This window comes from Chanodichthys erythropterus, chromosome 15, assembly GCF_024489055.1.
Source record: "Chanodichthys erythropterus isolate Z2021 chromosome 15, ASM2448905v1, whole genome shotgun sequence".
In the NCBI taxonomy this organism is placed as follows: domain Eukaryota; kingdom Metazoa; phylum Chordata; class Actinopteri; order Cypriniformes; family Xenocyprididae; genus Chanodichthys; species Chanodichthys erythropterus.
In genome coordinates this window covers 39,273,867-40,427,299 of record NC_090235.1, presented here as the reverse complement: position 1 = coordinate 40,427,299, position 1,153,433 = coordinate 39,273,867, and the positions used below count along the sequence as shown (strand labels likewise).

General features: G+C 40.4%; 6 protein-coding genes, 1 long non-coding RNA gene and 1 pseudogene across 19 annotated transcripts in view; 5 read left to right on the top strand and 3 right to left on the bottom strand.

Moving 5' to 3' along the window:
- ints8 (integrator complex subunit 8) overlaps positions 1-36,790 on the top strand; it is a 122,185-nt gene extending 85,395 nt beyond the window's left edge. For 2 of the 7 annotated variants that reach the window (XM_067411685.1, XM_067411682.1), the window contains 18 exons: positions 3,082-3,223; positions 3,377-3,447; positions 3,877-4,052; positions 4,144-4,274; positions 4,586-4,696; positions 8,994-9,198; positions 17,408-17,529; positions 18,564-18,748; positions 21,722-21,755; positions 21,858-21,917; positions 22,502-22,563; positions 22,703-22,821; positions 26,447-26,550; positions 26,688-26,738; positions 26,821-26,894; positions 26,978-27,042; positions 32,074-32,117; positions 32,361-36,790. In XM_067411685.1, coding sequence (XP_067267786.1) covers positions 3,082-3,223; positions 3,377-3,447; positions 3,877-4,052; positions 4,144-4,274; positions 4,586-4,696; positions 8,994-9,198; positions 17,408-17,529; positions 18,564-18,748; positions 21,722-21,755; positions 21,858-21,917; positions 22,502-22,563; positions 22,703-22,821; positions 26,447-26,550; positions 26,688-26,738; positions 26,821-26,894; positions 26,978-27,042; positions 32,074-32,117; positions 32,361-32,477 — 1,873 coding nt within the window. In that variant the 3' untranslated portion in view covers positions 32,478-36,790. Of the gene's footprint in view, positions 1-3,081; positions 3,224-3,376; positions 3,448-3,876; positions 4,053-4,143; positions 4,275-4,585; positions 4,697-8,993; positions 9,199-17,407; positions 17,530-18,563; positions 18,749-21,721; positions 21,756-21,857; positions 21,918-22,501; positions 22,564-22,702; positions 22,822-24,212; positions 24,383-26,446; positions 26,551-26,687; positions 26,739-26,820; positions 26,895-26,977; positions 27,043-32,073; positions 32,118-32,275 lie in introns of those variants that run through there. The other 5 variants (XM_067411683.1, XM_067411680.1, XM_067411681.1 and 2 more) reach the window with 4 other exon arrangements.
- Positions 36,791-63,582: 26,792 nt separating this feature from the next.
- LOC137002006 (T-cell differentiation antigen CD6-like) lies at positions 63,583-84,133 on the top strand. Of its 2 annotated transcripts, XM_067361427.1 has the most exons (15): positions 63,583-63,687; positions 66,212-66,265; positions 67,088-67,360; positions 67,868-68,143; positions 70,260-70,571; positions 71,022-71,333; positions 74,223-74,282; positions 74,539-74,673; positions 74,954-75,070; positions 75,170-75,289; positions 76,911-76,985; positions 77,384-77,476; positions 77,582-77,722; positions 81,618-81,695; positions 83,181-84,133. In XM_067361427.1, the coding sequence occupies exons 1-15, from the start codon at positions 63,636-63,638 to the stop codon at positions 83,315-83,317; spliced, it is 2,235 nt and encodes a 744-aa protein (XP_067217528.1). In that variant the 5' UTR covers positions 63,583-63,635; the 3' UTR covers positions 83,318-84,133. The 2 variants fall into 2 exon arrangements, with proteins under 2 accessions (XP_067217528.1, XP_067217529.1); XM_067361428.1 differs by lacking the exon at positions 66,212-66,265.
- A 10,712-nt stretch (positions 84,134-94,845) lies between these two features.
- On the top strand, positions 94,846-174,441 carry top2b (DNA topoisomerase II beta). 6 transcript variants are annotated; one of them, XR_010897247.1, is made up of 36 exons: positions 94,847-95,555; positions 96,934-97,128; positions 97,371-97,461; positions 97,894-97,957; positions 98,920-99,065; positions 115,654-115,751; positions 115,882-116,094; positions 116,238-116,411; positions 120,075-120,176; positions 120,308-120,445; positions 120,771-120,909; positions 142,392-142,549; positions 142,902-143,027; positions 143,397-143,507; positions 143,595-143,700; positions 143,790-143,899; positions 144,049-144,141; positions 144,809-144,923; positions 145,156-145,277; positions 145,539-145,687; positions 147,633-147,864; positions 149,844-149,978; positions 150,085-150,285; positions 157,072-157,267; positions 157,518-157,609; positions 159,179-159,334; positions 159,678-159,761; positions 159,857-160,054; positions 160,367-160,520; positions 160,680-160,847; positions 164,776-164,938; positions 165,419-165,501; positions 165,575-165,664; positions 167,936-168,159; positions 168,441-171,709; positions 173,645-173,764. XR_010897247.1 is itself a non-coding variant. In XM_067410877.1 (36 exons), the coding sequence occupies exons 3-36, from the start codon at positions 97,033-97,035 to the stop codon at positions 173,807-173,809; spliced, it is 4,692 nt and encodes a 1,563-aa protein (XP_067266978.1). In that variant the 5' UTR covers positions 94,848-95,555; positions 96,360-96,404; positions 96,949-97,032; the 3' UTR covers positions 173,810-174,440. The 6 variants fall into 6 exon arrangements, 5 of the variants coding, with proteins under 5 accessions (XP_067266975.1, XP_067266976.1, XP_067266977.1 ...); XM_067410877.1 differs by lacking the exon at positions 168,441-171,709 and adding an exon at positions 96,360-96,404 and having other exon boundaries at positions 94,848-95,555; positions 96,949-97,128; positions 173,645-174,440; XM_067410874.1 differs by lacking the exon at positions 168,441-171,709 and having other exon boundaries at positions 94,846-95,555; positions 173,645-174,441.
- A 24,997-nt stretch (positions 174,442-199,438) lies between these two features.
- LOC137037191 (retinoic acid receptor beta-like) lies at positions 199,439-894,505 on the bottom strand. The gene is made up of 8 exons (XM_067410999.1): positions 894,097-894,505; positions 770,865-771,013; positions 463,053-463,194; positions 381,050-381,210; positions 277,169-277,345; positions 201,808-202,012; positions 200,647-200,805; positions 199,439-199,656 (listed from the first exon to the last, which is right to left on the bottom strand). Exons 1-8 carry the CDS (start codon positions 894,212-894,214, stop codon positions 199,439-199,441), a joined length of 1,329 nt encoding a protein of 442 aa, XP_067267100.1. The 5' UTR covers positions 894,215-894,505.
- LOC137037066 (uncharacterized) lies at positions 672,636-674,164 on the top strand. The gene is made up of 3 exons (XR_010897238.1): positions 672,636-672,714; positions 673,291-673,363; positions 673,779-674,164. It is a non-coding gene; the product is annotated as an uncharacterized lncRNA (long non-coding RNA).
- Positions 894,506-902,171: 7,666 nt separating the features above from the next.
- Positions 902,172-903,347, top strand: LOC137037190 (transcription factor Adf-1-like). Its single transcript, XM_067410998.1, has 4 exons — positions 902,172-902,301; positions 902,436-902,699; positions 902,834-902,959; positions 903,094-903,347. The coding sequence occupies exons 1-4, from the start codon at positions 902,172-902,174 to the stop codon at positions 903,345-903,347; spliced, it is 774 nt and encodes a 257-aa protein (XP_067267099.1).
- A 663-nt stretch (positions 903,348-904,010) lies between these two features.
- On the bottom strand, positions 904,011-906,064 carry LOC137037189 (uncharacterized). Its single transcript, XM_067410997.1, has 3 exons — positions 905,760-906,064; positions 904,284-905,115; positions 904,011-904,061 (listed from the first exon to the last, which is right to left on the bottom strand). Exons 1-3 carry the CDS (start codon positions 906,062-906,064, stop codon positions 904,011-904,013), a joined length of 1,188 nt encoding a protein of 395 aa, XP_067267098.1.
- A 55,898-nt stretch (positions 906,065-961,962) lies between these two features.
- On the bottom strand, positions 961,963-962,955 carry LOC137037188 (tropomyosin-2-like; annotated as a pseudogene).
- Between the last annotated feature and the right edge of the window lie 190,478 nt (positions 962,956-1,153,433).

Below are 1,153,433 nucleotides of genomic sequence, written 5' to 3'. Positions count from 1 at the left end.
GCACAAGAGGCATGCGCACAAAGGGCTGCCGGTCGTATACCTTCCACCGCCATGCCGAAAAGAATTCTTCTATGGGGTTCAGAAATGGTGAGTATGGTGGGAGGTATTGCACGAGAAATGTTGGGTGGTCAGCAAACCAGTTTTGGACTGGGGCTGCACGATGAAAGCTCACGTTGTCCCATACTACAACGTACCGGTTTCTTTGATGGTCTGCATCATTCATACGCTCTGGTGGTATGAGAATGTTGTGAAGTCTGTCCAGAAATGTGAGAATATGGGCTGTGTTGTATGGTCCAAGTTTGGCATGACGGTGGAGGACACCATGCATATTGGAGATGGCAGCGCACATTGTGATGTTCCCACCACGTTGGCCAGGAACATCTATAATGGCTCTGTGGCCAATGAGGTTTCTCCCTCTTCTTCTGGTCTTTGCTAGGTTGAACCCAGCCTCATCTATAAAGATGAACTCATGTGGGATTGCATGAGCATCCATTTCCAGTACTCCCTGAAAACAAAGAACAAAAATCACTCAATATGGTGTTATCCAGTACACTGGGAAACAATGTTGTGTGTAGTGTACTGCAGTCAATATAGTACTTACATCCACATATGCTCATCTGAACTCTTTGTTTCTTTGAGAGTTTCTCTCAAACGGCACCTTATAAAGTTGTTTCATTCTGATTTGGTTTCGCTTGATAATGCGAGCCAATGTGGACAGACTAACTCGTTGAATGTTGTTGAATAAGGTGTTGTCTTGGATGATGTGGCTTTGAATTTCTCGTAATCTGATTTCATTATTTTCCAAAACCAAGTTTACAATGGCAGCTTCCTGTACCCCGGTGAACATTTGGCCCCTTCCTCCACCATGGTGTCGTCTCTCAGTCCTTTAGAAAAAAATAAAATAAAAATATATATAGGGCTTGGACAATGCAGCCTAAATATTTTCCCCCACAGTAGAGTACATTGTACAGGAAACTTGTACAGTTCATGAATGGCTGATGTCATACACTAAGTAAACAGGTGTCACCCAACTGATACACTATGACATGGGGTATACTACATGTGTACTACATGAAATTTTGGTTACATACCTGTTCTCCAGTCTAAAGGTCCGGATGACAGAGGCGACAGTAAAACGGCTCAAGTTTGGCTGCACTCTCTGTCCAGCCTCACGCATTGTCAACCCATGGTTGATGACATGATCTACTAAGGTTGCTCTGATTTCATTTCAAAGTGTTTGTCTTCTTTGGCCATGAACTCCTCTACCTGCTCTACCCCTACCTCTCACTCTTCCTCCCCCTCTTATTCTCAACCTCCCTCTTCCTCTTCCTCTTCCTCTCTCTGCAATGTCTTCCATTGTTGTTGTAAAAAAAAAGGTTCTCACCTGTGGTCTTTTCATAGTGCTTACATCCTGATTGAAGTGTTAACAATTAACCACTGAGGTGTTTGGCCAGGTGGCACATGTAATTGGCCAATTAGCTCATGTAGTGTCATTTTGAATGGCAGTGTTTTGAAATGGCAAACATGTGACTTTATGTCAGATTGTTGTGTCTTATGCAGAGAACTGTATTTAGTGAATTTAAAAAGTGCTATTTTGAAATGCAAAATGTGTGTAAAACAGAAAAGGTGTTTAGACTTTTGGAGACTTGAGAAGAAGTTTTGCTCTCTGTGTGTCAGTTTAAATAATTGTGCTGTGCATGTCATTTTAGTGTGTTAGCAATTGGAAAAAACTGTAAAAGTAACTTTCCCCAACACTAATATATATATATATGAAGAGTTCATTTGCAAAAACCGATAAACGCCATTTAAAAAAAAAAAATGAACTAAGAGCTGTGCATTATTCTCCATATATAGCACGTTCTGTACCCTAAATCCATTTTGTCAGAAGAGCCGGTTTTGCCCACTTTCAGGCATCGAAAGTTCACGTTTTACAGCAGAAGCCGACAAGCACCCTTGTTTGTGTACAGACAGAAACCGATAAGTCCGTTTAAGCGAATCAGCGCGCAGTATTCAGGTCAGGTGACAAGGCTTCAAGTCACTTCAAAAAGACGCGCTAGCTGTGGGAAGTTTTATCAAAGCTCACTAAAAGTGATCGAGGATTTATGATTTCGACTCCTGTAAGTCCTTGTACACCATACACGACTTACATGCTGAAAAATTGCGCGCACGTGCGTGTGTGGATGAGTGCGTGTGTGTGTGCTTGTGTGCCGATCTGTGTGTGTGTGTGTGTGTGTGTTTGAGAGAGCGAGAGAGAGAGCGTGTGTGTGTGTGTGTGCCGATCTGTTTGTGTGTGTGTGTGTGTGTGTGTGTGTGTGTGCGCGCGCGTTTGTGTGCACATGTGTGTTTGAGAGTGTTTTAAATGCAGTTACTTGGGTTTTGTTTAACTATGAAACATGAAATGTGGAGTTATCTGCTTTTGCCAAAAAAACGACTGTTGGAGTTATCTGCTTTTGCTAAAAAACTAACTTTTAATATATATATATATATATATATATATATATATGTGTGTGTGTGTGTGTGTATATGTATGTGTGTGTATATATGTATATGTGTATATTTGTATATGTGTGTGTATGTTTTAACATTCTTATTTGCATATTAGCTGTGTCATAGACTGCAACATGCTACCTGTTTACATAAAAGCTCTAGCATTGTGCATCCTCGTATTATATATTGCAGAGTGCACTCTCAAGTTTTTCCTAATTATATTTAGGTAAAAAAATATATAAGGTAAAAAAAAACAAAAAAAAACATTCCAATTCACGTGATTTTGTCACCATTTGACATTTCCCCCTCAAATGCCAGGGTTAAGCAGTGTGAAAAGTCGTTTAGATAGTAGCCCCACCTAAAATATCAAATACCTTCTTTTTTTTTTTTTTTTTTACTGACAAATTTGTGTACTTTTGTTTATAAACATACCTGAATGTCTTGACCCATACATTTTCATTATAAGTTGTTTACTATAAACATAATTTGTTTGTTGAGTTAAGTCAACATATGGTAAATGACATACCACAAGGATAGAGCTTGTTGTATTTAAACCTAGAATATTACTTTAATGTGTGTTTGTTTATGTGACAGGGATAAGGCTCTGGAGGAAGTATGTCATAGACTGTGTGTGTGTAATGCAGTAAGAGATGCACTGGAGGGTGGTGTCCCTTGTGTGTCCTTCCATCAGCTGCTTCTCAATCCCAGCAAAAACACCATCAGCTTTCTGTTGGAGGTATATAAACCCTGCTGCATCACTGAATCATTCACATTGCAAGCTCCATTCTATTAACTCAATACGTTCTCACTCTAAACTGTTCTAGTTCACATGGTATTTTGTCGAAATGAAATGCTCTTTTATGCTCAGTACTCTTTCTCATGTCTCCAGGTGTGTGCAAGGTCATTGGATAAGGAGCACCTGTCAGAGACAAGCAAGAGGAAGATGGCTCTTTTCATCAAGTGAGCACATTTATACAGTTTCAAGAACTATTTTAGTAACTATTTTTAACTATTTTATTCTACCATCTAGTCAGACTTTTGACAATTCATTTTCAAAAATGCATTTTCTACATTTTGTTTGCTTTCACATTCTTTTTAAGGGTGGATTTGTTTAAAGTGGATTCTAATACACTTAGACTTTAGACTTTTTCCCCTCAATACTGAAGTATACATATTAGGTACTGTTTACCATTTCTTTTGTTTGTTGCCATTTTTATACATCTTTTAGTCTTCACTACTAAATTTCATTTTAAATTGTCCCATTGTGTAACAGTTGGACAAAAATATATTCCATGACCTCACTCTGTTAATTTGAGCTTACCAGTTTTTTCAGAGATTTTAGTTTTGTTTTTTTTTTTTTGTTTTTTTTTTTCCTCGTTTCCATTACAGGACTGTTTGTGACTGGTTGGAGGATGTTTCTCTGGCCTTCATGGTGTCATCTCATAAACTCTTCAATGAACTTCTTCAAGATGAGGAGAAGAAGATCCAGATCCAGCAGTTGAGGAAGAGCTCAGCCGCAGTCAACCTTAGTGCCAAACAACTGCCCTCATTCTACGATATACCTGGTACATACTGATGCACAGACATTTAATTTTTTTAATTTTATGATAGGTGGACTGTTTTTTTGATGTGCTATTTGTGGTTTGTTCTCAACAGTGTCTGCCAGTGTGAATATCAGCCAGCTTGAACAGCAGCTCATTCTGTCATTGGATGCTCGACATATCCGACAAATCCTCATTGAGCTGCATGGGATGGCCGAACGACCCTTCTGGAGGGTTAACAGTAAGGTCAGGAAAGATTTTTGTTTTGCAGCAAATCAACTAACTTGTGAACTGATTTGCAATATCAATTTTAACCAAAAATTCTTGTCACAAATCAATTTACATTTTTAAAGAGGATAAATTATAATTGTTGACATTGTGATTTAACTTTTTTTTTTTTTACTCGAGTTTACAATTATTTTAGTTACTTTAGTTTACACTTTAGTTTACATTTTAGTTACAAGTATGTTTTGTTTTGTTTTTTCTTTGTTTAGTTTTTTTTTTACAAGTACTTTAGTTTACAATTATTATGTTTTTTTTGTTTTTTTTTCCTGTAGTGGGAAGTTCCTGTTGACTATGTTAACGTCATACTAGCAATAAAAGACAACCTGACACGAGACCTGGTGTACGTCCTTATGGCCAAAGGTCTACACTGCATCAGTATAAAGGTGTGTATCTGCACAAGACTCATTTTAACATCATTCTGTATGTTTACATGCACACCAGAAAGCTAGCTTCTTAACCCTTGTGCATCAATTTTAAAAAGTTGCTCAGAAGTCCTTAGGTTAGGGACACACCAAACCGATGCCAAAGAACTAACACTGATAAAAGCCGACTGTGTTGTCTCCTACATTGGGGCAAAAAACCTGCATGTGAACACACTGAGAGAACAGCAGCTGACTGTCAGCCAGCATGTGCGTTCTGTGTCTGAGTGTAAGGAGACCGCTGTCTATTTTTTAATATATATTCATCCATATTGGTAATTTAGAAAGCGAGCCTGGCACTGCAGGCTGCTGATACACAAACCGTAAACAAAGCAGCGTGTGCTTACCATTTCAAAAATCGTTCATGCTGTTCACTTCTGTATTCCACTCGGCTCATGTTAATATTAAACATTCACCCCGGAACACTTCGGTAGATGACATAAAATTAGAACAGCCTTCTGTCTGCACCACCTTGACTTGTTTGCTCACTGTTTTGCTATTATTTTCACACTTAAACTCGTTCACTAAACTGAACAGCCAATTCTCTCTCTCGCCTGATGGACCGATGCGGTTGTTGAATAGGCCGGAAAAAAACAGATGGCATCTGACTAGAGCCAACAGTGCAGAACACACCGGGAAAACTTAGTCAGCCGATGCGTAAAAACGCCTTGGTGTGTCCCGGGCATTAGAGGACAAAATGTCTGTCAAAATACTTTCAGAAAAATTTTACGCTTGGTAGTACAGAAGTTTGGTCTCATTTTAAAGAGGACACTTGGGAGATTATTGTTGAAGTAAAAGTATTTTATGAATGATTCTTTTTTTTTAATAAAATATATATTTTATAAAACATGTTGAAATCAAAGCAATATATCTAAAGTTGTTCCAAATTTTAGGTTGATATTTTACAGAGCCCGGCAAGTCGCCAGAAAAACATTCCGTGCCGACAGTTTTGCAGTCCGCTCCCTCAGTTTCTAAACCGTGCTCACGAATTCTTAAACTGTTCCCTCGGTTTAACAAATCGTGCCCACGGATTAATAAACCGCACCCACGAATGTCCAATCCGTGCGCTCCGATTTTGCAAACCGTACCCTCGGTTTTTAAATCCATTCCCACAAATTCATAATCTGTGCGCACACTTTCACAATTCGTTCCCACGGGTTTGTAAAAACTGTACTCACGGATTTGTGGCCCCGCCTCCAATTTTTGCCAGCAGATTCAACCAGGCCACCTGTTTAGGTGCGGGAGGCTATAGGCTATTGTAATTTTATGATTGAAATGTGTTCATTTGAGAATTTCCATTATTTTTATCTTTTAAAGTCAATTTTGGGCAAAAAGCTTAGTATTATAAATCACCAAAACAAGTCTTCATGTTAAGAATGAATAGTACACAAACATATCTAAAATTGAAAAAAAGATTTTTAAATAAAGCATTCATTAATTATTTTATGATAAACATACTGTCTTAAGTGCACTCATTTATAGTCATAAATTAAAAATAATTTATGAATACTTTTAAGCAATAAATACAATAAACAATAATAGTTGTTGTTGTTGTTATTAGCCTATTGTTGCATTTAGGCTACATGCATTTAGAAGAAGAAAAGAGGAACAAAGAAATTAAAAGTTAGTCATAATACACAATGCCAGGTTTATTAGGCAAAAATAATAAAGTTTTAAGATTATCACATATAAATACATAATTCTTATTAAATCATTGTATTCTGCTACCCATTGATAGAGAATCACTGCATTTAATATAATTTAATAAATTCAATAAAACAATAAGATTCATTAACACGTACCTGGCCCAGGTGAAAATAGTATAGTAATTTATAGTAAATACTATAGTGATTTTGAACCATAGTAAAGTAATTGAATTAATTTATTGTGGTAATTCTGTAGTTGCTGTGATAATATAACTATATAAACAAATTACTTTACCCAATATTGTACTAAGTTTTCTACAACTTTAGGGTATATTATACTACAATACACACTACAGTTAAAACAAAAAACTAAAGTATATTACAGTATTTATAACAGTTTATCAGTTCGTTAATACTACAGTATGCTGTAGCATTCATTAACAAAGTGTTGTAAATACTATAATATATACAGTATACTATAGTATGGTTAAAAAACACTATAGTATTTACTGTAGTATTTTTTCACGTGGGGGGGTTTGCTGTTCTTCTAAAATGAATCCGTGAGCACAGTTTTTACAAACCCATGGGAACGGATTGTGAAAGCGTGCGCACGGATTATGAATTTGTAGGAACGGATTTAAAAACCGAGGGTACGGTTTGCAAAATTTGAGCAGATTGGAAATTTGCGGGTACGGTTTATTAATCTGTGGGCACAATTTGTTAAACCGAGGGAACAGTTTAAGAATTTGTGAGCATGGTTTGTAAACTGAGGGAACGGATTGCAAAACCCTCGGCACGGATTGTTTTTGTTTTTGTTTTCTCCTATAGGTGTTGTGTCGGGCTCCGTAATATCTCAAAAAATTAGCTGCCAACAAAATTTTATTTGGGTGCAGTTCCAAACTTTTTACATCAGATGCCAGCAAAGCTCCACTGGTATACATAGTGGTGGGATTCGTGATTTTTAGTACAGTATAATTTCTTTCTCTCAGACATTACACACTCAAACGCAGACACACACACACACACTAGGGCTGTCAACGAATATTCTAAATTCGAATATATATTCGAATAGTTTTAAAAAAAAACTAATTTCCAAGGTGAAAATTAATATTCGAATTAAAAAAAATGTGGGGAAAAAACCGCCCGCGGTAGTAGAGGCGTGGCTGTCTGCTTTGTGAGTGGGCGCGCCAGCGCGCCTGAGGGTTCAGGGACAGGTCACAGGAGTCGCACTGTCTGGCAAGTTAACACTTCTTGCATGGAAGATGGCAGAAAGTGCAGAGCCCAACTCGACCACAGCAGAGAAAGCGATTTTAACCCCCCAAAATCTAAAAAGCCATGCCTGGAAGTACTTTGGATTTTGGTCGGTAGGAGGTAAAATTGTTGAGCCGCGAGATAAAGTTGTATGCAAGCTATGTAAGATACAGTTAGCATACAGTCTCGTCTTGACACTTACTTTGCTTCGCCCGCCACAAGCTCGTTGTCTGCAACACGACAAGAGGCCATAACGGAGAAATTAATTTCGTTCATTAAATAGTGTTTACAATTCTCCCATGATTCTGAATAGACAACTAAAAAAAAAAAAAAATGTAATTTACTGATTCTGACATCATGTTAGTTGCTGCAGTCTATTTACAAAAAACATTAATTATTTTGAATGAATTATCTTATAAAAATCGGTTTGAATAAATGATTCAATGACTCAATTATAAACGATTCAATGACTCAATTATAAAGATGTCACTTGTTTCATAGATGAATCAACGTTTTTGAACAATTCTTTGTAATGAATGGATTAATGACAAATACATTTTTAACAATCACCTACTGGTTGCCACCTACTGGTGTAATGATGTAATTGATGCAATCTTTATTTGAAGTATCAAGTTACTTTCAAAGGGTAATTTACTCTATTTTGTACACTTCCGTTTGGGATGGGGGACTGGTTGTCTTCCTTGGTTGCGAGGAGTTTGGGTTTGCTCCCTTGTGAGTTTTTTTATTTGTTTGTTGGTTTATTTTTGCAAAATGGTCCACACATGCAAAGTTGATTAATAACACAACTGCAATAAAGTAATAGCCTATAGTTAACAATTAATTGTTTACAATGTACCATGGGAAGTTGATTCTTGGAATACAGCTAGGTTTTTCCTAATAAGCATATCTGTCATATTAGCAGAATTTTACATTTTACACATGAGGAAAACTAATGTTTAGTCAATAATTCAAGAAGATCCATGATTCTAACTTGTACTTGGCCTTATGAAAAAGCAGTTCTTGTAATTGTTTAACTATAGCATTTGTTACAATAAGAATATAATTAAAGCTAGACCATTGATGGCTCCTCATTGCATGCTTGATTGATTGCATGCAATGTTAACTTTTTTCTCTCTTTTTTAAATCTATTGCCTTAATAGATTGTATATTATAAATTCTTGAACAAGTTAGTTAAAATGTACCACAATAAATACAATAGAACGTGATAAATTCTAGAAAAGGTGGTCTTGAGAAGTTTAAAAAGCTTGCAGGATCATCGTTTTCCCCTCTTTGCATCTCTTTGGCTTTTTAGATCATGATGACTTTCTCCATAACATTTTACTACATTCTGAATTGTGTTGCAGGATTTTGTGCATGCTCGTCAGCTGTTCACAGCGTGCTTGGAGCTGGTGACAGAGTTTTCTCCTAAGCTGCGTCAAGTCATGCTCAATGAGCTGCTGCTGATGGAGGTTAGAGGACACGAGGCAGGTGCTGCTGAAGGCAACATGGAGAGGCCTCCGTCCGACCTGGTCAGCAGGGTCCGCGGATATCTGGAGATGAGGATACATGGTATTACGGCAATGAAAGCGTGCAGCTCTGAAAGCACGAGTGCTGCGCATCACGAGCACACAAAAGTTACTGACTGACAGCTTACAGCTTTTTCTTCTATTTGTTGCGCTTAAAGGGTTAGTTCACCCAAAAATGAAAATTATGTCATTAATGACTCACCCTCATATCGTTCCAAAACCATAAGACCTCTGTTCATCTTCGGAACACAGTTTAAGATATTTTAGATTTAGTCCGAGAGCTTTCTATCCCTCCATTGAAAATGTATGTACGGTATACTGTCCATGTCCAGAAAGGTAATAAAAAGCTCATCAAAGTAGTCCATGTGACATCAGTGGGTTAGTTAGAAGTTTTTGAAGCATCTAAAATACATTTTGGTCCAAAAATAAAAAAACTATGACTTTATTCAGCATTTTCTCTTCCGGGTCTGTTGTATATATCCGCTTTAAATCCACAGTGACGTTGCTGCTGCTGCTTCTTTCCTGTTTGACGGCGGTTGGCATCCAGCTTATTGGTGCATTACCGCCCCCTTCTGCTCCGGACAGTGGCGCGATTAGGACATCTGCGACATGCACACCTACGCACCATTTTAAAAAATATAGCAATACCAAAATACAAACAATGTAGAATAGCTTGAATACAGCGTGCGTCTCCCTAAGACTGTAAACGAAGCTCGGGCGCACTAGATAACACGTCATCAGCGTCACTGTCCGCTACATAAATCCCATTAAACATTCCACACACATCACAATGACGGTAATGCTTATGCAAACTCCATTCATGCTGGTTGCTTCATGTGTTTTGGGTAGCTCAGGTCTCTTCAGCAAACTGCTGCAAAGGAAACTTAAATGTTCAGCGTTTCATTCTGAAAGCTTAGCACACAGTTGTCTTCATTAAAAATAGTGAGACTAAATTATATTACCTGTGCTGATGCCGCTCTCTCTCTCCCATTGCGGTCTTTGATTTTGAAATTAGCTGATTATAAATAAAATGAAGCCCATTCTGTTGCATTCATTGACATGAACTCCGTTGAATTTGCATGAATTTGACAAATTAAAACTTATTTTAATGGAAAATTGCTTCCATCATTAAGTTATTCTTAGAATAATCTTAGATTGTTTCAAAGCAACTTCACAGTGATGATAGGAAAATTAATGGAAAGAGATTGTTTTGGCTTTACAGCAGCTCTAAGAAAAAGTTATCAAGCTAAAGTAGGTTTTTGATTGAATCACTTCTGTTGTAAAAAAAAAATGTTTATTAACTTAGGGCCCGCTTAAATTACACCTTTCTAATTGAAAACAGAAGACTTTTAATGCATTCTTGTCGTTCTTTTAAATGTTTAGTCTATAAGTTTGTGCACTTGAATGTGTATGTGCACAGACACTTATTCTTTTTTACAAAGTGACATTGCCAAATTACTTGTCTGGCCTGCATAATACAGAAAAAATTTGCGACGTGTTCCCGGTTTCCGGCTGACCTAATTTATGCAGCCTAAGTCAATTTACATGACTTGGAATTATAGAAGTAGATAATGTGTTATGTGTATGCCATGTTAAAAAGATGTGTTTTTAGTCTAGATTCTAGCAGTGTTGGGCAGTAACGCATTACTAGTAACGCGTTACTGTAAGGCAGTTACTTTTGACACTAACTAATACTTCAACGCATTACTTTTTAAATAAATTAACTCAGTTACCGTTACCATATGGTTTGTTGTACATTACTTTTTTAAATTAATTAATTTTGGCTGAAGTGTAGCCTACAGCCTAACCTGTTTACAGCAGCGACGCATTGTAGGATTGGTGGATGCCAACCACTGTAAACACGAAGACGCACTGTGGACGTGTTTCCGTTTATTCAAGTATGTGCAGCAGTCATGGCGAGTCAAGGCGAGAGCAACACGAGTTTCTCAAAGTGGAAATATGCTCATTATTTCACTTTAGTTGAGCATAAAGACAAAAACCTTTTAGTCAAATGTAAGCTGTATCTTTCTGGTTCGAAGGTCCTATCTACTGCAATAAACGTGACATGCTGGATCGAAAATATGTGAAATAAGTTTTTCTAGTTGACTAGTAGTTTATTTCAGCCATTAGTTGACTAATCACATTTATATTAATTTAATTTATTAAATACTGGAGAAAATAAACTAATAATGAGCGTTTATGTAATATAGGCTATGCACTCAAGTTCATGCATAACTCTTGCCATAAAGAACCGGCAAAAGTAATGATTATGAATATGTCAAAAAACAGCAAGGAGACATTTTAATTGTTTATTAATAAAGTAATGTTTTCTGAATCCATGTCGCTGCAAAGATGAAGTTGACATTGCTGACTCTCATCATCTCAGCATATACTGGACATGCCTAGAGAGAAAATGCACATTTCATTCGGATTTCATTTCATTACATAATCAGAGTAGACTCTTTTCGTTCTTAATTATTTCATTTTAAAGTAGACATTTCAAGCTTTCTATAGATATATTTCTCATGTCTGCGAGGCAAGCAGCCTATACGCTGAGTTTTGGTTCATTTAGCTTATAAGAGATCGCGCCCGTGCATCCATGATTATATTGCCTGCTATATTTGCTTCATATTTATTAAATCCAGGCAATTGGTTGATGAAACATTGATTAAAATTAAGATACAATTTTTACAAAATGAAATTCAGTTTAAAGAGAGGCTTTCTATAAAACAACTTAATGAAGTGGTCAAAATAATGTCTGACCCACTCCATGTCTCCTGATATATTACGCATCTTATGATGCATCTTACTCATGGTGTTCACTTTTCATAATCAAGTAAATGAATTTAAAACACAACATAGGACTATTTGAACATATATATGAAACTACATTTTCTTTAATGACAGTACAGAGAAATTTCATAAGCAAGAGCGGATCATGAGTCACGAGTCGGATCAAAAGTGTCATTACACTGTATTCAGCACAAACTAGGCTACAATAATATGTGAAGAACATGCATGTACATGTTTGTATTTTTGAAGGAATAATGTTTATGTGTGGTTATTGAAAAAACAAAAAACTTAAGTCACTGAAATAAGGCCAAAAAAAGTATATTAAATCTGTGTTCACAAGACTTCTGGGTATTGGAGGTTGTAGACTAGAGTTTTTGCTTCAGAATTATGTAAAAATTATGCTGCCTACTCATATTATATTCATATAAAACAATATATTGATTTAGTTTTTTAAGACACTTTTTGTCAAGAAACACAGTATGCGTGGAGGCGTGAATCATCATGAATAATGGGCCATTTACACCAGAGAAGACAAAAGAATCACATAATAATGACCTGAAATGACTTGCATATTAATGAGGCCTTTCAGTCAGGTAGGCTGTGGAAAAAAAGCTCATCATAAACAGCAATACTGTGAAATATTATTACAATTTAAAATAATGGTATTCTATTATATTCTTTAAAATATAATGTATTTCTGTGATGCAAAGTGTCTGAACAATTATGTTGCCTCTATGGCATTTCACATAGGCTTTTAGCTTAAAAGCATGCACATTTGGAGAAATATTGATGGATTCTTATATATTCAATCCTAGGAAGACTGTTCCAAAGTTTAGGTGCTAAAAAGGAAAAGGATCTCTAGTTGCTGCATTTTGTACTGTGACAGTGCAATTTCATTTTCTTCATAAGCACAAATTAAAATGGGATTTGAAGCGGATTTGTATTCATGCTCTGATAATCACACAGTTTAAAAAGGACTCAAATTGTTGTCTTAAAGTTGCCACAACAAAGATAGCGTTATGTTGGTCCAATTGGGCAATACCGGATGCACGATGACGTATGTGTTAGACACGCTGAAAAGAGCATTGGCGGGGATAATGAAGTCAGAGCAGTTCCCTGGGAGAGTCACCTCTTAAAGCTGTTTTTATTGTTTTGTCGCGACAAAGTATATTACGTCGGCGAACAGACATTTATTCTACTTAATGAATTCACCGATGTATGGATTATACCTGTTGGTGTTGGCGCCCACCGGGTGATTGTATTGTTAATGGAGTTGTATCATTGAAGATAAACTATGGCACAGAACTGATTTGGAGCTACTCTTTACTCTTGAAAAACCAGTGAAGCGTGAGTAACGGGATTATAATGATCAAGCGCAGTTATTGTGGAATCAAACTGACTTTGACTGTTCTTTAACGTTACTCTTCCTTTAAATACACTGGGGAAGCAACGTATTGAGTTGAATCAAGTGCCGTGAATTATGAACTTGTGACTATGACTGTTTCCCCTATTTTCTTCCGTGTACATTCACTTAACATCCAGACTATTTAAACTGTGCTAAAGGGATTTGAGATGAATAAGTTTTGCTGTTGAAATTGCTGTTTATGCTTGTGTTTATTGTTACTGAATGGTGATATGTGGTGTGATGAATATAATGAAAATTTGCATTTCTGAGTGAAAAGTTTGGGGTTTTTCCTTCCTTGGTTTACTCTTTAAACATTATGGATACATGTTAGGTGACAATTATACATGTGTCCTTTATGCACTTTCCTTCTGACTGGACAATCCAGTCCAGATTTTTGACAGTATTTAATCTGTCTGGCACCCTAGCATAATTATAAGAGGGAAGTTGTCACAGTACGAGCTGTAGTTTATCAAGCGAGCAGGGCAACCACCCAGTAGAGCATTACAGTAATCTAGCCTTGAGGTCATGAACGCATGAACTGTTTTGCATTTGTCATTGAGAGCATATATTGTAGTTTAGATTTAATTTTATAGATGCTAGAAATGTGGCTTTCAAATAAGATTGGTATCAAAGAGCACATCGAAGACTTGACAGAACAGCCATCAAGTGTAAGACCGTATTCTAGGCTATTACGTACAGAGGTTTTTGGTCCAATAATAGTTTTTTTCTGAATTAAGTTGTAGGATATTACTAGTTATCCAATTTTTTTATATCAGCTATGCATTCCGTTAATTTTGTGAATTGGTAAGTTTTGTCAGGGAGCGAGGAAATATAGAGCTGAGTATCATCAGCATAACAGTGAAAACTAACGCCATGCTTCAACCGCGATCTGATAAGAGCAAATCATTTGTAACTCTGAGAACCGTCTCAGTACTATGGTATGGTCTAAATCCTGACTGGAACAGATGCCTCACAGATACCATTTCTTTCTAAGAAGGAACATAGTTTCGATGATACTGCCTTTTCTAGAAAAGGTAGATTCAAGATCTGCTTCTAATTGACTAATTCTCTAGTTGTGGTTTTTTAATAAGAGGTTTGAAAATAGCCAGCTTAAGTTTTCTCTAAATATCCTAGTGATAGAGATGAATTAATAATATTATTAATGATATTAAGAAGAGGATCTATGACCTCTGGAAGCATCTCTTTCAGTAGCTTATTCGTTATAGTGTCTAACATGTTGATTTTGATGATTTAACAAGTTTAGACAATTCATCCTCTCCTATAGCAACGAATGAATTTTTCCTCAGGGATACTACAGTGCACTGTCTGATGCAATACTGTAGTAGACGGTTGCATGGTTATAATTTTCTCTCTAATATTATAAAACTTGTAAGTAAAGAAGTTCATAAAGTCATTACTGCTGTGCTGTTTGGAAACATCAGAAGGTGAAGCTTTATTTCTCATTCATTTAGCCACTGTATCAAATAAATATGTTTTTAAGGCCTTTCTGTACGCAATCATGTTCTCTCTCCACGAAATGCGAAAAAATTCTAGTTTTATTTTCTTCCAGCTGTGCTCCATTTTTCTGGCTGCTCTCTTGAGGGCCTGAGTGTGCTCGTACCACGGCGTTGGACTAATTTCCTTAATCTTCTTTAAGCGCAAAGGGACGACTGAGTCTAGTGTGCTGGAAAAGAGAGAGTCAATAGTTTCTGTTGTAATATTGAGTTCTTCTAAGCTATCTGGTATGCTAAGGAGATGAAACTGCTCAGGAAGATTATTTATAAAGCAATCTTTAGTGGTAGAAGTGATAGTTCTACCATATTTGTGGCATAGAGAAATTTCAATGGCATCAATATCGATTCCATGACACTGCTAGATCTAAAGTATGATTACGACAATGAGTGGGTCCTGACTCCTGACACATGTTGTCTAACTCCAGTAGAGTTTAGAATGTCTGTAAATGCCAATCTCAATGCGTCTTTTCATTATCTACATGGAATTAAAATCACCAACAATTAGGACTTTATCCGCAGCCAGTACTAACTCAGCAAAATCAGCAAATTCTTTGAATAAAGTCTGTATGGTGTCCTGGTGGCCTGTATACAGTAGTGAGCACAAATGTACATCACATAACATTACATAAAGCATCATCACTTTGAATTAATTATATTTTAAAAAGACTTTTGAGTAATACTGAAGATATTACTATAAATTACAGCAACACATCCCCCTTTGCCTTTCAGTTGAGGTTTGTGTTGTTAATAGTAACCTTGAGGCGTGGACTCATTTAAAGTAATGTAATCATCTGGTTTTAGCCAGGTTTCTGTCAAACACAGCTAGATTTTTGCCTGTGCTATCATTTACAATAAGTGCTTTTGAAGAAAGGGATCCAATATTCAGCAACCTAAGCTTTATCATTTGTTGATCAGTATTATATCTGTTTATTTATTTGTGGATCATCAATTAAATGTTTACCCTTAAATGGGTTTGGGGGTTTTTTGTATTTACTAATTCGGGGCACGGACACAGTCACTATGTGATATCATCTAGGTGAAAGAGTGTCTGAGTGTTGGGATTTATCTGACTTCTTTGACATGAGACAGCCAGCAGACGGTCGTTTTAGCCAGTCTGTCTGCTTCCTGAACTGGGCCTCAGTTTGTCATGTTTCAGCCCTAATGCCTGTTTCACACTGCAAGCATAAGTGGCACGTGAGCAGCGCATATTTTTTCCGGCTTGCATGTTAACCAACGGATGCATTCACACAGGCAGCAGGAGCAGCGCATAAGCGTCAAGCAGGAGCGTCGGTTGAGCAGCAGTGAAGCAGAAGTTTTGGCACCGAGTCTATTTTTGCTGCGCTGCTGGTGCTCAATTAAAGTGAAAGCACACTTTTGATGGACAAAATAAATATAATTTCACACAAAAGGTGTTCAAAATGCACAGAATAAGCATGTGTAATGTGTTTTAACAAGAATTTGAGTATGACAGAAAAGAAAATTAAGAATCAAACATAATAATAGAAGAGTTTTAACCAACTTGTTTTTAATTATTCAGTTTGGGGTAAAGTATGGTGTAGTATAAAAAACTAAAGTTAAACTAGCCAGAAAATATGATATATAAACATTGTTTTAGTTATTGCACATATATATATATATATATATATATATATATATATATATATATATATATATATATATATATATATATATATATATATATATATATATATATAGGCTGCAGCATACCAAAATTAAACCCGAGTTTGCTGGCTTTTTTCGCGGAGTTTTCTGTGTTGTAAACGTGCACTCGGCAGATGATGTAAAACACAGCTTACCTCATTCGAGTGCAGCAATGGATGACACGAGGCTTTTATTTATTTATTTTTATTTATTAATTTATTTATGTTTATATGCTAACAAACTTTCAACACTATCAAGTTTATAAATAACCAACTTATAAAAACAAATTTATTGTTGTCTTTGTAAAGAAATGCTCCCTTTATATGCACCCTTGAGCCACTGCTGTGATGCTGTACAAATGCTTCCAGTGTGAATACTCGCATGTCTCTGTAGCTGCAGTGACGATGTAGTTACGCTCACGCTTAAGCTTGCAGTGTGAAACGGGCGCAAGACTATGTGCTATATTACTAGAGAGAAGAGCGGCACCATCCCAGAGATATGAATTAGAGATTTCTATAAACAGTGCTTTCTTGTAAAATTCTGATCTAAACACAAAGTTCTTACATTAAAAAGAGAAAATTCTTCAAGTCTGACAAAAAAGATGTTAAGGTAGGTTTGGATTATACAGGTGATGCCAGTTCAGCTCTCCAGATTTTGTCCTGAAAACCCACCTGCTCCCATTAGTCTCCCATTGTCCATTTACTCAGGATGTGATCAACCCAAATTATGCAGAAACAATAAAAGTGTTGAGTTTATTCTTCTGACACAAAATAAGCTCTTTGGGTTTTGTGATTATTTTAATGAAATCAGATGAAGTGGATGAATCCATATTTTAGGAGAGGGTTCTGTAGTTCTTACAGTGTTCTTCACACCCACAGATCTCCCGCTGCGTCAGATTGTTGGTGAGGAATGTGTTGTGTTCATGCTTAACTGGAGGGAGAATGAGTATCTGACACTGCAGGTGCCCCAGTCACTGGTCAACAACAACCCATATATAAAGGTATCTGCACTCTCCCCACACACCCTGTTGCTCATACTGCATTAAGATGAATTTATATAGAAATTATATACTGCATCAGGGTATCTGCGGGGCATTAAAAAGCATTAAAAGTCATTAAATGGATTTTGTGAAAATTAAGGCCTTAAATGGCATTAAAAAGCATTAAATTTTATTTCTACAGGCATTCATTAATTTTTTTTTAGATAGTTTTGAAGAAAAATAATACTACCAGTTTATTTTGAATAAAGCCTAAATAATTAATAACTTTGATTTGCTGTCGAAAAATATGTACATTGGTGTGATGCACACACGGAACCAGTTTGGTTATTGCCTCAGGCCAGTGCAAAATTGCCGTGTGCCGTTTTGGACAGCGACAGGCTGGGACCTGGAGAGAGAAGGCTGCATCAGTGTTGCCAACTTAGCGCCTTTTCAGGCCCTTTTTGAGACTTTTTTTCTAAGCTTGTTGTGACGAATATAGCAACTTGATCTAACCTGATCTAACTTCCGAGACCCCCTGGTACTACCGCACGAGTGCGAGATCTTGCTTTCCTGCCGCAGGCGTACCTCTCTGGTTCAGCAGCGCATTCAGTTTAAGCTGTGCGCTCTGTCAGAGAACAAATAAAATAGATACTATTGCTTATAATCTGAGTGATCATTTTACATGTACAGTACATATAGTCAAAATCACAGTAAATGTCTTTACCTTATGTGTATGGTGATTTAATCAGACAACGTCTCCATTATAAATCAGGATTTTATTGCTGGTTTAACATGTCAGGGCTCGAACTTTACTTGCCCAGCTGGACAAGGACCTAAATAAAAAGACGCGTGAATGACTGATTTTATTATATAGTGTAAGTGGCGATGATAGTGGATAATAATAGGCTGTATAATGTAGTGATGATAACAAGGTTGTGCTGTTGAGGCTCGCGCACCATCTCGAGGAGAAATGGAAACATGAGTGAAGCACACACAAAAAGAAACTCTGTTAAACAAAATTCAAAATTTAGTTCTTCACCTTGTAACTCATGCAGCTGGGGCAGCTGATAGCATCCACCTGTAAGGAGCTGCCAGGACCTAAAGAGAGCAGACGCACAGCTAAGGAGCTCTGGGAAGTGGTGGTGCAAATCTGCAGTGTTTCCAGCCAACACAAACGCACCAATGAGGGTAGAGTGAGCCTTCTCAAACAAAGGGAGTCCTCACTCGGCATCCTTCCCCGGTGAGACAGAGGGCATTTACTGCAAGGCCACTATATTGTACATGGGAAATTAGTCAGGATTCATAAATCCTGCCCTAGATGACTTCCTGAGGAAAAAAAAAAAACAGCTGTTTTAGTGTCTGCAATATGCTGTAATAATATACAGTAGGTGGCCATCCAAAACGGAGTTTCTACCGCCGCACCTGCCGCCACCGCCGTGTCGCAAAGTGAATTTGCAACTTCTGACCGTGACCGCTGAGTGGAGCTTTAACCACGTTATCCAACAAATGCATCAAAGCACATTTATCTTTATTCAAAATGTCAATATTCTCACATATTAGGCCTATATTTATCACAAATACATTTTTTTATTTATATTTTAAAGTCCTTTAATAAAGCAGCATGGATTTTTGACACGCACATACTTTGTTATTCGTTACCTGTCCTTTATTTACAGTACTTAGGAAAAATATATATTAACTACTTAGGAAAAATATAGCGTGTTTGGACACTGATTAAGAAATTGTTGCGTGTTTCATGAATTATCCTTTATTTTAGCAAAACGTGAGTCACTGATTAATTTAGCTCCCATCATTAAGGCACGATTTAGCTTAATCGTTGAAACTAAAAAGAATGGACGGATTAATAAAATGTCATAAAAAACTGCAACTCCTGCAGCCGCATTTAAATGCAGGAGTGTATTCTATTCCTTCAAATATCAAATTCAGAAACAACACATTCCAGCGGATAGATTAGTGCAAGACTACAAATGGACTACTTTTTTAAAATTTTATTTTATATTTACGCTCACAATAACAACAACACCTTGTAGGCTACTTTTGTAAAATAGATTAAATAAAAACAGGGTGCGCTTTCAGCTGTCTCTCTGCGAGAATCTTTCTGAAACATTAATTTAAACTCTGCGAATAACTGTACCTAAAAGAAACATCTCCATTTGATAAGAAATTTGTAGTTGTATTACTCTTACCTTTATGAGCAAAAACGAATGCCTATTTTAAGATGTCCACTGTTAAAAAAAAAAATGCAAGAGATCTCGCTAATGCCTCCATGTCCTGCAGAGCCTGCTTCAGCTTCACTCCATACAAACGATTGGATATGCGTCTAAGAGCGCACATTTCTTTAGGTTAAACATTTAAACTAACATTGTGATATGCTTGAACTGTTTTATATCTATAGCTTATATTTTAGACAAGTCCTTATGATTTGAGAAGGCTAAATTTATTAAAACATAGGCTATGATCAACTCATTGTCTGCCGCTGGCCGCTTGGCCATTAGCCTACTTTTTTTTTTTTTAAAAACGTACATTTAACTAACAAAAAAATGCTCCAAACGTTTTTGTAAATTCATTTTATAAAGAAAAGAAACAAAATATAACCATTTTTACATTACATACAAAACTGAACTATTTTAATAGCTGAAACAGTAGTATATAAGCTGTTTTGGGAGAAGGGGGAAAAAAAGACTGGATAGGGCCTATATTTGAGGCCCATGCAGGGCGCTAATCTACTTTATCCAATGCTGTTTTGTTCTGTTATTTTCATCTGTTAGCATGCTCTTGATATATGCATTTCACAATTTTGTTTAGTTTAAAACGTTTGACAAATTCGTTCTGCTCTTGCTGTTCGTTCGGCAGTCATTTTGGCGATAGCCTACAGATTGATGCAAGACTACAAATGGTCTACTTTTATTTGTGAACGCTCACAATAACAACACAACCTTGTACTTTTGAAAAATAAAATAAAATAAAAAACAGGGTGCGCTTTCAGCTGTCTCTCTGCGAGAATCTGAAACACCTCAAAAATGAACTTAAACTAAGCGAATAATTGTACCTAAAAAGAAAGAAATATCTCAATTCGATAAGATAGGCTATAGGTCTGTGTTAAATAAGAGGCGATCTATCCGCTAGAATGTGTTTCTGAAATCATGGCTAGTGCTCGTTGCTGCTGTTATCAGTTCTCATGGCACTCGTGCACACGAGCAGTTTTCACACAGACAATCGAGCGTTTTGTTCTGGTAAAAGCACCAAACAAATTGCACACAACATGTCCTTGCTCTTGATGTACAATCACTGATGAACACCTTTGGTTTTAATGAGTAAATTAGCCTAAATATTTATTCCTGATGGTATTTTTGTCTGCGATGTCAAATTCACTAAACATTAGCCTATATAGCATATATAGCCTAAAGCCAAAAAAAATCAAGAACAATAAAATAAAATCAAGAACAATAGCAGTTAATAAGAATTATTGCTCTTAATGCTGGACCGTTCTCATTTCGCTCCACATATGGAACTTGAAGGATTTATTTATTTTATTTTTTTTGCTAAGAGCAAACCAGAATGAAAATATTACATTTTTAATCCGTGTGTGTGCGCTCCTAATAAATATATATATATATATATATATATATATATATATATATATATATATAATATATAATATATAATATATAATATATATATATATATATATATATATATATATATATATATATATATATATATATATATAATATATAATATATATATATATATATATATATATATATATATATATATATACTTTATACATAATATAGACTTTGTGTAAAGGTCTTTTTTTTTTTAATTTTTGATGCATAGACTGTAGCCAAAGACTATCCCACATTTTTAAATTAACTCACTTTAAATTTTCTAAAGGTTTTTAAGGATGTTAAAATGTTATATTATAATGTTATTGTTGTTTTACTTCGTCCTTTCATCTCCGTTTACAAACCGACATTTTATTATTACAGTCACTTTCCAATCCGTCCCTTTGCGCCACCTGGCGGTAGTTTTTTTTTTTTTACACGCGACTGAATTTCAGTTAACGCAACGGCCCTGCGGCGGCGGTAATACCCATTTTGGTTGTCCACCTACTGTACTATATGTTAAATAATTCTGCATGTCATGTTAGTGCATTTTGTTTAATTTTTCCTTTTGTTTGTGTTCTTAGGAGCAAATTCATGACTTTTATGAAGAAACTACGGGTAAGTGAAACATAGCCAGTACATAGTATTACATAAGTCTAATGTAAGTACAGAGAACTTCCAGAATCAATATACAAATTTAATTTTATTTTATTTTTTTAGGAGCCACTGGTTTTGACAACACTCATCTCTTTGTTTGTGCGGCTGCACAGTATTGTACGGGTATGTGCTACTGGTGTAGAGGAAGTTACTCCATAAGAGTACTAATTACTTTTTCTAGATTGTAATTAGGATTATAAAATGTACCGGTACCAGTCGGTATTATTAAAAAAAAATTATAGTACCTGTTATGTTCGGTACCTGCTGCAGGGCGCTGCTTTCAAACGCTCTCGTTTGTGTTTGTTTGAGCGCTCTGAGGATCAAAGTATGATTTTTCAAAGTATGCATTTCCAGTATGTTTTTGAAACACTGTAGCGAATCACAATTATATCCATCAAGCATGTGAAAGTATCGAACTGAATACAAGTTTCATTATTCATGCTGGTAAGTACACGGCAAAGTTTCTGGATTGACAACCATATTTGATTGCGTGATTGAATCGGAAACTGAGATGATTAACAGTGGTAATAAATTACAGAATATCGTGAATATTGAATATTGTTGAAAACAACAACATTGTTGGTTTACTTTCTGAAATTTACTGATCAATGTTGGTTCCATGTGCTAGACATTCTGCATGGAAGGCTCATTCATGTGGACTGGAGGGATTCCAAGTCATTATGTATATGATGTTTTGTATTTCCCAGGATGATATAGTGAATGAAGTGACAGCTGAGCATATCTCCATATGGCCTTCATCTCTCGCCAAGTATGTCACAACAAATCAAATGCCATTAGATGAAGAAATTTAAATCTGTTGAAGTAACAATAATTTGTGAATTTATAAGGTTTGTTTTGATGGTGTAATCTTGGTGTCAAATGTTCTGATGATGATGGTGTCAATGCAGTTTGCAGTCCGTGGATGTTGAAGCTGTGGTCGTCACGTTAAAGGAGTTGGTTAACTATGCTCTCACCCTCAACCCCAACAATCAGTCGTGGCTCTGTACACAGGCCGACATTTACTTTGGTAAGTAGAAGCAAATGTATAAATTTAAATCCTATGCTCATAGTGTAAAGATTAAACACGGAGGGATTATTTCAAGTCAATTCATATTATTTTTATCGTACTTTAAACAATACACGTGTTTCAAAGCAGCTTTACAGAGGCTGCGTTTACACTTGGCATTAATATGCAATCACTGTAGCATAAAACAACTTTCACTTTAGCCTCTATCAATGCAGTGCACACAGCACAGAATTTTTGAAATTTATTCAACAAATGTACAATCGATCACAAATAGAGTATTTAATCTGCCAATTTAGGTTTCCCAATATTAATCTTGTATGATGAGAAGATTAAAAGTAATTATTCCAATGCATTTCATGATTGAAAGGAGCTTGCAAGCATTTATATTGTTTGTGTAAAATGTAGAAAATGGCAGAATCTGAACACTTCATATTAAAGAAATAAAAGAACGCATGTTGCATTAAAGAGCATTAATTAGAACTAAACAAGGATAAGCTATACGACACCAGATTAAGAGTAAACACGATACAAATGAATCAATGTCCCATTGCTTTCACTCATTTTTACTTTACTTTCCGATGCAATCTCCAGTCTTAGATCAAATTAAGTTTTTTAAATGAAAAAATACTTGTTGATCATACAAAAATAACTGGGTTGATCATGTTAAGGGTTAGTTCACCCAAAAATTTCATTTCTGTCATTAAGTGCTCACCCTCATGTCGTTCCACACCCGTAAGACCTTTGTTTATCTTCGGAACACAAATTAAGATATTTTTGATGAAATCCAAGTTGAAAACATGGTTAAAATAGTCAACGCAACTACAATGGTTCAACCTTAATGTTATGAAGTGACGAGAATACATTTTGTGCGCAAAAACAAAACAAAAATTACGACTTTATTCAACAATTTGAACTGTTGTCATATGTAGTGAACTGGCTTCCTTGTTTACGTCCGAATACCGGCTTATTATTTGCTAGATCCTTCGGCCAATACTGAGTTGATGTTCGGACATAAACCTGTGGATCAGATACCCTTGGATTTCATCAAAAATATCTTAATTTGTATTCCGAAGATGACCGAAGGTCTTTCGGGTGTGAAACGACAAGAGGGTGAGTAATGAATGACAGAATTTTTGGGCGAACTAACCCTTTAAAAAAGTCGCATCATCCAAGTTTAAGGTTGTAGCGTGCAATGACTGTATTGGGAAATTAATAAACAATAAAAACACGCTATCGCCTCATTTAGATAATGTTGCACAATTAAAAATGAAAAGTGACACACAAGGTATCATGTAAGTCTAAATAAACTGTTTTAAAGATTGACGTTTATTGTAAAGTTAAAAAGTTTAATTTCTTATCAAAACTGCGTCTGTCCATTTATTTTCTGACAGCCATGCGGAGAGACTGGGTGGGAATTTATATGACATCACCCTCTGAATGTAGATATGCTGGCTGGATTGCATTTACATTACACAGAGATCCGATCACAATACATCCTTGACTACCTCCGAACCAGGATGTTGATCAGATAACATTCTGATCACAAATGCATTTACAGTTGTCTTTTCAATGCGTATGAGGACAACATCCAGATACAGGTCACATGTTAATTCTAATCAGTACTGTGAATTCGGACATACTACTTTTTCACATACTGTTTTTCACCTACAATGCCTTCCACTAATATTGGCACCCTTGGTAAATGTGAGCAAAGGCAGCTGTGAAACTAAATCTGCATTGTTTATCCTTTTGACCTTTTATTCAAAAAAGTTTTCAGAGTCGCCTTTGCTCATACACTGCATTCCAAATTATTATGCAATTGACACATCAGTAAGATTTCAGTACAATAAACATTCAGATTTTAGTTTTTCTAAGAAAATGATTGATTGTTTGTTTATTTATCCATGTCTTTTTAGATAACTGGTATCAATCTCAGACAAAATAATTTGCCAGGTCTATGGAAACCCTACTTAGAGGTTGTTCCACATTATTAAGCAAGTCACAGTTCTCATGCAATATGGGGAGGAAGAAAGATCTTTCTGAAGATGAAAAGCATGAAATGGTGCAATGTTGTGCAAAAGGCATGAAAACAACTAATATTGTGTGAAACAATGGAGATTATCAAATTATCATAAGATTTGTGAGTGATTTAGAGCACAGCAGAACTCGGTCAGATAAAGGCTTATTAAAGTTCCTATCAAAAAAATTTATTGTATTAAAAGGGCAGCTATAAAAAAAAGCCAGTGTTGAGCAGCAAACGGGTATTTGAAGCTCCTGGTGTCTCTGGAGTCTTGAGAGCCTCACCATGCAGGCTGGCAGTTGTGCGTAAAGATGCACCACTAACCAAACCTAACAAAGAGAAACATTTACAGTGGGTGTAGAAATACATTTTCAAACAGTTTTATTGCTGTGGTGTTTTTTTTGCAGCATGGGATAGTGCATAGTGCATTGTACAAATATCCTCCTTTTTATACCATAGCTGAAAATGGTCAGTTATGAGCTCCACATATCTTGCAGAAGTAATTTTAATACCCTCCATCTCACTTCCCAGTATTCCAGCCCAAATCATCACCCACCAGCTCCTTGCTGACGTCGTAGTCTTGTTGGAACGTGGTGGCCATTCACCAACCATCCAGAAATCCATCCATTTAGACCATCCATTGTAGTACGGCATTAGTCAGTGAATAAAACTATTTAAAAATGAGTCTTCATGTATTTCTAAACCCACTGTAAATGTTTCTCTTTGTGAAGTTTGGTTTGGAGTGGCTGAAATGCATCTTTACGCACAACTGCATGGAGAGCTTCTTGAGACTCCAGACACACCAGCAGCTTTGAATACCTGTTTGCTGCTCAACACTGGCTTTTTTTATAGCTGCCCTTTTAATACAATTACATTTTTTGACAGGAACTTTCCTCAATAAGCCTTTATCTGACCGAGTTCTGCTGTGCTCTAAATCACTCACAAATCTTATGATTATTTGATAATCTCCATTCAGTTTCACACAATATTAGTTGTTTTCATGCCTTATGCACAACATTGCACCATTTCATGCTTTTCATCTTCAGAAAGATCTTTCTTCCTCCCCATATTGCATGAGAACTGTGACTTGCTTAATAATGTGGAACAACCTCTAAGTAGGGTTTCCATAGATCTGGCAAATTATTTTGTCTGAGATTGATACCAGTTATCTAAAAAGTCATGGATAAATAAACGAACAAACATTTTCTTAGAAAAACTAAAATATGAATGTTTATTGTACAGAAATCTTACTGATTTGTCTCTTGCATAATAATTTGGAACGCAGTGTATTTACCAAGGGTGCCAATATTAGTGGAGGGCACTGTTTGGTAATCTTTTTATACAAATTGTTTTTCATGCTAAAAATTCAGCATTAAATGTTAATGTTTGTGTTAATGCTAAGAGAATTATTAATACAGTACTTCTAGATAAATTTTTGTAAGAACAGGTTATAAATTCAGAGAAAGCATTTAGAAACGTTTTTTTTTTTTTTTTTTTCACAATTTGATGTATACAAAAATGCTTCAAAAATGTAATTTAAAATTACTTCAGTTACAGCACTTTTCATTTTTAATTTTATTTTATATTCTTCCTTTGTTTTTTCAGTGACCAACCAGTATTCTGCAGCGATGCATTATTATCTGCAGGCAGGGACTGTGTGCTCAGATTACTTCACTAAACCAGTTCCTCCTGATGTCTACACTGACCAGGTGCTGCACATTTTCTGAACATTGTGAACAACTGAAAAGAAAATGTTTTATTTCTACTTTTGTCTTGGTAATAAAATGCCCTCTAAAGATGATACTAGGATATTATCAGGACTGACACATGCTGAATGTCTCTGCAGGTTCTGAAGAGAATGATCAAGTGTTGTTCTTTGTTGAACTGTCACACTCAGGTAACAATCCATGTAAATCATTAATCTCGTTTTAGATGATTGTAACTTGGTAATTCATGATGTGATTGTGTACACTCTGCAGGTGGCTGTTCTATGCCAGTTTCTGAGGGAAGTGGACTACATGACTGCATTCAAAGCTCTACAAGAGCAAAACAGGTGAACTCGCAATGCATGCTGTATCAGTACCAGCTTTACAAAATAGTTCAGAAGTTGAATTTTTTTCCTCCTCATTCCATCAGTCATGACTCTATGGATTCGTTCTATGACTACATTTGGGATGTGACAATTCTGGAATATCTGACATGTATCCTTTTTAAAGAACATTCCATTTCAGACCATCAACAATCTGTAATCAGGAGTTCCCTTTCGATACTTCACTTGTACTGCGTATGGGGAAAGGTCTCCTTTTTCCCCATTACTGAAGCCTTTTTCAATAACGCAGTGTAACTGCATCGTCATTGGCTCACTCATAGACAAGTTGTTGAACCAATGACGGCGCAGCTTAGCTGCGCGGCCTATGGCGACAAAGCCCGCGAATATTCCCGCTGAAATGGGCGGGGTAGCTATATAAGCAGGCGCTTCGCCATAGGATTTCATTTCTCTCTCCTTCAGTGACGACTTCATATCCCTCTTTGCTGATCTCCGGCTGAAAGCCTTCACCGTCTGGAAGAAGCTCGCCTGGGAGAAGTTCTCGCCGCCGGCGAAGAGGCTCCCGCAGCGGACTGAGCTGAGACCGCCGAACGAAGACAGCGCCGGCACCCTCGCAGACTGATGCTCTCGAGCTTCCCGCTTCCGGCCGCCTCTCAGCGCGTCTCCTGCTGCCATCCGGCGCCGTTTAAAGAGCATTTCCCGCAGCTTAACGCCACTTTCTAAAAGAGCTTTCCCAGCGGCTGGGAACTCTTTCCCAACTCCTGAACCTTTCCCTCCTGAGACGGAAGTTTAAGATGTTAACGCTGAAGCAGATCCTCATGCAGGTTTGCCCCAGGGACTGGTTCTGCTTGCTGGACCTGAAAGATGCATACTTTCACATCCAGATAGCCCCCCATCACAGGCGATTCTTGAGATTCGCATTCGAGGGTGTGGCTTACCAGTATATGGTCCTTCCATTCAGGCTGTCCCTAGCTCCTCGCACTTTTACCAAGTGCATGAACGCGGCGCTTTCCCCACTGAGACAGTTGGGAATCCTGGTTCTCAATTATCTCACAGATCTGTGCTACTCAGCCACATGGAGTGCCTGGGTCTCAGGGTCAACTTTGCCAAGAGCTCACTGCTCCCCAGCCAACGTATAATGTTCCTGGGTGCAGTCTTTGACTCAGCCCGTATGGCGGAGCGCGCTCTGGCCATTCAGCAGCTCGCGCCATCGGTCAGGAACAGAGCCTATCTCCTTCTGAAGTACTTCCAGAGGATGCTAGGGCTGATGGCTTCCGCCTTCCCGGCTCTGCAGCTTGGCCTTCTTCGGATGCGGCCTCTGCAATACTGGTTGAAATTTGGGGTCCCTCCTCACGCCTGGCGGCATGGCCGCCTGCGTCTCAGGGTCAATCAGGCCTGTTTGACAGCTCTGAAACCCTGGATGAACCCTGTATGGTTCAGTCAAGGTGTATCCCTACAGGTGGTGTCCAGAAGGACGGTGCTCATAACAGATGAGAACACAGGTTGGGGTGCTCTTTGCAAGGGCAGACCGGCCTTCGGCTCGTGGTCTCACGAAGAAAGCCATCTGCACATCAACTGCCTCGAGAAGCGTTTTAGGCACACCTGACGGGACGCCACATCTTAAGTCCAGTCGGACAGCATGACAGTGGTGTCATACATAAATCACCAGGGCGGTCTTTCGTCCAGCCGCTTATGCGCTCTGGCGAAGCGTCTTCTGGAATGGGCATTACCAAGGTTTCAGTCGCTCAGAGTGACTCACATACACGGGAGAACAAACTTGGGAGCAGATCATCAGACGAATCAGGGAAGACAAGCACAGAGTCCTCCTGGTGGCCCCGCTCTGGAGGAGCCAAGTTTGGTCCTCAGAGCTTTTCAGGCTTTCCACGAAAGCTCTGTGGCTGATCCCCCTGAGACGGGACCTCCTCTCTCAGGCGAACAGGACGATTTGGCATCCCCAGCCAGAACTCTGGGCTCTGCACCTCTGGTCCCTCGATGGGAGCCTGCTAACCTCCCCGGGGACATGCTGAATACCATCTCTCAGGCGAGAGCTCTGTCCACGAGACGCCTCTACGCCCAGAAATGGTCGGTCTTTGTTGGCTGGTGTTCTGCACGCAACATAGACCCAGTGGAGTGTGACGTATCTCCGATACTGTCTTTCCTCCAGGAGCGTTTAGAACTGGGTCGCACCCCTTCAACGCTCAAAGTTTACGTAGCAGCCATCGCAGCGTTTCACGCTCCTATCGCTGGCCAGTCAGTGGGGCGAAACAACCTTGTGGTGCGTTTCTTGAGAGGTTTTAGGTGATTGAATCCACCTCGTCCTCTCACCGTTCCCACCTGGGACCTCTCTTTGGTCCTCAGAGCTCTCATAGGGCCTCCCTTTGAGCCACTGTTCAGCTGACCTCAGGCCCCTGACGCTCAAAACCATTCTACTACTTGCACTAGCATCGGTTAAGCGTGTTGGCGACTTGCAGGCCCTCTCCGTGAGCCCTGCATGCCTTGAGTTTGGGCCCAACGACTCCAAGGTCGTTTTGAAACCTAGGCATGGCTACGTCCCTAAGGTGCTCTCGACTCCATTCAGAGCACAGGTCATTTCCCTCTCAGTGCTTCCTCCCTCATCGGACGAGCGAGAGCTGGGATTGCTCTGCCCCGTCAGGGCATTAAGGACCTACGTTGAGCGACAGGCACGTGCAGAGGGGGGGTGCGCTGGGTGCTTGAGCACCTGCCCCTTTGCCCCTTGGTGCTCAAAGTGCCCTTTTGTCAAAGCAAAATTTCCTCTATTTTTTTGTAATAACATGACCTTTTGTGAATGTCTAAATATTAGTAAAATTTATTAATAATAATTTAGCCGTAAATAAAATGACCCACATGATGACCTTTTACCTGACGATGACGACCTCATCTGACCGGGACGATTCCCCACGCCGCACGCGCATTTTTAATTGCCAGGGGATATTTTCAACACCGCGGCAGCTGGTAAGTGGTGTTTCATTCTCAGCGAAGTGATTTTGAAGTTTATTTACTTATTATTATTTTACAAGAACGATGTGATGTGAGAACATTCAGATGTGTTGTTTATATTGCTGTGTGTAGTCTGTAGTGTAGAAGTAACGTTAGCGTGCTGTTTGAGGGAGAAAAGTTTCACAGGCAGGCATCGAGGGGTCTGTTCTTTTTTATGTTATTTGACTAAACTATTATTATATTACAATATTTATTTTTTTTTTTTTAAACGTAGAGTGCCTTAAAAATAATTATCACAACACTGGTAAGACTTATTCAAATTTTCTCATTCTCTGAATTATCATTATAAAAATAAAAACAATTCAGAAATGAATTAAAATATAATTATATTTTAAATGTGACACACATTTTTTTTTCCTACAATAGCAACATTGTTTACAACAGCAAGACCACTTTAGCCTGTAAACTCAATAATATCTCTCTGGAAATAAATGTAAAAATATCAATGTCAATATAAAATGAATAATATACCTGACCTGACATCAAAGTGCGGTGTGAAGGATATGTGACCCTAGTGACAATGATGTCATTAACATTTTTAGGGACATGTCCAACAGGAAACTTCTGTTATAAGTGCCTACAACCACTCATCCTCCACTTATAAGATTAATGCTACACTGTGATTTTTAGTGGGTGCCATCAGAATGAACACACACACACACACACATTTTAGTTTCTTTATTTATATTTTTGATGATTTCTCACTCTTACCCCTTACATGGCCACCATCATCCTATCCCCCAATTAATGTTTTTTTTTTTTTTTTTTTTTTTTCAGATAATAAAACTATATTGTACTGTACGAAACATGGGCCACGTCGATTTTACTATAAAGTTTTCTATAGTTTTTACTATAACAGCTGTTCTTAATTATTCTGTAAAACAGAGAAGAAAAAGCCATCAGGTTGGGACAACTTAAGACAACTTTCTAATCCCAGAGTTATTATTAGGTGGAAAGAAAATATTTTTTTAACTTTTAAACTTTCCCATTCTGTTTCCTTTTCAAAACTGCATCACAGCATTTGCTGCTGTATCAATACATAATCATCCATATCAATACGCGAATCAGCAAGGAATGCATCACAATATATTGCTGTATTGATATTTTGAGCAGCGCTAAAGCCTTGTTCCATGTGCCCCTTTTATACTTTGAGCACCTGCCCCTCCAAAGGTCTCTGCACGGCCCTGTTGAGCGATCACAGCCTTTCCGGCAATCCGATCAGCTCTTTATCTGCTTTGGTGGCCGCACCAAAGGGTCTTCTGTCTCAAAGCAACGTCTTGTGCTTTGGATAGTCGACGCTATTACTCTGTTACTCCTCTATGGGCCTCAACTGCCCCATAGGAGTTATAGCCCACTCCACTAGAGGAATGGCTTCCTCTTGGGCCTGGTCTAGTGGAGTTTTGATTAAAGACATCTGTGAGGCGGCCGGCTGGTCCTCGCTGTCCACTTTTGTCAGATTTTATAATTTGGACGTCTCGACCTTACAAGCTCGGGTCCTCTTGGTATGATCCAGTGGCCTCTATCGAGCTCCGCTTCATGCCACTCTGGGAGTTGACTCACCTTTTGGTAGTGTAACGAGGGTTCGACGGCTCCGGCCTTCTCACTTTTCCTCTGGTTCGCTTGCGGTGTCCAAGTCCAGTTGTTCCCTGCCGTGGCACGGCGCGGTTGAATTCGTTCCCCATACGCAGTACGAGTGAAGTATCGAAAGGGAACATACTCAGTTACCCTGAGATATGGAACGAGTACTGCGTTACATGGCGTGCCACGAGGCTGCGGCTTCAGTGTCGTCGCTTCAGTGGAATACCTGAAATCCTATGGCGAAGCGCCTGCTTATATAGCTACCCCGCCCATTTCGGCGGGAATATTCGCGGGCTTTGTCGCCATAGGCCGCACAGCTATGCCGCGCCGTCATTGGTTCAACAACTTGTCTATTAGTGAACCAATGACGATGCAGTTACACTGCGTTATTGAAAAAGGCTTCAGTAACTGGGAAAAAGGAGACCTTTCCCCATACGCAGTACTCGTTCCGTATCTCAGGGAACCGAGGTTACGTTATCAGTCTTGAGCTCTACATCTGGAAAATGTATTAATAAAAAGATTTGAATAACCTTTTTTTCCAGCATGTCTGATATTCTAGCCATTGTTAAACCTTAACATTTGCCCTCGGACATGCACCATAAACGAGGAGAGAGTGACAAAAGACAAGTTGCGGTAAGCTGATTAGTTTTTTTCTGTTGATTCAAGAATCACAGTTACAATGTGTCTAAAACATTTATTGCAGATAGTGTAGAAATGCTAATTTCATGCAATATCTATAATTTCAGTGCATTTTTAATGCAAATTTTGTACAGAAGTATCTTGATTTTCAGGTGGAACATTTGGCCATCACAAAAGAAACTAATTAGCTCACTACATAGATATTAAGCTGATGATGGTAAATCTATTTGAACACAGATCAAGGCCATCGGACAGACAGAGTTAAACTCCAGTAATCCGGAAGAAGTCCTGCAGCTTGCAGCACAAAAAAGAAAGAAGAAATTCCTACAGGCCATGGCTAAACTCTACTTTTAAATTCACTCCAAAAGAATGCTTTTTTTATACTGAAAAATCCAAAACAATTTTCAAATAAATATGGTTAAGCTGATCCAAAATAAGTTTCATAAGTTTCATACATTTATACAAATACATACAGTACAGTGGGGTGTGTGTGTGTGTGTGTGTGTGTGTACACATTATTTTACATATGTGCTTATTATAGTGATTACAATAACTGTGTAATAACTAGGTACTAACCCTGAAACTACAGTACCCTTAAACCTGACCTTAACCCATGTAGTTGCCTTATATTACCCAGTAATTTCTTATAGGTAAGAATGCTGATAGTACATGTAAGTGCATGTACTGTAAAATAAAGTGCAACCGAGAAGTCTTATGAACGCCAAGGAGACAAAGCTTTTATTCAGCCTACACTAATAGATATCTTGATTTCTGCTCTTATTTTTGCACAATATTTTGTACTATAAAGTGTAAGAGAACCTCAACAATTAACATCAACAATTGGAAACATAAATTGTCTATTCAGAAGTAAGAGAACCTCAACAATCAACACATCAACAATTGGAAACATAAATTGTCTATTCAGAATATTAAAAAAATGGAGTTCTTGTTACTTAAATGGCAATTCAAGCCCTTTGCACATACAGTAGTATATATATCACAGTTGCTTTAAATGATGACCTGAAAGTCTAGAACTAGAGTGATTGTTAAATCACAATACACTTAAGGCACTTTCAATGGTCCTGTCATATGAACGCTAATATTAACTGGTTTTCTCAGTGCTGCTTGGAGGTAAGAAGGGCTCCAGGCTTTCTGACTGCTTCATCTGAGCCTCTTTCTGTAAATGAAAACATGACAATGATTTAAAAATGCTGAAGTGAACCTGGCCAAAACACTGCTGCAGAAACAAATGAGCATAACATGTTAATAACTTCATTAATTTATACGGTAAACAGTCTGAAATCAGCCTCTTACTTAGTGTTATACATGTAGACTATTTTTAAGTAACTAACTTGCAGTTTTCTTCAAGATTTTTTTATTAGATCATTTAATTTTTTATAGAGTGTGGGAAACTATCTACATGTGATTTTAATGTAAGTTTCCTGAGATAATGATAGATTGGTGAAGTCATACATTGATGCAGTCTGAATCCACGAGATGACCAGTTCTGGACACAGATCCCAGTTTAGTGCCTTTAGTGCCAGACATGTTTAAATAGCATACTTATTACTGCACCCAAAAAAAAAAAAAAAAACCTTCCTGAAAGTTATTTTTTTAAGATCTAAACCTAATATTTGGCACAGAACTAGTTCAGATATTTAGTTTTGATTTTATTGCAGTTTTAGAGTTGGACATGTTTTGTAAAACACATATTTTATATTTTAAATTTTCATAAACTTCTGTAACTTTTTTTAAAACTTTACTTTTACAAATTGTACTTTTACAATCTGTTGCATTTTGCCTTTTAAAAAGATACCAAACTTAAGTCTGTGCTCTGAAGTATTCAAGATCTTTAACCATTTAAGTTGGAAAAGTAATTTTCATGTCTTTGCTCAAAAATTGGGACAGACAGTTAACAGGTAAAACAGCTTTACTTTTTAACATGGAAATAAAAAGTTGTTAAACTCAGCAAGACACTGCACTTCAGGGCTAGAGTTGATGGGCTCTGACATACAACAAAGTGTTTTGTATTTTGGGTCTGTACAGTTTCTTTTGAATAGCTGCCTATATGGGTCAAATTGACCCATGACCAGCAAGATTATAGAAAATGTATCTATGCACATTTCACAACACATCAGCTTGCTGAAACTTTGCATGCATGTTCATGATCCTACATGAGAAAAGGTCACAAAATTTCAAGAAAAACATAGGTTAAATAATATTTCAGATTGCTTGAAAAAAGAAATGATAGCTAATTTTTACCATCTGTGGCTGAAAAAAAAAATATTTCTAAGTATTGAAATAAGTGGAAAAAAGCTCTTTTTACCTTTACCAGGCTAGTTAAAAACCAACATAACAAAATATAACCAAAAAAAAAAAAAAATCTTACTATTTTGGGTCTGTACAGTTAGCTTAGAAGAGGGTCAATATGAGGGTCAAATTTACCCACGAACATCACAAACATAACAGCAATTTTGTGTGTACAGTCATGGCCAAAGTTTTGAGAATGACACAAATATTTATTTTCACAAAGTCTTCTGCTTCAGTGTTTTTAGATTTTTTTTGTCAGATGCTACTATGGTATACAGAAGTATAATATCATAAGTGTCAAAAGCTTTTATTGACAATTGCATTAAGTTTATGCAAAGAGTCATATGCAGTGTTGACCCCTTTTTCAAGACCTCTGCAATTTGCCCTGGCATGCTGTCAATCAACTTCTGGGCCACGTCCTGACTGATGGCAGCCCATTCTGCATAATCAATTGCTTGAAGTTTGTCAGAATTTGTGGGTTTTTGTTTGTCCACCCACCTCTTGAGGATTGACCAAGTTCTCAAAGAAATTAAGGTCTAGGGAGTTTCCTGGCCATGGACCCAAAATGTTGATGTTTTGTTCCCTGAGCCACTTAGTTACCACTTTTGCCTTATGGCAAGGTGCTCCGTCATGCTGGAAATGGTATTGTTTGTCACCAAACTGTTCTTGGATGGTTGGGTGAAGTTGCTCTTGGAGGAAGTCTTTGTAACTTTCTTTATTCATGGCTGTGTGCTTAGGCAAAATTGTGAGTGAGCCCACTCCCTTGGCTGAGAAGCATCCTCACACATAGCTTATCAGCCAAGTATTGGCTGATGCTGTTCACGTGAGCAGCACGACACATGCGTGTGATGCTGACGCAGGAGCTGGCCAATAATAGCCGTTCTCAATATGCATTCTTTCAATTCACATTTATTTATATAACGCTTTTCACAATACATATTGTTTGAAAGCAGCTCTACAAAAAATGTATGTCAACATTATAATTTTGAGTGATTTGTTAACAGAGGTGCAAGTTATGTAATTTCAGAAATGTACATATACAAATCATGCAGTTAGCTAACAATCGGTTTATTTGATGTATTCATTTAAGGCAGAAGCAATGGGCTCATTGAAGTAATGAATACTAGTCCAGGTGATATGTGAAAAATGTTTTCACTTTTTCATAAAAGCATGAAGTTTGGGGCCCTGAACATTTTCAGAAATGGAGCCATCACAAAAAGCCATCGTGGTCGCCATGGCAACCACTTTACTTTCCACCATAACCAAATTATGTATTTTGTATCATATCGTCTGAGTCAAACATAATAACACAGAAAAGATCATGTCTACCCCTATGTTTTTATCAGGGATTACAATGATATTATATTATACTGTTCATGTGAATAGTTAATGCTGAATTCAGTGACGTGAGAAGGAAATCACAGTATCTGAGAACCTAGGCTAGACTTTATAATATCATGTAAGTTGCATGCATATTGTGTAGAGTTTCAAAAGCTTAATCCTTTTGTTCATTAACCCTGACAATATAGTGACTGCAAAGAGTATAATATTCAATATGACCTTAACAACATAATTTAAAAAGAATGTCAGACACAAAGATTTACTTCAAAAGTAAATCTGCTAAAAAAATATAAATAAATAAAAAATAAGGAATCATTTAAATCACACATTGGATCTCAATGAATGAAATGAATTCAATTTGAAAATCTTTATTTATATACATTCTGTAATTTTTTAATAACAAAATTGCAACAACAGTTGGAGTAACAATTGTAGAATTAGTTTGCTTACTATAAAAGCTAGAAGTGTTTTGAGGCCTTTTGGCCTATGTAACTGTAAGGGTCAGACAAGTTTACTTAGCCACTGAGCATATTTTGTTGGTAATTTTCCACCAGACAACAGGTGGCTGTGAAATGAACAAGACCATCACTAAAGGGTGTCACGTGAAGGCTTTTTGCCTCTGGGGAGTGTTGACTGTTTTGATACAATGTTTCATTTGGCCAGTGGGAAGGATTGACCATCAGCTGACAGAAGGCCATGAGAGATTAAGATAAAAGATGTACAGTAGTTGGCAGTCAGCCACCCTTACTAAGAAAATTGTCTCTTACATAAGCAACACCTGGAATTATAATAGTGAAATGACTATGGCAGAAAGGTCGGGGGGAGTACATGGGAAGGAGGTGTGGGAGGAGAGCCCCTGTAAGCGAGAATATGGGAAAATGTAAGGGTGAATATTACCAGCCAACGATACTACTTTGGTGTGTTTTAAGAGATAAGAAAAATGTATAAAAACTGTGCTCTCGCTAAGAGAGCCTCAGATGTGGAGCTGTCATCTCACTTTGTTGCTTGACAATAAAGTTAAATACTTCTAAGTTCTGGAACTTCGACTCTGTGAGTTTTTCTTCGAGACCTGACCTGAAGGGACAAAGAGACTGAATCTGCCATGACACAGTCAGGCTATATTTATCCCTAATTTATTTGTGAGGTAGTTTATTATATTATATTGTTTAAACAAAGACGTTACAGAAAGGTGTTTATGGTTGAAACATTTGTGAGTATTATATATGCTTTTTAAGCAGGGCTCTCAAGTTTTATCAAAAGTTTTGGAGTCAGATTAAATTTGCAGCAGCAGCCCCTCAGCCCCACCCAATTCTCTCTATTTTTTGCGAGCAGTTCAATTTTACCTATTGTTCATAATTGATCAGCACAAATAAAATTATTCTGCTTGTTGACTTAAGTCCCTGTTCTTTGTCCTGATGCCCTTTACGTTTTATATGCCCGTTTGTTCAAATCTGTCACACCTTGATGGGCACATGAGTTCTCCTGTCTGCAAATTGAACACTTGTAGTAGGAGCTGGTGGTGCATATGGTAATGAATGGCCATTTGGTTGACCACTCACTTTTAAAAGTACACCTGATGGCTGCTCCACATATAATGCTTTCTTCTTCTTCCCTGTCTTGTCCACTGTCTCCTCTGGTCTCTGCTACTTTCTCCCCAACTGTCTCCCTTACCGTCTTCTCCACCGTCTCTGCCTCCACCTCTTCCACTGTCTCCTCCTCTGATCTGAACCTTTTTAGGGGACTGACCCTTTGGTGCCCAGACTGAAATAATACTCTCTTGCTTTTTACCTGACATATTTGAAATAAACAAATGCAATGATTAATGTATGCATTGCCAGGATATTAAACATTACTGAAATTATAGCCATAGAGCTCTGCTTTAAAGGTGCTAAAGAGTATGTTTTGTTTTATACATTTTTGCAATATGTAGGGTCTGCACAGTCTCAAGGATGAGCAGGTCCCACCATAAACTGTGTTTAAGCCTCAATTCACGGAACTTTGGTTTGTAAATCTTACATCGATTCCGGCCCGACAGACACTAATGGATCACGAGACTTTTTTTTTTTATGACTATTTCGATAAGTCCCAAACCTCTCCTCTGTGACTTCAAAGGAGATGCGAACGCCACAGATCGGGTTTCGAAAGACAGGCCCGAATTCCAAACGGTCATAAAAAGAGAAAATACACGCACGCACTCACAGACACACACACACATACAAAGACTGTATACACAAATATTATACCTGCAAATATGAATGTACCTGCCATTGTAGTGCTCGCTGCATGTATGTGTTACTAGTGTAGAATCGTAGAATTGACTGTAGTAGGTTGGTTTTCATGTTAAACGATAGTAGCTAATAGAGTGTAAAGTGTATCTTCTTTATATGACGAGAGACACCTGTCGAGTTTGATCTCTCCGTAAAGCTGTGAATCAGAGCTATTCACTCATGTACGTTACATTTCTGCCAAATGCATCGTTCAATGTTTAATAATACTATGAAGAAAATGCACTGATTCAACATACCATAAATTTATTCGGGAGACAGGACAAAGGAATGTGGAAACCCGCCAAATCGCAACGCTAGCATTGGAGGACGTTATCAAGAAGGCGTTCTGGTCTGTTGTCTTTAAAACACCATGACACGCGTCTTTTGGTGGCACAAGTTTTCTGCACGAGTTCCTGCCGTCAAGACGGCCTCTCTTCTTTATTTTCCGGTCATATTACAACAGTTAAACCTTCGTTTGAAACTTCGCCGAAACAACCTCCGGAAGAAGCAACTATCAAACCGAGCGCTCCGAAACTCCAAGCACCCTGACTAACCTATGCAAGTATAACGTTTTTACGATTTTAAATACTGAGTTTCCTTGCTGGCTCTTAAAGGTGAACTGTTGCAATTTGACCTGCTTTGATCATCTCTTTCGTTTCTGCCTTTCCCTCTACTTTGTATGTATTTGTATTTACTTGTGTCCATTTAGCCGTATAACCTGTGTATTACCCGTTTCGTATATTAAACTCATTATATCCATGCTTTTTGTTCACTTGCTCATTTTAGCAACAACCGAGTCACTTTAACGTTCTGATTCTAATATCCTTGCTCTATATTTGAAGGCTATGATAGAAAGTTAGTCTCCCGGCCCGAGAATAACATTTCTGTCGTGATAATCTGTGGATAATTTTCCGTTTCGGTGGACGAACTGATAGTTTTCCACATAATTATTCAACCAGAACTAATCATATATGTGATTGATTATAATTCGTTGTAGTTAATTCACCATATATGTTTAATTCCCCGTTGGGTCGATATATGAACGTCATAAAGCTTTCTGAATTATGATATTCATATTTCATCCATAAATTAATTGATAACTGTACATCGCTACAAATATTACTTGAAACTGTCTTTACTAACTGATAAAAGACTATTTATTAGGTGCACTGAAAGGAATAATATTAATATACATCATCTGTGCACGAAGTAGGGCCTTAAAAACATCAGCCAATCGTTTACACGATCATCGCGTAAACGATTGGCCCTCTGGCTTGTCAATCACTGCTGTGACGTTCCTTGTGAGAGACGTGCGTGGATTGGCCCTCTGGCTTGTCAATCACTGCCATGATGTTCCTTGTGAGAGACGATCGCGGCTGCGCGCTCCAGTAACTTTCCACACTCCACAGGCGCCGCATGCAATGTTTCTGTCAGGAGACAGGAGTAACAACTGCAGATTGAGTTACCTGCGGTTAGTCCGACATAATGAATCCACGAACACGACACAGCGAATGCTAGTGGTAAACACTCATGTTCCAATACTCATGCACGAGTTTTGGGAGGCATTCCCTTGAGATGAGCTGTGAAGGAGGGGGGTTGTTCTTACGCATGCGCTCATTTCAAAAACTCAGTAACAGTCTGGTTTCTCAGTCGACGAAAAGATCCTCTTTAGCACCTTTTAAGAGATGAAAAGAGTATTAATACAGTAGAATTTGAAACAAAATAAAGATATATATATATATATATATATAGTGTACTTTCCTTAGTTTCAGGTAGCCAAACTAAGTTAAAGCTACTGGTTGCAAAGCAGTTGGAGAGTTTTTGACTGCATCGATAATAATTTAGCATGCATTTGGCTATAGTCCCCCTCTATCTTTGATCATCCTGTCATCCTGATGTTTCCTGTCATCTGCTAAGTTTATCCTAATATCTGTCATTATTAGAACACATTTTACACATGGGGAAAACCATTTGTTTAGTCAATAATTCAGGAAGGTTCAGTATGGAAGCCCGTTTCCGCCACTAAAAAAAAAAAAAAAAACGCCACTTAAAAAAAAAAAAAAAAATCCAAAAAAAAAAAAAAAAAAAAAAAAGATTAATTGCGACTTTTTATCTCAGAATTGCGAGTTATAAAGTCAGAATTCTGAGATATAAAGTCGCAATTGCGTGATAAAAAGTCAGAATTCTGAGATATAAAGTCGCAATTGCGAGTTATAAAGTCAGAATTCTGAGATATAAAGTCGCAATTGCGTGATAAAAAGTCAGAATTCTGAGATATAAAGTCGCAATTGCGTGATAAAAAGTCAGAATTCTGAGATATAAAGTCGCAATTGCGTGATAAAAAGTCAGAATTCTGAGATATAAAGTCGCAATTGCGAGTTATAAAGTCAGAATTCTGAGATATAAAGTCGCAATTGCGTGATAAAATCTGATGGTCAGTATCTCTGTCTGTAACAGCGCATCCAACGATAGACGTGCTGCAGTGAAGTCTGAAGCTGTTGGATGTATTAAAATGTGCCACTTCAGCTTTGTCTGATTTATTGCGCCTCCGCCACAGCTGATTCTTCTTCTTCTTATGATTATTATGATATTGTTATTATCGTGTAAAATTCATTAGTGTATCCATTCTGTTAAAAACAACTTTTATTGTCCAAATACCTCGACTGTAATTTGCAGAATTGCATGATTCTATTTCTACCCTTGAGTTGCAAAGTTAATGAAGCATGATAGGTATTGGTTGTTTTAGTATTAAGCCCACTAGATGGCAGTAAAAGCTGTTTTCTATCCATGAAACGCTGTGTACAAGGTTACCGTGGAAACATTCTATATGCATATTCCTGCGTAATGCATATGTCCGGAGACTAATCTATATGTGTCTCCTCCAGTAAATTCAATATTTCTTTATTGGTAAATCGGCGCTAGAAATAATCCTTTATGATGTCCTCTATTTAATGTATAATAATAACAAAGCAGTAATCCTGATGGTCAGTCGCAATGAAAGGAAACGCAAGCAAAGTAAGAACTGTGAGAAATAACGTTTCACAGTAGTGAGAAAAAGTCAGAATTCTGAGATATAAAGTCGCAATTGCGAGAAATAAAGTCAGAATTCTGACTTTATATCACGCAATTGCGACTTTATATCTCAGAATTCTGACTTTATAACTCGCAATTGCGACTTTTTATCTCAGAATTCTGACTTTATAACTCGCAATTGCGACTTTATATCTCAGAATTCTGACTTTATAACTCGCAATTGCGACTTTATATCTCAGAATTCTGACTTTATAACTCGCAATTGCGACTTTATATCTCAGAATTCTGACTTTATAACTCGCAATTGCGACTTTATATCTCAGAATTCTGACTTTATATCACGCAATTGCGACTTTATATCTCAGAATTCTGACTTTATATCACGCAATTGCGACTTTATATCTCAGAATTCTGACTTTATATCACGCAATTGCGACTTTATATCTCAGAATTCTGACTTTTTATCACGCAATTGCGACTTTATATCTCAGAATTCTGACTTTATATCACGCAATTGCGACTTTATATCTCAGAATTCTGACTTTTTATCACGCAATTGCGACTTTATATCTCAGAATTCTGACTTTATATCACGCAATTGCGACTTTATATCTCAGAATTCTGACTTTATAACTCGCAATTCTGAGATAAAGTCGCAATTAATCTTTTTTTTTTTTTTTTTTTTGTGGGTTTTTTTTTTTTTTTTTTATGTGGCGTTTTTTTTTTTTTTTTTTAGTGGCGGAAACGGGCTTCCATAGTTCAGACTTTAAAGCTCTTGTCTTGATTATAACTTGTACTTGGCCTTATGAAAAAGTATAGTTCTTGTAATTGTCTCGTAATTTAGCATTTGATACAATAAGGATATAATTACAGGCATGGGCGTAGGTTTAGGGACTGCGGTCAAGCCAGCCGCCACCCAGAAATGAGCGGTCAATCTAGCCGCCCCTATATTTCGCGGTCCGCGCATACAATTGGTATTACGGTAAGACTGAACCGATCTGAACATGATTTCACATTCATTCATTTATTCAGTCAGTCAGTCAATCTGTATGAATGAATAAAAATAACTAAAAAAAATATTTCACAGCTCAATATCACTTGAAAATGATAGTAAACCTCAAAGCCTGACATTGTATGCTGCTGAATTCCAAAATTAAAGCCCTCCAACACTCATACGCTGTTTTGTCCATACATTGTGAAACTGAATACATTTCACAGACCTATTTTGCCTCGTGTGGAGAGGACACCTTATCACAGTGTTAACGACACCGTTTCAGCAGGATATTCTGATGTTGGATTCCAAAATAAGAGCCCCCCAAAACTGCTGTTTTGCTCATATTTTCAGAAATTCATAAAAAATAAAATCCTAGTTTCCACAGACTATAATTTCACCTCAGGTGGAGAGGATACATTGTCACAGTGTCATCTGCACCGTTTCAAGACATTCTGATGTTGCATTCCAAAATAAGAGCCCCCCAAAACTCATGTTTCTGCTGTTTTGCTCATATTTTCAGAAATTCATAAATTAAATCCTAGTTTCCATAGACTAATTTCACCTCAGCTGGAGAGGACACATGCTCACAGTGTCAACTGCACCATTTCAAGACATTCTGATGTTGCATTCCAAAATAAGAGCCCCCCAAAACTCATTTTTCTGCTGTTTTGCTCATATTTTCAGAAATTCATAAAAAATAAAATCCTAGTTTCCACAGACTAATTTCACCTCAGATGGACAGTACACCTTGTCACAGTGTCAACTGCACCGTTTCAAGACATTCTGATGTTGCATTCCAAAATAAGAGCTCCTCAAAACTCATGTTTCTGCTGTTTTGCTCATATTTTCAGAAATTCATAAAAAATAAAATCCTAGTTTCCACAGACCAATTTCACATCAGCTGGAGAGGACACCTTCTCACAGTGTCAACTGCACCGTTTCAAGACATTCTGATGTTTCATTCCAAAATAAGAGCACCCCAAAACTCATGTCTCTGCTGTTTTTCTCATATTTTCAGAAATTCATAAAAAATAAAATCCTAGTTTCCACAGACTAATTTCACCTCAGCTGGAGAGGACACATTCTCACAGTGTCAACTGCACCGTTTCAAGACATTCTGATGTTGCATTCCAAAATAAGAGCTCCTCAAAACTCATGTTTCTGCTGTTTTGCTCATATTTTCAGAAATTCATAAAAAATAAAATCTTAGTTTCCACAGACTAATTTCACCTCAGGTGGAGAGGATACATTGTCACAGTGTCAACTGCACCGTTTCAAGACATTCTGATGTTGCATTCCAAAATAAGAGCCCCCCAAAACTCATGTTTCTGCTGTTTTGCTCATATTTTCAGAAATTCATAAAAAATAAAATCCTAGTTTCCACAGACTAATTTCACCTCAGCTGGAGAGGACACATTCTCACAGTGTCAACTGCACCGTTTCAAGACATTCTGATGTTGCATTCCAAAATAAGAGCTCCTCAAAACTCATGTTTCTGCTGTTTTGCTCATATTTTCAGAAATTCATAAAAAATTAAATACTAGTTTCCACAGACTAATTTCACCTCAGATGGACAGTACACTTTGTCACAGTGTCAACTGCTCCGTTTCAGGACATTCTGATGTTGCATTCCAAAATAAGAGCCCCTCAAAACTCATGTTTCTGCTGTTTTGCTCATATTTTCAGAAATTCATAAAAAATAAAATCCTAGTTTCCACAGAACAATTTCACATCAGCTGGAGAGGACACCTTCTCACAGTGTCAACTGCACCGTTTCAAGACATTCTGATGTTTCATTCCAAAATAAGAGCACCCCAAAACTCATGTTTCTGCTGTTTTTCTCATATTTTCAGAAATTCATAAAAAATAAAATCCTAGTTTCCACAGACTAATTTCACCTCAGCTGGAGAGGACACATTCTCACAGTGTCAACTGCACCGTTTCAAGACATTCTGATGTTTCATTCCAAAATAAGAGCCCCCCAAAACTCATGTTTCTGCTGTTTTGCTCATATTTTCAGAAATTCATAAAAAATAAAATCCTAGTTTCCACAGACCAATTTCACATCAGCTGGAGAGGACACCTTCTCACAGTGTCAACTGCACCGTTTCAAGACATTCTGATGTTTCATTCCAAAATAAGAGCCCCCCAAAACTCATGTTTCTGCTGTTTTGCTCATATTTTCAGAAATTCATAAAAAATAAAATCCTAGTTTCCACAGACTAATTTCACCTCAGCTGGAGAGGACACATTGTCACAGTGTCAACTGCACCGTTTCAAGACATTCTGATGTTGCATTCCAAAATAAGAGCTCCTCAAAACTCATGTTTCTGCTGTTTTGCTCATATTTTCAGAAATTCATAAAAAATTAAATACTAGTTTCCACAGACTAATTTCACCTCAGATGGACAGTACACTTTGTCACAGTGTCAACTGCACCGTTTCAGGACATTCTGATGTTGCATTCCAAAATAAGAGCCCCTCAAAACTCATGTTTCTGCTGTTTTGCTCATATTTTCAGAAATTCATAAAAAATAAAATCCTAGTTTCCACAGAACAATTTCACATCAGCTGGAGAGGACACCTTCTCACAGTGTCAACTGCACCGTTTCAAGACATTCTGATGTTTCATTCCAAAATAAGAGCACCCCAAAACTCATGTTTCTGCTGTTTTGCTCATATTTTCAGAAATTCATAAAAAATAAAATCCTAGTTTCCACAGAACAATTTCACATCAGCTGGAGAGGACACATTCTCACAGTGTCAACTGCACCGTTTCAAGACATTCTGATGTTTCATTCCAAAATAAGAGCACCCCAAAACTCATGTTTCTGCTGTTTTTCTCATATTTTCAGAAATTCATAAAAAATAAAATCCTAGTTTCCACAGACTAATTTCACCTCAGATGGACAGTACACTTTGTCACAGTGTCAACTGCTCCGTTTCAGGACATTCTGATGTTGCATTCCAAAATAAGAGCCCCTCAAAACTCATGTTTCTGCTGTTTTGCTCATATTTTCAGAAATTCATAAAAAATTAAATACTAGTTTCCACAGACTAATTTCACCTCAGATGGACAGTACACTTTGTCACAGTGTCAACTGCTCCGTTTCAGGACATTCTGATGTTGCATTCCAAAATAAGAGCCCCTCAAAACTCATGTTTCTGCTGTTTTGCTCATATTTTCAGAAATTCATAAAAAATAAAATCCTAGTTTCCACAGACTAATTTCACCTCAGCTGGAGAGGACACATTCTCACAGTGTCAACTGCACCGTTTCAAGACATTCTGATGTTTCATTCCAAAATAAGAGCCCCCCAAAACTCATGTTTCTGCTGTTTTGCTCATATTTTCAGAAATTCATAAAAAATAAAATCCTAGTTTCCACAGACCAATTTCACATCAGCTGGAGAGGACACCTTCTCACAGTGTCAACTGCACCGTTTCAAGACATTCTGATGTTTCATTCCAAAATAAGAGCCCCCCAAAACTCATTTTTCTGCTGTTTTGCTCATATTTTCAGAAATTCATAAAAAATAAAATCCTAGTTTCCACAGACTAATTTCACCTCAGATGGACAGTACACCTTGTCACAGTGTCAACTGCACCGTTTCAAGACATTCTGATGTTGCATTCCAAAATAAGAGCTCCTCAAAACTCATGTTTCTGCTGTTTTGCTCATATTTTCAGAAATTCATAAAAAATAAAATCTTAGTTTCCACAGACTAATTTCACCTCAGGTGGAGAGGATACATTGTCACAGTGTCAACTGCACCGTTTCAAGACATTCTGATGTTGCATTCCAAAATAAGAGCCCCCCAAAACTCATGTTTCTGCTGTTTTGCTCATATTTTCAGAAATTCATAAAAAATAAAATCCTAGTTTCCACAGACTAATTTCACCTCAGCTGGAGAGGACACATTCTCACAGTGTCAACTACACCGTTTCAAGACATTCTGATGTTGCATTCCAAAATAAGAGCTCCTCAAAACTCATGTTTCTGCTGTTTTGCTCATATTTTCAGAAATTCATAAAAAAAAAAATCCTAGTTTCCACAGACTAATTTCACCTCAGGTGGAGAGGATACATTCTCACAGTGTCAACTGCACCGTTTCAAGACATTCTGATGTTGCATTCCAAAATAAGAGCTCCTCAAAACTCATGTTTCTGCTGTTTTGCTCATATTTTCAGAAATTCATAAAAAATAAAATCTTAGTTTCCACAGACTAATTTCACCTCAGGTGGAGAGGATACATTGTCACAGTGTCAACTGCACCGTTTCAAGACATTCTGATGTTGCATTCCAAAATAAGAGCCCCCCAAAACTCATGTTTCTGCTGTTTTGCTCATATTTTCAGAAATTCATAAAAAATAAAATCCTAGTTTCCACAGACTAATTTCACCTCAGCTGGAGAGGACACATTCTCACAGTGTCAACTGCACCGTTTCAAGACATTCTGATGTTGCATTCCAAAATAAGAGCTCCTCAAAACTCATGTTTCTGCTGTTTTGCTCATATTTTCAGAAATTCATAAAAAATAAAATCCTAGTTTCCACAGACTAATTTCACCTCAGCTGGAGAGGACACATTCTCACAGTGTCAACTGCAACCTCAGATGGACAGTACACCTTGTCACAGTGTCAACTGCACCTTTTCAGGACACACTTACGCAGCGTATAACATGGGAAAGCAGATCAAGCAAGCTTGCTCTGTTCACCCCACATCTAACTTTCTTTTCAGCATATAATGAAGGAGCTAAGTTTTTATCAGAAGTATAAAATATTGTTTTAACTGAATCAAAGTGGGTTGAGTATTTAACAAATGTTTAAGAAATTATGTAGTGAAAATAGAACTCAAAACAAATAATTCAGAAATTATAAAAATGGAAATTAGAGGATAAAAATCCATATTGTGTAATTGGTTGGTAATAAAAGCAGAGAGCCCCAAACAGGGTCAGGATAGCATTCCACCCACATGAGTATTCCATAGGTTACATCAAGAAGGACAATGAGCCAAGCACAATATTTCTACAATAGCATATGCAGTATGCCATTCCCTTGAAGCAGTAGGAAAAAGAAAGGTGTCAAATATTGAGTGATCGTATTCTCAGTCAGTATGCTGAAAAAATAGGTAAATTAATGTCTAATGTCTGATATGATGCTACCAAAACGAATAACAGTTCTCGTGTGTCAAACTCATAAAAAAGGAAATAGAACTAAAACCTCATGTAGATGAAATTATTTCAACAACAAGCAGGCCCTTACAAACTCTCTATATGGCATCAAAAAAGAGGCTATAAAGAGGCATAAGATAATTGATGGTCACATGAAGGACAATTTAATTGTTGCACCAATTGTACTTTTAAATATTTTTATTCTAGATGCGAGTGGTGTTCACCACTGCGCAAGGGGGGAAGTGATAGTTTAAGGAAAATTAAACAGCAGGAATATTGGTCTGCATATTTATATGCAACGGTAAACAATTGTTTGTCCACATGTGAAGTTTGTACCAAAAACAATAAAAGGAACGGAATATCAACATCAATAGGCCACAACTGCAAAGAATTAAAGAACAGATTAATGGTACTTAATAAAATATGGGGTGATGCCTTGCCAATGGCACTAATGAGTCATCGCATGCAAACTAATAAAAGTACACATCTAACACCGCCTGAAAAGCTTACGGGTCGACCAATGCCTGTCCCGTATTGCAGAGGTTCTAATGAAGGTTCTCTTTAAAAAATGAATTACAAATGGAATTAAGACCTTACATGAAGAAACTAAGTGGCATACATAAAGCTATATATTTACAGGAAACGAGAAAGCAGCCTAGTGAAGAGACAGAGACTTCTTGTCCAGTTGTTCCAGGGGACCAAGTATATCTGAGGGTCTTCAGGAGAAAATGGAATGAACCTAGGAGAGAGGGACCGTACACAGTTGTAACAGCAACTCCAACAGCAGTTCGAGTGGAAAGAAAATCTGCCTGGTATCATCTAAATCACTGCACAAGAGTTCCCAAAGAAAGGAAGGAAAGAGAAGAAGAATAAAGTGAAACAGGTGATACAGAAAGACCTGAGGCACAGAATGAAAGGATGGAGAATGCTGAAAGCTCAGAGCAAGATGAGCAGGGAGCTGAGCACAGCAGAGAGAATCAACAAAGTGAGAGCAAGAGAAGAAAAAGTAGAAATCCCAAAATGGTATAAAATAGATTATAGTAAACAAAATAGAACCAAAAGAGCTTATGAACCAGACCCTAAGGTGACAATAGATCTAGATTTATCTGATGATGCTTTAACTTCATTAGGAGAACAATTACATGAAACAAGTAAAATAACATGGCAAAATAGACAAGCTCTTAATTGACTGTTAGCAGACAACGGATGTGTTATGTTTGGAGATCAGTGCTGCACTTTTATACCAAATAATATTGCACCAGGAGTAAAGTTTAGTGAAGCTATGCTTAAAATAAAAAGTTTAAGAGCAGAAGTTACAGAAAATGCTGGAAGAGATGAAAAAGTATGGTTAGATGTAAAATTTGGAGCATTGGGAGCATGGTTTTATTAAAAACTTTTAAAAAATTATAAACTTCCTATATTACAATCATTAGATGTCCAAGCCACAACTAAGCATATGGAAATGCTAAAACCACAAGATGATGGTAAAGCAATCAAAGCATATGTTATCAGGATTGGCCTGACAAACTAAAATGGATTCTACAAGATGCTGATTCAAGTACCTGAAATAAGGATGAAGAAAATGATTTACCTAACCGCTCCCCAAGAGCAGCCCTCTATGATACACAAAGTATCTGGGTTGAAGAAGATGTCACCTTTCAAGAATTTTTTATAGTTTAATGCATGGAGTGTTGATTGATATTTCATAAATGACTGTAACAACCACAAGCAAGGCTGAACAAATTACACACTCATGTTTATTACATAGAATTGATTTAAAAGTAAAGGTTAGGAAGCCTAGAAATCTTTTACTCTCTTCAGAAAACAAAAAACAAAGAACATCTGAAAAAGAAAAAACTGGGGAGAGATGTTTGGTTCTATGGCTTCTCCAGAGGATGGTAGCATGATTCAGTTATTGGTAACAGGACTGGATGACTTAATTTAGTCACTAGGTAGCATAACTAAGAATGCTGAATTTTGAGACTACCCTCTGGGAAAAGAATATTAAAGTGAGGATTTTTAGCCTCAGAGGGAGGAAATGAAGAAGATTTTGTTATGGTAAAATTGAGTATAACATAGTATAATATTATGTGCTTTATTTTACAATTAAAATCATATGTGTTAGGCCTGTACATGTGCAGAAAACATGACAGCATGTGTTTCCAAGTAAAGGTTTGCTGTGCACATAAGAAATTTGAATCTTAAAGAATCTGTCTATGAGTATGGAAAATTCTATTCAAAGCTGAAGAATGTAACAGGACCTTTCCAAGAATATCTATAGAATGTATGGCAAAGGGCGTTTGCCTGGATATATAATGAGACAAGAGCAAAAGATTGGGAGCAGTCTGCTGAAGAGGCTGTCTCCTTTGTTGTACAATAAAGTAATACAATTTCTGGAATCAAAAATCTTTAAGAAGTGATTTTTCACATAAAGTAGAAACCACAACAATAGCAGCCTATACACATAGAAACTATAGCCACAAAATCCCACAGTTGTAATATAAATCTTTAGTGAAAAATCATAAATATATAAAAATTATAAATTATAAAGTTATAAATTCTACAAGTTAGTCAATTTACCACAATAAACACAATAGAATGTGATCAATTCTATTTCTAGTAAAGGTGGTCATAAATGCTTTCTAATTTATGTTGGTGCAGGATGATGTTTTCTCAGTGTCGCGATAGGAATTGCTCGCACAAATCTTATCACACTTTTTGAGCGCGCTGGTGAATGCACACAGAGTATACAGCCATTCACATGCCACGCATGCACAATTAAATAAACTGGGCTTCAGTCATGTTAATTGGTCCGTTAATTGGTCAGATAATTGGCCCTTTCCGTTCATACGGGAACTTGGTGCTTATAACAGTTCCGAACGTGTGATGTATAATAGCCTCATCCATTAATTGTATACAGCGGGACAAGTTATCCCTTACTTCTCAGCATTAGAAATACAAGATGTGGCGTGTAAGCTTGTGAACTGGTTGAAATGCGTGTCTCACATGGTGAATGCGTGAGACTTGAGAGCAGTGGTGTAGTCGGGGGTCATGCGTGAATCACAGTGTCCTTCAGGGGGGCTGTCAATGATTTTTTTATTTTTATTTTTTTATTGAGTGTGTGTGTCTGTGTATGTATGTATGTATGTGTATGTATGTATGTGTATGTATGTATGTGTATATATATATATATATATATATATATATATATATATATATATATATTGTAGCATATGCACACATATCAGGATAATCAATAAACTTTGGAATGTTCAGAACGCTTTTAGCATGCTGGACTGGGTTGTAAAATCTCATCTCGGCTCTGACCGGTCTGCAAAAGATGAGCCCACTTGACACTTTTGTTACCCTCCGAGGTAAAACAGGAGGCCCAATTTCCTTGCTCTTAGGACATCAAAGGGGCCCCTCATGTGGACTATGGGCCAGATCCACATTCCAACACCAACCACACACACACAAAAACACACAAACATACATTATTGACTGTATATGTAAAATATAACTATGCCAAGTCACATCCATGTATGTACCCATCATGTATCTCGAGTGTGTGCATGTTTCCTAATGTTTAGACTTAGTTTAAATAACTGTAGTTGAGTTAGTTTTAGTTTTAATGATGGAATTTTGTCTGTAAACCATAACTTGGTATGTCACATAGCTGACAAATGCATTTTTCTATGTGTTTAATGATATTGTGAAGAATGTACTCCATCTCGAAATCCGATCTGATAGTCATTAAGTATGCAAATTCAGCTAGGAGACCAAACAAAGGAACTTTTCCCGCCAAAAAGTGCTGCATCTATTGGCCGCTACAATTCAGGAGGTGTGTTAGCTTGGGTTTCCATAAAAACAATGACACACACCTTCTCCTTTGCAGGGGTGCAACTATCCAGTGTTAGAGGGGTATGCAGCAAAAAATGTTGGCGCCCCCCCACCCCCACTTCTAAATAAACTTGCTGGACATCATCATGTATGGGTTTGAAATAATAAATGTTTATTTTAAAGTATATCAGACAGCCACTGTAAGCCTACCATAATTATATGGTATATATGTACACATATGTAAACAAAAAAAAACAATTTCTTTCCATGATAAACCAGCCTTATTGCATAAGTAATGTTTTCCAGCTTCTAGTCATTATTATTGTGCATGCTACCTTATATTTACCAGTTGCCATTTTACTTTAATAAAATTGAGATGTGTCATGAATGGGATTGGTACCAAAGGGTTTAACCAAAATCTAAATGTAGATATCAGCAACATTATTTTGCAGTTAGTTAGTAAACACTTGTCAGTCAACATTAATATTTGCAAGCCTCCAAGTTTGGTAGCAAATATATGCATAATTTCCACGGTAAACCAGAGATATTAAAGTTGTTTTCCAGATTCTTGTCATTTATTGTACATGCTACCTTATATTTTTCAGTTTTCAGCTCAGCAACCTTGGTTTTGCATATTCTAAGCTAGCTACATATTCTGTCTGCTACATTCCCAGTGTTAGCAAATGCTAGCTAGTCTGTTAACATGAATAACGTATTTGCAAGCCTCCAAGCATAGACGTCACATTTTAAATCCTACCTGTTGCCTTTCACCATCCACTTATTTAGCTGCTGTCGCATCCCTTGACATGTCATCTCCTTTTCCCTCTTTCTTTTTCTATTTTTAGCCCCCGATAGCTTTTTTGCTTTATCCATCTTTTTCAAGTTTCAATTAACGTTACAACTCACTAACGTTACTGCTGCTCACTCAGCGCTGCGCCCCGCCCACTCGCGATATTACCCTTCTATGTCTAAATTCTATGATGGAATCTTATGAGGGCATCGGCGCCTACTCTAGCCTGTTAGTCCTCTAAAATTTATATAACTTTTTTTTTATATATAACTTTTATATAAATTTATATAACTTTTAAAAAATTAACCATCTCTTTGGCGCCCCCATGGTGCGGCGCCCCTATGCGCCGCATATAGCGCATACCCACTTTTTGCGCCACTGGCTGCAAACATAATTTACATTATGCTACTTTTAAGAATAATGACACAAATGTTGGAAAAGTAATGTTGACCTTTTTTGAGGTAAGCTATCTCCACTTTCATTCATCAGTTTTATTTTGATAAATAGGTCTATGACAATATAGCATTATTGTTGTACCCGTAGCGCCAGGCCTGTTTAACGGTATGTTAGCTAAATTATTTTTGAATAGGCCTATAATAAAATGCGACTGAAACACCAATGATAATATTTTTCTCTCAAAAACTTAATTCTGACTTGGTGCATGTGGCATAATCAGGTGCGAGTTATTTTCTAGAATGTAAGTAATGCTAAATAATAAAATGGTGCTTTATTAGGCTATTAGAAACTGCATAGGCTACAGGCCTATAAAACAATACTGTGTTCATTACTCTGTGGGCACTGCCATCGATACAGGCATCGAATGGTATTTTACACTATATTTGCTTCTGCTTTTCGAGTGCGGAAGAGTGATAAAGGCATGATAATGTCACGATCACGTCTGTTCCTGTCACATCCCGGACTACATTTCCCATGATACTCCATTGCTCATCACCTGCACTCACTTCACAATCACAGGGATATAACGCTCGGAAATGTCACCACACTAATCACCACACCCAGCTGCCACACATTACCTGGACTATAAAAGACTCATACACACACCACCTCACCATGAAGTCTTGTTTACCCAGTGTGACATTTCCGAGCGTTATATCCCTGTTTACCTGTTTGTTACTGTTCCTGCCTGATTCCTGTTTTACGACCCATTGCTGCCTGCCTCGATCCTTGCCTGTACCCTGACTACGACTCTGCCTATTCCTCACTGTTCCTGTTTGTTCATGTTTTGACCCTGCCTGTACGACCACTCTTACTTCTAATAAATGCTGCGTTTGGATCTCACTCTGAGTCCCGCCTACGTTACAGATAAATTCTCTATTATTGTCACTCCAACGTCACTCCAAAGCGCACGTCAAGAACGCGCGTTTTAATAACAAATCACACGTCGAGAACGCGCGTTTTGGTACACAAAAACACGAGGCTGAATCCAGCTTCTTATTCGCAGCTTCTTATTGACGCTATCCGGTCCACCTTAAAAAACGCGACGCTTCCGCGTTTGTAGCTTCTTATTCACGCTCACTTTACAGTGCGGTTTTTCTGTTTTATGCTTTTTGTGTCTATTTTCAGAATTAAAGGAAAATAAACTATTTTGAAATGCAAATAGCACTGATATATCAGCGAAAATATGCTGCAAAAATATAAAGGCACTTAAAATATAATTATAGTATTCTTTGTTTATTGAACGTGTCATCAGCTCAACTTGAAGGACCGTGTGGTTTTTCTCTTATTCACGCTTTTTATGCTATATTGTCTATTTTTAGAAAAAAAGAATGAACTATTCTGAAATGTAAATAACACCGAAATATCTGTGAAAATTACTATACAATTACAAAGGTATATAAAAAACAATTACATCATTCTTTTTTCTCGTCATCATTTGAATGCATTAATGAATCAATTGAATAAAAAATTAATTCATGCAAATATTACAGATTTCAATATTACAAGGTAACTAGAGACTATCAGCTCCAGCTCCAGCTTGGATCCAGCCTGTTATGAAGACTTCAGATGAAGGACTCCAGAACATCAAACATGGATGATTATACAAAATGATCATGTTATCATTGCTTTGCATGCACACTACTTTTGCTTAAAAGAAGTAATATCTTACAACTGTACGTTCTGATATCATCTCATAAAAGAAGACTATTGTGTTTTTGCTACAAGTGAATGTGAATTAAATTACCTTTCAGGGTGCGTTAAAAGTTGCACTGGGGCCTTATTCCAAGTGCAATTGACTGTCACCATGCACATTTTCAGACATTTTTACTGTAGCATTTTAAAGTTATGGACCCATGAATTTGACAAATGTGACAATACATTTACAGGAGAAATTGCATTATTGGCCCAGTTGGAGGCGCTATATCTCAGATGCCTTTAAGGGTGCGTCAAAAGTTGCACTGGGACCTTATTCCAAGTGCACTTGACTGTCACCATGCACATTTTCAGACATTTTTACTGTAGCATTTTAAAGTTATGGACCAATGAATTTGACAAATGTGACAATACATTTACAGGAGAAATTGCATTATTGGCCCAGTTGGAGGCGCTATATCTCAGCCGCCCTGAAGGGATGCGTTCAAAGTTGCACTGGGGCCTTATTCCCAATGTACTTGACTGTCACCATACATATTTTCAGAAATTTTTACTGTAGCATTTTAAAGTTATAGACCCATGAATTTGACAAACGTGACAATATAGTAACAGGAGAAATTCCACTTTTGGCGCAATTGGAGGCGCTATATCTCAGCTGCTTTTGAGGGTGCGTTCAAAGTTGCACTAGAGCCTTATTCCCAATGTACTTGACTGTCACCATACACATATTTAGACATTTTTACTGTAGCATTTTAAAGTTATGGACCCATGAATTTGACAAATGTGACAATACAGTAACAGGAGAAATTGCGCTATTAGCCCAATTGGAGGCGCTATATCTCAGTTTCCTTTAAGGGTGCGTTCAAAGCACAGATGTAGATGAACAAATAAGTGAATGAATAAATAAATAAATAAATAAATAAATGTAACTGTGATAACATTAAGTGACTTCTAATGTTTTATGATGTGTGCATGATCTGAGTTGATTTTTGAAACCCTTACATTTTGGGTTTCATAGTGATAGTATGTAATAACTTTATTTTAATGCTAGATGACAATGTATTTGCACTCCTTAATAATCCAATTGTTGAAGATTTTTCAGCACCATGAACAGCAACAGAACAACTTTAAAGGCAGCAGAGTTATAGCGAATAGTGCAATTTCTTATGTAACTGTTTTGTCACATCTCTCAGAATCATGGGATCATAACTCGATGCTACAGTAAACTTGCCGATAATGTTGTATGCTGACAGACAAGTTATTTGGGAATAGGGTTCCAGTGCAACTTTGAACGCAACCTTAAAGACAGCTGAGATATAGTGCCTCAAATTGGGCCAAAAGTGCAATTTCTCATGAAACTTTTGTCATGTTTGTCAAATTCATGGGTCCATAACTTTAAAGTGCTACAGTAAAAATGTCTGAAAATGTGCATGGTGACAGTCAAGTACATTGGGAATAAGGCCCCAGTGAAACCTTTAACGCACCCATAAAGGCAGCTGAGATATAGCGCCTCCAATTGGGCCAAAAGTGCAATTTCTCCTGTAAATGTATTGTCACATTTGTCAAATTCATGGGTCCATAACTTTAAAATGCTACAGTAAAAATATCTGATCATATGCATGGTGACAGTCAAGTACATTGGGAATAAGGCCCCAGTGCAACTTTTAACGCACCCTTAAAGGCAGCTGAGATATAGAGCCTCCAATTGGGCCAAAAGTGCAATTTCTCCTGTTACTGTATTGTCACATTTGTCAAATTCATGGGTCCATAACTTTAAAATGCTACAATAAAAAATGTCTGAAAATATGCATGGTGACAATCAAGTACATTGGGGAATAAGGTCCCAGTGCAACTTTTAACGCACCCTTAAAGGCAGCTGAGATATAGTGCCTCCAATTGGGCCAAAAGTGCAATTTCTCATGAAACTTTTGTCACGTTTGTCAAATTCATGGGTCCATAACTTTAAAATGCTACAGTAAAAATGTCTGAAAATGTGTATGGTGACAGTCAAGTGCACTTGGAATAAGGCCCCAGTGCAACTTCGAACGCACCCTTAAAGACAGCTGAGATATAACGCATCCAACTGGGCCAAAAGTGCAATTTCTCATGAAAGTTTTGTCACGTTTGTCAAATACATGGGTCCATAACTTTAAAATGCTACAGTAAAAATGTCTGAAAATATGCATGGTGACAGTCAAGTACATTGGGAATAAGGCCCCAGTGCAACTTTGAACGCACCCTTCAGGGCAGCTGAGATATAGCGCCTCCAACTGGGCCAATAATGCAATTTCTCCTGTAAATGTATTGTCACATTAGTCAAATTCATTGGTCCATAACTTTAAAATGCTACAGTAAAAATGTCTGAAAATGTGCATGGTGACAGTCAAGTGCACGTGGAATACGGCCCCAGTGCAACTTTGAACGCACCCTTAAAGACAGCTGAGATATAGCGCCTCCAATTGGGCCAAAAGTGCAATTTCTCCTGTTACTGTATTGTCACATTTGTCAAATTCATGGGTCCATAACTTTAAAATGCTACAGTAAAAATGTCTGAAAATGTGCGTGGTGACAGTCAAGTGCACTTGGAATAAGGCCCCAGTGCAACTTCGAACGCACCCTTAAAGGTAGCTGATATATAACGCCTCCAAATGGGCCAAAAGTGCAATTTCTCATGGAACTTTTGTCACATTTGTCAAATTCATGGGTCAATAACTTTAAAATGCTACAGTAAAAATATCTGACAATATGCATGGTGACAGTCAAGTACATTGGGAATAAGGCCCCAGTGCAACTTTTAACGCACCCATAAAGGCAGCTGAGATATAGCGCCTCCAATTGGGCCAAAAGTGCAATTTCTCATGAAACTTTTGTCACGTTTGTCAAATTCATGGGTCCATAACTTTAAAATGCTACAGTAAAAATGCTCATAATGTTGCATGGTGAAAGTCAAGTGCACTTGGAATAAGGCCCCAGTGCAACTTTTAATGCACCCTTAAAGGCATCTGAGATATACGGCCTCCAACTGGGCCAAAAGTGCAATTTCTCCTGTTACTGTATTGTCACATTTGTCAAATTCATGGGTCCATAACTTAATAATGCTACAGTAAAATTGCTCATAATGTTGCATGGTGACAGTCAAGTGCACTTGGAATAAGGCCCCAGTGCAACTTTTAATGCACCCATAAAGGCAGCTGAGATATAGCGCCTCCAACTGGGCCAAAAGTGCAATTTCTCCTGTAAATGTCACGTTTGTCAAATTCATGGGTCCATAACTTTAAAATGCTACAGTAAAAATGTCTAAAAATGTGCATGGTGACAGTCAAGTGCACTTGGAATAAGGCCCAAATGCAACTTTTAAAGCACCCTTAAAGGCAGCTGAGATATAGGGCCTCCAACTGGGCCAAAAGTGCAATTTCTCCTGTTACTGTATTGTCATATTTGTCAAATTCATGGGTCCATAACTTAATAATGCTACAGTAAAATTGCTCATAATGTTGCATGGTGACAGTCAAGTGCACTTGGAATAAGGCCCAAATGCAACTTTTAAAGCACCCTTAAAGGCAGCTGAGATATAGGGCCTCCAACTGGGCCAAAAGTGCAATTTCTCCTGTTACTGTATTGTCACATTTGTCAAATTCATGGGTCCATAACTTAATAATGCTACAGTAAAATTGCTCATAATGTTGCATGGTGAAAGTCAAGTGCACTTGGAATAAGGCCCCAGTGCAACTTTGAACGCACCCTTAAAGGCTTCTGAGATATAGGGCCTCCAACTGGGCCAAAAGTGCAATTTCTCCTGTTACTGTATTGTCACATTTGTCAAATTCATGGGTCCATAACTTAATAATGCTACAGTAAAATTGCTCATAATGTTGCTAGGTGACAGTCAAGTGCACTTGGAATAAGGCCCCAGTGCAACTTTTAACGCACCCATAAAGGCAGCTGAGATATAGCGCCTCCAACTGGGCCAAAAGTGCAATTTCTCCTGTAAATGTATTGTCACGTTTGTCAAATTCATGGGTCCATAACTTTAAAATGCTACAGTAAAAATATCTAAAAATGTTCATGGTGACAGTCAAGTGCACTTGGAATAAGGCCCAAATGCAACTTTTAACGCACCCTTAAAGGCAGCTGAGATATAACGCCTCCAAATTGGCCAAAAGTGCAATTTCTCATGAAACTTTTGTCACGTTTGTCAAATTCATGGGTCCATAACTTTAAAATGCTACAGTAAAAATGTCTGAAAATATGCATGGTGACAGTCAAGTACATATGGAATAAGGCCCCAGTGCAACTTTGAACGCACCCTTAAAGGCAGCTGAGATATAGCGCCTCCAACTGGGACAATAATGCAATTTCTCCTGTAAATGTATTGTCACATTTGTCAAATTCATGGGTCCATAACTTTAAAATGCTACAGTAAAAATGTCTAAAAATGTGCATGGTGACAGTCAAGTGCACTTGGAATAAGGCCCCAATGCAACTTTTAACACACCCTTAAAGGCAGCTGAGATATAACGCCTCCAAATTGGCCAAAAGTGCAATTTCTCATGAAACTTTTGTCACGTTTGTCAAATTCATGGGTCCATAACTTTAAAATGCTACAGTAAAAATGTCTGAAAATATGCATGGTGACAGTCAAGTACATTGGGAATAAGGCCCCAGTGCAACTTTGAACGAACCCTTAAAGGCAGCTGAGATATAGCGCCTCCAACTGGGACAATAATGCAATTTCTCCTGTAAATGTATTGTCACGTTTGTCAAATTCATTGGTCCATAACTTTAAAATGCTACAGTAAAAATGTCTGAAAATGTGCATGGTGACAGTCAAGTGCACTTGGAATAAGGCCCCAGTGCAACTTTGAACGCACCCTTAAAGACAGCTGAGATATAGCGTCTCCAATTGGGCCAAAAGTGCAATTTATCCTGTTACTGTATTGTCACATTTGTCAAATTCATGGGTCCATAACTTTAAAATGCTACAGTAAAAATGTCTGAAAATGTGCATGGTGACAGTCAAGCACATTAGGAATAATGCCCCAGTGCAACTTTGAACGCACCCTGAAAGGTAATTTAATTCACATTCACTTGTAGCAAAAACACAATAGTCTTCTTTTATGAGATGATATCAGAACGTACAGTTGTAAGATATTACTTCTTTTAAGCAAAAGGAGTGTGCATGCAAAGCAATGATAACATGATCATTTTGTATAATCATCTATGTTTGATGTTCTGGAGTCCTTCATCTGAAGTCTTCATAACAGGCTGAATCCAAGCTGGAGCTGGAGCTGATAGTCTCTAGTTACCTTGTGATATTGAAATCTGTAATATTTGCATGAATTAATTTTTTATCAATTGATTCATTAATGCATTCAAATGATGACGTGCAAAAAGAATGATGTAATTGTTTTTTATATACCTTTGTAATTGTACAGTAATTTTCACAGATATTTCGGTGTTATTTACATTTCAGAATAGTTCATTCTTTTTTTCTAAAAATAGACAATATAGCATAAAAAGCGTGAATAAGAGAAAAACCACACGGTCCTTCAAGTTGAGCTGATGACGTTCAATAAACAAAGAATACTATAATTATATTTTAAGTGCCTTTATATTTTTGCAGCATATTTTCGCTGATATATCAGTGCTATTTGCATTTCAAAATAGTTTATTTTGCTATAATTCTGAAAATAGACACAAAAGGCATAAAACAGAACAACCGCACCGTCCCTAAACTAAGCGTGAATAAGAAGCTACAAACGCGGAAGCGTCGCGTTTTTTTAAGGTGGACTGGATAGCGTCAATAAGAAGCTGCGAATAAGAAGCTGGATTCAGCCTCGTGGTGACATACATCAATGCCCCGGTCCTACCACGAGAGATGATTATCAGCGAAGCCTTAGTGATACGAAACCTTGGATGTGCTGACTGCAGATTGCAAGGAGGACCAACGATCCGGGATTACAGCGGAATGGAGTTATATTGCCGAAAATTGGGAGAACATGGCTCCTTTCTACAAGGATAACAGAGTTGTATTGCGTCAGGAGGCGATTGATGGTTTTGCCGATTCTGAGGCCTGCTCCAGGTTGGTAGATTTAAAGCCAAGCCCCGATTATGTGGAGCCCTCGCGGCGTGAGCGGGCGATGGTGTTCAAGCATCTGGATGAATCGGTAAGCTCTATTCGGGAGGAAGCTGTCTACGGTATAGACTTAAGGAAGACCTCAAAGGGTCTACTCATCGCTCATCTGAATGTTAGGAGCTTACTTCCAAAGATCACGGAGATAAGACTGCTAGTTTCTGAGCTCAAGTTGTCAGTACTTGGGTGTAGCGAAACGTGGTTGGACGATTCGATTTTGGATTCTGAAATCGGAATTGCAAATTATAGTTTGATAAGAAGAGATCGAAATCGTAAGGGAGGAGGTGTATGTGTATATGTCCGATCTGATTTGACGTACAATGTTAGAAATTATTTGGACTGTGCTTGTATTGAGGCTGTGTGGATGGACATTTTATTACCAAAAAGCAAGCCTATTTTAATTGGATCACTGTATCGTCCACCTGATCAGAGTGAAGTTGCTGGAAGGGGTTTTAAATGAAGGTCTGAAACTCCATGATTCAGAGGTTATAATTTGTGGGGATTTAAACACGGATATGTTGAAAAGTGACTCTGTAATGTATAAGTCCTTTAAAAAAATTTGTGATTTTTTTTTTTGCATTGAAACAAATTATTAAGGTGCCAACTAGAATTATGCCAAAATCTCAGTCCGTTATTGATGTAATACTGGTATCTGACTCAGTGAAGATGGGCTGCAGTAGTGTTATTGATTGTTGTATGAGTGATCACTGTTTAATATATATATGTAGAAAAGTGTTGAAGACCAAATTTAATGGACATAATACTGTATCTGTGAGATCTATGAAAAAATATAGACCTGATTTATTTTGTGAGGAATTGGGAAAGGTTGATTGGTCATATGTATTGGGTTGTAAGGATGTTGATAAAGCTTGGGTGTGTTTTAAGGAATTATTTTGTCAGGTTTTAGATAGGGTAGCTCCTGTTAAGAAAGTAAGAGTTAAACAACGATCAGAACCTTGGATCTCTAATGAAATATTAGGTCGGCTGAAATTAAGGAATGACTGTTTTAAGAAGTATAAGAATGATTTGGAAGTTAGTAGTTTTGAGCTTTATAAATTAAGAAGAAATGAGGTTAGGGATATGATAAGAGAAGCAAAAAGAAATTATTTTAAGGATAAGATAAATGAAAATAGACATGAACCAAAAAAGCTTTGGGGAGTGTTAAAGAATTTAGGTTATTCAAATGCGGTAAATATGAAGTCTTCAAAATTTAATATAAAGGTGGAGGAGAATTTAATTTCTAATCCAAAAGAAGTTGCTGACATATTTAATCAGTATTTTATATCATTAGCTAGTAAATTATATAATTATCTTCCAGGAAGACCTGATATTTATAATGAAAAGCAAGTGCAATCTTTTTATCGGCAGCGTGGAATTATTCAGGATTCCTTTAAGTTGAGATCAATTACTGAAAGTGACGTTTTTAAATGTATAAACAAATTGAAAATAAATAAGGCTCCTGGGATTGATAATATTTCGGCTAAATTTTTTAGGGATTCCGCTAGAGTAACTGCTCCTTATGTATCATATATTTTAAACTTATCAGTTCAGCAAGGTAAAATACCAAGAGAGTTTAAAAGTGCTAGAGTTATACCATTATATAAAAAGGGTTGTAAGTTAAATATGGCTAATTATAGGCCTGTTTCTGTCTTAGGTGTGGTGTCTAAGATTATGGAAAGATTTATTTATGACCAGATTGAAAGTTATATTCGTAAAAGTAATATCTTGTACGATTTACAGTCTGAGTTTAGGCCTTTACATTCAACAGAAACTTGTTTATTATATATGACAGATAAAATAAGGAAAGCGGTTGACAATGGAAAATATTGTGGGATGGTTATGTTGGACCTTCAGAAGGCATTTGATACCGTAGACCATAAAATTTTAATGTACAAGTTAAAGGCTGTTGGGTTTGATGAGAAATCCCTCAGGTGGGTTAAGTCCTACCTTGATGATAGGAGTCAGAGGGTTGATATTAAGGGTATATTATCTAGTCCTTTATTTATTAATTGTGGAGTTCCTCAAGGAAGTATATTAGGTCCGTTATTTTTTCTTTTATATATAAATGACCTTAAAGTAGCATGTTCAGAGGAACTTATTCTTTATGCTGATGATGCAGCAGTTTTAGTGTTTCATCATGATAAGGGGGTCTTAGAGGAAATAATGAATTCACAGTTACAAGAGATGTCCAAATGGTTTTTTAGATAATAAGCTTTCCCTACATGCAGGCAAAACTGAGGCCATTCTCTTTGCATCTAAAAGGAAATTGAATAAGGATGGTACTTTTTTTATTAAGATTAACAATATGGAAATAGAGGCAAAAAATATAGTTAACTATTTGGGTTGTTTAATAGATAATAACTTATCAGGTGATCTTATGGCTAGAAAGGTATTTACAAAAATATGCGGTAAAATTAAGTTTTTAGCTAGGCAAGCTGAATTATTGGATGTTCAGTCCTTAAAATTGTTGGCAGGAGCCTTGATTCAGCCCCATTTTGATTATGCTACCTCCTTCTGGTACAGTAGTTGTTCTCAAGGTATGAAAGATAAATTGCAAAAGGCTCAAAATAAATTAGTTAGAATTATTTTAAAAGTGCATTCACGAACACATTTGTATAGTGAATCATTTAAGGAGTTGGGTTTATTGACTGTGGAAAAAAGGGTGCTTTTTTTAAAATTGGGTATGACTCATAAAATTGTTAATAATGTAGTTCCAAGTTATTTAGAAAATTATTTTTACATGGTGAGACAACAGCATTCCTATGGTACTAGGGGTAGAAATTTTAATATTTGTCCATGCAAATTTAAAAGTTTGGTAGGGAAGAATACTTTTCTATATACTAGTGCTATTGAATGGAATAAATTATCAGCGTCATTAAAGGGAGTAAAAGATTTTGGGAGATTTAAAAGTTTGGTAAAAAGATGGTTGTTTGGTGATATAAGCTAGCTTGTTTGTGGCGTGTCTATTGTCATAAGTGAATGTATTTTTATTTTATATGTAAGTTGATTGGGAGATACTGTTGCTCTGTTACTTCTGTATGTAGCCTCTATTCTTTATATTAACATCGAGGGCCGCAATGGAAATAAGCCAGTGGCATTATTGTGTTTTATCCTCGACAGTTTTTTATGAAGTGTATGGGATACTTGTTATTTTGTACAATTTTTATAAAGGCTTGTCAAATAAAAACTAACTAACTAATGATCATTAAAGGACGCATTGAAAAGGTTAGACGTTATGTGTTTATTGATTTTTACATCAAATCTTTGTTGCTTACACAGTAATACAGTAATAATTTAGCTTCAATATTTGAAGCATCAATTTGAAAGAAAATTTTACACAAGATTTCTACCCATGATGTTTTGTCAGTGAAAATGAAATGAACAGGACAGTAACACAATGCTAACTTAAAAAAAAAAAAAAAAAAAAAAAAACCAGCTAGGCAGTTTCACTTCCTCCCAGTGATTCAGAAAGTGAAGCTCAGCAGTACTGAAAACAACCCTCATCCAGCTCATGAAGAATGGAGACTTTCAAGATCATGACCATTGTCCAAACTGTTGCTTTTATACAAGGTATCTATCTATCTGGGATCAGTAAGATTTTGTTTTTATATAAGAAGATTCTTATGTTTACAAATACTGCATTTATTTAATAAAAACAGTAGTGTTTTTAAATATTGTCAAAAAAATCTATTTATATATTTTAAAATATACTTTTTTCTTGTGATAACAAAGCTCCAATTTCAGCAGCTAGTACTCCAGTCAGTACTTCAGTATTATGATCCTTAAGAAATCATTATAAAATAATGTTGTTTTTTGTTTTGTTTTTTCCTCAAACTTTTCTTATCACAGCTCTGCTTAATGAAGCGTTGAAAAGTCTTTTTTTCAGGATTACTTTGTAACCTTTTAAAGGTCTTTATTGTAATTTTATCAATGTAATTTGTCTTTAATTAGAAAAAAAATAAAATTATATATATATATATATATATATATATATATATATATATATATATATATATATTAGTACTGTGCAAAAGTATAAGGCATGTTACATTTAACAATTACATTAAAATTTAATCATTTGCAGATGCTTTTATCCAAAGCGACTTACAAGTGAGGAATACAACAAGCGAGTCATCGTGGCACAAGACAAATAGACACAAGGAGTGCTCACAATTCAAGTTTCAGACATTGCTCAGAGTAGTATAAACTAGATTAAGGAGGGATTAAAGGAAGGAAAAGCAAAAATATTTTTTTTTATGATGAGATTAAGTGCTACATTAGTATTTTCAACAAAAAAAGTTAGTATTTTCGACAACAACGACAAAAAGGTTTTAAGCCAGTTATTTATAACTTTTGCTGTAGTGTGTCAGTAGGAAATATCAGTTTACATTTTCAAACATTACTTTTGCTATTAATTGTAATATTCCATTGAGATTTTTGTATGCTCAAGTAGTCTAACAACAGCCGGTATGCTCCACAGTTCTGATCTCACCAACATCGAGTCCATCATTACACAAAGAAATAGAAAAAACTGATCCAGACTAAATTCAAAAGAACTGTGGCAATATCTCCAAGACGCTTTAAGAATCCTACCTGCAAAGTTACAGTACTGTAAAAAGTTTTAGACACTTGTGTAAAATACTGTAAAGTGAGGATGCTTTCAAAAGTAATGTGATAAATAGATTTTATGGTAACACTTTATTTCACAGTGTCCTTGTTACACGTTATATGTAGTTACTATAGTAATAACAATAAATTATGCATAATTACATGCAACTAACCCTGAACCAAACCTAACCCTATAGTAAGTACATGTTGTTAATTTTTATTACTCAGTAATTTTTTGAAAAATCATTTATAATTACACTGTACATATACACCTTAAAATAAAGTGTAGTATTTTTTCAGGTAGCATTGCAGGTTCTTCAAGCATCTTGGAGATGTTGCCACAGTTCTTCTGGATTTAGTCTGTCTCAGTTTTTTTGTTTTGTTTCTTGTTTTGTTTCTTTATGTAATCCCAGGCGGACTCGATGATGGTAAAATCAGATCTCTGTGTGGAGCATACTGGCTGTTGTCAGACTCCTTGTGCATACAAAAATCACTGGATTATTAAAATTAATGGCAAAAGGAATGTTTGGAAATATAAACTGATAATACTGACACACTACAGCAAAATATATAAATAACTGGCTAAAAACCTTTTGGTTAAAAAACTAACATGACTTAGACTTTTGCACAGTACTGTATTTTTTAAGAAAATAAAAAAGCAAAATATCAATTTTTTTTTAAAACAGTGAGATAGAGAAACAAAATCATACTAAGCTGTTGTAAGCAATTCAGTAATGCTTTCTATTTTATTGGAATCAAGACTAAAAATTGTTGCATTTATAAAGTATATAAGGATGGTTGAATATCATTAAATGTTGTTTGTATGATGATGTAAGTTTGCGAGCTATTATACAAATTCTAATACCATACATATTTTAATATGTATTAATAATTAATTTAATAATTTTTACAAAGCAAGAGGAATCATAAAACATACTTACTGTTTTTACCACTGCACGCCCTAAATAAGCTTTCACATAAAATGTTTTACATACAGTTTTACATACAGTATAGTCCACAAGACAAAATAAAAAATGAATTTATAAAAATAACCCCGTTTTTATTTTGTGATATTTGTTCATGTGTCTCTTGTTTATCCTGAGCAATTAAAATGCTTGCTGTTCTTCAGAGAAAACCTCCAGTTCCTGAACAGTGTTTGCTTTTCCAGCATCTTCTGAATGTTTCCATATGAATTTGATATCCATCCAACATACTACCACATCTGTAGCTTTGTTCTACCATTATATAATTAATCATTTAGTTGTCATCTAAGTATTTCAGTGATCCCACAGAATAAAACATTTACAGAAACATTTGTTGTGCAGTGGTCTGATGATTACTGGCACACGGTGGAACGAAAACATGTCGTTTTTTAATGTCACCTCTTCATTAGTTTGATTTAAAAAAAAAAATAATAATAAAAAAATAAAAAAATTCCAGCTATGTAATAGAGACAACAGTTTATCAATTTCTTGCCCTTTTTCAGGATATGACAGTGTCATCTCTCCTGAGCATCCAAAGGTCAGGGTCAATGTGAAACGTGAGTTATTTGTTGTCCTAAAATTGTATCATTTTGATATTCATGGGTAAATCTTCCTTTAATAGTTTACATTTAAATCACTCTTTTTTTTTTACCCCAGTGTAGACTGCTGAATGTTGCAACATAAAGTTTTAATACATTGTGAAGAATAATTTCACATAATTCTTAACCCCTTTGAAGAGTGTGACAGGATGTCTGCTGCGGTGATGCTCTTGTTATACAACCACTGCAAATTTGCTCACTTCCACTGTATTTTTCGTTGTTGCACTAAAACAGGTGGCACATCAAACAGGCAGCCTGTAAGATGTCAGATGTAGGGCTCTATGTTTTTGTTACTATTTGAACTTCATTATTATAGTTTATTATAAATGAATGTTTTGTCTTCAATTGTAATAGTTAGGGTTAGGGTTAGCAGTGTTGTTTTATTTGGGTTTGTACACCTCTGTAACAACATCAGTATTTCAGAAACATGAAAAAAAAAGTGTAGGCATTGTTTTTAGCAAACTTGCATTAGTTCTCACTTTCTGATATCCTAAACAAAATTAACATTTTTAATAAATCATTATTATTTCCAATGCATTGGGATTTGATTGGATAAAAATCAATTGGAAGAACAAATGCAAGTTTGTTAAAAACTATTTGGCTATTGGTTAACATTTTCTAGTTAGCCTTTCCAAGAAAGTTATTTCATTTTGATTAAAGATTAGAGACAATTTTTCTTATAATTTTCTTTGGAGTAACAGACACTGAAAAATAGTTTATAGACCAGGAATATGCATTGAGAAAGTACATTGTAAAACGTAAATTTTCTTATATTCTCAGTTGTGTCACAAGCAGATCAGCGTTCTGGGTCGTGCTCCTGGACCCTCAACACTTCTAGAAACAACACATCAGTTATAGCCGTGGAGGATATTAAAAGTCTCTCTTCTCAGATCTGTCTGTCCCTGGGATGTGGCGATGTGTATAAATTAAAGGCATTTGATGCAGAATTGAACAGTACCTGTCTCACAGGATGCCTTTACCACGACTCTGAGCTAGACAACTGCACTCAAACTGTGAGAAGCCACTGCAAGGTGCTCTCTGAGGTTATTTGTGGTAAGAACCAGTGGGACGTGAAATAGAATGTCTGTAGGTTGGAATGTATTATGTGAAAATGTAAAAACTGTTCCCATATACAAGAAATAATGAAGTGAAAGACAAACTTGCCTCTGATTGAAATATGTGGTAAAAATAAATAAATAAATGTAGGACATATATAAATGATATAAGGATATTGGCTGATATTCCAAAGAAAAACTGATTGATTTATTTTAATATTATTAATTGAATTCATTTATTATTTAAAAATAATAAAAAAATGTATTTTGCATTGCATATATCAAACAAAGTCAAATCTATGAAATAATATGACTAAATTCAGTATCCTGTTTAGACTTAAGGTAATGTACTGTAGTAAATTTAGGCTACTTAATATAAATCAATACTATATTTATGTTTATTATATCATTCACACGGAATGCATTGCACAGCTTAATAAGAATGGCATATCCATCTTTTTATATACTTGAGGTTGAAATGTTGATTTTCTTCTTTCACCTCCAGGTTTTCCCTATGTGGCTCTAATATCTAGCCCATGTTCCTGGACTATCAAATCCCCAGACACAGAATCCTCTGTGTCTCTGACTGAAGACACTGCCCATAATGTGTCCAGTGAGATATGCCATGAGCTTGGCTGTGGAAAGGTCTACAGACTCATTCAGAGCAGTGCGCAATTGAAAACAACCTGTTTCACAAACTGTGTTTATCACAACTATCAATTAAAAAACTGTACGGAGGTAACTAAATATAGTTGCTCAATCCTCTCTGAAGTTAAATGTGGTAAGTCTGTACATTTTCCATGGCAATATAACAGTTATGAAAAAGATGATATTATATTAATTTAAAGAAATGTTCTGGGTTCAGTACAAGTTAAAGATGCACTATGCAGGATATTCAGTTACAGTTTGTAAACACAGCATTCAAACTTGGCCCCTCCTCTCGGGCGGAACACCATCGGAAGCGCAAGCCCTCTCCCCTGAAATGATGTCAGCTGCACACTTAGCCCAACCTACTCAATAAACTACCTGCGGAAAGATGAGTGATGAACTATTTTGCAAATTTTGTTTAGCATTATTTTTGCATGTAGACTATATGAAAGAACACATACGCTAATAGTTTGCAAGCGAGTTTTAGCCATCTCCAGTCTAGCTCACTAATAATATGTGTCATCATAAAAACGTAATTACAATGCCTAATAATCTCACTCGGGTTACAGACAGTAGTCAAACAGGCAATAGCAATTTCAGTGAATTGTTTTTTTGTAGAGAAAAAAACTGCAACTGAATTTTGAAGCCTAAATGCAGTCGCCAGAAGCAAAAAGCTAAAAGTGCACTATAAGCGAACTACACCACGGTTGCACAATTTCAACGTCACCACCACTAAACTTCCGACAACTCTTTCAGTCTTTATCTAAAAACATTTTCCCTGAAAGTTTGAATTAGAATAGTTTGTAAGAGCGCAGTTATAAGCATAACTAGGCTGTAAAAGCGGACTGAGCTTACCTGTTAAGTGTGATGACGTTTAATGTTGCCGACAGCCTCCGATTTAGCCAAAAACCACAAGACAGTGCCTTTGTAGACACAAACACCAACACACCTTTAGTGGACCATAAGTAATGATTGAGAGGCATTATTTTTTGTATGAGTATTTTTTTTAAATCCTGCATATTGCACCTTTAAGTTCTGTGACAGCATTTGTGACATGCTGTCAGTTACCACAAAAGAATTTCAATGCATGCCTCAATTTGTGAAAATTGAACTCAAAAATGCAAAAATCATTTTTTTTACAGTAAAGAACTTACTTTAACAATTCACCTGGATACACTGTTAAAATACACACTATTTTGAAATGATAATATAACTTGCACATAATACACAAACTAATGTGATAAAATCACTTACTAACCTTGTTTGTGTCAAATTACGTCCAAGTTTTCTACTCATTTCATGACCATGTAAAGCTGATGAACCCTTTAACTTTCACACCACAAACACAACCCGATAGCATCCGGATATGGGCCACATCAGGCAATGATGTGGAACTGTTGGCCTTCTTCTGGCCCATACAAAATGAATGTGAGCCTAAACCGGTCCACATGTGTAACAGAAAATATGGCCCAAATATGGCCTTTTTAGGCAAAGCTGCACTGCTTATGGCAGTGTGTAATCTAGGTGTGACCCTAAAGTGGCTCATGTGGAAAATAGTGAATATGGCCAAATGTCACAAAATTAAATGTGGCACAATCTAAGGGCAAGCATGAGTTAGAGAAAGCACACTGGATGCCACATCCAAAGGACGGCCCTGTCTGGTTGTAAACCAAAGATGGCCTATGTTGTAGAAAATGTGGTCTAGTTATATTCAGAACTGGGACAGTTTTGGCAAAGATAACAAATTTATTAAAAACAATGGTAATCAAATTAACACATAAACATTAAAAAAGGTAAATAATCTTTTAAAATGCTGACATTGCTGTGCAATGGCCTTCTTGTAGCCCAGTTCTGTCAAACAGGAGCAGAACAGCCAAGTGCCATCATTCTACGCGGTATGTGGGCCGGATCTGGGCCATAGCAGTTTTGCTATCCAGGAAGGGTTGTTTACAAAAACTCCAGTTGCAGGAATTACATTGGTAACATATAACCAGATGTTCCTAGAAAAGTAGTCCCACCTTGAATTGAAACATAGAGACAATTTTTACAAACATTTTTGTATGGAAAAAAGCTACATTTTTACTTATATACCCTTTTTCTACTTATATACCACTTTCAAAATAAATGTTCTAGTAAGTGCATTACTGTAAACATGATTTTGGTTTGTATTTGAAAGTTTCTTTATATCTAAATTATGTAAATAATGTTGGTATTGTTTATATGATTAAATGTCCTAACTGGTTCTTCAGGCAATGCTGCTGTCCGATTGGTTGGGGGCGGTCATCGCTGCGGGGGGCGTGTGGAGGTGTGGCGGGGATCCTGGGGCACAGTGTGTGATGATGGATGGGATATGGAGGATGCAAATGTGGTGTGTTCACAGCTTGGTTGTGGGTACGCTGTGTCTGTCAGCGGGCAAGGTGAGCCGTATGGCCAGGGTACAGGCCCCATACACCTGGATGAACTCAGCTGCACTGGAACAGAGGGGAGCTTATGGGAATGTCCAGCACTTATGCAAGGACACGACTGTGGGCATAAGGAGGATGCAGGTGTGGTTTGCTCAGGTATGTAACACTATGTGTTAGTTATAAGTACCATCTCAAGCAAAGTTGATTTGTGTTCATTATGGATGGATCCACATTTTAACAAATAATTACTATTTGATAAGTCTTTTTGCTGTTTTAAGATTCATATGTTTTAAGGTCATATTGCCCACTCCAAAGCAGTTTAACTGAGAAGTTAACTGAAAGTCATACAATACGAAAAAGAAAATGCATAGTCCATAATAAATTTAGTCCCTTGTAGCATATAAACCAAATGCAACTGTGGCAAGGAACAAAAAAACTCCATTTGATGTTGGATAATGGAGAAAAAAGCATGAAATAAAATAATAAAAAGAAATCTTGTCTGTGTGCCATGGGTGATACGTTTTGCATGTTTTTTTTAAATAAGTTTTTAATTATTTTTTTTCATTGCATGTGCCTGTTCACATGTCTCCTCTCATTTTAATGAAGAATACAAGGCCCTGCGACTGACAGGAGGTCTGGATCGATGCGCTGGAAGAGTGGAAATCCATCGCAATGGTACATGGGGGACAGTTTGTGACACGTGCTGGCAGAAGGAAGAAGCTACAATGGCCTGTGATATGCTGAATTGTGGAGTGGTCAAACATTTCACAGCCTTTGACCCCCCCTTCAAGCATAAAAATGAAACTCTCTGGTATTTTATCTGTAAGCAGAATAGCAAAAACCTGTGGCAGTGTCCTGAGCACATTAACAATGAATATTTGTGCATGGAAACAAAAGCAGCTGGGTTGATTTGCAACAGTAAGTAACATGTTTTGTGTTTTTACATGTAACATGCAAGGGAATATTTTAATAGATAGAGCAACAGTTTACCCCAAAACAGAAATGTTATAATTTTCTCCTGTTGAACACTAAAATAATTGTTAAAATCTTCACACAGCCTTATTATAGTGACCATGTCTGTCAAACTTCAAAACAGTTTAAAAAAAAAAGTAGGTAGTAAAGCTCATATGCTATATTCCAAACCTGAAGATTTATTCACATTTTTCCCCTTTGTTTCCCCTCACCCCCCGTTTTGTTGGTGTCACGTTTAGTGTGGTAGCAGTGTAAGATAAAGACAAAAGAGATAAACAATAACAGTCTTTATTAAACTTTACCAACTCAGAACAACACTTCAAAAATCTCAGGAACTAAAATGACACCACACATTAAAGGGTTAGTTCACCCAAAAATGAAAATTATGTCATTAATGACTCACCCTCATGTCGTTCCAAACCCGTAAGACCTCCGTTCATCTTCGGAACACAGTTTAAGATATTTTAGATTTAGTCCGAGAGCTTTCTGTCCCTCCATTGAAAGTGTATGTACGGTGCACTGTCCATGTCCAGAAAGGTAATAAAAACATCATCAAAGTAGTTCATGTGACATCAGTGGTTTAGTTAAAAGTTTTTGAAGCATCTAAAATACATTTTGGTCCAAAAATAACAAAAACTACAACTTTATTCAGCATTGTCTTCTCTTCCGGGTCTGTTGTATATATCCACTTTCACACAGTGGCTGCGTTCCAGTTCAGTTTTTAAATGCCCTTCCCTCGCTAACTTCACTCGGTCTCGTTGACTCGGATGTACGTCATTGCTACGTTGCACGAGTGCCCACTTCTGGCGGAACCTTTGTATGGGCTGAAATGGAACGTCCTAAGCCCTTGATCACTTGGAATCCGCAATGGAGCTGATTTATTATTTATTTTTTCCCCTTACAAAATTGTTTAATACAGCATCCAATATGTATATAAGTGTGTTTTAAATGTTTAAAACATAATTAATATATCATAGAGTTGTTTGTGGTGGGGTAAATTAAACGCGATATGCGGTGACGTCACAATCGTGTTGCATTGTGGGTTATGGAGCTGCCTGAAGTGTACATATGAAGTAGACTCGCTCCCTCGGTCAAAATCGAGGGAGCGAGGGTCTGTCCATATAAACTTCCCTCGTCCACTTCACGAAGTGGAACGCACTTCAAAATGGCGGCAGGGATTCCCCCGAGGGGAAGTGTTTAGGGAAGTTCGCGAGTGTGTGTCTAAAACCGAACTGGAACGCAGCCAGTGACACTGCTGCTGCTTTTTCTTCTACGGCGGTTAGCATCCAGCTTATTGGTGCATTACCGCCCCCTTCTGCTCCGGACAGTGACGCGATTAGGACATCCGCACCTAAGCACCATTTTAAAAAATATAGCAATACCAAAATACAAACAATGTAGAATAGCTTGAATACAGCGTGCGTCTCCCTGAGACTAAACGAAGCTCGGGCGCACTAGATAACACGTCAGCAGCATCATTGTCCGGAGAAGAAGGGGACGGTAATGCACCAATTAGCTCGATGCTAACCGCCGTAGAAGAAAAAGCAGCAGCAATGTCACTGTGTGAAAGCGGATATATACAACAGACCCGGAAGAGAAGACAATGCTGAATAAAGTTGTAGTTTTTGTTATTTTTGGACCAAAATGTATTTTAGATGCTTCAAAAACTTTTAACTAAACCACTGATGTCACATGAACTACTTTGATGATGTTTTTATTACCTTTCTGGACATGGACAGTGCACCGTACATACACTTTCAATGGAGGGACAGAAAGCTCTCGGACTAAATCTAAAATATCTTAAACTGTGTTCCGAAGATGAACGGAGGTCTTACGGGTTTGGAACGACATGAGGGTGAGTCATTAATGACATAATTTTCATTTTTGGGTGAACTAACCCTTTAACAAGAACGACAAGGAGTATCAGAAACACAGGGCTTAAATACACTGAGCAAACAAAGGGACCTAAATGAAATGCAGGTGAAACTAATCAGTAACTATGTAAACAAATTAGGGCATAATCAGTAACCTAGGAAACTAACAACTGACTGGGAACAAAAACAAACTAACAAACTCCTTATGGAGATCTCACACCAAATTGTGTGACATTGTTATTCATTATTCACAAGACATGTGAGAACCAGTGGCATTGCCTCAAATGTGTTGTTCATACAAATTTCACTTATATTCCCTTTTAATTATGAAATTCTAAATAATTACATATACATTATGACTAATGCAAAGTTTAAGGCTTCTCTGATGCTGCTCACTTAAACAAAAGCAATGATATTACGTAGCGTCTCTCACATACGTCTCCATGGTTGCAAGCCATGTTCCCTGTGCAAGCAGGGGCTCACCGGCGCTGCGTAATATCATTGCACTGCTGCAGCCATGGAACGGCAGCAAAGTTCCTTGATTATTACGCCTGAATGAGAGTGTAGTTCCTAGCCATATCAGCCTAGAAAATCGCAACTTTTTATTTTCCGTCGGTCTTAGTACACAATTTAACTACAGAAGAGTCAAGTTTTAAATAGGAAAAATATCAAAACTCTTTGGTCACTTTTAAGCGCGATGCTAACGGTCTAATCAGATTCAATGAACTATGCTAAGCTATGCTAAAAGTGGTACCGCCAGAACCGGAGATCGGCTGAATGGATTCGAAAACGGTAAAACTCAACTGTTTAACTCTAGGGGAGCTGGAAAATGAGCCTATTTTCAAAAAAAGTGGAGTGTTCGTTTAATACTAACGTAGGTCAATGCTTCACACAGAATTTGGAGCAGCACAGAGCCAGTCCTATGTAAAACAGCTTCAAAATAAACATTCTTTTTTTCCAGACTCTCTTGGTCTGCCTGTTCCCACCAGTCAAATACCAAACTCAACACCAGCAACCACAGGTAATCTTGAAACTTTCCAAGAAACCTAAAACTGAAAATGATTAAAGGGGGAAATTACTTAGGGAAATTAAGGGGCTTAATTTACTACTAATGCAGTTCTGCCATGGAGAGTAAAATAAATGTTACATTTGAAGAAAAACAAAGGTAACTCACGAGTTATAACATTCATGGTTGGCTGCATTTATAGAAATGGTGTGTAATGTAAGGTAGAAGCATCACTCTTTTATCACGTCTGGGACTCTTTTCTTTCATCCAGAGATGACGAAAATGGAAAATTCACATAGATTCTTCCCATCTCCAGAGTTACTGGGGTGTTTTGTTCTGGGTTTCTTTCTTGTGATTGCAGTTATCACAAATATCCTCTTGTGTCATCATGATAAAAAGAAAAAAGGTAAGTTCAAACCTGCAGATCACCATCTAAACACAACACTTTTAACAAATTATTGTCAGAAAACCTTATGGACCACATAATTAGCTATATGAAACCTTAATTTGGGTGAATCTCATGGAAGCTATGAACAGCATGTCATAATTAACCCCAAAATAAATAAATTTCAAATAGTAAATTACAATTTACATTCAAAAACCAATTCAAGAACCATTAAGATTAACAATTAAGCCAAATGTGTACAAAAATTGTTTATTTTTCCTGTGTTTCCCCTCACTGTTAGCTGTTGTAGTCCAGAAGAGATACATGAACCTACAGGCCACAGCTGAAGCAGAGGAAAATAACTACAGAGATTCTGTTCATCTTGTCAAAGTTACAAACAATAGCGATGATGCTGAGGGTGAGTGTGTTTTACTCTGTGTGTGCTGATATTCTGTGAATGACAGATACTTAATCATTTTTTCTGTATTTGTAAATTGTTTTCTCTGTGTGCTTGTAGTTTCCATATTTCCTCAGCGTATCTGGCCTCAGAGTAGCATTGAGAGTGGATCGTATGATACGGACTATGAGCAACATGACATCAATCTGGAAGCGACTTTTCCTTTATCCACTTTTCACAGTTAGTCATTGTTATGTGTTATGGACAATACTGAGCAAGCAGGAAAGACTAGGGATGGTTGTAACATGGGGTCAGCTGTAACACCATCAGTTTACAGAGTTAGATTTTAAGTTTTTGATTAAAGATTACAAGGGTACATGATTAAAAAAAAAAAAAAAAAAGATATGCTCAAATTAATATTTTTTTTAAACATACTGCAACATTCAGTAAACACTGAGTTACATACATCAGAACAAAAGGTGTTACAACATCCCCATTCTTCCCTATACAAAAACAAAATTGTTGTGAATTCCAGTGTTGGGGATAACGCATTACAAGTAATGTGAGTAATGTAATCAGATGACTTTTTCAAGTAACAAGTTAAGTGATGCATTACTTTCAAATTTACAAAAAACTTGAAGAGTTACTTTTTCAAAAATGAAATGCAAAAGAGGGGTCATTAAAATGTTCTCCTTCCTTCAAGAAAATCTGGCTTCTACAGCTGTTATTTTCTGGTTCCTAAAAAAGGATGCCGGGATGCATCTGATCCTAAATCTGTGTTGTCTGTACTGTACTCTGAGGACATACAGGTTTAAGATGTTAACACTAAAGTGGTTTGTGTCTCAAATCCAGTCACAAGACTGATTCAACACGATAAATCTACAGCAGTGGTTCCCAACCCTGGTCCTGGAGTACCCCGAACACTGTACATTTTTTAAATCTCTTATCTGAAACACCCATCTGAGAGTCTTTACTAATGAGCTGATGAGTTGAATCAGGTGTATTTGATTAGGGTGATATCTAAAGTGTGCTATGATCTACATGACACATACGTTCATATAAAAAATTCTACCAAACACAGAAATTTCAGGTTTGCTTTCAGGTTCAGGTTTACTTTCAGGGGTCAAAGTATACCAATATTAAAGGTTCACCCCAAAATGAAAATTCGGAAAATTCGAAAGCTCAAACATGCTGTGTAACAAATGAGATTCATTCTTGTGTTACGCAGCATGTTTGAGCTTCCGGAAGAGGTTTGTTCTCATGCGTCATTCATGTTCGGTTAAGCATCTGTTTATGTTCGCTGATATGAGTAAAAGCCTAAATGAAATCTGTTCATCATAAAAAGTGATCAATTCTCTTCAGAAACTAACTAACTAAACCGACTAACCAACTAACTGACTAAACCGCTCGATTCATATGAATTAGTTTTCTGATCGCTTCATAAACTTTTTAAAGCGTCAAAAATCAAGTTGCAAAGCCAGTCTATGGAAGGACAGAATGCTGTCTGATTTCATCAATAAGATCTTCATCTGTGTTTTGAAGATGAACGAAAGTCTTACGGGTTCCACGCTGGATAAGCTTGCGGCTTATTCATTTTACTTTTGGTGTGAAATGACCTTTACATTTTCCAAAAATTTAACTTTTTTTTTTTTTATTAAAAAACAAACAAGCAAGCCCAGCCCAAGAGAGAAAAACTAACATAATAACATTAATTTCTATAAAAAGTAACTAAGTAATTGCATTACTTAGTTACTTTTTTTAGAGAGTAAAGCAATATTGTAATGCATTACATAATGTAAAAGTAACTTCCCCCAACACTGAAAATGAATAGGCATTCATTTTTCTCTTCTTTCTTATGTAGACTCAATGCGGTACAGTGCAGATGATAAAACGCCTGCTGTAAAGGCCACAAACCTGAACAGTGTGATGGAGGAGGGTAAGAAAGGGAAGGTTTTATTTCTCTTTGTTTGTTATTTATATTATTTCATTTGTATGTATATATGTTTGTAATAACAACATGAAATCAAAATTCTGTTTACTTTCTCAGTATTTATTCTTGGTCTTTCTGTGAATGTGTTCATGTTATCCAAACATCAAATTCATATAATCCTCCAAGAAAACACCAATTCATATAATCCTCAAGTATTAAGTATTAATTGCTAAACAATAACAACTGAGAAAATCAAGTCTCAACCTCCTTTTTTTTCTCATTTAAAGTCCTGTTTCACTCGGATACACTGGTATAGGCTGATAAGTAATAACGGATAAAGCTGTCCATCAGAATATATTAAATGATTACATTCTTAAATACACACAAACACTGTTTGGTCTCAGCTTCCCTGGCAGAGGTTTCAGTGAGAGGGTACCAACAAATTTGTGACACTTCCTCTGATCATGATGCACACCAGATGCGTGGGTCTGCTAGTGGTGAGAATTATTTATATATAACAAAACTTTGACTAAATAGGCATGTCTACTAAAAGGCCTTGATTAGGCTACAACGAGTATTATAATTACCTCTCCTTCGCACAGTGGACTCGTTTGAGTCATCCTGCACCTCATCAGGAGAATGCTATGAGAACACAGGCACAAATGCACAGGACCTGTGCTCGCTGGAGTCTGCTGAATGTTATGAAAATACAGGGGAAAACAGAGACAGTCTACCAACTGCAGGTATTAAACATCCCAGGATTTTTATTCTCTCTAGAAAATGTTAAATACATATAACTGATGAAAAACTGATGAAAAAAGAATGCAGCAGAATGCTGAGTGCTGTTGTATCGCAGGTGGATTCACAGCCGTGGCCCATGTAATCACAGCTATGCTGATATTTAGTCCATCAGTGTATGATTTTTGATAATGTTTTTCGTAACTTGTTCCTCAGTATTCAGGTGTGCATTCACTTTATCATTGTATAACCTCACAATATCACGACATAAAATATATCCTCTTCACGTGAGAGATTCCTGCTATAAAAAAAATTTTCACTGTCAGTTCTTCTCTACTAAATTTTTGGTTCTAATTCTTGGCTAATCAAATATAAGAGGACCAAAACTAACTGTTGTATAAATTCAAATGCAATTCCTGTGAATTTTAAAGGGATAGTTCATCCAAAATTGAACTGTACACAAACAAGTACTAAGTAATAATAATTAACATATACTAGGTTTAGGGTTTGGTTTAGGGTTAGTTACTTGTAACTATGCATACTTTACTGTTATTACTACAGTAAGTACATGTAACTTGTATAACGAGGACACTACAATAAAGTCTTACTGACGATCTTTCTTCTGACATGAAAAAAAGATATTTTGAGAAATGTCTCAGTGTTTTGTTTAGTATATAGGAAATTCATTGGTCACTAAAACTGCTTGGTTACCATCATTCTTCAAATATACAGTACTGTGCAAAAGTCTTAGGCCACCATTAGATGTTGTTTTAGCAATGGTATAATGACCATGTATAATTATTTCTTGGTCTCTTTTAAAAATATAACTAGAAAATACAGGAAATGTGTATGCAGTATTAAAAAACAGAAAAAAATAAATAAATAAAAAAAATTGCACGGCTACGAGTGTGATATTGCGTTTATACAACAGTTCGACAGCACGAGTGTGTAAATAAATAAGAACAACAACGGAGTGTCTTGAAAACCCTCTTTTGTGCAGCACTACTTCCTTCCGCCACGGATTCGAATCTCAATTTGACAGTTGGACCAAGCCTCCATTACTAATTCTAAAACGTCACTTCAGAACTAGTAACGAAGGAACGTTGAGTCGCTTCATTGAAACACATTGAATTTTCTACAGTATTAGAGAGAGAGAGAGAGAGAGAGAGAGAGTGAGTAGGCTATTACCTGTGTCTGGTATATATCTGGCATTACATTCATTCATCAAGTCGATGTCCATAATATTACATCCTTTATACAAGTCCGTTTGAATGTCCGCTGAGGTAAGCGATCTTTGTATTCTTTTTTCAGCTTTGGGAATTTTCCATCCATAACACCACAGCGCTAAAACAACTTCCTTTTGCAAAAGTTCCTTTCAATTTAAAAGTCTCTTGTGACTCACTGACTAATTCTCCTGTAAAGTGTTGCCGCCATCTAATGGCGTGTTAATGTAATGTTCACTCAATCCATATTACTTAATGGACATATTTATATAAAATAATATTTATTGAACAAAATATAAGCACAATTGTACAGTTCAGTCAAACATAAAGCACTAGTTATTAAAAATATATATATATAGGTCACCATTTACGCTTGTATGTGGGTTTTACAAATATTTAACGAATGAAAAGGATTTTAAAGAGCTTGTGACAAAACCTCCCAACTCCATTGGATCCTCAAACTGTCAATCAAGCCTCATTAATCCGCCTCACCTCGTGAATGAAGTGCGCACGCAGTTTGGACATCTCATAAAGATCTGATGTTTGAAAAAAAAAAAATGTAAAGCGTTTTGTTTACTCAAAAAAACATATGTTTATAAAGTTTAATGTTTTACGTATTTGAAGCGGAGAAGAGTCTGATATGTCCCGTCTAGTTGTAGCCAATGTGCTATATAAGGATGTAACGTAACGTTTATTATTATCAAATTTAACATAGCACAATTCGACTTGCTCTGGAACAAATAATAGATCAATAAGACCAAAGACTGCCCGTTCTATGTACTCAAATTGAATTATGTCTCGTGTTTAACCACTATAAGAGCCAGTGGCAAATCCCCGAGGCACTGGCTGAGATGAAGCTGATCTTGGCGGTTACAGAAGCACTGAACGGCCGCTGATGCACTCGAGCTCGCATCTCCGAAAACGTCAAATCAAATTGTAAAATAGGCGCTGTTATTAAATATGAGTCACATATTTCAGGTCTAAACAACTACATTCTCGCCTAAAAACTATTAAAACTACAGTTCGTGGTACAGGGAGTAGTATTTGTAAAAATTACGGTTGATTTGATCGGCCGCCATGACGGTCACTTCAAGCTGAGTGATACAAACGGTGAAAAGGCAGTAGGAGTGCTGTTATCACTGAAATATCGCATGGCTATCAGCCAATCAGATTCGAGAACCAGACAGAACTGCTGTATAAATATATATATAGCCTATATATATATATAGAGAGAGAGAGATAGAGAGAGAAATGAATGGGAGTCGAAAGCATTACTACAAAATGAGGCTTCGAAGTTTAAGTAATTCTAAATGAATAATTCTAAGCATAAAATCTAGAATTCATTCACAATGCAGCTGCATAGAACACTACTACTACTACCCTACACTACCCTAACCCTAACCCACCATCTACTAGTCGTCACAGTAGTTGTCATTACATAAATTTGAACTGTCATGAAATAAAGTTATTTTTCTTTTTCTTCTAGATGGAAGCAATTTGGACCAATACATTATAAATACTCACATATTATTTTTGTTTCAACTTATAGAGGTGTACATTTTTACTGTAGTGAAGTAGCAAAAATTTGTGTATTTGATTATACTAATGATAGTCAAAGGTAACACTTCATTTCTGATCCACTTTAGACATTCTATTAACTATAAGTAACTTTGCAACTTGTAAACTACCAGTCATTAAGTAATAGTAAACTGTCTGCTTAATATCTGCTAACACTTTAATTTGATGCTCCCCAACAGACTATTCTATTGAGTTAGTTGACATGTAGTTGCAAAGTTACTTATATTTAGTAGAATGTTTAAAGTGGACCATCAAAATAAAGTGTAACCTTGTCAAGTAGAGAAATTTTGACATAAATAATATCTAAATGTCCTAAAATCCCAAAAGAAGTCCATACTTTTATGGTTACTATACTTCTACTTCTCTACTTCTTATCATAAAAAATTAATACAGTTTTTTATTCGCTTTGGTAATGTTTACATTTTAAAAACTCTTAGTACAAAACCAGACTGATCACACTTGTAACACAGCTAGTCATTCTTTCAAAACCTGATCTCATTCTTTCATTACAGTTATGCATATTTTCATAATCATTGTCACTACATAATCATTGTTTCAAAACACAAGATTATTCTAATATGAAATAAGAACACTTGGTTTATTCACCGAAAACAGCAGTATGTATTTGAAAAAAGTGCAATTTTTAATGATCTGTTGTTATATTAGTATTAGAGTTTTGAAAATGTGCCACTTTCTTGTGAAAGTTGTGCCAAAGCAATTTAAAAAAACAAACAAACAAACAAACAAACAAACAAAAAAAAAAACACTAATTGAAAAAAAAAAAAAAGATCTTACACTTTTACAGCCAACAATGGCAGATTATTTAGCAGCATAGGTTGGGTAAATAAGATCTAAATAACCTAAAACCAACTAAAAAGAGCATAATTTTGTAGTTACCAGTGTTTCATAAAACAAAGAACAAGCAACTTACTGTTCCCAGTCAAAAATGACTATGAATAGCCACAAACCCCAACCTTTTTTTCAAAAAGTTAAGGAGGGTTAAGAGCAAAACTGCAAATGAGGATGTAGAAATAGTGGTCTAGTTTAAATTTCTGAGGATTGTATATATTCTTGTAATAGCTTTCCTAATTTGACTCAGATAATGAAGATTTCCTGAAGCAGGAATCCAGAAGATCTGTCCTGGGCCACAACATGGATCCTTCCTTCAATTACCAAGGTGTCTATAACCAACAGATAATATACATTTACACCTCAAATTGATGTTTTTGTTATTTGTTGAGATGCTGTACAGTGGTCACTTCTTAATACACACTGCTTGGCCCAAAAAATAAATAAATCAATCAATAAATAAAAATTTGCTGTTTGGATTTAAATAGGCAAATGCTTAAGAGTCTATGATTGGATCATTATTGCAGTGATTATTAGGTTTCTAGCATGTTATATGTTTGGCAACAGTTCTTAACCCTAATTGATGGATGTGTGCTTTTCATTTCTTAAACAACCATGTAGGATGACACAATATGGCTATATTCAAGGATTACAATGTCAAGATTTATTTAGGCTGAAATTGTGAAAGAATGGTTTGGAGGGAGTATGAAGAATCATTTTCACACATGAATTGGCACCTCTGAGTTCAGACTTTAAATTCATTGAAAGTCTTTGGGATGTGCTGGAGTAGACTTTACAGAGTGCTTGAAACTTGAATTGGCACCTCTGAGTTCAGACTTTAAATTCATTGAAAGTCTTTGGGATGTGCTGGAGTAGACTTTACAGAGTGCTTGAAACTTGCATTGTCAATACAAGATATTGACCAAAAAATTGATGCACCCTCTCAAACATTCATGTTTGAAAATATTTCTTCATGCTCCCTCCCAACCATTCTTCCACAAATTGAGCCTGATGAATTTTGACATTGTCATCCTGGAATATGGCCATGATGTGTCTTCCTACATGGTTGTTTAAAAAAAATAAAAAGCTACACACTCCATCAGTTAGGGTGTCATGATCACCGTCTGTTCCTGTCAGTTCCCGGACTACATCTCCCATCATCCTCTCTGCCACTCACCTGCACACACTTAACACTAATCACTAATCACCACACCCAGCTGCAGCTCATTACCAGGACAATAAAAGACTCTTACACACATCACCTCACTGCTAGGTCTTGATTACCCAGTGTATCATTTCCGAGCGTTTCCCTGTGTTTATTGTCTGCCTGTTTACTGTTACTGATCCTGCCTGTTTCCTGTTTATCGACCCGTTGCTGCCTGTCCTGACCCTTGCTTTGCATACCGACCTGTGAGTGATATCTGCCTGTCCTGATCTTTGCTTGTTCCTTGACCACGATTCTGCCTGTCCCTTGCTGTTCCTGTTTGCTCCTGTTTGACCCTGCCTGTACGACCACGCTCAACATTTAATAAAGCTTCGCATGTGGATCTTACTCTGAGTCCCGCCTTCGTTACATAGGGTTAGAAGAACTGTTGCCAAACATATAACATGCTAGAAACCTAATAATCACTGCAATAATAATCCTCTTAAGCATTTGCCTATTTAAATGCTTTAATATTTTTTTTTTGCACGGGCAGTGTATGTTACTGTTTGCAACATACAAACCTCTTGCATGTTTTTGGTGATGTTTCGAGATTATTGCACAAAATATGTAATTTCTATGTATTTTCTTTGGTTTATCTTTTATTATCAGAACTAGATAAAGGGGGCAGCAACAGAGAGGACTCCCCATTGTACTCACCTGTCAGCTATGATAATGAGGCCGTCTCTTCTGAAAGTGACTATGATGACATTGGCAACTATATACAACAACCTAATCACTTACATTAGCTGGAAATTGTGACATAGTGGCCACATAATACTATTAGTACATTACCATTAGACACCATACCTGAGAACCATTTTTTATCATTCTTTCAGACCTTTCAGTGTTTTAAATGTTATTTCTTTGTTCATTCATATCTGTTTCTACATAGTATAATCAAACTTTATGCTAAATGTTTCATCAGTTTTTGATATCACTGCAGATTAAGTGCATTCCAGTGTAATAACTAAGTACATTTACATATAGCCCACAAGTGTTTTTACTTCAAATGCTTAGGACTGATGACTGGTTCATATCCCACAACCACTGAGTAGGACATATTCCACCTAATAATCAGATTTATTTTGTTGTAACCCTTCACCTTTTGACAAGGAGACCACAGACCTCTGGAACTTGAACAGAAAAATACAGTTTTCGCTCAGTCGAGGCTTGTAAATGAGCCTGGCTAGATAAATGATTTTGAAGAGGCCTACGAAATGTTTTCCAATAGAAATGTGAAATGACAGAAGTGATGCAAACTATTCAACATTTTTGGAATAGTTCTATCATTGACATATCATATATTGAGATTAATCAAATGTATTTAGCAATTTATTGTGATGAGACAAGAAACATTCACGCCATTTTCAGCATGTTATGCATACAATTAAGAATAAATATGTGCATATTGTTAATGAATTTAAATGTAAATGTGGTTTCCTGGAAGCCTTTCTGTAAATTCACTTGTCTGAGAATATGATTCATAAAACTGAATCCCCAGATCTACAGTAACTAACAAGGTAAAAGATATGGCTTTGACTCGAGTATGTTTTTGTGGTTTATTAAAGTGACCATTTAAACCATTCATTAAAAATAAAAATAAAATTTGCAAATTCAAAATTATTACTTTAGCCTACACTAAATTGTCTTTTACTATTTTTTTTTTTTGTGGTTTTCTTTTTCTTCACTTCATTCCCTTTAAATGACAGCACCACTCCTCCCAATTGGTTTAATGATGTAAATAACATTTATTTATATTTAATTGATATTGTTTTATCCATGGTGTCAGATAAACCACACTCAAAGTCAGTTATAAACAATCCAAACAGTCGTTTATTGAACAGATGGATAAATGGCACAGTTCAGGTGAGTAAATGGCATAAACAGTTACAAAGTGAATTCTGGATAACGTGCGTCTCTTTTTGTTGCAGGTAGTGAATGTTTTTTTTTTTTTTTTCTCCGTTTTATTTAAGGTTTAAGGCAGGATATTGCAGCACAAAACCATGAAATGTGTCAAAGACACTGTAACATACTCAAAAACAACCTTATATACCTGGTTTAAAACAAATTAAAAGCAAGTAAAATAAAATAATTCTGGCATAATAATAATAATATCATTAATTTCTGTGAGGTAATACAGCACAAATACACAGAAAAAAATAGCAGAAATAGGCTTCATATAATCAAACACCTAGAAGTTATTTGTAAAACAATTTAAGAGCACGAGGGATAAAATAAAGTTCATATGGCAGATTGCCATATTTGAAATTGGAACTCCAAGCAGTTTAAAGGTGGAAACTCTATTAATTGCATGTCCTGAAATAACAGGAGAAGAAGGGCAGGGAATGTTTTCATCATTCCTAGCACTGATGACCATGTCCATTGTCTTTGCTCCATTCATTGCCAATGTAAATTCCTGTCCCCATTCCGCCACTGAATCCAAGGCCTTCAGAGTTAGCCCAGTTAGAGATCCCATTAGAAGCTCAGTGATTGTTAGATCATCAGCGTATTTCATAGTAATTACCAAAGGAGGCAGATGTAAATCCAAGCTGTTTATGGAGATGACAAAAAGCATAGGGGATAGAAGTCCCCCCTAAGGAACACCAGCTGGAATTAAAGGAGTTAGACACACAGGATACTATTCTTACAATAGAGCCAAAGGGGTCATCTAACATTCACGTCAGCTAAAACATCAAGCAATTTATAGATCAATAGTGTCAAAAGCTTGAGTAAAATCAACAAAAACAGCATGAATATCTAATGTAGGGTTGCTGTAGAGTGCTTTGTGCCAGTGTTGCAAAATTTGAATCAGTGTCAGTAGATCTGTTTGCCATAAAGCCATGTTGCGATGGTTCAATTTTAACAACTGTATCCTCTAGAATGGCATCTCTGAGGATTCCTTAGTACAGTTTTCCAACACAGCAGATGATACAACAGGGAGGGTTGGGCACCCTGGAGACCTACAGGCAGGTGCGGGGAGGTGCAGACGGGTGCAGAGGTCTCCAGGGCGGGTCTAGGACCTCAGGCCGTCACGGGTGTGCGGCCGTGATGGGTCAGGAGCCGTAGGCGGCCATGGCAGGTCTGGAGCTGAGGGCGGCCATGGCGGGTCAGGAGCTGTGGGCGGCCGTGACGGGTTAGGAGCCGTAGGTGGCCACGGCAGGTCTGGAGCTGTGGGCGGCCATGGCGGGTCTGGGACCTCAGGCCGTCACGGGTGGGCGGCCGTGATGGGTCAGGAGCTGTAGGCGGCTATGGCAGGTCTGGAGCTGAGGGCGGCCATGGCGGGTCAGGAGCTGTGGGCGGCCGTGACGGGTTAGGAGCCGTAGGTGGCCACGGCAGGTCTGGAGCTGTGGGCGGCCATGGCGGGTCTGGAGCTGAGGGCGGCCATGGCGGGTCAGGAGCCGTAGGCGGCCACGGCAGGTCTGGAGCTGTGGGCGGCCATGGCAGGTCTCAAGTCCCACCAACATATGTTTCCTCCACTCGTTGGCAGCCGGGTCTACTCGTTGGCAGCTGGGGCAGACTCGTTGGCAGCCAGGACTGGAGCGGGCTCGGTGAGGGCTGGAGCGGGCTCATTGAAGCCTGGAGCGGGCTCGTTGAAGCTTGTAACGGGCTCGTTGAAGCCTGGAGCGGGCTTGTTAAAGTCTGGAGCGGGCTGTTTAGAGCATGGAGCAGGCTTGTTGAAGCATGGAGCGGGCTCGTTGAAGCATGGAGCAGATTCGTGGATGTTTGAAGTGGGCTTGTTGAAACAGGGAGCAAAATCGAGGGGACAGGGAGCTGGTTCAGCCCAAAGGTCTATTAGCCAGTCCTCTATGACTGGCGTCTTGGGCTGCTTGACGGCAGAAAACTCAGGAGACTGGGGCTGCACGGAGGCAGAAAACTCAGGAGACTGGGGCTACACAGAGGCTGAAAACTCAGCAGACTGGGGCTGCACGGAGGCAGAAAACTCAGGAGACTGGGGCTGCACAGAGGCTGAAAACTCAGCAGACTGGGGCTGCAAAGGGGCAGAAAACTCAGGAGACTGGGGCTGCACAGCCTTTTTCTTTCTCCTCTTCAGTTGTCTGGGCCCAGCGGAGGATTTTTCTTCGGCCATACAGGGTTTTGGGTCCAGCAGGACACCAGAGGAATGCCAACTGGAGGGGCAGGTGGAGGAAAGCGGCGATTGCCGAACTGGCCAGGCCTCCTGTGTTTCTGGGGAGACTGGACGAGGATCACACAACTTATCAAGAACCTCCTCAATGACAAAATCAGAATAATTTCGAAACAAAATCAGATTAATTGCTTCGACTAGGGGAAAATAACAGGCAGGTTCTTTAAAATGGATCGTGTCCTCGTCCAGCCCCGCCAGAAAACAAGCATTCAAAAAGGCATCTGGTCAGTTCGCCAAATAAGCAAGCTCGACAAACTCTTCCACATACCTCTCCAGCGAGCGACCATCCTGCCGGAACCCACAAAGGTGATCCGACACTGTAGTTGGCTTGGGAGGCACGGGAGACACAGGAACCTCGGAGACGAAGAATAAGCCCATCCTGTATAGTGGGAACTGGAGTCCGGGAAGGCGTGATTGTAACAATATCACATAACACCGGCGCCAGCTCCTCATGAAAGGTCTTTAAACCCGAGGAGGGATACCATCAGGACCAGCAGCCTTTGCTGCATTCTCTTTGTGGAGGTGGTATACTGCAATTGCAACTCATGTTGCATGATGTTATGATCCTGAGACACCATATCACTCTTGTCTCCTTCCATGCCCATTAGTGCCTTCACAGACTTAAACCACTGTTTAGGCTTAGTGCCTCACAGTTCCTCCACCTCATGCTCATAGTATTGTTTCTTTGCGTCCTTAATTTTTTTGGAAATAAATAGAAAATTAAATAGAAATTAACTCTTTATCAATCTAAAGAAAACAGAAAGAGGAAAAATCTAGTCTAATCTAGTCTAACGCTATGCCTTTATACCCACTTTAAAGTTGCCATGAAAAAGAAATTGTGATTGTCTTTTCTCCTTCATAGTTTTCATGTGACATCACTGTATAGGAACGCTGACCTGGAGGGCAAAACTTTCCTTTACTACCTGCCAGTATTTTTTTTATTTTATTTTTTTTATTTAATTTTATTCATTACATTTATATAGCACTTTTCTGGCTACTCATAGCCTTTTACATATGTAAGTGGGAATCTCCTCAACCACCACCAATGTGCAGCATTCACCTGGATGTTGCGATGGTAGCCATATTGCGCCAGAACGCCCACCACACACCAGCTTATTGATGGAGAGGAGACAGAGTGATGAAGCCAATCAGTATATGGGGATGATTGGGTGATTAGGAGGCCATGATGGACATAGGCCAGTGGGCAAATTTGTCCAGTTTGCCGGGGTTACACCCCTGCTCTTTTCAAAGGACATTCTGGGGTTTTTAATGACCACAGATTCAGGACCTCGGTTTAACCTCTCATCCGAAGGACAGATTTTTTTTGTTTGTAATGTACTTAAATGGTGATATTAAAAAAACAAATTCAGTGTCACCATATTTATAAAAAATACTATGTACAGGCAAGCATGGTGAACCCAAAATGTGAATACACCACAAAGTTTCACATTCTCCCAATAGTGCTGCCAAAAAAAGTCTAAAAGTACAATTTGCATGTTCTTTAGAGTGAAAACTCCAAAGTATAATGTGATATACTAAATACAATCAGTAAAAGGAGTTTCCTAACCCTCATAAAATGTTTGTTGTGCTCATTAGGATAGATATATATATACAGGGTTGGGGAGTAACGGAATACATGTAACGGCGTTACGTAATAAGGATACAAAAATACAGTAACTGTAATTTGTTACAGTTACGTCAAAAAACATAGTAATCAGATTACAGTTACATTTAGAAAAAAGGGGAATACTATCAGGATTACAATCGTTTAATTTAAAACTAAATAAATCATTATTTTGCCATACTAACACATATTAAGCGCTGCTTGATTATACAGTATTGGTTCTGTTGCCAGTGATGACTCACGTGAGCCACCCACTGGTGCATGAGCAAATAACACCCGTCTACAATCTCCTCAGACGCAGATTGAATCACTGCTGCTAGTTGAAACGATGCTGCCCATTGGGAAAACGCTTTCAATTCATGGAAATTTCGCTGCTATTTTGAAGAAAATGCAAACGACATGGTTGTACAGTGCAAACTCTGCCTTCCAGCTACGAAAACACTTTCTTTATCAAAGGACTAAAACAATAATCCTTAATACCATACTGTAGCCACTAGATGTCTGAATAGCTCTTTACACACACACACACACACACACACACACACACACACTAAACAACAACAATAGTAATATTGCAATATATAATTTATCAGATTTTTTAAATATTTTTAGTGTTTAGACCCAATCAAATGATGGAACGTGTAAAATTTAAAAACTTGCAGAAATTGAGAAGAAATCATTACAATTAAATTTAAAAATGCAATTTATTTACAGTAAAGATGACCCCCCCCCCCCCCCAAATTTCTTTCTTTTTTTTATACATGTGACCTTGTAGTAATCCAAAGTAATCCAAAGTAATCAGATTACATTATTTTCATATTGTGGTACTTGGATTATGTTTGTTTTGTGTTTGGAAATAGGCTAGACCTTCACCATCCCTAATTGGGCTTATTTTGAATTTTAAGCAGAGGTCTAAGAGTACCTAAAAAACCATACTTGAGTAAAAGTACAGATACCTTACATCAAAAATGACTCGACTACAAGTTACAAGTAACCAATTCCAATATTATTTGAGTAAAAGTCTTAAAATATCTGATTTTAACAGTACTTAAGTGTTTTACTCATGCTGAATAAAGGCTCAGAGATCCACTAGTCCTCAACCCCTGACAGACATGCCAGTGAAAATAAGAAACAACTGATTTGTAAGATGAGAAATCAAGTTTATTTTCTAAAATAAAACAGAAAACCTCAATATTGCAATAAATCAAGGTCGACACAACCTTATAAACATCTACAAACTCTCAACTCTCATTTAAGCTCAAGTGCTCAAAAAGGTCACACATAAACCAATATCCTTCAAAAAGGTCTTGTCAATATAGCAGATAAATAAAACAATGTGGTAATATTTTATAATAACTCACGCTATGAAGCAGTAGTTAAACATTAGTAAGTAGTCAATTTATCATTTATAAAGCATTAATAGACTGTTAGATCAAAATCTCTCTCTCTCTATATATATAATGTATTTAATAATGATAAATTGAACATTAATAAAGTATGTATTATATTATTTACAAACCAGTTATTTAGGAGTTGTCAGTGGTTCATAAGATTATTTAGAAAGTGTAAGTAAATGATTAATAAACTATTTATATGTACATTTATGCATCTTATTTAGACAGATAGTAATAGTTAATAAATGTGTTAATAAATGCTTTATTAACATATATTCCTACTGTAACGAAGTGGACTCAGGCAGGGATCCAATTGCAAGCTTTATTAAAAGTGAGCGTGGTCGTACAGGCAGGGTAAATCAGGAGCAAACAGGATCAGCAAGGGACAGGCAAAATCGTAGTCAGGAAACAGGCAATGGTCAGGCTAGGCAGATATCACTCACAAAACAGTATACAAGGCAAGGGTCAGGAAAGGCAGCAACGGGTCGATAACGGGAAACAGACTGGCAGTCAGGATAAATGAATGAATTGTGACAAGGTAAACAAGACTTCGTGGTGAGGTGGTGTGTGTAAAAGTCCTTTATAGTCCTGGTAATGAGCTGCAGCTGTGTGTGGTGATTAGTGTGGAGTGATTGTGGAGTGAGTGCAGGTGATAAGCCGGGAGGATTATGGGAAGTGTAGTCCAGGAACTGACAGGAACAGGTGGTGATCATAACATAACGCCCCCCACCCGGAAGGCGCATCGTCGCGGCGTAAAAGGAACAGCTAGGAAGGGGGGGGGGTCAGGTGCCACGGGCAGCCATGGAGGGTCAGGTGCCACGGGCAGCCACGGAGGATCAGGTGCCATGGGCAGCCACGGAGGGTCAGGAGCCATGGGCAGCCACGGCAGGTCAGGTGGCCTGGGCAGCCACGGCGGGTCAGGTGGCCTGGGCAGCTACAGCAGGTCAGAGTCCATTAAAAACCACGGAGGGTCAGGGTTCACAAATGGCCATGACCGTTCAAAGGCCCTAAAAGGCAGTGGCCGGGCACAGTCCCCACCCACAAGCTCCCCACCCTTAGGTATACTGCCCCCCCCCAAAAAAGTTCTTGGGGAAATCAACGGTGGCCATGGTCGATTCGTGGACAAGGAGCTCGTGGGGCGCCGGCAGGTCAAGTAACACAGGTTCTGGAGCAGACTCGATGGCTGGAACACCCCCTATGTTCCTTGACACCAAAGGGGCGGCCATCTTGCCCGTGGGCACTGGCGAAACAGCCATCTTGTCCATCGCATCCAGACAGCTGAGGTGCTTTGCAACCGGCGAACTTGAGTGCGTTGCGACCGGCGAACTTGAGAGCGTTGCGACCGGCGATCTTGAGTGCGTTGCGACCAGCGATCTTGAGTGCGTTGCGACCGGCGGGCTTGAAAGCGAAGCAGCCAGCGGGGCAAACGGCTGCTCTGAGACGGCAGCAGGCCATTCTTGGACAACAGCGGGCTGCTCTGGGACAACAGCGGGCTCGGGCTGGCAGACTGCTCCCAAGTCCATAGAGCTCGAGTACATCCTCCACGCACGCATGACAGCCAAGACATAAAAAGTGAAAACAGCCCTCTTGGCCATGACAGAACTGACAAGGAGAGAGGGCTGCTCTGGAACAACAGCGGGGACGTGACGTGACTCTGGGCGATCAGCGGAGACGTGACGTGACTCTGGGCGATCAACTGTGTTTTGACTTTGTGTTGTTGTGATGGTAGCCGCCATTTTGTGAGTGTCCATTGGTGTGGCAGCCATTACATAATTCACCGTGGTGTCGCATTTCTCCGCGACACCCACAGTGAATGGAGAGCCCACAGTTAATAACGCATAATCCATAAAACCGCTGAGTGATAAACGTGGTCCTTCTTGTCGTAGTTTATTTTGGAGTGGCTGGTTAACGCCATCACAAGAAAAGTCTATCAAGACACAGTCAGGCAAATCTGAACAGTAAGCAATGTCCAGAAACTTCTGAATATGGTCCTCCAGGGTACAGTTACCTTGACGAAGGCAGATGAGACATATTGCGGGGTCCATGCTGAGACTGGAAACGCTCACAGAAGCTGCTGGATCTGGGTATGGCGAAGTCTTCTGTAACGAAGTGGACTCAGGCAGGGATCCAATTGCAAGCTTTATTAAAAGTGAGCGTGGTCATACAGGCAGGGTAAATCAGGAGCAAACAGGATCAGCAAGGGACAGGCAAAATCGTAGTCAGGAAACAGGCAATGGTCAGGCTAGGCAGATATCACTCACAAAACAGTATACAAGGCAAGGGTCAGGACAGGCAGCAACGGGTCGATAACGGGAAACAGACTGGCAGACAGGATAAATGCTCAGAATTGTGATACAAGGTAAACAAGACTTCGCGGTGAGGTGGTGTGTGTAAAAGTCCTTTATAGTCCTGGTAATGAGCTGCAGCTGTGTGTGGTGATTAGTGTGGAGTGATTGTGGAGTGAGTGCAGGTGATAAGCCGGGAGGATTATGGGAAGTGTAGTCCAGGAACTGACAGGAACAGGTGGTGATCATAACAGTTATAAAACATTTAGTAGGTGTCAGTTAATTATTTTTGTGAGCTCATAAAGCTTTTATAAAGAGATTTAAAGGATAGAGAAACCTTATGAAGGGTAATTTGATATAAAATTAAAAATAAACCTCTGCAATGTCACAGAAAATAAAAATTCATGTAAACCTCCAGAAAACTAAATGAAACTAAGCCTTTGCAATCTGATATAAAAATAACTTTCTGTAAAGTTGTAAACATTGCTGAATAAAAATTTACCAGTGCCAACACTGGATTACAGAAGTGCCAAAATACAACAAATATTATAATAAAATATTTCACAGTGTCAAAACTACCTCAGTACTAACTTTAAAACATTAGAGAACAGCAGTGCAGAAGATAACTTTTTTATCTCCTTTGTAAAGCTTTACGATGCATAAATAGTCATTACTTTAGATGAGCTCACAACAATAGTTAACTGACCACCTCTAAATGTTTTATAACTACCTGAATTAATCATGAATTACAGTAGGTTATATGTATTAATAAAGCATGTATTAATGCACTGAGTAACTATTACTATATGTCTAAATAATAATATGTATAAATGTATGTTTAAATAGTTTTCTTAATCATTTACTTGCACTTCCTAAATTATTTTATGAACCACTGATAACTCCTAAATAACTGGGGCATCATAATTCTCATGAAAACATAGATGAGGAGAATCCTAATTTTGAGACGTCCTGCTCAGAATGAGATTCTTAGTGTTTTCTCTTCAAACTTTATTTGTTGTATTTTGGCACTTCTGTAATCCAGTGTTGGCACTGGTAAATTTTTATTCAGCAATGTTTACAACTTTACAGAAAGTTATTTTTATATCAGATTGCAAAGGCTTAGTTTCTCTCAACCACAAGGAGGTACATTACCTTTAAAAAAAGGGCAATTTATTATGGTCCCGCCCCCCACTTGAATGATAGGGTAAATCCATGGCCAAAAGTTTTGGTGTTTCTCTGCAGTGGGTTGTAGTCTCAGAAACCCTCATTAGATTAACTGCTTGTTAAAAGTTTGCTGCTTTTGTTGTGGTGTTGATCAGATGCATTTTACATACAGTATTTGCAAAACACTTTATTGGCAAAAACAAACAAACAAAAAGGACCTGTTTGAGGTCCTGGTAAAAAGTGATCAGCTAGCATAATTTCACTAATCACATCAGCACATGGGAAAGTGCAAACAAGTTCTAGTCAGGAGGAAAAAGTGCTTCCAGTCATTGTGTCCTTGCGTCTTCAATGTTTACCTCTAAAGAAAGACATGTACCCATCATCGCTTTGCAGCAATTTCTTTGCATGTGAGGCCATTTTGATGCAAAGCATCTGAAAGAACCATTTACTGGATCATCAGGAACTTCAAGTTGAGAAATTCAACTGCAATGAAGAAGCCTTCAGAACATCCCAGAGTGTCCAGCAAGCGGCAGGATGGTCACCTCCTGAAGAGTCAATCCTGAACCATGTGCAGAGCTCAATATTGGCAGCAGGTGTGCATCTGTAGGCACAGTGAGGTCAAGACTTTTGGACAGTGGCTTGGTGAAGAAGGGCAGCAAAGAAGCCACTTTTCTCCAAGAAAATCATTGAGGACAGACTAGAATTCTGCAAGTACAGCAAGGATTGGACAGCAGAAGACTGAAAGAACTTATTTTTTCTGATGAAGTCCCCATCCGACTGTTTGAGACATCTGGAAAATGAATAGTCCAGGGAAATAAAAGGTGAACGCTACCATGATGAGTTCTTTGTCATGCCAACAGTGAAGCATTGTGAGACCACCCATGAATGGGGTGGTCCCAAGGGAGTGTTAAATTTGCCTCCAAACATACTGGATGTTATTACCCTTGATAGCCAATACATCTATTCTATTCTATTGTATTCTATTCTATTCTATTGTATTCTATTCTATTTTATATTAATTATAAAATACTGAGGTCATTATAAAATGCAATTTTATAATCTTCAAACAACTTTCATCTGCTTTGGGGCCCTAACCTATTATAACCATACCTGTAGTATTACATCATGATAGAGTAGGAGGAGGGGGAATTATAATATAATATAATATAATATAATATAATATAATATAATATAATATAATATAATATAATATAATATAATATAATATAATATAATATAATATAATATAATAAAGCCATTAATATAAGCCATTTTTTGTCCATTTTTTATGCCACTCACATTTATTCAAATACTTTACACCTCTGATTTTAGGCTCATTTTGAGCAGAGCACGTGCTTTCTGCAAATGTAATTGTTGCAAGTGTAATTGGTTAGTTTATTATTCTTTTTTATTTATTTTTTTTTAATTTCTTCATATGGGTGTACTTTCACCCACGTGGTATAGACACACAGGCCCTGCACAGTAAACAGTATTACTTTAACAAGAGTAGCCTAGTTACAATGAGTGTAGCTTGCAGCCCTCTCTTTTTAAAAAAAAAAAATAATTACTACTCTACACACAGCAGTCTATGTTGGTTGGGCTTTTTGTAGTGTATTTGGGGGTTGTTTTGAAAGTAATGTAAAACGGGGACATTTCCAGGAACAGCTCTAGTCGGGGTAAGGAGGACTCCAAAAAACGTGCCGTCTGGTCATTTGGGTCTGTGGCAACGACGAGACAAGTCAGTTTATTTGCGAACCTAGACTAAAAAAATTTAAAGTGCGTGACGCTGCACGACGCAGACTATACTGCTCATTGGTTGAAATGCCGGCGCCTCAGATTCTTGACATCCTATTGGTCGGGTGGAGCTATGGGGGCATGTCGCCATGCGAATAGTGTAGCCGGACGAACGCCGCGGCTGTTTGTTATTGAATGAAAATCCTTTTAATGTGGCAATATTCGTACTTAGCAAACGAAAAATTAAATGTATTTGTATCATTTAATAACTTATTTTGTCTTTATTAGCATGTAATTACGAAGTTTTTTTTAACATCTTTTAATATTAAGGAGCTATTTAAAAGTCTTAGTTTGAGCACTAGGCCTTGAGCAGGCGCCGGTGGTCGATTTTAACAATAGCCGAGGAACAGTCACGTAGAAGCGTACGTACTTCCTCCATGAAACCAGCCCGCGGAACCTTACCTCCAGCACAGCAGTAAATAAACAAAGGAAAGAGAAACCACGGGAACCCAGCCCGGATGGTGCCCGGCGTTTGAGGCGTTTGGAGATCACATATGGACAGATCCTGATTGTTTTTCTGGGCACACACAATAGAAAATGTCTAACGGTGCAGCAGGAAGCGGGGGCTTAACCTGGGTGGTAAGTCATATATGATTACTAACATTGTAATTCATGTGTTATTATGCACAGACTTCGCGTATTAAAATGTATAACCACTGTGTGTACGGACGCATGTTCTTTAGCCTTTTAGCTGCAACATTCATCCAGTTCAACATAAAGCTCACAGACTCATCTGCATCTCTTTATTATTCATGCAGTGCACATTATATCCATTTGCTTAACATCTGTTTTAAATACCTCATATTTAATCATCAATTTGTGAATGAAGATCATGATTTGTGAAGCTCTTCGTGGTGATGTAGAAGAAGTTCTTTTGTGTTGATTCTCAGTAGTGAATAACTCTTTCCACTGATTTCAACTTTCTCATCTTTGTTAGTCAAACTTACCCATGCGATGTTTACACACGCAGACTGTTGCTCTTTTACAACCAAAAGTCCACAGTGATATGCTGATCTTAAACCGGGACAGGGTGGAAGGGCTTATTTGGGTTTGATCACTCAAAGCCACAACAATAGGTCTGTCCGTGGAAGGATAGATGTTAATTATAAGAACTGATCCCAGGCCAGTTTAATGAACTAGGTTACTAATATTATGAGTTTGAATTACTGATATATGAGGTGTAGATTTTTGCAAGTGATGTTATTAGACTTGGTAAACATAATGTCGACCCTAACATGTTATGTTACACATTAGTTACAAGATGTTTTGTAGATAATATTTACACATTTGTAATATAAATCTTAGATTTACAGATTATTTACAGATTTACAGATTATATTTACAGTTAGATTGTCTGTTGACATTTCTGTTTATTGCTTCCAGGTGCAACTGTAACTGTAATGTAAAGCGACCTTGAGCTCTGGAAAGGTGGTATATAAATAAACATTATTATTATTATTATTAGTCAAATTCTGCTATAACGACAACTTAATAAATGAGTGTGTCTAAAGTCACTGGAATTTCTGACATGTCAGATTCAATTCAGTGCAATCTAGGAAATAACAACCAGTAAAATGCAGAGGAAATACAGATTTACAGTATTATAAAGCACTGACATTTCACCATTTTGAAAAGAGTACCTTTTTTTAATCATAGACATGTTAAAAGATTATAGAGTGAGTTCAACAAACTACTGACCGACAAAACAAACAGATTGATAATACACTAGTACATACATATACAGAGTTTACAGAGATTATCTATTGCACAAGTATATTTGCAAAGCAACTGTGAATCCAATCCATCTAGATGATTAACCAACTATTTCAGCTACCTTTTGTTTCTGTAAAATAATTCCAACATCAAAAACAATAAAAAGGTTCGCAAACTTTTTGAGAGAACCATTTGATAGCCGTGGACAAGTTTAACAAAGTTGCATGGATGTATCTAACAACAGACCCTCTTTGACAAGAACAATGGTGCGAAGAAAGAGGAAGTGAACGGCCGGGGAGATTCAGGGAAGAGTGAGACGGTCAAGAAAGAGAGCTCTAAGAAGATGTCAGTGGAGCGGATCTACCAGAAGAAGACTCAACTCGAGCACATCCTCCTCCGTCCAGACACCTATATCGGCTCTGTGGAACCCGTCACTCAGGTAAGAGAAAACTTTGATGAGTATCAAGATTAGATATTCAGTCTAAAATTTAGACTGACATTCAGGAAAATGTGAACCCGACCTTTTTATAATGAAACAAATTTTAAGACAGAAACAAGTTATTGAAATTTAGAGTCACTGTTGAAGTAAATGTTAAACTGACTGATTCAAAGCTTGTTTCAGTGCCATCAAATGAATTTTATTTCTTTACCTTAATACTCAAGTGATTGTGTGTCCTACAGCAAATGTGGGTTTTTGACGAAGAAATTGGAATGAACTTGAGGGAGATCACGTTCGTCCCTGGATTATACAAAATCTTTGATGAGATCCTTGGTAAGATTTTTGTAGTTTTTGTAGTTTGTCTCTTGTAAACTTAAGTAGCAAAAATGACATGAGTTTTTAAGTTTTGTTCATTTTTTCATTTGGGTGAATCGATTCAAAACTGATTCAACAAAATTGTTTTGCATCATCACTCAAAAATGTTCACATAAGTCTCAGCATGGCATTTTTCATATATTAAAATGTTTTAGTAATATTAGGCTATATATAGTAAAATAAATATTGCTGTACTAAATAAGTACTATAATATGTTTTTTCAAATTTTGAAAGGTTTTTCTTATTAATACTATGACTAGTAATAATAATATATACATTATCACTATTATGATTGTTTTATAGCTAATTGCTATTTTCCAACAAAAGATATCTGGATGATAAATGTCTTTGATCTTTCATGCTGTAACAAGTGATTTTTTTTACCATCAGTCAATGCAGCCGATAACAAACAAAGAGACAAGAACATGACCACCATCAAAATCACCATTGACCCGTGAGTGCAGCTTTATCAGTCTCATTCACATCTGCTCTGATTAAAGACTCTGACTCTAAATGCTCTTGTATCAAGTAGATGTTGGTGCTGGCACTTGACGACTGCAGTGGCGAAATGTTGATGTGATTGATTCTTGGGAGAGCATGCAGTGGATGTTATGATCTAATAAAGTCCCATGGCTGCTTATTTCACATTCACTTCACCTCCATCATACACTTGCATATGTGGTTTATTGGGATTCTCCATAGAAGTAATGGTTTTTATACTGAGCTTATCATATTTTCAATCCCTAACCCTAAACTAACTCCTAAACATAACACTTACAGAAACCTTGTGGTGTTTTTTTGAATAAAAAAAAAAAAAAAACAATTTAGCAGAGGTGTGAATCTTCACTTGCCTCACAAATTCAATTCAGATTCAGACAGTAACTATTCGATTGTAAAACGATTCTCCATGCATCACGATGCATCTTGACCTCCAAATCTTTAATTATAATACACACATTTAAAACACTTTCTCATTCAGCTTATTTATTTACCAGCTGTATCAAACTTTATGACGTCAAATTACATGATAGCCTCTCTCCTATCTGTGAATATCGTAAAAAAGATTATATTCAAAAGCTTTACAGTTTTGTATGTTTGGTTTATGGGGACACGGGAAGTGTTTACGTTGTAATACCAATATCAGTATACACAATTTTTTCCTCATAAACCATGTACACAATCACACACACTCTTCCTCTGTCTGTGATAGATATCCTTGCAGATTTATTCACTTTCTTTGGACAAATATTTTTATAATGCTAAACTGTCCTAGGCAAGTGATTTGTATATTTGTATAACAATCTACAGTTTGAGAGAGTTTTAAATATATTTGAATAATATTGTAGAAACAGTGATATCTTGTTGGAAAACATAATTGGATTCTGTTTCTTTGCATTGTCTTCCTGGTCCTATAAGAGAGTCCAATATCATCTCCGTGTGGAATAACGGGAAGGGAATTCCTGTAGTTGAACACAAAGATGAGAAGATGTATGTGCCTGCACTGATCTTTGGACACCTCCTCACCTCTAGCAACTATGATGACACTGAGAAAAAAGTCACAGGTAAAACAAGCACAACCTATTAATACTACGATTATGCAATGGTGCATCTTCAAAACTCCTCTGTGGTGGAATTTGGTTTTGTTGATAGTGTTTTGCTCATGTTGTGCTGGTTATTGAACTTGTCTCTGTCCAGTGGCGTGCAGTGGTGCTCTGAAATGAGGAGGCACATTTTTTAAATTTTTTTATTAATCATTGTAAATTCATGTGCATTACTCTTAAAGTTGACAAATCTTCCTTGTTAAATGAACATTACTTTACAGTACATCAAAAAAAAAAAAAGAAAACAAAAGAAACCAAATACAACTCTATTTTGTAATTTTACATTAACAATGCAATGTTCTATTTATCAAAACCAAGTCAATCTCATCAAGCATCAAGTGTTTTAAGCATTTCTACATTGGCAATAATTTGAACAATATATTTTATTTGTTTATTGCGGTTTTTCTTTTTAATTGTCAACCTAGAATATTTTGGATCATCAGTCATGCTCCATTAACGCCGTCTGTCACAGACACGAATTGCATTTTTAATTTCACCAAGCTGATTGCACTAAAAAACCCCGCAGTAATCATGCTTTCAGTCCATTTCAAGTTTGATTTTGACGTAACATAAAGCAGTGATATATCTAACTGGGTGATCTGTTTACTTACTTTTCGATTAGTCTTCCGATTGACGCCATCATTTGTTCAGTCAAACCTACGCGCGGAACGCGCACGTCAACTAGAGGCGGGATTTATCGCACAAACCAATCATATCCAATCATAACCAATTACATCCAATCATAGCGCGATGGAGACATTGCCTCCTCTCACGTGACTTTCCCCCATTCATTCTCAATTATCCCCCACAAAACCCACCGCACGCCGGGGTTCTGATGATTTTCTATAGATTCCTATGAGAGGAAAGGGAGGCATGACTCCTCTGTGTAACTTTACCTGCGGGTGTCGCTGTTGGGCAGTGTTCCTTAAGAAATACGCGTGACTTGCGCTCTTTTTAATGTCATAATTTGTAATATTTGTGTTGTTTTATATGTAATATGGATTATTTTCTCATCCTATTTTTTTGAGGAGGCACTGCCTCCCTTGCCTACTCGGAGGAAATGCCCCTGTCTCTGTCACAGAAAGGACAAGCAGTCTCACGGATTGAGCAGTGTTTCACAATTAATCATATTTAACACAATCAATTGTAAATTTGATTAAAAGTAGTGCAGAATTGGTGTGCACACAAACAAAAAAATATCAAATTTATACTGGTGTTTATGCCTTAAATGGGTTTTTTAATTAGGCCTTGATAATTCTTGATATTTCCTTACTCAAGCTGAACAGATGCTGAACACAGCATGAGGCAAAAATGCACTATAAACCTTTTTATCAATGTGATCTTTTTCAGTACAGATATGATGGTGTACAAAATGCTGAAATGAAGCAGACTAGATCTGGAAGATTGAACAGTTTATATTTTAAGTGTTACATATGAGCAGGAAGTAAGAGAAGTGAGATGCAGCAAAAAGTATATTCAAAAGAAAAAAAAACACATTTTATTCTAAAAACACACACACAAACAAAGATAATCCAAACCAGAGACATAATCCAAACAGTGAGCAACCAGGAATGCAACAGCTTACACAAAGAGTGAAGACGTGTAATGAAAGAAAGGAAACAGGAACTAAACATAAGGTGCGTTCCATCCGACCATAAGTGGACTGCGAAGTGGACTTCACAGGGTATTTCGCCATCTTAATTTAGATTCCAATCCGAAGGGTGCGAACATGTTTAGTTCGAAGGGCACTGAGAACGGCATAGGGAATAAGGGAACGTCGATACATCACTTCACAGGAAGTAGAGAGGTAAAATCACCCAACTGTCATTGCGCACCACGTCACCAGTCAGAACTATGATGGAGCAGAGCCGTTGAGTTATTAAACGGCTCTGTGGAGGAATTTACATTTGTGTTTTGAGTATTCATAAATTTTGTTATTATACGAACGAAAGTATGAATGGTTATGGCGATGAGTGTTACATTTGCATATTTTATTGTATGAATAGGCATGACAAAGTAAAAGTGTTGAAAAGCATTTTTTTTTTTTTTAATTTACCTTTTTTTGCTATGCGGCTGCGTGTGGAAAAGAAAGTGCACGAGATGAGACCCAAACCATGGATTAAGAATATATTTATACAGTTAACCAAATGAGAATTTATTTTCATATGGCATGACAGTTACAGCTTCAAATCTGTTTTAAATTCATTTTAAATTCAAAGTAAATTATAATATCTATTTATTATGTTATATCATAATCTGCGCGACACTGTCATTGACTTTCTTTGATGACGTTTGCAGATGGTTCCAAATGAGCGATTATTGTCAGCGAAGTCCACTTCAACTGATATACCATACTCAGGGAGTAGGGAGCAGTGAACACTGCGTAGGGACCCTGTCGAATGGAGCACAGCTATCCGCTTGTTAAGTCGTGACGTAAAGAACGCCGTTTCCGGGTCCAAGCCTCGACTCGTTTCACTTGAGAATGCCATCGACGGCCATTTATGAGCGCTATTTATTCATATTAAATATCAATCATTTAAAAAAGTTAAACATTTTAAATACTTCAGTCTACACAACAGTCTCCGTGCTCACAGCGTCACAGATATTAATATTTTAATGATTTATAAAAGATGAATCATTGTCTGGCCATCTGGAATTTTGATATGGAGTTAAAGGTTGTAATTATATATTTTTTGTAGTATTACACCAAATCGTGTATGTATATTAGCACCATTTGTTGTTTTCGTGTGGTATCATAGACTGTAGTGTGGTATGAGATAGAGCGTTAGGACCCGGAAGCGCTGCCGCGTGACGTCAGACTTAACAACCGGCTTGTATTTCCACAACGATTTTATGTATTTATGAATGAACTGCTCATTTTAAAATCTTCCCGTTCTACTGACATTTGTTAAGACACCCGCTTTAAACATTACAATTAGGGATGTCCCGATCACGTTTTTTTGCCCTCGAGTCCGAGTCATTTGATTTTGAGTATCTGCCGATACCGAGTCCCGATCCGATACTTAATAGCCTAACTTACATAAAAAAGAATAAAGAAGAGCGAAAAAACAGATCCAGGAACAGTGATTTTCAGGTTTTTCAGGTATCTAACAGTTTTCAAATAGTAATCAAATATAAAATATCACTGCATATTATCTTTACTGTATAAAATAAATAAAGATTAATCATTAATGAAGTTACAAAAACTATTCAGTCAAGAGCAGTGAGTGATTTCTTTGTTATTTGTTGTTTGATTTAACATTAAATACAGGCAGCAGGAATAGTTGTTTTCCCATGCACGATCCAGTACATATACTGTTCCACATGCGCTGTCTTTCTCGACTAATATACGTTCACTTAAGACATAACCGACTATGTTTGCTAGGATACTCGCTAGGCTAGGACGGGCATTATGGAGGACCAGGGGTGCCACTTAAAAATAAAAAGAAGAATCAATTAATTAATTTAATAATTCAAACATAAAAATGTATATAAATGAATCACTTTTTATATGGGCAAATTAATAGACATATTTAAAGTTGTTTATTTAATTCCTGTTTTTAAATGTAGTTTAATAAAACAATAAAACTGTAAGAATTGTGGACGAACCAGACAAATGAATCATTTAGATGATTCTTCCAAAACATAATTCTAATTCAGAATTGAGGTTCCGGCTCCGAACCGTCTGCAGATAAAGCCAGGCTGATTACTTTTACGACACATGCTTCCTGATAGCAGAAGCGACATACCAAAGGGTCACCCAAGAAGACAGAGAGGCAATCCAGACCCTTTTGTTTCCTTACTTCACAGGAGAGCCAAAGAGACTGTTGAACAAATAAATCTGCTTCAAAATTGTTCCAACAATTTTAACGGACTTATCAAACATCTTTTAACTACATACATTTTGCATTATGTGTCCACAAGTACTACCTGTAAACAGTTAGGCTTTAGAACACTCACAATTTGTGTAAATGTGTTAACTCTTGACTGAATGACTGAAAGTATGCCTTATTTGGACTTAATTTGATTCTTTCTCCCTTTCCTATATCCTGACTTGAATGAAATCTGTTTAAAATGTATTGTATTCCATTTAATAGCAATTATGTTAAAATGGCACTCTGCTAAAGCAGAGACAGACCGGGATGTGACACTTATGTTTTATTGGGGGCAGAGGAAGGCCCTCTTGAAACAGGACAATGTCTGATTGGCCAAGACTCCTCAGAGGTGTGACAAACAACTAAGTTTAAATGATCATATTGCAAGATAGTGAATGGAGAGAAGTTGGTTAGTAAATGAACTGGAGTTGGTTAGTTCTGGTAAGAGAAACCATGACCAGAGTACCAAGAACAATGGAGTAACAAGAAGAACAGACCAGCCGCCCATTCAAGCCATCCAACCTTCACTCACTTTTCTTTTCTTTACTTAATTTTCCTTTACCGCTGAAAGTCTCGTGTCCTACGTTTCGCCGCAAAGTTCAACCAACGACTTTTGCCGCTTCAACTCCAGCGACAAAGAGACTTCCTTCATTGTTCCACACGGACCTGATCTGGACCAATCATCGACTTGGGAAACCCCTCTCTGCACGACGAGGGAAATTCACCTTTAAGTCAACGCAAGCAAGTACCTCCAGACCAAAACTGAACTGGTGCATAAATGAATGATTCATGGTTCGTTCTGGTCCTTGAAATGCATTGATAAGAATTCGGTTAATCAGATCTCTCTCTCTCTCTCTCTCTCTCTCTCTCTCTCTCTTTCAAAACTCTTTCTCTCTCATTTCCTTCTTACTGCAACGCGTATGAATGTGTGTGTGTGTATGTGCGTGCCTTTGTGTTAGATTAGTTTGTGTTAGAATAAATAAAATCTCTTGTAGATTTTAAAAGGAAAGTGTCTTGTATTATGTGCTTTATGATTTAATGTCTTAAACTGTGATCAAGTTACCGTGCTCTAATCAGTGTTTTCACGATTGTTGGATATTTATATCCGTTACAAGAGCTTATTACGGCTCGAGCAAATGAACGCTGGACGAATCAGTTGCTCGGTCGTAATCTAAACAACTCTTTATAATTCCCTAAATATTTCATTTGAGCTAATTTTACTTCCTAGGGTGTTTTCCCTACAGTAATGGTGGAGAATGCGGGCATGAATAAACAAAGATTATGAGCTTAAACCACTGTCAATTTAAAAGTGTGCATTTGATAATTCCAGTCAGAATATGTCAGACGATGCGCATTTTGGTCACTAATTGCTGGCTTGTTAGATGCTGATAAAGTGATGGCTTGAATTGACATCTCTACTGTAACTGAAAGAGTCTACTCTTGACACATTTTAGCATATGTTCAAATGGTATCAGTGTAAAGTTAATCTGATTTTAGCGAAGAAATCCTAATCTCAGTATTAGAGCGTAAGCCTGTGTTGACGAAGGAATCTCAGCTCAGCGGCATGTAAACTGTACCAGAATTGATTATTCTGCTTTGGTTGGAGAAATACCAATTGCAGTATTGCTTAACCTGTTTCTGATGAATGAATCTCAGTACAGTGTTATATAAATGTAGATTTGGGTAATGCTCCCCTGTTATAGTTAAGATTGATGTCATTCATCTAAACTTTGCCTGCACCTACAAGCATAGCTACCTTTTGACCAAAACTGTGTTTCACTCGCTGAAAGGAATATCAGTATTCATGCACAAGACGGACTTAACTATATATGCTTAAACAAGCTTTGACTTACAGCAAACTGTGTAATTACCCTTTAAACAAGTACAAGACGTTGTTTAAAGTAGAGAGAAGAGTTTACATGAGTAAAATTTGCAAATGCCAAAACATATTTGCATTTTACTGAATGTAATATCAAGTTTTTGAAAATCTGAAAGTATAAGCGTCACATTTTAACTCTATACGTAACTTGTTTGAAATGAGCAGACAGTCTCAATAAACTGTTTGAATTGCCCAAATGTGCATTGGTTCCCATGACAACGACTTGTCACAGGAAGTGCTAACTCATCACCCTGTGATGCCATATTGTAAACAAACCAGGCTAGGTGGCTAAGCTAACCTCACCTAGCAGCCCTGCACCTCAGGCTAAGCTAACTAATAGCTTCTACAGTTAGTGGTTAGCATCATTTACGTGAAGCCTTTAACTATAGCTTGTGTGTATGCAGTGTGAACTGATCTAAACCAATTTCCCTTAACCACATTCCTGGTTTTCTGATTTCTTTCTTTCCTTACCTTTAATTCTTCTCAGCTAATTTCACCTGCACTTAGGTGCATTTCTCCCTGAACACTGTTCAGCTAAATCTGCAGTTACTAGGGTGATTAAATCTAAATTTAATTACATGTAAAGTGTTTAACTAAAGAAGAATTCTAGGATTTATTGAGATATTTCAATAACACGTTGACTAAACTTCTGGGAGGGACACACACATGGTGTGGTCCTGAACACGCTGCAGCTGTGACCAACTATAGAGTGATTTCCAAAGCTAATCTAATTGTTAATCACTAGTGCTATTGACTATTCCCAATACCAGGTCATTCTGCTGTTTTAATCACTTCTTTAAATATTTTATTGATTTTAATTATACTAGCAGTCAGCTATTTGTTTTTACTATTATTATTTCTTTCATCTATGTGATTTATTTACATTTTCCTGTTTAGTCTTGTGTGGTTTAATTTCCCAATATAACCACAAGCAACTAGACATACTCTCCTTCTTGATTTTGTTTATTTACAACAGTTGCTTCAATTTTATGAGCCAGTTACAAAGGAATCCGAATGATTGCTATGGCATAATTTTGAGCACCACTAATAAGCACAATCTAATAGGAAAGCTCTCCTCTTCCTCTCTCTTTCTCTTTTCCATTTGTTCGGAGGTCAAGCCTGTTGTGAGCCATCAGTAAGAAATACTAAGAAATAATCTGACCACAAGAACCATCTTAAGTCATTTATTAAAGCTAGCTGTATTTTATACACCTGGCTGCTCACTGTGCCTTTAGCCCTAAATTCTGTTTGATCTTGCAGTAGTCTCTTGCCCTTACTCTCACCACAAGCGTGCCTAAATGTTGCAGATGCTCAGCCTAACTGCCCAGATGGCAGACCAAAAGGACTGGCTATGTGTCGTGAGGAACACCCTCCTAACCAGTGCTGCTGAGCAATTACGGCACCAGAGCCAAAAGCAACTGGACAAAGATGGAAGAGAAGTAAAGGCAGATGACTCAAACCAGAGGTGTGATCACAATGATCTGACTGAAGTCAACTTTTTCTTGGCCCACATCCTCGCTGTTTTGAAACAGGAGGTGGACAACCTCAAACTCCAGATCACAGAGACTCACAAGGAGCTGATGCATGCTAAAAGCCACATAGACCAGCTAGAGATGGAGGCTCGGGACAGACACAAGGACCTGACAGAATAGAGACACAGAAGAAAAGAGAACTGAGACTCTCTTACCTGCAGCAAACAGAACCACTGCAGGAGAAACGTCTCACTTCACCGCATGGAGTCAGCAGAAGAAACTCCCCCAGCCAAGCACAGAGGTACAGAGGGGGAGGCCAAAGCCTTCTGCTTGACACCTTATCAGCCAATTTCCTGAAATCCTCTGCAGCTGCAGAAGGAGAAGGATTAATTCAGACAGACCCAGGTACCAGACCTACCACAGGGAGAAGCCAGGGATGGGAGCATCCTCTCCCTGCAGACACAGCAGGATCTCCAACAGCAGGCAGCCCAAGGACGACTGGACACGCTTGCATCGGACCTGCAGGAGCTTCTAACGCTAGTAAGATAGCTCCTTGAACAGTTCTTACCTGAGGAGTACTCAGCAGTACAAGCTTCTGACCACTCACACAACACCAGCTCAGAGACCTGAGCTTGTCTACTGTCTACATCAACCGCAATGGAACGACCACCACCCCAGGAGACACATACAACCAGAGCCCATCACAGCCTTCCAGCCTTGTGTGCCAGTGGTGTGTCTGATCTTTCTACACCTTCAACGTCGCTCGCTGGTGTCCATAGAAAGAACAACAACGACCGAAAGGGGGGATGTAACGTCTGGACCAATCAGCCACACAATTATTCATTGTATTTAATGAATTACCCATAAACTCACTCTCCCTATCAAAGTTCTCTGAACTCATCCCCCTAAAACTGTAACCAGCATCCCAATGTTGCTAGAACACAGGCCAACCTAGGTGTCCTGTTACAGTTATATGGTACTTTTATGATCCAGAAGAATTCTGGAGAGACTAGTGACTCATTCTTCCTGAGAAGGACAAATAAACTCTCTTAATCCTATGTATTCTCTATATAACCACTTGGGAAATGTATAAACATGTATCCAAGTTTTCCATCTCATGACTTTCCTTTTATAGGCTTTATTCTATGTATTAATTCTCTCTTTTGAACTATTTTGGTATTAATGTTCCATAGTTGCAAATGTATAGTTAACTGAGATCACATTGGCAGCATGCTTGGTATCTACGGACTCCAACTTTCATTTCCTATTTGGTAATTTATGTCACATGTTACTAACTCTGTGACACATTAGTATTATAAGAATCTAGAAGGTTATTCTCTCATTCATCCAATCCAGTGTCTTATGCTAATATCTTGCTACAGAACAAAGACTTGTAAAACTTCCCTCTGAAAGGGGAACTCCTTATTGGCTCAGACACCTCAAGAGGGTGTGACATCTTCACCCCTTATATTCACTGATCACAAGGAACCCCCTCTCTTCCTGCTCTTCCTCCTCTTCTTCTCTTTTACTGATGAATGCTGACGTCAAGATGATGCTTTAAGAAGCTAGAAGCTTCTAAGGAACCCCAAGCTTGTGCCAGGCCTCGGCCTAGACCTTCCATTCACCAAAGATCCTCTGAATCCAGCCGGTTCTCTTTCGTCAAGAAAATATCAGCAAAGATTCAACAGGAGCCTCCACAAATTGCATCAGGACAGTTTTAATTCAACTTGGAGAGACATGCAAGTATCAAACTTAGTCTCATTATCGGATACATTGAGTATCCTTACCCCTTTTAAAGAAGGGCCTGTTAAAACTAAACTGATGGTTTGCTCAAGGCTGTTGATCTGCTGAATGTCCAACAATGCTGTAACTTCTTGCTTCCTGTACTCTGCTTTCTCTCTCTCTCTTGGTAAACTGTATGCATGTATGTGTGTGAATGTTAGAGTAGTTTAAGTGTTTAGTCTAGTTAATAAAGTCTTGTTCATGTCACACGTAAGGTTGTCCGTGTTTTGCGCTCATGTACGGGAGTCCCTATTCATGTCGGTCCTGACTACAGGCTTTTAGTAGAATAAGATTGTTATTTCCCATAACCTGGAAATGAACATTTCTTAGTTAATAAACAATTAACACTGTGTGTTCATTGAACAACAGGTTAATTGATTGTAATATTAATTTTATTACATTAAGTTAATTTTATTGACTGATTAAAATATTAATAATTAATTATAACTAGTTATGATTAATTATTCATATTTATTTTGAGCTAATTTGCTACAAAACAATAAATTTTAAAAATCTTTTTTGAATGTATAAATAAATAGACAAATTTGAAATGGGATATTTAATTCATTTTTTAAAACGTAGATCAATAAAACAATAAAAAGTTCATTAGTAAATCATTTTAAATGCGCATTTAAATCGCTTTTTTAAAAAGAATTTGGCAAATGCTTTTCTTTCTCTATTTACCAATTGCTTTTCTTTGTCGGTTTGCCAAATGCTTTTCTTTATCCATTTGTCAATCGAGTGGTAAAATGCCATTGGACAGTACACACGTGGGAGCAACCAATCAACTTTCGCCTCAATTTGAAGAGCCAATCCTCTCTCACTTGTAACACTCACTGTCATTGGACAGTTAGTACGGTGACCGGGAGGGGACATGTTCGGTTCATTTAGTTTTGTCGTGGCCACAACATATAAACTCGTGTGAACGTGATAATATGCCGTGGCCAAAGATTAATTCGTGGGAACGGCCACGAGATCGTTTTGTCGAGGTAACGACATCCTTATGTCGTGGCCACGCCATGTAAAGTCGTGGCCTCGAGATCATATGTTGAGGGAACGATATATTGTTCTCATGGCCACGAGTTAAATGTGTAAACAACCTGTGCAACCATAGCAACCTGGAATTATCACAAATGGACAATACCATAATAATATTTTTAATTAAGAAAAAGAACGGAATTAAGAAATTATTATATTAACATAGTGCATATTATATTGTATTGCGCGCGATGTTGCAGACAGCATTCTTTTAAATCCATTCACTTATCGTTTATTTTTTATTTAATATTTTTATATTATTAGTTACATCTGTATTCAGGGTGCGATTTGTGAAAAAACCGTAGGAGGTGGATGTTTTGAAAAGTTTTTTTTTTTTTTTTTTTTTGTTAAAAACCACAGTGGAGCTATATACTATTTTTGGCAGCTGTTACAGAAACATTTTTACAAAAAAATTCTGATTTAACTTTGAGATTTGAAGTATTAGATATAGCTTAGATATTTATATAGCTATGATAGAAATGCAAAATCAATCGGTAGTTATTAATAGAATAACGAGACACAACCCTTTACATTCAATCGCGTTTGGTCCCATTTATTTATACACGTTTACCTCAGATTTCATTAGATAGAATATAAGCTGTGCTGTACACAGAGTTTCATAATTTACCGAGGTCAGAAAATGTAGTTTACTAGGGGGGTACAGGGGCATGCTCCCCCGAGAAAATTTAGATTTCCCTGGTGTACATATGTGCATTTTTAAGACTTTTAAAGGCCAACAAATTGGATAACAATAGCTTTAAAACCATGTCAACAAATACATGCATGCACAGTTTTGAGGCAGCTTTAATCGCATGTGTGGTAATTTCATGACTTAACTTACAACAGAACACCGAAAGCCATTGCTCATAGTTTCTTTTGCGCTTTATTTATGCTATAATAAAGTAATTATGCAGCGCGCGCCGGCGCATTTGCTCATGCAATTCTTGAGTGCGCGCCACGAGCACAGTATAACGGCTGATTGGACAGTCGTGTTCATTTTTCTGAGTGTTTATTTTTCTTACTAACATCATCCGACCGCAGTTCACTGTTGTTCAGCTGAAGCTCACTCGTTGTCACCGGCACCTTTTCCGCGCTTGTTTGACTTGTCGGAATGCGCGTCTGAAAACTGTCCCATTTGTTGTGGTGGTAAAGAGACAGTTCTATATAAACGCAGCGTTTTATTTTGCGATGTTTTAAAAAAATATTTTTATTTTTGGTATTTTATATGCTCTTGGTGGTTTGTGGAGTAGCATCAACCAGGGGGGATATTTTTTTTTATCCCAACCGGTCTGTTTTCTCTTGTAGCCCCTCGTGCCTGTGACAGCATTCGAATTAATTCAGAGTTTAAGTTTTAAAAATGTGTTACTATTTTAGAATATTTTGTTTATTATTTGTATATAACCTATGAAAGCTTTATTTATGATTTTATTTTATTTCTGTAGGCGCACGGGAATTTTACAAGGAGATCATTTACGGGAATATTATTTATATATAGTCCTATATATATATATATATATATATATATATATATATATATATATATATATATATATATATATATATATATATAATTATTTTTCATTCTTAATTAGAAATATTATTATGGTATTGTCCATTTGTGATAATTCCAGGTTGCTATGTGCTATGGTAGCGCAGGTTGTTTACACAACTCGTGGCCATGAGAAATTATGTCGTTCCCTCAACATATGATCTCGAGGCCACGACATAAGGATGTCGTTACCTCGACAAAATGATCTTGTGGCCACAACTTATTATCACATTCCCACGAATTAATATCTTGTGGCCACGAGTTTATATGTTGTGGCCACGACAAAACTAAATGAACCGAACATGTCCCCTCCCGGTCACCGTACTAACTGTCCAATGACAGTGAGTGTTACAAGTGAGAGAGGATTGGCTCTTCAAATTGAGGCGAAAGTTGATTGGTTGCTCCCACGTGTGTACTGTCCAATGGCATTTTACCACTCGATTGACAAAATGGATAAAGAAAAGCATTTGGCAAACCGACAAAGAAAAGCAATTGGTAAATAGAGAAAGAAAAGCATTTGCCAAATTCTTTTTAAAAAAGCGATTTAAATGCGCATTTAAAATGATTTACTAATGAACTTTTTATTGTTTTATTGATCTACGTTTTAAAAAATGAATTAAATATCCCATTTCAAATTTGTCTATTTATTTATACATTCAAAAAAGATTTTTAAACGTTATTGTTTTATTGTTTTATTAAACTACATTTAAAAACAGGAATTAAATAAACAACTTTAAATATGTCTATTAATTTGCCCATATAAAAAGTGATTCATTTATATACATTTTTATGTTTGAATTATTAAATTAATTAATTGATTCTTCTTTTTATTTTTAAGTGGCACCCCTGGTCCTCCATAGGGCATGTTGACATAATTTTTGTATGAATGTGGCCGCCGGATGAGCGGGTGATGACGGCGTAAATGACTGGACATTACAGCAGACGGCACTCGCAGTTAACAGTTTACAAAGAGTGACGGTTTTGTCCACGCTTTCTGATTATCGTTGTTGTAACGTTTTGTGCATCCATCGACTGAAACATACATTATCTGAACTCTGTCTGTTTTCCACGTTGCTATTTTAAACAAACCATATTATTAACCAATAGATGCGTCGTTATTCGAGATGGACCGCAGTGCAAGTGCGGTCCGTAAGTGGAGAACCGTATGGTTAATTTTTTTTACCGAGAACCGTTGCACCCCTAATACATATATATCCGAGTCCTGATCGGGAGGTAATGTCCGATTCCGATCGAGTCTGAAACCACATGATCGGGCCCGATTTCCGATCACGTGATCGGATCTGGACATCCCTAATTACAATGCTCATGATAACTTTTGTTAACTCTACAACATGTAAATCCACTTCACCAGCTAATTATTCTTCAACAGCGATGCCATTGAAATATACAGGGCTACCGCAAAAACGGAAGTTCAAAGACAATATTCTAAAGATGGCGGTGCGCATGTTTCTCTGGAAAATAAGGTCTATAGGAAGACAGAAAACAGGAACAATGGGAACAAAACACTACAAAATAAAAGTCCATAAAACAAAACCAAGGCAATATGTAACACTAAGGTTTACAATCAAAATAAGATCCAGTCAGTTTTCAAAATGTACACATTTCAGTTATGTCAAATTATCATCGAACTGAATGGAATAATCTTTAAATGGTGTATCATGTTAATATCATAAAAGCTCTCTAGAATGATGTGCAGACTGTATAAGAACGTGCAGTCGGCTTTTATTAATATTATGTTTGTGACGGGAAGTTACAAGTTCATCATCCAGTTACTTCTTGGACACCCTCAAGTAGCAAATAATGTTAGTGAACTAATTTTTATGTGTGTGGTGTGTTTCTACTTAACTATATTTTGAGGACACATTTGAACACAGAAGAGAGCTAAATCTGACAAAACCTTCCTTTCGGGAAGTCCTAATCTGTAAAAACTGTACAAAAATGTATACTTTTTTAAATTGTAAAAAATGTTAGCGAAAAAAATGTTTTCTGTTAGCGTTCGGGTTTAGTTTTAGTATTTATAGCTGTATATACATAGAATAAAAGGAAGGTTGTTGTTTTCCTGATAATGTAAGTAATGTTGATTTATTTAACCTAAAAACCATTCAACATTAAATGTAACTGGAACATGAATTTACATTAGAAAAAAACATGTATATTATAATTGTTTCATTACAATAATAAATGCACAAAATGTATTGACAGGCTGCATGTTTAATATGATAGTTTTGTTCTATACTATACTATTGTATTATAGAATCTAATATAATACAATATGTTGTTAGTCTCGAGAGTATTTACATTAACCAATAAATACTTTACATTAGTATTAGATTGTCCTGATGGACTAGGGGTAGAATTTTTGTTTAGCGTGCCAGAGGTTCTGGTTTCTAATCCGCCCTCGTGTAACTTTATTTATTTTTTCTCATTAAAACCAAATATGTTCATCTGTGATTGTTTATCAAGAGCAGGGACACGTTTATGTGCATTTTGCTTTGTGATTTCACCAGAATGAATAGTCTCCGGCCGCAACAACGTTAAGTGATTGTTTGAAGCGCTCGTCCATGTGAAGACTGCGCAGTGTGCAGGACCGCCAAGAACACTTGTGCCACTGATAACAGTGGCAATGAACACTCAAGTTGATTTCAAAAACAACACATCCCAGCACCAGATCGTCTATTATTTAACACAAACGAACAAATTGCTAATCAGCTTGAGATGTTTCTTTTGTATTACTATACATCCGTGCTGCGAGATGTTTCAAAAAGTGGTATATACACTGCGTTCCAAATTATTTTGCAAGAGACAAATCAGTAAGATTTCTGTACAATAAACATTCAGATTTTAGTTTTTCTAAGAAAATGTTTGTTCGTTTATTTATCCATGTCTTTTTAGATAACTGGTATCAATCTCAGACAAAATAATTTGCCAGATCTATGGAATCCCTACTTAGAAGTTGTTCCACATTATTAAGCAAGTCACAGTTCTCATGCAATATGGGGAGGAAGAAAGATCTTTCTGAAGATGAAAAGCATGAAATGGTGCAATGCTGTGCAAAAGGCATGAAAACAACTAATATTGTGTGAAACTGAATGGAGATTATCGAATTATCATAAGATTTGTGCGTGATTTAGAGCACAGCAGAACTCGGTCAGATAAAGGCTTATTGAGGAAAGTTCCTCAATAGTTTTTTTGAAAGTTCCTGACAAAAAAAGTGGTGGGAACATGTCCCACCCATCCCACCCGCAAATTACGCCTATGCTTAGGCCTGTTTCACACTAGACACTTAAGAAGTGCATGTTTTACGGTGCCAATATTAACAGATTACAGAGCAAGAGTATTTAATTATGAATATGATATTAATGATATGAATAATAAAAGGTAAGGGGAGATTTTATATCATTATTTTTACAACCAGATATATGGGACATTGAAGGGCTTGTGAATGAGAAAAATAGGGTTCAGGGTTATTTTCTAAAGGGTTAATTCACCAAAAAAATGAAAAAGCTGTCTTCATGTACTCACCCTCATGTCGTTCCAAACCTGTAAGACTTTCGTTAATCTTCAGAACACAAATTAAGATATTTTAAAAGAAATCTGAGCGACCATGGATTTCTGTCCCTCCATTGACAGCTACGCAACTGACACTTTGACACTTCATAAAGAGATCATAAAAACAAATCCTTATGAATTGAGTGGTTATTCCAAATTTTCTGAAGAGACACAAACGCTTTATATGATAAACAGATTAAATTTAGGCTTTTATTCATATATAAACTTTCATCAACTCACACATTAGGAAGCTCAAACATGTTTCCTTGATGTGCAAGAACCAGTCAGGTTCATTCTTCTGTGTTGTGCAGCACATTTGAGCTTCTGCAAAAGGTTTGTTTTTGCACGTCAAGCAGGTTTGGTTAAGCTTCTGTTTATGTTCGCTTATCAATGTCTGTATGTGAATAAAAGCATACATTCAATCTGTTTATCATATAAAGTGATGGAGGGCTGTCAATGGAAAAACAGAAATCGCTCAGATTTCATTTAAAATATCTTTGTTTGTGTTCCAAAGATGAACAAAAGTCTCACGGGTTTGGAACAACATGAGGGTGAGTTAATGATGACAGAATTTTCATTTTTGGATGAACTATCCCTTTAAGGGAAATTTTTAAAATTTAAAATGAAGTGGACCATTTTTAATATTTTCCTTAAACCACAAACAAACAATATACATAAAACACTCTCATCATGAGAAGAAAACAGATTTACTATAACTAGTAATGTTGTTTTCTAAAGACAACACGTTAACTTGTCACAAACCTAGTTTATTTGAATGGTCAGAATCATGAAGATAAAAATATTTGTACTTTGCTGCATTCTCATTTTCTGCCGCGTTTTAGTTAAAATATTGATCTTTTGTTAAATCTATTTTGAAAGTATTAATTTATTGCTGCTCACCACGTTTCCGCTATTGTTGTTAAATAAATCTGAATTTCTTTTAGCGGAAGAGAGGAGCAACAAGCATGGAGCGGAAAGGGTTAAAATTAAAGGGCGTTTGGTGCTAGATACAAATATTACCGCATATAGCGGCGAAAGATCATTTTCATAAATCTCCCTGAATGCTTGTGGTGTGTATGGCTCCATTGTTTTGACGCATTGCTCACATTTTAACTGTAGGTTTAGTAAAAAAGTGCAACCATTGTTATTGTCTCACAATCCGGATGGAACCAAGCTTTGTTTTTCATGCTGCTAAGAGGACCAGTAAGAATGTGACATGCATTTGCCCGTTACAAATAAATTCTATTAATTGCTATTAATAATCACCATTACAATATCAAGAGAAAATAAGTTTTTGTCATGATCTGTATGCCTTATGGAAATTAGATGCATTTTGTTCATGTTAAGGATGAGTGTTCAGCTGATTGTATCAAACTTGTTTCAGGTGGCAGGAATGGATATGGTGCTAAATTGTGTAATATATTCAGCCTAAAGTTTACAGTGGAGACAGCCTGCAAGGAGTACAAACGCAGCTTCAAACAGGTACAGCCGTTTTACTGAAGGGTGATTTAGAATACAGGAAATACTGTATGCTGTGGTTGTGATAAAACAGTGGATATCTTAAAGTCTTACACATTTACTTAAAGTTTTTCTCCGCCCATCTCTCCCAAAGACATGGCAGGAGAACATGGGAAAGACCAGTGAGGCGAAGATCAAGTACTTTGAAGGGGAAGACTTCACGTGTGTCACCTTCCAGCCTGATCTGGCCAAATTCAAGATGGAGAAACTGGACAAGGACATTGTGGCTCTGCTAACACGCAGGGCGTATGATGTGGCCGGTTCTTGTAGGGGCATTAAAGTCATGCTTAATGGAAAGAAGCTTCCTGTAAGTCACTGTCATTTCCTTAAGTAAAAAAGAGCTTTCTATACAACATTGCGATGAGGTTTTACTTTTAAATTTAAAAGACAGACAAACATTTCTAGACAGTCGTCTCTCTCATGAGCATGTATTTGTGTCTTGTGCTGCAGGTGAATGGTTTCCGCAGTTATGTGGATCTCTATGTGAAGGATAAACTGGATGAGACGGGAGTCACTCTAAAAGTGGTGAATGAGACGGTGAATGAGCGCTGGGAAGTGTGTCTCACCATGAGTGAGAAGGGCTTCCAACAAATCAGCTTCGTCAACAGCATTGCCACCACCAAGGTCTCTGAAACACACTTTTACTTATTCCTGAAACGAGGGGTGTAGAAAATTACATATTTTTCAGAATTGCCGGATGGCTGTCTAAACGACTTGATAAAGCTGCAGTCCGTAACTTTTTTAAAAATGAAAAATTATCCAAAATCAATTTTTGAGCAAGTACATATCCAGCCAGTGTTCAAAACGGTCTCCTTACCTTTGCTCGATTCACAACAGTAAGCTTGTAATAATGTTTTATAATAAGAACAACCTGGTGGATTTCCATGGGAAATTTGAGCATGCAGCCGTTCGTCTTTGTGTCATTACGTCACATCTGTAAACGGAAAGGAAGGAGTCCCGGCTAGTCAGCTTTATCATGTGAGGATGCTGCTGGTAGTGGATCATTTATAGCCTTTTCTCACAGCAGCTGAAATAATTAAACTCATCATTTTGATGGCGGATTGTAATCCAGAAAGGTCCAAATGGCAATCATCAATGATTCACCTGTAGTCAAAAAGCAAAAGACTTTGGACTGCGGAGTGGCTACAGAAATTGAAATCTACAAGTAGGCATGTGACGGTATCAAATTTTCATGTTGCGATTAATTGATGAAGCTTTTATCACGGTATACGGTATTATCACGATATTAAAATCAGTTGCAAAACCATTTTTGTCATAGTTTCACAGGTTTAAGAACTCTTTTTGTAATAAAACAAAAACAACTCTGACGGAAATTTTCAAACAGATTAAAATGCAAAAGAATTAGGCTATAAAGAACAACAGATAACACGTTACTCTATTTAATGCATTAACTAAGATTGAGCAATAGCTACATTTGTTACAGAAAGTGTTATTTTATGTTAATGTTAATTTAGAAACACAACTGATCATTGTTAGTTTTATCTCAGGTCCATTAAATAAGTTATTTTGATTTTAGTAATGTTATTAAATAGTAACTAAGAAATTAATTAATTAATAATAATAATAATAATTAATACTTTAAGTATTTTTATTTTCAGTTTAGTGATAATGAATTAACATGTTAACTAATGAAGCTGTATGTTTTCAAAGTTTTACTGAACAATAACAAATAATCAGAACATTTCTAATCATTAGGGCATGTTGTAGTCTAGATTAAAATATAAAAATGTTTAGGTTTGAAAATAAATATCCTTTTAAGTCTTTTTTAAGTATTCAGTATTTGGTGCTGTGATGAACAACACTGAGATTACAAAAAAATGAATGGTTGTTTGAAGCATTTTAAAAACTTCACTAGCGCAGTTACTTTGTTTGCATGGTTTCCGTGGTAACCGCTGCACGCTGCTGTTCCATCAGCGCCCTCTGCTGTCAGAGAGTGAACGCACACTTTCATTCAGCTCGTCTCCTTCACTGGTTCCGCCATGTGCTTCTCGTGCACGTTGGGATTGTTTACATCTGAGCGCGTGTTCTTTTGACGCAGAATACAGCGGTGTTGTGCATTTTATACGATTGATGGGTAAAGTATTCTTAATTGCCTTATAAAAAATTAATAATTGGTAATAAATTATTATTTACGGTATTCTGAAGTGCCGACGATTACAATATCGTGCATATTCATTATCGCGATTTATCGCATTACCGAATATCGGCACAAGTCTATCTACAAGTAACACTAATACACACTAAATACACATAGTCATGCAATGCTGATGTTGTTAACATTATCAATTTGAGAACAAAGTATAACAGTAATAATAATTTGCACGGTTTGGCGTGGTCTGAGCTAAGCGATCGTTAGATCTAACCACCATTAGCAACACGATTTATTGTAGCCTAATGCTTTTTGACTCAGTTAGTCAGAACCAAAGTAGCAAAAATGTTACTTACTTGTTCAGATGATATTTTCCAGTGAATCTGTGATTCTGAAGTACAGTATCCACATCGTCGTGGTTATTGACAAGCAAACATTAGATTCATCCGCTGAGGAGCCGTGCCGATGCACAATGCACATAATGACAACAATTCCGCATATGACTGCAATCGTAGGTTTCAAACAGAGATGGAAACAAAGAGGAAAAATGCCAGACTGCAGCTTTAATTGAAACCTCTGTATAATTAAACTAGCTTTAAGTATGCCAGACCCCAATCTGACAGTTTTAGTATAGCAGTGGTGCTTTAAAGGGAATGAATTTAAAGATGCAATGTTTCGAGGGTTGTACCAGCTAGACTTATGCCGATATTCGGTAATGCGATATATCACGATAATGAATATGCACGATATTGTTATAGTGGGCATTTCAAAATACCGTAAATAATAATTTATTACCAATTATTACATTTTTTTTAATGCATTTAAGAATACTTTCCCCATCAACCGTATAAATGCACAACACCGCTGTATGCTGCGTCAAAGGGACACGCGCTCAGATGTAAACAAGCCCAACGTGCATGAGAAGCACATGGCAGAATGAGTGAAGGAGACGTGCTGAATGAAAATGTGCATTCACTGCATTCGCAGAGGGCGCTGATGAAACAGCAGAGTGCAACGGTTACCCCGGAAACCCCATAAACAAAGCAACTGCGTTAATGATGTTTTTAAAATGCTTCAAACATATATTTTAATCTGGACTACAAAATGCCCTCATGATTACTTTGAGACATACGGCTTCATTAGTTAACATGTTAATTCATTATTACCAAACTGACATTACTAAAATCAAAATAACTTATTTAATGGACCTGAGATAAAACTAACAATGATCAGTTGTATTTCTTAACTAATATTAACCAAATATAATACTTTCTGTAACAAATGTAGCTGTTGCTCAATCTTAGTTAATGCATTCAATAATGAGACCTTATTGTAAAGTGTTATCGGTTGTTCAAATTCTTTTACACTTTAATCTGTTTGAAAATTTGACTATATTTTTTTGTGTATTGTATTATTGTATTTAAACATTCACAACACTTTATTTTGCAACTTATTTCAATATCGTGATAATACCGTATACCGTGATAAAAGCTTCAGCAATTAATCGCAACATGAAAATTTGATACCGTCACATGCCTAATACCAACTAGTGTTGTCAAAAATAATCGATATTTCGTTACGGATCGACACTGAAATATCTGAAACGATACCAATACTATGTAGTACAGATACACCGATACCAGCTGCTCTTTCTCGATCTCCTCTCTGACAGTGGTTTGACATGCACCTGCCTCCTTACATTCAGTCATCTCATTTACTCCTAGTTAAATAGTGTTGGTGTGATCGGGTCTAAATTTTGGCACATGATTGTGCATAATTCTACTCATTCCTGCAGATTTTGTGCTTTATTTGTGCTATTGTTAGTAATTTGTTTATGTTCTTATTTTATTGCTGTTTACTTGTCTTTTTAAAATTCAGTTTACAGTTTGAAATCAAGCTACCCTATTGTAAAAACACAAATACATGGAGTGAGCAAATATTTAAGATAATTGTAATGGTAATTGATCATTTATAAATAAATAAAATCTTTAAATTAAAATCTGTCATCATATGAAGTGATCTCTTCAGAAGAAATTATTGATTGCCTAGACCTGGGGTGGTGAAATCGCCGCCTGGAGAGCCACAGTCCTACAGGGTTCAGCTCCAACCCTGTTAAAAACTAAGATGCTTCTTTTATTTAAAGTCACATAATACTCATGAGCTGTGTGATATCTTAGGGTGGAAGACATGTTGACTATGTTGTGGACCAAATAGTGGCAAAACTGATTGAAGTGGTGAAGAAGAAGAACAAAGCTGGAGTCTCTGTGAAACCATTCCAGGTGTATATCCACTGCTCAACACACTTATAACATATATCTATTTAGGCACTTTTTCAGTCTCTTAAGATGTTGGGTGCTAAGAATTCACTATTTCAACTGTTATAAGAAAATATATATTTTTAAAATTTCAGGTTAAAAACCATCTGTGGGTGTTTGTTAATGCCCTGATCGAGAACCCAACCTTTGATTCCCAGACCAAGGAGAACATGACTCTACAGACCAAAAGCTTTGGCTCCAAATGTGCTCTCTCTGAGAAATTCATCAGAGCTGTAAGTGTGTGATTATCTCTTATCTTGATTCTGATGTTGATTTCAATTCCACGGTTTATATGAAATGTTGCACTTACTGTAACAGTAAAACTTTGCACTTAATGTTTCACATTTTAATTTTAGACTCCCTTTCATTATCAAAAGCTTCTGGACATAACAAAAATAATTGCATGTATTGAAGTCGGCATGAAACTGAAGTTGTGACAAATGAGTGGTGCACTAGACATCACGTAACATGTATTAAGAATATTAACTGGGCCAATTTAATGTCGTCTTCAATAACCATTGAGTTGTGGTAATATCTGAGCTATTTATCCCATCATAGGCCACAAACTGTGGTATTGTGGAGAGCATTCTGAACTGGGTGAAGTTTAAGGCTCAGACACAGCTGAACAAGAAATGCTCCTCTGTCAAACACAGCAAGATTAAAGGAATTCCCAAACTAGACGACGCCAATGATGCTGGTGAGTCCATCACAGATAAACCCCTTTGCTGTGCCATATCAGCATATTTCAAAGATCATGTTCTGCTCATTCGGGGCCAGACTTACTAACAGCTTGCCCCAGCACAAACTCTCTTTCGGCATTAAAAAACTACTGTCGGGATTTACTAAAGACACGCAGTGCAAAATTAGCGCTGAGAAGGCGTAGACTGAGTTTTCTAGACATTAAGCTTATTTGCGACCCAACGCTAATTTGCACTGCTCTTGGTAGATTGTGTTGGTCATTATGTAAATGATTTGACTGCATCTGTATTCTTTAATTTGCACGTCAACAATAGATCACGCGCAAAACTTGCCACTCCCATCGGCGCACATTTTTGGAATTGCGCTTTCACACAAATTTGTCCTGTTTAGTAAATCTGTCCCTATGGCTTTTTGATATGGACCAAAAATCATATCTCTGTGTTATTTAGACTGAATATGTGATATCTTGGTATTTTCTATGAAGTAGGCTAAATGTTCAGGTTTTAGTTTAATAAGACACAATGGGTAAATGTAGACAGCAAAGCAGTTTGTTTTAGGGCAAAAGTATTTTCGAGGTGTGAAGGCTTTACATTACAGCAGCAAGTTTAACCCACTCTTCATACTGCAGTTTATGGTGCTGTTGTAAATTTTGGAAGAGATTTGTTGTAGGGCTGCATGATTTGGAGAAAAAATAGAATTGCGATTTTTCTGGTTAAAATTGTGATTTGCGAATTTTAAAACAAAACAAAACAAAACAAAAAAATAATACCAGGTTTGGAATATATTAATTTGACTAATAATATATGATTAGTCAAAATAATATAGCACACAATTTTGGACCAAATTGTAATAATAATAATAATTCTAATTATTATTATCATCATTGCTAAATAAAAATATTAAACCAAATAAGAAATATTACTGTTGTAATAACTTTAATTATTCAATATAAAAATAGAGTATTTAAGGATAAATATAACAGTAATAATGAGAAAATAATATTTTTATTTTACAGAAATAAAAGCAGATTGAGCAGGTACTACAAATATGTCTTGCAGAAGTACTGTAATATAACACACGTTGTTTCAGGAAATCCCCTATGGGCATCATGCTGAATAAAAAGAAGATAGAAACACTTTGATTGATTAAATATGAATATAGTAAACACACGACTATGACATTACATGATTTATTTGTGCTCTTCAAGTCTTCTTGGGTATTTCCATAATACTTAATGATAAAGTTTATTTATACTTATATTTATATATTTATATTTATATTGCAATGCTAATCTAATCAATGTTGGTCAAAATGCTATTTCAAACACTCGACTGATGTTATGAATATGAGTTTGGACTAAAAACACGTTATTAAATGTTGTCTTATGCTTGACAAGAGGTTCGTAAACGCTTCTCATGTTTGGAAAGTTTGTATGTTAGGCCCTGTTTCCATCTGGTATTAAGATGCGCTTTGGTCGATCAGATCTCCAGTGGACGACGCTAAATACAGGTGTGAACAGGGTGTTAAAAGTTTTGAGCTTGTCCACTTTCGACCACTTCCAGAGGTAGTCAAAAATGCTTTCGACCGGATTGTTTTCATAGTGGAAACACTCATGTGATCGAATGTGTTCGAACAGCCCAAAAGCGTGCTTGCCAGACGGGATTTAAACTTCATCGGCTGGAGAACCAAGTTTGGTTTGAAGACGAAAAACATACCAAGCGCAATGTTCTTTCAGCATTACTGATTTCTAACATGCACTTACCACGTTTGCCGTGGTCTTGTGGCTGTCAGAGCAGAAACAAAAGCTGATGCTCTCTGTATGTTTTCCATTGTCTCTGGGCGCATAAATTGCACAAGCTTGTTTTGTCCATTAGTTTGAGAAAAAGCCAGGTGTAGCCAGCAGTGCTTTCAGATGGAGCGTCATTTACTACTGATCACAAAGCCGGTCTTCACTAACATGCTGTGTACATATTTTTTATAATTAAAAATCTGAAAAAATCACAGGCTTTGCTATATCATATTCACACTAAGCCAAATCACGTTTTTGGTTCAATATCGATTAATCGTGCAGCCCTAATTTGAAGTACTTTTGGGTGCAGCCTGTTTATGGCGTTCCCTACTTAAATGGTTTTGCTGCTCATCTGAACCTTTGAATTTGAATAATCTTCGATTACGATCCTTGAGCTGCTATGCGTTAAGGGGATTTGTGTGTGTGTGGTTTCACTTTCGGTAACTTACAGTATTGGAGATATGAGCTGTGTGTCATCTGAAGCTGCAGCTAATGTTTATTTTGATAATTGAATAATCTGTTGATTATTTCTTTAATAAATCAGTTAATTAAATGATTTTAATTGAATGATCTTAATGTATTTAAATATTTGGGGGACTATTGTGGAAACATCCTAAACTCCAATGTTTACTCCAAAATCAAAAGAAAAAAAGTATATTGTGCAGAAAGAAAATGAAGCCTATAGACCTGTTTTCACAAAGATGAGGAAGAAGAAGTTTTATTTATATAGCACCTTTCCATAGCTCAAGGTCGCTACACATAGTGCTATACAATACATTTGCACATACACAATACAAACAAAAAAAATTATCCAAAATACATATTGAAAAGATATGTTTTTAGCTGGGTTTTGAAGGTAGGCAAAGATGATATATTACGAAGTGTAAGGGGTAGCGAATTCCATAATTTTGGAGCATTAACACTAAATGACCTACAGTGGACAGCCGAAAACGAGGAATGGACAAAAGACCAAGCTTAGATGATCTGAGGGACCAGGCAGGAGAGTAGGAGTGGAGTAGGTCAGACAGATATGGAGGCCCAAGACCATTTAAATGCCTTAAATGTTAGAAGTAATATCTTAAAGTGAATACATGATGTAGGTATTCACTTCATGTAGGTAGCCAGTGAAGATCATGCAGTAGAGGACTGTGTAGTGATTTTTACTCCATTCACCGGTGACGTAGTGATTTTTGATCACATGTCACTTAAGGTGTGGTTATAAGTGTATCAGATGACCCCTTCCTCCTTTTGTAATACGGCGCACCAGTTAAGAATACTATCTTAAAAATTTAAGAACACTCCAAAAGAGCTGTTCAGTAATTCAGAATTAATATAAAATGGAGGGAGTCAGCCAACTGATTTATCTGAAGGATTTGTGAGTCTGGTCAACTAGTAGAATCTTTGATCATCAACACAAGGAAGACACAGTTATAATAAAATCAATGAAATTTATTAGCAATAAACATACAAGAGTAAATACCACAATGATTAATAATGAAATAATGAATATGCACTTCTAAAAGATAATAAAATAAAAATCAAAGGAGAATACCGAATTAAACCAAAGAAACAAATAAATGAAGTGAACACAGAATGGATAAATGGAATGCTGTTGAACTGAATGTAGGATGGAAGAAAATCGTATGGGAATGCTTATGGGAGCCACCTAATGGCTCTGGTAAAATGGTGATAAATAATTACTTATTTATCATTCAACAAATAATATCCCTATTATTTGTAACAAGCTGACCTCAAGTAACTGTTAGATGAAGTCCCTCAATGCTGGGGCCCTTTTGCAGCTGGAAGCAATGAAAAATGTTATGCTGGCAAAAGCTTCACCTTAACTGTCTTGTAGTTTCTTTCCTCGTCAGGTCTGAAACTCAGGACGTGGAGTGTCTGTTAATGTCTCCTTCCCCGTCGAGTTGGAAACGCAGAACAAGGGTGTGTCTACCCGGGGGACATATTTATCCCTTTCTGATGAGGAGGAGATTGAAATGTGGCGCTTTGCCGATCCTGGAATGTGATTGGCTACTGTTATCTGAAGCAGCCCCGATGTTGCCCACCCTAGTGTGGAACTCATTTGCATAGCATAAAGTACAGTCAAGTCAAGTCAAGTCAAATTTATTTATATAGCGCTTTTACAATTGGTAATTGTTTCAAAGCAGCTTTACATATTAGAAGCACAGAAAAAAAAAGGGAAGTGGTTAAAACTGTACAAACAAGCGTGGTAATATGTAACATATACAAGATGGTGCTACATTAAGCCAATGTCGGCTGACTTCCAGGGGTGGAAAAAAACCCCTAGGAGAAAAACCCAGCGTGCTAGCACTGGGAAAAAAGTCCTAGGAGGGAAAAAGAGAGATCAAAATCTGAATTGTACATTTTTATTATAGAGATTAAAAATCGATTATATATAAATATATGTAAGCGGATACGGGGATTAAAAATCTGAATTATAGATGCAGCCAGAATTGGATCTTTAGGCCCATTGTCTCCTGGGCTACGTTGTAGTCAGGTCCAGACGCAGGTTCTCCATCTGATCTGGATACGGCCTGGATCCAGCACCCGGCAAACCTCAGGATAAGCAGAGAGACAGATATTAGCGTAGATGCCATTCTTATTCTGATGTACAGGTATATCTAGTGTTATAGGAAATGTTCTCGGTTCCGGCCGACCTAATTATTGCAGCGTAACAATCCTTTAACGGATTTGAAAAATGTTAATGTATTGATAATGTGTTATGTGTATGCAAGAGCAAAGAGATGTGTTTTTAGTCTAGATTTAAACTGACAGAGTGTGTCTGCTTCCCGAACAATGCTAGGAAGATTGTTCCAGAGTTTAGGTGCTAAATAGGAAAAGGATCTGCCGCCTTCAGTTGATTTTGATATTCTGGGTATTATCAACTGGCCTAAATTCTGAGATCGCAATAAACGTGAAGGACTATAATGCATTAAGAGCTCACTTAGGTACTGGGGAGCTAAACCATTTAGAGCTTTATAAGTAAGTAGCAAGATTTTAAAATCTATACGATGTTTAATAGGGAGCCAATGTAATGTTGACAGAACTGGGCTAATATGGTCATACTTTCTGGTTCTAGTAAGAACTCTAGCTGCCGCATTTTGGACCAACTGTAGTTTGTTTAAAAGCCGAGCAGAACAACCACCCAGTAGAGCGTTACAATAATCTAGTCTTGAGGTCATGAATGCATGAACCAACTGTTCCGCATTTGTCATTGAGAGCATATGTCGTAATTTAGATATATATATATATATATATATATATATATATATATATATATATATATATATATATATATATATATATTTTTTTTTTTTTTTCACAGTGTTAAATTAGTGTCTTTAACATTTTACCCATGCATTATTTCTTTACCAAACCTCTTTCAAATTATTAAAGGCATCGTAGGGAACAGATAGACACCAAACACGATATGAAATGGTTAAATCATAGTCCATGCATTTGTTTATCTTTTAACAGGTCTGTCCCATGACCTGTTGTTTTAGCAGTCAGTAACCATTAACATAAACTGTGCTTTGCATGAAGATGGAGTGGATGTGATGCAGTTTAGATCAAATTAAGGCCTCCAAACATAGGTATGAATGGATTTAGATAGATCTCTGTGGCCTCTCTTTATTTCAGTCATTGCTGCTCCATCCAGGAAGCCCTGAAGGAATTTTTATGGCAGTCCTTGCCTAAACCTTAGGAATGAGTTTGGTGGTTAGAGTCAATGTGTCGTCCAATGAGAAGTCTTCTCCTTGGTTTTGGTAGGTGCAGAAGGTCCCCCTTCCTGCTCTGGAAGAGGTGTCTGGTAGTTGTCCCAACATCTTATCTGATGTTGCTGAACATTTATTATGTTCATTCACCAAAGATCCAATCACGGTGTGGCACATCTTCCTACACACCAGCAGTTAGAAAGGGGCCCTGTCGTAAACTGGTCCCTGGAATGCCATCTTGACTGGTGTTTACAACAGGAGTAATGTGAGCAGAGTGCCTGGTGGAGGTGAGAACTCTTGCTTCTGAGTTTTGAACATACTGTTTACCTAGCTATGACTTTTTTAGGCAGACCAAGAAATAGAGCATTGCAATAATCCAAACGTGATGTGATTAATGCATGAATTAACATGTCAGCATCAGCTAGAGTGAGAGAAGATCGAAGACGTGCAATATTACAAAGATGGAAAAAAGAGTTTACGGACAGATGAAGAAGGCTTAACATGAACCCCGTCAATTTCAAAGGACAGGTCCATCCTTTTGACTGAGGTAGCAGAGCCAATCATCTATATTTCAGTTTTGTTATTGTTTAGTTTAAGAAAATTCAAGGACATCCAATGCTTGATATCCCTGATACATGCAGTAATTGAGTCAGGCAGGGATAGCCTATCAGAGCTGGTGGTAAGGTAGATTTGAATGTCATCAGCATAGCAATGAAATTGAAGTCCATGTATGCGTATGATGTCACCAAGTGGAGAAATATAAATGATAAACAGAAGTGGACTCAGAACTGAACCTTGAGGAACACTCTGTGAGACCGGAGCAGTGGCAGATTTATACCCTTGTATGGTGATATACTGTTTTCTGTCGCTGATGTAGGAAATGAGCCAGGAAAGAGCTGAACCAGTGATACTGATATCAGAAAGGCGAGAGATGAGTATTTCATGGCAGACTGTGTCAAATGCAGAGCTTAGATCGAGAAGAATCAGGATGTTTATTAACCCAGAATCCATGGACAGAAGAATGTCATTAACCACACGAAGAAGAACAGTTTCAGTGCTATGTGAAGAGCAGAATCCTGACTGAAAAGGTTCAAAAAGTCCATTAGCGTTTAAGTAAGATCTCAATTGTGAAGCCACAACTTTTTCAAGAATTTTACTTAAGAATGGTACATTTGAGATTGGCCTGTAATTATTCATGTTTAGATGGTCAAGGCCCGTTTTTTTTTTAAGAATGGGTGTGGCGACCAGGGCGGGCGAGAGCCGTGAGGGAACGGCGCGAGGCCGGTGACGCGAGTGATAATGAGCGTCACCTGCGAGGCGTGCCGGCCTCGAGTCTCTCACGGAGGAGCTCCGGAGGCATAAAAGGAGGAGCGACTACCGTGGAGGACGAGAAAGGACCAGGCCTGGACTTTATTTTATGGTTTATTATGTTTGTGTGGCCGGCAGACGTCCGCGAGGGTCTGCCGGCATTACTTTCGTTTTGTTCTTTGTTTATTTTATATTAAAGTTTCGTTGAATGTTAAAAAAAAAAAAAAAAATTCTTGGTCCGGTTCCCCGACACACTGCCGCTTGGTCCTCAGCCTGCCGAGAGGCTCTTCTTCGCGGTGCCATGCGGTGGCACTGGACGCTCGGTGGACGGCCCGATCCTCGACCGCCTCCTGGCGGCCGGCGATGGCTCCTCCGACTGAGGGCAGCCGGCAGCGAGTCCCCCGTTCCCTGCTCCTCCCCTTTATGGCGGACGGCAGCAGGCTCCGGCCCACGGCGAACGGCGGCGACTCCTCCGCTCCCTCTTGGACGGCAGCCACCCCACCTCGTCCCAGGGGCACGGCCTCGAGCTCTCCGTCCCACCTTTCACAAGGCTCCAGCACCACCGCTTCGGGCAGCCTCTCGCGGTCTTCACTCCCGCGCTGCCCGAACTCCGCAGCACCGCGATCCCCCTCAGCAGCGAGGGCTCTCCGACAGCATGTCCCTCCTTCCTCCCGGGTTTCGGCACCAATGTAACGACGTTAGTAGATATGGGAAGAAGGAGGCGGGAACCGGCGAACATTGAACGTAACTTTTAATGTAAAATAAACAAAGAACAAAACGAAAGTAATGCCGGCAGACCCTCGCGGACGTCTGCCGGCCACACAAACATAACAAAACATAAAATAAAGTCCAGGCCTGGTCCTCTCTCGTCCTCCACGGTAGTCGCTCCTGCTTTTATGCTCCCGGAGCTCCTCCGTGAGGGACTCAAGGCCGGTGCGCCTCCCAGGTGACGCTCATTATCACTCGCGCCACCGGCCTCGCGCCGTTCCCTCACGGCTCTCGCCCGCCCTGGTCGCCACAATGGGGGTCGCTGCAGCCAGTTTTAATTCTGCTGGAACAATGGCAGATGCTAAACTACAGTTTATCATATGTGTTATGAAAGGTTCAACCTCAGGAACACACATCTTAAGCAAAACAGTAGGTGTAGGATCAAGCTGGCAGGATGTACAATTAGACTTCACAATTAGATCACTTATGGCAGCAGAAGTAGTGAGAGTAAAAGCAGAGAGAGAGTTTGTTGAGTGAGCCGAGTCAGCTGACATCAACATTTGAGTCAGTTGTATAGGGGGTGTCTTTGGAAATGGATTCAGTGATTGACTTCTATTTGTCTGAAAAGTAATGAGAAAAATTATTCACAAGCACCTCAGAGCCAGAAATAACATGTTATGGAGGGTTAGTGAGTTTGTTGACCATAGCAAACAGAGATTTGGGCCTGCACATAGAATTCTTAATAGTAGAAGAGAAATATGAGGATCTTGCAGCATTGAGGGCTGTACGGCTGTACGGTAGTTGAGCAAATGTTCTTTTAAAGCCAAAGAGTGCACAATGAGTCCAGTTTTCCTTTACAGTCTTTCCAAGCGACGTTGCATAGCTTTCATTGCTCGAAGTTCCGGAGTGAACTAGGGTGAAACGTGCAGATGGAACCAGTCTAGTTTTAACAGGAGCATGTTTCTCAAGTATTTGGGAAATTGAGTTATTATAGATGCTGCATATTTCTAATGGACAGTTGGATAGTAAACAATCTGACAAGGTGGAAGACCTAATTGAATCAGAGAAAGCAGATGGATTCACAGAACAGATTTTACGATAAGTTAGAATTTTTTTCACAGGCGATATTATGAAGGTAAATCAGTAGCGAAACCCGAGAGGTTGCTGATTTGAATGTGAGAACTTGTCGTATTAATATTTGTATTTGTAAATTGAAATTTACACTCACAGCCCTGATGTGAAAAGCTGAATGTTTCGATTTGCACACATAGAAAACAATCAAAACACCCGTGTTATGAAGTTGTAGTTGCAGATTAATAGTTACAAATGTGTAAAATGGCATTCACATAAACAAAATGACAGACACAAATGTGTGAGACATATTTACTTTTACACTTTACTTCATTTCGCTGTACAGCTTCAAGTCGGCGCTTACAACCTCTCAGATCTGGCAGTACAAGTTCAATTCCTGGCGCTTTGACTTTTGCTACTCTTTTTGCGATATTCCTGTTGAAAAACTGACTTGAGCACCTGAAAGCAGATGTGAGAGAGCAGAACGGGGGTTCCTGAACAATGAACAACGCCATCCAGTGCGACTTGGCATGCGGAAAGAAATACGTGCATATGTATGAGACAATATTTTCATTAAAATATCATTAGTTTTAACTGAGTTTTATATTACAGTAAAAGAGTAGTAAAGTCTTTTATTGGGTGGCTGCTACATGGACCACCAAAATGGCGCGATCTGCTCTATGTAGTGACGTACATTGCGTACAAAAACATCCCATTTCATTGGCTGACTCCAACCAATAAAGAACTTTACTACTCTTTTACTGTAATATAAACTCAGTTGACTAAAACTAATGATATTTTAATGAAAACAATGATTTTATCTCAGGGCACAGAACTAACCCCCCCTCCCCCCAGCTTTGTCCCGAAAATGTGTATTGTTTTCAGAGAAACATGTGATTAATGAAAAAATTAATTGTTTCCAGTTGAACCCAGACCATTAGCCTATATGAAAGTTCAAGTCCATTTACTAAACATTTTAAATATATAAGCCTGTAGCCTATATTACATCATCATATGTTCTGTCATATAGGCTACAATAAAATATCAGCACATTTTACTTGCATCAAACAACTCAGTAGGCTATGTATTATTAGTAATTATTATAATTTTTCTTTTTGTTGATCCATTTCATTTATTGCCAAACTGTAATATGTGAATTATATTAATGAAAAAAACACATTAGCGTCGTCAGTCTTTTATTTGTGTTATAATAAAAAAATAGAACAATGGAGCTGCGATCTCAGGTTTATGGCTGCTGTAAATTTTACCTGCCACAGGATGACAGTTTCGACACACTTGATGCTTTGAAACCTTTCCCGTAACGTTTAGAGAAAAGCTTCAAATATTTAATAGGCTTCATTTTTCCATCCTTACTCAATGGTTTTAGGCCCTTTTGCAAATGTTTCAGTCAAATTTAGCTGTTTTATTGAGCGTTTACTCATTTTTACATCGTTTTTTTTATTTTTTTATTTTTTTTATTTTATTTTATTTTTTTAATTAATCATCTGTAATGTCATATCCAATCAGATTTCTCTTCACCCATATCCCCCACACCCACCATGCGCGCACATACACACATTTGACTTTACAACACACAAACGCACACCTTTATTTATTCTCATTCTCTCTTGCTCTCTTAATATGTAATGAGTTACATAGAGACATTTTAATAATCAAATTTTGTAAATAAAAAAAAAATTAAATAAAAATAGTGCACTCTCATGGTATACGCACAGTGCGTACCCTGGCGTTGTTTATTGGTTAGGCATCGACCAATAAAACGGCTTCACCCCCCCACCCCCGTTCTGCTCTCTCACGTCTGCTTTCAGGTGCTCAAGTCAGTTTTGCAACAGGAATATCGCAAAAAGAGAAGCAAAAGTCAAAGCGCCAGGAATTGAACTTGTACTGCCAGATCTGAGAGGTTGTAAGTGCCGACTTGAAGCTGTACAGCGAAACTGAAGTAAAGTGCAAAAGTAAATATGTCTCACACATTTGTGTCTGTCATTTTGTTTATGTGATTGCCATTTTACACATTTGTAACTATTAATCTGCAACTACAACTTCGTAACACGGGTGTTTTGATTGTTGTCTGTGTGTGCGAATCATTCAGCTTTTCACTTCAGGGCTGTGAGTGCAAATTTCAATTTACAAATACAAATATTAATCCTACAAGTTCTCACATTCAAATCCGCAACCTCTCATGTTTTGCTACTGTTTTACTTCCATACAATATAGATGTAGGAAATCTAAAACTGAAGTTTAGGAGTTTGTGATCTGAAAAAGCAAATTCAGTTCCACTAACAAGAATATTATATAAGCCAAATGTACATATAAGATCCAATATATGACCCCTGGAGTGAGTAGCAAAAGTTACATGTTGAGTTAGACTGAAACAATCCAAACATACATCAATTCGTTGCATTGTACAGTGTGTTGCTGTGTTCATGTATATTAAAGTCACCAAGAAAAATTACAGATGAATAACTAGCAAAGACAAGAGTAACTCACTCACTAATCTCAGAGAAAAAGTCTGAATGCAGTTTTGGAGGTCGATAGATTAAGATTACAGCCATAGATGTTATGCCAGTCATTTTCAATGCAAGATATTCAAAAGATACAACATCACGTAACTCAGTCTTAGATATTTTGATACTCTCACGACAAACTACAGCCAACCCTCCACCTCTATGATGGAGACGAGGTTGAGAGAAATAGATGTACCCAGGTGGAGTTAGGAGGTTTAAGTTGAAAAAGTCATTGGGCACCTGCCAGATTTCCGTCAAAAGTAGCATGTCCAGATTTGTGTCAATGATGATGTCATTTAGCACTAATGCTTTATCAGTTAAAGAGCGAGTGTTCAGTAGTGCACATCGCATATTTGAAGATGCGATATTGCAGTGTCCAAGGACGGGATCGAAGTGTAATGGTCTCAGATTTCCAAAGTTGATTACACGATTTTCCTGTTGTATTTTACTAGAAGCACAGGTGTTGGTACAGATAACCGGAACACTATTTGAAGACAAGCAGCGATAAGTCCGAAGTCTCTTCCGAAAATGGTGTATGTAGCGGGGTTGGCGTAAAATTCCAAGTTGTTCACACCATTTATAAGTGTCCGGAGCTAAGCGGGGAGATCCTTTTAATGTTCTAAGTTAAGCAGAAGAAAATTGCAGAGCCATCTTGGGAGAAGTCATGTCATCCAAAAACAGCACAAAAAGACCAAAGAACAAAACCTAGGAATGATTACGCATCGACATGACCAAAATCCAATGAGACCCACACAACAACTTATAGGTTTAACTTTGTTAGCCATAACCATATCGAATCCACAATCCACGTAAGGGAAGGCTACCCGACCATGCCGAGGATTGACACCACAAAATGATAAAGAGAGTGGATACTCACTGTATCAGATGTCTCGAAGGATATGAAAAGGTATGGAGAGGGCTCGTAGCTGATCAGTGTAATAGGATCCCAAAAAATGTCAGGTCAGTCGTCCAAATCTTATTGAGTGAAAGTAGTCCAGAAAGTAATCCAAATATGTCGAATCCCAGTAGAAATATGCCCAAAAACGTATCAGCTGATAAACAAACAAACAAACAAACAAACAGACAGGTAACCAGCGTGAAGCGGGCAGCACAAGCGCGCCAGTGTTCTCACACCTGAAGTGCTCAGTGAAAACAGATAAACAAGTAGAATAGGGAAGGCGTAGGACATACAGTGTAAGCTTTTTGAAGAATACGAAAATGCGGTTTTGGTGGAAGCACTTGGAAGGCGATCATTTGTTTATATAAAGCATTTACATTTACATTGTTTTCGAAAATGGCCGATAGTTTCACTAGATAAGACCCTTTTTCCTCGTCTGGTATCGCTTAAAGCCCTTTGAAGCTGCACTGAAACTGTAATTTTGACCTTCAACCGTTTGGAGGCCATTGAAGTCCATTATAAGCAGAATAATCCTGGAATGTTTTCATCAAAATCCTTAATTTCTTTTCAACTGAAGAAAGAAGGACATCTTTGATGATATGGGGCTGAGTAAATTATCAGGAAAATTTTATTTGAAAGTGAACTAATCCTTTAATTATGAATTTTGACAAATGTTGTGAATTGCATACAGTGAAATGATTGTCAGTTAAAAATGACTGAATAATGACTAAAATATTTAATTCAAATGAATAAATATGTTCATTCTGATCTCATTCATTAGGTGTCACACACACTGCAGTGTTGCATTACTAGTTTAGATGAGCACTGACACCCTGTGGTGAAATATGTACCATGTATGTTTATGAGCCACGGCTTTCTGAGATAAATTCTGTATACAGCAATCATCAAAGTATGTATTCTCCTGTCTCTAAAAATGTCCGGATTTTGAAATTATCCCGCGTATGCTTATTTTAAGAGGCATTTATTCAACTAGGTGTTATACATTGAAAATATACATAACCAGAAGAATCAATGCACTGCTTCGACGAGCTGTGATAAAGGTCTATGGTGGAATGTTTCGTGAATTGGAATCTTTCAAACTCAACTGTCACTTTCTGACACACACACACACACACACACACACACACACACACACACACACACACACACACACACACACACACACACACACACTCGCAGGGCCTGAGGAACTGTTTCTCTCTCTCTCACTCATTTGACTCATCTTATCAAGCAGCCAATAAGTAATAACCCAAACTCTTCATAGCCACTCCCTAGCAACCACTTACAGCACCCTAGCAACCACTCCATAGACTTCCATTGAAAATAGATGAGAGGGATATAAATGAAAAAGAACATCATAGAGACACGTAAACTCGGCTCTTGTGATTTGGGCAGCCATGCAGTCAATTAGGCTGTTTCTCAATATGCATTCTTAGGGGCCGTTCACATAGAACGCGTTTTTCTATTCCAGTGCGCTACTTTCCCATTGTTTTTCTGTGTAAACGCGCTTGATGGATGTGCATGACCGTTACGCTCACATCTTGCGTCTTCTGTAGCACCTCGCACATGAGTGCCTCGTTTTTAAGACGCTGTGTCAAGTTAAAAGAATTTCAACTTTTACACGCAGTGCCACTCATCAATGTCAGTTCCAAAACAACTGACAACTGTTTTATTTGACGGCAACATGGCAGAGGAGGCGCTTATTATTATCTTATTTTCTTTTTTTCCATGTCAAAACTTGTATCTGTCAATTCTGCTGTATGCCTATTTCTATTATTTCCGTTATTGTCGTTATTGCATCACGTCTCAAAGGTGCGTCTCGAGATGCTCGCGTTCTATGCTGCGCTTTTTAAAAAACTGTTCTTGAGACGCAAAGACGTATTCTGTGTGAATGGCCCCTTAAGCGATCTTGCGTCCTTGTGTTCTCGCGTTATGTCATCATCAGCCGCTGAAGTTCAGTTCCAATAGTCAAGAACGCAAGTGGACGCATGAAAGTACCCGGATTAGGGTGACCACCTGGCTATTGATCTGTTGAGGAAAAATAGATGTGATTTTGCGGGACATGTGTGAGACAGATACATTTACTACCATTATGCTATGTGAATACTGATTTACATTTGTTGGCAAATTTGGCCAATTCATTTTTTTCTGTTGTTGGGTGCCTGCCCAGTGCCCACACTATAACGTTGTGCTCCTGGCAACATTACATCTTGGAGAGAAGACAATTCTAGATTCACGAGTGCACATGCAGGAGGACAAAGTTTGAGCAGACATATGTAATATCTGAGCGTGAGAAAGCACGCGTCCAGTTTTGCTCGAGAAGGGAATCCACCTGTGAACGGAGAGATTCCTGCTCGCGCATTTATTGCACTCCTCTCGCATTACAATAATCCGCTCTCGACATTTGTCAGTATAATAACACAATAGAAACTGCCTTAAATGAACTATTAACTTGAGAAGAAAGTAATGTCTGAAAGTTGCGATCAGTTTTTTTATTGGTTAAAATGAGTGGAGAATATCTTGTGTTTTCCATAGGTGCTTGACCTCTTCCGTGGGTGGCGCTCAAGCATCCACGGGATCGGCGCATGTTCGTTGGAAATATTTGCCATCAGGATGGATGATTATATGCTTTAATTTAGGCAGCTTTGATCAGCTCTTGTGGTACTTATCCAGTATGTGAGATCCTTGCTATTTTTTGCTATAAGTTGCTATAAGTTGTGTTTACCGACTTTGATGAGGCCCGCACTTAACCTATTCCTTTGCGCTGTCCACTCAATTGTCATCAGCGGAAAACCTCTCTCAGTCTCTCTACAATTGCGTTTGTTGGTTATTTTAATAACTAGATTATGGTGGCTGCACAAATAGATTTTTAAATGCCAGTCACAGTTTTTATATTTCTTATTGTGGTATTGTAATTTTAGGGATAAAAAAAATAATAATACAGATATAACTGAAACGTGGGACACTACTTACATCTGGCAGGGACGCAGGACAAATCTCCCAATTTTGGAACCGTCTCACAAAATGCCGGACGGGTGGTCACCCTAACCCGGATGTGTTCTTGATATCGGGGATACATCGAATGCAGACTTGAGAGAATTGAACCGTTAAAATTCCCTGAAGACGTTTGTGGGCTGTCGACGTACGGAAGCCTGCAAGCTTTAAAGTTCTCATTCTCACTTATGAGATTCCTGCTATAAGCTTGCAAATACGTGATGGCTCTTGAAGGGAAACATTTGTCTTGCTTAATTTTAATAAAGTGATAATCTGAAGAAAGCCTGCAGTAGTTTTATTGGCATATAAAAAAGAATCTTAACATTGCATAGGTAATACAAAGGCTACTCATTTTCATAAATACACGTGGTAAAATAAAAATATATAAAATTATATGAAAACAATGTCTATAATAATATGAATGAAATCTTTTAATAGGTTATAACATTTGTTTGTTATGTTATGTTGTATTTATTGTGCATTAGCCGCTACTTATGCTGGGATGGTCAGTTGTTGATCAACAAGATCAACAAGAAGCACATCTCAATTCTCACAAGGATGCGTTCTGTGTCCTTGCGTCCTTCTGAGTTTGTTCTTTTAAGGTCACCTGGCAAGACCAGACTCCATGAGAATGCTAGTCTGTTCTCTGCATTCTTGGAATTAGTTTAAGCCTGCTAACTGTCTAGCCATGCCCTAGCAACCATTTAGAGCACCCTAGCAACCCAAACCCAAAGAGGGATATCTTCAAATCTGAACATTGGTTTATATCATTCATATTGACAAGCAGCCTTTGAAGTATCATCATTGGCAGCTGCCAAGCCACTCCCTAGTAACCAGAGTACCCTAGCGAGCGTTTAGCAACACTTGTATCTCTGCAGTAGAACATCATTTAGATATGGCGGGTGGCTCTTTTGACTCATGCTAGCAAACAGGATTTCCAACATGGTAGTCATGCTAGCAGTGAATAGCTACATGCTAATAGTGATTTGCTAAGTGTTAAATAAAACATAAGAACTCTATAAAAAACTCCATAGTAACCATCTGTGACGACCACAAATCACCTAGAAACACCATAGTAACCACCCAGAAAACCCTAGCAACTGCCTTCCAACTGCCCAGAATACCTTAGCAACTGCCTAGTAACCACCCAGAACACCCTAGAAACTGTCTAGCAATGCCCTAGCAACCACCCAGAATACCTTAGCAACCGCCTAGCAACCACCTAGGATATCCTAGTAACACCCTAGCAAACTGCCGCAAATAAAACTGAAAATTCGGCGTCGCATCCTGAAGCTCAATACAAAATCATCTTCAATAAAAGTAGTGAGAATAAAATATCTTACCAGTGCTGATGCCGCTCTCTCCTATTGTTGTCTTTGATCTTGAAATTAGCTCATGGTAAATAAAATGCAGATAATATCTGTTGCTTTCATTGACGTGAACTCTGTTAAATTTTGCATGCATATTTGTATTGCGAAAACACATTTATTTGGGCATGTGTAAATGGAAAAGTGTAAATCAGACAGCTATCTGATCAGTAAAAGTGACCAGGTGTAAACAGGCCCAAAAATGTAAATTATGTCATCACCCCATTTCACCCTCATGTCAGTCCAAACCCATGGGACTTTGGTTAATCTTCTAAACACAAATACAAATATTTTTAATGAAACCTGTGAAGTTTCTGTTCCTCTATTGAAAGTTAAGGTAACCAAAAACAAACAAACAAAAAAAGATCTAAAAAGGTTATAAAGGCATTGTAAAACAAAGTCCAATGTAAGTCTTCTAAAGAGACATGATTGCTTTATATGATGAATGAATTAAACTGATCGATTCATATGGACTCAATGCCTTTAAAACCTTACGTTTTAGTTTTAGCTGGATTTTCAATAGAGGGAGCGAAACCTCTCAGGTTTCATTAAAATATCTTAATTTGTGTTTTGAAGATTAACAAAAGGTTATAATGACATAATGGTGATGACAGATTATTATTATTATTATTATTATTTATTAATTTTTTTTTTTTTTTTAATTTTTGGGTGAACTATCATTTTAATGCATCTTTTCAGGCTGACATGAACATTCACATGCCTTCAGTGCAAAATTTTTTTATGGAGAGGTGTTCTATTATTTTTTCCATTACACTACGATGAAAACTGTTTGACTTCCTTTCTTCTTCAAGACAAGGGAGTGTCAGAAATAAAAAGTTGCTGCAGATATAAGTTTTAAAAAAACTTAGTTATAGCAAATAAAATACATAAGAATGCATTTTGAATCAAAATATGTCATGTATGTGTAGATCTGAAGAGGTTTTATTTTTTTGTTGGGGGGCGGGGTTTACTTATAGCAGTCCTCCGTTCAGTGTCTAAAAACTCATTAGTCAGCTACAAAAATTTACTTAGAGAAGAGCATTTTGCTAAATATATGCACTATAGGCATATTCATTGTATTTGTACTTAACATGCTTTAATATTGTACGTATAAATCCGTTTTATGACAGCCACCATTTACATGTTTAGGCCTATATAAAAATGAGTAGAAACATAATTATGTCATTAAAAATGTATGTATGTTATTATAAAAACTTCCCTATGTATAATAATAACAAATCAATTAATTTGAACCTTTAACCCTCTGGAGTCTGTGGCTGATCTGGGGTCCTGGAGAAGTTTTGACATGCCCGGACATTTGTGCTTTTTTCAGTTGTTTACAAAAATTTAATAACAAAAGTCTAATTCCACTGTATTCAGCAGAAACTAGGCTACAAAAATATGTGAGCAGCAAGTATGTACGTTTGTATTTTTGAGAGAATTACGTTTATGTGTGTTTTTTTGAAGAAAAAAAAAATAAATAAAAAAAATAAGTCACTGAAATAAGGCCTCAAAACACATGCTTAATATTTTTTCACAAGACTTTTGGGGACTGTATATTTTAGCCTAGAGTTTTTGCTTCACAATGATGTATAAAAATCATTCTGCCTACTTGGACACATAAAACAATGTATTGATTTTAAATTTCTAAGACACTTTTTATTTTGGGACATGGAGACGTAAATCTTCATGAATAATGCTGTGATTCACACCTGACCCTGTCCCTAATGAGCCGCATAATGAGCCATTCAGACAGGAATTTGACTGAGTGAACTAAGAAAGAATACAATGACAAAAGAAATATATCATTTTTTTTTTGTTGTTGTTTTGTTTATTTAAAATATAGTTAACTATATAAACGAGTGTCAAAGACAAATTTTGAGTACACAGTTATACCTGGAAATAAATCCTGTTCAACGATCACATACTTGGCATTTGGTGTTTCTGCACAGGAGGAAAAAACACTTTGCAATCAGTAATCTCAGTATCATATTCATGCAGTCCAATGTGTGCCAATATCTGGTCACTATGATTCTCAAATCTGTGAGTTAAAAGAAAAAAAACCCTCTGTGAACATGCTTAGAACAAGATCATATTAGCTATTGTATTAACGTTTTGTAATGTCCACTCTTAACAGAAAACATGATTTTTGTGATGCACATATTATTGCACACCATGTGAAGAAAATGTTGTATAGGCCTTTATTGTAAATTACAGGGAACTAAACTGCGATCAAAATGATCGCATATGCGACCTTTTGAAATGCCATTGCGACCCTAATTTCTATGGGGTCGCAAATGTATCACTGATTATTTTTGTACCTACCTTATGTTTTAGGCAATATGCTATGATTTACTATGAGCATTTATTAAAACAGAAATGTGTATTTTAAGAATACGTTTTATAACGTGCTCTGAGCATTCAACACATCAAGTTGGCTTCAACCCCGCGACCCCCCCGCCCCCGCCCGGAATGGTGTAGGCGAGGCGTAGCCTAACATTGATTTAAAAAATATACCTCTCGTTAAGACACACGCAGCAATCGCATATATATCTCAACATAGCCTACAATCTGTACGTGTTGAAATGAAGCGGACAATTGACTCCTATTTTAAGAAGGGAAGTTCAAGTGTAACAGAACCATCACTTGATGTCGATGCGACATATCAAACGGAGCCTGTGAGTGAGAATGATGAGGCTGAGAAGGATTCGTCAGGGATAGCATACGCGGGAAAAACGATACGGACATATGAATTTCGACACCAGTGGCTCGAAGAATACCAGTGGTTAAGGTACCAAGACGGAGCAATGCACTGTGTGTACTGTAAATTCTGTGGGCCTTCAATTGCAGGACTGTCCAAATTTGTAACTGCGTCAAAACAATTCAAACACGAATCATTGAAGCTTCATGAGAGTATGAAGCACGCGAAGTGTAGAGACAGGTACATATCCCGTGACGCAGCAGCACTCCCCACTGCATTTCGGCGTCAAGATTTAGCAAACCAAGCAAGTGAGGAATCTCTGAATTGATAATTAAGTTCAATGTAGCTTATAATATAGCCAAAGAGGAAATGCATTTCACCAAATTTAAATCGCAAATTATTCTTTTGAAGAAGAACGGGGTGGCCATTAATCCAACATACGCTAACCATAAATCATGTGCTGAATTTATTGGAGTAATCTCAGACACTCTCAAGCAAAAGACCTGTGCCAAAATTTCTTCTTTTTTTTTGTATCTTTAATACAGAAAAGTCAATAGCTGCTGAAAATCTATTATTATATTATTTTATGGATTATATTTATTTTATTTTTCCTTAAGAGTTCAGGAGTCTGCCCATCTGCATAGCATGTTGAAATCCAAAAGAAATTCATTTTGCATTTTATTGTGTACTGTATTTTTTATTGCAGTAAATCTATCCCAACCAATGTTAAAGAAAACAAGAATGTGGTTTAAAAGATGGCAAGTAAAATAAAAAGCACATCTGTATGCAATACAGTTTCATTATTGTTCATTATTATCCAGAGTGGCTTACTTTAAATAATTTGTGCGACCAAATCATGTTTTGCGCCAGTAACTGAAAAAGTTAGTAGCGCAAGTGCCACCAGTGCAAAAGGTTAGTGTAGTTCCCTGAATTATAGTACCGGTCAAAAGATTTGACATAATCACAGATTTGAAAGAAGTCTCATGCTTATCAAGCCTGCATTTATTTGATCAAAAATACAGAAAAAACAGCAATACTGTGAAATACTATTACAATTTAAAATAATGTTTTTCTATGTTATATACTTTACAATTTATTTCTGTGATGCAAAGCTTTCATCGTTCCTTGCGAACAAAAGCTTCACTGATGTGGCATTATATAGGATATTTTACATTAAACCCTTCACAATCTGTCCAAAACAGGCTAAAAGAAATATTGTCTAAACATTCATATTGACAGACACAATTCCGAACTGATGCGGGCGTTCACTCTCTGTTGCTTATATCGCCTCAGATTTTGTGTCTGAATAGCACGGCCTCTCCGTGGGCATCACGCATTATTGGATAATGAGCTGACTCACGAACGACTGACATGTCTCTCTTTTCAAACAGATTAGATAAACAGAGAATATATGTTTTCGATTGGACTTACATACATTATTTTGCTGCTATGTGAAAAAAAATTCCAGCAAAACGTCCCGCCGCGTTTCCCGACTTCTAAGTGTTAATATTATAATTATGTAACAACTGTGGTTTGCTGTATAGTTTACAGCATTAGTTGAGAGATATTTTTTTCTTTGAGAAAATTTGCCATGTACTGTACCTGATACGCCCCAAATTAATCAATATTGAATCGAATGTAATCAAATCGAAATCAAATCCAATTGTGAAATTTGTGTCAATGCCCAGCTCTAGTGTCAATATTTTATTTATTTATTTATTTTTACTTGAAGCAAATGTTGTTGTTTGTTTTTTTTTTTTTTTTTTTTTTTCATTTATTTTCTTGTCAGAGTGCACCAGAATGCTTAGTTCAATCACAAAAATTTTCCAAATTTTTCATCTCTTTTGAGTTTGCAGATATGTGATAAGCAAATAGAATATTATACCACTGGCTTTGTTTAGTTCTGCTTTTCATTAAGCAATACCTACTCTGAGAGAGTGAATTATCATTTTCATTAATTTCATTCAACGTTAATGCGAAGATCAAACAAACATTTGTGTTGGTGTGAACAGGCCTTATTTGTGAAAACACTCAATTCCGGTTCAAAAGTAACGTTTTTGTAATTTGTAAATTATTCATACATCATGGTAGTAATTGTTCTGCCTCATTTATTTTGATTTGACTTATTTAATTAAAATGATCTATATAAAGTAATGAGAATGATATTTAATTAGAAGTGGTGCAGAAAATGTGTTTAATAGTCATGTTACAATTTTAAAAAAATGACAGCTGCTTTCATTTGGTAATTGCATTTTTGCTCAGTATTGCATATTGTAGCAGCTTCTTTGTTTGGCAGATGACTTAAATATGGAAGTGCTGTTTACATGGTGTGATTCATCTGTGAGTAACTATTGCTCTGTCATGTAGGGGGAAAACACTCTTCAGAGTGCACTCTGATACTGACTGAGGGAGATTCAGCCAAGTCTCTGGCTGTCTCCGGTTTAGGAGTGATCGGGCGAGATCGATATGGAGTGTTTCCGCTCAGGGGAAAGATGCTCAATGTAAGGGAGGCCACACACAAACAGGTAAGCTTCAAGAATCTTGACACGGAGAGACAAACCATACTATAAAATAAGAGCAAAGAATGTAAGGATGAAGTACAATATTGACAAGATTTTAAATAGGTCTCAATGTGAAACGATATGTTGCTGCTCAGCTCTAAAATATTTCACTAGTTAGAAATTGCTTTTTGAAAATATAAACAGTTTAAAATGTTTTTTTTATTCGTTTTGCAAATTAAATTTACTAATCGCTTGGTTTGGCCCCAATTAAATCACACTGGTCCAAAATTTCACTTTACACATGTGCTCATTAAACATCAAGTATGTTTTGACTGATGATTTTTTAACTGAAAGTTGACCCTTGCTTTGATTGTAGATAATGGAGAATGCAGAAATCAACAACATCATTAAAATTGTGGGTCTTCAATACAAGAAGAGCTATGATGACCCAGAGTCCCTGAAGAGCTTACGCTACGGAAAGATTATGATCATGACTGATCAGGTGTGATTATGTTCTTTAGTTGGTCTTAATCTAAATCATTTTGGTTATATTTTATTTTTAGGGTATTTTAACTAGTTGCTTATTAGCATGCATGTAGTTTATTAAGCACATATTAATGCCTTATTTTGCACACCATATTCTACATTCTTAATCCTACCCAATACCTAAACTTAATAACTACCTTACTAACTATAATGAGCAGTAAATTAGGAGTTTATTGAGGGAAAAGTCGTAGTTAATAGTTTATATGTGTTCCCTATACTAAAGTGTTACCACAATTTTTTAAGAGAATGGGTCTTTTCTATTCAGAATGTATGCAGAGATGTTTCCTAAACCTGTATGCATAATTTCTGTTATGTGTACTATCAGGATCAAGATGGCTCCCACATCAAGGGTCTTCTCATTAACTTCTTCCATCATAACTGGCCATCTCTGCTGAAGCACACCTTCCTGGAGGAGTTCATCACACCCATTGTGAAGGTATGATAATCATTCAACAACAACTACAAGTTCAGTTTGTCAGTTGCCTCAGTTTTTTAATACTTGTTTTTAAAACTGTCTCTTTAGGCCAGCAAGAATAAGCAGGAAGTATCATTCTACAGCATCCCAGAATTTGAAGAATGGAAGAAGCACACAGAAAATTTTAAAACTTGGCACATAAAGTACTATAAAGGTTAGTTTTCTGTTTCCTGCTTATTTGAAAGAATCTGTGTCAAAAAGCAAGCAGCATTCTTCACTATATGTTAACTGCATATTTGTCAGGTTTGGGTACCAGCACAAGCAAAGAAGCAAAGGAATATTTTGCTGACATGGAAAGACATCGAATTATGTTTAAGTACAATGGCACCGAAGATGATGCTGCCATTACACTGGTTAGTTTTTTTTACTGCTGTTCATAATGTTGGATCTTGTTTGTACTGTGTTTTGTGCAACATTACTATTTATTAAGATATTAATTTTCATAATTCATATTCATATAACTTTGACATATTGATTAACATTGTCTGTGAACACTACTCAGGCCTTCAGTAAGAAGAAAACGGATGACAGGAAAGAGTGGCTGACTAATTTCATGGAGGACAGACGGCAGAGGAGGATGCATGGATTGCCTGAGGTACATTTACACACTACAGCTCAAATGAAAGAGAAATGTTTCTAATGATAAACATAACACTCTTAAAACAGCCTTTATATAGAAGTAGCGAAACAAAGTTTTTTTTTTTTCACACAGAACAAGTTTTTGCATTCCACTTGTATTACACTATTTGATACCGTTTCTTTTTCTATTTCTCATGCATGAGCTCCACATTTTTAGAAAGCTGTGTTAAATAAAAAAAGTACAACTTTTAAAAACACTTCTCCATTGCCCTGCGCCTAGTTCTGTGTGAAAGACATCACTCATGCCCCAGAAAAAAAAGAGACAACACACTTAGAATACATGTAACATATATTGTATTAAAATTAATTGAGGAATGTCACCCACTGCTACAAAGTAAAAGTACAGTTTTTTTCATTTGAAATGTACTCCAGTTAAAGTACCCACATTTAAATCTACTCTTAAAGTTCATTACTACCCACCTCTGATATTAATTACACATTTTTATGCATTTTGCACATTACGCATTTTCCCATCTCTACAAACTACATAAGGCCAATACATATTTAAAGATTTTTCAAGCTGTTTAAAACTTAAACTAATCTTTCTGTCAAGTATGAGTCGCTACTGCTAAAAATGAATAATTTTCTGATCTTTCATTGTGCACATCTTTTTCTTATCACAGCAATACCTATACGGCACAGCAACACGACACCTGTCCTACAATGACTTCATCAATAAAGAACTCATCCTCTTTTCCAATTCTGACAATGAGCGTTCGATTCCATCACTTGTTGATGGTGTGTATCTTCATTTACTTTTTTTAACATGTTAAACTCTGGATTTCTCTTCTTAGCTGAGTGAATACATTTTTATTTATTTATATATTTTTTATGTGGAATAATTGCTGTTCTAATTATGTTTGACCAAAGTGATAATAATGTAGATGTGAAATTTCCAAATGCTGTTTGCCTGTAGTTTAACTGGGTTTGTAAACTTTACTTTACTTTTACTTTTATCTGCTGTATGCAGGTCTGAAGCCAGGTCAGAGAAAAGTGTTGTTCACCTGTTTGAAGAGGAATGATAAAAGGGAGGTTAAGGTGGCCCAGCTGGCCGGATCCGTGGCTGAGATGTCTGCATACCATCACGGTGAAGTTAGTAGCAAACATTTCTTTGCCTTTCTTCTTTAATTTGTTCTTGGTCATTATTAGTGCAATGATTTACTGGTTTTCTTGATGCATTGATTAAAATGCAGATTCATATCAGCCTTAAAATATGTATTTTAAACTGTGAATTGTTTATAATGTTGAAAATTACTAGAAATCAAATGTAGACTTATTTATTGAAATTAATATTAAAATGGAACCGAATTAAAGATTTTTTTTTTTTTACAAGAAATGTTGTCTTTTGTGCAGCAAGCCCTGATGATGACTATCGTGAATTTGGCCCAAAACTTTGTGGGCAGCAACAATATCAACATCCTTCAGCCTCTTGGCCAGTTTGGTACCCGTATCAATGGCGGTAAAGATGCTGCCAGCCCTCGTTACATCTTCACTATGCTTAGGTAAGACTTTATTTGTTTTGATTTAATAATTTGTGAAGTGAGTGCTTAGACCAGGTATAATGGTGCATTTCTAATAATGATCAGATCTGAGAAATGTTGAGATCTTCATGATGATGCTTTTTAGGGCTGCAACTAATGTATATTTTGATAATTGGTTTTTCTGTTGATTATTTCTTTGATTAATCAGATGAAAAAAATCCAGTAATAAAAAGTACTTTGATTCCATTAGAGGCAATTAAGGGTGTCCTCGACTACGGATTTACATAGTCGAATCCGATTCGAATCAGATTGCCTATATTCGACTGATAGTCGAATCATAAAAGGGGGGGGGGGGGGGGTGCACACAGACTTTGAAAGGTTCGTGCGCGCTGAATTGTGCACGAGATGGAGCGGGACACGGAAAATTAAGTAAGGCCTGCTATAGTCTACCCGCGGCTTAAGACAACTTTTATTTTCTTTCACACACAGCACAGAGAAACATCTTTCTAATAAACCGACCAAACTGCCTGTCAAGTGATAGACGAAACTGACAATGATTTTTATCTTTTTTAAACAAATGAAAGGCAGTGGATAAACATGTACAGAACACTTTCAAAGATATAGAAGAAAATGAATAAAAACATTTTGGATCAATAAACTTTAAAATATATATATTATAACTGCAGAAAGGCCACACTGCAGATAGATATACATTTCATATGTCGGCAAATCAAATTACATCGGTTAAATTGCCTGTGCGAGCTTTAATTAATCTACAGCGCAACACTGATGCACCCAAAAAAAAAATAATAATAATAATAATAATTTAATTTAAAAAAATATATAATTTTTTTATCAAACATTAATTTACAGAATTGAATTAGAACAGAATATACCGTTCTAATAAATGAAAATACCCTACTTAAAAAAAATGAAATATGATCAAGTCAAACTGCAAAATGCCTGAAGTGCAGGGGAACATATATTCAAAACACAAGCCAGAAATAGTTAAATTAGATAACCCAGAGTGATCAATAAATAAATTAAAATTAAAGAAATTATTAAAATAACGAAAGTAAAGCTAGAATTGTCAACTTGTCTTTTTAACTGCAGAGACAATAAACGCTAAACTGGAGTGGCAGTCTTTTTAGGTAAACATTCACAGCATCCAAAAAACATATTACATCTGGCTTGAAATCACTTGTAGCTACCCTACCTGATTGAGAGACAAAAATCCAGTCTTTTACGCGATCTGCCTGCGTCCGTTTGAGTCTTTTCAAATAGTGCGCTATAGTCAGCTCGTTGGCCGGCAGAAGCGCGCCACAATGTTTGTCGTTGTTGAGTTCTAGGACATGAGCTGTTGGCACAACTTGCATCATACGTTTTTTTGATCATCTTTTACCATTTCAAAGTGCATCCAATTGTACACTTTATCCCAGACATTATTGAAGATTTAATCCCTGCCGTGAAGATGCTCATCTGCCGGTCACAGATCATGGAAGTGAAACTTAAATCGGTAACAGGTTGGATTTATTCACGCACATTAAAAAATATTTATTAAAAGCTTCTTTCTTTTCACATTTTTATTTATATTATTAACATAATAGGCTGTATATTAAAGGTCCCGTTTTTCGTGTTTTTTTGAAGCTTTGATTGTGTTTATAGTGTGCAATATAACATGTGTTCATGTTTCGCGTGTAAAAAAACACAGTATTTTTCACATAATTTATTTATCTGTATACCGCTGTTTCCACTGTCATAAAAACGGGCTGATGACTTCCTTGTTCTATGAAGCACACTGATGGAATTAATCAATAATCAAATCCGTTGCCAATTATATTCATTATCGATTGTTTCGCGTGTAAAAAAACACAGTATTTTTCACATAATTTTATTTGATCGATTAGTATCTTCAAATAAACACACCAAAATTGTACAAGAAATCATTTTTTCTTTTTTCTCACAGTCCATTGGCCAAACTGCTGTTTCCTGCTGTGGACTCCAGCCTGCTGAAGTTTCTGTATGATGACAACCAGAAGGTGGAGCCAGAGTGGTACATACCCATAATTCCTATGGTACTGGTAAACGGAGCTGAGGGTATCGGGACTGGCTGGGCCTGCAAGATCCCCAACTATGACCCGCGAGAGATTGTCAACAACATCAACCGTATGCTCAACCACCAGGACCCCCTACCCATGGTAACACTTCATCCTCACTCTTTTACTGATTATTGCATGTTTATTAGGAATGTGACAGCATTAAATTGTGATATAATGAGAATCACTGAAACTTACATCACGGTATCCACTATATTTTTTTACTTAAAGGGTTAGTTCACCCAAAAATGAAAATAATGTCATTTATTACTCACCCTCATGCCGTTCCACACCCGTAAGACCTTTGTTAATCTTCAGAATGCAAATTAAGATATTTTTGTTGAAATCCTATGGCTCAGTGAGACCTGCATAGCCAGCAATGACATTTCCTCTCTCAAGATCCATTAATGTACTAAAAACATATTTAAATCAGTTCATGTGAGTACAGCGGTTCAATATTAATATTATAAAGCGACGAGAATATATAGTGATGGCCCATGTCAAAACACTGCTTCAGTAAGCTTTGCAGCGTTGTAATAATAATAATAATAATAGATTTTATTTTAGTCGCTGTTCAAATCACTCAAGGTCACCATACAACAAGAAGAAATAGCCACAAGAACAATATTAAAATAATAAATGTAAATGCCAATAACCATAAGTAAAAAGCAGCAATTACAAAACATGACAGCTATAAGAATAACAAAAAACAAATGTGCTAGACTTGAGTGCACACAGTAATCATGAAGGATAAGCTATTCTGAATAAATGAGTCTTAAGTTTTAACTTTAAATTGAGTAACGAGTCTCAATCACGGATGTTGACTGGGAGAGAATTCCAAAGGCGAGGAGAAACACGGCTAAAGGCCCTATGGCCCATGGTGGTTTGACGAGCTGAAGGTGTATGGAGGAGACCCAAGGAAGTAGAGCGGAGAGTTCGAGAAGGAATGTAAGGCTGTAAGAGATCTGAAAGGTAAGGTGGAGAGAGGTTATGAAGAGATTTGTAAGTGAGGAGAAGAATTTTAAATTCAATCCAGAATTTGATAGGAAGCCAATAAACCTGTTGAAGTGATGGGGTTATATGTTGTATAGATGGAGTCCGGGTTATGATACGAGCAGCAGAATTCTGAATCATTTGGAGTTTATGAAGAGATTTGTGTAGTAAACCAATTAAAAGAGAATTGCAGTAGTCAATGCGAGAGGTGACAAGCAAATAAACAAGAATAGCAGAACTGTGCAGAATGAGAAATGGACGGAGACGAGCAATATTACGGAGATGAAAATAACAAGACCTGGTTATATTATTAATGTGAGCTTCAAATGAAAGGGTGCTGTCAAAGATGACCCTCAAATTATAAATCAGTGTGTCGAATCAGTGTGTCGAATCAGCGGTTTGGAGCACCAAAGTCACGTGATTTCAGCAGTTTGGTGGTTTGACACGCGATCCGAATCATTATTCATCCGAGTCTGATTCATAATGCTCCGAAGCTTACTGAAGCAGTGTTTTGAAATCGGGCATCATTATATAAGTCATTCTTTTGTTTTTTTTGGTGCACCAGAAATATTCTTGTCGCTTTATAATATTAATATTGAACCACTGTACTCACATGAACTGATTTAAATATGTTTTTAGTACATTAATGGATCTTGACAGAGGAAATGTCTTTGCTGGCTATGCAGGCCTCACTGAGCCATTGGATTTCAACAAAAATATTTTAATTTGTGTTCCGAAGATGAATGAAGGTCTTACGGGTGTGGAACGGCATGAGGGTGAATTTGGCTTAGGAATTTGGCCTAATTTGCAGAGCTGAATTGCAAGTGCCATTCTGTCCATGTTACGTTATGATAGTAAAACCAAAACATGAGTTAAAAAGTAATGTGACCAGTGTTTTCCATTTTTAGCATGTTTGTGTCTTGAGACCTTATCTAGCAACAGTGATAAACACCTGCCACTATTGCTTATTGAAACTTACAGCCATACAACACCACATACCATATCTTCGGACAGATGGAGGGATCATCAAACTCATGTTCAGATTGTTAAGATTTTTTATTATGTGCCTCTCTTTATGTTTTTCTTAGCTGCCCCGCTACAAGAACTTTAAAGGCATCATTCATGAGCTGGGACAGAATCAGTATTTGGTCAGTGGAGAAGTGTCCGTTCTGGACAAAAATACCATTGAGATTATTGAACTTCCTGTTCGCACCTGGACTCAGGTAAGGTCACTAGTAGAAGTCTTGATTTTATGACATTAGATCTATTTATTGGAATTCTGGTGTGCTGGTGATGCCAGAAATTATATCTTTTTTTTCTCTCTCTCAGGCATATAAGGAGTCGGTTCTTGAGCCCATGCTCCAAGGAACAGATAAAACTCCTCCCCTGATCAGCGACTATAAGGAATACCACACTGACACCACAGTGAAGTTCGTGGTGCGCATGACAGAGGAGAAGCTGGCACAGGCAGAGGCGGCTGGCCTTCACAAGGTCTTCAAATTGCAGTCGTCCCTGACCTGTAACTCCATGGTACGAACCTCCCCTCCTGAAGCTCTTGAATCGAGCTAACATGATTGTCACATCACTAGAGATGTTCCGATATCCCTTTTCCATTCCCGATACCGATTCCGATACCTGAGCTTAGGGTATCGGCCGATACCGAGTACTGATCCGATACCAGGGTGCAGGGCTCTGAACCGGTTCAAGGAACGAAAACGTAAACCGGAAACTAACGAAATTTTGACCGGAACGTAACCAGAAACGGAAACTGAATCAGATTTAATCGTTTTGAACAGAAATGCTCATTTGAAATGGCCATTAACCAGTTAATAACGTTATTTTTTCGTTCTATTTAATATTTTGCTTTGGCAGTCAACTAATCACGAATTCAAATAGTTCAGCCTATGCAAATGTGACGCTGACGCATCCAACGTGAGTGAAATGCCCATGCTGACGCTCTAAAGTGAGATATGCCCGTGCTGACGCGCTCAGGCTCACCTGTCATGTCATCATAGATTAGATAAGTTACAATGGTAATGCCCTGGCATTAGTTTTTCCGATGATATATGTCACCATTAGGCCTACATTTAAGTAAAAATGAATGTCAAGTAGGCTAATATGCAGCTTGATGTGCGTTTTGAAACCAGCGAAAATTACAGGATATGTAGAACATGAGTTCACACAACGCCACATCACGTACATGCAGAGGTTCAGAATAAAACTATAGGCTAACATAACACATATACAACAAAAGGGAATATTTAGGCCTATAGGCTACGCAAAATATTTCACCATATAATTAGGTCTACATATTAACAAAACGAAAGTGGTTCATTGTGGCGCACTCCAGCGATCTAGGAAAGGAAACAGACATTCTGCTTGTTTTCGTTATTTAAATGTCTTTTGTAAATGTATGAATTATGTCTGGCTTTTAAATTACGACCATAAACCATAAATTACAAAGTACAGTTTAGGAAAAAATGTTCCAGTGGTCGCGACGGCGCCTCATGCGCACGCACACACACAAATTCTTGCATTGCTTACTTGATATCGCAGCTCAGCTTGTTAAATATTAAAATAAAATACAATCAACCAAACATATGAAACACACTGCTCAATGTAATTCTGTAATACAATCTGCCGTCCTGTGACCACCGCCTGACTGTGCTGTTATGTGAAGAATGATGTCGATAATGCGAGTGAAGTACAAAGCTTACATAATAAATAGCCTAATAGTTTAGCATTCGTCTCGAAAATGGAAACAGTGCCGAATGAGAAAGGTATGCTTCAGATTCACTTTAAATTAATTCGTTTAGCATCTTATTTAGTTTTATTTCTAATAAATAACCCTGTTTTTCACTTCGCTGCTCTAAACAGTGGTTGCTTATGGCAACACAGCACAACGTCCTGTGTTTGCATTCTGAGAAGAATTGAGTTCCGATTTGCTGCGTTAAGCAAAGATAGCGGGCACAACTACATATTGTTTAAGAAAATGGTATCGGATCGGTACATGAGCTTAATTACTCGCCGATACCGATGCTAGAATGTTTTCTGGTATCGGTGGTATTTCTGATACTAGTATCGGAATCGGAACAACCCTACACATCACACCTTGATTAATAATTATGTCAGAAACATACTCTGTGCTGGTACACAGATTTAAGTGCTCTTTCGAATGATTGTGTATGGTCCTGCTGTACATATATTTATGTGCAGTCTTTCATTATTGTGGTAACAGATTTCAGTACTCAGGGGGCTGATACCACTGTTACCATCAAATATCTATGCCATTAAACTTAACATTAAAGCTTCACTATGTAATAAAAATCACAGTGTTATTAATCAGAGAGTGCAAAGGAATCCATGTTCCAAACCATGTCTTTTTCCAGATGCACTTTTATAAACCTATAAACAGAGAAAAGTAGCTCTGTCTACTCTGGCACGTGTATGGTGTAGGAGTTGGATAAAGCTGAAAGTTAAGTGTCACAATGGGAAAAAACAAACAAACAAATAAACAAACAGAAAGCATCTACAAGCAAAAAAATCAACATTGCCTTGGCTCTTCAGAGGTGGCAAGAACTGAAGAACTAAGATTTAAAAGTGACCCAGAGTTAGCTTTTTTCTTTCTGAAAAAGTAAGATATTTTATTGAACTGATAAATAGCCATGTAGCGTGAGTTCAGTATATAATGCAATCAGACTAGCAAAACCACTATCAGACTACTGCAGTTTTTAAACGTCTAGAGAGCCAAAAGTTACATATTTTAGCTTTCAATGGCATTTGCAACATATTTTTTGATATGTGTTCATGTACTTGCATAGAATAAGGCACTATGATTTCTGCAATGTGGAAAACACGGACATAATCACAGGATCCAGTCATAAAAATGAAATATAACATGGAATGTCAAGGAATTTGGCAAAGTTTTGGATGAATAAATGATGCTTTAATATTTCCTATTAAAGCAAGGCATACCGCCTTGAATCTGGTCAAGTGTATCCATAGCAGACTGGTGGGAGTGGCCTAGGATGCAACATGCCCATTGCATTATGGGTGTTAAATTTTTCCTATCTATTTGGCAAAAGGCAAGACAGTAGCCTTTTTTCAGTTTTCAAAAACTTTTTGCTTTTCTACTGCATACCCAGCTAACAGGGAACCCTGTTATCATAAAGTTATCTTTAATATCATATCTTCTGTTAACCATAACTTTCACTTAAGTTCTTTAAAAGTTATGTAAATGTTAGGACAAAACATTCTTAATGCGCAAAAAAACTGGACATTTTTAGTTTTTTTTAAAAAATGTTCAGAAATAACGTTTTCATAACATTTTCAAAATGATAGAATGGAATGTGTCTCCAATGTTCACATACACCAAGAAAAAACTTTCTTAAAAAACTATTGTTTTAATAGTTAAAACAATTAATATTACTTTAATTAACTAGCCTAACCCATATATATTCAAATATAGTTAACAAATAATGAAATTATGAGCAATAGCATAAATAAATACAATAGAACAAACAAGTTTTCAGGTACAGAAATTTAATAAGTTAATCAAATGTAAAATAACACCTGTCTTCACTGTAAATTAAATGGATTAATCCTTATTAAAGTTACAAAAGCTGTTCAGTAAAGAACCGTAAGCGATTTTTTTTCTTTGTCTTGTAGTTTTATTAACATTAAAAACACAGGCAGCAGCAAGAATATTAGGATGCTGTCACTTTTAAGACCTAATTCAGTAATGTCAGGCATTGCTGTTCTGCATGAGCTGAAACTGAAGACTGAATGAACACCGGTATGCTTTTAGCCTGGATGCCAGCCGAACTTAGCCCCGCCCACAACATTTTGAGGTCGGGGAGTTCGGTCTGGACTCGATCCGTAGAGCAGTAATTATGCCAATCATATTTGTCAGGGCGATGATTGACAGATTATCACCAGAAACGTAATTAGCCACTTCATCAAAGAGCGCTTGGGTTGAATTAGTTTACAACAATGATGGCTGTTGTTGAAGAACTGAGATGTGTAGATTCCGCCATCGCGTCCGTTATAGAAGATATCGACAGCGCATTAATTGGCAAGTATACTTAAGTATACTCCGTGTATACTTATTCTTTTTACAACACCGGCAAAGATTGTTTACGCTCATCTTCTACTAGTTCCAGCATGTGTGCAGTTGAGTTCTGTTGACAACTATGCGTCGCTCAACATACATCACTTACTCTGTAGCTCTGATTGGTTGTAGGTCTATCCAATTGAGGTCTTTCCTGGATCGGTTGAAATACGCCCCCATAATCAAAGCCCAATGGAGCAGTATCAGACTCATATTCGAACTAGAATTGAGTATGACCACGTCAGGCTAGTATGCTTTGGAAGCAGATTAATTGACTCAACCAAATCATCCTATATGAGATTTATCATATATATATATATATACTGTATATATATTAGTGGTGGGCTGTTATCGGCGTTAACGTGCTGCGTTAACGTGAGACTCTTATCGGGCGATAAAAAAAATATTGCCGTTAATCTATTCTCAAAGTTGGGTTGGGAGCTGGGTCTATACTACGCAAGCTATGATGACTTTCACCTTGATATTTTAGCTCGGATGTATACCTAGCCAAATTGACCCTTCGCAAAGACCCGCCCCCCTTTGTTACTGTTGCTTTGTCCGACAAGCCCTGGCGCTGTCATGCCACACACAGTGATAATGCATCACGGAGCAAAGAGGATACTGACAACACGTCGACAGACAAGACAGCGCAGGTTACTTATGATATTAAACAAAGTCCCAGCTGTGTAGATTTTAAAGAAATTCAAACAATAAAAACCGTTTTGTTGCTCTTTAATGTGTCGTGACCAGGGCTTGACATTAACACCCGCCAAATGCGGGTAGATTTTAGGCTGGCGGGTAAGACAGCCACTCCCACTTGCCACTTGGGCGGGTTGAATATAATATCAGTTTACAGCCAAATGATCGTTGAAGATCGTCGTAGCACAAAATTACAATCCAATCACACAATTCGTTATTTACGTGCAGTTAGTGAAGAAAGCGCTCTCTCTCTCTTTCTGTCGCGAGCGCGATCAGTTCTCTTCGCGCCTAAATAGTCAAATACACGTGCACACAGATGTCTAAATGTCCATGGTGTGGAGTATCTCGTGTGAATACAGTCGGTTATGGCTTAAGTGGACGTAAACAGGTGAGTAATAACTGAATATGCGTCAGTTACGTCCATGCATTCAGCTGCCCAATTAAATAGGTCATTAATGTTAATTAAACAACAAAACATGTTAAATGAATGTAGGCTATATCTTAAACCTACTGTATCTGAAAAAAAGATTATTTTTAATTTACTATTGTATTTGTAATTTGCTTCTTTGTTCTTTTATATAGCCTAACACAAATAACTTATCTCATATTAGCCCATACTCATATTGTCCACCTCTTGGCCACCTGTACATGAATATGAATATGAATATGAAAGCATTTATTGTCATTGCATTTGTATACAACGAGATTAGGAGCACTACTCCTGACTGGTGTAGACAAACAATATACAAATATTCTATATACACAATACCAGATGTAATACACATACCAGATGATATACAATGTAGTCTTGATTTGGGTGGTCAATCTGCATTTAAAAGTTTGAAAGGGTTTTAAATCTTTTAAATTAAGTAAAATTACTCAAAATAAAGTAATTTAAGCATAACAAAGTCAACTTTAATCATATAAAATATAATTTACCAACATCAAAATTGTGACCAGTGAAAATGCTGAGTGGCTAGTAACTTTAGAAAACCACTAGCCACAGTGTCTGGTGAGCAAAAAAGTTAATGTCAAACCCTGGTCGTGACAGATTGCTGTAGCCCCTCAGCTTAAAAGGCTCGTAAACCGATCATCTCTTCCTACGAGTCCATTTATAGCATCAAATAAACATGAATGAACATGAGAATCAATGTCGTTTTAAAAGTGGAAAGATGTCAATATACACAATTTTTCAAGTTTAACTCCACCGAGGTTAATCTTCTAACTCCTGACTGCTTTGTCGTACAAAATAGCAGATTACTTTTAGTCATTATTTGGGTAGCACACATATTCTGAATGTCTTCGGCAGAATTCAAATGAGCCATTTTAATGTAGATTAATTAGATTAATGCCAAGATTACAGTGAGATTAATCTAGATTAAAACAATTAATCTATGCCCACCACTAATATATATATATATATATATATATATTAGGGCTGTCAATAGATTAAAATTTTTAATCGCGATTAATCGCACACCCTTTTGTCTTTACAAAAAAGGACATCAAATAACCAAATGATATGAGTCCATATAATTCATTCATTTATGTATACCAAAGCACCCATAAAAAAAAAAAAATCACAGCAAAAAACGTTTAAGAATTTACAGTGTATAGTATGTGCAACAGCAAAGAGCTTGTCTACATTTTAGACAAGTCAAGTTGCGATACTGAACAGGACCACATGAAGATGCCAAAAAAACCTAAACCAACCACCTTGACCTGCATATATGCTAAAGTACACAGCACCATACACAGGACAAATCAAAACATTATCCTGAATGTGTGTGAAAACAACATGAATGTTCTAAAAAGTGTCTGTGCATAAATACAATGTGATTTGTTTGATTTGTTTGCGCATCAATATAAGGGACTCACGCATGCTTAATGTACGACTCCTGTATGTCACCGCAATCGCCTTTACTTTGACTGCAGTCCTCATCCTTCAAAACTTTACTAGCGAGACACTGGTTTGCTTTATCCAGCCGAGAAACATAGTTTACATATCATCTGGCCATACAGCAGTGGGATGTTGAAACTTTCCATTCAGACAGGAACAGCACGATGAGGAAGGGCTTGCGCTCTTCAGATACAATGACAGAATAGGACAGAGAGTTTGTGTTTTAAAGCGAAACAGACACTGGAATGAATAAGTCTCTATTCTCTCTGCCATCTCTGATGTAATCAGCATGGTCTTTTAAGATCATCTAACTGCGTGATGTAAATTACGTTAATAACGTAATTTCACATGCTTCAGTAATTTATTTGCATTAATTCAAAATCCTTAACATGTTAAAATTATTTAATGTCATGGGTTAACATTGACAGCCCTTATATATAAAATATGTACAGTATTTTCTGTGAACCATGGTAATCTAACACTATTTTAATGATAATTAAAATGTGAAATGGTAACCACCTAGAATTTTACCATGGTTTATTGTGAAACCGATGATGTACCATATGATTTGTATTTGCCTCATGATTTTTTTCTGTCTGGTCTGTAGGTGCTGTTTGATCACATGGGCTGTCTGAAGCGCTATGAGTCTGTGCAGGAGATCCTGAAGGAGTTCTTTGAGCTGCGCTTGCACTATTATAAACTGAGGAAGGACTGGTTGGTGGGCAGTCTTGGCTCTGAGTCAGCCAAACTCTCCAACCAGGCACGATTTGTGCTGGAGAAGATTGAGGGAAAACTATCAATTGGTGAGATATCCATATGTCTGACAGATTTTAAGAACCTTTTTGGCCTGAATCCTGTTTCTGAAGTATATATATTTTTCCTGTCTTTCTGGGTAATAAGTTTGCATTTCTGCTTCAGTATAACTGGTAATAGCAGCTTTGCAGCAGAGGAAAAATGAATGAAGCACCCTTTAAATTTAAATTTAAATTTTATACATTAAAAAATGAATTTCGTGCTCTCAGTGTGTTTTAATAGTTTGTATTATTTTACCAGAGAACAAGTCAAAAAGAGATTTGATCCGAATGCTCGTGCAAAGAGGATATGAATCCGATCCCGTTGCAGCCTGGAACAAAGCCCAGGAGAAGGTATGTGAGGAAACTTAGATGATAGATACAGCTATGTGTATATATGCATCTGTTAGAAGTCAGCTCATTCATTAAGATAAAGCAAGAGCCTGAATCATACATTTTAAGACCAAACCCACAATTGTAGATGTGTAATAGTACTTTAAATGTAAAACACTTAATTTTTTTTAAAATCAGAACTCGATGCAAACACCATAGACATGTTAATTATCCTGAGCCTGACCTTTAAACTTTAGACTACAGGAGTTTTTAAATCCTAAACGATTATGAAATCTATTTGCATCATGCAAATAGATCACATAAATAGAATCTTTACCGAATGTCTTCTCTCAAATCTCAAACATGCATACACTACAAGATTGAAAATCGAGGCACATCAGACACTACAAGACATTATTAAGTTTATCGTGCTAGATGGAGCATCTTACGTGATTTCATGCGGAAGCAGATGTAAACAAATTAGCAACATCATCAGCATGTTAGCTTTCTACACTCTCCCCATACGTTTAAATCTGATGCGAATTCTCCCCTTCCCTCCTCTTTAGAGTTGTGGTATGTTTACGAAGATATGTTTTACAGGCAGTCGTGTTGTTGCCACACTTCCACAATCCGTTGCTCCATCTCCGCTTCCCGACGGACCTGTACAGCAGCTTGTTTCATGGTTGCCGTTTCAAAACTTCTACATTCTCTCGTAATCATATTCATAATCATCCCAATTTAAAATCCTAAATATCAGACATGTTTGATATTATCGGGGCAGCCCGGATGTGTCTGCGAGCAGATTGGGAGGTTTAAGAGTTGATTTGTAAATGCCTCACATTACCAGGTTATCTGGCCCAAACATAGTAACCAACCAAGGTCCTGGACAAGATTTTTTCTCAGATTGTTGGGAGAGGTAAATCAGGAATAATTAGGCCTAAAACTCCTGTAGTGTAAGCCCTCCCTGCTGAAAATCTAGCATAAAATAGCATGAATTCTATGTTGGTCCAAGCTCGTTTATGCTGGTTAGAGCTGGTGTAATGCTGGTCTAGTGCTGGTCTAGCTGGTAGACCAGCATAGTTATGCTGTTCTCAAGTAGAAATGAACTGGTGAAGCTGGTCTACCAGCACTCCTGCTCCCCATGCTGGTCTCAGCATGCAAAACATACCTTATGCTGGTGACCAGCAATGTTGGATTTTTAAGTTAATTTGGCTGCTCATTAAATAAATGGGATTTTATAGCTTCTAGTGCAGTGGTTGGCAATCTCTTTAGTAATGAAATGTATTTTTTATGTTCCTAGTTAATCACTGTTAATTAATTCTCAAACTTTAATAGTATTGATAGCTCATAACTCAATAAAACAAGCTGTGTTTTACCTCAAGGAAAAGTTTTACCTCAAAATATAGATTTGTATGCAGGTGTGAGGTACTTTATCTAAATCAAATACATACACCTCTTTTGCTCACATTCTGGTGATTACCGACCCCTGTTCTAGTGTTTTAATAAGACTGAAGGTTTAGTTGAACTTTTTACTCACTGTTTATATCTCACTGTTTCTCTTTGTTTGGTTGGATGACGATGATGTCTTAGTCATTGGAGGATGAGGAGGGTGAAGGTAATGACAGTGACAGCTCAGTGGACTCTGGCACCTCCTCTGGGCCAAATTTTAACTATATTCTGAACATGCCTCTGTGGTGTCTAACCAAAGAGAAGGTTGAGGAACTCCTCAAGCAGAGAGACCAGAAGGTACCAGAATCTATCACTCTTACAGTAATTAGTGTTACAGCCAGTGATTCTTATCAGTTTTATACACTTTATTGAAATGACTGAACTTTGTTAATGTAATGTAACATCATGAGTGAAGCGGTGTTAGATCCTTCTTTCTACCAATTTTTTGGGGTTTACTGGTATATTGCCCACCTCTATTCCAGGTAATCTGAAGTCATATAATAGCTTTGTGTGAGGAAAAGACTAAATGTTATTCACTGAAATTCGGGTGTAGTGTGAACTAATATTTTGACTAATAACAGCAGCAGGTTGAAGCCTTCTGTGTTAACTGTGAGTGTGTGCTCTTTAAATTGTTATATAGAAAGCAGAGCTGAATGAACTCCAGAGGAAAAATTCAGAAGATCTGTGGAGGGAAGATCTTGCCGTCTTTATTGAGGAGCTGGACGTGAGTCTCATTTATAGATGTTAACTTTAGGATTGGGTTGAATCACGATGCATGTGATAAAGTATGTGAAAGCTTTGTCTGTGTCTTTCTTCCAGCGTATAGAGGAGCAGGAGAAGGAGAGTGTGAATACTGGAAAGGCCACAAAGCTGGTGAAAGGGAAGGTGGGCAAACCTAAAGTGAAGAAGATGCAGCTGGAGGAAACTCTTCCCTCTCCCTTCGGTCGCAGGATAGAGCCACAGGTCACACTGGCTATGAAGGCCGATGCCTCCAAGAAACTCACCAAAAAGAAGAAGGTAAGGATGAGTGTGTGTGAGGCTGAAATGTGCTATATATTTACTGTGAATGTTATTTCATTAAAATAGTCATGTATTAAATATATTACAGGAGTAGGAGTACAATTAACAGTGATTTTTATTATATGAATCTATTTCAGTTTTTGCAGTTATTTTTATAGAAACTGTACAATAGTAATATTGTAATTGTTAGTTATTGCAATAGTCTGGATCGATGTATCAATTATACCTAAATAGGCTGAAGCACAACTAATAAATGCCAAGCCTGGTATAGTGTGTGTCTTTGTCTAATGATGTCTGTGTTCATGTCAGGGTGAGGTAGATGCAGCCGTGAAGATGGAGTTTGATGAGGATAGTGCGCTGGGCTCCAATGGAGGAGAGAATTCCCTCATTTCTCCATCCGGCCTTCCCAACCCAGGAGCCAAACCCAAAGCTCCGCGGGTCAAGCGAGAGAAGAAAGAACCTGGTAACAATAAATATTGGCACTGTATTTAATTCCAGTTTACTTTCAAATGTGTTTATATATATATATATATATATATATATATATATATATATATATATATATATATATATATATATATATATATATATAATTTTATTTTTGTTTTAATATAATCTTCAGGTACTCCAAAACAAAGGAAGCCAGCAGGTGCTAAAGGTCCACCTAAGAAAGTAAAGAAAAGGAATCCATGGTCAGATGATGATGAAGGTGATGATGATCGTTCTGAAAATGAACTGGATGAAAGTGAACCTATTATTCCCAGAGACACCACATCCAGGAGAGCCTCAGGTGTGTGTACTTCCATTACTATTTTTGTACAAAATGTAAAATGTTATTGTTTAATTATTTAAACCAGGCCTGAGTGATATGATAGTACATCATGCTGTACGTTTTATATCACCTTATATATTTGCTTTACTAGCGAGACGCTGGTTTGCTAATGGGCTATCGCCCATTTCACACATACTCCGTCTGAATATGGAAGCATATGTGTAGCAATATTCAATTTGAAATGTAATATGCAAAATGGCAATGCAATATGTAAAATGGCAATGCATTTCTGTGTTTAAATTTACATTTTCCATTCCATATATGCAATGTTTGGAGCAAAATGATAATTCAAATTCAACAATAGAATTTACATTTGCCATTTCCTACACTACGTTTAACAAATAATTTAAACATATATTTTAATGCTTTATAAATTGCAAAATTAAAATGAAAATGTATTAAAGAAATTATTATATATGTTTAACACGGTCAAGCCAAAATTGTAGCAAAATGATCATTTAAATGTTATTTTTCTTAATTGCATTTACACTCACAGTGCGATTGCATTTTCATTAAATGCCCTGCAATGAATTAGCAAAATTCAATGTGGATTTGAAAATGCATTTCCAGCCGATCAAGTTCCCGCCCTGTCAATCACTTCATTAAGGCGAGGCCAGGTGTTGGAAACATGGCGGCAGAGTTATGAAGAGTGAGGCATAAACTGGCAGATGATGCTGATCAAGAACAGAGAAATGTCAGTGTTCCTGCAGATGATGCGCTTCTGTCAGTCATAGAACCAGTACGTTATTAGAAGCATAGATATTTATGGTTAGGCGTCTCGCAGTGAACGCGCCTTATGCTCGTGAGGTGAGCGTGCTCGCGCAGCTCGAAGTGCTGAAACAGACGCGTCGAGTGAGCAGTGCTTTACAACAGGTTCCTTTACTCATAGAAATAATCTTAAACAAGATGTCCGAGATTATTGCTCGCTCTATCAGTATGATGTCTGTTTTTCTCTTTTTATCGTTCTGATTGTTTATGCATCATTTATAATAATAAAACTATAGTCCATCTGGATGCTAATGTGTTGTTTATATTAATAATAATAATAATAATAATTTCTATTCGAAAAAATAATGTTAAAACCTCTCTTTCACACACTAGAAAGCACCCCATCCAGCCCATCTCTAATGCTCCTAAAATTCACTCAGGTGATATCTTGTCTCTCTGGACAGCTACACAGAGTCATTCTTCTCGGTCTGAGCAATGAGTTTTTGTCTTTTTTAAAATCTTTTTATTTTTTTTCTTCTATGAAAATTTCATTTTCAGCCATCATACCACAAAACTCCAGTTCCAGCACATCCCAAAGGCACTACTGGATTTGTAAAACTGAATGTTTCAAGATGTTGGAAATACAACATTTGATAGAAAACACTATCAGTTAAAAATAAAAATCACATCAATTACCACTTGTCCAGCAGATGGCGGCAGAGGACCATTTATTGACTCATTTAAGACATTTCCTGTAATATTTTTTTCATGTTTCGCTTTTGAATAAATATTAAACATTATGAAATCAATCGATTTAAAAATAAACGTTGTCAAGGTGATGTATGAAGTACTCACAAAGTCTCATGAAAAACAATAACTTTTCTTGAGCATGAATTACACAGAAAGTGCTCTCCCTTTATACTCACAGCAGCTGTCAGTCAGTGCAGCTCAAGATCAATGAATTCAGCACACTTGTGAAAACTCTTATTTTGTTCAATGAATCTGCGCATAATAAATCGTTAATTTACAGTGTGTTGATGCTTTAGTATTTAAGTGACTATATTCTGATTATAAACTAAGTATTACACTATTAAAGCTGTTAAAGCTACCACAGGACGTTAAAGATAGAGACACACCAACAAGTGACATTTCACCAGATGTTTTCCAGCTAGTTTGTATTATTGCGGACATTCTTAAGAACGTTTCATGCATATGGTCCATTAAAGGGCCCAAACTGTGCTAAGAAAATATCCTCAACATCATCACCTGTTCACATGTGCTTTAGTGTGTGAAAGATGGGTTTAGACATGACCAGTTATTTTTGGGAATATAAATTATTATTACTATTATTATTATTATTATTATTATTATTATTAAAAAATAACACTCATTAACATCCAGATAGACTACACATCGTTTTATGAATTAAATGATGCATAAACAATAATCGGAACGAGAAAAAGAGACAACATGCTGATAGAGCAAGCAATAATCTCGGACATCTTGTTTAAGATAATTTCTATGAGTAAAGGAACCTGTTGTAAAGCACCGCTCACTCGACGCGTCTGTTTCAGCACTTTGAGCTGCACGAGCGCGCTCACCTCACGAGCATAAGGCGTCACTGCGAGACGCCTAACCATAAATATCTATGCTTCTAATAACGTACTGGTTCTATGACTGACAGAAGCGCATCATCTGCAGGAACATTTCTCTGTTCTTGATCAGCATCATCTGCCAGTTTATTCCTCGCTCTTCATAACTCTGCTGCCGCCATGTTTCCAACACCTGGCCTCGCCTTAATGAAGTGATTGACAGGGCGGGAACTTGATCGGCTGGAAATGCATTTTCAAATCCACATTAAATTTTGCTACTTCATTGAGGGGCATTTAATGAAAATGCAATCGCACTGTGAGTGTAAATGTAATTAAGAAAAAAAAAACATTTAAATGATCATTTTGCTACAATTTTGGCTCGACCGTGTTAAACATATATAATCATTTCTTTAATACATTTTCATTTTAATTTTGCAACTTATAAAGCATTAAAATATTTGTTTAAATTATTTGTTAAACGTAGTGTAGGAAATGGCAAATGTAAATTCTATTATTGAATTTGAATTATCATTTTGCTCCAAACATTGCATATATGGAATGGAAAATGTAAATTTAAATACAGAAATGCATTGCCATTTTACATATTGCATTGCCATTTTGCATATTACATTTCAAATTGAATATTGATACACATATGCTTCCATAGGTCTGAAGTGCGTATACGGTGCATATTTTTTTCCGTGCACGTTAACGGATTAGAGCTTTCACACTGCACATGGATGTGGTCCAGCAGTGCGTTCCAGTTGCGGTGTGTCTGCAGCAGTGCAGGGACTGTTTAAAGACCAAGTCTATTTTTTCTGTGCTGCACCGTGCTGAATTAAAGCAACAGCGCATTGTTCGCATTAAAATGAACATATACTGATGCGAAAATCTAGTAATTTCACCATAGATGCATATAATTTAAAGTCTACTCTGTTTAAAAGTCAACACGTGGCTTTTTTGCCTCAGGTAAAAAAGTAAAAATGACACATTACTTTGCATTTAGATTAACAAGGAGACATAATGGATAGCACTCATCTCTTCGTGGAGGTGGAAAAACAAAAGTTCTTTATGACCTGCAGGATTTCTCTATAAAGATTTAAAAGCGAAAGAAAAGATGAGATTTGGCTGTTTTCGTCTATATGGAAGTTTTAATTTAAAATATTTGTGATTTTAACGTATAGGCTAGCCTGTTTAAATGTTTTGAAACTTAATTGATCAACGTAATATATAAAACTAAAGTATTACATTACTTTATATAAATATAATAATTAATTGAATAAAACGTTGTTTAAATGCCGTGCGTTTAAACATGACATCTATGAAAGAGTGTAGTCATGTACAAAGAGAATTGCAGTGTTGACAAGCCATGTTCAACAACTTTTGGATTTGAAATAAAAATAAGTAGATGTTGTATTTGTGATGTACAGCCACAGATCAGTTGCGCACTGCAAACGCGGCATATGTGAAAGCACATTAGCGCGTGCTGCTCCTACAACGCATAAGTACTGCAACACACACATATGACTGAAATGAATGAAATGAGGTAATAGCCTGAAATGTTCTATTGTGTTTTTGTTTCACAGCTGTGAAGGCCAAGTACACGTTTGACTTCTCTGAGGAGGAGGAAGAAGAGGTTGGTGATGAAGAACAGGAGAATGATGGTTCAGCATCACCAGCTCACTCCTATAAAAACACAGATGAAGAGGATGATGATGACATTTTTCCTCCAAAGACAACATTTACTTTGTATGTTCTGTCTATATGTTCTCTTTTGGGTGAATCTCACAAAGCCATTTTAAGTTCATATTTGCATACATTTTGCTGTTATAGGACCATTAAGATTTTTCCATTGTGACAATATTTTCAGGACAATTAAACACATTTATCATTAGTGTCATGTTAAAAAATATGACTGCATAATTAGAACTTGTAACAGCTCAGCTCATTACTATGTAAATTGTAAACAATATACAGAGCATCATTTTTTTCCTTTTTCCTAGTCTTTGTACTGCACTTATGTTGAATTTAATTAAAATATAATTGTATTGGAGTAATTATTTTAATGTATTATAGGGAACAAAAAACCTAACAAGAAATCTGAAAATAATGACAACTCATGTTTTTTGTGAGGTCCACCCATTTAATGAAACAATGTAGTATACTATTATTCTCAAAGTGACAATCAAATATGGATGCCAACTATTTTTAATTTTAAATCATTTTCAGGCCTACTTCACCAGCGAAGAAAAGGGACCCAGAGCCTGTTTTGTCATCTAAAACTGCATATGCTGACAAGAGCAGTGATGACGGTATTTGTGTGTTCAGTGGTGGTTTATCGTGTTAATAATGTGCATGTTTTAACAATGTTTATTTATTCTTCAGATGTGAAGTCCGACAGTGATGATGACAGGGGTCCAGTGTTCTCATCATATTCCAGCAGTTCTGCTTTTGAGAAACCTCCAGCTAAAAAAGGTACCTGTCTGGCAACTAACCTGTGATGAATGATCATGTTTAAATCAATGTCAAAATGACCTAAAAACTGACCTTTTTTTTTTTTTTTTTAACTTTCTTTATGTTTGTTCTTACTCGTATTGTGAGTGATTCATGAGTGCATGTTATTAAAAGAAAAAAGATTGCACTTATGCTTCTCATCAGATTTTCTGTCCAATCAAATGGTCACCTTGATTTTGCCAAGTAAGACATGTTCATTTTATTTATTTATTTATTTATTTATTTATTTATTTTTTTTATTTAATAGGGACAGTGTGTGTTAATGAACAGACATTGATAATACATGAATGTAAACACACCGGATTGTAGCCAAAGGCTAATTTCCATCTGTTGTCCTGTTGTCTGGATCAACACAACATCTTTGTTGATCCTGGAACAACATTCCAATCAACCAATCAGATTTGAGTGACAAGTTTATGTCAAGTTTAGGCTTGCAACCAGGGTTAGATGCTTCTACATCAATGTTATTCACCTATCTTTCCCCTCTGATTTTAGGGATAAGTTATGGGTAGGCAGAGGTGTAAAGAGAACCTGAAAACCATTCTTGAGTAAAAGTACTGATACCTTACATCGAAAATGACTCCACTACAAGTTACAAGTAATCAATTCCAATTCCAATGAGTAAAAGTCTTAAAGTATTTGATTTTAACAGTACTTAAGTATTTTACTCATGCTGAATGTAGGCTCAGAGATTAACTAGTCCTCGACACCTGAGAGACATGCCAGTGAAAATAATTATAATATTATAAAATCATTACAATAAATCAATTGTTATTAAATAACAATTGATTTGTAAGATGAGAAATCAAGTTCTTCTAAAATCAAAATAAAACCGAACACCTCAATGTTGCAATAAATCAAGGTCGACACAATAACCTTTTAAATTTCTACATATGCTCAAGTCTCAGTTAAGCTCAAGTGCACAAAAAGGCCATAAGTAAACCAATATCCTTCAAAACCTTCTTGTTAATATAGCGGATAAATAAAACACTTTTAAGTAAAATTAAATAGTCAAAGTTTAGTGTATGTGCTGGTTTGAGCCTCATCACCAGCTACAGTCATTTCCTCATCTAATAAATCAAACACCTGCGACCAGCAACTACCTGCTAATGCACTCACATTCACGTAAAGTAGCCTTGTAGACAAGTTTTAGGGGAGTGAAGGCAAAATGCACAAGATATATTACCTTCAATGCCCTTAGATGGTGATATTGCTTCTTTATTTCAAAAACAGACTGCTGCAGAAAAAGTTGGCTGTCATGAAAAATGTAATTTGTAATTGCATTACTCATCACAAATGTAGTGGAGTAAAAAGTACATTTACTTGCTCAAAAATGTAGTCAAGTAGAGAGTAAAAGTTGCCAATATCTTTGATACTCAGTAAAACTACAAAGTAGCCAAAAAGATACTTAAGTACAGTAACTAATAACATTTACTCAAGTACTTTACACCTCTGTGGGTAGGATTAGGTTTAGGGGTAGGAATAGGGTTAAGACAAAATTTTCAGACTGGAATGTTGTTCCAGGATGAACAAAATATGTTGATCCAGGAGCATGTCTTGCTTGCAAAATCACAGTGACCCCAATTAAATACTCTCTAGAATCTGAAGCATCCCGTCCCCATCCCGTTAAAATCGGTCACTTTTTCACACAATTACTATTTTCTACATGGTGAATGGCACATGGTGCTCTATATAGGGATTAGGGAATGATTCAGACGGTGTAAAAATGCTTTCCATTGGGGGGATGAAGTCTGGTTTCAGGTTATTGTCAAGGGGCGGAGACCAGAAAATGTATCGGACCCATTTGAATTCTGCACAGAATGCTTTATTTTAAAGCGATATGGAGGAGATTAGAAGGAGAAACTTTTAGAGATTAGGAGGAAATTGTGGTTTTACCAAACTTAACGGCTCTGGCAGAGCTGTGTTAAACTAAATGATATTGGCTATTTTAAAAAAGGGGAGGAGGTATTCAATATGTCCTGCCCTGTCTTCCTGTTTCAGTGGAAATTATGTCAACACATTGAATAATGCTGCACGTTTCAAAGCACTTAAGTGGGCCTTTAAATTACCAGTATAAATGCAGTGGACTAGAAAGATATTGTACAGAGATCTTTAAATAGTATGTGTTTACAGTGGCCATGTAGCTCACCAGTTCAGCCCAGGTATGATCTTAACGAGTAAATGTGAATGGCCAATTTTCAGTGTTAAAATCTTTTTGTTCTGTTACTCCAGCTAAGAAACCTGCAGACACGGCGCCTAAACAGAAGAAAGCTCCAGTAAAAGCCAAGAAGCCTGATACATGCATCTGGGACTCAGACTCAGACACGGTCACTAAAAAAGCACCAGCAGCACCTAAAGGGGGTGGGAAAGGCCGAGGCAGGAAGAGGAAACAGTCAAGCTCAGAGGAGGATGATTATAACCCTGTGAAGAAGACTGGAAAGACTGCCACAAGCAGGGTGAGGGATATATCCTCTACTAATAAGCCTATAAGCCTATAAGCCATGTCTGTGTATTACTGCCTGCGAAAAACACTATTTCAATGCAGATAATTTAATGCATTTTAAATAGTTTATTAAAAATGCATTACATTATCTGTTTATTATAAAAAAAATACGAGTGGGAAAATAACACATTGATTTCTGTGATTAATATTTGCTGTTTAATGCGGTAAAAACATAAATAAGAATGAATGGAATTAAGAAGTATAGAATGAAGCTATCTTTGCATCGCTCACCAGCTCCACAAAGTGAGAGAGCGAGTCTCTGACTGATGGTCTACATGTATCCAGCCGTGCTCAACCTGGCGTCCTCGAGTGATGGGCGCTACGTGCAAGACCCTAATGAAGAACGCTTGCATGCTGCAAGCTTCATCTGGCTACCTGTTTTTGACAGTCAAGTCAAATCTGTTTGTGTAGCACTTTTCACAATACACATTGTTTCAAAGCAGCTTTACAGAAAATCATGATGTTAATGTTTATAATATCTTAATAATTTAATGACAATGATTTAATGATGGGACTTCGCTGTAAAAAAACACATAAGATACACTTCAGTTGGATGGCAATTGGGTGATGATTGCCGCTTGTGGCTATATTTATCAATTATTATTAGTGCTCAATTATTAACAATAGTTATTATTATCAATGTTAAATGCAGTTTTTTCTGCTCAATATTTTGGAGGAAACCATGATACATTATTTTCAGAATTCTTTAATGAATAGAACGTTTGTGAACACCATTTATTTTAATAGAATTGTATTTACTGTTACTTTTGATCGATTTAATGCATCATCATTGCTGAATAAAAATATTAATTTACCTACCCCAAATGTTTACATGAGGGTGTATCATGGTTTCCACAAAAATATGAAGCAGCACAGTTGTTTTCAACATTGACAATAAGATTTTTTTCTTTAGCAGCAAATCAACAGATTAGAATGATTTCTGAAGGATCATGTGACACTGAAGACTGGAGTAATTATGCTGAAAATTCAGCTTTGTGTCACAGGAATAAACTACATTTGAAAATATATTAAAATAGAAAAACATTGTTTACATTTTTTATTACAATTAAAAATAAAGGCACGGTATGTTTTTTTCGCCGCTAGGGGTCGCTAAACTCTTCAAAACAATAACAAAGGTGTAGATTGATGACACAGTGAATGAGCCTGGGGCCTGTGCCATGATGGTAGTTGAACAAACTCAGGGTTATAGGATTAGTTTTGAGTTGACAAAACCAAAAAACTCCAATCCAGCTTTGTTGGTAACATGATGCTGATCATCAACTTTCTCTGTCAACTCAGACTTTGCCTGAGTTTGTGGAGCGCGTGCACATGAATGAGTGACATCAGTGACAAGCAGCCAATCACATGCCTTGCAACATAGAGAAACTATGATTCACTTCTCACGAGAGAGCCAGCGCGATTAAAAACTCTTTTGCTGAAAATGAAGAATTTAAATGCATTTATACTAAAGAAAATATTTGTACGTGAAAGAGGACAAATAAAAGAAATTATCTTTCTCTATCAGTGCAAGTGAACCTTGTGAAGTTATATAGTTGATAATATATAGTGATACTCAATATGTATGGTCACATGTAGTTAAATGTAGTTAAAGTTTATTTACAGCTTATTTATCTTACACATGATCTGTATATATTAATATCCATTTAAACTATGCTTAATAATAACTGTTAAACTAAAATCGCTTGTGTAATGGATTAATAATAATATAAATCATATAACATTTTATAAATCATAAAATAATTCTAATTATCATTAAAGCCAGACAGTTTCATGGTTGAATTTTTTTTTTTTTTTTTTACTATATAGTGACCTTTAATTTGGAGGAAGAGAAACTGGGGGAGTGACTTTATTATGTTGGGTGTGTCAGTTTGAGATCTCTAATCCAGAAAATAACCTGCCCCGGAGCAGGTTAGCTGTGGAGCGTAAGTTACTATGGTGATGAACACCGCTAAAAGCCAAGTTACTTTCATGGTACCTAAAACCCAGGATTGGCGCAAGCTAATCTGAAACGTACCTGGCTAACCAGCTAATCCGGCTTCATGGTACAGGCCCCTGGACTCATGGAACTTGTCATTCCGAAGGATCTAATAATGTTTATGGCGAAATAATGTTTATGGATGAGTTGAATGCATTCATGTTTTTAACATGACTGTGGTATAAAGTTAGCCTGGGTGCCAGCCCGAACCCCGCCCACAACATTTTTTGGACGGGAAGTTCGGTCTGGACTCGATCCATTGTGGAGTAATTATGCTCGGTTCCCAAAAGGCCGAGCCAATCAAATTGCCAGGGCGGGCTTTAATCGATGATGGACAGGCTATCTGCGGTTATGTAACCACCCACGTCATCAAAGAGTGCTTGGGTTGAATTGGTTTTCACCAACGATGACTGCAGCTGGAGAAGTAAGATGTTTAGATTACGCTATCACGTCTGTAATAAAAGAAATCGACAGCGCATTCATTTTAAAAGACGAACAAAGAACCGCAATCAAGGCATTTGTCGATGGGAAAGATGTGTTTGCCGTCCTTTCAACGGTATTCGGCAAAAGTTTAAGTACAAGTTCAACATACGTCACTTACTGCGTTGCTCTGATTGGTTGTAGGTCTATACAATTGAGTGCAGAGGTTTTTTTTTTTTACTGGTTCGGTTAAGACACGCCCCATAATTCAAGTGCAATGGAGCAGTATCAGACTCACATTCTGCCTAGAATATGAGTATGACGAAGTCAGGCTAGTATAAAGTAGGGCGTGGCCGAGAATCGTGGGCGCAATTGCTAATGAGAGACAGATATCAGTGCCACACACGAGTATCGGGATATTAAGGAATGAGGACATTTCATTCTACCGAACTACCCACAAAGCTGAAATACTACTAATACAGGTCAGTTTATTAGACTAATTAAAATAGTGAGGTAACGCAGCACTGTTTTACTTGGTCTCGCGTTACACTATCTATCATACTAAACTGCATTTGAGTGTATTGAAAGTTGTATTGTTATTCTATGTATTAGTTTGTTGGCTATATGAGACTAACAATAAGCTAGATCAACATTAGAATATCATACTGATGATATTCTAACATTTCATCGTGTTGAGCTATATAGCATTGATTAGTCTTGTGTAGCCTACATTTGCTTACCTTGTCTAATAACGTGAAAGAGCGGCGTCGAGCTTTGTCAAGTCAAAGTTGTCGCAAAGGTCTTACCATCTCGGAAACGCCACGCTGATATTGATCCTCGATTTATTTCTCCTTTTGTCCCAAAGTTTGCTTGTCATGGTCCATAATGTTTGAATGAAACAACAACAGTGTGTCACTAGACATTACGCAGCTGTCCACATCTGTTGCCATGGTTACTATGCAGTACAAGGAAACCAGGGATAATGCAGATGTCATTGACAGGCGACAAGTGACAAGGGAGGGACAGACACTATTTAAAATTGTGAATTTCTCTGAATTTACAAATTCTTGGAAACATTAAGGATAACGTAAGTACACAGCTGAACAAAATATATAACACTGTGTAAGTGGTTTTTGGATATTTTAATATGAAAATCTTACATATTGTGCCTTTAATTAAATTAACATGACCAAAACGCACTATATAACACAGTTAAATGTGACATTTATTATTTATGTCAATTTTGTTTATGTCTTATGGGTTTATGTCAACATTGTTTTTAAGTTCACTTTAATTAAAAGTTTTTTATTTATTTATTTTTTTTATGTAGTTGATAAATGAGAAAATAAAACAGATAATTCTGATAATTTGTTGTTTAGGCTTAGCTTTCAGTTACACTGCAATATTGAATGGCTATAAGTTGAAAAAAAATCTATTTAATACAGGCATCAGTATTAATATTGTTATCAGTGATAGTGGCCTTCATTTATAGTAATTAGTATAGTAAAAACATGCCATTACACAAATATTTGAAAAATCAAATATTTAACATAGCCTACTATCTTTATGTTGATAGTTTAGCAGGCCATAGCTCAGGATAATATTATTCACAATGGCTTTTCATGTGATTTGATAGAATTTTCATGTGATTCATGTAATTTGATTTAGGTCTGTCGCTATTGATTATTTTGAAAAAAATGATTGCGTTGAAAGGCCTTAAAAAAATATAAAATCAATGTGGCTATGATGACTGAATCAAAAAAGTATCAAAATTATATATCTTTATATACTATATATCTGAACAAAACTGCTATGCCCATAAAGCTGTTATGTACTTCAAGGATGACAAGTTAAGAGAAAAAAAGTTGCACAATGCAGATTTTTTTTTTTTTATTGCTTACACACTAAAAGTGGTACTTAAGGCCCACTTAGTGAAACAATTCACTCATATACCTAATCTTCAGATCAAGTCTGCAAAACTGCAAGCATCTGCATTATATCCCGTTTGCAATTGTAAAACACTAAACACAGTTTCTCTACATTAGATACGTCATTCAAAGCTAACAGCTCTTGTATTTCATTTGTAAAACTGTCATTTATATGCCACACTCATTTTCTGATTACCTACACCCAATGATCATTTTACCTAATTGTTCACTTAGAAATTAAAACTCATTGTTTTAAGAAATCAATTATTTTTACCCCCTGGTATTTCTATTTATTTTGTAAATATATACTGAATATACATACAAGTCAAGTCACCTTTATTTCTATAGCTCTTTATCCAAGAAAGATTGTTTCAGAGTAGCTTCATGCAATAGAGCTGCAAAATTTGAATTTGTTACTAACAAGCCAATAGTCTAACAGCTCAAGTCAGTTCAGTGTTGATTCAGAGCAGTTCAATAACTGTAAAATTCATCAATTGTGCAACAATTTTGCATACATACTGTATATACAGTGTATCTGTGCACTTACAAAAGTGCTATGACAAACTCCTGTGCACTCCACTGCACACTGAACAAGCAAAATACACATGATAGTAGAGTTTTTCACTTGTCATATCCATGTAGGTATAGCTAATCATTTGCTTATAGTTACTATGCAAGAACACTATTTTTAAAAGAGTTAAAATAGTTTTCAATAGTGTTTGCTTTTACAAGAGATGTGTGATGTGCTTTTCTTTAAGTTTAGAGAAAAGGAGCCATAGTTTCAAAAATTTTAAGCAATTTTAAAAACTAGTCAACAAAGTGTAACAAAGGAATATGTGGGGTGCCAATGTTGATTGTAAGTCCAGGCTTGTTCTCAAAACTGCACCAGTTAAAGTGGCAGAATCACAATATTTTCTAAACAATAGAACTGTGATGCACAGTTATAATTTTGTGTACTGTACTCAAGCTGAACTCCGTGGTCAGATGCATCCAGATAAGTCCAGTTCTTCACTTTTTTTTTGGACGGTGGATCTTGCATTACCCAAGAGGAGGAGTACAGTGTCTTATCATGTTCTGTATGTGTTGGCATGTAGAAACCAAAGAAGGCAGCGTCTGATGATGAAGATGATGATGAAGCAGGTGTGAACAGCTTCAGCCGGCTGGACTCAGGCAGAGATCGATCTGGTCGAACCAAGAAAGAGGTCAAATATTTTGCAGAATCTGATAATGATGATGACGACGACGATATGTTTGACTAGAAAACACACTCGCACACACACTCAGTCCAGAAAAATGCTTGTTGAAGAACAGGTTCACTGTCTTCTGTCCAGCAGAATTTTGTACATTTTACCCTCCGTTTTATTTTTTCTTCAATTGTGATGTTGAATTCTTTCTACTGTGTAGCTGTTTTACTCTTTTTATTGTTATTGCTATATTATTATTATTAATGGTATTATTGTTATGAAACATTGACAACGTTGTTTTTTTATCATTGAATTGTATTTGTCCTGAGCAGCTTTTAGAAATTTAGACCGCTGTGCTTTAGCACCTTTAATGGTTCAACGTTAGAGATGACTTACCTTTTTGAGATGACTTGGAAATAAACATGAAATGTAAATTATTTGTTGGTCTCTCAAACATTTTGCAGCATTTCATTGGTACTGCCATTGCAACAGAATGTTGAAGGGGTCAGTATAAGTTTATCTCTATGTGACATGCTGTTTATTACCACAGAAGTGTCAACTCATCCTTTTGAAAACAAGCTAAAATAGTGCTCAGGTGACACAGGACCAGAAGGTGATCTGCATAGAAAAGTTTGCCAAGGATGCAAAAACAATGATTTACTTTACAACTTTAACAGGACAACATTTAACATATCTATGAAAGAATTTAACAGAAACGTCTTATGTATAACCCTTGTTCCCTGAGAAGGGAACAAGACACTGTTTCGGTAACGACACTTCGGAAAATGCCCCTCAGCGTAGTGAGTCTAAAGCATGAATGAAACTATTCCAATCCTGATTGGTGTTGTGTCATGACGTAACATGTGACGGCACAGAAGCAAGAAAGGGACGCCGGCACACAACAGAGTCAGATTTTGTGATGAAGCAAGTCACTCCCAGACATGAAGCAAAGGTATGCAGTGTCTTGTTCTCTTCTCAGGGAACAAGGGTTACATACATAACCCGAGATGTTCCCTTTTGAGTGAACCCGCACTGTGTGAGTAACAAAACTTGGCTTGAAACTTGGATGGAAGGCCTGCAGAACCGTAGACTGTGCCACATTTGACGGTACCTTAGGAATGTAGCCAGGTCTGGGATGCAGGATGGCTTTAACTCCCCAAGGGGCAAACTTCAGGCATGGAGATATAGTCTGGAGCTCTCCCACTCTCTTAAGAGAAGTAATAGCGAGGAGAAAAGTCATCTTAAGGGTCAGATTCTTAGCTGTTGTTGACTCAAGGGGGCAGCGACAACCCTTTGAGCACTACAGCCAGATCCCAGGTTGGAACTCTGGTTCGAGCCACACGTCTCATCCTCAGCACTATGGAGGAAATGTACAACCAGCTGGTGTCTACCAGAGGCCCATCACTTATAGGAGTGTGGAAAGCCGCAATGGCAGCCACGTACAACTCAAGTGTGGACCGCTGCCCAGCGCCAGCCCTTGGGGCTGACAAAGCAGCGTGCGTTTGTTGGAAATCAGTTTGTCCCGAAGAGCACTTGACGGCGGCATAGCAACATTGATTTCCTGGGAAGCCCTCAGAGGTCCTCTTCCCCAAGGCCTTCTTTGACTTCTTTGGTACTCAGATCGACCATGTTATCGATATCGAGAACGCCACCTCTGCTGCCGGAGGAGCCCAAGAGGCGACGCTCTCTTTTTGCACCTGTCTGTAGGTGGAGGATCATTGATGGCTGCAGCTGTCTACCTGGGACAGTCTTCTTTGATCTTGAGCGAAGAGGCAGATACTGCAGTCTGTTTTTTTTGCTTCTTGAAACCTGTATTGACGTGTCACCAAACAGGCCAGAAGGCGAAATCGGGTCATCAAAGAGAAAAGCCCTATCCTTTTCCTTGATATTACTGTAATAATTCACAAGGGGTTGGACACACGAGAGGAATAGGGTGTAGTGATTTTTACTCTGTCCATTCAAGGACGCAAAGTAAAATAGGGATTGGTACTCACATCACAGCTGATGTTGCGATTTTAGGATCACACGTCACTTAGGGTGTGATTATGAGTACATCAGATGACCACTTCCTCCCCTTTCCCTAGTTCAGGGCACCAGTCACTGTCTTGTACCTTGGTAGTATGAGAACACTCTCAACAGGGGCTTTTCATTCATTTAGAATTAATGTAAAGTGGTCAGCTGATTTATCTGAAAGATTGGTGAGATTGCTAACTTGTAGAGCCTTTTCTGTATTATCAGCACAAGAAAGACACAAGTGTAATAAAATAAACTTTATTAACAAAAAGATAAACAAGAATAACTAACACAAATGAATACCATGAATGATAAAGGAATAAAGTGAATAGAATACAAGTGATTAAGTTGGGTGTGGCAATGGAAGAGTTACGTTATCTTATGGAAAGATAAACGGTTTCTCTGAAAATAATAAGGTGGAGAACCTTATTATGCACCAGACAAATAACCGAAAGATTATTTGTTATCAACTAACATCAGCTATATTATATCTAATGGGAATTAGGAAATTATATACTGATAATATACAACAATGCCAAGGTCTCTGGAAAGAGGTTTGGTTAAGTGATATTTACGTTCCACGTGGTTGAGTCCGATGACGGTGACGTCTTCCACTGGTTGTGCTGGGTGACAATGCAGTGGGGAGAGGAGCCAGAACAGACTGTCTTGAACACGAAGCTCTGTGGGATGCTGAGCTCCTGGAGCACCAAAGGGTCCTAAAATCTGGAACACGCAGATGAGGCCCTGGCATAGGTGCAGAAGGTCCTTAACAATCTGGAACATGCAGATGAAGGTACCTTGAAGTGAAGGTTTGCTCTCCTGAGCTTAATCTTGTTGCAGATGTCGTGACTGTCTCGCTGGTCGGAAACTCGGAACGTAGTGTTTGTTAATGTCTCTTTCCTCACAGGCTAGAGGCTCAGAACATGGTCGTCTCCGTTGCTGCCTCACAAGCTATAGACTCAGATCATGGGATCTGTTTTTGTCTCTCTGGATGGACCAGAGGCTCAGAACGGTGTTGTATCTGTTGTGTCTTTCCTCTTTGACGGACAGACTCAGAACAGTATATCTGTTAATGTCTCACTCCTTACAGAGTTAAGACCCAGAACGGTGTATCTGTTGTGTCTTACCCCTTTGAATGGGAAGACTCAGAACAGTATATATGTTAATGTCTCACTCCTTACAGAGTTAAGACCCAGAATGGTGTATCTGTTGTGTCTCAGCTTCGCAAGCCAGGACTCAGAACAATATCTGTTTTGTTAACCCCTTTGAAGGGCAGGAGGAGGAGATTGCATTTTGGTGCTTCTCCATTCGAGTGTTGTTATTGGCTGCTGGCATCAGAGGGGACACGCACAGTGTGGCCCACCCTTCTCTCCCCTGTGGAACTCATTTGCATAAAGCACAAAGTTGGAAATCTTTACAGTGTCTTTAAAGTTTACCAATGCATTTATCACTTTCCAAACCACCACCAGAATACCTTTGACAATATTCTAAACAAATGGAGACTAAATATGATGGAAAAAGATTGAACTGTCATTCAGTTGTACATTAACAGCTGAATTTGTATCAGATGTTGCACTACAAATAGCTGTCACTGAGAATACTTATTTCTGTGAATAAGTATGAAATGGATGTGTAGTTTGCATCAGTTCCAAGGTTTTCAAACATAGTTTTGAATGGATTCGGATGGATCTTTGTGATCTCTCTTTCTTTCACCCATTGCTGCTAAGGTCCCAAGGGATTTTTATGGCAGTCTCTGGCCATCATTAGGAAGTAGTCTCTAGATGGGTGAAGGGCAGAAACTGCCTGTGGACCAATGAGAAGTCCTGTCCTTCCCAGGCTTGGTACAAGAGGTCTTCTTCTTGCCCTCTAAGAGAGGACTGGATGTTGTCCTTACATCTTTATCTGATGGCGTTGGACAGTTTGTTTGTTAGTCCACCAAGATCCAATCAAAATGCAGCAAACCTTTGTCCACTGTTACGGACAGAGGGGCCCGGCCGTAAACTGGGCCCTGGAATGTGCTGTTCACTACAGAGACTGTTCCACAATTTGCACAACTCATTGTGCAAATCAAGAAAGAACGTCAAGCCCCAGTGATGCGGCTGTGCTCTGTGCCTCAGGAAGCCCTCGTCCAACTTGCTTTTTGTTTTTGCGCTGTCTGTCTTTCACGTGGCCAGCTGATGCTAAGTCTGGCCACCACACGAGTCAACGAGCTCCTCATAATTGGGGATATGAGGTGGCTAGCTCACTTCAATATCCTCCGCTTCGATGCTGAAAACATCTACCTCCTTAGAGGCAGATCTCTCAAGCATCGGGCTCTCAACCCACGCAGAGGAAGCTGCCCTCGAACAGGCTTCTGCACAGGGAGGAAGAGCGTCAAACCTGGCCGACAATGACCAAGAACGTGCCATAGCAGTCTTTGATCTCATCTGCCAGCTCTCTCTGCAAACTCCAGGATCTGACACTCCCCACCACCTCATCGGATGTGGGACCCGAACCCTGGGGAGCGCGTGCCTGGCTGGCTTCATCGAACATGGCCAGGCGAGAACGCAGCACTCTCAGCGGGAGTTTCTCACGCTCACCGCAAGCAGCCCCCTCAAGGGCTGTCTGTGCGTGCTGCGCTCCCAAACAAGCTGATGTGTGTCCCCACCCCTCAAGAAACTAGGGCAGGGATGCACACACTGTCTGAACTGTTCTTTTTCTTTGCTCACCATTTATATATATATACAGTGCTTAGTGTAAATGAGTACACCCCCTTTGAAAAGTAACATTTTAAACAATATCAATGAACACAAAAACAATTTCCAAAATGTTGACAAGACTAAGTTTTATATAACATCTTTTTAAAGGTGCCCTCAAATGAAAAATTGAATTTATCTTGGCATAGTCAAATAACAAGAGTTCAGTACATGGAAATGACATACAGTGAGTCTCAAACTCCATGGTTTCCTCCTTGTTATATAAATCTCATTTGTTTAAAAGACCTCCGAAGAACAGGCAAATCTCAACATAACACCAACTGTTACGTAACAGTCGGGGTGTACGCCCCAATATTTGCATATGCCAGCCCATGTTCCCAACATTATGAAAGGCATTAGACAAGGGCAGCCAATAATAACGTCTGCACAGGTGAATCAACAGACTAGGTAAGCAAGCAAGGACAATAGCGAAAAATGGCAGATGGAGCAATAATAACTGACATGATCCATGATATCATGATATTTTTAGTGATATTTGTAAATTGTCTTTCTAAATGTTTCGTTTGCATGTTGCTAATGTACTGTTAAATGTGGTTAAAGTTACCATCATTTCTTACTGTATTCACAGAGACGAGCCGTCGCTATTTTCATTATTAAAGGTGCCCTAGAATCAAAATTTGAATTTACCTCGGCATAGTTAAATAACAAGAGTTCAGTACATAAAAAAAGAGATACGTTGAGTTTCAAACCCCATTGCTTCCTCCTTCTTATGTAAATCTCATTTGTTTAAAAAACTTCCGAAAAACACGCGGATCTCAACATAACACCGACTGTTACGTAACAGTCAGGATCATTAATATGTATGACCCCAATATTTGCATATATGCCAGCCCATGTTCAAGGCATTAGACAAGGAAAGGCAGTATTAACGTCTAGATCTGTGCACAGACAAGGTAAGCCAGCAAGAACAACAGTGAAAAATGGCAGATGGAGCAATAATAACTGACATGATCCATGATAGCATGATATTTTTAGTGATATTTGTAAATTGTCTTTCTAAATGTTTCATTAGCATGTTGTTAATGTACTGTTAAATGTGGTTAAAGTTACCATCGTTTCTTACTGTATTCACAGAGACAAGAGTCGTCGCTATTTTCATTTTTAAACACGTGCAGTCTGTATAATTCATAAACACAACTTCATTCTTTATAAATATCTCCAACAGTGTAGCATTAGCCATTAGCCACAGAGCATAGCCTCAAACTCATACAGAATCAAACGTAAACATCAAAATAAATACTTTACAAGATGTTCGTCATGCATGCTGTATGCATGCTTCGAATTATGTGAGTAAAGATCCATTTGAGGGTTATATTAGCTGTGTGAACTTTGTAAATGCACTGTAATATAGTCGAGAGCTCGTGTGGCAGGGAGCAGGCGAATTAAAGGGGCGGCGCGCTACCAAAATCAGTGTATAGTTAATGATGCCCCAAAATAGGCAGTTAAAAAAATTAATTAAAAAAAAATCTATGGGGTATTTTGAGCTGAAACTTCACAGACACATTCAGGAGACACCTTAGACTTATATTACATCTTGTGAAAAAGCATTCTTGGGCACCTTTTGCAGTCTGTATAATGCATAAACACAACTTCATTCTTTATAAATCTCTCCAACGTGTAGCATTAGCCGTTAGCCACGGAGCACAGCCTCAAACTCATTCAGAATCAAATGTAAACAATATAACAGTATACAATACTCACATAATCCGACGCATACATGCCGCATGCATGACAAACACTTTGTAAAGATCCATTTGATGGTTATATTAGCTGTGTAAACTTTATGCACTGTTCAAGGCAAGCGCGAGCTCCGTGGGCGTGGAGCACGAGAATTAAAGGGCCAGTAGCCCTGAATCGGCTCATTTATAATGATGCCCCAAAATAGGCAGTTAAAAAATGAATTAAAAAAAAAAAAATCTATCGGGTATTCTGAGCTGAAACTTCACAGACACATTCAGGGGACACCTTAGACTTATATTACATCTTTTTAAAAAAAAAGTTCTAGGGCACCTTTAACTTATTATATGAAAGTAAGGTTAATAATATAAGTTATGCCGAGTTCAGACTGCACGATTTTCAAAGTGGTCGGGTCACTGTTCTTTTCACACTGCATGACTGTCTTGGCCAGCTTTCAGTCGCAGCTGTGTTCAAACTGCACGATGGATCGGCGACAGAAGGTTTCACACTGCATGACTTTACAATAGGAAAAATCGGCGACAACTCTGTTTGGCATGCAAACTACGTTTCACAACCAAACACACACGAGACATGACAAGGAAACAACGTGCGCAAGACCGGAGTTCTCACGTGAGACTGGCCCTGCGTCTTAATCAGCTCTCTAGCTCCCTAGGTCGTGAATTAGTATAATGAAAGTGAATGTGGCGGATACCCTGATCAGTGCCCTGACTACTGAACTAAACAGCTGGTTGCGACACACGGTGGGATTATTATTAAAAATAGTAGCCCGCAAGAAGCTTGAAATACGAGTTGCCTGTGCGCTGATTTGCAGCGAAAACAAGAAAAAGAAAATAAGAATACGGAGGAGGAAATGTTTGGGGAGACGCGAGGAATAAGGATTATGTGTTCTGCAACGACAGTTAGAGCTAAATACATAACTTTTCAATGTGCTGCTGTTGCGGATGGTCAAGCAAATGTTTGTGCTTTGTCTCTGTTTGATAGAATTGTAATGTTTATCTGAAACGAAGCCATGCTTGCTGATGTTGTGGTCTATAACTCCTCCCCGAACTCCCCGCTGCTCTGTATCTTGCTCTCTCATTGGCTGTCAGTCATTGCCGATGTAGTTTTCAGTCAGAACACTTTTCACACAGCAGGAGTTTGAATCGCTGACAGGTCCAGATATTTAGCATGCCAAATATCTCACGGGCGTCGGCGACTCATCGGCGATTCTCTCATATCGCGTCTTTGCTCATTCACACTGCGTGATTGTCACTCGCGTGTCACTCGCATTTGCCTGTGATTTCAGGCATTTGTCAGCGATTTCTCAAAACCTGTCAGCGAGCCAAAATTGGGGCTAAAATCGTGCAGTCTGAACTCTGCTTTATGCCGAGTTCAGACTGCACGATTTTCAAAGTAGTTGGGTCACTCTTCTTTTCACACTGCATGACTATCTTGGCCAGCATTCAGTCGCTGCTGCGTTCATACTGCACGATGGATCGGCGACAGAAGGTTTCACACTGCGTGACTTTACAATAGGAAGGAATCGCCGACAACTCTGTCTGGCACGCAAACAACGTTTCACAACCAAACACGCGAGACCTGACAAGGAAACAACGCGCGCAAGACCAGAGTTCTCACATAATACTGGCCCTGCGTCTCAATCAGCTCCCTAGCTCCCTAGGTAGTGAATCAGTACATAATGAAAGTGAATGTGGCTGATACCCTGATCAGTGCCCTGACTACTGAACTAGGGAGCTGATTGAGACACACGGTGGGATTATTATTAAAAATAGCAGCCCGCAATGAAGATTGAAATACGAATTGCCTGTGCGCTGATTTGCAGCGAAAACAATACAAAGAAAAGAAGAATATGGAGGAAATGTTTGGGGAGACGCAAAGTACAAGGATTGTGTGTTCTGCAATGACAGTTGGAGCTAAATACATAACTTTTCTGTGTGCTGCTGTTTCGGATGGTCAAGCAAATGTTTGTGCTTTGTTTCTGTTTGATAGAATTGTAATGTTTATGTGAATGAAGCCATGCTTGCTGATATTGTGGTCTATAACTCCTCCCCAAACTCCCCGCTGCTCTGTATCTTGCTCTCTCATTGGCTGTCAGTCATCGCCGATGTAGTTTTCAGTCAGAACACTTTTCACACTGCAGGATTTTGAATCGCCAGATTCAGGTCCAGATATTTAGCATGCCAAATATCTCACGGGTGTCGGCGACTCGTCTGCGATTCTATCAGATCGCGTCTTTGCTCATTCACACTGCGTGATTGTCACTCGCGTGAAAAGGCACTGATTTTCCTGTGATTTCGGGCATTTGTCGGCGATTTCTCAGACAAAATCGGGGCTAAAATCGTGCAGTCTGAACTCGGCTTTAGAGAACGCAATTTTCAGTTTTACTCAAATTTGGGTGATGGAAATCACACCCCAGTGACTTTCAGTACACCCCACTGAAAGTCTCTGGAGCAAAGCTAAATTTTAGACTACAGATGTTTAATTTAACAAGAATTCAACCACAAGTGAGTCTAATTATTCATTACACAGGTGTCCAGCAGGCAGCTGACTATAAAAGGGTGTTAAAACCCCTTCCCATTTCAAGCTGTCAGCATGGCACTACATGGAAGAGAAATGTCACAAGACCTGAGAAAGAAAATCATTTCTTTACACCAGAAAGGTGAAGGCTACAAGAACATCAGCAAAGCTTTACTTATCAGTCAGAATACTGTAGCAAAAGTGGTATAAAAATTAAAAAATATGGAACTGCATCCATCTCACAGAGACGTCCAGGTCGTCCACGGTAGTTAACACCTCGACAGGAGCGTCTTCTGGTGAGATGGGATGAAGAAAATCAGCATGCAAGTTCACAGCTGTTATCTAAAGAAGTAGAAAGCCAAACTGGGGTGACTATTTCCCGTGACACAATACAGCGTACACTGCAGAGGAATGGCATGCTCTATACTGAAAGAGAAGATGCTACTGTTGGGGATTAACAGTTTAGGACCCTTGAAACCAGATATGTTGAATTAAAGACCCGGAGTCAAAGTTTAAAAAATTAATAAATTGAAGAAAAATTTAATGAAGAATAGTTTGCAGTTTCATCAGCAGAAGCCAGCTTCAAGTCTCACAAGGAGTTTGTAGGCCGCTCTGAGTATATTGACATTTCCACAACAATTACACTCTAACAGAGTCAACTAACTACGTCATTACTTCAGGTTGAATGATTCTGATTGGCTAAGGAAAATAGACAAATTTAGTAATCTTTCACACATGGACAGATGTCAGAAGCATATCTCCCTTCGTCACAATGCTGACGAGGGGACCCTGGATTTATACCGGATGTCTTTTTGGGGTCATGACATGACGTCTGCTGGTCTCCAGCAGAGTGCCAGTTGTCCACCAAAGGACCTGCACAGAACACTTGGCATACATACACAGATACAGAGAATCGCAGCTTCTCCAAGGCTGAAGTTGATCTGAGCTCTGCTCTGAGCAAGAAACTTTCCCAAAACATACTGATAACATGTTTTTATCTCTCAGTGAGAGGTACAGACAATATTAAAACTTATTTTCTAGTGTTTGAAAAGGAAAATAAATGCTTTAACATTAAAGAAGTCATTCAAATAATTTAACAGAAAGATATATGTTGATTAATAACTTAAAATATATATATATTGAAGCAGCAGTGGATTCCAGAATCCATCCCTTCACTACCATCACTCCATGCCCTTGGTCGTCGTGCACTTTTCCAACATGACAATGAACCTAAACACACATCTAAGCCCACTGTTGGATTTCTGAAGAAGAACAGGGTGAAAGTGATTCAGCTGGTCTGATCTGAACCCCATCGAACACCTATGGGGAATTCTGAAAAGACAATTTGAGCATCACTCTCCATCCAGCATCCAGTCTCTAAAAGAGGTCATTCTTGAAGAATGGAAAAAGATGTTGCAAAATGTCGCCAACTTGTTCATTCCATGCCTAGAAGACTTGGTGCTGTCATAAAAAATCATGGAGGCCATACAAAGTACTAGATGTAATAGTTTTTGTTGTGAGGTGTACTAATTTTTGCATTACACATATTTCAGTTTTATTCAAATTAAGGTGATCTAAGTTATATTATTAACCTTATTGTCATGTTATAAGTTAAACAGAAGTTATAAAACTTAGTCTTCTCAACATTTTGGAAATTGTTTTTGTGTTCATTGATATTGTTTAAAATGTTACTTTTCAAAGGGGGTGTACTCATTTACGCTGAGCACTGTGTATATATATATATATATATATATATATATATATATATATATGCTTTGTGACAAACAACACCAAATAGGACAGAAAAAAACAGAACGCTTGTTGAAGAGCAAAAAGCTGACTCTGTTGTGTGCCTGTTTCCCTTTGTGGCTTACGTATATGCCTTCACACGTTACGTCATGACACAACACCAATCAGGATTGGAATAGTTTCATTCATGCTTCAGATGCGCTAACACTTACTGATGTAGTGCGAGTTCCCTCGAAAGGGAACAACCTACACAGGGACTTCACAACCTCTAACTCACACTTAAAGCATACATATACATGGACCATCCAAGTACTTCCAAACATTTTAAAATAAATACATTTTTATTGTTTTGCCAGAAGGGCTTATGGTAAAGGCAATGGTAAACATTTGAACAAAAGCACTGTTAATGTCTGAAATAGACAGAGGCAAAACAGAGGAATTTACAAGTGATTCTGCTGAAAAAATATTATTCTTGGATTGTCATTATCTAAACTTCCACAAGTTTTAAACACAAGCTTAGAATTTCATCCTTAAGAGCTGTTTATTTATTTATTTATTTTATTTTATTTTTTGAAAAACCAAAATGTTTTGTAAATGTTAAAGGACTGTTCCATCATAGGTTAAATTTGGGCCTTTGTGTAAGTTGAATGCTTTTCAATGAAAAATCAAGATGAAAACAAATCTAACATCTCGGTCTACATTTGTAACATGTCGGTTTTGGTGCTGTGCTGTGCTGTTCCATTGGGTTCAGAGCTCATATAAGCTTGTAAAGAGCAACCTATTTATTTATTTATTTTATCAAACAGGAAGTGATAAATTTACATCACAGTATACAGTATGACAACAGTAAAATTATTTCCTATTATTAAAGATAGAAAATAACACACAAGCACACTGTTGCATCTCTGCCATGACACAAGCTTATCTCACATTCAGCATAAAGCATTATTGAACAATATAGATGAGATGCCTGGACCCTCAGCAGTCAAGCCGGCCCATGCAAGATCATTTTTGTGTTTTTTTAAGAATAACAAGACATTTGATAACCCTTGTTACCGATTGAGATTTTTCAAGTTTTGAACTTGGATTCTGAAAATCTCCTGTGAATTGTTAGACAGTGACAGTTAAGATAGATGCTAATTCAATCAAAGACATTGTCATCTAGCTAGAAAAATCTGTCCTTTTTCTGAATCAAAGTATAATGGGTACATAATTCGTAAGATACAGCTTTCATAGCTCACCATTTTAATGAGTGAGTATTGAGGGATTATGTGAGGGAATTGTGGGTGGCATTGGGTTTTCGTAAAGACATTCATGAGCTGTTTCTTTTTTTTTTTTTTTTTTTTAAAGACAAGATGTGGAGCAAAAGCATTCATGTTTTCTAATGTAGAGTGATGAGGTACAAAAAAAATGGAAAACAAATACTGCATTCATCTGGAGTTTGTCATTCCTTATTCACTATGTTCTCCCTTATGATATGTTTTCAGAGCAGATGTGCAGTAAGACAATATTAGGAGGAGAATGTATTCATGAATGGTCAGTTTACCCAAAAATTAATTTCGGCCATCAGTTTCCTCTTTATAATAATATTATATGGTATATAGTAATATAAAAATGTCAGGTCATTCCAAAGCCATATGACATATTTTCCTCCATGGAACACAAAAGAATGCTGAAAGTTGTATGGGCTTGAAATGACGTGAGGGTGAGTAAATGGCATATTTTTTTTAGTGAAAAAAGTAAACAAAGACTTATCTGACCCTGTGGGAATAAAGATATGATTACAGTTAAGTTCCAAGTTAGACTTATCTGACCCTGTGGGAATAAAGATATGATTACAGTTAAGTTCCAAGTTAGACTATACACCATTACACAAAATTATCCACTCATTCAAGGCAAGAGAAAAAATAAAGACATCAATTCATGACAAATAATATGACATCTGTCTCCTGGTCCTCTCAGGGGCAGTTTAAGTGCAATAAGAGTTTAAAGACTAAAATGTCTTTATGCAGACAAACTGCTTTACAAATGATCACACAGCCAGCACCTGAAGCCTTTATAAGAAACATAGCACTGGATTTGATCATAAATTAGCTGTTTTAATTAATTAATTAGCTGTTAGCTGTTTTAGTAAGAGGTATTTTACAAACTCAAGATCAGTTTAAATGAAGCTCTTCAGAGAAAAGTGTCAACTTACTGATCAGAGCTGAAGGTGATCATATCACCCTGGCTTAGAAAAAACTTGTTTCGCTTGAAAATGAGATAATAGTAAAAAAAAAAGAGTGCACACAGAGATAAATGTACAATATGCTTGCTGCAGCACGACAGGCTGTCAGTTGTGCTGTAAAGAATTGCAATGTCCCGTTGAGTTACTGCAAAAAAAGACACTCATGTAAAGGTGTTTGATGATTCTGGTCACTGCGTTTGAGTGAACCAGACTCTGCCAACTGTAAGAACTGTGGACGAACCAGACAAATTAATCATTTAGATGATTCTTTCAAAACATAATTCTAATTCAGAATTGAGGTTCCGGCTCCGAACCGTCTGCAGATAAAGCCAGGCTGATTACTTTTACGACACATGCTTCCTGATAGCAGAAGCGACATACCAAAGGGTCACCCAAGAAGACAGAGAGACAATCCAGACCCTTTTGTTTCCTTATTTCACAGGAGAGCCAAAGAGACTGTTGAACAAATAAATCTGCTTCAAAATTGTTCCAACAATTTTAACGGACTTATCAAACATCTTTTAACTACATACATTTTGCATTATGTGTCCACAAGTACTACCTGTAAACAGTTATGCTTTAGAAACACTCACAATTCATGTAAATGTGTTAACTCTTGACTGAATGACTGAAAGTATGCCTTATTTGGACTTAATTTGATTCTTTCCCCCTTTCCTATATCCTGACTTGAATGAAATCTGTTTAAAATGTATTGTATCCCATTTAACAGCAATTATGTTAAAATGGCAATCTGCTAAAACAGAGACAGACCGGGATGTGACACTTATGTTTTATTGGGGGCAGAGGAAGGCCCTCTTGAAACAGGACAATGTCTGATTGGCCAAGACTCCTCAGAGGTGTGACAAACAACTAAGTTTAAATGATCATATTGCAAGATAGTGAATGGAGAGAAGTTGGTTAGTAAACGAACTGGAGTTGGTTAGTTCTGGTAAGAGAAACCATGACCAGAGTACCAAGAACAATGGAGTAACAAGAAGAACAGACCAGCCGCCCATCCAAGCCATCCAACCTTCACTCACTTTTCTTTTCTTTACTTAATTTTCCTTTACCGCTGAAAGTCTCGTGTCCTACGTTTCGCCGCAAAGTTCAACCAACGACTTTTGCCGCTTCAACTCCAGCGACAAAGAGACTTCCTTCATTGTTCCACACGGACCTGATCTGGACCAATCATCGACTTGGGAAACCCCTCTCTGCACGACGAGGGAAATTCACCTTTAAGTCAACGCAAGCAAGTACCTCCAGACCAAAACTGAACTGGTGCATAAATGAATGATTCATGGTTCGTTCTGGTCCTTATGCATTGATAGGAATTCGGTTAATCAGATCACTCTCTCTCTCTCTCTCTTTCAAAACTCTTTCTCTCTCATTTCCTTCTTACTGCAACGCGTATGAATGTGTGTGTGTGTGTGTATGTGCGTGCCTTTGTGTTAGATTAGTTTGTGTTAGAATAAATAAAATCTCTTGTAGATTTTAAAAGGAAAGTGTCTTGTATTATGTGCTTTATGATTTAATGTCTTAAACTGTGATCAAGTTACCATGCTCTAATCAGTGTTTTCACGATTGTTGGATATTTATATCCGTTACAAGAGCTTATTACGGCTCGAGCAAATGAACGCTGGACGAATCAGTTGCTCGGTCGTAATCTAAACAACTCTTTATAATTCCCTAAATATTTCATTTGAGCTAATTTTACTTCCTAGGGTGTTTTCCCTACAGAACTCTGCCATTCTCAAAATGATTTCAGTACACACTCATATCAGCATTTTCAATCACATGGGATGGATAGATTCACTGTTTAAAATTCTTCCACATGCTCATCCACATGTCATTCAAATTTGTATGACTTCCTATATTCCACGAAACACATAAGGAGATGTTTTGAAGAATGTTCTTGTTGCTTTTTATCATAAAGTGAACAGGAACTGAGGCCGTAAAAAGAGGACCATAAATGTATCATATAAGGTGTTCATATGACTTGTGCGTTGTTTTCTGAAGGCATATGATAGCTTTGAGATAAAAAAAAAATGACTGGAGTGCTGTAGGTATGACAATTTTGTAGGTCAACCCAGACTTAGATTACCCTGGTTCCCTTGACAAAAAAAGCAGACAACATTTTTTTATACATTTTTGAAGCCTAAATACCATCGCCTGAAGTAAAAAGCTATAAATGAACTACACTACAGTCGCACACCTCCGGTCAAATGTTTTAAACTTAATTTAAAACCTACAGTCTTGAGTTACAATAATTTGCAAGAGCAAATAAACCCATTTACTTGATGATGGAACTGGAAGTTCTGCTAACTTGTTTCCCAGTTTTAGGACTCATTACTACAGCACTTGACTGACATGAAATCTAATTTGCTATTGTGGTGGGCTTTTCTAGGCTACTGTATGACATTCAAAGTCTTGGAATATAGTGCATGAGTTGTTTGAACTTCTTTTATGAAACTTTAATCGTGTGCTATCTCTCTCTCTCTCTCTCTCTCTCTCTCTATATATATATATATATATATATATATATATATATATATATGAGCAATATCACACGAGTAGCGAGCGATATGGCTGTAGGTAATCACAGCGTGCTGATATACAGCCATATTGCACGGCTACGAGTGTGATATTGCGTTTATACAACAGTTCGACGACACGAGTGTGTAAATAAATAAGAACAACAACAGAGTGTCTTTAAAACCCTCTTTTGTGCAGCACTACTTCCTTCCGCCACGGATTCAAATCTCAATTTGACAGTTGGACCAAGCCTCCGTTACTAATTCTAAAACATCACTTCAGAACTAGTAACGAAGGAACGTTGAGTCGCTTCATTAAAACACATTGAATTTTCTACAGTATTAGAGAGAGAGAGAGAGAGAGAAGGCTATTACCTGTGTCTGGTATATTGCATTACATTCATTCTTCAAGTCGATGTCCATAATATTACATCCTTTATACAAGTCCGTTTGAATGTCCTCTGAGGTAAGCGATCTTTGTATTTGTTCTTTTTTTTTTTTAGCTTTGGGAATTTTCCATCCATAACACCACAGTGCTAAAACAACTTCCTTTGCAAAAGTTCCTTTCAATTTAAAAGTCTCTTGTGACTCACTTCTCCTGTAAAGTGTTGCCGCCATCTAATGGCGTATTAATGTAATGTTCACTCAATCCATATTACTTAATGGACATATTTATATAAAATAACATTTATTGAACAACATATAAGCACAATTGTACAGTTCAGTCCAACATAAAGCACTAGTTATTAAAAAAATAATAATAATAATATTTACGCTGGTATGTGGGTTTTACAAATATTTAACGAATGAATAGGATTTTAAAGAGCTTGTGACAAAACCTAACTCCATTGGATCCTCAAACTGTCAATCAAGCCTCATTAATCCGCCTCACCTCGTGAATGAAGTGTGCACGCAGTTTGGACATCTCCTCTGTGCAATGCAAAGGTAAATAAAGATCTGATGTTTGAAAAAAAAATGTAAAGCGTTTTCTTTACTCAAAAAAACATATGTTTATAAAGTTTAATGTTTTACGTATTTGAAGCGGAGAATAGTCTGATATGTCCCGTCTAGTTGTAGCCAATGTGCTATATAAGGATGTAACGTTTATTATTATCAAATTTAATATAGCACAATTCGACTTGCTCTAATAGATATAAAATAATAGATTAATAAGACCAAAGATTGCCCGTTCTATGTACTCAAATTGAATTATGTCTCATGTTTAACCACTATAAGAGCCAGCGGCAAATCCCAGAGGCACTGGCGAGATGAAGCTGTTCTCGGCGGTTACAGAAGCACTGAACGGCCGCTGATGCACTCGAGCTTGCATCTCCGAAAACGTCAAAACAAATTGTAAAATGGGCTCTGTTATTAAATATGAGTCACATATTTCAGGTCTAAACAACTACATTCTCGCCTAAAAAACTATTAAAACTACAGTTCGTGGTACAAGAAGTAGTATTTGTAAAAATTGCGGTTGATTTGATCGGCCGCCATGACGGTCACTTCAAGCGGAGTGATACAAACGGTGAAAAGGCAGTAGGAGTGCTGTTATCACTGAAATATCGCATGGCTATCAGCCAATCAGATTCGAGAACCAGACAGAACTGTTGTATAAATATATATATAAATGCTGGGTGGTGCGTCATGTAAAAAAATGTGGCCGATGAAAAAATGCAGTTACATTGAATGGGTTTATAGATAATATGCAAGACGCTCGCGTTCTCAGTGTTAGATTATTCGGTAACACTTTACTTGAAGGGGTGTGCATAAGACTGACATGACACCTTCATAATCATGACATGACACGTGTCATGAATATGAAGGAGGTTTTATGCATGTTAATGATAACTGTCATTAAATGTCATTTGCTCAATTATGTCATTTTTAATGCAAAGATGACATTGTTTGAGATGTCTTTGTTACGACAACTTGACATAAACCAACACATCAAAACCTGTCAGTGTTTTTGTCATGACAACTTGACATTAGCAAAACATCATAACCTGTCATAAACTTTAGCAGATTAATTATCAAACTTAAAAAACTACTTAGCTTTATGGGTTAAAATTACATTACATTTTTTTGGTAACACTTCAGTATAGGGAACACATATATAAACGATTAACTATGACTTTTCCCTCAATAAAGTCTTAATTTACTGCTTATTATAGTTAATTGTTAGGTTTAGGTATTGGGTAGGATTAAGAGTGTAGGATAAGGTCATGCAGAATAAGGCATTAATATGTGCTTTATAAGTACTAATAAATAGCCAATATTTTAGCCATATGAATGCTAATAGTAATAAGCAACTAGTTAAAAGACCCTAAAATAAAGTGTTACCATTTGTCAGGGTTCTGTCACTTCGGTCTAGTTTATTTCTTGGTTTTGTGACAGAGCTCTGACACTCCCGTTCTTGTCGTGTTTTTGTGTGAGCGTACAGTCTCGAGTGTTCTCGGGGCTGTGCGCTCTCTTGTCTGCGTGCCTTGTTTCATGTTGGGAGCGTGGCGTTCGGATCCCGGCACTCGTGTCTAGTTTGGTTTCGGTTTCGTGTCGGGATTCGGACACTCGCGCTCCCAGTCCTGTCTTTATTGTGAGCGCACGGTTTGTGTGTACTTTCACTTTCCGTGCACTCTTGTCTCATGTTTTGTGTAGCACGCGGTTATTTCCACCTGCCGCGTGCTTTCATGTTGTGGTGTTGTCTTGTGTAGCACGCAGTCTGTGTTTCACGGGCTGCATGCTCTCATGTTGTCTTGTTTTGTGTGAACACGTGGCTTATGAGTTTTCATAGTCACATGTTCATGTCTCGTCTTGTGTAAGCACATGGCTTGTGATTTTGTCTTCATTGGCCATGTGCTTGTGTCTTTGTTTTGTTTGGTGTGAGCACATGGCTTGTCATGTGTTTCTTTGTGCCATGTGCTCTCATGTCTATTGTCTTGACCCCGCCCACCTTGTTACCTCATTATTGGTTGATTTGCCCCAGCTGTCCTCCCTCATTACCTGCCTTGTTTGCTCTCCTATTTATTCTCCTTGTGTTTGCAGTCCTGTGCTGGTTCGTTGTCGTATTTTCCCTTGTGTGTCAAGTCAAGTCAAGTCCCAGTCTAGTCAAGTTTTATTCTTGTCTGTTTTCCCCCACGGGGTTGTTTTTGTTTTTATTTTTATTATTAATAAAAAGCCCTTCCTTCCCTGCATTATTGAGTCCTCGTCCTTCCATACCTGACAGAACGAACCAGCCACTATGAGGACTCAGCAGAAGAAGGGCTTGCATCGTCCACCAGCCTCCACTGTCTCCAGCCCTCTTTTCCAGCGCATGCTCCAATTTAAGATCCTGAGCTCTCTCCGTCAGGACGGCACTGACCTGAGGGAGTTTGCTGTGGAGTTCAGTGGAGCTGCAGAGGGCCTGGAGCTCAACGACACTTCTCTCAAGGACCTTTTCAATTATGCCCTTGATGAACCCCAGAGCTGGTGGACGATGAAGGGCTCTGGATCGCCTGACATTTGGGGAGCTGGTGGACTTTCTCGATTGCAGAGAGGATGCTCCTGTTACAGCTCCCCCAGAGGTGGATGTGGATGCTGCAGTGTCGTTGGAGGCAGCTATCTCCATACCAGCGCCTTGCCGACGTAGGCGGAGAAGAAGGAAGCCTTCCTCCATCCCTCAAGGCCCGGAGGCCACCCCAGAGCCCGCTGTAGGCCCGGAGGCCTTCCCAGAGCCCGCTCCAGCCCGTGAGTCCGCTCCAGAGCCCGCTCCAGCCCGTGAGTCCGCTCCAGAGCCCGCTCCAGCCCGTGAGTCCGCTCCAGATCCCGCTCCAGCCCGTGAGTCCGCTCCAGAGCCCGCTCCAGCCCGTGAGCCCGCGCCAGCCCCGCATGCTCTCCCTGTTAGTCCTGGCGTGGCCAAGAGGGCTGTTTTCGCCTTTTATGTTTTGGCTGTTCTGCGTGCCTGGAGAACGCACTCAATTTCTTATGACCACGGACCAGTCTGCCAGCCCGAGCCCACTACCATCCCTGATACGGCCACAGAGGCCGCCACCGAGCAGCCCGCTGCCGTCCCAGAGCAGCCCCAACCTGAGCCCGCTGCCGTCCCAGAGCAGCCCCAGCCTGAGCCCGCTGCCGTCCCAGAGCAGCCCCAGCCTGAGCCCGCTGTCGTCCCAGAGCAGCCCCAGCCTGAGCCCGCTGCCGTCCCAGTGCAGCCCCAGCCTGAGCCCGCTGCCGTCACCGAGCTGCCCGCTCTCCCTGATACGGCCACGGAGGCCGTCACTGAGCTGTCCACCCTGCCGGCGCCACCCGAGCGCCTTGCCCTGCCGGCACCACCCGAGCGCCTTGCCCTGCCGGCGCCACCCGAGCGCCTTGCCCTGCCGGCGCCACTCGAGCGCCTTGCCCTGCCGGCGCCATCCCAGCTGTCTGCCCTGCCGGCGCCATCCCAGCTGTCTGCCCTGCCGGCGCCATCCCAGCTGTCTGCCCTGCCGGCGCCTGCCAAGCTGTCTGCCCTGCCGGCGCCTGCCAAGCTGTCTGCCCTGCCGGCGCCACCCCAGCGCCTTGCCCTTCCGGCGCCACCCCAGCGCCTTGCCCTGCCGGCGCCACCCCAGCTGTCTGCCCTGCCGGTGCCACCCGAGCGCCTTGCCCTGTCGCTGCCTGCCAAGCTGTCTGCCCTGCTGGAGCCTGCCTGGATGGTCCCTCCAGTACCGCCCTGGTCCTCAGCCAGGACCCCAGACCAGCTGAAGCCCCCCTGGTCTGTCCCGCCCTGGTCTGTCCCGCCGGTCCCGCCCTGGCCCTCAGCCGGGACCCTAGACCTGCCTGAGCCTTCCTGGCTCAACCCTCCCGTCCCTCCCTTGTTTCTTTTAAAGACATTTTGATCCTGTTGTTTTGTTTTGCTGGATGACTTGGCTCCCCTCCCTCCCTCCCCTCTTTGTCTTTGTGTTCTGATGTTCTGTCATGTTGTCTTGTTGGTGTGTTTTTGTCTTGTGTCGTGTATGTTGTCATGTTTATCTTGTGTCCCTCGTAGGGGACGCCAGGTGGCATCCCTTTAGAGGGGGGGTAGTGTCAGGGTTCTGTCACTTCGGTCTAGTTTATTTCTTGGTTTTGTGACAGAGCTCTGACACTCCCGTTCTTGTCGTGTTTTTGTGTGAGCGTACAGTCTTGAGTGTTCTCGGGGCTGTGCGCTCTCTTGTCTGCGTGCCTTGTTTCATGTTGGGAGCGTGGCGTTCGGATCCCGGCACTCGTGTCTAGTTTGGTTTCGGTTTCGTGTCGGGATTCTGACACTCGCGCTCCCAGTCCTGTCTTTATTGTGAGCGCACGGTTTGTGTGTACTTTCACTTTCCGTGCGCTCGTCTCATGTTTTATGTAGCACGCGGTTATTTCCACCTGCCGCGTGCTTTCATGTTGTGGTGTTGTCTTGTGTAGCACGCAGTCTGTGTTTCACGGGCTGCGTGCTCTCATGTTGTCTTGTTTTGTGTGAACACGTGGCTTATGAGTTTTCATAGTCACGTGTTCATGTCTCATCTTGTGTAAGCACATGGCTTGTGATTTTGTCTTCATTGGCCATGTGCTTGTGTCTTTGTTTTGTTTGGTGTGAGCACATGGCTTGTCATGTGTTTCTTTGTGCCATGTGCTCTCATGTCTATTGTCTTGACCCCGCCCACCTTGTTACCTCATTATTGGTTGATTTGCCCCACCTGTCCTCCCTCATTACCTGCCTTGTTTGCTCTCCTATTTATTCTCCTTGTGTTTGCAGTCCTGTGCTGGTTCGTTGTCGTATTTTCCCTTGTGTGTCAAGTCAAGTCAAGTCAAGTCAAGTCAAGTCAAGTCCCAGTCTAGTCAAGTTTTATTCTTGTCTGTTTTCCCCCACGGGGTTGTTTCTGTTGTGTTTTTGTTTTTATTTTTATTATTAATAAAAAGCCCTTCCTTCCCTGCATTGAGTCCTCGTCCTTCCATACCTGACACCGTTATTTTATAACTGTGTCATCTTTTTTAAGAAATTTGAAATTGTCTATTATCTGACCTTCTGTTGGTGGAAACTTAAAAAAAAAAAAAAAAAAAACAAACAAAAAAACATTAAATGAAAAATAGTCATGACGCTGTTATAAAATTATTTGTCAGAGTATTGTCACTTAATGACATTTTAATGACAAGTTCAATTTGTACCACTGTACTTGAGCTCAAGATACATATTCATGACACTGTTATAATGGCCTCATGCCAGCCAATGTCAAAACCAATCACATGACAGTTTAATGTAATGTTAACCCATAAAACTAAATGATGTCAAGTTGTCATGACAAAGACACTGACAGGTTATGATGTATTGGTTTATGTCAAGTTGTCATAACACAGACATCTCAAACAATGTCATCTTTGCATTAAAAATGACATAACTGAGCGAATGACACTTAATGACAGTTGTCATAAACATTCATAAAACCTCCTTCATATTCATGACATGTGTCATGTCATGATTATGAAGGTGTCATGTCAGTCTTATGCACACCCCTTCAAGTAAAGTGTTACGATTATTCATTTGTTTGCTCATGACAAATAGCAACACAACGAAATGTATTTCTAATATGTTGGACCTTTTATTGAGAGTAGCCCATATTTACCTGTTTAGACGTGCCATCACAAGCAACCTTATCACTGCATTCATACGGGGCGCCGGCGTTAATGCTTCTCATTTACTTTGAATGGGTGACATCATGCATTGCTAAACTGAATTGTGGGTTCCATCCAAGCGGCAACCTTCCCAAGTTTCTCGTGAAGCCAATACAGAAGTAACTTAAACTGCGATTCATGACTGGCCGCTAGGGACAGGCTGCAGAAGGGAGCAGAATCTCACTGACCATAATGTTAAAACAGCCAAGTTTACAGCAGAAAAAAAAAACATGTTTACACTCTGGTTCAAATTGTGTTTTGATCTATACTGCTAATTTTGCCCTTCATGACAACTTTGAGAGGGTTGAATTTTTTTATAACTCATCCGTTTCAATTATATTAAGCCTTAAAGTTATCCATAATTAAGGGCATGGTCACTTGAGTGACAGGTAGATTGCCTGCTGTCTGTGAGCCGTCATGTTACCTCAGCAGCTGAAATTAGAAATTTGGCATCTCAGCTGTATTTGTGCTTTTTTCTGGATTATTTACAATATATGGCTTGCTGCATACTCGAGACAGATGTCCGTCTGTGTCTGTGTTTGTGCTCGCATGCGGAAGATAAACAGAACATACATTGTTGGATCGTCATGGCATTGGCTAAAAGTTTTGTTCCTAATATTTACTACAGTGACAATACCAGTAGGATATACAACTCCGACAGCACTGCTTGGATATAACTAAAACTGCTGCACTATTTTGAAAAATTATACTTTGGACACGTGCTCATTAGTTTGAGAGAACATTTGAGAGATATACAGATATCTGGTACCTGTATATGTACGTATAGAGTTTTACATTATAAATGATGCTCAGATTGCATCCTTTCTTGAAGAACGATGATGGAGAGAAAATCATTCCGGAGCTATGTAATGCAAACAATGGATAATATATAAGTATTTCATGGATTTAACGCTTTCATGGACAAAAAGTACTGTTTTTTTTTGTTTTTGTTTTTTTGAAATGGACATTTTACCCAAGTGCCACGGATTGGATTCATCTCGTGATCAATATTTCATTATAAAGGTATGAAGTCCCATTTGATTTTTTGTGTTATATGCACACACCACACAAATTAATTAGCCTACTGGTGTTGGAGCATCTATAACGTTATCTTAAAAAACACTGTGGATTGACAGTAAACCTTTAGTACTTTCTAATGATATTGTTATCTTTATTAATAGTTTAGATAGTATCTAAGATAGATAGCTCCTGCTAACGGTCATGTCGAGCTAGGCGGGCGTGGGTCGCATGGGTTCCAACTACGTACCGCCTCTTTGCCCATTTTCAGTTATCCGGGAGTGACATGCGGTGCTGCTAAGATGGCAGCAGCCTCATTTTCGCTTCAAAACTGCTGTTCTGAACTGTATGGGTGATGTCACGGACACTCCGTCGCGTCACTACACTTGCGTTGCTCGCAGCAGAAGTTGAAGATTTCAAGCACTAATGCAGGTGTCAGCCAATCAGATCACAGACACTAGCCCGTGTGAATGCAGCTGAAGAGCTTTTGGGATGTTTGAGTCGATGGAGGCACGGCATACGAAAGGGGCGTTTGCAAAATATGCTGTATTTTTGTAATCTGCTAGGTGCCGCTAGTGTCACACAAACAACATATTTCAACTTTAAACGTATCAGTTTAGGACACAGATCTAAATCAGACACAACAAATAAGAAACACCATGGCGTCAATTTAAATGTATGCCAGAAGTACTTTTTAAATTAATAATTAAAAATAAGTATAACATAATTAGTATTAGCACCCTATTATAAATAAAAAATAAAATGTAATTATAATAAATATAAGTAGGCTATAATAAATAAAAATATCAGTATTCTTTAAAAAATAAGTTGAAATTATGCAAACTGATGACTTAAATAAATGCACAGACTATCGATTAACATCCTCTGATAGGCCTCATTACAATAGGACTGTCTTACATTTTCCTTAAAAAACTCCCTATAGAGAAAATGAAATACTATGAAAATAGTTTTAGTTATGATTTTTTCCCCCATTTGGTTAAGTCTAGTTAGTTTTGTATCAAATAAAATGTGATTTTCGCGATCAAGATCTGGCAGCAGCAGCTCATTTGTCCTCTTGGGCAAATGATCTGCTTACAGCTTATCCTGCCATGAAATCTGCCATAGGCCAGCAAATCATTGAGAACATGGGACAGTGATGAAGTTCCATAACAAAAGCACGAAGACGCAAAAGCTGCTGTAGATCAGCTTACCCGGAAGTCTCCGTAACTGGCAGATTTAAAGTAAATTACCATTGTTTGGACAGTTATATACATATTACCAATCATGTAGGCTTATGGTACACCTCAAACAAGGGATTCGCAGCTTATATGGACCGAACGCCACTGATATATATGTATATGTAATTTGTCTTAGTAGAAAGAGTTAAACTAGTAAATGACTGGTTAGAGTCAATTACTAAAGATTTGGTGTTTGGATTTGTTACAATGAAACAGAAATCAGGTCTTTTTAGAGTTCATTAAAATTTGTAATTTGTCTTAGTAGAAAGAGTTAAACTAGTAAATGATTGGTTAAAGTCAATTACTAAAGATTAAGGATTTAATAGTAATTTATAATGTTAATATTAATTGCTGAGTCCACAAATGGCTTGGGTATGCAGAGCATTCACAGCTTATATGGACCACATGCCACTGATTATATATATATATAGCGTTATATATAGCGTGAACATCTCATTTGTATAGTATTCATAAAAACATGAGGGTGAGTATGACAGAGTTTGTTCTGGGTGAACTTTAACTTTAAATCAATTAATCTGGTAAAGAACACAGTTCATTCTTACAGTTAATAATCATTTGGTGTTTGGATTTGTTGCACTGAATCAGAATTCAGGTCTTTTTAGAGTTCATTAAAATTTGTAATTTGTCTTAGTAGAAAGAGTTAAACTAGTAAATGACTGGTTAAAGTCAATTACTAAAGATTTCTTCCACATAAAGGTCTCAAATTATGATTAGTGACAGAGTGCATGTGTATGTATATGGGTTCACCACACCTTACAAGTGAACAAAGCTTTAAAAATTCAGAATCGAAACAGCTTTAAATATACAAATCAATGTAAAATATTAGAGTTCTATAATGTTTATAAGCAGAAACATCCTATAGAATTGTATTATAAAGGACTTCAGCTCAATGTATCGCATATCATGTTAGACATTGTAGAAAGCACCAACAAATGCATCAGAAACATACAATGATATGTACAATGAATGCATCAGCTTGAATTGAGAGGAAAGAGTAAAAATCACTTAATAAAAGTAAAAGATTATCATGCACATGAAGAAATCCATACAGGAGACCTGAGGAGCTTCACATCTGTCACAGGTGGGCGTCTGGGACACACACGCACACTGCAGGGTGTGTGGCATTCAATCCTATGATAGTGATGTTAGTAGGACTTGATTCTTCAGTCATGTTTCTGATTATACACCAACCATCATTAGTTCTTAAAGCAGGAAATGAGTGAAAATTATCCAGAAATCCAACACGCTGGAGAGGTCAGCCTCCAGTCTTCCAAGTTTCATTTGCCGCCTTGGTTCTAGGGCTCCTTGCTGGAGGAAATGGCCCCAGATCCGTCTGTGGGGTCCAGGGAGAGGGCCGAAGGTTTGGCCTTTGTGGAACTGCTGTTGTTCTTGTCCGTGTTGTTCCGCTCTGAATTCTGCCCATCCTGACCCTCAGAGTTCTCCAGCATCTCCTGGATGAGGGGAGGCATTGACCCAGGGATCTCCATCTTCAGAGAGATCACACGCTCTGCACCTACAGGAAAGTCACAGTGAGCTCCATTCATTTTGCTGTGGTGCCTCAATTGTTTCTTTTTTTTTTTTTTATTAAAACATAATTTTTTAACATATTAAGAATATGAATTTGTTGCTGCACTTTGTTCAACCCTGTTATGCTATGAAATCTCAATAATCTTGACTCATTAAAAAATTGTTATGAAGTCAAATATATGTTTCTGTTGCTTGTGTTTCATTTTGAAAGGTTGTGCCCTCCAGAGGTCGCATTTGTCGCCCACCATTGAGGCTGCCTCATTTCAGAAAAGTAACCATTAGATTCCAAAGTAAGGAATTACAGGAATAACAGCCAATTTTATAATGGTAATTTTTTTCTGAAATGATACATGATGTTTGCGGCTAGCAAATGCGACCTCCGGAGGGTGCAGCCTTCAGAATGAGATGTCTTTATTATTTAAGCCAGTGTGTTTACACTCACATTGGCCTCAATTAAAATAAAGTATTTTGTGGGACATTTTATAACTATCAATTGTTCACAGAAAAAAAAATAAAAAGATTGTTCTTAGCACAAGGAAAAAAAAGCAACTTTTGCAATATATTTTTGACTTTGATACTAAAGAGTGTAACAGGGTTGGCACAAAAAAAGTTTAAAAGCATAGAATAATATTTTTAATTCTAATTCTTTTCATTTTAGCCATTTATTGCAGGGCACTCCAAAAAGATAAATGTAAAAGAGTTCCAAAGGGTTGAAATAACATAGCGTTTTGAGGTTAGTAACAAACAACCATTTACAAGACTGTCACCACATATTTATGATAGGGGGTCAGATATTAAAAATCAGCAATTTACCCATATTTTATAAAACCTTGCCCTGTATGCCGGTACCCCGATGTCTATGCCAGTTATGGTACTTAGAGTGTGAGGTGGGAAAATATGATGTCTTCAAATGTCAAGTTTTCTTCTTGTACGACCCCAGTGCTGACAAATATGAAGAATAAGAATTTATGCTGACCTTTAGCACTGATACTGCGCAGGTCTGTGATCTTCATGAGGGTCTTGGGGAACATGTGTGGTTTACTGGGTCTTCGCTTTCTCACATAGATTTTCAGAGCCTCCAGCAGGGGTTCCTGGAGCTCATCCACTTTTGAAGGCTCTTCCAAATCCTGACGATCTAGAGATACAGCAAGAGACACAGCACAATCAGAGACATTATAAATGAATAAGATATCACAAACAATCCTTCCCACAGTGTTGCTGAAAAGAATATGAACCCTCTAAATGTGCCTTGCTCAATGATGAAGTAACTCCCATAACCACTGGAGGGCAGTGTTATTACTAGCAGTGAAGTCACTGGCTGTGTTCACATTCGGCTTACTGTATACTAAACAGCATCTATTGTATATTGGCCACTAGTTTTAAACCTAGTATTTAAAATAGTATGCAGTATGTAAGTATTCAATATTCAGTATTCACACATTTTGCAGAATGTAGTAGGTCATCTGGGTATTACGAACTACAATGGTAGTGGAAATTAACACATCTACATCAAAATTTGTCAGTATAAAGTCCAAGACCACTGCAGCAAAACATAAAAATGACTGTGCACTTTAAATGTCAATTGTGTTTTTCACTCAAACTAGCGGATTTTATACTAGTGTTTCTTGTGCAGAGGTCAGCAACCTTTTTTTTTTTTAATGGAGCTACAAATGCTATCAGTGTTTGATAATTAAATTGCACGCATCAACAGAAGTGCACAACTCTGACAAATTATTAATTCATCCACTGCGCATTATGACCAAAAAAGCATTGAAAGCAGAACACAGATCAAGGTAGCAGAGCCATGCTTAAAGTGTGCAGCAGTCGCTCTGTGCGATTTAGTGAATGGCATATCACCTGTTCTGCTATTTATGCCATCAAAAAATGCTATCAGTGAGTTCCTAACATTCCACAAATCACAATGACTTTGATGCGCAACATTCATACACACATACAATGGGGTCCCATGGTGTCGCATTAGAAATCTGTTATTCATTGTCTGATTTAAACCTGAAAACAAACAAACTTCCTGGATTTTTGCACAGTGGGTTGCACAGTGATTATCGATCAAAATTAAAAATGCCATTTCATGACAAGGTTGCCGACCTCTTTTCTAGTGTGTGAAGGTGATGCCCACCTCCAGAGATGAGGCAGATGGCAGACAACAGTCCTGTCTCCGTGTCGTCCATCTCGATGGGCAGAAGTTGGTTGGCGAAAGAGAACACCAGGTCCGTTAGCGGGCCAAAGCCAGCATTGTGCATCTGTGTGCGGTTCAGCGTGAGACCGTCAGAGAACGTCATTGTGTCCTGGTCAGGGGTGTAACGTGTGCAGATACGCAGTATCTAGAGAGTAAGCATCAAATTACTGTAACAAAGGACCAATTGATTTCAGAGCTTACATGACATGACTGCCAAATGTTTTGGAGGAAACTGACCCGTGATGAGCATCACCTTTCTGAGACACTGAAAGTTGGAAGTGTAAGAGAGTAAGTGAGTATAACTGGCAGAACTGTGTGTAATGAAAAGCAATGGCCACTGTAAATAAAAATGACAAATGATAGTAGGCTGGGTGAAATGGACTGAAAATTAAACTGAATTTTAGGTTTCTGTATCTTTGTATTCTTTATGTAGTGGGCTAAATGTTTTGCCTTTTTACCACACCATGGGTAATGAAGTTTGCTACTTTGAAAGTCTTCGCTGCTGGAGTTGAAGCAGCAACACAACAGTTAACACCCTTTCATAATTCGTACTGCAGTTTTTGGTGCTGTTAGAAATGTGGGAAGAGAGCTGTAGTGCTTCCACTTTTAATATAAAGCACATCTCATGTTCAGCTCACTCCATGTCCTCCATTACTTTTAAGATCAAAGTATATCGAAATAAATGGTATTGCCTCATCCTATCTCATTTGAAAACACATCATTATACCATTCAAAATCGAAATACTGCCCAGCCCTAATGAGATCTCTAAAATATCTCAGAGAAATATCTCATATTCTTCTGAGATAGCACGGAAATTAAATGGAGAGTAAATTCAGATTTTTGTCTGAAGCTTCACAGATGTGTTTCTTGAGAAAAAAAATAAAAATATATGTATATATATATATATATATATATATATATATATATATATATATATATATATATATATATATTTTTTTTTTTTTTTTTTTTTAAGAAACTTTTGAGATAAAGCTGAGAGGAACAAGAAACATAACTGAGAACTCCATTAAATCAGTTGTGAAAGATCATTTCAAATAAGATTTATTTATCTGTGTATATGCATAATAAAAGGCAGTGTGTATGGTATGTGTGTGTGAGTGTGGTTCTATAGCACATACTGTGGCTTGCTGACAGTGATTGGTATCACTGTTAAGAAGATGAAAGAGAATAAAACATGACTGCTGCTGACAGCAGGCTGCTCACTCTCTACACACGCACAAGATCACAATCCTTTTTACCCTCTTTTTACACATAAAGCTTAATTTTTGAAACAAACAAGACGTGTAAATTATTCATAAAACCATTTCACAAATTCACACTTATAATCAGATATAGTATAAAATATGCATATTTGGCATGCTGTCCAGGAGAGGGATTGAAGCTCAGAATTTGTCCTGAACCCTGAGCATTCCCCTCCTCCCATCCCTGGTTGGGATAAGATTAACCAAGATTGAGGAGTTGGTGTGGAGTAGGGATGATCCACAAAAACTGTTGTGGAACAGAGGAAAGAGCTTTATATATATATTGTATGGGAACACCGGCATGATCAGTGTCTGAAGTACATGTGAAAACATGCCAATTCTGTTGGCCAATGAAAGTCATGTAATAAAAGTAACACTGCTCGTCATTTCATTGCTTGGAATTCAGCTTTCGCTTCATCAGCTTGCCCAGTCAGAATTAGTGAAAAAACATTAACCCAGAAGGTTGCAAGCCTGGGGTTAACATGCCTAAGCATTCGATTTTAGAAGTGCCTGGAAAGGTTTAATCCACCACAGCACTGATTCCCAGATGGAAAGCTCTAGCAATCTGAGTTGCCCAAAAAGGCCAGAACCCATGAAGTACCTACAGGGACAATCCAGCAATATCTTGAGCTGAGGGTGGCAGAGCCAAACCCTATGCTACAAGAAGAATCTCAAAAACAGATCTTGAAGAAAGTGGGGTCTCGGCCCTCTACTTGCATTGCTAAGAAAGCTGTGTAAGAAAGACTAAAGCCCTGTTCACACCACCAGTGACTTTGTCGCTGTATGTCACTGTTTTCTGTACTGCAGAGAGGCTTGTGGCTGTTCCTAGTGCTGTTGCTCTAATGTTACTGGTAGACTGCACGTCTGGCCATGTATTTAGAAAATGCAATCTCAAATTTGATATATATTTATATATATTATATATAATTTTATATAAATATATATATATATATATATATATATATAAATATATATGAAATTTGCAGATCTTTTGCATAAACGTTCAACTTTTCTGAACTGTTACATGACTAACATCGCTTGACACTCCTACATTCTGTTGCCAACTGTCACTCGTGTCACTGTAAGTTGCCAGCTCTCAATTGAAAATGAATGGGATCATGTTGCTTTGTCGCTGCATGTTGCTGTTGGTGTGAACAGGGCTTTAGTGAGCAAGCGTCAATAGATCATGGCTAAATACCAATGCTAACCATCGGACTGTGCTAACATCAGCCAGACAACCATATAGCTCTGTATGCAGAAGCATACCAAGAGCTGAATTTTCTAGTGACTTCAGTCAATGGAGCAGGGCCCAGCTGAAAGGCTTATAAAAGCATACCCAACTAAACTGTGAAGGGAATAACAGACTGAGGGATCTAAGCCCATGGTCAACACCATGATTAAGTATGGAATTTTAGAATGTCTAGCCCGCCACAGCACTGATTAGAGCTGAGAAATCTAATGACTTCAGCCAATAGGGCCAGATTTAAGGTAAAAACCTCTTAAAAGGGTCTATACCCAACCAAGCTATGGAGAACAATCAGAGACTTGGTGTGCATAGGTTCCGGGCCATGGAATTTTAGAAGTGTGCCAAAAGGTCTAGACCACCGCATCACTGAGTCACTGGTCTAAAGATGTCCTTCAATAGACCAGATATCAACTGAAATTCTTAGATGTGCTTTTTTTTTTTTTTTTTTTTTTTTTGAAAGCTCATTTAAGAGTTTTGGACAGAGCTATTCTTAACCTCAAAACCAACCTCCGTGCTTAAGAATTCTCAGAATCAGAAACGTCTCGGTTACGTATGTAACCCTCGTTCCCTGAAGGAGGGAACGGAGACGTACGTCAGTAGTGACCGACGAATTGGGATATCGCTAGAGAGCCCCTATCAGCTTCGAGAGAACTAAAACAAGCCAATGGAATTGGCGTGCGATATTTGCATAATGCGCACCTCCCCTAACAGGTGGATATAAAAAGGGGGGCAGATGCAATCGCACTCTGTTTTTCGCTGAGGAGACAACCGGTGTCCGCACTGCAGCGAGGGTACAGTAAACTGTGGCGACGGGACGTACGTCTCCGTTCCCTCCTTCAGGGAACGAGGGTTACATACGTAACCGAGACGTTCCCTTTCAGTTGGTCACGTTCGACGTACGTCAGTAGTGACCGACGAATTGGGATCCAAACTAAAACGCCACAGTTACGAAACCCCTTCCAGTGCCCAGCGCAGGCTCTAGCCGCCCGTCGCACCAAGGGGACGGAGAAGGGGGCGAGCTTACGCCGGGAAGTCTACTGCTGTTCCGATATACCCACTAAGTAAACTAGACTACACTGGGGAAGCGAACCCGTAAGGAACGCTGCGGAAACCACTACCTACCCAGAGGGGAAGGAATTTACATGGAAAACATATGGACTGGCCCGCAGGGCAGAACGCATATGAGTCCCTGGGATGGCTCCACCTGAGTAGGGGGAGACTCATCTGACAGGAGAAAGCAGAAGCTCTGCTAAGGGAAAGACACGGGCTCACCGTAGGGAGTAACCGTGGACAATACACATATGGAATCACTCACGTAGAGGGATTGCAACATATGGAACCCAACCAACAGACAACATCGAAGATGGATGTTGGTCTTGCATCAGACACTCCGCAATGCCCGAGCCGAAGGTGGAGGTGGAAGAACTCGACAGGGTACACCGAACGGGGAACACGACTGGAGTCAACAGATGCACATATCCGGCCCAGGGGGCGGGAGTGGCATTGCAAGCCGACACGAGCACAGGTTCAACGCGTCTACCGGCTGGTGGAAGCGAGTACACGGGAAGAACCAGCTTACACGTAAGCTAAAAACCCTAGCAAACGTGTTGGGTGTCGCCCAGCCCACAGCTCTACAATCTGTCAGCGAGGCGCCATGAGCCAGCGCCCAGGAAGAGGCCACTCCTCAGGTGGAGTGGGCTCTCAACCCGAACGGGCAAGGCACGCCCTGGGAACATAAGCCAGGGCGATGGCATCCACTAACCAGTGGGCCATCCTCTGCTTGGAGACAGCCTTTCCCTTCTGCTGGTCTCCGTAACAGACAAAGAGCTGATCTGAGGTCCTAAGCTTCAAGTTCTATCCACGTAAACACGCAGGGCGCGAACTGGACAGAGCGAAGCTAGGGCTAGGTCTGCCTCCTCCGAAGGCAGCGCTTGCAGGTTCACTACCTGATCTCCGAAGCGAGTGGTAGGAACCTTGGGCACATATCCAGGCCGGGGTCTCAGGAAGACGTGAGAATCCCCAGGCCCAAATTCCAGGCACGATTCGTTGACCGAAAATGCGTGCAGGTCCCCTACCCTCTTAACATGAGGCCAATGCAACCAGAAGGACGGTCTAAGAGACAGTACTTTTAACTCGACTAATTGCAAAGGCTCAAAGGATGACGCCGAAGTTAGCTAAGAACTAAGGTGAGATCCCTAGAGGGTAAGGAGGGTGGGCGAGGAGGATTCAGTCCCCTCGCCCCCCTCAGGAACCTGATGATCAGACCGTGTTTCCCCAGGGCTTGCCATCAACTGCATGGAGATGTGCAGCGAAGCGGCAACATACACCTTGAGGGTGGAGGGAGACAGCCTTCGCTCCAAGCCCTCTTGCAGGAAGGAAAGCACAGATCTGACCGAGCATGATCGGGGGTCCTCTCGTCTTGCGAGAGGAGCACCATTCAACGAATAGGTTCCACTTCAATGCATAGAGGCTCCTCGTGAAGGAGCTCTAGCGGAAGTGATGGTGTCTACGACCGCCTGCGGGAGATCACCCAGAACCTCCGCATCCCGTCCAGGGACCACACGTGGAGGTTCCACAGGTCGGGACGTGGGTGCCATAGGAAGCCCCATCTCTGAGTCAGGAGGTCCTTCCTCAGAGGAATCGGCCAAGGAGGGGCTGTCGTGAGGAGCATTAGGTCCGAAACCCGGGTCCGAGTGACTAATATGGAGCCACTAACAAGACCTGCTCCTCATCCTCCCTGACCTGGCACAGGAGCTGTGCGAGAAGGCTCACTGGGGGAAAACGCATATTGCGTAGGCCCCAGGGCCAGCTGAGTGCCAGGGCATCCGTGCCGAGTGACTCGCCGGTCAGGGAAAACCACTGGCCGAGGGCAGTTCCTGGGGAGGCAACAGGACTACCTGGGCCTCGCCGAAGTAGTACCAGATCAGCTGGACCGCCTGGGGATGGAGCCGCCACTTGCCCGCAAGTGGAGCCTGCCGTAAGAGCTCGTAGGCTGCACGGTTAAGCACACCTGGGACATGAGTGGCCTGAAGCGACCTCAGATGCTTCTGACTCCAAGCAAGAGATGGCAGGCGAGTTGCGATATGCGACGGGAGCGTAGACCAGCCTGATGGTTGATGTACGCAACGGCCGCAGTGCTTGTCCGAGCGGACCAGTACGCGCTTGTCTGACAGCAGCTCCTTGAAGCGGCCCAGTGCAAGACATACTGCTAGTAACTCGAGGCAATTGATATGCCAATGCAGTCGAGGCCCCGTCCAAGACCCGAAACCGCATGCCCGTTGTACATGGCCCCCCATCCGGTGGTAGAGGCATCTGTGTGGACCACAGCGTCCAAGGGGCACTCCCGCCCGCAGGAACAAAGGGTCCGACCACCGGATGAGGGTAGGGCGGCAGCTCCGTGTCACGAGGACACTGAGCGTGCTGCGCTGCCACGGCCATCTCGGGACCCAGTCGCGGAGCCGGTGTTGAAGCAGCCTCATATGGAGCAACCTGAGCGGCGTGAACGCGGCTGCAGATGCCACATGCCCCAGGAGCCTCTGAAGTCTTTCAGTGGGGCCGCCGTCCTGCGCTTGAGCGAACTCAGGCAGTTCAACACCGACTGGACGCGCTCCTCAGAGAGGCGCACAATCCGGGCGACCGAGTCTAGCTCGAGACTGAGAAAAGAGATCCTCTGCCCGGGGGCGAGTTTGCTCTTGTCCCAGCTGACCCAAAGACCCAACAGGCTGAGGTGAGCTAAACCATCTCCCTGTGTACGCACAACTGCTTCGCGAGCTGGCCAGGAACAACCAGTCGTCGAGGCAGTCGAGAATGCGAACGCCCTGTTCCTTGAGGGGAACAATGGCCACCTCCGCAACCATGTAAGGCGTGGAGCGACAGGGCCAGCCCGAAGGGTAGGAGTTTGTACTGACATGCTCGACCCGAGCGCAGAATCGAGACATGAAAGTATGCATCCTTCAGGTCGAATGCTGCAAACCAAACCCCGGGACGGACGCACTCGAAAATGCGCTTCTGCATGAGCACCTTAAACGGCAGCCTGAAGGTACCGGTTCAAGACGCGCAGATCCAGGATTGGCCATAGCCCACCGCCCTTTAGGGTACAATGAAGTAGGGCTGAACCTGACTTCAAATCGGCTGGAGGGACCGGCTCGATTGTATCCCTCGCCAGGAGGACAGCAATCTCCACTCGGAGAACAGGTGCAATGTCCAATGACACCCAAGTGAAGTGGACACCCCTGGACGCCGGAGGACACCGGGCGAACTGAATCGCATAGCCGAGTCTGATAGTACGAATGAGCCAGCGGAACGGGCTGGGGGCACTAACCAGGCCTCCAGGCACCGAGCCAGCTGAACCAAATGCACCACAGACGTACCGGGGGTGGGGCAGCGAACCAGAGTACGGGGACCCGACTCGGGCGGCATGGTAGCGGCCCAGAGTGTGATCAGACTCTGCGAGGTAGCAGTGCGTATGGGAGACGGCACACGGGGCGCGGCCTGCACCAACACACTGACACCTGCTGGCGAGGTGAGAGGGGGCTGGGAGTAGCAACGCGGGGCGCTGCACACCGCCAGCCACACTCTTGGGACGTAGAGGATCGGAAAACAGTTCTTAGTGGGTACCGCTGGACTCCGGAGAGCCAGCGGCGGAACAGACCAATTCTCCACCCGGCCCTCCTCCGGGGGAGGGAGCGATGCAAACATCGTCCCCCGAAAGAACCGTTTACGTCAGCTCCAGGTCGCCATATCTCCAGGACCGTCTCCCGCTAGTCAGGTGACTGCGGGTTGAGCGGGCTGGGTTCAAGGCCAGTTTGTGAGATCAGCGCATCGAGAAAGCACACTTTGACGACGGCACATCCCAGCAAGACTCGCCAGGGGTGTTTCTGGACCACCATGGTGGACATTGTCTGGCCAGGGGCCTGCGCTATGATTTGCATCCTGCGTAGCTCAACCCCGACTCAGAACTACCCACATGCAATGAGTGCTTTGACCTACCGCAGACTTGCCAGGGGCCAAGACTCATGCAGGGCAGAGGTGGTGTGCCCGTAGCACTGCCACCCCACCCTAGGGGGTAGTGAGAGAGAAAAAACTTGTAGTGCAGATTATGACCCTCTTGGCGTTCCATATTAACGCCAAAAAAGGCCACAAACTGCCAAGTTTTTTCATGCATATCCGGGCTAAGCCAGGGGGCGGGGCAAGGCGAGTACGCGTCGCACGACACCCCCAGGAGCCCGGGAAAGCATGGTTGCAAAGTCTGAATCCGATTCGGCATGAGCACGCCACAACCGTGGGACGCTCAGCCTCATCTTCATGTTCAGAGTCCAACAATACTCTCTCCAATGTAGCAGTCGACATCTGATCCTCTGCTGGAGCCCTGACTAAGATGTTAGGTCCTCCATATTTATTTTAAGGAGGACCAGCAACACATGCAGAAGCTACCAGCCATGTTGGACAGTGAACGTGGCCGCCCAACTGGACGACACACGGCACCCTGGGCACCAACGTGGCCATGTTGTTTCTAAACATGATCCACCCACGAACATAGTCACAACATGTTTGCGATGCACTAGAGGAGTGGGGGGCCCACGGAGAATGACTCGGCGGGTATTGCCCCACTGTGATCCTCTGGTCACCCAGGCTTATTAACCAAAGTAGCACTTTTCTGATTCAGAAAAATAACTAGATCGGGGAATAAGTGAGGGGACTCCACCTCATTAAAGGCAGCCGAGTCTCGACCGTGCATCTAGAGCGCCAGACAGCGCGCAGGGTTGCCGTGGCAACGCGCGCTGTCAGCCGGCAATTCGGCGGCACACGGCGCGCTGAGCGCTCAAGCCCTTACGAGAAAGGCGAGCAAACAACGCGCCGACGTGGACATATTTCCATAAGAAAATATGACCACCCACAAACACAGTCTCAGCACGCTAAGCAGACATGAGAGAAAATGATCGTGGCCGTCAGAGAGGATAGGAAACGACCGCCTCCAGAAACGCACAGACAGAATGACATCTTGAAAAAGACGCAGTGTCTGTCTGTGAAGCTCTTTTAGAAGGGGAAACTTCAGCTCTTTTGTGTCGAGACACACAGGGAGCGTCACGACGTGTTTAGATAAACACAGGAGGAACCAGACCAAATCGCAGACCAACCAGTGGAATTACAGCGGAACGCTGGGAAAACAGTAGATGTTTCCACCCGGCTCACTCCAACTCGCGACCTCGCTGCAGGCGTCGTCACACCAACACAAGTGCCGAAACTTCTTCAGAGGCTTGAAGTTCTAACAGCCGCAGGACACCAGGTAGGCTCCGAAGCGAAAGACAGAGTGCGATTGCATCTGCCCCCCTTTTTATATCCACCTGTTAGGGGAGGTGCGCATTATGCAAATATCGCACGCCAATTCCATTGGCTTGTTTTAGTTCTCTCGAAGCTGATAGGGGCTCTCTAGCGATATCCCAATTCGTCGGTCACTACTGACGTACGTCGAACGTGACCGACTGAAAGGGAACTATATAAGTCCCACCATCCTGAGCCTCGAGGAATGTGGAGCCAAAAGCTTCCCACTTTGTATTCTTAAAAACATCTGTCCAATTAAAAGGAAATCTTAAGAATATGTGTCCAACTTAAAGGGCAGTCACAGACTTAAGCCCTATTCAGACGGGATTAGTTTTACATGGGGAGGTGGGGGTAAAGTAATTATTACCAGAGCTTCTCTGTGATTTTAGTCCTGTCCGAATGTGCCATCTCGGTAATCATTACGGACAATGACAGTAAAGATTACGACGACTTTTACCTTCTGTAAAAAGGTCCGGAAAAATTACCTCAGGTAATACTAATCCCGTTCGAATAGACCCGCTGTAGATATGTACAGTAAAATTCCGCCATTTCCTGTTTAAAGGTAGTTTTCTGTGCATTTTTCAAATATGCAAGCACTTGAAGAAACATTCATTTGTGTGTAGGTGGTGGGACAAATATGTGGCAAAACATTCAATGGTATGTATTTTCTATATACCATTCAAAGCAAAAAGAAGATCGAAAGCACTTGTCAGAGGCACAAAACTAATTTTATCTTTAGCTAAGTGCCTATTACCAGGGATGGACTGGGACCAAAAATCGGCCCTGGCTTTTTGGCCCAGACCGGCCCACCACCACTTAAGATCACAAATACCACCCGTCCTTCCGCTTATATATATATATATATAAAATTTATTCTACTTATTTATTTATTTTTAGTTGTTTACAACCAAGTCACCAAAATATGATGAATACACACTGAGCATAACCCAACACACAACAGTAAATCTATTAGCCTTATTACAGTTTACTTATTCTTATCACAATGTTAATTGTTGTTGGTGTGGGTTACTTATATCCAACAAGCTATGGTAAACAAGCTAGGTAACATTATAATCTCTAAAATAGCGGAGTAATCGGAAATAGCGGAAAAAATTCTGTCAAATTCATCAGTTATCATCTTTTTGTTGTTGTTGTTGTTGTTATGACTAATTACTCAGCACCATCAGCGTTAAAGAGAAAATAATCACTTCACCCGATGTTTTTGAATAAAATAGCCTTGACAGCCGACTTACTGGAACTCATCTGTCTGTAGAACTGTTCTCTCCCGCCGGCGCCGCCGGACTTCTACAGAATCTAAGCACAAGCGAGTGTGACGTGCGCGGTGGACCAAACCACTGTGAGGCAAGGGAGGGGTGACTCAAAATGTTTAATAAACTTAAAACGCCCGTTTGCGTTTGTATTGCTTTACTATTTACAAAATTATTTTAGGTTTATATAATTTATGCACAATACTTAGCGTGGTTATTAATTATATTTTTTATATTGCGTGCAGGCAGAAATCTTATAGATGGTGCTGTTCAAAGATATGATTGAGCCAGTCCAGTGTCAATCAAGAAAACAACCAATGGGCCGCTAAGCTACATGTTTCATGAGCCGCGTCTGTCAGAAGGAAAAAAATAGCCTATGTGATATTTTTGACTAAAGTGTTTTGGGCCAGCAGCCCAGTGTCAAATGAAAAAGCATTGGGCCGCCGATCTAGGCCTACCACTTTCATGGGCCGAGAGAATTTTTTTTTTTTTTTTTTTTTTTTTTTTTGGCGGTCGGCGACCGTCGGCCCCAAAAAGCACGTCGGCCCACCAGGAAAGTGCCCGGTATGCCAGATGGCCAGTCCGCCCGTGCCTATTACCATCATAATCCAATCAGAATTTAATTAATAAGTAATTTGACCAGACCTAACTGTTATATATAGTTTATATATTTAGATTATATGTGTTTGCGCCAGGTTTGCGCACATGGTATGAGAAAGCAACATATACCCACATGACGACAGAGAGGTGACGGCGGTGCATAAATCGAGTTACCCCTCCCACTTCTGCTAGTTTTACTGAGATGTCTTGTCCCGTGCGAATTGGCCAATTAATATTACAGACGTCCTGAGGTAAAATTGCATTACTCCACATCCCCATGTAAAACTAGTCCCGTCCGAATAGGGCTTTAGTAGCAAGCAAAGTTAACCCATAAGGATCTAAGTCTAGGATTAACACCATGTCTAAGCATGGGATTTTAAAAGTGTGTGGAAATGTAATTCCCACCACAGCATGGAAAACAATTGAGCAATCTATTGAGCTCAGTAAATACGACCAAGTTTCAGCTGAAAGCTTTTTCATCCCCATTCAACAAAACTGTGAAAATCAATCATAGAAAAAGTTATTAACCCAAAGGATCTAAGCCTAGGGTTAACACCATGTCTGAGCATGGCATTTCAGAAGTGTGCCCTAATAGAAGTCTTTTAGGAGGTCAGCCTGGTAGGCCTGCAACACTGCCATAGTGTGCATGGATCCACCAGCCTGGCCTGCCACTCAAACTTGAAGTGAATTTGCAGGCCTTGAAGGACAAAGCCAGAGCCTTCAGCGACGATGCCTCACCGAGGTATAGATAGCTTGCTAAAGTTAGCTCGCTATGTAGTTTCCTCAACCCGGGGCATCTCATTGTAACTGTACTTGTCCAACCCTGCCACGTTTGAATAATTCTAAACTGAGGAGGTGACAATGTGGGAGGAGTATGGGTTTTTCTATGATCTCGATACATTGGTATGGAGATTGTTGTGAGATTATGTGATACTTGGTTTTGGTGTATATATTGTGTTTTGTTTGGGCTTTTGTGATTAAGAGTAGTAGGGTTGCTTTAATGCTTGAATTGGACTGGAGATACTGTTTCTTATCTTTCTCCAGTGAACGACTGATAAGATCTGTGGGGATCCCTGTTACCATGGGACTAAACCAAGGCTGTTTGCTTCTGGACAGAAAAACCAGACTGCCTAAAGGACTGAGTATCTTTTTGAATTTTTCCTCCTTGTTCTTTGTGTTTACTATTTTTAAAGTTATATATTTTTATGGTACTAAAATATTTTGTACTACGATCTACCTCTTTGTCAATGGTGTTGATGTCCAGCCCTTAAGTTCAGTATTGATTTATTTTCATTGTGGAAATCATTAGTTATTACAGTAATTTAGTTAATTTATCTATAGGTTATAAAGGCACAACTAAAGTTTTAAGTGGCAAATATAAGAGCCAATACTACTGTCACTATAAAAAGTAGCTGACTATGCCATCTGGAATTATAATGAAACCCAGGACTCAATTTGACTCCAATTCAACTGAATAGTTAAGCTGGACAGTGACACTGACAAATGTCAAAATTATATTTCCTGCTATAACTGTAAAGCTGCTTTGAAACAATCTGCATTGTAAAAAGCACTATATAAATAAAGGTGACTATACTTGACTAATGATTTTTTTTTTAACTGTAAATTTAAGTGCTGCAATATTTTTTAAACTGTGAAGTTCTGGCAACCACAGCTGCTGTTCTTTTATTTATTTATTTATTTATTTATTTATTTATTTATTTATTTATTTATTTATTTATTTATTTATTTTTTGTCATAAATTTCACAGATCTTTTTTTACAGTGTACTACTGCACATCATATTACCAGACAAAACATGAGCAGATGTGAATCTATAGGCCTCAGTGACTGACCAACTAAAACACTGCATCAACAAACCTGTGAGAAACAAATGATCTGAGTTCTGAGTTCAAATTTTACCATTCAGTGAAAAAAAAACTTTCAGTAAATGACCAAACAGCCTGACATCACAAATCCATTTAAACTAAACTTAAAACACAATCAGTCACAACAAACTCTTCACAAGAACTGTTTAACCTCTAACTTGTTAAATACTGATTAGATCCCCAGACTGTGCTTAATGCCTGAATGAAATTGGGGAAAGGGCAACTCGTAGTGAAGAAGTTAAAACTGTTGTATCAGAGCTCAGTGGACAGCAAGCCAAATTAGCTTACTAATTACTTAATACCCTAAAGATTATATGGGCAAACAAACTCATTAAGTTTAGTTTAAATGGATTTGTGATGTCAGGCTGTTTGGTCATTCACTGAAAGTTTTTTTTTTTCATTGGGATAAGTCATCACTGAATGGTACAATTTGAACTCAGAACTCAGATCATTTGTTTCTCACAGGTTTGTTGATGCAGTGTTTTAGTTGGTCAGTCACTGAGGCCTATAGATTCACATCTGCTCATGTTTTGTCTGGTAATATGATGTGCAGTAGTACACTGTAAAAAAGATCTGTGAAATTTATGACAAAAAATAAAATAAAATAAATAAAATAAAATAAAATAAAATACAGCAGCTGTGGTTGCCAGAACTTCACAGTTAAAAAAATATTGCAGCACTTAAATTTACAGTTGCTTTATACAATGCAAATTGTTTCAAAGCAGCTTTACAGTGATAGCAGGAGATATAATTTTGACATTTGTCAGTGTCATTGTCCAGCTTAACTATTCAGTTGAATTGGAGTCAAATTGAGTTCTGGGTCTCATTATAAATCCAGGTGGCATAGTTGGCTACTTTTTATAGTGACAGTAGTATTGGGTCCGTGTACGTTTTGATAGTTTGATTTCCAATTTTAAAAGAAATACGCAGAAACGAGAAAACCGTTGTTTTCCGTTTTTTTGTTTGTTAAAAAAACCGGAAAAACTAGATTTTGGCTCGATTTCGTTTTTTCGGGTCACAAATAGAAAATGGAAACACGACTTCAAAACTCGTTTTCCACATGTGGGCGATCATTACACGCCCCTTTCAGCTGATTGGTCAATCAAATCTGAGCCAGTGAAGTCATCATCAGTTCGTTCAACAAAATAGCAGTCCTCTGCTGCTATATCAGTATATGTCATTTATCGGCTTTCTTCTGTGCAACCTAACGCATATTTCACAGAAATATTTATTTCAGAAATGTTAATCAGCACGCAGGCTGTTGTAATACTGTTTGTAGTTTAATATGCATGGTGAAACTGCGCTAGCCTTACACAGAGTTTTAAGTCAAACTTTTTATTTTATTCTATTTTGAAGTGGCAATAAATAAGCAGTGTAAGCAATTTTAAAAAACGAATAGTTCATCTATATATATATATATATAAACGTTAAGCCAAAACAAATTAATTTAAAGCTAAACTGAAACAGAAAGCGGCATTACAAGCTACCTCTCTAATTGTCACGATCACCATCTGTTCCTGTCATGTTCCTGTCACATCCCGGACTACATTTCCCATGATCCTCCATTGCTCATCACCTGCACTTACTTCACAATCACTCCACACTAATCACCACACCCAGCTGCAGCTCATTATCAGGACTATAAAGGACTTTCACTCACACCACCTCACCGTGAAGTCTTGATTTCCCAGTGTGTCATTTCTGAGTGTTTCTGTGTTTCCTGTCTGCCCGTGTTTGATCTTGCCTGTTCCTGTTTATTGACCCGTTGCTGCCTGTCCTGACTCTTGCCTTGTATACCGACCTGTGAATGATATCCGCCTGCCTCGATCTACTGCCTGTACTCTGACTACGACTCTGCCTGTTCCTTGCTGTTCCTGTTTGCCCCTGATCGACCCAGCCTGTACGACTATGCTCACTTTGAATAAAAGCTTTCAAATGGATCTCTGCCTCAGTCCCACTTCATTACAGAAGACTTCGCCGCCACCACGATCCAGCAGCTTTCCCGGAGAGCATATAAACGGTATGGACATTGCTCAATTATTGTTGTGGAGTACACATGGTACACGATCGCTAGAGGAATATGTGCAGGAATATTTGAACATTGCTTACCTCTCTGATCTACCGGACTGTGCTCTGATTGACTTCTTTTGTGATGGCGTCAACCAACCTCTCCAGAGTAGATTAAGACGAGAGGGACCGCGTTCATCACTCCGCGGTTTTATGGACTATGCTCTGTTGTTAGTTGGTTCTCCATTTACTGTGGGTGTCGCGGAGGAATGCGATTCCTCGGCTGGCTGTGTAATGGCCGCTGCACCTAAGGACACTCACAAGATGGCGGCTTCCATAACAGCAACACCAGTCCACGTCTCCGTTGATCGCCCAGAGTCACGTCACGTCTCCACTGATCGCCCAGAGCCACGTCACGTCTCCGCTGATCGCCCAGAGCAACGCCACGTCGCCGCTGATCGCCCAGAGCAACGTCACGTCGCCGCTGATCGCCCAGAGCAACGTCACGTCGCCGCTGATCGCCCAGAGCAACGTCACGTCTCCGCTGATCGCCCAGAGCAACGTCACGTCTCCGCTGATCGCCCAGAGCAACGTCACGTCTCCGCTGATCGCCCAGAGCAACGTCACGTCGCCGCTGATCGCCCAGAGCAACGTCACGTCGCCGCTGATCGCCCAGAGCAACGTCACGTCGCCGCTGATCGCCCAGAGCAACGTCACGTCGCCGCTGATCGCCCAGAGCAACGTCACGTCGCCGCTGATCGCCCAGAGCAACGTCACGTCGCCGCTGATCGCCCAGAGCAACGTCACGTCGCCGCTGATCGCCCAGAGCAACGTCACGTCGCCGCTGATCGCCCAGAGCAACGTCACGTCGCCGCTGATCGCCCAGAGCAACGTCACGTCGCCGCTGATCGCCCAGAGCAACGTCACGTCGCCGCTGATCGCCCAGAGCAACGTCACGTCGCCGCTGATCGCCCAGAGTCACGTCACGTCTGTAGATCAGTCCGGGAGCGGAGAGGGTTGCGTTCCAGTGTGGCTGATCCTCCACTGACTACGGTCCGAGCAGCTGGCATCCCCAAGTCCTCGCCGGCCGCTTCGCTCTCAAGCCAGCCGGCCGCTTCGCTCTCAAGTTCGTCGGACGCTACGCTCTCAAGTTCGTCGGACGCTACGCTCTCAAGTTCGTCGGCCGCTACGCTCTCAAGCCCGGTGGCCGCTTCGCTCTCAAGTTCGTCTATTGCAACGCTCTCAAGTTCGTCTATTGCAACGCTCTCAAGTTCGTCTATTGCAACGCTCTCAAGTTCGTCTATTGCAACGCTCTCAAGTTCGTCTATTGCAACGCTCTCAAGTTCGTCTATTGCAACGCTCTCAAGTTCGTCTATTGCAACGCTCTCAAGTTCGTCTATTGCAACGCTCTCAAGTTCGTCTATTGCAACGCTCTCAAGTTCGTCTATTGCAACGCTCTCAAGTTCGTCTATTGCAACGCTCTCAAGTTCGTCTATTGCAACGCTCTCAAGTTCGTCTATTGCAACGCTCTCAAGTTCGTCTATTGCAACGCTCTCAAGTTCGTCTATTGCAACGCTCTCAAGTTCGTCTATTGCAACGCTCTCAAGTTCGTCTATTGCAACGCTCTCAAGTTCGCCTATTGCAACGCTCTCAAGTTCGCCGGTTGCCATGGACTCAAGCGCCCTGGACGCGATGGACAAGATGGCTGCTTTGCCAGTGCCTACGGGCAAGATGGCCGCCCCTTCGGTGCTCACGGAGGTAGGGGGCGTTCCAGCCATGGAGTCCACCCCAGAACCCGCTTCAGCCAGTGAGTCCGCTCCAGAGCCCACTCTCCTTGTTAGTCCTGCCATGGCCAAGAGGGCTGTTTTCACCTTTTATGTTCTGGCTGTCCTGCGTGCGTGGAGGATGCACTCGAGCGCAATTGACTTTGAAACTGTATGCCAGCCCGAGCTCGCTGCCGTCCCAGAGCAGTACGAGCCCGCTGCCGTCCCAGAGCTGCCCGCTCCCCCTGATACAGACACGGAGGTCGTCACCGAGCTGCCCGCTCTCCCTAATACGTCTGCCCTGCTGCCGGCGCCACCCGAACTCCTTGCCCACGAGCCCGTTACGGACCCCGCTGAAATCCCCAAGAACTTTTTGGGGGGGGGCAGTATACCTGAGGGTGGGGAGCTTGTGGGTGGGGACCTTGCCTGGTCACTGCCGTCTTCGGACTTTGAACTACTAGGGCCATTTATGGACTCATTGTTGCGGCTGCCCAAGCCGCCTAACCTGCCTGGCTGCCCAAGCCACCCGACCTGTCGTGGCCGCCCATGGCAACTGACCCGCCGTGGCCGCCCGTGCCACCTGACCTGCCGTGGCCGCCCGAGCCACCTGACCTGCCGTGGCCGCCCGAGCCACCTGACCCGCCGTGGCCGCCCGAGCCACCTGACCTGCCGTGGCCGCCCGAGCCACCTGACCTGCCGTGGCCGCCCGAGCCACCTGACCTGCCGTGGCCGCCCGAGCCACCTGACCTGCCGTGGCCGCCCGAGCCACCTGACCTGCCGTGGCCGCCCGAGCCACCTGACCTGCCGTGGCCGCCCGAGCCACCTGACCTGCCGTGGCCGCCCGAGCCACCTGACCTGCCGTGGCCGCCCGAGCCACCTGACCTGCCGTGGCTGCCCGTAGCACCTGACCCGCCATGGTGGTCGAGTTCCTGGAACCTGCATTGAGGACCCTGTTCATGTCCGCATACCAGTCCCCAATGCACCCACCCCCCCTCCCTAGCTGTTCCATTTACGTCGCGAGGACGCGCCTTCCGGGAGGGGGGCGTTATGTCACGATCACCATCTGTTCCTGTCATGTTCCTGTCACATCCCGGACTACATTTCCCATGATCCTCCATTGCTCATCACCTGCACTTACTTCACAATCACTCCACACTAATCACCACACCCAGCTGCAGCTCATTATCAGGACTATAAAGGACTTTCACTCACACCACCTCACCGCGAAGTCTTGATTTCCCAGTGTGTCATTTCTGAGCGTTTCTGTGTTTCCTGTCTGCCCGTGTTTGATCTTGCCTGTTCCTGTTTATTGACCCGTTGCTGCCTGTCCTGACTCTTGCCTTGTATACCGACCTGTGAATGATATCCGCCTGCCTCGATCTACTGCCTGTACTCTGACTACGACTCTGCCTGTTCCTTGCTGTTCCTGTTTGCCCCTGATCGACCCAGCCTGTACGACTATGCTCACTTTGAATAAAAGCTTGCAAATGGATCTCTGCCTCAGTCCCACTTCATTACACTAATACTACTACTGATTTTGTGTGTGCGCTGAGGCGCCGACGCGTTCACTTGAATTTTAAAGTGGAAACAACTTAAAATACTCAGACATGGTCACACATATGTAACACTATTCGAATCTGTGAAGGGTTAAATAGGCCTATTATTTTTGTACACTCACAATAATAATAATAATAAAAAAAAAAAAAACCTTGCTCGTAAAATAAACAAGAAACACATAAAATTCTTCTGTGAACTTCTCAATAATGAACCGAAGGCTCATATAGCCTAGTCTAGTGTCGCATTTTTTCCCTTTTTTTTATTTTGCTAATATGTTAATTATTTAAGTGAAATAAATTTTGCACATAGACACTATTTACACTATTTATTCCTTTTATATAATTTAATCCCTTTTTTCGTTCACAGAAGCACTGCAGGTGCGTGATGAACGCTCATGTTCTGTTGTTTATTTTGCTATTTGTTCATGTAGGCTAAAACTAAACCCCTGGGATTTTTAAAAATTATTTACAGACACTTATCAATTCTAATTTCATTTAATTCTAATTTAATATAATCTTGTCGGTTAATGAAAAGATGATCGCGTCAGTTGAAAAAAGGGAAAAACCCAGAAATTATATTGACAAGGCAGGCAACAACAATTTTCGTTTAGTTTAAGTTTTTCAACTTATATTTATATTTTCTAATGTTTCAGGTTTATTTCGATTAGCATAAATGTTTTAATAGTTTTTGTTTTGTTAATTAACTACAATAACCCTGCCTGGGCATAACATCCACAGAACTGCATTACAGTAAATTTTCCAGCTGTTTGAGCCGCGAATATTTACAAAGATTCACAAATTATTTAATTCCGTCTGGGACACAACCTTAGGTTTACTCACACAGCAAATAAGCTGGCCTCCATTACACACACACACACACACACACACACACACACACACACACACACACACACACACACACACACACATATATATTATATACATGGGATTCCCCCAATCTTTTAACCAAAGTGTTATTCACATTATTCGGTCCAGGCAATGTTAGGCTATATAAAAATGAATAAATGAATAGAGATGAACTATTGTTCGTTTTTTGAAATTGCTTACACTACTTATTTATTGCCACTTCAAAATAGAATAAAATAAAAAGTTTGACTTAAAACTCTGTAAGGGTAGCGCAGTTTCACCATGCATATTAAACTACAAACAGTATTACAACAGTCTGTGTGCTGATTAACATTTCTGAAATAAATATTTCTGTGAAATATGCGTTAGGTTGCACAGAAGAAAGCCGATATATGACATATACTGATATAGCAGCAGAGGACTGTTATTTTGTTGAACGAACTGAAGATGTCGTCACTGGCTCAGATTTGATTGAACAATCAGCTGAAAGGGGCGTGTAATGACCGCCCACATGTGGAAAACGAGTTTTGAAGTCGCGTTTCCTATTTCTATTTGTGACCCGAAAAAACGAAATCGAGCCAAAATCTCATTTGTTCGTTTTTTTTTAACAAACGAAAAAACCGGAAAACGACCGTTTTCTCGTTTCTGCATATTTCACTTCAAATTGGAAAACAAACTATCAAAACGTACACGGACCGTATTGTCTCTTATATCTTATATCTGGTCACTGTTGCCCCAAACACTGCAAATGTACAGTTCTAACTGGTAATTTATACTAACAACAAAAGGTCCACTGGCTAAGAAACCCTGAATTATGACTGTTTAACAGAGCTAAAATAGCTCTGTTCATGTTCAGTTTGTCACTTTACAATAGTATACAAAAGTTAAGCAAAGGCACACATCTCATATCCTTTAAAGAACTATGACAACCTATTATCTATATTTAAAAATTCAATAAAGTTGTGAAAGAGGAGGCAAGGTCACTTGGACTGTTTCTACAGAATTATAGAAAATTATAGAATTATAGCAAATAAATTGCTTGCTTTCAGTATTCAGTTTCAGATGTTTATTTATCAAATTCAACCATTCAGTGTTATGAAAGTTATAAGAAAAAATATCAAACAAATATTTAAATTTCAATTTACAGGAAGTTTTAATTAAAGAAAAGTTTATCACTAATTTACAACTACATTTGTCAAACTAGCTAGCCCCTTCTTAACCTGCACTGTAACGACAGTTTGAGATCAGGGGTGTAAGAAAAAATGATGAGGACTTTGAAAGATCTTGATGAAGAAGTTTATTGCAGCATAGCAGTGCAAAGTACACGTAACACCTTGGGTTCAACGGTGTTATAACGAACACAGAACATCCAAATCTCAAACCTTTTATCCTGTTACAGTTTACCACTCTTAATGTAAATAAAATTGCTCCTGCTGTAACAGCTGTGTTCTGTATGTTAATGAAGTTGTGACACCTCATTGTCTGAGATGGTTCTCGGTGTCCCACACCCATTCCCATTATACAATTGATGACCATTTGCTCAGGATGTAATCAACCCAAATGGTACATAAACAATATACCAGTTGACTTTATACTTCTCTATGATAATTAAGCCATTTTGGGGATGAGCTAATTCTAAAATATACTCTGGAGTGGAATTTGGGTCGAGGCAGACTACAATTTCTTACAGTCCCACCTTTGATGCTCTTGGCCCAAAAGAAGCATCACAACCACTCCATTTTCACAGATTACACCTCCCGTTCTCTATTGGGCAGGTGCCCAGTGGTGGTGAAGCCCTGCCTTAGGTTGTCCTCCGCTGGCCACCAGAGAATCTTTCCCGTCATTGGGTCGACACCTCCTGCACACTGGTTACAGCTCCATCCAATTGGGCAGGATTATCAAAGAGACTATTCTAAAATGTGGCAAAATGAAATACAAACATCTTGGGTTTGGGTGAGAAGACATTCAACGACCATCACAGCCAGTGGGAGTGTCCTAAAGTAATCATTGAGTTATCTGCAATTTGACGTTTAAACATAATAATAAGGAAAATACATACACATACAGCTGTTTTAAAGGTTACATCCCAAATTAAACCAGAATAGGCAATACCTAAGACTCCAACATGCATTTGTTTTACCAAAATCTTGTCTTTTCTTTTTCTCTTCAAAGCCTTCTTAGGCCTTCATAATATTTCCTTTGCATCAGTAATAATAGCAAATTGTTTAGTTTGGATTAACTCTAATAAAAAATCAATAGACAATATGTGTGTGTGTGTGTGTGTGTGTGTGTGTGTGTGTGTGTGTGTGTGTGTGTGTGTGTGTGCGCGTGCTTTTTCATTTTGTAATATGTATCATGTCCATTTTCTCACTGTGGACATCCTTTATCCACTTGTGTGCATCCAATAGACAATAATATATCTAATGCAAATGTGTATGCATATATTTATCTCTTCATTTGCAGTGAGTCTGTGTATTTGTGCATTTCTTAGTGTGGGTATGTTCTTTTGCCCACTTGTTTTGCATCTAGGTGGAAGGAAGTCTGTCCGTAGTCTCTGAAGCTGTTTGATCTCCTCTTGTTTCTCTTCTCATTGTCCATTCTTTTCCACCTGGACCATAAGTCCTTCTAGAAGAAGCAGTCACTGTTGTTGTTCGAGTCTGTGTCACTCCATCAGTTCCATTCATCTCATGGTGGTTCTCAGGGATTCTAGAACTTTTAGGCCTGGGGTTCTGGATCTTGCTGGTCTGGAAATCTCTGGGTTTCTGGATCATGGATCACTGTTCTTTTTCTTGAGAATGTCCCATGGCTCCACTGGTTCAACTGGCCTTCTCGTTCAAAAGACCAGATCATCTTTCTCCAGGAGTTTACACATTTCAGACAAACATCTCGATGCTTATATTTAATCACAGAGACATTTAATCTCAAAACATCAAACATCAGTAATGTCTTAAATTAATTTTAAAATGAATGCCATTAAAACATTTCTTATAAATTACATTTACATATCAATGGCAATAAAATATTTTTCATAAATTATAAAGAATCACCCCCCTTTTGATAGTAAACATTCTTTTGAAAATGTGCTACTATCAACTTCCTGATCTTTCCTTCTTTTCTGCAAACAATGCCTTGCAATGTGACCATTATTTCCACATGCAAAACAAACATGTTTTCTCCAAACAATGCCTTGCACTGTGACCATGCTTTCCACATGCATGACAGACAAAGCTTTGATGAGGTCTCTCATTGTCTTGACATTGTCTAGCAATGTGACCAGCTTTTTCACATGAATAGCAAAGAATAACACTTTCTGAATTTACTCTTGCAAATCTCCTTGTTCTATGATGGAAATCATTAGATAATCTAGAACATTCTCTTCTGCCAAAGGTAGCAACTGGATGTCTAGATTTGGCATCTTTCATTTGACTATTTGCATTAGCATTATTGTTGTAAAACTGTGTCATTTTAGCAATAATGTAATTATATTCAGAGAGAGGTGTCACAAACACTGACACAGCAGAACGAGTGAGTGGGTCACATTTGTTAATCAAGGCAGACTTGAAACTGACATCATTCTTAGTAATATCAGAATTGCCACTGAAAGTTTTAAACACCTCCAATAATCATTCTGAAAACGCTTTTAGGTGTTCCCCTTTCCTCATGTGTGTCTCAGATATTTTATACCAATTAAGTGACATCACACCTAAAACTGTTTCCTCTCTAACTTATTTGCAGTTCTGTCCTTTATTTTCTGAGTTAAGGCTGCAGACAAAGTGTCAGGCAAGCACATTCTTAACAAAACACATGCATCACCATCTGTAAATTTGTAAATCTCAGCATATTCCTCTAAGTTTTTCAGAAAATCTAATGGATCTTGTTTAGCAGGATCAAATTTCCCAATATTCTTGATCACAGTTTCTAGTTCAGTTGGATTAAATCCTCTGACCATGGTAGTGGTCATTTTCTCTTCCCTTCCTTCAATAGCACGCACAGTTGTAGTAGCATGAACTGGTGCCATGGGAAATCTAACTGTGCAGTCAGAGTCTTGACTACTGAATGACCAAAAATCTCTTTCCCAACCTTCAGAGCTATTTTTCTGCAAATCTGGCATTTCTGGAACTGGGTTAGACAATGTAACACCTAACAATGTCTTACTGGTGATTTTCTCAGTTATGCCATTCTTGATCATGAACTCACAAGCTGCCTTCGTTTCCTCCAAATTGTTGGCCAATATTTCCACAGATGATTTAAGCATGTCATTGTTAGTTCTAAGAAAGTTCAATCTCATTCTGCATTCTGATCTTTTCTTCTTTCCATATCATTTCACTAGCCAGGTAATCTTTTGTAGAAATTTCCCCAACACTGAGATGCTCATTTTCAGCTTTTAACTCATCAACTTTTTTTCCCCTAGTTTCTTTGTACAAAGCAAAAACAGCTTGAAGCGCATTAGCAATTTTTCCATCTTTGTTCTTAGGCATTTTGGGGGAATTTTTGAATTGAGCCATAGCCCACTTGTAAGGTTCATCTGTCTTCTCTATCCCGTCAAACATTCCAGGTGAACCGTGCTTAGCAATGTATTTAATGATAATTTCTTCCATTTTCAAAACCTTATTAAACTGTGATAATTTAACAACTATTCAAAATGTCTTGTTTCAATGACTATACGTTGTCTAGTTGCTTTAAGATAACCGCAAATGAACTCCATCGGGCCTTAAATCTCACTACTCTAAATAGTTAAACATGTAATACTCTCACAGAAAGTTGGACAAACCCCATATACCTAGCCACAGTAGTTTGGGCTTAACAGTTTATCAAAATTTAAAACAATGCCTCAGTACGTTGGGAAAAACCACATTGCTTCGGGTTATTGTTTTAAATTTCACAGAATCACTGTGCGTCAAACTCACTACACTGCACTTCAGTTCACTATTCTTTCAAATTATGGTTAGAAATAATTCTGTGACCACACATAGGGTCAGTTCATTTACTTTAGAACTTCATCAGAATTATAACTCTACACTCAGTTTCAGTTACGATAGAAACTTATCACTTTGTTTCAACTACTTTAGAAACAACAATTCTAATACAACTCTGCCACCACACTGCATTGGGTTGATTCAATTACTTTCTGAATCTTAACAGAATTATAAGAGACCAACACGAAGTTTCACTTACTTTAGAAACTTTAAACTTAAGCACTTTGTTTCAGTTACTTTAGAAACAACAATTCCAATAAAACTCCACCAACTGCATTGTGCTGATTCAGTTCTGTTAGAAACTTAAACAAAATTGTACAGAACAGGCTTAAGAACTCCCTGCTAATACTGAATAAACTAAATTCTCTTCTGTCCTTAAAATTTCCTTTCTAGATTTTTTTTTTTTTAAATGAGGGGGTTCCCTGACAAAAACCAGCATAAAATAAAGAAAACAGCTTTTTCTTACCTTTCCCCACATTTTTTCAGAAATCCCTCACTGGGTGGCTCGCCAATGTAAGAAAAAATGATAAGGACTTTGAAGATCTTAATGAAGAAGTTTATTGCGCCGTAGCAGTGACAAAGCACCTTGGGCTCATTGGCGTCGGAATGAACACAGAAAATCCAAATCTCAAACCTTTTATCCTGTTACAGTTTACCACTCTTAATGTAAATGAAATTGCTCCTGCTGTAGCAGTTGTGGTCTGTATGTTAATTAAGTTGTGACACCTCATTGTCTAAGATGGTTCTCAGTGTCCCACACCCATTCCCATTGTACAGTTGATGACCATTTGCTCAGGATGTTATCAACCCAAATGGTACAAAAAAAAATCCAGCGTTAGTGTCAGTTCTGGCTGGTCACGTCAGTCAAACTCGCATCAGCTGACTCCCAGGTGACTCACGTCTACCTATATGAATACAACGCCTATTACAGCACCCATATATAAGCTCTTCAGTATTATCACAGCTATTGCTTTCTCAGGAGCTAATTACCCTCCTCCATCCCCAGCTCCTCCTCTCTTCAGTCAGGATTGGCCTTATGATTCCCCTGAATCAAACTATTCTTGAAATGTGTGTACATTAAATTATAAATTAAAAGTTAAATAATTGACATTAATTATATCTGCATATATTGGTTCTAGGGGTTTTTGCTGCTCTCCCTGCTCTTATCCATGCTAGGCTGCATGGATGTGCAGGGAGTTCTTGCCCAGAACAGAACCATACCGCCAATACAAACTCTATGCAATTATCAATCATATTTGACGATAGTGGTCCTGACAGAACCAATATACCAGTTGACTTGATACTTCTTGATGGATCCGAAATGGTCAATATTCATATTCATGCATTTTTATTAATATTTATTTTAATAATTTATGGCTTATGATTTATCAGTTTCACTTTTGATTTCCTATATTTATGTACTCATACTTTATAGATTAATTCTTATCATATTTTCAAGTATTTACTTGTTATTGTACCCTTATGGTTATTTTATATTTAAGAGTATGCTTGTTATGTTCAATTGTTCTTCAAGGGCTCCAGTGTGACAGGTCACGCTGACACGTTTGTGGTTAGACATTGGACGCCTGCCAAGTACTGCAGAAGTGATGTTTTTCAGAGTTATTGATCATTTGAATCTGATCAAAATATGTCTGCTGACATTTGCAAAATTCCCTATAGGGGATAAAAAAAATATTTTTGACACTGGAGCAGTAGATGACGTAATGGGTGAAATTAACCTTTTCTTTTAGAACAAAAACATCAATTTGTGTGGGATGTAAATTTCCCTATATGCTCATGGTATAAAGCTGACCGGGTCATTGATAATTCAGCTTTTTCCCTCCTTTGCTCTCCTTGGCTTCTACTTCTTGTCTCTTATCTGCAAATGTCTTAATTATTGCTCTTTTTGATCTTCATCTATTAGATACAATACTTTAAATTTTACAATACTCTAAATTTTATTATTAACTATTGACTAATACTTTATGATGGTTATTTTACCTTTTGGTTTTATTAAGTATTTTCATTATCGATTAAGGTTTGCGTGTGAGGCTAAATTTAATTGTAATGAATAAATAATTTTTCATCAACTTTATTTACTGCCTGGATCTCATTTTCACAAGTTTTTGCATCAGTTTTGGTGCCGTGACCCGGATCTGATCGGCCTGGTTCGGGTTCTTTGGAAGATGCACTGCAAGGCTTAAAATAGGTGAGTAAAACCATCTGTTTTATTCGGTCTACTGTTTTCCAGATTGTTGAGTCTGGAAGTGTCTGTCTGTTTAATAAGGATTTGGTAATTCCAATTTGGCTGCAGACAAGGAATTATCATGAGATCTGGAATCTCGACGAACTTTTGAATATTATCTGACTGGTGTTCATATTGAATAAAAAATAAATATCTATTAGCCAAGATGGAGTGACTAATATCATATCTCTACCATCCATATTCTATTTTTAAGAGAATTCTGTAACATACATGCCTGTCCTGAGAGCAGTCTCTAAACTCTCTTCATTGCACAACATTTTCTGACTAAGTCCAAACCCAGTTTAACTGAACATCAGTCAAGCCAACACTTAACTTCCATTTCATATTTCATACAGGGATGGACTGGTGCTTATCGACAGAAAAGTGCAGTAGGTTAACAAAATAAAGAACTGCTATGAGACTATTATCAATTTGTAAGTCGTGATGATAAGTCTAATTTTGAAGCATTCTCTGCAGTGATCACAGTAAAGGCAGTATACCTGCATCCACACACGAGGAAGAGAGGGAAGTCCCCCACTCGTATGGTCAGTTAGTCAGTTGAGCCTGTTTGGCAGTTTTAGTGTCTTTCTTCATCCAGTACGTTGGGTCTCTCATTCTGTCATGAGGACCAGGTGGAACATGAGGTTGACTCTGAATGCAGCCGTCTTTCTCTCTCTGCATCATGGCAGGATGTGTTGTTTCTGCATTAACTCAGTCTTTTCGTTGTCAGCCCCGAGAAGTTTCAGCTCCCTCTTTCAGGGACTGGGCTGGAGGCCCATCAACGAGTGCCTGCGTTTCTCTGCAGTCTGGGTCTTTGAGTCTCTTTTCCCCCACTGGCATGCACAGTCCATTCACTCTTGTTTGTGTTGGGACATCTTCTTCTGGAAATCTTCTTCTGGAAATTGAACACTCAGAGAATGGCATAAATCAAATTGACCCCATACAAATTGTCATCACAACCGAAAATGAGCAATCTGCTCTGCTTTTACTTATTTTAAAAGTCTCATCCAATTGATAACAGCAGTTCTAGATTTTACTTTAGAAACAACAATTCTAATACAACTCTGCCACCACACTGCATTGGGTTGATTCAATTACTTTCTGAATCTTAACAGAATTATAAGAGACCAACACGAAGTTTCACTTACTTTAGAAACTTTAAACTTAAGCACTTTGTTTCAGTTACTTTAGAAACAACAATTCCAATAAAACTCCACCAACTGCATTGTGCTGATTCAGTTCTGTTAGAAACTTAAACAAAATTGTACAGAACAGGCTTAAGAACTCCCTGCTAATACTGAATAAACTAAATTCTCTTCTGTCCTTAAAATTTCCTTTCTAGATTTTTTTTTTTTTAAATGAGGGGGTTCCCTGACAAAAACCAGCATAAAATAAAGAAAACAGCTTTTTCTTACCTTTCCCCACATTTTTTCAGAAATCCCTCACTGGGTGGCTCGCCAATGTAAGAAAAAATGATAAGGACTTTGAAGATCTTAATGAAGAAGTTTATTGCGCCGTAGCAGTGACAAAGCACCTTGGGCTCATTGGCGTCGGAATGAACACAGAAAATCCAAATCTCAAACCTTTTATCCTGTTACAGTTTACCACTCTTAATGTAAATGAAATTGCTCCTGCTGTAGCAGTTGTGGTCTGTATGTTAATTAAGTTGTGACACCTCATTGTCTAAGATGGTTCTCAGTGTCCCACACCCATTCCCATTGTACAGTTGATGACCATTTGCTCAGGATGTTATCAACCCAAATGGTACAAAAAAAATCCAGCGTTAGTGTCAGTTCTGGCTGGTCACGTCAGTCAAACTCGCATCAGCTGACTCCCAGGTGACTCACGTCTACCTATATGAATACAACGCCTATTACAGCACCCATATATAAGCTCTTCAGTATTATCACAGCTATTGCTTTCTCAGGAGCTAATTACCCTCCTCCATCCCCAGCTCCTCCTCTCTTCAGTCAGGATTGGCCTTATGATTCCCCTGAATCAAACTATTCTTGAAATGTGTGTACATTAAATTATAAATTAAAAGTTAAATAATTGACATTAATTATATCTGCATATATTGGTTCTAGGGGTTTTTGCTGCTCTCCCTGCTCTTATCCATGCTAGGCTGCATGGATGTGCAGGGAGTTCTTGCCCAGAACAGAACCATACCGCCAATACAAACTCTATGCAATTATCAATCATATTTGACGATAGTGGTCCTGACAGAACCAATATACCAGTTGACTTGATACTTCTTGATGGATCCGAAATGGTCAATATTCATATTCATGCATTTTTATTAATATTTATTTTAATAATTTATGGCTTATGATTTATCAGTTTCACTTTTGATTTCCTATATTTATGTACTCATACTTTATAGATTAATTCTTATCATATTTTCAAGTATTTACTTGTTATTGTACCCTTATGGTTATTTTATATTTAAGAGTATGCTTGTTATGTTCAATTGTTCTTCAAGGGCTCCAGTGTGACAGGTCACGCTGACACGTTTGTGGTTAGACATTGGACGCCTGCCAAGTACTGCAGAAGTGATGTTTTTCAGAGTTATTGATCATTTGAATCTGATCAAAATATGTCTGCTGACATTTGCAAAATTCCCTATAGGGGATAAAAAAAATATTTTTGACACTGGAGCAGTAGATGACGTAATGGGTGAAATTAACCTTTTCTTTTAGAACAAAAACATCAATTTGTGTGGGATGTAAATTTCCCTATATGCTCATGGTATAAAGCTGACCGGGTCATTGATAATTCAGCTTTTTCCCTCCTTTGCTCTCCTTGGCTTCTACTTCTTGTCTCTTATCTGCAAATGTCTTAATTATTGCTCTTTTTGATCTTCATCTATTAGATACAATACTTTAAATTTTACAATACTCTAAATTTTATTATTAACTATTGACTAATACTTTATGATGGTTATTTTACCTTTTGGTTTTATTAAGTATTTTCATTATCGATTAAGGTTTGCGTGTGAGGCTAAATTTAATTGTAATGAATAAATAATTTTTCATCAACTTTATTTACTGCCTGGATCTCATTTTCACAAGTTTTTGCATCAGTTTTGGTGCCGTGACCCGGATCTGATCGGCCTGGTTCGGGTTCTTTGGAAGATGCACTGCAAGGCTTAAAATAGGTGAGTAAAACCATCTGTTTTATTCGGTCTACTGTTTTCCAGATTGTTGAGTCTGGAAGTGTCTGTCTGTTTAATAAGGATTTGGTAATTCCAATTTGGCTGCAGACAAGGAATTATCATGAGATCTGGAATCTCGACGAACTTTTGAATATTATCTGACTGGTGTTCATATTGAATAAAAAATAAATATCTATTAGCCAAGATGGAGTGACTAATATCATATCTCTACCATCCATATTCTATTTTTAAGAGAATTCTGTAACATACATGCCTGTCCTGAGAGCAGTCTCTAAACTCTCTTCATTGCACAACATTTTCTGACTAAGTCCAAACCCAGTTTAACTGAACATCAGTCAAGCCAACACTTAACTTCCATTTCATATTTCATACAGGGATGGACTGGTGCTTATCGACAGAAAAGTGCAGTAGGTTAACAAAATAAAGAACTGCTATGAGACTATTATCAATTTGTAAGTCGTGATGATAAGTCTAATTTTGAAGCATTCTCTGCAGTGATCACAGTAAAGGCAGTATACCTGCATCCACACACGAGGAAGAGAGGGAAGTCCCCCACTCGTATGGTCAGTTAGTCAGTTGAGCCTGTTTGGCAGTTTTAGTGTCTTTCTTCATCCAGTACGTTGGGTCTCTCATTCTGTCATGAGGACCAGGTGGAACATGAGGTTGACTCTGAATGCAGCCGTCTTTCTCTCTCTGCATCATGGCAGGATGTGTTGTTTCTGCATTAACTCAGTCTTTTCGTTGTCAGCCCCGAGAAGTTTCAGCTCCCTCTTTCAGGGACTGGGCTGGAGGCCCATCAACGAGTGCCTGCGTTTCTCTGCAGTCTGGGTCTTTGAGTCTCTTTTCCCCCACTGGCATGCACAGTCCATTCACTCTTGTTTGTGTTGGGACATCTTCTTCTGGAAATCTTCTTCTGGAAATTGAACACTCAGAGAATGGCATAAATCAAATTGACCCCATACAAATTGTCATCACAACCGAAAATGAGCAATCTGCTCTGCTTTTACTTATTTTAAAAGTCTCATCCAATTGATAACAGCAGTTCTAGATTTTACTTTAGAAACAACAATTCTAATACAACTCTGCCACCACACTGCATTGGGTTGATTCAATTACTTTCTGAATCTTAACAGAATTATAAGAGACCAACACGAAGTTTCACTTACTTTAGAAACTTTAAACTTAAGCACTTTGTTTCAGTTACTTTAGAAACAACAATTCCAATAAAACTCCACCAACTGCATTGTGCTGATTCAGTTCTGTTAGAAACTTAAACAAAATTGTACAGAACAGGCTTAAGAACTCCCTGCTAATACTGAATAAACTAAATTCTCTTCTGTCCTTAAAATTTCCTTTCTAGATTTTTTTTTTTAAATGAGGGGGTTCCCTGACAAAAACCAGCATAAAATAAAGAAAACAGCTTTTTCTTACCTTTCCCCACATTTTTTCAGAAATCCCTCACTGGGTGGCTCGCCAATGTAAGAAAAAATGATAAGGACTTTGAAGATCTTAATGAAGAAGTTTATTGCGCCGTAGCAGTGACAAAGCACCTTGGGCTCATTGGCGTCGGAATGAACACAGAAAATCCAAATCTCAAACCTTTTATCCTGTTACAGTTTACCACTCTTAATGTAAATGAAATTGCTCCTGCTGTAGCAGTTGTGGTCTGTATGTTAATTAAGTTGTGACACCTCATTGTCTAAGATGGTTCTCAGTGTCCCACACCCATTCCCATTGTACAGTTGATGACCATTTGCTCAGGATGTTATCAACCCAAATGGTACAAAAAAAATCCAGCGTTAGTGTCAGTTCTGGCTGGTCACGTCAGTCAAACTCGCATCAGCTGACTCCCAGGTGACTCACGTCTACCTATATGAATACAACGCCTATTACAGCACCCATATATAAGCTCTTCAGTATTATCACAGCTATTGCTTTCTCAGGAGCTAATTACCCTCCTCCATCCCCAGCTCCTCCTCTCTTCAGTCAGGATTGGCCTTATGATTCCCCTGAATCAAACTATTCTTGAAATGTGTGTACATTAAATTATAAATTAAAAGTTAAATAATTGACATTAATTATATCTGCATATATTGGTTCTAGGGGTTTTTGCTGCTCTCCCTGCTCTTATCCATGCTAGGCTGCATGGATGTGCAGGGAGTTCTTGCCCAGAACAGAACCATACCGCCAATACAAACTCTATGCAATTATCAATCATATTTGACGATAGTGGTCCTGACAGAACCAATATACCAGTTGACTTGATACTTCTTGATGGATCCGAAATGGTCAATATTCATATTCATGCATTTTTATTAATATTTATTTTAATAATTTATGGCTTATGATTTATCAGTTTCACTTTTGATTTCCTATATTTATGTACTCATACTTTATAGATTAATTCTTATCATATTTTCAAGTATTTACTTGTTATTGTACCCTTATGGTTATTTTATATTTAAGAGTATGCTTGTTATGTTCAATTGTTCTTCAAGGGCTCCAGTGTGACAGGTCACGCTGACACGTTTGTGGTTAGACATTGGACGCCTGCCAAGTACTGCAGAAGTGATGTTTTTCAGAGTTATTGATCATTTGAATCTGATCAAAATATGTCTGCTGACATTTGCAAAATTCCCTATAGGGGATAAAAAAAAAATATTTTTGACACTGGAGCAGTAGATGACGTAATGGGTGAAATTAACCTTTTCTTTTAGAACAAAAACATCAATTTGTGTGGGATGTAAATTTCCCTATATGCTCATGGTATAAAGCTGACCGGGTCATTGATAATTCAGCTTTTTCCCTCCTTTGCTCTCCTTGGCTTCTACTTCTTGTCTCTTATCTGCAAATGTCTTAATTATTGCTCTTTTTGATCTTCATCTATTAGATACAATACTTTAAATTTTACAATACTCTAAATTTTATTATTAACTATTGACTAATACTTTATGATGGTTATTTTACCTTTTGGTTTTATTAAGTATTTTCATTATCGATTAAGGTTTGCGTGTGAGGCTAAATTTAATTGTAATGAATAAATAATTTTTCATCAACTTTATTTACTGCCTGGATCTCATTTTCACAAGTTTTTGCATCAGTTTTGGTGCCGTGACCCGGATCTGATCGGCCTGGTTCGGGTTCTTTGGAAGATGCACTGCAAGGCTTAAAATAGGTGAGTAAAACCATCTGTTTTATTCGGTCTACTGTTTTCCAGATTGTTGAGTCTGGAAGTGTCTGTCTGTTTAATAAGGATTTGGTAATTCCAATTTGGCTGCAGACAAGGAATTATCATGAGATCTGGAATCTCGACGAACTTTTGAATATTATCTGACTGGTGTTCATATTGAATTATCAATTTAATATTTTGTTTCAATCGGATGAGGGAAAAATGAGGGAGCGCTCTGTTGCAAAGGTGACCGCAGTTTGATATCAATTTCCCATTGTTTGTTTACCCGTTAGGCTAATCCTCGGGTTAGACTGTGTTGGTGGGTTATTGAAAGTCTGTTTGGTCAACTCGTGTCTTTTTCGGCAGGGACACTTCTGATAAGGGCTCTACAATATTCGGTAAATGTCAGTGGACTGGCCTTGCTGAATTATTAAGTTGAGATCCATTGGCAGATATATATTAATATCTAAAATTAAAACCAAGAGAAATTTGAAATTTGTCTAAATTCAGAAAGCAGAAATTTTAATTGTGCCAATTTGTAAAATAAGAAAAATCATTAACATTGTGGTCAACCACAAATTTTGGGTATTTTGAGTGTTTTATCTGATAGATTAAGTTATATTTCGGTCATGACCTATTCTTTTGTGTATTGAAGTCCTTGCAAGGCACTAAGACCTAAAATCTTAAAAAATAACTTGATAACTTTAAAATGTCCTACATAACTCGATCTTGTCAGAGTGGGTGTCAAAGCAGAGCAGCACATCAGTAATTATTCTTGTATGTGGATGTCCGTCTTATAAAGGAGATTGGATTGTAAAAAGGCTTAAAAATTAAACTTATGGCTATCTATCTGCCACTCACTATTATCAAGTTAGTTTTGAAAAAACTCCTGTTCTGCTCTGTTCTGTCCCAGCTGTGTTAGATCGAGTGTGCTGCTGTCTTTAACGTATTGCGGTCCAAATTTTAGTGATATGATATGTACAATTGTCCTTAAATAATCCTGCTTAATAGTTTGTGTCTTATTATTATTTTATACATTGTCTCAGATAAGTTAAAAGTTAAAGAAAAAAAAATATATAATGTGGAGCTACTTAAAAGAGAAATCAATAAATAGTACAATATTAACTGAATGAAGCAAAAAATATAGGTTTAATATATTCTGTTATCAGTGATCTGAAGATGTCTGAAATATGTATTCATAATCCCTGGTGGACAGCTTGAAATTTTATCTATTGTAGAGATTTTTAGTAAGTGTTAATGGAAATAACTTTTGCATTGTGTTGAATGAGAACGAGATTGAGTGACTAAGTTAAAATTAAATTGATTTAGGTAAAGAAAGAAAAGTTTCATTTTGTTTTGTTTTGTTTGATTTTGATGTATTTGTGAGTATTATTTATATGTTCAGATAATTAAAAATATAGTTTAGTTTGCTCTTTTCTGCACTTTGCAAAGAAGAAATTGCTTGCTCTATTTTCTGCAAAGAAGAACTTGCTTTATTAAAAGAAAATCTAGAACTGCTGTTATCAATTGGATGAGACTTTTAAAATAAGTAAAAGCAGAGCAGATTGCTCATTTTCGGTTGTGATGACAATTTGTATGGGGTCAATTTGATTTATGCCATTCTCTGAGTGTTCAATTTCCAGAAGAAGATTTCCAGAAGAAGATGTCCCAACACAAACAAGAGTGAATGGACTGTGCATGCCAGTGGGGGAAAAGAGACTCAAAGACCCAGACTGCAGAGAAACGCAGGCACTCGTTGATGGGCCTCCAGCCCAGTCCCTGAAAGAGGGAGCTGAAACTTCTCGGGGCTGACAACGAAAAGACTGAGTTAATGCAGAAACAACACATCCTGCCATGATGCAGAGAGAGAAAGACGGCTGCATTCAGAGTCAACCTCATGTTCCACCTGGTCCTCATGACAGAATGAGAGACCCAACGTACTGGATGAAGAAAGACACTAAAACTGCCAAACAGGCTCAACTGACTAACTGACCATACGAGTGGGGGACTTCCCTCTCTTCCTCGTGTGTGGATGCAGGTATACTGCCTTTACTGTGATCACTGCAGAGAATGCTTCAAAATTAGACTTATCATCACGACTTACAAATTGATAATAGTCTCATAGCAGTTCTTTATTTTGTTAACCTACTGCACTTTTCTGTCGATAAGCACCAGTCCATCCCTGTATGAAATATGAAATGGAAGTTAAGTGTTGGCTTGACTGATGTTCAGTTAAACTGGGTTTGGACTTAGTCAGAAAATGTTGTGCAATGAAGAGAGTTTAGAGACTGCTCTCAGGACAGGCATGTATGTTACAGAATTCTCTTAAAAATAGAATATGGATGGTAGAGATATGATATTAGTCACTCCATCTTGGCTAATAGATATTTATTTTTTATTATAAGGAAAAAAAAACATTTAAAAACCTGTAAGATCATTATATTTCATCGCAAATGCTGTCATCAGAGATTATGATTATGGTTAATCATGGATCCAAAATTATGAGATCTCCAGTTTTTATTATTAGAACAGCTCATGAGCAACTGTAGAAAGGATACCTTTTTTTTATTACATAGATGAATGATAAAATATATTTAAGAAACTTGTGTTCTTAACTGTGGCATGCCTAGGCTTAAAATAATATTTCTTTAAAATTGGTGTTTGTTTTTGCTGTGTTAAAATCGATTCTATTGCGACTGACGTCGTCTGACTAACTCATTTCAACTTAAAAAAAAAAAAAACCTAGACACTGTTGCACGGGGAATGCCACAGTGCATATGTTTCATCATTTCCAACATCGTCGAAAGAGTTTTATTCGATTGGACTCGGTGGTATTCCACCCTTAACAATATATATATTCCCCATTCAGTTCACTGTTTGCATATGCAGTGACAAAAACACAAAAAAATTATATTATACTCTGGCCAGAGACATAAAAGAGTGAAAGTGTGTGTGTGTGTGTGTGAGTGTGTGAGTGATGGTGCACCATGGTGAAGAAAAATGCCATAAACAGCTGTATTCAAATTTTCTAAAATGGGCACATTATATGAATTATGCCTAATGAAATAATGGTCATGGATGAATTTGGCTAATAATCCTGACATGGGTTATTGTGGCAGAATGAAACAATGCCACACCTGCGCAGGGGAAAATTTCTTGGGAAAGCAGAACAAGCAATCTTGTCCTGTTTACCCCACACCTAACTTTACTTTTCTTTCCAGCATGTCATGATGAGTTCCACTGAATGAACTGATTCTGTTCTGAATGTATAATGTAATGTTTTGTGATTGTTAACATGTTGAAGGTGGGATGAGTGTTATCCAGGTAGAGGAATTTATATTACTGGGTAAAAATAAGAAATTATTTACTTATCTAATCAACAAAGAAAATAATATAACAATTAAATTAAATCATGTATGATATTGCCAGATAAAGGAATATCATGGTCTGAACAGCCCTGGATAACCCTCACACCAAATGAATTTCCACAGGTTTTGTTACCCCAAGGAGGATTGGACGGGGTGATGTGTAAATATATGTTGTCTCTAACAAAAACATTACAGGGTCTTCATTCACAGGTTAAAGCCGTGCTGTTGACTGCTGAAATTCATCCTACTAATCCAAGTGCTAATGTATTGTTAATCATGTGAAAAACGACAATGTTGTTTTGTTTTCTTTTTGTGTGCGTTATATCTTCTCCATGTTTAGGTTCAGTACGAGTAGATGTAATCAGGAGGAGATTATGTGTGGTATATTCATCGAACAAGTTCTTTTCCTGTGTGACACCTAATTGTGACCTCTGGAAAGGAAGTGTCCATTAGGAGGGTCAACGTAGAGAATGAGCAAACTCAACTGGTGGCTTAAAAGCCCAATGTTTGCTTCAACTGATCAAGAACCAAGACCAAGGAAGGATCGACGAGCACGCACCTCAGTGCTTAGCAACGCAAGAGGAAATCCACAGAAAGACTGAAACTGATTACATCATCCTACTGCTGCAGCACAGAATGGAGAGATTGAGACTTTGAAGGATTGAGTTGTTTAGGGTTATCAAATGATATATATTAGTTTAATTTGTCTATTTGTGTGATACATCTGATAGTTATGTTATTTTTCTTAGTTTTTATTTAGGTCTAGTGTTGATATTGAATTCACAATTCATTATGGCTAATTAATTTGATTCTTTACTAAAACTAGCTAACAATTTAAGACTAATGGAAGAAATTTAATCCACCTGACAGTTGCGGTAAGTCCTCAACCCAGCAAAAGTCCAGAGGATCAGGTTTTTCTAGTAGTCCTCGTCGGACCAGCCTGGTGAAGGCTTCCAGTCAATATTCTATACAGTTAGCTGGGGTTAGAGAGGTACCCGCAGCTTAATTTAGATGTGATGCTTCTATATTCAATTTATTCGGTATCCATTCCGTATCTTTTGAAAATTTTGGGAGTCTTTAAAGACTCCAGTGGGGGACTGATGGATCCGAAATGGTCAATATTCATATTCATGCTTCCCTTTCAGTCGGTCACGTGCGACGTACGTCAGTAGTGACCGACGAATTGGGATATCGCTAGAGAGCCCTATCAGCTTCGGGTGAACTAAAACAAGCCAATGGAATTGGCGTGCGATATTTGCATAATGCGCACCGCCTCCGACAGGTGTATATAAATAGGAAGCAGATGCAATCGCACTCTGTCTTTCGCTTTGGAGCCAACAGTTGGTGTCCAGCTTCAGACTTCACAAGAGTGAAACTAAACAGCCTTGGAGATTCAGCGTCTGTTTGTGTTGGCATTAAGGCACAACAGTGAGGTCGTGAGCTTCCCGGGGAGCCTGAGCTTAAGCTCTCAACTGCTGTTTTAACAGCAACTGAATTCCCATATAAAACGCAGTTGTCTGTTGCGATTTGGGCCGGTTCCTCCCGGTGTGTTCGGGGAGTGGTGTACCCGAACACATCGCGTAACTCCCTGTGTGCTTCAGCACGAGAGAGCTGACTCTTCCCCTTCTGAAAGAGCTTCACAGACAGACACTGCGTCTTTTTCAAGACATCATTCTGTCTGTGCGTTTCTGGAGGCGGTCGTTTCCTATCCTCACTGACAGCCACAATCACTTTCTCTCATGTCTGCTTAGCATGCTGAGACTGTGTTTGTGGGTGGTTCATATTCTCTTATGAGAATATGCCCATGTCGGCGCGTTGTTTGTCTCGCCTTTCTCGTAAGGGCTTGAGCGTTCAGCGTGCCGTGTGCCGTCGAGCTGCCGGCTGACAGCGTGCCTTCGCGTCGTCTGGCGCTCTAGATGCACGGTTGAGACTCGAGCGCCTTTAATGAGGTGGAGTCCCCTCACTTATTCCCCGATCTAGTTTATTTTTCTGAATAAGAAAAATACTACTTTGGTTAATAAGCCTGGGATCACAGTGGGGCTATACCCGCCGAGCCATTCTCCGTGGGCCCCCCACTCCTCTAGTGCATCGCAAACATGTTGTGAATATGTCCGTGGGTGGTTCATGTTTGGTAAAACATGGCCACGTCGGTGCCCAGTGCGCCGTGTGTCTGGGGGCGTTGTGTGAAGCACACTCGCCTTGCCCCGCCCCCTGTGCCCGGACGTGCATGGAAAATCTTGGCAGTTTTGTGGCCTCTTTGGTGTTAAATATGGAACGCCAAGGGGGCCATAATCTGCATTACAAGTTTTTTCTCTCTCACTACCCTTTAGGGTGGGGTCGCAGTGCTACGGGCACACCACCTCTGCCCTGCATGGGTCTTGGCCCCCGGCAAGTCCGTGGTAGGCCAAAGCACTCATTGCATGTGGGTAGTTCTGAGTCAGGGTTGAGCTACGCATGATGCAGGTCATAGCGCAGGCCTCTGGCCAGACAATGTCCACCATGGTGGTCTGGAAACACCCCTGGCTAGTCTTGCTGGGATGTGTCATCGTCAAGTACACTTTCTCGATGTGCTCATCTCACAAGCTGGCCTAAAACCCAGCCCGCTCTCCCCGCAGCCAACCCAGTTGGTTAGCAGGAGGCGGTCCTGGGGATATGGTGACCTGCAGCTGAAGGAAACAGTTCTTTCCCCGGAGGAGGGCCGGGTGGAGAATTCTGGTCTGTTCTGCTGCTGGCTCTCCGGAGTCCAGCGGTACCCACGAATAGAACTGTTGTCTGATCCTCCAGGTCCCAAGAGGGTGTGGCTGGTAGTGTGCAAGGCCCCGCCTTGCCACTCTCAGCCCTCTCTCACTTCACCAGCAGGTTCCAGTGTGGTGGTTCAGGCCGCACCCCATGTGCCGTCTCCCATTCACACTGCTACCTCGCAGAGTCTGACCACACTCCGGGCCGCTCCCATGCCGTCCAAGTCGGGTCCCCGTACTCTGCTTGCGGCTGTCAGCGTGCGAGGCCCTGCCTTGTCATGCGTAGCCCCCCTTCACATCACCAGCAGGTGGCAGTGTGATGGTGCAGGCCACCCCCTGTGCGCCGTCTCCCATACGCACTGCTGCCTCGCAGAGTCTGACCACACTCCGGGCCGCTCCCATGCCGTCGAGTAGGGTCCCCGTACTCTGCCTCGCTGCCCCACCCCCGGTGCGTCTGTGGTGCCTTTGGTCCCGCTGGCTCGGTGTCTGGAAGCGTGGATAGCGCTCCCCAGCCTGTCCAGCTGGCTCATTCGTACTATCAGACTCGGCTATGCGATTCAGTTCGCCCGGCATCCCCCGGTTTTCAGGGGTGTCCACTACACTCAGGTGTCACTGGACAACGCACCTGTTCTCCAGGCGGAGATTGCTGTCCTCCTGGTGAAGGATGCAATCGAGCCGGTCCCTCCAGCCGATATGAAGTTGGGGTTTTACAGCCCCCTACTTCATTGTACCAAAAAGGCCGGTGGGCTATGGCCAATCCTGGATCTCTGCGTCTTGAACCAGTACCTTCACAAGTTGACGTTCAAGATGCGCAGAAGCGTATTTTCGAATGCGTCCGTCCCCAGGATTGGTTTGCAGCGATCGACCTGAAGGACGCGTACTTTCATGTCTCGATTCTGCCTCGCCACAGACCCTTCCTACGGTTTGTGTTCGAGGGTCGAGCATATCAGTACAAAGTCTTCACGAAGGTTGCGGAGGCGGCCATTGTTCCCCTCAAGGAACAAGGCGTTCGTATTCTCAACTACCTCGACGACTGGTTGATCCTGGCCAGCTCGCGAGCGCAGTTGTGCGAACACAGGGATATGGTTTTAGCTCACCTCAGCCGGTTGGGGCTTCAGGTCAACTGGGACAAGAGCAATTCTCCCCCGGGCAGAGGATCTCTTATCTCGGTCTCGAGCTAGACTCGGTTGCCCGGACTGCGCGCCTCACCGAGGAACGCGTCCAGTCGGTGTTGACCTGCCTGAGCTCAAGCGCATGACAGCGGCCCCACTGAAAGTATTTCAGAGGCTCCTGGGGCATATGGCATCTGCAGCCGCGGTAACGCCGCTCGGATTGCTCCATATGGGGCCGCTTCAACACTGGCTTCGCGGCCGGGTCCTGAGATGGGCGTGGCAGTGCGGTACGCTCCGTGTTCCCGTGACACCGAGCTGCTGACGCACCTTCACCCGGTGGTCAGACCCCTCGTTCCTGCGGACTGGAGTGCCCCTGGAACAGGTGTCCAGGCACACTGTGGTCTCCACAGACGCCTCTGCCACCAGATGGGGGGCCACGTACAACGGGCATGCAGTATCAGGTCTATGGACGGGGCCTCAACTGCATTGGCATATCAATTGCCTGGAGTTGCTAGCAGTACGTCTTGCACTGGGCCGCTTCAAGGAGCTTCTGTCAGACAAGCACGTACTGGTCCGCTCGGACAGCACTGCGGCCATTGCGTACATCAACCATCAAGGTGGTCTACGCTCCCGTCGCATGTCGCAACTCGCCCGCCATCTCTTGCTGTGAAGTCAGAAGCATCTGAGGTCCCTTCGGGCCACTCATGTCCCAGGTGTGCTCAACCGTGCAGCCGGTGAGCTCTCACGGCAGCCTCCACTTGCGGGCGAGTGGCGGCTCCACCCCCAGGCGGTCCAGCTGATTTGGCAGCATTTTGGCGAGGCCCAGGTAGACCTGTTTGCCTCCCCAGAAACTGCCCACTGCCAGTGGTTCTATTCCCTGACCGGCGGCACGCTCGGCACGGATGCCCTGGCATACAGCTGGCCCCCGGGTCTGCGCAAATATGCGTTTCCCCCAGTGAGCCTTCTTGCACAGCTCCTGTGCAAGGTCAGGGAGGACGGGGAACAGGTCTTGTTAGTGGCGCCGTACTGGCCCACTCGGACCTGGTTCTCGGACCTAATGCTCCTCGCGACAGCCCCTCCCTGGCCGATTCCTCTGAGGAAGGACCTCCTGACTCAGAGACGGGGCACCCTATGGCACCCGCGTCCCGACCTGTGGAACCTCCACGTGTGGTCCCTGGACGGGATGCGGAGGTTCTGAGTGATCTCCCGCAAGCGGTCGTAGGCTTCCACGAGGAGCCTCTATGCGCTGAAGTGGAACCTATTCGTCGAATGGTGCGCCTCTCGCCGAGAGGACCCCCGATTATGCTCGGTCAGATCCGTGCTTTCCTTCCTGCAAGAAGGGTTGGAGCGAAGGCTGTCTCCCTCCACCCTGAAGGTGTATGTTGCCGCTATCGCTGCACATCACCACGCAGTTGAGGGTAAGTCCCTGGGGAAACACGATCTGATCGTCAGGTTCCTGAGGGGGGCGAGGAGACTGAATCCTTCTCGCCCTTCCTCCATACCCTCTTGGGATCTGACCCAGCCCTTCGAACCTTGCAATCAGTCGAATTAAAAGCACTGTCTCTCAAGACCGTCCTCCTGGTTGCATTGGCTTCTCTGAAGAGGGTACGGGATCTGCACGCATTTTCGGTCGACGAATCGTGCCTAGAGTTTCGGGCCCGGCGACTCTCACGTCATCCTGAGACCCCGGCCCGGATATGTGCCCAAGGCTCCTACCACTCCCTTCAGAGATCAGGTAGTGAACCTGCAAGCGCTGCCTTCGGAGGAGGCAGACCCAGCCCTAGCTTTGCTCTGTCCCGTCCGTGCTCTGCGTGTGTACGTAGACAGAACGCGAAGCTTCAGGACCTCAGACCAGCTCTTTGTCTGTTACGGAGGCCAGCAGAAGGGAAAGGCTGTCTCCAAGCAAAGGATGGCCCACTGGATAGTGGATACCATCGCCTTGGCATACGAATCCCAGGGCGTGCCTTGCCCGCTCGGGTTGAGAGCCCACTCCACCAGACGGGTGGCCTCTTCCTGGGCGCTGGCTCATGGCGCCTCGCTGACAGATATCTGTAGAACTGCGGGATGGGCTACACCTAACACGTTCGCTAGATTCTATAGCCTACGTGTAGAGCCTGTATCTTCCCGTTTACTCGCTTCCACTAGCCGGTAGACGCGTTGAACCTACTCTAAGTGTCGGCTTGCAATGCCATTCCCGCCCCCTGGGCCGGATGCGTGCATATTTTGACTCCAGTCGTGTTCCCCACTTGGCGAACCCTGTCGAGTTCCTCCGCCTCCCCCTTCGGCTCGGACATTGCGGAGTGTCTGATGTGTCATATGCGCCATATGTGTATCATCCACGGTTTAAAACTCCCTACGGGCGAGTCCGTGTCTTTCCCTTAGCAGAGCCAGCTCTGCTGTCACCTGTCAGATGAGTCTCCCCCCTACCCAGGTGGAGCCATCCCATGGACTCCATATGCGTACTGCCCCCGGACCAGTCCATATGTGTATTCTCCACGTAAACTCCTCCCCCATTGGGTAGGTAGTGGCCTCCGCAGCGTCCCCTATGGGTTCGCTTCCCCAGTGTAGTCTAGTTTACTTAGTGGGTATGTCGGAACAGCAGTAGACTCTCTCGGCGTAAGCTCGCCCCCTTCACCGTCCAATTTGTGCGACGGGTGGCTAGAGCTTGCACTGGGCACTGGAAGGGGTTTCATAACTGTGGCGCTTTATTTGGGATCCCAATTCGTCGGTCACTACTGACGTACGTCGAACGTGACCGACTGAAAGGGAACGTCTCGGTTACGTATGTAATCCTCGTTCCCTGAAGGAGGGAACGGAGACGTACGTCCCGTCGCCACAGTTTCTGTACCCTCGCTGTTGTGCGGACACCAGTTGTCTCCTCAGCGAAAAACAGAGTGCGATTGCATCTGCTTCCTATTTATATACACCTGTCGGAGGCGGTGCACATTATGCAAATATCGCACGCCAATTCCATTGGCTTGTTTTAGTTCACTCGAAGCTGATAGGGCTCTCTAGCGATATCCCAATTCGTCGGTCACTACTGACGTACGTCCATTCCCTCCTTCAGGGAACGAGGGTTACATACGTAACCGAGACGATTTTTATTAATATTTATTTGAATCATTTATGGCTTATGATTTATCAGTTTCACTTTTGATTTCCTATATTTATGTACTCATACTTTATAGATTAATTCATATCATATTTTCAAGTATTTACTTGTTATTGTACCCTTATGGTTATTTTATATTTAAGAGTATGCTTGTTATGTTCAATTGTTCTTCAAGGGCTCCAGTGTGACAAGTCACGCTGACACATTTGTGGTTAGACATTGGACGCCTGCCAAGTACTGCAGAAGTGATGTTTTTCAGAGTTATTGCTCATTTGAATCTGATCAAAATATGTCTGCTGACATTTGCAAAATTCCCTATAGGGGATAAAAAAAATATTTTTGACACTGGAGCAGTAGATGACATAATGGGTGAAATTAACCTTTTCTTTTAGAACAAAAACATCAATTTGTGTGGGATGTAATTTTCCCTATATGCTCATGGTATAAAGCTGACCGGGTCATTGATAATTCAGCTTTTTCCCTCCTTTGCTCTCCTTGGCTTCTACTTCTTGTCTCTTATCTGCAAATGTCTTAATTATTGCTCTTTTTGATCTTCATCTATTAGATACAATACTTTAAATTTTACAATACTCTAAATTTTATTATTAACTATTGACTAATACTTTATGATGGTTATTTTACCTTTTGGTTTTATTAAGTATTTTCATTATCGATTAAGGTTTGCGTGTGAGGATAAATTTAATTGTAATGAATAAATAATTTTTTTTCGTGCTTATCTCATTTTCACAAGTTTTTGCATCACTTCTCTATGATAATTAAGCCATTTTGGGGATGAGCTAATTCTAAAATATACTCTGGAGTGGAATTTGGGTCGAGGCAGACTACAATTTCTTTTCCATTCAGAGTAAAATTTTATTCTTAATTATGTAAAAATTCTAGGAATGACGTAATTTTAGTCTACCTAGACCTAAGAATAAGTGTGATTCATAAAAGTTCCTATATGTTAAGACTAGGGGCCTCATTTATAAAATGTTGTGCAGAAACCATCCTAAATTTTATTTTACGATCATTTCTCCGATGTGTGATTCATAGAATCAACATACACTCAGAAAATGAGAGTACACCTCTCTTTCAGATGTGAAATCTATAAATCACAAATGATCTTGAACTTGCACGCAGCTGAATGGTTTCAGTTCTCCATGTTTTAAATGACACCTAATTAATGCCATTTACATATAACCCTTGGCGAGCTGCAAGAATAGCTTAGATTTCCCAAAACCTGCAGTAATCTGACTCGGAAAAGTGTGTATGTCTGCTCAGACCCTGACGTGGCTCTAAGCACTTTCCCACATCAAAGACCGTTTTTATAAATATGAGCGTTGGCATGGATTTAAGTGTACGCACACTCTAAGATCAAATCTGTGCATATGCACGTTTTATAAATGAGGCCCAGGGTCTCAGCTTCTAAAAAAATTGCTGGAGATGTATCCTAATCTATTTAGGAGTAACAAGATGGCTGAGGAGGAGACCACATACTTTCCAATGAAGATATCATGTATTGGAGATATATGATGACAGAGAGTTGATAAAATGACAAGCTTGATTGTCAAGGTTTTCTTTTTTTAACTGACCTTGTAAGAAATTTGATAATTTCTTACACTCTACAAATCAATGCTCTAACTGCAGATATGAAAGTACTAATGAATTTTGGCAACTGGAAAATTGCAGCAGAGCACCAGAGATGACTTGGGCCCATCAGTCCATAGTAAGCAGAGTCTTAAATAGCACTATTGTGGCACTGACTACACCAAACATACAGTGGACAAAAGCGATGCCTGGAGGGGATATATGTTTTTAATGACCCTATAAGTTTGCTTAAAACTGCAGTCCATAACTTTTTTTGGGTAAAAATTATTCAAAATCAATTTTTGAGCAAGTACATAACCAGCCAGTGTTCAAAACTATCTAATTATCTTGTCTCGATTCACAACAGTAAGCTTGTAATAATGTTTTATAATAAGAGCAACATGGTGGATTTCCGCAGGAAAAATCGTCTGTGCGTCATTATTAGTCCCGTCCAGGCTAGTCAGTTTTATCAGGTGAGCATGCTGCTGGTAGCGGCACATTTATAACCTTTTCTCACAGCAGCTGAAATAATTAAACTTATCATTTTGATGGCAGATTGTAATCCAGAGAGGTCCAAATGACAGTCATCAGTGACAACTGGAGATTCACCTGTAGTCAAAAAGCAAAAGACTTTGGACTGTGGAGTGGATACAGAAATTTAAATCTACAGGTAACACTAATATACACTAAATACACAGTCACGCAATGCTGATGTTGTTAACATTAACAATTTGAGAACAATATAACAGTAATAATAATTTGCACAGATTGGCATGATCCGAGCTAAGCGATCGTTAGATTTAATCGTCATTGGCAGCACGATTTATTGTAGGCCTAATGCTTTTTTCCTCAGTTGGTCAGAACAGAAGTGGCAGAAATGTTACTTGTTCATACTTTCAAGACGTAGAATATGTGATTCTTAAGTGCAGTATACAAACATTAGATTCATCAGCGCTGAGCCGTGCTGATGCACAATGCACGTATAGATAACTGTTCCGCATATGACTGCAATTGCAGGTTTCAAACAGAGATGGCGACAAAGAAGAAAAATCACGGACTGCAGTTTTAAACCATCAAAATATGAGGAAAATATTTTATTTTTTAAATATGTTAAATATCAGAGAAGAACTTGCTATTTATTTGAAACAAAGGCAAACTACAGGCTACAGGTGTAATGATTGAGACAAATCAGACACGATTATTTGCTAGTTAACCAATGGTTTTAACCTCATTCTGGGGCCCCGAGAAGTTCTGTTACAAACTTTATTGCACCAATAAATGCCGCATGGAGAGCAGAAAAGAGACACACAAAACTCTGCATTTTCCCTGCATGTTCCACACAGAACACAGATGTTACTGCACAGACTTATAGACAGACTGTTCTATGAAAGAAATGGTAATCTCAGGAAATGGTATACATTATTACTGTTGTTGTATTGTACTCATTGTATTTACATGTTTTATGATTTTTAAGTGGTATGACATGCAAGGTAACTTCAATCATGCCATGTTCAGTGTCTACGGGTTCCCAGCGGGAAGATTTGAATGTTTGTGTATGCGGTATGTCCATACCTGCGCAACACATAAGTATTACAAGGATCTTGTAATAGTCCTTCTTCAAATCTCAGCCAGTTTAATCTTAATCGGTCATAAAAGCCCCAAAAAGGGGAGGTGTATGTCACCCGGAAATACAACATCCTCATTGGCCCACATCATTCCTAAGAGGTTGGCTTTGACCAGAGGTTAAAAGTCAGTGGATAGTGCCACTCCCTCTCTTTCTCCTTGCTCCTGAACGACCGAACGGACTGTCCTTGCGGCCGGCCTAGGCGAGGCCTGCAAGGCCTGTAGGCCTTGGCCTACAAACGAGCCATGTGCCCCTCATCCAACATGGAAAAGACTGATAAAAACTCCGGACTGAATCCTCAAGACCTCTCCTCAGATGGCAGAGCCGATGCTCCTCAGCCTAAGGGCACCTTGCAAGTATCGTACATTTTAAGACTAAATAGCAATTTAGTATTAATTTGTAAGATGTACCGTTGCTATTGCTGAAGAAACTGATGATTCCTTTCCAGATTGCCTTTGACATTTCATGTAGCTCTAGTAACAGCATCTCTTCCGGTTCAACTCTATCATTACTCATTCTGACTTGCGTGTGTGTGTGTGTGTGTGTGTGTGTGTGTGACCATTTGTGTATGTTATGTTATGTGTTTGTTAGTTTAGTTATGTGTTTGTGAGTTAGTTAATAAAGATTGTGCACAATACACGTTTGGTTCTGACTCCGTCTGCTAATGAATTGCCTCTTAAGTGATAGATCCGGACTACATGCTCTGAGTAGTACAGTACAATAAGAAATATTATTTTTCCATAACTTGGAAATTGACATTTCTTAGAATTAATAAACAATCAACCCTGAGCATTCACTGGACGAACAGGTTAACTGATTGTAATGTTAATTTTATTGTAGCTACGTCCAGTTAATCTGATTAACGAATTTGCATATTTACAATTAATCATAATTAATAATCATAATGAATTATGAATAATTATTAATATTTCCCCTTTAGGGGAATTAATTTTAGTTAATTTTCGCAACATATTTGTTGGAGAATGCGGGCATCATTTTAAGCAATTGTTTGCAGATGGACCAGTAATCAATTATGTGTTTTGATAATCTTTATTGACATCTTATACATGCACATACAAATTTCTGATAAAATCAGCAAAACTGGGGCTTTGAATGCGCATTCCCTTGAACGGCAGAACGTTCCTCAATGCTATAATGCATATTTAAATTGTACGAAAAAGCTAACGTGAAATTATCGAAGAAATCATAATTTCAGTTGCTAAACGAGCGTAAGACTTTTCTGACGTCGGAATCGCAGATTAGCAGCGCATACAAAGGGTATTAAAATAAATTTACCTGAATTTGGGCGAAGAAACCCCCACTTTCAGTTTTAAATGCATAAGTCTTTCTGACGATTGAATCTCAGATTAGCAGCACGAACAAGTAAACTACCTGAATTTGGGCGAAAAATCCCCACTTTCAGCTGTAAATGCATAAGCCTTTTTCTGATGACGGAATTCCAGATTAAGCAGCATAAATTTACCTGTCTGACGAAGAAATCTCACTACAGCGTTTGTAATGGTGTTCTGGGCGAGACTCCCCAGTCACCGATTAAAGGCCTTTTTACTGTTCGTTCCATCACTGTATTCATATTCATGCGCGGGACCGCACACATGAAACATACGCAACGAATTTGTGGTGTAAATTCTAGCTTAGCTAAGTAGCAATCACCACTGTCTGTGAGTTGATGTGTTGTTGTGATTTGTGAGTTATGCGTGACCACACTGGAGTTCTCAACGTGGGCTTGCAGCGCGGTTAGAATTCTGCTCTATTCTGATCGTGTTGCGGGCTGGCATTGGTCTCCTGGCAACGCATGACAACAGAGCGTGGAGAGCAGACACCTCTGAAAGTCTGATAACAGCACCCACATCACAGACTGTTGTGCAAACAACAAACCTCGTGTAGCCAAATCTAGCTCTATAGAAATCCTACACGTATACCCTACAACTTAAAACCCTTTAGCTCGACTAAAAGCTGCTAGCACCCTTCTAGCACCTAGACTCGTACGAGCGCGAAGCATTCAAGCCGAAGACTTTATAGACTTTGGGATCCCTTTTAGGAGGGACTTTGATTTGAACTGTTGATGGGAACACAAAGCGTTGTGAAGCTCGGAATCAAATTAATCAATTGCGTCACAAACGATTCACTGTTCGAACCGCTCAAAGCGCCCCTTTGCGAGTCAGAACAGTAAGCGTAGTGAATACTAGAGATATACGAATACGAGACATCTTTAATAAGCCATTCACAAATGGTTATTATTAAGTTGTAATCAATTAAAAGTGATAAATGAACCATCTAATATCCTTAAACATGAGGTTTCTGTCAAGACATGATATTTCAGTAAACGGTAATGCTTGTTAATAAAAACTGAACTATATCAGACAAAACATGACAATACGTCACTTCCCTTTATCAAATGCGTCATTTAAATGTGTTAGACACATTTCATGTACAAATCATGTATAGACATGGGTTCATGGGACTTAGAGATGAACCATGGACATCTTGAAACACTTTGAAACTGCTAGGATGCATCACAAAGCCTCGTTTACTGAAATCACGTGACTGTGGCAGTTTGACACACGCTCCGAATCACTGATCCTCAAAAGGCACCCATCTCTGGTTTAAACCGTATGTGTGTGCGTGTGTGTGCGTGTGTGTGCGTATGTGGCGTCACTCACGTTGTCAAGTCTGAGTACCTCTATTCAGTCAAGTTGAATTTAAATTAAATTTAAAATTTGATCACCTGACTATCCCTATGCAGCCAAGTTGAATTTGGTTAAATTTGAAAATTTAATTAAATCAATTTTGTCTGTTTAACTGTTTTTTTTTTTTTTTGTGTGTTATTCTACTATCACCCTCTTCCCTTTTTCTATAGGATTACAGTAGTTCTAGAAACTGTTGTTCCCTTAATGAGGCATAATGAGTTATAGGTTATTACTACGCTAACACCTATCTCTCAGCTCCCCCTCCTCACTCCTTAATGCTGAGTACATGAAGTACGGCCACCGTCCAGTGCACTTGGGGCTCCAGAAAGGACTAGAAACTCTTCCCGTTGTTTCTTCTCCTTTCGACCTCAAGGCATCTGGTCTTTCCCTGTTTGTCTAGAGATTAGGTCATCACTTGAACCAGTGACACCTGCTTAACCATATCTCCTAGCAAGACTAAATGGGTAAAAAACCTCTTTCCTTCCTTTACCTTTTCTTTTTCATTTTTTTTCTCTCTCTCTCTCTACCAGTTTGTTCTATTCATTTACCTTATGGTGATAATTTCTGGAAAGGAATCATCTGTACTCTGAGTAATAGTTTAATGACGTGTACCAGCCCCGTCATCAGTCAACACAGCTTACAGCTGTCATCCAAGATAGTTAAACACCTTAGTCTCATGCTGGCTTCCCCCACTTCAGCTAGCCACTTCCTATAAGGCCCACATAGCTGTACGAACTTGCATTTGCCTGTGCTATCTCTTTCTCTCATGTCCCCATAAGTGTGCCTGTCTGCCCAGTACATCCAGCCCTGCCATCCAGGAGCCCCTGGAGACCCAGCGGAACAATGTGATGGTTGCCCTTCAGCTAAAGCAGTCAACAACCTGCAACAGCAGAGTAAGGGACAGCGAGATCGGCAGCACCAGCAGACACTTGACACCTGACCTGAGCCAAAAGGAGCTTCAATTTCTCCTTAGCCCATGCTCATACGGGCTTCCAACAGGAGGTAATTGAACTGTAGGGACCCGTTCGACAGACGTTACCAAATGGCTTTATCAGCCAGAGGCATGATTGAACAAAGCTTCATTTGGTCCAAAAAGATCCATTTCCTGACAGGGAAAACCTAGCTTTTACAGGAATGATGACGTGACTTCTTTTAACAAAGGACTCTGTCCAAAGGACTTCTTTGCTCATCAGCAATAAACTAATCAGAACCCATCACGTGGGTCTGATCACATTAAATCTATTGATTCTCTCACAAAACCCTCTTGTATTATCGGACGGAACAGGAAAACACCCATCAACGGATTTAAAGACAAATCTGTCCTATCAATACCTCCCTTGTGTGGCCGTCCATCGTGACCCAGTCACCCATGACTCCGGTCAAAGTTAAACTATGCTTAGGACTCAATCTTGAATCTCAAAAGGGACAATTGTCGATTACTTAAAGTATTAACTATATCCAGAATAACATTTGCTATGATGTGATTACTAATATGTTGGAGTCAATGCTTTATATGTTTGTAGTCCTGTATGCATCTTCTTTCTCTTATAATCATTGTTTTAATTAGGTCAGTCTAGTAATATGTGTGGAAGAAGTGTGTCGTGTTTGAGCTCTAAATGCAGAATTTATAATTCTCTGTAATTCTGTGTGAATGAAACATTGAAATTCAGTATCAGGAAAATATTAAGAAACTTTATAAAGTTGTTAATAAAACAAGAGAATGTCCTGCAGATATCACGCGATGTGATCAATAGACAATAGACGAGGCGTGTCTAATCTCCGTAGCAACGTCTCATTGAAGGATTGCATCTGAAGGATGGAGCCAGAATTGCTCCTTTAAAACTACGCTGTCCGAACAAGTCAAAGCAGTGGAGAAATATGAAATAAGCTGGAAGTCAGAAATCGGTCAGAAGTAGCCGAAGCACCGCTACTTTGACCACGGCGGAAAAGTCGCATGGGTCATTGAGAACTGATTGACCGGGGCTGATTTTCCATCTAACAGTCATCGACTTGAACTACGAGCCAAGCCGCTGATCATTCAACAGCCGTTACATCCAGATTCCAAAACCCTCTGCAAATACCTGACCAAAGTCTCCCAAGAAGAGAGCCGCTCAAGCCAGACGCTCAGAACAGCGCATCGCACCAGCCAGCAACATCCTTCAAAGCTTCCGCGCAACCCACAGGGCTTTCCCGAGAAGATGTCACCTGAAAGACAGCCAATCCAGAACGCGGGACTCCGCTGTACACGAGTCATGGAACAACCCGATTACCTCAGCTGTCAGAGCAAACGCAGGTACAAGCAAACTTCTCTCTCTCTTGCTGGAAACTGGTGAAACTCCTTTAAACCTAAAGAATCAAGCCAAAGCTCTGCTTTTGTGATTTTCCTCAGGTTATGAGTTAGCACTGAACTTGGGACTTTTCATAACTCATCAACTCCGCGAATGTGTGTGCATGTATGTATGTGTGTGTGTGTGTGTGTGTGTTTAGCCTTAGTTTCCTGTAATCGTTAGAAGTAGTCAATAAATCTTGTTTTGATTTTCACATATAGTGTTTCTTGTATTGTGTGTCAAATTACTGCCTTAAACTTAAGATCAAGTTACCTCTTGCTTATAATAATATAATAATTATAATAATAATAATCATAATAAAATATTGTTACTGTTGGCCACAGAATAATATTTTATCCAGAATTGGTAAAATACTCTAACCTCAATTTTCGCTGGACGAATAATTGATGAAGTGTTAAATATTAATTCTGAATCATTTACAGTGAATCATTTACAGTTGATTCAATTCTTATTCCCTTTAACAATTAAATTGAGCTAATAAATGACATAAGGCTAAGGTACCTTACAGTAATGGTGGAGAAAATTCGTGCAGTTTAATCTAATTTGTACACAAAACAAGTAACTTGTGTGATTGTGTCTTTTCTATTGATCCGGAAAATAGATTAGAAACAGAAACAAGGCTTTTTGATTGTCATTACAATGATTGCACAAAAGGCGCGGTGGATGAATGAAATCTGAACTCGAGTTGTTTGTCTGTACGTTTTGTTGTTGTTGTTAAAACTGCAGTAAATGAATCTAAGATTGTCTACCAAGACAAAAGGAAAGTCGCCTGAGAGCGCACCAGGACAGAGTAAGCGTGTTCCTTGCTTTTGTTCTTTAAGGCCTTGTAGCTAGTGGATAATATTGCGTGTTCCAATGTTATTTCAACTAAGCTAAAATCCCTGCATGGTTACATTAGAGAGTAGCTACCTAATGTGCCGCCTATATCCGCTCATTCGTGAGATGAGATATTAATACTCTAAACACTATACGTGTCTGAGTTTGATTTGAATGGGATTATTTTGAAAATTCTTGATCAAGTATTTGTTGCAGTAAATCTTGCATGTTGTTGCGTGTCCAGAAACTGACACGAATTCAGATCGCCCAGATCTCAGTAACGTTAATTATTAATTGCAGAAAAATCTGTGGATTAATGTGCCTCACTCTAACGTGTGGGGTTCGTTCAGCTCTGAAACACGAGAAGCTGAATGGTTCATTGTGAATGAACTGCGCTGTCAGTTCAATAATTATTGTGCTTGTATTATTTGTTGTCTGTGTGCAAAGAGTATAGAACAAGTGTATTCTTTGTTGTGCGCTGTCTATGGTTGGGCGTCACGGTCACCACGACAGTGACAGCTGTAACCCGGAAGCCATAAGAAACCTTTTCCGGGATAACCTTTAAGTGCGCAGGCGCAGTCTGCCAGCGCCATATTCAACTGTGTGTAAACAAAGCCTAGCATAAGCTGAGCTAGCTAAAACTAGCGCGGTTGCATTACAGTCTATGTAAAGCTAGTAGCATTGCTAAAGGGCTAGTGGCTAGCATAGCATTTTGTGGTCTGAATGCAATGTTGCAATGTTGGAATGACTTCTTTCTTACTGAACTTTAATTCACTCTAGTGCTTTCACCTCTTTCTCTCTCTAACTTACACATCTTAACTCCCATTTGAGAGAACGTGACAAATGTTAAAATAATAAACCTGTTTTGTTAATCTCATTTGTTGAAGAGTTGTCTCTCTCCTAAATTTACTCTAACTACAGTTAAACACGGTTTTGTCTTATAATTACCAATCATCCTGATTACATTTGAGGACATTTCCTGTTATTTGTAACTGCTCTTACTGATTTTAATGACATCTGGGAATATGAATTTTTGATTGGAAACTTTAATTCGATTTCAATTTTAATTGAAAATTAAGTTCATAATCAATTTCAATTTAGCTTTCATATGGTATGGATATTTGTGGATTAATTTACTGGTAGTTGCTTACAAACATCTGGCAATTTTAATCATTAACTAATCATTATTGCTTTGAAATTTTAATTTCATTAGTCATTAATTAGGATTTGGGCTTCCCTAATTCAGATGATACTTGATTAATTAATTCGATTATAATTGTTCAATGTTTAAGGCTGAACCCATTTCAATTTTAATTCACAATTATAATTTCCAAATTTGAATTCAAAATTTTACTTAAAATAAAGTGTATTCTCAGACTTTCACTCCCTTAGTCTTTGATTTAATTCATTTATTCAAAGGAACATTTTCCCTCAATACTTGGGTCAGTTGACTTCTGCTAGCGCAGTAAGCCAACCCCCTAGGTGTAGCGACTCCCTAGCGCCACCACTCTGTCAACCCTGTAATTTTTCCAAATTTTGGGAGCAAAACTTCATTCTCTTCTTCTATCTCTCTCTCTCTCTCTCTCTCTCTCAGCTGTCCTCTTCTGGTTTGACTACTGCTGCTGGTTTTTGGATTTGTACCTGTGAAAGTCATAAAAGCAGAGTGTTTGAGAAATATTTAACAAATATTTGGGAAACGGAACACTTCTTTCAAAATTGTATGACACTCACTTTACCTTCCCTCCTCATCCTGTTATCCTACTCAGCCTAGGCTCAAGCAGGTTGACAAGGAGACTGGTAGGCGTCCATAAACCCCGATCGCGCATCTAGAAACGCTTCATGGTGCATGGTTGTCAATCCTACTAGCTGAGAAACCAATACTGTCATTGTTATTGTTTTTCTTTCGCCCTGAAGGGAATTTTAATAACAATCACAGTCCTGGTACTTTGAAATCCTTTTCAAAACCCCTGTCTAGAACCATCCTTCTAAATTACATTTTACAAAACTCATTCTGCAAACAGTGTTAAAGACAAAAACTTCATTTTATAGGGAAACTGGAAGCACCCCATTATTATTCTGCTCTTCGCTGAATGCTATTCTGTTTGTTTCGTGCTTTTCTTTTCTTCTGCTCTTCTCTAGCTGTGCTACCTGTGTGTGCTTACTGATTCTTTTCGCAGAGACTCCGAGTTAGAAGCACATCCACGAGAGGACCACAGTCGAGAACCAGTCTTACCTGCACATTTACACACTCATTACTCATTCCCATTAGCCCACACTTGACATTGCACCCTTACACCTTTGATTTGCCCTGCTTGTTGTTTTGTTTCGTTGTGTTTTGTTTTGTTCTTTTCTTCAAGGTCTGTGTCAGTTAGATCTCCCTCGCAGTGCCAAAACATGTCTCGCACAACAGACCCTGCTGGACACTGGGAGGACCTGGAGACCTGGCTAAGTGTTGTAACAGACAGCCTCCTACCTAAGGTCGCTGAAACACTAAAGCATCAGACACAGGACCAGCTGGATGACAACATAACAGGCCTCATGAAACAAGACCCAAGCCAGAGCTACAGCCACAAAGAACTAGCCAAGATCACCGGCTCCTTAAGCCACACACTCATCGCCACCCTCAAACTGAGCGACAGGCAAGCCGCCCATCGCCAGCAGGAGCTGACACGTGCACAACGATGCATCGAACAGCTGGAGCTGGAGGCTCAGGAACGACAAGAAGGGCCTGATGAAGTGGAACAAGGCACAAAAGAGGAGATCAACAGGCTAAAAGAGACCCTAGCAGCTACTACGCAAGAAATGGAACGAGGAAGAACAGACTACGCTGACCTCTCCGACAAGCTACAGTATGCAGAACAGCTACTGGAAAAAGCAAAGGCTGACTTCAGAGACAAGAACAGCCGAATTAAAGCTCTCGAAACTCACCTGAATGAGTCAAGAAATGAGGTCAGCCGCCTAACACGTCAGCTTGACTACATCAAAGAAGAGTCCGACAGTATTAAAGAGGAACTCAAGCATGCATATGAATTGCGCTGTGAGCCGTCAAGAACACGTCGGACACCAACTTCACCTTTGCCAAGCAGGACCGGCTCCCCTGTTCCTGGACTGGCACATGATCAGAAGGGGGCAGTGCCAAAACAGTCACCAGCTCCCTCCGAAGAATCCTATCTCCCCACTAAACTAAAAGAATTTGCTCCAGCCAGCCACAGATCATCTCATGGCTTGGACCTCAGAGACCTTGACAAGCTTTCTAGAAACATTGGCAAATTCACTCCAAATGTGCCAGGTAGTCCAAACGTTCAGAGTTATCTGCAAGATATTGACTTCCATCTGGAAATGAGACCCAATGTCACTGACAAAGATAGACTTTATTTGCTCAGAGCCACACCCAGCTCTGAAGTGCGCAGCTTCCTGGACCGGCAGCCTGTCCACACAAAGACTGATTACCACCTGCTCCGAGAAGCTCTCATTAAAGAGTTTGCCGACCCTGAGTCAGAACAAGGACTAGTGGCTGCCCTGGAAACAAAACAAGGTCGCCATGAATCTCCTCAAGTCTTCTATAGCCGACTCAGGCTAGCGTACTTCAGGTCTCGCAACGAACAGAATATGGAGGAAGAATTGAACTTCAAAACTCTCTTCCTGAGAAACCTCCATCCTGGGGTGAGCCACCATCTTGGCGTCCTTGCCTGTCCACGCACAATGAGTGCTCAACAGTTAAGAGACTTAGCGCACAAAGCTTACTGCAAACAGAAGATGGCCTTAGAAAAGGGCACCAAAACCACCACAGTTCTTGACTTCAACACACAGAGTCAAGGGCTGGCCCTAGAGGGCACCCAGCGTCAAGACCTTGCCAAGCCGACACCCAAAGAGTGGAATGCATCCTCGTCCAACAGAGAGTGGGACTCCCACACTGGTACTCGACCTAAACAGAGAGACAACCGCTGGGATGGACCACGTGGACGACAACGCTCACCTGGACGTCACTGGGAAAATTCATGGAACCAATCAAGACCTCATGAGAGTCATTGGGAGGAAACTTGGAATCAGCCAAGCTCATTTGGAAACCCCAGAGGGAAAAGCTCATGGGAATCCAAGGGAAAACGACTAACACACCCTGGAGCTACCAGCCCAAGGAATCGACGAAAAAACTCACAAAGATTCAAAGCTGACAGAGCTCAAAATGAATCCATACCAGAACAAAAGACTTCACCTTGTTTCGACTCTCAAGAGCTGATGAAAATGATGATGAAAGAGTTCTTCCAACGAAAGGAGGACGACCGGAAGTGGGAAGAGAAAAGGAAACCAGATTCATCCTGACTAGCGGCCGGACGAGATGGCAGCGACCACCTGACTCAACACACCGCAGAGAACAGCACCTCATCTCTCTCCCAGAGAACCACAAGCACCATAACTCCAAACGGACAAGAAGTCCCACCTGAACATCCCACAAAACAGTCAGAAACTGATCCAACACCTGATGGGTCAGATCACAGCAGCATCCAACAAACACCTGCTGTGGCAACCACTCCAGTTCCTGAAAGTGCTGTCTTGGTCGTCTGCCACTCCTCCGAAGAAAACGAAATAAATGCTGACATCCTACCTCTCTCATCCCAAACTCCAGTCCCACAACTCCTGGGTGATCTCATTGAGAAAGGTATAGCAAGAAAGTTCTACCTCTCCGTTATCATCGAACAACACATCAAGGTTGAAGCCCTCCTCGACACTGGAGCTGACATCACCTTAATGTCAACAGAACTCCTTGAAGAAGTCCAAAGCAGAACAAATAGGTCTAATGGAACCTTTAAACTTCAAAGGTGTGAGCTAAACCTCCAAGCATATTCCCACACAGGCCTACAACTAAAACATGTGGCCCTAATTCACCTAACTGTGGGACCAATGAACCTTGTTCACCCAGTATATGTCTCACCACTCAACACATATCCTCTCCTCATTGGGAAAGACCTGCTTAACCGCTTTGAACCCTTAATAGACTTCAAGCACCTGAAGATATGGACGCAAGTCCGTGAGCCTCTGCCTCTCCAGTCAGTAAACTCCAACGAATCGCAGTGTCAAGTCACAGACACCGCCCCCCATCTACTGACTGACGATGCAAATTCAAAACCAAGAGCAAGTTCCACTCCAAGCAACAGGAACCAAGACCCATTCCTCTGCTCATTGCAAGCATCTGACTCAGACTCAGGTTCCCTCCGAATCATGACTGCCATAAATGTCCAAGACATAGATCTCAATGACCAAACTGATGCCCTTGCCAAAGCAGGTGCATCACATGGAGAGCCTTGGAAATTCCCATCCCTCCCACCCAATCCTTCAGTTGCAGCCATAACCCGCCGCCAGCACGCCATTGGCGCGCAAACCCCCGCCTCCTCCCATGTTGACCTCTCACTTCAGTTCACTGCTGACGATCTCCTCACCCTCCAAGCGTCGGATCCAACGCTGCAAACCATTGTCGCTCACATTTCCGACCCGATAAGTCATCCCATTTTCACCTCCGACCTATCCAAGTCCTCTGATCTCCGCCACCTTCACTCAATCAAGCACATGCTGCATCTCAAGGACGGCGTTCTCACATATGTCCCTGAGCCCCTAACTGCGCCAAAGCTTGTAGTTCCTCAGAGCCAAAGGGGGATGATGCTGACACACGCCCACGATGCACCATGCGCTGGACACCATGGCGCCAAGGCCACCTATGAAACGCTCAAACAAGTAGCATATTGGCCTGGCATGAAGCAAGATGTGACGGAATACGTAAAAGGATGCCTGGTGTGTTGCCAGTTCCAACCGGCAAACCCAAACCACAGAGCACCACTACACCTGCTGTACCAACCTGGTGACATGAACCTCGTCACCGCCTACACCACTCATCAGTATCTGGAAGAGTTGCATCAGCACCTGAGAGCGACTTTCGCCTTCGCACAACAAAAACCTCCAAAGAAGCGCGGAAGGTAGTAAAGCCTACTACGATACAAGGGCCTCTTACCAAGAACTCAATGTCGGAGACAAAGTGTGGTACTACAGCTTTGCCCAGCCAAGGCAGAAAGCTCCCCATCGCCTGTCAAAGAAATTCCTACCTCACTGGACGGGACCACATGAGATCGTGGATAAGCTCTCACCTGTCACCTACCGAATCAAGATCGGACAAGGCCGCAACGAGCCTGTCCTTTGATGGGTACATCGAAACCAGATAAAGAGGCACCAAGGTTCCAACCGACAGGAAAAGGGGGAGGTTCAAACCCACTGACACAGACCGACAATCCCTACTCTACACCACACTAATGACTTTGTCATCTTAGGGAAAGTTTTACTTTTATTTTTCTGGTTTTGTTTTACACAACACTTACACATGCTCCTCCACAGCACTGCTAGGAACAACCTCTAGTAGAAAGGAGTTGCTTCACACATGTGACACTCACTTTGCTCTAGTAAACTCAGTGTCCTTGTGCCTCTTTGTGTTTTCTTTTCTCTCTCTCCTTATGCTTTCCCTTCTCCTCTTTTGCTATCATCAGTCTTCCTCTTCAGCTCACCCATTATCGATTTGAATAATGTTTACCGGCTCAAAAATGTTGTGAATGTTTGATTTTGGCAAGGGAACACCTATGTCAAAGTACACACTCCTGAGGTCGTGGCGTACCACGACAACAACAAACAGTTGTACCTGGCCCCAAACCTAAAAATGTGTACACTCATTAAAGCCATTCATTACCTTTGCCCGAGTAAACCATTCGTATTTGATAATACAGAGGGCTTCTGCGGCCTAGAATCAATTAGACCCGACACTAGCTGCCACACGCATCAGTCTGCCTAATCAAACCCTCTGGATCAGTGTCCCTAAGGGCTCGATCCTCCACATAGACGACCTTGCATTGTATCACCTTGGCGACGATGAGTACCAGGCGGAACTTGAAATCTCACCGTTCTTCAAACAGCATTCCTTCGTCCTCGATCCGGAATTGGAAGAAAGGATCAGGGAGGAAGGAACACAACTTATTGATCTGACTCCTGTTGATACAGCCTTAGAAGCTATAGCTCGCCTTCCGCCCGCTGTCGTGTCGTTCATTCGGTCTTGGTCTGCTGCTGACACAGCACTTTGCATCTCTACTATTGTAGGATATATTGTGACCTTGACACTGGCCTTCATCCTGCACAAGCGAGTGAACGCCGTGCAAGAGTCTTTTGATAGATGCACGTCAGGCGTCCCGCGCATCTTCCGACGTGATAAAATCAACCAAGAACCTGAACCCGAACTCGAGAACTCAACCAACCTGATTGAAATCACGCCTCTACCTCCTCGTCGAACCACTGACAATTAGATTAGTCGAAACCACCCAATTACAACTGATCTTAAACAGTACGCCCTATGTTAGTTGGAGTGTTCCGAACCCGTTTATTCCAAGATACCCAAGTCCTTCACCAGAATTCAGTCAGTGATGGAGATGTTGTTTGTGTCTTGTATGTGTCTGTTCTCTCTCTGCCTCTTGTTCCAGTGCCTGCCGACGTTCGCACCAGGAACCTCGCCAAGCAAAAGGGGGACTCTGTAGGGACCCGTTCGACAGACGTTACCAAATGGCTTTATCAGCCAGAGGCATGATTGAACAAAGCTTCATTTGGTCCAAAAAGATCCATTTCCTGACAGGGAAAACCTAGCTTTTACAGGAATGATGACGTGACTTCTTTTAACAAAGGACTCTGTCCAAAGGACTTCTTTGCTCATCAGCAATAAACTAATCAGAACCCATCACGTGGGTCTGATCACATTAAATCTATTGATTCTCTCACAAAACCCTCTTGTATTATCGGACGGAACAGGAAAACACCCATCAACGGATTTAAAGACAAATCTGTCCTATCAATACCTCCCTTGTGTGGCCGTCCATCGTGACCCAGTCACCCATGACTCCGGTCAAAGTTAAACTATGCTTAGGACTCAATCTTGAATCTCAAAAGGGACAATTGTCGATTACTTAAAGTATTAACTATATCCAGAATAACATTTGCTATGATGTGATTACTAATATGTTGGAGTCAATGCTTTATATGTTTGTAGTCCTGTATGCATCTTCTTTCTCTTATAATCATTGTTTTAATTAGGTCAGTCTAGTAATATGTGTGGAAGAAGTGTGTCGTGTTTGAGCTCTAAATGCAGAATTTATAATTCTCTGTAATTCTGTGTGAATGAAACATTGAAATTCAGTATCAGGAAAATATTAAGAAACTTTATAAAGTTGTTAATAAAACAAGAGAATGTCCTGCAGATATCACGCGATGTGATCAATAGACAATAGACGAGGCGTGTCTAATCTCCGTAGCAACGTCTCATTGAAGGATCGCATCTGAAGGATGGAGCCAGAATTGCTCCTTTAAAACTACGCTGTCCGAACAAGTCAAAGCAGTGGAGAAATATGAAATAAGCTGGAAGTCAGAAATCGGTCAGAAGTAGCCGAAGCACCGCTACTTTGACCACGGCGGAAAAGTCGCATGGGTCATTGAGAACTGATTGACCGGGGCTGATTTTCCATCTAACAGTCGTCGACTTGAACTACGAGCCAAGCCGCTGATCATTCAACAGCCGTTACATCCAGATTCCAAAACCCTCTGCAAATACCTGACCAAAGTCTCCCAAGAAGAGAGCCGCTCAAGCCAGACGCTCAGAACAGCGCATCGCACCAGCCAGCAACATCCTTCAAAGCTTCCGCACAACCCACAGGGCTTTCCCGAGAAGATGTCACCTGAAAGACAGCCAATCCAGAACGCGGGACTCCGCTGTACACGAGTCACGGAACAACCCGATTACCTCAGCTGTCAGAGCAAACGCAGGTACAAGCAAACTTCTCTCTCTCTTGCTGGAAACTGGTGAAACTCCTTTAAACCTAAAGAATCAAGCCAAAGCTCTGCTTTTGTGATTTTCCTCAGGTTATGAGTTAGCACTGAACTTGGGACTTTTCATAACTCATCAACTCCGCGAATGTGTGTGCATGTATGTATGTGTGTGTGTGTGTGTGTGTGTTTAGCCTTAGTTTCCTGTAATCGTTAGAAGTAGTCAATAAATCTTGTTTTGATTTTCTCATATAGTGTTTCTTGTATTGTGTGTCAAATTACTGCCTTAAACTTAAGATCAAGTTACCTCTTGCTTATAATAATATAATAATTATAATAATAATAATCATAATAAAATATTGTTACTGTTGGCCACAGAATAATATTTTATCCAGAATTGGTAAAATACTCTAACCTCAATTTTCGCAGGACGAATAATTGATGAAGTGTTAAATATTAATTCTGAATCATTTACAGTGAATCATTTACAGTTGATTCAATTCTTATTCCCTTTAACAATTAAATTGAGCTAATAAATGACGTAAGGCTAAGGTACCTTACAGAACGAACGCTGCAAGTCACTGAGTTCCACAGAGAACCAACCCACTCAGCATGAGAAGGCACAGGACAGATGCAAGAACCATGACAGAGCAGAGCAATTGAGGGAGGTCACCAGTCTTCAGGAGGCTCTGACAGCTGTTGAACTTCGCCAGTCAAAGAACGTAAAGAACTGTTTGTATTTAAAGAGACACTAAAGCACATGCAGAGCTGAAATCCAAACACTGACTCGGCAATGCACCAGTGTGGGAGACGAACTTGTGGTGGTCCAAAAAGAACTGAAACAGTCCTACCAACTGCAAAGGGACCACACCAAGCACCAGATCCCCCAGCCTTATACAAAGGGGGGGAGGGGCCAGAGCCTGCAGCCTAAGATACCACAGCGCTCATGCCAACATATGAGACCTTCCTTTTTGCCCAAAGCCCCTGACTGGCGTGACCCACCAAGACAGGCTCTCTTTTCTTGATCTAACCAGAATCACCACGATTTCTGACTTAACAGCCAGTCAACCTCCAATCAGACTATTAGCAACTGAAACCAGTCAGCATAAAGGACTCCTCTGACCCATAAGTCTGAATCCAGATTGAGCGCTGCCCTCGACACCAGGCAAGGCAGATCTGAAAGTCCCAGGGTTACTGCCACAGACTCAGACAAACCTGGAATGAATGGAGGACACCCACAGGACCTTTGCCTCCTACACCAGTTAGTCACCTCTTTGGACAGCACAACCTGCCCTCATACAATGCCACTCATGTGACCTGACACACAAGGTCCCTCAGCAGGGGTTCTTAAGACCCCAGTGACTGTGAACTGCAAACACAGTGCCTTCCACATTGCTTCTATAAAGGTTCCTAGTCAGCATAAGGCATAAAGCTTTCAAAGTAGATTAAATTTGTGTTCGCAGAAATGCAGGAGTCTGCATTAGGAGTGGAAGGAAACCTTGTGTGAATGTGTAAATCTCAAATGCTCATGACCATCCACGACGAGCTATTATGAAATATGACACTAGATTGAGCTGGTTAAGCTAGCATGGCCTAACGCCACTCGCTTAAACCATCGTCCAACTAAAAGTGTGTTCAATAATTGATAATTCCGACATGACGTTTGACAACGTTTGAATCGCATGTAGATCGATGGTGCTGGCTTGTTAGGTGCAGATAAAACTATAGCTTGAAGTGACACCTCTGCCGTAACAGAAAGAGTCGTAAGACATTTTAGCATATGTTCAAATGGTATCAGTGTAAAGTTAATCTGATTTTAGCGAAGAAATCCTAATTTCAGTATTAGAGCGTAAGCCTGTGTTGACGAAGGAATCTCAGCTCAGCGGCATGTAAATTGTACCAGAATTGATTATTCTGCTTTGGTTGGAGAAATACCAATTGCAGTATTGCTTAACCTGTTTCTGATGAATGAATCTCAGTACAGTGTTATATAAATATAGATTTGGGTAATGCTCCCCTTTTTATAGTTTGATTGATGTCATTCATCTAAACTTTGGCTGCATCTACAAGCATAGCTACCTCTTGACCAAAACTGTGTTTCACTCGCCGAAAGGAATATCAGTATACCTGCACAAGACGGACTTAACTATATATGCTTAAACAAGCTTTGACTTACAGCAAGCTGTGTAATTACCCTTTAAACAAGTACAAGACGTTGTTTAAAGTAGAGAGAAGAGTTTACATGAGTAAAATTTGCAAATGCCAAAACATATTAGCATTTTACTGAATGTAATATCAAGTTTTTGAAAATCTGAAAGTATAAGCATCACATTTTAACTCCGTACGTAACTAGTTTGAAATGAGCAGACAGTCTTCATGAACTGTTTGAATTGCTGTGGCGTGCATTGGTTCCCATGACAACGACTTGTCACAGGAAGTGCTAACTCATCACCTTGTGATGCCATAGTGTAAACAAAAAAGGCTAGATGGCTAAGCTAACCCCACCTGTGAAGCCTTTAACTACAGCTTGTGTGTATGCAGTGTGAACTGATCTAAACCCATTCTGCTGTTTTAGTCACTTCTTTAAATCTTTTTATTGATTTTAATTATAATAGCAGTCAGCTATTAATTTTACTAGTATTATTTCTTTCATCTTTGTGATTTACTTACATCTTCCTTTTTTCTGGTATGGTTTAATTTCCCAATATAACCACAAGCAACTAGACATACTCTCCTTCTTGATTTTGTTTATTTACAACAGTTGCTTCAATTTTATGAGCCAGCTACAAAGTAATCTGAACAATTACTAGGGCACAATTTTGAGCACCACTAATAAGCAGAATCTAATAGGAAAGCTCTCCTCTTCCTCTCCCTTTTTCTTTCCTATTTGTTCAGAGGTCAAGCCTGTCGTGAGCCATCAGTAAGAAATACTAAGAAATAATTTGACCACAAGAACCATCTTAAGTCATTTGTTAAACCTAGCTGTATTTTATACACCTGGCTGCTCACTGTGCCTTTAGCCCTAAATTCTGTTTGATCTTGCAGTAGTCTCTTGCCCTTACTCTCACCACAAGCGTGCCTAAAGGTTGCAGATGCTCAGCCTAACTGCCCAGATGGCAGACCAAAAGGACTGGCTAGGTGTCCTAACCAGTGCTGCTGATCAATTATAGCACCAGAGCCAAAAGCAACTGGACAAAGATGGAAGAGAAGTAAAGGCAGATGACTCAAACCAGAGGTATGGTCACAATGATCTGACTGAAGTCAACTTCTTCCTGACCCACATCCTCACTGTTTTGAAACAGGAGGTGAACAACCTCAAACTCCAGATCACAGAGACTCTCAAGGAGCTGATGCATGCTAAACGCCACATAGACCAGCTAGAGATGGAGGCTCGGGACAGACATAAGGACCCTGACAGAATAGAGACACAGAAGAAAAGCCACGAACTGCAAACGGCTCTGACAGCTGCTCCGCAATGAGAGCAGCTGGAAAAGGCAGCCAGAGAAGACGTGGTAAAAGAACTCTTTCACAAATAGTCACTGTTAAAAATAGCAAATTCTGAACTCTAGGTCAAAGATGACACAGTCCGGACCTGTGAACGTCCTCTGGATGTGTCCAGATCTGGGACTGAAGCTCTGACCCAGCAGCTGGACAACACCAAAGATGAACTTGACATGGCCCAAAGAGAACTAAGACTCTCTTGCCTGTAGCAGGAGAACCTCCCCCAGCCAAGCACAGAGGTACAGAGGGGGGAGCCAAAGCCTTCTGCTTGACACCTTATCAGCTAATTTCCTGAAATCCTCTAAAGCTACAGAAGGAGAAGGATTAATTCAGACAGACCCAGGCACCAGACCTACCACAGGGAGAAGCCATGGATGGAAACATCCTTTTCCTGCAGACACCTCATGATCTCCAACAGCAGGTAGCACAAGGGCGACCGAACATGCCTGCATCAAACCTGTAGGAGCTTCTAACGCTAGTAAGGAACCCCTTGAACAGTACTTACTTGAGAAGTACTCAGAAGCACAAGCTTCTGGCCACTCACACAAGACCACTCAGACCTGCTCAAGCAGGCGCTGCCACAAGAGCAGAGGGACACAGCAAACTTCAGACTCCTTCGGACTAAGAGCAGAGGTAAAAAACGCTTCTGTCATCAACCCTAGGTCAGTCTGAAACACTCTTCACACTACAACTCCCATAACCTCTTCCAGCAACCACCTGCTTCACGGGTGTCCGAATGACAGATGACACTGTCATGGCACCTGCTACCTCGACACCTGCTGAGCAAGCTCAAAGAGCTGATCCTCGCCACCAGCAAACCTCTTGCCCCCACTCACTGACTTTAGAGTGACAGGTGACACACTGTCAAGGCACTGGATGCTTTGATTCCTGCAGTACCAGCTCAGAGACCTGAGCTTACAGACTGTCTGCATCAACCGCCATGAAACGACCACCACTCCAGGAGACACACACAACCAGGGCCCATCACATCCTTCCGCCCTTGTGTGCCAGTGATGTGTCTGATCTTTCTGCACCTTCAACGTCGCTCGCTGTTGCCATAAGAGAGACAACAAGAGCGAAAGGGGGGAATTATGTAATGATTGAGACAAATCAGACACGATTATTTGCTAGTTAACCAATGGTTTTAACCTCATTCTGGGGCCTGGCTTCCATCCCCCGAGAAGTTCTGTTACAAACTTTATTGCACCAATAAATGCTGCATTTTCCCTGCATGTTCCACACAGAACACAGATGTTACTGCACTAACTTATAGACAGACTGTTCTATAAAAGAAATGGTAATCTCAGGAAATGGTATCCATTATTACTGTTGTTGTATTGTACTCATTGTATTTACATGTTTTATGATTTTTAAGTGGTATGACATGCAAGGTAACTTCAATCATGCCATGTTTAGTGTCTACGGGTTCCCAGCAGGAAGATTTGAATGTTTGTGTATGCGGTATGTCCATACCTGCGCAACACATAAGTATTACAAGGATCTTGTAATAGTCCTTCTTAAAATCTCAGCCAGTTTAATCTTAATCGGTCATAAAAACGAGCCATGTGCTCCTCATCCAACATGGAAAAGACTGATAAAAACTCCGGACTGAATCCTCAAGACCTCTCCTCAGATGGCAGAGCCGATGCTCCTCAGCCTAAGGGCACCTTGCAAGTATCGTACATTTTAAGACTAAATAGCAATTTAGTATTAATTTGTAAGATGTACCGTTGCTATTGCTGAAGAAACTGATGATTCCTTTCCAGATTGCCTTTGACATATTATGTAGCTCTAGTAACAGCATCTCTTCCGGTTCAACTCTATCATTACTCATTCTGACTTGCGTGTGTGTGTGTGTGTGTGACCATTTGTGTATGTTATGTTATGTGTTTGTTAGTTTAGTAATGTGTTTGTGAGTTAGTTAATAAAGATTGTGCACAATACACGTTTGGTTCTGACTCCCTCTGCTAATGAATTGCCTCTTAAGTGATAGATCCGGACTACATGCTCTGAGTAGTACAGTACAATAAGAAATATTATTTTTCCATAACTTGGAAATTGACATTTCTTAGAATTAATAAACAATCAACCCTGAGCGTTCACTGGACGAACAGGTTAACTGATTGTAATGTTAATTTTATTGTAGCTACGTCCAGTTAATCTGATTAACGGATTTGCATATTAATAATTAATCATAATTAATAATCATAATGAATTATGAATACTTATTAATATTTCCCCTTTGAGTTAATTTTCGCTACACAGGTTTTATTTTACAAACAAACAAAAAACAAAAACAAACAAAAAAAAACATAAAAAAACAAAAAACTCATAGGAGTCATACATTAGACATGTGTGAGTCCGCAATTTTAATATGCAAACAAACTGTGCATGTACACTCTTCGGTGCACTGATCGCTCACATTGTACTTTTGCATGCACATTCTAATATGTTAGTGAGGTCAAAATTCATGTCTGTCAAGGGTTTTACATGTGTTGTTTAAGGACTTGTGGAAGAATCATGTTTTGAAAGAGTTAACAAATGTAACATTTTTTTTTTCCTCTCAGCTTTTGTAAGCATATCACTGTATACATCCATTATGAATTATGAAAATTAAATAGTATTTTTTTTTTTTTTTAATTAAAAACTATGTTCTGGAATGTTTTCCATGTGCACTTTGTGCACAGTAGTTTTGAATTCAATGGACATCTTATATCAATTGGATACTGGGTGTCCTTTTGGAGTCTCTAAATGTCATTTTTGGAAAAACCTTAATATACCTTGGAAAAAAGCTTGCGGAATTACAGTTCTGTCTTCGCTATCCTTAAACCAGAACTTGGAAAAACATTTATCTTTATTTCAAATATGTTTCAAGCCTCTCAAATCCTAGTCTTAATATGTTTTTTTCTTGAAAGTATATCACAAAAAATGGCAGTCACTAGTCTATTTGAGTTTCTCTTAAACTGTTCCTCTACAACTATGAGTAATTCTGTAGTGCAGGAACAACTCTTTAACAAGAAAAAAATTGTCAAGTATTTGTTTTCAAACGAGACCAGGATTATGCCTGTAGACCAAAGGGCTCGAAAGCTGTAGCTATTTAATTTTGGAAATGTAATTTTCATCTTGTGGGGGTGCTGGTTAAGGCGTTAAATTAGGATCTTACTTCTGAATAACCCTTTTCTTCTTTCTTTTTTTTTTTTTTTTTTTTGCTTTTTATTCAATTTAATTAGTTATTTGTTTTTTATTGTAACGTATATAATAAAACGTCTTGATTACATATATAACCCTTGTTCCCTGAAGGAGGAAACAGAGATGTACATCGGAACTGACCGACGGACCGGGGATCGCTTTGGGAGACCAATCTACTTTGAGTGTAAGAAAAACGAGTCTATGCATATTGTCATGCGATAATTGCAACAGCTGCTCTGTGTTGCGGCGCGAGTATTTAATGAGCAGCAGGTACATCGCATATTTGCTTTTCTGCTGAGGAGCCAAGCCACGTCCTGCCCATAGGAAGGTGAAATGTCCCTGGGGTGGTTCCAGCCTAGGGGGGAAAGAACACCAGCAGAGACGACAGAGTGGGCTCTGTCGAGGGAAAGACACGGGCTAGCCAGACTGGGTAGCCTTACCGTAGAAGAATACGCATATGGGATCGCACAGGGATCACTATATATGGACATCCAGCCTAACACAGGTTCCACAACGCATACGAGTGTAGGCCTGGCGTCAGATGCTTCGCCACGTCTGACTGCCGGGGGGTGATGGAGGAACTCCCAGGGTTAGCCTTTTCTGGGGAACTCTACTGGAGAACAGACGCACATATCCGGCCCAGCGGGCAGGAGTGGCATTGCAAGCTGACGCTTAGAAAAGGTCCTTCGTGCTACTGGCCACTGGGGGTCAGAGGTGGGTAGTAACGGAGTACATTTACTTCTTAACATTTACTTGAGTATTTTTTGGGAAAATTTGTACTTTTAAGAGTAGATTTAAATGTGGATATTTTACTTTAACTTGAGTACATTTGTAATGAAAAAACTACTTTTACTTTGCTATGCTGTGCGACGTTCCTCGCGTTACTTTATTATAATGCAATACTGTACATATGTCACAGACACGTCAGGTTCCACCTCTCTCTAATACCCACGCACTCAATCACCAGACTATTAATCACCGCCACCCGCACATCGTCAGGACCGCAATCACCACCTCCTCAAGTGGACCCATTTCAAGAGCTCGTGGACACTTTGCGCCGAGCACTCACCCCACAAACACCGTCACCCTCACCTGCTGCCACTTCCGTATCCACTTCTTCCACTCCTCCACCTGCCATTCACGCCAGTCCCATGGCCAAGCCAGCGCCCTACTCAGGATCAGCGGAGGATTGTAGCGGATTCCTCCTGCAATGTGAGCTGGACCTGGAGATGCAACTGCGTGGTCAAGTCCTATTCCTCCTTCGTCGCCCACTTCCGTGAGGTCTTTGGAAAACCCCTAGCTGATTCATCCATCGGTGAGAAACTCTATAATTTAAAACAAGGATCTAAATCTGTGACTGACTATGCCTTGCAGTTCCGAACGCTAGCTGCTAGCCACTAGCAGTGGATGGAATGAACAAGTTCTCATCACCTCGTTTCATCAGGGGTTGGAACCCAGAGTGCGGTTGCATCTCGCTGCATACGAGGATTCCATCGGCCTCGAACGCTTCATCCAACTCGCCATCCGCGTAGGCACTCGTATGCAGTCGTGTCTCAAAGAGCACCAGGGCCAGCCACTTCCCAACATCCTCCTCCGTCGGTCCGAACCCGTCAGCTCCCCAGAACCAGCCAGCGAACCCATGCAAGTGGATAATTCACGTCTCTCACCTTCCGAACGTCAAAGAAGGCTGACCCTGAATCTGTGCCTATATTGTGGTTCTCCTGGGCATGTAATCTCTGCATGCCCAATCCGTCCACCTTGACCAATGGTGAGTGCCATCATTCCCTCCATTAAAGAGATGAAACCACTCACTACTGTTGTAAACCTTACTGCTGTAAATGTATCTGTTCCAGTGGTGACGCTCCTCGATTCAGGGTCAGCAGGAAACTTCATCTCGGGCTCCCTCTGTCGACAACTCAAACTCAAAACCTCGCCCTCTCCAACCATCTATCAAGTCCACACCATCACGGGCAAACCCCTGAGCCGTAAAAGGATCAGCGGCTGTGTGGGACCCCTTCAGCTCCGTGTGGGTATTCTACACATCGAGGACATCCATCTGCTGGTTCTGGAGGATTCCACCGCTGACGTGGTTCTAAAGCGCCCGTGGCTCGAACAGCACAGCCCCACCATCTCCTGGCGCACGTGTGAGATCCTGAAGTGGGGCGAACAATGTTTCTCCAATTCTTAAATCTCCACGTTCCAAGAAGATCTCCATCTGCACTACCTCCATTGAAAGCCCCATAGAGAAACGCTCCGTGGACATCCCATCCTGTTACGCCCCCTTCAGTGACGTCTTCTGCCCGCAATGAGCCTCCAAGCTACCTCCACACCGGCCATGGGACTGTGCCATCGATCTGTTACTGGGTGAGCCAGTACCTAGGGGAAGGATCTACCCCCTGTCAGTGCCAGAGGAGAAGGCCATGGAGCAATATATCGAAGAGGCCCTTAACAAAGGATACATCCGCCCGTCTACTTCCCCTGCTGCTTCAAGTTTCTTCTTCGTGGCAAAAAAGGACAGAGGCTTGCAGCCCTGCATCGATTATCACTCTCTAAACAAGATTACTGTCAAGTTCCGGTACCCACTTCCCCTCGTCCCAGCGGCCCTGGAACATCTCCGTGGTGCCACTGTGTCACGAAGCTGGACCTCCGCAGCGCGTACAACCTCATCCGGATACATGAGGGGGACGAGTGGAAGATCGCCTTCATCACGCCCACCGGCCATTATGAATATCTGGTCATGCCCTATGGTCTGGTCAACGTATTCCAGGATTTCATTCATGAGGTGCTCCGGGAGTTCCTCCACAAGTTTGTACTGGTGTACATAGACAACATCCTCATTTACTCCCGGAGCCTGGCCGAACATCGCCACCACGTTGCGGAGGTCCTCCAACGCTTACGGCAATACCATCTATTCCTCAAGTGCTCCTTTCACCAACCCTCAGTTCACTTCCTGGGATACTTCATAGATCGCAGTGGCATCCGGATGGACGAGGGGAAGGTGGAAGCCATCAAGTCCTGGCCCATTCCCACAACCATCAAAGAACTCCAACGTTTCCTAGGTTTCGCCAATTTCTGTCGCCGTTTCATTAAGAACTATAGCTCCATCTCCTATCCACTCACCAACCTCCGTCGTCATCAGCCCAAGTCTCTGTCCTGGTCCGAAGATGCCACCAACGCCTTCGAAACCCTCAAGAGTGCCTTCACCACCGCTCCCCTCCTCGTCCACCTTGACCCTGACCTGCCATTCGTTGTGGAGGTGGACGCCTCCACCACAGGAGTGGGAGCGGTACTCTCACAGCAGCAGGGGCATCCAAGTAGACTCCACCCATGCGCCGCCTTCTCCCGCAAGCTCAACCCGACGGAGGTCAACTACGACATCGGTGACTGCGAGCTCCTGGCCGTCAAGCTTACCCTGGAGGAATGGAGGCATTGGTTGGAGGGAGTCAATCACCCTTTTCAAGTACTAACCGACCACAAGAACTTGGAATACCTCAAAGCTGCCAAGAGACTTAATCCCCGTCAAGCTCGCTGGGCCATGTTTTTCTCTAGATTCGACTTCACAATCTCCTATCGTCCAGGCTCCAAGAATATTAAGGCGGACGCCTTATCCCATCTCCACGCCCCAGATGAGAAGAATGAAAGTCCTGAGACCATCCTCCCAAGTCTATCTTCGTGAGTCCTATCCAGTGGTTAGAAGAAAGTTTACCCTCCTCCAATGCCTCCTCCTACGCTCCACTGGGTTGTCCCCAAGGTCTCCAGTACATCCCCCGGACACGATACACTCCACTTGTTCACGCAGCTCACTCGTCACTTGGCACTGGCCACCCGGGAGTCAATGAGACCCTCTCGCTGCTTAAAGAGCGCTTCTGGTGGCCCAACATGGCCAGGGATGTCAGAAGGTACGTGCAGGGCTGCAGGGAGTGCGCCATCTCTAAGAGCCCTCGTCATCTGCCAGCCGGAAAGCTCAATCCTCTGCCCGTTCCTGAGCGACCGTGGTCACACCTGGGAGTGGATTTCATAACGGATCTCCCAGCATCAGACGGTCACACCTGTGTCCTCATAGTAGTAGACCGCTTCTCCAAGGCCTGCCGTCTAATCCCCCTGAAGGGTCTACCTACTGCCTTAACCACAGCAGAACTCATGTTTAACCACATCTTTTGATATTATGGAATCCCCGAAGACATCGTATCAGACAGAGGGCCCCAATTCATCTCCTGTGTCTGGAAGGCCTTCTTGTCCCTCCTGGGTGTGACCGTCAGTCTGTCATCCGGATACCATCCTCAGACGAATGGGCAGACGGAACGGAAGATCCAGGAGATTGGCCGCTTCCTGCGTACCTTCTGTCACGGCCACCAGAACTCCTGGAACCAGTATCTGGGTTGGGCTGAGTATGCCCAGAACTCCCTCTGACAGCCTTCCACTGGACTAACACCCTTTCAATGCGTACTCGGTTACCAACCCCCACTGTTCCCCTGGGACGTGGAACCCTCCAACGTTCTTTCAGTCGACTACTGGTTCCGGGAGAGCGAGAGGGTATGGGACTCAGCTCAACACCAACTGCAGAGAGCCCTGCGCAGACGCAGGATGACAGCAGACCTTCGGCGCTCCAACGCTCCATCCTATCAACCGGGGCAGAAGGTCTGGCTGTCAACCAAGGACATCAAGCTGCGTCTGCCCTGCAAGAAGCTGAGTCCTTGCTTCATTGGCCCTTTCACCATCACCAGACAGATCAACCCCGTCACGTATCGTTTGCAACTCCCACCTCAATACAAAATTCATCCAACCTTTCATGTCTCACTGGTAAAACCTCACCACCCTTCTGTTTCTCCCTCCACAGAACCTGACGTGGTAGCTGCCGAGCCCCCCTTCCACTCATCCTGGACGACGGAGCGGCATATGAGATTCGCGAGATACTGCACTCCCGGCGCCGTGGTGGTCTTCTGGAATACCTAGTCGACTGGGAGGGCTACGGCCCAGAGGAGCGATCATGGGTCCCTAGAAATTATATCCTCGATCCCAATCTTTTACAAGCATTTCACGCCAGCCACCCGGACAGACCTGCCCCACGCCCAAGAGGATGACCACCACGACGTCGGGGTCTTCGGCCCTCAGGAGCGGGCCGTGAGAGGGGGGCTACTGTCACAGACACATCAGGTTCCACCTCCCTCCAATACCCACGCACTCAATCACCAGACTATTAATCACCACCACCTGCACATCGTCAGCACCGCAATCACCACCTCACACTCCCCACCAACCCCACACTCACACACAGTCACTGTCCAGTCTCGTTTGCAGCTTCATGTGTACTTACCTCAGGGACTCCAAACTTACTACTCACCTGCTTCCATCGTCTCCAGTGTCTCCAAGTATTCCTTGTGTGCTTCTCCAACTGTGTGTGAGTGTTCCCTGTCTCCAGTCTCCAGCGTGTTCATCCTGATTCTTCCTACAATCAACAAAAGGACAGTATTACCATTCTATCATCTCTTCAACTTCAGTAATTGCCATATACTCACCCATTTCTCTGCTAATATCAATAAAGATACATTACTTGCTTTTACATCTGCCTCCGCGCCATCTCTGTTGTAGCAACATGTTAAGAAATGTGTAGTTTATTCCAAGCGCGCTGTCTCTTTTTTTCATGAACAATGCCTCATTCACAAATGAATCACCCTTTGAGTCGATTCTGTTCAAAGACTTGATCAAACAAGTTGACAAAACTGTCTAAATTGTTTTTGATTGTCAAATTGTCATTTGATTTCAATTCATACAGCCAATAGCCTACGTTTTACAACCAAACAGATTATTACGATAACACCACTACAAAGTATGTAGCATTTCTTTACCATTTTCTATATATCTTAATTTATACATTAAATAAGCTACCATTGTTCTATGAAATGAACACCGGCCATCCCGCGGTAATTTGTGGGTAGCCTATTGCGCAGTGGTGGTGCGGTGACCTGTTCATCTTTAAAATTAAAGCTTTATTTGCTTAGTAGACAGTTAAACAGTTTACACGCGCCTGCAGAAATATTAGATTACATTTTGGAGAACAGATGGAAGAAGATCTGTCAGTGTGCATTTGATCATTGTTTGTGTTCAGATGTTCAGCAGTTATGAGCACGAGTGCACATTTAGAGAGTTTTCTCTCTTTCTTTTTTCAAATGTAGCTGTATACGTTATTATTATACACACACAAAAAAAGATATTCAGGTTATAGATCTAGAAATAATGCATGTCTCTTCTGTGTTTGTTGCAAAGATGTCTAATTATGATGATAATAATAATATTAATAATTATATATATATATATATATATATATATATATATAGTTACAAAGTAACTAGCAACTAGATACTAGTTTTTTCATTGGATACTTTTTTATTCTTACTCAGGTAACTATTAAGATTATTACTTTCACTTTTACTTTGAGTAAATATTTCTATAAGTACTTGTACTTTTACTTGAGTACAGTTTTTGGTCAGAGAAAAGCTGGGGCTGGGTCTGCCTCCTCCGTGGGCAGCGCTTGCAGGCTCACCACCTGGTCCCTGAAGGGAGTGGTAGGAACCTTGGGCACATATCCAGGCCAGGGTCTCAGGACAACGTGAGAGTTGGCCGGCCCGAAATCTAGGCAAGATTCATCGACCGAAAATGCCTGCAGGTCCCCTACCATCTTGATGGAAGCCAACGCAGTCAGGATAACTGTCTTTAGTGAAAGAATTTTCAACTCAGCTGACTGCAAAGGTTCAAAGGGAGGTCTCTGCAGTGCCATAAGCACCAGAGACAGGTCCCAAGAGGTTAAAGAGGTAGGACAAGGAGATCTCAAGGTTCAACCTCCTTGCCCCTCTAAGGAACGTGATGACCAGGTCATGCTTACCAAGAGACTTACCATCAGCTGCATCGTGATGTGCAGCAATTGCGGCAACATACACTTTCAGGGTGGAGGGAGACAGCCTACGCTCCAACCCGTCCTGCAAGAAGGAAAGCACAAGCACAACTCTGACCGGACATCTTTGGGGGTCTTCCCGTTGGGAAGAACACCATGCAACAAACAGGTTCCACTTCAAAGCATATAGGCGCCTCGTAGAGGAGGTTCTAGGGCAAGTGATGGTGTCTACCACTGATTGAGGTAGGTCACCTAGAACCTCAGAGTCCCGTCCAGGGACCAGACATGAAGTTTCCAGAGGTCTGGAAGTGGGTGCCATAGGGTGCCCCATCTCTGAGAAAGCAGGTCCTTCTTCAGAGGAATGGGCCAAGGAGGGGCTGTCTTGAGGAGAATAAGATCCGAGAACTGCAGTTGAGGCCCCGTCCACAGACCCGACACTGCATGCCCGTTGTACGTGGCTGCCTCCGTGACCTTCGTAAAGATGCCAGGCAACAGGGACAGCCCGAAGGGTACTGTACTGTATATGTACATGTATATGTATATGTACTTGTACTGATATGCCCGATCCTCGAATGCAAACCATAGGAACGGCCTGTGTCGAGGGAGAATCAAGACATGAAAGTATGCGTCCTTCGGGTTGATGGCTGCAAAACAATCTCGGGGACAGATGCACTCGAAAATGCTTGGCCCGGTTCAAGGTTCGCAAGATTGGCCGTAACCCACTCCCTTTCTTGGGTACAATGAAGTAGGGGCAGTAGAACCCTGTCTTCATATTGGCTGGAGGGGCTGATCGTGTCCTTCACCAGTAGGATGTCGATCTCTGTCTGTAAGACAGGGGCATCGCAGCACCGCACAGAGGTGAAGTGGATGCCCCTGAACTTGGGGGATTTAATGGTTGCTGCTACAAAGTAACCAAACTATTCAGACTATTCTGTTTTGGTAAGAGGGTGGAAAAATAGCAAAAAATTAAACAGCTTATATAATATTTAGTTATAAATAATATTACACATAAAATGTACATAACGTATTTAATATTTATTACATTTATAATACAGTAAAGTTGTCCTATGTGTATAATTCAAAACTGTTTGGTTGCATAATCATGATAGTCAAGCATACACACATGCACATACCAATATGTCGAGGCAGGCAGCTTTGAGCAGTGTGATCTGATCGGCGATAGTGAGCCCAGTGAAACCAGGAACTCGTTTGGCAAACTCCACGATTTTAATAATGCACTTAGTGGCCAGTTCGCTGAACTTATCCCAAAGACCAAGATCCAAACGCAAACGGTGATCCGCACTGGAGTTCTGTAGATGACACACACAGGAATAGAGTTAAAACAAAATCTTTTGTCAACACAAGCATCATTTAAAAAAACACATGTTTATGAGTCATCTTTGCCTAATAGATGGCATCATGGCACACCTAAAATACTTAACCCCTTGGTACTGTTCGGCTATTCTTGGCTGAACATTTTTGCAGTTTAATATATATATGTTATGACAGAGACACGGAGGCAGGAGTAAAAGCAATGCTGGTAAGTTTATTTGGTGAACAGTAGAGTAGATAGTGAAAAAACGAGTATATAACAGTTCTTGGATGGATGAGAGAATGTAATACCGTCCTTTGATATTTTGCAGATGCAGATGGAGTGATGAGTAGAGGGATGACGGCGGAGACACTCACACACACAAGCAGGTAGGTACACGAGGGGACCAGGAGACGAAGGAGCTGAAGGAGACGACTGGAGCAGGAAAGTATAGCGTTGAGGAGTCCTTGAGGTAAGCATACAGATGCTGTAGTGCAAATGAGACCGGACAAATGCTGTGTGTGAGTGTGGGTGCTTTATAGTGCAGATGACTGCAGTGATGATGAGGGGCAGGTGATGGTGATCAGCACTCTGGTGATTGAGTGCGTGGGTAAGGCAGTGAGGTGGAACCTGACGTGTCTGTGACAGTACCCCCCCTCCCACGGCCCGCTCCTGAGGGCCGCGGACCCCGACGTCGTGGTGGTCGTCCTCTAGGGCGTGGGGCAGGTCTGTCCGGATGGTTGGTGTGGAAGGTCTGTAACAGAATAGGATCAAGGGTATCATTCTTGGGAACCCATGAGCGTTCCTCGGGGCCGTAGCCTTCCCAGTCGACCAGATACTCGAATTGACCACCACGGCACCGGGAATCCAGAATCTCGTGTACCACGTAAGCAGTGCCATCATCCAGGATGAGTGGAAGGGGGGGCTCAGCGGCTGCCACGTCAGGTTCTGTGGAGGGAAGAACAGAAGGGTGGTGAGGCTTGAGTAGTGAAACATGGAAAGTGGGATGGATTCTACTGTACTGTGCTGGAAGTTGGAGACGGTAGGTGACGGGGTTGATCTGCAGGACGATGGTGAACGGGCCAATGAAGCGGGGACTCAGCTTCTTGCAGGGCACACGCATCCTGATGTCCCTGGTGGACAGCCAGACCTTCTGCCCCGGTTGATAGACAGGAGCGTCGGAGCGCCGAAGGTCGGCTGGCGTCTTGCGTCTGCGCAGGGTTCTCTGCAGTTGGTGGTGAGCCGAGTCCCACACCCTCTCGCTCTCCCGGAACCAGTAGTCGACTGCGGGAACGTTGGAGGGTTCCCCATCCCAGGGGAACAGTGGGGGTTGGTAACCGAGTACGCACTGAAACGGTGTTAATCCAGTTGTGGCTTGACGGAGGGAGTTTTGTGCGTACTCGGCCCAACCCAGGTACTGGTTCCAGGAGTTCTGGTGGCCATGACAGAAGGTACGCAGGAAGCGGCCTATCTCCTGGATCTTCCGTTCCGTCTGCCCGTTCGACTGAGGATGGTATCCGGATGACAGAGGAAGGAGCTTGCCGGTGGGAAGATGGCGTGGGCTCTTGGAGATGGCGCACTCCCTGCAGCCCTGCACGTATCTTCTGACGTCGTTGGCCATGTTGGGCCACCAGAAGCGTTGTTTGAGCAACGAGAGAGTCTCATTGACCCCCGGGTGGCCAGTGCCAAGTGAAGAGTGGGTATTGTGCAGCAGTGGAGTGCGACGTGCCCGTGTGACGTATTGCAAGCCTTGGGGGCAACCCGGCGGAGTGCGTGTGGAGGCACTGGAGGAGGGAACAGTTTCCTCGGACCACTGGATGGGGTTCACGAAGATGGACTCCGGTAGGATAGTCTCAGGGACTTCAGGCTTTTCTTCTGGGGCATGGAGGCGAGAAAGGGCATCAGCTTTGGTATTCTTAGAACCAGGGCGGTATGAAATGGAAAAGTTGAACCTTGAGAAGAACATAGCCCAGCGAGCTTGGTGAGGGTTGAGTCTTTTGGCAGCCTTTAGATACTCAAGGTTTTTATGATCGGTGAGAACTTGGAATGGGTGAGTAGCCCCCTCCAACCAATGCCTCCACTCCTCTAAGGCAAGCTTGACAGCCAGGAGTTCACGGTCACCGATGTCGTAATTGACCTCCGCCGGGTTGAGCTTGCGGGAGAAGAAGGCGCATGGATGGAGTCTACTTGGTGTCCCCTGCTGCTGCGAGAGGACCGCTCCCACTCCGGTGGTGGAGGCGTCCACCTCCACGACGAAAGGGAGATCAGGATTAGGGTGGACGAGGAGGGGAGCGGTGGTGAAGGCTCTCGAGGCTGTCAAAGGCGTTGATGGCTTGTTGAGACCAGGACAGAGACTTGGGCTGGTGACGGAGCAGGTTGGTAAGTGGACTGACGATGGTGCTGTAATCCTTGATGAAACGGCGGTAGAAATTGGAAAATCCTAGGAAACGTTGTAGCTCTTTGATAGTTGATGGAATGGGCCAGTTCTGGATAGCGGAGACCTTCCCCTCGTCCATCCGGATGCCACTGTGGTCAATCACGTACCCCAGAAACTGGACAGAGGGCTGGTGGAAGGAGCACTTTTCAGCTTTGAGGAAGAGATGGTATTGCCGTAAGCGTTGGAGGACCTCCGCAACGTGGTGGCGATGTTCGGCCAAGCTCCGGGAGTAAATGAGGATGTCGTCAATATACACCAGAACGAACTTGTGGAGAAACTCCCGAAGCACCTTGTGTATGAAATCCTGGAATACGGAGGGGGCGTTGACCAGGCCATACGGCATTACAAGGTACTCGTAGTGTCCGGTGGGCGTGACGAAGGCGGTCTTCCACTCGTCCCCCTCACTTATCCGGATGAGGTTATACGCGCTGCGGAGGTCCAACTTGGTGAACACAGTGGCACCGCGGAGATGTTCCAGGGCCGCTGGGACGAGGGGAAGTGGGTAGCGAAACTTGACAGTAATTTTATTGAGGGCACGGTTGTCAATGCAGGGCCGCAAGCCTCCGTCCTTCTTGGCCACAAAAAAGAAGCTTGAAGCAGCAGGGGAAGTAGACGGGCGGATGTAACCTTGACTAAGGGCCTCTTTGATATATTCCTCCATGGCCTTCTCCTCCGGTATTGACAGGGGGTAAATGCGTCCCCTGGGCACTGGCTCACCCGGTAACAGATCGATGGCACAGTCCCATGGCCGGTGTGGAGGAAGCTTGGAGGCGCGTTGCGGGCAGAAAACGTCACTGAAGTGGGCGTAGTCCAGGGGAACATCCATGGAACGCTTCTCTACAGGACTTTCGATGGACGTGGCGTTGATAGAGAGAGTCTTGGAGAGTGGAGATATCGGAACAGGAATTACAGGGAAGCAGTCAGAAAAGCAGTGGTCGCCCCACTTCAGGACTTCGCCCGTGCGCCATGAGATGGTTGGACTGTGTTGTTCTAGCCAGGGGCGCCCTAGAACCACGTCAGCGGTGGACTCCTCCAGAACCAGCAGATGGATGCTCTCAGTATGAAGAATGCCCACGCGGAGTAGAAGTGGTCCTGCATAATGACGGATGGTCCTACGACTCAGGGGTTTGCCGGTGATGGAGTGGATTTGATAGTTAACCGGAGACGGGGAGATCTTGAGTTTGAGTTGTCGACAGAGGGAGCCGGAGATGAAGTTTCCTGCTGACCCTGAGTCGAGGAGCGCCACCACTGGAATAGAAGCATTTGCAGCAGTAAGGATTACATTGGTAGTGAGAGGTTTCATTTTCTGGATGGAAGGAATTATTGCACTCACCAATGGCCGAGGAGGACGGGTTGGGCATGTAGAGATGAAATGCCGAAATCAAATCAGCATATTGGAATGATTTCTGAAGGATCATGTGACACTGAAGACTGGAGTAATGATGCTGAAAATTCAGCTTTGCATCACAGGAATAAATTACTTTGTCAAATATATTTAAATAGTACACAGTTATTTTAAATTGTAATAATGTTTCACAATATTACTGTTTTTTACTGTATTTTTAATTAAATAAATGTAGCCTTGGTGAGCAGACGAAACTTTTTTAAAAACATTAAGAATCTTAGTGGTTCCAAACTTTTGGACTGTACTGTATAAAAATGTAAATTTTAAATTTTTTTTTTTTTTTTTTTTTTTTTTTTTAGTTTTTTAGTTTTTAATTAGAGTCATTTCAACATTCTCTTACATTTGGAAGGTACCTGAAATCTTAGATAGTGAAAAGGAAATTAAATGAATAATAGTAGTAACAAATATTAGAAGTGAAAAGAAAGAAAAAAAAAAAGACAGAAAAGGCATTAGTTGTGTTAATACAATATGTTGCATAATAATGTTATTTATTACATAGTATATTTTTTACTCAGACAGTAGATTAGGTACCAAATCTCCTTCCCCCCTCCACTATATACAAAAGGAACTTGAGGATGGTATATTTGACTCCAGAAGTACTCTCATACCCAACATGGGTATTTTTTATTTTTATTCAAACTACTTCTTTCATTCCTTATTACTTTCATAACCCATTTTTCAATAATTTGATTCCCCTACTCTTCTTAATTATCATAATTTCTATACTAGGTCTGATCTTAGTGGGAGAATGTAGTCTATTCATTTTCCCCATAATTTGAATAATTTCTCAGACTGTAAGCATTTTTACATTTTCAAAAAACATCACTAGTATGATTTCTAATCTGTTTTCCTCATGAAATTGCCATCTTTTTTGGGGACATTCTGTCCTCATAACGTAGGGTTTACCAAGATCTTGGTGGAATAGATCTGCTACGCTGCTGTTGTTTTTATTGCTGCTACTGCAGAGCAAGTACAGGACTTCTACTACTACTGCCAATACATTCACGACACACTGCTGTGAGTGAGTAAGACATGTTGCTGCTGTACAATATAACGGTGGAGCTGGGGAAGGTGGAGGGTTTCTGAAAGCATGCTGCACTGCTAAGCAAATGTACCTAAGTATTTTGAAGGTTGAGCACACAAGTTCATTGGCTACTGATACAGCAGGAACCAATCAGTTGTGCCTTATAGATAACGATGTGACTATGAGCAGGTTGAGTTAAAGGACCTATTAGCCTGTGCCATCTAGAACTTTGTATTTCTGTCATGACAACTCTCAGAGTGTTTGGCATGGAAATGGGTATGACAATGTTGATATGTTTGGTATTGGCGGAATAGATCTGCTATGCTGCTGCTGCTTTTATTGCTGCTCCTATAGGTTATTGCTGTTGCTGCAGAGCTAGTACGGGACTTGCTACTTCCAATACAAACACTGCTGTGAGCAAGTAAGACGTGCTACTGCTGTACAATATAATGTACCTGAATTATCCCCCAACAGAGCAGGTGACAATGGCTTTATCCGAAACCGCATACCTCCCTATAGTATAGTATTTATATAGTTTACTATATAGTAGGGAAAAAGCAGTAGGCGAGTGAATAAGTATGTCCGAATCCTTATTATCCATAAGAGTAGGCGAGAATTACCTGGGTGACGTACTAATTCTTGTGGGATTCAAATGTGTGTTTACTTAAGTTGCGCCGAATATGCCTACTTACCTACTATATTGTAGGAGAAAACAGTACGTGAAAGGAGTAGTATGTCTGAAACCTCAGTATTCACAAATGAGTAGGTGATAAGTTCCCGGATGGCCTACAGCTTCCGCCCAGATTCTGAAGTGTGCATCCAATGGACACTTTTCTATCACAGGAGGCCACTGGACAGGATACGTCATACCCGAACATGGAGAAGAAAAGTGACGCAGGGTTTTTTAAATGTGAGTAAACACGGTTCCTTGTGTTAAAATTGCATTTGTTACTCTAACTTCTGTAGAGTAAACTGTTGAACTGTTGAAGGTGTAAAGATGCTAGTCAGTCTAGTACATTTCTGAGTATGCTGTAAAAACACATTTTATTATGTATAGCTAACAGGGGAGCTCCAGTAAGCACATGTATGTGTCCAAAGGGGATTTACATAAACTATATACATCTTACTAAATGTCATTTAACATCTAACAGGACAATCTTCGTTAAGTATTACAGATGAGCACATCACAACATGAAATAGACATTTGAGTGATATATGTGTGCTATTATGTAGAATTCACTGTTGTCAACACTGCTTACATGACATGAATGTAAGTAATGTAAATAAACATATCTACATAAAGTAACCCAAACATAAGTTATCTATTGTATTTGTCCATTAGTACATAAGTTATCTTTTTTTAGTTGATAAATTGAGGAACATTTATGTTTGATAAAAAATGAGTTAACACAACAACTACCTCAACATTTAAATGTAGTATTGAGCACATAAACCTCAGAGGTAACTTGAATCTTGTCTGGATGTTACAGGGACAGATGAGCACATGTGTGTTTATCTGGTGGAGAGAGGCTGATGAAGGAATGCTGCCATCAAAGGCTTTGAGTGAGGATACTACAGAAATGAATAATAAAATAATTATTTAAATCTTAAGTTGTAGTATATTATATTTTAATTTCAAACAGTTATGACAGCACTTTTCTGATTCTTGATTTCTGTGAATTTGCTGCAGAGCTTTTGAGGTGGAGCAGGGTTTATGTTTTTAGTACCTTTATGGATCTTGAGAGAGGAAGTACCATTGCTGTGAATGCAGGCCTCACTGAGTCATCGGATTTCATCAAAATACCTTAATTTGTGTTCCGAAGATGAACAAAGGTCTTACGGGTGTAGAACGACATGAGGGTGAGTAATAAATGACATTATTTTAATTTTTGTGTGAGCTAACCCTTTAAGGATGTGATTTTGGTCAAGTTTGTTCTTCTGGTTTCTGTTCATACAATGGAACCCGACTTTCAGAAGCTTCAAAAGCATCATCAAATAATGTCATGAAGCTTCTGGAAGTCAGGCTCCAATGACTGATATTGTATAAACAGAAACCAGCAAGACAAACTTGACCAAACACAGGGATTGAACAGCGTGAAGGCGAGTAAATAATGACTGAATTTATATGTTTGGGTGAACTAACCCTTTATGGCCGAAATATAAATTGTGTGAAATGTATGTATGCATTCATATTTTAGTAGTACCTTGAAAAAGGAAACTTTAAGAAAAAAGCAGCTTTATTGGACATTTGTGCCCGAGACACTAACAAAAAACGGATTTACAAAAATCACATTTATACATTTGGCAGATGCTTTTATCCAAAGCGACTTACAGTGCACTTATTACAGGGACGATCCCCCTGGAGCAACTTTGAGTAAAGTGCCTTGTTCAAGGACACCCTGGTGGTGACGGCTGTGGAGATCGAACCAGCAAGTTTCTTCTTACCAGTTCAGTGGTTTAGTCCACTACACCACAAAAGTAATAAAGCTACAACAAAAATTTGCATGTAATTGTAAAACATTTAAATATTTTACAGGTAGTCATGCTCATGGAGAGCATGCACAAGAATGTGTGGAGCAGACACAGCGGCAGCCAGATTGTCCTGCACATCTTCTCCCACTCTTGTTTCAAGATTGTGGGGTTCTGGGGTCCATCATCATGGCTTCTTCATCCTCTGGATCAGCGATGTCCCCATTGAGAAGAGCAGCAATGAGGGACATGATGGATGGCAAAGACAGGTGAAGGTGGGCACGGTGGTCAGCTGCTTCAAAATAAAGCTGCAAAATTGGCACAGCTGTGTTGAGATGGCAGTAGGATGTGGGGTTCACCACCTGTAAATACATGATCGTTAGAACAATAAGTTTGAATAAAGCTTTGTTTCATGTATTGTTGACTTCTATATGTATTTATTTATTGTGATGGTTACTTTTATACATTCTTTTACTCATTCATGTTTCCTATGTTTACATTTATTGCTTAACTGAAAATTGAGATGTATTCACCTTGGCTACATTTGTCTAGCATGCATTCATGCATAGCTAAGTCATATGACAAAACAAATTGCATTTGGCTTAAAAAAAAAGAAGAAAAAAATAATACAATTAAATATTGGTCAGCACTTATTATTGTGCGTAACTGTAGGGGTGGGCTAGCAATGCAATTCATTCAGGGGTAATCTTAATGTTTAAGCAGTGATACTTACATTTTTAGAGTATAAAATCATCAGTCTTCTCCAAAGGTGAGAACTTCAAGCAGCTGCCCGACGTCTCCTTTGTGCAGACATTGCAAATGCTAAGGAAAACCATACTAGGTAGGGTTGTTGAGTTGCTGGTGCTATGAGGTGTTAGTGTACCTGTCACTCAAATCTTTTTTTTTTATTGCAGAACTTATAATTACATAAAAAATCAGGGAAAGTTACAATGGTTGTATATCTAACAATGAACAATCATAATGACAAATAAATAAATAAATAAAAAATCATGGGTTTGCGTACATCATAGTATGAGATTATATATACAAAAAATATATACAGAAAAAAAAGCACAATGACAAGGTTACATATCTTTGAATAATTCATTATAATGCATCAAAAAAACATTTTTTGTTGTTATTTATAAGCCTGAAGGATAAAATGTATGAGAAGGGAACAAGACGCTTTGTCAGTGACACTTTAGGTCTGATGCACGTGTGTCAACTAGTCCAATGGCAAGAGTGAACGTCAAGGGCGGGTGATGTCACGACTAGGAAAGGATAAAAGCACATCCGGAAAGACCAGCTTTAGCTTAGAATACCCAAAGCAAGCCGATCAGGATGCAGGAAGTATGGCAGGGTGATGCAGCATCTCGTTCCCTTCTTAGGGAACTAGGGTTACAGTTGTAACCTGAGACGTTCCCTTTCAAGGGAACTCATGCTGCATCGGTGACGCTTTGGGAACGATATACCGAAACGCCATACAAGTGCCTGTCTGTGTGAAACTGTGGCACACTAAGACCTAAGCTGCTGAGAGACTGAAGCAGTGTCCAGGTCGAGGTTGTAAAACCTAACAAATGTGAGCGGAGAGGACCAGCCCGCCACATCATAAACTTCTTTAAGGGATACACCCGACAGCAGTGTTGCAGTACTCTAGACAAGTCTTGGTCTTGAGACCGGTGTAAAGATTATTTTTTGAAGGTCTTGGTCTTGTCTTGGTCTTGACTGCATTTGAACTCAGCCTTGGCTAGGTCTCAGACTATGAGGACTCTGGATTTTATTTTGTGAGGATATTTCTAAATTGCCAGTGCATTGTCTGATTTATTAACATCATTAATGTTATTGGATGTAAAACTTCTTGCTTCAGATGCAATCAATAATTGAAATAAAAACTTATTATTTTGAATTTGATTTATTTATACTGTTGTGTCAGGTCAGAAATTAATGAGTAATTAATACAAATGCCCACAAAATTTGAAGATATTATTGCAAAAAAGTACTTGTATGAGATCTGGATTTTTATATTACAACATATTATATAATTATAATATAAAAATATAGCTGCAAGCAGCAATTCGGGGCCAAGCCCCAGATGGGGCAGAGCGCAATACGGAGCAGGTAGAGTAAAAACAGCAGAAATTGAATGTACTGGTTCAGAAGGACAGGTGGAAATGAAATGAAAATCAATAGAAGTTCAGATGAGAATGAACACGGAAAATGAACTAAAAACACTTGTATCTAATTCAAGAGGAATAAAGATTAGTACAATGCTTATTTGGATAAAAAAGGAATCAAAATGACTCATTACACACAATTTTATAATGTCCCCCACACACAGGATTCGAACCCACGACCTCTGGGTCCAGTTTCCATTTGTCATCTCATTGCACCACTGTGCACGTGAATGTTGGCGCAACTGCCAAAGTTCATTAGTTCTTGTGAAAATGAACTTAAAATGAAGAATTTTAATAAAACTGCACTGAATGTTATATTTAATAACTTTAGATCATTGTGCAGCTCATCATGCTGTAGTGCAATATGGAGCAGGAAGAGGAAAAACAGCAGAAAATTAACAAACATTCTGGTTCAGAATTATGAACTCAGAACGTACAGAAGCTTATATGAAAATGAACACAGCATGAAACAAAAGGCATTTATTTCTAATTGAAGAGGCAATAAAGGAATCAAAACACACTATTTCATAAAACCGCTCGACCCGGGATTCGGACCCACTATCTTTGGGTACAGGGCTCTTCAGGTACCTGGCTTTACACATTGAGCTACTTCAAGACACATGTTCAACATGCTGTGGAACAGAACTTTTAGTGTAACAAAGAATTTACCAAAAAAGCATTACTTAGCATGCTAACCATATTAGCATGCTAAGCTAACTTAATGCAAATTAAGCTCATGGTTAACTTGATAGCTGAAGAGCCACATTAAAAATAATGACAACTGGTTAGCATGTTAAGCAATTAGCATGCTAAGCTAACTTTTTTATTATTGTTGAAGCATGCTAAGCTAACTAGCATTAGACAACAAACACAAGCAAGGTCACATTCAGAGACGAATATCTTGGGAACGGTAGCGAATATCAAAATTCTGTTCAGTCATTTCTATGCGGCTCGGTCCAAAGATCATCTGAGCTGATTTTGAAATTGGACAAAGTTTGTGGGAGGAGTAGCGAAAAAAGTGTTTTTCATTTATTTCAATATGGTGGACAGGTACATTTAAGTAAAATGACAAATGACACATCGTTGGAATTGGCATTAGCCAGGGAAAAAAATGACATAAAGCATACACATTTTAGAAAAAGTGTTTTCAAAAGTTATAAGCGTTTTTTCAAATAACATTATATCTGTGGAACAGTAGGTGGCGCTGTTTTGAAACTTCTCAGGTACCTTCAAAACCTTCTAAAGGTCATACGTACCAATTTTTACGAAGATATGTCAAATTGTTTAAAAGATATTGCAATTTATGACAAAATTCAAAATGGCGGACACGTGTTTCATTTGATGTTGACAAATTCCATATCCTCAGATTCGGCATGGCAAATCCAAAGACACCAAGATCTTGATTTTCTAACAAAGTGTTCAAAAGTTATTGGCCAAAATAGCCACTTTTCAGATCTCATGACCTGTAGGTGGCGCTGTTCCCAAATTTGGCATGGAACCTCAGATCATGGTCTTAATCAAGTGTACCAATTTCTGTTTCGATTGCTCAAAGTTTGGCCGAGATACAGCCTCTATAGCAATTTCGGGTCAACCTTGTTAACTTTCTGACATCATAACTTTTGAACAAAGATGAATAAAAAAAATCTGTTCAGTCATTTCTGTGTGGCTCAGACCAAAGATCATCTGATCAAAGTTTGGACAAAATTGGACAAATTTTAAAGGAGGAGTAGTGAAAAAACAGAATACTGCTCTTTTCAAAATGGCCGCTACTGTAATGGGCAGAGATTTAATGTAAGAAGTTGAATAGCATCAGCATGACGAGACGAATCAGATGTACTAAGTTGTATTTTTATAGAGCAAATGGTTCAAAAGTTATAACCTTTAGAATGTTGAATTTTTGAACTGGTGGTGGCGCTATAGAGTTGGTCCTAGAGACTCCAAAACTGTTCAGATTTCTAGTTATGACCATCACTACAAGAGTGCCAAATTTCATCATTTTCTCATGTTCCGTTGATAGGGCTGCCATAGAATCCCATTCGGGAGGAAGAATAATAATAAATATAGCTGCAAGCAGCAATGCGGGGCCAAGCACCGAAGGCACCGCAAACAGAGCACCACAGCAAGCAGAGCAGCACACCAAGCAGAGCAGAACATCAAACAGAGCAGCACTGCAAACAGAACAGCACAGCATGCTGAGCAACACTGCAGGCAGAACAGCACAGCAAAAAGAGCAGCTTTTAAAGCAGAGCAACACGGCAAACATTTCAAGCACTCAAATGTCGGAGTTGTAGTGCAGTGCGGAGCAAGAAGAGCAAAAACAGCAGAAATTGAATGTACATGAAAAACAGCTGGTTCAGAAGGACAGGTGATAATGAGCTCAAAATGACCAGATATGGCGGGCCGGAAGGTCCAAAAATATGGCTACCGACTTGTCGTGGGAAATCACTATACAATTGCCAGTAGCCAATGAATTTACCACTGATAGGCCGACGGTGCATCTGTATACACACTCTCCTCACGCAGCGGACGACTCACTTTCCTCACGCAGCTGACCACTGACTCTCCTCAGCTGGTGACTCGCTTTCCTCACGCAGCCAACGACTCACTTTCCTCACGCAGTGAGGAAAGTGAGAGTTAGAGTTAAGTAGAGTTAAGAGTTAAGTCAATGATGACAGAATTATAGGTTTAACTATACTTGAAATTGATTGTCATGGCATTTTTTTTTTTTTTTTTTTTTACCTTTATAAAAAAGGTAATTTTCCCCTAACCTTGGCTATCAATTTCATGTTAGGCTAATTAGAATAACTCACTGTAGGGCTTTTACCATTATTTTTTCCACGGCAGAGGAAACATGCATCAGAAGTGGCATTTAGATGCATGTATAAAATTTAATATGAATGTGCAAAACAAGGATGAATAACACTGTTTAACAATTTTACGATAAAGATCTAAAAAGCTTTTGTGGATTTTACAGATTATCTTTAATATACAATATTCTGAAAAAGTGACATTTCCCTTTTTGCAAAGTTCAAATGTTGATAAAATATATAACTTTAACTAAAGATACATTAAACTAATGTGTTACAAAAACAATGCAATTGTGAAATGTCAAAAAATCTGCAGAACCAGTGTTTAAGCGTGACAACTGCAAATCAAAAATGTATCTTGTATCTAAAAATAATGGTAAAAGCCCTACAGTGAGTTATTCTAATTAACATGACATTGATAGCCAAGGTTAGGGGAAATTACCTTTTTTATAAAGGTAAAAAAAAAAAAAATGCCACGACAATCAATTTCAAGGGACAGTTAAACCTAAATGATAATTCTGTCATCACTGACTTACACTCTAGTTGTTCCAAACCTATGAGTTTTTTTCTTCTGTTGAACTAAAAAGGATGATATTTTGAAGACCGTTGACGCTACAGTCAGCTGTCTCTTTACTGACATTCAAAATATATTTTTATTTCAACAGAAGAAAGAAACTCAGGTTCGGAACAGGTTCGGAACAACTAGAAGGTAAGGCAAGGATGACAGAATTTTTGTTTTTGATTGACCTATCCCTTTAAGGGAGCGTATACAGATCTGATGATTTACAGTTTACATCTTAACAACAGTTTACAAAACACTGATGGGAATATTGCTTCAGAATAAATTACAATTACAACACAAAAAATGATAAACTTTACTAGATGTAGTTAGTTATTGCACCATCACAGTATTTGAAAAGAAACGTGAGGAGAGTCAATTGCTGCGTGAGGAGTCGCCGGCTGCGGAAAGCGAGTCACCGGCTGCGGAAAGCGAGTCGCCGGCTGCGTGAGGAAAGTGAGTCGCCAGCTGAGGAGAGTCAGTGGTCAGCTGCGTGAGGAAAGTGGGTCGTTCGCTGCGTGAGGATTGTGTGTATACAGATGCACCGCCGGCCTATCAGTGGTAAATTCAGTGGCTACTGGCAATTGAATAGTGAATTCCCGCGACAAGTCGGTAGCCATCTTTTTGGACCTTCCGGCCCGCCATAACCAGAAGCTTCTTGGGATGATAAAGGAATTGAAATGACAACATTACAAACAATTTTAAAAAGTCACCCCACATGGGATTCAAACTCACAGTCTCTGGATCATGATTCTGTCACTCAACTCTTTGCGCCACTGAGCAGACAGTGTCACACTGCTGTCAGAGTTCAGTAGTTGAGAATGAACTCACAATGAAGAGCAACACAGCATACATTTCATGCACTCAAATGTCTGAGTTGTAGCGCAATGCAGAGCAAGAAGAGCAAAAAGAGCAGAAATTGAATGTACATGAAATACAGCTGGTTCAGAAGTAGAGGTGAGAATGAACTCAAAATGAACAGAATAAGAAATAAGAGTAAAAAGGAATCAAATTGACTCACTACACACAATTGTATAAAGTTGCACCATGCAGGATTTGAACCCACAACCTCCAGGCCCAGTGTGTATTTCCCATCTCATTGCACCACTGGGCAAGTGAATGTTTACCCAACTGCTGAAGTTCAGTAGTTTATGTGAAAATGGACTCAAAATGAAGAATTTTTATAAAACTGCACTGAATGTTATATTTAATAACTTTACTTTAGATAATTCTGCAGCTCATCATGCTGTAGCGCAATACGAAGCAGGAAGAGGAAAAAGAGCAAAAAATTAACAAACATGAAACAGCTGGTTCATAATTACGGGCAAGAATGAACTCAGAATGTACAGAAGCTTAGATGAAAATGAACACAGCATGAATAAAAAGCATTTATTTCTAATCCAAGAGGCAACAAAGGAATCAAAACACACAATTTCATAAAATCACTCTAAACCAGATTAACAGAAATCTGTTTTCTTTGTCATGGTTTAAAATAGTCCTAGACTTAGTCTAGTCTAGAGTTTAATAAGCTGATTTCCTGAAGGAAGACTAAAGCTACTCCAGGACTACCAGGAGGCAGGTTTATCTTCACCTGAGAAGAGATCAGAGACCATTCCTTCATACAGAATCTCTGCAGATCCTTCAGATTCCCAGCTCCATGTTGGTGCTTCTTCTCTTCAGTTCACTCCACTCATTTTCTATAAGGTTCAGGTTAGGGAATTGGGATGGCCATTGCAGAAGCTTGGTTCCCTTTCGATATTTCACTTGTACTGCGTATGGGGGAAAAGTCTCCCTTTTTCCCCGCTACTGGAGCCTTTTCAATAACACAGTGTAACTGCACCGTCATTGGTTCACTCATAGACAAGTTGTTGAACCAATGGCGGCGCGGCTCAGCTGCGCGGCCTATAGGAAGAGAGCGCGTGAACATTCCCGCCAAAAGGGGCGGGGTAATGTGCTATATAAGCGAGCATTTCGCCATAGGCCATCAGTCCTTTCTCCTTCAGCGACGACTGAACTTCTCTTCGCTGATCCTCACCAAAGCCTGCTCGCCGGGAAAGAAGCTCGCTGCCTGAGAAGACGCTCCGCCGCCTGAGAAGACGCTCCGCCGCCGTAGAAAAGGCCCTGCAGCGGACCCAGCCGACTCACCGGATTCCCGCAGCACCCGCGCCCTCGCCAACTGCCGCCTTCGCGCTCTTGTGGTATGTGCAGAGCCCCTCTGCAAGAAGGAGACGGGCATGACGAGTGCGTTGGATGTCTGGGCAAGTCCCACGCGGATGACACACTCGTCGTCGGCGGCTCATGCTCGCACTGCATGTGCATGAGTCTCGCGTCTCTGCGGTCGCGGGCCGCCTTCTTCAAGCAAAAAGACCCCGCCGCTCGCGCCCTCCCGTCCCCCTCTCCTGTGAGGAAGAGACCGCGGGGCAGAGCGGTTCAGCGCACGGAGATGGGCGAGCCCACGCCGGCTTAGCACCCACGTGCCTCGCCCTCTCCCAACAGAGAGCAATCCCCCATCTTGTTCTCCCGCCCTGACCAGCGTCCCTCGGCAGATGCGAGCGACCTCGTCTCATTTGGTGGATCCGACAAAGAGCCCCTCTTCGACTCCATGTCCATGGCAGCCTCTGAGCCAGAAGCCTGGGTTGGCGAGTCGGACAACCCCGCCCCCCTGCCTTCCTTGGAGCCCATCGACCACGGACGCCGAGCTCTTCCGTGTCCTGTCCAAGGCCGTTGAAGATCTCGACCTCGACTGGGCCCCCCCAGAGGAGCCATCACGGAGCCACCTGGACGAGTGGTTCCTCCCAGGTCGTCGTCAGGCCCCTCGCCAGCGCTCCGCCCCCTTCTTCCCAGAAGTTCACGAGGAACTCACGAAGTCGTGGCGCGCCCCTTACTCGGCCCGCCTGCATACTTCGCACCGCTCAGCCCTCACCTCTGTGGACGGCTCGGAAGAAAAGGGCTACGAGCATCTGCCGCCCCTGGACGAAGCAGTGGCCGCTCACCTCTGTCCTCCCGCGGCTGTGGGGTGGAAGACGAAGAGAGCCCTCCCGTCCAAGCCCTGCAGGATGACCTCCGCCCTGGCAGGAAGGGCCTACGCCTCAGCGGACCAAGCTCCGCTCATTGGATGAGTCCGGCATTGATGCGCCTGCTTTTGGAGACCTCCGCAGCGCCACGGCCCAGGCCATTGGCAGATCAATGGCCAGCCTCGTTGTGTTGGAGCGCCACCTGTGGCTTAACCTGACGGAAATAAAGGCTCAGGACAAGACGGCCTTCTTGGATGCCCCCGTCTCCCCGTCAGGACTCTTTGGGCCAGCAGTGGAGGGATTCACGGAGCGTTTTACAGCTGCACAGAAGTCGTCTCAGGCCATGAGACACTTCCTACCTAAACGCTCAAGCTCTGCGTCTGCTTCTAGCCACCCCAGGCCTGCGCCAGCTCAGCAGATGAAGCCCGCTCCCTCCGCTTCTAAAGCAGCACCGCCCAAGGAGCACCACCAGTGCTCGCGCCCTTCTAAGCGCTCATCCTTCCCGAGACGCCAGGGACCCCGGCCCAGGATTGCGCTGGACCCGGTGACTCCTAAGCCATCCTGATCTGCAAATGAAGAGGACTGGGGCATGTCCCGCCGTGGCCGGACCACCCCAGAAGCTCCTTCGTGCAAATTCCCCTCCGCCTCGTTCATTTCTGGGCGCGGGAAAAACACAGCGTTTTCACAGCGACCCAATTTTTAAACACTTCATAAAAGAGCAAATTTCCTCTTACACCCTTCCCGGTGTCCGGCCCGCCCCTTTTCGGGCCGTCACCCGACGTAATCCTCCCTCTTGCCACACGGGCCGAGGCTTGGAAAGCCATCCCCGGGGTGTCAAGTTGGATTCTAAAAGTTGTAATCCAGGGCTACTCGCTCCAGTTCGCCAGAAGACCTCCGTGATTTGGGGGGGTCATCCAGACTTCGGTACAAGCGGACGACATTCACGTCCTCCGAGCCGAGGTTTTAACTCTGCTGAGGAAAGGGGCTATAGAAACAGTTCCTTTTCCAGAGAGCAAGTCGGGCTTTTACAGCCGCTACTTTCTGGTACCAAAGAAAGACGGCGGTCTCAGGCCCATTTTGGACCTCAGGTTGTTGAACCTTTCCCTTATGAAGTGAAAGTTCAAAGTCCTGACGCTGAAGCAGATCCTCGCGCAGATTTGCCACGAGGATTGGTTTTGCTCGATGGATCTGAAAAACGCTTACTTCCACATCCAGATAGCCCCCCATCACAGGCGATTCTTGAGATTCGCATTTGAGGGTGTGGCTTATCAGTACAAGGTCCTCCCCTTCGGGCTCTCCCTGGCTCCCCGCACTTTCACGAAGTGTATGAATGCGTCTCTTTCCCCTCTGAGGCAGATGGGAATACGAGTTTTGAATTACCTCGACGACTGGCTCATCCTGGCCAGCTTGCGTTCGGAACTAGAACACCACAGATCCGTGCTCCTCAGCCACTTACTGTACCTGGGTCTCAGGGTCAACCTAGCCAAGAGCTCACTGCTCCCCACTCAACGTATCTCGTTCCTGGGTGCAGTGTTCGACTCGGTCCGCATGAAGGCCGTAGTCTCACCAGAGCGCGCTCTGGCCATTCAGCAGCTTGCGGCTTCCGTCAAGAACAAGGCCTACCTTCCTCTGAAGCTCTTGCAGAGGTTGCTAGGGCTCATGGCTTCCGCCTCCCCAGTTCTCCAGCTTGGCCTGCTTCGCATACGGCCCCTGCAGTACTGGCTGAAAACCCGGGTCCCTCCCTACGCTTAGTGTCACGGGCGCCTTCGCCTCAAGGTCAATCAGGCCTGTATAATGGCTCTGAAACCTTGGATGAACCCTACTTGGTTCACTCTAGGAGTACCCCGACAGGCGGTAACACGAAGGACGGTTCTCTCGACAGACGCATCCAACTCAGGTTGGATGCATCTGTCGGACGGGTGGATGCTCCACCCCCAGACTGTTCAAACCATATGGGAGTTCTTCGGGAGAGCAGAGGTGGACCTCTTTGCCTCAGAAGACTACTCTCATTGCCCAATTTATTTTTCGAAGAATGATGACGCATTGGCCCACATCTGGCCCAATACCCTTCTTTATGCCTTTCCTCCGATCGCCCTGATCCCTCAGGTCATCAGACGAGTCAGAGAGGATGGACACAAAGTACTGTTGGTGGCCCCACTTTGGAGGAGCCAGATTTGGACCTCAGAGCTGTTTCGGCGATCTCACTCTCTGCGCTTCCCCGTTCATCAGACGAGCCAGGGCTAGAATCACTATGCCCCGTTAGGGCTTTGCGTGTCTACATCGAGCGGTCACAGCCTTTCCGGCAGTCTGATCAGCTATTCGTTTGTTTTGGCAGCCGCACCAAAGGGTCTCCGGTCTCAATACAGCGTCTATCACGATGGATCGTTGACGCCATAGCTCTTTCTTACTCCTCTGCAGGCGTTACTTGCCCCATCGGAGTTAGAGCCCATTCCACTAGAGGCATGGCTTCATCATGTGCCTGGTCCAGTGTAGTCTCTATCAAAGACATTTGTGAGGCGGCCGGCTGGTCTTCGCCGTCCATCTTTGTCAGATTCTACCAGTTGGACGTTCCGACCTTACATGCTCGGGTCCTTTCAGTGTAAATTCGCGGCCCTTAAGTATTCCGCTTTTTGCACAACACAAACCCAGGAGTTCTCTCCTCCGTAGTGTAACAGGATACGGCGGCTTCGGCCTTCACTTGTCCTCGGCCCCTTCTGGTGCCCGTTCAAGTTCTGTCGTTCCCCAGCCGTGGCACGGCACGGTTGAATTCGTTCCCCCATACGCAGTACGAGTGAAATATCGAAAGGGAACGTACTCGGTTACTAACGTAACCTCGGTTCCCTGAGATATGGAACGAGTACTGCGTTACTTGCCGTGCCACGAGGCTGCGGCTTAGGTCGTCGCTTCAGTCGATATGGCCTGATGGCCTATGGCAAAACACTCGCTTATATAGCACATTACCCCGCCCCTTTTGGCGGGAATGTTTGCGCGCTCTCTTCCCATAGGCCGCGCAGCTGAGCCGCGCCGCCATTGGTTCAACAACTTGTCTATGAGTGAACCAGTTACACTGCGTTATTGAAAAGGCTTCAGGAAAAAGCGAGGAAAAAGGGAGACTTTTCCCCCATACGCAGTACTCGTTCCATATCTCAGGGAACCGAGGTTACGTTAGTAACCGAGTACGTTTTGTCCTCAGTGACACATTTTTATGTTGATTTTGATATTTGTTTTTGTATCATTGCCCTGATGGCAGATCCAACCACAGCCTTTTATAAGAGTTCTAGCAGGTTTTGATTTTTTATCTTTTGCTGTTTGATAGAATCCATGATGCCATGTATCTGAACAAGATGTCCAGGATCTCCGGCAGAAAAATATGCCCACAATATTAACCCTCTGGAGTCTGAGGCTGATTTGGGGCCTGGAGAACTTTTGACATGCCCTGACATTTGTGCTTTTTTCAGTTGTTCATAAACATATTAATGGAAAAAGTGTCATTACACTGTATTCAGCACAAACTAGGCTACAATAATATGTGAGGAACATGTATGTACATGTTTGTGTTTTTGAAGGAATAACATTTATGCGTGGTTGTTGAAAAAACAAAAAACTTAAGTCACTGAAATAAGGCCAAAAAAAGTATAATAAATCTGTGTTCATAAGACTTTAGGGTATTGGAGGTTGTAGACTAGAGTTTTTGCTTCAAAATTATGTAAAAATTATGCTGCCTACTCCTTCATATAAAACAATATATTGATTTAGTTTTTGTAAGACACTTTTTGCCAAGAAACACAGTATGCGAGGAGGCGTGAATCACCACTGAAAATGGGCCATTCTCACCTGAGAAGACAAAAGAATTGGATAGTAATGAGCTGAAATGACTTGCATATTAATGAGGCATTTCAGTCAGGTAGGCTGTGAAAAAAAACCTTCTGTGATGTCTCAAGCTCATTATGATATATGAAACATGCAGAAAAATATTATTACAATATAAAGTAATGGTTTTATATTATACTTTAAAATATAATGTATTTCTGTGATGCAAAGAGTCTGAATATAGACTTTTAGTTTAAAAGCATGCACATTTGGAGAAATATTGGATTCTCATATGCTTATGTCAATTTTCTATACAGAGGAGTTATATTAACTTAATATTCATTGTCATTACTATGAGCGCTGGTGTTTTCAATTCATCCTTGAAGTCGGAGGGCGCTCTGTGCATTTTTAGTCCACAAATTCATCTAGAAGAAGAAGAGGCTATTCCATGAATGGAGTTTCCAATTCATACAGCAGCAGGAGGGCTCTAAAGAAACAAAAACTCATCTAAACTTCATCTGTAGAAGACAAGTAATCAGGAAGTAACTGCATGTCTTCTAGAGATCGCTAACCATGACTTTTACATCCAGATAAACACTTTTCAAGACAATAAATACACGATTGAGATAATGAATGCATGTATTGACTGAATTAGCGTCTGAATAGCGCTGGCTCCGTGGGCGTGGCCGCATTAGCAGATAATGAGCAGAATCACGGATATCTGACATGGCTCTCTTTTCATACAGATTACATAAACAAAGAAGGTTTGTTTTCGATTTGACTTACATGATTTAAAACCTGACATCTTAACGTTTTTTTAGACATAAGTGTAATTTTTTTGTCATTAGTATTCACTAAGTTACAGTTCATTTTCTGAGAACTATCAGATTGGAGTTCGTTCAGAGGGAGAGGAGAGATCACGCATCATGTTAGTTTTCTTTATTTTACAAAAAGCACAACATTCTGTTTTTACTCTGAGTGTACACAAATGAAAGAAGATATTCCACAGATTAAAATGGTGTATAACTCTTAATTGTATGTGCAACATTGACGGAGTATTTTGAGTCTCTTTCACACTGATAAGAAAAAAACCACGGTGGTATCGCCGGCGATACCGTCAGACCTCAGAGTGTTAAAGATCCAGCAGTATATTTCATTGTACACATGGGGTACTTTTTATCCCTGTATGCACAAAACCCCTCTTAAGTGTTTGCTGCTAGAAAGTTCTTCTCTTTTTCATATATTGTTGCATTTTAATTCATGACAATGTTCACATAGCATGATCGACTCATTAGCCAACATAAAGCTCAACTCACTCAAATTAGTAAACATGTACAGAGTCTACTCAACTCAACTGCAACTTCTACTAGTGTTCTATTCCTGTTGATGTTTGCTAACATTGCAATTTGAATTTTTTATGCATGCTGCTGCTGCAGTACAAAAATAGGAATTGCTGTAGCTTGATTAGATATGTGAATACAAAAGCAAAAGCCTATTTCACTTAAAAGAGTTCAGAAAAGCTTGACTCTGTATCCTTACGGCAACTACATTGCCTGCTTGCTGCTGTATATGCGAAAAATGGCATATTAGCTAGCTGCTAAGTAATTCACTATAAAAATTAAAACAGGGCTGTTGTTGGCATGACACCTGAATTAAACCTTGTGTGTGGTTACTACATAAGGAATTGATAAAGCCACTAAATGCAAAAATGCATAGTGATACAGCACAAAAACCTGTGAACATATCTTAGATGTTGATTTTCAGAGAATTTCTGAAAGTGTTTTGAAGGTTGAGTATGCAAGCTAATTGGCTACTGATACAGCAGGAACCAATCAGCTGTGCCCTATAGATAACTATGTGATTACGAGCAGGTTGAGTTAACACTCTGAGGTCTGAAAACGCGCCGGCGCGTTTTGCAGGGTTTTTTCACATTGCAGCAAAACAGACTTAAAATACTCCGTCATTTTTTGTCATAGAGACATAAGTAATATATCAATTGAAACTATAGAATATCTTCTTTTATCTGTATACACTCAGAGTAAAAACAAAATGTTGTGCTTTTTGTAAAATAAAGAAAACTAACATGATGCGTGATTTCTCCTCTCCCTCTGAACAAAGTCAAATCTGATAGTTCTCAGAAAATTAACTGTAACTTAGTGAATACTAATCACAGAAAAATTACACTTATGTCTAAAAAAACGTTAAGATGTCAGGTTTTAAATCATGTAATCGAAAACAAACCTTCTGTGTTTATGTAATGTGTATGAAAAGAGAGCCAAGTCAGAAGTCCGTGATTCAGCTCATTATCCGCTAATGCGGCCACGCCCACGGAGGGAGCGCTATTCAATCGCAAATTCAGAGGCAATACATGCATACATCATCTTTATCGTGTATTTATTGTCTTGAAAAGTGTTTATCTGGATGTTAAAGCCATGGTTAGGGAGCTCTAGAAGACATGCAGTTAGTTCATGTTTTCTTTTCTTCTTTAGATGAATTTTAGATGAGTTTTTGTTTCTTTAGCGCCCTCTGGCTGCAGTATGAATTGGAAACTCCATTCATGGAATAGCCTCTTCTTCTTTTAGATGAATTTGTGGACTAAAAATGCACAGAGAGCGCCCTCTGACTTCAAGCATGAATTGAAAACACCAGCGCTCATAGTAATGACAATGAATATTAAATAAATATAACTCCTCTGTATAGAAAATTGACATGAGCATATGAGAATCCAATATTTCTCCAAATGTGCATGCTTTTAAACTAAAAGCCTATATTCAGACTCTTTGCATGACAGAAATACATTATATTTTAAAGTATAATATAAAACCATTACTTTATTTATTAACCATTTACTGTAATTATATTTTTCTGTATGTTTCATATATCATGATGAGCTTGAGACATCACAGAAGGTTTTTTTTACAGCCGACCTGACTGAAATGCCTCATTAATATGCAAGTCATTTCAGCTCATTACTATTTGATTCTTTTGTCTTCTCAGGTGAGAATGGCCCATTATTCAGTAGTGATTCACACCTCCATAAATACTGTGTAGTCAGCATAATTTTTACATAATTCTGAAGCAAAAACTCTATGTGTTCCTCACATATTATTGTAGCCTAGTTTGTGCTGAATACAGTGTAATGACACTTTTTCCATTAATATGTTTATGAACAACTGAAAAAAGCACAAATGTCAGGGCATGTCAAAACTTCTCCAGGCCCCAAATCAGCCTCAGACTCCAGAGGGTTAAAGGACCTACACCATGTTTCATGGCAGAACTTTGTATTCATTCCCACCAGAAGGTGATAATTTTTCTCCATTCATTGGATTTTAAATACATTTTCTCTAGTTTTAAGTAAAACAGTGCATTAATTCTTAAAATGTTTTTTTAATAATAAAGTAAATAAATAAATATATGTATTTATATTTATTTTTAGTACCATGAAATGCCCTCAAAATACAAATTATTGACAAAAAAGTAAGAAAAATATAGTTAATTTAATTAAAAAAGGTATATTCATGGTATTTTGCCATTTATGACAGATGAACCTGAAAAGCATGAAGCCAAATGAACAGTACCAGAGGGTTAAACAATGTTCTGTAACAGTGCTCAAAAAAGCAGGAATATGACTCTGTGGAGTTTCTGCTTTGAGAGCAGCTGATGCTAATGTGTTTGTTTTCCAAGAGTTTACATTAAACAGCCCATCTGTTCCAGATCAGCAATCCTGCTACTCCAGACTGCCCATTTTCACATAGCAGCAAAATCAACAGGAGAGAGGAGAGAGGAGAGAGGAATAGTATTTTTCTATTCTGTATGAGCACTTAAACAGAATTATTACATATAAATATTATGTTATTATTACTTACAATTATTACAGTAATGAGAACTGTCATCATTTACTCAAGTTGTTCCAAACATTTATTAATTTCTTTCTCAAGTTGAACACAAAAGAAGTTATTTTGAATGTTGGTAACCAGACAGTTGATGGTAGCCATTGACTTCCATAGTATTTTTATTTTCCTTCCATGGAAGTCAATGGCTACTGTCAACTGTTTGATTACCAACATTCTTTAAAATATGTTCTTTTGTGTTCAGCAGAAGAAAGAAACTCATACAGGTTTGGAACAAACTGAGGGTGATTAAATGATGACAAAATTTTGGATGAACTATCCCTTTAAAAATCCTAAAATAGGCTTCAACATTTTAATGGTCCAAACACAGAAGGAGCCAGAACCCTATTGTATTTGTACTGATCTTCTTCTTCTGCCCTAAAAGTGTCTGGCCAGCCAAAACCGTAAGTCCTAGAAACACTAAATATCGCAGGATGGGCCCAAATGTCCCCCACTACTCATGCCCCTTTTCCACCAAGGCAGTCTGAGTGCTGGTTCAGAGCCAGAGCCTAGTTTCAAATCAGTTCTTTGTCTTTCGACACACAAAGCACCAGCTCCGAACCAGGAAAAGTGGTTCGTAAGTAGCACCAAAACATTGCTGGGCTAGAAGTAAGAACCGCTTGCGTCAGGGGCTGGGGCGGGGTTACCGTGACCAACAAGAAACTTGACCACCATTTTTTAAATAGCAGCTAATCGAGCTAATAGCAGCCGGATTGTAATCTCTGTCTATATACAAATTACGGCGAGCCGTGTTTGGATGCCGATGTAGGTTCGCAAAGCCATGAGCATCAACAGTAGTGAAACATCCGCGATTTTTGATAGAAGGGTTGTTCGAGATGCATCGGAGCAGCGCGGACCAATTCGGCGGGTGCCGCGGGTCCACGGGAGCGTTTGCAGAGCATATGATTCCTTGTGCTTTTGGATCGTTCTCGCGGAGCTTTAATGTCATGCGCCGATCACTATGCGAGAAGCCGATGCATCTCGAACAAGCTTGGCATGTTTGTGTTGCGCCAGCTTTGCTGTGAAATATGAGACGTCAAGTCAAGTCAAGTCAAATTTATTTATATAGCGCTTTTTACAATTGGTAATTGTTTCAAAGCAGCTTTACATATTAGAAGCACAGAAAAAAGAGAAGTGGTTAAAAATAAGCTGTATAAGCAAGCGTGGTAATATGTAACATATACAAGATGGTGCTACATTAAGCCAATGTCGGCTGACTCCCAGGGGTGGAAAAAACCCCATAGGAGAAAAACCCAGCGTGCTAACACTGGGAAAAAAGTCCTAGGAGGGGAAAAACCCCTTGGAAGATATATATAATATATGTAAATGGATATGGAGATCAAAATCTGAATTATACATTTTTATTATAGAGATTAAAAATAGATTATATATAAATATATGTAAGCGGATACGGAGATTTAAAAATCTGAATTATAGATGCAGCCAGAACTGGATCTGTAGGCCATTGTCTCCTGGGCTACGTTGTAGTCAGGTCCAGACACAGGTTCTCCATCTGATCTGGGTACGGCCTGGATCCAGCACCCGGCAAACCTCAGGATAAGCAGAGAGACTGATATTAGCGTAGATGCCATTCTTATTCTGATGTACAGGTATATCTAGTGTTATAGGAAATGTTCTCGGTTCCGGCCGACCTAATTATTGCAGCGTAACAATCCTTTAACGGATTTGAAAAAATTTCTTGTCATCCAGTTTTTAATATCAGCTATGTATTCTGTTAATTTTGTGAATTTGTAGGTTTCGTCAGGGCGCGAGGAAATATAGAGCTGAGTATTGTCAGCGTAGCAGTGAAAACTAACACCATGCTTCCTAATTATGTCTCCTAAGGGCAGCATGTACAGAGTGAAAAGCAACGGTCCTAGTACTGAGCCTTGTGGTACTCCATATTGAACTTGTGATCGATACAACATCTCTTCATTAACTACTACAGACTGATAACGGTCAGATAAGTAAGATTTGAACCATGCCAAAGCAATTCCACTAATGCCAATATAGTTTTCAAGTCTTTTTAAAAGAATGTTGTGATCGATAGTGTCAAAAGCAGCACTGAGATCTAATAACACTAATAGAGAAATACAGCCTCGATCGGATGATAAGAGTAGATCGTTTGTAACTCTAACGAGAGCAGTCTCAGTACTATGGTATGGTCTAAATCCTGACTGGAAATCCTCACAGATTCCATTTCTTTCTAAAAAGGAGCACAGTTGTGTTGAAACTGCCTTTTCTAGTATCTTTGACAGAAAAGGTAGATTCGAGATTGGCCTGTAATTTACTAAATCTCTCGGATCTAGTTGAGGTTTTTTTAATAAGAGGTTTAATAATAGCCTGCTTAAAAGTTTTTGGCACGTATCCTAGTGTTAAAGATGAATTAATTATATCAAGAAGTGGACCTACGACCTCTGGAAGCATTTCTTTCAGTAGTTTAGTCGGCATTGGGTCTAACATACATGTTGTTGATTTTGATGATTTGATAAGTTCAGATAATTCTTCCTCTCCTATAGCGGCGAATGATTCTAGTTTTACCTCAGGGACACTACAGTGCACTGTCTGAAGCGAAACTGTAGACGGTTGCATGTTTATAATGTTCTCTCTAATATTGTCAATCTTGCAAGTAAAGAAGTTCATAAAGTCATTACTGCTGTGCTCTTTGGAAACGTCAGCAGTTGAATCTCTGTTTCTAGTTAATTTAGCCACTGTGTCAAATAAATACCTAGGATTATGTTTGTTTTCTATTAAGAGATTTGAAAAATAAGTATATCTAGCATTTCTTATAGCCATTCTGTACTCAATCATTTTTTCTTTCCACAAATGGCGAAAAACTTCTAGTTTTTTTTTCTTCCAACTACGTTCAGCTTTTCTCACAGCTTGTTTTAGAGCCCGAGTGTGCTCATCATACCACGGCTTTGGATTATTTTCTTTAATCTTCTTTAAACGTAAAGGAGCGACTGCATCTAATGTGCTGGAAAAGAGAGAGCCAATAGTTTCTGTTGCAGCATCGAGTTCTTCTAAGTTGTCAGGTATACTAAGGCGATGAAACTGCTCGGGGAGATTATTTATAAAGCAATCTTTAGTGGCAGAAGTGATGGTTCTACCATATTTATGGCTGGGTGGTGGTTTTGTAGCCTTGGCTAACTGTATTATACACGAGACTAAATAATGATCTGATATATCATCGCTCTGCTGTAGAATTTCAACAGCATCAATATCAATTCCATGCGACAGTATTAGATCTAAGGTATGATTACGACAATGAGTGGGTCCTGAAACGTGTTGTCTAACTCCAACAGAGTTTAAAATGTCTGCAAATGCCAATCCAAATGCGTCTTTATTATTATCTACATGGATATTAAAATCACCCACAACAAGGACTTTATCCGCAACCAGTACTAACTCTGATAGAAAATCAGCAAATTCGTATGCAGAGCAGAGACGTATACAGTGACATAAGACCTGGCTCTGTGCTGGCTCTCTAGCCTGTGGAAAGGCAAACCAGTTCTTAGAAGGCTCCTCAGTTGAACCAACTCCGAACTGGCACTAGCACTAGCTCTGAATTAGCACACGGTTCGTGCTGGTGGAAAGGGAGCATAGACACAATTGGAGCATAGGTTGTGCTATAATTGTCACGTTTTGTGTTTGCATTTGATCTGTTTCCCTGGGGCCCGTTTCAATAAGGAGGTTCAACCAACTCTGAGTTGAAACTTGAACTCTGAGTTGATAGTAAGTTATTGAACTAATTTTTATTTTCATGGTATCCCACATGCAAAAAAAGAAGAAGAAAAAAAAAAATGCAGGATGCAATAATAAGAGTGTAAATGATTTTATCGTTATTAAACACTCGTTAGTCAATTTACTTCCACTTTTAGAAATTTTTCTTATTTTTTATTGAAAATAAATGCATTTCTGAAGTGATATATGATGGGAAAAGGGAGAATAGCGAGCTTGGCAAAAGGCGGATTCAAACCCAGTCAATCACATCACAAGTTAATTCTCCACACCCAACACACTATTGCCTACACCACTGCAGCCACTTGAACATGTGTCAATTTTAACCTGGTGTGACACTGGTGGGAGGAGCTACTGTAAATTTGCACTTAGTAATACCCAGAAGAAAAAAAAGTATACTTGAGTGCATTAAAAAAAAATACTTAAATACAAGCAAGTACATCTGTAGTACATTCTTATTTTGTTGCTAAATAAAAGTGTCAAAGTTATACACTATAAATGCACTAATTCAATGTATATGTGTACTTCAGTAGTACTTCACTGCACTTGGAAAAGTATACTAAATACCACTACTACTAAAATTGATTTTTAGTGTAATGAAATAAAGTATACTTACCACAAAAATATACAGAGTTTTATTAGTGTATTTGTTAAAAGTGTGCTTTCAATGCTTTAAAATTTGTTCAGTCTTAGTAGACTTTTATATAATAATCCTAAGTTTAAATGACATTGCTTTTCATACAAATATATTACTAATGTACTAGTTATAAGTACATATTCCCCCAGGTGAAAAAAGTGCAGTACTATACACTTTATTTTTGTAGTACACTTATTTAGTAGTACACTTCCATAATGTAATGCTCTATTTCAGTGCACTTATTTCGTACTTAATATAGTAAAAGCTGTACTTTAGTACTTCTTAATATAATCATAAGAACATCTAAGTGTACTCAACTGTGCTATTTTGAGACACCATTAATTTTAACTAAAATGTGCTTTTAACATAATATCTCTGTATTTAAAAAAAATTATTTAGTTACCAGTTGTAGTACACTTCAACCCATCTTTCATACACCTTTAAATGTACTCATCAGACATAGGAAATACACTCATGAATTATTTAAAATATAAGAATAATATATGGTAAATATATACAAAATTTGTAATGTTGTAGGCAATAAATTATAAATACATTTTAAATATATTCATTATATATTAGTCTTATATTTGAAATACATCATAAGTCTATTTTAAAAGTGTTTGAAAGATGGGTTCTACTACAAGTGGTAACTAAATACATTTTTTTTTAATACAGAGATATTATGTTAAAAGCACATTTTAGTTCAAATTCATGGTGTCTCAAAATAGCACAGTTGAGTACACTTAAATATTCTTAAGATTATCTTAAGAAGTACTAAAGAAGAGCTTTTAGTATATTAAGTACAAAATAAGTGCACTGAAATAGAGCACTTTAAGTACATTATGGAAATGTACCGTGTACTAAAATAAAGTGTATTCTACTGTATTCTCTATTTCTTTTTTCACCTGTGTAGACACTCCAACACTTTCCATTTGCATTAACATTATTTTTATTACCACACTGGCAGATATTGATAATTTTACTTAAGTAAAATGCACTTAATTTAGATCCCCCCAGGAAACAAAACTAAATATCTTATATCACTTTCTTATATAGAAAATCCATCTTGATTTAAGAATTTTTAGATATTTTTACTTGAAATAGGATGAAAAATACTAATTTTTGCAGTGTGAATGAATGAGTTAGAGAGATATAGGGAGGCTACTGTGTCAAAATGATTGATGACACCTGTCATAATAAATCATTTTTATTATGTCCGGTATGAATATTCCTATGGGGGTTGGTTTTGCAGAATGATTGATATTGAACTGTCAGGTTGTATTTATATAGTTGTTATTTGAACTCTCTCTAACCCGACTGATCTGTTGACCACATGTGTGAAAAATGGATAAATTATAATCAGGATGATCATAATATGACAAACAATAACCATCATTATTAGTGTAGAGCTAGACAGTCAGTCTCTGTCTCACACCCACACCCACCTACCCACCCACCCACACACACACACACACACACACACACACAGCCCGCCATCCCACCCCCATGCACAAGCAGTCTCAGATTTCACACCTCTGGTTGTAAGAGGAGAAACAGAGAGAGAGAGTAAAATCAATGATCTGTAAATTGGTTTAAAATAAACTACTTGATCACAAATGAAATAAAACTATGTAAAAGTTTTTACCTGAGTGTATAAAACCTTCTTACATTTTTCTCATGGAGAAAAGAGACTTGCGTGACCACATGAGTTCTATTGAGTCAAGGAAATGTTTAAAATAATAATAATAATAATAATAATAATAAAATGCTTAAAGTTTAAAGCTCTTGAAGTGCAGCTCTTCTCACAACTTGGTGAAACTGGTTCAGAGAAGAGGAATTTTTTTCCAACACGTGTGTAGTTTAATAGATAAAAATATTTCAACCATAAACTTTTATATCTTATTTCTGTATTGGGTTCCAATCAGTGTTTGAATGTCTATGACACAAGTGATTATGCATGAATGTAACTCATGAGATTATTAGAAGTATGAGATTATTCAACAGACTGATCTTTTTTTTTTTTTTTTATCCTACATTTTCAATGATACAGTGTACATAAATGAGAACGGGTATTATATAATCTAATAAAATAGTTTAATCACCCGTCAATGCATTTGATGAGATATCACACACACACACACACACACACACACACACACACACACACACACACACACACACACACACACACACACACACACAAATGTGGTTATTTACCTTAGAATATCAGATTTCCGTGACATTCCGTTTCTGAACAGTTTTAAAAAAATAAATTATCCTCGAAAAAACAAAATTGTCACTGCTTTTCTCCGGTCGTAAATAACTGTTGTTTAGTAGGTAAAAACACATATTTTCACGCGCAAAAGATAAAATTGCTCCCTTGGGGAAAAATGTCATAAATGAAGCCGTGTCTTTCTGTCAACCTATATGTTCACGCATTTGATGTCCAAAACAGATGCTGCGCTCTGTCACACGCGAGCGGAACTCGGACGACATCTAGCGGTCACAGAGAAAACAAATATCAATTAAAACTCTCAATGTTAAACAATGTTGAACAAACTCTCAATGTTAAACATTATGAATTATTTCACATTTAAACATTTTTTCTTTCACAATTGATATTTTTCATATCACGTATATTTCTTATCTTTAAATACCACTAAAACTGTGGTATAAAACTATCTATAACGCATGTGATTATGTATAAATGTAACTCAAAGTATGATTATTCAACGATCTGATCTTTAATCTACATATAGCGCTACATTTTCAATGATACAAACATAGAATACATAAATGAGAACGGATATTATATAATCATCCGTCAATTCCTTTGTTCAGATAACACACACACATTAAGAAAATCTCAAAGAGATAGAGAACATTCATGGTTATTTACCTTAGAGTATCAGATTTCCACGACATTCCGTTTCTGAACACTTTTAAAAAAATAAATTATCCTCGAAAAAACAAAATTGTCACTCCTTTTCTCCGGTCGTAAAATATCAAGTCAAGTTTTGTCAATATAGTGTTTTCAGTAGGAAAAAACACATGTTTTTCACGCGCAAAAGATAAAATTGCTCCCTTGGGAAAAAAATGTCATAAATGAAGCCGTGTCTTTTTAACAAGCGTATGTACTCATAAAAAAACACACCCAAAACAGATGCTGTGCTCTCTCACGCACGTGGAACTCGGAGGACATCTAGCGGTCACTGTTTAAAATTGTATCATGTGAAAATGAATAAAAAAGATTAAAACGGTTAACAAATGTGAAAAACAAATATATTAATAAAACAACTAATTTTAAACATTGCGAGTGCGAAGGTATTTTTACACTTAAACATTCCTAGTTAATCTTATGGTCTTATAGTTAATCAATCCTTTCACAAAATGACTGAATCAAATGATATTTCTTCTCTTTAAACGGATGAAAATTAAGAAATAATATATGAATAAGAAAATATAAAAAAAAAAGAATATATTCATCTATTTTAAATCGTATACTCAATTGAATAATATTCATAATGAATAATATTCATAATGAATAATCTAAAAATAATGTGAAATAAATTATCATACTTTATATTTTAACCCCTCCTCGGTTCAAAGTATATTTTTTATCACAAGGAATGTTTTTACTTTAAAATGTGTGATTATTAGAAATATTATTCTAATAAATGTAAGTAGAAATTTGAGAATCATCAGAGGGCGGGGTGAAAAACTTCTAGCAGATAAAAATGCCACGAGAGGGTCCTCTTCATCACACTTTTTTTCGACTTCTCAAAAACTTCGTCTCATCTCAAGCTGATTTTTCCAGCCTTTTTTTTTCTTTTTTACAATGACTCAAAAACAAGGTGAGTTTAACTCTATCTTTTAAAAAATACTTGTCTAAGTTTTGCTATCCATTTTGAATGTCTTGTTGTTATATCATCATAATAATTATGTTGTAGACAATGTTTTATAGATTTTTTTAATTATAATAATGTTATATTAACTAATTAAGTATATTATTATTATTTTTAGAAAGTATTTTTCACATAACAAGCTTTACGTTTTAGTCACAAATGCATTGGAATTGATTGCATTCCAGGAACTGGATCGAATCAGTAAGTTTTCTCATTCAATGTTTTTTTTCAAAATTAAATGTCTATTTTTTCATATTAAATATTGATGAATTTTGTATGTCCGTGTTTTCATATAATAGCCGCTGATCAACTCAGAATCCGGAATTCTGATGATAATCCTTCTCAAGGTAAGTTAATTTAAAAAAAAAAAATGCTTGACCGATGTGGGCCCGGCGGTCGGAGGTATGTCTTATTTTTATTCAATATCTGGATATAGTTTTGATAGTTTTAGTTAAATGATTTGTCTTAATTTTATCTTAACTTTAAAAAGTTTATAAATATAAATGTTATTTCATAATGTGATATTTTTTCTTATTTTAACAAATTATTTTAGTTTCTAATTTTAAATGATCTTGATTTATTTTTTTATCATATTTTAATTTTTAAAAATGTTATTTCTTATTACCATATTTTACCTTAGTTATTTTAGATTATAATTAAAATGTTTTTTTATTTTTAAATGATCTCAATTTCACTTCAGTATGCTTATATTATTCTTTATATATATTTTTTACAGACACCGACTTAAACGATGTAACCCGTTGGTCATCTACACAGATGGACGCATGGGACCAATCCTCCTGGAGCAGTGATTGTGAAGTGACCCCCAGAGGTCGTCAGACACCATTTGCATTTCGGGAAGAAACAGTAGATGGTTCTCTGAATGGTCGAGGTGACGTTGGAAATTTATTTGTTGAAATCATAAATTGCCTTAGTAGTCAGCGTGAAGAAATTCTCACCAAAATGCATCAGTACCATAATGAGATTTGCAACAGACTTACCATTTATGACAATTACTTCAATATGATTTTCGATCGTCTGAATAGACAAGATGACATAATCCGAGAGCTGATTGACAATTGCGCACGCTCATCCCGTGAAATGAATGAAAATTTTGCAATCTTTCACGAAGTGTTACGTGAACACTTAAGAGAGCGTCGTTTGATGGTGGATCTCCTCGGTGCTATACATCACCAATTATTTCGTAGATAGATGACATCCTGTTTAGCTTTGTCACATCTCTTACATTGCATGTTCATGTATATTTTTAACAAATGTATTCATAATTTTCACACTATGATTTAAAAATTGTGTGATCTTTTTTGTCACTGATTTTCAGAAACATTTCTTCAATGACTTGTATCTTTTTACACTGTAGTATTGTATCTTTTCAAAAATTTGATTCAACATATTTCAATCTTGTATTGTTTTCACTATGTTTTACTATATCATTATCTTTTTTTTTGTATTGTACATTTTGAACAAAGTTATTATGTTATTTATTTATTATTATTATTATTTCTCTATCTGTACTACACACATCCTGATTTAATGAATATCAGTGTATTTGACATATTACAATCTTGCGTCTTTTCACACTGTGATTTAAAAAACATGTATCCACAAATATCTTGTATCTTTTTTTACACCATATTAAAAAAAAACTTGTATCCATGAGACATCTTTTTCAATTTTGTTTTTAAAAAATGTTATCTTTTTTTTTCAAATATTGTATTCAACATATTTTAATCTTGTGTCTTTTCACACTCTGTTTTAAAAACATTTATCCAAAATAACTTATATCTTTTTACACCATATTAAAAACTTGTATCCATGAGTAATCTTTTCAATCTGTTTTTAAAAATTGTATCTTTTCAACATATTTAAATCTTGTATTGTTTTCACACTGCTTTACTATATCATTATCTTTTTTTAATTGTGCTGTATGTTTTGAACAAAGTTATTATGTGATTTGTTTTTAGACTCTGTACAATCTGTTTTAACGATTATCACTCTGTATGTTACTATGTGAATTGCTTCTCTAAGACATTATATCATTTTAAGTGTGCTGTATGTTTTGAACAAAGTTATTATGTGATTTGTTTTTAGACTCTGTACAATCTGTTTTAACGATTATCACTCTGTATGTTACTATGTGAATTGCTTCTGTAAGACATTATATCATTTTAAGTGTACTGTATGTTTTGAACAAGTTATTATGTGATTTGTTTTAGACTCTGTACTACACATTCTGTTTTAACGATTATCACTCTGTATGTTACTATGTGAATTGCTTCTGTACGACACTATATCATTATCTTTTTTAATTGTGCTGTATGTTTTGAACAAAGTTATGATGTGATTTGTTTTTAGACTCTGTACTACACATTCTGTTTTAACGATTCATGTTATTTTCACTGTTTTACATTGTATGCGAATGATTTAGTCACTGTTTTAATTTGATTTGTTTTTGATTTTTTCAGGTCACACCTATTCCATTTGTTTGTTTACGCTGTATTATATATTAATTTTTTTTTGTTCACCTCTGTGAAGGTTAGGGGGAAAAAATGGATGTAGAAGAAAAATGTTCAGACGGTGGTTATGGGTGTCAAACTCTCACATACCTGTTACTAAGCGCGATCGAAAATAATGAAGTGAGGGTACAAAATATGTCTCTTTCCGATAGATTACAACATCTCAAACATACGTATCCAAATTCCGTAGATTTGACAAATATGTTTACATCGCATCAAATTTCTCATTTGGATCAGTTGGAAATAACAGTAGATCAAAGTCTAAATCTTAATTTGTGCGATCGTTTACAGGAAATGTTAATAAACACTCACAACGCACAGGTAATACAATACGGTAGTGGTTTTCGTAATACATCCAATCAGACTTCCTCTTCAGAAAATTATGATTCCGCACAACCATCGACTAGTCGCGCAACGCCCGATACAAATAATGCAGACCGATCCAACAATGCAGGATCAGCTTCTGGTACTTTGCTACCGAGCCGTGCCGAAATCGCAACATTGTTAGATCGGGGAGGAACTGTAAATGGTTATCATGTTTTACCTAGACCCAGATTCAATAGCGTGGAACTGCAAAGATCCATGAATCTGAGGGAAATTAACTCTAACGATTTGGCCGCGTATTACATTTTCTTTCACGACACCATGGCTGAAGTAGTATCCTTAGCCCGACACATTGGTGGCGATGGTAGTGTTATCAACTTGACCTTGAAAGGCCCAAATTTAAAATGTTACAGCTGTTTTAACACCCAGTAGTAATTATGATGTTAACATTTTCATCGATCAAATCAGTAGGATTTTACAAAGTGATGATCAGCTTATGTCGGACGACCAGATTGAAATTCAAGCTAACATAGCCATGAATAGACAAGGCGGTGGCACTCGTCGTAAACTTGTAGATTTATCTCTCAACGAGGTGATTAAAAGAAAAAAGATGAGTTTATTTTGTCCGATGAATGTTTCGAACAAATTATGTTTCTCTATCTGTCTTGCACGTTTTTTGGATCCTCAGTTACCAGAGAGCGAATTGGAATCGTGTGCACTAAGCATCCACAACAACGCTGGTTTCTCAATCAATGACCCGATTGCTCTTCATCACATAGGTACGTTTGAAAAACTGTTAGACGTCAAAATTGTTGTTTTTTACAGGACGAGCAGTGGTGGGTTAGAAGTATTCAAAAACCATGATGAACCTCATCCTAGAACCGTCTTCCTATATTTACATGACAAACACTTTTACATGATTCTTAATCTGACTGCTTTTATCAGTAGTGAGTTTGTATGCGGATATTGCTACAAAGGGTACAATCACCCTAGAAATCATCATTGCAAGTATGTCTGCAATGTGTGTTTCGATGCAAATTATCACAAATACCCAAAAAGAACAGTGCACTGCACCGATTGTCTGAGGTATTGTAAATCTACCTACTGTTACGACATGCACAAGAAAGCTCCGCCGGGTAAAGAAAAGCCCCCCTGTGACAAAATAAAATATTGCAACTTGTGCAATAGGCGATATGAGGTTACAGGCACCACTGCAAAACATAAATGTCCTGACATTCGATGTGCACATTGTAGAGAAGATCTGTCGGGTCAAGGGGAACATCGTTGTTTTATTCAACCTGTATCACACAAGGAACCTAGCACAAAATATATTTTCTATGATTTCGAAACTCGTTACGACGGTGCAAAGCACACTGCGAATTTCATTTGCGCGATCACTTTTAAAGGGTCAAGATTTGTGGCCGAAGGTTCCGACTGTATTGCTCGACTAATCAGTCGTTTTAGACAACCCCGATACAAAGGGTACACCTTCATAGCTCATTGCGCATCCAGATTTGACTCATTTCTGATTTTGGAGTATTTTTGCAAAGCAGGGCTCGTTGTAGATATCATAATGCAAGGATGTAAATTGATCTACATGTACGACGATGCTTTTGACCAGCGATACATCGATAGCTACAGTTTCATACCGATGGCCCTTGCTAAGATGCCTGCGGCGCTCAATTTAACCACGGCTGAAAAAGGTTATTTCCCCCACCTTTTCAATAGGGTTGAAAATGAGAATTATGTCGGAAATTATCCAGACAAAACATACTACGGGTATGAAAACCTCTCCGATAAAGATCAGGTTAAGTTCGATGCATGGTACAGCACGGTCTCTGATAAACTTTTCAACTTCAAGAAGGAGTTGTACAAGTACGGTGTCAACGATGTGGTCTTGTTAAGCGAAGCGTGTATGAAATACAGAGAGTCGTTTATAGAGTGCACCAAAATCGATCCGTTTACGTATGTCACATTACTGAGCTGTTGTATGGGGATTTTTAAATCGCAGTATCTCGAAAGAGATACATTGGCTCTGACGCATAATAATGCATACATCCAGAAGAGTAAGACCTACTCAAGTGCATCAATTCAATGGCTCGAGTATGTCAAAAAGACTCGAAACGTGGACATTCATCATGCCCTGAACCATGGTGAGGTGTTGATTGGTAACTACTATTTAGATGGTTACTATGAGGAATCTGAATCAAAGTACGGTCTAGAATTTAACGGTTGCATCCATCATGGTCACGAATGCCGCTTTGAACCCCACGATACACATCCCTTGTCACACGTCCCCTACGGCGATCTCAGAATTCAATTTGATGACAAAATTGAAATCCTGCAGAACGCATATGTTTTGAAAATGGAAGTTGTTTGGGAGTGCGAATGGGAAAAAATGAAAAAAACTGACCCCTCTGTGATAGAATTTATAAATACTTATTCGGCGCCAGAGAGGTTGAAACCTAGAGAAGCACTCTTTGGCGGTCGAACCAACGCTTATAAACTCTACCACAAAACCGCGGGTGATGAAAAAATAAGCTACGTGGATTTTACGAGCTTATATCCTTTTTGTCAGTCGAGGAAGAGCTATCTATGGAAGCCCGTTTCCGCCACTAAAAAAAAAAAAAAAAAAAAAAGATTAATTGCGACTTTTTATCTCAGAATTGCGAGTTATAAAGTCAGAATTCTGAGATATAAAGTCGCAATTGCGTGATAAAAAGTCAGAATTCTGAGATATAAAGTCGCAATTGCGAGTTATAAAGTCAGAATTCTGAGATATAAAGTCGCAATTGCGAGTTATAAAGTAAGAATTCTGAGATAAAAAGTCGCAATTGCGTGATATAAAGTCAGAATTCTGAGATATAAAGTCGCAATTGCGAGTTATAAAGTCAGAATTCTGAGATATAAAGTCGCAATTGTGAGTTATAAAGTCAGAATTCTGAGATATAAAGTCGCAATTGCGAGTTATAAAGTCAGAATTCTGAGATATAAAGTCGCAATTGCGAGTTATAAAGTAAGAATTCTGAGATAAAAAGTCGCAATTGCGTGATAAAAAGTCAGAATTCTGAGATATAAAGTCGCAATTGCGAGTTATAAAGTCAGAATTCTGAGATATAAAGTCGCAATTGCGAGTTATAAAGTCAGAATTCTGAGATATAAAATCGCAATTGCGTGATATAAAGTCAGAATTTCTGACTTTTTCTCACTACTGTTAAACGTTATTTCTCACAGTTCTTACTTTGCTTGCGTTTCCTTTCATTGCGACTGACCATCAGGATTACTGCTTTGTTATTATTATACATTAAATAGACCATCAGGATTACTGCTTTGTTATTATTATTATACATTAACTAGACCATCAGGATTGCTGCTTTGTTATTTTTATACATAAAATAGAGGACATCATAAAGGATTATTTTTAGCGCCGATTTACCAATAAAGAAATATTGAATTTACTGGAGGAGACACATATAGATTAGTCTCCGGACATATGCATTATGCAGGAATATATGCATATATAATGTTTCCACGGTAACCTTGTACACAGCGTTTCAAGGAGAAAAAACAGCTTTTACTGCCATCTAGTGGGCTTAATACTAAAACAACCAATACCTATCATGTTTCATTAACTTTGCAACTCAAGGGTAGAATCATGCAATTCTGCAAATTACAGTCGAGGTATTTGGACAATAAAAGTTGTTTTTAACAAAATGGATACACTAATGAATTTTGCACGATAATAACAATATCATAATAATCATAAGAAGAAGAAGAATCAGCTGTGGCGGAGGCGCAATAAATCAGACAAAGATGAAGTGGCACATTTTAATACATCCAACAGCTTCAGACTTCACGGCAGCACGGCTATCGTTGATGCACTGTTATAGACAGAGATACTGACCATCAGTTAATTGCGAGAAAAAAAGTCAGAATTCTGACTTTTTATCACGCAATTGCGACTTTATATCTCAGAATTCTGACTTTATATCACGCAATTGCGACTTTTTATCTCAGAATTCTGACTTTACAACTCGCAATTGCGACTTTATATCTCAGAATTCTGACTTTTTATCACGCAATTGCGACTTTATATCTCAGAATTCTGACTTTATATCACGCAATTGCGACTTTATATCTCAGAATTCTGACTTTTTATCACGCAATTGCGACTTTATATCTCAGAATTCTGACTTTTTGTCACGCAATTGCGACTTTATATCTCAGAATTCTGACTTTATAACTCGCAATTGCGACTTTATATCTCAGAATTCTGACTTTATATCACGCAATTGCGACTTTATATCTCAGAATTCTGACTTTATAACTCGCAATTCTGAGATAAAAAGTCGCAATTAATCTTTTTTTTTTTTTTTAAGTGGCTTTTTTTTTTTTTAAGTGGCGTTTTTTTTTTTTTTTTGTGGCGGAAACGGGCTTCCATAGCTATCCGATCGGTCACCCCGAAATTATTTTCCATGACTTTGAACCGATCGAAAATTATTACGGTCTTATTAAAGCTACCGTGTTTCCTCCTCGCAGATTACTACACCCGGTTCTCCCTTTCAGATGCTCTGGAAAACTCATGTTTCCCCTATGTGGAACATATGCTCGGTCTGAAAACCAAACAACAAGCTGTAACCACACTGATGAAGAGAGGTCACTCACAGGTTGTTGGGTCAGTATTGAGCTTTTAAAAGCCATCGAGAAGGGTTACGTGGTAGATAGGATCTATGAAGTTTGGCATTTTCCGCAACAATCGGATACATTGTTCTGCGATTATGTAAAGACTTTTTTACAATTGAAACAGCAGGCCTCCAGTTACCCGTCAAACGTTGTCACGGATGGTGACAAAGCGACTTACATTCATGAATATTTTGAAAAAGAGGGGATTCATCTTGACCCCGAAAAGATCAAACACAACCCGGCTCAGAGGTCAATAAACAAGTTAATCTTGAACAGTCTTTGGGGTCGGTTCTCGATGAGGTCGAATTTACCCCAGACTTATCTGGTGAGAGACCAGAAAACCGAGGGTCTAAAATCTTTCACATTCGTCTCAGACGATGTTGCGCTTGTCCAGTATAATACAGCAGAAGGTGATGAGCGTGAGACCCGTGACATTAATGTGTTTGTTGGTGCATTTACAACAGCACACGCCCGTCTGGAATTGTACGAACTCATGGATAAACTCGGCGATCGCTTGTTATACTCAGACAAAGACAGCGTTATATTTGTATCAAGGGATGGGGACTGGGTACCGCCTCTGGGTGATCATTTGGGGGAGCTGACGAATGACATTTACATTTACATTTAGTCATTTAGCAGACGCTTTTATCCAAAGCGACTTACAAATGAGAGTAGTAGAATCAATTAAATCAACATGAGAACAACAGTATGTAAGTGCTGAGTGAAGTCACAGTTATGTCAGTAAAGTGCTCATAGCGAAATGTTTTTTTTTTTTTTTTTTTTTTTTTTTTAATAAATAAATACACAGATAGGAGAAGAATATTAGTCAAGGTAAGTGCTACTACTACTGGGTCAAGTGCTGACGAAAAAGATACGTCTTTAGCATTTTTTTGAAAATGGCTAGAGACTCGGCTGCTCGGATAGAGCGTGGTAGGTCATTCCACCAGCCAGGAACAGTCCCGGAGAAGGTCCGTGAGAGTGATTTTGTGCCCCTATGTGATGGCACCACAAGGCGCCGTTCACTTGCAGAACGCAGGTTTCTGGAGGGCGCGTAAGTCTGAAGTAGTGAGTTAAGGTATAGCGGTGCAGAGCCAGCTGTCGTTCTGTAAGCAAACATCAGAGCCTTGAATTGGATGCGAGCAGCTACTGGAAGCCAGTGTAGACTGATGAAGAGAGGAGTGACGTGCGCTCTCTTCGGTTCGTTGAAGACCAGTCTTGCTGCAGCATTTTGGATCAGTTGTAGAGGCTTGATAGTGCATGCTGGAAGGCCAGCCAAGAGAGCATTACAGTAGTCCAGTCTGGATAGAACAAGAGCTTGGACAAGAATTTGTGTGGAATGTTCAGATAGAAAGGGTCTAATCTTGGTGGTGGTCCTTCATCCAGGCAGAAATGGCTGTCAGGCAGGCTGTGATGCGACCAGCAACCGTCGGATCATCTGGTTGGAATGAGAGGTAGAGTTGTGTGTCATCAGCATAACAGTGATGGGAGAAACCATGATCCTGAATGACCGATCCTAGTGATGACGTGTAGATGGAGAAGAGAAGTGGACCAAGCACAGAGCCCTGAGGTACCCCAGTAGCAAGATGATGTGACTTGGACACCTCACCTCTCCAAGATACCCTGAAGGACCTACCTGAGAGGTAAGACTCGAACCACTGGAGCGCGGTTCCCGTGATGCCCTTCGACATGAGTGTAGACAGGAGGATCTGGTGGTTCACTGTGTCAAAGGCAGCAGACAGGTCCAGCAAGATGAGTACTGATGATTTTGAAGATGCTCGTGCCAGTCTCAGGGCTTCAGTGACTGAGAGCAGGGCAGTGTCAGTAGAGTGGCCACTCTTGAAACCAGACTGGTGGTTGTCAAGGAGGTTGTTCTGTGAGAGATAAGTAGACAGTTGGTTGAATACAACTCTCTCAAGTGTCTTAGCAATGAAAGGAAGAAGGGATACTGGTCTGTAGTTTTCTAAAAGAGCTGGATTCAGAGTGGGTTTCTTAAGCAGTGGGGTAATCCTAGCCTGCTTAAAAGCTGTGGGAAATGTTCCAGTGTGAAGGGAGGAATTGATAATGTGAGTGAGTGCAGGTAGAATTGAGGAGGAGATGGCCTGAAGAAGAGGAGTGGGGATAGGGTCTAGCGGACAGGTAGTAGGGTGATTGGAAAGAATGAGTTTGGAAACATCTGCCTCAGAAAGCATGGAGAAGGAGGGGAGAATTTGTGTGTTTTCAATTAAGATGTTCTTGTCAGTGTGTGGTGTGGAGAATTGGCCGCTGATGGTTGTTATTTTATGTGTGAAGAAAGTGGCAAAGTCATCAGCTGTAAGAACTGATGTGGGAGGGAGGGGAGGAGGGCAAATAAGAGAAGAGAAGGTTTTGAAAAGTGTTCGGGAGTCATTTGAGTTGTTAATTTTAGTGTGATAGTAGGAGGTTTTAGCATTGGTGACATTAGTAGAGAAAGAAGAAAGGAGTGACTGATATAAGCTAAGGTCAGTAGGATTTTTAGATTTGCGCCACTTCCTCTCTGTAGCCCTGAGTCTAGACCGATGCTCACGGAGAACATCAGAGAGCCAGGGGGCAGAGGTGGTGGCGCGGGCTGGTCTGGTTAAGAGGGGGCAGAAATCATCTAAGCAGGATGATAGAGTGGTGCAGAGAGTGTCAGTAGCAGTGTTAGTGTCCATTGATGAGAATTGGTTAGCGGGAGGAAGTGTGGATGAGACCGAAGAGGATAGATGAGATGGTGAGAGGGAGCGTAGGTTTCGCCGAATAGTGACGTGTGGTGGGGTGTGTGATGAGTTGGGGGTCAGGTTGAGTGTGAAAGTAATGAGAAAGTGGTCTGAGGTGTGTAGTGGAGTAACCAGTGTATTGTCGGTGGAGCCACAGCGTGTGTAGATGAGGTCCAATTGGTTACCTGATTTGTGGGTAGCTGAGGTAGCCACTCGCTTGAGATCAAATGAGGCAAGCAGCGTGTGGAAGTCAGCAGCCTGAGGTTTGTCTAGATGGATGTTGAAGTCACCAAGTACTAGCAGAGGAGTGCCATCCTCAGGGAAGGATGAGAGTAACACATCCAACTCCTCCAAGAAGTTACCTAGCTGACCTGGGGGACGATAAACAACTACAACATGAATTTTGGTAGGGTAGGTGATGGTAATTGCATGTGATTCAAATGAGCCATTTTCAGAGAGAGAAAGTGAAATTAGAGGAGAGGGCTGCTGGTGTGGCAGTGTCCTCTGGTTTGATCCATGTCTCAGTCAGAGCCATGAGATGGAGATCTGAATAAGTAGCAATAGCTGTGATGAACTCTGCTTTGTTGACAGCAGACTGACAATTCCAGAGGCCAATCGAAATAGAAAACAATGTACTAGGTGACATGGGTAAAGAACGCAGGTTGTTATGGTTGCGCTGCTTACAGCGTGTAGCATGCGATTTACGAGGGTTAGTAATAGTGGGAATTTGGAAGCACATATCTAAAACAAGTCAAAAGACAGACAAGAACACACTGTATAAAGAGGAAAGAAAGAAAAGAGCAATACTCAAGTGTCTTGTCTGTGTCGTTGCTCGGTGGAGTCGCACAGGTAGAGTCGCTGGTCTTTACACTCTTCGGTCTTCACACGAGGAGGGCTTCACATGGGGGCTGCCGCGTCCGCTGCTGCGGTACACTGTGCACTTATACCAGCTTATTACAACGTTAGTTCAGAAGACCACGCCTTACTGACTCAGAGCAAACGAAACCAAACGCGATTTGCCACGTGACCTCAGTAAACAAGCAGTAAAGCAACTATACAGCACTAAAATCAACTAGAAACGACAGCAAAACACTTACAGTATGCATATCCTCTTGTAGCTTCAATGATTCTCTCTAATGAATGCTAAATAACAACTGTTTATATACTAAGCTGGCTTTGACCACGCCTTACTGACTCAGAGCAAACGAAACCAAACGCGATTTGCCACGTGACCTCAGTAAACAAGCAGTAAAGCAACTATACAGCACTAAAATCAACTAGAAACGACAGCAAAACACTTACAGTATGCAGATCCTCTTGTAGCTTCAATGATTCTCTCTGTCGATCAGTCGATCAGAGAATCTAATCGAGATAGATGACGATGATTATATCACAGAGTTTTGCTCTAGCGGACCAAAATCTTATGGATATCGTACTGCCAAAGGGAAAGTGATCATGAAGGCTAAGGGTATAACGCTGAACGCTAAAAATTCACAAGTTATCCGATTAGATTCTCTGATCGACTTAGTTGATGGGTATGTGACATCATGTGACACTACACAATACATCCTGGCCAACACTGAAAACATTGTGAGGAATAAAAGGAGTCTCACATTGCACAACAAATCAGTCGATAAAAGGTTGAAGGTGGTGTATAATAAACGCAGACTTTTGTCTGATTTCACCACAGTACCTTATGGCTACTGATTCGATGATGCACAGAGGGTCGCGGGATGTCTCTGATTTCGATTTCAGACTTCAACATCCATTCACTGCTGTGATAAGTGGTCCTTCTAATTCGGGGAAGAGTTATTTTGTAAAAAGTCTGTTAGAAAATGGGTTAAATATGATTTCCAAAAAAATTGAAAACATAGTTTTTTTGTATGATTGTTGGCAACCTCTGTATGATGAATTACTTAAATTGTATGACATTAAATTTGTGGAAGGAATACCTGAGAGTCTGAATAGTGATGATTTACTACCTGTGAACAGAGCTAATCTTCTAATTATTGATGATATGATGCAAGAAGCTAGTGGTAACAAAGAAATCAAACGGGTCTTTACACAGTATGCGCATCATCGTAATCTCAGTGCTATATATATTGTCCAAAACTTATTTGTTCAAGGTAAATCCAGCAGAACCATTAGTTTAAACACCAATTACTTGATTCTGTTTAAAAACCCCCGGGATGCCAATCAAGTCTCGGTGCTAGGGCGCCAAATGTATCCTGGAAATGCTAAATACTTTTTGGAGTGTTATCAAGACGCTACCAGCCGCCCTTTTGGATATTTAATGATAGACTATAAAGCAAAAACTCCTGAACAATTCCGCCTCAGAACCGGTTTGCTTTCCGACCGCCAAGTGGTTTATCTCCCGAAAAAAAGAAGAACGTGATCAGTTCGCCATGTCTGCCAGACTTTGTAAGCATCTACCATTGTTAAAACTGATACATAAAGCTACGCCTAAACAACGACGGCTTATTTTACAATCAGCATCTGACGAACTCATTTTAACATTGTGTGAAGTAGCCCTTAACATCCTCTATGGTACGATCCCTATCAACAGACAGCAGTACCAGAAACTTAAAAGAAGAAAAAAGGAAATTTCATTTGTCACCAATAAAAAAATTGGTATATCTGCCAAGAAGCGAGTCTTCAATCAGACTGGAGGATTTCTTTTACCACTCCTAAGCGTCGCAGTACCCTTTGTTTCCAGCTTAATAGCTTCTAGATGGGGTTGAGAATGGAGTATGCGGAGAAAATGTATTTAGTACCCCAAAACCAGCTGGAAAAGCTGAAAAATGAAAACGTTCGCGAGAATATTCAACAGGTCGTAGAGAACAATCTGGATGCATCCATAAGAAATATCTTACTCAGGTCTGATTTGAGTCAGTACGAAAAAGCCAAACTCTACTCAAACATCCTGAACAGGTTTTTGACAATCGTTAAACAATGTGATCGGGAGAGTAACGTTTTAACGCTATCGCTACCGTATTCTGAACGAGATCATAAAGACGAACAACCAACAAGAATGCCTGAAGACAACGGCGGTGTGGATGACGTTGTGAGTGAAGTTCTGAAGAATTTACCATCAAGAAGTGTGAAAAACAGTAGATACATATTAGACAAAATGTCTAAAGCTAAAGGACTGCATGAGTGCATGGAACAAGTCGGGGGAGTTTGTGTTCAGGGGGAAAGCTATACCTGGTTCACACATGCTCGACTTGTTAAAGAATGTCACAGCACCGCAAAAGGTTCGGGATGACAGAAGACCGCTAGGATGGTCAGAGTTTCTACACTCATTTGCCGAGTTAAACATTCCTTTTTCTACTGTGCCGAATCATAATGTTAGACGGGCAATTAATTCTTTAAAAAGACCTGATACTGCTACACCGGAATATGAAAGTCCTTCTAAAAAAGTAAAAAGACCTGATACTGCTACACAGGAATATGAAAGACCTTCTAAAAAAGTAAAACGTTCTGATATTGTTACAGCAGAGCGTAAATCGCTTTCTAAAAAATTATGTTGGTCGGCTGGTTCAGAAGGTTTTGTGTTTAAATCACCGACTACTGGTCAAAGTCAATGGTTAGAATTTTAACATGATTGTGAATATTTCGTCTCATGATGTGAATATGTATTGATCAAAATTGAAATAAACACAATAATAAAGATATCAGTTTCAAGAGTCTTTATTTAAAATAATAAAAAATACAATGTAAATTGATTACTCAATTATGGTTCGTATAAGTATGTCGAAAAAATACCCGGTACCATCACTTTGTAAATAAACAGCCAACCAATGTTCCCCCGATAACTCGGCTGGATGGGTATTCATTATCAGCATGGATGGTAAGTATCTTAATGGTCTTTCAGGCAGTTGATCGCTCGGGAGAACCCCGAGAAAATGAACATTGCACGAAATTTTGTCCATGATGGCCGTGAGCTGTACGGTGTTCATTTCAATAGTAATCGACCAGAACCTGTCTGCGGTTAGAAATTTCAATCAGACTGTCAAAAACAGCATAAACAATTAAGTTAATAGTACGCTGTAACGGTTGTCTGAAGCGGGCCTCGAGTCTGATGTTACCGGACTTGATGAGTGATATGTGCTGACCACAGTCTTCGTCAGGTGTAAGATTAAAGGCATAAAGGGTGTAACCGTTCAGAAAATCATTTCTGTTGATAGCGAGCGGTTGATTTTTAAGATGTCTTCCAGACGCCATCGCCAACTGATAAAATTCTCGTACCGCCGACCCTGATTCAAAATTTGGTTGTAGTGGTTTGGCGGGGAATTGCTGACCGTCGACGTAGACTGCAAGGAACTCCAAATTGTAATGTTTGAATGCAAATGGGTTTTTCTCGTAGGTGCCTGTGAAGGCGTCATTATCGACCATACCCAGGATGATAGATTTTGGTAGTGTTCCTAAAAACAAATTTTCTTGATTTGAAACACGAGACCCAGCCGGTATGGAGAAATTTTTCAAGCAAACCCGATCTATCGGATACTTGGCTGTGCTCGAGAGTAATGCCTGGGCATGTCCCAGTCTCACAGGCGGTGATACAGTGACTTTCTTGACGAATAGGCTCGCTGAGTGAATATTTAATTTGTACGCCACATCACCGTCTCTCATCAGGCAGAATTCGTCTTTGGCTCTGATCATACGTATTTTAATGTCCACACCATTCAACATTAAATTTTCCTGAAAGAATATATCGCTGTGTATAGGCGCCAACAGTTCCACCACTCGACTGTTAGCTGTGTAAGAAGCCCTCTTTGTCAACCCCTGGTTATCACCGCCAGGGTCGGTCTCATCCATATGACCGGCTGTGTCTTTGTAAAACAGCCCTGCGGAGAAAAGTGATTCCAGTGCATCTTTACTGTAGTTGATGAGACTCTCGATGATACATCGATAAGCATATGTGCTTGAACTCTGAGATATCAATCGATCACCGAGACTCACATCGACTTGTGAAAATATAGTAGCCACTGGGTAATTTATCAGTCCGACCTTTGCATCATTTGCTAAATCTGCATCATTAGGTCTTGTGATTTTAAGACGTAGGTACAACAATGTGTTATTTAGATCGATGTAATCTTCTCCGGTTCCAGCTATAAAAAACTCCAAAGGTGAAGAATCAGATATAGCCGATAAAGGGGGTACTTCTAAATACCCGTTTTTCTCAATAACTGTTTGCGTCAGAGGAACCGTAAATAAATCCAACTCTGACTTGATACATTCTGCTGACATGCGGTGAAGTAAGGCCATGTTAGAATATGGTTCTCTTAATTGATACGTTTCGCTTTACACTCTTCTTACGCTTTCTGTGCACGACTGAGTGCTTCTTAGGTCTACGCTTTGTTTTCTTTATTGAATGACCATGCCTCCTTATACCCGGCGGTTTAGACATTCTATTACGGGTCATGACCATTAGACCCGAGCCGTCTTGAGGTTTGGTGTTATCGTTATATGATCTTGACAACGCGTTTGAGACGACATCGGTTACTATATTTTTAGCGGCCGATTTTAGGTGGGGTTTAGCAATACTGAACCCCCTTTTCAACAAAGGTATGGCCATCCTAAACAATCCTCTGAAAAGTCCACCGAGCCCCGCCTGGGGCTACCCTCCTGCATATCCGGGTAGCCCCGCTCCGGCCTGATTTTGGTAATAGTTAACATATTCCGTAGCATCCATCCCGCGTGGGTTATAATACGACATTTTGTTAAAAAATAGATTGTTTCACCGGTTTAAAGTGAAGTTTTACGATGACTTTCCCGTAAGAAAATGGTATTTCACGGTTTTGGTCGTCCTTCAGTTCTATGGTAATGTCTGTGATGAACTCCTTGTTGATCGATGCGTAATGGGGTTTGTCGTATCTAACACTGACAATATCGTTGTTTTCACCCGTTATATGTACGCATCTCAAAAGGGGGACATACGAATCACCGACCGATTGATATTGGATAATGTCGGTGTATACGTACATCGTATAGAAACCCGCTCTGATATCAGTTGAATGAGGAGCGTATGTAATTGTACTCCTTGTAAAATCAGCATCTTTATGGTAGGCCGAACGTCCAAAAGGATCATCCGGTTTCACACCTAAAATAGTGGCCAGTTTCCCGAAGAAGGATAAAGAGATGTTAGGTTTCGCAAGCAGATACACTTTGTTTTTTAAAGCATCGTGAGTCAATACACCCGATGATGCGAGAGCATTATTTATTGTACGGGTCACCTCACGAAGGTTATTGTAGTACCCGCCATCTATTTGTATATTCCTTGATACAGTAAACTCTGATATCTCTTTAAATACCTTTTCACCGGATTTGTTTATGTGTGGTAAGGGGGCCGCGTGTAGGATAAAAAAGTCCATCATTGTCGTTAAAGGTGTTCCAACTTCTAGGATATTCAATTTCAACGAGAGCGACTTCCCATTTACCTTTCAAGTTGATAGGGCTCGCTAACCTTGTTTTGTAACTAGATATACGGTTTTCAGGATAAACTGACAAAGAAGCGTTGCACGGTAGCGTAACATAGAAACCATTGTCGTCCATGGTAACCCCTTTTACTAAAATGATCTTATCGTGTGTGGTTGATGTGTTTTAAGGCGTTTGCAAGTCGACCAGAGATTTTTTGTCTATATAGCTATTAAATTTTGAAGGCCATCCTAACCATTTCACTAATACAAGCGTGGATCTACCCTGTTTTTTCTCCCCTAAAATCTTTTCTACCTTGAACGCTTTGTTTTCACTCACAATTATTTTTTGTAATTCTTTTTCATAAAAAACTCAGTCGATTACCTCCCCGTCATAATCAGACAGTCTGTATACGGGCGGTTGACGGGGGATACATGAGGCAATAGTGAAAAATTCTTCTGTGTAGTTCTGTTCATATCCTTTGGCAAATGGACCTCGCACTTTAGAAATTCGAACAACGTCTCCGACTTTATATTTAAATACAGGTTTTTCATTTTTCTTTACATCTCCGTACAGATTTTGAAACACCAGAGCCTCATTTTCTTTTTTGACGTCCACCGGTCTCATCCTAATACTTCGATGATAACTGGTGTTGTATCCCTGCATAATATCTTGTAAAACATCCATATATCGCAGAGAATTTGTAGCTGTTAAAAATCTCCACATTCGACTTTTTAGCGTTCTATTAAAACGTTCCACAACGCTGGCTTTCAAATCCGTAGCAGTTGCAAAATGATTAATGTCATGCTTTTTCATTACATCTTGAAAATGTTTGTTGAAAAATTCCTTCCCCTGATCCGTCTGCAATTTCTGCGGTACGCGACCCTCTTCGAGTATAGACTTAAACGCTTTAGTAACCTCGAGTCCGCTTTTATTTTTTAGCACACGAGCCCAGGCGTACTTGCTAAAAACATCGATACATGTTAACATATATTTATTATCATTATTTTCCTTGGAATATGCCGACATGTCAACGAGATCCGCTTGGAACTGGGTATCCACTCCGTACACTACAACTCTATTACGTATGTATTTTATAGGAGCGGTTCTGTGTAATGTGTAAGCATCCTCCCCGGCCAACCAATCTGAAACCTGCTTATCGCTTAGACGCACTCCGCATTCCTTTAAGACGGCATCTTTTAATCGTTTTTTACCTCCTAAAGAACCGGGGTTGGACGGCGTGTAATAAACTTTTTTCATAAGCTCCGACATGTTGTTGTTTCAACCTATGCAAAGAATAAGACATACAACTAGAATGAATCAATCATTTATTAAAATTCAATGTAATGACATTACAGATGATAAAAGAAAATATTTAAAACAAGATACATGATGACCGAATGATCTAAATATGAATAAATTGAAATGGGGTTTACATAATGATTGTATGATCTAAATAATCAGGAATACAAGAATAAATTGAAATGCGATTACATAAGGACTGCATGCACTAAATAAGAATAGAATAGAATGGAAATACATACTAAGTAAAGTGTTATAATGACATTACATGTAATCTAGCCAGAAAAGAAAATCTCGGCATGCCTTCAAATCACGGTCTAGGACATAGTTGACCGTTGTTTCAATAATATCACGCATGGTGAAAGCATCAACACCACATTTTCTAGTCACTTCAACACAAACATCTGTTACATAGGTAAAGATACAGAGGATGTCACTGTAGCGAAACTCTTCGCTACATTGAGTCATCACATCCAGAACATTTCGTATCATCTCACAATGTGGTTGGGTTCCTTTAACACATATGTTTGTCAAATCTTCCCATGAATCTGCCAGTCCTCTTATATGACACATGTATTTCTTGAGATTTGATTCACGGGGGGTATCCTCATCATCATCATCAATATCATCTTCATCTTCATCCGAATCGGGTGCGTCTTGGATAATCTTTTCCAGTAATGCAATCATTTGTCTTTTATAATGACTTTTAAACAGAAATTCTATGATGCGCCTTTGGCTACATACAGCACCCATGGTGGCGGTGGTGGTGGAGTCTGGCTCACTCTCCATTCACAAGTGAGAAACCTTTCCAGAGATCGACGGTGTCGTGCACCACTTTCTCACAGGATTTGTCCAGAAGTTTCTCTCTGATTTCTTGTAGCTTTGCAGCTATGAATGGTTCGTCTTTTAATTCGTGCAGAATAGCTCCGGCTGCTCCTTGAATTCTCTGAGGATGAGACTTTAAACCAGACCGGTGTAGGGCATAGGCTATGATGGTTCGGAGATCAGGTTTAAACAGTTTGCGGGTCAGCTCGTCAAAGTGAGAGTCGAAAAAGTAGGTGGGTGGTTCAAACAGGCATGAATGTTGCAGTTGGCTGGGATGATTTATCGCACAGCCTTCACAGTCCTCCTTCAGCTTTTCATCGATGAGATGTTGCAGGAGTACAGCAATCAGAGCTTTGATGATTTTGAATCCGAGGTCGGTGAAGCATCCGTCTGGGGCATCGATCCCCTTGTCGGTTGAGGTAGAGGGTGTGTCAGACAGACCAGATAGGTAACTCAGGTTGTGATGTCCGAGTTCTTTGCAGAATTTATCTAACCATTTTTTACTGGCAGCAGATGTTCCGGGTTCGTCTGGCTGAATATTATCACCATCGTTGTCATCAGGTGGGTCAGGACCGCGGTCGAAAGAAGGACTGTAGCTGCAGCCTGGAGCATCATGTTGAGACATGGCTTATAAAGCTGTTGTGCGGGGTGGGACTGGCTTGCAGCACTTCTTATGGGTGTAGTGAATGGGCGGGGACGGCAGAGAGTATGTGCCGCTGCGCGCGCATCTCTCAGGGTGGAACAGCTGCACTTTAACTTTATTGTAACCATCACGCATGTCACACCATTTGAACATTTTGTTTATGATTGAAAAAAGGCAACTCAGCAGATCCCGATCGCAACACTTGAACAAAAATTGCATTTCGTACATGTCGAGATGATCATTTTGTACGATTACTCCTGAGACATCGCTGAGCTTCGTCTTGTCTTTACAGCAGAATATGTAAATGCACTCATCCGGATTCTTATTAGAGTGATCACCCACCACTCGGTACCGGAAATTCGGTGTTACTCCGTCCCACTCCGCGATGTACAAAGGCCTTTCTCCATAGTCATCCAGATCTTTCCACACATGTGTGTAGAATAAAGTCCAGTCCTTTTCAGGAAATACCAGACAGGGGTCTCTTTCCGGTGTAAATTCACCGGCGCTGTCAGCGGTGTAGAGTGTGACAACTCGAGACGGTTTATGGAATATGTAACCGAATAGACGTTTACTATTCAACCTAAATTCGTCTCTCACATACTCCTTATTCTCGTGGAGAAAATTTGTCAAATAGACATGCCAGCGCTCTTTTTTTTTCGGAGCCAGAGTCAGACTTTTCATCATCTCTTCATCCCATTCCATCTCGGGGGTTTTAGGTGAGTATGAACTAGCCATGTTTCACAACTCTTTTTCTGTTTCCACAGGACACCACGCTCACTATTTATACAAACATGAAATGGAATGCGGATACTGACACATCTGCTACACCCATTACCCACCCAAGACTTCAAATACCAGCTGTCAAGTTTATAAACGACCCATCTACAATTTATACACCCAGAAGACAACCAAAACTCCACAGGACAACATCGTTATTCAAATATACCCTGTCAGTTATATTGCCTGAGGATATCTCCAGTGTCAAAGGTCAAGGGTGATTGAACGGTCAACGTGAAGGGAGGGGTAACATCATGGGTGGTCCCCCATGGGAATATTCATACCGGACATAATAAAAATGATTTAAATCATTTTGACATTAAATCATTTGAAAATTGATCATCATTTTGACACAGTAGCCTCCCTATATCTCTCTCTTGAGTTAACTATTTAAACATCACTTGCACTTGCAGGAAACCTGCTCCCGACCAGGTTAGGTTCACAGAGTAAGTTACTATGGTAACTGACTCTGAGTAGAAGTTACCTCTCTTTCACTTGATTGTAACCTTGGTTACTCATTTGATTAGTGTTTGAGTTCAGCTGTTTCTTGTTAATTAGTCTTGTTTAGTCCTTTGTTCACCTTGTATATAAGCCCCCAGTTTCTGTCTAGTCCTTGTCTAGCTTTGTTTATGTTACATGGTGTTTATAGTTTAAGTTCCTGGTGATTTTTCCTTTTCCTTGTTCAGATTTCTCCATTAACGTTCTTGAAGATATCTCCTTCATTGTGCTTTTGAATACTACAACCCAGATCGTGACAATAATACTGAGTACTTCTACATTTTTGCTTATATCTCCACAACCATACAGGTTACTGAACAAAACATCTCAGACTGAACGAAATGCCTTGCATAAAATTATTCTGCCATTTTGAGCTTTTTGATAAACATACTTTTTCAAACTCCTCCTAGACCATTTGTCCAATTAACACCACATTTTGTATGTATTATTATTAAAATATTTTTTGCATACTGTGATAAGTGATTTCCTTTGGAAGTCAGTTGTCCCTTTTGACAACAGCATGTATTGCTAAGTTGCTTCATGAAACTCAAACTATCATCCACATGGGTCATTTATGCTTGGACCCCGATGACTGCCACTTGCAGCTATATTTAGGCTTAATTTTTTTGCATGAAATGTTTTTGGGAGATTCAACCTAAAAGATAATCAAAATGATGACCATATGCCATATTAAATTGGGCCTAAACTAGCAAGATATCCCAAAAACAAAACCTGCATGTTAATTCCTGCTGGCCCCAGGTTGTTTCTGTCACTAGCATTATTCATCAAAAAGAATGGTTTCCTGTGCTCCACAGAGTGAGAACTGAAACCCGCAGATGCTCTGTGTGGACACTGGGTAGGCAATCTATTGTCTCAGACTCAGATCAGTAAATATGATCTCTCCTTAAAAGAGAAGCATATAGCAGCTGGCATTAAATCATTCTAAGAGAGTGACGGCACAGACCTCAAACAATGATTGACAAACTTACCACAGAAAGACAAGCAGCCAGGCTTCAATATTAAACCTACTCATCTTCTTTCTCCCTGAAGTAAAGACAATGCTGTTTGATTTCCCTTCCCATCTCAGTTAATTACTACATGGTCATAATTCAAAAGAGCCAAACAAGGAAGTGGCCAGGGAATTTTAATTTAATTAAGCAACATTTATACTAACAGATTAGACAATGTGCAACATTGGAATATAAGCTGCCAATGTTAGAATGAACGCAATGGCATCAATCACACACACAGTGCAGGCAGCAAATATGAAAGTGCAAAGCAGTGGCTCAGAATAATTTAAAAGAGCACATCGTTGTTATGATATAGACACGGAGGCAGAGATAAAAGCAATCCAGGTGAGTTTATTGGAACAATATGTGGAACACAGAGTGGTAATGGCTGTTATCAGGTTCTTGAGAGATGAATATAAAGTAATACTGTCCTTGTGTGGTTTGTGGATCCAGGAGTTGAGCTGAGATGGAGGGAGACGTTGGAGACACTCACACACACAGATGGGTAAGCACACCAAGGGACCAGGAGACGAAGGAGATGAAGGAGATCGCTGGAGCAGGTAAGTATGTTGAAGGGGAGTCCTTAAGGTAAGCATATACATGGCGTAGTGCAAACGAGACCGGACAGTGAGTGTGTGTGAGAGTGGTGGCTTTGTAGTGCTGGTGATTGCAGAGTGAATGAGGTGCAGGTGGCGGTGATTAATAAGCTGGTGATTGAGTGCGTGGGTACTGTGGTGAGGTGGAGCCTGGCGTGTCTGTGACAGTACCCCCCCTCCCACGGCCCGCTCCTGAGGGCCGCGGACCCCGACGTCGTGGTGGTCTTCCCCTGGGTCGTGGGGCAGGTCTGTCTGGATGGTTGGTATGGAAGTTCTGTAACAGAAGAGGATCAAGGATATCGTTCCTGGGAATCCATGAGCGTTCCTCGGGACCATAGTCCTCCCAGTCCACGAGGTATTCGAGTTTACCACCACGGCGCCGGGAATCCAAGATCTCGTGGACCACGTAGGCTGTGCCGTCCTCTAGGAGAAGTGGAAGGGGGGCTCGGCGGCTGCCACGTCAGGCTCTGTGGAGGGAACAACAGAAGGGTGGTGAGGTTTAAGTAGAGACACGTGAAATGTAGGATGGATTCTACTATACTGTGCCGGGAGTTGGAGACGATAGGTGACGGGGTTGATCTGCCGAAGGATGGTGAACGGGCCAATGAAGCGGGGACTCAGCTTTTTGCAGGGCAGACGCATCCTGATGTCCCGGGTGGACAGCCAGACCTTCTGCCCCGGCTGGTAGACAGGAGCCTCGGAGCGTCGAAGGTCGGCTGCCATCTTGCGTCTGCGCAGGGCCCTCTGCAGCTGGTGGTGAGCTGAGTCCCACACCCTCTCGCTCTCCCGGAACCAGTAGTCGACTGCCGGAACGTTGGAGGGTTCCCCGTCCCAGGGGAACATCGGGGGTTGGTAGCCGAGTACGCACTGGAAGGGTGTTAGTCCCGTTGAGGCTTGGCGGAGAGAGTTTTGTGCGTACTCGGCCCAACCCAGGTACTGGTTCCAGGAGTTCTGGTGGCCGTGACAGAAGGTACGCAGGAAGCGGCCGATCTCCTGGATCTTCCGTTCCGTCTGCCCGTTCGACTGAGGATGGTATCCAGACGATAGGCTGACGGTCACACCCAGGAGGGAGAAGAAGGCTTTCCAGACGTGTGAGACAAACTGGGGTCCTCTGTCGGAGACGATGTCTTCAGGTAATCCATAATAGCGAAAAACATGATTAAACATTAGTTCTGCGGTGGCCATGGCGGTAGGTAGACCCTCCAGGGGTATCAGACGGCAGGACTTTGAGAAGCGGTCCACCACCACCAGGATGCATGTGTGACCGTCAGATTCGGGGAGATCGGTGACGAAGTCCACTCCCAGGTGTGACCAGGGTCTCTCAGGAACGGGCAGAGGAAAGAGCTTGCCGGTGGGAAGATGGCGTGGGCTCTTGGAGATGGCACACTCCCTGCAGCCCTGCACGTACCTCCTGACGTCGTTGGCCATGTTGGGCCACCAGAAGCGTTGTTTGAGCAACGAGAGGGTCTCCTTGACCCCCGGGTGACCAGTGCCAAGTGAAGAGTGAACGTTGTGCAGGAGTGGAGTGCGACGTGTCCGTGTGATGTACTGCAAGCCCGGTGGGCAACCCGGCGGAGTGCGTGTGGAGGCATTGGCGGAGGGAATGGTTTCTTCGGACCACTGGATGGGGCTCATGAAGATGGACTCCGGCAGAATAGTATCAGGTTTTTCGGGCTTTTCCTCAGGAGCATAGAGGCGAGATAAGGCGTCAGCCTTCGTATTCTTTGAACCAGGACGGTAGGAGATGGAGAAGTTGAATCTAGAGAAGAACATAGCCCAGCGAGCTTGGCGAGGATTGAGTCTCTTTGCGGCCTTCAGATATTCGAGATTCTTGTGATCAGTGAGGACTTGAAATGGGTGAGTAGCTCCCTCCAACCAATGCCTCCACTCCTCAAGGGCAAGCTTGACGGCCAGGAGTTCGCGGTCACCGATGTCGTAGTTGACCTCCGCCGGGTTGAGCTTGCGGGAGAAGAAGGCGCATGGATGGAGTCTACTTGGTGTCCCCTGCTGCTGTGAAAGGACCGCTCCCACTCCGGTGGTAGATGCGTCCACCTCTACTATGAACGGGAGGTCCGGGTTAGGGTGGACGAGGAGGGGAGCGGTGGTGAAGGCCTTCTTCAGGGTCTCAAAGGCGTCGGTGGCTAATGGAGACCAGGACAGAGACTTGGGCTGGTGACGGAGGAGGTTGGTGAGTGGACTGACGATTGTGCTGTAGTTTTTGATGAACCGGCGATAGAAATTGGAGAAACCTAGGAATCTTTGGAGTTCTTTGATGGTGGTAGGAGTGGGCCAGGACTGTATGGCGGAGACCTTCCCCTCGTCCATCCGGATGCCACTGTGATCAATCACGTACCCCAGGAACTGGACGGAGGGTTGGTGGAATGAGCATTTTTCAGCCTTGAGGAAGAGATGGAACTGCCGTAAGCGCTGGAGGACCTCCGCAACGTGGTGGCGATGTTCGGCCAAGCTCCGGGAGTAGATGAGGATGTCATCTATATAAACCAGAACGGACTTATGGAGAAACTCCCGGAGCACCTCGTGGATGAAATCCTGGAATACGGAGGGGCGTTGACCAGGCCATACGGCATCACGAGGTACTCGTAGTGTCCAGTGGGCGTGACGAAGGCGGTCTTCCACTCGTCCCCCTCACGTATCCGGATGAGGTTATACGCGCTGCGGAGGTCCAACTTGGTGAACACAGTGGCACCGCGGAGATGTTCCAGGGCCGCTGGGACGAGGGGAAGTGGGTATCGGAACTTGATGGTGATCTTGTTGAGTGCACGGTAATCGATGCATGGCCTCAAGCCTCCGTCCTTCTTTGCCACGAAGAAGAAGCTTGAAGCAGCAGGGGAAGTAGACGGGCGGATGTAACCTTGTTCGAGTGCCTCCTTGATGTATTCCTCCATGGCCTTCTCCTCCGGTATGGACAGGGGGTATATGCGTCCCCTGGGCACTGGTTCACCCGGCAGCAGATCGATGGCGCAGTCCCATGGCCGGTGTGGAGGAAGCTTGGAGGCGCGTTGCGGGCAGAAGACGTCGCTGAAGGGCGTAGTCAGGGGGAACATCCACGGAGCGCTTCTCAACAGGGCTCTCGATGGACGTGGCATTCACGAGAAGAGACTTGGAGAGTGGAGGTTTTGGAACAGGAAGCGCTGGGAAGCAGTCTGGGAAGCAGTGATCGCCCCACTTCAGGACTTCGCCCGTGCGCCAGGAGATGTTGGGGTTGTGTTGTTCCAGCCACGGGCGCCCTAGAACCACGTCAGCGGTGGATTCCTCCAGAACCAGCAAATGGATGTGTTCAGTGTGCAGGATACCGATGCTGAGTTGTAGTGGGCCCACGCAGTGACGGATGTGTCTGCGGCTTAGGGGTTTGCCCGTGATGGAGTGGATTTGATAGCTCGTCGGTGAAGGAGAGATCTTAAGGTTGAGTTGTCTACAGAGGGTGCCTGAGATGAAGTTTCTGGCTGACCCTGAATCAAGGAGCGCCACCACTGGAACAGAGATGTTAGCAGCAGTAAGAGTTACAGTTGTAGTGAGTGGTTTCATTTTCTGAATGGAGGGAAATATTGCACTCACCACGGGTCGAGGAGGACGGATTGGGCATGTGGAGAGATTATGCCCCATTGTTCCGCAATAGAGACAGAGATTCAGGGCCAGCCTTCTTTGTCTTTCGTTAGGGGTGAGACGAGAGTGATCAATTTGCATGGGTTCGTTGGCTGGTTCTGGGGAGCTGACGGGTTCGGACCGACGGAGGAGGTTAGTGGTGGATGACTGGCCCTGGTGTTCTTGAATGCACGACTGCATACGGGACCCCACGCGGATGGCGAGTTGGATGAAGCGTTCTAATCCCATGGAGTCCTCGTATGCAGCGAGATGCAGCCGCACGGAGGGTTCCAGCCCCTGACGGAACGTGGTGATGAGGGCTTGCTCGTTCCATCCGTTGGTGGCGGCTAGCGTTCGAAACTGCAAGGCATATTCGTTAACAGATAGGTTTCTTTGCTTTAGATTATAAAGTTTCTCACCAGTCGAGGAATCAGTCAGAGGTTTCCCGAATACTTCCCGGAAGTGGGAGACGAACGCCGAATAGGATTGGACGACTGGGCCTTTCTGGGTCCACAACGAATCTGCCCATTGCAGAGCCTTCCCTTGCAGTTGTGAAATAATGAACGCTATTTTAGCCGTGTCTGTGGTGTAGAGGTGCGGCTGCATCTCCAGGACCAGCTCACATTGGAGAAGAAATCCGCTGCATTCCTCCGCCGATCCAGAGTAGGGCGCCGGTTTGGCCATGGGACTGGCGGTGAATGCAGGTGAAGGAGTGGTGCTGGTGGGTGCGGAGACAGCCGTGTTGTGGGATGACGATGTTGAGGGCTGTGGTGTGAGTGCTCGACGCAGCACGTCCACGAGTTCCTGGAATGGATCGTTTGTACTCATGCCGTTAGTTGTTATGGTCCGGTCTTCTGTTATGATATAGACACGGAGGCAGAGATAAAAGCAATCCAGGTGAGTTTATTGGAACAATATGTGGAACACAGAGTGGTAATGGCTGTTATCAGGTTCTTGAGAGATGAATATAAAGTAATACTGTCCTTGTGTGGTTTGTGGATCCAGGAGTTGAGCTGAGATGGAGGGAGACGTTGGAGACACTCACACACACAGATGGGTAAGCACACGAAGGGACCAGGAGACGAAGGAGATGAAGGAGATCGCTGGAGCAGGTAAGTATGTTGAAGGGGAGTCCTTAAGGTAAGCATATACATGGCGTAGTGCAAACGAGACCGGACAGTGAGTGTGTGTGAGAGTGGTGGCTTTGTAGTGCTGGTGATTGCAGAGTGAATGAGGTGCAGGTGGCGGTGATTAATAAGCTGGTGATTGAGTGCGTGGGTACTGTGGTGAGGTGGAGCCTGGCGTGTCTGTGACAATCGTGCCTATACAGCTAATAATAAGTCATTTTAAAGCCACCTCCTTGAACCAAAGGCACATATCAGAGCTGTTTTATTTTCTCTTTAAAACTTCCAGGGTAATTTCTCATAACCAAAACTGTCAATAAAGCATTATGTAGTCATTTTGAGACAAGGGAAATAAGAAAAGATACAGGGTCACAGTACAGTACAGGGTCGGAAATGAATGGGGGCTTAGGGCAAAAATAATCAAAGTAAGGGTGCAAAAAATGCTCCTGTACGCTTCAACTAAATTTATCATGTCTGTTGTGGTTAAAGTGAGATGTGAAAATTAATGACAAGCGTCGATTGCGGCATTACATTTAGATCTGTGCTCAAGTTGCTAAATTTTTGCAGAGATAAGCATTATAAGAAATCACACAAGTTTCAGTAGAGTGTATGAATAAAATGGCTAATCTGCTGAAATTACTTTTGAGCTTTGTTCACTATGCAAGTGCAGATACGATGTAAACAAAAGATTAATTTTGCAGTTTAGACAGCTTCAGTGATTATAATGGGAGATTTTGTGAGAATGCAGAACTTATTCAGTAATTTGAATAACTGTTTTGTTTTTCATGCAAGTAAAATAACCAAAGTCTTGATTTTCTAAAGTGTAAAAAACAAAAAAATAATTCATAAATGGCTCTTAGCTTGTCTTAGTATTCATATTGATTAATGTTATTGGTTAAATTTAAGTATTTAACATAAACAAAAGGTAAAAATTGCCTTTACCAAGATACAAAATGTAAATATGTCTATTCTGCTGTTTGGGCTTCCATTGCATTTTGCATGGTTCTATAAGGTCAATGTAGCTGTGTCTCATTCTGTGAGCTTGCAGTACCCATATTACTGAGTTCTATGAATTATGTACAGTTGTCAGAGTTCTGTGTCATGTGCAAGAAGAGACAAAGACTGAGTGCCGAGCCACTGTTGTGTATATTTGTCATAATTTGGTCACATTACTGCTTGGATCACATAGGGGGGATGTTAAATAAAGAACTGTCCAGATTTGGAAAGATAGTCAGTCCTATGAAAAGAATCGCTCTTGGAAGTAAGTCAGACTTGATTAAACATGTAGTATCTTTTAGGAGATTTGTTTATATGATCCTGAAAGATAATAGAAATGAGCTTAACCTGAATCTGAAATTGAGGGTTGATGACTTTGATTACACTGTCTTTGTAAGTACTGATGTGATGAAGTGCTTTGGCTGTGGCAAAACAGGACATCTTGTGTGTGTTTGTCCAGAAAAAAATGGTACAAACGCACAAGATGCCTCAAGTGAAAATGGTGTGCAAGTCAGGGAGGAAGGATTAACAGATAATGTTCCTGATCCAAGCCAAGTTGAACCCAGGCCATCCACTAGTAACATAACTGATACGGAGCCTCTTTCAAAGACAGAAGAGGTGAATCAGGCCTCAGAAAAAAATCATGGAGAGAATGAATTAGTTGTCACTGTAGTTGCCAGAAATGAGCCCAAGGCTGATGAGAACATGGATACTTCGCATGTTAGTGTAGGGTTGAGCAACATGTCCCCTTCTGAGAGTGTTTATTTACGTGATAGTTTAATGATGGATATGGATCAGGCTATTTTTAAAACACCTTTAAAGAGAAAAAAGAAAGAAAAGGTTTCTGAATCGAAACAAGCTAGAAAAACAGAAAATGAAAAGGAGTCTGATGCGGATGATGTTGGCAGCGAGAGCGATTTCTCTGATTCTGGTGCTTCTAGTTGTTCCCAGAATTAATGGATATGTAAAGATTATGATACTGAGGAAATTAGGAAGTTTTTAAACCTGACAAAAAATCTGAGGGGGGTACAGGTTGCTGACTATTTTCCAGATATTAAACGCTTTGTGGAAAATACTAGGACGTTTATGAGTGAAGGATGTTTCACAAACAAAGAGGTATACAGATTTAAAAAAATTTTGTGACAAAGCTACAAAACCAGTTAAAAAGTTATTGGCATTTAGTTCGCTCACATTTTTGGCCCTTATTGGCTGTTTTTTTCTTTATGGTTTAAGTTTACTTTTTTATTTTCAAATGGGTGACATTCGCATTGCGTCTTTAAATGTGAATGGTGCTAGAGATTGTGTAAAACGTTCAATGATGTATGAGATAATGGGTCAAAAAAAATATTGATGTTTTACTTGTACAAGAAACACATAGTGATGTAACCAATGCTGTTGAATGGGAAAAATAATTTAAAGGTCTCTCTTTTTTAAGTCATAAATCTTCATTTAGTGGAGGGGTTGCTATTTTATTTGCTAATAGTTTTACTCCCTGTTCCATTGAGGCAGAGGAGGTTGTAAAAGGAAGACTACTAAAGATTCAAGCTCAGGTTGAGAATCACACTTTTGTTTTTATTTGTGTATATGCCCCAACTTTACCATCAGAAAGAATGGTGTTTTTACATGTTCTTGCTGAAACTTTGGAAAAATGTAATAATAAAGAGTATGTACTTTTGGGTGGAGATTTCAATTGTGTGGAAAGTAACATAGACAGGAATCACGTAGAACCACATATGCCTTCTCGTAAACAATTTACTCAGATGGTTGAAACAAATGATTTATGTGATGTATGGAGGTGTCTAAATGGGAATTTAAAACAGTATACATGGACACATGCCCGTGATAATAGGTTGTCTTTAGCGAGATTAGACAGATTATATTGTTTTAAACACCATCTTAGCATTTTTAAGAACTGTTTCATAACCCCAATTAATCATAGTCTAGTTTTTGTAACTTTGTTTAAAGTGCTTACTGGCATATTAATACAAATTTATTAAGTGATGCACATTTCATAGATGCGTTTAAATACTTTTGGGAAAATTTTAGGAATGAAAAAGCAAGTTTTCAGTCTTTGCAAACATGGTGGAGGTTTGGTAAAACTCAAATTAAGCAACTATGTCAACAGTATACTCATAATGTCACAAAAGATAAAATCTATTAGAGTGCTAGAAGATGAAATTCTGAAATTTCAAGAAGTGGCACAGTCAAGTGGAAATTAAACACATATTGAAGGCCTTTTTTTAAAGAAATCAATGTTGTCTGACATGCAAAGAGTGAAAGCACAAGGAACACTAGTTCGATCACGGTTTCAAGATATAGACCAGATGGATTTGCCGTCAAAATTCTTCTTTAGTCTAGAAAAAATTAATGGTCAAAAACGTGTTATACATTCTTTATTTTCTGAGACTGGTTCTCTGATATCAGACCCTATTGAAATTCGTAAAAGAGCAAATGTTTTTTATGAAAAAAACGTCTTGGTTACTTTTGTAACCCCCGTTCCCAGAAGGAGGGAACGGAGACGTTACGTCGATACTGACGTAATGGGGTCTCGCTAGGGAGCCCAATCACCTCCAAGGATACAAAACAAGCCAATGGGAATTGGCCTGTGAGATTTACATGCCGGGCCCCTCCCCCGGCATCCGGGTATAAATAGGGCCGGCATACTCACCTTCATTCATATTTTTGCTGAGGAGCCGAGACAGGAATCTGGCCGCTCAGCGGTGGCTCAAAGCTATGGCAGGGGAACGTAACGTCTCCGTTCCCTCCTTCTGGGAACAAGGGTTACAATAGTAACCTAGACGTTCCCATTCAGTCAGTCACATTCGACGTTACGTTGATACTGACGTAATGGGGTCCTGTGGAAAACGCCATAGCAACTAAACCACGTTACGAGTGTTAGGGAGGCAGGTGCTGGCAGGCTAAGGCGTGCCAAATGCAAATGCGGCGCATACTCGCAACCCTCCAGCGCCCAGAGCAAGCCCAGGAATGTCTTCCATACCGGTGGGATGGAGAGGACAGGGCGTTACCATGGAGAAGTCGAAGCTGCTGTTCCTACCCCACGGGGAAGAGTGCTTCGGAACTCAATCCCTCGTTTTTCAGCAACGACAAAAACGCCAGGAAAGCGTTCCCCGAGGAGGGGAAAGCTACGGAGACCACACCCTGCCCGAAGGGAGGTAACGTGTGGAAGACACATATGGACTGGTCTGAGAACAGTAACGCATATGGAAGATCTCTGATGTAGGTCCTACCTTTCGGGAGGAACGACTAGCAATCAGAGACGGGCAAAAGCGAAGCTGCCCAGGGAAAGACACGGGTTTACCGTCAGGGAAACCTTACCGTGGACAAACACATATGGGATTACCCGAGGGGAATCACAGGATATGGGCATCTAGCCCAGTACAAGGGTAGACCAACTGGGCATGCACACGAATACTGGGCCTGGCGCCAGACGCCTCCGCCGCGTCTGGCTGCCGCAGGATGCGGGAGGAACTCCACAGGGTTCACCGTTCCGGGGAACTGAACTGAGGAGCGAATCAAGTGCTCGCATTCCCTCTCCCGAGGGAAATGGCACAGCAAGCGAACACCCATGGCTAACTACGAGTAGAAAGCACACGGGTGGACACCGGTTCCACTCGGAGGTTATAATACCTCGCGAATGTGTTTGGTGTCGCCCAACCTGCAGCTCTGCAGATGTCTGCAACAGAGGCGCCGTGCGCCAACGCCCAGGAGGAAGCAACACCCCGAGTGGAGTGAGCTCGCAACCCGAGAGGGCACGGCTCGCCTTGGGACTGGTACGCCAAGGCGACGGCATCCACTATCCAGTGGGCCAACCTCTGTTTGGAGACAGCCTTTCCCTTCTGCTGACCTCCAAAACAGACAAAGAGCTGCTCAGAGCTTCTGAAGCTCTGCGTGCGGTCCACGTAAACATGCAGAGCGCGAACGGGACACAGCAACGCAAGGGCTGGGTCTGCCTCCTCCGGGGGCAGTGCTTGCAGGTTCACCACCTGGTCCCTGAAGGGAGTGGTGGGAACCTTGGGCACATATCCAGGCCGGGGTCTCAAGATGACTTGAGAGTAGTCCGGCCCGAATTCCAGGCACGAATCGCTGACCGAAAATGCTTGCAGGTCCCCAACCCTCTTGAAGGAGGCGAGCGCGGTCAGGAGCACTGTCTTGAGAGACAGATGTTTCAGCTCGACTGACTCTAGGGGCTCGAAGGGAGCTCCCCGTAAGCCCCTGAGGGCGACGGAGAGGTCCCAGGAGGGAATGAGGCGAGGCCTAGGGGGATTTAACCTCCTGGCGCCTCTGAGGAACCTGATGATCAGGTCGTGCTTTCCTAGTGGCTTGCCGTCGAGCACATCATGATGTGCTGCGATGGCGGCCACATAGACCTTCAGGGTGGAAGGGGACAGCCTCCGTTCCAAGCCCTCTTGAAGGAAGGAAAGCACAACACCGACCGGGCATTTCCGGGGGTCCTCCCTGCGGGAGGAACACCACTCAGCGAACAGACTCCACTTCAAGGCGTAAGCGTGCCTCGTTGAGGGGGCTCGGGCCGAAGTGATGGTGTCGACTACCGCGGGCGGTAGGTCACTCAAGTCTGCCGCGTCCCGTCCAGGAACCACACGTGGAGGTTCCACAGGTCGGGACGCGGGTGCCATATGGTGCCCTGTCCCTGAGAGAGGAGATCCTGCCTCAGGAGGATGCGCCAGGGATGGGCTGTCGCGAGGAGCATAAGTTCCGGGAACCAGGTCCGGTTGGGCCAGTACGGCGCAACTAGCAGGACCTGCTCCTCGTCCTCCCTGATCTTGCACAGTGTCTGTGCAAGGAGGCTCACTGGGTGAAACACATACTTGCGTAGGCCCCGGGGCCAGCTGTGTGCCAGTGCATCCGTGCCGAGGGTCCCCTCGGTAAGCGAATAAAATAACTGGCAATGGGCGGATTCCAGAGAAGCGAACAGGTCTACCTGTGCTTCCCCGAACCGGCTCCATATCAGCTGGACCGCCTGGGGGTGGAGTCTCCATTCCCCCGGGAGCGTGAGCTGTCGTGAGAGCGCGTCGGCCGCACGATTGAGCTCGCCCGGGATGTAGGAGGCGCGCAGCGACCTGAGTCGGCGCTGACTCCACAGAAGGAGATGGCGGGCGAGTTGCGACATGCGATGGGAGCATAGACCACCCTGGTGGTTGATATACGCTACTGCCGATGTGTTGTCCGTCCGGACCAGTACATGCTTGCCCTGCAGCAGCGGTCGAAACCGGCGCAGCGCAAGGAGTACTGCCAGCAACTCGAGGCAGTTGATATGCCAATGGCGATGGGGTCCTGTCCAGGAGCCCGACGCCGACTGGCCACTGCTTATGGCACCCCAGCCGGTGGTGGAGGCATCTGTTGTAACAACAACATGCCTGGACACTTGTACTAGGGGCACCCCGGCCCGTAGAAAAGCAAGGTCCGACCACGGGCTGAATGTGCGGCGGCACTCCGGTGTGATGACCACACGGAGTGAGCGACGGTGCCATGCCCACCTCGGGACCCGGTCGTGAAGCCGGTGCTGAAGCGGTCTCATATGAAGCAATCCGAGCGGCGTGACCGCGGCTGCGGATGCCATATGCCCCAGGAGCCTCTGAAATTGTTTCAGTGGGACCGCTGTTTTCCGCGAGAACGAGTTCAGGCAGTTTAGCACCGACTGTGCACGCTCGTTGGTGAGACGTGCTGTCATGTTGACCGAGTCCAGCTCCACACCGAGAAAAGAGATGCTCTGCACGGGGCAGAGCTTGCTCTTCTCCCGGTTGACCCGAAGCCCCAACTGGCTGAGGTGCCTGAGCACCAGGTCCCTGTGTTCGCACAACTGCTCTCGCGACTGGGCCAAAATGAGCCAGTCGTCGAGGTAGTTGAGGATGCGAACGCCCACTTCCCTGAGCGGGGCAAGGGCCCCCTCTGCGACTTTGGTAAAGACGCGAGGAGACAGGGACAGCCCGAAGGGTAGGACCCTGTACTGATATGCCCGCCCCTCGAACGCAAACCGTAGAAACGGTCTGTGTCGAGGAAGGATCGAGACATGAAAGTACGCGTCCTTCAGGTCGATAGCTGCAAACCAATCCTGGGCGCGAACGCACGTGAGAATGCGTTTCACCGTGAGCATCTTGAACGGGAGCCTGTGAAGGGCCCGATTCAAGACACGCAGGTCCGGGATTGGTCGTAACCCCCTGCCTTTCTTGGGTAATATGAAGTAAGGGCTGTAAAACCCAGACTCCATCTCGGCTGCAGGGACAGGCTCTATTGCGTCCTTCGCCAAAAGAACCGCAATCTCCGCCCGCAGGACAGAGGCGTTGGGACCTGTCACCGAGGTGAACAGAACGCCGCTGAACCTGGGGGGACGCCTGGCGAACTGAATCGCATAGCCGAGTCTGATTGTCCGAATGAGCCAACGGGACGGGTTGGGAAGGCGTAGCCACGCTCCCAAGCTCCGTACGAGTGGAACCATTCGGACAACAGAATTACCCACGGGGGGGCAGCATGGAGCACTGTGGCCCAACTCGGGAGGCAGTGCATCCCGAAGTCGAGGCTGTGAGTGGGGTCCACTCACATGGCTCCGAGTGGGCAGGGTGGCGTGGGAAGGCATTGAGAGAGAGGGAGCGAAAGCTCGCTCACCCCCAGCGCAGACCTTCTTATATGACCCAGAGGTTTCAGAAATTGCTCTTTTATTGCCAGCTGCAGAACAGAAAAAAACAACAAAGGATTTTCCCCCGGGCCCTGTCCCGGGGGAAGGAGCGGAACGGTCCCCGTCTCCTGAGCAGCCTCCAAAACCTCCGGGTCTCCCGTCTCAGGGCCGCTTTTTAGCCTTCTTCTTTTTGGAAGGAGGCTTGGCGGTCTGGGCGGGGGGCGTGGCCTTCCTGCGGGTGGCTCGAGGAGGGTGGGAGGGTTCTGACCTCACAGGAGCCTGAGCCGCAGGGGGACGCCCTCGGCGAGGAGCAGACAGAGGCACAGCCCGAGGCGGATTGGTGGCATCATCACGCCTGGGCAAGATGTGTTTGATGGCCTCCGTCTGCTTCTGCACCGCCGAGAACTGCTGGGCAAAGTCCTCAACGGTGTCGCCGAAGAGGCGACACCTTGGCAGCGAGAGCGGACGGGAGCCGCGGACGATTCCGCCAAGTGGCCGCAGACTGCGGGCACAAGTGCACCGCAATCGCACGTTCCACCTGCGGAATGTCCACGTACCCCTTGGCGGCTCCCCCATCGAGGGTAGTGAGAGTGGAGGAGGCAGAGGACCTTAGTCTGGCAGTGTGAGGTGCCAACCAGGTCTTCTGGAGCTCCTCATGCACCTCCGGGAAGAATGGCACTGGGGCGGGACGCGGCTGGGAGCTGCGCCCCGAACCTAGGAACCAATCATCCAGCCGCGAGCGCTCGGGACACGGTGGAGGGTTCCACTCGAGCCCGATGCCCGCGGCGGCCCGGGCAAGCATGGCTGTTAGCTCAGAGTCCGCCTCCGACTGAGCAACCATCCCAGAGGGCGGAAGCTCGGAGTCATCGTCGGACTCTGAACCGTTCAACCCACTCCCCGATGCAGGTTCGTGGGGAAGGACCCGACGAAGTGGCTCCCACCGTAATCCTCAGATCTCCCAGAGCACTAGCCTGGCCAGCGGCCACTACAGCCGCTGACGGTAGGGTAGTGACAGAGGGGCCTCTCACCTCCGTATCAAAGAAGGAGAGGCGCGATCGCAATACCAACATGGACATGCCCTCGCAGTGAGGGCATGTACCATCCACGAGCGCCGACTCAGCGTGCGGTCTACCCAGACACGTGAGGCAGTGATCGTGGCCGTCAGAAGAAGTCAGAAAACGACCGCATCCAGAAACACACGGACGAAAAGACATCTTGAAAAAGACGCTGATCGCCCGTGCTTGCTCTTTCAGAAAACCTCACCAGCCGAAGCACCCAGGGATGGGCTTAGCGCCGTCCTGTGGGCAGCGCGCTGTCACCCCCACCGCTGAACGTGCCTTCCCACCAGCTGGAGAGACTCGAGCAGGCCACCAGAACAAAGAACAGCGAGATAGCAATTAAAATTGCTGTTTTCAGGACCGTGTCCTTGTAGCAATTATAATTGCTGTTTTTTGCTCTTAGAAATTCACTCTTTCTTGGAGATGAAGTGCGCAGATCCGATGTGATCGGCTCCGAAGCAAAAGTATGAATGAAGGTGAGTATGCCGGCCCTATTTATACCCGGATGCCGGGGGAGGGGCCCGGCATGTAAATCTCACAGGCCAATTCCCATTGGCTTGTTTTGTATCCTTGGAGGTGTTTGGGCTCCCTAGCGAGACCCCATTACGTCAGTATCGACGTAACGTCGAACGTGACTGACTGAATGGGAACTATAGTTGTGAGCACGAGGAGAATCAGGTTGTTGAGCAGTGTTTCTCTGAGGAACTGCCAAAGGTCTCTGAGGACTCTAATGCAGCACTCAAGAGGGCTATAAGCCTAGGTGAACTGCATGAAGCTCTCCAAAGCATGGAGAATGGTAAGGCTCCTGGGATAGATGGGATCCCAGTTGATTTCTATAAAACCTTTTGGCCTGTGATAGGGGAGGATCTGCTGGCAGTTTTTACAAAATAATTTTGGCAGCTGTGGTTGCCAGAATAATTTTGTAAAAAATACAGAAAAACTGTAAACACATTTACAGAACAAACTGTAAATTTTACAGTACTGTAATTTAAGAAAATTTGAATGTAAACCAATAAATTCAACAATGCACACTACTACTAAAATCTGTTTGTACCTTTAACATATGACAACCACCTAATGTACTGTAGGTGGTAAACGAGAAAGCCACATGAAGAATCAGAGCTCATCACAAGTAGCTTTTCCACGAGCTGAAGTATATACTAATATAAAGAGGTGCACAAGAGTCATTCACACAAACGCAAAACACCATCATGGTAACCCACAACATTTATATAATGCAATACACATTCATTAAACAACAGAAGATGTAACATAAAACCCTAATGTACATAACTGATAACAAAACATATTAAGAAACATGATTATGTAAACAAAATACTTTCAAATGTGGAGTGTCAAACAGGGAATTGTGGGAATATCAGTTTACAGATTTTGACTGTAAATTATACATTGATTTTGTATTTTTACTTATAAAAATTTTAAAATTTACAGCATTTTACTGTGAAAATTGCATAAATGTCTGGTAAGAGCTTTTACATTTTTTCCCTGTATATAATATGGGAACTTACTGTTAACCTATTTACAATTTTTTTTCTTTTTCTGTAGCATTTTTTCAATATTTTACCGTTAAAATCACATTCATTTTTTTACAGTGTAGCTACTAGACAAGGAAGGGTTTTGGAGGAGGTAATCCACTCTGTGTATGTCTTATTGTATACCTGAACAATCCATGTTTGATAATACCCATTTAATAAGAGATTTATTTGATGTTTCTAAAATTATGGGTATAGATATGGGTTTGATTTCCTTAGATCAAGAGAAAGCATTTGATCGTGTGGAACATGACTATCTGTGGAAATCTTTACGCATTTGGTTTTAGTTATGATTTAATTTGATATATAAAAGTTTTATACAATGACATTTTGAGGGTATTGAAAGTTAACAGTGGCTTATGTGCTCATTTTAAAGTGTGTCGTGGGGTAAGACAGGAATGTTCTCTGTCTGGGATACTTTACACACTAGAAATCGAACCACTTTTAAATAAATTGAGAAGAGTTTTAGAAGGGGTATCTATACAAGCCGGTAAAAGCACTTTAGTTTTATCAGCATATGCTGATGATGTTGTCGTAATAGTAAATAAGCAAAATGATGTAGACACATTATTAAGAACACTAAGGGATTTTGAAGTCATCTCTTCAGCTAGAATTAACTGGGGTAAAAGTGAAGCAGTGTTAGTAGGAAAGTGGGAAAGAGGGGTTCCAACACTCCCCAATGGGTTAATTTGGAAAAAAGATGTTTTAAAATATTTGGGAGTGTTTATAGGAGATGAAATGATTGTTCAAAATAATTGAAAAACTTAAAGTTTGTTTAATGAAATGGAAATGGATTGTAAAGAATTTATCATATAGAGGACGTACCCTTATTATTAATAATTTGGTGGCCTCTTCTTTATGGCACCGACTGGCTTGTATAGACCCACCTGCATATTTACTTGGCAAAATCCAATCCATATTAATAGATTTCTTTTGGGAAAAAATGCATTGGGTACCCAATAATGTATTGTATTTACCAAAAGAAGAAGGAGGGCAAGAGCTGGTACATTTACAAAGCAGGACTGCGGCTTTTCGATTACATTTTATACAGTGTTTCCTTACTGGCCCAGAGAATTTAAGCTGGAGGCCAGTGGCCAGTATGATTTTAAAGACTGTTGAAGGACTATGCTTGGATAAGTCTTTGTTCTTGTTGGATCCCAAAAAAGTCAAGTCAAGTCACCTTTATTTATATAGCGCTTTTTACAATGCAGATTGTGTCAAAGCAGCTTTACATTGATGATTGGTATATAATTTTTCCTTTTAAAGAATAGTGTCAATGCAGGCAGATCAAAAACACTGTTGAATAAATGTCAAGGATTCTGTTGAATATCAAATGTCAAGTCAAATTAAATTAAATTAGGGCTGCACAATTAATCGTATTTTATCATGATAACGATATCTGCTTCTCTCGATTGATTTTAAATAATCGTCACAATATTGGCCCGCTCTATGAAAATGAACTTAATTTGGAAATATTGGAAGTAATATTAGGAATTTCGCTGTTTTATCAGTTTTCATAATGTTGATCAGCTAGAAATGATTTTTCTTTGCTTTACGAATTTGACGGGCAATTTGAATCTGGTTTGTCTTATTGCAAACGAATTGTGTTGCTTTAAAATCTAATGTGAATACATATTACAAAGTGCTCACCAAAACCATGTTTTGTATTGATTTACCATCTAACAAAGTTATCATAGTTGGTTAAATTTAAGTCTTTGTGCCACCTACAGGCCTTTTGGGTGAAGTGTAGGTTGGTAAAGAACTTGCAAAATAGCTATAGTTACATTACTCTTTTGATAGAATAAACATGATTAATAATCATGATTATAATTTTGAGGAAAAAGTCAACACATCCAGGATGCCGGCGTTTTACAGGAATCTTTTTAAGTATTGGATCTCTTTCAGATGAAAAGAACTGATCCCATGTTGTTATTCTGGCTATTGAAGGAACCCCTGATCTATGGATCACGTTTGATTGCAGCATTCATTAAATCCAAGATCATAACGATTGGATGTTTAATCAAAGTGGCTGGGCCAAGTTTTGGTAAAGCTGAGGATGTAGCTGTTTTTTTAGTAGTGAAATCCATTTGAATTTTTACAGTATTACAGAAATTACAATCTGCTTTTATAATAGAAGAATTAAAAATGCTTCAAGGTTACAGTGAAGGGGAATTTATCCCTAATGAAAAGGATCAGTTTCCAAATCTGCTTCTTTCACAAAATTCAGGTGATTGTACAGGATTTTTTATATTTTTTTTTTTTTTTTTTTTTTTGAATCTGAAAAGGTGACAGATATGGATTTGTATGAAAGTAATGGGAATTTTTTTTTATAAAGCTTGTGTAAAAGTTTTTAACAAAAGGGGATTACATGAAAGAATTGACACACCATGGCGTACTGTTTTTAAGATGAGTAATAATGTTAGACCAGAGTGGAGAGCACTGTACAAGGCACCGTTAACTAAAAGAGCTGGAGATCTACAATGGCGAATTCTGCATGGCATTATTGCTGTAAATGCTTTTATTTCTGTTTTGAATCCAGATATTAGCAATGAATGTCCTTTTTGTTTTCAGAAAGAGACCGTTTTCCATACCTTTTTGTATTGCTCAAGACTTAAACCTTTATTTGATGGTTTGCAAAATCTTTTTAATTGTTTTAATGATAAGTTTTCTGTGCAGACTTTTATTTTGGGTTTTAAATATGTTCAAAAAAGAAAGAATGATTGTCATTTGCTTAATTTTATTTTGGGAAAAGCCAAAATGGCCATTTACATTAGTAGAAGAGAAAAAATTGAGCAAAGAATCAATCATAATGTTGAAAGGGTGTTTGCAGCTATGATCAAATCAAGGCTTTAATTGATTTTCATTTTTACAAAGCTATGGACTTTATTTTTATAAGAATATGGAGTCATAGAGGAGCTTTGTGTTCCGTTATTGAAAATGAACGTTTTGCGCTCTTTTTATAAAATTTGATGTTATGTGACTTGATGTGTTTTTTAGTTTTGTTAAATAAAGATGTTTGAAAAAAAAAAAAAAATCTCTCTCTCTCAAGATTCAAGATTCAAATAGCTTTATTGGCATGGTGAAAGAAATCTTTACATTGACAAAGCATTAATAATACTGTACAATAAAAATAAATAAAATAATAATAATAATGAAGAAAAAAAATCTAGTAATAAAATAGCAATAAGAAATGCAATACAAATGTTCAATCTTATAATATTTATAGAAGTGTCTCTAGGCATATAATGAGTGTGCCGGTAGTTCTGTCCCACTGGAGGCTCTTTCGTTGTGACAGGACCTTCACATACCTGGCGGCCAGGTTTGAGCTTGCTGGGCTTTCTACTAACAGGTATGGAAGTTTGTCCATATTTGGTTTCTGATGGAAGTCTTTGTGGTGAGTTGTGAAATGGGGATAGAAAGTGTCCCTTATTTGTGCCTATTTAGGGCAGGATGTCAGAAAGTGCAGTTCTGTTTCCAATTCATTCTCTGAACAGTGGGGACACAGCCGGTCTTCCTTTGGTAGCCAGGTCTGTCTGTGTCTGCCTGTCTCTATAGTGAGATTGTGTTCACTGAGACTTTTCTAAGTTTAGGGTCACTCACTGTACTTAGGTATCCTGCCAATTCATATTCTCTATTTAGGGCCAAATAGCATTCCAATTTACTTTGTAGGGCTGTTGCGTCTGTCCAATGTTTTAGGTATGTTTTAGTTATTTGGTTTGGTCTGGCTAAGTTTTTATTTTCAGTCAGACATGTTTTGGTTTGTATAGTCAGCTCTAAGACCAATTGGCCGAGGGCGTTTCTTTCTGGTGTCAGCTCTTGGTAGTTCAGGGCTTTGTGATGGAGGGTCTGTTTATCACTATTTTTTAAGTGGGTATGTAATTTAATGGCACTTTTTTTAAATTGTGATTATAAGTGCGTATAATCCTAATTCTGCTCTGCAGGTGTTACGAATGGAGACTCAGGCAGAGATCCATTTGCAAGCTTTTATTCAATGTGAGCATGGTCATACAGGCTGGGTCGATCAGGGGTAAACAGGAACAGCAAGGAACAGGCAGAGTCGTAATCAGAGTACAGGCAGTCGATCGAGGACAGCTGGATATCATTCACAGAACAGTATAACAGGCAAGGGTCAGGACAGGCAGCAATGGGTCAAGAAACAGGAACAGGCAGTAACGGTAACAGACAGGCAGACAGGAATAATAATGCTCGGAAATGACACAATGGTAATCAAGACTTCGCCATTGGATGGTGTGAGTGAGAGTCCTTTTATAGTCCAGGTAACAAGCTGCAGCTGGGTGTGGTGATTAGTGAGGAGTGTGTGCATGGCTGTATGTGGCGACAGGTGATTGGTGTGGAGTGAACATGTGACTGACAGGGAGAATTGTGGGAAGTGTAGTCCGGGGAGTGACAGGAACAGACGGTGATCGTTACAGCAGGCATTATTTGGGGTTTTGTGCTGTCCTCTGAGCAAAACTTTGCATAGTTCGGTCTGCAGAGTCTCTATTGGGTGTTTGTCCCATTTAGTGAACTCTTTGTTTGCTCTCAGTGCCTTGTCAGGTCATTCACAGCTTTGTTAAAATTCCCTGTGTTGCTAATATTTATGCCAATGTAAGTGTAGTTCTGCGTGTGCTCAAGGAGCATGTTGTCTAATTTAAAATGATGATGTTGGTCTTGATGGCTAGGTTTTTTTCGGAAAATCATTATTTTTGTCTTTTTGGGGTTAATTGACAAGGCCCATGACTGACAGAAGCTGTGCAGGAGGTCTAGATGCTGCTGTAGACCCTCTTTAGTGGGAGACAGTAGCACCAGATCATCAGCAAACAGGAGGCATTTGATTTCAGTATCTAGCAGAGTAAGACCAGGTGCAACAGATTGATCCAGAGCCCTCACTAACTTGTTTATGTATATATTGAACAGTGCAGGATTTAAGCTACAGCCCTGTCTCACTCCACGGCACTGAGGGAGGAATTCCCTTTCGTGGGAACTGTCGATGCTGCATGGTAACGCATTGGGAACCTTCTGTGTGATGTCGTCACTGGAAAATATAAAGCACACTCGGATGCAGAGCACGCCAGCTTCTGCGTCTTCAGCAAGCGCTCTATGCTATCTTGTGTGTCTTATTTGGTGTTGTTTGTCCTGCTTCATTTCAAACATTATCTCTTCGTCTGAGGACAAGAGCTCTGCAGTACACCATACACAATATATATATATATAGTGAAAAGACACAAGTAAAATGGCGGAAGGCAGACAATATAAGAAGTGTGTTCACCCATGTACAAGGTACATTCCAGATGGGGACACCCATGAAATGTGTGTTGTCTGCCTGGGGGTTGAGCATGCACAGGCAGCTCTCGAGGGGGCTGTCTGTGTCCATTGCGAAAAGCTCACCCTCAGAGTTTTAAGATCACGTCGGGCACTCTTTAACAATAAAGAGGGTGCTCCGGTTGGCGTTCCCGCGGGTCGGGTCCCGCTGTTGCTGAGGTGCAGCGGCGGCTTCATTCGTGGGGTTCGTAAATGGAGCTGGCAGAGGGGGTTGAGACGGGCCCAGCCTTATCTCGCCCTTTACCTGCCAGCCCCAGTGCCTCTTCTCAGGCGGCGGAAGCACGCGCAGCGGTTTCTTCCCCCCAGAGAGAGGCACCCGCGCTTCATCTCTCTTCCTCCGAGGAGGTTGATGTGATGAGCGTGGGGGAAGAGGAACCGCCATCCTCTCCTGGAGGTAGTGACCAGGGCTGTGGCCAAACTAAAAATCGACTGGCCAGCAGAGCTCGGTCACTACCCCAGCGTCGGGGTTTGCCTTTCTTTCCTGACCTCCACACCGAAGTCTCGAGGTCATGGAAAAAGCCGGCATCATATTGTGTGTTCAGCCCCCAGACCTCAATGTATAGTGACATCGTGGGGCTGAAACAGCAAGGCTATGCGGCGATTCCTCAGGTGGAAGAGACGCTTGATGGCTATCTCTCCCCCGAATCTGCATCGTCGCTAAAAACCCTGACGTTGCCCACCAAGGCACTAAAAACCACATCAAGCTTGGTGGGCAAGGCTTATGCGGCAGCAGGTCAGGCAGCGGCATGCTTACACACCATGTCGCTCCTGCAAGCATATCAAGCTGACCTGCTGGGGGAAGTGGAGAATAGCGGGGAGGCCATGTATGAGTGCATCCAGGAGATCAGGATGGCAACTGACCTGGCTCTCCGTGCCACCAAAGAGACGGCAAAAGAGATCGGCCGCTCTATGGCAGCATTGGTGGCTACGGAGAGGCACTTGTGGCTGAACCTCTCGGACCTAAGGGAGCGTGACAAAGCCTCCCTTATGGACGCGCCGCTGTTTCCTGCGGGCCTCTTACAAGATTCAGTTCGGGTCTCGTCCGCCCAGATTCAACGGGGTTCTTCCCACAGTGGTAACCCCCGAGCAGTCTCTGGTCATGGAACAAGAAGTTACGACACTTTGCGAAAAGGAGCTATAGAAAGGGTCCCTCCTCCCAGCGATCAGTCAGGATTTTACAGCCGTTATTTCATTGTTCCAAAGAAGGATGGAGGTCTACGACCTATCATAGATTTACGTGTGCTAAATCACTCAATACAAAAGCTCAAGTTCAAGATGCTGACACTCAAACAGATTATACCACAGATCAGATCCGAGGACTGGTTTGTGGCAATAGACCTGAAAGATGTGTAACGTCTGGATGGATCCGTTTAGAGTCAATAAACTTTGGAGTTTTCAGAATGCTTTTAACCTGATGAACTTTGTTTGTTAATCACTAACTCGGCTCCGGACGACTGTGACTTTCGGCAGGTTTGTGGACCTGTGAGGGTAAACAGAAAACTCCAACTTCCTCACTTTGGTGACTTCAAAAGGAGCACCCCCCCAGAGACTGACCAGATCCACATTCCAACACCCACACACACAAGCACACACAAAAACACACACACAGAAACATACAGAAACACACAAACATACATTTTTAACTGTATATGTAAACTACAACTATGCTGAAATATATCCATCATGTATTTTAGGGCCTATGCATGTTTCCTAGTGTTTAAATGAGTGTATTTGTGCTAGTGTGCATTTTAATAGTGGAATTCTGTCTGTAAACCATAACTTCTGTTCTATGCCTTTCTGATCTGTCGAGTTTGATCTCTCCGTAAAGCTCCGGACTCGAGCTATTCACTGAGGTATGTCACATAGCTGACATATGCATTTTTCTATGTGTTTAATGATACTGTGAAGAAAGCACTCTATCTCGAAATCCGATATGATAGTCATTAAGTATGCAAATTCATCTAGGAGACCAAACAAAGGAACTTTGCCCGCCAAATAGTGCTGCGCTATCTATTGGCCGCTACAATTCAGGAGGTGTGTTAGCTTGGGTTTCCATAAAAACAATGACACACACCTTCTCCTTTGTCTCCCGATTGTCTCACAAGCACCTCGTGCACGTCTCTCCTGGATGCCGCCGGTGACCACGCACAGCCATCGCGCTCATCTTCAGGACCACTTCTTTGGACTCTCTCTCTCTCTTCGGTTAAGTTACTTGAGTTTAAACCTCTTTTGAAAACCCCGCTGGAGAAACCCTCTCGGAAAGGACCAACCAAGCCAAGCGCATTGAAACTGCTACTCACGGACTTGAAACAATAAGCAAGTATTATCATTTATCTGAAATTTGTCTAAACTGATTTCTGTGCTGGCTCTCTCAAAAAGGTTTAACTGTATAATTTGCCATTCTTTGATCATCTTTCTTTCCCTGTCTTTTCTTCATTTTCACTCTTGTGTATATATATATGTGTATACTTCTTTATATATTTTAGACATATAATCTCTGTAGTCGTAGCTGCATATATTAAACACTTAATTCATGCTCGATTGTTCTGTTTGTTCTTTCAACTGAAGACCAACTCACTTTAACGTTTCGATCCTATATCCTTGCTCTATGTTTGGATGCTAGAATAGGAAGTCTTCCCTCGTGGCCAGAAGAAAGAAATATCTTCCTTTTTATAACATTCTGAGGAGCTGCAGTTTGCTGGATAAACTAACAGTTTCTCTAAATAATTAGTAAACCAGAACTAAGCATATATGTAATTGATTATAATTCGTTGTAATTAATTCACAATATATGTTTAATTCCCTGTTGGGTCAATATATGAATCATAATTTATTCATAAGGCCTTATGAATTATTATATTAATATTTCATCCATAAATTCATTAATAACCGCTACATCGTTACAGATGCGTACTTTCATGTGTACATCCATCCTTCTCACAGGAAGTTCCTCAGGTTTGCTTTCGGGGGCGAAGCTTACCAGTACAGGGTTCTTCCGTTTGGCCTATCATTATCACCCCGCACATTCACGAAATGCGTGGACGCAGCTCTGGCTCCGTTGAGGATCCAGGGCATTCGCATACTGAATTATATCGATGATTGGTTGATTGTTGATTCTAGCTCAGTCAGAGCAATTATCAGTTCAGCATCGAGATGCTATTCTGTCCCATATGAAGAGGCTTGGGCTGAGGCTCAATGCCAAAAAGAGTGTGCTAGTTCCAGCTCAATCCACCAACTATCTGGGTGTAGTGTGGGCATTTGTCTCCCGCTCGGGTGAGTGCCATTCTTATGGCTATGAAAAGGGTGAAGTTAGGCCAGTCACTCACTGTAAAACAGTTCCAGAAACTGTTGGGTCTGATGGCAGCTGCATCCAACGTAATAACTTTTGGCCTTCTGCACATGAGACCCCTACAGTGGTGGCTCAGGACCAGGGGGTTCTCCCCGAGGGGAAATCCCTTCCGCATGATCAAAGTCTCAAAACAATGTCTTCGTTCTCTGACCATGTGGAAAGACCCCCGGTTCCTGTCCCAGGGACCCGTGTTAGGGGCCACCGTTCGTCGAGTAATGCTTACGACAGACGCCTCTCTTGGGCTGGGGAGCGATCATGAGTAGTCGCTCAGCTCAGGGTCTTTGGGAAGACCATCAGCTCTCTTGGCACATAAATCGGCTAGAGATGATGGCAGTGTTCCTAGCTCTGAAACACTTTCTCCCAGACCTGAGAGGTTACCATGTGTTGGTTTGTACGGACAACACTGCAGTGGTTGCATATATAAATCATCAGGGGGGGTCTGCAGTCTCGCCGACTATATTACTTGGCCCGTCAGATCCTCCTGTGGTCTCAAGGGAAGCTGCTCTCGCTGAGGGCAGCTTACATCCTGGGACATCAAAATGTGGAAGCAGATGCCCTGTCGAGGCAGGGGCCAAGGCCCGGGGAGTGGAGACTCCACCCAGAAGTGGTGGATCTCCTATTGAAAAATTTCGGTTGAGCGGAAGTTGACCTGTTTGCTTCGGGAGAGTCAACCCAGTGTCCGCTCTGGTACTCCCTAACACATCCAGCACCTTTGGGTCTGGATGCTATGGTACAGACGTGGCTGAGGCGGAGCCTGTACGCATTTCCCCCGATCGCCCTGCTCCCGGGATTTCTGGAAAAAGTACGCCGAGAAGGGGCCAGTGTAATACTGGTAACTCCATTATGGCCAACCAGGATATGGTTCTCAGACCTAGTGTCACTACTCAACGGCTCCCCCATGGAGCTTCCTCTCAGACAGGACCTCCTGTCTCAAGCGGGCGGCATGATTATACATCCCCGCCCAGAACGACTGAAACTATGGGCTTGGCCTCTGAGGGGGCCAGACTCGTAGATGCTGGTCTCCCAACCGAGGTTGTGGAGACCATTCTTAATTCCAGAGCTCCCGCCACGAGGAAGTTGTATGCTTACAAATGGAATTTGTTTTCTACCTGGTGTAGACACAATAATACGGACCCTGTCCTTTCTTCTATTAGCTTTGTGCTAAAATTCCTCCAAGAAAAATTCTCGGAGGGCCTTTCTCACTCAACCTTAAAGGTTTATGTTGCAGCAATTTCAGCATATCATGCTCCTCTTGAGGGGAATATCTCGGTAGGTCGAGACCCCCTCGTCACATGCTTCCTCCGTGGCACACTGAGGTTGAGGCCTCCAGTGCGCACAAGGGTTCCGACCTGGGACTTGGCGGTGGTCTTACAGGGGTTAGCTGAGGCTCCCTTTGAACCACTAGAGGAGGTTCCCGAGGGGTTCCTCACTCTCAAAACAATTATTTTATTGGCTATCACTTCTCTGAAGTGGATAGGAGACTTACAAGCACTTTCTGTTGCTCCTTCTTTTCTTGAATTTGCTCCAGGAATGGTGAAAGCATTCCTGTATCCTAGACCGGGTTATGTCCCGAAGGTCCCTACCAATGTCCCAGGCCCCATTGTGCTTCAGTCCTTTTACCGTCCTCCATTTGAATCTGCGGATCAGGAAAAATTGAATCTGTTGTGCCAAGTAAGGGCTTTGGATGCTTATGTTCACAGAGCTGCCCTGTTGCGTAAGTCAGATCAATTGTTTGTCTGTTATGGGTCTCCTAAAAAAGGGGCCCAGCATCAAAACAAATAATGAGCAAGTGGGTGGTCGAGGCCATCTCACTTGCATATGAAGCGGCCGGACAGCCCTCTCCTTTGAATGTTCGTGCCCATTCGACTAGGGGTATGGCAGCATCAAAAGCTTTGATGTCAGGAGTCTCCATGAATGATATATGTGATGCAGCTGGATGGTCATGCCAGCACACATTTATTAAATATTATAACCTTGATATCGGCTCCACTCCGGGATCTTCTGTCCTGTCAAGATAACTTTGACAAGTGTTTTGAGCTACGGCTCAGGTGGGATTGCGTTCCCAATGCGTTACCACGCAGTGCCGACAGTTCCCACGAAAGGGAACGTCTCAGGTCACAGATGTAACCCTGGTTCCCTGAGTAGGGAACGAGACGCTGTGTCTCTTGCCGTACCCCTGCACACTTGCGAGTACTTGCTTCAGACTTACTTAGAAGCTGGCGTGCTCTGCATCCGAGTGTACTTTATAGTTTCCTGGTCCGCTACGTCACCCGTCTCTGACGTCTCTCTACGCGATTGGCTTGATACATGAGTGCTTCAGTGACGACATCATGCAGAAGGTTCCCAATGCGTTACCACGCAGCGTCTCGTTCCCTACTCAGGGAACCAGGGTTAAATCTGTAACCTGAGACGTTCTGTGTGTTTACCAATTTTAACAGCAAATTTGTTGTTTGTGTACATTGATTTGATGATGTCATATCTTTTTCCTCCGATGCTGCACTGCATTAATTGAAGAAAAAGACCTTCATGCCAAATGGAGTCAAAAGCTTTTTTTGAAGTCAACAGAGCATGAGAAAATGTTGCTTTTGTTTTGGTTGATTTGCTAATCGATTAAGGTATGGAGAGTGTATATATGGTCTGATGTGCGATATTTCGGTTGGAAGCCAATTTGACACAGGACATTTCTGTCTCTGAGAAAATGGGCTAGTGTGCTGTTTAGGATGTTGCAGAAAAGTTTACCTAGGTTGCTGTTGGTACACATGGTAATTGTTAAATATTTTCTTATTTCTTGGGCTTCACTTTCTGACTTTCTCTGTGTCTTGGGATTTTTCTATTGTGCAGCTCATGTGCCTACCTAGACAAAACAACAAGCAGTAGTCCTTGGACACACTGACACTCTCACACACAACCAGAAGTTGAAGACACACACACATTTACGCACATACATTTTCTTATTTGTTATTATTTTTCTTGAAATGCCATACATGGTAAGTTTGATTCTTAAGTCGTATGATTGGATGCTCAAGCCATCCTGGAGATTGTTATTTAACCTATGTCTATAAATATGACCCTTCTTCCTGAATAAAGGGGAGAATGCTTTGTACCACACTTGATCTGTGTCTGCTTGGTCATTCTCCCGAGGCCTCGCGCTGCTGCTGCCACACATCACAGGGGTTCAGGCGCCTGTTTCTTAACTGATGACCGGAATTACAAATATTCTACCTATTACTGAGATTTTGATCTAACAGTTTGGGGGCTCGTCCGGGATATTCCCAAGAAACACGGGACTGGGGGACTGAGAGGTCATCCTTCATCACAGGTAAGTTGTTTTTTAATAATTTCCTGTGGTGGTAGGATTGATTGAACTCATCCCATGTTATCCTTGGATGCAGCTCTAAGAGTTAGTCCAGGAAGATTTGTCTGGAAGGGTACTGTTTAAACGCACAGCTACCTGGCAAATATTTTGGTAATCCCTCCGGTGCGAGGAAGATCCGTGCAGATCCGCTCTGACGGATATCCGTTTAGATCCGCTCTGATGGAAAATAAAGTGTTGATGGGAATATTCCGGTTGATAAATTAATAAAATTGGCTGAATAATTATAATTAAAGAATTATAAAAAGACCCCTTTGGTGTGGTGTGGCAAATTAAAAATCAAATTAGGTGAAGGATGGGTCAAAAGATATCAAGACCAATACAAGATGAGACACCCCGAAATTGGATGTTTAGAAATAATTGTGGATATTGGACTGAACCCTATTTATCAAATTTAAGTGGGTGGACTCAAGGAAAAGTACAATTGGATCCTTTCCCCAAAGAAGGCTCTTTTAAGCCAGGGGATATGGAAAGTGCAAATTCGATGATGAATGGGGGCTGGAGAGACCCAGAGTGGAATTATAAGTACATGAAAGAGTCATACAGTAAATGGAAAGAAATGAAAACATATTGGGATAAAGGTCCAGAGAGGCAAAAATTGCCCCATGCCTCAGCATCCTCTTCAAATATTTGTCAATATAAGGCTCCTACAGTAGAGGAATTGAAACAACCTCTCATTCCATCAAAATTGTATCCCACCCTGCCAGAAAGTAAAGACGGCTATGCAATGATGAGTGAGACAAAACAGTGTGCAGTGGCAGCTGCAGCTGCAAGTAAACAGGCAGATGGTGAGAAATGCGAGAAGCCAAAAGATGAACAAAAATCAGAGCCTGCTTTTATGTTTGTGAGACAGGGAAATCAAATTTCCATACGTCCCGCTAAGGCAAATGACATCGAAAGCATATGTAACAATCTACCTTCTCCCTCTCATCCGGTGAAATTTGTGCAGATCCTGAAAAGTCATACCCGTTACGCACAACTGACGGGTCCAGATTTTAGAGTAATACTCCTCAGAACTTTGGGGGATGATGTGACAGAGACAGAGATAATTGATGCGTGTCCTTCTCTGAAAACAGAAAATGATAAAATGACAGGAAAAGGGACTGCGGATAATCCTAATAAACTCTTATGGGAGGAGGAAGAGCATTTAGAGACTTTTTATGAGGAGCTGCAAAGGATGTTAGAAAAACGGGTGATTTCAAAAAGAGATATATCATATGACGCTAACACTAAACAAGGGCCAAAAGAATCCGCTGCAGCTTTCATAAATCGATTCAAAAAGTCATGGGAGGAGGATTCTAAATTGCCAACCACACGAGATCATAGCATACTGTTCATTAATACATGTTTGAACAATATGAATCCAAAACAGGCCCAGCTGATTAGAGTAACCACATCAAGAATTACTGATTCAAATGTGGAGGAATTCTGTGCACGAGTGAGAGAGTTAGATGCTGCTGGAGGATTTTCAGGAAATAGTGCATTGACAGTTAAAACTGAACCTGCATTTTTTCAGACAAGAGGGGAAGAAGCCCCACGAAGGCGAGGGAAATGTCATTATTGTGGCAAACCTGGTCATTGGTTACAAGAATGCAGAAAACGAAAATATGATGAGCAAAGACGCAGACAGGGAGAGATGGACAAAAAGGAGAATTCCAACTCCAACCAAGATACTGGTAACAAATACCAAACAGAATGGACCCCCCAATAGGGATGCCTACGGAGTGAAGGAACCCCAAGTACTTCTATGCTCACTCTAAAATATAAAAATAACAAAACTGATTTACCAAATTTGGAATTGAGTGTAGATGGGAAAAAATATTGCTTTCTTATTGATACTGGTGCCAGCTGCTCATCAATTTCTGGTTTAATGTATGAGGGTCCAGTTTCTGCAAAAAGTACACGCTCCGTGGGTATTGATGGGGTTCCAATATCCTGCTCAGTTACCCACCCTTTGCCTGTGGTCACAAGTGATGGTCAACATTTTATGCACAAGTTTACTATCATTCCCGAATCACCTCTAAATTTGCTAGGAAGAGATATTTTACATAAATTGGGAATGGAAATTGTGTTTACTGAAAATGATGTTTCTCTTTTGTTCCCTTCTGTGCTGATGGTGTCCACTGAGCCACACCCTCATCCTGCTAATTACATGCTGAGTGAAGCTGAGAGAGTGGGAGAAGAGATAGAGTCACTGAAACAAGTAAATCCAAAACTGTGGGCTAAGCACAAGGACGAAGCAGGTTTTATCAATGATAAGCCGTACACTGCGTTACTGAAAACAAAAACACCAGTCTATGTAAAACAATACCCTCTCTCTCCAGAGAAAGAGAAGGGCATTGAACCTGTGATTGAAAATTTGTTGAAACAGGGCATTATTATTCAGACACACTCGCCATATAACACACCTATTACTCCTATTCTCAAAGCAGATGGACAAAGTTGGCGACTGACACAAGATTTGAGGAAGATCAATGACCTGATCATACCGCTTTCACCAGTGGTACCGGATGTGGTAACTATAATAAATTCAATACCACCTACACATAAATTCTATAGTGTCCTTGATATATGCTCTGCTTTTTTCAGCATACCGATATCTGAAGAAGTACAGCCATTATTTTCGTTTACGTACAAACAACAACAATTTACATGGACACGTCTTCCTCAGGGCTACGTTGACTCACCTGCTGTGTTCTCTGTGATCGTGCACAAAACCATCAGCAACATCAAGCTCCCACCGACTACATGTTTACTACAGTATGCAGATGACCTGCTCATCTCAGCCACAACAGCAAAGGACTGTGAACAGGCCTCCATCATTGTCTGCAATGTGCTGGCAGAAGCAGGGTTTAAAGCTTCAAGAAATAAAGTGCAGTGGGTGAGACTACAAGTCTCTTATCTGGGACACATTATCTCAGAAGGACAAAAAAGGATCTCTCCTGACAGAGTGGAGCTGGTAAAGAGATTTACTAAACCAGCCACAATCAAACAAATGCAAAGTTTTTTGGGACTGATAAACTATTGCAGGGCCTGGATACCAGACTGTGCTTTGTATGACAAGACTTTGCGTCAAGCCATTGACAACAAAGCCTCACCACAACAAGCAATCACGTGGACTGTTGAAATGGATGCTGCCTTCAACGTGTTGAAACATTCCATCATGTCGGCTCCCGCGTTGGGCCTACCTGAGTACAAAAAGGACTTCCACCTTTACGTGCACGAGAGTGGGGGCATTGCAGCAGGGATACTGGCCCAGGAACACGGTACAAGTTATCGCCCTTTGGCGTATTTTTCCAAAACATTAGACAACATTACACAAGGTCTGCCTTCGAGCAGTGGCTGCTGCTGCCCTGATAGTACGAGATGCTGAAAAAACAGTCCTCTCACATCCACTGACATTACACACCTCACACCAGGTAAATGCAATTTTACATAATCTTAACACGCAGCACATGACGGCACAGCGTCGTTCAGGTTATGAAGCAACGTTGTTAGCGACTACAAATTTGACGATTAAGCCAACATCTGTGCCATACACTGCTGTTATTGCTTTGAGAGAGTTGCTCGGTACTGCCGACCAAACCACTGACAGCACTGATGAGGTACATGATTGTTTGAAAACAATTGAAACTGAAACTGCTTGTAGGACCGATCTGTTAGATACGGCCCTAGAAGAGGGGGATAGTCTATATGTTGACGGTTCATGTTCTAAACCATCAGATAGTGTATATTCATGTGGCTATGCAGTTGTTAGACTCCCTGATGAAGTGGTAGAAGCAAAATCATTACCATACACATCAGCACAGGCAGCGGAACTAGTGGCACTAACGAGAGCTTGTGAACTTTCAAAAGATAAAATTGTCACAATTTATACTGATTCTAAGTATGCGTACAGTGCAGTCCATGACTTTGCCAACACATGGAAACAAAGAAATTTTAAGACAGCAAATGGAAAACCAATAGCGCATTCTGATTTGATAGGTGACTTAATTAATGCAGTGCAGTTGCCGAACAAAGTGGCCATAGTCAAGGTGAGGGGACATGCAGCAGGTGATTCAGAGGAAATAAGAGGTAATCAATTGGCTGATACAGCTGCTAAAGAGGCTGCTAAAAAAACATGCAAAAGGGCAATTGAATTTGGGGAAGTTGCTATGATGGCACACGTGACTAATTTGCCTGATATTGATGTCAAAATATTACAGAGCCAACCAACAGAGGCTGACTTACAATACTGGGCCTCAAAAGGCTGTCAGCCAGATAAACAGGGAATTATCAGAGACTCTGAAGGGAAAGTGGCCTTGCCAAAGTCAACACTTGTGCTGCTTATACGTCACTATCATGGTCTCTCACACACAAGTGCTGCAAAGACAGCCCAAGCAATTAATGCTTTGTATTGCATTGCAGATGTACACAAGACAACCAAATTGGTGTTAGATTCGTGCTTTATCTGTGCAAAAAATAACATCCATCGACCTGTAAGTCATTCAGCTTTACCATTTCCAGAGGCTCCATTTCAACATTTGCAAATAGATTTTACACATATGCCACCTGTTAAAAATTGTAAATATTTGCTTGTGATTGTTGACAGATTCACAAAGTGGCCAGAAGCTTTCCCATGTGCGAGGGAGAATGCAAAAACGGTGGTTAAGATTTTGTGCAAAGAAATTATACCCAGATTTGGAATACCAAGTGTAATTGAAAGTGATAATGGAACACCTTTTGCATCAAAGGTAACACAATTATTGGCTAAAACTTTAGCTATTGATTGGCATTTTAACATACCGTACAATACAAGATCGTCCGCAGTTGTTGAAAGATTTAACAGAACGATCAAAGATCGATTAACTAAAGCGTGTTTAGAGACGGGAAAAAATTGGATGACTGTATTACCAGCTGTTTTAGCTGAAATACGAATGACACCATCCTCCACTACTAAAATGTCTCCTTTTGAAATTCTGATGGGTAGGCCTTTCCCGACACCATGGGTCAAAGGCCGCGCTGGCGTTTCTTCTTTAGGTGAAATGGAGGTGATCCTGGATGACTATGTCACAGAGCTAGTCGAAAAATTTAATTCTATTAATGGTGATGTTTCACTAACTCTTCCTCTCCCCTCAGAGAAACCAACACACAAGTTTGTGCCTAACCAGCAGGTGCTGATAAGAAGTCTGAAGCCAGTCCAAATAGGAGAGCCAAAATATCTGGGGCCAGCCACAGTGATTGCAGTGACGAGGACAGGAGTGTTGACTGACCTGCAACCGCAGTGGATACATGCGAGTAGACTGAAGGCTGCCCCGTGCCAAGGGGGACGTTCAGATTAACTAGGAGAGTAAACATATGGGCGGAAAGGAGCTGAGACACGCAGCGTTACGTCCATATGCGATCTGATTAGTTAATCTGGACCAACAACTTCAAGGATCAAGGAAGGAGAAAGCAGTTCAGTGACAGGCAGTGTTGGAGAAAAATCCCCTAACAACTTTGCACAATGGGACTTGTAACAATAACTTTGACCACGATTTTGTTAATTGCCATCAGAGGGCAAAGCTGGACAGGATACAACACCACCCATTTAAAGAAATGCTCCGGGAACACTGCCTGTGCTCTGTCTGCTGCCATGGCGGAGAACATGGACAACAAGGACTGTTTGATTTGTCATGCCATCCACAGCGTCTGGTCTGTTGTCCCCCTAACTTACAATGCTGCCAAGACAATCAAGATGAACGATGAAAAAAGTAATCAGACTTGCACCCTGCCAATCACCATCATAAAGATTTTAGCATTAGGAGACTGGCATAGAGGAGGACCTCAGCTATGGAATCGGAATAATGGAGCTGTGACTGTTTCAAATGAATGTGAACCTTCAACAAGGCGAACTGACCTAGAAGAAGTTAGGGTGCAATTGGAGATGGGGGACACTTGTGTGTGTAGTCAGAATGGTAAACACAAAATGGGAAATTCAGTCTGCAAAACGACGATTGACGTCACACGAACCAAAAATGGACTGAAATGTTCAATCAGAGAGATGAATGTCTCTGGGTACTGCCCATTCAGTGAACTGTTTACATCAAATAAGACACCTCTATACTGGGTGTGCAGTGGTAAAGGAGTTACTACTTTTCCCAAGGACTTTGCCTGGAGTGGATGCTGCTATCCTGCTATAGTAGCACCAGGAATTCATTTTGTTGAATTACCAAGTTCACACCCTTTGTTCAGACAGAAGAGAGAAATGCCTAAATACAGAGGATACATCCTTGCAGATCCATGGACATCACAAGCGACGAGTGCAGGTTGGGGAATGTTCCCCTTTGGGGGAGTGGTTGCTGCCTTGCAAAAGATAAATGAACTGGCTTTGATGTTAGAACAAATGAAGAATGACACTGCTGATTCTATCACTCTGTTAAATGATGAAATGAGAGCAATAAGAAGTGCTGTAATTCAGAACAGAATGACCTTAGACCTTTTAACAGCTAAGGCCGGAGGACTATGCAAAATGTTGAATTTGTCATGCTGTTTTTCTATTCCAGATTACTACAACAATATTCTTGACTTGATAAATCACATGAAAACCATAATTGTTGATCCACCTGAAGCATATGACTGGGGTAAAGGGATGAGACAATGGTTCTCTAACTGGGTGACATACTTTAATTTGTTGTTTCCTGTTCTAATAATGATTTTACTACTTTTATGTTTGGCTCCATGCATATTACAATCCTTACAGGGAATGATTAAGACAAGTCTTGGAATAATCCATAGATCACAGTATTAGATTATGATTATGTGTTTAGATTTTGCTTGCTATTATTTGGAAAACAGATTGATCAATTTTCTTTAAAGGGAAGCACTAAATCATAAATGATTTAAAGTGGCCATATTGTTAAATATTTTCTTATTTCTTGGGCTTCACTTTCTGACTTTCTCTGTGTCTTGGGATTTTTCCATTGTGCAGCTCATGTGCCTACCTAGACAAAACAACAAGCAGTAGTCCTTGGACACACTGACACTCTCACACACAACCAGAAGTTGAAGACACACACACATTTACGCACATACATTTTCTTATTTGTTATTATTTTTCTTGAAATGCCATACATGGTAAGTTTGATTCTTAAGTCGTATGATTGGATGCTCAAGCCATCCTGGAGATTGTTGTTTAACCTATGTCTATAAATATGACCCTTCTTCCTGAATAAAGGGGAGAATGCTTTGTACCACACTTGATCTGTGTCTGCTTGGTCATTCTCCCGAGGCCTCGCGCTGCTGCTGCCATACATCACAGGGGTTCAGGCGCCTGTTTCTTAACTGATGACCGGAATTACAAATATTCTACCTATTACTGAGATTTTGATCTAACAGTAATATTGCCATATTACACATGCCATGGTAGTTATTAGGGTAAAATCTGTCTCCGTTTTTATGGATTGGGGTAATAAGGCCTTTGTTCCAAATGTTGGGGAATATACCTGAACTAAGGATGATATTGTAGAGCTTGAGGATGGCTAATTTTAATTTGTGGTCTGTATATTTTATCATTTCATTTAGGATACCATTGACACCACAGGCTTTTTGGGTTTTCAGGGTTTGTATTTTGTCTAATAGTTCAGCTAGTGCAATTGTTGTCATGACGGAGGTCTTCTGGATGTTCTCTCTGGGGGTACACTGTGCTTTCTTACAGGTCTGGGTGGAGGTTGTTGGATTCTGTTGCTCCTGGGGGTGCTGTTGCGGCTCTGAGTCAGGGCCACATCTTTTAGAGTTTTGGCGAAGACAGGAACAGCTGTTTTGTACAGATGGACATGATTGTAGAGGCATTTGAAGTCCAGGGTGGGGTGGTGTGCCAGGTGCACATTGGGTTTTCTCTCTCTCTCTCTCTCTGAGCTGATGCTGTGAGTGAGTGGGCAGAGTTTGCTGTGAGAGTACTGCTGGTAAGAGTGAGTTTTTCCCTACTTTCTCAACTTTTACACTGTTTATGTTTAAGGTTTTGAGTAGATCTTTTTAAGTGTTAGCTTGGTATTGTATAGACAGACTTCTTTTGGGAGGAAAGAAAATCGCCACTATCCAGCTTTTGCTGGGTGGCAATGGCTTCTTCGATCGGGTGAGTTTGGACCGGTTGTCACGTAGACACGGTATCAAACTCATCCCTGTGATTCATGTTTCAGTGGAACAATGTTTTTTGGTTGCGACAGCATATTATCAGCTTCTTGTATGAACAGCGCTGTTCTTGTTTTTCTTGATTCTATTGAAAAAGTAAACAATATTGTTCAGAATGGCATGGTTATACAAGATACTTTCACTCCCGTAATGCCGTTGCTTCAACTGGCAAAAAAAGTTATTCTTTTTAAAATTAACATTCCCCCATTCATTAAAGATGATCTCTTGCTTGCAGAGCTTTCAAGGCTTGGTAAAATTGTGTCCCAAATGAAAAATATACCTCTTGGCTGTAAATCACCGCTACTCAAGCATGTTGTTTGTTTTAGACGTCAGGTTTAATATGGTTTTGAAAAATTAATGTGGATTTCAAATTTAAAATCCATGGGTTTGATTATGAGTTTTTTGCTACCTCTGATATTCTGAAATGTTTTTGATGTGGAAAAGAGTCACATTAGAAGTGCATGTACTGAGAAAGATAACGATGCTGAAACTGCAGACAATGAAAGAATGGGAGGTGGTGCTAAAGCTGGGACCAGTGTTGCTGGGGAAGATATGAATGTGGAAAGAGGGAGAAGTGAGACTGCTGAGGATGAAGAAGCTGTGGAGAGTGTTGTGGAGCACATTGATGGTACACTGATAGGTGCAGGTAATGTAGGAAATGAAACGGATGTATCACAAGATGAGGTATCTGCTGTTACAGAGTCTACTGAGGCTGAAGAGAGTTTGGATACTGAGATGGTGAGGGATGAAGCACTTTTTAAAACTCCCTCTACTAAAAGGAAAAGAGTAAAGAAAAGCCGAATTGCGTAAGAGCACTGGTCAAGTGAAAGTAGACTCAGTTAATAGAAATGATGACACTGAATGCAGTACACTTGAGGACTCTGATGTTGAGACAATGGGTAGCAGGAATAGACAGGACCACCTAGGTGTTTACACTTTCAGAAAAATAAGATCATTCCTTCAAAAAACAAAGAATATGAAAAACGTTCAGGTTGAGGATTATTTCCCTGATCGTAAAATATTTATCAACTCTGTTGCAACAATGATGAGGGGTGACAGTGAGGAGCATTTCACTGCTCAGGAAGTGTTCAGATTGAAGAAATTTGTTTCTAAATTGAAACTAAAACAAAATGGAGGATTGCTTCATATCTTTTGATAATACACTTTTTAATGAGTGTGTTAAGGATGGGCACTCTGAATCTGAATGGTGTAAGGGACATACGTAAAAGGGATACAAGGGTTACATACAAACAAAAGAGTTTGGATGTTATGTTTGTTCAGGAAACTTACAGTGACAGTTTTAATGAAACTGATTGGAAAAAGGAGTGGGATGGGAAAGTAGTGCTTACTCATATAAATTCAGTCAGAGGAGGGGTGGCTGTTCTTTTTGCATAAAAATGTCCTGCCGATTTCATATGAATTGAAGCAGGTAAGGTAAACTTATGCTTTTAAAAGCAAAATATGAAAGATTTATTTATTTTTTAAATATTTATGCTCCAACAAGTGGGGCTGAAAGAGTTTATTTTTTTTTAACAATGTTAATAGTATTTTGCAGAATTGTAAGTTTGATAATCATTTGTTTTTTGGAGGAGATTTTAATTGCACAGAAAATTATGTATTGGATCGAAATCTTGTAGAACCACATACTGCTTCAGCACATGTGATATGTGAGCTGGTTGAGATATTGGTTTATGTGACATATGGCGGGGGCTTAATAGTTAAGTCAAGTCACCTTCATTTATATAGCGCTTTTTACAATGCAGATTGTGTCAAAGCAGCTTTACATTGATAACTGGTATATAATTTTTCCTTTTAAAGAATAGTGTCAATGCAGGCAGATCAAAAGCACTGTTGAATAAATGTCAAGGATACTGTTGAATATCAAATGTCAAGTCAAATTAAACTAAATTTGGGCTGCACGATTAATCGTATTTTATCACGATAACGATATCTGCTTCTCTCGATTGATTTTAAATAATCGTCACGATATTGGCCCGCTCTATGAAAATGAACATAATTTGGAAATATTGGAAGTAATATTAGGAATTTCGCTGTTTTATCTTTTGAAGTTCCTAAAGGTTTTACCAGTTTTCATAATGTTGATCAGCTAGAAATGATTTTTCTTTGCTTTACGAATTTGCCGGGCAATTTGAATCTGGTTTGTCTTATTGCAAACGAATTGTGTTGCTTTAAAATCTAATGTGAATACATATTACAAAGCGCTCACCAAAACCATGTTTTGTATTGATTTACACTTAGACAGCCAGCCATTGAGTGATGATAATCTGCTAACTATCTCATCACTCCGACGAACAGGAAGGGGACCAGAGCAAATTACTCCTCTGACATTGTACTTGCGAGTTCACACAAATCTAAACGGAGAGCAGTTCATCTGCTTTAACGGTTGATGTGTGAGAGTTCGGAGTTATATCAGCATACTGATCCAATGTTGATTTGTAACCCGCGGCGAAGGAATCACGCAAGCGTTACATGTTCGTGTGCACTAAGTCTGCACAAAACTTTGAGACTGATTCCCAAAGTTGTGTACTCGCGAGAAGGAGTGCATGTTTAGTGTCCAGTGAAATGGCACCAAAGAATCCGCGAGATTCTATAGTGTAATCGTGAACATGCAGTTAAAACAGCGTAAGGGCCAGAACCCCACAAGCGCGTTGGTTTTTATATCACGAATTAAAGAAAGGGGATGCAGTAACTCTGACCCGACGCCAGAGGGCAGTCTGCTCAGGTGTGGCACCCCTCCCTACTTATTGGTTGTGTGGACTCATGGAAAAAGTCGCTCCATACTTTGAACTGAAATTATCCCCAAATTATCTTTTGCTTCTCTATACTGCGGGGAGTTGTAAAAGTAATTTGCTTTTGGTGGTTATGCTTTCCAATCGTGTTGGAATGTGTTTTACTGATTTAAATTTAATTTAAACACGTTTAAATTTTTAATTTAAATTAAGTTTCCCTTCCAACAAGAGAATTCACTTTCTGAGAGTGCACCCCCTGGTGGACACTGTATTCTTTTTCCTGTATTCACAGATCTACTCTATTTTATTTTATTTTATTTATTTTATTTTTATTCTACTTTGTTTTATTTCATCTATTCCCTTTTTGTCTTTTCTCTCTCGTTCTCTCAAGTTATTTCTTTAGTTTTACTTTGGAAATTAATTCCCTTTTATTACTTAAAGTTTTATTTCATTCACTCTAGTTCTGGGCCCTGTTTGTTATTGGCTGGCAATAACATTCACGCACACCCAAGCCCTCCCTTATTTCATACACTTATTTTGAATTTAATTAAATAACATTTAATTCAATTTTAAAATTAAGTAGTGTCAATCAGTTGGCATTTTGCTATCAACAAGCAATTCTCTTTAGGAAAAATCTGCAAATAGGGAAGGCTTTCTCTTTTCTTTCTCCCATTCTGTTATTCTATGCACTCATTTAAATTTAATTGAACAAGTTTAATTCAAATTTGAATCAAGTGCCTCTGAATTATCTTCTTTTCTCTTTTTCCCATTCTGTTATTCTATGCACTCATTTAAATTTAATTGAACAGAGTTTAATTCAAATTTGAATCAAGTGCATCTGATTTGTTTTTGTTTTATTTTATTTTTACTTTTGTTCTGCTTCTAGCTAGTTCATTTTAGACCCCTACTCTTTTATCCTACACACTTAATTATTTAAATTCTATTTAAACAAGATTTAAATTGAGATTTAAATTTACAATTAAGTCGTGTTTACCTGGCTGTTTGTGCACTTGCAGATAAGGCCCTTTAGCGCCCTGTGGTGAGCTGACGGTTGCTCCAGTGAGTTCCAGTGAGTGGAACTGCCTAGCCTGGGCGGTTCTTGCACTAACTGTGTGTGAATCGGGGACATTCTGACCTCGTATCAGGGGCAACACGCAAGGACATCAGCGAGTTGTGTATCAGGTACAGGGAGGCAACGATCCAGATTGACAACAAACGGCAATTTTGTTTAATTTCCCTGCTCAGGCTTCTGCACGACAGAACCGCCCGTTTGGAGTAACTACCCATAAAGGGGACAGACTCTGAGTTTAGGGAAAACTCAATTTTGACCGGTCACTCGGGCCGTTGGCGCAAATACCTTGCCCAAGTGCGCAATTGTGCTGGTGTTCCCTGTTTGAGAGGTTGCACCGTGGTACAAAGGGGACAGGTGGCCACGGACACCGCAGGCGAATGTTTGAACGTCTAGGAAAGGTTGCCTGCCATTGAGTTCTTATCTGAGCACCCACAATTCACCCAGGCCTAAATTAGTGACATACAGTCACTTCACCTAATTGAAAGCCACAGAATATTACATATTCTTCAATTATTCAGGTGCGGGCCAACCCTTATGCTCTCGATCCATACCATCCCTCTAGGTTTTATGACGCAACAGTGCACTCGCCTGACACCGTCATAAACCCAGCTGGAATAGGAAGTTTAAGTTTCACTTCTCCCCTCTAGCCCTTCTGTTTTAGTTTATTGCTATTCTATTTTTTTTTTATTCCTTTCTATTTGTTTACTGCTCTATTTCTCATTTAATTGCATCCACCCTGTTCTGTTTTGCTTCTGTACTGTGTTTGTTTCTTTCAGTTCATGTAAAAGCAGAGCCTGTGAGAGCCATCACGGAAAACTGAGTAATAGATAGACGACCGAGCAGCGAGAGTCATCAAAGGACTCTTAGGGCTACCGCCTGTCGAAATCTTTATTCAAATCCGGCACTCACCCACACAGATTGACCCGCGTGGTCCTTTTGGCTATCGACAATTAAGTGTCTAGCCTACATTCCACTAACTGTCTGCACCAGTTAACTGGAACCAAACCAAAAAATTCGTCAAAAAAAGTCGTTAGCCCTGCGCGTGCTTGCATTGGTTCTGTTTGTGCTGTCTTTCTCTCGCCAACAGCAAGCTAACGTGTTCAGAGCAGCCAGCCCCAGCACCCATGGGGACGGACTCAAGACTGGGTTGGGCTCCCTGACCAGCACGATCCTGCCCAAAGACGCTGTGGATACCCAGCACCTAAGCAACGAGCAGCTGGACGACAACCTGAATCGACTAATGGCCCACGATCCAATGCCGAGCTACAAAGACTGGGCGAGAGTCATCCGATCCATCGCCCACAACCTCAAGCTCCAGGCGGAGGATGCCCGGAGGAATCAGGCCCAGATTCATCGTCACCACGATCAGCGACTCGTCGAGACCCAGGACCAGCGTTGGACAGCGGACGAATCCAAACCCGAGCTGCAGGAGGAGCTGCAAAGACTTCAAAAAGCCCTTGCAGAGCTCCACCTGGAGGTGGAGCGTAGAAAACTGACTGGAATACTCCAACACAGCGAAGCTCCCCTAGCCAAAGCAGAGACTAAGCTGAAAGACAGACACACTAAAGCCCTGACCTGTGAAAATCATCTCAAACAGGCCCAGAAAGGAGTTATGGTTCCGAAACAACAAAGAGACTATGTGAATGAACTTGACACTGGTTACAGAGTACTGAAAAGTGGCATGGGAGGGGAAACACACATCACCGGGTTTCCCCTAACCAGTCAAGAAGCCATAATTCCAAACGGGGTTAAAAGTCCACTGCCCAAAACGTCAACGGCCAGGAAACTTTGCCAGCAGCTGTCACATCCAACTGCCAGCACCTGCGACAGGCTCTGATCCAAAAGCTTTCTGACCCTGCATCAGATCAAGGGCTCCCTGCTGCCATGGACCTAAAACGGGGCAGACTGAATAACCCATACACTTGCTACAGCCGACGGCAAATGGCCTACTTTAGAGCAAGTGGTCAGCCAGCGATGGAGGAAGATTTCATCTTCAACACTCTGCTTCTCCGAGAGCTGCACCCTGTGGTGAGTGATCACCTGGTAGCCTTGGCCTGCTCACGCAGTATGTCTACTCAGCAGCTGCAAAACTTGGTTGACGAAGCTCACTCCAAGCAGAACACTGCTCCTGAAAAGACTGTAGAAAATCAAACCAGTTACACAGTCTCCGACCACTGCCCAGAAACCTGTCCTTACCTTTTTGAAAGACTGAGAAATGAAGCTGAAAGACCAAGCCAGACTCTCAAGTCACAAAGATGTGAGCTGAATGTGCAGTCGCACAGTCCAAATGAGGTCCACCTTGAACACACAGCTCCCATGCACCACACCATTGGTCGAGTGAGCCTGGTACCTCCTGTGGGCGTAAGGAAAATGGACACGTTTCCCTGGTTCACTCACAAAGACCTGCTAGACTGTTTTGAGCCCTTATTGAACGCCAGACCGCTGAGAGTCTGGGCTCACGCGTGTGAACTTCTGCCTTCCCAGTCACCCAGACCACCTGAGCCAGACGGTCAGGTCACAGAGGTCACGGGAAATCTCCCAGCTAACCGCGGGAACCCCGGCTCAGAGCACAGTTCAAGGTCGCCACCCGGCGTACTTCAACTCACCATAGACTGTAACACGGCAGGTGCCACTGCCACTGCCACTGCCGTTGCACCTGTACCAACCAGGAGACTTGAGTCTCATCACAGCCTGCTCCCCTCATCAGCATCACAACAAGCTCCGCCTACAACTGAGAAAGCAACTCGCAACACAGAGCCAAACCCTGCAAACCACCTGCAAATCCTGGAAAGGTATTGCGGTGGTTCTCCGCACAGTTTCCTGCTGATCCAAACGGCGAACTCAAGGAAGCAACTGTTTACAGTCCTCCAGAATGACTTTGCCCAAAATCAGCTGGTTATAGCTCTGTTGACAGACCTGCTACGAGAAATTAGCTTCTCTATGGACAGAGTGGCTAGGAATAGGATTCCTCAGTATCCTACACAAATGGTGCTGGACTTTGCTACTGGCAGACCCAAAGACACGGTCAATGTCAGGTGGCGGCAACGTAACACCCATGCCAAGAAACACACCTCAGTTGCGGTAGCCTACCACAACAGCAACCCACGGCTGTGCCCGGCTCCCCACTTTAGCAGGTGTAGTTTCACCAAAGACTTTCAGTACTTCTGCCCAAACCAGCTCTTCCTCAGAAACCACACTGAAGGAATGGGCCGGTTGCAGCCCATGACCAGCGACACACGCTGCCCGGCCAAGCCTCACACCCCAGTCATCGGAACTCAAGCCGAGATTGTGGGTGATCGACTACTCATCCACACCCCCACTCATGCTGCCATCCTAATCTACAATCAGCACAACACCGCCACTCGTGTCAGCCTGCCCAATCCAAGTAAGAGGATCCAGGTACCCCTGAGTTCCATCTTTCATCGCAGCCACCTGGCAGTGCACTGTCTCTCAAGCAAAGAGGACCAGTCAGAACTGGAAATCCCATCCTCCTCCAGGAATCACCATCACGCCTTAGATCCAGGACTGGAACTGAGGATTGACAAAAGGGGGTCCCAGCTAAGTGACAGTACCCCCATCGATGCAGCCCTCCAAGCATTCTCACGACTGCCTGTCCTGACCAGCTCACCTAGAGCCCGAGCTTGGACTGCTGCCAACACAATCCGTTGCCTCTCCATGGCAATCAAGTACGCACTCGCCCTGGGCATGGCCTTCATCCTATCCAAAGGGACCAAAGGGATGCAAGAATCCACGGACAAGTGCCTATCTGCCCTTCCTCAAGGACCAGTAGGAACCACCTGCTCCGTGACCATCCGGATCCATGTGCCATCAAACTTGGTTAACGTCCAACGAAGTCCGCACAGGGGACTGTAACGTCTGGATGGATCCGTTCAGAGTCAATAAACTTTGGAGGTTTCAGAACGCTTTTAACCTGATGAACTTTGTTTCTTAATCACTAAATCGGCTCCGAACAGTCTGCTAAAGATGAGCCCACTTGACACTTTTGTTGCCCTCCGAGGTAACACAGGAGGCCCAATTTCCTTGCTCTTAGGACATCAAAGGGGCCCCTCATGTGGACTACGGGCCAGATCCACATTCCAACACCCCACACACACAGGGACACACAAAAACACATACACAGACACATACAGAAACACACAAACATACATTTTTGACTGTATGTGTAAAATACAATTATGCCAACATATACCCATCCTGTATTTTGAAGCGTATGCATGTTTCCTAGTGTTTAAATGAGTGTATTTGTGCTATTGTGCATTTTAATGATAGAATTCTGTCTGTAAACAATAACTTCTTGTCTATGCCTTTCTGATCTGTCGAGTTTGGCCTCTCCGTAAAGCTCCGGACTCGAGCTATTCACTGAGGTGGGTCAAGCGCGTTGAAACTGCTACTCAAGGACTTGAACCAATAAGCAAGTATTATCATTTATCTGAAATTTGTCTAAACTGATTTCTGTGCTGGCTCTCTCAAAAAGGTTTAACTGTGTAATTTGCCATTCTTTGATCATCTTTCTTTCCCTGTCTTTTCTTCATTTTCATTCTCGTGTATATATATGTGTATACCTTCTGTATATATTTTAGACGTATAATCTCTGTATTTGTAGTTTGCATATATTAAAACGTTATTCACGCTCGATTATTCTGTTTGTTCTTTCAGCTGAAAACCAAGTCACTTTAACGTTTTTCGATCACTTTATGCTTTGATGCAAGTTATTTTCACGGCCAGAGAATAACTCTGTTTATAATATTCTGTGAGGGACTTAGTTTGCTGGACAAACGAACAGTTTCTCTAAATAATTATTAAACCATAACTAATCATATATGTAATTGATTACAATTCGTTGTAATTGATTCACAATATATGTTTAATTCCCCGGTGGGTCGATATATGAATCATAATTTATTCATAACCTCATGAATTATTATATTCATATTTCATCCTTAAATTGATTAATAACCGCTACACATTCGTTACATAGTTGAACTACAGAATTTGGCTGATGCTATCAAAGATCAAGAGTTTTCTCTGAGAGTTTTGGTCAGTTTTAGGTAATGACCTGTTGGCTGTTCTCAATGAGAACCTAGCTGAGGGGTTGTTGCCTTTAAGCTGCAGAAGAGCGGTGATTACCTTGATACCTAAAAAAGATAATCTACAAGATATAAAGAATTGGAGACCAGTTGGCTTGCTATGCTCTGACCTGAATATATTCTCTAAAACTCTGGCTAATAGGCTGAAAAGGGTGATGGGGGAAGTCATCCATATTGATCAGACCTATTGAGTTCCAGAAAGATCTATTTTAGATAATGTTTGTCTTATACAGGATATTTTAAACATTTGCAATCTCTCTAGTGTTGATTTGGGTCTTGTTGCTACCGATCAAGAAAAGGCGTTTGACTCGAGTACAGATATCTTTGGAAAACTTTAGATGCTTTTGATTTTGACTGGAATTTATGATCAAAATTGTGTACCAGGACATTGAAAGTGTTTTGAAAATCAATGGTGGTTTGAGTGCCCCTTTTAAGGTTTTTAGGGGTATTAGGCAGGGTTGTGAACTTTTGGGAATGTTATATGCTCTGGCTATTGAGCCTTTGCTGAATAAATTATGATAAAAAATTGAAGGTTTTTCTATTGTTTCTACCTAAGGATGAGGGTGGCCAAGGCTTGGTGCATTTGCCAAGCAGAATGGCAACATTTCGTCTACAATTCATTCAAAGATTCTTAACAGGGCCTGATGATCTGGTGTGGAGGAACTTGACCAAGGTCATTCTACAAAGGGAAATTAATCAATACTGAACTTAGTTAAGCTGGAAAATGACACTATTTTCTTTTAGAGCTGCTGTACAGCCAAAATAAACTTTGTTACATTATTTTCCTGCTCTCACGGTAAAGCTGCTTTGAAACAATCTGCATATAAATAAAGGTGACTCAACTTAACTGATATAAAAAAACGTATATAAAAATGCAATTCTAAATTGAAATTTAATGATGACAAATAAGAATAAAAAATACTGAATTCTAGCTCAAACAATGCAGTTTCCTGGAAATGAAGTTATTCTACGTGCTAGAGTTTTTACAACAAAAGCCAAACCAACAAGAGACAGCCTGTCATTTAAAGATGAGGGTTTTTGTTTGTGAACAGAAACCATGATTACCCATAATCCACACCTGCCGAAGAACTCATCAGAGCTAATGGAGCCGTCATGTCAATCTAAGCCACATCACACTGAACCAATGCTATATTTACACACACTGCCACTACTAGCTATCTCCACATGAAGCACACAGTCACTGTAAATAAAATCATGCCATATCTAGAATGGCTGTCAGTCAGTCAAAACTCCACTACATCTAGTGTTTAGATGTCAAGGACTTTCCAGAGCTGTGTCAGTCTGAAGTGTAGTAGAGTTCTCACAAGTGTAATGGAAGATTAATGATGTTTTTATAGCATGTGATAAATCACTGTGAATTGGGGATGGGGGGATGGTCTTGTTAAATAATAGACATGGTAAGTCATGGAAAACACTTTTCATTTTATCATATGAGATAAGATGGATCTGCTTAAATCCATGTTCCAATAAATATTAATATCAGTATTGATGTTAAAATCAGCAAAACCAAAGTAGCTAATTTTATTTAATTGTCACTGATTTGCCAGTGTTTTAGACTGAAGAGTCTGTGGGAAATATTATGCAAGATACTGAATAGGTTGGGCAGCACGGTCGCTCAGTGGTTATCAGTTAGCGTTGTTGCCTCAAAGCAAGTGGGTCCCTGGTTTGAGCCCTGGCTGAGCCAGGAGTCCTTTCTGTGTGGAATTTGCATGTTCTCCCCATGTCAGCGTGGGTGTACTCCGGTTTCCCCTACAGTCCAAAGATTAGGTGAATTGGAGAAATAAGGATTTTTGGGGCCCTGAGAAGTTTTGACATGCCCTGACATTTGTGCTTTTTTCAGTTGTTCAAAAGTGTCATTACACTGTATTCAGCACAAACTAGGCTACAATAATATGTGAGGAACATGTATATACATGTTTGTTTTTTTAAAGGAATAACGTTTATGCGTGGTTATTGAAAAAACAAAAAACTTAAGTCACTGAAATAAGGCCAAAAAAATATATTAAATCTGTGTTCACAAGACTTCTGGGTATTGGAGGTTGTAGACTAGAGTTTTTGCTTCAAAATGATGTAAACATGATCCTGCCTACTTTTTCATATAAAACAATATATTGATTTCTATTTTGTAAGACACTTTTTTGTCAAGAAACACAGTATGCGTGGAGGCGTGAATCATCATGAACACTGCTGTGATTCACACCTGAGAAGACATATGACCTGCATATTAAAGAGCTCTTTCAGTCAGGTAGGCTGTGAAAAAAACCTCTGTGATCATGCTGATAACAGGATTAATGTCCACTCTTGACAAAAAAACATTTTTTTTTTTTTTTTTTTGTGATCTCATGCACGTATTATGTGAAGAAAATGTTGTATAGGCCTATGTTAAATTACAGTACCAGTCAAAAGATTGGAGTCTCTAACCAAATAATGTTTTTTTTTTATTTTAATATACTTTAAAATATAATGTATTTCTGTGATGCAAAGCGTCTGAACATTCCTAACTCTATGCCATTTCATATAGGCTACTATATTTGTTATATTATATGGCCTAAATGTTAATGTGCAGTTGACAAACTATACATCATTAAAAAGATCTAAGACTCAAGCTTCACATTTTGACTCTTAACCCTCATATTATCTGTGACACAATGTTTAACGCCTCTAAAAATATGGTTGACATCTTTTTTTTTGCTTCATATTTGATGACTTTTCGTCATTTAATGGGGACAACTAGGTAAACATAATTTTTTTCACGATGACATATTTTCAGTGTCCTGTACACACTCCTATACACATCGGTGATCCTTGGGGTCAGTTTGACCCCAGACTCATTTATCTGTATAAAACATATTAGAAATATAAATATTTGCACATATTTGTTTTGGATAATAATGTAATTTTATCATCTACAAACAATTTTCATCTGCTTTAGGGCCCTAACCTATCATAACCATACCTGAAGTATTGCGAGAAACACTGTCATCGTCATAATTTTCATGAAAACAAAGATGAGGAGAATCCTAATTTCAAGATATCCTGCTCAGAATGAGATTCTTAGTGTTTTCTCTTATGTTGTCTCTCAACCACAAGGGGGTGCATTACCTTTCAAAAATGGCAATTTATAATGGCCCCGCCCCCCACTTGAATGATAAGGTAAAGGTTTGGTGGTTCTCTGCAGTGAGTTCTAGTCTCAGAAACCCTCATTAGATGAACTGCTTGTTAAAAGTTTGCTGCTTTGTTGATCAGATGCATTTTACATAAAGTACAGTATTTACAAAACGCTTCATTGAAAAAAACAAACAAACAAACAAACAAACAAAAAGGACCTGTTTGAGGTAAAAAGTGATCATCTAGAATAATTTCACTAATCACATCAGCACATGGGAAAGTGCAAACGTTCTAGTCAGGAGGAAGAAGTGCTTCCAGTCATTGTGTTCTTGCGTCTTCAATGGTTACCTCTAAAGAAAGACATGTACCCCTCATCGCTTTGCAGCAATTTCTTTGCATGTGAGGCCATTTTGATATAGTGAGCGCAAATGCAGGTGATAAGCGGTTTTATTAAGCAAGTCATTGAGTCTTCATTGAGTCGTTGTTCAAAACACTGAATTATTCAAAACACAATTGAGTGTTGCTGTGAGATGCGCTATGTTGTGATCTTTGTTTGGATTCATCTGATCTATTTTCGCTGCTAAAATAGACCAAAACAGTCATTATTTCGTCTAAAATGTAAGTGACTTAATATTGATAACTTGTTTGTTGAACTATCATATCAGTGTCACATTTTCAGTTACGAGGTGATGGTAAATTAAGTGATGGTCAATTGTCAGCTCTCTTGGTTGTAAGGTTGTGTGATATGTTGCTGAACTGTATTCAAATGTTATAAATATAAAAACACCACATTTTGAAAATTTAAATGCAGCATGTCAATTTATTTTATTTGTGTGTGCTGCGCTCATAGAAAACGGCGCTCATTTGTTTGATTTCTCCTCGAGAATCTGCGCAAGCCTCAAAAGTTTAAGGTCCTTGCACCCTGACTGAGTCCGAAACTGTCGTATTCGTTTTTTCATATTCGTCATTTGGTGGCTCTCAATTGTCAAAAACACCCCTCAAAATATTTGCTACGGATGCGAAAAATGCAGAAAATCGAACCAACCGAATTAATTTTATAAATATTATTTTTTATAATTATATATATATATATATATATAATATATATATATATATATACCTCTGCTGAATTATTTTTATCCTCGGTGGGGATAAAAAAAAAAAACTATCCCCCCCGGGGATAAAAAAAAAAAAATATCCCCCCCGGGTGATGTTACTCCACAAACCACCAACAGAGCATATAAAATACCAAAAATAAAAACGCTGTGTTTATATAGAGCTGTCTCTTTTACGACCACAACAAATGGGACACTTTTCAGACACGCATTCCGACTTCACCTCAGCAGCGCCAGGCGCCAGTCAAACGAGCGCGGAAAAGGTGCAGGTGACGATGAGGGAGCTTCAGTTAAACAACACTGAACTGCGGTCAGATGAGATGTTGTCAGGCTATGTCGGTAAAACTCAGAGAAATTAACACGACTGTTCAATCATCCATTATACTGTGCTCGTGGCGCACACTGAAGAATCTAAATTTTCTCGGGGGAGCATGCCCCCGTTACCCCCCTACCAAACAACATTTTCTGACCACGGTAATTATGAAACCCTGCATACGGCCCGGCTTATATTCTATCTAATGAAATCTGAGGTAAACGTGTATTTCTCCAAATGTGCACACTTTTTGGGGGGTGCGGGGGTGGTCACTGGGGCCGCAACTGCAACGAACCAGCTTTAGGGGGGCCCAGCTTGCAAAAGGTTGAGAACCCCTGCCATAGGGAATATTGCCACTAACAGTTTCGAATCTGAGTTGTGCCTGAGATTGAGACATTTTTTGACTTCACTAGTTAAGTCCATTGAGTCATTAGGTTATTAGTGCTTAGACACAGCTGATGTGGCAGACATTTACCTCATCATGGCAGAGTGGGTATTTTTTCCCCAAAGCGTCAGCAGGTGTAGAGTTCCTATTCGAAAGGGAATGTCTTGGGTTATGTATGTAACCTTGGTTCTTTGAGAAGGGGAATCAGACACTGTGTCTCATTGCCATGCTTCGGGCCTGCCTGTAAACTTCTCTCTCTCTCTCTCTTTTTTTTTTTTTTTGCAGTTTTATGTGAATTGAAGCACCCCATTTCCAGGACACTGATGGTTAGTGGCAGTCTAGCAAAACCTAGCTAGTCATCATGTTTTGTTTTTTTTTTGATGCTGATGTGACTTTAGTGCAGAAATAGTTTTCAGGGCCAGTGTATATACTCTTTTATAAGTGAGTGGCTTACCGTAGTGTACTTGCCCAGCTGGCAGAGTGAAGGAAATGTTTCTTGGTGAGCTTTCCGTATCTTCTCAATGATGGTCTCTAGTTCCACGGTCAGCTCACAATTTTCAGCCAGCTCCTGCTTTGGAATCTCCTTTTTCTTCTTATTCCTGTCATTTCTGACAGCTAAGGAAAAAAAAGAACATCAAGTGGTCAGAGATACTTTATGGTCTGTTTACATTTATGTGTTAATGTTTACACACACACATGCACACGCACGCAAGCACATGCACGCACGCACGCACACACACACACACACTCATGTTTGTTTTTGTGAATTGTGGGGACTTTCCATAGGCTGCAATGCATTTTATACTGTACAAACCGTACTTTCTATCGCTGTGTTTTGAGACTCCTCGATCTAGCTGAGGCATTATAAACACTAAGCTTCTGTCTGTTAACACTGTGAATGTTGGTGGACTGAAGCGGGATATTTACAGTGACGTAATTTCCTGTCAGGCCTTGAATCAGTAACATTCCAGTACCACAGTACTCCTTTGTTAACAGTTTTGTTGAGAGAGAAGACAGACCACACAATGGACACTTTCACTTCTATATACAAACAAAAGACCACAATTTCAACTTATACTAAAAAGTTGCCTATTTTTTTTCAATTGCTAAACGACAGTGAGCACAACTGGAGCTACATGTACAAAACTCTAACTACAGTCTGCACTACCAACAGTCACCTGAGCTAAACAGTTCACATCACCTGCAAAACTCATTCCAAGCAACACAACTCTTAACACATGGCTCAAAACAGGCTCAGTGCAGCCAAACACTATGCACAACCCTCACTGAGATAACACACACTGTCACTCAGAACACACTGAGAGTAAAAACAACTTTTCATCTTTACAGTTTGAACAATTTCATTGACTTCATACAAAGTAAAATTTTCTTCAAAGAAAAGAGTGACATTCTTTCACATGATGTATTTAAATTTTTAGAACATAACAATTCTTTAAGGTAAATAAAAATGAGCAGTTTGCTTCAATAGTCTGTAGTAATTTACGAAATTACAGTAATGAAAAAAAAGGTAGAAACTAAAAGTACATACTGTAATTCGAACAAATAATTGAGGGGCTAATCCTGCAAAATTGCAATCAGCAGTGTTTGAAAGGCACAAGGCTGAAATCTATTCTGTTTTGAATGTGTGGTTCACAGTGTTTTCAAGCAAAAAATAGTTTTCAAGCAATGAAAAACGAACTACAGTTTGGTCCACATGAACTGCTGCTGTGCAGACTGTAGTTAGAGTTTTGCACATGTGACTCGAGTTGTGCTCACTGTCATTTAGCAATCGAAAAAAAAAAAAAAAAACTGTAAATATGGATAAAATATCCTTTCATTGTCTGTATTTTATTCTCTTTAATGCTGTGTTTTCTGAGAAAAAATACGCTCATTTGTTTTTATCCTGTTTTCTGTTCCTATGTTATCCTGTTACCCTGTTTAGCATTTATTTATGTTTACACATACTGGGTCAAAATGTGTATAACAGGTAACTGCTCTGAAATGCTTAAAAAAAAACAACAACAAAAAACCAAAAACAAATGGCTTTTCCCAAAAGTGATGTATAAAGCAAATATTTTATTTGCATGTCCTCAAACATCTCTTATGTTGTACTTTTTGCTCTCCATTACAGTTTTTTTTCGATTGCTAAATGACAGTGACCACAACTGGAGCTACATGTGCAAAACTCTAACTACAGTCTGCACTACCAACAGTCACCTGAGCTAAACAGTTAACACATGGCTCAAAACAGGCTCAGTGCAGCCAAACACTATGCACAACCCTCACTGAGATAACACACACTGTCACTCAGAACACACTGAGAGTAAAAACACTAGCATCAAACACCAACACAGAAAATACAAACTTTTCATCTTTACATTTTGAACAATTTCAGTGACTTCATACAAAGTAATATTTTCTTCAAAGAAAAGAGTGACATTCTTTCACATGATTTATTTAAATTTTTAGAACAAAATTATTTAAGGTAAATGGAAATTAGCAGTTTGCTTCAATAGTCTGTAGTAATTTAAGAAATTACAGTAATGAGTTACATATATATATGTGTGTGTGTGTTCACTAACAAGTCTAAAACAAGACACCTGCTTAGCCTTTCAGCTGAAATTGCAGTGTTTGAAAGGCACAAGGCTGAAATCTATTCTGTTTTGAATGTGTGGTTCACAGTTTTGACAGCAGTGTGTTAGCATTTGAAAAAAGTGCTGTAAATCCACAGTGTTGTGCAGGTTGTAGTTAAAGTCATGGGATAAGTGTGTAGAGTTTTGAAAACTGTGTTCAAGCAATGAAAAACGAACTAGAGTTTGGTCCACATGAACTACTGCTGTGCAGACTGTAGTTAGAGTTTTGCACATTTGACTCCAGTTGTGCCCACTGTCATTTAGCAATTGAAAAAAACTGTAAACAAAAGACTCCTACAGTACCATGAAAATGTTGCAAATGTATAGGAACAGATCAAATGTGGCTTGCATCTCGTCGGCACGGCATCAAACTGAATCTGTGGACATATGTCAAGGTCAATGAAGCACACTCCTCTATTATTGAACTACAGGCTGAAGCCCAGCCATCGCCCAACATTATTAATACAGGAAAGGCTGATTAAGTTTGCATTGCTGTATGAGATCATTAAGGGGAGAACACCTGGTGTTGTGGAGGGCCGTCTGGGGACCATCCTGTTTCATTAAGCCTTGGAGGGGCTCATCTTTGAAGCTGCTCTCTGTAGGAGAGGAGTCTCAGACAGATCTTTCTCAACAACACCGTTCCTATACCAGACATCTAAAAACAATCGTGATGAAATTTAAAGCAAGTTTTTGATAATGAAAATGTTCTCATACATCTGCCCTAGTTAATTGTACATCCCCTTTAAAAAGCAAAAGTCCTTAAAATGATTTATATTAGAAAAGATTTATTTATAAGGGCTCTAACAAATACTGACCTATTACAACAAATTATTCATTTAATACTTTAAGTAGAAATGTTTGTTAAAACTAGAAAAAATGTAGAATTTGCTAAAAAGAAAAAAGAAACAAAAAGAACATACATATGCAAAAAGAATATACATATGCATCCAGTCTCTAAAAGAGGTCATTTTTGAAGAATGGAAAAAGATAGATGTTGCAAAATGTTGCCAATTTGTTCATTCCATGCCTAGAAGACTTGGTGCTGTCATTGCAAATCATGGAGGCCATACAAACTACTAGATGTAGTTTTTGTTGTGGGGTTTTGCATCACCCTAATTTGAGTAAAACTAAAAAAAATGTTATCTAAGTTATATTATTAACGTTACTTTCGTGTTATAAGTTAAACAGATGTTATATTAAACTTAGTCTTGTCAACATTTTGGAAATTGTTTTTGTGTTTATTCAGATATTGTTTAAAATGTTACTTTTCAAAGGGGGTGTACTGATTTACGCTGAGCACTGTATACAGTACATAATAAAAACTGAGAAATATATGTCAATAATAGCCATAAAATAAGCAAATTAGCCAATTTTGTTTAAATTAAGGATTGCAGAAATGAGTACACCCTAGATTTAATTTAACAAATGTATAATATTCTAGTACTTAGTATGCCTTCTGTAATTTTGAATATACTGCTCTGACCCTTCTTGGCATGGAGTCTACAAGTTCATGGCAAATTGTTACATCTGTCCTGTTTAACTCCTGGATGATTGTTACAACAGAGACACGGAGGCAGAGGTAAAAGCAATCCAGGTACGTTTATTGATAAACAGCAGAGCAAAGGGTGATGGTAAGCAGTAAAGCAGTTCTTGAATAATGGAGAGAGTGTAATACTGTCCTGATTTTGTCTTGCAGATGCAGATGGAGAGATGCGTTGGAAGGAGATGGCTGAGACACTCACACACACAGGTAGGTAGGCACACGAGGAGAACCGGAGACAAGGGAGATGGAGGAGATAACTGGAGCAGGTAAGTATGGCATTTAGAGTCCTTAAGGTAAGCATACGGGAGTCGTAGTGCAAACGAGACCGGACATTGAGTGTGTGGGAGTGTGGTGGTTTTGTAGTGGTGGTGATTGCAGTGCTGATGAGTCACAGGTGGCGGTGATCAGTAAGCTGGTGATTGAGTGCGTGGGTAAGGGAGTGAGGTGGAACCTGACGTGTCTGTGACAGTACCCCCCCTCCCACAGCCCGCTCCTGAGGGCCGCGGACCCCGACGTTGTGGTGGTCGTCCTCTAGGGCGTGGGGCAGGTCTGTCTGTGTGGTTGGTATGGAAGGTCTGTAACAGGATAGGATCAAGGATATCATTCTTGGGAACCCATGAGCGTTCCTCGGGGCCATAGCCTTCCCAGTCGACTAGGTACTCTAGTCGACCACCACGGCGCCGGGAATCCAGGATCTCGTGAACTACGTAGGCGGTGCCGTCCTCCAGGATGAGTGGAAGGGGGGGCTCGGCGGCTGCCACGTCAGGTTCTGTGGAGGGAACAACAGAATTGTGGTGAGGTTTTAGCAGTGATACATGAAATGTAGGATGGATTCTACTATACTGTGCCGGGAGCTGGAGACGGTAGGTGACGGGGTTGATCTGTCAGATGATGGTGAACGGGCCAATGAAGCGGGGACTCAGCTTCTTGCAGGGCAGACGCATTCTGATTTCCCTGGTGGACAGCCAGACCTTCTGCCCCGGTTGATAGACAGGAGCGTCTGCGCAGGCCTCTCTGCAGTTGGTGGTGAGCTGAGTCCCAAACCCTCTCGCTCTCCCGGAACCAGTAGTCGACTGCTGGAACGTTGGAGGGTTCCCCATCCCAGGGGAACAGTGGGGGTTGGTAGCCGAGTATGCACTGGAAGGGTGTTAGTCCAGTTGTGGCTTGGCGGAGGGAGTTCTGTGCGTACTCGGCCCAACCCAGGTACTGGTTCCAGGAGTTCTGGTGGCCGTGACAGAAGGTATGCAGGAAGCGTCCTATCTCCTGGATCTTCCGTTCCGTCTGGCCGTTCGACTGAGGATGGTATCCAGATGACAGGCTGACGGTCACACCCAGGAGGGAGAAGAAGGCCTTCCAGACGTGGGAGACGAATTGGGGTCCTCTGTCGGAGACTATGTCTTCAGGTAATCCATAATAACGAAAAACATGATTAAACATCAACTCTGCAGTGGCCATGGCGGTAGGTAGACCTTCCAGGGGTATCAGACGGCAGGACTTTGAGAAGCGGTCTACCACCACCAGGATGCACGTGTGACCGTCAGACTCAGGGAGATCGGTGACGAAGTCCACTCCCAGGTGTGACCAGGGTCTCTCAGGAATGGGCAGAGGAAGGAGCTTGCCGGTGGGAAGATGGCGTGGGCTCTTGGAGATGGCGCACTCCCTGCAGCCCTGCACGTACCTTCTGACGTTGTTGGCCATGTTGGGCCACCAGAAGCGTTGTTTGAGCAACGAGAGGGTCTCATTGATCCCCGGGTGGCCAGTGCCAAGTGAAGAGTGGGTATTGTGCAGGAGTGGAGTGCGACGTGCCCGAGTGACGTATTGCAAGCCTTGGGGGCAACCCGGCAGAGCGCGTGGGGAGGCATTGGAGGAGGGAATGGTTTCTTCGGACCATTGGATGGGGCTCATGAAGATGGACTCTGGCAGGATTGTTTCAGGGTCTTCAGGCTTTTCCTCAGGGGAATGGAGGCGAGACAGGGCGTCAGCTTTGGTATTCTTAGAACCAGGCGGGAAAAGATGGAGAAATTGAACCTTGAGAAAAACATGGCCCAGCGAGCTTGGCGAGGGTTGAGTCTTTTGGCAGCCTTCAGATATTCAAGGTTTTTATGATCAGTGAGAACTTGGAATGGATGAGTAGCCCCCTCCAACCAATGCCTCCACTCCTCAAGGGCAAGCTTGACGGCCAGGAGTTTGTGGTCACCGATGTCATAATTGACCTCCGCCGGGTTGAGCTTGCGGGAGAAGAAGGCACATGGATGGAGTCTACTTGGTGTCCCCTGCTGCTGCGAGAGGACCGCTCCCACTCCGGTGGTGGAGGCGTCCACTTCCACGATGAATGGGAGATCTGGATTAGGGTGGACGAGGAGGGGAGCGGTGGTGAAGGCTCTCTTAAGGGTCTCGAAGGCGTTGGTGGCTTGTTGGGACCAGGACAGAGACTTGGGCTGGTGACGGAGTAAGTTGGTGAGTGGAATGACGATGGTACTGTAATTCTTGATAAAACGGCGGTAGAAATTGGAGAAACCTAGGAAGCGCTGGAGTTCTTTGATTGATGATGGAGTGGGCCAGGACTGGATAGCTGAGACCTTCCCCTCGTCCATCCTGATGCCACTGTGATCTATTATGTACCCCAGGAACTGGAAAGAGGGCTGGTGAAAGGAGCACTTTTCAGCTTTGAGGAAGAGATGGAATTGCCGTAAGCGTTGGAGGACCTCTGCAACGTGGTGGCGATGTTCGGCCAAGCTCCGGGAGTAGATGAGGATGTCATCAATATACACCAGAACGAACTTGTGGAGAAACTCCCGGAGCACCTCGTGTATATAATCCTGGAATACGGAGGGGGCGTTGACCAGGCCATACGGCATGACGAGATACTCGTAGTGTCCGGTGGGCGTGACAAAGGCGGTCTTCCACTCGTCCCCCTCACGGATCCGGATGAGGTTGTACGCGCTGCGGAGGTCCAACTTAGTGAACACAGTGGCACCGCGGAGATGTTCCAGGGCCGCTGGGACGAGGGGAAGTGGGTAGCGGAACTTGACAGTGATTTTGTTGAGGGCACGGTAATCGATGCAGGGCCTCAAGCCTCCGTCCTTCTTAGCCACGAAAAAGAAGCTTGAAGCAGCAGGGGAAGTAGACGGGCAGATGAAACCTTCGTTGAGGGCCTCTTTGATGTATTCCTCCATGGCCTTCTCCTCCGGTATAGACAGGGGGTAGATGTGTCCCCTGGGCACTGGCTCACCCGGTAACAGATCGATGGCACAGTCCCATGGCCGGTGTGGAGGAAGCTTGGAGGCGCGTTGCGGGCAGAAAACGTCACTGAAGGGGGCGTAGTCCGGGGGAACATCCACGGAGCGCTTCTCTACAGGACTTTCGATGGAGGTGGCATTGATGGAAAGAGACTGGGAGAGTGGAGATTTCAGAACAGGAAGTGCTGGGAAGCAATCAGGGAAGTAGTGGTCGCCCCACTTCAGGACTTCGCCCGTGCGCCAGGAGATGGTGGGATTGTGTTGTTCAAGCCACGGGCGCCCTAGAACCACGTCAGCGGTGGACTCCTCCAGAACCAGCAGATGTATCTTTTCCGAGTGCAAGATGCCAACACAGAGTTGGAGTGGTCCCACACAATGACGGATGTTCCTTCGACTCAGGGGTTTGCCTGTGATGGATTGTATTTGATAGCTAGTCGGAGACGGGGAGATCTTGAGCTTGAGCTGTCGACAGAGAGCGCCGGAGATGAAGTTTCCTGCTGACCCTGAGTCGAGGAGCGCCACCACTGGAATAGAGGTATTTGCAGCAGTAAGGATTACAATAGTAGTGAGTGGTTTCATTTTCTGAATGGAAGGAATAATTGCACTCACCACTGGTCGAGGAGGACGAGTTGGGCATGTGGAGATGACATGCCCCGGAGATCCACAATAAAGACATAAGTTCAATGTCAGTCTTCTCTGTCTTTCATTAGAGGAAAGACGTGAATGATCAATCTGCATGGGTTCGGTGGCTGGTTCTGGAGAGCTGACGGGTTCGAACCGACGGAGGAGGTTGGTGGAAGGTGACTGGCCCTGGTGCTCGAGGAGACACGCCTGCATACGAGAACCCACGCGGAGGGCGAGTTGGATGAAGCGTTCGAGTCCCATGGAGTCCTCGTATGCAGCGAGATGCAGCCGCACATTGGGTTCCAACCCTTGACGGAAGTGGTGATGAGGGCTTGTTCATTCCATCCGCTGGTGGCGGCTAGCGTTCTGAACTGCAAGGCATATTCGTTAACAGAGAGATTTCTTTGTTTCAGATTATAGAGTTTCTCACCAGTTGATGCATCCGCTAGGGGTTTCCCGAAGAAACTCTTCCGTGAGAGACGAACGCCGAATATGATGACAACAGGGCCTTTTTGAGTCCACAGGGAGTCTGCCCATTGAAGGGCCTTATCTCGCAGTTGCGAAATGATGAACGCTATTTTAGCCGTGTCGGTGGTGTAAAGTTGCGGCTGCATCTCCAGGACCAGTTCGCATTGGAGAAGGAATCCGCTGCAGTCCTCCGCCGATCCAGAGTAGGGCGCCGTTTTGGCCATGGGACTGGCGGTGAACGCTGGAGAAGAAGTGGTGATGGTGGGTGCGGAAGCTGCAGCGTTGGTGGGTGACGGAGACGGTGACTGTGGAGTGAGTGCTTGGCACAGCGCGTCCACGAGCTCTTGAAACAGGTCGTTGGTGCTCATGCTGTGAAGTTGTTATGGTCCGGTCTTCTGTTACAACAGAGACACGGAGGCAGAGGTAAAAGCAATCCAGGTACGTTTATTGATAAACAGCAGAGCAAAGGGTGATGGTAAGCAGTAAAGCAGTTCTTGAATAATGGAGAGAGTGTAATACTGTCCTGATTTTGTCTTGCAGATGCAGATGGAGAGATGCATTGGAAGGAGATGGCTGAGACACTCACACAGAGGTAGGTAGGCACACGAGGAGAACCGGAGATGAGGGAGATGGAGGAGATAACTGGAGCAGGTAAGTATGGCGTTTAGAGTCCTTAAGGTAAGCATACGGGGGTCGTAGTGCAAACGAGACAGTGAGTGTGTGTGAGTGTGGTGGTTTTGTAGTGGTGGTGATTGCAGTGCTGATGAGTCACAGGTGGCGGTGATCAGTAAGCTGGTGATTGAGTGCGTGGGTAAGGGAGTGAGGTGGAACCTGACATGTCTGTGACAATGATGAGCTCCTTAAATGCTCTGATCTTTAATGGGGAGTGTTGTCTCTATGGAATCCCCCACAGGCACTCAAGAGTGTTAAGATTGAGTGCAATACATGTCCACAGAAGGCTTTTCCACTTGGGAGAATACATATCCTCATTGTCATGTTGAAAAAATGCCCAACAATGCAAGGAATGAGGAAAGGGTAACATCTTCTGTTTCAAGTTTGTCTATTAAATTATACAGTGGTGTGGCAATTCATGATAGCATTGATAAAGCACAACTCCCTCACACCTTCAGCACTCATACATCCCTATATAAGAGCTTTACTACCACTGAACTTTACTGTAGGAACCAGGCACTTCTCACTGTACTCCTCCTCTAGCAACACCATAACATTTTGGATGCTGTTAGATCCAAAATGATTGATGTTGTCTCATGAGACCAGAGTATTGATTCCCAGAATCTATATCTTGTAAATATAGGGTTTGGAAATGGCTGACTAACTTTATTGTGATTTGGCTACAGTAGGTAGTTCCAGTGAGAACAACAACCATGCATGTCATTTCTGGAGGCTGCATCTTACTCTGTGAGATAAACAGTCACTTTTTTCATAGCTTTTGCTGGCTCTGAGACACTCACTTGGTATTTCTCCTGCTCTTTGTCTTGCAAAAAAATCACTAAATGAAAGCTTAAAATGAAGGCCTGATTATTTCAGGGGCCTTGTCACAAGTCCATTGTTTTTGAATTTCTGTGTTACGTTTGCTATATTTTCACACTTAAAACAATGATTTGGTAATGTTCTTGTACCACTGTCCTCTTTTGTGCTAAGAAATAAGTCTCCTGACAGTTCTTTCCCAAGTGGTCCCATTGTTGTCAGCAGTAAGTCTGAGAATGATTCAGTGGGCTATACGACACTATTAATTGTTATGAAATTACTTCTCTTTAAATGTTTTGGTTCAACACGCTTACCTGTTCATCAAATATTGCCTTAAACTTACACCAGAAAAAAATAATTTTGTTTTATTATTTATTAGTAACTTTTAGGAGGGTGTATTAATTTTAATTTTAAATTAATTAAACATTTTATCACCAATTCAAAATTTGCCATCTCAAGAAGCTTTATGACAAAGATTTTATGTCAATGATGTAGTGTTAATTTCGTCAGACAAGACGAGACGAGATGAGATGAAATATGTTCGTCAACGACCTTTTTTTTCATGACTAAGACGAGACGATGACAAGACTGCACCACTGTCCAAAAACGCTGACTAAGACTAAATTAACATGCATTATTGTTGACGAAAAAAGACGAGACAAAAATGTTTTGTATAAAATAAAAACTAAGATAAAATCTCTCTTCATTTTCGTCTACAATCGTCTCTGCTTTTTCATCAGCTGTTACGCCTTTAAAATATTCAGAACGAGTTTGCGGCTTCGCGCTGTTGCTCAAGTTAAGCCTCGTTGAAGCCTTGTTTACACTGCATGCGTGTGCGGCTCGTTACGGCTCCGGCAAGGTGTTGTTCCGTCCTCGCCGCGATGTCACCTCAAAGAAATTTCAAGTTTTTCAACTGCGAATCTCTTGTCGTCAGTTTCTAGTGATGTAAAATATAAACGGGAGTTTACACAGGGTGATTATTTTGACTTTGTTTTGTATTTGAGCTGCGCGTCTTGGAGGTGAGGCGCCTATCTTTAGCGAAGCGGCGCGTCGAGCCGCTTCTCAAACGCACTGCAGCTCGGCTGGTGTAAACACAAGCATTGACTAGAGTGGCCGTGTATCAGCTCCGGTAGCCGTGTCACAGCCGTAACGAGCCGCACACGCGTGCAGTGTAAACGAGGCTTTACAGGTCTCATACGCCTGTGGCTGCAACACAAAACTGCTGAACACACAACACCCAAAGCGAACACGAGTGATGAGCGACGACGACATGCTAGCTTTTGAATTGTGTTGGTTAAAATAAAATACTCTTCAGAACAGGATAATCATTTGTGAATGTGTCTCCTAAATCAGAAATTGAAAACCAGACACATTTAACATTTGCATTCAACAAAAATCTTTCAACAAGTGTATTTTGTCAGGTAATTATGACATTTAACCAATGTTTGAGATATGTGAAACACTTTATGAAATGTTTAATAATCTCAGTAATAGGCTAATGTGTTATTTTTTTAAAAAAGACTACAATTTTTTTACTAAAACTAGACTAAAATTAAAAGACTTTTAGTCGACTAAAACTTGACTAAGATACCTTGAGTTTTCTTTTGACTAAAACTAGACTAAAATGACGAGACGTTTAGTCGACTAAAACTTGACTAACAAAAAAAGATATGTGAATGACTAAATACGACTAAAACTAACAAGGACATTTGGCACAAGACTAAGACTAAGACTAAATTAAAAATAGGTGACGAAATTAACACTACAATGATGTTATGTATTTATCGCAACAAGTGCTAAAAAATCTTTGTGTTATGAGAGAGTCATTGCAACAAGCCTTATCCTTAAAGGTGCCATAGATTTGAAAATTGAATTTACCTTGGCAAAGTTGAATAACAAGAGTTCAGTGCATGGAAATGACATACAGTGAGTCTCAAACACCATTATTTCCTCCTTCTTATGTAAATTTGATTTGTTTAAAAGACCCCCGAAGAACAGGCGAATCTCAACATAACACTGACTGTTACAAAACCCCCAATATTTGCATATGCCAGCTCATGTTCAAGGCATTAGACAAGGGCAGGCAGCAGGCACGTGCACAGGTAGGTCTCAACCTGTGCAGAGCACATGCCCTTTTTGTCCTTTCACTCCGAAGTGCCCTTTTTTTTGGAGGTATTTTATTTTATTTATTTATTTTCTTCAATAAATTAATGCTATTGGTCACCGTTTACGTCTGTCTGTCTGATTTACAAATATATTTAGCCTAATAAAAGTAATAAAACGAGCTTGTGACAAAATCTTTTTGGATCCGCTCAAACTGTCAGTCAAACCTCTTAACTCCGCCCCCTGAGTGCGCGAACTGAAGTTCCACAGCATTGCAGCAGCTGAACGTCTTGCAACGGTAAATAAATATCTTGTTGTTTGAATAAGTAGGCTACAACGTTGTATTTATGAAAGAAGCACTAGTATGTGTATAAAGTTTCATATTTTATATATTTGAGGCCTGAGACCGGCGGCGGAGAGAGAGGGAGGGGGCTGCAATTATATAAGTTAGTCATCATAGCCAACAGCCTACAAATAGCCTTAAATTGCCTGTGCACACAGTACAGTAGTATTACATATTTTGTAAATTGAGATTTTGGCCAAACGTATTTTACAACACGAAAAACTGAGCGCTCATAACCTAATGATGACGTAGCCTAATGTGATGATGTCGTTTAAATGACAAATAGCTATTGCACATTTGCACACATTTGCTGGTCAAAAACCCGGCGTTACTGTATTTTTAGTTTGACACGAAGCGAATGATCCTCGTCAGCTAGGTAAAATATATTTCTAAGAAATTTCTTCTTTGATTTATGATGGCTATCTGCCGATACACTTAATTCATTAATATTTAACGTTAATCACATTATATATGGTCACACAGTATGGTTAATGTTTACAACGTTAATATGTATTTGCTCGCTAGATAATTTTTAAAATCTAGTATTGTATACTCCCCGCTCGTCTTCACATGTATAAAGAGTGGGGGAAAACGCCCCCCTTAAGGAAAATGTGACATTACAGTGAAACAAAACATAAATGTGACTAGAATTGCCATCCTGGTTTTGAGTGACTATGGAAGGAGTTATTCACCAAATATTAAAATTGCTCAGCCTTCATAATTAATTAGTATTTTGACTGAAAATATTTTTGTACCCCAAGGTGGGGTAAAATGCCCCCTTTTCTTTACCAACCAGTTTGCTTCATAGATCAACAGCAAACTGAACAGACTAGTTTTTTATCTCTAAAGGTAAAAGGCAAGTAATGTATCAATATGTATAGGCCTAAATATTTAATATTTTTAATATTTATTTGAGGAATATCCAACATATCCAAATTTTTAACATTTGATAATTGATGTATTTGTTCACCACTATCACCAAGACAAACAGAAAACCCTAAATAAATATTAAACTTATAAATTTGTATATTTATGTAGTAAAATATATCCAAATATAGCTGCAAGCAGCAATTCGGGGCCAAGCCCCAGAAGGGGCAGTAGCGCAATACGGAGCAGGAAGAGCAAAAACAGCAGAAATTGAATGTACATGCAAAACAGCTGGTTCAGAAGGACAGGTGGAAATGAAATGAAAATCAATAGAAGTTCAGAGAATGAACAGGGAATGAACTAAACACTTGTATCTCATTCAAGAGGAATAAAGATTAGTACAATGCTTATTTGGATAAAAAAGGTATCAAAATGACTCATTACACACAATTGTATAAAGGAACCCCACACGGGATTCGAACCCACGACCTCTGGGTCCAAGGTCCATTTCTCATCTCATTGCACCACTGTGCAAGTGAATGTTTCCACACCTGCCGAAGTTTATTAGTTCATGTGAAAATGAACTCAAAATGAAGAATTTTTATAAAACTGCACTGAATGTTATATTTAATAACTACTTTAGATCATTCTGCAGCTCATCATGCTGTAGCGCAATACAGAGCAGGAAGAGGAAAAACAGCAGAAAATGAACAAACATGAAACAGCTGGTTCAGAATTACGGGCGAAAATGAACTCAGAATGTACATAAGCTTAGATGAAAATGAACACAGCATGAAACAAAAAGCATTTATTTCTAATCCAAGAGGCAGTAAAGGAATCAAAACACACTATTTCATAAAACCACTCCACCTGGGATTCGAACCCACTATCTTGGGGTGCAGAGCTCATCAGGTAACTGGCTTTACACATTGAGCTACTTGAGGATGCACATTCAACAATCTGTGGAAGAGAACTTTTAGTGTAAGAAAGAATTTACAAAAAAGCATTACATAGCATGCTAACCATATTAGCATGCTAAGCTAACTTAATGCTAATGAAGCTCATGGTTAACTTGATAGCTGAAGAGCCACATTAAAGAGAATGACAACTGGTTAGCATGCTAAGCAATTAGCATGCTAAGCTAACTAGCATAAGACAACAAACACAAGCAAGGTCACATTCAGAGATGAATATCTTGGGAATGGTAGCGAATATCAAAAATCTGTTCAGTCATTTCTGTGCGGCTCGGTCCAAAGATCACCTGAGCTGATTTTGGACAAAATTGGACAAAAATTGTAGGAGGAGTAGTGAAAAAATGGAATACTGTACTTTTAAAAATGGCCACTACTGTACTGGGTGGAGACTTAATGTAAGATATTGAATGTGATCAGTATGAAGAGAGGAATCAGTTGTATTGACATTCATTTTTCTGGAACAAAGGGTTCAAAAGTTATAACCTTTACAAAAGTGAATATTTGAACTGGTGGTGGCGCTATAGACTTAGTCCTAGATACTCCAAAGTTGGTCAAATTACTTTTAATTACTATCACTACAAGCATGCCAAATTTGATAATTTTCCTTCTTATGGTTCATTGATTACCATACAGGGGGAAGAAGAATAACTACGAATTTGGACATAAAGGAATTGCATGTGATAGCTTCAGATTAGACCAGTTTTAGGCAGAATGCCTAGAACAGACACAAGTTCTGCATCTTTTCCTGCCACAGTACCTCATGCGGTCTGGGCATGTGTCACACTGAGTTTCGAACCCACGATGCAGAGCATTCGGGATCCGTGGCATAACACATTGAGCTAATCAGCCATGCAAGTTCATCAGTATGCTAAGCAGAGGTTTCAGTGTGAGAAAGAGTTCACAAAAAAAAAGCTTCATAGCATGTTAACCATATTAGTATGCAAAGTTATTTAATGCCAACTAAGTTTTGGTTAACCTGTTGACTGAAGACCACATTAGAAAGAATAGCAATAGTTTAGCATGCTAAGCAATTACTGTGCTAAGCTAACTAGCATAAGACAACAAACACAAGCAAGGTCACATTCAGAGATGAATATCTCGGAAATGGTAGTGAATATCAAAAAACTGTTCAGTCATTTCTGTGCGGCTCAGTCCAAAGATCATCTGAGCTGATTTTGGACAAAATTGACCAAAATTTGTAGGAGGAGTAGCGAAAAAACTGTTTTTCATTTACTTCAATACGGCAGACAGGTACATTTAAGGAAAATGACAAATGATACATTGTCGGAATCGGCATAAGCCAGGGAATAAAATGACATGAAGCATACACATTTTGGAAAGTGTTTTCAAAAGTTATAAGCGTTTTTGAAATAATCATTACATCTGTGGAACAGTAGGTGGCGCTGTGCTGAAACTTCTCAGGTACCTTCACGACCTTCTAAAGGTCATACATACCAATTTTTGTGAAGATATGTCAAATTGTTTAAAAGATATCGCAATTTATGACAAAATTCAAAATGGCGGACACGTGATTCATCCAATATTGACAGAATCGGTATCGTCGGATTCGGCATGATCCAAGGAATCCATATACACCAAGATCTTGATTTTCTGACAAACTGTTCAAAAGTTATTGGCCAAAATAGCCATTTTTCATATCTCATGACCTGTAGGTGGCGCTGTTCCCAAGTTTGGCATAGACCCTCAGACCATGGTTCTGATGAAGGGTACCAATTTTTGTTTCGATTGCTCAAAGTTTGGCCGAGATACAGCCTCTATACTAATTTTGGGTCGACCTCGTTAACTTCGTGACATCATAACCTTTGAACAAAGATGAATAAAAAAAATCTGTTCAGTCATTTCTGTGCGGCTTAGTCCAAAGATAATCTGATCAAAGATTGGACAAAATTGGACAAATTTTGAAGGAGGAGAAGCGAAAAAAACAAATACTGTACTTTTCAAAATGGCCGCTACTGTAATGGGTGGAGACTTAATGTAAGAAGTTGAATAGCATCAGCATGAAGAGACGAATCAGATGAACTAAATTTAATTTTTCTATGACAAACAGTTCAAATGTTAAAACCGTTAGAATGTTGAAATTTTGAACTGGTGGTGGCGCTATAGAGTTGGTCCTAGAGACTCCAAATTTGGTCCAATCACTATTCATGAGCATCTCTACAACTGTGCCAAATTTCATAATTTTCTCATGTTCCGTTGATAGGGCTGCCATAGACTCCCATTCGGGAGGAAGAATAATAATAATAAAAGGGAAAACGTACAATTACAATAGGGGCTACAGCCCCTTCGGGGCTTGGCCCCTAATAAATGCATTAAAAGCCACCCAATTTCATCGGGTCACCTAACCACCTTCCATCAGTGAGCCATCTGTGCTATCGAGCTAGCCTAATGCTCACTTGAGGTCATTTTTATTTTATTTTCTTTAATTTTGTTTAAATATTTTGATTTACCACCTAGTTATACTGTATTAAGTGTAAAACAAAGGATTTGATAGACAGAAATATGTTATTATAGTAATTATGATGCCCTCTGGGGGGTGTTTTACCCCTCAGCGTAGGGGGCGTTTTACCCCACAAGCTATGACTTTTTTTAAAAAATAATAATTTTTAAAATATAATCATATTCCTTATAAATAACATATCCTCTCAAACTACAGACTTCACTATTCATATATCACACATCACTGTGATATCCTGCAGAACAATATTCTCTTAAACACTTGTTTACTAATATCGGAAAATTATAGCGCTTATCATGTAATCCTCTTCTCTTCAAATACGTCGCTGGTGTCATCTTCTCCAAGAAGATTTGTTTATCCCCGTTGTCAAACGTAGTGCATAGCAACAGTGAAAATGTATATTGACTACCTCTAGTGCTTATTTTGAGAAAAACAGGTGGGGGGCGTTTTACCCCACTCTACCCTAATGTACAAAGAACTAAAAACATTACAGAATCATCAGGTAGTTGTGCTTCTTTATATTTTATCATGCAGAATGTGTGTATTAATGTGTGTTCAGAGTGACATCCCATTGGATCACAGTGAAGTCATAAACATCTTCAAGCACATGGCTCACAGATGATTGCTGTATAATTAGTTTTAAAGAAGCCCTGAAACCCTGTATGTATGTATATATATATATATATATATATATATCAGGGGCGTTTCCTCCGAGTAGGCAAGGGATGCAGTGCCTCCTCAAAAAAATAGGATGAGAAAATAATCCATATTACATATAAAACAACACAAATATTACAAATTATGACATTAAAAAGAGCGCAAGTCACGCGTATTTCTTAAGGAACACTGCCCAACAGCGACACCCACAGGTAAAGTTACACAGAGGAGTCATGCCTCCCTTTCCTCTCATCAGAACCCTGGCGTGCGGTGGGTTTTGTGGGGGGTAATTGAGAATGAATGGGGGAAAGTCACGTGAGAGGAGGCAATGTCTCCATCGCGCTATGATTGGATGTAATTGGTTATGATTGGATATGATTGGTTTGTGCGATAAATCCCGCCTCTCGTTGACGTGCGCGTTCCGCGAGTAGGTTTGACTGAACAACTGATGCCGTCGATCGGAAGACTAATCGAAAAGTAAGTAAACAGATCACCCAGTTAGATATATCACTGCTTTATGTTACGTCAAAATCAAACTTGAAATGGACTGAAAGCATGATTACTGCGGTGTTTTTTAGTGCAATCAGCTTGGTGAAATTAAAAATGCAATTTGTGTCTTGGACAGACGGTGTTAATGGAGCATGACTGATGATCCAAAATAATCTAGGTTGACAATTAAAAAGAAAAACCGCAATAAACAAATAAAATATATTGTTTAAATTATTATTGCCTTTACAAAATAGAGTTGTATTTGGTTTCTTTTTTTTTTTTTTTTTAATGTACTGTAAAGTAATGTTCATTTAACAAGGAAGATTTGTCAACTTTAAGAGTAATGCACATGAATTTACAATGATTCATAAAAAAAAAAAAAATGTGCCTCCTCATTTCAGAGCACCACTGCACGCCACTGATATATATATATATATATATATATATATATATATATATATATATATATATATATATATATATATATATATATATATATATTAGGGCTGTCAATCGATTAAAAATTATTATTGTTTATTGTTATTTATTTGGTGGGGTGCCCTTTTTCATTTTTAGCACATGCCCCTCAAAAGGTCTGTGCACGGCCCTGGCAGGCAGTATTAACGTCTGGATCTGTGTACAGCTGAATCATCAGACTAGGTAAGCAAGCAAGAACAGTAGCGAAAAATGGCAGATGGAGCAATAATAACTGACATGATCCATGATATTTTAGTGATATTTGTAAATTGTCTTTCTAAATGTTTCGTTAGCATGTTGTTAAATGTGGTAAAAGTTACTATCGTTTATTACTGTATTCACAGAGACAAGAGCCGTCGCTATTTTCATTTTTAAACACTTGCAGTCTGTATAATTCATAAACACAACTTCATTCTTTTTAAATCTCTCCAACAGTGTGTAATGTTACTGTTGGAAATCTCAGAAGCATAGACCAGGAGACTTTGGGATCTCTTGAAGCAGAAGTTACTCTTTATTGAGAAACACGCTGTGCGTCGCTGTGGTCATCCAAAATCTGACTAAGGCAGTGACTTGGTAGTTCATATACATTCAAGGGGGAGGGATACATAGAGTAGAGGTGTGGACAATCTAAACAAAGGATGCAAATGCAGTACAGGAATCAGATCATTACCTACATTTCCCAGCCATGATCTAATTAACATAAATGTGTCATTCAAATGCATAGGTGCTAATCCAATCAGTCTGGCAGTATCACCTATACCTTTACATTATCATAGAGACAAAAGCACAGCTGTATCTTGAGCTTGTCCTGCCAAATGGTCAGGATGTAGGATCCGCAGCTCTTAAACAGATTCTTAAATTTGTAATTCCACAGTTCCCCCTTTGAGAGTTCTAATAACTCTCACATAATACAAATTTAAACCTTCTTAAATCTCTTCTATAACATATGTTTGTTAACATAAGTTCCATCTTCCAGTCATGCAACTTGTAACAGTTACAGGCACATACATCTTATTCTGTGTCGTGTCCAACATTTACATAAGTGTTGTTCTTTAAGTTGAGTATACTGTTGACACACATATACAACGCAGGGTGGTAACATGTTGTATAAACTACATGATGACACAGAAAACCATGTAGCATAAGCGTGGAAGTCCTAAAAGTCCATGGCGCCTGAATAGCTGTTGATTCTGTTCCCTGTAGAGTCCATTTCCATGTTTGTCCCAAGATGATTCTTTGTCGTTGTGTAACTCCTACTTGCTCATATGACTCTGTCATCATCATGAAGGTTGTTCATGGTTATCTGAGGTGATGCTTTACACCAGGTGCTGCTTGAGACGTCATGGCATATACACATACCTGCATACAAGAAAACAAAGAAAAAGCAGACCAGCAGTATTCATGCATAGACTTTAGTACGTTAGACCTCTGATGATTGTATAGTTTTTCTGTCTAACTCTGATCATCATAAACTTCTAGTGATCGTATAGTGGTTTTGTTCTTCTTTTTCTTAACCTAGTCTTTATCAATTTGACACCTATAGACCAGTAAGGTGGGGATAAACTGAGAGAGGGGGAAACCTATGAGGAAGTCTTCACCACAGGGTTAGCCCCCGAGGCCTTATGCACTTCGGTTCTTCCCTGGGCTCCTCACTGGTCTGTGTGTCCTATTCTCTCCCTGTAGTTAATTTGCAAACTTTACTCTTGTCTTGACATCAGAGTCTCTTTCCCAAATAGCTAACCTATCCAAGTTGTTTTGCAGGGTTCCATTGGACCATGTGAGGTCTAAGAAAGGCAATGCATTTCTGTATTCTAATGAAAGCCCATCAAACCACATGCGGACCAGTGGTCCATTATCCTCTAACACCTTTTCTGGAGTGTCAACTATTCCACTGTATGCTGCCGCTGACTGACAAAATCTTTCAGTGTACTCACTTACAGTTTCATCCTTCTTCTGTACACAACTAGTGATCTTTGACCAGTCTACTTTTGGTCCAACAAGGTTCTGTAACACTCTCAGAACTCCTTCTCTCAATTCGCCTTTGCTGGAATGCTGAAACTCAGAATTATTTACAGCACTTTCAAAATCATTGAATTCTGACTCTTTCAGATTTTGTGACATTAGCTGTGTGACTTCAGCTAGGGACATATCATAGAGCTTCATTTTTCTGGACAACTCTGTCCTAAACTCAGAAAAATTTCTATGCACTGATGGCAAATTCTCAGCAATTCTTTCTATGTCTTCAGGACCTATAGCAGTACTGACTGCTTGTAACTGCAGTATGGGGGTTACAGATGGAACTGTGTCAACCCCTTTTGCCCTACTCTGAGCCTTTTGTCTCGCTCCACACACTTTAACTGCATTTACATCTTTATCCATCAATCCAGTATTGCTGTTGCCCTCTAGTCTACAGAAAGACTGTAGGATACTTTCAGGATAGCTTTCATCTGACTCTTCGTCTTTTGAGTCACATTTGGTTGAGGCTTTGTTAAGGCCCAACTTCTGAGTGAGACGAGACACTCTAGTGTGCAACTGTTTGTTCTGCTCTTCTAACTTAGCAGCAATATGTTGAATTTGATCTTGTGCAATGGATAGAGTAAATTCTCTGTGGCAGCAGATAATGCCCTTCATATTTTTCTTCCGAATACAAGCACCAAGTACCTTTTTGCATTCTTCAATAGACCAAACTTTTTCTTGATGAATCCCAAATTTCTTTGTCAAATCCAATCTGACTCAGTCACTATTGAGTCCATGTGTTTTCCTAACAATGATTTGAACTCACTTTCTGTCCATAAAGGGCTAGCTAGTCCACCTTTCTCAGTTGTTGGAATTAGTCTAGTGTTCTTTCTCAACATTGTGTAATGTCTTTCTGGCACAACAATACACTACAACACTTGCCTGACAGAGCAGAGGTTAACCTAGTTAATACACATCTTAATGTATTCAACCTTCTCTGACGAGCAGAGCTGAAACAACTTGCTACCACACTTTAACAGTTATAACCTTTCCTGAATTAACAGAGGATGAACCTTCTTCTCTAGCAAAGTAGAGGATGGCTATTCTGTTAACACACCACCTTCCCTGATAAAACAGAGGACAACACAAATTATTAGCACTTTACACTAATTCTTCTCTGCCTGAACAGAGGATACCTAATTATTAGCATGTGATGCTAAACTTCCCTGCCTAAACAGATGATAAACTTCATCTCTAAAATAACATTTTTAGAGGATAACTTAGTTAACCAAACCCCACAGCTGTTTGTTAACTCTTCTCTGACGGCGCAGAGGATAACACATTTGTACTGGTCTTAATGGTTCTTTTGGATAGAGTATCACTCACCAATACTTGGGTGCACAGGGAAATTCAGCCTGGATCTTCTTTTGAATCAGATCTTTGTTGTGCTTGAAGTTTCAATCTGGATTGAGGTGAGAAGCTCTATCCGGGTCATGACACCAAAACTGTTGGAAATCTCAGAAGCATAGACCAGGAGACTTTGGGATGTCTTGAAGCAGAAGTTACTCTTTATTGAGAAACATGCTGTGCGTCGCTGTGGTCATCCAAAATCTGACTTGGTAGTTCATATACATTCAAGGGGGAGGGATACATAGAGTAGAGATGTGGACAATCTAAACAAAGGATGCAAATGCAGTACAGGAATCAGATCATTACCTACATTTCCCAGCCATGATCTAATTAACATAAATGTGTCATTCAAATGCATAGGTGCTAATCCAATCAGTCTGGCAGTATCACCTATACCTTTACATTATCATAGAGACAAAAGCACAGCTGTATCTTGAGCTTGTCACGTGATCAGGGTACGCTGGCGCGTTTTGGCTGCCGCTCCTTTCACCGTCTGCTTGTTTGTTTTTATGCTGTGAGGTTTTAAACCTACTGTTTTTAGCTGGCTTTACTTCAGCAATGTCACGGGTCTACTTCACAGTCTTTGGATTATTGCTTTTATCTGCCTGCGTTCTCTGAATGTCTCTGGAGCTAAACCGGAGGAGTATACCCTGTTGCCTTATTGTGAACACTCACTGCCTTGGAACTGTCGCGGTCCTGGACTCACGGAGCATGGCTTTAAGGTACACCGCACACCAGTTGCTCAACTTAAAATAGAACAGCTTTCCTGTAGCTCAGTGGTTAGAGCATGGCACTAGCAATGCCAAGGTCATGGGTTCGATCCCAGGGATTGCACATACTCAGATACAAATGTATAGTATAATGCAATGTAAGTCGCTTTGGATAAAAGCGTCTGCCAAATGCATAAATGTAAATGTAAATGTAAACTACAGGTTACAAAAAGATGCTTATGAACTCTGTCGTAACGCTGGCCTACTGAAGCAAAGACGGTACATACATCGCAGTTTAGGACGCAGTTACTGCCTTTCGTCTAACAACATCAGCGTGCCTACGAGTCGGCGACAGTCTAAAAGAGCATACCATCATACTGGTGCAGACTTAAGAAATGTATCTTCGCTCTTTCGATCGGAGTTGCCTTCTGCGATATCCAAGAGCCCCGTAAATGCTGCGTTGTTCAATGCATGCTCAGTAAATAATAAAGCCCTGCTCTTATCGGACATCATTGCAGATCAAAAACTGGACTTAATGTTTTTAACTGAAACATGGCATAAACAAAACGACGGACTCCTCTTTAACCAACTTACACCTGAGGGGTACAGACTGTTTGATCTCCCGCGACTTACTGGTCGAGGTGGTGGAATTATTGTGGTCCACAATCTGCAATTAAACATCAGCACTGTGCGTGTACCACAGTTCTCATCATTCGAATGCCTTGTTCTGAGTATTTCTGCTCCTAAGGCAATCACCATTGCTACTGTCTATCGACCTCCAAAGGCAAATGATGCTTTTATGTCTGAATTTGCTGACTTGTTGTCAATGTTGTGTTTTAAATTCAAGAACGTCCTAATTCTAAGTGACTTAAACATACACATTGACAAAAATGACTGTATGATGGCAAAGGATTTTCTTTTTCTATTGGATTGTTTTAATCTAAAACAGTTTATTAGCGGGCCTACGCACCGTAAAGGTCGCACATTAGACCTTGTGATTGCAAACAGTGCAATTGTGTCACAATTGTCTTCTGTTGACATTGGTCTTTCTGATCACCTGGCGATTTTCTTTAACCTTGAACTGCCTCTTCCATGTTTGCCATCTTCACACACTGTTAATTTCCGTATATGGAAATTAATTAATCCGTTAGATTTTGCAGGCTCTGTTGTTCCCTCTCTTAGTGATCTCCAGTCGGCTCCTCTTGAAGATAAGATTTTACAGCTGAATACTGTTCTTGCATCTAATTTGGATTCTTTTGCTCCCTTGATGTCTCGCAGTGTCTCTTTTGCTCGTTCTGCCCCTTGGTATAATGATGACCTGCGTTCTAAGAAAGCAGCCTGCCGTAAATTGGAGCGCAAGTGGCGTGACTCAGGTCTGAATGTATTTTATCAGTCCTGGAAAGACCACTTGGGGGTTTACAAAGCTGAACTTGAGTCTGCAAGATCTGTTTATTTTTCTCAGATTATAGATAACAATCAAAGTAACCCTAGACATCTCTTTCACACTATAAACAGACTTCTCAAAGTTAATGTCGGCACTTCTCTCCCTGTCTCAAATCAGCTGTGTAATGATTTTCTTCATTTCTTTAGTTCTAAAATTGATAATGTTTCTAAACTTATTCATGCTGCACCTGTTTCCTCTTCTACATTATGCTTGCCTAGTTTCTCTGGCATATCTTTCTCTACCTTTTCTCAAATCGACTCTGAGCTGCTCACTAGGGAGGTGTCATGTATGAAAGCTACCACTTGCTTACTTGACCCACTCCCTACAAGCTTGTTTAAATCTTGTTTGGATTCATTTTGCCCTGCTATTCTTAGCATTGTCAATGATTCCCTGCGTACTTGTGTTGTACCAGCAGCATTGAAAACTGCCGCTGTCCACACCATAATGTGGACTTGGATAACTTAAATAATTATCGTCCTATATCAAATCTTCCTTTTCTTGCAAAAATTCTTGAACGTGTTGTGGCTCTGCAGCTACACACTCATCTTACAGTAAATAATCTTTTTGAACCCCTTCAATCTGGCTTCCGAAAATTTCATAGTACTGAGACAGCCTTGGTCAAGGTCACCAATGATCTGTTAATAGCCTCAGACTCTGGTTCTCTTTCTATTCTGATCCTTCTGGACCTCAGTGCCGCTTTTGATACTGTCAATCACAATCTCTTACTCAAGCGTTTGGAAACTGTCTTTGGTGTTTCTGGGACTGTTTTAACATGGTTTAGATCTTACCTTTCTGATCGTCAACAGTTTGTATGTATGAGTGGTTTCCGGTCTGCGACCGGCTTTGTATGTTCAGGTGTTCCTCAAGGTTCAATCTTAGGCCCCTTACTTTTTAGCATTTACATATTTCCATTTGGATTGCTTTTAAGATCACTCGGGCTTAATTATCACTTTTATGCTGACGATACTCAGATTTACATTCACTCTAAGCCTAGTCAATATCTGGATCTTACTTTTTTAACACACTGTATTTCTGAGATAAAAATATGGATGTCCCAAAACTTTCTGTGTCTCAATAGTGATAAAACAGAGGTTTTGCTTATTGGCACCTCGCATCAGCTTCGTAAAGCTGGTTCATTATTTTTAAACATAGATGGGTCTGTTTTGGAACCACAAACCAAACTAAAAAATTTAGGAGTAATATTTGATTCTAGTTTGTCTTTTGACTCTCATGTTCAGTACACTGTAAAGAACTCCTTTTTTCATCTCAGAAATATTGCTAGGCTCCGTTCTATGTTATCGCTTTCAGTGACTGAAAGGCTTATTAATACTTTTGTGTTTTCCCACATTGACTATTGCAATGCACTGCTGGCTGGGGTTCCTAAATGCACACTTAATAAATTACAATATGTGCAAAATTCAGCTGCTAGGATCCTGACCGGAGTCAGGAGAAATGAGCATATTGCACCAATTCTCAAGTCCTTGCACTGGCTTCCGGTCAGTTTCCGAGTTGATTTTAAAGTCCTCATGCTCACATATAAGGCACTGCATGGTCTGGCCACCCAGTATCTGTCTGCACTTTTAACCTTATACACACCCAAGCGTCATTTACACTCCTCACAAGCTGGTCTATTGGCAGTCCCACAGACACGGTTGCGTTCTGTTGGGGATAGGGCCTTCTCATCCTACGCGCCTAGGCTTTGGAATGCACTCCCTCCTCACATCAGAGACGCACAGAATTTAAGTATTTTTAAATCTTATTTAAAAACTCATTTCTTTAGGGTTGCTTTTTCTTATTTTTTATTTTTTTATTTTTTTCATATGTATATGCATAACTTGTTTTACTTTGTGTGTGTTGTTTTCTCATTTTTTTGTTTTATGTAAAGCGCCTTGAGAAGCTACTTTAAAGGCGCTATATAAAAATAAAGTTATTATTATTATTATTATTGTCCTGCCAAATGGTCAGGATGTAGGATCCGCAGATCTTAAACAGATTCTTAAATTTGTAATACCACATTAGCTTTAGCCTGTTAGCCACGGAGCACTATGAAACTCATTCAGAATCAAATGTAAACATCCAAATAAATACTGTACTTACATGATCTGATGCATGCATGCAGCATGCATGACGCACATTTTGTGAAGATCCATTTTGAGGGTTATATTAGCTGTGTGAACTTTGTTTATGCAATGTATTAGAGTTGCGAGCTCGGGGGCAGGGAGAGTGAGGATTTAAAGGGGAAGCAGCCTGAATCGGTGCATATTTAATGATGCCCCAAAATAGGCAGTTTAATTAATTAAAAAAATCTATGGGGTATTTTGAGCCGAAACTTCACAGACACATTCAGTTGACACCTTAGACTTATATTACATCTTGTGAAAAAGCATTCTAGGGCACCTTTAATTAAAATTTGCATGCATACAGAAATATACTCAGCGTTTAATAATAAATGGCAACAAAGTAAATTAATTATTCCTCCATTGTGTGAACTGCTGAGCATGACTTTTATCAAGCTATACAAAAAAAAGACCATAATAACCACAAGAAAGAGCTTCATCTACACACCAGTATTGTAACACTAAGTGGAAGGTTCCAAGGAAGACGATGTAGCGAATCAAATCAAAGGGGGAATATTAATAATTAATAACTCATTATGATTATTAATTATGATTATTTATGAATGTGAATCAGTTAATCGGATTAACTTGATGTAGCTACATTAAAAATAATATTACAAAAAAAATTACCCTGTTCAGCCAGTGAACACTAAGTTTTAATTGTTTATTAATTCTAAGAAATGTTCATTTCCAGGTTATGGAAAACAACTACTCAGAGCATGTAGTCAAGATCTAAATCATTTAAGAGGCAATTTATTAGCAGACGGAGTCAGAACCAAACATGTATTGTGCACAAGCTTTATTAACTAACTCACAAACACATAACATACACACAGGTCAAACACATACATAGGTAAAAATGAACAATGATAGAGTTGAACCAGAAGTGGGACCAGAAATGTAGCTATGGAAAAAGTCAAAGACAATCTGGAAAAGAATCATCAGTTTCCTGAGTAATAAAGCACCTTAGCTGACACAGGTGGTTTACAAATTAATACTAAATCACTGTTTAGTGTTCAAATGTACGATACTTGCAAAATGCCTTTAGGCTGAGGAGCATCGTATCTGCTGGCTGAGAAAGGATACTTGATGATTCGGTTATAACCAATACCTTCTGCATTGGCCGAAGACATATGAAACAACTTGAGCTGTTAATTTGACTCTTAGTGGGAAAAAGTTCTCCCTCTCCTAGTCAAGCACATGGTTGGGGGCAGGGCAGGGCAGGGCCAAAGGACCACAGGCAGCCCCTGCAGTCGCTGTGTTGTCAGAGAAGTAAGAGAGTGGGAGGAGCATAGCGTACTGGCTTTAACCCTCTGGAGTCTGAGGCTGATTTGGGGCCTAGAGAAGTTTTGACATGCCCTGACATTTGTGATTTTTTCAGTTGTTCATAAACATGGAAAAAGTGTCATTACACTGTATTCAGCACAAACTAGGCTACAATAATATGTGAGGAACATGTATGTACATGTTTGTATTTTTGAAGGAATAACGTTTATGCGTAGTTATTGAAAAAACAAAAAAACTTAAGTCACTGAAATAAGTGATAATATTAAATCTGTGTTCACAAGACTTCTGGGTATTAGAGATTGTAGATTAGAGTTTTTGCTTTAAAATTATGTAAAATATTATCCTTCCTACTCCTTCATATAAAACAATAGAGAGATTTAAATTTTCTAAAACATCTTTGGTCAAGAAACACGGTCTGCGTGGAGGTGTGAATCTTCATGAATAATGGGTGATTCTCACCTGAGAAGACAAAAGAATCGCATAAAGAGCTCTAATGACTTGCATAAATAATGAGCTCTTTCAGACAGGTAGTCTGTGAAAAAACCCTCTGTGATCATGTCTCAAAGCTCATTATGGTGTAATTCAAACATACAGAAAAACAGCAATACGGTGAAATATTATTACAATTTAAAATAATGATATTCTATTATATTATATTCTTTAAAATATAATGTATTTCTGTGATGCAAAGTGTCTGAACAATTATGTTACCTCTATGGCATTTCATATAGGCTTTTAGCTTAAAAGCATGCACATTTAGAGAAATATTGATGGATTCTCATATATTTATGTCAATTTTCTATACAGAGGAGTTATTATTCAATATTTATTGTCATTACTATGAGCGCTGGATACTGTGTTTTCAATTCATATTTGCAGCCGGTGGGCGCTCTGTGCACCTTTACTCCACAAATGCCTGCTAAAGAAGAATAGGCAATTCAGGAACTAATCGAACTAACAGAGGCCAGAGATCGCTAACTATGGCTATTCAAAACACTTTTCAAGACAATAAATACACGATTAAGATGATGTATGCATGTATTGACTCAGAATTTGCATCTGAATAGCGCTGGCTCCGTGGGTGTGGCCGCATTAGCGGATAATGAGCTGAATCACAGACTTCTGACATGGCTCTCTTTTCATACAGATTACATAAACAGAGAATATTTGTTTTTGATTTGACTTACACCATTTAAAACCAGACATTTCAATGTTTTTTTAGACAGAAGTCTCATTTTTTTGTGATTAGTATTCACTAAGTTACAGTTCATTTTCTGAGAACTATCAGATTGGAGTATGTTCAGAGGGAGACGAGAGATCACGCATCATTTTAGTTTTCTTTATTTTACAAAAAGCACAACATTTTGTTTTTACTCTGAGTGTACACAAATAAAAGAAGATATTCCACAGATTAAAATGGTGTATAACTCTTAATTGTATGTGCAACACGAATGGAGTATTTTGAGTCTCTTTCACACTGGTAAGAAAAAAACCGCGGTGGTATCGCCGGCGATACCTCAGACCTCAGAGTGTTAAGCTCTGGGAGAAGTCACACCCCTAAGGGTTGACCTGACCAATGAAATGGGTAGGATCTCCAAGCGGCAAAATTCCTCTATGGGGGCTTTTATGACCGAGTGTGATTTAAAATGGCTGTTGTTGAAACGGAACTATTAAAGATTCCTGTAATACTGATGTGTTACACAGGTATCAACATATTGTATACACAAGCATTTAAATCTTCTTGATATGAACCCATAGACACTAAACATGGCATAAATGAAGTTACCTTAAATGTATCATAAAACATGTAAATATACTACTGAGTACACTACTACAACAGTAATAATGGATACTATTTCCTGGAGATGTGCATGTTCATTTATAGAACAGTCTGTCTATAAATTAATGCAGGAAAGTCTGTGTTCTGAGGGAAAATTGCAGGAAAGATGCAGGTTTTCTGTGTCTCTTTGTCTCTGCTTCTCCATGTGCAACACACACATACTTCAGGGCAATAAAACTACTGGTCTCCTCGGGGGATGGGGACAGAACCCAGAGTACGTTTTAAACAATTATTTGTTTAATATAACGAATAATTGTGTCTGATTTGTTTCAGTCCTTACAACACAGATTAATATATATATATATATATATATATATATATATATATATATATATATATATATATATATATATATATATATATATATATATATATATAAAAACGAGGTTTATTAGATAAATGCCAACATGCAAGACAGAGTGCACAATACACAAACAATACCAGACCCTAAACTGATGAAAAGCAGGAACTTAAATACAGATGACGAACAGCTATGATGATTATTTAGTGTCCATGGTGACTGATGGCTGGTGGCAAATGAACAAGGAAGACACGTGACAAATGAAAACAAACTCAAAGTACATGAAACTAACAGAAGATAACTGTGACAGGTATGGTGGTTTTTGAAAAATGCATACCGTACACAAAATTAAAACTGGCATACCAGTGTGACGACCCTGAGTCTCCTCCTGATTCTATTGGGACAAAGTGTAGGAGTTTCGGATTGGTTTTGCCCATGTTAATTGATCATTAGTTAGAGTATGTGAGAGTGTATTGGGTGGGGACTCTCTGTGGGATAGTTTCTCTCAGGAATGGCTCTTGCTCAGTATGTAAAGGAGTATCCTGTGTGTTTAAAAAGGGATTACAAATGTCAGAAACCACTGTTTTGGCTCCTTTACAAAATACCATCATATGTGCACACATACAGCGAGCACATTTAGCCCAGAACACAGCATTGTTTTGGATGTTCATTAAGTCCTGTCACAAAATCAAGAAAAGTTTTGACATTTTGTTACATATTTTAAGCTATATTGTGATTGTACACCCAGGTGGAAAAAGGTGCACTAAAATACACTTTATTTCAGTACATTTAGTACACTTCCACAGTGTACTTAACATGCTCTATTTTTGTGCACTAATTTTGTACTAAAATATACTAACAATTCTTCTTTAGTACTTCTTAAGATAATCTTAAGAACATCTAAAGGCTGGTTCACACTGTGCGATTTTGAACACTATTTGGTCGTCTGAGACAAATTTTGCAAATCCTAAAAGATTCCTCTAATCCTAGCCTAAAATCTGTAGTCTTTGATCGCTACTTTGACATGTTCACAGCAGTGGCGTGCAGTGGTGTTCTGAAATGAGGAGGCACATTTTTTTATTTATTTATGAATCAATGTAAATTCATGCATTACTCTTAACATTGACACATCCTTCTTGTTAAATGAACATTACTTTACATTACAAAAAAGAAACCAATGTAATGTACCTTAGGTCATTTATTAGCTCAATATAATTGTTACAGGGAATAAGAATTGAATCAACTGTAAATGATTCACTGTAAATGATTCAGAATTAATATTTAACACTTCATCAATTATTCGTCCAGCGAAAATTGAGGTTAGAGTATTTTACCAATTCTGGATAAAATATTATTCTGCGGCCAACAGCAACAATATTTTATTATGATTATTGTTATTATTGTAATTATTATATTATAAGCAAGAGGTAACTTGATCTTTAAGTTTAAGGCAGTAATTTGACACACAGCACAAGAAACTCGTATATGTGAAAATAAAACAAGATTTATTGACTACTTCTAATGATTACAGGAAACTAAGGCTAAACACACACACACACACGCACACACATTCGCGGAGTTGATGAGTTATGAAAAGTCCCAAGTTCAGTGCTAACTTAACTCATAACCTGAGGAAAATCACAAAAGCAGAGCTTTGGCTTGATTCTTTAGGTTTAAAGGAGTTTCACCAGTTTCCAGCAAGAGAGAGCGAAGTTTGCTTGTACCTGCATTTGCTCTGACAGCTGAGGTAATCGGGTTGTTCCGTGACTCGTGTACAGCGGAATCCCGTTCTGGATTGGCTGTCTTTCAGGTGACGTCTTCTCGGGAAAGCCCTGTGGGTTGCGCGGAAGCTTTGAAGGATGTTGCTGTTCTGATCTGAGCGTCTGGCTTGAGCAGCTCTCTTCTTGGGAGACTTTGGTCAGGTATTTCACAGAGGTTTTTGGAGTCTGGATGTGACGGCAGTTGAATGATCAGCGGCGTGGCCGTAGTTGAAATCGGCGGCTGTTAGATGGAAAATCAGCCCCGATAAAGGATCTTCTCAACTTCTTCTTTTCAGCATGACCCAAGCAACTTTTCAGCCGTGGTCAAAGTATTTCTGACCGACTTCTGACTTCCAGCTTCTGACTTCGACTTTTTTTTTTAGCTTGTTCGGAAAGCATAGTTTTAAAGGAGCAATTCTGGCTCCATCCTTCAGGTGCGATCCTCCAATGAGACGTTGCTACGGAGATTAGACACGCCTCGTCTATTGTCTATTGATCACATCGCGTGATATCTGCAGAACATTCTCCTGTTTTAATAACAACTTTATAAAGTTTCTTAATATTTTCCTGATACTGAATTTCAATGTTTCATTCACACAGAATTACAGAGAATTATAAATTCTGTATTTAGAGCTCAAACATGACACACTTCTTACACACATATTACTACACTGACCTAATTAAAAACAATGATTACAAGAGAAAGAAAATGCATATGGGAATACAAACATATAATGCATTGACTCCAACATATTAGTAATCACATCATAGCAAATGTTATTCTGGATATAGTTAATACTTTAAGTAATCGACAATTGTCCCTTTTGAGATTCAAGATTGAGTCTTTAAGCATAGTTTAAACTTTGACCGGAGTCACGAGTGAGAGGGTCAGGATGGATTGCTCAAACAAGGGAGGTATTGATAGGACAGATTCGTCTTTAAATCCGTTGATGGGTGTTTTCCTGTTCCGTCCGATAATACAAAAGGGTTTTGTGAGAGAATCAATAGATTTAATGTGATCAGACCCACGTGATAGGTTCTGATTAGTTTATTGCTGATGAGCAAAGAAGTCCTTTAGACAGAGTCCTTTGTTAAAAGAAGTCACGTCATCACTTCTGTTAAGGCTAGGTTTTTCCTGTCAGGAAATGGATCTTTTGGACCAAATGAAGCTTTGTTCAATCATGCCTCTGGCTGAAAAAGCCATTTGGTAACGTCTGTCGAATGGGTCCCTACACCAAATACAATTCTATTTTGTAATTTTACATTAACAATGTAATGTTCTATTTATCAAAACCAAGTCAATCTCATCAAGTTAGTGTTTTAAGCATTTCTACATTTACTCCAAGATAATAACTAAAGGCAACAATAATTTAAATTTTGTGTATTGATATTTTTTCTTTTTAATAGTCAACTTAGGCTATTTTGGATCATCAGTCATGCTCTGTAAACACCGTTTGTCACAGACACGAATTGTATTTTTAATTTCACCAAACTGATTGCACACACACACACACAAAAAAAACCCTGCAGTCATCATGCTTTCAGTTCATTTCAAGTTTGATTTTGACGTGACATAAAGCAGTGATATCTAACTGTGATCTGTTTAATTACTTTTAAATTAGTCTTCCCACTGACGCCATCATTTGTTCAGTCAAACTGACGCACGGAACGCGCACATCAACAAGAGGCGGTATTTAATCGCACAAACCAATCATATCCAATCATAACCAATAACATCCAATCATAGCGCGATGGAGACATTGCCTCCTCTCACGTGACTTTCCCCCATTCATTCTCAACTACCCCCCACAAAAACCACTGCACGCTGGGGGTCTAATGGTTTTCTATGTTTCCTATGAGAGTAAAGGAAGGCATGACTCCTGCTGTAACTTTACCTGCGAGTGTCGCTGTTGGGCAGTGTTTCTTCAGAAATATGCGTGACTTGCGCTCTTTTTAATATCGTCATTTGTAATATTTGTGTTGTTTTATATATAATATGGATTATTTTCTCCTCCTATTTTTTTTGAGGAGGCACTGCCTCCCTTGCCTCCTCGGAGGAAACACCCATGGTTCACAGACAGCCGGTTAATGACAATTGCGATCAAATTTTACCTCAGACGAAATTCCGGCATTGTCAGAAGATTTGGCGCACAATCCTCCAGTGTGACTTTTCCTACGTCGAACATCAAATTGTCTTTGTTTTTCAAGACAAGCCGTGATCAAAATTAACGATAGAGATGTCTTTGTTAGCCACCATTTCTGTCCCGTGTGTAATGCAGCTCACAGTCATCAAACGTGTATGGGTTGATGTAAAATTCCAGACAAGTTTTCAGTTTTTACCGTGTCTTGACCGCCGTACAGTCTGACATAGGACAGCTGAGATTCCACAGTGTGACATGAGGATCATGTTCGTACAATCTGACAATGTTCGTACAATCTGACAAGCAGCCATCGTAATGGACTATTATAAATCACACAGTGTGCACCCGGCTTAAGTGTACTCAACTATACTATTTTGAGACACCATGGATATGAACAAATCTCTGCACTTCGAGAAGTAGGGGTCTTCCAAATAAAAGTGAACAACTGAATCTCTTCACGAAGGGCCCTTCCACAAGGCCGTTAGAGAAGGCTTCATGTGATGGTCACTTCTAGGAAGTAATTTTATTATTTATGGTCATGTGACCCAGCAAAGTCATGATTCAGTCGTTTTAAAGGTAGATGGCGGGAGAGTTCGAGTTAACTTACAAACATAGCAATTCAAGTTCATTTTTTTGTAATATGTTTCACATTTTTGTCATCTTAAATAAGTTTCATAAGTAAGAAATGTGTTTTCTTACATTGTCCAAAGACGAGACGGCAAGTTTTAAAGTTGAGAATAGAGAAATACACTCCCACACACACACATATTATATATATATATATATATATATATATATATATATATATATATATATATATATATATATATATATATATATATATATATATACATATTTTAAAATATATAAAGGTATCTTTATTTGCAACAGCTGTTAACAGCAATAATAAGACATTTCTGTCGTAAGAAATCCCTCCAAAGTCCCCTTCAAGGGCTCTACCCTTCGAGTAGGAAATAGGGATGCTCCCTTCTATTTAGAATTTGCCCAGAGAAAACCAGTGAACCTGTGAACAGTGACAAGTACAATCAAGTATACTATTAGTATGTCATTAGTGGCACTTTTTCCCCCACATTAAAATATGTAAAATATAGCACTTTAAGGACTTTATGCTAAAATTATACTTACTGTTAAATTGTGAATTTTAGTACACATTTAACCTGCATGTTTTGTTCATGAAAATCCATAGAACTTAGTGACAGTATATATAAAAATCCACTAAAATTTTATGTAAAGTGTTCATAGCATGCTTAAGTAATGCACTTATAAAACACTTCTGTATATTTTGTTTACTTTATCTGACTACACTTAAAATCAATTTAAGTGTTAGTGCTAATTAGTGCATTTATATTAAGTGTACTTAAGTACCACAGTTGGGAAAATGTACTTATAACTAGTACTTTAGTAATATATTTTTAATAAAATCAATTTAATTTAAACTTAGGATTACTATATAAAAGTCTACTAAGATTGAACTAATTTTTAAAGCATTCAAAGCACACTTTTAAGAAATACACTAATAAAACTCTGTATATTTTTGCAGTAGTATACTTTATTTCAATGGACTAAAATCATTTTAAGTATTAGAGGTGTTTAGTATACCTTTTTAAGTGCACTGAAGTACTACTGAAGTAGAAATATACTTTTAATTAGTATATTTACTGTGTATAACTTTTACAATTTTATTTAGCACAAAAAATATGAATGTACAAAAATATGAATGTACTTTTACTTCTCATATGGTATATTTTTTTTCACTTGGGCTTGAAGATGATATCTTTCCTGGGAAGCAAGACAATGCCATGCTGCATCAGAGTGGTTTCGTAGACACTTCTACATCGTAGAGTGGATGTGCTTGACTGTCCTGCCTGCAGTCCAGATCTGTTGTAACAGTCTTCAGCCTGCTAAGAGTTGAGTGCAGCTGCAGTGGTAATCCTCACTGGTAGGGTGCAGTCTTAACTTCGGTTAAGCATGGATAAACGTTGCCATTCGGCAAAGGATTTTGAAGAATCTAGAACAGGGTTGCCCAGGGTTGTTCCATTTACATTTACATTTACATTTATGCATTTGGCAGACGCTTTTATCCAAAGCGACTTACATTGCATTATATTACACATTTGTATCTGAGTATATGCAATTCCTTCGATTGAACCCATGACCTTAGCATTGCTAGTGCCATGCTCCTGGAGATCTACCTTCCTGCAGAATTCAGCTCCAGCTCTGCTCAACACACCTGTCTATAATTACGATAAATAATAATGATAAACAAATGATAAAGATTGGATTGTTAAATATTAGATCACTTTCTTCAAAAGCACTTATTGTAAATGATATTATCACAGAAAAAAATCTAGATGTGCTGTGTTTGACAGAAACCTGGCTAAAACCGGACGATTACATTACTTTGAGTCCAGCCCTCAAGGTTATGATTATCGACACAATCCTCGACAGAAAGGCAAAGGGGGAGGTGTTGCTGTAATTTATAGTAATATTTACAGTATTACTCAAAAGTCTTTCAAATATAATTCCTTCGAAGTGATGGTGCTTTACGTAACATTATGTAAGTTGACATTTGTGCTGGCTACTGTATACAGGCCACCAGGACACCATACAGACTTTATTAAAGAATTTGCTGATTTTCTATCGGAGTTAGTACTAGCTGCAGATAAAGTCCTTGTTGTTGGTGATTTTAATATCCATGTAGATAATAAAAAAGACTCTTTGGGATTGGCATTTACAGACATTCTAAATTCTATTGGTGTTAGACAACACGTGTCAGGACCCACTCATTGTCGTAATCATACTTTAGATCTAATATTGTCACATGGAATCGATATTGACGCCGTTGAAATTCTGCAGCAGAGTGACGACATCTCAGATAATTATCTAGTCTTGTGTATACTACATTTAGTTAAAGAGGCTAAACTGCCTCCCTGCCATAAATATGGTAGAACCATCACTTCTAGCACTAAAGATCGCTTTATAAATAACCTTCCTGATCAGTTTCATTGCCTTAGCATACCAGACAGCTTAGAAAACCTCGATGTTGCAACAGAAACTATTGCCTCTGTCTTTTCCAGCACATGAGATTAAGTCGCTCCTTTGCGTTTAAAACAGATTAAGGAATTTAATCCAATGCCATGGTACAGTGAGCAGACTCGGGTCCTAAAAACTGCAGCCAGAAAAATGGAGCGTAGCCGGAAGAAAACAAAACTAGAAGTATTTGGCATTTCGTGGAGAGAGAAAATGATTGAGTACAGAAAGGCCTTAAAAACTGCTAGATCTGCCTATTTTTCAAAACTCTTAGAAGAAAATAAACACAACCCTAGGTATTTATTTGATACAGTGGCTAAATTAACAAGAAATAAAGCTTCAACTTCTGATGTTTCCAAAGAGCACAGCAGTAATGACTTTATGAACTTCTTTACTTGCAAGATTGATAATATTAGAGAGAAAATTATAACCATGCAACCGTCTACTACAGTATCATGTCAGACATTGCATTGTAGTGTCCCTGAGGAAAAATTCATTTCATTTACTGCTTTAGGAGAGGAAGAATTGTCTAAACTTGTTAAATCATCAAAATCAACAACATGTATGTTAGACCCTATACCAACTAAGCTATTGAAAGAGATGCTTCCAGAAGTCATAGATCCCCTTCTTAATATTGTTAATTCATCTTTGTCATTAGGATACGTACCAAAAACTTTTAAGCTGGCTATTATTAAACCTCTTATTAAAAACCACAACTAGATCCTAAAGAATTAGTCAATTGTAGGCCAATCTCAAATCTTACTTTTCTGTCAAAAATACTAGAAAAGGCAGTTTCATCGCAACTATGTTCCTTTTTAGAAAGAAATAATATCTGTGAGGATTTCCAGTCAGGATTTAGACCATACCATAGTACTGAGACTGCTCTCATCAGAGTTACTAATGATTTGCTCTTATCATCAGATCGTGGTTGTATCTCTCTATTAGTGTTACTGGATCTTAGTGCTGCATTTGACACTATCGATCACAATATTCTCTTAAATAGACTTGAAAATTATGTTGGCATTAGTGGAATTGCATTGGCATGGTTCAAATCATACTTATCTGACCGTTATCAGTTTGTAGTAGTAAACGATGAGATATCATATCGATCACAAGTTAAATATGGAGTACCGCAAGGCTCAGTACTAGGACCATTGCTTTTCACTCTGTACATGCTACCCTTGGGAGATATCATTAGGAAGCATGGCGTTAGTTTTCATTGTTACGCTGATGATACTCAGCTCTACATTTCTTCACCTCCTGACGAAACTTACCAATTCACAAAATTAACAGAATGCATAGCTGATATAAAAAACTGGACGACCAGTAATTTCCTACTACTAAATTCAGAAAAAACAGAGATTCTAATTTTTGGACCAAAAACTTCTTCATGTAATAACCTAGAATATTGTCTAACACTTGATGGCTGCTCTGTTAAGTCTTCGTTGTCAGGATTATTAGGCTGCATAAATTAGTTCAGCCGGAACCGGGGACACTTCCTATAACACCAGATGTACTTGTTACATCAGAAAAAGAATGGCATCTATGCTAATATTAGTCTTTCTGTTTATCCTGAGGTTTACCGTAGTCAACCGGATTCGGGGCCGTTTCCAGATGAGACCGAGGACCGATGTCTTGACACGACCACAACGCAGCCCTGTATCAGCAGAGATCGAGTCGACTAGATCATCCATTGTGAAGACATCATCAACACGACAGCCAGTGCCACAGTTTCCTCAAAATTATAATCACGATTATTAATCATGTTTATTCTATCAAAAGAGTAATGTAACTATGGCTATTATCTTTACTAAGTTCTTTACCAACCTACACTTCACCCAAAAGGCCTGTAGGTGGCACAAAGACTTAAATTTAACCAACTATGATGACTTCGTTAGATGGTAAATCAATATAAAACATGGTTTTGGTGAGCGCTTTGTAATATGTATTCACATTAGATTTTAAAGCAACACAATTCGTTTGCAATAAGACAAACCAGATTCAAATTGCCCGGCAAATTCGTAAAGCAAAGAAAAATCATTTCTAGCTGATCAACATTATGAAAACGGGTAAAACCTTTAGGAACTTCAAAAGATAAAACAGCGAAATTCCTAATATTACTTCCAATATTTCCAAATTATGTTCATTTTCATAGAGCGGGCCAATATCGTGACGATTATTTAAAATCAATCGAGAGAAGCAGATATCGTTATTGTGATAAAATACGATTAATCATGCAGCCCTAATTTAATTTAATTTGACTTGACATTTGATATTCAACAGTATCCTTGACATTTATTCAACGGTGCTTTTGATCTGCCTGCATTGACACTATTCTTTAAAAGGAAAAATTATATACCAGTTATCAATGTAAAGCTGCTTTGACACAATCTGCATTGTAAAAAGCGCTATATAAATAAAGGTGACTTGACTTGACTTGACTATAATTAACAAGTGCTCCTGGAGATCTTAATTAGCTGATTCAGGTGTGTTTTATCAGGGTTGGAGCTAAACTTTGCTGGTAGGTACATCTCCAGGAACAGGGTTGGGCACCCCTGATCTAGAAGATACTGGAGCCAAGTTGATTGAGACACGACAATGGAGAGCGAATGGTTCTAGAGAAGTTGTATCTAGGTCTTCTCCAGCTAACACAAGAACCATGCAGTCTACGAAAAGTGTTGTTCAACCTGAAATGATCAGCCTCCCTATCATTCTACGTGGCAGATACTTCCAAGCAATGATTGATACTGGCAGAACCTTATCACTCATTCAAGAATCTTGTTGGAAGCAATTGCAATGTCAAGAGCCATGTAAACCGAGTAATGGTCTAGAGGTCTGCACGGGTGTGTTTTTTTTTGTCCTGCTCCCACCCACTCCTGCAATGGTTCTATTCCGCACACACCTTTTCCTGCCTAAAATTCACTTTGTGTTCGCCCGCTATCCGCATATAGTGATTTTCTTCCCAACCCGACGGGTTCCGCTAAAGATCGTTTCCAGAATCTTGCGTTTAAACGTCCCCTAAAGAAAGAGAATGATTGGGGATAACAAATATAAAATGTTGCATATACAAGATTTGTATTTGTTATTTGTCTATGATGCTGTCAACACCCTAAAAAATGTCAGAGAAAAAATGTCACAATAATAGGCTAAATATCACAGAGAAAAATAGGCTAAATTAAATAGCCTATAACATGTCCCTCAAAACTATAGGCTAAGCCAAAATTACATAAACAAAAACTGTTGGCTTACTAGCTATACTGCAAAATGAAATCTTTTTTAACATCAACGCAAGAACATAATGACGCTGACTGACGACTGTTTCAGAACATCTCTCCTCCAAAATCCGATCACAAAGATTGAATGTTCTCTGAAGGTGCACTCGTGCAGACCTCTAATGCAAAGAACATATCTTGCCAGGTTTCTCAGGACAGGGAACTGGGGACTGTGTGAACGGCACTACTGCAAAAACTTTTGTTTACTTCAAGTTCAAGCACAGATGCCCTGATGTCAAAGCATCTCGGGAGCGACCGGGTTATTGTCAGACCGCCCGCTCCCGCCTAAAGTACACTATAGTTACTGACCGCAATCCGCCTTTCATTCAAAATGTAATCCCGCGCAGCAAGAAATCTTATCAGGTCCCGCAGTTCCCGCAGGAGAGCCGCGGGAATGCAGACCTCTATAATGGTCAATCCTTCTTGCTAGCCAACGGTCAGAGACAGGATGCCATTGGCAAGCTGGGGTGGAAATGTGAACTGCAAGGGAGGAAAACAGATCTTACATTGTATGTAATGCGTGATACTGACTTAACAGTACCCATTATCCTCTGTATGGATTTTCTGTTATCTTCAGAGATCGTCCTTAATTTCAGAAGATCTCGGTATAAACTGCCAGCATTAGAAGATGATGAGAAGATGGTAACTTTTCCTTTGTTGTCACACGAATCCTGTACTACTGTACATTTCTACCTTGCTCTGTCTACTCCAGTGTCTTCAGAGGAAACTCTACAGTCGATCCATGACATTGTTAAGAAAGCTGATATGAATCATAGCAAAGAGGTGCTGAAGGAGCTGATGTTGAAATGGCCCACAGTCAGCACAAATGAAATAGGGCAGTCAAATATAGTCAAACATCGAATAATCACCAATGACGAAGTTCCTGTGAGGAAAAAACCCTATAAGTTGTCAAGAGAAAAACAACAATTCATAGTTGCAGAAATTCAAGGGCTACTGGATAAGAAGATCATCCATCCCTCAATTTCTCCATATGCATCACCAGTAGTGGTGGTACCTAAAAAAAGATGGAGGATCAAGGCTGTGTGTGGATTACAGAGGCGTAAATGCAAAAACGCACTTCGATGCCTATCCTATACCAAAAACACAGGACATTCTGGAATCACTGCATGGAACAACTGTGTTTAGCACTCTCGACCTCAAGACTGGTTATTGGCAAATGGAGATGGAACCAGAAAGCATACCGAAGACAGCCTTTGTTACCTCTGCAGGGCTATTTGAATTCCTGCGTCTACCCTTTGGCCTTAAAAATGCCGCAGCTTCATTTCAAAGAATGATGGAGCATGTTCTCAGGGATCTAAGAGGAAAATGCCATCTGATATACATAGACGATGTGGTGATATTCTCAGAAAATGTAGAAAAGCATCTACAACATCTTAATTAGGTGTCCAGCCGTCTCTCCAATGCCGGTCTTACTCTTAACCTGAGAAAATTTAATTTTTTTCCAGAAATCCTTTACATTCTTGGGATATGTCATATCTGAAGGAGTTAAGACTGATCCATCAAAAGTGTCTGCAGTAGGTGACTTTCCGTTGCCTCAATCTCTCAAGGATCTACGTTTTATAGGTTTGGCAGGATGGTATCACCGATTTAACGCAAGTTTTCGGAAAAGGCTGCTGCACTTCATACTCTGAAACAAAAGAATGCTACCTGGGTTTGGACAGATGAATGCCAGACAGAATTTGATACCATTAAGCGAGACCTGATGAATTCTCCGGTGCTAATTCCACCTGACCTGTCAAAGTCATTCAAAGTACAAACAGATGCGAGTGAAGTTAGCTTAGGAGCAGTATTGATTCAAGAGTTGGAGGGAGAAGAGCATGTTGTGGCATACACATCCCGTTTGTTGCGAGGACCTGAAAAAGCATATTCTGTTTCAGAAAAGGAATGTCTTGTAGTGATCTGGGCTGTGGAGAAATGGAGAACATATTTAGAAGGTCGACATTTTGAGGTGATTACTGACCACTCTGCATTAACTTGGGTATTCTAACACCCCAAACTGTCTTCAAGATTGCCATGATGGACCATCGGTTTGCAAGGTTTCCAGTTTACTGTTAAGTATAGAAAGGGTCAGTCCAATGTAATCGTGGATGTGCTATCAAGAAGCATGGAACCAGTGGCAACTTCAGGAAGATTGACAGTTCTTAAAGCCATGAAGTCCCCAGTTAAGCCAGCAATGTTACCAGTCAACCTGTCTGAACTAGCCACTGCACAGAGTGAGGATTCGGAAGTGCAAGAACTGAATGAGAAGGCAGATGGCTCAGGTGGATGCAGTTAACACACCTGTAAGATATGTGTGTGAAAATGGGTTGTTATTCTGCAGTGTCCCTAGTAGTCAGTATGGAGAGAAATTGCAATTAGTCATCCCAGCATACCTCTGAAATGAGTTTTTGCAGTACACGCATGATAATCCATTGAGTGGGCATACCGGGAGAATGAAGACATTGCTCAGGCTAATGGAAGTTGCCTATTGGCCTAGTATCACGTGATTTCAGCCGTTGGCAGTTTGACACACGATCTGAATCATGATTCGATACACTGATTCATTTGTGCTCCGAATCTTCCTGAAAGCAGTGTATTGAAATTGGCCATCACTAAATAAGTCGTTGTTTAGGTTTTTTTGGCGCACCAAAAATATTCTCGTTGCTTTATAATATTAATATTGAACCACTGTACTCACATGAACTTATTTAAATATGTTTTTAGTACCTTGAGAGAGGAAGTGTCATTGCTCCCTATGGAGGCCTCACGGAGCCATCAGATTTCAACTAAAATATCTTAATTTGTGTTCCGAAGATTAACAAAGGTTTTACGGGTGTGGAACGGCATGAGGGTAAGTGATAAATGACAGAATTTTCATTTTTGGGTGAACTAACCCTTTAATGTTTCTTATCTTGTGACAGTGACAGTTACGAATTACAATGAATCACATAGCCTATATATTCAACTAAAGATAGTGAAATTAAAAGTTTATTAATTATTTACTAAATATATATCTATTTGTTGTTTAACATGTCTATTGTAAAACAGTTTACAAATATTAAATGCTGAGAGTTTCCTTGCAATTTATGACCGAAGCATTGCGCTGGAATTCACGATCAGCATTCAGCAGCTTCTGTCTGTGAACTTAAAAGCCCACCTACTTTGATTTGATTGGTCATCTCAAACATTTTGACATTAATGAGCAGCTAATGTTTGACAGCTAATGTTTCATTAATGTTTGACAGCTAAAAAGGTCTGTAATATTGCTGTTGTGCAATATATCCATGCAGCACCAAAGTAGAATTAATATTAGGCAATTATTTCACAACCTTTATATACCTCGGAAAAATACCTTAATGGTGGGTACGGCCCTGGGGGGAACAATTTTTTATAAAGCATAAAGAAACAGAACAGTGAAGGAAATTCTAGATCTAAATCTAGTTGGGAAATAATCATTTTGAACTATTTGCAAATAATATTTGCATTAAAATATGTACACAAGTAGTTTTATTATTTGTGCCTATGTCGAAAATGTTTCTTGTCTCGTCATGTTAGGAATTACATGAATCACATAAATGCATATTTTCAATTCAAAACAGCCATATTTGAGAAAAATAGAATAATTTGCATTACTGGATGTTACTGTCAGTCGTTTAACATTTCTCTCACAAAACAGTTTCGCTATTTATCTTACCTCACTCTTTAAACGTTAAACTGACGCTTCCCACTGGAATTCACGCTCTGCTTCTGTGAACAGTAAGCCCTGCCTACTTTGATTTGATTGGCCATATCAATAATTTTGACATTGACAAGCGCTGTTAGACTGCTGACTTGACTTTTTTTTTTTTTACGGTCACAGTCATGCTAGAGCCTATTCCAGTGTCTTGGAACACCTTCCATTTATAATGGAAACCTATGCTGTATAGACTAAGAAAATTACTTTGTTTTGAAGAAGTAATGGAAGCACTCTAAAAATTAGAACTTTAAATTTTTAATTTTTCCAGGCATGCCATACTTCTAAGACCTTTACTATAAGTGTATTACTGTACAGACAGAGAGAACATTTTATAATTACTGTATGTGTTATGTGTCAGCATATCACAGTTTCAAATAGCTTGATTTAAACCCAAAACATTCCATAAAAAGTATTATTTAGCTTTCACTTTCATGAAGAGCTTAGAGTTGATCAATTATTAATCAACCGGTGGTTGAATGTACAACCTTTTTAGTTACAATTTCAGATCATTAAGCACTACATCAGAGCACTTCTACACTCACTGTTTTCCTGTATGGTTATTCCAAATTTTTTTTGTTTTGTTTGGTGTCATGGTGTTATGTGCATTGCTGCAGAGATGAGTCGAGTACGGAAATCCACAATTAGAAAGGCTTTAATAGTAAACAAGGAATAAATATACAGTGTAACACACTAAGTTAAACAATATCACAGACAAGGAGTGCAGGGAGTGAGTCCAAATTAAAGGGAGTGCTGACGAGGACAACAAGTGCTGGGAATCCAGGGAGATGGCAGGAAGACTGATGAGGGAAGTGCAGACAGGTGTGGAGAACAGGAGGATGCTGGGAACTGGAGTCCGGGAAGGCGTGAATGTAACACATGGTGTCCATCATGTGTATTGTGATATTATTCATTGGACATGACCAGCACACCCACTCGCTCTAGCAGTGCAGCTTATTACTGTGCATGTTGAGTATTGTGGTGACCCAACAGATGCAGCAGCAAAAAAAGTACATTTTTAAAACCCAAAATGCATTGTTCCATGCAAGGCTATTACATTATAGTTTCCCATTTTCCCATTTCAGGATTACTGTACATTTGAAATAAAGCATTCTGCATTAGTTCAGGCAGGCCTCCGCTCTCAGCTTCAAATTCGCAAATTCCAACCCCAATTCGCAAATTCCAACCCCACCCATATCAGCTGATCTGATTTCTATCGACTCAATTGGCAACTCTCAAATAAGGTGCATTACTTAAACGCAGCTTCTGTCTCTCTGCTTGCTTGGCTGCTTCCACTGCACACTGCTTGCAACCCACAACCTCCCCCAACTCCTCCTTAAACTTGTGTTAAACTTAATCAGTGTCATTCTGTCATCATGACATCATTAGTCAGTTTTAGTTGTCGTAATTATAGTGAAGAAGTGGCAATGCAGTCAATGCAGCTGTTCTACTGCAGGAGCAACCGATCAAACAGCGGTGTAATGATGATGGAGGTCTGGGCAAGATAAAGTGTCGGACATTTTCTCATGGATCTAAATGAGGACAGCTGGAGTTCCACTGCTCAAGTGTTCTAGGAATCTTTCAGTTGTGAAGCAATACAGATAATCTCAGTGAGGTCATCTGCATTCTTTCATATTAGGAATATCAATTGTTTGCGTCCTGTCCTTTGTCACAGATCCCTTGTCTCTAGAACTCCAATTCCCATGATCCTCCTGTTCTCCACACCTGCACTCACTTCCCTCGTCATCTCCCCATCATCACAGATCATCGTCACCTGGACTCCCTCGTCAGCACTCCCTATATTATGGACTCACTCCTTTCACTCCCTGTCCGTGCTTAACGTTACCTAATGTTATGTTGATGTGTTATATTGTATGCTTTCTCCTACGTTCTGGACACAAACCGTTATTGTGGATATCTGTGCTACTCTCGTCTCTTCAACACACCAGCACCCGTAACATCCTTTCACTCAAGAGTACTGCTACTCTTGTGCATGCTATTATAACATCACGAATCGACTATTGTAATCAGTGCTCTGAACCAGTTCAAGGAACGAAAACGAAAACCGGAAACGGATGAAATTTTGACCGGAGCATAACCAGAAACAGAAACTAAATCAAATTTAATCGTTCTGAACAGAAACGCTAATTTGAAATGGCCATTAACCGGTTAATAACATTATTTTGTCATTCTATTTAATATTTTGATTTGGCAGTCAACCAATCACGAATCCAAATAGTACAGCCTATGCACATGTGACGCTGATGCATCCAAAGTGTGTGAAATGCCCGCGCTCAGGCTCTACAGTGAGTGAAATGCCCGTGCTGATGCGCTCAGGCTCAGTTGTCAAGTCATCATAGGTTAGGTAAGTCACAATTGCAATGCCCTGGCATTATTTTTTCCGATGATATGTAATCAACCGTCAAGCATTAGGCCTACATTTAAAGGTGCCCTAGAATTAAAAATTGAATTTATATTGGCATTGTTAAATAACAAGAGTTCAGTACATGGAAAAGACATACAGTGAGTTTTAAACTCCATTGTTTCCTCCTCCTTATATAAATCTCATTTGTTTAAAAGACCTCCGGAAAACAGGCGAATCTCAACATAACACAGACTGTTATAAATACAATACTCACACAATCCGACGCATGCATTCAGTATGCATGACGAACACTTTGTAAAGATCCATTTTTTAGGGTTATATTAGCTGTGTAAACTTTGTTTATGCTGTGATAGTCGAGAGCTCGGGAGGGGGCGGAGACCGCGCGATTTAAAGGGGCCGCAACCTGAAATCGGCTCGTTTCTAAATATGCCTTAAAATAGGCAGTTTCACAAGTTCGTTTCCTCATAAAATCTTTAAGCTAATAAGGTTAAGCGTATTTGGCTTGCTGTCCGCTGTGGAGGGGCTCGAGGAAGCAGCTTCAACTCGAGCTTGGATATACCCCCCAGGGACTACTATTGCATGAAAGAGGAGTACGATAGATGAGATGCTTAATTTATGTGGTGGAGTTGGGGAGGTGGAGGGATATCGAAACAACTGATGCCAGAGCAGGGTGAGTAGCTGCTTATATGCTCTGGATGTAATTGAAAGATTAGGGTTCCCTCCTCTTGAGATTATGTTTGAGTTTCACTAATTGAAAGATTAGATGGGTTCACTCCTCCCGAAATTACGTTGTGAACTTCACTAAAAAAATGAATTAAAAAAAAATCTATGGGGTATTTTGAACTGAAACTTCACAGACACATTCAGGGGACACCTTGGACTTATATTACATCTTTTTAAAAAAAGTTCTAGTGCACCTTTAAGTGAAAATTAATGTCAAGTAGGCTAATATGCAGCTTGTTGTGCGTTTTGAAACCAGCAGAAATTGCAGGATATGTAGATCATAAGTTCACACAACATCACATCATGCACATGCAGCGCTTCTGCGAACAGAGAAAACAGAATAAAACTATAGGCCTACATAACACAATATAAGGGAATATTTAGGCCTATAGGCTACGTGATATTTCACTATATAATTAGGTCTACAGATTAACAAAACGAAAATGGTTCATTGTGGCGCACTCCTAAGATCTAGGAAAGGAAACAGACATTCTGCTTGTTTTCGTTAAGTGTCTTTTGAGTGTAAATGTATGACATATGTCTTGCTTTTACCTGTATGACCATAAATTAAGCAGTACAGCCTACACACAAATTCTTGCACTGCTTACTTGATATCGCAGCCTGTTAAATAATTAAAATAAAATATAATCAACCAAACATATAAAACGTTACACTGCTCAATTCAATTCTGTAATACAATCTGCCGTTTACCACCCGTGACCACCGCCTCACTATACTGTTATGTGAAGGATGATGTCGAAAATGTGAGTGAAGTACAAAGCTTACATAATAAATAATAGTTTAGCATTCGTCACGAAAATGGAAACAGTGCCAAATAGGAAAGGAAGGCTTCAGATTCACTTTAAATTCATTTGTTTAGCATCTTATTTAGTTTTAATTCTAATAAATAAACCTGTTTTTCGCCTTGAATATAGCAATGGAATGGTGTTAAAACGTTTTGGCTTGACGTTTATTTAGCCTGAATGGGCTGTTAACTTTAGAGCAGTGGTCGCCAACCCGTCGATCGCGATCGACCGGTCGATCTTTATCACTGTTCCAGTAGCTCGCGAAAATAACAGAAATATGAGTACAAAAATACATTACATTTCTCCAGTCTTTGTACTGTATTTTTGTATTTATTTTTTTGTTATTTTCTGGAACTACTGGGGCAGACAGATAAAGGTAAATAGCCCACATTACGTCTGAGTCTGTAAACGGCCGTTAACGACGGACGCGAAGAGGAGACAATTCTGTAGCAGGCAGAGCAGCTCACGGTTCACGATGCTCGAAATATAGGAAGAAAATATAAATATTGAATTGGGGGTGAGGGATTAGGAATTCATCTCTAAAAGGAGATCAGTCTTCAGGAAGATTTCGATGGCAATGGCATTTTATTTTCCTCTTACTTCCGAATAAAGTAGCTAATTATTAGCGCATTTCAGCTTTGTTTACAGCGGTAACCAAGGAAACACTTTATCACTGCTGCTCCATAAGCGCCACCTGCTGTCAGAGAGTGAACCTGCATCTCATTCAGCCTGCTGTTTTTTTTTTCATGCCTTTTTTTTGTGTGTAGCATTTATAATTTCACAAAGATAAAGTCAGTTTTTGCTTTAAATCTTGAAATTAAATCTAATTCAAATAAAAACCCTGCTGAAAAATCCAGCTAAAACCAGCCTAAGCTGGTTGACTGGTCTTAGCTGGTTTAAGCTGGAAGTAGCTGGTTTTAGCTTGTCTCCCAGCCTGGGTTAGCAGGTGTTCAGCTGGTTTAAGCTGGTCAAAAGTCAAAACCCCTCTAAAACCAGCTATGACCAGGCTAGGAGACCAGTTAAAACCAGCCTGACCATCTTAGGCTGGTTTAGCTGGATTTTTCAGGAGGGAAAACAACTGTTCATGCAACGTGCATAGCATCTTTGTTTGGATTGTGATTAAAAAGCAGTGGTTCCCTCTAATTTGAAATGGCTATATATTTTTGTTTATTATAATAATATTAATAATAAATATCTGCAACCAGTATCAGAATCGGCCTTGCTTGTAAAAAATAAATAAATAAAAACGCTAAATAAATCAGAATCTACATTGACCACGAAAAAAATACTAAATACAATCTGGGCTGTCTTTTTCTATGAAGTAGATCTTGTCTTTCAAAAAGGTCGAGGTCAGGGATCTTGGGCTTAAAAAGGTTGGTGACCACTGCTTTAGAGGTTTTGTGGTAAAATAAAATGGGGCAGTTTTGTTCATAATGTATGTTTACAAACATTATAATTTTGTTATATATTATATATAAGCTAGGCTATTTGTATAAATTTTATTTTATTTACCGATAACTTACATTAGGCCATAATAATAAAATACGCAACATATCTTTTTTCCTCTCAGGAATAGCATCGGTATTTTTAACCATGCAGCAAACATTTTAAAATATCTTGAAAAAAAATACTTTATAACCCATTGATAGATTTTCCTTTTGTTTAATAGGTTTACATTTGGACAGAAACTTGTTATAAAAGATAGGTAGGTCTATTGGCTTAGACGGCAAATACTCTTTATTTTTTCTAAACAAACCAGTTTCGGAACATTAATAATACAGAAGGAACGCTGGAACAGAAACGTTAAAATACAGATTCTGCTCGGAGTATGTAAGGCTGGTACAAAGATGGCTGAACCTGGAGAGCGCCATTTTCTGAAGGAACAAAGGTTCCTCACGAGAATTAACATTTGAACACTTTCTCAGGGAGTTCACCTCCACGTCCAAGACAACACACCCCACTGGGTGAAGACAGAAGAGTCACACCTCACTATTGACTGTAAACATCTGTTTCCTTGCTCACTCTCCCCCTCTCTTCCCCCCTCTTCACTTCCTAACCTCAGGACACTCCAGAACTCACCTGAACACCACTATCTAAATCAAGATGTACAAAAGTGTAATAATTCATGTTTGGTATCATTTAAAAAGTCTCAGTGCGTCTGGTAAAAAGGTCTCATTCCCTTAATCATAGGAGAAATCACTTTTAAGATCTAGAATCTGGAGCAAACACTGTATGCTATATCAAACTCCCCCCAGGTCCCTCACACACAAATACCTCCTGTATGTAAATGAATTGAAAATGTAAATGAATGTAAATGAATGAATCTTCCCACAGAAATCAAAGAAGAATTCTCATCACTACCCTACATCCCCCCAAAGAGAAGTCTCCGAATGATTATAATAATAAAAACACCATTTGGGTGTTCATAAGATATCTGGATATTTAAAGGATGGTGGCAAAAGGTTCAGGGAAATCTGTAAACAGATCTCCCGCAGGGTCGCTGTGTGTAGTTCTCATTGCGAGGTAAATACTTTTAAGGTCTTTATTTGTTTTATTGAATGTTTTGCTTAATACTATTTGAGTTTGATTTGAATTTGTATTATTCCAATTACCTGGATAATAAATTGTTATGTTTTGATTTATTCTTCCTTACTCTGAAATTATTTTCTCAAGTAGATTAAGTGAAGGTTATGTTACCGCAAATCTGGGTCAGGTTAGTAGCGGACTAAAGTCCAGTTTGAGTGGAGCACTGAGCACACCAACTGAGATTTTAGAGCTCCGACTAACATTTGGTATTAGTTCAAGTGTACTTAGCCCTCTGGAGTCTGAGGCTGATTTGGGGCCTGGAGAAGTTTTGACATGCCCTGACATTTGTGCATTTTTCAGTTGTTCATAAACATATTAATGACAAAAGTGTCATTACACTGTATTCAGCACAAACTAAGCTACCATAATATGTGAGGAACATGTATGTACATGTTTGTGTTTTTGAAGGAATAAAGTTTATGCGTGGTTATTGAAAAAACAAAAAACTTAAGTCACTGAAATAAGGCCAAAAAAAGTATATTAAATCTCTGTTCACAAGACTTCTGGGTATAGGAGGTTGTAGACTAGAGTTTTTGCTTCAAAATTATGTAAAAATTATGCTGCCTACTCCTTCATTTATAACAATATATTGATTTAGTTTTTGTAAGACACTTTTTGTCAAAAAACACAGTATGCATGGAGGCGTAAATCATCATGTATATAATGGATGATTCTCACCTGAGAAGACAAAAGAATCGCATAACAATGACCTGAAATGACTTGCATAATAATGAGCTCTTTCAGTCAGGTAGGCTGTGAAAAAACCCTCTGTGATCAAGCTCATCATATGGTGTATATCAAACATACAGAAAAAACAGCAATACTGTGAAATATTATTACAATTTAAAATAATGGTATTATACTTTAAAATATAATGTATTTCTGTGATGCAAAGTGTCTGAACAATTATGTTACCTCTATGGAATTTCATATAGGCTTTTAGCTTAAAAGCATGCAAATTTGGAAAAATATTGATGGACTCTCATATATTTATGTAAATTTTCTATACAGAGGAGTAATATTTATTCAATATTTATTGTTATCACTATGAGTGCTGGATACTGTGTTTTCAATTCATACTTGCAGCCGGAGGGCGCTCTGTACACCTTTAGTCCACAAATTCATCTAAAGAAGAACAGGAACCAGGAACTAATGGCATGTCTTCTAGAGATCACTACCCATGGCTTTAACTCCCTCATGTCGGCTGTCACGCTGGCGTGACCACCGCAGTTTTTTTCTAACCAGTGTGAAAGAGACTCAAAATACTCCAATGTTGCACATACAATTAAGAGCTATACAACATTTTAATCTGTGGAATATCTTCTTTTATTTGTGTACACTCAGAGTAAAAACAAAATGTTGTGCTTTTTGCAAAATAAAGAAAACTAACATGATGCGTGATCACTCGTCTCCCTCTGAACGAAGTCCAATCTGATAACTGTAACTGTAACTTAGTGAATACTAATCACAAAAAAATTAAACTTATGTCTAAAGAAACGTTGAGATGTCAGGTTTTAAATCCTGTAAGTCAAATCAAAAACAAATATTCTCTGTTTATGTAATCTGTATGAAAAGAGAGCCATGTCAGAAGTCCGTGATTCAGCTCATTATCCGCTAATGCGGCCACGCCCACGGGGCCAGCGCTATTCAGACGCAAATACTGAGGCAATGCATGCATTCATTGTCTCAATCGTGTATTTATTGTCTTGAAAAGTGTTTATCTGGATGTTAAAGCCATGGTTAGCGATCTCTAGAAGACATACCATTAGTTCCTGGTTCCTGTTCTTCTTTAGATTAATTTGTGGACTAAAGGTGCATAGAGCGCCCTCCGACTGCAAGTATGAATTGAAAACAGTATCCAGCATTCATAGTGATGACAATAAATATTGAATAAATATTACTCCTCTGTATAGAAAATTGACATAAACATCCAAATATGCATATTTTTAACACTAGAACTGCCGGAGGTCACTGTATACCTAAAACCGCCATGCGGGTCAATTTTACCCACGCACATTACACCTGTTTTTATATGGCTAAAGAACATTATTTCACTGTATTATGTCGCTGTGTTCACAAAGAAGTGTCTAAAGTCATTAAATGATTATGTCTTGTCATCAAAAATATTTTTGTCCTGTTGTTTTATGTTCAAGGCTTTTTTATGCAGGTTACACTAATCACTTTTCATAACGGTCAAGCTAAACAAGTCTGCACTGAAGACGATAATTAGAAGGAAGTAAATACATATTTGGGTGGTGTAATATTATAATTAATCATAATCATATATTAAGATAACCCATAAATTTAAATTACTAAAATAGCCTACAGAAAATAATGAACAATAATAATTCACCACACTGCATCAGATGTATGATGCGATGACAAATTCAAGCACGCAGCTTCACCTTAATTATTTATATCAAAAGTTTATTGATGCTCACCCTCTGTAACTATTGTAGTAATCCTGTCCTGAAGAACAGTCAGTCTCATTTTGGATCGCTGTCAGATGAGCCGTCAGATTCTGAGCCGACCCAGGAAGCGTCACTGATCTCACCACCATCAGACTCTCCTTCACTCACGGCATTTAGAGCTTCTGCCTCTTCTGCACCCATAAATTGCCAGCTTTTACTCATTGTGACTTTATTTATAAAACCAATGACCACTAATTCATTAAGTGAAAGGCGTTGCCTAGCAATGTACAATGTTAAAACATGAGGGGACGCAAAAATGACAGCGCGAAAATACAGGCATTGTATAGTGGGTAAATTTGACCCGCGCGGCGCTTATAGGTATAAATGCCCCATTTTATGACCTGGTTTTATCTAAACAATTTTTAACACCAAGGGATTGTAAATTACACAATTTTAGTAAAAGTCAATGACTGTGAGACTTCAATGTTTTATTGAAAACCTGTTATGTACATTTGAAAAACAGCCACGGGTAAAATTGATCCCGTGGCGGTTCTAGTGTTAGGCTAAAAGCCTATAAGAAATGCCACAGAGGTAACATAACTGTTCAGACACTTTGCATCACAGAAATGCATTATATTTTAAAGAATATAATATAATATAATAGATTACCATTATTTTAAATTGTAATAATATTTCACAGTATTGCTGTTTTTTCTGTATTTACTGCTTGAGACATGATCAACAGAGGGTTTTTCACAGCCTACCTGACTGAAAGAGCTCATTATTTATGCAGGTCGTTAGAGCTCTTTATGCAATTATTTTGTCTTCTCAGGTGAGAATCACCCATTATTCATGATGATTCACGCCTCCACGCATACTGTGTTTCTTGACCAGAGATGTTTTAGAAAATTTAAATCTCTCTATTGTTTTATATGAACGAGTAGGAAGGATAATTTTTACCTCATTCTGAAGCAAAAACTCTAGTCTACAACCTCCAGTACCCAGAAGTCTTGTGAACACAGATGATGATGATGTGACTTAAGTTTTTTGTTTTTTCAATAACCACGCATAAACGTTATTCCTTCAAAAACACAAACATGTACATACATATTCCTCACATATTATTGTAGCCTAGTTTGTGCTGAATACAGTGTAATTACACTTTTTCCATTGATATGTTTATGAACAACTGAAAAAAGCACAAATGTAAGGGCATGTCAAAAGTTCTTCAGGGCCCCAAAAATCCTCAGACCCCTGAGGGTTAACATCCAGATAAACACTTTTCAAGACAATAAATCCACGATTGAGACGATGTATACAAATATTGCCTCAGTATTTGCGTCTGAATAGCGCTCATTCTGTGGGCGTGGCCGCATTAGCGGATAATGAGCTGAATCACAGACTTCTGACATGGCTCTCTTTTCATACAAATTACATAAACACAGAATGTTTGTTTTCGATTTGACTGACATGATTTAAAACCTGACATTTCATCGTTTCTTTAGACACAAGTCTAATTTTTTTGTCATTAGTATTCACTAAGTTACAGTTCATTTTCTGAGAACTGTCAGATTGGACTTTGTTCAGAGGGAGACGAGAGATCACGCATCATGTTAGTTTTCTTTATTTTAGAAAAAGCACAACATTTTGTTTTTACACTGAGTGTACACAAATAAAAGAAGACATTCTATAGTTTCAATTGATTTATGACTTATGTCTCTATGACAAAAAATGGAGTATTTTAAGTCTGTTTTGCTGAAATGTGAAAAAATTCTGCAAAACGCGCCGGCGCGTTAGCCGACTCCAGAGAGTTAGACTGTAAAGGCCAAAAAGGAATTTCCGTTTAGGACAACAAAATGTTGATTGACCAACCTAAATAGGGTGGTGGGCCTTACCTCTGTTTATTGTAATGTTACTCTAGCTAAGTGTACATGGGAAACCATGGCATAACCAAGCCAAAGCTGCTGTAGTGGTTATGACCTCTGACTAGAGTTAGTGTTACTCTAATTCAAGTGTATACAGGTCTTTGGGGACTACGAAAATATTTCTAGAGAAAGCAAGCATGAGAGCGGCACTCTATTAGTATAGTCAATTACCTCTGTCTAGTAACCAAAACTGACCAGTTTGTGACAGTGAGGCCCGTATTAAACGGCCGATGCGAGGCTCTCAATGCGACATAAATTCCTAATGAATGAGTAAAATATAAGGTAAAGAGTACAAAGAATAATCAAACATTTATACAACTCATGAGTGGTTGAACATCAGTAAAACCTTTTATCTTTGGAGTCAGATAATAGAAAAGAGATAATTCTTATGAGAAAATGTATTTAATTTAATCTTGTATTGTTGCGCAAAAAGGAAGACAGTAGCACGCAGGAAACCTTCTACCGTACCATTGGCTACCGTCCTTGGACCAGTGGGCGGGCCTTACAGAGTGAAACGATAGAATTTTTTTTCTTTTTTTTAAATCCCTGATTGTAAAGCTTTGTTTTATGGGCTTCCTTCCAAATCTCTTCACAAATTACAGTTGGTAAAAAATGCTGCTGTTCGAGTTCTTACCAAAACTTCTATCTCTGAACATATCTCTCCTGTTTTACAAAATTTGCATTGGCTCCCAGTTAAATTCCATGTAAATTTTAAAAATTTACTTTTAACTTATAAAGCACTTAACAATTTGGCTCCTTCATATCTTCTAGATCTTCATATACACACTCCTTCCCGCAATCTAAGATCGGCTTCAGCACTTACTCTTGTTCTCCCACACACTTGGACAACTTCCATGGGGTCACAAGCTTTTGGTTATGCGGCTCCCCATTTATGGAACTCCCTTCCTGTAGAAGTTTGCAATAGTTCAAGTCTTCTGGTCTTTTAAATCTAGTCTTAAAACTTATTTGTTTAGGCAGGCTTTTATGTGATTTCAATGTCTGTTTGTTGTATTTACTTTATTGTTTAATATCATTGTTTTATGGATTTTGTAAGGTGTCCCAGAGTGTCATAAATAAAATGTATAATAATAGTAATAATAATGTGATGCAATTTTTTTATGGAAAGGTGTTTTAATCTTTTCCATCACACAGCGAATGAAACTAGCCAACCAGTAAGTGTTGCACTATTGGTCATGTGCCCAAAGTGTTAAAAATGCCATTATATTCATAAGAATAATATGCCTTCTGCTATAAATCTCTCTCTCTGTTTGCCGAGATTGATTGACACGCAGCATCCAGCACAGCAGCCAATCAGCGCTCACGGATCGACGTGCAGGCGATCATCCCGCCCATAGTGCTTAATGCAAAGTTGAAAGCGAGTCCGGCGGAGCGCTGACACAGATGCTGAAATTTTCCGTTGTATATATTATATCGTTTTATTCATTGTTCGTGGGTTGTGCGTCTATTGAAAAAAAAAAACCCACACACACAAATACTGAAAACACCCAACTAAGACAACTCTTCAACTTTCTACTAATAACTGAGTTGTTGTGGTGACAAATAAACGGGTTAGTCCCATATTTCAAACATCTTTGCCCAAGTCTCTTACCGGACACCCTGTGGCAGGTTTCAAACCTAACCAGCAATATACTCCAATGAGAATGTGCTACCAACAGCTAACTCATTTTTTCATGGTCCTTCGAGCTGGAGTGAGACTTGCTGCAGGCTTATAAGATGTCAACATATGCAGAAGATGAGCCAACTGGGCGTGTCAGAAGGAAGACTGCCCTTCCTGCCTAATATGAGGATTATGATCTAACTAGCTTTGCCCTGCCTACGTTGTATCCAGAACCCATGTCACCACACACTCAGATACCCTCCAGAAGGTGAAGACCAAGAGGAGGGCGCAACAGCATTCAGTCTTCCGCCGGTTCCAGGTGATGACCCTCACAGTTCAGAAGAGTGGTCCGACACAGACCCAGGCAGGTCTGAGAATGCTATACTTAAGCAACGAAACAGGAATCTCTGCCATGCAAATGAGAACATGCGTCACACTGTACAGATGATATAACAGGAAAAGGATGCATTGCAGCAGACAAATCAGCAGTTTGCTCAAGAGCTCTCACAGCTTAAGCGGCAGATGCAGCAGCTACAAATTCAGGTTGATCATCAACAATCTCAGCCCCATTCATCTGCCATTCCTGCCCAACAACCTCATCCTAGCAAACCTATTCCTGCACCACGCCATGTTAAGCATGTGCAGCCTGCGGCCAGAAGCTTCGGGCCAGTATCAGCACCACGCTTCAGGTGAGACAATTATTCAAGTCAAGAACAATCTCCAGCTTTGGTGGCTGCTCCCAGAGACAAAATGTACTCTCCCTATGACATTGCCACCCACTTGGGGGGCGCCAAAGGAAGAAGATCGCTACCACCATGACCGTGATTATTATCCCTCATACCAGCGGGAGTATGAAACGTCCTCACCTTATGATTCTGCCTGGTGCCACAAAATGCACAATAGTTCACCAAGTCAAGTGTCTCAGTTTGAGCCAGAGTCAATGTACAGAGGCCCTACTCCCACCATACCAGACTTTGTACATTCATACCCGAGATAGTTTTCATGGTTAAAGATCGCCTTAGAGAACACACTTCCTGCTAGTGCCACAGAGAGGTACAAATTTCAAATTCTTACAGACCATCTCAAGCTAGAAGAAGCGTTACTCCTCGCTGATTCATACAGCCATTCTCAATACCCCTTTACAAGAACGATGGCCGCGCTTGACCAGCAGTATGGTCAGCCACACCAGCTTGCATTACAACCAATAGCAGAACTTATGGATGGCCCAAATATCAGCAGTGGGGGCATAAAGGCATTCAGATTGTTTGCACTTAAAGTTCGGTCGCTCGTTGGCATGCTGGGGCAACATGGACAGAAGGGCACCTTTGAATTGCAGTGTGGCTCCCATGTCTCCAGATTATTGTGGAAATTACCACATGATCTCAGGTCAAGTTTTTGCTGATTTGCACATCCACACCGTGTTCCAATTCCAACACTTCTGGATGTTTCTGAATGGTTGGAGTACGAAATCCAAGTACAGGAGGACACGTCAAGATTTGCAACTAGCCAACGTAGAGGGCCCACTGCACGGACCAGAGAGGTAATGAAAGAACACAAGCCCTTTAACAAGAATGCAAACATTTTGCTGAACACTGAGAAAGCTCTGCTTGACACAAATACCTCAGCTCCTACTGTGAAAACTGTTCCAAAACCCTACTGCGATCAAACTAAGCACTCCTTGAATAACTGCTCAAATTTCATGCAACTCACTACAGATCAGAAGCATAACTGCGTCAAGGAGAACAATCGGTGTTGGCGCTGTGGCAGGAGCCATCAAGCAACTGAGTGCAGTCTGAAAATGCGCTGTAAGCAGTGTAACGGTCGACATCTGCTTGTTCATACATTACAGTGAAAAGTAATAAGAGCTCACAGACTGTGCCAAAAGAAGCTTCTTCCACTCCTGCAACCAACTCCTGTCTTCTTAACCCTCAGGGGTCTGAGGACTTTTGGGGCCCTGGAGAAGTTTTGACATGCCCTGACATTTGTGCTTTTTTCAGTTGTTCATAAACATATTAATGGAAAAAGTGTCATTACACTGTATTCAGCACAAACTAGGCTACAATAATATGTGAGGAACATGTATGTACATGTTTTTGTTTTTGAAGGAATAACATTTATGCGTGGTTATTGAAAAAACAAAAAACTTAAGTCACTGAAATAAAGCCAAAAAATATATATTAAATCTGTGTTCACAAGACTTCTGGGTATTTGAGGTTGTAGACTAGAGTTTTTGCTTCAAAATGAGGTAAAAAATTATGCTGCCTGCTTGTTCATATAAAACAATAGAGAGATTTAAATTTTCTAAAACATCTTTGGTCAAGAAACACAGTATGCGTGGAGGCGTGAATCATCATGAATAATGGGTGATTTTCACCTGAGAAGACAAAAGAATCACATAAAGAGCTCTAATGAGCTGCATAAATAATGAGCTCTTTCAGACAGGTAGGCTGTGAAAAAACCCTCTGTTGATCATGTCTCAAATCTCATCATGGTGTATATCAAACATACAGAAAAACAGCAATACTGTGAAATATTATTACAATTTAAAATAATGGTATTCTATTATATTCTTTAAAATATAATGTATTTCTGTGATGCAAAGTGTCTGAACAATTATGTTACCTCTATGACATTTCATATAGGCTTTTAGCTTAAAAGCATGCACATTTGGAGAAATATTGATGGATTCTCATATGTTTGTCAATTTTCTATACAGAGGAGTAATATTCAGGATTTATTGTCATCACTGAGTGCTGGATACTGTGTTTTCAATTCATCCGGAGGGCGCTCTGCCCCTTTTGTCCACAAATACCTGCTAAAGAAGAATAGGCAATCCAGGAACTAACCAAACTAACAGAGGCCAGAGATCGCTAACTATGGGTATTCAAAACACTTTTCAAGACAATAAATACACGATTAAGTCAATGTAAGCATGTATTGACTGAATTTGCGTCTGAATAGCACTCCCTCCGTGGGCGTGGCCGCATTAGCGGATAATGAGCTGAATCACGGGCTTCTGACATGCCTCTCTTTTCATACAGATTACATAAACACAGAATATTTGTTGACATTTCAACGTTTTTTTAGACAGAAGTCTAATTTTTTTTGTGATTAGTATTCACTAAGTTACAGTTAATTTTCTGAGAACTATCAGATTGGAGTTCGTTCAGAGGGAGACGAGAGATCACACATCATGTTAGTTTTCTTTATTTTACAAAAAGCACAACATTTTGTTGTTGAGTGTACACAAATAATAGAAGATATTCTACAGATTAAAATGGTGTATAACACTTAATTGTATGTGCAACACTGACAGAGTATTTTGAGTCTCTTTCATACTGGTTAGAAAAAAACCGCAGTGATCGTCGACCCGAGGGAGTTAATACCATGAACGAGATTCTTCTCATTCGAAAGCCTCCTGCCAGCTGAAAGGTCCTGCTGAAGTAAGTAAAGTAATACTCAGGAATGGAAAACACCACATGACTGCCTATGCCATCCAGGATGACGGGTCAGAAAGAACCATCCTTCTTCACAGTGCTGCTCAACAGCTTGGCCTCAAAGGTAAACCAGAAGACCTACCGCTCCGCACAGTCAGGCAAGAGCTCCAAGTCCTCAGTGGTGCAATGGTGTCATTCTCTATCTCTCCCCTGTCACAGCCCAAGAAGGTGTTCCACATTAAAGGTGCATTTACAGTCCAGTAGCTGGCTGAACATACACATCCAGTTAAAGCTTTAAGGGAGAAATATCACCACCTGAGGGGTCTTCCACTAAGACATCTAGAGACTGTGCATCCTGTGCTGCTCATCAGGTCTGACTACCCCCATCTGATTACTCCAGTGGAGCCGGTCCACCTTGGACCACCAGGAGGGCCTGCTGCTGTTAAGACGCGGCTTGGATGGACATTGCAGGGGCCCGTGCAGCATCTCCAGTGGGAAACCAATGAACAACACTGTTTCTTTACCTCAACTTCATCTCCTGAGACAGATCTCTTTAAGCATGTTGAAAGACTGTGGCAGATAGATGCGCTACCCTGGCGCAATGAGAAGACCAGCACCAGATCCAAACAAGACCATGAGGCAATCGAGCTCCTTGATGCTAAGATGGTCAGGGTTGAAGTAGATGGGGTAAAGAGATATGCCACTCCTCTATTGTGGGTCAAAAACATGCCACAGCTGAAAGCTCCCAAAGAGGCAGTGATCTCACAGCTGAGAGCTACAGAGAAGCGACTGGTTAAAAATCCAGAACAAGCAGCTGCTTACTCAGCAGAAATCCACAAACTGGAACAAGCAGGCTATGCTGTTAAGCTGGATCAGCATGCTGAACAGGACTCTGCCTACTCATGGTATATCCCACACCATATTGTCCACCACAATGGGAAAAACCGAGTAGTTTTTAATTGCTCCTTCAGCTATCAGGGCCAAAACCTCAATGAGCTGTTGCTCCCAGGGCCAGTACTGGGACCGTCTCTACTCGCTGTTCTGCTCCGATTCCGGGAACACTCCATTGCAGTCAGCAGTGACATATGTGGGATGTTCCACCAGGTCAGGTTGCTTCCAGAGGACAGACCACTGCTGCGTTTTCTCTGGCGAGATCTCAAGGTACAAGAACAACCTAATGTTTTTGAGTGGCAGGTCCTTCCCTTTGGGACCACCTGCAGTCCCTGTTGTGCAGTGTACGCCCTTCAAAAGCATGTCCTTGATCACAGCAGACCTGAAGAAGACGTCAGACATTCAGTCTTGAAGTCCTTTTACGTTGACAATTGCCTGCAAAGCTTCACTACGACAGAAGAAGCTAAAAGCTTCGTCGACAAACTCAGGACCTTACTGGCAGATGGTGGTTTTGAATTGAGACAGTGGTCTAGTAATCAGCCATCAACCATAAAACACCTGCCCTCAGAGTTGAAATCGGCCAGTGCTGAGCTCTGGATTTCTCATGACAAGACAGATACGCAAGAATCTGCTCTGGGACTGCTTTGGAACCATCAAACAGACACCATTTCCTATAGGTAACATCCCACAGAGAGTACTGAGATCACTATGCGTAACATCTACAGAAAACTGGCCAGTCAATATGACCCCCTGGGCTACCTCATTCCATACACCACCAGGGCAAAGCTCATAGTCCAACGCTTGTGATACAAAAAAAGGGACTTGGATGAACCACACCTTCCTCCTGATCTATTGCAAACATGGACAGAGTGGGAGGCAGAGTTACCATCTCTTCCGCACATTGCCTTCCCAAGATCCTACACTGGTCCGGCCAAAGACAAAGAAACAAGTCGGAGAGACATCCACATCTTTTGTGATGCCTCTGAATAGGCATATGGTTCAGTTGCTTATTTAAGGACAGAAGACCAGCAGGGTATGTGGAGGTCTCTTTCCTTACAGCCAGATCAAAAGTAGCGCCCAAAAAACAGCAGTCCAGAGCTTGGTCCAGAAAGCCACTGGTATCAGTGACCATCATTCTTAAAAGGCTCTCCAAGTTCGTGGCCTGAAACGCCACTTCCCTTGGAGGTAAATGGAGATGAGTTGCACAAAACCGGTTTGTGCACACTTGCATGCTTCACAATCAGTCCCTAACCCTGATCATCATAAGACTTTCCAAGAGTTGATAGAGTCCACGGCTTCTCACGGGGCAGCCACCAGCAGCCTGACAGCCAGTGCCTACAGAGATGCTGAAGTCACTCTTTTACAACAATCCCAACAAGAGTCTTTCCCCTTAGACCTTGAACAGTTAAGGGCTGGTAAACCTCTCTCTCATAACAGTCGCTTAAAAGCGTTGGCACCTGAACTTGACAGTGAGACCCAGCTAATTCGAGTTGGAGGTTGCTTACGTCACAGTCCCTACCTTGAGCGAGACACTGTACACCCCACCGTTCTTGATCCAACGCACCCAATCACACAGCTCATCATACAACGTTATGATGCCAAACTCCACCACCCAGGTTATGAGAGAGTATTTGCTGAACTTCGACGCATGTACTGGATTCTCCGTGGTAGGGAAACTGTTAAACGGTTTCAACGGAGCTGTGTAGAGTGCCAGAAATGGAGGAAGAATCCAGAGATCTCCAAAATGGCAGACCTACCTCCAGCCAGACTACGCTTATTCCGGCCTGCATTCTATTCTACAGGTATGGACTGTTTCAGCCCTTATGCTGTCAAGGTTGGTAGGAGGACTGAAAAGAAATGGGGTATCATTTTTAAGTGCTTAACCACTCGAGCAGTGTACATTGATGTCCTACATAACGTTGATACTGACTTTCCTCACGGAACCCCCTTTGAACTCATATCAGATCAGGGTACCAATTTTAAGGGAGGAGAAAGGGAACTCAGAGAAGCCTTTGCAGCTCTTGCCCCTGAACTTCAGGTACAGCTAGCCAGACAACAGATCGAATTCTGTTTAAACCCCCCAAATGCTCCTCACTTCGGAGGTTGCTGGGAGCGAGAAATACATTCTCTCAAGCAAGCAGTAACATGCTCAGTCAGTAACCTTTGAAGTGCTACAAACGGTGTTAGTGGAGTTTGGGGGAATTCTAAACTCAAAGCACTTGGGTTATACTTCCTCTGACATTGCGGACCCAGACCCCATTACTCCAGACTCTCTCTTGATGGGGCGGCTGGATTCCACTCTACCTCCAGTGGTATACCCAGAGTCTGAGCTTATAAGCAGGTGGTGATGGCGCCACAGCCAAGTTCTTGCAGACCACTTCTGGAGACACTTCCTGAGGTTTTACCTTCCTGGTCTGCAAACCCATCAGAAGTGGCAAGGGGACATATCTGACATTCAAGTTGGCGACACAGTGATGATCGACCCACAGTTCCCTCAAGCACTTTGGCCAGTGGGACGAGTGTCAGAAGTCTTCCCTGGGGCTGATGGCAGAGTGAGGATAGTTAATGTTAAGGTGGGTGAAAAGACATACACACGCCCAATAGCACATATTATACAGTTGCCTAGCATTTCTGAGTAATATAAGACTGTACACCAATATGTTACTTAGAGGCCTTTTTTGTAATTGTACAGATTCTGTCCCCAGAATCTGGGGGCGGCTGTTAAAAAGGCCATTATATTCATAAGAATAATATGCCTTCTGGAATAAATGTCTCTCTCTGTTTGCCGAGACTGATTGACACGCAGCATCTAGCACAGCAGCCAATCAGCGCTCACGGATCGACGTGCAGGCGATCATCCTGCCCATAGCGCTTAGTGCAAAGTTGAAAGCGAGTCCAGCGGAGCTCTGACACAGATGCTGAACTTTTCCGTTGTATATATTATATAGTTTTATTCATTGTTCGGGTGTTGTGCGTCTATTGAAAAAAAACCCACACACACAAATACTGAAAACACCCAACTAAGACAACTCTAAAACTTTCTACTAATAACTGAGTTGTTGTGGTGACAAATAAACGGGTTACTCCCATATTTCAGACATCTTTGCCTAAGTCTCTTACCGGACACCCTGTGGCGGGTTTCAAACCTAACCAGCAATATACTCCAATGAGAATGTGCTACCAACAGCTAACTCATTTTTTCACAAAGCATACATAAAACTACAAAATAGACAATTTTGCTAGGTAACAGTGAATAGCTCTTGTATTTGGTGTTGCCTGATAAACATAATTGCAAATAAAAAAAATCTGTTAATTGTGTCTGACTTTGGTCTTTCTCCATGACAAGCAGGTTTCATGGAAAGATCTGTGATCACCATCCTGATAGTAAATAGCATATTGTCCAACTGTTATTGTGTACCATTGTCTACTTTTTCATGTTTTTTTGTTTGTTTTTTTTTTTTTTGCATTTTGTTCAGCTTGTCTGTCATTTTTTTTTTTTTTTTTTTTTTTTTTTTTGCATTGTCTGAACAGATAAACCACATGCAAACACATTTTATGTTTGATGAATTTTCGTGTAAAACAGGCCTTTCAACTGAGGTCCATCTATATCTATGACTGAGCTGCTACATATAGTAGTAGCCAAAAGTGGTCTGGCCTAAGAAAATTGACATCTTTACCCTTTATTCAAATATCACTAAAAAATATGTTAAATATTTTGTATGCATATTGTGTTGCTGTGCTTGGAGTCAGTTGTTTTATTTGTGGTATTGCAATGAAACATGCCAAATTGTGAGTACATACTTCTGGCAGGGTGGTCATATAAAGAAATTATGAACATGTAAATACAAGAGAGAACCAACAAATTATTATTAACTGATTCTTTTGTTGTCACGCTGTGGCTGTATAAATAAAGTCACGATGAAGGAGAATACAAAATGAACAGTCTTTAACCCTCTGAGGTCTGAGCTGTTTTCTGGGCCCTGGAGGTGTTCTGACATGCTCTGACATTTGTGTTTTTTTCTGTTACTAGTGACATTTTCATGGCTAAAGTCTAATTACACTGTATTCAGCACAAACTCTGCTACAATAATATATCAGCAGCATGTATGTAAAAGTTTGTAGTTTTGAGATAATGACATTTATGCGTGGTTTGTGAAAAAATATGTATTTTTAAGTCACTGAAATAAGGCCACAAAACCCATACTGAATATTTGTTCACAAGACTTTTGAAAAATGTATGATGTAGGCTATAATTTTTGCTTCAAAATGATGTGAAAATCATCCTTACCACTGTTGTATTATATCAAGAAAATGCAATTACCCTGCCTCCTTGGTAAGATTTTGGATGTCTGTTGCTACACATTTGGCCAATGTATTAAATATTAGGCATTGCTTACAATATTATTGTTATTTATATTTGTTTGTTTCTAAGAAATGTATTATACTGTATGGCCAGAGATGTACAGTTATTGTTTGTGCCTGTCCATGAGAAGGAGGAGCAGAACTGGACTGCAGCACACAGAAGTGTGTGCGGTTTTATGTGTTTGCTCAAGGACACAGAAAACTGTGGTTCTACTCCTAGAACCTTATAAGGACATCAGCCATCTTGGCTGAGTTTACGGGAGTTCAAGGACACAAAAGCCAGACAGCTTGCACCTGCAAAGGCCTTGAGAAGAGTCTGGAATCTTTGGGAAAGTTACAATGTCTGTCAATCAAGAAGATAACAACGTCTGCGATAAACAACATGAGTATAAAAGACTGATGAGTTGATTGCCTCTTCGGATACTGATACATCAGTACCCCCGATGCCTAGAAGCCCACAGCTGAGGACAAGAAACCCCAAGCTGAAGATGGGAAGCCCAGAGCCGACTACACCTTTGACTCGAGTGATTACTGTATTTTATACTTTAATGATGGAGTTTAATTTGCCTTTACATTTTTGTTTATTATAAAAGTAACCAATTAAAAGAAATTTAATTGATTACAAAAGCTGCCTACCTTAGCTTGATTTATAGTGTTTTAAGACTTTGAATAAGAACATACCACAGAGGAGTCCTCTGACCAAATTGTAAGTAATTTAAAATGCTTATAATTTAGGCTAGACTCGACTTACTTTACCTAACCTGAGAATAATAAATAATAAGGTTAAAAGGTGTTAAGATCAAAATACACACACTCATTCACATTAAACAATAAACTGATTTAAAAAGACATTTTTTGTGTCAGAAGGCTGTATGCGGGGAGGGTGTGAATTATCATGAATAATAATGTGTTTCCTGGGAAGACAAAGACCCTCCCCTAATGGGCCTATCAGCTGAATAGGACTGCGATGCAACAAGAACAAAGAATGTGAGGAGATTTAAAAGAATGGCTTTTTAATTGAGTGTATTTTATTTACAACACAACATAATCCAAATATACATAACGAAGGCCAAAGAGGCACATCATTGAGCATACTGATCTAAAGACAGAGACTTTAACAGTCACACACCTTTGCGCCATTCCTGAAACAGTTCCTGTTTAACATATATGTCAGTGGCATCTGGTTCCTGTAAAAAACGTCTTGGGTTACGAGTGTAACCCTTGTTCCCTGAGTAAGCGAACGAGACGCTACATCAGTGACGTGATGGGAATCCTCTGCATTTTTGTGTTCGTGAAGCACTATTGTATCCAACCAATGAGAGAACGTGACGTCAGAGGCGGGCGACGTCGCGGACCGGAACCTATAAAGCATGCCCGGAAACAAAGAACGCTAGCTTCTGTGATATGTCTGAAGTAAGCGCTCCAGGCATGCTGGAGGTACGGCAACATGACGTAGCGTCTCGTTCCCTTACTCAGGGAACAAGGGTTACACTCGTAACCCAAGACGTTCCCTTTCGTGGGATCTATCGACGCTATGTCAGTGACGTGATGGGAACGCTGTCCCAACTACGCCGTGCCTCCGAGTGCCTGCCCAGACAGCAGGTGACTCCGTGCCAGATCCGTTTTCAAACCGGCAAATCCGCGTTACAGTCACCTCCGTTTCACTGCTCTAAAACGGATCCAGCCCGGTCCCGGTTTCCATGGGCGGGAACAACAGTCGCAAAGCAGATTCGACCCGTATCCGTGGAAACGAGCGCGCAAATTTTTTTCTGGAGTTTAGAAGAGGAGGCAGACACAGACGGTGCTCGGTCGGTATCCTACTTCAAAAACATCACCAAAGTAAGTCAAACTGTTCTATTAATGAATTAATTTCTTATTAATTATATTGTGTACTCGTTGGCTTAAAGTTTAAACTTAAGGTTTGGACTTTTTATTGCTTATTAGATCGGTATTGAATCGTAATGTTATAGTTAACTCTTATGTTAGCAGAGGGCACGCTAACACGCAGACAATCCAGAGGATTATAATTATATAACTGACAAATTTTAACTGCTTTAATTTTCAGTTTTAACTGCGTGGTAATGCTAGTGATAAGCTAGTGTTAACTTAAGCTAGCTAAGGCCTAACGTTACCGCAGACCCGTACTTTACAACAAGGGTTCATTTCTTAGTTTATAACATGAACTAACCATTAACATTATATAGTTATTTGTTAATCTTTATTAACGTTAGCTAATAAAATACAGTTGTCCATTGTTCATGTTACTTCACAGTGCATTAACTAATGTTAACAAATATAGAATTTAATGTATTTGTAAATGTTGAAATTAACATTAACAATGATTATAATTATAATACATCATTTATTATAATAAATGATGTAGAAGTGGTTCATTCTTAGTTCATGTCAACTAATGCTAAGTAATGATATAGTCTCTTCTCCTAACCAAGGCTGCATTTATTTAATCAAACATACAGTAAAAACAGTAATATTGTGAAATATTATTAACCTGCATTCTATAGTAAAATATAATTTATTCCTGTGATCAAAGCTGAATTTTCAGCATCATTACCCCAGTCTTCAGTGTCACATGATTCTTCAGAAATCATTCTGATATGATGATTTGATGCTCAAGAAACATTTATGATTATTATCAGTATTCAAAACAGTTGTTGCTTTATAGTTTTGTGGAAACAATTATATCATTCAAACATTTGTGGTAAGATTAAAAAAGAGAAATTAATACTTCATCAAGGATACTTTAAATCGATCAAAAGTGACAGTCAACCCTAAATGACAACATTTATAACAAAAAAAATTCTATTTAGTAAATTTTGTAATAAACTTAATTCAATTAATTAACTTAATTAACATTTTCTAATCATCAAAGAATCCTGAAAAAGGTATCACCATTTCCACAAAAATGTTAAGCAGCACAACCATTTTCAACATTGATAATAATTGGAAATTTTGCATGAGCACCAAATCAGCATATTAAATGATTCTGCTAAATTTAAATTATTATTTAAATTCTTTATATACCTGTTTATCCTTTAACTGATCTACATTACAGATGAGATTTCAATCAGGATTCAGGAGGTTATTAGTCTGGAGGTTGGAGATGTTTACTGCACATATATATATATATTTTTTTCTCAACAGGAGCTGTAAGGAATAACCAGTCCTCTACCAGTGCAGCGGATTCTTGCCTTTGACCGTGGCGGTGGCCAGAAGGAACGTGTCAAAGCCAAAGAGGCCTTAACTGAGGTAAATTTCAGATAGAACCAGCATAGTGGCGGGTTGTGTTTCATCACCATACCATTACAATAAGCAATAGTAGCTGACTTCATAAAGAAAAAAGGGGCAGTTGAGTTTGTATTGTCACATGTTAGTGTATGCCAAGCCCAGTTGCAGCACATTTATTTTTATAATACTGTACAGTATTATCTCTACATTTAGAGATTATTTTCTGTGGACTGGTCTTGTCTTATCTTTTTAGAAAACATTATACGAAAAGCATTATATTAATATTTTGAAGACACTTCATATTTAGTTCAAATTGTACATGAGAAAAGCATAAGGAGAAATTTACAGATTTTTTACTTGGATACAACGGTGAAAAATGTATATAGGAGAACAGACTTTTATCACAATTATACATACATGAGTGAATTTTTTTTATTCTGGTAATTTTAAAGGATTAGTTCACTTTAAAATCAAAATTTCCTGATAATTTACTTACCCCCATGTCATCCAAGATGTTCATGTCTTTCTTTCTTCAGTCGAAAAGAAATTAAGGTTTTTGATGAAAACATTCCAGGATTATTGTCCTTATAGTGGACTTCATTGGTTCCAGACATACTGTATGTCCCATGCCTTCCCTATTCAACTTACAGAAAAAAACAGAATTGGCGCCGCATTCGTTCCGTAAGTAGAATAGGGAAGGTGTAGGACATACAACGTAAGCTTTTTAAAGAATTAGGAAAGCGGAAGCACGTACAAGATGATCATTTGTGTTTATAAAGCATATACAGTTGTTGTTGTTTTTTTTTTGTTTTTTTTTTTCGAAAATGACCGATTGTTTCGCTAGATAAGACTCTTATTCCTCGTCTGGTATCATTTAAAGCCCTTTGAAGCTGCACTGAAACTGTAATTATGACCTTCAACCATTTGGAGTCCATTGAAATCCACTATAAGGAGAATAATCCTGGAATGTTTTCATCAAAAACCTTCATTTCTTTTCAACTGAAGAAAGAAAGACATGAACATCTTGGATGACGTGGGGGTAAGTAAATTATCAGGAAAATTTTACTTGAAAGTGGACTGATCGTTTAATTTGCAGCAGTTGTTTAAAGTTGGTGTTCATTTGTGTGACGTAAATAAGTGTCAAATTTCAGCCAAAGCAGAGTGATAAGACCAATAGCACTAGATTTCTTTGGTGTGCTTTAACATAGATTGAGAAGGGGAAATTGAAAGACAAAGTACACAGCCTGTCTGATGTGTCAAAGGCTATGTTCACACTGTCGGTCTAAATACAATTATTGGTGTATCCGATTGGAATCTGATCATGGCATGAGAAAGTGACATAAACCATGCAAAATCTGATCAGATTGGTCAAACTGAAACTGATTTCCAGAAATTACATTTGAATATGATTTCAAACCACATATGAATGTAGCTCAAAGCAGATTAGTAAAAATCACATGTAATTTCATGTAATTTGTTTTGTGGTTCACACTTTATGATCACATTTCAATCGGATTTGCGCAAAAATCGGATTTGGACTGACAGTCTGAATGAGGCTTACATCTCCACCAATTGTGGAGTCAGAATTGACTACACATAGCAATAGTAGAGGCTCATAAAGACGAGCCTCACAACTGTCAGATTCTTGATTTACTGGGACATTTACATGAATATCTAACAGCTTTCTTATTTTTTTTTTTCTGCAGATGCCTCATGGGAATTAAACGGCACATATGAAGTGGTTTGTAATACCATGGTTTTCCGACCTGTCCTGATTGGTTCTTGATATGTTTATGGTTCATTATATGAAATTATTTTTTGTATGCTTTTTTTCCCCCATTTCTTCTATTTTTTTCTTCTTAAAATATACATTAAGAAAAGTCGTGAGATTGTTTACCTGTTCATGTATCAATGTTTTAAAGGATAGTTCACCGGAAAATGAAAAATTGCTGCTAATTTTCTCACCCTCAAGCCATCCATGATGTAGGTGACATTTTTTCTTCAGTTTACACAAAAGATTTTTAGCGTGGTCCTTGGTGATTCGTATAATGCAAGTCAATGGCTACTGTCACTTTGAGATACATATACATAACATATTACAGGCCAAACAAAGTTAATACCTGTGACTGATGCTGACGTTACATTGAGGTCTTATGAATCATCCGGAGCCACATGTATTCTTTTTGTCTTGCCTGTACATGTTTTGCGTTTCAAACGGACTGTAGCCATTGACTTTTATATTATACTTCTATTTTATACAAATCACCAAGGACCACATTTTCAGCTAAAAATCTTCTTTACTGATAGTAAATTAATGGTAAATTTTCATTTTTGGGTGAATGATCCCTTTAAGCTTAGTGAATATGATGTAACTGTGACTTAAATGATTAGTTCATTTTCAAATGAAAATTACCCCAGGCTTTACTCACCCTCAAGCTTAATACTTTAATATATCTCCGATTGTGTTCATCAGAAAGTCATATACACCTAGAATGGCTTGAGCGTGAGTAAAGCTTGGGGTAATTTTCATTGAAAGTGAACTAATCCTTTAAAGGGATATTTCACCCAAAAATGAAAATTCTGTCATTAATTACTCATCTCATTTTGTTCCAAACTCTTAAGACTTTCTTTCATCTTTGGAACGCAAATGAAAATCGTTTTGATGAAATCGGAAAGATTTCTGTCTCTCTGTTGACAGCTACACAACTACCTCTTCTACACTTCTATGAACTTCAACTACAAAGTTCATAAAGAGATCACCAAACTAATCCATATAAATTGAGTGGTTTAATCCAAATTGTCTTGAATTTGGATTAAACGATCACTTTATATGATGAACAAACCTCTTGCTGATGCTCAAGCGTGCTGTATAACATAAGAATGAACCTTATAGCTTCCCTTTACCACAACTGTCTCACCGGCCCCCGCTCCCTCTCCTCCTCCCTCTCATTTCCGTCAATAGAACCAACGTGACTTTTACAGGAGCGGGAGCGGGGGCCGGTGAGAGGACTTTTCACGAGTGAAGATATTACTGCGCCAAGTCAAAGTGCTCCCGAGCACTTGCTATGGTATTCCGCCATACAATATAGTTATCCATTTTACATGCTTAGAAAAGCGCAACGTTTTGTTTTGTGTCACCGTCCTAGGCTGAGTTACACTACTCGAGTAACTGTATTTAAATAGGGAAAACGTGGAGGTGTTTGGTAGCTTCTCTGCTTGGCCCCTATTGAATGAACTGGGCTAAGCTAAGTGCTAACAAAGTTTTGCCGCAAGACAGAGCGATTTAGTGCACGCACTGAAACGAGAGAGGTATGTATCAACTCGTCTTAGTTAAGGGAATAACATAGTTTAATATGAAAAAACGGTGGAGTATCCCTTTAAGCTTCAGAGTGGTAGTTGCATAGCTGTCAACAGGAACAGAAAGCTCTCGTATTTCATCAGAAAGATCTTCATTTGTGTCCCGAAGATGAATGAAAGTCTTACGGTTGTAGAACAAAATGAAGGTGAGTAAATAATGACATTGTTTTATTTTGGGGTGAACTAACACTTTAATGGCAAGTAGAGACACTTAAGTGTTTTGTATAAACTTTGAGTACTTGTGCAAAAATGATCTAAAGAAAAAGATTCACTGTTTTGCATTGTTTTGTGTATTTGTTTTAATATGCCAAATAAATAGAAGATGGATTAAAAGATAAAGCCCTTGATTATGTCAAATTGACTCTGTCCAATTGTATTTTGAATGTATGTTTACTGTAAAGTAGTTGCTAACAATAGATTATAAGGTCGTATTTTAGTGTAAAAAAAAAGTGTTCAGTACATTAATTGTCTATAAATCTAAATCAGTACTTTAAACTTTGTATTGCCTAAGTATTTCATGTTAAAACTTAACAGAAAAAATATCAGACAATAAAATACTTAATCATGTATATGAGAAGATTCTTGAAATTCTAGATTTGTATACTATTTAGAGGGGGGAGGGGGGGGGGTACTGTATACAAAATGAGCTGGCCCTGATCCGGCACGGTTCTGGACCAGATCCAGAACAGAGCTGGACCAGATCTGGCCCACATTTGGCCCAAATCGGCATAAAGGAATCCACATCTGGTCCGGAGCTGGCCCAGTGCTGGTCCAGATGAGGAAAAACGGATCCGTGCCGGTATTGGCCCGTTGTGCCAAAAGACACCGGCCCAGGTCCGTTTTACGGACCTGGGCCAGAACTTAAGAAGTGTCTGGGCCAGATCTGGGCCAGATGATTTTTGCTATCTGGGTGGCTACTATCTTGTAAAACCCAAGCACCCGGAGTTCTACTCACATTAAGATTATAAAATCTGATGAAGGTGTGCTGGGATGACCATCCAGCAGCACCACAAATATCAGCCAAGGAAACCCCTGACATATGAGCTCTTGAAGCAGCCATACCTCTCGTTGAGTGTGCCCTGACATCCAAAGGGCACGGGTGCCCTAGGGCTTTATAAGTCAATGCGATGGCCTCAACCACCCATTTACTCATCCTCTGCTTGGACGCTGGGCCCCCTCGACTCGGGGACCCGTAACATACAAATAGTTGGTCTGATTTTCTCCACAGGGCAGCTCTGTGAACATATGCGTCCAATGCCCTCACAGGGCACAGCAGATTAAGTCTTTCCTGATCCGGTTTAATGAACGGAGGGGGATAAAAAGCCTCCAAAATGATAGGACCTGGGACCCTAGTGGGGACCTTAGGAATTTAACCAGGCCTTGTATGTAGAAAGGCCTTAACCATGCCTGGTGCAAACTCTAAACATGATGGTAAAACCGAAAGAGCTTGAAGGTCCCCTATCCTTTTCAAAGACGAAATGGCCAGTAAAAACACAGTCTTCAATGTAAGCATTTTATCTGACACATCTTCCAAAGGTTCAAAGGGCGCCTCAGCCAACCCTTGTAACACAATGGCTAAATCCCAGGTCGGAGATTTTGGGTGTACTGAAGGCCTCAGCCTGAGTGCGCCACGAAGGAAGCGAATGACTAAGGGGTCTCGACCTACCGAGACACCACCCATAGACACGCCTCGGCCACGTCTGTATCATGGCATCCAAACCCAGAGGAGCTGGATGCCTCAGAGAGTACCACAGAGGGCATTGAGTTGACTCCTCTGTGGCAAAGAGATTGACTTCCGCTCGACCGAATGTTTTCCATATAAGCTCCACTACCTCGGTGTGAAGCTTCCATTCCCCCGGACTCGCGCTCTGCCTCGACAGAGCGTCCGCCCCCATATTCAGATACCCCGGAATATACGCTGCCCTCAGCGAGAGTAATTTCCCTTGGGTCCACAGGAGGATGCGACTGACTAATTTGCATAGTGGACGAGACCGCAATCCCCCTTGGTGATTTATGTAGGAGACCACCGTAGTGTTGTCTGTCTGAACCACATGATGGCCCCTGAGGTCGGGGAGGAAGTGCTTCAGAGCCTGAAACACTGCCAGCATCTCTAGCCGATTTATGTGCCAAGAGAGCTGGTGTACCTCCCAACGACCTTGAGCTGAGCGACCACTCATGATCGCTCCCCAGCCCGTGAGGGACGCATCTGTCGTAAGCATTACGCGACGACATGAAGTTCCCAACACAGGTCCCTGGGACAGGAACCAAGGTTTTTTCCACATGACCAGAGCACGAAGGCATCGCCGCGTGACTTTGATCATGCGAAAAGGATTTCCCCTCGGAGAAAACCCCTTGGTCCTGAGCCACCACTGTAAGGGTCTCATGTGCAGAAGGCCAAAAGTAACAACGTTGGATGCAGCTGTCATCAGACCCAACAGTCTCTGAAACTGTTTTACAGTGAGTGACCGGCCTAACTTCACCCCATTCACGGCCCCGAGAATGGACGTCACACGAGCGGGAGACAATTGCGCCCGCATCGTGATCGAATCCCAGATTACCCCAAGATAGTTGGCAACCTGACTCGGAACCAGCACACTTTTCTTGGCATTGAGCCTCAGCCCAAGCTTCTTCATGTGCGACAGCACAACATCTCGATGTTGAGCTGCCAGACGTTCTGTTTGAGCTAAAATCAACCAATCGTCGATATAGTTCAGCACGCGGATGCCCTGGAGTCTCAGAGGAGCCACGGCTGCATCCACGCACTTCGTGAACGTGCGGGGTGATAATGATAGGCCGAAGGGAAGAACCTTGTATTGGTATGCTTCGCCCCCGAAAGCAAACCTGAGGAACTTCCTGTGAGAAGGATGGATGGATATGTGAAAATATGCGTCCTTCAGATCTATCGCCACAAACCAGTCCTCGGATCTGATCTGTGGAATAATCTGTCTGAGTGTAAGCATTTTGAACTTCAACCTCTTTACAGATCGATTTAGTATACGTAGATCTATGATCGGACGCAACCCCCCATCCTTCTTTGGAACAATGAAGTAGCGGCTGTAAAAGCCCGACATTTTGCTGGGAGAGAGAACCCGTTCTATAGCCCCTTTTTGCAAAAGCTTCGTAACCTCTTGTTCCATTACCAGAGACTGCTCTGGAGCTACTACTGTGTGAATCACTCCACTGAACCTGGGCGGACGAGAACTGAACTGAATTCTGTAGCCCTGTTCTACCATGAGCAGCACCCATTTTGAAATATTCGGAAGACGTTTCCATTCCCCCAAAAATTCTACTAAGGGAACCAGCCTCTCGAGACTGGTCTCTGGTGTTTTTTGAGCACTTGGCTTGTTTATCTGGCGCGGCGCACCGGCAGATAAGCGAATCACGTGCTGGCCGATCCTCCTCGAAGGATCGATGGGGACTGCTGTGCCCTGTTGCACACTGGGTGGCAGGGTTGGCAGAACAGCCCCCTGAGGGCACCGATGGGGAACGATAGAAATTAATCATCGAACCCCTTCGGAGGGGACTGCCCTCAGAAGCCCTGACCCATGAGCGTCAGGATTTCTTTTGGGAAGCCTTCCGGGAAATGATGACGGTCCTCAGATCCGCCCTAACCCCGGAAGGCTTCAGCTGTGCAGCACGCTCCGGTCCCCAAGCTTTCCGCGGGGGAGCACGGGCGGCCACACTAGCCTTTTGCTGGGACCTGTGTCCCGAGGAGCCGGCTGTCGGCTGAGGCTGCCCCCGCCCAGCAGCCTCAGGGGGATGAGATTTTCGGGGGAGGAATCTCTGGAACGCCGCTTTCTGCTTTTTCGCCTCCTCGAACCTGTCGACGACAGTGTTAACTGCGTCACCGAACAGGCCCTCGGAGGAAAGCGGCGCATCCATAAGGATATGTTTGTCCTTGTCTTTGATATCAGCAAGATTGAGCCACAGATGTCTCTCCGTGGCCACCAGGGCTGCCATAGAGCGGCCTACTGACTTGGCCGTCTCCTTGGTGGCACGGAGAGCTAAATCTGTGGCCTTCCTCAACTCCTGAATAGTCTCAAAGGTAACCTCCCCACTTTCGTCAATCTCCCCCAGCAGATCAGCTTGGTATGCCTGCAGTATTGACATTGTGTGCAGACATGCCGCAGCCTGACCCGCTGCCGAATAAGCCTTGCCCACCAGATTCGATGTTTGCTTTAGAGGTCTGGTGGGCAACGTCGGGGATTTCGGGGACGATGCAGACTCAGGCGAGAGATAGCTCGCAAGCGTCTCCTCAACCTGAGGCATCGCCCCATAACCATGTTGCTTCAGCCCAGTGATGTTGCTGTACATTGATGTCTGTGGGCTGAAGACACGGTACTGCACTGGTCTATTCCACGACCTCGACACCTCGGTGTGGAGGTCAGGAAAGAACGACAGTCCCCGACGCTGGGGTAGTGACCTAGCTGGGAGGAAGCGTTCATCCAACTTGCTTTTAACTCTAGGAACGCTTTCCTCCGCGGGCCAGCTTATATTCAGTTTTTCTACTGCCCGGGTCACTACCTCCATAAGCTCCTCATGGGCTGGAGATGAGGATGACGGTCCCTCATCACCACCCTCGACACCTTCAACATCAACCTCTTTGGAGGAAAATATATTCAGTGTCGGTGCCTCCCTTTGAGGGGAAGAAACCGCAGCGCATGCTTCCACCACCAAAGGAGAGACACTAGATCTAGTAGGTAAGGGGAGCGATAAGGCAAAGCCCGTCTCTCCCCCCTCTGCTAGATCCATTTGTGAACCCCATGAGTGCAGCATTCGCTGTGCCTCGGCAGCAGTGGGACCAGACCCGCGGGGAACACTCGCCGCGGCGCCCTCCTCAAAGAGCGCCCGGCGTGAGCGCAGCGCCCTGAGAGTGAGCCGCTCACAGTGCACACAGACAGCCCCCTCAAGAGCTGCCTGTGCGTGCTCAACTCCCAGGCACTTCACACAAATCTCGTGTGTGTCCCCTACCACGATGAATCGCGGACAGGGAGGCGCACACTTAGTGAAACCCTGGCTTTCCGTCATTATTTTATATATATATGTATGTGTCTTATTCACTTCAGGAAACTCTTGTCCTCAGATGAAGAGATCACTTTTTGGTGAGACAAACAACAGTAAATAAGACAAACAAGATACAAATAGCGCTTGCTGAAGACAACAGAAGCTAGCGTTCTTTGTTTCCGGGCATGCTTTATAGGTTCCGGTCCGCGACGTTGCCCGCCTCTGACGTCATGTTCTTTCATTGGTTGGATACAATAGTGCTTCACGAACACAAAAATGCAGAGGATTCCCATCACGTCACTGGCGTAGCGTCGATAGTTCCCACGAAAGGGAACAACAACAAAACAACTGTGAACATGCTGATATCAGAAGCAACTAGGGCTGCATCTAATTGTGATTTTTCTCGTTAAAATTGTGATTTAAAATTCACAAAAATTATAAAGAACACCAGGTTTGTTGTACCCACTTGTTGGGCTGCATAAAATAATAATAATAATAGTTTTACTTTACAGAAAACGTTTATTTTTGGGGGCAAAAAAGCAGGCGGCCTATTACTATAAATCATTATAAATATTATATATGTTTAATTCATACTGGAAGTTGTAGGGCACCTCATGCAGAAAGTCCAAATATGCCTCAAAGAAGTAAAATAACATGCTGTTCAAGGATATCCATAATACAACTATCACTGTAGCTGAATAAAAAGAAGAACACAATATGTGAGAGTATATCGTTTATCTGTGTTCTTCAAGCCATGTTGGATATTTTCATTAGAATAATGTATATTTATGATGCAACTCATTGCATTAATTAGAATACTTCAAAATAATATACTGTCTGCCTCATTCTATGATAAGAAGCCACTTCAGATCCCAAATGAAAATTATTTCATAATGATTATAATTATGACCAGGGCTTGACATTAACTTTTTTTGACCACCAGCCACTGTGGCTAGTGGTTTTCCAAAGTTACTAGCCACTCAGCATTTTCACTGGCCACAATTTTGCTGTTGTGGAATTACATTTTATATGATTAAAGTTGACTTTGGCATTCTTAAAATTACTTGACTTTGAGTCATTTTACATGATCAGCTAGATTTAAAACCCTTTCAAACTTTCAAATGCAGATTAACCACCTAAATCAAGACTAGGCCTTCATGGTATATCAGCTTGTATGTAGGGGTGGACAGGGGGTGGGTAATATGACCATAATATGATACATTTTATAATTGTATAAGTTATTTTTGTTAGGCTATATAAAAAGAACAAAGAAGCAAATTAGCAAATTACAAATACATTTGTAAATTAAATAGCCTAAACTCTTTTTAAGATACAGTAGGTTTATTTGACATTTATTTAACATCTTTTGTTGTTTGATTAACATTAATGACATACAGATATTTAATTGGGCTGCTGAATGCATGTACGTAATATACTGACACATATCCAGTTTTTACCCACCTGTTTACAAGCCATAACCGACTATCCATGTGAGATGCTCCAGACGATGGACATTATGACATCTGTGTGCTCATGTATTTGACCATTTGACCATTCAGGCGCAAGGAGATCTGATCATGCGTGCGACAGAGAGAGAGCACACTCGAGAGAGTGCTTCTGTTGTGTGTCATTCAGCTCAATTCCGTCGATCCCGCCTTCACTAACTGCAAGTTAATCGATAACGAATTGTGATCGGATTGTAATTTGTGCTACAACGAGCTAAGCTACCTTTCAACCCGCTAATGTGGCTAGTGGGAGTGGCTGTCTTACCCACCACAGCTGAAATCTACCCGCATTTGGCGGGTGTTAATGTCAAGCCTTAATCATGACGTTATGAAGTGAGCGTGTTTTGCTTTTCAAATGCACATCGTAAGTGACTTACAAAGTCACAAAGTGACTTACAAAGTCACAAAGTGACTTATAAAGAACATTTACTTTATGAAACATTATTGTTTACTTAGCACAATATAAACATATATGTTTGAGCAGATATTCACGAACGCAGTATTTCACAGTAAACACTGTCTAAACATTCTAACATGTTACAGTTTATGTAACAATAACACATTGGCTAATGTAAGTGGGAATAAATGACTTACCTCCGCTGGATATCAATCGCGTTCTTCTTCTTCCGAGGTAAATTTAAGGTAAACTCACAGCATGTATTCCAAACTAGATGAAAAGCAGAGGAATCATGATGAAGCTGATGCTTTATTTTGAGGTGATGGGGGCATTTACAGGTTAGCGTGCGTCACACATGGACGATTTGCATGTCAAAGGCTGTGCTGCACGTGGGTGTGGTCACATTACAGATAATGAAGCCAGGCAGAGAAGACTGTACCTCTCGTTAGTTTCATAAGGACTACGTAAACAGAATATTTGTTTTCACTAGGACTTACTAAATTTAAAAGTAGACACTTCAAACTTTCTAAAGACATATCTATCATGTCTGTATGATAAGTATTAGCTGTTTCAGATCATTATTCAGACATGTTTCAGAAAGTTTCTCGCTGAGACAGAGACAGCTGAAAGCGCACACTGTTTATTTTCTTTATTTTACAAAAACACAAGATTTTGTTGTTATTTTGTGTACACAAATAAAAGTAGACCCTTTATATTTTATAATGATGTCTTACACTAATCTGTATGGCCAAAAATGACAGAGCATTTTAAGTTGTTTCTGCTCTTATGAGGAAAAAAATCCAGCAGAACTCAGAGGGTTAATAAATCCATGTAGGAGAAACACAAGGAAAACAGGCAAACACATCCACTAAACAACGACAAGACCAGACAAAAAATAAGAATAACAACTGAGGGTACTAATGAGCTGATTAATTAAGAACAGGTGAACTGAATGAGAAAGATACAGACTTGAAAACTAAGTCACAAGAACAGAAACAAACATAAAGCATAATCCTAACATTACGCCCCCTCTTGAAAGGTGCGTCCTCCCGGGGTGGACACTCAGACGTAGTCGAGGAGACACAGAGCGCGGAGCTGACGGTTCATGGAGACTGCAGTGCAGCCAGTGCGACTGAGGACAATGGTGGAGCTGGCAGAAAGGCAGAGCCCGCTGGAGCCAAAGGGATGGAGGGCAGAGAAGCAACCAGGAGACAGAAACTCTGCACTGGAGCAAGGGTGACGTCTGACCAAGGCAGAGACGGGGGAACGAGGGAGCCTGGTGGAGCTGGTGGGATGACGGGTCATGGTGGAGCCGAGTACCGGGGCTCTGTGGCTGGAGGCAGAGATGGGGGATCCTCACGATCAGGTGAAAATGGGGACTGTTAGACCAGAGGCGAATCCTCCACATGCAGGGGGCCAACTGTGGATGAGCCGAGGGAACAAGCGAAGGAAGGGCTGATGAATCAGCTGGATTTAGTAGAGGAGGTGGAAGAGGGAGTTTGGGCAGCCACTCTGGAAACACAGGAAACCCAGGACTGAACGGGACCTGCGGTAACGGGGCATTTAAAGGTATTATTTCCTCAAATAAATCCGAAACATTAGCCTAGTCCAAATTTAGCTTATTCACAGCAGCAGGGAAGTGGCAGATGGTGAAAGCCAATCCGTTATGAACCAGCACCCGCTCCACAAATGCGGCAAAATCCTCCTTTGAACCACTCACTGGAAGGTGTGCCTTGGACTTGTCTAGTCTTTTGTCACATATGTAGCAGTATAAATGAGTTTACAACCACGGAGCATACAGAATCAACAGACTTGGACTCAAGGCCGGTGCACCTCCCGCCGCTCCCTCACGGCTCTCAACCGCCCTGGTCGCCACATACCCCCATCGTCCCTCGCAGGCCGGGGGGGACTCCCGAGACTGCGCTCTACTCCCCCCCGGGGCCTGTCTCGGCGGCTGCAGCACTTGGGGGTAAGGACAGACGAGACGAGAGAAAGGAGACGGAAGCAATGGGAGCGACAGGACGAGAGAGGGGAGAGAGGAAAAAGAGAAAAAAAAAAATTCTGGGTCCGGTTCCCAGACACACTGCCGCTCGGTCCTCAGCCTGCCAAGAGGCTCTTCCTCGCGGTGTCATGCGGTGGCACTGGACGCTCAGTGGACGGCCCGATCCTCGACCGCCTTCTGGCGGCCGGCGATGGCTCCTCCGGTTGAGGGCAGCCGGCAGCGAGTCCCCGTCCCCTGCTCCTCCCCTTCATGGTAGACGGCAGCAGGCTCCGGCCCACGGCGGACGGAGGCGACTCCTCCGCTCCCTCCTGGACGGCAGCCACCCCACCTCGTCCCAGGAGCATGGCATCCGGGTCTCCGTCCCACCTTTCACAAGGCTCCATTACCACCGCCTCAGGCAGCCTCTCGCGGTCTACACTCCCGCGCTACCCGAACTCCGCAGCACTGCGATCCCCCTCAGCAGCGAGGGCACTCCGACAGCATGTCCCTCCTTCCTCCCGGGTTTCGGCACCAATGTAACACGGTTCGTAAATATGGGAAGAAGGAGGTGGGAACCAGCGAACAAAACTTTACTTCAAAATAAACAAATACAAAACGAAAGTAATGCCGGCAGACCCTCGCGGACGTCTGCCGGCCACACAAACATAATAAAACATAAAATAAAGTCCAGGCCTGGTCCTCTCTCGTCCTTCACGGTCGTCCCTCCTCCTTTTATGCTCCCGGAGCTCCTCCGTGAGAGACTCAAGGCCGGTGTGCCTCCCAGGTGATGCTCGTTATCACTTGCGTCACCGGCCTCGCACCGTTCCCTCACGGCTTTCGCCCGCCCTGGTCGCCACATCCACGTAAAAGAAACATAAGGAGAACAGGTAAACATATCCACTAAACCAGTGTTTCCCAACCCTGTTCCTGGAGGCACACTAACAGTACACATTTTTCAAATCTTCCTAATCAAACACACCTGACTCAACTCATCAGTTTCGTTATTAGAAACTCCAAGACCAGAAATATATGGTTCAGAAAAGGGAGACATTCAAAATGTGTACTGTTGGTGTGCCTCCAGGAACAGGGTTGGGAAACTAAACAACAACAAGACCAGACAAAGAACTGAACCAAACAGGGAGTATACCAGAACAAATGAGGGAACTAATGAGCTAATTAATTAAGAACAGTTGAACCGAATGCGAAAGACACAGACTTGAAAACTGATGCAATCAAACAACGGCAATAATGTGTAAAATGCAAACTGCTTTAGATGACTTGAATGGCAGTATTCTGAATTTAAAGCAATGATGCGTACATCTTGCCACAGTGGTACATTTGCAGTTCGACTCCGGGTGAAAAAAGTGATACACTGGAATCCTTGTGAACTGTAACATTGTTTTTGTCCATTTTCAAGTGAACACATACATACTTAATTAAGTAACCACTCAATGGGATAATGGTTCATCTAAGAAATCATTACATATAGATTCAGATGAAAAACTTATTACATATAGAATATTATCCAGGTTCAAATAATCACCTTTCTTTTTGTTTTATAACCCCAGAGCAAAACTATTGTACAAATGTTGCAGTTTTATGCCTTAATGTTTTTAAGTTCTCAAGTCATTTTTCTGTAAGGGTTTTGAGTGGGATAAACGTTGAGCTTAGCAATTAAATGAATTTTTTGAGAAAAAAGTTTGTGCACTCAAAAGCTGTCTGGTTTCAGGCAGGTATAGCTTCAAAGCAACCAATCAAATTGAACATTGACTAAAAGAGGAAGTAAGCTTGAGACATTGTTGAGATCTACTTTGAAATTCTAGAGGAGACACATGCGAGTTTACTATGGTCTTATTCTCATGAATAACATGTGCTGCATTTAATCTCATTGCTATCTAAGAGAAGCAATTGCGATTATAAAGAAATTTCAGTTGTTCTTATTTTATACAGGACCCCATGTCACACTGAAACAATTCTCATGTAGGATGATGTTACCATTCTCAAAAAGTTTTACACCTAGTTATAGCCACTGCACAAAAGAATTCATTGGTGAAATTGGGGTGAAATACAATATGGGACAGTGCACTAAACAGGGCTACCAACACATCTCACCTCTGACAAAACTGCTGTGACTTCGCATGAGTCGAGTTATGAAACCACAGCATATAAAAAAGGACAAAACAGTTAAAGCTCTTAAATGAATCTCAAAGACAAAGGGCACAGCATTTTATTGACAATTGCATATTACAGTGCAATATTTTTGGTTACTAAATCACTTACAATGAATAATATCATTGCTGATAACTCCACAGTTTGAAAGTTGATGGAAAAGGTGGGGGAAAAATATGTATCTGTTGAAGGGACAAACTCCTGAGATGAAGTTTTGTATATGTATTGGATAAAGGTTTTTAACACTTACATTCTTTAGACATCCCCACAGCGAAGCACTTCTGTAGCCGGCAGTATTGACAACGATTCCGAGTCACCTTGTTGATAATACAGTTCTTTTCCCTGTGACATGTGTACACCATGTTCTTCTGGATACTTCTACGAAAAAAACCCTGTGGAGAGAGAGAGAGAGTCTTGATTTTGTGGTCTAGAACTTGATATGGCTCTGCCCTGCTGAAAATCTGGTTGAAAAGTATCCCCAATAAACTAAAGGTGATAATTACCACAGCAAAGTTGTTATAGAATTTGAAAAAAAAAAAAGGAAAAAGAAAAGAAAAAAAAGAAAAAAGAAAACATGGCTCTGCATCTAAATTTTGGCCAACTCTTGGTCTGGATCTGGGCCTTGAGTTGTTTAGTCTTGGTCTGGGTCTTAGGGGGTCTGGTATTGTTCTGGGGGTTAGACTAACTAACAAAGCATGCAACACACACAACAGTGTCTAATCCAGTGGTCAAGAACCAATGGCTTGAAAGCGACATGTGGCTCTTTGACAAAATTCATGTGGCTCTTTGACAAAATTCATGTGGCTCACCAGTTGTCCCTTCCTCCACCAGATCACTAGATATCACTTTCCTGCAGAAAACGCGAAGCTAATTACAGTTATTTCCTTGTACAGCCTACCAAAGTTAATGAAAAGTCAATTTACAGTAATATTTCAAATTGTCCAATTTTCTGTGCGCAACACCAATGCGAAACCACTTATGTTTTTATGGCTATGCTCACACTGTTTGGAAATGACAACCACATTTACTTACAGATCAGATTCCCGAAACATTCTGTTCACACAGCAGCTTACAGTAGCAGCTTGAATTCTGTATAAACTAACAACTAAGTCACAAGTCCATATTCTATTAACACTCTGAGGTCTGACGGTATCGCCGGTGATACCACCGGGGTTTTTTTCTTATCAGTGTGAAAGAGACTCAAAATACTCTGTCAATGTTGCACATACAATTAAGAGTTATACACCATTTTAATCTGTGGAATATCTTCTTTCATTTGTGTACACTTGTGTACACAAATGTTGTGCTTTTTGTAAAATAAAGAAAACAAACATCACATGCGTGATTTCTCCTCTCCCTCTGAACGAACTCCAATCTGATAGTTCTTAGAAAATGAACTGTAACTTAGTGAATACTAATGACAAAAAATTACACTTATGTCTGAAAAAACGTTAAGATGTCAGGTTTTAAAACATATAAGTCAAATCGAAAACAAACCTTCTGTGTTTATGTAATCTGTATTAAAAGAGAGCCATGTCAGAAGTCTGTGATTCAGCTCATTATCCGCTAATGCGGCCACGCCCACGGAGCGAGCGCTATTCAGACGCAAATTCAGTCAATACATGCATTCATCGTCTCAAGCATGTATTTATTGTCTTCAAAAGTGTTTTGAATAGCCATATTTAGCGATCTCTGGCCTCTGTTAGTTCCATAGACAGTAAAAGAAATGGACACAGCGACCCCATTGGAACTCAATTGAGTCAAGTGAAGCCCATTTTTAGCGATTTTTAGCACTTCCTTTTCTGACGCGCAGACTCACACTAAGCTTGATGACGTCAGCAACCTGTCTGACAGATGTAAATCTTCTAGTAGCTGTGCGTGCAAACTGCCATCGTTAATCTTGCAGAGACGGCGAGCTTGAGCGGGGAGTTCTTTGGCGTGAGTGAGCAGGAGTAAGTATTCTGATTAATTATTTTGTATAGTATTTTGAAATGTAACGCCAGTACGCCATATTAAGATAATCTCCCCGATTGCCTGCGAGCTTCTCCTCATGTCTGTACGGTAATTCCGCTACTGTGCGACAGAGAGTCGAGTGGTTATGACTCAATCGTTAGCTTATTTTTACAAAAACTGTTTCTATGGGGCCATAATGTAACATAGAAGGTAATGGAGCCCTTTATACATTGTCGTGTATCTTTGGAAATAAATAATGGACAAATGGAGTCTTTAAACGCCTCAGATGTAAAGTTATTCACTGTCAAAGTGACGCCAAAATGAATGGGAGTCAATGGGGATGCTAACGCAAGTGAAGTTCTGCTACAAGATGGCGGCACCCGGCCGACTTCAACTTCCGGTCGACTTCCTTGGGCACTGGTTAGTTCCTTGATTGTCACGTGATATGCCTCTTCTTTTACTGAGGCTGTAGCGATGTACAGTTATTAATCAATTTATGGATGAAATATGAATATCATAATTCAGAAAGCTTTATGACGTTCATATATCGACCCAACGGGGAATTAAACATATATGGTGAATTAACTACAACGAATTATAATCAATCACATATATGATTAGTTCTGGTTGAATAATTATGTGGAAAACTATCAGTTCGTCCACCGAAACGGACAATTATCCACAGATTATCATGACAGAAATGTTATTCTCGGGCCGGGAGACTAACTTTCTATCATAGCCTTCAAATATAGAGCAAGGATATTAGAATCAGAACGTTAAAGTGACTCGGTTGTTGCTAAAATGAGCAAGTGAACAAAAAGCATGGATAAAATGAGTTTAATATACGAAACGGGTAATACACAGGTTATACGGCTAAATGGACACAAGTAAATACAAATACATACAAAGTAGAGGGAAAGGCAGAAACGAAAGAGATGATCAAAGCAGGTCAAATTGCAACAGTTCACCTTTAAGAGCCAGCAAGGAAACTCAGTATTTAAGATCGTAAAAACGTTATACTTGCATAGGTTAGTCAGGGTGCTTGGAGTTTCGGAGCGCTCGGTTTGATAGTTGCTTCTTCTTCCGGAGGTTGTTTCGGCGAAGTTTCAAACGAAGGTTTAACTGTTGTAATATGACCGGAAAATAAAGAAGAGAGTCCGTCTTGACGGCAGGAACTCGTGCAGAAAACTTGTGCCACCAAAAGACGCGTGTCATGGTGTTTTAAAGACAACAGACCAGAACGCCTTCTTGATAACGTCCTCCAATGCTAGCGTTGCGATTTGGCGGGTTTCCACATTCCTTTGTCCTGTCTCCCGAATAAATTTATGGTATGTTGAATCAGTGCATTTCCTTCATAGTATTATTAAACATTGAACGATGCATTTGGCAGAAATGTAACGTACATGAGTGAATAGCTCGGATTCACAGCTTTACGGAGAGATCAAACTCGACAGGTGTCTCTCGTCATATAAAGAAGATACACTTTACACTCTATTACTATCGTTTAACATGAAAACTAACCTACTACAGTCAATTCTACGATTCTACACTAGTAACACATACATGCAGCGAGCACTACAATGGCAGGTACATTCATATTTGCAGGTATAATATTTGTGTATACAGTCTTTGTATGTGAGTGTGTGTCTGTGGGTGCGTGCGTGTATTTTCTCTTTTTATGACCGTTTGGAATTCGGGCCTGTCTTTCGAAACCCGATCCGTGGCGTTCACATCTCCTTTGAAGTCACAGAGGAGAGGTTTGGGACTTATCGAAATAGTCATAAAAAGAAGGTCTCGTGATCCATTAGTGTCTGCCGGGCCGGAATCGATGTAAGATTTACAAACCAAAGTTCCGTGAATTGAGGCTTAAACACAGTTTATGGTGGGACCTTCTCATCCTTGAGACTGTGCAGACCCTACAGTTTCCCCCTTTCGGCCAGTGAGGTCCCCGTGCGGATCTCGTTGGACGGTAGCGAGGTCGGATGGCACAGATGTCGGACAGCAGGTGGTCCCTACTGGTCCTCGGTCTTTGGGTCGTCGAAGGGAGAGTCCATTTCGATGAGATTTGGTACGTTCTCCATGTTGGTGCCTCCTCTCCTTGGTTTCCTCTTGAAACCCCGGGGAAGGGCAGGCAGGCACTTGTCCATGGACGCTTGCATCCCCTTCATCCTCTTGAAAAGGATGAAGGCTAGGCCTAGGGTCAGTATGTATCCGATTGCCATGGAGAGACAAAGGGCTGTGTCGGCGGCAGTCCAAGCTTGGGCTATAGGTGAGCTGGTCAGAATGGGCAGTCGGGAGAGTGCTTGGAGGGCGGCGTCGACAGGAGCAATGTCAATTAACTGGGACCCCCTTTCTCAATCCTCAGTTCCAGCTCGGGGGCCAAAGTGAGGTTGTGGTTCATGAAAAAGGGTGGGATCTCCAGTTCTGACTGGTACTCCTCACTTGAGATGTGGTACAAGGCCAGGTCATCGAGGTGGAGGATGGCACCCAGGGGTACCTGGATCCACATGCTTTGACTGGGCAGGCTGACCCGAGTGGCAGTGTCGTGCTGATCGTAAGTCAGGGTGGCGGTGCGAGTGGGAGTGTTAACAAGCCATCGATTGCCCACAATCTCAGCTTGTGTTCCGACGATTTGGGTGCGAGGCTTGGCCTCGGCAGGGCAGCGTGTGTCGCTGATCATGGGCTGTAACCCGCAGATTCCTTCAGTATTGTCTCTGAGGAAAGGTTTGCTAGGGCAGAGGTAATGAATGTCTTTGGTCAAAACACACATGCGTAAATTGGGAGCCAGGTACAGTTGGGGGTTGCTGTCGTGGTATGCTACCACAGCTGGAGTGTGTATCTTGATGTGGGTGTTACCCTTCCAAAACCCGACATTGACAATGTCTTTGAGTCGGTAGATGTTATCTGGTTCGATGATAGGTAGGTTTAGGAGGAAGGCCAACTCCCTTTGTTCGGGGTCGACATGCAGTAGGATGGCACTACCCAGGGAGTAGGCAAGGTGGGTTTGGATAGGGTCCGTGGGTCTGACGGCAGCAGAGGCCAGCACAGTTTGTACGAGGCTCAGGGGTACGAGGTATGGGGGAATCCTTCCCATGGCCAGGTTGTCCATGGAGGAGCTCACTTCCCGCAGCATGTCCGTCATTAGAGCAGTGACGAGCTGAGTTTGGGCGAAGTCATTTTGGAAGACAGTAAACAGTTGCTTCATCGAGTTCACTGTCTGGTTCAGCAGGACACTGTGGGTGTTGAGAACCACTACAGTGCCTTTCAGAGTTTTCCCGATGCTTTGAAGGGTTTGGCTCTGTGTGGTGAGTTGTTCTCTCAGCTGGGGGATCTCCGTTTGGATTTCGGCCACATGCCGCCTTACAGTGGTTAGGCTCACTGCGTTGACACTTGACATGCCGAGGTTAAAGAGGGTCCCGACAGCAGCGGCTGCTCCGAGCAGAGCTCCCAAGAACCGTTTTGTGCGTCGGTTGTGTCCACTTAACTCGGCTTGTGTGATAGTCATTTTCTCCAGTTGGGCGAGCATGTGCTGGACGTCGGCCTCCGCGTGAGTGAGGGCGTTCTCCGTCCATCGGGCCCCTGCCCAGCTGTATTGGGCGACGTGGCTGGGATAGTGTGCTTTGTAGACAGTGCGGGGATCCAACCGCACGTACACTTTCTGAGTGTAAGTCCGGCAGTTGGTGATGAGAAGTCCCGGTTGTTCCCTCAGTACGATACCAGATGCGGGACCTGGTGATGTGATGTCGGATTGCGGCTGTCCTCTGGTTGGCAGGAGGCACACGAGGGTGAACCACAGCAGCATCCTTTCTCTGTCAACAGTCACATGTCTCTTAATCTGGTTACGGTGGACCCATTTGAAAATTGGTTCTTTCTGCCCTCGGCTCAACTTGATTCGGTATGCGACCGGGGAGAGTTTGTCCACAATCTCATGAGGTCCCGTCCAACGAGGAAGAAATTTCTTTGACAGCCGTTGGGAGGCTGTTTTGGGTGGCTGAGCGAAAAGGTAGTACCAGACCCGGTCACCCACATCCAGTTCCTGGTGTGACGCCTTGCGGTCATAGTATGCTTTCTGGCCTTCCGCGCTTCGTTGAAGCTGCTGTTGGGCAAAAGCAAACGTGGTTCTCAGGTGTCGGTGTAGCTCGTCGAGATACTGGTGGGTAGTGTAGGTGGTGACGAGGCTGGAATCTCCCGGTTGGTACAGCAGGTGCAACGGCAGGGTCATCTGTCGCCCCGTCATCAGTTCAAAGGGAGACACCCGAGTTGATTCCTGCGGAGTGGCTCTAATAGCCATGAGTACCAGTGGAAGTTTCACATCCCAGTCTTTCTGGTTGGCTGACACATATTTTTTTAGCATGCTAACCACAGTTTTATTGGTCCGTTCCGCTTGCCCTGACGAGATTGGATGGTGGCTGATGTGCAGTTTGCTCTGTACGCCCAGGAGTCTCCAAATTTGCTGCATGATCTCGGCGGTAAAATGAGTACCTCTGTTGGAGTTAACTCTCAGTGGCAGCCCAAATCTGCTGAAAATGTGGTTCATCAGGAGGTATGCTGTAGTCTGGGCCGTGTCGTTCGGTGCTGGAAGACACTCTACCCACTTGGTGAATTGGCACACGACCGTGAGGAAATACCTGTTTCCTCTCGTCGATCTGGTCAGGGGCCCCACCCAGTCTATCTGGAGGTCTGACCATGGGAACGTGACTCCTCTGCGTTGCAGTGGAGCTCTGTGAGTTGGGTTTGCCGGTTGGAACTGGCAGCACACCAGGCATCCTCTAACATACTCTGCCACATCCTGCTGCATGCCGGGCCAGTATGCCACTTGTTTCAGTGTCTGGTAAGTGGCTTTGGTGCCATGGTGTCCAGCACATGGTGCATTGTGGGCATACATGAGCATGACCCCCCTTTGGCCGTGTGGTACCACAAGCCGTGGCGCAGTGAGATCATCAGGGGCATACCACAGAATGTCTTCTTGGACACGCAGCATGTGCTTGACGTCATGTAGCCGTTTGAGGCTAGGGTTGTCGTCGAAGTCAGACTTTGTGATCGGGGGGCAGGAGGGGTTTGAGAGGAGGTTTTTTACCGTGTGGATGGCAGAGTCCGAGGCCTGAAGGTCGGCAATGTCATTGTTGGAAATTTGTGGAGCTAGCGATAGCGGCTGCGATGTGGGAGCAAGTACGGGAGCAGTGCGTTGGCTGCGGGTGACTGCTGCTACATCAGGGGTGGGTGTTTGGGAGGGGGTTGACCACAGATTACCCTGTAGTGCGCCCGTCTTGGCAAGGGCATCAGTTTGGTCATTCAAGTCTTTGTCCATGCCAGGTAGCTTCGAATGTCCTTTCACCTTTTTCCAGTAAACGATCATGTTGTGAGTTGTCGTGATATCGTCGCACATTCGGAACAGGTGTTGGTGTTTGACAGGCTTGTTGTTTGCGGTCTTGAAGCCATTTTGTTTCCAGCCTGGGAGGTGGCACGTGAAACTGAGTCGGGCATAGTTTGAGTCTGTGCAAATGAGGAGTTCTTTGATGTTGTGGGCCACTGCGATTTGGAGGGTGATGAGGATAGCAGCTACCTCCGCATACTGCGATGACTGGGAGCCCAAATTGAAGTGTTGTGGTGGGCAGGGTTGGTTGTTTAACCATAACACCCCTGCACCTGCCTTTAGGACGCCCTCATGGTTGTACGAACATCCATCGACATAGGCTGTGGGCATACCTTGGCACGCATTCTCTTCGAAGTACCGGTGGCAGGTCGGTTGCTGGTTTTGGGGTATTTCCGGCTCCGGTGTGGAAGCTGGAGTGTCATCGGAGCAGTTTTGGCAGGCCGCCAAGCCGTTGCCCAGAGCAGACTTGTGATTTTGGGCGTATTGTGCCTCGACGTTGCGCCCCTGGAGGGCCATCAGCCACGTGGCTATGCGTGAGTTGGTGACTACGCCATCTCGGATGCGTTGGCTGTTCAGGAAAGTGACAGGCTGGTGACAGGTCTCGACGATAACCTTTTGTGCTCCAATGTAGTTGGAAAATCTTTGGATGGCCCATACAGTGCAGAGCAACGCCTTTTCACAGTCTGAGTATTTGCACTCCGGTGACAGGAGTGTTTTGCTGGCATACGCTACGACTCTTTTGTCTTGGTCGTATCGTTGGTAGAGACCAGCGCTCAGGCAGTTCTTTGAGAATCCGGCTTCCAAGTAGAACTCTTTGTTTGGATCAGGATACGCCAGACATGGGGCTTGACACAAATGTTGTTTCAGTTCGTTCATTGCACTTGTTTGAACTCCTGTCCAGACAAATGGGCAGTCCTTTTTCAATAGAGCAGTAAGAGGTCTTGCAATGTCTGAGTAGTTCTCTATGAACTGCCGTGAGTAGTTGCACACACCTAGAAAACTGCGCAGCTCCGACACGTTAGTGGGAGGTTTGATGGTTTGAATAGCTTGAATGCGGCTGGACTGCGGTTCAATGCCCTGTGAACCGACAAGTAGACCCACGTAGTTGACCTTGGTTCGGCACCATTGTCCTTTGTGGAGGGCAATTTTGGCGCCGGCAGTGGTCAGTTGGGTCAGAACATGGTCTATTTCGATCAGGTGGTCCGCCACAGTCATACTTTTCATGAGCACATCGTCCACATAGATGAGGTTCCCTCTCATCCTTGCATCTGGACATGCTTTGTTCAGGAAGATGTTGAATTCAGCTGGTGAGTTGGCATAGCCGAATGGGCACCTTGTAAAAGTGTACTGCCGGTTGCCAAAGGTGAAAGCCAGCTTGTGTTGATCCTCTGGGTGTACGGGTATAGTCCAGAATCCTGATGCCACATCAAGCGTCGAGAAGATAGTGGCCCCTTTGACTCTAGGTAGTTCCTGCTCCAGCTGTGTCATGGGCCACCGTGACAGTGGCACCTGCTGGTTCAGTTTCCTGTAGTCAATGGTTGGTCGCCACTTGCCATTTGGTTTGAGAACAGGCCAGATGGGGGCTGAGTAGGTGCTGTTGCAAGGCCGGATGACACCTTTCTCTTCCATGGAGCGGATAATCTCCTGCACTGGTTCGTGTGAGGTGATGGGAATTTTGTACTGCCTGACAAAGGTGGGAGGAGCGTTTGGGCGCGTTGGAATGCGCACCGTGTGGAGGTTAGTGAGTCCACAGTCTAAAGAGTCTTTGGCAAATGATGCTTTAAATTTGTACAGGACCTGCCTGAGTTTCTGGCGGTCTGCCTCGTGCTTTAGGGCATCTGCATCCTTCAGGATTTGTTGGACTTGAGACTCGAACCCTGGGAACGGCTCTTCTGTGGTGGTGTCAGCTGTCAGGCTGGCTGTCAGTGGTGCCGTGTTTTCCTGGGTTTCACAGGCAGGCTGGTTAGAGACTGTGTATACTGCAAGGTGTTGGTCCTCCATCAGTTCCGTTCTGCACACCTGTTCTGTGGGTACCGGCATGATGGCAGTGATGGAGATGGTCTTGAAGGGTGCAGTTAAAACCGTGTTGTCTGGGCTCCCTTCTGGTATCATAGCAGCTGGTATTGACCCGATGACTGGTAACGTGAGTTCAAAGTCATGGAAGTCGTGGCTTACTAGCCATCCCAGCCGGTAGGCCTTGGGAATTCTGATGGGGGTAGCCATGCAGTTGTTAAGCAAAATGTAGATTACACGGGATGACACTTCAGTGAGGGGTGTGGCTTCCAAGGTGAGTCCAAGTTCCACGCTTTCAGGTGAAAGTTGGAAGAAACCCAGTGTGTTATTCAGGTTTTGGCCCTGTCTCATGTTGAGGCGAATAGCGACCCCTTTGGTATAAGCGGGTACTACCGTTTCCTGTTCGTTGACCAGGAAGCAGACTTCTGGAATGGTCTGGCCAGACACGAGGTTCTCAAGGTCAACCGGAACAACAGGGGGCTGTACAGTCATTGGTGCCCACACTACCTCATTAACCATGTCCACGTGAGCTTTGAGGCGAATCAGGAGGTCTGCTCCAATGTAAACATCATGCGTTAGGTCTGGGAGGACCAGAAAGTAATGGGTTAGAAACCGGCCGTTCCAATTCAAGTTCAGAGCGCAGACGCCTTTGGCTGTTGTCATAGCTGACAAGCGAGAGTCTAAAGAGAAACGTGTGCGCTTGTTGACGCATGGGAGGTCCGGTGCGTTTTCCTTGAGAGCATTGAACACGTTATGGTTGATGGCTGAGTTGTCAGCCCACAGTGCGAGGACAGTGTCTGTTATTGTTAAGCCATTCAGCTGCGGGTCTGGTGTGACCTTGGGGCAGAAGGAGTCCGAGTCTGTGGTGAGCTGAAAGGTGCAGAGGAGCGAACTTGAACTTTGCCCTGGTGCTGAGACGGGGTTCCCGCAGCTAGCTGTGGGGTTTCCCGTGACCTCTGTGACCTGACAGTCTGGCTCAGATGACCTGGGTGACTGGAAAGGCCGCGGTTCTCGTACTTGAGCCCAAATTTTCAGCTGTCTGAAGTCCAATAGGGGCTCAAAGCGATCTAGCAAATCTTTGCCAATGAGCAGGGGAAACGTGTCCATCGGTGAGATGTATACGGGGTGTACCAAACTCATTGGACCGATGGTTAGATGAATGGGAGCTATTTGTTCAAGTTGGATCTCAGTTTGGCTGTATGACTGCACATTTAGCTCACATTTTTGTGATTTAAGAGTTCGATTTTGTTTCTTTGCTTCATGTCTGAGTCTTTCAAAAAGGTTAGTTGACATCAAAGTTAGGTCTGCTCCCGTGTCTACAAGGGCCTCAATCCTCACATCATTTTCCACAGTGATGGCTATGTACAGCTTTTGGGCCACCCCCTTTTCGATAAGGTTTCCCAGGAGTCTTGGTACCGGGGCTTGGGTGCTGACCGATAAGCAAGTGGGGCTGGTGTTATGTGATTCGTTTGGGAGGCAGACAACCAAAACGGCACTTTCTGGTACCGTGGCGTCCTGGTCGTCGGTGGGTTGATGTGAGCTGGTTTGCTCGGAGTGTGCGGTTGTTGGCTGAGGTGACTGTGTGATGAGGTCACTCTGTGATGTACTAACTGACTGTGTGGTAAGTCTCTGGTCAACTGTGAGTTGGGTGTGAGGTTGTGTTAAAGGGCTGTCAGGGCAGACGTTAGGGGCAGACCTTGCTTCTAGTCATAAGGAGTCTGACTTGTCCTTCTTTTTGGGCTTTTTCTGGATCAGCTCTTTCAGGACTTTCAGAATCTCTGCAGACTCAGACATAACTGCGTTGCTCGACTCCTGTGAGGGCTCGGACTTGGACTTGTTTGATGCACGTCGAGAGGCCTTCTGTCTTTGGCGATTGGGGCTTGAGGCTCTATCCGATGAAGGCCTGCCATTTCTGGGTCGCCGGCTGGTCTCCCATGCGGCCCCGCCCCTTTGGTTGCTGGCTGGATGTGGCCTGTCCCAGAATCTTTCAGAGTGTCCGCTCTGGTGCTTGGGACGGGCGCCCTCGTGGTGAGGCTGCCCTCTGCTGGCTGGGAACTGTCTTGCCTCTCGGTTGAACGGTCTGTCACTGTGGTGTGTGTGTGCGCCCTCTAGGGCCAGTTCTGGGCAGTGATCAGAGACCGGGTAGATGGTTGGATTTTTAACAGTCTTTTCAGATATGGCCCTTTGCTTGGAATAAGCTTTGTAGGCTAAATCTCGCAGCTGTTGAATAGACATACTTCGTGGGCAGGCCAGGACTCCCAGATGATGACTTACTGCAGTGTGCAGGTTTCTAAGAAACAAAGTCTTAAAGTTGAAATCTTCCTCCATTCCTGGTTCGTTGCGTGCTCCGAAGTAGGCCTTTCGTATACGGTTGTAATATGCTTGTGGAGTTTCCAGTCGGCCCTGTTTAAGATCCATGGCCGCGAGGAGCCCTTGGTCCGATTCAGGGTCAGAAAACTCTTTGATCAGAGCCTGTCGCAGCAGCTGGTAGTCTGCTTTGACAGCTTCTGGCTGCCGATCCAGGAAGCTGCGCACGTCACGGCTGGACGTGATGCGGAGTAGATACAACTTGTCCCATGCACTCACGTTGGCCACATTTTGCAACAGGAAGTCAATGTCTTGCAAATACGCGTGCACGTCGACACCCCCTGCTGGGTTTGGAGTGAAAGTGGGGATATTCTTTGCTAGCTTGTCCAGCTCTTTGGGAATCACGCCATAGCTCGCAGCGCGGCTTTTCTGGGGTGGCTCCCATCCCTTTGCTCCTGACCATGGTTCTTGGAGGCTGGACGTTTTTGGCAGTGGGCTTTCACCCCCCTCGCGAACTAGGGACTCTTGACTGGGGCACTTAGGTCCAGTGGCTAGAGGGAGCTGCATGGCATGCAAGTCTCCTCCCAATTCGCTTTGCAGTTTATAGGAATGCTTTAGTTCTCGGTGCACAGTGTCCAATTCATCTCTAAGATAGTCTCTTTGCTGTTTCAGAGCAGTGATCTCACTTCGGGCCAGTTTAAGGTGATTTTCACAGGCCCGGGCTTTAGCATCTCTTTCTTTCAGTTCAATCTCGGCTCTTGCTAGGAGAGCTTCGCCATGCTGGAGCTTTCCAGTTAGTTCCTCTCTGGATTGCTTCTCCATCTGCTCTCTGCGCCCCGTCTCCACGTGGAGCTCTTCGAGGGCCTTTTGGAGTCTCTCGACTTCCTCCTGTAGCTCAGGATCAGATTCCTCCGCTGTCCTACGCTGATCTGGGGTTTCGAGGAGTAGCTGATCAAGACGATGTTGGGTCTGAGCCTGGTTCCTCCGGGCTTCCTCAGCCTGGAGCTTGAGCGCCGCGACTTCCTGCTCCAGAAGTGCGTTGCTCCTTTCATTGAGCCTTGCCTGGGCGATGAGGTTGTGGGCGAGGCCTCCGATGAGTCTTGCCCATTCTTTGTGACTGTAGCTCTGCATCGGATCGTGGGCCATCAGTCGATTCAAGTCCCCGTCCAGCTGCTCGCGGCTCAGATGCTGGAGGTCGCCGGCGGCATTGGGCAGGAACGGGTTGGTCATGACGCCCAGCCAGGTCTCGAGATGGTCCCAGTGGGTGTCAGGGCTGGATGCTCGTGACATAGTGGCTTCTACTGTTGACGAGAGAAAAACAGCACAACAAAGACAAGAACCAATGCAAGCTTGTGCAGGGATTAGCGGTTACGTAATACGTAATTAGATAATTCTTTTGTGTGGTTCCAGTTAACTGGTGCAGACAGTTAGTGGAAGGTAGGTTTGACACTTAATTGTCAAACCAAGAAGGACCACGTAGGTCAATTTGTGTGAGTGAGTGCCGGATTTAACTATAGATTTTGACAGGCGGTAGTTCTAAGAGTCCTTTGGCGACTCTCGCTGCTCGGTCGTCTATCTATTACTCAGTTTTCCGTGGTGGCTCTCACAGGTTCTGCTTCTACGTGAACTGAAAGAAACAAACACAGCAGAAAAGAAAACAGAACAGAGTGGATGCAATTAAATGAGAAATAGAGCAGTAAACAAAATAGAAAGGAATAGACGTAGAATAGCAATAAAACAAAATGTGAAGGGCTAAAGGGGAGAAATTGAGCTTAAACTTCCTATCGCCTCTGGGATTATGACGGGGCCAGGCGAGGGCGCCGTTGAGTCATAAAACTGAGAGGGAGGGTATGGCTTAAAAGTAACAGCTTTGGCCAGAACCTAAAGGAATGAAAGATATGTAATATCTTGTAGTTTTCACTAAGGGAAGGGACTGTACGTTGTTACTCTAGGCCTGGGGTGAATTGCGAGTGCCCAGATGAGAACTCAGTGATGGGGCAGCCTCTCCTAGACGTTCCCACACCCGACTGCGGTGTCCGCGGACGTCCTGTCCTCCTTGCACCACGACGCAGCCTCTCAAACAGTGACCTTCAGCACAATTGCGTTTTCAGGCGAGGTATTAACGCCGACGGCCAGATTGGCAGGTCAAAATTGAATTTTTCCCAACCCCTGAGTCTGACCCCGCAGGCAGTTACTCAAAGGGCGGTTCTGTCGAGCAGAAACAGGGAAATTAAACAAAATTGCCTTGGGTTCCAACTGGACTCGTCGCCTCCCTGCACCTGACACACCCAACCTGCTAATGTCTCTGCGTGCTGCCCGTGGTGTGAGGCCAGAAACGTCCTGCGATTCACACACAGGCACGTGTCAGATTCGCCAGGCCAGGCAACTCCACTTCACTGGAACCCACTGGAACAACCGTCAACTCACCACCGGGTGCTAGAGGGCCTTGTCTGCAAGTACACAAACAGTCAAGTAAACACAACTTAATTGTACATTCAAATCTCAATTTAAATCTTGTTTAAACCAAATTTAAATAATCAAGTGTGTAGGATAACAGGATAGGGATCTTAACTGAGCTGGAAGCCGGACAAAAGGCAAAATAAAACAAAACAATTCAGATGCATTTGATTCAAATTTGAATTAAAGCCTGTTCAATTAAATTTAAACCAGTGCATAGAAATAGAATGGGAAAGGAGAGAGAAAAGAAAAACACAATTCAGAGGCACTTGATTCAAACTTGAATTGAACTCTTGCTCAATTAAATTGAAATAAATGCACAGAAGAACAGCGTGGGGCAAAGAGAGGAGAAAGCCTTCCCTATTTGTGAATTCCCTACAGAGGAGTGCTTCTTGGTAAGCAGAATGCCAACTGATTGACACTACTTAATCTTAAATTACAATTGAATGTTGTTCAATTAAATTTAAAAACAAGTGTATGAAATAAGGGAGGCTTGGGTGTGTGTGTGTATGTTATTGCCAGCCAATAACATACAGGACACAGGACTAAAAGTGAATAGAATACAGCATTAAGTAATACCAGGGAAAGAATTTCCGAAGTAAATAAAGCAAAATAAATAACAAAACAAACAAACAAAAAAACAATTACTAATAAAATAAAATAAAATAAAATAAAATAAAATAAAATAATAACTCAAGAGACAGAGAGGGAGAAGAACCAACAAAACTGAATTAAACCAAAGGAGTAGAATGGAGTAACATAAAATAACAATAGAATAGAATAGAATAGAATAGAATAAATCTGTGACCAAAGGAACCAAGGAGAGGAAAGGACACACAGATGGCAGGGAATTGACTTCCGGATCCGTCCACACGGGGGAGCACTTCCAGGAAGTGAATTCTCTGGTTGGAAGGGCAACTTAATCTAAATTAAAAATTTAAAACGTGTTTAAACCAAATTTAAATAAGTAAACCACCTTCCAAAAACGATTGGAAAGCATAACCATCAACAAACAGTTATAACAGCAACGTTGAAGTAGTCACGGGCGAATTTGGAGACAATTCAGTTCAAAGTACGGAGAGCAGCTTTAACTCAGAACGTCCACACGGTGGCGTTACTGAGTCCACACAACAATGAAGTAGGGAGGGGTGCCCCACCTGGACAGACTGCCCTCTGGCGTCTGGTCAGCGTTACTGCATCCACCTCTGTGATATTTTTAAATTAGCGTTTCAGCTGATCTAACTGCACATATCACATACAAACTCTTTTTAGAATCTCGGCGGATTCTTCTGTGCCAGTTCACTGGACTGGTGCAACCTTTTATCCTAAGTATAAAACTTTGGAACCTCGGGGTTTAGTGACCCCGTTTTTGCACAAATTTTAGTGCACAAATATGTAACTGCAGGATAATTCACTGCTGTTATTAGTCACGCTGGATCAGGGTGTTTTTTCAACTGGCTCCAACTTTACAAGTCAAATCGGATAAAGCAGGTAAACTGTTTTCTGATTAGACTTGTATTTGGTAACGTCTTTTGGGTAGCTAGTCCAATTAGTTACCAAGGGAGCGAGACGCTATTTTTGAATAATTGGACGACACAAATAATTCAATTAAAATAGCGGCAGATAAGGCCTTTTGCAGAGATTAAATAGGAAACTCGCTACAAAATCTCGTTTCAGAACACGCTTAATGACGATCAATTCGTTTCATTCAAGCGGAAATTAATATTCAAAACTGTAACTTACTGCAAAGATTGTCGTCCTTCACAGATAAGAGCTTGACATATTAATGGACTGCAGTGTATTTCACGTTCAACAATTTACTACCGTGTTTTTAGACACAAAAGCAGCTTGTTAACGGTGAGTAGTGTGAGGACTCGTGCGTCTTCTCACTGAATAAAGCGCGCATGAACATTAAATCACACACCAATTATTCTACCTTGCTTTTTTTTCAACAACCAAGTTTAAAACGATGCTCGCGAATTCTCCACCAAATAAATGTAGCGATGTACAGTTATTAATCAATTTATGGATGAAATATGAATATCATAATTCAGAAAGCTTTATGACGTTCATATATCGACCCAACGGGGAATTAAACATATATGGTGAATTAACTACAACGAATTATAATCAATCACATATATGATTAGTTCTGGTTGAATAATTATGTGGAAAACTATCAGTTCGTCCACCGAAACGGACAATTATCCACAGATTATCATGACAGAAATGTTATTCTCGGGCCGGGAGACTAACTTTCTATCATAGCCTTCAAATATAGAGCAAGGATATTAGAATCAGAACGTTAAAGTGACTCGGTTGTTGCTAAAATGAGCAAGTGAACAAAAAGCATGGATAAAATGAGTTTAATATACGAAACGGGTAATACACAGGTTATACGGCTAAATGGACACAAGTAAATACAAATACATACAAAGTAGAGGGAAAGGCAGAAACGAAAGAGATGATCAAAGCAGGTCAAATTGCAACAGTTCACCTTTAAGAGCCAGCAAGGAAACTCAGTATTTAAGATCGTAAAAACGTTATACTTGCATAGGTTAGTCAGGGTGCTTGGAGTTTCGGAGCGCTCGGTTTGATAGTTGCTTCTTCTTCCGGAGGTTGTTTCGGCGAAGTTTCAAACGAAGGTTTAACTGTTGTAATATGACCGGAAAATAAAGAAGAGAGTCCGTCTTGACGGCAGGAACTCGTGCAGAAAACTTGTGCCACCAAAAGACGCGTGTCATGGTGTTTTAAAGACAACAGACCAGAACGCCTTCTTGATAACGTCCTCCAATGCTAGCGTTGCGATTTGGCGGGTTTCCACATTCCTTTGTCCTGTCTCCCGAATAAATTTATGGTATGTTGAATCAGTGCATTTCCTTCATAGTATTATTAAACATTGAACGATGCATTTGGCAGAAATGTAACGTACATGAGTGAATAGCTCGGATTCACAGCTTTACGGAGAGATCAAACTCGACAGGTGTCTCTCGTCATATAAAGAAGATACACTTTACACTCTATTACTATCGTTTAACATGAAAACTAACCTACTACAGTCAATTCTACGATTCTACACTAGTAACACATACATGCAGCGAGCACTACAATGGCAGGTACATTCATATTTGCAGGTATAATATTTGTGTATACAGTCTTTGTATGTGAGTGTGTGTCTGTGGGTGCGTGCGTGTATTTTCTCTTTTTATGACCGTTTGGAATTCGGGCCTGTCTTTCGAAACCCGATCCGTGGCGTTCACATCTCCTTTGAAGTCACAGAGGAGAGGTTTGGGACTTATCGAAATAGTCATAAAAAGAAGGTCTCGTGATCCATTAGTGTCTGCCGGGCCGGAATCGATGTAAGATTTACAAACCAAAGTTCCGTGAATTGAGGCTTAAACACAGTTTATGGTGGGACCTGCTCATCCTTGAGACTGTGCAGACCCTACAAGGCATTTGTGGACAAAAGAGGCAGAGCGCCCTCCGCCTCAAGGATGAATTAAAAACACAGCATAATGATGAAAATAAATATAGTATAATAAATATTACTCCTATGTATAGAAAATTGATATAAACATATGAGAATCCATCAATATTTCTCCAAATGTGTATGCTTTTAAGCATATTAAGAAATTATGGTCAATATAAGATTTTAAGAGTCAAAATGTGAAGCTTGAGTCTTAGATCTTTTTAATGATGTATAGTTTGTCAACTGCACATCAACATTTAGGCTCTATAATATAACAAATATAGTAGCCTATATGAAATGCACTAGAGAGGTAGGAATGTTCAGATGCTTTGCATCACAGAAATACATTATATTTTAAAGTATATTAAAATAGAAAACCATTGTTTGGTTAGAGACTTGAGACTTCTTTTAAAAACATTATAATGGCAATGTGTTCAATCTTTTGACTGGTAGTGTAATTTAACATAGGCCTATACAAAATTTTCTTCATATCAATATGTGCATGCATGAGATCACAAAAATCATGTTTTTGTTTTTCCTGTCGTGTGAGGAAGATCCATTCTGATCCGCTCTGATGGATAGATCCGTTTAGATCCACTCTGATGGACAACAACAACAACAAACTCCCTGAGACTTCCTAGCTCTTCCATCCAGATAGCAAACTTCTCTGTTTTTACTGTTATTTCTATTCCTTATGTTCTATTTTTATTATTCATTTTTATGTAAAGCACTTTGAATAACCATTGTGTATGAAATGGGCTATACAAATAAAATTGTGTGGCTGACTATGTGACACAGACAGGCTGGCTTTCGCTGTTTCCTCATATAAGTCAGCATACTGAACTTAGCGTATTGAATGCTCTCGTGCATTGACATCCATTAAAAAAGCCAAATTTTTCTCACTCCCAAGGTGTCTGATAATGACAATGAAAATCATGCCCCAAAACGTCATAATAATAATAATAATAATAATAATAATAATAATAATAATAATATGTTTAATTTATATAGGGCCTTTCCCAAGCTTAAGGACGCTTTACAAAAGCAGCAACATAATAGACAGTCAATTCACTTAATCATAAATAGTCATTTCACAATCAATTAATCAGTTAAGTGGACAGTAGACATTTTCCCAGTCCGGGGATAGAAATGATTGCAGTTGCATATCATGGTACAACTAGATGAGTAAAGTTAGTAGGCAAACTTTAAGTTGGCTTGAAAAAGCCTAGCCAGAAGGTTTAGAGTAGTTTTAAAAGCTTGAAGTTTGAAGCTTTTTAGTTTGAAATAGTTAAAGTTTTAGTTTAGTAGTTTAAAAGCTAGATAATGTGTAAGTAAGTGTGAGTGAGTGAGTGTGTGTAGATAGATATAGTTAGTTAGTAAGTTAGATATGTTATATAGATAGATAGTTAGTTAGTAAGTTAGATAGATAGTTAGATAGATGGTTAGTAAGTTAGATAGATAGTTAGTTTATGATTTTGAATGAGTTTGAATGGCTCAGTAATAGTACATAGAATGGAAGCTTCATTGAGTTTAATGGGTTTGTTTTGATTTGTATTTGAGTTAGATAGTTATATAGTTAGTTAGTTAGTTAGTTAGTTAGTTAGTTAGTTAGTTAGTTTATGAGTTTGAATGAGTTTAAATGGCTCAGTAATAGTACATAGAATGGAAGCTTCATTAAGTTTAATGGGCTTCAGTTTGTTTTGATTTGAATTTAACAGTTGAAGGTTGATGGAATGTTCACATTTTCAATGCAAGTCAATGGGATTTTTTCCAAGTTTGATCAGCATTTTTAGGAAAACCGTAAGTCGGATCAGTCTGAAAAGATATAGCACACTCGGTCTGAACAGTTTGAAGGTCTGGGCCGAGTTTGGTGGTTGTAGCTTTAAAGCTCTAGGAGGAGATGCAGTCTAAAATTTGGCTCAGAAGAAGAATAATACCTAGAATGTAAATTTCCTGAAGAAAATGTGAATGGTGCTTGCAGTGGCAAAACTCGCCCCTTGGTTGCTAGGCAGTTGCTATGGTAACCTGGGTGGTTGCTATGGTGTTACTAGGTGGTTGGTAGTTGTCACAGATAGTTACTATGAAGTTTCTATAGAGTTCTTAGCATGTTCTTAGCCCACTTTAGCACTTAGCTAATCACTATTAGGATGTAGCTATTCACCGCTAGCATGTGTAGCATGTTGAAAGTCCAGTTTGCTAGCATGAGTCAAAAGAGCCAACCGCCATGTCTCTATGATGCTCTGATGCAGAGATATAGATCTTGCTAAATGGTTGCTAGGGTACTCTGTTTGGTTGCTAGGAAGTGGCTTGGCAGCTACCAATGACGATACTCCAAAGGCTGCTTGCCAGTATGAATGATATAAACCAACCCCCATGCCTCTATGATATCCAGATATTGAGATATTCCTCTTTGCTTTGGGTTCCTAGGGTGCTCTAAATCAGTGGTTCTCAACCTTTTCTGAGTACTGGACCCCCATCACATCTCAAACCATTCTCATGGACCCCCACCCCCTATCGGTCCATCCCCATCACAAACATTTTCAAGATTACAAATTCATGGAGTGCCAAAAAATGTATACTTGTTTTCTTTTTAATGTTTTTCAACAATTTAGTACATAGAACAGTATTAAACACACTTTACTGCATTTATCCTAGTTTGCATTAATTGGTCAACAACATTACACATAACTTTTTCACATACCTATTTTCCATCCCCATCTCAAATATTTTTAAGATTACAAATTCATGGAAATTCATTGTTAACTTTAATAACATTTGTCAAATAAAATAGCATTGATCTTGTCAATTGATTTCATTTACATTAGAATTATACAATAATCAAACACAATAACATTGACTATTTCAGAATATACATAGAACAGTATTAAACACACTTTACTGCATTTAATTTGCATTAATTGGTCAACAAGGATTTACATTACACATACCTTTTTCACATACCCATTTTTCATCCCCATTTCAAACATTTTTAAGATTACAAATTCATGGATTTTTATTTTATTTTATAATTGTTCAATTTAATAAATTTTGTCAACTAAAATAACATGTTAATACATTAATCTTGTCAATTGATTTAATTTGCATTAGAATTACACAATAACTTTGATTTAAACACATTTCAGTATATTCAGTATATATATATAGAATGGTATTAAACACACTTTACCATTTATTCTAGTTTGCATTAATTGGTCAACCCAGATTTATGTTACACATGTTGCTGTTGTTATACAGATCAATATTTTAACAACATGAAATGGAGTTATTACACTGTCATACTACCTTCAATTTTAATAGCTGGAAATGTCAGTTTATTACAGATATTTTATAAATTTCCATCTGATTGTTACTTTATTAATTTTATTTTCAATGTGAAATTTGCACTTGTTTATCACAAATAAGGTTTTGCATTCTGGGGTGAAGTGTGGCAACAGCAGCAATAAGACTTCTTTCCAGGCTGAGTCTGTTTCTCTGTTTTGTCTTTATGTGTGTCATGGCTGAAAATGTTACCTCACACAAATAGGTTGACCCAAAAGGTAGCAGTTCATACAGAGCACATTTTCCAATATTGGGGTACTCCTTCTCAGCATTGCACCAAAACTGTGTCAGTGATGTCTCTGAAAACATTAGTCTCAAACCCCTATCTGAGGACAAATCTATAAGTCTTTCCTGGAGACTAGCAGGAGCGGTCTGGATGCTGGTAGGTGCAAAAGGATTCCTTATCCAGTCAAGTTCAGAATTCTGAACCTCAATGTCTGGAAAGTATGATTTAAACTCAGAGGAAAGTTTGTTCACGTGTGTCTGTACTGTCTGCAGAATGCCGACTTTATCAGCTCCACCATTTAAAATGTACATGTTCAGCTGAGGGAAACTACTGACATCCCCATCCTGACATTTCCTACCCCAGAGGTCAATTTTCTTCATGAAACTGGAAACTCGATCATACAGATGTAGGACAGATGTGTCTTTACCTTGCAATTCCAAGTTCAAGTCATTAAGCCTGCTGAAAACATCCACCAAGTAAGCTAAGTGGGCCAGCCAGTTGTAGTCCTTCAGCAGTGCTGCGCTTGCACAGATTTGCTCCCGTAACTCAAACAGTCTCTGAAGCGTTTTTCCTCTCGAGAGCCAGCGTACATCAGTATGTAACAGTAATTGCTGGTGCTCAGAGCCGACTCCGTCACACAGTTTTTTGAATAGCCTGGCATTCAGCGGTCGGGATTTGACGAAATTAATTATTTTAACCGCGTCATTAAGGACTTCGTGTAATTTGGGGCTCATTCGTTTTGAAGCTAGCGCCTCCCTGTGAATCACGCAGTGTATTGTTTTAATGTCGGGGTGTACCTGTTTCACGCGTGAGACGAATCCACGGATCCGCCCCGTCATTGATGCTGCACCGTCCGTGCATATGTGTGAGCAGCACAGCCAGTCCAATGAGTGCTCCGTGAAAAACGAGTCCACAGCATTAAAAATATCCTCACCGGTGGTTTTGCCCAGCATTGGCTTACAGAAAAGTATATGTTCGTCGATCTCATCCTTGTCCTTATAGCGAACAAATGCAACTAATTGTGATTCGCCACTAAAGTCAGTTGACTCATCTAATTGTAAAGCAAAACTTGTAGCCTGTTTTAACTTTTCCACCACCTGCGCAACGATATCTTCAGCCATATCGTCAATTCGACGGCATACAGTGTCATTAGATAAAGGCACCGTTTTAATTGCCTTTGCTGCTTTCTTGTCCAACATTGTTTCAGCGAGGATCGCTGCGGCTGGCACAATAAGCTCCTCTGCGATTGAATATGGTTTTTTAGATTTAGCCACTAGCAGTGACACCTCGTATGATGCAAGCAGGGAAGAACTGGACATCTGTGTTGCCGCTTTTAATTTTTCTTGACTTTTCTGGAATTCAGAATGTTTTCTGTGGAAAAATTCTGCCGTCTTACCTACACATGAGGAATGTTTAGTTGTCAGATGTCGCTGCAAATGGGATGGTTTCATTGCATGGTTAGACAGGACCTCACCACACAGAAAACATAGTGGTTGTGGGGGCTCAGTCGTTGTAGCTGTAAACCCGAACATTTTATAATTGGTTTGATATTGACGTGTTTTTGTGTTGTCCATTTTTCTCATCTTTTCTGGTGGGCCGGAATTTTCTTGGTTTGTGTCAGCTCCACTGGTAGACGGTCCATCAAGTTTTTTAAGCCACCTCTCCATATTGGCTGCATGCGTCGTTCTCGACGAGCTGTTATTATGAGCTGTTCGTTCCCGCGATGGGCCGCGAATGATTAGAAATGGCGGCCAATATGAAAATGCACCTACAGTAACTTTAAATTTACCTACTTTACCCACCTTTCTGGTTTTTATATTTATTTTTACTGTGAATATACAATAAAATAACGTGTCAGTTTATGAAAACAAATTTTTTAATTTTTTTATTTATTTTTTTGGTAATGATTCTACGGACCCCTTGCAATTATGCCACGGACCACTAGGGGTCCGCGTACCCCCGGTTGAGAAACACTGCTCTAAATGGTTGCTAGGGCGTGGCTATGAAGTCTTGAAGGTAATTTTTGAATGGCCGTATGCTGCCCTGAGTCAAATGAGCCCACCCTCATGTTTCTATGACACTTCTATCCAAAGATATTCATTTGATCTTCTTCAATGGAAGTCTATGGAGCTTGTTACTAAGGTGCTCTATATGGTTGCTAGGGCATGGCTTGATAGCTTCACAATGATCCTGAGAGACTGATTGGTTGCCTGAGTAAAATGAGCCCACCCCTTGTGTCTATGTCATTGTGATCCAGAGTTATGTTCAATACAAAATCTCTATGTAATTTCCGATAGTAGGAAAAACGCACTGTTTCATGGGCACGGCTTCACCATAGTATGTCTATGGGGAAATTTGGACAGCTCTTGCGCCCCAGGGGTACAACTTACACCCCATTTTGAGGTATGGTCTGACAGAGCCTGTCAGCCTCTTTAAACGTGGTGACCCACATGTTTCTACGAAATTCTCGTTAGGAGCTATGACTCGTCAAAGTTTGTTGCAATGCAAAATCTATGGGGTTTTTTTGGCTACTTTTTGGCCCGCCGGACGAACATCGTACACCCGATCGCTTAGAAAAGTCAAAGCACACCATTCCTCAATAAGCCGCACAATTTGACACCTCATTCATGGGTCTGTGACAAAATCTGCGGGAGGAGTAGTGCGCCGAAATTTTGTGTGGAAGAAGAAGAATAATAGATATGCAGCAGAATAAGAATGGAGCTTTGCCTTTGGCAAGCACCATTAATAATAAGTATGCAGGAGAATAAGAATGGAGCTTTGCCTTTGGCAAGCACCATTAATAATAATAAGTTTAAGAAGCATTTCAGTAAGTTGGCTTTTTCAAGCCAACTTAATAATAAGTTTAAATAGCATTACAGTAAGTTGGCTTTTTCAAGCCAACTTAATAATTTAGCGGGCCGGATTATGTTTTATTTTTGAGATCAGTTGCGGGCAGGGTAGAGGGGGTGGGCAGGCCGTAAACGGCCCGCGGGCCGGTGTTACAATATATTCGGTTCCTGAAATATTCTGTTCCACTGGGTGGCATTCAGATAAACAGTTAACGTAAGTATACAGCAGAGCAAACATGAGCGAATAACCTTTTTTTTACACTGATGCGTTTTCTGTTTAGCTTTTTTAAATTTGAGGCTTTAAAAAGTTTTATGAATATTTTGATTAGTCTGCTTCCTTCGTTGTCATTCTGTGACTACAGTACTGCATAGTGTTGACAACTTGAAATAAACTTCTACAAATGTTTCTTTGTCCTAATAAAAATAAGCTATAGACTGGTGTGAATATTCAATGTCAACCTTAATTTCTTGATTATTATTTAATCGATATTGGTGCACATTGAGTTTTTCACTTTCAACTGTTTTTCCAGCAAATTTCTTAACGTAAATATTTGTGCAAACAAAAAGATTCAACAACTGAGACATAAACTGAACAAATTTCACAGACGTTTGATGAAAATCTGAAAGTCTGATGTGGCACCAGCTGATTTAGAGCATCTCATCCTCATGGACAGCACCAGATTTGCAGCTCTTGCTGTGAGATGTTACTCCACTCTTCCATCAAGGCAATTCGCATTCTCAAACATGTCTGGGGTACTTATGGTAACATTACAGACATTGCAGTTTATTGCTATGTTCTCATCTGCAGTCCTCATACCTCCGGTAGCAGGACTAATGCACATTCACACAGGTGATCAGAGACGCTGGGCATCTTTATTCTGGTGTTTTTCATAGTCAGTAGAAAGGTCTCTTTAGTGTCCTAAGTTTTTGTAACTGATTACCTCGATTGACCTATAGGTGCATGTGCAATAATTTAAAAACATGACAAACATTGTTAAAATCTTGTTCTAAAGATCTGTAAAGCTTATTTGGATTGTACAAAATTATCTTTATAATATTATCCGGAAAATAGACTTTTTTTTTTTTTTTTTTTTGATTTTTTCATCTTTTCTTAGTTTTTATTTACATGCTTTAAAATGGCAAATTCAGTTGAAGCCTATATAAATATCAATTACATTAAATGTTGTAACAAGTACAGAAGCAATTACTCTATGAATGTAACTCAAATTGAAAAGATATTTGAAAATTCAAAACAATGTGTGAAAAGAAGCAATGATAAGTGTGAGCTTCTAAGGTAAATATTTAAACAGGGCCTTGACACTCGGGAACAGCCTTCATGGATGTCCGGATCACACACTGCCAGAGCTATCCAAGACTTCAGCTCTCACATCCAATCTGAAACAGACTGCGACTTTACAAGATGATGAGTATAATGTGGAAAATCAGAAAAGCAAAACAAAACCATACGACATTGGTGATAATAACAAGTATAACGTCATCTTGTAAAGTAGCTATCTATTTTTTCTGTGCATGTGTGCTGTATTACCTCACAGAATAAATTATATGATTATTATCAGAATTATTTTGATTGCTTTTGAAATAAATCAGGTACATAAGGTTGTTTGAGTGTGTGTTATGTTTGACACATTTCAGGGTGCTGCAATATCCTGCCTTGTCAAATAAAATGAAACTAAATAATTTTCTTATCATAATTATAATATTTTAAACAAAAAATAACATTTTTTAAGTAGCTGCTGGCATGAAGACTGTAATCAAAAAAGCTCCAAAGATTTATATTCCAAAGGAATAATTTATAACCTTTTCAAAATAATCCATTAAACCGATGCGATTTGAGGAGCGTGTACTAATATTTTCAGTTCCACTGGCTTGCGCCCACAATAGGAGGATATCATGAATATTCGCGTAAGCGCCACCCAGTGGAACAGAATATTTCAGGAACCGAATATATTGTAACACCGGCAGTTTGAGAATACTGCTATAGGTGTGTAGTCTGGCCCGCCGTGGCAGTTAATAAATACATAAATTTGCCACGTCAATTGTGTACTGTAATGGTCCCGTGATAGAATTTTTGGCAAGCGTTTCTGAGATTCTGGGTTCTAATCCGCCCTCATACCTTCTTTTTTTCCCTCATTAAAACCAAAGGTGTTCATCAGTGACCGTACATCAAGTGCAAGGACACGTTGAAACACTCGATTGTCTGTGTGAAGACTGCGCATGTGCACGAGCGCCAAGCAGCAATTAGCACTGGCCATGATTTCATAAACAACACATTCCAGTGGATAGATCGCCTCTTATTTAACACAAACATACAAATTCCTTATCGAATGGAGATGTTTCTTTTAGGTACAATTATTCGCTGAGTTCAAGTTTCAGAAAGATTCTCACAAAAAAACAGCTGAAAGCGCACCCTGTTTTTTTTATTTTACAAAAGTACAAGCTTTTGTTGTTTGCGAGCGTACACATAAAAGTAGACAATTTGTAGTCTTGCACTAATCTGTAGGCTATTGCCAAAAATGACAAAAGGCCTATTTAGGGGCCAAGCCCCGAAGGGGCTGTAGCCCCTATTGTAATTGTACGTTCCCATTCAGTCGGTCACGTTCGACGTACGTCGGACAGACCGACGAATAGGAATCTCGCTAGAGAGGCCAATCTACTTCGAGTGTAACTAAATGAGCCAATGCACATTGGCATGCAATCATATGCATCAGCTGCTCGCCTCGCAGCGCGGGTATATAATGAGCAGCAGGTGCGTTGCATCTTCAGCTTTTCGCTTCGGAGCCGAACGGTGTTTGTTCCTGTTCTCTGCAAGCGAGTGTCTGCTAGAAGACGAGTCAAGCTTTTTGGTTGAACTTCTCTTTTTTTCCGAGTGCGGGCGAACAGCACAGCAGCGGGGTCGACGTCCTCTCTTTTTCTGTTTCGTTTGCCGTTTTTGAGCAAATAGCTGTTTGACAGCGTCAGAAGGCTGTTCTCACGGCCGGTACGGTGCGCTTTTGAGCGCTGAAAAGCCGTTTTTACGGCTGGTAAGAGTGAGCGCCTTCAAAGAGAGAGAAAGCACATGACAGGTTGCACACAATCCCTGTCTGTGTTGCGGTGGCCGTTCCCCTGCGTGCTTCAGCACTTCTAAAAGAGTAAAGTCCCTGAAAGAGCTTACACAAGTAGATTCGCGTCTTTTTAAAGACGACATCCTACTTGTGTTTCTGGATGCGATCGTTCCTGTCCTCACTGACGGCCACGATCACCGTTTCGCATGTCTGGGCGCGTGCTGAAATGATGTTCGTGGGTGTTCATGTTTTCATATGAGAACATGATCACGTCGACACGCCGGTCGTGACTCTTCTTTCTCCGGGAAGCTTGAGTCCCCTCTGTTGTTGGCCAGCTGCCGCTTGTGTGTAAAAGCACAGCCGCGGCTCTGCCCGACACTCTGGGAGACCGCGGAGATCAGCGAGAGCAAACCTCTCGCTCCTCTGCGTGTCGTGTGCCATCGAGCTGCCGGGCTGCAGCGCGGGTTGTCACGGCAACCCAGCGCTCGCTCGGCGCTCTAGATGCGCGGTTCCCTTGCGTAATCTCCATTGTAGCGCCCTCTCTGGTGCACCAGAAGAGGTCTACTTTGCTGATATGGCTTGGGTGACATGAGGTTGAGGGGTTCCTTCGGGGAACCAACCCCCTAGGGCCCCTCCCTCTCTAGCGCATTGCAAGCTGTGCAGTTTCTGGATTGGATTGCTGGTCCTTTTCATAGGGGAACCTAGCATTTCATTCAGAGCTCCAGCTGAGGGACAGATGTCGATTGCAGCATCGGAGAGAGTGCTATTATGCTCTGGAAATGAGGGTGACGCTGCCCACTGTAATGGTGTGTGCTTATGCTGACTCAGATTCAGAGTTTACAGCCATGCTTTCCTGGGTCTTCCAGATGTGCATGGAAAACTTGGCAGTATGGTGGTATATTGGTGCCATAAATATGGAATGCCAAAGGTGCCAATCTGCATAAGTTTTTCCTCTCTCACTACCCTCTTGGATGGGGTGGCTGTACACAGACCACACCCACCCTGCATGTGAGGCCAAGGCACTCTTTTTGCATGAGGGTAGTTCTGTGCTGGGGTTGAGCTGCGCTTGTTGACTAACCGTGATCAAAGTCACGGCGCAGGCCCTCAGCCAGACGATGTCCACCTCCGTGGTCCAGAAGTGCCCCCTGGCTTACCTTGTGAGGTGTGAGAGGTTGTCAAGCTAAATGCTTTCTCAATGCTCCCATCTTACGAGGTGGCCTTTCGGTGACACTGTCGAGGACTGAGCCCAGCGGTTCTCCTCAGTTAGTAGCGGATAGGGGAGCTTCCCATGACAAACCATTGAGTTCCTCTTGGGCCGCCCCTCAGTCTGCTCGTCGCCAAGGGTGTCGTCCCCTGCAAGAAACTCCGGCCCAGCAGGCTCTGCTGTATCCATTGCGGGGAGATGACGCCTCCCGTCTCTGCAGCTGTTTAACTGGTTGGTGAGAATCACCCCTGAGACGGGCGACCCAGAGATGGGTGGGGCTGCTCTTCCACCCCTGGAGGAGGGCCAGGTGGTAAATCCTTTATTGGGTTTGTTTCTGTTCCGCCACTGACCCAAGAGGCAGCGGTACCCAAATTTTAAAGAGCAGTTCCTCCATTTCCAGGTCTGAAGAGGGTTTGGAGAGCAGTGGGAGGAGAAAAACCTCACCACTCTCATCCCCCTCTTCTGTCGCCAGCGGACAGCAGCGAGCAGCGGGCAGCCAAAGCCTCGACTGCTCCCTCTGTCCATCCGTGGAGCCAGGTAAGTGTTGCCTAGCACACTGTGACGCCGCTTCGGGCCGCCTCACAAAGAGAGCCCCCCGAGCCGTGTCCCTGTGTTCCACCTCGCTGCCCTGCTGCGGGTACACCGGTGGTCCCTTTGGTCCTGCTTGTACGGTCTCTGCGAGCCGGGTTAGCGCTCCCCAGTCCGTCTCGCTGGCTCCTTCGGACCATCAGGGTCGGCTTTGCGATTCAGTTCGCCCGGCTCCCCCCAAGTTCAGGGACGTCCTCTTCACTACAGTGAAAGATGCCGATGCCCCTGTCCTGCGTGCGGAGATCGCAGTCCTACTGGCGAAGGACGCGATAGAGCCGGTCCCTCCAGCCGATTTGAGGTCGGGGTTCTACAGCCCCTACTTCATTGTACCCAAGAAAGGCGGCGGGTTACGACCGATCTTGGACCTGCGAGTTTTGAATCGGAGCCTCCACAAGCTACCATTCAAAATGCTCACGCAGAAACGCATTTTCGAGTGCATCCGTCCCCGAGATTGGGTTGCAGCGATTGACCTGAAGGACGCGTACTTCCATGTTTCAATTCTTCCGCGACACAGGCCATTCCTGAGATTCGCGTTCGAAGGTCGAGCATATCAGTACAGAGTCCTACCCTTCGGGCTGGCCCTGTCTCCCCGCGTCTTCACGAAAGTCGTGGAGGGAGCCCTTGTTCCCATGAGAGAACAGGGTGTTCGCATTCTCAACTATCTCGACGACTGGCTCATTCTAGCACAGTCCCGGGATCAGTTGTGCAAACACAGGGATTTGGTGCTCAGACACCTCAGCCAGTTGGGGCTTCAGGTCAACTGGGAAAAGAGCAAACTCGCCCCGGTGCAGAGGATCTCTTTTCTCGGTATGGAGTTGGATTCGGTCGAGCAGATAGCACGCCTCACAGAGGAACGTGCTCAGTCAGTGTTGAACTGCCTGAATACATTCAATGGCAGGACAGCGGTCCCACTGAAGTTCTTTCAGAGGCTCCTGGGGCATATGGCGGCTGCTGTGGCTGTAACACCGCTCGGTCTGCTTCATATGAGACCGCTTCAGCACTGGCTTCACGGCCGAGTCCCGAGATGGGCGTGGCAGCGCGGCACATTCCGGGTGCCAATCACTCAGGAGTGCCGCCGAACCTTCAGTCCGTGGTCGGACCCCTTGTTTCTTCGGGCAGGAGTGCCCCTAGAACAGGTGTCCCGGCATGCTGTGGTGTTCACAGATGCTTCTGCCACCGGCTGGGGTGCCACGTAATACGGGCATGCAGTCTCAGGGGTTTGGACGGGACCCCATCTGCATTGGCACATCAATTGCCTCGAGTTGCTGGCAGTACGCCTTGCTCTGAGCCGCCTCAAAGGCCTGCTTCAGGGCAAGCATGTACTGGTCCGTATGGACAACACTGCGACCGTTGCGTACATCAACCGTCAAGGTGGTCTACGCTCCCGTCGCATGTCACAACTCGCCCGCCATCTCCTCCTGTGGAGTCGGAAGCATCTGAGGTCGCTTCGCGCCATTCATGTCTCCGGTGTGCTCAACCGTGTGGCCGACGAGCTATCACGAGCTGCGCTGCCAGGAGAGTGGCGACTCCACCCCCAGGTGGTTCAGCTGATCTGGAGAGAATTTGGAGAGGCTCAGGTAGACCTGTTTGCCTCACCAGAAACCTCCCACTGCCAGTTGTTTTACTCTCTGACCGAGGGGACACTCGGGACAGATGCACTGGCTCACAGCTGGCCCCGGGGCCTGCGCAAATATGCGTTTCCCCCAGTGAGCCTACTTGCACAGATCCTGTGCAAAGTCAGGGAGGACGAGGAGCAGGTCTTGTTAGTTGCGCCTTACTGGCCCAACCGGACCTGGTTCCCAGAACTCTCACTCCTCGCGACAGCCCCTCCCTGGCCCATCCCTCTGAGGAAAGACCTTCTTTCTCAGAGACGGGGCACTCTTTGGCACCCGCGTCCAGACCTCTGGAAACTCCATGTCTGGTCCCTTGGACGGGATGCGGAGGTTCTAGGTGACTTACCCCCTGAGGTACTTAACACCATCACTTCGGCACGTGCACTGTCTACGAGACGTGCTTACGCCTCCAAAGTGGAACCTGTTCGTCAAGTGGTGCTCTTCTCGCCGGGAAGACCCCCGAAGATGCTCGATCAGAGTCGTGCTTTCCTTCTTGCAGTAGGGTTGGAGCGTAGGCTGTCCCCCCTCCACCCTCAAAGTCCATACTGCTGCTATATCCACTTACCACGACCACTTAGATGGCAAATCTGTTGGTCAGCACGACCTGGTCATCAGGTTCCTTAGGGGGGCGAGACGGTTAAATCCTTCTCGTCCCCTCTCCATACCCTCTTGGGACCTCACTCTGGTGCTGAGAGCACTTCAGATTGCTCCCTTTGAGCCTTTGCTGTCAGCAGACTTAAAGATTCTGTCTATGAAGACTTTGCTGCTGGTGGCATTGGCCTCCATCAAGAGGGTAGGGGACCTGCAGTCATTTTCGGTCGACGAATCGTGCCTGGAGTTCGGGCCGGGTGATAGCCACGTGGTACTAAGACCCCGGCCTGGCTATGTGCCCAAGGTTCCTACCACTCCCTTCAGGGACCAGGTGGTGAGCCTGCAAGCGCTGCCCTCGGAGGAGGCAGACCCAGCCCTGGCTTTACTCTGTCCAGTCCGCGCTTTGCGACTGTACATAGACAGAACCTAAAGCCTCAGGACCTCAGACCAGCTCTTGTCTGTTATGGAGGCCAGCAGAAGGGAAAGGCTGTCTCCAAGCAGGGGATGGCCCACTGGATAGTGGATGCCATCGCCCTGGCTTACCAAGCTCAGGGTGTGCCTTGCCCGCTCAGGTTGCATGCTCACTCCACGAGAGGTGTCGCATCCTCCTGGGCGCTGGCTCGTGGCGCCTCGCTGACAGACATTTGTAGAGCTGCGGGCTGGGCGACACCTAACACGTTCGCTAGATACTATAGCCTTCGTGTCGAGCCGGTCTCCTCCCATGTTCTCGCCACAGGTCAGAGGCACGGAGAGGCCCCGGCTTAGTGTCGGCTTGCTGCGCTACATGCGCTTCTTTTCTCCAGAGAGTCCCTACAAGGCAGACCCTGTCGAGTCCTCCGATATCCCTTCGGCAGCCGACGTGGCGGAGCGTCTGGCGCCAGGCCTATACTCCGTTGTATCCTTGAGAACCGGGTTTAGGCTGGGTTCCATATGTGTGACCCTACGGGGATCCCATATGGTTGGTTCCACGGTTGCTCCTAAACGAAGCCCGTGTCTTTCCCTCTGGGAGAACCTACCCTTCATCGGGTTGGAGTCACCCCAGCTCTTCCATATGTAGCACAGCCCTATAGGGTTAGTCCATATGTACTTCTCCACATAACTCCTTCGGGGAAGGATGTGGCTTCCGCAGCGTTCCTTTCCCAGCGAAGGGTACGCTTTCCCAGCGTTATCCAATAGTCTCACTGAATGGGTTTTGGGGAACAGCAGTGATCGACTCTCTCTGTGTTAGCCCTGTCCCACCATCCTCAGGCAAGGGGGTTCAGGTGGCTTACAACAGAGCGCTGGAAGGGGGCAGCTCCTGTGGCGCTTTGGTAGGGATTCCTATTCGTCGGTCTGTCCGACGTACGTCGAACGTGACCGACTGAATGGGAACGTCTCGGTTACAAAGGTAACCCTCGTTCCCTGAAGGAGGGAACGGAGACGTACGTCCCGTCGCCACAGTCGCTGTACCCCGCTGATGCTGCCGCCTATCCGGTTCGGCTCCTCAGCGAAAACCTGAAGATGCAACGCACCTGCTGCTCATTATATACCCGCGCTGCGAGGCGAGCAGCTGATGCATATGATTGCATGCCAATGTGCATTGGCTCATTTAGTTACACTCGAAGTAGATTGGCCTCTCTAGCGAGATTCCTATTCGTCGGTCTGTCCGACGTACGTCTCCGTTCCCTCCTTCAGGGAACGAGGGTTACCTTTGTAACCGAGACGTTTTCCCTTTTATTATTATTATTCTTCCTCCCGAATGGGAGTCTATGGCAGCCCTATCAACGGAACATGAGAAAATGATGAAATTTGGCACAGTTGTAGAGATGCTCATGAATAGTGATTGGACCAAATTTGGAGTCTCTAGAACCAACTCTATAGCGCCACCACCAGTTCAAAATTTCAACATTCTAACGGTTTTAACATTTGAACTCTTTGTCACAGAAAAATTAAATTTAGTTCATCTGATTCGTCTCTTCATGCTGATGCTATTCAACTTCTTACATTAAGTCTCCACCCATTACAGTAGCGGCTATTTTGAAAAGTACAGTATTTGTTTTTTTCGCTTCTCCTCCTTCAAAATTTGTCCAATTTTGTCCAGACTTTGATCAGGTGATCTTTGGTCTGAGCCGCACAGAAATGACTGAACAGATTTTTTTTATTCATCTTTGTTCAAAAGTTATGATGTCACGAAGTTAACGAGGTTGACCCGAAATTGCTATAGAGGCTGTATCTCGGCCAAACTTTGAGCAATCGAAACAAAAATTGGTACCCTTGATCAAGACCATGATCTAAGGTTCCATGCCGAATTTGGGAACAGCGCCACCTACAGGTCATGAGATATGAAAAATGGCTATTTTGGCCAATTACTTTTGAACACTTTATTAGAAAATCAAGATCTTGGTGTCTATGGATTCCTTGGGCCATGCCGAATCCGGCGATATTGAATTTGTCAACATCGGATGAAAAGCATGTCCGCCATTTTGAATTTTGTCATAAATTGCAATAACTTTTAAACAATTTGACATATCATCACAAAATTTGGTACATATGACCATCAGAGTGTCCTGAAGGTACATGAGAAGTTTCAGCACAGCGCCACCTAGTGTTCCACAGATATAATGTTTTTTGAAAAATTGCTTATAACTTTTGAAAACATTATCCAAAATTTGTCTGCTTTATGTCATTTTATGCCCTGGCTTATGCCGATTCCGACAATGTGTCATTTGTCATTTTCCTTAAATGTACCTGTCTGCCATATTGAATTAAATCAAAAACAGTTTTTTCGCTACTCCTCCTACAAATTTTGGTCAATTTTGTCCAAAATCAGCTCAGATGATCTTTGGACCGAGCCGCACAGAAATGACTGAACGGATTTTTGATATTCACTACCATTCCCAAGATATTCATCTCTGAATGTGACCTTGCTTGTGTTTTTTGTCTTATACTAGTTAGCTTAGCACAGTAATTGCTTAGCATGCTAAACTATTGCTATTCTTTCTAATGTGGTCTTCAGTCAACAGGTTAACCAAAACTTAGTTGGCATTAAATAACTTTGCATACTAATATGGTTAACATGCTATGAAGCTTTTTTTTTTGTGAACACTTTCTCACACTGAAACCTCTGCTTAGCATACTGATGAACTTACATGGCTGATTAGCTCAATGTGTTACGCCACGGATCCCGAATGCTCTGCATCGTGGGTTCGAAACTCAGTGTGACACATGCCCAGACCGCATGAGGTACTGTGGCAGGAAAAGATGCAGAACTTGTGTCTGTTCTAGGCATTCTGCCTAAAACTGGTCTAATCTGAAGCTATCACATGCAATTCCTTTATGTCCAAATTCGTAGTTATTCTTCTTCCCCCTGTATGGTAATCAATGAACCATAAGAAGGAAAATTATCAAATTTGGCATGCTTGTAGTGATAGTAATTAAAAGTAATTTGAACAACTTTGGAGTATCTAGGACTAAGTCTATAGCGCCACCACCAGTTCAAATATTCACTTTTGTAAAGGTTATAACTTTTGAACCCTTTGTTCCAGAAAAATGAATGTCAATACAACTGATTCCTCTCTTCATACTGATCACATTCAATATCTTACATTAAGTCTCCACCCAGTACAGTAGTGGCCATTTTGAAAAGTACAGTATTCCGTTTTTTCGCTACTCCTCCTTCAAAATTTGTCCAATTTTGTCCAAACTTTGATCAGGTGATCTTTGGTCTGAGCCGCACAGAAATGACTGAACAGATTTTTTTTATTCATCTTTGTTCAAAAGTTATGATGTCACGAAGTTAACGAGGTTGACCCAAAATTGCTATAGAGGCTGTATCTCGGCCAAACTTTGAGCAATCAAAACTAAAATTGGTACACTTGATCAAGACCATGATCTGAGGTTCCATGCCAAATTTGGGAACAGCGCCACCTACAGGTCATGAGATCTGAAAAATGGCTATTTTGGCCAATAACTTTTGAACACTTTATTAGAAAATCAAGATCTTGGTGTCTATGGATTCCCTGTGCCATGCCGTATCCGAGGATATCGAATTCGTCAACATCGGATGAACCACGTGTCCGCCATTTTGAATTTTGTCATAAATTGCAATAACTTTTAAACAATTTGACATATCTTCACACAAATTGGTATGTATGACCTTTAGAAGGTCCTGAAGGTACCTGAGAAGTTTCAACACAGCGCCACCTACTGTTCCACAGATGTAATGATTATTGCAAAACCACTTATAACTTTTGAAAACACTTTCCAAAATGTGTATGCTTTATGTCATTTTATTCCCTGGCTTATGCCGATTCCGACGATGTGTCATTTGTCATTTTCCTTAAATGTACCTGTCCGCCATATTGAAATAAATGGAAAACAGTTTTTTCGCTACTCCTCCTACAATTTTTGTCCAATTTTGTCCAAAATCAGCTCAGGTGATCTTTGGACCGAGCCGCACAGAAATGACTGAATGGATTTTTGATATTCGCTACCATTCCCAAGATATTCATCTCTGAATGTGACCTTGCTTGTGTTTGTTGTCTTATGCTAGTTAGCTTAGCATGCTAATTGCTTAGCATGCTAACCAGTTGTCATTCTCTTTAATGTGGCTCTTCAGTTATCAAGTTAACCATGAGCTTCATTAGCATTAAGTTAGGTTAGCATGCTAATATGGTTAGCATGCTAAGTAATGCTTTTTTTGTGAATTCTTTGTTAGACTAAAAGGTTTCTTCCACAGTCTGTTGAATGTGCATCCTCAAGTAGCTCAATGTGTAAAGCCAGTTATCTGAAGAGCCCTGTATCCGAAGTTAGTGGGTTCGAATCCCAGGTGGAGCGGTTTTATAAAATAGTGTGTTTTGATTCCTTTACTGCCTCTTGGATTAGAAATAAATGCTTTTTGTTTCATGCTGTGTTCATTTTCATCTAAGCTTATGTACATTCTGAGTTCATTCTTGCCCGTAATTCTGAACCAGCTGTTTCATATTTGTTCATTTTCTGCTGTTTTTCCTCTTCCTGCTCTGTATTGCACTACAGCATGATGAGCTGCAGAATGATCTAAACTAAAGTTATTAGGGTCCAAGCCCCGAAGGGGCTGTAGCCCCTATTGTAATTGTACGTTTTCCCTTTTATTAGGGCCCGAGCACCGATGGTGTGAGGACCCTATTGGAATTGCTCCGTTTATTATTATTATTATTATTATTATTATTATTATTATTATTATTAGGGCCCGAGCACCGATGGTGTGAGGACCCTATTGGAATTGCTCCGTTTATTATTATTATTATTATTATTATTATTATTATTATTATTCTCCAAAGTGAATCGCATTTTAGAGGGCCTAAACGTGCTCGAAAACTCATGAAACTTTGCACATGCGTCAGAAGTGGTGAAAATTTACGTCTGTTATGGGTTTCGGAATTGGGCGTGGCAAAATGGCTCGATAGCGCCATCTAACGTACAGCCCCGCTCGCTACATTACACTAGGGCTTTGAAATTCGGTACACACATTTATCAGCCCAGTACCTACAAAAAATTCTCTTGGAGCGAAATCCGAAACCAAACAGGAAGTCAGATATTTTGAATTGATTCACCGTTTGTTGCATTTTCCAGACGTTGTACTTTGTAAGAACTGTGGACGAACCAGACAAATGAATCATTTAGATGATTCTTTCAAAACATAATTCTAATTCAGAATTGAGGTTCCGGCTCCGGACCGTCTGCGGATAAAGCCAGGCTGATTACTTTTACGACACATGCTTCCTGATAGCAGAAGCGACATACCAAAGGGTCACCCAAGAAGACAGAGAGACAATCCAGACCCTTTTGTTTCCTTACTTCACAGGAGAGCCAAAGAGACTGTTGAACAAATAAATCTGCTTCAAAATTGTTCCAACAATTTTAACGGACTTATCAAACATCTTTTAACTACATACATTTTGCATTATGTGTCCACAAGTACTACCTGTAAACAGTTAGGCTTTAGAAACACTCACAATTCATGTAAATGTGTTAACTCTTGACTGAATGACTGAAAGTATGCCTTATTTGGACTTAATTTGATTCTTTCCCCCTTTCCTATATCCTGACTTGAATGAAATCTGTTTAAAATGTATTGTATCCCATTTAACAGCAATTATGTTAAAATGGCAATCTGCTAAAGCAGAGACAGACCGGGATGTGACCCTTATGTTTTATTGGGGGCAGAGGAAGGCCCTCTTGAAACAGGACAATGTCTGATTGGCCAAGACTCCTCAGAGGTGTGACAAACAACTAAGTAAATGATCATATTGCAAGATAGTGAATGGAGAGAAGTTGGTTAGTAAACGAACTGGAGTTGGTTAGTTCTGGTAAGAGAAACCATGACCAGAGTACCAAGAACAATGGAGTAACAAGAATAACAGACCAGCCGCCCATTCAAGCCATCCAACCTTCACTCACTTTTCTTTTCTTTACTTAATTTTCCTTTACCGCTGAAAGTCTCGTGTCCTACGTTTCGCCGCAAAGTTCAACCAACGACTTTTGCCGCTTCAACTCCAGCGACAAAGAGACTTCCTTCATTGTTCCACACGGACCTGATCTGGACCAATCATCGACTTGGGAAACCCCTCTCTGCACGACGAGGGAAATTCACCTTTAAGTCAACGCAAGCAAGTACCTCCAGACCAAAACTGAACTGGTGCATAAATGAATGATTCATGGTTCGTTCTGGTCCTTGAAATGCATTGATAGGAATTCGGTTAATCAGATCACTCTCTCTCTCTCTCTCTCTCTTTCAAAACTCTTTCTCTCTCATTTCCTTCTTACTGCAACGCGTATGAATGTGTGTGTGTGTATGTGCGTGCCTTTGTGTTAGATTAGTTTGTGTTAGAATAAATAAAATCTCGTGTAGATTTTAAAAGGAAAGTGTCTTGTATTATGTGCTTTATGATTTAATGTCTTAAACTGTGATCAAGTTACCGTGCTCTAATCAGTGTTTTCACGATTGTTGGATATTTATATCCGTTACAAGAGCTTATTACGGCTCGAGCAAATGAACGCTGGACGAATCAGTTGCTCGGTCGTAATCTAAACAACTCTTTATAATTCCCTAAATATTTCATTTGAGCTAATTTTACTTCCTAGGGTGTTTTCCCTACAACTTTAACGAACTCCTCCTAGAGATTTAATCAGATCAATGTCATTTTTGGTCAGTCTAATCTAAAGGCCTTTGTGACGTTAAATTGCGAAGATCTAGAGTTTTCACTGAAGGGCGTGTCCGTGGCGGCCTGACAAAGTTTGATGTCTTCGCCATGAAAAAGGAAGTCGTTGTAACTCAGACAAACAATGTCCGATCTGCCCCAAACTTCACATGCTTTATTAGAGTCCTGACCTGAAGACATCTTCATAACAATATTCAGTTACAGTCATAGCGCCACCTGCAGGCAACAGGAAATGACATGTTTTATACTGTGATTAATTCCTCATAGAGATTTAACCAAATCAACATCAAATATTGTCAGTCTAATCTCAAGACCTTAGTGATGATAAATTTCAAAGATATTGAGTTTTCGCTGAAGGGCGTGTCTGTGGCGGCCTGACAAAGTCTGATGTTTCGCCATGAAAGAGGAAGCTGCTGTAACTTAAGCATACAATGTCCGATCTGCCCCAAACTTCACATGTGTGATAAGAGTCCTGGCCTAAAGACATCTATATGACAATATTAAGTTAGTCATAGCGCCACCTGCTGGCAACAGGAAATGGCATGCTTCACAATGTAATTCACTACCAGAGTCACATTTCATTATGCCACGAAGTACCAAACATGCTAGAGACACGTTAAATCATGCAACACTTGGCTGAGTGCTAATTTATGCGATTAACGCCACGAAAGAAACAGGAAGTTGTTGTAACTCAGGCATACAATGTCCGATCTGCTTCAAACTTCACGTGTTCAATGATAGTCCTGGCCTGAAGACATCAACATGGCAAAATTCAGTTACGGTGAAAGCGCCACCTGTTGGCCGCAGGAAGTGTGGCATTTCGAAATGACTTTGGCATAATTCTCCTGTATTCACTCACTTAAATGCATGACGCCCGCTGTTCACTGTTTTCCTGAGGCCAACGGGTGGCGGTGAGCCCGGGTGCGAGGGCCCTCTCAACGCTGCTTGCAGCTTTAATTATTATTATTAGGGCCCAAGCGAAAATTCGCGCAGGGCCCTCTTGTTCTTCTAAGGATTATTATTAGGGCCCAAGCGAAAATTCGCGCAGGGCCCTCTTGTTCTTCTAAGGATTATTATTATTTTTTTTATTTTTATTTTATTTTATTTTTTCCGTCTTCCGGGGCTTTTTGGGGGCCTTAACATGCTCAAAAACTCTTGAAAATTGGCAAACACACTGGAATCCGCGGCCATTAGGACGACGGAGAGGTTGGTACCCGGGCGTGGCAGGGGGGCTCGACAGCGCCCCCTTGAAAAAAGTCTGAAAATTTGGTCCATATATTAAACATGCTTGCACGTATTAGTATGAAACTCGGTACACATATAGACCTCATCGGGCCGAACAACTTTCGCGCCCTAAGTTAATCGCCACGCCAACAGGAAGTCAGCTATTAAGGGTTGTTTGAAAAACGCATGCTCTGGAATTTGATATACTCCTCCTAGACGATTAATCCGATCGCCACCAAACTCGGTCAGCATGAAGTCAAGACACTGATGACTAAAAATTGCCAGGGGATTTTTGATATCTCGAACGGTTTGGCCGTGGCGAGGCAACGAATTTATGGCGAGAAAAAGGAAACAGGAAATGTGTTATAACGTCTTAATACATATATTGATCTTTATGAAACTTCACGAGTGTGTTCGTTATAGGAGTCTGATCACATGGATGTGACTATTGTGAGTCAAAGTTATAGCGCCACCAACTGGCAGCAGGAAGTGTATCACTTTTTGAAATGTTTTGAGATCACCCTCTTATTTTTACCTGATTTGCTTCAAACTTCATCAGTGTAATGTCAATACACAGCAGATGTAGACCTATGACAGGATTTTTGATATTTGAAATATTGTTGCCATGGCAACAGGTCAAACTGTAATAATATTCTTGAGTGTTTTTGAGGCTCTTAACATGCTTCAAATTGCATGAAACTCGACACACACATCAATATTGTCAACCAGTAGACATGGACAAAGCCATAGAAATGGGCGTGGTGGAGGGGCTCAGTAGCGCCACCTTTTGACAAAAGTGGGGGTTAGTTTTTCCTACAGTCACCAAACTCGGTACACATATTACTCTCATCAAGCCGGACAATTTTCTAATTTACATTCATTAGCTCCGACCAACAGGAAGTCAGCTATTTTGGTTTGAATGTTAATTTTTTGAAAAAACAGGCTATGAATTTTATACTACTACTCCTACAGGGTTTATCCAATTTACACCAAGCTTTTTTAACTTGTTGCGAACACATTGAAGTTGTTTAATTGCAAACGGATTTTGGATATCTCAAACGGTTTGGCCGTGGCGAGGCAACGAATTTATGGCGAGAAAAGGGAAACAGGAAATGTGTTATAACTTCTGCATACATTGATTGATGTTTATGAAACTTCAGGAGTGTGTTGGTTGTAGTAGTCTGATCACATGGATGTAACTATTGTGAGTCAAAGTTATAGCGCCACCAAATGGCAGCAAGAAGTGTATCACTTTTAAAATGCTTTGAGATCACCCTCTTATTTTTACCTGATTTGCTTCAAACTTCATCAGTGTAATGTCAATACACAGCAGATGTAGACCTATGACAGGATTTTTGATATTTGAAATATTGTTGCCATGGCAACAGGTCAAACTGTAATAATATTCTTGAGTGTTTTTGAGGCTCTTAACATGCTTCAAATTGCATGAAACTCGACACACACATCAATATTGTCAACCAGTAGACATGGACAAAGCCATAGAAATGGGCGTGGTGGAGGGGCTCAGTAGCGCCACCTTTTGACAAAAGTGGGGGTTAGTTTTTCCTACAGTCACCAAACTCGGTACACATATTATTCTCATCAAGCCGGACAATTTTCTAATTTACATTCATTAGCTCCGACCAACAGGAAGTCAGCTATTTTGGTTTGAATGTTAATTTTTTGAAAAAACAGGCTATGAATTTTATACTACTACTCCTACAGGGTTTATCCAATTTACACCAAGCTTTTTTAACTTGTTGCTAACACATTGAAGTTGTTTAATTGCAAACGGATTTTGGATATCTCAAACGGTTTGGCCGTGGCGAGGCAACGAATTTATGGCAAGAAAAGGGAAACAAAGTGTTATAACTTCTGCATACTTTAATTGATTTTGATGAAACTTTGGCTTAGTCTTCGTTGTACAAGGCTGATCACATGGATTTGACTATTGTGATTCAAAGTCATAGCGCCACCAACTGGAAGCAGAAAATGTGTCACTTTCAGCATACATTGAGATCACCCTCTTATTTTTACCTGATTTGCTTCAAAATTCATCAGAATAATGTTAAAACTTGGCACATGTAATCATTTGAAAATGGGCAGGGAGGAAGGGGTCTATAGCGGCACCTTGTAGTGCAGTAAATGTGGAGTGAATTTGACATAGTCCTTTGATGTTTAACCGTTTTAAGTGCCTATTGCCCGCTGTGCACAGTTGCCCTGAAGCCACCGGGGTGGCGGTGCCACCGGGCTTGGGCCCGCCATCGCTGCTCGCAGCTATATTTATTATTATTTTTTTTTTTTTTTTTTCTGTCTTCCGGGGCTTTTTGGGGGCCTTAACATGCTCAAAAACTCTTGAAAATTGGCACACACATTGGAATCCGCGGCCATTAGGACGCCGGAGAGGCTGGTACCCGGGCGTGGCAGGGGGGCTCGACAGCGCCCCCTTGAAAAAAGTCTGAAAATTTGGTCCATATATTAAACATGCTTGCACGTATTAGTATGAAACTCGGTACACATATAGACCTCATCGGGCCGAACAACTTTCGCGCTCTAAGTTAATCGCCACGCCAACAGGAAGTCAGCTATTAAGGGTTGTTTGAAAAACGCATGCTCTGGAATTTGATATACTCCTCCTAGACGATTAATCCGATCGCCACCAAACTCGGTCAGCATGAAGTCAAGACACTGATGATTAAAAATTGCCAGGGGATTTTTGATATCTCGAACGGTTTGGCCGTGGCGAGGCAACGAATTTATGGCGAGAAAAAGGAAACAGGAAATGTGTTATAACGTCTGCATACATATATTGATCTTTATGAAACTTCACGAGTGTGTTGGATGTAGTAGTCTGATCACATGGATGTGACTATTGTGAGTCAAAGTTATAGCGCCACCAACTGGCAGCAGGAAGTGTATCAATTTTTGAAATGTTTTGAGATCACCCTCTTATTTTTACCTGATTTGCTTCAAACTTCATCAGTGTAATGTCAATACACAGCAGATGTAGACCTATGACAGGATTTTTGATATTTGAAATATTGTTGCCATGGCAACAGGTCAAACTGTAATAATATTCTTGAGTGTTTTTGAGGCTCTTAACATGCTTCAAATTGCATGAAACTCGACACACACATCAATATTGTCAACCAGTAGACATGGACAAAGCCATAGAAATGGGCGTGGTGGAGGGGCTCAGTAGCGCCACCTTTTGACAAAAGCGGGGGGGTTAGTTTTTCCTACAGTCACCAAACTCGGTACACATATTACTCTCATCAAGCCGGACAATTTTCTAATTTACATTCATTAGCTCCGACCAACAGGAAGTCAGCTATTTTGGTTTGAATGTTAATTTTTTGAAAAAACAGGCTATGAATTTTATACTACTACTCCTACAGGGTTTATCCAATTTACACCAAGCTTTTTTTAACTTGTTGCGAACACATTGAAGTTGTTTAATTGCAAACGGATTTTGGATATCTCAAACGGTTTGGCCGTGGCGAGGCAACGAATTTATGGCGAGAAAAGGGAAACAGGAAATGTGTTATAACTTCTGCATACATTGATTGATGTTTATGAAACTTCAGGAGTGTGTTGGTTGTAGTAGTCTGATCACATGGATGTAACTATTGTGAGTCAAAGTTATAGCGCCACCAAATGGCAGCAAGAAGTGTATCACTTTTAAAATGCTTTGAGATCACCCTCTTATTTTTACCTGATTTGCTTCAAACTTCATCAGTGTAATGTCAATACACAGCAGATGTAGACCTATGACAGGATTTTTGATATTTGAAATATTGTTGCCATGGCAACAGGTCAAACTGTAATAATATTCTTGAGTGTTTTTGAGGCTCTTAACATGCTTCAAATTGCATGAAACTCGACACACACATCAATATTGTCAACCAGTAGACATGGACAAAGCCATAGAAATGGGCGTGGTGGAGGGGCTCAGTAGCGCCACCTTTTGACAAAAGTGGGGGGTTAGTTTTTCCTACAGTCACCAAACTCGGTACACATATTATTCTCATCAAGCCGGACAATTTTCTAATTTACATTCATTAGCTCCGACCAACAGGAAGTCAGCTATTTTGGTTTGAATGTTAATTTTTTGAAAAAACAGGCTATGAATTTTATACTACTACTCCTACAGGGTTTATCCAATTTACACCAAGCTTTTTTTAACTTGTTGCTAACACATTGAAGTTGTTTAATTGCAAACGGATTTTGGATATCTCAAACGGTTTGGCCGTGGCGAGGCAACGAATTTATGGCAAGAAAAGGGAAACAAAGTGTTATAACTTCTGCATACTTTAATTGATTTTGATGAAACTTTGGCTTAGTCTTCGTTGTACAAGGCTGATCACATGGATTTGACTATTGTGATTCAAAGTCATAGCGCCACCAACTGGAAGCAGAAAATGTGTCACTTTCAGCATACATTGAGATCACCCTCTTATTTTTACCTGATTTGCTTCAAAATTCATCAGAATAATGTTAAAACTTGGCACATGTAATCATTTGAAAATGGCAGGGAGGAAGGGGTCTATAGCGGCACCTTGTAGTGCAGTAAATGTGGAGTGAATTTGACATAGTCCTTTGATGTTTAACCGTTTTAAGTGCCTATTGCCCGCTGTGCACAGTTGCCCTGAAGCCACCGGGGTGGCGGTGCCACCGGGCTTGGGCCCGCCATCGCTGCTCGCAGCTATATTTATTATTATTATTTTTTTTTTTTTCCGTCTTCCGGGGCTTTTTGGGGGCCTTAACATGCTCAAAAACTCTTGAAAATTGGCACACACATTGGAATCCGCGGCCATTAGGACGCCGGAGAGGCTGGTACCCGGGCGTGGCAGGGGGGCTCGACAGCGCCCCCTTGAAAAAAGTCTGAAAATTTGGTCCATATATTAAACATGCTTGCACGTATTAGTATGAAACTCGGTACACATATAGACCTCATCGGGCCGAACAACTTTCGCGCTCTAAGTTAATCGCCACGCCAACAGGAAGTCAGCTATTAAGGGTTGTTTGAAAAACGCATGCTCTGGAATTTGATATACTCCTCCTAGACGATTAATCCGATCGCCACCAAACTCGGTCAGCATGAAGTCAAGACACTGATGATTAAAAATTGCCAGGGGATTTTTGATATCTCGAACGGTTTGGCCGTGGCGAGGCAACGAATTTATGGCGAGAAAAAGGAAACAGGAAATGTGTTATAACGTCTTAATACATATATTGATCTTTATGAAACTTCACGAGTGTGTTCGTTATAGGAGTCTGATCACATGGATGTGACTATTGTGAGTCAAAGTTATAGCGCCACCAACTGGCAGCAGGAAGTGTATCACTTTTTGAAATGTTTTGAGATCACCCTCTTATTTTTACCTGATTTGCTTCAAACTTCATCAGTGTAATGTCAATACACAGCAGATGTAGACCTATGACAGGATTTTTGATATTTGAAATATTGTTGCCATGGCAACAGGTCAAACTGTAATAATATTCTTGAGTGTTTTTGAGGCTCTTAACATGCTTCAAATTGCATGAAACTCAACACACACATCAATATTGTCAACCAGTAGACATGGACAAAGCCATAGAAATGGGCGTGGTGGAGGGGCTCAGTAGCGCCACCTTTTGACAAAAGTGGGGGTTAGTTTTTCCTACAGTCACCAAACTCGGTACACATATTATTCTCATCAAGCCGGACAATTTTCTAATTTACATTCATTAGCTCCGACCAACAGGAAGTCAGCTATTTTTGTTTGAATGTTAATTTTTTGAAAAAACAGGCTATGAATTTTATACTACTACTCCTACAGGGTTTATCCAATTTACACCAAGCTTTTTTTAACTTGTTGCTAACACATTGAAGTTGTTTAATTGCAAACGGATTTTGGATATCTCAAACAGTTTGGCCGTGGCGAGGCAACGAATTTATGGCAAGAAAAGGGAAACAAAGTGTTATAACTTCTGCATACATTAATTGATTTTGATGAAACTTTGGCTTAGTCTTCGTTGTACAAGGCTGATCACATGGATTTGACTATTGTGATTCAAAGTCATAGCGCCACCAACTGGAAGCAGAAAATGTGTCACTTTCAGCATACATTGAGATCACCCTCTTATTTTTACCTGATTTGCTTCAAAATTCATCAGAATAATGTTAAAACTTGGCACATGTAATCCTTTGAAAATGGGCAGGGAGGAGGGGCTCTATAGCGGCACCTTGTAGTGCAGTAAATGTGGAGTGAATTTGACATAGTCCTTTGATGTTTAACCGTTTTAAGTGCCTATTGCCCGCCGTGCACAGTTGCCCTGAAGCCACCGGGGTGGCGGTGCCACCGGGCTTGGGCCCGCCATCGCTGCTCGCAGCTATATTTATTATTATTCTTCTTCTTCTCCAAAATGAATCGCATTTGAGAGGGCCTAAACGTGCTCGAAAACTCACGAAACTTTGCACACGCGTCAGAAGTGGTGAAAATTTACATCTGTTATGGGTTTCAGAATTGGGCGTGGCAAAATGGCTCGATAGCGCCATCTAACGTACAGCCCCGCTCGCTACATAACACTAGGGGTTTGAAATTCGGTACACACATTTATCAGCCCAGTACCTACAAAAAATTATCTTGGAGCGAAATCCGAAACCAAACAGGAAGTCAGATATTTTTAATCAATTCACCGTTTTTTGCATTTTCCAGACGTTGTACTTTAACGAACTCCTCCTAGAGATTTAATCAGATCAATGTCATTTTTGGTCAGTCTAATCTGAAGGCCTTTGTGACGTTAAATTGCGAAGATCTAGAGTTTTCACTGAAGGGCGTGTCCGTGGCGGCCTGACAAAGTTTGATGTCTTCGCCATGAAAAAGGAAGTTGTTGTAACTCAAACAATCAATGTCGGATCTGCCCCAAACTTCACATGCTTTATTAGAGTCCTAACCTGAAGACATCTTCATAACAATATTCAGTTAAAGTCATAGCGCCACCTGTAGGCAACAGGAAATGACATGTTTTATACTGTGATTAACTCCTCATAGAGATTTAACCAGATCAACATCAAATGTTGTCAGTCTAATCTCAAGACCTTAGCGATGATAAATTTCAAAGATCTTGAGTTTTCGCTGAAGGGCGTGTCTGTGGCGGCCTGACAAAGTCTGATGTTTCGCCATGAAAGAGGAAGCTGCTGTAACTCAGGCATACTATGTCCGATCTGCCCCAAACTTCACGTGTGATAAGAGTCCTGGCCTAAAGACATCTATATGACAATATTCAGTTAGTCATAGCACCACCTGCTGGCAACAGGAAATGGCATGCTTCACAATGTAATTCACTACCAGAGTCACATTTCATTATGCCACGAAGTACCAAACATGCTAGAGACACGTTAAATCATGCAACACTTGGCTGAGTGCTAATTTATGCGATTAACGCCACGAAAGAAACAGGAAGTTGTTGTAACTCAGGCATACTATGTCCAATCTGCTCCAAACTTCACATGTGTGATAAGAGTCCTAGCCTAAAGACGTCTATGTGATAATATTCAGTTAGTCATAGCGCCACCTGCTGGCAACAGGAAATGGCATGCTTCACAATGTAATTCACTACCAGAGTCACATTTCATTATGCCACGAAGTACCAAACATGCTAGAGACACGTTAAATCATGCAACACTTGGCTGAGTGCTAATTTATGCGATTAACGCCACGAAAGAAACAGGAAGTTGTTGTAACTCAGGCATACAATGTCCGATCTGCTTCAAACTTCACGTGTTCAATGATAGTCCTGGCCTGAAGACATCAACATGGCAAAATTCAGTTATGGTGAAAGCGCCACCTGTTGGCCGCAGGAAGTGTGGCATTTCGAAATGACTTTGGCATAATTCTCCTGTAGTCACTCACTTAAATGCATGACGCCCACTGTTCACTGTTTTCCTAAGGCCAACGGGTGGCGGTGAGCCCGGGTGCGAGGGCCCTCTCAACGCTGCTTGCAGCTTTAATTAGGGCCCGAGCACCGATGGTGTGAGGACCCTATTGGAATTGCTCCGTTTATTATTATTATTATTATTATTATTATTCTTCTCCAAAGTGAATCGCATTTTAGAGGGCCTAAACGTGCTCGAAAACTCACAAAACTTTGCACACGCGTCAGAAGTGGTGAAAATTTACGTCTGTTATGGGTTTCGGAATTGGGCGTGGCAAAATGGCTCGATAGCGCCATCTAACGTACAGCCCCGCTCGCTACATTACACTAGGGCTTTGAAATTCGGTACACACATTTATCAGCCCAGTAACTACAAAAAATTCTCTTGGAGCGAAATCCGAAACCAAACAGGAAGTCAGATATTTTGAATTAATTCACCGTTTTTTGCATTTTCCAGACGTTGTACTTTAACAAACTCCTCCTAGAGATTTAATCAGATCAATGTCATTTTTGGTCAGTCTAATCTAAAGGCCTTTGTGACGTTAAATTGCGAAGATCTAGAGTTTTCACTGAAGGGCGTGTCCGTGGCGGCCTGACAAAGTTTGATGTCTTCGCCATGAAAAAGGAAGTTGTTGTAACTCAGACAAACAATGTCGGATCTGCCCCAAACTTCACATGCTTTATTAAAGTCCTAACCTGAAGACATCTTCATAACAATATTCAGTTACAGTCATAGCGCCACCTGCAGGCAACAGGAAATTACATGTTTTATACTGTGATTAACTCCTCATAGAGATTTAACCAGATCAACATCAAATGTTGTCAGTCTAATCTCAAGACCTTAGCGATGATAAATTTCAAAGATCTTGAGTTTTCGCTGAAGGGCGTGTCTGTGGCGGCCTGACAAAGTCTGATGTTTCGCCATGAAAGAGGAAGCTGCTGTAACTCAGGCATACAATGTCCGATCTGCCCCAAACTTCACATGTGTGATAAGAGTCCTGGCCTAAAGACATCTATATGACAATATTTAGTTAGTCATAGCGCCACCTGCTGGCAACAGGAAATGGCATGCTTCACAATGTAATTCACTACCAGAGTCACATTTCATTATGCCACGAAGTACCAAACATGCTAGAGACACGTTAAATCATGCAACACTTGGCTGAGTGCTAATTTATGCGATTAACGCCACGAAAGAAACAGGAAGTTGTTGTAACTCAGGCATACAATGTCCGATCTGCTTCAAACTTCACATGTTTGAAAATAGTCCTGGGCTGAAGACATCAACATGGAAAAATTCAGTTACGGTAAAAGCGCCACCTGTTGGCCGCAGGAAGTGTGGCATTTCGAAATGACTTTGGCATAATTCTCCTGTATTCACTCACTTAAATGCATGACGCCCACTGTTCACTGTTTTCCTGAGGCCAACGGGTGGCGGTGAGCCCGGGTGCGAGGGCCCTCTCAACGCTGCTTGCAGCTTTAATTAGGGCCCAAGCGAAAATTCGCGCAGGGCCCTCTTGTTCTTCTAAGGATTATTATTATTATTATTTTTTTTTTTTTTTTTCGTCTTCCGGGGCTTTTTGGGGGCCTTAACATGCTCAAAAACTCTTGAAAATTGGCGCACACATTGGAATCCGCGGCCATTAGGACGCCGGAGAGGCTGGTACCTGGGCGTGGCAGGGGGGCTCGACAGCGCCCCCTTGAAAAAAGTCTGAAAATTTGGTCCATATATTAAACATGCTTGCACGTATTAGTATGAAACTCGGTACACATATAGACCTCATCGGGCCGAACAACTTTCGCGCTCTAAGTTAATCGCCACGCCAACAGGAAGTCAGCTATTAAGGGTTGTTTGAAAAACGCATGCTCTGGAATTTGATATACTCCTCCTAGACGATTAATCCGATCGCCACCAAACTCGGTCAGCATGAAGTCAAGACACTGATGATTAAAAATTGCCAGGGGATTTTTGATATCTCGAACGGTTTGGCCGTGGCGAGGCAACGAATTTATGGCGAGAAAAAGGAAACAGGAAATGTGTTATAACGTCTTAATACATATATTGATCTTTATGAAACTTCACGAGTGTGTTCGTTATAGGAGTCTGATCACATGGATGTGACTATTGTGAGTCAAAGTTATAGCACCACCAACTGGCAGCAGGAAGTGTATCACTTTTTGAAATGTTTTGAGATCACCCTCTTATTTTTACCTGATTTGCTTCAAACTTCATCAGTGTAATGTCAATACACAGCAGATGTAGACCTATGACAGGATTTTTGATATTTGAAATATTGTTGCCATGGCAACAGGTCAAACTGTAATAATATTCTTGAGTGTTTTTGAGGCTCTTAACATGCTTCAAATTGCATGAAACTCGACACACACATCAATATTGTCAACCAGTAGACATGGACAAAGCCATAGAAATGGGCGTGGTGGAGGGGCTCAGTAGCGCCACCTTTTGACAAAAGTGGGGGGGTTAGTTTTTCCTACAGTCACCAAACTCGGTACACATATTATTCTCATCAAGCCGGACAATTTTCTAATTTACATTCATTAGCTCCGACCAACAGGAAGTCAGCTATTTTGGTTTGAATGTTAATTTTTTGAAAAAACAGGCTATGAATTTTATACTACTACTCCTACAGGGTTTATCCAATTTACACCAAGCTTTTTTTAACTTGTTGCGAACACATGTTACAACAGAGACACGGAGACTGAAGTAGAAGCAATCCAGTAAAGTATTTATTTGCAAACAGTAGAGCACAGTATGATAATAGGCAGATATGGCGTGATGAGAGATGAATGGGAAATAATACTGTCCTTTTGAACTAGCAGATGCTGGATGAGAGATGCAGTTGAGGGAGACGATGGAGACAATCACACACACAGGTAGGTTTGCACACGGGGAGACCAGGAGACGAAGGAGATGAAGGAGATCGCTGGAGCAGGTAGGTAAGTCGTTTGGGAGTCCTTAAGGTTAGCATACATAACATGTAGTGCGAACGAGACCGGACAGTGAGTGTGTGTGAGTGTGGTGGCTTTATGGTGCTGGTGATTGCAGGGTAATGACGTGCAGGTGGCGGTGATTAGAAGGCTGGTGATTGAGTGCGTGGGTACTGCAGTGAGGTGGAACCTGACGTGTCTGTGACAGTATCCCCCCTCCCACGGCCCGCTCCTGAGGGCCGCGGACCTCGACGCCGTGGTGGTCGTCCTCTAGGTCGTGGGGCAGGTCTGTCCGGGTGATTGGCGTGGAAGTTCTGTAATAGGATAGGATCAAGGATATCATTCTTGGGTACCCATGAGCGTTCCTCGGGGCCATAACCTTCCCAGTCAACGAGGTACTCGAGCTGACCACCACGGCGCCGGGAATCCAGGATCTCATGAACCACGTAAGCTGTGCCGTCCTCCAGGATGAGTGGAAGGGGGGGCTCGGCGGCTGCCACGTCAGGTTCTGTGGAGGGAACAACAGAAGGGTGGTGAGGTTTTAGCAGAGAAACGTGGAAGGTAGGATGAATTCTACTATACTGTGCAGGGAGTTGGAGACGGTAAGTGACGGGGTTGATCTGCCGAAGGATGGTGAACGGGCCAATGAAGCGGGGACTCAGCTTCTTGCAGGGCAGACGCATCCTGATGTCCCTGGTGGACAGCCAGACCCTCTGCCCCGGTTGATAGACTGGAGCGTCGGAGCGTCGAAGGTCGGCTGTCCTCTTGCGTCTGCGCAGGGCTCTCTGCAGTTGGTGGTGAGCTGAGTCCCATACCCTCTCGCTCTCCCGGAACCAGTAGTCGACTGCAGGGACGTTGGAGGGTTCCCCATCCCAGGGGAACAGCGGGGGTTGGTAGCCGAGTACGCACTGGAAGGGTGTTAGTCCAGTTGTGGCTTGACGGAGGGAATTCTGTGCGTACTCGGCCCAACCCAGGTACTGGTTCCAGGAGTTCTGGTGGCCGTGACAGAAGGTACGCAGGAAGCGGCCAATCTCCTGGATCTTCCTTTCCGTCTGCCCGTTCGACTGAGAATGGTATCCAGATGACAGACTGACGGTCACACCCAGGAGGGAGAAGAAGGCCTTCCAGACGTGGGAAATGAATTGAGGTCCTCGGTCGGAGACTATATCTTCAGGTATTCCATAATAGCGAAAAACATGGTTGAATAGCATCTCTGCCGTGGCCATAGCGGTAGGTAGACCCTCCAGGGGTATCAAACGGCAGGACTTAGAGAAGCGGTCTACCACCACCAGGATGCACGTGTGACCGTCAGACTCAGGGAGGTCGGTGACGAAGTCCACTCCCAGGTGTGACCAGGGTCGCTCAGGAACGGGCAGAGGAAGTAGCTTGCCGGTGGGAAGATGGCGTGGACTTTTGGAGATGGCGCACTCCCTGCAGCCCTGCACGTACCTTCTGACGTCGTTGGCCATGTTGGGCCACCAGAAGCGTTGTTTGAGCAACGAGAGGGTCTCATTGACCCCCGGGTGACCAGTGCCAAGTGATGAGTGGGTATTGTGCAGAAGTGGAGTGCGACGTGCCCGTGTGACGTATTGCAAGCCTTGGGGGCAACCCGGCGGAGTGCGTGTGGAGGCATTGGAGGAGGGAATGGTTTCTTCGGACCACTGGATAGGGTTCACGAATATAGACTCCGGCAGGATCTTTTCAGGCTCTTCGGGCTTGTCCTCAGGGGAATGGATGCGAGACAGAGCGTCAGCTTTAGTGTTCTTAGAACCAGGGCGGTAAGAGATGGAGAAATTGAATCGAGAGAAAAACATGGCCCAGCGAGCTTGGCGAGGGTTGAGTCTTTTGGCAGCCTTCAGATATTCGAGATTTTTATGGTCAGTGAGAACTTGAAACGGATGAGTAGCCCCCTCCAACCAATGCCTCCACTCCTCAAGGGCAAGCTTGACGGCCAGGAGTTCGCGGTCACCGATGTTATAGTTGACCTCCGCCGGGTTGAGCTTGCGGGAGAAGAAGGCGCATGGATGGAGTCTACTTGGCGTCCCCTGCTGCTGGGAAAGGACCGCTCCCACTCCGGTGGTGGAGGCGTCCACTTCCACGATGAATGGTAGGTCCGGGTTAGGGTGGACGAGGAGGGGAGCGGTGGTGAAGGCTCTTTTCAGGGTCTCGAAGGCGTTGGTGGCAAGTTGGGACCAGGACAGAGACTTGGGCTGGTTACGGAGTAAGTTAGTGAGGGGACTGACGATGGTACTGTAACTCTTGATAAATCTGCGGTAGAAGTTGGAGAATCCTAGGAATCGTTGGAGCTCTTTGATAGTTGATGGAGTGGGCCAGGACTGGATAGCGGTGACCTTCCCCTCGTCCATCCGGATGCCACTGTGGTCAATGATGTATCCTAGAAACTGTACGGAGGGTTGGTGGAAAGAGCACTTCTCAGCTTTTAGGAAGAGGTGGAACTGTCGTAAGCGTTGAAGGACCTCCGCAACGTGGTGGCGATGTTCGGCCAAGCTCCGGGAGTAGATGAGGATGTCATCAATATATACCAGAACGAACTTGTGGAGATACTCCCGGAGCACCTCGTGAATGAAATCCTGGAATACGGAGGGCGTTGACTAGGCCATACGGCATGACGAGATATTCATAGTGTCCGGTGGGCGTGACAAAGGCGGTCTTCCACTCGTCCCCCTCACGTATCCGGATGAGGTTGTACGCGCTGCGGAGGTCCAACTTGGTGAACACAGTGGCACCGCGGAGATGTTCCAGGGCCGCTGGGACGAGGGGAAGTGGGTAGCGGAATTTGACAGTAATTTTGTTGAGGGCACGGTAGTCGATGCAGGGCCTCAAGCCTCCGTCCTTCTTTGCCACAAAAAAGAAGCTTGAAGCAGCAGGGGAAGTAGACGGGCGGATGTATCCCTGTTCGAGTGCCTCTTTGATGTATTCCTCCATGGCCTTCTCCTCCGGTAGTGATAGGGGGTAAATGCGTCCCCTAGGCACTGGTTCACCCGGTAGCAGATCGATGGCACAGTCCCATGGCCGGTGTGGAGGAAGTTTGGAGGCGCGCTGCGGGCAGAAAACGTCACTGAAGGGGGCGTAGTCCGGGGGAACATCCACGGAGCGTTTCTCGACAGGGCTTTCGATAGAGGTAGCGTTCATGGAGAGAGACTTGGAGAGTGGAGACGTTGGAACAGGAAGCGCTGGGAAACAGTCGGGAAAGCAGTGATCGCCCCACTTCAGGATTTCGCCCGTGCGCCAAGAGATGGTGGGATTGTGTTGTTCCAGCCACGGACGCCCTAGAACCACGTCAGCAGTGGATTCCTCCAGAACCAGCAGATGTACCTTCTCCGAGTGCAGGATGCCGACACAGAGTTGAAGAGGTCCCACATAATGACGGATGTTCTTACGGCTCAGGGGTTTGCCCGTGATGGAGTGGATTTGATAGCTAGTCGGAGACGGGGAGACTTTGAGGTTGAGTTGTCGGCATAGGGCACCAGAGATGAAATTTCCTGCTGACCCTGAGTCGAGGAGCGCCACCACTGGAACAGAGGTGTTTGCAGCAGTAAGGATTACAACAGTAGTGAGTGGTTTCATTTTTTGGATAGAGGGAAAAATTGCACTCACCACAGGCCGAGGAGGACGGGTTGGGCATGTGGAGATGACATGCCCCGGTAATCCACAATATAAACATAAGTTCAGGGTCAGCCTTCTTTGTCTCTCATTAGTGGTGAGACGAGAATGATCAATCTGCATGGGTTCGGTGGCTGGTTCTGGAGAGCTGACGGGTTCGGACCGACGGAGGAGGTTGGTGATGGTTGACTGGCCCTGGTGCTCTAGGAGACACGACTGCATACGGGACCCCACGCGAATGGCGAGTTGGATGAAGCGTTCCAGTCCAAAGGAGTCCTCATATGCAGCGAGATGCAGCCGCATATTGGGTTCCAACCCCTGACGGAATGATGTGATGAGAGCTTGTTCATTCCATCCGCTGGTGGCGGCTAGCGTTCGGAACTGCAAGGCATATTCGTTAACAGAGAGATTACGTTGTTTTAGATTATAGAGTTTCTCACCAGTCGATGAATCCGTCAGAGGTCTCCCGAAGACCTCTCGGAAGTGAGAGACGAACGCCGAGTAAGATCTGACCACAGGGCCCTTTTGAGTCCACAGAGAGTCTGCCCATTGCAGGGCCTTACCTTGCAATTGCGAGATGATGAACGCTATTTTAGCCGTGTCGGTGGTGTAGAATTGCGGCTGCATCTCCAGGACCAGTTCGCATTGGAGAAGGAATCCGCTGCATTCCTCCGCCGATCCAGAGTAGGGCGCCGGTTTGGCCATGGGACTGGCGGTGAATGCAGGTGAGGAAGCGGATTTTGGATATCTCAAACGGTTTGGCCGTGGCGAGGCAACGAATTTATGGCGAGAAAAGGGAAACAGGAAATGTGTTATAACTTCTGCATACATTGATTGATGTTTATGAAACTTCAGAAGTGTGTTGGTTGTAGTAGTCTGATCACATGGATGTAACTATTGTGAGTCAAAGTTATAGCGCCACCAAATGGCAGCAAGAAGTGTATCACTTTTAAAATGCTTTGAGATCACCCTCTTATTTTTACCTGATTTGCTTCAAACTTCATCAGTGTAATGTCAATACACAGCAGATGTAGACCTATGACAGGATTTTTGATATTTGAAATATTGTTGCCATGGCAACAGGTCAAACTGTAATAATATTCTTGAGTGTTTTTGAGGCTCTTAACATGCTTCAAATTGCATGAAACTCGACACACACATCAATATTGTCAACCAGTAGACATGGACAAAGCCATAGAAATGGGCGTGGTGGAGGGGCTCAGTAGCGCCACCTTTTGACAAAAGTGGGGGGTTAGTTTTTCCTACAGTCACCAAACTCGGTACACATATTATTCTCATCAAGCCGGACAATTTTCTAATTTACATTCATTAGCTCCGACCAACAGGAAGTCAGCTATTTTGGTTTGAATGTTAATTTTTTGAAAAAACAGGCTATGAATTTTATACTACTACTCCTACAGGGTTTATCCAATTTACACCAAGCTTTTTTTAACTTGTTGCTAACACATTGAAGTTGTTTAATTGCAAACGGATTTTGGATATCTCAAACGGTTTGGCCGTGGCGAGGCAACGAATTTATGGCAAGAAAAGGGAAACAAAGTGTTATAACTTCTGCATACATTAATTGATTTTGATGAAACTTTGGCTTAGTCTTCGTTGTACAAGGCTGATCACATGGATTTGACTATTGTGATTCAAAGTCATAGCGCCACCAACTGGAAGCAGAAAATGTGTCACTTTCAGCATACATTGAGATCACCCTCTTATTTTTACCTGATTTGCTTCAAAATTCATCAGAATAATGTTAAAACTTGGCACATGTAATCCTTTGAAAATGGGCAGGGAGGAGGGGCTCTATAGCGGCACCTTGTAGTGCAGTAAATGTGGAGTGAATTTGACATAGTCCTTTGATGTTTAACCGTTTTAAGTGCCTATTGCCCGCTGTGCACAGTTGCCCTGAAGCCACCGGGGTGGCGGTGCCACCGGGCTTGGGCCCGCCATCGCTGCTCGCAGCTATATTTATTATTATTATTCTTCTTCTCCAAAATGAATCGCATTTGAGAGGGCCTAAACGTGCTCGAAAACTCACGAAACTTTGCACACGCGTCAGAAGTGGTGAAAATTTACGTCTGTTATGGGTTTCGGAATTGGGCGTGGCAAAATGGCTCGATAGCGCCATCTAACGTACAGCCCCGCTCGCTACGTTACACTAGGGCTTTGAAATTCGGTACACACATTTAGCAGCCCAGTACCTACAAAAAATTCTCTTGGAGCGAAATCCGAAACCAAACAGGAAGTCAGATATTTTTAATTAATTCACAGTTTTTTGCATTTTCCAGACGTTGTACTTTAACGAACTCCTCCTAGAGATTTTATCAGATCAATGTCATTTTTGGTCAGTTTAATCTAAAGGCCTTTGTGACGTTAAATTGCGAAGATCTAGAGTTTTCACTGAAGGGCGTGTCCGTGGCGGCCTGACAAAGTTTGATGTCTTCGCCATGAAAAAGGAAGTTGTTGTAACTCAGACAAACAATGTCGGATCTGCCCCAAACTTCACATGCTTTATTAGAGTCCTGACCTGAAGACATCTTCATAACAATATTCAGTTACAGTCATAGCGCCACCTGCAGGCAACAGGAAATGACATGTTTTATACTGTGATTAACTCCTCATAGAGATTTAACCAGATCAACATCAAATGTTATCAGTCTAATCTCAAGACCTTAGCGATGATAAATTTCAAAGATCTTGAGTTTTCGCTGAAGGGTGTGTCTGTGGCGGCCTGACAAAGTCTGATGTTTCGCCATGAAAGAGGAAGCTGCTGTAACTCAGGCATACAATGTCTGATCTGCCCCAAACTTCACATGTGTGATAAGAGTCCTGGCCTAAAGACATCTATATGACAATATTTAGTTAGTCATAGCGCCACCTGCTGGCAACAGGAAATGGCATGCTTCACAATGTAATTCACTACCAGAGTCACATTTCATTATGCCACGAAGTACCAAACATGCTAGAGACACGTTAAATCATGCAACACTTGGCTGAGTGCTAATTTATGCGATTAATGCCACAAAAGAAACAGGAAGTTGTTGTAACTCAGGCATACAATGTCCGATCTGCTTCAAACTTCACGTGTTCAATGATAGTCCTGGCCTGAAGACATCAACATGGCAAAATTCAGTTATGGTGAAAGTGCCACCTGTTGGCCGCAGGAAGTGTGGCATTGCGAAATGACTTCGGCATAATTCTCCTGTATTCACTCACTTAAATGCATGACGCCCACTGTTCACTGTTTTCCTGAGGCCAACGGGTGGCGGTGAGCCCGGGTGCGAGGGCCCTCTCAACGCTGCTTGCAGCTTTAATTATTATTAGGGCCCAAGCGAAAATTCGCACATTGGAATCCGCGGCCATTAGGACGCCGGAGAGGCTGGTACCCGGGCGTGGCAGGGGGGCTCGACAGCGCCCCCTTGAAAAAAGTCTGAAAATTTGGTCCATATATTAAACATGCTTGCACGTATTAGTATGAAACTCGGTACACATATAGACCTCATCGGGCCGAACAACTTTCGCGCTCTAAGTTAATCGCCACGCCAACAGGAAGTCAGCTATTAAGGGTTGTTTGAAAAACGCATGCTCTGGAATTTGATATACTCCTCCTAGACGATTAATCCGATCGCCACCAAACTCGGTCAGCATGAAGTCAAGACACTGATGATTAAAAATTGCCAGGGGATTTTTGATATCTCGAACAGTTTGGCCGTGGCGAGGCAACGAATTTATGGCGAGAAAAAGGAAACAGGAAATGTGTTATAACGTCTTAATACATATATTGATCTTTATGAAACTTCACGAGTGTGTTCGTTATAGGAGTCTGATCACATGGATGTGACTATTGTGAGTCAAAGTTATAGCGCCACCAACTGGCAGCAGGAAGTGTATCACTTTTTGAAATGTTTTGAGATCACCCTCTTATTTTTACCTGATTTGCTTCAAACTTCATCAGTGTAATGTCAATACACAGCAGATGTAGACCTATGACAGGATTTTTGATATTTGAAATATTGTTGCCATGGCAACAGGTCAAACTGTAATAATATTCTTGAGTGTTTTTGAGGCTCTTAACATGCTTCAAATTGCATGAAACTCGACACACACATCAATATTGTCAACCAGTAGACATGGACAAAGCCATAGAAATGGGCGTGGTGGAGGGGCTCAGTAGCGCCACCTTTTGACAAAAGTGGGGGGTTAGTTTTTCCTACAGTCACCAAACTCGGTACACATATTATTCTCATCAAGCCGGACAATTTTCTAATTTACATTCATTAGCTCCGACCAACAGGAAGTCAGCTATTTTGGTTTGAATGTTAATTTTTTGAAAAAACAGGCTATGAATTTTATACTACTACTCCTACAGGGTTTATCCAATTTACACCAAGCTTTTTTAACTTGTTGCGAACACATTGAAGTTGTTTAATTGCAAACGGATTTTGGATATCTCAAACGGTTTGGCCGTGGCGAGGCAACGAATTTATGGCGAGAAAAGGGAAACAGGAAATGTGTTATAACTTCTGCATACATTGATTGATGTTTATGAAACTTCAGGAGTGTGTTGGTTGTAGTAGTCTGATCACATGGATGTAACTATTGTGAGTCAAAGTTATAGCGCCACCAAATGGCAGCAAGAAGTGTATCACTTTTAAAATGCTTTGAGATCACCCTCTTATTTTTACCTGATTTGCTTCAAACTTCATCAGTGTAATGTCAATACACAGCAGATGTAGACCTATGACAGGATTTTTGATATTTGAAATATTGTTGCCATGGCAACAGGTCAAACTGTAATAATATTCTTGAGTGTTTTTGAGGCTCTTAACATGCTTCAAATTGCATGAAACTCGACACACACATCAATATTGTCAACCAGTAGACATGGACAAAGCCATAGAAATGGGCGTGGTGGAGGGGCTCAGTAGCGCCACCTTTTGACAAAAGTGGGGGTTAGTTTTTCCTACAGTCACCAAACTCGGTACACATATTATTCTCATCAAGCCGGACAATTTTCTAATTTACATTCATTAGCTCCGACCAACAGGAAGTCAGCTATTTTGGTTTGAATGTTAATTTTTTGAAAAAACAGGCTATGAATTTTATACTACTACTCCTACAGGGTTTATCCAATTTACACCAAGCTTTTTTTAACTTGTTGCTAACACATTGAAGTTGTTTAATTGCAAACGGATTTTGGATATCTCAAACTGTTTGGCCGTGGCGAGGCAACGAATTTATGGCAAGAAAAGGGAAACAAAGTGTTATAACTTCTGCATACATTAATTGATTTTGATGAAACTTTGGCTTAGTCTTCGTTGTACAAGGCTGATCACATGGATTTGACTATTGTGAGTCAAAGTTATAGCGCCACCAAATGGCAGCAAGAAGTGTATCACTTTTAAAATGCTTTGAGATCACCCTCTTATTTTTACCTGATTTGCTTCAAACTTCATCAGTGTAATGTCAATACACAGCAGATGTAGACCTATGACAGGATTTTTGATATTTGAAATATTGTTGCCATGGCAACAGGTCAAACTGTAATAATATTCTTGAATGTTTTTGAGGCTCTTAACATGCTTCAAATTGCATGAAACTCGACACACACATCAATATTGTCAACCAGTAGACATGGACAAAGCCATAGAAATGGGTGTGGTGGAGGGGCTCAGTAGCGCCACCTTTTGACAAAAGTGGGGGGGTTAGTTTTTCCTACAGTCACCAAACTCGGTACACATATTATTCTCATCAAGCCGGACAATTTTCTAATTTACATTCATTAGCTCCGACCAACAGGAAGTCAGCTATTTTGGTTTGAATGTTAATTTTTTGAAAAAACAGGCTATGAATTTTATACTACTACTCCTACAGGGTTTATCCAATTTACACCAAGCTTTTTTTAACTTGTTGCTAACACATTGAAGTTGTTTAATTGCAAACGGATTTTGGATATCTCAAACGGTTTGGCCGTGGCGAGGCAACGAATTTATGGCAAGAAAAGGGAAACAAAGTGTTATAACTTCTGCATACATTAATTGATTTTGATGAAACTTTGGCTTAGTCTTCGTTGTACAAGGCTGATCACATGGATTTGACTATTGTGATTCAAAGTCATAGCGCCACCAACTGGAAGCAGAAAATGTGTCACTTTCAGCATACATTGAGATCACCCTCTTATTTTTACCTGATTTGCTTCAAAATTCATCAGAATAATGTTAAAACTTGGCACATGTAATCCTTTGAAAATGGGCAGGGAGGAGGGGCTCTATAACGGCACCTTGTAGTGCAGTAAATGTGGAGTGAATTTGACATAGTCCTTTGATGTTTAACCGTTTTAAGTGCCTATTGCCCGCTGTGCACAGTTGCCCTGAAGCCACCGGGGTGGCGGTGCCACCGGGCTTGGGCCCGCCATCGCTGCTCGCAGCTATATTTATTATTATTTTTTTTTTATTTTTTTTTTTTTCCGTCTTCCGGGGCTTTTTGGGGGCCTTAACATGCTCAAAAACTCTTGAAAATTGGCACACACATTGGAATCCGCGGCCATTAGGACGCCGGAGAGGCTGGTACCCGGGCGTGGCAGGGGGGCTCGACAGCGCCCCCTTGAAAAAAGTCTGAAAATTTGGTCCATATATTAAACACGCTTGCACGTATTAGTATGAAACTCAGTACACATATAGACCTCATCGGGCCGAACAACTTTCGTGCTCTAAGTTAAACACCACGCCAACAGGAAGTCAGCTATTAAGGGTTGTTTGAAAAACGCATGCTCTGGAATTTGATATACTCCTCCTAGACGATTAATCCGATCGCCACCAAACTCGGTCAGCATGAAGTCAAGACACTGATGATTAAAAATTGCCAGGGGATTTTTGATATCTCGAACGGTTTGGCCGTGGCGAGGCAACGAATTTATGGCGAGAAAAAGGAAACAGGAAATGTGTTATAACGTCTGCATACATATATTGATCTTTATGAAACTTCACGAGTGTGTTCGTTATAGGAGTCTGATCACATGGATGTGACTATTGTGAGTCAAAGTTATAGCGCCACCAACTGGCAGCAGGAAGTGTATCACTTTTTGAAATGTTTTGAGATCACCCTCTTATTTTTACCTGATTTGCTTCAAACTTCATCAGTGTAATGTCAATACACAGCAGATATAGACCTATGACAGGATTTTTGATATTTGAAATATTGTTGCCATGGCAACAGGTCAAACTGTAATAATATTCTTGAGTGTTTTTGAGGCTCTTAACATGCTTCAAATTGCATGAAACTCAACACACACATCAATATTGTCATCCAGTAGACATGGACAAAGCCATAGAAATGGGCGTGGTGGAGGGGCTCAGTAGCGCCACCTTTTGACAAAAGTGGGGGGGTTAGTTTTTCCTACAGTCACCAAACTTGGTACACATATTGTTCTCATCAAGCCGGACAATTTTCTAATTTACATTCATTAGCTCCGACCAACAGGAAGTCAGCTATTTTGGTTTGAATGTTAATTTTTTGAAAAAACAGGCTATGAATTTTATACTACTACTCCTACAGGGTTTATCCAATTTACACCAAGCTTTTTTTAACTTGTTGCGAACACATTGAAGTTGTTTAATTGCAAACGGATTTTGGATATCTCAAACGGTTTGGCCGTGGCGAGGCAACGAATTTATGGCAAGAAAAGGGAAACAAAGTGTTATAACTTCTGCATACATTAATTGATTTTGATGAAACTTTGGCTTAGTCTTCGTTGTACAAGGCTGATCACATGGATTTGACTATTGTGATTCAAAGTCATAGCGCCACCAACTGGAAGCAGAAAATGTGTCACTTTCAGCATACATTGAGATCACCCTCTTATTTTTACCTGATTTGCTTCAAAATTCATCAGAATAATGTTAAAACTTGGCACATGTAATCCTTTGAAAATGGGCAGGGAGGAGGGGCTCTATAACGGCACCTTGTAGTGCAGTAAATGTGGAGTGAATTTGACATAGTCCTTTGATGTTTAACCGTTTTAAGTGCCTATTGCCCGCTGTGCACAGTTGCCCTGAAGCCACCGGGGTGGCGGTGCCACCGGGCTTGGGCCCGCCATCGCTGCTCGCAGCTATTTATTATTTATTTATTTTTTTTTTTTATTTTTTTTCCGTCTTCCGGGGCTTTTTGGGGGCCTTAACATGCTCAAAAACTCTTGAAAATTGGCACACACATTGGAATCCGCGGCCATTAGGACGCCGGAGAGGCTGGTACCCGGGCGTGGCAGGGGGGCTCGACAGCGCCCCCTTGAAAAAAGTCTGAAAATTTGGTCCATATATTAAACATGCTTGCACGTATTAGTATGAAACTCGGTACACATATAGACCTCATCGGGCCGAACAACTTTCGCGCTCTAAGTTAATCGCCACGCCAACAGGAAGTCAGCTATTAAGGGTTGTTTGAAAAACGCATGCTCTGGAATTTGATATACTCCTCCTAGACGATTAATCCGATCGCCACCAAACTCGGTCAGCATGAAGTCAAGACACTGATGATTAAAAATTGCCAGGGGATTTTTGATATCTCGAACGGTTTGGCCGTGGCGAGGCAACGAATTTATGGCGAGAAAAAGGAAACAGGAAATGTGTTATAACGTCTTAATACATATATTGATCTTTATGAAACTTCACGAGTGTGTTCGTTATAGGAGTCTGATCACATGGATGTGACTATTGTGAGTCAAAGTTATAGCGCCACCAACTGGCAGCAGGAAGTGTATCACTTTTTGAAATGTTTTGAGATCACCCTCTTATTTTTACCTGATTTGCTTCAAACTTCATCAGTGTAATGTCAATACACAGCAGATGTAGACCTATGACAGGATTTTTGATATTTGAAATATTGTTGCCATGGCAACAGGTCAAACTGTAATAATATTCTTGAGTGTTTTTGAGGCTCTTAACATGCTTCAAATTGCATGAAACTCGACACACACATCAATATTGTCAACCAGTAGACATGGACAAAGCCATAGAAATGGGCGTGGTGGAGGGGCTCAGTAGCGCCACCTTTTGACAAAAGTGGGGGGGTTAGTTTTTCCTACAGTCACCAAACTCGGTACACATATTGCTCTCATCAAGCCGGACAATTTTCTAATTTACATTCATTAGCTCCGACCAACAGGAAGTCAGCTATTTTGGTTTGAATGTTAATTTTTTGAAAAAACAGGCTATGAATTTTATACTACTACTCCTACAGGGTTTATCCAATTTACACCAAGCTTTTTTTAACTTGTTGCGAACACATTGAAGTTGTTTAATTGCAAACGGATTTTGGATATCTCAAACGATTTGGCCGTGGCGAGGCAACGAATTTATGGCGAGAAAAGGGAAACAGGAAATGTGTTATAACTTCTGCATACATTGATTGATGTTTATGAAACTTCAGGAGTGTGTTGGTTGTAGTAGTCTGATCACATGGATGTAACTATTGTGAGTCAAAGTTATAGCGCCACCAAATGGCAGCAAGAAGTGTATCACTTTTAAAATGCTTTGAGATCACCCTCTTATTTTTACCTGATTTGCTTCAAACTTCATCAGTGTAATGTCAATACACAGCAGATGTAGACCTATGACAGGATTTTTGATATTTGAAATATTGTTGCCATGGCAACAGGTCAAACTGTAATAATATTCTTGAGTGTTTTTGAGGCTCTTAACATGCTTCAAATTGCATGAAACTCGACACACACATCAATATTGTCAACCAGTAGACATGGACAAAGCCATAGAAATGGGCGTGGTGGAGGGGCTCAGTAGCGCCACCTTTTGACAAAAGTGGGGGTTAGTTTTTCCTACAGTCACCAAACTCGGTACACATATTATTCTCATCAAGCCGGACAATTTTCTAATTTACATTCATTAGCTCCGACCAACAGGAAGTCAGCTATTTTGGTTTGAATGTTAATTTTTTGAAAAAACAGGCTATGAATTTTATACTACTACTCCTACAGGGTTTATCCAATTTACACCAAGCTTTTTTTAACTTGTTGCTAACACATTGAAGTTGTTTAATTGCAAACGGATTTTGGATATCTCAAACGGTTTGGCCGTGGCGAGGCAACGAATTTATGGCAAGAAAAGGGAAACAAAGTGTTATAACTTCTGCATACATTAATTGATTTTGATGAAACTTTGGCTTAGTCTTCGTTGTACAAGGCTGATCACATGGATTTGACTATTGTGATTCAAAGTCATAGCGCCACCAACTGGAAGCAGAAAATGTGTCACTTTCAGCATACATTGAGATCACCCTCTTATTTTTACCTGATTTGCTTCAAAATTCATCAGAATAATGTTAAAACTTGGCACATGTAATCCTTTGAAAATGGGCAGGGAGGAGGGGCTCTATAACGGCACCTTGTAGTGCAGTAAATGTGGAGTGAATTTGACATAGTCCTTTGATGTTTAACCGTTTTAAGTGCCTATTGCCCGCTGTGCACAGTTGCCCTGAAGCCACCGGGGTGGCGGTGCCACCGGGCTTGGGCCCGCCATCGCTGCTCGCAGCTATATTTATTATTTTTTTTTATTTTATTTTTTTTTTTCCGTCTTCCGGGGCTTTTTGGGGGCCTTAACATGCTCAAAAACTCTTGAAAATTGGCACACACATTGGAATCCGCGGCCATTAGGACGCCGGAGAGGCTGGTACCCGGGCGTGGCAGGGGGGCTCGACAGCGCCCCCTTGAAAAAAGTCTGAAAATTTGGTCCATATATTAAACACGCTTGCACGTATTAGTATGAAACTCAGTACACATATAGACCTCATCGGGCCGAACAACTTTCGTGCTCTAAGTTAAACACCACGCCAACAGGAAGTCAGCTATTAAGGGTTGTTTGAAAAACGCATGCTCTGGAATTTGATATACTCCTCCTAGACGATTAATCCGATCGCCACCAAACTCGGTCAGCATGAAGTCAAGACACTGATGATTAAAAATTGCCAGGGGATTTTTGATATCTCGAACGGTTTGGCCGTGGCGAGGCAACGAATTTATGGCGAGAAAAAGGAAACAGGAAATGTGTTATAACGTCTGCATACATATATTGATCTTTATGAAACTTCACGAGTGTGTTCGTTATAGGAGTCTGATCACATGGATGTGACTATTGTGAGTCAAAGTTATAGCGCCACCAACTGGCAGCAGGAAGTGTATCACTTTTTGAAATGTTTTGAGATCACCCTCTTATTTTTACCTGATTTGCTTCAAACTTCATCAGTGTAATGTCAATACACAGCAGATATAGACCTATGACAGGATTTTTGATATTTGAAATATTGTTGCCATGGCAACAGGTCAAACTGTAATAATATTCTTGAGTGTTTTTGAGGCTCTTAACATGCTTCAAATTGCATGAAACTCAACACACACATCAATATTGTCATCCAGTAGACATGGACAAAGCCATAGAAATGGGCGTGGTGGAGGGGCTCAGTAGCGCCACCTTTTGACAAAAGTGGGGGTTAGTTTTTCCTACAGTCACCAAACTTGGTACACATATTGTTCTCATCAAGCCGGACAATTTTCTAATTTACATTCATTAGCTCCGACCAACAGGAAGTCAGCTATTTTGGTTTGAATGTTAATTTTTTGAAAAAACAGGCTATGAATTTTATACTACTACTCCTACAGGGTTTATCCAATTTACACCAAGCTTTTTTTAACTTGTTGCGAACACATTGAAGTTGTTTAATTGCAAACGGATTTTGGATATCTCAAACGGTTTGGCCGTGGCGAGGCAACGAATTTATGGCGAGAAAAGGGAAACAGGAAATGTGTTATAACTTCTGCATACATTGATTGATGTTTATGAAACTTCAGGAGTGTGTTGGTTGTAGTAGTCTGATCACATGGATGTAACTATTGTGAGTCAAAGTTATAGCGCCACCAAATGGCAGCAAGAAGTGTATCACTTTTAAAATGCTTTGAGATCACCCTCTTATTTTTACCTGATTTGCTTCAAACTTCATCAGTGTAATGTCAATACACAGCAGATGTAGACCTATGACAGGATTTTTGATATTTGAAATATTGTTGCCATGGCAACAGGTCAAACTGTAATAATATTCTTGAGTGTTTTTGAGGCTCTTAACATGCTTCAAATTGCATGAAACTCGACACACACATCAATATTGTCAACCAGTAGACATGGACAAAGCCATAGAAATGGGCGTGGTGGAGGGGCTCAGTAGCGCCACCTTTTGACAAAAGTGGGGGTTAGTTTTTCCTACAGTCACCAAACTCGGTACACATATTATTCTCATCAAGCCGGACAATTTTCTAATTTACATTCATTAGCTCCGACCAACAGGAAGTCAGCTATTTTGGTTTGAATGTTAATTTTTTGAAAAAACAGGCTATGAATTTTATACTACTACTCCTACAGGGTTTATCCAATTTACACCAAGCTTTTTTTAACTTGTTGCTAACACATTGAAGTTGTTTAATTGCAAACAGATTTTGGATATCTCAAACGGTTTGGCCGTGGCGAGGCAACGAATTTATGGCAAGAAAAGGGAAACAAAGTGTTATAACTTCTGCATACATTAATTGATTTTGATGAAACTTTGGCTTAGTCTTCGTTGTACAAGGCTGATCACATGGATTTGACTATTGTGATTCAAAGTCATAGCGCCACCAACTGGAAGCAGAAAATGTGTCACTTTCAGCATACATTGAGATCACCCTCTTATTTTTACCTGATTTGCTTCAAAATTCATCAGAATAATGTTAAAACTTGGCACATGTAATCCTTTGAAAATGGGCAGGGAGGAGGGGCTCTATAACGGCACCTTGTAGTGCAGTAAATGTGGAGTGAATTTGACATAGTCCTTTGATGTTTAACCGTTTTAAGTGCCTATTGCCCGCTGTGCACAGTTGCCCTGAAGCCACCGGGGTGGCGGTGCCACCGGGCTTGGGCCCGCCATCGCTGCTCGCAGCTATTTATTATTTATTTTTTTATTTTTTTTATTTTTTTTCCGTCTTCCGGGGCTTTTTGGGGGCCTTAACATGCTCAAAAACTCTTGAAAATTGGCACACACATTGGAATCCGCGGCCATTAGGACGCCGGAGAGGCTGGTACCCGGGCGTGGCAGGGGGGCTCGACAGCGCCCCCTTGAAAAAAGTCTGAAAATTTGGTCCATATATTAAACATGCTTGCACGTATTAGTATGAAACTCGGTACACATATAGACCTCATCGGGCCGAACAACTTTCGCGCTCTAAGTTAATCGCCACGCCAACAGGAAGTCAGCTATTAAGGGTTGTTTGAAAAACGCATGCTCTGGAATTTGATATACTCCTCCTAGACGATTAATCCGATCGCCACCAAACTCGGTCAGCATGAAGTCAAGACACTGATGATTAAAAATTGCCAGGGGATTTTTGATATCTCGAACGGTTTGGCCGTGGCGAGGCAACGAATTTATGGCGAGAAAAAGGAAACAGGAAATGTGTTATAACGTCTTAATACATATATTGATCTTTATGAAACTTCACGAGTGTGTTCGTTATAGGAGTCTGATCACATGGATGTGACTATTGTGAGTCAAAGTTATAGCGCCACCAACTGGCAGCAGGAAGTGTATCACTTTTTGAAATGTTTTGAGATCACCCTCTTATTTTTACCTGATTTGCTTCAAACTTCATCAGTGTAATGTCAATACACAGCAGATGTAGACCTATGACAGGATTTTTGATATTTGAAATATTGTTGCCATGGCAACAGGTCAAACTGTAATAATATTCTTGAGTGTTTTTGAGGCTCTTAACATGCTTCAAATTGCATGAAACTCGACACACACATCAATATTGTCAACCAGTAGACATGGACAAAGCCATAGAAATGGGCGTGGTGGAGGGGCTCAGTAGCGCCACCTTTTGACAAAAGTGGGGGGTTAGTTTTTCCTACAGTCACCAAACTCGGTACACATATTGCTCTCATCAAGCCGGACAATTTTCTAATTTACATTCATTAGCTCCGACCAACAGGAAGTCAGCTATTTTGGTTTGAATGTTAATTTTTTGAAAAAACAGGCTATGAATTTTATACTACTACTCCTACAGGGTTTATCCAATTTACACCAAGCTTTTTTTAACTTGTTGCGAACACATTGAAGTTGTTTAATTGCAAACGGATTTTGGATATCTCAAACGATTTGGCCGTGGCGAGGCAACGAATTTATGGCGAGAAAAGGGAAACAGGAAATGTGTTATAACTTCTGCATACATTGATTGATGTTTATGAAACTTCAGGAGTGTGTTGGTTGTAGTAGTCTGATCACATGGATGTAACTATTGTGAGTCAAAGTTATAGCGCCACCAAATGGCAGCAAGAAGTGTATCACTTTTAAAATGCTTTGAGATCACCCTCTTATTTTTACCTGATTTGCTTCAAACTTCATCAGTGTAATGTCAATACACAGCAGATGTAGACCTATGACAGGATTTTTGATATTTGAAATATTGTTGCCATGGCAACAGGTCAAACTGTAATAATATTCTTGAGTGTTTTTGAGGCTCTTAACATGCTTCAAATTGCATGAAACTCGACACACACATCAATATTGTCAACCAGTAGACATGGACAAAGCCATAGAAATGGGCGTGGTGGAGGGGCTCAGTAGCGCCACCTTTTGACAAAAGTGGGGGGTTAGTTTTTCCTACAGTCACCAAACTCGGTACACATATTATTCTCATCAAGCCGGACAATTTTCTAATTTACATTCATTAGCTCCGACCAACAGGAAGTCAGCTATTTTGGTTTGAATGTTAATTTTTTGAAAAAACAGGCTATGAATTTTATACTACTACTCCTACAGGGTTTATCCAATTTACACCAAGCTTTTTTTAACTTGTTGCTAACACATTGAAGTTGTTTAATTGCAAACGGATTTTGGATATCTCAAACGGTTTGGCCGTGGCGAGGCAACGAATTTATGGCAAGAAAAGGGAAACAAAGTGTTATAACTTCTGCATACATTAATTGATTTTGATGAAACTTTGGCTTAGTCTTCGTTGTACAAGGCTGATCACATGGATTTGACTATTGTGATTCAAAGTCATAGCGCCACCAACTGGAAGCAGAAAATGTGTCACTTTCAGCATACATTGAGATCACCCTCTTATTTTTACCTGATTTGCTTCAAAATTCATCAGAATAATGTTAAAACTTGGCACATGTAATCCTTTGAAAATGGGCAGGGAGGAGGGGCTCTATAACGGCACCTTGTAGTGCAGTAAATGTGGAGTGAATTTGACATAGTCCTTTGATGTTTAACCGTTTTAAGTGCCTATTGCCCGCTGTGCACAGTTGCCCTGAAGCCACCGGGGTGGCGGTGCCACCGGGCTTGGGCCCGCCATCGCTGCTCGCAGCTATATTTATTATTATTTTTTTTTATTTTTTTTTTTTTCCGTCTTCCGGGGCTTTTTGGGGGCCTTAACATGCTCAAAAACTCTTGAAAATTGGCACACACATTGGAATCCGCGGCCATTAGGACGCCGGAGAGGCTGGTACCCGGGCGTGGCAGGGGCTCGACAGCGCCCCCTTGAAAAAAGTCTGAAAATTTGGTCCATATATTAAACACGCTTGCACGTATTAGTATGAAACTCAGTACACATATAGACCTCATCGGGCCGAACAACTTTCGTGCTCTAAGTTAAACACCACGCCAACAGGAAGTCAGCTATTAAGGGTTGTTTGAAAAACGCATGCTCTGGAATTTGATATACTCCTCCTAGACGATTAATCCGATCGCCACCAAACTCGGTCAGCATGAAGTCAAGACACTGATGATTAAAAATTGCCAGGGGATTTTTGATATCTCGAACGGTTTGGCCGTGGCGAGGCAACGAATTTATGGCGAGAAAAAGGAAACAGGAAATGTGTTATAACGTCTGCATACATATATTGATCTTTATGAAACTTCACGAGTGTGTTCGTTATAGGAGTCTGATCACATGGATGTGACTATTGTGAGTCAAAGTTATAGCGCCACCAACTGGCAGCAGGAAGTGTATCACTTTTTGAAATGTTTTGAGATCACCCTCTTATTTTTACCTGATTTGCTTCAAACTTCATCAGTGTAATGTCAATACACAGCAGATATAGACCTATGACAGGATTTTTGATATTTGAAATATTGTTGCCATGGCAACAGGTCAAACTGTAATAATATTCTTGAGTGTTTTTGAGGCTCTTAACATGCTTCAAATTGCATGAAACTCAACACACACATCAATATTGTCATCCAGTAGACATGGACAAAGCCATAGAAATGGGCGTGGTGGAGGGGCTCAGTAGCGCCACCTTTTGACAAAAGTGGGGGGGTTAGTTTTTCCTACAGTCACCAAACTTGGTACACATATTGTTCTCATCAAGCCGGACAATTTTCTAATTTACATTCATTAGCTCCGACCAACAGGAAGTCAGCTATTTTGGTTTGAATGTTAATTTTTTGAAAAAACAGGCTATGAATTTTATACTACTACTCCTACAGGGTTTATCCAATTTACACCAAGCTTTTTTTAACTTGTTGCGAACACATTGAAGTTGTTTAATTGCAAACGGATTTTGGATATCTCAAACGGTTTGGCCGAGGCGAGGCAACGAATTTATGGCGAGAAAAGGGAAACAGGAAATGTGTTATAACTTCTGCATACATTGATTGATGTTTATGAAACTTCAGGAGTGTGTTGGTTGTAGTAGTCTGATCACATGGATGTAACTATTGTGAGTCAAAGTTATAGCGCCACCAAATGGCAGCAAAAAGTGTATCACTTTTAAAATGCTTTGAGATCACCCTCTTATTTTTACCTGATTTGCTTCAAACTTCATCAGTGTAATGTCAATACACAGCAGATGTAGACCTATGACAGGATTTTTGATATTTGAAATATCGTTGCCATGGCGACAGGTCAAACTGTAATAATATTCTTGAGTGTTTTTGAGGCTCTTAACATGCTTCAATTTGCATGAAACTCGACACACACATCAATATTGTCAACCAGTAGACATGGACAAAGCCATAGAAATGGGCGTGGTGGAGGGGCTCAGTAGCGCCACCTTTTGACAAAAGTGGGGGGGTTAGTTTTTCCTACAGTCACCAAACTCGGTACATATATTGATCTCATCAAGCCGGACAATTTTCTAATTTACATTCATTAGCTCCGACCAACAGGAAGTCGGCTATTTTTGTTTGAATGTTAATTTTTTGAAAAAACAGGCTATGAATTTTATACTACTACTCCTACAGGGTTTATCCAATTTACACCAAGCTTTTTTTAACTTGTTGCTAACACATTGAAGTTGTTTAATTGCAAACGGATTTTGGATATCTCAAACGGTTTGGCCGTGGCGAGGCAACGAATTTATGGCAAGAAAAGGGAAACAAAGTGTTATAACTTCTGCATACATTAATTGATTTTGATGAAACTTTGGCTTAGTCTTCGTTGTACAAGGCTGATCACATGGATTTGACTATTGTGATTCAAAGTCATAGCGCCACCAACTGGAAGCAGAAAATGTGTCACTTTCAGCATACATTGAGATCACCCTCTTATTTTTACCTAATTTGCTTCAAAATTCATCAGAATAATGTTAAAACTTGGCACATGTAATCCTTTGAAAATGGGCAGGGAGGAGGGGCTCTATAGCGGCACCTTGTAATGCAGTAAATGTGGAGTGAATTTGACATAGTCCTTTGATGTTTAACCGTTTTAAGTGCCTATTGCCCGCTGTGCACAGTTGCCCTGAAGCCACCGGGGTGGCGGTGCCACCGGGCTTGGGCCCGCCATCGCTGCTCGCAGCTATATTTATTATTATTATTATTATTATTATTATTCTTCTCCAAAGTGAATCGCATTTTAGAGGGCCTAAACGTGCTCGAAAACTCACGAAACTTTGCACACGCGTCAGAAGTGGTGAAAATTTACGTCTGTTATGGGTTTCGGAATTGGGCGTGGCAAAATGGCTCGATAGCGCCATCTAACGTACAGCCCCGCTCACTACATAACACTAGGGCTTTGAAATTCGGTACACACATTTATCAGCCCAGTACCTACAAAAAATTCTCTTGGAGCGAAATCCGAAACCAAACAGGAAGTCAGATATTTTGAATTAATTCACCGTTTTTTGCATTTTCCAGACGTTGTACTTTAACGAACTCCTCCTAGAGATTTAATCAGATCAATGTCATTTTTGGTCAGTCTAATCTAAAGGCCTTTGTGACGTTAAATTGCGAAGATCTAGAGTTTTCACTGAAGGGCGTGTCCGTGGCGGCCTGACAAAGTTTGATGTCTTCGCCATGAAAAAGGAAGTTGTTGTAACTCAGACAAACAATGTCGAATCTGCCCCAAACTTCACATGCTTTATCAGAGTCCTAACCTGAAGACATCTTCATAACAATACTCAGTTACAGTCATAGCGCCACCTGCAGGCAACAGGAAATAACATGTTTTACACTGTGATTAACTCCTAATGGAGATTTAACCAGATCAACATCATATGTTGTCAGTCTAATCTTAAGACCTTAGCGATGATAAATTTCAAAGATCTTGAGTTTTCGCTGAAGGGCGTGTCCGTGGCGGCCTGACAAAGCCTGATGTTTCGCCATGAAAGAGGAAACTGTTGTAACTCAGGCATACTATGTCCGATCTGCTCCAAACTTCACATGTGTGATAAGAGTCCTAGCCTAAAGACGTCTATATGATAATATTCAGTTAGTCATAGCGCCACCTGCTGGCAACAGGAAGTGGCATGCTTTATACCGTAATTCACTATCAGATTCACATTTCATCATGCCACGAAGTACCAGACATGCTAGAAACACGTTAAATCTTGCAACACTTGGCTGAGTGCTAATGTATGCGATTAACGCCACGAAAGAAACAGGAAGTTGTTGTAACTCAGGCATACAATGTCCGATCTGCTTCAAACTTCACGTGTTCAATGATAGTCCAGGGCTGAAGACATCAACATGGCAAAATTCAGTTACAGTAAAAGCGCCACCTGTTGGCCGCAGGAAGTGTGGCATTTCGAAATGACTTTGGCATAATTCTCCTGTATTCACTCACTTAAATGCATGACGCCCACTGTTCACTGTTTTCCTGAGGCCAACGGGTGGCGGTGAGCCCGGGTGCGAGGGCCCTCTCAACGCTGCTTGCAGCTTTAATTATTATTATTATTATTATTATTATTAGGGCCCGAGCACCGATGGTGTGAGGACCCTATTGGAATTGCTCCGTTTATTATTATTATTATTAGGGCCCAAGCGAAAATTCGCGCAGGGCCCTCTTGTTCTTCTAAGGATTATTAGGGCCCAAGCGAAAATTCGCGCAGGGCCCTCTTGTTCTTCTAAGGATTATTATTAGGGCCCAAGCGAATTAAGCGCGCAGGGCCCTCTTGTTCTTCTAAGGATTATTATTATTTTTTTATTTTTTTTTTTTTTTTTTTTTCGTCTTCCGGGGCTTTTTGGGGGCCTTAACATGCTCAAAAACTCTTGAAAATTGGCACACACATTGGAATCCGCGGCCATTAGGACGCCGGAGAGGCTGGTACCCGGGCGTGGCAGGGGGGCTCGACAGCGCCCCCTTGAAAAAAGTCTGAAAATTTGGTCCATATATTAAACATGCTTGCACGTATTAGTATGAAACTCGGTACACATATAGACCTCATCGGGCCGAACAACTTTCGCGCTCTAAGTTAATCGCCACGCCAACAGGAAGTCAGCTATTAAGGGTTGTTTGAAAAACGCATGCTCTGGAATTTGATATACTCCTCCTAGGCGATTAATCCGATCGCCACCAAACTCGGTCAGCATGAAGTCAAGACACTGATGATTAAAAATTGCCAGGGGATTTTTGATATCTCGAACGGTTTGGCCGTGGCGAGGCAACGAATTTATGGCGAGAAAAAGGAAACAGGAAATGTGTTATAACGTCTTAATACATATATTGATCTTTATGAAACTTCACGAGTGTGTTCGTTATAGGAGTCTGATCACATGGATGTGACTATTGTGAGTCAAAGTTATAGCGCCACCAACTGGCAGCAGGAAGTGTATCACTTTTTGAAATGTTTTGAGATCACCCTCTTATTTTTACCTGATTTGCTTCAAACTTCATCAGTGTAATGTCAATACACAGCAGATGTAGACCTATGACAGGATTTTTGATATTTGAAATATTGTTGCCATGGCAACAGGTCAAACTGTAATAATATTCTTGAGTGTTTTTGAGGCTCTTAACATGCTTCAAATTGCATGAAACTCGACACACACATCAATATTGTCAACCAGTAGACATGGACAAAGCCATAGAAATGGGCGTGGTGGAGGGGCTCAGTAGCGCCACCTTTTGACAAAAGTGGGGGGGTTAGTTTTTCCTACAGTCACCAAACTCAGTACACATATTATTCTCATCAAGCCGGACAATTTTCTAATTTACATTCATTAGCTCCGACCAACAGGAAGTCAGCTATTTTGGTTTGAATGTTAATTTTTTGAAAAAACAGGCTATGAATTTTATACTACTACTCCTACAGGGTTTATCCAATTTACACCAAGCTTTTTTTAACTTGTTGCGAACACATTGAAGTTGTTTAATTGCAAACGGATTTTGGATATCTCAAACGATTTGGCCGTGGCGAGGCAACGAATTTATGGCGAGAAAAGGGAAACAGGAAATGTGTTATAACTTCTGCATACATTGATTGATGTTTATGAAACTTCAGGAGTGTGTTGGTTGTAGTAGTCTGATCACATGGATGTAACTATTGTGAGTCAAAGTTATAGCGCCACCAAATGGCAGCAAGAAGTGTATCACTTTTAAAATGCTTTGAGATCACCCTCTTATTTTTACCTGATTTGCTTCAAACTTCATCAGTGTAATGTCAATACACAGCAGATGTAGACCTATGACAGGATTTTTGATATTTGAAATATTGTTGCCATGGCAACAGGTCAAACTGTAATAATATTCTTGAGTGTTTTTGAGGCTCTTAACATGCTTCAAATTGCATGAAACTCGACACACACATCAATATTGTCAACCAGTAGACATGGACAAAGCCATAGAAATGGGCGTGGTGGAGGGGCTCAGTAGCGCCACCTTTTGACAAAAGTGGGGGGGTTAGTTTTTCCTACAGTCACCAAACTCGGTACACATATTATTCTCATCAAGCCGGACAATTTTCTAATTTACATTCATTAGCTCCGACCAACAGGAAGTCAGCTATTTTGGTTTGAATGTTAATTTTTTGAAAAAACAGGCTATGAATTTTATACTACTACTCCTACAGGGTTTATCCAATTTACACCAAGCTTTTTTTAACTTGTTGCTAACACATTGAAGTTGTTTAATTGCAAACGGATTTTGGATATCTCAAATGGTTTGGCCGTGGCGAGGCAACGAATTTATGGCAAGAAAAGGGAAACAAAGTGTTATAACTTCTGCATACATTAATTGATTTTGATGAAACTTTGGCTTAGTCTTCGTTGTACAAGGCTGATCACATGGATTTGACTATTGTGATTCAAAGTCATAGCGCCACCAACTGGAAGCAGAAAATGTGTCACTTTCAGCATACATTGAGATCACCCTCTTATTTTTACCTGATTTGCTTCAAAATTCATCAGAATAATGTTAAAACTTGGCACATGTAATCCTTTGAAAATGGGCAGGGAGGAGGGGCTCTATAGCGGCACCTTGTAGTGCAGTAAATGTGGAGTGAATTTGACATAGTCCTTTGATGTTTAACCGTTTTAAGTGCCTATTGCCCGCTGTGCACAGTTGCCCTGAAGCCACCGGGGTGGCGGTGCCACCGGGCTTGGGCCCGCCATCGCTGCTCGCAGCTATATTTATTATTTTTATTTTTATTTTTTTATTTTTTTTTTCGTCTTCCGGGGCTTTTTGGGGGCCTTAACATGCTCAAAAACTCTTGAAAATTGGCACACACATTGGAATCCGCGGCCATTAGGACGCCGGAGAGGCTGGTACCCGGGCGTGGCAGGGGGGCTCGACAGCGCCCCCTTGAAAAAAGTCTGAAAATTTGGTCCATATATTAAACATGCTTGCACGTATTAGTATGAAACTCGGTACACATATAGACCTCATCGGGCCGAACAACTTTCGCGCTCTAAGTTAATCGCCACGCCAACAGGAAGTCAGCTATTAAGGGTTGTTTGAAAAACGCATGCTCTGGAATTTGATATACTCCTCCTAGACGATTAATCCGATCGCCACCAAACTCGGTCAGCATGAAGTAAAGACACTGATGATTAAAAATTGCCAGGGGATTTTTGATATCTCGAACGGTTTGGCCGTGGCGAGGCAACGAATTTATGGCGAGAAAAAGGAAACAGGAAATGTGTTATAACGTCTTAATACATATATTGATCTTTATGAAACTTCACGAGTGTGTTCGTTATAGGAGTCTGATCACATGGATGTGACTATTGTGAGTCAAAGTTATAGCGCCACCAACTGGCAGCAGGAAGTGTATCACTTTTTGAAATGTTTTGAGATCATCCTCTTATTTTTACCTGATTTGCTTCAAACTTCATCAGTGTAATGTCAATACACAGCAGATGTAGACCTATGACAGGATTTTTGATATTTGAAATATTGTTGCCATGGCAACAGGTCAAACTGTAATAATATTCTTGAGTGTTTTTGAGGCTCTTAACATGCTTCAAATTGCATGAAACTCGACACACACATCAATATTGTCAACCAGTAGACATGGACAAAGCCATAGAAATGGGCGTGGTGGAGGGGCTCAGTAGCGCCACCTTTTGACAAAAGTGGGGGGGTTAGTTTTTCCTACAGTCACCAAACTCGGTACACATATTATTCTCATCAAGCCGGACAATTTTCTAATTTACATTCATTAGCTCCGACCAACAGGAAGTCAGCTATTTTGGTTTGAATGTTAATTTTTTGAAAAAACAGGCTATGAATTTTATACTACTACTCCTACAGGGTTTATCCAATTTACACCAAGCTTTTTTTAACTTGTTGCGAACACATTGAAGTTGTTTAATTGCAAACGGATTTTGGATATCTCAAACGGTTTGGCCGTGGCGAGGCAACGAATTTATGGCGAGAAAAGGGAAACAGGAAATGTGTTATAACTTCTGCATACATTGATTGATGTTTATGAAACTTCAGGAGTGTGTTGGTTGTAGTAGTCTGATCACATGGATGTAACTATTGTGAGTCAAAGTTATAGCGCCACCAAATGGCAGCAAGAAGTGTATCACTTTTAAAATGCTTTGAGATCACCCTCTTATTTTTACCTGATTTGCTTCAAACTTCATCAGTGTAATGTCAATACACAGCAGATGTAGACCTATGACAGGATTTTTGATATTTGAAATATTGTTGCCATGGCAACAGGTCAAACTGTAATAATATTCTTGAGTGTTTTTGAGGCTCTTAACATGCTTCAAATTGCATGAAACTCGACACACACATCAATATTGTCAACCAGTAGACATGGACAAAGCCATAGAAATGGGCGTGGTGGAGGGGCTCAGTAGCGCCACCTTTTGACAAAAGTGGGGGGGTTAGTTTTTCCTACAGTCACCAAACTCGGTACACATATTATTCTCATCAAGCCGGACAATTTTCTAATTTACATTCATTAGCTCCGACCAACAGGAAGTCAGCTATTTTGGTTTGAATGTTAATTTTTTGAAAAAACAGGCTATGAATTTTATACTACTACTCCTACAGGGTTTATCCAATTTACACCAAGCTTTTTTTAACTTGTTGCTAACACATTGAAGTTGTTTAATTGCAAACGGATTTTGGATATCTCAAACGGTTTGGCCGTGGCGAGGCAACGAATTTATGGCAAGAAAAGGGAAACAAAGTGTTATAACTTCTGCATACATTAATTGATTTTGATGAAACTTTGGCTTAGTCTTCGTTGTACAAGGCTGATCACATGGATTTGAGTATTGTGATTCAAAGTCATAGCGCCACCAACTGGAAGCAGAAAATGTGTCACTTTCAGCATACATTGAGATCACCCTCTTATTTTTACCTGATTTGCTTCAAAATTCATCAGAATAATGTTAAAACTTGGCACATGTAATCCTTTGAAAATGGGCAGGGAGGAGGGGCTCTATAGCGGCACCTTGTAGTGCAGTAAATGTGGAGTGAATTTGACATAGTCCTTTGATGTTTAACCGTTTTAAGTGCCTATTGCCCGCTGTGCACAGTTGCCCTGAAGCCACCGGGGTGGCGGTGCCACCGGGCTTGGGCCCGCCATCGCTGCTCGCAGCTATATTTATTATTTTATTTTTTTTTTTATTTTTTTTTCCGTCTTCCGGGGCTTTTTGGGGGCCTTAACATGCTCAAAAACTCTTGAAAATTGGCACACACATTGGAATCCGCGGCCATTAGGACGCCGGAGAGGCTGGTACCCGGGCGTGGCAGGGGGGCTCGACAGCGCCCCCTTGAAAAAAGTCTGAAAATTTGGTCCATATATTAAACATGCTTGCACGTATTAGTATGAAACTCGGTACACATATAGACCTCTTCGGGCCGAACAACTTTCGCGCTCTAAGTTAATCGCCACGCCAACAGGAAGTCAGCTATTAAGGGTTGTTTGAAAAACGCATGCTCTGGAATTTGATATACTCCTCCTAGACGATTAATCCGATCACCACCAAACTCGGTCAGCATGAAGTCAAGACACTGATGATTAAAAATTGCCAGGGGATTTTTGATATCTCGAACGGTTTGGCCGTGGCGAGGCAACGAATTTATGGCGAGAAAAAGGAAACAGGAAATGTGTTATAACGTCTTAATACATATATTGATCTTTATGAAACTTCACGAGTGTGTTCGTTATAGGAGTCTGATCACATGGATGTGACTATTGTGAGTCAAAGTTATAGCGCCACCAACTGGCAGCAGGAAGTGTATCACTTTTTGAAATGTTTTGAGATCACCCTCTTATTTTTACCTGATTTGCTTCAAACTTCATCAGTGTAATGTCAATACACAGCAGATGTAGACCTATGACAGGATTTTTGATATTTGAAATATTGTTGCCATGGCAACAGGTCAAACTGTAATAATATTCTTGAGTGTTTTTGAGGCTCTTAACATGCTTCAAATTGCATGAAACTCGACACACACATCAATATTGTCAACCAGTAGACATGGACAAAGCCATAGAAATGGGCGTGGTGGAGGGGCTCAGTAGCGCCACCTTTTGACAATAGTGGGGGGTTAGTTTTTCCTACAGTCACCAAACTCGGTACACATATTATTCTCATCAAGCCGGACAATTTTCTAATTTACATTCATTAGCTCCGACCAACAGGAAGTCAGCTATTTTGGTTTGAATGTTAATTTTTTGAAAAAACAGGCTATGAATTTTATACTACTACTCCTACAGGGTTTATCCAATTTACACCAAGCTTTTTTAACTTGTTGCGAACACATTGAAGTTGTTTAATTGCAAACGGATTTTGGATATCTCAAACGGTTTGGCCGTGGCGAGGCAACGAATTTATGGCGAGAAAAGGGAAACAGGAAATGTGTTATAACTTCTGCATACATTGATTGATGTTTATGAAACTTCAGGAGTGTGTTGGTTGTAGTAGTCTGATCACATGGATGTAACTATTATGAGTCAAAGTTATAGCGCCACCAAATGGCAGCAAGAAGTGTATCACTTTTAAAATGCTTTGAGATCACCCTCTTATTTTTACCTGATTTGCTTCAAACTTCATCAGTGTAATGTCAATACACAGCAGATGTAGACCTATGACAGGATTTTTGATATTTGAAATATTGTTGCCATGGCAACAGGTCAAACTGTAATAATATTCTTGAGTGGTTTTGAGGCTCTTAACATGCTTCAAATTGCATGAAACTCGACACACACATCAATATTGTCAACCAGTAGACATGGACAAAGCCATAGAAATGGGCGTGGTGGAGGGGCTCAGTAGCGCCACCTTTTGACAAAAGTGGGGGTTAGTTTTTCCTACAGTCACCAAACTCGGTACACATATTATTCTCATCAAGCCGGACAATTTTCTAATTTACATTCATTAGCTCCGACCAACAGGAAGTCAGCTATTTTGGTTTGAATGTTAATTTTTTGAAAAAACAGGCTATGAATTTTATACTACTACTCCTACAGGGTTTATCCAATTTACACCAAGCTTTTTTTAACTTGTTGCTAACACATTGAAGTTGTTTAATTGCAAACGGATTTTGGATATCTCAAACGGTTTGGCCGTGGCGAGGCAACGAATTTATGGCAAGAAAAGGGAAACAAAGTGTTATAACTTCTGCATACATTAATTGATTTTGATGAAACTTTGGCTTAGTCTTCGTTGTACAAGGCTGATCACATGGATTTGACTATTGTGATTCAAAGTCATAGCGCCACCAACTGGAAGCAGAAAATGTGTCACTTTCAGCATACATTGAGATCACCCTCTTATTTTTACCTGATTTGCTTCAAAATTCATCAGAATAATGTTAAAACTTGGCACATGTAATCCTTTGAAAATGGGCAGGGAGGAGGGGCTCTATAGCGGCACCTTGTAGTGCAGTAAATGTGGAGTGAATTTGACATAGTCCTTTGATGTTTAACCGTTTTAAGTGCCTATTGCCCGCTGTGCACAGTTGCCCTGAAGCCACCGGGGTGGCGGTGCCACCGGGCTTGGGCCCGCCATCGCTGCTCGCAGCTATATTTTTAATTAAATTACTTATTTAATCTTGTATGGTTTAAATTAATTTTGTTGTTGTTGTTATTTGACATTACTGTGACCTAAACCAGAATTACATAATATGCTTAATGCTTACTGATTATTGAATAAAGCGTTTAGATTTGACCCAAAAAACAAACAAACAAAAATGATAGAAACTCTATCAGTCTGCATTTCAGGCCTTGCATTTAGGATGCTGCACAGTTACTGCGCACGCCCAAATTCAAACGTAATCAAAAGACCGCCAAATTACGCGCGTTCAGGATAGAGACCAACGGATAAACATGTTCGCGCTTGTCGAGTGGAAATAAGAAACGGAATGAAAGCTGGAGCATTGTTCCAACATCACACATAAAAAAACTGAGATAATGATGATTTCTTGGATGACAGATCTATATATTTAACCAAGTGGAGAGGTGGACTGAAGAAAACACCTCAAGGCAGATGGCATTTGTACAAGGCAAAGGTGCATAAAGTTGCAGGTAATTTCTGATTTTTTTATTATAATTCACACATTGATATTGCACGGAGAATACATTTTAAATGATCGCTAAACTGCATGAGCCAATGATTTACGATTTATTTAACATGTTTGAACTTCTCTGCAGCACGTTCTCTTTTCATTGAGAGGATGTACGGATAATTAAACGCACCTGGAAGACATTTAAGGGACAACAGGTGAGAGAAGCATGGCGGCAGAGTGAACTTGACTGGCTTTTTGCGCTCAGGGGAATGTGGGGACGCTTTGTGTTGCTCGAGACCATTAGGGTTTGTCCTGCAACGAAGATAGCTAGATAGATCGTATAGTAGTTAGATAATGGTGGGGGTGTTTAGGAGCGCTGGTCACATGTTTTAAAGAGACGTTATTACACCAAGAGGACTGATTGACAACATTTACAGATATTGCGATTCCCAAAGATAAGTGTGCTGCCACAAAGGACTAATTAATGACCAGTGACGTGTGATCAATCGCTGCTTTTGCGGGACTGGAACGAAGTGAAAAAGAGCATGTGCTCTCTTTGAAGACACTGACCACAATCAGCACAGCTGATTCCTTTCCCTAGACCTCGGGGTGGGGTCTTGTTTCTTGGAAACGGGGAAGTGAGTTTTAATTTTCTATTATGTGTTGTGTGTATGTGTGATTGTGTATGTTTGTAGTTGTGAGTTTTGTAGTCTCATGAACATGATTACTCCGTGTACGGGGCGGCGCTGATTTTTTCAATTCAAAAAATTGAAAATTGTGCTTTTTGTTGTCCCTCCAAAGACTGCACCTCTTGTTCAATCTCCGACATTCTCCTCGTTCTAAGTGCTTTCAATTTTGAAGAAAAAACTATACAAAACCATCTTATAAAACACTTGCAAGTCTCCCATAATATCTGTGGATTTTTACAATGTGATCTATTAATCTCCAAGAACTCCTTAATCTGTTGTTTAATTTGTACCATAAACTCTAAATTTGTCAACAGACTATCATTAAAAACTTGGGAGTGAAGGTAGAAGGAATGATATTGCAAAGTATTGGGGAGTGATCAGAGATGAGAAAGGGTAACATCGTTAAATGCGGAATACTGTTAATCAGAGATGGCGAAACGCATATATAATCGATCCTAGAATATGTGTGGTGGCGAGCAGAATAAAAAGAGAAATCTTTCAAATTGTTATTTCTAAAGCGCCATAAATCAACTAAGTTTAAATTGGATATAAATGTTTTAAATGCAAGCGATGAAATTGAGGGAGAGGATTGTCCTCCAGATGATCGATCCATCACTGGGTCTAGATAAGAATTGAAGTCACCTCCTATAATAAGGGGTATATCAGGAAATTTGCTTAAACTTTTTTCAAGTGACATAAAAAATGATGGATTAAATATGTTTGGGGCATAGACAGAAGCTAAAAGCATGTTATTATTATTAATTTCAACAAGAGCGCACACACATCTTCCATTCATCAGATTCTCTGTATAGTCTACTGATATCTGTAATTTCCTACGTACTAGAATTAAAACTCCCTTTGTTTTAGTGTCAGCACATGAGTGCGCTACCAACTTGAATTGTCTGTTTTGAAAACGATGGACATCTACAGATTTTAAATGCGACTCTTGAATTAATGCTATGGATACAGATTTAGGGTGTAAAAATTCCAAGTATCTTGTGCACTTAATAGGAGTATTCAGCCCACGTACATTCCAACTAATAATATAGAGCCCCGCCATTCAGACCGAGAGAATAACGTACATCATACAGAATGGGATTTTGAAAGTATATCTCCATGCGACCAAACATTATGATATTTAACCTCTTAAGTAAGCGAACAATTGTGCTGACAGTTATAACTATGTACACCAGCCGCCAGGTCATATATAGCGACCCCGAGGCTTGAAGAAGAAAAAGAAAATCACGAGCCGTGACGGCGATGCAACTAACTTAATTTCCTCAGTCCCCGATTTCTTCACATGACGCCCCGTGTGTTACAAATAGATTTAGTTAAACACAAGTAACCAAACCGAATTCTCGTCGCGTCCAGACCCACAATGTCTTTCAGTGGAACGTACCATAACTTCCAGCCTAGGCAGTCATCTCCTGCGCATCGTCTTCCCAGAGATTGCGTTGATGTTCCATCATCGAAGCAGTTGCAGAAGGTTTCTTTGATGAAGTACCCGGAGTCTCCTTGGTGTCGAGGAATTTCTCTGCCTCTTGTGGTGTTTTGAAGATCAGAGGTTGGCCTCGATGTGTCAGCTTCAGTTCGGCTGGGTAAACAAGGAATGGCCTAAGACCAAGGGATCATCTTCTTTCGTACTTGGTTGAATTCCATCCGCTTTTTGGCCGTCTCGTTACTGAAGTCGAGATAGAAGGATAGGATTTGTTCCTTGTGTTTTACAGGGTAAGCCTCTCTCGCACCCTTCATAATTGCCTTACGATCAGCGTAATACAAAAGTTTGAAGATCAAAGTGCGAGAGCGCAATGTTTCAGTTTCCCTTCTGTTGTAAAGGCGATGCGCTCTCTCAATTTTAATCTCACGACCAGCCAGGGAGGGTATCCATAGCGGTAAAAACTTCTTGAGAAACCCAATCGGATCCGACCCCTCTTCAGATTCTGGTAAGCCCACTAGCCTCAGATTTGAATGGAGATTCCTGTCTTCCATCTCCGTTAATCTTGCGGAGAGTGATGCAATCTGTCTATCGTGGTCTCTAATATCTTGATTTTGAGCACGTACCGTGGCATGGAGGAAATCAAATCGAGAGTCCGCCTTTTGAGAGGATTTAGCCAGTTCTTCAACGTCACGGGCGAGACCGCTGACAGATTTGTTCGCCTGCTTAACTTAACATTTCAGATCTGTTAGTTGTGGTATCACCAAATTATCTACAGCTCCTTTAACCGCTGCCTGAACTGCCTTATCGAAGTGCTGTTGTTGCTCAGTCAAGGCCTGTTTAACAGCTCTTAAAATGGCGTCGTCGAGTTCCTCGGTTGATAGGCCTAGGATTTCTTTCGGTCTTTTCTTAATCGGGGAATTTGTACATTCCCTTTTTGTTGCCGATTTGCTAGACGACATTAGTAATCAGATGAATGCATTAGTAATCAGAATGATTCTTAGCACGGAATTCTCCAATATGTTAACTTTATGGGGATTTGAGGACGAGCCTAAAAACTTACAGCCACATCGCTGGTCGAGGTCACGTGACTCCCCCATTATTTGGTTAGAGACTTAAGAGTTATTTTTAAAAAAATGTGTCCAATCTTTTGACTGGTACTGTAATTTAACAAAGCCCTATACAAAATTTTCTTCACATGATGTGCAATAATACATGCATGCATGAGATCACAAAAATCATGTTTTTTTTGTTTTTTTGTCAAGAGTGGACATTAATCCTGTTATCAGCATGATTACAGAGGGTTTTTCACAGCCTACCTGACTGAAAGAGCTCATTAATATGCAGGTCATTAGAGGTCATTGTGCGAATCTTTTGTCTTCTCACGTGTGAATCAGCTATACATTCATATAACCCCCCATCCCCAAATGTATCGCGATTCATTTAGCATCTCAACCGACTTGAATCGTCACATATTTTAATTGATTTTTAACCGGTTCCAGATGCATCGTTACATCCCTAATATATAAATATATATATATATATATATATATATATATAATATATATATGTGTGTGTGTGTTTTTTTTTTTTTTTTCTTTTCTTACTCTATTCGATCATTTGTAAGTGTGAACTAATGAAAACCACTGGCACAGGTAATCAGACAATCTTTATTTATTTGTTAAAGATTGTTTTTGGCATCTCATCGTAGATTCAAATCTATAAATCAAAATGTATTGCATTTAGGAAGAAAAGGTTCAGCACCTAAGGCTCTGTCGCTATTGCCTCAATGGTGTTCAGTGTCTTTGGGTGGATTAGGACTGTGATTTGGTCTTACCCACGTAGAAGGCAACGTTCTCAGGACCTTACAGTTCCCTAAAAGTTCTCAAAAGGTGATGAAATTTCTGAACCTTTACAGAACATTCGGGACGTTCCTAAAACGTCCTCTTTTGGTAATGAAAGTGCTGCAGTTCAAGGTTCCTTATATGACTTTAGGGGGACGTTCCATTTTGGTTATTTTATAGTCAAAAAAAAGAACGTTACAAAGAGGATATTTGGGACATTAACAGAACGTTCCCACACGGTCCTCTGTTGATCATTTAATAACGTTCCCGATATGAGTTTAGGGGAATGTTCCATCTTGGTTATTTTATGGTCATGCATGAATGTTACAAAGAGGACATTTGGGAAGTTATCAGAACGTCCTATAGTAATAGTCCCCTCGACATTCCCAGAAAGTCCTGAATGTTCCCTGAAGGTCCACCAAATAACGTTCCCCAAACCTTAAAAAAAATCCACATCGTGACCGTCTCTGAACTTTCTGGGAATGTTATTAGGTGACAGCCTCGCTAGAAATTTTACGTTCCCAGAACATTCTCAGAACGTCCCCACTGGTGTTGAGTAACGTTCCCAGTATGTTCACAGACAGTCAAGATGTGGAGTTCTTTAAAGATTTGGGGGACGTTATTTGGCGGACCTTCAGGGAACCTTCAAGACGTTCTCTGAACATTTAGGGAACCATACTTTATTTGGAAATGTTCTCAGAACGTCCCTGCTGCCCTTTTCAAAAAAATAAATTGAAAATTGAGAGCTAAATTGACTAATAAAAGTGGCTGTTCAAACAAAAACTATTTTTTCTTAAAGGTCTTTATGGGTTATTCCTTGATTAATATTATGAAACAGTTTCTTTAAATTTCAAATATCTCACAATAAGTCATTAGCTACAACACATGCATGAGCTAATGTAACTGCTGTATCACTGCATCAGTAACTACACAGTTACTGTCTTTAAATAAATCAACATGCAGCAAAACATCAATGTTTCTAGATCATCACTGACTGAAGCACAGGCTCTACTCTCCAGCACAATGGTGACACACAAATCTCAGATAACAGAAACAACATTAAACTCTAACAGATCTCTCTAGATCTCTGCATCTTCACTTATTACGAACCACTCTGACTTTGTTTCTTTCATACACATTTTCTTAATGAGGTGTAGATGTTTCATCAAAATTTATAAATGTCACCGTTATGGAGGTAAGCGCTTGTTTTAGTTGGGCTCCTGACCCTTGATAATTTGATTTTAGTTTTTCTCCAATTATTGTAACTGTTTTTTTAAAGCATTTGGTACAATAAAAAATTGTGAGAAAATTAAAATCTGATTAAATGGGTTTGGATGCTTGATCATTGATGATGATATAAAGTCATACAGTGGTCTTATTCACAGATCTTTGAATATTGTGTTTTCATTCACCCAGACATCATAATGCAGGAGAACCTGTCCTACTTTGAAATTATGAAAGTTTTTATCCTTATGCAGAAATTATTCAGACAGTATCATGTAGATTCACACAGACATCAAGATTCTGCATATGATCCTCAACAATGGTGACAAAATCTTCAGATAAACTGAACATCACAAAACAAGCTACTAAAGTCACAAAAAAGATATTTTAGTGTCACCAACGCTGAGGATCATACGCTGATTCATGATGTCTGTGTGAGTCTAAAATAATAAAACTAATAAAAAAGGGGGTAAAAAAAAACTTCAAATAATGCAAGAGTAACATTTAACACATTCACTGATGATCAATGAATCAGGACACTCCATGATGATTGAATCACCAGCACAAAACAACCAAATTCATCTGATCAGACTATGCTTTTTTTGCTGTAACTAATGTGTTTTGGAAACATAGTTAAAGCAGCCAGAAAAAATCAAACACTAAAAATGGCAAGAGCCCATCTAAAGCAAACGCTCTCCTCTATAACGGTGACTTCAAACTTTATTATTTTGTATAAAACACCCACACAGGAGGCGACATTCTTGTGACCTTGTGCAACTTTGTCTAAAAGTTCTCTAAAAGTGACAAATATTCTAAAACTTTACAGAACATTTGGGACATAAAACGTCCTCTTTTGGTAATGAAAGTGCTGCAGTTTAAGGTTCCTTATATGATTTTAACATTCCAATTTAGTTAATTTTATGCTCACACAAGAACGTTACAATGAGGATTAGTGATGGGAAGTTCGGATCATTTTACCGACTCAGACTTTTGAGTCTCGTTCAACAAAATGAACAAATCTTTTTTCGAGTCATTTCGTTCATTTCGTTAATTTTAGCAAAATGTAATTAAAATGTTACGTGTTACTTCCCCAACACATCTACTACTTTAAACGTTGATCCCACTACAAACAATACAAAACTACAATGCTATAAGATTCAGAAATGATTAATTAATTACCTGGGTCTTCAGTTTATGACAAGCTGATTAAGCTCAGCTCACCTCTTGTCTGACAAGTCTTCAGGTTTAAGTCATTCCTTAATGACGTGACAGGCAGTCCCATGCTAAACCAATGCAGTCTGAGCCGGTAAGAGAATTGATTAGTTCATTTCATGAGTCTTTCGGGTTTTTGAGTCGTTCCTTAAACACGTGACAGACCCATACACTAAACCAAAGCATTCTGAGCCGGAAAGAGAATTGATTAGTTCATTTCATGAGTCTTTCGGGTTTTTGAGTCGTTCCTTAATTGATTTATAGATTTGAATCTATGATGAGATGCCAAAAATTAATCTTTAACAAATAAATAAATATTGTCCGATTACCTGTGGCAGTGGTTTTCATGGGTTCACATTTACAAATAATTTAATAGAGTAAAAATAAATAAAATAAATATAAATATATATATATATATATATATATATATATATATATATATATATATATATATATATATATATATATATATATATATATAATTGTCTGTGTATTTATTCCTCTTCTCGTGCTGATTAGGAAGACTGTTTGAATGTGTTTCTGCCAAACTTTGTTTATAAAACATAATTTGTCGGTTGAATTCTGGAGTCTGAGGCTGATTTGGGGCTTGGAGAAGTTTTGACATGCCCTGACATTTGTGCTTTTTTCAGTTGTTCATAAACATATAAATGACAAAAGTGTCATTACACTGTATTCAGCACAAACTAGGCTACAATAATATGTGAGGAACATGTATGTACATGTTTGTTTTTTTGAAGGAATAACGTTTATGCGTGGTTATTGAAAAAACTAAAAACTTAAGTCACTGAAATAAGGCCAAAATAATAAAAAAATAAATCTGTGTTCACAAAACTTTTGGGTATTGGAGGTTGTAGACTAGAGTTTTTGCTTCAGAATTATGTAAAAATTATGCTGCCTACTCCTTCATATAAAACAATATATTGATTTAGTTTTTTGTAAGACATTTTTTGTCAAGAAACACGGTATGCGTGGAGGCGTGAATCTGCATGAATAATGGGCCATTTACACCTGCGAAGACAAAAGAATCACATAATAATGACCTGAAATGACTTGCATATTAATGAGGCCTTTCAGCCAAGTAGGCTGTGAAAAAACCCTCTGTAATCATGTCTCAGCTCAATTTAAAATAATGGTATTCTATTATATTCTTTAAAATATAATGTATTTCTGTGATGCAAAGTGTCTGAACAATTATGTTACCTCTATGCCATTTCATATAGGCTTTTAGCTTAAAAGCATGCACATTTGGAGAAATATTGATGGATTCTTATATATTTATGTCAATTTTCTATACTGAGAAGTAATATTTATTGTCATCACTATGAGTGCTGGATACTGTGTTTTCAATTCATACTTGCAGCCGGAGGGTGTTCTCTGTGCACATTTAGTCCACAAATTATTCTAAAGAAGAAGAGGACATTTCAGGAATGGTGTTTTCAATTCATACTTGCAGCCGGAGGGCGCTCTCTGTACACCTTTAGGCCACAAATTCATATAAAGAAGAAAAGGAACTAGGAACTAACGACATGTCTTCTAGAGATCGCTAACCATGGCTTTAACGTCCAAATAAACACTTTTCAAGACAATAAATACACGATTGAGACGATGAATGCATGTATTGCCTCTGAATTTGCGTCTGAATAGCGCTCACTCCGTGGGCGTGGCCGCATTAGTGGATAATGAGCTGAATCACAGACTTCTGACATGGCTCTCTTTTCATACAGATTACATAAACACAGAATGTTTGTTTTCGATTTGACTTGTATGATTTAAAACCTGACATTTCAACGTTTCTTTAGACGTAAGTGTCATTTCTTTTGTCATTAGTATTCATAAATTACAGTTCATTTTCTGAGAACAATCGAATTGGACTTCGTTCAGAGGGAGAGGAGAGATCACGCATCATGTTAGTTTTCTTTATTTTACAAAAAGCACAACATTGTGTTTTTACTCTGAGTGTACACAAATAAAAGAAGACATTCTATAGTTTCAATTGATATATTACTTATGTCTCTATGACAAGAAATGACGGACTATTTTAAGTCTGTTTTGCTGCAATGTGAAAAAAATCCTGCAAAACGCACCGGCGCGTTTTCAGACCTCAGGGAGTTAATCAAAACTGATGGCCCCTTATGCAACAACTTTATCCAAGAGATAAATCTCTTTCCAAACCCAAATGCTTTTTAAAACTTAAAACAAAAAATAAGAATGTATGCCCGACAGGACTGAAGGCTTTTTATCAATCAAAAGATAAAATCCCAATATCATAATTGTTATTAATATAAACATCAATAACATCTCTTATTAAAAACAAATTATCCATATTGTGAGACCTGGAATATGTTTGTTCTTTTTTGAAAATAAATTAAAATAATGTCCCAGGTGGGGGGAATTAGCTGCTAGGTAGCAATAACACATATACTAATATGTCCTAATATAACACTTACTATACATTTGCATGTACAGAACATATACATGCTTTCACACCTGCCTCATTTATTTTGGTTTAAATTGCTGTAGAGTTCGTTGTCCCCCTTGGTGCGATTTGTTTGGGCATCAATCATGAATGCAGCAATCACACTCAGCATCATCCATCAAAATGATTGACAGGTTAGCTCCATGAAATTATTGTGGCTTTATTTGTAACTGTCGAGAGACACGCAAACATTATACAAACGTAGCCATCATTCCTTCTGTTGAATTATATACTACATTCTTATTAATACTGCAGCAAATTGAAACACACTCTCTCTGTATCTCCCAGCACTCTCTAGTAGGCTATCTGTGTCGAGACCATATACAGGTGCTGGTCATATAATTAGAATATCATCAAAAAGTTGATTTATTTCACTAATTCCATTCAAAAAGTGAAACTTGTATATTATATTCATTCATTACACACAGACTGATATATTTCAAATGTTTATTTCTTCATTTTGATGATTATAACTGACAACTAAGGAAAATACCAAATTCAGTATCTCAGAAAATTACTTAAGACCAATACAAAGAAAGGATTTTTAGAAATCTTGGCCAACTAAAAGTATGAACATGAAAGGTATGAGCATATACAGCACTCAATACTTAGTTAGGGCTCCTTTTGCCTGAATTACTGGAGCAATGCAGCGTGGCATGGAGTCGATCAGTCTGTGGCCCTGCTCAGGTGATATGAGAGCCCAGGTTGCTCTGATAGTGGCCTTCAGCTCTTCTGCATTGTTGGGTCTGGCATATCGCATCTTCCTCTTCACAATACCCCATAGATTTTCTATGGGGTTAAGGTCAGGCGAGTTTGCTGGCCAATTAAGAACAGGGATACCATGGTCCTTAAACCAGGCACTGATAGGTTTGGCACTGTGTGCAGGTGACAAGTCTTGTTGGAAATCCCTGTTGAAATCTGCATCTCCATAAAGTTGGTCAGCAGCAGGAAGCATGAAGTGGTCTAAAACTTCCTGGTATACGGCTGCGTTGACCTTGGACCTCAGAAAACAAAGTGGACCAACACCAGCAGATGACATGGCACCCCAAACCATCACTGACTGTGGAAACTTTACACTGGACCTCAAGCAACGTGGATTGTGTGCCTCTCCTCTCTTCCTCCAGACTCTGGGACCCTGATTTCCAAAGGAAATGCAAAATTTACTTTCATCAGAGAACATAACTTTGGACCACTCAGCAGCAGTCCAGTCCTTTTTGTCTTTAGCCCAGGCAAGACGCTTCTGATGCTGTCTGTTGTTCAAGAGTGGCTTGACACAAGGAATGCGACAGCTGAAACCCATGTCTTGCATACGTCTGTGCGTAGTGGTTCTTGAAGCACTGACTCCAGCTGCAGTCCACTCTTTGTGAATCTCCCCCACATTTTTGAATGGGTTTTGTTTCACAATCCTCTCTAGGGTGCGGTTATCCCTATTGCTTGTACACTTTTTTTCTACACATCTTTTCCTTCCCTTCGCCTCTCTATTAATGTGCTTGGACAGCCAGACTCTTTTGCAATGACCTTTTGTTTCTTGCCCTCCTTGTGCAAGGTGTCAATGGTTGTCTTTTGGACAACTGTCAAGTCAACAGTCTTCCCCATGATTGTGTAGCCTACAGAACTAGACTGAGAGACCATTTAAAGGCCTTTGCAGGTGTTAATTAGCTGATTAGAGTGTGGCACTAGGTGTCTTCAATATTGAACCTTTTCACAATATTCTAATTTTCTGAGATACTGAATTTGGGATTTTCCTTAGTTGTCAGTTATAACCATCAAAATTAAAAGAAATAAACATTTGAAGTATATTAGTCTGTTTGTAATGAATGAATGTAATATACAAGTTTCACTTTTTGAATGGAATTAGTGAAATAAATTAACTTTTTGATGATATTCTAATTATATGACCAGCACCTGTATATGGTCTCGACACAGATAGCCTACTAGAGAGTGCTGGGAGATACAGAGAGAGTGTGTTTCAATTTGCTGCAGTATTAATAAGAATGTAGTATATAATTCAACAGAAGGAATGATGGCTACGTTTGTATAATGTTTGCGTGTCTCTCGACAGTTACAAATAAAGCCACAATAATTTCATGGAGCTAACTTGTCAATCATTTTGATGGATGATGCTGAGAAAAATCTGACCAGTAAGAGGACAGATGTACTTGTATGTGACATGCATAAACACATTTTGGTACACTTTGAAATGTTGCCTTGTGAAAGTAAACCGAACCAAGAAGAAAATGTAACATTATAACAAATTTAGTCCCTGTTTAGTCCCAGAACAAAACAAATGATCCATAGTTGTGAAAACACCCATAGTCTACAAACATTGAAGTCCATCGTCATCCTCACAGTCTCTATCGTTCACTACAATGGTGACACCTGCAACATAAAAGAAACCCATTAAATCCCAACATAACAGAAGATATAACACTAACACTGTGTCTACACCAGGCATGACACGACAAAAGCAAATAGAACCCATTATAAACAGGTATGCTGTCTACACAAGGTACGGCGCTATGTCATAAAACAAAATCCTGACAGTATAGATCGTATGCGCCACAATAACAAGTACATGGCCATCTTTAGAATTTTGTGTTTGAACTTCCATTTTTGTGGTAGTTCTGTATATTTCTATGACATTACTGTCGATAAGTAATTGGCTGGAGAATTGGATTTATTTATTGTAGAGTAGTAACTAAAGTTATCATGTGCATTGTAATGTTTGAAGCAGATGTCAGACAGGGAAGATTTTAAAACGAGCGGTTCATTCATAAATCCATAAGATCTTACCTTCATGCTGTGGTAATACAAACCGGAAGACAGAACACAACAAACACAGCCCTGAAAAGCGGTGGGGCTAAATACTGTCACGGACTCAATGACACCATCCATCCAACCATCAGCACCAGATCTGCCCACTCATTCACCGGAGTTCTAATCACCTGCACATGCACGCTCTTAACAAGACACTATTCAAAAGCCCCTGTGCACTTCACCACTTTGTCTGGTCTAGTCTCATGACAACACAGACTCACCTTGCTACTCACGTGAGTACTTACTTGCCGATCATGATTCATCTTCTGTCCTCTGTCATCTGCCTGCTGTTCCTCTTGACGTCTCCCAGATCGGAGCTGTGCTGTGTTGATTCATAGAGCAGGTGGGCCTTGGCCTAAAAAAGGTTGGGAACCACTGGTCTAGCAGATCCATTTGCTGAGTTGGTTAATGCAGTCTGTCAGTCACTTCTTCCCACAACACCGTCTTCTTCATCTGCTGCCTCTGCCGGTCCCATGGCCCGACCAGTGACCTTCACCAGCGAGGTGAGGCGGAAAATTGCAAGAGGTTCCTTCTACAATGCTCACTATATTTTGACATGCAGCCCAATCTCTTCACCTCCGACAGAGCACGAGTGATGTTTATGAACAGCCTTCTCTTCAGTTGAGCTTTATAGTGGGCCCAATCACTGTGGCAATCAAATGCTCAGATCACCAACTCTTTATCAACTTTCACAAATTACTTCAAGGAGATCTATGGTCAGACAGTTTCACCGCTCTCAGTCCATGATCAGCTGTATAATCATCACCAAGGCACGGATTCTGTCATGCATTACGTTTCCGCACCCTGGCGGCATCCAGTGGATGAAACGAAACTGAACGAAACTGCTCTCCTCACCACATTTCGTCAAGGGCTCAATGCTGACATTCGTAATTTAATGGTGATCTACGATGATGTGATTGGACTTGAAACCTTCATCCAGAAAACCATCCACATCGGCTGTCTCCACAGAAAATATTGTTTATGGTGCTGGAAGGATCCACTGTGATCACTGGTGAGATTCTAATAATAACTGATTTAATAACTGTCTGTCTTCTGTAACCAAAGTTCCTCATACTCAACTTCCTGTGTCATCTGAATCCTCCACCGCCGTTATCTTTGTGAATTCCACCTCCATAGAAAGTCCTGACACGGAGGGCAAAGTGGAGATTCCTCCTTAATACCAGGTGTTTCAGGATGTGTTCAGCAAGCAGTTGGCAACCCCATACTACCTCACAGGCCATGGGACTGTGCCATCGACCTGCTACCTGAGGGGCATATCTCCTGGTACATCAAGGGTTGCTCAGTTTGTGTCATCACCAACACTCCCCGCCAACTACCTGCTGGAAAACTGGTACCTCTACCCCAGTGTTTCCCAACCCTGTTCCTGGAGCAGTACATGTTTTGGATGTCTCCCTTATCTGTTCCATATATTTCTAATCTTGTAGTTTCTACTAATGAGCTGGTGAGTTGAATCAAGTGTGTTTGATTAGGACCGAGGGCCACAATTCATCTCCCGTGTCTGCCAAGCCTTTTTCAAACTCCTTAGTATCACCGTCAGTTTATTCTCTGGTTACCATCCCCATCTGGTTACTAATGGCCAGACTAAGTGCAAGATCCAGGATATCAGGAGGTATCTGTGGTCATACTGCCACCAGAACCAGAACAGTTGGACCCGGTTCCTACCCTGGGCAGAGTATGCCCAGAATTCTCTCCACCAATTCCCCACTGGGCTTACTCCATTCCAGTGTGTGCTTGGATTCCAACCACCTTATCAGAGATTCCAGCTGTTAACCACTGGTTCCAGCAGAGTGAGAGGGTATATGTATATGTACATCTACAACGGGCAGTGTGAAGGCCCAAGCTGATGCCCTTAGAGTCGACACTCCTCGTTACCATCCCTGACAAAAGGTATGGTTGTCCGCCCAAGATAGGTCCAATATAGGCCCTTTCACCGTGTAGAGATATCTCACAACATCACCTATCACCTCAACCTTTCCGCACAGTACAGGATCTCACCTTCATTCCACATTTCACTGCTCAAACCCTTCACTGAACCTCTGTTGTCTCCCCTAACTGGATCTGGTGATGATGGTGTACCTTCTCCTCCTGAGATCGCTGACGAGGAATCCATCTACCTGGTCCGGTCCATCCTCAACTCGCGACGACGGGGAAACCTAATTGAGTACCTGACGGCCGTCAGGAGGAGGGGGTACTGTCACGGACTCAATGACACCATCCATCCAACCATCAGCACCAGATCCGCCCACTCATTCACAATCACCAGAGTTCACTATTCAAAAGCCCCTGCGATCTTCACCACTTTGTCTGGTCTCATCTCACAACAACACAGACTCACCTTGCTACTCACCTGAGGACTATCCTGATTAGTCTTCTGTCCTCTGTCATATGTTCCTCTCATCGTCTCCTGGATCTTCTGCCCAATCATCACTGCCTTTACCACACCTGCACACAAAGACTGCATTACCACTAGCTGCAAGACCAACAGCATGATTATCTGTGACTGTTCTCCTTACCTGTTTACACTCCCACTCAGCTCAATCTGCTTACCTGAAATAAAGACTGTTTGAATTGTACTCACCTTGTCTGCCTTCTTCTGTTCATGACACATACAATGCAAGCCTGGATTTTGTATCTAATTAATTTAATTACAACATCCTTAAAATATTTATGTTTGACTGCAGTACTTGTAAAATGTAAGAAGATTCTAATAAATTGCAGACGCATTTTAAAGTGCGAATAAATGTAAGTTATGTAATGACTGAGGCAAATCAGACACAATTATTGGTTACTTAACCGATAGTTTTAAGCTCACTCTGGGGTCTGTCCCCATCCCCCGGGAAGTCCTCAGTTACAAGTTTATTGCGCCGAGGAATGTGGCTGCCGCGTGGAGAGCAGAGAAGAGACACAGAAAATCTGCATCTTTCCTGCATTTTCCACACAGAACACAGACTCTGTGGCATTAATGTTTAGACAGACTGTGCTATAAATGAATCCTTCCCAGGAAATGGTATCCATTATTACTGTTGCTGTATTACAATCATTGTATTCACGTATGGATGTGTATGTTTTCTGATGCATTTAAGGTAACTTCAATCATGCCATGTTTAGTGTCTATGCTTTCGTATCGGGATGATTTAAATGCTTGTGTATGCGGTATGTCCATACCTGTGCAACACAGGAGTATTACAAGACTCTTTAATAGTTTTATTCAAAGACTCAGCTTGTTAATCTACTTGGTCATAAAAGCCCTGTCAAGGGGGGTGTGTTGTCACCCGGAAATACAACATCTTCATTGGCCCCCATCATTCCTAAGAGGTTGGACTTTGACCAGAGGTTAAAAGCCAGCGAACCATGCCACTCCCCCTCTTCTTCCTTGTTCTGGACGACCGAACAGGTCTCCTTGCGGCCGGCCTCTCTAGGCCTGGCCGCAAGGCTGGTAGGCCCCCGGCCTACAACACCCAGCCATGTGCTCATCACCCAACAGACTGGCAACAACTTCAGATGATAACCTCAAGAGTTATCCTCAACCTGCATATCCGACGCTCCTCAGCCTAAAGGCATCTTGCAAGTATTGTACATTTTAATGCTAAACAGCGATTTAGTATTGATTTGTAAGACTTACCTTTGCTATTGCTAAAAGAAACTGATGAGTCCTTTCCAGAGTGCCTTTGACTTTTGGTTCTGACATTCTGATATTCAATAGTATTATTGACATTTATTCAACAGTGCTTTGATCTGCCTGCACTGACACTATTATTTAAGAGCTGCTGTGCAGCCAAATTATGTACCAGTTATCAATGTAAAGCTGCTTTGACACAATCTGCATTGTAAAAAGCGCTATATAAATAAAGGTGACTTGACTTGACTTGACTGACTCCATCTGCTAATGAATTGCCTCTTAAGTGATATAGACCCGAACCTATGCTTTAAGTAGCACGATGCGATAAGAATGTTATTTTTCCATAACTTGGAAATGAACATTTCTTAGAATTATTAAACAATCAACACTAAGTGTTCCCTGGACAACAGGTTAATTGATTGTAATATTAAGATTAATGTAGCTATATCCAGTAAATCTGATTAACCGATTTACATATTCATAATTAATCATAATTAATAAATAATATTGAGTTATCAATAATTATTTCCCCTTTGAGTTAATTCGCTACATATTTGGTGGAGAATGAAAGGCATCATTTTAAGCAATGGTTTGCAGATGGACCAGTAATCAATCATGTGTTTTGATAATCTTTATTTACATCTTATACATGCACATACAAATTTCTGATAAAATCAGCAAAACTGGGGCTTGAATGCACATTCCCTTGAACGGCAGAACTTTCCTCGATGCTATAATGCATATTTAAATGCATGAAGAAGCTAACGTGAAATTATCGATGAAATCATAATTTCAGTTGCTAAACGAGCGTAAGACTTTTCTGACGACGGAATTGCAGATTAGCAGCGCGTACAAAGGGTATTAGAATAAATTTACCTGAACTTGGGCGAAGAAACCCCCCACTTTAATTTAATTTTAAATTAAATTCCAGATTAAGCAGCATAAATTTACCTGTGTGACGAAGAAATCTCACTACAGAGTTTGTAATGGTGTTCTGGGCGAGACTCCCCATTCACCGATTAAAGGCCTTTTTACTATCTGTTACGTCACCGTATTCATATTAACGCGCTGGACCGCACATATGAAACACGCAACGAATTTGTGGTGTAAATTCTAGCTTAGCTAACTAGCAATTCGCCACTCTCTGTGAAGTGATGTGTTGTGGTGATTTGTGAGTTATGCGTGACCACACTAGAGTTCTCAATGTGGGCTTGCAGCACGGTTAGAATTCTGCTCTATTCTGATCGTGTTGCAGGCTGGCATTGGTCTCCTGGCAACGCATGACAACAGAGCGTGGAGAGCAGACACCTCTGAAAGTCTGATAACAGCACCCACATCACAGACTGTTGTGCAAACAACAAACCTCGTGTAGCCAAATCTAGCTCTATAGAAATCCTACACGTATACCTTACAAGTTAAAACCCTTTTGCTCAACTAAAAGCTGCTAGCACACTGCTAGCACCTAGACGCGTGCAAGCGTGAAGCATTCAAGCCGAAGACTTTATAGACTTTGGGATCCCTTTTAGGAGGGACTTTGATTTGAACTGTTGATGGGAACACAAAGCGTTGTGAAGCTCGGAATCAAATGAATCAATTGAGTCACAAACGATTCACTGAACCGCCAATTGCGAGTCAGAACAGTAAGCGTAGTGAAGACTTAAAGAGACATCTTTAATAAACCATTCACAAATGTTTTATTGCAGTTGTAATCAATTAAAAGTGATCAACGAATCATCTAATATCCTTAAACATGAGGTTTCTGTTAAGACATGATATTTCAGTAAACTGTACAGCTTGTTAATGAAAACTGGACTATACCAAACAAACATGACAACACGTCTCTTCTCGCTGCCAAATGTGTCATTTAAATGTGTTAAACACATTTAATATACAAATCAGGTATAGACATGGGTTCATGGGACTTAGAGATGAACCACAGACATTTCAAATCACTTCGAAACCGCTATGATGCATCATGAAGCCTCATTTACTGAAATCACATGACTAGCAGTTCGACACACGCTCCGAATCACTGGTTAAAGACAAATGATTCACAGGCGTCCGAAGCTTCACAAGGCACGCCTCAAAGGTGCCCATCTCTGGTTTAAACCATTTAGGTTTGTGTGTGTGTGTGTGGTGTCACTCACTGTGTTAAGTCTGATTATCTCTATCCAGTCAAGTTGAATTTAAATTAAATTTAAAATTTAATTAAATCAAGTTGTTCAGTTTCCAATCTCCTAGAGCTCCAAGTTTACTCTTTATTTTTTTTTTACCCTATTCCTTTATTTTATTTCCACTTCATTCAAATACTTCGTTAACCTGACTATCCCTATGCAGCCAAAAAGAATTGTTAAATTTGAAAATTTAATTAAATCAATTTTGTCTATTTACCTTTCCTTTTAGATTCCTAAATCTATAAGGAAATTCTAAGTTCATTTTTATTTCAACTTTATTCCCCCTCTATGTGTCATTTTATGTCATTCTTCTTTTGCTTAAGCCTGAATATCTCTATTCGGCCAAGTTGGTTTTAATTAAACGTAGCATTTAATTAAATCAACTTGGGTATTCACCTTCCCTTTAGGTTGCCTAGAGCTAAAAGGATCTTCTGTTTTTACCCTATTTTTGTTATTTTACCATCACTATCTTCCCTCTTTTTATAGGATTACAGTAGTTCTAGAAACTGTTGTTTCCTTAATGAGGCATAATGAGTTATAGGTTATTACTATCCTAATGTCTATCTCTTAGCTACCCCTCCTCACTCCTTAGTGCCGAGTACATGAAGTACGGCCGCCGTCCAGTGCAGTTTTGGCTCCGGAAAGGACTAGAAACTCTTCCCGTGTTTCTTTTCCTCTGACCTCAAGGCATCTGGCATTTCTCTATTAGCCTAGAGATTAGGTCATTACTTGAACCAGCGATATATGCCTTTATAAGGGTACCTGATTTTATGGTTTACATTTAATTGTGCAGTATGCCAGTCAACAGGTCTCAGTAAACACACATGACATACTGCTGATTTGGAGTTTTGGTGTGAAGATGGAATAAGTGTATATTTTTGTGCATTTAAATGTACATGCATGCCTGATGTGAAAAAGGAAATTATGTTCTTGTATAACTGCTACTGGGGTACCGCAGGGCTCAGTGCTTGGACCACTTCTCTTCTCCATCTACATGTCATCACTTGGATCTGTCATTCAGGAACATGGTTCCCGTGTTAGCATAGTAATAACTTATAACTCATTATGCCTCATTAAGGAAACAACAGTTTCTAGAACTACTGTAATCCTATAAAAAAAAAAAAAAAAGGAAGAGGGTGATGGTAGAATAACACAAAAAGGGTAAAAACAGAAGGTCCTTTTAGCTCTAGGGAACCTAAAGAGAAGGTGAATACCTAAGTTGATTTAATTAAATGCTAATTTTAATTAAAACAAACTTGGCTGAATAGAGATATTCTGACTGAAACCAAAAGAAAGTGAAGGAAATAAAATGACATGTAGAGGAGGAATGAAGTTGAACAAAATAAACACACACACACACACACACACACACACAAATGGTTTAAACCAAAGATGGGTGCCTTTGAGGCGTGCCTTGTGAAGCTTTGGAATTCAAGTGAATCGTTTGTCTTGCATCAGTGATTCGGAGCGTGTGTCAAACTGCCACGTGATTTCAGTAAACAAGGCTTTGTGATGCATCCTAGCAGTTTTTTAAAGTGTTTCAGGATGTCCATGGTTCATCTCTAAGTCCCATGAACCCATGTCTATACATGATTTGTACATGAAATGTGTCTAACACATTTAAATGACGCATTTGATAAAGGGAAGTGACGTATTGTCATGTTTTGTCTGATATAGTTCAGTTTTTATTAACAAGCACTACCGTTTACTGAAATATCATGTCTTGACAGAAACCTCATGTTTAAGGATATTAGATGATTCATTGATCACTTTTAATTGATTACAACTTAATAATAACCATTTGTGAATGGCTTATTAAAGATGTCTCGTATTCGTATATCTCTAGTATTCACTACGCTTACTGTTCTGACCCGCAAAGGGGCGTTTTGAGCGGTTCGAACAGTGAATCGTTTGTGACGCAATTGATTTTATTTGATTCCGAGCTTCACAACGCTTTGTGTTCCCATCAACAGTTCAAATCAAAGTCCCTCCTAAAAGGGATCCCAAAGTCTATAAAGTCTTCGGCTCGAATGCTTCGCGCTCGTACGTGTCTAGGTGCTAGAAGGGTGCTAGCAGCTTTTAGTCGAGCTAAAGGGTTTTAACTTGTAGGGTATACGTGTAGGATTTCTATAGAGCTAGATTTGGCTACACAAGGTTTGTTGTTTGCACAACAGTCTGTGATGTGGGTGCTGTTATCAGACTTTCAGAGGTGTCTGCTCTCCACGCTCTGTTGTCATGCGTTGCCAGGAGACCAATGCCAGCCCGCAACACGATCAGAATAGAGCAGAATTCTAACCGCGCTGCAAGCCCACAGTGTGGTCACGCATAACTCACAAATCACAACAACACATCAACTCACAGACAGTGGTGATTGCTAGTTAGCTAAGCTAGAATTTACACCACAAATTCGTTGCGTGTGTTTCATATGTGCGGTCCAGCGCGTTAATATGAATACGGTGACGTAACGAATAGTAAAAAGGCCTTTAATCGGTGAATGGGGAGTCTCGCCCAGAACACCATTAAAACTCTGTAGTGAGATTTCTTCGTCACACAGGTAAATTTATGCTGCTTAATCTGGAATTCCGTCATCAGAAAAAGGCTTATGCATTTGCCACTGAAAGTGGGGGTTTCTTCGCCCAAATTCACGTAAATTTATTCTAGTACCCTTTGTATGCACTGCTAATCTGCGATTCCGTCGTCAGAAAAGTCTTACACTCGTTTAGCAACTGAAATTATGATTTCTTCGATAATTTCACGTTAGCTTTTTCGTACAATTTAAATATGCATTATAGCATCGAGGAACGTCCTGCCGTTCAAGGGAATGTGCATTCAAAGCCCCAGTTTTGCTGATTTTATCATAAATTTGTATGTGCATGTATAAGATGTCAATAAAGATTATCAAAACACATGATTGATTACTGGTCCATCTGCAAACAATTGCTTAAAATGATGCCCATATTCTCCACCAAATATGTAGCGAAAATTATCTCAAAGGGGAAATATTAATAATTATTCATAACTCATGATTATTATGAATATGCAAATCCGTTAATCAGATTAACTGGACATAGCTACATTAAAATTAATATTACAATCAGTTAACCTGTTCATCCAGTGAACGGTCAGTGTTGATTGTTTATTAATTCTAAGAAATGTTAATTTCCAAGTTATGGAAAAATAATATTTCTTATTGTACTGTACTACTCAGAGCACGTAGTCCGGATCTATCATTTAAGAGGCAATTCATTAGCAGACGGAGTCAGAACCAAACATGTCCTGTGCACAATCTTTATTAACTAACTCACAAACACATAACTAAACTAACAAACACGTAACATAACATACACAAAGGGTCACACACACATACACAAGTCAGAATGAGTAATGATAGAGTTGAACCGGAAGAGATGCTGTTACTAGAGCTACATGAAATGTCAAAGGCAATCTGGAAAGGACTCATCAGTTTCTTTTAGCAATAGCAAAGGTAAATTCAATCAATACTAAATCGCTGTTTAGCATTAAAATGTACGATACTTGCAAGATGCCTTTAGGCTGAGGAGCGTCGGATCTGCAGGTTGAGGATAACTCTTGAGGTTATCGTCTGAAGTTGTTGCCAGTCTGTTGGGTGATGAGCACATGGCTGGGTGTTGTAGGCCAGGGGCCTACCAGCCTTGCAGCCGGCCTCTCTAAGGAGACCTGTTCGGTCGTCCAGAAGCAAGGAAGAAGAGAGGGAGTGGCACTGTTCGCTGGTTTTTAACCTCTGGTCAAAGTCACACCTCTCAATTGTTGACCGGACCAATGAAGATGTTGTAATTCTGGGTGGCAACACCCCTCCTGTCAGGGCTTTTACAACCCAGAAAGATTAACAAGCTGAGTTCTTGAATCAGAATTATTAAAGATTCTTTTAATACTGATGTGTTGCACAGGTATAGATGTACCGCATGCACAAGCATTTAAATCTTCCCGCTACGAACGTATAGACACTAAACATGGCATTATTGAAGTTACCGTGCAGGTCATAACATTTAACAATCATCAAACATGTAAATACAATGAGTACAATACAACATCAGTAATAATGGATACCATTTCCTGAGAAGGATTCATTTAAAGCACAGTCTGTCTATACATTAATGCCATAGAGTCTGTGTTCTGTGTGGAAAATGCAGGGAAGATGCAGATTTTCTGTGTCTCTACTCTGCTCTCCATGCGGCAACCACATTCCTCAGCGCAATAAACTTGTAACTGAAAACTTCCCAGGGGATGGGGACAGACTCCAGAGTGAGCTTAAAACTATTGGTTAACTAACCAATAATTGTGTCTGATTTGCCTCAGTCATTACACAGGTTTGATTACTCGTGTTTTTTGTTGTTCTCTTCCCTTCTATCATTCACGTCTCATTGATTTCAGCTATTCCCTGTTACCTCTGGCGTTCGCGCTCTCGTGCACGCACCTGTTCTGTGTCTTTGCACTGATTGCGCTGCCTACTTCTCCCTGCTCTTTGTTTTAGTCTGTGTCCGGGAATTGTTGTACATGAGTGTGACTCTTTCTCCGCTCTTGTGCTTGACGAAACTTATGTGGGTGTGTTAGCAGCTATTATTCTAAATCTGAGTTCCAGTCCCTGTCCCAGTTCCCACCCGGGGCCTGACCTTATTCTCTGCTGTCCTGTCGGCCATACAGATCCACCTTTCTACAGGCGTGGTTACATCTATCTGCCAGCCTGCTCCGTCTCCATCAGTCCACTACAGCGGGACTACTGTCGAGGATCTGCGGATCGTGAAGTTTCTGTTGACTCTATTGATCTCCAGCTGCAGCGCGTTTGCTGTTTTGCGCCTGGCAGTCTGTTTTTGTTTACTAACTGGGACAACAATAAACTTGAACTGCTTTCGCCTCTGGGTCATCTGGGGTCACCTGACACTTTTCTTTTCATCTACAAATATTTTTTCCAATTATAACATTATTTATTATGAAATGCTCTTAATATGCTGATTAATAATTCTAAACGTAGATGAAAAACATCTTGTCTCAAACCTGGTTTGAACGGTCATATACTTTTGTACATGTGATTTTTTTTCATTTTCATTTTTAATAAATTTGCAAAGATTTCAAACAGACTTGGGTATTGTTGGGGTAATTATGGGGTATTGTTTGTAGAATTTTGTGGAAAATAATGAATTTAATCCCATTTGGAATAAGTCTGTAACATAACAAAATGTCAGAAAAGTGGATCTCTGTGAATACTTTTCGGATGCACTGTATATCTTTGAACAGGATTTATTTCCAGGTATAACTGTGCAGTCAAAATATGTCTTTGACTTTCATTTATATACAAACCTGATTCCAAAAAAGGACACTGTACAAATTGTGAATAAAAAAGAAATGCAATAATTTACAAATCTCATAAACTTATATTTTATTCACAATAGAATATAAATAACATATCAAATGTTGAAAGTGAGACATTTTGAAATGTCATGCCAAATATTGGCTCATTTTGGATTTCATGAGAGCTACACATTCCAAAAAAGTTGGGACAGGTAGCAATAAGAGGCTGGAAAAGTTAAATGTACATATAAGGAACAGCTGGAGGACCAATTTGCAACTTATTAGGTCAATTGGCAACATGATTGGGTATAAAAAGAGCCTCTCAGAGTGGCAGTGTCTCTCAGAAGTCAAGATGGGCAGAGGATCACCAATTCCCCTGATGCTGCGGCAAAAAATAGTGGAGCAATATCAGAACGGAGTTTCTCAGAGAAAAAATTGCAAAGAGTTTGAAGTTATCATCATCTACAGTGCATAATATCATCCAAAGATTCCGAGAATCTGGAACAGTCTCTGTGCGTAAGGGTCAAGGCCGGAAAACCATACTGGATGCCCGTGATCTTCGGGCCCTTAGACGGCACTGCATCACATACAGGAATGCTACTGTAATGGAAGTCACAACATGGGCTCAGGAATACTTCCAGAAAACATTGTCGGTGAACACAATCCACAGTGCCATTCATAGTTGCTGGATAAACTCTATAGGTCAAAAAAGAAGCCATATCTAAACATGATCCAGAAGCGCAGGCGTTTTCTCTGGGCCAAAGCTCATTTAAAATGGACTGTGGCAAAGTGGAAAACTGTTCTGTGGTCAGACAAATAAAAATTTGAAATTCTTTTTGGAAAACTGGGACGCCATGTCATCTGGACTAAAGAGGACAAGGACAACCCAAGTTGTTATCAGCGCTCCGTTCAGAAGCCTGTATCTCTGATGGTATGGGGTTGCATGAGTACGTATGGCATGGACAGCTTACATATCTGGAAAGGCACCATCAATGCTGAAAGGTATATCCAAGTTCTAGAACAACATATGCTCCCATCCAGACGTTGTCTCTTCCAGGGAAGACCTTGCATTTTCCAACATGACAATGCCAGACCACATACTGCATCAATTACAACATCATGGCTGCGTAGAAGAAGGATCCAGGTACTGAAATGGCCAGCCTGCAGTCCAGATCTTTCACCCATAGAAAAAATTTGGTGCATCATAAAGAGGAAGATGCGACAAAGAAGACCTAAGACAGTTGAGCAACTAGAAGCCTGTATTAGACAAGAATGGGACAACATTTCTATTCCTAAACTTGAGCAACTTGTCTCCTCAGTCCCCAGACGCTTGCAGACTGTTATAAAAAGAAGAGGGGATGCCACACAGTGGTAAACATGGCCTTGTCCCAACTTTTTTGAGATGTTTTGATGCCATGAAATTTAAAATCAACTTATTTTTCCCTTAAAATTATACATTTTCTCAGTTTAAACATTTGATATGTGTTAAATATTTTCTTATTTCTTGGGCTTCACTTTCTGACTTTCTGTGTCTTGGGATTTTTCCATTGTGCAGCTCATGTGCATACCTAGACAAAACAACAAGTAGTAGTCCTTGGACACACTGACACTCTCACACGTAACCAGAAGTTGAAGACACACACACATTTACGCACATACATTTCTTATTTGTTATTATATTTTGTGAAATGCCATACATGGTAAGGTTTACATGGTAAGTCGTATGATTGGATGCTCAAGCCATCCTGGAGATTGTTGTTTAACCTATGTCTATAAATATGACCCTTCTTCCTGAATAAATCTGAGAACGCTTTGTACCACACTTGATCTGTGTCTGCTTGGTCATTCTCCCGAGATCTCGCGCTGCTGCTGCCACACATCACAGGGGTTGAGGCGCCTGTTTCTTAACTGATGACTGGAATTACAAATATTCTACCTATTACTGAGATTTTGATCTAACAGTTTGGGGGCTCGTCCGGGATATTCCCAAGAAACACGGGACTGGGGGACTGAGAGGTCATCCTTCATCACAGGTAAGTTGTTTTTTAATAATTTCCTGTGGTGGTAGGATTGATTGAACTCATCCCATGTTATCCTTGGATGCAGCTCTAAGAGTTAGTCCAGGAAGATTTGTCTGGAAGGGTACTGTTTAAACGCACAGCTACCTGGCAAATATTTTGGTAATCCCTCCGGTGCAAGGAAGATCCGTGCAGATCCACTCTGACGGATATCCGTTTAGATCCGCTCTGACGGAAAATAAAGTGTTGATGGGAATATTCCGGTTGACAAATTAATAAAATTGGCTGAATTATTATAATTAAAGAATTATAAAAAGACCCCTTTGGTGTGGTGTGGCAAATTAAAAATCAAATTAGGTGAAGGATGGGTCAAAAGATATCAAGACCAATTCAAGATGAGACACCCCGAAATTGGATGTGGACTGAACCCTTTTTATCAAATTTAGAGGGGTGGACTCAAGGAAAAATACAATTGGATCCTTTCCCCAAAGAAGGCTCTTTTAAGCCAGGGGATATGGAAAGTGCAAATTCGATGATTAATGGGGGCTGGGGAGACCCAGAGAAAACAAATTGGGATAAAGGTCCAGAGAGGCCAAAATTTAAAAAAGGAAAAAAAGGGGTATCCATATCAGCCCTATGCCTCAACATCCCCTTCAAATATTTGTCAATATAAGGCGCCTACAGTAGAGGAATTGAAAAAAGCTCTCATTACATCAAAATTATATCCCACCCTGCCAGAATGTAGAGAGACACAGCAGTGTGTGGCAGGGGGGGCCGCAGCTCCCAGTAAATGGGCAGACTGCGAGAAAGTAAAATGTGAACAAAAATCAAAGCCTGCTTTAATGTTTGTGAGACAGGGAAATCAAATTTCCATATGTCCTGCTAAGGCAAGTGACATTGAAAGTATATGGGTAACACTTTAGAATACTGTATCGTACTTACTGCATAACTAATAAGGAATTACTGCAGAATTAATCGGTAGTTCTTCATTAACACTCAAGTAACTACTATTAACTACTAGGGAATATGTGTTAACTAATCAGTATGTCATAGCGTTTTTTAATTGTGTTAAGTAACTATTAGTTAATCAGTAACTAATCAATTCAGTCATGCCTCCTGAAGAACTACGGGTAACACTTTAGAATAACTCACGCTATGAAGCATTAGTTAAGCATTAGTTAAGCATTAGTAAATAGTTAATTCATCATTTATAAAACATTAATAGACATTAGTAAGCCATTTATGAATACAGCTATAAATGCTTTGTTCTTGATTTATAAGCATATCTATAATGAGTTTAATAATTGTATTTTCATAATTTATTAATGATCAATTTATCATTTTTAAATTATGTATTACATTATTCACAAACCAGTAATTTAGGAGTTGTCAGTGGTTCATAAGATCATTTAGGAAGTGTAAGTAAATGATTAATAAAATATTTAAATGTACATTTATGCATCTTATTATTTATACATATAGTATTAGTTACTCAGTGTGTTAATAAATGCTTTATTAACATATTCCTAGTGTCAAAACTACCTCAGTACTAACTTTAAAAATTAGAGAACAGCAGTGTAGAAGATCACTGAACCTTTAAATCTCATTTATAAAAGCTTTACAAAGCATAAATAGTCCTCACTTTAGATGAGCTCACAAAAATAGTTAACTGACTACTTCTAAATGTTTTATAATTACCTGAATTAATCATGAATTGCAGTAGGAATATGTGTTAATAAAACATTTACTAACACACTAAGTAACTATTACTATGTGTCTAAATAATAAGATGTATAAATGAATGTTTAAATAGTTTATTAATCATTTACTTACACTTACTAAATGAACTACTGACAACTCCTAAATAACTGGTTTGTAAATAATATAATACTTAATTTAGAAATAATAAATTGATTATTAGTAAAGTATGAAAATACAATTATTAAACACATTATAGATATGCTTATAAATCAAGAATAAAGCAATTATAGCTGTATTTATAAACTACTTACTAATGTATATTAATGCTTTATAAGTGATTAATTAACTATTAACTAATGCTTAACTAATGCTTCATAGTGTGCAGTTATTATAAAGTGTTACCGAACTACGATTAAGTAACTACTAATTCAGCTTCAGGAGGAATAACTATTAAGTAACTATTAATGAACTGTGAAACTCAGTATCAGGTTATGGCCCTTTCTTCTTTACTACTAATGTTAGTTGATTTACTTAGATTTATGTCTACTGTACTGATATATATATATATATATATATATATATATATATATATATATATATATATATATATATATATATATATATATATATATATATATATATGCTCTGCAAATATTGTTAAACATTCGTTCATTTGCGCCACTGTATGTTTCTGTTGGTGGGTGCTATAATGTTGCACGTCTTGCATCGCATTCAGGTCAAAGTTTGAGCGCACACATGTAATATCTGTGAGTTTTGTAATATCTCCCGTTTTGCAAGAGAAAAGGGACTGGGATTCCAACTGTCAGCGGAGAGGTACATCGCTCTCGCATTATAACAATGCGCTGGCGACACTTAAACTAAACACTGTAGATACCACATTAATGAACTGTAGAATTAGAAGAAAGTTGTTTATTCATTTATGTTTTTTAAAAGAATGGTGAATTCTTCGTGTTTTTTCTCGTGCTCGACCATTTCCGTGGATGGCGCTTGAGAGTGTTAATTTTTTTTATTCAAGTGTTGTCTGCAACCAGAAAATCAGGATGGATCCGTGACCTGCCAATACCTCAGGTATGTTTATGGCCTTATATATTTTTTGTGTCTGTTTTTACTCAAGATATTTCACATTACTATTATAAAGTGATGCCAAATGAGTTCTGTATTTAAGGCAATGATCATTACCACATCATGCTCAAAGAATTACTTCAAACCCACTGATAATTAATAAAGAATTACCACATCATTCTCAAGGAACTACTAAGAACCTGGAACAGTATTCTAAAGTGAAAACAATGGGAACCCATTGATAATTAATGAAGAATTACCACATCATTCTCAAGGAACTACTAAGAACCTGGAACAGTATTCTAAAGTGAAAACAATGGGAACCCATTGATAATTAATGAAGATTTACCACATCATTCTCAAGGAATTACTAAGAACCTGGAACAGTATTCTAAAGTGAAAACAATGGGAACCCATTGATAATTAATGAAGAATTACCACATCATTCTCAAGGAACTACTAAGAACCTGGAACAGTATTCTAAAGTGAAAACAATGGGAACCCATTGATAATTAATGAAGAATTACCACATCATTCTAAAGAAATTACTAAGAACCTGGAACAGTATTCTAAAGTGAAAATATCCTTGTGCATAAGTAATAAAGCCTAAAGTAGTACTAACATAAAAATGTAATTTTACTTTAAAAGATGACACATTTTAAGAACATTTACATTTATTGCAGTGTTAATAACATTTTCAAAAAAAAAAAAAAAATTTCCATAACAAAACAATGAAAAAAGTGAACACTAAAACAAGAAAACAATACCAACGTTTTACATCAGATTACTAGGAACTTACCAAATATAACAACAGAAGACAGCAAATATGTGTATGCCTAAACTTCAACTTTTAGCCAATGGTTCTCTAATACATCTAATTCATGTTATTTTTTTCTGGCAAATGTCAATAAGCATGCCATTCTTCTTTTTTTCCTCGATGATGCTTCGAAGTGGCTCCCTTGTGCACATTTCTTTGCACTGTTTGGCAAACTCTGACAGTTTCAAGAACTTTTCACGCAATGTCTTGTAGGCTTCAGCATCACAATACTCCAGCTCTGCTATCGCTGCCGTATCCACAACCGTTTTTCGATCCACCCCACACTTGTGGTATGACACATTGATGTCCTAAGACACGAAACGATCGTTTTTTGTGAGAAACCGAACGGTATTTATATCATTTTTTTAACTCTAATACACCACTATGTCCAACTGCCTTCATCCTTCCATGACGGAAGTGATCTCTAGCACACGTTGAAGTCTACGCGCGCGACATCACTTCCGTCCAGAATGCAATTTGACCTTATTAACATGGAGGATGAAGGCAATTGGACATAGTGGTGTATTAGAGTTAAAAAATGATATAAATACCGTTCGGTTTCTCACATAAACCGATCGTTTCGTGTCTTAGGACATCAATTTGTCGTACCACAAGTGTGGGGTGGCTCGAAAAACGGTTGTCGAGGAAAAGCATCATCGAGGAAAAAAAGACGAATGGCAGCTTATTGACCTTTGCCAGAAAAAAATAACATGAATTAGATGTATTAGAAAACCATTGGCTGAAAGCTGAAGTTTAGGCATACACATATTTGCTGTCTTCTGTTGTTATATTTGGTAAGTTCCTAGTAATCTGATGTAAAATTTTGGTATTGTTTTCTTGTTTTAGTGTTCACTTTTTTCATTGTTTTGTTGTATGGAAATAGATGTTTTTTTTTTTTTTTTTAATGTTATTAACACTGCAATAAATGTAAATGTTCTTAAAATGCACTGTAAAACTCAATAAGTTCAGAATACTCAAAACATTTGAGGAAACTTATTACCTCAAAACATTTAAGTTAACTAACTTATTTTTTTTAAGTTAGTAGAACTTAATTTTTTGTGACAAGTGGGGCGGGGCCGAGAGCCATGGAAGTGGAGCAATGCTAGTGTGGTGCACAGGTGTCTCTCATTAACAATCACATCACTGGCATTCCTTCTCTCCCATAGTTCTCAGCCTCGCCCTACTCAAGTACATATAGTTAATTTACATAAACATCACATTCAAATCTTGGTTAAATGTTAGTTAGCAAAAAACACATGCTATTATAATTATCAAAGAGACTGTCAATATATACTTGCATGTATATAATCAAACAACATACAGTATATGTGGTCTTAAAAGTTTTGCAGCCCATCCTCAACCTAACCACACGGTCTACTCTTCACCAGAATGGTAACCCTACAAAACTAACATAACAGAATCCCCTGTCAATCCCAACATAACACAACATTAAACACTAACTTATGTCTCCCTATGTTAATCTTATGCAAAAACACACAAAATAACACTTTATTTCAACATTTAGACAGTCTGATGCAAAGCATGCTGGGAATTAGAAATCTGCTGCAACTAAAACAGTTTAGTTTACTTGAAATATGTCAGTGCTGTGAACTCAAAAGTAAAAGAAAGTTTTAAATACTCATAACTGTTAATTTAACTGAACTAATTTGTTTAATTTAAGTTTGTCCAACTCAAACAAATTAAGTATTTTGAGCATTAGGGTTTACAGTGTGTGTCATCTTTTAAAGTAAAATTACATTTTTTATGTTAGTACTACTTTAGGCTTTATTACTTATGCACAAGGATATTTTCACTTTAGAATACTGTTCCAGGTTCTTAGTAATTCCTTGAGAATGTTGTGGTAATTCTTCATTAATTATCAATGGGTTCCCATTGTTTTCACCTTAGAATACTGTTCCAGGTTCTTAGTAGTTCCTTGAGAATGATGTGATAATTCTTCATTAATTATCAATGGGTTCCCATTGTTTTCACTTTAGAATACTGTTCCAGGTTCTTAGTAGTTCCTTGAGAATGATGTAGTAATTCTTTATTAATTATCAGTGGGTTTGAAGTAATTCTTTGAGCATGATGTGGTAATGATCATTGCCTTAAATACAGAACTCATTTGGCATCACTTTATAATAGTAATGTGAAATATCTTGAGTAAAAACAGACACAAAATATTTATAAGGCCATAAACATACCTGAGGTATTGGCAGGTCACGGATCCATCCTGATTTTCTGATTGCAGACAACACTTGAATAAAAAAAATTAACACTCTCAAGTGCCATCCACGGAAATGGTCGAGCACGAGGAAAAACACGAAGAATCCACCATTCATTTAAAAAACATAAATGAATAAACAACTTTCTTCTAATTCTACAGTTCATTAATGTGGTATTTACAGTGTTTAGTTTAAGTGTCGCCAGCGCATTGTTATAATGCGAGAGCGATGTACCTCTCCGCTGACAGTTGGAATCCCAGTCCCTTTTCTCTTGCAAAACGGGAGAAATTACAAAACTCACAGATATTACATGTGTGCGCTCAAACTTTGACCTGCATGCGATGCAAGACGTGCAACATTATAGCACCCACCGACAGAAACATACAGTGGCGCAAATGAACGAATGTTTAACAATATTTGCAGAGCATATATATATATATATATATATATATATATATATATATATATATATCTCAGTACAGTAGGCATAAATCTAAGTAAATCAACTAACATTAGTACTGAGTTTCACAGTTCATTAATAGTTACTTAATAGTTATTCCTCCTGAAGCTGAATTAGTAGTTACTTAGTCGTAGTTCTTCAGGAGGCATGACTGAATTGATTAGTTACTGATTAACTAATAGTTACTTAACACAATTAAAAAACGCTATGACATACTGATTAGTTAACACATATTCCTTAGTAGTTAATAGTAGTTACTTGAGTGTTAATTAAGAACTACCGATTAATTCTGCAGTAATTCCTTATTAGTTATGCAGTAAGTACGATACAGTATTCTAAAGTGTTACCAGTATATGTAACAATCTGCCTTCTCCCTCTCATCCAGTGAAAATTGTGCAGATTCTGAAGTGTCATACCCGTTATGCACAACTGACGGGTCCAGATTTTAAAGTAATACTCCTCAGAACTTTGGGGGATGATGTGACAGAGACAGAGATAATTGATGTGTGTCCTTCTCTGAAAACAGAAAATGATAAAATGACTGGAAAATGGAAAGGAAGGCGAGAGAAATGTCATTATTGTGGCAAACCTGGTCATTGGGCAAAAGAGTGCAGGAAACGAAATGATGGGGAAAGACGCAGACAGGGAGAAACAGACAAAAAGGAGAATTAAAAACTCCAACCAAGAGTAACAAATACCAAACAGAATGGAATGGACTCCCCAATAGGGATGCATTGAAGGAACCCCAAGTACTTCTGCTCACTCTAAAGTATAAAAATAACAAAACTGATTTGCCAAATTTGGAATTGAATGTAGATGGTAAAAAATATTGCCTGTGGTCACAAGTGATGGTCAACATTTTATGAAAATGATTTTGATAATGATTTTTCTTTTTCTTCCCTTCTGTGCTGATGGTGTCCACTGAGCCACACCCTCATCCTACTGTGTGAAGTTAATAAAATTGTCAAAATTTATACTAATTCTAAGTACGCATTCTGATTTGATAGTAGATTTAATTAATGTAGTCAAGGTTAGGGGACGTGCAGCAGGAGATTAAGAGGAAGCAAGTAAGTAATCAATTGGCCAAAGTTGACACTTGTGTTGCTTATACATCACTATCATGGTCTCTCGCACACAAGTGCTGCTAAGACAGCTCAGGCAATTAATGCTTTATCTGTGCAAAAACTAACATCCATTGACAGATTCACAAAGTGGCCAGAAGCTTTCCTATGTGCGAGGGAGAATGCTTTGTACCACACTTGATCTGTGTCTGTGACCAAGCTCATTCTCCCGAGATCTCGCGCTGCTGCTGCCACACATCACAGGGGTTGAGGCGCCTGTTTCTTAACTGATGACTGGAATTACAAATATTCTACCTATTACTGAGATTTTGATCTAACAATATGTCATCTATGTTGTATTCTGAATAAAATATTGAAATTTTAAACTTCCACATCATTGCATTCTGTTTTTATTCACAATTTGCACAGTGTCCCAACTTTTTTGGAATCGGGTTTGTATTAACTATATTCTAAATAAACTACAAACAAAAAAAGTATACATTTCTTTTGTCATTGCATTTTTTCTTAGTTCACTCAGTCACATTCCTGACTGAATGGCTCATTATGCGGCTCATTAGGGGCAGGGTCTTAATCTCCTCAGGTGTGAATCACGACATTATTCATGAAAATTCACGATTCTTCACATATGGGCTTCCTAAACAAAAAGTGTCTTAGAAATTTAAAATTAATACATTGTTTTATGTGTCAGAGTAGGCAGGATAATCATTCTGAAGCAAAAACTCTAGACTAAAATATACAGTTCCCAAAAGTCTTGTGAAAAAAATGTTTAGTTTGTGTTTTGAGGCCTTATTTCAGGGACTTATTTTTTATTTTATTTTTTTTTTTTCAGTTTTTAAAAACCATGCATATACGTAATTTTCTCAAAAATACAAACATGTACATACTTGTTGCTCACATATTGTTGTAGCCTAGTTTGTGCTGAATACACAAGACTTCTTCATTAATATGTTTATAAGCAACTGAAAAAGTACAAATGTCAGGGCATGTCAAATCTACACCAGGACCCCAAATCAGCCTCAGACCCCAGAGGGTTAAATGCAGTAAGCCACAAAAAAAAAGAGGGATCTCTGTAAGTTACTCATGCTGAGGACACCCAAAGCCGAGCACAGAAAGACGCCTCTCTCAGACAGCATGCAATCCCAAATGTAGTTATCTTCAGCGGCATACTGCACTTGAACGGTCAGATACCTACAGATTTATTTCAAAATATTTGTCTTGGTGAGTATTCACATAAAAATATTTGGTTTTGTCTTAAGTGAACATAAATATTTGGGGTCAAACTCTGATGTGTAACATTATATTAGATCCATGCATTTGGTCTTAAAGTGACAGTAGCCTAATGAACCTGCTGCTGTCTGTATCAGTAATGTTAATCAAACAATAAAAGACAAAGTGGGAATCTCTCACTGTTCTTGACAGAATAACTTTGTAGCTTTAATAATAATCAATTTATTTGTAATTAATACACTAAAGACTATGCAGTGATTTTTACATTTGATTATTCAATTCCTATATTATTTCTTACTCCTTGTTTTTTATTTCATTGTATTTGTTCTAATGTTTGTTATTTGCATCTTTCTTATTTTAATAACAAAGATAAAATAAAGAAAACTAGGCTATATTGTGATTATTAACATATTAATTATTATTAATAAAAAATTGGAGGAAAAAACTGCATCAATCATTACCCTCTGAATTATAATAAAATTGAATCATGAGGAAAGTGAAGATTCACATATCTATTGCATACAATAGACCAGCACTTCTCAAAGTCCGGACTCCGGTCCGGATCCGGACCCGGAGGGAATTCAATCCGGACCCGCCTCCATTTCGTATTTCAACAGCAGTAACTGTGTGTAAGGGATTAAAAATCTGGATTTCTTACTTTGAAAAACGCATGTCAAAATCATTTGTTTAGTGTTTTATGTCTTTTTGGAGATGGTCCGAAATTAAAGCGAAGACGAGATATTTAAAGTTTTCCTCCGTGATTCGGTTGCCATGACATCCAGTGAGCATATACTTTTGATGTAATTGGATATGAGTCGCGCGACGCAGCGAGCGTTTGAATGGGTGTGGAGCAGTGGTTCTCAGCCTGCGGCCCGTCACAAATGTAAATGCTGCCCGCGATATGCCGACCACAATAATAATAACAAAAATAGCATACAATTTATTTTTGTTTTAAAATTTAAATGAAAGTGAATTAAATAAATATAAATGAGCTATAATGCTTTATTTGTCATATAAAATGATTTTGGTGAGCATTTATTATTTTCAGACATCAGGCAACGTAGGCTAATGACGCAATCACTCAGTTAACGAAACAAACAAGTGCGCGCTTTGGAAGAATTCAAACAGTAGTTAGGCTAATTTTGTAAATTTAAGCCTCAAAATGGTCAAATTTGTTATTAAAGGAGAAAAGCTAAATGTGGAAGATAAAATGACACGACACAAGAAGAGTCGCAGCATCAGCAGCAAAGGTAAGAAGAATGGAAGAATCAGTTTGCTGTTAGGCCTAATGAGCGAGATGGGCAGCCTTCCTGTTTGCTCTGTAGTAAAGTACTTGACAAGCAAAACCTACAATTTCAGAAGACTGGACTGTGAATTCGATGTGTTTGTTTGATGTATTTTAAATCAGTAAAAATAACCGCATCAGCGCACCCGCGGCTGGATGAGCCCAACTCTGCGCGCGCTCGCGGATTCGATGCTGCGCGAGGGATTGCGACGTGACAGAATGCTTGATATCGTCAGAGATTGTAATTAGCCTACAGTGCGCTCAATGTTGTTTGTAAAAAGAGCTGAGTAACATTTGCTTATTAAGGCGTTTATGTGATTGTTTGGTGACTATTGCGATGCTGTTGAAAAGAGTCATAAAGTCATACAGAATTAAATAGCAACTTAAAGTGATTGTATATACAGTTTGTGTGTTCATTGAGCATTACTGATTATTATTGTAAAGCTAATGTATAATAGTATTATCTGCTAATACCATAACATTAAATCTGATTGGTTTGCATTGGTGACGTCATATGCAAATTATATGCGGACCGTGAGACCTGCACTTGGACCATTGTGCGGACCACTGGGAAAAAAGTTTGAGAACCACTGCAATAGACAAATGAGTTCCCTTCTTAAACACATTGAAAATGAAATATTCAGTCTCTGTGATTTCAAAAAAACATAAATCTGACATCTAAATGACAAATACGTTTCAAAGCTGTGTTCTTTCAACCTAGCAAAGCCATTCTAATGCAACTTGCAATCTTCCCAGCTGAGAAAGCTCTCTTTCAATATCTGCATCAGGGAAAAAAAAAAAAAAAAAAAAAAAAAAGCTGTATGACATTGGAAGTTGTTGCCTTTGTTTGAGAAACCAAGAGTTGAATTGGAATAAATAATCCACTTACTGTGATTCCATTTTCAACCAATTGAATAACAAATTGTTTATACTTCAAAAAGACCACTATGGCCTTATTCATCCGGGGGTTACAGTCATGTTCTGTTTAGGGGTCGACCGATTATCGGCATGGCCGATTATCGGCGCCGATATTAAGCATTTTTATTGTTATCGGCATCGGCCATTTTCAAAATCGATTTGCCGATAAAACCATTTTATTTTGAAATGCGCGATCTGGCACTGATCCAGCCACCTCAGTCAGAGCGCACCGTTCTGTGGCCTAGACTAAGCCCCGCCCATCGTCCGTCTGATTTGTTGGGAGTCACGAGCCTGGCCAATCAATACGGCTGGCGCGGCTGGAAAATGTTCCGCTCTCACACCGAAAGCACAGGAGCTGCTTCAGTGATCATCATCACACATCAATAAGTTATCTCTCGAAGGTAAGAATGCAGTAAACATTCCTGAAGTTGCAATAAATCACTACACTGAAGTTGCAAAACACCTGAATATAATTGATTTATGATGACAAGCCCCGTTCAGTTATTATACTGTGAATTCCCGGTCAATGTCCGTCATTGCAGTGATATGCTTTAACGGATCATCACATCAGTGCTGAGATAGTGAAACTAAAACCTACTTCTCTCACCATTCGGCCAACTTAACGTTATATTGTGAATAAATTATCAACACGAATAAATTCACTCACGTCTGCTGCGTTTTTTTTTTTGGTGTTGTTCACATAGCTTCACTGAATAGCGTCCGTTCCGTTAGGGCTCTTAGTCAAAAAAATTGCGCATATTTGGAGAAATATTGCTTTATTCTAACATGATTGCAAAATAATTTATCATACAGATTCAGAATTACCATTATGCAATTTTGAAGAGCTGAAAGGGCATCAAGCGCGAGCTCTGACGCCCTGACGCGAGCTCCCTATTCCTGATTTAGTTATCTCCGCGGACGCGCTCTCTCATTTGACTAAAAACCCTATGCTAATAACGTAAATTATCAATAATCTCACATTGCACGTTTCTGGATGACGCTGTCCTGTATACTTCCTAGTTTGTATCGCCGTGATAAACAGTCAAACAAACATTTTACACATCAAAAATAAAATAAAAAACACTATTACAATATAGGTTGTGTGTGATTTTAATGCAATTCTGGGTTGCAAATAAAACCCTAAATATAACACACACACACATTTGTTCATTTGTTGCTGTTTAAATTTTTTAAAGTTTTACTTTGTTTATAGAATGCTGCTGATGGATGCTCCCAGCACTTTTTATGTTTGTTGTTATTATTAATACTAATGTTGTTATTATGAACAGTTCTCAGAATTAAAGATGTGTTAAAATAATTTAAAGAGAGTCTTTGTCAGAGGCCTTTTTATTCTTAATTTTGACATTAATTTTCATTTTTACACTAGACACATATCGGTTCAAAATATCGGTTATCGGTCTCCTTGATCTGTTATAATCGGTATCGGCATTGGCCCTGAAAAATGCATATCGGTCGATCCCTAGTTCTGTTTCGTCTTGTTTAGTTTTCAGTCTTAGTTTTCATTGTCTATTTTGCCTTAGTTCTAGTTCATTCAGTCTTTACCATAGTCCTTGATTAGTGTCACACATGTTCCCTGTTCCTTTAATTGCCTTCCTCTGTGTATTTACTACTAAGTCTTCAGTTTTCCTAAGTACATGGTCTTGTGTTAAGTTCACTGTTAAATGTCGCTGTAGATTTAGCAGCACAGTACTGTAAAAACCTACAGTACAGTACCACATTTCTATATTACAGTAAAATACTGTAATTTATATTGCATTCTGGGTAATTTTGATTGAGCAGGAATTTTACAGTATATTTTAGTGTTGCTGTAACCCTGCTGTAACCTGGCTGTAATATACCAGGCAATAATACAGGATTGCTGTAAATAACGCGCCACCTGACGTCACATCACACAGACAGAAGAACACAGCTGCTGGTGACTGGAGAAGCAGAATGGTGTATTTCTGGAAGTTCGGTACGTTAATTCTACTATTATGTTTTTATAAAGTGCATAATTTTTATTCTGGAACGAAACTGCACATTTAGCCAGCGAATGTTGCTAGCTGTAGTCGAAAACACTGTTATCAGATGTCTACATGCTGTTTCGCCCCACTGCTCTCCTGACATTTTAAAATCTAACTCAGTGAATTAGCTTAGGGTTTATTTCGACCAAACTCGATGTCGATGATTGTTGGAACCGTGGAAAGGCGAACCGAAATGGGTTTGGTGAGCTTTAATTTGTTTCTGTTGAGTTTGAACAAAGTTTGTTTTACTAATGTGCGCAAGGTCAGAATCTGCTGGGAGATCGATAAACAGCCGTTTGTGTTTAAACAAAAAGGATCTTGCGATTGAAAAAAGTCTATTCCTGTGGGGATCCTTTCCATAATGTTGTCCAATCCGAGCCTGTCAGTAACAAAAACAAAAGCTCAAACGTATTATAATTCGGTCAACACTGCAACTTCAGTTAGTGCTTAGGCACAAAACATGGAAAAAGACAGCCCAGATTGAAAATATTTAAGTTTCACTTGAAACGTACTGTAAATGGGTGGTTTAGGGTCAGAGAAATTGGCTATTGTTAACTAGATTATTACTGCATCTGTTTGGGCAGAAGACCCTGTTCTGTAGCATAATGATTTTAATGGCAATAAACGATTATGATAATAATAATAAAAAATATGAATGGGGTGTAAATTACTTTTAGCACCGTTAATAATTATCTATTAGGCAACAAAGCAAGTATAATGCATGCCATGGCAAAATATTCAGCAAGGTCAAGGATAATATTTTACTAACGTAGATGTATTATTAAAGTGTATGAAATGTGTGTGTATAGGAAACAGTGTATGTGTTAGCCTATCCCCAACAAGCAACATCAATTAATAAAAAATGATTTAGATTTCTTCCAGCAATGTGGCCCACTTGTCTTTGCATCCTGGGAAGTGCATTGCTGTCACAAGGAAGCTTATGAGTATTTTGTAAGTATTAGCCATAATAATACAACCTGTTAAACTTTAAAAATAAGTTGCATTTTGTTTTGCTACAGAATTTTCATTTGACATTTCTACCTTACTCTGTCTGTTCATCTTTATTGGTGCTGTGGATAACAGTTTTTGTAATATGTGTATTTGTGTGTGCCTTCACTTTGTTACATTGAAGGGAAGAAATGTACTGCCAGACAGAGCGTAAGCAGAAGATCAGGACGGTGGTGCAGAGTGATAGCCATCAACCCACATGTCAACAGCTTCATTCAGCCCTTTGTGTTTAAATGGAGGACTTCACACTGAGGGTCTGTGGCCTGTTTGCAACCATCCACATGCCCTGCAGTTAGGGGTGAATGTTGTGGGACACTTGTTGTTTTTGCTCATTTTTTAAGATAAATCAAATTGCTGATGCACTGTACCAGGGCCATTGCTGATGGGGTGAAAGATGGTGACAATTCTGAAATGTTTTGAAATGTTTAAATATATTGATTGAATAAAAATATATTTTTTTAAATTGACTCCGTTTGGTTTACCTTTTGATTTGTAATGTTATTCTGTAGTAAAAAACTTTCGCCACCTTCTCTGGGCCAGCATCCTGTAACCCAGGGTGAATGAGATGATGTTTATTAGTTGCCTTTTACCTGACATCTTTGAAAGACAGATGCAATGATTAATGCATCCACAGTGTTTCCCACAGGATTTTGTGAGACTGTAGTGGGTGGACATCGGTTCCTCTAGGGGGGTCCGGGGGCATGCCCCCCCAGAGGAAAATTTTGTACATTTTAAATTTAAATGCATGAATCTAGTGCAGTGGTTCTCAAACTTTTTTCCCAGTGGTCCGCACAATGGTCCAAGTGCAGGTCTCACGGTCCGCATATAATTTGCATATGACGTCACCAATGCAAACCAATCAGATTTAATGTTATGGTATTAGCAGATAATACTATTATTATACTAAGATGTTGCACACAATAAATAACAAATAAAAACTAACTTACTGACATTAGCTTTACAATAATAATCAGTAATGCTCAATGAACACACAAACTGTATATACAATCACTTTAAGTTGCTATTTAATTCTGTATGACTTTATGACTCTTTTCAACAGCATCGCAATAGTCACCAAACAATCACATAAACGCCTTAATAAGCAAATGTTACTCAGCTCTTTTTACAAACAACATTGAGCGCACTGTAGGCTAATTACAATCTCTGACGATATCAAGCATTCTGTCATGTCGCAATCCCTCGCGCAGCATCGAATCCGCGAGCGCGCGTAGAGTTGGGCTCATCCAGCCGCGGGTGCGCTGATGCGGTTATTTTTACTGATTTAAAATACATCAAACAAACACATCGAATTCACAGTCCAGTCTTCTGAAATTGTAGGTTTTGCTTGTCAAGTACTTTACTACAGAGCAAACAGGAAGGCTGCCCATCTCGCTCATTAGGCCTAACAGCAAACTGATTCTTCCATTCTTCTTACCTTTGCTGCTGATGCTGCGACTCTTCTTGTGTCGTGTCATTTTATCTTCCACATTTAGCTTTTCTCCTTTAATAACAAATTTGACCATTTTGAGGCTTAAATTTACAAAATTAGCCTAACTACTGTTTGAATTCTTCCAAAGCGCGCACTTGTTTGTTTCGTTAACTGAGTGATTGCGTCATTAGCCTACGTTGCCTGATGTCTGAAAATAATAAATGCTCACCAAAATCATTTTATATGACAAATAAAGCATTATAGCTCATTTATATTTATTTAATTCACTTTCATTTAAATTTTAAAACAAAAATAAATTGTATGCTATTTTTGTTATTATTATTGTGGTCGGCATATCGCGGGCAGCATTTACATTTGTGACGGGCCGCAGGCTGAGAACCACTGCTCCACACCCATTCAAACGCTCGCTGCGTCGCGTGACTCATATCCAATTACATCAAAAGTATATGCTCACTGGATGTCATGGCAACCGAATCACGGAGGAAAACTTTAAATATCTCGCCTTCGCTTTAATTTCGGACCATCTCCAAAAAGACATAAAACACTAAACAAATGATTTTGACATGCGTTTTTCAAAGTAAGAAATCCAGATTTTTAATCCCTTACACACAGTTACTGCTGTTGAAATACGAAATGGAGGCGGGTCCGGATTGAATTCCCTCCGGGTCCGGATCCGGACCGGAGTCCGGACTTTGAGAAGTGCTGATCTAGTGCATTCTAAGAGCAAAATTAAGTGACTAGATCAATGAAGAAATTTGTTCTCTTGTAAACAATTTTGTGCCCCTGTCTGCCAAGCACACGTCTCCACCTTGGTCACACCTGCCTTGGTCTCCAATTCCACAGTCTCCACCTCAGTCAGTCATCTCTCTGGTTCTACATGGCCTCTCCACCAAGTCTTCACCATGGCTCCTCCCTCCATCAGCTCCACCTAGACCTCCATGTCATGGCTCTGGCGGTTCATCCTCCTGCTCTTCCCATCTCTGCTCTGGTTCCTCCTGTCTCTGCCCTGGCTCCTCCCACCTTTCTGCCCTGGTTCCTCTGGTATTCATCTCAGTGTTGCCCCCCTTTGTCTAATCCTTGTCCTCCTCCAGAGCCCCTCCCTCCTCAGTTTGGACTGTTTTTGTAGTGCAAGAACATGCTTTCTGGGAGGGGAGAGTTATGTAACAGCCATGTTCTGTCTTGTGATACCAGGATGCTGATATAATACTTTCATGTCCCACTCGTTCTGCCACATCTAGCAGCACATCTTCAACAGATACTAGCATATTAGTAACACATCTAACGCAGAATCTGGGTTAAAGGGATGACATCCCTCTCGCAAACACGAGGCTACACTTGCAAACTCACAACAAACGAAGAACAAAATACAAGACAATTATAGAATAAATTTCAAATGTAAATATTGTGGATAATAAAGGAATAAGAAATACAGAAAACATTTTTTTTAAATTCCCTCATGCACCTGCTCCCCAATTTCCAGCATTTACCCAAGTGAGAGAAAGAGAGAAAGAGAAAGAGTGAGAGCGAGACAGAGAGAGAAAGAAAGATACATTTTTGATTTTCAAAACCCCTTTTATTACAATTTATGCCAAAACCTAATACAACAAATTACCAAAGACTAATTAAATATTAAAATTCAAATAAAAAAATCATCTCAACAAAAAAGAAAAATACAATTCTTCAACAATTTCACAAAGAATCCCACTTAAACACCAAGTTGCTTCAAAGGATATCATGCATTAATCTATAATAATGATAATCAATCAAAATTCTAGATTAACTGCCATGGCACCATGCAACACTCTCCACTGTAAATCTCCAGTTTTTTTGACCAATAATGACTTTGGTTAACCAAATGCTTTTCATTGACATCAAGATTAAGTACACTTCGCCATGGAGTGTCACACTTATTATTCAAAGATTTCTTGTTAAAGGCTATTACACAACTCTTATACAAATCCTTGCCACATACAGAATTTGAACCCACAAACATCAATTCTTTACAATCCAACAGCATACCATTACACTCACCCAAAAAGGGGGTTATACTCAAGTTTGGAAAAGGGTCTTTAGAGTCAAAATTAATAGACCCGTTCGAGTACTGATCCAACAACACTGTTTCTTCGCCAGTATAGGCTCATCTCCATTTTTCAAGTCCTTTTGCCACTGTGCATTATGATTTAATAACTAACCGCTCAGCAATCACGGTCACATTTTTAAAAGCAGTTCCTGCTATTTGATGTAGATGACCGATTGTTATCAGCTGGGCATTACGCAAAGTCCTTTCTGGTATGGCAAAAGACATTTCACTTGATAAGTCCAGTCGTGAGCCCATAATCAATGGCTCCTGTAATAACCAAAAGAGGGAAGTATTACTTTCCCTTTTTGTCTTAAATAAAGACCAGACTTTAAACAGGTTACGATAAAAAAACTGGAGAATCACACAGTTTAAATCTTTGAAGGTCCAACAAAAATAAGGTTTTGTCTAGTCCCAAGCCTTCAATACGTCGAAGAATTGCACAAGCTGCGCTCATCCAACTTGACTCTGCAGAGCAGACAAAAAGCAGCCGTTCTGCTCTGCAAGCGTACCAATCCAAGTCCTCCATCTTTTGGCAAATACAAAACACTTTTTGGCACACAGTGCAATTTGTCCCAGAAAAAATCTATTAAAATTGAATTTTCATTAGAACATCAACTGGAGGATCTATGCAGGCTAAATGGTGCCAAAATGCAAAGGCTACTGGATTATTAATGATCAGAATACGTCCTTTATAAGACATTTTAGGAAGTAAAAACCTCCACTTATTCAGTCGCCCTTTTACTTTTTTCAACAGTAACTTCAAATTTCTTCTTTACAACATTTTCATTTCCTAAAAAAACGCCTAGATATTTAAAACCATCCCTGGTCCATTTTAGACCATCAGGAAGCCTTGGTTCACCATTTAACCATTTTCCAACTAAAATGGCTTCACTCTTTTTCCAGTTTACCTTTGCAGAAGAAAGACATCTAAAATGTCTCTAATAAAAGAGACATTATCAACGATTTTTCTTCCTGGTACACAATATGACTGATCTGGATGAATAATAGATTTAAGGACTTCACCCAGTCTAATTGCTAAGGTTTTATACAGTTGTGGCGAGGGGGGCGTGGTTCAGCGAGGGCTGCAACCGGAGAGAATAGCGGGAGACGCTTGGTAAGTGAGTGGGTTGGATACAAATCACGAACACCTGTTTCTCATTCCAGTGATTGGCGCGGAGACAGGTTAAAACGCCGTGAGAAGCAGGAGCGTGTGAGAGAGAGGGGAACTGTTGACTGAGTCGAGTCGAGGTTCGTGGAGTGAAGCCCTTGTGGATGGTGTAAACCAAACTTGGAGAGAAGCCCTTGTGGATAGCGTATGCCGAACCTGGAGTGAAGCCCTTTGTGGATTGTTTATTTTCGTTGTTGTGCGTTGCACAGTCCCTCTGTTGATATTCAATAAAGACTCAGTCAGCAGTTGTTCGTCGTCCCTGACCACTTCCTTCCCCACTACGAACTTAAATCTACTACAACAGTATTTTGTAATCATTACATAATAAACTTACTGGTCTCCAGTTTTTTATTTCATTTAAATCTCCTTTTTTTGGCAATATAGTGATAATTGCTCTCCGGCAACTTCTGGGCAATTGTCCATTTACCAGACTCTCATTAAAAATAGATACTAATTCTGGACCCACTTCTACCAAAAAAATTATAAAATTCAATCGTGAAACCATCAATACCTGGTACTCGTTCATTTTCCATTTTTTTAAGTGCTTCTTCAAGTTCACCCAAGCTTAAGGTTTTACTAATTTTCTCATTAGCATCATTAGTTATCTGTGGTAAATTAAAAAAAAAAAAAAAAAAAAATTACCATCTTGTTCACCTGAAATTACACTTTTGTACAAATCTTTATAAAACTGTACAGCTCTTTTTCTGATATCTAAGGGGTTAGTCAAAAATTCCCTTTTTCACACCGCAAAGCATGAATAAATTTTTTCTGACCATTCTTTTTTTCTAAACTAAAGAAGAATTTTGAAGGAGCATCCATTAATTTTGCATTTTGAAAACGGGATCTAATTATAGCCCCTCTAGTTGTCAAACCCAGCATATCAGCTAATAAATTATTTTTCTTTTTTATGTTCTCCATATATGTTGCATCTTTTGTGGACTCTGCTAACTCTTGTAACTTCATTAAATCTTCTTCCAATACACTCATTGAGCTATTAATGTCTATTGTGGCATTGTGAGTATATTGCAGACACAATTGTTTTATTTGTACCTTCACAAAATCCCACCACTGCTGTAATGTTAAAAAATAAGATTTCATGACTTTAGCATTTGTCCATAACTCTTTAAATACTTCTCTAAATAGAGAATCACACAGTAGATTATTGTTAAAATGCCAATAGGCGCTTTTTGATTTTACATAATTTTTTGCCACAACACATTTTATCAAATTGTGATCAGAAAAACATACAGGAAGTATTGAACATTCTCTAAACATGCTTAATTGATGCTCAAAACGATAGAATCGATCATAGAATCCATCTGATTATCATGAGCATGAGCCCAAGTGTACTGTCTCTGTGAACCAATGAAATTTCTCCATATATCCATAATGCTATGAGACTTTATCATTTGAATTAACCTCTTCCTTGATTGCATGTGTGGTTCAACATGATTTCAGTCCATATAATTTTAGTGCAGACTTCATTAATGCTATTGCTACTTATTCAGATCTCCATCTTATGGCTCTGACTGAGACATGGATCAAACCAGAGGACACTGCTACACCAGCAGCCCTCTCCTCTAATTTCACTTTCTCTCACACCTCATGCCAGATTGGGAGGGGTGGTGGTACTGGTCTGCTTATGTCCAGTGAATGGAAGTTCAATCCTTTATCATCTCTCTGTGACAATGGCTCATTTGATCGCATGCAATTACCATCACCTACCCTGCTAAAATCCATGTTGTAGTTGTTTATCGTCCCCCAGGTCAGCTAGGTAACTTCTTGGAGGAGTTGGATGTGTTACTCTCTTCCTTCCCTGAGGATGGTACTCCTCTGCTAGTACTTGGAGATTTCAACATCCATCTAGACAAACCTCAGGCTGCTGACTTCCACACTCTGCTTGCCTCATTCGATCTCAAGCGAGTGGCCACCTCAGCTACCCACAAAACAGGTAACCAATTGGACCTCATCTACACACACTGTGGCTCCACCGACAATGCACTGGTTACTCCACCACACACCTCAGACCACTTTCTCATCACTTTTAATCTCAACCTGACCCCTAACTCAACACACACTCCACCACATGTTACTTTTCGGCGAAACCTACGCTCCCTCTCACCATCTCAACTATCCTCTTTGGTCTCATCCACACTTCCTCCCCCTAACCAGTTCTCATCACTGGACTAACAATGCTACTGACACTCTTTGCACCACTCTAACATCTTGCTTAGATAACTTCTGCCCCCTTTTAACCAGACCAGTCCACGCCATCCCCTCTGCCCCCTGGCTCTCTGATGCTCTCCGTGAGCATCGGTCGAGACTCAGGGCAGCAGAGAGGAAGTGGCGTAAATCTAAAGATCCTACTGACCTTAGCTTATATCAGTCACTCCTTTCTTCTTTCTGTACAGATGTCTCCAATGCTAAAATCACATACTATCACACTAAAATTAACAATTCGACTGATTCCCGCACACTTTTCAAAACCTTTTCTTCTCTTCTTTGCCCTCCTCCCCTCCCTCCCACATCAGCTCTTACAGCTGATGACTTTGCCACATTTTTCACACAGAAAATAACATCCATCAGCGGCCAATTCTCCACACCACACACTGACAATAACATCTTAATGGAAAACACACAAACCCTCTCCTCCTCCTCCATGCTCTCCGAGGCAGATGTTTCAAAACTCATCCTATCCAATCACCCTACTACCTGTCCGCTAGACCCTATCCATACTCCTCTTGCTCTCAGTCACTGAAGCCCTGAGACTGGCACGAGCGACTTCAAAATCATCAGTACTCATCTTACTGGATCTGTCTGCTGCTTTTGCCACCGTTAACCACCAGATCCTCCTGTCAACACTCATGTCAAAGGGCATCTCGGGAACCGCACTCCAGTGGTTCAAGTCTTACCTCTCAGGTAGGTCCTTCAGGGTATCTTGGAGAGGTGAGGTGCCCAAGTCACATCATCTTGCTAGTGGGGTACCTCAGGGCTCAGTGCTTGGACCACTTCTCTTCTTCATCTACATGTCATCACTAGGATCTGTCATTCGGGATCATGGTTTCTCCTATCACTGTTATGCTGATGACACACAACTGTGTACCTCTCATTCTAACCAGATGATCCGATGGTTGCTGGTCGTATTGCAGCCTGCCTGACAGCCATCTGGATGAAGGACCACCACCTTCAACTCAACCTTGCAAAAACGGAACTGCTTGTGGTCGGTGCCAACCCAACACTTCATCATAACCTTTCAATTCAACTTGGGTCGTCAAACATTACTCCTTCCAGGACAGCCAGGAACCTTGGAGTGGTGATGGATGATTGTTTAAGCTTCACAGATCATGTTGCTACAACAGCCCGGTCCTGCAGATTTGCCTTGTACAACATCAGGAAGAATAGACCCTTCCTATCGGAGCATTCCACACAAATTCTTGTCCAAGCTCTTGTTCTATCCAGACTGGACTATTGTAATGCTCTTATGGCTGGCCTTCCAGTATGCACTGTCAAGCCTCTTCAACTGATCCAGAATGCTGCAGCAAGACTGGTCTTCAACGAGCCGAAGAGAGCGCACGTCACTCCTCTCTTCAGTAGTCTGCTTTGGCTGCCAGTAGCTGCTTGCATCCAATTCAAGGCTCTGATGTTTGCCTAAAGAACGACCGCTGGCTCTGCACCGCTATACCTTAACTCACTACTTCAGACTTATGCGCCCTCCTGAAACTTGCGTTCTGCAAGTGAACGGCGCCTTGTGGTGCCATCACAAAGGGGCACAAAATCACTCTGATGAACCTTCTCCGGGTCTGTTCCTGGCTGGTGGAATGACCTGCCACGCTCTATCCGAGCAGCTGAATCTTTAGCCACTTTCAAAAAATGCTAAAGACGTAACTTTTTCGTAAAGCCCTTGACACAGTAGTAGTAGCACTTACCTTGATTTCTATTTTCATTCCATCTATCTGTGTATTAATTAAAAAAAAAAAAAAAGCACTTAAATACTGTTGTTCTCATGTTGATTTGATTGATTCTACTGTTCTCATTTGTAAGTCGCTTTGGATAAAAGCGTCTTCTAAATGACTAAATGTAAATGTAAGCAAAGACTGCAAAACCTGAATCTATCCTCTTAATAGTGCTGCTGGCTAACGTGGTGTCTAACTGAAAGTAACTCCTCAGCAATCAGATACCACAAAACACACAAAAAAGACTGTAATTCCATGGAATTTGGGCTGCTGTCATTGACAAGATCATAAATAAAATAGTCCATCATGAGGTTTCTAATAAACATTGCGCTGTGTGAAATTTAGTCTTCTCTTCACCGATTTAGCATTTTTAAGTGATAGCATCCGCTATTGCGCTGACATGACAAAGAATGCTGATCCTGATTGGTCCTCGTGTGCAATCGAAGTGCTGATTGGCTCACGCAGATAGAATATTATAGAGCCAAGTTAGAGTTCAACTTTGTAGATAGAACCTTTTTGTTTTCTAAAATAAAGTACCAAAATTTACACAACTTTAAAAAAAGAAACATCACATAATGTAAATAAGTTGTCATGAATATGTGAATAACTCAATTTTGACAAAAATGTCAGATAGAACCTTATAATTCCAAGGGGACGATATCTGTTAATCAGTGGTGTAGTCGGGGCCATACGCACGCATACGCCGTATGCTTACTTTTTGCTCAGGGCTGTTTGCGTATTACGACTTGTAAGGATCAGTATTTGCGTTTACCCACTTGTTTTTTGCTTGGAAAGTCCATAAAATATTCTCCTGTTAGCTTTCCCCTTAACTGTGCGTCCAATGCTGTTGTGTAAACTCGCGATTCTTTATTGTAATTGGTGCATGAGCACTTCTGTCATTCTACCTTTGCCCGCTCATCATCGTCGGCTAAAAAAGGCTTCACAGTGCGTGTTCGCGCTGCAGTGAGAGAACTCCGATCAAAGCCACTCGGTGTTTTGAGCCGTGCAGATCTCTCACCTTTAGCGGTCACGGCGTGAGAAATATTGTGAGTAAATAAGACTTAATTAATTATATAGCCTACATCATGCGTTCGGTGCTTTTATAAGCGCTACGTTCCTGTACAAAAGACAATCAGCGCAACTGAAGCTTGTTTATTTAATGCATGAGTGGTGCGGGAATCATAAACATAGGCAACTCTGAATCTTATCACGCTCCAAAAGTGTGACAAGATTTCCACGAGCCATCCCGACACTGATGATAAAATGTGCGATCCATTTGAATTATATTGAGAGTGAAACACTTTGAAACGCTATAGAGAAAGTCAAACGCGATCTAGACTGATGGACAAAATGAACAGAAGTCTGAAAAGAGGACAAACATCATCTTGCGCCAACATTTATTAGGAAGCTTTTTAAACTATACATCACCCACCCTCACTAGAATTTATATCGTTTTATTATAGTATTTATGGTAAATTTGGCTAACTTGTAGAATTTATAATCTATTAAGGGAATATTTTCACTAGATTTATATTACACCTGTGATATGTTCTGTTGTTTCTATTGGCTATGTGTAGGTTGCTATTATTCATAATAAATGCTATGATAATGGAAAATGATATAGTTTGACTTCTTATGACACAATGAAGTAGAAAATTCAGTCAAACTGATAAGCTTACATGTGCATAAATAATATAAAACTGAGTTTAAAGAGGTTACCGGGGAAACGGCTCTATTTCTGCTGTTCCATAAGCGCCACCTACTGACAGAGAGTGGATTAAATTTCCATTCAGCCTGACTTCTGTTTTTGTTTGTTTGTGACCACATTTTTATACTGTTAATAAATTAGATTTTGAATAATTTGCTTTTTTATACCCTTTTGAATAAAATTAAACTTTAATTTCAGATATATCACTTTTCACAGTGAATATAATTCCAAAGCAGCATGTTTAAATAAGTCAAACTGTAAAACATTAAAGGTCCAGTTTTTCGTGTTTTTTTTTAAGCTTTGATTGTGTTTATAGTGTGCAATATAACATGTGTTCATGTTTTGCGTGTAAAAAAACACAGTATTTTTCACATAATTTACTTATCTGTATACCGCTGTTTCCACTGTCATAAAAACGGGCTGATGACTTCCTTGTTCTATGAAGTCCCTCCTTCAGAAATACGTAACGAGTTCTGATTGTGCCAGCGGTTCCTGTGTTGTGATTCGACAGCAGTTTAGCGCATCTTGCCCGGAAAGGTCACGCCTCTTACCATAAGGTGGAGATGCATGCGCTCAGTGTCTTTGTAAACATGTCTTTAATTTTACCCTATCAATTTGAGCTGGAATCAGACCCGGTGATTGGACTGCGGGATGAAAATAACAGCGTTTCGACGACATGGCGACAAACACACTCTACAAACGCAACTCTTGTGTATTCCTGTGGGCGGAGGTTAGTCAAAAAACGGTTTTAGTGACGTCATTAAAGAAGGAAGTAGAGGGATGTAGTCCAAACTGGCCGTTCGATGTAGGCGACTTCTGTTAAATAAAATATCTCGCTTGGAATTGAACTTTGAGCTTTAAAATTTTACAGATTTTATTTATACAACATTGCACACTAACTAAAGTTTGAAACATGGGATCATGAAGAACGGGACCTTTAAAAATGTCAACCAATTTTAGAATGCACTGTATTTATTTGTATTTAATGAAACATGTTACTAGTGAACAAAAACATAAAACATATTTATGTGTTTGTTGTTTTTTTTTTTTTGTAATAGTACACCACTTATTTTTTTAGGACTACACCACTGCTGTTAATGTCTCACTCCTTACAGAGTTAAGACCCAGAACAATGTATCTGTTGTGTATCTGTTGTGTCTCAGCTTTGCAAGCTGAACTGTCATTCAATTGTACATTAAAGGCAGGGTAGGTAAAAAATGTATAAAAAAACTTTTTTCAAAATTTGTTTAAACTTTATTTATATATCAATACATAATTAAAATGTAAGTACTCTGAAAAAGAAAGTATAAAAATCGAGTGTCTGTAGACCTCTCACGACTGTTTTAAAGACAGCTCATTATTTCCATTCACTCCACCCCCTCCCTTCTGGGCTCCTTCCAAAGCCACGCCCCCAAAACGCATGAACGCGCGACTCCGACCACTGAGCTGGAAGATGTCAGAATCACATGTAATAAAAATAACTTTATAATTATGAAGATAAACAAACAAGATGTATTTTAGTACTCACTATCAAGCTAGCATATTGATATTGGTAAAGTTTAAAATATATATTTTTTGATTTGCTAACGAGCTAGTTATCTATAAGGCAAAGCTAAAAACAGGTTGCATGATACACGTTTTTCCATTACCATCATTTACACTGTGATGAAGAGGAATTTCATGTAAGATTCATAACATATACGTTGTTCTACAGATAAACAGAGTAACATACACTCAAATATCAACTCACAACTGCATTGCAGACACAAAATAATAACACACACATACAACAAAGTGTGTACGACACACACAGATACAAGATAAAGACATCAGTAAACATAGGTAGAGAATATAAAAACAAAACAAAGGCGAAAAAAACGTGCAGGTAAACTTACAGGTGAACATGGTAAGAGTTAGACAGAGGGTAAATATAGTTCTAAGAAAAGTTCCTAGATGCGGAGTAACGTTAGGCCTACTATCTGTTAAACATGTATTTAGTTATCTAAAGCAAAATTATGCACAATTCAACACTCTAGCTATCATCTTGAGCTAGGCCTATAGATTATTTATCGTCTCTACTATGGCTCGCTGAGTAATGTTATGTTAGCTATATTACGCAGCTACGTGTGCTAATGACACATGCTTCATGAAAAAATAAACAAAAAAATATGTATGATCAAAATACAAAAAGAAAGATTTACCTGTCCAGCAGAAATAAAGCCATCAAGGACTCACTTTTCAGCCCCTTGAGTTCCCTCAGTTGAGAGGGAGTAAAATCTTTGCGTGGCAGGGGGAGCTGCCACTGGACCTGCCACGGTTATGCGCGCCTGCCTCGGGACCTTCCGTGGTTATATGCGCCTGCCTCGGGACCTGCCACTGTTATATGATGCATATATGATAAATGCCGATTGATGCATGCGTGCAAACTGTGCACAATCCTGCTCTCAGTTCTCGCCATCGCTGGAAAGCCACGCCGATATTAACTCGCGTTTTATTTCTTTGTTTATCCAAAGACTTTTTGTTCATTGCCTTTTCGTGTACTGTTACTGTCTTCCCTGCCTTCACTAACTGCATAGGCCGGTACTGTGAATTTTGCTTGCTGTTTCTCTGCCATTGTTTTGGTATTCCTAGGATCGCGTGCCTCTTGAATTCCCCAAATCAAACGTGCGCGCGCAAGTGGGCAGGTCATGTGTGGCAAAAGGGTGGTTGCCATGGTTGCGAGAGAGTGACAGTCGCCTCAGCCAATCCTATGTTTCGTCCCGGATGGAAATAATGAGCTGTGTTTAATACAGATTAAACGGTCTAGAGTCACTTGATTTTTATACTCTTTTTATCAGAGTTCTTACATTTTAATTATGCATGGATATATATAGAAAGTTTAAACAAATTTGGAACAAAAATTTTTGCCTACCCTGCCTTTAACAGCTGAATTGGTGTCAGATGTTGCACTACAAATAGCTGTCACTGAGAATACTTATTTCTGTGAATAAGTATGAAATGGATGTGTAGTTTGCATCAGTTCTAATGTTTTAAAAACATAGTTTTGAATGGATTTGGATGGATCTTTGTAATTTCTCTGTTTCACCCACTGCTGTTAAGGTCCCGAGAAATTTTTATGGCATCTGTGGCCAACCTTAGGAAGTAGACTCTAGATGGGTGAAGGGCAGAAACTGCCTGTGGACCAATGAGAAGTCCTGTCCTTGTCAGACTTGGTACAAGAGGTCTTCTTCTTGCCCTCTAAGAGGTGTCTGGATGTTGTCCTTACATCTTTATCTGATGGCGTTGGACAGTTTGTTTGTGTTAGTCCACAAAGATCCAATCAAAATGTAGCAAACCTTTGTCTGCTGTTACGGACAGAGAGGGGCCGGCCTTAAACTGGGCCCTGGAATTTGCCGTTCACTACATCCCCCCTGATCGGCTTGATTGAGGACCTGAAGTCGTTGATCTGGGCGATGCACTGAAAAGGAACAGTGGGAACAAAACACACACACACACACACACCTCACCTCCTACGTCTGACCAATGGCATTGGAAATAAAATTTGACTCAATATGTTCTACATAGAGTTCAATGAGCTAAATGAAATGTCTGTTAGAATAATTTCTAAACAGGTTAGAAACATTCTAGAGAAGGTACCTATGTGTGGATGAATTAAAAAAAAAAAATGTTTTAGCAGATTTAGCAGGAAACCAGTTCTTTAAATGTATGGATTTACATTTTTCTCTCTTGTACCGCCCGGGTTCCAATAACGTTAAACCCGATTCTTTGCATCGTGTATTTGATCCTTCCGAATGCCCGTCTACTCCCGAGTGTATTTTACCCGAGACATTAGTGGTCTCCACTCTGACATGGGAGGTTGAATCAAAGGTCAGGACAGCCATAGAAGGGGTAACGCCTCCGCCCGGTTGCCCACCAAATTGATTATTTGTGTCGGAGGGGTTGCGGTTCAATATTATCAAGTGGGGACATTGTTCCAACATTGCTTGTCATCCAGGAGTCAATCATACCAGTTTTTTGGTCAAGCAACGATTCTGGTGGCCATCGATGGCTCACGACATTCACAATTTTGTTTTGGCTTGCTCGGTTTGTGCCACTGGTAAGACTTCCAATCGACCCCCAGATGGGTTACTCCAACCGCTGTCCCTTCGAGACCCTCGTCCCACATTGCGCTAGATTTTATAACCGCCCTCCCACCCTGCCAGGGGAAGACGGTCGTTTTGACTGTAGTGGACCGGTTCTCGAAGGTGGCTCATTTCATTCCCTTGTCCAAATTACCATCTGCCAAGGAAACAGCGGTAGCTGTTGTAGACCATGTCTTTCGGTTACGTGGCCTCCCGATGGACGTGGTTTCTGACAGGGGTCCCCAATTTGTGTCCAGATTTTGGCGAGAGTTTTGTAAGTTACTGGGGGCGACTGTCAGTCTTTCTTCAGGGTTCCATCCTCAAACCAATGGCCAAACCGAGAGAGCCAGCCAAGATTTGGAAAGAGTGTTGCGATGTTTGGTATCCAAGAATCCTTCCTCCTGGAGTCAGCAACTCTCTATGGTTGAGTACGCACATAATTCGTTACCAGTATCATCCACGGGCCTCTCTCCATTTGAATGTAGCTTAGATTACCAGCTACCTATCTTTCCCAGTCTGGAATCCGAAGTCGCAGTCCCCTCTGCTCACGCCTTCATCCAGAGGTGCCACCGCACATGGAGTAGAGCCCGTGAGACTCTTCTTCAGGTGGAGGCACGCACCAAGGCTAAGAATGATCGCCACCGGTCGAAGCCTCCCGTATACGTTGTGGGTCAAAATGTGTGGCTTTCTACCAAGAACATTCCGCTCTGCTCCGTGTCTAACAAGTTAGCTCCTAAATTTATTGGCCTGTTCCCTGTCACCAAGATCATTAGTCCGGTGGCAGTCCGACTCAAACTTCCTCCGGCGTACAGGAGAATTCATCCTGGCTTTCATGTATCTAAAATTAAACCTGTGTTTCATTCACACATTAATCCGCTGACCCCGGTTCCCCCACCGCCGCGACTCGTAGACGGGGAACCTACTTATTCAGTAAATCGTATTCTGGACTCAAGACGGAGGGGACGCGGATTCCAGTACTTGGTGGACTTGGAAGGTTACGGTCCGGAGTAGAGAAGTTGGGTACCTGCTAGGGACATCCTGGATCACTCCCTTATCGATGATTACAATCAACAGGTAGGTTCTTCTGGGAACGCCAGGAGGCGTTCCTAGGAGTGAGGGTCACGGTTGGTGATACACTGTCTCATTCTGGTGTTTGTGTGTGTGAGAGTTTCGTCACGTTGATTGTTTCATGTGGGCGTCGCTGCTGATTATCCATGACCAGCCGCAGCTGTTTGTCATCTACCAGCCTATTTATTGCCCTCTCTTTGGTCTCATGTTTGTCAGATCGTTGTTGGATATTCCCCCATGCTGTTCCTTGTGTTCCTCGTGTGTTCAGTCGAGTGGAGTTCATCGTGGCGTGTTGTTCTTGTTCCAGTCTCATGTTTGGATTATTCACCTGGTGTTCTTCACTGTCTGCACTTATCTGTCCCGGATTTCCCATCGAAGTCCCTGCGTCACCTCTCTCCTGCTGACTGCTACATGTTTGGACTTTTTGTGTGTTCGCTCGATAAAGAAAAGTTTTGCTTGCAACTTGTATCCACTTTTATTTCCGTGACAAATGTACCAGTTATCAATGTAAAGCTGCTTTGACACAATCTACGTTGTAAAAAGCACTATATAAATTAAGGTGATTTTACTAAAGGTGACTTGACACAGCGATCTGTCTCGTCTCAGATTTATCCAATAGTGCTGAGGCAGTAAGATACAAATTAAATCTTTGTTCCCACTTAGGCTAATTTTCAGCCAAGTTCCCCGTCAGAGACAAAGGTAGCGGAAGATGAAGCATGTAGGGCTCGCTAGAATAATCTGGCAGTTCTGCTTTTCGTCACTGTTTGCCTGTTCTGCGGTGATCTTCAGTCACTACTTGATGTGCGCGGTGTTATTTAGTGGATACAGTGGCTTCTGACACCATGTTGTGGTCTTTGTTAAACTTTAGTTAACATTAAGACACGTATGCACAGGAGTTATAATGCTGAGCTTCTTTACTAGCATGCAATCAACTTAACTCACATAGCTGGCAACACTGAAACTAAACAATAACTATAAAAATGGTATATTCTTTACCCAGCAAAGTGGTTTTGCTGAAGTGTTCAAAGATTGAAATTCAGCATTCAGGATCATGAAAGTCTGATGTCTAAACGACATCACATGTTTGAATTCTGGATTTTTTAATCCTAAAGGGATCATTTTAATCGGGCCCACTAGTTTACCATAGCGTCCTAACAAACGCTTGAGTGAATCATTAGTAATGAATGGGGGCACATTCGAAAGGATAACCTTCTTAGAAGGATTTGATAACGGCAAAACTGGTAGAAAAGTATCTCTAATGGATAAACCAAATTCAACTAAATGCTGAGCCAAAGAGCCTTCTCTCAAAAAGACAACAACCGCTTTATTCATCCTTGATGCAGACACAATATTCCGAGAACCAACTTCACTGCTAATCGCAATTAGACAGTCTTCGACTGTTATGGATTCATCAGGTAAACATTTGTACCCATGTTGACTGGTTAAAGAAGCACAACCATCTGAATTTGTCCCCATTTTACCACCCTTAGGTGAGCAAAAGGAAAAAAAGTAATAACTTTTTAATAAAGTAATCACTCAAACACGCCGCAACTCGCTCAGATGCGCACACTTCTCAGACGCCCACACATGTGCACAGCAAACGAGAGAGAGCGTGAGAGAGAGACTTTGACTTTTCAAACCACTTTAATTATATAAACATTAAAAACCTTAAAACAAAACTTAACCAAACATATACCAACCAAAAACATTACCAATTAAACACCAAATTCTCTGACTCACACACAGTCACCAAAGCCCCCTTAACACACCATTTCCATTCAAAATAAAGAATATTATTAGTATGTTGATAATAAGTATATTCAATTACTATTCTAGACTCCACAACAGACTTAAACAGAGTTACAATATTCACATTTTCACCAGAGTTTTTACACTGATGGGACTTAAATTACAAGCTTAGCCTGTCCTATTAAAAAATTAGCAAGTATACACTGTTGCTGCCAAGACCTTGTATATCTGCAACCCAGAATAAATAGACTATTGGTAAATGTAAAACCTAATCTTACAATAATTTTCTCCAATAATTCAAATAACAGTCTAAAACACTCGCAAAACACATGAAACACACTGTCAAGAGCATTACAAAAAGGACATTCTGGTAAAACAGCCTTATTAATCTTTGACACAAAAGAATTTGAGGCTATAATACAATGTAATATCCTCCACTGAATATCTCCACATCTCTTAGAGATCGGAGGCTTATACAATAACCTCCATGATGGATACATATCATCTGAAATAAAAAGCCAAGATCTCCATTTAGTATCTGATCTTTGCTTCAATTGTTCCAAATGTACAGATTTAACACAAATATGATATAAAAGTTTTTTCCCAATACAATGGAACACCAAAGCACCATGACCTTTTAACAATTTTGTCTGACTGTTAACATCAGTTTCCCAATCTTTAGGAACTACTTTAAACTCAGGAAAAGTCTGAGAAATAAAACCATTCTGAAACCCATTATTGATAAAGGAAAGGAAAGTCTGAGGGAAAGATGTCCTCAGATTCCTAACTAATCCTTCCACAATTCTTACTGAATTTATCCCAGCTTGATCAGCAATTGAATGTACAGTTCTCCACTGACCATTCTTTAAATCAATCAAGTCCATTACTTTCGATAACCCAGCATTCAAAAATTTCATGGCTAAAGATGATGACACATTTGTTGATAACTGAAAAAGAGGATTAAAAAAAAGAGGTTCTGAAATACCATAATGTTCATCTTCATTTCTCAATATTTTAAAACAATTCCAAGATTGAATCACTCCTTGATAAAAACTGAAAGGTAAGGAATACACTTTCTCCATCATGGTCTTCTGCATTAGGAACAACTGTTTATCAAACCCAAATCCTCCAAAATTATTGATTATATGTAATCCAAGTACAACCCAAGGCACAAGATCTGAACTGTACAGAAGTTTTTGCAATGATTGTAGCCTCATTGCCAGGATCTTAGATTCCAAATGTATTAGTCCTTGGCCACCCTCTGCCACAGGAAGATAAAGGACACATGGAGGAAGCCAATGGCAACCATCCCAAAAAAAGTTGATAAATGCTTTTTGAACTCCTAAAATCAATTCTTTAGGAGGATCTAATACGGTAAATTTATGCCACAACATTGAAGCTGCTAGATTGTTAATAACTAACATCTCCCCCTAAAAGAGAGGTGTTGCAGAATCCACCGCCACTTCTGGATTCTAAGAATTACCTTGTCAGCTAGCCCTTCCCAGTTTTTTTCCGTGTAACCTTTAGTCCCAAAATATAAACCAAGGATTCTAAATCCATCCCTGGCCCATTTACATTGCTGTGGCAGCCTAGGAGGTCCTGCACCCTGCCAGTCTCCTAAAAGCAAGGATGAACATTTCTCCCAATTAATGCGTGCAGATGAAGCTTGCTGAAATTTGTTTAAAGCTAAAATCAATCTTGTAACATCTTCTGAATCTTTTATTACTACTGTTACATCATCAGCATATGCTGTAAGTTTGATTGAATCAACACTGGGGGCACTAGGTATATTAAACCCACTTAGCTGCCTCCTAAGTGAGACTAATAAAGGTCCAATAGAAATTGCATACAAAAGACCAGAAAGAGGGCACCCTGTCAAACGCTTTTTCTTGGTCCAAAGCAAGAAACCCAATGTCTAAATTATGCATTTTTGCCACAGTAATCATATCACTCATCAAGAACAGATAGTCAAATATTGTCCTTTTGGGAACACAATATGTTTGGTCCATATGAATGACTGATGCCATATAATTCTTTAGTCTATTAGTCAGAGATTTAGATAAAATCTTAAAATCAACACAAAGATACCGGACGCCAATTCTTTAAGCATCCAAGATCCCCCTTTTTTGGAATTAATGTTAGAATTGCCCTTCGACAACTCAAAGGAAGGGTCCCTTGATCGATGCCTTCAAGAAAAACATCATACATGTCCTGTCCAAGCACATTCCAAAAGGATTTGTAGAATTCTGCTGTAAGCCCATCCAATCCAGGTGACTTCCCAGAACTCAAATCTTGAACAGCTTGTGAAATCTCCCCAAAAGGTCAAAGGCCTATCCAACTCGCTACGTTCTTCTTCTGTTAATTTGGATAAGTTATATAAAAGTTCATCAGTTGCTGTATCATAACTAGGGATGCTCATTTCGGTTAAATTTCTCGACCGACAACCAATATCCGATTATTAACCGTTAACTGATAAGATTATAATATTGTATAGCCTATATGATGATAATATGACATATATATATGACATTAAATAAAAAAATACAATTGACGAGTGTCTGTGTCTTCCACGAGTTTATTTTAACATGCAAACAGCAGCATAGAACAGATAAACAACAGAACCTGGATTCACATTATCAAATTGTCATGCACCTGCAGCGTTTCTGACAACAGAAAAAAAAAAAATAAAATAAAAGGCATAAAATAAATAGGCCTACACTAAATATTTTTCACTTAAATGTTTAACAAATTAAGATGACAAAACAAAAACACGGTGAATCCATTGAAGCTTTGAACAACCGGTATTTTAGACATTTTTTCCGTCAAATAAAAATAGCAGGCCTACCTCAAGGATTGTTATTGTTATGACCACGGACGGTGCACGTGTGCATACCGAACGCGTCTTTCCGCGCTCATGGGCAAAGGAGTTTCTTTGAAAGGCTCGCGCACGAGACTAAGCGGAATGTGGGAAATGAAGTATACCATGGCCCTAAATCAGGGCTCTCAAGTTTTGAACTGAGTTCAGAGTGAGATTTCAGCGGCGACGGGGGTCTGATATGAAAAATGACACATTCGTACAAATAAAAAAATATTTATTTAATTCAGCATTTTTGTGTGTATGTGAGTGAGTGAGTGAGTGTGAGAAATAGATAATGGTAATATAATCATACACATTATATTGTTGTTTTTCCTCAACATTGTAATGTAAAACAATATAAACATGGTAACCATATTCCGACTCTAGTGTACCTTATATGTACGTTACGTTTGGCACGATAACTGGCGCGCTCTGCTTTACTAGTGTTTTTTTCCCCACTCGCTGCTTGAGCCCATAATGCTTTTGTTCTTTAGGCCTATATTTTTGTTTACACATATTGTTTAATGTTTTAAACTGAATGAAAACCTTAAGATAAAACACAAACTTGTTGTGTATATTGCTTAATCATAAGTTTGTTCAGAAATGGTGACGACAACTTGAATAAAAAATAAAAATAAAAAACGCGATTTTTGGCCCTCTAGCGGTTAATAAACAGAACTGCACGCGTCTTGCGGATGAACATTCTAGCCGGAGCTACTTTTCTCCGTGTATGTCTCATGGTATGTCTATGGCGAGTCACGAAGTTACATACTCTGCGGCGAGTCCTACCAGTCCGGTCTGAAATAGTCCGAATATAAACACTTATTATAAGTGTACCGTAATGATTCAGGATAAGACAGAAACACGGTTTGGAAAATGGATTCATGTTGTATATTCTCATTATATATTTTTTGTACATTTTTAACACAAAAAAAAGTTGCGGACTGCAGCTTTAAATACACGAATATTCGTTTTTTTACTAGCCCAAATATTCAAATACAATATTTTGGAAAAATGCCCATCACTACTAGCCAGGCAAGTTCACGTAAAAGTACTCTGGACAAACTGTTAACTAACCTACCAGCTGCCTGGACACAAATATTCCCCAGCAATTTGATGATATTACTTACTGTACTCATAGGATATGGTCCCACATCGATCACGATCAGTCTGTAGTGAATCAATGTTACTGACAGATGTCCTCCTCTGTAGCTAACTACTTCAGCGAGCATCTGAATCAGTGCGCGAGCCCGTGAATCACAGAATGTGTCGTTGGAATCAGAACATAAATATTTTTGTGGCGGGAATATCTAAATCTTACCCGGATACAGTAATTCTATTTTCTGATTGGCTGTTCGGTAGCTATATTTTTTTATTAGATTAACTGGTGCGAGGGCCTTCTACTCTATGGGCAACTCGCTTGATTTCTATAATAGCGGCGCAACTTGTTGTGCATTATCCTGGAGATTTCTCTGCGTGAGAAATACAAGGTGTGGCGTGTGAGCGTGTGAACGGGTTGAAATGTGTGTGTCTCACGCCCAATGCTTGAGACTTGAGAGCCCTTCCTAAATTGTAATGGACTGGAGCTCACGGTTCACATCGAGAGAAATGGGAACGCGGGGGACCGTGATGCGACCGCAAAAGGCACTTTCACTTTCGTGATCAAAGTGCATGCCACTGATAAGCTTTGTAAATATAGTATTACAGTAGCTATACACATACCAATTAAACGTGCAGGTCTCCTCTCGTGCGTCGTGCACTGTGTCGCCGGTCGAGGCAATAATTTCCGTTTCGCTTTTAGATATCTCTTTTATAGATGCCATCAATGCTTTTAACTTTCTAGATGTAATTACCGAACTCAAAACAGTCCATAAACTACAAATCCTCACGAAAACGTCAGTCAAGCCAGCTCGCGCGTCAATCTGAGAGATCAGCCTCTTACCTTAAAGTGTCAAATTTCTCGGTTTCTGAATGGACGGTTTTGCTTGATTGACAAACGGTAACGTTCGGCCATGATTTATATACCATCGACCTGTCCTAAAACGTTAGCACGCTGTGATCGATTGCTTGGAGATCGCGTGTTTCTCTGTTCGAGAGCGCGCATTTCCTCTTCTTCAAATCTGCGACAAAACAGTTGATTATTTATGAACAAAAGCTCACAGAAACGTGAAAATGGTCTCATTTTAAAGAATATCCTCAGCTAAAAGATGATATATTGTGACTGATTGAAGCAGCCCTTATCAAAAGTGCGGGGGTCGATTTCTGTCTTTTCCTGTCCCCCGTGCCAACAGCGCGCCTGACCCTTTCTATCGAAATGGTCAGTACTTCTTTTCGCTCGCTTCATTTTGCTTGTTGCTTAGCGAAATATTTCTGGCACGTGTGAAACGCCCCGTGAGTTAACAAATAAGCATATATGTATATATATAGCATATTTTTCTTTAACCATGCAGCAAACAGCAAAAAAAAAAAAATAAAATAAACGTTTAACTGATAGTATTCGGTTAAAATTCTTACTTTAAACGGTCAATGTGAGCATCCCTAATCATAACATAATTCCGAGCGGTATAAATCCTCATAAAAAGAAAGAGTATGAGATCGAATTTCCTGTTGATCTGTAATCACACTGCCACCTGGTATTTTCAACTGATAAAAACTCTTCTGTTCCTTTGGCTTTTTTTCATGACCAAAGAAGAATGATGTTGGAGCATCCATGTCATTCAGCTGTAAAAATCTGGTCCTTAGAAGGGCTGTTTTTCCTCGCTCCTCCAATAAATTCTTTAGAAGAAGTTTATCATTTGAGTCAATAAAAGTTGAATTATTGTGGGTACAGTCACTGCTTTGCCCAAGGATAGCTTGTTCAAGGGACTGCTGGCAAAAAAGACTTGATTTGTGTTTTACCAACATCCCACCATTGACTCAGTGACTGAAAGTTACACCTCTCCTCTCTCCAAGCTTTCCAGAAAAGATTAAAGGAGTGAAAAAAAGTGCAGTCCTGCAATAGTCTATTATTAAAGCGCCAATGTGATTTATAGAATTTAGAAAGACAAACAGAAACTAGCCTACTACAGATACATAGTGATGATCAGACAAAAAAGATGGTGAAATCGTACTGCTAAAAAACCTACCCCTATTGTCCTTCTTAACATAAAAGCGATCAAGCCTAGCCCCTGACACATTATTAGAGTTGGCTTTTAACCATGTATACTGTCTAGCTCCAGGAAAGGCCTCCCTCCACACATCAACTAAATTATGTTCTTTAATTAATTTCTTTAAACTTTCAGCAGAAGAATGGTGAGGTTCATCATGATTCCTATCTAAACATGAATTAACCATACTTCTCTAGTTTTGGTCTTCGCTGATTAAAAGTATCATTGAGAAAATCATTAATTTGCTGTACTGTATAATATGGTGGTTTCATTTGTAAGCTGCATTTTATCTCTGCAGCACTTCCTTGGGAACTGACATCAGTGAAATCATCCACAATATCAGATTCCTCACTGTCATAACTCTTATCCATAGACTGAGCCTCACCTCTTTCAGAAAGCTGATCCACATTATCCTGTGACAGACCAAAAGGTGTTTGAGAGTCTCAAAACACTCCAACTCCCATAAGCTCACCTGGCTCTCTAGGGAGTGAGTCGTCGTTTCCCGCAGCAACGGGATCAAATCCACCGCTCGCCGCACTGTGAACATTGGCACATTCATTAGCGTTCACTAAACACTTTGCCTCATTCTCAGCATGACTGATCACTGCGTCCTCTTTCGGAATTTCATCGTCCTTTGACAATGAATCCAATTCAGCCCGCTGATCAGTTTGATCACTGCCATCTTGATTATCATTTACAGGAGCCACTTGCAGTTGCACAGTAGGTGTTTCAGGCTCAGTCTCATTTCGTTCAGCCACCTTATTATTAGTACATTTCAATTTGGTATGTCCATAGACCCCACAAGAGAAGCATTTCATTGATTCCGTGCTGATAAAAATTAAATAATCTTTACCTTCCAAAGTCAATTTCGCCGACACGTCTAAGTGTTGAAATTCAGCATTTCAAATCATAGCGGTTTGACGTCTAAATGACATCACATGTTTTAAGTCTGGATTTTTAACACCAAGAGGGATCATTTTAATCGGCATCACGATTTTACCATATCGGCTAAGTAATCGCTCAAGTGAATCATTTGAAATGAACGGAGGTACATTGGAAAGAGTTACCTTCTTTGAAGGGCTCGACAGCGGCAAAACGGGCAAAAAAACGTCACCAACAGATGAGCCAACTTCCACTAAATGGTGAACCATAGACTCTTCCCTCACGAACACGACAACAGCTTTATTCATTCTGGATGCTGACAAAATGTTTCGAGCACCTATTTCGCTACTAATAGCCTTCAAACAGTCTTCAACAGTGATTGATTCGTCCGGTAAACATTTCAAACCATGCCGAGCTGTTAAGGTAGCAAACCCATCAGAATCTGATGGCATTTTCACAACCCCCAACTAATTACAAATAACAGTAAACTAAACAACACTAACTTTTCAAAATAATTGAAAGAAAGAATGAAAACTCACTCAAACAAGCCGCCACTGGGGGTGAGCACCCAACCAGTTTGTAATATGCATGCTCTATCCTGAGCCTTGATGCTACCAAACCCTTGAACATCAACAAAGGATCTAATGTATCTTTACCAAGCATCGTATTTTTCCTTGTTTTCCAAATAGCAAGTTTGGCAGTTCCAAACACAAAATTTAATAAAACCAAAACATTTTTACGACTAACAAAATATTTTGGCCCAAAAATGAACAATTGATGAGATAAATCTTCACCTAAAGATGATACCCACTCAAATAAAAAAGAAAACAAATTACCCAACCGTACGCATTGTACAAAAAGATGAAAGATTCATTTTTAGAACAAAAAGAACAACCCACTCCTACATTTGGATTGAAGTGCACCACATGTCTTTTCATAGCTATTGCACAATGTACAATCCTCCACTGTAAGTCACCAGTCCGTTTATCAATGGGGCGTTTGTACAGTGACCGCCAGCTATCTTTGGGGGGGAGATGTGCACTCCAAAAAAATCAGTCTATCTAAATGATATTACTCCAAGTAGAAGATGTGCATTGGTCACTTTCACACATTGTCACATACAGAACTTTTTTTACCAGCAGACTCAAAGCTATCCAGCTGAGGGGTTCTAAAAGACAATATAAGATTTTCCTCCTCATGCCATTCCCTTACATTAGCATTCAGCATAAGCAGTAATAATAGTTCTTAAATGTTGAGGCATTGTGGGTATTGATAAACCAGTTAAAGTTTTCCTTCTAGTCTAATGCCCCTTGAAACCAAAATAGGCCAACTTAGGCCACCCCCCACCTTGACCATACAAGACACTCCAGTGTATAACAAACGTATGCATTTGATAAAATCTTGACCAAACCCAAACGCAGCAAGCAGATTAAAAAGATGCTAATGATCAACCCGATCAATTGCCTTTTCTTAAACTAAAGCAATCAATCCAACCTCTGCATCAAACATTTTGCAGATATCCAAGGTATTTCGCACCAAAAAAGGTTAACAATTATAGACCTCTTTGGAATGCAATAGGTTTGATCTTGATGAATTATCAAATGGAAAAAATTCTTGAGTCTATTTGGACATTTGGATAAGATTTTTGTGGCGAGGGGGGCGTGGTTTAGTGAACTCTGCAGCGGAGGAGAGCGTCAGGAGATGCGTGGTGAATGAGCGGGTTAAACACAAATAATGAACACCTGTCTTTGATTACAGTGATTGGCGTGGAAACAGGATAAAACGCCAGGAGAAGCAGGAGTGTGTGAGAGAGAGAGGGACTGCTGACTGAGACACTGGATCCTGGAGAGGAATTTCTGGAGTGAAGCCTGATTTAAAGTTTTGTCTCTGTTGTGCGTGTGCACTGTTCTTTATGTTATTGAAGCTCAATAAAAGACTCAGTCAGCAGTCAAAGCCGACCCGCAGGTGGCGGCGCAGCACCTCACTGTACAGAACCTCCTGGGCCCTCATTTATCAACAGTGCGCACGCAGTTCTTACACACATGAGTAAGCAATCATTGTTGATAAATCCCACATGTGCGTAAGTGCCATGCTCGTTCACGTTCACGGTCATTAGTATTCGGAAACGCCTCCAATGAACCATATATGGTGACAAAACTTTCCTTTAAAAGTCACGTGATTGTGTTTTTTCCACACCGCAATAATAGCAAAGAGAGCTCTTACCAAGCAGATCAGCATGATCTTGGAAAATGTGCTCTCTGGAGCGCATTGTTTGCAAAGTCTTCCAATAATGCAATATAAAATAAAGATAAAGTTAATTTTTACTTAAATTTTTGCACACATAAACTATTTAAGCAAATTTCAAATATGGGTTTAAGTTACTCTTCTTAGCTAAGATAAGTAAAATTATAAGTAACTTTAACTTTATCAGTAAAAAGTTGAGTAATTTCTATTTAGTTTAAAACTCTCTTGCAATACATTTTACACAAAACAATATAACACTGAATGAAACCATGCTGTTGATGTGTATGCTTTTACTTGGAAACATCTAAGCAGATAATATGAAAGATATTGTATAGACATATCTACACATTAAAAGTAATGCTATTGTTTAACACAGAGACCTCAATACTTGGTACACAACACACAATGACGGTAACATTCGATGGAACATTTTTGAGCATGATTGTGGCATTTTGAGTAGAAAATGAGCTCCAAATGTCACAAAATGTTAAGTTACTAAACCTAACCACAAAAGCAATGATAAAACAGTGTAAAAACAGCTGGAAAACAGCAAAAAATTGACCTCATTAATTATTCAAGGCCCAGTGCATGATGGGAACACCAGTATCAAAAAAGTTGAGTAGTTTTACTTAATTTTATAATGTTGATGTTTTCACTGTAATTTCTACAAGCTTAAATTGAGTACTACTAAATAACTTGCATTTGTTTTGTTTTTGGGTTTTTTTGTTTTTGTTTTTCTGTATTATTTACTTAACCATAATTTTTTTTTTTTTTTTTTTTTTACAGTGACACCAATTACGCACTGTGTGTAAAACTAGACAATTGATAAATTGAGTGTTTTATAAATAAAGGAAACACAGGACATGTGGATTGCTTAATGCATACTGTGACACTCTTAAATGATCTTTGTGTGTAGTGTCACTATTCTACCACTAGATTATCTGCGTAAGCATGCTCAGAGGTGTGATTATATTTACACACATTTCTACGTTTAAGTACAAGTTGGTGAATCCCACACTTTGCGCACTCACTACGCACAAATCTGTCCGTACGCACCATTGATAAATGAGGGCCCTGGTGTTTGACGATCTCAAACGGGCCATCCTCCAGTGGAGCAACATCGCCAGCGTTTCCGCGCCCTCGACCTGGGGGAGTCCGGCCAACCATTCGTGATGGCCCACCAGCTCCGGGACTCCTGCCGCAAATGGCTACTGGCTGAGGGAGGCGACGTGGAGGATGTCATCGATACGGTGGTGCTGGAGCAATTTATCACTCGGCTCCCAGGAAGAATGGCCAAGTGGGTCCAGTGCCACCGTCCCACGTCGCTGGACTCAGCCATCCATCTAGCGGAGGATCACATGGTGGCGTGCCCAGGGGTCGGCGAACCCCTTCCATCTATCTCTCTCTCTCCTTCTCTTCCCCCTCCCTCTCCCTCTGTCCCTCTCCCCAGGTCCCGTCCACCCGGCCCACCTCGTGTCCCGCCCCGGGGGTGGGGAGGAACTGAACAGGGCCAGTTCTCCGGACCAAGAGTCCCGCCCAGGGGGGTGGGACTGACTGCTGCCGGGCTGGACCCCGCTCCTGCTTCTCCTCTTTCTCCACGCCAACGTTTAACCCTCTCTCTGCCACGAGAGTGGCGGGCAGGTCTGGGCCGGCCCGTTGGCGTTGTGGGGACCCGGAGCATTTTGTGGACAGGTGTCTGGTGATGGAGGTTGGGACAATGATTCGGGTCCCGGACGACCCGCAGGCTGCCCACGGTCAGGCTGGCTGGTACCAAATACCTGTGAGTATCAAGCGGGGTACCTATCAGGCTTTGGTGGATTCTGTATATAACCAAACCTCGATTCATCAAAGCCTGATTTCAGCCAGGGCATTGGATACAAGCTGCATGGTTAGGGTGCGGTGTGTGCACGGGGATGTGGTGGAATATCCTTTAATGCCAGTCGTTATTCAATTCAGGGGACAAAAGCATAATGTTGAGGTGGCAGTTAACCCGCACCAATTTTGGAAACCAATTGGCCCGCGTTCACTAAATTACTGGGGTGTTTATGTTCAGATGCCTCTTGGGAAAAAAAGACGCCAGATGGGGACGCACGTGTGCAGGTGGGAGTAGCTGACCAGGGACCAATGAGTACAGCTTCAGGGGAACAGAACGAAGTCGGAAGACTTACAGACCTGCCAACATGTACGCATTTTGCGTACCAGGTATGCATTTTGACCTCAAAGTACGCTGGTACGATTTGTCACTCTATACTACGCAAAAAACCAGTGACTCCTCTGTGTGCACGACTAGTACTCAAATCCAGCAAAAGAGTTCGACCAATCAGCGCTGGGTTTATTTCTACAAATAGCAAGCGGGGATGATTGACAAATGCGTACAGCCTATCAATAAAAAGAGACTGCAAATCGACAGCAACACAAAATCCCTCCTTCCACTCCCGCCGTCTCAGTGACTGAATTCTCAAGCGAGGACAGCACACTCACGCACTTTTAACTTCTTAAGGTAAACGGGCATAAAATGCACAAGTAATGTTGAACAACAAATCTAAATAAAATTGAAATCGCTGATTATGAAAATGATGTGATGTGTGACTCACTGACAAGCGCGAGTCTGGAGAAACAGGCGTTTATTTTTTTATTCTCAGTGTTCAGAAACGTATAGCCTACATGTGTTGCATTATTGTGTTAATACTAACTAAAGTAACTAATTATGTTACATAGCCTACTTATTTTGTATGAAAACTAGCACATTAGTTACTTATGCATTTAAAATGACCGCTGTTTCAGTGCTGCTCGCGAGCTCTCTCTCATAAACACAAACGCGCGCGCACACAGAGAGGTAAAATGAAAATTGTGCTTGGTTTAAAATTTGTTCTTGCGTGTGTTATTTTTTGTCAGAAAACATTTTGAATTATCCATCCGTGTTTTTAATATTCGGTAAATGACGGACGCTTTAGTTAACACAACCTCTCGTTATATGTCGGACTAACTTCTTGATATTCTTGAATACTCGATTCGTTTGCTCTTATTGGTTTTCTATAAATATGTTTGTATTGGCTAACCTTTATTCAGCGGATGTTTGTCTTGTTTATAATTCAAAGACAGCACGCTACAAATAGAAACCCTTTTTTTTCTTCGGGATTTAGTATCATATTTGGATATTGTAATAATAAATTAAGTATTTGAAATTAATCACATGTAAACTCAATGTTTACTGTTTTCTAAGGGTTTCTTAATTGTAGACTAGTTTTCATTACAAAACCTGTATAAACGACTCAACTGTCAGGTTAGTTGTAGGCCTATGTAAATATAGCCTTCTTGAAATTGCAAACAAATATTTTAGTCCATATTAAATATATGAATGCAATTCACTTGTGGTTGTCAGTTTGTATAAGAACACATTATGCAATGCAAGATTAATCATGTATTAAAAAATGCTTTTGAGCAGGTGTAGTAAAATTTTTAATTGTGTCAAATTAAAAAAACTTTAACAGTCAAAATTAGATTAACGAAGATGGGTCTGTGTGCTTTGTGTATTGTATTCTCAAAAATGTAAAAAATTACCCCCCACCCCCCGTCCCGTCCCACTGGTACTCGAAAAATTTTTCCAAGGTTGGCAGGTCTGGACTTAGTCTTTCGGAGCGCGATGACTTTCCCCTGGAGCAGTCTCAGGATGAAACGTTAAAACATGCTTTTGAAAAGGTCAGTGTCATCGATGGTCAGCCTCTCCAGCCTGGATGCGCACTTACTTATCTGTATTTTGCAATTATAAAAGATAGGTTGTATCGAGTGACCCAAGACACTCAGACAAAAGAAGATACAACCCAATTAACAGCAACACTAAATCGCCTCATGACCCAATTTTGTAGGTGGTGCACGTCTTGTCGTGAGTGTCAGTTGGTGAATCCACCGGCCACTCCAAAAGCGTCTTTGCGCCCCCTTCCTTTAATGCTGAATTGGTATGGACCTCATCGGGCCATTAGAGTAATCATTGAGAGGGCATCGTTTTGCATTAGTCATTGTGGATTATGCAATGCGATATCCTAAAGCGGTGGCTCTCCTCAACATTTCCATTAAGAGTGTTGCGGATGCACTGTTTAGTTTAATCTCCTGAGTGGGGATTCCGAAAGAAATCCTCACTGATCAAGGCACGACGTTTATGTCATGTATGTTAAGAAATCCTCACTGATCAAGGCACGGCGTTTATGTCATGTATGTTACGTGAACTTTATGAGTTATTGGGCATTAAATTTATTTGTACCAGCGTCTTTCACCCACAAACGGACAGACTGGTTGAGCGGTTTAATCGCATGCTTAAATCAATGATTCGTAAATTCGTGCAGGAAGACGCCAAAAATTGGGATAAATAGTTAGAACCCCTGCTGTTCGCTGTGCGAGAAGTCCCGCAAGCCTCCACGGGGTTTTCCCCCTTCGAGCTTCTCTTTGGTCGCCAGCCCCGCGGGGTACTGGATGTTCTGAGAGAGACTTGGGAGGACGGACCATCTCAATCAAAAAATGAAATTCAGTATGTGCTAGACTTGTGAACAAAACTCCACACTTTGGGGCGGCTATCCATGGAGAATTTATTACAAGCCCAGGACAGACAAAGCCGGCTGTATGACAGGGGGACTAATTTACGAAAATTTGCACTGGGAGATAAAGTGCTTGTATTGCTCCCCACTTCAAGCTCTAAATTACTTGCAAAGTGGCAAGGACCGTTTGAGGTCACACGGCAGATTGGTGAGCTTGATTATGAAGTAATACAATCTGATAGGAGGGGAACACATCAAATTTACCACCTCAATCTCCTTAAAAAATGGAATGACACAGAACCAGTGATGCTGGCGACGGTGATTAGCGGAGATGATGATCTCGGGCCAGAGGCGAATATAAAAAAACAATCCTTCGTTCTGGCCCCAGGTGGAGATCACCTCTCGCCCTCACAGCTCACTGATTTGACTAAATTACAAGCAGAGTTTGCTGATGTGTTTTCTCCCCTACCGGGCCATACAGACCTCATTCAGCACCACATCGAGACCGAGCCGGGCATGGTGGTTCGCAGCCGGCCATATAGATTGCCTGAATACAAGAAAAAAGTAGTTCAGGAAGAATTAGGAGCAATGCTTGAAATGGGAGTAATAGAAGAATCCAGCAGTAACTGGGCGAGCCCGATAGTTTTGGATCCCAAAACGGACGGCTCAGTACGGTTCTGTGTGGATTACCGCAAGGTGAACGCTGTGTCGAAATTCGACGCGTATCCAATGCCACGGGTGGACGAACTGCTTGACCGGCTTGGTACGGATCGCTTTTATTCGACATTGGACTTAACAAAGGGATATTGGCAGATCCCCTTGTTGCCATTATCCAAAGAAAAGACAGCTTTCACGACACCGTTTGGATTACACCAATTTGTTACTCTTCCATTCGGGCTGTTCGGGGCACCGACCACCTTTCAGCGTCTCATGGATAAAATTTTGCGGCCCCATGGTGCATATGCTGCTGCTTATCTGGATGATATTATTATATTCAGTAATGACTGGCAGCGGCATATGCAGCATTTGAGGGCCGTCCTGAGATCGCTGAGGGGGGCCGGGCTCATGGAACCCGAAGAAGTGTGCAATTGGGCGTGTGGAAGTAAGGTATCTGGGCTTCCACTTGGGGCATGGGCAGGTGCGTCCCCAAATTGACAAGACAGCAGCGATTGCGACCTGTCCGCACCCCAGAGACCAAAAAGGAGGTTAGACAGTTCCTTGGAATGGCGGGATATTATAAAAGGTTTGTACTGATCTGACTAAAAAGGAGGCACCAGATACGGTCCAGTGGATGGAGCCGTGCCAGCAGGCCTTTACCCAGGTGAAGGCTGCTCTATGTGGCGGGCCATTGCTTCATTCACCTGACTTTTCTCTCCCTTTTGTGTTGCAGACTGACGCGTCGGACAGGGGGCTGGGTGCTGTCCTGTCCCAGGAGATAGAGAGTGAGGAACGGCCGGTGCTGTACATCAGCCGTAAGCTCTCTTAGAGAGAGGCTAAGTACAGCACTGTGGAGAAAGAGTGTATAGCCATCAGGTGGGCTGTCCTCACCCTCCGCTATTATCTTCTGGGACGGGAATTCACCCTCTGTTTGGACCACGCTCCTGTACAGTGGCTCCACCGCATGAAGGATGCAGGCCGGATGGGTTTGATCTTGATGAATTATCAAATGCAAAAACTTCTTGAGTCTATTTGGACATTTGGATACGATTTTTTGTGGCAAGGGGGGCGTGGTTTAGCGAACGCTGCAGCGGGGAAGAGCATCAGGAGACGCGTGGTGAATGAGCGGGTTAAACACAAATAACGAACACCTGTCTTTGATTACAGTGATTGGTGTGGAGACAGGATAAAACGGCAGGAGAAGCAGGAGTGTGTGAGAGAGAGAGGGACTGCTGACTGAGACACTGGATCCTGGAGAGGAATTTCTGGAGTGAAGCCTAATTTAAAGTTTTGTCTCTGTTGTGCGTGTGCACTGTTCTTTATGTTACTGAAGCTCAATAAAAGACTCAGTCAGCAGTCAAAGCCGACCCTTGTCGTCTTCCTTCCCTACGAACTTTGTTCTTTTACTACAATTTTATATTATGTCGTTAATAAAGCAACAGGTCTCCAAGTTAGATCTCCCTTTTTTGGTAGTAGGGACAATACAGCATGTTGACATGTAGCAGGTAGAATTCCATCTTTAGAACTTTCACAGAAAACTTCATAAAAGTCCATTCCAATATGTTTCCAAAAATGTTTATAAAATTCAGATGTCAACCCATCAATGCCAGGAGAGCGACCGGGTTTTAACTGTCCAACTGCAATAGTAAGTTCTTGAAAGGTAATTTGCATGTCCAAAGCAGTCTTAGAAACATAGTCTATTTGAGGAAGTTCATGCAAAAGTTGTGCTGCACAATTAGGGTTGCAGTGATCAGCTTTGTAGAGACAGGAATAAAAATCAACAGCATGACGACACATTTCTATAATTTCATTTGTATCTTCCCATCTGGAAGACATAAACATGTCATCTGATTATATTGTGCCACTGACCGTTCTAAGTTAAAAAAAATATGCACTTGGGGAACCCATATCAGTGACTGATGTAAATCGGGACCTCACCAATGCTGGCTTCACCCTCTCATTCAAATAGAAACTTAACTGTTTCTTTTTCTGTTGTAAATTATTGATAGAGACTGGGTCATGTCTTCTTATCATTTCTGTCTCTATAGATTCTATATCTCTTTCCAGGTCTTGAATAGTTTCTCTTTGATTAGTTGTATAATGTGCAGTATACTGTTGACAGTTGATAGTTTTATTTGTGTTTTACCAACCTCCCACCATTGTTTTAATTTTTCATATTCAATTTTTTCCCTTCCAATAATTCCAAAACACCACAAAATGTTCAGAAAATAAAGCATCCTGCAACAGTTTTATGGAATTACATTTGATCCAAAAATAATGAACGTAACTTTTCAAAAAAACTAATAAAAATATAAATTGAAACTGAATAAAATGTTTTTGAAACTTAAAAAAATGGGACAGCAGTGGTGTGTTCTCATTGGCTACTGAGTTTTTGATTGACAGCTTCTTCTTGACCTGGAAGTGAAGACGTCAGCGTTGTGTTTACAGTTACATGTGTGGAGGTGAGCGTCTGTAAGCGGCTTCTTATTTAATAATTTTAATAATGTCCAGTGTTTTTGGAGAATATTTGATTATTTCTGATGACTCTTCTCTATTGTTGGGTCTGATTAGGTTGTGCTGTTACAATTTAAAGAAAATACTAGTATCATATAACGTTACATGTATATATTCAGCCGTCAAGAAAGTCTCACTCCAACCAGGTAATCAAGGTTGGCAACCATGGCCATCACTCTACCCATTGTTAGCATATGCACATACACCATCACAATTAATAATCACTCAATTCTGAAGGATTCAAACAATATGAAAATAACAGTCGTGGCTTGCTGTAAGACGGTATAGACCTCAAAGGGTATTTCAGTACTCCACAAAGAATGATCTTTTTGCCATTTTTTATCATTCTAATAATTTTATTTAGTTAACATTATCATCTAACATATAAAAGTAGATTTTTTTTTTAAACAATCATCAACCGTTTCAATTGTGACTTACATAAAAAAAAAAAGTTGAATAAATGTAAATGAAAATATGAATCAATTCAAATACATTTAAATTCTTTATTGTCATTACAGCATACACACAGGTATCAAAGTGAAAGTGTTGGATGCAATTATGTTGTGAAAGGAACGACCAGAATCCACAAAACACTAACTGCATATTCATGTAATGCACAGTATTCTCATGATATACAGTACATTACTATAAAAATGCACAAGCACCTGTTATAGAATACATGTGTAAAATTCATTTTATTACCATTTTTTTTTAAATATAGTGAATAAACTGTATTAATGAATGGAATGAAATGTTCATGTTGTCTGAATACATTTTGGTTTGACCGTATGACTTTCATTCTCCACATAAGCACAAATATCTTTAAGAAAATAGTCCATCTCTGTTAGCCCATAAGTGGACTGTAACACACACACGTATGATGGTTGGTGGGAAACTATTGTTAATAATTAAAACAGTTCAAATTATTAGTATTTTTCTCATCTATTGTTTCACTTCAGAAGACATTGATTCATCCACTGGGGTCGCATGGATTACTGTGTCTTTAGGACTCGAAGACATGTATTATTTTCCTAAAAATCCTAATTCATGTTTATCTGTAGAAAGAAAGTAATATGCATCATGGACGGCATGAGGGTGAGTAAAATATATAAGAATTTTTTTGGGGTGAACTATGACTTTAACATTCATATGTTGTTGGTATGCTAATCCAAGATCAGTATGGACTAATAAGAATAAAGTACAACCTCTTGTGTGTTTGTGAACTGTGTCTTGTTTTAATCTAGAGCTCCAAAAAAATTTAAATATTTGCATAATATCAGGTGTCTGAAGATCAAGATCCCAGTCAGTCAAAGGTGATGTGTCTGAACAAAATAAGATTCTTGTCTGATGGAGAGAGTGGATCTCTGGGGCTACCACTCCCTCCTCTGGGTCAGCATCAGAATTGTGTTAATGGAAAAGTTGATCCACTCCCTGGAAAATAAGAAATCAGATGTATTATAATCTAACAATACAAACTGCTTTGAATTTCCACATAACAAATTATGCAGACTTAAAATATTTATTTCAAACAAATTATATATCATTCAGCTTTTTAGCTTTGTTGTTTTAGCAATGTTTTAATGACCACCCATGTTTATGTTTTGGTCTTTATTACAATGCAAACAGAAAATACAGGAAATATGCACACAAAAAAATCAGAACAAAATTGATTCTATAAGCAAAAATCAGTATTTAACGTGACCTCCTAGACTTCCAGTTTTTTCAAAAGAGAAACTTCTGATCAGATTTTTAAAGTTTTCTTGGCCTTCCAGTCATTTTCCATTCCATTTAGGTTTGAGAGAGCCAGGTTCTCACTATTACTCAAGTGTACAGAGAGGTCACTAAATACTTGCCACTTTAGCCTGAAGAAGTCTTTTTTTTTTTCTGTTTTTTAATAATGCTTACAAATTTAAAGTTTTTCCTGGTCATATTCTAATAAGAAGTCTGAAAAAAAATTATATGGTCACTAACATTGCTAAAATAACATCTAATGGTGTCCTAAGACGTTTTGCACATTATTTTTTATATTATTATTAAAGACTACCTTTTCCCCTTTAAATATGATCTAATCCAAGGCTGTATGTACAGTACATAACCAGATCCTGTAATCATTGGGTTAAATCAAGACAACACTGCTGTATAAAGTGGGCTCTAAATGAGCTCTAAAATACCTCTCCATCTGAAAAAGCAAAAGCAAGTAATGTTACTTATATTGATTTTGTAAACGTAAAAAATACTGACTTACCGCGAGTATCCAGATAACGACGATGATTGATGATAATGATGATTATATCATTCGTCTGTGCTAGGCCTAAGAAATCATCTCAAGATAGTAGCAGCAGATACAGATAAAATAATTAGTGATGGGGCGGTTGATACCGGGGCTCCGAGGCTCCGACGCAGTTTTCAAAGCACTATTGTATCACACACTGTACCGATGCTTGTATCAAATTGACAATACCACGTGATTGATGACGTTTGAAGCTTCGAACGTCATGCAGAGTCGAGACAGCTGGTTTGAAAAAATTGGTGCTTAACCTGATGCATCAAAGGGAAATGCATTTAACCATGTTTTATGATTTCGGTTTTATGATAGGTCTAAGAGACCCTGAACAGAATATAAGGGTTAATCCAAAATATTTCAACTAGCCTCCTCATGTCAGTTATGATGATATCATTGTATATTTTATATTATTGATCAGTATGTGAATCCGTTGCAGGCTACACATGACACGAGTGGTGGTCTCATTGTCACAAATTAATTTAGATGACATTAGATCAGATTAGATAGAACTGAATCAAGACAAGAGATTCCGTATTTCACGGACTTCCGAAGCTTTGGTCACATGCTTTTTCAAACCAGATCTGCTCCACAATGATTTACATATGGTGGAGAAAACAAGTCTGACCACCAGATGTCGCTAATGCGCACTGTGTTAAAAGCTTCGAGTAATGAACCTTTTTTCGGCCCAATTTGATGAAAGCTTCAAATGCTTCAAAAGGCCTCGGTTTCCCATCACTGAAAATAATAAAAACGCCTATCTTAACATCACTAAAATGAAATAAGCCGCCGCTTACAGACGCTCACCTCCACACATGTAATTGTAAACCCAACGCTGACGTCTTCACTTCCAGGTCAAGTAGAAGCTGTCAATCAAAAACTCAGTAGCCAATGAGAACACACCACTGCTGGCCCCGCCCCCGCGAGAGATTTGTGCCAGAAAGACGAACGAAAACTCTGGGATTGTAAACGAAAACTTCAAAACTTCAAAGTTACGTTCATTATTTTTGGATCAAATGTAATTCCATACAATTCCAGCACTCAGATTTGTACCATGACATAAGTATATGTTGACCTAAATAAAATAACATGTAAATTTTTATTTCAGACACCAAGACTCTTTTATGTCTTTCCCTCCCTCCATTAATATTTAATGAACATACCCTCAAAGGATCCATATATAAGTTTAGGAAAGAGAGAGAAAAAACAACAGCAGAAGAAACCAATAGAAAAAAAGACAAGAACACAATGTGATGCATGGCACTTATAAGAATGCTTTTAGCCTCTTTTTTTTTGATCCACCATTCTACATTTTCTAATGTCTGTCACATGTTTTTTTCAAACGAAAATGTTTCTTTTCACTCAACTGATCAAGACTCACAGTATTTTGGAGAAACGCCACACTGTATTCCCGAACAGTATAACATACTTATTAAAAATAAGTGAACTGTACTCAAAACTGTAAAACAGTTCATTCAACTTAAAACTTTTAAGTGTGTTCAACAATTTGGTCGTTTTAACTTCCTGAGGTCTGAAAACGCGCCGGCACGTTTTGCAGGATTTTTTTCACATTGCAGCAAAACAGACTTAAAATACTCCATCATTGTAAGTAAGTATCAATTGAAACTATAGAATGTCTTCTTTTATTTGTGTACACTCAGAGTAAAAACACAATGTTGTGCTTTTTGTAAAATAAAGAAAACTAACATGATGCGTGATCTCTCCTCTCCCTCTGAACGAAGTCCAATCTGATAGTTCTCAGAAAATGAACTGTAACTTATGAATACTAATGACAAAAAAAATGACACTTACGTCTAAAGAAACATTGAAATGTCAGGTTTTAAATCGTGCAAGTCAAATCGAAAACAAACATTCTGTGTTTATGTAATCTGTATGAAAAGTGAGCCATGTCAGAAGTCTGTGATTCAGTTCATCATCCGCTAATGCGGCCACGCCCATGGAGCCAGCGCTATTCAGATGCAAATTCAGAGGCAATACATGCATTCATCATCTCAATCATGTATTTATTGACTTGAAAAGTGTTTATTTGGATGTTAAAGCCATGGTTAGCGAGCTCTAGAAGACATGTCGTTAGTTCCTAGTTCCTTTTCTTCTTTATATGAATTTGTGGCCTAAAGGTGTACAGAGAGCGCCCTCCAGCTGCAAGTATGAATTGAAAACACCATTCCTGAAATGTCCTCTTCTTCTTTAGAATAATTTGTGGACTAAATGTGCAAAGAGAGCACCCTCTGGCTGCAAGTATGAATTGAAAGCACAGTATCCAGCACTCATAGTGATGACAATAAATATTACTCCTCAGAATAGAAAATTGACATAAATATATAAGAATCCATCAATATTTCTCCAAATGTGCATGCTTTTAAGCTAAAAGCCTATATGAAATGCCATAGACGTAACATAATTGTTCAGACACTTTGCATCACAAAAATACATTATATTTAAAAGAATATAATAGAATACCATTATTTTAAATTGTAATAATATTTCACAGTATTGCTGTTTATGATGAGCTGAGACATTATTACAGAGGGTTTTTTTCACAGCCTACCTGACTAAAAGGCCTCATTAATATGCAAGTCATCTCAAGTCATTGTTATGTGATTCGTTTGTCTTCTCAGGTGAGAATCACCCATTATTCATGATTATTCATGTCTCCACGCATACTGTGTTTCTTGACCAAAGATGTTTTAGAAAATTTAAATCTCTCTATTGTTTTATATGAACAAGCAGGCAGCATAATTTTTTTACCTCATTTTGAAGCAAAAACTCTAGTCTACAACCTCAAATACCCAGAAGTCTTGTGAACAAAGATTTAATATATATTTTTTAGCCTTATTTCAGTGACTTAAGTTTTCCGTTTTTTCAATAACCACGCATAAACGTTATTCCTTCACTGAAAAACTGAAAAAAGCACAAATGTCAGGGCATGTCAAAACTTCTCCAAGGCCCCAAAAATCCTCAGACCCCTGAGGGTTAAACATACTGATGTACTTGACAGAATTCAAGAATTACATTCTTCACAATCCAGTCAATACACAAGTCATAGAGACGGTTTGTACTTTAAAAAAAAAATAAAATGAAGCGTCAGCGTTAGTTCAGGCAGGCCTCGTAGTCAAGCTCCGCTATCAGCTGATTCACAAATTCCAACCCCACCCATATCAGCTGATCCAATTTCTATGGACTCCATTGGCAACTATAAAATAAGGCGCATTACTTAAACTTGTGTTTAACTTAATCAGTATCATTCTGTTGTCATTGATGCATGCTCTGTTCTCACTAGGGGGATTTTCTGCTGCTCTCCCAGTTAAAAAATGGGAGGTTGTCCCCAGAAGCTGCTGCTGTTCCCGGTCTTGGCTTTCATGGAGCTCATGAAAGGACGGGGAATTTAGAACAGAGCCATACCGCCAAATTGTAACTTTAGCAAAATATGCCAATGTAGCAAATTAGCTCAAAATAAATATGAATAATTAATCATAACTAGTTATAATTAATTATTAATATTTTAATCAGTTAATACAATTAACTTAATGTAATAAAATTAATATTACAAATGTAGCGTCTGGACCAATCAGCCACACAATTATTCATTGTATTTAATGAATTACCCATAAACTCACTCTCACTATCAAAGTTCTCTGAACTCATCCCCCTTGCAACTGCAACCAGCATCCCAAGTGTAGCTAGCACACAGGCACAACTAGGTGTCCGGTTACAGTTATATGGCACTTTTATGATCCAGAAGAATGCTGTAGAGACTAGTGACTCATTCTTCCTGAGAAGGACAAATAAACTCTCTTAATCCTATGTATTCTCTATATAACCACTTGGGAAATGTATAAACATGTACCCAATTTTCCCATCTCATGACTTTCCTTTTATAGGCTTTATTCTATGTATTAATTCTCTCTTTTCAACTATTTTGGTATTAATGTTCCATAGTTGCAAATATATAGTTAACTGAGATCACATTGACAGCATGTTTGGTATCCACGGACTCCAACTTTTATTTCCTATTTGGTAATTTATGTTACATGTTACTAACTCTGTGACATGTTTGTATTATAGGAATCTAGAAGTTTATTTTCTCATTCATCCAATCCAGTGTCTTATGCTAATATCATGCTACAGAACAAAGACTCTGAAAGGGAAACTCCTTATTGGCTCAGACACCCCAAGAGGGTGTGACATCTTCACCCCTTTTATTCACTGTTCACAAGATCAAACCCCCTTCTCTTCCTCCTCTTCTTCTCTTTTACTGACAAATGCTGACGTCAAGATGATGCTGTAAGAAGCTAGAAGCTTCTAAGGAACCCCAAGCTTGTGCCAGGCCTCAGCCTAGACCTTCCATTCACCAAAGATCCTCTGAATCCAACTGGTTCTCTTCATCAAGACAATATCAGCAAAGATTCAACAGAAGCCTCCACAAATTGCATCAGGACAGTTTTAATTCAACTTGGAGAGACATGCAAGTATCAAACTTAGTCTCATTATTTGATACATTGAGTATCCTTACCCCTTTTAAAGAAGGGCCTGTTAAAACTAAACTGATGGTTTGCTCAAGGCTGTTGATCTGCTGAATGTCCAACAATGCTGTAACTTCCTGCTTTACTGTACTCTGCTTTAGCTCTCTCTCTCTCTTGGTAAACTGTATGCATGTATGTGTGTGAATGTTAGAGTAATTTAAATGTTTAGTCTAGTTAATAAAGTCTTGTTCATATCACACGTAAAGTTGTCTGTGCTTTGCGCTCATATACGGGAGTCCCTATTCATGTCGGTCCTGACTACAGGCTTTTAGTAGAATAAAATTGTTATTTCCCATAACCTGGAAATGAACATTTCTTAGTTAATAAACAATTAACACAGTGTGTTCACTGAACAACAGGTTAATTGATTGTAATATTAATTTTGTTACATTAAGTTAATTTTATTAACTGATTAAAATATTAATAATTAATTATAACTAGTTATGATTAATTATTCATATTTATTTTGAGCTAATTTGCTACACCAATAAAAAAAATGACTAAATTTTGTCTCTTGTAATTTTTGACTTAAGTGTTCCTGACTGAACTGTTGTCAGCATCAGAGGAGTTTAAATTGCCACTGCTGATATACATAGATGAGACAGAAGTTGCAAATCCATTAGGTACTTCGAAGAAAACTCTGTTCGGTGTACTGGGTACTTGCTGATCTACCCAGCAAATACCGATCAGCTTTGCATGTGATACAGCTGGTAGTGCTGTGTAAAGTTCCTGATGTCCAGAAATGTGGCTGAAATTGTGCTTGGCCCTTTAATGCAAGACATATGTACATTAGAACAAGATGGTGTGTTCATTGAGTCTCTTGGTAAATCTGTTAAAGGCACTGTTTGTTATGATATAGACACGGAGGCAGAGATAAAAGCAATCCAGGTGAGTTTATTGGAACAATATGTGGAACACAGAGTGGTAATGGCTGTTATCAGGTTCTTGAGAGATGAATATAAAGTAATACTGTCCTTGTGTGGTTTGTGGATCCAGGAGTTGAGCTGAGATGGAGGGAGACGTTGGAGACACTCACACACACAGATGGGTAAGCACACCAAGGGACCAGGAGACGAAGGAGATGAAGGAGATCGCTGGAGCAGGTAAGTATGTTGAAGGGGAGTCCTTAAGGTAAGCATATACATGGCGTAGTGCAAACGAGACCGGACAGTGAGTGTGTGTGAGAGTGGTGGCTTTGTAGTGCTGGTGATTGCAGAGTGAATGAGGTGCAGGTGGCGGTGATTAATAAGCTGGTGATTGAGTGCGTGGGTACTGTGGTGAGGTGGAGCCTGGCGTGTCTGTGACAGTACCCCCCCTCCCACGGCCCGCTCCTGAGGGCCGCGGACCCCGACGTCGTGGTGGTCTTCCCCTGGGTCGTGGGGCAGGTCTGTCTGGATGGTTGGTATGGAAGTTCTGTAACAGAAGAGGATCAAGGATATCGTTCCTGGGAATCCATGAGCGTTCCTCGGGACCATAGTCCTCCCAGTCCACGAGGTATTCGAGTTTACCACCACGGCGCCGGGAATCCAAGATCTCGTGGACCACGTAGGCTGTGCCGTCCTCTAGGAGAAGTGGAAGGGGGGCTCGGCGGCTGCCACGTCAGGCTCTGTGGAGGGAACAACAGAAGGGTGGTGAGGTTTAAGTAGAGACACGTGAAATGTAGGATGGATTCTACTATACTGTGCCGGGAGTTGGAGACGATAGGTGACGGGGTTGATCTGCCGAAGGATGGTGAACGGGCCAATGAAGCGGGGACTCAGCTTTTTGCAGGGCAGACGCATCCTGATGTCCCGGGTGGACAGCCAGACCTTCTGCCCCGGCTGGTAGACAGGAGCCTCGGAGCGTCGAAGGTCGGCTGCCATCTTGCGTCTGCGCAGGGCCCTCTGCAGCTGGTGGTGAGCTGAGTCCCACACCCTCTCGCTCTCCCGGAACCAGTAATCGACTGCCGGAACGTTGGAGGGTTCCCCGTCCCAGGGGAACATCGGGGGTTGGTAGCCGAGTACGCACTGGAAGGGTGTTAGTCCCGTTGAGGCTTGGCGGAGAGAGTTTTGTGCGTACTCGGCCCAACCCAGGTACTGGTTCCAGGAGTTCTGGTGGCCGTGACAGAAGGTACGCAGGAAGCGGCCGATCTCCTGGATCTTCCGTTCCGTCTGCCCGTTCGACTGAGGATGGTATCCAGACGATAGGCTGACGGTCACACCCAGGAGGGAGAAGAAGGCTTTCCAGACGTGTGAGACAAACTGGGGTCCTCTGTCGGAGACGATGTCTTCAGGTAATCCATAATAGCGAAAAACATGATTAAACATTAGTTCTGCGGTGGCCATGGCGGTAGGTAGACCCTCCAGGGGTATCAGACGGCAGGACTTTGAGAAGCGGTCCACCACCACCAGGATGCATGTGTGACCGTCAGACTCGGGGAGATCGGTGACGAAGTCCACTCCCAGGTGTGACCAGGGTCTCTCAGGAACGGGCAGAGGAAAGAGCTTGCCGGTGGGAAGATGGCGTGGGCTCTTGGAGATGGCACACTCCCTGCAGCCCTGCACGTACCTCCTGACGTCGTTGGCCATGTTGGGCCACCAGAAGCGTTGTTTGAGCAACGAGAGGGTCTCCTTGACCCCCGGGTGACCAGTGCCAAGTGAAGAGTGAACGTTGTGCAGGAGTGGAGTGCGACGTGTCCGTGTGATGTACTGCAAGCCCGGTGGGCAACCCGGCGGAGTGCGTGTGGAGGCATTGGCGGAGGGAATGGTTTCTTCGGACCACTGGATGGGGCTCACGAAGATGGACTCCGGCAGAATAGTATCAGGTTTTTCGGGCTTTTCCTCAGGAGCATAGAGGCGAGATAAGGCGTCAGCCTTCGTATTCTTTGAACCAGGACGGTAGGAGATGGAGAAGTTGAATCTAGAGAAGAACATAGCCCAGCGAGCTTGGCGAGGATTGAGTCTCTTTGCGGCCTTCAGATATTCGAGATTCTTGTGATCAGTGAGGACTTGAAATGGGTGAGTAGCTCCCTCCAACCAATGCCTCCACTCCTCAAGGGCAAGCTTGACGGCCAGGAGTTCGCGGTCACCGATGTCGTAGTTGACCTCCGCCGGGTTGAGCTTGCGGGAGAAGAAGGCGCATGGATGGAGTCTACTTGGTGTCCCCTGCTGCTGTGAAAGGACCGCTCCCACTCCGGTGGTAGATGCGTCCACCTCTACTATGAACGGGAGGTCCGGGTTAGGGTGGACGAGGAGGGGAGCGGTGGTGAAGGCCTTCTTCAGGGTCTCAAAGGCGTCGGTGGCTAATGGAGACCAGGACAGAGACTTGGGCTGGTGACGGAGGAGGTTGGTGAGTGGACTGACGATTGTGCTGTAGTTTTTGATGAACCGGCGATAGAAATTGGAGAAACCTAGGAATCTTTGGAGTTCTTTGATGGTGGTAGGAGTGGGCCAGGACTGTATGGCGGAGACCTTCCCCTCGTCCATCCGGATGCCACTGTGATCAATCACGTACCCCAGGAACTGGACGGAGGGTTGGTGGAATGAGCATTTTTCAGCCTTGAGGAAGAGATGGAACTGCCGTAAGCGCTGGAGGACCTCCGCAACGTGGTGGCGATGTTCGGCCAAGCTCCGGGAGTAGATGAGGATGTCATCTATATAAACCAGAACGGACTTATGGAGAAACTCCCGGAGCACCTCGTGGATGAAATCCTGGAATACGGAGGGGGCGTTGACCAGGCCATACGGCATCACGAGGTACTCGTAGTGTCCAGTGGGCGTGACGAAGGCGGTCTTCCACTCGTCCCCCTCACGTATCCGGATGAGGTTATACGCGCTGCGGAGGTCCAACTTGGTGAACACAGTGGCACCGCGGAGATGTTCCAGGGCCGCTGGGACGAGGGGAAGTGGGTATCGGAACTTGATGGTGATCTTGTTGAGTGCACGGTAATCGATGCATGGCCTCAAGCCTCCGTCCTTCTTTGCCACGAAGAAGAAGCTTGAAGCAGCAGGGGAAGTAGACGGGCGGATGTAACCTTGTTCGAGTGCCTCCTTGATGTATTCCTCCATGGCCTTCTCCTCCGGTATGGACAGGGGGTATATGCGTCCCCTGGGCACTGGTTCACCCGGCAGCAGATCGATGGCGCAGTCCCATGGCCGGTGTGGAGGAAGCTTGGAGGCGCGTTGCGGGCAGAAGACGTCGCTGAAGGGGGCGTAGTCAGGGGGAACATCCACCGAGCGCTTCTCAACAGGGCTCTCGATGGACGTGGCATTCACGAGAAGAGACTTGGAGAGTGGAGATTTAGGAACAGGAAGCGCTGGGAAGCAGTCTGGGAAGCAGTGATCGCCCCACTTCAGGACTTCGCCCGTGCGCCAAGAGATGTTGGGGTTGTGTTGTTCCAGCCACGGGCGCCCTAGAACCACGTCAGCGGTGGATTCCTCCAGAACCAGCAAATGGATGTGTTCAGTGTGCAGGATACCGATGCTGAGTTGTAGTGGACCCACGCAGTGACGGATGTGTCTGCGGCTTAGGGGTTTGCCCGTGATGGAGTGGATTTGATAGCTCGTCGGTGAAGGAGAGATCTTAAGGTTGAGTTGTCTACAGAGGGTGCCTGAGATGAAGTTTCCGGCTGACCCTGAATCAAGGAGCGCCACCACTGGAACAGAGATGTTAGCAGCAGTAAGAGTTACAGTTGTAGTGAGTGGTTTCATTTTCTGAATGGAGGGAAATATTGCACTCACCACGGGTCGAGGAGGACGGATTGGGCATGTGGAGAGATTATGCCCCATTGTTCCGCAATAGAGACAGAGATTCAGGGCCAGCCTTCTTTGTCTTTCGTTAGGGGTGAGACGAGAGTGATCAATTTGCATGGGTTCGTTGGCTGGTTCTGGGGAGCTGACGGGTTCGGACCGACGGAGGAGGTTAGTGGTGGATGACTGGCCCTGGTGTTCTTGAATGCACGACTGCATACGGGACCCCACGCGGATGGCGAGTTGGATGAAGCGTTCTAATCCCATGGAGTCCTCGTATGCAGCGAGATGCAGCCGCACGGAGGGTTCCAGCCCCTGACGGAACGTGGTGATGAGGGCTTGCTCGTTCCATCCGCTGGTGGCGGCTAGCGTTCGAAACTGCAAGGCATATTCGTTAACAGATAGGTTTCTTTGCTTTAGATTATAAAGTTTCTCACCAGTCGAGGAATCAGTCAGAGGTTTCCCGAATACTTCCCGGAAGTGGGAGACGAACGCCGAATAGGATTGGACGACTGGGCCTTTCTGGGTCCACAACGAATCTGCCCATTGCAGAGCCTTCCCTTGCAGTTGTGAAATAATGAACGCTATTTTAGCCGTGTCTGTGGTGTAGAGGTGCGGCTGCATCTCCAGGACCAGCTCACATTGGAGAAGAAATCCGCTGCATTCCTCCGCCGATCCAGAGTAGGGCGCCGGTTTGGCCATGGGACTGGCGGTGAATGCAGGTGAAGGAGTGGTGCTGGTGGGTGCGGAGACAGCCGTGTTGTGGGATGACGATGTTGAGGGCTGTGGTGTGAGTGCTCGACGCAGCACGTCCACGAGTTCCTGGAATGGATCGTTTGTACTCATGCCGTTAGTTGTTAAGGTCCGGTCTTCTGTTATGATATAGACACGGAGGCAGAGATAAAAGCAATCCAGGTGAGTTTATTGGAACAATATGTGGAACACAGAGTGGTAATGGCTGTTATCAGGTTCTTGAGAGATGAATATAAAGTAATACTGTCCTTGTGTGGTTTGTGGATCCAGGAGTTGAGCTGAGATGGAGGGAGACGTTGGAGACACTCACACACACAGATGGGTAAGCACACGAAGGGACCAGGAGACGAAGGAGATGAAGGAGATCGCTGGAGCAGGTAAGTATGTTGAAGGGGAGTCCTTAAGGTAAGCATATACATGGCGTAGTGCAAACGAGACCGGACAGTGAGTGTGTGTGAGAGTGGTGGCTTTGTAGTGCTGGTGATTGCAGAGTGAATGAGGTGCAGGTGGCGGTGATTAATAAGCTGGTGATTGAGTGCGTGGGTACTGTGGTGAGGTGGAGCCTGGCGTGTCTGTGACACTGTTCTTTTTGTTGCAGCAGATAATCTTGCAGCTCACGAATTGGCATGCTTTGTACAGTCATTTCGTTCTGAGTATGTGTGCAGATTCTGTCTGGCAACTCAAGACCAGTTTCAATCGCATGATGTTGCTGAGGGTGAATTCAGTCTGAGAACTAAGGTAAGTCATGATCTGCATGTCCAGAATATCTCCAGTAGACATGGGGAAAGTAATTGTGGTGTGAAAGCAGACTGTGTCTTAAAACAAAAGCTGCAGTATTTTCATCCAATCACTAGTTTCCCCCCTGATATTCTCCATGACCTCCTTGAAGGTATTGTGCCAGTAGAGTTGGCTTTATGCATTCAGGAAATGATTCATCTGAAACACTTCACGCTTGATTATTTGAACAGGAAAATTGAATCATTCCCATATCAACACACAGATAAGGTTGATAAACCAAAGCCAATTTCCAAAACTTATACCACAAAAATGACAATAGGTGGTAACTGTCATGAAAATGCTGCATTACTTTGGCTGCTTCCGTTTATGGTTGGCAGTGTAGTACCAGAGGGAGGGGTGCATGGGCAGTGTTAATGGAATTGAAAGACATTGTGGAGTTAGTGCTGTCTCCAACATTTACTGAAGAGATGATTCGGTATCTACAGACTAAAATGAGGGACCACAGGCAAATTCTTCTTGAAGTATTTCCAGGTTTTAAGCTTCGGCCAAAGCATCGAACATTACCCAGAACTGATCAGATGTTTTTGACCTCTTGTACATTTTTGGACCATGTGCTTTGAAGGTAAACACCGCTTCTTCAAACGGGTTGTGCACGATACACAGAACTTTAAAAATGTGCTAAAGACACTGGCAACCAGACACCAGCATATTATGGCTTATCATTTAAGTGCGCCAGTGTTCTTCAAACCACATTTGTAGGCATCAACTGTGACATCTGTTTTAGTTTCAACACTACCTGAAGTGGCAATACAGTACATTAAACAGAAGACTGATAGTAGCACTATATACTTTGCATCTAGAATCACCATTGATGGGATGAATATTTCTACTGGGGAATATTTTTCTGCTGGGTTTGATGCAGGGTTACCTCAGTTTTGTAAAACTGGGTCAATCCTCCTTGTGAACGATCACGTGGCCTTCCTATGCAGGGAGCACAAGTCACATTATGTTGAACACCTAAGAGCCTTTAATCTGAGTTTAGGTGATCTATCTGTTAAAACAATAACAGATTTGAGTGACACATCCCCCCTTTCTGCCTACAGCATAGAGGGCCAGTTGCTGTTGACGCCAAAGCGTCAATAAGATAAAGATTTCTACATTATCTAGAAATCCATGTCCTTTCCATCTTGTTTGAAACTATTTGTTTAACTTGTCTTTTACCTTGTTGTTTTGGTCTCCTAGATGGCGGAATCCCAGAAACTTTTACTGAGAGTTTACATTGCTCCTGACATCGCCCACAAGATGACCCTTTCTACATGCCCAAGTACAGTAGAAGAGTTGATTACAGTGATTAAAGAAAAATTCAGACCTCGTCTTGATTTTAATTTCAATCTCCAATATGAAGACCCAGACTTTGGGGGGCAACTCTGCTTTCTAACAGACATTTCAGAACTGCTGGAGAAGACTGTATTGAAAGTACACAGATCTGAGACTGATGTCAGCTCAACTGCAACTTCAAACCCAGAAATACTCCCTTATGCCCCAGGACGCTACCAGAGTTGGCCTGATGTGTTCCCAGTTCCTCAATTTTCATATGATGTCGAGCACAGCCTAGAAGCTGGAAATGCGGCCTATGAAAACAGTGGAAAGTTCTTAGAATTAACAAAAGGCCAAAAACATGACATTCTAGAAAATATGGCGAAGACAATGAACAGCTTTAAGGCTTACCCCAGTGACAAAAAAGTAGCTAAAGCAGCTGAAGCTCTTATTTCTAAGCACCCATGCCTCACAGAACCAGGAAGTCACTGTGGATGGTATGGCTGGAAGACAAGTTTAAAGTTTAAGATGGGCAACTATCGCACAAAATTCAGCAGATCTGGTTGTGAAGAGGTGGCTGTGAACTCGGGGAAGAGAAGCCAAAATAACCCAGAGAGTGAGTCTCCCTATCAAAAGAGCTCGTTGAGCTGAGGAGAGAATGCTGAAAGCTTGGAACAAAAATGATTACACCGCTATCTGTTAATTGTTTAAACCTGGCTTTAAACCCTTGGACCACTAACATTGTTCTGTCTTTTTCAGGATTTATACATCTCATTTGAATTTTAATATTATTTATCCGCTTATGCTCATGGAGTTCTCTCATGCTTTTCAGACTGAAGAGGTGGAATGGCCAGATATTGCGGATTCAGCCATAGCTCTTGTCAGCATGGTGAATGGAGACTCGAGTTACACTGCTCAGTTTGACCCTGCTGGGATTGCTATTGTGCTGGAAGGTGACATTGTTTTGAGGGACATTTCCAGGTTGGCTGATACTTTTCTTTTGATGTTTGGGTTGATATATGCATTACATCTCAACTACCCCAAAGAGCTGACCCACACCTTTAACTTCATCCAAAAAGTCTTACTGGGCTTGGATGACTCAAAGTCAAGTCAAGTCAAGTCAAATTTATTTATATAGTGCTTTTGACAATTGGTAATTGTTTCAAAGCAGCTTTACATATTAGAAGCACAGAAAAAAGAGAAGTGGTTAAAATAAGCTGTACAAGCAAGCGTGGTTATATGTAACATATACAAGATGGTGCTACATTAAGCCAATGTCGGCTGACTCCCAGGGGTGGAAAAAACCCCATAGGAGAAAAACCCAGCGTGCTAACACTGGGAAAAAAGTCCTAGGAGGGAAAAAAACCCTTGGAAGATATATATAATATATGTAAATGGATATGGAGATCAAAATCTGAATTATACATTTTTATTATAGAGATTAAAAATAGATTATATATAAATATATGTGAGCGGATACGGAGATTTAAAAATCTGAATTATAGATGCAGCCAGAACTGGATCTGTAGGCCATTGTCTCCTGGGCTACGTTGTAGTCAGGTCCAGACACAGGTTCTCCATCTGATCTGGATACGGCCTGGATCCAGCACCCGGCAAACCTCAGGATAAGCAGAGAGACTGATATTAGCGTAGATGCCATTCTTATTCTGATGTACAGGTATATCTAGTGTTATAGGAAATGTTCTCGGTTCCGGCCGACCTAATTATTGCAGCGTAACAATCCTTTAACGGATTTGAAAAAATGTTAATGTATTGATAATGTGTTATGTGTATGCAAAAGCAAAGAGATGTGTTTTTAGTCTAGATTTAAACTGACAGAGTGTGTCTGCTTCCCAAACAATGCTAGGAAGATTGTTACAGAGTTTAGGTGCTAAATAGGAAAAGGATCTGCCGCCTTCAGTTGATTTTGATATTCTGGGTATTATCAACTGGCCTGAATTCTGAGATCGCAATAGACGTGAAGGACTATAATTCACCAAGAGCTCGCTTAGATATTGGGGAGCTAAACCATTTAGAGCTTCATAAGTAAGTAGCAAGATTTTAAAATTTATACGATGTTTAATAGGGAGCCAATGTAATGTTGACAGAACTGGGCTAATATGGTCATACTTTCTGGTTCTAGTAAGAACTCTAGCTGCCGCATTTTGGACCAACTGTAGTCTGTTTAAAAGCCGAGCAGAACAACCACCCAGTAGAGCGTTACAGTAATCTAGTCTTGAGGTCATGAATGCATGAACCAACTGTTCCGCATTAGTCATTGAGAGCATATGTCGTAATTTAGATATATTTTTTAGATGGAAGAAGGCGGTTTTACAGATACTAGAAACATGACTTTCAAATGAAAGATTGGTATCAAAGAGCACACCCAGGTTCCTAACTGAGGACGAAGATTTAATGGAGCACCCGTCAAGTGTTAGAGAGTATTCAAGGTTTTTTCGTGAGGAAGTTTTTGGTCCAAAGATTAGGATATCAGTTTTTTCTGAATTTAATAATAAGAAATTTCTTGTCATCCAGTTTTTAATGTCAGCTATGCATTCTGTTAGTTTTGTGAATTTGTAGGTTTCGTCAGGGCGCGAGGAAATATAGAGCTGAGTATCGTCAGCGTAGCAGTGAAAACTAACACCATGCTTCCTAATTATCTCTCCTAAGGGCAGCATGTACAGAGTGAAAAGCAACGGTCCTAGTACTGAGCCTTGTGGTACTCCATATTGAACTTGTGATCGATACGACATCTCTTCATTAACTACTACAGACTGATAACGGTCAGATAAGTAAGATTTGAACCATGCCAAAGCAATTCCACTAATGCCAATATAGTTTTCAAGTCTTTTTAAAAGAATGTTGTGATCGATAGTATCAAAAGCAGCACTGAGATCTAATAACACTAATAGAGAAATACAGCCACGATCGGATGATAAGAGTTGATCGTTTGTAACTCTAACGAGAGCAGTCTCAGTACAATGGTATGGTCTAAATCCTGACTGGAAATCCTCACAGATTCCACAGATTCCATTTCTTTCTAAAAAGGAGCACAGTTGTGTTGAAACTGCCTTTTCTAGTATCTTTGACAGAAAAGGTAGATTCGAGATTGGCCTGTAATTTCCTAAATCTCTCGGATCTAGTTGAGGTTTTTTAATAAGAGGTTTAATAATAGCCTGCTTAAAAGTTTTTGGCACGTATCCTAGTGTTAAAGATGAATTAATTATATCAAGAAGTGGACCTACAACCTCTGGAAGCATTTCTTTCAGTAGTTTAGTCGGCATTGGGTCTAACATACATGTTGTTGATTTTGATGATTTGATAAGTTTAGGTAATTCTTCCTCTCCTATAGTGGCGAATGATTCTAGTTTTACCTCAGGGACACTACAGTGCACTGTCTGAAGCGAAACTGTAGACGGTTGCATGTTTATAATTTTCTCTCTAATATTGTCAATCTTGCAAGTAAAGAAGTTCATAAAGTCATTACTGCTGTGCTCTTTGGAAACGTCAGCAGTTGAATCTCTGTTTCTAGTTAATTTAGCCAATGTGTCAAATAAATACCTAGGATTATGTTTGTTTTCTATTAAGAGATTTGAAAAATAAGTAGATCTAGAATTTCTTATAGCCGTTCTGTACTCAATCATTTTTTCTTTCCAAAAAAGGCGAAAAACTTCTAGTTTTGTTTTCTTCCAACTACGTTCAGCTTTTCTCACAGCTCGTTTTAGAGCCCGAGTGTGCTCATCATACCACGGCGTTGGATTAGTTTCCTTAATCTTCTTTAGACATAAAGGAGCGACTGCATCTAATGTGCTGGAAAAGAGAGAGCCAATAGTTTCTGTTGCAGCATCGAGTTCTTCTAAGTTGTCAGGTATACTAAGGCGATGAAACTGCTCGGGGAGATTATTTATAAAGCAATCTTTAGTGGTAGAAGTGATGGTTCTACCATATTTATGGCTGGGTGGTGGTTTTGTAGCCTTGGCTAACTGTATTATACACAAGACTAAATAATGATCTGATATATCATCGCTCTGCTGTAGAATTTCAACAGCATCAATATCAATTCCATGCGACAGTATTAGATCTAAGGTATGATTACAACAATGAGTGGGTCCTGACACGTGTTGTCTAACTCCAATAGAGTTTAAAATGTCTGCAAATGCCAATCCAAATGCGTCTTTATTATTATCTACATGGATATTAAAATCACCAACAACAAGGACTTTATCCGCAGCCAGTACTAACTCTGATAGAAAATCAGCGGTATGGTGCCCTGGTGGCCTGTATACAGTAGCCAGCACAAATGTCAACTTACATAATGTTACATAAAGCACCATCACTTCAAAGGAATTATATCTGAAATTCTTTTGAATGATTCTGAATATATTACTATAAATTACAGCAAAACCTCCCCCTTTGCCTTTCTATCGAGGATTGTTGAGGACTAGACTCATTTAAAATAATGTAATCGTCTGGTTTTAGCCAGGTTTCTGTCAAACACAGCAAGTCTAGTTTATTGTCTGTGATAATTTCATTTACAATAAGTGATTTTGAAGAAATAGATCTAATATTCAGTAACCCAAGCTTTATCATTTGTTTATCTGATTTATCTGTGATTTTCATTTTTTGAACATCAATTAAATTTTTACCCTTAAAAGGTTTCGGAAGTTTTTTGTATTTACTAGTTTGAGGTACAGACACAGTCTCTATGTGATAATATCTAGGTGAAAGAGTTTCTATGTGCTGTGAATTATCTGAGTTCTGTGACTTGAGGCGGCTAGCAGACGGTCGGTTTAGCCAGTTTGTCTGCGTCCTGATCTGGGCCCTGGTTTGTCATTTTTCAGCTCTAAGACTATTTGCCAAATTTCTAGATAGAAGAGCAGCACCATCCCGGGAGGGATGAATACCATCTCTTTTCAACAGATCAGGTCTGCCCCAAAAGCTTTTCCAATTGTCTATGAAACCTATATTATTCTGACTATGGTGGCTGGTGTCTCTATTTTCACGTTCCGTGTAATAGAATCGCCAATAACTAGGGCACTTTCCACAGGATTCTCAGTGGGTGCGTCACTGAGTGGGGAGAACCTGTTTGATGTTCTAATCGGAACGGAAGAGTGGTGTTTGTTCTTGCCACTATGCCACCTCACAGTCACCCAGTTAGCCTGCTGCGTGGCTTCTACAACCGGAACCGAATGTGCAGTGTTTACTAGGCTAGTCGCATCCAAAGCAGTATCTAAGGCCCTTTCATTCTCACTATCCTCAGTTAAAGTTTGGATGCGTGTCTCTAATTCTGAGATTCTCTCTGTCAGCCTGACAATATCCCTGTATTTATCACATGTGTAAGTCTCACTGCTGACAGAAAGAGCTAAGCTGTACATGTTGCATTTAATACACATGATAATCGTCGGACATGACTGACCGTGTTTTTGTAGAGTAGTCTGGCTCCCCTCGCCGTCCGAAAAACTGCATCGCACACGGGACTCGCCAGCACCCAGATTGCTGGGTCTAAAAAATGATCTTCCGATTAAGGAGTAAGAGGAATGTGTGTATGAGCTCTCTACAATTCATATATTTTTATTTTTTTTCAGTTGTTGTGACTAATGTAGTTGCACTATTAAACACTGAGCTCTAGATTTTAAATTTCCCAGTGGAGATTTTCATGTTCATTTTAGTATTCATTGGGACACTAGAATGTTTATTGTATTTTATTTCACTTGTGAATTTTCCAGAACAGACTTTTTTGTTCACTTAGTATTTACTGGGATTGCATAACTGAAAGCCACTAGCACCCGGATTGCTGTTTAAAACAAAATTATTTACTTGGTAAAGAGTTTTTCTGTATGTCTGGATACACTAGTCTTGTACACGTTAATATAGTTACATTCTATTGTATACAGAGCTCATGTTATAATGCTGAGCTCAGAAAACCGTTCTATTTGTGACATAAAAAGACATCAACAGTGTAAATGCATTTTGAAATGCATTGTTATTGTATATTTCTAAAATATATACTAAGGTCTATACATTGTGACACTTTCGTTTGCTGTCAAAAGGTAATGGCATTTAAACAATGTTAATACCTCAGGTTTGAATCATAATTCCTTTTGCAAAATAAAACAACTTTCGCAAATTATGTTTGAAATTGTCTTCTTTCCTAATATTTAAGGAATAAGATTTTAATTTTGAGGTAATATTTCTTGAAAATTGAAAATAAAGTATTGTTTTTTATATATATATATATATATATATATATATATATATATATATAAAACCAAACTATTTTGCATATTTAATTTCTGATTAATAAAGTTTATTCAAATAAATAATTTTGAGTTCATCTGTTCTATGGATTTAAGTGTAACTGACTTAAAACAATTAATTTTATCAACTTAAAAGTTTTCAGGTAATAAGTTTCCTCAATTTTTTTGAGTTATCTTAACTTATCAGGGTTTACAGTACACTGACCTCTCAAATTTTTCAACATCAGGAAAAAAAACATTGATGTTAACTTGCTTTCCAAACGTCTCATCGAGAAAGCCATTAATTTCCTCAAATGTATACAAAGAAGGATCTTTAATGGACATATCTTGTGAATCAGCTTCAAGTCCACATACAGAACCTCCTTGGGAATCACATTCATAATCGAGAAGAGAACCATTTTCTTCAGATACAGCATCATCCATTGCACTACCCTCATTGCTTTGACACAACTCTCTCTTTCTTGTACCTTTCTTGAACTGGGCCTTGTCATAACCATAATGCTATTTTGTTGCCCATCTACACTGATATTTTGTACAACATTTGCAGTATTTTAATTTTGCTGATGGTTCATTCACATTTATTAGTAACAACATGCATTAGTAACAACATGCTCATGTACTTCTATAGCGGACGGCGCCGAACCAGAATCACTCACCTCTGATGAACCCGTTTGTTCCTCTTGGGCAGTGTGTTCCGCCACATCTCCCTCTCCTGAGACAGTAGGCCTATCCTCTGGTGCACGCTCTCTATGTGGGCATGTAAACTTTTTATGACCTAAATTTATGAAAAATTTAATTGTTCTTTCAAGAACACTACTACAGCTTTGTTCATATGAGAAGCAGACGCAATATTGTCATGTCCTACCTCCCCATCAGACAAAATGAGCATATCTTCAACTGTGACGCCATCCTCTGGCACACACCTAAAGCCATTGTGCAAGGACAGAGATGGCATCTCCTCATGAGATGTCATCTCTCCTCGTGCAATATCCACAACAAAAAACAAACTAAATCTAAGTCAATCTTGACAAACCATGCAATGAAAAAAAGGGGGGAAATAAGAAAACCGTAATTAAGACTAGGTGAATTCACACAGCTCAGGTCTCACCCAACACCACTCTCAACCCACTCCCAGCATGCAACAGACACAGAGAGAAAGAGAGAAAGAAAGAGAGAGATAGAGAGTGAGAGACTTTTGACTTTTAAATCCCTTTTAATTTACACAATTTTTCTTAAAACATTAAAAAACTAATATACCAAAAAAAAAAAAAAAAACATATTTACAAACTCACTCAGTGTCACTAAGGCATCTCTTACACCCCACCACATTTTAAAAAACTATACATTATCAGTTTGTTTGTAATATGCAAATTCAACAGCAACCCTAAATTCTACTAATGATTTAAAAGAGACAAGTCAACATCTTGACCAGCATTTTTACATTGATGTGTAAAAATGATGTGTTTGCCCATTAAAAAATTGGTAAGCACACACTGTTCACACCACAACTGTTTGTACTTGCAACCAAAAATAAAAAAGGTATTTGTAAAAGAAAATCCCAATTTCATAATAAGTTTTTCCAAAAGTACAATAAGTGGAACCAGCCTTGAGCACTCACAAAATAAATGAAACACAGTGTCAGAAGCCTTACAAAAAGCACATTCGAGTAAAACCATTTCATTCAATTTAGAAACAAATGTGTTTGTAGCCAACACACTGTGAAGTATTCTCCACTGAAGATCTCCACATTTTTTATTTTTTTTTTAGAATTGGGGGCTTTTACCAAAGGCCTCCATGAGGGATTCACATCTCTGGGCACATAAAGGAAAGTTCTCCATGTAGTATCTATCCTTCCAATGTCCAAAGTGCCCCGACTTAGCAAAAATATGATAGACCGTTTTCTTCCCCATACTTTGGAAATCCAAAAAATCAAGCCCCTTTAGCAAAAAAAAAAAAAAAAAAAAAAAAACTGTAGTATTCTCTTCAATTTTAACTTTTAATGTTGGAAAAATCTTAAATGATAAGCCATTAATTAAAGCAGAATCTACAAATAAGGTGAATACCTGGGGCAAACAAGCTTTAAAGCTTTTGACTACCCCTTCCACTATTCTTACTGACTTAATCCCAACCTGGTCAGCAAGTGACTGAGCCGATCGCCACTGACATCTTGTTATATCAAGCAGGTCCATAACTCTAGTTATTCCAGCATTCAAAAACGTTTTAATTACAGAACCTGATAATGGAGGTTGTAGATTTAAAAAAAAGGATTAAAAAACGTCTCAGGTTACTGATGTAACCCTTGTTTCCTGAGTAAGGGAAACGAGACGCTACATCAATGATGTAATGGGAACCCTCTGCGTAATTGCGGCGTGAAGCACTTCTGTATCCAACCAATGAGGAAACGAGATATCAGAGGCGGGTGACGTCACGGACCAGGAAACTATAAAGCATATCCAGAACAAAGAGCGCTAACTTCTGGAATATGTCTGAAGCAAGACGCTCACAGGTATGCAGGGGGTACGGCAACGTGACGTAGCGTCTCGTTCCCTTTCATGGGAACTATCAACGCTACATCAATGATGTAATGGGAACGCTATCCCAACTACACCGTATCACCAAGTACCTGTCTATTATCTTGTAGAACCGAGGAACCCGGAGTAGAAGTTATCTAGGTTATAAAACCTAATGAATGTGTGCTGGGATGACTATCCAGCTGCATCACATATATCATTCAATGACACTCCTGACATTAATGCTTTAGAAGCGGCCATACCCCTGGTAGAATAAACACGGACAGCTAGAGGACATGGCTGTCCAGATTCTTCTTAGGCAAGTGAGATGGCCTCGACCACCCACTTGCTCATCCTCTGCTTAGATGCTGGGCCCCCTTTCTTAGGGGACCCATAACATACGAACAACTGGTCTGTTTTTCGCCACAGGGCAGCTCTGTGGACATAAGCATCCAAAGCCCTAACTGGGCAAAGCAGATAATGTTTCTCCTGATCCTCCTGATTTCAAAAGGAGGAGGACAGAAGGCCTGGAGTAGGACCCGGGACGTTGGTGGGGACCTTTGGCACGTAGCCAGGTCTAGTATGCAGGAAAGGCTTAACCATACCAGGCGCGAATTCTAAGCACGAAGGAGCAACCGATAGTGCTTGTAAATCTCCTATTCTTTTCAGAGATGATATTGCCAGAAGAAATATGGTTTTTAGAGTGAGAAACTTTTCTGACACTTCTTCTAGTGGTTCAAAGGGAGCCTCAGCTATCCCTTGCAACACTATAGCCAAGTCCCAGGCTAGAGTTCTTGTATGTACCGCTGGCCTCAGCCTCAGTGTACCACGAAGGAAGCGTATGACTAGGGGGTCTTGACCCACCGAGGAACCACCCACAGGAACATGATAAGCTGAGATGGCTGCTATATATACCTTCAATGTTGAAGGAGATAGACCTTCTGAAAATTTTTCTTGAAGGAACTGAAGCACAAAGCTGATAGGTGACTGGACAGGGTCCATATTACTTTGACTACAACATGTAGAGAACAGTTTCCATTTATACATATACAGCTTCCTCATGGAGGGAGCTCTGGATTGAAGGATGGTCTCCACAACCTCAGTTGGGAGACCGGAATCTATGAGCCTTGCCCCCTCAGAGGCCAGGCCCACAGCTTCCATAGTTCTGGGCGGGGATGGAGAATCGTGCCGCCCGCTTGTGACAGGAGATTCTGTCTGAGAGGAAGCTCCATGGGAGAGCCGTGTAGTAAGGATATTAGATCCACAAACCATATCCTGGTCAGCCAGTACGGGGCCACCAGTATCAGATTGACCCCTTCCTGGCGTACTTTTTCCAGTGAGACTGGGGGAAATGCATACAGACGCAGCCTCGGCCACATCTGTAGCATGGCATCCAGCCCTAAAGGTGCTGTGTGCGTCAGAGAATACCACAGAGGGCACTGGGTTGACTCTTCTGTAGCAAACAGGTCGACTTGAGCTCGACCGAAATTTTTCCAAATAAGCTCCACCACCTCGGTGTGGAGTTTCCATTCCCCAGGCCTCGGGCCCTGCCTCAACAGGGCGTCTGCTCCCACATTTAGATGCCCTGGAATATAAGCTGCCTTTATTAAGAGGAGCTTTCCCTGGGCCCACAGGAGGATCCGACGGGCCAATTTGTAGAGTTGGTGAGACCACAGACCTCCTTGATGGTTGATGTATGAGACCACCGTCGTGTTGTCCGTGCGGACCAACACATGATGGCCCCTCAGGTCTGGGAGGAAGTGTTTCAGTGCAAGAAACACCACCATCATCTCCAGTCGATTTATTTGCTAGAAGAGCTGATGGTCCTCCCATAGACCCTGAGCCGAGCGACCACTCATGATCACCCCCCAGCCCGTGAGGGAAGCATCTGTCGTAAGCATTACGCAATGACGAGAAGTCCCCAACACTGGTCCCTGGGACAGGAACCAAGGCTTTTTCCACATGACCAGAGCACGAAGGCATCGCCGCGTGACATTGATCATGCAAAAAGGATTTCCCCTCGGAGAAAACCCCTTGGTCCTGAGCCACCAATGTAAGGGTCTCATGTGCAGAAGGCCAATAGTAATCACGTTGGATGCAGCTGCCATCAGACCCAACAGTCTCTGAAACTATTTTACAGTGAGTGACTGGCCTAACTTCACCCCATTCATGGGTCCAAGAATGGAACTCACACGAGCAGGAGACAGACATACCTGCATCGTAGTGGAATCCCAAACTACCCCTAGATAGTTGGCAATTTGACTCGGAACCCGCACACTCTTTTTGGCATTGAGCCTCAGCCCAAGCTTCTTCATGTGCGACAGAACAACATCTCGATGTTGAACTGCCAACTGTTCTGTTTGAGCTAGTATCAACCAGTCGTCGATATAGTTCAGTACGTGGATGCCCTGGAGTCTCAGAGGAGCCAGAGCTGCATCCACGCACTTCGTGAACGTGCAGGGTGATAGTGATAGGCCGAAAGGAAGAACCCTGTATTGGTAAGCTTCGCCCCTGAATGCAAACCTGAGGAACTTCCTGTGAGAAGGATAGATGGATACATGAAAGTATGCATCTTTCAGGTCTATCGCCACAAACCAGTCTTCGGACCTGATTTGTGGGTTAATCTGTTTGAGTGTAAGCATTTTGAACTTTAACTTTCGTACAGATCGATTTAACACACGTAAATCTATGATCGGACGCAACCCTCCATCCTTCTTTGTAACAATGAAGTAGCGGCTGTAGAAGCCTGACATTTGGCTGGGAGGAGGAACCCTTTCTATAGCTCCTTTTTGCAAAAGCGTCATAACCTCTTGTTCCATAACCAGAGACTGCTCTGGGGTCACCACTGTGGGAAAGACCCCGTTGCACCTGGGTGGTCGAGAGCCGAACTGTACTTTGTAACCCTGTTCGATCATGAGCAGCACCCATTTCGAAATGTTCGGGAGACGTTTCCATTCTTCCATAAATTCTACTAAGGGAACCAGTCTCTCGAGACTGGTCTCTGGTGTTTTTTGAGCACTTGGCTCGTCTGTCTGACACGGCGCACCAGCAGACAAACGAATCAAGCGCCAACCGACCCTCCTCGGAGGATCGGTGGAGACCGCTGCACCCTGACGCACACTGGGTGGCAGGGTTGGCAGAACAGCCCCCTGAGGGCGCAGAAGGGGAACGGATATTATATTTTTTCACACCCAAACCCCTCCGGAGGGGGCTGCCCTCGTGAGTCCTGGACGACTGGCGTCAGGACTTCTTCTTTGAAGCCTTTTGGGAGATAATGACGGTCCTCAGATCCGCCTTACCCCCAGTAGGCTTACCCCCAGAAGGGGTGCTGACCGCCCCGGTCCCCAAGCTTTCTGCGGGGGAGCACTGGTGGCCACACTGGCTTTCTGCTGCACTCTGTGCGCAGAGGAGCTGGCTGTCGGCCAAGGCTGCTCCCGCTCAGCAGCCTCGGGGGGATGGATGGCCCACAGGAGACAGCGGCGCATCCATGAGAATGTTCTTATCTCTCTCCTTTATATCAGAGAGGTTAAGCCATAGATGCCTCTCCGTAGCCACCAAGGCTGCCATCGAGCGGCTGATTGACTTGGCCATCTCCGTGGCACGGAGAGCTAGATCTGTCACTTTTCTTAACTCTTGTATGGCTTCGAACGTCGCTTCCCCACTCTCATTTATCTCCCCCAGCAGGAATAAACCTTGCCCACCAAGCCCGATGTTCTCTTTAGAGGCTTAGTGGGCAATGTCGGGGTCTTGAGGGACGATGCAAACTCGGGCTAGAGATAGCTCGCAAGCATCTCTTCAACCCGAGGCATCGCCCCATAGCCGTGGTGTTTCAGACCCATAATATTACTATATACTAATGTTTGGGGGCTGAAAACACGATATCGCACAGGTCTATTCCACGACCTCGACACCTCGGTGTGGAGGTCGGGAAAGTACGGCAGACCCCGACGCTGGGGTAGCGACTGTGCGGGGAGAATGCGCTTATCAAGTTTACTTTTCGGTCTATTCTCGCTTCTCTCCGCGGGCCAGTCTATTTTTAGTTTGTCGACTGCCCTAGTCACTACCTCCAGCAGCTCCTCAGAGGCTGAAGACGAGGACGGTGGGTCTGATGATAAGTCTTCGAGATGGAGACGTCTTTCTCTGTAGACATAACTGTGGTGGCACATTTAAGTGCTGACAGCATGGGCTGTGTGTCCTCCATCAGCTGCCAGTACTCATCCTTCAACTCCAGGATCCTGGCATCTTGAAGCTTGGTCACGGTTCGGTCCGACAGCACAGCAACATCAGCCCACCACTGCTCCACCAGCTGATCAAACATCTCTCACACGGATTTCCACCATGTTTTACACAACTGGGTAAGCCGGTGAGTTGCGAGGCCCATTTGCTCCTGTTTCTTTTGCAGTGCTTTGGTTGCTGTATTGCTGTGATTAAAGTGGCTAATGAGTTTACTAGCCGCTGATATTACCCAATAAAGATACAGTGCAAATCCGTCATTTATGGCCAATTGGAGGGTGTGTGCAAAGCAGGCAACGGAAATCCAGGGCACTTTGGTGGGACTGTTGGAAGCTACAATATTGGCCGCATTGTCATGAACGCATGCAATAACTCGGCCTTTAAGTCCCCACTGCCCTATAGCTCCATTCATTTTCTCAGCAAGGTGGTCAGCTGTATGCCGGCCTGGCAGGCTTTCTGTGAGCAGGACCGCTGAGTTCATTTGCCAGTCATCACTGATGTAGTGGCAGGTTATGGTGATGTAGCTCTCAGCTGTTAAAGCGGTCCAGCAGTCTGTAGTTAGAGCAACTCTCTCAGCTTTGCTCAATTCTTTTAACAGCAGCTGCTTTCATTCTTCATAATGAGTTTCTACCAGTCTGGTGATGGTACATCGTGATGGAATTTGGTTCCATCTGGTTCTGGTTCCAATAAATGTATCAGTTATCAAAAACCATTGCCCTCAACAATACTTAAGGGCAGAATATCCATCTCAATGAACTTGCAGATCCCTTGGGTAGTTTTCTCTGGTCGTTGTGCATCACAGCTCCATGTCTGTGCTAACGGCGACTTGATGCTAGGTTGAGACTGAGAACAGGATGCACCGCCACCGACATTAACCAGGGATAGATGCACTTTGTTTAAGTGGTACATCATTTGAGTCGTGGCTGTGTTGTACTTATACACGGCATCACAATGTTTGCAGTGAACTATTTCGCTTTTTAAATCAAAATGGTCCCACGCCACACTTCGCCGTGAGCTCTTCATGATTATTCTTTTGAAATCAAAACGGAAGATCACAGATAACCAAGTATGGTGTCAAATATTACACCCTGGTGGTAAAATGTTTAATTACTGCCACACAGTGAAATTCATTTAATTGCTTTAAGACTCACACTACACAACGCAACCTGCATTAGATTAAAAAAAAATCCATTAGATTAATTGATAGCAAATTAACGTGATCGACAAAATTCTTAACTATCAATTATCAATCGTCATTTAATCATGCCCATCCCTAGATCCATCTTGTCCTTCTTTGATAATTGTGGTAAGTCACTTAGAAGTACGTCAGCATCTTCTCCATTACATGGCTCTGAACGGTATAGATTTTCATAAAAAGAAATAGCAAAAGCATTAATTTCCATTTGTGTTGTTGTTACTCTTCCATCTGGAAGTTTCAGCTGATGAAGATGCATATGTGCTCTAGGCTTTTTTTCAAGTCCGAAGAAAAAAGAAGTAGGAGAATCCATATAATTTATACAGGTGAACTTTTGCTTTGTTCTTCTGCTAAATTGCGTAAAAGAAATATATTCCTTTTGAAAGAGTCAGTAGAAATGAAGCCTGTAGTTTCAATGACTACTTTGTCCAAGGATTTCTTGTTCAATGGCTTTCAACTTCTCTAGTAAGGAACCTCTGCTATGTGCTGTAAATTGCTGACAAAAAACTTTTATCTGCACCTTGCCCACATCCCACCATTGACTTAAAGATGGGAACTTTACTCTCTCCAAGAATTCCAAAAAAGGTGAAAAGAGTGAATAAAGTAGTGATCCTGAAGTAACCTGTTATCAAAGTGCCATAGTGATTTAAAAGATTTAGTAGAGTCAACTGAAATAGTCATAGAAATATAATGATGATCTGAGAGAAAAGTAGGCGAAATAGAATTTCTAAAAAAACCTTCCTCTATTACATGCTTCAGTATAAAAACAATCAAGCATAGCTCCAGACATATTATTTGAGTTCACTTTCATCCAAGTATACTGTCTAAGACCAGGAAATGTGTCTCTCCACAAATCAACAAAATTATAATAATTTAAGAGTCTTAGCTGATGGAGGATGTGGTTCATTATGATTCCGATCCAACTTCTGATTCTGAAGTGATATCCTGAGGACAGTGTGATAACGCACCTGATAATTTCTCAAAAAAAGTAATCCGCTCTCGGCCATCATTCGGAGCATATACATTAAACAGAGAAAAAATCATGTCACCTAAAGTAACATCTACTTGTAAAATTCTTCCTGGTATTACCTCAAAACTCTTTGTAATACTGCCAACCCGGGGTGAAAACAAAATTGCAACCCCTGTACTAACATTTGTGCCATGGCTCAAAAGCACATTACCCTTCCAATCGCTAAACCACTGTGACTGGTTCAGCAATCTGTGTGCGTTTCAAGAAAGTAAGATCACATCAGCTTTTTTTAGAAATAAATAACTGAAGTTTCAGAGATCATTTCTTTGTACTGTACTATGACAGCCATTAATATTTAAAGACCCAATATTTAAAAAAAAATCATGACAATAATTATAATGGGGCATAAAGCAACCCACCACATCTGCTTTTTAAACCTTTTCATAAGATCAATGTTTTTTCAGACATGAATTTAGACTTTTTCTAACTGTGCTGACAAGTTTTTTAAGCCTGTAGTGTTTTGGTTGATCCTGTTCCTCCAAAGTCGCCTTTCGCATTGCAATAGCACCAGACTCAACAGGAAAATATTTTTCCAGTTTGGGTTTTCTCTGATTCTTAGTTGCATCCAGGAAGTTACTCAGTTGTTGAACTGTGTAAAAAGGAGGCTTTAACTGGGAAGTAAGATAATTCCAATTTCATTGTGAATGTACATCATGCTCTTCTCCAGTATCTGCACATTCACATTCAGAGTCATTCTCAGATAAGTCATCAGTTCTCTGTGACAACAGATCTATATTGCCCTGTAACAGGCTGCTGCTTTGTAACTGCAAGTTTTCGAGCTCACTTTGCTTTTCTGGATATTTTGAATCTGTAACTACCCCAGCAACAATGGGCTCATCAACTTTCACACTTCCATGTACATGCACTGTAAAATGTAATTAGTTGAGTTTACTTAGAAAGCTTAATTAAACTGTTGGGTTTACATAAAAAACTTAAGGAAACCGATTGCCTTAAATTTAGCAAGTAAGTTAACTCATCATTTTGAATTGATAAAACTAGCTACCACACAGTACAGAGTACTTAGAAATCTTAAGGATTCACTGTAAAATATAATTAGTTGAGTTTACTTAGAAAGCTTAATTAAACTGTTGGGTTTACATAAAAAACTTAAGGAAAACGATTGCCTTAAATTTAGAAAGTAAGTTAACTCATCATTTTGAATTGATAAAACTAGCTACCACACAGTACAGAGTACTTAGAAAATCTTAAGGATTCACTGTAAAATATAATTAGTTGAGTTTACTTAGAAAGCTTAATTAAACTGTTGGGTTTACATAAAAAACTTAAGGAAACCGATTGCCTTAAATTTAGCAAGTAAGTTAACTCATCATTTTGAAAAGCGCTATACAAATAAATTTGAATAGAATTTAATTTAATTGAATCATTTTGAATTGATAAAACTAGCTACCACACAGTACAGAGTACTTAGAAGTGTTGAGGATTGGTAGGCCCTAATTCAATTTTACAAATTGAGTACTTAGTTCAGTCATGTTAAAAATCTTGTTCACATTATGTAGAAACTGCCTTAAATTTCTCAAGCATTTTTTACTCAAAGTTGCAACAATGGACCATACATTTATTTGTATTTATTAAACTGGAGATACTGTTGAAAAATAATAAAGTTTGATGTCACCATCATGGTGGAAAGTGTCTGCTTTAGTTGGGCTAAAGTAGTTGTAACTCAGTGTTTGTAAGACACAGCTGTTATGGTGGAAAAAAGCCAAGAGAAATGCTGGGATTGATCTGTTGGATCTGTACTTAATGTCATCATCAACAATCCACAGATTTCATTCCAAGGTTTGTACTTGATCAAAAGTGTGTTTTGTCACTATAAACAATTAAATATTTTATTGCTGAAACTAGATCAAGAGACTGAGCACGGTTGAGATCATATATATATATATATATATATATATATATATATATATATATATATATATATATTTTTTTTTTTTTTTTATTAAGCAAAAAGACAGTTACAAAAGAAGAAAAAACAGTGACAGCTATATACATATACAAATAGAAGAAGACAGGAAAAGAGAGACAAAGTGTAGGCTATAGATATATGATTGTAGTAGTTTCTGCAGGTACAGGTACAGAGATCAGTTAGATCAGTATCATGAATTGTATTAGTAATTACTGTTTAACTTTCCTTGTATTGTTGTAGGGAGGAACAAAGAGGGGAGGGGGGGGGACAACAACAGAACAAAAACTGGAAGTGACTGCACTCAGTGATAGATAGTTATTAATACAATGTAATGCAACAACATTAATATTAATAGTAAATACCTAGTATATAACTAGTAATAAATAGTAGTTGTGGTACCCATCGGTGCTGGATTGGAAGTAATGGCAGTAGCATTGGTAGTGATAATAATAATGACAATAATATTAATGATAATAATGAATGGACTAGTCAGTGAAATTATTACAGATGAATCCATACCCTGCTAGGTTCAGGAGCCACCCTGCCCCCGGCGGCAAGCACAATCGACAGACCCGTCCTCACAACCATCAAAACCGCCTCTGATTCACCTTCTCTCTCCTTCACACGCCCGGATATACCAGACTCTTGTGCCAGTGTCAGGCACCTCCAGACAAGGCTCACCTAGTCTGGGTGTGACCCAACAACTGACTATTCTTATATGAATTTCTGGTGTTCATTGTATCAGTTGAGCCATTTTAAGTTATATTCTTTGGGTATAACTGCGGCGTGCCCTCGCCAGCTCCCTAGCCAGAGACACCACGTTTAACCCAATAGAGATGTTTGACCCAGATCACCGGCAGAGGTGGCGAAGGGATGAGGTAGGCAAAAAAATAAAAAATAAAAAAATTAAAAAAACATAATCGACAGTGCCTGTATCAACTGGATGTGCCATTCAGGCCCACCGACAGAAACAGAGCAGCCACCAAACCCAGAGTGTGTATATGTTATGTAAATTATTAAAAATTCATAATGATTGTGAAATTGTTATCACAATCATTGTAGATACAGAAGAGGCCCAATTGTTCTATAAAAAAATGAAAGTATTGATAGTTCGACCAATGCTGCCACTACTAATAACCATAATCATAGTAATAATAGTACTAATATACTTTAAAATGTATATATATACATATATATACACACATACATACATATATATATACACTCATATACATACATATATATACTCATATACATATACATACACATACACATACATACACATACATACATATACGCATCCACATACATGCATATATATGCGCACATACACATACATACATACATACATACATACATATACACATACGACATATTTTCACATACAGTACAACTATATAGTCAGGTATCATATATTCATAATATAAAATCGCAGTCACTTAATACATATAATATATGTACATAAATCCCCATACACATACATCTATATACTCATACACACACAAACATATATATATATATATATATATATACATACATGTACATAAACATATATCCACATATAGACATATACATATAACATATAAAACATATGCATTATATTCAAATAATATATATTAGATAAAACTTTATTCATCTTTTGTTGAAGCATGATTTCTCATTTCCTATTCATCTAATTTGAAAATGCATCTATTGTATGTACCCTGAGGATTGGGGCATCAGCTCACCAGCCAGATTTAATCAATATTTAAGGATAGAAGCAGTGGGCTGAAAACTGTATTAAATCTGAATAACTGATTTTGTGCTTCTGATGCATGTTTTTCTTGATTAATATGTTCCTTTAATAGATGTAGCCATTGTGTAATTGATATTTGGCATTTCTTTTTCCAATTAAGTAATATTGTTTTCTTGGCAATAGCTAGAGACATGAGTAAAGGTATTGGATATTTAAAAGATGGGTTAATTTGGGAGGTGTCGCCTAGGAGGCATAATGAAGGGAATTTCGGGATTTTGGTTTTGAAAAATTATGTTAATTTGATAGTGACATCTGTCCAGAACTGATGAACTGGAGGGCATAACCAAAGTGCATGAAAGTAAGAGTCTTGTATGTTTAAATTGCAGTTAGTACATTTGTCTGAAGTTTCTAGGCCCATTTTGAACATCTTCTGTTGTGTAATGTGTGTTCTATGTACAATCTTATACTGTATTAATTGAATATTTGTGTTAGTACTAAAGATAAAGCTATTTTTACAGACTGTTTTCCAAAATTCCTCATCAGTGTTGATATTAAGGTCTTTTTCCCATTGTTTGACTGGTGCCACTGTGTTGGTATCTATAGAAGATATTAAAGAATATAGTTTTGTGAGCATCTTTACTGAATTAATGATTGTAATAATATGTTTAATAATCGGGGAAGGTTGTGCAATATCTGTAATTCCGGTTGTGGTTTTAATAGAGTTCCTGATTTGTAAGTAGTAATAATAGTGTTCTTTACCTAAATTAAATTTCTGCGTTAATTCTGAAAAAGTGATGGTGTTATCAGAGAGCAAGTGATGTATATATGTGATGCCTTCCTCTTTCCATTTAGTATTGTGAAGTGGCATATGATTAATTGTGAAATCCGGATTATTCCATATAGGTGAGTTGATGTGTGGTACAAGCTTGTGATTTATCAATGTATTCGTTTTCCACCAGGCAGTGAGAGTTGTTTTAATTGTCAAATTCTTGAAGAGATTTTGTTGTTTGATTTTACTTGTGAGTAATGGAAGATCTGAGATGATTATTTCCTTACATTCTGCTTGTTCTATCTCTAGCCATGGATATTGAGTAGTATCATTTCTGATCCATTTACAAAGATATTGTAATTGCGATGCTAGATAATACTGTTGAAAATTTGGTGCTGCTAGACCGCCTTGAGCTTTATTTTTGTGAAGTTTTTGTAGGCTTATTTTCGGATTCTTGTTTTTCCAATAGAATTTGCTTATTATTTGATTTAATAATGTAAACCATTTTTTGTTTCGTTGTACCGGAGTCATGGTGAATAAATAAAGGACTTTGGGTAGTATACACATTTTAACTGTTGCAATTCGACCTAAAATGGAAAGTGGTAGATTCATCCATCGAGTTAAGTCATCTTCTATTGTTTTTAACAGTGAAGTAAAATTAAGGTTAAATAAGTCTGCGAGGTTTGAAGAGATGTGTATTCCTAAATATGTAATATTGCTTATTGTAAATGATGTGTCTTGTATACTAGTGTCCTGCGAATTCATGTTCAGTGGTAAAATTGTTGATTTAGTCCAGTTTATGGAATAATCTGAAATATTTGAGTATTTATTGATGACATAAATTATTTCTGAAAGTGATTGTGACGAGCAGGGCGGGCGAGAGCCCGCAGTGGCCAGAGGTTCTATAAATAAAGCGAAAAGTAATGGAGATAAGGGGCACCCTTGTCGGGTCCCACGCTGAAGCTGGAATGGTGGTGATATTATGCCGTTTGTTATGACAGATGCTAAAGGTATATTATATAATGTTTTAATCCAGTGTATAAAGGATTCTCCGAACCCAAATTTTTTAAGTGTTGTCATTGTTGTCACATTGAGTCGGGTCTTTATTTGGTTTGAGTAGTACTGTAATTAGTGCTGTATTCATATGAGCTGGAATAGACAACATTTTTTTAATTTCAGCTGTCATTTGCATGAAAAGCGGTGATATAGTTGTCCAAAAGTGTTTATAAAATTCTGGTGGGTATCCATCTAAACCTGGAGCTTTATTGTTTGATAGTGATTCAAGAGCCTGCTTATATTCAATTTCTGATAGAGATTTATCTAATGCTTCTCTTTGCGTCAGGGTTAAACTAGGTAGAGTTATGTTGTTAAGGAATAAATTAGTATATTTTCGGGTTTTTATCGTTACTGTACAAATGTTTGTAGAATGTTTGAAAGGTGTTGTTGATGTCTTGTAAGGTGTGGAGCGCCTTCCCTTCTGTGTTCTTAATTACTGGGATTGTTGTTTTTTCTCTATTACGTTTTATTAAGTTGGCTAGATATTTACCTGATTTATTATTATGTTCAAAGTGTGTATATCTTAGACATTGTTTTTGAAATTCTATCCGTTTATTTATAATATTTTCATAATCAGTTTTTGTTTTATTAATCTCCTTTAAAGTCTGTTCATTAGGATTATGAGAGTAGCTATTATGTAACATATGTATTTTATTTTCTAGGTCTTTTTCTATTTTTTGTTCCTTTTTGTGTTTATATGCAGAGTAAGATATAATCTTTCCTCTTAATACAGCTTTAGCTGTCTCCCAGAGAATTACTGCAGAGGTACCTGGTATATTATTTGTTTCCATGAAAATTGCCCATTCTTTTTCAAAGTATTCATTAAAGTCTTTATCTTTGAGTAGAGATATATTCATCCTCCATCTAAAAGATTTTTTTGTAACCACTGTATTATTAATAGTTATAATGATTGGGGCATGATCGGATATAATAATAGGATTAATTGTTGTATTTAAAATGTCTGGCATGAGGGAGTTGCTTGTTAAAAAATAATCAATGCGCGAGTATGACTTATGAACTGCTGAAAAATAAGTGTATTCTCGTGAAGTTGGGTTTGTAAGTCTCCAGCTATCACCAAGACCTAGGTCAGCCATGTATTGTTTAATGATTTCTGTAGATTGCCATGGTTTAAAATGCAATGGTGTATTTGATTTATCTTGAGTTGGATCGATAACTGTATTAAAATCTCCTCCTATTATGATACCTGATTGAGAAAGGTTGGCTAATGAGGAGAAGTAGTTATGAAAAAATTGGGGGTCATCGGTGTTTGGTCCATATATATTAGCAACGGTCAGTATTTTATTATTAAAGGATATGTTAATGATAACATATCGCCCTTCTGGGTCACATATAGCTGATTGATTAATAACTGTTATATTTTTATTGATTAATATAGCTACGCCTCTTTTCTTTGAGTTGTAGGATGCAGAGTATATTTGTGTTAATTGTGTATTTGTTAATTTTTTATGTTCTGATTCCAAAAGGTGGGTTTCTTGTAATAAGCATCTGCCTTGAGTTTTTTAAGATGGTTTAAAATTTTGGATCTTTTCACTGGTGTGTTGATGCCTCTTACATTCCAGCTTACAATTTTTAAATGTGTCATTTAATAATAAGATAGTTAACTTTATTCAGTATTTCATATATAAGTATCTGTATCCTGTTGTATAATATAAACAATAAAAGCCTACATACATTACACATTCAATATCATACGGACATAACATCATATATTTTTAATATTATATTTGGCAAAAAATACTACTTTTAGACACACAGAGACATCAATATTCAGCGTATAAATCTCAACAACGGTGACATGCAATGCATGCTGGGAGCCACCATGGTATAAAACTCATTGTCACTACTTGATCCGTACCGGAAACACGATTTGTTCTGCGCATGCGCAAATTTACTGCCACTTCCTGTCACCGCTAACGTTTTTACGACAACGACGCCACTGTTACGAATTGTACTCTGTGTGTGAATATTATCGATTTATAGAGACGTGCTGGAGAGTGACATATGATAGCATTATGGATTCGTTTGCGTTGTATGTACATTTTCAAGAATATCTGTTAAAAGGAGAAATTCCTGATAATCTTACAGAGCGTCGGAAGGTGAAACGGGCCTCTACGAATTTTATTATCAAAGGTAACTAGGGCCTAATTTCATAGACAGGGCTTGGATATAAGCCAGGATAAGGCCAAAACTCAACTATGGTATTTTAGTAGCTTTTATAAATGTGCCTTAAAATTTTAAGACAAAACAATGGCAGTCATATATTTCAGGATAAGTCAGTGCAAGTTACTTTCAGTTAAAACAGCTCAAATATGCATTTTAGTCTGGGACTATCTTAAGCCTTATCTGTGAAGCCGGGGGTATGAGTACCAAGATATTTTATAATGAAAAATAGAACTGCCTGTCTGGAACAACCTGGTTCATGTGCTTAATTCGCAAATTTTGTATAAAATACCAAGCTTTGTTAAAGGGATAGTTCACCCAAAAATGGAAATTCTGTCATCATTTATTCCTCATGTTGTTTCAAACCTGTATGTGTTTTTTCTTCTGTTGAACACAAAACAATATATTTTGATGAATAGTTGGTATTCAATGAAGAATAGTTGGTAATCAAACAGCTGACAGTAGTCATCGACTTCCATAGTAGAAAAAAAAAACGAATACAATGGAAGTCAGTGGTTACTGTCAACTATTTGATTACCAACATTCTTCAAATTATCTTCTTTTGTGTTCAACTGAAGAAAGACATTCATTCATATGACTTTTACAGACATTTTCTTTTTTCCTCTTAAAACAGACTCTTTTACATCGGCCCCAGTAGGCAATACATGCGGCTAGTTGTCCTGTCAGAGGAAGAGAAGAGGTCTGTTCTTACAGAGTGCCACAATAACCCTGGGACTGGCAATCACAGTGGTGTCAGAGGCACTCAAAACCAGGTTATTGCTGGCTACTATTGGTCTACATTTATCCAGGATGTGAAAGACTGGGTAATGTACTGTAGAGGTGTTACTTTTTCTTTTAGTTTTGCTAGTTTTTGTTATACATCTATACTTTAGAATGTCTATTTTTTACCATCTCTGATTGTTAGATACGTCCTTGATTTAGAAGTTATATTTATTGTCATCACCAACTTGTCAACTAGCTGTTTTTATAGACATTTTGTTCAAAAAATTTTTGGTGCTTTTTAGGTCAGATCTTGTCACCGCTGCCAGTTAAATGACCCAATAAAGACTGTTGTGCCAGTCTTGCATTCCATTAAGGTACTGCTTGAGTTTGTTAACGAGGTGAAGTTTTGTAAAGTTTTAATTATGTTTTTTTTTCCCATCTACTCTTGTCTCAAAATATATCGTTATATACAATTACTCCACTATTGCAAATTTAACTGATGATCTCCCTGCAGCTAAACAACAGCATTTTCAGCATGCTGAAAATCAAACATGCTGTCTCCAGTGCATACCATCCCCAGACCAACAGACCGGTAACTCTTTGGATATCTGTCCGGTAAGATCTATTGTTGTCTTATGGTTATTTATCAACCTTATAAATGCATTGATATGTACAGGATGAAAGAACCAATCAGAATATCAAGCGTACTCTCAGGAAGTATGTGAATGACAACCACAATGATTGGGACCTCCACCTTCCTGCTGTGGTACATGGAATCAACACTGCAAAGCAGGTTGTCTTAACACGCTTACTTAATATATCTGTAATATCTATCATTAGTTGTCAATGGTGTAACTGAATTAATGTATTTATGTAATGTTGAGGGTGGAGGTTTTCCTGATAATAGAAATTTAATAGTTAATGGGAATCTTCTTATGTGATTAGTGCTCCACTAGATACAGTCCCTACTTCCTCCTCTTCCATCGACACCCACGTCTGCCTGAGGTCATGAATGCCTGTCCCATGGGAGATGATTTTGAAGTTGTTGACCCAGAAGATGATATTGACACCAGAGTCAATAAGATGAAACTTCTCAATGAAACGGTTTGTATTTGATATAAAGGTAAATTAAGTTGTGTATAACTATTGGAATTAGACTTAGGCATAGACTGATCTATGTATTTTCTTTGCTATGATTCTCCTTTAAATGTAATTCTACCTCTTATGTCACTGTTATACTGATATATATAATTTAGAGATGTGGAAAATGTAATGTTTCTGGGACTGTGTGTGCATGCTGAGAGTGTCTTTATCACTTTAGCATTCTTTGCTTAAGTAGATAGCATCACCAGGAAAAGAATTGATGATGGAGGCCAAGTGATTGTAATTAATAAAATTTGTTCCTTATTATGCCTTAGCCTGACTGATGGTGCGTTCAAGTCATGTCAGAATGATAGTATTTACGAGCAGAACCGACATGAACACCACCACAATGTCGTAAATACCAATGGGAAGCTCGTAATTTTCTTTAAGCTCCGATCTGTACGAGTTGGGGGCATGTCAGTCAGAAACATGGCGAAATACCGCAATACTTACAGGTATTTAGCAGTGACATTGTCAGGCTTTTCTACTTACAATGAAGTAAGCTGATTCCCAGCAAAAAATATGATAGCATCACAATATAAAAATGTAATATGTAACAATAAAGTTTACAATGGCTTCATAAACTCATTTAAAAAACATAAAAAAGCAACATGCAACTAATGCACATTCTTTGCTTTACATTTTCTAGAAGCAGAAGTGTTGTTTTTTTTGTTTTTTTTTTTGTAATTAATTTAGAGAAGGCACACCGCCATCATTCTCCAACGAAAGTGACTTGAACGCACCTACCGTCGTACACACGACTTCCCACCTCGTAAATACGAACTTCCCAGGAGGACTTGAACGCACCATAAGACTCCATTGATATGTTGGTTTAAAATCCCATCAATAAGTTCTCATTTTTTGGTACTGTTCTTTTTTTTTTTCCTTTTTTTTTTTTGTAGGTTCTTGGCAACATAGAGAGAGCACAGAAACAGCAACAGAAATCATTCCAAAATTGCAAACGCAAATTTGTGAGGGTATGTTCCGTTCAGGCTGGAGATGACGTTCTGATCTCAGGGGACCCCAAGAAACAACAAACAGGCACATTTAAAAGTTGACACCAAGGACCATATAACGTGGCCAGCATTTCTTCCAAAGGGGTGGCTACCATTGTTAAAGGGTCAAGTTGCCAGAGGGTCAGTGTGTCAAGATTGAGGACATACTACAGATCAAAAAGTAAGATTCAATTTTAGAAATATGGGATATTTGTATGTAATTATCATTAGATGGACCAGTTGAGAGGAAGTTTCTCCAGGACCACTCTTACACCACTGCAACATTTAAAAGGCAGATAGAGCATCCATATGCTTGTTCCGGTGCAAAGTGGGAGAAGGACTTGGGCCCTATTCAAGATGAACTGGTAAGCATTCTATCTATTTAGTGACACTTTGCATATTTAAATGATAACCATTACTTGTTCATGTCAAACTTTCTTTATTTTTAGTTGAAGTATGTGTTGGACAAAAATAGGCCATCACAAGAACTGATCGTAAAGGAAGGCAAAATTTGACTCACACGAGAAGACTTCTGGAACCTGGGTTTAAACCAGTGCATGGAATCTAATGTGCGTATGTTTAGTGTCTTATTTACTGCACAAAAAAACAAATTCCCAGATAATGCATAATGTTCCACATGGCAGCGTTTGCAGGGATGTAATCGTTCTGCAATTAATTTCAGATTGGAAATGCTTGCCTCAAGATTGTGGAAGAAGCTGCACGAAGACATGTACTTTATACGATTATATCTTCTTTTTAAAGTATTTATTTTGATGCATGCATGTTTAATAACTTATGTTCTTTCCATAAGGGAAAAAATGTTCACATTGTGGACCTCTATGTTGTTCCCACCTGGAAAGACAAAGATTTGGACCCAGTGCATTGTTTGCCTGTAAGTTCTCATTTGCTATCATATACTCATCAACTGAAAAAGAACTCTATACGTAACAGGCACAAAAGTAAATGCATGCATATTATTTTGTCCAAATACTGTTAGGAAAACGTTAGGTCCAAGGATGTTGTACTATTTCCAGCTTGGAGCAGGCAGCAGGGTGAAGCTGACCACTATCTGCTCTGTGTTGAGTTTCTTTTTATAATCTTTCTAGCTGTAATATTTTCAAATTCAACAGGTAGGGTTGGTGTGATATTAACAAAGTACCCATTGCAGGTTATGTTGGTGGCTAAGAGGGAAATACTTTTTCTTGATTCTCTCCGCCCTGATGGTTTTGGAGATGAGGCTTACAGAACCATATTTAGGTTGAGACTAAAGATATATAATTTACTGGCCTTGTTCCAGGCATGTTATTTGGTTATGATTTCAAAAAGGAGCCACGTTCTCAGGCTTCAAGTTCATATAAGGGCCTCGTTCTCAGGCTTCAAGTTCATATAAGGGCCTCGTTCTCAGGCTTCAAGTTCATTTAAGGGCCTCGTTCTCAGGCTTCAAGTTCATTTAAGGGCCTCATGATCCTGGACGGAAAAAACGGGAAGAGACCTTGGGGTATGTTTTAAATGATGGAATTCTGTAAAGCTAATTTAAAGGATTAGTTTACCCAAATTCTGTAATTACTCACCATCATGTCATTCCAAACCCGAAAGACTTCTGTTCATCTTCAGAACACAAAAGATCTTTTTGATAAAATCTGAGCGATTTCTGTCCCTCCATTGACAGCTACTTAACTGACACTTTGAAAATGAACATAAACAGAATGATCAGTCAAAAAAAAAAAAAAAAAGAACTTAAAGGATTAGTCAACTTTTAAATGAACTATTCCTGATAATTTACTGACCCCCATGTCATCCAAGATGTTCATGTCTTTCTTTCTTCAGTCAAAAAGAAATAAAGGTTTTTGATGAAAATATTCCAGGATTATTCTCCAGATATTGGACTTCAATGGCCTTCAGACAGTTGAAGGTCAAAATTAAAACGCTTAAAACTTAAAACGATACCAGACAAGGAATAAGGGTCTTATCTAGAGAAACAATCACTTTAGAAAAAAATACAACTGTACAGTATATGCTTTATAAACACAAAATATCGTCTTGAATGTACTTTCGCTTTCCTATTCTACTTAACAAACGCGGCGCCCGTTTAGTTTTTTCCATAATTAGAATATTGACAAATGACATTGTTTTGCTAGATAAGACCTTTATTTCTCGTGTGGTATCGTTTAAAGCCCTTTGGAGCTGCACTGAAACTGTAATTTTACCTTCAACCATTTGGAAGCCATTAAAGTCCACTATAAGGAGAATAGTCCTGGAATGTTTATCAAATACCTTAATTTCTTTTCGACTGAAGAAAGAAAGACATGAACATCTTGGATGACATTGGGGTGAGTAAATAATCAGGAAAGGTTTATTTAAAAGTGGACTAATTCTGTAAACCAAACCTGATTGATGCACAAGAAAACAAACCTCTTACGGATGATGTGTTTTAAACAGTTTCTCCTTTTTCAAACTCCTTTTTCCAGTTTTTTCCTCAACAGCGTTCAGGGATTTCCTGTGCTGTCTACATGCTCATGGTAAGAATGTTTAATTTGTCAAAGATGTTAGATGATCAAATCAAAGTCTTACTGTGTTTTTGTATTCACAGTATGCTCTCAGTACCTGTACCTCGTGCTCATTAACATTCACTGAGGTAAGCTGGATTTTTACACAAGTATACCATCAAAATACTGGTATGTGTCAGTTGTTTATTTTTATTTGTGTGTGTTTTTAGGAGGAGGTGCCAATGATTCGTCAGTGGTGGTGCCTTCAGCTGATGGAGAGGTTTTGCATAGAAGGGTATGACTCCAGATAAAATTTCAATATTTTTGCTGTATTTAATCTAGGACTGGACCTGAATATTTGATTATTAGTGAAGAATATGTTTAGCCTCCTCCCTCCACAGCTTTGAATATTCTGTGTTGATTTCTACCGAATGCTTCAAAGCTAAAAAAAAAAGCCCTTATTTAGTCACTGTTAGCAAAGTGATACTAGAAAGGTGTTCTACAAATAGAGTGCATATACATTTTCATTTTTTCCAAAGACCTGGACGGAGATTTGTATTCTGGACAGAAGAGGCATCCCAACTCCTTCAGGGAACCCTTGAACCTGTCTATAGGGTATCTAAATCCACCACCAAACCAGAAGAACAGCTGTGGTTAAAGAGGACACTGATATGGTAAATTATTATTATTATTTTTTTATTTATTTATTTTTTTCCATGCTGGAAAAATGGTTCAATTAGTTTATGTGCCATTATTGTCTTATCCAGGTGCAACAACCAACAGTTGTCAGAGACCTATATACAGCATTGTACTGGGTGCAAAATCACAGTGACATGTTTCGTGGGGAGGTGACAGAGCCTGCTTTTCTGAGGATGAACCATGATGACCAACAAAATGCCCTCAGGGAAGGTCCAAGAGGGTGCATCCTCTGAAGCAAAGGATGACTTTTTGTTTATATTTCAGCTGCAAGAGGACATGGAAACATTTTTGTCTCACTGTGCTGAAAAAGAAGGCCTAAGTGTTAATGCCATGTTCCCCATTGAGCAATTCCAGTAGAGGGGAGGGAGGGAGGGAGAGAGACGGGCGAGAGAAGGGAGTGGGTTTACTTTTGTGAGGGAGGGAGAGATCAAGGGAGTGAGTGAGTGAGTGAATGAAGGATGGAAGGAATGAGTTAATTTATGAATAAATTAAATAAGTTTTTAAATGCAGACATTTGTTAAAGTATGCTGAAATAAGTAGAACATATCTTTAGGAAATTAATGGTAAAATGTAAATTTTTTGTTTAATTGTACTTCATTTTGTTTTCTATTTTATTTAATCAATTTAATTCATGCCATGTATTAGCATCGATATATTTTACCAAAAAAAAGGTATTCATGTCAAAAGAATCACAAGATGGAAGGAATGAGTTCATTTATGAATAAATTGAATGAATACGTAAATTTATTCTGGGTTTTTATTTTCAAATGCAGACGTTTAAGTATGCTGAAATAAGTAGAACATGTCTTTAGAAAATGAATATTAAATATAAACAAACACACTTATATATACATCTGTATTTCCCAAATGGAATCAAGCAAATGTAAAGTATTTCGTTTTAATTGTATTTCATTTTTTCTATTTTATTTAATCAATTTAATTTATGCAATGCATTAACATTGATATATTTTATTCATGTCAAAAGAATCACTTATAGGGGATTTTCCGGCAAGATGGCGCTCTGAGCAGCAACATTTTCCAGAGCTCTTCAATTCATCCCTCAAAAATCATTTAAAAAAAAGCAAGCTAAATCTCATTTGTTTACGTTAAATTAATTATAGGAGTTTCAAAAATAAATATAGACATTTATTTCTGTTTGATGAACAACGATCATACTTATATAAGCGAGAAACCGAGCAACATGAACAAACGCAGTGCCCCACCACCTACGCCGGACAAATTACAATACATGAAAAAAAAACAGAGCAGTGGAAGAGAAAGAACCTCCAGATGATATCGCTACTAATACAAAAATACTGGAAGCTGTTAACAAGTTGGCGGACAGATTTGACATCCAAGAGAGAAGGATGGAAGATCTCTCCCGTAAAATGGAGGAGAATTCCAGCTTGATAGCCGTGATGAGAGAGGAGGTGACCGATTACAAAAAATAAAACGGTGGAGTTAGAACAGCAAGTCGGTAAACTGCATGACGAAATGAAGGCGCTGACAGAAAAGTGTAATGAGCAGGAAAGATACAAAAGGAGATGGAACTTACGTATTAAAGGCCTAAAAGAAAAGGAAAGCGAGGATATAAGGGCAACGGTGGTTTCTCTCCTTTCAAAAATCGCGCCGGGAGTGCCGTGGAACGTAAATGACATGGTGGACACTGTTCATCGTATCGGTAGGAAGGAGCAGAGTCGTACAAGACAAGTCATCGTCCAGTTTGTTAAACGGGAATGCAGAAATGAGATTTGGAAGCTTTCCAAAGAGTGTGATGTATGCAAACAGTCTGGCATTCGATTTGCAGAGGATCTAACCAAGGAAGACAAGATGGCTCGGGAGCTGTTATGGCCAAAGATTAAAGAGGCAAGAGATCAGAAGAAAAGGGCATATTTTCGTGGGCCTTTTGGGTTCATAGAAAATGTGCAGATTTTCCCATAAGAATGCAAAGTGCATATTTTCTGAGTTTTATTAATGTGAACAAATGAGACACGCGAGGTTATGCTTCGAGGGACCATTATGTGACGTTACCTTTTTCACAAATTTATTGTGGTGTGTTATTGTTTGCTTGTTCTAGCTAATTGTAGTACTACTAAATACTATGTTTACATTTTGTTCTAAGTGTTCCTTTATTTCGTTAAATACCAGGGGGCTTAAAGACAGTATTAAGAGAAAAGCTATATTTTTATTTTGTAAAAGGCAACAGGCACAGTGTATTTTCTTGCAAGAAACTCATTCCAGTACAGAAGACTCAATTTTTTGGAGAAACCAATGGGGGGATACCATTTTGTTTAGCCATGGAACTAATAGATCTGCTGGTGTTGCCATATGTTTGAACAACTTCCCCGGGAAAGTTGTTGAAGTTAAAAGAGATAAAGATGGACACTGGATTGCAGCGGTTTTGATCGTTGAAGGAACTCCACTGATTTTTCTGAATGTTTATGGTTATAATGGACAATCAAGGAACAAAATATTGCTGGAACAAATTTCAGAGACTATTAATGATTTAAAAGCGCTTTTCCCAACTGATAATGTTTTAGTAGGAGGAGACTTTAATTGCGTCCCTGACGAATGGATGGATAGATTCCCGACAAAGTATGTTGATTATGAACACAATCAAAATATTACAAATTTTTGCCTTAATAATTCCCTAATAGATGTCTGGAGACATGTTAATCCTGAATTAAGACAATATTCATGGATTAGACCCAATGGAAGTTGTAAATCAAGAATAGATTTTTGGTTGATAACACAGGAACTCTTCAAATATGTTTCGCAAGCTAAAATTTCTGCAGCTCCTATTACTGATCATTGTATAGTTACTGTCACATTGGTGCCTGATACAGGAATAATATGTAGACAAAAATACTGGAAGTTTAATGCACAATTTCTAAATGATGAGCAGTTTTGTAATATGATAAGAAAAATCTTATATTCAGTCAAGACAAATGAAGGGATTGATTCATGTGGAAAGAAGTGGGAATTTTTTAAATATAAAGTGAGAAAGTTCTCAATTGATTATGGTAAAAGACTGTGTAAAAAGCAGAAAGAATTAGAGAGACAGCTTATTAAGGACATTAATGATTGTTGTAAGAAGGATCTGTCATTAGATACTAATAAGGAAGAAATGATTAGATTACAATCTAAATTAGATGATTTGTACCTGAAAAAGGCACAAGGGGCATATATACGATCCAGAGCAAAATGGATTGAAGATGGTGAGAAAAACAGTTCCTATTTCAGTAGATTAGAAAAAACAAGACAAGAAAGAAATGCACTTACTACTTTAAATATAAATAATAAAATTGTAACTGATCCAAAAGAAATAGATAATGAAGTATATACATTTTATCAAAACCTTCTGAGGCAAACTCTGACATGTTTTTCAAAAAAGTAGATCCTTTTATTCCTAAAATTGACCCAGATTTTAAAATGACTTGTGACTCTGATTTAAAAATTGAAGAAATTGATACAGCTATAAAGAAAATGGCTTTAGGGAAGTCACCAGGGCAGGATGGTCTTACAACTAACTTTTATCAGTTTTTCTGGTCTGATATAAGAGAAATGATCTTTGGAGCATTGAAAGAATGCTTAGAAAGTAATACATTATTAATAACAATGAAACAAGCTATAATTGTGTTAATACCAAAACCAAAAAAAGATAAAACTGTTATTGATAATTTAAGGCCAATTACATTGCTTAATGTTGACTACAAAATATTTACTAATGCTTTAGCTAGTAGACTTAAAAGCGGTATAGGTAAAATGATTAGTGATACACAATCTGGATTTCTTCCAAATCGATTAATACACAATAACATTCGGCTGGTTTTGGATTTAATAGATTATTCACATTTGCTAGAGGATGATGGAATAATACTATTTCTAGACTTCTTTAAAGCTTTTGACAAACTTGAACACCGTTTTATTTTACAGTCTTTGCAACATTTTGGCTTTGGGAGAAAATTTATTAATATAATTTCAATGTTATACAAACAAATTACAAGTGCTGTCTTACTTCAGTCAGGCACTACAAGGAGATTTGATATTAATAGGGGAATTCGTCAGGGTGACCCAGTTAGCCCACTTCTTTTCTTACTTGCTGTTGAATTATTAGCATTGTATATTAAAAATAATGAAAGTATTAAACCTTTAAATGTTTTGGGTAGATCCTTGGTAATTACACAACTAGCCGATGATACGACCTTATTTTAAAAAAACTATGATCAAATACCAAATGCCTTAAAAGCTGTATCTTTTTTTTCTGATGCTTCAGGGTTATATTTAAACTTGAAAAAATGTGAGATCTTGACTATACATGACAATACACAAAATTTAATTTATAATATTCCAGTCAAAAATGAGATCACATACTTGGGAATAACTATTACAAAAAATTTAAGGGACAGGGAAGAAACTAATATTCAAGTTGTTGTGCAAACTGGTTACAACGAAATATTTCCATTTTTGGAAGAATTTTATTAACAAAGATGGAAGGGATATCAAGGTTAATTTACCCGGCATATTCATTAGCAGTACCAGAAAGGTGTATTAAGGAAATAAATCGAATTCATTATAATTTTATTTGGAACAATAAGCAACATATGATTCGAAAAGGTGATATGGTAAAATTGGCTGAAGAAGGAGGGATGAATGTAATTGATTTTGGGGCAATGAACGGAGTTATTAAGTCAAGATGGCTACAAACATTTGTAAAAGATGAAAAATCTTTATGGTTTAGTCTTCCTTTTAATCTTTTCCAACGGGTAGGGGGAATTTCTTTTCTTTTAAGATGTGATTTTGAACCATTAAAACTGCCTTTTAAGTTATCTGATTTTCATATGCAGGTGTTACTATACTGGAAAATGCTGTACAAGCATAATTTTACTCCACATAAGGCTATAATTTGGAATAACAGATGTATTTTACATAAGAGAAAATCTTTATTTTATAAAGACTGGATGGAAAAAGGAGTTTGGGCTGTAGTACATTTAATGGATGATGATGGTAATATGTTAAGTTATGATAATCTTAAGATAAAGTTTAATTTGGATTGTTCATATAGACAATATTCTTTAGTTGTTAAAGCTATTCCTGTAGCTTTGAGAAATCTAATTAAAGGTATATTACAATATTCTTCTGTAATACCCATACCTCTGGATTTGTTTATTGACAAGTATAATTTCTTGGATGAAAAATGTAATAACAAGTTTTTGAGATCACTTATCACAAAAGAATATTTTCCTCTTCCTGTTAAAAGGACAAATCTATCTCCAAGATTTTCCAAAATTGACACTATCAAAGTTAGAACCAGATACTTGTCATTTCCTTTGTTTCCTAAAATGAAAGAAGTACATTTCAAAACAATTAACGATATTTATCCATGTAACGAATTTCTAAGAATACGGTTTAATTTGGATTGCAATGTGTGTACATTTTGTCAAAAAGATATTGAATCTCAGGAACATCTTTTTTATAATTGTTCGATTGTTAACTCTTTTTGGAACAGATTGTATGAGTGGTTGGAGACAAAAAATGTAATACCTGCCTTTGACTATCACATTGTTAAATTTGGTGTCTTTTGGGACAACAAAGACATTGAATTTTTGTGCAATAATGTGTTGATTGTAGCCAAATTTTACCTACATAAATGTAGATTTGTTAAAGTTTCTCCATGTTTTGAGGCATTTAAAAATGACTTTAAAATTTTATTTAAATCCTTAAAACAGCTAAAAATGAGGAGTGCCTTAAAGCTCTCTAAATTACTGGCAATATATATGGATTAACCCCCCTGAATTTGCTTTTCATGTTTGTTTTTGGTTTTTGTTTAGTTTTTTGTTTGTTTGTTTGTGTTACTATTATCTTGTTTACAGTATGCTGCTTGGTCTTAGTATTAATGTCTATCATTGATAATATGTTAATGCCTGTTTGTTATTTGAAATTACTTAATAAAAAAAAAAAAAAAAAAAAAAAAAAAAGAATCACTTATAGAGAACTATTTCCGGTACGGATCGGGTAGTTGTCATAACGCCTGTTTCACACATAATCCGTCTGCAGTGCGTATGCGTTGCGTATTTTTTTACGCACCCATGTTAACGGATTAGAGCGTTCACACTGCACGCGGTTGCGGTCCGTCATTGCGTTCCAGGAGCGGTGCGTCTGCAGCAGTGCAGCAATCGTTTACGTACCGAGTCTATTTTTGCTGTGCTGCAAGTGCAGCACAGCAGATTGTGTGTGGGCAAAATGAGCATGGATTGACCTGAAATTGTAAAAAAAAAAAGAGAAAAAAAGAAATTATGCACATTTAAACTATTTTGTACATTTAGTACATTACATAAAGAATTTTTTTTTTTTTTTATGATTTAACGCCATGCCAGCAACAAGTTATATTCATGCCAAAAGGAAACATTTCAATTTCACAGTTCAGTTGTATCATTTCAAAACAATTATTTTATTTAAAAAAAAAAATGAACAGTGTTTACTTGCATAATGCGATCAGATATGTTTTTCCCCGTTGGAGGGAAACTCGCATCCCAGCAGGCAATGACGTGACAGGCGGACCTATTCAAAAACAAGGTGACATGGATGACACTCGTCTTATCGTTGAGGTGGAAAAACATAAAATTCTGTATGACCCGCAGAATGTATTGTACAAAGATTTGAATGCGAAGGAAAAGGCATGGGAAGCAGTTTCGTCGGCTGTTTGTGTCGACAGTAAGTTTTCAAATCTTTGTGTCATGTTTACGTGTACTAAACTACTCCAGCAACTGTAAATATATAAGCGTAATGAATATAACATTACGCACTGCAAACGTGTGCTGTGTGAAAGCACAATGGCCGCTTCCTGCTTCAGCAACACATACGCACTGCATACGGACCGCACACGCACTGCAGACGGATTATGTGTGAAACAGGCGTAACTGCCGTAAATTGTTTCGCCGTACTTCAGACAGGAAGTAGAATCATTTTGCACATGCGCAGAACAAATCGTGTTTCCGGTACGGATCGAGTAGTGACACTCATCCATGGCTCCCAGCATGCATTGCAGCATCCCAGCAAACACATTTACGTTGTGGCAACGTCTGTGGCACGTTGCAGTTCTACTATGGCAACGTCGCGGTTTACGTGCCTACAACGCTGTGACAACGTGGAATTGTAAGACGCCTCGGGGCTGCAGCAACGTTATAGCGTAACTTTGAGCAACTGCCACACGACGTTCTGACAACATTTTTTTTTTAATGGTAGATTATAAATATTTCCCATTCTGCGTGTTATATTTTGTGGTTAATTTTTAATCACTCGACATTAGATCACTATATGTTTATACTTATTATTTATGGGCAACAAATTAGTCAATTATAATCAACACCTGCAAATGTACACTTTGAAGAGTAAAAATGACATACAAGGTTATATAATTCAACTTTATTAAAACTGCATATGATATTCTAATTATTATTCAAAAGGTATGCATTTATAATAGCATGTAATATATGTGGCAGCAAATAAATTATATATATATATATATATATATATATATATATATATGTGTGTGTGTGTGTGTGTGTGTGTGTTTAATAAATAAAAAATAAACAGCAAAGGCAATTCAGAACATTTATTGAACAAAATTGGGCTCTGTACATGGCTGATAGGTGAGCATAGTCAAAGGCCAGGTGAAAAGATAACCAGAATGAGTCCAGGAAAGATCAACAAATCCAGAGGAGAGATGCAAGCGCAGAAACCTTGAGGCATGAGTCAGAAACCTGTAGACATCCAGGACCAGAGAGGGTTGCACTGCAGGCACAGGTGAACTGGGCAGAGAACAGAGCAGATCAGAGATTGATGTGACAGGACTAGACCGGGAGTGACTAGTGAGCAGACAGGAGAAATCAGTCTTCTCAAAAGGTCCTGTGTGTGTGTGATCTCAAAATGGTAAAATTCTGATTATTTTTCATAAAAAGCTCTATTTACTTTACCTTAAAATTGATGAGCCATAACCTTGTCCTTCATTCTTGTCATCCATGTTTGGTGTGCTGCAGAAATCTAAAAAAAAAAAAAAGATGTTGTGTTAACAAGAAAAAACAATGAACAGCCATGTTATTATTGACTGACATTTGTAAAAATGTATCAAATGTTACCTTTATGTTAACATTAGTTTATGTAAAGGTAACATAAAGGTAACAAAGGGTTAGTTCAACCAAAAATGAAATTTCTGTCATTAATTACTCACCCTCATGTCGTCCCAAACCCGTAAGACCTTTGTTCATCTTCAGAACACAAATTAATATATTTCTGATGAAATCCAAGGGTATCTGATCCACATATCCACACAAATGCAGCATTGTCATTTCACGTTTTGAGGTCCAGGAAGGTAGTTAAACACAATGAGAATACTTTTGTGTGCCAAAACAAAAATAAAATTTTTACTGGCGAATACTGAGCCCGCGTTCAGACCTAAACACAGAACCGCTGAACGTAAACAATGTAGCAGAATGACGGGACAGACAAATTTGTAGAATACATTTATCTTAGTTTTGTTTTTGCACAAGTATTCTCATTGCTTCATAACATTAAGGTTGAACCACAGTAGTCACATTGACTATTTTAACCATGTGTTTAACTACTGGATGTCAAAAGGTGCAATGATGTTGTTATCTATGTGTGGATCAGATACCCTCGGATTTCATCAAAAAATATCTTAATTTGTGTTCTGAAGATGAATGAAGGTCTTACGGATGTGGAACGACATGAGGGAGAGTAATAATCTTTTAAAGTGTTATCAAAAGAAAGATTACCTTATAAGAGAAATTACGTAATTGTTGCTGTGGCATCACTGAATGTGTGTATAGTTGCTCCGTAGTCCCTCCAGCATCTCTGGATCAATGACATACAGTATTAGTAAATTATGACCATTTTTGATATATAATGTATTGTGTAAATCTGTGTATCTATATATACTTGCCAAAAAAATCCAGCTCTTGGCAAGGTGTCAAAACCCCATGATGGCTCGGGTGCTGAAAATAGTATGCAGAATCATATTGTTAATAAAATTACTATCTGCTGTTATAGACAAATGATATCAAAATTATAGTTCACAGTAAAAAATAAATAAAATAAACATCTTTTAGATAAATTCTTACTTGTTCTTGGTGAGGAGAGCAGGGCCTGTTGTATGGTGTTGATATTGCCTAAAAAATAAAAATAAAAAGAAAGAGAGAGAGATTTGTATCTAACAACACTTTCACACAGTATTACAGGAATTACAGCTGCACTGATCTGAGGTGAATCTCACAAATGAAAACATTCTGAAAGTGTTACTTACTTTTTTATTGTTACTTAATCTTTAATATTAAATTTAATAGATTTATTAATAGACCCATTCAATTGTTTACAAGAAAAGAATTAAAATAGTGTATGCTTACCTTCATTGCTAGTTTTCATAGGAACATCCACCTGGAGGGTAAAACAAGGCCAAAATCAATATACAACTTATTGATGATGAATACTATACAGGTGGGCGAGCAGATGAGCCTAGAACACACAGAACGCACAGTTTGTCATTAGGCATTGCATTTATGTTCTAGGCTCATCTGCTCGCCTGTATGTAGTATGCAACATCAATAAGCTGTATAAATAATTTAATCTCTTAATCTCACTGTTTTATTTACTTTAAGGTAGCCTACTTATAGTGAATACTCTACAGTTCAGTGATTGAAATACTGCTGCAGATGCTGTACATGGATCACAAGTGCCCAAAACGTGCATTTTACACTCATATTTTGTTTACCTTTTTTTGGGACACAATGTAATTTTGTTGTTTGAAACAGATGGAAAATTAACAGGCCTGTCCTGCAGTTCTGTGGGTGTTTTGCCCTCCAGGTCTCTGCTCCAGTCACCTGACTGAAAGATATGAGTTAAGAACATAGCCTGTTGAGTAAAGAAATAAAAGAAAATCAATATAAGAATATTTGTTTTTTCAACCCTAGCAAAGATTTACATGCATAACATACACTACCATTCATAAGTTTGGATCTGTAAGATTCAAAGACATTTGACTCACTTACTTTCCAAGGGTACATTCATTGTATTTTATCAAAAATACAATATAAACAGTAATATTTCAATTATTATAATTTAAAATCTAGTATTACAATTTATAATTTATTCCTGTGATCAAAGCTGAATTTTCAGCATCATTACTCCAGTCTTCAGTGTCACATGATCCTTCAGAAATCATTCTAATATGATGATTTGCTGCTCAAGAAACATTTATGATTATTATCAATGTTGAAAACAGTTGTGCTGCTTCATATTTACGTGGATTACATATCTTAACTGTCACATTTGATCAATTTAATGTGTCCCTCCTTGGATTCGTGTATTTATTAATAAACATTACGTATAAATTCATGAAAAAAAATAATCTTACTGACCCCAAGCTTTTGATGGGTAATGTGACATGCTACACTACAGAACAGCTTCTGTAGTAATAAACAAGGTAAACAACACCGTGTTTCTAGCCTAACTTTAAACTAGCCTAACTAGCCTAGCGTTAAACATATAAAGTGGAGTCGCTGTCTGTTCATAATGTGTTAAAATGTCAACCATCACTCAAGTAATTTTCTCTTCATTATGGCTAATAACTTTTGGCGTTATGTTGAAATATTTTTCATTTACCTGACCAGAAGAGGTTTTAATGTTCTGATCTGCATAAGACAACGTTAGCAATTACACTGGTAAATTTTGCATTAGATCGCGAACACTTTAGTCCAGTTTTTAGACAACAAATAAATGTAACATTTAGGCTGTTTTTGAATATTCGCATATCTTATTTATAGAGATAAAATAAAAGCAATACTCACGTATCCTGGCTCGATGAAGAGACGGTTCAACGGTCATTTGTAATTTAAAATGCGCGCTCCAGAGGAACAGGAGCAGTGACGAGTAGACGTCGTCCAGTTGTAGTCCAGACACCAAAGCGCAACCTTGAGCAATGGAACTGAGCGGTGGTCAGATGTCAACATTGTGACAACGCTGTAACAACGTTCACAACGCAACGTAGTTATAGCAACCTTTTGGCCACGTAGTTAAAACGTTGTTAGAAGGTTGGCTACGTTGTGCCAACGTTGTGTGTTTGTTGGGATGAAGCATGTCACCCATAGGCTGCATCCGAAACCGCATACTTCTCTACTATATAGTAGGGGAAAAGCAGTAGGTGAGCGAAAAAATATGTCCGAATCCGAAGTATTCATAAAAGAGTAGGCGAGAACTACCTGGGTGATGTCTAATTCTCGCGAGATTCGGACGTGCGTCTACTTAAAGTGCGTCTGAATATGCCTACTTACCTACTATATAGTAGGGGAAAAACAGTACGTCAAAGGAGTAGTATGTTCGAAATCCTCATTAATCATAAATGAGTAGTCGAGAAGTTCCCGGATCGCCTACTGCTCCCGCCCAGGGCTGGGTTTCCCAATAACGATGTATCTTAGCTCTTAAGAGCGCTTTCTACGTGCGAGGTTACGAACGCTCGCTGCAATTCCACGTGCGTTTCCCAAAAATGCCCTTAACATGAACGCGCGAAAACGCGCTCTACGTGCTACTTAAGAGTCGCTGTCCGTTTCTCAAGTGCTGAATATTACCTTATAAAATCGTATCCTTTAACGTTTAGAATGGTTTAGAATAAATAAATAAATAAAGATACCTTTCAAAAAGATTAAATTAATGTTCTTCTGGAGGAGGTAGAGCTAAACAAAGATGTAATTTTCAGACGATTTCTTTAAGCTATATTTATATATATATACACACACACACACACACACACACACACACACAGTCAAACCACAATTTATTCAGACACCTTGAACATTTCATTCATTATCACAGAAACATGGTCAGGTCAAAGTGTCTGAATAATTTTTGGTTCCATATTTGTATCAATTTTACTGGTAGTCCACTGTATGAAGAATTTTTGGGCATAATATGTCACAGTTTACTTTATTTTGTCATTCTCACTTGCATAAATTAACTATAGTGTCTATATTTAACTTAAATTAATTATAGTTTATATATATATATATATATATATATATATATATATATAGATATAGATATATATATATATATATATATGTGTGTGTGTGTGTGTGTGTGTATTTTTATTTTTGTTATTTTCTTCCCTTTTCTTTTTATATTAAACAACAAAGAGGATTTAAGAGGAATGCAGTCAAAACCTTAGCTATGTTATACACATTGCTCTTGAATAAAGGTGAAATCTGCCGGTTGTCCTGTAGGTGACCTCATAACTCTGTCTTCTTACGATGCACTTAGGGCTTAACGATTACTCCTGAGCACTCGTAGATCTACGATCATTTTCAAGTGCAACTTAAGTTACGATGCTTTTGGGAAACAGACCTTAATATTAAGATCACTCGTACGATCGTTTTTACGATCAACTTAGGCTTACGATGCTTTTGGGAAACGCTGCCCAGATTCTGAAGTGTTCATCCGAGGGACACTCTTCTATCCCAGGAGGCCACGGGAGAGGATACGTCACACTCGAACACGGAGGAGAAAAGCGGCACGGAGGTTTTCAAATGTGAGTATTAAAAACCAAAAATTTGGTTACTTGTGTTAAAATCGCATTTGTTGAACTACTGTAGAGGTGTAAAGACGCTAGTCAGTGTAGTATAGTTGTGATTTTGCAGTAAAAACACGTTTTATTGTGTACAGCTAACAGGGGAGCTTCAATAAACACACGTTCATCTCCAAAGTGGATTTACATGAATTCCAAACCATATACATCATAAAGTTGATTACTAAATGTTTATTTAACATCTGATAGGAAAATATTCAATAAGTATTGCAGGTATGAGTACATCACAATATGAAATATACATCTTGAGTGATGTGTGCTATTATGTAGAATTCACTGTCTGTTCCCAACACTTTACATGAATGGAAGTAAATGTACAGGAATGAATGTAAATAAACAAATGTACAAGTAACTAGATCTAAGTTATCTATTTTATTTGTCCGTTAGTACTGTTGGTAAATTATATACAGTTGGATAAGAAGTGAGTTAACACATCATAAACATGTAAATGTAGTATTAAACATGTAAATGTAGCACATAAATCTCAGAGGAAACTTGAATCTTGTCTGGATGTTACAGGGACAGATGAGCACACGTGTGTTTATCCAGTGGAGAGAGGCTGATGAAGGAATGATGGCGTCAATGGCTTTGAGTGAGTACACTACAGAAATTAATACAAATCTATTTAAATATTAACTTGTAGTTTATTTTAATTACTGTAATTTCAAACAGAGTTATTACAGCACTTCTGATTCTTGATGTCGGTATGTTTGCCTGCAAGGCAAGGTGATGGCGGCATTTGTGGGGGAAAGAAACCTGAATAATGACTGAATTTATATGTTTGGGTGAACTAACCCTTTAAGCCCCCAAATAGAAACTGTATGTATGCATTTATATTATGCTAGTACCTTGAAAAAGTAAACTTTAAGAAATAATCAGCTTTATTGAGTGTTTGTGCCCAAGACACTAACAAAAAAGGATTTACAAAAATCACATTTACATTTATTTACAGGTTTGCTTTTGGCAGATGCTTTTATCAAAAGTGACATACAGTGCTCTTATTACAGGGATGATCCCCATGGAGTAACCTGGAGTAAAGTGTCTTGATTAAGGATGGTGACAGCTGCGGAGATCGAACCCGGAAATTTAGCCCACTACACCACTAAAATAATAAAGCTGAAAGAAAAAAACAGCACGTAATTGTAAAAATATTGAATGAAATATGTCAGGAAACAGAATTCTGACATGAATTATTAAACGTTTCAATCAGTTTAAATGTTTTACATGTAGTCTTGTTCATGGAGAGCACATGAATGTTTGGAGCAGACACAGCAGCAGCCAGATTGACCTGCACATCTTCTCCCACTCCTGCTTCAAGGTTGTGGGGTTCAGGGGTCCATCATCATCTTCCTCATCCTCCGGATCAAAGATGTCCCCATAGAGAGGAGCAGCAGTGAGGGAGATTATAGATGGCAAAGACAGGTGAAGGTGTTCATGGTGGTCAGCTGCTTCATCAGAATAAAGCTGCAGAATTGGCACAGCTGTGTGAGATGGCAGCAGGGCTGAAATATGCGATTGTAAGAACAATAAGTTTGAATAAAGCTTTGTTTCATGTGTCGTTGACTTGTATATGTATTTATTTATTGTGATGATTACTTTTATTCATTCTATAACTCATTTATGTTTCCTATTGTCCGTAAATAAAATATATTTATTTTATTCATGCATTAATTCATTGCTTGACTGTAAATTGAGATGTGTTCACCTTGGTTGTATTTGTCTAGTGTTTATTCATGCATAGCTATGTCATATGACAAAACATTACAATTTGCTTGTTTTAATAATACATTATTTTCTGTAAAAAATTAATATGATTAAGTATTGGTCAGCATTTATTATTAAGTGTTAGGGTGGTCTAGCAATGCTGTTCATTCTGGGGTAATCTTATCTTTAGTAGTAATACATTAGTCTTCTCCAAAGGTGAGATCTTCAAGCAGCTGTCCGACATGTCCTTTGTGCAGATATTGCAAATGCTGATGAAAACCGTACAAGGTAGCGTTGTCAAGTTACTGGTGCTGTGAGGTGTTAGTGCACCTGTCACTCATATCTTTTTTATTATATTATTATTGCAGAACTAACAATGAGCAATCATAATGACAAAAAAAAAAAAAAAAGATATACACTGAAAAAAGCACAATGACAAGGTTAAATATCAGAATAATTCAACATAAGGCTTCAATATATATATATACATATATATATATATATATATATATATATATATATATATATATATTATAAGCCTAAGGGATGAAACGACAGTTAAATTCAATGAGAAAAATATAATAAAGATAATAAATAATAAAGATTTAAGCCACTTTTGCTTGTGGATAAAATTGTATGCATATAAAATAAAGAAATTAACAACATATTCAAGAGATCGCGATTTTGGGTTTTCATCATATATATATATATATGTATATAGCCTATCTTTAAGGATAAAACTGTGGGTCAGATTAGTAGGGTTTGTAATGTTTGTTGTTCAATTAATTGAACTGTGTCTAACAAAACATCTTTTATTTTACAGAACGGTCCGCACATGGTGCAACTTCACAACATGACTAGGCGTCTCCTTCAGGTAGGACCAACACCTACAGGTAAGTACTTCACTACTGACATCTAGTGATTAGACTAGGTATATGCACATATCATGAAATACTCACTTATGACATCTCCTCTTTTTTTTTTAGATTTAAGGTTTCACCATTACTGCATTTAAATTCTTGCACACTCACTTAACAACAACATATTATATAACAACTTAAACATTATGCTCTTTATACAAACCATCTCTTAATTAACATTCAACTGTCATTACTCTCTTTTTGCATAGTAACTACTTAAATGTCTGTTCACTTTACTAATGCCTCCTTTACAGGTCAAGTCTCTCAGGTGGTTTTACTGAGCGTTTGGATCTTCGCAATTCAGGTAAGTGTGTCTCCTTTTCATCCTCTTTATTGTCTATAACTGGTTCTGTTTCCGATTCTACAGGTGATGTATCCTGTGGCACTGTTTCTTGTGTTTTCAGCAAACTTCTCCTATTTCTTCTCAGGATCTGACCATCTTCTGTTTTCACAGTGTAAGATCTCGGATAAACCTCCTCAAGGACTATGGCTTTTCTATGCCAGGTATTGCAATCCTCAAGTCTTACTGTGTCATTATTAGCAAGAGGTCGAAGACTCCTGGAGGTCTTATCATAGTTCATTTTCTGTCTCTTTTTTAGTTGCATTTGTTTCTTTTGCAACCCTTTGATTTTCTTTGGTTGACTCAGGTAAGGCAGGGTAGTACGCAATTTTCTTCCCATTAGCATCTCAGCTGGAGATAAACCATGTTCCAGTGGTGAAGCACGGTAATTTAACAATGCTAGATATGGGTCAGACTTGCTGCTCACTGCTTTCTTCAGTAGCATTTTAACTATATGTACTCCCTTTTCCGCTTTCCCGTTAGATTGTGGATATAGCGGGCTCGATGTCACATGTTTGAAATCATACTCCACTGCAAATTCCTGGAATTCTTTGCTATTATAACATGGTCCATTGTCACTACAGACAACCTGAGGGATTCCATGCCTTGCAAAGATTGACTTCATGTGTGTGATTACACTGGCAGTAGATGTATTTGGAAGCAGAGCCATCTCTGGATAGTTAGACAGGTAGTCCACAACAAGCAGATAGTTCTTCCCATTTAAGACAAACAAATCTGTTCCAATTTTCTGCCATGGCTCACTAGGTGTGTCAGTGATGATCATTGGCTCTTTTTGCTGCTTTGCTCGATGACTTAAGCAGGTATCACAGGTTGACACCATTCTGTCAATGTCAGCATTAATTCCTGGCCAATAGATGGCTGTCCTGGCTCTCCTTTTGCATTTTTCTCTCCCAGATGTCCCTCATGCAATCTTCTCAGCATTTCCTTTCTCAGTGCTTGTGGTATTACTATTCTATTCTGTCTCAGCAGAAGTCCTTCTACCACACTCAACTCTGTCCTTATATTGTAGTACCGTGAACATGCTTCCTTTTTCCAGCCTTCATTCAGAAGTTTGATGACAATCTGTAGCTCTCTGTCTTTCGTGGTTTCAGCTACAATCTGTTTAGACTTTGCATCAGTCACTGGAAGAGCACCAGCTATCATGTTCACATGAAGAGTCACGTCAGCTTCTGTAGAGCTCTTGTGATGTGTCTCACTGTCTGAGGTTGCTCTGGGCAGGGCATCTGCTAGCACTATGTACTTTCCAGGTGTATATATCAGTTCAAAGTCATATCTCTGAAGCTTCATCATTAGCCGTTGGATTCTCGGTGACATTTCACTCAGATTTTTCTTGATGATGGCTATTAGTGGCTTGTGATCTGTCTCCGCCACAAACTTTGGAAGTCCATACACATAACTGTGAAACTTCTCCACCCCATATACCAGTCCAAGGCACTCCTTCTCGATCTGGGCATAACGACACTCAGCTTGCGTCATTGTTCTTGATGCATACGCAACTGGCCTCCAGTGTTTTCCTTCTTCCTGGAGCAGCACAGCTCCCAGGCCATCCTTAGATGCGTCAGTTGATATCTTTGTCCTCCTAGATGGTTCAAAGAAAGTCAGCACAGGCTCTGTTGTCAAGAGTGTCTTCAGACGGGACCACTCTTGTTCATGGTTGTTTGTCCACTTGAACTCACACTTGTCATGTAACAGTTCTCTCATGTACACTGTCTTTGACGACAGGTTTGGTATGAACTTGCCGATAAAGTTAATCATTCCCATCACTCTTAACACTGCCTTTTTGTCTGTAGGTCTTGGCATATTGAGTATTGCTTGAATTTTACTTTTGTCTGGTTGTACGCCACCTTCTGTCAGCTTGTCTCCTAGAAACGTGACTTCCTTTACTCCAAACTGACATTTTTGTTTATTCAGCCTCAGTCCATATTTCTGCACTCGCTGCAAAACTTCCATGAGCCTTTCATTGTGCTGTTCAATTGTGGATCCCCACAATATGACATCATCCACATAGACACGAACTCCTTGTATTCCTTCAATTATGTGCTCCATGGCTTTGTGAAACACTTCAGGTGCTGAAGAAATCCCAAAGGGCATTCTCAAGAAGGAGTATCTGCCAAAGGGTGTGTTGAATGTGCAGTAGTGTGTGCTATCTTCATGTAGTTTTACCTGCCAAAAGCCCTGAGATGCATCCAGCTTTGTGAAGAACTTTGCACCTCCCATCTCACTGATGATTTCTTCCCGAGTCGGAATCTGATAATGTTCTCTCTGAATGTTTGCATTTAGGTCTTTTGGATCCATACACACACGTAATTCTCCGTTTGCTTTTCTTACACAAACCATGGAGTTCACCCATTCTGTCGGCTGTTCCACTTTCTTTATAACTCCCATGGCTGTCATCCTTTCCAGTTCCTGTTTTAACTTATCTCTTAGCGGGGCTGGTACCCGTCTCGGAGCATGGACCACTGGCTTTGCATCCTCTTTGAGCTGTATCTTATAGGTGAATGGAAGCGCTCCAAACCCTTCAAAAATGTTCGGAAACTGTTTTACTATATTATCAACGCTGTTCTGTGTATTGCCATATCTTATGTTGTCTACTCTTTTAACTAGGCCTAAGTGTTCACATGCCTTGTCTCCCAACACTGAATCATGTCCATCTGGAACGACTACGAACACAAGGTGTTGTTCTTTACTTTTCACTTTTACTTTGATTTTGCATGTTCCTCTTGTTTCTATGCTCTGTCCGTTGTAAGCTTTGAGTTGCACAGTGTTTGGTTTAATATGTGGCTTGCTTTTCATTTTTCTTATATCGCTTTCAGATATCAGATTGGCCTTGGCTCCTGTGTCTAATTTCAGCATTATTGTTGCTCCATTTATTTCTACAGCTGCAGTCCACTTATCCTTCACAAGACTGTTTTCTTCAGCCTGTTCTATCAGGCCCACAAAGAATGTGTCACTAAGAGCAGTTTCTTCCACTGTTTGGACTCGTTCGCTTCGACTATGTTTTTTTGTCAAGCACTGCTTTGCAAAGTGGTTCTGCCCTCCACATTTAGCACAGGTTTTGCCATAGGCTGGGCACTGCTTTGGTCTGTGTCTTTTGCCACATCTTTTACAATTGAACATTTCTTTTTCATTTTGCTGTTTCCATTTTGATGAGCTTTGTTTATGAGCTCTCTCTGTCACTGCAGCTACTGACGAACTTTCATGTGCAGCAGTCTTTGTATGTTCACTAAATGTTTTAGCATGTTGCTGCGCCACTTCACTGGCATGACATATCCGTACTGCATCAGTTAATGTCAGTTCAGTTTCTCTCAACAGTCTCTCCCTCATTTTCTTGTCATTTATTCCAAACACTATTTGGTCCCTGACCATTGAATCATGTAGCAATCCAAAGTTACATGTCTTTGCTTTCAATTTGAGGTCGATTAAGAAACTATCAAATGTCTCTCCTTGAAGTTGCAGACGTGAACGAAAAATATACCTCTCAAATGTCTCGTTCTTTTTTGGTGAGCAGTGTAAATCAAATTTCTCGATCACTTTCTCGAAGCTTCCTTTATCTTCTGCTCGATCAAACACCAGCGTGTTAAATACCTCGATCGATTGCGGTCCCGCGACGGTGAGCAATAAAGCAATCTTTCTTGCATCCGACTGATCATCCAGCCCCACTGCTTGCAAATACAGTGTAAAACGTTGCTTAAACGTTCGCCACTCACAGTCAATATTTCCAGTCCAGTTGACAGCGTCAGGTGGTTTTACACTTTCCATAACGACTATCTGAACTTCTGACCACTCCTGGTACCATGTAATGTTTGTTGTTCAATTAATGAAACTGTGTCTAACAAAACATCTTTTATTTTACAGAACGGTCCGCACATGGTGCAACTTCACAACATGACTAGGCGTCTCCTTCAGGTAGGACCAACACCTACAGGTAAGTACTTCACTACTGACATCTAGTGATTAGACTAGGTATATGCACATATCATGAAATACTCACTTATCATGACAGGGTTAAAAAAATAAATAAATTTCAAGATATTTACAGATATGAATTAAACCTGTTGTAAAGTTGTTGCGCTTGTGATAACATCGTAGGTCACATGATAACGTCAACATGGCAGATTATATCCGGATCACATTCATAATCAACGAGATTAGTACCTACTCTTTTAGTCTCGTAAAGTAAGTACTTACTGAAATTAAGTACCTACTCAGTGAGTAGGCGATTTCGGACGCGGCCATAGACTGTAAAAAAAAGATGGACGACGCGACGCCGCTTCCTTCCATTGTATTGAACTGAAGCCAAAATGGGCCGATGAATGGGCGCTGACACGTTATGCAATACGTCAAAAAAAAAAAAAAAAAGTTTGGAGCCTGGGCATGCGCAGAAGGAATCGTCAGTGGAGCCCGGAGGCGGAGTCGCGATATCAAACTTCCGCCCAGACGACTGCGTCATCATTCATGTGTTTTAAATAGACTATAAAAATTATACACAATTTAAAATTCTACCTATAAAATAATAAGCTATTCTGTTTCTAGAGCAATAATATTTTTGAAACAGCAAATTCAGTAGATAAAATCAATATAATATGCCACTAGAGACAACTCTAAATCGTCAGAAACGGTCCTGCCATTTTAAATAAAGTTCAACTAACGTTACATGAGATCGATTGCTGTAATTAGATTAGCTATCATTAGTTTTGTCCTGCTAATTATTATTTTATACCCATAAAAAGAATAAGTAACTGCCAGATAACGATCACCTGCTTTTTCCCGACATGGTTAACATTAGGTGTGTTATCTTAACTAATAACATTTATTAATTAGCTTACAGCACCCACATTTAATGTTACAGAAAAAAAGTTCAGTGATCCGTCAGATCCTGTAGGTCGGTTAGTACAGTTTACTGATAACCAATTAATTTTGTTAGTGTTAAATAACAAAGAAATCGAAAATTAACAGTTAGTTAATACATCTTCAATCTCCCCTCGAAGCTCCGACAGTCCTCTCAACTTTCGTTGACGACACACCCCGTTTTTATAGCATCAAATTGCTAGCTAAAATCTAAATCATCACAAAAACGAACAATTGAATATATATCAGTGTGATAACAACTACCTTAAATGACCAAAACCATCTTTCAGAAAGTTTTATTTGAAGCAGAATTTATTTTTAAGTTCCCTTTCAGTCGGTCACGTTCGACGTACGTCAGTAGTGACCGACGAATTGGGATATCGCTAGAGAGCCCCTATCAGCTTCGAGAGAACTAAAACAAGCCAATGGAATTGGCGTGCGATATTTGCATAATGCGCACCTCCCCTAACAGGTGGATATAAAAAGGGGGGCAGATGCAATCGCACTCTGTCTTTCGCTTCGGAGCCTACCTGGTGTCCTGCGGCTGTTAGAACTTCAAGCCTCTGAAGAAGTTTTGGCGCTTGTATTGGTGTGACGACGCCTGCAGCGAGGTCGCGAGTTGGAGTGAGCCGGGTGGAAACATCTACTGTTTTCCCAGCGTTCCGCTGTAATTCCACTGGTTGGTCTGCGATTTGGTCTGGTTCCTCCTGTGTTTTTCTAAACACGTCGTGACGCTCCCTGTGTGTCTCGACACAAAAGAGCTGAAGTTTCCCCTTCTAAAAGAGCTTCACAGACAGACACTGCGTCTTTTTCAAGATGTCATTCTGTCTGTGCGTTTCTGGAGGCGGTCGTTTCCTATCCTCTCTGACGGCCACGATCACTTTCTCTCATGTCTGCTTAGCGTGCTGAGACTGTGTTTGTGGGTGGTCATATTTTCTTATGGAAATATGTCCACGTCGGCGCGTTGTTTGCTCGCCTTTCTCGTAAGGGCGTGAGCGCTCAGCGCCGTGTGCCGTCGAATTGCCGGCTTACAGCGCCACGGCAACCCTGCGCGCTGTCTGGCGCTCTAGATGCACGGTCGAGACTCGGCTGCCTTTAATGAGGTGGAGTCCCCTCACTTATTCCCCGATCTAGTTATTTTTCTGAATCAGAAAAGTGCTACTTTGGTTAATAAGCCTGGGTGACCAGAGGATCACAGTGGGGCAATACCCGCCGAGTCATTCTCCGTGGGCCCCCCACTCCTCTAGTGCATCGCAAACATGTTGTGACTATGTTCGTGGGTGGATCATGTTTAGGAACAACATGGCCACGTCGGTGCCCAGGGTGCCGTGTGTCGTCCAGTTGGGCGGCCACGTTCACTGTCCAACATGGCTGGTAGCTTCTGCATGTGTTGCTGGTCCTCCTTAAAATAAATATGGAGGACCTAACATCTTAGTCAGGGCTCCAGCAGAGGATCAGATGTCGACTGCTACATTGGAGAGAGTATTGTTGGGCTCTGAACATGAAGATGAGGCTGAGCGTCCCACGGTTGTGGCGTGCTCATGCCGAATCGGATTCAGACTTGGCAACCATGCTTCCCGGGCCCCTGGGGGTGTCGTGCGACGCGTACTCGCCTTGCCCCGCCCCCTGGCTTAGCCCGGATGTGCATGAGAAAACTTCGCAGTTTGTGGCCTTTTTTGGCGTTAATATGGAACGCCAAGAGGGTCATAATCTGCACTACAAGTTTTTTCTCTCTCACTACCCCCTAGGGTGGGGTGGCAGTGCTACGGGCACACCACCTCTGCCCTGCATGAGTCTTGGCCCCTGGCAAGTCTGTGGTAGGTCAAAGCACTCATTGCATGTGGGTAGTTCTGAGTCGGGGTTGAGCTACGCAGGATGCAAATCATAGCGCAGGCCCCTGGCCAGACAATGTCCACCATGGTGGTCCAGAAACACCCCTGGCGAGTCTTGCTGGGATGTGCCGTCGTCAAAGTGTGCTTTCTCGATGCGCTGATCTCACAAACTGGCCTTGAACCCAGCCCGCTCAACCCGCAGTCACCTGACTAGCGGGAGACGGTCCTGGAGATATGGCGACCTGGAGCTGACGTAAACGGTTCTTTCAGGGGACGATGCTTGCATCGCTCCCTCCCCCGGAGGAGGGCCGGGTGGAGAATTGGTCTGTTCCGCCGCTGGCTCTCCGGAGTCCAGCGGTACCCACTAAGAACTGTTTTCCGATCCTCTACGTCCCAAGAGTGTGGCTGGCGGTGTGCAGTGCCCCACGTTGCTACTCCCAGCCCCCTCTCACCTCGCCAGCAGGTGTCAGTGTGTTGGTGCAGGCCGCGCCCCGTGTGCCGTCTCCCATACGCACTGCTACCTCGCAGAGTCTGATCACACACTGGGCGCTACCATGCCGCCCGAGTCGGGTCCCCGTACTCTGGTTCGCTGCCCCACCCCCGGTACGTCTGTGGTGCGTTTGGTTCTGCTGGCTCGGTGTCTGGAGGCCTGGTTAGTGGCCCCAGCCCGTTCCGCTGGCTCATTCGTACTATCAGACTCGGCTATGCGATTCAGTTCGCCCGGTGTCCTCCGGCGTCCAGGGGTGTCCACTTCACTTAGGTGTCGTTGGACATTGCACCTGTTCTCCGAGTGGAGATTGCTGTCCTCCTGGCGAGGGATACAATCGAGCCAGTCCCTCCAGCCGATTTGAAGTCAGGTTCAGCCCTACTTCATTGTACCCTAAAGGGCGGTGGGCTATGGCCAATCCTGGATCTGCGTGTCTTGAACCGGTACCTTCAGGCTGCCGTTTAAGGTGCTCATGCAGAAGCGCATTTTCGAGTGCGTCCGTCCCGGGGTTTGGTTTGCAGCATTCGACCTGAAGGATGCATAATTTCATGTCTCGATTCTGCGCTCGGGTCGAGCATGTCAGTACAAACTCCTACCCTTCGGGCTGGCCCTGTCGCTCCACGCCTTACATGGTTGCGGAGGTGGCCATTGTTCCCCTCAAGGAACAGGGCGTTCGCATTTTCGACTGCCTCGATGACTGGTTGTTCCTGGCCAGCTCGCGAAGCAGTTGTGCGTACACAGGGAGATGGTTTAGCTCACCTCAGCCTGTTGGGTCTTTGGGTCAGCTGGGACAAGAGCAAACTCGCCCCCGGGCAGAGGATCTCTTTTCTCAGTCTCGAGCTAGACTCGGTCGCCCGGATTGTGCGCCTCTCTGAGGAGCGCGTCCAGTCGGTGTTGAACTGCCTGAGTTCGCTCAAGCGCAGGACGGCGGCCCCACTGAAAGACTTCAGAGGCTCCTGGGGCATGTGGCATCTGCAGCCGCGTTCACGCCGCTCAGGTTGCTCCATATGAGGCCGCTTCAACACCGGCTCCGCGACTGGGTCCCGAGATGGCCGTGGCAGCGCAGCACGCTCAGTGTCCTCGTGACACGGAGCTGCCGCCCTACCCTCATCCGGTGGTCGGACCCTTTGTTCCTGCGGGCGGGAGTGCCCCTTGGACGCTGTGGTCCACACAGATGCCTCTACCACCGGATGGGGGGACATGTACAACGGGCATGCGGTTTCGGGTCTTGGACGGGGCCTCGACTGCATTGGCATATCAATTGCCTCGAGTTGCTAGCAGTATGTCTTGCACTGGGCCGCTTCAAGGAGCTGCTGTCAGACAAGCACGTACTGGTCCGCTCGGACAAGCACTGCGGCCGTTGCGTACATCAACCATCAGGCTGGTCTACGCTCCCGTCGCATATCGCAACTCGCCTGCCATCTCTTGCTTGGAGTCAGAAGCATCTGAGGTCGCTTCAGGCCACTCATGTCCCAGGTGTGCTTAACCGTGCAGCCTACGAGCTCTTACGGCAGCCTCCACTTGCGGGCAAGTGGCGGCTCCATCCCCAGGCGGTCCAGCTGATCTGGCACTACTTCGGCGAGGCCCAGGTAGTCCTGTTGTCTCCCCAGGAACTGCCCTCGGCCAGTGGTTTTCCCTGACCGGCGAGTCGCTCGGCACGGATGCCCTGGCACTCAGCTGGCCCCGGGGCCAACACAATATGCGTTTTCCCCCAGTGAGCCTTCTCGCACAGCTCCTGTGCTAGGTCAGGGAGGATGAGGAGCAGGTCTTGTTAGTGGCTCCATATTAGTCACTCGGACCCGGGGTTCGGACCTAATGCTCCTCACGACAGCCCCTCCTTGGCCGATTCCTCTGAGGAAGGACCTCCTGACTCAAAGATGGGGCTTCCTATGGCACCCGCGTCCCGACCTGTGGAACCTCCACGTGTGGTCCCTGGACGGGATGCGGAGGTTCTGGGTGATCTCCCGCAGGCGGTCGTAGACACCATAACTTCCGCTAGAGCTCCTTCACGAGGAATGGTGCTCCTCTCGCAAGACGAGAGGACCCCCGATCATGTTTGGTCAGATCTGTGCTTTCCTTCCTGCAAGAGGGCTTGGAGCGAAGGCTGTCTCCCTCCACCCTCAAGGTGTATGTTGCCGCTTCGCTGCACATCTCCATGCAGTTGATTGCAAGCCCTGGGGAAACACGGTCTGATCATCAGGTTCCTGAGGGGGGCGAGGGGACTGAATCCTCCTCGCCCACCCTCCTTACCCTCTAGGGATCTCACTTTAGTTCTTAGCTAACTTCGGCGTCATCCCTTGAGCCTTTGCAATTAGTCGAGTTAAAAGTACTGTCTCTTAGACCGTCCTCCTGGTTGCATTGGCCTCATGTTAGAGGGTAGGGGACCTGCACGCATTTTCGGTCAACGAATCATGCCTGGAATTTGGGCCTGGGGATTCTCACGTCTTCCTGAGACCCCGGCCTGGATATGTGCCCAAGGTTCCTACCACTCCCTTCAGAGATCAGGTAGTGAACCTGCAAGCGCTGCCTTCGGAGGAGGCAGACCCAGCCCTAGCTTCGCTCTGTCCAGTTCGCGCCCTGCGTGTTTACGTGGATAGAACTTGAAGCTTAGGACCTCAGATCAGCTCTTTGTCTGTTACGGAGACCAGCAGAAGGGAAAGGCTGTCTCCAAGCAGAGGATGGCCCACTGGTTAGTGGATGCCATCGCCCTGGCTTATGTTCCCAGGGCATGCCTTGCCCGTTCGGGTTGAGAGCCCACTCCACCTGAGGAGTGGCCTCTTCCTGGGCGCTGGCTCATGGCGCCTCGCTGACAGATTGTAGAGCTTTGGGCTGGGCGACACCCAACACGTTTGCTAGGGTTTTTAGCTTACGTGTAAGCTGGTTCTTCCCGTGTACTCGCTTCCACCAGCTGGTAGACGCGTTGAACCTGTGCTCGTGTCGGCTTGCAATGCCACTCCCGCCCCCTGGGCCGGATATGTGCATCTGTTGACTCCAGTCGTGTTTCCCGTTCGGTGAACCCTGTCGAGTTCCTCCACCTCCACCTTCGGCTCGGGCATTGCGGAGTGTCTGATGCCAGACCAACATCCATCTTTGATGTTGTCTGTTGGTTGGGTTTCATATGTTGCAATCCCTCTACGTGAGTGATTCCATATGTGTATTGTCCACGGTTACTCCCTACGGTGAGCCCGTGTCTTTCCCTTAGCAGAGCTTCTGCTTTCTCCTGTCAGATGAGTCTCCCCCTACTCAGGTGGAGCCATCCCAGGGACTCATATGCGTTCTGCCCTGCGGGCCAGTCCATATGTTTTCCATGTAAATTCCTTCCCCTCTGGGTAGGTAGTGGTTTCCGCAGCGTTCCTTACGGGTTCGCTTCCCCAGTGTAGTCTAGTTTACTTAGTGGGTATATCGGAACAGCAGTAGACTTCCCGGCGTAAGCTCGCCCCCTTCTCCATCCCCTTGGTGCGACGGGCGGCTAGAGCCTGCGCTGGGCACTGGAAAGGGTTTCGTAACTGTGGCGTTTTAGTTGGGATCCCAATTCGTCGGTCACTACTGACGTACGTCGAACGTGACCGACTGAAAGGGAACGTCTCGGTTACGTATGTAACCCTCGTTCCCTGAAGGAGGGAACGGAGACGTACGTCCCGTCGCCACAGTTTCTGTACCCTCGCTGCAGTGCGGACACCGGTTGTCTCCTCAGCGAAAAACAGAGTGCGATTGCATCTGCCCCCCTTTTTATATCCACCTGTTAGGGGAGGTGCGCATTATGCAAATATTGCACGCCAATTCCATTGGCTTGTTTTAGTTCTCTCGAAGCTGATAGGGGCTCTCTAGCGATATCCCAATTCGTCGGTCACTACTGACGTACGTCTCCGTTCCCTCCTTCAGGGAACGAGGGTTACATACGTAACCGAGACGTTTTCACTGAAGACTCATTCAACTGCATTGAGAGGGCGGGGTTTATGCCCTGTACTGCATCCAGCCTCCAGGGGGCGATCAAAGAGCCCGCAGCTTCACTTTTCAGGACGTATGAGACACACCCGATGTCACCGTTGTTGAGATTTATACACTGATTCTTGATGTCTCTGTGTGTCTATATAGTCCAAAATGTTTTTGACTAACATATTAAAAATATGATTTCAACAGTGCTCCGGCTCTTGCTATAGTTTCATTGATTATTAAAAAATACTTATTTGTTTTTAATGACAAACCACACTTTTGATCAAGTATAAACCTCAGGATTAAATCTTTGGGTATTCAATGATATCATCAGGAAAGATGCAATAGATCAATCACAGCATTTCTCTTGGCTTTTTTCACCATAACAGCTGTGTCTTACAAACACTGAGTTACGACAGCCAGAGAAACACTAATGTTAAAAGTCAAGGTCAAGAGCCCAACTAAAGCAAACACTTTCCACCATCATGGTGACATCAAACTTTATTATTTTCAACATTATCTCCAGTTTAATAAATACAAATAAATGTATAGTCCATTGTTGCAACTTTGAATAAAAAATGCTTGAGAAATTTAAGGCAGTTTCTACATAATGTGAACAAGATTTTTAACATGACTGAACTAAGTACTCAATTTGTAAAATTGAATAACCAATCCTCAAGATTTCTAAGTACTCTGTACTGTGTGGTAGCTAGTTTTATCAATTCAAAATGATGAGTTAACTTACTTGCTAAATTTAAGGCAATCGGTTTCCTTAAGTTTTTTTTATGTAAACCCAACAGTTTAATTAAGCTTTCTAAGTAAACTCAACTAATTACATTTTACAGTGTGTGTACTAATGATGGAAGCACTGTCTGTCTCTTCAATAGAACGACCTTTCTCATTAGAGTCCTCTCCATTAGGTAAAACAGCAGTTTCATCTTGCTGTACATTAATTTCTGCACTGTTATCATCTAAAGCAGCATTCACCTGGGGCCAGTTGCACCAGCTGTGCGCAAGTTACAACGTAGACTAGTTTTCACGTAAATGGGCACTAAGTTACAACTTACCCACTACTAAATATTTTTGTGTTGCACCATTAAACTTAGTTGAAGCGTAACTCTACGTACACACTAAATATTTACGGAAGCGTCCTATCAGGAGTAACGGTTGGAATAAAATAGCAGACTGACTGAACTGCATCAATAAGCTCTTGTTTTACCTGACAGACTTCATTCTTTACACCTATATGATGCTGCTGACATTTACACTCTCTTAAATTTTAAGAGAGAGAACATCATGTGAAAAGATTACTTTGTTAGACAATCTTCAACACGAACCCGTTAAACAGCGCACCGCTGTGTGCATCGGTCCTATCACTCCGTGTTGTGTATGTCAAATAAAATCAGTCATAATCAATAAATGTAATTTCTTATGTTTTTGTTTTTGTTTCAGTATTTATTTATTGATCCTTATTAATTTCGTTTCAAATACAGTTTCTGAATGTTATTTACATATAAAAACATTTATGATTAAGTAGTAGGCTATTATATTTAATGGGAACTTATTTTTACTGTTAGCTACGTGAGGCAAAATAAGTCAGAATGAAGGATAAACTGAAATTCACGGAATTTCAACAACTTCTGCTCCTGTATTTGAAGGATAACTGAAGGTAAACGTCATATTATGCGACTACGCATTACTTTACGGAGACCTTACGAGCTACTAGCTACGTTCTGCCTTAAGAACAAATGGTGCAACCGAATAAAGTACAGAGTTAGTTACAAACTAGCTAGTAGTTACTAAGCCACTAGTGTAGACTTTACGTTCCAATTTAAGAAAGAACTTACGAACGGCTGGTGCAACCCTACCCTGTTCCACTACAGAGTTACTCTAGTTCTCCTTTTCAGCCTCCATATTCAAAGAACACGATTGTCTCACATGACCCTGTTTCCCGCACGTTAAACATTTCATCAAATCAACGGTGATAAAGATTGTATAATCTTTCCCATTCAATGTCAGTTTTACAGCAACTTCCAGATTTTGAAATTCAGCATTTAAAATCATGTACATGTGACGTCTAAATGACATGATGTGTTTTAATTCTGGGATTTTTAAAAGTGGAATCATTTTGATCGGTCCCATTAATTTTCCATAACGCACAAGAATGCGCTCAAGTGTATCATTTGGAATAAACGGAGGAACATTGGAAAGGATAACTTTTTTCGAGGGGTTAGACAGCGGCAAAACCGGAATTAATGCATCTCTCACAGATAATCCATGTTCATCCAAATCATCATCCATAGACGTTTCCCTTAGGAAAATAACAACTGCCTTGTTCATTCTCGACACAGACAAGATGTTTAACACATCAGCTGTATTACTAACAGCAATTAAACAATCTTCCACTGACACGGTCTCATCTGATAAAAATTTGCACCCGTGGCGTGCAGTCAAGGATACAAAGCCATCAAAATTTGATCCCATTGCTTCTCTCTTTTGCTGACAAAGTCAGCAAATAAATATTAGAAAACTACTGTAGTTTTAATAAGCTCAACCAATATGTACCTTAATCTAGAAAGAAAGAAAAAGGAAAAAAGTTTGAAACTCACTCAAACACGCCACTCAGTCACTCACACACTCCTCCCAAACATTCCGCACATGCTCACAGAGAGAGATTTATAATTCTTTCATTTTTACATTTCAAAACTCATACATTACTATTCAAACAATAAATTTAGAACATATATAAACTTACAGATGTACTGTAAACAATAAATAAATAAAGGATTAAAAAAAAAAAAATCTGAACCATCACATCATAATAAACTGCAAATAAAACATCATTAACACACCATGTTTCAATAAAACTCTTGACATCGTTTACACTATTATAATATGCATACTCTATTTTAAGCCTTCCTGCCACTAATCCCCTAAACATAACTTCAGGATCCGTACTTGCAAATTGTAAGCCTTTGGTGTTCCTGGTCTTCCACACTGCCAATTTTGCAGTCCCCATCACATCATCATAAACTGCGCATAAAACATCATTAACACACCATGTTTCAATAAAACTCTTGACATCGTTTACAGTATTATAATACGCATACTCCACTTTAAGCCTTCCTGCCACAAATCCCCTAAACATAACTTCAGGATCCGCCCCCTGAACTGTCAGATCCACCCTGGTCCCCTGAATTGCTGGCTTCACCCTGGTCCCCTGAACTGCCAGCGCTGCCCTGGAGGCGTTATGTTCCTCTAGGCGAGTGGTTCCCAAACCTATCCTGAAGGACTCCCAGCACTGTACATTTTGTATGTTGCCCTTATCTGACACACCTACTTCAGGTCTTGCAGTCTCTACTAATGAGCTGATGAGTTGAATCAGGTGTTTTGTTAAGACACAAAGACGCACCTTCCAGGAGGGTTCTGTCACGTTTGAGTTTGTTCATGTCTGTATTCTATTTGGTTTTCACTGTATTCAGTTCTCAGTCATAGATACATTGGTTGTTCTGTTCCTGTCTCCAAGTTTGTTAAGGGGTCAGTTAATTCATTTTCACAAGCCTTTAAAATACGGCCCCCAAGGCCATTTGGACCCAATGCTTTACATGGCTTTTACAATACACCTGAGGCACACTCTAATATGTTTGCCTGTTAAGTGAATGGGTGACCCCACAGGAATACTGGAACCAATTTCAAAAATCTTATCTCTATTGTCGGCTACATCACATCTTCCATAAAACATATTTGAATCATTAACCCATTTAAAAATATCTGTCTATAATATTATTTAACACCTCTTGAGTCCCGCCCAATCATCTTATTCAGACCATGCCAAGCACTTCTTACATCTTGATCCAAACCTGGATTTTCTTTCTATATATCCAGTGGTTTCTCCCTTCTAACATGTCTGTATTTTGGCAGTAAATGGATAACATTATGATCTGATCTACCAATAGGTTCTCTACATATTGCTTTATATGTGTCCTCAATGTTAGCATAACAGATTCAATGCAAGTGAGAAGTGGGTTGGGTAATCAATATATTGATATATCTTAATATATATCTTAGTAAAGCACTCTGCAATGTGCTCCGATGGTACATACACATATTCCACTTAGGAATTTGGTTATTCGACCAAATTCCCGTGGCAGATAAAAAGGTCTAAAATATACACCCAGTCTCATAATTTGGGGTACAGGACTGTTCAGTTATAGTAAACTGCAATGGCCAGTTCTTATCAACATGCATACAGAACACAGTCCTACACCCCACCAACAGATTTACATAATTTTACCTTGTCCCTGTCAGCTCAGATGGTAGTAAATCCCTCTTGTTTAACCGAGAGTACAACTTCATCCATTATATTATTGAGAGATCTCACATTAGATAATGTAATCACAAACTTTTGTGACACCTTTGCAAGCTGTTGCGAATTCTTCCTCTCGACCCTCGCTTCTTAATCCTTGATATCCTTCATTTATGCAGACTCTCTGCCCCTACCTCATAGTTATTATATCGTAGAGATAGCAAGAAGTCACTTGAATAAGTCTGGCTCGGCACCATCAACGCTAGTCGGTCTTCGAAGGCTTCGCCTGCAAGCACCAATCCAACCAACACTGTGACCACACAGATCATAAACACATTCATACTGCTCTTCAATTAAAGGAACAAAAAATAAGACACAAGAAAATAGCGAGATACAGGGATAGCAGCAGGCCGTGTCCCTGGAAGTAAGTTTGTGGGATGTCTGTGTTTCTGTTGAACATGGAGGAAAGGTACTGTATGTCATGGTCAGGTCCTGTCATGGCCAACAATTAAATCGGCCCGATTAAAAAAAAGTATTTTGTCTTTGCCTCTCCAAGAACATTAAAACATGAAAGGTAACAGAGTAAGAACTAGTCAAAAAGAGCCCTTTTTAATGGCCAAGACAAGAGACTGCAGGTTACCAATCCCTTGTGCTCAAATTGTCTCATTCTATAGGTCTCCAAGCAGCATTCCTTATCTTAGTCTTAAAGAGGGAGAAGAGAACAGATGGCTTGAGTAATTCTACACCCTTTATATTTCTTAAAAATAGTATTGCACTGGTGATCCTTGTCAATATGTCATTTATGTCTATTTTTATTTAATGGGAAACATCTGAGATAACATTTAACCTCAATTAAATCATAACTAAAGAGCGCCATTTTGTCTCTATAGCTATGATAGAGCAATCTCTTGAGCAGTAAATTTTCCCTTCTGTAACCATAAATGAGCATTTAGTCTGATTAAATGGCAGGTCTCCAGAAGTCTAAGCCTCACATCCAAGGCAGGATATATCAGTGACAGACCCAAAAGACCTCCAGTGTCCCTCATTGTAAGAAAGGTTCACAACAGCCCTGTCAGACCGAATTACACAGCAGACAGAACCAAAATCTCAGTACATTTTAAAGAAGCCATTTACGGCTGAAGTTCAGGGAACAATGGTGTAACATGAAGCTTCTTTTTATTGTGTCCAAACGGCTGGATGACATAACATTAAAGTTTGATTAAGCTGAAGCAGACTGGTGGGAAAGCCTGGGTTGTTAGTGTGTGTAGACTTAGCACTTGTCAAAGAGATATATGGAACTGAAACAGTGCCAAACGTCTGATCTCACGCACATAGACATGATCACACAAACTATGTGTAATGTACACTGGAAAAAAAATGACATCTAAATTACCTGGTTTATTCAAATTAAAAATATTATTCAGTATCACAGAATCAACCTAAATACATAAATTTATACCAACATAACTATGTATAGGTTAAACAAGGTAAAAATAGCTCTTTAAGGTAACAATTGCAGGTTACAACTTTTTACAGTGTAGTCAGCTGACCACTGAGCCACATCTTCTTTATCATGATTTTATTATGAAAATTACAGAGCATGACCTTTAAAATAATATTCAAAGCTAATTCTCTACACAGTCTGACAAACAAGTTCAAACAAGACAAACATGTACATGAACAAAGATAATGTAAATCATACACACAATTCTTGCAGTACACGGGTGTTTTAAAATCTTAAAGCATGCTCATACCCCATGAGTATCTTAAAGCATTCGACTAAGAAAAAATTTATCTGTTACAATTTACAAAACAATCGGATACAAAATAGCAGTTATATTATTACTGTAATACTCTGATTTCATAAGGTATTCGGCTTCATTGTGCTCATCATGCAGTACTTTGACACAGACACCTCTGATAGCAGATTACTCGAAGAAACATGTAATATAGAAACATGCATTTTCTGCAAAGCTGCTTTAAAATGTGTTGTCAAAAGTGCTATACAAATAAATATGAATTAAATTAAATTATATTTAAATAATTTAATATACATTTTGATTTATCACGGATTACTCTTATTTTCTAATGTTCTAAATACTTACTCAATGACTCTGCCATTATAAAAGTAAAATTGACAGGGGATATCAATTTAAAGTGGACAATATTTAATATATCAAATATCAAATATTATATCAGTTCATTTCTGCCACTGCTGTGAACTAACTGGTGCACAGAGTTTAAAGAATAAACCAGTCAAGGTACCAGCACAACACTTAAATAAAAAAAAAAAATTGTCTAATTATTGTTATTGACAAAATACCAGAGAAGTGCAGTATTGGCCTCTAAAGTTTGGTGCTGTCACGATCACGTCTGTTCCTGTCACATCCCGGACTACATTTCCCATGATCCTCCATTGCTCATCACCTGCACTCACTTCACAATCACTCCACTCTAATCACCACACCCAGCTGCCACACATTACCTGGACTATAAAAGACTCATACACACACCACCTCACCGCGAAGTCTTGATTACCATTGTGTCATTTCTGAGCGTATCTATCCTGTCTGCCTGCTTGTTATCGTTCCTGCCTGTTTCTTGTTTTTGACCCGTTGCTGCCTGTCCTGATCTTTGCCTGTCCCTTGACTACAACTCTGCCTGTTCCTCACTGTTCCTGTTTGTTCCTGTTTTGACCCTGCCTGTACGACCACTCTCTCTTGTAAATAAATGCTGCATTTGGATCTCCCGCCTGACGCCTGTTTCACACATAATCCGTCTGCAGTGCGTATGCGTTGCGTATTTTTTTACGCACCCATGTTAACGGATTAGAGCGTTCACACTGCACGCAGTTGCGGTCCGTCATTGCGTTCCAGGAGCGGTGCGTCTGCAGCAGTGCAGCGATCGTTTACGTACCGAGTCTATTTTTGCTGTGCTGCAAGTGCAGCACAGCAGATTGTGTGTGGGCAAAATGAACATGAATTGACCTGAAATTGTAAAAAAAACTGAAATTATGCACATTTAAACTACTTTGTACATTTAGTACATTACATAAAGAATTTTTTTTTTTTTTAAGGATTTAACGGCATGCCAGCAACAGGCTATATTCATGCCAAAAGGAAACATTTCAATTTCACAGTTCAGTTGTATCATTTCAAAACAATTATTTTATTTAAAAAAAAAAAAAAATGAAAAATTTAGTTGCATAATGCGATCAGATATGTTTTTCCCCATCGTTGGAGGCTCGCATCCCAGCAGGCAATGACAGGTGGACCTAAACCAACCTTTTCAAAAACAAGGCGACATGGATGACACTCGGCTCATCGTTGAGGTCGAAAAACACAAACTTCTGTATGACCCGCAGAATGCATTGTACAAAGATTTGACTACAAAGGAAAAGGCATGGGAAGCAGTTTCGTCGGCTGTTGGTGTCGACAGTAAGTTTTCAAATCTTTGTGTCATGTTTATGTGTACTAAACTACTCCAGCAACTGTCAATATATAAGCGTAAAGAATATAACATTACGTTATTTATGTTTATGGTTTTTCAAAATGATTACAAACATATTATTGCTGTAAAGCCTATGTGTTGTTCGTGAATACAGTAGTGTTGCTATCTTTTTTTTGTCATTAGCATGTAGGTGTATACATTTAAGTTTACGCATTAAATAGCTCGTTGTACATACATTTGTATGTTTTTACATGTCATTTATATAGGGCAGACCATGAGGTTGTTATAAAACGTCTTAATGTATCAATGTACATCTAAATAAGTATGTTGAAAGTGTACATAATGTATAAATATAAATCTGGAGTACACATTACTATTTTGATGATTTTTCATTTTAGTAAATATACATTTCTACATTTTGAATATAGAAATGCAATTTTTAGTTTAAATGTCTATGTTCTTAATATAATAAAAGTAAAAATTGCATATTATCAATGTCAATGGGGAACTTGTGGCCTAATTGTTAGAGAGTTTGACTCCTAACCCTAGGGTTGTGGGTTCGAGTCTCGGGCTGGCAATACCACAACTGAGGTGCCCTTGAGCAAGGCACTGAACCTCCAATTGCTCCCCAGGCGCCGCAGCATAAATGATGCCCACTGCTCCGGGTGTGTGTTCACAGTGTGTGTGTGGACTTTGGATGGGTTAAATACAGAGCACGAATTCAGAGTATGGGTCACCATACTTGGCTTTATGTCACGTCACTGTCATGTGTATATTTATAATCATAAATATTTGGATTTACTTCCATGTATTCAGGCAGACAAATATATGAACAGTTATATATTAAGATTAACATTAATGTATTTAGATTGAAAAAAATAAAGGAAATATTTTTGTACAAATATGTATATTCAATATTTCATGTTATGAAAAACTAAACATTTGTCCTTACACAAAATGAGACAAGAACTATTTAAAGTATTTTATATTTTTTACTATTTTTCCTTTCAACAATTTTCCATAATTTTTTTCTACCACCACACACAAAAATATAACTATTTACAAGTCAACATGTCCTGTACGTTCAACGCAGGACTATTTTCAAATTCTTTGATTATGATAATACAAGTCTAGATCATCTGTTCTTGCCAGGAAACACAGCCTTCTGGGGAGTTGAAAAATGTGCAAAGCCTCTCGCGTACATCATAGGCTTCCCTGCATCCCCTATTGCCACCCATATTTCTCACACATGGTAGCACTTCCCCTCTTTCTTCAGCCTCATCCAGCCACCTTTGGTTCTCGGAAGGATTCAGGAGGAAGTTGTGGAGAATGCAGGCTGCAGTGACCACAGAATCAGCATTCGATGGCTTCACATTCATCTTTGTGTGGAGAACCCTCCATCTGGATGCAAGAATGCCAAATGCACACTCAATAACCATTCGTGCCCGAGACAATCTGTAGTTAAAAATGCGTCGCCATTGTGGAATTTGCCTCCCAGGAAATGGCCTCATCAAATATGTCTTGAGAGGAAATGCCGCATCTCCCACCATGGTGTATGGCATTGGCCCTTGCGCTCCAGACCCTGGCAAAGGGCAGTCAGCAGGCACAGACAACGTTTTGGCCTCCATTGCTCGTCCAAGTGCTGAACCACTATACACTCCTCCATCGCTTGTTCTTCCAAAGTCACCCACTTGCAGAAAAGTGAATCGGTACTCAGCATCAGCCAGTGCAAGGAGGACGATAGAGAATGTTCCCTTGTAATTAAAATACAAGCTCCCTGAATGTGCTGGTGACACTAAGGTGATGTGTTTTCCGTCAATTGCACCCATGCAATTAGGAAAATTCCATTTCTCCCAAAACTTTGAAGCAATATTTTGCCACATTTCCTCTGTTGGTTTAGGAAACTGTGAGGCCATCATTTTCCGCTCAATTGCTCTGCATGTCATGTGCACAGATTGAGCCACGGTGCTTATCCCGAGCCTATATTGAAATGCTAGACTGCTGAAACTTTCCCCTGTGCCAAGGAATCTGTGAACAAAAGAAACAACAATGTATTAAATTATAAATGTACTTTCTATTTCAGTTACTGAATGCAAGCGACGATGGAGGCTGTTAAGAGATGCTTTTGTAAGAAGTAAAAAACAAAAGAAAATGCCTAGTGGTTCTGCTGGTGGCACTGTCAAGGAGTGGAAGTATGAACGAGTGATGTCTTTCCTGTTGCCCCATATGCAAGTCAGAAGGTTAGTATATGTCAGATGTTGACATTATAACTCAACAACGTATTGGAAACAATACTTGTAACATTTCAGAAGTACCTTTTTTTATTAATGATTAAATGTTTTCAAAATGCATAGCTATATTACATTGTACATGTACAATTAATAACACCTGTTATTATTTCAGTTCAAAAAACACTTTGGAACTGGAGGATGAACCAGTGGATATGAGTGTGGCTGAGGAGGATGTTGATGCAGAGATCTGCCAGCTAAGCAGATCACAAAGTCCCTTTACTGCTATGCAAAGGCCAGCAACACCTGCACTGGAAAGTCAAATATCTCCAGCCCCCACACCACTCCAAGGCACGTGTACTCCTCCACTATCAACACAAGTACCTGATACACCCGCCCTACATCCCAGAGTGCAGTCAATAAGGAATGAAGGTCGACAGAGACAAAAAAGGAGAAGAGTTGATTCACCTAGTCCAACTGAACAACAACTTCTGGATATTATCACTCAACCAACAACTACTGCTCCACCACATGTACCAAGACAGGAGGATGAGATGTACTACTTTGCACTCAGTTTAGTGCCTAAACTAAGCAGGCTTCATCCGAGGAACCGAAATAGGGCACAGATCCATATCCTCAATTACCTTTCAAATTTGGAGTTAGACGATGAAAATCAACAACATCAAGCCACTCAAGCTGGCCCTGTGTTGTCACGTACCCAAACACCAGGATTTCAGCCAATCCACCCCATTACCTCCTGCCACAATGTCCAGACCCATCACCCACACCATGTGTCACCCCCCAACTACATCCTACCATCACCATGGATTAGAACAGGATTCCGGTGCTGTTTACCATCAGTTACCTTAGTTCTGAAATGTTACATGTACACTACACTTATTGGCTTATTGTGAATTATTAATATGTGTGCAATATTTTAATATTTGTTCATTTAGGTCATGCCAATAAGTTATTACGTTCATGTTCTTTTCAAGGTGTGCAGTGTTGCTGTTATTAATCTTATATTTAAATTTTTTTCCATATGTGCAAGACTGATTAGAATATTACACTTCAGATAGTTAAGTAATATACTATACGTATTATATATTTGTTATAACTACACTTGTTGAATATTTCATTTGTAAATTTTAAATATATGCAAAATACATTAATAAATACAAATTTAAAGAAACATAGCATTGTATTTATTACTGTACACATGTACTTTTTAAGTATTCAAACTGTCCTTACCTCAGTGTAACAGCAAGCCTCTGCTTTGGTTCGATGGACAACCGAAAAGTTGTTGTTTGTCTTGTGATGTCTGCTCCAACCAAAGAAAGAACTTGATCCATTTGCTCAGCAGACATTCTGAAGTATTTCATGTGCCGGTCACTGTCGAGACGAAGTTCAGAGACAAGGTGGTGATATGCTCCAAGTTGTCTTCTCCGCTGGTTGAGTGGGTGAACCCACACTCGTCTTCTACTCCTCCGTAATCTTCGTAACAGCATAAACAGCGCGACGGCCTTTCTCTTGTCAACAACACGCACTACATGCAAAATAAATAAAGTAATAATGCTGATAATTCTTTTTCACGATATTTTTAGCATTTACAATATGTATTTACATTTACGACACACAGAATAAGAAAAAACTTACCCATTGTTGTATTGGTAAAGCCGAAACTAGAGAATCTCGTAACGCACTGCTAACGTGTGCTGTGTGAAAGCACAATGGCCGCTTCCTGTTTCAGCAACACATACGCACTGCATACGGACCGCACACGCACTGCAGACGGATTATGTGTGAAACAGGCGTGAGTCTCCATTCGTAACAGGTGCTAATTCAATTCTGTATGAGCAGTATGTCCTGCTGCTTTTATACAAATTAAAAATAATATAAACTCTTTACAGTTACAGTATCTGTCCTGTTGATGCTTTAAAAGGAGGCTATTGTTGATGCTTTAATCACATTATATACTTGAGGCTCTTAGTTGAATAAGGTAATGCATAAATTATCTATGCACATTAGCTTGTGAAGGTCAAGGAGAACAGTGTATAACATTCTCTAAAATGTAAAGTTCACTTTAAATTCTGAATTATAATGGCCACATCAAGAAGATAATTAAAAATGTGGGGCAAGCAATATAGAGACCTTGCTTCTATGATGAAGCAAAACTTGTGGACAATATTCTGCACAGTTCAGTTCACACATACAAGAACATTACAGGTTGCCATTACAACCTTGTCATACCTTGTCATTACATTTCTTGTCATACAATCCCTCGTGAAACAGAAAAAGAAGAAGAAAAAAGTATAGGCTACTTATTATGAAAATTGTAAAACATGCTTTTCTTACTGAATATTTTTCTTGTTTTCATTTTACTGGATTAGCAAGATATTAAGTCTTGTATCCCTGGGGGGGTATTCCAGAAGGCAAAGTTAACTTACCGTCACATATACCCAGAAATCTCAGTTGATTAACCCAAACCTTGGTTCCAAAAAACGCATCCGGGAGTACTGTAAGTTCAGCCAACCCAGAGTATGTCCCCTATTAACACACAAGACATTCATAGACAAGACATTCACAATCCAACAGAGCGACGAATCGATGATTCACCATGGAAACAGACTCTAAGAAAAAGTGAGCCATTCTACTTCCTTCTTCTTCTTTTGTTTAATGGTGATTTACATAACCTACTTAGTGCACATCGCCACCTATTTGGTGGTTGTGCAATCCTTTTTTGGTAGCAATTTATTTTACAGTACGTGTACTTTCTTGGTACATGTATAGTAATTATGTTGTACATACAGGTAAAAGAGTGGTAACACAAGGTACTTACCTGACATGTATGTACATGGAAACTAATAAGAAACACTGCTGTACTTTCCAATGGTACATACATGGTAACTACTTTGTACCTATAGACAAGTGTTGGGTAATAACAGGCACTTACTTATAGTGTCCGTATATGGTAACTAACAGACACATTACTGTACTTACTAATGGTATGTACATGGTAACTATTTTGTACTTATGGACATGTACTTTTGTACATATGGACATAAGTGTGGGTAATAACAGGCACTTATTTATGGTAACTTGTAAGACACATTACTGTACTTACTAATTGTGTTAAAATGCTTAAGCTTATTATTACAAAGGTTAAAGAGCTGGTAATTCCTATGTAATGTTTATGTACAAGGACTCACTTTATTTCACAGTCCTATTTCCATGTACTTACTATGAACATACTAGTGAATATACCAGTTATTTAATGCGTAAGTTACACCTGGTAAGAGCTAGTAATTCCTATGTAATGTTTATGTACAAGGATGCACTTTATTTTACAGTCCTATTTCCATGTACTTACTATGAACATACTAGTGAATACACCAGTTAGTTATGCGTAATTTACACCTGGTTAGGGCTGTCAAAATGGCTGAAAAGCTAAATTCGAAATTCTTTCTGAAATATTTGCAAAATTCGAATTATATTCGAATTCTAAAGGCAATACTTAATGTTAGAGGAAAAAAGTGCTTTATTGTCTGCTATGCCCACAAGAGAGCGCAAGTGAGCGCAATAAGCAAAATGCACCAAATCAAGCATCGCATCTTTTATTGAAATGAAATGACATTCACTTTTTTTTTTTTCAAACAACTGTTTTCAAATAAAATATGTCATTAATGTGAATGCAAGGTAACAAGTGCATAAAAACTTTAAGAACATCACGACACTAACCTGAGAAAACACGCTTCAACAGACAGCGTAATGTTTGTACTACCTGAACACAAAATTGCGACCTGCCATTCAGAAACAATCCGCTCACTACACATATTGCTCGTCAAAACACCATAAGGTTATATATATATATATTTTTTTTTTGACAATGTTTACAGCTGATGAAAACACGCGCTCAGCTCTGGGGGTGTGTTTCCCGAAAGCATCGTTAGTCAACTATTGCCGAATGTCCCACTGAACTCTCTTGGTAACGACGGAACTTGCGACCATAGTTCACTTTTGGAAACGCACCCCTGACCGATGTGGCAGGTGTTGTGTTTGTGTAGGACTCAATAACCACACCGTGTAACTTCGTTCATATCAGATTTATCAACTGACGCCAACCTCCTGCGTTTTCCGACCTTAGCCGTAAACCACTGCTGTAAGCCTTAAAGGCACCGTAACCTGTCACATGCAGTGTATAACATAACAGAGTCCAACAGGACCCAATACTGAACGTTTTCAGACATAACATTTTCCCCCCACCCCCCTGGAAACTAGAACATAACATTTAGCCCCCATTTCCCAGTGTCACTATCACCCCGTCACATAGTCCCCATGCCAGATGGGCGGGACCCTCAGTCTCTGAGGGCGTGCTGGCCGTGAAACTGCAACGGGCGCTGCTGGTGGATTACCCCCCCTCCAATTATCTCTTGGCTGTGGCTGCCAACTTAGAGCCGCTGCTGGGGACAGAGGTGATGCAGGTACGGTGGGGGCTGCAACTCTGTGCAGGCGGTTTGAGTGCCAACGAGTCCCATTCTCCAGTCTGTAAGTAGCCGGCCCCAACTGCTTAGTCACCCGCAGAGGCTCTGACCAGTATGACTGCAGCTTATTTTGGCGGTGAAGGCGTTTGACCCTGACCCAAACCCCTGGAGAAAGTGAGGGGGTTTTCACCCTATGCGTGGCATCAAACCTCTCTTTCATCTGAGCCTGCGAACTTTTCACCTGAGCTCTTGCTTTCTGGAGCCCTGGGCTCCCACGTGCCGGAGCTAGCTCAGCTCTCAAACAGTCCAGTGGTTGTTTTAGTTCACGCCCAATCATGAGCAAAGCAGGTGACACTCCTGTGGTGGAGTGCTTGGATGCCCGGATGGTTAGGAGAGTTTGGTTGAGCGCGTCGCTGAAGATTTTCCCTTCCTCCAGACAGGCTCGGATTCCATTTTTGAGAGTTTTATTCAGTCTTTCCACCCCCCCATTACTCTCTGGGTGATACACTGCCGTCCTGATGTGCTTGATGGACCGTACCATGAGAAACTCTGTGAACTCCGCAGATACAAATTGGGGCCCGTTATCCGTTGTGACGACACTGGGGAGGCCCCACCGCCCAAACAGGCTGTCTAGGCGGTCGATGATGGTGTGTGCAGAGATGGAGCTCAGCTGAAAAACCTCTGACCACTTTGAATGAAGATCGTGCACAACCAGCAGGTAGCGAGCGTGAGCAGGTGCCCCATGAAGTTCGCCACAGAGGTCAACCTGAATATGCTCCCAGGGTGAAGAGGGCCAAGGGGTCGGGGTGAGAGGGGCTGTGGTGGGCTGACCAGTTTTCCCACTCAGGAGGCAGCAAGCGCAGTTACGTACCATCTCCTCAACATCAGGGTCTATGTTGGGCCACCACACTGTGTCACGGCAGCGCTGCTTCACCTTGACCACCCCCAGGTGTCCCTCATGCGCCATGTGTAGTACTCTGGACCTGAGAATCTCTGGAACGACTGCACAGTGGCCACGGGCCAGGCACACCGCTCCCCAGCAGGAGAGCTCATTACGGAAACGGTAATAGGGAAGCAGCCTGTCATCCACTTTGGCAGGCCAGCCATCCTGGACATAGGTACGGAGCATTGTGAGGACCTCATCAGCAGCTGAGGCCTGCTGCAGCTCCGCCAGAGTGACTACTGAACTGAGGGGCCCGTGCAGGATGTGGACCCAGTCTTCGTCGCTCTCTGTGTCTGCTGTCACCCCGCCCGTCTCCTTCGTCACCGACACCGCTCTAGACAGGAGGTCAGCTACCGTGTTGGCCCGCCCAGGCAAAAACTCCAGCCTGAAGTTGTACTGGTTAAGCCGGTCAGCCCACCTCAGAAGTCTCATGGGCCTGTGCCCCGAGCCTTGAGTAGCCAGCAGTGCCGTCAGTGCTTGGTGGTCTGTGCGGATGGTGAAAGGCCTCCCGTATAGGTAAACATGCCAGCGTTCACATGCCCACAGGCAGGCCAGGGCCTCCCTCTCCCCTACTGAATACTTCTGCTCTGCAGGGGTAAGTGCCCGTGAGGCGAAAGCCACTGGCCGTTCCACCCCCTCCTGAGTCTGGGAGAGCACAGCGCCTAGCGCCACCCCGGAGGCATCGCAGGTGACCATGGTGGGTGCAGTCAAGCTGAAATGGGTCAGTGTGGGTGGGGAAGTGAGCTGCTGTTTGATGATGCGCACGGCTTCGTGGCAGGCTGGGGTCCAGTCCCACGGAACATCCTTCCTGAGCAGCCGGCGCAGGGGGGCCGTTGAGTCAGAGTAGTGTGGCATGAATCTGAGATAGTAGGCGGCCATCCCCAGGAAGGACGACAGCTGGGATGGTGACTGTGGGTCTGGCAGGGAAAGAATGGCCTCAGTATGGGACACAATTGGGGCGATGCCCTCCTTCGAGAGTCTGAAGCCCAGGAACTCGACCTCCTCAACCCCAAACATGCATTTCTCAGAGTTCAGTGTGACGCCATGCTGTTTGAAACGCTGAAAAACCTGCTCCAGGCGATCATCATGCAGTGCTGTGGAGGGCGCATGCACCACCACATCATCCAGATAGATGGAGACACCCTGGATACCGGCCAGTATGAGTGACATTATCTTCTGAAAACAGCTCGGGGCTGATGAAAGTCCAAACGCCATGCGTTTAAATCTGAAAACCCCCACGTGCGTGACAAACGCTGTAAGGTCCATGCTGGCCGGTGCCAGAGGCACCTGCAGGTAGCCGTTACGTAAGTCCATCTTACTAAAAACAGTGGAGCCGTGGAAATGGCTAGTGAGCTCCTCAGCTGTAGGTAGGGGGTACTTATCAGGGATGATGGCTTTGTTTACATCTGTGAGGTCGACACAGAGTCGCAGTCCGCCCCCCTTTTTCTTGGCTATTACCAGGTTAGACACCCACGGTGATGCGTCAACAGGCTCTATGACGTCCGCCTCCACCAGGCGATGAAGCTCGGCCTCCACCGCATCACGGAGAGCCAGGGGAATGCGCCGAAGGGGCTGGATAATAGGGTGGACCGACAGGTCAACCGTAGGCTGGTGTACAAATCCAGTCATACGGCCCAGCCCGTTGAATAGTTGTGGGTAGCGGTCAGGCCAGGAGGTAGCGACCTGCAGGACATGCAGGCCCCTAGCATCACTCACAGTAAAACCCAGGGCAAGGAACAAGTCTAGGCCCATAATGTTAGCTCCCTTCCGGGTGATGCAGAACTTAGCGGCAGGCGCACATTGTTGATCATATCTGACGGGGAGGCGGGCCACACCCAGAGTCGAGATGGGAAAATGGCCGTAGCCTAACAGGGGTTTAGCTGCTGCGTCCAGAGGCACGTGACTGAAGAAGCGGTCATATGTGCATTTGTTCAGGATTGACACTTTAGCCCCTGTGTCCACGAGGAGTGGAATGAGAGCTGTGCCCACGCGACATGTGCAAAGCTTGAATGAAGGCTGTGGGGTCTGTACAGTGTTTATGGGGACAGCAGCAGTATCATGGCAAGCAGGAGAGGAGCGACAGCAGCGTGCGAAGTGGTTCAACTTATGGCAGTTTCGACAACGTTTTCCCTGGGCAGGGCATGACTGATCTCTGGTTGCATGTTTAGGAGAGCCACAGTTGCTACAGCTCTTGAGCCCACTCTCCCTGGGCCCCCTGTCCACTCTCTGTACATCCAAACTGTCACTCACCCTGTCAGCTGCCTCTGCAGTCGCTGTGTGCTGAACTAACGGTGGTGATGACGTCACAGGCTCGTGCACAGCGCGAACGAACTTGCGTGCCTCTGCTAGAGCAGTTTCCAACTGCTTTCCAATTACTAAAGCATCCGCCAGTGTTGTGGAGTCTGGCTCTAGTAAAAGTCTCTCCCTCAGTTGGTTACATGACGTTTTCTCTATTAACTGGTCAACAATAAGTCCATCCTCCAAAACCCCAAAATCACAAAGTCTAGCCAGCTCACGCAATGCTGATACATAGTGGGCAACGGTTTCACCTGGCTTTTGGGTACTCTGACGAAACTCAAAACGATGCATCCGCCGGCTTCGTCCGCAGCTGAAATGAGCCTTTAAAGCTGCCGTGGCTGTGACGTACTTATCATCCGATAAGGTGAGCGTGGCGAAGATTCGCTGGCCCTCCTGCCCGAGACAATGGCGCAGGAGCGCGCACTTCCTCGCCTCCGCGAGGTCCGAGTGTCCCAAAGCCAGCAAATAATCCTCAAACGATGTCAGCCAGCGATCCCATGGAACAGCTGGATCACCAGGAACAGGTAGGAAAGGAGGCGGTGGTGGTAAGACGAGTTCAGACATCCTCGTTCGCCAAATGTTGTGTTTGTGTAGGACTCAATAACCACACCGTGTAACTTCGTTCATATCAGATTTATCAACTGACGCCAACCTCCTGCGTTTTCCGACCTTAGCCGTAAACCACTGCTGTAAGCCTTAAAGGCACCGTAACCTGTCACATGCAGTGTATAACATAACAGAGTCCAAAAGGACCCAATACTGAACGTTTTCAGACATAACAGCAGGTATGGTCAATTATGTCTTTGCCAGCTGTGCAATATGTGGAAACAAACATACCGCACGGTTTTTGCCACCAACTGAGAGGGTTTTCGTCAGCGGGTAGCGTAGCTTCTCTTTCATACATATCCATCTGCTCCAAAGGCCTGATGCCTTCTTCAGCACTGCTTAGGGTCTGACTGACAGCAGACAGCGCAGTCTTTTTTTCTTGCATCAACATCAGCGTGCTCACTATTTGACTCCATTATATTTATCACATTTATGTTATGCACCCTGCACCGCGCTGTACTGGATAACATAAACAAGCCGCATCAGTTACGTCATCATGGCTTGCGCTCCTCTTGACACTGCAAAAATTCGAATGCACGGGTTTTACATTCGAATGTGCCTTCTTTTTTTTTAATTCGACGAATATTCGAAATTGACAGCCCTACACCTAGTAAGAGCATACGTAACTTTCAAAGAATACATTTTTATACGTTTAGAAAGGTGCTAAAACGTGCAATATTGACATATTTATAGGGTAACACTTTAGAATACTGATCCTTCATTAATGAATAACTACATAGGAACAAATGAGTAATGCATTATTAACACTCTAGTAACTACTATTAACTAACAAGTAACTCTGATGAATGAATTAGTAAGTAATAGTGCTCAGTTAAAGGTGGTAGTTCACTATTAACTAATCAGTAACTACTGTTTATTTTCATACCTACCAGAGAACTACTAAGAACTACTATATACATATTCGTAATTAATGTGAATAATGAATAATGTATAATTAATTCTAGAGTAAAGGCCTTGGTAACCCACTAGTAATGACTGAAGAATTACCAAATACTTAAGAAGGAATTACTAATTATTTGGATCAGTATTCTAAAGTGAAAAGTATGTTAACTCTCTAGTAACTACTGAAGTCATTGTAAACTTTTGAGGTTTTTGTAAAGTATTGGATAGTAATAACTCAAGAGTTACTATATAACTCTAAAGTAACTACTTCTTATTTGGATCAGTATTCTAAAGTGAAGATCATAGTAACCCACTAGTTATTACTTAAGTGTTACCAAATATATCATAAGAAATTACTGTACAAAAACATACAAAAACATCAAAAGTTTACAAAGACTTCAGTAGTTACTAGATAGTTATCATGTTTTTCACTTTAGAATACTGATCCAAATAATTAATCATTCCTTCTTAAGTATTTAGTAATACTTCAGTCATTACTAGTGGGTTTCCAAGGCCTGTTGTTACGGTTGCTGGTGTAAAGAGGAGGCAGATCACGGATTTCCACAAACATAAAATACTTTAATGTAAACGAAGGCAGAGAACACCATACAAACTCTAACATAAACAAAGAACGGACGAGGAGTAAAGGGAGTGAGTGCAATATAAGGGGAGTGCTGACAATAGAGTCCAGGTGCAGGTGATGAGTGTCGATGAGGAGCTGACGAGGGAAGTGAGTGCAGGTGTGGAGAACAGGAGGGTTCTGGGAAATGGAGTCCAGGAAAACAAGGGATCTGTAACAGTACCTCCCCCTCCCGGTAGGCGCGTCCTCGCGCCGTAGATGTAACAACCGGGAGGGGGGCGGACGCCCTGGAGACCTCAAACCGGAGCAGGGGGATGAGTAGACTGGAGTGGAGGTCTCCAGGGCGGGCTCAAAAGCCATGGCGGGTCAGGGGCCGAAGGCAGCCATGGAGGGTCAGGGGCCGTAGGCAGCCATGGAGGGTCAGGGGCCGAAGGCAGCCATGGAGGGTCAGGTGCAGCAGGCTGCCATGGAGGGTCAGGGGCCGAAGGCAGCCATGGAGGATCAGGAGCCGTGGGCAGCCATGGCGGGTCAGGTGCAGCGTGCAGCCATGGCGGGTCAGGTGCAGCGGGCAGACATGCAGCGGGCATACATGGCGGGTCAGGTGCAGCGGGCAGCCATGGCGGGTCAGGTGCAGCGGGCAGCCATGGCGGGTCAGGAGCCGAAGCCTTCGAGGCGTTGAGCCCAGGCGTCGCTGAAGGACTGGCGGGTGATGGCGGAACCGAAGGCTCCGCCGACCGAAGCGCAGCCGGGACTCCAGAAGGCCGCAGTAGAAGCAGTAGGACAGCCAACAAAAAGAACACCGGGGGGAGTGAGGAAGCCAACTGAAACTGAGGGACGGAGTGACGGAGCGGAGACGGAGGAGTGTAGTCCAGAGGGAAGGGCAGGCTGACGAGTGCACAAGGTGTGAGTGGAGGCAGGATGGATACTGGTGACGCTGGTGGACTGATGGGTAACGGTGGAGCAGAGGGAGGTTGGAGCCGGGGTGTAGATAATCGCCCAGAGGTCCGAGGTGGAGATCTGGGCGAGGGGGCTTGAGGTGAAGGTTCCGTGTAAACATAACTGGATGGAGGTGGGAGAGGGAGGCAGGGAAGGAAAACAGTCTTTGGGCTGGAGGGTTCAGACACACAGTTCATAGGAGCAGCTGGCTCGGCGGCGGAGACTGGCGCTGCTGGCTCGGCGGCGGAGACTGGCGCTGCTGGCTCGGCGGCGGAGTCTGGCGCTGCTGGCTCGGCGGCGGAGACTGGCGCTGCTGGCTCGGCGGCGGAGACTGGCGCTGTTCGCTCGGCGGCGGAGACTGGAGAACTTGGCTCGGCGGCGGAGACTGGAGAACTTGGCTCGGCGGCGGAGACTGGAGAACTTGGCTCGGCGGCGGAGACTGGAGAACTTTGCTCGGCGGCGGAGACTGGAGAACTTTGCTCGGCGGCGGAGACTGGCGCTGCTTGCTCGGCGGAGACTGGCGCTGCTTGCTCGGCGGAGACTGGCGCTGCTTGCTCGGCGGAGACTGGCGCTGCTTGCTCGGCGGAGGCTGGCGCTGCTTGCTCGGCGGAGACTGGAGAACTTGGCTCGGAGGAGACTGGAGAACTTGGCTCGGAGGAGACTGGAGAACTTGGCTCGGAGGAGACTGGAGAACTTGGCTCGGAGGAGACTGGAGAACTTGGCCCGGAAGAGACTGGAGAACTTGGCTCGGAGGAGACTGGGGTTGAGGGCCATTTCATCCCCTCAAATACAATTAAAATCCCCACAGGCACTGGAGCTGGCTCTGTGGGGACTGGAGCTGGCTCTGGAGATACAGGAGCTGGCTCTGGAGATACTGGAGCGGGCTCTGGAGATACTGGAGCTGGCTCTGGAGACACTGGAGCGGGCTCTGGAGACACTGGAGCGGGCTCTGGAGACATTGGGGCCGCTTTCTTCCTCCTCCTCCGCTTACTGGGCCCAGTAGCGGAATATGGGTCCAGCCTGGGGCAGGCAGGGAGTTCGCTGGAGCGGTGTGCGGAGGAAGCCGGAGGTTGACTAACTGGCCCGGCCAACCGTGTTTCTGGATGGACCGGACGACAACACTGATCCTGAACCTCTTTCACTAAGAATTTGGAGCCATTCAACCACAAAATTAAATTGATAGTTTCGCTTAAGGAGAAACAAAAAACAGGTTCATCAAAACGGATAGTGTCGTCATCCAATCCATCCAAAAACAGGGAGATCAACTGAGCGTCGGGCCAGTTAGACAAGTAAGCAAGCTCAACGAACTCCTCCACATACCTCTCCAGCGAACGTCCTACCTGCAGGAGCCCGATAATGCGTTCGCTGGCTGTTAGGGTGAGAGGCGATGGAGGAGCTGGATTCAGGGAGCTGGGGAAAGTCTCCATTTTTTTTTCTCTGTGGAAATCCGGTCGGTTTGGGTCCGTTCTTCTGTTACGGTTGCTGGTGTAAAGAGGAGGCAGATCACGGATTTCCACAAACATAAAATACTTTAATGTAAACGAAGGCAGAGAACACCATACAAACTCTAACATAAACAGAGAACGGACGAGGAGTGAAGGGAGTGAGTGCAATATAAGGGGAGTGCTGACAATAGAGTCCAGGTGCAGGTGATGAGTGTCGATGAGGAGCTGACGAGGGAAGTGAGTGCAGGTGTGGAGAACAGGAGGGTTCTGGGAAATGGAGTCCAGGAAAACAAGGGATCTGTAACACCTGTACTTTAGAATTAATTATACATTATGCATCATTCATGTTAATTATGAACCTGTATATAGTAGTTCCTAGTAGTTCTCTGGGAGGAATGAAAAAACAGTAGTTACTGATTAGTTAATAGTGAACTACCACCTACAACTGAGCACTATTACTTACTAATTCATTAATCAGAGTTTATTGTTAGTTAATAGTAGTTACTAGAGTGTTAATACTGCATTACTCGTTTGTTCCTGTGTAGTTATTCATTAATGAAGGATCAGTATTCTAAAGTGTTACCATTTATAGCACTAAAACATAAAAATACTTACGTTTTTAGAGTGAAAAAATTTAAAATATTTCCGAATCTTTTATGTCATAAAGATATATATATATATATATATATATATATATATATATATATATATAAATATATATATATATATATATATATATAATTTCCCTTTTATCGTTTTGTAGATAAATGTAAGATCCCTAAACCCCATCCTGAAACAAAACATACCCATTTTATACATAATGGACAGAAATGTGTAGGAAAATGACAATTTTAGTAAAAATATAACATTAAAACAATATTTTGAGCCGTTAATCCTACACCTACCTTTAAACCTACCCATAAACATTTATTAAAACTCCGTACTGTTTTAAATAAAAGAATGACAGACAAACAAGCGTAATCAAAACAATTAATTTATTGCAAAAATGTTGTACCAAAAGTAGTTCAAATGATGATGAGTTGCAGTCACAGTCCTCTCTGGCAGTAAATAATAGTTTTTTACAGAGCAGAATATGATGTATCCGGCTTCTCTACGTGAAGGCGTGCACTCATTCAATTTTTTTATTTTTATTATTTTTTTATTTTATTTTGCGCACTCATTCAAATGTCAGTCCACTGAAACACGGCATGTCGCAATCTGTGACGAAGCAGGTGAGAGCCAATGAGCGTTCGATATCAGTGCCGTAAACCATGTCGTAACGCTTCTCGAGGGTGGCGCTATACTTTCAAATTTAAATTATAACGAGCGTGAGCTTTGACTGTGATCGTCAATGCTGCTGAATATAGATGTTGAATAAAGATGAAGAATGATGGATAAAGGGCTGAATTTGGATCTGTCCCTTACAAATATATGGATTCTAAAGATATGAAGTACAGCAAACAAATAAAATGGGTGTGATTTGTGTATATATGTTTTGATGTATCTTATGGTTGTATTGTCAGTCGCTGCATAGAAGAAAACGCCTTCTGTCTCAAACAAACTATTACAAGTCACAAACAGAAATGTTATTTCATATTAAGTAGATGAGTAAACTGTATTCAAAAAATGCAACTAAAAACATGTATTGATATGACAATTGAATACATACAACAGATTTAAAACATCCCATGATTTTATTACAGGGGAATTCGTTTACATTCAAACTTTACGTTACATGATTTACATTTTATTGCTATTAATACGCAAGTATTTTTACGTTTTAGTCCTCTAAATATGTCAGTGTTGTACTTTTTTGTGTGTATGAAAACGGAAGTAAATGTACGTGTGGTAGAACCACATTTTATATAAAAATACACACGTATTATCATAAGATCACGTTAATTCATATGTAATGTTTATGTACAAAGGTGCACTTTATTTTACAGTCCTATTTCCATGTACTTAATCTGAATTTACTAGTGAATATAGCAGTTAGTTAATATGTAAGTTACACCTGGTAAGATCTGGTAATTCCTATGTAATGTTTATGTACAAGGATGCACTTTATTTTACAGTCCTTTTTCCATGTACTTATTATGAACATACTAGTGAATATACCAGTTAGTTAACCCTCTGGAGTCTGAGGTTTATTTGGGGCCTGGAGAAGTTTTGACATGCCCTGACATTTGTGCTTTTTTTAGTTGTTCATAAACATATTAATGGAAAAAGTGTCATTACACTGTATTCAGCACAAACTAGGCTACCATAATATGTGAGGAACATGTATGCACATGTTTGTGTATTTGAAGGAATAACATTTATGCGTGGTTATTGAAAAAATTAAGTCACTGAAATAAGTCCAAAAATTTATATTAAATCTGTGTTTACAAGACTGCTGGGTATTGGAGGTTGTAGGCTAGAGTTTTTGCTTCAAAATTATGTAAAATTATAATGCCTACTTGTTCATATAAAACAATATATTGATTTAGTTTTTGTAAGTCACTTTTTGTCAAGAAACACAGTATGCGTGGAGGCGTGAATGATCATGAATAATGGGCCGTTTACACCTGAGAAGACAAAAGAATCAAATAATAATGACCTGAAATGACTTGCATAATAATGAGGCCTTTCAGTCAGGTAGGGTGTGAAAAAAACCTCTGTAATCATGTCTCATGTCTTTTACAAGATGTAATGTAAGATGTAATGTAAGTCCTAGGTGTCCCCTGAATGTGTCTGTGAAGTTTCAGCTCAAAATACCCCATAGATTTTTTTAAATTAATTTTTTAACTGCCTATTTTGGGGCATCATTAACTATGCACTGATTTTTTCAGCACGGCCCCTTTAAGAGATGCGTTCCCTCTGCCCCACGAGCTCTCAACTATATTACAGTGCATTTACAAAATTCACACAGCTAATATAACCCTCAAATTGATCTTTACAAGATGTTCGTCATGCATGCTGTATGCATGCTTCGAATTATGTGAGTAAAGTATTTATTTAGATGGCTCCCATTCAGTTGGTCACATTCGACGTACGTCGGACAGACCAACGAATAGGAATCTTGCTAGAGAGGCCAATCTACTTTGAGTGTAACTAAAACGAGCCAATGCACATTGGCATGCAATCATATGCATCAGCTGCTCGCCTCGCAGCGCGGGTATATAATGAGCAGCAGGTGCGTTGCATCTTCAGCTTTTCGCTTCGGAGCCGAACGGTGTTTGTTCCTGTTCTCTGCAAGCGAGTGTCTGCTAGAAGACAAGTCAAGCTTTTTGGTTGAACTTCTCTTTTTTTTCCGAGTGCGGGCAAACAGCACAGCAGCGTGGTCGAAGTCCTCTCTTTTTCTGTTTTTGTTTCGTTTGCCATTTTTGAGCAAATAGCTGTTTGACAGCGTCAGAAGGCTGTTCTCACGGCCGGTACGGTGCACTTTTGAGCACTGAAAAGCCGTTTTTACGGCTGATAAGAGTGAGCGCCTTCAAAGAGAGAGAGAGAGCACACGACAGGCTGCACACAATCCCTGTCTGTGTTGCGGCGGCCGTTCTCCTGCATGCTTCAGCACTTTTAAAAGAGTAAAGTCCCTGAAAGAGCTTACACAAGTAGATTTGCGTCTTTTTAAAGATGACATCCTACTTGTGTTTCTGGATGCAGTCGTTCCTGTCCTCACTGACGGCCACGATCACTGTTTCACATGTCTGGGTGCGTGCTGAAACGATGTTCGTGGGTGTTTCATGTTTTCATATGAGAACATGATCACGTCGACACGCTGGTCGTGACTCTTCTTTCTCTGGGAAGCTTGAGTCCCCTCTGTTGTTGGCCAGCTGCCGCTTGTGTGTAAAAGCACAGCCGTGGAGATCAACGAGAGCAAACCTCTCGCTCCTCTGCGTGTTGTGTGCCGTCGAGCTGCCGGGCTGCAGCGCGGGTTGTCACGGCAACCCAGCGCTCGCTCTGCGCTCTAGATGCACGGTTCCCTTGCATAATCTCAATTGTAGCGCCCTCTCTGGTGCACCAGAAGAGGTCTACTTTGCTGATATGGCTTGGGTGACATGAGGTTGAGGGGTTCCTTCGGGGAACCAACCCCCTAGGGCCCCTCCCTCTCTAGCGCATTGCAAGCTGTGCAGTTTCTGGATTGGATTGCTGGTCCTTCTCATAGGGGAACCTAGCATTTCATTCAGAGCTCCAGCTGAGGGACAGACGTCGATTGCAGCATCGGAGAGAGTGCTGTTATGCTCTGGAAATGAGGGTGACGCTGCCCACTGTAATGGTGTGTGCTTATGCTGACTCAGATTCGGAGTTTACATCCATGCTTTCCTGGGTCTTCCAGATGTGCATGGAAAACTTGGCAGTATGGGGGTATATTGGTGCCATAAATATGGAATGCCAAAAGTGCCAAAATCTGCTTAAGTTTTTCCTCTCTCACTACCCTCTTGGATGGGGTGGCTGTACACAGCTGTGCTCTTCCACCCCTGGAGGAGGGCCGGGTGGTAAATCATTTTATTGGGTTTGTTTCTGTTCCGCCACTGACCCAAGAGGCAGTGGTACCCAAATTTAAAAGAGCAGTTCCTCCATTTCCAGGTCTGAAGAGGGTTGGAGAGCAGTGGGAGGAGAAAAACCTCACCACTCTCATCCCCCTCTTCTGTCGCCAGCGGACAGCAGTGAGCAGTGGGCAGCCAAAGCCTCGACTGCTCCCTCTGTCCATCTGTGGAACCAGGTAAGTGTTGCCTAGCACACTGTGACGCCGCTTCGGGCTGCCTCATAAAGAGAGTCCCCTACGCATCCCTGTGTTCCACCTCGCTGCCCTGCTGCGGGTACGCCGGTGGTCCCTTTGGTCCGGCTTGTACGGTCTCTGCGAGCCTGGTTAGCGCTCCCCAGTCCGTCTCGCTGGCTCCTTCGGATCATCAGGCACGGCTATGCGATTCAGTTTGCCCGGCATCCCCCCAAGTTCAGGGACGTCCTCTTTACTACAGTGAAAGATGTCGTTGCCCCTGTCTTGCGTGCGGAGATCGCAGTCCTACTGGCGGAGGACGCGATAGAGCCGGTCCCTCCAGCCGATTTGAGGTCGGGGTTCTACAGCCCCTACTTCATTGTACCCAAGAAAAGTGGCTGGTTACGACTGATCTTGGACCTGCGAGTTTTTAATCGGAGCCTCCACAAGCTACCGTTCAAAATGCTCACGCAGAAACGCATTTTCGAGTGCATCCGTCCCCGAGATTGGTTTGCAGCGATCGACCTGAAGGACACGTACTTCCACATTTCGATTCTTCCGCGACACAGGCCATTCCTGAGATTCGCGTTCGAAGGTTGAGCATATCAGTACAGAGTCCTACCCTTCGGGCTGGCCCGGTCTCCCCGCGTCTTCACGAAAGTTGTGGAGGGAGCCCTTGTTCCCATGAGAGAACAGGGTGTTCACATTCTCAACTATCTAGACGACTGGCTCATTCTAGCACAGTCTCGGGATCGGTTGTGCGAACACAGGGACTTGGTGCTCAGTCACCTCAGCCAGTTGGGTCTTCAGGTCAACTGGGAAAAGAGCAAACTCTCCCCTGTGCAGAGGATCTCTTTTCTCGGTATGGAGCTGGATTCGGTCGAACAGATAGCACACCTCACAGAGGAACGTGCTCAGTCGGTGTTGAACTACCTGAATACGTTCAATGGCAGGACAGCGGTCCCACTAAAATTCTTTCAGAGGCTCCTGAGGCATATGGCGGCCGCGGCGGCAGTAACCCCGCTCGGTCTGCTTCATATGAGACTGCTTCAACACTGGCTTCACGGCCGAGTCCCGAGATGGGCGTGGCAATGCAGCACGTTCCGGGTGCCAATCACTCAGGAGTGCCGCCAAGCCTTCAGTCCGTGGTCGGACCCTTTGTTTCTCCGGGCAGGAGTGCCCCTAGAACAAGTGTCCCGGCATGCTGTGGTATTCACAGATGCTTCTGCCACCGGCTGGGGTGCCACGTACAATGGGCATGCAGTGTCAGGGGTTTGGACGGGACCCCATCTGCATTGGCACATCAATTGCCTCGAGTTGCTAGCAGTACGTCCTGCTCTGAGCCGCCTCAAAGGGCCGCTACGGGGCAAGCATGTACTGGTCCGTACGGACAACACTGCGACCGTTGCGTACATCAACCGTCAAGGTGGTCTACGCTCCCGTCACATGTCGCAACTCGCCCGCCATCTCCTCCTCTGGAGTCAGAAGCGTCTGAGGTCGCTTCGTGCCATTCTTGTCCCTGGTGTGCTCAGCCATGTGGCCGACGAGCTATCACGAGCTGAGCTGCCAGGAGAGTGGCGACTCCACCCCCAGGTGGTCCAGCTGATCTGGAGAGAGTTCGGAGAGGCTCAGGTAGACCTGTTTGCCTCACCGGAAACCTCCCACTGCCAGTTGTTTTACCCCCTGTCCGAGGGAACACTCGGGACAGATGCACTGGCACTCAGCAAATATGCGTTTCCCCCAGTGAGCCTACTTGCACAGACCCTGTGCAAAGTCAGGGAGGACGAGGAGCAGGTCCTCTTAGTTGCGCCCTACTGGCCCAACCGGACCTGGTTCCCAGAACTCTCACTCCTCACGACAGCCCCTCCGTGGCCCATTCCTCTGAGGAAGGACCTGCTTTCTCAGAGACAGGGCACTCTTGGCACCCGCGTCCAGACCTCTGGAAACTCCATGTCTGGTCCCTGGACGGGATGCGGAGGTTCTAGGTGACTTACCCCCTGAGGTACTTAACACCATCACTACGGCACGTGCACTGTCTACGAGACGTGCTTACGCCTCGAAGTGGAACCTGTTCGTCGAGTGGTGCTTTTCTTGATGAGAAGACCCCCGAAGATGCTCGATTGGAGTCGTGCTTTCCTTCTTGCAGCAGGGGTTGGAGCGTAGGCTGTCCCCCTCCACCCTCAAAGTCCATACTCCTTCTATCTCCGCTTACCACGACCACATAGATGGCAAATCTGTTGGTCAGCACGACCTGGTCGTCAGGTTCCTTAGGGGGCCGAGACGGTTAAATGCTGTAGACGGAAAGGCTGTCTCCAAGCAGAGGATGGCCCACTGGATAGTGGATGCCATCGCCCTGGCTTACCAAGCTCAGGGTGTGCCCTGCCCGCTCAGGTTGCATGCTCACTCCACGAGAGGTGTCGCATCCTCCTGGGCGCTGGTTCGTGGCGCCTCGCTGACAGACATTTGTAGAGCTGCTGGCTGGGCGACAACTAACACGTTCGCTAGATACTATAGCCTTCGTGTCGAGCCGGTCTCCTCCCGTGTTCTCGCCAAAGGTCAGAGGCACGGAGAGGCCCCGGCTTAGTGTCGGCTTGCTGCGCTACATGCGCTCCTTTTCTCCAGAGAGTCCCTACAAGGCAGACCCTGTCGAGTCCTCCGATATCCCTTCGGCAGCCGACGGCGCCAGGCCTATACTCCGTTGTATCCTTGAGAACCGGGTTTAGGCTGGGTTCCATATGTGTGACCCTACGGGGATCCCATATGGTTGGTTCCACGGTTGCTCCTAAACGAAGCCTGTGTCTTTCCCTCTGGGAGAACCTACCCTTCATCGGGTTGGAGTCACCCCAGCTCTTCCATATGTAGCACAGCCCTACAAGGTTAGTCCATATGTAATTCTCCACATAACTCCTTCGGGGAAGGATGTGGCTTCCGCAGCGTTCCTTTCCCAGCGAAAGGGTACGCTTTCCTAGCGTTATCCAATAGTCTCACTGAATGGGTTTTGGGGAACAGCAGTGATCGACTCTCTCTGTGTTAGCCCTGTCCCACCATACTCAGGCAAGGGGGTTCAGGTGGCTTACAACAGAGCGCTGGAAGGGGGCAGCTCCTGTGGCACTTTGGAAGGGTTTCCTATTCGTCGGTCTGTCCGACGTACGTCGAAAGTGACCGACTGAATGGGAACGTCTCGGTTACAAAGGTAACCCTCGTTCCCTGAAGGAGGGAACGGAGACGTACGTCCCGTCGCCACAGTCGCTGTACCCCGCTGATGCTGCCGCCTATCCGGTTCGGCTCCTCAGCGAAAACCTGAAGATGCAACGCACCTGCTGCTCATTATATACCCGCGCTGCGAGGCGAGCAGCTGATGCATATAATTGCATGCCAATGTGTGTTTTAGTTACACTCGAAGTAGATTGGCCTCTCTAGCGAGATTCCTATTCGTCGGTCTGTCCGACGTACGTCTCCGTTCCCTCCTTCAGGGAACGAGGGTTACCTTTGTAACCGAGACGTTACGTTTGATTCTGTGTGAGTTTGAGGATATGCTCTGTGGCTAACGTCTAATTCTACACTGTTGGAGAGATTTATAAAGAATGAAGTTGTGTTTATGAATTATACAGACTGCACGTGTTTAAAAATGAAAATAGCAACGACTCTCGTCTCCGTGAATACAGTAAGAAACGATGGTAACTTTAACCACATTTAACAGTGTATTAGCAACATGCTAATGAAACATTTAGAAAGACAATTTACAAATATCACTAAAAATATCATGATATCATGGATCATGTCAGTTATTATTGCTCCATCTGCCATTTTTCGCTGTTGTTCTTGCTTGCTTACCTTGTTTGTGCACAGATCCAGATGTTAATACTGCCTTTCCTTGTCTAATGCGTCGAATGGGCTGGCATTATGCAAATATTGGGGTCATACATATTAATGATCCCGACTGTTACGTAACAGTCGGTGTTATGTTGAGATCCGAGTGTTTTCCGGAAGTCTTTTAACACTCTGAGGTCTGACGGTATCGCCGGCGATACCACCGTGGTTTTTTTCTTATCAGTGTGAAAGAGACTCAAAATACTCCGTCAATGTTGCACATACAATTAAGAGTTATACACCATTTTAATCTGTGGAATATATTCTTTCATTTGTGTACACTCAGAGTAAAAACAGAATGTTGTGCTTTTTGTAAAATAAAGAACACTAACATGATCCGTGATCTCTCATCTCCCTCTGAACGAAGTCCAATCTGATAGTTCTCAGAAAATGAACTGTAACTTAGTGAATACTAATGACAAAAAAATTACACTTATGTCTAAAAAAACGTTAAGATGTCAGGTTTTAAATCATGTAAGTCAAATCGAAAACAAACCTTCTTTGTTTATGTAATCTGTATGAAAAGAGAGCCATGTCAGAAATCCGTGATTCAGCTCATTATCTGCTAATGCGGCCACGCCCACGGAGCCAGCGCTATTCAGACGCAAATTCAGTCAATACATGCATTCATTATCTCAATCGTGTATTTATTGTCTTGAAAATTGTTTATCTGGATGTAAAAGTCATGGTTAGCGATCTCTAGAAGACATGCAGTTACTTCCTGTTTACTTGTCTTCTACAGATGAAGTTTAGATGAGTTTTTGTTTCTTTAGCGCCCTCCGGCTGCTGTATGTATTGGAAACTCCATTCATGGAATAGCCTCTTCTTCTTTTAGATGAATTTGTGGACTAAAATGCACAGAGCGCCCTCCGACTTCAAGGATGAATTGAAAACACCAGCGCTGATAGTAATGACAATGAATATTAAGTTAATATAACTCCTCTGTATAGAAAATTGACATAAGCATATGAGAATCCAATATTTCTCCAAATGTGCATGCTTTTAAACTAAAAGTCTATATTCAGACTCTTTGCATCGCAGAAATACATTATATTTTAAAGTATAATATAAAACCATTACTTTATATTATAATAATATTTTTCTGTATGTTTCATATATCATTGTTACGTCCCGTAGCGTTCTCTCTCTCTCTCTCTCTCTCTCTCTCCTTCACTGTCACTTGTTACAGGTCCCGTAATTGGATGACGTCGCGGCCAGTCATCGGAGTCTCGCGACATCCCGAGAACCAATGAGACGCTAGTGGGCGCGTATAAAGACCCGGATGTGACACGAGCGGGAGAGAAGCGTTTGCTCTGTTTTGTTTGCTCTCCTGCGTTTTACTGTCGTATTTTTGCTCTTGTTTAGTTTGATTTGTTTATTGTGTGTTTTCTTCACTTGAAACTGTGTGCATCATGCCCTACTACTGATACTGTGATTATGGCGTGACTCGACTCTTGATTTGTCAGAGTTTGTTCAAGTCCTTCTCCGATACATAGTGATGGGATCAGGTTAGTATGTCACGTGACTTACACCTTGCAACACATAGAGTAAAGTTGTTTAAACACACTAGTTTAGGAGCGGGTGCCAATTTATGTATTTATGTTTGTTAGTTAGTGTAGATAGCGGTGTTCTACACTGAAGATGTTATTTTCCTTGCTTTCTTTTGATTAGTTTAGAATTTGTTGGGGTTTAGTTAACTTGTTTTGTTTTATTGATTTCTTTGTTTTAGCACCGCTCTCGTCCCTCGCTTTGTTATCGTTTATTTTACTTTTGTATATAATTTGTAAATAGGTATTTGTTTGTTTTGGTTGTATGTTTGGTTCACTGCTTATTGTATCATTGGTGTTTTGTTATATTGAATTTTCCCTTACTAAAAGCAACTATAAATTCAGTTTTCTTCTCTGCCTGTTTCTTCATCGCACACAACACATCTCCTTAATAAATGAGTCCATTCTTTTAACAGCATTTTAATAGTTAACCTTTTCTCATGTTACGTCTCCATACCCTCTAGACGCCAGGGGGATGTAACAATCATAATGAGCTTGAGACATCACAGAAGGTTTTTTTTCACAGCCTACCTGACTGAAATGCCTCATTAATATGCAAGTCATTTCAGCTCATTACTATCCAATTCTTTTGTCTTCTCAGGTGAGAATGGCCCATTTTCAGTGGTGATTCACGCCTCCTCGCATACTGTGTTTCTTGGCAAAAAGTGTCTTACAAAAACTAAATCAATATATTGTTTTATATGAAGGAGTAGGCAGCATAATTTTGAAGCAAAAACTCTAGTCTACAACCTCCAATACCCAAAAGTCTTATGAACACAGATTTATTATTAGGGGCCAAGCCCCAAAGGGGCTGTAGCCCCTATTGTAATTGTACTTAGGGGCCAAGCCCCAAAGGGGCTGTAGCCCCTATTGTAATTGTACGTTTTCCCTTTTATTATTATTATTCTTCCTCCCGAATGGGAGTCTATGGCAGCCCTATCAACGGAACATGAGAAAATGATGAAATTTGGCACAGTTGTAGAGATGCTCATGAATAGTGATTGGACCAAATTTGGAGTCTCTAGAACCAACTCTATAGCGCCACCACCAGTTCAAAATTTCAACATTCTAACGGTTTTAACATTTGAACTCTTTGTCATAGAAAAATTAAATTTAGTTCATCTGATTCGTCTCTTCATGCTGATGCTATTCAACTTCTTACATTAAGTCTCCACCCATTACAGTAACGGCCATTTTGAAAAGTACAGTATTTGTTTTTTTCGCTTCTCCTCCTTCAAAATTTGTCCAATTTTGTCCAGACTTTGATCAGGTGATCTTTGGTCTGAGCCGCACAGAAATGACTGAACAGATTTTTTTTTATTCATCTTTGTTCAAAAGTTATGATGTCACGAAGTTAACAAGGTTGACCCGAAATTGCTATAGAGGCTGTATCTCGGCCAAACTTTGAGCAATCGAAACAAAAATTGGTACCCTTGATCAAGACCATGATCTAAGGTTCCATGCCGAATTTGGGAACAGCGCCACCTACAGGTCATGAGATATGAAAAATGGCTATTTTGGCCAATTACTTTTGAACACTTTATTAGAAAATCAAGATCTTGGTGTCTATGGATTCCTTGGGCCATGCCGAATCCGGGGATATTGAATTTGTCAACATCGGATGAAAAGCATGTCCGCCATTTTGAATTTTGTCATAAATTGCAATAACTTTTAAACAATTTGACATATCATCACAAAATTTGGTACATATGACCATCAGAGTGTCCTGAAGGTACATGAGAAGTTTCAGCACAGCGCCACCTAGTGTTCCACAGATATAATGTTTTTTGCAAAATTGCTTTTAACTTTTGAAAACATTATCCAAAATTTGTCTGCTTTATGTCATTTTATTCCCTGGCTTATGCCGATTCCGACAATGTGTCATTTGTCATTTTCCTTAAATGTACCTGTCTGCCATATTGAATTAAATCAAAAACAGTTTTTTCGCTACTCCTCCTACAAATTTTGGTCAATTTTGTCCAAAATCAGCTCAGGTGATCTTTGGACCGAGCCGCACAGAAATGACTGAACGGATTTTTGATATTCGCTACCATTCCCAAGATATTCATCTCTGAATGTGACCTTGCTTGTGTTTGTTGTCTTATGCTAGTTAGCTTAGCATGCTAATTGCTTAGCATGCTAACCAGTTGTCATTCTCTTTAATGTGGCTCTTCAGTTATCAAGTTAACCATGAGCTTCATTAGCATTAAGTTAGCTTAGCATGCTAATATGGTTAGCATGTTAAGTAATGCTTTTTTTGTGAATTCTTTGTTAGACTAAAAGGTTTCTTCCACAGTCTGTTGAATGTGCATCCTCAAGTAGCTCAATGTGTAAAGTCAGTTACCTGAAGAGCCCTGTATCCGAAGTTAGTGGGTTCGAATCCCAGGTGGAGCGGTTTTATAAAATAGTGTGTTTTGATTCCTTTACTGCCTCTTGGATTAGAAATAAATGCTTTTTGTTTCATGCTGTGTTCATTTTCATCTAAGCTTATGTACATTCTGAGTTCATTCTTGCCCGTAATTCTGAACCAGCTGTTTCATGTTTGTTCATTTTCTGCTGTTTTTCCTCTTCCTGCTCTGTATTGCACTACAGCATGATGAGCTGCAGAATGATCTAAACTAAAGTTATTAGGGGCCAAGCCCCGAAGGGGCTGTAGCCCCTATTGTAATTGTACGTTTTCCCTTTTATTATTATTATTCTTCCTCCCGAATGGGAGTCTATGGCAGCCCTATCAACGGAACATGAGAAAATGATGAAATTTGGCACAGTTGTAGAGATGCTCATGAATAGTGATTGGACCAAATTTGGAGTCTCTAGAACCAACTCTATAGCGCCACCACCAGTTTCAACATTCTAACGGTTTTAACATTTGAACTCTTTGTCATAGAAAAATTAAATTTAGTTCATCTGATTCGTCTCTTCATGCTGATGCTATTCAACTTCTTACATTAAGTCTCCACCCATTACAGTAGCGGCCATTTTGAAAAGTACAGTATTTGTTTTTTTCGCTTCTCCTCCTTCAAAATTTGTCCAATTTTGTCCAGACTTTGATCAGGTGATCTTTGGTCTGAGCCGCACAGAAATGACTGAACAGATTTTTTTTATTCATCTTTGTTCAAAAGTTATGATGTCACGAAGTTAACGAGGTTGACCCGAAATTGCTATAGAGGCTGTATCTCGGCCAAACTTTGAGCAATCGAAACAAAAATGGGTACCCTTGATCAAGACCATGATCTAAGGTTCCAATGCCGAATTTGGGAACAGCGCCACCTACAGGTCATGAGATATGAAAAATGGCTATTTTGGCCAATTACTTTTGAACACTTTATTAGAAAATCAAGATCTTGGTGTCTATGGATTCCTTGGGCCATGCCGAATCCGGGGATATTGAATTTGTCAACATCGGATGAAAAGCATGTCCGCCATTTTGAATTTTGTCATAAATTGCAATAACTTTTAAACAATTTGACATATCATCACAAAATTTGGTACATATGACCATCAGAGTGTCCTGAAGGTACATGAGAAGTTTCAGCACAGCGCCACCTAGTGTTCCACAGATATAATGTTTTTTGCAAAATTGCTTATAACTTTTGAAAACATTATCCAAAATTTGTCTGCTTTATGTCATTTTATTCCCTGGCTTATGCCGATTCCGACAATGTGTCATTTGTCATTTTCCTTAAATGTACCTGTCTGCCATATTGAATTAAATCAAAAACAGTTTTTTCGCTACTCCTCCTACAAATTTTGGTCAATTTTGTCCAAAATCAGCTCAGGTGATCTTTGGACCGAGCCGCACAGAAATGACTGAACGGATTTTTGATATTCGCTACCATTCCCAAGATATTCATCTCTGAATGTGACCTTGCTTGTGTTTGTTGTCTTATGCTAGTTAGCTTAGCATGCTAATTGCTTAGCATGCTAACCAGTTGTCATTCTCTTTAATGTGGCTCTTCAGTTATCAAGTTAACCATGAGCTTCATTAGCATTAAGTTAGCTTAGCATGCTAATATGGTTAGCATGCTAAGTAATGCTTTTTTTGTGAATTCTTTGTTAGACTAAAAGGTTTCTTCCACAGCCTGTTGGATGTGCATCCTCAAGTAGCTCAATGTGTAAAGCCAGTTATCTGAAGAGCCCTGTATCCGAAGTTAGTGGGTTCGAATCCCAGGTGGAGCGGTTTTATAAAATAGTGTGTTTTGATTCCTTTACTGCCTCTTGGATTAGAAATAAATGCTTTTTGTTTCATGCTGTGTTCATTTTCATCTAAGCTTATGTACATTCTGAGTTCATTCTTGCCCGTAATTCTGAACCAGCTGTTTCATGTTTGTTCATTTTCTGCTGTTTTTCCTCTTCCTGCTCTGTATTGCACTACAGCATGATGAGCTGCAGAATGATCTAAACTAAAGTTATTAGGGGCCAAGCCCCGAAGGGGCTGTAGCCCCTATTGTAATTGTACGTTTTCCCTTTTATTATTAGGGGCCAAGCCCCGAAGGGGCTGTAGCCCCTATTGTAATTGTACGTTTTCCCTTTTATTATTATTATTCTTCCTCCCGAATGGGAGTCTATGGCAGCCCTATCAACGGAACATGAGAAAATGATGAAATTTGGCACAGTTGTAGAGATGCTCATGAATAGTGATTGGACCAAATTTGGAGTCTCTAGAACCAACTCTATAGCGCCACCACCAGTTTCAACATTCTAACGGTTTTAACATTTGAACTCTTTGTCATAGAAAAATTAAATTTAGTTCATCTGATTCGTCTCTTCATGCTGATGCTATTCAACTTCTTACATTAAGTCTCCACCCATTACAGTAGCGGCCATTTTGAAAAGTACAGTATTTGTTTTTTTCGCTTCTCCTCCTTCAAAATTTGTCCAATTTTGTCCAGACTTTGATCAGGTGATCTTTGGTCTGAGCCGCACAGAAATGACTGAACAGATTTTTTTTATTCATCTTTGTTCAAAAGTTATGATGTCACGAAGTTAACGAGGTTGACCCGAAATTGCTATAGAGGCTGTATCTCGGCCAAACTTTGAGCAATCGAAACAAAAATGGGTACCCTTGATCAAGACCATGATCTAAGGTTCCATGCCGAATTTGGGAACAGCGCCACCTACAGGTCATGAGATATGAAAAATGGCTATTTTGGCCAATTACTTTTGAACACTTTATTAGAAAATCAAGATCTTGGTGTCTATGGATTCCTTGGGCCATGCCGAATCCGGGGATATTGAATTTGTCAACATCGGATGAAAAGCATGTCCGCCATTTTGAATTTTGTCATAAATTGCAATAACTTTTAAACAATTTGACATATCATCACAAAATTTGGTACATATGACCATCAGAGTGTCCTGAAGGTACATGAGAAGTTTCAGCACAGCGCCACCTAGTGTTCCACAGATATAATGTTTTTTGCAAAATTGCTTATAACTTTTGAAAACATTATCCAAAATTTGTCTGCTTTATGTCATTTTATTCCCTGGCTTATGCCGATTCCGACAATGTGTCATTTGTCATTTTCCTTAAATGTACCTGTCTGCCATATTGAATTAAATCAAAAACAGTTTTTTCGCTACTCCTCCTACAAATTTTGGTCAATTTTGTCCAAAATCAGCTCAGGTGATCTTTGGACCGAGCCGCACAGAAATGACTGAACGGATTTTTGATATTCGCTACCATTCCCAAGATATTCATCTCTGAATGTGACCTTGCTTGTGTTTGTTGTCTTATGCTAGTTAGCTTAGCATGCTAATTGCTTAGCATGCTAACCAGTTGTCATTCTCTTTAATGTGGCTCTTCAGTTATCAAGTTAACCATGAGCTTCATTAGCATTAAGTTAGCTTAGCATGCTAATATGGTTAGCATGCTAAGTAATGCTTTTTTTGTGAATTCTTTGTTAGACTAAAAGGTTTCTTCCACAGCCTGTTGGATGTGCATCCTCAAGTAGCTCAATGTGTAAAGCCAGTTATCTGAAGAGCCCTGTATCCGAAGTTAGTGGGTTCGAATCCCAGGTGGAGCGGTTTTATAAAATAGTGTGTTTTGATTCCTTTACTGCCTCTTGGATTAGAAATAAATGCTTTTTGTTTCATGCTGTGTTCATTTTCATCTAAGCTTATGTACATTCTGAGTTCATTCTTGCCCGTAATTCTGAACCAGCTGTTTCATGTTTGTTCATTTTCTGCTGTTTTTCCTCTTCCTGCTCTGTATTGCACTACAGCATGATGAGCTGCAGAATGATCTAAACTAAAGTTATTAGGGGCCAAGCCCCGAAGGGGCTGTAGCCCCTATTGTAATTGTACGTTTTCCCTTTTATTATTAGGGGCCAAGCCCCGAAGGGGCTGTAGCCCCTATTGTAATTGTACGTTTTCCCTTTTATTATTATTATTCTTCCTCCCGAATGGGAGTCTATGGCAGCCCTATCAACGGAACATGAGAAAATGATGAAATTTGGCACAGTTGTAGAGATGCTCATGAATAGTGATTGGACCAAATTTGGAGTCTCTAGAACCAACTCTATAGCGCCACCACCAGTTTCAACATTCTAACGGTTTTAACATTTGAACTCTTTGTCATAGAAAAATTAAATTTAATTCATCTGATTCGTCTCTTCATGCTGATGCTATTCAACTTCTTACATTAAGTCTCCACCCATTACAGTAGCGGCCATTTTGAAAAGTACAGTATTTGTTTTTTTCGCTTCTCCTCCTTCAAAATTTGTCCAATTTTGTCCAGACTTTGATCAGGTGATCTTTGGTCTGAGCCGCACAGAAATGACTGAACAGATTTTTTTTATTCATCTTTGTTCAAAAGTTATGATGTCACGAAGTTAACGAGGTTGACCCGAAATTGCTATAGAGGCTGTATCTCGGCCAAACTTTGAGCAATCGAAACAAAAATTGGTACCCTTGATCAAGACCATGATCTAAGGTTCCATGCCGAATTTGGGAACAGCGCCACCTACAGGTCATGAGATATGAAAAATGGCTATTTTGGCCAATTACTTTTGAACACTTTATTAGAAAATCAAGATCTTGGTGTCTATGGATTCCTTGGGCCATGCCGAATCCGGGGATATTGAATTTGTCAACATCGGATGAAAAGCATGTCCGCCATTTTGAATTTTGTCATAAATTGCAATAACTTTTAAACAATTTGACATATCATCACAAAATTTGGTACATATGACCATCAGAGTGTCCTGAAGGTACATGAGAAGTTTCAGCACAGCGCCACCTAGTGTTCCACAGATATAATGTTTTTTGCAAAATTGCTTATAACTTTTGAAAACATTATCCAAAATTTGTCTGCTTTATGTCATTTTATTCCCTGGCTTATGCCGATTCCGACAATGTGTCATTTGTCATTTTCCTTAAATGTACCTGTCTGCCATATTGAATTAAATCAAAAACAGTTTTTTCGCTACTCCTCCTACAAATTTTGGTCAATTTTGTCCAAAATCAGCTCAGATGATCTTTGGACCGAGCCGCACAGAAATGACTGAACGGATTTTTGATATTCGCTACCATTCCCAAGATATTCATCTCTGAATGTGACCTTGCTTGTGTTTGTTGTCTTATACTAGTTAGCTTAGCACAGTAATTGCTTAGCATGCTAAACTATTGCTATTCTTTCTAATGTGGTCTTCAGTCAACAGGTTAACCAAAACTTAGTTGGCATTAAATAACTTTGCATACTAATATGGTTAACATGCTATGAAGCTTTTTTTTTTGTGGACTCTTTCTCACACTGAAACCTCTGCTTAGCATACTGATGAACTTGCATGGCTGATTAGCTCAATGTGTTACGCCACGGATCTCGAATGCTCTGCATCGTGGGTTCGAAACTCAGTGTGACACATGCCCAGACCGCATGAGGTACTGTGGCAGGAAAAGATGCAGAACTTGTGTCTGTTCTAGGCATTCTTCCTAAAACTGGTCTAATCTGAAGCTATCACATGCAATTCCTTTATGTCCAAATTCGTAGTTATTCTTCTTCCCCCTGTATGGTAATCAATGAACCATAAGAAGAAAAATTATCAAATTTGGCATGCTTGTAGTGATAGTAATTAAAAGTAATTTGACCAACTTTGGAGTATCTAGGACTAAGTCTATAGCGCCACCACCAGTTCAAATATTCACTTTTGTAAAGGTTATAACTTTTGAACCCTTTGTTCCAGAAAAATGAATGTCAATACAACTGATTCCTCTCTTCATACTGATCACATTCAATATCTTACATTAAGTCTCCACCCAGTACAGTAGTGGCCATTTTGAAAAGTACAGTATTCCGTTTTTTCGCTACTCCTCCTTCAAAATTTGTCCAATTTTGTCCAAACTTTGATCAGGTGATCTTTGGTCTGAGCCGCACAGAAATGACTGAACAGATTTTTTTTATTCATCTTTGTTCAAAAGTTATGATGTCACGAAGTTAACGAGGTTGACCCTAAATTGATATAGAGGCTGTATCTCGGCCAAACTTTGAGCAATCAAAACTAAAATTGGTACACTTGATCAAGACCATGATCTGAGGTTCCATGCCAAATTTGGGAACAGCGCCACCTACAGGTCATGAGATCTGAAAAATGGCTATTTTGGCCAATAACTTTTGAACACTTTATTAGAAAATCAAGATCTTGGTGTCTATGGATTCCCTGTGCCATGCCGAATCCGAGGATATCGAATTCGTCAACATCGGATGAACCACGTGTCCGCCATTTTGAATTTTGTCATAAATTGCAATAACTTTTAAACAATTTGACATATCTTCACACAAATTGGTATGTATGACCTTTTGAAGGTCCTGAAGGTACCTGAGAAGTTTCAACACAGCGCCACCTACTGTTCCACAGATGTAATGATTATTGCAAAACCACTTATAACTTTTGAAAACACTTTCCAAAATGTGTATGCTTTATGTCATTTTATTCCCTGGCTTATGCCGATTCCGACGATGTGTCATTTGTCATTTTCCTTAAATGTACCTGTCCGCCATATTGAAATAAATGGAAAACAGTTTTTTCGCTACTCCTCCTACAATTTTTGTCCAATTTTGTCCAAAATCAGCTCAGGTGATCTTTGGACCGAGCCGCACAGAAATGACTGAATGGATTTTTGATATTCGCTACCATTCCCAAGATATTCATCTCTGAATGTGACCTTGCTTGTGTTTGTTGTCTTATGCTAGTTAGCTTAGCATGCTAATTGCTTAGCATGCTAACCAGTTGTCATTCTCTTTAATGTGGCTCTTCAGTTATCAAGTTAACCATGAGCTTCATTAGCATTAAGTTAGCTTAGCATGCTAATATGGTTAGCATGCTAAGTAATGCTTTTTTGTGAATTCTTTGTTAGACTAAAAGGTTTCTTCCACAGTCTGTTGAATGTGCATCCTCAAGTAGCTCAATGTGTAAAGCCAGTTATCTGAAGAGCCCTGTATCCGAAGTTAGTGGGTTCGAATCCCAGGTGGAGCGGTTTTATAAAATAGTGTGTTTTGATTCCTTTACTGCCTCTTGGATTAGAAATAAATGCTTTTTGTTTCATGCTGTGTTCATTTTCATCTAAGCTTATGTACATTCTGAGTTCATTCTTGCCCGTAATTCTGAACCAGCTGTTTCATGTTTGTTCATTTTCTGCTGTTTTTCCTCTTCCTGCTCTGTATTGCACTACAGCATGATGAGCTGCAGAATGATCTAAAGTGCAGCTTTATAAGAATTCTTCATTTTGAGTTCATTTTCACATGAACTAATAAACTTCGGCAGGTGTGGAAACATTCACTTGCACAGTGGTGCAATGAGATGAGAAATGGACCTTGGACCCGGAGGTCGTGGATTCGAATCTTGTGTGGGGTTCCTTTATACAATTGTGTGTAATGAGTCATTTTGATACCTTTTTTATCCAAATAAGGATTGTGCTAATCTTTATTCCTCTTCAATGAGATACAAGTATTTTAGTTCATTCCGTGTTCGTTCTCTGAACTTCTATTGATTTTCATTTCATTTCCACCTGTCCTTCTGAACCAGATGTTTTGCATGTACATTCAATTTCTGCTGTTTTTGCTCTTCCTGCTCCGTATTGCGCTACTGCCCCTACTGGGGCTTGGCCCCGAATTGCTGCTTGCAGCTATATTTATTATTAATATTCAACAACTTCTGTAAAAATGAATAAATAAAATATTTTTTAAAAATGTGTGCTTCTTCCTGCCTGCTTCCGCTGCTGCTTTAACCATCCTTGGCGGTGGCAAAGTGAAAGTGGTTTTTCAGCATCAACACGCAGTTGCACAGAATGCAAAATAATTTGCCCCCACTGTCATGTAACACACCGGGAAACTGCTTTGCGCTATCTTTTGCGTTTATTTTTGTTGGCAAATTAGAATGATTTGTGTGCTTTATCATGGTTTCACTGCGGGGTTTGCAGATGATGTTCACGTCGCGTAATTACGTCACTTTATAAGGTTCCCATGGCAATAGGGGGAAAATAATGGCACTTTACTAGTGTAAAGTAAACACAACATTTTTCAACTTTCTGATAAGATATATGTGACGTTTTTGCAACAAAAATGCAGGGATTATGAAATCATGCTAGCCCCGCATATTTTGCTTGCTGAAATCGGCAATTTATGCGGCGAAAGTGCGGCGCATTTGAAAAAATGACTTTTATTTGAAAAATGACTTTGGCTGATTATGCATTAAATCAGGAGATCGCATAATCGCGTTTTTCTGGAGGGACTGGAAGAATTAAGAATATCTATCATTTAACAAAAAATTTATCATATTAATCTATCATATTAATTTTGACTGCCAACTTTTTAAAATACATCAATACAATACACTATTACAGAGATAAAAAGATGAAAAAGTTACTTTCAGTACGCTTTTCACCATTTAAATCATAATCAAAATATATATATATTTTTTTTTAAATGCGACGGCAGCCATATTGTGCCAGAACGCCCACCACACACCAGCTTATTGGTGGAGAGGAAACAGAGTGGTGAAGCCAATCAGTGTATGGGGATGATTAGAAGGCCATGATGGACAGAGGCCAATGGGCAAATTTGGCCAGGGTATCAGGGTTACACCCCTACTCTTTTCAAAGGACATCCTGGGATTTTTAACAACTACAGAGAGTCAGGACCTAGGTTTAAGGTCTCATCCGAAGGACGGTGCTTTTTGAAAGTATAGTGTCCCCATCACTATACTGGGGCATTAGGACCCACACAGACCACAGGATGAACACCCCCTGCTTTCCTCACTAACACCTCTTCCAGCAGCAACCTAGTTTTCCCAGGAGGTCTCCCATCCAGGTACTAACCAGGCTCAGCCCTGCTTAGCTTCAGTGGGCAACCAGTCTTGGGCTACAGGGTGATATGGCTGCTCAAAAAACCTTTAAAAAAAACCTTTAGAAAACACATATAAGAGTTCAAACTCATATGATACAGAAATGAGGATCACTAATATTATTTTTATTATGCTGATATCTCAGTTGAATTGAGGCTTAAAAGATATGCTTCCACAGCAGCCATGATAAACAACAGTTGGCGCCAGCTACTGCTCTGGATAAAGTTTTCTATGCATGATTTGATCATGAGACAGATTACTCTCTCTCTATCAAATCATGTTGATGGATAAATATAAAATTAAAACAAGCTTGTTCTGACCAAAAACGGAGGGAAAATATTGGAGTAAAAGTACAGATACATCACATAAAATGTACAGTAAAATACTAATTTTTAAACTACTTAAAAAAGTACATTATCTGATAAAAACTACCTTATTACAGTGAGTTTTTTTTTTTCATTCGTTACTGGCCGCGTCGTAAAAATTAACCAAAACTGTCTTGTCTAAGATATGTCATGCCTTTTATTTGGAATCTTGCATTTTGTATTGTTCATGAATTCTCATCCTTTTGTAGTCTGTGCTCTTACTGTTACCCCACCCTAATTGTGACTAGGTGTTGCTTGTTTCTTGTAGTAGTCATGTGTTTAGCCCTGTGTTTGCTATTGTCTTTTGTCGATTATTGTTTGTATTCATTGGCTTTGTGTTGTTTCCTTGTTCATGTTATGGATTATGTTTCCAGTTTGGATTTATTAAACACCTTTTAATCTGCATATAGATCCAGCTTCCTTGCTTAATTTGTTTAAAAACAAGTTACCGGACTCTGACTTTTCTCTGATTACTGAAGCCTTTTTTAATCACACAGTGAAACTGCACGGCCATTGGTTTGTGCAGTTCAGGTAAAACTAACCAATGACAAGGCAGTGGAGTGAAGCCTTCTCGTCATTGAAGAAGCCCTCACAGCGGATTGAGCTGACTTGGCCGCCGGCATCTGCTATCGTTTGATCAAGGGAGGTGTGTTTAAAGGCGGTTTTTAGATCAGCGCTGCGGAGCTAGCGGACCGACTTGATTTTGGCCTCGGTGCCTAAGGTCTGTGGCCATAGGCCCAGCCCGGCACGCTGTTAGCCCTGGCTCGCACTGGCCCGACAGTGGAAAAGTGGCTATTGAGGACTATGACATGATGTTCTCCCCTATGACTCAGGTGAGACTCATGAGGCAAATTCCAAACGGAAAGGAGCAGCCCTATGCCCTACTCCCTTCGAAGTGCAGAGCCCTTGAAGTGGGGACTTTGGAGTGAGCAGGGCACTTGCGTGCCATTATCTAGCCGTTTGGAATGCACTTGGTGAATGGAGTAATGAAAGACAACATAATTTCTTTATTATCTTCACCTGGTATGTTCCCATGACAATGCAGCATGGTGATTAGCAGCTGATTAGCTGTTCTTATTGCCGTTTACATAACTGTTGCAAATAAAAATACATTATATATATATATATATATATATATATATATATATATATATATATATATATATATATATATAGTGTGACAAGTCTCCCGAGCTCTCATCAGCGTCGCCCTGGAAACAAACAAGGATCACCTGTCAGCACTCAGCACGGGCCGGACCGTCACAGCTGCAGGAGATCAACGCACCCCATAAAACGCCACACAGTGAAACACCAGGTTGAGCTTTACACTCCATGCAGCCAAGCGCTAACGCCTCTCTCTCTCTCTTACCCAGACAGCAGCTGGTGACGGCCCGGAAGCACTGCACGCTTGACACTGCCACATGCTACACGGGACCCACACGAGACGGAAGCACCGCGCACCTGCACCTCTACATTACAGCTCCGCACTATTTTATCACAATAAAAACCCACCCTCCGGGGGTTTTTCATCAAATTATTTGTTGTGTGATTCTTCGCCCCGTGACACTGGTGGAGAATGCGGGCATTGCAGTGAAGAATCACACACAAATTCAACGTTTCTCAAGATTTTTTTTTCTTGTTGTTTTTCTCTGTTTTTTCACACAGTCGGCGAACCCCGGAAAAAAAGGCGGCGCTCCTCCCCGGCATGGAAGACCTGCTCAAGGGCCTGACAGAAGTGAGCGTACGACAACAACAACTCACCGAACACTTGGCAGCCCGCCAGGCAAAATTTGAAGAGGAACTCGCCGCTCTCCGCCTCAGCCCCGCTCAGCATGTTCCGCTGCCTGACCCCCGCGTCCGCGCCACACAGTTGCTCCCGAAATTAACCAACCATGACGATGTAGAGTTATTTCTGCAGATGTTCGAGACCACGGCGGCTCGGGAAAATTGGCGAAAACGCGAGTGGGCACAACTTCTGGGACCTTTGTTGACTGGTGAGGCACAACGAGCTTATTTTTCTCTGTCTACAGAAGACGCCGATGATTATGATGTGTTAAAAAAAGAAATCCTCGGCCGCCTCGGGCTGTCCTCCATATCTGCGGCCCAATTGTTTCATGAATGGGAGTTCAAGCCCCGCCGCCCAGCTCGCGTCCGGGCCGCGGATTTGTTAAAGCTTGCCCGGTATTGGCTGCTTGAGGGCTCACCCATGGCGAGTCAGGTAGCGGAGCGCGTCACAGTGGACCGAATGTTAAGGGCTCTACCGCCGCCCTCCCGGCGGGCGGTGGGAATGACGAATCCAACCACCATCGCTGAGCTTGTGGAGGCCATCGAACTGGCGGAGACGGCCATGCACCGTGAGCCCGGGGAGCGAGCGCTGCTTTTCCCTCGGAGGGTGGTCCAGGAGCGACGCACGCCGGAAGGTACCCCACGCACAGTACACAGGCCAGCGGCTCCCGGCCTAGGCGATGAACCGATGCCCACAGAGGAACCGGCCCCGCCTACACGCGCCTGGTTGGCTGGGTGCACTGTACATCAAGAGGTACCCCCCGATGCCCCACGAGTGGATATAAAAATTAATGGTCGTGCTGTCCAGGCCATCCTCGACTCCGGAAGTTCGGTCAGTCTGGTGAAATCTGATGTCCTGCCTCCGCAGAAGAATTCCAAGGCCCAACTTCCCATTACCTGCGTACATGGTGATACTCGTCACGTCCCGGCCCGCCGAGTGACGATTTCCGCCAGCCCCGGAGCGTGGCCCGTGGAAGTGGGCATTGTGAAGGATCTACCCCTCCCGGTGCTTCTCGGACGAGACTGGCCGGGCTTCGAGGAACTGCTGCGCGCATCCACTCAGCCGCCCAGCCAGGCCGGGAGCCGCCGCCGCGAGCGCCGTCGTCGGAAAAACCCACCTCAGACCACGCTGTTGACGACGGACAGCGGGAGAGATGGTGAGTCCCCTTCTCAAGCTTCTAACGTGTTCTTTGATGTGTTTCAACAGGTCCAGGGAGGGGGCTCGTTCGCAAAGGCCCAGCGCGAAGATGACAGGCTGAAAAACTGTTGGTCTCAGGTTCGAACATTAGAGGGCCAAACGCATCAGCCACCACCCCATCCTCTCCCGCACTTCATTGTGAAAAACGGCCTGCTGTACTGTGTCGCCCAGCGTCGGGGGGAGGTAAAGGAGCTTCTCGTGGTGCCAAAGCCCAAAGTCGAGATGGTCATAGAGCTAGCTCACAGCCATCCAATGGCCGGCCACCTGGGGAGTGCCAACACCATCCAACGCATCCGGGACCGTTTCCATTGGCCAGGTCTGGAGGGAGATGTGAAACGGTTCTGCCAAGCCTGTCCGACCTGCCAGCGAACCGCACCACGAGCGCCTCCCCCCTGTCCGCTCATTCCACTTCCCATCATTGGGGTACCTTTCGAGCGAATTGGGATGGACCTGGTGGGGCCGTTGCTTAAGTCTGCTCGGGGACATGAACACATCCTGGTGATCGTCGATTACGCCACCCGGTATCCAGAGGCAGTCCCCCTCCGGAAGGCCACGGCAAAGAACATCGCCCATGAGCTCTTCTTGCTCTACTCCCGTGTCGGCATCCCAGCAGAGATACTGACGGACCAAGGGACCCCGTTCATGTCCCGGCTGATGGCTGACCTCTGCCGGCTGCTCCGGGTAAAACAGCTCCGGACCACCGTCTACCATCCACAGACGGATGGCCTCGTGGAACGGTTCAACCAAACTCTGAAACAGATGTTGAAACGTGTAGCCGCTGAAGACAGGCGCGACTGGGACTTGATGCTTCCCTACGTCCTCTTCGGAATCCGAGAAGTTCCCCAAGCCTCTACAGGGTTCACTCCTTTTGAACTGTTGTTCGGACGACAGCCACGAGGCCTACTCGACGTGGCCCGTGAAGCCTGGGAACAGCAGCAGCCGGCACCTCTCCGCTCCGCCGTCGAACACGTTAGAGAAATGCGTGAGCGGATCGAGAGGGTCATGCCATTGGTCCGGGAACACCTCATGAAGGCGCAACAGTCCCAACAGCAGCTATACAATCAGGCGGCGCAGCCACGAGAGTTCCAACCAGGGGATCGAGTCATGGTGCTGGTTCCCACATCCGCGTGCAAGTTCCTCGCAACCTGGCAGGGCCCATTCACCGTTGTGGAGCGGGTGGGACCCGTAAATTACCGGCTAAGGCAACCGGGGAAGCGGCGCGAAGAGCAACTGTACCACGTCAACCTGCTGAAGAGGTGGATGGGGACCCCGGAACAGCTCACCGCGCTAGCCTCCATTGATCCCCTGGTCATGGACGTCGGAGATCATCTGGCCGCCGCCCAGAAGACGGAGCTGAACCATCTGGTCCGTCAGTTCTCCGATGTGTTCTCCTCGCGCCCTGGGCAGACCAACGTCATCCAACATGACATTCGCACGTCGCCCGGAGTCATCGTGAGGCAGCGGCCCTATCGGGTCCCAGAGGCTCGGAGACAGGCCATTGAAAAGGAGATAAGCGAGATGCTGAAGTTAGGGGTGATTGAACCATCACGCAGCGCCTGGTCCAGCCCCATCGTCATGGTACCAAAGCCGGATGGCACCCTCCGTTTCTGTAACGACTTCCGCCGTCTCAACGAGGTCTCGGAGTTCGACGGATACCCAATGCCCCGTGTCGACGAACTACTGGAACGGCTGGGGAGGGCCCGGTATATCACAACTCTCGACCTCACAAAAGGCTACTGGCAAGTTCCGCTGACCGATTCCGCCAAGGAAAAGACCGCCTTCTCTACGCCCAGTGGGCACTGGCAATACCGGACCCTTCCCTTCGGCCTGCACGGGGCACCGGCAACGTTCCAACGAATGATGGACATCATCCTGCGGCCGCACCAGGGATATGCAGCGGCTTACCTCGATGATGTCGTTATCCACTCCGAGACCTGGCAAGACCACCTGGAGCGGCTACGGAGGGTGCTCCTGGACCTCCGGCGGGCTGGACTGACCGCCAACCCCCGGAAATGTCATCTTGCCCTCGCCGAGGCTCAGTACTTGGGTTTCCGGGTGGGTAGAGGGCTAATTCAGCCCCAGAAAAGGAAAGTGGACGCCATCAGGACAGCTCCCCGCCCGGAGACGAAGACTCAGGTACGAGCTTTTTTGGGGTTGGTGGGATATTATCGCTGTTTTATCCCTAACTTCTCTTCCTTAGCATCTCCCCTGACAGACCTGACTCGGAAGGGGCAGCCAGAGAAGGTAAAATGGGACAACACACTGGAAAAGACCTTCCAGGATATCAAGACTGCCCTAACTACTGAGCCGGTCCTAAAGGCACCCGATTTCAACTGCCCCTTCCTGTTACAGACAGACGCCTCAGACACCGGGCTAGGGGCGGTCCTCTCCCAAGTCCAGGAGGGTGAGGAACACCCCATCACCTACATCAGCCGTAAGCTGACCCCGGCCGAAACGAAGTATGCGGCAGTAGAGAAGGAAGCCCTGGCTATTAAATGGGCAGTCCTGGAGCTCCGCTACTACCTGCTGGGACGCCGCTTCACACTGATGACCGACCATGCCCCACTCCAGTGGATGGCCCGCGCCAAAGACACCAACGCCAGAGTGACGCGGTGGTTCCTAGCGCTCCAGGACTTCCACTTCTCAGTGGAACATCGGGCCGGGACGGCTAACGCCAACGCCGACGGACTCTCCAGGCTGTGGTCAGCTTACGCAGGTCTGTCAGGGCGCACTCCCCACCCACCCCTATGTTCCCCAATGTATACCACTAACTTTCGTTCCAGGAATAGTGCGACGCTTGGGGGGGGGAGTGTGACAAGTCTCCCGAGCTCTCATCAGCGTCGCCCTGGAAACAAACAAGGATCACCTGTCAGCACTCAGCACGGGCCGGACCGTCACAGCTGCAGGAGATCAACGCACCCCATAAAACGCCACACAGTGAAACACCAGGTTGAGCTTTACACTCCATGCAGCCAAGCGCTAACGCCTCTCTCTCTCTCTTACCCAGACAGCAGCTGGTGACGGCCCGGAAGCACTGCACGCTTGACACTGCCACATGCTACACGGGACCCACACGAGACGGAAGCACCGCGCACCTGCACCTCTACATTACAGCTCCGCACTATTTTATCACAATAAAAACCCACCCTCCGGGGGTTTTTCATCAAATTATTTGTTGTGTGATTCTTCGCCCCGTGACAATATATATATATATATATATATATATATATATATATATATTATTTGTGTTATATATGCGAGTATATTTCTCTGTTCTCAACTTTAAAACTTGGGACACTGCATTACTTAACACATTTCTTACCTATGATACTTATTTAAACATAACATGACAAAAAGTGTTAAATACATCATGAAAAAACAAAACAACTTGAATTGCTCTGTTTGTAAATTAACTCGAACTCACCTGCCATCTATCTTTAAAATGAATCATGAGTATTCGCTGGGTCACATGACCACAAATGATAGAATTACTTCCTTGAAGTGGCCATCGCATGTACCCTTCGCTAAGGGCCTTGTGAAAGGGCCCTTCATGAAGGGATTCAGTTGTTCACTCTCGTTTAGAACACCCCTACAAATGGCACCCCCTTCACAAAGTGTCTTTCAAGGGTGCAAAAATGCCATTTGGAATTTGCCCATGGAATATATTCCCTCTCAAAGTGCATCTTACATTTACTCTGCCCTATCTGGGCTTTAAGAGTTTACATTGAGCAATCTGCCTCATACAGGCAGTCAGAACAACTTTTTGTATGCTTCGGAGGCCGAAGGGCAAAAGGGAATCAAAATTAAGTGAGTTTATGTTTAAAACAAGCAAAATTATCTGCCAGCAGGGTAAGAAAAATTATCTTGTTTTCCCTTTGAATTAAGAATATTTTCCTTACCCAATTTGCAGATATTTTTGTTTGTTTAAAGCAAAATGCACTTCAACTAGATTTTTTCCCCCCAGGAAACAAGACTTAATATGTTGTTTTTCGTCTTTAGTAAATGTATCTTAATTTAAGAATTTTTAGATATTTGTACTTAAAATAAGACAACAATGCTCAGTAAGAAAAAGACTGTTTGCAGTTTGAAATAATATGAACCAGTACTGTCTGAAGCAGTTCGCTCGAGTCTGCAAATCCAAACTCACTTTCGAATGTGCCTGACAGTCACTTAGACTCGAAGTCAATTTTCAGGAGTATATGACCCTATGCTGGATTTGCAAACTTATTTAGATATGTAAAACATCTATGTTTCACGTCATTATTGGGTTCCTTTAATAGAATAATAGAATTGTGTATATGTGACGTCATTGCATGATTACGTAACCTAACTAGTGAAATGGTTAGTCCTTTCAACTTAGGAACATGTTTTAATGTAATTTCATAATTACTTCTATAGACCTTAGACAGTAAAGCAGGAATAGAATGTAGATGTAAAGGACATGGTACAATAATTGTTCAAAACTGAGTAATTTCTAACCTGAGCCCCTGTTTGTACACAAAACACACACACTGCATACCCTAACATCACTAGCATTTCGATATCATGACTATGTTAGTAGTCATGTACTGTATGTCAATAATTATTTGAAAACTGTAGGTGAGTTTCCCTGGCCATGGTTGTCTTTCTTGTGATTCAATGAGAATGTAATTATGTTCACATAACATGTTCACATAACAAAATGCAGTGAGCTGAATGAACACAGTTCAAACAGAAAGCTTTTTTTTTTTTTTTTTGCTTTTAAAACATGATATGCAGAGCAGTGGGATAGAATGATAAAAGGTCTTGAGGCGCATTAATAAAAGTTGAACTACTTTGATGAAACAATGTGGCACAAATGGTCAAGACCACAGTCTAGTGCATGTTAGTATAGAAGATTAATTAATTAAAAGCAATGTAATGCAAAAGGAACTTTAAACAAAAAAACATCGATTTAAAAGCTGATGTAATGTCAAAACTTTTGAAATTTTGTCTAACTTCTATACTTTATAATTTTGGCAAGTTTACAGTGGGACAAAAGTTTAATTAAGGTGGCTGAAATATAAACAAAAAGCTGTTTTATTTATTCTTTTATTGTGCATACTATGGATGAGAATCCTGAGAGCACCCCTGATCTGCAAGATCTTTTTTAACACACTTTAATATGTACATCCAATACAATTAAGTGCACTTCTTTTTCACAAGGGATTAAAAAAACAAACAAACAAAACATATTTGCTGTTGTTAACGTATTATTAAATTCTTGAGAAAACATAAAAATAAAAAGGTATATTTCAAGGTATTCACTGATTCAAAGTAGTATGAAAATAAAGCTGTACAATTAGCTGTACATATCATAATTTAGATTTTATTCAAAATTATGATATGGCATTATGGTCATAAAAGCAATGATTAATATACTGCCAAAGGCTGTGATTTAATTAAATAAATATGGAACCAGCAGTTTAAAAGTGAATGAGCTGTGCTCTGTTCTGTCCTACTCCCACAAATACACAGAGAGCAATATGTGCCCAATCCATACAAACTCCACCTTGTAAGGTGTATTTGCTATAAAATCACAGTGCAGTTTGCTTTTAACTTGGATTGTGAACATAAAAAAAAAACATCCAAGGAAAAAATGCCAGCAAGTCATTCTCAATTCAAAGTTTCTGAAAACTTGTGAGGGACAGCAACTTTAAAGTGACAGAAAGACAGAGGACATATGTCAGAAAGATGCCAATGTCAAAAAGGATTACAGAGTCAAAGCAAACAGACCGCAGAAAGTCTGGTGCATTTACTTGGCTTAGCTTGAGATGTGTCTTTTCTGTATGCATATGCATGCACATATGCTCAGCCATATGTTTTCCACACTATGTTACCAATTCAAATCTGATTTCCAACCCATTATTAAACAAAGCATTCTAATGGCAAATGATGCAAATGAGCAGATGAGAAAATCAGAACGCCACATGCATCAGTTGTGTCTTTGGGCTTGACTCACAATCTTTTTGGCTTTGTGTTTGCAAGTCACCACACAGAGAATTAGGAATCAGATGCATAATGTGGATAGTTTAACCATTTGACCAACAGAGTATTTTAGAGCATGTGTACATGGACCTACAAGAAAAATAAATAAATAAATAAATAAATAAATAAATAAATAAAAAGGCACACTTCTATCAAAAAGTCTGCAGCATTGTGTAGAGTGTCCCATGAAACAGAAGTAGAAGTATATATTTAACACTTCCGTATATATATCGCTGCAGGCTTAAAATGTAGTGCGACCACTCCATGATTTATTAGTTTGTGATGCTCACATATGGTTATAGATTTTTTTTTATAGTCTTTGTGACTGTACACCCAGACCTCACCAGCTTCCAAACATAAAGTTTCCCATGTCAGACATACAATCATACATGGCACAATTACCAAATTGCATTTTTCTTTCAAAAAAAAATGTTGCACTTTTCTTTGACAGCATTGAAACATGGCTCTGTACTGTGTGTTTTAGACCCCATGGCTATAGAGCACCCTCGACTCGCCTATTATTCCTTGACGTTCATTCTTAAAACAAGTCCCTTACAACGGCGATGTGCCCTGAGGGACGTTACTGTATATGACACAAAAATATTAAAATATTCTATTATCCTTATTCTAATCCTTTGAAGCTCTTAATGTCACCCATTCAAAGGCAATCTGGCCTGGATGCTATTTTTGCTTCCCTTTCTCTCTCACCACATGGCTCAGAATAAGTGTGTATAGGAATATGTAATAATAAGTCAAATAACTTCTACAATAATCATATTCTCAAGTAGGTTTGTAAGATTATTTTGATTTATCTATATTTATTGATTATCTAGTTGACATTGACATTGACACGCATACACACCTATGGACAATTTAGTGTCTACAATTCTAACCTGCATATCTTTGGATTGTGAGGGAAACCAGAGTACTCAACAAAGAGGAAACACTAGGAGAACATACAAACACAAAAAGGCATCCACGATCAGCTGGGACTCAAACCAGGGACCTTCTTGTTCTTCATCTATTAATTGGATGAATAAGTCAAATCACTTTTATTTATATAACGCTATTTACAATGCAGATTATGTTAAAGCAGCTTTACAGTGATAACTGGCAAATAATTTTGGCTGCACAGCAGCTCTAGAAGAAAATGGTGTCATTGTCCAGCTTAATTAAGTTCAGTACTGATTTATTCTTTTGTAAAAATCAATAGTTATTAATTTAGTTAATTCATCTATACATTGGCTCTGGAGAAAACAGTGATGTCATCATCCAGCTCAGTTCAGTTTGCATACAATGGTGTCAATGCAGGCAGATCAAAGACATTGTTGAATATCAAGTGTCCCCAACTATGCAAGCCAAAAGGCAACAGCGGAAAGAAACCCAAACTCTAACAAGTGCCAAAATAGAGGAAAAAACCTTGGGAGAAACCAGGCTCAGTCGGGGGGCCAGTTCTCCTCTGGCCAATCTACATACTTTGTATTTTATTTAAAAATGTTATTCTGTACCGTGCCAAGTGTTTTCCTGTGCAGCGTGCAATATGCTAATGTGCACGTTATGTGACTATAAAACAAATATAATGTATGAAAATATAAGCAATGCTACACATTAAAAGAAGAAATATTAAAAAAAAAACACAGTCATTGTCCACAGTTATCAGTTTAATTCCCTAAATTAAACATAATAATAAAAAAAATCACCTCATCTCTGCATGTTCCTCATTTATATTTTAGTAAATGCAAGACTCTTTATTTTAACACCATTTCAGTTACTGTTCTTATTGTATTATTTATAACGTATTATTATTTATATATTTTTATATACCTAAAAAAGCAGACATGAGTAAAATCTAATATAAATAACAGTAAAATAAATAAAATAACAGCAAAATATATGCACTTGGATAAATATCTCTAAAGAGCTTTGAACAGTACAGAGGACAGTACATGGAAGTGCACATTATCAGAATAGTTAGGTGTGTACACAGAAGTCACGGTTTGGTATGTACATCGGTACATAAACACAGATCGATACGAGTTCGGTACATTTACATGTCCTCCCCCTCCAGATTCCTGATAGCTTGTTGGTTTCAGAGAGTTCGTTAATATGTGGTAACAATGACGGATGCACAAAGTTCAATATTACACTTTTTCAAGAAATCACGGATAGATGGAGCCTACTTTACCTTTCCACGAGGAGACAGCGAGTGAAACAGCATCTGAGGCTTCCCATTTCCAGGGCACGCATATTTCATCACTGGACTGTAGTAGTGAAACTTCCACGACTCAAGACACACATCGGCACAATGCCAAATGATTTTGTCTCATTATAACAGCAGAAACAATTAAAAAATATAGCTGCAAGCAGCGATGACAGGGCAAAGCCCAGAGGCACCGCCACCCCGGTGGCTTCAGAGCAACTGTGCACGGCAGGCAATGGGCATGTAAAACAGTTAAACATAAAAGGACCATGTCAGATTCACACCACATTTACTGCAGCAGCTGATGCTCCTATAATCACAAACCAAAACACCCACATCCATGAGATTGTTTAAAATGAGATGACTTTCATGTCATAGAATGTTACAAGTCAATTTCAAATGAGTGCAGAATATCATCCTAATCTGACATGTCTGTGTTTTTTTCTCAGACAACCTCTATACAAATTTTAGAGCAAATTACATACTATTATTTGTGCAAACTCCACTGTGCTCTGAGAAATCTAATCAAGTGTAATGTGAAAGTCTGTGATTGCTGATGTTGTATAATTCTCTTCATGTGTTTTTTGACCTCCCTGAGCCGTTGTTTGTGCACCAATCTTATGCAGCAAAAAAAAAAAGTCTTATGCTTTCATTTGATTTCAGTATGTGTGGTATAAGATGAAGTAAAATAGGGGGGTTGGACAGAGAGAGAGAGTGAGAGTCTACGTGTGTGTGTGTGTGTGTGTGTGTGTCTGAAAAATCCACAGTCAAACCAAAATATCTGACTTCCTGCTGGTTGGAGCTAATGACTGTAAATTAGAAAGTTGTCCAGCTTAATGAGAACAATAGGTGTACCTAGTATGGTGACTGTAGTTTAAACTGTCCCCCCACTTTTGTCAAAAGATGGCGCTATAGAGGCCCTCCTCCCCACCCATTTCTACGGTTTTGCCCATGTCTACTGGTTGACATCTCTGACGTTTGTATCGAGTTTCATGCAATTTGAAGCATGCTAAGCATCTCAAAAGAAAACGAAAATGATGGCCCGATGAGGTCTATATGTGCACCGAGTTTCATTCAAATACGTGCAAGCGTGTTTGATATATGGACCAAGTTTTTAGACACTATTCAAGGGGGTGCTGTCGAGCCCCCCTGCCACGCCCGGGTTCTGCCTGGCCCTGATGGCCAAAGATTCAGATGTGTGCAAAATTTCAAGAGTTTTTGAGCATGTTAAGGGAATCAAAAATGCCCGAATAGTCAGAAAGGAAAACAATAGGGCCCTAATTACTGCTGTCAAAAGTACCGCGTTAACACGTGATGACTGTTTTTTTCAGTTTAATGCGTTAAAAATATTTAACGCAGTTAATGCAGCATCCTTTTTTTCCCATTATAATTTGGCTAGCATTACATTGTATGATCACACTCTTATTCACGCAAATGCTTTCAAACCATTCAAGCACCACAAGACAAATGAGCATGCGCTATATCTGTGAATGTCGTGTCTGTGATACACACACACGTCTCATGTGCACAGAAAGACACGCACCAGTATCGAGTTATCAGTGTTGCGTTTGAACAAACAACACACAGAATTATGCCAAAATGCCTATTTTGTTGCGTATCCTCAAAGGAGCAGTCTTAAATTAGTTAAATAACGTCTTAAATGAACTTACCAAGAGTTGTGAGACCAACTATTAAAAAAATATTTAACATATTCTATCTTTAAGTTGTTTCTACGTTAATTAACTTGGGCTTTTTATTCTTGACAGAGACCTGGCTAAATGCTGGGGATGCTGCCCCATTAACCCTTAAATGCATGACTGTTTCGCCAATCATTCTTACATATTTGGGTCTTTATCGACCCGGATCAATATCTAACACGGAAGGATCTCTACTTGTCGCGATAATATAAAACTCCTCTGATATTACAATAACAATTACAGAAGAATAAAATAAATCGTATTTTGTTACCTTTTGGAGCTTGAAAGGGCTCAGTTTGAGCAGATGTTTTATGCCATCATCACTGTCCACGTCGGAGCTCATTTGCCAGTAAATTCAGCAAATAATAGGTTAGTTTTATGTTTGAGGTCGCAAATATGAGCCCATTCACGATCTCAAACATATTCTCAAAACTGTATAATTTTCAACATCTTCAAAATCAATATTTCGATCGCTAACCGCTTCACCAGATCCATCCAGTAACAGTTACAGTCATATTTGATTGCGTTCAGTACTTGCTCTGCAGTAAATCGCTGAGCCATTTTATTTTTTTCTTATTATTTTGTTTTCTGTCTAAATGAGTTCACTTCAGCATTGTGTATCAGACATTGCCACCTTGTTGAATAAAGGTGAATTGCACTTATTCCGTCATCTAAGATTCAATTATTGTTGTGGAGAAAAAAATATATATTAAATATATACACTCATACACACCTCGGGTCGTTTGCGACCCTATACCATTTTTACAAAAAATGAATACAAAAAAAGGCATTCTTTTATAATTTTATGATTTTTTTCTTGTTATATTCTTTATAATGAATTGATTGAGGAATACCAAGAAGGTTGATGTCTAACTAAAAAATGAACGAGGAGGAGGGTAAAGAATGACGTCCCGGGTCACTAAAGATCCGAGGTATGCATTTAAGGGTTGAAGCCAGGGACACACCGAATGATTAGCTGAAACATTCTAAGACTGAACTGAACACACATACCGATTGTTTCCTTCGACTGGAGCCGATTTTAATCGTTGAAGGTCGGAGAAGAACACAAACGTTTATGATTGAGACCGCTGCTAAGCAACACACTGTGCGAGGGATCTTGAAAATGGATGTAAACAAACAGCTGGCGCTCTTCATCTGAAGCTATATTTGTGCGGAAAATAACAAAAAAAAAAAAGAGGAAAACGCGCAGGATATGGGTGAGGTCCTGGCTGGAGAGGCAACATGGACTTTGTTCTCTACAGAGAGAATTTGAGGCGAGTAAACTTTGTTAAATTAATCTATTTTTAGAGCTTGCACTCCGGTGGTGTCGGCCGTTGTTAAGCAACGATAAGCTGCGATCATCAATGAAGCTTGTTCGACTTGAAACGGCACTGTACAGACCATTAAATTACCACAGAAGTATACTACCACAATGCGACCTCAAAGGGCACTTTCACTTTAGCGATCAAAGGGGCAGGGCTCTTTATATTCTCTCTGTATATATTGTATCATTAACTGTTAATTTTGTATCCGTATCTTTCCAGATAAATAATATATATACAAAACATGATAAAAAAAAAAAAAAAAAAAAAAAAAGTCTAGTCATTATCTTTATCACTTGTTGCCCCCCTATTGGCTGGTGCCCCAGGACACTCGCCCAATCCCGTCTATGGATAATCCGATCCAGTATGTCCAGTACCTGACACGTTCAAAGCTTCTGCAATAGCAGCCCAGCTTCTTTCCTTATCGCTTCTATTATGGTATTCCTTCGAAGATATGTTGTATAGACATTCGTACTCTTGCCAGAGTTCAACCAGTTTTTCTTCCATACCGGTTGTCCAATGTGTTTTTATGTTGCAAACTTTTTTGACGCCATTGGGCCGCTTGTTTACAATCGCCTGACACAGTCTCCAAGGAAACAGAGACATCATCGGTCGCAAATATTATGCTGCCTACACGTGCTCTCATCGCTATTGTAAAGATGACTTTCCTTGAAAAAAACTGAACGCCCCCCCAGTTCAAAACTTGAATGCGATTTGCTCGTAATCACTACTTCAGAAGTGGGAATGATCAAATTTGAGAAGAATCTTTGTGAGGAGGACTGGCAATGACTGTTTCTAAAATTCTAAGACTACAATCGTTAGACGCAGCACACTGCACGATTTTAAGCACCAACTGTAAACACCGACTGAACGCAACTGGCTCTGACTCGGCGAAATTGGACATGATCAGTCGTATAAGTATCAAATTACATTCATAATCGGCCTTACAATCGTTAGGTGTTTCCCCGGCTTAAGAGAACTGACTCCAGTAGACTGTATGTTTTATAACACTCCAAGATCTGTTGGCCGTGGAGGTGGTCTAGCTACTGTGTTTAGAAAGCACTGATTGTAACATGCTTGATAAATTTTCAGGTTTCAGGGCATTTCATAGTACTGAGACAACTTTGCTAAAAGTGACAAATGATATCTTATGCTCCCTAGATTCTGGGGACGGGGTCATCTTAATTCTTTTAGATCTCAGCGCAGCATTTGACACAATAGATCATACCATGTTATTACATCGTCTGCAGAGAGTGGTTGGTATTCAGGGGGTTGTGTTAAGTTGGTTCTCCTCATATTTCAAAGGTCACACTTTTTCAGTTAATATTGGCAAACACAACTTATCTTCAACACTGATCACATGTGGCGTTCCGCAAGGTTCCATTCTGAGTCCTCTGCTCTTCTCTTTATACATGCTTCCTCTTGGTTCTATCTTTCAGAAATATGAGGTTTCTTGTCACTGTTATGCTGACGATACACAATTTTATCTTCCTGTCATGTCCAGCAATGGAAATTCCATTTTAAAATTTATCTCCTGTCTGGAGGAAGTTAAAATGTGGTTGTCTGAAAACTTCTTAAAGTTAAATGGGGACAAAATTGAGGCCATTGCTTTGGATCACCTTTGTGTGTCGCTAATATGGAAAACCAGTTGGGTTCCCTGTCTTTAACATTGTAAAATAGAGTTAAGAACCTTGGCGTTATCTTTGATTCTGACTTATTATTCGATAAGCAGATAAATTCTGTTGTCAAAGGAAGCTTCTTTCATCTCAGGTCCATCGCCAAATTAAAACAGTTCCTCTCAAAGAAAGACCTAGAAGTAGTGATCCATGCATCCCGGCTTGACTACTGCAATTTACTATATATAGGTCTACCTGATGTCCCTTGAATTATATAGAGCTTTTTGAGTGGTTTATGGCGCATCTTGCATGCTTATATATATATATATATATATATATATATATATATATATATATATATATATATATATTTTTTTTTTTTTTTTTACCTTATGTATTAGTTTATTATCTTTTGTGTAAAATTGTACCGCACTTTGGTACAACACACATTGTTTTTAAATGTGCTTTATAAATAAACGTGAACTTGAACTTGAACAAAACTCAGCTATTAGCAAGCTCTTGCATCCCATCTGAACTCTTTTTTTGGGTTGGTGCATAGATTGTCTGCTCTTTTTCCTGTTTTTGTGGTTAACAAACAGTGTTACCGTGTGCACCCCCTTCTGGACTGGAAAGTGGATTGCCTGTGACTAACCGTATTCATTGTCTGACTGTTTGCACCGAACCATGATGTTCGTACAGTGATGGTTCGGGACTAATACATGTACCGTTATACCCCTAGAAGAATTAGATTTGAGGCAAAACAAGCATGTCAATTGAGTAAACTATCCCTTTAAGTGTTTTACTTCATCAAATATGTAAATTTGTTAGTGAATGTTAGAACTGAATAGATCCTAAAACAATGAAATCAAAACCCTGAAAGTGGCTGTTAACTCTTTCCTCATCAGTGTTTTTGAACAAAGATGCCAGCCAGCATTTTTGATTAATTTTGAATGAATATCTGAACATGGAATATATCAAAATAAAGAACAGAGCCTCTGCTTTAAAAACAACAACAACAAGAACATTTTATCCTAGCTTCATGCATTCCTTTTTTATCAACAGCTGAATGTAGATAAGTTTAATTAAAAAAAAAAAAAAAGCAACATTTTGAACAAAAAGCTGAGAAAACTGTGTTCTTGTGAAAGACTATGTCTGGATTAGGGGCTGTATTCACAAAACATTTTATCTTACCACTAAGAGTTCTCCTAAATGGCAGTAAAGGTTCTTAGCTAAGAGTTTACTCTTAAAACCTATTCACAAAGCTGTTGAGACAAACTTTTACTAAAGAATAGAGAGAAGTCTTAAGCTACCTTGTTGCTATGGATGATGTCAACACACTTACTAACTATGCCCACAGTGATTGGCTGATAGGGCAGAGGTCTAAAACTTAAAATCTAAATCTTAAACAAAACCTTTAAGCTGTTGCTCATACCAGTCCTTACTGTCCTTATCAGTGCCCAAATTTGTGAACACAACTTTAATAACATGGAAGAGGCTGGTTCACACAGAATTACATTCCATTGTGCTACTTTTCCATTGCTTTTCAATGTAAACACACTCTTGACAGACGTGTTTGACGGTTGCGCTCACATCTCGCATCCATACTTTTGCAGCATCTCGTGCATGACACGGCCTTCTAAAAATGCAGCATTCAAGTAAAAAAAAAAAAAAAAAGAAGTTTAACCTTTAAGTTTAACTAGACCAGCGCTGACGTGCATCTCATGTTTTTAACTGCAAAAATGCGTTCTGTGTGAATGGCCCCTAACTGACTGAAAGATAAACAGCACATTCTTATTTCAGTGTTATTTAAGAAGACAGTTTGTCTTGTACATTCAGCAAGTCAAAGAGGTCAATGACCCATCATAGTGGCAGTAAAGCCGAGTTCAGACTGCACGATTTTAGCCCCGATTTTGGCTCGCCGACAGGTTTTGAGAAATCGCCGACAAATACCCGAAATCACAGGCAAATCGGAGATCGTTCACGCGAGTGACAATCACGCAGTGTGAATGAGCAAAGACGCGATATGAGAGAATCGCCGACGAGTCGCCGACGCCCGTGAGATATTTGGCATGCTAAATATCTGGACCTGTCGGCGATTCAAAATCATGCTGTGTGAAAAGTGTTCTGACTGAAAACTACATCGGTGATGACCGACAGCCAATGAGAGAGCCAGATACAGAACAGCGGGGAGTTCGGGGAGGAGTTATAGACCACAATATCAGCAAGCATGTCTTCGTTTCAGATAAACATTACAATTATATCAAACAAAAACAAAGCACAAACATTTGCTTGACCATCCGCAAAAGCAGCACATTGAAAAGTTATTTATTTAGTTCCAACTGTCTTTGCAGAACACACAATCCACAGTCTCCCCAAACATTTCCTTCTCCATATTCTTCTTTTATTTATGCTGTTTTCGCTGCAAATCAGTGCACAGGCAATTCATATTTCAAGCTTCTTGCGGACTACTATTTTTAATAATAATCCCACCGTGTGTCTCAATCAGCTCCCTAGTTCAGTAGTCAGGGCACTGATGAGGGTATCAGCCACATTCACTTTCATTATATACTGATTCACTACCTAGGGAGCTAGGGAGCTGATTGAAACGCAGGACCAGTCTCACATGAGAACTCCGGTCTTGAACGCGTGATATCGCGTTGTTTCCTTGTCACGTCTCGCGTGTGTTTGGTTGTGAAACGTAGTTTGCGTGCCAGACAGAGTTGTCGGCGATTCTATATTGTAAAGTCACGCAGTGTGAAACCTTCTATCGCCGATCCATCGTGCAGTTTGAACACAGCAGCGACTGAATGCTGGCCAATATAGTCATGCAGTGTGAAAAGAACAGTGACCCGACTACTTTGAAAATCGTGCAGTCTGAACTCGGCTTTAAGTGACATTTTAAAATCAATCAGAACTATAGAATTATATATTAATATTTACAAGTAAATTTGAAGATATCATTTACGAAGATACATCCCCTTTAATTCACACCTTGATAGCACGCAAATATTTCTGCCCATTTTCACTCGTCTGATTGTCAGCCTCTGCTTTCCCGCTTCAGACTGAAGCGTGTGAGTGTATAACATGAAGCGCCATTACTTTCAGCTAATAAAAGAAAAATGGCCTACTGCCAACTTCAAAGCTCAGCCAGTTCAATCTTGCCTGGTCATAAAAGCCCCAACAAGGGGGAGTGTTGTCACCCGGAAACACAACACCTTCATTGGCTACACCATTTTTTTAAGAGGTTGGACTTTGACCAGAGGTTAAAAGCTAGAGAACAATGCCACTCCCTCTCTTTTCCTTGCCTCGTGGACAACTGAACAGAACCCTCTTGGCCGAAGGCCGCTTCTGGCCAAGGCCTGGTACATTTGCAAGGGTACGTAATGCTAAACAGCGATTTAGTATTGATTTATAAGACTTATCTTTGTTATTGCTAAAAGAAACTGATGAGTCCTTTCCAGATTGTCGTTGACTTTTCCTATAGCTCTAGTAACAGTACCTCCTCCGGTTCAACGGAGTGTGTGTGTGTGTATGAATGTGTGAAGGTGTGTGTGACCTTTGTTGTATGTTATGTGTTTGTTAGTTTAGTTATGTGTTTGTGAGTTAGTTAATAAAGATTGTGCACAATATATGTTTGGTTCTGACTCCATCTGCTAATTAATTGCCTCTGAAGTGATTTAGATCCCGAACCTATGCTCTAAGTAGCACGGTGCAATACGAATGTTATTTTTCCATAACCTGGAAATGAACATTTCTTAGAATTATTAAACAATAAACACTAAGTGTTCCCTGGACAACAGGTTAATTGATTGCAATTTTAAGATTAATGTAGCTATATCCAGTAAATCTGATTAACAGATTTACATATTCATAATTAATCATAATTAATAAATCATATTGAGTTATGAATAATTATTGATATTGCCCCTTTGAGTTAATTCGCTACAATGACACTATTTTATTTTTTGGCAGCTGTGCATCCAAAATTATTTGCCAGTTATCACTGTAAAGCTGCTTTGACACAATATGCATTGTAAAAAGCGCTATATAAAAAAGGTAACTTGACTTGACAAATGAAGACTTGACTTGACTGTGTGAGACAGTTTATTCTGACTCCATTTTTAATTTTAATGTAACTCAACCAATTGGGTTGATCATTACAAACTTAGCTCTAGAGGTCTGCAAGGGATTGTTTTTTTTTTTCATCCCGCTCCCGCGAGGTTCTATTCTGCACCCACCTGCTCCCACCTAAAATTCACTCTTTGTTCACTTGCTATTTGCTTATAATGATTTTCTTCCCGACCCAACGGGTCCCGTTAAATTTAGATTGTTTCCAAAATCTTGCATTTAAACTTCCCCTAAAGAAAGACAGTGATTGGGGATAACAAAAATAAAATGTTGGATAGCCTATACAAGATTTTTATTTGTTATTTGTCTTGCTGTCAACACCCTAAAAAATGTCAGAGAAGAAATGTCACAAAGAATAATAGGCTAAATATCACAGAGAAAAATAGGCTAAATGTCCCTCAAAACTATAGGCTAAGCCAAAAATACAAATAAACAAAAACTGTTGGCTTACTAACTATACTTATACTTATACTTATACTATAATTAAATCTTTTTTTAACATCCACGCAAGAACAGAATGATGCTGACTGATGACGGTTTCAGAATGTCTTTCCTTCAAAATCCGATCACAAAGGCTGAATGTTCTCTGAAGATGCACTCGTGGCTGGGATGCAACGAACATATATTGCCAGGTTTCTCAGGACAGGGAACTGGGGACTGTAGGAAGGCCACCACTGCACAAAAGTTTTGTTCACTTAGGGGCGGTTTCCTGGACAGGGTTTAAATTAAGCCAGGATAGGCCTTAATCTAAAATAGTTAATCGTGGCTTAAAAAATGGCTTTCTTAAACACAAATTAAGTACAGATTACTAAAACCTAGACTATGGAGTCCAGACTTAAAATAAACTAGAATAATTTAAAACCAGCTGTGCTAATCTGAATTAGCATGAGAGAGGTTGCCTGTAAAACATGGAATGAACCAAGAAACACTTAAAATTGCATTGAACTGAGAAGCAAATCCAAGCAAAACAATGGCAGCAGAAAAAGACTGAAATCCCCATTATTATATAATAATCCTATGATTATTAATGCTTTTGTTTTATCTTTACATAGAAACAAACTAAACATAACTATTTACACACATGATAATAAGTGTTGGCAGTCTAGAAAAGATACTGGTTTGATATAAAGGCAATTCTTGTTAGCAGATCCTCAACCCAAACACAAGCTCTACACTTCACAATGGTAGTCTCCAAAAAACACTAACATAACAAAAACTTTTACATAATATAACATTAAACAGCAAGACGTCTCTCCATATTCTCATCTTTCTAAAAAAATGCATAAAATAACACTTTTTCAACATTTACTCTCACAATTCAGCGCAGTGCAAAGCATGATGGGAAGTGAAAGTCCTGTTTGATTGGGTTACTTGACTGAAAACGCCCTGGGTTACTTCACTGTAACTCTGTTCCCTGAAAAGGCGGGAACGAGAAGCTGCGCTTTATTCAGCGCTATGTGAACGTCTTTTAGTCGTGACCAGCTGTGAATATATGTGTGAAACAACGTCAATGAAATTGACCTATATTTATAGCCTTGCGTGACGTCATTGGAATGTGTCGTAGCAAGGCTATAATTAGATGATCCACCTGTGCATCAGCAGATATTTTGTCTGAAGAGCAGTCCAGGGACATCTAAGTGCGGCAAAGAAGCGCAGCTTCTCGTTCCCGCCTTTTCAGGGAACAGGGTTACAGTGAAGTAACCCGGGGCGTTCCCTTTCAAAGGCTACACTCTAAGCTGCGCTTTATTCAGCGCTATGGGAACGAGAATACCCATGCCGCCGCACTGTGTGTCCGGACCCCCTGGCTGTGAAGTGTGTCACAAGCACAGAGAGTCTCAGACACTAGCTTGTGATGTAGACTCAAGGACATGAGAGCCGGAGTGACATGAACATCCAAACTATAAAACCTTATGAATGTGTGCGGAGAGGACCAACCTGCCGCATCACAAACATTTTGTAAGGGGGCGCCCCCCGCCAAAGCTCTAGAAGAGCCGACCCTCCTGGTGGAATGAGACCTAATACCCGTTGGCGAAGTGTGACCACGTGCCTCATAAGCAAGGGCAATAGCATCTCTCACCCAAAGTGACATGGTCTGTTTCGTGGCGGCTGCACCCCTGTTATGGCTGCCATGACAAACAAACAGTTGCTCTGACTTACGCCACTGGCTAGTGCGGTGGACATAAGTCTGAAGAGCACGGACTGGACACAGTCTGTGAAGTCTCTCCTGCTCCGGCGTTGTGAATGGCGGAGGGCAGAAGGCTTCAAGTGTGACCGGATGCAAGTTCAAGAAAGGAACCTTAGGCAGATAGTCAGGATGAGGATGCAAAATCGCTTTCACCATTCCTGGGGCAAAGTCTAAGCAGGATGGCACAATGGACAGAGCCTGCAAATCCCCAATTCTTTTGAGAGAAGTTATAGCCATAAGAAAAACCATTTTAGAGTTAACAGCTTGTCAGAAACTGACTCTAAGGGTTCAAAGGGGGTCTCAACCAGGCCCTCTAGGACTATTGCTAGGTCCCATGAAGGGAACCTGGTTCTAGCTCCTCGAATGAAGCGAGAGAGCAGGACATGCTTGCCCAAAGGCACCCCTTCAATCAGAGCGTGGCAAGCCGAGAGAGCAGCTACATAAACCCTGAGAGTGGCGGGGCATGTACCTGTCGATAATTTTCCCTGCAGGAAGTCCAGAACTGTAGCAGTTTGGCAGTTTACTGGATCTGCATTGTGTGCAGTACACCATCTTCCAAAGACACCCCATTTGTTGGTATAACTTGCTCTAGTAGAGTGAGCTCTAGCATTTAAAATAGTCTCGATAACTTCAGGTGAAAGCCCTGTGTCCCTCAGTTGGTTCCCCTAAGGGGCCAAACATGAAGATTCCACATCTCTGGCCGGGGATGAAATATTGTCCCCTGCGCCTGAGACAGAAGGTCCCTCCTGCTCGGAATCGCCAAGGCGAGCCGTCAAGGAGAGATATTATCTCTGAGAACCATATTCAATTCAGCCAACGTGGCGCTATCAGAAAGAGGCAAGTCACTTGATGACGAAATTTGGCTAGAACTCCTGGGAGCACAGAAACCGGAGTAAACGCATACAGGCACATTCTGGGCCACATATGCTCATCACATCCAGACCCAAAGGAAGCTGGGTGACTTCAAAAGAAATAGAGTGGACACTGCGCTGCCTGTTGGGGCGAAGAGGTCCATCTGTTTCATAAAATCTTTACCAGATTTGACTACCTCGGGTGGAGTTTCTACTTCCCCGTCGGTATGCTCTGTCTGGACAGATATCTGGGGATATAAATCGCCATGAGGGACAGGAACTTGTCCTGAGCCCAGAGCAGAACGCGCTGCACCAGCCTGTCTAGACGTTGCAACGCAGGCCACCCTGGCGATTCATATTAGAGGCTACCGCAGTAATGTCCACCCGCACTAAGACATGGTAACCCCTTAACTGGTGGAGGAAGTACTTCAGGGCCAGAAATACAGCCATCAATTCGAGGCAATTGATGTGCCAATCGAGATGATGACCTCACCATATCCCTTTGGACTGGACAGACACCTAAGGCCGCTCCCCAGCCCGTACAGGAAGCGTCTGTTGTTGGCATCTTGCAACATCAACGCACCTAGAGTGGGACCCAGGGTGAAGAACCGAGGTCTGAGCCACATAGAAAGGGAACGAAGCCGCAGCGCGTAACCCTTACCATAAACATGGATTTTAGAAAGTGCACAAAGCATTAGCGCGTGACTTACCATAAACATGGATTTTAGAAAGGGCACGAAGAACTCAGCGCGTGCCCTTGCCCTTATTTACCGTAGAGCATTGCCTAGACAATACCTTTCGGCTCTGAGCCACAACTGAAACGTCTCATGTGCAAGAGGCCCATAGGAATCACCGAGGACGCTGATGCCATGAGACTTAACATTTCTTGATACTGCAGAACAGTGTAATCTTGGCCTAGCCTGACATTGTTCAGGGTGGTTAGAATGGTCTCGACTCGAGCGGGAGAAATCGTGCCCGCATAATGGTCGAATCCCATTGACCCATAAATATGTTGTTCTCTGGGTAGGACAGAGAACACTTCCTCTCGTTTAATCTCAACCCTAGAGAAACTAGATGGGCTAGTACAACACCTGTGTTGCAACACCATCTCTTGTGACTGTGCTAGTATTAGTCAGTCGTCTATGTAGTTCAAAGGCTAGGCCGAATGGAAGAACCCGATATTGGTAAGCGTTGCCCGAAAGCGAACCTCAGGAACCTCCTGTGTTGTGGCAATATTTCTATGTGAAAATATGCGTCCTTGTGATCGATCGTGACAAACCAATCGTCATGTTGGATTTACGACACAATCATTTTTATGGTTAGCATCTTGAACTCGAGAGCTTTGACTGAACGGTTAAGCCTCGAAGATCTAAGATTGGACGCAACACCCCATCCTTCTTGGGAACTAAGAAGTATCTGCTGTAGTAACTTGACTCTCTCTCTAGAGGGGGAACATGCTCTATGGCCCCTCTCTCCAGCAGAGATTGCAATTCTTATGACAGTAAAGTCACTTGCCCCGGCTTCACGGTAGTGGAGACCACACCGTTGAAACGCGGAGGACGACAAATAAATTGGATTCTGTATCCTAATTCTACTGTCTTTAGAACCCACACAGACACCCCTGGCAGTAGTTTCCACGCTGCCAGGTTCTCTGAAATGGGCACTAATTTTGATACTTCCCTTGAGGGGATGTTAAATGTTCCACGTCCTGATATGTTACAGAAATCAACGGAACACCTAACATGTCACTGAAAACCGCTGCCCCCCGCTGCTCCAGAAGTGGCGGGGAAGGAGGGTTTATGTGAAGATATTGAGAAGGGGAGGGTGTTAGATATTATGAGGCTGCTGAACATGACGAGCTGGTCCCTAGATTTATAAGGGGAAGCACAACTCGCCACAGCCTTCTTAGCAGGTCAGCCTGGTCCACCTGCAACACTGCCATAGTGTGCAGCAGTACCAGTCTGATACACTGATCAAAACACCTTCTCACCAGTATGGATGTTAATATGCATAGCTTGGTGGGGAGTGCTGTCTCTTTAAGTGACTATGAGCTCCAGAGAAGAGATATCTCTTCAAACTGGAGCATCATTGTTTAAATCACACGCCCTTGCACCCACGATAGTCAAATAAGTTGACATTGAAGGCACAAAGGCACAAGAAAAATAAGGTTTTCCCCATGAACGAGTTAACGTCATGGAGAACCTATTTATTTTGCTTATATATCATATAATTAAATATATATATATATATATATATATATATATAAACATATATTATAAGGCCATTTCACTTAATAAATTCCTCAGAATTAAATGCAGCCAAATACCAGACAAGTAAACACGGTCTGAATGAAAGGCTGTGCTTAAAACTTTCAGGTAGCACTTTATTTTACAGTACGTGTACTTTCCTGGTACATATATAGTAATTAAATTGTACATACAGGTAAAAGAGTGGTAACACAAGGTACTTACCTGACATGTATGTACATGGGAACTAATAAGAAACACTGCTGTACTTTCCAATGGTACATACATGGTAACTACTTTGTACCTATAGACAAGTGTTGGGTAATAACAGGTGCTTACTTGTAGTGTCCGTATATGGTAACTAACAGACACATTACTGTACTTACTAATAGTACATACATGGTAAATATTTTGTACTTACAGACAAGTGTGGGTAATAACAAGCACTTATTTATGGTAACTTGTAAGACACATTACTGTACTTACTAATTGTTTAAAATGCTTAAGCTTATTATTGCAAAGGTTAAAGAGCTGGTAATTCCTATGTAATGTTTATGTACAAGGATGCACTTTATTTTACAGTCCTATTTCCATGTACTTACTATGAACGTACTAGTGAATATACCAGTTAGTTAATGTGTAAGTTACACCTGGTAAGAGCTGGTAATTCCTATGTAATGTTTATGTACAAGGGTTCACTTTATTTTACAGTCCTATTTCCATGTACTTACACTGAACGTACTAGTGACTATACCAGTTAATTACCAGTATACTAGTTAATGTGCAAGTTACACCTGGTAAGAGCATATGTAGCTTTCAAAGACACAAAACGTACATTTTTGTAAATGAAAATGATAATTTTATTAAAAATATAAGATCAAAACGATATTTTGAGCTGCTAATCCTACACCTACCTTTAAAATAACCCATAAACATTTATTAAAACTCTGTACTGTTTTAAATAAAAGGAAGACAGACAAACAAGCGTAATCACAACAATTTATTTATTGCGAAAATGTTGTACCAAAAGTAGTTCAAATGATGATGAGTTGCAGTCGCAGTCCTCTCTGGCGGTAAACAATAGTTTTTTACAGAGCAGAATATGATGAATCCGGCTTCTCTACGTGAAGGCGCACACTCATTCAAATGTCAATCCACTGAAACACGGCATGTCGTAATCTGTGACGAAGCAGGTGAGAGCCAATGAGCGTTTGATATCAGTGCCGTAAACCATGTCGTAGCACTTCTCGAGGTTGGCGCTACTTTCAAATTTAAATTATAACGAGCGTGAGCTTTGACTGTGACGTCGCTGCTGAGAATGAAGATGAAGATTTATGGATAAAGGGCTGAATTTGGATCTGTTCCTTACAAACATATGTATTCTAAAGATATGTAGTACAGCAAACAAATAAAATGGGTGTGATTTGTGAATATATGTTGTGCTTTGATGTATCTTATGGTTGTATTGTCAGTCGCTGCATAGGAGAAAACATCTTCTGTGTCTCACAGCTAACAAACTAAATATTACAAGTCACGAACAGAAATGTTATTTCATATTAGTAGATGAGTAAGCTGTATTGAAAAAATGTGACTGAAAACATGTATTGATATGACAATTGAATACATACAACAGATTTAAAACATTAATCTCATGATTTTATTACAGGGGAATTCATTTACATTCAAACTTTACGTTACATGATTTATTATTGCTGTTAATACGTATTGTATGTTTTTGTGTGTATGAAAACGTATGTGTGGTTAAACAACATTTTATGTAAAAATACACATGTATTCTCATGAGATCACGGTAATTCCTATGTAACGTTTATGTACAAGGGCTCACTTTATTTTACAGTCCTATTTCCATGTACTTATTATGAACGTACTAGTGAATATACCAGTTAGTTAATGCGTAAGTTACACCTGGTAAGAGCTGGTAATTTCTATGTAATGTTTATGTACAAGGGTTCACTTTATTTTACAGTCCTATTTCCATGTACTTATTATGAACGTACTAGTGAATATACCAGTTAGTTAATGCGTAAATTACACATTACTTAGGGTGAGGTATAAGCATGGTTCAAGATACGTCTTGAGTACTGGATGATATACTTTTGCGGTTCAACTTACCTAATCTTTACAGGACAATAATTCACTTAATAGGGGTATTTTGATGACATACAGATCAATAACACTACTGTACTTGGTATACTCAGTTGTCATGTGTCAAAAGCCTTGCTTAAAAGGACTACTTGATAAGTATTAACACTATGAAGTGCTGTATAGTTACTGCAGTGTATCATTTTGGTAAGCACATTTGTTTCACAGTAGTTAAGTGTCTGTTATTTGTGTCCACACTTGTCCGTGAGTACAACATAGTTACCATGTATATACCACTAGTAAGTGCCTGTTATTACTGACAATTGTCCAAAAGTACAACATAGTTACCGTGTATATACCACTAGTAAGTACAGTAATGTGTCTTACTAGTTACCACACATAAGTGCCTGTTATTACCCACACTTGTCTGTAAGTACAAAATATTCACCATGTACATACCAATAGTAAGTACAGTAATGTGTCTGTAAGTTACCATATACGGACACTATAAGTAAGCACCTGTTATTACCCAACACTTGTCTATAGGTACAAAGTAGTTACCATGTATGTACATTGGAAAGTACAGCAGTGTTTCTTATTAGTTCCCATGTACATACATGTCAGGTAAGTACCTTGTGTTACCACTCTTTTACCTGTATGTACAACATAATTACTATATATGTACCAGGAAAGTACACGTACTGTAATATAAAGTGCTACCAACTTTCATAGATCAGTCTGATATGCCTGAAACGCAGCCATTGTGTACAGCGCAGTAACAGCCTGACTCGTTGTGAAACGCCTCTGATGATGCACCCCCAGGGGAGAGATAGCATGCAAGCGTCTCTCCGATCTAAGGCAGCATCATATAAACGCGTGCCTTTGCACCTGCGATAGTCGATCGAGTCGACGTCACGGGTACAAAACACATTTATATTAGAAATGTTTGGGGTCTGCTTGTGTCACTGCTTGAATGACTGCCCAGAGCAGTTCGTTCACTTTATCATCACAGGAGGAACGCTCAGAGACGGACAAACTCATATTCCAGTCCAATGGAAAACACTTAATCGTCTTCTGCCTGAGCCGAAGAAGCGCCGGAGCACGCTTCGGTCTCGGTAAAAGACATTGCGATCCGGAGAGAGAGTGAGAGCAATAAGTATAAACCCGTCTTTCGCTCCTCAGCCAGATCGCCACGCGAGCCCCACAATCACATTGTGGGTGCTGCCCCTTAAATAAGCAAAGCGAACGCGAAGCACTTTAACTGTGAACATTCACAATGCTCGCACTCGCCCCGTTATAACGCAAGGGCAGCGTGCTCTTCCCCAAACAAATGAAAAAATACTGGTGTGTGTCTGATTCGGAGATGGACCGTGAACACGGAGACACACATATATATATACATATATATATATACAGCTATGGAAAAAATTAAGAGACCACTCCACTCTTAATTTTTTCCATAGCTGTATATATATATCATATATGCGTGTTCACTTTTCACTTGTCAGACAGAGTTGAAAAAGGAACAAAGGAAGAGAAAGTTCTGCGCACTGCCTGTCAAATCTAACTCCTAACAAAGTAATGAAGGAAGGAAAGAGTTTGAGCAGAGCTGCTTCACACACACACTTCACAGTATGGTTTCTGAAGACAAAAGACCTGCTGATGCACAGGTGGATCATCTAATTATAGCCTCGCTACGACGCATTCCAATGACGTCACGCAAGGCTATAAATATAGGTCAATTTCATTGACGTTGTTTCACACATATATTCACAGCTGGTCACGACTAAAAGACGTTCCCATAGCGCTGAATAAAGCACAGCTTCTCGTTCCCGCCTTTTCAGGGAACAGGGTTACAGTGAAGTAACCCGGGGCGTTTTCAGTCAAGTAACCCAATCAAACAGGACTTTCACTTCCCATCATGCTTTGCACTGCGCTGAATTGTGAGAGTAAATGTTGAAAAAGTGTTATTTTATGCATTTTTTTTTAGAAAGATGAGAATATGGAGAGACGTCTTACTGTTTAATGTTATATTATGTAAAAGTTTTTGTTATGTTAGTGTTTTTTGGAGACTACCATTGTGAAGTGTAGAGCTTGTGTTCGGGTTGAGGACCTGCTAACAAGAATTGCCTTTATATCAAACCAGTATCTTTTCTAGACTGCCAACACTTATTATCATGTGTGTAAATAGTTATTAGGGGCCAAGCCCCGAAGGGGCTGTAGCCCCTATTGTAATTGTACGTTTTCCCTTTTATTATTATTATTCTTCCTCCCGAATGGGAGTCTATGGCAGCCTTATCAATGGAACATGAGAAAATGATGAAATTTGGCACAGTTGTAGAGATGCTCATGAATAGTGATTGGACCAAATTTGGAGTCTCTAGAACCAACTCTATAGCGCCACCACCAGTTCAAAATTTCAACATTCTAACGGTTTTAACATTTGAACTGTTTGTCATAGAAAAATTAAATTTAGTTCATCTGATTCGTCTCTTCATGCTGATGCTATTCAACTTCTTACATTAAGTCTCCACCCATTACAGTAGCGGCCATTTTGAAAAGTACAGTATTTGTTTTTTTCGCTTCTCCTCCTTCAAAATTTGTCCAATTTTGTCCAATCTTTGATCAGATTATCTTTGGACTGAGCCGCACAGAAATGACTGAACAGATTTTTTTTTATTCATCTTTGTTCAAAGGTTATGATGTCACGAAGTTAACGAGGTCGACCCGAAATTAGTATAGAGGCTTTATCTCGGCCAAACTTTGAGCAATCGAAACAAAAATTGGTACGCTTCATCAGAACCATGGTCTGAGGGTCTATGCCAAACTTGGGAACAGCGCCACCTACAGGTCATGAGATATGAAAAATGGCTATTTTGGCCAATAACTTTTGAACAGTTTGTCAGAAAATTCCTTGGATCATGCCGAATCCGACGATACCGATTCTGTCAATATTGGATGTATCACGTGTCCGCCATTTTGAATTTGTCATAAATTGCGATATCTTTTAAACAATTTGACATATCTTCACAAAAATTGGTATGTATGACCTTTAGAAGGTCTTGAAGGTACCTGAGAAGTTTCAGCACAGCGCCACCTACTGTCCCACAGATGTAATGATTATTTCAAAAACGCTTATAACTTTTGAAAACACTTTCCAAAATGTGTATGCTTCATGTCATTTTATTCCCTGGCTTATGCCGATTCCGACAATGTATCATTTGCCATTTTCCTTAAATGTACCTGTCTGCCATATTGAAGTAAATGAAAAACAGTTTTTTCGCTACTCCTCCTACAAATTTTGGTCAATTTTGTCCAAAATCAGCTCAGATGATCTTTGGACCGAGCCGCACAGAAATGACTGAACATATTTTTGATATTCACTACCATTTCCGAGATATTCATCTCTGAATGTGACCTTGCTTGTGTTTGTTGTCTTATGCTAGTTAGCTTAGCACAGTAATTGCTTAGCATGCTAAACTATTGCTATTCTTTCTAATGTGGTCTTCAGTCAACAGGTTAACCAAAACTTAGTTGGCATTAAATAACTTTGCATACTAATATAAATAACTTTGCATACTCAACTTTGCATACTGATGAACTTGCATGGCTGATTAGCTCAATGTGTTACGCCACGGATCCCGAATGCTCTGCATCGTGGGTTCGAAACTCAGTGTGACACATGCCCAGACCGCATGAGGTACTGTGGCAGGAAAAGATGCAGAACTTGTGTCTGTTCTAGGCATTCTGCCTAAAACTGGTCTAATCTGAAGCTATCACATGCAATTCCTTGTCCAAATTCGTAGTTATTCTTCTTCCCCCTGTATGGTAATCAATGAACCATAAGAAGGAAAATTATCAAATTTGGCATGCTTGTAGTGATAGTAATTAAAAGTAATTTGACCAACTTTGGAGTATCTAGGACTAAGTCTATAGCGCCACCACCAGTTCAAATATTCACTTTTGTAAAGGTTATAACTTTTGAACCCTTTGTTCCAGAAAAATGAATGTCAATACAACTGATTCCTCTCTTCATACTGATCACATTCAATATCTTACATTAAGTCTCCACCCAGTACAGTAGTGGCCATTTTGAAAAGTACAGTATTCCATTTTTTCACTACTCCTCCTACAATTTTTGTCCAATTTTGTCCAAAATCAGCTCAGGTGATCTTTGGACCGAGCCGCACAGAAATGACTGAATGGATTTTTGATATTCGCTACCATTCCCAAGATATTCATCTCTGAATGTGACCTTGCTTGTGTTTGTTGTCTTATGCTAGTTAGCTTAGCATGCTAATTGCTTAGCATGCTAACCAGTTGTCATTCTCTTTAATGTGGCTCTTCAGCTATCAAGTTAACCATGAGCTTCATTAGCATTAAGTTAGCTTAGCATGCTAATATGGTTAGCATGCTAAGTAATGCTTTTTTGTAAATTCTTTCTTACACTAAAAGTTCTCTTCCACAGATTGTTGAATGTGCATCCTCAAGTAGCTCAATGTGTAAAGCCAGTTACCTGATGAGCTCTGCACCCCAAGATAGTGGGTTCGAATCCCAGGTGGAGCGGTTTTATGAAATAGTGTGTTTTGATTCCTTTACTGCCTCTTGGATTAGAAATAAATGCTTTTTGTTTCATGCTGTGTTCATTTTCATCTAAGCTTATGTACATAAGTTCTGAGTTCATTTTCGCCCGTAATTCTGAACCAGCTGTTTCATGTTTGTTCATTTTCTGCTGTTTTTCCTCTTCCTGCTCTGTATTGCGCTACAGCATGATGAGCTGCAGAATGATCTAAAGTAGTTATTAAATATAACATTCAGTGCAGTTTTATAAAAATTCTTCATTTTGAGTTCATTTTCACATGAACTAATGAACTTCGGCAGGTGTGCCAACATTCACCTGCACAGTGGCGCAATGAGTTGAGAAATGGACATTGGACCCAGAGGTTGTGGGTTCGAATCCCGTGTGGGGTGCCTTTATACAATTGTGTGTAATGAGTCATTTTGATACCTTTTTTATCCAAATAAGCATTGTACTAATCTTTATTCCTCTTGAATGAGATACAAGTGTTTTTAGTTCATTCCGTGTTCATTCTCTGAACTTCTATTAATTTTCATTTAATTTCCACCTGTCCTTCTGAACGAGCTGTTTAGCATGTACATTCAATTTCTGCTGTTTTTGCTCTTCCTGCTCCGTATTGCGCTACTGCCCCTTCTGGGGCTTGGCCCCGAATTGCTGCTTGCAGCTATATTGTTTAGTTTGTTTCTATGTAAAGATAAAACAAAAGCATTAATAATCATAGGATTATTATATAATAATGGGGATTTCAGTCTTTTTCTGCTGCCATTGTTTTTCTTGGATTTGCTTCTCAGTTCCATGCAATTTTAAGCATTTCTTGGTTCATTCCATGTTTTACAGGCAACCTCTCTCATGCTAATTCAGATTAGCACAGCTGGTTTTAAATTAATCTAGTTTATTTTAAGTCTGGACTCCATAGTCTAGGTTTTAGTAATCTGTACTTAATCTGTGTTTCAGAAAGCCATTTTTTAAGCCACGATTAACTATTCTAGATTAAGGCCTATCCTGGCTTAATTTAAACCCTGTCCAGGAAACCGCCCCTAAGTGAACAAAACTTTTGTGCAGTGGTGGCATTCCTACAGTCCCCAGTTCCCTGTCCTGAGAAACCTGGCAATATATGTTCGTTGCATCCCAGCCACGAGTGCATCTTCAGAGAACATTCAGCCTTTGTGATCGGATTTTGAAGGAAAGACATTCTGAAACCGTCATCAGTCAGCATCATTCTGTTCTTGCGTGGATGTTAAAAAAAGATTTAATTATAGTATAAGTATAAGTATGTCACAGACACGTCAGGTTCCACCTCACTCCCTTACCCACGCACTCAATCACCAGCCTACTGATCACCGCCACCTGTGACTCATCAGCACTGCAATCACCACCACTACAAAATCACCACACTCACACACACTCACTGTCTGGTCTCGTTTGCACTACGACACTTGTATGCTTACCTTCAGGACTCCTAAAGCCATACTTACCTGCTCATTAATGCTTACCATCACCCATTGCTCAGCTGTTTATCAATAAACATACCTTGGATTGCTTTTACCTCTGCCTCCGTGTCTCTGTTGTAACAGAAGACCGGACCATAACAACTTCACAGCATGAGCACCCACGACCCTTTTCAAGAGCTCGTGGACGCGCTGCGCCGAGCACTCACTCCACAGTCACCGTCTCCGTCACCCACCAACGCTGCAGCTTCCGCACCCACCATCACCACTTCTTCTCCAGCGTTCACCGCCAGTCCCATGGCCAAACCGGTGCCCTACACTGGATCGGCGGAGGACTGCAGCGGATTCCTGCTCCAATGCGAACTGGTCCTGGAGATGCAGCCGCAACTCTACCCCACCGACATGGCTAAGATAGCGTTCATTATCTCGCAACTGCAAGGTAAGGCCCTTCAATGGGCAGACTCCCTGTGGACTCAAAAAGGCCCTGTTGTCAAATCATATTCAGCGTTCGTCTCTCACTTCCGTGAGGTCTTCGGGAAACCCCTTGCTGATGCATCGACTGGTGAGAAACTCTATAACAGCACTTCTCAAAGTCCGGACTCCGGTCCGGATCCGGACCCGGAAGGAATTCAATCCGGACCCGCCTCCATTTTGTATTTCAACAGCAGTAACTGTGTGTAAGGGATTAAAAATCTGGATTTCTTACTTTGAAAAACGCATGTCAAAATCATTTGTTTAGTGTTTTATGTCTTTTTGGAGATGGTCCGAAATTAAAGCGAAGGCGAGATATTTAAAGTTTTCCTCCGTGATTCGGTTGCCATGACATCCAGTGAGCATATACTTTTGATGTAATTGGATATGAGTCGCGCGATGCAGCGAGCGTTTGAATGGGTGTGGAGCAGTGGTTCTCAGCCTGCAGCCCGTCACAAATGTAAATGCTGCCCGCGATATGCCGACCACAATAATAATAATAAACAAAAATAGCATACAATTTATTTTTGTTTTAAAATTTAAATTAAAGTGAATTAAATAAATCTAAATGAGCTATAATGCTTTATTTGTCATATAAAATAATTTTGGTGAGCATTTATTATTTTCAGACATCAGGCAACGTAGGCTAATGACTCAATCACTCAGTTAACGAAACAAACACAAGTGCGCGCTTTGGAAGAATTCAATCAGTGGTTAGGCTAATTTTGTAAATTTAAGCCTCAAAATGGTCAAATTAGTTATTAAAGGATAAAAGCTAAATGTGGAAGATAAAATGACACGACACAAGAAGAGTCGCAGCATCAGCAGCAAAGGTAAGAAGAATGGAAGAATCAGTTTGCTGTTAGGCCTAATGAGCGAGATGGGCAGCCTTCCTGTTTGCTCTGTAGTAAAGTACTTGACAAGCAAAACCTACAATTTCAGAAGACTGAACTGTGAATTCGATGTGTTTGTTTGATGTATTTTAAATCAGTAAAATAACCGCATCAGCGCACCCGCGGCTGGATGAGCCCAACTCTGCGCGCGCTCGCGGATTCGATGCTGCGCGAGGGATTGCGACGTGACAGAATGCTTGATATCGTCAGAGATTGTAATTAGCCTACAGTGCGCTCAATGTTGTTTGTAAAAAGAGCTGAGTAACATTTGCTTATTAAGGCGTTTATGTGATTGTTTGGTGACTATTGCGATGCTGTTGAAAAGAGTCATAAAGTCATACAGAATTAAATAGCAACTTAAAGTGATTGTATATACAGTTTGTGTGTTCATTGAGCATTACTGATTATTATTGTAAAGCTAATGTCAATAAGTTAGCTTTTATTTGTTATTTATTGTGTGCAACATCTTAGTATAATAATAGTATTATCTGCTAATACCATAACATTAAATCTGATTGGTTTGCATTGGTGACGTCATATGCAAATTATATGCGGACCGTGAGACCTGCACTTGGACCATTGTGCGGACCACTGGGAAAAAAGTTTGAGAACCACTGCTCTATAATCTGAAACAAAGAAATCTCTCTGTTAACGAATATGCCTTGCAGTTCAGAACGTTCAGAATGGAATGAACAAGCCCTCATCACCACTTTCCGTCAAGGGTTGGAACCCAATGTGCGGCTGCATCTCGCTGCATACGAGGACTCCATGGGACTCGAACGCTTCTGGTGGCCCAACATGGCCAACGACGTCAGAAGGTACGTGCAGGGCTGCAGGGAGTGCGCCATCTCCAAGAGCCCACGCCATCTTCCCACCGGCAAGCTCCTTCCTCTGCCCGTTCCTGAGAGAACCTGGTCACACCTGGGAGTGGACTTCGTCACCGATCTCCCTGAGTCTGACGGTCACACGTGCATCCTGGTGGTGGTAGACCGCTTCTCAAAGTCCTGCCGTCTGATACCCCTGGAAGGTCTACCTACCGCCATGGCCACTGCAGAGTTGATGTTTAATCATGTTTTTCGCTATTATGGATTTCCTGAAGACATAGTCTCCGACAGAGGACCCCAATTCGTCTCCCACGTCTGGAAGGCCTTCTCCCTCCTGGGTGTGACCGTCAGCCTGTCATCTGGATACCATCCTCAGTCGAACGGGCAGACGGAACGGAAGATCCAGGAGATAGGCCGCTTCCTGCGTACCTTCTGTCACGGCCACCAGAACTCCTGGAACCAGTACCTGGGTTGGCCGAGTACGCACAGAACTCCCTCCGCCAAGCCACAACTGGACTAACACCCTTCCAGTGCGGCTACCAACCCCCACTGTTCCCCTGGGATGGGGAACCCTCCAACGTTCCTGCAGTCAACTACTGGTTCCGGGAGAGCGAGAGGGTTTGGGACTCCGCTCACCACCAACTGCAGAGAGCCCTGCGCAGACGCAAGATGACAGCCGACCTTCGGCGCTCCGACGCTCCTGTCTATCAACCGGGGCAGAAGGTCTGGCTGTCCACCAGGGACATCAGGATGCGTCTGCCCTGCAAGAAGCTGAGTCCCCACTTCATGGGCCCGTTCCCCATCATCCAACAGATCAACCCCGTCACCTACCGTCTCCAGCTCCCGTCACTGTACAGTAGAATCCATCCTACATTACATGTATCACTGCTAAAACCTCACCACCCTTCTGTTGTTCCTTCCACAGAACCTGACGTGGCAGCCGCCGAGCCCCCCCTTCCACTCATCCTGGAGGACGGCACAGCCTACGTAGTTCACGAGATCATGGATTCCCGGTGCCGTGGTGGTCGGCTAGAGTACCTAGTCGACTGGGAAGGCTATGGCCTCGAGGAACGCTCATGGGTTCCCAAGAATGATATACTTGATCCTATCCTGTTACAGACCTTCCATACCAACCATCCAGACAGACCTGCCCCACGCCCTAGAGGATGACCACCACGACGTCGGGGTCCGCGGCCCTCAGGAGCAGGCCGTGGGAGGGGGGGTACTGTCACAGACACGTCAGGTTCCACCTCACTCCCTTACCCACGCACTCAATCACCAGCCTACTGATCACCGCCACCTGTGACTCTTCAGCACTGCAATCACCACCACTACAAAACCACCACACACACACACACTGTCCGGTCTCGTTTGCACTACGACACTCGTATGCTTACCTTAAGGACTCCTAAAGCCATACTTACCTGCTCCAGTTATCTCCTCCATCTCCCTCGTCTCTGGATCCCCTCGTGTGTCTACCTACCTGTGTGTGTGTGTGTGTGTGTCTCAGCCATCTCCTTCCAACGCATCTCTCCATCTGCATCTGCAAGACAAAATCAGGACAGTATTTCACTCTCTCCATTATACAAGAACTGCATTACTGCTTACATCACCCATTGCTCAGCTGTTTATCAATAAACATACCTTGGATTGCTTTTACCTCTGCCTCCGTGTCTCTGTTGTAACAAAGTATAGTTAGTAAGCCAACAGTTTTTGTTTATTTGTATTTTTGGCTTAGCCTATAGTTTTGAGGGACATTTAGCCTATTTTTATTTTTTTATTTTTTTGTGACATTTTTTCTCTGACATTTTTTTAGGGTGTTGACAGCAAGACCAATAACAAATAAAAATCTTGTATAGGCTATCCAACATTTTATTTTTGTTATCCCCAATCACTGTCTTTCTTTAGGGGAAGTTTAAATGCAAGATTTTGGAAACAATCTAAATTTAGAGGGACAAAAAATAAAATAGTGTCATTGTAGCGAATTAACTCAAAGGGGCAATATTAATAATTATTCATAACTCAATATGATTTATTAATTATGATTATGTAAATCTGTTAATCAGATTTACTGGATATAGCTACATTAATCTTAATATTACAATCAATTAACCTGTTGTCCAGGGAACACTTAGTGTTGATTGTTTAATAATTCTAAGAAATGTTCATTTCCAGGTTATGGAAAAATAACATTCGTATTGCACCGTGCTACTCAGAGCATAGGTTCGGGATCTAAATCACTTCAGAGGCAATTAATTAGCAGATGGAGTCAGAACCAAACATATATTATGCACAATCTTTATTAACTAACTCACAAACACATAACTAAACTAACAAACAAAGGTCACACACACATTCATACACACACACTCCGTTGAACCGGAGGAGGTACTGTTACTAGAGCTATAGGAAAAGTCAAAGACAATCTGGAAAGGACTCAACAGTTTCTTTTAGCAATAACAAAGATAAGTCTTACAAATCAATACTAAATCGCTGTTTAGCATTACGTACCCTTGCAAATGTACCAGGCCTTGGGCTGAAGCGGCCTTCGGCCAAGAGGGTTCTGTTCAGTTGTCCACGAGGCAAGGAAAAGATAGGGAGTGGCATTGTTCTCTAGCTTTTAACCTCTGGTCAAAGTCCAACCTCTTAAAAAAATGGTGTAGCCAATGAAGGTGTTGTGTTTCCGGGTGACAACACTCCCCCTTGTTGGGGCTTTTATGACCAGGCAAGATTGAACTGGCTGAGCTTTGAAGTTGGCAGTAGGCCATTTTTCTTTTATTAGCTGAAAGTAATGGCGCTTCATGTTATACACTCACATGCTTCAGTCAGAAGCGGGAAAGCAGAGGCTGACAATCAGACAAGCGAAAATGGGCAGAAATATTTGGCCAAAAACAATGGTGTTAAATCAAAATAAATTGTTTAAAGTGAACAGCATCAAAAAACAAAATATATAATATAATATACACACACACACAGTGTATATCAATATCGATATGTATCCAGGTATTACACGTGTCTTCTCTGAAACACAACGTTAATCTGAAGTTAAACCTGCCTCCTCAAAGGATCTTGGGTGTGGCCGGGTTATTGTCAGACCGCCCACTCCCACCCAGTGTACACTATAGTTACGACCACTACCGCCTTTCATTCAAAATGTAATCCCGCGCCTCAAGAAATCTTATCGGGTCCCGTGGTTCCTGTGGGAGAGACACAGGAATGCAGACCTCTACTCACATTGTTTTTTTTTTGTTTTTGTTTTTTTGCAACGCTGTCCAGCCTTGTTGTTTCACAGTTGGAAAAGAAACCGATGAGACGGAACAAAAACAACAACAAACTACTGTCTGTGTGTGACTCAAATGCTCTACTCTCACTCGGGTATAAAAGCTACTGTTGGTTAATCAAGATTTGACAGATGAACTTGTGCCTCGATTGGACTTTTGTAGTGTAAAGTGTAATAAAACTTTACAGTTTAATGCGTGTCACCATCTTTGATATGTACTTTAGTCACTGTCACTAAGGTTACAGTTTAAGCCCAGTTTACACTAGTGTGTTTTTGTTTTAAAATGGTATTTTAAAATAAAAAACAATTCTCGTATACACTGGCATTTCCACAGTGTTTCAGAAATAACACTACACTACACGGCCGAAAACGAATGCCACATGACCGTTCATGCAGACTGGGTATGCGCATACAAGTGTAAACAGTTGCCTCTTGCGCATGTAGGCAGCTGCAGTACAAAAAAAAAAAACCCGCAGAGTTTAACTGCACAATGGCTGCTAAAAATGACAACAAAACCAGCAAAGATTGCAGTTAAGTCTCCATGTTATAGTTTACATAGTTGTCTAGGATACGCAGAGCGAACGTAGACAGCCATACCATCATTTTCAAAAGTCTCTGTTTTGGTCCGTTTATACTGAAATGCAACCCCGGCATTTTCAAACTAAAACAGGGTCTGCAGTGTTTTCTAAAGTCTTTTCTTTAGGGTTCGAAAACGCTGGCATAGTGTAAATGACAGGCATAACTGTAGCAAATCTTACGTGTTTTAAAACGGAAACGCACTAGGGTAAACGGGGCCTGAAATAGAATTCAGGTTTAGCTTCCATTGCATGTTCACACAGACAGCATTTGTGCCACTAATGTAGGCTGTTGAAGCAAAATGCGGTTGTCCCATACACACTGATAGTGTTGGCAGAGTATATTCATGTTGAGATATCAACAAAAACCTGTGAGACGTGCATTACTGCACAATCACACTTGCAGACAGCAATAAACAAGATCATTTAACTTAGGCTGAAGCTCTACAGCACTCAGTGTAAATAATTGAGCACAAATGGGTTTGAACCTTAGTTTGTTTATGGAGCAGACCTAGGACCAGGGTAATAGAATGTATAAACGAGAAAACCTGAATATTCATTTTATGGGAACCATTTGGTATTGATGGAATGAATAGCATGTTTACCTTGCAGCCTTCACAAGCACTGACACCATAGTGGTACCCCGAGGACTTGTCCTGACAGACGAAGCAGGGTTTGTAGATGCGAGGAGGGGGTAGAGGTGATGGGGGGCTTGGGACTAACTTCTCAGAACTGGTGCTCTGAGTTTCAATAGCTGTAGGGGTAGAAAAAGACAAGAAACATGACAGATTATGACTGAGATAAAAACTGGCTTTAGACATGACTTAATACTTTTACTTTTAAGCAGTTTACTTGAGACAATGAATGCAGTAAATACATAAAATGCTAATTGATACATACAATGAAAACAGCAGAAATACAACATGACAAGCACTCAACCTCTAGGTAACCAATGCGTGTTCGTCTTTTGAAAATAAAGCATGTCAAGTAAAACTTACCAGAAAAAAATAATGTAAATGCTATGTAGGCATACACTTGTCTTGTATCTGACAAACGTCTTAACACCTGGGGACCAATGCATAAAACTTCCCAAAAATCCTCTTAAGAATAGGCTTAACCCTTTTGAACGTGAGTTTAAAATATTCTAACTGTCCCCCCAGAGTGAGTTTTTTTAAGATGACCGTTATTTTAGAACGTTTGCCTTTAATGTTTCCATAGCGACGCGTCATGCGTGTTAAGAGCGCTGAACGCAGCCACAATAACACTGTATGACAGATGGATCGCTAATATTTTGTTTTTCCTTGTTTATTTAAAATATTCACAAACTTGCTTACCATGTCATTAACTATCTGATATTCCGATCCTCAAATATGTGTAAGTGAGTGTGTTTTGTTGTTTAAAAGCCTTTATAAATGATCTTTATCTTGATCTATAACATGAGATTGTTTGCACCGCAGTTCACAGACTCCTGTCAGTCGGATTTATAGCATTCATCAGTTTCTCCCGAAATATATGCAAGTAAGTGGCTGGTGAACTGGAAGAATAATAGAGTAAACTTTGTAGTTACTTAGGCCCATAATGTGTGTCTGATATGAATAAATGTCGGCAAATTGTATTTGAATGGATTGTTATTGCTCCTTCCACTAATGTCTGACATCAGTGTGTATTTTATAAACTCTAAATATATTGTTTTAATGGTGCTTATGTGTATTTAAATGTCTGAAACCTTAAAAGAAATGTTATGTGGCTGAAAACACTGCATAGTTGTGATATATGACAAGAGCTGCGCGTGTCCGTCTCGCAGCCAAAGCGCGAAAGCACATTTTGAATCTGGCAATTATGTGACGTTGCTGAACGTTCGAAATCCTATATGTGGGACCGTACGCCCAGGGGCACAGAAATAAAAATCCCACATGTGGGACCGTACCGCTCAAAGGGTTAAAGGGTCATGAAACCCCAAAACACTTTTTTTGAGATGTAAACAGATATGTATAGGCTGCACATCATTAAAAAAAACACTAAAGGTACTCATTAATGTTATTCATAAGTGAAAAATAGTTATTTTTGCATTTTTCAGAGCGATTTCTGTCTTCCTGTTTGAAAAGCTGAGTCGGAGCAACGAATCCAATCACTGCACTGTAGTATGCATAAGATTATAATTGCGGTATTATGCATGAGGAAGTATCACTTCTCCCGCCTCGGTCTCTTGTCATTCAGAGACATATCGTTGGTGCTCGTGCACCTCAGTGCTACAACACAATGTGTTTTCCTGCGACGTGACAAGAGCAGAGGTTTGTGTGCATGTGGATTGTTTTGCTGTAAAAACCAGCACAAATGGAAAATATGTTCGCGAGAGATCGCATTACAGCGGAGAATTCAAATGTCACAAAAGTGCGGATCATTCTCCTCTGCCTGCTCACGTGTTGTTTGTATTTTGCTCGCGATGCGGTCAGAACTGGAGTTTGAATACGAACGCATGAAAAATACGATTGTTATTTTGATATACACGCGGAGTGCGCATATGCTAGGTTTCAGCGCGGAGCTCTGCGATGAGTTTAATAACACTAGCCACGTGGCACATAGCTCATACAGAATAAAGTATCCGTGTTTAAAGTTTTTATTTCACACATTCTCCTGCACCAAACATTAACCAGCACAGTATGGTTATGCACACATATTTCATCAAGTCTTCTTCAAATGAATTATATGTGCAAACTGGACACTGATACAGTGGTGAACGCGACGACACGATTATTATAAAAGACTGATTTTGAGACTGCAGTGCTCATAAACGTAATCAAAGTAGCCTATTATTAGCCCTATTAAATATTCTTTCGCATTTCTCCCTTGTGCTTGGGAGTTTGTTGTCATTTTCTCCATGCTTATTTATTAATATTCATTATTCTGTATAATGAGTGTGTTGTATGTCTGTGCTTTATTGGTTGTTCTCTCCCCTCTTCTCCCCCTCTACACTCCCACTTTTCCAGAGCTTTACACGCCCATTTTCACAGAGTTTTTGCAACTCAGAGGTGTGAACAACCAGGGTAAAACAGGGGGGTTTCATGACCCTTTAAGCTTTGACTGAAGTTTAATTTTTTTTAGTAAAAAGTAGGACTTGTATAAGAGTAGGGGCTATTTATAAAGAAACTAAAAGAAACTTTCAGCAAAGTCTTAGACTCTTAAGTGCTAACTGAAGTGTTCTGAACTAAGGACTACAATGATGTGTGGCTTTATACATATGGCCCCTGATTTAATCTTTGCATTGAATGACTTGGGTCTAATCTACAGCTCTGGTACAAGTGAGAACCCAGTAAACTGCTTCATTCTCTACAGGTAACAGCTGCTTTCTTAGAAAATATTCTACCTAGATTAAACTGCATAAGTGACTGATTTAGAATTATGTCAAATCTCAGACACTCACACTTGCCTTCACCACACTGGACACATACAACGATGCCTCAGAATCTGGCCAAAATGAGGCATCTTAGGATGACACAAAGGTAGTTCCAAAATTTGGAATGTTAAACTGGTTGCATAATGATGTATTCACACATCTGAATTTCCTTTGTCTTTCTACTTTCACCTTGTTCTCCCTACATTGCATCAGATTGTTAATCACAATGTTAGTTAATTAGTTAGATGTTGGCATAATTAGCAGTGATTACCCTTGTGAAAAGTGTGCTTAATTGTATTGAATGTGCACATTGTAGTGTACTTCAAATCTCTTACTTATTTTGATGCATTGACTAACATACTAAATGCTTGTAAAGTATCTGATTATAATTTCACCTTCAGTGTGTTATAGTGTCAATATTACAAATTAATACAAATGTGTAATTACAAATATATTTAAACACATGGCATACAAGTATGTTTCAATATATATTACATAAATGTATTGTACACACTCACACACACACACAAAATGAATTAATTACCCTTAATTTATCTGAAGAATAAATAAATTGTCTTTTTACACACAATTTAATTTAGTTCCCTTTCGAAAGGGAACTTCTACTCTGCGTTTGCAAACGCTATGGGGAACGTCACGCGACTCAGTGTCTGAAAGCCAACTATCCAATAGCTCCAATGCCTATTGGCCGGCGACAGCCTACGACGTCATACGGCACAACCCGGAAGTATAAAAGGCACGCCTGGAGAAGCAGTCATTATCTTCAGGACTGTCTGTGTCTTGCTACTGTCATGTATAACTACCGGTTACTTGTGAGTATATCTTATAAAATATCTGAGGACAAAGAGAAACGTTTTAGGAAGTGTGTGGATCCATGCCCGAGATTTTTGACTCCGGAAGATCCACACACCCTATGCGTACACTGTCTGGGAGAAGAACACGTACGGACAGTGCTTGAGGGCGCTGTCTGTGAGAGTTGTGAGCATTTTCCCATGAAAACGCTTCGTTCCCGCCTGGCCCTCTTCTCGAGAGAAGAGGCGTCAACGTCTGCGCCTGGTGGGTCCGGCCCTGCTCGAGCCAAGGCAGAGCGGCGGCTGCACTCATGGGGCTCGCAGGTGGAGCTCGCCACCAAGATTGAGAGGGCTGTTACAGTCTGGCGGTGGCTGGCGGGGATGAGCTCCTGGATGACGATGATGTCTTATCACTGACATTGTATCCAGGAGCGGGTGTTCTTCTGGCTGCTAGCCCCTGTGTGCAGGAGATGGCAGTGGTGGAAGAAGGAGTTGCGACTTCTTTCTCCAAGCCTCCCTGCCCAGCATATGCTGAGTTACTGGAGGTTGTGGAACGCGCCGCCGACAGGCTGCAGCTGCCATGGGAGCGCGTGAGGAAAGAGCCCGTTTGTGGCAGGTTAGACGAACGGTTTCTTTCTGACCACATCCCCGTAACTCCAGTGAGCCTTCTATTCCTTCCAGATCTTCATGTAGAGATCAAGAAGGCATGGAAGAACCCATACTCGGCCAGAATTCATCCACATCAGCAGGGGGATTTCGTGCTCAGCAGCATACAAAAACTGCATACCACTCAGGTCCGATCCTGGGCCCAGACAGCCGGAAGGCCCTGGCCCGTCTCGAGCCAAGGCTCAGAGGCAGGGCCAGAAATCTAGTATTGCCGCTCGAGTGTCTCCTCCACCTCAGAGTAAGTCAAAATTGGAGTGTTGAGACTGACTGAGCAGGCCACAAAATGGCTGCCGCTTAGGTTTTTCTGTAACACTTTACAATAACAGTACATGAATAATCATGAACTAATACCTGAATTAATAGTTACTTCAACATGAACTCAAGATTAGTTAAGATATGATATAATCATGAACTAATGAAGAGTGATACTTAACTATGACAGGAGTCATAAGGATTCATGCATGAAAACAGAAGCCTTAACTACGCATTAATATATGTTTGATAATTAATGCATTAATTAACATTAAGGGTAAACTAAATCAAACAGTCTCTATAAGAAGGAATAATAAATATTTGGACTTTGATATAAATTTAAATAATTTATTATTGTTAGAATTTAAACTACTGACATCAGCAGCTTCAATATAAACATTACTGAAAGGCACAGGATTAGTTTGTCATTTTCACTGATCCTCCTTATCAAACATATAAAATACTAAATACACTAATAATTTATCTTAAAAGGTCTTAATATGTTTTGTGACATTCTTTCCAACCAAACTAAACTACTGTGACTTACAACAGTTCCTGAGGAATCGGTTTCCAAAAAAATAACCAAACAGGAAACATGAACTAAGGTCAGGGAGCGTTTGCTGGGATCAGATTCAGAAGTTCACTCTCCATCCAGACGCAGGCCATGATCATACTGTACCTCCATTCTCTGACTTTTTGAAAAGTCACACATCACTTAACTGGGCTGAATACTTATAAAGTTGTGTTAGTACAATGTGTATTTGATAGTAAGTTAATGATAATCATGAGCTGAATTTGGTAAGAAGTTAACAGTGAATTAATTATGATGTGCCCCCTCAAGTAAAGTCATGACATAATTATGCATCAACAAACCATTAGTTGATGTTAGTATATGGTTAGTTAATAATGGAGACTGTCCTCCAAAAAAACCCCGACCCTATAGGTCGTTTTTTAAGTACCATATTACGACATATATTTACGTGTTGAAGTCATGCGCCCTCTAGTGGGTGTAAAAATAATGACAGTGTTGTGTTACGTCTGTCGTCATGAAATGACGTATGACTGTCATTACCAATCAAAATGCGTGTTCATTTAAATGCAATGTGTGGACTTTTTACAAAATTTCTCCTATTTCCATTTACCAAAATTTAATTTTATTAATGACTACACCCACTCCACCCCTAAACCTAACCTTAGTGATTTATAGTGCATTTACACTTTATGATCACGTGTTACCTGGGATTGAACCCACAATCGCATACTCACATGATTGCATATTGCTATTGCAATGCTCTACCAGTTGAGCTACGCAAAACCCGAAATCCGAGGCAGATAAAAGGGAACAATGCATTAAAATGAAAGCAAATGCTCCTATGGGTCGTATTTCATGAATTAAAATGAAAGTGTCCTGTTGTCGATAGGGGCGCCACTTTAGTAAACGCTCCTATGAGCTGTATTTCAGGGAAGTGACAAAGGACCTATATGTTTGTATTGGTTGGAGAACATGTTGTAATAATGAGTTAATTATGATTGTGCCCTCTCAAGTAGTCATGACATCATGATGCATTAACAAGCCATTAGTTGATGTTAATATATGGTTAGTTAATAATGAATTAAGTATGATGTGCCCCCTCAGGTAGTCATGACATAAGTATACATTAACAAACCATTAGTTGATGTTAGTACATGGTTAGTTAATAATGAGTTAATTATGATTGTGCCCCCTCAAGTAAAGTCATGACACAATGCACTTACAAATCATTAACTAATATATAAATAAACACTAAGAGTGTCATCCATATTCCTTTACACCCCAGTACAAAAAACAAACAAAAATAAAAAGTATTTTTATTTATATAATTAAACATATATGGACTTGAAAGCAAGCCATAAACATACCTGTAAAGACACACATAAGGCACATTTACATGTAAAATCACGCGCGTCCACAAGCTAATGCTAATCAAAGCATATACATTTAAACGACAAAAATACAAATACAGTTAATAACTGCACATAACCTCCTGAAAATCCCAATAAAACATACATGTAAATATGTCTTTAATTATTAATTCGGTTTACCAAAGCAGTCAACATTTATTAGTTTAAAATGCCAGCAACACAACAAATGTACCAAGAGATCACCTAGCGTGCGCCACTAATGAGTGCACCACTACATACTTTAGTTCCGGGAATAAACTATGACTGTCATGAATGTGGCTCCCACGGTTCATCCTCCGGACCGCCGACTCGAACTGACACCAACTGACTCGATTGACATCGTTAACGAAAGAGCTGGTAAAGACGCTACAAGGCCTACGCCTCAACCCCGCTGAGGCCGCCACAGCACCACCCGCTGCACCTGCCACGCCATCATTTCCAACTCCCCCAACTGTGAATCCCCGTCTGGCCCTGTCAGAGAAGTTCGATGGCACTCCGGCGAAATGTAAGGACTTCCCTTCTCCAGTGTTCACTATATGTTAATCAGCAACCCTCCCTGTATCAAACAGAAACAAGTTGCATATCATTTGTGTGCTCTCTGCTTACTGGCAAAGCGCTGGATTGGGCCAGTGCTGTCTGGAGAGATGATAGCTCAGTATTCCCCACTTTTGCTGAGTTTCTACAATGGTTCAGAGAGGTATTTGAACATCCCGCAGGGGGACAAAGTCTGGGCGATCAGCTGCTCTCTCTCTCAGGGCAAAACAACAGCGGCTGAATATGCTTTACAGTTTCGCACTCTGGCGGCTCAAACAAACTGGGTGGAGGACACATTGAAACTGCTGTTTCGTCGAGGCCTGACCGTGGAGTTGCAAGCGGAACTCACCTGTCGGGTTGAAGGTAGCTCATTTAATTAATTTATTGAACTTTCCATTCACATTGACAATCTCCTTCGCTCGCGACGCCCCACACGCGTTGCCAGTTCTACCAGTCCAAACCCCTGTAACGATGTAGCGGTTATTAATCAATTTATGGGTGGAATATGAATATAATAATTCATAAGGTTTTATGAATTATTATGCACATACCGACCCAAGGGGGAATTAAACATATATTGTGAATCAATTACAACGAATTGATTACATATGTGATTAGTTCAGGTTCAATAATTATTTAGAGAAACTACCAGCTCGTCCAGCAAACCGCTGCTCTGGCCATGAGAATAACTTGCTATTATAGCATCAAAGCATAAATCGATCGAAAAACGTTAAAGTGACTTGGTCTTCAGTTGAGAGAACAAACAGAACAATCGAGCGTGAATAATGTGTTTATTATATGCAAACTAAGACTAGCTACAGAGGTTATACGTCTAAATATATACAGAAGGTATACACATATATATACAAGAGTGAAAATGAAGAAAAGACAGGAAAAGAAAGATGATCAAAGAATGGCAAATTACACAGTTAAACCCTTTTGAGAGAGCCAGCACAGAAATCAATTTAAACAAATTTCAGATAAATTATAATACTTGCTTATTGGTTCAAGTCTGTGTGTAGCAGTTTCAATGCGCCTGGCTGGGTTGGTCCTTTCCAAGAGGGTTTCTCCGGCGGGGTTTTCAAAAGAGGTTTAAACTTAAGTAACTTAACCGAAGAGAGAGAGAGAGAGAGAGAGAGAGAGAGAGAGAGAGAGAGAAAGAGTCCAAAGAAGTGGTGATCCTGAAAAGAGGAGCGCGATGGAGGCGCATGGTCACCGGAGACATCCGGGAGAGACGTGCGTGAATGATTCAGGGCCGTCGGGAGAACACACCGGAGAATCCTGGTGTTCCCTTTTTATGACAGATAAGCCGACACACCTCCTTGAGGTGGAATAGCCAATGACATTGATGCAAAGTTGGCGGGCAAGTTATTTCTTTGTCTTGACTCCAAGCTGAATTTACATACCAAATGACTATCAGATCGGATTTCGAAATGGAGTGCTTTCTTCACAATATCATTAAACACATAGAAAAATGCATTTGTCAGCTATGTGACCTATCTCAGTGAATAGCTTGAGTCCGGAACTTTACAGAGAGATTAAACTCGATAGATCAGAAAGGCATAGAAAAGAAGTTATGGTTCACAGACAAAATTTCATCATTAAAATGCACACTAGCACAAATACACTCATTTAAACACTAGGAAACATGCATACGCTCTAAATACATGATGGATATATTTTGGCATAGTTGTATTTTACATATACAGTCAAAATGTGTGTGTTGTGTGTTGGAATGTGGATCTGGCCCGTAGTCCACATGAGGGGCCCCTTTGATGTCTTAAGAGCAAGGAAATTGGGCCTCCTGTTTTACCTCGGAGGGTAACAAAGGTGTCAAGTGGGCTCATCTTTGGCAGACCGGTCGGAGCCGAGATGAGGTTTTACAAACTAGTCCAGCATGCTAAAAGCGTTCTGAACATTCCAAAGTTTATTGATTATCCTGATACGTGTGCATATACTACACCCCAAACCCATGCAGCTGGGATACACTCCGCTTCAGCCAGAGGAAAGAGAGAGGAGACGTCAAATGCACCTCTGCTTGTACTGTGGTCAGGCTGGTCACTTCAAAATCAACTGCCCGGTTCGACCCACGCCTACCAGCTCCAAAGCGGTGAGTTCCTCCATTCAATCCGACTACTCACACACCTGCCTCAAAATTCCCGTTCAAATCATTATAAACTAACAAATTATTACCACGCAAGCTCTTCTGGACTCTGGTGCGGCTGGGAATTTCATGTCTGACACTTTCATCAGAGAGCACCATATTTCCCTAACAGACTGCCATTTTCCATTGACAGTGGAGGCGTTAGATGGAAAACCGATTGGAGGAGGGAGAGTGGCGCACATCACCGATGAAGTCTGATTACAAGTAGGAATTCTTCACCATGAACTCATCCAATTCTATGTCATTCATTCACCATGAATGACATAGTGACATAATTATGCCCATCATCCTTGGTCTGCCGTGGCTCCGAACCCATAACCCGCATAACTCCTGGAAGGAAGGACAGATACTGCAATGGGACGCCCTCTGCCACAATAACTGCTTACAACAACTCACTCCTCTGCCAATTCAAACTGTCAAGCTGAACAAATCCAACCCCGAGAAACTCGACATCCCTGCCGAATACGCCGATCTAGCTGTGGCATTCAGCAAACAGAAGTCGGCCGAATTACCTCCTCATCGCCCCGGGGACTGTGCCATTGAGCTGTTGCCAGATACCACGCCTCCCAAAGGCAGAATCTTCCCGTTGTCACAGCCTGAATCCGCCGCTATGAAAGCATACATCGAGGAGGAGTTAGCCAAGGGGTTCATCCGACCATCCACATCACCAGCCTCGTCTGGATTCTTCTTTGTTAAGAAGAAGGATGGTGGGCTACGGCCCTGTATCGATTATCGAGGTCTAATTGACATTAGACAAGCCTAGCAACACTAAAAAATAAAAACACTGCTATCAATACAGCATGATGCTGCTGTTAACAGATTCTATGCAGTATCCAAGGAGGCTCAAAGAGAACCTAACGACTTGACAACATACCTAACGGGTATAATGCACTTTCTATAATAATGGCTAAGGAGGCTAAAAAGCCTAACAACTCAGCATTGCCAGAAGTTGGAGCTTTACAGATGGAGGCATCGAATATTGGCCTAGCAATGTCCAAAACACAGAAAGCTTAGTAAAACACACCCTGTTAAAACAAACACGTTTAAGGGTGCTTTCACATTAGCACTTTTGGTGCGCACCCGGGTTCGATTGACGTCAGAGTTCGGTACATTTGGATGATGTGAATGCGATCTTCCGAACTCGGGTGCGCACCCGCGAACCGTACCAGAGTCCGATTAAAAAGGGTGGTCTGGGGTACGGTTCATGTGAACCCCGGTACGGTTCGCTGCTGATATGAACGCAATCGTACCAAATCGCGGAAGTGAACCGCTGTTGATGACGTGTAAATTGGTTGACACGACAGCCGTCAGTCGCACACGCGTCACATTCAAGATGAGCGGAAAGGGTTTACTTTGGTCATCAGTAGAAATCGAAACCTTGTTAGAGGTATGGGCTGACGAAAACATAAAAACACAGCTGGAAAATACACATAAAAATGCTGACATTTTCAGAATGTTCAGTGAGCACCTGAAAACGCAGGGATTCACAAGAATGGCAGATCAATGTCGCGTGAAGGTAAAAAAAACTGCGACAGCAATATCTGAAAATACGTGATTCCCTCCGAAAGACTGGAAGCTCAACGGAAGAGAAGGAGAAGTTTACATGGTTTGATGCCATTGACAACATTATTGGTTCTAGGCCCACAAGTGACCCTCAACACATAATCAAATCACATCCACCTACACCTTCATCCTTCCATGAAACCCCCGATGACCAGCACGAACATTCGTCAGTTTCAGAGCCATCATCCGAAACTACAAATGAGCTATCAAGCAGTGAGTATATTTCTTTAACCTATGGATTATATTATTGCTAATATTATAAGCAAAATTGTTCAAATGAACATTAATCATGAATGCGTAATTATTCTTAATATTCTTATAATGCAACAGGGAAAATATTTATATTATTCTTCATAATGCAACAGGGAAAATAAGTTTTGGTCTAGTTAACGCCCACCATTTCTTTTTCTTAACTATTTAATCACATCTGTCTTTACTGTTGAAATTATTCCTGCATAGAAAGTACAGTTTATTATTGTATGTAATTATTATTGATTATTATGATGCAATAAATGCTGTATGAGGAATACAGATAGAGGAATTAGCAAAATGCTGTTTAAAATTAGTTTTCCTTGTTCTGTAGTGTAGATTTTATACATCTAATCACATATGTCATCACAGTGTTTTCCTTAAAAATATGCACAATTTAATAAAGAAAGCCTTTGTTGTTAATTTTCCATGTCTGTTTATAAACCTTTTAGGTGAATCTGACAGAACCAACTCTACCCAAGCAGAGAACATCCGTCCCAGATCGGTCTGCAAGAAGAGAAAGGCCAAGGTGGACCTAGCAAACATGCTGGAATCCTATGTAGATCTACAGAAAAAACAATATGATGACTTCATGCAGGCTGAGCAAGTTCGGCAGCAACAGGAGAAAGAATCACTGGACAACTGGATGAAAGTGCAAATCGACATGGAGGAGCGCCGCTACCAAGCACAAAGGGAGGAACGGCAGGAAAATAATAGAATGTTCATGACAGTGCTTAACAGAGTGTTTGACATTTTTGCACCTTCATCACAACAGCACGCACCCCCACAGTTACAACCAAATTCTTTACATCATGTTTACTTATCTCGTGACAACATAACATACACAAACCTACATCCTCATGTTCAACAGCACATTCACTCTCGTTCTGAAGTGCCCTACTACACTGAGACAAAAGAAAGCCCATCTCCGTCCTATCAGGAGTTGTAAGTTTCAGAACAGTTTAGGTTGGAATGCAGTTAAATTAATGTTTTCAAAAGAGATTGTTTGATGTTATTTGTTTCACAAGATTTAACATAAGCAGAGTATGCAGAACAACATTTACGATAACTTCTAGAATTGTTTAATGGTGTTCATTTGTTGTTGTTTTTTTTTTCCATGAAAAGTTAGGAGAATCTGGAAAACTTTTTGTTCAACTGACATTGTTGTTAAAATATTACTATATTTTATTTACTCTTTTGCTTTTCATATGTAACACTGCTTGTCACAGAACATGTTTAGAAATGCTTTGATAATTGGCTCGCCGAAATGAGCCTTTATTCTGTTTCCAGTTGTTTTCAAGTCTGTAATCAAGTTTATTCTTAATTCAAAAAGTTCAGCAAGACTTCTTATTACACTTTCAATAAAAGTTTGGAAAAGTTTCTTGAATCCCTTTTTTATTAACAGATGAACTTTAAATGGAAAAAAGTTAAACAAAACTGCAAAATGAGTTGTCAAATTAAAAAAAATTCACATTGATATGTTAAAGAGTACATTTCTCTAGCTCACATAAAGAGTATCAAGCAGTGACTTTACAGATGTCTTTTTAACTATATTTCATTCAATAAACTTAATGAAATAGAATACAAAATGAAATTAATAGAATGAATGGCATAGAAATTAAAAGGAAAAAAATGCAGTCAAGCAATTATTAATTATATGACAGTTAAAGGAAATTCCATGTTCACTCAATCATGCTGATTTTTGTGGACAATTGAGAGTGAATTGTATGTTTCAGAAACATTTGACAAAAAAAAGGTAACAATTAAACACTTGAAAAATAAGAACATAGGGCATCTCTAATTGAGTTGGCAGTGTTGCTTGACTCAAGGGCATTTGATTCGCTGGACTCATTCGCTTCATTTTCTTCATCATAAACCTCATTATGAATTTCACAAAAATTGTGAAGAACACAACATGCCGTGATCGTAGTGTTAATATTTTTGATGTTACAGTCGCATCTTTTCATCAAGCACCGCCATCTTCCCTTGAGACGGCCAAAAGCCCTCTCGACAGTCATCCGTGCCTTGCTTAGCCTGTGGTTGAAGACAGCCTGTGCCAGTGTTGTTCCTCTGTTTTCTGGGTATGGTTTCATTAACCAGTTTAGAAGTGGATATGCTGCATCCCCTAATAACATTACAGGCACATCAACATCTTGAAACCTCTCTGTGCACTTGGGGAGCAGTGTACCACTGTGGCCTCGCTGGTACAGTGACGAATTTCCAAAAACCCGGGCATCGTGAACTTTGCCTGGCCAGCCTACATTTATGTCCCAAAACCGCAACCTATGGTCTACTACCCCTTGTAGAATGACTGAATAAAAGCCTTTGCGGTTATAGTAGTCTGCAGGGCTGTCAGGTGGACATAAAATACCAATGTGGGTACCGTCTATAGCCCCACCACATTGTGGGAAGCCCCAATGGTCACGAAAACCTTGAATGATGACCTTAAATTCATCTTCAGAAGGTGTTTTGATGTACTCTTGGAGCAATTCCTGTACAATGACTGATATAACATTTTTTGTTACCCTACATGCAGTTGACATTCCAATCCCAAATGAATGAGAAAGTGACCTGAATTCCAGGTTTGTAGCCAGCCTCCAGACACATATTGCAACTTGTTGTTCCACAGACAATGGCCTTCTAAATCTGGTGATACCTCTTTCAAGATGTGGCCTGAGGATATCACAGAGCTGCATGAATGTGGTCCTCTTCATTCTAAAATTCTTGCGCCATTCATAGTCTGTCCAGCTGGTTAGGACATGCTCCCACCACACACCAGATCGATGACGGATCCAAAGTCTCCTATGACATGAAAGGAAATGAAGCATTACATGATATATTCTATAAACAAGGAAGTAGAATCATAATTTTATTTTTAAGCTCATTTATTAAATTCTATAAAGTATTGTGTTATATCGGTAACAGTACATATAATTTTACATCAACAAAATATTAGTAATACTACTCTATGAAGTTCGTACCAGTTAACTGTACAAATATTTTATTAGTTTTGATAAACGTTAACTATTATATATATACATTATATATATATATATATATATATATAATATATATACACACACACACATATACATATATATATATATATATATATACACATATATGAATAGTTAGTGCCATCTGAAATTTTGTTCTAAAATGAGCATTTTTATCAAGCTTGTATGTTTATGTTCAGTTATTTCACTTTAATGGCAATGAAAATTACCTATTAATTGACATTACAGTTTTTTACAGACGCTAAGACACATTTCTCAATACTTAGGTCACTTTTGCAAAACTCGTCACACAGTGAGCACAACAGAAGTCTATGTGGGCTAAACTGAGGATCAATTATCATTGCTTTGGCACAAAATGCATTCAATGACTACATCTCTCAAATGTCATGAATTCTTTTCTCACTCAGACACAACAACTGCCCAAACTCTTTGTACGTACAGGCCAATTTGCACATGCTTACATACTGTTTTCAAAACTGTTAAACTTATGTTCAAAACAATAACATCATACAAAACTGAATAAGACAGCAATTTGCTACATTCCTACACTAATATTTTAATGAAATATATTTTAAATCTTAAAAAAATCAAATACTATCAAAACAATTAGATGAAACTGAACACCTAAACAAGCATTCGTTTTTCAATTTCATTACCATCAACTCAAAAGGGGAAATTTAGGAATAATTTTGTCCTGCAATGTAAACATGGACCATGTAACATAAACTGCAGTGAATTATAAGCAGTAGAGAGTGTCATTCTTGTTTTGTTAAGAAATTTTAAAAACGAAAACATTGTATATTGCTAACTGATGTTAGTGTTTTTAGGTCGATGTTTTATAAGTAACAAAGTGTGTTTGCTGGGTGAAAACCTTTGCTAGTGTTCTGGAAGAATGAGTTGATTTGAGACATGAATTAAGTGTTTTGGTAGATTTAGTGCATTTTGAATGTGAAATGAACTGCTGTGCCAAGATGAAAGTTGGTTAGGAGAACTGTGTGAAGAGTTTTGCAAAAGTGGCCTAAGTATTGAGACATGTGTCCTAGCGATTGTAAAAAACTGTAAAGTGAAATTACTGAGCCTAAACATACGAGCTTGATAAAAATGCTAATTTTAGAACAAAATTGAGATTGTGAATGTGTGTGTGTGTGTGTGTGTGTGTGTGTGAGTGAGAGAGAGAGAGAGAGAGAGAGAGAGAGAGTGTGTGAGAGAGAGAGAGAGAGAGAGAGAGTGTGTGAGAGAGAGAGAGAGAGAATTGAATTTTAACCAAACATTTATTTCACAATTTTTAACACATTCAAAACAATTCTAACACAATAATGACTCAATCTATTTGACAATGGGATCAATCATTGTAACAAACAAGAAAAATATAAAAGTTCATCAACCACAGAGCAAATAGCATCATTGTAACACCACTGACCCAAAAAGAACATCAAGTCTTTCATCATCTTGTAAAACTTAAAATCAACCCACACTCTTGCTTTTATCCTATTTTTACAAATAGATAAAACTTCCCATCCTTCCATCCCTTCAATTTTATTTTTCCGGCTTATATAAATCGCCATTTTTGCTTTCTCCCACAATAAAATTTAACAATTGACATTTCATCTTATGTTTTGCTGAATATCTAAATCCAAGAATAAAACTCTGAACAGTAAAAACTTCATCTAACTTATCAAACAACAATGTAAGAAAATCAAATAAACAGCATAATCTTGTACATTCCATAAAACAATGAAAAATTGTCTCTTTTTCCCCACAGAAAGGACATTGATTACAAACAATAGGGTTTATAACATGCACAAAGGAATTAACAGCAACTGCGCCGTGTAAAATTCTCCATTGGAGATCCCCCACCCTTTTTTCCAAAGGAGGTTTATAAAACACTCTCCAAACAGGTTTTATATTCTGATTTAAATCTAATTTATCTCTCCAAACAGTGTCTACTCTTCCATTTAAAACTTTCGAATATAAAATTTTAACACAGCTTCTGTACATTTTTTTCCCATTAGCCTCATTAATAGTTAAATCCTCTAAATTCTTCAACAATTCCCCATCTGCACCTTTAAAATCAGGAATAATATAAACTTCTGGAAAGGGATCCTTTCCATTTGGAACCACTTTTCCTTCACCAAAACTTTTAAGGAGAGATTTTTCCTCTGCCGTAAACCTCTGTTTTAAAAGATCCAGTAATTTCCCTGCTAATCTTATTGATCTAACTCCAATGCAATCAGCAACCTCCTGTGAGTTATTTAACTCAGGACCCCCAGCAGCTATTATATGACACAATTTAACTTTTTTCGCTCTACACATTGCAATTTCAAAACCACATGCAGCTTCACTTGAAACATCAAATCTAGCTCCAAAAACAGTGGGTTCTTCTAATAACCAAAATAAAGACAATCCAAAAGCCCCCCTTCTTTTCTTAAATAAACTCCATATTCTAAAGACACCTTTATAGAACGGAGTCAGTCCATTCAGATGAATTTTCCTGGAGTCCATTAAAAACAAAGCAGAGTCCAGTCCCAGACCTCCAGCTTGACTCAAAACAAATTTAGCAACACTCCTCCAAACAAGATCCTCAGGCCCAGTTAAAAATCTTTGAATAAATTGTAAGCGAAAAGTTGCTCCTCTGCTGGCTAGATGTACTAGTCCTTGTCCCCCTTCCTCCTTGGGGAGATATAGTACACTCTGCGGTACCCAGTGAAACTTAGTCCAGAAGAAATCCACAATGAGAGCTTGTAGTTTTGCAAGAAGTCCACTTGGAGGCTCAGTACATGCCAAGCGATGCCATAATGTTGAAGCCACCAAATTATTGATGACTATTACACGACCTCTAAATGACATTTTGGGCCACAACCACTTCCACTTTTCAAGCCGTCCTTTTGTTTTTTCTAAAACACCCTCCCAATTTTTTTGTAATACTGAGTCATCTCCAAGGTATACACCCAAATATTTTAAGCCATTTTTCTTCCATTCAAGTCCAGCAGGTAAATTAGGAAGACATTTTCCTTCCCACTTCCCACATACAATAGCTTCACTCTTTGTCCAGTTTACCTTAGCTGAGGACAGTTTCCCAAAGTCATCAATTAATACTCTTAGATTATCTACCTCTTCTTGATTATTCACAATAACAATGACATCGTCTGCATAAGCAGACAACTTAATTTTAAGATCACATTGTGGTATACTCCAACCATCAATCTTTGTTCTTATTTTCACTAACAGTGGTTCAATTGCTAAAGCATACAACATGCCTGACAAAGCACATCCTTGCCTTATGCCCCTTGTGATCTTAAAAGGAGCACTCAGGCCACCATTGATTTTAAGTACACTCTCAATGTTTCTATACAACACCCCGATCATTGTAATAAAACTCGGATTGAAACCAAACTCTCTTAATGTCTGCCAGAGGTAGTTATGTTCAACCCGGTCAAAAGCCTTTTCTTGGTCCAAGGAAATGAGACCAACATTTAAACCCAATGATCTAGAAATATCTATTATGTCTCTAATTAAGTAAATATTATCGAAAATAGATCTATTAGGTACACAGTATGTCTGGTCCACATGGATGACCCAGCCAATTGCCTCTTTTAATCTAATTGCCAAGGCTTTGGATAAAATCTTAAAATCAGAGCATAGGAGTGACACAGGTCGCCAGTTCTTTATGTTTTTCAGGTCACCTTTCTTCGGTAAAAGGGTAATCACTGCTCTTCTACAACTCATAGGCAGCAACCCTTCGGTCAGGCTGTCATTGAGCATCTCCAGCAGATCATCCCCTAAAACAGCCCAAAAAGATTTATAAAACTCGACAGGGATTCCATCGATCCCTGGAGCCTTCCCACACTCCATACTCTTTAGGGCATCATATAGTTCACCTTTCGTAAAAGGTTTCTCCAGTTCAGCATTTGCTTCTTCTGGAACTTTAGGTAGACCCTCATAAAAGCAACTGGCTATCTCTTCCACCTCTTTGTATTCACTCCTATACAGCTCTGAATAAAAAGATACCGCTCTTTTCCTAATTTCCTTAGGCTCTGTAATTTCTATGCCAGAGTCCAAAAACAAGGAATGCATGATTCTATTTAGGCCGTTCTTTTTTTCAAGTCCAAAGAAAAACTTGGTTGGGCCATCCATTTGTGCTGCACTTTGAAACCTTGACCTTACCAGAGCACCCTGTGCCCTGATACCCAGCAAATCATCTAGAACTTTATTTTTATTTTTAAGAACTTTAATACGTTCTTGATCTCCCACAGATGCCAAAGAATTTTGTAAATCTAAAATTTCTCTCTCTAGATCTTCCAACGATTGGGAAATGTTTCTAGAATCATTGAGTGTATACAAACGGCACAGTTGCTGTATCTTTATTTTTCCATTATCCCACCATTGCTGCAGAGAATCAAAAGATGACTTCTTATTCTTAAACTTTTCCCAAAAAAAATTAAAAACATCACAAAAAGAATTATCTTGTAAAAGACCAGTATTAAAATGCCAATAAGCACTTCTTGGTTTAACATTATTAATGAAAATATTGCAACTGACCAAACAATGATCTGAAAAGCCTACAGGTGAAATCACACAACACTTAATTGTATTAAAATGATGTTTAAAACAATACCACCTGTCTAGTCTAGCCATTGTTACATGATATTCTCTCACTTGTGTCCATGTATACTGCCTCTGTGTTCCATTCAACACTCTCCAAATATCGTACAGATCATGTTCTTTTGTAATTTGTCTCAAAACACGTTGTGATTCCATATGAGGTTCTTTATGGTTTCTATCAAGGCTATCATTTTCTGTACAGTTAAAATCACCCCCAATAAATAAATACTCTTCAGGTTTGCACTTTTCTATTACATCTTTAGCTTTGTTTAAAAACAAAACCCTTTCACCTCCCAGAACCGGTGCATAAATATTTATAAATACAAATATAAAGTTTTCAAACTCAACCTGTAATTTCAACAGCTGTCCCTCAACTACATTTTCCACTTCAAAAGAAACTGGAATTATATTTTTCCTTAGTAAAATGGCTACTCCTCCACTGATATTAGTCTTATGACTCATAAACACCTCCCCTTCCCATTCTACTTTCCATTCATTTTCATTCTGCACATCAGTATGAGTCTCCTGAACAAACATGACATCAATATTTTTTTGCTTAATTAGCTCAAATAGCATTGCTCTCTTCCTATGATCCCTTGCACCATTTATATTCAAACTGCCCAGCCTTAAATTACTCATGTTTAAATGAATAAAAAAAGAAACTGAACATAAAAAACAAAAAATTAACAAAGAAAAAAGAAAGATTATGGCATTGCTTTTTTCATCATTTAACATAGTTGATCTCAACTTCTGAACAATTTTCTTCAGCCTGTATATTTCTTGTTCAGTGAGACCCCCCAAGCTTTTCTCTTTCATTGACACTCTTGCTGCCTCTATAAACAATTCTCGATCGGGAAAAAAATCTTCTACTTGAACTCCCTTCATTCCTTTTGTACTTTGCAAAAAAGTTTTGATCTTTTCAACAGTGTATGCCTTCCTTTCAGATCTCCTAAGAGAAGCTGAGTCAACTGAGCTCACCGATTCACACTCACTCTCTGTTACCGATTCATCAGATTTACTATGATCAGATTCAACTCCACAATCCATCTTCTCTTTCAACTGTATTTCCTGAACCTGTTCTTTCCTTGCTTTTTTTCCTCTTCTCTTCCCTGTAGTTTTCCTTTTTAGTGTGGGTGTTTTAAAAAGACTGTCATCATCCGTCATTTCAATGTCTCTAGATGTTTCCACTTCTACAAGACTACCAACAACATCATTTTCTATTTCAATTGTGTCCTGTACAAGTTTTTCCTCATTATCCTTATTCACACTTTCTTCCTGACTAGTTCCTTGTTCACTTTTTTCACCATCCTCACGTTTTTCCCCTTCCTCATTTCTGTCCCTATTCTCCTCTTGTTGTTTTTCTCTCACAACATTTTCTACTTGTCCCTCTCCATCATTATTCTGAAATTTTTCATGCTCTTCATTTTCTGGACAAGCACGAGCAAGATGTCCATCCTGATGACACTTGAAACACTTCATTGTTTCTGATGTTACATAAATCACGTAGTCAAAGTCATCAATCTTAAACTTCAGCGCAAGATTCAACTCCTGTCCGTTATTTAAAATCATGTACACTTGTCTACGAAAAGTAACAACGTGCTTAAGTTGAGCAGATTTACAATTTAAAGTAATCTTTCTAAACTGCGATACAACTTTACCATACCTTGCCAGTTCTCTTTCAATCACTTCATCTTTGATAAACGGTGGCACATTTGACAACAGAATCTTTTTTGCAGGTTGCATTAAAGGCATTACCGCTGTATAAGCCTCATTAATGACGATTCCACTCACAACGATCTCATTAACTTTATTTACATCATCTAAGAATAAAACAATTGCACTGTTCATTCTTGATGCTGACAGAATGCTTTTGTGGCCAACAACCTGTGCAACCGCTAAAATACACTCCTCCACAGAACAGCGTTCCGCGGGAATAACTTTAATTCCATGCCGCCGCGTTAGCTGATCAAGCGTCACACTTCCAGGCGCTGCCATCTCAATCAGCACACGCTGATCGACAGCGCCTTACTTTCTTTAAGTGTACCCAAACTCTGAAACAATTCCACCAACACAACCCAACTATAATGCAAGAATCAGAAAGAATGGAAAAAACTCACTCAACTCACAGGTAACCGCTCTCACTCCACACACATCCAGCTCCGCCCACTCACTCCCAGCATGCACTCAGAGAGAGAGAGAGAGAGAGAGAGAGAGTGTGTGAGAGAGAGAGAGAGAGAGAGAGTGTGTGAGAGAGAGAGAGAGAGAGAGTGTGTGTGAGAGAGAGAGAGAGAGAGAGAGAGAGAGAGAGAGAGAGAGAGAGAGTGTGTGAGAGAGAGAGAGAGAGAGAGAGTGTGTGAGAGTGAGAGAGAGAGAGAGAGAGAGAGAGAGAGAGAGAGAGAGAGAGTGAGAGTGAGAGTGAGAGAGAGAGAGAGAGAGAGAGTGAGAGAGAGAGAGATTGAAAAACGCTTTTATTTACAACATGTAGGTAAACCCAAAAAGTGTAACCACTAAAATCTACATTACACCATATAAATTACAAGAAAAATATATAATAAAAAGAAAAGAAAAACACACAAAAAACAAACAAACACCAAAACACTTTAAAAAGTCAACAGTAAATCATCATTTTCATTGATTGTACGTAAGACTCCATTTATAGCCCAGGTATTCACAAACATTGGCAAGCACCCTACCATCCTATAATATGCATGTTCAATTCTGAGCCTTGATGCTATCAAACCCTTAAACATCAGCAAAGGGTCTAATGTGCTTTTTCCAATAATCTTATTTTTCCTTGTTTTCCATATAGCGAGCTTGGCACTTCCGAACAAAAAATTCAATAAAACCATGACATTTTTCCGACTAACAGAGTATTTTGGCCCAAAGATAAATAATTGATTAGATAAATTTTCACCTAAAGATGATACCCATTGAGACAGAAAAAAAAACAAATGACCTAACCGTACACATTGCACAAAAAGATGGAAAACAGTTTCATTTTCCAAACAGAAAGGACACCCCACCCCTATATCTGGATTGAGGTGCATCACATGTCTGTTTGTAGCTATTGCACCGTGTACAAGCCTCCACTGCAAGTCACCAGTCCGTTTATCAATGGGGCGTTTGTACAGTGACCGCCAGCTACCTTTAGGGGAGATGTCTGCTCCAAAAAAATCTGTCCACTTTGATGACATTACTCCAGATAGACCCCGTGCATTGGTCACTTTCACACAAGTCACATACAAAACCTTTTTACCAGCAGACTCAAAGGTATCCAGTTGAGGGGTTTTGAAAGATAATATAAGGTTTTCCTCCTCAAGAAAATCCTTTACGTCAGCAGTTATCATCAAGGGCGGCAAATGGTAGTCACACCCAGCCATCCATTCATTCATATGGTTAGAATTTTTGATGAAAAGCCGTTGATCATAATTCAACTCCCCAACCACTTCATCAATAAGCTGTTTCAGGAAACGAAGGGACTTTATTCCAGTTCTCTCACTCAAAGTCTCCCAGCTGGTGTTTAAAATGTGGCCAAGTTTTACGCATCCAGCAGCTATCAGCCGTGATGACAAACTGGTATAGTTCAAGAGTCTAGACGGTAGAAAAGAGTTCTGAAACAATGGCTCTTCCATTAGCCAAAAGCCTACATTTAGTTCAGCAGATCTTGAGACAGAAAACACCTTCCATGCTTCCATCACAGATTTGTAAAAGGGTGTCAAGTCTTTTAGAGTGATTTCATTCAGGTTCATTAAAAAGAGATGTTTATCAAGTCCCATATCGCCTGCTTTCCTCAAGAGTGCGACAGCAGTGTTAACCCATGCAATGTCATGGTCATAGAGCAGTCTCTGAGCAGCTTGTAGACGAAAGGCCATGAGTCTAGATTTAATGTCCACAAGACCTTGCCCCCCTTCTTGCACTGGTAAAAAAAGGACAGCTGATCGGACCCAATGTTGCCCGGACCAAAAAAATTCACCAGCATCCTTTGAATTTCTTGCACTAATCCATCAGGAGGTTGTAAAACAATAAATTTATGCCATAGAGCAGAAGCGACCAGGTTGTTAGCAACTAGAACTCTCCCCCTATAGGATAGCTGGGGTAGCAGCCAGTTCCATCGAGACAACCGGGTGCACACTCTCTCCAAAAGTCCCTCCCAATTTTTCTTTTGAAAGTCAGCAGATCCCAAAAACACACCAAGTATTTTTAAACCTTTACTATTCCAGTTTAAGCTGTCTGGTAGTTTCGGGAGATTTTCCAGATTTCTTTGACCTGACCAGAAAGCCTCAGTCTTATCCCAATTTACTTTTGCTGATGATGCACCTTCATACATCTCAAGTACTTTTGACAGAGCTTTTATATCATTATTGTCATTGACAAAAACTGTAACATCATCAGCGTAAGCAGTAATTGTAGTTCTTACATGAGGCATTGTAGGTACTGCTAAACCAGTTAAAGTTTTCCTTATATTAAAAAGTAATGGCTCAATAGCAATACTGTACAATTGTCCTGATAAAGGGCATCCTTGTCTAATGCCCCTTGAAACCAGAATAGGTCGACTTAGACCTCCTCCCACTTTAACCATACAAGAAGCTCCAGTATATAATAACCTTATCCATTTGATAAAATCTTCACCAAACCCAAATGCAGCAAGTAAATTAAAAAGATAGTTATGATCAACACGATCAAACGCCTTTTCTTGGTCTAAAGCAATCAATCCAATTTCTGCATTAAACATTTTGCAGACATCCAATGTGTCTCTCACCAAAAAAAGGTTATCCATTATGGATCTCTTTGGAATACAATAGGTTTGATCTTTATGAATTATCGAATGTAAAACCTTCTTAAGTCTATTAGAAAGACATTTGGATAGAATTTTATAGTCTGTTGTTAATAAGGCAACAGGTCTCCAGTTTTTTAACAAAGTCAAGTCTCCCTTTTTAGGTAGTAGGGACAATACAGCACGTTGACATGTGGCAGGTAAAATACAATCTTTATAACTTTCACAAAAAACTCCATAAAGGTCCATTCCGATGTGTTTCCAAAAATGTTTATAAAATTCAGAAGTCAACCCGTCAATGCCAGGAGAGCGACCAGGTTTCAACTCTCCAACAGCAATAGTGAGTTCTTGAAAAGTAATTGGCATATCCAGCGCAGTCTTAGAAAAAGAGTCTATTTGAGGGAGTCCATGCAAAAGTTCTGTTGTGCAATCAATGTTGCAATAATCAGCTTTATAGAGTGAAGAATAAAAACCAACAGCATGATGACGCATTTCTATAATGTCATTTGTAATCTTTCCATCCGGAAGACGTAAACACATCATCTGCTTATATTGTGCCACAGAATGTTCTAAATTAAAAAAATAGGCACTTGGTGCATCCATATCAGCAACTGATATAAATCGTGACCTCACTAAAGCTGCCTTCACCCTCTCATTCAAATGAAAATGTAACTGCCTCTTTTTCTGTTGTAGGTTATTGATAGAGGCTGTATCGTGTCGTCTTATCAATTCTGCCTCAATAGTTTCTATATCTTTTTCCAGGGCTTGAATAGTTTCTCTTTGAGTAGTAGTAGAATATGCCGTATACTGTTGGCAGCATAGTTTTATTTGAGTTTTACCAACCTCCCACCATTGTTTTAAATTTTCAAATTCAGTTTTTTTTCCTTTCCAATACTTCCAGAATGCCAAAAAATGTTCAGAAAATAAAGCATCCTGCAATAATTTAGCATTAAAATGCCAATGAGAGGATTTTCTTGGCAACTGCCTCATATTTACTGAAATAAAAACTAAATGGTGATCAGAAAATCTTATTGGAGATATACAACAATCAACTACCCTATTATTAAAACATTTTGAAACATAGATTCTATCTAATCGAGCAGCACTTACTCTATTGTCAGAAACTTTAACCCATGTATATTGTTTGTCTGCTGGATGCTTTATTCTCCACATATCTAAAAGTTCTGCCTCTCTCACCACTCTTGACAAATAGTTTGAGGATAGCATATGAGGCTCTTCATTGTTACGGTCAACATTGAAACATTCTGTACAGTTCCAATCTCCACCAATGATGATGTTTCCATCACTAAAATCTTGTTTTAAAACATCAGCTAGTATATTAAAAAACTGTATTCGCTCATGACCTACATTTGGTGCATAAACATTTATAAAATAAATTGTCATGCCTTCAATAATAGGTTTTAACAACAACAAGACGACCTTTCACAACTTCTTCAGTTTTTTCAATACTAACTTTTCCATGTGGAGAAAAAAGTAAAGCAACTCCAGCACTAAAATTTGTACCATGGCTAAGTATATGTTGACCTTTCCACCACATCCCCCACTCGGCTTCATTATCACAATCACTATGGGTTTCTTGCAGTAAGATAACATGTAACTTTTTATTCTGCATTATTTCAGACACCAAAGCTCGTTTATATCTATCCCTCCCTCCATTAATATTTAATGAACCCACCCTCAAAAGATCCATATAATTTAAGAATGAAAGAGAAAAAACAGCAACAAAAGAAACCAATAGATAAAGAGACAAGAACACCACGTGATGCATGGCTAATCTCTCATAAAAAAGCTTTTAACCTCTTCTTTTTATCCACTTTTCTACTTTTTCTAATAACTGTGACATGCTTTTTCAACCGAAAACGTTTCTGCTTACTCAACTGATCAAGGCTCATAGTCTTGAGGAGAAACGACACTGACCGCTCAAATTTGTCAACATCAGGAAAGAAATTTTTAATGTTGACTTGTTTTCCGAATGTCTCATCAAGAAAGCCATTAATTTCCGCTAATGAATGCATAGAAAGATCTTTAATAGACAGATCTTGGGAGTCACCTTCCAATCCACATACAGAACCTACTTGTGAATCACAATCATAATCAAGAAGAGAACCATTTTCATCAGATACATCATCATCCATTACACTACCATCATTAGTGACAACCAACTCTCTCTTTCTTGTACCTAAACACACAGGCTCCTGAAAACTGCTTGAACTTGGCCCTGCAATTGGATCTGTATTAGGATCTGTATTAGTAACAATTTCGTGTGCTTCTATGATAGCGGACGGCGCCGCACCAGAGGCGCTTACCTCGGCTGCTGCACCTGCGTCTTCCTCTTGAGCAGTGTGCTCCGCCGCATCGCCCTCTACCGACTCAACAGGCCTGTCCTCTGGTGTACGCTCTCTGTGTGGGCATGCGAACTTTTTGTGACCTAAATCACCGCATTCGAAGCACCTCAAACTACCAGTTGTTGCGTACACCATATAAGTTTTCCCTTCATGTCTTACCCGAAATGAAACGTCCAGCGTGTTTTCGGGAGATTCTAGAAACAGATTTAACATGTTTCAGAGACGGGTGTTTACATCCCAATGTAATCGTTTTGAACCCACTGGCAAATTTGCCAAACCGAACTAATTCCCGTTCCAACGCGTCATCCGGAATAAACGGTGGGACATTAGATACTGTGATTTTTGCTGTCGGCGCATGTAACGGGGAAACTTGAACAAAGTTTCCGTTTATAACAAGACCACTTTCGATTAAACGATTAACAAAAACTTGCTCTTTCAAGAACACTACTACGGCTTTGTTCATACGGGAAGCGGACACAATATTCTCATGTCCGACTTCCCCGCCAGCCGAGATAAGCACATCTTCCACTATAACGCCGTCCTCTGGCACACACCTGAAACCATTACGCAAGGACAAAGACGGCACCTCCTCATGAGACGCCATCTCTCCTTGCGCAACATTCACTTCAAAACCTTAACCTAAAAATAAACCATGCAAAAGAAAGAAGGAAGAAAAGAAAGGAAAAGAAAGAAAAAGAAAAAAAATTATAAAATAATTTAAACTAGTAATTGAGACTATGTGAATTCACACAGCTCAGGTCTCACCCTACACCACTCCACCCACTCCCAGCATGCAACAGAGAGAGAGAGAGAGAGAGAGAGAGAGAGAGAGAGAGAGAGAGAGAGAGAGAGAGAGAGAGAGAGAGAGAGAGAGAGTGTGTGTGAGTATGTGTGTGAGAGAGAGAAAGAGTGTGTGTGTGAGAGAGGTTTAAAGCACTTTATTTTTCCATTACACCTTACATCACATTACTGAAAAAAGAAAAAAATTCCTAAAAATTCACAACAAGCTGATCATCCTGAACTGTACATAGCACCTCATTAAAACACCAAACATCGCAAAACCACACCAAATTATTAGTAAGTTTGTAATATGCAAATTCAAGTTTCAGCCTTCCTTGCACCAGATGCCGAAACATCATCTCAGGATCTATTGTAGAGAGTTGCAAACCTTTGTTTTTTCTGGTTTTCCAGATTGCCAGTTTGGCAGTTCCTATCAAATAATTTAGTAAAACCATTTTCCTTCTCATTAAAAAACTGTATTTCAGACCCCCAATAAAAACTACTTCAGAAAAATCCTCATTGAATCTTCTAAAACAAATCTCAAGCAAATTAAAAAGACCTTGTAATCTGTTACACTTTAAAAACAAATGCTCCAGGTTTTCCTCAATCCCACAGAACCGACATTCCCCCCACTGCTGGATTGAGGTGCGCCACATGCCGGTCCGTAGCGATGGCCCCGTGGATGATCCTCCACTGGAGGTCTGCCGTTCTCTTCTCCACCGGGGGTTTGTACAGCGTCCTCCACCTGTCCCGCACCAGGAAGTCTGGCTGTAGCAGTTCAGGCCATTTAGATGCTTTTATTCCTTTTAGTGATTCCTGGTGTGTCATTTTCACTGAAGTGCAATATAAGGCTTTCTTAGACGCATCTTTAAAAAGATCAAGCTGGGGGGTCGTGAAGGATAAAATCGAGTCCGCAATTTCACCATCTTCCTCATTTATGATAGGTGAGATCTTAATGTCTGGGAAGTCTTGGTTATTTCTCATGTCCAGTGTTTGTCTCCGTGCAATCCAAGACCTGCAGCCACTTGGTAGCGCATTGGAGATCTCTTCTTTCAGTTTAAAAACAAGACGCAAGGACCTTAAACCCGTCAACTCTTGGAGTTCTTCAGTAGATTTCCAGCCCCTCTCATCAAGAAGATGTCCAAGTTTGTAGATGCCATTCCTTATTAAGCCTCTCCGCACAGTCACGGAGGAGAGCAATCGGGTCTGGATCAACGGATTAAAAAACAACGGTTCCTCTGGAGTCCAGTGTTCTTGCTCATCTATGTCTCGTTTCACTTTAAAAACAGTTCTCCATGTCTGCAGCATAAACTTATAAAACGGTGGAAGCTCTGACAGGCTTATTTCCTCTAATTTCATTAAAAACAAATGTTTGTCTAGACCAAGTCCTCCTGCCTGCTTCAGCAAAGCACTTGCTGTTTTGGCCCATGTCACATCTTTATAAAGAAGTCTCTGCACAGACTGTAATCTGAAGGCTCGGATCCGACTCCTCAAATCCACCAAGCCTTGCCCACCCTCCTGGACTGGAATATACAGGGCAGCTGCACGGATCCAGTGCTGTCCACTCCAGAAGAAGTTGACCAGTGTCCTTTGAATGTTTAAAATGAGTTCTTCAGGTGGCTCCATGACTGCAGTCCTGTGCCACAGCATCGATGCAGCGAGATTGTTGATCACCAGGACTCTCCCCCTGTAAGACAGTTGTGGCAACAGCCACTTCCACTTTGTCAGTTTGGCAGACACCTTTTCCAGCAGACCCTCCCAATTTTTCTTCTGAAACTGTTCATTACCTAAAAAAACACCTAAAACTTTAAACCCATCTTGTCTCCAGCGTAACACACCCGGGAGTTGAGGAAAACCTGTGCCTTCCCACCCACCAACAATAAAACCTTCACTTTTGGACCAATTGACTCTTGCAGAGGAAGCTCTTTCATACAAACCAAGAGTTTGATTTAAAATTGTGATGTCATCCTGATTTGAAATAAAAACAGTAATGTCATCTGCATATGCTGATAAAAATAACTTAAAATTGTCCTGTGAATTAGGAATTGCTATTCCATTAAGATTCTTCCTCAACCTGCACAACAAAGGTTCTATGACCAGGTTGTATAGTTGTCCAGACAGTGGACATCCCTGCCGGATGCCTCTGGACACCAGGATCGGCTCACTCAAACCACCTCCTGCTTTCACCAGCACAGACACATTAAAATACAGCAAATTAATGTAAGATATAAAACTGTCACCAAATCCAAAACACTTTAAAACCTTAAAAAGATATTCATGATCAACTCGATCAAAAGCTTTTTCTTGATCTAACGATAAAAACCCAAGATTTCCATGATAAAACTGATTAATGTCGATCATGTCTCTTAATAAAAACAGGTTGTCCGTAATTGATCTTTCAGGAATGCAGTATGACTGGTCCTTGTGAATCAACTGGTCTAAAACATTTTTCAGCCTGTTTGATAAGCATTTGGAGAATATTTTGTAGTCCGAACACAGTAAGGATACAGGTCTCCAGTTCTTTAAAAATCCCAAGTCCCCCTTCTTTGGAAGGAGAGACAGGACGGCTCGTCGACAGCTTGTGGGAAGTGTTTTGTTCTTGATGCAGTCCAACAATACTTCATAAAAATCTGGTCCTATTATATCCCAGAATTGCTGATAAAAATCCACAGATAAGCCATCAATCCCTGGAGAACGGCCAGTGTGTAGCTGATGCACTGCTTCCGTGAGTTCTTTAAAAGAGATTAAAGTGTCCAGTGCCTCTTTCTGCTGGTGCTCGAGCTGAGGCAGTTCCTCCAGCAGATCCTCAACGCTTGCAGCATCACAGCTCTCAGCGCTGAACAGCTGCTTATAGAAGTCTCTCGCTAGCTTCCTCATTTCAGCTGGATTTGAAGTCACCGATCCATCTTGCCGACGGAGATGACACATTTGCTTCTGATGGACACTTTTTCTCTCTAAATTAAAAAAGAAAGCACTTGGAGCGTCCATGTCCTTGACAGAGCAGAATCTGGCTCTTATCAACGCTCCCTTTGCCTGCTCCTGCAAATAAGAGTTCAGTTCTTGTTTTTTCTTTTTTAAAACATCGCAATGCACAGCTTCACTACTGGATACAAGATTTCTTTCCATCGACTCAATGTCCTTCTGTAAAGTCCTTACTGTGTTTTTCACTATAGTTGATGTTTGGGAAGCATAATTCTGACAGAAAAGTCTTATGTTCACCTTTCCCACATCCAACCACTGACACAGACTTTCAAATGAAGACTTTTTCAACTTCCAGTTGCTCCAAAACACTTTAAAACTTTCACAAAATAAAACATCATTTAAAAACTTAACATTTAAAAGCCAGTAATAATTACACTTTTGTGTCTTCTTTATGTTTAAAACCAAAGTAATCATGTGGTGATCTGAAAAACCATTGGGAGAAATAGAAGCATCAATAACTCTATTACTCCACATTTCGTTCAAATAAAACCGGTCTAATCTTGCTCCAGAGACTCTATCATCACACACTTTCAGCCATGTGTATTGTCTCACACCCGTGTTTCTTGTTCTCCACACATCTATTAGCTGAAATTCATGAATAAAACTTAACAGGGTAGCAGCAGATTGACTGTGAGGCTCTTCACCATTTCGGTCTACAATAAAATCAGTTGTGCAATTCCAATCACCACCAATTACCAGACACACACTCTCATCATACTTCTGGACAGCATCTCTTAATTTCCTAAACAGATCCTTGCGTTCTGGACCGTTATTGGGAGCATATATATTTACCAGCACAAACACAGTTTCTTCATATTCAATTTCTGTTAGTAACAATCTGCCTTCAACAATCTTGTCTATATTTAAAATGTTGATATTCATGTTGGAAGAGAATAAAATGGCAACTCCTGCACTGTTGTTTGTGCCATGGCTTAAAACAAACTTGCCTTCCCACCACATTCCCCACTCAATTTCATTGTCCTTGTTAGTGTGGGTTTCTTGTAAAAAAGAAACGTTAACCTTTTTAATTTTAATAAACTCAGAAACCATTCCTAGTTTTCCCCGGTCTCGTCCACCGTTTATATTTAGAGATCCCACCCTTAAAACATCCATGTAGGAATATAAAAATAAAGAGGACAGAGACAGAAAGAGACAGTAAAAAGTAAAGTTCACCACGTGATGTTTAAACATTTTGGTGTCTTTGGGAAACAACTTTATCTTTTCTCAATTTTGTTACCATTTTCTTCAGTCTAAACCTCTTTTTCTTGTCTAAAGCCTCATAACTAACCGTTCTCTGAAATAACAGTACCGACGCTATGAACTTCTCAGGGTCTGGGAAAAAATCAGTGACATCGAAAGCCTTGCCAAAAGTCATGTCTAGAAAATCATTTATTTCTTTTAGAGTGTACACTTCCCTTTCTATCTGCGAGCCCACATCAGAAACCTCAGAAAAAGTATCATCATCTTTCATTTCTGTCTCACAGTTTTCTTGACTCTTTGATAGATCAACACTTTCCATTTTAGTATCTCCACGTTCACTCACATCGTTTTTCGTTACACTGTTTTCACCTGCTTCTGGTTCAGCACTAGCTTCCTCAGTATGACTGTCATTAATTACGCTTTCTGCCTGTTTTCCACTGTGATCCTCCCGCTCCTCCACAGCTGAAGGCAGCGCGCTCTCTATCGCGTTCTCCCCGCCGCCCGCGGCACTCGGCCCGGCGTTCTCTGACGCGTTCTCCCCAACGCCCGCGGCACTCGGCCCGGCGTTCTCTGACGCGTTCTCCCCAACGCCCGCGGCACTCGGCCCGGCGTTCTCTGACGCGTTCTCCCCAACGCCCGCGGCACTCGGCCCGCCGTTCTCTGACGCGTTCTCCCCAACGCCCGCGGCACTCGGCCCGGCGTTCTCTGACGCGTTCTCCCCAACGCCCGCGGCACTCGGCCCGGCGTTCTCGGACGCGTTCTCCCCGCTAACACCAACCTTATGTGGGCACATTAATCGCTTATGGCTAACATCCCCACATACAAAACACTTCATACTCCCTGTGTTGGCATAAATCATGTAAGCCTTCCCCTCATGCATCACCCTAAACGACACGTCAATACTCGGCTCGTTTAGGAACATGAACACTTGTCTTCTGAAAGACATTACATGTTTTAACGACTCATTCTTACAGCCAAGTGGAAGCGCTTTCATTGCACTAGCGAATTTCCCGTAGCGCGAAAGTCCACGCTCAATCTCCTCGTTGGGAATGAATGGAGGCACGTTTGACACGGTTACTTTTGTGGTTGGAGCAACAAGCGGTGAAACAATAATAAATTCTCCACTTACCACAATCCCGTTTGTAATCAACCGGCCTACGTGCACCTCCTCCTTCACAAACACCACCACCGCTTTATTCATACGAGACGCAGATGTAATATTCTCATATCCAATCTCCTCTCCTACCGCGACCAACACATCCTCCACCGCCACACCTGACGCAGGAACACACCTGACGCCATGACGGAGGGACACAGGTGGCGTCACCCTCATGGAGAGGGACGCCATCCCGATCCCAAACAAAACACAAATACACTCAAAAATAAACTATAATCTCCTTTACAAAATAATAATTTAGTTTTAGTAGAAAAACGAAAGAATAGTAATAGAAAAAACCAAAAAGTCGCCCTCTCCACGTGGGAACCCTCGGACACCCAACCCTCTCAGACTCAGAAAGAGAGAGAGAGAGAGAGAGAGACGTTTAACACCCTTTTATTCAAAACAATCTAAGGGTTAAACATAACATGCATTTACAAACAATTTAATACAAAAAACTCATTTTACCAATTAAAAACTAAATTTTCATATTCACTTACAAACACCAGTGCCTCTCTCACACACCATCTCCATTCAAAAAAAACAACATTATCAGTATATTGATAGTATGTGTACTCAATCATCACTCAGGATTCTACTAAAGACTTAAACATAGCTACCATGTCAACAGTCTTTCCTGCATTTTTACACTGGTGGGATTTCAAAATGGCTAGCTTAGCTTGGCCAATTAAAAAATTTGCTAGAACACACTGTTGTTGCCATGATCTTCTATATCGATATCCCAAAATAAACAAAATATTGTTATATGAAAATCCTAGTTTTATGATCAATTTTTCCAGTATTTCAAATAAAGGAGCAAGTCTTAAACATTCAAAAAACATGTGATAAACAGTATCATGAGCATTACAGAATGGACATAATAAGACTGTCTCAGTAAATTTTGAAACTAAACTATTTGAGGCTATAGCACCATGGAGCACTCTCCACTGAAGATCTCCACAACGCTTAGAGACAGGAGGTTTATATAAAACTCTCCATGATGGACATACTCCTTCACAAATAGAGATCTTAGCCCTCCATTTAGTATCGGTTCTTCCTTGCAATTGTCCAACATGCACAGATTTAACACAAATATAATAAAGAGTTTTCTTCACCACATTATGAAAAACCAAATCCCCATATCCCTTTAACAATGTATTCTGATTTATAATGTCAACATCTCTTCTATATTTAAATGTCACCTTCAAATCAGGAAAATCCTGAGGTGTAAAACCATTTTCCAAGTCTGAATTTATAGAACACATTAATGTAGGGGGAAAAGCATCCTTAATACACTGAATTACCCTATCCACAGTTCTCAAAGATTTTAATTTAACCTGTGCAGCAATTGATTGTACAGTTCGCCACTGACCTTGTGTCAAATCAATCAAATCCATTATTTTACTTACACCAGCCTTTAAAAAATGTGGAATAAAACAAGACAAATTAGATGGTAACTTTATAAAGGGGTTAAAAAACAAAGGTTCTGAAACCCCATAGTGCAAATCTTCTGTTCTTGAAAAACTTAAATATTTCCATGATTTAATTACTGACGTATAAAAATTAGAAATTAAACAGTTTGCTTTTTCCTCAAATGGCTTTTCCATTAAAAACAGCTGTTTATCAAGGCCTATTCCACCTAGATCTGTTAATATAGATAAACCAAATGAAACCCATCGTACATGAGCAGAACAATACAAAAGCCTCTGCAATGTTTGTAATCTCAATGCTAATATTTTTGACTCTATATGTATTAATCCTTGTCCTCCCTCTGCCACAGGAAGGTACAGTATTCCAGGAATAAGCCAATGGTGACCGTTCCAAAAAAAATCCACAAAAGCTTTTTGAATTGTAGTAAGCATATCCTTAGGAGGATTTAAAACAGTAACTCTATGCCATAACATTGAGGCTGCCAAATTATTAATAATCAAGCACCTCCCTCTAAAAGAAAGCTGTGGGAGAAGCCATCGCCATTTCTGTAATCTACCGATCACCCGATTTGCTAATCCCTCCCAATTCTTTTCAGTATATTGGGCTGTCCCAAAAAAAACACCAAGTACTTTAAAACCAATCTGATCCCATTTACACTGTTGTGGTAATCGAGGAGGTCCTATATCCTCCCAGTCTCCCAACAACAAGGATACACACTTGTCCCAGTTAATACGAGCAGATGTGGCTTTCTGAAACTTATTCAAACAAGAAATAAGTTTAGTTACATCATCAGTATTCTTAATTATAACTGTAACATCATCTGCGTAAGCTGTAAGTTTCACTGGGGTTACTTCAGGGGAACCTGGTACACCAATACCGCACAGCTGTTTCCTCAGCATGACCAACAGAGGTTCAATAGAAATAGAGTACAGAAGACCAGACAGAGGACATCCTTGCCTTATTCCCCTGGTCACTGGAAAAGGTCTAGTTAAAGACCCGTTAATTCGTAGCATGCTGTAAACATCATTATACAGTAACTTAACAAGAGAAATAAAATGTGTTCCAAAACCAAAAGCTTCCAGGGTCTTGAATAAATAATAGTGGTCCACCCTATCGAAAGCTTTTTCCTGATCCAAGGAAAGGAATCCAATATCCAGTTTGTGTCTTTGTGCAACCGTAATAATGTCTCTTATAAGAAAAAGGTTATCAAAAATTGTACGTTTCGGGACACAAAAAGATTGATCTTCGTGGATTATACTTGTCATATATTTTTTCAGTCTATTAGTTATTGCTTTAGATAATATTTTAAAATCAACACAGATCAATGAAACAGGTCGCCAGTTTTTAAGAAACCCAAGATCTCCTTTTTTGGAATCAATGTTACGACTGCCCTCCGACAGCTCAGTGGAAGTTTCTCTTGACTAAAACTTTCCAGAAAGACTGCGTACAAGTCCTCCCCAATCAAATTCCAAAAAGTACGATAAACTTCTGCTGAAAGGCCATCTAAACCAGGTGACTTCCCATAGCTCAATTCCTGGACAGCCAGAGAAAGTTCAGCAAAAGATATAGGATTATCAAGGGTTTGTCGATCTTCTTCTGATAAATGTGGTAGATCACACAAAAGATGTTCTGCTGCTGTTCTGTCACATGATTCAGCACAGTAGAGTTCTTCATAAAAGGAAAGAGCATGAGTACGAATTTCCTGCTGATCAGTTGTCACTCCACCTTGTGGTAAATTCAATTTATGAAAATACTTCTGTTCTCTTGTCTTTTTTTCAAGACCAAAAAAGAATGCAGTGGGAGCATCCATTTCATTTAGTTGAGAATATCTGGTCTTTAAGAGAGCTGCTTTTCCTTGTTCCTCCAACAATGTCTTTAAAAGAAATTTGTTTCTCTCAATAGAATCAGCTGAATCACCATGACTACTTTGTCTCAGAATATCTTCTTCTAGTGACTTCATTTTTTCTTTGAGAGTTCTGGTATTATGGGCGGTATATTGTTGACAGAACAACTTAATATGCACTTTGCCCATGTCCCACCACTGACGTATTGAAGGAAAACTACATCTCCCCTCTCTCCATGATTGCCAGAAAAGGTTAAAAGAGTGAATAAAAGAGTGATCCTGTAATAATCTGTTATTAAAGTGCCAGTGTGACTTATAGGCTTTAGCAGACAGGACAGAAACAGACACGGAAATATAGTGGTGGTCAGATAAAAAAGATGGTACTATTAAACTATTATAAAACCTACCACTATTACACTTAACAACATAAAACCGATCAAGTCTCGCTCCAGACAAAGCATTTGAGTTCGTTTTTAACCACGTATACTGTTTAACCCCAGGAAAACTATCTCTCCATAAATCAACAAAATCATGATAACCAATAACATTTTTTAGAACTTCTGCAGAACCTAAGTGAGGTTCATCATGATTTCTATCTAAGTCAGGATTTACAGTGCAGTTAAAGTCACCTCCTACTACCACAACATTATCCTGTGGACACTGTGACAAAGCATCAGACAATTTTTTAAAAAATATCTTACGCTCTTGTCCAGCATTTGGAGCATATATATTAAAAAAAGAAAAACTTATTTGTCCAACCATAACATCTGCTCTTAAAAGTCGACCAGGTATTATGTCAAACATAACTGGTTGATTACAGACACGTGGAGAAAAAAGTATAGCGACACCAGCACTAACATTAGTCCCGTGACTCATTAAAATACTTCCCTTCCAATCACAATTCCACTGTGTCTGATTCTGTAAGTTTGAATGGGTCTCTTGGAGCAAAATAATATCCGCCCCCTTTAAATTTAGATAATTAAAGAGAGCAAGTCTCTTTGTTGTGTCCCGACATCCATTGATGTTAAAGGATCCAATATTTATAAATGTCATTAGAAAAATAATACTAGGGTATCCAAACATCCAAAAAAATATACTGATAATCATGACCCCAAAATTATTTCCTTAAAACAAGCCTTTAATCTTTTTTTTAACAATGCTCATGTGTTTTTTGAGCCTGTATCGCTTAGGTTGATCAAGCTCCTCCAATGTTGCTTTTCTCATAGCCAATGTACATGAATCAATGAAAAGCTGTAAATCTGGGAAGTATTTTTCAAGTCTTGGTCTTCGCTGGTTGAAAGTATTGTCAAGAAATTCATTTATTTGACGAACTGTATAATAAGGATGTTTCAATTTAGGATTGAGACAACTCTCTGCAGAGCCTCCCTGAGAATTTGTATTACCAAGACTTTCTGCAATATCAGAGGTATCACTGTCAGAATCCATAGACTGAACTTCAATTCCTTCTATCAGCATTCCTGCATCACCCTGTGACAAATCAAGTTCCGATGCCTGCGAATCTATTAGCTCACCGCCAGGCTTCACGTTCTCAACACTCACTACAGTTCGCTCCAATTCACAAATTTCGCTGGGATTTGCGTCAGCGCTCTCTACTCCATCACGCACTGCATCACTTACGCTTACAGCGGTATTCACGGAAGTATGTACCGTTACCATATCATCAAAATGCTTATCCATTACAAGTTCGTTAGCACTCTCACCATCTTTAGGGAGAGATGCTTCATTTTCTTGAACATTACCATCACTGTTTTTTCCGCCTTCATTACTTACTAGAGCAGAAGGCAATTGTTCCATAAAAGGATTAGGTTCAGTCACATTAATATTAGCCTCATTATTCATTGAGCATGCCAATTTTGTATGACCATACTTCCCACAAGTAAAACACTTCATTGATTCAGTACTGATATAAATGGTATACTCTTTACCCAGCAAAGTAGTTTTTGCTGAAGTATTCAAGGATTGAAATTCAGCATTCAGGATCATGAAAGTTTGACGTCTAAACGACATCACATGTTTGAGTTCTGGATTTTTTAATCCTAAAGGGATCTTTTTAATCGGGCCCACTAGTTTACCATAGCGTCCCAACAAACGCTCGAGTGTATCATTAGTAATGAATGGAGGCACATTCGAAAGAATAACCTTCTTAGAAGGATTCGATAGCGGCAAAACTGGTAGAAACGTATCTCTAACGGATAAACCAAATTCAACTAAATGCTGAACCAGAGATACTTCTCTCAAAAAAACAACAACCGCTCTATTCATCCTTGATGCAGACACAATATTCCGAGCACCAACTTCACTGCTAATCGCAATTAGACAGTCTTCAACTGTTATGGATTCATCAGGTAAACATTTACACCCATGTTGAGCGGTTAAAGAAGCACAACCATCTGAATTTGTCCCCATTTTTACCACCCTTAGGTGACAAAATCGGCGACAAACAAATCTACACTAAACTAAACAAGCAAAGGAAAAGGAAAAAAGTAATAACTCACTCAAACACGCTGCAACTCACTCAGACGCTCACACACAGCCACAAACGGCTGCCACTCCGCCCACTCACTCCCAGCATGCACTCACAGAGAGAGAGAGAGAGAGAATGAGTGTGTCTGTGTGTCTGTGTGTGTGTGTGTAAGAGAGTGTGTGTGTGTCTGTGTGTGTGTAAGAGAGAGAGAGTGAATGTGTGTGTGAGAGAGAGAGAGAGAAAGAGAGTGTGTGTGTGAGTGTGTGTGTGAGAAAGAGAGAGAGTGTGTGTGTGTGTGTGTGTGTGTGTGTGTGTGTGTGTGTGTGTGTGTGTGTGTGTGTGTGTGTGTGTGTGTGTGTGTGTGTGAGAGAGAGAGAGAGAGAGAGAGAGCAACATTGCTTTGGCAACATTGTATCATAACACAGTCATGCCAATAAAGCCCAATTGAATTGAATTGAATTGAATTGAATTGAGAGAGAGAGAGAGAGAGAGAATGAGTGTGTGTGTGTCTGTGTGTGTGTGTGTCTGTGTGTGAGAGAGAGAGAGAGAGAGAGAGATTGAAAAACGCTTTTATTTACAACATGTAGGTAAACCCAAAAAGTGTAACCACTAAAATCTACATTACACCATATGAATTACAAGAAAAATATATAATAAAAAGAAAAGAAAAACACACAAAAAACAAACAAACACCAAAACACTTTAAAAAGTCAACAGTAAATCCTCATTTTCATTGATTGTACATAAGACTCCATTTATAGCCCAGGTATTCACAAACATTGGCAAGCACCCTACCATCCTATAATATGCATGTTCAATTCTGAGCCTTGATGCTATCAAACCCTTAAACATCAGCAAAGGGTCTAATGTGCTTTTTCCAATAATCTTATTTTTCCTTGTTTTCCATATAGCGAGCTTGGCACTTCCAAACAAAAAATTCAATAAAACCATGACATTTTTCCGACTAACAGAGTATTTTGGCCCAAAGATAAACAATTGATTAGATAAATTTTCACCTAAAGATGATACCCATTGAGACAGAAAAAAAAACAAATGACCTAACCGTACACATTGCACAAAAAGATGGAAAACAGTTTCATTTTCCAAACAGAAAGGACACCCCACCCCTATATCTGGATTGAGGTGCATCACATGTCTGTTTGTAGCTATTGCACCGTGTACAAGCCTCCACTGCAAGTCACCAGTCCGTTTATCAATGGGGCGTTTGTACAGTGACCGCCAGCTACCTTTAGGGGAGATGTCTGCTCCAAAAAAATCTGTCCACTTTGATGACATTACTCCAGATAGACCCCGTGCATTGGTCACTTTCACACAAGTCACATACAAAACCTTTTTACCAGCAGACTCAAAGGTATCCAGTTGAGGGGTTTTGAAAGATAATATAAGGTTTTCCTCCTCAAGAAAATCCTTTACGTCAGCAGTTATCATCAAGGGCGGCAAATGGTAGTCACACCCAGCCATCCATTCATTCATATGGTTAGAATTTTTGATGAAAAGCCTTTGATCATAATTCAACTCCCCAACCACTTCATCAATAAGCTGTTTCAGGAAACGAAGGGACTTTATTCCAGTTCTCTCACTCAAAGTCTCCCAGCTGGTGTTTAAAATGTGGCCAAGTTTTACGCATCCAGCAGCTATCAGCCGTGATGACAAACTGGTATAGTTCAAGAGTCTAGACGGTAGAAAAGAGTTCTGAAACAATGGCTCTTCCATTAGCCAAAAGCCTACATTTAGTTCAGCAGATCTTGACACAGAAAACACCTTCCATGCTTCCATCACAGATTTGTAAAAGGGTGTCAAGTCTTTTAGAGTGATTTCATTCAGGTTCATTAAAAAGAGATGTTTATCAAGTCCCATATCGCCTGCTTTCCTCAAGAGTGCGACAGCAGTGTTAACCCATGCAATGTCATGGTCATAGAGCAGTCTCTGAGCAGCTTGTAGACGAAAGGCCATGAGTCTAGATTTAATGTCCACAAGACCTTGCCCCCCTTCTTGCACTGGTAAAAAAAGGACAGCTGATCGGACCCAATGTTGCCCGGACCAAAAAAATTCACCAGCATCCTTTGAATTTCTTGCACTAATCCATCAGGAGGTTGTAAAACAATAAATTTATGCCATAGAGCAGAAGCGACCAGGTTGTTAGCAACTAGAACTCTCCCCCTATAGGATAGCTGGGGTAGCAGCCAGTTCCATCGAGACAACCGGGTGCACACTCTCTCCAAAAGTCCCTCCCAATTTTTCTTTTGAAAGTCAGCAGATCCCAAAAACACACCAAGTATTTTTAAACCTTTACTATTCCAGTTTAAGCTGTCTGGTAGTTTCGGGAGATTTTCCAGATTTCTTTGACCTGACCAGAAAGCCTCAGTCTTATCCCAATTTACTTTTGCTGATGATGCACCTTCATACATCTCAAGTACTTTTGACAGAGCTTTTATATCATTATTGTCATTGACAAAAACTGTAACATCATCAGCGTAAGCAGTAATTGTAGTTCTTACATGAGGCATTGTAGGTACTGCTAAACCAGTTAAAGTTTTCCTTATATTAAAAAGTAATGGCTCAATAGCAATACTGTACAATTGTCCTGATAAAGGGCATCCTTGTCTAATGCCCCTTGAAACCAGAATAGGTCGACTTAGACCTCCTCCCACTTTAACCATACAAGAAGCTCCAGTATATAATAACCTTATCCATTTGATAAAATCTTCACCAAACCCAAATGCAGCAAGTAAATTAAAAAGATAGTTATGATCAACACGATCAAACGCCTTTTCTTGGTCTAAAGCAATCAATCCAATTTCTGCATTAAACATTTTGCAGACATCCAATGTGTCTCTCACCAAAAAAAGGTTATCCATTATGGATCTCTTTGGAATACAATAGGTTTGATCTTTATGAATTATCGAATGTAAAACCTTCTTAAGTCTATTAGAAAGACATTTGGATAGAATTTTATAGTCTGTTGTTAATAAGGCAACAGGTCTCCAGTTTTTTAACAAAGTCAAGTCTCCCTTTTTAGGTAGTAGGGACAATACAGCACGTTGACATGTGGCAGGTAAAATACAATCTTTATAACTTTCACAAAAAACTCCATAAAGGTCCATTCCGATGTGTTTCCAAAAATGTTTATAAAATTCAGAAGTCAACCCGTCAATGCCAGGAGAGCGACCAGGTTTCAACTCTCCAACAGCAATAGTGAGTTCTTGAAAAGTAATTGGCATATCCAGCGCAGTCTTAGAAAAAGAGTCTATTTGAGGGAGTCCATGCAAAAGTTCTGTTGTGCAATCAATGTTGCAATAATCAGCTTTATAGAGTGAAGAATAAAAACCAACAGCATGATGACGCATTTCTATAATGTCATTTGTAATCTTTCCATCCGGAAGACGTAAACACATCATCTGCTTATATTGTGCCACAGAATGTTCTAAATTAAAAAAATAGGCACTTGGTGCATCCATATCAGCAACTGATATAAATCGTGACCTCACTAAAGCTGCCTTCACCCTCTCATTCAAATGAAAATGTAACTGCCTCTTTTTCTGTTGTAGGTTATTGATAGAGGCTGTATCGTGTCGTCTTATCAATTCTGCCTCAATAGTTTCTATATCTTTTTCCAGGGCTTGAATAGTTTCTCTTTGAGTAGTAGTAGAATATGCCGTATACTGTTGGCAGCATAGTTTTATTTGAGTTTTACCAACCTCCCACCATTGTTTTAAATTTTCAAATTCAGTTTTTTTTCCTTTCCAATACTTCCAGAATGCCAAAAAATGTTCAGAAAATAAAGCATCCTGCAATAATTTAGCATTAAAATGCCAATGAGAGGATTTTCTTGGCAACTGCCTCATATTTACTGAAATAAAAACTAAATGGTGATCAGAAAATCCTATTGGAGATATACAACAATCAACTACCCTATTATTAAAACATTTTGAAACATAGATTCTATCTAATCGAGCAGCACTTACTCTATTGTCAGAAACTTTAACCCATGTATATTGTTTGTCTGCTGGATGCTTTATTCTCCACATATCTAAAAGTTCTGCCTCTCTCACCACTCTTGACAAATAGTTTGAGGATAGCATATGAGGCTCTTCATTGTTACGGTCAACATTGAAACATTCTGTACAGTTCCAATCTCCACCAATGATGATGTTTCCATCACTAAAATCTTGTTTTAAAACATCAGCTAGTATATTAAAAAACTGTATTCGCTCATGACCTACATTTGGTGCATAAACATTTATAAAATAAATTGTCATGCCTTCAATAATAGGTTTTAACAACAACAAGACGACCTTTCACAACTTCTTCAGTTTTTTCAATACTAACTTTTCCATGTGGAGAAAAAAGTAAAGCAACTCCAGCACTAAAATTTGTACCATGGCTAAGTATATTTTGACCTTTCCACCACATCCCCCACTCGGCTTCATTATCACAATCACTATGGGTTTCTTGCAGTAAGATAACATGTAACTTTTTATTCTGCATTATTTCAGACACCAAAGCTCGTTTATATCTATCCCTCCCTCCATTAATATTTAATGAACCCACCCTCAAAAGATCCATATAATTTAAGAATGAAAGAGAAAAAACAGCAACAAAAGAAACCAATAGATAAAGAGACAAGAACACCACGTGATGCATGGCTAATCTCTCATAAAAAAGCTTTTAACCTCTTCTTTTTATCCACTTTTCTACTTTTTCTAATAACTGTGACATGCTTTTTCAACCGAAAACGTTTCTGCTTACTCAACTGATCAAGGCTCATAGTCTTGAGGAGAAACGACACTGACCGCTCAAATTTGTCAACATCAGGAAAGAAATCTTTAATGTTGACTTGTTTTCCGAATGTCTCATCAAGAAAGCCATTAATTTCCGCTAATGAATGCATAGAAAGATCTTTAATAGACAGATCTTGGGAGTCACCTTCCAATCCACATACAGAACCTACTTGTGAATCACAATCATAATCAAGAAGAGAACCATTTTCATCAGATACATCATCATCCATTACACTACCATCATTAGTGACAACCAACTCTCTCTTTCTTGTACCTAAACACACAGGCTCCTGAAAACTGCTTGAACTTGGCCCTGCAATTGGATCTGTATTAGGATCTGTATTAGTAACAATTTCGTGTGCTTCTATGATAGCGGACGGCGCCGCACCAGAGGCGCTTACCTCGGCTGCTGCACCTGCGTCTTCCTCTTGAGCAGTGTGCTCCGCCGCATCGCCCTCTACCGACTCAACAGGCCTGTCCTCTGGTGTACGCTCTCTGTGTGGGCATGCGAACTTTTTGTGACCTAAATCACCGCATTCGAAGCACCTCAAACTACCAGTTGTTGCGTACACCATATAAGTTTTCCCTTCATGTCTTACCCGAAATGAAACGTCCAGCGTGTTTTCGGGAGATTCTAGAAACATAAACACCTGCCTTCTGAAAGATTTAACATGTTTCAGAGACGGGTGTTTACATCCCAATGTAATCGTTTTGAACCCACTGGCAAATTTGCCAAACCGAACTAATTCCCGTTCCAACGCGTCATCCGGAATAAACGGTGGGACATTAGATACTGTGATTTTTGCTGTCGGCGCATGTAACGGGGAAACTTGAACAAAGTTTCCGTTTATAACAAGACCACTTTCGATTAAACGATTAACAAAAACTTGCTCTTTCAAGAACACTACTACGGCTTTGTTCATACGGGAAGCGGACACAATATTCTCATGTCCGACTTCCCTGCCAGCCGAGATAAGCACATCTTCCACTATAACGCCGTCCTCTGGCACACACCTGAAACCATTACGCAAGGACAAAGACGGCACCTCCTCATGAGACGCCATCTCTCCTTGCGCAACATTCACTTCAAAACCTTAACCTAAAAATAAACCATGCAAAAGAAAGAAAGAAGAAAAGAAAGAAAAAGAAAAAAATAATAAAATAATTTAAACTAGTAATTGAGACTATGTGAATTCACACAGCTCAGGTCTCACCCTACACCACTCCACCCACTCCCAGCATGCAACAGAGAGAGAGAGAGAGAGAGAGAGAGAGAGTGTGTGTGTGTGTGTGTGTGTGTGCGTGTGTGTGTGTGTAGGAGTATACTCTTACCTTGACGACAAGCGGGATTGACGAACTGCAAGCAGAGAGATGATTTCTGCCTCAACCTTTTGCCTTCGCAAAAATTGATTTCGGCGGACAGACCGTTGTCTTTGAAACGATTTGAGTATTTTTGCGACAGACAGATGCAAATGCGTTTCTGTATCATTTCTTTGAAAACAAAACCAAAGGTTCAAAAAAAGAAGAACAAAAGTGAAGCGAGCAATTCTATCCATTTTGACGCCTTCTCGTTTACAGCGGTTACCAAGCAACATGAGTACGCGCCGGCTGCAGCTTGATGACGCAAGCGTACCGCGGTTCGGATACAAAAATAATATGTGAACACAGTCCATCGGGGGCAGGGGGAGGGGGGGGCAATCGAACTCGAGTTCGGACCGGGCAATCGCACCAAGTGTGAAAGCACCCTAACACTCTGGAGACTCTTTTTTTTTCTTATCTTTTCTTATCTTTTTTTTCTTATATGAAAGACTCAAAATACTCTGTCAATTTTGGACGTTAAATTAAGAGTTATACACCATTCTAATCTGTGAAATGTCTTCTTTTATTTGTGTGCACTCAGTATAAAAACCAAATGTTGTGTTTTTTGCAAAATAAAGAAAAGCGCGAGCCATAGTCTTTCTATGAATTAAGTCTGATAGTCCTCATAAAATGAATTGTAACTTAGAGAATACTAATCACACAAAAATGAGACATATGTCTAAAGAAACGTTGAAATGTCATGTTTTTAATCAAAGTCAAATCCAAAACAAATATTCTGTTTATTTAATCTGTATGAAAAGAGAGAGATGTCAGACATTTGCGAATCATCTCATTATCCACTAATGCAGCGATACCCACGTAGTGCGCGCGCTATTCAGACGCAAATTCTGAGGCGATACATGCAACAGAGAGTGAACACCCGCATCAGCTTGGAAAAACACACCAAGCTTAGTCAGTTCCATGTACTTTTCATCATTTTGAGATGCAGTGAGGAATCATTTCAAAAGGATTTGCTTCAGAGGATGAGCATGACTAGTTTCATTTTCATTTCAAGGATCATCTAGATCAAGCCGAAGATTGTGAATTGTATGTTGTTGTTTTTTTATTCTCAAGTTCTTCATTCTAATCCCGATATAGTGTCTGTGAATATTAAACCGTAAAAAGATGGTTTAAATATGAATCCTGCCAGTTTTGTGTGTCTCAGTGCGAATTACTGGGGCAGATCGACGCGTGGTTTCGCATACTACACATAACTTACATTAGTACATTACCATGGCTATTGCCAAACTATATTGCTATACTGAGATGAGTGAAATTGACTGAAATACGTAATAAATACTGAAATAAAATGTGTTAGCAATGTATTAAACTGCACATTAACATTTAGGCTCTATAATATAACAAATATAATATATAAAATGCCATAGAGGTAATATGAATGTTTAGACTTGTTGCATCACAGAAATACATTATATTTTAAAGTATATTACAATAGAAAACCATTATTTAAAACTGTAATAATATTTCACAGTTTTTTTCTGTACTTTTGATTAAATGCAATATTGATGAGCATGAGACTTCTTTCAAAAACATTATAAATAGTAATGTGTCCAATCTTTTGACTGGTACTATAATTTAAAATACAATAGGTCTATACAAAATTTTCTTCACATGATGTGCAATAATATGTGCATGCATAAGATCACAAAAATCAGGTTTTCTGTTAATAACCACGCATAAACATTATTCTGTCAAAGATACAAACATGTACATACATGTTGCTCACATATTGTGATAGCCTAGTTCATGCTGAATACAGTGGAATAACACTTTTGCCATTAATATGTTTATGAACAACTGAAAAAAGCACAAATGTCAGGGCATGTCAAAACTTCTCCAGGGCCCAGAGGGTTAAACAAACCGGTATCCTGAATACAAGACAGAGGATGACGTTATTATCAGGTGCTCTTTTATACTCATTGTGGTGACATCATAGGGTGCCACCTGCCAATGTCAAGTTCATTGTCATGTTTAGACTCATGCTTCAGACACCTGGCATGCCGGAGGCATTCCCCATAGCGACCCCTAGGGGACGCAGCGCAAGTTCCCTTTCGAAAGGGAACTCCAGCACTGAAGCCACTGGGAAGTTAACTGGTTCCAATAGATGCCTCCTACATCATAAAGTGAATAATCTATATTTTAGAGAATAAAGTATTCTTGTGGAGGGAGCTCTAGAATCAAGCATGGTCTCTACTATCTCAGCAAAGAGACCTACATTTATGAGCTGATCCCCCTCAGGTGCCAGACCCACAGCTTCTACATTTCCAGCCAGGGGTGATATTAGTGCTTCCTGATTGGAATCTCCCACAGGAGACTGCCTAGGAGGGCTACCAGGTCCAAAAACCAAACTCAGACCGGCCAGAATGGGGCTACCAGCAAAAGACGAACCCCGGCCTGGCGAACTCTTTCTAGAACTACTGGGAGCAGAGCAAACATGGAAATGTGGACAGCTGAGGCCTCAGCCACAGCTGCACCATGGAGTGGTGGGGGAAACATGGTGGGGGAAAACCCCTCGGGGAAAATCCCTTGATCATGTGCCACCACTGCAGTCTCATGTACAGCAGAACAAAAGGTATCACAGCTGCCATGAGCCCTAACAGTCTCTAAAACAGTTTTACAGTGATGAGCTGGCCTACCTTGATTCTGGTCACCATAGCCAGAAATGACTATGCAGAAGACAGCTGTGCCCGCATTGTGATCGAGTCCCATACGACTCCCAAATATGTTGTCCTCTGGACATGAGTGAGCATGCTCTTGTTTGCATTGAGTTAGATTGAGTTTGATTAGTTGAACTATTGAAGTAATAAATTAAAATGTAGACATTAGGCTACATTTTTATATTTGGTAACCTGCTGTAAAGTAAAAAAAAGATTTTGGTGTAATAAAATAATCTCCAAACAGCTGTAAATATCAAACAAATTATATTTAAATATTATATTTATTTTACATGGATTACCTGATCCTCGATAGCAAAACATGGGATTTCCAAATCCAGATCATTCTGATCCAGATTAAACTTTTTGAACAACTGGCCCCTGGAGTCTGAGTGGCATCAGGGCTGCATCCATGCATTTTGTGAAAGTGCAAACGGACAGTGCTAAGCCAAATGGAAGACCCAGATATTGGTACACTTTGCTCCCAAAAGCAAATCTCAGGAGCTTCCTATGTTCCGGAAGGATGGAGACTAGGCATGTGACGGTATCAAATTTTCATGTTGCGATTAATTGATGAAGCTTTTATCACGGTATACGGTATTATCACGATATTAAAATAAGTTGCAAAACCATTTTTGTCATAGTTTAACAGGTTTAGGAACTCTTTTTGTAATAAAACAAAACAACTCTGACTGAAATTTTCAAACAGATTAAAATGCAAAAGAATTAGGCTATAAAGAACAACAGATAACACTTTACTCTATTTAATGCATTAACTAAGATTGAGCAATAGCTACATTTGATACAGAAAGTGTTATTTTTTGTTAATGTTAGTTTAGAAACACAACTGATCATTGTTAGTTTTATCTCAGGTCCATTAAATAAGTTATTTTGAGTTTAGTAATGTTATTAAATAGTAACTAAGAAATTAACATTAATTAATAATAATTAATACTTAAGTATTTTTATTGTCAGTTTAGTGATAATGAATTAACATGTTAACTAATGAAGCTGTATGTTTTCAAAGTTTTACTGAACAATAACAAATAATCAGAACATTTCTAATCATTAGGGCATGTTGCAGTCCAGATTAAAATATAAAAATGTTTAATGTAAATAAATATCCTTTTAAGTCTTTTTTAAGTATTCAGTATTTGGTGCTGTGATGAACAACACTGAGATTACAAAAAAAATGAATGTCTGTTTGAAGCATTTTAAAAACACTAACGCAGTTACTTTGTTTGCACGGTTTCCGTGGTAACCGCTGCACGCTGCTGTTCCATCAGCGCCCTCTGCTGTCAGAGAGTGAACGCGCACTTTCATTCAGCTCGTCTCCTTCACTGGTCCCGCCATGTGCTTCTCGTGCACGTTGAGATTGTTTACATCTGAGCGCGTGTTCTTTTGATGCAGAATACAGCGGTGTTGTGCATTTTATACGATTGATGGGTAAAGTATTCTTAATTGCCTTATAAAAAATTAATAATTGGTAATAAATTATTATTTACGGTATTCTGAAGTGCCGACGATTACAATATCGTGCATTTTCATTATCGCGATTTATCGCATTACCGAATATCGGCACAAGTCTAATGGAGACTTGATTTGAGTCATGATAAGAGGCATCATCAGCATCTTGAACCTGAATTTCCTCAGAGAACAGTTGAGCTGATGAAGATCTATAATAGTACGTAATCCTCCATCCTTTTCTGAACTATAAAATACCGGCTGTAGAACCAGATGTTTCTCTCTGGGGAAGGAATAAGGTCTATGGCCTCCATTGCCAGAAAAGATTGAAGCTGAAGAGACCAGGAGGCAACAGCAGGGCATCAAGGAGGAAGGCTTTGTCCTTTTCTGTGATGCCCAAGAGGTTCAACCATTATAAGTCTCTTCATCACCACCAGGGCTGCCATGGAACGGCCGATGGTGCGGGCCGTCTCTGTGGTGGCACAGAGAGACCAGTTGGTGGACCAGCAAAACTCTTTAATAATGTAGGGCCCCAAACCTTCACCCGCATAAATAATTATATTCACCGTGGAACTTGAAAGCCTAGATGTATATGGCTTTTTTCAGGATCTCTACACCGAAGCTGACTGCAGGAAGCGCTCATCTAATTTGCTCTTTCTCTGTGCTGACTGCGGCGATTTGGCTTGCGAGTCACCCAAAGCACTCGCTTCGATGATTAGCACATCCAGCTCCTTAGAACTAGACAAACCCAGCATCAGAGGCTCGCTGGGTGGAAGAAACCGTTGAGTGGGCTTACGGATCCCGAGTCTGATCGCTAGAACTAGATGTTGAGGGTTGAGGGCCAATGCTGTCTCAAGTGCCTTCCTCTAGCTCCACCTGCAGCCATGGGACCCGAACCATGGAGAGCACAGAGCTGGCCGCTCTTACTAAAGACAGATGGAAGCAGAGCATCCTTAGAGGCAGACGCTCATAGTCCGCAGTCAACCGCCTTGAGGGCTGACAGAGCATGCTCCGCTCCACTTAAAGGGATAGTTCACCCAAAAAATTTAAAATTTGATGTTTATCTGCTTACCCCCAGTGCATCCAAGATGTAGATGACTTTGTTTCTTCAGTAGAACACAAATGATGTTTTTTAACTCCAACCGTTGCCGTCTGTCAGTCTTATAATGTGGGTCAATGGGAACTTCTTTTATAAGAGTAAATAAAACTTGCTTAGACAAATCCAAATTAAACCCTGCGGCTCGTGACGACACATTGATGTCCTAAGACATGAAACGATCGGTTTGTGCGAGAAACCGAACAGTATTTATATAATTTTTACCTCTAAAACACCACTATGTCCAACTGCGTTCAGCACTCATTTGGTGAGGTCTGATCACGCTCTGACAGCGGAAGTGATGTCTAGCACTCATTGAAGTATATGCAATGAGTGCGCCTCTGTGGACTAAAGGTGTACAGGTGTACAGAGCACCCTCCACAAATTTGTGGACTAAAGGTGTACAGAGCACCCTCCGGCTGCAAGTATGAATTGAAAGCACAGTATCCAGCGCTCACAGTGATGACAATAAAAAGCCTATATGAAATGCCACAGAGGTAACATAATTGTTCAGACACTTTGCATCACAGAAATACATTATATTTTAAAGAATATAATAGAATACCATTATTTTAAATTGTAATAATATTTCACAGTATTGCTATTTTTTCTGTATGTTTGATATACAGCATGATGAGCTTGAGGCTTCTTTTAAAAACATTATAATAGTAATGCGTCCAATCTTTTGAGTGGTACTGTAATTTAAACTATAATAGGACCATACAATTTTTTCTTCACATGATGTAAATAATATGTGTATGCATGAGATCACAAAAATCATGTTTTTTTTTTTTTTTTTTTTTTAAGAGTGGACATTACATTAACATTATTTAATACAACAGCTGATGTGATCCTGCTATCAGCATGTTCACAGAGGATTTTTTCAAAGGGCTCATTATGTGGGTCATTATGCAGGTCATTATGCAGGCTTTTGTCTTCTCAGGTGTGAATCACAGCATTATTAATGAAGATTCATGCCTCCACGCATAATGGCCCTATAATACACACGGCGCAATGCGACGCAAGGCGCAGCACAAGTGTGTTTGCTAGTTTGCGTCCGGCGCCGTTTGCGTTTTCCCATTCAGCGCCACGTCCTTAAATTAGTAAATGCATTTGCGCCAGTTAGTGCGCCCATGGGCGTGCTGTCTAAAAAAGAGATGTGTTCAGGCGCATTGCTGGCGCATTGCCATTTTAAGGAGCTGAAAATACACTGCGCCATAGACCAACTCAAACCTGGTCTAAAGTCTAAAGTCAATGGCGCAATATTTTTTTGTTAGAGCGCGTTAGTAGAAACTGCGCCTCTGGGCGCGTCCACAGTGCGCGTTGACTTTGCTTATTACACACAGGGATGCGCATCACACAAACATGCCAAATATTAAAAACAAAAGGATTACAGTGTAAAATAATATTATTGTGTAGGCTACATAAATATAAAAATGTAATGATGAATAGTCATTGCGTGTATTAGAATTAGGCTACCTATTTTCAATTCAGCCTGTCACTACTTATAATGATGAAAGAAATTGGCTAATTAATTGAACAATCGTGCCAATACACACACATAAATATTAACTGACTCATCACGCGGAGCTATTTGAAAGCCTGAATTTGCAAGCCCGCTTTAACTTCGCGCACGAGCAGATCGGTTTCTTCGCTTGAAAAGCGTTCAGCTTTTCTGCCAACAAATTCCACCATGCAAATAGCAATCCGCCATGGCGCGAGCGCATCTCGGTCTTAAAGGGAATGGGAGATGACACTCTGATTGGTTTATTGAACGTTACGCCCATTTCTCATTAAGAGAATAGGGACAACCCATTTCAAAAATGCATCCCGGCGCATGGACTGTTTTTCCGTCATTAAAATAGCAAAAGTGGATTTGGACACGCCCTGAGTGCACCTGCGCCGTGCGCTTTACACTTTGCGTTTAGATCGTTTAAATGGGGCCCACTGACAAAAAGTGTCTTCCAAAATTTAAATCAATATATTCTTTTATATGAACAAGTAGGCAGGATATTTTTTTACATAATTTTGAAGCAAATATTCTAGTCTACAACCTCCAATACCCAGAAGTCTTGTGAACACAGATTTAATATTAGTTTTGTGGCCTTATTTCAGTGACTTAAGTTTGTAGTTTTTTCAATAACCACACATAAACGTTATTCCTTCAAAAATAGTATTTACACAAGAGAACTTAGTATTTAAAAATAGTATTTACACAAGAGAACTTACACAAGAGTCCACAATCAAAATGGCAAGAGACGGTCAAGATTAAGTCATAAAAAATGCCGCACACAGCTACATGAATGTAGTGCTGCACATCTTAAGTGCAAACTCCACTAATGCCTTCTGCGTTTAGATCATTAAAATAGGGCCCACTGTGTGTCTTGACAAAAAGTGTCTTACAAAATTTAAATCAATATATTCTTTTATATGAACAAGTAGGCAGGATATTTTTTTACATAATTTTGAAGCAAAAATTCTAGTCTACAACCTCCAATACCCAGAAGTCTTGTGAACACACTTTTAATATTAGTTTTGTGGCCTTATTTCAGTGACTTAAGTTTTTAGTTTTTTCAATAACCACACATAAACGTTATTCCTTCAAAAATACAAACATGTACATACATGTTGCTCACATATTATGGTAGCCTAGTTCATGCTGAATACAGTGCAATGACACCTTTTCCATTAATATGTTTATGAACAACTGAAAAAAGCACAAATGTCAAAACTTCTCCAGGGCCCCAAATCAGCCTCAGACTCCAGAGGGTTAAATAAAACTTGGGTGCACATTCTTGCAAGTTGATTCTGATCTGCTTATAAAATCAGTCCCTGATAATGATTATGATCACAGTTACACGTGCTAAGAAAGCAATATTTTTCTGTGGCCAGGGAAAATATCCTTTCTGAAGAGTTGATAGACGATCAATACTGAGTGTTCGCTGGCCGAACAGATCAACTGATTGTAATATTAATTCAGCTACAGTTGTGGCCAGAATTATTAGACCCCTTCATAAATATGATCAAATATGACTCTAAAAATAAATCTGCATTGTTTATCCTTTTGATCTTTAATTCATAAAATTAGCAAAAATCTAACCTTTCATTGAAGGAAAAGAATTGAAAGTGGGGGAAAATAACATTAAGAAATAAATGTTTTTCTCCAAAACACGTTGCCCACAATTATTAGCACCCATAGAATTTTTTATGAGTAAAATATCTCTGAAGTATATTTGCATTCATATTTAAATTTTTTTATGAAACTGTCCAGCCAGGACTTCCTGTTACACAGGAGTATAAACATGAGGAAACACAAAGGCCAAATTCCCTTAATCATTCATCACAATGAGAAAAAACAAAGAATATAGTTCTGATGTGCAGAAAAAGATTGTTGAGCTTCACAAAATAGAAAGTGGCTGTAAGAAAATACCTAAAACATTGAAAATCCCCATTCCCACTATCAGGGCAATAATTAAGAAGTTCCAATCAACTAAACATATTACAAATCTGCCTGGAAGAGGACGTGTGTCTAAATCATCCTAATGCACGGTGAGGAGGAAAGTTTGAGTGGCCAAAGACTCTCTAAGGATCACAGCTGGAGAATTGCAGAGATTAGTTGAGTCTTGAATCTCAGAAAGCCTAAAAAAATTATCAAACAGCACCTACATCACCACAAGTTGTTCAGGAGGGTTTCAAGAAAAATCCTCTGCTCTCATCCAGAAACAATCTCCAGCATATTCAGTTGTCAGACATGACTGGAACTTCAAAGGGGACCGGCTTCTACGGTCAGATGAAACTAAAATAAGAGCTTTTTGGCAGCAAACCCACCAGATGGGTTTGGTGCACACATGGATAAAAAGTGCCCCATGCCCACGGTTAAATATACTGCTGGATCTTTAATGTTGTGGGCCTATTTTTGTGCTGGAGGTCCTGGACATCTTGTTCAGATACGTGGTATCATGGATTCTATCAAATACCAACAGATAAAAAATGAAAACCTGACGCTTCTGCTAGAAATCTTATAATGGGCTGTGGTTAGATCATCCGTTGGGACAATGATCCAAAACAAACATCAAAACCAGCACAAAAATGTGTCACTGAGCACAAAATTAAGCTTCTGCCATGACCATCCCAGTCCCCTGACCTGAACCCTAAAGAAAATGAGTGAAGTGAACTGAAGTGAAGAAGCACCAACATGGAGCTGGGAATCTGAAGGATCTGGAGAGATTCTGTATGAAGGAATGGTCTCTGATCTCTTCTCAGGTGTTCTCCAAACTCATCAGGCGTCATAGAAGAAGACTTGGAGCTGTTATCTTGGCAAAAGGAGGTTGCAAAAAGTATTGAATAAAAGGGTGCTAATAATTGTGGGCAACGTGTTTTGGAGAAAAACATTTATTTCATAATGTTATTCCCCCCCATCCCCCCCCCCCACCAATTTCAATTCTTTTCCTTCAATGAAAGGTTAGATTTTTGCTAATTTTATAAATTAAAGATCAAAAGGATAAACAATGCAGATTTATTTTTAGAGTCATCTTTGATCATATTTATGAAGGGGTCTAATAACGCTGGCCACAACTGTACATCAAGTTAATTCGATTAACTGATTCAAATATTTATAATCATTTATAACGAGTTATGATTAATTATTCATATTTCCCTTTTGAGCTAATTCTCTACATGTCACAATTTAAATTAGGTGTCTTTAACTAAAAAACATTGCCGAATGACACTTTTGCTGCTACTGATGTGGGATATGTGATGTTATGAGTACGTTATGTTAAGAACTCCATTACCCCGCATGCCACAGCAGTTGTGAGCATGGGCAGAAGCCTCGGGTAAGGGAGGGGCGTGAGGTGTGCATAGAAGCAGTTGTAGAGTAAATATGAAAAACCAGCCATCGCACCTTGTCTGATTATTAAAAGTTAAGTAAATAAAACAACACATGGTGTCAGAAGTGGCCGTGAGCAGCTACCGAAGAAAGATTTGCCACGGGAGAGCCACGAAAAAAAAGAAGAAAAATTTCCGATCGCGTGAGTGTAACGGGCTAATAAAGCAGAATGCAAAAAAAGTTTGCTACGGCGTGTGATGGCTACAAGTGGCAGTGGAAGTGAAACGGGTGACGAGGCACAGATCGAACAATTTGAAGAGGATTCTGTGCCCGAATCGGAGGACAACCAGCAACAGGAGAGGGCTGGGGAAGTACCCCGACGTGCAGTAATGGAGAGGCTGAGTCCACCCACTTCCATGCAACTGACTGGTAATCTTGCTGATAATTGGAAGCGGTTTAAGCAACATTTTAATATATATTTAGCAGCAAGCGGAGCAGGGGGTGAGGATGAAAAACTGAAAGCTCACATCCTTTTGCATGTTATGGGAGAAGATGCTTTGGACATATATAACAGCTTTCAGCTGGATGAAGCTAATTTGACTCTAGCAGAGCTAATGACAAAGTTTGAAGAGTATTTTGTGCCTAGTCAGAACGTGACGTTTTGAGAGGTACACATTTTTCACTCATGACCAAAAGCAAGGAGTACCTTTTGATCAGTACTTAGCAGAGCTTCACACACTAAGCAAAACATGTGAATTTGGCACCCTGAGAGATTCACTAGTGAGAGACAGGATCATTTGTGGCACAGTGGACAATGAACTCAGAGAAAGACTGCTCGGAGAGACTGGGCTGACATTAGATAAGTGTGTCAGTATGTGTAGAGCAGCAGAAACCACTCGAGCACAAGCAAAAGAGCTACGGAGAGGTGAAACAACAGTGCATGCAGTAAATAAAGAACAAAGGAAAAAAGAAAACATTTACCAAACAAAAAGATCATAAGGAGAAATCTACAGAGTTTAAATGTGGTAAATGTGGAGGCAGCCACAAGCCAAAATCATGTCCAGCATTTGGAAAATCCTGTAACAACTGTGGAAAAAGCAATCATTATGCAAGATGTTGCAAATCAGCTTTTAAACAGAGAGTTCACACAGTTGATGAGGAAGAGGATGACGATGAGGAGTTCATTGTGGATGTGGTGCAGGCTCACTCAAAGGAAAAAGAGGAATGGATTGTGCCAATCGAAGTGAATGAGACGATAATACCATTCAAGTTAGATACAGGTGCCCACGTAAACCTGTTATCATTTGAAGATTACAAAACATTGAAGGTAAAAAGTAAAATACATCCTATAAAAACAAAGGTGACAGGATACACTGGAGAACGCATTCCTGTTAAAGGCGGATGCATTGCAACCTTCAAACACAGAGGCCAACAGATAAGAGCACTGCTACTGATCGTGGATACGATTGCACAACCAATCCTGGGACTAAAGACCTGCACAAAGCTCAATCTGGTCAAAAGAGTGTTTGTAGTGACATCATCAGATACTGCAAATGATCAAGATTCACTCATGGAGGAGTATAAAGACTGTTTCGAAGGACTTGGTTGTCTTCCTGGAGAACACAAAATATGTGTGGGTAAAAGTGTCCCTCCTGTTGTGCATCCTTGTAGGAAAATTCCTTTTGCGATGCGTGGAAAACTGAAAGAGGAACTAGCGCGTATGGAAAAATTAAAGGTCATCCAGAAAATAGATGAGCCAACAGAATGGGTCAGCTCGCTGGTTGTTCTGCAATAGAAAACCGGTGCTCTGAGAATGTGCTTGGACCCAAGGGACTTAAATAAGGCAATCAAAACAGAACACTTTAAGTTACCGGCCAGAGAAGAAATCATGGCACAGTTCGCAGGGGCTAAATGGTTCAGCAAACTAGACGCGTCGTCAGGTTTCTGGCAGCTGAGGCTGGACGAGGCGAGTTCGAAGCTGTGCACGTTTAACACACCTGAGGGCAGGTACAGGTTTCTTCGTCTGCCGCACGGTATCTTATCAGCGCCTGAAGTCTACCATAAGACTATTCATATGATCTTCGAGCACATACCAGGAGTAGAGACAATGATGGACGACATCATAGTCTGGGGGTCGAATCGAGAAGAACACGACGAAAGACTGAGAAAAGTGCTAGATAAGACAAGGGAAGTGAATCTGAAGCTTAACAAAGACAAATGTGAGTTTGGAGTGAGAACACTTACATTTGTGGGAGATGTTGTCAGTGAAGAGGGAGTGAAGCCCGATCCGAGAAAAACTTCAGCAATCAACAACATGGAAAGACCAAACAACAAAGATGAGGTCAGACGTTTTCTGGGAATGGTCACCTATCTTGCCAAGTTTGTCCCACAGCTCTCAGCGCTGTCAGCACCTCTAAGGAGTCTTCTTGAACAAAAGAATGAATGGATCTGGTCCCATGAGCAGGAACAAAGTTTTGTGAAACTGAAAGAGACCCTGACACAGGAGCCAGTGCTAAAGTTTTACGACCCAGAGAAGAGAACAAGGATCTCAGCAGATGCGTCGCAGTACGGCCTGGGAGCGGTGCTACTGCAGCAACACGACGAGCAGTGGCTACCCGTCGCCTATGCATCCAGGGCCTTGACAAGCGCTGAGTCCAGATACGCTCAAATAGAGAAGGAGCTGTTAGCGAGCATGTATGCATGTGAACGCTTTCACCAATACATCTTTGGTCAAGCTTTTGAAGTAGAAACTGACCATAAACCTCTGGTGTCCATCATGTCCAAACCTCTGAATGACTGTCCCGTACGGATACAGCGCATGCTAATTAGGCTGCAAAAATATGATGTGCACATGATATACACTCAAGGGAAATACATGTACAACGCCGACACCTTGTCTAGAGCAGTGGATAAGGAGGAACGCGCGGACAGCGAAAAAACTGCAGAAATACAGGCATATGTGGACATGATTGTGACGTCTCTGCCAGTAACAGCTGACAGAACAGAACAAATACGGAGAGAGACAAATGCAGATGAAACGATGAAAGAACTCAAGCACGCAGTACAGACAGGGTGGCCCAAGAACAAAAAGGATTGCCCCACGAAAATACAAGACTACTGGAACTGCAGAGCAGAGCTCACCGTGGTGGATGACAATAGTGATGAAAGGGAGCAAGTTTGTTATTCCATTATCATTACGTAAACAAATGCTCCAAAAGATACACGAAGGCCACCTCGGAGAAGTCAAGTGTAAACGACGGGCGAGAGAAGTAATGTACTGGCCTAGAATCAACCAAGATATCAGCCAGACAACAGCGTCATGTGAACTTTGTCGCATCTACAGGCCAAAACAACAAGCTGATCGCTGATGACTCATCCGGTGCCCCACAGACCCTACTATAAGGTTGGAACTGACCTATTTGACTGTGATGGAAAGAGTTACATAGTGGTCACCGACTACTTTTCAAACTATCCAGAAGTTGGAGTGCTGCAGTCAACATCAAGCAAGGCAGTCATCAGCTACCTCAAGACTGTCTTCGCCAGACATGGTGTCCCATGTGAACTGTTTTTGGACAATGGGCCCCAGTTTTCCAGCTGTGAGTTTGCTGCCTTTGCCAAAGAATGGGGGTTTCAACACTTGACGTCGAGTCCAACTTATCCAAAGTCCAATGGCTTGGCGGAAAGTTCTGTGAAAACAGTAAAAACAATGATGAAAAAAGCACAGGATAGAGATGACTTTCAGAAAAGTTTATTGATCTATAGGAGTGCACCTCTACAGAACGGACTGTCACCAGCTCAAATGCTGATGGGTAGACGCATCCGTTCAAACCTACCAGTAAATGAGGACTTGCTTACGCCCAAAAGTGCATACAAAGTCAGAAAAATAAAGGAGGAGCAAAAAGCAAAACAAAGACGGCTGTATAATCGAACAACAAAACACCTGCCAATGTTGAAGCCTGGTGACATGGTGCGTCTCAGGGACATCTCTACAGGCACCTGGAGACAAAAGGGACAGGTGGAGGAGGAAGTTGCTCCACGCTCTTACAGGATCCAGACGGAGAATGGGTTCTCTCTGAGGAGGAACCGCACGGATCTTCAACTACAGCCGACTGTAAAGGACACTACAGCTCAGGAGATGGTCCAGCAGGACACGGCTGAATCGACAGAGCTACCTGACAGTGGCCTGACAGCAGTGTCGGCGTCACCATCTGTTGCGACACCTTCCAAACTGTTAAAGTCGCCAGCTGCTGAAAGACAGGCTAGACCTAAGAGACATGTTCAGCCACCTCAGAGGTTGATTGAGTGTTGCTAATGACTCTCTAGTTTGTTTTGCAGAACGAAGGATCAACATGGACCCTTAAGTTAATATATATTAAAAAAATTTAAAAAAAGTTTAAATTGTAATAGTTGTTTACAAGTAAAGTTTCATACAGTTAAATAAGTAAAAGTAACCTTTATATATCTATAAATGACTAAGAGCACTTTAAGATGGTTTATGTTTTATAGGGTACATTTCATTTCTTTATAGGGGGAAAGATGTGATGTTATGAGTACGTTATGTTAAGAACTCCATTACCCAGCATGCCACAGCAGTTGTGAGCATGGGCAGAAGCCTCGGGTAAAGCCGGGGACACACCTAACGATTAGCTGAAACATTCTAATACTGAACTGAACACACATACCGATTGTTTTCTTCAACTGGAGCCGATTTTAATCGTTGATAGTCGGAGAAGAACACAAACGTTTATGATTGAGACCGCTGCTAAGCAACACACTGTGCGCGGGATCTTGAAAATGGATGTAACAGCTCGCGCTCTTCATCTGCAGCTATATTTGTGCGGAAAATAACTAAAAAAAGTGGAAAAACGCGCAGGATATGTGTGAGGTCCTGGCTGGAGAGGCAACATGGATTTGTTCTCTACAGAGAGAATTTGAGGTGAGTAACGTTAAACTTTGTTAAATCTATTTTTAGGGCTTGCACTCCGGTGGTGTCGCCGTTGTTAAGCAACGATAAGCTGCGATCCTCAATGAAGCTTGTTCGACTTGAAACGGCACTGTACAGACCATTAAATTACCACAGAAGTAACTTTATACTATCACAATGCGACCTCAAAGGGCACTTTCACTTTTGCGATCAAAGGGGCAGGGCTCTTTATATTCTCTCTGTATATATTGTATCAACTGTTAATTTTGTATCCGTATCAGATAAATGATATATATACAAAACATGATAAAAAAAAAAAAAAAAAAGTATTATCTTTATCATTTGTTGCCCCCCTATTGGCTGGTGCTCCAGGACACTCGCCCAATGCCGTCTATGGATAACATTACCTGACACGTTCAAAGCTTCCGCAATAGCAGCCCAGCTTCTTTCCTTATCGCTTCTATTATGGTATTATTCGTACTCTTGCCAGAGTTCAACCAGTTTTTCTTCCATACTGGTTGTCCAATGTGTTTTTATGTTTCAAACGTTTTTTTGACGCTATTTCACCGCTTGTTTACAATCGCCTGACACAGTCTCCAAGGAAACAGATACGTCATCGGTCGCAAATATTATGCTGCCTTCACGTGCTCTCAGTGCTATTGTAAAGATGACTTTCCTTGAAAAAAAAAATAACGAAACTTGAATGCGATTTGCTCATAATCACTACTTCAGAAGTGGGAATTATCAAATTTGAGAAGAATCTTTGTGAGGAGGACTGGCAATGACTGTTTCTAAAATTCTAAGACTAGAATCGTTAGACGCAGCACACTGCACGATTTTAAGCACCAACTGTAAACACAGACTGAACGCAACTGGCTCTGACTCGGGCCGATTGGACATGATCAGTCGTAAGTATCAAATTACATTCATAATCGGCCTTACAATCGTTAGGTGTGTCCCCGGCTTAAGGGAGGGGCGTGAGGTGTGCATAGAAGCAGTTGTAGAGTAAAGATGAAAAACCAGCCATCACGCCTTGTCTGATTATTAAAAGTTAAATAAAACAACACAGGATATGGGTAAGTTTAGGGACAGGCTTTGTGGAGTGTAATTACATATGTACACGGAAGGAATTACAGCTTTAATTACATGCAGGGATTTTTAAATATAAGTACAATATAAAAACATGTATGTACACAATAAGCACACTGTATCAGATGATTAATTTACATGTTAGTACATAAGTCACGTAATATAAAATGAGACCCAACAAACTCAATAAATAGTAATAAAAATAAATAAACTTTTTTGAATGGACCAGACAACAATCAGCACTCCAGCAACACATTTCCAGACATTTCACAGCTCTGAGTCCAGATGAACAGGGTAGATAAATCCAGCTACTATTTAAGCAAACATTCATTGTATATGGCTGAAGTCTCTCCCTGAGTGCTTGCTTGATCAGGTTGTTTGGACAGATGAATGACCCTCATATCTCACTCAAGTGATGCTCTTGTGAAAGAAGCCTGATTAAATAAATGAGTGCAGCCAGACATTTGTTTTCATTCAAACAATGACATTTGTTTTCATTTAAACCTTGTAGTAGAAAACAATTGTTTCCATGTGGGAATCGCTGGTACTATCCATGTTAGTGCTCACAACATTTGCTCTTCTGTTGTAATCGTTGAAGACCACAATGATCACTGATGTGTAATCTATTTGACATGGCATATGGAGAGAGACTTGCTTAACATGCTTAATAGGTACAATGAGAGTATTTAAACAAGAGAACTTACACAAGAGTCCACAATCAAAATGGCAAGAGACGGTCAAGTTTAAGTCATAAAACATGCCGCACACAGCTACATGAATGTAGTGCTGCACATCTTAAGTGCAAACTCCACAAATGCCTTCTGACTCAGCCAGTACTCAAACCAGGGACTTCCTGCTGTGAAACAACCCACTGAGCCATTGTGCCGCCTTACAGCAGCACATTTATGACAAAATCGTAAATGTAACACTCTAGGCATTCTTCCATTCTTCCAACTCTGGGTTATTACACCAGTGAGAATGAGAAAAATTACATCTGTAGAATATAAATAATAATTCTTACATTTCGCTCATTGCTGTTTATTTTAGAACAGAGATGAGAAGTTCAGGACACCTGTGGACACAAAGCACATAAAGGCATTTCCATTTACTCTTTCTGGTGGAAGGCTGCATTCACCACACAAGGTGCATAGGAACCTTTCTCCATTTTCTGGGTGATTTAATCACATCAAAGTGGCCAGGCGACTTCCTGCATGCTCACATACACAGAGAAGCCAATAGATGAGAAAAGGACAATGACAGACAGGCCAAAAAGAGGTTGGCAAAAATGGTGAATTGTGCCGTTAAAGAAAGTCTCATGGTTTGTCTCACTGAACTCTTACTCTCTGGCTGAACCCACCACAGGGTCAAACAGGAAACTCTCACACCCATTCCAGGCAATTCACTCAGGAAAACGAACTAGAAACAGCACTGCTGATGCACACAGTCAACCCAGAATGCCACAGAAAGAGAGAGATCAAAGATCTCGACCTTTCTTCTTTGAGAGCATTCACAGTCAAACCCTTAAAACCTTTCTCAGACCACAGCCAAATCACCCTTTATATAAAGCAATCTGAAACATCACCCAAACCAATTAAAACACCACATCAAATGAACAAAATAACATCATTTAAATGGACAGAAAACAGCGCCACTAACTACATCAATGCTGTTGAATCTTCAGAAATTCAAACCCTCTTACATTAATTTCAAATACAAGTCTACCCTAAAAATAAATTCGGCATCAATCAGGAAGTACAAGATCTAAACAACATATTCTACAAAACAGCACGAAAAAAGTATTTTAACAATTGTTAAATCAAATAAAAAATATTTAGAAACTGACAAATGGTTTGATTTGGACTGTAAGGCTCTGAGAAAAAAACTCAGAAATTTATCAAATCAAAAATACAGACAACCAGATAATCCTGACCTCCGCCTTCATTACTGTGAGGCACTAAAACAATATAAAGCCACTCTCCATCGGAAAAAAGCACAGTTTTTGCAAAACCAGTTTAAAGAAATCGAAAAGTCTATAAATTCACACAAATTTTGGGATAAATGGAGATTACTATACAAACCAAATCAAGAAGTTCTGGCAATCCAAGATGGGGGGGAAGAGGAAAAAACACTTCCAAGAATTATATAGCCCAACTAAAATTCTAAATTGTAATCAAAATGAAATAATGAATAAACTAGACAATTTGGAAAAATCAATAAAATCAAATCAAAACCCCTTAGATTTCCCCATAACAATAAAAGAATTGGAAGACAAATTAAGGATCCTTGAGTCCAAGAAAGCCTGTGGTGTTGACAGCATCCTGAATGAGATGCTGAAACACACAGACCAAAGCTTCAAACTGGCCATGCTAAAACTGTTCAATGATGTTCTGAGTGTCGGGTTCTTCCCTGAGATCTGGAACAAAGGCCTCATCAGCCCCATCCACAAGAATGGTGACAAATCAGACCCCAACAACTAACGAGGCATCTGTGTGAACAGTAACCTGGGGAAGGTTTTCTGCAGCATCTTGAACACAAGACTCCTAGACAGTGTTGGGAGTAACGGCGTTTAAGTATAACAGCGTTACTAACGGAGTTTATTTTTCAGTAACGGAGTAATCTAATTAATTACTTTTCCCATTGTTGCAACGCCGTTATCTTTACTGAGAATGTAAAGTGTCGCGTTACTACAATTTGGTTGAATAAAGCGCAAGGTGTCATGCTTTGGCTACACATCAGCTGCCTGGAGAGAAGGGGTGGGGGTGATGACGCCGTTGCAAATGCGATGACGATTTGGGTGGGTGGGCGGTGCCCTGCTCACGCTGTCTCACTGCACGATCTGACTACGATAAACACAAGACAGCGTCAGCGACAATGGCGACGAGCCGGAGAAATTCAAAGGTAGCGTTCTCGAACTGGAAGTACCGGCACTACTTCTTGTTAATTGAAATTAAAGGCAAGAATGTTTATGTAACATGCACACTATGCCCAGGAAAAAAGACTTTATCCACGTCTGCCTCAAGCAACTCAAATCTTATGAAGCACCTCACATCAACACATGCTAACACGGCACTTGTTGCTACAAATGCAGCTAGCGTGAGCTCCAGCGAAGGAGACGGAGCCACTCTGTTAAATCAAGCAATGCTCGATTTTTCGGGTCAGCAACAGGTGACCAAGCACGAGCTGAACACATTGATTGCAAGGTATGTTGTTGAAAACATGCTCCCCCTGTCTACTGTGGTGTCTGGGTCATTCAGAGCTATCCTTGCTAAAATACCAATACGAGGAGGAGGAAAGGGGGTTGCCCCATGCCGAAACACTTTTGCTAAATTCATAGACCGTGAATACCAAAAAATGAATATTGAGCTCAAAACGTCATTTGAGGAATTAGAGTACATTTCAACTACAGCAGACATCTGGACTGCGTACAATAAAAGTTACCTGGGTGTGACAGCACATTGGATCAATCCAAATAACATGGAAAGAGAGAAAGCAGCTCTTGCCTGCAGACGGTTTAAGGGGCATCATAATCATGACGCCATTGCAGTTGAGCTTGACAATATACACTCAACATATGGGATAACACACAAAATCACAGCAACAGTGACTGATAATGGCTCTAATTTTGTTAAAGCATTTAAGAGGTACCAGCCACTTGAGGAAAGTGATTCTGAAGAAGACGATGAGGATGAGGTGACGTTTACAGATATTAATGATGCTCTACATGCAACTGATGATAATGATGGTGATGTTGTGATCACTTTGCCCCCCCACAAGAGATGTGCATCACACACACTAAACCTGATTTCATGCACAGATGTTGACAAATGGCTGCTGTCAAAATCTGCAACAAAGGCTGTTTATAGAAGTGCTACTGCCAAATGTACTGCCCTATGGAACAAGACTAGTCGATCAGCTTTGAACAGTTGAAAACAGTTGATGAGTTGATGAGTTGAAACAGTTGATGAGTTGGTGTCAAAAAAGAAACAGTTGATGAGTTGGTGTCAAAAAAGCTGCTTGTACCTTGTACAACACAATGGAATTCCTTCTATGATGCCCTGGCTCGAATCTGTGAAATATCCATGGTAGACCTTAACACCATTTCCTCCAAATTAGGACTGACACAGGGAGAAGACAACTGTTTTCATGGTACACTCCTACCAACGATTGAGACATTAATGCTGAAGACAGAAGCCCTTAAAAGTGACCTGCAAATACTGAGGGACCTTCCTGATGCCATAGTCACAGTAAGAACTTGAATTTAATATTTTATTATTTATTAAGTGAACATTGCTGTAGTACTCATAATAATAAATACAACTGCTACTTATTATGATTATAATAATAATAAATACTAATAATAATATCACTGATTTGTGTTGATACTTACATTTAATGTTATTATTCTTATCATTTCAGGCTATCAAAACCAGATTTGCTGATGTCCTGGGAAATGAAGAGGCTATACTTGCTGCCGTAACTCTTCCAAAATTCAAACTTCGCTGGCTGCGGTCACAGGAGTTAAAGGATAAGGCTAAGGCAAGTTTGCTGGCAGAGTGCCGAAGAATTGTCCTTGAAGAACCACAGCCAGGTACCAGCACATCTTCACATCACACAGATTCAGCCAAAGAGAACGATTTCTTTTCCTTTGAGGAGGATGAGGAGGAAACCTCCTCTTCAGCAGAAAACCAGGTGGCAGACTATATTAGATCTTCAGCACAAAACTTTAACTCTCTGTGTGGATTTTCTCTCATCAAGAAAATTTCACTACGTTACAATGCTGCTACTCCATCTAGTGCACCTGTTAAGAGACTGTTCAGCCTGGGCAAGCTTGTCTTCTCTCCGAAGAGGAACAGACTGTCAGACAAAAGATTCGAAAAGCTTCTCCTCCTACGGTACAACCACTGGTTTAGTTGTTAGATGAGAGGAGTATTTTAGTATAGATTAATGTATTGTGCATTTTCACTGAGAACGAACAACATGCTAATCTAGAGAGTTGGATAGTGTTCTGTTTATTGTGCAATAATATACAGGTACAGAGATTTGCACTAGTTAATGGCCAGATCTTCCTTTGTTTCTTTTTACACAAGTTTACATTTGTTTGTCTTAGTTTTGCACTTGATTGCAAAGTGTGTGAATAACTGAATATTATTTATTTTCAATATTCAATTTGTATTACTTTACTGAATATTTAAGGGCTGGATAGTGCTCTGTTTATTGTGCAGTATTATACAGATACAGATAATTGCACTAATTAAAGGCCAGATTTTCCTTTGTTTCTTATTACACAAGTTTACAGTTGTGTGTCTTAGTTTTGCACTTGAATGCAAAGTGTGTGAACATTATTTATTTTCAATATTTAATTTTGTTACTGTACTGAATATTTAAGAGTTGGATAGTGTTCTGTTTATAGTACAGTAGGCCTAATATACAGTTACAGAGATTTGCACTAATGGCCAGGTTTTCCTTTGTTTCTTTTTACCCAAGTTTACATTTGTGTGTCTTAATTTTGCACTTGAATTTTATTTTCAATATTTATTTTTTATATGTTTTTATTTCTATGCATATCTTATGGCAGGCTGCAATACAGAGTTCAAATAAATACCAAATGTTCTAAAATACTGTATATAGTGTTTTTATTCTTCAGTCAGTTAATATAAACATCTTTGATATTAAAGATGTTATAGAACGTAATAGCGTTATAGAACATAAAAAAATAACATCACAGTTACTTTGCTGAGTAACTAATTACTTTTACAATGTGGTAACTGAGTTACTAACTCAATTACTTTTTGGGAGAAGTAATTTGTAACTGTAACTAATTACTTTTAAAGTAAGATGACCAACACTGCTCCTAGACTTCCTTATGAAGCACAATGCCTTGAGTAAATGTCAAATCGGCTTTCTTCCAAAATGTCGCACATCTGATCACATTTTTACATCACAAACACTAATTGATAAATATGTACATCAAAACAAAAGACAAATTTTTGCTTGTTTCGTTGATTTCAAAAAAGCATTCGATTCAATCTGGCATGAAGGATTATACCTAAAACTTATTGACAGTGGAATAGGGGGAAAATTCTATGCCAATGTGCGGTTAAAATTGGAAACACAAGAACCGAATTTTTCCCCCAGGGGCGTGGAGTGAGACAGGGCTGCAGTTTAAGCCCTACCCTCTTTAACATTTATATCAACCAATTGGCCAATATAATAGAAAACGCTCCCTTTCAAGGTCTCACTCTACACGACACAGAAATAAAGTGTCTTCTTTATGCAGATGACCTGGTGCTCCTGTCGCCCACTAAAGAGGGGCTTCAGGACAGCCTGAATCTGCTGGAGGATTACTGTCAGTCCTGGGCCCTGACAGTCAACCTCCAAAAAACTAGAATCATGATGTTCCAGAAACGCTCCAGATCTCAGGGACCAACACACACATTCACACTATCACACAGAACCATTGAAAGCGCAAAAGCATACACTTACCTCGGCCTGAAAATAACTCCAACAGGTAACTTTAATTTGGCTGTGAATGAACTCAAAGAGAAAGCTCAAAGGGCTTTCTATGCCATTAAAAGATCAATTAAAATTGACATCCCAATCCAAATTTGGCTCAAACTTTTCAAATCTATAATCGAACCTATTGTTTTATATGGCAGTGAAGTGTGGGGTCCTTTTATAAAATTTTATTTCTTAAATTGGGAAAAGCATCCGATTGAAATACTACATTTAGAATCCTGTAAAAGAATACTCAGAGTCCAAAGAAAGACGCCAAACAATGGATGCAGGGCAGAATTAGGCCAATACCTTCTCCTTCTAAACATCCAAAAAAGAGCCATCAAATTCTGGAAACACCTAAAAACAAGCGACCCCAACACATACCATTACAAAGCCCTAAAACACCAAGAGCTGAACGTAAGTAAGAGTCCCCTGTGCCAGCTGGTGCTGAGACTGACTGACCTCACACCCGCAGAGATCTGCCAGCCTCAGGACCCACACACATTCGGCTTACACAAATTATAAACACTGAAAAAGACAAGTACATCGCCCATTGGACAAACACCATTAAAAACCAACACAAACTGGAATGCTATTCGGCACTAAATCGAGAATACACTATTGCGAACTACTTGAGCACAGTGAGTGATGTGAAACTCAGGAAAACACTGACGATGTACAGACTCAGCGAGCACAGTCTGGCCATAGAGACGGGCCGGCGCAGACAGACCTGGCTTTCCCGTGAGGACATACTCTGCTCACACTGCATCCTGGGAGTGACGGAGACGGAGCTGCACTTCCTCACAGAATGCCCAAAATACCAAGAAATCAGAGACCACTACTTCCCCAAAATTAATAAAATATTTCCCCAATTTAACTCCTATAGCCCAATCCAAAAACTATGTTACATTCTTGGCGAAGAAGCCAAATGTTCCAATATAGCTGCAAGATTTGAAGCATCTTGCCATCTCCTGAGGGACAACCAGAAATAAACAGCCAGTAAACACACCCATCAGACCTACACACATGCATATAATGTATTTAATGTTCAAAAAAGTTCAGTTGTTACATGATTTCCGTATTATAATTTTTATTTATTATTTTTATAATTATTTATTTTATTTTGTTACTAAAATTATTTTTATTTATTTTTTTCTACATAGACTTTACTCAGATGTTCTGTTGTTCTAAATATTTTTCCATGTTGGTTAAATGCTTTGGCAATACAAAATGTATTTTTTGTCATGCCAATAAAGCTATCTGAATTGAATTGAATTGAAATTGAGAGAATGGGAATGAGAATAACAAATCCAAAGGAATGTGTACAGGATAATTATTGGAACTTCTACAGACCAATCCTAAGGGGAATCTCTGGAAGGATTCCTGGTATAATTCCCAATAGAATAAAATGCTCTTGCATGTGTCACAGACATGTCAGGCTCCACCTCCCTGCAATACCCACGTACTCAATCACCGGAGTTCTAATCACCGCCACCTGCACGTCATCATCCCCGCAATCACCAGCACTATATAGCCCACACTCACACACACAGTCTTTGTCCGGTCTCGTTTGATATGCAGACTCTTGTATACTTACCTCAAGGACTCCAACCTGCTACTTACCTGCTACCAGCGATCCCAGTCTCTCCCAGTCCCATGGCCAGGCCGGCGCCCTACTCAGGATCGGCGGAGGATTGCAGCGGATTCCTCCTGCAATGTGAGCTGGTCCTGGAGATGCAATCGCAACTTTACCCCACAGACACCTCTAAGATCGCCTTCATAATCTCAAAGCTACAAGGAAAAGCTCTCCGTTGGGCAGACGCACTCTGGATTCAGAAAGGCCCTGTGGTAAAATCATATTCTGCCTTCATCTCTCATTTCCGCGAAATCTTTAGAAAACCTCTTTCGGATTCTTCAGTCAGTGAGAAACTATATAATTTGAAACAAGGATCTAACACTGTGATTATGCATTGCAGTTCCGTACTCTGGCCTCCAGCAGCGGATGGAATGAACAAGCCCAGGCTTGCGGCCCTGTATTGATTACCGCTCACTCAACAAGATAACCATCAAATTCCGTTACCCACTTCCCCTCATCCCAGCGGCCCTGGAACATCTCCGTGGTGCCACTGTGTTCACCAAGCTGGACCTCCCCAGCGCGTACAACCTCATCCGGATACGCGAGGGGGACGAGTGGAAGACCGCCTTTGTCACGCCCACCGGCCATTACGAATATCTGGTCATGCCCTTTGGACTAGTCAACGCCCCCTCCGTATTCCAGGATTTCATTCATGAGGTGCTCCGGGAGTTTCTCCATAAATTCGTGTTGGTGTATATCGATGACATCCTCATCTACTCCCAGAGCCTGGCCGAACATCGCCATCACGTTGCGGAGGTCCTCAAGCGCTTACGGCAGTTCCAACTGTTCCTCAAGGCGGAAAAATGCTCCTTCCACCAGTCATCCGTCCACTTCCTTGGATACTACATTGATCACAGTGGCATCCGGATGTACGAGGGGAAGGTGGATGCCATCCGGTCCTGGCCCACTCCTACAACCGTAAAAGAACTCCAACGCTTCCTAGGCTTCTCCAATTTCTACCGTCGTTTCCATCGTCTACCCACTTACCAACCTCCTTCGCCATCAGCCCAAGTCTCTGTCCTGGTCCGAAGATGCCATAAGAGCCTTTGAAGCCCTCAAGAATGCCTTCACCACCGCTCCCCTCCTCGTCCACCCTGATCCCAACTGGCCTTTCGTCGTGGAAGTGGACGCATCCACCACAGGAGTGGGAGAGGTTCTCTCACAGCAGCAGGGGCAACCAAGTAGACTCCATCTATGCGCCTTCTTCTCCCGCAAGCTCAACCCGGCGGAGGTCAACTATGACATCGGTGACCGTGAGCTCCTGGCCGTCAAGCTCGCGTTGGAGGAATGGAGGCATTGGCTGGAGGGAGCCAAAGACCCCTTCCAAGTTCTGACTGACCATAAAAACTTGGAGTATCTCAAAGCTGCAAAAAGATTAAACCCCCGTCAAGCTCGCTGGGCCATGTTCTTTTCAAGATTCGACTTCACTATCTCCTATCGTCCTGGCTCCAAGAATCTCAAGGCTGACACCTTATCCCGTCTCTATGCTCCCGATGAGAAAATTGAAACTCCAGAAACCGTCCTTCCAGAATCCATCTTCGTGAATCCCATCCAGTGGTCTGAAGAAACTCTGCCCTCCTCCAATGTCTCCACCCACACTCCGCCAGGTTGCCCGCAGGGTCTTCAGTACATCACCAGAACACGACGCACTCAACTCATTCACGCAGCTCACTCATCACTTGGCACTGGTCACCCAGGGGTCAACGAGACCCTCTCGCTGCTTAAAGCGCGCTTCTGGTGGCCCAACTTGGCCAGGGATGTCAGAAGGTACGTGCAGGGCTGCAGGGAGTGCGCCATCTCCAAGAGCTCTCGTCATCTGCCGGCCGGCAAGCTCAATCCTCTGCCCGTTCCTGAGCGACCATGGTCACACCTTGGAGTTCACACCTGCATCCTCGTGCATCCTCTCCCACCTTCTGACGGTCACACCTGCATCCTCGTGGTAGTGGATGGATTCTCCAAGGCCTGCCGGCTGATTCCTCTCCAAGGTCTACCTACCGCTCTCACCACTGCAGAACTAATGTTCAACCACATCTTCCGTTACTATGGAATCCCTGAAGACATTGTATCTGACAGGGGCCCCCAGTTCATCTCCTGGGTCTGGAAGGCCTTCTTGTCGCTCCTAGGTGTGACCGTAAGTCTATCGTCCGGATAACACCCTCAGACGAACGGGCAGATGGAACGGAAGATCCAAGAGATCGGCCGCTTCCTGCGTACCTTCTGTCACAGCCACCAGGACTCCTGGAACCAGTACCTGGGTTGGGCCGAGTACGCCCAGAATTCCCTCCGTCAGCCTTCCACCGGATTAACACCTTTTCAATGCGTACTCGGCTACCAACCCCCACTGTTCCCCTGGGACGAGGAACCCTCCAACGTTCCTGCTGTCGACTACTGGTTCCGGGAGAGCGAGAGGGTGTGGGACTCAGCCCACCATCAGCTGCAGAGGGCCATGCGCAGACGCAGGATGACAGCTGGCCTTCGTCGCTCCAACGCTCCCAACTACAAACCTGGGCAGAAGGTCTGGCTGTCGACCAGGGACATCAGACTGCGTCTGCCATGCAAGAAGCTGAGTCCCCGCTTCATTGGCCCGTTCACCATCATTCAGCAGATCAACCCCGTCACGTATCGTCTTCAGCTCCCTCCACAATACAAGATTCATCCCACTTTCCATGTGTCTTTATTGAAACTTTACCACCCTTCTCTCTCTCCTTCCACAGAGCCTGACGTGGCAGCTGCCGAGCCCCCCTTCCACTTCTTCTGGAGGATGGAGCTGCATACAAGGTTCGTGAAATTCTGGACTCCCGGCGCCGTGGTGGTCTCCTGGAATACCTCGTAGACTGGGAGGGCTACGGGCCAGAGGAGCGGTCGTGGGTCCCGCGGAATGACATCCTTGATCCCAAACTGCTACAAGCCTTCCACACCAGCCACCCGGACAGACCTGCCCCATGCCCTCGAGGTCGGCCACCACGACGTCGGGGTCCTCGGCCCTCAGGAGCGGGCCGTGGGAGGGGGGGTACTGTCACAGACACGTCAGGCTCCACCTCCCTGCAATACCCACGTACTCAAACTCTGGAGTTCTAATCACCGCCACCTGCACGTCATCATCCCCGCAATCACCAGCACTATATAGCCCAAACTCACACACAGTCTTTGTCCGGTCTCATTTGATATACAGACTCTTGTATACTTACCTCAAGGACTCCAACCTGCTACTTACCTGCTACCAGCGATCCCAGTCTATCCAGTGTCTCCAGTCTTTCTCCTTTGTTCCTCCCTCCGTGTGTGTGAGTGTTCCTCGTCTGCCATTCTCCACCTCATCAACCACGAATTCCATCTACAAGCAACAAAGGACAGTATCAATTCCCTATCATCACACTGAACTCTTTATCCACCATGTACTCACCTGCTCATTGCTGTATTTCAATAAACAACCTTACTTGCTTTTACTTCTGCCTCCGTGCTGTCTGTACCGTAACAGCATGATATCATAAGGGATTAATATATATAGATATATATATATATATATATATATATATATATATATATATATATATATATAGGATTTTAAAACTACAATAGTTCCTTATGCGATTTAGCTTGTCTGGTTGCAAAATATTATTACAATACAATACTTATATTATCTAACATTTGTTTCATAATAATTAAGCATCAGCGTTAGTTCAGGCAGGCCTCGTAGTCAAGCTCCACTATCAGCTGATTCTCAAATTCCAACCCCACCCATATCAGCTGATCCAATTTCTATGGACTCCATTGGTAACTCTAAAATAAGCCGCATTACTTAAACGCAGCTTCCGTCTCTCTGCCTGCTTGGCTGCTTCCACTGCACGCTGCTTGCATCCCACCTCCTCCCCAGCTCCTCCTTAACCCTTTGATGCACAAGCTATGAAAACCCCTTCTAATGCGCAACATGGGTCAAAAATGACCCGTATTCATTTCCTATGTAATTTAAATAACGGTTGAGTGTTTCTTTGCTGAATCTTTAAAAGAAATTTATTTTATCATTCATTTATTCCAGGTATTCCTTAAATATCTTGTTTTTGATTGTCAAAAATCATTATGTTCATTTTTTCTTTCTTACTTTATAAACAAGCACAGTTTTTTGTTTGTCTACATCAATTTTACACACATGGGTCAAAAATGACCCGTATTCATTTCCTATGGAATTTCAGTCATGACAGTGTTTCTTCGCTGAATCTTTGAAAGAAATTTATTTTATCATTTATTTATTCCAGGTATTCCTTAAATATCTTGTTTTTGATTTTAACAAATCATTGTGTTTTTATTTTTTCTTTCTTTTTTTCATAAACAAACACAGGTTTTGTATTTCTACATCAATTTTACAAAAATGACCCATTTAGAAATCTTTGCAAATTTTCGCAAGTAGGAACATATTTACTGCAGACAACTGTTCATCCGCCACACATTTCACCTCTCAACATGGCTGCATTTGTATATTTGATGGATGAAAGTCATATTATACTTCATATAATAGGCTATATATTATATTTCATAATTTGTATTTTTTGTCATAAACCAATGATACTGGTCACCTTTTACATCTAAAAGGTGTTCCTGAAAAGTAACAGTTTTGAACAAGGTTTCTGTCAAACAGTGAAAATATATAATAAGTGTATCGATCAACAGTGCTTTTGATTTTCTTTATTTAGAGAGTTAGTGGCTGGTCCTCAACAGAACTGAGGTGGATGATGACATCACTGTAAAAAAAAAAAAAAGCTAAAAGTATACTTTGTGCAGGTTGCACATACACAGTTACAGAAATCTGGCGGAAATTATAAAAAGTTACAAAGATCTGTATGCTGACCCTCACGTACGCATAAAAAGTGAGGTATACATTGGCCTTTAGAATGGTAATGACACACACACACACAAACAAATCATTCAAAAAGAAAGGAAAAATTTACATAAGGATTTGGTTATTGGGTAATAGATGGAATAATGAATGATGAAATTAATTTATTGTAATATATGCAATATAGAAAATAACTCATTCCGTTGACTTTAGACCCATGTTGTATATGTAAAAACTGTTACTTTTCAGGAATGCTGACAGACATAAAGGGTGACCAATTGCATTGATTTATGACAAAAAATTAAAAATTATGAAATATATAGCCTAATATATTAAATATAATAAGACTTACATCCATCAAATATACAAAAGTAGCCTTGTTAAGATGTGAAATGTGTGGCAGATGAACAGTTGTCTGCAGTAAATATGTTCCTACTTGCAAAAATTTGCAAATATTAAAGATATCTATATGGGTAATTTTTGACCCATGTGTGTAAAATTGATGTAGAAACTGTGTTTGTTTATTAAGTAAGAAAGAAAAAATAAACATAATTATTTGTAGAAATACAAGATATTTAAGTAATACCTGAAATAAATAAATTATAAAATACATTTCTTTCAAAGATTCAGCGAAGAAACACTCAGTCATGACTGAAATTCCATAGGAAATGAATATGGGTCGTTTTTGACCCATGTGTGTAAAATTGATGTAGACAAACAAAAACTGTGCTTGTTTGTAAAGTAAGAAAGAAAAAATTAACATAATGATTTTTTACAATCAAAAACAAGATATTTAAGGAATACCTGGAATAAATGAATGATAAAATACATTTCTTTTAAAGATTCAGAAAGGAAACACTCAAACGTTATTAAAATTACATAGTAAATGAATATGGGTCATTTTTGACCCATGTTGCGCATTAGAAGGGTAGTGATACAAAAATGATTTTTATTAAAAAAGTAAAAAAGAAAAAATGAAAATGAGGATTTGTGATGATCAAAAACAAGTTAATTGAGGAATACCTGGAATACTGAATGATGAAATTAATTTCTTGCAAAGATATAGAAAATAAAATCTCAGCCGGGTCATTTTTGACCCATGTTGTGCATCAAAGGGTTAAACTTGTGTATAACTTAATCAGTGTCATTCTGTTGTCATAGATGCATGCTCTGTTCTCAATAGAGGGATTTTCTGCTGCTCACCCAGTTAAAAAATGGGAGGTTGTCCCCAGAAGCTGGTGCTGTTCCCGGTCTTGGCTTTCATGGAGCTCATGAAAGGACGGGGAATTTAGAAGAGAGCCATACCGCCAAATTGTAACTTTAGCAAATATACCAATAAAAAATTGACTAAATTTTTGTCTCTTGTAATTTTTGACTTAAGTGGTCCTGACTGAATTCTATTCTATGTAGTGATAAAATTATAGTGCTTATCGTAGAGCTTACTTTCTGGCTAATAACTTGTAGATGTTATAATGCTAATCAGACCAGCATCTCGGAAGAATAGATTCACTGCTGAAAAAGATGCCACAACAAAAAGAACATTTGTTTGAACACAAAACATGTATTTGCAAGATAATACTCAACAGACGAGTTACATTAAATAATATAAACAAAAGAAAATAAATATATATGCCCTCCATAAGTATTAGAACAGTAAAGACAAAATTGCTCTGTTAGCTGTGGTGTCAAGACATTATAAATATGATTAAAAGATTAATATGAGGCAGAAGTACAGAATGTCACATTTTATTATTGACTGTTTCAACACAAAATGTTTTACCAACTAAGAAGTACAACACTTTTAGAGTTTCATCCCTCTGCCTATTGTGAGCACATGTATTGGAACGGTTTAAGTGAAGTTCCTAAACGTAATTTAGGGAGGAGCGAGCCCATCTAATCTTCCAATCAACAGCCAGAGTATATAAGCAGCTGCTTACCTCTCTTCAGTCTCAGCTGTTTCAGCATTCCTCCACCTCCCCAAACTCCACCTTCATTTCAGGTACCTTGCCCTATGTAATCACATCCTATATTTATTCACTGGGGGGTGTATCAGAGCTTGAGTTGAAGATGCTTCATCGAGCCCCTCCTCAGTGGACAGCAAGCCAAATTAGCTAAACTAATACCCTAAAGATTATATGGGCAAATGAACTCGTTAAATCAAAGCAAATGTAAAAGTGTAAAAGCTAATATTTAGTTGTAAACCCCTTGAAAGCAATCACAGGAGTGAGTCTGTGACCCATAGACATCACCAGACTCTTGGTTTCACACTTTAAAATACTTTTTCAGGCCTTTAATGCATTCGTTTTCAACGGTTGCTTGTTTTGGGTAGTTTCTGCCTTTAGTCTTCTCTTCAGCTGGTGAAATGCTTGTTCAATAGGATTTTTTTGGTACTGATCAAATATTTGATCTTGCTGTAATTCTGTTGGTGAAATCTCCTGCAAACAGCAGATTGTGAAACCATCACCCCAGCTTTCAGGAGGTTGCTGGTGATTGTACTGACAGTTATATTAGAGTTTTTTTCATAGCCCTTGTAATTTGTCTATAATCAACTGCTGTTGATTTTCTCAGCTGACCTGGTCATTGTCGGTTGCTGAAGCTTGCCAGTGGTATCTATCTTTTTCAGGACATTCCAAACTGGACATTCCAAGTCAATCTCCAGATTTAAATCCTATTGAACAAGCATTTCACCAGCTGAAGAGGTGACTAAAGGCAGGAACTCCCCAAAACATTGAAAATGGCTGCATTAAAGGCCTGGGAAAGCATTTCAAAGTGTGAAACCAAAAGTCACTTTTACATTTACTTTAAGTTAAACCATTCCAATACTTATGCTCACATTAGGCAGAGGGATGAAACTCTAAAAGTGCTGTACTTCTTAGTTGGTAAAACATTTTGTGTTGAAACAGCCAATAATAAAATGTGACATTCTGTACTTCTGCCTCATATTAATCTTTTAATCACATTTATAGATGTCTTGACACCATAGCTAACAGAGCAATTTTGTCTTTACTGCTCCAATACTTATGGAGGGCACTATATATATCTCTTTACCAACAAGAATGTAATTTCTAAAATCTTGCTGTTGTTCCCTTTGTTTCTTTAGGTCTCAATTTTTTTTTCTTTGGGTTTCAACAAGGTAAGTTCAACTCACTACATTTACTGCAGTGTTCAGTTAACTCTATTGAGGTTAAATATACACACTTGTTACACTTGTAAACACATTGGTAAGCAATCAGTGTCAAATATCAAAACCCCAAATAAACAATATACAACACAATTAATAACACAATTGAACAACAATTTTCAATGAAATACAATTAAAATCCCTCAATTTCAAATTGACTTGATAGTTTTTTCAAGAAAAACACAGTTCTTTGAATAGTACGTAGTAAGAATTAAATTATGTCCTTTATTTGTTGATGGGGAAAAAATGTCTCCATCCCAGGAAAAATAAAAAATAAAAAATAAATAAGAGAAAAGTTATTCAATGTCCTACCATTCGCAGTTCAAGTCAGTGTTAAGGCTCGACTTTCGTCAAAAAGAAAAATCCAAGAACAGACCCAACGGAGGCTCGCCAGTCCAAACCCTCCTCAGAACCACTGGAAGGCCAGGACAAATCCAGAATACAGGCACCAGAACATCATCACATTGGACAGAGTACATCAATCAAACTTGGAAAAGGAAAACCTGACCAAGGAGATCACTAAATTCACAGAAAATTCCAGAATGGGTCAGGTACAGCACACCCCCTTTAAATCCTTCTCTTTACCATTAATCCATAGATAGAATTCATCTAGGAGGTTATTCCTTTCTTTCTTTCCACGGAGCATCAATGAACACAGCACTCATCAGGAAATCCATGCACGAGAGCTGCCTCTAACTCAGTGTGAAACCTCAGGCAAAACCCAGAAATCAATTTTCACAACATTCTGCGCTTGCATTGGCCCATCTCAAGTTCAAAGCTGATCACCACTGGCCAGATTAATAACAAAATAATAATATATGTTTTTATAAAATTAATATTTTCTTTTATAATTTGACTTCTTTTAAATAGTTTAATAGTTTTCACATTATTTTATTAATAACATTTTTTTTTTTTCTGTTTCTCCCTGGTAACCTTGGTTACACTTCCCACTCCTGAATCAAAACACGTCCCTGAGCTTGTGAGTGGCTAAGTCACACAGGTGAAACTGCACTGCACTCCAGTATTGAGATAATACTGAATATAATCAGATTCCTCCACTGACTCAGAAAGTGCAGAACTCAATCCTTGCAACAGAGACTGGATAACTGAAATCAAGGGATTTCCCAGTCGTGCATACTGCAGCTTGTCTGATGGTCTACTCTGCCTTTTCAAACATCTTGGACCTATATCTCCTGCATCCTCTGGCACAGTTGGAATGTCTGGAAGATGTCTGGCAGGGGGTGATTCAGGATAAGAAATTACATTCTCTTCATGTGCATCTGGTAGCTCACTTGATTCATTACATTCTTTTTCTGAGATTACCTTTGCTAATCCCTCTCCTCTATTCCTTTCAGGTTCAACTTAGTAAGGTAGTTGTTAAGTTTAGGTATTGGGTAGGACTAGGAATGTATAATAAGGTCATGCAGAATAAGGCATTAATATGTCTTTTTGGATTCCATTCCTGCAGTCTCGTTGCCACCGAAGCCTGACTTGTTGCATGTATCTGACCATCTTGCCCTGTTTGTGGATCAATAAACTGTTTTACACTCGCTATTGGATCCGGTGTTTTTTGTCTTTGACATAACAATCTGACTATCCATGGATCCAGCGAGTGCTGCCGAACTTCAGGAGAACTTCCACCGTCTGCGGTTTCGCCTGGTGACCACTCTGCTTGCACCACAGAGCCTTGATTGCCAGCCCCCATGAATTATTCTGGCGAGCCACAACTATGCCATTCATTTCTGGCTAAATGTTCCTTGTTTTTTGCTCTCCAGCCATCATCATTTCCCACGGAGGAGTCGAAAGTGGCATTTGTGATAACATTGCTATCAGGACAAGCAGCGCTGTGGGGAACGGCAGTTTGGGAGCAAGGTCCGTGTTGTGCATCGTTCCAGTCTTTCAATGCGGAGCTCAGAAAGGTGTTTGATCGCTCGGCCTCTGGGAGAGAGGCGACGCGAGCCTTGGTGGACCTCCATCAAGGAGAGAGAACAGTTACGGATTATTCCATCGAATTCCGAACTCTGGCGGCAGAGTGTAACTGGAACTCAGAGGCACAGTGGGATATTTTTCTGCATGGGCTGGCCGACCGTATCCAGAATGAGATCTACGCGCTGGACTTGCCTACTACGGACTGATTGATCTGGCGATCCGGGTGGATACGCGACTGCAGCGTCGAGATCAACATGCTCTTAACAGTCGGATGGCTGCTGTGGAGAGGGATTATTCCAGCATGGCTGTGGATACGGTCGGCCCCTCATTCGATCCTGAGCCCATGCAGGTGGGCAGAGCTCGGTTATCTTGGGAGGAGAGGGAGCGAAGCCGAGTCCGAGGTCTTTGTCTCTATTGTGGTGCTGCAGGACATTTCGCTGTTAAGTGTCCAGTAAAAGACAAGACCCGTCAGTAGGTGTGAGGTTACTGGCGGGTAGCATTGCCTTCAAGAAATCCTCTCTTGCTGCGACTTTCCTCCCAGTAAGATTGCAGTGATCTGGTGGTAACTATTGGTGTGAAGCCCTCGTGGACTCTGGTGCCGAGGGAAATTCCTTGGACATTAACCCTCAGGGGTCTGAGGATTTTTGGGGCCCTGGAGAAGTTTTGACATGCCCTGACATTTGTGCTTTTTTCAGTTGTTCATAAACATATTAATGACAAAAGTGTCATTACACTGTATTCAGCACAAACTAGGCTACAATAATATGTGAGGAACATGTATGTACATGTTTGTGTTTTTGAAGGAATAATGTTTATGCATGGTTATCGAAAAAACTAAAAACTTAAGTCACTGAAATAAGGCCAAAAAAAAGTATATTAAATCTGTGTTCATAAGACTTCTGGGTATTGGAGGTTGTGGACTAGAGTTTTTGCTTCAGAATGAAGTAAAAATTATCCTTCCTACTCCTTCATATAAAACAATATAGAGATTTAAATTTTCTAAGACACTTTTGGTCAAGAAACACAGTATGCATGGAGGCGTGAATCCTCATGTATAATGGGTGATTCTCACCTGAGAAGACAAAAGAATTGAATAATAATGACCTGAAATGACTTGCATATTAATGAGGCCTTTCAGTCAGGTAGGCTGTGAAAAAACCCTCTGTGATCATGCTGATAACAGGATTAAAGTCCACTCAGGACAAAAAAATAAATAAAAATCTCATGCATGCACATATTGATATGAAGAAAATTTTGTATAGGCCTATGCTAAATTACAGTACCAGTCAAAAGATTGAACACATTGCCATTATAATGTTTTTTTAAAAGAAGTCTCAAGTCTCTAACCAAACAATGGTTTTCTATTTTAATATACTTTAAAATATAATGTATTTCTGTGATGCAAAGCGTCTGAACATTCCTACCTCTAGGGCATTTCATATAGCCTACTATATTTGTTATATTATAGAGCCTAAATGTTGATGTGCAGTTGACAAACTATACATCATTAAAAAGATCTAAGACTCAAGCTTCACATTTTGACTCTTAAAATCTTATATTGACCATAATTTCTTAATATGCTTAAAAGCATACACATTTGGAGAAATATTGATGGATTCTCATATGTTTATATCAATTTTCTATACATAGGAGTAATATTTATTATTCTATATTTATTTTATTATATTTTATTTTCATCATTATGAGCGCTGGATGCTGTGTTTTTAATTCATCCTTGAGCCGGAGGGCGCTCTGCCCCTTTTGTCCACAAATTTTACCTCCGTAAAAGAAGAGGCATATCATGTGACAATCAAGGAACTAACAGAGGCAAGAGATCGCTAAATATGGCTATTCAAAACACTTTTGAAGACAATAAATACACGATTGAGACGATGAATGCATGTATTGACTGAATTTGCGTCTGAATAGCGCTGGCTCCATGGGCGTGGCCGCATTAGCGGATAATGAGCTGAATCACGGATTTCTGACATGGCTCTCTTTTCATACAGATTACATAAACACAGAATGTTTTTTTTCGATTTGACTTATATGTTTTAAAACCTGTCATCTTAAAGTTTTTTCAGACATAAGTGTAATTTTTTTGTCATTAGTATTCACTAAGTTACAGTTCATTTTCTAAGAACTATCAGATTGGAGTTCGTTCAGAGGGAGACGAGAGATCACGCATCATGTTTGTTTTCTTTATTTTACAAAAAGCACAACATTTTGTTTTTACTCTGAGTGTACACAAATGAAAGAAGATATTCCACAGATTAAAATGGTGTATAACTCTTAATTGTATTTGCAACATTGACAGAGTATTTTGAGTCTCTTTCACACTGATAAGAAAAAAACCACGGTGGTATCGCCGGTGATACCGTCAGACCTCAGAGTGTTAACCTTGCTCACAAGCTCAACATTCCTGTGAAGTCACTGGCTCATCCGATATCCGTCAATGCACTAGGTGGACAGCCGCTGTCGTCTATCACTCATTCCATGGGGCTGGTGAGTCTTACTACATCAGGCAACCACACAGAGAGAATGACATTCTATCTCACTGACACAGCCTTGGTTCCAGTGGTGCTGGAACATCCATGGCTAGCACCCCATAACCCTCACATTAATTGGAGTCAGAGAACAGTCTTGGTGTGGGATGAGAAATGTCATGCGTCTTGTTTGGTGTCTGCTTGTTCTCCTGTTTTTGTTCTTTGTTGCAGGATGAGCCGGTGAACCTGTCTAACGTGCCTAAGGAGTATCTCGACCTTAAGGGAGTGTTCAGTAAGTCCCGGGCTTCTTCTCTACCTCCGCATCGTCCCTATGACTGTACTATAGATTTATTACCAGGTACGTCTCCGCCTAAGGGCAGGTTATACTCGCTTTCTGCTCCAGAAAGGGAGGCCATGGAGAAATATTTTTCTGATTCTCTGGCAGCCGGGTTCATCCGTTCTTCCTCTTCTCCCACTGGGGCAGGGATTTTTTTGCGCTCGATTTCGTCACAGCCCTCCCACCATCCCAGGGCAATACAGTCATTTTGACTGTAGTGGACTGGTTCTCGAAGGCGGCCCATTTTATTCCCTTGCCCAAATTACCCTCTGCCAAGGAGACAGCGGTTACGGTTATTGGCCCCAATTTGTATCCAAATTTTGGAAAGAGTTTTGCCGTTTGCTGGGTGCGAGTGTCAGTCTGTCTTCTGGTTTTCATCCTCAGAGCAACAGCCGAACTGAGCGGACCCACCAGGACCTTGAGCGAGTGTTGCGATGTTTGATGTCACAGAATCCTTCCTCCTGGAGCCAGCAACTCTCATGGGTAGAGTACGCACATAACTCGTTACCAGTGTCATCCACGGGCCTTTCTCCGTTTGAGTGTAGCTTAGGTTACCAGCCACCTGTGTTTCCTAGTCTGGAATCCGAAGTCGCGGTCCTCTCAGCTCACGCCTTCATCCAGAGGTGTCGTCTCACTTGGAGAAGAGCCCGAGAGACTCTCCTCCGAGTGGGAGCGCGCAACTAAGGCTCAGGCCGATCGCCACCGGTCGAAGCCTCCCGTCTACATTGTTGGTCAAAAAGTGTGGCTTTCTTCCAAGAATATTCCTTTCCGCTCCGTTTGTAATAAACTAGCTCCCAAATTCATCAGCCCGTTTACTGTCACTAAGATTCTTAGTCCAGTGGCAGTCCACCTCAAACTCCTTCACCCCGCTTTTTATGTCTCTAAGATTAAACCTGCTTTTTCATTCCACCATTAATCCGACTGCTCCAGTCCCCCCCTGCCGTGACTCGTAGATGGGGAATCAGTCTATTTGGTTAAACGTCTTCTGGACTCGAGACGGAGGGGACGCGGATTTCAGTACTTGGTGGACTGGAAGGGTTACGGTCCGGAGGAGAGAAGTTGGGTTCCGGCTAGGGACATTCTGGATCACTCCCTTATCGATGATTACAATCGACAGGTAAGTGCTCCTGGTTGCGCCAGGAGGCGCTCGTAAAAGGAGGGGTACTGTCACGGTTCATGGGTTCACTGATTCATTCTCGCGCTGTCTGCGTGTGAGTGTGTGTTGTGTTTGGGTGCGCTCAGTGTCAGTTAGTTATTAGCGTAGCTATGGTGACTAACTGTGCTTATCAGTCACAGGTGCGTTTTGTTATCTGTCCTATATGTAGTCATGTGTTTGCTGTGTTCTTTGTCAGATCGTTCTTGTGCTCACGTTGTGGTCTTGTCTCCAGTAGTTCTTCCTTTGTCTCCTGTTTCCTGTGAGTTTGTTTTCTGTTCAAGTGTGCACTCTCACCCAGCCCTGTTTCTCTGGATTACCGTCTGCCCGTTGGATTCCAGCCTGCTGCAGTCTCATTGCCACCAAAGCCTGACGTGTTGCATGTATCTGACCATCTTGCCCTGTTTGTGTATCGATAAACTGTTTTACACTCGCTATTGGATCCGGTGTTTTTTGTCCCTGACACAATCATGCACTCACACCTGTTTCCCATCAGTGACCCTTTATAAGCTGCACTCACACACACACACTGCTGAGTATTGTTTAGCCTTTGTTCTACCTTGTCTCCGTGTTCCTTGTCTTTGCCTAGCCTTGCCTGTGTTTTGACCCTGAACTGTTTCCTTGTTTGATGATCGTTTGCCGTCTGCCTTGACCATAGCCTGTGTTTGGATTAGTCTTTTGCCTTGCCTTTCCTGTATCTGTTTGCTGGTGTATGACCTACTGCCTGTACGACTACGCTTTACTGTAATTAACCCTCTGGAGTCTGAGGCTGATTTGGGGCCTGGAGAAGTTTTGACATGCTCTGACATTTGTGCTTTTTTCAATTCTTCATAAACATATTAATGGAAAAAGTGTCATTATACTGTATTCAGCACAAACTAGGCTACAATAATATGTGAGGAACATGTATGTACATGTTTGTGTTTTTGAAGGAATAACATTTATGCATGGTTATTGAAAAAACAAAAAACTTAAGTCACTGAAATAAGGCCAAAAAAAGTATAGTAAATCTGTGTTCACAAGACTTTTGGGTATTGGAGGTTGTAGACTAGAATTTTTGCTTCAGAATTATGTAAAAATTATGCTGCCTACTCCTTCATATAAAACAATATATTCATTTAGTTTTTGTAAGACACTTTTTGCCATGAGACACAGTATGCGAGGAGGCGTGAATCACCACTGAAAATGGGCCATTCTCACCTGAGAAGACAAAAGAATTGGATAGTAATGAGCTGAAATGACTTGCATATTAATGAGGCATTTCAGTCAGGTAGGCTGTGAAAAAAAACCTTCTGTGATGTCTCAAGCTCATTATGATATATGAAACATACAGAAAAATATTATTACAATATAAAGTAATGGTTTTATATTATACTTTAAAATATAATGTATTTCTGTGATGCAAAGAGTCTGAATATAGGCTTTTAGTTTAAAAGCATGCACATTTGGAGAAATATTGGATTCTCATATGCTTATGTCAATTTTCTATACAGAGTTATTTTTATTTAATATTCAGTGTCATTACTATGAGCGCTGGTGTTTTCAATTCATCCTTGAAGTCGGAGGGCGCTCTGTGCATTTTTAGTCCACCAATTTATCTAATTCATCTAAAAGAAGAAGAGGCTATTCCATGAATGGAGTTTCCAATTCATACAGCAGCAGGAGGGCGCTAAAGAAACAAAAACTCATCTAAAATTCATCCATAGAAGAAAAGTAAACAGGAAGTAACTGCATGTCTTCTAGAGATCGCTAACCATGACTTTTACATCCAGATAAACACTTTTCAAGACAATAAAAACACGATTGAGATGATGAATGCATGTATTGCCTCTGAATTTGCCTCTGAATAGCGCTGGCTCCGTGGGCGTGGCCGCATAGCGGATAATGAGCTGAATCACAGTCTTCTGACATGGCTCTCTTTTCATACAGATTACATAAACACAGAAGGTTTGTTTTCGATTTGACTTACATGATTTAAAACCTGACATCTTAACGTTTTTTTAGACATAAGTTTAATTTTTGTGTGATTAGTATTCACTAAGTTACAGTTAATTTTCTGAGAACTATCAGATTGGATTTCGTTCAGAGGGAGAGGAGAGATCACACATCATGTTAGTTTTCTTTATTTTACAAAAAGCACAATATTTTGTTTTTACTTTGAGTGTATATAAATAAAAGAAGACATTCTATAGTTTCAATTGATATATTACTTATGTCTCTATGACAAAAAAATGACGGAGTATTTGAAGTCTGTTTTGCTGCAATGTGGAAAAAAAACTGCAAAACGCGCCGACGCGTTTTTAGACCTCAGAGTGTTAAAGCCTGCTTACAGAATACTCAGCCCCACCAAGAGCCAGCGGCTTTTATGAGCATTTCTAGCCACAACATGGATCCAGCAGTACGTCTTGTCCGCCTACATCAAGGTAATTGTACCCTCGAGGACCACATCCAAAAGTTTCTGGACATTGCACATTTATCAGACTTGCCTGACTTTGCTCTCAGTGATTTCTTCTATCATGGATTAAACAAACCACTGCAAGATTATTTAATCAGTTATGGTCCTCGAGGGCCATCGGGTGTGTTCCTGCTCCAGTCCATGAATCGACGCCTGAGCCCGCTCCAGTCCATGAGTCCACTCCAGAGCCCGCTCCAGTCCATGAATCTGCTCCAGAGCCCGCTCCAGTCCTTGAATCCGCTCCAGAGCCTGATCCAGCCCATGAGTTCACTACTGAGCCTTCTTCAACCTATGAGTCCTATGAGTTCCCTGTCTGCCTGGATCTCATCATGAAAGAAATGTTTTTCTCTAATACACATTGCTCACAATTAATCATACCCTTTTATTCAATACTATTTGCAAACTCCTTTTCCCAAGATAACAGCTCTGAGTCTTCTCCTATAATGCCTGATGAGTTTGGAGAACACCTGAGAAGAGATCAGAGACCATTCCTCCATACAGAATCTCTCCAGATCCTTCGGATTCCCAGCTCCATGTTGGTGATTCTCCTCTGCAATTCACCCCACTCATTTTCTATAGGGTTCAGGTCAGGGGACTGGGACAGTCATAGCAGAAGCTTGGTTCCCTTTTGTGGGAACTATCGACGCTACGTCAATGACGTGATGGGAACCCTCTGCATTTTGTGTTCGTGAATCACCTCTGTATCCAACCAATGAGAACATGTGACGTCAGAGGCGGGCGACGTCACGGACCAGGAAACTATAAAGCATACCCAGAAAGAGAGAACGCCAGCTTCTGTTGTCTTCAGCAAGCGCTATCTGTATCTTGTCTGTCTTATTTACTGTTACCTCGGTGTGGAGGTCGTGGAAGAGACCAGTCCAATACCATGTTTACAGCCCCCAAACGTCATTATACAGTAAAATCATGGGGCTGAAACACCACGGCTATGGGGCGATGCCTCGGGTGGAAGAGACGCTCGCGAGCTATCTCCCTCCCGAGTCTGCGTCGTCCCTTAAGACCCCGACGTTGCCCACTAAGCCATTAAAAACAACCTCCAGCTTAGTGGGCAAGGCTTATTCGGTGGCAGGTCAAGCGGCAGCATGCCTGCATACATCTTGCAGGCATACCAAGCCGTCCTGCTGGGGGAAATAGATGAGAGCGGGGAAGCATCATTTGAAGCCATACATGAACTCAGAAAGGCGACAGATCTAGCTCTCCGGGCCACCAAGGAGACGGCCAAATCAATCGGCCGCTCTATGGCAGCCCTGGTGGCCACGGAGAGGCATCTATGGCTCAATCTATCTGATATAAAAGAAAAGGATATAAACGTCCTGATGGACGTGCCGCTGTCTCCTGGTGGCCTGTTCGGCGACGCAGGGACATCTGTCGTCGACAGGTTCCAGGAGACACTCAAACAGTCAGCGGCGTTTCAAAAGCTTCTCCCCCGTCGCTCTCATCCCCCCGAGACTGCTGGGCGGGAGCAGTCTCGGCCGATAGCCAGCTCCTCGGCGCACAGGGCGCAGCAGAAAGCCAGTGTGGCCACCCAGGCTCCCCCGCAGAAAGCCTGGGGACCGGGGCAGTCAGCACAGGCGAAGCCTTCCAGGGGTTGGGCAGATCTGAGGACCGTCATTATCTCCCGGAAGGCTTCCAAGAAAAGGTCCTGACGCCAGTCATTTGGGACCTTTGAGGGCAGTCCCCTCCGGGGTAATTCAATTATCATCTCGGGCGCCCGTTCTACCCCGGTGCCCTCAGGGGGCCGTCCTGCCAACCCTGCCACCCAGTGTGCGTCAGGGTGCAGCCGTCTCCACCGATCCTCCGCTCGATTCGTTTGTCTGCCAGTGCGCCGCGTCAGATGAACGAGCCAAGTGCTCTAAAAAAACCAGAGACCAGTCTCGAGAGACTGGTTCCCTTAGTAGAATATATGGAAGAATGGAAACGTCTCCCGAACATTTCAAAATGGGTGCTGCTCATGATACAACAGGGCGCCCAAGTTCAATGGGGTTCTCCACACAGTGGTAGCCCCAGAGCAGTCTCTGGTGATGGAACAAGAAGTTACGACGCTTTTGCAAAAAGGAGCTATAGAGAGGGTTCCTCCTCCCAGCAAAATGTCAGGCTTTTACAGCCGCTACTTCATTGTTCCAAAGAAGGATGGAGGGTTGCGTCCGATTATAGATTTACGTGTGTTAAATCGATCTGTAAAAAAGTTGAAGTTCAAAATGCTCACACTCAAACAGATTATCCCACAGATCAGGTCCGAGGACTGGTTTGTGGCAATAGATCTGAAAGATGCTTATTTCCATGTATCCATCCATCCTATCTCTATCACCCCGCACGTTCACGAAGTGCGTGGATGCAGCGCTGGCTCCGCTGAGACTCCAGGGTATCTGTGTACTGAACTATATCGACGATTGGTTGATACTAGCTCAAACAGAACGACTAGCAGTTCAACATCGAGATGTTGTTCTGTCACACATAAAGAAGCTTGGGTTGAGACTCAATGCCAAAAAGAGTGTGCTGGTCCCGAGTCAGGTTGCAAATTATCTAGGTGTAATCTGGGATTCCACTACGATGCAGGCGCAATTGACTCCTGCTCGTGTGAATGCCATTCTCGGGGCCGTGAATGGGGTGAAGTTAGGCCAGTCACTCACTGTAAAACAGTTTCAGAGACTGCTGGGTCTGATGGCAGCTGCGTCCAACGTTATTACTATTGGCCTTCTGCACATGAGACCCTTACAGTGGTGGCTCAGGACCAAGGGGTTTTCCCAGAGGGGAAATTCTTTTCGTATGATCAAAGTCACAGACAGATGCTTCCCTCACGGGCTGGGGGGCGATCATGAGTGGTCGCTCAGCTCAGGGTCTCTGGGAGGACCATCAGCTCTCCTGGCACATAAATCAGCTGGAGATGATGGCGGTGTTTCTAGCTCTAAAACACTTCCTCCCAGACCTGAGGGGACACCATGTGTTGGTCCGCACGGACAACACTACGGTGGTCTCATATATAAACCACCAGGGGGGTTTGCGGTCTCGCCTGCTATGCAATCTGGTCAGCCGCATCCTCCTGTGGGCCCAGGGAAAACTCCTTTCACTGAAAGCAGCATATATTCCTGGGCGGTTGAATGTGGGAGCAGACGCTCTGTCGAGGCAGGGCGCGAGGCCGGGGGAATGGTGGCAGAGTTGATATGGAAAGTCTACGGACGAGCTCGAGTCGATGTATTTGCCACAGAGGAGTCAACTCAGTGCCCTCTGTGGTACTCTCTGGAGCACCCAGCACCCCTAGGGCTGGATGCTATGCTACAGACGTGGCCGAGGCTACGTCTGTACGCATTCCCCCCAGTCTCATTGCTCCCGGGAGTTCTGGACAAGGTTCACCAGGAGAGGGCCGACCTAATACTGGTGGCTCCTTACTGGCCAACAAGAATATGGTTTGCGGACCTAATATCTCTCCTTCACGGCTCTCCAATGGAGCTTCCTCTCAGACAGGATCTCCTGTCACAAGCAGGCGGCACGATTCTCCATCCCCGCCCAGAAATGTGGAAGCTATGGGCCTGGCCTCTGAGGGGGCAAGGCTCATAGAATTTGGTCTCCCAACCGGGGTTGTGGAGACCATCCTTCAATCCAGAGCTCCCTCCACGAGGAAGCTGTATATGTATAAATGGAAACTGTTCGCCACATGGTGTGGTCAGCGTAATATGGACCCTGTCCACTCTCCTATTAGCTGTGTGCTACAATTCCTTCAGGAAAAATTTTCAGAAGGCTTAACCCCTTCAACATTGAAGGTATATATCGCAGCCATCTCGGCTTATCATAATCCTGTAGGGGGCTCCTCGGTGGGTCGAGACCCCCTAGTTATACGCTTCCTTCGTGGTGCACTGAGGTTGAGGCCTTCGGTGCGCACAAAAACTCCGACCTGGGACTTATCTATTGTGCTCCAAGGGTTAGCTGAGGCTCCCTTCGAGCCAATAGAAGAAGTGTCAGATACATTTCTAACACTAAAAACAGTCTTTCTGTTAGCAATTTCTTCCTTGAAAAGGATTGGTGACTTGCAAGCGCTGTCAGTCGCTCCATCATGTTTAGAATCTGCGCCTGGTATGGTCAAGGCTTTCTTACATACTAGACCGGGCTATGTGCCAAAGGTCCCCACTAGAGTCCCAGGTCCCATTGTACTGGAGGCTTTCTGTCCTCCTCCATTTGAAAATCAGGATCAGGAAAAACGTAATCTGCTTTGCCCTGTGAGGGCGCTGGATGCCTACACCCACAGAGCTGCCCTGTGGAGAAAAACAGATCAATTATTTGTATGTTACGGGTCCCCTAGAAGGGGGGGCCCAGCATCCAAGCAGAGGATGAGCAAGTGGGTGGTCGAGGCCATCTCACTCGCATATAAAGCAGTGGGACAGCCATGTCCCTTAGCCGTTAGAGCTCATTCTACAAGGGGTATGGCCGCTTCTAAAGCTCTTTTGTCAGGAGTGTCACTGGACGACATATGTGGTGCAGCTGGATGGTCATCCCAGCACACTTTCATCAGATTTTATAATCTTAATATAAGTTCTACTCCAGGTTCCTTGGTCTTGCAAGATAGCAGCCAGGCACTTGAAGATACAGCGTAGTTGGGACAGCGTTCCTATCACGAAAAGTATTTTCGTCACCCGCCTCTGACGTCACATCTTCTCATTGGTTGGATACAGAGGTGCTTCACGAACACAAAATGCAGAGGGTTCCCATCACGTCATTGACGTAGCGTCTCGTTCCCTTTGTAGGGAAAACACCCTAGGAAGTAAAATTAGCTCAAATGAAATATTTAGGGAATTATAAAGAGTTGTTTAGATTACGACCGAGCAACTGATTCGTCCAGCGTTCATTTGCTCGAGCCGTAATAAGCTCTTGTAACGGATATAAATATCCAACAATCGTGAAAACACTGATTAGAGCACGGTAACTTGATCACAGTTTAAGACATTAAATCATAAAGCACATAATACAAGACACCTTCCTTTTAAAATCTACAAGAGATTTTATTTATTCTAACACAAACTAATCTAACACAAAGGCACGCACACACACACACACATTCATACGCGTTGCAGTAAGAAGGAAATGAGAGAGAAAGAGTTTTGAAAGAGAGAGTATCTGATTAACCGAATTCCTATCAATGCATTTCAAGGACCAGAACGAACCATGAATCATTCATTTATGCACCAGTTCAGTTTTGGTCTGGAGGTACTTGCTTGCGTTGACTTAAAGGTGAATTTCCCTCGTCGTGCAGAGAGGGGTTTCCCAAGTCGATGATTGGTCCAGATCAGGTCCGTGTGGAACAATGAAGGAAGTCTCTTTGTCGCTGGAGTTGAAGCGGCAAAAGTCGTTGGTTGAACTTTGCGGCGAAACGTAGGACACGAGACTTTCAGCGGTAAAGGAAAATTAAGTAAAGAAAAGAAAAGTGAGTGAAGGTTGGATGGCTTGAATGGGCGGCTGGTCTGTTATTCTTGTTACTCCATTGTTTTTGGTACTCTGGTCATGGTTTCTCTTACCAGAACTAACCAACTTCAGTTCGTTTACTAACCAACTTCTCTCCATTCACTATCTTGCAATATGATCATTTAAACTTAGTTGTTTGTCACACCTCTGAGGAGTCTTGGCCAATCAGACATTGTCCTGTTTCAAGAGGGCCTTCCTCTGCCCCCAATAAAACATAAGTGTCACATCCCGGTCTGTCTCTGCTTTAGCAGCTTGCCATTTTAACCTAATTGCTGTTAAATGGGATACAATACATTTTAAACAGATTTCATTCAAGTCAGGATATAGGAAAGGGGGGAAGAATCAAATTAAGTCCAAATAAGGCATACTTTCAATCATTCAGTCAAGAGTTAACACATTTACATGAATTGTGAGTGTTTCTAAAGCCTAACTGTTTACAGGTAGTATTTGTGGACACATAATGCAAAATGTATGTAGTTAAAAGATGTTTGATAAGTCCGTTAAAATTGTTGGAACAATTTTGAAGCAGATTTATTTGTTCAACAGTCTCTTTGGCTCTCCTGTGAAGTAAGGAAACAAAAGGGTCTGGATTGTCTCTCTGTCTTCTTGGGTGACCCTTTGGTATGTCGCTTCTGCTATCAGGAAGCATGTGTCGTAAAAGTAATCAGCCTGGCTTTATCTGCAGACGGTCCGGAGCCGGAACCTCAATTCTGAATTAGAATTATGTTTTGAAAGAATCATCTAAATGATTCATTTGTCTGGTTCGTCCACAGTTCTTACATATCCCCCCTTGGTTCGGCGATGTGTTGAGATGAAGACATCGGCGGACACTGTAGAAAAATGGACACGAAGCAGACACACACAAAGCAACAACAAAACAACACCTCCATGATTGACCACTATACTGGTGCAGGGCATTAGATTATCTGGGTACTGATGGATTAAGTTCAATTTTGGGATTGTTATTCTACATTGTGTGATTAAATTGTTAGTTTCCATCTCTTCTAACTTGTTCTAGGTTGTCTGGTGACATCATTTGTGGTAAAAATGATGTGACCCATCATGGAGCTCTCTCGGGCTCACATTCGAATTTTCAAATGGCTTTCAGACCTTAGGCGTGGTGCGTCAATCCTAATGTCATGACCTTGACCCTTATGGGGCAGACAGGTATTTTACCTTATAAAGAAGAAGGGAAAGAGAGGAAGAGGAAAACAAAACAAAATAAAACACTTAAGTGTTTCCTGGTATGGCTAACCCTACTGCGTGCATCTAAGATGTCATGTACCAGCTTAATGAAAGGTGTTCTACTTGTTGGGCAGATGGTTGCATGTTTCTTATGGTGAATGTAGCTAAGTCGATGTTGAGCTAGGTTCTGAAACTAATATCTGTCTGTAGGAAGAGCATGTTGGTGAGTATGTTAATGTAGTGTAGTGTAAAATGTAATGTAGTGTAAAATGTAATGTAGTGCAGTGTAGGTATGGTCAGATCTGGTTCAGTCGGTCTTGCTCCCCCCTTTTCTTGAAGGGCTTAGATGAAGATTGGCTCTTTGCATCTTGGACTTGGGATGAGAGATCATCCCTAATTTGATGGGAGTCAGTCCAGTGAGGCAGGAAGTTCTTTGGCAGAAGGTAGGAGGAAGTTTGACATGGCTGTGTTGAGCTGTGGTGCAAAACTTTGTCTCCTACATTGCATTCCTTTTGTAATGCCTTCTGGTTGTGACAGACTGTCTGACCTTCTGTGCTTACTGTTGTTACTGTTGCACAAGCATGGTTCTTGAGATGGGAACTCGTTGGGTTTATTGGTGGGTGATGAGTGACCAGAACTGTGTTCTCTGGTACTATTGAGTTTCCAGCGGTGTTTGGCTGCAAGAGGCCGCTTCGTTCTGTGCTGTTGTAGAACAGGTGGCAGTCATCTCCATTTGGAAGGTGGATCAGGTGATCACTGACCTTCCGTTCCGTCTCTAGTCATAACGAGGGTGACTGATCCTTGTGATCGTCGCTGTTTATGTTGTTTGCAAAGAACGCTGTAATTTGCCTCATCAGTTGTTCCATGTCTTCTGAGGTGGAACTGTCTTGTTCTTGGGCGTTCTTGTTCTCAGTGCTGTGTTTAACTGAGTGATGCAGAGGTGGGTTCCGCCATCGCTTACCCACAGTGGATGCATTTGAATGTGTTGGTTGGTGGACTTTGGCTGTCCAGTTTGGATCCCAGATGTTTCTTTCTGGTGGGTTTCTTGAGAAGTGTGGCTGGTCCCATGGCATTTTCCAGCTGTCGGTGTGGAAGCTGTCAGTGGCATGGGGGTCACGTTCTCCGTGTCCTTTATGACAGGCTGTGGCATTGTCATGCCACTGGCTGTCTTGCAGTGCACGGCTTGAGTCTTGGCTGCCGGAGTTTGAAATTGTGGCTGTTTTCAAACCTTTCTTTGAGTTCATCTTCTGTTTGATGTAGGCCTTGTGTGTCAAGTCACGTAGCTGTTGGATTGACATTGTGCTTGGGCAGGCCATGACGCCAAGATGGTGACTTAGTCCAGGGTGCAGGTTTCTCAGGAAGAGGGTTTTGAAGTTCACATCCTCTTCAAGTTCAGGTTCGTGATGTGCACCTAAGTAGGCTTGTCGGAAACGGTTGTAGTAAGCTTGGGGAGTCTCTTGTCGACCTTGTTTGGTTTCCAAGGCGACTAACAGTCCATGTTCAGACTCTGGGCCTGTAAATTCTTTGATCAGTGACTCACGTAATAGCTGGTAGTTGTGCTTAACGTGAACAGGTTGTCGATCTAAGAAGCTTCGTACCTCTGGGCTGGATGTGGACCTGAGGAGATACAACCTGTCTCTGTCAGTCACATTGGGTCTCACCTGTAGGTAGAAGTCAATATCTCGGAGGTAAGTCTGGATGTTGTGGTTCTCCATGGAGTTCGGGTTGAACTGTGTGATGTTCTTAGCCAGCTTGTTAAGGTCTTTAAGGGTCATCTCGTGTGCAAATTTGGGGTCTGCATGGATGAGCTCTCTTTGGTTGACAGGGAAGAATTCTGTAGTGAAGGCCGGTGATGTTGTGGGTTGTGGCCACTCACTTCTTCCGTTGCATGGCAGTTCTTGGATAGGGGACTCTGTTGTGCTCAGCTGTGGTGATGCTGAGGGAGGCCCCTCCCTTCTTAACTCTGGTTTCTGGGTGTGAACATGTTTAAGTTCATTTCTAACCATGTAGAGCTTGCCGTTGGCATCGTCTAATTGTTGGTTTAGATGGTCCATTTCAGTGCTGTACCATTTCAAATGGTCTTCCAGAGCATTGATTTTAAAGTTCTTATCTTTAATGTCAGAATTGGCATTTTCTAGTTGGTTTACCAGGTGACATTGGACAGTCTTTAATTCTTGCTTGTCACGTTCCGCAACTGCAAGGGCTTCTTGGAGCTTGTCAACTTGTTCCTTTGTTTCTTGCTCCACAAGTTTGTCTTGAGCTTTCACCTTGTGCTGGTCTGCGCAGCGTTGGATGTGCATCAGCTCTCTCAGGAACTCAGTGGTCTGACGTTTGAAGTCGTCTTGGACTTTCACTTCCAGCTTGTCTATGCGGCTCTGGGCACGTGTCAGCTCCTCCTGTAGGTGGGTGATGTGCTTGTCGCTTAGTTTCAGCTGGGCTGTGAAGGCAATGCTTAGAGAATTGGTTATCTTGCCTAGTTCAGTGTGGTCTTGGTTCTGGCTTGAATCATGCATCGGGAATCTTCTCAGAATTATGATTATTATTAAAAATAATAACAGTTCAATTGTCTTTGGCATGAGGCAGTTTGTAATGCCGCTGAGCCAGGCGTCCACATCTTGGGCAGTGGGGTTTTCCGTCTGCGACATGTTGGCACGCTGGGGAGAAGAGACTGACACAGATCTGTGTGGGGTGCAAGCCTATATGTGGTGGAACAGCTAAGTGTCGTTCAGTGAATGTACACCAATCGTGAAGTGTGATGGCTACGTGTTGGTCTCAGAGTGTAGACAGGTAGGCTAGTGATGAGAAGGCTTTGTCACTCAACTGAGTAAGAGAGAGAAAGAGAAAAAGTTAAAACAAATTTCAATAGATGAAATATTTTCTATAAATATTTTCTATTAATGAAAAACTGTTTTCAACTCGTGATGTGAGGACTTTGTCACTCAACTGAGAAAGGGAAAAGAGAGAAAATGTTAAAACAAATTGTAAGTTTTTTTTTTTTTTTTTTAATTTAGAGAAATATTTATTTCAAATAAATATTTTCTATTAATGAACAACTGTTTCTAAAACTAAAAGAAAAGAAAATATATATATATTATTGTTTATGTTCGCAAGGACAAGAAGACAATAATAATGCTGATACCTCTTTTCTTAGTTTGACAGGATTGACACCACACACCTTCAGTTGAACTGCTTACCAGGGATGCTGTGAAGGCAACGGTTGCTCAACACTTGTCTCTGTTAAATGTTCTTGGAGGAAATGTCAAAATTTAAATTGCGTTTACAAATGCAGGGAGTATGGAGAACACAAAAGGGTTTGATTAAAATCAAAAACCTAATGAATTGTTTCTTTGTAAAGATTGTGTTTCTCTTTCTTTAGAATTGATTGATGGTTCGTCCAAGCTTGATCCCTACAAAAGTGAAGAATAGGATGGAAGAAATCAGGAGAGCACAGGAAAGACGTTAGGAAAAGGAAAGGAGAAGAAAGGAGACCAGATCCACAAATGGCTCTGAAGCCTTTGTCTAATTACGAGGATATAATTGGTAGTTGATGGACAACTAACCCATGAGAATAAAAATGTTAGTAAGAGAGGGTTGTCTCTGATTGGTTTGAAACTCGTAATAAGTTATCAATGTCTCCTAAAAAGGCTCAGGTGTGTCGTTCCTAAGCTAGAATACAAAGAGGAAAGGAAAACGGTAAGAAAGAGAAAAAAATGAAAATAATGGGATGAGATAAGAAAAAGGGAATTAAACAAAGAGGTAAATGAATAAATAAAATAGAGTGGCTAAGTGTATAACCAAGAAAAGGAAAAGAAAGATGTAACGCAATAAAATAATGAACAAATGTGAGTCAAAATTAGGAAAAACTTTGGTGGAATAAGTTTGCTTAAACTTTTAAAGTTCAAGGCTTATTCATACCTGAAGTAATTAGATATAAAATATAATTTTAGTTATGAAAATTATGAAATTAGAAATAATGGAAATTTGGAAATGTAGAAATCATTTAAAATTACTTTCTAGAAAAATAGGATTTCAATTTCAATTTAATTAGTTTTATTAAATTCAAATTTGACAATTAAAAATTGTAAGCCAGTATTTCTTTTTCAAGTCAAATGCAGGTAAAAACGATTAATAATTGTAAACCAATATTTTTCTATTTAAAGTAAAATATAGGTAAGGTAATCAGTGAGAAAGTCAAGGGGAAAATAAGAAGGACAGACCAACAAGTGTACATAAAATTGAAGTGTTTTAGGTGGTTAAATCACTTTATAGTTGCTCACAGAGACACTGCTTTCACACAATGATGTTAACTAGCTTAGCTTCGAGGCTAAAGGCTTTAGCATATGAACTTCAATGTAAACAACTGCAGAGGTTAGCTTAGCAACACCGTGCAGTTTGTTTACAATGACGTTCTTCCGGAAGCGTTGGTTAAGACTTCCGTGCCACGACTGTAACTATGGCGACCAAACAAAATGATAGTGGCGAACATGTGAATTACATCAAATACATGTAACTGTACAAATGAAAGACGCATGCACGTACAATCAAGCGTTACGTGAAATGTCGGCGCATTTCAACTCTATAAATAAGAGACACCACTCGTAGCTGTTTTACGACGTGGGGCTTAAACTTTAAGTGATAGCTTTCTGCTGTAATAGATGGAAAAATCGCGACCTCGGCGGGTCTCTTTGCGTGCAAAATATAACAGGTTCAAAAGCTTCACTTGATCAGTTTCAAATCACTTAAATTGCGCTCGGGAGCTCAAACAAGCAAGCATGTAGCGTTTAGCAAACGGGAGAATATAGCAGATTGAGTACAGTGGAACACGCACTATAATTAGTTTAGCTATAAAACAAGCAAGCGTATAGCGTTACTGTTTTACAAAGGGAGAATATAGCAGATTTAGTACAGTGGAACACGCACTGACACTTTAGCTATAAATATATAGAAACAGATCGAGGAACACGCTCAATCTTGCCGTTCTGTGAGGAGAGTATTCGTCCTACACAGAGGTAACGTATTTTAACTATTGCAGTTTAGTTTCAATTCAGCTCTCTGATACACAATAACGTTATTATAGCTATTTGAATGACGCTGGAACACGCAGACATCAGGATAGCTATAAACAAGGCATTCTAGAATTTAAGGAACACGCTTAATTCTTACCTTATAGTATGTGTTATATAGATCTAAATTTACTGCAGACTGGAGTTTAGAGACAAGACAGCAGACTGGGGTTACAGCTCTCACTCATTCAAGCACTCGTTCAAACGGACCGCGCCGTGCGCGCTGCATACGTCACTAAACACTGAGGGGTTTAATAATTTGCGTTGATAAAAAGAAAAATGACTTGATATGTGCTCCAAATTTAGATTAAACTGCCCGCATTCTCCACCATTACTGTAGGGAAAACACCCTAGGAAGTAAAATTAGCTCAAATGAAATATTTAGGGAATTATAAAGAGTTGTTTAGATTACGACCGAGCAACTGATTCGTCCAGCGTTCATTTGCTCGAGCCGTAATAAGCTCTTGTAACGGATATAAATATCCAACAATCGTGAAAACACTGATTAGAGCACGGTAACTTGATCACAGTTTAAGACATTAAATCATAAAGCACATAATACAAGACACCTTCCTTTTAAAATCTACAAGAGATTTTATTTATTCTAACACAAACAAATCTAACACAAAGGCACGCACACACACACACACATTCATACGCGTTGCAGTAAGAAGGAAATGAGAGAGAAAGAGTTTTGAAAGAGAGAGTATCTGATTAACCGAATTCCTATCAATGCATTTCAAGGACCAGAACGAACCATGAATCATTCATTTATGCACCAGTTCAGTTTTGGTCTGGAGGTACTTGCTTGCGTTGACTTAAAGGTGAATTTCCCTCGTCGTGCAGAGAGGGGTTTCCCAAGTCGATGATTGGTCCAGATCAGGTCCGTGTGGAACAATGAAGGAAGTCTCTTTGTCGCTGGAGTTGAAGCGGCAAAAGTCGTTGGTTGAACTTTGCGGCGAAACGTAGGACACGAGACTTTCAGCGGTAAAGGAAAATTAAGTAAAGAAAAGAAAAGTGAGTGAAGGTTGGATGGCTTGAATGGGCGGCTGGTCTGTTCTTCTTGTTACTCCATTGTTTTTGGTACTCTGGTCATGGTTTCTCTTACCAGAACTAACCAACTTCAGTTCGTTTACTAACCAACTTCTCTCCATTCACTATCTTGCAATATGATCATTTAAACTTAGTTGTTTGTCACACCTCTGAGGAGTCTTGGCCAATCAGACATTGTCCTGTTTCAAGAGGGCCTTCCTCTGCCCCCAATAAAACATAAGTGTCACATCCCGGTCTGTCTCTGCTTTAGCAGCTTGCCATTTTAACCTAATTGCTGTTAAATGGGATACAATACATTTTAAACAGATTTCATTCAAGTCAGGATATAGGAAAGGGGGGAAGAATCAAATTAAGTCCAAATAAGGCATACTTTCAATCATTCAGTCAAGAGTTAACACATTTACATGAATTGTGAGTGTTTCTAAAGCCTAACTGTTTACAGGTAGTATTTGTGGACACATAATGCAAAATGTATGTAGTTAAAAGATGTTTGATAAGTCCGTTAAAATTGTTGGAACAATTTTGAAGCAGATTTATTTGTTCAACAGTCTCTTTGGCTCTCCTGTGAAGTAAGGAAACAAAAGGGTCTGGATTGTCTCTCTGTCTTCTTGGGTGACCCTTTGGTATGTCGCTTCTGCTATCAGGAAGCATGTGTCGTAAAAGTAATCAGCCTGGCTTTATCTGCAGACGGTCCGGAGCCGGAACCTCAATTCTGAATTAGAATTATGTTTTGAAAGAATCATCTAAATGATTCATTTGTCTGGTTCGTCCACAGTTCTTACACCTTACTCAGGGAACAGGGGTTACACTCGTAACCCGAGACGTTTTGTGCTCAGTGACCCATTTTTGTTTTGATTTTGATGTTTGTTTTGGATCATTGTCCTGTTGGAAGATCCAACCACATTATATGACTTCTATATGAGCTTTTTAGCAACAAACACTCAAGATTGGTTTGGTGCACACAGGGGTAAAAAGTACCCCATGTGTACAATGAAATATACTGCTGTATTTTTAATGTTGTGGGCCTATTTTTCTGCTGGAGGTTCTGGACATCTTGTTTAGATACATGGTATCATGGATTCTATCAAATACCAACAGATAGAAAATCAAAACCTGACTGTCCCTTCTAGAAGTCATATAATGGGCTGTGGTTGGATCTTCCAACAGGACTCATATCAAATAATATCAAATATTTTTCTAATATCAATATTAATATATAAAACTATGAAATACTAAATAAGCGAGCAGCTGAATTTTCCGTGAGAATTATTTATGGGCATATTATACCAGAATTACAGGGTGAACTATGATTGATGCTATCTCTAGATACTTTTTGTTAGTTTATTAGTAGGTTAAGGTAAGTATTTTTACTGCAGTTACATTGATGGTAATTGATAAGAGAATAATGACAATGACAACTATCAAAGACAAAGAATTCTATGCACAAAATGAGCTAATTTCAAATTTGATGCCTGCTACAGGTCTCAAAATAGTTGGAAAGGGGGCATGTTTACCATGGTGTAGCATCTCCTCTTCTTTTCAAAACAGTTTGAAGATGTTTGGGCATAGAGGTTATGAGTTTCTGGAGTTTTGGTGTTGGAATTTGGTCCCATTCTTGCCTGATATAGGTTTCCAGCTGCTGAAGAGTTAGTGGTCATCTTTGACGTATTTCTCGTTTAATGATGTGCCAAATGTTCTCTATAGGTGAAAGATCTGGACTGCAGGCAGGTCAATTCAGCGCCCAGACTCTTCTACGATGAAGCCATGCAGTGCAGTGGTTTCTGGAAGTATTCCTGGGCCCATTTAATAATGTTATTGACACAATCATGCCGATGAGTCATGCAGTGTCATCTGGGGGCCCGAAGACCACAGGCATCCAATAACGGTCTTCGGCCTTGTCCCTTACGCACAGAGATTTCTCCAAGTATTCCACAATCTTTTTACGCACTCTTTCACAGATTGGAGAGCCTCTGCCCATCTTTACTTCTGAGAGACTCTGCCTCACTAAGACATCCCTTTTATGAAACGAAATGAAATGAAATGAAAGCTTTATTGTCATTGTACAAATATACAACGAATTTATTGTGCAGTCCTAGGTGCTAACATGGGGTAATAGAACATGACACACAGAAGGCTCACATGCTTGACATCATCAATGTAGTGAACAACAGACGTGATGGCACCAGAGCTTCACAACAGACATTCTTTTGTCCCACTTTGATTAATCAAAAGAATGTGATAGGACCCTCAATGACAAGTAAATGACTATTGTAATCAGGACTGCCAAAGGTGGAAGACAGGAAAGATGACATCAACGGCCCATTGACGATAGGCTAGTCTCATAACGAGTTGCCTTTGTTCACCTCAGGCTTCCATGCCTGAGTTCAAGGTGCGAATTACCATGGACTCCTAGGGCTGCCAAACTGGTTCTGGCTAGAGCACAGCAAGAACAAAGAAATGCTCAGAAAGAAAGACAGTTTCTAAACATATTAGCTTGAAATCACCAAAAATGGACAGGAATACTGTAAGGAAAATGTCCTATGTGTCCTTGTACTCATCCAGGAAACTGTGCACACACAGTAGAAACCACACCTGGAATAAAAGCCAATGTAACTACACCCACTGAGACAGAAGTGTGATACCTCAACCAATTCACATCAAGTTTGGACTTTACAAGTTCAGAACACTGCCACAAGGACTTTGAGAAAGGTTTGAAAAAGAAAAAAATTATTTCTAAGGTCCTAAAGACATTGTCTTATTTAACTGTGTATTTTGGAACAATACAACAAGTTTCACAGGATGAAAGGTGGGCGTGTTAAGGGACGGACACTTGGAATGCTGTGATCCAATCACACAACCACATCAGGAAAGGTGGGGATTAGTAATCCCCTCCCCAACGAGAAGGAATAAAAGTTTTCCCAAGTGAACAGACCCTTGTTCTGAGTTTCTGACCTGACGAGGGAAGAACAACAGCACGACCAAGGCGAGACTCTTGCGAGTAAACCTTTCACCGAACAGATCAAGCAGCCTAAGTGCTTCTGCATAGGACTTTGACTCCTGACCTGCATAACCCAAGTACCTCCAACCTACAGAAGATCCTACGGACCGACCACCATCTGACCTACAGTTCTCTGGATTACACAAAGACCTCCAGCATTCAGTGCAGCTCTGCAGCTGTTGGAAATCCAGTCTCCAACTGCACACTGAAGGATACCAGTGGACAACGTTTCCCATTCCCGGACTGATCACCCGACCAAGTGAAACCAAACCTAACCAAACCTTTTCCAAAAGCCCTGGCATTAGGTTGTTGCTAAATGATATTGCTATTTGTGTAGAGACTGTTTTCTAGGGTCAGCGTACACAGATAGATACATTAGACATTATCTTTATTCAGAGTAAATGCTTATTTACTTATTTTTAATACCAGCATCCAGAAAGACCACAATTGACCCCCTCATAGACTGCTAATTACCCATTCATTGCTTCGTCCAATCCGTTGCTCATCTACTTGGCATTCAGTTTTGTTAACATCCATTTGTGTTGTAGTTTGTAGTTTCTGTTTGATTATTGATTCAATTTTCTTAGTAGTTTAGTCATTTTTCCTTAGTAGTTTAGTAATTTTCCTTTGTAGTATTTAGTGAGTGTGATATTTTACTCTTGTATATCTTTTTGTTAATGAATTCATTTTATTGCAAACTGTGTCATTCTTGTGTTGATAATTAGAGGCTCTACAAGCTCGCCCGAATCTCACTAAATCCTTCAGATTGGTCAGATGATAAACTTCCTCCAATTTATAAAATATTAATTCAGTTAACAATCTTTCATGATTGTTCTTTATTGTCAAGGTGAGAATCCTGACTGGTGCCCCGAAATATTGGAAGGAATCATCTGACTCAATATTAATATTAATACAAAATATTAATATTTAAGACCAAAATCACTACATTTGTGGTGCCCTCATGTGAGGCTAATCCAAAAATCACTACATCAACAAGTTGGAACACAGAACAACTCAGTATTGCCAATATTACCTATCATCAGCATAGGACATGGTATTTAACAGCAAACACACTTTTTAAGGTGCATAATTTCCACTTCCAACATTGCCAAAGGACAATGAACACCATTCTGCACAAAATATGAGTATAAGTTATCAGAACTTAAATAAATATACACTATATTAATATGCCAAAAATATATACAATCAGATATATAAAAAGTAACAAAAGCAGAGAGCAACAATATCATTATCAACAAAAAATATTAAGAATATTATACAAATAAAATATGTATTATAACATTATGAATGAAATGTGCATTATTTGGAAGAAAGTCGAGGTGTGTGACTGACTTTAGCCTATTATTAATTATATTACTGGGCTGCGTTCCAGGGCTGCGTTTCCCAAAAGCATCGTAAGCCTAAGTTGATCGTAAAAACGATCGTACGAGTGATCTTAATATTAAGGTCTGTTTCCCAAAAGCATCGTAACTTAAGTTGCACTTGAAAATGATCGTAGATCTACGAGTGCTCAGGAGTAATCGTTAAGCCCTAAGTGCATCGTAAGAAGACAGAGTTATGAGGTCACCTACAGGACAACCGTCAGATTACACCTTTATTCAAGTGCAATGTGTATAACATAGCTAAGGTTTTAACTGTATTCCTCTTAAATCCTCTTTGTTGTTTAATATGAAAAGAAAACGGAAGAAAATAAAAAAATAAAAATACACATGATGTAAATCATAAATAGTGCTGATAAAACATGTCTGCAATAAAAAAATTGTCTGTACACCTGTAGAAATTGGCTAGATGAAGTACATAATTTGTACTACTGTCACCCTATATACCCTTTATATAGGCTTTATATAGGCCTACCACCCATGGCCTAAAGCTCTATGAAATACTATAGGAGTTCTTCCAAATGTTTCTGAAGTGACTGACTTTTTTCAACTATAAACTAAATTTTAAAACATAAACAAGTTTAGATATTAACTTCAAAAACACTGAATCACAGTTTGATTGATTTCACACACACACACACACACACACACACACACACACATATATACATACATATATATATATATATATATATATATATATATATATATATATATATATATATATAAACTATAATTAATTTAAGTTAAATATAGACACTATAGTTAATTTATGTAAGTGAGAATGACAAAATAAAGTAAACTGTGACATATTATGCCCAAAAATTCTTCATACAGTGGACTACCAGTAAAATTGATACAAATTTTGAACCAAAAATTATTCAGACACTTTGACCTGACCATGTTTTGCTAAAGTGTTATTTGAGATCCTGTCATATTTTACTACCATTAAAAAAAAAAAAAAAAAAAAAAAACTATAGTGAATAATCTGTAATAATGAATGAAATGTTCAAGGTGTCTGAATAAATTGTGGTTTGACTGTGTGTGTATATATATGAAGACTTCAGATGCAAAAGCCTCTAAGTGCCATCTGAAATTTTCTTATAAAATGAACAGTTTTATCAAGCTTGTAGGCCTATGTTTATGTTCAGTTATTTCACATTAATGGAAAAGAAAATGACCTATTAATTGCCATTAAAGTGAAATTACTGAACCTAAACATACAAGATTGATAAAAATGCTAATTTTAGAAGAACATTTCAGACGGCACTTATAGGCTTTTGCATCTGAAGTCTTCACATATATATATATCTCTCGCGAACTTCCCTACACACTTCCCCTCGGGGGAATCCCTGCCGCCATTTTGAAGTGCGTTCCACTTCGTGAAGTGGACGAGGGAAGTTTATATGGACAGACCCTCGCTCCCTCGATTTTGACCGAGGGAGCGAGTCTACTTCATATGTACACTTCAGGCAGCTCCATAACCTACAATGCAACACGATTGTGACGTCACCGCATATCGCGTTTATTTTACCCCACCACAAACAACTCTATGATATATTATTTTTTAAACATTTAAAACACACATATATACATATAGAATGCTGTATTAAACAATTTTGTAAGGGGAAAAAATAAATAATAAATCAGCTCCATTGCGGATTCCAAGTGATCAAGGGCTTAGGATGTTCCAGTTCAGCCCATACAAAGGTTCCGCCAGAAGTGGGCACTCGTGCAACGTAAGCAATGACGTACATCCGAGTCAACGAGACCGAGTGAAGTTAGCGAGGGAAGGGCATTTAAAAACCGAACTGGAACGCAGCCTTGGTGTGGATCCCCCGTCCGCGTCCACCCCCCCGCCCTGTACGTTCCATTTGAGAGAGACCCAGAGGTGAAATGTCGCCCGCGCCTCTCGCCCCACCCCCTTTTACACTTCTCTCACAACACACAGCTTCTGTGCATGGTACATTTTCAGCAAGCAGGGGCGCCGGCAGCTGCAGGGAGCGCCAATTTGCTGGATTTAAGAAATTCCACACACAGTGAAATTATATAAATGATGAAAAACCGCCTCGTGACGCAGAGGATTTTTTTTTTTTTTTTATCTGCTCGTGCTGCCGCCCCCAATGTGTCACAAAAAAATGACGCCCCGGGCGGCTGCCCGGTTCGCCCGTGCCTAAAACCGCTACTGACTTAAACACAGTGTTATGTTTAAAAAATAAGAAAGCTATAAAGTGTGCTTCTATTTGTAAACATTTTCATATTATTTAACTTAAAGTTTATTTAATATACCCCCTGACTGTAATTGTAATTTGTTAAAACAATAAAAGTAAAAAAAAAAACAAAAACAAAAAAAAAACATCGCTATAATCATTGATATAAACATACAGAACGTCACTTTTAAAAGTAATAAATACACAATTGTGACGATAAAAAAACAAAACAAACAAAAAAAACAGATGAAAGCAACATTGCTGAGAGGCATGCGGGTGGATTGTTCCCTTGTACTCACACTTTTACTAACATTAAAATGTTTATGGCTTCGTTTTGTTAACTAAATGTGTATTAAAATCGTTTAAGTTCCCATTCAGTCAGTCACGTTCGACGTTACGTCGATACTGACGTAATGGGGTCTTGCTAGGGAGCCCAATCACCTCCAAGGATACAAAACAAGCCAATGGGAATTGGCCTGTGAGATTTACATGCCGGGCCCCTCCCCCGGCATCCGGGTATAAATAGGGCCGGCATACTCACCTTCATTCATACTTTTGCTTCGGAGCCGATCGGCTGATCATCCTTTCACCTCCTCAAAGAGTGAATTTCTGAACTAAGAGAGCAAACAGCAATTTTAATTGCTAAGGACTCGGTCCTGAAAACAGCAATTTTAATTGCTTTTACTGTCTGTTCTCTGGTGGCTGCTTGTATCTCTCCAGCTGGTTGGGAAGGCACGCTCAGCGGTGGGTGTGACGGTGCGCTGCCCACAGGACGGTGCTGCACTCATCCCTGTGTGCTTCGGTTGGTGAGGTATTCTAAAAGAGCAAGCACGGGCGATCAGCGTCTTTTTCAAGATGTCTTTTCGTCCGTGTGTTTCTGGATGCGGACGTTTCCTGACTTCCTCTGACGGCCACGATCACTGTCTCACGTGTTTGGGGAAACCCCACGCTGAGGCAGCGCTCGTGGATGGTACATGCCCTCATTGCGAGAGCATGTCCATGTTGGCATTGAGATCGCGACTCTCTTTCTTTAACAGAAATGAGAGTCCCCTCTGTTACTACCCCAGCGCCAGCGGCTGTAGCGGCCGCTGGCCAGGTTAGTACTCTGGGAGATCTGAGGGTTACAGTGGGAGCTACTTTGTCGGGTCCGTCCCCACAAACCTCCCACTCCTCTGCAATGCCATGTGCCGTCGAGCTGCCGGCTGCTGCCGCGGGGCCCTCCTCGGGGGTGCCTCGTGTCACTTTCGGCGCTCCGGAGGAGGATCAGATGTCGCTCGCTGCATCGGGGAGTGGGTTTGCTGGTTCAGAGGAAGACGAAGACTTCGAGCTTCCGCCCTCAGGGGCGGTCGCTCAGTCTGAGGCGGACTCTGAATTGGCGGCCATGCTTGCCCGGGCCGCCGCAGGCGTCGGTCTCGTGTGGAACCCTCCACCGTGTCCTGAGCGCTCGCGGTTGGATGATTGGTTTCTGGGCTAGGGGCGCGGTTCTCAGCCGCGTCCCGCCCCAGTGCCTTTCTTCCCGGAAGGGCATGAGGAGCTCCAGAAGACGTGGATGGCCCCTCACACGGCCAGAAACCGTTCTTCTGCCTCCTCCACTCTCACTACCCTCGATGGTGGGGCTGCCAAGGGGTACGCGGAGGTCCCGCAGTTGGAACGTGCGATTGCGGTGCACTTGTGCCCGCAGTCCGCGGCCACCTGGCGGAACCGTCCGCGTCTCCCGTCCAAGGCGGGTAAGAGGCTTACTCAGCTGCTGGACAGGCAGCCTCCGCCCTGCACGCCATGGCCATCTTGCAGGTCCATCAGGCGAAAGCTCTTAAGGAGCTGCACGAGGGTAGTGCTGATCCAGGGTTGCTGCAAGAGCTACGCACGGCGACCGACCTCGCCCTCCGGGCGACGAAGGTCACGGCGCGCGCCCTGGGTCAAACGATGTCCACCCTGGTGGTCCAGGAACAACATCTTTGGTTGGACCTGGCTGAGATGAGGGAGGTCGACAAAGCTCGCTTTCTTGACGCCCCCATCCTCCAGGCCGGCCTCTTCGGCGACACTATCGAGGACTTCGCTCAGCAGTTCTCGGCAGTGCAAAGGCAGACAGAGGCCATAAAACACATCCTGCCCCGGCGTGATGATGCCACCAATCCGCCACGGGCTGCGCCTCCGTCTGCTCCTCGCCGAGGGCGTCCTCCTGTGGCTAAGGCTTCCGGGAGATCGGACTCGTCCCTTCCTCCCCGAGCTTCCTGCAGGAAGACCACGCCCCCCACCCAGACCGCCAAGCCTTCTTCTAAGAAGAAGAAAGGCGAGAAGCGGCCCTGAGACGGGAGACCCGGTGGTTTTTGGAGACTGCTCTGTGGGAGACGGTGACCGCACCGCTCCTTCCCCCGGGAGAGGGCCCGGGGGAGAATCCTGTGTTCTGTTCCGCCGCTGGCCCCAGTGCCAGCGGTACCCACATTTTCACAAGAGCAATTTCCAAAAACCTCTGGGTCATATAAGAAGGTCTGCGCTGGGGGTGAGCGAGCTTTCGCTCCCTCTCTCTCAGCCGTTCCTTCCTTCGCCACGGGCAGGGTCTTGGCGCCCCGGGAACGCACCGCCTTCCCACGCCACCCTGCCCACTCGGAGCCATGTGAGTGGACTCCACTCACAGCCTCGACCTCGGGGCGCACTGCCTCCCGAGTCAGGCCACAGTGCTCCATGCTGCCCCCGTGGGTACTTCTGTTGTCCGGATGGTTCCACTCGTACGGTGCTTGGAGGCGTGGCTACGCCTTCCCAACCCGTCCCGTTGGCTCATTCGGACAGTCAGACTCGGCTACGCGATTCAGTTCGCCAGGCGTCCACCCAGGTTCAGCGGCGTTCTGTTCACCTCAGTGACAGGTCCCAACGCTTCTGTCCTGCGGGCGGAAATTGCGGTTCTTTTGGCGAAGGACGCAATAGAGCCTGTCCCTCCAGCCGAGATGAAGTCTGGGTTTTACAGCCCTTACTTCATTGTACCCAAGAAAGGCGGTGGGTTACGGCCAATCCTGGACTTGCGCGTCTTGAACCGGGCCCTTCACAGGCTCCCGTTCAAGATGCTCACGGTGAAACGCATTCTCACGTGTGTTCACACCCAGGATTGGTCTGCAGCTATCGACCTGAAGGACGCGTACTTTCATGTCTCGATCCTTCCTCGACACAGACCGTTCCTACGGTTTGCGTTCGAGGGGCGGGCATATCAGTACAGGGTCCTAACCTTCGGGCTGTCCCTGTCTCCTCGCGTCTTTACCAAAGTCGCAGAGGGGACCCTTGCCCCACTCAGGGAAGTGGGCGTTCGCATCCTCAACTATCTCGACGACTGGCTCATTTTGGCCCAGTCACGAGAGCAGTTGTGCGAACACAGGGACCTGGTGCTCAGGCACCTCAGCCAGTTGGGGCTTCGGGTCAACCGGGAGAAGAGCAAGCTCTGCCCCGTGCAGAGCATCTCTTTTCTCGGTGTGGAGCTGGACTCGGTCAATATGACAGCACGTCTCACCAACGAGCGTGCACAGTCGGTGCTGAACTGCCTGAACTCGTTCTCGCGGAAAACAGCGGTCCCACTGAAACAATTTCAGAGGCTCCTGGGGCATATGGCATCCGCAGCCGCGGTCACGCCGCTCGGATTGCTTCATATGAGACCGCTTCAGCACTGGCTGCACGACCGGGTCCCGAGGTGGGCATGGCACCGTGGCTCACTCCGTGTGGTCATCACACCGAGTTGCCGCCACACATTCAGCCCGTGGTCGGACATTGCTTTTCTACGGGCCGGGGTGCCCCTAGTGCAAGTGTCCAGGCATGTTGTTGTCACAACAGATGCCTCTGCCACCGGCTGGGGTGCCATATGCAGTGGCCAGTCGGCGTCGGGGTCCTGGACGGGATCCCATCGCCATTGGCATATCAACTGCCTCGAGTTGCTGGCAGTACTCCTTGCGCTGCGCCGGGTTCGACCGCTGCTGCAGGGCAAGCATGTACTGGTCCGGACGGACAACACATCGGCGGTAGCGTATATCAACCACCAGGGTGGTCTACGCTCCCGTCGCATGTCGCAACTCGCCCGCCATCTCCTTCTGTGGAGTCAGCGCCGACTGCGCGCCTCCTACATCCCGGGCGAGCTCAATCGTGCGGCCGACGCGCTCTCACGACAGCTCACGCTCCCGGGGGAATGGAGACTCCACCCCCAGGCGGTCCAGCTGTTATGGAGCCGGTTCGGGGAAGCACAGGTGGACCTGTTCGCTTCTCTGGAATCCGCCCATTTCCAGTTGTTTTATTCGCTGACCGAGGGGACCCTCGGCACGGATGCACTGGCACACAGCTGGCCCCGGGGCCTACGCAAGTATGCGTTTCCCCCAGTGAGCCTCCTTGCACAGACACTGTGCAAGGTCAGGGAGGACGAGGAGCAGGTCTTGCTAGTTGCGCCGTACTGGCCCAACCGGACCTGGTTCCCGGAACTCATGCTCCTCGCGACAGCCCATCCCTGGCGCATTCCCCTGAGGCAGGATCTCCTCTCTCAGGGGCAGGGCACCATATGGCACCCGCGTCCCGACCTGTGGAACCTCCACGTGTGGTTCCTGGACGGGACGCGGCAGACTTGAGTGACCTACCGCCCGCGGTAGTCGACACCATCACTTCGGCCCGAGCCCCCTCGACGAGGCGCGCTTACGCTTTGAAGTGGAGTCTGTTCGCTGAGTGGTGTTCCTCCCGCAGGGAGGACCCCCGGAAATGCCCGGTCGGTGTTGTGCTTTCCTTCCTTCAAGAGGGTTTGGAACGGAGGCTGTCCCCTTCCACCCTGAAGGTCTATGTGGCCGCCATCGCAGCACATCACGATGTGCTCGACGGCAAGTCACTAGGGAAGCACGACCTGATCATCAGGTTCCTCAGAGGCGCCAGGAGGTTGAATCCCCCTAGGCCTCACCTCATTCCCTCCTGGGATCTCTCCATCGCCCTCTTGGGCCTTCAGGGAGCTCCCTTCGAGCCCCTTGAGTCAGTCGAGCTGAAACATCTGTCTCTTAAGACAGTGCTCCTGACCGCGCTCGCCTCCTTCAAGAGGGTTGGGGACCTGCAAGCATTTTTGGTCAGCGATTCGTGCCTGGAATTCGGGCCGGACTACTCTCGAGTCACCTTGAGACCCCGGCCTGGATATGTGCCCAAGGTTCCCACCACTCCCTTCAGGGACCAGGTGGTGAACCTGCAAGCACTGCCCCCGGAGGAGGCAGACCCAGCCCTTGCGTTGCTGTGTCCCGTTCGTGCTCTGCGCGTTTACGTGGACCGCACGCAGAGCTTCAGAAGCTCTGAGCAGCTCTTAGTCTGTTTTGGAGGTCAGCAGAAGGGGAAGGATGTCTCCAAACAGAGGCTGGCCCACTGGATAGTGGATGCCGTCGCCTTGGCGTACCAGTCCCAAGGCGAGCCGTGCCCTCTCGGGTTGCAAGCTCACTCCACTCGGGGTGTTGCTTCCTCCTGGGCGTTGGCGCACGGCGCCTCTGTTGCAGACATCTGCAGAGCTGCAGGCTGGGCGACACCAAACACATTCGTGAGGTATTATAACCTCCGAGTGGAACCGGTGTCCACCCGTGTGCTTTCTACTCGTAGTTAGCCATGGGTGTTCGCTTGCTGTGCCATTTCCCTCGGGAGAGGGAATGCGAGCACTTTTTCTGCTCCTCAGTTCAGTTCCCCGTAACGGCGAACCCTGTGGAGTTCCTCCTGCATCTTGCGGCGGCCAGACGTGGCGGAGGTGTCCGGCGCTAGGTCCAGTACTCGTGTGTATGCCCAGTTGGTCTGCCCTTGTACTGGGCTAGATGCCCATATGCTGTGATTCCCCTCGGGTAATCCCATATGAGATTGTCCACGGTAAGGTTTCCCTGACGGTAAACCCGTGTCTTTCCCTGGGCGGCTTCGCTTTTGCCCTGTCTCTGATTGCTAGTCGTTCCTCCCGAAAGGTAGGACCTACATCAGAGATCTTCCATATGCGTTACTGTTCTCAGACCAGTCCATATGTGTCTCCACACGTTACCTCCCTTCGGGCAGGGTGTGGTCTCCGTAGCTTTCCCCTCCTCGGGGAACGCTTTCCTGGCGTTTTTGTCGTTGCTGGAAAACGAGGGATTGAGTTCCGAAGCACTCTCCCCCGTGGGGTAGGAACAGCAGCTTCGACTTCTCCACGGTAATGCCCTGTCCTCTCCATCCCACCGGTATGGAAGACATTCCTGGGCTTACTCTGGGCGCTGGAGGGTTGCGAGTATGGGCCGCATTTGCACTTGGCACGCCTCAGCCTGCCAGCACCTGCCTCCCTAACACTCGTAACGTGGTTCAGTTGCTATGGCGTTTTCCACGGGACCCCATTACGTCAGTATCGACGTAACGTCGAACGTGACTGACTGAATGGGAACGTCTAGGTTACTAATGTAACCCCCGTTCCCAGAAGGAGGGAACGGAGACGTTACGTTCCCTTGCCATAGCTTTGTGCCACCGCTGAGCGGCCAGATACCTATCTCGGCTCCTCAGCAAAAATATGAATGAAGGTGAGTATGCCGGCCCTATTTATACCCGGATGCCGGGGGAGGGGCCCGGCATGTAAATCTCACAGGCCAATTCCCATTGGCTTGTTTTGTATCCTTGGAGGTGATTGGGCTCCCTAGCGAGACCCCATTACGTCAGTATCGACGTAACGTCTCCGTTCCCTCCTTCTTGGAACGGGGGTTACATTAGTAACCTAGACGTTAGAGATCATGTTAAAGTGGTGTTTATTATAGACTACTCTCTAATGCAAACTGTCTGAAAATAGCCAGCACCTGCTGTTTATTTCTCAGTGTGCACACTTTTATAGCATTAAAATGTTAATGGTTTAGTTTTGTTAACTAAATGTGTATTATCAGTGTTTGCTTAAATTAGAGATTGTGTTAAAGTGCACACTAGCCATAGGCTACTTGCTAATGTGGACTGTCTGAAAATAGCCAGCACCTGTTGTTTATTTCTCAGTGTGCACACTTTTATTGACATGCTAATAAAACACTTCTTTTATTAAAACGTTAATGGTTTCGTTTGAACTAAATGTGTATTACCAGCGTTTGCTTAAAACCTGTTAACCCTTCTCAAGTCCAAAACTGATCACTATTGGCCAGATTAATAACCAAATAATAATAATTTTTTATAAAATTAATATTTTCTTTTATAATTTGACTTCTTCAATAGTTTTCACATTATTTTATTAATAACATTTTTTTTTTTCTGTTACTCCCTGGTAACCTTGGTTACACCTGGGTCCCTGATCACCTCTGTGAACATGCCATAGTCCTGCTACAGGGAGGCATGAGGACTGCAGATGTGGCCAGAGCAATAAACTTAAATGTCCGTTATGCAAGACAGTGCTGAGAGACAAAGAATATATATAATTTTGAAAGTAATTTAAACCACAGGATGAACAGTAAAAAGCAAACATTTTGTGAAATTGACTAGTCAAAACTTTGAATGTTGACTAGTCAATGCACCTCAAATAAACAAATTTTTTCTTACATGTTTTCATTGTGTGTGTATGTATATATGGATCACATTATGAAATAAATGTTTTTCTCCAAAACACATTGGCCACAATTATTGGCACCCTTTTATTCAAAACTTTTTGCAACCTCCTTTTGAAAAGATAACAGCTCTGAGTCACCTTCTATAATGCTTGATGAGTTTGGAGAACACCTGACAAGAGATCAGAGACCATTCCTTCATACAGAATCTCTCCAGATCCTTCAGATTCACAGCTCCATGTTGGTGCTTCTTCTCTTCAGTTCACTCCACTCATTTTCTTTAGGGTTCAGGTCAGGGAACTGGGACGACCATGGAAGAAGCTTCATTTTGTGCTCAGTGACACATTTTTGTGTTGGTTTTGATGTTTGTTTTGGATCATTGTCCTGATGGAAAATCCAACCACGGCCCATTATTGGATTTCTAGCAGAAGCGGTCAGGTTTTGATTTTTTTACCTGTTGGTATTTGCTAGAATTCATGATACCGTGTATCTGAACAAGATTTCCAGGACCTCCAGCAGAAAAATAGGCCCACAACATTAAAGATCCAGCAGTATATGGGGTACTTTTTATCCATGTGTGCACCAAATCCAGTCGTGTATGACAACTGAATATGCTGGAGATTGTTTCTGGATGAGAGCAGAGGATCTTTCTTGAAACCCTCCCGAACAACTTGTGGGGATGAAGGTGCGGATAATTTTTTTTAGGCTTTCTGAGACTCAACTAATCTCTGCAATTCTCCAGCTGTGATCCTTGCAGAGTCTTTGGCCACTCAAACTTTCCTCCTCACTTCACATTAGGACGATTTAGACACTCGTACTTCCAGGCAGATTTGTAACATCTTTAGTTGATTGGAACTTCTTAAAGGTCCTATGACATCCTACTTTTTGGATGCTTTTATATAGGCCTAAGTGGTCCCTAGTACTGTATCTGAAGTCTCTTTCCCGAAATTCAGCCTTGGTGCAGAATTTCAGCTACTACAAGCCAGTCCCGCAATGAGCTTTCCTCAGGACGTGCTGTTTCTGGGTCTGTAGCTTTAAATGCTAATGAGGAGGAGAGAGGCGGGGCAAGGTGGGGGTGGGTGTGGCCTTAACCAGCTTGAGGCTACGGTACCATGCGCTAATGTTGACAGTGGATGTATCCAATGGCTCGTAGACACGCAGTCGTTCAAGCTTTCAGTTTGACCCAGAATCTGATCTGGATGAAGAAGTTGCAACTCAGCGGCTACAGCAGGACGTCTCTGAATGGTTAGTTTAAAACATTGTGTCTGGATACGGTACTTTAGTTGGTTTATGTATGCTGTTACAGCTATTATCATGTAGCTAATGCTAGCCTACATTGTTGGTTCATCATGTTGCTCTGATATGCTATCGTATATATATTACATATATATTATAACTATCATCTATAGACACTAACCAGCACAACTAAATTAGTCCTCTGCCACTATTACAAATACCTTTTCGGATAGGTGCCGTTGTGGAAAATGTGCTACCATGCCAACATCATTTATCTGTTTACATATTTTATATTTCTTAAAAGTTTTTACAATCTTTTTACAATTACATCAAGCTCTGCAATCTGGAAAATGTGGATATTGCGTGCGCCACAACAGTAGAACGGTTATTCAAACAACAAAGAAATGTAAAACACTCGCATTACAGTATGTGTATTTACACTCATACTTGATGCTGTCCACCTTTACATTAGCGACAGTAACAGGGCTGTATTGGCCCACGTTGAGGAAACTCTGTGAACTCGGTGAAATGTGTGGCGCAGACATACAAAACTATGGGAAGTTGTATCGGCGACATATGGGGAAGATTCCAGATTGGGTCGTCTGAGCTTTCATTTTCTCAAACGCGAAGCAAAACACCCAGTGCTCGGTTTACACCCATCGCCTTTTCTAGCCACTGGGGGAACATATGCAGGCTAGGGGAACACATATTAATGTTAAAGGAGCCGTATGTAGGATTGTGGCCTAAACTGGTACTGCAATCACTATAAAAATACAGTAGAGCGGTGTATCCCCTCCCCCTACCCCCTGACTCGAGGTTGCCAGATGAGCTGCAGGATTCAGCAGAAATGTAGGCTGCTTCAATGAGCTTCCAATGGCAAGTGACGAACAGACGTACACAGTACGTTTTTTTCTGTTAATTCTGTTTATGCTTCATGAGAGATATTTTGATAAGTAATTATGTATTTAAAAAAATGTACTAATTGTCATTAGTAAAATATAATCGTAAAGATTTATGCTCGTATGTGACAGTATAATCGTAAAGATGTATGCTCGTATGTGACAGTATAATCGTAAAGGTTTATGCTCATATGTGACAGTATAATCGTAAAGATTTATGCTCGTACATGACAGGCAGAACGGTAACTGTTAGTCTAACTTGTAACGTTATTTATCTGTCATTAATGTAAGTACAAGCACAAGCCTATGTCACTATGTGTAACCAATATCAAAGATACAGCTATTCATTTAGCTTATGCTATAAGTGTAAGTGGCCAGCTGTATTTTTTTACTTACCCTGCAGCACACGTCCATAACTCTAAAATTTGTGATGTGAAAGATTACATGACATTCTATTATTTTTGGCTGTAGAACTTGCATGAAAAACAAGTAGGCTACAAAACGTTCCAAATGGCCCAAATTTTTCACATCATAGGCTACACTGTGCTTTTCATTAGTGTTATGGACATTAGAAAAAGTTATTTTTCCTCGGAATTGCACCTACTGTAGTGCTTCCAAACCATCACTAACATAGTACATAGCCTAAAAGGTAGAGAATGTTTATTTTGAGTTAGCACTTGTACTGCTCTCAGTTGTTGCAGCCTGATCGATTTACAAGTACTAAAGTTTTTGTCATAAGTAGGCTAACAAATAACCAAAACATTTGCCACAGCAATTATAACGCGGGACAAATTCAATATCACCAATGGCTATCACAGGCTGTTTTCAGTTCCATCAGAAAATATTGTTAGAGTAACTAAATTACATTAGCAATGGTTATACAGGTCAACTTGCAGCATGTGTAACTTAGTCCACGATATACGTGAAGAACAAATGACGAATCATTTTTACTGAGGTAACATTAGGCTACTGTCTCAATTACGTTTCAAATTGCCATAATGGGCATGCTAATGTTGTTTTCCTCAGCGTCTCAGCATAATGACAGAGCATACGTCCATGTGAGCTAACTTTGTTACTTTGCACAAACATGCATAACTTTGTTCGACTGTCATGAATATATGAAATGTCCATTGACATCAAGTACAAGTTAGCCAAGCATAGATGAATCTTACCTGTCCAGGAGAAAATTAGCAACGTTGGCATCTGTGTTCAAATTCTTCTCCGTTTTCAGCCGTCTCCATCTTTCAAAAGCATCTCCAATACAAATTCTGGTTTTATTTCGGACTTTGTCATGACGAATTTCAGAATTATAACGAGGTCTTTTTGATTTAGTAACATTAGACATTTTTATTCGACTGGAGTTAGGGTAGGTTACAGCAAAGCTGGCAACATGGATCCCGAAACACTACTGACTTCGTGATTGGTAGATAGGTGGAGGGAGGCGCGTCAGGCCAAAACACAAAATGACAACATCAGTTGAGGGCTGCAAGTCCACTTTTTAAATGACAATATCCTGGCCGGACTAATTTTGTCAGTGATATAAGTATTTGAAATTTCTTACATACAGCTCCTAACCTCATAAAGTGAAATTTTCATGCCATGGGACTTTTAATTATTGCCCTGATAGTGGAAATGGGGATTTTCAATGCTTTAGCTATTTTCTTAGAGCCAGTTTCTATTTTGTGAAGCTCATCAAGCTTTTGCTGCACATCAGGGGCCGTATTCACAAAACATCTTAAGGCTAAAAGTAGCTCCTAACTTGCCGATTTAGGAGAAACTCTTAAAATTAATGGGCCTGTCAGTCCTAATTTTAGGAGTCCTAAATTTTTGCTCTAAGAGTATTTCACAAAGCATTTTAGCGCTAAAACTAGCTCCTAAGTCTGTGAAACGTTAGGAGTATTCAAGAGTACTCCTAAGTCCCTAAGACCAAATCACAAACAGTCCTAATCCATCCAAAGACACTGTACACCATTGAGGCAATAGCAATAGAGCCTTGGGTGCTGAACCTTTTCTTCATAAATGCAATACATTTTGATTTATAGATTTGAATCTACGATGAGACGCCAAAAAAAAAAAAAACTTTAACAAATAAATAAATAAATAAATAAATAAATATTGTCTGATTATCTGTGGCAATGGTTTTCATGAGTTCATACTTACAAATGACTGAATAGAGTTAAAAAAAAAAATATATATATATATATATATAATGTGTTGCTATATATATAATGTGTTGCTTGAATTCTGCATTCCCTTGAGATGAAGACATCCAAGAGGTGGACAATTAACTGTATATACTAGAATTAGTGACAGCCTACATTTTAAAACCTTTATGGCAACAATATGGCAACATTTTATTTTGACTATGGCAACAATTTTATTAAAAAAACTATTTGAATAATGCAACATTTGTATTTTTAAACCTTTATTTTAATTTGGAAACATGACACCTCATTCTACAATATTTCTATGATTAAATCGCTGACTCCTCCCCCATCAGCCAATCACTGAGTGTTTACTCCATAGCAACGAGGTCAACCCCACCCTTACTCTTAGCTTAAGACTTCAGTCTATTCCTTAGTAAAAGTTTGTCTCAGCAGCTTTGTGAATAGGTTTTAAGAGAAAACTCTTAGCTAAGAACTTTTATTGCTATTTAGGAGAACTCTTAGTGGTAAGATAAAATGTTTCGTGAATACGGCCCCTGAACTATATTCTTTGGTTTTGCTCATTGTGATGAATGATTATGTGAATTTGGCCTTTGTGTTTCCTCATGTTTATACTCCTGTGGAACAGGAAGTCATGGCTGGACAATTTCATGCTCCTAATCACCCTGGTGTGCTAAAAAAAATGTAAATATGAATGGGAATATACTTCATATTTCATATACTTAACTTTACTATACTATACTTCATATACTTCAGATATTTTACTCTTAAGAATTTCAAGGGGTGCCAATAATTGTGGCCAACATGTATTGGAGAAAAACATTTATTTCATAATGTGAGTTTCCCCACACTTTCAATTGTTTTACTTAAATGAAAGGTTAGAATTTTGTGAATTTTTTGAATGAAAGATCAAAAGGATAAACAATGCAGATTTATTCACAGCCACCTTCGCTCATATTTACTAAGGGTGCCAATAATTGTGGAGGGTACTGTATATATATATATAATATACACACACTACAGGCTATGAATGATAATTATATGCCTCATCCAGTCAGTACTGTTGCAACTGTTTCCAGGAGCTTCTAAAGAATCCTGTGTGTAAACAATGCCAGATTATTAGATGGTGTTAAATCTATTTAAAGCGCATACAAGTAGCAGTATTTCTGCATTTTATTCAGTCTAAAATCTTTTTATTTTATTTATTTATTTGTTTTTGTGAGATGACAAGTAGGTTAAAAAAAAAAATTAAGGGCTTTGCTCAAATCATTAACTGTCGGTGCATTATAAGCAATACAAGGCCCTCTCTTTCCAACCATCAACTACATACTACAAGCAGGTTCATCCCATTTCAATGTTGTTTTAGAGCTTTTTTATTCCCACAATTCAGCCATTATATCACAGACCCACAAAATTACCTTGCTATACACACTGTGCCTATGGCCTTTCAAGTTTGCCTGTGAAGCACTAAAGAGGGAGAAAGACCGAGAGCAAGCAAGCATGGTTGTAATTAGCACATATCACACTGGCGTAATGGAGGGAGGTGTATAAATATCTTGCTGTAATCTCCAAATGCCTCTTATGATGTTTTCACATGCTGAGGCTAAAGGGTTCAAACATAGCTAATAGCTCTGATGACAGACTAGTGGTGTGGGAATACTGTTTTTTTTTTTAGCCCAACACAAATTTGCTGTGTTTACCTGCTTAAATGACATTAGACAGGTTTCCCAAATGTGGTTGACTTTTTATAAAACAGATATTCCTGGGGCCGTATTCACAAAACATCTTAAGGCTAAAAGTAACTCCTAACTTGCCGATTTAGGAGAAACTCTTAAAAATAATCGGCGTGTCAGTCCTAATTTTAGGAGTCTTTTGCTCAAAGAGTATTTCACAAAGCAATTTAGTGCTAAAACTAGCTCCTAAATCTGTGAAATGTTAGGAGTATTCAAGAGGACTCCTAAATCACTAAGACCAAATCACAAAAACTCCTAATTCACCCAAAGACACTGTAGTCTACATCTTTGAGGCAATAGCGATAAAGCCTTAGGTGCTGAACCTTTTCTTCATAAATGCAATACATTTTGATTTATAGATTTGAATCTACGATGAGACGCCAAAAATAAATCGTTAACAAATAAATAAATATTGTCTGATTACCTGTGGCAGTGGTTTTCATGAGTTCACACTTACAAATGATTGAATAGAGTAAAAAAAAAAAAAAAAATATATATATATATATATATATATATATATATAAAGTGTATTTGGTGTGCTGTCCAAGGGGATTGAGGGTTCTGAGCTTGGAATTTAGCCCAAACCCCAAGTTCTCCCCGTATCCCCATCTGAGAGTGAGGAGCGGGGTGGCGGAGGGATGCAGAAAACTGTCAAAGTAACTATAGGTGAGTCGACTCTCCTCTGTGTATATATTCCTCCTCTCGAGCTGATTAGAAAGACCGTTTGAATGTGTTCCTCCCAAACTTTGTTTATAAAACATAATTTGTCACTTGAATTCTGCATTCTCTTGAGATGCAGACATCCAAGAGGCGGTCCACAATCAACTGTATAGTTTAATTAGTGCCACTTAGCCTACATTTAAAAACCTTTATGGCAACAATATGGCAAAATTTTATTTTAACTATGGCAACATTTTTTATTAAAAAAATATTTATTTGAATAGGGCAACATTTGTATTTTAAAACCTTTATTTTAATTTGGAAACATGACACATCATTCTACAATATTTCTATGATTAATTCGCTGACTCCTCTCCCATCAGCCAATTACTGTGTGTATACTCCATAGCAACGAGGTCAACCCCGCCCTTACTCTTAGCTTAAGACTTAAGTCTATTCCTTAGTAAAAGTTGGTCTCAGCAGCTTTGTGAATAGGTTTTAAGAGAAAACTCTTAGCTAAGAACTTTTACTGCTATTTAGGAGAACTCTTAGTGGTAAGATAAAATGTTTTGTGAATATGGCCCCTGATGCTGATAGTGGTCAATTCAGCATTGTAGCTATGCTAAAATACACAATATACACAATACACAAACAATTGGTTGACAAGTTGTCTAGGGTTGTGTTGGAAACTTTTTCCTCGTCAAAGCAGAAACCAGGAGACTTTGGGATATCTTTCAAGCAGAAGTTACTCTTTATTGAGAAAAATGTGCTGTGCATCGCTGTAGTCATCCAAGTCTAACTAAGGCAGTGTACTTGGTAGTTAATATACATTCAAGGGGGAGGGATACATAGAGTAGAGGTGGAGACAATATAAACAAAGCATGCCAATGCAGTGCAGGAATCAGCCCAGAAAGTGGGCTGAAGACAAAAGGTTAATTTCACAGACACCTGGGCTGCCTGCCTTGATCTCCTTAGAATGTCGTCATCTTTACCTCAAAATGCTAAATACAATTTACTTCACCTTAGTATTTCATGTGAGGTTTTGTCAGGATGTAGGATCAGCAGATCTTAAACAAATTCTTACATTTGTAATCCCACAGTTGCCAACTTCAGTGAGGCAAAATAAGGGACACCAATTCAGGAAGCATCAAGCGCTTCACAGACACAAAAATACACTCAAAAAAATGAACTTTCACTGTTGTTAGTTTCACTCAAACCACTCTTGTTCACATTACTTAAACTCATGTAACTACATGAACATAATTTAACTGCGTTGTTTCTACTAAAATTGAGTATTGTCAGCTTTACTTAGTGTTTGTTCAGTCAACTTAACATTGCTGTGTGAAATGCACAGATTATTGTTGACATAACTAACTTTGCAGTGGATCCGTAGTTCCCAGCATGCTTTGCATTAGGAGAGTAAATTTAGGGATTAAAGTGTTATTTTATGTGTTTTTCAGTAAAGGGAAAGATGTTGTGAGTTTATTTTAGTGTTTAATGTTCAGTTATGTTGGGCATTTAGAGTAGTTTCTGTAATGTTTTTGAATTTTGTGGTTACCATCATGCAGAAGAGTGTCGCCTGTGTTTAGGCTGTGAGCGCTCATATACTCATGTTTATAGGATTAAATTCCTACACTCATTTGATTGAGTCAGTTCAATTAGTAATTTTTTGAATGCATTTTGGGGTTGCATTCTGATATGTTTTATCCTTTTTATTTAAATGATTGTTCAAAAAAATCAACATATTATTAAGTAAACTGTACATTTAAATATTATGTAACAGTGACGTTCAAATGATTTGTATTTACTCAAAGAAATTTTGTCAGCTTTACTTGAATTCTTTTGTTCATTCAACTAAATAGTTTTTTGTACAAATTACTTAATATTGTTGCGTGGAACCACTTGACACTTATTTTTTAAGTAAATCCAACAATTCATTTTTTTGAGTGTAAAATCAATCAAGAACTGATATTTCAACACAACAACTTGACAGCTCAAGAGAACAGAACACATTATATTATTTTACGGTAGATTATTTTATTTATTTATAAGGAACTTCAGGCATATGTTGGTGTGTAATCATTTTTGACAATTCTTCAGCTCACATCCCTGGATCGGATGAATTTTTATTTTTCATTAATTTACTTAAATTAGGACAATGTAATTACTTGTCCCATTTTTATCCAAATATTTTACCACTTTTTAAACTTTTTTTTAATTTCATAAATTGTATATGACAGATAGAATTATTATGTATAAATTTATGATTAATATAAATTATAAATTAATACATAACTTTAATTATAATCTATAAATTGTTCTGCCTAATAATGTTTAAAAATATAGGCTAATAATTATGTCTACCAAGCTCTGATAAAGTATGAAATATTACATTATTATCCCCCCCTTTTTTTTTTTTTTTTTTTAATAGGCCTATACATTTAGAAGCACGAATGTGTATGTGGCTTTAAATTCTGACAGTTCACCTTGAGCAATTGAAATGCTTCTGTGCAAACTGCGCAGTTCACCTGCGTTCATTAGTTACTGGACAGATCCGCTGATAACTTTTCCATTCAGCCCTATATCTGGAGAACCTCTTGCATTTAGAGGGCGGGCGTGAGATTGACACGTTTTAAAAATCCACGCAGGTTTACCACATGCAGAGCCCCATGTGAAAGGGCCCTAATGGCATGTGTTCTTGAGACTCTGTCGCTATGAAAACAAAGATGCAAAAATGCAATCACGCAGCAATGAGCTTCTCTACTACTTCTTATGAAACTGTCTAGTCAACCACTGAAAAAAATATATCAGTTTACCACTACTACTAACAGCTATAAATACCTGTTACTGTGTGCAGTATATCACTGCTCAACACTGATAGAGACAAACTAATAACCTTAGTTTACAAATCAAGGACTACATCTTCAAGCATAAGGATGCCACTTTATGAATATACTATTTGCAACACAGTTCGTACGGGAAGAAGGAGGCGGGAACCGGCTAACATTCAAACAATAATCTTTAATAAACAAAGAACAAAACGAAAGTAATGCCGGCAGACCCTCGCGGACGTCTGCCGGCCACACAAACATAATAAAACATAAAATAAAGTCCAGGCCTGGTCCTCTTTCATCTTTCACTGTCATCGCTCCTCCTTTTATGCTTCCGGAGCTCCTCCGTGAGAGACTCAAGGCTGGTGCGGCTCCCAGGTGGAACTCATTAACTCTCGCGCCACCGGCCTCGCGCCGTTCCCTCACGGCTCTCGCCCGCCCTGGTCGCCGCACTATTATTTCAAACACAGCCAACAAGAATCTCCACTAGATCTTTGTGCAGACTATGCAGAATAATTCCTAAATTTAGGAACTGAGTATCATGTAGTTAGAGAACTCTTATTATATTCTGTTTCTCATCACTGCAAAATTTCATCAGAGAGGCAAGCTGTTTTTAGCAAACTCACATTTTCCATGTCCCTCATTAATACGGTAAAGGTTTCCATTACTCAAAATAACTAAATTAAAATACTTAAAAGGCTTTTCAATTCAAGCAGAAATAAATGGAATCTTATTTTAAAATCATCATTATCATTATATTGTTGAAAATTCATTGCACCACAGATGAACAGTTTTATCAGAGCAATTAAAAGGTGCAATGTGTAAATTTAGCGGCATCTAGCGGTGAGGTTGTTAATTGCTCAGTCCACCACTCACCCCTCCATTTCGCAAGCTATGTTGGCCGACACAGGACAAAGATGTCGTCTGAGACAGAAGAGAGTAGCCAGTCAAGCAATGAGGTTTCTTCTTCTAAAAAAGCAATCAACTAAAACTACTACTACTACTTCTTTGTGTGTATTCACCGTAGTGACGATGCAAGATGCCTCTAAAAACACCAACGAGGAAGAAGAACAATCACATAGTGATGAAACGTGCTCTGTAGAGCAGTTTGTCTATTTAGGGCTACTGTATTAACATGCAGGTGCAAATTTCCTGGAATGTGGCCGGTGTGTATGTAGATAGAAATGGCTCATTCTAAGGTAATAAAAACATAACAGTTCATTATTTAAGGTCTTTATATTATATTGCATTTCTGTCAATAGATCCTTAAATTTACACACTGCACCCTTAACAATACACACTAATGATGGTCATTTTCTAATTCACTGAGATGCAAAACATGTTGTGATTTATAAAGAATCTGTTGGCCTATAGAAAATTATTTAATTACTTATAGCTGCTTAACCAAATAACATAATACATAAGATATAATGATTTGTGAAAATTATGCTAAATTCCATCACATGATACTATAGTACAGATTTTGTTTTATTTAAATAGTTGCATTTTTAGCCTTGGGTGAGATCAAGCAGGTCTGGGGAAAGTTCAAGTTAGAGCTAATATAGAGAAGACAATATGATTTGAGTCATACAGTAATTCAAATATTAGTCACATTGAGTGAATGGGTTGTGGTACTGCTTCAGTACCGCATGAACGTGGGCATCTCAGGGAGCTTGAGTAGGCTGTTGATAACGTCAGATGGCTGCCGTCTGATCAGGGCCACTTTGCTTTGATTTGTGCCCACTGAGCAAATATGACAGTGAGCATGCACTCAGTGCTATTTTCATGAGGGTCATGAGGACGTAAAAATAAATAATGCTTTTGATGGTAAAGGACCAAACAGACGTTTGGATGACTTGTGCAGAGGATGTACTTTCACAATAAATGAGCACACAAGCAAGCTCAGATAATGTTTTTTTCTCTCTAAATGTTATGAAGTTAGCCATGTTTAAATGTTGTTTTTGTGTATATCTTTATGTGTGTGTGCGGGTTGGGTCCGGGTCCGGGGCCATGGGTGTCAAAGTAATCAGTAATGCATGGTATCATTTATAATTGTATCAAAATTTGTCATAGTAAATATCATAGTAAACATATTATAGTAAACATAGTTTGTCAGGTGTGTGTATAGAGCAAACCTTTACAGATATATTATATACCATGTTACTGAATGATTACCAATATCATACATGGTATTTTAAAAATGTCATGGTACATGTCCAAAATATTACCATGGTAAGTGATCAACAAAATAGTATTACCATGGTAGAGTGATTGTAATACTATGGTACTGTGACATAATACAACTGAACCACCGTGGTAGATAGTTTTACGATGGTACTTTTTGTTATGGTTAATTATTAGGCTATTTTATTCAAATAAATAATTGCAAACGGCAATTAAAGGTTGATTTATCACGAAGTAAGCGCCATGCATATGAATCATTATAAAACTGATAATAAGGGAATAAAAAAAATAGACATACAGTGTTTGGTGCGTCGGTGTTGCCAGCTGAAGCACGCTTTGAGCGCTTTCTCCTGCAGCATACATGACGAGGAACTGGACGAGTAAAACTCCAGCATGTGTCCCGACAACACATCCATACAGTCAAACACTATGCACTTTATTTCACTGAAGAATAAAATAATGCGATATCAATCTGGTTGTCCTTCAGTTGTTCACAGAAACTCCATCAAACTCTCACTGTGGTATGGCACGCGCGAATCTCTCTGTTTCCACACAGTGACCAGACAACAAAATAATGCGATCCATTCCGATTTTCACTTGTGATTTTCCTGTTTTTCCAGAATAAAAATGATCACTAAAAGGATATAAATATGGTCCCGCTCGGTGTTGTGACCGGTCCCGTTCCGGTTAGTGACAGAGGTTCTCGGTAATGATAGATGGTTTTATAAATATATAGCGTTTGAACACGCGATGACGGATTTCGGCTCTTGCCTGCGTGAAGCTCATTTCCTACTAGTTCATTCCGTCACAATGGAAGATTGAGTTGCCTAATATATGCGAGTGAACTTTCTGTGAACCCTTCCGAGGCTGCTAACCTTCAAATGACCCACACTAGTGTGACATCACACACGCACACACACACACACACACACACACACACACACCAGCTCTGCAACACAGGAGAGGCTGAGATTAGAAACATAGCTCAAAGCAGCTTTTCCCTCGAAAGAATATTCCTTACACATTCATATTTTCCTGAGTTACAACTTCACAGCATTGAGCTGAACAGTAAAGAGTAACTTAAGGCTGCGAACTCTTACACACCTGACAAACTATTATTATTATTATTATTATTATACAAATTATGATACAATTATAAATGATACCATACATTACTGATAACAGCAAAATAAAAATATTCATATAGAAAATTACAGAAAATTAGTTGAGCGGCTGAAAATTAATACTTTAATATAATTTACTTAAAGGCATAATAGATTTTCATATTAAAATATCCAAAAAACACTTGCACAGTGTTATTTCGTTCAGCTGTGTAGGCTACTTACATTATCCTAAATGTTTCCAAGAACTTTTAAATTCAGAGAAATTCACAATTTTAAATGGTGCCCGCCCTTGTAACTTGTAGCCTGTCAATAGAGTCTGGGAACGTGACGTCAGCAACGCATTGCATTCTGGGACTTTATGTCACGGACAGTACAGTAGAGACTGGGAAATAATGGAGGAAGATGTTAAAATTTATATTATACAGTTAAAAACATATTAGAATGGTGAACGCTGGCTGTGTTATTAACTATATGCATACTGACCAGCGTGGAAAACGGATGTGAAATGGAGCGCCATTTTGTCCCATTCTCGGGACGTTATAAAAAGCTTAACGTGGCGTAATGCTGGCGTAATGTAAGATCATACTAATAGCCCAGAATTTGAACGAAACGCGTTTAATTTCATGTTAAATGTTCTCCTTCCATAGAAACTATGTACAGCAAAGCAGATGAGCCCAGAATATGAACAGAACCCATTACACGTTAAGTCACTGTCCATTAAGTGTTTTCTTTATGAGAGGAAAATGCTTGTGTTAAATGTGTTGCGTTCATATTCTGGGCTCATCTGCTTTTCTGTAGTAAACACCAAACTAATAAAGCATACTAAGTTTTGTTTGTCTTAGTAAATTAAGCCACGTTAAGCATGCTATAATGTCCCTCATTTTCTGCCTTCCAGCTTAGAAACGATACAATGGTGAAAGTGAATCTCAATGAAAATAAACTTGACCTAAATGTGGCTTTGTCACTTGTATTTATTACAGATTCATAACTTCTGATCTGTTTGACTATGTACGTGCTCACGCCATTAATAATGTACGAAAACTCGTTTAGAAATGTTATTTGTGAAATAGCTCATTGCGATCACTCTCCGTTCATAAAGCAGCACATCTTTGATTAATTGTTAAGCTTCTCTCTGTAAGAAATCATGTATTTATTCCATTTAGGTCCAGTAAAACTTACTTGGTGTAGTGACTCCACAATATAATTCATTTCAGAGCTGCATCACAGATGGTCATGCTGTAATGTTATCCCTTAATGCTACATGAGGAAATCAGGGCGATATGATATGCTGGCTGAGATCAAACTATATTGTGTTTATTATTTTATCTGGCAGATATATCGGTGCCACTTAGTTATTAAAAACTGCAATAGAGAAATCACTTTGGTCCTGTGTGTGGTCCGATAGAAGGCGCCAGTATGATTTCTATGTGTGTGTATATAGTGTCCTGGCCACACGACTGAGCGATCAAATGAACACAAGAGATTAAAATATTAGTCCATTTATTCTTAGCAAGTACAAGCAGCTCTTTAAAAAAAATAACGTAATTACAGTCGTTTCTTCATCTGGTGAGTTGTATTTATTGTCATTGTACGCTCCTGAGCGTGACCTAAAACATGGCGGCGACTATCCAGAATGCAACGCGCAGTGATGTAGTTTGCCAAGCTCTATATAATATCTGCGTTATCCCTGGTTTCCTTGTACTGCATAGTAACCATGGCAACAGACGCGGACAGCTGTGTAACATTAAAGAATATTACGGTGACCGGGAGGAGACATGTTCAGTTCACTTGGTTTTGTCGTGGCCACGAGATATTAATTTGTGGGAACGTGATAAGTCGTGGCCACGGGATATTAATTCGTGGGAACGTGATAATAAGTCGTGGCCACAAGATCATATGTCGAGGGAACGATATATTTTTCTCGTGGCCACGGCTTCATTATGTTGAGGGAACGACATCCGTTTTGTAACCTGTGGGAACCATAGACATCATATAGGTAGACGCCCTATTGGCCGCTGGGCGCTGAGATTTGCGGCCGCCATCTAGACCGGTTGTACTCCTAAGCTGCGTCCCAATTGATCACCTACTTATAGGCTACTACGTCCTAAAAGCATTTACTGTTTTTGTAAAGAAAAAGTACATACTTTTGAGTAGTAGACAAGCTTTGGGACACACTACCTCGTCATAACTGCGTCTTTAACGGACGTTCTGTCGCTTATTTACGCAAACTGTAACTGTTTAAACTACCCTAATCATCTTGTCACAGTTAAAATCCTCCACATTGATTTAAATTTATTTTCCTACCGTTTCGGAGAGAAATGTAGTCGCACGTTGATCTGCCAGTCATGGGTCTTTCATGCAGAGAACTCTCCTCTACTTTGCATAATGATGCATTTAAACGTTAATGACCAAACGCATCGTTAAATTCACAATGCTGTTGCAGATGAAATATAATGTGGATAACATTTAATAAATATCTTTTCGTCAGGTTATATTGATTATTAATTATTCAAGCCCCTTTATCTTAACCGCTCTGCTTAACCGTCGGACCTCGCAAGTGTTTTCCACATAACTTACTATTCAGATCAGAAAGAAGTTCGAAAGCACTTGTTAGAATGCGCTCAATGCACGAAACTTACTTTTAGCGTTAGGTAACGTTGCCTATTACCAACACAATCCAATCTGAATTTAATACATAGCCTACATTGTTCGACCGGACATAATAACTGTTATTTGAGTCTCGTGATATCAGGAAGCAATGTATACACACATGACGCAAAGCGCAAATCTGCTAGTATTACTGAGATATCTTATTTTACTGCAACTATCTGTTTCTGCTTCTTTATCATATTTATAGTGTGTGATTTAAAAATTACCTTATATCCTACATCACATATTTTGATTTTGGACGTCTGGTCACTTTATATCTCATATCAGAATATTATATAACTGTTAAGCCTACTATGAATATTAAAATACACTGAGCAATGTGTCCTGTATCACAGCTACATGAATGACCTTTGCAACAAAAAAAAACGCATCAAAATCAGTCAGGTATTCATTGAGATATGATTAATTAAATGCGCTGACAGCTCATTGCACCTGTCAAACAAGTTACACTGAGTGGAGCTGGTGACCGGTCCAAGATGGCGGCTCCACGGCTCGTCCATGCCAATAGGCAGTAGCGTTCGATAGGGCGTCTACCTATATGATGTCTATGGTGGGAACCGAATCTTCACAGCTACATGGGCTTCTCCTTTAACCCCGGTCATAACTGGCTTTGTTATTTGTTTATTTCAGTTTCTCGTTATTTGTTTATAGCATTTTGTTTTGTTGTTTGCTATCTGAAATTATGTTGATATCAGGAATGCATTTTCAGATATCAAAAATGAACATTTTTACTAGTAGAAATTCAATTGTTGATATAAAGAACTGACATTTCAACTAGTGACAATTGAATTCTTGATATCAAAAATTTGCATTTTTACTAGTAACAATGTAATTATTGATATCAACAAAGAGAGTTGATATCTGAAATTGCTCTTGCAACTAGTTAAAATTCAATTACTGATATCTAGAAGTGCAATTTTTACAGGTAAGAATAGCTATGGTAATGAGCTAATGAATATTAATGAGATGTGGTTTTCGCATAATCCTCTGTAAGCCAAAGATGGAGGAAGAACATCCGTCCAGAGAAATGGCTCCTTTATTTTTTCGTTTAGTTAATAAAACATAAAAATTATATTATGGCTTGATTTTTTTTATTTATTTATTTATTTTTTTTTGTTAAAAAAAGTAGTTTCATCCTGTTTGTTTTTATTGGCCACGGGGTCCTTCGGAGTATTAAGGGAAAAAAATGAACAAGGCATTTATGTATCATTTATTTTACCATTGACATGAAGATAAGAAAAATAACCTCATGTCGTTTTTCATGTTTATTTTTGTTTTCATTACACTTCCTAATGCATCAATGGACTATTTTTTTATTGTTCCATCCATGACATTTACATATGGCTCTAATACAGAATGTGTCGTCATCGTGCCCAAATTCGTGCCGGTGTTTCTCTTTGATTAAAGACCTGTGCATTATAAAACAGTGAAACGTTATTGGCTACTGAACATTTTTACTGTACATTTTGATGTATTATGTACACCGACACCTTCTCATATGGGATAGCCTAATAATGAGCTGAAATATTTGCAATCTCTGTCCAATGGATGCGTAAATATGGCATGATAGCTACACTGTAATGTGCTAATAACTTGTATTATTTTTATTTACAGTAATATGTTGTCCATTAACTTGAAGTATTGGGCCACATTGGACAAGATGAATGATAAAGTCTTTTTGAACCTCTTTCCTATTCCCGTTGGCCATTTTAATGTCACATTAAATATAACACTGGATAACTCGTCTGATAGTCCAGTTGCATAATATATTTGAATGAAATATGCATCTGGAATGTCTCTCAATTGTAGTGGGTTTGGAGTGGAAGAGACAATGATTTAATAAGAATGTAATCTTGCCCATCGTGTTGTCAGCCTGTTATTATTATTGTTATTGTCGTTGTTATTGTCGTTTTACTTTATAATTATAATGTTTACTGAAAACCTAACAACGGTAGTATCATAAAATAACTAATGAATGCTTTATTCGTAAACTTTTTTTTCTGTTTTGGTAAAGTGCCTCTACTGTTTCATTACATTGTTATCATGAAGTGTTGTTTTGGTGATTGTAGTTTACAGAGCTTTTGCCTGCAAAACTACAGAATAGAACGGAATCGTGTATGTTATGTTAAAAGAGATGAATAAAATTGTCTCTTCATTTTAAATGTAGGCCTACAGCAATCATGTCTGGAAACTTGACAAATAATATTTTATTGGGGCATGTAAAAGTGAAAAAAAGAAAAAAATGGTAGAGAAAAGATTAAGGTTAAAGATTCCTTATCATATGGCCCCCTCTAGTGGCCAACATTAATATCACAGCCTTACTCTTCCAGGTGAAATGGCTGTTTTGAATTTGATTTTACACTCACCACCAGCATCATAAATTCATAAAACTCAGCATGTGTGCTCATTTATTGTTCTCCATGTTTACAAAGTTTTTATAAGTTTGATATACATGTGTTGGTAATGGGCTGTTCGTGCTCATACAGTAATGAAATGACCAAATATTAATTTAGCGCATTCCCAGTGTCCGTAGCTGTATCCCTTCTTGACCTTACCCTAAAATGGGTGTCTTCTGAGTTAGAAAAAAAGTGCTTCAGAGAATTATTTTAAGCATGCAGTTAAGACATTTTGATGCATTCCACATAGGCCTACACAAAAAGTAATTGGCCTAAGATTCATTCTATTTGCCCTATATAAAAATATAATTATTTTATTTGCGATAACCCGGAAGCCTGTTCTCTTCTTGGACGAGTACAGTTTAAATCCGTGGGAACAGACTGCAAAATGTGAAAATAGCTCTAAGTGAAAATAGCAACAGAATCTATTTACACTAAGTGAAAACAGCACCATTTCTTATATGCTACTTACACTAAGTGAAAAAAGCTAAATATTCTATTTGCCTATAAAAAAGTATTCTCTTTGCAATAAGTGCACATAGTAGTCAGATGGTATATTTACAGGCTACTTATAAATGGTGTCAGATAATATTTGTACATTAGTGTTGTTGTACATTAAACAGTGCAATAATAACAGACAGGGACATGCAGAGAGTTCCTCAGGGGCAGGGGCTCAAATGTAAAAAAGGGGCAATGTAAAACATATATATATATATATATATATATATATATATATATATATATATATATATATATATATATATATATATATATATATATATATATATATATATATAATGTTATGTTTTTGCAAGAAGGCTGTATTTATTTGATCAGAAATACAGAAAAAACTGTAATATTGTGAAATATTTTTACAGTTAAAATAATGGTTTTGTGTTTTAATATACTTCAAAATATATTGATTTATGTGAAGCAAAACTGAATTTTCAGCATCATTACTCCAGTATTCAGTGTCACATGGTCCCTCAGAAATCATTCTAATATGATGATTTATTATCAATGTTACAAACGGTTGTGCTGCTTAATATTTTTTATAACCTGTGATACTTTTTTTCCAAGATGCTTTGATGAATAAAATGATAGAAAAGAACAGCATAAATTATAGGAATAAATTATATTTAAAAGTATATTAAAATAGAAAACCATCACTGTAAATTGTAATCATCTTTCACTATATTGCTGTTTTTGATCAAATAAATGCAGGAGGAGTTTATTAAGAGACTTTTTTCATAATGCTGCATAATTATCAAAAATGGTAACATAATAAAGTCTTTCTTTTCATGTCACCATTTCATCAGCCTACACTAATAGGCCTGTAGGTGGCACTTGGGCTTCATTAACTATGATAGTTTCATAAAAGAGTAAACGGTGTGTATCAATATACATAAATGCACTAAATGAATTGAGCGGTATACTTCCATTATTGCGAATTTTGGTGCTGCATGGTGCAGTGCGTTGTAGTCAGTTTACATCCATTTTGTCAACGATGCAGTTAGACTTATAAAATGCACAAACCACAGAAATAGGAAGTCTTTTTAATTTCTTAAGTTCGTAAGTTCGACACTTTTCGAATATCTTTATTTTTACATCTTCATTTTTATTGAAGATAAATGCCTTTCCAATCTGATGGATGGGAAAAGGAAGTAGAGCGAGTTCGGCAAAAGGCGGATTTGAACCTCTGTCAGTTTGCGTCAAAACTATTTTTAACGCGCCTTACCAACACTTCGACAAGCCGTTTTGACTTTTATTCATTCCCAGGATATCAATTGTTGATATCAAGAACTGAATTGTTGATATCAGGAATTACATTTCCACTAGTAAAAACTTCATTCTTACTAGTAAGAATGAAGTTGTTACTAGTAATGCTGCGTTCACACCGAACGCGTCTGGGGCGTCTGAGGCGTCTGATTTACATGTTAAGTCAATGTAAACGCGCGTCTAGGTGTCCTGCGGCACGAATCGGCCGTTGACGCGCGAATAGCGCGGCGCGAATTGAGCGTTCACGCGGCTGACGAGCGAATTGAGCGTCTGACGCCCAAACGCCCGAGTTGAAAAATCTGAACTTTGGCGTAAATTCGCGGCTTGTTAACCAATCAGGGACTCTGCTTTGGGAGTTACGTGTTTATGACGTGATCAGCGGTGCACTGGAGACCAGAACAAAGATGGAGGACAAGTTAATAGTTGCGGTGTGTGGCCACCCTGAATTGTACGATGTAGCATCATATTTTTATCGAGACAGGAATAAAAAGGACCTTGCCTGGAAGAGGATAAGCGAGGAAATCGGACAATCTGGTAAGTTGTAAAACTTTTTGCATGATTTTAGCCGTTGATACTAGACCACCTGCAAGCTAGCAAAAGCCGGCCGGCATAACCGCGCTAAATTGCCGCTACTAGTTTCCAACTGACGAGATGATGTTTTTATTCAGAGGATCTGTGCAGAAAGCGATGGAAAAGTCTGAGGGACACATATTTGAAAGAGAGGAGAAAGGAGACAGAGAAAAGGAGTGGGTCAGCAGCAGCAGAGTCAGCCAAAAGGTGGAAGTACTCTGCGGTCCTGTCCTTCCTCGACCCCTTCGTCTCCCCGCGGGAGACGAGCGGGAATATGGAGAGTAGTGACAGGACTGAGCAGACCGCAGGGTATGACCACCAGAGTCAGGCAGAAGCAGCAGCAGGGCTATGGGAGACAGGAGGTGTGTTTACAAGTGTAGCCACACAGAGAAAAAATATTGTGTATTTATGTATTTCAGGTGAACAACGAAAGGATTTCTCTAACCAGTATAATATGCAAATGCGTTGTATTAAATATGTATTATTGACATGGCAGAGCCCGCTGATTCTTTGGAAGGCAGTGAGCCTGGGTCACCTCCACCAGAGCCCGAGTCCCCTCTGCCAGAGCCTGCTGCTGCTTCTCCTGCTCAGGCTGGCCCGTCAGCTGCTGCTGTACCCACTGGTGTGTACAGGCATTTATTCTTTTGCTAATATGCTTCCAATAAACAGTATTCATTTCTGCTCAATTGAGTTATTGCTCATTTGCACTGCCTTATTTCAGATTTTCAGTTAATCTTTTCTGTGAACATTTTACAGTACCACCATCGAAGAGAAGGAGAAGGCCTCGGGAAGAGTCTGTGAACTTTGAAAAGGAGCTGTTAACAGCTCTGAGATCCAGGCCTCAACCTCCTCCCTGCTCCGAGGATGAGCATTTTCTTTTAAGTCTGCTTCCGTCCCTGCAGAAGTTGCCGCCTCAGACGAAGGAATTCGTCAAATTTCAAATGCATAAATTAATTTATGAAAGCAGCACTGTTCTGCTTAATTTGGAAACATTGGATCCTACGGAGTAGATTTTTTTAAATTAAATGAGGCAGCAATTTCTGCAGGGAATGAAACAGACTTTGTCTCCTTTCTCCTCTTTAATTTGTGTCCCTCACTATCCCATTGTCCCTCTTCCAATGAATGGTCCTTTTTATTCCTGTCTCACATGTAAATAGTTTAAATGTTTTTTTTAATAAAGTTATTAATGTTAATTTGTCACATGTAAATAGTTCAAATGTTATTTTTATATTATTAAAGTTATTATTAATGTCAATCATTTTTATGTTTTTATTAATTCTATATTTGTAGTGACCAAAAGTTTGGTGTGGCACACAACAGAGTAAACCATTATATATCTCACAGGAAATTCCAGTCTGATTTAAAAAAAATAATAATTTTATTTTTTCAGTAAGATTAGATTACTTATGGCAAACATTTGTTTATTTGTACTATGTCATATTGCAAAAACACACAGTATAGCAAGACAACAAATAATTGTTTCTTTTTAAACAGACCTGTGCAAAAAATTATTTAAAGTTTTACTATTTATCATGTTTTAATCACTTCACCTTATCAACTGTTGTGGATAACCTGCCACTCAGCAAACGTTAGTGTTATGTGACAGTTATGAATAAATAAATGTGCATGTTGTGATGGAGCTGACGAAGCCTGGAACCGAGGCAACATCAGAGTCACTTTAGAACCTCCTGATAAGTGCAAGTGAGTTGAGGTGCAGCCATTACCTGCAAACAGGGAAAAAACAAGAGAATAACACATTATAATACAAGGTATGTTTATAAAAGAGATATAACTATATATAGTCAAGCTCTTTGTAGTTTTGTGGGTGGCTCTTAAAAGAGCCGTTGTGGGTCAGTCCATGGGAGGACATGAGAGAAAAATTATTCAGTGGGCTGCCATGAGACTGCTCCCTCCGCAGAAAAGTGGGCCATAAAGGTGTCTCTCACTCGGAGTGCCTCTCTGGAGGAGTTATTGGCTGCAACCCGTCCCAGACCTGGCAGCGGCTCCTCTCCGGTGGCCACAACCTCCCTCACTGCAGGTGCCTGTCTCGCTGCTGAGGACCTTATAAAATTGTGGAGAACACATGTCGCCTTCACACATTTCTCCGCAACTTCAGGGTGGACCTCAATCAGGCGGCGGTACAGCCTCCACTGCGCAGACAGCATCCCAAAGGCATCCTCCACCACCAGCCGGGCACGGGAGAGGCGGTAGTTGAAGATGCGCTTCTCTCTGGGAAGGACACGCCCAGGGAATGGACGCATCAGGTTTCTTCGCAGCGGGAAGGCCTCATCTGCTACAAAGACATGGGGCTGGGGTCCTCTGTGGTCCACTCCGGGTATTGGATGGTCAGGTGGCAGATGGAGTGTGCCACTACGAAGCGCCTGACCAAAGGCAGAGTTGGCCAGTATCCCACCATCGCTCGTCCTGCCGTATCCCCCGACATCAATCACCCGGAAGCGACTGTGTGCATCCACAACCGCAAGGAGAACTATAGAAAAGGTTCCCTTATAGTTGTGGAACTGGGATCCTGAGTTGGGGGGTGCCTTTAAAACGACGTGTTTGCCGTCCAGTGCTCCACAGCAGAGCGGGAAGTTCCACCGCTGATGGAAGTCCTCCGCAATGGACCTCCAGTCATCTGTGGAGGGCACAGCCATAAACTCCCCCACCAGGCAGTCCCAGATGGCAGTGACCACGTCGGGGATGATGCTGCAGACTGTGGAGACCCCAACCCTGAAGCTGTTGGCGATGGTCCTAAATGAGTCCCCAGTGGCGAGAAACCTGAAAAAAACAGTTATAAATACTATAAATGTACTTGCACTTATATAGTATTAATTAATAATTATATGGACTAATGCTTAATGTTGTACTTTACCATATGCTGAGATTTGTTTGCTACAGCAGCAAAACAGTTTATAGATGGCACACTAAAACCACTATAGAACAATACATTTACTAGTACATGCATATTGATTACAGATAGGAGTACCTGGACATGAAATCCAAAACTTTTAATGATAAATAATGATAATAAATTATATTAGGTCAAATTCATAACAAAACACAAATCTATTGATTACAGATCAAAGTGCAATTATATATATATATATATAATGCACTTTGATCTGTAATCAATGTGTGTGTGTGTGTGTGTGTGTATATATATGTATATATATATATATATATATATATATATATATATATATATATATATATATATATATATGTATATATATGTATATATATGTATATATATATATATATATATATATATATATATATATATATATATATATATATATATATATATATATATATATATATATATATATATATATATGTGTGTGTGTGTGTGTGTGTGTTATTTAAAGTTATACAAATGTTAATTAATCCAACCAGAAAATAATATATTAGTATTTACTGACCGAAGACAGATGGACAGGCGCTCTGCAGCTGGAATTGAGCGCCTGTAGTTGGTGTCCTGGTACGAAATCCGCGCACCAATGCGGGCCAACAGGTCATCAAACTGGGACCGAGACAGATGGAAGTACCGCTGAAAGCGGCCGTCATCCAGACGCAGCTCCTGGAGTAAATGGTGAAACTCACCAAACTGGGAGCGTCTCTGGACAATCTCATGAACCCAGACACGGCGAGCCCGCCGACGCCGCTGATGGGCTTTACGAAGTAAATAAATCCAACCTACTCTCTCAGCAACATCCATATCCGCCATTATCAAGCAAGGTACCGTACCGCGCCAGGCAGAAGCTCCTCCCATGACGCGAATTCGCGTCTGAACACACTTTGTTTGACGCGCGAATTGAGCGAATTTTACGCGCGTCTGAAGCGTCTGACTTCAAAATGTTCAAGCGTCCAACTAGACGCGTCTGGCGCGAATTTGACGCCCCAGACGCGTTCGGTGTGAACGCAGCATAAGAATGAAGTTGTTACTAGTAAGAATGAAGTTTTTACTAGTAAGAATTAAGTTTGTACTAGTAAAAATTGTATTTCTGATATGTAAAATTGGAATTTCAACTAGTAAGAACTCAATTCTTGATATCAACAATTGAATTTGAATGGCAGCCTATGGTGACATTTCACTAGTGAAAATACAATTACAGATATCAAGAATTCTAGTTTTTACTAGTGGAAATTCAAATGTTGATATCAAGAATTAACATTGTTACTAGTGGAAATGTAATTCCTGATATCAACAACTGAATTGTTGATATCAAGAATTACATTTCCACTAGTAAAAAACTTCATTCTTACTAGTAAGAATGAAGTTGTTACTAGTAAGAATGAAGTTGTTACTAGCAAGAATTAAGTTTTTACTAGTAAGAATTGTATTTCTGATATGTGAAATTGCAATCATGTCATGTTCACTGTGGTTTCACAGGAGACCTGCAGGTGACAGGTGAACATTGCAAACAAGTGAAATGTAAAATTTAATTAAGTGAAATTTAAATAATGTTAATTTTTACAATTCTTATGCACCCCATTCACTTATTACTATATAGATTCATACACAATATATTCAATTCTAAAACAAAACATGATCATACACACACATTGACTTTTGCACTGGTTTAATGCAATGGATTTATACATTTCTAATAAACTGCATGTCAAGCATTTTGTCTGTCCTTTCCTAGATGTTCTTGTAGTCTCCGCTATGGTTTTGCAGTGCTGCACGAGGATGATCCAGTTGATCAGAGAAAGGAGTATGAATGCATGGTTTCCCCACTTACATGGAAAGGAGGAAATATGTTCTAGTGAGCAGGAGCAATCTAAAGAACTAAAGATTGTGTGCCAAGTTGTGTGTTAATCATATACAGGTGTATCTGCCCTTTTTCACAAAAAACAACACTGGGAACTTTTATGTTTTATTGAAGGTTTATTAAAAATAAGGAGCAAGGAAAAGCTTGCAAAATCCAAGGAGCAGAGACTGGCGGTGAGGGTACAGCGAGATTGCATGGAGTCTTCAGGATCTGAATCCCCTTTGTGCTTGTATTGAAAGCAAGATAAAAGGAGACAAAACAGGACAAATTAAATATAGTAGTAGTATATAATACAGTTTTGGTATTTAGTATGATTTCCCATTTAGCCTAGTGTAATATATATATATATATATATATATATATATATATATATATATATGTGAAGTTCCTAAACGTAATTTAGGGAGGAGCGAGCCCATCTAATCTTCCAATCAACAGCCAGAGCATATAAGCAGCTGCTTACCTCTCTTCAGTCTCAGCTGTTTCAGCATCCGGTAGTGCCGTACTGAACAATGTCCAACACCACGGAAATTCCACCATCCCCCTTCAGACGACGAACTTTCCCCGAGACACCAACAGTCACATCTCGCGTAAGATCGGATCTCACAGATCCAAACACGGATGCTCTTTCTGAGTGCTCATACAGACCACGCTGCGGATAGCCACTCTCTCCTCCACGCTCAGGATCACCCGTTTAACTGCGCCTCATCTGTCTTCACAGACTTCATCTCTTCATTCTACCGCCGCTAATACACTGATTCTACCCATTTCAAATGGTCCGCCAACAGCCTACGTCAAGTCCTCTCCAGCTCTGGAATTAATTTCTCCCGCAGATCATCAAAAGCTAAACTCTACGATCTTCTTTAGTTCTAACAACAGTTCCAGCATGCCAACAAACACTTCAGCATCATAAAAGCAAGACTCAGAAGTTTCTCTTCTGACCTGATGTCCTGAACATAAACATTTACAGCACGCTAATCCACAGTCCGTTGCCGCCGCACGCACTTCCTCGTCCGCCGTTTTTCCGCCCGATCAACAACAGCTGCCGCAAAAACAGTCCCGCTTTTCCGGCTCTTCCCATATGCAGCTCCACTCCTCAGGCAAGAACTATCCAAACTTACTCCTGTCTCCCGCACTTTACTTCCTTCTATGGATTATGAAATGAAGCCTCTTGAATCTTGAAGCTTTTAAAAATAAATACATTTACAGCAGCCATAAACCAGCCAGTGCAGCCAAAGAATATAGATGTACAGCTCAGTCATTCCATTAAGCAAATTAAAGCCTGGCAATGTTAAACGTGTAGATTTCTGATAATATATTTTCCATACTAATGTGTTGCAATAAACTTAAATATAACAATAAAAATACTAACAGAGTTTGATGCAAGTAAATCATGCTCTAATTATGATAGGGTTTTATACTGTCTTTATGGCAGAATGTACAATCATGTAATGTAATGTAATGTAATGTAATGTAATTTAATATATATATATATATATTAGTAAATGGACTTTAAATTCCGTAAACCTGTAGAGTAGTGGTCTGGGTTCAACATTCTGAAACGCACGGCATTCATGTGACTGGAAAGATAGTTGAGACGTCTTTCATTTATCACCGCTCCTCTGAAAACATATGCATTCATTATAATTGAGCTGTGTATTCGATATGAGATTTGAAGCTTCAGTTTCATATGTAACATCACTAATTACTTCTGCTTTTTCAGTTCTTTTTCAATCTTCATCATGATAAACCCATGCGCCAGGATGCCCTCGCAGATGGTTACTTCTTGCTCACCCAGGAAGCGGATCCTAGTGTGAGGCTGCCTCCGCTAGTCATCCCTCACCCTCTATCCGTTTACAACTTACCTCATTCCTCCCCTCCCTTCTGTTCCCCAATTTCTTCTAACATTCTTCTTGGCACAGATCCTAGCATGAGGTTGTCTCCGCAAATGATCTCAACACTCTTTTTGCCCACCAACCCCTTTCTCTCACTTCAGCCATCTTGGACACTAGTCAGTAATGGAGCCCTCCTCCCAGCATCCATCTTTTTCCAACACCAAACACTTCTTCAGGTCTGAGCCGCTTGCCAGCCCATTCTCTCGCAACAGCAGTCCCTCTTCCAGCTCCTCCCAACGCAGTTAACATGGAACAACCAACATTCTCAACCCATAACGGTTCCCTAATTCCATCAGGTGCAGACATTTGATCTTCTTCCTTTGGAGCAGTCATTTTTATATCTACCTCAAGCTTTGCAGCTAAGTGAGCAGCCTCTCTCTTCTTCAATCATTATTTCCCAGTTAGTTAGTGAAATGGACACCATCCAGACAATTTCCAACCAGTTCTTTTTTCAGGCCTGACAGAACATTTCAGCCGCAGTCTGGAAAGTATACCTGACTCCAGCTTGATCTGCAATAACTTATAATCTGCAACAGCTGGACCTGATATAGTGGAAGGCCTCATCAAAAAGAACTAGATTCCAGATTCATGATCGGCCCATTTTGATTCTCCACCTTATTCCGCATAAGCCCAATTGGAGTAACCAAATTAGATGAATTCTCCACCACCACAACATAGACCAAGCAATCATTCTCATAAACCTGTATCCCATAGTAGTAACAGCCAATCTATGGGGTTCCGAATTGTTAATTGCCCCTTAGAATTTCCGCCTGTTACCAGTTCATCATCATAGATGAACATATCCCAGGTCACCAAAATAAAATCACAGATGTTTTATCTTCTTTTTCAAATTTAGAACATTGGCTCTGGAAGCAGACTCCAATCAACTTCAATTCCTCCTGATTCAGAACTCTCATTCGTCTGGTCCATTCCCTCAAGACCTCTTCATAACGCATCCACAAATACCATACTGCAAGTCGTTTCTCTCAGAACACTCCAAACCTACTGGACAGCTTGGAGTTCCTTCAAAAAACTTCCACAGAGCTTTCCAGGAGTTTTCCCTCCTTTCAGTATCCTTCATCTCTTACCTCCTCCATACCAATTTAATTCAGGAACAATCAAAATCTACCTCAGTGGCATACATTGCTCTCCAAGTTCATCCATGGCCAACAGTGCCCCGACTCTTCAAGTCCCCAGATATCCCTCCTCATCAAAGGTTTACAAAACCAATCCCCCTCAGCCAAACACCAGACAACCTTGTAACCATCCATTTTTCTTATCTTTCTGCAAAGGTGCAGCCATCACAGCAGCCCAGAGGGGCCTATCCGAACACCAAATTAAAATGATCGGTCGATGCCCCGCCTTTAAAACAACATATGTTCGATCAGTTCTACATCACAAACACTAGCATCTTTCTGAGTCTGGACCGCTTCTCCCTACTATTTTTGCATCTCCCCGCTTACCAAGCCCCGCAGGGCTCATATTCATCTGGATGCAGTGAGAAATCTCCCTTTTCGGATGTGTGTTAGCTACCACTCCTGGAGTGGGCTTTCCCATTCGAATTGCTGTGTGGGCTCCCCCGTCCAGATACTGTGCAGGCTCTCCCGTTCGACTTGCAGTGTGGGCTCTCCCGTTCGACTTGCAGAGTGAGCTTCCCGTTTATTTTATCGGGGGCTCTCTCCTTCGAAACGCAGCGGGAGCTCTCCCGGTCGAATTGCAGTGTGAGCTTCCGTTCAGGCGCCGTGGGGGCTCTCCCTTTCTGAATCGCAGTGTGATTCTTCATGTTCTTAACCATGGAGGCTCTCCCGTTCGGATCGCAGTGTGGGCCCTCCTATCTGAACAAGCGGACTGGAGGTACCAAGGATCGTATGTCCCATAAGGATTGCAGTGGGCCCTCATGTCCTTATGTGATCCAAACCACCTTGGAAGGACGGTAGCTCTGCGTTTTATCTATATACCGTAGGCTCCCTTTTTCTACGGCAGGCAGGTTCGCTCTGGATATCAGTGGCCCGTTTTCCCTTTTGGGACGAGAACCTCCTTCCCCCCTGTTGGCAGCTGGGGGCCCCATGTACTTCTGAATTCATGGGCCCCCAGGTTGCAGACGTTGCGGCGGGACGTTCTCCAACCACGTACTCAAACCTCCAGTCCCAAAAAACACTCCCGCAGGAGTAATTTTAGAAGTCACTGCCGCAGCAGTGCAGCGGCGAGATGCATCATAGTCAAACTCACACAGCAGCAATAAACGCAAGCTCCCGACAGAGTTCCTTAAATAACATTTCCGCAGCAGAAGCCTGCTCATAGCTCCACATGGTGGACATAGTAGGGCGACGCGTTCCAGCCCAGCTCCCACAGGAGCCTCATTAAATATCACTGCCGCAGCAGTATTCATTCATGACTCCAGGCCAATTAATCACAACCACCTTGTGTTCCGGCATAGGAAACACTAGTGCCACTCCTCACCTCAACTCTATTCTTCATGTCGCTTTAATCTTTCGCTCATTTTGGGGGGGTAACAAGCATTAAGCATCTGGGTATCCCATATACATTAAATCCTTAAGCATTTTCAACCATCCAACTTGCTGTCCCAAATTTATCCTGCACTTTTTGGGGGGTGTATCAGAGCTCGAGTTGAAGATGCTTCATCGAGCCCCTCCTCAGTGGACAGCAAGCCAAATTAGCTAACCTAATATCCTAAAGATTATATGGGCAAACGAACTCGTTAAGTGAAGTTCCTAAACGTAATTTAGGGAGGAGCGAGCCCATCTAATCTTCCAATCAACAGCCAGAGCATATAAGCAGCTGCTTACCTCTCTTCAGTCTCAGCTGTTTCAGCATCCCTCCACCTCCCCAAACTCCACCTTCATTTCAGGTACCTTGCCCTATGTAATCACATCCTATATTTATTCACTGGGGGGTGTATCAGAGCTCGAGTTGAAGATGCTTCATCGAGCCCCTTCTCAGTGGACAGCAAGTCAAATTAGCTAACCTAATATCCTAAAGATTATATGGGCAAACGAACTCGTTAAATATATATATATATATATAGTGCTGCTTTTAAGCATTGTTTTTTTTTATAAACTTCCCTCTCCCCATCAATCCAAAAACACAGAATAGACAGTCAACAGAATCACAATGTAGTAAAAAACGAAAGTATACAGTATTTATTACAGTATCAGTTCACTATACAGCAGTATGCTGTAGCATTCATTAAAAAAGTGTTGTAAATACTATAGGCTAATATAGACAGTATTCTTCAATTTACTATTGTATGGTTCAAAAACACAATACTATTTACTATAGTATTTTTTCACCTGGGTTGTACATTTAATAAGGAGTAAGAATATTCTCATTTTACCACTTACACCTACCACAAGCCCCAAAGTTGTATTTAATCCCGTTGAGAAGCCTTTTTCTCTAATTACACAACGATGAATAAAGCTGTTTTAGTCTATTACCTAATCTACTATCAGATAACTTCCCCTGAAACTATTTATTTAGTGAGCAATATCAGCTATCATGCTTTAATACACAAGTTAATTTGATTCAGATGTACTGATGATATAAAATCTTATAATTTAAACGGCTTACCTTTTAAAAGTGCATCACAAACGATCTGTTCTGCTGTAACTCTACGGCGCGGCTGCTACCGATGATGTAGGCCTAACCGTAAAACAAGGAAAATGAACGCATGGTTTCAATTTTTGGGTTTTGCATTTGCATTGTATGGTCTGAAAACTGAATTGTGAAGTGTTAAATTTGCCTAAAAACCTCCTTTGCCATTGCCAGTTTGTCCACAGTTCACCACAGTTCTGAGCAGCACGCAAAAAACATCACGCTCTTATTTGAATATTAACAAGCAGTCGTCATTACTATGCACATATCCTAAAAGGAATTCATTATTATGCACATATCCTAAACGGAATTCATGATATCTGCAATAAGAATTTTTACTAGTGAAAATTAAATTTTAACATGTAAGAATTAAGTTACAGATAACAAGAAGTATGTTTTTTAATAGATGTGATTTCATTTTTGATATCATAAATGTATTTCTGCGAGTGATGATGTCATTGTTGATATCAAGAAGCGTAATTCCTGATATCAACAATCAGCATTTCCACTAGTGAAAATTGCATTTCTGATATCAAGAATTGAATTGTTGATATCAACAATTCATGTTTTTAAATGTTAAAAGGGTGACAAAACCATTACAGATATCAAGAACTGAGTTCTTACTAGTTGAAATTCCAATTTCACATATCAGAAATAAATTCTTACTAGTAAAAATGCAAATTTTTGATATCATTAATTACTTTGTTACTAGTGCAAATGTCTATTCTTGATATCAACAATTGAATTCCTACTAGTAACAATGTTCATTTTTGATATCAATAATTTGATTGTCACTAGTGACAATGTTAGTTTCTGATATCATGAATGTGATTGTTACTGGTAAGAAAGCCATTTTACATATTTGAAATTATGTTGATATCAGAAATACATTTTCAGATATCAAAAATGAACATTTTTACTAGTAGCAATTCAATTGTTGATATCAAGAACTGACATTTCAACTAGTGACAATTGAATTCTTGATATCAAAAATTTGCATTTTTACTAGTAGCAATGTAATTATTGATATCAAAAATTTGTATTTTTACTAGTAGAAACTGCATTTCTGATATGTGAAATTGGAATTTCAACTAGTAAGAACTCAATTCTTGATATCAACAATTGAATTTGAATGGCAGCCTATGGTGACATTTCACTAGTGAAAATACAATTACAGATATCAAGAATTCTAGTTTTTACTAGTGGAAATTCAAATGTTGATATCAAGAATTAACATTGTTACTAGTGGAAATGTAATTCCTGATATCAACAACTGAATTGTTGATATCAATAATTAAATTGTTGATATCAAGAAGTAACATTGTTACTAGTGGAAATGTAATTCCTGATATCAAGAACTGGATTGTTGCTATCAAGAATTCAGATCCTGAGATGTGAATAAAAGTCAAAACGGCTTGCCATAATTCCCTGCTATGGGGACAGAGTGGCAACTGTGGCCTTTTGTCGAAGAAAACACTTTTCCTGTCTGTATTTTCCATCGAACGCTAACTTGTTTGAGAGATTGAGGAAACGAGTATGTACCCCAAGTGGCAAAGAAGAACATCAACAACAGATTTCCAACAAATATGCTGGGAACAAAAATGCCAAGAAGAAATCTAAACGTGTGGAACTGGGCTTGATGAACTTCAGTGCAAGAGACAATGATTTTAAACAGGTTCGCTCTGCAAAAGGGGGTGGAACCAGACATGTCACCATAGATGTTAAGTCAACAATGAAAGATGTACAAAAAATAGCAGAGGGTCTCTTTTTTCCAAATGGTAAATCCAAACATCTAGATCTGAAAAGTGTTGATTTTGACATTCGAGATTTCTCACATAGAATGATTGAATCAGAATGTACCGTTGGAGATTTGTATAAAGCAAGCAAGGTTAAAATTCTTAGACTTTATATTTTTACAAAGTGCATTGGTATGGAGAAGACTACAAAAAATGATGTCACAAATCCTGAAGCAAATGCCATGTTGAATGAAAGTGCAGAAGATAACCAAGCATCCAGCAGCTCTAGCATCAAAGAAGGTGAAACAACTGACCTCACATTTTTAGAAGAGTGTGACTCTGAAAACACCAGTATCATGTTACATGATCCACTTGATGTCATGGACCAGCAAATATAAGTCATATAGACTGATACAGTGATTGATCACATGGAGATGGAGAACAGGGAGGACATCTTCCAAGAACAAATAGTAACACTGAGTCAGGAAAGTAATTTAACTGCTGAAAATGTGAACACAGTGAGAGGTATGGAGCTTAGATCTGTCAGACATTTTCTCTTATTGACCTCTATTTCTGTCACAGGCTGGTGTATAAAGTGTTTTAAATTCAATCAACTTTAAAGAATGTTACATGTTATTGAATAATTGACAGTAAATCTACACACAATTCAAACAGGTATGTAGATGTAAGACTAGACTATGTTAGACATTTTATATGTTTAAGGTACTGGTTTGTTCTTTGAGAGCTTTGGCATTCAATAGGCCTATACCATGCTTGCAAAGTCAAAACTTTTTTTATTTATAACTACTTAAGTAGCCTATACACAAACAATTACAGTGTGCATAAATAATTACATTTAATTTAAAAACCTGAGTAAAGTTGAAGAGATCATGTTAATTTATCATTTTCAAACTGTCAAAAGACACATGTAAATCTCAATGCTGTGATTGTCCAATCAATTTAAAGCTATTATTCAGTAATCTGGGAACGGACAGCATCCCTGAGTTCTACATATAGCTCTAATGCGTCATGTCCGTCCCTGGGGAAGCTTAAGTGACGCTCTTCCATGAAGATTGTACACAGATCTTTTAATGTAAAGTCAATGAATCAATCAACAAACATCATGGGGACTAACAAATGTAAATCTAATCAGTAAGGCCTAGGCCCATAGGTTAGTAAACTAAAAGGGTCATTTAAAATAGCATTTGGCTTACCTGAATCATACTTCGAAAGCACAGCTGCAACAATGCTTCATCCAGAAAATCTCCAGCAAACAGTCCCTCATCTTTTAACTTCTTTGCGCATCAACCCCCACCAACTTTCAATTCTTTGGTTTGCTGAACTAACACCAGTAATAAGCCCCTGCCCGCTCATCAACATCGTTTCGTCTGAAGAACATCTGGATGTCACGCATGATCACATTCTCTGTTCCCAGGTCGCATCTTACAATTCGTGGACATCCCTCAGTTTGCAGCACACTCTCCACGAAGAAACCAGCGATGATTTCAGGGTTGATGTTAGTGTGTGCTGCCTTGTACCAGATGATCTACGAGAAAACCCATGCACCCGTTAATACAGATTCCGTATGGTTTGAGTTTATCATAAGAATCGACATGCCAAATATAATTGGGTCCTTGAGAAAAGTATTGCCGACGATGAAGTCGGCGTCGACGACGAAGTAATGAACTTTCTGGATCAAGCTCTTTTAAAATTATTCGAACATCCTCTTTTCGTGCACATATACCATTTTCTAGACTTATAGAAAATAGACTTATTTTACAGACTTTGTGTTTAAGTCGATCCACTTTTTTCACAAATATTTTGCTCTCTAGAAACCCAGTCAGTTTGGGTTAAAATTCATTGAAGTTAAAGTATTAGCATTACAAACACCGATAAAATACCAACATATGAAATTAAATTAAGGACATGCATCAGAAAAAAATTCGAAATGTTGGACAATAAATATATAACAGAAAATAACAGCTTGTTTTTGCAGTGTTGTATGTTAAAGCAAAAGTGTCCAAAAGTGGGAATTATGTGATAACAGACACAGCAAATGCATCATGTATTATAAGGTGAATTGAAAGTTGTAATGCTATTCTATGTATTAATTTGTTGGCTGTATGAGACTAACCGTAAGCTAGATCAACATTAGAATAACATACTGATGATATTCTAACATTTCATCGTTTTGAGCTTGAGCTATATAACACTGATTATTAGACTTATGTAGCCTACATTTTGCTTACCTTGTCTAATAAAATGCAAGAGCGCCCAAGCCGATATTGATCTTCGTTTTATTTCTCCTTTTGTCCAAAAGTTTGCTTGCGATGGTTCATAATGTTTGAATGAAACAACAACAGCTTGCCGCTAGACATTGCAGCTGTCCGCGTCTGCTGCCATGGTTACTGTAACCCTCTTTTTTTTGCTGTGAACACTCCAGTCTCTTCGGCGTGGTTAACATAAATAAAACACGGGTTACAACGGTGATAATTCACGTTTCTTTCTTTAATCAGAATAAGAAGTATCGGCATAACAGCATGAACAGCTGCCTAACTCCTCGTACAACTTGCTTCTTTTCCCCAAGTGCACTCCCTTAAAGGGGCCGAGGCACAAAATAACTTCCCAACTAATATATAAATATAACTCTGCATAAGACACTTGAAAATAAATGAAAACATTACTAAATCAATTATTAGTGTCTTCACAACTACATCAAAATTATTTTTCCTTCTTTTCCCTTTTTTAAATAAAACCATGAATTAACAAACTAAAATAAATAATGAATTAAACTGAAACTAAAATAAAATAATGAATTTAAGGTTACAGTCGTCCCCTGCTTAACAAGAAACGTCCTCGTTTCTCAAAATAATCCTGTATAACTTTAACTCAGTTACATAGCAACAACATACTAACGGGATAACAGTGCATAAGTGCAGTATTGCATCAAAATTTGTTTGTGTGATATACCAAATTATTTCACAAAGCCTTAGAACACATTCCTCATATGCTGTATCGCACTCCTATGACACAATACTGTATGAAACTCGTTATATGTATTAAACAGTACAGCAAAAGTACAGTGGACAGACAACCAATATCTGCATATCAACATGCAAAATATGTGCATCAACATACAAAATCTTTAAACTTTACAGGTTTTTTAACCACACGGCCACTACGAGTCAGTTGTGGTGGGTCCACTGATGGTAGATTGTCTCGCTCCTGACCCTGAGAGTCCGTAGGGGAAACATTAGGCCTTGGCACAGAGTCTGGCCCTGACAAAGAAAGAGTTTGAGCTGAATAGTCAGTTCTTGACCCGCAAAAATTTTGCTTTGCAGTTTGGTTAGGCACATAAGGTGGTGTAGGGGGTCGGAAAGGCAAAGCTCCAGACAATGCAGTGAGGGGAACTGAGTGAGGGGCCTCAGCACTATTCACAACAGGAGGCACAGATACTGGAGAGGAAACGGCAGGTAAATTCCAAGAAGAACCCTTGTAAGGCTTTAGGCGATTGTGATGAACCACCCACCTTCTTGACTGTGGATTTCTTGGGTCCGTAATCTCGTAAGTTACATCAGGGGTGTCATCCTTGTCCATTCTCCTCAGAATTTTGTATGGCCCTTTCCATTTAGGAGCCAGTTTATTCTGCTTTTGAGCTGGGTCATCCAAAAACACAAAGTCACCAGGCTTATGTGGGTGGAAAAATGTCTTTTTATCATACTGCCGTTTCTGATTAAGTTTAGCTGCATTGGACCGCACAGCAGCATCTTTGAAAGCATATGATAAACGTGTGGTCACATCACGAGCATAGTCTGCAGGGGTGCCTGGTGTACAGGAAGTGATAGCCGGACTACAGTTCAAAAGGATATTGGCAGGTAGTCGTGGTTCTCTGCCATGTGCAAGAAAGAAAGGAGAGAACCCAGTGCTGGAATGAACGCTGGAATTATAAGCCAGTTCCACTTGAGGCAGATATTTATCCCATTCACCCCCACTTTCACAAATGTACTTGGCGAGTTGGTCTTTCAATGTTCGATTCAGTCTTTCGACCATACCATCACACTGGGCGTGGTAGGGTGAGGTACGGGTTTTCTCAATGCCAAGTTGACTGCACAGATGTTTAATCAAATCTGACTCAAACTGTCTACCTTGGTCCGTATGGACTACCTCAGGGACCCCATGCTGCTTAATGTAATCTTCAAAAATGCACTGTGCTACAGTTGTCGCACGCTGATCTTTCAGGGGGTACATATTGACAAAACGAGTAAAATAGCCCATTACAACTAAAACATACCTATTCCCAAGTGAAGTAACAGGTAGCTCAGTAATGTCAGCAGCAATTCTTTGAAATGGTCTGTCTGCATTAATGGACTGTAATGGGGCCCTTTCATGAGGAGTGGTAGAAGCACATGACTGACAGGATACACATTCAGCACAGAATTTCTGAATATCACGGGACATGTATGGCCAATAGCATATTTTCCTGGCTCTCAGAAAAGCACGCTCAGCGCTCAAATGACCACTAAACTTCTCCCCATGAAAACACTTAAGAGCGGTTAGAATGAGTACTTCAGGCAAGACTACTTGGTAAACAGGAGGGCTATGAGGAGATAACTTTACTCTGCGACACAATATACCCTCTTGGACTGATAATTTTGGGAATTCATGCCAGAGTTTCCTCAGTGTGGCTGGGGAATGTTTCAGTCTGCCTAATGGTGGTCTTTGATTACCATTCTCTTTCCAGCCCATGACAGTACTAAGACAAAAGTCAGCCTTTTGCTGAACTTGTAATTCAGCCAAATCAACTGACAATGTCGGACTCACGTCAGGAAGAACTACACAAACATTTGGCACTTCAACAGGAGAGGAGACTTTTTTAGCAGTAGTATGGCTGGAAATTACACACTGCACTGCTTTTGTTTCTGTCACAGGTAAGCTAGGGCGCCGCGACAAGGAATCAGCATTACTATGCTGCTTCCCTTCTCTGTGAAGAATGGTAAAGTCGTACACATCCATTTCAAGTATCCAACGTGCTCTTCTACCAGTCGGATCATTATCAACTGAGGCCTTTTTGAGATTCAATAGGGGTTTGTGGTCGGTAATAATTTTGAATGGGGCCCCTGACAAGAAATGTCTGAAATGTCGGACAGACCACACCACAGCCCACAGCTCGCGGTCATAGGTGGACCATTTCTTTTCGGAAGGAGTCAGAGTGTGACTGGCATACGCAATTACGCGTTCCTTCCCATCCTGCGTCTGCGCAAGCACTGAACCTACACAGTCATGAGAAGCATCAGTGTATAGTAGAAAAGGCCGTGTGAATATAGGGTGAGCCACAATGGGAGGACTAGTGAGGGCATGCTTCAGTGATCTATAAGCCTCCTCGCATTCACTCGACCATTTGAAGACAGCACCTTTTTGGGTCAGAGCATGAAGGGGTGCAGCAACCACAGCAAAATTTCTGACAAACCTCCTATAATATGAGCATAGACCAACAAATGCTCTCACCTCTGTGACAGTCCTAGGGGTAGGCCATGATCGGACCTTGTCTAGGTTCTTTGCATCTGGTAACAGACCCTGGCTGGATACAACATGACCCAGGTAGGACACTTCACTACGAGCAAAATGACATTTGTTAACCTTCAATTTTAGACCTGCTGAACGGAAGCGACTGAAAACCTCCTCAAGACTGTTAAGATGTTCACTGAAAGTCCGACTGAACACCAGCACATCATCAAGGTAAACAAGACAAACCTTCCAATGAAGTCCACGAAGCACCAGCTCCATCAGTCGTTGGAAAGTTGGAGGGGCATTCGTAAGACCCATGGGCATAACCTTGAATTGGTATAATGCACTGCCTGTATTGAATGCGGTTTTCTCCCTATCATTAGAGTCTAGCTCAACTTGCCAGTATCCACTGGACAAATCCATTGTGCTAAACCAACAGGCACCTGCCAAGCTGTCTAAAGCATCTGATGGTCGGGGTAAGGGGTATGAGTCTTTTACAGTGACTGCATTAAGCTTTCTAAAATCAATGCAGAATCTGTAACTGCCATCTCTCTTTTTCACTAAGACGACAGGGGAAGCCCAGGGGCTACAACTTTCCTCAATGACATCATGCGAAAGGAGCTGCTGAACCTGCCTATCTATCTCAGCTCGAATATGTGGAGATGTTCTGTAAGCCCTCTGCCTGATTGGCTGTACATCCCCAGTACGGATGGTATGCTTGACCAAATCTGTACGACCATAGTCATAATCATTTGCACTGAAAACATCTGAATATTTGAAAATCAGAGTCTCTAGCTGAGTCTGTTGTTCTCTGTCCAATGCAGACTGACTGAGGTCTACTTTAGGTTTTGGACAGGGCTCAATTTGTGTCTGTATCTGAGCTACTGTGGGTTCCAACATTGTGTATTCTTCACCTGGCTGAGTGACTAAGGAATGATACTCACCAAGCCTTGTGCCACAGGGAACATGACAATCCTCATTTGTCGGATTCATGGCTCGAACAAAAGTTAGACCTGCTTTTACGGAGGTTACTGTACGTGCTACAAAAAGACCTGGTACTGTCTGACTTTCAGGGTCTAAAAGTCCAACATAATTGCAGGTGAAATCTTTTTCACCAATATTGGGCTGAATCTTTGCCAAAACATTCATCTGTGACCTGGCAGGGATCAGAATGGGCTCTAAAGTCACAGCACTACTCCGAAGAGGGACTATATCCTGTGAACACAAGAGAGGAACAGTCCAGTTCCACAATTTTAAATTGTTCTCTCTGAGATCAATTACAGCATGATGTTTGCTAAGAAAATCCCACCCAAGGATAACTGGCTGTGTTGCATTCCTAACCACCTGAACATCATGTGAGAACACTTCCTCACCAAGCCTAATAGTAATAGGTAACATACCAAGAGTGTCAAGATAGTCACCAGTCACTGATTTTGCCAAGAGAAAGGATTTCTGAATTGTTTTTTTCGTGAGAGAGGGAATTGACATTCTCAGTGTTTCGCTGATCAAAGATATTTCTGAACCACTGTCTACAAATGCTTGTACGGCAATGTTCTCAATGATAGCAAAAACATAAGGTGTGGGAATGACAGGTGTTACCAGTTCAGGTTGTTTGGGCCGGCTCATAGATTCAGCAGATACCTGGCCCGTAGTACCTGCTACCAGCCGTTTCCCTGAAGAGCAACATCCTCATCAACGAAACTGACATGATGATCACCAGATGAGAGTGGATGGTCAGTAGACGATCGTAGGCCATATCTCTCACCAGAGAACCTGTTGGAGGGCCATTCTGTTGTACGATGTTTGTCTCTACCACGTTCTGGTGAGTAGCCTCTCTGTCTGGAGGAAGCATATTGAAAACTTTGCTCATGCTGTTTCTTTAATTGACTGACTTCCATCCTGAGAAACTTAACATCAGCAGTTAGTTGCTTTACTGCAGTCATGATTTCAGAAGAAATGTCCCCCGTTGATGCGGTCTTTGTGGACACCATTGCAGAAAGCGATTCTCCGCTGGGTGAAGTTGCAGATGTGTTCGGTGTCAGACTGGTCTTTTGACTAATAGTGGAAAGGGGTGCAAGCCTGAGAACTTCCTGTGCCCGTTCCCATTTACAAGCAATGGCTAAAGCTTCCTCTAGGCTAGTAGCACCATGTTCATGACATTTTGCTTGAAGAACAGGGTCAAGACCAGCTATGAACCGTCTAAATCTTTCCATAGCAATGGCAGACTCACCATAATTTGGAAATGCTTCTAAAACAAGTCTTGTGATCTCAGCAGCAAATACTTCCAACGGCTCTTTGGGCATTCGTGGTCTGGCATTCACAAATGTCTGAAAATGCAGCAAAAATTGCGTCCTTCCAAAAACGTCATTTAATGCAGCAACACACAGTTCATAGTTCTGTTGTATCTCAGGAGCCAAGGAGAGCCAGTAAGCTAAAGCATCTCCACTCAACCTCGTAGGCAAAATGGCAGCCAAATCTTGTGTCTGTGCATCAGCACAAGCCTTAACAGCAAGCTCTAATCGGGCTTTCCATAAGGAAAAACTGTCTTTGTCCCTACCGTCCCCATGGAAACACGGTGGAAGATCGACTTTGAAGTGCAGCACTTTTGTAGTGTGATAAGCCGAAGCCGCACTCTCTGTACGACGAGCTGTTGTGTCCAATTCGTCCCCATCGCTCTCGTTGGGAGACGAAGAATGTGCGGGAAGCACGCGAGAATCAATAGACATTTTCCCGTAGATTCAGACACTGTTTAACTTCGAACGGCGCGAGCGATGAAATAGTCTCTTTTAAACGGACTAAATGTCTCATCAAAGTTCACTCACCACAACGCTTCGCGGTGCATTGAAAAATGCGCCGTCTTAGTTAAATGCCACTGCCGCGAAACTTCCAGAAACTCGTGAACTTGAAACCGCTGCCACCAGTCTGTAACCCTCTTTTTTTTGCTGTGAACACTCCAGTCTCTTCGGCGTGGTTAACATAAATAAAACACGGGTTACAACGGTGATAATTCACGTTTCTTTCTTTAATCAGAATAAGAAGTATCGGCATAACAGCATGAACAGCTGCCTAACTCCTCGTACAACTTGCTTCTTTTCCCCAAGTGCACTCCCTTAAAGGGGCCGAGGCACAAAATAACTTCCCAACTAATATATAAATATAACTCTGCATAAGACACTTGAAAATAAATGAAAACATTACTAAATCAATTATTAGTGTCTTCACAACTACATCAAAATTATTTTTCCTTCTTTTCCCTTTTTTAAATAAAACCATGAATTAACAAACTAAAATAAATAATGAATTAAACTGAAACTAAAATAAAATAATGAATTTAAGGTTACATTACTATGCAGTACAAGGAAATAAGGGATAACACAGATATTATGTTATTGACAGGTGACAAGTGACAAGGGAGGGACAGGCACTATTTAAAATTGTGAATTTCTCTGAATTTACAAATTCTTGGAAACATTTAGGAGAATGTAAGTACAAGGCTGAACGAAATATATAACACTGTGCAAGTGTGCCTTTAAAACGTACTATATATATATATATATATATATATATATATATATATATATATATATATATATATATATATATTATTATTTTTTTTTTTTCAATTCAGATAGTGGAGTAATACTATTATTATTCCATTAGGTCTGATCTAGATTGTTCGCTGCAAACATGATGATCTTAACCCTTATGCGGTCTTCGTTTGGGAAGTACACTCAGGGTCTTCGGGGTCTCCACAGACCCCAGGCAACAAAATGCAATTTTGTAACAAAATACTTGTTTTTTTAAAAAACATTTAATTTTACTCTTTTTATTAATGTTTTTACTCCATGTTTGTACAGTTTTTGGAGGATTTATCATATTTTTTAAATTTATATAAATAAATTAAAAAATATTTTTTTAAAATAGGTTTTTATACAAAAACAGCTTTTTATGTAAAATTCACTTTATAAAAGACCCACATTTCTAAATTTCATTCATGGGGATAACATGGATAATTTGACATGGTTTAGTGTAAGATTTTTGCCCATCTTTTGGAAAATGCAGTTTTAAAAGTAAAAAAACTATCATTTTTACCAGTAGATGGCTGCAGAGCTCCACTATATGCTATGTGCTATCTGACTGACTGAAAGACATCTTTTCATAAGTTTTTTTCAGTTGGATTCATATCTAAATATTATGAAATCACAATTATAACAATAAAGGGTACTTTTTGTCAAAGTTTAGCATTTTTTGTAATGAAAAAAAATAGTTTTTCAATATTGTTACATTATGATGAGACTCCACTGTGAAAATGGACAAAATTCATCCTCAAAATCAACATTTTGGAAAAATTAATTTTTTTCAGTACAAAAAATGCTAAACTTTGACAAAAAGTATTTTTTATTGTTATAATTGTGATTTCATAACATTTAGATATGAATCCAACAAAAAAAAACTTATGAAAAGATGTCTTTCAGTCAGTCAAATAGCACATAACAAATAGTGGAGCTCTGCAGCCATCTACTGGTAAAAGTGATTTTTTTTTACTTTTAAAACTGCATTTTTCAAAAGATGGGCAAAAATCTTACACTAAACCATGTCAAATTATCCATGTTATCCCCATGAATGAAAGTTAGAAATGTGGGTCTTTTATAAAGGGAATTTTACATAAAAAGCTGTTTTTGTAAAAATATTAATTAATTTATTTATTTATATAAATTTAAAAGATACGAGAAATCCTCCAAAAACTGCACAAATATGAAGTAAAAACATTAATAAACAGAGTAAAATTACATTTGTTTTTTAAAAAGCAGTTATTTTATAACAAAATTAAATTTTATTGCCTGGGGTCTGTGGAGACCCCGAAGACCCTGAGTGTGACCCTTTTTTTTACACTAACATAAAAACAAGATATCACTCCGATTTTTTTTTTCTTTGTAGATCTAGAAAGTGTTAACAACGGTACAAAGTTTCATGTCATTTGGACAAAGAGAATATTTTTTTTTATTTGAGCAAACGTCGTTTGGGGTCTGTGCAGACCCCAAAGACCCTATAAGGGTTAAATGTATTAATTATTAATTTACTATTAATAAATGTGTAAAGTTGCATAAAATGGAAATACTCAAAAAAAAAAAAAAAAAAAAAAAAAAATGCTAAGTACGTTACCTCAGATGTGTAATGGTTGGATTCCACAACTGGTAAAATAAAACATATATCAGACAATACAACATTTACTGTAGGTGCCATAAAATTTACTGATGACTTAATTTGAAAAATGTTCTATTGCGCTTCTGATTTGGTTGTGAAATTCACAGATTTTGGGTGTGTAAGATGTGAAGGATTGGTCCAGTTGGTATTTTCACCCCAAAATGGCGGGCACGCTACCAGAGGGCCATCTAGTGGCTGTTGCCCAAAAAGGATAAGAGTTTTGCCTCTTGGGTTCTATACTCTTTGATAACGTCTAGTGACAGACACGCTGTTGTTGTTTCAAACATTATGGACCATGGCAATTAAGCAAACTTTGGGACAAAAAGAGAGATAAAAGGAGGATCAATATTGGCGTGACGTTTCCGATATGGAAACTTTGACTTGACAGCTCGACGCTGCTCTTGCACTTTATTAGAGAAGGTAAGCAAATGGCTACATAAGACTAATCAATGTTATATAGCTCAACTCGATGAAATGTTAGAATATCATCAGTATGTTGATCAGTATATCATCAGTATAATAATATCAGTATAATATTATAAATAATAATACTAATTGATTAAAAAACCTTAAGATATTGCCAGTTCAAGTATAGAAGAAAATTAATTTTGATTGAATTCGTGTTTTATTAGTGTATTGTTCAAATGATAAGGTACAGTAATGACATTAGTATAAATGTATATATATTAATTATGCATTAAGGCTGGAATAAACTACACAACTTAAAATCGGAACAGATTTTTAAACAGCAGGCATCATACTCTTGCCAACTAAAGATTACAACAAGAGTTAGAGGTAAATGGTGTAGTTTTATCTATGTTGTTACCTTTAATATAATCCATTATCAGTCACTGCCCATATGGAAAAGTTTTGTTAAAAACATATGTGATTCTTATATGTTCCAACAGAATATTATAAGGGACATATATGCTGCAAAAACGCATATACAAACTGCATAATATTTATGTATTTTCTATCCTATATGTCATATATGTCCCATATATAACTAAAGTCTTACAGATTTTCATGATGTAAAAACATAGGAAAATAATGCAAATTTAATAGGCCTATGAATGTCCACCATATCTCTTAAGATGTATTAAACATAGTGCACCAGTAACGCCGGGTCCACACCGCAAGCGGCAGCAGAGCGGAAGCAGCGCGTTGGCAGCGCGTGAGCGGGAACTGCAGCTGCAGAGACGCGGAGAATTCACACTGGAAGCGTTTGTACAGCGTCACAGCAGCGGCTCGAAGCTGCATATAAAGTGAGCATTTCTTTACAAAGACAGCTATAAATGTGTTTTTATAATTGGTCATTGTTAAACTTGATAGTCTTGAAAGTTTGTTAACATGCAAGGTGTACAACACTCACATATAAACATAAAGCCTAAATAAAAATAAATAAATAAAAGCCTCCTGTCATCCATTGCTGCACACGAATGAGGTAAGCTTTGTGTTTTACATCATCTGACGCATGAACATGTTTAAAAGACTGCAAACTCGGCGAAAAAGACCGCAAACTCGGGTTTGATTTGGGTATGCAAGAGCCTATATCCCTTTGACGCGTACGATCACACCGGTGTGATCAGTCTTGGCTGGCCCCAGGAGCGTACGATCACACCGGTGTGATTAGAACGTTCAGTGCATTACGTGATCAACTGCCAAATTCAAATGTGCGTGCGCGCTTTAACTGGCGCTAAACCAGAGACGGACACACGCAGCGCTTTTCATGTATCACATATATGCAGTGTTTTCAACCAAATAATGTTAATTTCAGGTTTCAGACATTTAAATACACATGAGTACTAACAAAACAATATATTTACAGTTTGTAAAATACACAATGATGTCTATAGAAGCGGAAATAACAACCCTTTCCATTATAACTTGACAACACGTTTATTTCACATCAGATACACATTGTGAAAGTAACTTAAAAGCTTACTCTATTCTTCCTCAGTTCACCGGCACACTTACTTTCATGTATTTCGGGAGAAGTGGATAAATTCACGGGTTGTAATTTCAACAGATCCGATTCTCTGCGCGGTGCAAACTAACATGGCAGCGCCTATCGCGCATATGGCTCAACTAACGCGATCGTTATAAAGGTGTTTAAACAGCAAAACACATCCACTTGCACATATTTGGCAATCGGAATATTAGATATTTCATGCTATAGTTAACAAATTTGTGAATATTTTGAATAAAAAGGAAAAATTAAATGAAAGCAGATCATCATTCATATGCTGTGTTCACACCAAACGCGAATAGAGCGTCTGGCGCGAATGATTTCAATGTTAAGTCAATGTAAAGACGCGTTTACGCGCGTCTGGAGGTCTCGCGGCGCGAATGAGGCGTTTAGCGCGGCGCGGAAGACGCGAATTCGCCTCATTCGCGCGTCTAGTTCGCGCGAATGACGCGAATTGAGCGTTTCGCGCGATACGCGCGTTACGCGCGAATGGTGCTTTTTGTGCATTCAGCGTTTGACGCGAATTCGCGTCTGACGCCCGAGTTGAAAAATTTGAACTTTGGCGTAAATTCGCGCCGCGTTAACCAATCAGGAGCCTGCTTGCTGCTGTGGTGGCAGGCCCGCTCGGAGTCACTCATTCAAAATGGAGGAACGACTGATATTATCAGTGAGCAGTCACCCAGAGATTTATGACACAAGTTCATACTTCAGACAGGAATAAAAAGGAGCTCGCTTGGAAGAGTGTCGGTGAGGAGATTGGGCTACCTGGTAAGTTGTAAATACACATTTCACTTTTAAATCACGTACACGTTTATCGACCCGCGGCCTTCCCGCGACGCTGACTCCTACGCCGCTGTTCTGCTCTCCAGAGCAAATACAAAGTGGTAGCTCTCTCGATGAACGCACGATCAACATCAGCCATCTTGCAAACAGACAACCGCCTAGCACTTGCCCCTCCCACTCGCCTCGGACGCGCGTCAATTTCGCTTCAAACTCTTGTTTTTTACGCGCGTCTATTTCGCTCTAGACGCGCGAATGCATTCAAAATGTTCAAGCGGCAAACTAGACGCGGTAGACGCGAATTTGACGCTCTATTCGCGTTTGGTGTGAACGCAGCAATACCCCAGCTAACACACGACGTAAGAGTTACGTAATGTATTCGTACTTTTTGGTAATGTCATGACTTACTAACTGACAACGTAACTACGACGTCGCATGCCAGTAATTTCATTACCTTCAGATTACCATCTCACAACGTCGTCAGTACGTTCTCCTAACGTTATAAGATTACCCAGAACGTTCCAGATACGTCCTCTATTCGTGATATATTGGTAATTCCATGACTTACTAGTAACGTAACTACAACGTTGTATGCCCGTAATAATATTACCATCAAATTACCATATCACAACGTCGTCAGTACGTTCTCCAAACGTTACAAGATTACCAAGGACGTTCCAGATACGTCCTCTATTCGTAATATAATGGTCATTCCATGACTTACTGGCAACGTAACAGCAACGTCATGTGCTCGTAATTTCATTACCATCATTTACACATTCTTTATATGTTATTATTACCAGAATTTGCAATATAAAACGTGTAATTAAATGTCAGACACAAGACTGAAATGTCCCCTTAAGAAAAAAAATGTTTCTTTTCACCAAATCAGAGTATGGATGACTGTTTTTTATATATAGTGACGTGACATACAGCGCGCGCCTCCACAAATGTAGTGCGCGCGTGCCCACAGTATGTTGATAAGAGTGTAAAGTTAATTTTTCTGAGAGAAGAATTTATTTTTCCGAGGTGACAACGAATAAATGGCTTTTATAAAAATGTATAAAGTTAACTTTGGAAAGACGCAAAACCTTTTTTTATTGTTATGTTTACGTTAGTGCAGGTGGCCGTTAGAGTTGCCATGGCAACCGGGAAAACATTCAAGCTGCTGGAGAGGACAGCGTCGACGTTTCTCCGTGTTTCTCGTCAGTTTTATAGCAATAAAGTTCAACAACTGCGTCAGATTGGTTAAGTAACATTACCCACAGTCTACTTTAAGTACTTTTGTTAATATTTTTACCTTTGTGATTTCCTTGATCGTCTGAAATATATGTTATGCAAAATGTTACGTTAGCATAGCATATGTTTTTAATGATACTGAGAGCAAAACGTCTTGAATGCTTTTATTTTATGTTTCGCTGTAGGCTATATGTTTTTATTTATAGTTTGAGTGTATTTCATTATTTTTATTTGGAGTTTTGTTCATGTTCTGTGTTTTTCAAAATAAATGAATTGAATTAATTTCGAGTCTGCATTCATCGTTCACAGCTGTTGGAATAGCCTTTACATTAGTTTGGGCAAATGAGGACATAAATTAGGTTAAACTACTGCATGTCCGCCCATAGAAAAATAAATAAATATAAGAATTACCAACTGATGACCAACACACAACTATTGATACACAACGTTGCCACGACGTCGCAGTTACTAACTGGCAACGTCACAAAGTTACGTTGTGGCGACGTATAGGCACCTTTCACTTTTCCGGTTGCCACGACGTAACTAGTTACGTCGCCACGACGAAAGTTTGGTCACCAAATTACGTTGCAGTTACGTAACAGTCACGTATTTTGGTTAGCTGGGACAGTGCTGCGGTGTGCCACATAACAAGCAATGACGCGTCACCATGGAAACCATAAAGTGATACGTTCTAAATAACGGTCGCTTCAAAAAACTCACGCTGGGGGGTCAGACAGAATATTTGAAACTTACGTGCGAAAGGGATATGGCTGTCTGTGTAATAACTAAAATAATGTTTATATATCATATTTTCTGGCTAGTTTAGTTTAGTTTTCTATAATAAACCATACTTTAACCCAAACTGAATAATTAAAAACACGTTTAAATGAGTAAATCTTCTATAAATATTTTTTAATATTAATTTTCTCTCCTGACATACTTCAGTTCTTGTTAAAACACACTAGATATGCTTATTCTGTGCATTTTGAGTACTTTTTGTGTGAAATCACTTTTATTTTGTCCATCAAAGGTGTACTTTCACTTTAATTGAGCGTTAGCAGAGCAGCAAAAATAGCAGTGCCACGATCGTTTCGGAGCTGGGTCTATTTTTGCTGCGCTGCGAACGCTCAATTAAAGTGAAAGTACACCTTTGATGGACAAAATAAACATGATTTCACACAAAAAGTGCTCAAAATGCACAGAATAAGCATATCTAGTGTGTTTTAACAAGAATTGAAGTATGCCAGGAGAGAAAATTAATATTAAAAATATTTATAGAAGATTTACTAATTTAAACTTGTTTTTAATTATTCAGTTTGGGTTAAAGTATCCCAGCTAACCAAAATACGTGACTGTTACGTAACTGCAACGTAATTTGGTGACCAAACTTTCGTCGTGGCGACGTAACTAGTTACGTCGTGGCAACCGGAAAAGTGAAAGGTGCCTATACGTCGCCACAACGTAACTTTGTGACGTTGCCAGTTAGTAACTGCGACGTCGTGGCAACGTTGTGTATCAATAGTTGTGTGTTGGTCATCAGTTGGTAATTCTTATTTTTATTTATTTTTCTATGGGCGGACATGCAGTAGTTTAACCTAATTTATGTCCTCATTTGCCCAAACTAATGTAAAGGCTATTCCAACAGCTGTGAACGATGAATGCAGACTCGAAATGAATTCAATTCATTTATTTTGAAAAACACACAGAACATGAATAAAACTCCAAATAAAAATAATGAAATACACTCAAACTATAAATAAAAACATATAGCCTACAGCGAAACATAAAATAAAAGCATTCAAGACGTTTTGCTCTCAGTATCATTAAAAACATATGCTATGCTAACGTAACATTTTGCATAACATATATTTCAGACGATCAAGGAAATCACAAAGGTAAAAATATTAACAAAAGTACTTAAAGTAGACTGTGGGTAATGTTACTTAACCAATCTGACGCAGTTGTTGAACTTTATTGCTATAAAACTGACGAGAAACACGGAGAAACGTCGACGCTGTCCTCTCCAGCAGCTTGAATGTTTTCCCGGTTGCCATGGCAACTCTAACGGCCACCTGCACTAACGTAAACATAACAATAAAAAAAGGTTTTGCGTCTTTCCAAAGTTAACTTTATACATTTTTATAAAAGCCATTTATTCGTTGTCACCTCGGAAAAATAAATTCTTCTCTCAGAAAAATTAACTTTACACTCTTATCAACATACTGTGGGCACGCGCGCACTACATTTGTGGAGGCGCGCGCTGTATGTCACGTCACTATATATAAAAAACAGTCATCCATACTCTGATTTGGTGAAAAGAAACCTTTTTTTTCTTAAGGGGACATTTCAGTCTTGTGTTTGACATTTAATTACACGTTTTATATTGCAAATTCTGGTAATAATAACATATAAAGAATTTGTAAATGATGGTAATGAAATTACGAGCACATGACGTTGCTGCTACGTTGCCAGTAAGTCATGGAATGACCATTATATTACGAATAGAGGACGTATCTGGAACGTCCTTGGTAATCTTGTAACGTTTGGAGAACGTACTGACGACGTTGTGATATGGTAATTTGATGGTAATATTATTACGGGCATACAACGTTGTAGTTACGTTACTAGTAAGTCATGGAATTACCAATATATTACGAATAGAGGACGTATCTGGAACGTTCTGGGTAATCTTATAACGTTAGGAGAACGTACTGACGACGTTGTGAGATGGTAATCTGAAGGTAATGAAATTACTGGCATGCGACGTCGTAGTTACGTTGTCAGTTAGTAAGTCATGACATTACCAAAAAGTACGAATACATTACGTAACTGTTACGTCGTGTGTTAGCTGGGATGGTATATTATAGAAAACTAAACTAAACTAGCCAGAAAATATTATTAATATAGCCTATATAATATAATTATTTTAGTTATTACACAGACAGCAATTTAGGCTCTTGCATACCCAAATTAAACCCGAGTTTGCTGGCTTTTTGGCCGAGTTTGCAGTCAAACATGTTCATGCGTCAGATGATGTAAAACACAAAGCTTACCTCATACGTGTGCAGCAATGGATGACACGAGGCTTTTATTTATTTATTTATTTATTTATTTTTTATATATTTTACGTTTATATGTGAGTGTTGTACACCTTGCATGTTAACAAACTTTCAATACTATCAAGTTTAACAATGACCAATTATTATTAACCCGGCCGCCGGGTTCACACCGCAAGCGGTTGCAGAGCAGAAGCAGCGCGTATTTTTTCGGCGCCCATGTTAACAGATGAGAGCGTTCACACCGCACGCAGAGGCTGCGCGGCAGCGCGGAGCAGGAGCAGAGCAGAAGCAGCAGTGCCGCGATCGTTTCGGCGCTGGGTCTATTTTTGCTGCGCTGCTAACGCTCAATTAAAGTGAAAGTACACATTTGATGGACAAAATAAATATGGTTTCACACAAAAAGTGCTCTAAATGCACAAAATAAGCACATCTAGTGTGTTTTAACAAGAACTGGAGTAGCCTATGTTAGGAAAGAATATTACAGTTTTTTCCAATTGCTAACACACTAAAATGACATGCACAGCACAATTATTTAAACTGACACACAGAGAGCAAAACTTCTTCTCAAGTCTCCAAAAGTCTAAACACCTTTTCTGTTTTACACACATTTTGCATTTCAAAATAGCACTTTTTAAATTCACTAAATACAGTTCTCTGCATAAGACACAACAATCTGACATAAAGTCACATGTTTGCCATTTCAAAACACTGCCATTCAAAATGACACTACATGAGCTAATTGGCCAATTACATGTGCCACCTGGCCAAACACCTCAGTGGTTAATTGTTAACACTTCAATCAGGATGTAAGCACTATGAAAAGACCACAGGTGAGAACCTTTTTTTTTTTACAACAACAATGGAAGACATTGCAGAGAGAGGAAGAGGAAGAGGAAGAGGGAGGTTGAGAATAAGAGGGGGAGGAAGAGTGAGAGGTAGGGGTAGAGCAGGTAGAGGAGTTCATGGCCAAAGAAGACAAACACTTTCAAATGAAATCAGAGCAACCTTAGTAGATCATGTCATCAACCATGGGTTGACAATGCGTGAGGCTGGACAGAGAGTGCAGCCAAACTTGAGCCGTTTTACTGTCGCCTCTGTCATCCGGACCTTTAGACTGGAGAACAGGTATGTAACCAAAATTTCATGTAGTACACATGTAGTATACCCCATGTCATAGTGTATCAGTTGGGTGACACCTGTTTACTTAGTGTATGACATCAGCCATTCATGAACTGTACAAGTTTCCTGTACAATGTACTCTACTGTGGGGGAAAATATTTAGGCTGCATTGTCCAAGCCCTATATATATTTTTATTTTATTTTTTCTAAAGGACTGAGAGATGACACCATGGTGGAGGAAGGGGCCAAATGTTCACCGGGGTACAGGAAGCTGCCATTGTAAACTTGGTTTTGGAAAATAATGAAATCAGATTACGAGAAATTCAAAGCCACATCATCCAAGACAACACCTTATTCAACAACATTCAACGAGTTAGTCTGTCCACATTGGCTCGCATTCTCAAGCGAAACCAAATCAGAATGAAACAACTTTATAAGGTGCCATTTGAGAGAAACTCTCAAAGAAACAAAGAGTTCAGACGAGCATATGTGGATGTAAGTACTATATTGACTGCAGTACACTACACACAACATTGTTTCCCAGTGTACTGGATAACACCATATTGAGTGATTTTTGTTCTTTGTTTTCAGGGAGTACTGGAAATGGATGCTCATGCAATCCCACATGAGTTCATCTTTATAGATGAGGCTGGGTTCAACCTAGCAAAGACCAGAAGAAGAGGGAGAAACCTCATTGGCCACAGAGCCATTATAGATGTTCCTGGCCAACGTGGTGGGAACATCACAATGTGCGCTGCCATCTCCAATATGCATGGTGTCCTCCACCGTCATGCCAAACTTGGACCATACAACACAGCCCATATTCTCACATTTCTGGACAGACTTCACAACATTCTCATACCACCAGAACGTATGAATGATGCAGACCATCAAAGAAACCGGTACGTTGTAGTATGGGACAACGTGAGCTTTCATCGTGCAGCCCCAGTCCAAAACTGGTTTGCTGACCACCCAACATTTCTCGTGCAATACCTCCCACCATACTCACCATTTCTGAACCCCATAGAAGAATTCTTTTCGGCATGGCGGTGGAAGGTATACGACCGGCAGCCCTTTGTGCGCATGCCTCTTGTGCAGGCCATGGAAGAGGCATGTGATGAGATTGATGTGGGTGCAATTCAGGGATGGATAAGGCACTCAAGGCGCTTCTTCCCTCTGTCTGGCAAGGGAAGATATTGCCTGTGATGTTGACGAGGCGTTGTGGCCAGACCCGGCTGTGCGGCAAGATGCTGCCTAATTATTTTTCTTGCCTTTTTTTTGTTTTGTTTTTTTTACTGTAATATATTTTTTTTTCAGAAATTCTTTTTCAGTTTACTTTTTTTGTAAGAATATTTTTGTTCAGTCCCATGTAAATATATCTGCTGTGCTTATGTTGTACTGACTTGTTTACTGTAGTGAAGGAAAAAAAAATAAAAATGTTGCAACAGCATGTGTGTGTATCTGCAAATATTTCTGTGCATGTGAACAATCTGATACATATTTTAGTATTATGGCAAAGCATACTAAAGATGGGGGTGCTTTTCATTATGCCCAACAGTGTGTAGGTGGTTAGGCAAAAATCTGGTAATATGAATGAAGTGTGTGCCATTTCATGCAAAAGTTTGATTTTGATAATGCTCTGTGTAGTTTCGGTTGCAGTGCTTCATTTTGCAGGATATATGAGGTATTTTGCAGTTTGGGTGTGTGGTTTTGTGAATTGTGTTAAGTGTTTTGATAAAACCAGACTAGTTTGAAAAATTGTGTGTTAGCAATTGGAAAAAACTGTAATATATAAAGAATATGTATAAAAGATAAAGTGACAATGCTAAATGGTCATGGCCAAAATACACATGTATTGACACGATATAAGTAATTTTCCCCCAAATTATGTCATGCTGACATAATGCCGACAATCATAAACAACAGCACGTGGTGTCACAGGCGGTGGTCTTCAGAGTGCACCTGGAAAGACAACAATGGACGAAACACGTCTCCTCGTGGAAGTTGAGAAACATCAAGTTCTTTATGATCCACACAATGTACTTTACAAAGACTTGCAGGCGAAGGAAAAAGCATGGGATGAAGTTGCAGCAGCTCTTGGTGCAGATGGTAAGTAATTTTATTGTGTTTTGGACGCTTTCGCTGGCAAACGAGCAACTCAATATAGATAGGCAAATTGCATAGACAGATTAATATAGGCCTAGTTTGCTCATTTACATTGTCTCTAATAAGAAGTTTGCTGTATAAATTTGTGAATTATCTATAAGCTGTTTATGATGGGTATGCATTTGATGTGTCAGATATTCTGTGTATCAACATATAAAATACTTTTTCATTGAGGTAAGAGCTAATGTTAAAAATATCAAAAGGTAATAGGCCTATATAATAAATATAATTCAGATAATAAATTCAAATACAAAACATGTCTAAGTATTTACAGTTATAGGTTCACCACAACCTCAAAAGTCTGCCACTTTCCTCTAATACATTGGAATGTTCAGCAGTAAACGTGTTGGCTTTGGCTACATAGAACCAATGTGTAAAATTGTAGCATCATTGTACTTTTCAAGAAAAAACAAATTGATTCAATTGGAACCATTTATTTACAATTTTTAAATTACACATAGCAAGCACACAAATAACAAAAGCAGGTGATACATATATAATAAGTAAATGCTGATTTCAAGATAAGCATGAAGTCAGGCTATGAACCATTTGCAATACACAGAATTTAAAACAGTGTATTAAATTGGTTTTCAGGATATCCTTTGGTAAATTTGCTTGCAAATAAACCCTACACCATATTGTCCTGCCAGGACACTCTACCTTCAGGGGAGCTGAAAAATGTGCAAAGTTTTTCCCGCACATCGTAAGCCTCTCTGCTTCCCCTATTTCCACCCATGTTTGTAGCAGGTGCTAGCACTTTCCCTCTCTCTTCTGCCTCATCCAGCCACCTTTGATTGTCTGATGGGTTTGTAAGGAAGTTGTGAAGAATGCAGGCTGCAGTTACAATAGAGTCAGCATTGTCTGGCTTCACGTTGATCCGTGTATGGAGTACCCTCCATCTGGATGATAGAATGCCAAAAGCACATTCTACAACCATTCTTGCTCGTAACAATCGGTAATTGAATATTTGTCTCCATCGTGGGATTCTGTTCCCTGGAAAAGGTCTCATCAAATATGTTTTCAGTGGGAATGCAGCATCACCCACCATGGTGTATGGCATTGGGCCTTGTACACCAGATCTAGGCAAAGAGCAGTCAGCAGGGACAGACAAAGTTTTGGCCTCCATGCCTCTCCCGAGAGCAGAACCACTGAACACTCCACCATCATTTGTTCTGCCGAAGTCTCTGACCTGTACAAATGTAAATCTGTACTCTGCATCTGCTAGTGCAAGAAGAACTATTGAGAAAGTTCTCTTGTAATTAAAATACAAGCTACCAGAATGTGCAGGTGACATGATGGTAACATGTTTCCCGTCAATAGCACCTAGGCAGTTTGGGAAGTTCAATTTTTCCCAAAATTTGGACGCTATGGCTCTCCACATATGCTCTGTTGGTCTAGGGAACTGTGATGCCATCATTTGCTCCTCAATTGCTCTAAAAGTCATATGGACAGATTCAGCAACAGTGCTTTTCCCTAGACGGTACTGGAAGGCCAGGCTAGTGAAGCTCTCTCCAGTTACCAGAAATCTGTTAAAGACAAATAAATATAACATAAGTTTTTTTTTTTTTTTTTTCCTGTATAACATATGCAGTATATATACATGTATAAATTCTCATGTTAATACACGTTTATGTGTTTTACAGTGAACGACTGTAAGCGAAGATGGAAGTTGTTGAGAGATGAACAGAAACAAGAAGCAAAAAAAAATTGCCCAGTGGTTCTGCAGGTGGCATAATCAGGGAATGGAAGTATGATACAGTAATGTCATTTCTGTTGCCATACATGCAGCCTAGAAGGTTAGTATGTCGCTTGTTGACCTCATATCTTACTCTAATTATTTTTGTATTTTATGGACTGATTTTACAAAATATTGTTTCAGTGAGAATGAGTACATTATTATTTGTGTGTAATCTAAAAAAATACAGACGAGTGGGTGGCAATATATTAATATAATATTTTTTTTTTAAATTTGTAGTTCCAGACACACTTTGCAGAGTGAGCTGGAACCTCTGGACATGACTGTGGCTGAGGAGGATGTGGAGCCAGAGTTGTCTGAACTCACTACACCTTTCAATCCCATGTTTTATACATCAGAGACATATTTCTAATAATATACGCTTGATTTTTGACTTATTAGATTATTCAGATCATATTTCCACTGATAACTTCATCCTTTTTCTTGACTATTACAAAGCATTTGATTGTTTAGAACATGAATTTATGTTACAATCCCTACACAGAATGGGTTTCGGTAATTTTTTTTGCAAATGTATTAAAATGCTCTACTGTAATGGGAATAGCTCTATCCGACTCAATAATGGCACTTCTCCTAGATTTTCTTTAAAGCGTGGTGTAAGGCAAGGTTGCCCCATCTCCCCATATCTTTTTCTAATAGCTACACAATTTTTAAATTTACATATTAAAGAGAGTCCTGTGAAGGGAATTTCTATTGCTGGTACGGAATTGATTATTAGCCAACTGGCAAATGATACAGCGTTGTTTCTAAGAGATATCTCTCAGATCCCCATTGCTTTAACCTCTCTTCAGTCTTTCTCTAATGCATCTGGACTTTTGCTTAATATTAATAAATGTGAGTTACTCCCGATTAAAAAAATGTGCTGCATCCTCTATCTGTAACATTCCCATCAAAGATACTGTCACATATTTAGGAATCAAAATAATAAAAGATACTAAACTAAGATGTCAGATGAATTTTAGTCCATTTGTGAAAAAAAAAAAAAAAAAAACTTTTGGTTGTTAAGAGATCTATCTTTGAAAGGCAGAACTCTGCTTACTAAAGCAGAAGGGATCTCCCAGTTATCCTACACTGCTCAGTCTTTATTTGTAGATAAATCTTGCAAGTTGATTGATGTAATGTTACTAAAATTTCTTTGGAAAAATAAAACTCATTATATTAGAAAATCAGTCATTTGGAACTCTTATAATAAAGGCGGCTTGAATTTAATTGATTTTGATTCTCTTAACAATACCTTAAAGATTAATTGGCTTAAACGTTTCATTCACAATCAATCTTCTATTTGGAATCCCAAGATATGTCTTTTCTCAATTAGGAGGTATACATTTCCTTTTAATGTGCAATTATTCTGTTAGTAAACTTCCTATCAAACTTTCCAATTATCATCAGCAAATGCTTCTGGCTTGGAGACTTATTTACAAGCATAACTTCTCGCCACACAATTTTTTTTATTTTTTTTATTTGGAACAACTGTAATATTCTACATAAGAGGAAATCTTTGTTTCTTGAAAATTGGTTCACTAATGGAGTGATGTTAGTAAACCAGCTGTTTGATAGTGATGGTAATTTATTTAGTTATTCTGATTTTATTTCAAGATATCAATTCCCAGTAGTAGAGTATCATATACACTGTGTCAGAATGATGATTTATGGCCCTAATTTATGACCCAAATTTCTGTGTGTTGTCAGTCAAGCTGACTGGACAGTGGATGTCAAATATGTTTTATGAGGGCTGTGAGCCTTGATTGGCAGGTCAGTGGTTGTCAATGGTTGTTTTTTATGGCTGAATTTATGGCTGTTGTCCCCTGATTGGCAGGTCAAGAGTATCAATGAGATATAGGGTGAGTTTGATTTATAGTTAGATATATGGGTAAATTTATGATGGTTGTATCTCAGCCCCAGATTTGGCATTTTTATGACACTTTGGTGAATCCTGGGTATATGGCTCCTTTCAGTCTGTTGGGAACATTTAAAATTATTTACCTGAGGTGTTTAACAACCACAAGGGAATCATGTTGATCATTAAGTTTTAAGCATATAGTACAAACTTGCAAGGCTCAAGAAAACTAATCTAGGTGTGATCTTTTTGAGGTTGGAACACAAAACTTTGTGTTGGGTGATCCAGACAAAGCTTTATACTAAAAGAAAATACTATGGAAGTCATTTTCAAACTGAAAGTATGCTTCAACATGTAATTATATAACTCAATTATACAACATTGTCAATAGGGATATACACAGAAATTAGGGCCATAAATCATCATTCTGACACAGTGTATATGCCACTCTACTCCCAGTATCTAGTAAAGAATTTAATATAGTTTTCAAAGCCATCTCTTTAGAAATCTGTATGCTGTTTAGAAACAATAATAGTGCCACGGTGATTTCTGTTTGTCCCCCTAGCCCTGAATCCACTGTGGTTGGGTCTATTTTTTTTTTCAGGGCATAAATCTAATTATAAAATTGGGTCATTATTTTTGGACATCGTCACTTCTATTCCTTCCTCCATTTCTTATTGGAATAACCTTTTTGATGATATTAAGTGGTCTTATGTTTGGTCACTCCCTCAGAAATTCTTTCTAACAAATAAAGTTAAAGAAATATCCTATACAATTATTCAAAGATTTTATCCAGTTAAGTACTTTTTACAGAAATTTAGAAGTGACATTGATACATCCTGCTCTTTTTGTGAAGAAGCCTCCACTGAAACTGTTGATCATTTGTTTTGGGAATGTCCCTTTACTTTGTCTTTCTGGAATAATATTGATGCTCTGATTGTCCAAAATTTTTTTTGTAACTTTTCTTTATCGTATAGACACATTCTTTTTGGGTTTTATGTTAAAGACAAGAATCTACTTAAAAGAAGGTTTATACAAAAACTTGCATTATTTATTGGAAAGTTTTATATCCATAAGTGTAAATACATGAAAAGTAAACCCCACTTTAACTTTTTCAAACAAGAATTGAAGATGTATTTAAATACAATTTCAACCTCTGTTACCATGTTTAATATTCTTCCTTAATATATTTATCTATTTTTTTTCTCTCTTCTCTAATTTTTGAAATATTGTTATTTTTTGCATGTACCAACTTGTTCTGTTTGTTAATATTGCAATAATAATAAAAAATAAATAAATAAATAAAAAAACCTTTCAATCCCCTTCCTGCCATACAGAGGCCTGCAACCCCATTACTGGCAGGTGAAAGATCAGCTACCCCCACACCACTGCCAAGCACCAGCACACTACAAATAAAAGCTCACAGAGCTGACACCCCTACCCCCACTATACATCCCAGTGTTCAAGCTCTGGTGACTGACATTCAACAACACAAACAGAAACGGAGAAGAACAATTTCTCCAGCTACAACTGATCAACAGTTATTGGACATAATAACACAACCCACTACTCCTGCACCACCAAATGTTCCCAGACAGGAGGACGAAATGTATTATTTTGCCCTCAGTTTAGTTCCAAAACTGAACCGGCTGCTTCCCAGAAACCGTACCAGGGCACAGATACAGATAATGACCTACCTGGCTGACCTGGAGTTAGAAGATGATGGTCAGAGGCAACAAGCAACAGTAACCCACACAGTGTATCATACCAGAGGTCATCAGCACCCACAATCATCTGGATTTCAGCCTATTCACCCCACACCCACCTACCAAGAGGAACAAACTCATCACCCCCAACATATCACACCTCCCCCAATCTCCACCATGCCTGAACAGCATTCCTCTGTTTACCATCAACTGTAGTAATACAGTTTAACATTACAATGATTTTAATTTATTTTATTCAACCATATGTTGTAAATAGTTCAGCAGTTTCAATGTAATAGTTTTTTGAAGGGTTATTTTTGTACTATTTTACATATAACCATATTGTTAAGCATGCTGTTTTATAACATTCTGCATGACTTTGTTGTGATTTTTGTTCAATTTACTTAATAAATCCTTTTTTATTACTTGATGCACCCAAGTCACAGTTATTACTAGTGCAATAAATGTTTACCTAACTTATTCAAACAAAAAGTAAATGTATACATTCATATTTACAAATACATACATTAATATTTGCCCTAGACTTTATTACTATCATGTTGATCTTACCTCAGTGTAACTGCAAGTCATTGCTTAGGTTCAATGGACTGCCTGTAGTTTGTTGTTTGCCTTGTAAGGTGGCCTCCAATCAGGGAAAGTATGTGATCCATTTGTTCTGCACTCATCCTGAAGTACTTTAGATGCCGGTCAAGGTCAAGACGCAGTTCAGCGACAAGATGGTAATATGCACCATATTGTCTCCTACGTCGGTTCATGGGATGAACCCAAAGTCTTTTTCGTAGTCTTCGTAATAACAAATATAGCGCGATGGCCTTCCTTCTATCAACAACACGTACTGCACGGAAAACAAAGACAGCAAAACAAAGATACAACAAAAGTTACAATGAAATTATTAATTAAATTTTTTTATTTAAATGTATTTGAAATGGAAATAAAGCAATACGAACTTACCCATTATAAAGCACTCTGTCCAAAATCCGCTGTTTAGTTGCCAGTGTGAAAGCAAAATAGCCGTGCGCTGCTTCCGCTCTGCCTACCTGCTGCTAACGCGCTGCTTCCGCTCTGCTGCCGCTTGCGGTGTGAACCCGGCCTAACAGTGCTTGCTCTGCAACACTTGACAAGTTTGAGATAGGGGGAAGGGCACTTTGTTTAAAATATTTGTCACCAAAGCCATTAATCCAGAGGGCGGGAGACTCAAAATATTAGCCTAAGCTATGCGCGTGACAGACCTTTTTGCAATCTTAGTGCTTTTTGTTAATTTTAACATCCTGATCTGATCATATGAAATAAGCTGACGAAATACACAATTGTTAGACTCTGTTATGAGTATTTGCTGTAAGTTTCTTTATTTGTTTGTGTTATGGGGATTTGCAGTGTTTTGCAGTGTTTTGCAGTGTTTCACGCTCCACTCCAGAAGTTCCGAATGGGATCAACCCTCCCCCCGTGCGTTTGCCAGCGTCTGCTGCTGCCGAGCAAAGTATGTGCGAAATTTTCACTGGAGCGAGGAAGGATTTTTTAAAAGTCGCAGCGTCGTGTTTTTTGTTTTTTTGTTTTTTAATCTGCAAGAAATGTTATGAGTTTGGCGTGTGGTAGGAAAAAAAAGTTTGCATAAGCCACTACGCAAATTTGTGTCTAACTAGACTAGCTAAAATATAGCCTATTGTTCGACCAAAAACGTCTTATCAATTATTTAAGTAATTAAGACATGTAATAAAGTAATATTACGTATATTGATTCAGCCTTATTTAAAAGGCAGCGGAAACATGGTTTCGTTTGTTATGCACTTTAATCCATTCCACTCCCGACGTTCTTGCTTTTCTCTCTAATTATTAAATATAGGCAATTGGTTGATGAAACATTGATTGAAATTAAGATACAGTTTCTACAAAACGAAAATCACTTCAAAGAAAAACTTACTACAAAACAAAACTTAATGAAGTGGTCAAACTCATGTCTGACCCGCTGCATGTCTCCCAACATTGGGCATCCGTCATGCTATTCCCTTTTCATAATGAACATACAGTACAGTCCAAAAGTTTGGAACCACTAAGATTTTTAATGTTTTTAAAAGAAGTTTCGTCTGCTCACCAAGGCTACATTTATTTAATTAAAAATACAGTAAAAAACAGTAATATTGTGAAATATTATTACAATTTAAAATAGCCTAACTGTGTACTATTTAAATATATTTGACAAAGTAATTTATTCCTGTGATGCAAAGCTGAATTTTCAGCATCGTTACTCCAGTCTTCAGTGACACATGATCCGTCAGAAATCATTCTAATATGCTGATTTGCTGCTCAATAAACATTTATGATTATTTTCAATGTTGAAAACAGTTGTGTACTTTTTTTTTCAGGATTCCTTGATGAATAGAAAGTTCAAAGTAAAGACAGTTTCAAGTAATATTGCAAAAATGTATAAACAGAACATCCTATTTAGCACCTTTAATCCTACGTATATGTAGATGTCAGTTCAAAATGCAAAGACCCCTAGCTCAATCTTAGCCCGAGTGGTCTAAGGAAGTACAGCTGCATCAATGAGCTGTTAAAATTAACCCTCAGGTTGTGTTCAAAACCCTATAACACATGTGATGTTCCCGGTCAAAAATGACCGGCCCATAAAAAAAAGCATATAAATCACTCATTATACCATATTTTCACCCAATCTTGGATTCAATCTTTTTGTCAACAAGTTCTCTTTCAATTAGGACTGGTTTTATATTTTGATTTGGATCTGAATAATCATAGGCCTCATTTATTTGAGAGTAGGCATTTCATTTTTTTAGTAATTTTTTTTAAATTTTTGAATAATTTTGGAAATATTAAATAAAATCTGAAGAAAATTGGTATTGTTGATCACACTAGTCTACTCTAATGTTTCACCAGGAATTTTGTTTTGAAACTTTTGTTTTGTAAAAAAATATGGCACATAGTCACACTTGTGGTGTTCCCGGTCAAAAATGACCGGCCTATAAAAAATAGCTTATAAATCACTCATTATACCATATTTTCACCCAATCTTGGATTCAATCTTTTTGTCAACTTGTTCTCTTTCAATTAGGACTGGTTTTATATTTCTGTTTGCATCTGATTAATCATGGGCCTCATTTATCTGAGAGTAGGCATCTCATTTTTTGAGTAAAAAACAAATAATTTGTGGGTAAATTTGGAAATATTAAAAAAAAATATGAAAAAAATGGCTACTGTTGATCACACTAGTCTACTCTAATGTTTCACCAGGAATTTTGTTTTGAAACTTTTGTTTTGTAAAAAATATGGCACATAGTCACACTTGTGGTGTTCCCGGTCAAAAATGACCGGCCTATAAAAAATAGCTTATAAATCACTCATTATAACATATTTTTACCCAATCTTGGATTCAATCTTTTTGTCAACTTGTTCTCTTTCAATTAGGACTGGTTTTATATCCTGTTTGCATCTGATTAATCGTGGGCCTCATTTATCTGAGAGTAGGCATGGTCAAAATGGTCACAATGGCCGACCATTGAAAGTGAATGGGAGAGATTGAAAATAACAGAACAATTTAGTTTTCAGGAGCATGTTCATTATTTTCATGTACACATATGAGCATATGTGCTTGCAAACATCGAGCCCTTGGACCTGTGCATGTAAACTTTTGCAGCTCGTTTTTGTATTTGGTTGCGTTGTGAACTTTTGCAGCGCGTTTTTGTATTTGGTTGCGTTGTGAATTTTTGCAGCGCGTTTTTGTATTTGGTTGCGTTGTGAACTTTTGCAGCGCGTTTCTGTGTTTGGTTGCGTTGTGAACTTTTGCAGCGCGTTTCTGTGTTTGGTTGCGTTGTGAACTTTTTCAGCGCGTTTCTGTATTTGGTTGCGTTGTGAACTTTTGCAGCGCGTTTTTGTATTTGGTTGCGTTGTGAACTTTTGCAGCGCGTTTCTGTGTTTGGTTGCGTTGTGAACTTTTGCAGCGCGTTTATGCATTTGGTTGCGTTGTGAACTTTTGCAGCGCGTTTCTGTATTTGGTTGCGTTGTGAACTTTTGCAGCGCGTTTCTGTATTTGGTTGCGTTGTGAACTTATGCAGCATGTTTTTGTATTTGGTTGCGTTGTGAATTTTTGCAGCGCGTTTCTGTATTTGGTTGCGTTGTGAACTTATGCAGCATGTTTTTGTATTTGGTTGCGTTGTGAATTTTTGCAGCGCATTTCTGTGTTTGGTTGCGTTGTGAACTTTTGCAGCATGTTTTTGTATTTGGTTGCGTTGTGAACTTTTGCAGCGCGTTTCTGTGTTTGGTTGCGTTGTGAACTTATGCAGCATGTTTTTGTATTTGGTTGCGTTGTGAATTTTTGCAGCGCATTTCTGTATTTGGTTGCGTTGTGAACTTTTGCAGCGTGTTTTTGTATTTGGTTGCGTTGTGAACTTTTGCAGCACATGTGTTGTCAAACTCATGAAGAAGTTACCCGTTGTACTCCAGTGAAGTCCACAATATGGAGAAAAATCCTGCAAAGTTTTCCTCAACCTTATTTTCCTTTCAACTGAAGAAAGAAAGACATGGGGTGAGTGAATTATCAGGAAATTTTAATTATAAAGCAAATCCTTCTTCTTTTGAAGCCGGGTCACTGCAGTCACGGCCAGTTTGTGTTTGTGTGTGTGTGTGTGTGTGTGTGTGTGTGTGTGTGTGTGTGCTTTTGTTTATATTACATTGTGGGGACCAAATGTCCCCATGATGTAATATAAACCTGAGTTCACCTACATCGTGGGGACCAGCCAGCGGTCCCCACAATGTAAATGGGTTTATAAATCATATAGAATGAGTTTTTGTGAAAAAGTAAAAGTTTGCACAGTTTCCTGTGAGGGTTAGGTTTAGGGGTAGGGGCAGGGTAGGGGGATAGAATGTACAGTTTGTTCAGTGTAAAATGCATTGAAGTCTATGGAAAGTCCCCACAATTCACAAAAACAAACATGTGTGTGTGTGTGTGTGTGTGTGTGTTTGTGTGTGGTAATGTCAGATGGATAAATGTATATTAGATGCAGGTTAGGGTAGGATCAAATTTCTCTCTGTGGAAAAGAATGTGTGTAATACTCAAAAAAGTTTGTATGTTTTAACGTGTGTGTGTCTGGGTAGCGTGTATCGATACATGCACAGGTCCAAGGGCTCGATGTTTGCAAGCACATATGCTCATATATGTACATGAAAATAATGAACATGCTCCTGAAAACTAAATTGTTCTGTTATTTTCAGTCTCTCCCATTCACTTTCAATGGTCGGCCATTGTGACCATTTTTGACCATGCCTACTCTCAGATAAATGAGGCCCATGATTAATCAGATGCAAACAGAAATATAAAACCAGTCCTAATTGAAAGAGAACAAGCTGATAAAAAGATTGAATCCAAGATTGGGTGAAAATATGGTATAATGAGTGATTTATAAGCTATTTTTTATAGGCCGGTCATTTTTGACCGGGAACACCACAAGTGTGACTATGTGCCATATTTTTTACAAAACAAAAGTTTCAAAACAAAATTCCTGGTGAAACATTAGAGTAGACTAGTGTGATCAACAGTAGCCATTTTTTTCATATTTTTTTTTAATATTTCCAAATTTACCCACAAATTATTTGTTTTTTACTCAAAAAATGAGATGCCTACTCTCAGATAAATGAGGCCCATGATTAATCAGATGCAAACAGAAATATAAAACCAGTCCTAATTGAAAGAGAACAAGTTGACAAAAAGATTGAATCCAAGATTGGGTGAAAATATGGTATAATGAGTGATTTATAAGCTATTTTTTATAGGCCGGTCATTTTTGACCGGGAACACCACAAGTGTGACTATGTGCCATATTTTTTACAAAACAAAAGTTTCAAAACAAAATTCCTGGTGAAGCATTAGAGTAGACTAGTGTGATCAACAATACCAATTTTCTTCAGATTTTATTTAATATTTCCAAAATTATTCAAAAATTTTAAAAAATTTACTCAAAAAATGAGATGCCTACTCTCAGATAAATGAGGCCCACGATTAATCAGATGCAAACAGAAATATAAAACCAGTCCTAATTGAAAGAGAACAAGTTGACAAAAAGATTGAATCCAAGATTGGGTGAAAATATGGTATAATGAGTGATTTATAAGCTATTTTTTATGGGCCGGTCATTTTTGACCGGGAACACCACGAGTGTAACAAGGTAACAAAACCCCCACAAAAAATTAAGAAAATGTCCAAAAAAATATTGAGATTTAGTTATACCCTTTGGGAACAAAGTCACTAAGTTTCAGTCCAAAGCGATAACATTAACTAGTATTTTCGGGAAAAAGAAAATTGGTGTTCGGGTCAAATTGACCCGAACACAACATGAGGGTTAATGATAGGAAACAAAGCTTTCTGAAGCCTTTGAAGCTATCAATTTTTTTTTTTTTTTTTTTTTTAAAAGCTTCTAACTCAAAGCTTTATCACAATGAACTTAAATGACATGATTTAATTCTAGAGCTGCTGTGGAGCCAGTGTTTCATGTTAACACGGTTTTGAAAGTCTGCATGGTAAAAAGCTCTATATAATAAAAGTGACTTGACTTAATGCGCATAAGCAATATCTGTGGTCAGACTTGTTTTCTCCACCTTATCTAACAAATCATTGCAGCAGTTGCGGTTTGAAAAAGCGTGAGAACAAAGCGCCCATTTTCAAAATTTAAACCAGCTGTCCTGTGCCCGGTTGCATGAAACTCCTTAAGCTAAGAAATCCCTTAAATATAAGGTTAAGGGTACCCTTAGTGAAACTTGGGTTGCAAGAAAAAAAAAAACCCTAAGGGTTTTCTTAAGGAACTTAAGGCTGTTATTAAGTTTTCCCCTTAATTATCTAAGTGTTTCCTTAAGCGTTGCTACAAAGTCCTTAGCGACCATTTCACCTTAATCAATTTAAGGGACCAAAACAGCTCCCTTAAATCAACTGACACTCAAAATACGATGGCTGATTTAGTGTCAATTGAAGAGGAGGAAATACCAAGGCATGTTTTTAATGATCGCAATAATCCCTTGGAGACGATGAATGATATACAGTTATTGAGAGAATATCGGTTTGACCGCCAGTCAATCCTTCGTCTCACCGCAACATTAGAACATGACATTGAGCACCAAACCCGGCGGAGTTACGCAGTTCCAGCACTCTGTTCAGTTTGGTTTACGTTTTTTGATTTCTGTTATGTTTGTACTCAATACAGCTCTGAGTCCTGAAGCCATAGAAAGACTTGCTGAGAGTTTGCCATCAGTGCATAAACATTTTTCTGAGTTTAGGAGAGAGTTGTCCAGAAAAATGAAGCTCTATGATATGTCCCTAGCTGATGTCGCCCAGCTAATGTCACAAATCTTGACATAGTCAAAATCCAACGATTTTGAAAGTGCTGTAAATAATTCAGATTTTCAGCATTCCAGTAAAGGCGAATTGAGAGGAGTTCGGAGAGTTTTACAGAACCTTGTTGGACCAAATGTGGACTGGTCAAAGATCACTAGTTGTGTTCAGAAGAAGGATGAAACTGTAAGTGAGTACATTAAAAGATTGTGTCAGTCAGCTGCAGCATACAGTGAAATGGCTGACACTCCAGAGAAGGTGCTAGAGGAAAATGGACCACTGATCCGCATGTGGTCTGATGGGCTTTCATCAGAGTATAGAAATGCACTGCCTTTCTTAGACTTCACATGGTCCAATAGAACCCAGCAAAATAACTTGGATAGGTTAGCTACTTGGGAAAGAGACTCTGATATCAAGGCAAGAGTAAAGATTGCAGCAGCATCCTTTAAAGTCAACACAGAGAATCAACAGAAATGTAAGTGTCCTAAGAGAGAGGGCAGTTGTCATCACTGTGGTAGGAATAGTGTAGGAAAAACAAAAAGACATTAAGAGAAATTAACAGCTTTACTCGGCTCCTACTCAGTGTTCTTGCTACATTGAAACTGCCCCCTCCCCTCTACTCCAAACTTTTGGAGCAACAGCTTGCTGACATGCTAACCATTTGGGCTATGAGTGCTTAATTTCCCCAGTAATTTACAAGAAAGCTGAAAGACACTTTATTCTGAACAAAGAAAGTTGACTGTCTCTTCCACTATTTGGGGGACACTGGTTAAGTACACTTACAGCCTTAAATGTTATGCTACAGCACACTCCAGTCCCTTATCCATCCTCTATGGGTTATGGTGTCTGCTATGACTGATGTTTCAGTGGACTACAGGGAGAGAATAGGACACACAGACCAGTGAGGAAGAACCGAAGTGCAACAGGCCTCGGGGGCCAACCCTGTGGTGAAGACTTCCTTATCGGCCAATAATTAAAAACTGTTAATTATTACTTTAGGGGCTGCTTAAATGACACATTTCCTACTGAAAAATCAAATACCTTCAAAGGGGACCTATTATGCCCCATTTTACAAGATGTAAACTAAGTCTCTGATGTCCCCAGAGTGTGTATGTGAAGTTTTAGCTCAAAATACCTCACAGATAATTTTTTATAGCATGTTAAATTTGCCACTTTTAGTGGTTGAGCAAAAACGCGCTGTTTCAGCGTGGGCCCTTTAAATGCAAATAAGCTGCTGTGATTGACCTAAGAGGGCGTCAAGAGCTCATTGTCCGGTGACAGGATTCAGTCAGGATGCATTATCTTGTCAGAAAATGTGAATATATGCTGCATGGAGATAGAACAGGTATAGTTTAGTTCAATTACGGTTATAACTTATATTGTCTTCTTGTTTTTATCCACTATATTAGTACAAGCCTGTTGTATTGTCTAAATGATGGCCAAAACTTTACAGATGAGTTTTATGACGTTTATTGTACTTCACACAAAAGATGAAGCGTCCGTTTTCACTCTAGAAAATCACTGTAAGAGCTTAATAAAACACTGCAAGTGTGCATTAAAATGTTATCCATAAACTCTCTCTCGCTTTCCCTTGTATTATCAAAAACATATAGCGAAGAACACAGAAACCCTCGTTACAACTAACAGTAAACAAATGCCTTTTCGGGTGGTGCTCAATAAACTTTATACCCGTAAATAAACTCAGATGAACTGTAATAAAGTGCCTTCACCTTCATTACTGCCGTATCCAGTATCACTCTGGAGTCTTTAAGCTGGATCACAAACAGTTTTTACTTGTATATCCTTGAGTAGCATATTTCTAACACAGTTTCTGTTTTTTATTGTCCCTTTGTATTGATATTCATTCACTAAGCAGTCCGGTGTGAAATGATTCGCGCAAACATACACAAATTTCGACAGAATGCTGAGGGAGCATTTTCCTGGAAACCATGTTAATCCACCTTGTTTAGGGAGTAAATGGACAGAGCTAGTTGGATTAATCCATCCAGTTACAGAACACCTAAAACTCTTGGAAGACATTCTCGTCAGTGCAGAAATGGTGGACTTGTCGCGATTGCGCTCAGGGCGGTTCTCTGTTCAAGCGGCAGTGTCCGTCAACATTTGTGGTCGGAGCCTGTGGCTTTTGTGACATCTCACTGCCAGTGATCTGGAAACGGCTTGTTCTGAGACACTGCTTATGATTTATAGGGATAAAAAAAAAGGAGTGGGTGGATTTTTATCACTATAGGGTGGTTGTGTACACACACTGCAATCACACATTTATGTCCAAACACCATGCAAAAGTGAATTTTGCATAATAGGTCCCCTTTAATGCATTCTTGCCATTCATTTACATGTTTAGTCTGAGGTTTGCGTTTGATCTATACGAACTGGAATAATTTGATAATGTTTTATCTATACATAGGGAAAGGAAAGGGAAGGAGGCCTTCGCAGGGGATAGTTTAGTTGACACTTCAGGGATGTGTTATCATCATGTCTAGATGCAGGTCCTTCATCTCATCTGGATACGGCCTAGATCTGGCAGGTTGTGGCAAACCTCAGGATAAACAGAAAGAGACTAATATTAGCGTAGACGCCATTCTTCTTATGGTGTAGCGAGCACATCAGGTGTTATTGGAAGTGTTCCCGGTTCCGGCTGACCTAATCTATGCAGCCTAAAAATTTGCATGAATTGAATTATAGAAGTAGATAATATGTTATGTATATGCAAAACAGATGTGTTTTTAGTGTAGATTTAAACTGACAGAGTGTGTCTGCTTCCCGAACAGCGATAGACTGTTCCAAAGTTTAGGTGCTAAATAGGAAAAGGTTCTACCGCCTGCGGTTGATTTTGATATTCTAGGTATTATCAACTGGCCTGAATTCTGAGATCGCAGTAGACGTGAAGGACTATAATGCATTAAGAGCTCACTCGGGTACTGGGGAGCTAAACCGTTTAGTGATTTGTAGGTAAGTAGTAAGATTTTAAAATCTGTACGATGTTTAATAGGGAGCCAATGCAGTGTTGACAGAACCAGGCTAATATGGTCATACTTACTGGTTCTAGTAAGAACTCTAGCTGCTGCGTTTTGGACCAGCTGTAGTTTGTTTAACAGGTGAGCGGAACAACCACCCAGTAGAACTATTCCGCATTTGTCATTGAGAGCATATGTCGTAGTTTAGATATATTTTTAAGATGGAAGAATGCGGTTTTACAGATGTTAGTGTTACGTCCCAGGACGTATATCGTTCATTGTTTTGTAATTTTGTGAATGCGTGTATGTGACTCTTTCCCTGATGCCCAACAGCCTGCTGGGAAGTGTATTTTTTTCCCTGTTTTCCTCTGTTCCTCCCTGTCCTCTTGCAGGAGCCCAATTGATACCACCTGTTCTTTGTTAGAGTTGTGGAGAGGAGCTTGCATTTATACAGAGGGAACTGGCTGTTCACTGGAGAGAGAGCATGGCCTGTCTTCCCTCCCAGAACTAATGTTGTATTTGCTGTAGTGAAAGCTTCTTTAAGAAAACCTGTTGTATATGCTGTAGTGGCAGCCCCTTCAAGTAAGCCTGTTGTATATGCTGTAGTGGCAGCTTCTTTAAGAAAACCTGTATATGCTGTAGTGGCAGCTCCTTCAAGTAAGCCTGTTGTATATGCTGTAGTGACAGTGTGTAATTTCCCCCTTATCTCTTCCTGTAGATGCAGTAGGGAGGTGGGCACCTTTTATTTTTACTAACCCCTGTTTTCTCCTGTTTTTGGTTAGTAAGGTAGTCAGGTAAGAGATTTGTTATTTATTTTATGTTTTTGTTTGATAGGTTATTTAGATTCCTTTACTCCCAGGTAGCTTACTCCTTTTGTTTATTATTTTGGCTTTAACCCCCTCCTGAAGCTAGAAGCGTCTTCTCATTATTTATCATTACTTATTTGAGTTATCTCTATTGTTTTGCCTTATTCTTAACTGTTATAAGAGACTTTACTTTGAATAAAAACCTTGAAGAGTTAATCTGTGTTTGTGTGAGTTCTGGGAGTGCTGACAGAACCAACTCTCTCTCGTTTTGGCCCTGTGTTTTTGAAGGGATATATCTTTATTTATTTTTATTTCTATATGTTACTCTCCCAGCACCCCTAGACAAAAGGGCGACGTAACATATTTGGGGGCTCGTCTCAATTCAGTGAACTTTGGTTTGTAAATCTCACATTGGCTCCAGCCTGGCGGTCACTAATGGATCACGAGACCCTTTGTAAGGCTATTTCGATAGATTCCTGAACCTTTCCCTCGCGACTTCAAAGGGGCCGCGGCCACCTCGGATCGGATTACTACAATTGTTTTCAATTCATACTTGCAGCCGGAGGGCGCTCTGTGCACCTTTAGTCCACAAATCCCTGCTAAAGAAGGATAGGCCATGTGACAATCCAGGAACTAACTGAACTGACAGAGGCCAGAGATCGCTAACTATGGCTATTCAAAACACTTTTCAAGACAATAAATACATGATTGAGACGATGTATGCATGTATTGACTGAATTTGTGTCTGAATAGCGCTGGGTCTGTGGGCGTGGCCACATTAGCGGATAATGAGCTGAATCACGGACTTCTGACATGGCTCTCTTTTCATACAGATTACATAAACAGAGAATATTTGTTTTCGTTTTGACTTACACGATTTAAAACCTGACATTTCAACATTTTTTGGGCATAAGTCTAATTTTTTTGTGATTAGTATTCACTAAGTTACAGTTCATTTTCTGAGAACTATCAGATTGGACTTCGTTCAGAGGGAGACGAGAGATCACGCATCATGTTAGTTTTCTTTATTTTGCAAAAAGCACAACATTTTGTTGTTACTCTGAGTGTACACAAATGAAAGAAGATATTCCACAGATTAAAATGGTGTATAACTCTTAATTGTATGTGCAACATTGACGGAGTATTTTGAGTCTCTTTCACACTGGTAAGAAAAAAAAAACGCAGTGGTATCGCCGGCGATACCTCAGACCTCAGAGTGTTAAAATGATCTCTCAGTGATTGTCCATTTGAGATTCAAGATTGAGTCCTTAAGCATAGAGTCATTGAACAGCGACCAGAGTCACAAGTGACCGGGTCAAATCAGGAGGATGTCTGTGTGGATCCGTTGTGTTTTAGGTCCATTAATTAATGTTTCCTGTTCCATTTGTTTGATACAAAAGGGTTTTGTGAGTGTCTATAATTTTAATGTGATCAGGAAGGCCTCAGAACAGATATTCTCTGTTCTTAAGTCACATTACCACTTCTCTTAATGCTGACTAGCGGGAATTAGGAGCTATCCAGTGCCCCTGGGGATTCTGGGGTCAGCGAATGAATCCTTTGTCAAATGAAGCTTTGTTCGATCACGTTATTCATTGATAAAGTCATTGGTAAGTTCTGTCAAGCGATGCCCTACAGTCCCCCTTTTAATTGGCGGGGTTCCTGGTGCGAACGTCGGCAGGCACTGGAACAAGAGGCAGAGAGAGAACAGACAAACACAAGACACAAACAATGCTTCCCTCACTTGACTGAATCCTGGCGAAGGACTTGGGTAACTTGGAATAACCGGGTTAGGAACAGTTCAACTAACATAGGGGTGTACTGTTTAAGACCAGTTGTAATTGGGTGGTTTCGACTAATCTAATTGTCAGTGGTTCGACGAGGAGGTAGAGGCGTAATTTCAATCAGGTTGGTTGAGTTCTCGAGTTCAGGTTCTTGGTCAGTTCTATCACGTCGGAAAATGTGCGGGACGCCCGACGTGCATCTATCAAAAGACTCTTGCTTGGCGTTCACTCGCTTGTGCAGGATGAAGGCCAGTGTCAAGGTCACAATATATCCTACAATGGTAGAGATGCAAAGCACTGTGTCAGCAGCAAACCAAGACCGAAATGAATGGCACGCCAGCGGGCAGAAGGCGAGCTATAGCTTCTAAGGCTGTATCAACAGGAGTCAGATCAATAAGTTGCGTTCCTTCCTCCCTGATCCTTTCTTCCAATTCCGGATCGAGGACGAAGGAATGCTGTTTGAAGAGCAGTGAGATTTCAAGTTCAGCCTGGTACTCATCGTCACCAAGGTGATACAATGCAAGATCGTCGACGTGGATGATCGAGCCCTTAGGGACACTGATCCAGAGAGTTTGGTAAGGCAGAATGATGTGCGTGGCAATATCGTGTTGATCATAGGTAAGGGTAGCGGTACGTACAGGGGTGTTGACTAACCATCAGTTTCCTATGATTTTGGCTTGCATAGCCTCGACTTGAGACCGTGGCGTAGCTTCGGCAGGGCAGCTAGTGTCGGGTCTAATTGATTCTAGGCCGCAGATGCCCCCGGTATTGTCGCGGACGAATGGTTTACTCAGGCAAAGGTAATGAATGTCTTTAGTGAGCGTACACATTTTTAGGTTTGGGGCAAGGTACAACTGTTCATTGTTATCGTGGTACGCCACGACCTCAGGAATGTGTATTTTGACATAGGTGTTCCCTTGCCAAAATCCAACGTTAACAATGTCTTTGAGCCGGTAAATATTGTTTGAGTCGATAATGGGCAAACTGAGGAGGAAGGCCAAGTCGCCTGTTTCTGGGCTTACGTATAGGGGAATAGCGCTACCCAGGGAGAAAGCAAGATGGGTTTGCACAGGGTTAACAGGGCCCGGAGTGGCTGAGGCTAGAATGTTTTGGACCAAGCTAAGGGGTATCAAGTAGTAGGGGATCCTACCCATGGCTAAGTTATCAATTGAGGAACTTATTTCCCTTAGCATATCGGTCATGAGTGTAGTTAGGAGTTGTATTTGGGCTAAATCGCTTTGCACGACCGAAAATAGTGTGTTGATGGATTTTATGGTTTGATTGAGAAGGGTGCTATGCGTGTTTAAGATTGTGATAGTCCCGTTCAAGGATTTCCCAAAGGTTTGTGAGGCCTGGCTCTGCACTGAGAGCTGTTGTCGTATTACAGGCATTTTAGCCTGAATTTCGCCCACATGCCGTCTAACGGTGGCCAAATTTACAGCATTAGTGGTGCTCACGCCAATGTTAAACAGAGTTCCTACAGCCACCGCAGCCCCAAGTAGGGTGCCCAAAAATCGTTTGGGACGCCGTTTGTACCCGCTTAATTCAGCCTGGGTTACAGTCATTTTCTGCAGTTGTTGCAGCATGTGGTTCACATCTGCCTGGGCATGGCCAAGGATCTCCCTAGTCCAACGGCTTCCAGCCCAGGTGGTTTGCGCGGCTGTGGGTAGTGAACTCTGACAACATCACAGGGGTTGAATCTGACGTAAACCCTTTGAGTGTAGGTTTTGCAATTCGTTATCAATAACCCCGGTTGTTCACGGAGTACTATCCTTGACGCTGGTCCAGGTGACGCAACTTCTGGCTGGGGCATGACCCCAAGTATGCAGATACACAAGGCAGCGAATTTGAGCATCTTCCTGGTAATAAAGCAGAGAAAAAGGAACAATTAGCACTGAAGATCATGGTTTGGTAGGCTCACCTTAATTAGTTGGCAATGGGTTTTACTACAAACTCTAACGCTTCTGGTGAAGAGTAGTCAATCCTATTTTGGGACCTGAATCAGTTACGGGAGTTTCCTGATGAGGGGAAAAGGGCAATGATAGTGAAAGAGGAGAAGGGAAAGCATAAGGAGAGTGAAAAAAGAAAACACAAAGAGACACAAGGACACTGAGTTTACTAGAGCAAAGTGAGTGTCACATGTGTGAAGCAACTCCTTTCTACTAGAGGTTGTCACTAGCAGTGCCGTGGAGGAGTGTGTGTAAGTGTTGTGTAAAAAAATTTTTAAAAAAACTTTCCCTAGAACAGTGGTTCTCAACTCCAGTCCTCGGGATCCACTGCTCTGCACATTTTGTATGTCTCTCTTACCTGAAACACTCAGTTCAGGTCATGGAGTCTCTCCTAACGAGCTGATGATCTAAATCAGGTGTGTTAAATAAGGGATACATACAAAATGTGCAGAGCAGTGGGTCCCGAGGACTGGAGTTGAGAAACACTGCCCTAGAATGACAAAGTCATTAACGGGGTGTAGAGTATGGGGTTGTTGGTCTGTGTCAGTGGGTTTGAACCCTTTTCCTGTCGGTTGGAACCTTGGTTCCTCTTTATCCGGTTTCGATGGACCCATCGAAGGACAGGCTCGTTGCGGCCTTGTCTGATTTTGATTCGGTAGGCGACAGGTGAGAGCTTGTCCACAATCTCATGTGGTCCTGTCCAGTGAGGTAGGAATTTCTTTGACAGGCGATGGGGAGCTTTCTGCCTTGGCTGGGCGAAGCTATGGTACCACACTTTGTCTCCAACATTGAGTTCTTGGTAAGAGGCCTTTTTGTCGTAGTAGGCTTTACGACCTTCTGCGCTTCTTTGGAGGTTTTGTTGTGCGAAGGCGAAAGTCGCTCTCAGGTGCTGATGCAACTGTTCCAGATACTGGTGAGTAGTGTAGGCGGTGACGAGGTTCGTGTCATCAGGTTGGTACAGCAGGTGTAGCGGTAGTGTCATTTGTCGCCCTGTCATCATTTTGAATGGGGCTTCTCCGGTAGACCGGTGAGGGGTGGCCCTGATGGCCATCAGTACCAGAGGGAGCTTTATATCTCAATCCTTTTGGTTGGTGGACACATACTTATTCAACATGCTTACCACTATCTTGTTGGCCCGTTCAACCTGCCCTGAGGAAATTGGATGATGGCTTATGTGAAGCTTAGCCTGTATGCCCAGGAGTTTCCATACATCCTGCATAACCTCAGCGGTTCCTCGGTCAGAGTTGACTCTTAGAGGCAGTCCAAATCTTGAGAAGAGGTGGTTCATTAACAGGCAGGCTGTTGTTTCTGCTGTATCGTTGGGAGCTGGGAGACACTCTACCAACTTTGTGAATTCGCAAACCACGGTGAGGAAGTATTTGTTACCCCGTGTTGACCGTGGCAGGGGTCCTACCCAATCTATTTGGAGGTCTGACCATGGGAAGGTCATTGCTTTCCGTTGTAGTGGTGCTCTGTGGTTTGGGTTTGCTGGTTGGAACTGGCAACACACCAGGCATCCTTTTACGTATTCCGTCACATCTTGCTGCATGCCAGGCCAATATGCTACTTGTTTGAGCGTTTCATAGGTGGCCTTGGCGCCATGGTGTCCAGCGCATGGTGCATCGTGGGCGTGTGTCAGCATCATCCCCCTTTGGCTCTGAGGAACTACAAGCTTTGGCGCAGTTAGGGGCTCAGGGACATATGTGAGAATGCCGTCCTTGAGATGCAGCATGTGCTTGACTGAGTGAAGATGGCGGAGATCAGAGGACTTGGATAGGTCGGAAGTGGAAATGGGATGAGTTATTGGGTCGGAAATGTGAGCGACAATGGTTTGCAGCGTTGGATCTGATGCTTGGAGGGTGAGGAGATCATCAGCAGTGAACTGAGGTGAGAGTTCAACATGGTAGGAGGTGGGGGTGTGCACACCAACGGCATGCTGGCGGCGGGTTATGGCTGCAACTGAAGGGTTGGGTGGGAGGGATGGGAATTTCCAAGGCTCTCCATGTAATGCACCTGCTTTGGCAAGGGCATCGGTTTGGTCATTGAGATCTTTGTCTTGCCCTGGTTGGCGTGAATGACCACAGACCTTTTTCCAGTAGATGATCATGTCATGTGTGGTGACAATGGCATCGCATGCTTGGAAAAGTTCCTGATGTTTGACAGGCTTGTTGTTAGCAGTCTTGAATCCATTCTGTTTCCATCCAGCTAGATGGCATGTGAAACTTAGACGGGCATAGTTCAAGTCAGTACATATCAGGAGTTCTTTGATGTTGTGGGAGGCGGCCAGTTGTAGGGTGATGAGAATGGCTGCTATCTCTGCATATTGCGATAAGTGAGGGCCTAACTTGAACTGTTGTGGTGGGCAAGGGTCATTGTTGAGCCAGACCATGCCTGCTCCCGCTTTCAAGTTGCCTTGTTGATTGTAGGAGCAACAATCGACATATGCTGTGGGCAAGCCTTCACACACATTCTCTTCGAAGTGCCTATAGTTTGTCAGTTGTGGTGGTGCTGGTTCTTTGGCTTCTGCTGAGGTATTCGGCGTGTCCGTTGAACAGGTCTGACAGGCTGCTAGCCCGTTTCCCAGTGAGGATTTGTGGTTTTGGGCATATCTTGCCTCCACATCTCGTACTTGGAGCGTCATTAACCATGTAGCTATGGGTTGGTTACCACACCATCCCTGATTCGTTGGCTGTTGAGGAAGGTCACTGGTTGGTGACACGTTTCAATGATAACCTTCTGAGCTCCGATGTAGTTGGAGAAACGCTGAATGGCCCATACAGTGCAAAGCAAGGCTTTTTCGCAGTCTGAGTATTTGCATTCTGGGGGAAGCAAGGTTTTGCTGGCATAAGCGACTACCTGTTTGTCTTTGTCGTGGAGCTGGTACAGACCCGCACTGAGGCAATGATTGGAGAATCCAGCTTCCAGATAGAATTCTTTTCCTGGGTCAGGGTAGGCCAGGCATGGGGCGGAGCACAGGCGTTGTTTGTGCTCGCTTATGGCTGTGTCCTGGGCTTCCAACTAAACGAAGGGTTTGTCCTTCTTCAAGAGGGAAATCAGGTGGTTGTGCGATGTCATCATAGTTCTCGATGAACTGTCATGAGTAGTTGCACACTCCCAGAAATCTTCGTAGCTCAGAGATGTTAGTGGGCGTCTTTATGTTTTGTATTGCTTGTGTACAGCTGGACTGCGGTTCAATGCCGCCTTGTCCGACGAGCAAGCCAACATAATTTACCTTGGATTTACACCATTGTCCTTTGTGGAGGGCAATTTTCGCTCCTGCTGTTGTCAGCTGGTTCAGGACATGGTCAATTTCTTTGAGGTGGTCTGCCACATTGTTGCTTTTCACAAGGATATCATCAACATAAATGAGGTTGCCTCTGGCTCTGGCATCGGGGCAAGCTTTGTTCAGAAAGATGTTGAATTCGGCTGGAGAGTTAGCATAGCCAAAGGGGCACCTTGTGAAGGTGAATTGTCGATTGCCAAAGGTGAATGCCAATTTGTGTTGGTCATCAGGGTGGACAGGGATTGTCCAAAATCCTGAGGCGACGTCCAGTGTGGATAGGATCGTGGAGCCTTTGATTTTGGGAATCTCTTGGTCCAATTGAGTACTAGGCCATCGCGATAAGGGAACTTGCTGGTTCAATTTGCGATAGTCAATGGTGGGCCGCCATTTGCCGTTTGGCTTTAGGACTGGCCATATCGGGGCAGAGTAGGTGCTGTTGCAGGGTCGGATGATCCCCTTTTGTAGCATGGAGTCAATGATATCTTGCACTGATTTGTATGATGCTATCGGAATCTTGTACTGCCGCACAAATGTCGGTGGCGCATTTGGGTCAGTTGGGATGCGCACCATGTGGATATCAGTCAGGCCACAGTCCAGGGAATCCTTTGTGAAGGAGTCCTTGTATTTGCACAGAACTTCTTTAAGTCCTTGGCGATCCATTTCACTGTGGAGGGCATCCGCCTCGCTCAGGATTTGTTAGACTTGTGCATTGAACCCAGCATAGGGTTCCTCTGAGTCATTTGAGGGACTGTGGGTCTTGACGGTCAGTTCTACTGGTGACTCTGTTGCAGTCTGTGTTGACACAGTGTAGACGGCGAGGTGAGTGTCATCTGTAAGTTCTGATCGGCAGATGCTTTCTTTAGGCACCGGCAGAATAGAAGTGATGGCGATGATCTCATGGGGCTTTGTGAAAGCTACAGTGTTGTGGCAATCATCTGACATTAGTTCGGCTGGTATGTGGCCGATGACAGGAACTGTCAGTTCAAAGTCGTGGAACCATCCCAGGTAACTGGCTTTTGGCACATTAATGTCTTTGGCCGTACAGTTGTTGAACAACACATACACAGCACGAGATGACACTTCTATGAGAGGTGTGGCTTCCAAAGTCAGTCCTAGTTTTAGGCAGGTCCTGGAAAGTTGGAAGAAGCCTAGCTTACTGTTAAGGGTCTGGCCAGGTCGCATGTTGAGGCAGATACTGACACTCTTGCTGTAAGCGGAGACTGTGGCTTCTTGCTCGTTGATCATGGCACATGCGTCTGGTATTGTTTGCCCAGATCGAAGATTCTTGAGGTTGACTGAAGATGTCAATTGGTGTGACAAGGGAGCCCATATGATGTCATTCACGGTGTCAACGCAGGCGTTGAGACGGACCATGATGTCTGCTCCTATGTAGATGTCATGAGGCAGGTTGGGGACAACCAGTAAGTAGTGACTCAAGAGTCTGTCGTTCCATCGCATGTCTGCAGCACAGACGATCTTGGAGGTAGCCATGGTTGTTGACCATGGATTGAGAGGGAAGCAGCTATGCTTCGGGACGTGTGGTATGCTCTGATTTGTCTGTTTCAATGTTCTGAAGAGCTTCAGGCTGTTAGCGGAGTTTTCAGCCCACAGGGCTAATGCTGCATCAGGCACTGACATGTCTTGGACATTTATGGCAGTCATGATTTGGAGGGAACCTGAGTCTGAGTCAGACGCTTGCAATGAGCAGAGGAATGGGTCTTGGTTCTTGTTGCTTGAAGTGGAACTTGCTCTTGGCTTTCAACTTCAGACTGCATCTTCAGTCAGTGGATGGGGGGCGGTGTCTGTGACTTGACACTGCGATTCGTTGGAGTTTACTGACTGGAGGGGCAGAGGCTCACGGACTTGAGTCCATATCTTCAGATGTTTGAAGTCTATTAAGGGTTCAAAGTGGTTAAGCAGGTCTTTCCCAATGAGGAGAGGATATGTGTTGAGTGGTGAGACGTATACTGGGTGAACAAGGTTCATTGGTCCCACTGTTAGGTGAATTGGGGCCACATGTTTTAGTTGTAGGCCTGTGTGGGAATATGCTTGGAGGTTCAGCTCACACCTCTTAAGTTTAAAGGTTCCGTTAGACCTCTTTGTTCTGGACTTCTTCAAGGAGTTCTGTTGACATTAGAGTGATGTCAGCTCCAGTGTTGAGGAGGGCTTCGACCTTCATGTGTTGTTCGATGATAACGGAGAGGTAAAACTTTCTTGCTATACCTTTCTCAATGAGATCACCCAGGAGTCGGGGGACTGGAGTTTGGGATGATAGAGGTAGGATGTCAGAATTGATCTCGTTTTCTTCGGAGGAGTGGCAGACGACCAAGACAGCACTTTCAGGAACTAGAGTGGTTTCCACATCAGGTGTTTGTTGGATGCTGCTGTGATCTGACCCATCAGGTGTTGGATCAGTTTCTGACTGTTTTGCAGGATGTTCAGGTGGGACTTCTTGTCCGTTTGAAGTTATGAAGTTATGAAGTGCTTGTGGTTCTCTGGGAGAGAGATGAGGTGCTGTTCTCTGGGGTGTGTTGAGTCAGGTGGTCGCTGCCATCTCGTCCGGCCACTAGTCAGGATGAATCTGGTTTCGCTTTCTCTTCCCTCTACCGGTCATCCTCCTTTCGTTGGAAGAACTCTTTCAATCATCATTTTCATCAGCTCTTGAGAGTCGAAACAAGGTGAAGTCTTTTGTTCTGGTATGGATTCATTTTGAGCTCTGTCAGCTTGGAATCTTTGTGAGTTTTTTTGTCGATTCCTTGGGCTGGTTGCTCCAGGGTGTGTTTGTCGTTTTCCCTTGGATTCCCATGAGCTTTTTCCTCTGGGGTTTCCAAATGAGCTTGGCTGATTCCAGGCTTTCTCCCAATGACTCTCATGAGGTCTTGATTGGTTCCATGAATTTTCCCAGTGACGTCCAGGTGAGCGTTGTCGTCCATGTGGTCCATCCCAGCGGTTGTCTCTCTGTTAAGGTCGAGTACCAGTGTGGAAGTCCCACTCTCTGTTGGACGAGGATGCATTCCACTCTTTGGGTGTCGGCTTGGCAAGGTCTTGATGCTGGGTGCCCTCTAGGGCTAGCCCCTGACTCTGAGTGTTGAAGTCAAGAACTGCGGTGGTTTTGGTGCCCTTTTCTAAGGCCATCTTCTGTTTGCAGTAAGCAAGTCAGTGACATTGGGTCTCATCTCCAGATGGAAGTCAATATCTTGCAGATAACTCTGAACATTTGGACTACCTGGCACATTTGGAGTGAATTTGCCAATGTTTTTAGCAAGCTTGTCAAGGTGTCTGAGGTCCAAGCCATGAGATGATCTGTGGCTGGCTGGAGCAAGTTCTTTTAGTTTAGTGGGGAGGTAGGATTTTTCGGAGGGAGCTGGTCGTTTTGTCACTGCCCCCTTCTGATCATGTGCCAGTCTGGGAACAGGGGACCCGGTCCTGCTTGGCAAAGGTGAAGTCGGTGTCCGACGTGTTCTTGACGGCTCACAGCGCAATTCATATGCATGCTTGAGTTCCTCTTTAATACTGTCGGACTCTTCTTTGATGTAGTCAAGCTGTTGTTTTAGGCGGCTGACCTCATTTCTTGACTCATTCAGGTGAGTTTCGAGAGCTTTAATTCAGCTGTTCTTGTCTCTGAAGTCAGCCTTTGCTTTTTCCAGTAGCTGTTCTGCGTACTGTAGCTTGTTGGAGAGATCAGCATAGTCTGATCTGCCTCGTTCCATTTCTTGCGTAGTAGCTGCTAGGGTCTCTTTAAGCCTGTTGATCTCCTCTTTTGCGCCTTGTTCCACTTCATCAGGCCCTTCTTGTCGTTCCTGAGCCTCCAGCTCCAGCTGTTTGATGCGTCGTTGTGCACGTGTCAGCTCCTGCTGGCGATGGGCGGCTTGCCTGTCACTCAGTTTGAGGGTGGCGATGAGTGTGTGACTTAAAGAGCCGGTGATCTTGGCTAGTTCTTTGTGACTGTAGCTCTGGCTTGTGTCTTGTTTCATGAGGCTTGTTATGTTGTCATCCAGCTGGTCCTGTGTCTGATGCTTTACTGTTACAGCGGCCTTAGGTAGGATGCTGTCTGTTACAACACTTAGCCAGGTCTCCAGATCCTTCCAATGTCCAGCAGGGTCTGTTGTGCGAGACATGTTTTGCACCGCGAGGGAGATCTAAACCCGAAACTGACACAGACCTTGAGGAAAAGAACAAAACAAAACACAACAAAACAAAACAAACAAGCAGGGCAAATCAAAGGTGTAAGTGTGCAATGTCAACTGTGAGCTAATGGGAATGAGTAATGAGTGTGTAAATGTGCAGGTAAGACTGGTTCTCGACTGTGGTCCTCTCGTGGATGTGCTTCTAACTCAGAGTCTCTGCGGAAAGAATCAGTAAGCACACACAGGTAGCACAGCTAGAGAAGAGTAGAAGAAAAGAAGAGCACAAAACAAAAGAATAGCATTTAGCAAAGGGCAGAATAATAATGAGGTGCTTCCAGTTTCCCTATAAAATGAAGTTTTCGTCTTTAACACTATTTGCAGAATGAGTTTTGTAAAATTTAATTTAGAAGGATGGTTCTTGACAGGGGTTTGGAAAAGGATTTTGAAGCACTAGGACTGTGATTGTTATTAAAATTACCTTTGGGGTGAAAGAAAAACAATAACAATGACAGTATTGGTTTCTCAGCTAGTAGGATTGACAACCATGCACCACTTAAAGCATTTCTAGACGCGTGCTCGGGGTTTATGGATGCCTACCAGTCTCCTTGTCGACCTGCTTGAGCCTATGCTGGGTAGGATAACAGGATGAGGAGGGAAGGTAAAGTGAGTGTCATTATTTTAAAAGAAGTGTTCCGTTTCCCAAATATTTGTTAAATATTTCTCAAACACTCTGCTTTTATGACTTTCACAGGTACGAACCCAAAAACCAGCAGCAGTAGTCAAGGACAGCTGAGAGGGAGAGAGAGATAGAGAGAGCGAGAGAGGAAGAAAGAGAGTGAAGCTTTTCTCCCAAAGTTTGGAAAAATTACAGGGTTGCCAGAGTGGTGGCGCTGGGGAGTCACTTACTGCGCTAGCAGAAGTCAACTGACCCAAGTATTGAGGGAGACCCCAAAATTCCTTTAAATAAATTAATTAAATCAAAGACTAAGGGAGTGAAAGTCTGAGACTAAGCTTTATTTTAAATAAAATTCTAATTAAAATTTGGAAATTACAGTTATGAATTAAAATTGTAATGGGTTCAGCATTAAACATTGAGAGCAATTATAATCAAATTAATCAATCAAGTATCATCTGAATTAGGGAAGCCCAAATCCTAATTAATGACTAATGAAATCAAAACTTCAAAGCAATGATTAGATAATGATTAAAATTGACAGATGTTTGTAAGCAACTACCATTAAATTAATCCACAAATATCCATACCATATGAAAGCTAAACTGCAATTGATTATGAAACTGATTTACAATTAAAATTGAAATCAATTTAAAGTTTCCAATCAAAAAATCATATTCCCAGATGTCATTAAAATCAATGAGAGCAATTATAAATAACAGAAAATGTCATTAAAAGTAATCAGGACGATTGCTAATTACTAAAACAAAACAGTGTTTAACTGACAAGAGTAAATTTAGGAGAGAGACAACTCTTCAACAAATGAGATTAACAAAACAGGTTTATTAATTTAACATTTGTCACGTTCTCTCAAATGGGAGGAGATTAGAAAAGATAAGATGTGTAAGTTAGACAGAACAGAGAGAGAGAGAGGTGAAAGCACTAGAGTGAATTAAAGTTCAGAAAGAAAGAAGTCATTCCAACATTGCAACATTGCATTCAGACCACAAAATGCTATGCTAGCCACTAGCTCTTTAGCAATGCTACTAGCTTTACATAGACTGTAATGCAACCGCGTTAGTTTTAGCTAACTCAGCTTATGCTAGGCTTTGTTTACACACAGTCAAATATGGCGCTGGCAGACTGCGCATGCGCACTTAAAGGTTGTCCCGGAAAAGGTTTCTTAGGGCTTCCGGGTTACAGCTGTCACTGTCGTGGTGACCGTGATGCACAACAAAGAATACACTTGTTCTATACTCTTTGCACACAGATAACAAACAACAAAAGCACAATAATTATTGAACTGACAGTTCACATTCACAATGAACCATTCAGCTTCTCATGTTTCAGAGCTGAACAACCCCCACACGTTAGAGTGAGGCACATTAATCCACAGATTTCTCTGCAATTAATAAAAGTAATGTTACTGAGATCTCGGCGATCTAAAATATTCGTGTCAATTTCTGGACACACAACAACATGCAGGATTTACTGCAACAAATTACTTGATCAAGAATTTTCAAAATAATCCCATTCAAATCAACTCGGACACGCGCAGTGTTTACAAATATTAATATCTCATCTCACGAATGAGCGGATATAGGCGGCACATTAGGTAGCTACTCTCTAATGTAACCATGCAGGGATTTTAGCTTAGTTGAAATAGCATTGGAACACGCAATATTATCCACTATAGCTACAAGGCCTTAAAGGAACAAAAGCAAGGAACACAATTACTCTGTCCTGGTGCACTCTCAGGCAACTTTCTTTTCATCTTGGCAGACAATCTTAGATTAATTTACTGCAGTTTTAACAACAACAACAAAACGTACAGACAAACAACTCGAGTTCAGATTTCATTCATCCACTGTGCCTTATGTGCAATCATTGTTATGACAATCAAAAGCCTCGTTTCTGTTTCTAATCTATCTTCCGGATCAATAGAAAAGATACAATTACACAAGTTACTTGTTTTGTGTACAAATTAGATTAAACTGCCTGCATTCTCCACCAAATAATATATATGTAGGACTTTACCTATTTATTAGCTCAATTAATTATAAAGAGGAGTAATTAAGTTACTTGGAATAAGAATCGAATCAACTGTAATTGATTCACTGTAAATGATTCAGAATTAATATTTAACACAGAATTAATATTTAACACAATTTTTCGTCCAGCGAAAAATTGAGGTTAAAGTATTTTACCAATTCTGGATAAAATATTATTCTGTGGCCAACAGTAACAATATTTTATTATGATTATTATAAGCAAGAGGTAACTGATCTTTGAGTTTAAGACAGTAATTTGATACACAGCACAAGAAACTCGTATAGCTATGTGAAAATCAAAACAAGCTTTATTGACTACTTCTAATGATTACAAGAAACTAAGGCTAAACACACACACACACACACACACACACACACACATGCATACATGCACACACATTCGCTGAGTTGATATGAGCTATGAAAAGTCCCAAGTTCAGTGCTAATTTAACTTAACTCGTAACCTGAGGAAAATCACAAAAGCAGAGCTTTGGCTTAATTATTTCGGTTTAAATGAGTTTCACCAGTTTCCAGCGAGAGAGAGAGAGAGAAGTTTGGCTTGTACCTGCATTCACTCTGACATATGAGGTAGGTGGGTGTTTCGTGGCTCTTGTTGAGCGGAATCCCCACTCGGATTGGCTGTGTTGCGGTGACGTCTTCTCAGGGAAGCCCTTCGTTGGTTAGCGCGGAAGCTTGCCGGCTGGTGAAACGCACTGTTCTGAGTGTCTGGCTTGAGTGGCTCTCTTCTTGGGAGACTTTGGTCAGATAGTTCACGGAGTGTTTCAGAGTTCTGGATTTCGACGGCTGTTGGGTGAGAAGTATCAGCTGCGCGGCTCATGGATGAAGTCAGCGACTGTTATATGGAAAATAAGCCCCAGTAAAGGATCAGTTCTCAACTTTTTCTTTTCAGCATGACCCAAGCAACTTTTCAGCCATGGTCAAAGTATCAGTGCTTCAACTTCAACTTCAACAACTAGCTTGTTTGGACAGCATAGTTTTAAAGGAGCAAGTTGGCTCCATCCTTCAGATGCGATCCTCCAATGAGACGTTGCTACGGAGATTAGACACGCCCCGTCTATTGTCTATTGATTACATTGTGTGATATCCGCGGAACATTCTCCTGTTTTATTAACAACTTTATAACGTTTCTTAATATCTTCCTGATACCATATTTCAATGTTGCATGCACGTAGAATTACAAATAATTATAAATCCTGTATTTAGAACTCAAACATGACACACTTCTTACACACACATTACTAGACTGATCTAATTAAAACAGTGATTACAAGAGAAAGAAAATGCATAAGGGAATACAAACATATAATGCATCGAATCAAACATGTTAGTAATCACATCATAGCATGTGTTATTCTGAATATAGTTTAAAATGATCTCGCAGTGATTGTCCATTTGAGATTCAAGATTGAGTCCTTAAGCATAGAGTCATTGAACAGCGACCAGAGTCAAGAGTGACCGGGTCAAAACGGACTCCTAATCAGGAGGATGTCTGTGTGGATCCATTGTGTTTTAGGTCCATTAATTAATGTTTCCTGTTCCATTTGTTTGATACAAAAGGGTTTTGTGAGTGTCTATAATTTTAATGTGATCAGGAAGGCCTCAGAACAGATATTCTCTGTTCTTAAGTCACGTTACCACTTCTCTTTATGCTGACTAGCGGGAATTAGGAGCTATCCAGTGCCCCTGGGGATTCTGGGGTCAGCGAATGAATCCTTTGTCAAATGAAGCTTTGTTCGATCACGTTGTTCATTGATAAAGTCATTGGTAACTTCTGTCGAGCGATGCCCTACAGTCACATTACGGTAAAATGCATTGTTCTATTTTTAATGGTACTATGAAGAAAGTACACTCCGATTTGATACCTCATAAATTATGCAAATCGAGCCACAAGACAAGATAAAGAAATTTTTGCCCGCCAAATAGGGCACCCTGACCATTGGTTGCTTCAACCAAGGAGGTGTGTTGACTTGCTTGTCCAAAGCACAAACATTTTTTGCCTGTGTCTCCCGATTGTCTCTCGTTTGCCTCTGAGGTGTCCATCGCCCTCCTGTGCACGGACATCTCAGGTGACCGCGCTCCCACCACACGCTCATATTCTTTCGGGACCACCATCTCCGGTGGAACTAACTTTCAAGTCCTTAGTTCAAAGCCTCCCACAGAAACGGAAGAAGCCAACGAACTGCAGCCGCACTTCTCCGAAACTCAGCATGCAACTGATGCAAGTAGCCTACCGTTTCTCTATCTTAGATAATGAAACTGATTTCTGTCCTGGCTCTCAAAGACTGTTAGTAAGTTTTGCTACCTGTCTTCTCTCTTTTCCTGCCTTTACTTTTGCTCTTGTATATATGTGTATATCCTGTATATATTTAGATGTATAACATCTGTATTAGTAGTTTTCATATATTAAACACATTATTCATGCTCGATTGTTCTGCTGCTCATTCACAAAACCCAGGTCACTTTAACGTTTTTTCAATCCAGCACCATTGCTTTACGCTTTGATGCTATAATAAGAAGTTAATTCTCGTGGCCAGAGAATAACTTTCCTTTTATAATAGTCTGTGAAAACTAACAGTTTGCTGGACAAACTTGGATAGTTTCTCTAAACAACTATTAAGCTAGAACTGATCATATACGTTATTGATTATAATTCGTTGTAACTTATTCACATATATGTGCATAATTCCCCCTTGGGTCAATACATGCATCATAATTAATCATAAGACTTTATGATTTATTATATTCATATATTTCACCCATAAATAGATTAAATACCTGTACGATTCGCTACAATGACTTAGAGGGTGAGTATGGATTTTGATTTAACAGCATTCACTTTAGCTCCTACTATTGAGGTCTTTAATGAGTGTAGAAAGCAGGATTTGCTGTTGATAGCAGACTTTTTTAGCATCAGTGTTACAAAAGAAGCTGCTAAACGGATAATTAAGGATAAGCTTTACACAGAACAAGTTACTGCTGGAATTCTCCCGACTGATTCGGAAGATGCTTTGGAGGAGATTGCAGATGAAGGCTCTTTTGCTCTTCTGCCACCCAGTATTGATCCTACCAGTCCGCGTTTTGACCCTGTACTCATACTCAAATTTAAAGAATTAGATCTTGCCTTGAAAAAGCAGGAACAAAAGCTTCAGCTAGTACATCTTTGTACAGTAGAGGTACAGGCTCACAGAGATATTCTCAATATTATTTTTATTAGTTTTATAACAGCAAACAAACAACATACTACTATATTCTTACTATATTCACGGAGACAAGAGCCATCGCTATTTTCATTTTTAAACACTTGCAGTCTGTATAATGCATAAACACTACTTCATTCTTTATAAATATCTCAAACAGTGTAGCATTAGCTGTTAGCCACGGAGCATAGCCTCAAACTCATTCAGAATCAAATGTAAACATCCAAATAAATACAATACTCACATAATCCAATGTATGCATGCAGCATGCAGCATGCATGACAAACACTTTGTAAAGATCCATTTTGAGGGTTATATTAGCTGTGTGAACTTTGTTTATGCTGTTCAAGGCAAGTGCGAGCTCTGGGGGCGGAGTGCACGAGAATTTAAAGGGGCCGCAACATGAATCGGCTCATAGTTAATGATCCCCCAAAATAGGCAGTTAAAAAAATTAATTAAAAAAAATCTATGGGGTATTTTGAGCTGAAACTTCACAGACACATTCAGGGGACACCTTAGACTTATATTACATTTTGTAAAAAAAGTTCGATGGCACCTTTAAGATGTGTTCTCTAGATTTATAGGCTGAGTCTTTGCGGCGAAAACCTGTCCCGGCACCCCCCCTACCGACAGCGTTATAGAAAAATGACGAAAACAGTCAATCAAACTTACACTGAATTTGCTTGAGAAAAGAAAACCCTCTTTGAAAAATGGTGTTGTGCTACTAAAATTTCAAGTCTTGAACAGCTTCAAGAGCTGATCTTATTGGAAGATTTTAAAAATTGTATGCTAGAGAGTGTATTTTTTCATTTGAATGACCAGAAGGTCATGACACTCTCTGAAGCAGCAGTAATTGCTGACGAATTTGTGCTCACCCACAAAAAATGTTTTTCCGGTGTGCCATATGATTCCGAACCAGCGTCCTATAAATGAAAATGGCATGAGGGATAAGTTCCAAATGGGTAAAATGGAAAAAAGCTGTAAACCATTCTCAAACCACAATGGGGACAAGCGTCTATGTTTTTACTGTCTCAACTCTGATCATAGGATAGCTGATTGTAAAGCGTGGAAGCAGAAAATGAGCACTAAAGCTAAAGGTGTCGCTTTCGTTCAGTCTGCTGCCACTTTTGAGGATTCTGTGCTATCAAACGTCTCTGGTTATGAACCATTCATGTTAAGTGGAACCGTTTCACTCTGCCCTGATTCTCCCAATTGCCCAGTTTCGATTCTCCATGACACTGGAGCTTGTCAGTCCTTGATACTGGATAGCGTACTCCCATTCTCACCTGAATCTTATACAGCCACAAATGTCTTCGTTCAAGGTGTTGGACAAGGCTGTATGAATGTACCTTTGCACTCCATATGGTTAACTTATGAGCTCATTTCAGGTACTGTCAAGATGGGGGTGTGCTCTGGACTGCCTGTGAAGGGTATCAGTGTAATGTTAGGGAATGACCTGGCAGGTGGCAAGTTGTTCTCTTCTCCGAACATATTGGATAACCCTGACTTGTATGGACCAGCAGCTTTGGTTACCAGGTCCTCCACTACAGTACCTAGTGATCCTGTTCTTTCTCAATCCAAGAAACTGGTGGACACTTCTGACTTTTCAGACTCTGTTATCCCTTTGTTTGAGTCTGCCAAGTATAAAGTCCTGACTAAACCCATGTTGGACACTCCTATCATTCCTGCTGTGTTTCAGGTGGAACAAAATCCCGTAACGCTGGGGAAGGACCATATCGCTGCTGTGCAGTCTTTTTAGAAGGATTTTTCTTCTGCTTACTGTCTGCAAGTACTGAAAGTAGCACTCTTGTTGTAGCGTATGCACACGTATCAGGATAATCAATAAACTTTGGAGTTTTCAGAACGCTTTTAACCTGATGAACTTTGTTTCTTAATCACTAAATCGGCTCCGAACTGTCTACTAAAGATGAGCCCACTTGACACCTTTGTGGCCCTCCGAGGTAACACAGCAGGCCCAATTTCCTTGCTCTTAGGACATCAAAGGGGCCCCACATGTGGACTACGGGCCAGATCCACATTCCAGCACCCACACACACTGGCACACACAAAAAACACACACACAGACACACATACAGAAACACACAAACATACACTTTTAACTGCATATATATATATATACCACCACTATGCTGAAATATATATTTCATATATTTTAGGGCCTATGCATGTTTCCTAGTGTCTAAATGAGTGTATTTGTGCTAGTGTGCATTTTAATGATATAATTTTGTCTGTAAACCATAACTTCTCTCCTATGCCTTTCTGACCTATCGAGTTTGATCTCGTTTCAAAGCTCCGGACTCGAGCTATTCATTGAGACATGTCACCAAACGGACAAATGCATTTTTCTATGTGTTTAATGATACTGTGAAGAACACACTCCTTTTGGGGATCTGATCTGGTAGTCATAAATCATTGGATTAAGTCGTGAGGCCAAACAATGGGAAAGCTTTCCCGCCAACTTTGCACCCATGTTATTGGCTACCCCACCTCAAGGAGGTGTGTCGGCTTATCTGTCATAAAAGCAAAGATGCACAATTTATTGTGTGTTCTCTCCCGATTGTCTCACGAGCATCTCGTGCACGTTTCCCGGACCTCTCTGGTGACCACGCGCTGCCATCGCGCTCAGCTTCGGGATCGCCATCTTCCAGAGAAACTCACTCTCGTCCTCAGTTCAAACCTTCCCGCTGAACGGAGGAAGCCAACGAACTGCACCAGCGCTAACCTGAAATTCGACACACGCAACCAATGCAAGTATACTGCCGTTTCTCAATCTTAGATGATGAAACTGATTTCCGTGCTGGCTTAGGACTGGTTGTGAGTTTGCTACTTGCCTTCTCTCTTTCCTTCTCTACTTCTATTCTTGTACATAGGTGTGTATTTTCTTGTATATATATTTAGATGTATAACCTCTGTATTCGTAGTTTGCATATATTAAAACGTTATTCATGCTCGATTGTTCTGTTTGTTCTTTCAGCTGAAAACCAAGTCACTTTAACGTTTTTCGATCGCTTTATGCTTTGATGTTATAATAGCAGGTTGTTTTCATGGCCAGATAATAACTGTTTATAATATTCTGTGAGGGACTTAGTTTGCTGGACAAACGAACAGTTTCTCTAAATAATTATTAAACCAGAACTAATCATATATGTAATTGATTATAATTCGTTGTAATTGATTCACGATATATGTTTAATTCCCCGTTGGGTCGATATATGAATCATAATTTATTCATAACCTTATGAATTATTATATTCATATTTCATCCATAAATTGATTAATAACCGCTACATTTCGTTACATATATTTGGTGGAGGATTCGCGAGCAACGTTTTAAACTTGGTTTTTGGTAAAAGAGCAATGTAGAATAATTTGTGTATGACTTAATGTACATGCGCGCTTTATTCAGTGAGAAGACGCACGAGTCCTCATTCTACGCACCGTTAACAAGCTGCTGTTTGTGTCTAAAAACACTGCAGGCCTAGCCTTGATTGACCGTGAAATACACTGCAGTCTATTGATATTTCAAGCTCGTATCTGTGAAGGACGACAATCTTTGCAGTAAGTTACAGTTTTGAATATTAATTTCCGCTTGAATTAACGAATTGAATCGTATTCAACGCGTTTTGAAACGAGTTTAGTGGCGATGTTCCCACTAAATCTCTTGAAAGGCCTAAATTTTACCGCTATGTGAATTATTTGTGTCGTCCAAAAAAAAATTCACCATAGCTGGTTTGCTCCTGGTTTACGCCGTTTGGCTTAGCTACCCAAACCACGTGATCCCCCTTACAAATCTAATCGGAGAGCAGTTCACCTGGTTTATCGATTGATGTGTAAAATTTGGAGCTATATCAACATTCTGATCCAATGTTGATTTGTAACCCGCGGCGAAGGAATCCCGCAAGCGTTACATATTCGCGTGCATTAAAGTTTGCACCAAAGGGACTGATTCCCAGAGTTGTGTACCCGTGAGTAAAACGGTACACATATATTTATGAAAGAATCCGCTGAGGTTCTATAGTTGTAATCGTGACCGTGCAGTTAAAACAGCGTAAGGGTCAGAACCCCACAAAGCGCTCGTTTTTATATCACGAATTAAAGAAAGGGGATGCAGTAACTCTGACCAGACGCCAGAGGGCAGTCTGCTCAGGTGTGCCACCCCTCCCTACTTATTGGTTGTGTGGACTCAGTGACGCCACCGCGTGGATGTTCTGAGTTAAAGCCGCTCCATACTTTGAACTGAAATTATCTCCAAGTTATCTTTTGCTTCTCTATACTGCGGGGAGTTGTAAAAGTAATTTGCTTCTGGTGGCTATGCTTTCCAATCATTGTTGGAATGTGGTTTACTGATTTAAATTTAATTTAAACACGTTTAAATTTTTAATTTAAATTGTTTCCCTTCCAACAAGGGAATTCACTTTCTGAGAGTGCGCCCCCTGGTGGACACTGCCAGATAAGTCAATTCTCTTTTCCCTTGTATTCTTTTTCCTGTATTCACAGATCTACTCTATTTTATTTTATTTCAGTTTATTTATTTTATTTTTATTCTACTTTGTGTTATTTCATCCATTCCCTTTTTGTCTCTTCTCTCTCTCAAGTTATTTCTTTAGTTTTACTTTGGAAATTCATTCCCTTTTATTACTTCATGTTTTATTTTATTCACTCCTAGTTCTGGGTCCTGATGTTATTGGCTGGCAATAATATTCACGCACACCCAAGCCTCCCTTATTTCATACACCCATTTTGAATTTAATAACATTTAATTCAATTTTAAAATTAAGTAGTGTCAATCAGTTGGCATTTTGCTATCAACAAGCAATTCTCTTTAGGAAAAATCTGCAAATAGGGAAGGCTTTCTCTTTTCTTTCTCCCATTCTGTTATTCTATGCACTCATTTAAATTTAATTGAACAGAGTTTAATTCAAACTTGAATCAAGTGCATCTGATTTGTTTTTGGTTTATTTTATTTTCACTTTTGTTCTGCTTCTAGCTAGTTCATTTTAGACCCCTACTCTTTTATCCTACACACTTAATTATTTAAATTATTTAAATTCTTTTTTTTTTTAGATTTAAATTGAGTTTTAAATTTACAATTAAGTCGTGTTTACCTGACTGTTTGTGCACTTGCAGATAAGGCCCTTTAGCGCCCTGGGTTGAGCTGACGGTTGCTCCAGTGAGTTCCAGTGAGTGGAGCTACCTGGCCTGGCGGTTCTTGCATTAATTGTGTGTGAATCGGGGACATTCTGACCTCGTATTATGGGCAACACGCAAGGACATCAGCGAGTTGTGTATCAGGTAAAGGGAGGCAACGAGTCCAAGTTGACCCCAAACGGCAATTTTGTTTAATTTCCCGGCTCAGGCTTCTGCACGACAGAACCGCCCTTTTGGAGTAACTGCCCGTAAAGGGGACAGACTCTGAGTTTAGGGAAAACTCAATTTTGACCGGTCACTCGGGCCGTTGGCGCAAATACCTTGCCAAAGTGCGCAATTGTGCTGGTGTTCCTTGTTTGAGAGGTTGCACCATGGTACAAAGGGGACAGGTGGCCACGGACACCGCAGGAGAATGTTTGAACGTCTAGGAAAGGCTGCCTGCCATTGAGTTCTTATCTGAGCACCCACGATTCACCCAGGCCTAAATTAGTGACATACAGTCACTTCACCTAATTGAAAGCCACAGAATATTACATATTCTTCAATTATTCAGGTGCGGGCCAACCCTTAGGCTCTCGATCCATACCATCCCTCTAGGTTTTATGACGCAACCGTGCACTCGCCTGACACCGCCATAAACCCAGCTGGAATAGGAAGTTTAAGTTTCACTTCTCCCCTCTAGCCCTTCTGTTTTAGTTTATTGCGATTCTATTTTTATTCCTTTCTATTTGTTTACTGCTCTATTTCTCATTTAATTGCATCCACCCTGTTCTGTTTTGCTTCTCTACTGTGTTTGTTTCTTTCAGTTCATGTAAAAGCAGAGCCTGTGAGAGCCATCACGGAAAACTGAGTAATAGATAGACGACCGAGCAGCGAGAGTCATCAAAGGACTCTTAGGGCTACCGCCTGTCAAAATCTTTATTCAAATCCGGCACTCACCCACACAAATTGACCCGCGTGGTCCTTTTGGCTATCGACAATTAAGTGTCTAGCCTACATTCCACTAACTGTCTGCACCAGTTAACTGGAACCAAACCAAAGAATTATATAATCATGCATTATTATAAGTCGTTAGCCCTGCGCGTGCTTGCATTGGTTCTGTTTGTGCTGTCTTTCTCTCGCCAACAGCAAGCTAACGTGTTCAGAGCAGCCAGCCCCAGCACCCATGGGGACGGACTCACGACCGGGTTGGGCTCCCTGACCAGCACGATCCTGACCAGCACGATCCTGCCCAACGACGCTGTGGATCCCCAGTCCCTAAGCAACGAGCAGCTGGACGACAACCTGAATCGACTAATGGCCCACGATCCAACGCCGAGCTACAAAGAATGGCTCGGATGACTCTCGCCCATCGCCCACAACCTCAAGCTCCAGGCGGAGGACGCCCGGAGGAATCAGGCCCAGATTCATCGTCACCACGATCAGCGACTCGTCGAGACCCAGGACCAGCGTTGGACAGTGGACGAATCCAAACCCGAGCTACAGGAGGAGCTGCAAAGACTTCAAAAAGCCCTTGCAGAGCTCCTGGAGGTGGAGCGTAGAAAACTGACTGGAAAACTCCAACACAGCGAAGCACCCCTAGCCAAAGCAGAAACTAAGCTGAAAGACAGACACACTAAAGCCCTGACCTGTGAAAATCATCTCAAACAGGCCCAGAAAGGAGTTATGGCTCCGAAACAACAAAGAGACTATGTGAACGAACTTGACACTGGTTACAGAGTACTGAAAAGTGGCATGGGAGGGGAAACACACATCACCGAGTTTCCCCTAACCAGTCAAGAAGCCCTAATTCCAAATGGGGTTAAAAGTCCACTGCCCAAAACGTCCAACGGCCAAGAACCTTCGCCAGCAGCTGTCACATCCAACTGCCAGCACCTGTCTACTCAGCAGCTGCAAAACTTGGTTGACGAAGCTCACTCCAAGCAGAACACTGCTCCTGAAAAGACTGTAGAAAATCAAACCAGTTACATAGTCTCCGACCACTGCCCAGAAACCTGTCCTTACCTTTTTGTAAGATTGAGAAATGAAGCTGAAAGACAAAATCAGACTCTCAAGTCACAAAGATGTGAGCTGAATGTGCAGTCGCACAGTCCAAATTGGGTCCACCTTGAACACACAGCTCCCATGCACCGCACCATTGGTCGAGTGAGCCTGGCACCTCCGGTGTGTGTAGCGCAAATGGACACGTTTCCCCGTTTCATCCACAAAGACCTGCTAGACTGTTTTGAGCCCTTATTTAATGCCAGACCGCTTAAAATCTGAGCTCAAGCGTGTGAACTTCTGCCTTCCCAGTCACCCAGACCACCTGAGCCAGACGGTCAGGTCACAGAGGTCGTGTGAAATCTCCCAGCTAACCGTGGGAACCCCGGCTCAGAGCACAGTTCAAGTTCGCCACCCGGCGTACTTCAACTCACCATAGACTGTAACTCTCTCTGCTCAAAGGTCACGACAGACTCACAGCTGAATGATGTAACTACAACAGACATTATTCTCACACTGTGGGCAGACAACTCAGCCTTCAGCCACACGCTGTTAAGTGCTCTCAGTGAAGAAACACCGGACCTCCCATTTGTCAACAAGCAAACACACTTTCCACTGGACTTTCGTCTGCCAACCATGATGACTGTCAAGGACATCTGCGTTTTCAACTTCAAATGGAACAACCGGCATTTAACCCATCACTTCCTGGTCCTTCCAGACCTCCTGATGCACTCTAATGCTCATACGGACAGTGCAAGTGAGTTGTTGTGGGCCCCTATGACTGTACAGCTTCCTGTTGTTCCTGTCAACACTGCCAACTTCCTGTCAGGCCAGACTATCCAACAGGTCTGCATCCTGATCAACATACAGGAACATGTAGTACCACCTTACACCAAAGGGGGTGCTGTTTGGATCATCATACAGGAAATTGTAGTACCACCTTACACCAAAGGGGGTGCTGTTTGGATCAACATACAGGAAACGGTAGTACCACCTTACACCAAAGGGGGTGCTGTTTGGCTCAACAGGCAATGTGGTCAAACCCTAAGCCACATGCTGGGCTCCTTCACACTGTCACCTGAAGGCGTGGAACTTGGACTTGCTCTAAAACCCACACCGCTAACTGAAGTGTCACCCTACGTAGTTCACAGCTGGCTCAACGAATGCATGGTCACAGACATCAGCATTCCCAAAGCCCACCATCTAGAATGGATAATGGACCACGGCCCCTATGACTTTGAACGCAAGTTAACAGTCATTAACTTAATACCAGCTGCCATGGTCCCAGAAGGAAGCTTAAGCAACACAAGTTTCACAGCATCCTTCAAGAGCATCTCCATCACTTCCATCAAACTGGTACCCACAGAACAGGTGCACAGAACGGAGCTGATGGAGGACAAACACCTTGCAGTACCCACAGTCGCTAACCAGCCTGCCTGTGAAACTCAGGAAAGCGCTGCACCTCTGACAGCCAACCTGACAGCTAACACCACAACAGAGGAGCCCTTCCCAAGGTTTGAGCCTAAAGGCCAACAGATCCAGAAAGATGCAAGTGCGCTAAAGAATGATGCAGACTGTCAAAGACTCAGAAACGTCTTGCACAAATTCAAAGTGACATTTGACAAAGACCTTTTATGCTGTGGTCTCACTAAACTTCACACAGTGCATAGTGCAACACACCCAAATGCTCCTCCCACCTTAATCAGGCAGTACAAAGGTCACATCGCCCCACATGAACCAGTATAGGAGGTTGTTCATTCAACGGAAGGAAAAGGTGTTATCTGCCCATGCAACAGCACCTATTCAGTCCCTACCTGGTCCATTGTCAAACCAGACAGCAAGTGGCGACCCACCAGCGACTTCAGGAGACTGAACCAGCAGGTGCCACTGCCACAACGTGCCAGAAAGCACAAGTCTGCACGGAGCGGAGATTCAGCTGCCTGTCAAAACTGCTATAACAACACACCAGCGTTGACACTTAAGGTAAAGGTACCCCAACAACAGCAACCAACCTGTCACAGGTACCTCAAAGAGAATGCGTGCCAAGGAATGCCCACGGCCTACGGTGATGGACGTTCCTACATCCATGAGGGCATCCTACATGCAAGTGCAGGTACGATGGTTAAGCGACCAACCCTGCCAATCACAGAACAGCAGGTGGGGTCCCCAGTCATGTCAGTATGGTGAAGCAGCAGCTACCCTCATAACTCTTCAAGTCTCCTCTGTCCATAACATCAGAGAACTCAGATGCACAGACTCACACCATGCCAGACCTTGTTTCACATGCCATCTTCTGGGCTGGAAACAAACTGGTTTCAAGACTGAATGCAACAAGCAGGTGAAACATCAACACCTGTTCCAGACACGTGATCACCTCACCCAAGCACACAACACGATCACTTACGGGGAAATGGTGAAAAGACGCTTAAAGCAACCAGGGCGTGACAAAGGCGTGAACGACCAAACTAATGCCCTTGCCAAGACTGGCACCCTGCATAACAAGATATGGTCACACCCACCCCATTCACCCACCCTTAGTGTGACAACAACAACCCGTAGCCAGCGGACTGTTCCTGCAACATTTCCCGCCTTACTGCCACTGCCACTGACAACCAAACTTGCCAACACTTCCATGCGACAGGTTTTGCACCACCACTCAGACCCCTCCAACCTCCCGTTCACGGCATATGGTCCCACGACGGCCCCCTGGCCACAAACGACTACATGAGACCAACCACATGCTGCATGTGGGAGTTAACTTTCTACAATATGTCCCTGATGTCCTCACAGCGCCAAAGCTTGTACTGCCACAGGGCCAAAAGGGGGGTGAACGGATATACACCCACAACACACCATGTGCCAAACACCATGGCACCAGAACTAGGGACGAGACATTAAAACAAGTGGCGCACTGGCCCAGCATGCAGCAAGATGTGGCAGAGCACGCCAGAGGATGTCAAGTTTACCGTCACGTCCAGACTGCAAACGCAAAGCACAGAGCTTCACTGCAAAACCGAGGAATCACATTTCCACGGTCAGTCGACCAGAAAGACTGACCGGTAAAACCTCCTCTGATGCTCATGGCCATCACAGACACCGTACAGGAGTCAACTCAGGTGTTCCCCACAGAACTACTGATGGCACGGCAGGTGCCACTGCCGTTGCATCTGTACCAACCAGGAGACTTGAGTCTCATCACAGCCTGCTCCCCTCATCAGCATCACAACAAGCTCCGCCTACAACTGAGAAAGCAACTCGCAACACAGAGCCAAACCCTGCAAACCACCTGCAAATCCTGGAAAGGTATTGCGGTGGTTCTCCGCACTCACAGTTTCCTGCTGATCCAAACTGCGAACTAGCAACTGTTTACAGTCCTCCAGAATGACTTTGCCCAAAATCAGCTGGTTATAGCTCTGTTGACAGACCTGCTGCGAGAAATTAACTTCTCTATGGACAGAGTGGCTATGAATAGGACTCCTCAGTATCCTACACAAACTGTGCTGGACTTTGCTACTGGCAGACCCAAAGACATGGTCAATGTCAGGTGGTGGCAACGTAACACCCATGCCAAGAAACACACCTCAGTTGCGGTAGCCTACCACAACAGCAACCCACGGCTGTGCCCGGCTCCCCACTTTCGCAGGTGTAGTTTCACCAAAGACATTCAGTACTTCTGCCCAAACCAGCTCTTCCTCAGAAACCACACTGAAGGAATGGGCTGGTTGCAGCCCATGACCAGCAACACACGCTGCCCTGCCGAGGCCAAGCCTCACACTCCAGTCATCGGAACACAAGCCGAGATTGTGGGTGATCGACTGCTCGTCCACACCCCCACTCATGCTGCCACCCTAACCTACAATCAGCACAACACCGCCACTCGTGTCAGCCTGCCCAATCCAAGTAAGTGGATCCAGGTACCCCTGGGTTCCATCCTTCACCGCAGCCATCTGGCGGTGCACTGTCTCTCAAGCAAAGAGGACCAGTCAGAACTGGAAATCCCATCTTCCCCCAGGGATCACCATCACACCTTAGATCCAGGAACGGAACTGAGGATTGACAAAGGGGGGTCCCAGCTAAGTGACAGTACTCCTATTGATGCAGCCCTCCAAGCACTCTCACGACTGCCTGTCCTGACCAGCTCACCTAAAGCCCAAGCTTGGACTCCTGCCAACACAACCCGTTGCCTCTCCATGGCAATCAAGTACTCACTCGCCCTGGGCCTGGCCTTCATCCTATCCCAAGGGATCAAAGGGATGCAAGAATCCATGGACAGGTGCTTATCTGCTCTCCCTCAAGGACCAGTAGGAACCACCTGCTGCGTGACCATCCGGATCCATGTGCCATCGAACTTGGTTACCGTCCAACGAAGTCCGCACAGGAACTTCGTTGGCCGAAAGGGGGAATCTGTAGCATATGCACACGTATCAGGATAATCAATAAACTTTGGAGTTTTCAGAACGCTTTTAACCTGATGAACTTTGTTTCTTAATCACTAAATCGGCTACGAACTGTCTACTAAAGATGTGCCCACTTGACACCTTTGTGGCCCTCCGAGGTAACACAGCAGGCCCAATTTCCTTGCTCTTAGGACATCAAAGGGGCCCCTCATGTGGACTACGGGCCAGATCCACATTCCAGCACCCACACACACTGGCACACACAAAAAACACACACACAGACACACACAAACATACACTTTTAACTGCATATATATATATATATATATATATATATATATATATATATATATATATATATATATATATATATATACCACCACTATGCTGAAATATATATTTCATATATTTTAGGGCCTATGCATGTTTCCTAGTGTTTAAATGAGTGTATTTGTGCTAGTGTGCATTTTAATGATATAATTTTGTCTGTAAACCATAACTTCTCTCCTATGCCTTTCTGACCTATCGAGTTTGATCTCGTTTCAAAGCTCCGGACTCGAGCTATTCATTGAGACATGTCACCAAACGGACAAATGCATTTTTCTATGTGTTTAATGATACTGTGAAGAACACACTCCTTTTGGGGATCTGATCTGGTAGTCATAAATCATTGGATTAAGTCGTGAGGCCAAACAATGGGAAAGCTTTCCCGCCAACTTTGCACCCATGTTATTGGCTACCCCACCTCAAGGAGGTGTGTCGGCTTATCTGTCATAAAAGCAAAGACGCACAATTTCTTGTGTGTTCTCTCCCGATTGTCTCACGAGCATCTCGTGCACGTTTCCCGGACCTCTCCGGTGACCACGCACTGCCATCGCGCTCAGCTTCGGGATCGCCATCTTCCAGAGAAACTCACTCTCGTCCTCAGTTCAAACCTTCCCGCTGAACGGAGGAAGCCAACGAACTGCACCAGCGCTAACCTGAAATTCGACACACGCAACCAATGCAAGCATACTGCCGTTTCTCAATCTTAGATGATGAAACTGATTTCCGTGCTGGCTTAGGACTGGTTGTGAGTTTGCTACTTGCCTTCTCTCTTTCCTTCTATACTTCTATTCTTGTACATAGGTGTGTATTTTCTTGTATATATATTTAGATGTATAACCTCTGTATTCATAGTTTGCATATATTAAAACGTTATTCATGCTCGATTGTTCTGTTTGTTCTTTCAGCTGAAAACCAAGCCACTTTAACGTTTTTCGATCGCTTTATGCTTTGATGTTATAATAGCAGGTTGTTTTCATGGCCAGATAATAACTCTGTTTATAATATTCTGTGAGGGACTTATTTTGCTGGACAAACGAACAGTTTCTCTAAATAATTATTAACCAGAACTAATCATATATGTAATTGATTATAATTCGTTGTAATTGATTCACGATATATGTTTAATTCCCTGTTGGGTCGATATATGAATCATAATTTATTCATAACCTTATGAATTATTATATTCATATTTCATCCATAAATTGATTAATAACCGCTACATTTCTTTACATTGTACTTACTGCTTCCAACTTTATTCTACCTTTTTCAGGTTGTGAACACAACTGGGGTGGGTGCAGTATTGTTGTATGAGCATGTCACTGCTGTAGATCAACTAGAAGACTGCTCTATTTTTGCACTGTCCCAGCCATCTATCAGTAGAACTCCTTTCAAAGTGTGTCCAAAAATGCCACTGGATGTTTTTCGGCTCTGTGATGGGAAGATGGTTGCTTTTGTTGTGGTGGTACTGTTGAAGATTTGTGCATGTACCCTGGTGAAAACTACAAAGTTGGTGTCATGGTTGCTCCGATTGCTGCTATGTAGGAGCAGTTCTACTGCAGGAAGATGCCTCTGGAGTTGACCAACCACAATCCCCTAACCTTTATGTGCAACTCTTATCAACACCTGATGTGCTGGTTCCTCCTTGTATAAGAGTACAATTTGGAAATTTGTTGTAAGCGAGGTGTAGAAAATGTCATAGCGGACGCGCTGTCCAGAATCAACAGTGCAGCCAGCTGACGTGAATATTTAATGCCTTTTGTACGTGAGTAAATTTTTGTTGAATTATTACAAATTACGGTGGTAATCTGTAATTTATTGGTGGGGGTGTTACGTCCCAGGACATATATCGTTCATTGTTTTGTAATTTTGTGAATGCGTGTATGTGTCTGTTTTCCTGATGCCCAACAGCCTGCTGGGAAGTGTAGTTTCCCCCCCCCCCCCTTTTTTCCTCTGTTCCTCCCTGTCCTCTTGCAGGAGCCCAATTGATGCCACATGTTGCTCGTTAGAGTTGTGGAGAGGAGCTTGCATTTATACAGAGGGAACTGGCTGTTCACTGGAGAGAGAGCATGGTCTGTCTTCCCTCCCAGAAGTAATGTTGTATTTGCTGTAGTGAAAGCTTCTTTAACAAAAACCTGTTGTATATGCTGTAGTGGCAGCTAGTGATGGGCAAATGAAGCCTCATGAAGCACTGAGGCTTCGCAACCCATTGCTTCACCAAAAGGTTAATTACCCGAAGCTTCATTCATTGCTCACTAGTGACACCTAGCTACTGTGCAAAGAAATAGCAGACAAAATTAATTTTGAGCCTATGACCTGAACAGACATTTGTGCATTGCCTCGGTATAAAATAAAATATGTATCTTCTCTGTCTGACTTTACTTGTGCAGAGACAACTGGCTCAGACACACGCACGCACACACACACACACACACACACACACACAGATAATTAATTATTCATAAATGATACCATACAAACCTAATATAACCTAATTTAATGTAATAATATAGCTCTAATAATACAATAACAACAATGACACAACTCTTTAACTCTGACTCTCCGACACTCTACTACTACTTCTGGTTCTACTACTCCTGAAACACACACAAGGTGGCGTGTGTTTCGAACCACCTTTATCCGGAAGCGACACTAAAACCGAACCAATGACATATTCCACACAAACCGAGGCCTCGTTTGTCCTCGGTCACGTGATTTCTACATTCCCAACACAAGCCTCGAATCAACGCTTCATCTGGCACGCCCATTTATGCTCGACACAAGCTCCGAAGCCTTGGTTCAAATGTACCATCACTAGTGGCAGCCCCTTCAAGTAAGCCTGTTGTATATGCTGTAGTGGCAGCTCCTTCAAGTAAGCCTGTTGTATATGCTGTAGTGGCAGCCCCTTCAAGTAAACCTGTTGTATATGCTGTAGTGGCAGCTCCTTCAAGTAAGCCTGTTGTATATGCTTTAGTGACAGTGTGTAATTTCCCCATTATCTCTTCATGTAGACACAGTAGGGAGGTGGCCGCCTTTTATTTTTACTAACCCCTGTTTTCTCCTGTTTTTGGTTAGTAAGGTAGTCAGGTAAGAGATTTGTTGTTTATTTGATGTTTTTGTTTGATAGGTTATTTAGACTCCTTTACTCCCAGGTAGCTTACTCCTTTTGTTCATTATTTTGGCTTTAACCCCCTCCTGAAGCAAGAAGTGTCTTCTCATTATTTATCATTACTTATTTTGAGTTATCTCTATTGTTTTGCCTTATTCTTAACTGTTATAAGAGACTTTACTTGGAATAAAATCCTTGAAGAGTTAATCTGTGTTTGTGTGAGTTCTGGGAGTGCTGACAGAATCAACTCTCTCTCTCGTTTTGGCCCTGTGTTTTTGAAGGGATATATCTTTATTAATTTTATTTCTATATGTTACTCTCCCACCACCCCTAGACAAAAGGGGGACGTAACACTAGAAACATGCCTTTCAAATGAAAGATTTGCACACCCAGGTTCCTAACTGATGACAAAGGCTTAACAGAGCATCCATCAAGTATTAGATAGTATTCTAGGTTATTATGTGAAGAAGTTTTTGGTCAAAAACTTAGAATCTGTTTTTTTCTGAATTTAGTAGTAGGGAATTACTGGTCATCCATTTTTTTTTTTTATATCAGCTATGCATTCAATTAATTTTATGAATTGGTAAGTTTCATCAAGGCTTGAAGGAAATATAGAGCTGAGTATCATCAACGTAACCGTGAAAACTAACGCCATGCTTCCTAACGATATCTCCTAAGGGTAGCATGTACAGAGTGAAAAGCAACGGTCCTAGTACTGAGCCTTGCAGTACTCCATATTGAACTTATAATCGATATGACATTTCTTAGTTCATTACTACAAACTAATAACGTTCAGAAAACCAGATATGAACCATGCCAATGCAATTCCACTAAGGCCAACATAATTTTCAAGTCTGTTCAAAAGAATAGTGTGGTCGATAGTGTCAAAAGCTGTACTGAGATCTAGTAACACCAATAAAGAGATAAAACCACAATCGGATGATAAGAGCAAATCATTAGTAACTCTAGTGAGAGCAGTCTCAGTACTATGGTATGATCTTAATCCTGACTGGAAATTCTCAAAGATACCATTTCTTTCCAAGAAGGAGTGTAGTTGCGATGATTCTGCCTTTTCTAGTATTTTTGACAGAAAAGGTAGATTCGAGATCGTCCTGTAATTGAGTAATTCTCTAGGATCAAGTTGTGGTTTTTTAATAAGAGGTTTAATAATAGCCAGCTTAAAAGTTGTCTGTACGTATCTTAGTGATAAAGATGAATTAACAATATTAAGAAGAGGATCTATGACCTCTGGAAGCATCTCTTTCAATAGATTAGTCGGTATAGGGTCTAACATACAAGAATTTGTTTAAGATCTGCTGATCCTACATCCTGACATAACATCACATGAAATACTAAGGTGAAGCACACTGTATTTAGCATTTTAAGGTAAAGATGATGACATCAGATGAATGATTCTGTTCTGAAGCAAAGTTTCCAGAAAGAGTTTTCTGCCAGTTCCTGTTCTCTTTATTGTATGTCTAATGAGTCAAATTACTGAGATTCCTTTTGTCTTAAATGGCTCTTGGAGCCCCTGTCCCAATTATTGAATAGTTATGCTTATAGGATTAGGACTTGCGACACTCTAGAGTCTGGGGCGGGTTCCTATACCTGGATACTTCATTTGGATGCTTTGTTTAAGGTCATCAGCCAGGTGCTTTGTCTCTATTTCTAAGCACTGCCCCCTAAAATGTATATAAACTACAATGTACACTGCCTGACTTGATGACTGCAGCTGCCAACAGCATGTGTACTCAATAAAGAATCCTGTTGAAGATACATCCAAGTCTCCTGGTCTCCGCTTCTGAGATTTCCAACACTGTACACACATTTTCATTGTCTGCATACCATTTTTCATGTTTTATAGATGTCTGCCACTACAGCAGATGTTAAGCGCACCCTGACCCCCCACCAGTCCATGACTGATACTACTGGGTAAGTGTCACATTAGCAAGGCATGGAGTATAGAACAATAAAACAGTATAGAACAGACTGTCTGTCTAATTGCTCTCTTTCTGTATTCATCTCATTAACATTTGATTTGTTGCGCTCTCCTTTGAATGTAGCATATCATTGTTATAGCTGTCCCAAGTTATGAAAAGTATTGATTTGCTGCAGTTTAACTTATGATACTAAGTGTAATTAGAGAAAAAATATAATGCTCAATTGAATTGTGTGTGTTTTAGCCAGTACCTTGAAAGTGCATGGATAGGGCACTCATACCCATATTTGATACAGTTTCTGGACATTAACTATAATTGTTGTCTGTATCAGTTGCTGGTGATGAAGTCACACTTGGAGGTTGGATGATCAGCATTGAAAACAATGTAGTCTGTGAAGGCATCCACCATTTTCACCACTTACTATGTCTTCAATTTGCAATACAAAGAGGAAGCTGCAAGGACATTGGAGTTTGTTCAGAGGTAAATCATCTGCTAGTCCTAAATGTTTGAACATTTTGTCCTCTTGTCAGCTTTGTTCGGGAATGCCAAATTGTGTTAAATTGGTAGCTTTCTCTTGTTCCTATATTGACTTTACAGTAATTACAGTAGTTTCTTTTGATAGTGAGTTGAAGTTAAAGCTGGCATGTGCATTCAAATATAGCACTGGGTTCAGTCCGAATGTATTATTATGCTGCATGTTTTGAATAAAGAAAGTAATTCTCTCTCATTACCTCCCACCCCACTTCTCTCTTTCTTCATTTCTGTCAAGCACGGAAGCGCCTCAAAGCACAGCTTTGTTAAAGGTTTAGTTCACCCCAAAATAAAAATTGTCATTAATTTCTCACCCTCATGTTGTTCCACACCTGTCAGACCTTCATTCATCTTCAGAACTCTTATGAAATCCGAGAAATTTCTGACCCTCATAGACGGCAGCGTCATAGTAGTAAAGACATCGTTAAAATAGTTAATGTGACTACAGTGATTCAACCTTAATGTTATGAAGCTACGAGAATACTTTTTGTGCACAAAAACAAACAAAAATAACGACTTTATTCTTGTTCCAAAGATGAACGAAGGTCTAATGGGTTTGGAATGACATGATGGTGAGTAATTAATGAGTTTTCATTTTGGGGTACCCTAGTGAAAAAAAAGTATACTTTATTGTATTTTAAATATATTCCCTTTTTCTATAGTACACTGCAAATATACTAACAAAAAATGTATTATCATTAAATATATAAAAAGTATATTAGTATCATATTTTCACAATGCAACTTTTAACACACTTTAAAATAATTGTACTTTAGTATATTTTCTAAAAAATATATTTTAGAAAAATATACTTGAAGTGTATGTTCAGTTTATTTTTTAAAAGTGTATTTATTTGCACTTTATAAAAATACATTTGAGGTATATTTTAACAGTGTGCTGAAAATGATCATTGTAACAATGCACTGAAAGTATATTTAAAAAATACATTATTTAATATCCTGAAGTTGTAGTGAATCTAATGTTAAATTTGAGTATATTTTTTAAGTTTACTTCTTCATCCTTGGAATTCATTATATTACTTATCCTATTTATTTCAGTATGAATGTATTACACGCCCATTTAGTATATGCAGTGTAGCCTATACAATTTCCAAATATGTGTAAATGTTTATTAAGTTTATCAATCATTTTACAATCATACACACAAATCTATATTAAACAACACACCAGCAGCACAAGTAATGCGAAAAAATATGTCGAGTGGTTAAACTTATCGGAATTCAAATGTCTGTTCAACTTGGTCTGTGACCAATCAGATTTTGTTGCTCACTGCCTTCAGCCAATCAGAGCTGCTGACGTCACGGTCGTCGTCTGTGTAACGAAATGTAGCGGTTATTAATCAATTTATGGATGAAATATGAATATAATAATTCATAAGGTTATGAATAAATTATGATTCATATATCGACCCAACGGGGAATTAAACATATATCGTGAATCAATTACAACGAATTATAATCAATTACATATATGATTAGTTCTGGTTTAATAATTATTTAGAGAAACTGTTCGTTTGTCCAGCAAACTAGGCTACGTCCCTCACAGAATATTATAAACAAAGTTATCTGGCCATGAAAACAACCTGCTATTATAACATCAAAGAATAAAACGATCGAAAAACGTTAAAGTGACGGGTTTTCAGCTGAAAGAACAAACAGAACAATCGAGCATGAATAACGTTTTAATATATGCAAACTACGAATACAGAGGTTATACATCTAAATATATATACAAGAAAATACACACCTATGTACAAGAATAGAAGTAGAGAAGGAAAGAGAGAAGGCAAGTAGCAAACTCACAACCAGTCCTAAGCCAGCACGGAAATCAGTTTCATCATCTAAGATTGAGAAACGGCAGTATACTTGCATTGGTTGCGTGTGTCGAATTTCAGGTTAGCGCTGGTGCAGTTCGTTGGCTTCCTCCGTTCAGCGGGAAGGTTTGAACTGAGGAAGAGAGTGAGTTTCGCTGGAAGATGGCGATCCCGAAGCTGAGCGCGATGACAGCGCGTGGTCACCGGAGAGGTCCGGGAAAAACGTGCACGAGATGCTCGTGAGACAATCGGGAGAGAACACACGAAATTGTGCGTCTTTGCTTTTATGACAGATAAGCCGACACACCTCCTTGAGGTGGGGTAGCCAATAACATGGGTGCAAAGTTGGCGGGAAAGCTTTCCCATTGTTTGGCCTCACGACTTAATCCAATGATTTATGACTACCAGATCAGATCTCCAAACGGAGTGTGTTCTTCACAGTATCATTAAACACATAGAAAAATACATTTGTCCGTTTGGTGACATGTCTCAATGAATAGCTCGAGTCCGGAGCTTTGAAACGAGATCAAACTCGATAGGTCAGAAAGGCATAGGAGAGAAGTTATGGTTTACAGACAAAATGATATCATTAAAATGCACACTAGCACAAATACACTCATTTAAACACTAGGAAACATGCATACGCCCTAAAATATATGAAATATATATTTCAGCATAGTGGTGCTATATATATATATATATATATATATATATATATATATATATATATATATATATATATATGCAGTTAAAAGTGTATGTTTGTGTGTTTCTGTATGTGTGTCTGTGTGTATGTGTTTTTGTGTGTGCCAGTGTGTGTGGGTGCTGGAATGTGGATCTGGCCCGTAGTCCACATGAGGGGCCCCTTTGATGTCCTACGAGCAAGGAAATTGGGCCTGCTGTGTTAACTCGGAGGGCCACAAAGGTGTCAAGTGGGCTCATCTTTAGTAGACAGTTCGGAGCCGATTTAGTGATTAAGAAACAAAGTTCATCAGGTTAAAAGCGTTCTGGAAACTCCAAAGTTTATTGATTATCCTGATACGTGTGCATACGCTACAGATTCCCCCTTTCGGCCAACGAAGTTCCTGTGCGGACTTCGTTGGACGGTAACCAAGTTCGATGGCACATGGATCCGGATGGTCACGCAGCAGGTGGTTCCTACTGGTCCTTGAGGGAGAGCAGATAAGCACCTGTCCATGGATTCTTGCATCCCTTTGATCCCTTGGGATAGGATGAAGGCCAGGCCCAGGGCGAGTGCGTACTTGATTGCCATGGAGAGGCAACGGATTGGGTTGGCAGCAGTCCAAGCTCGGGCTCTAGGTGAGCTGGTCAGGACAGGCAGTCGTGAGAGTGCTTGGAGGGCTGCATCAATAGGAGTACTGTCACTTAGCTGGGACCCCCCTTTGTCAATCCTCAGTTCCATTCCTGGATCTAAGGTGTGATTGTGATCCCTGGGGGAAGATGGGATTTCCAGTTCTGACTGGTCCTCTTTGCTTGAGAGACAGTGCACTGCCAGATGGCTGTGATAAAGGATGGAACTCAGGGGTACCTGGATCCTCTTACTTGGATTGGGCAGGCTGACACGAGTGGTGGTGTTGTGCTGATTGTAGATTAGGATGGCAGCATGAGTGGGGGTGTGGATGAGCAGTCGATCACCCACAGTCTCGGCTTGTGTTCCGATAACTGGGGTGCGAGGCTTGGCCGGGCAGCGTGTGTCGCTGGTCATGGGCTGCAACCGGCCCATTCCTTCAGTGTGGTTTCTGAGGAAGAGCTGGTTTGGGCAGAAGTACTGAAAGTCTTTGGTGAAACTACACCTGCAAAAGTGGGGAGCTGGGCACAGCCGTGGGTTGCTGTTGTGGTAGGCTACCGCAACTGAGGTGTGTTTCTTGGCATGGGTGTTACGTTGCTGCCACCTGACATTGACCGTGTCTTTGGGTCTGCCAGTAGCAAAGTCCAGCACAGTTTGTGTAGGATACTGAGGAATCCTATTCATAGCCACTCTGTCCATAGAGAAGCTAATTTCTCGCAGCAGGTCTGTCAACAGAGCTATAACCAGCTGATTTTGGGCAAAGTCATTCTGGAGGACTGTAACCAGTTGCTTCCTTGAGTTCGCAGTTTGGATCAGCAGGAAACTGTGAGTGCGGAGAACCACCGCAATACCTTTCCAGGATTTGCAGGTGGTTTGCAGGGTTTGGCTCTGTGTTGCGAGTTGCTTTCTCAGTTGTAGGCGGAGCTTGTTGTGATGCTGATGAGGGGAGCAGGCTGTGGTGAGACTCAAGTCTCCTGGTTGGTACAGGTGCAAAGGCAGTGGCACCTGCCATTCCATCAGTAGTTCTGTGGGGAACACCTGAGTTGACTCCTGTATGGTGTCTGTGATGGCCATGAGCATCAGATGAGGTTTTACAGTCCAGTCTTTCTGGTCGACTGACCGTGGAAACGTGACTCCTCTGCGTTGCAGTGGAGCTCTGTAGTTTGGGTTTACAGTTTGGACTTGACAGCAAACCTGACATTCTCTGACATACTCTGCCACATCTTTCTGCATGCTGGGCCAGTACGCCACTTGTTCCAAAGTCTCATAAATAGTTCTGGTGCCATGGTGTTTGGCACATGGTGTGTCGTGGGTGTATATCAGTTCACCCCCCTTTTGGCCCTGTGGCAGTACAAGCTTTGGCGCTGTGAAGACATCAGGGACATATTTTAGAAAGTTCACTCCCACACGCAGCATGTGGTCGGTCATGGGACCAGGTGCCGTGAACGGGAGGTTGGAGGGGTATGAGTGGTGGTACAAAACATTTCGCATGGAAGTGTTGGCAAGTTTGGTTGTCAGTGGCAGTGGCAGTGAGGCGGGAAATGTTGCAGGAACAGTCCGCTGGCTGCGGGTTGTTGTTGCCACACTAAGGGTGGGTGAATGGGGTGGGTGTGACCATAGCTTGTCATGCAGGGTGCCAGTCTTGGCAAGGGCATTAATTTGGTCGTTCACGCCTTTGTCACGCCCTGGTTGCTTTAAGCATCTTTTCACCTTTTCCCAGTAAACGATCATGTCGTGTGCTTGGGTGAGGTGATCATGTGTCTGGAACAGGTGTTGATGTTTCACCTGCTTGTTGCATTCAGTCTTGAAACCAGTTTGTTTCCAGCCCAGAAGATGGCATGTGAAACAAGGTCTGGCAAAGTGTGAGTCTGTGCACATGAGTTCTCTGATGTTATGGACAGAGGAGACTTGAAAGGTTTTGAGGGTCGCTGCTGCTTCACCATACTGACATGACTGGGGACCCCACCTGCTGTTCTGTGGTTGGCAGGGTTGGTTGTTTAACCATCGTGCCCCTGCACTTGCCTGTAAGATGCCCTCATGGTTGTAGGAACGTCCATCGACGTAGGCCGTGGGCATTCCTTGGCACGCATTCTCTTTGAGGTATCTGTGACAGGCTGGTCGCTGTTGTTGGGGTACCAGTATCTCAAGTGTCAACGCTGGTGTGCTGTTATAGCAGTTTTGACAGGCAGCTGAATCTCCGCTCCGTGCAGACTTGTGCTTTCTGGCACGTTGTGGCAGTGGCACCTGCTGGTTCAGCCTCCTGAAGTCGCTGGTGGGTCGCCACTTGCTGTCTGGTTTGACAATGGACCAGGTAGGGACTGAATAGGTGCTGTTGCATGGGCAGATAACACCTTTTCCTTCTGTTGAATGAACAACCTCCTGTACTGGTTCATGTGGGGCGATGTGACCTTCGTACTGCCTGATTAAGGTGGGAGGAGCATTTGGGTGTGTTGCACTATGCACTGTGTGAAGTTTAGTGAGACCACAGCATAAAAGGTCTTTCTCAAATGTCACTTTGAATTTGTGCCAGACGTTTCTGAGTCTTCGACAGTCTGCATCATTCTTTAGCGCACTTGCATCTTTCTGGATCTGTTGGCCTTTAGGCTCAAACCTTGGGAAGGGCTCCTCTGTTGTGGTGTAAGCTGTCAGGTTGGCTGTCCGAGGTGCAGCGCTTTCCTGAGTTTCACAGGCAGGCTGGTTAGCGACTGTGGGTACTGCAAGGTGTTTGTCCTCCATCAGCTCCGTTCTGTGCACCTGTTCTGTGGGTACCAGTTTGATGGAAGTGATGGAGATGCTCTTGAAGGATGCTGTGAAACTTGTGTTGCTTAAGCTTCCTTCTGGGACCATGGCAGCTGGTATTAAGTTAATGACTGTTAACTTGCGTTCAAAGTCATAGGGGCCGTGGTCCATTATCCATTCTAGATGGTGGGCTTTGGGAATGCTGATGTCTGTGACCATGCATTCGTTGAGCCAGCTGTGAACTACGTAGGGTGACACTTCAGTTAGCGGTGTGGCTTTTAGAGCAAGTCCAAGTTCCACGCCTTCAGGTGACAGTGTGAAGGAGCCCAGCATGTGGCTTAGGGTTTGACCACATTGCCTGTTGAGCCAAACAGCACCCCCTTTGGTGTAAGGTGGTACTACAATTTCCTGTATGTTGATCCAAACAGCACCCCCTTTGGTGTAAGGTGGTACTACAGGTTCCTGTATGTTGATCAGGATGCAGACCTGTTGGATAGTCTGGCCTGACAGGAAGTCGGCAATGTTGACAGGAACAACAGGAAGCTGTACAGTCATAGGGGCCCACAACAACTCACTTGCACTGTCCGTATGAGCATTAGAGTGCATCAGGAGGTCTGGAAGGACCAGGAAGTGATGGGTAAAATGCCGGTTGTTCCATTTGAAGTTCAAAATGCAGATGTCCTTGACAGTCATCATGGTTGGCAGACGAAAGTCTAGTGGAAAGTGTGTTTGCTTGTTGACAAATGGGAGGTCCGGTGTTCCTTCACTGAGAGCACTTAACGGCGTGTGGCTGAAGGCTGAGTTGTCTGCCCACAGTGTGAGAATAATGTCTGTTGTAGTTACATCATTCAGCTGTGAGTCTGTCGTGACCTTGGAGCAGAGAGAGTTACAGTCTATGGTGAGTTGAAGTACGCCGGGTGGCGACCTTGAACTGTGTTCTGAGCCGGGGTTCCCGCGGTTAGCTGGGAGATTTCCCGCGACCTCTGTGACCTGACCGTCTGGCTCAGGTGGTCTGGGTGACTGGGAAGGCAGAAGTTCACACACTTGAGCCCAGATTTTCAGCGGTCTGGCGTTCAATAAGGGCTCAAAACAGTCTAGCAGGTCTTTGTGAGTGGAACAGAGAAACGTGTCCATTTGCGCTACGCACACAGGAGGTACCAGGCTCACTCGACCAATGATGTGGTGCGTGGGAGCTGTGTGTTCAAGGTGGACCTCATTTGGACTGTGCGACTGCACATTCAGCTCACATGTTTGTGACTTGAGAGTCTGATTTTGTCTTTCAGCTTCATTTCTCAGTCTTTCAAAAAGGTAAGGACAGGTTTCTGGACAGTGATCGGAGTCTGGGTAACTGGTTGGAATTTCTACAGTCTTTTTAGACGCAGTTCTCTGCTTGGCTTGAGCTTCGTCGACCAAGTCTCGCGGCTGCTGAATAGACATGCTGCTTGAGCAGGCCAAGGCTGCCAGATGATCACTCACCGCAGGGTGCAGCTCTCGGAGAAGCAGAGGGTTGAAGATGAAATCTTCTTCCGTTGCTGGCTGGTTACGTGCTCCGTAGTACCCTCTTTGCATTCGGCTGTAGAAAGTGTATGGGTTATTCAGTCTGCCCCATTTTAGGTCCATGGCAGCAGGGAGCCCTTGATCTGATGCAGGGTCAAAAAGCTTTTGGATCAGAACCTGTCGCAGGTGCTGGCAGTTGGATGTGACAGCTGCTGGCGAAGGTTCTTGGCCGTTGGACGTTTTGGGCAGTGGACTTTTAACCCCATTTGGAATTAGGGCTTCTTGACTGGTTAGGGGAAACTCGGTGATGTGTGTTTCCCCTCCCATGCCACTTTTCAGTACTCTGTAACCAGTGTCAAGTTCATTCACATAGTCTCTTTGTTGTTTCGGAGCCATAACTCCTTTCTGGGCCTGTTTGAGATGATTTTCACAGGTCAGGGCTTTAGTGTGTCTGTCTTTCAGCGTAGTCTCTGCTTTGGCTAGGGGAGCTTCGCTGTGTTGGAGTTTTCCAGTCAGTTTTCTACGCTCCACCTCCAGGTGGAGCTCTGCAAGGGCTTTTTGAAGTCTTTGCAGCTCCTCCTGCAGCTCGGGTTTGGATTCGTCCGCTGTCCAACGCTGGTCCTGGGTCTCGACTAGTCGCTGATCGTGGTGACGATGAATCTGGGCCTGATTCCTCCGGGCGTCCTCTGCCTGGAGCTTGAGGTTGTGGGCGATGGCTCGGATGACTCTCGCCCACTCTTTGTAGCTCGGCATTGGATCGTGGGCCATTAGTCGATTCAGGTTGTCGTCCAGCTGCTCGTTGCTTAGGTGCTGGGGATCCACAGCGTCGTTGGGCAGGATCGTGCTGGTCAGGGAGCCCAACTCGGTCTTGAGTCCGTCCCCATGGGTGCTGGGGCTGGCTGCTCTGAACACGTTAGCTTGCTGTTGGCGAGAGAAAGACAGCACAAACAGAACCAATGCAAGCACGCGCAGGGCTAACGACTTATAATAATGCATGATTATATAATTCTTTGGTTTGGTTCCAGTTAACTGGTGCAGACAGTTAGTGGAATGTAGGCTAGACACTTAATTGTCGATAGCCAAAAGGACCACGCGGGTCAATTTGTGTGGGTGAGTGCCGGATTTGAATAAAGATTTTGACAGGCGGTAGCCCTAAGAGTCCTTTGATGACTCTCGCTGCTCTGTCGTCTATCTATTACTCAGTTTTCCGTGATGGCTCTCACAGGCTCTGCTTTTACATGAACTGAAAGAAACAAACACAGTAGAGAAGCAAAACAGAACAGGGTGGATGCAATTAAATGAGAAATAGAGCAGTAAACAAATAGAAAGGAATAAAAATAGAATAGCAATAAACTAAAACAGAAGGGCTAGAGGGGAGAAGTGAAACTTAAACTTCCTATTCCAGCTGGGTTTATGACGGTGTCAGGCGAGTGCACTGTTGCGTCATAAAACCTAGAGGGATGGTATGGATCGAGAGCATAAGGGTTGGCCCGCACCTGAGTAATTGAAGAATATGTAATATTCTGTGGCTTTCAATTAGGTGAAATGACTGTATGTCACTAATTTAGCCCTGGGTGAATTGTGGGTGCTCAGATAAGAACTCAATGGCAGGCAACCTTTCCTCGACGTTCAAACACTCTACTGCGGTGTCCGTGGCCACCTGTCCCCTTTGTAACACGGTGCAACCTCTCAAACAGGGAACACCAGTACAATTGCGCACTTCGGTAAGGTATTTGCGACAACGGCCCGAGTGACCAGTCAAGATTGAGTTTTCCCTGAACTCAGAGTCTGTCCCCTTTACGGGCAGTTACTCCAAACGGGCGGTTCTGTCGTGCAGAAGCCTGAGCAGGGAAATTAAACAAAATTGCCGCTTGTTGTCACCCCGGGTCTCGTTGCCTCCCTGTACCTGATACACAACTCGCTGATGTCCTTGCATGTTGCCCGTGATACGAGGTCAGAATGTCCACGATTCACACACGGTTAGAGTAAGAAGCGCCAGGCCAGGCAGCTCCACTCACTGGAACTCACTGGGGCGACTGTCAACTCGCCACCCGGCGGTGAAGGGCCTTCTCTGCAAGTGCACAAACAGTCAGGTAAACACGACTTAATTGTAAATTTAAATCTCAATTTAAATCTTGTTTAAATAGAATTTAAATAATTAAGTGTGTAGGATTAAAGAGTAGGGGTCTAAAATGAACTAGCTAGAAGCAGAACAAAAGTAAAAATAACATAAAACAAAAACAAATCAGATGCACTTGATTCAAATTTGAATTAAACTCTGTTCAATTAAATTTAAATGAGTGCATAGAATAACAGGATGGAAAAAAGCGAAAAGAGGATAATTCAGAGGCACTTGATTCAAATTTGAATTAAACTTGTTCAATTAAATTTAAATGAGTGCATAGAATAACAGAATGGGAGAAAGAAAAGAGAAAGCCTTCCCTATTTGCAGATTTTTCCTAAAGAGAATTGCTTGTTGATAGCAAAATGCCAACTGATTGACACTACTTAATTTTAAAATTGAATTAAATGTTATTTAATTAAATTCAAAATAAGTGTATGAAATAAGGGAGGCTTGGGTGTGCGTGAATATTATTGCCAGCCAATAACACACAGGACCCAGAACTAAGAGTGAATAAAATAAAACATTAAGTAATAAAAGGGAATGAATTTCCAAAGTAAAACTAAAGAAATAACTTGAGAGAGAGAAAAGACAAAAAAGGGAATGGATGAAATAACACAAAGTAGAATAAAAATAAAATAAATAAACTGAAATAAAATAAAATAGAGTAGATCTGTGAATACAGGAAAAAGAATACAATGGAAAAGAGAATTGACTTATCTGACAGTGTCCACCAGGGGGCGCACTCTCAGAAAGTGAATTCCCTTGTTGGAAGGGAAACAATTTAAATTAAAAATTTAAACGTGTTTAAATTAAATTTAAATCAGTAAACCACATTCCAACAATGATTGGAAAGCATAACCACCAAAAGCAAATTACTTTTACAACTCCCCGCAGTATAGAGAAGCAAAAGATAACTTGGAGATAATTTCAGTTCAAAGTATGGAGCGGCTTTAACTCAGAACGTCCACGCGGTGGCGTCACTGAGTCCACACAACCAATAAGTAGGGAGGGGTGGCACACCTGAGCAGACTGCCCTCTGGTGTCTGGTCAGAGTTACTGCATCCCCTTTCTTTAATTCGTGATATAAAACGAGCGCTTTGTGGGGTTCTGACCCTTACGCTGTTTTAACTGCACGGTCACGATTACAACTATAGAACCTCAGCGGATTCTTTCATAAATATATGTGTACCGTTTTACTCACGGGTACACAACTCTGGGAATCAGTCCCTTTGGTGCAAACTTTAATGCACGCGAATATGTAACGCTTGCGGGATTCCTTCGCCGCGGGTTACAAATCAACATTGGATCAGAATGTTGATATAGCTCCAAATTTCACACATCAATCGATAAACCAGGTGAACTGCTCTCCGATTAGATTTGTAAGTGGGGTCACGTGTTTGGGTAGCTAGGCCAAACGGCGTAACCCAGGAGCGCCAGCTATATTATGAATTTTTGGACGACACAAATAATTCAGATAAATAGTGGCAAATATAATGAGGCCTTAAGAGATTTAGTGGGAATATTCGCCACTATACTCGTTTCAAAACGCGTTGAATACGATTCAATTCGTTAATTCAAGCGGAAATTAATATTCAAAACTGTAACTTACTGCAAAGATTGTCGTCCTTCACAGATACGAGCTTGAAATATCAATGGACTGCAGTGTATTTCACGGTCAACCAAGGCTATGCCTGCAGTGTTTCTAGACACAAACAGCAGCTTGTTAACGGTGCGTAGTGAGGACCCGTGCGTCTTCTCACTGAATAAAGCGCGCATGTAAGTTAAATCATACAAAATTATTCTACATTGCTCTTATACCAAAAACCAAGTTTAAAACGTGCCTTTAAATTCTCCACCAAATAAATATGTAACGAAATGTAGCGGTTATTAATCAATTTATGGATGAAATATGAATATAATAATTCATAAGGTTATGAATAAATTATGATTCATATATCGACCCAACGGGGAATTAAACATATATCGTGAATCAATTACAACGAATTATAATCAATTACATATATGATTAGTTCTGGTTTAATAATTATTTAGAGAAACTGTTCGTTTGTCCAGCAAACAAGGCTACGTCGCTCACAGAATATTATAAACAAAGTTATCTGGCCATGAAAACAACCTGCTATTATAACATCAAAGAATAAAACGATCGAAAAACGTTAAAGTGACTTGGGTTTTCAGCTGAAAGAACAAACAGAACAATCGAGCATGAATAACGTTTTAATATATGCAAACTACGAATACAGAGGTTATACATCTAAATATATATACAAGAAAATACACACCTATGTACAAGAATAGAAGTAGAGAAGGAAAGAGAGAAGGCAAGTAGCAAACTCACAACCAGTCCTAAGCCAGCACGGAAATCAGTTTCATCATCTAAGATTGAGAAACGGCAGTATGCTTGCATTGGTTGCGTGTGTCGAATTTCAGGTTAGCGCTGGTGCAGTTCGTTGGCTTCCTCCGTTCAGCGGGAAGGTTTGAACTGAGGACGAGAGTGAGTTTCGCTGGAAGATGGCGATCCCGAAGCTGAGCGCGATGACAGTGCGTGGTCACCGGAGAGGTCCGGGAAAAACGTGCACGAGATGCTCGTGAGACAATCGGGAGAGAACACACGAAATTGTGCGTCTTTGCTTTTATGACAGATAAGCCGACACACCTCCTTGAGGTGGGGTAGCCAATAACATGGGTGCAAAGTTGGCGGGAAAGCTTTCCCATTGTTTGGCCTCACGACTTAATCCAATGATTTATGACTACCAGATCAGATCTCCAAACGGAGTGTGTTCTTCACAGTATCATTAAACACATAGAAAAATACATTTGTCCGTTTGGTGACATGTCTCAATGAATAGCTCGAGTCCGGAGCTTTGAAACGAGATCAAACTCGATAGGTCAGAAAGGCATAGGAGAGAAGTTATGGTTTACAGACAAAATGATATCATTAAAATGCACACTAGCACAAATACACTCATTTAAACACTAGGAAACATGCATACGCCCTAAAATATATGAAATATATATTTCAGCATAGTGGTGCTATATATATATATATATATATATATATATATATATATATGCAGTTAAAAGTGTATGTTTGTGTGTTTCTGTATATGTGTCTGTGTGTGTGTGTTTTTGTGTGTGCCAGTGTGTGTGGGTGCTGGAATGTGGATCTGGCCCGTAGTCCACATGAGGGGCCCCTTTGATGTCCTACGAGCAAGGAAATTGGGCCTGCTGTGTTAACTCGGAGGGCCACAAAGGTGTCAAGTGGGCTCATCTTTAGTAGACAGTTCGGAGCTGATTTAGTGATTAAGAAACAAAGTTCATCAGGTTAAAAGCGTTCTGGAAACTCCAAAGTTTATTGATTATCCTGATACGTGTGCATACGCTACATCTGAATCCCCTCGCTCAGTCACTCAGGTGAATAATGTCGCAATGTGTAATTTATTTAATAAAACACTGAAAGCGCAATACATCGCTCAATCTTGGGGATTCTGACCAGTTCAATCAAGTGACATCGCAGCCTGACCATGATGGCGACGACAACCGGCTAATCTAATATGGCAGGCCGGAAGGTCCAAAAATATGGCTACCGACTTGTCGCGGGAATTCACTATACAATTGCCAGTAGCCAATGAATTTACCACTGATAGGCTGGTGTTACAATATATTCGGTTCCTGAAATATTCTGTTCCACTGGGTGGCGCTTACGTGAATATTCATGATATCCTCCTATTGTGGGCGTGTCCTTGAGACAACGCGCAAGCGAATGGAACTGAAAATATTAGTACACGCTCCTCAGATTATTTCAAAAAGGTAATAAAATATTCCTTTGGAATATAAACCTTTGGAGCTTTGTTTTGATGACAGTCTTCATGCCAGCAGCTACTTAAAGATTGTTATTTTTGTTTAAAATATTATAATTATGATAAGAAAATTATAGTTTAGTTTCGTTTTATTTAAAGTTTGACAAGGCAGGATATTGCAGCACAAAACCCTGAAATGTGTCAAACATAACACACTCAAACAACCTTATGTACCTGATTTTAAAAAAATTCAAAAGCAGTCAAAAAAAATTCTGATAATAATCATATAATTTATTCTGTGAGGTAATACAGCACAAACAAAAAATAGACAGCTACTTTACAAGATTACGTTATACTTGTTATTATCACAATGTCATATGGTTTTGTTTTGCTTTTGTGATGTTTCCACATTACACTCATCATCTTGTAAAGTCACTGTCTGTTTCAGATTGGATGTGAGAGCTGAAGTCTTGAAGAGCTCTGGCAGTGTGTGATCTGGACATCCATGAAGGCTGTTCCCGAGTGCCAAGGCCCTGTTTTATTATTTACCTCAGAACCTCACATTTAGCATTGCTTCTTTTCACACATTGTTTTGAATTTTTAAATGTCTTTTCAATTTGAGTTACATTCATAGAGTAATTGCTTCTGTACTTGTTATAACATTTAATGTATTTAATATTTATATAGGCTAGGCTACAACTGAATTTGTTGTAAAAAAAAAAAAAAAAGAAAAAAACTAAGAAAAGATGAAAAAAAAAAAGTCAATTTTCAGGATAATATTTTAAAGATAATTTTGTACAATTCAAATAAGCTTTACGGATATTTAGAAAAGGTTTTAACAATGTTTGTCATGTTTTTCAATTATTTCACATACACCTATAGGTCAATCCAGATAATCAGTTACAAAAACTTAGGACACTAAAGAGACCTTTCACTGACTCTGAAAAACATAAAGATGCCCAAGGTCTCTGATCCCCTGTGTGAATGTGCCTTAGTCCTGCTGCAGGAGGTATGAGGACTGCAGATGTGAACAGAGCAATAAACTGCAATGTTCCTAAAATGTGTAAAGTAGTCAAAACAGTGGCGGGAATCCCTCCATCACACACACACACGAAGATGCCTGAGACAGTGGTACAGGAAGACAGAAGGACAGCTGCTTGTCCTTCCAGTACCAAACCACATGTAACCATAAGTCCCACCAGACATGTCTGAGAATGTGAAATGCCTTGATGGAAGAGTGGAGTGACATCTCACAGTAAGAGCTGCAAATCTGTTGCTGTCCATGAGGATGAGATGCTCTGTAAAGCAGCTGGTGCCACATCAGACTTTCAGATACTCTGTTGATCAAACGCCTGTGAAATTTGTTCAGTATGTCTCAGTGGTTGAATATTTTTGTTTGTACAAATATTTACACATTAAGAAATTTGCTGGAAAAACAGTTGAAAGTGAAAAACTCAACAACAACAAAAAACTGATGTTGCTTTGCAACAAAAATGTGACAAATAACATCAAGTGTGCATTTACTTGTTGGACTATAATGATAATTTGTCATGATATCCAGTAAAATATGAGAAAACAGGAAATATTTGTAGTTTGGTGTTGATAAAGGGTATGTCTTACTGTGGTGATAAACACTGAAAATATAAAAATAATCAAGAAATTAAGGATGACAATATTCACACCAGGCTTTTTATTAGATCACAGATACATGTGTAAAGGTTTGTTTCATGATTTCAACACTATGCAGTAGCCTGTAGTCACAGAATTACGAAGCAAAGTAATCAAACTATTCAAAAACTTTTTTAAAGCCTCACAAATAAAAAAGCTAAACAGAAAACACATCAGTGTAAAACAAGGTTATTCGCTCATGTTTGCTCTTATGTTATATTACGTTAACTGTTTATCTGAATTTCTCTTTAGGAGCACTTGTGCTCCTAATGAAAAAAATTTAGGAGCACAATCAAAAATTTAGGAGCACTTTCTGTTCAATAACAGACACTAACTTTTCCATTACATGGCGATATTTGCCCCTTTAAATTCATTTCCTGGGGCATTTGTACCATTATAAGGGCAGTTTTTCTAATCTTATTAAATCTATGCATCATATTTAATCAATTTCTTAAATTAAAATAGAAAATTTGTTTTTAAAATGTTAAACAATAAATTCAGTTAGGATAATAAGACCCAATCAGACTTTTACCAATCAAAAGAAATCCTCAAAAAAATCCATCTTTGCACTGAAGAAGTGGCACAGAAGCTCCATCTGAAGTGGTATTATTTAGACATTTACATAGACTGCTTATGATAATTTTTTGACTGCTAAATATATTTTTTTTAAATTTATAAAAATGTAAATTAAATAAATAAATCTTTAAAAGTTTAATATTTTAAGTAAAAACAATCTTTGTAAACTGTAAATATGGAAATAAAACAGCCAGTAGGTGGCGGTAAATCTTAATGTGCGAGTCATTCATTCCAGTGGCGAGGCTACAGAAGGGCCAGGGCGGCACTGGCCCACCCAGATTGATGGCTGGCCCACCCAATCAAAGGTGCCAGAATATTTCATTTTATTTCCAGACACTACTTTGGCCTGGAAATAGTCATATCTGTTGTGAAAGCCTATATATAATTCGAAAAATGTATTATTAAAAATACATAATGTGTTTTTATTTTGCGCCGGTAAACTCAGCTTTCCAGAGTCGCGACAGCAGCTGTTTCTATGCGGCGTGCGTCACCGTCCATGACTTGCGCTTATAATAGACTATGTGTGCCGGTTTGTTTCATTTCTACTGTGATTAGCCTATTTATTCTACAGTAACAATTTATTCTATGGTAACATAGTCACCTATGTGTAAAAAAAATTAAAAATTGAAGTGATGACAATGAAATTAAATCGAGCTTTGGTTCAGTATTGTTTCCTAGCTTCCCCCACACCATTAAGACGGTAACTCTCCAAACAAGCAAATGCCCCCCATATTTTTCCTGACGTGATCCGTCAGCTCCAGTCCACTAATTTGGAGCGGTTAAGGCCCGGGTATGCTTCATTTCCCACGTTCCCCTCCGTCTCGCGCACAGTTAAGAGTGCAATTCTTGCCCATAAGCGCGGAAAGACGCGTTCGGCGCATGAACCGTCCATGGTCATAAAAATTAGTCTGCGCAGAGAGTCAAAGCTAGTCCACACTCTAGTAAATATTTCTTGTTTGCGCCGACTGAAAACACATGAGAAACATAATGAGAAACATCATGGGACAGGAGAGACTCGGCATGTGGATTTGGGTAAAAATGTTAGGCTAATCGATTTGATGCCGTGCCCGAACCTCGCGTTAATCCTTTCATTATTATTTTTTCTTATTATCATGCTACTTTTATTATTAAATTAATATTGCAATTCTTTTGGCCAGGTATATCATAGCACATCACCGCATAACCGACGCGCTTCGAGGACAATAAAATATTAGTAAGATAGCTTACTACTCAACAACGTGTTTAACACGAAATACTAATCAGTTCACGAAAAATACTATTTTTTCTCACTATGGGCTACAAGAGAAATAATAAGAAAATAAACTAGATTAATCTGTCATTGTCTCTAAGAGATTTGCGGCGTTATTGCAGCGGCAGATGCATATTGTCCACGTAATTTCCCGTGATAATAAAATTAAGTGAATTTGATAATAAAATAATAATATTAATAATAAATATAATAATAAAATTAAGTGAATTTTATATATATATATATATATATAAAATTCACTTATATAAAATTCACTTAATTTTATTATCACGGGAAATTACGTGGACAATATGCATCTGCCGCTGCAATAACGCCGCAAATCTCTTAGAGACAATGACAGATTAATCTAGTTTATTTTCTTATTATTTCTCTTGTAGCCCATAGTGAGAAAAAATAGTATTTTTCGTGAACTGATTAGTATTTCGTGTTAAACACGTTGTTGAGTAGTAAGCTATCTTACTAATATTTTATTGTCCTCGAAGCGCGTCGGTTATGCGGTGATGTGCTATGATATACCTGGCCAAAAGAATTGCAATATTAATTTAATAATATATATATATATATATATATATACACACACATTAGACAAAAAATAGAGGTCCACCCTATTTCATCAAGGTCCACCCACTTTAAGATTTCTGGCCTCGCCACTGATTCATTCAGTTGTTCAAAACGCAGATTCATTCAGGAGGAATCACCGTTGCTTGGAGATACACAACAGTTCTGGTGTAGCTTTGTTTGAAACTGTTTTCACGAAATAGAGCAAAAACAGACAGTATTAAATCACCCAATATCAGCTTGTTTATTGGACTTCAATCAGATCAGTAAGTATGACATTTTCAATCATGCCAATACTCTGAGAAACAGTATACTCGTGTGATGTTACTTTACTTACATATTGCTGAGATCGACAACTGCAACACCGGTTACACCAATTAAACACTTCACTTGCCCACCATGACCGTTTTAGATAGTTTAGTAAGAAAATAGACAGTTAAAACGGAGCACATCTGCTCAATTCAGTGAGCAGCAGGAATCAGATTTCAAGTCACTTCACCCATTTCGCCTAATTTTTTAAATGACAAGACGAGGGAAGAAAATTTGGCTGACAAGCGAAATGTAAAAGCGCATATTTAAGCGAGTTTGTCATTGTACTGTTTTGTTGTTGTGTTTTTCATTAAGAATAATAATGAACCCACCAGTGGCGGCTGGTGCAAAAAATATTTGGGGGGGGGCGCAAAAAATTTTTTTTTAGAAATGCAGGTATGAATAGGCTAATTGTTAAATAACCATTTAACAAGTGATATAATAATGTATCTATCTAAAACATGGAAAATTCAGTATTTAAAGCATGCCATAGGGCTGAGATCTAAAAAAAAAAAAAACCCTGTATTTAATTAAAAAAAAAGAACAAAAAAAAATTAAGATCCTTCCCAATATTGTCCTAGAAACAATGTTAATATTGAAGGCTATAAAAACAAACATCAATGTAATTGTGTAGCATATGCTATAAATGATGTGCAAAAAAAGGGTCAAATCACATTAGGCCGCTACATTCTAAAATTTTACCTTTAGAATCTAAAAACAAAATGTTTTTTGAAGCAGAAATTAAATACACTAAACTAAAAATGAAAATAAATAAAAACAAAAGAACAGACTAATAATTATTATTATTTTGATTACCCTACAATAGTCACTTTACACAGTTACTGCTATCATACAAATACACTTAGTTGTAGGTTCGAAATTCTACATATGACATAATTATGTTCGCCAAAAAAAACAAACAAATTTTTAACAAATATTTTGAGCAAAATGTATTTTACTCAGATTGAACTCCGTTCGGCGCGCGGCGGCGCTCGTTCACGGAAATTTGTGCTTGCTGAAGGCTCGTCCACGCCTGACTGCAAAATGGAAATATTTCCTCGACTTTCTAACATTTACAGATGGAAAAAATGTCTGTGAAATGTAAATTATGCACTGAGGAAATTATTAAACGTCACCTCAGCTTAAAAAAAAAAACCTTCCTCAAGCAGCCGGCGACTCACTTTCCTCACACAGCTGACCACTGACTCTCCTCAGCCGGCGACTCACTTTCCTCACGCAGCCGGTGACTCACTTTCCGCAGCCGGCGACTCCTCACGCAGCAATTGACCGGGATCTCCTCTGAAGGACTGAGTACATTTACAGACCAGGGAACATTCTGATGTTGTCAGTCAAGTTCAATTATTTCCAAAGGTGGACAAAAACAGTGTGTTGTCTTATTTATGAATTTAGAGGAGAACATTGATAATAGTAAGAAATGTATGGCGGGCCGGAAGGTCCAAAAATATGGCTACCGACTTGTCGCGGGAATTCACTATTCAATTGCCAGTAGCCACTGAATTTACCACTGATTGGCCGGCGGTGCATCTGTATACACACTCTCCTTACGCAGCGAACGACTCACTTTCCTCACGCAGCTGACCACTGACTCTCCTCAGCTGGCGACTCACTTTCCTCACGCAGCCGGCGACTCACTTTCCGCAGCCGGCGAGTCACTTTCCGCAGCCGGCGACTCACTTTCCGCAGCCGGCGACTCACTTTCCTCACGCAGCAATTGACTCTCCTCACGTTTCTTTTCAAATACTGTGATGGTGCAATAATAACTAACTACACCTAGTAAAGTTTATAATTTTTTGTGTTGTAATTGTAATTTATTCTGAAGCAATATTCCCATCAGTGTTCTGTAAACTGTTGTTAAGATGTAAACTGTTAATCATCAGATTTGTATATGCTCCCTTAAAGGGATAGGTCAATCAAAAATAAAAATTCTGTCATCCTTGCCTTACCTTCTAGTTGTTCCGAACCTGAGTTTCTTTCTTCTGCTGAAATAAAAATATATTTTGAATGTCAGTAAACAGACAGCTGACTGTAGTGTCAACGGTCTTCAAAATATCATCCTTTTTAGTTCAACAGAAGAAAGAAACTCATAGCTTTGGAACAACTAGAGTGTAAGTCAATGATGACAGAATTATCATTCAGGTTTAACTATCCCTTGAAATTGACTGTCGTGGCATTTTTTTTTTTTTTTTTTTTTTTTTTTTACCTTTATAAAAAAGGTAATTTCCCCTTGGCTATCAATCTCATGTTAATTAGAATAACTCACTGTAGGGCTTTTACCATTATTTTTAGATACAAGATACATTTTTGATTTGCAGCTGTCACGCTTAAACACTGGTTCTGCAGATTTTTTGACATTTCACAATTGCATTGTTTTTGTAACACATTAGTTTAATGTATCTTTAGTTAAAGTTATATATTTTATCAACATTTGAACTTTGCAAAAAGGGAAATGTCACTTTTTCAGAATATTGTATATTAAAGATAATTTGTAAAATCCACAAAAGCTTTTTAGATCTTTATTGTAAAATTGTTAAACAGTGTTATTCATGCTTGTTTTGCACATTCATATTCAATTTTATACATGCATCTAAATGCCACTTCTGATGCATATTTCCTCTGCCGTGGAAAAAATAATGGTAAAAGCCCTACAGTGAGTTATTCTAATTAGCCTAACATGAAATTGATAGCCAAGGTTAGGGAAAAATTACCTTTTTTATAAAGGTAAAAAATAATAATAAAAAAAAAATGCCATGACAATCAATTTCAAGGGATAGTTAAACCTATAATTCTGTCATGATTGACTTAACTTGTTCCAAACCTATATGAGTTTCTTTCTTCTGTTGAACTAAAAATGATAATATTTTGAAGAATGTCAGTAACCAGACAGTTGATGTTAACCAGTGACTTAGTATTTTTTTTCCTACTATGAAAGTCACTCGCTACAGTCAGCTGTCTGTTTACTGACATTCAAAATATATTTTTAGTTGAACAGAAGAAAGAAACTCATACAGGTTCGGAACAACTAGACTAGACTTTTTATTTTTGATTGACCTATCCCTTTAAGGGAGCGTATACAAATCTGATGATTTACAGTTTACATCTTAACAGTAGCCTAACAGTTTACAGAACACTGATGGGAATATTGCTTCAGAATAAATTACAATTACAACACAAAAAATGATAAACTTTTATTTGTAAAAAATGAATACTTTAATTCATCATACATTAAAGTGATGAAAAGTGAGTGAAGACATTTGAAATGTTACAAAATATTTATTGCACCATCACAGTATTTGAAAAGAAACGTGAGGAGAGTCAATTGGCTGTGGAAAGTGGCTGCGTGAGGAAAGTGAGTCGCCGGCTGCGTGAGGAAAGTGAGTCGTTCACTGTGGAAAGCGAGTCGCCGGCTGCATGAGGAAAGTGAGTCGTTCACTGTGTGAGGAAAGTGAGTTGCCGGCTGCGTGAGGAAAGTGAGTCGTTTGCTGTGTGAGGAAAGTGAGTCGCCGGCTGCGTGAGGAAAGTGAGTCGCCGGCTGTGTGAGGAAAGTGAGTCGTTCGCTGTGTGAGGAAAGTGAGTCGCCGGCTGCGTGAGGAAAGTGAGTCGTTCACTGTGTGAGGAAAGTGAGTCGTTTGCTGTGTGAGGAAAGTGAGTCGCCGGCTGCGTGAGGAAAGTGAGTCGCCGGCTGCGTGAGGAAAGTGAGTCGTTCGCTGTGTGAGGAAAGTGAGTCGCCGGCTGCGTGAGGAAAGTGAGTCGCCGGCTGTGTGAGGAAAGTGAGTCGTTCGCTGCGTGAGGAGAGTGTGTACGTTATACAGATGCACCGCCGGCCTATCAGTGGTAAATTCATTGGCTACTGGCAATTGTATAGTGAATTCCCGCGACAAGTCGGTAGCCATATTTTTGGACCTTCCGGCCCGCCATAGAAATGTTTCTTGAACAGTCTTCTTTCAAAAACATTAAGACACTTAAATTCTTTTGGCCACCAGTGTACATTAATCAAATTTTGGAAATAGTGAAATGATTTTGAAAGTGGGGTTATGTGTCATGTTACCTAATAAGATTGAGAGATTGAGTGTGTTGGACATTTCATTTTTTTACTGCTTAAAAATGTATTTATATTCTGCAGTTTTATGAATGTAATTTTCGATATTTAATTATAATATTTTTTTGACAATAAGCTAACCAACCATTGACTTTACATCATTTTATGTTTTTTTTAACATAATGCGTGTACACTCTAAAAGATGCTGGGTTAAAAACAACCCAATTTGGGTTATTTTGGCAACCCAGCGCTGGGTCAAAAAGGGACGTACCCAGCAAGTTGGGTTAAATATTTAACCCAGCATGCTGAGTTGTTTTTTGTAACCTAAATTTTGGTGTAAATTACTACATTACAGTATTTTAATTAACCCAAATGGGTTTTTAATTAAACCCAGTAATCTTAGACATTATAAAATCACTTGTAAACACAGAATGACTATCAAAAGGTAAAAAAATTATTTAAAACAAGGACAAGGGCAAACATGGTCAAAAGTAACATGCATGTGAGATAAAAATCAGAAAAGAATTGCAAAATCAACAGCCACAGTTTGTACAGATAAATTAAATTGTTTTTCACATTTCAGTGAACACTGATGAATATAACTGGCATTCAAGACCAAATAAGACTTTTTTTGCATAATATCCACTGGCAACGAAAACACTACACAAATGATTTGTGAAAATTATGTGAAAGAATGTGAGTTTGAATGGGAGTGTGAATTTCTCCACTAAACAACAATGAACAAGCATTGAATATTTGTCAGATTATATGCTAAAAGTTTGTTGAGTCCATGAATACATACAGAACACGCATCACGGCCAATTTTCATGACCTCCAGGATAACTGATGTCCAGTCATGAAGCAGCACCGTCATGAGTCCGTCAGCACAGCAAAGGCATGCAACATCCTTTAAATTGTCCAGGACAATCTTCTCCTTAAAAAGCATGGTCACATCAGTGATCTTCGTTGGAGAAGGTTATTCTCTTTTTTGACCAGTATTCATCCTTGTCACCACCTGTTGATCATTGATTAAAAAGAGGAAAAAGAAAATTACTAGAGAACACAAAACAAATTCCTGAAACATTTGATGATTAAAACTGAATAATTTTCAGACAGGTGCATCCACATCATTGTGAAGTGACTCAAGAGCAGCTCTGGAGATGAAGTTCAAGTGGATTGTCCTCATACAGGGAGACTGCAGATGGATTAGATTAATCCATATAAATTAAAAATGTCTAGAGCTTACTTTTTTAGCCATAAATTTAATTGTGATCTTGACATGATATCGTTTAACGACTGGCCCTATTCAAAAACCATGTTTTTGCCACAATGTCTTCATTTATGGGGCCAGTGGCTCCCACAGCATGTAGTGTGGAGTCCTGTGAGATGTTTTTTTTCTGTCATTATGAAGCTTAAAGAGTTCACTCAAAAATGAAAATAATGTCATTAATTACTTACCCGCATATCATTTCACACCCGTAAGACCTTCGTTAATCTTCGGAACGCAAATTAAGATATTTTAGTTGAAATCCGATGGCTCAGTGAGGCCTGCATAGCCAGCAATGACATTTCCTCTCTCAAGATTCATTAATGTACTGAAAACATATTTAAATCAGTTCATGTGAGTACAGTGGTTCAATATCAATATTATAAAGCCACGAAAATATTTTTGGTGCTATAAAAAAAAACTAAATAAATTATTTAGTGATGGCCGATTTCAAAACACTGCTTCAGGAAGCTTCGGAGCATTATGAATCTTTTGTGTTGAATCAGCGGTTTGGAGCGCCAAAGTCACATGATTTCAGCAGTTTGGCGGTTTGACACGCGATCCGAACCATGATTCAACACGCTGATTCATTGTGCTCCGATGCTTCATGAAGCAGTGTTTTGAAATCAGCCATCACTATATAAGTCATTATTTTGGGGTTTTTTTGGCGCACCAAAAATATTCTTGTGGCTTTATAATATTAATATTGAACCACTGAACTCACATGAACTGATTTAAATATGTTTTTAGTACATTAATGGATCTTGAGAGAGGAAATGTCATTGCTGGCTATAGAGGCCTCACTGAGCTATCGGATTTCAACTAAAACATCTTAATTTGTGTTCTGAAGATTAACGAAGGTCTTACGGGTGTGGAAAGACATGAGGGTGAGTAATAAATTACATTCATTTCATTTTTGGGTGAACTAACCCTTTAACAGTTAACATGCCAAAAAAATCTTTTAAAAAAAATAACTACTTTTTTCTTCAAGTATTAAAACAGACGTGACATACCTCACACATTTTGATGAACTTGAAGGGCTCCTCTTTAAAGTATTAGTTCACCCAAAAAAGAAAACTGTCATAATTTACCATTCCTCATGTCGTTCCAAAACCATAAGACTTTTGCTAATCTTTGAAGCACAAATGAAGATATTTTTAATATTCTCTCAAAAAGAGAATATTAAGAATATTAAAAGTATCTTCATTTGTGTTTCATAGATGAACAAAAGTCTAATGGGTTTGGAAAGACATGAGGTTGGGTAAATGGTGACAATTTTTATTTTTGTGTGCACTATTCCTTTAAGAAAGGAAGACCAAGGAGAAGGGCTCCTCTCCAGTTGGTTTGAGTTCTGCAATGAACAACACGGACATCAATTATTTTAAAAAATGTCAAGAAATCATACTGTTATTGCATAAACATTTTAATTAACGTTAAACACACTCAAAAAAATGGTTTTGCAGCACTGTTAATTTTACCCCAATATGTTTTGTTAAAATAGCACACATACATTTCTTTTCCCACCAAAACACTATTGTATTGTGTTTCATTAACTGAAACTGTGCCAATTTCCACTATACTAAATTATCAGTCGTTAAACTAATGTAAAGTGTTTCAATTCGCGATTCAAAAAAAACCCCGGATGTGACGATTTCCAACGTATTGAAAGAAGACGGCGCGAAGGAGCAAGGCGAATGCCGTCAGACCCATGTTTATTATATGTCTATGGTCAGACCTACTACCAGCGAGGTAAGAAAATATAAAGTTATTCTAAAGGCAAAGTGTTTAATTTCTATTAGTGTTTGGGCTCTGGGATGCTTTTAATATATTAACTATTGAATATTGTGTGAATCAGTTTTATTTCGCCATTAATGGATGATTCCATGCGATTGAAAGATGCGGGTTTATTTGTAACATTGTTACTTGTGGAAAGTGGATGATTCTCTGTAGTGTATGCCGTTTAAACGTGAAAAACGTTTTACGTGACAGTGATATTAAAATTCAAAACTCAGTACACACCTTAAACTAAATGTGCAGAAAAGCAGATGAATACAGCATATGAATGCAACGCGTTTAGTTGACGTAGGCTACACGTTCATATTCTGGGTTAATCTGTATGAATGTTAAAACATGGAAGGAAAACGCTTATCGTGTAACTAAACGCATTGCGCTCATATTTTGGGCTCATCTGCTTTTATTGGAATAGTGTTTCAGAGTTTGGTCTTTGATTATCACAGTCTTAGTATCCTTCACCGACAGGACTTAGGCTAAACCAGGATTAGGCATTATTTCAATTAGGGCATTGTAGCTTTTATAAACGTAAACTAGAAAAAAACATTACTGGTGTGCATCTTGAGATAAAACAATGACATCCACATTTTAAGATATATCAGTACAAGTTGCTTTCAGTTAAAACAGCTAAAATATGCATTTTAGTCTAGGACTAGCTTAAGCCTCGTCTGTGAAAATGGGGAAAAGCCTTTTATAATCTTCTAAAACCTCCCAGTGTAGTTTCTAAGCTACGCAAGTCCCAGTAAAAATTCATTGAAGCAAGTACAAATAATGCCACATTCACCCTGTAGATGCATATATTTTGAGTCTGACATTTTATCTGATATTCCTTTTTTTATGACAGTTTTCCATCATGGTTTTTGGAGTTCGTCTTTGGTGAAATAAAGGAATGTCACAACTTTATTGAAGGAGAAAACTGTTTTGGCTAAGGTAAGTGAAGCACTGTATTGTATTTTTAGGATTTAATAAAAGTAGTTAGTTAGAACCCATGGCTTGGCACAATAAAACTGCTAAACCTGCTCTTCACAATTTTTTTTGTTTTAAATTTATCCCATTGGTGTCAACATTCGTATTCAAATTGAGGAGTTGTCCTTGGACAAAAAAATTAAACATCTCTTGGTGCCCACTACACAGGTATGAAGAACTACACTTATTAAAACCTTGTATTAACCCTTGTCGCTTGGGGGAAGTACACTCAGGGTCTTCAGGGTCTCCACAGACCCCAGGCAACAAAATGCAATTTTGTAACATAATACTTTTTTTTTTTTTTAACAAATGTAATTTTACTGTTTATTAATGTTTTACTCCATGTTTGTACAGTTTTTGGAGGATTTATCATATTTTATTTTTAATTTATATAAATAAATTTAAAAAATATATTTTTTTTAAATAGGTTTTTATACAAAAACAGCTTTTTATGTAAAATTCACTTTATAAAAGACCCACATTTCTAAATTTAATTCATGGGAATAACATGGATAATTTGACATGGTTTAGTGTAACATTTTTGCCCATCTTTTGGAAAAAGCAGTTTTAAAAGTAAAAAAAATAAAATTGTAATCATTTTTACTAGTAGATGGCTGCAGAGCTCCACTATTTGCTATTTGACTGACTGAAAGAATTTTCACAAGTTTTTTTTTTTTTTTTTTTTTAGTTGGATTCATATCTAAATATTATGAAATCCCAATTATAACAATAAAGGCTAATTTTGTCAATTTAGTATTTTTTGTAATGGAAAAAAAATCAGTTTTTCAATATTGTTACATTTTGAGACCCACTTAGAAAATGGACAAAATTCATCCTCAAAATCAACATTACTGAAAAACTTTTCTTTCTTTTTTTCAGTACAAAAAAAATGCTAAACTTTGACAAAAAATAATTTTTATTGTTAGAATTGTGATTTCATAACATTTAGATATGAATCAAAAAAAAAAAAAAAAACTTGTGAAAAGACATCTTTCAGTCAGTCAAATAGCAAATAGTGGAGCTCTGCAGCATTTACTGGATAAAGTGATAATTTTTTACCTTTAAAACTGCCTTTTTCAAAAGATGGGCAAAAATCTCACACTAAACCATGTCAAATTATCCATGTTATCCCCATGAATGAAAGTAAGAAATGAGGGTCTTTTATAAAGTGAATTTTACAGAAAAAGTTGTTTTGTATAAAAAAAAATATTTTTATTTATTTTATTTATATAAATTTAAAAGATATGACAAATCCTCCAAAAACTGCACAAATATGAAGTAAAAACTAGGGCTGTCAAACGATTAATCACGATTAATCGCATACAAAATAAAAGTTTGAGTTTGCCTAATATATGTGGGTGTACTGTGTGTAATTATTATGTATATATATAAATACAAACACATGCATGTATATATTTGAGAAATATTTACAAGTATATGTATTTATTTATATTTTTATATAATTTATATTATATATAAAAACATTTTTTGTACGTAAATAACATTTCTCTTAAATATATACATTAATTTGTGTGTATTTATATATACATATTATTTACACACATTACTTACACATATATTATGCAAAATCAAACTTTTATTTTGTATGCGATTAATCACGATTAATCGTTTGACAGCCCTAGTAAAAACATTAATAAACAAAGTAAAATTACATTTGTTTTTTAAAAAACAATTTTGTTAAATTACATTTTGTTGCCTGGGGTCTGTGGAGACCCCAAAGACCCTGAGTGTGACTTTTTTTTACTCTGATATAACAAGATATCACTCCAATTTTTTTTCTTTGTAGACGTAGAAAGTGTTAACAACTGTACAAAGTTTCAAGGTCATTTGGACAAAGAACATTTTTTTTTATATTTGAGCAAACATTGTTTGGGGTCTAAAAAGACCCTATAAGGGTTAAAGGGTTAGTTCACCAAAAAAATGAAAATGTCATTAATTAATCACCCTCATGTCGTTCCACACACCCGTAAGACCTTCATTCATCTTCAGAACACAAATGATGATATTTTTGATGAAATCCGAGGGTATCTGATCTACTCCTAGGCAGTGATGTCATTGCTCCTTTTGACATTCAGAAAGGTAGTTAAAAAAATGGTTAAAATAGCCTATGTGACTGCAGTGATTCAACCTTAATGTTATGAAGCAGTGGGAATACTTTTTTTGCATTAAAAACAAAAATAATGACTATATTCAACAATTTGAACTGTTGTCATACGTAGTGAACTAAGTGCAGACTGACTTGTTTACATCTGAATAACAGCTCATTATTGGCCGACTCCTGTGTCGGCATCAAATGCACATGTTCAGCTTCGGCCAATACGGAGTTGGCATTAGGATGTAAACAAGGAAGCCTGCACTAAATTGACTACGTATGATGACGGTTCCAATTGTTGAATAAAGTCATTATGTTTTTGTTTTTGACCACAAAAAGTATTCTTATCACTTAATAACATTAAGGTTGAAGCACTGCAGTCACATAGGCTATTTTAACCATGTTTTTAACTACCTTTTTGGACATCAAAAGGTGCAATGACGTTTCTGCCTATGAGTGGATCAGATACCCTCGTATATCAGCAAAAATATCTTAATTTGTGTTCTGAAGATGAACAAAGGTCTTACTGGTATGAAACGACATGAGGGTGAGTAATTAATGACAGAATTTTTATTTTAGGGTGAACTAACCCTTTAAAACATATTCCCTCACTTGGTCATGAGCATGCATAAAAAAAAGCAGATTGTTTATTTTAATTTTAAAGGGTAAAGGCTATATTTGGTTAATGTTATTTGCATCTTTAGGCTGGTGACATTGAAGTGAAGAGAGAGTGCATAATCAAATCTCTGTCTACACAAAAGAAGGCCCTAGCAGTCTGATTTGGGAGTATATGGTGAGTATATGTGCTTTTTAAAATGTTGTTTATTTTCAAGGATGCTAAATGCTTTGTTAAAGTTAATACACAGGAATTTAAGAGTACTGTTTTTTTTTTTTTTTTTTTTTTTAAATATCCACCCTAGGATACAGATAGGAGGTGATTCAGAAGACTTTGATGGGAACTTATTTCATAAGACTTGAAGGTGCAGACATAGAAGAGAGCCTAGCAGATGTTGGAGTGGTGGTAAAGGGGAAAATGGTTCTTCAGGACCTTAGCAATGTCCCATATGCAACAACCATGTTGATGGGACTAATATATGGACTGAATTTGAGATACCCTTCTGAATTCAGGTACACTTTCAAGCACTGCAAAAGTTGATGGCAACAAGTTATCCAATAAAGTGCACTGAAGAGCACATTACCATCTGGATATTTTTTTAAATATAATAAATAAATAAATAAATACAATTAAATTGTTTTATTTTATTATCTTTTTACCAGGTTTTTTACCAAGTAAATTTTTTTTTTACCAGGTTAATTTTCACTTTTCTGAGCAGAAACCTTTCGACTCTAACATGTGCAAATACTTTTTACAGTCTGATGTAAAAGTAATTTTAGATCAAGTTTAAAGACTCTTGATTGTAATGACTGTTTAAAACACTGTTTTATTGCAACTGACAAATACAGTTTGATAACTTGTTACATATTGTCTTTTTTTTTGTCTCTACAATGCAATCACACACAAAAAAAATGCTGCTTTGAAGGGTGTTACTTTAAATAGAAATCACTGAGTTAAAGTAACAAAAACTAATTGGATGGAACCACTGTCCATAATTTAATTGTGTTATTTGAAACAAATCTCTTTGTGTTAGTTGAATGAAACATATTTGGCCAGTTTTAAATAAACTAAAGCATGTTCACTAAACTTAACCAATTTAAGTTACAGGGAAGCAATTACATTGATTTCGTTGGACATTACTATTTTAAATAGATTCGTCCTCATTCAGTTGTGTTGTCACAACACAGGAAGTTTACATAGATTCAAAAAATTCCATTAATGTTAATGAAAAACAATTTGCTTGTGTGGAACCACTGTCCATAATAAAATTAAGTAGGTTTAAAGAGTCATTTTTTTGAGTGCAGGCAGTAGACAACAGAAACATTAATTTTCTAACAATAAACTCACATAAACTCAAAAGAATGGAGCACTCCTAGGTCTCTGGCTTGATCTACGAAATCAAACATGGTTTTATCAAAAAACAACTGATAATGACGTGGAATTTTAAATTACTTACCATAAATCGTCTTTCCCTCTCTCCTTCTGTACGTTAGCCGAGAAGATCGCGCAGCAGTCGCCTGTCGGTTAACGTTACTCCTGGTGTGGTCCAAATGAACACAAAGCGCAACAAGTCAGAAATATCACATGCAAAACATTCATTTGAACAATTATCACTTCAATATCATCAAAATAAACCAACCTTTATCACATATCGTAGTTTCATTTCCTTAAGGAAAACTAGGTCATTACATTCGGGTTAACCACGAAGATTAAAGTTAAATAATGAATTAAAACGTGAATCTGTTGATAACCTTCCATTAACAAACTTCAGGAAACTTGTAAATATGACACAAGAAGCCCACTATATTTAAAAACGTCTCTTTGATTGAATAAAAGAGGCCGTTGAGACATGAGGCGAATGAGGCAAAAACCGCGAAAATTTCCATCTAAGTTCTTTTCTGATTTTTTTCGCCTTCAAATGCATCTCGAAATACTTTTGGACAGAAATAAGTGAAAATATCTTGAATTATTTATCTTTACTTACCATAAACCGTCTTTCACTCGATTCCATCCGAAGACGCAGAGAAAATGGCGGCTTCTCGCACCGGAGTCCTCAGTGCTGTTAACGTAACGTGCATGCTCTCCTTCTCGTCCGCGTTCCCAACCCAGCACTGCTGGGTTAAGAATAAAAGGGATCTTCAACCCAAAATTGGGTTGAATTAACCCAGCGTCCTTACCCAGCAGTCTCAACCCAGCGGTTGGGTTGAAAAAACAACCCAGCATTTTTTAGAGTGTAGTGAAGGACAACACGTAATGTGTTAATTTAACACATTTACGCATCTTTGTGCTAACCTTTTTGACACATTTACTTTGTTACAAACACTAACAGCTTAATGAGTTAAAATTAACACACAAAAAAAATGGTGTCCCTAAACTCTCCCATTAATGTGTAAAAATTGTTATTTTCCTTTCCAGCATTGGCAGACTGTTTATTTTGTGATATATATGCAATGTTTTAAATAAAAAATAAAACAATATTTTGCAGTAATTTTGTCTGTTTGAATTGTATCTCAGTAGTACTTACGTAATTAATTCTATATAAATATTATGAAATCTATATTTAGGACAAATAATTAAAGTAGTGTACTGATTACCTGGTTTTTTTTTACAGTAATTGCACCATATTACATAATTACAGTACCATGTAGTTACTGTAAAACTGAAATACAGTTATAGTACTGTAAATCTTAATTACAGTAACTTACTGGCAACAGTGTTGTATCTTTATTGTCTAAAAATAATGGTAAAAGCCCAACAGTGAGTTATTCTAATTAACATGAAATTGATAGCCAAGTTAGGGGAAATTACCTTTTTATAAAAGTAAAAAAAGGTATATTTTTAGTTCAACATTGTGTACTGTTTGTACACAATGAATACGTAGCAACGTATGCGCGTGCATTTTGGCAACGGAAGTGGTGTTGTTCCTCATATGTTATAACGTGTTAGCAACTCCGAAAGTGATATATATATATATATATCTACAGCTTCGCGAGCGGATTAAGCAACACAGACAGATAAAGTTGTTTTAAAAAGTTGACTTTATCAAATGGTATCCGGCTATCAGATCCGTGTAGTCGAGTGGATAGAAGACGTTAGCAGATGGCCAAATACAGTGGCCAGATATATATACATAAACCAGTTCTCTCAAGTTTTAAAGACAGGCAAGAATGACAAATATCCAACAGGACATGATTTTTAAAGTGACCAATAACATCGACGATGTAATACACTATAATTTATTTAGTGCTAATAAAATTATTAAGCCTTTTTGGAGAGAGAGATGTTTAATGTGACAAAATGTCAGTCATCGTGTGATAACGAAAATATAGGTCTAGACTACTGAGCAGGTGTTTTCAGTGAACAGGCTGTAAAACTGTTGACTAAGTTCAGACACTCATGAAAAACTGATGCTGATTATCTGGGAAACATTCTCTAACAGCAGTCAAGTTGTCATTGTTTGTGTCAAACAAGCTGTGAGTTTGTTGTAACATTAAAATAGGAGATCATGACTTATTCTGTGCTCAAAGTGATGCTCAGAGCTCCAGTGTTTTCCTCTGTGGGTGAACGAGGATGATGGTGAACAATTCCAGGATATGCTTTTTTTCATTGGTTGTTGCGTTAAATCTTACCCAGATACAATAGTGCTATTTTCTGATTGGCTACTGTGTAGCCTCTTTCTTTTTTTGATTGGCTGATAAGTGGCAGGCTACTCCAGGGGAGACGCGCTTGATTCCTGCCCGGCGCAGCGGCATATTAAATATATGAAAAATAGTTTTTTCTGCGTGAGAAATACAATGTGTGGCGGGAGTGCGTGACAAAAGACCGAAATGAGTAACTGTCAACCTCAGTACGTTACACTTGAGAGCCCTGAAAAACTTTCAGAATCGCTAACACGTTAAAACCAATAGGCAACAACACCACTTCCGTTGCCAAAATGCGCGCGCAACTATTTGATCACATGGGCTGTAAAAGGGTCTATAGAAACCGGTGATTCTAACGGCCGCTGAAGTGACACGATGACTTTACCAGTCGGCGATTAGCTCTTGGCTTTAGAAGGCGGGACTTACTCCGCCATATTGCGCGTTACACTTTCTCCCATTCAAAACAATACGAGTGAAACGTCTTGTGTTATTCTATAGTCTTTGACCTAAGCTAGTAGTCACTAGCGGTAATCCTATGTAATGGTAAATGAGTATTATATGCTCAGTTAGGGGCTGTAATAACAACTAGATTAAGAAGAGAGAACAGTTGAAACGGCATCAACGATGTTACAAATACAATTTGAAGCGGTCCGAGTGTTGTGGTGCACTTTACAATTTACACCCACCACCTTAAGATGAGGAGCACCTGAGGCAATGGCTGAAGGCGCTAAACTTGAAGTGACCACCCAAGCGCCCTTATGTGTGTTCGTACCATTTCATGGACGGGAGGCCGACTGACAAACACCCTTTCCCCGAGAAATGGCTCGGCAACAATGTTCCGGTAAATAAGTCACGGCGGATGCTGAACAGGTTGTCAGATTCAGGTAAGCTAACTTAGCTAGCCATGTATATGTTAACCTAACAGATTTGTGAAGTCCCTTCTATGAATACAGTTAAGATCAGTAAAGAGCAGTTCACAAAATACAACAAATCTTGCATTATTACAATTGCCACCTATATATTTCATATGTAAGATAGTACAATGGTACATATTTAAGATAGGATTGTGGTACATTATAGTTTAATAATAGCTTAAGTTACTTGCATTATTCCTGTAATTTATAGAGATTGCAGGTGATAGCAGGCCAGCTAGCTACATCTCTCATATTGATATTGACCTAACTATTAACACTAGAGTTAGTTAGAGATTGTGTATATACTGTCTCGTTTTTAATGCATCTCTCTCTCACACTGTTCTGTTAAAGTATGAGTGCAATCTTATATTAATTCTCATGATCAATAATTACTAATGTAAAAAAACTGTGTATGGTTATATTATTTCCACAGTGCATCGATGAGCGTCAGTGATCAACTGTGAGGATAATCACATCCACATACCCTGAACTGTGATGCAGAAACACACTGGGAGGATCCATCTGTCTCTGACCACAACTACACTTCAAAATCACATCTCAATCTGAAGCCTCCTACATCTGATATATGAGAATGAAATGCGTTGAGCTGGCCATTGTACACAACTCTGCTGAGAAACAACCACCATTCATTCAGCTGCCGAGCACCCTACCAATATATACACCAACAGTTTCCAGCTACACACTTGGGATCAGCTCCTGACGACTCTGATGGAGCTGCGTCATAATTTATTGCAGGGTGATCATTAGGGTGGTCATATCAGGATGATAATTTATATCAGCACTGGAGTAAACAGTGATGTCATCATCCAGCTAAGTTCAGTTCGCATACAATGTTGTCAATGCAGACAGATCAAAACACTGTTGAATATCAAAGGAAGGTGAAACCGGTAATTTCAGCATTCACCAAGAGACGCACGCAATTCTCTGAAGAAGACACCACCAACACCAGGCACATCGCTAATGTACATGGGTCATATGACTGAAAATCTTCAAAATCCTTTCTTACAACAGTTCAAATTAACCTCACTCCTAAAATTGATCATTTAGAGAATTTGCCCATTTTACCCTTCTGAGCAACATAATTTCTGATGTAGAGGATGAATAAATGTTGATTTTAGGTATGTTTCTCTGTGCTATGGTTTTGCTTAAACTAATCAGTGTAAATAGTGTACGTAGATATTTTTATGAACCTTTACAATATGACCAAATGTTGTCTATCTTAAAATTATTTCTATAAACCTTTACAATATGATCATATGTGATGTTTTTTTTTTTTATCTTTACAATGTGGCCAGATGTTAGCTGTCAGTATCTTTTTAATAAAACCATATAATGTGAGCTCTTACAATTTAAAGGGATGAAGTATTCTGATTTAAATAGAATAAGTCATGTCAAGTTTGCAAATTAATTCTACCTTGGTTTATTGCATATGAAAATTAAATGGTGAAACATTATCTCTACATGAAGGTCAGTAAAAGGTGTCTAGCTTCCTGATAACAACAAACACTCTTACGACTGATTTTATTACAACTTATTAAATTAAACATTTTCTAAAATACAAATCACAAAGTTATCTTTAACAAAACTGATTTAAAATAATTCCAGTCGTCTTCACCCACACCCTCTACATGCTGCTCCATCGACTCCTGACAGTCCCATAGTTTCCTCTGGCCACTTCTTCATATCGTCTACCAGTTACGGCCGTTAACAGTGACGATATGAGACTATTTGATCGTTGTATAAAGTTTTCTCCGTGCTCCCAATTTGAAACATTTACTGCATTAACGTTATTTGTCATTTCTCTAAAGTTATAGCTCGCTATAAACAATCTTTTAATTACTGATCTAGCTACTGGATGTGCTGAGTCAGTTTAGCGGAAGTCGGATGACAAAATGCGGAAGAGCGGAGAATTAAAAATGGGCGTGGCGGAATAAGGTGAATACAGATGCACCGCCGGCCTATCAGTGGCAAATTCAGTGGCTACTGGCAATTGAATAGTGAATTCCCGCGACAAGTCGGTAGCCATATTTTTGGACCTTCCGGCCCGCCAGAATCTAATGGCCTACGCGATCCTGAACCGGAGAAAAGTGCTGCTATAGACCCTTTTACTGTTTGTACGCAATGATGACGTAGCAACGTATGCGGGCGCATTTTGGCAACGGAAGTGGTGTTGTTCCCCGTAGGTTCTAACGTGTTAGCAACTCCGAAAGTGATATATATATATATATATATATATATATATCTACAGCTTCGCGAGTGGATTACGCAACACAGACAGATAAAGTTGTTTTAAAAAGTTGACTTTATCAAATGGTATCCGGCTATCAGATCAGTGTAGTCGAGTGGATAGAAAACGTTAGCAGATGGCCAAATACAGTGGCCAGATATATATACATAAACCAGTTCTCTCAAGTTTTAAAGACAGGCAAGAATGACAAATATCCAACATGACATGATTTTTAAAGTGACCACTGAATTTATTTAGTGCTAATAAAATTATTAAGCCTATTTGGAGAGAGAGATGTTTAATGTGACAAAATGTCAGTCATCGTGTGATAACGAAAATATAACTAGGTCTAGACTACTGAGCAGGTGTTTTCAGTGAACAGGCTGTAAAACTGTTGACTAAGTTCAGACACTCATGAAAAACTGATGTTGATTATCTGGGAAACATTCTCTAACAGCAGTCAAGTTGTCATTGTTTGTGTCAAACAAGCTGTGAATTTGTTGTAACATTAAAATAGGAGATCATGACTTATTCTGTGTTGATCAAAGTGATGATCAGAGCTCCAGTGATTTCATCTGTGGGTGAACGAGGATGATGGTGAACAATTCCAGGATATGCTTTTTTTTCATTGGTTGTTGGTTTAAATCTTACCCAGATACCCGGCGCAGCGGCATATTAAATATATGAAAAATAGTTTTTCTGCGTGAGAAATACAACGTGTGGCGGGAATGCGTGACAAAAGACCGAAATGAGTGACTGTCACGCTCAGTGCGTTACACTTGAGAGGCCTGAAAAACTTTCAGAGTTGCTAACACGTTAAAACCAAGCGGCAACCTCCCCCTTTCTCTTGTGAAGCCAATACGGAAGTAACTTAAACTGCGATTCATCGACTGGCCGCTAGGGACAGGCTCCAAAAGAGAGCAGAATCTCATAGAGTCCCATGTTAAATTGGCCAAGTTTATAGCAGAAAAAAACATGTTTACAAGTTGGTTCAAATTGTGGTTTTGGTCTATACTGCTATTTTTGCCCTTCATGACAACTCTGAGGGGGGTGAATTTTTTTATAACTTATCCGTTTAAATTATATTAAGCCTTAAAGTTCTGCATAATTAAGGGCGTGGTCACTTGAGTGACAGGTAGATTGCGCTGCTGTCTGTGAGCTGTCACTTTACCTCAGCTGCCGCTGAATTTGGCATCTCAGCCGTTTTTTTTCTCGATTATTTTATACAATTATAAAATATGGCTTGCTGCATAATATTCGAGACTGATATGTGTCTGTGTAGATGTGCATGCATGCGGAAGAAACAGAACACACATTGTTGGATCATGGCATTGGCTGAAAGTTTTGGTTGTGAGATTTACTACAATGACAATGGCGGGAGGATATCAAAATCCGACAGCACTGCTTGGATATTATAACTAAAACTGCTGCACTATTTTGAAAAAAAATATACTTTGGACACAGGCTCATTTGTTTGTTAGATACGATTGTATACAGTTATACAACATAAAGGCTGTTCAGATTGCATCCTTTCTTGAAGAACGATGACAGAGATCATTCAGAAGAAATGTGACGTTTTTTTGTTTTGCAATGGACACTCCACAGATTGGATTCATCTCGCGATCTCTATTTCATTATAAAGGTATGAAGTCCCATTTGATTTTCCATGTTGTTATTTGCACACCCAACACTACTGGTGTTGGAGGATCTATATCTTAAAAAAACACCGTAGATTGACAGTAAACCTTTAGAACATTCTGATGATAAAACTTATCTTCATTAATAATTTAGATAGTATCTAGATAGATAGCTCCTTTGCCTCTAACATGGTCACGTCAAGCTAGACGGGCGTGGTTTCAGCAACCAGTCATATCAGCTCAAACCACCTCCCCGCCTCTTTGCCCATTTTCAGTTATCCGGGAGTGACGTGCGGTGACGCGCAGCTAAGATGGCCGCGGCCTCATTTACGTGTCAAAACTGCTGTTCAGAACTCTATGGGTGACGTCACGGACGCTACGTCCATATTTTTTTACAGTCTATGGTTAAAACCAATAGGCAACAACACCACTTCCGTTGCCAAAATGCGCGCGCAACTATTTGATCACGTGGGCTGTAAAAGGGTCTATTGGGAGGTGAGTTGTAGACTACCAGTTAACAAACTTTATTTTATTTTCTTTAACAAACGGAGAGCAATATTTCGGCTTGATATCTCCTTTTTGAGTTTTTGTGTGGTGGTTTATGGCACATGTTTGTATGCAGCACCAAAACATTCATATGATTGGTCAAATCCGCCTGTATTCTGTACGATATTAATTCATAAAGTGTTTTATGCTTGACTATGTACCGAAAACAATATCGACATGCCATTCTGATACAGTTCCCTGCTGCTAATCCTCATTTACTGTTCAAAAATAGTATTGGTTTAGACAGACTATTGTAAACGTGGATAAAGAGTTGAACATGCTGTCTTATATCTTTGGTATATTCTGTCAACAGATGCTGTTCTTCACGAGTCTCTGCGGTCATCATTGTGCCATCAGACACAAGAAGCTCATCAGAAAATGGAATATAATGTGTAATTTGTATTTGTGTAAAGAGGGTCACCATGGTCCAATATTTTTTTGTTTTTCTTTAATGAAAAACATGGTAAGTTTTGCTGAATCTAAGTTTAAATAAAAACTATTGGATTTGTCAATGAAATATGTCTTTTCATTAGTGATGTTGTTACATTTTATTTATTTTAATGGCCTTGAAAACAAATGAATTCAACTTTGGGAAAATGTGTAAAACTGTATTTAAATAGTAGCACAACTGTATTGTGTGAGATTATGTAATTCAAAGTACAGTAGTCAGCATTTGAAGTGGATCAAAAAAATTAGGACAACTTTGATTAAAGGTTTTGATCCGCTTCAAATGTTGACTATATTATACAAAGTATAAGTAATAACAAAGTGTATTGTTATTGACTGCAAAGTGTGTAATGTTTAATATTTGGAATAAGCCAAAGGTACTGAGCATACAGTATATACTATTACCTGTAAAATAATATATTCAGTGTATATTGCTTGTGTTTTCTGAAGACACTTGTAATTATTTTGTAATGTACTTAAATCACAGATAAAGTGTACTTATAACACAAAGTGTACTCATAACAGAAATAAAGTATACTTATAACATAAATATAAGTATACTTATAACAGAAATAAAGTATACTTATAATACAACGTATATTATAACAAAAAATATACTTTTAACACAAATTAAGTACACTTTAATATCACTAATCAAGCATGTAATTAGTCGCTACACAGACATATACTTAAAGTGTACTAAGCAGGGGCGATTCTAGGGTCAGAGCTTTAGGGGTGCTGAGCACCCAATGAGCCCCACTGCCACCACCCACCCTCTTTTCACACAAAAACAAAAATATGTCTATTGAAAAATCACTTTATCATTTTAACATTGATTCAACTAACTCCAAAATCCAGATTTTGTTTTTCTTTTTTTTTTTTAGCCTAGTTATTAATTGAATAACGAGACACAAATTCAATCGTTATTGAATATTCCCATTTATTTTTGATCACAGTGCATACACACTTGGAGAAATGCACGTTTTCCTCAGATTTCATTAGATATAATATAAGCGGGGCCGCACGCCGGGTTTTAATTACCGAGGCCAGAAAATGTAATATGCTAGGCGGGTTCAGGGGCATGCTCCCCCGAGAAAATTTAGAGTTCCCTGGTGTACATATGTGCATTTTAAGACGTTTTAAGGCCAACAAATTGGATAACGATAGCTTTAAAACCATGCCCACATATGCACAGTTTTGAGGCAGCTTTAATCGCATGTTTGGTAATTTCATGACTTAACTTACAACAGAACAACGATGGTCATTGATCGCAGTTTCTTTTGCGCTTTATTTAAGCTTTAATAAAGTAATTATGCAGCGCGCGCCAGCGCATTTGCGCATGCAATTCTTTAGTGCGCGCCACAAGCACAGTATAACGGCTGATTGGACAGTCGTGTTCATTTTTCTTTTACCGACATAGCCTGACAACATCTCATCTGACCGCAGTTCACTGTTGTTCAACTGAAGCTCCCTCGTTTGACTTGCGCCTGGCGCTGAGGCGAGGTCGGAACGCGCGTCTGAAAAGTGTCCCGTTTGTTGTGGTCGTAAAGAGACAGTTCTATATAAACTCAGCGTTTTACTTGGCGATGTTTTAAAAAAAGATTTATATTTTTGGTATTTTATATGCTCTGTTGGAGGTTTGAGGAGTAGCATTACCCAGGGGGGATATTTTTTTATACTGACTCCAGTAGGCTACTCACCGATATGGTTTCCGAATCGGAACAACTCTAGGTAAAAGGAAAGAAGTGTGAGACACAGCTTTGGAGCAACTTAGTTGATTCACAACACTACATAACGGGTTCTCACTCTGTGTGTGTTTTGCGCTGGATGACGGTCGTGCAGGTACAGAGGAGAAGTAGAAGAAGAGAAGGGTATGACACCATTTGCTAAGAGGGATGTTTTCATTTTTATCCTTAACACATACATTTTAAACCACAAACTACGGAGTATGTTTAGGACCTTATTTAACCTTGTAAAAGACGAACAAAAATTTTAAAATAACATTTCTTACTCCAAGTTTTAGGGGTGCTGAGCTCCTTTTTAGGGGTGCTGAAGCACCCCTAAAAAGGGGCTAGCCTCGCCCATGGTACTAAGGCCCAATCCCAATTCTATTTTATACCCCTTCCCCCTACGCCTACCCCTTCCCCTTGCCCCTTGAAACAGAGTGTCAAGGGGTAGGGCTGAAAATATTCCCCTAAGAAATGGGACACCACTACTAGACCGTAACACGTCATCATAAGTCGTCGCTAGCTCCTACGTCATAGATGCGCCGATGTTTATCACACACTTCTAAAGGCCAATTCACACCGCACCGACAACACTCGTCTGTTGGAGTTTGTTGGATCGGTGTGATACCCCTGTTGGCGTCTGTTGGGAGTCGGTTTTCACCCGACTGAACATGTTTAATCGGCGTTTGTCGGGTCGTGGAATGTTTGCGCGGTGTGAACAGTTTTCCAACAGACGGCAACAAACTCTGACGTAATCTGACCTGGCCACGAACCGTTGCCATGACGATGAGGCAAGTCCCCTGCAAAGACAGCCCGCGCCTCACACACAACACAACAAAGCAGTGGAAACCTGACATCGCAACTTGTTCATTATAAAAAATAAAATACTGTTAAAAAAAATAAAACAATAGTCCATAGTGCAATCCGTGCCATTCAGCAAGAGCAGTTGCTCCACTTCACCAAAAGAGAGAGGTAATGTTAACCACTATGAGAGCAACGCAGGTTTACCTTCAGTTTCGTTTTTAATAATTCGTTTTGGCTTGTTTAGCTACATGGTTGTATATGCTTATGGGTCTCGTTAATAAAAAGGGTCGCGCTAAAAAAATTGTTTGTTGGTGCGGTGTGAATTGGCCTTTTAAGATGCCATCGGTAGCTGTAGTGATCTCTGTTGCTTGGGTGACAGCTATTTTTTTGCATTTGTCTTCAGTTCTTCGCATAAGACAAAGGAGACGAGCCTGCGTGTTTCCTCAGGAGTCCCTGGTTGATTCAGAACATACAATACTGATGAATAAGCACGCAAACTGAATGCACTTTTTGTTTATATAATGTAACGTACACGTATTTATGGACGTAACCACAACAAAACAATACATTAATGAGGCATGCGGCAAAAAGACAAGTTAGCTGCCACCGGATTTGAATTTATGTTGTAAAATCAATGCGGGTTTCAATAAAATATAAAAAAAATTGTTGTGGAACTATCATAAAGTAAAAAACATTAGCGAACTATTTTCATAGCGATTTTAACAAATCTTTTTTCGGAGAACATAATCGTATACATGAACACAAGATTAAAGGCAACATAAAACAAGTGATTATTTATTACTAAAATACTGTTTACCGTAAAAAAAATACTTACATTTATGGGTCTCTCTGCTCGCTCGGTCGGCCATGTTGGAAATTTATCATACCCCTTCGTCTGAAGTGTGGTCTCGAAAAATCTTCGTTTGAAGGGCTACCTGGCCCTTCCCCCTACCCCTTCCCATCCAACCAAATGAGAATTGGGACACCCCTACCCCTTCACGTGAACGCGCGAAACAAAGGGGAAGGGGTAAGGGGTAGAATTGGGATTGGGCCAAGCGGGAACCTCCCCCTTTCTCTCGTGAAGCCAATACAGAAGTAACTTAAACTGCGATTCATCGACTGATAAACCGCTAGGGACAGGCTCCAAAAGAGAGCAGAATTTCATAGAGTCCCATGTTAAATTGGCCAAGTTTATAGCAGAAAAAAAACATGTTTACAAGTTGGTTCAAATTGTGGTTTTGGTCTATACTGCTATTTTTGCCTTTCATGGCAACTCTGAGGGGGGTGAATTTTTTTATAACTTATCCGTTTAAATTATATTAAGCCTTAAAGTTCTGCATAATTAAGGGCGTGGTCACTTGAGTGACAGGTAGATTGCGCTGCTGTCTGTGAGCTGTCACTTTACCTCAGTTGCCGCTGAATTTGGCATCTCAGCCGTTTATGTGCTTTTTTTTCTCGATTATTTTATACAATTATAAAATATGGCTTGCTGCATAATATTCGAGACTGATGTGTGTCTGTGTGCATGCATGGGGAAGAGACACAGAACAAACGTTGTTGGATCGTGGCATTGGCTGAAAGTTTTGATTGCGAGATTTACTACAGTGACAATACCAGGAGGATATACAACTCTGACAGCACTGCTTGGATATTATAACTAAAACTGCTGCACTATTTTGAAAAAAATATACTTTGGACACAGGCTCATTTGTTTGTTAGATACGATCGTATAACGTTACAGTTTTACAACATAAAGGCTGTTCAGATTGCATCCTTTCTTGAAGAACGATGACAGAGAGCAGATCATTCAGAAGAAATGTGAAATGGTTTTTTTTGTTTTGCAATGGACATTTATATTTTACCCAAGTGCCACAGATTGGCTTCATCTCGCGATCTCTATTATAAAGGTATGAAGTCCCATTTGATGTTCCTTGTTGTTATTTGCACACCCAACACAAATTACTGGTGTTGGAGCATCTATATCTTAAAAAACACCGTAGATTGACAGTAAACCTTTAGAACTTTCTGATGATAAAACTTATCCTCATTAATAATTTAGATAGTATCTAGATAGATAGCTCCTTTGCTTGCTAACATGGTCACGTCGAGCTAGGCGGGCGTGGTTTCAGCAACCAATCACATCAGCTCAAACCACCTCCCCGCCTCTTTGCCCATTTTCAGTTATCCGGGAGTGATGTGCGGTGATGCGCAGCTAAGATGGCCGCGGCCTCATTTACGCATCAAAACTGCTGTTCAGAACTCTATGGGTGACGTCACGGACGCTACGTCCATATTTTTTTTACAGTCTATGGATTGGGCCTAAGTATACTTGAAGTTGTTCCAATTTAGCACACATAAGTATACTAAATATACTTAAAGTTGTATTTTAATACTACTTAATTTCAACTTAAGTATACTTAGTACAAAATTAGTTGTTTCAAAATAGCACACTTTAAATGAACTAATCATTAACACACTTGAAATATACTAATAATTAGTCTTGCTGCAAGTATAGTATACTTTTTTTTTTTCACTAGGGAAGAACAACGGACATCCTCCTGATTAGGAGTCCGTTTTGACCCGGTCAGCACTTGTGACTCTGGTCGCTGTTCAATGACTCTATGCTTACAGACTCAATCTTCAATCTCAAAAGGACAATTGTTGATCATTTAAAGTATTAACTATATCCAGAATAACCCATGCTATGATGTGATTACTAACATGTTCGATTCGATGCATTATATGTTTGTATTCCTGTATGCATTTTCTTTCTCTTGTAATCATTGTTTTAATTAGGTCAGTCTAGTAATATGTGTGTAAAAAGTGTTTCATGATTCTCTTTAATTATGTGTGCATAAAACATTGAAATTCGGTATCAGGAAGACATTAGGAAACTGATAGATTTTATGTTGGTCTCAGCATTGAAAGTATGTGGACTGAGGCTCCTCTGTCAAAGCTGTATACTATGTTCTAAACATATGGTTTTCTATGTACTAGAACCATTTCCATATAAGGCTGTACTAGGAGTGAATGTGAGACAGGGAATGGTCTCTGCTTTTCTGTATTACTAGAAGAGGAGAAGGTCCTTGGGATGCTAAGGGACCTCATGGGTACCTGACCAGTAGATGACCATATTTAGACTTGTTTTTCTATATGTATCACATTCCAATACCATGATCTATATGATGTATTCTCTTTCTCATTGGCTGAAACTATACTACACCCCTTGTAATCTTTCTATATATTCTCTCTTTTCTTATCAATAAAATGAGACTATATTCTCCCTCAGCGCTGAGTGATTGCTCATTCAATTGCCAAATAAGAGGTCTGGGATGAGGTACGAATTAGGAGCAAAAACCTAACAGAAACTTTATAAAGTTACCAATATCACAGGATTATGTTCCGCGGATATCACGCGATGTGATCAATAGAGAATAGGGGCGTCTCCAATGAGACGTTGCTCCGTAGCAACTTCTCATTGGAGGATCGCATCTGAAGGATGGAGCCAACTTGCTCCTTTAAAACTATGTTGTCCAAACAAGCTAATGAGTTGAAGTTGAAGCACAGTAGTTGAAGAACCGCTACTTTGACCACAGCTGAAAAGTTGCTTGGGTCATGCAGAAAAGAAGACGTTGAGGAGAACTGATCCTTTACCGGGGCTGATTTTCCATCTAACAGTCGCCGACTTCATCCACGAGCCGCGCAGCTGATACTTCTCACTCTGTGAACTATCTGACCAAAGTCTCCCAAGAAGAGAGCCGCTCAAGCCAGACGCTCAGAACAGTGCGTTTCACCAGCCGGCAACTTCCTTCAAAGCTTCCGCGATAACCAACGAAGGGCTTCCCTGAGAAGACGTCACCGCAATTGCACTGCGTTTCTCTATTTGCGTGTTTTGTGAACTTTTGCAGTGCATGTGTTGTCGAACTGATGAAGATGTTTTCTTTATATGCTGGTGTTTTTTCTATTTGCATGTGTTTTCTTCATTTGCAGCGCGTTGAGCTCTCTCGGCCACTGTAGGGTTTTTTTATTTCAGAATGCAAAATTTAATCATCAGCTTCTAGCAGTGTTACAATGTCACATTTTTGAGTACTTTAATACATTTTATAGCAATAAATAATTTATGGAGATTACAGCAGGAACACTAAAATAACAGTATAATGGCAGCCAAACACCTGACAGTACTATACTGTGCAGCCTATAATTTTACAGAACAGTACTGTAATATTATTCACAGTAATAAACTGTTGCAGATTACAGTAGGTACACTGTAAAATTACAGCATTATGCTGGCAAATCTAGCTGCCAGTAGTTTACTGTAAATTAACTCTGTAAATTAAATTAAATTTACTGTGAACTCCTACTCCTAAACCTACCCATCACAGAAACATGTGCACATCACTAGATTCAAATAAAAACCTCTTTTGGCTGATTTAAAACTAATGAGGACCAGTCAATGTCCTCACTAGGGGGTTGTGAAAGTATTTCATAATATAAGTGAGGACATTTGGTCCTCGCAAGTATAGCCAAAACACCATTTAGTATATTTTTAAAGTCCCCCTAAAATCAAAATTTAAGTTTTTTAACTTATAGTATGATTATGTTAGCCTTATGGTTACAAATAAGCTGGTGTGTTCCAAAACAATGACAAAATTCTTATTTAGGAGATATAAGCATTTAATACTTACAGTCTCTCACTTTCACTAAAATGGATCATGGATTTTCATGACATCACATCACACTTCAGCTTCTCATCAAATTTTCTGTCCAAACATATGCTCTCTAGAATCTGAGGTCCCGCCTCTTCCTACACTCTTGCAGATGCTGAAGATCATATGTGTGAGTCGGCACAGACCATAAAAGGTATCGGATCCATTTGAATTCTACACAAAATGCTGTATATAAGCGATAGAAAGGACATTAAGAGAAGAAACGGTTAAAGATTAGAAGGAAACAGAGGTTTTACAGAGTCTAATGGCTCTGGCGAGTTATAACATAAACAAAATGCTATTGGCTATTTAAAAAAAGGGACGGGGCTGTTCGAAATATCGTCCTGTCTTCCTGTTTCAGTTGAAATTACGTCAACACATTAAATAACTGTGCGTGTTCCAACACTCTTCAGAGGAAGTGTCCTCATAAACCATGTATACAAGATACAAAATGTATTTAAAAAAGAATAATAGATAAGGTTTCTGGAATCGCTGTGCAGTGTATCAAAAATAGAAACTGGTACTCATCAACTGAAAGTGCATTGTGACAGTATGGACAACTGTAATGATTAGAAAATAGGTAGGAAAAGGTACTGAAATTATATGCCTGTGATGCTGCAGTTAAAAGTTGTTAAATAAATAAATAAAATTGTTACTGATCCATTATTGTTAGCTGGATACATTGCTTAAATAGAATTTATCATCACTTCATAAATATGAACAGCCAATCTATTCAAATTCTTTTCAGATTCAGCAAAAAATGGTCTACATAATATTATTCTGAAACCTTCTTACACACACACACACACACACACTTCAACTTCCTAATCCTACTTACCCACTAACCCATTCACACATGTGCACCCCCCGTTCAGAGCCTGCAGATGTGTCGCACATTCTCCGTTGTGTTTAACACTTCCATGTCTCTTGCCTGGGCCCATGATGAAAGTTTCAGATCCGGCACCTGGCACTAGTTTCCCTGCTGGCTGCTCTGATAACAGCTTCCCTCTCTAATTAAACTACAGTAAAGCTCCTTTCCAGCTGCCTGGAGTGAAAACAGCTTGTCCAAAAAGTGCTGTACATGGCACTTTCATACCACTCCTGAAATATTAAGACACCAGCCGTCAAAGTGTCCAACCCAGGTTAGCAGCTGCTTCATGATTTTCAACACATTTATAAAAACTGAATGGCCACGGCTCCTGACTTGCAGAGTTTGCTGTGCTAAGGTTTTATATAAAATTCAGGCAGGTTTGACAATGGATTTCATAAGAGTTTCTAGTGGTTGATATTGAGGTGTTCCACATGGTGTACCCTTGGGCATGTAATTTTATGACAACAACAGACTGTTTAAATTGAAAGCAAAGCACTATAATGGTTCATTGTTTAATACTGATCAAAAACAAATGTCATCAGTGTGGCTATAGCAATCAGCAATTTGCACTGATATTGCCAACTTAGACTTAATGGAACCTTATTGAACACTTCCCCATAAATGACAAGTCTCTGACTTTATTTATTCACCCTCATGCTGTTCCAAACCTGAATTAATTTTTTTCTTGGAACACTAAAGTAGTAATTATGAACATTTGTATCAATCGCTTATTTCCTTGGAATTGCACTGAATCAGGGTTGAGGCTTTCAAGCTTAAAAATGGATGTTAAAGCAGAATTAAAGTCTCATGTAAGTGGAATATGACTTGTGCCGTAATTACAAATTTTGTCATGTTATAGCTCTCTGCGAAAAACTTAGCTCATTCTTGATTCTTGACTCATAATCATTTAGCTATTAATCAGTTAGGCCGTGTGTCCACCTAAGCGTTTTTTCCAGCTGCTAGCGTCTTTTTCACGCTCAAGCGCTGAGAGCTGGACGTTTTTTACTGGTCGCCTCGAGTTGAAGAATGTTCAACTTTGAGTAAAACGCTGCGCTCATCACTGTCACTTTTTAGCCAGCCGTCCAATCAGAGTGGAGGAGGGGCGGGACAAATACAACTCCGACCAACGGTCAGATTCTTGCTGTACAGCGACATCAACAAACAGAAACAAAATGGATGAGAAATTAATATTGCTGGTGTCCGAACATACATAGCAAGTAATTCCACATTGTGTGAACATTTTTAGCCTGAAACAAATTACCTGCGAAATCAGTTATAAGTAACAGTGACGCGGATATTCCGTATCATAGCAACAAAACATCTCAATGGAAAAAAAACGCTACGCTGCAGAAGCGCTCTCAAGCGCTCACAGATGGGCGTTTTAAGCAGAGCTCCTAGCGTTTTCAGCTGGCTAAAAAGGCTCTGGTGGACACACGGCCTTAGCATAGCTCCAGAAAGCACTATGGGTTGGATTAATGATGACAGAATTTTTGGGTAAACTTTCAAACTTAAAAATATTCAAATGGAAATTAATTAGATGTGTCGGATCTAATTAATTGTAAATTAATTTCACATAAAATTAAGAAATTACCCCCAAAACAAGAAAATAAGTTTCTGTCATTAATTACCCACTATCATGTCGTTCCACACCCGTAAGACCTTTGTTCATCTTCGGAACTTAAATTAAGATATTTTTGATGAAATCGCAGAGGTATATGACTTGTCCAAAGACAGCAATTTAACCACCACTTTCAAGGTCCAGAAAGTTACTAAAGACATTGTTAAAACATTCAATGTGAGGACTTCCGGCAAGATGGCGCTCTGAGCAGCAACATTTTCCAGAGCTCCTCAATCCATCCCTCAAAAATCATTTAAAAAAAGCAAGTTAAATCTCATTTGTTTGCGTTAAAATAATTATAGGAGTTTCAAAAATAAATATAGACATTTATTTCTGTTTGATGAACAACGATCATAGTTATATAAGCGAGAAACCGAGCAACATGAACAAACGCAGTGCCCCACCACCTACGCCGGACAAATTACAAAACATGAAAAAAAAACAGAGCAGTGGAAGAAAAAGAACCTAAAAAGATGAAATAGATGAAGAGAAAAAGATGATATCGCTACTAATACAAAAATACTGGAAGTTGTTAACAAGTTAGCAGACAGATTTGACATCCAAGAGAGAAGGATGGAAGATCTCTCCCATAAAATGGAGGAGAATTCCAGCCTGATTGCCCTGATGAGAGAAGAGGTAACCGATTACAAAAACAAAACAGTGGAGTTAGAACAGCAAGTCAGTAAACTGCATGATGAAATGAAGGCGCTGACAGAAAAGTGTAATGAGCAGGAAAGATACAAAAGGAGATAGAACTTATGTATTAAAGGCCTAAAAGAAAAGGAAAGCGGCAGGGCAACGGTTTCTCTCCTTTCAAAAATCGCGGCGGGAGTGCCATGGAACGTAAATGACATGGTGGACACTGTTCATCGTATCATTAGGAAGGAGCAGAGTCGTACGACACAAGTCCTCGTCCAGTTTGTTAAACGGGAATGCAGAAATTAGATCTGGAAGCTTTCCAAAGAGTGTGATGTATGCAAACAGGCTGGCGTTCGATTTGCAGAGGATCTAACCAAAGAATACAAGATGGCTCGGGAGCTGTTATGGCCAAAGATTAGAGGGAAGAGATCAGAAGAAAAGGGCATATTTTCTGCACAAAATGTGCATATTTTCCCATAAGAATGCAAAGTGCGTATTCTCTGAGATTTATTAATGTGAACAAATGAGACACGTGAGGTTATGCTTCGAGGGACCATTATGTGACGTATTGAGTGTATTTTCTTGCAAGAAACTCATTCCAGTACAGAAGACTCAATTTTTTGGAGAAACCAATGGGGGGGATGCCATTTTGTTTAGCCATGGAACTAACAGATCTGCTGGCGTTGCCATATGTTTGAACAACTTCCCTGGGAAAGTTATTGAAGTTAAAAGAGATAAAGATGGACACTGGATTGCTGCGGTTTTGATTGTTGAAGGAACTCCACTGATTTTTCTGAATGTTTATGGTTATAATGGACAATCAAGGAACAAAATATTGCTGGAACAAATTTCAGAGACTATTAGTGATTTGAAAGCATTTTTCCCAACTGCTAATATTTTAGTGGGAGGAGACTTTAATTGCGTCCCTGACGAATGGATGGATAGATTCGCGACAAAGTATGTTGATTATGAACACAATCAAAATATTACAAATTTTTGCCTTAATAATTTCCTACACTGTTAAAAATAAATGTAGGGGGGCGCAAGATGGCGGCTCGGAAGTAGCAGCAGTTTTGAGTCGCTCCCGTCACGCTTATTCGTTTTCTTTTCACACTCGCTAAATAAAGTACGCAAGCTCTGATTTTCGATTATAAATCTTGTGTAGTATGTCGCTAGAGACTTTCTGGCCGCAATCCTTGCCGAAGATGCCAAGACCTGCTAAGAAAACGGCGAAAAAAGATTCGACCGCTGATGGATCGTCCGACGAGCCCGAACAGAGTCAGGCAGATGCTGGCAGCGAGGCCGAACTTAGCCCGGCGCTTGCAAAAGCACTCCAAATTATGACTGAGAAAATTTCTAATGCAATAGATGAGAAACTAGGCCCGCTGGCAGAAGCGGTGCGTAATCATACCCAGCAGCTGGAAAGTGTTAATAATCGATTGGATGAGGCAGAACGGAGAATCATGGCAGTGGAGGCATCCTCGGAAGACACGCAATCCCGCGCTTTCACTCTTGAAAAACAAGTTGCCATGCTTACCGAACATATCGATGACTTGGAAAAAAGAGGCCGGCGTAAAAACATCCGAATTTTGGGCCTTCGCGAAGAGGTGGAGGGTGCCAATGCGGTTACTTTTCTTGAATCGTGGATCCCCGAATTTCTCGGCCTGTACACTAAGAATGGTCGTATTAAGGTTGAAAGGGCACATCACACGCTGGCCCCAAAACCAGGTGTCAAGGATAGGCCACGGGCGCTGGTTGTCCGGTTCCACAACTATGGCGACAAACAGAGGGTTCTCGATGCCAGTAGGAGACGATCGGCGGATGGAGATTTGCGGTATGAGGACTGCAAGGTATCATTCTACCAGGATTTTTCGGCTTCAGTGATACGGAAGCGTAAAGAATTCAACGCAGTCAAGCAGCGACTTCGAGATGTGGGTGCTCGTTATGCGATGCTGTATCCAGCCAAGCTAAGAGTCAATATTGGAAGTACCTTTAAAGTCTTCGAGACGCCGGCTGCAGTCTCGCAGTTCCTGGACAAGAGCTCGAACTCCAGCACCTGATCTTTATCAGGCTTTCTGATACGCGGCTGACGAACTGATCTGGCTTCATCACTGTAATTATGCAGGCGATGCAAGTTCTAGTTTGTGTACTTTATTTTCTATTCTCTATTTTCTAGAGTGACAGGGGCTGTTTTAATAACTGTTCTTTGCATGTTGGGTGTGTATTACTTTTCTGTATTGCTACTGGAGATTCAACGAGAGACCGACCTGTTTTTGAGATGAATATTTTTCCCCTCGATGTGGGGAAACGGCCCCTTTTTTCCTGTTTGTTAATTTTCTTGTGCTATTTTTTTCTTGCATTTTTTCCCTCTCTTTCCACGTTGCCAGTTTGGCTTGTTTTAATATGTGTTATTGTTTATTGTAATGCCTTGACACACGCTGTTTGCTGGACCTAATGACAGGGTAATAATCATGGAGATTTTCGATAGAGGGAAAGCACCAACTGATCTATATTCTATTTGTTTTAAGTAACGGCTAGTAACTTAAGACTTTGTAAATGGAATGTAAGGGGTTTACATGGACGAATTAAAATTCGTAAAGTGCTTACACGACTCCATAAGGAGAATATAGATGTAGCTTTATTACAAGAAACCCATTTGAGTGATAACGAACATTTGAATCTAACACATAATAAATGGGTTGGTCAGATTTACTTTTCATCCTTTACGAAAAGCAGTAGAGGTGTAGCCATTTTGATTAATACAAGTATACCTTTTAGGGTCACAGACAGTATTAAGGACAAACACGGTAGATACATTATTATTAAGGGGACTTTGAATGCGGAGAAAATTTCACTTTTAAACATATATTGCCCCCCAAACTACTCCTCAGAATTTCTTACAAAAGCTTTCCTTGAGTTTAAAGAGCGTGCATCTGGATTGTGTATTATTGGAGGAGACTTTAACTGTTTATTGAATTCATTATTGGACCGCTTTCCTCCCAGAGATTCTCTTTTTACCAAACAGTCTAAAGCTCTTGCTGCACTGTGTGATGATTTAGAATATTTGGATGTTTGGCGCATTCTTAACCCGAATCAGAAGAAATACACTTTTTTTTCTCACCCACATAATTGCCACTCTAGGATCGACTACTTTTTTGTTCCCAAGACTATAATGCATGCAATCTCACACTGCAACATAGGAGATATTGTTGTCTCTGATCATGCCACAGTGGTACTAGATGTGTGTGTGAAGGGGTTCCTTAGACCTGTTAGAAGTTGGAGATTTAATAATTTATTACTCAAAGATGATACATTTCTTTCATACTTTAATTCAGAGTTTAAGATATTTTTATCTATCAATTCAGAATCTACAAATAATCCCTCACTTCTCTGGGAGACGGCTAAAGCATATATTAGAGGCCTTGCTATTTCATACCTTACATCCAAAAAAAGAAAACAGTCAGAGAAGCAGAAACACCTAGAGTCAGAGTTAAATATTGCCACTAACAGCTATTTGAATGATCCCTCTCCAGTTTCATTAGAAAAAATAAGTGCTGTGCGGGCTTCTTTAAATTCATTACTAACTCATCAGTCTCATTCAAATGTATTATATTCAAAGCAAAAGCTGTACGAATGGGGTAATAAGCCTAGTAAATATTTAGCTCATTTGACGAAGTCTAATTCTGACTCACAATTTATTACTTCTATAGTAGACCCCCACGGAGTGCGTTATTTTGATTCTCTTATTATTAACAATACTTTTAAACAATTTTACTCTGTTCTCTATCAGTCTTATTACTCTTCCCAAAAACACGATTATATGGTGTCTTTTTTTGATTGCCTAACTCTCCCTGTTGTTTCAGAAGAACAGAGAGAACTTCTCAATGCACCTATTTCAAGAGAGGAAGCTATAACCGCACTCCATAGCTTGAAGTCTGGTAAATCTCCTGGGCCAGATGGCCTTGCATCTGAATTCTATAAAGAATTTGAGCATGTGCTTCTAGACCCTTTTTTAGCTATGCTTAATCATTCGTTTTTGACTGACAGGTTGCCCCCTCGCTTCGCGAGGCAAATATTTCTCTTATTTTAAAAAAAGGCAAGGACCCAGAAAATTGTGGCTCCTATAGGCCTATTGCTTTACTTAATTCAGATTTAAAATTGTTATCTAAAATTTTAGCGCTAAGATTGGAAAAGGTTCTGCCATCTATTATTCATGAAGACCAGACGGGGTTTATTAAAGGTAGAAGCTCCTCCTATAATGTCAGGAGGCTTTTAAACATTATTGAGCTTTCCCATAACCTCAGTACTAGCTCTATTATTTTGTCCCTAGATGCGGAAAAAGCTTTCGATTCTGTGGAGTGGCCGTATCTGTTTTACACAATGGAAATTTTTGGCCTAGGGGAATATTTCATTAAGTGGGTGCGAATACTCTATAAGGATCCCCTTTCCGCGGTCATTACCAATGGTCAAAGATCTGATAATTTTTCTTTATCTCGAGGTACTAGGCAAGGTTGCCCCCTCTCTCCATTGCTTTTTGCAATGGCAATGGAGCCATTTGCTCAGAGGATAAGTGGGAGTGCAGCTGTGTCTGGGGTGTCTCTGGGAGGTAGGCGGCACAAAATCTCCCTATACGCAGATGACGTGTTACTTTTTCTTTCGGACCCCAAGAGTTCTGTGCCAGCGGTTGTTGACCTCATTCAGGAATTTGGGCAATTTTCTGGATACAAGATTAATTTTTCTAAATCTGTTGCCTTAATTATAGGGAATGAGAAGTCCATGAATCAACCTTTCTCCTTTCCTTTTAAATATTCCGAGGATGGTTTTATTTATTTAGGTATTAATATAACCCCTATTTTTAGGAATTTGTACACAGCCAATTTTACACCAGTGCTTGAAAAGATTAGAGATGACTTGACCAGGTGGATGACTCTCCCTCTTGGCTGGGACGGGTTGCCTTGATAAAGATGAATGTCCTACCTCGTTTACTATATCCAATGCAGATGATTCCTATTTTACTGTCTAATAAGGTCATAAAAGAGTTGAATGGGTGGTTAAGTTCATTTATCTGGAGCAAAAGAAAACCCAGGTTAAAATTATCAAAACTTCAGCGCCCTAGTGCAAAGGGCGGTTTGGATCTCCCAAATTTCAAACTGTACCAGTTGGCTTGCCAGCTTCGATTTATTGTTGAATGGCTTAATGAAGATCCTAAATCAGTCTGGCTTGATCTTGAATCTTCACAGTCCAAATGCCCTTTACAAAACTTATTATTTGTCCGTAATTCTAAGATGAGGAGAGCTATGTGTGATAGTCCTTTAGTACGTAATACTCTCAAAGCATGGCGTGCTATTTAAAGATTGGAAGATAGGATCGACACAACCTCTCCTCTTTTGCCAATCCTAAACAATCCAGAGTTCTTGCCAAGCACTATGGACTCTGGTTTCAAGCTCTGGCCTGCTTATGGTATATGTAGAATAGGTGACTTATTTGAGGAGGGATCACTATTGTCCTTCGATATTATAACCTCAAAATATAACTTACCTAGGCAACATTTTTTTAGATTTTTGCAAATTAGAGATTATATATTTAGAAATACTACACTTACTTCCAAATATTCACTTTCAGTAATTGAGAAGATACTTTTAAACCCTCCTACACAAAAGTTCATTTCCTTTTTCTATAAAGCTTTGTGCTCATATGGTACAGATAACACCTCGCACCTCAGATTAACCTGGGAAAGAGAGCTTGGGGTGGATATCCCGGAGGATGAATGGGAGATGGTTTGGTCTCTAGCCAATAGGCTCTCAGTCTGCAATAGAGCAAGAGCCACTCAGCTTAGGATCCTCCACAGAATACATATTACGCCTCATCACAATCCAGCTCACTCACCATTCTGCCCCAAATGTAAATCTGACATAGGAGATTATATTCACTGTGTATGGGATTGTCATGTGATCCAGACCTACTGGTCCAGAATCGTAGCTCAGTTGAATAACATCTTAGGTTTGGCCTTGGATCCTGACCCTTTGTCTCTTCTCCTGGGTTTTCCATGTAAGCTTATTTCAAATAAGCATAAAAGACGTCTTTTTAGCCTGTTAACTTTTGCTGCCAGGAAGAATTTACTAATGTCGTGGATCAGTGATAAACCTCCCTCTATTAAGGGATGGCATTCAGTTATTAGAGAAATTATTCCTCTGGAACTTCTAACATGTTTTATTCACTCTACAACTGATAATTTTATTCGCATTTGGACACCATATTTGGACAGTATAAATGCCTCTATCCGTGATATTCTGAAGTTTGGTATGATATAATGTCTCCAGAGCTTTTATTTGTCTTGTTTTTTCCTTGTTCTCTGTTGGTCCTGTTGCACATTTTTGCACATAGTACAATGCCTTGTTGTTATTTTATGTATACTTTTGTTTATCCTCGATGTGTGTCGGGCAATTTGTTATTTTGTTTTGTGTTTGTTAAAATAAAAGTAAAAAAAAAATAAATTATATTATGACTCAAAAAAAAAATAAAAATGTAAATTTACAGGTATTGGTCTGTATTTTTTTTACAGATTTTTTCTGTTTTCTCATTATACATTGAAATACCTGTTGTTTTACAGATAAATGCTGTAATTTAATTTTCAGCTATTAAATTTACAGGGAATTGCATGTATTTTAGCATTACATTAAATTTCTGTTTTTTAAAAGAAATGTTCTGTATTTTTTACAGAAAAATGTGTAATTTTACATAAAATGTTGATTAATATTTTACAGATTTTTTCTGTAAAAATAGAAAAAAGGGAATGAATGTATAACTACAGAAATATGCAGTCATTCAACATGTTTTTTCTTTCATTTAAGAGTAGCTAATGTGTTGGTTAAAGTTAGTTTTTTAAGGTTCAGTTATAGTATTTGTACATACAGTAGGTGTGTAGGCCTTCTATATATATTATGCATTGTATTTACTAAAATTTTAACCTAATCTGGAAAATATGCTTATTTTGAAACTGCTGATTGGCCTTGACTTATTCTCCCCTAAATTTTCTGAACACATCTATTATTGATATATTTTATGTTTTTCCAAATCGAGTTGCAAATGCGCAGCTTTGTGTGTGTGTGTGTGTGTGTGTGTGTGTGTGTACGTACGTGCGACGCAGATTCAAATTTGCCGCCGATAACTTTTCCGTTAGTCCCGCCTACAACAGTTCCTGGAGTAGTGCAGTGATGCAGTGATGGAAGGGCGAGCGCGTTATTTGAATTTATTTCAGGCTACGCTTGTGTGCCGTGAGATTAAACAGTAGTGTAAAGCAATCCTAAAGAGCAGTCGTGAGCAGGAGTATTTATTTGAACTCATCCGTCAATCCATTCTTCGAGAACAGTGTGAGGAAAAACTATCACGTCCTTTCAGCGAGAAGACCACAGCGTACATCATACCAACCGATCACTGGCTGAGGTAAGAGTTTCATTCTAACGTTAACGTACATGTGTGTGATATTTTATGTAGTGTGGCTACACCTTTGTATTGTTTATAGTTTCGAAGCTAATATAAGTATTTCTAAACGGTGTTCACACAAATTGAAAGCAAAATAACTGCAGCAGGCATCTGTCAATTTTCCATCTGTTTTAAACCAAGAAAGATTAACGTTAGTTATTAATAAAGTCCATTCAGTGTTTATGTCTTCGTTCAGATGTGGTAGTACCGCCATTATTTAAATCTCTTTTTATAAACTCTGCAGCCTGTATAACTTACTCATACTATAGGCCTATACAGGAAAGCAGATAAGAGTACAATATGAACAACATAATAAATATTATGAGTGCATCTGCTTGCAAACGCGAATAGTATGCATATATTAGTGTAATAATAAAGTATAATTAGGGCTGCACGATATATCGCATGAGATTGTCACGCGCATTTCGTCAGTAAAGCCGGTTCCCTGATTACCGTTAAATCTCCATCACCTGCTTTCAAATGGAGCGGCATTTAATAGACAGAGCCGTAGATCACTGAAAAGCCACGCAATATCGCGTTCATTATCGAAGGCGATTCATCTGCGATATGAACGCGATATTGCGTGGCTTTTCATTGAACTACGGCTCTGTCTATTAAATGCCGCTGCATTTGAAAGCAGGTGATGGAGATTTAGCGGTAATCAGGGAACCGGCTTTATTGATGAATTGCGCGTGACAATCTCATGCGATATATCGTGCAGCCCTAAGTATAATAATAAAAAAATCTTAGGTAACACTTTAGATTACAGCCCGGAAAGTACTGTGTAATTACAACAAATTTACAGCGTAACTTTCAATAATTATAGTGTAACTATACAGTAAGTATGTGTAAGTATAGGGGAACAATATGTGAAGTATTGGGAATAAAGGGGTAACAACCAGGAAAAATAACAAATTATTCATACTTTTAATATTTTATAACTAAGGGGTACGTATGACATAACTAAGGGGTAAATATGACATTACGGGCCGTAAATTAAAGTGGAGCTTGTTACCCTCTTATTTCATGTAGTAAGTATGACATTACGGGCCATAAATTAAAGTGGAGCTTGTTACACTCTTGTTACACTCTTGTTTCATGTAGTTACAGGGTAAGTAATTAATAAAAATAAATAAATAAATAAATAAATAAATAAATAAATAAATAAAATTAAAAAAAAAACGCAAACAGTCATATCACTTGGAAAACTTTATTTGAAAAACAACTTATTTCAAAACAGATTTAAAGTTAAAACACTTCTTATTTGTTTCTCTTGCTTGGCTTCCTTCTCCTCTTGTTCCTCTTTTTCTTTCTTTCCACTGATGAATCTTAAGAGGGAATCCCATTTGCTATTCTGTATTTTAAAAATACAGAACACCCGGAAATGTGCTCACCGTTTACTCATCTTTTACCCTCATGCCATATGAGATGTATACGACTTTTCTTCTTAAGATGAACACAAAAAGGATTTTAGGAAAAAAAATAAATCATCTGGGAACGCTTTATAATGCAAGCTCACGTGTTCCTAAAAGTCGAAGCATCAAACAGCACAAACAGCAATAACGTCTAGGTTACTATTGTAACCCCCGTTCTCAGAAGGAGGGAACGGAGACGTTACGTCGATACTGACGTAATGGGGTCTCGCTAGGGAGCCCAATCACCTCCAAGGATGCAAAACAAGCCAATGGGAACAGTATGGCGCAACTAGCAAGACCTGCTCCTCGCCCTCCCTGACCTTGCACAGTGTCTGTGCAAGGAGGCTCACTGGGGGAAACGCATATTTGCGCAGGCCCCGGGGCCAGCTGTGTGCCAGTGCATCCATGCCGAGGGTCCCCTCGGTCAGCGAATAAAACAACTGGCAATGGGCGGATTCCAGAGAAGCGAACAGGTCCACCTCTGCTTCCCCGAACCAGCTCCATATCAGCTGGACCGCCTGGGGATGGAGTCTCCATTCCCCCGGGAGTGTGAGCTGTCGTGAGAGCGCGTCAGCCGCACGATTGAGCTCGCCCGGGATGTAGGAGGCGCGCAGCGACCTGAGTCGGCGCTGACTCCACAGAAGGAGATGGCGGGCGAGTTGCGACATGCGACAGGAGCGTAGACCACCCTGGTGGTTGATGTACGCTACCGCCGATGTGTTGTCCGTCCGGACCAGTACATGCTTGCCCTGCAGCAGCGGTCGAAACCGGCGCAGCGCAAGGAGTACTGCCAGCAACTCGAGGCAGTTGATATGCCAATGGCGATGGGGTCCCGTCCAGGACCCCGACGCTGACTGGCCACTGCATATGGCACCCCAACCGGTGGCAGAGGCATCTGTTGTGACAACAACATGCCTGGACACTTGCACTAAGGGCACCCCGGCCCGTAGAAAAGCAATGTCCGACCACGGGCTGAATGTGCGGTGACAACTCGGTGTGATGACCACACGGAGTGAGCCACGGTGCCATGCCCACCTCGGGACCCGGTCGTGAAGCCAGTGCTGAAGCAGTCTCATATGAAGCAATCCGAGCGGCGTGACCGCGGCTGCGGATGCCATATGCCCCAGGAGCCTCTGAAATTGTTTCAGTGGGACCGCTGTTTTCCGCGAGAACAAGTTCAGGCAGTTCAGCACCGACTGTGCCTACCCGCTTTGGACGGGAGACGCGGACGATTCCTCCAGGTGGCCGAGGACTGCGGGCACAAGTGCACCGCAATCGCACGTTCCACCTGCAGAATGTCCACGTACCCCCTGGCGGCTCCCCCATCGAGGGTAGTGAGAGTGGGGGAGGCAGAAGACCGTAGTCTGGCAGTGTGAGGTGCCAACCAGGTCTTCTGGAGCTCCTCATGCACCTCCGGGAAGAAAGGCACTGGGGCGGGACATGGTGGAGGGTTCCACTCGAGCCCGATGCCCGCGGCGGCCCGGGCAAGCATGGCTGTTAGCTCGGAGTCCGCCTCTGACTGAGCAGCCACCCCGGAGGGCGGGAGCTCGGAGTCATCGTCAGACTCTGAACCATTCAGCCCACTCCCCGATGCAGCGATTGACATCCGAGGGCCCCGCGACAGCAGGCGGTAGCTCGACGGCACATGATGTTGTGGAGGAGTGGGAGGTTCGTGGGGACGGACCCGACGAAGTGGCTCCCACTGTGATCCTCAGATATCCCAGAGCACTAACCGGGCCAGCGGCCGCTACAGCCGCCGGCGCTGGGGTAGTGACAGAGGGGCTTCTCACTTCTGTGTTAAAGAAGGAGAGACGCGATCTCAACACCAACATGGACATGTCCTCGCTTTCTCTTTTTTTTTCTTTCTTTTTTTCAGTGAGGACATGTGCCATCCACGAGCGCTGACTCAGCGTGTGGTCTAACCAGACACGTGAGACAGTGGTCGTGGCCGTCTTAAGAGGTCAGGAAACGACCGCATCCAGAAACACACGGACGAAAAGACATCTTGAAAAAGACGCTGATCGCCCGTGCTTGCTCTTTCAGAAAACCTCACCAGCCGAAGCACCCAGGGATGGGTGTAGCACCGTCCTGTGGGCAGCGCGCTGTCACCCCCACTGCTGAGCGTGCCTTTTCCCACAGCTGGAGAGACTTGAGCAGGCCACCGGAACAAACAGCTTCAATAGCAATTAAAATTGCTGTTTTTCAGGACGGGTTCTGTAGCAATTAAAATTGCTGTTTGCTCTTTTAGAAATTCACTCTATAAGAGGTGATGGAAGCAAAAGTATGAATGAAGGTGAGTATGCCGGCCCTATTTATACCCGGATGTAAATCTCACAGGCCAATTCCCATTGGCTTGTTTTGTATCCTTGGAGGTGATTGGGCTCCCTAGCGAGACCCCATTACGTCAGTATCGACGTAACGTCGAACGTGATTGACTGAATGGGAACTACAGTAATCCATATGACCCTAATGGATGAATCGATGTCTTCTGAAGTGAAACGATATGTATTTGTAAGAAAAATACCAAATATTTTAATATTTTTAAAACTTTCGACCAGCTGTCTTCTGCGCGTGCATGCGAGGGTTGACAGTTCATGCTTGACGTAACTTGAAGCGTGACGTAAGCGTGCCGAGAGACTCACGCAGATGTTGGATGCCGCCAGTTTTTTTTTTAAATTTTAATAATTTTTTTAGTAATGCTCACAACAAAATACACAGAATAGCAGATAATGAGAATGAGAAACAAACAAGACAGAATAACAGAGATGGCAGCTCTCGCGCGAGTTTCACACGAATCTCCCGCGAGAACGTCATGAAAGCTTCATGTTGCTCATTTCAATGTGCTTCATCGAGCGTGAAGTCGACTCTCATGCAGGCGCTGGTGACAGTTGGTCGGAAGCGAAAAGATGAATAGCCTAAACCAAACAAAATTTCGGGGTGTACTGTATTTTCTTATAATACAGAATAGCAACGGGATTCCTTCTTAAGATTCATCAGCTGAGAAACAACAGCAGGTGGAAGCCAAGCGAGAAACAACAACAACCAAAAAATGGACAAAACTTGTTACTTTCTGTCAGGACTTTAGAGTTTGAAATGAAAAGTTGATTTAAAAAAAATAATAAGTGTTGTAGACCTGTTTTTAGTTGTTTAATAGTAAAGTTGTTTTTCAAATAAAGGTTTCGGAGTCAGTGATATCAGATTGTTCGCATTTTATTAATTACTTACCCTGTAACTACATTAAATAAGAGGGTAACAAGCACCACTTTAATTTACGGCCCGTAATGTCATACTTACCCTGTAACTACATGAAATAAGAGGGTAACAAGCTCCACTTTAATTTACGGCCCGTAATGTCAAACTTACCCCTTAGTTATATGTCATAAGTACCCCTTAGATATAAAATATTTACAGTATAAATAATTTGTTATTTTCCTGGTTGTTACCCCTTTATTCCCAATACTTTACATATTGTTCCCCTATACTTACACATACTTACTGTATAGTTACACTATAATTATTGAAAGTTATGCTATAAATTCGTTGTAATTACGCAGTACTTTCCGGGCTGTAATCTAAAGCGTTACCAAATCTTACATGACCTGAGTAAATTGTCATTACTGAATCATAAGATACATAAGATAGTTGGATATAAAAATTTCAGATCAAAGAAGGTTGAGGTTTTGCATTGTCTCAGTAAAACATATGCTGGCATGTTTGAATGAATGTAATAGCCAACTAATTTTTATTTCTTTATGATTTCAGGTAATGTGGAAAGACTAGAGATCTACAGCAGCATTACAGTACAGGTGTGGAAAGATTACTATTCTTATACAACAAATTCTTTGTTTACATCTTTTTATGCTGCTATTCTGAACCGTATCTTTTGTTGTAATTGTAACTAGAATCATTCAGAAACATGGCTTTTCCTATCACTGCTATCCTCACACACATCTCTACTTTTCATTCCAGCCAGATGATCAACCAGTAGCTGCTCGCATCTCAGCCTGCTTGATGGAAATGTCCAACTTTCACCTGGATGACCTTTACCTTCACCTCCACCTTGCCAAGACAGAAGTGCTCGTGGTTTCAGCCACCCATCCTTTGTGTTATAATTGATCAGTTAAACTTCACAGACTACAGTGCTGGAACTGCCCGATCTTGCATATTTGCCCAGTACAACATTGGGAAGATCAAGCCATTCTGTATGCTACACAACAGAACAACAACTGGCTTTCCAAGCTTGTACCTAAACTCTCTGCTTCAGACTTATTATACGCCCTCCAGAAGCTTGCTTTCTGGAAGTGACAGCATCTTGTGTTGCCATCCCAAAGGGGCACAAACTCACTTTAACTGACCTTTACCTGGACTGTTCCATGCTGGTGGAATAACCTGACTAACTCAAACCATTTTCAAGAGACTGATAAGAGAGAATGCATCTTTTTTGTGAACAATTGACTGGTTAATACTATCTTTCTGTTTAACTGAAGAAAAAAAAAACAAAAAAAAAAAAATAATTTCTATGCATACTGTGCTAGACTAACTGGAAATTGTCATTGTACTTATTGTTGCTTCCATTGTACTCCTTGTAGTCACATATATGTAAGAGTCATCATATATGCATAAAATAACAGCAATATTACAGTACAGAAGTATACAGTAATTGTCTTTTAATGTAGATGTTCTATATACTACGCTTGTATTTCCTATAATTTAAGTAAGTTGACTTATATACAATGACTAATACTGTATGTGCATGCTTTGATTAAATGTATTCTGTACTATATTTTGTTAATTTAACAGAAATTGGTTGTAAAGGTTGCTATTTTATGCATTTCTAAGTAATTAATTCATAGATTGAAGTTGTGAGTGGTTCTGTAAAAAAAAAGATTAATACTGTAAATTGCAAACATTTGTTTTGAATTTATGTGCTAATTACATTTTTATAAATAATTTCTTAGTTATTTTACATGTAAAATCTATATTTTAAAAGTAAATAACTGTAGATGGACAGAGCAGCTTGATAAAATAACTCATAAAAACCTTCAATTTGCAGAGATTAACCTGAAAATTAGTAGTTTTCTATAGAATATAGAATATATTGTACATATTGAACATATATGTAATCTGACATAATTTATCATTTTTTTCATGGTTTAATAAACGATTATCAACAGTAAAATACTGTAATTTTATGAATTTTGACTGTAAAGTCTGTTCTGTATTTTTACAGTTTTTGCATGTAATTTTGTGAAATGGTTATTTGCTGTAATTTTATGGGATTTCTCTGGAAACTGCTGCCAGACTTTTTACCGTTTTTTTACAGGATTTTTTTTTACAGTGTAATAGATGTCTGGAGACATGTTAATCCTGAATTAGGACAATATTCATGGATTAGACCCAATGGAAGTTGTAAATCAAGAATAGATTTTTGGTTGATAACACAGGAACTCTTCAAATATGTTTCACAAGCTAAAATTTCTGCAGCTCCTATTATTGATCATTGTATAGTTACTGTCACATTGATGCCTGATACAGGAATAATATGTAGACAAAAATATTGGAAGTTTAATGCAAATTTTCTAAATGATGAGCAGTTTTGTAATATGATAAGAAAATTCTTATATTCAGTCAAGACAAATTAAGGGATTGACTCATGTGGAAAGAAGTGGGAATTTTTTAAATATAAAGTGAGAAAGTACTCAACTGATTATGGCAAAAGACTGTAAAAAGCAGAAAGAATTTGACAGACAGCTTATTAAGTACATTAATGATTGTTGTAAGAAGGATTTGTCATTAGATATTAATAAGGAAGAAATGATTAGATTACGAACTAAATTAGATGATTTGTACCTGAAAAAGGCACAAGGGGCATACATACGATCCAAAACAAAATGGATTGAAGATGGTGAGAAAAACAGTTCCTATTTCAGTAGATTAGAAAAAAACAAGACAAGAAAGAAATGCACTTACTACTTTAAATATAAATAATAAAATTGTAACTGATCCAAAAGAAATAGATAATGAAGTATATACATTTAATCAAAACCTGTATTCGTCATCCTTTTCTGAGGCAAACTCTGAAAATTTCTTCAAAAAAGTAGATCTTTTTATTCCTAAAATTGACCCAGATTTTAAAATGACTTGTGACTCTGATTTAAAAATTGAAGAAATTCATACAGCTATAAAGAAAATGGCTTTAGGGAAGTCACCAGGGCAGGATGGCCTTACAACTAGCTTTTATCGTTTTTTCTGGTCTGATATAAGAGAAATGCTCTATGGAGCGCTGAAAGAATGCTTAGAAAGTAATACATTATTAATAACAATGAAACAAGCTATAATTGTGTTACCAAAACCAAAAAAAGATAAAACTGTTATTGATAATTTTGTATAGTTTTGGATTTAATAGATTATTCACATTTGCTAGAGGATGATGGAATAATACTATTTCTAGACTTCTTTAAAGCTTTTGACAAACTTGAACACCGTTTTATTTTACAGTCTCTGCAACATTTTGGGTTTGGGAGAAAATTCATTAATATAATTTTAGTGTTATACAAACAAATTACAAGTGCCGTCTTACTTCAGTCAGGCACTACAAGGAGATTTTGATATTAATAGTGGAATTCGTCAGGGTGACCCAGTTAGCCCACTTCTTTTCTTACTTGCTTTTGAGTTACTAGCATTGTATATTAAAAATAATGAAAGTATAAAACCTTTAAAGTCCCTGTAAAGTCAATTCTGAGAATTCTTTCTAAACACTTTATAAATGTTACAAATGTATTGCTGAAACACATTACAAAATCTGTGAATTGTGTAATGTTTAATTGTGAAGTTAGAGCATTAAAGGGCATATTGCAGGTTAGAGCTTTAGTGATTCAATCTATAGAAAAATAATGTATGAAATAGATTTTCTTGAAAAAACACGCATAAATACGCTTCTGGCTTCTGGAGTCGTTCTTTGTGAGAAAATTTTACTTCCGCATCTGAAAAATGCCCAATCGGACGTGACGTCAGGGAAGGGAGCGCGATCAATATAAACTAATGGATCGCAATGACAGTTCGGACGCTGAGGAAATTGTAAATGCTTATTTATACTCGTATAACTAATCACAGCCATATAGTTAGCCTGCTATGTGGTCAAGAGAGCAGGGACAGACCAGAATTAGACAGAATAATGGTCAAAAGAGACAAATTGAGCTGTTGTGTGAGGAGAAGCAGTGGAGAACAGGACAGAGACCGGTGTTAGCTTATAGATATAACGTTAGGTAACGACATGTGCTCAGATCACAATATTGTACAGATTATTATCATGAATCAGGCAATAGCAAAGCTATTGGTCATCTAGGAGTAGGCCTAACTGATTGCTAAAAACAAAAACGAATAAACTTTGATCAAGCGTATGTCACGCGTTAATATCCGTCCACACTAACGTTACGTGATATAGCCGTTTCTCATTACGACTGATTTATTAGTTAGCAAATGTAATAATCAAACACAAAACTTAAAGTGTGCACCGTAAGTCTTCATCGAGCTGCATCTCTGACGGATCCGTGATCATGTCTCCCGCCGACGGCCAAACATGTAGTGTTACTGTATGTGTTTCATGTTGTCTTTTATTCATTAATTCTGTGTTATGAGTTTATTCCGTGCCCATTCACTGATAGTGTGAGGATGTATATGACGCCGTGATTATGTAGTTGTGTGTACTTGAATGTATAAGTTTACATACATGGCATGAATGAAATCGAAGTATTTACATTACCGGCACATAATTCAAAACTGTTTTGTGTAAGTGTGAGACTGTATGCATGTGTACATAATTTGTATTTATCAGTGTTGAAATTGATTCAATTAAAAACCGCAGTAAAGATAGTTTGCGGTTTGATATTCAGATTTCTTTTGGCTATAAATACGCAGTGCGCTATCATAGACATGCAAATAATACCAAATATCGTTCTCCATGATTTGTGAATTAAGGTGACGCTGTCCTTTGGGCCGAAATCAGGTTTTTTTTTCGTAGCGACTCTTAATTTTATAATGGCTATAGCTCCAAATGTTGGACACTTAGAGGAATGAAACTGGTGTCATCTTCACCAGCTTGATCTGTGAATTTTTTCACAGCAAAGCTCTTGTCCGTAAACCCCTTGGTAAGTCCGCCAGTAAGGAATGTGAAATAAAAGCGTTCTTCATGTTTAACGTCTATTACCAATGAACACGCAGACTGCTGGAATAAAATAACATTGTTTTAGGTCGAGCTCGATTTGTGATAACTTTCACAATAGCATTTTATCTCGTGGTCGTGTTTCTCTTTGCTCTGCCCCCCGTTTTTTGTATAATATGATATATATATATATATATATATATTATATATATATATATATATATATATATATATATATATATATATATTATATAAATGACCTTGTACAGATAATGTACATCACTATTCTCATCTGTGAAAACTTTCACAGTTCAGTACGGGTCAGCTGACCCATCCCAGGGTCACTAACATCGCTATTCTGATCTGTGAAAACTTTCACAATTGAGTTTTGGTCAGCTGACCCTTCCCTGGGTCACTAACATCGCTATTCTGATCTGTGAAAACTTTCACAGTTCAGTACGGGTCAGCTGACCCTTCCCTGGGTCACTAGCATTACTATTCTGACCTGTGAAAACTTTCACAGTTGAGTTTTGGTCAGCTGACCCTTCCCTGGGTCATGTGCATAACTTTTCTGGTCTGTGAAAACTTTCACAGTTCAGTACGGGTCAGCTGACCCTTCCCTGGGTCACTAGCATCACTATTCTGACCTGTGAAAACTTTCACAGTTCAGTACGGGTCAGCTGACCCTTCCCTGGGTCACTAGCATCACTTTTCTGATCTGTGAAAACTTTCACAGTTCAGTACGCGTCAGCTGACCCATCCCAGGGTCACTAGCATCACTATTCTGATCTGTGAAAACTTTCACAGTTCAGTACGGGTCAGCTGACCCATCCCAGGGTCACTAGCATCACTTTTCTGATCTGTGAAAACTTTCACAGTTCAGTACGGGTCAGCTGACCCATCCCAGGGTCACTAGCATCACTTTTCTGATCTGTGAAAACTTTCACAGTTCAGTACGGGTCAGCTGACCCTTCCCTGGGTCACTAGCATCACTTTTCTGATCTGTGAAAACTTTCACAGTTGAGTTTTGGTCAGCTGACCCATCCCAGGGTCACTAGCATCACTTTTCTGATCTGTGAAAATTTTCACAGTTCAGTACGGGTCAGCTGACCCTTCCCTGGGTCATGTACATCACTATTCTGACCTTTGAAAACTTTCACAGTTCAGTACGGGTCAGCTGACCCTTCCCTGGGTCACTAGCATCGCTATTCTGATCTGTGAAACATTTCACAGTTGGGTTTGGGTCAGCTGACCCTTCCCTGGGTCACTAGCATCACTTTTCTGATCTGTGAAAACTTTCACAGTTGAGTTTTGGTCAGCTGACCCATCCCAGGGTCACTAGCATCACTTTTCTGATCTGTGAAAATTTTCACAGTTCAGTACGGGTCAGCTGACCCTTCCCTGGGTCACTAGCATCGCTATTCTGATCTGTGAAACATTTCACAGTTGGGTTTGGGTCAGCTGACCCTTCCCTGGGTCATGTACATCGCTATTCTGAACTGTGAAAGTTTACACAGATCAGAAAAGTGATGTTAGTGACCCAGGGAAGGGTCAGCTGACCCATACTGAACTGTGAAAGTTTTTACAGATCAGAATAGTGATGTTAGTGACCCAGGAAAGGGTCAGCTGACCAAAACTCAATTGTGAAAGTTTTCACAGATCAGAATAGCGATGTTAGTGACCCTGGGATGGGTCAGCTGACCCGTACTGAACTGTGAAAGTTTTCACAGATCAGAAAAGTGATTCTAGTGACCCTGGGATGGGTCAGCTGACCCGTACTGAACTGTGAAAGTTTTCACAGACCAGAAAAGTTATGTACATGACCCAGGGAAGGGTCAGCTGACCAAAACTCAACTGTGAAAGTTTTCACAGATCAGAATAGCGATGTTAGTGACCCAGGGAAGGGTCAGCTGACCCATACTGAACTGTGAAAGTTTTAACAGGTCAGAATAGTGATGTACATGACCCAGGGATGGGTCAGCTGACCTGTACTGAACTGTGAAAGTTTTCACAGATCAGAATAACGATATTAGTGACCCAGGGAATGGTCAGCTGACCCGTACTGAACTGTGAAAGTTTTCACAGATCAGAATAGTGATGTTAGTGACCCAGGGAAGGGTCAGCTGACCAAAACTCAACTGTGAAAGTTTTCACAGATCAGAATAGCGATGTTAGTGACCCTGGGATGGGTCAGCTGACCCGTACTGAACTGTGAAAGTTTTCAAAAATGAGAATAGTGATGTACATTATCTGTACAAGGTTATTTATATAATATATATATGGGCAATTCCACGCAAAGGTCATCTTTACTATGAAAAAAAAAAGTTTTAACCAAAAGAACAAAACCCTTTTTAAATTGTCCATTTAGGTCTGTAATATACTGTATTAATGTGCTCTAACAGAAATTTTAAGAAAATTGCCTTGTTTATCCACAATATATGTGGTAAGTAACAATGCTTAAATTAAATTTTCAACCAACCATATTTCATGCTTTCAAAAAAGGGATCAAAGACCCCATTTTTTAAACTTTAATTTTAGCAGTAAGCATTGTGTAGAAAGATGGATACATGCCTGAGAAATAAATACACTCATTTAGTCATAACAGCACTGCCTGATGAATTTATAAGGGCTAGAATAAAGAGGTCAGGACGCTTCAGTGCTCTGTCACGTCCGTAACGTTTTAATGATTAAGTTTATGTCATATAACAATTATAAATGCAAATAACTTGAAACTTTATATGCAAAGCTAAATTATGTTTATGCTTATTAGGATCAACAATTCATTTCACTACGTTGCTGTGAACAACCATAATAAGCGTTACGGACGTGACCGTTACGGACGCTTCATATTAAATCCTATGAGTTTGCTTCTTTATATTGCTATCATCTGTTTCAGGCTTACCATATCAGAACATACCCAATAATCGCAATACTCTTTGTGCTTTGTTAGTTTTAATATGAAAAAGGTTTAACTTTCAAATTCAGTCGATTTTATTATTTTTTTTTTTTTCAAAAATTAAACAATAGATGTCGCTCTTTAATAGCCTACGGCGTGTGACAGATTAGCTTCTGCAGCGCCTGTAAGCGGCGGATCAGGCGCACATGAACCGATCTTCTCTTCCTCTTGCCAGAGAACGAAATATGAACATCAAAAGGTAGGCCTATATGATACAGTACAACTTATAGAAGAGCATTGTGTCTCATAGGACACTTCCCTCGGGAATTGGGATGTCGCGTTACCTGTTGGTTAAAAATGAATAGCCTAGCCTATAATGATCACAATCCGCGCGATCAAACAAAATGAAAATAATACGATTGCAATAATTTTGACTTGAAATAAAGTTTGATCATTTTGACTCAAGACTCCGCTTTAAACTCTGAAAACTAGACGAAAAAAACCGTGTGGTCATTCATACACAAAACATAAAACTGACATGATTGCGATTGGCAATAGTGTCAATCGGTTCACCTGACTGTGGGGAAAACATGCGATTTTAAACTGCTTTATGATAAACATTAATATTTGTCAATGTATTTTAGCATGCAGTTCTGTAAGAAGGAAAATCATGGTCTCTAAATTGATTCTTGAACAACGCACATGCTTGTCAACATGAGAAATAGGTCTAATCTATAACCTTTTGCAATACAGAGTATAACGTTACATTTGTATAAAGTTTAGTAAAAAGTTGATCAATTGTGGAGTCTTACCATACTGGTATCCCAGATTTCAATATTTGGTGGTGTACATGCTTGCTTGAGGTCTCTGTGAAAGTTTTAAAGCAGTTTTAAAGCAGTCTTCTGTGCCGCTTTCAGACCGGTCACATCCGTAACGGAAAACTGTCACATCCGTAACGTTGTTTTTTCCTCATTAATGCGAACACGAAAAATGAAATAAAATTATTATTTTATGCTCTGTGGAGAGCCAACCCTTCTTTATTCGGTGGGCAGTATTACTTTTGGTTTGCGCAATGTAATTCACAGAATTCTTAAAAAATATGTTGTCACCCAAAACTTAGTGACTTTTTTTGTCACGTCCGTAACGCTGTATATTTCCCTCATCTAAAAAATAAAACAGTTGAGTAGACTGACATTTTTCTAATGTCTGGACTCCTTTGGTAAGGGATTATGAATATATAAATAGACGGTTCAATATGTTGCTATTAAATGCATTCTTTGAGCATTTATATTTCAAGTTTTGACTCCAAATGTCACGTCCATAACGCTGGAATTGCCCATATATATATATATATATATATATATATATATATACCCAGCTAACCAAAATACGTAACTGCAATGTAATTTGGTGACCAAACTTTCGTCGTGGCGACGTAACTAGTTACGTCGTGGCAACCGGAAAAGTGAAAGGTGCCTATACGTCGCCACAACGTAACTTTGTGACGTTGCCAGTTAGTAACTGCGACGTCGTGGCAACGTTGTGTATCAATAGTTGTGTGTTGGTCATCAGTTGGTAATTCTTATATTTATTTATTTTTCTATGGGCGGACATGCAGTAGTTTAACCTAATTTATGTCCTCATTTGCCCAAACTAATGTAAAGGCTATTCCAACAGCTGTGAACGATGAATGCAGACTCGAAATGAATTCAATTCATTTATTTTGAAAAACACACAGAACATGAACAAAACTCCAAATAAAAATAATGAAATGCACTCATACTATAAATAAAAACATATAGCCTACAGCGAAACATAAAATAAAAGCATTCAAGACGTTTTGCTCTCAGTATCATTAAAAACATATGCTATGCTAACGTAACATTTTGCATAACATATTTCAGACGATCAAGGAAATCACAAAGGTAAAAATATTAACAAAAGTACTTAAAGTAGACTGTGGGTAATGTTACTTAACCAATCTGACGCAGTTGTTGAACTTTATTGCTATAAAACTGACGAGAAACACGGAGAAACGTTGACGCTGTCCTCTCCAGCAGCTTGAATGTTTTCCCGGTTGCCATGGCAACTCTAACGGCCACCTGCACTAACGTAAACATAACAATAAAAAAAGGTTTTGCGTCTTTCCAAAGTTAACTTTATACATTTTTATAAAAGCCATTTATTCGTTGTCACCTCGGAAAAATAAATTCTTCTCTCAGAAAAATTAACTTTACACTCTTATCAACATACTGTGGGCACGCGCGCACTACATTTGTGGAGGCGCGCGCTGTACGTCACGTCACTATATATAAAAACCAGTCATCCATACTCTGATTTGGTGAAAAGAAACATTTTTTTTCTTAAGGGGACATTTCAGTCTTGTGTCTGACATTTAATTACACGTTTTATATTGCAAATTCTGGTAATAATAACATATAAAGAATGTGTAAATGATGGTAATGAAATTACGAGCACATGACGTTGCTGCTACGTTGCCAGTAAGTCATGGAATGACCATTATATTACGAATAGAGGACGTATCTGGAACGTCCTTGGTAATCTTGTAACGTTTGGAGAACGTACTGACGACGTTGTGATATGGTAATTTGATGGTAATATTATTACGGGCATACAACGTTGTAGTTACGTTACTAGTAAGTCATGGAATTACCAATATATTACGAATAGAGGACGTATCTGGAACGTTCTTGGTAATCTTATAACGTTAGGAGAACGTACTGACGACGTTGTGAGATGGTAATCTGAAGGTAATGAAATTACTGGCATGCGACGTCGTAGTTACGTTGTCAGTTAGTAAGTCATGACATTACCAAAAAGTACGAATACATTACGTAACTGTTACGTCGTGTGTTAGCTGGGTATATATAAAATATTATACAAAAAAATGGGGGGGCAGAGCAAAGAGAAAGACGACCACGAGATAAAATGCTATTGTGAAAGTTATCACAAATCGAGCTCGACCTAAAACAATGTTATTTTATTCCAGCAGTCTGCGTGTTCATTGGTAATAGACGTTAAACATGAAGAACGCCTTTATTTCACATTCCTTATTGGCGGTCTTACCAAGGGGTTTACGGACAAGAGCTTTGCTGTGAAAAAATTCACAGATCAAGCTGGTGAAGATGACACCAGTTTCATTCCTCTAAGTGTCCAACATTTGGAGCTATAGCCATTATAAAATTAAGAGTCGCTACGAAAAAAAACCCTGATTTCAGCCCAAATGACAGCGTCACCTTAATTCACAAATCATGGAGAACGATATTCGGCATTATTTGCATGTCTATGACAGCGCACTTCGTATTTATAGCCAAAAGAAATCTGAATATCAAACCGCAAACTATCTTTACTGCGGTCAAGTACCGACGGTGAAGAAGCATAGCGTGTGTAAGTTTATTAATTAAATATAATCATTTACAGAAGTATTACAATGTTGAACTCCCATCATATCGCCAGGATGATAATCCTCCAGTCTATAACGCGTTTTTCGAAGCACATGCAGAAGTGAAGTCCCGTCACCTGCACAAAACAAACACCGGCACGGAAGATAGCAGCGTCCTTTTTCTTGTTAGTAAACCTCTGGACTCGATGTCCTGACAGGCTGAAGTTTGTGCAACCACCACAAACACAATAATTTACCATTACAATGATAAATAGAATACAAAAACTACCAAAAACACACTGATTCACGGCCGCTGTTGCTAAATACCAATATATTCTGCACTGAATCAACACTGAGCTCTGCGAACATCTCCCTGTAGTGACGTAAAATGACGCGACGCTGAAAAAAAAAGCGTTTTTTACAGAGACCATCACTTTATCTACTAAATTAATACCCTTATGTCTCGCAAAACATTTTTAAACCCTGCAGTACCTTTTTATATGATATTTTTGTACAAGGTTATATATTCATCTCGAAGAAAATGTTAAACCTGCAATATGCACTTTAAACAGTTTTTCACCAAGTCTCGACAACAGTCCGGCAGTACGTGCCCAATGAGTGTAAGTTGTCGTGTGTGCTTATGTTATAATAAGTAGGTAGTCCACAGTAACTCTACTAAAATGTGCAACCCTCTAACATGATTCTTTTGTTTATATGCATCAGTATGTTTGACTCATTAGACAAGTAAGTTGAGACGGCAGCTCTGGCGAGTGGGTGTGGTTTCAGCGCCGACAGCGGACACGCCCCCAGCGTTTGAAACCAGAGAGCGCTGCCTATTTTTTCGAGATTTTGATAACTTATTTCATTTACTTGCAGATTTTTTTTAATCATTCAAATTTGGCTGGGTGGTTAATAACACATTTTACTGTGGTGTGACAAGCTCAAAACACATACTTTAAAATGACTTTACAGGGACTTTAAATGTTTTGGGTAGATCCTTGGTAATTACACAACTAGCCGATGATACACTCTGATCAAATACCAAATGCCTTAAAAGCTGTATCTTTTTTCTGATGCTTCAGGGTTATATTTAAACTTGAAAAAATGTGAGATCTTGACTATACATGACAATACACAAAATTTAATTTATAATATTCCAGTCAAAAATGAGATCACATACTTGGGAATAACTATTACAAAAGATTTAAGGGACAGGGAAGAAAATAATATTCAAGTTGTTGTGCAAAAAAAAAAAAAAAAAAAAAAAAAATGAATAGCTGGTTACATATCAGCTGGTTAATATTTCCATTTTTGGAAGAATTTTATTAACAAAGATGGAAGGGATATCAAGGTTAATTTACCCGGCATATTCATTAGCAGTACCAGAAAGCTGCATTAAGGAAATAAACTGAATTCATTATAATTTTATTTGGAACAATATGATTTGAAAAGGTGATATGGTAAAATTGGCTGAAGAAGTAGGGATAAATGTAATTGATTTTGGGGCAATGAACGGAGTTAAGTCAAGATGGTTACAAACATTTGTAAAAGATGAAAAATCTTTATGGTTTAGTCTTCCTTTTCTTTTAAGATGTGATTTTGAACCATTAAAACTGCCTTTTAAGTTATCTGATTTTCATATGCAGGTGTTACTATACTGGAAAATGCTGTACAAGCATAATTTTACTCCACATAAGGCTATAATTTGGAATAACAGATGTATTTTACATAAGATGAAATCTTTATTTTATAAAGACTGGATGGAAAAAGGAGTTTGGGCTGTAATACATTTAATGGATGAAGATGGTAATATGTTAAGTTATGATAATCTTAAGATAAAGTTTAATTTGGATTGTTCATATAGACATATTCTATAGTTGTCAAAGCTATTCCTGTAGCTTTGAGAAATCTAATTAAAGGTATATTAAAATATTCTTCTGTAATACCCACACCTCTGGATTTGTTTATTGACAAGTATAATTTCTTCTCCAATCTCCAAAATTTTCCAAAATTGACACTATCAAAGTTAGAACCAGATACTTGTCATTTCCTTTGTTTCCTAAAATGAAAGAAGTACATTTCAAAACAATTAACAATATTTATCCATGTAACGAATTTCTAAGAATAAGGTTTAATTTGGATTGCAATGTGTGTACATTTTGTCAAAAAGATATTGAATCTCAGGAACATCTTTTTTATAATTGTACAATTGTTAACTCTTTTTGGAACAGATTGTATGAGTGTTTGGAGACAAAAAGTGTCTTTGACTATCATATTGTTAAATTTGGTGTCTTTTTGGACAACAAAGACATTGAATTTTTGTTTAATAATGTGTTGATTGTAGCCAAATTTTACCTACACAAATGTAGATTTGTTAAAGTTTCTCCATGTTTTGAGGCATTTAAAAATTATTTTAAAATTTTATTTAAATCCTTAAAAGAGCTAAAAATGAGGAGTGCCTTAAAGCTTTCTAAATTACTGGCAATATATATGGATTAACCCCCTGAATTTGCTTTTCATGTTTGTTTGTTTTTTTTTTTTTTTGTTTGTTTCTTTGTGTTATCTTGTTTACAGTATGCTGCTTGGTCTTATTGTTAATGTTGATAATATTGATAATATGTTAATGCCTGTTTGTTATTTGAAATGACTTAATAAAAAATAAAAATAAAAAAAAAACATTCGACATGACTGCAGTGGTTCAGCCTTAATTTTATGAAGTGACAAGAATACTTTTTGTGCACTTCAGAATGCAACACTTCCCAGGTTGGGCCCCTGTGCTCCTCTCCTTGCTGCCCCTCCGCAGGTACGTCAGTTGTCCCTGTGGTGCCGCTCACGTGTTGCCGCTTGCATGGAGCCTGGCTAGTGCTTCCCATCCCATCCCGCTGGCTCATTCAGACAATCAGACTCTGCTAAGCGATTTAGTTTACCAGGTATCCTATTTACCTCAGTGACAAACAAAGACGCCCCTGTCCTGTGTGCGGAGATTGCGGTCCTGTTGGCAAAAAGCCGCAATAGAGCCTGTCGCACCAGACGAGATGAAGTTGGGTTTCTACAGTATTGACTCATCATCGTGCCCAAGAAAAGTGGTGGGTTATGGGCAATCTGCGAGTCTTGAATAGGAGCATGCACAAGCTGCGCAAGCTTTAAGACGTTGATGCAGAAATGCATTCTCATGTGTATTCGCCCCTAAGATTAGTTTGCAGTGATCGACCTGTCCCCCCCCTTTGGGCTGTACCTGTCTCCCTGCATCTTCACAAAGGTCACGGAGGCTGCCCTTGCCCCACTAGGGGAAGTGAGCATTCGCAGTCTGAACTATCCTGACAACTGGCTCATTTCAGCTCACACTCGAGATTTGTTGTGCCAACACAGGGACCTGCTGCTCAGACACCTTAGCCATCTAGGGCTTCAGGTCAACTAGGGTTTAGCAAATTTGCTCAAAAAGGGAAATATGAATAATTAATCAGTTCTCGTTATAATGAATTATAAATATTTGGATCAGTTAATCGAATTACAAGGCCATTTCAACAATACAGTTGATAGGAATTTGTCTTGGTATGCTCACATAGTTAACAGCAATGCACTGACACAGCACACACGTATACACAGACATGAACAACACATATTACACATTAGGTGTGTCAACAGGTTATAGACCAGACCATGCTTAGTGCAAGCATCAAGCCATCTTTAAATATCGTACAGCATGGAGGTAAGTGCTATCTCTGAAGCATGATGTTCTGCTGGTGATGCTTCTGTACCTCTTCCCTGATGGCAGAAGAGTGAACAGGTGATGTGCTGGGTGGCTGGCCTTCCTAATAATTCTGGTGACATAATGTGAGGCTATGGTAGGCAAACTGCAGCCAATGATCTTGGAGGCTCTGCGCACTACTTTCTCTAGCTGGTGCTTATCCTGACTGGTCACGTTCCCATACCAGGACAGGATAAAGAAGGTCAGCAAGCTTTCTATGATGGTTCGATAGAAATGAGTCATGCCTTCCTGGCTAACCCCAAATTTCCTCAACTGATGGAGGAAAAAGAGTCTCTGATGAGCTTTGCCTACATTGAGACAATTAATTACTTTCATGTAGCTGAATTAATATTACAATCAATGCATCTGTTCATCCAGCGGACACTCAAAATTGATCGTCTATCAACTCTTCAAAAAGGATATTTTTCAAGGCCACAGAAAAATAACTCTTTCTTAGCATGTAGCTGTGATTATAATCATTAAATTGACATTGGTTTATAAGCAGATCAGAATCAACAAAAGTTTTATTTAACTAAATCATGAACACATGAATCGCAAAAAGTGGAAGTGAATGATAGCATAACATAGGAATGGAGCTATGAGAAGAGTCATTTAACGAGCTGAAAGAACCATCAGTTTCTCACTATAAAGCACCTTTGTTAACAAAGGGGTTAACAACTTAATACTAAATCGCTGTTTAGTGTTCGAATGTATAATACTTGCAATTGCCTTAGTTGTTGAAGAGAGTCCGGATATGCAGTCTTGGGAGAAATTCTTGATGGTTTAGTACGATGGTGCTGAAGTTGTAATCAATATCTTCTGCACTGAATGAAAAAATGATGACAAACTTGCATTGTTAATTTGAGTCTGTGGTCGAGGAAGTTGCACATAGCTTGCCCGTGAGGCCTGCCTCACACGAACGGCAATCAGTAGAAGCAGCAAGAACTCTGGAGGGAACTTTGTGTTTGCTTTTAAGTTCCACAGGAGGTCACACCTTTATATTATTTATTTATTTATTTATAAGGATAACACACATTAATAAACATTTCTGTAAATATGCCACTGTTAGCCAGCTGGCTAATTTTCAACTGCAGTCCTTTGGCAAGATGCTTTAAAACCTTTAAAACAACAAACAAACAAAGAAAAAAATGAAAAAAATAAAATACAGTTACAGGACAAGGACATAATAACGCCACAACAGAACAAAGGAAGAATTCTCAGCACAGGACATAAGCCATGCCGAGCAACAGGAGACAGCAGAACATCAGCACTTGCCAATTATCATTGGCCTTTTTTCTGCTATTCAGAGGTTCCCAAGTATGATCCCTAATGTCATCATCCAACATAACATCTCCGTTCTCTCCATCAGGGAATGAGGATTACGTTAGTAACCATGACAATTTGCTTACTTTGTGACTCTCTTATAAGAAAATAAATACAACCCTATTTATTTGATACAGTGGCTAAATTAACGAGATATAGATCTTCAACAAGTTCAGACATTTCTCAACAGCACAGCAGCAATGACTTTATGGATTTCTTTACTTGCAAGATTGATGCTATTCCTAGAACAAATTATAACCATATCTACTACAGTATCCTATCAGACAGTCTACTGTAGACCCTCTGAGGAACAATTCCAATAATTCTTGCTATAGGATAGGAAGAATTGTCTAAACTTATCATCAAAATCAACAACATATATGTTAGATTCTATACCGACTAAGCTACTGAAAGAGATTCAATTTTATTAATCATCTCCGTCCTTCCCTCACAATGAACAATACTGCAATTCTCAATCATGCACTGGTTACTTCACGTATTGATTATTACAACGCTCTTCTTCCAACAGTCTTCCTTCCAAACTTCAGTTGGTTCAGAACTCTGCGGCTAGTGTTCTCACGAAAACCCCTTCTACTATGCACATTTCACCAACTTTCCAGCGACTTCACTGGCTACCAGTGAAATATCGAATTGACTTTAAAATTCTGCTTCTTACATTCAAGGCACTTCACAGTCTCACTCCTCCGTATCTTGCTGATCTTCTTCATATGTACACTCCTTCACGCACTTTAAGATCCTAACTCACACTCTCTCTTGTGTTACCATGTATACGCTTAACTCCCATGGGAGCTAGAACTTTTAGCCATGCAGCCCCTCGTCTATGGAACTCTCTCCCTCTCAATATCCATAATAGTGACAGTCTAGTGATACACTACATACTAGTCTGCATACTTTTAAATCCTGTCTTAAAACCTACCTTTTTACCCAGGCTTTTTTATGATTTACTACTTATTCTACGGTTTCTATGATGCATGTGTGTTTTAAGTTGCTGTGATGCCAGTGGAATTTGTTTATTGTTATTTATCTATTTATTTATTTTTTTTTAATAATTGCTTGTTTGCTTGTAAGATGACCTTGGGTGTTAACTGAACCAAAACCAGGAGAAAAGATATCGGAATCCTCCACCCTACTTTACCCATAACTGTGTATAAAAAATTATCCACTCAAAACACATAATATAATACAACCCAACTCAACAAAGAACAACAGAAGCGCGACTAGCGCTACCGTCTGGGACTGGAGAGTAAACAAATCCTCACACGCCGCGTTGTGTCTCTCTTCATCACTGCGCTTTCTGCAGTTTTATATGATGGTAGTCAGGAAATACACCAATCAATGTGCACACAGCTCTCACATGACTAATGAAGCACAGGTGGTAACCCTCAACCTGTTAATAGCGCAGAGAGAGAAACAGAGAGAAAAAACAAAGGAAAAAAACACCGCAAAATACACAAATGCAAACAATTCAAATAATAAATAAATTATGTCCTTGGAAATAACAGGCCTTTAAATGGTCTATCAGTCTAGTTCTGTAGACTACACAATCATGGGGAAGACTGCTGACTTGACAGTTGTCCAAAAGACGACCATTGACACCTTACACAAGGAGAGCAAGACACAAAAGGTCATTGCAAAAGAGGCTGGCTGTTCACAGAGCTCTGTGTCCAAGCACATTAATAGAGAGGCGAAGGGAAGGAAAAGATGTGGTAGAAAAAAGTGTACAAGCAATAGGGATAACCGCACCCTGGAGAGGATTGTGAAACAAAACCCATTCAAAAATGTGGGGGAGATTCACAAAGAGTGGACTGCAGCTGGAGTCAGTGCTTCAAGGACCACTACACACAGACGTATGCAAGACATGGGTTTCAGCTGTCGCATTCCTTGTGTCAAGCCACTCTTGTAAGACAGTGTCAGAAGCTTCTGAAGACAAAAAGGACTGGACTGCTGCTGAGTGGTCCAAAGTTATGTTCTCTGATGAAAGTAAATTTTGCATTTCCTTTGGAAATTAGGGTCCCAGAGTCTGGAGGAAGAGAGAAGAGGCACACAATCCATGTTGCTTGAGGTCCAGTGTAAAGTTTCAAACAGTCAGTGATGGTTTGGGGTGCCATGTCATCTGCTGGTGTTGGTCCAATGTGTTTTCTGAGGTCCAAGGTCAACGCAGCCGTATACCAGGAAGTTTTAGAGCACTTCATGCTTCCTGCTGCAGACCAACTTTATGGAGATGCAGATTTCATTTTCGAACAGAACTTGGCACCTGCACACAGTGCCAAAGCTACCAGTACCTGGTTTAAGGACCATGGTATCCCTGACCTTAACCCTATAGAACCCAGACCCAACAATGCAGAAGAGCTGAAGGCCACTATCAGAGCAACCTGGGCTCTCATAACACCTTAGCAGTGCCACAGACTGATCAACTCCATGCCACGCTGCATTGCTGCAGTATTTCAGGCAAAAGGAGCCCCGACTAAGTATTGAGTGCTGTACATGCTCATACTTTTCAGTTGGCCAAGATTTCTAAAAATCCTTTCTTTGTATTGGTCTTAAGTAATATTCTAATTTTCTGAGATACAGAATTTGGGATTTTTTTTAGTTGTCGGTTATAATCATCAAAATTAAAAGAAATAAACATTTGAAATATTTCAGTCTGTGTGTAATGAATGAATATAATATACAAGTTTCACTTTTTGAATGGAATTAGTGAAATAAATCAACTTTTTGATGATATTCTAATTATATGACCAGCACCTGTATATTGAAGTTCAACGGCAGTAAAACTGCAGTACCTTTAAGTACAGCTGCAGTAAAATGAAGTACAAATGAAGGTATGCAATATAATGAAAAAAAAAAATTGTCCATCTAAATGACATGAGATTTGGTGACTTTGGACACTTGCTGTATTAAAGGCTCCTTTAAGAGGGACTTTTATTTTGAGACCTGAGTCATTTTATTGTTCTAGAGCTGCGTAGTTAGTTGAGCTGCCGCTATCTGCGTGATGTCTGTCAGCTGTAATGGCATTAAATGCTACAGATGTAACCTCAAGATGTTAGTCACTAACCCCAAAGTAAGCCTTTTTGTTTATATATGTTTTAATAGCGGTCTGAACAGCATTAACGTTATATGCATCAGACCCTGACATATGTCTGTAGCGATCTTTCTGTGTTAATCAGATTGGTAATATTATTTAATGTGTGATTATTCATTCTCTATCAAAATGCAGATCATTGATTGGGGAGTAACGAAATACATGTAACGACGTTACGTATTTAAAATACAAAATTTGAGTAATTGTACTTCGTTACAGTTACATTTTAAATAGATGGTAATCACATTACAGTTACTTTCAAAAAGTATTTTAGATTACCTAAGGGATTACTCTGAATTTTTATGTCATTTATTTCATTTAATAGACTATTAACGTAATTGCTGTTTGAGGATTTTTAACCAACGAGCCAATGTTGATGATTCTCCAATCAATTTACATTTCATTCAATCTGTCTGCTGATTGTGTTTTGTGCAGGTGTCTTATGTAGCATAATTTCACAAAGCTAAAGTCAGACCATTCTGTTTTTGCTGTTAATCCTGAAATTATACAATAATTTAAATAAAAAACAACTGATCATGCTCCTGTTCATAACATCTTTGTTGGGACTGTGATAAAAATCCAGTGTTTGCCTCTTATATCAAAAAGCTACACATTTTTTGAACAAATAAACAACAAATAAATTTGCTTTAAAAACAATCTGAAACCAGTATCAGAATCGGTCAGTTTGCTTCTATTGGCCATGAAAAATCAAAATAGGTGCATCACTAATAATAATTAAAAATAAATAAATAAAGGATTATTTAAAAAATCAAATATTTTTTTTCTTTGCTGTTTGTTGTTTATATTGTTAATATTAATGCAGCTATCAGTGCACTAAGGTTAAATATTAGTATAAACATATTTATACTAGGGATAGTTCACACAAAATGATCATATGTTTTTTCCAAACCTGTAAAATGTGGTGGTGGAGAGATGAAAAAAACTGTAGTAGTCAGCTTTGAATATAGGCCTTCTCTCGAGATTATTGGGTAGATCATTTCTTTTCATTTAATTTCATTTTCTTAATATACATTCTAAATGTTACAAACTTTGTTAATAAAACAATTTAAACCACTGTGTCAATTTGACTCTATACACCTCTAAAACAACCTTTATTATTAACAATATTTTATTGTTATTTAATATTTTGTTATCCCTCTGATGCACATCTTTACAAATATAAAAATATAATTTAGGAATGATATATCACTAGTAATTATACATGGATGTGATGTTAAAAGAAACAAATATTTTCATAATTTGTTTATCAAGATATTGAAATTCTTTACCAACACATAGGTTATGTCTAATAAATTGAAGATATTTATTTTGTAACTGATGTTAAAAATACAATTTAGTGGAAAACCAAATCTTGGTGGGTAGAGGTTGTAAACTTAAAACAGATGGTTCTTTGTGTTAAGTCTTTCAAAGTATTCTAAAGTATTTAGATTAAGTTACTAAACTTGAGTAATGTAACGAAATACGTTACAGATTACTTTTTAAAGCATGTATTTTGTAGTGAAATTCTAAAAGTAACCTTCCCAATGCTGGTTACAGGTTATTTATGATGTCTTGATGATGCAATGTTGATCTGTTAAGCTGTTTATAATACCAAATGAGTGATTATCATCATGTTTGTTTGAAACGCACCACGCACTCATGCGCACCACAATTTGATCCATATATGGGCACTGGATGTTATTAAAGGGTTATGAAACCCCCTGGGGATGAGGGGAGAACGACAACACAGCAACGGCTTCTGATTCAGACAGTTTTATTTCGCTCTCATTAAAAGCATAAAAAAAGCTTCCAGCAAATGCATGCTGCAAATTACTATTACATGCAACACAATATACACATGGAATTTGCTATAATTATATACGCAAATAAATGCGCAGCCATTAGCTTTTTTTTTTTTCTGCATCGAATACAAACACGCTGTAGCGTATGCACACGTATCAGGATAATCAATAAACTTTGGAATGTCCAGAACGCTTTTAGCATGCTGGACTGGGTTGTAAAACCCCCCCAGAGACTGACCAGATCCACATTCCAACACCCCACACACACAGGGACACACAAAAACACACACACAGACAGACACAGAAACACACAATCATACATTTTCAACTGTATTTGTAAACTACCACTATGCTGAAATATATATTTCATATATTTTTAGGGCCTATGCATGTTTCCTAGTGTTTAAATGAGTGTATTTGTGCTAGTGTGCATTTTAACGATATAATTTTGTCTGTAAACCATAACTTCTCTCCTATGCCTTTCTGACCTATCGAGTTTGGTCTCGCCGTAAAGCTCCGGACACGAGCTATTTACTGAGATATGTCACACCGCTGACAAATGCATTTTTCTATGTGTTTAATGATACTGTGAAGAACACACTCCATTTGGAGATCTGAATTGATAGTCATAACTCATGCAGATTAAGTCGTGAGGCCAAGCAAAGGAAAAGCTTTCCCGCCAACTTTGCACCCATGTTATTGGCTACCCCACCTCAAGGAGGTGTGTCGGCTTATCTGTCATAAAAGCAAAGACGCACAATTCCAGACTCTCTCTCTCCCGTGTTCTCTCCCGGTGACCTCCCGATCGTCTCGTGCACGTCTCCCCGGACGCCTCAGGTGACCGCGCTTCCCAACCACGCGCGCAGCTCGGGAGGACCACTTCCTTTCTCTCTCTCTCTCTTCGGTTAAGTTACTTAAGTTTAAACCTCTTTTGAAAACCCCGCCGGAGAAACCCTCTCGGAAAGGACCAAGCCAAGCGCGTTGAAACTGCTACTCACGGACTTGAACCAATAAGCAAGTATTATCGTTTACCTTAAATTTGTCTAAACTGATTTCTGTGCTGGCTCTCTCAAAAGGGTTTAACTGTGTAATTTGCCATTCTTTGATCATCTTTCTCTCCCTGTCTTTTCTTCATTTTCATTCTCGTGTATATATATGTATTTTCTTGTATATATATTTAGATGTATAACCTCTGTATTCGTAGCTGCATATATTAAAACACTTAATTCATGCTCGATTGTTCTGTTGTTCTTCCAACTGAAGACCAAGTCACTTTAACGTTTTTTCGATCGCTTTATGCTTTAGTTATTTTCATGGCCAGAGAATAACTCCGTTTATAATATTCTGTGAGGGACTTAGTTTGCTGGACAAACGAACAGTTTCTCTAAATAATTATTAAACCAGAACTAATCATATATGTAATTGATTATAATTCGTTGTAATTGATTCACAATATATGTTTAATTCCCCATTGGGTCGATATATGAATCATAATTTATTCATAACCTTATGAATTATTATATTCATATTTCATCCATAAATTGATTAATAACCGCTACACATTCGTTACATATATTATTTGGTGGAGAATGCGGGCAACGTTTTAAACTTGGTTTTCGGTAAAAGAGCAATGTAGAATAATTTTGTATGATTTAACTTACATTTTTATTTATTACGCGTTTTATTCAGTGAGAAGACGCACGGGTCCTCACTACGCACCGTTAACAAGCTGCTGTTTGTGTCTAAAAACACTGCAGGCCTAGCCTTGGTTGACCGTGAAATACACTGCAGTCTATTGATATTTCAAGCTCGTATCTGTGAAGGACGACAATCTTTGCAGTAAGTTACAGTTTTGAATATTAATTTCCGCTTGAATTAACGAATTGAATCGTATTCAACGCGTTTTGAAAGGAGTATAGTGGCGAATATTCCCACTAAATCTCTTTTAAAGGCCTTTATATTTACCCGCTATTAAATCTGAATTTCTTGTGTCGTCCAAAAATTCACAATAGCCGGTTTGCTCCTGGGTTACGTCGTTTGGACTAGCTACCCAAAACCACGTGATCCCCGTTACAGATCTAATCGGAAAAGCAGTCCGTCTGGTTTATCGATTGATGTGTAATAATTTGGAGCTCGTATCAGCATTCTGATCCAATGTTGATTAGTAACAGCGGCGAAGCAATCCCGCAAAAGTTACATATTCGCGTGCATTAAAGTTTGCACCAAAGGGACTGATTCCCAGAGTTGTGTACCCGTGAGTAAAACGGTACACATATATTTATGAAAGAATCCGCTGAGGTTCTATAGTTGTAATCGTGACCGTGCAGTTAAAACAGCGTAAGGGTCAGAAACCCACAAGCGCGCTCGTTTTTGTATCACGAATTAAAGAAAGGGGATGCAGTAACTCTGACCAGACGCCAGAGGGCAGTCTGCTCAGGTGTGCCACCCCTCCCTACTTATTGGTTGTGTGGACTCAGTGACGCCACCGCGTGGACGTTCTGAGTTAAAGCCGCTCCATACTTTGAACTGAAATTATCTCCAAGTTATCTTTTGCTTCTCTATACTGCGGGGAGTTGTAAAAGTAATTTGCTTTTGGTGGTTATGCTTTCCAATCATTGTTGGAATGTGGTTTACTGATTTAAATTTAATTTAAACACGTTTAAATTTTTAATTTAAATTGTTTCCCTTCCAACAAGGGAATTCACTTTCTGAGAGTGCGCCCCCTGGTGGACACTGTCAGATAAGTCAATTCTCTTTTCCCTTGTATTCTTTTTCCTGTATTCACAGATCTACTTTATTTTATTTTATTTCAGTTTATTTATTTTATTTTTATTCCACTTTGTGTTATTTCATCCATTCCCTTTTTGTCTTTTCTCTCTCTCAAGTTATTTCTTTAGTTTACTTTGGAAATTCATTCCCTTTATTACTTAATGTTTTATTTTATTCACTCTTAGTTCTGGGTCCTGTGTGTTATTGGCTGGCAATAATATTCACGCACACCCAAGCCTCCCTTATTTCATACACTTATTTTTGAATTTAATTAAATAACATTTAATTCAATTTTAAAATTAAGTAGTGTCAATCAGTTGGCATTTTGCTATCAACAAGCAATTCTCTTTAGGAAAAATCTGCAAATAGGGAAGGCTTTCTCTTTTCTTTCTCCCATTCTGTTATTCTATGCACTCATTTAAATTTAATTGAACAAGTTTAATTCAAATTTGAATCAAGTGCCTCTGAATTATCCTCTTTTCGCTTTTTCCCATCCTGTTATTCTATGCACTCATTTAAATTGAATTGAACAGAGTTTAATTCAAATTTGAATCAAGTGCATCTGATTTGTTTTTGTTTTCTGTTATTGTTACTTTTGTTCTGCTTCTAGCTAGTTCATTTTAGACCCCTACTCTTTTATCCTACACACTTAATTAGTTAAATTCTATTTAAACAAGATTTAAATTGAGTTTTAAATTTACAATTAAGTCGTGTTTACCTGATTGTTTGTGCACTTGCAGATAAGGCCCTTTAGCGCCCTGGGGTGAGCTGACGGTTGCTCCAGTGAGTTCCAGTGAGTGGAGCTACCTGGCCTGGCGCTTCTTACACTAACCGTGTGTGAATCGTGGACATTCTGACCTCGTATCACGGGCAACACGCAAGGACATCAGCGAGTTGTGTATCAGGTACAGGGAGGCAACGAGACCCGGGGTGACAACAAGCGGCAATTTTGTTTAATTTCCCTGCTCAGGCTTCTGCACGACAGAACCGCCCGTTTGGAGTAACTGCCCGTAAAGGGGACAGACTCTGAGTTCAGGGAAAACTCAATTTTGACTGGTCACTCGGGCCGTTGGCGCAAATACCTTACCGAAGTGCGCAATTGTACTGGTGTTCCCTGTTTGAGAGGTTGCACCGTGGTACAAAGGGGACAGGTGGCCACGGACACCGCAGTAGAGTGTTTGAACGTCGAGGAAAGGTTGACTGCCATTGAGTTCTTATCTGAGCACCCACAATTCACCCAGGCCTAAATTAGTGACATACAGTCATTTCACCTAATTGAAAGCCACAGAATATTACATATTCTTCAATTACTCAGGTGCGGGCCAACCCTTATGCTCTCGATCCATACCATCCCTCTAGGTTTTATGACGCAACAGTGCACTCGCCGGACACCGTCATAAACCCAGCTGGAATAGGAAGTTTAAGTTTCACTTCTCCCCTCTAGCCCTTCTGTTTTAGTTTATTGCGATTCTATTTTTATTCCTTTCTATTTGTTTACTGCTATATTTCTCATTTAATTGCATCCACCCTGTTCTGTTTTGCTTCTCTACTGTGTTTGTTTCTTTCAGTTCATGTAAAAGCAGAGCCTGTGAGAGCCATCACGGAAAACTGAGTAATAGATAGACGACCGAGCAGCGAGAGTCATCAAAGGACTCTTAGGGCTACCGCCTGTCAAAATCTTTATTCAAATCCGGCACTCACCCACACAAATTGACCCGCGTGGTCCTTTTGGCTATCGACAATTAAGTGTCTAGCCTACATTCCACTAACTGTCTGCACCAGTTAACTGGAACCAAACCAAAGAATTATATAATCATGCATTATTATAAGTCGTTAGCCCTGCGCGTGCTTGCATTGGTTCTGTTTGTGCTGTCTTTCTCTCGCCAACAGCAAGCTAACGTGTTCAGAGCAGCCAGCCCCAGCACCCATGGGGACGGACTCAAGACCGGGTTGGGCTCCCTGACCAGCACAATCCTGCCCAACGACGCTGTGGATCCCCAGCACCTTAGCAACGAGCAGCTGGACGACAACCTGAATCGACTAATGGCCCACGATCCAACGCCGAGCTACAAAGAATGGGCGAGAGTCATCCGAGCCATCGCCCACAACCTCAAGCTCCAGGCGGAGGACGCCCGGAGGAATCAGGCCCAGATTCATCGTCACCACGATCAGCGACTCGTCGAGACCCAGGACCAGCGTTGGACAGCGGACGAATCCAAACCCGAGCTGCAGGAGGAGCTGCAAAGACTTCAAAAAGCCCTTGCAGAGCTCCACCTGGAGGTGGAGCGTAGAAAACTGACTGGAAAACTCCAACACAGCGAAGCTCCCCTAGCCAAAGCAGAGACTACACTGAAAGACAGACACACTAAAGCCCTGACCTGTGAAAATCATCTCAAACAGGCCCAGAAAGGAGTTATGGCTCCGAAACAACAAAGAGACTATGTGAATGAACTTGACACTGGTTACAGAGTAATGAAAAGTGGCATGGGAGGGGAAACACACATCACCGAGTTTCCCCTAACCAGTCAAGAAGCCCTAATTCCAAATGGGGTTAAAAGTCCACTGCCCAAAACGTCCAACGGCCAAGAACCTTCGCCAGCAGCTGTCACATCCAACTGCCAGCACCTGCGACAGGTTCTGATCCAAAAGCTTTCTGACCCTGCATCAGATCAAGGGCTCCCTGCTGCCATGGACCTAAAACGGGGCAGACTGAATAACCCATACACTTTCTACAGCCGAATGCAAAGAGGGTACTACGGAGCACGTAACCAGCCAGCAACGGAGGAAGATTTCATCTTCAACCCTCTGCTTCTCCGAGAGCTGCACCCTGCGGTGAGTGATCATCTGGCAGCCTTGGCCTGCTCAAGCAGCATGTCTATTCAGCAGCCGCGAGACTTGGTCGACGAAGCTCAAGCCAAGCAGAGAACTGCGTCTAAAAAGACTGTAGAAATTCCAACCAGTTACCCAGACTCCGATCACTGTCCAGAAACCTGTCCTTATCTTTTTGAAAGACTGAGAAATGAAGCTGAAAGACAAACTCAGACTCTCAAGTCACAAAGATGTGAGCTGAATGTGCAGTCGCACAGTCCAAATGAGGTCCACCTTGAACACACAGCTCCCACACACCACACCATTGGTCGAGTGAGCCTGGTACCTCCTGTGTGCGTAGCGCAAATGGACACGTTTCTCTGTTCCACTCACAAAGACCTGCTAGACTGTTTTGAGCCCTTATTGAACGCCAGACCACTGAAAATCTGGGCTCAAGTGTGTGAACTTCTGCCTTCCCAGTCACCCAGGCCACCTGAGCCAGACGGTCAGGTCACAGAGGTCGCGGGAAATCTCCCAGCTAACCGCGGGAACCCGGTCTTAGAGCACAGTTCAAGTTCGCTACCCGGCACACTTCAACCCACCATAGACTGTAGCTCCCTCTGCTCCAAGGTCATGACAGACTCACAGCTGAATGATGTAACTACGACAGACATTATTCTCACACTGTGGGCAGACAACTCAGCCTTCAGCCAAACGCTGTTAAGTGCCCTCATTGAAGGAACACCGGACCTCCCATTTGTCAACATGCAAATACGCTTCCCATTGGACTTTCGTCTGTCAACCATGATGACCGTCAAGGACATCTGCGTTGTGAACTTCAAATGGAACAACCGGCATTTAACCCATCACTTCCTGGTCCTTCCAGACATCCTGATGCACTCTAATGCTCATACGGACATTTCAAATGAGTTGTTGTGGGCACCAATGACTGTACAGCCTCCTGTTGTTCCTGTCAACACTGCCAACTTCCTGTCAGGCCAGACTATCCAACAGGTCTGCATCCTGATCAACATACAGGAACCTGTAGTACCACCTTACACCAAAGGGGGTGCTGTTTGGATCAACATACAGGAAATTGTAGTACCACCTTACACCAAAGGGGGTGCTGTTTGGCTCAACAGGCAATGTGGTCAAACCCTAAGCCACATGCTGGGCTCCTTCACACTGTCACCTGAAGGCGTGGAACTTGGACTTGCTCTAAAAGCCACACCGCTAACTGAAGTGTCACCCTACGTAGTTCACAGCTGGCTCAACGAATGCATGGTCACAGACATCAGCATTCCCAAAGCCCACCATCTAGAATGGATAATGGACCACGGCCCCTATGACTTTGAACGCAAGTTAACAGTCATTAACTTAATACCAGCTGCCATGGTCCCAGAAGGAAGCTTAAGCAACACAAGTTTCACAGCATCCTTCAAGAGCATCTCCATCACTTCCATCAAACTGGTACCCACAGAACAGGTGCACAGAACGGAGCTGATGGAGGACAAACACCTTGCAGTACCCACAGTCGCTAACCAGCCTGCCTGGGAAACTCAGGAAAGCGCTGCACCTCGGACAGCCAACCTGACAGCTTACACTACAACAGAGGAGCCCTTCCCAAGGTTTGAGCCTAAAGGCCAACAGATCCAGAAAGATGCAAGTGCGCTAAAGAATGATGCAGACTGTCGAAGACTCAGAAACGTCTTGCACAAATTCAAAGTGACATTTGACAAAGACCTTTTATGCTGTGGTCTCACTAAACTTCACACAGTGCATAGTGCAACACACCCAAATGCTCCTCCCACCTTAATCAGGCAGTACGAAGGTCACATCGCCCCACATGAACCAGTACAGGAGGTTGTTCATTCAACAGAAGGAAAAGGTGTTATCTGCCCATGCAACAGCACCTATTCAGTCCCTACCTGGTCCATTGTCAAACCAGACAGCAAGTGGCGACCCACCAGCGACTTCAGGAGGCTGAACCAGCAGGTGCCACTGCCACAACGTGCCAGAAAGCACAAGTCTGCACGGAGCGGAGATTCAGCTGCCTATCAAAACTGCTATAACAGCACACCAGCTTTGACACTTGAGATACTGGTACCCCAACAACAGCGACCAGCCTGTCACAGATACCTCAAAGAGAATGCGTGCCAAGGAATGCCCACGGCCTACGTCGATGGACGTTCCTACAACCATGAGGGCATCCCACAGGCAAATGCAGGGGTACGATGGTTAAGAAACCAACCCTGCCAACCACAGAACAGCAGGTGGGGTCCCCAGTCATGTCAGTATGGTGAAGCAGCAGCTACCCTCAAAACCCTTCACGTCTCCTCAGCTCATAACATCAGGGAACTCATGTGCACAGACTCACACTTTGCCAGACCTTGTTTCACATGCCATCTTCTGGGCTGGAAACAAACTGGTTTCAAGACTGAATGCAACAAGCAGGTGAAACATCAACACATGTTCCAGACACGTGATCACCTCACCCAAGCACACGACATGATCGTTTACTGGGAAAAGGTGAAAAGATGCTTGAAGCAACCAGGGCGTGACAAAGGTGTGAACGACCAAACTAATGCCCTTGCCAAGACTGGCACACTGCATAACAAGCTATGGTCACACCCACCCCATTCACCCACCCTTAGTGTGGCAACAACAACCCGCAGCCAGCGGACTGTTCCTGCAACATTTCCCACCTTACTGCCACTGCCAACCAAACTTTCCAACATTTCCATTCGAAATGTTTTGTACCACCACTCAGACCCCTCCAACCTCCCGTTCCCGGCATCTGGTCCCACGGCGGCCCCTAGCAACAAACGACTGCACGAGACCGACCACATGCTGCGTGTGGGAATAAACTTACTAAAGTATGTCCCTGATGTCCTCACAGCGCCAAAGCTTGTACTGCCACAGGGCCAAAAGGGGGGTGAACTGATATACACCCACGACACACCATGTGCCAAACACCATGGCACCAGAACTACGGACGAGACATTAAAACAAGTGGCGCACTGGCCCAGCATGCAGCAAGATGTGGCAGAGCACGCCAGAGGATGTCAAGTTTACCGTCATGTCCAGACTGCAAACGCAAAGCACCGAGCTTCACTGCAAAACCGAGGAATCACATTTCCACGGTCAGTCGACCAGAAAGACTGGACGGTAAAACCTCCTCTGATGCTCATGGCCATCACAGACACCGTACAGGAGTCAACTCAGGTGTTCCCCACAGAACTACTGATGGCACGGCAGGTGCCACTGCCGTTGCATCTGTACCAACCAGGAGACTTGAGTCTCATCACAGCCTGCTCCCCTCATCAGCAGCACAACAAGCTCCGCCTACAACTGAGAAAGCAACTCGCAACACAGAGCCAAACCCTGCAAACCACCTGCAAATCCTGGAAAGGTATTGCGGTGGTTCTCCGCACTCACAGTTTCCTGCTGATCCAAACTGCGAACTCAAGGAAGCAACTGTTTACAGTCCTCCAGAATGACTTTGCCCAAAATCAGCTGGTTATAGCTCTGTTGACAGGCCTGCTGCGAGAAATTAGCTTCTCTATGGACAGAGTGGCTATGAATAGGAGTCCTCAGTATCCTACACAAACTGTGCTGGACTTTGCTACTGGCAGACCCAAAGACATGGTCAATGTCAGGTGGCGGCAACGTAACACCCATGCCAAGAAACACACCTCAGTTGCGGTAGCCTACCACAACAGCAACCCACGGCTGTGCCCGGCTCCCCACTTTCGCAGGTGTAGTTTCACCAAAGACTTTCAGTACTTCTGCCCAAACCAGCTCTTCCTCAGAAACCACACTGAAGGAATGGGCCGGTTGCAGCCCATGACCAGTGACACACGCTGCCCGGCCAAGCCTCGCACCCCAGTTATCGGAACACAAGCCGAGACTGTGGGTGATCGACTGCTCATCCACACCCCCACTCATGCTGCCATCGTAATCTACAATCAGCACAACACCGCCACTCATGTCAGGCTGCCCAATCCAAGTAAGAGGATCCATTTACCCCTGAGTTCCATCCTTTATCACAGCCACCTGGCAGTGCACTGTCTCTCAAGCAAAGAGGACCAGTCAGAACTGGAAATCCCATCTTCCCCCAGGGATCACAATCACACCTTAGATCCAGGAATGGAACTGAGGATTGACAAAGGGGGGTCCCAGCTAAGTGACAGTACTCCCACTGATGCAGCCCTCCAAGCACTCTCACGACTGCCTGTCCTGACCAGCTCACCTAGAGCCCGAGCTTGGACTGCTGCCAACACAATCCGTTGCCTCTCCATGGCAATCAAGTACGCACTCGCCCGGGGCCTGGCCTTCATCCTATCCCAAGGGATCAAAGGGATGCAAGAATCCACGGACAGGTGCTTATCTGCTCTCCCTCAAGGACCAGTAGGAACCACCTGCTGCGTGACCATCCGGATCCATGTGCCATCGAACTTGGTTACCGTCCAACGAAGTCCGCACAGGAACTTCGTTGGCCGAAAGGGGGAATCTGTAGCGTATGCACACGTATCAGGATAATCAATAAACTTTGGAATGTCCAGAACGCTTTTAGCATGCTGGACTGGGTTGTAAAACCCCCCAGAGACTGACCAGATCCACATTCCAACACCCCACACACACAGGGACACACAAAAACACACACACAGACAGACACAGAAACACACAATCATACATTTTCAACTGTATTTGTAAACTACCACTATGCTGAAATATATATTTCATATATTTTTAGGGCCTATGCATGTTTCCTAGTGTTTAAATGAGTGTATTTGTGCTAGTGTGCATTTTAACGATATAATTTTGTCTGTAAACCATAACTTCTCTCCTATGCCTTTCTGACCTATCGAGTTTGGTCTCGCCGTAAAGCTCCGGACACGAGCTATTTACTGAGATATGTCACACCGCTGACAAATGCATTTTTCTATGTGTTTAATGATACTGTGAAGAACACACTCCATTTGGAGATCTGAATTGATAGTCATAACTCATGCAGATTAAGTCGTGAGGCCAAGCAAAGGAAAAGCTTTCCCGCCAACTTTGCACCCATGTTATTGGCTACCCCACCTCAAGGAGGTGTGTCGGCTTATCTGTCATAAAAGCAAAGACGCACAATTCCAGACTCTCTCTCTCCCGTGTTCTCTCCCGGTGACCTCCCGATCGTCTCGTGCACGTCTCCCCGGACGCCTCAGGTGACCGCGCTTCCCAACCACGCGCGCAGCTCGGGAGGACCACTTCCTTTCTCTCTCTCTCTCTTCGGTTAAGTTACTTAAGTTTAAACCTCTTTTGAAAACCCCACCGGAGAAACCCTCTCGGAAAGGACCAAGCCAAGCGCGTTGAAACTGCTACTCACGGACTTGAACCAATAAGCAAGTATTATCGTTTACCTTAAATTTGTCTAAACTGATTTCTGTGCTGGCTCTCTCAAAAGGGTTTAACTGTGTAATTTGCCATTCTTTGATCATCTTTCTCTCCCTGTCTTTTCTTCATTTTCATTCTCGTGTATATATATGTATTTTCTTGTATATATATTTAGATGTATAACCTCTGTATTCGTAGCTGCATATATTAAAACACTTAATTCATGCTCGATTGTTCTGTTGTTCTTCCAACTGAAGACCAAGTCACTTTAACGTTTTTTCGATCGCTTTATGCTTTAGTTATTTTCATGGCCAGAGAATAACTCCGTTTATAATATTCTGTGAGGGACTTAGTTTGCTGGACAAACGAACAGTTTCTCTAAATAATTATTAAACCAGAACTAATCATATATGTAATTGATTATAATTCGTTGTAATTGATTCACAATATATGTTTAATTCCCCATTGGGTCGATATATGAATCATAATTTATTCATAACCTTATGAATTATTATATTCATATTTCATCCATAAATTGATTAATAACCGCTACGCATTCGTTACAACGCGGTTGCATCTTTGATAACTTTTGAGACTTATTTTGCGGCATTTTTATAAGCTGTTTGATCAGTTAAAGAGCCGTAAAGAACGGTTACACTCACAGTGTGGATGAATTGCGTTTGTGTCAAAGACAGAGACATTGAAGAGAACTTGTGCAATGCAGAAACTCTTACAAAGCAAAAACAAACACTCATTTTTGATCCATTAATGCATCTCTAGCTTATTGTTTGCAATCTCACTGTTTGAAGCGCCTGTCAGAGGATGATCAAGGCCGAAGTCTACCTTTCTCCCGTTCTCGTAGCTCTCTCGAGAAAAATGCTTGCTAAACACAAATAGCTTCGATGTATCGGTAGTTGATCGCCAACCAACTGCCTGCAGGCAGACTTGCCCTGGCAGCATCTCGGGGAAAGCCATGCAACACACCTGAACATTTACACCACAAAAACAAACACTTAAGACCCATGAACGCCTCTCTCATCTACGACGTGATCTAACAGTTTGACATGTCTGTCATTTGAAAGAATCACTTGGTGTCCTGAATAATTAAGAGACTGTGTCTTCTCATAGGATAAGAAAACTCTGTCTCATTAATAATTATGAGACACTGACGCATCATCAACTACACTGGGTATGGAAAGTTTTCAGACCCCCTTAAATTTTTCACTCCTTGTTATATTGTAGCCATTTGCTAAAATCATTTAAGTTCATTTTTTTTCCTCAATGTACACACACCACCCCATATTGACAGAAAAATACAGAATTGTTGACATTTTTGCAGATTTATTAAAAAAGAAAAACTGAAATATCACATGGTCCTAAAGTATTCAGACCCTTTGCTGTGACACTCATATATTTAACTCAGGTGCTGTCCATTTCTTCTGATCATCCTTGAGATGGTTCTACACCTTCATTTGAGTCCAGCTGTGTTTGATTATACTGATTGGACTTGATCAGGAAAGCCACACACCTGTCTATATAAGACCTTACAGCTCACAGTGCATGTCAGAGCAAATGAGAATCATGAGGTCAAAGGAACTGCCTGAAGAGCTCAGAGACAGAACTGTGGCAAGGCACAGATCTGGCCAAGGTTACAAAAAATTTCTGATGCACTTAAGGTTCCTAAGAGCACAGTGGCCTCCATAATCCTTAAACGGAAGACGTTTGGGATCAGAACCCTTCCTAGAGCTTGCCGTCTGGCCAAATTGAGCTATCGGGGGAGAAGAGCTGAGCTATTGGTGAGAGGGGTCTAGAAAGATCTTTGGTGAGAAAGATCACTGTGGCTGAGCTCCAGAGATGGCTTTTTGGCCTTAATTCTAAGCGGTATGTGTGGAGAAAACCAGGCACTGCTCATCACCTGTCCAATACAGTCCCAACAGTGAAGCATGGTGGTGGCAGCATCATGCTGTGGGGGTGTTTTCCAGCTGCAGGGACAGGACGACTGGTTGCAATCGAGGGAAAGATGAATGCGGCCAAGAACAGGGATATCCTGGATGAAAACCTTCTCCAGAGTGCTCAGGACCTCAGACTGAGCCGAAGGTTTACCTTCCAACAAGACAATGACCCTAAGCACACAGCTAAAATAATGGAGTGGCTTCACAACAACTCTGTGACTGTTCTTGAATGGTCCAGCCAGAGCCCTGACTTAAACCCAATTGAGCATCTCTGGAGAGACCTAAAAATGGCTGTCCACCAACGTTTACCATCCAACCTGACAGAACTGGAGAGGATCTGCAAGGAGGAATGGCAGAGGATCCCCAAATCCAGGAGTGAAAAACTTGTTGCATCTTTCCCAAAAAGACTCATGGCTGTATTAGATCAAAAGGGTGCTTCTACTAAATACTGAGCAAAGGGTCTGAATACTTAGGACCATGTGATATTTCAGTTTTTCTTTTTTAATAAATCTGCAAAAATGTCAACAATTCTGTGTTTTTCTGTCAATATGGGGTGCTGTGTGTGCATTAATGAGGAAAAAAATTAACTTAAATGATTTTAGCAAATGACTGCAATATAACAAAGACTGAAAAATTTAAGGGGGTCTGAATACTTTCCGTACCCACTGTACATTGATAGTGCACCACCACGTCACAGCCTGTGACGTGAACACGGTGTAGATTTTAAACCCAGAAGACGAAAATAGCGGAACAAAATCTCAAAATTAACCACTTTCCCTCTACAATTAAATCTAACAGATGCTAACATTGTATTAAATGATGTTCAACACACATACCTCTGTTAAAATCTCAGAAAATTTTGATTAGGGTTTCATGACCCCTTAATGAAAAATTGTATGTTTTGTAGAGAAATGTCACTGATGTGAACTTGAAATACTCCTGTTTCATTATGTAACAGTAAATGCCTATTATTGTTTTTATATATATTTAGTTTATTCATTATCTTTATAGTACTTATTATTTTTCAGACTATGTGCATCCTTGAATATGCATTTCTGGTCCATCCCTCTACCTCCAATACAAAGTGTTAAACTGATCACCTGTCTCCTCATTTGTGCTCTGACTGGCACCCATATGGGTTTACTCATCCATCCATCCATCCATCCATCCATCCATCCATCCATCCATCCATCCATCCATCCATCCATCCATCCATCCATCCATCCATCCATCCATCCATCCATCCATCCATCCATCCATCCCTCCATCCCTCCATCCCTCCATCCATCCAAAAGCCTCTCCAACATTTGCTGCCAATTAAATTTGTCAAATAAAATCACTAAATCAGCCATTACGATCATTATGATCTTTTTATCAACACTTAAAAAGGAGATTATTCTTCTGGCCAAGAGGAACAATTCTCATATTCTAGTACTAACAGTACAAAAGCATATAGCAAAAATCAACATGTTAAAGTGACCTGGTTTATGAGCTGCACAGAGAAAATCAAGCATGAATATAATGGATTTTATTAAATGAAATTATGAATACTGTTACGTGTGCTGCTGTAGAGATGAGGCAAAATACGGAAATCCACAATATACAGGCTTTATTTACAGATAAGGAGCAGAACGACAGCTTAACACACATATGCAAACAAGTTAACAGACAAGGAGTGCAGGGAGTGAGTCCAACTTAAAGGGAGTGCTGTCGAGGACAAACAGGTGCTGGGAATCCGGGGAGATGGCGGGAAGTGCAGAAAGGTGTGTAGAACAGGAGGATGCTGGGAACTGGAGTCCGGGAAGGCATGATAGTAACATTACCTCCCCCTCCCCGGTAGGCGCGTCCATGCGCCTCAGATGTAACAACTGGGGAGGGGGGTGGGCGGTCCTAGGACCTCGGGCCATCACGGCGGGTCAGGAGTCTCGGGCATCCGTGACAGGTCAGGGGTCATGGGCAGCCATGGTGGGTCAGGAACCGTGGACGGCCAATGCAGGTCTGGAGCTGAGGGCAACCATGGCAGGTCTGGAGCTGAGGGAGGGCCATGGCAGGTCTGGAGCTGATGGCGGCCATGGCGGGTCAGGAGCCGTAGGCGGCCATGGCAGATCTGGAGCTGAGGGCGGCCATGGCAGGTCAGTAGCCATAGGCGGCCTTGACGGGTGAGGAACCGTGGACAGTCCTGGCAGGTCTGGAGTTAAATAGATGAAATTAGTGTTTTATTCCATTAACAAAGAAGGAAACTTTGTCTGGCTCAGTTGCTAAAAGGACAAAATAGCATTCCTATGCAGCAGTATGGCACAAATAATAAAATTATGACAAAATTACATAAATTGTAGGAAAGTGGAATATAATTATTAAAAACTTATTTATAAACTGATATAAATAAGTACAGACAGACAGACAGATGATGATGATAGATAGATAGATAGACAGACAGACAGACAGACAGAGAGTCAGACAGGCAGATAGTCAGAGAGACAGATAGAGAGGCAGATAGTCAGACAGGCAGATAGTCAGAGAGACAGATAGTCAGACAGAAAGACAGGCAGATAGACAGAGAGACAGATAGATAGGCAGATAGACAGAGAGGCAGATAGACAGGCAGATAGTCAGATAGACAGATAGACAGGCAGGCAGATAGAGAGGCAGATAGACAGGCAGATAGTCAGAGAGACAGATAGACAGGCAGGCAGATAGAGAGGCAGATAGACAGGCAGATAGTCAGAGAGACAGATAGACAGGTAAATAGTCAGACAGGCAGATAGTCAGAGAGACAGATAGACAGGCAGATAGTCAGATAGACAGATAGTCAGACAGTCAGACAGGCAGATAGTCAGAGAGACAGATAGAGAGGCAGATAGTCAGACAGGCAGATAGTCAGAGAGGCAGATAGTCAGACAGGCAGATAGTCAGAGAGACAGATAGACAGGCAGATAGTCAGAGAGACAGATAGACAGGCAGATAGTCAGAGAGACAGATAGACAGGCAGATAGTCAGAGAGACAGATAGACAGGCAGATAGTCAGAGAGACAGATAGACAGGCAGATAGTCAGATAGACCGATAGACAGGCAGATAAACTGATAGACAGATAGTCAGACAGGCTAGGTCAGATAGAGAATTCTGCTGAGCAGCTGAGCAGCAGCAAGTGTTGATTTAAGATAAGACAGACATTTAGTTTTGATAGATTTCAAGAATACAAGACTTCTACAACTTATTAACTACAAAAAAAAAAAAAAAAAAAAAAGTTTAAATTAATCTTAAAAAGTAGAGCTCTCAGAGAAAATTCAAGAGGACATAACCAAAGGACAACCCTCTGCAGAAAGGATATTCATGTTTGAAAGGATAACTTCAAGCAACAAACAACGAACAACAACAACAACAACTAAGAAGAGGTAAAGGCATTTGAAAAGACAGTGCTATATTTCTCTCATTGGATATTTGCTTGAAAGAACAGCACAGAAAGAAATTTTGGACACAACAGGAATATTGGAGAAAGGATTTTATTTTTTTTTTTCCCATCTTAACAATCAATGAAAAGTCATATTTTAGCTTATTTATAATTTGTATTATTATTATCTTCACTGAGAGAAACTGGCAGTTATTTCAGTTGATTCTGTTTACATTCTAAATCAACTATGGCCAGTACATCATCTTGGCCCCACCCCTTCTGCTCTCAGAAGAGTTCTGAAGCCATCAGCTCATCAGAGGAACCGGTGGAGCAGGACACCCTTCACCCTGATCACAGATCCCAAACAACAGAGTTTCGGCACAGCCAGAATCCTCCTCTCACATCAGACACTTCCCTCACATCACATTCAGATGACACCTCCACGCCAACAGAAGGAACACTAAAACCAGAAGTTGCTCTTTTAATTGATTCAAATGGGAAATTTATTGATGAAAAGAAGCTCTTTCCCAAACACAGTGTGGTCAAACTCTGGTGTCCGAACACTCAGAGCACACTCAAATTGCTAAGTGTGGACAAACTGGGATCCCCAAGCCATATAATAATCCACACTGGCACAAACGACCTGAGAGCCCAACAGGAGAGGGTGGCTACATCATTACAAACAGTGATTGAAAAGGCCTCAACCACCTTCCCACATGCTAAAATTACCATCTCCACACTGCTGCCCCGAAAAGACTTCCACCCTGACACTATCCAGCTGGTGAATGCCAACCTCTCCCGTACCTGTGCACTTAAACCCAATGTGCACCTGGCACACCACCCCACCCTGGACTTCACATGCCTCTACGACCATGTCCATCTGTACAAAACAGTGGTTCCTGTCTTTGCCAGGACCCTAAAAGATGTGGCCCTGAATCGCAACCGCAACAGCACCCCCAGGAGCAACATAGTCCAACAACCTCCACCCAGACCTGTAAGAAAATACAGTGTACCCCCAGAAAGAACATCCGGAAGACTTCCGTCACGACAACAGCACTCTCATATGCTGAGACCATCCCAACCAGCACCTGAGCATCTTCTCCCAGCCCTCACAATCACACATTCAGTGAGTCAGGCCAGACCAAAGCCACTCCTGCCTACCCCCTACCCACCTCATACACAGCAGGCCCCTGGCAGCCACAGCTATGCTCAGATTGTGAACAGAAAACCAACAACAGGACCAGTACAAGCCACAACATCAGAGCTCAGAGACATCCGTCAGATGCTCAATCTCATCTGCTCACACCTACTGTCATAGTTCAAAACATATCAACAAAACTAAGACCCTATGGACAACAAAGCATTTATAATATCATGTTGGAACATTCAAGGCCTGAGATCCTCTACCTTTGGCCTCAAAATCAAAAACACAGATTTCAACTCAGAAATAAAAAAAATTCAGACATCATCATCCTGCAGGAGACATGGAGCAGAGATGGACCCACCAGCTGCCCCAAAGACTACAGAGAACTCATCATCCCATCCATTAAACTGCCTGGAGTGACACAAGGAAGAGACTCAGGAGGCATGTTTATTTGGTACAGATCCAATCTTGTCCATGCCATCAAAGTAGCTAAAACAGGACAATTCTATACATGGTTAGAAAGGAATCGGACAGTCACTGCAAAAGAGAAAAATATCTTCCTATGTACCATTTATATCCCTCCAGCAGAGTCTCCCTATTTTAATGAAGACAGTTTCTCCATTCTTGAAGAGGACATTAATTACTTCCAGTCGAAGTGTACTGGTTTGTGGAGACCTAAATGCCAGAACAGGTGAAGAACTGGACACACTTAACTCTCAGGGGGACAAACACCTGCCTGGAGGTGACGTCCTCCCCCCACCTATACACACACGAAGACACAACTATGACAAAACAACAAACAAAAGTGGAACACAACTTCTCCATCTGTGTCACACATTAGGTATGTATATAGTCAATGGCAGACTAAGAGGAGATTCCTACTGTAGATAATCCTACAGCTCACCTTTTGGTAGCAGTACAGTCGTCTATTTTCTTACAGACCTTAACCCAAACTCCCTAAGAGCGTTCACAGTCAGCCAACTAAACCCACTATCAGACCACAGTAAAATAACCCTCTACTTAACCAGAGCAATGCCCAACCAAGAAGCATCTAAACAAACCAAGCTTCACTCACTTAAAAACACGTATAGATGGAAACAAAACAGTAAAGACACATATATAAGTACAATTAGTCAACCAAAAATTCAAGTTCTGTTAGATCAATTCCTTGCCATTCCTTTCCTGCATAACAGTGGAGGTACAGACCTAGCAGTAGACAAGCTGAACAGAATATTTGAGATCTCAGCAACATTATCAAACTTAAAAAACACAAAAAGAAAAGCAAAAAGACCACATGCCACTGAGAAATGGTTTGACAATTGTTACCCTCATACGGGTAAGTACACACTGAGTTAGTTTGACTAAATAAAATAACCTAAATCAACAATTCACTTTGGTTAATAAATGAAATCACCATAACAAAGAATTGCATATCAATTACAAATTGTATTGAATGAACAACAATGGAAATAAACAATTACAATATAACAATTGTGTGGTGCGTTATCAGTGTATGTGTATGACTTAATGAGTCAAAGATCACCAGTTCTGTTCACTCAAGTTCACGTTGCTGAGCTCAGATTAGTTTTCCAAATCACTGGAATTAACTTTCCTTGGAATTCAATTTTTTTTTCAAGCAAAAGTGTCTCGTAGAGGAAATCCGTGGTTTGTAAGTTTGTACAATCCTACCACAGTGCTGGCCGGCAAAGAGCACTACGTACGAATCGACTGAAGTTCACACCAAGATCAACTGGATGGCCCGCCATCTTCCATCCGGAAGAGAGAGTGTTCGAGGAAAACCAAAAAAACTGGCCTGCATAGAAACAGGCACACACACATCAGTCAAATATTCCTTCATGAGCATTAATACCGAATACGCACACTAAAACAACTAAATTTCTCAATTCACATAACAGTAACGGAAAATTATATTCATATATACATGTTTCCCACATATTAATTGACAATTAACTGATTAATAAGTCAAAATGAGTCACTGTAATATTTTACAGATAATCAGAAACAAACTTAACAAAAGTATGCTTTACAGGAACACATCGGCAGTTAAAGGAACACTCCACTTTTTTTTGAAAATAGGCTCATTTGCCAACACCCCTAGAGTTAAACAGTTGAGTTTTACCGTTTTCGAATCCATTCAGCTTATCTCTGGTTCTGGCGATACCACTTTTAGCATAGCTTAGCATAGTTCATGGAATCTGATTAGACCGTTAGCATTGCGCTTAAAAATGACCAAAGAGTTTTGATATTTTTCCTATTTAAAACTTGACTCTTCTGTAGTTAAATCGTGTACTAAGACCGACAGAAAATGAAAAGTTGCGATTTTCTAGGCTGATATAGCTAGGAACTATACTCTCATTCAGGCGTAATAATCAAGGAACTTTGCTGCTGTATCATGGCTACAGCAGGCGCAATGATATTACGCAGCGTCTCTCACATACGTCTCCATGGTTGCAAGGCACGTTCGCTGTGCAAGCAGGGGCTCACGGGCGCTGCGTAATATCATTGCACTGCTGCAGCCATGGAAATCAACCAAATCAACCATACATCAGTTAAGTATAGCATAAAACATGAAATAAAACATGACTCTAGTCTGCAAATCGTACATATGATTCATGATTCATAAATCAGTACTCACCGAGATTCAATGAAAGTTATTTTGTTCCCGAAATCAACATGAAATGAAAATAAATCTTTTGCACCTCTTCCTGATGCATATGCTCATTTCTAGCTCGTAATCAAGTTTATTTTTAGAAAAAACAAAACAAATTCCACAGTTTGTACAGCTTAATTTCTTTGCGCTCTGACTGTATTTTGTTTGTCTCGCGTTGCCTATTTGCTCGCACACACAGCACACAGCAGGGCGGAGCATGAATTGTTTAACCAATCACAATTACCCATTCATGACTGCTCAACAATTTCTAGGCAGATTTTCTATATTCAGGTTTTATGCAGCATTTTGATTGGTGGAATAATATAGAATACAATAATATAGTATCGCACAACAATAATATAATAATATAAGCTTAACGTTAGAATTATAAGATCAACCTTCCTATAAGAACTTCTTATGGGGGTTATTCACCTTATTTTCCACGACAACAAGGGTGGCGCCATTACGTTCGTTTTGTCATCTTATTTCCGGTTAAGGGACCTAAGCTAGTAGTCGATAGCGGTAATCCTATATCTGTAACGGTAGATGAGTATTATTTGCTCAGTAAGGGGCTGTCATAACAATTACATTAAGAAGAGAGATCAGTTGCATTAACGAGGTTACGAATACAATGTGAAGCGATCGTGGTGTTGCGGTGCACTTTACAATTTACACCCACCACCTTAAGACGAGGAGCACCTGAGGCAATGGCTGAAGGCGCTAAACTTGAAGTGCCCACCCAAGCACCCTTATGTGTGTTCATACCATTTCATGGACGGGAAGCTGACTGACGAATACTTTAACCCGAGAAATGGCTCGGCTACGATGTTCCAGTAAATAAGTCACAGCGGATGCTGAACAGGCTGTCAGATTCAGGTAAGCTAACTTAGGTAGCCATGTGCTTGTTAGCCTAACGTTAGATTTGTGAAGTCCCTTCTATGAATACATTTGAGATAAGTAACGAGCAGTTCACAAAATACAACGAATCTTGCATTATTACAATTGCCACCTATATATTTCATATGTAATATAGTACAATGGTATATATTTAAGATAGGATTGTGGTACATTATAATAGCTTACTTACATTATTCCTGTAAATTACAGAGATTGTAGATGATAGCAGGCCAGCTAGCTAAATCTCTCATATTGATACTGACCTAACTTATTAACACTACAGTTAGAGATTGTGTATATACTGTCTCGTTTTTAATGCATCTCTCTCTCACACTGTTCTGTTAAACTATGGGTGCAATCTTATTAATTCTCATGATGAATAATTACTAATGTAAAAATATATATGGTTATATTATTTCCACAGATGTATCGATGAGCGTCAATGATCATCAGTGAGGATGATCACATCCACATGCCCCTGAACTGATGTAGAAACACAATAGGAGGATCCATCTGTCTCTGATCACAACTACACTTCAAAATCACATCTCAATCTAAAGCCACCTACAAAATGTGCCAGCGCCATTGTACACAACTCTGCTGAGAAACAACCACCATTCATTCAGTCGCCGAACACCTTACCAATACATACACCAACAGCTTCCAGCTACACACTTGGGATCAGCTCCTGACAACTGATGGAGCTGTGTCGTAATTTATTGCAGGGTGATCTTGCTGAAAGGTTTGGTGTTTCTAAACCTGGTGTTGTGGTAAATTCAAAACTGCAAATTCAGGGTTCCTGGAATACCTTCGTCCAGGCGATGAAGTAACGGCAGATAGAGGCTTCACCATTCCTGATCTCCTCTATGTCAAGTCAAATCACCTTTATTTATATAGTGCTTTTTACAATGCAGATTGTGTCAAAGCATCTTTACATTGATAATTGGTATATAATTTTGGCTGCACAGCAACTCTTAAAGAAAATGGCATCAGTATCCATCTTAAGTAAATTCAGTATTGATTCATTGCGATGTAAGAATCGATAGTTATTAATTTAGTTAATTTAAACAGTGATGTCATCATCCAGCTAACTTCAGTTCACATACAATGTCAGTGCAGATAGATCAAACACTGTTGAATATCAAAAGAAGGTGAAACTTGTCATTCCAGCATTCACCAAGAGACACAAGCAACTCTCTGAAGAAGACACCACCAACACCAGGCGCATCGCTAATGTATGCGGGTCATATGACTGAAAATCTTCAAAATCCTTTCTTAAAACAGTTCCAATTAACCTCACCCCTAAAATTGATTATTTAGAGAATTTGCCCAGTTTAACCCTCTAAGCAACATAATTTCTGAGGTAGAGAATGTGTTGATTTTAGGTATGTTTTTTTTTTATAAATTCATATAATGTGAGCTCTTAGAATTTAAAGGAATTAAGTATTCTGATTTAAATGAAATAAGTCATGTCAAGTTTTCAAATGAATTCTATCTTGGTTTATTGCATATGAAAATTAAATGGTGAAACATTCTCTACATGAAGGTCAGTAAAAGGTATCTAGCTTCCTGATAACAACAAACACTCTTCCTGATAACAACAAACTGATTAAATTATGCATTTTCTAAAATACAAATCACAAAGTTATCTTGTTTAACAAAACTGATTTAAAATAATTCCAGTCTTCTTCACCTAACGTTACATCCTCTACATGTTGCTCCATCAACTCCTGACAGTCCGATAGGTTTCCTCTGGCCACTTCTTCATATCGTCTACCAGTTACGGACGTTAACAATGACAATATGAGACCATCTGATCATCGTATAAAGTTTTCTCCATGCTCCCAACTTAAAACATTTACTGCATTAACGTTATTTGTCATTTCTCTAAAGTTATAGCTCGCTATAAACAATCTTTTAACTACTGATCTAGCTTCCGGATGTGCCGCGTCAGTTTAGCGGAAGTCGGATGACAAAATGCGGAAGAGCGGAGAATTAAAAATGGGCGTGGCGGAATAAGGTAAATACAATGACTGCAAAACAATTAGGAAAGAAGTAAGAATCCTATCAAACCAGAAACACTGAGATGCTGACAATGAGAACATCCGTCATCTCTATCATGAAAAACTTAAACAATATAGGAATACTTTAAGAAAGAAAAAAGAACAAAACACAAAAAGTCAACTCAGAGAAATTAAAGAATCCTTAGAATCCTTCTGGAAACATTGGAACACACTAAACAAATCTCACCATCAAGAACTAGCCATCCAGAATGGAGATGTTTGGATAAACCACTTCTCCAACCTTTTTAGTAATATAGACAACAATCGGGAACAAAATGCAATGCACAAAAATACTAAGGGTTTTAGAGTCGACCATCAAAGACTACCAGAACCCCTTAGACTCTCCAATTACACTAGCTGAACTATTAGACAATATACAAACCCTGAAAACCCAAAAAGCCTGTGGTGTCGATGGCATCCTAAATGAAATGATAAAATATACAGACCACAAATTAATTACCCCAAGCCATAAAAACGGAAACAGATTTGACCCTAATAACTACCGTGGCATATGTGTAAACAGCAACCTAGGTAAACTTTTCTGCAACACCCTAAACAGCAGACTAGCCCATTTTCTCAGAGACAGAAATGTCCTAAGCAAGTGTCAAATTGACTTCCAACCAAAATATCGTACATCAGACCATATATACACTCTCCATACCTTAATCGATAAGCAAATCAACCAAAACAAAAGCAAAATTTTCTCATGCTTTGTTGACTTCAAAAAAGCTTTTGACTCCATTTGGCATGAAGGTCTTTTTCTTCAATTAATCCAGTGCGGCATCGGAGGAAAAACATATGAAATCATCAAATCAATGTACACAAACAACAAATTTGCTGTTAAAATTGGTAACAAACACACAGAATTCCTCCCTCAGTGTCGTGGAGTGAGACAGGGCTGTAGCTTAAGTCGTGCACTGTTCAATATATACATAAACAAGTTAGCGAGGGCTCTGGATCAGTCTGCAGCACCTGGTCTTACTCTACTAGACACTGAAGTCAAATGTCTCCTGTTTGCTGATGATCTGGTGCTGCTGTCTCCCACTAAAGAGGGTCTACAGCAGCATCTAGACCTCCTGCACAGCTTCTGTCAGTGATGGGCCCTGTCAGTTAACCCCAAAAAGACAAAAATAATGATTTTCCGAAAAAGACCCAGCCGCCAAGACCAACATCATAGTTTTACATTAGACAAACATGCTCCTTTAGCACACGCAGAACCAGTGATGGAGTACTCGAGTCCTGGACTCGGACTCGAGTCCGACTCGAGTCACTATTCTTTGGACTCGAGTCCGACTCGAGACTCCATTCTCTGGACTCGTGACTCGACTTGGACTCGCGGACTGATGACTCGTACTTGGACTCGGACTCGAGGATATATAAAATCGGACTTGAGCATTATTAAAGTTTATATACAATATTATATAAGGTTTCGTGCCCAAGACCGGCCGGGATCTATTTTTTTCCCCTCAGAGACACTGCTACCGCTCGCTCTCTTGGCAACACACTCACTGACGTCACTCACTTTACGTTCGTGCATGATTCGTGGGCTAAATGTTCAAATTTGGAAAATTGAGGAAAAGACTGGGACAACTTCAAACTTTAACAGACACCTGTCACGGATGCACCCAGAAAAGTAAGTAAAATGCTTTCCATTGGCTAACGTTAGCTTTTAAAAAAACTATTATTGACTAATGCATATATGATAATAAACAGAAGAAGCTAGGGTTGGGCGATGTTTGACAATTTGGCATCAGACGTCGATGATGTCTAATGTCTGGTTCAGATTACACAATTTTTTTGTCTGTTGATAACTTACTAGTCACTTTGTCAGATCGGATTACATGATTTTTTTTGTCTGTTGCGATAGTCACTGTCAGATGGATGACGCAATTTTGACTCCTAAAATCCTGTGGTGTAGTGGTCAAAAAACATGTCAGACTAACGTGCTGTCACACACACACATTCACTTGAACACATACAAATGCACTCACGCTAAATCACTCGGTCACTCATTCATAAGCGCTCTCTCTCTCTCTCTCTCTCTCTCACTCACTCACACACTCTCTCTCTCATATCGTATTGATTTTTACATTTTAAGTATTTTTAAATTTAATTTTAAACTTGAGACTCGACTCGGACTCGAACGCCGGGGACTCGAGACTCGACTCTGACTCGAACTCTGGTAATGGTGACTCGACTTGGACTCGACTCGGACTGTTCTTTGGGGACTCGGACTTGGACTTGGACTCGGACACTGGGACTCGAGACTCGACTCGGACTCGACAGTTGGTGACTCGACTACAACACTGCGCAGAACTACACTTACCTTGGCATAAATATTAGTAGCACAGGGAATTTTAATAAAGCTGTGAACGACCTGAAAGACAAGGCACGGAGAGCTTTTTACGCTATTAAGAAAAATATTAAAATTGACATCCCAATCAGAATCTGGATAAAAATAATCAAATCAGTAATAGAGCACATTGCGCTCTATGGATGTGAAGTGTGGGGCCCACTCACAAACCAAGAGTTCACTAAACATTTCAAGAAAAGAGGACAAATCTGATTTTCTATACAGAGAGGAAACACATTTGGAAAAGTGCTATTAGTAACGTCTTCCCATACACTAAAAAGAGGGGAATCTGTAAAGGTTGTAAAATCAGTGTTTTTGAATCAGCTGACCACTCCTCACAGATCCAAACCATCAATCTGTACAACACTGGAATGGTCTTAATTCAAGGGAATGAAGCTAGTCTCCAAGGTTTTGAAAAATCATTTCCCCTTTTGAAACAGACAGTTGAGAAAGAAACAGTTTGCACTATTGAGGAGGAATCTGAAGAGGAGAATGGACTGATGCCCTACCCTCCTGCTCCATTTGATGAACTGATGATCCAGCAGGACACATACACATCCAGTTATCTCTGCTGTCTCCCTGAGAAAATGGCTCTTCTAGAGTTGGAGCTGTCAGAATTAAAACAGTTCATTCTTAGCTGCCCAAATGAACTTACTATCAAAAATCTTCAGGCCAAAATAAAGGATTTGCACATCAACAGGAAGATTAAGGCTGAAATGTCAAAAATGAAAGAGGACTCAATACAGAGAGAAAGAAAGTTAGAGAGAAACATCCAAGAGTTAAAAAAAAGCTGGAAGAACAGACTGTGATGTGTTTACAGCTTAAAAATAAGGAAAGTGAATCTCCCAACAACTCCAGCCCTGAAAGTAATTCACAACCCCATCAAGAAGTGACGTCACACGGCTCTTCACCTCCAGACACAGTGAATGTCCATGTGAAGGACCTCATTCACACACAGCCACTCTCCCACAGAACACCAGTGGTTCTTCTGATGGACTCGATTGGGAAAAACATAGAACCAGAGAAACTGTTTCCCAGACAGCGAGTTCTAGCACTCCACTGCAGAAACACAGAACGTGCTCATGAACTGCTCACTAAAGAGGAACTAGGCAGTCCGCAATGCATTATCATCCATTCAGGCACAAACGACCTCCACAGTCTAAATGAAGGCACAGCCAAGGCTATGTATGAGATGGCAAAGAAAGCCTCACAGACATTCCCCGCTACACATGTGCTGGTCTCCACTCTGCTCCCATGGCTCGACGTCCCTCCCTCTGTGATTAATCAGATCAATGATGAGGTCCATCACACCTGTTCCTGCCTGCCCAACGTGCACTTAGTCCATCATAGTTCTATAAGACCATGGCACCTGCATGACGGTCTCCACCTGAATCAGGATGGAGTCAGGATTTTTGCCAAAGCTATCAAGGATGTTGCCCTTGGACGCTTCCCAACTGGCTATAGAGGAACAAAAAGAAATCAGGTGAGAATGCAGCCGTTTGATCCATCTGGACCTTCACCTCACTCAAGGCCACCACAAGTCCTCCAGAGACGACCCACAACATCACGATGGTCTCACAGACAACTAGAGAGACGACCCCACGCTGAAGCCCCACCCAAGCGCCATCCACCCGGGACGCCCCAGCAGACACCAACCTATGCCCAGGTAGTATCACGACAGCAGGCGGCCTCATGGGATTCTGCAGTCGAGCGCAGTTGCTCTCCACCGACTGTGCTGACCAAAAGCACGATGGGAAACGACTTGCTGACGACACAGCTTAAAGCTTATCGAGTCCGACTCGAGTCACTATTCTTTGGACTCGAGTCCGACTCGAGACTCCATTCTCTGGACTCGTGACTCGACTTGGACTCGCGGACTGATGACTCGTACTTGGACACGGACCCGAGGATATATAAAATCGGACTTGAGCATTATTAAAGTTTATATACAATATTATATAAGGTTTCGTGCCCAAGACCGGCCGGGATCTATTTTTTTCCCCTCAGAGACACTGCTTCCGCTCGCTCTCTTGGCAACACACTCACTGACGTCACTCACTTTACGTTCGTGCATGATTCGTGGGCTAAATGTTCAAATTTGGAAAATTGAGGAAAAGACTGGGACAACTTCAAACTTTAACAGACACCTGTCACGGATGCACCCAGAAAAGTAAGTAAAATGCTTTCCATTGGCTAACGTTAGCTTTTAAAAAAACTATTATTGACTAATGCATATATGATAATAAACAGAAGAAGCTAGGGTTGGGCGATGTTTGACAATTTGGCATCAGACGTCGATGATGTCTAATGTCTGGTTCAGATTACACAATTTTTTTGTCTGTTGATAACTTACTAGTCACTGTGTCAGATCGGATTACATGATTTTTTTTGTCTGTTGCGATAGTCACTGTCAGATGGATGACGCAATTTTGACTCCTAAAATCCTGTGGTGTAGTGGTCAAAAAACATGTCAGACTAACGTGCTGTCACACACACACATTCACTTGAACACATACAAATGCACTCACGCTAAATCACTCGGTCACTCATTCATAAGCGCTCTCTCTCTCTCTCTCTCTCTCTCTCTCTCTCTCTCTCTCTCTCACTCACACACTTTCTCTCTCATATCGTATTGATTTTTACATTTTAAGTATTTTTAAATTTAATTTTAAACTTGAGACTCGACTCGGACTCGAACGCCGGGGACTCGAGACTCGACTCTGACTCGAACTCTGGTAATGGTGACTCGACTTGGACTCGACTCGGACTGTTCTTTGGGGACTCGGACTTGGACTTGGACTCGGACACTGGGACTCGAGACTCGACTCGGACTCGACAGTTGGTGACTCGACTACAACACTGCGCAGAACTACACTTACCTTGGCATAAATATTAGTAGCACAGGGAATTTTAATAAAGCTGTGAACGACCTGAAAGACAAGGCACGGAGAGCTTTTTACGCTATTAAGAAAAATATTAAAATTGACATCCCAATCAGAATCTGGATAAAAATAATCAAATCAGTAATAGAGCACATTGCGCTCTATGGATGTGAAGTGTGGGGCCCACTCACAAACCAAGAGTTCACTAAACGGGACAAACACCCAATAGAGACTCTACAGACCGAACTATGCAAAGTTTTGCTCAGAGTACAGCGCAAAACCCCAAATAATGCCTGCAGAGCAGAATTAGGATTATACCCACTTATAATCACAATTCAAAAAAGGGCCATTAAATTCCATGCCCACCTAAAAAATAGTGATACACACCCTCCATCACAAAGCCCTGAACTACCAAGAGCTGACACCAGGAAGAAACGCCCTTGGCCAATTGGTCTTAGAGTTGACTACACAAAAAACAACATGTCTGACTGAAAATAAAAACTTAGCCAGACCAAACCAAATAATTAAAACACAAAAAGAAAAATAGCTAAAACATTGGACAGATGCAACAGCCCTACAAAGTAAATTGAAATGCTATTTGGCCCTAAACAGAGAATATGAATTGGCAGGATACCTGAGTACAGTGAGTGACCCTAAACTGAGAAAAGTCCTGAGCATGTACAGACTCATTGAACACAATCTCACCATAGAGACAGGCAGACACAGAAAGACCTGGCTACCAAAGGAAGACCGGCTGTGTCCCCACTGCACAGAGAATGAAGTGGAAACAGAACTGCACTTTCTGACATCCTGCCCTAAATACACATAAATTAGGGACGCTTTCTATCCCCATTTCACAACCCACCACAAAGACTTTCATCAGAGATCAAATATGGACAAACTCCCATACCTGCTAGGAGAAAGCCCATCAAGCTCAAACCTGGCTGCCAGGTACGTGAGGTCCTGTCACGACGAAAGAGCCTCCAGTGGGACAGAACTACCAACACACTCACTAAATGCATAGAGGCACTTCTATAAATATTATAAGATTGAACATTTTTATTACATTTTTGTATTGCTATTTTATTGCTAGATTTTTTCTTTCTTCATTATTATTATTTTATTGATTTATTTATTTATTTTTATTGACTGTTATTAATGCTTTGGCAATGTAAGGATTCCTTTCTCCATGCCAAAGCTATTTTTGAATCTTGAATCTTGAAAATCTAGTCAGACAGGCAGATAGTCAGACAGACAGATAGTCAGACAGAAAGGCAGATAGTCAGACAGACAGGCAGATAGTCAGACAGGCAGATAGTCAGAGAGACAGATAGACAGGCAGATAGTCAGATAGACAGATAGTCAGAGAGGCAGATAGTCAGACAGACAGGCAGATAGTCAGAGAGACATATAGACAGGCAGATAGTCAGAAAGGCAGATAGTCAGAGAGGCAGATAGTCAGACAGACAGGCAGATAGTCAGAGAGACAGGCAGATAGTCAGAGAGACAGGCAGATAGTCAGAGAGACAGGCAGATAGTCAGAGAGACATATAGACAGGCAGATAGTCAGAAAGGCAGATAGTCAGAGAGGCAGATAGTCAGACAGGCGATAGATAGATAGATAGATAGATAGATAGATAGATAGATAGATAGATAGATAGATAGATAGATAGATAGATAGATAGATAGATAGATAGATAGATAGATAGATAGATAGATCATCAGACAGCCAGACAGACAGTCAGACAGGCAGATAGTCAGAGAGACAGTCAGACAGGCAGATAGTCAGAGAGACAGATAGACAGGCAGATAGTCAGAGAGGCAGATAGACAGATAGAGATACAGATAGAGTGTTGCCTTGACGACGTTCTGAACAGAGGCACTAGATATGAGCTCCTATTAATTCACAAAAGTACTGTTGTTAATTGAGGTAAAAACTCACAAAACCTATGTTTAACACTTATGGAAATATAAAACTAGAGAAACGACTCAATAATTTTCAGTTGTTTCATTGAAAGAGCGCAACTGCGATTTATAGTAACTTTATAGTAACCGAGGCCGAGAGAGAGAGCCGGCGCTGCAGCCTTAAGGGGTGGTCACACTGCACTTTTCGTTCCATTGACTTCCATTCAAACGCATGCGAATGCGTCAGACCGGAAACGCAAGCTTGTGCGAAAAATTTCGCATTTTGCTGCGTTCCAAAGTTCAAGTTTGGTGAACTCTGACCTGCGAATTCGCATCACGTGAAGACGTGTGTCCAGTAGAAGATCGATTCGTCACGGCATGACCTCTTGGCTGAATTAAAAGAATTATATTTTTGCAGTAAAGTCGAGTAGGTTCTATATGTTTACATTTTGAATGTATTACTTTAAATTGTGTATTGAATTCATGTTTATAAAAGAGACGCTGTAGACCGTGACGTCATATCACGACCGTTATACCATCCGAAGAAATCACGTTCAAAGTCTAGTGTGACCGCGGCTTTACAACAGACGGCGATCATCAGCGCAAACACAAGACGAGATGGGACGAGATAAAGAAAAAACTTTTTGTTATTTTTTAACAACTGCCGCCAGCACCGTAAATCTCAACTGTCAATAACAGACGCATTCAACGGTTGCCATGGAGATCATTTATCCTGCCGACATTAAAGGAGATCAAAGAAAAGTGTTCAAACAGTCACTGTTAGATGAACACCCTGAATCTCTTTACGTTGATATGACATTTCAAGAAAAGAGGACAAATCTGATTTTCTATACAGAGAGGAAACACATTTGGAAAAGTGCTATTAGTAACGTCTTCCCATACACTAAAAAGAGGGGAATCTGTAAAGGTTGTAAAATCAGTGTTTTTGAATCAGCTGACCACTCCTCACAGATCCAAACCATCAATCTGTACAACACTGGAATGGTCTTAATTCAAGGGAATGAAGCTAGTCTCCAAGGTTTTGAAAAATCATTTCCCCTTTTGAAACAGACAGTTGAGAAAGAAACAGTTTGCACTATTGAGGAGGAATCTGAAGAGGAGAATGGACTGATGCCCTACCCTCCTGCTCCATTTGATGAACTGATGATCCAGCAGGACACATACACATCCAGTTATCTCTGCTGTCTCCCTGAGAAAATGGCTCTTCTAGAGTTGGAGCTGTCAGAATTAAAACAGTTCATTCTTAGCTGCCCAAATGAACTTACTATCAAAAATCTTCAGGCCAAAATAAAGGATTTGCACATCAACAGGAAGATTAAGGCTGAAATGTCAAAAATGAAAGAGGACTCAATACAGAGAGAAAGAAAGTTAGAGAGAAACATCCAAGAGTTAAAAAAAAAGCTGGAAGAACAGACTGTGATGTGTTTACAGCTTAAAAATAAGGAAAGTGAATCTCCCAACAACTCCAGCCCTGAAAGTAATTCACAACCCCATCAAGAAGTGACGTCACACGGCTCTTCACCTCCAGACACAGTGAATGTCCATGTGAAGGACCTCATTCACACACAGCCACTCTCCCACAGAACACCAGTGGTTCTTCTGATGGACTCGATTGGGAAAAACATAGAACCAGAGAAACTGTTCCCCAGACAGCGAGTTCTAGCACTCCACTGCAGAAACACAGAACGTGCTCATGAACTGCTCACTAAAGAGGAACTAGGCAGTCCGCAATGCATTATCATCCATTCAGGCACGAACGACCTCCACAGTCTAAATGAAGGCACAGCCAAGGCTATGTATGAGATGGCAAAGAAAGCCTCACAGACATTCCCCGCTACACATGTGCTGGTCTCCACTCTGCTCCCACGGCTCGACGTCCCTCCCTCTGTGATTAATCAGATCAATGATGAGGTCCATCACACCTGTTCCTGCCTGCCCAACGTGCACTTAGTCCATCATAGTTCTATAAGACCATGGCACCTGCATGACGGTCTCCACCTGAATCAGGATGGAGTCAGGATTTTTGCCAAAGCTATCAAGGATGTTGCCCTTGGACGCTTCCCAACTGGCTATAGAGGAACAAAAAGAAATCAGGTGAGAATGCAGCCGTTTGATCCATCTGGACCTTCACCTCACTCAAGGCCACCACAAGTCCTCCAGAGATGACCCACAACATCACGATGGTCTCACAGACAACTAGAGAGACGACCCCACGCTGAAGCCCCACCCAAGCGCCATCCACCCGGGACGCCCCAGCAGACACCAACCTATGCCCAGGTAGTATCACGACAGCAGGCGGCCTCATGGGATTCTGCAGTCGAGCGCAGTTGCTCTCCACCGACTGTGCTGACCAAAAGCACGATGGGAAACGACTTGCTGACGACACAGCTTAAAGCTTATTGGTTTAAACAACCGTGATGTATTGATCTCTTTTAAAAATGTTTGATTTTAAAACACTAACACCATGATTTTACACGTATAAATTATGTGTGAATATTCCAAAAGTCTCTGACAGTGTGATCTCTCTATGGGTTATGATTGTTATCATATTTATAAAAATATATAAAAACATGTCTGTAATTAAAATAAAAATGATTGGTACACACATCCTTCGAATGGAAATAAATATCAAGTACTTTGGGTGTATTGTTCATTATGTTTATTTTTCATATAAAAGCAACAGAACGTAAATTACATCCAGTTTATCAGCAACACAGCGCACAAGTGTGAATCCCACGATATCCGCCTTTGATCTCGCAGGTGTCTGATGCACTACGAGAACGGAGAATTGTCCATCTTGCCTGCACTTTTTTCACTCCTCCCCTCACTGCAGCCGCCTACTCTCGGCTGAACTTCAGGCGAGGCTAGGCGCATCTCAAACAAGCCTACTATCAGCAAGCATGACTTTTCAGATAAACATTACAATTATATCAAAAAGAAACAAAGCACAAAAATTTGCTTGACCATCCGCAACAGCAGCACATTGAAAAGTTATTTATTTACCTCCAACTCTCGTTGCAGAACACACAATCCACAGTCTCCCCAACCATTTCCTCCTCCATATTCTTTTCTTTTTCTTGGTTTCGCTGCAAATCAGCACACAGGCAATTCGTATTGCAAGCTTCTTGCGGGCTACTGTTTTTAATAATAATAATAATAATAACTCCGGTCTTGCATGCGTGACATCGCGTTGTTTCCTTGTCACATCTCGCGTGTGTTTGTTTGTAAAACGTAGTTTGCGTGCCAGACAGAGTTGTCGCGATTCTTCGTATTGTAAAGTCATGCAGTGTGAAACCTTCTATTGCTGATCCATCGTGCAGTTTGAACACAGCAGCGCCTGAATGCTGGCCAAGATAGTCATGCAGTGTGAAAAGATCAGTGACCCGACTACTTTGAAAATCGTGCAGTCTGAACTCGCCTTTAGAAGTCAACATCCAAAAAACTAAGATTATGATATTTCAGAAGAAAAAAACAGAAATCTGGAACATAAACATGCATTTACTGTAAACAACACCACTCTTCAGCACTCTTTACAATATAATTATCTTGGTTTGGTTTTAACACCCACTGGAAATTTCAATTTGGCTATTAAAACATTACTTATAAAAGCCCGCAGAGCAATGCATGCCATACGAACTAAATTATTCAAAATAAACATTCCAATCAGAATTTGGACAAAGATTTTCGATATTGTGATACTGCCCATTGCCTCATATGGAAGTGAGGTGTGGGGTCCAGCGAGTAACTACAGCCATAAGGCTTGGGACAAACATCCTTTAGAAGGTCTACATGTAGAGTTCTGTAGAAGCATCCTTCATGCCTAATAACACCTGTAGGGCAGAACTAGGCCATCTTCCCCTCAATTTAATGATTAAAAAAAGAGCTTTAAAGTTCTGGATACACTTAAAATCTAGTCCTGAAGACACACTTCATTTTAAAGCACTAAAGAGCAAACGAAAGAGCAGAGTCGTCTCCAGTGTTATCTCAGATTAAACAGGCTGAATATCTCACCTCTGTCAGAAATACAACACACAGGAATTTGTTAACCAAGTACAGACTTAGTAACCACCAGCTGGCCATAGAAAGAGGGCGACACAAGAAGACATGGCTACCCAAAGAAGATTGAGTCTGTAATGAATGTAGATCAGGGGCAGTTGAGACGGAGGCACACTTCCTCCTCCACTGTGATAAATACACAACCTTAAGAGAGACACTGTACAGTCAAATACAGCATATTATCCCGGAGTTCCAGTTGCTCCATGAAACTGATCAACTGAAAATATTACTTGGTGAAGGGCCTTCTTCCTCTTTAATAGCACAATATATTTATAATTGCCACAAACTAAGAGGTACTGAGTGAACACATCCATATTATATTACTATTAATATGTGTATAACCCTTTCGCACGTAAGTTTCAAATATTCTTTCTGACCCCCCAGCGTGAGTTTTTTAAGGCGACCGTTATTTAGAACGTATCACTTTATGGTTTCCATGGTGACGCGTCATCGCTTATGTGACACACCGCAGCACTGTATGAATGATGATCTGCTTTCATTTAATTTTTCCTTTTTATTCAAAATATTCACAAATTTATTAACTATAGCATGAAATATCTAATATTCTGATTGCCAAATATGTGAAAGTGGATGTGTTTTGCTGTTTAAACACCTTTATAACGATCGCGTTAGTTGAGCCATATGAGCGATGGGCGCCGCCATGTTAGTTTGCACCGCGCAGAGAATCGGATCTGTTGGATTTACAAGCCGTGAATTTATCCACTTCTCCCGAAATACATGAAAGTAAGTGTGCCAGTGAACTGGGGAAGAATAGAGTAAGCTTTTAAGTTACTTTCACAATGTATATCTGATATGAATTAAACGTGTTGTCAAGTTATAATGGAAAGGGTTGTTATTTCCGCTTCTATAGACATCATTGTGTATTTTACAAACTCTAAATATATTGTTTAGTTAGTACTCATGTGCATTTAATGTCTGAAACCTGAAATGAACATTATTTGGTTGAAAACACTGTGATATGAAAAGCGCTGCGCGCGTCCGTCTCTGGTTTAGCGCCAGTTAAAGCGCGCACGCACATTTGAATTTGGCAGTTGATCACGTAATGCACTGAACGTTCCAATCACACCGGTGTGATCGTACGCTCCTGGGGCCAGCCAAGACTGATCACACCGGTGTGATCGTACGCGTCAAAGGGATAAATATATATATATATATATATATATATATATATATATATATATGCATTTTAAATATGTTCTTGTTTGTATGTTTATTTGTTTTTGTTTTGCTTTATGCAATGCTTTGGCAATATGTACCTAAATATGTCATGCCAATAAAGCAAACTGAATTGGAAAAAAAAAAAAAAAAATGAAATTAGTCAGACAGGCAGATAGACAGGCAAATAGTCAGAGAAGCAGATAGTCAGACAGACAGACAGATAGTCAGACAGGTAGATAGTCAGAGAGACAGATAGACAGGCAGATAGTCAGATAGACAGATAGTCAGACAGGCAGATAGACAGACAGACAGGCAGATAGTCAGAGAGGCAGATAGTCAGACAGATAGTCAGAGAGACAGATGGACAGGCAGATAGTCAGATAGACAGGCAGATAGTCAGAGAGGCAGATAGTCAGAGAGACAGATAGTCAGACAGGCAGATAGTCAGAGAGACAGATAGACAGGCAGATAGTCAGATAGTCAGACAGGCAGATACTCAGACAGGCAGATAGTCAGAGAGAGATTGAAACCGCCTTTATTTACAACATGTAGGTAAACCCAAAATGTGTAACCACTAAAATCTACAGTACACCATATAAATTACCATATAAGAAAAATGTATAATAAAAAGAAAGGAAAAACACACAAAAAACAAAGACACCAAAACACTTTAAAAAGTCAACAGTAAATCATCATTTTCATTGATTGTACATAAGACTCCATTTATAGCCCAGGTATTCACAAACACTGGCAAGCACCCTACCATCCTATAATATGCATGTTCAATTCTGAGCCTTGATGCTATCAAACCCTTAAACATCAGCAAAGGGTCTAAAGTGCTTTTTCCAATAATCTTATTTTTCCTTGTTTTCCATATAGCGAGCTTGGCACTTCCAAACACAAAATTCAATAAAACCATGACATTTTTCCTACTAACAGAGTATTTTGGTCCAAAGATAAACAATTGATTAGATAAATTTTCACCTAAAGATGATACCCATTGAGACAAAGAAAAACAAATGACCTAACCGTACACATTGCACAAAAAAGATGGAAAACAGTTTCATTTTCCAAACAGAAAGGACACCCAACCCCTATATCTGGATTGAGGTGCATCACATGTCTGTTTGTAGCTATTGCACCGTGTACAAGCCTCCACTGCAAGTCACCAGTCCGTTTATCAATGGGGCGTTTGTACAGTGACCGCCAGCTACCTTTAGGGGAGATGTCTGCTCCAAAAAAATCTGTCTACTTTGATGACATTACTCCAGATAGACCCCGTGCATTGGTCACTTTCACACAAGTCACATACAAAGCCTTTTTACCAGCAGACTCAAAGGTATCCAGTTGAGGGGTTTTGAAAGATAATATAAGGTTTACCTCCTCAAGAAATTCCTTTACGTCAGCAGTTATCATCAAGGGCGGCAAATGGTAGTCACACCCAGCCATCCATTCATTCATATGGTTAGAATTTTTGATGAAAAGCCGTTGATCATAATTCAACTCCCCAACCACTTCATCAATAAGCTGTTTCAGGAAACGAAGGGACTTTATTCCAGTTCTCTCACTCAAAGTCTCCCAGCTGGTGTTTAAAATGTGGCCAAGTTTTACGCATCCAGCAGCTATCAGCCGTGATGACAAACTGGTATAGTTCAAGAGTCTAGACGGTAGAAAAGAGTTCTGAATCAATGGCTCTTCCATTAGCCAAAAGCCTGCATGTAGTTCAGCAGATCTTGAGACAGAAAACACCTTCCATGCTTCCATCACAGATTTATAAAAGGGTGTCAAGTCTTTTAGAGTGATTTCATTCAGGTTCATTAAAAAGAGATGTTTATCAAGTCCCATATCGCCTGCTTTCCTCAAGAGTGCGACAGCAGTGTTAACCCATGCAATGTCATGGTCATAGAGCAGTCTCTGAGCAGCTTGTAGACGAAAGGCCATGAGTCTAGATTTAATGTCCACAAGACCTTGCCCCCCTTCTTGCACTGGTAAAAAAAGGACAGCTGATCGGACCCAATGTTGCCCGGACCAAAAAAAATTCACCAGCATCCTTTGAATTTCTTGCACTAATCCATCAGGAGGTTGTAAAACAATAAATTTATGCCATAGAGCAGAAGCGACCAGGTTGTTAGCAACTAGAACTCTCCCCCTATAGGATAGCTGGGGTAGCAGCCAGTTCCATCGAGACAACCGGGTGCACACTCTCTCCAAAAGTCCCTCCCAATTTTTCTTTTGAAAGTCAGCAGATCCCAAAAACACACCAAGTATTTTTAAACCTTTACTATTCCAGTTTAAGCTGTCTGGTAGTTTCGGGAGATTTTCCAGATTTCTTTGACCTGACCAGAAAGCCTCAGTCTTATCCCAATTTACTTTTGCTGATGATGCACCTTCATACATCTCAAGTACTTTTGACAGAGCTTTTATATCATTATTGTCATTGACAAAAACTGTAACATCATCAGCGTAAGCAGTAATTGTAGTTCTTACATGAGGCATTGTAGGTACTGCTAAACCAGTTAAAGTTTTCCTTATATTAAAAAGTAATGGCTCAATAGCAATACTGTACAATTGTCCTGATAAAGGGCATCCTTGTCTAATGCCCCTTGAAACCAGAATAGGTTCATCAACACGATCAAACACCTTTTCTTGGTCTAAAGCAATCAATCCAATTTCTGCATTAAACATTTTGCAGACATCCAATGTGTCTCTCACCAAAAAAAGGTTATCCATTATGGATCTCTTTGGAATACAATAGGTTTGATCTTGATGAATTATCGAATGTAAAACCTTCTTAAGTCTATTAGAAAGACATTTGGATAGAATTTTATAGTCTGTGGTTAATAAGGCAACAGGTCTCCAGTTTTTTAACAAAGTCAAGTCTCCCTTTTTAGGTAGTAGGGACAATACAGCACGTTGACATGTGGCAGGTAAAATACAATCTTTATAACTTTCACAAAAAACTCCATAAAGGTCCATTCCGATGTGTTTCCAAAAATGTTTATAAAATTCAGAAGTCAACCCGTCAATGCCAGGAGAGCGACCAGGTTTCAACTCTCCAACAGCAATAGTGAGTTCTTGAAAGGTAATTGGCATATCCAGCGCAGTCTTAGAAAAAGAGTCTATTTGAGGGAGTCCATGCAAAAGTTCTGTTGTGCAATCAATGTTGCAATAATCAGCTTTATAGAGTGAAGAATAAAAACCAACAGCATGATGACGCATTTCTATAATGTCATTTGTAATCTTTCCATCCGGAAGACGTAAACACATCATCTGCTTATATTGTGCCACAGAATGTTCTAAATTAAAAAAATAGGCACTTGGTGCATCCATATCAGCAACTGATATAAATCGTGACCTCACTAAAGCTGCCTTCACCCTCTCATTCAAATGAAAATGTAACTGCCTCTTTTTCTGTTGTAGGTTATTGATAGAGGCTGTATCGTGTCGTCTTATCAATTCTGCCTCAATAGTTTCTATATCTTTTTCCAGGGCTTGAATAGTTTCTCTTTGAGTAGTAGTAGAATATGCCGTATACTGTTGGCAGCATAGTTTTATTTGAGTTTTACCAACCTCCCACCATTGTTTTAAATTTTCAAATTCAGTTTTTTTTCCTTTCCAATACTTCTAGAATGCCAAAAAATGTTCAGAAAATAAAGCATCCTGCAATAATTTAGCATTAAAATGCCAATGAGAAGATTTTCTTGGCAACTGCCTCATATTTACTGAAATAAAAACTAAATGGTGATCAGAAAATCCTATTGGAGATATACAACAATCAACTACCCTATTATTAAAACATTTTGAAACATAGATTCTATCTAATCGAGCAGCACTTACTCTATTGTCAGAAACTTTAACCCATGTATATTGTTTGTCTGCTGGATGCTTTATTCTCCACATATCTAAAAGTTCTGCCTCTCTCAGGTGCGGTAAAGTTGGTTTTATGTTGGACATTCGTTAGACATTTGCCAAGCAAATTAAGGGACTGTCTCAAAAGTACACACACACATTCCAAGATGCGACACCATGTAAAGCATATTAATAAAATGTAAAGAACGGAATTAAGTGGGAAACCTTATTTTAGTGGAACACATCATTTTAAGCTGTGAATGGGTTATTTGCTATGAACTGGTACATTGTTATTACATTGTACTCCACTATTTTATTTTACCTGATAGAAACAGGTGTTGTCAAGGCAAGTGTAATATATTCACTAACACTTGCAACACATCATAAACTACTTGGATTTTGGAAATGTCATTTTGTCAATTTTTTATGAATTTTGGAAATACACAAATCTATATAACTTCCTGGTCATGTGACCCGATGATGTCACACCAGTTGTGATATGTTCACACACACCAGTCGCACATCATACACGCATTGGATTTTAGAAATGTCATTTTGTTAATTTTTTATGAATTTTTGAAATACACAAATCTATATAACTGTGGTAACTTCCTGGTCATGTGACCCGATGATGTCACACCAGTTGCAATATGTTCACACACACCAGTTGCACATCATACACGCGTTGGATTTTAGAAATGTCATTTTGTTAATTTTTTATGAATTTTGGAAATACACAAATCTATATAACTTCCTGGTCATGTGACCCGATGATGCCACTCCAGTTGTGATATGTTCACACACACCAGTCGCACATCATACACGCATTGGATTTTAGAAATGCCATTTTGTTAATTTTTTATGAATTTTTGAAATACACAAATCTATATAACTTCCTGGTCATGTGACCCGATGATGTCACACCAGTTGTGATATGTTCACACACACCAGTCGCATATCATACATGTTGGATTTTGGAAATGTCATTTTGTCAATTTTTTATGAATTACACAAATCTATATAACTTCCTGGTCATGTGACCCGTTGATGTCACACCACCTGTTATATATTTACTAATATGGCATCAACAATATATATATATATATATGTATAGTTGTAGTGTATATACCGTACACATATATTACACATATTCCGGTACTGTATATCTACATTCCTGACCCAATGACTTCACATAACTTTAAATACAGTAGGCTTTGTTCACACTTTTTTTACTACACACACTTAGCTTACACAGTTTGCTTGCTTACAATGTATGACTGTATTTATTTTTTTTTCTCCATATATTCAACATTATTTCAATTTCTGTTATGTGACCTGATGATGTTACAACCCCTGTAATATACAGTAGCCAACATTTGAAGTGGATCAAAACATTTCATCAAAGTTGTCCTAATTTTTTTTTTTATCCACTTCAAAGGCTGACTACTGTATTTATGCATATTTCTCACCAATGACTTTCATTTTCTTTTTAGGCTTTGACAAGGCATTTGATACAGTGGAACATAGCTTGAGGTTTCACTGTCTTCTTTGTTAATTTATTTTCTAATATCATTAAGACACTTTATGCAAACAGTAAAAGCTCACTGAGATTACACGGTATGTTCCCTAAATGTGATCTCTAAAGTGCTATCACACAGGAATTCCCAATTTCATCTGTTTTATGTTTTCACCAGTTTTCTGTTGCTTTGCAAATACATTTTTAAATAATCTATAAGCAACTTCTCTGCTTCTAAAGATTGTATTTATATTAACAAGATATATTTTGTAATAACAAGTCCTTATTCTTTCAGCACTGCTTGTTGCAAATTTTGGTTCTGCAATTACATTTCACTTTTATGGAAATGCTTTTCCAAATTCACAATTGCAAATATTTCTCTTTGTTTAAATTGGAAAAATATTGTTTGGATTATCTTACATTAATTTGTACAGTTTACAATTTGGCATATTTTACCATAAAATGTATGTTTTTTTTGCTGAGATATGGTATTTTTATGTCAAAAAGACTTTGAATTAACAGTCATTCACATTTGCAAGTGATTTGATGCTGTCGTGGTTGATGTATATAGGCCTACATTTAAATATTTGTAATACCCCAACCAGAATATGATTAGAAATGTCATTTTATGTATATATTTATTTATGTTATTTGTTTAGTTGTAGACCTTTTTCTTCTTTGTTAGAAAACATCAAAACAATAGTGGCAATGGATTATTTCCCCCCAAAACATACTGAACATTAAAATAAAAGTTTATCCTAAACAGATGCATGGTTTGCATTGCTTTTAAAGTTTTACTTTTAGAAATTGTTTCCAAATATATGTTAATGTCACATTTAAATTTTTTAAAAAAATTATATATATTTTTTATATATTTATATATATATTTTATATATATATATATATATTTTATATATATATATATATATATATATATATATATATATATATATATTGTTCGATCCACTTGAGTATGGTTATAGGCCTACAGTAAAAAAGCCATAATAATTATTAAATAACATATAAATAGACAGTTATCTATATCAATTGTAAAATATTTTAATAACACTTGAGTAGAGGCCTACTCAATGTTAATTATCTTATATGAAAACTCCTCTACTTTGTTTGTAATAGAATATTTATTTGTCATCTATAATGTACTCCAATCTAACTGTTTTCTTGAACAGAAAGTTCAATGTATTAACAGCAATAATATAGTTTGTTTGGACAATGGAGCATAAGCAATTATTAGATCTATAACCTATTCAGCCTGAAATAAACTAGCACATCAAATGTCTGTAATCCAATAACCCTCAAAAGATCCCCGGGAATTGCATACAATTAAATCTTGTCTAAATATTGTTAAATTCTATAAAACTAAAGATACTATCATCTTTAATCAATTCCTCAACCAAAATTCCCAAACCAATTGTCATTAAAATTGTTTTTTTTTCTAACATTGATTTATTTATTATTCCAAACTGTGCATTAATATGCATTTCCATTCAAAGGAATTATTATTGTACATTACAATAAAACCTATATGTAAGTTTACAAGTGTAATTGGTATGTTATTAACATTAAAATTGCATTTTAGTAAAAACTCTGATGCCTTTTTGAAATATAACATTTGGTTTTATGTATAGATATGTAACTACTTATTTCACTGTAATACTACATAATGGTGACATTACAAGATCCTAACACCATTAGTTCACATTTGTTAATATTTAAATAATGACCAGAAACAGATGAAAAAGAATTCAAACTGTTGATTGTTTAACTTCTGTATGTTTTCTTAAATAAAGGGATGTGTCATGAGCTAACTGTTGATGCTATTATATAAAGTTGTCAGTACATTTGATAATAGTCATCAAATGTAAACAAAATTAAGTTTCTTAAATGTAGTCACCTTCAGTTGTGTTGAATGCCTTTTAAAAATCAGTAAACAATATTCAAACAGGGTAACGCAATTTATATCTAATATTAGCCACATATTATTCCTAATACAGATAATAATAATTAAAATGTTTTTGTGAAACTAACAAATGCAAATGTAAAAATAATAATAAAAGAGCATGTACATTTGGTGAGAAATGTGTGTGGCTATATTAGGGTGGTTTTGACAAATTTTCAGGTCACATGACCAGGAAGTTATATAGATTTGTGTATTTCAAAAATTCATAAAAAATTGACAAATTGACATTTCCAGAATCCAACGCATGTATGATGTGCCAGAGGTGTGTGTGAACATATCACAATTGATGTGACATCATCAGGTCACATGACCAGGAAGTTATATAGATTTGTGTAATTCAAAAATTCATAAAAAATTGACAAAATGACATTTCTAAAATCCAATGCGTGTATGATGTGCGACTGGTGTGTGTGAACATATTGCAACTGGAGTGACATCATCAGGTCACATGACCAGGAAGTTATATAGATTTTTGTATTTCAAAAATTCATAAAAAATTGACAAAATGACATTTCTAAAATCCAACACATGTATGATGTGCGACTGGTGTGTGTGAACATATCACAACTGGTGTGACATCATCGGGTCACATGACCAGGAAGTTATATAGAATGTCACAACAATTGTACAACAAATGTACAAACATTTTTTTTTTTCATATCTAAGTTGTTTATCATATGCTGCATGTATTTATATACATAGATTGTATGTGATTTCAGCTCTTTAGATAAAACAACCATAAAGGTAAATATATTTATTTCATTATGACATTCACTTTACTTACATATTTATAACAGATATATAAATAATATAAAAGCTAAAAATTTTGTTAATCTATACTTAATCTATTTACTTGCATCAACTACTCATGAAACAGGATCGTGTTTTAATGTTTAATGGAATAATGCACATATTTTACCAACTTTGTTGTACATTTTGCACTTTTGAGACACTCCCTAACTTGAAGCGCCCAAGTGGGGATCATTGTGAGGACTTTTTCACTTCTGATTCTTAAAACAATAACATCACCTATTAATATTATAATTAACTTTTGATACTAGGATTTATAATGTGATCTGAACGAGATACAGCATCATTCACGTCTTTATATGCGATTATATATCAATTAAATCTGAAGAAAAGATCGAATGTGTAACGAATGTCCAACATAAAACCAACTTTACCGCACCCCTCTCTCACCACTCTTGACAAATAGTTTGAGGATAGCATATGAGGCTCTTCATTGTTACGGTCAACATTGAAACATTCTGTACAGTTCCAATCCCCACCAATGATGATGTTTCCATCACTAAAATCTTGTTTTAAAACATCAGCTAGTATATTAAAAAACTGTATTCGCTCATGACCTACATTTGGTGCATAAACATTTATAAAATAAATTGTCATGCCTTCAATAATAGTTTTAACAATAACAAGACGACCTTTCACAACTTCTTCAGTTTTTTCAATACTAACTTTTCCATGTGGAGAAAAAAGTAAAGCAACTCCAGCACTGAAATTTGTACCATGGCTAAGTATATGTTGACCTTTCCACCACATCCCCCACTCTCATTGTCACAATCACTATGGGTTTCTTGCAGTAAGATAACATGTAACTTTTTATTTTGCATTATTTCAGACACCAAAGCTCGTTTATATCTATCCCTCCCTCCATTAATATTTAATGAACCCACCCTCAAAAGATCCATATAATTTAAGAAGGAAAGAGAAAAAACAGCAACAAAAGAAGATAAAGAGACAAGAACACCACGTGATGCATGGCTAATCTCTCATAAAAAAAAGCTTTTAACCTCTTCTTTTTATCCACTTTTCTACTTTTTCTAATAACTGTGACATGCTTTTTCAACCGAAAACGTTTCTGCTTACTCAACTGATCAAGGCTCATAGTCTTGAGGAGAAACGACACTGACCGCTCAAATTTGTCAACATCAGGAAAGAAATCTTTAATGTTGACTTGTTTTCCAAATGTCTCATCAAGAAAGCCATTAATTTCCGCTAATGAATGCATAGAAAGATCTTTAATAGACAGATCTTGGGAGTCACCTTCCAATCCACATACAGAACCTACTTGTGAATCACAATCATAATCAAGAAGAGAACCATTTTCATCAGATACATCATCATCCATTACACTACCATCATTAGTGACAACCAACTCTCTCTTTCTTGTACCTAAACACACAGGCTCCTGAAAACTGCTTGAACTTGGCCCTGCAATTGGATCTGTATTAGGATCTGTATTAGTAACAATTTCGTGTGCTTCTATGATAGCGGACGGCGCCGCACCAGAGGCGCTTACCTCGGCTGCTGCACCTGCGTCTTCCTCTTGAGCAGTGTGCTCCGCCGCATCGCCCTCTACCGACTCAACAGGCCTGTCCTCTGGTGTACGCTCTCTGTGTGGGCATGCGAACTTTTTGTGACCTAAATAACCGCATTCGAAGCACCTCAAACTACCAGTTGTTGCGTACACCATATAAGTTCCCTTTCGATACTTCACTCGTACTGCGTATGGGGAAAGGTCTCCCTTTTTCCCCGCTGCTGAAGCCTTTTTCAATAACGCAGTGTAACTGCACCGTCATTGGTTCACTCATAGACAAGTTGTTGAACCAATGGCGGCGCGGCATAGCTGCGCGGCCTATGGCGACAAAGCGCGCGAATATTCCCGCCGAAATGGGCGGGGTATAGGGCTATATAAGCAGGCGTTTCGCCATAGGATTTCAGTGTTTTCTCCTTCAGCGACGACATCTACTTCTCTTCGCTGATCTCCGCCTGAAGCCGAAGAAGCTCGCCGCCTTCTGCTCTCGCCGCCGTCTGAAGAGGCTCCCGCAGCGGGCTCGCCTGGACTCGCCGGTGGAAGAAAGCGCCGGCGCCCTCGCGGACTGCAGCTTCTAGCGCCGTCGCCGAGCCGCCGCCTCCCGCTTCCCGCTTCCGGCCGCTTCCTGTGCGTCCCCTGCCGCCATCCGGCGCGCCGCCCTGAGAGCTTCATCCGCGGCTTAAACGCCGCTCTAAAAGAGCGATTTCCAGCGGTTTTCACCGCTTTAAGAGCTTCCGCGGCCCTCGCCGCTCTAAAGAAGCCACCCAATTGCCGTTTTCACGGCAGCGGCGTCTCACGATGCCCCGCCACTCATGTGGTACTTGCAGGGCCCCCTGCACGGCGACGATGGACACAGCGAGTGTGTCGCTTGCCTGGGCAAGCCCCACGCAGACGGCGCGCTCGCTGGAGACTCATGCCCGCACTGCGAGTGTATGAGTCTCGCTTCCCTGCGCTCGCGGGTCGCCTTCTTCACTGAGGGCGATCTCGCCGCTCGCGCCCTCCCGTCTCCTTCCTCCCGCGGTCCGGCGAGGAAAAGACAGCGGGGTAGAGCGACTCAGCGCCAGGAGTTGAGCGAGCTCACGCCGGCCCAGCCCCCGCGTGCCTCGCCCTCTCCTCCCAGGGAACTCTCTCCAGTTCTGTTCTCTCGCCCTGAGCAGCGTCCCTCCGCAGAAGCGAGTGACCTCGTCTCATTCGGGGGAACAGACGACGAACAAGACGACTCCATGTCTCTTGCGGCTTCCCGAAGCGGAAGGATGGGCTGGCGAGCCGGAAGACCCCGCTCCACCGCCTCCCTTGGAACCCATCGAGCATGGCCAGGGCATGGATGCCGAGCTCTTCCGCATCCTGTCTAGAGCCGTTGAAGAGCTGGACCTCGAGTGGGCCCCTCCAGAGGAGCCGTCTCGCAGCCGCCTGGACGAATGGTTTCTGCCAGGCCGCCGCCAAGCACCTCGCCAGCGTTCAGCGCCCTTCTTTCCTGAGGTCCACGAAGAGCTGACGAAGTCGTGGCGCGCTCCTTACTCTGCCCGCCTCCACACTACGCACCGCTCCGCCCTCACCGCCGTCGGCGGCGCCGAGGAGAAGGATACGAGCGCTTGCCACCCCTAGATGAAGCGGTGGCTGCTCACCTCTGTCCTCCCGCGGCTGTGGGTTGGAAGACGAAGAGGGCCCTTCCTTCCAAGCCCTGTCGGACCACCTCTACTCTGGCTGGACGGGCTTACACCTCGGCGGGCCAAGCTGCCTCTGCGCTCCACACCATGGCCATATTTCAAGCATTCCAGGCCAAACTCCTCCGCTCTCTGGATGAGTCTGGAATCGACGCGCCAGCCTTCAAAGATCTCCGCAGCGCCACGGATCTTGCCCTGCGAGCTACGAAGGCTACGGCCCAGGCCATCGGTCGTTCCATGGCCAGCCTGGTCGTGTTGGAGCGCCACCTGTGGCTCAACCTAACGGAGATCAAAGACCTAGACAAGACGGCCTTCTTAGACGCCCCGGTCTCACCTTCTGGTCTCTTCGGGCCTGCAGTGGATGGCTTCACTGGGCGCTTTACTGCCGCGCAGAAATCGTCTCAGGCTATGAGGCATTTCTTGCCTAAGCGCTCCAGCTCCGCTTCTGCGTCTAGCCGCCCCAGGACTGCGCCGGCTCAGCAGAACAAACCAGCCCCACCTGCAACACAGGCAGCGCCGCCCCAGGAGCATCGCCAGCGCTCGCGCCCTGCGAAGCGCCCTCCCCTTCCCGAGGCGCCAGGGACCCCGGCCCAGGATTGTGCTGGACCCGGTGCCTCCGAAGTCGTCCTGATTCGTCGGACAGGAAGAGGATGGGGGACCGTCCCGTTACGACCGGACCACCCCAAAAGCTCCCACGGGTAATTTCCCCTCCGCCTCGTTTATTTCCGGGCGTGGGAAACATACTCCAAGTGACAGCTGGGCCCACACCTGTTGCGCCCACTCCAAACGCCGTTTTCACGGCGGACAAATTTTACCTCATCACAGAAAGAGCAAATTTCCTCTTCCACCCCTCGCGGTGTACGACCCTCTCAACGGCGGTCTGTCACCCAACATTATTCAACCCCTAGCCACTCGGGCCGAGGCCTGGCAGGCCATCCCCGATGTGTCAGAATGGGTCATGGGGATCGTAAACCAGGGCTACTCGCTCCAGTTTGCACGACGGCCCCCCCGCTTCGCCGGGGTGCTTCAAACATCGGTCAATCCGGACGACGCTCATGTCCTCCGGGCCGAAGTCATGTCGTTGCTGGAAAAAGGAGCTGTGGAAATGGTTCCTCCGTCAGAGAGCGAGACAGGCTTTTACAGCCGCTACTTTCTGGTCCCCAAAAAGGATGGCGGTCTCAGACCCATCCTAGACCTCAGGCTTTTGAATCACTCCCTCACGAGACGGAAGTTCAAAATGCTGACGCTGAAGCAGATCCTCGCGCACATTTGCCCCGAGGACTGGTTCTGCTCGCTGGACCTGAAGGATGCGTATTTTCACATCCAGATAGCCCCCCGTCACAGACGATTCTTGAGATTCGCATACGAAGGGGTGGCATACCAATATACGGTCCTGCCCTTCGGGCTGTCTCTGGCTCCCCGCACTTTCACCAAGTGCATGGACGCGGCGCTTTCCCCTCTGAGACAGATGGGAATCCGGGTTCTGAATTATCTCGACGACTGGCTCATCTTAGCCCGTTCGCGGAGACGAGCTGGAAACGCCACAGATCCGTGCTCCTCAGCCATCTACAATGCCTGGGTCTCAGGGTCAACTTAGCCAAGAGCTCGCTATGCCCCACTCAACGAATCTCGTTTCTGGGAGCAGTTTTCGACTCGGTCCGTATGACGGCAGTAGTCTCGCCAGAGCGCGCCCTGGCAATTCAGCAGCTCACGGCATCTGTCACGAACAAAGCCTATCTCCCTCTGAAGTTTTTCCAGAGGCTGCTAGGGCTGATGGCTTCCGCCTCCCCGGTGCTGCAGCTAGGCCTTCTTCGGATGCGGCCTCTTCAGTACTGGTTGAAGTTCCGGGTTCCTCCCAGCGCATGGCGGCACGGCCGCCTATGTCTCAAGGTCAATCGGGCCTGTCTTCTAGCCCTGAAACCTTGGATGGATCCAGTATGGTTCCAACGCGGAGTCCCTTTACAGGGCGGTCTCACGGAGGACGGTGCTCTCAACAGACGCCTCCAACTTGGGCTGGGGCGCTGTGTGCGAGGGGCAGACCGGCCTTCGGCTCGTGGAGCCACGAGGAAAGCCATTTACACATCAACTGTCTAGAGATGCTAGCAGTGATGAAAGCCCTTCAGTTCTTTCAGGCTTACTTGACGGGACGTCATGTTCTAGTTCGGTCAGACAGTATGACGGTGGTGTCATACCTGAACCACCAAGGCGGTCTTTCGTCCAGCCGCTTATGCGCTCTGGCGAAACGTCTGCTGGAATGGGCTCTTCCGAGGCTTCAGTCGCTCAGAGCGACTCATGTTCCTGGCAGGAACAATCTGGGTGCGGACATGTTGTCACGGAGCAACATCCCCTCCGACGAGTGGATGCTCTACCCCCAAGTGGTCCTCACGATCTGGGAGTTCTTCGGAAGGCAGAGGTAGACCTCTTCGCCTCAGAAGACAACTCTCATTGCCCAACATTTTCTCGAAGGAAGTAGATGCTCTGGCCCACACATGGCCCAGCACGCTCCTTTATGCTTTCCCTCCGATCGCACTGATCCCCCAGGTCATCAGGCGTATCAGAAGACCAGCACAGAGTCCTTCTGGTGGCCCCGCTCTGGAGGAACCAGGTTTGGTCCTCAAAGCTATTCAGGCTCTCTCTAAGAGCCCCGTGGCCGATTCCCCTGAGACGGGACCTCCTCTCTCAGGCAAACAGAACAATCTGGCACCCACAGCCGCAGCTCTGGGCTCTGCACCTCTGGTCCCTCGATGGGAGCCGACTAGCCTCCCCGAGGACGTCCTAAATACCATTTCTCAGGCTAGAGCCCCATCTACGAGGCGCCTCTACGACCAGAAGTGGTCAGTCTTTGTTGATTGGTGTTCAACACGCAACATAGACCCTGTGGAGAGTGACGTATCTTCCATACTGTCTTTCCTCCAGTACGCTTGGAAATGGGGCGCTCCCCTTCCACGCTTAAGGTTTACGTAGCAGCCATTGCAGCGTTCCACGCTCCTATTGCTGGCCAATCGGTGGGACGAAACGGGCTCGTGATCCGTTTTTTGAGAGGTGCTAGGCGTTTGAATCCTCCTCGCCCTCTCACTATTCCCTCCTGGGACCTCTCGTTGGTCCTCAGGGCCTTGAAAGGAGCCCCATTTGAACCAATGGGTTCAGCCGACCTCAGGCCCCTAACGCTAAAAACCGCTCTGCTACTAGCACTAGCATCGGTAAAGCGTGTTGGCGATTTGCAGGCCCTCTCCGTGAACCCTGCGTGCCTCGAATTCGGGCCTGGTGACTCTAAGGTCGTTCTGAAACCTAGGCATGGCTACGTCCCTAAAGTGCTCTCAACTCCGTTTAGAGCTCAGGTCATCTCGCTCTCTGCTCTTCCTCCCTCGGCGGACGAACCAGAGCTGCAGCTACTCTGCCCAGTCAGGGCATTGAGGACCTACATAGACCGATCACAGTCTTTCAGACAGTCAGATCAGCTCTTTGTTTGTTTTGGCGGCCGCACCAAAGGGTCTCCGGTCTCGAAACAACGCATTTCCCGTTGGATAGTGGATGCTATTAACCTGTGCTACTCCTCACTGGGCACTAATTGCCCCATAGGAGTCAGGGCCCACTCCACTAGAGGAATGGCTTCCTCGTGGGCTTGGTCCAACGGAGTTTCCATCCAAGACATCTGTGAGGCGGCCGGCTGGTCTTCGCCGTCCACCTTTGTCAGGTTCTATCACCTCGATGTCCCGACCTTACAAGCTCGGGTCCTGTCGGTGTGATTAGCGGCTTCCAACAGGTCCCGCTTCACGCCACCATAGGAAGTATCTTCCTTCAGTGTAACCATGGGTTCGGTTAGGCTTTGCCTCCGCTTGTCCTTTTGCCCCCCTCTGGGTGGCCAAATGCAAGCTATATCGTTCCCAGCCGTGGCACGGCGTGGTTGAATCGTTCCCCATACGCAGTACGAGTGAAGTATCGAAAGGGAACGTACTCGGTTACTTGTAACCTCGGTTCCCTGAGATACGGAGCAGGTACTGCGTCACTTGCCGTGCCACGAGGCTGCGGCTCAGGGTCGTCGCTTCAGTCGATTGACACTGAAATCCTATGGCGAAACGCCTGCTTATATAGCCCTATACCCCGCCCATTTCGGCGGGAATATTCGCGCGCTTTGTCGCCATAGGCCGCGCAGCTATGCCGCGCCGCCATTGGTTCAACAACTTGTCTATGAGTGAACCAATGACGGTGCAGTTACACTGCGTTATTGAAAAAGGCTTCAGCAGCGGGGAAAAAGGGAGACCTTTCCCCATACGCAGTACTCGTTCCGTATCTCAGGGAACCGAGGTTACGTTAGTAACCGAGTACGTTTTCCCTTCATGTCTTACCCGAAATGAAACGTCCAGCGTGTTCTCGGGAGATTCTAGAAACATAAACACCTGCCTTCTGAAAGATTTAACATGTTTCAGAGACGGGTGTTTACATCCCAATGTAATCGTTTTGAACCCACTGGCAAATTTGCCAAACCGAACTAATTCCCGTTCCAACGCGTCATCCGGAATAAACGGTGGGACATTAGATACTGTGATTTTTGCTGTCGGCGCATGTAACGGGGAAACTTGAATAAAGTTTCCGTTTATAACAAGACCACTTTCGATTAAACGATTAACAAAAACTTGCTCTTTCAAGAACACTACTACGGCTTTGTTCATACGGGAAGCGGACACAATATTCTCATGTCCGACTTCCCCGCCAGCCGAGATAAGCACATCTTCCACTATAACGCCGTCCTCTGGCACACACCTGAAACCATTACGCAAGGACAAAGACAGCACCTCCTCATGAGACGCCATCTCTCCTTGCGCAACATTCACTTCAAAACCTTAACCTAAAAATAAACCATGCAAAAGAAAGAAAGAAAAAAAATAAATAAATAAAATAATTTAAACTAGTAATTGAGACTATGTGAATTCACACAGCTCAGGTCTCACCCTACACCACTCCACCCACTCCCAGCATGCAACAGAGAGAGAGAGAGAGAGAGAGAGAGAGAGAGAGAGACAGACAGACAGACAGACAGACAGACAGACAGACAGACAGACAGATAGATAGATAGATAGATAGATAGACCATCAGACAGACAGATAGATAGATAGATAGATAGATAGATAGATAGACAGACAGATCATCAGACAGACAGACAGACAGACAGACAGATAGATAGATAGATAGATAGATAGATAGATAGATAGATAGATAGATAGATAGATAGATAGATAGATAGATAGATAGATAGATAGATAGATAGATAGATAGATAGATAGATAGATAGATAGATAGATAGATAGATAGATGTCACCAAGGATCAAGTCATTCCAAAACATGACTTATGGTCAGTATGAAATAGAGTTTATGAGAACAACATATAGGGGACATAGACTCCCTGTGTTATACCACCGGTCACAATTGTGACCATCTTCATTTATCTGCAGTCTGACAACAGAATAAACTTAATTAATATAAAATTAATATAATTTCAATATATATGTATAGATAACCCTTTCATGATGATGTGTGCAAAAAATGTATGAGCTATTCAAAAATTTACTTATTAAACTTGGCTGTCATTTCTGAGCTTTAACATCATCTTTGTATTAAGATGGCAGTACCAGGAAATAAATGTGTGTGGTCACATGACCAAACTACACAATAATGTTAGACCTGCCCAGAATTCATGCAGACATCTTAAATTTGCATTATAAATGAACATATGCTTCATAATAAGAGTTGCTTTTTAATACCACACCAAAATATGTGAGAAAAATTTGTGGTCACAATAGTGACCTGTGTGATTAAATGGGTTAGCCTTGAGAGCCAATGAAGAATTACAATCACCTTAAATAGGGGCATATAAACTTAACACATCTAAAGATCTATAAGAGCGATACTTGCATGGATTTTGGGTGCTGAGTTACGAAATGATGATTCAATGCATGCGTAGGCTGGAGTTCATTGGTTTATTCCATGTCTCCACGGGAAGTTTGAACTGAGGTAACTTGAAAACACGTTTTGACGGAAGGTGGTGTTGTGGCAAAAATCAACTCCGACTCTACTGCATAAGAGACAAACACGTCCAATTGTCTTTAAAGCTTTTATTTCTTGCAAGAAAGGTCAGACAGGTCCTACAGAAACACAAGAGCTGCAGAGTGTAAGACAAAGAATGAAAGCTTCCCCTCACTTTTATGTCTCTAACCTCCAAGGCTGAAGCCTCTGTCCTTTTACCATATTAGGAACATCTCTTAGCGGCTGTAACTTTCCACACATTGTTAGCACAGACATGTTTTTAACATACATCTTGCATATCCCCATACCATACCTTGCTCTTTCTATTTCTAACATCTATGTTAACACCATGTTGAACATTACCACTTAAGCCAACATCATACCATGTTCCATAAGCATCATATTTCACAAGAATACAGGTAAAAAGCATATGAAAAATTAAAATTTCCACAACAATTCCCTCTTCTTATCATTCATGGATAACTAATGATTACTTCTACTTCATTTCACATCACACTCTTAAATTTGTGAAGAAAGTTAGAAAATGCTTAAGGCTTTTTCTGTGGGGATAGACCCTGTGTTTTAGCAAGCTAAATAGGATAGATAAAGAATGGGCTTTACCATGAAGTCAAATACCTCGGTCACATTTTACTATCACATTCTTTGAGGAATAACCACTAATCATCCATATTCATCTTAAAGTATCTTATACAGTAAATTTAAGTTCTTACATCACATTTATGCTCTTCATTTCTGATCTTCATACAAACAACAAATTCAGATACATCACCCAATCATAGAAATCCTTCATTTTACAGACATATAGCATGCAAATTTAGGTTCTATAACATCTTATCACAACAGATCCATTTTGTAGCCCATGATGTCATTGTCCAGCCTCAGTGGTGATTTGGAATTCCTTGAGCTGATTTCACCTACATGAAAATTTTAGACAGGATACAGATAGAAATAGAAAACATAATAGAAAATAGAAAACATTGCTTTGCAATAGTTCAACATGTCATGTTCACAAACTTCTGTTGATGCATTAATTGATCATAGTGGTTGGTGACATGTTTCTCTAAACAACATTTGCCATCAACACTAAACTAAAATCCATCTTTAATTCTTCAAACAGATTTTCTCCAGCTTTCTCTGTCTCTGAACATGCTCTGTAAAGAGTTTGAAAAAATCAAGGTTATTTTCAGATGACAGATTACACACAATCTCCTGTGTCTGCTCCAGCACTTCCTAAAGAAACAGAAACTTTTTTTATTAGTTTGGGCACAACCAGAAATTCAAACCACAGCACCCCAAAGATCGTCTACCACCCCAAACTAATAATGAGCACTTGTATAGATAACCTCAATTCTTCCCACCTTGACTTCTCCCTTGTTTTCTGTCATAAAAGCTCCTAACTTCTCACTGTAACTCACATCGTCACTCTTCTCTTGAGACTCCAGTCTGCAGTCTCAACACACTCTCTGACAAACAGGACCACTTTATTCTTGCTTGGTGTACTTCTGAAGCGCACTCATTTACTGTGCAATGATTTTCTTTACTCTGTTTCTCAATTGATATTACAATTCTTTCAGTCAGTCTACCCCCTCCAGTGAGGGTCAAAACTCATCTGCTTATACCAAATAGAGGACAGTAGCCCTGAAACCAACACTTCACATTCCCCGGTCACAACTTATCCTTCGCTATTCCGGCCTGTTGTTTTGTCTCTGAAGACAGAGCCATCTACAAACAACACGTCCTCACAGTTATCAAATGGTTTGTCTAGCAGGTCAAGTCATGGTGTACAGACTTGATCAAGGATAGTCAAACAACAATGATGTTTCTTCTCATTATCCTTCATTCTATGAAGGTTACTGGGCTCTCTGGATAATCTTGTTTATTGCCAGTGTGTCACTGTTTCTCTGCCGTCAAGTCTACATTTTTACATTTAGCATTGTGATCACACATAGCTGACAGTGTTTAAATTCAGACCCCAAGTTGAATTTAGACAAGGGGTTTTAACCCATGGACGGCAATCTTCAATTTCACAATTCCAATTTTCCATAAATACTTAAACTTACTGATCCAGAGAGTAATTCAAATCAATACCATAAATGACAAAAGTGGTCATAATTACCATTAGTAGACAGAGTTGGATAAACAATCCACTTAAAGCTCGTCCCATGTTCTGTATCGTCTTTTCATCAGATTCAATCCAAATATCTGCTTCTCCAAATTTCTCATTTCACTTAACCCATCTGTAACGATAAAACACTCATTCACACTAGTTAATGACATATACACTCTCTATGGATTTTCCCCAAACTAACACATACAAAACAAAGTCCAGTCACTCTCACACTCACTCACATTAGACACACATGACTATAAACTGCTCACTTTCAAAGTTGCCTTTGGTGTTAATCCTAAAAGCATATCTTTAAACTTCCCATTTTTCTGTAGATCTTTACTTAGTTTCTTACATGATCTTTTATTCAGTCTGAAAACATCTCTGTTCATTTTTCACAAAAGTCAGCTGGGTTGTTTTGGTTCTAGTCTAATTGCTTTGTTTTGTTTAAAACTTTAGCAGACTGATAACAGACAGACAGAGTATCCTTGCCTCTACCCCAGCCGTCTCTCTCTCTCTCTCTCTTCACAAATACTCACTTCAGCAGCCTCTTAAGACTGTAACTTAGACTGAATTTAACATCAAATTACTATACATGACCCTTAGTCAAATGTAAATGTTTTAACTTTCAAATAAACAGAACATTACCACCACCTAAAATATGTTATGCCAGTAGCCATTTTTGAGGGTATCTTTAGTTTTAAATGCTGAATGCACTTAACTTTCTCTTGAATCTGCAAAATCAGTCTTCATCTTTAACACCACCATTGCCTTGGAATTCTCCTCTGCCATGTCTAATGACCTGCAGGAGTAAAAACTATGATAGAGACACATTAGTTCAAAAATCACACAGCCTCATGAATTCAGGGATTCATCATCCTGCTGAATCCTAAACTTCTATACAGTTCTTGCCAACAGGGCAACCAAACATCATGTTACTAAATTTTACTCTGGTCTCCCCAGAACTTATGGACAATCACCTCATGTTCTCAGTCGGCTCTTGAAAGCTCATTCCCATCAGCTATCAATACTCTTTTTCCTCAGGGTCTTGTCCCCTGGCATAGTTGCTTGTCACAATGAAAAACAAGCCCTCTCAGGAACGCGGTTTCTGGTGAGTGGTATAGAGGAGCATTTTTGGGTCAGACTGCTGTCCTTCTCACAGGTCATTCCCCCTTCATGATGCTGCTGGCCTCACAGACATCCTGCTCAACTCTCATACCCATCTCACATAAACACCTCCCATCAGGGTAGATGCCCAGTGGCGGCGGCAACCCCCTGCCTTAGGTTGTCCTCATCTGGCCAAAAAGGATCTTACCCGTCATTGAGAAATCACCTCGTGCACACTGGTACCCGCTCTTTCCCATTCCAGACCTTTGACAGTTTTCTTCACCAGAATCAGGTCTTTTCTGGAGCTTAGGGAAGTTGCACTCAAGAGCCACCAGAGCCATTGGACTGCCTAATAGTGTTAAAACATGGAGATAACAGCAGTATTTAATCACTAAAATCATTAGACTGTGCATTCTCTGAGCCCACTCTTTCCCATTTTTCACTTTTTCTATTCAAAAACTTATTTTACCCACATAAAGTCATATTTAAATAACTTAAATCACAAATTTTTCAATTTTTCCTGTTTCCTAATCTTCCAAACTTTACCAAATCACACTTACTCTTAATTCCCCATAAAATTTAGATTTATCTCTTACCAGAGAGTCGTGTAGCCACCCGGGTTCGTTTTCTGATTCCAGTGGTGTCCCCCTCTGGACCCTGGCGGTCGGCCCCTCATCCCTTAATCTATTTGGGGTAGGGCTGAGACTACTATTAAGTCCAGGATGATCAGTCAAGTCAAGTCAAGTCAAGTCAAGTCAAATTTATTTATATAGCGCTTTTACAATTGGTAATTGTTCAAAGCAGCTTTACATATTAGAAGCACAGAAAAAGGGAAGTGGTTAAAAATAAGCTGTACAACCAAGCGTGGTAATATGTAACATATACAAGATGGTGCTACATTAAGCCAATGTCGGCTGACTCCCAGGGGTGGAAAAAACCCCCTAGGAGAAAAACCCAGCGTGCTAGCACTGGGAAAAAAGTCCTAGGAGGGAAAAAACCCCTTGGAAGATATATATAATATATGTAAATGGATATGGAGATCAAAATCTGAATGATACATTTTTATTATAGAGATTAAAAATAGATTATATATAAATATATGTAAGTGGATACGGGGATTAAAAATCTGAATTATAGATGCAGCCAGAACTGGGTCTGTAGGCCCATTGTCTCCTGGGCTACGTTGTAGTCAGGTCCAGACACTGGTTCTCCATCTGATCTGGATACGGCCTGAATCCAGCACCCGGCAAACCTCAGGATAAGCAGAGAGACAGATATTAGCGGAGATGCCATTCTTATTCTGATGTACAGGTATATCTAGTGTTATAGGAAATGTTCTCGGTTCCGGCCGACCTAAATATTGCAGCGTAACAATCCTTTAACGGATTTGAAAAATGTTAATGTATTGATAATGTGTTATGTGTATGCAAGAGCAAAGAGATGTGTTTTTAGTCTAGATTTAAACTGACAGAGTGTGTCTGCTTCCCGAACAATGCTAGGAAGATTGTTCCAGAGTTTAGGTGATAAATAGGAAAAGGATCTGCCGCCTTCAGTTGATTTTGATATTCTGGGTATTATCAACTGGCCTGAATTCTGAGATCGCAATAAACGTGAAGGACTATAATGCATTAAGAGCTCACTTAGGTACTGGGGAGCTAAACCATTTAGAGCTTTATAAGTAAGTAGCAAGATTTTAAAATCTATACGATGTTTAATAGGGAGCCAATGTAATGTTGACAGAACTGGGCTAATATGGTCATACTTTCTGGTTCTAGTAAGAACTCTAGCTGCCGCATTTTGGACCAACTGTAGTTTGTTTAAAAGCCGAGCAGAACAACCACCCAGTAGAGCGTTACAATAATCTAGTCTTGAGGTCATGAATGCATGAACCAACTGTTCCGCATTTGTCATTGAGAGCATATGCCGTAATTTAGATATATTTTTTAGATGGAAGAAGGCGGTTTTACAGATACTAGAAACATGACTTTCAAATGAAAGATTGGTATCAAAGAGCACACCCAACTGAGGACGAAGATTTAATGGAGCACCCATCAAGTGTTAGAGAGTATTCAAGGTTTTTTCATGAGGAAGTTTTTGGTCCAAAGATTAGGATATCAGTTTTTTCTGAATTTAATAATAAGAAATTTCTTGTCATCCAGTTTTTAATGTCAGCTATGCATTCTGTTAGTTTTGTAAATTTGTAGGTTTAGTCAGGGCGCGAGGAAATATAGAGCTGAGTATCGTCAGCGTAGCAGTGAAAACTAACACCATGCTTCCTAATTATCTCTCCTAAGGGCAGCATGTACAGAGTGAAAAGCAACGGTCCTAGTACTGAGCCTTGTGGTACTCCATATTTAACCTGGAATTCGGTATTCATAAAGTCATTACTGCTGTGCTCTATGGAAACGTCAGCAGTTGAATCTCTGTTTCTAGTTAATTTAGCCACTGTGTCAAGTAAATACCTAGGATTGATGTTTGTTTTCTATTAAGAGATTTGAAAAATAAGTAGATCTAGCATTTCTTATAGCCGTTCTGTACTCAATCATTTTTTCTTTCCACGAAAGGCGAAAAACTTCTAGTTTTGTTTTCTTCCAACTACGTTCAGCTTTTCTAACAGCTCGTTTTAGAGCCCGAGTGTGCTCATCATACCACGGCGTTGGATTAGTTTCCTTAATCTTCTTTAGACGTAAAGGAGCGACTGCATCTAATGTGCTGGAAAAGAGAGAGCCAATAGTTTCTGTTGCAGCATCGAGTTCTTCTAAGTTGTCAGGTATACTAAGGCGATGAAACTGCTCGGGGAGATTATTTATAAAGCAATCTTTAGTGGTAGACGTGATGGTTCTACAATATTTATGGCTGGGTGGTGGATTTGCAGCCTTGGCTAATTGTATTATACACAAGACTAGATAATGATCTGATATATCATCGCTCTGCTGTAGAATTTCAACAGCATCAATATCAATTCCATGCGACAGTATTAGATCTAGGGTATGATTACGACAATGAGTGGGTCCTGACACGTGTTGTCTAACTCCAATAGAGTTTAAAATGCCTGCAAATGCCAATCCAAATGCGTCTTTATTATTATCTACATGGATATTAAAATCACCAACAACAAGGACTTTATCCGCAGCCAGTACTAACTCTGATAGGAAATCAGCAAATTCTTTGATAAAGTCAGTATGGTGCCCTGGTGGCCTGTATACAGTAGCCAGCACAAATGTCAACTTACATAATGTTACATAAAGCACCATCACTTCAAAGGAATTATATTTGAAATTCTTTTGAGTGATTCTGAATATATTACTATAAATTACAGCAACACCTCCCCCTTTGCCTTTCTGTCGAGGATTGTGTCGATAATCATAACCTTGAGGACTAGATTCATTTAAAGTAATGTAATCGTCTGGTTTTAGCCAGGTTTCTGTCAAACACAGCAAGTCTAGTTTATTGTCTGTGATAATTTCATTTACAATAAGTTTTTTTAAGCTTTTGAAGAAATAGATCTAATATTCAGTAACCCAAGCTTTATCATTTGTTTATCTGATTTATCGGTGATTTTCATTTTTTGAACATCAATTAAATTTTTACCCTTAAAAGGTTTCGGAAGTTTTTTGTATTTACTAGTTCGAGGTACAGACACAGTCTCTATGTGATAATATCTAGGTGAAAGAGTTTCTATGTGCTGTGAATTATTTGAGTTCTGTGACGTGAGGCGGCTAGCAGACGGTCGGTTTAGCCAGTTTGTCTGCATCCTGATCTGGGCCCTGGTTTGTCATGTTTCAGCTCTAAGACTATTTGCCAAATTTCTAGATAGAAGAGCAGCACCATCCCGGGAGGGATGAATACCATCTCTTTTCAACAGATCAGGTCTGCCCCAAAAGCTTTTACAATTGTCTATGAAACCTATATTATTCTGCGCACACCACTTAGACAGCCAGCCATTGAGTGATGATAACCTGCTAACTATCTCATCACTCCGACGAACAGGAAGAGGGCCAGAACAAATTACTTTTGCTGACATTGAATTTGCGAGTTCACACACCTCTTTAATGTTAATTTTAGTGATCTCCGACTGGCGAAGTCGAACATCATTTGTGCCGACGTGGATAATGATTTTAGAATATATACGTTTAGCATTAGCCAGCACTTTTAAATTTGCTTTGATGTCAGGTGCTCTGGCCCCCGGCAAACATGTGACTATGGTGGCTGGTGTCTCTATTTTCACGTTCCGTGTAATAGAATCGCCAATTACTAGGGCACTTTCAACAGGATTCTCAGTGGGTGCGTCACTGAGTGGGGAGAACCTGTTTGATGTTCTAATCGGAACGGAAGAGTGGTGTTTGTTCTTGCCATTATGCCGCCTCACAGTCACCCAGTTAGCCTGCTGCGTGGCTTCTACAACCGGAACCGAATGTGCAGTGTTTACTAGGCTAGTCGCATCCAAAGCAGTATCTAAGGCCCTTTCATTCTCACTATCCTCAATTAAAGTTTGGATGCGTGTCTCTAATTCTGAGATTCTCTCTGTCAGCATGACAATATCCCTGCATTTATCACATGTGTAAGTCTCACTGCTGACAGAAAGAGCTAAGCTGTACATGTTGCATTTACTACACATGATAATCGTCGGACATGACTGACCGTGTGTTTGATGAACGCCGTCCGAAAAACTGCAACGCACACAGGACTCGCTGGCTGGATGTCTCGGTCGCTTGCCGGTGCCTGGGGCGAGGGTGATGTGCGGGACGCTGTACCTCGCGGTGGATCGATGAATGCCGGGCAGCAACGTCTCCACAGCTTCCCGATCTGGCGAGGACAGATCAGAATAACATACATCGGATAAATCCGCCATTCAATCGACAAGGAAGGTTTGGTTTAAAGGAAAAAAGAAAGTAGACGGTAGCTAGCAGGCTAGCGGGCTATGGCTAACACTAGGTGATTACGCTGGTGGATTGCTAGTAATAAATCGTTCCGTTTAGTAATACTATGCAATAGGTTAAGTAATCTAGTGAACATAAGAAAGTTATATTATGTGAATAGGAATAAAGAGAAGGATTTAGGATAAACTCCACGAAGCTCCGAGCGTAGGTCAGACAGCAGATAGGCAGCAGCGTTGAGCAGCGTTGAACCGGAAGTTCAGTCACCGTCTGCTCTCGGGTCCAAAAGGCAAATTCAAGGAATCCCACTTTCTGACACCAATTGTTGTGGCAAAAATCAACTCCGACTCTACTGCATAAGAGACAAACACGTCCAATTGTCTTTAAAGCTTTTATTTCTTGCAAGAAAGGTCAGACAGGTCCTACAGAAACACAAGTAGCTGCAGAGTGTAAGACAAAGAATGAAAGCTTCCCCTCTAACCTCCAAGGCCGAAGCCTCTGTCCTTTTACCATATTAGGAACATCTCTTAGCGGCTGTAACTTTCCACACATTGTTAGCACAGACATGTTTTTAACATACATCTTGCATATCCCCATACCATATTTTGCTCTTTCTATTTCTAACATCTATGTTAACACTATGTTGAACATTACCACTTAAGCCAACATCATACCATGTTCCATAAGCATCATATTTCACAAGAATACAGGTAAAAAGCATATGAAAAATTAAAATTTCCACAACAGTGGTCATCCCGTCAGAAGACAAGATAAGAGCGCAATTTGAGCGCGGTTAGAGACCAAGAGTATCTGCGGAGGAGGAGATTGACGGAGGACGGATGACATGAGAGACCTTGTCTTTTAAGGACAAATCCAGACAAAAATTGACCAATCCAAAGTGTGTATTTTGAGCAGGAGAGAATTTCTTTGTTTCCCTTTTACAACCTAATTTGCATGTTTATGGTGGTGTCACTAATAGTACAGTTTTACCCCAAAGTATAGTAAAAATAACATAATGCATTTTATCATAACATAATATACACTGCTCAAAAAAAACTTAAAGGAACACTTTGAAAACACATCAGATTTCAATGGGGAAAAATATCATGCTGGATATCTCAAGTCAAGTCATCTTCATTTATATAGCGCTTTTCACAATACATATTGTTTCAAAGCAGTTCACAGTGACAATAGGAAAATTAATTGACAGAGATTGTTTTGGATTTACAGCAGCGCTAAGAAAAAAATATATATTATCGAGCTAAAGTTGGTTTTTGATTGAATCAGTTCTGTTGTAAAAATTGTTAATTATTACTTTAGGGGCGGCTTAAATGACACCTTTCCTACTGAAAACCGAATACCTTTAATGCATTCTTGCCGTTCATTTATGTGTTTAGTCTATAGGTTTGCATGTGTGAGTATGTATGTGAGCAGAGGCTTGGTCTTTTTTAAAAAAGTGATATTGCCAGCTTACTTGTCTGGTCCGCATAATACAGAAAAAGTAGTTGTGTCCGCTGATCTATGCAAATTGGAATAATTTTGATAACATTTTATCTATACATAGGGAATGAAGGAGGTCTTTGCAGGGGATAGTTTAGTTGAAATGTCAGGGCTGCGTTATCGTCATGTCTAGATGCAGGTCGTTCATTTCATCTGGATACAGCCTGGATCTGGCAGGCTGCAGCAAACCTCGGGATAAACAGAAAGAGACTAATATTAGCGTAGACGCCATTCTTCGAATGATGTAGCGAGTACATCAGGTGTTAGGGGAAGTGTTTGCAGTTCCGGCTGACCTAATCTATGCAGCCTAACAATTTACATGATTTGAATTATAGAGGTAGATAATGTGTTATGTACATGCTAGGTTAAACAGATGTGATTTTAGTCTAGATTTAAACTGACAGAGTGTGTCTGCTTCCCGAACAGTGATAGGAAGACTGTTCCAAAGTTTAGGTGCTAAATAGGAAAAGGATCTACCGCCTGCAGTTGATTTTGATATTCTAGGTATTATCAACTGATGTGAACTCTGAGATCGCAATAGACGTGAAGGACTATAATGCATTAAGAGCTCGCTCAGGTACTGGGGAGCTAAACCATTTAGTGATTTGTAAGTAAGTAGCAAAATTTTAAAATCGATACGATGTTTAATAAGGAGCCAATGGAGTACTGACAGACAGTGCCGTGTTAAGCCTTCGCGGGGCCCTGGGCTAATGAACTCAAAGCACCCCGTTTTTTCCACGTTTTTTTTTTTTTCCCCCAGAAAACCAATATGACTCATTTAAAATTCTGTACTACTTACATTACTGCATACTGAAACCCACTTTAAAAGTGACAGTCAAATGCAATAGATCATCGTTAAGACATGGTAATGGACCTTTTCTTTGTCCATTTATTCAGCTTTTAATGATTTTAGTAGTAACATTTAACATAGATAGGCTTTAGCAAGTTATTGACAACATTATTTCTATTATACTTATTTCTATATTTCTATATATGAACATGCACATAGCTTCTGTCTCGCGCGCAGACACGCGTGCAAGCCTTTAAAAGTAGCTATGTGGCTGTGGAAAGATGCGTTCGGCATGTGCGCTGCACACTATCTAGTGGACTTTTGTTTTCAAGCACTCAATTCACTTTCGCATGGGCTGTTGTACAGTACAAACACAGTCCGTGCCATCACAAAAATTGGGCTGCACGCGGACAGGGAGTGCGGACGTCCGCGAACCCTCCTGATGACGAAAATTCCGCGATGCGAACGCCTGAAGTATACCTTGGTGTTAAGCCTGTAATAGCGGGCCACCAATCCACCCAGGCCCGTATACGCTACGCCCCACTGTCCTGGTTGTATTCCTGCGTGCGTGTCCGCTGTGACTCTTGATTCGAGTGTGTGACGACGATGCTTTTTAAAATGCAAAAGAGGATTGTCTCGGGGGCCCCCCAGTGTTCGGGGCCCTGGGCTGCAGCCCATGTTGCCCATTAGGATAACGCGGCCCTGCTGACAGAACCGGGCGAATATGGTTATACTTCCTGGTTCTAGTAAGAACTCTAGCTGCTGCATTTTGGACCAGCTGTAGTTTGTATAACAGGCGAGTGGAACAACCACACAGTAGAGCATTATTGTAATCTAGCCTTGAGGTCATGAATGCATGAACTAACTGTTCCGCATTTGTCATTGAGAGCATATGTCGTAGTTTAGATATATTTTTAAGATGGAAGAATGCGGTTTTACAGATGCTAGAAACATGGCTTTTAAATGAAAGATTGGTATCAAAGAGCACACCCAGGTTCCTAACTGATGTCAAAGACTTAACAGAGCAGCCATCAAGTGCTAAACAGTATTCTAGTTTATTACGTGCAGAGGGTTTTTATGTCCAAAAATTAGAATCTCTGTTTTTTCTGAATTTAGTAGTAAGAAATGAATGGTCATCCAATTTATGTCAGCTATGCATTCTGTTAATTTTGTGAATTGGTAAGTTTCATCAGGGCTCGAAGAAATAGAAATATAGAGCTGAGTATCATCAGCATAACAGTGAAAACTAACGGTAGCATGTACAGAGTGAAAAGCAACGGTTCTTGTGATCGATATGACATCTCTTCGTTTACTACTACAAAATGATAACGGTCAGATTAGTTTGATTTGAACCATACCAATGCAATTCCACTAATGCCAACATAATTTTCAAGTCTATTTAAAAGAATATTGTGGTTGATAGTGTCAAAAGCAGCACTAAGATCCAGTAACACTAATAGAGAGATACAACCACGATCTGATGATAAGAGCAAATCATTAGTAACTCTAATGAGAGCAGTCTCAGTACTATGGTACGGTCTAAATCCTGACTGGAAATCCTCACAGATATTATTTCTTTCTAAAAGGAACATAGTTGCTATGAAACTGCCTTTTCTAGTATTTTTGACAGAAAAGTACGATTTGAGATCGGCCTGTAATTGACTAATTCTTTAGGATCTAGTTGTGTTTTTTTAATAAGAGGTTTAATAATAGCCAGCTTAAAAGTTTTTGGCACGTATCCTAATGACAAAGATGAATTAACAATATTAAGAAGGGGATCTATGACTTCTGGAAGCATCTCTTTCAATAGCTTAGTTGGTATAGGGTCTAACATACATGTTGATGATTTTGATGATTTAACAAGTTTAGACAATTCTTCCTCTCCTAAAGCAGTAAATGAAATGAATTTTTTCACAGGGACACTACAATGCAAAGTCTGACACGATACTGTAGTAGACGGTTGCATGGTTATAATTTTCTCTCTAACTAACTTCTTGATATTCTTGAATACTCTATACATTTTGCTCTTATTGGTCCTTTCTATTCATTGTCAACTGTTTTCTATAAATATGTTTGTATTGGCTAACCTTTATTCAGCGAATGTTTGTCTTGTTTATAATTCAAAGACAGCACGTTACAAATAGAAACCCTTTTTTTCTGTGGGATTTGGATATTGGAATAATATATATATATATGGCCGGACCCCGGAACAACATCGCCAGTGCTTCCACTCATTAGGGCTGGGGGAGTCCAGCCGGCCATTCCTATTGGCCCAACAGCTCCGGGACTCCTGCCGCAAATGGCTGCTGGCCGACGGAAGCGACATGGAGCAAGTCATCGATCGGGTGGTACTGGAACAGTTCACCACTCGGCTTCTGAAGAAAACGGCCGAGTGGGTCCAGTGCCACCGGCCCACGTCGCTGGATTCGGCCATCCATCTGGCAGAGGACCATATAGTGGCGTGCCCAGGTGTCTGCGAACTTTTACCATCAATCTCTCTCTCTCCTTCTGTTCCCCTCTCTCTCTCTAGACTTGTCCCTCTCCCCAGGTCTCGTCCGCCCGGCCTGCCTGAACTTGGATCAGTTTCTGGACCTAGAGCCCTGCCCAGGGGGGTGGGACTGTCTGCTATGGGGCTGGACCCCACTCCTGTTTCTCCCCTCTCTCCGCGCCAACAATTTAACCCACTCTCTGCCACAAGAGCGGCGGGTAGGTCTGGGCCGGCCTGTTGGCGTTGCGGGGACCCGGAGCGTTTCGCGGACAGGTCTCCTGTCATTGAGGTGGGGACAATGATCCGGGTCCCAGACGACCCGCAGACTGCCCCTGGTCAAGCTGGCCGGTACCAAATACCTGTGAGTATCAAGGGGGTACCTATCAGGCTTTGGTGGACTTAGGTTATAACCACATTTTCACCAGTTATTATTCAATTCAGGGGTCAAAAGCATAGTGTTGAGGTGGCAGTTAACCCGCACCTCCGGCATCCGTTAATTTTGGGAACCGATTGGCCAGCGTTTACTGAATTATTGGGGGCTTTATATACGGATGCCTCTTGGGGAAAAAATGCACCGGAGAGGGTGCAGGTGGGAGAGACTGAACCGGGACCACTGGGTACTGCCTCATGGGAACAGAGCGAAATCGAGAGACTTATTCTCTCGAAGCACGATGATTTTCCCCTGGAGCAGTCTCAGGATGAGACGCTGAAATGTGCGTTTGAACAGGTCACCACCATCGACGGTCAGCCTCTCCACCCTGGACAACCGCTTACTTATCCATATTTGCAATTATAAAAAATAGGTTGTATAGAGTGACCCAAGACGCTCAGACAAAAGAAGATACAATCCAGTTGTTAGTTCCTAGGAGCCACAGGGAAATGCTTTTTCAAGTGGCTCATTCTAATCCAATGGCTGGTCATTTAGGACAGGTGACGACACTAAAACACCTCATGACCCGATTTTTTTTGGCCGGGCATTCACGAGAATGTGCGCAGGTCGTGAATGTCAGTTGGTAAACCCACCGGCCACCCCAAAAGCGCCTTTGCGCCCCCTCCCATTAATGCAGGTCCCCTTCAAGAGAATTGGCATGGACCTCATCGGGCCATTAGAGCGATCAGCACGAGGACATCGTTTTGCATTTGTCATTGTGGAATATGAGAGAGGGTTATAGGGTACTATGTGTCAAAAATGAATGATTTATCACCCCCATAAAAATATACCCCCACCCCTCCCTCCCACCCCTCCCTCCGGACTGGACGCCTGTTTGGACACCTGTTTTGGCCACCTGTTTTTGTCCTCCCCCACTACCCCACTACCCCTCCCTTTACCCCTACTAAGGAATTTATGACTGTGTTTTGGACTTTGTGTGTTTTTGAAGTGAAAATGTTTGAAAACAATCAAAAAGTATTCAAAAATGATGCTTAAACTTTAAAACGTAAAACAGTGTATCGGGACGACAGACATGTTTTTAAAGGGTTGTTTTTATTAAAGAATGTTTTTTAAAAAGACATTAATGAAATGCACAATTTAAAATGTAGTTAGATTTTCTCAAACAAAAGTATAAAACAAATGCATTAACATTAACTATATTAAACAATAGTTGTTAAAAGCAAAAATGATTTTACAAGCAAAAACATTTCTAACATTTGTTGTTAAAGTTTTTTAACAAAAAATACTTCTTACGCTTCTCTATGAAACACATCCTTTCTCATGGCTGGCAAATTCAGAATAAAGTCAAAATGGGCCGTGAAAATGCCCCCCGAGTCCCCGCCCCTAACACACCTCCAAACATCAACGTCATCCAACCTAACAGGCCCACCTCAACGCCGAAAGATAGAATGTGCACATTTTAAAAAGGACATTAATTAATTAATTAAACAAGATTTTTTTACAAAAACTACCAAACAAATGTGTTAACATTAACTATATTAAACATTTGTTGTTAAAGTATTTTAACAAAAATATTTCTTACACTCTACCATGAAAGACGTCCGATCTCGTCCGTGACAAACACAGAATGAAATCAGAAGGAGTTGTGAAAATGCTCCCGAGTCTCCTCCCCTAACACGCCTCCAAACATCGACGTCATCCGTCCCTAACACGCCCACCTCAATGCCGAAAGATAGAACGTGTATATTTAAAAAGCCCAGTTAAATAATTAAACAAGATTTTAACAAAAAGTATCAAACAAACGCATTAGCATTAAGTATATTAAACAACAGGTGTTAAAAGACAAATGTTTTTTAAAAAGCAAAAACATTTCTAACACTGCAATTTACTGTTAATGTTTTAGCAATAAATAATTCTTACACTGCACCATGAAAGACATCCTATCGCTTCGTTGTCAAATACAGAATGAAGTCAGAACGTCCTGTGAAATCGGTCCCAAATCTCCGCCCATAACACACCTCCAAACATCGATGTCATCCGCCCCTAACACGCCCCCCAACACCGGAGGGATAGATGAGAGCAGAGATGCACATTTAAATGGTAATAAAAGAAAATAACGCTTATAAATAATGACGTTTTAACATTCTTTAGTTCATTAACTCATTAACTGTTCATTAATTTGAGTTCATTAATTGATTTATTCACTCTTTGATAGCATCATCCACCTCTCGCACTGGGGGAAATTTATATATGGAGTAAAGTATATTGAAACTGTTTAAAACTATGTGCTTTAAAATTTAAAAACATGAAACATGGGAGGTAAACAGTTTTTCACACACATATAACACTTTCACATCATGCAACTTTAAAGTGATGCGGTTTGTTAAAAGCAAAAAACGTAGGCTAGCATTCAGGCATAGTAAAATGTTATCAGAAAAGGTCAAATGTGATATATATATATATATAGTAAAACATTATGCTTTAAAATTTTAAAATGTGAAAGAATGTATTGGGTGACAGTGACAGACATTAGGGAGTCAAGGGATGTTTTTATTAAAGAAAGTTTTGTTTCCACATACATTTGTACAGTTTTTATTTTGAAGACATACAAATAAAGTGTACCGTTTAAAACACGAAGGCTTAAAATATATTTTAAAGAGGTTACCAGAAAAAGTAAAAACAAGTTAGAGAAAGCATTTCAATTACATTAAAAACCAAAAAGTCAATGTTCAAACATTTAAAACATTTTCAGAAAAAAAGTAAAACAAGTCAGAAAAAGCCTTTTCATCACATGAAAAACATTAAAGTCAATGTCCAATAATTTAAAAATGTAAAACAAGTTTTCCAAACACAGTTTTAAAAAGGGTAAAAACAAAAAAAGTCAGACATTTTAAAACATTATCAGAAAAATAACTTTTGAACTTTTAACAAAGGTAAAACAAGTTAGAGAACGTTTTTTCACATACATTTGAAGAAAGCTTCTTTCACAATAACAAACATTTCACATAGGGTCTACAACTTTAATAACTTTTAAAATGATGTATACTGTTAAAACCCAAAGGCCTATCCAGACCTTTTTAAGCATTATCAGAAAAATGTAAAACAAGTTAGAGAATGTCTTTCACACAAGATAACAGAAAAATAACAGGGTAAAATATCAAACACGTGCATTAGCATTAAAACTATCAAGCAACAGTTGTTAAAAAGATGAATAGTTTCAAGCAAAACATTTTAACACTGCAATTTGCTGCTAAGGATTTGTTTAGTTTTTAACAAAAACAACTCTTACACTGCTCATGCAATAAATCTTCACTCACCTGCGATAAAAGTAGAGTGAGAATAGATCGGCATGTGAAGCCGCCCCTCTTTTCACATATATATTTGAAGGGTGTTTTCCCCCGCAAACAACATTACAAATGTTAAAAACAACAACAAACAACAACAACAACAAAAGCCAAAACAAAAAGTTTTTTCACATGATGTTCAACAATCTCAAAAGAGGTCAAAATTGCTTCTAAAACAATGTCTCAAACATGCTGTAACGCAAAGTTAAAAACAGTGAGAAAAACAGTGTTGTACCGGGTAAAAAAATGCACGAGAGCTGTCATAATTTCCCCACGCCCCAGGGTTTAATAGTCTAATATAGCTAAACTTAAACGTCCGCATACATGAAGTGAGAAAAAATATACAAATAAGCATTCAAGTCGGGTCACAAATAAAAGAGGAAAATTAAACAAAGAGATGCGGGTATCTCTTCTGCTGCTCACCTGAGCTATGTCCCTCTATGCACATGCGCAGTTGTCATTCTAACTCAAATTATGAATGGAAGTGACCATTACAATGCGTAAAGCATTAAACACAACACAAAACAGTGGTTAAAATATGTCCAATAAGAAGTTTTCCCATTTTAAACATTTAACAGTGGCTTAATCTGTCCCGTTTCAGACGTCATCACTCGCAAATGACAAACATTTGAAAGACGATTTTGTGTAAAGCTGCACGTACATCCAAAGGAAAGACATAGCCCACAACAAACACAATAGCCTAATGAAATATACAAAATAACATTTAAAAATATGATTTTTGTTCATTTTAGTTAATTTAGTTATATTTACTCTTAGATCTTTTCAAGCCTAATACTTTCAAGGCCCCCCCCCCCCCCACACACACACACACACACACACAGTTGAACGTCTAAACTTTTACGACATCACAAGTGATTGTATCATGCTGTTAGATAACGAGAAAGGATGTCTGGTTCGGGACGTAGAATCAGTAACGTGTGGATATTAGCTCTTCAAAGACATCTAAGGATGTTTCGGGGTGTTTTACAACAGCTCTGGTGAATCTTGAACAGTCTGACATTATGAACTCTGGCATTGTGAACTTTGTTTGGCTTTGTAAACCTAGGATTAATACAGGTCAATTAGGACATTTTTTTCCAAGTCATCTCAATGGCAAAATGTGTCCCAATCATCCCGAATTCATATTGCGTAGGTTTTCTCTACAAGAAGTTGATGAAAACAGTAACATTACTGCAACTTTTAGTTTATCAAGTACTGGTATTTTACTGAAACAAGACAAAAAGAATGTTTCATTTACCCCCAACAGTTATTTTTCCCAGTTAGCCATAGGCCTATAGTTATTCCTTTTATTTTTTTAGACCTAAAATGTTGATCACTACAGGCATAGTTCAAACATGCAATGATCAAGAAAGCTCATTTTGGTGTAATCTTTGTGAGCTCTCACCCAGAACACAAAACTTTGTATGATATGTTCTAGACAAAAGCTTCATACTAACAGAAAATATTATGTAAGTTAAACTGTGAGTGTACTATAACGTTATTCAATATTTTCAATATGAATATTATGGTTTCATGTTGCTTTACAGATTTTTGTTTGTTATTTGCTAATACTTTTTCAACTAACACTTCAACATCCAGCCCAAGATGTACAGTATGAGCTAAGGATCTTAAAAGGCTGTTAATCTTAAAAGGCTAAGGCTGTTAAAAGGCATTCCACACTCTGGTAAAACCATTAGTTCAAATTTTAAAAAAAAAATGTGTTTGCACAAAACTAAATTCAAGATATGAGTTTACTACAAAAGAGTGTATAAGGCATATAGGGCGGCACAAATTAAAGAGATGTATGAGCTAAGGATCTTATTTGGCCACAAATAAACAGGTAATGGGATGTTTAAAGTGACACAATATACAGTTAGATATTCTCCTACTTCATATGTCTGCAAATAGTTGTGCCAAAATCTTTGAAAAGTGCCAATTAGCTATAAATAATACAGAAATCCTCTCTCCTGGTCTATTGCGAAAGTTTGGTGATTTGTAAATGAATTTTTTTCCCCCACTAATCGCTGATGTTGTTTACATTTTGTTTCTTTGTTTTATTATTTATTTATTTATCTATTTTTGAATATTTGTACAGTTTGTAAAGACTGCTCTCTAAGCATGGTCAAACATAGGAGGAGTTCATAAAAACATAAATACAGCATAAAGAGAATTAAATGACAGCCTTTCTACATGACACTGCTTAAGACTAAACAGATGACATTTCTTTTAGGTCATCTTTCTGGTATGTCTTCGATGTGGGATCACAAGACACGATGGCCCAACAACAACAAAAAAGTGAGTTACCTAATACAACTATTACACTTCAGGTTTTTCTACTATTACACTTAAAGCTGAGCATTTCACTGTTCTTCTGTGTATGTCTCTAAGCATCCATTAAGTAAATTAATTACAGTTGAAAAGTAGTCATTTTAGGTAAAAGGTGGGATGATTCATGACCTTTAGGTGCCTGTCTATTAGGTCTGATCCACAAAACAGATGGTGTGCTTTATGTCTTAATAATTTGTTCTTCTTTTTATGAAAGCATGCTTTGAGATAACTTATATGTGAAACATGCTCAGTCACATTCAGTCACTCTGAATTCTAGTTTATATTAATTGTTTACCAACTTTTAACATCAACATTCTCAACGTATTGCGTGTGATTGTAAGGTTTTGTGTGTCTGTTTTCCTTACACTTTTGGCTGGAAAAACAACAACTATGTTTATTTGCTGTAATGCTAGTGAGCTCAAGGTGTTCATAAATAGATTTTTGGGGCAGTACGTGTATACAGAATGTAGCAAAAGAATCTTTGAAATATTTTATTTTGTAAAACATCTGCGTAGCGAATGGTACCTTTAAAATCATTGTTTTATTATTAATATCATTAAGTTCTCTGTCATGATTATTATTTTTGCTTTTATTTTTACCTCCTAAAGAATCAGGTTTGCAAGTTGTATAATACAGTTTTTATGAACTCATGACCACAAAAGAATGAGTTAAGTGATTCAACCTTTTATTTCAACAATATGTTGATGAATAGATACATACATTGAAATAATAAAGAAAATTATAAAAATAACATTAAAATATAGCTGCGAGCAGCGATGGCGGGCCCAAGCCCGGTGGCACCGCCACCCCGGTGGCTTCAGGGCAACTGTGCACAGTGGGCAATAGGCACTTAAAACGGTTAAACATCAAAGGACTATGTCAAATTCACTCCACATTTACTGCACTACAAGGTGCCGTTATAGAGCCCCTCCTCCCTGCCCATTTTCAAAGGTTTACATGTGCCAAGTTTTAACATTATTCTGATGAATTTTGAAGCAAATCAGGTAAAAATAAGAGGGTGATCTCAATGTATGCTGAAAGTGACACATTTTCTGCTTCCAGTTGGTGGCGCTATGACTTTGAATCACAATAGTCAAATCCATGTGATCAGCCTTGTACAACGAAGACTAAGCCAAAGTTTCATCAAAATCAATTAATGTATGCAGAAGTTATAACACTTTGTTTCCCTTTTCTTGCCATAAATTCGTTGCCTCGCCACGGCCAAACCGTTTGAGATATCCAAAATCCGTTTGCAATTAAACAACTTCAATCTGTTAGCAACAAGTTAAAAAAAGCTTGGTGTAAATTGGATAAACCCTGTAGGAGTAGTAGTATAAAATTCATAGCCTGTTTTTTCAAAAAATTAACATTCAAACCAAAATAGCTGACTTCCTGTTGGTCGGAGCTAATGAATGTAAATTAGAAAATTGTCCGGCTTGATGAGAATAATATGTGTACCGAGTTTGGTGACTGTAGGAAAAACTAACCCCCCACTTTTGTCAAAAGGTGGCGCTACTGAGCCCCTCCACCATGCCCATTTCTATGGCTTTGTCCATGTCTACTGGTTGACAATATTGATGTGTGTGTCGAGTTTCATGCAATTTGAAGCATGTTAAGAGCCTCAAAAACACTCAAGAATATTATTACAGTTTGACCTGTTGCCATGGCAACAATATTTCAAATATCAAAAATCCTGTCATAGGTCTACATCTGCTGTGTATTGACATTACACTGATGAAGTTTGAAGCAAATCAGGTAAAAATAAGAGGGTGATCTCAAAGCATTTTAAAAGTGATACACTTCTTGCTGCCATTTGGTGGCGCTATAACTTTGACTCACAATAGTTACATCCATGTGATCAGACTACTACAACCAACACACTCCTGAAGTTTCATAAACATCAATCAATGTATGCAGAAGTTATAACACATTTCCTGTTTCCCTTTTCTCGCCATAAATTCGTTGCCTCGCCACGGCCAAACCGTTTGAGATATCCAAAATCCGTTTGCAATTAAACAACTTCAATGTGTTCGCAACAAGTTAAAAAAGCTTGGTGTAAATTGGATAAACCCTGTAGGAGTAGTAGTATAAAATTCATAGCCTGTTTTTTCAAAAAATTAACATTCAAACCAAAATAGCTGACTTCCTGTTGGTCGGAGCTAATGAATGTAAATTAGAAAATTGTCCGGCTTGATGAGAATAATATGTGTACCGAGTTTGGTGACTGTAGGAAAAACTAACCCCCCCACTTTTGTCAAAAGGTGGCGCTACTGAGCCCCTCCACCACGCCCATTTCTATGGCTTTGTCCATGTCTACTGGTTGACAATATTGATGTGTGTGTCGAGTTTCATGCAATTTGAAGCATGTTAAGAGCCTCAAAAACACTCAAGAATATTATTACAGTTTGACCTGTTGCCATGGCAACAATATTTCAAATATCAAAAATCCTGTCATAGGTCTACATCTGCTGTGTATTGACATTACACTGATGAAGTTTGAAGCAAATCAGGTAAAAATAAGAGGGTGATCTCAAAACATTTCAAAAAGTGATACACTTCCTGCTGCCAGTTGGTGTCGCTATAACTTTGACTCACAATAGTCACATCCATGTGATCAGACTCCTATAACGAACACACTCGTGAAGTTTCATAAAGATCAATATATGTATTAAGACGTTATAACACATTTCCTGTTTCCTTTTTCTCGCCATAAATTCGTTGCCTCGCCACGGCCAAACCGTTCGAGATATCAAAAATCCCCTGGCAATTTTTAATCATCAGTGTCTTGACTTCATGCTGACCGAGTTTGGTGGCGATCGGATTAATCGTCTAGGAGGAGTATATCAAATTCCAGAGCATGCGTTTTTCAAACAACCCTTAATAGCTGACTTCCTGTTGGCGTGGCGATTAACTTAGAGCGCGAAAGTTGTTCGGCCCGATGAGGTCTATATGTGTACCGAGTTTCATACTAATACGTGCAAGCATGTTTAATATATGGACCAAATTTTCAGACTTTTTTCAAGGGGGCGCTGTCGAGCCCCCCTGCCACGCCCGGGTACCAGCCTCTCCGGCGTCCTAATGGCCGCGGATTCCAATGTGTGTGCCAATTTTCAAGAGTTTTTGAGCATGTTAAGGCCCCCAAAAAGCCCCGGAAGACGGAAAAAAAAAAAAAAAAAAAAAAAATAATAATAATAATCCTTAGAAGAACAAGAGGGCCCTGCGCGAATTTTCGCTTGGGCCCTAATAAAAACAGCAAAACAATAATAATGACATTACCGTTTGTCTAACCAAAAAAGAAAACCTCTGCAGGCTATCATGTTTTGTTCTAGCTGATTAGAGTTTCAACTATTTCATCAATGTCAGTTTTCTCATTTGTTGAAAACATACGTCAGTTACACATGTACACATACAGAGAACCTCTGTAACTTTGAACAATATGTACGTCATGGTTGAAGTTTTAATTTTACTCAATATATTTTTAATTAGCTAAAGGTCTGTAACGGAACTTTACCATGTTAATATTTGGAAAAAATTGCTTAAAGCCTACACAAAATGAAATACATCCTATCTTCTTTCTAAATTCATGTTATGGATCTTAATGTAAACAATTCACCCATGCATTATTTATTTATTTATTTATTTTTTTGTCCTTGTAATCTTTAATCATATTATGCTAACTGAATCTTTTGGTGTAATTAATAGACATCCCTGTTTCATTGTGGCCTGCCCTAATTCTATAAAGCTGTTTATGGCTTGACGACAACCCCCTTTACACCACGCTCCATTGAGGGAGGGTTTACCCCAATCAGGTGTCCTGATAACCCACAAAGATACACAGAGCTCAGTTGCTCTCTTTAACAAGTTGACTTTAAGTGCAATACCAGGTTGACGGAGTGGAAATTTATCTGTTTGTTACATGGATTGTCTGAGACTGACACAAACTGTGATTCTGACGTATGTTTTCAACAAATGAGAAAACTGACATTGATGAAATAGTTGAAACTCTAATCAGCTAGAACAAAACATGATAGCCTGCAGAGGTTTTCTTTTTTGGTTAGACAAACGGTAATGTCATTATTATTGTTTTGCTGTTTTTATTTAATGTTATTTTTATAATTTTCTTTATTATTTCAATGTATGTATCTATTCATCAACATATTGTTGAAATAAAAGGTTGAATCACTTAACTCATTCTTTTGTGGTCATGAGTTCATAAAAACTGTATTACACAACTTGCAAACCTGATTCTTTAGGAGGTAAAAATAAAAGCAAAAATAATAATCATGACAGAGAACTTAATGATATTAATAATAAAACGATGATTTTAAAGGTACCATTCGCTACGCAGATGTTTTACAAAATAAAATATTTCAAAGATTCTTTTGCTACATTCTGTATACACGAAAACAGACACACAAAACCTTACAATCACACGCAATACGTTGAGAATGTTGATGTTAAAAGTTGGTAAACAATTTCTAAAACAGTAAGTTTCAGGAGAAATGCAAACAAAAATCAAAGAATCATAAAAACACAAATGTCTCCAGACTGTTACATGCTAAAATTTGGGATGGTTTCGGATTCAGTATACTACTAGAACTTTGTGACTTGTGGGAACTTTGATGAGGCAGAGAAAACAAGCATTGTTAAACATGTTGGGGAATAACAACGTTCAATTAATATAAACTAGAATTCAGAGTGACTGAATGTGACTGAGCATGTTTCACATATAAGTTATCTCAAAGCATGCTTTCATAAAAAGAAGAACAAATTATTAAGACATAAAGCACACCATCTGTTTTGTGGATCAGACCTAATAGACAGGCACCTAAAGGTCATGAATCATCCCACCTTTTACCTAAAATGACTACTTTTCAACTGTAATTAATTTACTTAATGGATGCTTAGAGACATACACAGAAGAACAGTGAAATGCTCAGCTTTAAGTGTAATAGTAGAAAAACCTGAAGTGTAATAGTTGTATTAGGTAACAGAAAAACAGCAAGACTCACTTTTTTGTTGTTGTTGGGCCATCGTGTCTTGTGATCCCACATCGAAGACATACCAGAAAGATGACCTAAAAGAAATGTCATCTGTTTAGTCTTAAGCAGTGTCATGTAGAAAGGCTGTCATTTAATTCTCTTTATGCTGTATTTATGTTTTTATGAACTCCTCCTATGTTTGACCATGCTTAGAGAGCAGTCTTTACAAACTGTACAAATATTCAAAAATAGATAAATAAATAAATAATAAAACAAAGAAACAAAATGTAAACAACATCAGCGATTAGTGGGGGAAAAAAATTCATTTACAAATCACCAAACTTTCGCAATAGACCAGGAGAGAGGATTTCTGTATTATTTATAGCTAATTGGCACTTTTCAAAGATTTTGGCACAACTATTTGCAGACATATGAAGTAGGAGAATATCTAACTGTATATTGTGTCACTTTAAACATCCCATTACCTGTTTATTTGTGGCCAAATAAGATCCTTAGCTCATACATCTCTTTAATTTGTGCCGCCCTATATGCCTTATACACTCTTTTGTAGTAAACTCATATCTTGAATTTAGTTTTGTGCAAACACATTTTTTTTTTAAAATTTGAACTAATGGTTTTACCAGAGTGTGGAATGCCTTTTAACAGCCTTAGCCTTTTAAGATTAACAGCCTTTTAAGATCCTTAGCTCATACTGTACATCTTGGGCTGGATGTTGAAGTGTTAGTTGAAAAAGTATTAGCAAATAACAAACAAAAATCTGTAAAGCAACATGAAACCATAATATTCATATTGAAAATATTGAATAACGTTATAGTACACTCACAGTTTAACTTACATAATATTTTCTGTTAGTATGAAGCTTTTGTCTAGAACATATCATACAAAGTTTTGTGTTCTGGGTGAGAGCTCACAAAGATTACACCAAAATGAGCTTTCTTGATCATTGCATGTTTGAACTATGCCTGTAGTGATCAACATTTTAGGTCTAAAAAAATAAAAGGAATAACTATAGGCCTATGGCTAACTGGGAAAAATAACTGTTGGGGGTAAATGAAACATTCTTTTTGTCTTGTTTCAGTAAAATACCAGTACTTGATAAACTAAAAGTTGCAGTAATGTTACTGTTTTCATCAACTTCTTGTAGAGAAAACCTACGCAATATGAATTCGGGATGATTGGGACACATTTTGCCATTGAGATGACTTGGAAAAAAATGTCCTAATTGACCTGTATTAATCCTAGGTTTACAAAGCCAAACAAAGTTCACAATGCCAGAGTTCATAATGTCAGACTGTTCAAGATTCACCAGAGCTGTTGTAAAACACCCCGAAACATCCTTAGATGTCTTTGAAGAGCTAATATCCACACGTTACTGATTCTACGTCCCGAACCAGACATCCTTTCTCGTTATCTAACAGCATGATACAATCACTTGTGATGTCGTAAAAGTTTAGACGTTCAACTGTGTGTGTGTGTGTGTGTGTGGGGGGGGGGGGGGGGCTTGAAAGTATTAGGCTTGAAAAGATCTAAGAGTAAATATAACTAAATTAACTAAAATGAACAAAAATCATATTTTTAAATGTTATTTTGTATATTTCATTAGGCTATTGTGTTTGTTGTGGGCTATGTCTTTCCTTTGGATGTACGTGCAGCTTTACACAAAATCGTCTTTCAAATGTTTGTCATTTGCGAGTGATGACGTCTGAAACGGGACAGATTAAGCCACTGTTAAATGTTTAAAATGGGAAAACTTCTTATTGGACATATTTTAACCACTGTTTTGTGTTGTGTTTAATGCTTTACGCATTGTAATGGTCACTTCCATTCATAATTTGAGTTAGAATGACAACTGCGCATGTGCATAGAGGGACATAGCTCAGGTGAGCAGCAGAAGAGATACCCGCATCTCTTTGTTTAATTTTCCTCTTTTATTTGTGACCCGACTTGAATGCTTATTTGTATATTTTTTCTCACTTCATGTATGCGGACGTTTAAGTTTAGCTATATTAGCCTATTAAACCCTGGGGCGTGGGGAAATTATGACAGCTCTCGTGCATTTTTTTACCCGGTACAACACTGTTTTTCTCACTGTTTTTAACTTTGCGTTACAGCATGTTTGAGACATTGTTTTAGAAGCAATTTTGACCTCTTTTGAGATTGTTGAACATCATGTGAAAAAACTTTTTGTTTTGGCTTTTGTTGTTGTTGTTGTTGTTGTTGTTTTTAACATTTGTAATGTTGTTTGCGGGGGAAAACACCCTTCAAATATATATGTGAAAAGAGGGGCGGCTTCACATGCCGATCTATTCTCACTCTACTTTTATCGCAGGTGAGTGAAGATTTATTGCATGAGCAGTGTAAGAGTTGTTTTTGTTAAAAACTAAACAAATCCTTAGCAGCAAATTGCAGTGTTAAAATGTTTTGCTTGAAACTATTCATCTTTTTAACAACTGTTGCTTGATAGTTTTAATGCTAATGCACGTGTTTGATATTTTACCCTGTTATTTTTCTGTTATCTTGTGTGAAAGACATTCTCTAACTTGTTTTACATTTTTCTGATAATGCTTAAAAAGGTCTGGATAGGCCTTTGGGTTTTAACAGTATACATCATTTTAAAAGTTATTAAAGTTGTAGACCCTATGTGAAATGTTTGTTATTGTGAAAGAAGCTTTCTTCAAATGTATGTGAAAAAACGTTCTCTAACTTGTTTTACCTTTGTTAAAAGTTCAAAAGTTATTTTTCTGATAATGTTTTAAAATGTCTGACTTTTTTTGTTTTTACCCTTTTTAAAACTGTGTTTGGAAAACTTGTTTTACATTTTTAAATGATTGGACATTGACTTTAATGTTTTTCATGTGATGAAAAGGCTTTTTCTGACTTGTTTTACTTTTTTTCTGAAAATGTTTTAAATGTTTGAACATTGACTTTTTGGTTTTTAATGTAATTGAAATGCTTTCTCTAACTTGTTTTTACTTTTTCTGGTAACCTCTTTAACCTGTTAACTGTCATGGGCCCACCGGTGGGCCCACAGCCATTACATATTTAAAACAGTAATATTCTATACTAAACCTAAACTAATCTTGACAAACTATATATCATTTGAAAGCTTAGAATCTCTAGTTTACATATTTGGAGACTGATTTTCAAAATAAATTACAGAGGAGCAGTAATTTATCAATTTGCAACAAGCATATTTTCATACTCATAAGGCATGTTCAGACCTTTATTTTGAAATAGCGATGAACATGAAAAATCATTAAAGATTGGTTGAAACATGTTTGTTTTCATGCCAAAAGATAACATCCGTTCAATTTTTTGAGAAAAAAAGGTCTAAAAATGTTTTTAATAGAAAAAAAAAAATACATTTATGATTGTGGCGGCGATCTATAACCCACATGCATGTTATTTTTATGTTTATTAGAGGCTAAATTCATATCAAATTCTGCCAAACTTCCCATACTACTTCTATATAGGATGTCTACTTCATAAATTGTATGAAAATAATGTAAATATATGGTTCAGATCACTCAAACCATATATGGAAATGGAGGCGCCTTTATATGGTCAGTAATGGAGCTTGGTTGTCATCTAGTGAAAAAGTGTGGTACTGCGCCCAAACAAAATCTTACTTGAAAGCTCATTTTTTGAGATATCAACCTGAAATTTGGAACACAACTTGTTCAGATTTTTGGCTTTGATTTCCTTGCAGATTTAGAGTAAAACTTGTTTTGTAAAATATATATTTTATATAAAATATGAAATATTATATTTTAACATTTTATATTTTCATAAACATAAACTTCTATAACTTTTTTTCTGTTTCACTTACATAAGTTATTTCAATTTTACAATAATCTGCCAAATTTCATCTTTAAAACAAGACCAGCCTTATGTCTATACTCCAAAGACTTCTTGAATTACAACCATTTAAGTTTGGATAGTGCATTTTCTTGTCTAAAACAAAAAGTGGGGTTGACAGTTAACAGGTTAAAATATATTTTAAGCCTTCGTGTTTTAAACGGTACACTTTATTTGTATGTCTTCAAAATAAAAACTGTACAAATGTATGTGGAAACAAAACTTTCTTTAATAAAAACATCCCTTGACTCCCTAATGTCTGTCACTGTCACCCAATACATTCTTTCACATTTTAAAATTTTAAAGCATAATGTTTTACTATATATATATATATATATATCACATTTGACCTTTTCTGATAACATTTTACTATGCCTGAATGCTAGCCTACGTTTTTTGCTTTTAACAAACCGCATCACTTTAAAGTTGCATGATGTGAAAGTGTTATATGTGTGTGAAAAACTGTTTACCTCCCATGTTTCATGTTTTTAAATTTTAAAGCACATAGTTTTAAACAGTTTCAATATACTTTACTCCATATATAAATTTCCCCCAGTGCGAGAGGTGGATGATGCTATCAAAGAGTGAATAAATCAATTAATGAACTCAAATTAATGAACAGTTAATGAGTTAATGAACTAAAAAATGTTAAAACGTCATTATTTATAAGCGTTATTTTCTTTTATTACCATTTAAATGTGCATCTCTGCTCTCATCTATCCCTCCGGTGTTGGGGGGCGTGTTAGGGGCGGATGACATCGATGTTTGGAGGTGTGTTATGGGCGGAGATTTGGGACCGATTTCAAAGGACGTTCTGACTTCATTCTGTATTTGACAACGAAGCGATAGGATGTCTTTCATGGTGCAGTGTAAGAATTATTTATTGCTAAAACATTAACAGTAAATTGCAGTGTTAGAAATGTTTTTGCTTTTTAAAAAACATTTGTCTTTTAACACCAGTTGTTTAATATACTTAATGCTAATGCGTTTGTTTGATACTTTTTGTTAAAATCTTGTTTAATTATTTAACTGGGCTTTTTAAATATACACGTTCTATCTTTCGGCATTGAGGTGGGCGTGTTAGGGACGGATGACGTCGATGTTTGGAGGCGTGTTAGGGGAGGAGACTCGGGAGCATTTTCACAACTCCTTCTGATTTCATTCTGTGTTTGTCACGGACGAGATCGGACGTCTTTCATGGTAGAGTGTAAGAAATATTTTTGTTAAAATACTTTAACAACAAATGTTTAATATAGTTAATGTTAACACATTTGTTTGGTAGTTTTTGTAAAAAAATCTTGTTTAATTAATTAATTAATGTCCTTTTTAAAATGTGCACATTCTATCTTTCGGCGTTGAGGTGGGCCTGTTAGGTTGGATGACGTTGATGTTTGGAGGTGTGTTAGGGGCAGGGACTCGGGGGGCATTTTCACGGCCCATTTTGACTTTATTCTGAATTTGCCAGCCATGAGAAAGGATGTGTTTCATAGAGAAGCGTAAGAAGTATTTTTTGTTAAAAAACTTTAACAACAAATGTTAGAAATGTTTTTGCTTGTAAAATCATTTTTGCTTTTAACAACTATTGTTTAATATAGTTAATGTTAATGCATTTGTTTTATACTTTTGTTTGAGAAAATCTAACTACATTTTAAATTGTGCATTTCATTAATGTCTTTTTAAAAAACATTCTTTAATAAAAACAACCCTTTAAAAACATGTCTGTCGTCCCGATACACTGTTTTACGTTTTAAAGTTTAAGCATCATTTTTGAATACTTTTTGATTGTTTTCAAACATTTTCACTTCAAAAACACACAAAGTCCAAAACACAGTCATAAATTCCTTAGTAGGGGTAAAGGGAGGGGTAGTGGGGTAGTGGGGGAGGACAAAAACAGGTGGCCAAAACAGGTGTCCAAACAGGTGTCCAAACAGGTGTCCAGTCCGGAGGGAGGGGTGGGGGGTATATTTTTATGGGGGTCATAAATCAATCATTTTTGACACATAGTACCCTATAACCCTCTCTAATATGCAACATGATATCCCGAAGCAGTGGCTCTCCGCAACATTTCCACTAAGAGTGTTGCTGACGCACTGTTTTCTTTAATCTCCCAAGTGGGGATTCCCAAGGAAATCCTCACTGATCATGGCACGGCGTTTATGTCACGGACGTTACGCGAACTTCATGAATTATTGGGCATTAAATCGATTCGTACCAGCATTTTTCACCCACAAACGGACGGGCTGGTCGAACGTTTTAATCGCACGCTTAAAACAATGATTCGTAAATTCGTACAGGAAGATGCCAAAAATTGGGATAAATGGTTGGAACCTTTGTTGTTCCAAAGAGGTCCCGCAAGCCTCCACGGGGTTTTCCCCCTTCGAGCTTCTCTATGGTCGTCAGCCTAGAGGGGTGTTAGACATCATGAGAGAGGCTTGGGAGGACGGACCGTCTCAATCAAAAAAACGAAATTCAGTATGTGCTGGACCTGAGAACAAAACTCCACACTTTGGGGCGGCTTTCTATGGAGAATTTGTTACAGGCCCAGGACAAACAGAGGGACCAATTTGCGTAAATTTGCACCGGGAGATAAAGTGCTTGTATTGCTCCCAATGTCAAGTTCAAAATTACTTGCAAAGTGGCAAGGACCATTTGAGGTCACATGGCAAGTTGGAGAGTTTGATTATAAGGTAATATGCTCAGATAGGAGGGGAGCACGTCAAATTTACCACCTCAATCTCCTTAAAAAATGGAATGAGGGAGAATCAGTGATGCTGGCGACGGTGATTAGCGGAGAGGATGATCTTGGGCCAGAGGCGAATATAAAAAAAGAATCTCTCGCACTGGCCCCAGGGGGAGATCATCTCATCCTCCCAGCTCATTGATTTAACCAAATTACAGGCAGAGTTTGCTGACGTGTTTTCTCCCCTACCTGGTCATTCAGCAAATCTACAAATCTCATTCAGCACCATATCGAGACAGAGTGGTGGTTCGCAGCTGGCCATATCGCTTACCTGAACACAAGAAAAAAGTAGTTCAGGAAGAATTAGGAGCGATGCTTGAAATGGGGGTAATAGAAGAATCCAGCAGTAACTGGGCAAGCCCGATAGTTTTGGTTCCCAAAACGTAAGGTATCTGGGCTTCCACTTGAGACATGGACAGGTGCGTCCCCAAATTGATAAGACAGCAGCGATTGCAACCTGTCCGCGCCCTAAGACCAAAAAGGCCATACATCAGGCTGGCGGGATATTATAGAAGTTTTGTACCTAATTTTTCGGACCTCACCAGCCCGTTGACTGATCTATATAAAAAGGAGGCACCAGATACAGTCCAGTGGATGGAACTGTGCCAGCAGGCCTTTACCCAGGTGAAGGCTGCTCTATGTGGCGGGCCATTGCTTCACTCTCCTGATTTTTCTCTCCCTTTTTTGTTGCAGACTGACACGTCGGACAGGGGGCTGGGTGCTGTCCTATCCCAGGAGATAGAGGGGGCGGAACGACTGGTGCTGTACATTAGCCTTAAGCTGTCTAAGAGAGAAGTTAAGTACAGCACCGTGGAAAAAAAGTGTCTTGCCATCAGGTGGGCCATCCTCACCCTCCGCTATTATCTCCTGGGATGGGAATTCACCCTCTGCTCGGATGGCTCCCCGGCCTGAGTCGGGCAGTGGGGGTATGTGGCAGGGAGGGCGTGGTTGTTATTGAAATAAAAACTCAGTCAGCAGTCAAAGTCGACCCTGTCCTCTTCCTTCCCAACAAACTTGAACTTATTACAAAACGACTCAACTGTCAAGTTAGTTGTATGTAAATATAGCCTACTTGAAATTGCAAACAAATTTTTTTTGTCCATATTAAATATATGATTGCCATCAATCGACTCCCTTGAGTGATGTAAAATGATGCGACGCTGAAAAAAAAGCGTTTTTTACAGAGACAGTCACTTTATCTACTAAATTCATGCCCTTATATCCTGCAAAACATTTTTTAACCCTGCAGTACCTTTTTATATGGTATTTTTGTACAAGGTTATATATTCGTCTCGAAAAAAAAATGTTTAACCTGCAATATGCACTTTAAACTTACACAATACCAGTAGACTACTTTAGATGAGGGAAATTTCACGTTGTACACCCTCAATGTTGTGATTGTCAACTTTCTTTGTAGCCATTTGTTATATGTATACTGTATTTTTTTGCAGCACTGAGAAATGATTGCCTTGGGATATAGTCTTGTGTCAGAAGACCAATACACTGCTATAGTACTGTACTGTACTGTAATGAAATTTAGCCAAATGTGCAGAGGATGCTGAATGTACTTTTACTGCAATTGACAGTATACTGTATTGTGGTGCATACCAAGTTCATACTTATTTTTCTCATGTTTTTGATCTACTGCAAGATCAATTTATAATAGTAAAATGAAAAAGAGGTATTTTTGTTATAGTGTTATATGAATTGATCTCACTAGTGTTCACTAGGCAGTGCAGTAGTCTGTGTATTTGTTACGATTTGTATGTCATCTGATGCCAAAGTTTGATTTTGTCGGACAACAATACATTTTTGACTAGAACATTTTATTTTGACCTGGACGTTTGAGGTTTGTGCAAGTTGGTGTATAGTTTGATATTGTGTTTAGTTGTGAGAAAATGTTGAATTGTTTCATGAATTGTGCATTAGCAATCAAGAAAAACAATATGACTGAAAAGTTTGAAGGACAAATTTATGTTGGCTTGTCATAAACCCAACTTCAAGTCTTGTTTAAAGAATGCAAAAACTTTGGTCAGTTAGTCCAGA

Bases quoted from the DNA above. Each gene is read 5' to 3' on its own strand.
- LOC137037189 (XM_067410997.1), bottom strand. From the start codon at position 906,064: ATGGCGGATATGGATGTTGCTGAGAGAGTAGGTTGGATTTATTTACTT. The intron at 905,116-905,759 runs GTCAGTAAATAC...TGTTTTTTTCAG, and splicing joins CGCCTGTCCATCTGTCTTCG to GTTTCTCGCCACTGGGGACT. The intron at 904,062-904,283 runs GTGAGAGACACC...CCCTGTTTGCAG, and splicing joins CCTCCAGAGAGGCACTCCGA to GTAATGGCTGCACCTCAACT.
- top2b (XM_067410874.1), top strand. From the start codon at position 95,514: ATGTCTAACGGTGCAGCAGGAAGCGGGGGCTTAACCTGGGTG. The intron at 116,095-116,237 runs GTAAGTCACTGT...CTTGTGCTGCAG, and splicing joins TTAATGGAAAGAAGCTTCCT to GTGAATGGTTTCCGCAGTTA. The intron at 145,688-147,632 runs GTAAGACTTTAT...TTTTTCTCACAG, and splicing joins TACATCTTCACTATGCTTAG to TCCATTGGCCAAACTGCTGT.
- LOC137037191 (XM_067410999.1), bottom strand. From the start codon at position 894,214: ATGGATGTGTTGTCGGGACACATGCTGGAGTTTTACTCGTCCAGTTCC. The intron at 463,195-770,864 runs GTAAACATGCTA...CTCTCTCCACAG, and splicing joins GTGCTTGTGAAGGCTGCAAG to GGTTTTTTTCGTAGAAGTAT. The intron at 199,657-200,646 runs GTCAGCATAAAT...ACTTTCCTGTAG, and splicing joins GCGCAGTATCAGTGCTAAAG to GTGCAGAGCGTGTGATCTCT.
- LOC137037190 (XM_067410998.1), top strand. From the start codon at position 902,172: ATGGAGGACAAGTTAATAGTTGCGGTGTGTGGCCACCCTGAATTGTAC. The intron at 902,302-902,435 runs GTAAGTTGTAAA...GTTTTTATTCAG, and splicing joins CGAGGAAATCGGACAATCTG to AGGATCTGTGCAGAAAGCGA. The intron at 902,700-902,833 runs GTGTGTTTACAA...TTGACATGGCAG, and splicing joins AGGGCTATGGGAGACAGGAG to AGCCCGCTGATTCTTTGGAA.
- LOC137002006 (XM_067361427.1), top strand. From the start codon at position 63,636: ATGGAGACTTTCAAGATCATGACCATTGTCCAAACTGTTGCTTTTATA. The intron at 63,688-66,211 runs GTATCTATCTAT...GCCCTTTTTCAG, and splicing joins AACTGTTGCTTTTATACAAG to GATATGACAGTGTCATCTCT. The intron at 75,071-75,169 runs GTGAGTGTGTTT...GTGTGCTTGTAG, and splicing joins CAATAGCGATGATGCTGAGG to TTTCCATATTTCCTCAGCGT.